The 1064431-nt window shown below is 46.2% G+C and overlaps 2 protein-coding genes and 2 long non-coding RNA genes across 7 annotated transcripts; 3 read left to right on the top strand and 1 right to left on the bottom strand.

The window, feature by feature from the left end:
• Nucleotides 1–70069: 70069 nt before the first annotated feature.
• On the bottom strand, nt 70070–945801 carry CACNA2D3 (calcium voltage-gated channel auxiliary subunit alpha2delta 3). Of its 3 annotated transcripts, XM_051851528.3 has the most exons (38): nt 945542–945801; nt 944808–944889; nt 750637–750753; nt 683288–683347; nt 598376–598538; nt 552324–552455; nt 541862–541922; nt 541613–541763; nt 530801–530875; nt 482176–482265; nt 474367–474480; nt 375095–375173; nt 362821–362954; nt 312242–312259; nt 292603–292674; nt 291228–291308; nt 284772–284846; nt 259735–259818; nt 250093–250164; nt 249770–249831; nt 248323–248390; nt 243781–243826; nt 243526–243623; nt 241324–241417; nt 238695–238790; nt 233575–233696; nt 230644–230724; nt 165055–165116; nt 163532–163576; nt 152552–152614; nt 149041–149111; nt 136876–136951; nt 134268–134320; nt 132713–132768; nt 123103–123214; nt 72620–72735; nt 72313–72392; nt 70070–70474 (listed from the first exon to the last, which is right to left on the bottom strand). In XM_051851528.3, exons 1-38 carry the CDS (start codon nt 945661–945663, stop codon nt 70382–70384), a joined length of 3276 nt encoding a protein of 1091 aa, XP_051707488.1. In that variant the 5' UTR covers nt 945664–945801; the 3' UTR covers nt 70070–70381. The 3 variants fall into 3 exon arrangements, with proteins under 3 accessions (XP_051707488.1, XP_051707489.1, XP_089161649.1); XM_051851529.3 differs by lacking the exon at nt 312242–312259; XM_089305523.1 differs by lacking the exons at nt 312242–312259; nt 598376–598538; nt 683288–683347; ... (1 more) ...; nt 944808–944889; nt 945542–945801 and adding an exon at nt 574368–574485.
• LOC149124350 (uncharacterized) lies at nt 73946–77811 on the top strand. The gene is made up of 2 exons (XR_016214283.1): nt 73946–74463; nt 77211–77811. It is a non-coding gene; the product is annotated as an uncharacterized LOC149124350 (long non-coding RNA).
• On the top strand, nt 200105–212496 carry LRTM1 (leucine rich repeat transmembrane protein 1). Of its 2 annotated transcripts, none has more exons than XM_089305524.1 (3): nt 200105–200302; nt 205492–206085; nt 211935–212496. In XM_089305524.1, exons 2-3 carry the CDS (start codon nt 205710–205712, stop codon nt 212348–212350), a joined length of 792 nt encoding a protein of 263 aa, XP_089161650.1. In that variant the 5' UTR covers nt 200105–200302; nt 205492–205709; the 3' UTR covers nt 212351–212496. The 2 variants fall into 2 exon arrangements, with proteins under 2 accessions (XP_089161650.1, XP_008259033.3); XM_008260811.5 differs by lacking the exon at nt 200105–200302 and adding an exon at nt 201500–202290.
• A 4148-nt stretch (nt 945802–949949) lies between the features above and the next one.
• Nucleotides 949950–955021, top strand: LOC149124351 (uncharacterized). The gene is made up of 2 exons (XR_016214284.1): nt 949950–950093; nt 954261–955021. It is a non-coding gene; the product is annotated as an uncharacterized LOC149124351 (long non-coding RNA).
• The last annotated feature ends 109410 nt before the right edge of the window (nt 955022–1064431 follow it).

Below are 1064431 nucleotides of genomic sequence, written 5' to 3' on the forward strand. Positions count from 1 at the left end.
TCAAAGGGGACATCAAGGGAAGTGTATCCTACTTGTCTGGTGACACTGCCTCCCAACCACAAGCAATGCTTGGCTCCCTGTGGAACGTGCAAGTGTATGCAGTTGCAGCTGTGCAGTGGGTGTCATGCTCATGTTGCCTTCCCCTGCTGTGGGGTAGCTGAGGAAATAAATGCAACATTTGTCATCCTTACTTTCGAGGGGGAAATATTGTCTCTAGTGCAAGGCTATCTATGGTTTCCCAGCATTTTCTTAAAGAAGGGAAGAGAGGACGTGTTGAAAGACACAGCTGCCTGTGGACACTGTTGAGGAAATGTTGGCCTTTTTGGTTTAGTCATGAAGTCCCCCAAATACATTTTTTTTTCCTCATTCAAGGGGGAGGGAATAGCTCCACCACTCCACTAAAGAAGGGTTAGACTTGACAGAAAAAAGACGGAACCTACTCTTGCTGTCTTGCTCTAAAGTGTTTCCATAAGCCCAACTTTCTGAGTGGTTACAAGTAATTTGCTTCAACTTAATTTCTTTCATTCAAATTTATGGGAAAAAATGTCTGTCATAGGCAATGGAAAATAATTAAGACATTAGCCCAGCGCTGGTCGTTCAGACAGCAAAACCCCATTAGTCTACACGTCAGTGTTGGATTACGGTAGCTGCTGAATTTACAGAAGTGACAGAAGTTCTAGGAATGAGATGACCAAACGAGGCCCCGTCGTATTGCGCTCTTTAAGCTCCTGGCCTCCGTGCTCTGGTCTTCATCTTCCCCAGCACTCTGCTGCTATCTCTTGAACGAATTGATTTTGTCAACTTCGAGGATCCTCCTTAGTAATCTATTCAATATGTGCATTCCCTTTGGAAGAAATACAGTAGCCTTGTGTGTGTGCGTTTGCTATCTGCTCCTAATTTCCTATACTGTGAATTATGTCATCTCATTTTTGTGCTGTTGCCAGTGGGAAAAGGCTGTCTAGATCAATTTGGTCAGGCTGCCTCGTAGCCCTAGAAACACCAAGTAGATCACCACGAAGCTGACTTGCGCCCAGGAAGATCTACCCCAGTTCCCTGTACTCTTTCTTTTGTTTAAGAGCTTAGCCTTAGGAAGGCTCTTGGATATGTCATTTGAGCTGCAGCACTTCTGCCACAATCTAGTCCCATGCAGGATCAAGTTTATACACATCCTGGTAAGGTGACAGCAATAAGCTGAAATACCAGGACTAGGAAGAAATATATTCTGGCTGCAGAAGGCGGATTTCAACCCAGAAGGTGAGATTTTTTTTTTTTTTTTTTGATAGTCATCTTCCTGAATTCCCTCAGAGCTGCTTCAGATGATGCAGGGAACTCTGTGATTTATGGACTGAAGTCGTTGGGTTAGAACATCAAGGGTCACGTGATGCCCACCGTCTACACCAGCACTTGAGAATAAAAAGATCTCACATCAAATTATCTGGATAATTGTTTCCATTACTTCGTTTGATGTCCGTGGGGAACACACATAATTGGAACATTTTGTGAGGTGTTTTAATCTAATGTTGTCTTCTTGGCCAAATCCATCTGAGGGAAGAGAAGATTGGTCTCCAAGGCCCCCAGGGAAACTAAGATCCTAAGAACTCACACCCGTCGTGTGGTCACACCTTCCGGAAGCAACCCTGAATGCACAGGGAAGTATAGCAACATCAAACGCACAAACATATTTGGTAGAAGAAAGGTGTTCCCTTTTCTTCATCTCCCCTACTCTGTGTCAATCACTTGATTAAAGGACACAGGTCCAGTAGAAATTGAACTTCTAATTAAAAGCTCTTGAAGGGGAAAGGGGAGATAAATAGTTTGTCTATCAAGTAGGGCTGTGTGGAATCTGGTCCTATTTGGGAAGTGGAGGCAGGAATGTGGCCTGTTTGTTAGAACAAAGTGATGAGCATCCTTTATACACTCTGGCTGCCAGTACCAGAGTGCCCAGCAGTTTCTACACTTGGAAATTGATTACAGAAGCTCATGTCAGCTTCCTGGTCTCTGAATCCAAACCGAAGTAGTGATGAACAACCACAGCCCTGTTCATTCAAGACCAGAATCAGCTTTTCTCTGGGCCAGACTTCAGACTCATAGGAAGAATGGGGTTTGTTCCTGGACTGTGTTTGAGGGTTCTGATAAATGAGGCCAAAGTCTGTGTTCTTTTTCTTGATTGCCCAAAATACCTGACTCTGTGTACTCCTTGCTCTGGCTTTCATAGTCCCTTTGCTTCCAGGAACAAGGATACCCATAGATGAACGTAGAATAATTCCACCACCATGACAGATAATGAGCTATCTGTGTATTCCAGGTGCCCAGGGTATGGGAAGCATCCTCAGTGAGAAACGGCATCAGCACAGTTTTTTCTGTTGTGCAGTTTACATTAGTAAGCAGCTGGCTCCTAATTTCCTTTCAGAAAAGTCAACACCTACATGGAAACACTTTGAGGAATCACAGAAGTAGTAATTGCCTAGGAATGTCCAGTGTGGTGTAACATTCTCATGTAGAGCGGGACATGATGCTGTAGTATTGTATTAAGATGGCATTACAGGAGTCGGCGCTGTGGTGTAGGAGGCTAAGCTTCCACCTGCACTGCCTGTATCCCATCTGGGCTCTGGTTCTGGTCCTGGCTGCTTCTCTTCCTATCCAGCTCTCTGCTATGGCCTGGGAAAGCAGTAGAAGATGGCACAAGTCCTTGGGCCCCTGTACCCATGTGGGAGACCCAGAAGAAGCTCCTGGCTCCTGGCTTCCAATTAATTCAGCTCCAGCCATTGCAGCTATCTGAGGAGTGAACCAGCGGATGGAAGACCTCTCTCTTCTCTCTCTCTCTCCCCTCTCTCTGACTGTAACTCTGTCACTGAAATAAATGAAATCTTTTTTAAAAGATGGCATTGCATGTTTCAAATGATACAGACATAAGTAATATCTAAAAGGAAGATTACCTTCAAACTCTGCCATTCCCCATACACACAAACATGGAGCCCCTATCAACCCATGAAGTCATTTCTGTTAATAGTTTGGTATATATCCTTCCAGATTATTTTTAATTAAACTAAACATTTATATGTTACATATATCAAACTAGCTTTTTTAAAAAAATCTATTTGTCTTGGAGCTTTTTCCATGTCTGCCTATATAAATTGCATCCTTTCAATTGTGATCAGGACTCTACCTCCATGTCTCATTTCCAGTATCAGGGAATGTTGCCAGTACCTCACAATTTCATATGACAACTTGCATACATTTCTGTAAATTTTTTAAAAAACTCAGTTAAGGAAATTGCCTTCCATTTTTAGTTTTCAGTGAGTTTTTAGCATGAATAGATGTTAAATTTTGTCAGGTTTTCAATGTGTGATTATTGAAATTAAATCAGTTCTTTGCTTGCTCTTGACTGAATTATGTTGATTTATTGTTAAATGTTAAAATGCTCTCCCATACATGGAATAAAGCCCACTTGGTCATGCTACATTATCCCTTTCATATATTACTGTACTCTATTTGTTAATATTTTGAAACATTTTTACATTTATGTTCATGAGAGAGTTTATAATTTTTCATTCTTATAAATACTCAGGATTTGGAATCAATTCATGCTGGCCTCATGAAAAGAATTAAGCAAGATTTTCTGTTTGTTTTTTTTTTTTCTATTTTCTAGAAGCATCTGTACAAAGTTGGGTTCTCTTTTGAAATTTTGGAAACAGCAGCGAAGTCAGCTGTGTGTGATACTTCATTTGTGAGAGGTTTTAAATAATGACTTCTAATTCTTTCATAGATATAAGCCATTAAAATTATATATTTCAAGGCTTGTGTCCACTTTTATGCAGATTTCCATATCGATTGACCCCTGGCTGTTCAATGTATCATACTATTTGCCTTTTTTTTTTTTTTTTTTTTTTGACAGGCAGAGTGGATAGTGAGAGAGAGAGAGAGACAGAGAGAAAGGTCTTCCTTTTGCTGTTGGTTCACCCTCCAATGGCCGCCACGGCTGGTGCACTTTGGCTGGCACACCACGCTGATCCGATGGCAGGAGCCAAGTGCTCTTCCTGGTCTCCCATGGGGTGCAGGGTCCAAGGACTTGGGCCATCCTCCACTGCACTCCCGGGCCACAGCAGAGAGCTGGCCTGGAAGAGATGCAACCGGGACAGAATCCGGTGCCCCGACCGGGACTAGAACCCGGTGTGCCGGCGCCGCAAGGCAGAGGATTAGCCTAGTGAGCCGTGGCACTGGCCACTATTTGCTTTTTAATATATGCAGGATTTGTAGTGAAAAATCTCCTTTTCCCTGCTAGCTTCTATTTTCCTTTTTCTTACTCTTGGTAGAGGGTTATAAATTTTAATGATCTTGAGATAATATTGTACAATTTGTTTTTCTATTGTACTTGTGTTTTGATTTTTTTGATTTCTTATATGACTTTTAAAATAGACATTTCCTGGTTTCTTAAAAAAAGAAGTACAAGTTAAACAATTCAATTAAAGAATATACACAATCTTTATAACAAGATGACTCATCAGTATTTAAGATAAAGTGACCACATATATATTTTTCCTAAGTGGTATAGAAAGATACAAACTGAAGAGTAAAAATTCTCACACCCATCCAAGTCATCTCCTTCAATATAATCATTTTTTTTCCCATTTGATGGCATTCAGGAATTTAAAGGCATGCTACATGTATCTGTTAACTGCATGCAGGTGTGTTTTATAGTGTGCGCTTTTAAATTTGACTTTATTGCCAATGGTGATGTGTGAGATGGTCATTTTACAAGTGCATATCTGTGTATTGGACAATCCAACTTGTTAAATGTGAATATTTATTTCAATTTGCCACTGTTTTGAAGCATTTCTTCAATTTTTCTGCAGGGTTGGGGAGATACATTGCAGATCTCAACGGCAGCAGCCTGAGCCTGTCTCCTAATCACTTCGAGTCCAGGCAGATGAAGTATCTCCTCCCTACCTTGAATGGATGGAAATGAGACAGAGGAAGATACACCGGTTTGAGTAGAACTGGGCACAGCTGCCTTGGGTGGGTTCTGCAAAGAACTATGCGAAGCCTAGTGATGAAGACAGAGCTTACGGGCACGGGGCCCTGAGAGGAGACCCAGTGTGTGCAGCTGTGCTGGGCCACATGGGTACACCAAGGAGGCCGCAGGGCCCGTTGGGGTAGGTGCTCAGGCACTGTGCTTTGACCTCATGCAAGGGGCAGTGGAAGCTAGCAAGGACTCCAGGGGGAGGGGAGTGGAATGGGAACCTCACCTGCAGCTGTGTCCACTACCCTCAGTTTTAACGTGAATGCTATTGCTGCTCTATCTCTTTGTACATCCTGACTCTCTTCTGAGAAACGCTCTGACACTTTTACCCAGCTTGGGAAATTTCTTAGAACAATTTTCAAACAGAAAAGTGCAGCATGACATAATGAACATTCACATACCCATTTCCTGTATTTAACAGTTGTTAACATTTCGCAGTGTTTGTTTGAGTCATCTAACTTTTTTCTGATGTATGTTGCAGAAAATTATGGACATCAAGACATTTTATTCCAAAGTATTTACATTTGAATCCTGAGAGATCATTCCACATAAGCTGGATCAACATAGTTGCTAACGAGATTAACAATTGCTAAGTGTCATCTCAGCCAGTTCATGTTGCCTGTCCCCTATTGTTCTCAAATGTCTCTCACAATTTCTTTGTTCATTTAAGACTCAAATCATATATTTTATTGGATAATTCTTTCTCTTGAGTTTCTTTTAGTGGCAACAGGTGCTTACCACCCCATTTACTTTATTTTCCCAAGACAGTGAAAATTATTAAAGAGACCTGGACACTTATACAATTCTTTTGGATTTGTTTAATTGGTTCTTTATCGTGTCGATAAACTTACCCCTCTGTCCCCTCTCTTGTAAACTGGAGGTTAAATCTAAGGACTTGAATTAGAATACCTTGAACATTTTTCATAGGAATATTTTCCAACTGCAACCTGTCATGGTCATGTCATGTCTGGTGGTCCCATATGTCAAGATCAATGACGACTTAAAACAAAGACAATGTCAGGTTTTCCTCTTACGAGCTGCAATTATTTGGAGGATAATACATTGACATCGCATGCAGGCCTAGTGATACCTAAAGATTTCTGTAACCATTTAAAATTTTTATTTGAATAGGGTTATTTCATACGGCTCCCAAAATGGTCACATGCATTTTGTTCCCAAGATGGGCGTGGCCACGAGAGTGAGCCAAGTCTTTCATTTGAAGGACCAACTAATATGGGAATGCTCCAGTGTCCCCCTATTTTCCTTTCTTCCCATCCTGCTTCACCGTTGTTGTCTGGCATGGCCACGGTCAAGGTTGCCAGGCCCCATATCCTTCCCTGCACTCCATGCATCCTCACACGCATGCCCAGCCACCAATGAAGGCTGTCTTTCAATAATTGACAGAACTGCAGCCAGACAGCCAACTTCCAAGAGCAGAAGGTGTTCAATGTAGCCGGAAGCACGGGGCTCCAGGGGCCTCCGCTCACACGCACAGCCCTGTCACAAGGGCAGTCAACTGCCCATCCCCTGTTTGTTTTACGGGTTCACCCAGCCGAGGAGGAGTGGTGGGTAAGAGATTCATGTGTCCCTAAAGTCACAAACAAGGCAGGAAAACCACATTTGGGACTCTGGAGATTTCTCATGGCGACTGAAAACATTGCCAGTGAAAGGCAAGAAAAACTGAATTGACAGATGGGTCCTGTCTTAGGCGATCTGCGCCCAGCCAATGTCTCAACATCATCCCCTCCTTCTGTGTGTGGGAGGCTCTTGACAGAGCTGCCCAGCGCTCTTCCTGTGAGTGGAGATTCTGTTAATTAAATACCACGGTGCTTCCGGGAGATGTTGTCTAGGCAATTATTGATTCCAATTCAACCCAGTGGATGCGTTCCACACATTCTTAGGAGAACTCCCTGAGACAGTAACCTTTCTCCCGACCTTGTTCTGCTTTTACCAGTTCTTAACCTTCCTTGGACGCTTAGAAATGATAGCATTCTCTAATAAAACCGAAATGGAAATAATTGGGCTCCTCGGTGGATCCCACCGAGGAATTTGTCCACTTCCAAAACTGGAGGCATTTTCTCATGTTGGTTGCTTTTATCCCCTGTGTAAGTTTACATTGGCTACCTATCGGCTGTTTTACTTTCCAGTGCCCTGACCACTGAGCAGTCACAAACACTGAGGATGCAGCTCGTGGGACTTTCATGTGGCTCTTTTCTTGGGAAAACCACTGGCTCAGCATCCACTGGCTCAGCATGTCGGCCTCATATTCTGCCTGCAAAGGTAACATTGTGGCTTAGCAAAAGGAAAGGAAAAAATGCAGGGACAGTGAAATGCCAGATAATGGTGTACAAAGGCTTGTTTTGAAAATCATTCAAGTTACATGAAGGTTCGCGAGGTCTTTGAATTCAGGACCGTGAATGGGGTCACATGGCTCACAGTCCCCCCCCCCCCCACCAGAAGCACTGTTTTGTGGGTCTTTGCACTTGGGCATTTCCCTGCAGAGAGGGGTCGTGACTTTCACCAGATCCTTAAGGGGGTTCATGACCCCACAAACTAATGTGATTTTCAGTGCTCAGGAACGCACAGCAAGACACACTAAATGGAAAAGAGCTAGAAAACAAAACAGACCCTAGCAGATGACCTCCTGGGTTGACAGCCCTGACGTAGCCTGCTGTCCCAGCATAATGAATATCACCTCCTTTGACTCCCAGAAGGCTCCTCATGTGCATGGCCTCCCTGTTGACAGCCGCAGTCCCCGCTCCCCTCTGCCAACCAGCAACAGGTCCATCTGCTGGAAGGGGCTGTGCTACACACCGGCTCGTCCTTCTGGCCGAATCTGTCCTGGAACTGGCAGTAATGCCTTAGATTACCAGATCATAACATGCCACAGGGTAAGCTAGGCTCAGGGTCTGGGTCCTAGGAGAGACTGCAGGAGGACCCTTCTGGACGTTGCTCTGCTCTGAAACTTCCCTGGGAGGAGTCCGAGTCCGCCTCCTCTACACCTGTCGGGAGGCACAGGGGGAAGTGAAGGGATGAGGACTCAGGCCTCGGGTCCCCAAGGCTAACGCACTCAGGCTTTGTCGCCGTTCCTAAGTGTAGGCTGGTGGGGGGGAGGGGCGAGCAGGCGATTTATGAACATTTCTTAGGTTCCATGGCACATTTCCTCAATTTATATAATCCGAAGGAAAAAAAAATCTGAAAACATCCCAGGTCCTTTTCAACTTCTGGAAAGCCCTGGACCCAATATATTCATTCATCCATCCTTGGTAAACAGCTGTGATGTACCAGGCATGGGGAAATACATTGTGAGCCATGTGGATCAGGGGTGCTGCCCCGTGCCCACTCCCCAGCACATCACAGACGTCAGTGGATGGACGTTCTGATTAATAGTTATTTCTGACATCAGCAGAGACTGGCTCTTTACTCTGAGCAAACCGGTTAATATTTATTTCTTTCACTTTATTCATATGACTAGTAAATAATTGATCATGTGATTGCTAATGTCAACTTATAAAATGAGAGCCACCAGAAAATTACAAAGAAATTTCTTGTTGCTACAATGTTATGTTTAACAGGCTAATTGCATTCTATGGATATTTATATAGATGAATTAGTAGCTAAGGGTTTTTTTTAAAGTTTGTTTTTGGGGGATTGCCTATGTGTATTTTATCCAAAAAAAATCAACTACACACACACATACATGAAACAGTAGGGAAGTATCATTCTAAGAATTGTATCTATGAACTACATTAAATCTATTTTCTTTATATCAATGAATGAGTAAAAAATAAAATGTTTAACCAAAAATGGAAAAAAAAAGAAAAAGCCAGCCCCTTCACATTTTTTATAAAGAATGTTACTATTAGTTAAGGCACTTAGCAGTTATTGTCATTAAGTAAAGTCATTCATGGGTATTCCTTTGATTTGGTTAATAGCAACTGTGGCAGCTTAATTAACCCTTCTTCCCTTTCAAACCAGAAGCATTGCATTTTGAGAAATGGAGGGAAAAGATTCTTGAGAGTGCCGCTGTCTGCAATTTGTCTTCCTCTCTGGAAATATTCACTGCAATAATAGCCCTGATCTGAAGTGCGTTGTCTGCACGCGGGGAAAGCACTTCGAGGGTCACAGATTTCACAACTCTCTAATCTCTGAAAACAGCAAGATCTCTCCCAGCCTGGTGTGATAAATCAAATGAACGTCTCCAATTACAGCCCTGGAAAACAAGAGACAATTGGTTCAGAATGAGCTGACCACTCTGCAAATCACGACCTTTTTATTTATTGTGTATATCATGCCTGCTTGTGAGGCATTTTTATTTGAGGTGTCTGTAATTAATGATATGGTTCATTAGTTGGGGAACGGCTCAGGCAGCTCGGCAGCGCAGTAGTTCACAGCATTGTGGGACTTAACTGATTCCACATGGCTCAAAATCGCTCCCTAATAGTGCTGTAAAGGGGATATTTTGATGTGTACATAGCCAATGACATATTTCCAACCGAGAGTACACAGTAGAGGTATGTGTGCTGAACAGTGTTATTTTTGGCTGCTATGTAATTAATAGCACAAGCTGCTTCTATTACTTAGGCTTTCCTCCTTTTGACTTCCATCAGACTCAAGTGTTAGTACTGCAGGCTATTGAGGAGAATGCTTTTGTGAGGGAATTACTGAGAGTAAACTGAACACCCACATCCGTGTGAGAAGTTGATGCGAATTGTTCTCCCATGTATTCAGTGCAGCCCATCCAGCTGTAAGAAATCCACTTTTCTCAGTGGTTCGGCGGGTCCTGGTGGCTGTGGCTATCCATGAGAAGCACCTGGGGATTGTTCAAAAAGCACTGACCCATCACAAAGATCTGGATTCAGTTGGTCTAGGAGAGGGTCCAGGCACCCATACTTTCTGCACATCTCTCCAGGGTTGACATGTCTGGTTCCGGCAGCCACCTTGTCAAGCCATCAGCCAGATTAAGACTTAGTGGCTTCCCACTGTGTTTACACAGCATCCAAGCCTCCCCAGCCCTTGGAGACCCTGTGTGACCCAGCCCCTGACCTCTCTCCTATCCTCCCTACCTCCATGATCCGGGCTGAATTGTGGGTGTTGTGCCTTGGACTCACAAGGCTTTCCGCGGCCTCAGCCCCGCCTCATGTACTCTTCTGTCCTCTCTCAGCCACTCTCGTTCTCGTTCATTCGTCAGATCTCAGCCTGAGCGTCCCCTGGTAAGGACCACCTCTCCTCCCCATGCTGAAATGCGTCTCTGGGGTCCCCCTTGCAGCCTGTGGCCTGCGTCCGCCCTATTTCACACTACTTGCCCTTGGTGAACCTTGGTGAACATCCTCGGTGTAACCTGCACTTGAGCATCTGACTAGGTAACCCTTGGGATGACACTGAGTTTGCCTAGCTCTCTGGTCTACTCCCAATAACCAATACTTTACATAACAAAGCGAAGAGACTCAGGAGCACTGTGGGAAGGAACGAATGCCTGGACTGGACGAACAGCCATGAAACTCCATAACATAAAAGCGACAGGAGTCAGAGAGGTTGAACCTATTCATTGGGAACAAGAACAAACTTAGCCCGAATAATACAGCTTAAATGGTGATTCACTCATAAACGTGAGAATAAGATTTACTCTCAGAAAGCTGAATGAAAGAACAATTCTAACAGCTTGGGATAGCAATTGAATATTAGCATTTAAAAGTTTCAAGATATTCACACATGGAGTTGTCAGTGAGTCACCATTTGGATAGGGTATAACTAGTTAAAGTTTACGGGAGCCAGCCCTGCAAAGTGACGCTCTCTCTTTAACTGTCGGTGTGCTAGCCCACCTTCCCAGGATTCATCTCTCACATCCTGGACATCCAACCCGGTCCCTATAAAAGAAGAGGTGGCAGGCGGGAGAGAGGTCGATTTTCCCCACAGGAAATTTTTGGCCATGGCTGTCTTCCACTACGGCGCCATCTCCAATGGACGTCTCGGTTGTCGTACTCAGTTGGACCCTCCCAATTACAGGTAGCGTTTTTTAGTTTTCCCTCTTTCTCTTGTTTGACAGCACCTCTTCGGCCCACTCGTGTTTCCCTGCGGGGAACAGGCCACATTCACGCGTGAATGTAAGTGTTTATTTCCTCACTGCTAAATACATTCTGTCCCTGTTTGCACAAGATACCGGTCTTAGTATTTCCATTTTTGCCAGAGACAAGAACTTGGGTCGAAAATTAGTGTAAGCGTTACCCACGTGAATTTCAAGTGTGAGAAATGGAAACCTGAAGACTGTGAGATGTATTCGCTGTAGTTCTCTCAGAAACCTCTGAAGTCGTAGTTGTGTAATGAACTTAGAATATGTCCTTGTGGTTAGTCCTTACCAGTCATATTTCTGAGCATTTTACATATGTATCAGTGCTTCATCCTCCAAAGGAGAACCAAATGATAAAACACTAACAAGAGGAAGGGCTAAATAATACTGAAATAGACTGTAACAGATTTTTTGGGATTTAACTAGACATTGGTTTTTTTAATGAGTGCTGATACATGTTAGAGTAAGATGTATTAGCTATAGCCCTCACGTGAATTCGGGAGAAGACGGCCAGCTTTTGCAGTTTTGTATTCTGGTGTGGGTTGGCCAGTGAACAGGTGTTTGAACGAGTAGCCCATGAGCACTGATGGAGGAGGATGGGGGTACCATCACATCCATTTCTGTATCACGTGGTCTTGTGTTCTTATTTAAGGGAATTGTCCTACCGTGAATGAAGAAGAAATCTCAGGTTGTTTTTTTTTTTTAATTTAATGATTGTTCTCTTTTTATTAAGAATCTTGAAGTCTTTTTTATTTCTGAGATTTATTTACTTGAGGGGCAGAGGGAGAGACAGAGAGGACCTTACGTCTGTTGGTTCACTCTGCAAATGGCCTCAAGGGCCAGGATTGAGCTGATCTGAAACTAAGAGCCAGAAGCTTCTTCCAGGTCTCCCACGCGGGTGCCGGGACCCCAAGCACTTGGGCCATCTTCTACTGCTTTCCCAGGCCACAGCAGAGAGCTGGATTGGAAGAGGAGCAGCCGGGAATGGAACTGAGGTTGCGGTGCGGCACACAGATAGTTAAGCTGGCCCATGTTGTTTTGTTTCTTTTTTTATTTTATTTTTTTGAAAAATAAGATGATTAATATCAGCTATCTCAGATTTCAAACTTGATTCTGTATTCATAGAGCTACTCAGGTTATCAGTCTTGACCTCCATAAAGAAGTGGGAAAAGGCACATATGCAATTACTCCTCTAATTTGTCCTTGAGGAACCTGAGGTCTGAGTTTGCAGGTTACCTCTTCAGCAAGGCCAGACCTGTGAAGTATTTCTCAGTCCTCATTGAGATGATTCTTCTCAGGCCGTTGTTTGTTCTTAGTGGCGTGAAACGCTGCATGTACTAGTTCTGGTGGTTTCCTTACTTTTTGTCCAGATCCCCTCTAGACTTGCATTGTCCAGTATGGTAGCCACCAATGAGTCCTATGTGGCTCTGGAACACTGGAAATGCAACTGATGCAAATGGAGATGTGCTGTCTGTGTAAAATGTACAATGGATTTCAAAAAGTGGCAAAAAACATATACCACATTAAAATTCTTACTGCTAAAATAATTTTAGTTCTTTTTAAATTTACGCTGCATATGTGGCATGCAGCCATGGCCTGCAGTCTGTTAGACCATGCTGGTGTAAAAGGCTAACTCCGTGGGGTCAGGCACCAGATTTGTCTTGTTTATATCAATCCTTACACACCTGTAATACACCAGCTCTGAGCATACTATCTAATAGAAAAACAGGAGCAGTGTTGGTTAAGAAATAATCACATCGAAAGATTTGTATATTTATGATTGAGTACAAAAGAGGCTCTGGAAGCCTTAACATGGGGTGATGATGGGGAGATGAAGATGGTCATTGCCCTGGTTTGATCAGGACATGTCACATACAAAAGCATGTATTGGAATGTCACGTTGTGACCCAGAGGTGTGTTCCACTGTTGCATGCTAATTGAAATGTTTAAAAAAAGAATCTGTGGAAAGTCTCTCCTGAGCCTGAAACTCTTCCTTAAAACAAGTTTGGTAAGTAGAACTGTACTCTTTATGTGTAGAGTTTGTTCTGAGCTGTATCCATCAGATCACCAACTATGTGAGGCCCCTTCCACAGCCCTGCAAAGCAGCCCATCCACTGAGGAAGTGAATGAATGCAGCCAGAAAGCAAGTGGTTTCCTGGCTCTCTGTGCACTTCTCTACGCTCTTCTGAGAGCAGCCCCGGGAGACTGGGAAGTTAAGACTCTCTTGGCTATGGTCTGGGAGCCTTGATAGGTTACTGCTGGGCCAGTATCATAAAACACCAGCCAGGAGGCCTGATTCTTTGACAAATTCTTTATCCCTCTGGCTCGAGATCTCTGCAAGCCACTGACCCTTGATGTGCTCTGCTTTCCTCCTCTATAAAGGAGGACACATAAAAATATTTGAGCCGGGTCCCTTGTCAAGTTGTTGTAAAACTCTAGTGAAAAGATAACCAGTGTCAGGATGTTTAGAAATAGCCAACATTTGTATGAAGGCAAAGAAAAAAATCAAAGAAAAGTACTGCATTTTTTTCAATAGTAGCTCAGTGTTTTTGCATACATTGAAAATGTTCAGACGCCTTTTCTCATGAATAAAAATTTTTTTTCTCTAAGGGGGCAGAGTGGACTTGCTGTCTTTGAAGTTGATGTCAGAAATACTCAATAGGCAACTCTAATGGACATTAGCTGGGGAAGAATTTAGCTGGTGTTGACATATATGAGACCATGGAAAAACTGTCCAATCCCAGCCCTGCAACCATCCAACTACCCTAGGCGGATGCCACCCAGGGAATGTGGACTTTGGTTCTCCACCTTCAGCCCATTGTATGTATTTTAAATATTATCCAGCGATGTTTAATAAACATCACTGTTCATTGCCTTGATGTTTGTTCTTGACAATTCATTTGAAACACATAAAGATAAGAATTCATGAGGAAATATTGGGTATGACTGTAAGTACCCAGATTTTTCAAATGAAACTGCAGACATTAAGATTGGTGTGCTTTCCCATAGACACAAGTTCAGTTTGGCAATAGATGCTGTTTCAAAGATCTTCAGCATGTGTGGCAATTTTTTCTAGTTTCAAAGCCAAATTTAAAAAACTCAAGGAGGGGAACTAGATAAATACACATATATGAAATTCTCTCCATTATGCAGATAGATTTGGGTTCACATTTTGTTAGGATCTAACCTGTGCAAGTCTTGAATAAAAAATACTTTTTATAGCTTTCAAGAAACATTTGTGCCATACCTCTGGGTATGGGTGCAGTCACATTCAGTAGGAATAGGAATTATATTTCCCAAGAATTCACAGTTTGATAAGAAAGCAGTCCAATATATTTCCTTTGAGGATTCCAGATGATTTTGTTGGTTGATCTTGATTGTTTCGTAACTAACAAAATTATCCTTGTCTGCTAATATGTTGGTATTGCTTTGATACTGTGCTGCAGTAAGCCAGACTTCATGTGCGGCACCTAAAATAGCTGTGACTGTTTAGATGACTTTAGTTTCTACCTGATCCGTTTTCCTCAGTATAGGCCTTTAAGAACATCTGAATGAATCTAAAAGAATTGGCATGATTTGAAGGGTCTATTTTAAATCAGGTGAGCAGGCATCCGGATTGGATCAGTCCTTCGGATCTCTTTGGCAAAGACCACAGAGAATGAATGCATTGTTCTTTGTATAAAATTTTGTAAGTAGGCAGGTGCTTGGTGCAGAGGTTAAAAACGCCACTTCAGAGTGTGTGAGTTTGAGTCCCAGCTCTGCATCCAGTACCAGCTTCCTGCTAATGCAGCAGGTGAAGTTCCACGTATGGTTATGTTCCTGGGCTCCTGGATTCAGCCTGGCCCAACCTTGGCAGTTGTAGCCATTTTGGGAATGAACCAGCAGATGGGAATTCTGTCTCTCTCTCTCTCTCTCATTGTGCCATTCAACTTTTTCAAGTTTAAAAACTGTATACAAGTGCAAGGAATGGCTCAGCAATATGTATTCCATGCATGCATACAATTCTGCTAGCCTTCCTCAGAGGTGATGCTCAGATCTTCTGTAATGACAACCTCACACCACATGCTCTGCATTTTCTAGGCTTAGTCTTCTCCAAATGAAATGAGCATCTTGAAATCCAGTGTTTTGTTCTAGACAACTGGCTCAGCCATCAGTTCTCAGGTCATGTTGATTTTCCAGGTTTGAAATCTGGATCACCTTTGACTCTTGTCCTTAGCATAGTCAGTTTTATTTCTCATATTCCCCAATTTTTGTGGTGTCCCCAGATCTAAGCCTGTGTTGCATCCTCTGTTTCAGTCTCCTCTGGACTGTTGCATGATGATTCCAAGGCAACTTCTCAGGGCATCGCTAAAGTCAGTTAACCGCTGTGGTCCCTGTATTATTTCTGACTCACTGAACCCAGCTGAGTCTCATTAATTCTGAGCCTTCTCCTTCGGAAGATAGCATTGCCCTCCATTGTCTGTTTGGCCATGGCTTTATAAACTTGTGAGAAAGCCAGTTTTCTCTTAACCTTTATTTGGAGGCTTTCTCTGTGGGTGACAGTAATCCTATGATGAATATCTTTCTTTAGCTGAAGGAAGCTGGCTTCTGGGCATGTAACATTTGTCTATGTTTCAAGGTTTCCCACCCCTTTGCAGTAGCCTTTTCTAACCAAATTGGCGGTATTCTCATCGTCAATGAAAACAGTAAAGATTAATCATTGGTCCCTTCGTGGTCTTTGGTGGATCATTAATCAACTGAGCTTCTGCATTGTGCAGTATCATTGGGAGCAACCCATCTATTTCCATGGGGCAGATCAATCATCAGTGAGAGCTCACTCAATGTTTCGCAACGATGCGATGCTCTCAGCCATCTGTTCATGGCCTGACTCGAATGGGAACAATTTCTTTCGTATGAACTTTCCCTGGCTATATGATACAGAAAGTGCATGCTTTAGGAATAAATTAATGAGAAACATTCAAGAGTTCCTGACATATATTGGTCTAATCTGGATGTGAACAGGAGTGTTATCTTTAGTTTGATTCTGTTATTTCTAATGAGAAGAATAAAACATGCATTAAAGGAGAGTTTGCAACGTGCCCTTTCTAGATGTACACACATTGGCTTCATGGTTTTGTTCGTGTTTCACAACAGGTGTGTGATACGTGGGTACCCTCGCTGTGCCTATTTTGCAGATGAGGAAGTTAAGGTGATTAAGAACTAAGGTGATTTGCTAAAGATCACAGAATTAGTAGTGTTGTACCTGGGTGTTATTGACAAAGCAGTTTTTCCCCAGGGTGTTTACACCGGAACTCAGGCCTGTGATAAACTAGGTTGTATGATGAAGGCTGTCATAGCATTTTCTTATGTAGCTGTCCTCTGTTCCTTTCTTCCTTCTTGATACTCATGGAAATGACGTTTTGTTCCTCCTTGTAGTGTTGACGGAAATCACCCTTCTCAGCTAAAGATGCTAAGCCAGCGAACTCCTGATCTCCTCCTCTTTAACTTGTGCATATTGCCCTATCGAGAGAACTTGGGTACAATTGCTTCTCAGGACTCAGGACTTAAACCATGTAATCAGTTTGGGGTCCATTTAGAGAGCTTTGACCCAATCAGTCATGTTCAATAAATATTTGAAATAGTAAGCTCAAAATAATAAAAATAATAATAAAAGGCCGGCGCCACGGCTCACTAGGCTAATCCTCTGCCTGTGGTGCCAGTAATCCAGGTTCTAGTCCCAGTTGGGGCACTGGATTCTGTCCCAGTTGCTCCTCTTCCAGTCCAGCTCTCTACTGTGGGCCGGGAAGAGCAGTGGAGGATGACCCAGGTCCTTGGGCCCTGCACCCGCGTGGGAGACAGGAGGAAGCACCTGGCTCCTGGATTTGGATCAGCACAGTGCACTGGCCATAGCGGCCATTTGGGGGGTGAACCAACAGAAGGAAGACCTTTCTCTGTGTCTAACTCTGCCTGTCAAAAACAAAACAAAACAACAACAACAACAACAACAAAAAAGAAATAGTAAGTTTGTGGTTGTGGAGAAGAAAGGAATATGTTTGAGTTTCTTTAACCCTGGGATTAATACTGGATTTTTTTTTCCTTCTTAAAAACTAAAACTGGTAATAGAACACTAAAATGTCATCTGAACAGTATGCTCTTGGGCCAGTCTTCAGAATCACCCAGTAAGTTAAAGTAACAGTTAATATATTAAACAGAGTGTAGGAGGTGGACATAAATTAACTAAACTTCTGCATTTTAACTTTAAACAATATGACTAAGACTGTAAGCACCCAGGAAAGAAAACAGCCATGTGGGGTCCATTTCCCTTCACCAGTTCCCAGAGAGGCCACATCTCTGGAGAACTTAATTAAAGTCTCTTGTGTTACTTTCCCATGTTTTGGTTCCACCTGGGCTCTGGTAGAACTTCTTCCCCAACCATGGGCCAAGACATGAGCAGGCATAAATTAAATGGTAACCAGCAGCTCCAGGTCTGGATGGGGGACCTTGGCCAGGGCAAGCCTTTTACCCTTGAATCTCTCCCACCTCTGGTGCAGGAACTGATGTGAAAGCAAGAATAGAAGAAGGGATGTGCAAAGTTGAGATCTGTAGCTCACCTGGCCATTCCCAGTAGGCACCCCAAGGGATGTGTGTGGCTGGAGAGAGATGTCATTTTCTGTGATACACTTTCAAAGTTGGGGGTGATATCTTGTTACCTTATTGGAAAGACAGAGTCAACCTCCCTTGCACCAAGGTCCTGGAAAAGCCAACACTACCTTAGAAAATTGACTGGGGCCAATTTCCTAGGCTTTTCCCCCCATTTAATATTTACTTGTTCATTGTTGAAAACTTAGAAAGCTCCAATGAGCAAAAATTAGGTATATGAATAACATGTTAAGTCCCCCACCCCTACCAGTCCACCAACTGCCCCAAGATAACTTCTGTTTGTGCTTTGTTGGACAACTTTCATATCTTGCTTTTAAATGTGGAATAAATGGGCAGATAACCCAACATACATGCATTCTCACAGCCCTCTCTGTACACAAACTGGACGAGTGTTTTAGACTCCCTTTTCCCTCCTTAATATATCTTAAAATAGCTTTTCTGTGGTAATGAGCATAGTTTCTTCTAATTGTTGGTAAAATACAATTTGGGACATGCTCAAGCTGACTTGCCCCAAATGGTAGAGTTAGAAATGTGCCAGGGGGATTCAATTCAATCCTATCAAGGTGGCATGTACCAATGCCATCTCACTAGTCCAAGTGATCAATTTCAGTTCACAGTTGATCATACTGATAGGTCTGACTCAAAGGGATCACATAAACAAGACTAGTGTCTGCTAATACTAACTGATAGAATAAAAAAGGGAGAGAATGATCCAACATGGGAAGCAGGATACACAGCAGACTCATAGAATGGCAGTTGTACTAAACAGCACTCTGGCCTCAGAATCAGCCCTTAAGGCATTCGGATCTGGCTGAAGAGCCCATGAGAGTATTACAGGTATGGAAAGCCAACACCCTCTGGCAAAAACAAAAAACAAACAAACAAACAAAAAAACCTAAACGAAAGATCTCTGTGAGTGAGATCCCAATGGAAAGAATGGGCCATCAAAGAAGGAGGTACCTTTCTCTGAAGGGAGGAGAGAACTTCCACTTTGACTATGACCTCGTCTAGATAAGATCGGAGTTGGCAAACTCAAAAGGCTTCCATAGCCTTGGCAACTCATGACTAGAGCCTAGGGAGATTACTGACGCCATAAACAAGAGTGTCAGTTTGTTAAGTCAACAACAGGAGTCACTGTGCACTTACTCCTCAGATAGGATCTCTGTCCTTAATGTGTTGTTCAATGTGAATTAATGCTATAACTAGTACTCAAACAGTATTTTACACTTTATGTTCTGTGTAGGTGCAGACTGTTGAAATCTTTACTTAATATATACTAAATTGATCTTCTGCATATAAAGATAATTGAAAATGAATCTTGATGTGAATGGAAGGGGAGAGGGAGCAGGAGAGGGGAAGGTTGCGGGTGAGAGAGAAGTTATGGGGGGGAAAAGCCATTGTGATCCATAAGCTGTATTTTGGAAATTTATATTTACTAAATAAAAGTTAAAAAAAAGTAATTGGGATGAGCAGGTCTGCTCTTAATATTTGTGCATTAGCAGCCTGGACTGAGAGTACAAATGAAGGCTAACATGGCGTGTGTCTGAATACTTGAAAGTGATAAAGCAAGCGTATATGCAATTAAGTGAAAAGTGTTGTATTATCCAACTGTGATAAACATGACTTGACAACAACCTGAAGGGCCAGGTTCAAAATCAGGCTCCTTGAACTATGGAGTTCCATGCCAGAACGTGGCAAAACCAGCCGAGCTGGCCCCTCAATCTACTATGAGCTTATCCTGCTCATTGAGGGGCCTTTCATGCATGTAGGTAAAATTTCTATTTTATGCGTCCGAATTCTGTCTACACTGCCTGCCAACAGCTACCTTTTAGGTATTGGGGTGGGCACCCTGGTGTTCCAGCCTGTTTTCAGGACAGAGCTCAGAGCCGTTCCTGGGGTGTGGTCCTTTGGGAAAGGTATAGGCTCAGGGTAAGCAAACCCCTTGGTTTGATGCTCCCTTCCTCTAAATAAAAGGCAAAGCCGACTGGAGGAGAACAGGGAGGGCCCTGAACGCTGAGATGATGTCAGGGTGGGCCTGATAAGAAGATCATTCGTGTGTGGATATTTGCATACCTGCTCTGCACAGCTTAGGAGTCCATTGGTTGCATTGAAAAGTTGGAAAGTTGGGTTATTTTAAGGCTTTGGATTCATTTCTGTAAATGACTTTCCTCGATGCTGGCTCCACTTTACATCCATCCTACCAACAGTTGAGGAAAGTATGCTAGTATGCCAAGGCTCTGAGCACATCTACACTGAATACAGAATTCCATTATCACCAGTCTGTTGGATAAAAATGACACGCTAGTTCACACCTCACTGTTTTGTCAGGGACACTTCATCCTAATGGTTGCTTATATTTAATGTTTTGCATATTAATCTTTTATCTTTGGACTGGATTGCTTAATTTGTTCTGTTTGGGCTCTTGGTACATTGAAGGTATTAGTCCTTTGATGTACTTGTGAACAAACTTTATTCTTGAACTAGAGAAATTAATTCTGTTTCTATTCTTTCATGGAACCATTACCTTTAAATGGTGAATCCCCAAAATGGACAATTTTGAGAAATCAGTAGTGTCATGCTCAATGACTTGGCTGTATAGGTCAGTTCCATTTAATGAAGTTTTGTTCATCATCTTTGTGTACTGGGCAGAAAGACAAATGGAACTCTACAATTGGAATAAAAATCATTGAGGCTTGCGGTATGCATTTGGAATAGCAGATAAGACAGTGCTTGGGATAGCTGCATCCCAGATTGAAGTGCTTAAGTTGAAATCCCTGCTCTGCTTCTGACCCAGCTTCCTGTGAATGCAAACCCTGAGAGGCAGCAGGTAATCCCTAAGTACTTGGATTCCTGCCACCTACGTGGGACCCCTAGATGAAGTTCCAGTTTCCTAGCATCAGCCTGGCACTATCCTGGCTATTGAGGGTATTTTTAAAGTGAAACCAGTGAATAGAAGATCTGTCACAGCTTTTTAAATAAAAATAAATATTTTGAAAAAAATTATTGAGGCCCCATATGGAAACATTATGGAGTTCATGTTAAAGGCAGATGAGAATACTTCTGAATTCGGCACCATTCCTTGGTTAACACTAAGGCAGAAAATAATCTGTGTATAAGTCTAGATAGTCATACATATGAATTACAAAATAGTTATCTTCCTATTGATTACCCAGAGTCATGCTGCCATCTTGTCAGGAGAATTTAAAAGATTTTTAGGGATATTTTCAGTTGTGTACAATTTTCACTTTATATGCTGAGGTTGTGACCTTATACAAATTATGTTGAAAAAAGCAGTGATAACATAGGCAGCCTCTTTTCACCGAAGGAAATGGAAAAGGAATTTATGAGAGAACTTCTAAAAGTTGATGGAAAGTCCAGATGATGAAAAACTGCATAAATTTCATTTTTTAAAAAAGATTGATCATTTGAAAGGCATAATACATAGGCCATATTCTGCTTTTCCAGGTGCATTAGCAGGGAGCTGAATTTGAATGGAATAGCCTGGACTCAAACTGGTGCCCATATGGGATGCTAGCATTGTAGAGAGCAGGTTAACACACTGTGCCACAATGCTGGCCCTGGATTTCAAAAATTCTTTTGCACCAAAATAAACTTATCATTATATTGCATGTTCCACAGATGTCTGATGTGCCCATATTTTGATCGTTACTGATAGGAATACATAAGCTCCTATAAGAAGCTCTGTCTTGAGGATACGAAGTCAAACATTTAGCAAATAGTGGATGTTATTCAGTGTGGGTGGGGTGCCACTCACTGTGCTAAATGAATTGCATTATCTCGTTTCATCTGGGCAACACTTCTTAGATGAATTGTACATCCTCATATAATTTTATCATTCCTGTTCTATAAATGAGGAAACAGTCAAGGAGAGATTAAATAACCTGCAAGAGATGTCATAGAGAGTGACGAAGGATTTGTTACAGTGGTCTCTGCAGCTTGCATTATCATCTCCTATTCTGGGGTCTGTACTGCTTCCCATGGAAGCCCATGACATTCCAGGTGGAGCTAGCACCTGGAAAGAAAGCATAGAAACAAGGAATGCCGAGTGTGTTTGGGAAATGAACCTATAAACCGAGAGGATGACAAGCACTTGGCATTGTGCTGCCATGTCCTCTCCTCTCCCCCAGAGTACATGGTGTGTTCCCCCTTAGCTAGAGGTATGAATCTCTGTGGCTTCAGACTGGGCTCTTTGCACCCTTGAGGTACACAGGTACTTGGCAAGGAGTATACACACAGAGAGAGGTTTCCAAGCATCTGACTCCACAGCCTCAGCAGTGCTCTTCTCAGTGATCAATAAAAGAATGCACTGTAGCTAAAGACCACTCAAGTCTTCCTGGTAGCAGATGCAGAAACAAAGGTTCTGATGCAAACGGTTAATCTGGGAGGTATGGCCGGCACCATGGCTCAATAGGTAATCCTCCATCTTGCGGCGCCAGCACACCAGGGTTCTAGTCCCGGTTGGGGCGCCGGACTCTGTCCCAGTTGCCCCTCTTCCAGGCCAGCTCTCTGCTGTGGCCCGGGAGTGCAGTGGAGGATGGCCCAAGTGCTTGGGCCCTGCACCCGCATGGGAGACCAGGAGAAGCACCTGGCTCCTGCCTTCAGATTGGTGCAATGCACCAGCCGCAGCGGCCATTGGAGGGTGAACCAACGGCAAAAGGAAGACCTTTCTCTTTGTCTCTCTCTCTCTCTCACTGTCCACTCTGCCTGTCAAAAAAAAAAAAAAAATCTGGGAGGTGATCCTAGGAAACAGCAGTGGGAGAGTGGGACCTTGAGGATGGCGGGAGGGCAAGGCAGCCCAAGAAGGGTGTGTTAGCAAGTCCTAATCCTGTTGGGAAGACTCCTGGAGCCAGCATAGGACATGTATCCAAAAGGAAATGGAGATCTGGGCTGAGCAGGTTCCATGTGCCAAAAAAAATCATCAGGCAAAGATACTGTAGGTACGGAAACCAGTAGAGCATCAACAATTCTCTGAAAAGCCACCATGTCATTGTATCTGTCCCATTACAAAGGAAGCGCCTCTCTCCCAGCTCTGTTCTTAACCGTGATGGTCCACCCACATTTTAAAATGTGCCAGGGTGTTAAACAAAGGGAGAATGCAAAGTGCTCAGATTTCATCCATGGAGGCCTCTTTAACGATGGCTCCATAAACCTACCCCATCAGTTTCTTTAAGAGATGCATTACTGATCTTAATACAAATATATTATGTATTTAATAAATGATTATCAAATATCAATAGTGCATTAGTGATACAAACTGATAGCTCAGACTTTTTGTAAGTTTAAGGTATCAAGAAATTCAAGGAATTCTTAATTGGAGTTTATTTGCATATATGTGTCATAAGGAATTATATATGATCAATAAGAGACTTTCAAGCTTAAGAAAATCTACACGAAGATGGGTGGAATACAGTTTCAAGTAAAAGTACAAAATTTCTCACTTTAAGGTCTTATTTGTGGGACCATTGTTGTGGCATGGTGGGTAACACCGCTGCTGTGACACCAGCATCCTTTGTGGGTGCCGGTTCGTGTCCTGGCTGCTCCACTTCTGATTCAGCTCCATGCTAATGGCCTGGGGAAAGCAGTGGAAGATGGCCCAAGTGTAGATCCAGATGGAGCTCCTGGCTTCAGACTGCCACAGTCCTGGCCATTGCAGCTATCTGGGGAATGAGCCAGTGGAAGAAGACCAGTCTCTTACTCCCTCTCTGTAAATCCTGGCTTTCCAAATAAGTAAATCTTTTTTTTTAAAGAATTATTTTATTTGAAAGAGTTACAGAGAGAGGTAGAGCCAGAGAGAGAAAGAGGTCTTCCATTCCACTGGTTCACTCCCCAAATGACCACAGAGCGAGAGCTAAGCTGATGTGAAGCCAGGAACCAGGAGCTTCTTCCGGATCTCCTGTGTGGGTGCAGGGGCCCAGAAACTTGTGGGCCATTTTCTACTGCTTTCCCAGGCCATAGCAGAAAGCTGGATCAGAAGAGGAGCAGCCAGGACTTGAACCGGTGTCCATACGGGATGCTGGTGCTGCAGGCTGGGGCTTCAACCCACTGTGCCACAGCACCGGCCCTAGTAAATCTTTTTTAAAAAAATCTTGTTGGTGCGTATTTTAAACGAGTTTCAAATCACCAAGGTGTACGTATTCCACTGAATATATTTTAGAATGCTGAACCATTTATATTCTAAAAATGTAATAATAATGTGCTACAACTGTTGAGAGATGTTTGTTACCAGAATGAAAAGCTGAAAGATGATGCAAAGCTTTTCAAAGTTATGGGGAGGGGCCTGGGAGCAAGTTGAGAAATCTCCTAGACTAGAACACTTCCCACTTCTTTATCTTCATTTAGACCAGCAGTTCTAATCCACCCTATTTTGGTGGCTTATTTCTCACCTTATTTCTGGTGAAATATGACGCATACAGAATAGTGTTTAATTTTGGGAAGCCAAATCAGTAATCTGTCAATAAGCAAAATCCCAGGTAGCCATCAGCATACCAAGAGGTGACATTTCCTGTCCCAGAGGGTCACCTCATGCTGGATTCTTTCCATCCCAGGAGAGATCCTTATATTAGGCTTCATGGAAACCCGATTCTTGCCTGGCTTCATGGTTTCATCAGGCTCAAATGCACCTGACATACTACAGCTTAGTTATGGTTGTTTCCCTCATTCAACTCCCATATAGTTCTCATGTATATTCTTTTGAGTCCAGGTTCTTTCACTCAGCATTATGCTTGGAGTATTTGTCTCTGTTGATTGATTGTTACTGCTATAGTTAATTGTCATTCTTCTAAGTTTGTATTTCATTTTATAAATATACTAACAAATTACTTATCCAACTAAATGCTGATAGAATCTCTGGGTTGTTTCCAGCTCATAGCTTATACATGTAATACTGCCATGAGCAGTCCAGTGTCTGCTCATATTCCTATTGGATTTGTATCCACACTGACTGGAATGTGTTGTTCTTTCTATAAGTCAGCATATATGGCTTACTAATACTTTGTATCCATGTTCATGAAAGAGATGGGCCTATGTTTTCCTTTCTGTAATGCTCTTGTTGGCTGTTGGTATTGTGGATATTCTGGCCTTACTGGAGGAGTTAGGGGGCATTCTCCCCCTCCATTATCTGGTATAGTTTGTTTCCCATCCTTTCATCTCGGGAGGTGCCCTGCTGGTTATCTTGTTGAGCCTACCTTCCACTGCTCTTTTCAGTTTTACATAGTTACAGTTATTGTATGGTTCAGTTTTAGATATTGTTTGATTCTTTTTTATAATTTTCTGTTGCCTGCTGAAATTTTTTATGTCTTTTTGGACAAAAGTTACTGTATGAGAATTCCATCAGAGCTCTCTGGATTTATTTATATTGTCTGTTGTTTGTCTTGATAATGGATTCCCTTGTTACATCACTTTGCCTAGGAAGGAGAGTCCGAACAAGTCATGAGATTAGCTCACATTCATGGCATGAAGATTCAGACACCACTACTTCATGAGAAAAGCGGTAGTGCCATTACAAAGAATAAGCATTCAGGAAAGGTACAGTCAGTCTACCTCTGTACCTCAGCCACATTATGACTAGGTCGCATTTTCCTATCTACTCTCATATTACCATTTATGTATTCTGTATGATATTGCCACTGTTAAAATTTCTAGATATATGTAGGTGCTTCATGGATTACTGAATCTTCTGCAGCATCTTTATGCATTAATAGCATCTGTAATAAGTTGCAAGATAAAAGAAGACAGAGATTGGATTATGTTGCCTACTTTGTAACTGTTGTTCAAGATCGTTGTTAGAAATATGCAAGACATATAATAAATATCAATGGAGAACTACTTAGGACAAAATTGAGGCCCAAGGAGACCTGTTGATAGCTCTGCAATCTGTATGATGGTGAAACCAGTGCCTCTTGCTGCCATGTAGGACCTTACTGTGTATTCAGTATCAATAAAGTCCCACCATCCAGAGGAAGCACTTTAATATTTGGTTCATTGTGAATTGGATCTTTATGTGAAACAGTGAGGTATTTGAACCACCATTGTTCTAAGAACTATTACTCACGCCATTTAACTGCTTCATTTTATGTTGAGCAGGCATTACTGGCTGAATTTACTACCTTGGTGGCATAGGAGTAGAGAATGGCCAGTTTCTCATCTTGTTGATCATTTTGACTCCCAGATGATTGCATGTATTAGATGGCAGTTTGCATTTCGGAATTTCTCTTTCACGTCTGTCAGGTTAGTTTGTCAGAATCATTAATCCCTGGACATCCCCAGCAGAGACCCTGCCGACCCCAGCTTGATGCTGAAGAGGCCTCTTAAAGCCATCAGCCTTGACTGAAGTTACTTTTTTCACTGAGATTTGGCTTTGGAATGAAACCAACAAGTATGACTATGGGCCATGCTTTCTGTCAACCAACCTTCCTTCCTTCCTTCCTTCCTTCCTTCCTTCCTTCCTTTCTTTCTTTCTTTCTTTCTTTCTTTTGACAGGCAGAGTTAGAGAAAGAGAGAAAGGTCTTCCTTTCCATTGGTTCACCCCCCAAGTGGCCACTATAGCCGGCGCACTGCACCAATCTGAAGCCAGGAGCCAGGTGCTTCCTCCTGGTCTCCCATATGGGTGCAGGGTCCAAGCACTTGGGCCATCCTCCACTGCACTCCCTGGCCACAGCAGAGAGCTGGCCTGGAAGAGGAGCAACCGGGACACAATCTGGTGCCCCAACCGGGACTAGAACCCAGGGTACTGGCACCGCAGGCGGAGGATTAGTCAAGTGAACCATGGCGCCAGCATTCTGTCAATCTTTCTAACCTTTTATTTTATCTTCTGTAAAGTGGGATGGATATGCTTAATACATCAACTGTTTGGCTTAATTCCCAGAATCTTAAACGTTAAGGTTCTTGGTATAAAGGAGTATGGTTTAGCCCAACCAGCGTCAGCTTCACAATCTCTGGGGAACAGCATCCAGCAGTTGCTCTGAAGAAGCACTGTTCCTGGACATGCAGGCTTTGGGTTTTAGGTTGGTCTCGTTTCTCATCTCTAGGGATAGAGCATATGACCCAATCAGGATGTTCTGTCACTCTGACCAGAGGCCACAGGAATTGGTTTGTGAACAGGCATTAGATCAGATATCATCAGACCAAATCCTAAAGTTGAACCCAAAAGAATGAAGGTGGAGCCAAGAAGTGCAGTCAGCAGAGATGCCGAGACAGCCTGAGCTTCAGGGACTCCTACAAATTATGCCTGGACAGTCCCATTTGTTGAGCCCATTAATGCACGTTTTCAATTAAGTACTTGCTAGTTTAAACTCTCTAAATGAAACTTTCCTATAATTCCCCTATTACAGATGAGAAAATCAAGGTTCAGAGGTGACCAGTGATGCCATCTAAGCACTTAGTGGAAGGTCAGTCAGTGGTTGGGAGAGTCATGGTTGCCAGGTCCTCTTCTCTGCCCTAAGCTGTGCTCACTCTGGCTTTCCTGCCTTTCTTCTCCGCTTGTCCCAACAGATGAAATCACACAACCTCGATGTGCAGTCTTTCAGGATGTCACACTGGCACTGCCTCATGGTGTTTCCCAGGTAGAGCAGCCCATTCCAGTTTGCTCTCTGACGTTTTTGTGTCTCAAGATTGCTCTGTTACACCAGAGGTCTCTAAACCATCTGAACAGTGTAATTCTTGGCTGAGCCTGTTCACATGGGCATCCTTTCTTGGTGATGGATTGAGTGGTATTAGTTGCCATTGTTAAAGTGATTTTTAGCAAGGGGGGTTGATTAAAAGCTGCTTAAGGTCGGGGCACCAGATTCTGTCCCGGTTGCCCCTCTTCCAGGCCAGCCCTCTGCTGTGGCCAGGGAGTGCAGTGGAGGATGGCCCAAGTGCTTGGGCTCTGCACCCCATGGGAGACCAGGAGAAGCACTTGGCTCCTGGCTTTGGATCAGCGCAGTGTGCCAGCCACAGCTGCCATTGTGGGGTGAACCAACGGAAAAGGAAGACCTTTCTCTCTGTCTCTCCCTCTCTCACTGTCCACTCTGCCTGTCAAAAAAAAAAAAAAAAAAAGAACATAAAATCTTAGCATTTTAAAATACATTGAAAGTATAGAGTGTGATCTCTTTCATTCTTGTCACATTAGTATCTGACTCCACTGTGGGGAGCAACTCGGACTAGACTAAGTTACTGGAATTAAGACTTATTCTATGCATCTGCTCTCCCACAATATGGCGCTGGGAGAGGAGGAAACAGCTTCTACACAGCTGCCTCCAGTTCAACCAATAAACTGTAGGACCTGCTCCTGATTGGAGGAGAGCAGCGTACTCGGCGTGTGGGTAGCAGAGTTGGGATTGGCGGAAGAGGACTATAAAGGAGGAGAGAGACAACATGCACCAGGAACATCTATCTGAAGGAACACCTGTGCAGCCCCCGAGAGAGCCGGCCGGTGGTGTGCCGCTCCCCCCGCGGAAGTGGAGAAAGTGGCAGGGGGAACCGCCCTTCCACGGAGGTGGAAGGGACAGTAGCCAACCCAGGAAGAACCAGCAGCAAACCCGGGAAGGGCCGAGCAGACGAAAGAACAGCGCAGGGTCCTGTGTCGTTCCTCCACGAAGATGGGGAGCGACATAATGGTGCCGTGACTCGATATGAAGCCTAGGCAGGGTTTAGTGTCGTTCCTCCATGAAGAGGGGGAGCGACACTCCACTGTCAGAGAAAGAGGTGGTTGGACTCTCTTGCTTTTTTGACCAGTGATTCTGTGGAATTATAAAATCTTGCATTTTTACATTGTCAAATATTAACGAAAAAAAAAAAGATCCAGGTGACTTGAAGTATAAAATGTAAAAAAAGTATAAAAAAGGAAAGAAATAAATTGGACTCTCTGTGTGGAGGAAGCCTTCCTCGATATAGAAGTAAATACAGAAACCATGAAGAAAATCAGAGATATGGAAAGATAGGTAGAGCCACTGCTTGGGACATCTGTATTGCATATCAGAGTGGCTAGGATTGAGTCACCTCTGCTTCTGATACAGCTTCCTGTTGATGGATACCCAGGGAGATAGAAGATAATGGCTCAAGTACCTGGATCCCTGCTACCTGTATGGGAGAGTCAGATGGAGTTCCTGGCCTGTCTTTGGCCTGGCCGAGTCAGGTGTTTCAGGAGTGAACCAGGAAAAGGAAGATCTTTCTCTTGGTGTTGCTCTGCCTTCAAAGCAAGTAAAAATAAACCTTAACCTCATTTAACATTTAATATATATGTTGAATTATCACATTGTACCCCATAAAATGGACAACTAAAATAAAAACATTTAAAAGGTATATTTTAAAAAAAATTATTTGAAAGAAGAGATGGATCTTCCATCTGTTGGTTTGCTTCTTGAATGCCTGCAACAGCCAGGGCTAGACCAGGATGAAGCCAGGAGCCTGGAACTCAGTCTGGATCTCCCACGTGTCAGGAGCCCAAATATCTGGGCCATTGTCTGCTGCTTTCCAAGGTGCATTAGCATGGAGCTGGATCAGAAGTGAAGCAGTTGGGCACTCAAACCAGAGAGCTGACAAGGAATGTCAGTGTTGTAAGCAGTGGCTTAACCACCTCATAACTACATTGGCAACCAAAATCAGTATTTTGTGTGTGTATTCCTTCTATCTGAATATGACTTCATACACATTATCCATTCCCCCTCCAATGCCCTCCCAGTGAAAGCCATTCCAGTGCTTTCCTGGTACTGACTGTTACTAATAATTTAACAGTAAATGTAAAGATCAGAAATGTGGATCTTCTTTGGTCCTACTATTTTACCTGCAGAAATTTATCCTAAGAACATATGCAGAATAGATCCTATATAGTGATAGTCTGATTTTTTCCAAAGAAACCTTTTAATTAGCACAAATTTCATAAGTACAACTTTAGCAATATAGAGATTTTCCCCACTGTTCTGCCTTCCTACCACCAATCCTACCCTGCCTCCTCCCTCTCCCATTCCCAGTCCCATTCTCCATTAAGATTAGCTTTCAATTAACATTGTATATAGACCAACTCTATACTAATTAACAATTTCAACAGTTTTCACACGTATACACAAAATATAAAAACTGAGAACAAGTTTTACAGTTAATTCTCAATGTACAACTCTCTGAGCACAGAGATCCTCCATGGGGAATAAATGCACAGTGAATCTTGTTGTTAATCTAACAATTAAACTCTTATGTATGAAGTCAGTGATCATCCAAGCTCTTGACATGAGCTTCCAAGGCTATGGAAGCCTTTTGAGTCCACAATCTCCATCAGTATTTAGACAAGGCCATAAGCAAGGAGGAAGTTCTCTCCTTCCTTCAGAAACAATTACATCCTTTTTTGATGGCTCCTTCTTTGCACTGGGGTCTCACTCATTGAGATCCTTCATATAAGACTATTTTTTTTAACCACAGTGTCTTGGCATTCCATGCCTAAAATGCTCTCATGGGCTTTTCAGCCAGAGCAGAATGTCTTAAGGTCTGATTCTGAGGTCAGAGTGCTATTTGTAGTGATTGTCATTCTATGACTGTGTTGTGTGGACTGCTTCCCATGTTGGAACATTCTCTCTTAATTCTATGTATGGTTATGACCAGACACTTGGACTTATTTATATAATCCCTTTAGCCACTAATCCTATCTATATGATCAATTGAACACTTAATCTGTTCACATGAAAACTACAGATGGCATGATTACCACCCATCTTAATGGGATTTGGAGTTCCTTGTCAAGTTTTTAGCTGTACCCATTCGTTGAAGAGACTGTCCTTGCTCCAGAAATTGGTTTAAGCTCCTTGGTAAAATATAAGTTGGTTGTAGATAATTGTGTTGAGTTTTGGTGTATCTATTATTGGTCTATTTAGTACCAGGCTGTTTGGATTATAACTGCCTTGTAGAATATCCCTGTGCTGGGTGAATGGTACTAAGTATGGAGACAGGATGGTGTGGCAGGATGTTGAAGAGACTGTCCTTGCTCCAGGGATTGGTTTTATTTATTTTTTTGACAGGCAGAGTTAGACAGTGAGAAAGAGACAGAGAGAAAGGTCTTCTGTCTGTTGGTTCACCCCCTAAATGGTTGCTATGGCCAGTGCACTGTGCCGATCTAAAGCCAGGAGCCAGTTGGTTCCTCCTGGTCTCCCATGTGGTTGCAGGGCCCAAGCACTTGGGCCATCCTCCTCTGCCTTCCCGGGCCACAGCAGAGAGCTGGACTGGAAGAGGAGCAACTGGGACAGAACCAGCACCCCAACCGGGACTAGAACCTGGATTACTGGTGCCACAGGTGGCGGATTAGCGTAGAGAGGCACAGCGCCAGCCAAGGGATTGGTTTTAGCTCCTTGATCAAATATAAGTTGGATGTTTGGATTGATTTCTGGTGTTTCTATTCTGTTCCATTGGTCTATCAGTGTTTTAGGACCAGTACCAGGCTGGTCTGATTATAATTGCCCTGTAGTGTGTCTTGAAATCTGGTATTGTGATGCCTCCAGCTTTGGTTTTGTTGTATAAGATTGCTTTAGCTATTTGAGGTCTCCTGTGCCTCCATATGAATTGCAGCATCATTTTTTTCTAGATCTGAGAAGAATGTCTTTGGTATTTTGATTGGTATTGCACTGACTCTGTAAATTGCCTTTGGAAGAATGGACATTTTGATGATACTGATTCTACCAATCCATGAACATGGCAGATTTTTTCCATTTTTTGGTATCTTCTATTTCTTTCTTTAATGTTTTGTAATTCTCATCATTGAGATGTTTGACGTCCTTGATTAAATTTAATCCAAGGTATTGGATTTTTTTTTTTGTAGCTATTATGAATGGAATTGATCTCGGAAGATCTTTTTCAGCCATGGTGTTGTTTGCGTATACAAAGGCTATTGTTTTTTGTGTATTGATTTTACATCCTGCTACTTTACCAAACTCTTCTATGAGTTTCAGTAGTCTCTTAGTGGAGTTTTTTTTTTTTTTTTGGACCCCCTATATATGGAATCATGTCATCTGCAAATATGGATGGTTTGAGTTCGTCCTTCCCAATTTGTATCCCTTTGATTTCTTTTTCTTGCCTAATGGCTCTGGCTAAAACCTCCAGGACTACATTGAATAGTGATGGTGAGAGTAGCATCTCTGTCTGATTCCGGATCTCAGTGGGAATGCTTCCAACTTTTCCCTGATCAGTACAATGCTGGCAGTTGGTTTGTAATAATTTGCCTTGATTATGTTGAGGAATGTTCCTTTTATATTCAATTTGCTTAGAGTTTTCATCATGAAAGGGTGTTACATTTTATGAGTTGAGGTAATCATATGTTTTTTGTTTAGAAATTTGTTAATGTGATGTATTATATTGATTTGCAAATGTTGAAACATCCCTGAATACCAGGGATAAATCCTGTTTGGTCCATGTGAATGATCTTCCTGATGTGTTGCATTTGATTGGTCAGAATTTTGTTGAGGATTCTTGAATCTATTGTCATCAGGGAAATTGGTCTATAGATGTCTTTCTCTGTTGCATCTTTTATTATTTAGGAATTATGATGCTGGCTTCATAGAAAGAATTTGGAAATTTTGAAGGATTCCTTCCCTTTCAATTGTTTGGAATAACTTGGGAAGAATTGACGTTAGCTTTTCTTCAAAATCTGGTAGAATTCAGTGGTGAAGCCATCTGGTCTTGGGCCTTTATTTGTTGGGAGTGTCTTTTATTACTGATTCAATTTCTGTCTTGGTAATTGGTCTGTATAAGTTTTCTGTATCTTCATGGTTCAATGTAGGTAGGTTGTATGTGGTCCAGGAATCTATCCATTTCTTCTAGGTTTCCCAGTTTGTTAGCATACAGCTCTTTGTAGTAATTTCTGATAATTCTTTTTATTTCTGTGGTGTCTATTGTTACATTCCCTTTTTTATCTCTGATTCATTTGGGTCTTCTCTCTGCTTTTTTTGAGTTGGGCCAGTCAATTTTGTTTATTTTTTCAAAAAAAACCCAGCTCTTTGTTTTGCTGAACTTTTGTAATTTTTTTGGATTCAATTTTGTTGATTTCTTCTCTAATTTTAATGATTTCTTTTCTCCTACTAGTTTTGGGTTTGGGTTACTGTAGTTTTTCTAGATGCTTGAGATGCATTGATAGCACATTTATTTGGTGCCTTTCCAATTTCTTGATGTAGGCACCTATTGTTATAAACTTTGCTCTTAACACTGCTTTTGCTGTATCCCATAAGTTTTGCTATGTTGTATTGCCATCCTCATTTGTTTACAGAAAATTTTTTATTTCTCTTTTGATTTCCTCTATGATCCACTGTTCATTCAGTGTGTTCAGTCTCCATGTGTTTGCATATTTTCTAGAGTTTTCTGAGTTGTTGATTTCTAGCTTCATAGCATTGTGGTCTGAGAAAATGCATGGTATGAGTTTGATTTTTTTTTTTAATTGATGAGATTTGCTTTATGGCCTACAATGTGGTCAATCCTAGAGAAAATTCCATGCATTGGGGAGAAAAATCTGTATTCTGTGGCTGTAGGGTGGAAGGTACTATAAGTATCTGCTAGGACTGTTTTGGTCCATAGTGTCATTTAACTCTGGTTTCCTTGTTGTTTTTTCTGTTTGTTTATCTATTGCTGACAGTGGGGTATTGAAGTCTCCCATTACTATTGTATTGGAGTTTATATCTTCCTTTAAATCCTCTAACATTTCTTTGAGATAGACAGGTACCCTGTAATTAGGTATATATACATTTATAATAGTCACATCTTTCTGTTGAAGTGATCCTTTAATCATTGTATAGTGTCCTCTTTGTCTCTTTTATTAGTTTTTGTGTTAAGGTCAATTTAGTCTAATATTAGGATGGCCACACCAGCTCTTTTTGGTTTCTGTTAGTATGCATTTTCTTTTTGCATAGTTTCACTTTAAGTCTGTATGCATTATTGTTGGTAAGATGTGTTTCTTGTAGGCACCAAATAGATGGGTTTTCTTTCTTAATCGATTCAGCCAGTCTATGTCTTTTGACTGAGGAGTTGATACTTAACAGTAGTCACCCTGAATGTAAATAGTCTCAACTTTGCCCTGCCATTTTCTGTAAGTGTCCTAATTTTGTGTTTTGGGTTTCCTTTGTACTTCTATTAGGTCATTTTCTGTGTTCATCTTCTTTCTTAATGATGTTCCTGTTTCTGTGTTTCTTTGTAGCAGATCATTGAGCATTGAGTAGGGCTAGGTGAGTATTAACAAATTCTTTCAATTTCTGTTTGTTGTGGATGATCTTGATTTCTACTTCATTCATAAACGAGAGCATTGCAGGGTACAGGATTCTGGGTTGATAGTTTTTTTTCTTATAGGACTTGGAACGTATCTCGCCATTCTTTTCTCACCTAAAGAGTTTGTGATGAAAAGTCCGCAGTGAGTCTAATTGAATGTCCTGTAAATGTGATTTGGTGTTTGTCTCATGCATATTTTAAGATACTTATGTTTTACTGTGGTGAAGATCTTCTCTGGTCCTGTTAGGAGTTCTGTGTATTTCTTGTACTTCCTTGTGTCTTTGTCCAGATTAGGGAAGTTTGTTACTGTTTCATTAACAAGGCCTTCTAACACTTTCTCTCTTTCCATGCCTTCTGGAATTCCTAGTATCTTTATGTTAGATCATTTGATAGAATCTTGTGGATCTATAACCAATGTTTTATTGTTTTCTAATTTCTTCCTCTTTTATTTGGTTTGACTGTAGTATTTCCAGAAATGTGTCTTCTAGTTCTGATATTTTCTTCTGCTCCGCCCCCCCCCCCCACCATTCTGTTAAGGCTTTCCATTTCATTTTGTATTTGATTTATTGAATTCTTCATTTCTAGTATTGCATTCTGACTTTTTTTAATATCTCAATGTCTTGGGGGTGCTTTTCATTTAGATTGTGAATTTACTTCTGATTGCATCTAAGTAATCTGACGATGAATTTTCTGAATTCCATTTCTGGCATATCCTCAATCTGTTAACCTTGACCTTCTATGATTGAAGAGTTGCAGTGTTCCTTGGGAGGCTCATAGTGTCTTTCCTTATTCTTATTTAGGATTTTTCCTTTTTTTGTGTGTATTGGTGTATTTTTTCTGTATTTGGTTGCTTTTCTCTTTAATTTTGTCTTGTGCTTGTGGTCAGGTTTCCCTCTCACATGAGCTGCTTTGTGTCTGTGCATTGCAAGTGGAAGCACGCAGCCCCACCTACTGGAGCCCAGCTCACTTCAGTCACGGTGGGGGGGTGGGTAGGAGCATTGATGCATGGAGCCCCGCCTACTGGGGCCTGGCTTGCTTCTCACTGGTGGATGGAATGATCTAGACTTTTCAATATTCAGGATTTTTCCTTGTTGTACAGCTTGCAATATGGGGAAGAAATTACTCTGAAATGTTGTGGTCCTTGGTCTTGGGACGGGCTTGTGGTGTGGTGAGGTGAGTTGGCCCTTGCAATTTATGGGCATGTGTGTGCATGGGAGGCAGAGGCGACAGTCCCCTGCTTACGTTCAAAAATGTAAACAAACAATATGGCTTCTCCCAGTCAGCTGCAGGTCCGGTGGGGGGAAACACGCAAACATAGATGGGCAAGGAGGTGCCCACCCTCTCTGTTTGTCTCTCTATACCTTCAAATGCAGTTCACCAATCTCCCCTTCCTGCTGCTATCTGCAGCTCTGTGGATCCACAATTTCCCATGTAATCTGGTGCACTGGAGCTGGTGCCACCCTCGCAGTTCCACTCCTCCACTGCTTCCCTTTCTTATTTGCTCCTTCAGCATGATCTGCCCAGTCTTTGGTCTCCTGGGCTTCCTATTGCAAATTTCCCATGGCCCTATCTCTGGCATGTATCCTCTGTCCTTTTTAACTTCTATTTTGCCCTGAGTGTCTCGGATCATCCTGTTTCTATGCTGCCATCTTGGGACCCCCCAATATTCTGTTTTAACTCAGCCCTTTATAATATAAAATTAAAGAAACTGAGATGTCCAGCATATTGGGTAACTGAATTAAAATGTTGTAGCCACATGATATAATTGTTAAAGATCATGGTGAAGGTGTATATTCCTTGCTTTAGAAAGATGTTAACAAGATACTCTAGAAGGTATAAAATAACAAAGCTACAAAATGCACACAGGATCTCAGATTTTAAAAAAAATGCTAGCTTTAAACACTTGGAGAATAATGGAAACATATAACAAGGTGATAATATATCATTTTTAAATTGCAAGATCATGGAGGATTTTTCTTGGTTTTGCCTTTCTGTGGCATCCAAATTTCTGTGATAAATGTTACTTTTAAAATTAGAAACAGTTTCAAAAATGCAAACAGCATACCTTTGTACCAATTTTCATAGAGGCTTCTGATACTCATGTCTGATAAACAGCATCCAGAGAGGCTTTATACAGCACTGGACTTGTATCTCAGAGAGGGCTCAGAACAGTTGGCCCAGTATGTGGACCAGTTAGGTCTCCTCATTTTCCACCAGGACTGCTAGGTCATGCACACAGAGATAGTTGCTTACTGTCCACACCATCCGTCTACCAACTGGACAAAGGCACCATAAACATTGTCACTTCCCACATGGAAAAAGGTATGGCTTTGAAGAGAAGAGCCTTTAATCAAACCAAGCATCTCGCTTTGCCCTAGTCATTAAATTGACTTCAGAGGCAAAGGCCCAAGGCCTTGCATCTGTTCCGTTTGTGTTAAGACAATCAGCTGACACGGAACACTGGGAATGCCAGGTGTTTATATTAGGAGTAATGAACTGAAAGCAGGGCATCTAATCCTTTCCCTAGCCAGGAGGTACTTCCAACATTTTAAAAGTCTTTTTTAAAGAGTAATAGAACTTTATAAGCATATTGGTCCTTTCATCTCCCAGAAGGAATACTCAAGGCATAATGCAGACCTGTACATTAGATCATATTAAGCCTAATTTGGCTCTTCAGCTCAGCAAAGAGCCCGGGGGTCTTTAGGAAGTTGTAAGAGTCATAGATGTTAAAGGACCTGGCTTTTTAAACAAACATACATCTTTCCTATATAATAATGAATGTGTTGAATGTCCTGCCTGGGGGCTCTTGCCAACATATTAGAGGATTTATCTCAAAGAAGGGTGGGTAATTCCAGCAACAGGAGGTGCGGGATAAGAATACAGTGCAGCTGGGGTCTCCCATTAGACTTCAATTTCACTTGAAAATCTTATGTTCCTCCTTTTAAGCTTCTAGCAGCAGTCATATTGAAGCTGGTTTTTGGAGGGAGGAGTGAGGAGGAAGGGAAAATAATATGTTCTTGGAGTTGTATCTGTGAACTATATTGAAGCTAAAAAACGAAAGTTATAGAACATGGTGGGAGGAGAAATAAAATGTTTCTTGCAAAGTGTGTTTCAAATAGATTCAGTTAAAAATTGTCCCTCTTAGAAGCATCACAACAGCAACAAAATGAAGTTAGAACAGAACAGGTCGAGAGTCCCAAGGTTACCACGTGGGTTTTCGACATTGAGTCATCCGGAGCTATCTGTATGCTGCTTGTTCCTGGACCTCCTACAGGTGCTCAGATCAATGGATGCTCAAGTTCCTTGTGTAAAATGACACAGCATTTCATACAACCTGTGCACATCTTTCTGTATATACACTTTCAGCCATCTCTAAGTTACCTGTACTTCTTAATACAATGTAAATGCTAAGTAAATCATAGCTATAGGGAATACTAACAAGATCAAAGCCTTGTACATATGCATTAGAAATGTGTACTTTTTTCCTAATTCGTTCAGTTCATGGCTGATCGAATCCACGGATGTGAAATCCATGGATAGGGAGGGGCAACTGTACTCCCTCAACTAGCACTGAATGTAAGGACACACTGGAGAAATTGCAAGGAAAAAAATTAAGACAAAGAGTTTTTCATTTTAAACTCTTTGTATTTATTACTTTTTCATTCTTTTTTTCTTTGTTTTGTTAAAGACTTACAGACAGAGACAGAGAGAGTTACAGACAGAAAGAGAGGTCTTCCATCCATTGGTTCACTCCCTAAATGTTCGCAATGGCTGGAGCTGGGCCGATGCGAAACCAGGAGCTTCCTGCAGATCTCCCATGTGGGTGCAGGGGTCCAAGTGCATGGGCCGTCTTTGGCTGCTTTGCCAGACCATTGGCAGTGAGCTGGATTGGAAGAGGGGCAATGGGGGCTCTAACCAGTGCCCATGTGGGATGCTGGCACTGCAGGTAAAGGCTTAACCTACTGTACCATAGCACCAACCCCATTTGTTATTTTTTCTAGAACAGAATCCTGGTTCATTTCTTTACTTGAACCTTGATTTGTGTTTCATCATATCACCTACCACTTTGATATATTAGACTGTTATCAAATTAATATACTAAATATCATGCTATTTGTTTTAGGTTTTCACCTGCCTTTCCTACTAGAATGTTGCTGCTATATTTCCAATGCTTGGGTAATATGCCCTCAAAAATATGGTTTGCATTGTTAGAGCACAACTGCTGTATAAGATACCTCTGTTTAGATCAAGCATGCAAAAGATCAGTAAACTGTGGTATGTCCAGACCAAAACAAAAAAAAGTCTGTAGCCACTGATAGCCTCCACATTTCTCACCCAGCTTGCTCCGGGGATCTGACACTTGACTCTTAAATCAGAATAAAGTTCATATTTTGTTTTGTATCCTCATCTGATAGTAGTGATTTGAATTTCTTGAAAGAAAAATAGCATGTCAATAAAGCTGACCAACATGTCCATCACTTGTGGCATAGTATATGGGCCTGGATTCAAGTTCTAGTTCTCCCATTACCTAGCTTTGTGTTCTGGTAAAGGTCATTTGCTTTCTTTGAGCCTCACTTTGCTAATCTCTCACCTGGCCTACCTCACAGAGTGAGGATAAATGAGATCATGGATGTGGAAATAGTGTGTAAATGTAAAAAGCTTATAGGATGCAATGCCAGGGTTTGCTGTTTTGCTAGCAACACTCAGGTATCCAAGTCTGGAAGAGCAGCCATGGTGAGACATGGAGGAGCTGAGATCTGAGGCTGGGAGCCTTTGCAAAGTGTCTCTGAGTATGTTGTGGACCTAAGCCCCTCCTGCTGTTTGGAATCGCCAGTCCCTTTCCCAAGCAGCCAGCCTCTAGAACTATGTGAGCCTTGTTTGATAACCTGAAGTTTAGTTACAACGACTGCTGCTCAAGTTCACAAAAACTGACTGCTTTCTGGGACAGGGAACTCTTTACATAGAGATCCTGTTGGCTAATGAGATCTCCTGAAAGGGACTTGGCCAGCAGCCACCCACATCCACCTCCCCTCCCCCGGCTGACTCTGTCTATTAGCTTGAGAAATGGGGAATTGATTGGGCTTATATCATCCGTGAGGTAGCTTAGTTGAATGGAGAGCATTTGTCTAGAGCATATATTCCTGAAGCCAAGGGAGGGCGGCCATTCTGTTTTCCGCTGAGGTCATCCTCTGTGGCTGCAAGCTTTGACGTCTAGCTAACCAGGGCTCTCAATGCAGGCTGCATGTTAGCAGATAAAACAGCTTTTGGTCCAGGAGTGACAGGCCAGCTGTGGGGTTACCTTCCATTTCCCCAGTGGGGTTCTCTTGTGCTACAGTCTCTAGTGAGGTTAAATATGTAAGGCTCAAGCCTTGAACAGAGGTGCCTCTTTGGGCCGGGCCTGAAATGCCCTTCCATGCACAGGCCCAGGAACACGTTTTCCATTATAACTCACTTAGAGGTGTTTTTGTGGTGGTTGTTGTTGGCATGGCCCATGGACAGAAAGCTTTTCTTTCTTGGATGTTGCTGTTCTTGGATCTCAAGTGAAAGCAGATAAAAGAGGATGGTCAGCCATCCTTGGTTCATGCTGTGTTCTGAAACCCAAATGTGTCTGAACTGAAACAGTAGAGCTAGTGATGGCTGAAACTCAGAAAAGCCTGGCGTGGTAGCAGTGTCTAGCTTCCACGTTGGCCAGGAGAATCATTGCCTTCCTATTAGGTGCCACGTTGTGCTGAGGCTTGGTTATGGTCTTTGCAGTAACCCTTCCCATGTGAGCACTTCGGAGATGAAGAACCAAAATCCTAGAGAAGTGAAATAGCTTGTCCAAGGACACACAGCCAGGAAACGCAAAGCTGGATGATCAGTAGCTCGCGGTTCGCACTGTTGGTAGTGCTCCCAAATATTGTTGGCTTGTTCATTTGTTCACTCAGTTATCATCTGCTGACACTACCTGATGTGCGTGATTCTGCACCCTGAGAGGATGGCACTGAACAAGAAATCAGGGTCCTGAAGAAGTCAACAAGCATAGAACACACGTGATTTCAGATTAGGGCGAGGACTTCCAAGTCCCGATAGTAAGGTGACTGGATAGAGAAGAACAGTGGGGGCAGGGCAGCTCCTTTGGCCAGGGTGACCAGAGGTACCAGAGAGAAGATAGGCCCGAGACAGAAGAGGGAGAAGTGAGCCGTGCCATCTTGTGGAGAAACAAACTAGGAAGTCAAGCGCTCTATGGATGGAATATGGACCAGAAAGGTCTATGGTATAGACTGCAGTAACCACAACAGAGCAAGAAGAAAGGTGTGTGGAAAACTGAGCAAGGTTGAGATCCTGAGCTTTGGTTTATGATCAGGTGTTCTCATGTGTTAGGAGGGAGATAGGGCACCATCTCCAGGTTTTTAGTAGAAGACTCTTCTCAGGTTCTAAAGAGATCACTCCATTCTATGTTGGGATAACAGCTCTAAGCAGAAAAGAGGTAAAACAGGAGGACCTGTAAGGTTTTTGGCAAACACCCATGATAGAAGTTTCTGCATCTAGTTGAATAAATTTCAAAACTGTGCAGTGCTTTCCCTCTAAACATACTTTATATTATGGCTGAGGTTTGGGATCTCTATGAGCTATATAATGAAACACATAAGTGCATTGGAAAATGCAGTCCTCACTGAAATATTATCCCTGGACAGTGAGCCAGCCACACAGGGGGAAGATGGTGTGCTCGTGTTGGGCTGTCTGAAGACAGGTGTGAGGACACCAGCCTGATGGGAGGGCGTCTACACAGATGGTCTGGTGTGAGATGACAGCCTGCTTGAGTGACCATGGCATCTTGCCAGGCAGGAGACAACCCAGCATGGCACCTCTGATTGTGGGCTGGTCAGGCGGGCATCCACCTGGAAGGGCACTTGGATTCCAATACTCAAGCCCAAGTTCAGTGAGCAGAGCATTCTGGGGGCTTTACCTCATGCAGAGTGTCTCAGTCTACAAGGGGTGAGGCTGGTAAGTGCATGAGGTAGGATGTAGTGGTGGTGTTGGGGGATTGGTTACACAGAGAAGAAGCCCAGTAAGTTAGGAAGGATAATCTCTGCCGAAGAGATTGTGTCAAAGGGAGTTACAAACACACAAGAGGAGGAACCTCTGGGTTGAAGAAATGGTAGCTCTGAGGTGGTGGGTTGGAGTTAGAAAAAATTGGCGATTTGAATTCATAGATTGCAGGACATGGACTTAAGAATACAGAAGTAAAAATAATGTATGTGTACATTTGTATGGACATGTGTGTTTATGCTGTGTATCTGTGTGTGTGTATATATATATAAATACATGCATCTCTGTGTATACCTGAGTCTTTGCATAAATGCATACTTACACATTTGTATTCCAACATTTATTCCCTAGTTTCATTCACTAAGGGGGTCTGTTAACAGCAACTGCCCAGTGTGTGTCTAGCTCTTAGAACTTCTATTTTCCATTCACCTCAAGAAAAGATAGGGTTCCTTGTAGAAGCACCCATTGCCAGGCTGTGGCCAAGAAAGTACAAGATGAAACTGAAATGCCTTAATGACCTAGAAAGTAAGAACATTTCCAAAGAATGATGAAGAGGGGCAGGTATTTGGTACAGCAGCTAAATTACCTTGTGGGATACTTGAATCCCATATTCAAGTGCCTGCGTGGCTCCTAAGTTCAATTCCAGCTTCCTGCTAATGCGCACCCTGGGAGACAGCACATGATTGCTCAAGTACTTGTGTCCCTGCCATCCGAGTGTGAGACCCAGATGGAGTTCAGGACTCCTGGCTTCGACCTGCCCAGCCCTCCCTATTGTGGGCCTCTGAAGAGTGAACTAGTGCTAAATCTCTGCCTTTATCTCTTTGTCTTTCAAATCAAATGAAAAGCAAAAATTGGGGCAATGGCCAAATGTACACTGTGAGTTTGAGGGCTATTTCAATATCAAAACAAGCCGTGGTAAATTATTATAACCCATTGTATTAGTAAAAGATGATAAATTCATACTGATAAGGAGAAATGGTTATTTTACAGTGGGTTAAGGCACATCATTTCAACCAGGTAATCAAAACAAACAATAATAAGACAAGTTGAATTTATGTGTCACCTGATAGGATGTACAAGAATGCAGCATCCTTTATGTGATTCTCCTGCTAAAGATGAGCTGAATCTGTTCCTGAAAAGTCCCAAATGAGGACATTTTAGAATGTAATTGCTTTGTAATCTTTAATAGTATTATGCTCCTGAAAATCAAAGAAAGACTGAGCCGCTTTTCCAGACTAAGGAAACGAGACAACCAAATGTAAGATGCGCGTCTGAAATGGATCAGTGTACTGACAAGTGGCATTACTGGAACTGTTAGTGAAATTTGAATGGGATCTGAGGATTAGGTTGTACTGATGTGTCCTTGTTAATTTCCTACTTTGATTATATTTTTTTTAGTTCTACCAAGTTTTTTTTGAATCTTCTTAAATTTAGTTTTTAATGTTTTTCATGTTAATATGATTTTAATATAAAGAGAACAGATTTGATGTAATCCACAGATGCAGTTCTAAGACTATGTGTTTGCTCCCTCTCCCTGCTCTTTTTGAAGATTTTTGATAGTTTCCGACTTTGAATGGCGCAGGTATGTAGATCGCCCATCATTCTAGGAAAGACACGATAGAACAATTAGACATGAGATTGGCAGCTCACTCTCACATGCTTCAGGAAGAAAAGCTCTTTAGACCCTACTGGCAAGTCTTCTGGAACTTCAAGAGCACCTGCTTACATCTTCCTGTGATTTGTACTTTATGCTGTAGAATGGAATTTGCTTTACCTCCAACGTTAGCTAAAACTCTAAAAGCAATTCCACATGAAGTTAGAATGAGGATTGCATGGCATGGATAAAGGCATATTATTAAATCTTAAAATCCAAACAATTATCTCATGCAGACAAGAAAGATGTATACTTTCTAAACCAGTAATAACTCAGTGCAGAACGTGGAATGAAGCCTCTGGAGAAATAGACGTGGTTTTGTAGACACGCAGAGAGTTTCTTCTGTGAAGGAACATAGTCAGTGATTGTCTTGGAACTGCTGTGTAAAAATGGGAATAGACTCTCAGCTTTTTCGTAATTGTGGATTTTAAAGAATCACAGGAGAAAAATTTTGGTGATGCTTCCAAGTTGGCCATATATAATTATATTTAAAATAAGCACAGTTGACTACTTCCACCCTTTAGTAAAACACAAGCAAAATTCACAGAAGGGGATATTTCTTCTACAGTGTCATCTTTAGTATCCTGATAACTGTTCTTGACCTTAAGAATTTTATAAGTACCTTAAAAATTGCATTGCATTGTTAAATTATTTACTTTTGCTGAATGTGAATCCCTGTAACCTTAGGAAACTTAATGTGTATATTTGGATGTTTTCTTAAAGCAGTATTTGGTCTAGAGAGCCCCATAATTGGGAATTTGTAGATGAGAAACAATTCAGCCATTTAAATGGGGGGAAACTATAGAAGGTTTATGATTGTTAATTTTTTCTACTTAAGGGTCTAAAATACAAACGAAATAAACATTCTCTCCAAACGTTTCTAATGTAATAATAAAGGGTAATCCTTTAAATAAAATGCATTTAACTTTTTAAGAAAACTTAGAACTATTTCCTTACTTTATGTAAAGCCTGATGACTGGTGGACATATTCTCATTGACCAGTAATGGTGTGCCTGACCAGTATAGAAAGTCCTGTACCACTCCACTTCCTTCCTTCTGGAGATGCTGGATTCAGAGTAGGGAAAGAATTGGCTTCAACAAATGCTGCTTTTCAAGGTGAGATCAGGATGTATCTTTTACTTTCCCAGAATCTGAGCCGGGTGCTTGTTACTATACCTGGCAGGCATACTTGTAGTTTGTTTCTAATTTTTCACTATTGAATATAATGCTGTGCAAAGAACATACACTTAAGATTCTGTGTCTCTTTAGGAAGTTGTAATAGTTAGATGTTTTTGTGAGCATTTCACAGTCCCACCCACCACCACCTTGCGTTCTAAGGGTTTTTGCTGCTTAATTTATTGTGTTGATGAAGAAAACGGGATAAACAGAAGAGCTGGAGGAAGAGAAACAAGCTAAGTTACCTTTTCAAAAAGACAAACAGCTCCTCAAGACAGATAACACAGGAAAGTTGAGAGGGGCTGGCTCAAGTATGGAAACAGTGGTTTTTGGAGAGAGCTTTGGGAGTGAGCCGATAGAGTGACGTGTGAGCCTTTGGAAGAGGGAAGCCCAAAGAAAATTCGTCCTTTTGCCGTCTCTCCAAGAAGATTGAAAAAAAAAAGCAGCACAATGTAATTCAGTGTTTTGGGAGTTGGACTTACTTTCCTTTGGAAGCCATCCTTTGACAGGAGATGAGAAAATGATGAGAAAAACAACCCCCCTCCTTTTCCAGTTAGATATCCTTAGGAAACGCGGCAGGAAGAATTATGGAGTCTGAAAGTATGCATTTTAAAAAAGCTATTGTAACATCCAGGAAGAGGACAGAAGTGCACACATCCACTAGCAGAGAATGAAAGTATGTGGTGTATGTTCCTTTATTGAAGCTCTTAGCATTTTAGGAAAGCCAAGGTCTACAGGAATTTGGGATTTTGGCGTGGAGAATGAAGTTTATTGACAGATGGCAAAATCCAAAGTGGGGCATCATATGTTTCTTGTAGGTCTCACTCACTCTGTTCTGGGCCAACATCAAGATGGAATGTCAAGGACATATTATGCCTTCCATAGTTGAACTGAGTCTGTGATGCATGGGCTCATACTGTTGAATTCAACTATTTTGATTTCCTTGGGACATTTTGGATGGCTTCTTGAGAAGAATCACATCAAAGAGGCATCAGGGGGAGGTTTTTCCAGGAACACAGTGTGGGGACGTTCTGCCATCTGTTCCCACAGTGAGGATGGAAGAGCTGGGCTGTAGGCCAAGTGCCCACCTTCTCTTCCAAGCACTCAGAAGCACCTTATCTTGAGCACCTGGAGCTGAGGAATGCGATACATCTTTGAAACATATGGAATCACAGAGACCTACCAAAATGTTTGTCTTGGCTTGTATTGCTGTCCCTGCCATAACCTGGTCTCCAGGAAATCTCAGCACATGCCAGCAGGCCAGTGAAGCCGACTGAGTCTTTGACTTTAGAAAAAGGCCAAGCAAGACAATGTGTTCCACTCGACTGCCTAGGACATCTGAGTCATTAAAACTGTGTCTAAAGCAAAACCCAATGAGGAATGTGTGTCCCCTTCTAATCTGAAACAGTTTTCCCTCAAGGCTTCCATCTTGAGACAAAATGCATTGGTGCTCTTGGAACTCTGGCCAGGACCCTTCTTCCTAGGACTACTTCTGAGACTCACTTGCTGCCAAGTGCTTCCTATAAAATATGGTAAATGTAAGGCTGCAGAAATGCTTTCCTGGGGGAGGGAAGAAGAAAGAGTTGTGCAAGATAGACAGCTGAGCACACGTAATGACTGCCATATGTCAAAGGATTTTGAGCCTTTAAAATGGACTTGGGCAGTGCTTTGCTAAGTGTTCCCATAAAACAACTGCTTTTATAGGTTTCTGAGATCTTAGCAATGGAAAACATGGATTCCTGGTTTTTCTGTATCGTGTTTAGTGTTATCATTCATTTGTTCCAATGACTTAGGGACCATCTCCCTTTGGCACCAACCAGAACTTGAGCTGGATCATCCAGCATGGTCTAGGAACTGCAAGGAAGCATTTTCTCGGGATATTCTGTTATGTTTAGCTTGTAGAAGAGAAGGGGAAATCGCCTGGAAGTAAACCTGTGAGCACTCGGAGCAGCATTTTGACAAAAGTCATGACCAAATGAACTCCTTTGCTACTTGCCCCATCTCTCTTCACTGCTAAGGTGATTAATTCGATAATGAGGCAAAAATCCTTAGATGGGAGAAATCTGTGCCCTTTTCTAGTACAGTTAATAACTTCCTTTCGATTTAATCCCCAATCCTGGAAAATTCTCTCTGAAGCTCTCCCCATAGCTTAAAATCTCTCCGTTGACTCTTGTATCTTAAGAAGCAAAACTTCTTCCAGTGGCCCCAAGGAAGAGATTTGATTGAATTATCGAAATAAAAAAAAAAAAAAGCCGGTGCTCAGCCCCCATATACCCCTTTGCAAATTGTAGAGTGATCTTTCCACCTAACAAACACTAAGTGGGACTTTTGTGCTTACAGGAGAATTCAGAAAAGTCCTTTGCTCTTCTGAAACTTATGTTCTGACCTCAGATACCAATACAAGAAAGTAGGATGCATTTAGCCTAGTAGTTAAACACATCCTGTCGTCCTATATGTGGCACACTTACAAAGACTTAAGTTGAGTGATGAACGTCTAACTTGATAACTTTTAAATAAATGTTATAAAACAATATTATCAGAAATTAAAACTTTGGAGTTAATGGGTTTAAGATGCACATGTCCCATATTGGAGTGCCTGTCGGCTCCAGACTTCAGCTACCTGTTAATGGAGGTTCTGAGAGGCAGGAGGTGATGGCTCAAGTAACTGGGTTCCTGCCACCCACATAGGAGACCTGGATTATGCTCCTGGCCCCTGACTCTGGTCTTATCCTGGCCCCAACCGTTGTGGGCATTTGGATGGTGAGTTGGCAGATGGGATCTCTCACTCTCTCTTGCTCTGCTTGTCTCAAAGAGTTGTAAATTTTAAAAGTGAGAAAAGAAATGACATAAATGAGACTTGACTTTATTAAATGCTAAGGAAATAATAGAAGAGAGTGGCAGAGAGTGACTGAGGGGAAGACAACCTCTTGAGGTGGAGTGGTCAGCAGAGGTTTTTCCAAGCAGCCAGTGTTGAACTGATGCTTGAAGTACAGCCCTTGTCTCTTCTGTTGGGGGACAGTGGGTTTTTTTTCTTCATACTATTTGTTGAACTCTTTTAGTGTGGGGTTAACCTTAAGGTCACTAAGTAAAGTAAAAGCAGATCTTTGTAAAAATTAAGAGTGGGAATGGGGAAGGAGGAGGAAGAAAGGCGGGAGTGCCGGCGGGAGGGAGGGTAGAGTATGAAATATCACGGTGTTCCTAAATCTGTACATATGAAAGACATGAAACTTGTGTAACTTAAAAAAATATTAGCTTGTGATGGGCATTCCAGACAAAGGAGCAAATGGATAGAAGTCCAGAGGCCAGAAGGGCTTGGGATGGAATAAAGTAGACCAGGGTGTCTGGAGTAGCGTGCACAGGAGGGCAAGAACTAAGATGAGGACAGTGGGGGCTGCCAGTAAGGCCTTGCTGGGCCTTACCAAGTTAACCCGAGTTCACAGCCGTCTTTGTGTTTGGATTTTGAAAGCCATAGGCCAAGACTCACCTCATGGGTGAGTTTGCAGAGGGCAGCAAAGGCATGGCCCGATACCACTGTTAAGACTGTCCCTTGCACAACTCTTCCTGTTTGACGCCATTTCCTGTCCCTACCCATTCAGTCAGCATCTTTGTTAGTCTTTCTCAGGGTGGTTGTGCAATGTCAGTATTGGACAACACATCACAAATAGAAGGACAATTGCAAAGTGAAATGCAAACCTCACAAGGGATGCACGAATATTTGGAGTCCCTAAAAGTTGAAGAATAAACTTAGCTATACCCAAAGACCTGGACAAAGGAAGACTGGTCACAGATAAACCAAAAGGAAAAACCAACCAGACTGGGGATGTAATTGAAGCTTTAAAAGGAAGTAACGTGAAAATTATGCATTAAGAGAGGCCCTCAGGAAAATCTGTGAAAAGCTTGAATAATTGTGAGAGAGAGAGAGAGAGAGAACTTTATAAAAATGTTGCCAAAGTTCAAGGTGAGATAAAATTTGCTGTTTTATAATTTTGTCTGTATTAAGGAAAAAACACAGCAGTTCTTGTGTGTTTTCTAAGAGGGAAAAGTTTTAATGTAGTCCTGTATTTTGTTAAAGTTGTTTTCATGATTGACAGCTTTGTTTTTCAAGTTAAAACCACAAATAACTTTTTTAACAGTTTATTTTAAAAATGTAGTCTCCATTTTTGATGGGTTTATGTTAAGTAGCATTTTTCCTGCACCAATTATCTTTGGATAATGAAGACCTCCTGTGCTAACGGTTAAGAATGTGCTACCTTGGCATTTTAAAGATGGTGCCCCCCTCCCCCGAATTTCACAAGACCCACATACCTAGAGTTATTTCTCAGAGAGGACTCCCCTGACAGTCCACACTCTGCCCTGGCCTTTCAGTGTGTGTGATGGGCTATCTGGGGAATGAAGAAATCTGGTCTGAGACCCACTAGCTTCAGCTTAGTGAATTATATATTCATAGTCCCTCCAGCTAAGAAAGCTACCCTCAAGGAGAAACATTTCTGAGGAGCAAAAACTTTGAGAAACTGCATTAAAAATGTCCTAGTCCCAGGAATTTTTAGATGTCTGGATAACAATGCAAAGACTTCCCAGATGGAAGATGTATTCTGTTCAGGAATTGTAAACATGAAATAAGCACTTGAAATTCCTTCCCACAATGCCTTTGAGAATGTTTGTCTGTGGACACCTCTTCAGAAACTTTGTTGAGGCAGAGCCAAGGGCTTAGGACTTGGTATCCAAGAGATTTGGGACCATATCCAGGATTTTCCACTTCCTATTTGTGCACTCTCAGAAAACAGACATACCCTTTGATTTACCTCAACTGTGAGAGTGAGCACAGCACTATCAACCTCCTTGTAAGGTGGTCGTGAGAGGTAAGGTGGGGAGTGCCTCCAAAGTGCTGAGCCCTGCCTGGTGAGGAGGAAGCCCACGGTACATGTCCACTAGCGGTAGCAGATCAACAGTGCTGGAATAGACATTATGACTGACCCTTTCAAACTTTGTACTGCATTTTGGTTTGTAAAACCACTGCAAGGATTTTGCATCATGGCAGCTGCTTCTTAGCTCACATCCCAGAGCACCATAGAGTGCCTTGTGTACCAAGCAACATATTTTAGCCATGCTCAACAGGATATAAAAAAAAAAAAAAGCCTGGGGGGTGGGGGCAAGATATTTGGTCCAGCAGTTAAGATGCCGCTTAGGATGCCAACATCTCATATTGCAAAATGCCTGGGATCCAGTTCCTGTTCTTCTGATCCAGCTTCCTGCAATTGCTCCCTGGGAGGCAGCAGGCAGTGACTAAAATGGCTCAAATATGTGGGTCCCTGCACCCACATGGGAGAAGCAGATTGAGTTCTGGGATTCTGGTATTGTATTATCCCAGGCCCAGTTGTTGCAGGAATTAGGAGAGTGAACCAGTACTGTGTAGAAGATTCTTCTCTCCCTGTCTCTGACTCTGCATTTCAAATAAATTAAGATTCAAAAGCAGTAACATTTCAAAGAAGACTTGGAACAGTTTTAATTAAGTCTTAATTAGATTTAATTATTGCACTATTAGCTAACATTTACTGAATGCTTGTTTTATCCCCAGTACTGTTGATAGAACTTTTCATATAATAATTGATGTAAGCCTCTCAAAACACTATGAAGTGGAATGTCATTTGCCATTTTATAAGTAGGAAATTGAGGAAGAAAGAGGTTGGTTGGCAGAGCCAGTATCTGAATGACAGAAGTATGGCTTCAGAGCAAGGGCTGGGAGCCGTTAGTCTGTAGAGTCCCATAGAAGCGTCGTCATTGTTTGCCTTGAGAAGGGCCCACGTGGAGCAGAGGGTGTGGATTAGGTTGTTGAAAAGTTTCAGAGACAGATGATGAAGATGTAGGCTTTTCTAGTGACTGTAGCAGGATGACACAACTTTAAAACCTGGATGAACACAGAAATGAATCATTTGGTGCTTGACAGAATCTGGGATAGAGTTGAGAAGAAAGAATGAGAAGGAGCTTCTGTCTGGTGGACTGACCATTTGGCTGGATAGAGAGGATTTACAAAGACGCGGAAGGAGAAGAAGGTCTGTTAGAGGCACAAGAGATCTGAAATTCTTGAGCACAGCCACATAAAAATGTAAAAAAAAAAAAAAAAAAAAAAAAAGCGTTTTTATGGCCAGAGACATACTAGGAGTTCTAAGGAGGGAGCCACGTATTCTGCCATTCAAAAAGTCAGTCAGGAAAACCCACGGAATAGGAGGAAATATTTGTAAATTATAAATGGGGAAGGGGCTTGGATTCAGGATATATAAAGAAGTGGTAGAACTCAACAATAGAAAGACAGCCTGGTTTTTAAAATTAGTACATAATCTGACCTGCTGTTTCTCCACGGAAAGCGTAAGAGGTGGCCAATGAGCACATGAGAAGGTGCTCAGTATTGTTACCCATTAGAGAGATGCAAATCAGGAGCGCGACGAACCGCTCCTTCACACCTGCCTGGATGAATGTAATTAAAAGGACTGGTTTAATTCTGTAATTATCACACAGTTATTCTTAAGTGTTGAAAATTAACTGAAATGTGATCCCTGTTAAACATAAGAGTGGGAATAAGAGAGGGAAGAGATGTATAATTTGGGGCATGCTCGGGCTGACTTGCCCCAATTGGTAGAGTTGGAAACATACCAGGGGATTCCAATTCAATCCCATCAAGGTGGCATGTGCCAATGCCATCTCACTACTCCAAGTGATCAATTTCAGTTCACAATTGATCATAATGAAAGGACTAAGAGTCAAAGGGAGCACATAAACAAGTCTAGTATCTGCTAACACCAACCGATAGAATAAATAAAGGGGAGAGTGATCCAACATGGGAAGTGAGATACTCAGCAGACTCATAGAATGGCGGATGTCCTAAATAGCACTCTGGCCTCAGAATCAGCCCTAAAGGCACTCGGATCTGGCTGAAAAGCCCATGAGAGTATTTCAGGCATGGAAAGCCAAGACACTCTGGCAAAAAGATCTCTGTGAGTGAGATCCCAGTGGAAAGAACAGGTCTTCAAAGAGGGAGGTGCCTTTCTCTGAAGGGAGGAGAGAACCTCCACTTTGACTATGACCGTGTCTAAACAAGATAAGAGTCGGAGAACTCAAGGGGCTTCCATAGCCTTGGAAACTCATAACTGGTGCATAGGGAGATTACTGATGCCATAAACAGGAGTGTCAATTGGTAAAGTCAACAACAGGAGTCACTGTGCACTTACTCCTCATGTTGGATCTCTGTCCTTAACGTGCTGTACACTGAGGCTTAATGCTATAACGAGTACTCAAACAGTATATTTCACTTTGTGTTTCTATGGGGGTGCAAACGACTGAAATCTTTACTTAATGTACACTAAACTGATCTTCTGTAAAAAAAAAAAAAAAAAAAAAAAGAAAAGAAAGAAATTATCAATTCCCAACTTGACTCTCACTGGGATTAAACATGACAATAGGTCTGATCTGATTTCATCATCATTTAAAAAAAATCATCTATTATTTTTCACTTTATGTTTCTGTGTGGGAGCAAACTGTTGAAATACTTACTTAAGGTATACTAAGCTGATCTTCTGTATATTAAGATAATCGAAAATGAATCCTGATGTGAATGGAAGGGGAGAGGGAGTGGGAAAGGGGAGGGTTGTGGGTGGGAGGGACGGTATGGGGGGGGAAGCCATTGTAACACATGAGTCGTACTTTGGAAATTTATATTCATTAAATAAAAGATTAAAAAAAAAATAAATGAGTTTCACTTCATATCTAAAAAAAAAGGACAGCTCGCCAATGGTGGGAGGGAGCGCTCTGCCTAGCAGTGAAGATGTGCATCCCTTGCCGTAGGAAGTGGGTGCAATTCCAAGCTCCGTCTCCTGACTTCAGCTTCCTGGTACTGGACATCCTGGGAGGTAGTGGTGGTAGCTCAAGTAATTGGGTTTCTGACACCCATCAGGGACACAGGGATTGAGCTTCTGGCCCCTGGCTTTAGCTTCAGCTCAGTCCAGGCTGTTGGAGAATTTGGGGAGTGAATTAGCGGAAGGGAACTCTATCTCATCTTTCTACCTCTCAAATCAGTCACTTAATTCAAGAAGATGTTAATAACAAGGAAGTAGAGAAATTGGGATACTCCTATAAAGCTGGTGGGAATGTAAAATGGTGCAACCACTTTGGAAGACGGTTCTACACTTACTCGAAATGTTAAATATGGTATTGCCATGTGATCTGGCAACTTCCCTTGTTATTGATCCAAGAGAAATGTAAAGACATGTCCACACTAAAACTTGTATTAATAGTTCAAGTTTGTCCATAACTGCATTGGTTATAAAAGCACCCAAGTGGCAACAACCCAAATGTGCATGAACTGCTGAATGCATAAATGTGGCTGAGTCATAGGATGGGACAGCAACAACAAGGAAAGAAGTAGCAAGACACACCACAGCATAAATAAATCTTGGGTACGTCATTATGTGAATTCATTATGAAATGTTCAGAAGAGGCAAATATATGAGAAAGTAGATGAGTGGTGCCTCGCGCTGGGGGCTGGGAGGCAGAAGGTATGGGGAAATGGGGGTAGGCATTGGGTTTGGAGTTTGTTTTAGATGTGATAAAAATGCTCTAAAATTATATTGTGTTGAGGGTTACCTAACTCTGGAAATAAACAAGATACTGTTAACAGCTTAAATGAATGAATTGTGCGATATGTGAATTAAATCCCTATAAAGCTGTTTATAAAAATCAGGTAGAATAGAACTGTATACAGCAGACTACATCTGTACTTAAATTACTGTGTTTCAGCTTAGAAGGGAAACTGACATATCAAGGGCAAATTTTGTCTTTTTCCCCCTCCTTTTTCTGTTATCACTTACCACCAGTGTTTTCACAATGGATCATCAGATTTCACCCAATACTGTTTCCAAATCAGTTCTTTAAAAGACTGGAGTGATACAGATGATTGCAGAAAAAGCCCCAACTCTCCTAAGTTACTGGGACCCAGCAAGCAAATGAATCAAATTAATGTTAAACCAGCAATTTCAAATATTTACAAAATCTGCCCACCATGTTTGAAAACAGCATTCTAAAGAACCTCCTGAGTCATGATTGCATAATGGACCCAAGCGTTAGGTTACCGGCAACTGGAAAGCACTCAAATTAGTTCTGAATCCATAGTCTTACGAATTTACAAACAGAGGTTGCACTGTAATTCTGGTGGGTTTAGACATTTTCTTCCAAAGCTCTTGTCCTTTCCAGAGTAACAGAATCTAACTTTCTCCACCAGCCGATGTTCTATCGTGAGGTCTCAGAATATCTCACTCTTTAAGTCAAAAAGCAGTCCTAGTTCCCAACAGCAGTGCTTCAGGAGAGTTCCAGGGTGTGTGTGACAGTGTCTGGGAGGCTTGGTACTACGTGCGTTCACCAAAATGAGTTTCAGACATGGCCTGAGGCAATGGTCTGCACTTACTTCAGATGCCAACCACGTGGTTGGGAATTCTTACTTGGGATTTAGAGAGAAGCAATGTGTAGCTCCAACCAAGACCTCTTGCTCTTATTCGAATCTGTGGGCAGCAAAGATGGACAGCATGAGAGCCAGTTCTGTAGGTGAAATGGATCAGAGTGGGAGTACAAGCTGAGGCCTTGGGCTTTATTGGCTGGACACAACAAACGCTTGGAGGTTTTCAAACAGGAAAGTAGAATAATCTGAGATGTCTATCAGTGAAATTAATTTCTATTGTATAGGATCGATGTTATGACTTTGAATGATGGGTGATCCTAGCCCTTCTTGTGTACCAGCATCAAGTTTATATTTGACCTACATAATCTGTTTATTTTCTAAAAATGCCCTGTAAGACTTATATTAGCCCATGTGCTGGGAAGAAGATCGCGTTTCAGATAGGTTATGAAACGTACCTAAAAATATTCACTTTATAAATGGCACAAGTGGAGCTCAAAATCTTAGTTATTAAACTGTAAGATGTACTCACTGTATGCTTTCTCTACCGGGGAGGGTGGATTCACTAAGGGCAGGACAGCAGAGGTAGAGATGGGACTGGGTGATTGGCTGAGGGGCCTTAGAGTCTTTCTCTGCTCTGGCCAGTATGTAGTAAATACAGGATCGAGGATTAAACCTTCCCCTCAAGGGACTTCCTCTCTAAGAAGGCTGACAGACAACATCAATGTTGGATGTGCTGCACATCTGGGAGAGATGTTAACAGCTGGAAGGGCAGGACAGAGTTCCTCCTGAGGAGTCAGTTGGTGGGTTTTGAAGTGAGACCAGCTGCCTTACTTCCTGACCTTGCTATTCTGTTGGCCACTGTGAACAGCCCTAGTGTTTAGTGACACCTGCCTACATTATGAGCACATGCCACACGTTGATTCTTGCTCTTCTTCCTTTTGAGAACATTGTTTCTTCCAGGTTTAGACACATTTGTTTTTCCTTTATTTTAATTCAGAACTGTCAATCCAAACTTTAAGAATCTGTGGATTCTGAAACCTGCTAGGAAAGAGACTTGATTTCAAACAAAGTCTTGGCAATTTGGGGAAGGTGTTTCGAATGCTATATTTTTCTAAACCTTAGTAGTATGGGTTGGGCAGATGGGTTAAACAGGATGCGAGCTGTGATTCCAAGGAATAAACAGGCCAGGAAAAGGGCAGCAGTAGAGCCTGGGTTGGTGCAGATAAAACCACAAGAGGAAGCAACAGCATGCACACTGTATCCATTCCTGTGTACTTGACAGTGGAGTATTGTGGACAGTGAAGTGCCAAGGCTACCAGGCTCTAGACAGGGAGGAGTACCTATTTTGCTGACTGTGGGACCTGGGATTTGACTCTACCTCTGCATGTGCTAATGTTCTCTTCAGTAAAACGGGATGAAAACTCACCCCATGGGGGCCTTCTCAGGCTAAACTGGATGCTTGGAATTTAAGTGTATAATTACTAGAAATGATCAAAGTAAACTATTTGGAATGCAAGCTCTGGTATAGCTCAATGCTGGTGTACTTGCTATATGATCAGGGACTGGGACCACAGCAGTAAAGCTTCTTGTCTAAAATGAGGATGCTGGGGCCGGCGCTGTGGCATAGTGGGTAAAGCCACCGCATGCAGTACCAGCACCCCATATGAGTGCCAGTTCGAGCCTCAGCTGTTCCACTTCCTATCCAGCTCCCTGCTATGGCCTGGGAAAGCAGTAGAAGATGGCCCAAGTCCTTGGGCCCCTGCACCCACACATGAGACCAGGAAGAAGCTCCTGGCTTCAGATTGGCACAGCTCCAGCCATTGCAGCCATCTGGGGAGTGAACCAGTGGATAGAAGGCCGGCCTCCCTCCCTCCCTCTCTCTCTCTCTTTCTTTGTGTAACTCTGACTTTAAATAAGTAAATCTTAAAAAAAAAAATGAAGATGCTTACGCTTCATAGTCATGATTGTTATGGCATTATCCATTCAGATATTCAATGATTTATTCTTTTTTAAAAAAAAAATTTATGTATTTATTTGAAAGTCAGAGTTACACAGAGAAGGAAAAGCAGAGAGAAAGAGGTATTCCATCCGCTTGTTCACTCTCCAATTGGCCGCAATGGCTGGAGCTGCAACAATCTGAAGCCAGGAGCCAGGAGATTCCTCCGGGTCTCCCACATGGATGCAGGCCATCTTGGCCCATCTTCTGCTTTCCCAGGCCATAGCAGAGAGCTGGATAGGAAGTGGAACAGCCAGGACTCGAACTGGCACCCATAGGGGATGCCTGTGCTTCAGGCCAGGGCATTAACCTGCTGTGCCACAGTGCCGGTCCCTGATTATTTATTCTTAAAAGTTGTTCATTTTATTTGTTTGAAAGGCAGAGAGACAAAGATATAGAGATCTCCTTTCTGTTCGTTCACTCTTCCAAGTGCCTGCAATGGCCAGGCCAAAACCAGGAACCCAGAACTCTATCAGCGTCTCCCACACGGGTGGTAGGGAACCAAGTACTGGAGCCATCACTTATTGCCTTCCAGGGTCTGCTTTAGCAGGAAGCTAGAATGCAGAGCAGAACCAAGACCCAAAGCCAGGCATTTGGATATGGCATGTGGGTATCTCAAGAGGCATTTGTTTTATTTGAAAGGCAGAGCTGGGTTGAGGGGAAGACAGAGGATAGAGAGCTTCTGTCTGCTGGTTCACTGCCCAGATGGCTACAATGGCTGGAGCTGGGCCGAGCTGAAGCCAGGAGCTCCATCCCGGTCTCTCACATGGGTGGCAGGGGCCCCAGCCTTCGGGCCAAACTCTGCTGCATTCCTAGGTGCAGGGAGCTGGATGAGAAGTAGAATTGTTCAGGGCATGTTGAGATTGAGGTGCTTCTAGCACATTCTAGGGGATGCATTGAGTTACAGCTAGGCCTGAGAGTAGAGCTCAGTGGAGGAGTTTGGCTGGGGAGGAGAATGTGAGAGTCATCAACACTTAGGCAGCTTTTAAAGCTGGGTAACTGCATGTGGTGGTCCACTAAGGAAGGGTAAGTGGGGATGGAAAAGGCATCTCAAGACCAAGTACTGGGATGTGCCAGTATGGTGGGTGGGGAAATGAATGATCATCAGTGATAGAGAAGGGGTCCTGGAGGAGAAAGGAGGAAATACAGGAAGAAGGAGTGATGAGAGAGCTAAAAGGAGGAGGAGGAGTGGGCCTTTGGCCTTCCAGTTAAGATGCTTCTGGCCCACATCAGAGTGCCTGGGTTCAGTGTCCAGTTCCGGCTCTTGACTGCAGTTTCATGCCGATGTGTACCTTGAGAGACAGTGGTTTTGGCTCAACTGATTGTGTTCATTTAAAAAATTATTTTTTTGAGAGAAGGACAGAGACACAGAAAGGTAGACATAGGGATAGATAGAGTTCCCATCCACTGGTTTACTCCCCAAATGCCTGCACCATCCAGGACAGGGGCAGTGAAGCTGGGAGCTGGGATTTCAACCCAGGACTCGCACATGGGTGTAAGGAACCCAACCACTTGAGCCATTACATTCTGCCTCCCAGGGTCGGCACTGGAAGGAAGCTGGAGTTAGGAGCTGGATCCAGGTGTCAAATTCAGACACTCTGATGTGAGGTGTGGGTGTTTCAGCCACTAGGCTAAATGGCTGCTCCTCTGTGTGATTCTAATACTGTAGCAACGTGCAGCAGAAGATAGAGTACATCATGGTCCTAGTGGACAATGGAAAATAAGCACGGCTGGGACACCGCTCCCTGGCAGTGTTGGCACAAGTCGCCTGTGAGGTGATCACCACCATGGCATGCGATCTGACATTGGCAGCCACTTGTAAATCCATCCAAACCATGTTACTCAAGCAACTGTGGCCAGAAATCTCCTTTCCCCCTCTACAGATAAGACCCGTTAAAAAGGATCAGTCTATCCCCAAACCAAACTGTTCGACCTGCACAGTAGGAAAGGTGTTATTTGCTCTCTAGGAGAGGTAAGTGGCACTCTAGGTATGATCATGATACTTGACCAGGTCTCCCCACCTGACTCCAGCCAGCCCTGAGTCTGAGAATGCAGTGCCCCACACAGAGTCTAGTTGCTACACTTCATAAGGGAGTAGAGGGCTCCTCAGGCATTACACACCCTCTGAATAGGAAACCTGTGGAAGATGCTGGTGCACATGTCAGGAAAGCTGAAACATCATCTGACATGTAAATATTCCACACTATTTAAATTGACAGTTGTACGGGGAGTTAGTTGGATTCATAGATTATTTCTACACTTAGTATCAGAAATGGGAATTCATCTGGCTTGCCAAGGAGGAATGGGTGTAGTGTAAATACGGTAGGAGATGGTTGCTCAGAATCAAGGACCTGGAATCAAACTGGGTTCTGCCTCCTGACCTCACATGACTTGCTTATCTTCTGTGAATCTTCACTTCCTTTGTGAAAGGTTTGGTGGTCAGCAATAGCGATTAGTTATGGGTGGTTGCAAGAAAATACTCACCTATGTGGATAAATGTATTATCTACTCCAGAGATTTGTGATAATTATGTGTGTATAGCACTTGACACCATATTTAGCCCTCAGTGGTGTGGCTGCCTTCTCTGACTCTTTGCATTCCTCCTTCCCTTCCTCCTCACTGTTAACACTATTATTGCTTGTGCTTTGATGACCATTGGATTATTAGTCTGTTGATACCGCTGTCATTCTGATACAGGTGCAACTCATAGAGAGACACATTGTATTAGGGGACATAGTGACCAGAGCACTGAGCTCACTGAGTGGAGGGTGGGGATAGTGTTGAGTGTGTAGAGAGAAGGAAAGAGTAGCTTCATTCCAAGAATGGCCTTGCTCATAGAAAGTGCTATGAAAGGAGTGTTTGTGTCTTGCTCTGTGCCACATTCAAATGTTGAACCCATAACCCACCAAAGGCCTGTACTAGAAATAGGACAGTTAAGCAGAGTATGATCAAATTGGGCCATACGTGAGACCTTGACCTAATAGAACTGGTGCTTTTTTTTTTTTTTAAAGATTTAGAGTATGGAGACAGAGTAGAGAGAGGAAGAGAGACAGAAGAGAGAGATGTTTTCCATTCACTGCTTCTTCTCCCCAGTGGCCACAACAGCCAGGGCTGGGCCAGGCCAAAGCCAGGAGCTTCATCTGCATTTCTCATGTGTGGGTGCAGGGGCCCAAGGCTGGGCCAGCCTTTGCTGCCTTCCCAGGTGTGTTAGCAGGAAGCTGGATTGGAAAGTGGAGCAGCTGGGCCTGGAACCCGTGACCATACGGAATGCTGGTGCTGAAGGCAGTGGAGTTGGCTGTTAGGACACAACAACGGCCCCAGAACTGCCATCTTCATACAAGAGGAAGAGACTCAGGAGCTTCCATTCTCTTTCTGCCATATGAGGACACGACAAGAAGGTGGCTCTCGGGAAACCAGAAAGAGAACCCTCACCAGGAACTGAACCTTCATCTAGGGCTTTGAACATTCAGAACTGTGATGAAAATACATTTCTATTGTTTGATCCCACCCCACCCCCCTTCGTGCTATTGCGTTGTAGCTGCCCCGTAGAGGGCCTCCTCAGTGCCCATCCCAGATCTTCCTCTGCCTTCAGGAGACGGGTGACTGCATGAAGACACAATGGCCTGCGTGAGCTTACACATATATTGTGTAAATGATGTGTTAGCACTGGAAGGGAGTGCTTTCAGGGTGTAGCCTTCACTATTTGTTGTTTGGTCAGTGTTATCAGTCGAGTTAATCTCTGTCTACCCATATTGGAGGTTTGTCCACTTGTCCTGTCATATTTGGAAAGAAATGATTTAAGGTCTCCCCTTGCAGTAATCTTTCTAGCTGATTATACTCCCACAGTCTGCTTTTAACATACTGATGGGTTCATTTGCTAACAACTTGGCCTATTTTGTCTTCTTTTTGCCTTGAATTCAACCTTCTGCATTTCTAATGTGATACACTAGCCTTTCAATCCTTGCCTTCTTTCTTTCCCTCTTCCATTCTTCATGCTTTTGGATTACCGGAGCATGTGCTTTGTGTAATAGCTACTTGCAGTTGGGTATCCTCAGAATATCATTTGAAGCATGTTCTTCATGCCATGCAGAGCATAGGTAACCTGAGGGGGTCTCTTGGCTTTGCTTTCACCAGCTGTGCCACCTGCTCAAGGTACTTAGTCCCTTAAGCTTCAGTGTTTTTGTTTGGAATCTGTGAAATGGATCAATGCCAGTATCACCAGTCGACTATGAGAGGTCATGTGAGCACAGGTGAGGAACATGTGCTTGGTGGTCAATGGTAGTGAGTGATTTATGTGATGTTGAGACATATCTGGGAAGCACAAATTCCCTTTATTTTTATTTATATATTTTTAAGGATTAATTCATTTAATTGAAAGTCTGTTACAGGGAGGGAGGGGGAGGAGGAATGGAGGAAGGGGGAGAGAGAGAGAAAAAAAACAATCAAACTTGCATCTATTGATTCACACCCAGATGACCCCAGAGGCCAGGATTGGGCCCGGTTGAAGTTGGAAGCCAGGAGCTTCCTCCAGGTCTCCCACATGGGTGGCAGGGTCCCAAGTACTTGGGCCATCTTCCACTGCCTTCCCAGGCCATTATCAGCGAGCCAGGTCAGAAGTGGAGCAACCAGAACATGAACTGGTGCCCATATGGGATGTCAGCGATTTTACCTGCTATGCCACAACACCATCTCCTCCATTGATTTTTAGAAATATAGTTTTTTATATTCTGTTTGCACAAATACTTCAGTTTGACATATTTGCACATCTTTTCAGAAAGCCAGAAAATGTAGAAAAGTTGAAATTGTATTTGACATTAGATGTACTTTAATTATTTTTTCTTTTTGACAGGCAGAGTGGACAGTGAGAGAGAGAGACAGAGAGAAAGGTCTTCCTTTGCCGTTGGTTCATCCTCCAATGGCCGCCGCGGCCGGCGCACTGCGACCGGCGCACCGCGCTGATCTGATGGCAGGAGCCAAGTACTTATCCTGGTCTCCCATGGGGTGCAGGGCCCAAGCACTTGGGCCATCCTCCACTGTACTCCCTGGCCACAGCAGAGAGCTGGCCTGGAAGGGGGGCAACCGGGACAGAATCCGGCGCCCCGACCGGGACTAGAACCCGGTGTGCCAGTGCTGCAAGGCGGAGGATTAGCCTAGTGAGCCGCGGTGCCGGCTTTAATTATTTTTAACAATTAGTTTATAAAAGGGAAAGGGGAAGATGGTATCTCCAGCATCTGCTGGGTTCTGGAGTAACTTGCTCACTTCCTACTGTCTTGTGAGTCCTCTATAATCCCTCCTTACCTCCTACCCTTGAGACTCTTAATCTACTGAGATGGTGACTAAATCCAGGGGCTGGACTGACTGAAGCCAGGAGCTTCATTCTGGTCTACTACGTGGGTGCAGGGCCTCAAGCACTTGAGCTGTCCTCTGCTGTTTTTCCAGGCACATCAGCAGGGAGCTGGATTGGAAGTGAAGCAGCTGGGTCTCAAACCAGCACTCATAATGTAGGTTCTTATGAAGTTCTCCAGGTGTTCTTCAAACTTCCCAAATTGTGGTACAAACTATGAGATGTCAAGTTTCTGGGGAGCTATAGCTTTCATTTGATTTTCAAAGGTGTCCTTGACCCCCAAAATGGGAAGACCCCATGCTCTAAAGTGAATGCTCTGACTTGGCAACATTAGCAGCAGTAAAGCAGAGGCGGGCAGAGGAGTTGAGTATACCATAGGACAGCAGAGTCACTTTGCTTTCACAAAACTAGTAATTGCGTTAAGGAATTGGTGGCATATTACATGGTAATACTATTTCTAAGTAGTTTGGTACATATATTGTTCCAAGAATGAGTATGAGGTATTAACAAAAATAATTAAACTAACACCCACTAGCAACGATTGGGTTTACAGAACACCGTGTTCTGCACATCTGAACTCCACCTGATTTAGATGTAGTGTCTCATTTCAACCTCAGAGCAGCAGTGTGAGCAGCAGGTGTTGTGGACTGGAGGGTTAAGCTGCTGCTCGGGATGCCCACATGGCATACTGGAGTACCAGCTCATGTCTTGGCTATTCCATTTCCAGTTCAGGTTCCTGTTAATGAACCTGGCAAAGCATGTCCATTAGGGGAGTGAACCAGTTGACAAAAAAAAGGCAGTCTGTTTCTCTCTCTCTCTCTATTTCTCCCTCCCTTTCTCTCCCCACCCCTTCCCATTACTCTGCTTTTCGAATAAATATTGTTTAAAAATGGCACTGTGAGATGGACCTGCCACTAAATCTGTCATACAGATGAGAAATCCAAGGCATAAATCCATTGAGTGTTTTCACAAAATCACACAAGGAAGTCATGAAGCTGTGACTCCAACCTGTACAGTCTGACTTAAAACAGATTGCATTATATAATGTTCACGATCTTTTTTTTTAATGTGTCAATGTAGTATGGTAAGTATGATGTAATGTAGTCTAACAATGATACAACTAAAAAAATAATTCTAGTAATAATCAGCATAATACTAAAACTATGCCAGGTGCTTTTTTGTTAAGGATACAAGGCAAGCTACATAGCTACATCTAATATCATTGTTGCTTTTCACTTTTCAAGTTAGCAATATATTATAGTATTACTGTTATTATAGACACAAAAGGAAACATAGTATATATTACTCTTTACCCTGGTACTAGAGGAAGTACATTATAATGGAGCATTATAACATTCCTGAAAATTGTGTAAATAATGTAGATCTCTCTGTATAGCACATAGTTCATGTAGTATTGCATTTAATCTTTACAGTGTTTGTGCATATCTGATAGATCCACTATTATCTATCACAGTAAAAATAGTAACATGATTGAAGGTAAAAACGGGCAGTATAGTATGCAGTACTGCTCATCTGGAAATTAGAGCTATCAGGAACTCAAGTGCAGTCAATTAGAATATTTGATTACTGTATTAAATTAAAATACATTGATATAACAGATCAGTACATAGTTAACTAGTATAGCTTTTCAGTGAATACTTGCTACTTGAGTGTTTGCATGGTCGTGTTGGATGTTTGCTATAATTATAGATACAACACAGTGGTTATTCTACTGGCAGAATCCCTCCCAGTTGAAAAAAAAATAAGCTCACCACGGCTTAGTAGTAAAATCATCACAAGTGCTAAAGTTACAGGACCATAATGTGGAATGGTACAGCAAAGGGATTACCTCCACTAGAAGAGATGGCCTGGAATGTAAGGGAACCCCAGGCATCTGGCGGTTTGTCAGGTTTAGTGATGTAAAACCTAAGGATGCACAGTGCATAGTCCTGCTGTGGGTAGTCGTGGTGCCTTTTTACTTCATTGTAAAGCTGCAGTCATGAAGGTGTTTTCTGAGACACAGGATCCTTTATGGTGTAGAGCCCTGGGCCCCACAGTAGCGCTTTTGTTGTTGCTGCTAAAACTACAGGTGGCGTTCACATAGTAGCTGCATTGTTCTCATAACTAGAAGTAAGCTAAGGCTGTGGACAAGGGAGGGCAGCATGATTGTTAGAAAAAGTATATGAGTCTAATAACACTGCTGCTACTGAAATGGATGAGAGAGTGCCATTGGTGCACCATATGGTGGATTAGCAGTGTTGCCAATCTTTGTTAGAACCATATATGGAATAATAACAGCAGTGAAACTGGTATCGGCATTACAGGCAGTATAATGTAATGTGGCTGAGTGGGATTGCCCTTTGCTGAGTCCCTATGACACATAGGAGGTATAAAGAAAGTGACATGGTTACCAAGTGTCCTGATGGTGAAGTGAGCAGTACGCAGGCTCTGGGGCCGATCAAAGCTGGCTTCAAAATCTGGCTCTGTCACTGCCCATGGGACTTGGTGAAGGAGCAAAACCTCTCCCAACCTCAGACCTGGCATTTGCAGTGTGCCTTTTCATGGCTTGTGGCCACTTGCTCGTGGAGGAATTCTGTGAAATAATAATTGTAATGTGCTCTCCAGAGTCAGCACACAACAAATGGCACCCCCACACATACCCCATGATGACTGCTGCAGCTGGAAAATTATGTGGTAGCATAACTGAATAGCACATTGGAGGACAATATTAAATCACTTAGAAGGACAAGGGTAGTATGACTATAATTTTGTGCTCTTGATGCTACAGTTCGCAGGGGCATACCATGCCATGGTGACAATATCTTATTAAAATTTTGCCACTCAATATTTTTCTTTGCTAGTGTATTGTTAACTCTTCGGGGCTGGGGTAATACAATACAGTGCTGTTTAGTACAGGATCCTGTGTAGTTTTTTTTTTTTCTTGTTACTAAGATACCTGGCAGTCTACCATGGTGGTATATAGCAGCACTGTGACCCACAATATTATAGTTTAGGGCCACACATTACGGTATAGGCTGAGAGAAGTAACTGCTTAGAGGCAGCCAGTGCTGGCAGTAGTGATGTGATTTTATGTTTCACTTTATTATATATAATTATGGGAATAGAAGATAATATACTGCGCTGTGCTGCATTCTGTCAGCCTATGGCCTTTGCCTTCCATTTCAAGTAGCAGTAATGCTAGCAGACTATAGTGAGCTATGCTCTTTATGCTCGTAGGTACATGAATATGAAGACATGAGATTATGCTGTGGTACCGAGAGTGTTTCAAATAATGCTAGTTTGCATGAGGGTGAAGTAAAAATTGAACAGTTAGGTTTGTATTGTGGCCCCACTTGCCATAGAACTGCCACTGTGGCAGCCTACATGTCTATAATGTGGCAGGGATATTCCTGATGCGTCATATTGTAGGGGCTTTGGAAATGTCCGCAGGAGTTTTGTAAGTGAAAAGCTGACTGACCAGGGCTCTGGTGTCCAGTCTGGCCTACTGCCTGTTTGGTACAGTCACCAGGAGAAGAGTAGTGTTTGCTTTTAAATACTTGGGGAGAAGACTTAAGAATAATGTTTTGACATGTGAAACTATGTAAGAATTGAGTATATAAGATTTTAAAATAAATGATTCAAATTTCTTGACTATAGTTTTATTGAAACAAAGCCACTTTCACACTATGATAGCATTAAATAGTTGTAACAGAGACTACATCTAAGTTCCTTACCCTGGCCACTAACATAAAAGTGTACTGACCTCTAGCGTAAAGCACTGTGCATTTTCTATAATGTGTATGTAAGTAGGAAGTACTGGCTTTGTACACTGATAATGTAGTCCTTGTGCCATTTTCCAATGTGCGCTTTCTAACCATAGTTAACTGAAGTATCACTGTCAAGTACTCTTGAGTATTGCCTTTTTATGCCCCGATGCTGCCAAAGTACAGCAGCCTAAACTAGAGGATATTGCCAGCTTCCTAATACCTAGCAGAGGGGCTCGTGTCTGCTGCAGTGCGAAGTAGCTGCATAGTACAATGCCAAGGATACAAAATGTGGAGTTAGGTCCTGATTCTTAGTGCCCCTGCACTTTTGGGTAACTTTTTTTTGGAGCTTTACTTTGCTCATCTGTGACTTGGGAATAAGTCTTAGCAGGTGGTGGTCCCAAGATTTATTTGAAATGATAATGCCAAGTTACCTTGTAAATGGAAGACTTCGATACATGGTATCCTAGATGGTTTATCTGCTCATTCAGATAAATGGATGCCATTGATGGTGTTGACCTGTTCCAAGCACTGAGGGTATAGCTATGAGAATACATGAGGCTCTGTCCCACAGAGCATCAGGAGCGACCCTGATAGTGAGTGAGCAAATGTGAGTTCCTCATCAGTACCAAAGTGGGGGTGAAACGATGGGTGGTGAGAGAGTAATCGGAGTATCAGAAGACTGTGAGCATGAAGGATAAGAAGGAATCTTCTATCACAGGAGGATCTGAAGATACCGTGTAGCTGGGTTGCTAGTTTATTGGATCTGTAGTTTGGTATCTTACACTATAAGGATCCTTAGTATTGCTGAGGTCCACACACACAATTTGGATGCTGCGAGAGGCTCTGGCTCTAGAAGGTGTAGTGTGTCTATTACTTTGTAAACATAACATTTGTAAGAATTCGTAAAGGTGGGATCAGCATTGTGATGCAGCAGATTAAGCCACCTCTTGAGAGGCCAGCATGCCACGTCATAGTGCCAGTTCAAGCCCTGACTGCTCTGCCTCTGGCCCAGCTTTCTACAAATGCATCTGGGAAGGCAGCAAAAGATGGCATAAATATTTGGGCCCCTGCTACCCATGGGGAGACCAGGATGGAGTTTCTGGCTTTTCCTGTCACCTTGTTCCTGACCTGGCTGTTGCAGCCATCCGGGTAGTGAACCAGCAGATGGAAGATACTCATTCTCTCTCTCTTTGCCTTTCGATTAGATACATAATAAGTATATCTTCACAATAATTATTAAAAGATTAATGCAGCATTTCTTCTCCTTTGCACTACTGAAATAAACTCAAAATCATTGAAAATGCACATTATGTAAAAACTGCATAGATTTCGAACTTTTGCACCAAAATAAACTTACTTTCAGATGCCATTTTCTCAGAGCTCTTTGAGGTCCCCCAGTATATGGCTCAGCAGTGCTTCTGGGGAGGAGGAGACTGTCCTGGGCTTTGAAAGACAGCAGCAGCGTACTTGGCCTCTATTTGCTAGATGCTGGTTGCCTTTCCCACAAACTGTGACAACAGAAATGTCTGCAAACACTGCCAAACGTCTCCTGGAGGGTAAAGTAGTTCAGGGTATGTAGGCACTGGATTAGGGGCAGTGATGCCTGCAAAGGCCGCTGCAGGAATCTGGTTGCTACCGGCTGGGTATGCAACCAAGCTGTCTTGGTTGAACTCCTTCCCACTGACTCCCTGGCACATATGAGCAATCACAGGCATGTTTGCAAAGCTCCCAAATTGCAAATGCTGCAAATGGTCCTCGAGAGTCTATTAACTTATTATGACCTCCAATACTGATAGTAATAAACTCGTGCTCCTTTGCCTATTATTTGCTATTTTACTCAACTATACAATCCATTATAACAAGAACAGTACTGTTCTCTTCTGCAGTGCTATACTGTGCATAATTTAAGTGATAATACTGCATTTCCTCACCCTAAACTACATCATACGGTGAATAGTGTTTTCTGACGTCATTACTATCATATTTTATTGTGCTACATTATAATACTATATTTCTTTCAGTATTGCCAATGAAAGTACGGTTCTGCCCAATTTTTAATTTTAGGACAAATAAAGGAACCACAACACTATCTTGTCTATGCTGCATTTTACTCTTCTACTGTTAATAGTGCAGGATTTTACTAGATTTTTGAGGTTTAGCCAGTTTATAAAATGAATTTATATAATTACGTACTGTAGATGAAGTGTTTCTTCATTTTATTGTGTTGCAGTGTTACAGTATGAATAACTTGATTATCTTTAGAATGTATTATAAACTGTATTTCATGAGTCTTAATTTTAATAATTATGCTATATAATTTTATATTGAACTATATTCCATCACAGTGCATTTTATTTTTTTTTTGACAGGCAGAGTGGACAGTGAGAGAGAGAGACAGAGAAAGGTCTTCCTTTGCCATTGGTTCACCCTCCAATGGCCGCCGTGGACGGCGTGCTGCGGCCGGCGCACGGCGCTGATCCGATGGCAGGAGCCAGGTACTTATCCTGGTCTCCCATGAGGTGCAGGGCCCAAGCACTTGGGCCATCCTCCACTGCACTCCCGGGCCACAGCAGAGAGCTGGCCTGGAAGAGGGGCAACCGGGACAGAATCCGGCACCCCGACCGGGACTAGAACCCGGTGTGCCGGCGCCGCAAGGCGGAGAATTAGCCTAGTGAGCCGCAGCGCCGGCCACAGTGCATTTTCTTAATGAGTGGCAAACTGTACATTTTCTTGAAGTTCTGATAGAATACCTTTGGATCTGACTGCCTGAATCATGCTAGTATTGCGTAAGAAATGTACAATTACTCCCTGCCCTCGGCAGTACTTATCCTATCCCACCCAGCACTGCACTAGGGGCCATACACAGTCCCCCCAGGAGCGCAGCTTTCATTGCTGTTACCACGACTTGCTTAAATGTTTATTGAGGGTCCTCTCTGACTCATTCTGCGACCTTGGAAAACTACTCTCTGTATTTGTGCCTCTGTTTGTCCATCTGTGAAATGGTGACAGTAATCACATCTACTCCCCCGGTCTGTGCTGAGACTCCTATGAGCTAAATCAGTAGAGTATTTCAAGCAGTGCCACGTTGAGTCAGATCTCGGGAAACAAGCCTCCAGGTGGGGTTTTTGTTTTTAATACGCCAGGCGCTGTTCTAGGAGCTAGAGGTGAAGCAACAAAATAGGAGTCCTTGGTCCTCTGTAGCTGAAACAGTTGGAGAGATGGAAAGTGAAATTAGTTCAGAACCTGATGTCAAGGGAAAATAAAACCAGAGTCAGGGACTAGAGGTGGAGAGCTTTTTCAGGGTGCTCCAAGGAAGGGCTGTTTGAATGCAGCCTGTGCCATAAGCAGCAGCAGCCATGTAGAGACCGGGATCCAGAGCACTAGGCCAGGGACATGGAAGAGCCAGAACTGGAGCAGGGACTATGCCTGGCACAAAGGATAGAAGTAGGAGAAACAGTGGAGTGCAAGGAGCGCAGGGCAAAGCAGCAAGTGATGGGGTCAGGATGGGAAGTGGAGCCCAGGTCAGGACTCTATAGGACACACAGGGTGGTGGTTCTCAAACTTGACTTCACATTGGCATCATCTGGTGCATTTTTAACAATAAGACTGCCTGGGCTTTGTCCCTGGGAGAGCCAAGGATTTTGAAAGCTCCCTGGGTGACTCTAATGTGCAGAAGACTTGGAGAACTACTGTAAACCATGGAAAGGACCCTGCTTGTAGGTTCTGACTGCTCTGGGTAGGGAATGAATCCGCTGAAAAATTGCTCTTTATGTTTCTGTGTGGGAGCAAACCGTTGAAATCTTTACTTAATGTATGCTAAACTGATCCTCTGTATATAAAGAGAATCGAAAATGAATCTTGATATGAATGGAAGGGGAGAGGGAGTGGATAAGGGGAGGGTTGTGGGTGGGAGGGACGTTATGGGGGGGAAGCCATTGTAATCAATATTCTGTACTTTGGAAATTTATATTCATTAAATAAGTTAAAAAAATATATATAAAAAAAGAAAAATTGCTCTGGCTGCTGCATGGAGACTGGAGAATGAACCATGAAGAGACAGGAGAGCAATATGAGGAGGCAGTGTGGGCCAGACCCCGTGGGAAGGGTCAAAAGAAGATGGCAGACAGTGGCGAGGGGCTCATGGGAAGTCCTTGGGCTTGGAGTTTGGAGGGCTGAACTGAGGATGGGCACAAAGTAAGGTGGCACCAAGGTTTTTGATTTGGGAACTTACGCCAGTTGGAAGGAAAATGTTTGAAGCAGGACAAACAATGATTGAGCTTAAGACACATTAATTTGAGGAAAGTAGTTAATATTCAAGTAGATAAATGGAGTTTTCAGTTGCTAGGAGCTGCCATAGGCACAGAGAATCAGAAGTGTCGGGTGCAGTGGCCTGACTGTGATGCCCGATGGTGCTACAAGGCGCAGCTCTGCCAGCGCTGTAACAACTGCTGCCACACCATAGTCTAGAATGGGACAGATAATTTCCGTCATCAGTATTCGAGGAATGGAAACATATTGGACTTAATGTTGCCAGGTTTTTTTTAGAAGTATAATGGAGAAGAGTGTGTCCCGTGATGATCATTTTGTTAAGAATTCCATTATAATATGACTGCTGTCTTTTACATCACCTCTCAGTTCTGTGATAAGTTTACCTTTCTCAGTATTAAACTTCACTTTCTACTGGCCATTATCACAGATATCAGTGGGATGTCTTTATACTGAAGATTTCATGTGGGTAAAGTATTTAAAGTATCTCAGTCTGCCGTAAGTGTGTGACTCCTTACCTGATATTAATATACAAGCATAACTGCAACACATTTTTATATTTGTATAAGCAACATTGAACTTACATGTGTACTTACACGCACAGAAGTGAACAATAGCAATGGTCCCAATTCTAGTCATTGTTGAAATTTGTACAGATTAGTGTGTCATGGGATTGTTATATTGAGAACATTACTGGAGGCATAGTGATTTAAAGAAGTGTAACAATGTAGTGTTGTTATCCCTATGAATATCATAACATTTTAGTGCAAGGTAGAATGAGAACATCTGTTTTTCCAAAATACTGGCAGGATAATACAACCCTTTCAAAAGAGCTAAGTAGTGCTCTCCAGTTGCCTCTTACAGGTCTCTCCTAAGAGGTGAGGCATTCTCTGCTCTACCTAGGCATGGAAATTGCTCCACTCTATTTGGTAACCATGATCCAATGGAATCTGTTTTATTTGGATCAAGATCCAGTGTTTCAGGAAAGCTTGCAGGTCTGGGTAATTTCACATCTTACAGTATTTGAGATCTGATTTCGTCTCTTGTTTATTGGGCAAGTCAGAAGGCAAATGCTGAAGCAATCCGCTTGAGATTCATTCACAGTCCTCCTCCTTGTCCTCCTCACGTCTTCTCAGAATCAGTTCCTCAGATTTCTGACGTCTGTATTTCTATTCCCAACTTGAGTATGAGTGCAAATTATGATTTCTACTGGACTCTTGTTTAGCAAAATTCAGAGTTCCCACGTACATACTGGGTTAACTTCTGTAAACATTCGTAGAAGAGAGCAGCATAAATGATCATTAAATATTTGAAATCTGCTGTAAAAGAATGGCCCTGCCAACTACCGTGCTCTAATGGTTTCTGGAATGGGGGACTGTTTCGAGGTGCATTTTAAGTTTGTATTGCCAGCACTGAAGTGATAAAATCCAACAAGGAGATTATGATTTTGATATACTTTATTGAAAAAGTACACAGTTTTAAATTGGTTTCAATGGGGTTCAAGCAGAAGGGACGGTGCCTACCACCTGTAGTCCCGTTTCTGATGGAGGGCGATTATCACATTTGCATGACTGGCAAAGTAAAAAGGTAACTTTTTTTTTATCAACATATTGTGAAGAGTTTCTATCACGCACAGTTTAAAATCATGAGATGCTGATGGTTGGACTATATTTCATGTCCCCTATGTCGCACCATATTTTGGTTCACAGTTTATCCATGATTTAGCATGCCAAGAATACATCTCGTCAGGGTCACCTGGAGAACAGCAGCAGCAGCAGAGGGAGCAGAAGCAGGGCCACGCTGGCCTGGAGGCTCGGCACACCCCCACACTCCCTGGCATTCTCCTGCAGGGAGAGGCAGGGGTTGGTGAGAGCAGAAATGGGTTCCAGGGTCCCTTACACATGCCAAGCCACAGTGCAGCCCCCAGCTTCTCCCACCCCACAGTAAGAACGCTACCTTCTAGGACCTAGATGAGGCAGGGTTGTAGATGTCTCTAAGTTTCGGCACATTAGAGACTGGATTCCACTTGTCAGTGTGTAAGATCTTCTGGATATTCTTTGCATATCAATAATGCAAATCATAAAGACTACTGGTAATAAAGGTAAATATTGCACTTTGAAGTTTTCTCTGTCGTAATGGAAGCAAGAGTCCATCTAAGGTTCACAACGTGTCCCAGAGTTGGCTAGGGACACTGTTGGGGGGGTCTTAGTTGGGAGAAGGGGAGTCCCTGCTTTACGAAATAATCACACAATGTACTCCTTTCTGCAGCATGCCTTCTGTCTGCTAACTGACAAATTGCTCCAGCTCCATTAATCAGTCTGTTTAGTGCTTTCCTTATTCATGGGCATTTATTTTTCTTGTCCCTTCTTTATTGATACAGCCAGTATTAAATGTAGGTCCTTAGCAAATGTTGATTACAGGCCCTGACACTGCCTATTGTAAAGATGCCCAGAAGAGAGGCTGCAGAGCTGGACATTTCACTGTTAGCCCTGCAACTGTATCTTTCATCTACTTGCTTTATTTCTGGATGTTGTTACTTTACTTTTCAATTTGAAACAACTCTTTAGTATCTGACGCAGAATATTTTTTAAAATGTCTATGGGAAAAAAACCTTCAGTTCTATACAAGTTATTTTTATATAATTTTGGATCTCCTCCCATTTAGTAGCTTTCTGGTCTTGGAATGGAAAGTGTCTATATGTAATTTCTGATGAGAACGTTATTTTACCAGGTAAAATAATACATCTACCATGTAAGTCTGAAGATACTCTGCCCTGTGACTTCATCCCATTAGTTCTAAAAGCTCAAAAACCACTGATTTCTGCACGTTTACCTTAGGTCCGCCTTATTTGTATTCTTACATACAGCCTTTATAAGAGCCCATCATGGAACTTTCAGCATATATGTGTAGACTGCATCTTGTCCGACACTCTTTTGAATATAGGTGCATCCACTTTTAATAAATCCCAGGCTCCTGTTGCCAATATATTGACTGTACCGCTTATTCTAGGACTTTGATGTTGTATAAAATATCCAAGCTGTTTGCTAAAGGTGAAGTGAGCACTCAGAGGGCTCTGCTGGCATTGGTCTAGGCAAGCTTTCCATGGTGGGGAGTGAGGTTCATTTTCCAACTTGTGGTATTTGTGTAGATCAAAACCGTTTTTGCCTCCTGCACTGCAGGAGGCTTTCTCCCATTAATCACCTGACCCTAGGATTGGGTCACCTTTCTTCGTATGCTTAATTTTCCCCTCTCACTTTGAGTATAAATGGAATGCCTTTCTACTTCCTGATTTCATGTGCTTCAGGGCCTTAGAGGATTATTACTCTACCTGCATAAATCGTGATTCTTTATCTGATATTAATGTCGCCACTCTCGCTTCAAATGGATTTCTCATTTAACAAGGCTATCTAAAAATAAGGTGCGGAGAAATGACTTAACTTCCATTTAAAGTAAGTAACTCACCTTGGTCAAAATACATGGTGTGTGATCCATGATAAGGTAAGTTACTGAAAATGCACATGGCTGTAACACGAAAAGACTGAAACATGGACTACATAAGAAGACACTGAGGGGCTACAAGCAGAAGACGATTAGTCTGTATCATTTTGAGTTTCTTGAAGGGTTTTTTTCACAGTAACCTTTTCGGCTATGGTTCTGGTTCTGGAGCAGTTCTTAGTCTTACCTCAGGATGGAAGCCATGGCAAGATTCCGGACGCCTTCTGATCTTCTGGGCCTTTAAGCGTTCACACTTGAGGGATTCATTATGTTGACTGTAGTTAAGGCACATTTCCAAGGGTGGCTTCTCCTGCTCTGCCTCTCAGAACTCAAGGCTGGGCACCTTGCTCCCTTACCCAATTTTCTCTCCAACAGCAGAAAGAATAGAGATTTTTCCCTCTCCATTCTCTGCCTCCCTCCCCACCCCAAGTTCCCTTGCTGTTGATCCCTCTTCCTGGTGTCTGCAGTGGTGGCTGGACCTTTACACGAAAGGATATACCTGATTTCAATGGGTGCCATGGTGATGGGCGCCACGGACTCGCAGAGGCAGCTGCTGTCCACCACCACCATGAACAGATTGCTGCTTGGGATCTGCTGAATGACAAAGGACCTGTGGGAAAAGAGGCAGCAGGACCATGAGGTCATTTACCACCCCTCAGTTAACGAGCTACAAAGAGAACTTCGCCCTGCTTTCCTAAGAAAGTTGAGTTTTTACGTGACGTCCTTCACGATAAATACCAAGTGTTACTCAGCAAAACTTAGCTATGGCTCAGGCAGCTCATACAACTCACCTTGGAGGCACCAGGTTAATTAAAAAAAAGAAATCAGGTTGTTTAGAGGGTGTGTAGGGTCACCCCCTAAATGCCAGGGACAGCTATGACTGGACCTGGACAAAGCCAATCATTAGGAACTGCATCTGGATTTAACACAGTCACGTGCAGTAACCCAAGTGCTTCTGGCCATCACTGGTGCTTCTCCGGAAGCACCTTTGCAAAAAGCTGGGATTGGAAGTGCAGGTGGGACTTGAACTCAGGCACTTTGCTCTAGCATACAGATATCCTAACCACTGCGCCGAATGCTTGCCTCAAAGTGGAAAGTCACCTGTATGCAGCACAAGAATGAATTACAGCTTCCAAAAGTTAAGAGGTTAGGCCTTTCCAGACTTAAGTTTAGGCTCTGGGAGGAGGCAATGGACTGCTGGTTGCATTTGACACTCTGCTAGTTAGAGTTTTCTTTCGTCCTTCCCTCAAGCCATCAAAAACCGATGGCAAGAGAGACGGTGACCTTCCTAGACTCTTGGACGTACCATGTTAGAGGAATAATCTTTGGATGAAGTTAATTCAGGTCAACTAGAAGACTTTACCATTCTCCGAGGGCAGAGTCCATGCAGAAGCAAGTCTAAAATTAGCATGATGATGCCACTGTCAGGATATCCAAGCCAGTGACAGGACAGAATAATGTCCCTGTAAAAATGATCCTTTAGTAACAGTCTCTAATGACTGTCTGGAGGAACCACTGAGTAATCAAAATAGATTCCAACCTAACCATTTCTCCAGGAGTTTGATCCTTAATCATCTTCCTTTCCACAAACGTATTCTGTCCTCTATAGTGTATCCTCAAGGTGAACTGAAATCCTGCAATGAAGATAATCCTTTTGCTTGGCAGAGAATTGTAAAGAAAGGGACTCCCACTTTTTCTCACTTACTAAGTAGGCAGTGATACCTACTTCCTTGCAAAACCCCTGTCCACACTTGGGCCTACTCTCTGCCCCTTCCACCCCTGCCTTGAAACACAATGTTCAGCCTTGCTGTTTCGCAGTGAATAACAAATCTCCGCTTTACCTTCCCTCACCTATGCACGGACATAGCTCAGTACAAAGAGGATAACGGCTAGAACCACGTCTATCACCATATCATACCCTACCTGAGGTAACGTCCATCAGAGAGCACGTGATCCACCAGAGGCAGGTTAAGAGTCTCAGAAGTGCAAAATGAAGGTCACACAAGTCTAGGAAAAACTGGCTGACTAGAAAATTAGACCAAATGAACCCATTACATGAAGCACTTTCTTCTGTTGGGTCACCCTTTCCAAGTTTTTGGTCTCTTTTCTTTATTCTTCCTGTTCATTTCTTTGAAAGGTCTTATCCAAAGCTGAGTGAAACTCTGCACTATCAAAGATGGAAAGCTGAGAATGAAAACCAGTGTCTGAATTGGAATACTGAAAATGAAGAAACATCACTTAGAGGTTTTCAGAGAATGGATAAAAGGAGCTCTCAGATATGTCAGTATACAGAAGAAAACAGATTCTAAAAAAACTACACAATTACAGAAGATTAAAGGTAGGAAAAATGTGATATTCTATTGGGTTTTCAGACACACACACACCTGCCAGTATTAGCCTTAAACTATTGCCAATTAAAGTAAATGTGAGCGGCCGGCAAAGCTGCCACCTGCAGTGCCAGCATCCGCTGTAGGCACTGGTTCAAGTCCCGGCTGCTCCACTTCTGATCCAGCTCTCTGCTATGGCCTGGGAAAGCAGTGAAAGATAGCCCAAGTCCTTGGGCCCCTGCACCCAGGTGGGAGACCCGGAAGAAGCTCCTGGCTTCAGATCGGCACAATTCTGGCTGTTGCAGAGTGAACCAGTGGATAGAAGACCTCTCTGTGTATCTCAGACTTTGAGATAAATAAATAGTTTGGAAAAATAAAGTAAATGTGAGGGTGTCAATACACATATTAAAAGGCAGAGACCCTTAAACTGGATGTATGACAGCATTACGCTCTTTGCCATACACTCCTAAAACCGAATGAGATGGGAAGAAGAAAAATGTACCAGAAAATTGTTAACTGTAAACAAGAACAGATGCAATAATATTATGCAAATATTCAGATTAATTAGAAAATATTACTAACAAAATATGAATCAGGTATGTAATGATAACATAGAAAACATGTAGAAATAAAAAGGATTGGTGAACACCTAATTTTTTTTTTTTTTTTTGGACAGGCAGAGTGAACAGTGAGAGAGAGAGACAAAGGTCTTCCTTTACTGTTGGTTCACCTCTCAATGGCCGCTGCGGCCGACGCACCGTGCTGATCCGAAGCCAGGAGCTTCCTCCTGGTCTCCCATGGGGTGCAGGGCCCAAGCACTTGGGCCATCCTCCACTGCCTTCCTGGACCACAGCAGACAGCTTGACTGGAAGAGGAGCAACCGGGACAGAATCCGGTGCCCCGACCAGGACTAGAACCCAGGGTCCTGGTGCCACAGGCGGGGGATTAGCCTAGTGAGCTACGGCACCAGCCAAACACAGAGTCTTTTAAAAGTATTATGTGAGGCCGGTGCTGTGGCATGGCAGGTAAGACTGCTACCTGCAGTGTCTGTGTCCTATGTGGGTACCAGTTTGAGTCCCGGCTCCTCTATTTAGGACGCAGCTCCCTGCACCCACGTGGAAGACCCAGAAGAAGATGCTGCCTTTGAATTGGTGCAGCTCCAGCTGTTGCTTGTAGCCATCTGGGGAGTCAACCAGTGGATGGAGGACTTCTCTCTCCCTCTGCCTCTGAATCTTTAAAAAAAGAATATTGTGCAAGGGCTGTCATCACTGCAAAGTGGGGTCAGCCACCTTCTATGACATGAGCATCCGATCTGAGTGCCAGTTCTAGTCCCAGGTGCGTTATCAGGGAGCTGGTTTGAAGTGAAACCCAAGTGCTTGGACCTCTGCAACCCATCTGAGAGGCCTAAGTGGAGTTCTAGGCTCCTGGCTTCAGTCTGTCCAATCCCTGGCTCTTGCAACCATTTAGGGAATCAGTCAGTGCATGGAAGATCTCTTTCTCTCTATGTACTTTTGCCTTCCAAATAGAATAAATCTTTAAAAAAACAAGGTGTTGAGCAACATATATTCAGAGGGGCTGGCATTGTGACCCAGCAGGTTAAGCTGCTGCTTGGGATACCAGCATCCCATATGGTAGTGCTGGTTGGACTCTGTGCTGCTGTTTCTGATCTCACTTCCTGTTAATGCACCTGGGAAGGCAGTGGGAGATGGCCCAAATGGCACCTGCATGGAGTTCCTGGCACCGGGCTGAGCCCTGGCTGTTGTGGCCATTTGGAGAGTAAACCAGCAGGAAGGTCTCTCTCTTCTTCCCTCTGTTGCTCTTTCAAATAAATACACTCTTAAAGAATTTCTTCAGTGCTAAACAAAATAGAATATAAATTATTTTCAAGCCATAGAAACTACAATACATTGGAAAAGAAGAAAGCATCAATATGTATTCTTCTAAACTAGAATACATTTGGAAATAGGAAATTTTTAAAAAAAAAAGACATTTAATCATTACTTGAAATTTTGGAAACAGCCAGAATCAGATTTGTGTCATGTAACTTTTAATACTCTCATTGGGGAAACAAGTTTCCATGATTGAACTAAGTTTTCCAATCAAGAAACTGGAAAAACATGAACCTGCATCTGTGCCCCTACTATTGTCTGCCCTGCCGAGCCACGGATTGAGGACTGATGCTCTTCTCCAAAGCCTTCGTCTCAGGCTTCCACAAGGATGCGACTAACTGAAAGGAAGAGGCAGGTGACCACGGCCTAAGTAGTCTCCCTTATCTACTAGCCTTTCTGCTATAGTCCCGATAGCAGTTGATTGTTCCCCAAATATCTCTGTCCTGGAAACTTGGTCCCCAAAGTCTTACATCATCATATTATAGCTGGAGACTTGCTTCAGTCATGGTGTTCAGTAGTTTGACTTGGGGGCATATCCTTGGAATAGACTTGGGCCTGGCTGCTCTCTGCTTTGTGGTTCATGCATGATCCTCTCTCTGCACCTGTTCTACTTACAGTCCTCATCAGACCAGAGCCATGGGGCTGCCGGTCCTGGCCTGTGATCTTCCAAAGCCATGAGCTGAAATAAGCATCTTTCCTTCCCAAGTAGCTTCTCTCTGGTATTTCAGTTGTAGTAATGAAAAGCTGACTAACACACCCTTCCTTTCTGGTAACAAACATGCCCTGTTTCTCGATCCTCTTTGATAGTGCAACCCCTACTAAGAATTATCTTCTTCCCCATCGCTTTCCTGCTAACTGCTCTTTTCCAGAACTACTGCAGTCAGACTGTGGTCCTCGCCACTCCAGCTGGATCTGCACCTGCAAGGACACCAGTGCCCTCTGCACTTGTCATCTTCCTCTGCCTCTCTTCCCTCTGCACATGCTCCCCTGTGCCCCACTCATGCACTGCAGTTTCTGCAGGACTAAGGCTGCATCTGACTGCTCGTCGGTGAGTCTGCGACAGAGCACGTTCTCAGGAAGTACCTGCTCAGTGACGGAATTTATACTGATCAAAGTAAAATGCAGATAAAACTGTGATTACGGACAGAATCAAACTGGTGTCAAAGAATATTGTAAGGAGTTCGTGTTTGGCCTGGCAGTGAAAGCCCTGCCTGGGTTGCATCAGAGTCCCTAGACTGGCATCCCGGCTCTGCCTCGGAATCCAGGTTCCTGCTGACGTGTACCCTACGAGGCAGGAGTCAGCAGCTCTGGGAATGAGGTCCTTGCAACCCCTGTGGGAGACTTAGATTGACTTCCCTGCTCCTGTTTTCAGCCTGGCTCTATCCTGGCTTGGGGAATGAACTACCAGATGCAGAGATTCTCTCATCACCTCCCCCCGCAACCCCGCTTCTGTAAATAAACTTTTAAAGGACATTGACATAAACCTACTTTTGACACTCATGATCAAGAAAACAGCCAGAGAGTAACATTACAACCAATTAAACCATTTTTTGGCGGCTATTATATATTCAAAACTTAGAACACACTTTTGAGGAAAGAAGTATAAATTAGCTACATTTGACCAAGTCATAAAAAGCATGAGCAGACCAAATGCCATGAACAAAATTGAAATGGAGAGGCTGCCCCCTGGAGAACATGACCACGTAGTATCCCAGCACAGCTGCCACTGTGTCCTCAGCAAACCCACCAGAACTTAGGGGTCCACGGCTGGAACTCATCGAAGGACTCGGGAAGCCCACTAGGTGCAGGATCCACATATAAAACCACAGCCTGACTCTAACCAATGAAAAGGCATTATGAGAAAAAGAACCCTTGCTTGTTTATAGTTACACTGACCATAAAATGCCCATAAGCAAATCCAGAGGAACACATGCCTTTGTAAAGACAACAAGGAAACTTGACTGAAGAACATACAAAGTCAACCTAAAAGTGGAAGGGTGCAATAGTTACGGAGAGCACCGTGCATACTGTAAAGATGTCATTTCTGCTTTAACCTTTTACTTTAGAATGATCTCGAAAGTCCAATACCATTTTGGCAGATTTTGAGTTTATGACTCAAAAATTCTGTTAGAAGAGTAAATATAAAAAGTAGTCTGGACAATGGTAAAAACAACAAGAAAAATGGGTTTTACAAAAAGAAGGGAAGCTGCTGGCTATCCAACATCAAAATCCATAAGACAATTCACAGGTGACACAGCTGGACAACATATATGCCAAAAGGGTCTCAATCTCACTACAGTCGGATTTCAATACAGGGGAATGGTAATCATAAAACGCACTTTGTATTCGACTGGCCAAAATGAAAGTAACTGGTAATATCAGACTTTTGGCCAAAGTCTGAAGAAGTGAGTACTGCTCTGAGCTGCAGATGGGAGAGTATAATTACATTACTTTATTTTAAAAAAAATTTCTTCCATAATAAGATTTACAGTGGGGCTGGCGCTGCAGCATAGTGGGTAAAGCTGCTGCCTGCACTGCCAGCATCCGTCCCGGCTGCCCCACTTCTGATCCAGCTCCCTGCTATGGCACATTAGCAGGGACTCAAACCTGCGCTCCACGATGGGATGCCATCATTATAGGTGGTGACTTAACCAGCTCTACCAGAACAGCAGGCGTCAGAAACCATTTACAGCAGTTTTGATTTTCGGAAGAGAAATTCTTGTTTAGGAACCCAAGATGTCATGTATAAAGAGGTTGGTGGAGTTATTCATTAAAAGGAAAAATAAGGAACCCTCTTCCCATTTGCATATCAATAGGGATGTTAACTAAGTAAGCAAGCTACAGTGGTCTCCTTGGCACCAGGTGAAAGGACAGAGGTTTCCCTACTGACTACCATGAATTGGGATCTAAGATACAGTACGTAGGAAAATAGTGTTGCAAAAACTATATACAGATTTTGGATACTTAAGAATATGCATGTAAGAATATTTATAGCTTTCCATTTGTTTTGGATTATTATACATGGTGAAATACTGCACTGTATCTCCTGTAAGTACTACATATGCATTTAACCCTCCCAAACAAAGGCACACAAATGGGATGGGCAGAACTCATCAGATGTATTAAGTAGAGACAGCAAATAAGTAAGATGCCCATGACTCACAATAGACATGGAGAAACTGTACTGAATTAGCGGAGCTTATGTAAGCTCAACACAAATGAAAAGTGAGCATATGAATTCTCTTCCTATAGATAAAAAAGATTGGGAAGACTAGTTGAAATCACATATTCATAAGACAAAGGCCCCGTCCTCCCTAGGTTGACAGCTCTTACCTATGCTGTCTTTACATCAACCAACCGATAATACCCATTTTTCCAAGTGGGACACATTTGGTCTCCCTGTTGGCTCACTAAGTTACACGCAAGCTACAAACCTGCCCTTGGGCCTCTCCAGTAGACCAAGCATGTATGGGCTCCCTGTACCTTCTGCTTGCTGAGCACCCATCTGGTCCTTCTAGCCACGCCATCACCCAGAGAGGGAGAAGAGAAGGAGGTGAGGGTAGAGGAAGTACAAACAGGACAAGGAAGGAAAGACGGTGCGGGGGAGCCTCTGGAGGACAGGAGGACGGTCCTTTCACCCCTTCAGGTTCCCCTTCTTCTAGCTCTGCACCGTGAATGAGTTCAGTGACCCAAGCACTTTGGGCATCTTAATTTGCATAACCTGCCTGATAAGAACTACTTGGCATTACACATAAAGTGAGCACAAAATAAAAATTTCTGTAAATTCATTCCTTCTCTTTAATGTGTGGAATGATGGAGAATACAAGGAAGCACACACACCCAATCAACAACAGTGCTTATCTTCAGGGAAATACTAAGGGACAATAACTGTCACAAGGAACTTGGACTTCCTCTGTAATTCTCAAGTTCTTTGGAAGGACAAACTGTCCCTGTCTTCTTTCTTAAAACACTTATAAAATGGAGCAGTAGGGACAAGGAGGATTGCCTCGTATTTTACCGATGAGAAAACTGAATCTCAAAGACACCTACATAAATCCATTATGCCCATTTTACAGATGAGGAGACAGCAGGCTAACTATCTTCCTAGAGTAACAGTGGTTGAGCAGATTTTTTTCCTTAATTTTTTTCTTTACTTGAGTGTTTGATTTGGAAGTCGCAGGACAGTCAGCGAGAGAACCACCTTCCATCGGCTGGCTCAATCCCCAAGTGCCCAGGAGCCCAGAACGCAATGCACCCACATGGGAGGCAGGCAGCCACATGCGTGAGTCATCACCTGCTGCCTCCCACGGTGCTCACGAGTGGGAGGCTCTAGTCAGGAGCCGAGGCAGGACTAGAACCAGGGCACTCCAGTATGGAACGTGGCATCCCAAGCACTGTCTTCACAATGGTGCCAAATGCTTGCCCCCGATTCCCTGTACTGCATTGGCATTATCTGTGCTCAAGCTCCCTGAAGGCAGATCCAGGGTGGTCACTCCACGTAGATGCTTAATGACAACTCAGGCAAGAAATTGCTTTTAACACACTTAGCATGGAGCCCCGCAGCAAACTTCCTCCTTCCCAAATCCTGGGAGATGAAAAGCCCTGCACTGCAGCTACACAGAGGCAGAGGCAAACCACCCCCTACAAAGGACTTGCCGGCGGAAAGATTAACTGCTTTTCCATATTTTAAAGACTTACTGTCTGCTTATTAACATGGTGCTTCAGAGGGGCCTGGGCAATGTTAGCTGTACATTTATGTGTACAATGTGTATTTATGGCCCAGGGTGCAGGGTTGAACTCCATAAAACACACCTCCAGCCAGCTGGGCCCAGCAGCATGGCTGACATCACAGTGCAGAGGGGCTGTGACCGGCTGCGTTTGCCTGGGGGCCAAAAGAGGCGAGGCGGGAAATGCCTGCAGAGAGAATCACAGTGGTCTCATTGCTAAGCCAGGATGGGTCACAATGCGTGAAATAAATTAGGTCCTCCAGGGAAAGGGAGGCGGGAAGAGGGAAGCAATTTTGATGTGTCCAGTGCTGGAACTGAAATAACCCAGTCCCCTCTTTCCCATTTACTACGGACTGGAGGACCTGCAGGGAAAAAGACGATGTGGTTTTAAGCCAGCTTCCCCGACAAGGCAGACCGTTAGACGGGCGCTGTCTTTAGAGGGGGGCTCTGCAGAGCAGATGACGAAAGTGATGGTGACGCTTCCCTACTGCTCTCCCGGAACAAGCAGGCCAAATGCGGAGGAGCCCCGGGGTAACAGGCAACAGGCCCAGAGGGTCCCAGCACTGCACATTTGGAGAACTCAGTTGGCTCGCCTTTCATTAAAGGGGTACATAACTCTGTCTTGGAAAATGAATGGGTGGGATCACATCTTCAGACACTTTGAATGGCAACTGAAGTCTTTCCCGCTTTGTATGTGTCCATCCTGTAGGGGTTGTGCGGAGTTTATCCAGAGCAAAAATGAGACACTGAGGAAATCACAGCCAAGTATTTAGAGCCAGCACGGACCCTCTTCTGTGCTGGGCTGGTCTCCAGTTGATCTTTGACATGACTGTGGCTCTTCACCTCGATCCTGTTCTCCATGCCCCCCCACCCCCACCCCCACCCCACCCCCGCCGCCACCACCACCATGCACTCAAGTGCCTTACACAGGCCCAGGCTCATAAGGTGTGGAGAGCAAACTTTTCATGATTCTTTAATGCCCAGCTAAATTTAAATATCAGGACATGTTCTACAGTAACTCTGCAGCCATGCTACTCAGGGCAGGGAGGAGGTTAAGAGTGGTGAGACCAGCACCTCCTCATACCCGGCCTGAACAGGGGGAAAAATGGACCATTCTGCCTCACCTGCTCACCTCAACCCCCAAAAGCGGCAGGCGTGGTAATTTCACAGATGAATCATTTTAGCATGTCAAGGCATATGTAGTTCTAAAATACTTGAACTGCTTCAAAGCACAGGAAAGAAGGAAATATTTCAAATTCCTTTTATGAACAACACTGATGTACAAACCTACGATTGTACCAAGAGAAAAGTCTATCAGTAATCACTGATCTTAACTGAAATGCAGTCACTAGAATTCAGGGACCATGGAGGAGCAGCACTGCATGCCCCAGAGGATCAGCCTAGGAATCAAAGGAACAAGTTTACCACGTTGTCCCAACCTTCGAGAGCAAGGCAGAGACCTCTTTATTTTTGTTTGCAACACACCAGCTAAGCACTAATGCTTATTGAATAACAATGGCACAACAGTAAAAGATAAAAATATAATTCAAAGCAGCACAGTCTCCCTGGCAAATGGTCTTTACAGAATAGAGTACAAGGTTGAAACACCTCAGACTTGCTTAACCTCACAACTCCTCAAGGTCCAACATCTCTTTGCTTCTGGTTGTTATCAGGAAGGAAGAAAAAAAAGAGGGCCCTGCCCAACCACTCATGGAAGTTTTCTCTTTGATATCCAATCTCTCTGCTTGTGGGACCAATATCCTCTTTGTGCAGGAATCCGCCCTTCCTCCAGGCAGCCCAGGTGCTTCTGAGAGCCTGCCCTGTCCAGGCACGTCTCTGGGACCTGCACTGATTGGTGCAGTTCCTTCCCTGGGAGAAAGCAATGGGTTGAGAGATGGGCACTGAACCTATGTAATAAGAATAAAATCGAAATGCCTCTCTCTCCCTTCACCGAGGAAGCCTGCAACCTCAAGAACCATCGGCAGCCACTTCTGCTCCACAACAGAAATGCCTGCTGGGGTACACATAGAGAACACCTGTGCCTTGACCCTAACCTTTGGGAAACAAAAGCAAGCCTTGCCCGAAGAAGTCTGCCTCTCAACTTTTCCCTGCATGGTTCAGCCTTCTGCCATTTTAAAGTGAAAGGCTATTAGGTGATATGCACTTGAATGCCATCTGATGTTCATTACATTGTCTGATCACCCTGCAGTTGGAAAATTCCAGCTTTAGGGAACTGCGCCCTGGAAATCACAAGCATGCTTTCCGTCAGGTGTACCTCAGATGGCCAGCCAAGAACCAGACCGGCACAGGCCTCTCCTGCTCTATTACACTTCATATGGGAAGGGCTCCTTTGTCTTCACATTTAAGTGCTTATATTAAATGGACCAGCATATTGCCTTTGTTTTGCTTATTTATTCAGAAATGTAAGGAATGCACTTATTATGGCATTCTGTTGGTCACTTGCTGATGGGGACAGCACACAAAAAGCCTGGTAGATGCTTTGTCTGCAAGACAGTGTCCCGCGGTTCTGCTGCAGACCGAATGCATCAGTGAGCACCATCACAATGATGTGCACTCATCCTCAGGCCACTGCGGATTTGCTGAGGTTGTTGGTGCCAACTAAGAGCTTGAAAACAACTTGCGCAGGAAGTTCGCTGGCATTGTCAGCCCAAAGCAGGTGGCATGGAATGGTATTCTGTATTTGAAATGCGGAAGGGAAGGTCCTCTAGAATGAAAAGCAAGGACGACTCTGTTTTCTTTTCCTGCCCCACAGGAAGGGAGTCTCAAAAGAGTTGACAACAAAAAGATGCTTTCAAAACTTGGCTATTATTTTAGCTTTTCAAAGTATTTTTTTTTTTTTTGGTACTGAGTTCGTCAGTAAATCCTCTTAATTATGACATGAACCATCATCTTCTAATCCTTTAAGAGTAAGGAATTTGTTAAATATTTTCACTAGAACTATTAGTGTCTTTTCTTATAAATAATGACAATAATAGCTAACATTTATGGAGTGTTTATCTAGTACCAAGCACATTTCTATGCGATTCTGCTTTAATCTTCACACCAACCCAAAGAAACATCATCATCTCCATTTTATAGATGAAAACATTCAAGCTTGGAGAAATTCAGCAAACTTTGCCAAGTCATAAACATCATCAAGCATCACAATTCCACCGAGCCAGATCTGCTTGTCTCTTGCGTCTTTGTTTCAACCACTGTGTTCTAGAATTCATCACCATCATTATCCCCACCATCACAGTTGCCATCGTCTGTGACTCACTGAGCACTTACTGTATGCAAGGACAGTGCGAAGACATTTTACCTGAACCTGCCCCGTTTCAATCTGTCAGGCAGGCAGTGTTAATCCCAACTTGCAGAAGCCACACCTCAGGCTTAGAGAACTTAACAGAATAGTTACTTAAAGTAGCACAAGTCATAGGTGCCATGCTTCTGATTAGCAGTCAAAGCGGTCATATTTCAGAGCCTACCATGCTACCCATGAAAAAAAATCTCATGTGGAAACTTGTTTGTTTAGCAGCAACGCGGCGATTCTCTGATAAACGGAGACCAAAGAACCTTTCCGTAGGTCGAATAAGCAAGTTGACATTACTTTGTTGTCACAGTTTCCGTCTCTCGCTCCCTGGCTTTACGTTCTCATCCACGACCTCCCTGTACATACTAGGGTTCATTTAGTACAACAGAACAGCAGCAACATGAACTGTGAAGAAACCAGAAACCAGAAGAAACCAGAGAGTGAAATGCCTGCTTGTAAGTGGTATAGCAATGTCTACATCTGATCAATAATTGCTTTTTAAAAGGTTCAACATCTTGTGCTACAAGAAAAACTCATTTTTATCCAGGTAACTATGCTAAGGGCCAAGAAACAACTTGGCTAATAAGTGTGAAGTCCATTTTGCAAAGAGAAAAAAAAAGACTGGAAGGAAATGCAGCAGCATGTGAGTAACGCTTCTCAGCCCCATTTTGTAGATGAAGAAACTAGGTCACGTGCCTAAAGTTACACAGCCAACGAGATGGGGAGCTCAGATTCAAACCCAAGCTGTCTGGCTCCAGAACCCGAGCATGTAATTTGTCTGCCTTCCAGTTCCGAGTGGTAAGATGGCAGGCAGTTTTTACTTTACTCTCTATACATTTCTCTCTGTTTTAGTTTTCTACACTGAGTAGGAATTGTACTTTAATAAGAACCAAGAACCAAGACTTTTCTGTTTTACAGACCGTATGAGTGACCTGACTGTACCAGTGATCAGCGGTGTGCTCTAGAACCTCATTTGCTAACAACCAGCAAAGCTAAAACTTGAAGGAAATTTTTCCAAGATTATTATTTGAAAGGATGAGGAACTTCCTCCTTAGCGGTCTCACTGTCTTCCATGTGGTCAATTTGACTGTCTCACCTTGGTTGAGAGCCCCTCTGGAGGAACCTTCCCTGAGCCTTCCTCCAGTGTCAGCTTCCACACTGCCTGGTCTACAGTGGAAGCTCAGCAAGATTCTGCCGGTTGAAATAAAAGCTGAATGCATGCCTCCATCTAAGCTTTCTGAATAATACATCCTGTAGCTTTCAATTAACGTCCCAGGGAGAAGGCTAGACAAATCAGATAGTTTGCTACGCTTGGGGATCCGACCTCTGAAACCAAAGCTGCTAATGATTCCCACTCCTGTGCAACATGCCCTTATCCGAACACAGTGCGATTATTCACTTCCAGCAGGACAGCACTGCGATGGAGACCGACGTCCACGGGGACATTCCAGGGCAAGTCGTGTCCCAGCAACACTGTCTCAAAGTCAGTGTTTCAGACCTTTTTTCTTTTCCGTGTTCTCACAGATTTTTGTGAGGATTGGTAATACACTTAAACACAGGGGGAAGAAGTCTCCCGCATTTAAAAATGTGAACTCTTCTCCTATTCTGTATGTACTTGATCCACACAGAGAACATCAGTATGGGAAAAGTAGAAGAAAATTAAGGAGGCAGGAGGAAACAGGAAGCTTGCTGGGTCAGAAGTCAATGGGGTTGAACCAGGCTCCCAGTATGAAATTACTGCGCAGACACCCTGAAAAGTGTTCCCTTCCCTCTCGGAGCTTTATTTTTCCTATCTAAAAGGTGATTTTTAAGGTTCCTTCCTAACATAACATTATTAAATACTTGGCCTCCACATCATCGTTTGAGAAATCTAACTTCTCAAGGCTAGATAATAGCTGAACTATTACAGCTTTGTTAGGTTTCCTTTAGTTCCTGGCATTGCCAACCCTTTTTAATCTGTATTTTTCCTACATAAAAGAAGAGTTGCTTACACTCTAAAAATCAAAATGTCCAAGTGTTAAGTCAACCTGGGGAAACATCCTTCTATACTATTCCTAACTAGCACAGAGAAACTGGCTATATAATCCAGGATAAAAGTTTAAAGAAATAAATACTGCATCTCAAGATGAGGGGCAAAAATGAAACAGACGTACCTCCTAGAGGCTAAAATAAAGCTACCAAAGGGCTGGCTTACACAGCACAGCAGGTTACACAACCACCTGCGATGCCAGCATCCAGTATGGGTGCCAGGTAAGGTCCTGGCTGGTCCACTTCCAATCAATGTGCCTGGGAAAGCAGTAGAAGATGGCCTGTGCTTGGGCTCTTTCATGCATGTGGGAGCCCTGAATGGAGTTCCAGCCCCCTGGCTTTGACCTGGCACAGCCTCAGCCACCTGGGGAGAGAACCAGTGGATGGAAGATCTGTTTCTCCCTAACTCTTTCAAGTAACTAAATAAATAGATAATTAAGTAAATCCTTTAAAAATAAGCAATCCACTGATCATTTAAATACCTGCTACAAAAAAAGCTTCACATTCTCTAAAGTACACCAGATCCCAGAGTTGTGCAGCATACACCCACAGTATCCAACATCCAAAAATTACTACGTATGTGAACAAACAGTAAAATGTGACAAAATAGCCAAGAGGAAAACTAGTCACTAAGAACATGTCAACATAGGCCAAGATGTTAGAAATAGCGGACATGGTATTGTGCTTTATAATAGGTAAGATATTTATATGTCAGTAAAGAAAAAAAATCATGGATATGTTGGGTTTAAAAATGAGGATATTTTAGCAGACATATAGGTATTAAATTATCAAATGTAAATACTAAAACAATATAAAGTATCTCATATCTGGGGGCTGGCGTTGTGGTGTAGTGGGTGAAAGCCTGTGAAGCCAGCATCCCTTGTGGGTACCGCTTCATGTCCTGGCTGCTCCACTTCTGATCCAGCTACCTGCTAATGGCCTGGGAAAAGCAGCAGAAGATGGCCAAGTACCTGGCCCCTGCCCCCATGTGGGAGACCTGAATGAAGTTTCTGGCTCTTGCCTTCGGGCCTGGCCCAGAACTGGCCATTGTGGCCATCTGGGATGTGAACCAGCAGGTAGAAGATCTCTCTCTCTCTCCCTAACTCTGATGTTCAAAATAAGTTTAAAAATATTTTCTTTTTTTAAACTTTTATTTAATAAATATAAATTTCAAAAGTATAACTTTTGAATTATATCAGTTTTTCCCCCCATAACCTCCCTCCCACCTGCAACCATCCCATCTCCCACTCTCTCTCCCATCCCATCCCTCATCATGATTCATTTTCAATTATCTTTATATACAGATCAACTTAGTATACTACGCGAAGATTTCAACAGACTGCACCCACAAAGACACACAAAGTATAAAGTACTGTTTGGGTAGTGGTTCTACCATTAATTTGCATAGTACAACACATTAAGGACAGAGGTCCTACATGGGGAGCAGGTGCACAGTGATTCCCATTGTTGATTTAACAATTGACACTCTTATTTATGACGTCAGTGATCACCCGAGGCTCTTGTCATGAGCTGCCAAGGCTATGAAAGTCTCTTTACCAACTCTGATCTTGTTTAGACAAGGCCATACTCAAAGTGTTAGTTCTCCTCCCTTCAGAGAAAGGTACTCCCCTCTTCCCACTGGGATCTCACTCACAGAGATCTTTCATTTAGATTTTTTTTTTTTTTTTTTTTTTTTTTTTTGCCACACACACTATCTTGGCTTTCCAGGCCTGCTAAACTCTCATGGGCTTTTTAGCCAGATCTGAATGCTTTAAGGGCTGATTCTGAGACCAGAGTGCTGTTTAGGGTGTTTGCCATTCTGAGTCAGCTGTGTATACTGCTTTCCATGTAGGATCATTCTGTATCATTAGGGGTAAGTCTGAGTGAGCATGTGCCAAACTGTACATCTCTTCCCTTATTCCCACTCTTATATTTAACAGGGATCAGTTTTCAGTTAAATTTAAACAACTAAGAATAATTGTGTGTTAATTAAAGAGTTCAACAAATGGTATTAAGTGGACCAAAAAAAAAAATACTAAAGGAATAAAATAGTAAGTTATTCCTTGACAGTCAGGACAAGGGCTGATCAAGACATTGTTTCTCCTAGTGTCCATTTCACTAAACAGGTTTCCTTTTAGGTGCTCAGTGAGTTGTCACCGATCAGGGAGAACATATGATATTTGTCCCTTTGGGACTGGCTTATTTCACTCAGCATGATGTTTTCCAGATTGCTCCATTTTGTTGCCAATGACCGGAATTCATTTGTTGTTACTGCTGAATAGTATTCTATAGAGTGCATATCCCATAATTCTTTCATCCAGTCTTCTGTTGATGGGCATTTAGGTTGATTCTATGTCTTAGCTATTGTGATATATAAAACAGCATACACTTACCATGTGGAAGATGTATATTATGAAAAATCTACATGGCTAGCAAAGTATTCTTTTTTTCAGATTTTTTAAAATTTATTTGACAGGTAGAGTTACAGACAGTGAGAGAGAGAGACAGAGAGAAAGGTCTTCCCTCCATTGGTTCACTCCCCAAATGGCCGCTATGGCTGGTGCTGCACTGATCCGAAGCCAGGAACCAGGTGCTTCTTTCTGGTCTCCCATGCGGGTGCATGGCCCAAACACCTGGGCCATCCTCCACTGCCCTCCCAGGCCACAGCAGAGAGCTGGACTGGAAGAGGAGCAACCGGGACTAGAATCCAGCACCCATATGTGATGCCGGCACTGCAGGTGGAGATTAACCAAGTGAGCCACAGTGCCCGACCCTGCAAAGTATTCTTTGCACCAAAATAAACTTTTTTCAATTCTATTTTACAAACCTTGTCTGCATTACCCTCATGTAATCCAGCAGCCCATTTAAAGTGACAAATTTTGTCCATACAAAGACCACGCAAGGGTACTTTAAAAAGTTTTTGAGAAATTGGTATTAAAAGATAAATTTGGGCCTGGCACTGTGGAATATCAGGTAAAGCCACTGTCTGCAATACTGGCATCCCATATGGGCACCAGCTGGAGTCCCAGTTATTACAATTCCAACCCACCTCCCTGTTAATGGCCTGGGAAAACAGCAGAAGATGGCCCAACTCCTTAGTCCCCTGCCATCCATGTATGAGACCTGGAAGAAGCTGGCTTCAGCCTGGCCCAGACCTGGCCACTATGGGCATCTCAGGAATAAGCCAGTGGATTGAGGATTCTCTCCCTCTCTCCACCCCTCCTTTATCTCTCTCTCTCTCCCTAATTCTTTCAAATAAATAAATCCTAAAGAAATCTATTTTAGACACACTTTTTTGAACCTCATGTATAGCCTTTTTCCTATAATATGTACTTTCTGTGAAATTTTTGAAGTACTTTCATATAGGAAGGTTTACAGTGGTTTTCCCCATAATCACCCCAAATCTCAAATTGTTCAACTATCCATCAACTGGAAGAATGGATAAATTAGGATAAATCTGCCATGGAATACTATCCAGTAATAAAAAGAACTAACTACTGATGAACAATAAAATGAACAAATCTCAAATGTGTTAGATAGATCTGTGATACTGGCATCCCATATGGGTATTGGTTCATGTTCCAGCTTCTCCACTGCTGGTCCAGGTCTCTGCTAATGGCTTGAAAAAGCAGCAGATGGCCCAAGTGCTTGGGCCCCTGGTACCCATGTGGGTACCACGTGGGAAAAAGCTCCTGGCTTTGGTCTTCCCCAGCCCTGGCCATTGCAACCATCTGTGGAGTAAAAGAGCAAATGGAAGGTATCTCTCTGTCTCTCCCTATCCCTCTGTAACTCTTTCAAATAAATAAAAATCTTTAAAAAATCTGTCTCTCCCTTTCTCTAACTCTGCCTTTCAAATAAATAAATCTTTAAAAAAATTTCAGAGAAGTATAAAAAGAGCAAATGCTATAAGTAAATGCAAAATGTGACTCAAAATTAGTAGAATATGAGCCGGCGCCGTGGCTCAATAGGCTAATCCTCCACCTTGCGGCGCCGGCACACCGGGTTCTAGTCCCGGTTGGGGCGCCGGATTCTGTCCCGGTTGCCCCTCTTCCAGGCCAGCTCTCTGCTATGGCCAGGGAGTGCAGTGGAGGATGGCCCAGGTGCTTGGGCCCTGCACCCCATGGGAGACCAGGAAAAGCACCTGGCTCCTGGCTCCTGCCAGGATCAGCGCGGTGCGCCGGCTGCAGCGGCGGCCATTGGAGGGTGAACCAACGGCAAAGGAAGACCTTTCTCTCTGTCTCTCTCTCTCACTGTCCACTCTGCCTGTCAAAAAAAAAAAAAATTAGTAGAATATACCATAAATTACAACAGATAAAAAGCAGGACCAAACTGTATGCTGTTTCCAAGAGGGGCACTTAAATATAAAGATGTGGGCAAGGGAAGGTAAAGAGATCAAAAGACATGTAACATGCACAGATGAAGCTGCAGAGAGCTGGACTGGCTGTATCAGTAACAAAGGCAAGCAGGGCCACCAGAGATCAGATGGCCATTTTCTAATACTGAAAATACTGAAGGTATCAATTTGTAGTCAGAATAGCAGTGTTGCAATTACTGCTTTATCATGGATATCAGAGAGGAGGAGGGCACTAGCTTTTAGGCAAAAACATTATTTTAGAGATTCGTTAATTTCCAAGGTCATATAACCAGATGACAGGCAAGGGCAAGAGCCCTATTTATCTGATTTTTAATTCCTAATCATTACTACAGTGTGTGTCACCACATGTGTACCCAGGGAACAAACAATTGCAAAGATACATACATTTAGATTCAAAGATGGCAGAATAGGGATTTTGCTGATTTTGACCAGGGGAAGATAACAGAAGAAAAGTGGAGGAAGTGCATTCCCAGGGGAGAGTTGGAGAAAAAGTTTGCAGTGGAAATGGTACAGAAAGAAGAGAGATGTATGGAACAGCGTGGAAAATACAGACACACAGCAGTAATCAGGGACACCATCCACAACTCCCACAACTGAAGGCTGCAGGATATGCCAACTTCTAAGAGGGAGAAGACTCACATCAATAATATCACATATGAAGGAGGAGACGTAACGATAGATACCACAGAAATAAAAGGAATCATCAAGAATTACTACAAGCAGCAATATGCCAAAAAATGGAAAATATAGAAGACATGGCTAGATTTCTGGATACATACAGTCTACCAAAACAGAGGCACGAATACAATGGAAACTTAAACAGACCAATAACCAAGATAGAGATTGAATCAGTACTCAAGACTCTCCCAACAAAGAAAACCCCAGGACTAGAAGGCTTCAATGCTGAATTCTACAAGACTTTTAAAGAATTAACTCGAGTTCTTCTCAAGTTATTCAAAAACAATTGAAAAGGAGGGATTCCTCCCAAACTCCTTCTATGAGGACAGCATCATCTTAATTCCTAAACCAGAAAAAGATACAACAAAAAAATCACTACCGACCAATATCCCTGATGAACATAGATGCAAAAATCCTGAACAAAATATGAGCTAATCAAATCCAAAACCACATCAGAAAGATCACTCACTGAGACCAAGTGGGATTTATCCCTGGTATACAGGGATGTTTCAACATTCACAAATCAATAAATGTGACACATCACATTAACAAACTGAAGAATAAAAACCACGTGATTATCTAAATAGATACAGAGAAAGCATCTGATAAAATACAACATCCTTTCATGATAAAAACCTTAAGTAGATTGGGTATAGAAGGAGCATACATTTCTCAACACAATCAAGGCAAAATATGACAAACCCACAGCCAGCATCATATTGAATGGGGAAAAGTTGGAATCATTTCCACTAAGATCTTTAACCAGACAAGGATGCCTGCTTTCACCATTGCTATTCAATGTAGTTCTGGAAGTTTTAGCCAGAGCCATGAGGCAAGGAAAAAAAACATATAAAATTGCAAAGGAGGGACCCAATTTATCCTTGTTTGCAAATGACATGATTCTATATATAAGGGAACCAAAATCTCCACTTAGAAACTATTGGAAAAGCAATAGTTGGTTGTCATAAAGGGTTGTCATAAGTATCTCTACTATTAAAATTACAAAACACTAAAGAAAGAAATAGAAGATGACACAAAAAAATGGAAAAATCTTCCATGTTCATGGATTTGAAGAATTAATATCATTAAAATGTCCATACTACCCAAAGCAATTTATAGATTCAATGTGATTCCAATCAAAACAGCAAAGATATTCTTCTCAGATCTAGAACAAATGTTAAAAATCATCAACACAAGAGACCACAAGTAGCTAAAGTGATCTTAAACAACAGCAACAAAAAAAACTAGAGGCATCACAGGGTCATACTTCAAGACGTACTATACGAAAGTTATAATCAAAAGAGCCTGGTACCAGCAAAAAATAAACATATAGATCAATGGAACATAATAGAATCTGCAGAAATTAATCCATGCATCTACAACCAACTAATCTTTGACAAATGACCTGACACTAATTTCTGGAGATAGGACAGTCTCTTCAACAAATGAATCTGGGAGAATTGGATCAATGTGTGCCAAAGTATGAAACAAGGTCCCTACCTTACACCTTACAGAAAAATCAACTCAAAATGGATCAAGGATCTAAATGTATTACTAATACCTCAAAGTACTAGAGGAAAACATTGGGGAAACTCTATAAGACATCAGTATAGGCAAAGACTTCTTGGAAAAGACCCCAGAAGCACAGGCAATTACATAAAAAATAGATAAATGGGACTACGCCAAGAAAATAAGCTTCTACACTGCAAAGGAAACAACAAAGTGAACAGGCAACTGACAGAATGGGAAAAAATATTTACAAACTAGGCAACGGATAAAGGATTAATATCTAGAATTTATAAAGAGCTCAAGACATGCAACAACAACAAAACAAACAATCCAGGTAAGAAATGGGCAAAGGACTTAAAGAGGCATTTTTCAAAAGAAGACATTCAGATTGCAAACAAACACATGAAAATATGTTCAGGATCATTAGCCATCAAGGAAAAGCAAATCAAAACCACAATGAGGGGACAGTGCTGTGGCATAGCAGGGTAAACACTGGCCTGTGACGCTGGCATCCTATATGGGTGCTACTTCGAATTCCAGCTGCTCCACTTCTGATCCAGCTCCCTGCTAATGTGCCGGGAAAGCAGTGGAAGATGGCCAAAGTCCCTGCACCCACAGGGGTTCTTTTTCTCTCTCCTCTCTTTCCTCTCTCTCTCCTCTCCCTTTCAATAAAATAAATATATCTTAAACACTCACACATACACACACAATGAGTTTTCACCTCACCAGTTAGAAGGGTTATCCATCAGTGAATGAATGCATGAATGCTGGCAAGGATATGGTGGAAAAGGTACTTTAATCCACTGTTGGTAGGAATGTAAACTAGTACAACCATTATGGAAGACAGTATGGAGATGCCTTAGAGATCTGAAAATAGATCTACCATATGACCCAGCCATCCTACTCCTGGGAATTCACCCAAAGGAAATTAAATCAGCATAGGATAGAGTTCTTTGTACCCCCATGTTTATTGCAGTTCAGTTCACAATAGCTAATATATGGCATCAACCCAGATGTCCATCAGCTCATGACTAGATAAAGAAAAGGTGGTGTTTACACACTGCGGAATATTATTCAGCCATAAATAAAAATGAAATCCTGTCTTTTACAAGACAATGGATGCAAACGGAACCATTATGCTTCGTAATTTAAGCCAGTCTCAAAAAGATAAACAGCATATATTTTCTCTGACACGTGGCAAAATATAGAATTAAAAAAAATATAGGAATGAAGTGGTCACTTTGGGATATGATTGCTGTTTTTAGTTCATGTTTATACTCCTGTGAAACTTTGGTCTTCCTACTTTTTACTTGCTGAATATTAGAATACTGGTGAATTAAGCTTATGAATATAGAATGCATTGTAATTATGTCTCTGAAGTAGGGGGGAGGGAGGGAGACAGAGAGGGAGGAACATTAAAAGCAGGGGAGTAAGTCACATGTGGTTCTCTTCTTGGAACTGTACCCATAGCATGCATAGAATCTCTTTTCTATTAATAAACAATTTTAAAAATGTATACATTTAATAAAACACCTTTACTTTCATCTAATCACAGTGGAGTTGCACCATGTAGTATTTTGATAGAAAATACAAAGGATGCTTCAGAGGTTCAGGGAAAATGAAATTAAAAGATAAATTTATTTTTGTGTCCCAAATTTTGAAATGTATACAGGTCTTCATAAAGTTGACAGAACATGTGTATTCAGAAAAAATAAACAACACATGGCTTTCAAAAATATTCTTGTACCACAATAAATATCTTCCAATTCCATTTTCCATGATTTTTTCTAAAAATCCCCTCCCATGGCTAATGCTGGAAAAGCAAAGACAAGTTATCGCTTCCAAAGGGAGAAGTATGACATCACAGAAGACAAATTATAAAAAAAAAGACAGACACCAAAATAGGAGGGGAAAAATGTGATGTGCCATGGTACACTAAGCTAGTCACTTACCCTCCTCTAAACACCAGGACTGGCATTTACCTTCTTGCCTTCCCAAATTCATTTACTCCTACTCATGGCTCTGGTACGTCCTCGGGCTCCTGCTCCTACAGGAAGGATTTACTTGATTTCTCCAAGATGCTAAGAGACAAGCTCTGAAATCCCTCCCTGGGGCACCACTGAAGACCTGATTGATGGCTCAGTTAGGATTATTCATTCCTTTTTCATTTCACTCATTTTCCATAAACTCTACTTTAAACACCAGGTTAGCCTTCCTTCTCTGGCATCTCCCACCTGTGGCCCTGCAATATGACAGCTGTGCATCACTGCAGACAGGTTCTGAGCTTTTGGGAAGCAAGAGTGTAAGTGTAAATTTTGGTCTCCTAAGAATGATTGTGTGTTAATTAAAGAGTTCAACAAATGGTATTAAGTAGAACAAAAAAATGCTAAAAGGAATAAAATAGTAAGTTGTTCCTCGATAGTCAGGACAAGGGCTGATCAAGACATTGTAACAACGGGAGTCACTGTGTACCTGCTCCCCATGTAGGACCTCTGTCCTTAATGTGCTGTACTATGAAAATTAATGGTAAAACTACTACTCAAACAGTACTCTTTACTTTGTGTGTCTGTGTGGGTGCAGTCTGTTGAAATCTTTGCATAGTATATACTAAGTTGATCTGTATATAAAGATAATTGAAAATGAATCTTGGAATTTTATATTTATTAAATAAAAGTTGAAAAAAGACAAAAAAAAATAAAACAGAGGAGATGGGTTGGAAAAAAAATTTTTTTTGGTCTTTTCCTGGTCTATTTTTTTTCTTAGTTATGAAGAAGCCAAACAATCTAGCTTTAGTGTCATGCCCTACTGTGATATAACCAAGGCCATTGGCCTGAGGTTTCCCAGTGTGGCTGTGCATCAAATTCATCTGGAAGACCCACCAAAGGTGAGTCCTGGGACCACATCCCAGAAGACTGAGATCATTTGTTCCAAGGTCAGGCCCAGGAGCACATATTTCTGTAGGGTCCCCACATGATTCTGATGAGCCAAATCTCATGTTTGAAAACTACTGCAAAACATTCTGAAAGGAAAAAATATAAAGTAATATCATTTTTTGAAAGCACAAAATCAGATTCCTTTGCTTATAGTCACCACTGTAAAAATGAAACACAAGAGGTGTTCTCATAGTATGTGAGAGTCAAAGTCTGGCAGGCTGGCCACTTATATAATTAAGAGTCCATGTCAGGTGGCTGTACTGAAACCATCCCAAGGTATAGGTGTCTCCAGAAAAATGGTTATTACCATCATTCTGTGCACTTTTATTTTCAAAAACTTCAGACCACGATGTAGGATAAAGATGCTGGGATTGATGTTGTATGTGGACAGCCGAGTGAAATGAGAATTCAGTCTACTGTGTGCTGTCAACACCTTCTCCTGAGTCATCTCCATTGGTGGGGCTCACATTTTAACTTCCACCTTCATCCAGGAATCGCTAGACAGGTGTTTGAAGTCACTGCTTCACGTAATATGTAGAAACACAGCATTTTTAGAATTCAATACTCTGATCGTTCAACTCTTCCTTTTCTAGCCCACTGAGTTTCTAAATACAGAAAACAGGGTTGTCTCCTTTCTTTAAAAGACAAGGCCACCCTCAGACCTTGATAGGCTTACATTTGAAGCCTGCATCGTTTGCAATGGAGGGATGACCTAAGAATAGATGAATACGCAGGTTGGGCAATGGTTGCCATATTCCAATGGCCAGCATAATTTATTAGAGAGATTTAGTGTTAACTGAAATAAGCATTGGGGAACATGGATTCTTTCAGAGAACTGTGTTACTTTATAGTCCCGGAGTACTTCATCCTGTTTTAATCAGAGTTCATTAATCTCCGCAGTTTTTCATGTTGCTTTAATTTTCCTGATTAGTTGTACTTATCGCCATGCTCACACATTCAAAAAGTGTTTCTGAAGCTCATTTTTCTGCAACTACTCTCAACAAGCCTGTGTAATGTCATTTCAACGTTGCTTAGTATTAACTTGCAATAATTAACTCGGCACCCTGCTAGAATTCAATTCCTTCTGTTAACATTTTTAATAATGTAAGGAGGCTTATAAATAATTACTAACAAAAGCATCTAATGTATAAACCTGTCTACTGCAACTGTATTTTCTGTTTTTCTTATGTCTTAACCTAAACTAAAAATAGGCTGCTCCTAACAAGTTACTATGAGAAACAAAAGCCTACACTGGCTATGTTCCCCTCTCAGCTGGCACCATGTCTTCCTGCAGAAGGTGTCTGGGAAATAATGTCAATCTAATATCTGTTTCTTATAAAAGTTTTACCTTATCCCTCAAAATAGGCAACAGGGAAAGGAATCAAAAGGAAAAAATAAGATGTTTATGTCTGTACTATATAACTAACTCTTTATTTTAACAAAGAATGGTTCCAAACTACTTTATTTCTAGAAGTTGATAGAAGTTGCCTCATACACAGGGATTTAGGAGTAAAGACATTCGTCTATGTTTCCATTGCTTATATAAAATTATAAAAAACGGCCTAAATGGCGCTGGTAAAAGATGCTAGTGAATCTATATACTGTGTGTTTACTCTTCATTTTATCAGTAGTTTTACTTCCAAATGATGAAAATGTAGCTAATTCTCTACCTTCACCCTAAGAGTCACACAATACTTTTGTAATGAGAGAAAAGTCATAATGAGCTGTCTTTTTAAAGCAACACATATGATACATGGCTAATTTTTTTTACTGTATAAGCTCCATTGAAAAGTCTAGAACCTCAGGGACCAGTGCTGTGACACAGTAGGATAAGCTTCCATCTGCAGCGCCAGCATCCCATATGGGAATTGGTTTTTGTCCCTGCTGCTTGTCTTCCGATCCAGCTCTCTGCTATGGCCTGGGAAAGCAGTCGAAGACGACCCTAGTGCTTGGGCCCTGTATCCATATCAGAGACCCAGAGGAAGCTTCTGGCTCCTGGCTTCAGATTGGCAAAGCTCAGGCCATTTCAGCCATTTGAGGAGTGAACCAGTGGATGGAAGATATCTCTTTCTACCTCTATCTGCCTCTCAAATAAATAAATAAAATTTTTTAAAAAGTCTAGCACCTCAAAGAAAAGTGTAACAACAAAAGACTTTAGAAAAAGAGGTTAGAAGCACATCTTGAGGGTACACAGAAAGGGAAATACAGATACCTTGAAAATAAATCACCACGTGCACATGCGTACACATACATGGCTTTTCATAGAAAGAGAGACTTGTACAACAGCAATATCCTGGGGTTTGTTTATGCCATGGTTTGAATATGATGTATCTTTCCAAAACTTCTGTATATGAGTTTATCCCCAAAGTCTGTGCCCATGGTATGAGAGGGTAGAAATCTGACTGGGTGTGGTATTCAGAGGTGACCAGATGAGATTAGGTCATCAGGCTGCAGCCCCATGATTGAATGCTCATGGCTTTACTTGGTGAGGGAAAGAGACCACAAAGATAGAGAGAGACCTGCATGCTGCCACCATGATGTGAGGCAGTCAGAGGGGGCCCTTGGCAGAGTCTGTGTCCCGTTGTCTGAACTCTGAGCCTCCCTAACTGTGAGCCAAAGAGAACCTTTTTTCTTTAGAAAGTGGTCTAAATGGCATCAGGTATTTTGCTCTAACAAAAAATGCTGAATTATATTATTTCAGAATCTATCAGAATGTCAAATATGTATATGCGTTGCCCATCAGTTCTTCTGTTAATTTATTATAGATAAGTTACCATAGATAACTTAGATAATTTATTACATAGATAAGTTTCTTACATAGATAAGTTTCCACAAGGATATTCCTTTCTACTTTAAGTATCCAATGAGTTGGAACCATCCAGACATCCAATTTGGGCTAAATACAAACTTCTTCTCAGACAGAATCTCAGGCAATCATTAAAACACAAAAGACTGGTGTATCATCTGTGTAATGAAGTGATGGGAAGTTCAGATATCTCACGTGAAAGGTAAAGTTCACTGTATTAGTATGCTGTCATTCCTATAAAAATAAAAGGGAGTGGTCATACACTTAACACATGTACATGTATTTCTTTGCAAACAGCATTCTTGTAGGGCTACACTAGGACCTGAATGGTTGCTGCCCTAGAATAGAGAACCCAGGGAGACATGGGTGGGAGACTGAACTCTCATTACATATTCTTATTTTATTGTGTTAACTATGTGCCTTTACTGTGTATCCTACTATGTATAAGTAGAAATATATTTACTTCATAGTTATTTGTAAGTGATCAGGTGTAGAGAAGAAACAATTATGCAAAGATTCCCAAGTGGCAAGCTAACCGCTCATTTTTTGGTGTTTGTTTTTAACTTGGAGTGGGGGTGGAAGTGGAAGGGGCAGGCAGGCAAACAGAGAGCTCCCATCTGTTAGTTCACTCCCATGTCTATAATGGCCAGGGCTGGACTAGGCTGAAGCAATGAGCTGGCAACTCAGTCCAGGTATCCCATGTGAATGATAGAAACCCAGTTATTTGAGCCATTACCATTGCTACCTGATGTCTTGTGTTAGTAGGAAGCTGGAGTCAGGAGCCAGAGCTGGGAATTGAATCCCGGCACTCCCATGAGAGATGTGAGTGTCTTGAATGTTAGCTTAAGTGACAGCTCTCAAGACCGGACTTTGATTCCGGCATCATCAGGAGCTCCTTCCCTACAGGGCCTCAGCCTAGCCTCCTCCCTTCTCTAGATCCCTTCTCTTTTTCTAAGAAAATCACAAAGCATTAAGTGCTAGGAATAGAGGCATTAACATGACATGTTTCTATCTACAACAAATTCAGCATAAGACGTCCCAGTTATTGTGTGCCAACTAAGTGCCTGGCTAGGCAAACTGTTGTCTCATTATACTTTGTAACGTTCATGTCAACCCAACCACCTGAAGGCACAATTAGCATCTTCATTTTAGAGAGGAAAAGATGGCAACTAAGAGGAGGTAAGTCGCATGCTGCCAAAGGTTGCCCAATTAGGAATGATGGCTGTGAGCACTCAGACCCAGGACTCCATGCCACCAGAGCCAGTACCTCGTACCCCTAGGTGAGCCTGCCTCATCTGGTTCGGTGGGTAGGAAGGCAAACCAAGAGACAGTTCAACAGAAATACAGTGAGTGCTATGGGAGAACCTCCAGACGCATGGAAATGAGACTGGCATGAAACTGACACACAAGAAGTCTGTGTTTCTCCTCAAACTGGATACTTGCACATTTCTTCCCATTGACTAAGAGAAACACAGGACTGTCAGCTTACAAAGCAAACCATGATGCTGAGATGAAACCAGCATGCCCCTGGCTGCACAGATGGCTCTGTACACGACAGGGAGGCATTCAGCTGCCCACCAACAGGAATTCATGTCAGCCCTCAGAGGCCGGCAGACCTGAGCCGAATAGAGCTCCTGCACTTAGCAGCTCTACAGTGCTGCTCTCAAGACTTCCCTGGTTTGAGCCTGAGGCTCCTCCTCGGTCAAATGCAGACAAAATGTAAAAATAGAAAGGAAAGTAAGAGCGGAAAAGCACACAAAAACTTCCTGGCAAAAGGAGACATCCAATTAACAGGGATCCCCTATGAGTTCTCACGGGGTTCATATCCACTGGTGCAATCCAAGATTGCGGGGCAATCTCCTTGGACAGAAATGGAATCATCCGTGAGATATATAATTTGTTTTCTAAATATCAGGTTGGCAGTAGTTTGAGCAGCATCTGATGGAATCATTCTAGCCTGATATTTCACCCACATCCTTCTGACTTTGATCATCCACACCTCTAATTATTCCAGGCCATGTGCGATTCTGATCCTCATCGTGTACCATTTCCACCTATTTTACATCCCAAGTGTATTGAGAACCTCGGTCATCAACCAGTGTCTGAAAGGTTTGTTAATGTTCTTGGGCTACATCTTCCAAGGTGTGGAGAATATACTGAAATTAAAGTCTGCCTCTCCACCATAGGTGGCCAGAGGGGCTGCCAAGCCCATGAGAGGTCCTCCAGAAGATGGGAGCAAAGACCACCTGATTGAAAGGAAAAATTCCAAGTCCCAAAACAGCAGCAATGATTAGGAACTGAATTTCCTTCTCAAATATGTAGAATGCCCCTTGGAAAAGGAGTTTGAGTCTAGAAATGTTGTGTCTAATTTCAATATGCTGCAGTTCAAATAGCATTGCTGTTTGATGTTTTGAGCCCTTTTAATACATCAGATGGGATTTTTAATACCCAAAGGAATATATAAACTCTTTCCAAGCTAAACAAATGGAGGGCAAGCTGGAGAGTTAATAAACACACTTCTATAGGGTTTTGGCAACTTGCTAAGCCACTTCAGGTGCAGCGGTGAGCAGACCAATGGCAGGGGGAACACTGCTCCTCTTTGAGGGAAGCATGGCAGGATCACGGCTCACACCACCAACGGGCTGGAGACAATGCGCCGCAGAAATGCAGCTCGCAAACGTCAATGGTGTGGATAGCGCTCCCGCCCTGCCATGCCACATGCAAATAAACATTCTAAAAATACTCTGTGGCTCTGCCGGGCTCCTACCCTCCGGCATGGAAGAGGGAAGCCTCCCTGAGCTGTGCGCCCAGCCGAGCTCACACGTGCTCTCCCTTCTTTCCCACACATTGAGAAATGTACAAATGGGAAACTGTGAGAGACTAGCTCCTGTCAGGTAGAGACCTGTCTAGTCCTGACAGACATGCACCCCTCTCATTTTGCATCATGGACTCAGCAGGGAAAACAGTAATTTATAGCATTTCCTGTATGTAAACCTCGGCAAACACTGCTTATCAAAGAGCGAGTCAAGATAGCAACACCTACACAACCATTTCCATTCTATCTGGATCCTCCAAGTTATAATCATGGCCGCTTTTCCCCCTCCCAGCAGCTGAGAGAGAGAAGCAGTGAAGTCTGTCCCTCGCAAGGAGACTCAGAAGGACTGGAAGAAAAACCCACCAGGGGTTTCCATCCCAATTATTATAGTGACTTGAGACCACATTCCCACATTATGGTGCTATTTGAACAATTCAAAATAAAGTTCCCAAGGTAAGCATTTACCTCCTCTTCCCCTTTCAGAAACTTGAAAGCCAAGGCGTTTTTAGCAACCACAAACACACAGCACTAATTGGGCCGTTCACTGTGAGAGCTAGCATGGACTTATTCAAACCTGGCACAGTTCCCACAATACAAAAAGAAGGCAGTCTTTTATTAAGGGTTGAGTGCCATAGCTTCAATATTATATGACAAATCATTGAAAAGTGTTTGGATTTGATGGAGACATGTTTTAAATCTTTTATGCTGGAAAGAAGTCAATTTTAGGATGCAGAAGTTGTTCCCACCACGTTTGAGATGCAGAACAGGAAGAGAGAAAAGGCAGGGAGGTAGGGCAGGCTGGTGTTCCTCTACTGGGACTTGGGCATGACAGTGGAAAATTCAGAGAAGGGAACTATTTTGACTTCGGGAATTCACAGTCCTGCACGTTACTGCCCACCATGGCAAGGTATAAGGGAATAAGTGACACAGAAGGAAAGCCTAGGGGAAATAAAACACAGACCCTCCATCAGCACCGCAGAGGATTTGACCATTGGAGGGACTCTCAGCATGGCGTGGAAAGTTGATGTATTTAGAAATTAAATTAAGGCCATTTGAAAAGGCCACTGATTATTTCATGGGAAACTGAATCACACTGATTTACAAGTTTTAAACAAGTACAGTAGTTTGGCAAGAACTTCCTGAGCAGGAGATACAAAAATATTTCAACAAATTAGCAAATGTTTGCAAATTAGGTGGTTAAAAAACTGTTACATTTTAACGCCTACGAATTATATTATTCATGACAGTAATGTACTCCCACTGGCAAAGTCTGTATCTAATTTGCGTAATGAAGTATCTGATCATTATTGAATACGTGTAGTCTCCAATTCAGAATTCCAAATTTTTTATGAACCAAGAGCTCCAGGAGACCCAGAAGTGGCAAAAATCCAAGAGCTACTTTATGGAGGACTGTCGAATTGAAGCACAAACCTCACCATCCGCTATTCCTGATTGAAACTCTTAGTTTTACCTTCTGGGCTGAGAAATCTGGAAGAGAAAAGCAACCGGAGTTCTGTGGTTTTCCTACACCCCTGTCAACACAGATGGGTTTGTGGATTGTGCTCTATAAAAATATCTCCCATCTACGATGCAGTTACTCGATGCTTTCTGCACTGTGCAGAATGAAGGCCATGCAACATTTTGTAAAGCCACACACAGATCCTGTGAAGCAAGTCTTATTAGTTCGCCCCGTATGCAAAGGAGAAAATGAGGCCCTTTTTAAGTAACTAGTCAAGATCTTGGCACTAGTAAGTGTGGTGGCCAAGACTGCAATCCAGTCCCAGAGTCCATCCTGTTATGCTTCCTTCTTCAAGGAAAACACCATGTCCCCATTGTGCTGTGGATCCATTTTACAGGCTGCTTCCAGAAGGCCCTCTTGGTACGAACACCTGCAGGGCACTCACCAGGAACAGCCTGAAGACCTGTGGTAAAGCTGCCCACCCAGTAGGAGACCTCAACAGGAAATTGGAGTCGTTTGTAGGGAAATGGAATCCCTGAACCACGGTTCTCTGAGCTACAGCCCTCGAAACATGTCAACACAGCTTCGAGACCAATTACTTTCTTTCAGTTTAGCAGATAAATGAAAGGCGTGTGGGAGAAGTGGTGAGAGAAGACAAGTGTAACCACAGTTTTGGGGGCTTCCAGGAAGATGGGCAAAACCTGTGTGCAGATGCCAACATGAAACTGATGGCAATATAATTTTTATGAAGAGCGATGAGTGATACTACCAGAAAGAAAAAAAAAGAGCACAGACAGAAAAACAAAAACAAAAAGTAGATTTATTTCAGAAATCATTATCTTGCCAGTGTGGAGATGTGACAAGACGTTTAAAGCTATGACCTTCAAGATACACATGTTTAAAATTGTATTTCTGATGAATTCGATTTCTGAGCTGGCTTTAAGTCTTCAACAGTACAATCGACTCTTATTCCAAGAATGCCTTTATAGACCCCTTTCTCGACGAAGGGGGTAGGGAGTTATCAAGACGGAAAGAAATGTACCGGAAAGTAGTAAAAACATGACATTCTTTTTAGATACTCACTTTTGTGAAACTTGTTGACAGTCACAAATGCCCAGAAAATATGGGCTGAGTTGTTTTCGATTGCTGTTTGAATAACAGATTAATTTAATAATCAGTGGGATATTGAATGACAAAAATTATTGGTTAGAGTGGCCAAACCACGAACCCTAATGACATTCTTATGTAAATTCTTATTTTCCTTTAGGCTCCTGCGTTCTTAATAAACCCTATATTTTTGAAAATCCTTTTTTAAACATCTCAAACTGTCCCTCTGTGTTATAATATATACACATATGCTATAGGCAGACAAACGTTCACTTTTGAATGCCCCACTTGAAGGTTTCTATTTAGAGTGACTGAGTCACCTCTTGATGTACTTTCCATAAAAAACCATCCAGTGAATTTGGAAACAGAGTCCAGAAAAAGAGTGGGGAGCAACCGGTCTTCAAAGACCTTCAAAGACCAAAGAGACATCTACTGCACAACCAGAGCCACCTGACACGGTGTCCTCAGTTCCAGAAAAACGCTGAGACCTCAAGGTCATCTGACCTCTTCTAAGAGATGGGCACATTGCTGATGAGCGTCCACGTGCAAGCTGCAGCTAAAGCAAGTTCCCGTGGGAAGTGCGCAGTTCCTGGGGATTGCTGTGCTATGGTTTGCCATTGCTTGTGGAGGAAAGTAATCGCTGCTTTGAGACCAGTTTGTAATGGACACAGTTTTGTACGTTCCATTGCGGAAGGCGAGATGTTTTTCTATGAAAAAGATCTTAGTGCATAATTTCTGAAATACTATAATTTTCACCAAACTCAGTTTCCAGCTCGCTCCTGGCCAAATGCTGTAGAATTGTGTTATTTTTGAATGTCATTACCCCTGACCTTAAGTTACCTAGAAATTTGGTCAAAAATTAGTAATTGTCAAGAGAGAACTATATCTGAAATCTCTCACTCCTTCCAGGCAAATGTTGACAAATTGCTGCATGATTTAGACACAAAACAATGTGTAATTCTGGTCCTTGGGTTGTGACCAATAGTGTTGAACCATCTGTTGTCCTGAAATGTCTATAAGACCTGGAGAAAAGAAGGATATAAAAAACTAATAAGGGGCCAGTGCCGTGGCTCACTTGGTTAATCCTCTGCCTGCGGCGCTGGCATCCCATACGGGTGCCGGTTCTAGTCCCAGTTGCTCCTCTTCCAGTCCAGCTCTCTGCTGTGGCCTGGGAGGGCAGTGAAGGATGGCCCAGGTGCTTGGGCCCCTGCACCCGCATGGGAGACCAGGAAGAAGCACATGGCTCCTGGTTTTAGATTGGCGCAGCACCGGCCATAGCAGCCATTTGGGGAGTGAACCAACGGAAGGAAGACCTTTCTGTCTCTACTTGTCAAATAAATAAATAAATAAATAAACTAATAAAAGTAACTTTGTTTTCCTCCTTAACATAGTCCATCCCAAGGCCCACAAATGCAAAAGCTCCTACAAAACACAAAGTGTTATCTTCATAAATACTATGATGGATCTTCTAATAAACTCTATCTCCTAAATGCAACAGGTAAGGACATAAAGTTATATGCAAAAAAAAAAAAAGTGAGAATAAAAGGGTTTAAATTTTTAAAAGCATCTAAAGAGATGGTGAGTTTATTTCTATGTTATGTGAGTATTATATCATAATGTCTCATAAAACTTTAAAAAGATGTTTAGATTAGCAAGAAAAATACTCATGAATTGATTTCTCTTTCAACTAGTTACCCCAGTGATCTGCAAAGAGGAGGAGGAGGTAAAAATAAATGGATTTTTGGCTCTGTTAGGCCCAAAGTGTACGTGTGCTGGAAGGGCGGCGCATGTCCTGTCTGGAACAGGGGTTTGTGGCTCTAGAGGCCCCTGTCACCACTGCTATCGCTAGGATTTTTCCCATCATCTGGAAGCTGAACATTTTTTTTTCTACCTTAAACCTTTCGGATGTTCCAAACTGGTGTCAGGGTAGCATTTGAAGTCCTTTTGAGGGCCAGTTCTCTTTGATGAGATCAAAGGAGCAACATGATCCCGCCCTTAACTCATTCCTGTCTCCTCTCTCCTCACCCCTCATTCTCTGTTCCAGTTTCCCTGAGCTTCCAATTTGTTGAACAAGTCACACGTCTGCTGACTCCACCACTCTTGCCTCTGCCTAAATATACTCACCTGCCTAGTCCCCCTCATCCTACTACTTCTTCCAGGCCAGGAATTGACAGTGTCTTATCATTGCTGTCTCTTCAAAATGTAGCTCACTCAGTCAGGGATGTAACAGACACTCTGGAAACATTTGCTGAAGTCCTTAGCTGTCTTCACATTTTTTCACCCTCAGGTCCTGTTTCATTTTCTGAGCTAGTTCCTTAGTGACTTCATTAGCTCACTCTTAGATCTCCCATCCTATCCACTAAATTTTCATTGCACAAGTTAGAGATTAGAAGCAGGCAAACCCAATCTGTGAAGTTAGAAATCAAGAGAACAGTTCCTTTATTTACGGTTGGTGGGGTCTGTGCTTAGAAGGGGCTGGCACTTTGGCGTAGGGGGTAAAGCCATTGCCCACAGTACCAGCATCCCACATATGCATCAGTTCAAGTCCTGATGCTCCACTTCTGATCCAGCTCCTTGCTAATGCACCTGGGAAAGCAGTGGAAGATGACTCAGATGAACCTCCTGACTCAGCTTTGTTTAGGCTCAGCTATGGCCGTTGAGGCCATTTGGCAAGTGAACCGGCAGATGGAAGATCTGTTTGTCCCTCTCTTCCCTGTAACTCTTTCAAATAAATAAATAATTCTTCACAAAAGGAGAAGAGAAGAAGAAGACAGATTAGCTTACAATGTCCTCTCATGTTTCTTTAAAAAAAAAAAAAAAACACTTATTTTTTTATTTACTTGAAAGGCAGAGAGGGACAGACAAAACAGAAAGCTCCCAGCTACTGGCTCACTCCCAGATGCCTACAACAGCCATGGCTGGGCCTGGCTGAAGCTGGGAGCCCAGAACTCAATCTGGGTCATATTCCTGGTTGACAAGAACGCAGGTATTGGCCTGCGCCACGGCTCACTAGGCTAATCCTCCACCTGCGGCACTGGCATCTGGGGTTCTAGTCCTGGTCGGGGCACCAAATTCTTTCCCGGTTGCTCCTCTTCCAGTCCAGCTCTCTGCTGTGGCCCGGGAGTGCAGTCGAGGATGGCCCAGGTCCTTGGGCCCTGCACCCGCATGGGAGACCAGGAGAAGCACCTGGCTCCTGGCTTTGGATCGCAGTGTGCGGGCCAGAGCAGCCATTGAGGTGTGAACCAACAGAAAATGAAGACCTTTCTGTCTCTCTCTCTCACTGTCCACTCTGCCTGTCAAAATAAGGTAAAATAAAATAATTAAAAAAAAAAAAACACAGGTATTGAGCTAACATGTGCCGCTCCTCAGGGTGCGAATTAGCGGAAGCTGGTATGCAAAGAGCAGCTGGGACTGGAACCCAGGCCCTGAGAGGTGGGATGTGGGTGTCCAAGGGGACATCCTCACCTTTACACCAAATACTGGCCCTAGTCTCTTCATTTCTTAACGGGGTGCTGTTTGCAAAGAAAGTGCTCACTTAACATTACTGTGAACATATAGTTTGGACACTCTCCTGAAACTGTTACATTCTAATCAGACATTTACTGAAAGGAGAAGCGCAAGCCCTCTTTTTTTCCCCACCCAGATCCCTCAGTCTTCACTGTTTTGCCTCTGCAGTGTCGGACTGAGCTGCTGGAGGGTGATCTTGAAATATAGATCTGATGGGAAGTCCTGCAAAGCTTGCATGCCTTTTCACAGCTGCCAGCAACCCGGCAAGGCCTTCCCCAACTTCCCAATCTCTTGTGTGTCTTCAGTTCCGGATCTGAAGCTTCTACTCTGCAGCTATACTTACCCATCTTTGCAGCCCCTCAAAACACTGGCACAGCTTTGTATTCTAGAGTAACAGAGTGACCTCCAGTGCCCATGGAATGAAAGGTAGTTGCTTCTTTACTTTGAAATCTGTAGTTCACTTATTTTAATCAAACTGCATCCTTAATTTCTTAATTATGAATCGATAAGGAAAAAATACTGCCTGCCCTAGTAACCTCCTGTCTCGGTTCCATTTTTTTCCTGTCGGAATGGAAGAACCCTAACTTCACTAGCATCTTATCTCCTGAATATGATGGCCTCCATTCTCTAAAAGACTCTGGCCTCCTCACGGAGTTGCAGTTTTGATAACTGGGGTACAGTATCCTCTCAGTTACAAAGGTACTCAATCACTATAAAACCAGTGTCATCCACTTCACAAAACCACAGAACCATGAAGTGTCACCAACCATTGACCTGTGATCAACTAAGACATATGTGTGCTGTATCTTTTTCTATAAGGGGTTCTATAGGTAGGTGTGAAGTGACATTAGATTATGAAAAGGAAAAGTCACATTTCAACAGGATGTTTTTCAGAAACTTTCTATCTGTATGGTATTGGGCATCCCAGTCAATTTATGCTGCTGTAACAAAATGCCTCATGTGAGCCGGCACTGTGGTATAGGGGTTAAAGCCACCACCTGCAGTGCCAGAATCCCACATGGGCACGGGTTCAAGTCCCAGCTGCTCTACTTCTGATCTAGCTTTCTGCTATGGCCTGGGAAAACAGTAGAAGATGGCCCAAGCCCTTGGGCCCCTGCACCTGTGTGGGAGACCTAGAAGAAGTTCCTGGCTCCTGGCTTTGGATCAGCACAGCTCTGGCCATTGCAGCCAACTGGGGAGTGAACCAGCGGATGGAAGACCTTCCTCTCTCTGCCTCTTCTTCTCTGTGTAACTCTTTCAAATAAATAAATCTTTAAACAAAAAAATGCTTCAGGTTGAGTAACCCATAAACTACAGAAATAGACTGCTTACAGTTAGGGATGCTGGAAAATCTAAGATCAGGGCACCAGCACACTCGGGGTCCAGTGAGGTTGTCTGTGTTTCAAAGATAGAACCTTCCAGCAACGTCCTCACACAGTGGCAGAGACAGACAGCCTCTCGGCAGCCTCCTTCGTCACCTCGTCACCTCCTAAGTGTGCCATCCCTTAACACCTTCACATCAGGGTTCGGCTCCGACAGAGGACTTGGGGTGGCCACCAACCTCCAGGCCATTACGGAGTGCTCTCTCTGTTCCAGGCACTGCACTGAGTTCCCAACATTTCCTTCTTCCAACAAGCCCGTGATGTGCTAGCTACCATTACTCTCCAATCACCCAGGGAATGGCTGAGCTTCACAGAGTTGATTTTCTTGCCCAAAGTCACACAGCAATGAATGGAGTTAGAATTCACTTTCTGAACTCTACTTGCAAGACCCCTGCACAAAACCACTGGACGTCCATGCTTTCCTGTAGCGCCTCTAGGACGTCCCCAGCCAGAAAAATAGAACTGTAATACGGCCGAGTGGGCAAAGAGGAAAGCCGCCCTGCTCCGAACCCATGAAACACTCAAACAAAACATACACACATACTCAACAGCTTCAAGAGAAGACACTCGAAGTCAACTTGCACTTTTATAACCAAATGTAAAAACCTGACTATCTGGCACCCTCTGAGGCTCTGAAAAGGAAAAACAATATTGCCCATGAGAAATCAAGCTTCAAGTTTAAAGTACATGCTGCTTAGGAAAAATATTTACTGAAATTACATGGTACAGAAACCCCTAAATACAAAAGAGTCCATAGCAGTGATTCCCAGGCAGTCAATACTAATAAGATGCAAAAAAGAAGCCTAAGATCAAATCCACTGTGAAGAGAAACTCGTACTCTGTTTGGTTCCCACAGAAATAATAAATAACAGTAAACATCAGTTAAGTCAAGAAGGACAAACTCAGGAGCCAATAGCCTACTATAAAAGACAGCAGCCAAGAAAAGAGAGGGTGGGTATTCCCCAAGCTCTTTTCTAGAACGATCTTAAAAAATCTCCATCTTATGTTACAGAGAACCTAAGAAGTAGGCTCTAAATAAAGGAAAACATTTGTTTTTAAAGGAAGTCAACAGAAGTTCTAAAAACAAAGTTATCCTTATTAAAAACTCAGTGGATTCTTTAAGCAGCAGGCCAGAGATAACCAAAAGGATATTAGTGAACAGTAATATGAGTTTAAAAAACCTATCTGGAATTAAAAAAAAAAAAGAAATTTCTGTGTAGAATCACTTTAGAAAAAGTTCAGAACATGAACAAGAGAGCAATGGTAGAAGTCATTAGGGAAGGAGAAGAAGCCATATTATTTCCAATAGTGCAATGCTGAAAGAAGACAATAGAACGGTTTCTTCAAAAACAGTTCAATTTAGATGCTATGGAGTTAAATCATCAATGTAGAATACCCATTAAATGAAGTAAGGCATCCTAGACGATGATAATTTACCACTCCCAGATTACTCCTGAAAAAATGTGTGAAGTTACGTAAAACAAAAAACAACATTCAAAAAAAAAGGCAATGGTGAGTAAACAATGGGGTGAAAATGAAGGTAAACAGGCAGTGTACTATAGGCAGTAACACACAGTAAGATATTTAGTAGGTTAAAAACAGAACTGAAATGCTAGGAGATATTACAGGAAAGCGATGGGAGGTAATCCAAGTTAGAGCATTCTGAGTTTTTCTTCATCTGCAAGAGGGTGGAGATGCTCAGTAATGCAACCATGTTAAAAAGCTACCAAAACACTATGGCTTTTACATGCTAGGAAGGGAAAAAGGAATAGAGAAAACTCAGTATTTCAAAGGGAAGTCAATAACCACCACCAAAGCAGCAAAGAAAGCACACTGGACAGAAAGCATCTAAAACCATGGTGTAAAAAATCCCAATTCTTCAATAAGCACAACACATTTTAAAAGATGAAGTCTACCAGATCAGAGAGATAATAAATTCCACACGCTGGTATATTCTATTTTTGAACCGAAATCCTAATGTGAAATGACAAAAGGGGTTGCAAACAGAGGGAAGGGGAAAAATCGTAGATTAATTAATATCTAAAATAGATTATGCACAAAAAAGATTTGAAATCCCTATACCCAGCTATTAAAGAATGTATGTCACTTTCAAAAACACATCAGCAACGGGCCAGCACTGTGGTACAACAGGTTAAGTTGCTGCTTGTGATGCCAGCATCCCATATCAGAGTGCTGGTTAGAGTCCCAGCTTCTCTACTTCTGACTCAGCTTCCCACTAATGTACCTAGGAAGGCTGTGGATGATGGCCCAAGTACTTGGGTCCCTGCCACATGGAAGACCCAGATGGAGTTCCTAGCTCCTGGTTTCAGCCTGGATCAGACCTGGCTGTTGCAGCCATCTGGGGAGTGAACCAGTGTATGAGATTCTCTCTCTGCCTTTCAAATAAATAAACAAACCTTTAAAAAAAACATGTTAGGAAAATGGCGTAGTCTTATCTATGGCACGATCTACACCATCCTAGGCTCTAGTCCCTGCCACCATTGCTGGAAGCCAGGTGGCACATGGCCCAACCACTGGTGTCAAGCTCCACTCCCATCCTAATGGGATTCGCTGCTCCTGCTTCACTGCCCGCCCTCCAGCAAAGTTTTAAAAGAACTTGTTCCTGAATACATGGCTCTCTCTTCACTCTCTTCTCTCTTGCCCTCTCCTTTGTCTCGGCTCCTCTCATCTTCTCTCTCTCTCCCCACTTTCTCCTCTCTCTCATCTTACTTTCTCTTGCTTACTCTTCCTTCTCCCTTGGCTCCTCCCTCTTCTCTGCTCACTCGCTCTCTTCTCTCTCCTCTCCTCTTCTCTGCTCTCTCTCTCTCTTACTCTCCTTTTCTTTCCTCACCTTTTCCCTTTGGGCTGCTGAGTTTTCCCCAATAAACCCATTCCCTTACTCCAGTGTTTGGTGTGTTTTGTGGTGATCTTACAACATACACACACATAGACAAGTTTCCACACACTGAAAAAAGTGCTAATGGGCCCACAATGCCATTTAATTATATATCAATAATGAAAAAAAGTCACTCTAAAGACCATATATGAAGATATTTTACAACACTAAATGTTCACAGATCAAGAAAATAGTGAAAATTAGAAAGAGGTGGTTCCAAGATGGTGGAGTGGGGAGGGAGCTTACTTTTCTAGCCTAGGAGGAGGAGAAGATAATTAACAAAAAGTGGAGAGAGTGTAATCTCAGGGAAGAATTAGGGAAAAAAAACAGCAGAGAAAACTCTACCAAAATTAGAGGGACACGATGGACCTACATGAAAGGTGTAGGTGCCCACTGGTCATGACTCCAGCAGCCAAGAGGCTACACACCAGCGCTAGAAAGTGAGAAGTGAGGTGAGACTAGACTGCAGCAGCCCAAGCTACTGGGAGAAAAGCTGCAAGAAGAGCCGAGAGGGAAGCGGCCTTGGAGCCCCATAGGTGAAAGTATATCAGCCAAACTAGAGGAAAACTAAAAAGGATGGGACAGACACATTTCTCTCTCCCCGATCACTTTACAATGGCATCTTGTAACAATCCAATAGAGTGGGTGCCACTTTGGACATACATAACAGCTGCACTGGCCCATGTCTGCACCCAGCAACCAGCCAAGCAGAGACTTCTGACTCTGGTGGGGAGAACTAACAGGTGGCTAGGCGCTTGTGACTGTGTGAGGCTTCTGTACTGGGACTGAGAAAAAAATTTAGGGTATATGGGAGGACTCAAGGTGTGGCTAGGACTTTGAGCAGTCTCAGTGGGAGACTCCACAAGCTCGGGGGTTCCTGATTATCTGGTGAGACATCCTGGGGAATCAGAACTTACACTGAGGACTGCATGGATCCTTTGTGTGGCCCTTGGGATAGAATGGATGACTATTAATACCCACTGGGGCCAATGCTCAGTGGCCTAAGGAGAGGAGCTCAGAATAAACCTCCCTTCTGATTAAAAAAAGAGAGAGAATTTACCACACCAATCCTGGGTAAGTCACCTTGGCATGCCCTTAACCCTGAACAGAGCTCATTGGCCACACCCACACAAGCATCTAGAGATTCAATGAAAGCAGACATTCCACTTATCTACAGTCATAATATAACGATAAAAGCCGCCATAGCAAAAACAAACAAAATAAGTATCTCCACAAATGTCAAACAAACTTATCAATCCAAGAAACAATAAGGAAGACAACATGACAACCCCAAAAGAACAGGACATTTCAATACTAGATTGTGATTACAAAGACAATGAGATAGAAGAAATGCAAGAAATGGAATTCAAAAAACTGACCATAAGATGACATAGAAGTTATCAAAAGCAAATGCATGAACTACTAAAATCTGTATAGGACATGAAAGAAAATTTCTCCCATGAAATTGAGATCTTAAGGAGAAATCAAAATGAAATGAAGAATTTGATAGAACAAATAAAAAATGCAGTGGAGAGCCTTAAAAACAGAATTGGTGAGGCAGAACAGAGAATATCGCACTTACAAGACAAAGCACAGAAAAGTATACAATCAAACCAGAGATAAGAAGAGGAAATTAGAAAACTAAAAAACACTGTTGGGAATTTACAGCATACTATAAAAATAACCCAACATACTGGTTCTAAGAGTTCCTGAAGGTATGGAGAGAGATAAATGATTAGAAGGCCTTTTTAGTGAAATAATAGCAGAAAACTTCCCTGGTTTGGAGAAATAAAGGGACATCCAAGTACTGTAAGTACACAGAACTCCCAATAAACATAACCAGAAAAGATCCTCACTATGACACTTTGTCATCAAACTCACCACAGTAAAACAAAGATTCTAAAATGTGCATGAGAGAAACGCCAGATTACTTTCAGAGGCTCTCCAGTTAGAATCACAGTGGCCTTCTCATAAAAAGCCCTATAGGCTAGGAGACGATAGCAAGATATAGTCCAAGTCTTAAGAGAAAAAAAACTTACCTGAGAATATTATACCCTGCAAAGCTCTCATTTGTGAATGAGGTGAAATAAAGATCTTCCATAACAAACAGAAAATTAATCTGTCACCACCTGTCCAGCCCTACAAAAGATGCTTCTTAAGGATGTACTGCATGCAGAAACATGGCCATCATTACAAAAGAAGGTAAAGGAAGAAAATCTCTCAAAAAAAGATCAAAGGAAATTCAAAGTAAAAATTAGAAATATTTTTGGAAAAATGGCAGGACAAAATCATTACTTATCAATAGTCACCTTGAATATAAATGGCCTCAACTCCCCAGACTGACTGAATGGATTAAAAAACAAAATGTATCTATTTACTGCCTACAAGAAACACATCTCACCAAGAAAGATACACAAAGACTGAAAATGAAAGGATGGAAAAAGATACTCCATGCCAACAGAAACCAAAAAATAGCAGGTATAGCTATCTTAATATCAGATAAAATAGACTTTAACACAAAAATGATTAAAAGAGATAAAGAAGGACACTATATAATAATTAAGGAATCAGTTCAACAGGAAGATATAACTATTATAAATATATATGCACCTAAAGCCGGCGACGCGGCTCAGTAGGCTAATCCTCCGCCTGCGGCGCCGGCACACTGGGTTCTAGTCCTGGTCGGGGCGCTGGATTCTGTCCCAGTTGCCCCTCTTCCAGGACAGCTCTCTGCTTTGGCCCGGGAGTGCAATGGAGGATGGCCCAAGTGCTTGAGCCCTGCACCCCATGGGAGACCAGGAGAAGCACCTGGCTCCTGGCTTTGGATCAGCGTGGTGCACCAGCCACAGCGCGCCAGCCATGGCGGCAATTGGAGAGTGAACCAACAGCAAAGGAAGGCCTTTCTCTCTGTCTCTCTCTCTCTCACTGTCCACTCTGTCAAAAAAAAAAAAAAAAAAGAAAAAGAAAAGAAAAGAAAAAAAATATATAAGAAATGTTAAGGGATTTAAAGGGAGACTCAGACTCCAATACAATAGTATTGGGGGACTTCAATACTCTACTTTCGGCAATGGACAGATCAACCAACAGAAAACCAACAAGTAAACAGGAGATATAATGGACACTACAGACCAAATGGATCTAACAGATATATACAGAACTTTTCATCCTATAGTTGCAGAATATACATTCTTCTCAGCAGAACCTACTCTAGCACTGACCACATACCATTGACCACATACCAGGCCATAAAGCAAGTCTCAGCAAATTCAAAAACATTGAAACCAAAGTGTGCATCTTCTCAGACAACAAATGCAATGAAGCTGGAAATCAGCAACTCAGGAATCTCTAGAGCATATACTCTAGAGATTTAAAGAAGATCTAACTCCAATTCTTCTCAAGTTATTCAAAAACAATTGAAAGAGGGAATCCTCCCAAATTCTATGAAGCCAGCATCACCTTAATTCCTAAACCTGAAAAATATGCAACAGAGAAAGAGAACTACAGTCCAATTTCCTTGATGACCACAGATAAAAAAAATCCTCAACAAAATTCCAGCCAATCAAATCCAACAACGCATCAGAAAGAGCATCCACCTACACCAACTGGGATTTACTCCTGGCATGAAGGGATGGTTCATCATTTGCAAATTGATCAGTGTGATATATCACAATAACAAACTGCTGAAAAAAAACATATGCTTATCTTGATAGATGCACAGAAATCATTTGATTAAATACAACACCTTTTCATGATGAAAACTCTAAGGAAATTGGGTATAGAAGGACCATTCCTCAATACAACCAAGGCAATTATGACAAAACCACAGCCAGCATCATAGTGAATGGGGAACAGTTGGAAGCATTCCCACTGAGACCTGGTCACACACACAGATGCCCACTCTCACCACTGCTATTCAGTATGGTCCTGGAGGTTTTCGCTAGAGCCATTAGGCAAGAAAAAAAAAATCAAAGGGATACCAATTGGGAAGGAGGAAGTCAAACCATCCCTATTTGCAGAGGACATGATTCTTTATTTAGTGGATACAAAGAACTCCACTCAGAGACTATTGGAACTCATAGAAGAGTTTGGTAAAGTAGCAGGATACAAAATCAATACACAAAAATCAACAGCCTTTGTATACACAGGGAATGCCATGGTTCATAAAGAACTTCTGAGATGAATCCCATTCACAATAGCTAAAAAAAAAAATCAGATACCTTGAAATAAACTTAACCAAGGATGTCAAAGTTCTCTACAATGAGAACTATAAAACATTAAAGAAATAGAAGAATCAAAAAAAGGAAAAACCTTCCATGTTCTTGGATTGCAAGAACCAATATCATCAAAATGTCCATTCTTCCAAAGCCATTAAAGATTCAATGCAATGCTAATCAAAATACCAAAGACATTCTTCTCAGATCCAGAAAAAATTATGCTGAAATTCACATGGAGGCACAGGAGAACCTGAATAGCTAAAGCAATCTTATACAACAAAACCAAAGCTGGAGGCATCACAATACCAGATTTCAAGACGCACTACAGGGCAATTATAATCAGACCAGCCTGGTACTGGTCCTAAAACACTGATAGACCAATGGAACAGAATAGAAACACCAGAAATCAATCCAAACATCTAACTTATATTTGATCAAGGAGGTAAAATAAATCCCTGGAGCAAGGACAGTCTATTCAACAAATGGTGCTGGGAAAACTGGATTTCCACATGCAGAAGTATGAAGCAAGACCCCTACCTTACACCTTACACAAAAATCCACTCAAGATGGATTAAAGATTGAAATCTACAACCCGACACCATCAAACTGTTAGAGAACATCAGAGAAACCTTGCAAGATATTGGCACAGAGAAAGTCGTCTTGGAAAAGACTCCAGAGGCCCAGGCAGCCAAAGCCAAAATTAACAACTGGGATTACATCAAATTTTGAAGTTTCTGTAAGGAAAAAAAAAAAAAAAACAGGAACGTGAAGAAGCAACTAACAGAATGGGAGAAATTATTTGCAAACTATGCAACAGATAAAGGATTAATAAGCAGAATCTACAAAGAAATCAAGAAACTCCATAACAAGAAAACAGACAACCCAGTTCAGAGATGGACTGAGGACTTAAACAGACATTTTTCAAAAAAGGAAATCAAAATGGCCAACAGACATATGAGAAAATGTTCAGGATCACTAGCCATCAGGGAAATGCAAATCAAAACCACAGTGAGGTTTCACCTCACCCCAGTTACAATGACTTTCATACAGAAATCAACAAATGCTGGCAAAGATGTGAGGAAAAAGTTACTCTAATCAACTGTTGGTGGGAATGCAAACTGGTAAAGCCACTATGGAAGACTGTTTGGAGATTCCTCAGAAACATGAATATAGTCCAAAAAACCATATGATCTAGCCATCCTACTCCTTGGAATTTACTCAAGGGAAATGAAGTCGGCAAATAAATGAGCTATCTGCATCTCCATGTTTATTGCAGCTCAATTCACTATAGCTAAGATATGGAATCAACCAAAATGCCCATCAACAGAAGACTGGATAAAGAAATTATGGAGTACATACTCTATGGAATACTACACAGTGGTAAAAAAAAATGAAATTCGATCACTTACAACAAAATGGGTGAATCTGGAAAATACCATACTTAAGTTAAACAGCCAGTCCCAAAGGGATAAATATCATATGTTCTCCCTGATCTGTGCACCTAAAAGCAAACCTGTAGAAGTGAAATTAACACTATGAGAAGCAATGACTTGATAGGCCCTTGTCTGGACAGTTGAGGAACAGCTTATTAGTTTTTTGTTTAATGATTTTCTTTTTCTACTTAATAATATTGGTTGAACTCTTAAGCTAACACAGAATTATTCATAGGTGTTTAAATCCAACTGAAAATTGATCCCTGTTAAAAATAACAGTGGGAATAAGAGAGGGAGAGGATGTACAGTTCTGCATACATTCCCTCAGACTTACCCCTAAGGGTAAAACTAAAAACTTGACATGGGACTCCAAATCCCATTAAGCTTGGTGGTACTAATGCCATCTTATTTGTTAAAGTGATGATTTTAAGTGTGTAGCTGATCATATAGAGAGGAATAAGTGTCAAAGGGATCACATAAATAAGATCAAGTGTCTGCTAATAACAACAGATAGAATTTGAAAGTAGATAATGATTCAACATGGGAAGCAGGCCACAAAACAGACTCATAGAATGACAAACGCCCTAAGCAGCGCTCTGTCCTCAGTATCAGCCCTTTAGGCATCCGGATCCAGCTCAAAAGCCAATGATAGCATTTCAGGCATGGAAAGCCAAGACACTGTGGCCAAAAACGTCCTACATGAAGGATCTCTGTGAGTGAGATCCCAGGAGAAAGAAGTGGCCATCAAAGAAGGAGGTACCTTTCTCTGAAGTGGAGGGGAGAGAAATTCCACTTTGCTTATGGCCCTGTCTAAATACTAACAGAGTTTGGGACTCAAAAGGCTTCCAGAGCCTTGACAGTTCGTGACAAGAGCCTCAGGTGATGACAAACATCATAAATAAAGTGTCAATTGTTAAATCAACAACAGGAGTCACTGTGCATTTGCTCCCCATGTAGGACCTCTGTCCTTAATGAGTTGTATTATGAGAATTAACAGTAAAACTTGTCTTTAAACCGTACTTTATACTTCGTGTGTCTGTGGGGGAGCAAACTATTGAAATCTTTACTTAGTATAGAGTTGGTTTTCTGTGCATAAAGATAAATAAAAATGAATCTTAATGAAGAATGGGGTGGGAGAAGGAGTAGGATGTGGGATGGGAGTGGGGGTGGGAGGGTGGGTATGGGGGGGAAGAACTGTTATATTCCTAAAGCTGTACCAAGAAATTTATATTTATTAAATAAAAACTTTCCAAAAAAAAACTGAAATAAAAGAAACAGAATAGAATAACAAAAAAGTCCCATGAGTGGTCTCCAAAAGGCTCATGCAAAATGTTTCTTATGAAAAAACTGTGTGGCATTAATTTCTTTCACAAAAATAAATTTACATTTTAATTTCATTTTTCCAAGAATGCTTTTTAAAGGTTTATTTATTCACTTGAAAGGCAGAGTCATAGAGAGAGGATTAGAGACAAAGCATTCACCTGCTGGTTTAACTTCCAAATGGTTGCATCAGCAAGGGCTGGGCCAGGCCAGGCCAGAGCCAGAGCCAGGAACTGCACCCAGGTCTCCCACGTGGGTGGCAGAAACCCAACTGGACTACCCTCTGCTGCTTTCCCAGGTGTATTAGCCGAAAGCTGGATGGGAAAGTAGCTGGGATTCAAACTGGCACTCCTCTATGGGATGCTGCCCTCAAAAGTGGTGGCTTATACCACCATACCACTAGGCACTTTTCATCAAAATAAAACACTATTAACACATGCATGCCACAAGCTTGAAATATGAAGCGAAATGGGTAATTTTCTAAGAAAACTAATCACCAAAATAATTTTTAAAAGAAATGAAAAATCCAGAGCTATCTTATCAAAAAAGAAACTTAGTCAGTAGTTGTAATTTTTTTTTTTTTTGAACAGGCAGAGTTAGACAGTGAGAGAGAGACAGAGAGAAAGGTCTCCCTTTTCCGTTGGTTCACCCCCCAATGGCCACTGCGGCCGGTGCACTATGGCTGGTGCACCACGCTGATCCGAAGCCAGGAGCCAGGTGCTTCCTCCTGGTCTCCCATGCAGGTACAGGGCCCAAGCACTTGGGCCATCCTCCACTGCACTCCCAGGCCACAGCAGAGAGCTGGACTGAAAGAGGAGCAACCAGGACAGAATCCAGCGCCCCGACCGGGACTAGAACCTGGTGTGCCGGCACCGCAGGCAGAGGATTAGCCTATTGAGCCACGGTGCCGGCCAGTAATGTGTGTAATTTTACACACATACTCACTCACAGAAAAATCCCATTAGTCACTAATACTATTATGGGATTTACCAAAGCTACAAAAAACCAGGTATTCCATCATTTAAGAAATGTTACAGATATTAGAGAATAAAGGGAATTCTCCAAGTAATTTTGTGACCTTAACAGCAAAATTAAATGATGGTAGAAAATGAAAGCCACTCACTTCTTTTGAACACAGGTACAACTGTTCACAGTGACATATGAATGAAATGAAGATGTTTTTGCTTCTTTTGTAGTCATAACAATGAGGATCCATTTATCCCCTTAGACAGCCTATCTACTATGAATGATACAAATGGCAATTCGGACATACACAGCCTCTAACAATGGGGCACATTCTGATAAATGAGGCATGGGGTGATTTTGTTGTTGTGCCAACATCATAAAGTATACTTATGTAAACTAAGACAGCTATAGTGGCTCTATGCCATATAATCTTATGTGATCACTATTGTATACACAGCTTGTCCTTGAAAGAAATGTTATTTGGCACATGACTGTGTATGTATATATTCAACAAAATTAAATTTAAAAAATTTTAACAGTAGGGGTTGGCACTATGGCACAGAGGGTAAAGCCGCCACTTGCAGTGCTGCCATCCCATATAGGCACCGGTTAGAATCCCGGCTGCTTCACTGCCAATCTAGCTCTCTGCTATGGTCTAGGAAAGTGGCAGCAGATAACCCAAGTCCTTGGGCCCCTGCACCCACATGGGAGACCCAGAAGAAGCTCCTGGTCGGCCCAGCTGTGGCCATTTGGGGAGTGAATCAGCAGATGGAAGACTCACTTTTTCCCTCTCTCTGTCTCCCCCCACCTCTGCCTCTGCCTCTCTAACTCAGCCTTTCAAATAAATCTTTAAAAATTTTTATAACAATGTAACTCAACATACTGATAAACTAAGTATGTTATTCCTTATTTTAGTAATTATTTGAAAATTTCAGTGAATTTTTTAAATAAAATTCAACATCTACTCAGGGTTCAACAATAACAACAGGGGCCGGCGCCATGGCTCACTAGGCTAATCCTCCGCCAGCACACCGGGTTCTAGTCCCAGCCGGGGCACCAGATTTTGTCCCAGCTGCTTGTCTTCCAGTCCAGCTTTCTGCTGTGGCCCGGGAGTGCACTGGAGGATGGCCCAAGTGCTTGGGTCCTGCACCCGCATGGGAGACCAGGAGAAGCACCTGGCTCCTGGCTTCGGATCAGCATGGTGCGCCGGCCACAGCGTGCCGGCCGCAGCGGCCATTGAGGGGTGAACCAACGGCAAAGGAAGACCTTTCTCTCTGTCTCTCTCTCTCATTGTCCACTCTGCCTGTCAAAAAAATAAATAAATAAATAAACTGGCAAAATTTCCTTTAATCTAATAAATGGGTAACTAACCAAAGTCTGTAGCAACTGTGCATATGAATAATAGTGATGGCTGAACAACAATGTGAATGTACTTAACTCTGGATGCTACATGTAAAAATAGTGAAAATGACAAATTTTATATTAGTTATATTTACTACAATAAAATGCATTTAAAAAAACATCACACCTAAAGTGGAATTATTAGAAGCAATCCCTTTAAATCAGGAATGAGACATGACTACCTACTCCCATTGCTGCTGTTCAATAATATATCAGAAGTCCAGTGTGATAAAACCCAACAACTGGGGAGATCAGAAAGGACACAGGAAACTTTCCATTAGTGAGATTACTATCTTTGCAAAAAGGTCAAGAGAATCCATACAGAAACCATTGGGTCTCAAAGAACAATCAGCAAATTTTTGGCTATAACATATTCAATATGTAGAAATCAATGACATTCTCATTTACTAGCAACTATAAACTAGAAAAATAAATTTCAATAAATATCATGATAGCAAGAAAACCAACAAGCTGTCTTGGTGTATATCCTATCTATGTATATCCAATATATACAGATATATATATAGATATGTATGTATAACCTATATATATATATATCACATGTATACATATATACCCAACAAAATTATGACATAATATCATAAGGAATAGAAAAAGAAATGGAAAAAAAAAGATAGATTCATGAATGGGAAGATCCAATGCCATAGAAAGTAGTAGTCATTTTCACACTGACTCTTAACATTTAAGCAAAATTCCAGTAGCACTCATAAAAATTAAGAAGCCGATCCCAAATTTAAAATCAAAGAGTAAGGAAAGCAAAGAACAACCAGACAATTTAGAAGGAGGAGGAAATGGTACTTGTTTTCCTAAAGAGCAAGTCATATTGTAGAACTATAATAAAATGATTACATGGGCATAGGTATTGACCATCCATAAAATCTAGAAACATATTTGGAATCTAGATGGGAACTCAGTCCAGGACTGAGGTGTCACAATAGGTTGATGGATAAATAAAAACTATTTAATAAAGAGTACAGAATAACAGGCAAATTATACAGGAAAGGGCCAAACTCCTGCCACACACACAAGTAAATGCCAAGGAAAAAAAGTCCAAGAAATTCCAAGAAAAAATTCCAAGAAAAAAAAGCCTAAATGTGAGAGGCAACATACTAAACTGTTTCAAAATATGAAAAATAGAATATCATTGATATATTGCAACAGATTCTTAAAAATGGCACAAAATTTGCAAATAATTACAATAAAATAAGAAATCAGACTGTATTCAAATGAAAACAAAGGAATAATCTGTGTATCCAAAGACAGATAAATGAGTACAAGACATGTAACTGTAAAGAAATAATATCCAAACATAAAATGAATACCCAAGTCAATAAAAATATATCCAACCACCCAGTAGGGAACTGTCCAACAGGACTTAAGAGGCCACAATCCCCATTGACCAATAAAACCATTGAATGATGCTCAGTCTCACTAGTAATCAGGGAGATATATTTTAAACCACTGAGAAACCCTTTCCAATACAATACATCTGGGTGAACTCTGGAGGCACACTGCCTTCAATAAAAATACCAAAAGAACATTACTCAGACAGCTGAAATTGCCAACTTGCAATTGGGAAAACATCAATTAGGACTTTCTTCAAATATCAACAATCCGGACTCAAAATTTCCTGTGCTCCAGAATGGTTTGTCATGCAGTTTGAATGCTTCTCAACACCTAAGTGAACTCTAAAAAAAAACCAGAGATTGCTTCCAAACCGATGGAAACACTTCCTTACACAAGAGAGCAGCCATATTTTCCGTATCTGAGCATAGCTGTGTGCACACAAGTCTCACCCATTCATCTGGACAGTTCTAAGAGCAGAACAGTGTGTGTGGGTGTGGAGGGGGCCGTCTTGGGAGAGAGCTTACTTGGAGCAGTCTTCACAAGCAATGTTCCCTGTGGTCTCCTTGATGGTGCGCTCAGAGACAAACGCTGGATACTCGGTATCACAAGGTTCCATGGTCTGCTTCAATTTCTGGGCTGTCGGGATAAGGGGTGGGGATGGGGGTCGGGAGAGGGAAAAAAAAAAAAAAAACAACAAGGCACAAGCTCAATATTGTGACTGGCAGCCCAGAGCAACTCCAAATGCAGTTCTGCTTCTGCTGCTCTGTGATTTTTCTAGGCACAGCATAATGCATTATTTTCTAATTAGTCAAGTGATTTCATCTGCCAAGGGAACTCTATAAGCTATAATTCCTCAAGCAGTTGTGTTGGCTTGATCAGCTATCATTTATGTATCATAAGCATTCGGCTTGCTGGGACAACATCAATCACCAGGTCTCTGACCTCAGGCTTTCTCAAACTTAGCAGCAACACATATGTATCTCTGAATAAATGTATAAAATATAACTTATGCCATATTACTTCGGGTGAGACAAAGGTCATGATACAATTGCATGGTTTTATTATAGAAAGAAAATTGAAATATGAAAATAGTAAAATACGTAATGTCTTTGAAGCACAGCCATGAACCAAATCCTGCTATTACAAAGTTCCATGTCTAATAGCATACCCCATCAGTTTTAAAACACTAAATAACCTTGGTACGTGGATGAGCACATAGTAGGCACTTTGCAAGGCCTTGGTGGTTGGTTAAATTGTTCAAGTTATGTCCAGTGGGCAAGATAAAACAAATCCGAGTCTCAATTTTCTTACTTATAAAATGAGGAGAATAAAGTTGTTCTAACAGAGCTTGATGGCAGAAGTAAATGAAACAAACTGGCCAGTATGCCGCCAGGAACATGATGGGTGCTAATGTCAAATCATGATTACCTCTACCACCACCACCATCATCATCATAGCAACATTAATGACACTACCATTCTAACCAAGTCATTGTGACATTAAAATGATGACAATGTTGAGAGTCACCATAGCATAAGTGGTTAAAAGGTCAAGAATCTGAAGTGTAAAAGATTGGAGAACAAATTCCTGTCCCGCTCCTTCTAGCTAACCCTCAGTAGTCTGATATGTAAAATGGGGATGCTAGTGGCACAGCTACTTTTCATGGGAGGTCTCCTCATTAAAATGTTCCAGAACTACACTCAATACCCAAGCATTCTACAAAGTCTTTGGCTGGTGATACTATAGAGCAACTATACAGGATGTACACTGATAATTCTACAACTCAACAGAATGTCAACAAAATGAGGTGTGGGCAAAGCCTCAAGTTCTATTCCAAATACAACTGGCCGGATGCCAACACCATGGGCAGGTTGTCTGTGATGCTGGGGGAACCAGGGGAGCTGACAGTGCAAAACTGCTGTTTGCTCACAACCAGATAACTGCTGGGTGATCAGGAAACTGTTCTACGCCTTTGTATAGTAACATGACTGCTTCTTATTTTTACGTTTTCACTAAACTTTATTTACCCACTACACAGAAAGAAAGTAAATGGTTGGGGGTTTGGGGTTTAAAGCATGATGCACTGTCATTTTCTCTTTTGAAACAAAAGGAAATAGACTATTAGCTTTTTAAGCTAGGATGCCATCTTTTTAGGAAGTGGCCACTGACGTCAAGGGGAGATGCTTCTACCAACCTAACAGGATTGTTTGGGGGGAATAAATGCCTTAATACATGCCTTAATAGGTACCTTTCTCTGAAGGGAGGAGAGAACCTCCACTTTGACTATGACCTTGTCTAAACAAGATAAGAGTCAGAGAACTCAAAAGGCTTCCATAGCCTTGGAAACTCATGACTGTAGCATAGGGAGATTACTGATGCCATAAACAGGAGTGTCAATTTGTAAAGTCAACAACAGGAGTCACTGTGCACTTACTCCTCATGTAGGATCTCTGTCCTTAATGTGCTGTACATTGAGATTTAATGCTATAACGAGTACTCAAACAGTATATTTCACTTTGTGTTTCTATGGGGGTGCAAACTGTTGAAATCTTAATGTATACTAAACTGATCTTCTGCAAAAAAAAAAAAAACAAAAAAAAACACAAAACTATCAATTCCCAACTTGACTCTCACTGGGATTAAACATGACAATAGGTCTGATCTGATTTCATCATCATTTAAAAAATCATCTATTATTTTTCACTTTATGTTTCTGTATGGGAGCAAACTGTTGAAATCTTTACTTAATGTATGCTAAACTGATCTTCTGTATATAAAGAGAATCGAAAATGAATCTTAATGTGAATGGAAGGGGAGAGGGAGTGGGAAAGGGGAGGGTCGCGGGTGGGAGGGACGTTATGGGGGGGAAGCCATTGTAATCCATAAGCTGTACTTTGGAAATTTATATTCATTAAATAAAAGTTAAAAAAAAATACATGCCTTAATAATAAATGTACAGCTGTTAATACAATGAGATGCGCACACACACACATACACTTTCACACACAGCCTTCTTGACATACTAGGTGTTAAAAAGTGCCACCACCTCCATGCCCAAAGCTGGGTTAACTGTGTAGTTTCAAAGAGCAGAGATTCTGGGGGTTTTGAGTCCTGCTGCTGCTGTGTGACATCAGGTGAGTTTTTAAATGTCTACATCTTAAGGTACTCATCTGCAAAATGGAAATAACATGCTCACACGGTTGTCTAAGAATCAGAGGAATGAATGTATAGAAGGAAGCTGACACAGTGAGTGCTAAATATGTGTAGATTCTTACTACCCATCAGGACTCTCACTGCATACATACTCTCACTGAGTCCTCAGACTGTCGGGCTGAGCCACTAGCCTATGTTTAGAAAAGGCAAGCAGGTGGCTGTCTCCCTGGTTCCCGGCTCCACAGACTGGTGCTTGTGGCTATTATTCCTCCAGAGGGTCAGTTCCCAGACATGGACCCTCTGTTGCAGGGCAATGGTAGCTCATCAGAAGGGTCATTATGTGCTTGCTGAATAAATAATTCGCCCAAATGGTATTTTCAAGCAAATCAATGGACAGAGGGAAAATGAGACCCTTAGACCCTCTGACAAGTTGCCTACATTCCAAACGCAAGGGAGGAGCCTTTCCACGCCCACGCCCACGTCCACGCCCACGCCCACGCCCGACAGCAGCAGCACGGGAGGGCACCTGGCGGGAATGCAATGCTCACCGCAGTTCTCTTCCTGGCCCCTCTTCAATGAGGATGATGCTTGTGCTCCACCACCTGTCTTCCATTTTCATCTCTCCTTCCTTTGCTCTGCTCTTCTTTTATTGCAGAAGACCAAACATAACGCTTGTATTTACTAATATTTGGTAATACTTTCGATTTTCATTGTTCTTATTTTTACAATGCATTTCTCTGTCTGGCAAGTGATTCTGATGTTTGATTTAGGAAGCTTCCTTTTATAATTACAGTATTTGAATCTCAAAAAGTCAGTTAAAATGAAATAAACATTAAGTACACAAAAGCATAGACTGTAAGTGCCTATCGCACACACATGCAAATGGCATATAAAAACCCAACAAGCATAGCAGCTAAATTTATCAAGAAATTGATATATGCCAGATGATGCCATGTAGTAATTCACAGTAAAACATGACAAATATTAAATAATAGACTATGGGGTATGAATAATTGGTATCTGTTTTTGCTGAGAGTACATGGAGCAGAGAGGACTTGAGTAAATTGCCCAAGTGCATCCAGTGAGTATGTGGCAGAGCCAATATTTGAACTTGGGCCATCTGGCTGCAGCACGTATATGTTTATGTTCTGTGAAGTTTGGCAAATAGAAAAAAAAAAAGGACAAAGGGTCTTTGGGTCAGGCTGATAGGCAGCACACATGATTTAAATAAGCCTGATAATTGCAGCATCTCTAATTCTAATTGTCTGGACCCAGTTAAAATGGACTGAGTCCAAAACTCTCAATGGCGAGACTCATTTGGCTCTGTTCCTCTCTGAAGATGAAATTCTTTCTGCTTTGACAACTGTGGGGCACCATGCTGATGTAGGGATGCACTGTTGAGTCTGTCTGCAGCGGGACTATGGACTGGCTGGAACCTGCTTCATCTGTTTCTGGGAAACACACAGATTATCATAGAAAACCATGGCCACTCCTAACCTGAAGAACAGGATTTACTACAAAGACCTTTCAGTGCATACACGCTATGGAAGACACATCTATCTGCCAGTCACTGCTGTTTCATCCATGGAATTGCAAACCAATAACCCAGGTTGCCAGCAGTGTTTTAACTCTGAGACGTGTAAACTCACTATCCTACAAAGGCATAGGTATACAAGGATCATGGAGCTCAGCTAGGGTGATTCCCCCTTTTCCCAAAAGGGAAAATTGAGGTTCAGAAAGACTACAAAGCCTGCCTTGGATCCCAGAGAAAGTGACTTGTTTCAATCACTTAAAAAGCAAACCTCTACCTCCACCTTAATGGCCAGTACTCGTGAAGCACTTACTACATGGCCAGCATGGTGCAGGCCTTGCGTATGGAGGGATCCTCACCACCACAGAGTGAGCAAGGTCTTGCTCTTGTCCCATTTTGCAGATGAACAAAAGCACAGCGGAACTGAAATGCTTGCCCAGAGTCACACTGGCAGAGTCCAGATGTGATTCCAGCAGCCACATCTCAGCGCCTGCACGGTTCATCATCACAGCTCCATGCCTCCCGTCCCAGAGAAGCTGAAGGTGCTGTGACCAGTCACTTGCTCACAATGCGGCACCCGAAGGAGCATCCGCACAATCAAATTTAATTTTCCCTTAGCAACAAATGTCCTTGATGAGAATAGCTGACTTGAGTTCACAGTAATTATGTGCAGACAATTGGGACTGAATAGATCTGCCATTTGAAAAGCCTTTCTCTTCTTTTGTCTCCATGAATGCATCCCCATTCATGACTGGGTGCCAAGAAGCTCCATTCTCTTTGTGCAACTTCACCAAAATGATACCTTTGTGATCATCAAGCAGAAATGGGCTTCCACAGTCCCCTTCATTAAGGAAACAAAGCAGATAAACAGTGTAATTACAGATTCCATTTTTAGCTAAAACAGAGATGTATGTCTCAGTTCTGGGTCTTTATCTAGCAGGGAATGGTGAGTTTAGAATGCAGAGAACTTGCAAGTCACTATCAGCATGGTGCCTCAAACTTTTTCCTCCTTCCACTGGGTCTAGGATTTATGGTTATATAGAAGAATCCCAGTGGCAGCAGCCTGTGCATGAGTTCATTTATCTCTATCTGAGTTTCATCATCTATAAAATGGAAAAGGGTGCATTCATGCCCAGATGAGGGTTGCAGGGAGAATGGAACAATTCTTGTCAAGCAACCAACTCCACGTTCCAGAGGCTCCAGGAGTGGCAGGTATAGCTCTCACATTGTCTCGCGGAGGTGGGGGTATTGGCTTAGGTCTGAGTCCATCATCTATTAGCTGTCTGACTCAGGAACTTCTGAGAGGTCTGGCGACAAACTCTAGCAGCATCCGAGATTTGCAGATCATCTGTACGGTAGCTCCCTGGACAGGACAAGGCGCCACAGTCCACATCGCATGTCCCGTGGGTATGAAGACTTGACGAGGCTTCTCTGCTGCCTGCAGGAGGAAGCACTCACCACTCACGTTTCCCAAGTGAGATGACTTGGGGAAGTTAACTCCAAAAGGTCTTTTTAAAAAAGCTTCCCGAGGTAGCAGAAAACAAAATGTTGACATTCTTCCTCCTAGCTAACATGTTGGTCCACCTGGGGACCAGTGAAAGATGTGAAATTTTAGTAAGGGAAACCTCACCTTCATCCACGTCTCTAAATTTCAGGAGCACAGAGATCACATCCTCCTGCCTTACTCACCGTCTGCTGTCTTTTACCCTGTCTTCTAGGCCACGGCTTCTCAACAATGCCACTTCTGGCACTGAGTCAGGTAATTCTTTATTGCGTGGTTGGCCTGTGGTTGCATGATGTTTAGAAGCATCCAGGCCTCTATCCATCCCATTCTCTCTCCTCCTCTCTCCCAGGTTGTGAAAACCAAAAATGTTACCTGACATTGCAGTGACCCTTGGGGGGACAATTTTCCTGCTCTGACCCTAGTTGTATACCACCAGTCTAGGCAAAGATCATGGTGACTCTCAGAAATTCAAAACTAGCTGTTAATTATGCAGGACCCTAGCAAGAGGGTGGGTGGATGTCCATGGTGGCTGGTCATGGGGAAGAGAAAATGGGTTAAGGCAAGAATGGGGGAAGTGGGTACAGAGACTGGCACAGAGAAGAGAGGCGTCTCCATCAGGTGGAAGAGGAACGCCAAAAACAAGTCACAGATGACCAGGCTGCTATCCTGGGCTCTGAGTGTATGCCCCAGAAATAACCAGACATCCGGGTCAAAATCCACCTGCCCCTGAATGCCCACCACGTGTGAGTCCTTGCATGCAGGCTTTGCCTGTGTTGTTTAATTCATGTCTCATAGCCACATTATGTCTGTTGTTAGTGCTCTTGACACATGAGAAAACCAAAACCCTAGAGACCAAGTGACTTGTCCAGGACCTCCAGCTGGCCAGACTTAGAAGAAGGCTGCCTGACATCAGGGATACTTCATCACCAGGCTCAACAGCCACTCTGTTCTCTGCGAGCTCACAGCCTGATTAGCAGGCAGTGAGGATTTGTCCCCAGGCTGCTGGTGTTACAGAGAAAGCAGCCATTTAACCCACTTGCAACCCGTTCTCTTAGTCTCTATTGATCACCTTTCTTCTTTGCTTTTCATCTGATTTTCTCCCATCCCATTAGTAAAATTGCGGAAAAGCTAATCAAATAAGAGAAGTAAATATAAAAAGACCAACCAGCACCCTAATTTAGTGGATTCTTTTCATATTTCCTTTTTAAACAAAAAAGTTCACTTGTCAACAAAAGCAGCAGGCTCTATAGGTAAAATTCCTTTAGGAGACATGATGGCCTTCTTTTCCTTACTCATCTGTATTACGTTCTCCATCTATTCATCTCCATTTGCCTTCTGATTGCTTAACACTATTTAACTTCACGGTCTCCTTCCTCCCACACTGGACGTCTTTTTAGTGTGTATACATTTTCTATCTCAGATTTTGTTTTGCTGTATTTTTTTTTAATCTTGTAAGCATTTTTTATTTAAGAATTTTTCAGAACCAGAGTGTTACTCTTGAGACCTTCCATGAATGTGTTCTGGCTTAAAGTATTCTTATTGGTGCACATTTCAAGAGCTACCAGTGTTGGCAATCCTAAGTTATATGCTTCTCCTGGTGATGATCAACCTGTTACAGAAACTTTTGTTCCCATCTCACTTGATTTGCTTTAGGCTAAATTTCCAGAAGTGGAATCACAGACATGCACTGCCAATCAAAAAAGGTAAAAAAACCACTAGGGAGGGGTAAGGACTGGGCATAAGCCCTGGAGTCAGCAGGACAGTGTGTGTGTGTGTGTGTGTGTGTGTGGATGAAAGCCCAGCACAGGGGTCCTGCTCCACTGCGGTGGCAGGGTCCCAGGGCTAAGCCAAGCCTGGGCACAGGGCACTGTTGTCAGAGGCCACTCTACGCAGGCAAGAGCACGTCGTAAGTAGAAATCAGAGTGCTCCTGGATCTGGACAAACTGGGTCGGTCTGTAAGTTAGAAAGCCATGCCTGCTACAAGAACAATTTGTTAGGGTATGTAATATGCAAACATGAACCATTTTATCTCTACAGGAGAGCTACAAAATCGGTGGCATTGTTGCAGTCCCTGTGGGCTGGGTGGACAATGTTCTCAAAGCTGGCATGATGATAACCTTTGCTTGGGTCAAGGTTGTGACTGCAGTGAAGTCTGTTAAAACACACCATGAAGCTTTGAGTGAAGCTCTTCCAGGGACAACACTGGCTTCGATGTCAAGAACGAGCCTGTCAAAGCCGTTTGTCAGGGTACTGTCACTGATGATAGCGAAAGCAGCCCACCTAAGGAAGAAGCCGGCATCATGGCTCAGGTGTTTATGCTGAACCAGCCAATTGAAATCAATGCTGGCTCTGCCCTAGCACTGGCTCAGCACGAAGCGCACGGTGCAGGCAGGTCTGCTGACCTGGAGTGAAACACTGATCAACCTTCTGGCAAGAATCTCAAAGACGGTGCTCCATTCTTGGAATTTGGTGGATACTGCCATTGTTGACAAGGTTCCTGGAAAGTCCACGTGTGCTGAGCACTCCTCCTCTGGGTCATGGCTGTTCCAGTTAAGAGACAGACCATTGCGTGGATGGGATCAAAGCAGCTGACAAGAAGACTGCTGGAGCTGGCAAAGTCCCCAAGTCAGCCCAGAAAACTCAGAAGGCTGGATGAATATCATTCTGAACACCTGCCACCCAGTCTTAGCCGCTGGTGGAGGATTCGTCACAGAACCATTTATCGGAATTGGACATTTATGTTTAACAGTGGAAAACAGTTAATGATACCAATGTAGCATAAACAGTAGAAGGAAGGGAGAATTTTCTGGACAACCTGCTACTGTTGTTGTTTTTGTTGTTGTTGTGTGTATGACACTTCTGTTATTAGCTCTGCCAATCAATAATTCTCAACTGAAACAACTTGACCAAAAATCTGTCAAGTATTTTGAGTCCCATGAATAAAAAGTTTAATGAGAGAAAAAATTTAAGCTTATATGTTTTCTCCACTGTGGCCCATGGCTGTAAAGAATCATTTTTTTTTCAAAGACAGATAATGAAAAGTAAGAAGCATAATGGCAGTCTCAGACAACGCAGGTGAAAAAAAAAAAAAGATCATACATGAATGTATCGAGGAAAGAAAGAACACGGTGTAGCTGGGAAACAGCAGGTGGCTGAGCCGCTGTGACCACAGTGCTGGGCAAGAATACTCACTAAGGAGCGCCAGCTTGGTAGGCACTCGCTGTCACTGTCATGGTCAACGTCATCATCACCATTATCATGGACTAATCAAAGCTATCAGTGAGGGACTGTTATGTTCCTGTCACTGTGATCAGCAGAGAACAAAATTTACCTTAGCACTGAACGAACACACACACACACACACACACACACACACACACACACTTTCCCCCCTTATGATAACAAGGGGGCCTTCAGCCTTGGAAGTATCAGCTAATCTTCAAGAGGCCAACCTCTGAGCCAGGCCTCAAACTCCCTACTGATCTAACTCTACAATACAAGCCTCTAAACGTCTCCACCAACTGCTCTTCAACACCTCGAAGGCTTCTGAGCAGGGGAGAGTAACATCACATTTATGTTTCAGGAAACCAGCAGAGATGCTCTCCATCTGTTCAGCCTGAGACACAGGCCCTGGTCTGTCTCAGATGCTAGCATCGTCCACAAGCTGCCTGGAGAACACACCTGAGAAGTGTGTGACTTCAGAGCTCTGGCTCACGAAACAGCTCACAGTGCACAATCAACACGGGGCGGCCGAGGCCTGTGGAATTCTGCGTCAGACTGGACGGCCCATTGCTTATCACAAAGGATGGCTGTTTGCTGGCAGAACTGGAAAATCGTCACTTCATCCGTGGAAGTTTTACACCAGCCAGCACATCCCTGATGAAAAGCACCCAGTGAACCCAGGGATCATCGCTCTGACCAGGAGACAGAAGCCAGGGCTGCTTACCTGTAGCTGTCAGGTCAGAGTGCCACCAGCTGCAGAGGTTGAATTCCACCAAGAACCTAAACAGAAGGCGGGAGAGTCCAGCATTACTTGCCCTGAACACAAGAGTGACATTCCGTGCTACCTAACATTATTCTCCTTTGGAAGAACAACATTGCAACCTGGAGACATCCACATGCCTAGCTGGGTTACCACTGAATTTTCACCAGGTTTTATATGACTTGTGAGAAGCTTTTATCATCAACACTACCCAATCCCAGGAATCTGACTTCCAGAGACTCGATGACTCCTGGTTAGGAAATTCCTGGCAGGGAAGCTGGAGAAAGTTCTCCAGTTACTAGCCACTCACTATTCACTCAATACCATCTAGCTTGAGCCCACAGAAAAGAGCTAACTTCCAAAAGGGCTGCTTCTGCTTTGGGTCAGAAATACAAACAGAATATCCTCCTCCACTTAGACTGCAGTCTGCAGGGAAAAATTAGGCTTTGAAAATTTATTCTACAACTCAAGCTTATTTAAGCCATGTGTGTATGCTGGGAGAGAGAGGGACAAACTTCTCTTTATGAAATTAAGCCACAATACAAATTATTAAAAATCAGTATTTCTTAATTGTCTGTAAAGAATACAGAAATAATGTAAGTCATGCTCCAAATGAATGGAGATGGGCTGAAATCCAGTCATTTATTCCTTGGTGTCTGGCTACTATCCATACTAGGTTTCTTACAATAAAAAATCCTGCTGTTTGCTATTCATATATTTTCTCTTATGAGTGAGGAGAACTTACTCTCTACTTGAATACACAAATGTTGTTCAATTAACACAGCCCACATGAAAGCAATGAAGACGACAATGTCTATACACCAAATGGCAAGAAGTCTGCCCTGAGCCCACAGAGTTGTAACCTTGGCAGAGAAAATGAGAATGAGAGGGACTGGTGGATCTCAAATGATCTGGTTGACACGCCTGTCTAGGGAAGCCTTTCCTCTTGTGGGACACTATTTCTATAACATATCCAGTATCTGGTCTGCAAGTCAAGTCTTTCATCTTCATGTCACTTCAAGTCTGCCCTAAGTCACAGATGCATCCAGCATCCTCTGAACAGGACCACAATTTGACAGGGCAAACAATGACATCACACCTGAGGGAAGCCCCCATCCCAGCTGATGTCCCCACTCTTGCACACGCAGTGACATCCGAAGCAGCACAGTGGGCAGCCACGGTAGTTTGTTCTTCTGGCCACAGCCCACCCAGGCTGCATTTAAAAACAGCCAGACATCCATGTTAAATTTAACAGTAACCACAATAAATAAATTTGGTTTGTGTATTGCAAGCTGTGAGTCTGCTAAACAATGACAGAAGGGCATAAGGAGCGACCAAAAAGAACTTAATGAAAGATAATTTTTTTGCTTCAATGTTTAATATTTTGAGATGTTCAATGGGGTTATCTCCAAGTATTAGGAACGTAATGGTTATCAAACGCATATCACAAATCTCAGTTCACTCTACAACACAGAAAGGAAAGCAGTACTTTTCACAACATGCAGCAAGTTGTACTTACAGGACAAGTTCTGTCATTATCCATTTCACTGCAGAGAGGAAGGCGTTATAAGGCTGAAAAGAAGAAGTCAATTCATTAGAAACAAAGTATCACACACCAGTCAATTCATTAGAAACAAAGTATCACACACCAAGGTAGCAGTTTAACTTAAGGCTTTCCATAAAGACAATGTTATTCTTCTACAGAGACTGTTATCATGTTTAAAAAAACAGCCAGGCTCAGCTAAAGGAAGAAAATGGTTGGATACTGTATCCCAAAACTAACATGGGAAAACTTTGAACTCCCCTGTAGCGAGATGTGATTTACAAGTAAAATAAACATGATCTAATACAAGGGTTATCACTGGGAGGAAAAAGGAAGTTCAGCAAACGATGCTTAAAGCTTTACCCCCTGGGGGCTAATATTTTGAAGCCTAATGCTGAGGGGCTGGAATCATATAACTAATTTCACATGGTGATTCACCAGGCTGCCTCTTGGAAAGGTGATTCCCTGCTCTGCATCACCGCGTGTCGTTCATTGAAAGAAGCAAAAACTGCATACACTTGGTTTTAATGCCTTCCATGAATTATGTAGGATTTAAGCTGCCTTTTTTCACACTAATGTATTTGGCCTTGAAAAAAAATGATAACCATATAAACACGCAATCTTATCCTTGCAGAAAATCCCCTTCACTCATGAAAGAAGGCATTGACAGCCTAATCTTTATTTCAGAATATTTTAATTAAAAAAAGCAGTTGGGTTGTTTACTCTGTGATATTTCCTATGTGGATAATTCAATTTCCTGAATTCTGGAAAATACCAAACCTCCCCCTCAGCTGGCTCTTTGTACCCAGGTATGCCAGATATGTGAGTGGTGGGTGGATTTGGGAGACAGGCAGTAACACTGGCAAAGCCTGGCTCATGTGTTGGGTCCAGAAAAATCTCAGAACCTTTTGTGGTTGCCTTTAGGTATCAAAGAATTGAAAGGCATGCCAAATCCTGGCTTCTGAAGCCATGGCTGTTAATCCTACCTACTAAGCATTTTCATCCTAAGAACTAGAACTGGGAATAGGGGAATTATGCAGTTTTAAATAAAACAAGAACAAATTTATACACCTGCAACCATTCTTGAAACTTTTCTACTTCGGGCCAGAAATTCAATGCGCACAACAAACATTTACTGGGGTTATTCCTTGCCCACCCAGATTTCAGACTTGCTCTGATTTGACCCTTACTCCCTGAATCAGAGGGCTGTGGGACCCCAGGTATAGGGGGCAGATAAGGGTGTGAAACATTAACCATTTTCTAAAACCAAAGGAAACTTTGTAGTCCTATAGCTTTGCCATCACACATGGTGGTTTGAAAAAGACTGGGTGATCAGGCCATGGGACAGTTCTGCGATTTTGTGACTGCTGGGATGGATGGTGTTGGCCAGAGAGATGATGAATAAGGGATTAAGCAAATAGCAGCAGCTCACCCTGAGGCCAGGGGAAGAGGCACCCAAGCATTTCATGCCAGACAGTGGCTCAATATAGGAGCAAACAGAGGGATTATGTAAATATGGGATTAAAAATTTAAATACACATTATCTCTCAAAAGGATAAAGCCATTGAGCCTTTAAACCTGATGATAAAAACATATCTTGGGGACATTTTAAATCTGGAAATATCCATGCTGAGGTTAGGGGGTGAGTTCCAATGGGAAAAAGCAATATTTTTCAAAATTCTCAAGTCTTACTTGCCTTTTAGAAATTTTCCAGCTCTGAATTTTTTCTTGTCCCTTCAGTGTAGGAAAATTGTGTTAAATACTTAGTTTTTAAGTAATCCTCTTGTAAGATCTTACATCACCAAATGAGAAGGTATAAGTATTTTAAAACCGAAATAGCTTTCAAATGATGAGTTCCTAGCCAAACTTTGGGTTAATTTTTGCTATTTACAAAATGCTAACATTGTAAGGGTTATATGAGTGGGCTTCAAAACGTCCTTGGAAAATGGAATCCAAGGATGAGTTTATTTTGTTGCAAAACAATTTTGAAATCCATGCATAGATTTCCCTTGAGTTTTTGGAAGTCCTCTTGTATTTCTACACATATCTGAGACTATATAGAAGTATCATTTTTTTGGTCATTTTTTTCTGTGTTTTAGGTGATCGGTGCCCAAATTTACATTGTTCGCACATTTTAAGTTACATTTTTAACTGGGAGTTAATTGTAAGAGTTTCTGGCAATGTGAAGGCCAGTTTCTGATGATAAAAATAGTTGTGCTCATTGATCCTCAAGGGTGACATCATCAACACTATCAGCTCCAGGGAAAATGGTGCTAAAATTCAACAGTATGATCCAAGGAAAGCATCTATGATCAACATGGAGATTCATTAGTTCATGGGCCAGGAGCTCAACTACAAAGCAAAAGGAAGACTTCTGTTGAACAAAACCCAATTCTGTTTGCTATGAAGAAAAGAGTATTGACCAAACTCCCTTTTTGGTTTCATCCAAGTGGACCTGGTGCCTCAATGCATGCAATCCTTTAAGTCTATTTTTCATTTCTATAATCACAGAGGGAGCACTGCTCACAAGGAGATCAAGACAAAGATGGCTGACTGCCTTTCTGCACGGCAGTATTGTACTCACATCCAGGAGACCACGGGCACCATCACTGCTCTCCTTGTTGGCTCTGCACATGGCTTGGTAGTCATACAGGGTGATCCTGTAGGAATGAACAGACAGGAGCTGTACAAAAGGAGGAGACATGGGGAGGAGACAATGCTGGGGACCAGTGAGGTGAGTCACTGTTGTCAGGTGCAACAGTGACAAGTACAATGCAGACCCAACAAGGTGTGACAAACAAGGAACCTGGCAAAGCAAGTATCGGGGAGACCCGTCATGTCATCTCTGGGAACCTGAAGAACACAGATGAGAAACCCCCTAACTTAGCAGAACCATTGTTCAAATCTTAACAATGGACCTGGATACTCCAAAGGGAACATGGTTTTCTGAACCGGATTCCTTGCTGGAGTCTACTTGACTATGTCTCTGAACACTAAGGAGGGCTGAGAAGCGTCACTTTGGATTTAGAAAAGGCAGGATTCTCTTTCTCAAGCACTAGGAAACAGACCTAAACCGTAACAACCCCAGGAAGTGGACAGATAGCAATCCCTAGCCTCTACCACCAACTCCAAAATGATGAGTATATGCTTAGTTTTGAAAACAGCACAGGTTATCAAGCAAGAATAGTATCTTTTTTCTCCTCTGGTGATAAAAGTGTAGCTCTCCTCTCAGCCATGGCATTCAGTCAGTTGCAAAAATGTTTTCCTTTATTTGACTCAAGAAATTTTAGTACCCATTTATGAAAGAATGATGGAGAGCCATTTCTGGGAGTGTTCTCCCTATTCCATACCTGAAGCTTTAGCTGAACAAGACCTTCATTCCCACCCTGCCCTTCAGCATCCACTCCCACCATTCCTGGTGGCCCAAAGGACAAGACAACCAAGGTGCAGCCTGAGCCACCTAACAGCTGCCAGACGTGAATGCGAATGCTTTAATTTGAGCACTTCTAAGTGACTTGATAGAATTCTCCCCATAGAAACTCCTTTCTAGAACAGTACAATGTGTCATGTTGAGCATCCAAAATGCTGTGCACAGACAGAGCACTACAAGGAAAGCACCATACAGCAGGCCTGCTTCACACATACCCCTGGTACCTGCTATGGCATGCAGCATGGAGATGGCATTTAGATTTGAAAGGAACTAAGGGCACACTAAGACCAAAGGGCCCAATGGTAAATGGACTGTGGAGCTCCCCTTAGCTGGACAATGAGTTAGACACATTACAGATTCTTGGCTGACAAGCAGAAAACCGGTCACACTTGATCAGATCAAAAGAAACCAGGCTCCGACCACTAGCAAAGACCAAGAGACCCCTAGGGGACACCCGTAGCCATGTAGTATTCTAGCCTGTTCTTGAAGCTTCTCCCTCAGAATAGCTCTTCAGCACTGTCCCCTGGCTATTTCCCTTGCAAGATGCTAGTAAGTGTATGTTTATGGAAACAAACATGAAGGCCCCAACAGTCAGCCAAGACAGTGTAGGCTTCGCACAAAACCTCTCATAGGAACCTCCATCAATGACACAGCCCCAATACTGGCCCCGTTATTGGGATCTGCCCCATGAGTGACTGCAGATCACAGTGGACCAGTCTGACTGGTCGCTAACATGCCACTGTCTCTACCCTTGCCCAGGAGATTTCCACAGGTGCCCCTCCAAGTGCTGGCTGGGACTGGGTGTGTGTCCATTGTGATTTACCCTTTTCCTACTGCCCAGCTCTGGCTTCACAGCTCAGCTCTGCAGCCAGAGCCGGGTGGGAGGCAGCGGCGGGTTGAAAGGAAAGAGCACCTGTTTGGAGGCAGGGTGGTCTTGGTTTTAAAAGTTGGCTCAGGATGTAATCTGAGTACAGTGCTTATCTTCTTCAGAGGCTTCATTTCTCACTTGCAGCCTGATTCCCAGAGAAGTCTTGAGGCTTCAGTATCAGCTGCACAGGACATGGACTATGGATGGAGGGTGCCAGCCTCATCCAGAACCTTCCAACAGAAAGTCTGATTGCACTCTGGGTTAATGCTGGGGTTCTCAGAGCTACACTGTTGGCAAAGGCCCAGGGGACTGCAGTGGGACATATTGACACAAGCACCTGCTTTGAAATATGTAGCCTGAGCTAAATCCTCACTCACCCACTTAGAACAACGTTGAGACCTTATTTTTACCCTCTCGATGCCTCCGTTTCCTGTCTATAATGTGGTGAGAATAATGGCTCCTATAGGGTGGTGGTGAGGATTAAAGGAGGTTACTGATGTATTACAGTTAGCACAGTACCTGGCACAGAGGAAGCAGTCAACAGAAGGCAGAGCTGCAGCTGCTGTTATAATCATTAGTATGTTTTTCATTGCCATTGTTAATTAATGTAATGGTGTTTACTGCAATGGGAATCAACCCAGCTGGCTGGAGGACAGACAAGTCTCCTGGTTTTCTTAGCTCATTGGCACACACACACGCAATAAAATCCGCGCTTGTTACTACAGAACAGGGCACCCTAAGAGCCATGCTGGGGTTATCAAACGATGACGCAGGAATTGTTGTCCATGCACTTCTTCACAGAGGCCCAGCACAACAGCTGACATCTCCTGAACTCTAGCAGCCATTAGCAAGACTCCCCCAGCACATCTACACATGATAGATTCTAATCAGCCCCATTTTCACACAGGCACAAACTCAACCTCAGCCAGTCCAAACACTGCACCCAAGGACACACAGCTAACCAGTGGTGGAGACTAAATTAGCTGGGGGCCGATCTGGATCCTTCTCACCCTGCTTTGTGCTCAGAGGTAGGCTCCAACAGATTCTGGGATGTGCTGGCAATCCCGGCATCTGTGCCCCATCCAAGAAGGGTCTCACTGAAATGTCACAGGAAACACTGCCCAAAATAAGGTCTCATAACTAATGTCAAGAATCAACTTTCAAGCCAAACTGAGAAGCTGTTGAGGAGTGTCTGGGCCAGGCTGGACCAGCTGACTGGGCTTATGGACACCACTTGCTCTGTAACCACCCTGACAGAGAGATGACAAGGATCTCAGCATTCTTCCTTGGATCATTCCAAAGGCTCCGGCTTCCATGTTGAGGCCAAACTAAATTGCTCTGGCCCAGCCCCGGGGGCCAGGGTGCCGGTCTTTCATTTCAAAAGGAGGCCTTTCAGATACCACTGCCATGGAAGAGGTTACAGAATAAGCCTTCCCTGTCTTTTCCACACTTAGACAGCTTTAACTAGATGTTGCAGAAACAGAGGCTTCCAGATTAGTATCCTTTTTGAAGTCATTTTGTTACTGTTTTAAATAACTCCGTTTTGTGGCTACCTGTATCCTGTTCTGCTGATTATAGTTAAAGAACATGATAATTGCCTGCTTTCATTTGGCTCTAAAATAAGCCCTGAGAATCGTGCCCAACCCCAGACTGGTGCTACACACTGCTTCGCTCAGCGGTGGGAATTTATACTCATTACAGATAACACGCTTTAATCCCCATGGCATCACCACCAGGCCACTTCAATCTGAAGCTCCAGCCCTTATCCCGGAGACCTTATCATTAGCATCACTGTGCTTCCTAGAGGGATCTTTTGCAAACACCGACAGACGGCAGACATGGTCTCTGAAGCAGCAGCTCAAAGCCTGGTGACCCTTTACTCCTGAGCTGGGGAGAGCCTTGGGCGACAGGCTTGGGGCATTAGGACTCATTTAAAATCATTTTGTTGATACTGTTCTTTTCCAACCAAAAAATCATAACCAAGAAACCGATTTCTTCCAAGAATCTGCAGGCAGAATTTTAAAAGCATAAGCTCAGCTAATTCAGGCTGGCTAGCAACTGCAGGGATCAACATTTATTAGGTACCTACTTTGTGCAATGACTCGCTGTTTTAGCTAAGTTCGGCTAAGGGATTGGCCTCAAACAAATCTTCAAACAGCTTAAGGTTCGCAAAATACACACACAGCTCTAAAAGCAGGACAGGGAAAGCATTTGACACACTCACTGTGGGACATAATTAAACAATTCTCCAACTAAAAGTCTGAGGGGCACATCGCTCACTAGGGTAGCATGTAAATCTAAGTGTTCTTCATCAAGTCATACAATCTGTTCTCTAGGGGCAGCTTTCAACTTTGCAACTCAAAGTGCAGGGGCAGGAATACAAGAAAGACTTCACAAATGGGAAGTCCGTAATGATTCTTACATCTCAGAAAGCCACAGAGCCTGAAAAGCTCCGCTACTGGTCCGAGTTCTGAGAGAAGATTCCAAACACGCACCTGCTTCCCTTCGGCCCCACGGCTTCACTGCTCATCTCACAGCAGCCCGTAGTCTTGGAGCCCCATGGCTGGCAATCACTGAAATGGGCTTAGCTACCGAGCACCCCGTCATCGGCAGGGAACATGTTTCATGGGACTGCAGCCAGCCGGGAGCACAGCACAGAGGATGTTGGGGCCACCCAGGGTCCACTGCACACACAAAAAGGAAGGCTGTGAGGAGCCTCAGCCCTTTGTGCAGCTCGGCAGAATATCTGCCAGCATCCATCAACACTTTCCACGGACAGATGCTGTTAATGCCAAAATAAAGCTATAAGTGGCGGATCACGTCGGCATCTCACCCAGACACACGGAGCGGTAACACGAAGAATTGAAACCTTCCTGCCAGAAATGCTTAGTGGTCTCGAGTATTTAGTCTCCCCTTTGTAAGCGAACCCCTTGCTTTTCTTTTTTCTTTTATTTTTATTTATTTATTTTTTTTTTGACAGGCAGAGTGGACAGTGAGAGAGAGAGAGACAGAGAGAAAGGTCTTCCTTTGCCGTTGGTTCACCCTCCAATGGCTGCCGCGGCCAGCGCGATGTGGCCGGCGCACCGCGCTGATCCGATGGCAGGAGCCAGGAGCCAGGTGCTTTTCCTGGTCTCCCATGGGGTGCAGGGCCCAAGCACCTGGGCCATCCTCCACTGCACTCCCGGGCCACAGCAGAGGGCTGGCCTGGAAGAGGGGCAACCGGGACAGAATCCGGCGCCCCGACCAGGACTAGAACCCGGTGTGCCGGCGCCGCTAGGCGGAGGATTAGCCTAGTGAGCCGCGGCGCCGGCCAAACCCCTTGCTTTTCAATAAGCACACCTCCAGTTTCCTTTGTTAGTGAGGAGTGGCCATGTAATTATAAAGAAGTAGTGGATCGGAGGCTAATTAAAAACCTATTAACTTACTAAAATGAGTTTTAGTAAAGAAGTCTGACCTTACCCCTTTGGGTCTTTTAAATCTCTGAATCCTGCTTCTGCCAGCCTAAAGTATGATGGCCAGAACTCAGCAGCTATCTTAGACCACGAGGTGAACTTGAGTTTGATATGGAGGAAAGTAGGAAAAAAAAATTGTGTTTCTGGGTCTGAAATGACTACCACCAGGCCCTCAAATTGCTATATTCAGACTTCCTTCACAGGAGAGAGAAAAGACTTCCATGTTCTTTAAGCTCTCGTTGTTTTCAATTTTCCGTTTGTAGCAAAACCAACTCTCAACCAATAATGCTGGATTTCACATTTGATTAAAAGACTTTCACTATCTCTTGAGACACAACAAGCATGAATATGAAAAAGAAACCTGCATAAAATACTTTGGTCTGCTTCAATTATGGAAAAAGATGAGGGGTGATTAGGCAAACATTCTCTGGAATCCCAGAGACATGGGTTCAAATTCCATCTCCCTTACTCATTCTCAGTGAACTTGTCAAGTTACTCGAATGCTGGAAGCCTCCACTGCCAGTTCTTATTTTTTGTCAATGGAAATAATGACAGTAGTTACTTCATGGAGTTGCTACGGGGATTAATTAAGGTATTGCATGTTAATTGCTTGGAATAATGCCTTATCCAGTTGTTAGGATTCAAAAAATGAGACAGGCTGCCACTGTGGTGCAGATGAGGGCGGTCATCATTACCTCTATAGAAGAGAATCCTCAAGCAGCAGCTTCAGGATTTCATGGGGGGGGGGGGGGTCTGTTGGAATCTCCCTGTCTCTGCATTCCACAAAACTCTGGCCCAGAAAAACACTTGTCCAAGCCAATCTGTCTCCTTGTTCCCTTCAGATGCCACCTCTGACAAAAGCACATGTCTGTGGAAACAGGTCGCAGGAAGCCAAGAAGCCATTCCATTCGTTACATGAGTTGTTGAGTATTAGACCTTGGCCAGGCAGCCAGCATGAAAGGGGAACAGCCATCCAAAACCAACAGATTTCCCCTTCCACACCCACTACACTCCAAGGCTGGGACATTTGCTGAAATGTAATGTGACTGACAAAAGTGGGGAAAGCCCTCAGTCTCACCCTACAGAGACAGGAGTAGAAATGGTCCAAGTCTGCAATCCTACTGGGATATGTTACTTTTCAGAAAGGCAATTTAAACAGCAGAAGGAATTCCACACAAGCCCACCATGTTAACAAACACGTGAGGACATTTTCCAGGCCCTGGAGGGATGAACACCCAATTCATGTTGCAGCCAAGCAACAGCACAAGAGTAAACATTAAAAAAAAAAAAAAAAAAAAGAATCCAACACAGGCAGAGGAACAACAAAAGGACAATGGCCCAGAGAGTTCTGAGGGGGTCTCCAAACGCACATTATCTTTCAATACCATCGTCTGTGAACTCTGGGAAGTACCCTCTCACTTGTCAGAGAGCAGTCCACTTTCCTGCCAAAGGGGAGTTCAATCATCCTTCTACCCTCAAGCACAATCAGACACTCAAGAAAAGGGGAATATCCCTTGGCTTTCCCAAAATCACTTGGATTTTTGGTAAATGGTTTAAGAAAAAAAAAAGAAAAGGCAAATCCTCAAGGTTCGGGTATTTAATAAAACAACAACTGGTGTTTCATATGCCAGTGAGGATCGGTGACTTTTCCTGGTTTTTCAAGGCCATAGCTCTCTCCTTGGGCTTCCTATGGAACTCATTGAGTTTTCCCCTGAGTCTCTCTGGCTTAAATATCCTAGAGGTCATCTTGTTCCTCTTCTTTAACAACTGGCCCGTTATATGCAGACTGGAGCCCACTATACAACAACTCAGCTGGGCTTGCTCTCTTCCTTACAGGGAGAAGGGAGGAGGATGGAAGAGCTACTGGCTTTCATGTCTCTTCAGTCATCTGGTAAGAATTTTGCTGTAGCAGGATGCCCTACCTGGGGCTAAACCCAAGCTTTGTCCTTTCCACCTCTGTGTTTGGTGTTTCTCTCGGACACGGGTAGTACCAGTGAATCCCTCCAGAAGAGGCACTGAAAGTGAGTCTCCTCCTAGCACACCCAAAGGGAAAGATGCAGGTACAAGATCTTCCAAGAACAAGACCTCAGAAAGATGGGCTGGGGCTCTTCGGTCTTGGAAAAGATCAATTCAGATGTTGTCTGTGGACCTGAAAGTCTACGGAGATGAGGGAGGACAGAGGAAAATGAACGAGGCAGGCGTCCTGGGTCAGAGAGCTGGCGTGCACGAGCCCCTGTTGGGTGAGACGATCCATCTGTGTCAGTGGACTGCTCAGCAAGGTGTCTCCCCTGTGTCACACTGGAACGTGTCCAGCTGTCCCCTGCTCACGACAGTAGACTATCAGCATCTGTGTACCCTCAAACTGGGGACACCTCCATACCCACACACTACTTGTAGGTTTATTATTCCTTTAGTTCTCTTCTGCTGCAGAGAAAACTTTAAAGTATTGAGTTAAGATGGCCAAAGATCAGGCAATTCCTAAGCTGGAAGAAGCTGGCTGGTACCCGGTACTTTTAACTTTATATTTCCTGACTGTAAGTGAGAATCTCATGGAAGCTTTAATTTTTGAAATTTTAGCTGAGAGAGAGAATGAGAGCTTTCATCTGCTAGCTCTCCTCACATGCCTGCAATGGCTGTGGTCTGATTGGGCCAAAGTCAGGATCCAAGAATTCAATCTAGGCCTCCCTGTGGGTCTTAAGGACTAAACCACTTGAACCCTCACCTGCTATCTCCCAGGATGCACATTAACAGCAAGTTGGAACCAGAAGCAGAGCCAGGACTCGAACCCAGGCACTCGGATTTGGGATGCATCCATCCCACTGGCGACTTAACACCTATGCAAAATATTCATCCCACACGCAAGCTTTTCCAGAGCATGGATGCCTAAACTACAACCCGAGACCAACTGAATGTGCATCTCCTGGGGTGCAGCTTGAGTATAGGTGTTACGAAAGCTCCCCATAGACCGTCCCAGTGCTGTGCTGTGGAGACCACTGCTACATAGGAAACCACAATTACAGGTCATTATAGACAAAGCCAAACGCAACCCACAACGATGAGACAAAACAGGAGAAAGTGGGGAATAAAATATATCTCTGACATTTGGAACTCCGACTCAAGGGTTAATCTAATCTTTCTGCAGCAATTTGGCAATTGGAAGTGTTTTCTCATATCCTTTGTTAATCGTATTTGGGTGATAAAACCCTGAATCTCCAAGAGGCTGAGGACACAGTGCCCATTCTGGTACTGAACCTGAACTCTTCTCCCTTCTTCCCACAGTATCACAGGCCCACCAGGAAAACTCTCCTGCATTTTTTCTCACATCTCCTTGGATAGCCGACAACACGGAAGTGGCATCACTGGGGGGCCCTGGAGGGGGCAGTGGGGGAAATCAATGATTTCTAAGAATAAGACTTTGAAACCAGGCTTTCTCCTACCAGATGCAAAAGGGACAGTGTCATCACCAAAGCCAGCAAGGGAAATCAGCGTGGATTTCGGGAACTAGCAGCACAAGGTTTGTGCTAGACAGGGACGTGATTGAGAAAGGCAAAGAGTGAACACAGAAGACCCTAATGAGCCTCAACTCAGGAAGTCCACTTGCTTTCAGGGGTGAGAAGGAAGAGGGATGAGCAGTTCTGTTTGGAGGATGAAACGCGAGTGAGGCATACAGCACCTGCGGGAAAAACAGAGAAGCCTGGATGTGGCTTGGTCTAGCGATTGATCACCTCCAACTCAAACCTGCATCCCTCAGACGGCCTCCCAGCCTGAAGGTTCTGCTCATGCAGAACAGATGCTGCTGAACCCACATCCTTGTCAGGCATCTTTCACCATACAACTGCACCTAAAGAGAGCTCCGGGCACTGAGCTGTTGTTCAGAGAACCAGTAAAGGGCAGACACCAGAAGACTCCCTGGGTTTGGATGGAAGCAAACGTGAATCCTTTTCTGCCGCACACGGACTTAGGGCAAGTTCTTCCCCTCTCGAAGCCTCATTATCTCCATCTCTATAAACAGCCACCTGTGTTTCCAGGGCTGGCTGGGTTCAGAGGCACGTGACCTAAGATTGAGCACAGCCCTGCGCTTAAAGGGCCCTTGCTGGATGTTCCGCTGGTCGTGGCTTCACAGGCCTGGGACTTTCTGAACACAAGGACTCTCAGTTTACACTGGGCCCTGCAGACCACGCAGCTGGTTCCATGGAGACCTATCACGGAGCCGCTGGAAGGTCTCTAAGAGGTGAGCACCATCCTGTTCTCACTGCTGAGGCCACTGGCCTGTTACGTGGCCACTGGACACTAGGTCACAACCAAGCCAGGTGGACAGATGAGGCCAGCGACTCAGCAGGAGTGACCCGTTTTGCCTCCTGGATCATTTCACACACTGCTGGGGGACTTTCTAGCTATTCCTCTGCCTGCTGGAGTCCATGGCTTTCCTTTTCTGTGGCACCACAGACACAGAAGTGGTCGTTTCTGATGGCACCACCAGCAGAGTGATCAGAACAATCAGGGAGAAAGCCCATTGCCACCAAGTTCAGAGCAAGCCTCGCCTCGTTCCACTAGGGAGAAGAACGGACCAGTGGAAGGAGACCCAGGGGAAGACAAAGGGAGAGGTCTTGTTGCTGAGCTCTTTCTGGGGAAGCTGGTCTGTGGGACTCCTGGGCATTAAACGTGGGGCAAATTCAGAAACTGTGGCAGCCTGGCACTGCCCAGAACACAGAGCCAGGGGTCAGCTCAATGAACTGACCTGTGCTTCACCTGAGCCAAGCACATCACCAAACCCCTGTGGACAGGGCTGGGGTCCCCTAACGTGGCGCTTGACTTCTGTGCCACAGTGCTGTCAGGTGCCTCCCGCTTATCCTTTCAGGGTTGCTGGGACACAAATCTCTGAACAAAAGGACAGCCTTATGCCCTGAGCAAGCACTGTGTGCAGCGAAGGGAAAGGACCCTCCTGTCTCATTTCCAGGACTTACAGTCCGCACCACCAGGTGTCATGGATGTGTGATGCAAAAGCAGCACTATCTGGTGCCAAGCCGAGAGCAAAGCCAAGACTGAGCAAGGATCTAGAGCCACAGAAATCACAGCAGCAGCTAGCAATTATTGAGCCTTTAATGTACGCTAGGCACTATGCTAGGACTATGCTTGTTATTATCTCATTACCTCTGACAGCAACCCTTGGAAGCAGCTATTATTATCAGCTTCATTTTGCACCTAAGAAAAGCTTAGAAAGATAGCCTGACTTGTCTTAAAGTCAGCAGCTTTACAATGTCAATGTCACAGCCTACTTTTGACCCCTGTCTGTGTGACTCTAAAACCCAAACTCTGATTGCTCTGCTGGCCCCAGTGAGGGGGCCCTTCCAAGAGGCCCAGGAGGTTCATCAACAGGCTCCTAGATGACAGCAGGTGCTTAAAAATAGAGTTCCTAGCTCATTCTTTTCTCAAGTATGTTGGACTCTCCTACTTGAAGAAAGTTCTAGATTGTTGCCAACCATATTTCACCCATATTAAGAAAAAGACTGTAAGTTTAAAACTCCATTACAACCTTTCTCTTTCCCACCAGTTATCCAAGAGGGAAAAGGGGAAAAATGGGTTAAAGAAGTTGAAAAATAGGCTTTCAAATGAGAAACATGTGTGCGATGATTCTTCATCTTTTTTTCTCCTCCCATCACTGAGTTGAAAACAAGTTAACGTGATACAAATGTACACATCCACATACAGATAGGAAGACCCGTGGTGTCCGGGACGGCAGGCAGTCCAGGAGCTGCCGTGGGAAGCTCAAGGCATCGTGGAAAACTCCACAGCACCTCCAGCCCAGCTCCAGCATGTGCACAAGGTCTCGTGGCGCGGGAGAAAACCGTCCTTGAATTTTTAGAAGGGAATTGGGCAGCGTCGGCTCTGGGCAGGCCTGAGAGTGAGCGAGTGTGTCAGGGATTGCAGCAGTACTGGCGTGCGGCCAGTTTTTATATCATTTTCTCCCCCCCCCCAACCCTTCTGGCACAAACAAGTTATGGAATTTCAAAAACTGGGTCATCATTTTTGAATTCCCAGCTTTCAGCACGGCGCTCAGTTGGTCTTGTTGACTGGCTTAAGAGTCCGATTTCCTGAGCTAACACTTCCTAGCCATTCAGCTGCAGGGGAGTCGTAAACCGGGGGCCTGTCTTTGCTGCTGGCGGCCAACGCGCAAAGGCTCTCCAAACTGAGCTGCCGGGCCATCCTTGCGCTTCCTGCTCTTCTATATTTAACAGCTTCAACTACACTCATTAAACCACCACTTCAAAGGCCACCCTTCTTCCTGGGAGGCCAAAGGGAGGGAAGATGGCAGTACTGGCTCCCAGGAGACCTTCTGACATCCTGATCTCACAGGGTGCTGGTTTTTCCCAGGGACTGTGGTGTTCCCAAGGGCATCGTCAGTCTGCCCGTGTGGGGGCCATCCTACCGTGGCTTCATTTAGGGTCAATGAGTATACTACATGGAGTAGTAACTACCCACTCAGGGGATGTGGCACCACCTGCATGTTCTTCCAGCAGTGGATTTAAACTTGCCTCCATCAGGAGCAGGTGTGGAGAACACTTGCTCGATTTTCTAAATGACATCAACGGCCTCCAAACATCAACCCCCACAATCGAGTTCTAGATTCCTGGGCAGATGCCTTGGTTTGTCTACGAGAGACAAAACACATTTCTTTCCGATCAGGGGAAAACGCTTCCCATTTCTTCACAGTGCCTTGGTTCAGGCTGACTAAGCGCATCACAGTGCAGACTCCCACTTCAGAATCGGCCTCCAATAAACTCTGTGTCGGGAACAGCAAACTCATATTGGGCAGTTTCTAGCGCTCTTCACACTCATGCTAGAGGCACCAGATTTCAGCAGGATCTCCTGGAGCAAGAACGCCAGTGAGACCCAGCTCCAGGGTCAAGTCTGGTCTTGCTTTATCTGACCTCGGTTTGTTTTGTTTTATTTAGGTAAACTTTTTCAGGGGACACAGGGTGAGGGGCCTAAAATCCTTACCGTTTAAAGGAGCCCATGGATAACAGTTTGTTCATCACAGCTCCCTCAATTTCACCAAAAAAGTCTCCAGTCTGTGGGGAAGAAAAGAAGACAGGACAAAGTGTAGAAAAGCAATGCACCCACACGGCAGAGCAGAGCACCAAGTGGGCTGAGTCCACGGAGCGGATGGGAGGACCAGGCAGGTTTTCGGGACTACTGTTACATAAACGTGGGGAGGGCTCTAACAGGCATGAGAAGCTGCAGGATCACAGAGGAAAGCTGTGACCAGATGTGAATGCTTCCCCAGCACATGGGATGGGATTGCATAACACGTGCTGAACACTAGAATTAAAGCACGTATGCGTGTGCACATGCGCACACACACACACATTCCTGCCCTGGGATGGAGTAGGCATTAATCTGCACATAATTCCTTGTGATTAAAATGCTACTTTGTACTGACAGAAGCAGGCTGTGAAAGGGCTTCCGAAGCAGTGATGAAAAGAACTGCTGCTAATTCCTGGGTGACCTATTTAGGGAAACACAGCAGTCTTCTTCATTGGCCCTGCAAATGTCCTGTGGTGGAGAGGCTGGCCCTTCTTTTGGAAGAATACTCTCATTTTTGCTCGTAAGAAATTCATATACCGACTAACACCATGGAGAAGGAGCCTGGCCAGCCAGACTTGTACCGGCCCAGCCTTACATCCGGGGCTGTCTTCATTCAGGTCACCTGAAAGACCTTGCAGACTTTGCCCAAGGCCAGGCTGATGCATCAGAGGCCAGCTTCTTGATGCTAGTTGAGAGCGGCAGAATTGGCGGAAGGAAGGGTGAGCATCCCATGCGCATCCCCACTGTGGAGGTTTCCCCCAGGAGGGTGTACGCACAGCAGGGGAGTAGGGCTTGTGACAACAGCCTTTTCTGCCAGCACCCTCGGGTGAGCCTGCATAGACTGAAAGAGAATCCCCATCTCTGCTCTGGTGCCTTTTAGGATTTGCAGCTTCTGTGTATGTGGGTGGAGGGCATTACAAGAAGAATCCAAGTGACAGGAACTCCCTAAGGCCTTGTAGTCACTGGATCCCACACCCACTGTAACTGAGTGGCCTGAACCATACTCCTGGGAGTTTCCCGGCAGCACGGCCTATGCATGTGCACTGACTTGGGCAGGAAGTGCAGGAGAGGAGGATGAACAAGGCAACAGCGCTTCTTGGAAAGAACGTGAAGCACTTCCTTTTCACTAGAGGGAAATGGGACATTTCTGCAAACTCTGTGGGCGTGTGCTGCCACTGGCAGTAAGGACATCTGTGTTCCTGTGTGTAAATCCACCAGTGGTCGGATGAAGAATTCCTTGAATGGGGCTGCAGAGAGCCAGGCAACACTGAAGAGGCACTGGGTAAGCAGGCGGGCAGGCTCTCTGGCCAGCGCTGCAGGCCTATGCCAGGGAGGGAGGAAGCAGGAGTCTGCAGAGGCCACGGCTGTGTCAGAGGTTAGAAGTCAATGGTCTGCTGGCTGGCCCGGGGCTCACCACTCGAAGACAGTCCCTGCGTCCTCCCAGTACCCCAGGATCAGGCTCCTATCCCAGGCCTCCATGAGACTGTGGCAGACAGACCGACTCTGCCCCTCAGACAACTGATTTTGGTCATTATTCCGCAGATTCTTCAATGTCTCTGTTCCTCTTCCCAGCCAAAAGGGCCTATTAACCACGGGCCAACGGATTTGCCCATAGCCTCGGAGCTTGGACGTACTTCATTTATGCTATTTCCTGTCTGTCAACTGTCCCATGTCCAGTGATATTCAGCGCTGGAGGGGGCTGTGTGTATGCATTCTGAATCTCAGAAGTGCAGTTTCTCACCCAGCCCAGGTGCATTTCAACTATAACATTCTCATGGGGAACAGAGGGACTGGATGCACCATTCCTCAATGTACTCGGAGCACTGTTTTATAAATTAAGAAACTGTTAATCTCAGACCATAAGGAGTCACATTTAGGGACAATTAGCTAATTTATTCAGCATTAGTAACCCCTCACACTATTGTCTTATAAATAATTTGAAATTATTTAAAAGAGATTTCATAGTAAGATATTTGTATCCTCAAATATGAGAGTTAGAAGAAACCTCACACAACCATGCTCACTGTACAGAGTCTCTGGAAACCTCGATAGGGTAAGAGGTCTGCCCCGAATCCTAAAGCTGGTTATCCCAGAGAACTGGCACCACTGTCCGTCTGTCCCCATGCCCAGCTATACTGTAAAACTAACCTTAGTTCTACTTTCGCTTCTTTTAATATACTCATTTAATGTATAATTACAGAAAACGTTTTAATGTAGAAAATTCCAATGGAAAAACCTCTGTTTCTCTATTATGCTGCTGTTGACTTCAATTATCCTTCTGATTTCCAAATAGATATCCATGCTCATCTCTATAGCTTGGTTTCTTTCCATGTCTCTGCCCGCCATGTCCACACAACACATGGCTCAATCAAATGAGGGATTTGAAGGTACTTCACAAAACTCGCAGAAAAATGGAAAGAAAAACTAAGTTTATGGGACAGGTGTCTGCCCAGCAGCTAAGACACTGTTTGGGATACCTATATCCTATGCTGAAATGCCCAAGTTCAAATTCCAGCTCCTATTCTGATTCAACTTCCTACTAATGCACAATTTGAGAGGCAACAGGTGATGGCTCAAGTACTTGGGTCCCTGCTATCCACATGGGGAACCCAAGACTGAGTGCCAGGCTCCTGGTTTGGGCCCGAGTCCCCACCTCTGCTGGAATCTGGAGATTAAACCAGTCAATTGGAGGTCTCTCTGTGCTGTCTCTGCCTCTCTGCCCTTCAAGTAAAGAAAACAAAAAAATTAAACCTCATTTTGTTGCAAAAATGAAAATCCAATGCAGAGTTTTTTCATACTGGACATTTTCCCACAAGCTTTTCAAAGACTCTTATATGCTTGGCTTTCAAAACATTTTTGTACCAAAATGAATTTATCTTTTAATTTCATTTTCCATGAACTCTTTGAAAAGCACTTGTATCCCTCCTCATCTATCTCTGGACATTTATTTTGGGTGTTGAGAGCCCGAGTTAATTCTTGAACTTACAAAACTGAATTTTAAGCCGTAAAAGCCAAAAAGACAGCCTCAAACAAGATTATATAGGAGTGTGTGTGTATGTGCGCATGTGCACGCATGCATTTGTGCAAATATCACGAAGAGAAAAACCTCCATGGTTGCCCAAAAAAGCAGAAAGTCTTTATGTGGGCCAGATAACTTTGAGGCAAGACTTCTATAAACCAGGACATTTTATGAGAGCTAGGACTGTGCCACCCCTCACCACTGCCCCCCACTGGGTGGCAAAATCTCCCCGCGACCTGCTGGGCAGCAGGGGCTGCTACGTGGGTCTTCCAGGGATGGAAACGAGGCCATGTAGTCACATGCCATCACCTCTTCAATACAGGGCATTGTGTCAAATGTTCAGCCCTGTCATCTGTTCCCCCGACCCAGGTCTGCCTTCTCAGTGCCTTCCTTGGAGTCACTCACCTGCATGTAGTCTTCAGACACCAGGATAAATCCATTATTGTCTATGAGGTAACAATTCACAGTCTAGAAAATAAAAATGCCAGTGTCAACCTTGGTCCACCAACTGCGCTTACACAGAGTGCCGTACTTCCAGCCCGAGAGAAACCGCCTTCCGGAGGGCAGTTCTTTCCAGGGAAGGGGAAATGCCTGCTGACTCTCTTTGTGAAGGCCATGGTGATGCTAAGCCCACCATCTACTTCACAAAATTAGCAAACAAAATGAAAATGCTGAACAAACCCTGAAGGACCCAGACTGGATACAGAGAATATGTGTGAATAACCTGCAAAACTGCAGTCTGTCTCCCCCCCCCCCCGCCCTTCTGTGATCTGAATACTATTTCCCAGGAACCAAGCACACAGAGGCCCCCGAGCCTGTGTTCTTGGCGGCTGAAGTGCAGGCTGTTTTGAGAACGAAACGCCGGCACAATGTCATTACTCTAATGATGTATTAATGAAAACACCGTGTCAGCTCAGAGGACCATCAGGGGACCAGGTAATATTTTTTAATTTGTTCATAGACTGAGGCAGGGGGGAAGGGGCAGACTTCTGTTAAAGGGGCCCCTCAGGCCTCCTAAAGGTTTTCAAACTGTGGTTTTAATTGGGAGCTGGATTTGGGGGCAGGGCTGTTAGCTTTGGGTAGCTCAGACTTATAAATTGTAGCAAGGAAGGTAAACCCAAACCTCCGCTTGCCTCGCACTACTTTAATCTCAAGTGAATGATTTGCTACAGGCTAAGTTTTAATTACAGTGCTGTGGAGTTTAAATTTAAGGTTTAATTCCGACCTTGATGTAACTCAGTTTCTATTTATTGCAGCTTTACATACCTACTGCAACATTTAATTTGTAACATATCTTTACCCTGAGCTACATTCCGCCTAGCTCCAGGCCACCGCAGGGCTGGTGCTTTCTGGGACATTTGCCTGTGCATGGAGTTGGCTTTCAGTCACGCACAAAGGGACAGCAGTGAGTTGGTCCCCAAGGTTTGACCTTTATTTCTAGACAGTGACTGTGCAGAATCAACAATTAAAAGTCCTGCTGGCACCTCTCATATAGAAGTCGGCTGCTCTGTTGAACAAGGTGGCCTCTCTGTTATCCACGCTCTGCTATGACTTAGGCAACCTGCTCGCACTCTTACTATCTGCTTTCACGGATTCTACTTTATTCCCAATTGGAATTGATAAACTTTCTCCTCCCAGGGAGACTGCATTGCAGAAGCAATCTCATAGATGAAAATGGAATACAGCTGGAAATGCAGTTCCAGCAATCGCACAAGGGACATTTCAAGTGTCTCCCAGCTACTCACGGCTAGTGGCTCTGTTTGGGACATATCCAGCAGTATAGAAAGTTAGCTGGGACAGCAATGCCTCATATCACACTAGTTCTCCAAAGAGTTGTAACCCAGTCTACAGTGGGTCAAGTTAGACAAACCCATATCCTTGCTGATTTGAATTTCATCATGCTCATTTTTTGCAGAGACAGAGATGGTGAACACACACCAGCAGGTTCACCTCCATTCAGTCAGTAAATACATGTTGGGGACCGTTGTGGCCTCTGTACTCAGAAGCTGACTGTCCAAATCCTCACAGTAGCACAGAGTCCAAAATCACCACGACCCCAATCTCTAATTATAAAATTAGGTCCTACTCAGACATTCCTAACCAATTAGTAGTCTTGCTACTGAAGCTACATCTGTGGTCAAAGTCTCTCTACTTGCCTAATGTTACAAATATTGCACACTGTAATGCAGTTACAAGACAGTTCAAAGTCTTGAGACAAAGGCAAAGTCCATGAAAGTGACAGCGGGGAGAGACTCCCAGCTAGACTTGTTCCAGGTTCTCGCTGCCAAGTATCAAAGAGTCCAAGGAGATGCAGGTAATGGGGAGAAGGAAGGTAAGATCTACTTAAAAAAAAAGGGGGGGGGGGTGGGAAATACACACTCACAGAGGTGCTTAAGTTATCTTAAGAGAAAATGAGCATTGGTATCTATAGGATTTGAGGTTACCCTTTTATAGGATGGGAGGGTGCTTGGGATAGGGCTTAATTGAACACTCAAAAGAAGTGAGTTTGGGTCGAAGCTGTAGGGCACATGAGGATCTCTAGAAAGGTGTCATGGTGTCTGGTGCATGTGTGGCTGGAAAGCGCACTTTGGCATTTAGGAGCTTCCTTGGTGTCTGGTGCATGATGGGACGCAAGACTCCGCTGCATGATGGGCAGCGAGTGTGCTAAGCCTGCAGCCACAGTGGGTTGGGATTTGGGCAGTGCTCCCATGTGCCTTGCTCAGGGGCTGTCAGTCCTCAGCTCCTCCTCACTACCTCACTGACTGCATCACCAGCACACAGGAAGCCACTGGCCCACTGGCATCTGTTGAGCATAGACACTGGAAGGAGGTAAAGCCCACTGCAGATAAAACACAAGAGCTGCTTCCTAAGAGGATGATTTCAAAAGCAAGGGACTTAGAGAAGCCCCTGGAAAGATGGATCACACTCTTCCCTGTAACTGCCCCTCTTTGGGACCACTCTGAGAAAATCTGATGTGAAGGATGCCCCATTTTGCCACCTACAATTGTATCAGAAACAGTCAACTTCCAGGTCCTGAGCTCTGCTAAGCTAGTTTGTTTACAGCTTGCAGTTATAATCTGAACCTGCCAAGTGAGTAAACACATATTCACAATTTCCACTGTAGTTTGGAGATCAAACTTCAATGTAACTGCTCATTATTTACTGTAAGCATCTGGGTCTTTTCCTGCCCTCACTTGATGAGCCACTACAGTGGACACAGCTCAGTCTGGCCACTGGGAGACTCACTGCTCAAGTGACCACTCTGGAAGGAACAGAAGTGAGATGAGAGCTCTAGAGTGGGGATGAAGGCTGCTGTCTCAATGCAGAACTTGGAAAATGAAACAGAACGAATTTAGGGGTGGAAAGCTTGGGAGCCCCAGATGAAAAGGATCACAAAACCAAGTTTTTCATAGAACGTGATTGCCACTAACATGCAACAGCAACTGAAGAGGAAGCAAGAGAGGAAGAGGAGGAGGAGACAGCAGAAAGTAAGGAAAGGAGAAGGTGGGTAGTTATGGGAAGATATAAGCTCACGCCAACCTTGTTTTTCCACAGTGAGGTAGAAGATTCTCTGCTTCACCGAGGGTGTAACCTGACCCAGTGCTACACAGCTAATCAACTAGGATTTGTTTCCAGTGCTACAGGACAGCAAAGCCCTCACTCCTTCCACTGGCAAACTCTGCTATCTTTCAGAAGATGACAGGACACAGTGACAGTCTCAGGTCATAGTTAGGTTTTTCTTTTTGAAAACTGCAATCCCTTAACACGCATATAGCTAAGGTCGGTCTCATCCACCCCATGTGGCCAAAAGAAACCCTAAGAAATGGTAGAAAAATCAGCCAGCGCAGTCAGTGCATTAAGTACCTGCAGCAAAAAAATCAAGCAAATCAACAAAAGCAACTGGTGTTTAGAGTTGATCTTGATCAGTTTGATCATGTACTATTGATTTGCATTATAGGTTCCTGGATCGCCCGAGCATAGCTATTCTTAAGGTAATAACTAAAGCCTAGAGACTTAAGAGGATTTTTCTGTTCATGCCTTCATGCCTACTACTTGCTGATGGACAGAGTATGGAAAAAGAGGAACCTCCAATTTAGGCTCTGGAGTCTAAAAATGCACTTGACAACGACTCATTTTGATCAGATGAGTCCACATCCTCAGTGAAGAGGCTGGGGAGAGGAACAAGACAAGGGCTGCCAGGGCTCATGGAGGATGATGGGATCAAGATCCTGCCCTTCCACTTCCTTCAAAGGTGCCTTGTGCTGGGACCAGCAAAGTGGGCGTGCTTTCACAAACTGCCCTTGTGCCTTCCATACTGAGTAACCTTGGCATTTATTTCTCGGACAATGCTTCTGTTGGACATTGCTTTAAAAAGTCATCTTCTTGCTCTTATATTAGGATCCCAGGAAAGGAACTTGTAAGCAGAGATGATGCTTCACTGTACCTGTTTATGGCTGAGAGTTAATTTCAAGGTTACATTGGGTTTAAAAAAGACTTGGTCACCTTATTATGCAAGAAACAAGTACTGCCAGCACTGGGGTTTGCAAATCACTGAGAAAGGCACAGGCTAAAAGCCGAGTGCTGTGTCACTAACGGAGACCTGAGCCATTGAATCTGAGAAGTTTCATTACGTTTTCATTATAGGCAAGACTATGTTGGTTACCTATAAACCCTGGAAGGCACAGTTAGTGACCAGGTGACTCCTTAAACAGACCCCGGTCAACAACCACTGCATGGAGTTAGAGGAGCAGAACACTAGGATTTGGATCAACCAAGAGAGAATGAGCCAGAATCCAATCTGATCAATGGTTTTCTCTAAGTCCCTTTCAAATACGCATTCAACGGCTTTCCTCAGAGGAAACGGAAGAGACATTCCACAGCTTTCCTTCATCAACTACTTTCCCCCAAGATAAGCTCAGCATCTTAGAGGCGGTCCACCCAGCCCTCTGTCCCGAGGACACCCTAACAGGCTCAAGGGCTTGGGGATATCAGGAGTTCTACATCGGGCACACACTAAGCACCAACTTCACAGCTCAACATCTTTGGCGAAACATTTCAAGGTGCAGTTGTTTTAGACATGTAGAGATAAAGGTGGGAGGGGCGAGGCAGAGCAAAGTTGATATTTAAAAAAAAAAAAGCCCACATCTTTCTGCAACTCTATTTGATGACTCAAAACTGCTCAGAAAGGGGAGGACATTGTAACACAGCCAGTTAAGCTGCATCTTGTGACATCTGAGTGTCAGTTGGAGTCCTGGATGCTCTTCTTCTGATCTAGCTTCCTGCTAATGCACGTGGCAACAGAAGATGGTGCAAGGGCTTCGACCCTTGCTACCCATGACAGAGTCCCTGGCTCGGGCTTCAGCCTGCCTCAGACCTGGCTCATGCAGGCATTTGGGGAGTAAACCAGTGGATAGTAGATCTCTTTCTCTCCCTCTCTTTGACTCTGCCTTCAAGAAGAATGGCCAGAGAAGTCTGACTCTGTGTCCCAAAGACAGATGAGGTCCATGGGAACTGAGCAGTCATGGACTGGAAGGGGGTGGCAATTGGAAGCACTAACACTTCTATTGCCCAGGAAGGCAGTATTAGTCCTGAGATACTCGCTTTAGAATCTGAGACTCTTACATTGTCTATCAGTGTGACCTTGACTACAACCTCTTAACAGTCCCAATTTTCTTATATGAATGGAGAAAGCAACAATTATCCCAGAGGTTGCTGGGAAGGTTAAATGGGAGGGTGCGGGGAGGCAGCAAGCATAGCTCTGTGCACTCTAAGTCCTCCGGGAACACATGCTTACATCTGTGCAGCAAATGCTGGGTGGCCTCCTGCTCTGTGCCCTTAAGCAGCCCAATGCTCAATTGTTACAGAATCTTAGTTCACAGCAAGAGCTCCTGGAGACAGGCTGGCTGAGTCCTGTTGCTTCTTTGGGTCTTGTCTTTTGAGGGTGGGGGATTCTTCTTTGTTTTATACTTTTTTATGCTGGGAGAGAGAAACAAAGAGATAGAGATAGAGACAGAGAGAAAGAGAAGACAACCAGTGCCTATCCATTTACCCACTGGTTCACTCCCAAATGACTTTGATGGTAGGCTTGGGCTGAGGTGGAAGCTGGGTAATAAACTTAAGAGCCCTGAACTCCAGGGCCTATTGTCTTCATTTTAATGAGAAGGAGAGAGGCAGACAGGGATTGGGGTGGGGGGTGGGGAGGAATAGACTGTGCTCTTACATCTGAGGGTGTGGCCCAAATATCTGCATCTTATTTATTTATTTGACAGATAGAATTGGAGAGAGAGAGAGAGAGAGAGAGAGAGAGAGAGAGATGTCTTCCTTCCGTTGGTTTACTCCCCAAATGGCCGCTACGGCTGGCACTGCGCCGATCTGAAGCCAGGAGCCAGGTCCTTCTCCTGGTCTCCCATGTGGGTGCAGGTGCCCAAGCACTTGGACTGTCGCTCCCCATCTTCGCGGAGGAACGACACAGGACCCTGCGCTGTTCTTTTGTCTGCTTGGCCCTCCCCGGGTTTGCTGCTGGTTCTTCCCGGGTTGGCTACCATCCCTTCCACCTCTGTGGAAGGGCGGTTCCCCCTGCCACTTTCCCCACTTCCGTGGGGGAGCAGCACACCGCCGGCCGGCTCTCTCGGGGGCTGCACAGGTGTTCCTTCAGATAGATGTTCCTGGTGCATGTTGTCTCTCTCCTCCTTTATAGTCCTCTTCCACCAATCCCAACTCTGCTACCCACACGCCGAGTACACTGCTCTCCTCCAATCAGGAGCGGGATCAGCTCCTGCAGCTCAGTCAATCAAATTGGCGAGAGGCAGCTGCGTGGAAGTTGTTTACTCCTCTCCCAGCACCATATTGTGGGAGAGAAGATGCATAGAATAAGTCTTAATTCCAGTAACTTAGTGTAGTCCGAGTCGCTCCCCACATTGGGCCATCCTCCACTGCCTTCCTGGGCCACAACAGAGAGCTGGACTGGAAGAGGAGCAACTGGGACTAGAACCTGGTGCCCATATGGGATGCCGGTGCCGTAGGCAGAGGATTAACCAAGTGAGCCACGGTGCTGGCCCCATCTCTGCATCTTAGAAGCCCAAAGATTCAAGGTCTCCCAGTATGAATCTGTACATTTCAACTGTGGAACAGGCTGACCCTTTGTGTCCCTTGCTATATCTCTTTGTTACAGGATAACTATCAAATCAAAATTTGGTTTTTTGAAAAAAAAAATGCAGCAGAGGGGTCACTCAGGAAACGTGCTCGGCAGGGTTCAGCTGTCTCCCTCCCTTCAGTAGCTACTCACACCAGCGAACCCACCCATCCATGGAGCTGGAACGTTCCACACAAGCAAACACCTGGCTGTCTCCTTGCCCTGTCATAACACAAGCAGGCCTTTCATATGCCAGCAGACATGCCTGCAAGGACGGACAAAGTCTTAGGAATTCACAGAGAGCATTACTCTCTCTTGGTTGGAATGAGAAGGTGGGGTTGATTGTGATACTGGAATTTTCCATCTTCTCATATTTCCTTGAAATGCCTTTGTTGCAAACCACCTCCCGATCTTCCGTCATCTCTGCAAAAGACTGGTGTTCTCACCAGGACATAGTGCCCGCCAGGGAAGTGAGTGGGAGGCGAGAATGATGGCAGGGGGGAAATCATGGCATCCCCGGGGCAGACTAGAGTCAGAGGTGAGCATGGCCTCCCACCCTCCCTCCTGTGCTAATAGCCAGTCGTGTTTTCTTTGCCCATTAATAACCCTTTGCCACCTGGGCAAGGTTACAGTGGTGACTTCTGCCCATAAAGTTGTTTTAGCACTTGAGCATCATTTTATTATCTTCGGTTGACTTAAACATCCCCTCCTCAGGCAAGTCTTCCTTGACTGCCACATATCCACTTTCTCCACACCACTTACGCAAGTTGAGGCTCACAGGTGCCTGTCTACCTCCCCTACTCATCAGGAACCTCCAGGGGGAGAGAGGCCATTCCTGACTCTGCTGCCCCCTTGTTCCCCAGTGGTCAGTCAGCTACCGGGCACCCACAAAGGGCTTTAAAGGAACAAATGGGCGTATTTGCTGTTGGATCATGGGCTCTGAAGTCCACATGGGACCCAGATGAGATGGAACTCCTTCCAAGCCTCCAGGGAGCTCCATGGTGAGGTCCTGCCCATCACATGGCTCAGGCGTCGCCTGGGCAAACCAACAACACACTGCCAACATCAGCTCACTCCACCACCCCACAGCGACCCTGCCCTGGCCCAGGGAGTGCCGTGGTGGAAGAGACAAAAGGGGCTGCGCCGCAAAGTGTGTCTGCTACGGCTGAGGGAGTGGTGCTAGGTCTGCAGTGCTGTGGAGACGCCAGGAGCACATGGCGTTCCTGAGCCTCCACAGCTGTTTCTAATGGGGACCCGATCACTAGAGGGCAGCTGGGAGAGAGGAAGCACACGGTCTCTCAGGCCTAATTAACAGTTAGGAAGAGAGGATGACACATGCAAACAGTCTGCTTCCAGAACAGGAAGGGGTCTTGGTGGAAGGCAGGGCTGGCTTTTCCATGGAAAAAAATGGAATCGGTTGCCTGGAGACAGCATTTAAGAGTCAAAGAGGAAAACGGACGACAGTGTCAACGCAAGGACAGTTGCGCATCACAGCGAGTTCAGAAATCAGGGCAAATTTGAGGCTTGACTTTCACAGACACACACCTTCAACGGACACCTGCAGGGGGCACTTATCCCAATGGTTGCTTAGAGACTATCACTGACAGGGCCCAGGACACCACAGGCTACACTTACTGCACCCAGGGGAGACAGTCATTTGCCTGAAGGGTATATTCCACTGTTGTCTAAGGGCGGAAAAATGTCTTCAGACTTTTTTGGCTCACAGTTAACAAGGATTGAGTGTTTACCACTTTTCAGGAGCCATGCCAAGTCTTTTTGCCTGTCTTATTTGATTTATTCTCCGTGAAGTGGGCAGTTACATCCCCACTGTACAATTGAGGAAACTGAGGCAGATAGAGTTTAGAAACTTGCCCAGCATCCCAGGAGTCACAATTTGAAGCTAGTCCATCTTACCCCATAGCCCATGCCTTTAGCCACCATGTTATACCACCTGTGAAAATGTTATTAACCAAGGCCGGCGCCATGGCTCAATAGGCTAATCCTCCGCCTTGCGGCGCCGGCACACAGGGTTCTAGTCCCGGTTGCCCCTCTTCCAGGTCAGCTCTCTGCTATGGCCTGGAGTGCAGTGGAGGATGGCCCAAATCCTTGGGCCCTGCACCCCATGGGAGACCAGGAGAAGTACCTGGCTCCTGCCATCGGATCAGCGCGGTGCGCCGGTCGCGGCGGCCTTTGGAGGGTGAACCAACGGCTAAAGGAAGACCTTTCTCTCTGTCTCTCTCTCCCACTGTCCACTCTGCCTGCCAAAAAAAAAAAATGTTATTAACCAACAAACACTAGACTTTTCCAACTTTAAGCAGGGAGCTGTTTCCACTTATTTTTATATGAGGATACACCAAGGTAGTGTGAGTTATTGCAAGATTACTGCTTCTGGCTTTATCATCAACTATTCCTCTATGTATCCATTCAAGCACCTAACCCAACAGTGAGCCAACCAACTAGTCAACCAACTATGGAAAAACTCCTCTACCTCATCAGCCACCACAACCAACTAATGAGCCATCCTCAGTCCTCTTATTATAAATTGGGTTAGTAATTGGATATACTGTGCAAGAGAATAGCTTAACACAGGGCTGTATGGTACTGATTAATAAATATTATTGAGTTGTATTGTTCTTGAGCAGAGAACTTCAATATGAGAATAAATGTCTCAAAACAGAGGAGTGGTCTGAGACCCACTTGACTATCCTATGCAAACTTTCTGGAACTTACTGAAAAGGTGTTTATCATAAAACTCAGAGTGTTCTTTCATGTGGCAAAATTATTTTTGATGTAATGATCAAAAAAACTGGCTTTCTGCTACAAAGCTGATTGATCAGCACCTATTGACTATTTTGGCTCACACAATAATAAGAATTTAAAAACCAAACCAAACCAAACACGCTGGTAGCCATACCCTCCAGGGCCAAGTGTTTTACGTTGTCACTCCATCCTGGACTGCATTTTATGTTTTTGTATTTGTTCTTTCCCTTTTCTATGTTTCTGACATCTACTTCTAATCTGTTTTCTAGGCTGGAACGATGTTTGGTTAGGATTTCTTAAGTCCTTGCAGCAACCTGAGGAATACAAATAAATGCTTATTTACAAGGTTTAGCTTATGTACTAACCAATGTTTAGCTGATGCAGACAGAGGATGGCCACCTGAGCCAAAACGAAAAGGTCACTACACTCTGCTTGCTCTAATCTAAAGCATGGTGCAGACGGGGTAGGGCATTGAAGGCTGTAGCAATGTTCAGTCTGGTTGGACAGGCTTAGGGCAGTGGCATGCTTTGTTCTCCTATTGCTCTTGTGTGGGATTCAAATTCCTCAGCAAGAGACAGAATGAATGAGAATGCATAGAGGAGAAGGAGGAAAGAGGGAGGAAGTGGGAAGAGGAAAAATGAAAGAGAACAAATAGAATTGTAGAAGGGACATACTACAAGGGCTAGCATCGTAGTGCAGTCTGCTGAGCCCAGCCTGCAAAGCTGACATCCCATACGGGTGTCAGTTTGGGTCCCAGCTGCTCCACTTATGATCCAGCTCCATGTTAATGCACCTGGGAAAGCAGCAGAGGATGGCCCAAGTGCTTGGTTCCCTGCATACATGTGGGATACCTGAAAGAAACTCCTGGCTCCTGGCTTCAGCCTGGCCCAGATCTGGCTATCGCAGCCATTTGGGAAGTGAACTAGTAGATGGAAGATATCTTTCCCTCTCTGTAAATCTGCCCTTCAAATAAATAAATAAATCTTCAAAAAGAAAGAAGACAAGTACTCTGCTAAAATAAAAAATTTTAATTTCTAGAGTTTTGACTCTCAGGTTTTTGAATCATGACATGAAATTTATCATGTCATGTAATTTTTTCTGATTCTCTATTTGCTCATCTGAAAATGAACAAAACTGCCACCTACTCCACTGGGTGGATTTTCAAATAGGAAGTGAGAACCCACAGAGAAGATGCTGTGAGAATTACACAGTGAACTTCAATGGTAGTCATCTCTATTATTTACAACAAAATGTCAAAACTCCAATAGTGCTGTCCGTGAGACACTGAAAGCACATGTTTCCAGTTTGCATAAACTATCTGATCAGGGGGGTTGTGGCAGAAAGAAAGCAAATGTCCCTTTTTTGGGTTGGTCTCTTTAGAGATTGTCCCAGAGCGATGTGTCAGACCTGGCTCCGCTTACGGCAGCATTCTGTCAGCAAGCACCGTCTGCCAGCTACTCATACCCAGAAACGAGGCCAGGAGGCCATCCTACCTCATCGTCACAGCTGATGGAGCACTTGCCATCCAGAGAGGCGCACTGCATGGGGGGAAGGCAGAGAGAAGTGTGTTAGTGTGTTCCATCCTACCATCCGCTGCATCCCTCAGTTTTTTCTATCTGAGGAGAAGCCATCAAAGTCACAGCCAAATACCAAATCTTATCCAAAGAGAACGCTTCAAAATGAGTCTACATCTTCCAAAATCAATACTCACTCCAAATAGTGAAAGACAGATGTAGGAGACAATGAGAGGGGGTGGAACTGGCTCTTTTTCATATATTTTATTAATTTACATTGTCATTCAATATTGATATCTTTTTAAGATCTCAAATAGATATACAATGATGCAATTATTTAGTTTTAAATTACTTCCTAATGATTTAAAAAGAAACTCTGTCTCTGTTCTCAGTTTATAGTTTTCTACAGGTTCAGGGACCTCAGCAAGGTGCCAAGGACACAATGATCCACACCAAATCCTTGCTTTTATTTTAACCTGTCAAGCGATATTATGAGTACAGTGAGAAATTACAGAGACAGATGGAGGAGTAGCACCCATATGAACTGTCATCACCAGGAAATGAAGGGGACTTCAGGGGTGGTTCTCAGTATGCCATCCCAAGGTTCCGAACTGGGCACATGGAAGCGGCTTATCTATTGCCATTTCTGAGGAACTGTTGAATTTACATAAACACCACTGCGCTAACTTAGAGTGCAAAGCAAAGGCAAAAAAAGCTCCTCAATGCTCCAAAGGCAAAATAGCCCAGAGAAGCCTTCTGGCCAGAATCCTAGCTATGCAAAGGCCTTCATGATCACAGTAGATTCCCCAAGAAAGAGGCAGGCAAGATTAGGAGGAAGTCACTCGGAAAACCTCACAAAAGACTCCCCTGTTTAAGAGAAAAACCCTTTGGGAAGGCCACAATCTTGATTTCATCATTAAAACTGTTCCTAAGAGCAAACTCCCTGCTTGGCCAGCATGGGGTGTCCAACATGATGACAGCCCTCTATTTTGCAGAGGAATGAAAGGTAATAGGGGCCGGCGCCGCGGCTCACTAGGCTAATCCTCCGCCTTGCGGCGCTGGCACACCAGGTTCTAGTCCCGGTAGGGGCACCGGATTCTGTCCCGGTTGCCCCCCTTCCAGGCCAGCTCTCTGCTGTGGCCAGGGAGTGCAGTGGAGGATGGCCCAAGTGCTTGGGTCCTGCACCCCATGGAAGACCAGGAGAAGCACCTGGCTCCTGCCATCGGATCAGCGCAGTGCGCCGGCCGCAGCGTGCCGGCCGCGGCAGCCACTGGAGGGTGAACCAACGGCAAAAGGAGGACCTTTCTCTCTGTATCTCTCTCTGTCCACTCTGCCTGTCAAAAAAAAAAATTATTAAAAAAAGAAAGGTAATAGGAGCAGCCGGCAGTTTATTTTACAAACACCCATCAGCAATCTGGCACTTTGAGGCTCCGGGTATCCCAATGTGAGCACCTGTATAATAACAGTGTCACCAATACTTCAAGATGCTGATTCTAACTTACCTGTCTGCTGGCGGTCCAGAATTTTCTTTGGAAAAATTCAAGTTTCATCTGAATGCCTACAGCTGTGACAAATGATAAACAAGGCATTATAGATCTCTTTATGCAATAACTTCAGATTATCATTGATATTTATTAAACATGGCAAGAAACCGATGTGAGTGTATCACCTAAAACTTACCATGAAGCATCTACAGGAATACATTTTTATCTTTCAGGTCAGGGATCCTTAAATGTATCTGCATGCACAGAACTCCTGGATCAGAACAAACTTAGCCCAGCACAAATGGTTCTTTTGAAACACGCTACTTTATTATCCATAAATATCCATGTACTTGTGGTCACCACCACCCCCAAGATGAGCTGAAAATAGAAATAATGCTTTAAAAATGGGTATTCAGATCTTTCTTTCTTCAGTTCCTGTCCCAGCTATTACTGTATGAACTCATAGTCTAAAATGTGTTCTTGAGATATAACTTTGTGAAGTGCTTATCATAGGCTGATATTTGGAAGGGTGTCTGCTATAATGAGACTCCACCTAACTGGCCCCTGGTCTCCGTAACTCTATGCTCTTCTTTCTCCAGGAGCTCTGTTGAGAGGATACAATTATCTGGTGTGCTTAATAAAATTAACAGTGAGTGCTAGTTCTAGCGTTAAAAACTCATGAAAAGGAGTAGATGCAGAAAGTGACCTTAAACTTTCAAAGACAGGATTTGCTAGAACCTCACAACTTTAACAATAACAAACTTGCCATGCTTCTCTCCAGGAGGACAAGGCAATTTAGCCATTGAAACTATCTCAGAAAGTCAGTCAGGGCTAGAGCTCATTAGATGATGAGGGAAAGAGAAATCTGAAAGAACGCAGTCTGCAGGAAACACAGGACTCCAAGGGGGACCCCCATTTACCCCAGTGAGGTTTTGCACACTTCAGCCTATTGCACACAACGTTCCCAATGACCTTCCGAATCTTTGCCGTATCTGATCTCTCCAGTCCTGTTATTCATCCTTCTATATACTTCCTTTATTTAAATACTTACAGTTATGTCAACCTAACAATAATATGCATGCAAAGACAGACATAGAAGGGAAAAAGCCCACTTACATACTCTTAAGAATTTCGCATGCCACCATGTAAGACCTCCCACTTAGGAAACCACTGCTGTGCACTTCAAGAGTCTTGGGCTGTTATCTTACTAATATCAAGTGTGTCTCTACTTCTAAAAGACCTGCTTGAAGCAATTCCTGGGAGTTCAGCTTAACTGGACATGGAAATTATGACCTGCCCTCTTTCTTTGGACTTGGAATTTCAGACTTAAGGATAAGACCCGAGCTAAGCATAGCTGCACTGTGAAAATAAGAACTCTCTAAAATGCCCCACTTCAGTGCTTTGGGACCGTGCTGCTCTGCAATCGTGTCTCCCACCCTCTGGATCACGTGTTCCCAGGAGCAGGGACCTCAATGTGCCAAAGAAGGACATGATCCAGTAATAAGGCATTACTTTTCAAACCTTTTAAGCGATGTTATGGGTACAATGATTACAGAGACAGATGAAGGAGTAGCACCCATGTGAACTGTAATCATCCTGAAATACAGGGGTCTTCAGGGGGTGGTTCTCAGTATACAAGAATCACCTGGGGATCTCTGAGAACAAACACTCATGTATAATTGTTTTCCCCTCCCTGCTAAGACCATTTCATTTTTTTTTTTAAGTATTTGAGGCAGAAAGAGAGAAAATATGAATGAATAAGAATGTGAATGCTAGCCAGTTCCAGTCAGCTAGTTTTTGTCCCAAATGCCTGAAAAGGCCAAGGTTAGGGCAGACTGAAGCCAGGAGCCAAGAACTCAATCCAAGTTTCTTGCATGTATGGCAGAAATGTAACTACTTAAGCCATCATCATTGTCTCCCAGAGTGTGCATTAGCCGGAAGCTGGAGTCAGGAGTCAGAGCCAGGAATCATATCCAGGCATCCCGATATGGGATGCAGACATCTTAAACACTACCCTAAACACCTGTACCCTCCCTCCTCCCACCAACGCTATTCAAATCAGAATTTCTACGGCTGAGTTTCCACATACGGGTACCAATTGAAAGCACCCTAGTGAGTCTAATGAGCAGCCAGGGATGAGGCTGACTGCTGTCTTCAATTTGCTCTTGTAGACCTACTGCAATGCGGGCCACCTGATCACCTGCCAATACCACGAGCCACTCTTCAGGCCTTGTAAGAAAGGTCAGCGAATTCCTGAAGGAAGCCAGTTTTGGTGAATGAGGCTGCTCACCATTTCAATTAGATCTCATCTTCAACATGCATGACCTGCCAGGGGGCACAGAGCAAATCAGGGTGCAGGCTGGATTTGCTCTGACGCACCAGCCGCAGAGCTGAGTGCCTGTCCTTTGCTTAGAAGAGGGCTGGGACCAAGCATGTCCCATTTGGCTCAGACTAGCAGAGGCTAGCAGGAAACTGGCTTCAGAGCAGAGGATCTCAAAACTGTTGGTATCGAAAAGAAGGTCGGCTCTGAGTCTACCTGTCCAACCTCAATACCTGCCTCTGTGCAACTCCCTTCCCACACTGCTCCCCAGCCAGCCCTCCCCAGGGAGGGATCCAGAGAGTACTTCTATGGCCATCCGTCAGGGCCAAGGCCATGGCAAGCTGTGAGGCTCTACAGGGCAACAGCACCAGGGTTCCCTGAAGAGTCACTCTGCAGTAGTATTCCATGGTGTTCCTCGTTCCACCAGTCCAGAGCTGCCCCTGCACCACCTACCAAGTCCAAGCTCCTCCATCAGCTGTCAGTGCCCTTGGGGAGCACCCCTCCCTTTCTCCAGTGGAGCCCCCATTTTCACCTCCCTAATGAAGTTAGCTGCTCCCTCCTGGGTGCTTATCCATCTCGCATACTTGGAGCCTGCTCTCATCTGCCCCTGTCGGTCCTGTACCCCAGCTCCTCAGAGCGCTTTAATCTTTGCTCATGAGTCAGTCCCTCTGTCCCATTAATCATGTGGGCTGCTTCTCTCTGATCTCCCTCCAGCAGGCTGCATCCGCTGCCTGGTCCTGATGCCCTAACCTCCCTCCTCACTCACTCCCCTGTCTGGGCCATGAGGTAGTTGCCCAAGGGCTCCCAGAGAGCCCTGACTGTAATTGGTTTGCTCAGCTTTGACCTGGCTGTGTTCCTGCTGGCTGGCCCCCCACACCCTTTCTAGCGCCACTGGCCCCTGGCTTCTCGTGGCACATGTGGGCTTGCAGTATTTGTACCTTCAGCTTAATACACTTCTGTATGATTAAGAGACTCACACAGTCCCATGGACAGGTCAACTCCATGACCATTTGTCGAGTGTCCTTGTCTGCACTCAACTCCAAACTGGTCAGGAAAGGGAAAGAGACCACGAGCTCCCTGCGTGTCCAGCTGAGAAATTACTACAAGGTCAAGGTCACCTAGAGGCATGATGGGGAGTTTGCAGGGGATCTGTGTCATGTGGGTAGGGAGATCCAAGAGCCAAGGGAAGATGGTGATCCAAATGCAGGCAACAGTTGAGGCAAGAGGAGGGGGTTTTTAAGAGACCTTAGTGTGCTCCAAGGACTGAGAAGACTGGAAGCCAAGGGGCCTGACTGTGCAGATCAAATGGCAAAATAGTCTTGAACGTGGGCCAGGGATTGGCCCAGAGGTCAGCTTCTCTTTGTAGCAAAGTTTCCTTGGAACAGAGCCGCACTCGTTTCTTTCCGTATTGTCTGCAGCTCCGGCAGCAGAGGCTGCACAGTCCACAAAGCCTCGCCCATTTCTTCTCAGGCCCTCTGCAGGCAAAGTTTCCTGAATACCTGCTGTAGGTGCCATGGAAGGTCTTTAGGGAAAGTGGCAGGATCAGATGCCTCGTTTAGAAAACTCCTTCTGGAAGCTTGCAGAGGAAGAGCTAGGCAAGGGGCCTGGAAGGTGGCAGGCAGGACAAAGAGTTAGGCCACAGATACCTCGGGCTCATCATTTCTTAAGCAGAAAAATGACTTAAAGAGGAAAACACAAAAACAACAACAACAAGGAATAGAAAGCTCTCCTCGCCCAACAAAGAAACTAACAAACAAGCAAACTAACAAAAATGCTTAAAGGCATCCTATGGCTAGATATATTCAGAAACAAAAAAATATGACCTACGACAATCCGAAATTTCGCTTCCTTGGGCTATTTCACTTTGCATTGGTCCACTCTTTTTCTCCTTTAAACCTTTATCAGAGAAAACATTTTGTCTCCAGCAAGCCCCACTCTCTTCCCTCATCCCCCACATAACCTAAATGAAACCTGAGATATTTGTCAGACCTGTCTGTTTTGTTCTTTCAACAACATTTCAAGCCATAACAGTATATTCCGATTGAAGTCAGTCTCGCTAATTTAATAAGGGAAACAAGGACAGAAAATGCTTTAGTGAAACCCAAGTCCCAAGGAGAGTGCAGAAAATAAAAACACCATTCCTGGTGTTTGCAATTTTTTAGACAGTCCAGAAAACCATCAGCATACTTCCCCCTGAGCCGGAGTTCCCGGCCCGCCCCCGCCCCGCATCTGATGCGACTGCTCCAGGGCTCCCTGGTGGGAATCTTCACCACATGGACAGAGTCTCCTGTTCATGACAGCTTTCAGTGGTGCCTCATTTACCTCCTAGGAGCAGAATGGATCCAGACAGAATTATCCTGGAGGATCCTTCCCAACAGGCTGATATAAGGTGAACCTCTGAGGTCCATAACCCCGAGATTCTGGGATGGTCTTGGAAAATCAGCAAAATCATCGTGATAAGAATTTCCATCCCAAGAGCCCAGAATCCTTTCCTGTGAAGTACTCAGGCGCCGCAAGCAGTGCTGTCTCTTCTGGTTTGAATTACCCAGGTGACTGTTCTTGCAGCTCGTCTCCACACTCTCAGAGGGCCAGTGCAGACACTCAGCATAGCAATGAACCATTTTCCTTCCAGACTTTATCTCTTCCCGACTTTCTACCTTTCCCCCTACATTCTCCTCCTTTCCTCTACTCCTCCCCACTATGTTTATCAGAAGTCATGTACATGCTAGGTGGCAGGAGTATCAAGATACAGACAGGAGAGACACAACAACCAGTGGTAGGGGTGGAGGGGAAGTGGGGGAAAGAAGTCAAACCACTGAAGAGATTCACAGTTCAGCAACCTCAGAGCTCTGAGAGAGGAGCGTGAGCACCAGGCAAGGACCAACAGACAACACAACACCTGGGCTGCTACATGTTGATCATCAGTGCAGCACTGCAATCCCGGCACAGGTAGTTGATCTCCAATGCGCTAATCTTATACTGTCCAAATAAATGGCCATTAGAAACATACGGTGTTTAAATTAGAATTAAAATGAAATAAAATTAGCAATTAAGCTCTTTAATGGCACTAGCTACATTTCACATGTTTCAGAGCCACACAGGGCTCAAGGGAGCATGCTACGGCCTTCAGGGAGTTGTGCTGAACAGTGATCAGGGACCAGGTGAGCATCATAGAGAACTGGATGTTGGCACGCTCGAAGAATCGAAGGTCAAGTTCTCCACAGACCTCTCTACACTACCTCTCCTCAGAAGTGGAAGAGGTGAGATGACTGAGCTTCGGAGGGTTTAGATCAGATAGGATTGCCGGCGTGAGACAACCTGGATTTGCAAGGGGAAGCTGGTAATCAGTTTGAGAGAACCCCAAAGAAATCAATGCAATATGCTCAATGTGGCTACCACCCCCAAGATTTATTTATTTTGCCTTATAAAATTTGAGAATACAAATTACATTTCCAGTGCTATTATATTCAAATGCATTCAAGATGAAATCATGCATGCATCTCGTATCACGTTAATAGACATGCATTCAAGTGTAATCCAAAACTCACGAAATAACAATGTAACATGTAAAATTAGAAATAAAATAACTTTTTCATATTGTATTCATTTAGAAATAATTTTCTGTGGGCTTGGCCTCAACTTGCAGCATACCCCTAGGAGCACAAATCCGGTTTGTAAAATAGTGCTCACCATGCCTGGCACGCAAGCTCACACAGACACCCTCCTTCCAACTGCTCAATCCCGCAGCCCTTCAACAGATACAGATACATACACACATACACACACACACACACACACAAACTCTTCCAGAAGACTGAAAGAATCCTGCTACCATCAATGAACTACAACCAGGAAACACTTTGCTGGGAGAACTGGTTATGAATTCTGAATCCAAGGCCATAGCTATGAGCTCTTGGACCTGTCACTTTACCTCTCTGTCTCCATCAACAGTGTCGCACTAGCTCCCGGCCTTCTGTGGGACAGGGATAAGCGAGATCAATGATTCCTGTGTACTGAAACAGTGTAGCAGGTTGATAGTGTTGGCAATATTCACGTCATGGTTTCCTCCCAACGCTCCTATACTTTCCTATTTCACAATCAACACTACTTTCCAGCCAATACATTGAGATGCAGGAAAAAAAAATTCTTCCATGATAAAGCTGGACTGTCCACGGCCAGAAATGCTCCTGGGGGTTTAACATCCATGAATAAATGTCTTACAAAGTCAATATCACGCTGTCAGCTGGGCAAGCCCTTACGAGACAGTGGACTCTGCCTTCAGGACTCATGTGCAGTATGCTCTGCCACTCAATTCCTGTCCCTCACCCCCTCTGCATGTTCTCAGTTATGCACACACAAGACAAACCTGGACGGGGCAGGGGACAGAGCTGAGGAGGGCCACTGTCCCTGACACCATCAGCTCCCTGTGCTCATCAGCCAGGTACCTTGCCCCAAAGCTGTCAAACGGCCTGGCTACCGCTGGCCGCATGAGGACAGGCATTCCATTCATGCGTGCAGGCAGAGAAGCAGATCCCACAGCTGTCCTGCCCGAGCCTGACCCATCAACAGGAGAGTTTTCTTACAGGAGATTCCAATCCACGGGTAGGAACAGGGTAGACAACTGTGTCATTATTAGAGAAAATAAAACTGTGGTAAAGTATTAACAAAGAAAATATCTGCTAATAATTTCCCATGCATTTCCTCTCTTAAAAACCAAATTCTAGCAATAAATGCCCAGCCAGATGTTCTTCAGAAAATCGGCCCTTATGTCGGTCACAGTGCTCAAGGCAGGGTGGTGACTATTTTTACACAGCTGGGTTCAGGCCCCCACCTTGTCTCAGCCCCCCCTCAATGTTCATTTCTTTGTGTACAACAGCAAAGCTTGCTAGAATTGACAGTTACAAGGCCTGGCTCATTTGGATTCCAACTTGCCTTAATTAACAGTCAACCGTAATAGCCGTTGGCCAAGCCACATTTGTTTAAATGTTTTCTTCTGTTTGTTTTCAAAATAGTTAATTGCAACTAGAACTAACAAAGAATCTGACTGTCACTTCTTTGGACTATCTCATGATGAACCCGGGGTATGGACCAAGGCCACTGTTCTGGAGCATGGAAGGAGTAACTCAAACCTTCCTTACATCCAATGTGAGCCCACTCCAGAGGTCTGCTCATGTCCAGGATAAATGACTTCCCACATGAATAACAACTTAAAACGGTAATGCGAATTATGACGTAACTCAGCTGTTAAATATTTCATGTGAAGATTTTAATGAATTGCATGATGGAATGTTGGACAAAAAAGACAACTGAAATCCTGGGACTAATTTGGGTGAAACTGAGAACAGAGTATCCTTGCGAAGACGAGGGGTGGCAGGGAAGGCAGCTGTACTGATGACCTCCTGGGTGTCAGGCTAGCAAATCCAAAAGCTTTCCTTATTGATCGTAGGCCGGGGAGAATGATCAACAACAACCTTTAGGAAAATATTTCGATCAAAGCAGTGTGCATCAGGTATAATCTTGGTACAGCCTGACCATTCATCTCCAAGGTATGGTATGGTATTATTTCAGAAATTGTGGGGGAAAGAAACCCCTCCTCACAGCAGCAGACACGATTCATCTTTTGGGCTATGCCAAGTGAAGAAAAGTTGTGATAAAAGAGGAGGAGCAATCTTAAGTAAAACCCCTCACTGACTGCATATTTTACTTCTGAAGTCTACCCCGTGGCATGAAGGGGGCTGCTCATCTCTCCTGTATGTATACACTTTCGTAAAGAGCTACATGATGCATGTCTATGGCGAGAGGGAGGGAGGAAGGACAGGGCTCACCTTATCTCTCGACTGACAAGGCCACAGCAGAAAATTATCTTTGAAGCCCCGGAGCAGCACAGTCCACTTTTAACGTGGAGCTCCCCTGCCTTCCACCCGAGACAGGGTTCTGGGAGCATGTGTGGGACAGCCTGAGCCACGTACCCACAGGGCTCTTCGGTAATCGCTTGGTTTCTGTCCTGTCAGGGCTCCTCGGGAGCAGTCACCTTAGGTGAAGCGTAATAAATGTCTTTATAAACGTTTCCCTCATTTGGATTCTCATTAGTTGGCTGGATCAACGGTAAAAAGAATTAGCATGGCTGGGGGACGGAATAATAATTTTCGCTTCACCCTTGAGATAATCTGGAAGCACTTTTCCAGGCTCCATCTGCAGAAACGTATATTCCCTTAGCTTTCATAGGCCTCTGGAGCTGGCATCGAATAGTTTTTCTCAGACCATTTTATGCTCACAAAACTCTTCAAATAATATCATTTCAATTAAGTTCTCAAGCCATTACAGTCTTAGAGTCAATTCCCACCCTTTCAGAATAAAACATTGTCTGCCTCAGACTTCACTGTATTTTAATCAGGACTGCACAGATCAATGTCCATTAAGACAATTTTAAGCTTCCAAATTACAGCTCCCTAGTTAGTAATTTCTTATTAGGTCACCACCTAATAACAGTTACCAAGGACATTAAACCATATGGGAGGTCAGGTTTCTCAACATTTCAAAACCCGTCAGAGAACGGCCACATTTTATTGCCAAACACCTTTGAGTTGGATGCTTGTCACTGTGTTTCACACAAAGCAGTACTCAAACAGCCACGTGGGCAGCCCATGCAGTTGGAGGGAGGCCTCCGGATTCTGTTCCACAGGCTCCTGTTAAGCAGCACAAGGAAGAAAAGGACCAATCCAAATGCACCCGGCTCACTCAAGAGCACCACAGTCCATTTCAGAGCTCCCAGCGCGAATTCCCTCTAGGGCTGGGTGGGAATGCTGGGGACTGGAGACCATCCATGCTGGGGCAAAGGGAGTCACAGGCTCCACTCAGCTCAGCTTGGAGCCTGGTGGGACAAGATCTAAGTGCTGCAAATTAGAATTGTCCAGAGACAATTCATTTCAAAATTTTACAACAATTATAAATGGAAAAGATTGTAATTCATTTGAAAAATATATAGGATTTTTTGATAAAAGCATTTTTGATTTTCTCAATCTGGCAATCCTAGACCAAGAGGAACATGGTACAGGGTTGTGACATGGGGAGACCTTTGTGGGGTACACTTAGCTCCAAGAGGGTTGAGACAGCTTGCATCTTGTAGCTTAACTATCAGGACTGGGAACCAAGCCACCCTTCACTTCAATGATTTCCATTACTTTTCTGTTTGTTCCAGAAAATTCGTGCCTGGAGAAGGTTGGCAACAAATGAAAATATTTGATAGCTTGAGAAACTTACCCAAAATCAATTTTTCTAAATAATAGCCCATTGATCAGTCTGATCATACAGCCTCCTCATCAAAACATAGCTCAACCAGAGAAAATTGCTTACTTATTAAATAACTACTGTTTTACCAAGACTCAAGGGAGGCCCTCCAATCGTTAAGTAATTCAACCTCAACCAGATCCTCATAGTGAAAGACCTGCCTAGTCCCCAAACCTTACAAAATATCTGCAAGTTTCCTCTTTCTGAGACACTGTCAAGATCAAATGGCATTGTCCCTTAGCACTTTTAGGAATAAGGTATAATAAACATAATAGATATAAGAATATCTAAAATAAAATATATAATAAACCTTTGCTCGATCCATAGAATGCTGATAGTCTCTGTCAACAGTTAAACCTACTTCACATTTTTCCATAGCTTTTTAACCAGTATTTGACATTAAGTTGTATTCTGCATTATTTACTCCCTAAGCCCATCCAACTAAAGGTACAGCACCTCGTGCAGGCAGATGTTGGGAATACACAGTGAAGAGATAACTACGGCTGGATCATGTGCTGATGGTGATGTCGATAATTCTTAGATGGTTCTCTCTCTCAGGAAAGCTCCTTTATCTGTCTAGGCAGTTTGGATTCACCTCAAGGCAGTGGAGACCTGCACAGAGGTTCTCAGTAGGCACGGCAAAGCCATGACCTATGAGATTTGTGCTGTGGCAACATCTGCAGGTGAAAGTCAACAGGGTGCAGGGCTTGCATAAGGGGCACTGGGTAGGAGCTGGGAGCATGCATCCAACTAGCTAAGAGATGCTTCATGGCTGTGAGTTCATTTCTGACTACTCTCATGGGGTGAAGCCTGGAATCTGTGAGTTCTGCCATTGTCACGTTAGTCTCATCCGCTCGGCCAGACACAGCTCAGCACCTTCCCAACCCCCACCGACTCCAGCACACAGCCAATTTCAATGCGCCATCATTTTAGCTTGGTAGATTTCAGCTTCCTTTTGCTTCCAAACAAATTGTTCATGAAACACATTACTGTACTTGTTAGACATGTCCCCAGACTATACAGGACATATTCTGTGGTGGAAACCATTGTATAAATTAGGTCATGGGAATTACATGTATCACATTAATAATATCATTACAAATAATAATGATACTGTTTACAGACCCCTGCTATGTTCCAGGTACCTGAGAGAACATCTAGGCACTTAGTTGTCACTCCTAACCAAACACTACAAAGCGGCTTACTACTCCCAGCACACCTGATACCTGTAAAGATGGATGGCCCTAAAAATAAGTTCCAAGCCTAAAGTGTCCTATGGAAAAGCCAAGAGTTTTCAGAAACTCCTACAGCAAAGGGAAGAGTATGCCACAGTTCTGAGTATTAGCACTCTCATTTTTATTACTGCCAGATAAAATGCAAACTAGAGGTATCGAGGTACCTGTCATCATCTATCTGAACATTCAAGAATATTTTCATCATTACCTGAAGACTCAGGTTAGTTCTACCTTTTCCAAACTATGACAACTGCTTTGCTAAGGTGATCAGGATGTGACCTGAAGATTACTCCGAGAGCTAATGAGCTGCTCTAGAGGCAGAGTTATGGATCTCTTCACTGGAGGGGCAGAACCAGTAGGATGAGGAAAAATTCATGAGGACATAGTAGTGTCCCAGTGAAGAGCAATGGTGGAGAGAGCATTTTAGGCCATGTGCAGAATTCCAAGTTGGCAATGGGTTTGGGGAGACTGAAGCTACAAGACCACCTGAGTGACTGGTTCAAGCAAGGAAGGCAAACTTCCCTAGCCCTTGGAAGACAAGGACTGGAACTTCCTAAGGAAGTTCAATTGGGGATCATTCTGGATGTAGCCCTCTTGAAAGTGGGCCAACAAGGCCACCAGTTCCAATCTTCCCTAGAATCTCCACTTCATTTAACACGGAAAGGATGATCATAGCAAGGGAAACTGCTGAGGGAAGCCCAAGTGCCTAGGAATAGAAGCAGGTTCCCTCTGGCCATCCAGATCCCCAGGCCAAAGTCATCCACCTGGGAGGCAGATGTGTCCAGCCAGAGCAGATCTGGCTCAGTGCAGATCCGCCCCGAACAGCTGCATGCAAGGCGACTTTGAGTGGGGAGAGTGAGCAGAACAGGAGAGCATTCATGAGGGAGATAGACAGCACTCTGGAGCAATCAAGCTCTTTTTTCTCCCTAAACTTTTGGAATTTCAGGAGCTTAGACTATTTGGGAGTCAGCCCTGGAGTGAAGGCTACCACTTCTGTCCTGCAGTTTCATCAGGCAGCTCGTGGGGATGGAAAAGCCATCCCATCATGAAATGCTCGGCAACACCCAAGTCCCTCACCTGGGCCCCTGAACAGGCTTTGGCAATGGGCTGTGCTGGTCAGCTCTCTGGAGGATGGCAAGCAAGCCAGGTGCAGCTGGCACTTCCTTTTTTGAGTCACCAGGCAAGTGCAAATCCTCCTGAGCCATGCCTCTGGACGGCGGCCCCGCTGGTCCACAGGCTCCCTGGTCTCCACGTCCCTTCTCCCACTCCACAAGGATTCCCCTAGGCACAGCTGGTCCGGTAGGTGCTCAATTAAAGCCGAATGAATGAATGAGGGGGCCGGTGCATGTATTCCAGACAGGAGGCAGTTAATCAGCCGCCTTGCATGCTCTCTCTGAGGGATAAGAGTCTGAAATACAGTTGTTAACATTCTTCTCCCAGAGTTTCCTGGCACCCCCTGGCTCTTCTCCATTCCCTCAGCTAAAGCATTCCATGTTTAAGGCCTCAGGGAAGGGAGGACAGAGAAGAACTGAGAACAAAGGCAGAAAAATCTGGATTTTTCAATCTCCAAAGCTGAGGCCCTCCTGAATGTCAGAGGGGCAAGAAAACAGGGGAACTGCCTGGGCCAGTCTGACTTCCTTCAGTCTCCCAAGCAGACCATTCAGGAAAGAAGATCTGCCTGCAAAGGGGAGAGAACCAAGGGGAGCCAAGGTGCTGGCAGAGGGGCCAGCTGTGCAGCACAGCGGGTTAACGCCCTGGCCTGAAGCACCAGCATCCCATATGGGCGCCAGTTCAAGTCCTGGATGCTCCACTTCCAATCCAGCTCTTTGCTATGTCCTGGGAAAGCAGGACAAGATGGCCCAAGCCCTTGGGCCCCTGTACCTGCGTGGGAGACCTGGAAGAAGCTCTTGGCTTCCGAACGGCACAGCTCCGGCCATTGAAGCCAATTGAGGAGTGAATCATCAGGTGGAAGACTTCTCTCTCTCTCCCTGCCTCTCCTCCTCTCTCTCTGTAACTCTTTCTCATAAAAAAGGCGCTGGGTGACCTGGAGGCGAAAACCCATGCACGTTTTCCCTGCAAGCATCCGTGTTTCCTGCCCTGAGCCTGGGTCCAAACCCAAGGTCAAGAGAGGGGCTCCCAGGACAGAGGAGAGTGTTCCCTTCCCCACTGCACTTTTTTGTTTCTCTCTCTCTCTCTCTCTCTCTCTCCCTCCCTCCCTCCCTCCCTCTCTCAACCCGGCAGGAGGGGGTTCCCTGGCCCTGCTGCCTTGTCAGCCTTGGAGGCCCCAGGTCAGTGCCAACTGACCCCAAGGTCACCCTCAGTTGGAACGAGGCGACCGTGGCACTGACCTGTGCATGGACTGATGACAGAGGACCAGATGGGCCTGGTGACTCAGGGAATGCCTGCAGGATGACGTGATTGAATGCCCCCCTCCCTTGAGCTGCAGGTAGGCCTCCTCACTGGAAGAAGGTGAAGAGATGCTGAATTCAAGGGAAGTTCCTGGCCCCCATCCCCAGGTTGTAAGAGGCTTTAGGTAGCAATCAAGGGTAGTTCAAAAAAGCGGCACTGAGAACACAGCTGAGTGTGGGGCTGCAAGCTCTCAGCCCATACGTGTTTACAACCCAAAAGCTCAGGCAATGGAGCACTTAACTAAAGTGGACTAAGCTGGGCGTTGCCTCAGATACCAGGACCCTGGCCTCGCCCCACGTCCACCCGGGGCCCAGGCGCTCAGAGTCCTCTGCCTGCAGCAGAGGTGTGGGCAGGGGAACCATGGACCACCAGCTGGGCCCTTGCCGCCTTCCCTCACCGGCGGGGGTGCCAGGCTTCAACCCTCGTGGAAAGTTTCCTCTTTTGTTGCTGGAAGGCCAGCAAGTTGGACCTGCTCGGGACATTCCCAGCTCTGCTGAGCTGGTAAAACCTGAAGAGTTGCTAGGATCTCTGGGGTAGATCTTGTCACTGTCCCCTGCGCACAGCTGAGGGCACGGAGGTGTCTCCGTGGCTGAGATGGAGGATGGATGACAGAAGTTTCTCATCTGGAAGCTGGGAGGGACTCGGTGGGCATCAGAACTTAAAGCCCAATCTTTCTAATGTCAAAGCAGAAGCAGAACACAGGTATCACAAATAAAGGAGCATCACCTTAAATTACTTAACACAGATCTCACAGACCTGCCCTGAGAGGCGGCACTCTGGCACTCCATCTGCTGACTAGGAGACTGGTGAAGTCCACACGTGTTTCTCCTCAAGCTTTTGCTGGCTGCTTTGTTTCTTTTCTTTCCTAAGTCTGTGAACTGATCTGTTTCCTGGACGCCAACAACAGCCTTTAGGCTCACTTTGGAAGCACCTGAGCTCACCTGCTCTTGATGAAGAAAGGGGCAAGCAGGCACCGCCCACAGCAGAGCCACGCCCTCCCAGCCCTAGTCTCCCTGAAGGAGGGACAGGGGTATAGGGGGCAGTTTGTAAACTGGGCTGGTACCCATAGGAAAGAGCATTAATTGAGGCCCTACTAGGGCCAGGCAGCTGGTCTACATTTTCCTGATTAACACTTCAGCAATGCTGTGAGGGAGAACCTGTTCTTTAAACAGCTGAAAGGAAAGGTATCTGGACAAGAGCTAAGGTACTGTCTGGGAGTCCTACATCGTTTATCCAAGCACCTGGGTTTGAGTCTCACTTCTGTTCTTGATTCCAGCTTCCTGCTAACGTGCACCTTGGGAGACAGCAGGTGCTGACTCAAGTCACTGGGTCCCTGCCACCCACGCAGGAGACACAGCACTGAGCTGTTTCCAGCCTGACCCAACCCTGGCTGCTGTAGGCATGTATGTGGTGAACTTGCAGAGGGGAGCACTCTCTGTGTATCTCTCTAACTTTCAAAAACATGAATACAGAAATTAAAAAAAATAAAATAAAAAGGTGCACATGATTCCGTGACTTAGCCAGGGCCCAGCAGTTGGTAGGAGTGGGTGGGCCTGGGCATTGAGCCACCAGCCTGACTCTGAGCCTGCTGCCCTGGATTCCCCATTCTCCGCGGTGGTTCTCAGTGGGGCTGCACCACCCCCTAGGGGCTGCTTTGCAAGTCTGTAGTGAGGCTCTGAGTGCCACAGTGAGAAGTCCTACAGTTCTTAGGATGCCTTCCAGCCTCCGAAGAACAACTCCAAGTCCTTCATGGCTCCAAGTGCTCCCCTTGGGACTGAAGTACCTCAAACCATGATCCCCATTAGGGCCTAGGAGCGAACGTCATTTATTGCTAAACAGAAAGTGTGTCTTGCAACTTGGAATTTTCTAGAAATTTAACTGCGGAAAGAAAGAGGTGAGTATACTTGGCTTCCTCGGCAATTTCCTGGTTTCAGAGAATCTCATCATTAGGGGAGCAGGATGTGCCAATGAGCTACACAGCCAGCAGCCCAGGCAGCAGCAGAGAAGTTCCACGGAAGGAAGCAGAAGTCTTGGCCACTGCGTTTTCTTCTCTTGGGGTTGTGCCCTCAAACATACATGTACTAAATATACATTGTCCTTTAAAAATGACTCTCCTTTTATTTCTTGATATTATAGATATAACAATTTCTATAATGTAATTATTATTTGGGGGGACAGCTTGTAGGGTAACAGGCTATGTTTTCTATTGATTTCATTCTGAGCTAATGAAGGGGCTATGATAGATTCTTACACAAAAGGGGTCTTGGGTGCGATAGGACTGAGCACTGTCTTGGCATCTGTTCCCCCTCTGCCGCAGGGTCCCGTGAGTGGCCTCCCTTTCTTTGCCCTCCCCCAACCTTGACTCTGTGGCTCCCATCCTCTCGCCTTGCCTTGAAAGCACAGAGCAGGCGCAGCCAAACCTCACATGTCGCCATGGCTTCCTCTGTGCTCCCCTTCCCGTTTATTTTGGCCCTGATCAAGTGCAAGATATTGGTATCTGAGGCTCAGCTCCACTGATGGATTTCCCATCTCAGAACCAAGCAACGAAGGAACAGATCCTTTTGTGCTTAGCAGACCCAGGTCCCAGATAAGGAGCTGCTTCTCCAAGGTTGCTTGGCAGGCCGGAGCTCTGTGGCTCGATACACTGTGCCTGCGTTTCTTCGAAGCAGCAGCACTGTCTTTGAATTGGGGACAGGCTGGGAAGGGGTACGGAGCCATGCAAACTGCTTTTCCTTGCCCAGAGTATCTTAATGATCAGGATTGTCAGCACTTGGGCCGCTGCTGTGGGAGATGTCGAGGGATGGAGGGAATACTTTGCAGTTCCACACCACACATCAATTCCCTACAATAAGGGAGCCGCAGCGAGCAAAGGGGCAAGCAACAGAGCCCCAAGTAGATTAAAAGGGGCCTTTGTAGTGGCTGCATCTGGACATTAAAATAAATCTCTCCTAGCACTAAAATAACATCTACGTTCATTTGGGCTGGTGCCACATTCAGCATTTAAGAAATTTGACAAAACCTTGCTTGAGCATGTTGGAGTTTGCCAGCTCACAACAAAACAAGAAAGCTACCTCGGCCGCATGGAAGTACTTCTCCCAGTCCCCTGCTTTCCCTTGTGGCCCCCATTTTCCGGCTACACTTGAAAGAAAACGAGTCTGCCCTTTTTTCAGGTGCCAACCACTTAGCCTGGCCCTGAAACGGGCAGCAAATTGCCTCTGGAGGTGGGAGACTTCAAGACGAATCTGTTTCTTTTCCCCTAAAGGAAACTACTGGAGTCTCTGCGTGCCGGATAAAGCCGTTAATAGCCAGAGAAACATTATTTGGGGTGGCCCTCAGGTAGACTAGACATGAATAATGCCTCATAAAAATAATTACCTCTACCCAGCACACAGCACACCCGATGGGCTTGGCAGGGACCCCGTTTCCAAGAGAATTGTAGGCAAAAGAAATCTCTATGCAAGACGGAACGGGATGCATCTATCTACGACTGAGACCATGGTTCCTTCCAAACCCATTCTGAATTTTTCTGAGACCTTGACAAATGTTGGGGGCCAAGGGATGGGGTGGGGGAGCTCAGCCTGGTGCTTCTACTTTATATCACAATCAGGCCTGAAATAAGGAACTAACAGACTTGTTGAGAATCTTGACAATGAACTCTGATTTGATTCCAATTGGCTGGGGCCCGGGTGCATAGGTGGGCAGAGTTTCAGAGCTGGAAGGGTGGGGTGAGCCACTGAACCCAACCTGGGGTATCACCAGTCAATAACTGGAGGTTCGATGAGGTTGCCCACTTGTCCGAGAAGACTCAAAGATGGCGCAGACCAATGCAGACTCTGGCTGGGCTGGAATCTCCAATACCCACTGCTTTTGTCAGCTGGACATGCACGGCCCTCCCCCTCCCCCTCCCCTGGGCCATTCCCCTTAGGGCACTGTCCTGCCTACAACTTCAGGCTGGGTGGGTTGTGCAGCGTTAACCTGCCACTCCTCAGACACAGAGATGTCTCCTCCTCTACCACACAAAAGCCAATGAAAAGAAGCCGTAGGACTTTGAATGGAAACTTTTAGGAAAGAGTGGACTTAGTTCCATTGGGTTTGCCACACTAGCCAGACAGGTGTTGGGGCAGCAGGTGAAGAAGGTCTGCTCCAGCACAGAGCCAACCCCAAGAAATGTAAACCAAGACATGGAACACCTTGGTGATTTCAGCTGAGCCCTGCGTCCAAATGTACCTGATACCAGCGGCAGCTTTGGACTTTGCAGTAATGGACAATGTAGTAGTAGACAATGGATTTCTACCCACCCCAACCTACCAAATAACTTCCTTTATTTACTAATTTTGCTTGAGTCAGTTGAGCTTGGCTTACAGTGCTTGCCATGGACAGAATCTTGAATGGTACAACTCTACTGCAGGGTGGAGGCTCCTCCCAACAGGAGGTGGGCAATTAATCTTGATTTATCAAAACCACAATGAGAAGCTCTCTGCTGAGAGCGACATGCAACAGTTAATATGACAACACGGGGCACAGAAGGCAAGTGTGTGGCACGCAAGCTGCCATTGGTTACTCCATGGCAACCATCCCTAGTGAATCCGGGTGCTCCTTCCTTAGCAGCCTCACCATCTTCCAACACAGCACACCAGAAAGCCATGACCATCACCCAGTACCAAGCAGTGACCCTCAAGGTGAGATCGTAATGAGGAACACAGCGTCTTTACCGGTGCTAGTCCTTTAACTGCTCCAAGACACCACGTTCTGGATAAGGCAAAAACATGCGTCTCCACGAGGGGCCTCCCGTTCATCTTTTGGGAGGGTTTTCATTTCTTCCCAACGACAATTACCTAGGCTCTTCCAGCTGTTGCAGAGGTAGGGTGTGAGCTGATACAGTAACAGAACCACTCAGCTTGATGAACTCTCAAGAAGTTTCCGGGACTAGACCTCAGGCTCACCCCCTCCTTAAAGATTCCCAAGCAAAAAAAAAAAAAAAAAGTCCTGTCTCGTTCTCCGGTCATTACAGTCAGGGGAAAGTGATCAGGAACAGAATGCCACGCAACCTGAGATCACAGGGAGGCATCAGGTGCTCACCAGGTGGCATTCGCCTGGGCACCACAGCCTCCTCCCCAACAGCCCAGCCCCGAGGTGAGGAAGAGAGGCCGGGACCAGATTGCCCAGCATCTCCCTCATGTGCGGCTTCCGTTTCCAGTCTGCCAACAAGAGAGCCGGCACTGGACTTAGAAGGCAGCACAGAGACAGAGGCCACCTGGCTCCCGAGGCAGTGAGAGGTTTCAGGCAGCATCTGAGTACTATAAAAAAAAAGGTTATTTATTTATTTGAAAAGCAGAGTTTCAGAGAGGTAGAGGCAGAGGCAGAGGCAAAGAAAGAGAGGTCTTCCATCCACTGGTTCACTCCCCAGAGGGCAGCAACAGCCAGAGCTGCGCCGATCTGAAGCCAGGAGCCAGGAGCTTTTCCCAGATCTCCCATGCGGGTGCAGAGGCCCAAGGACTTGGGCCATCCTCCACTGCTTTTCCAGGCCATAGCAGAGAGCTGGATGGGAAGTGGAACAGCCAGGTCTCAAACTGGCAACCAGATGGGATGTGGGCACTGCCATCGGCCCCCTAAGTAAGTTTGAGAGTCACCTGCACGGCTGCTTCCTGACCTGCATCTCCCTAACTTTCAATGATCATAAAAGCTTCTGGTTTCTGTATTCAAGTCACGAACCTTTAGAATACACACAGCAGCTTCTGCTCCCAGGGCCTTCCTCCTCTCCTATCATCATGGTGTGTGTGCAGAGCTAAGATTTCCTTTGTATGCGACTATGTCTCCACTATCTCCACACTATTAGGAATGTGTCTAGGGCATGAGGGGACATCCTGAAGACACCTAGCCCTCAGCACGCTGGAGACTTTGGGCTATCCAATAGGCCCAACCGTAGCAGGTTGTCCTGTAGGTCTTTGGAGAATGCCCCACTGGCTCCTGCAAGGCTCTGCCCTGCACTGGTATCCCAGCTCAATCCTACAGCTCCTTTCTCTCTGCCTGGAAGTCCCAGCTACAGCCTCTTGTGCTTCCTGTCTTCTCTTAGGCTTGGAAAATTGGAATCCAGTGCTCCTGTTTACCTGCTGTGAAGGGTAAGGCACCCACCTTTCCTCCGCTCAGTCATAAGGCTATGATGATGCTAGATCAAGTAGAGTGTCTGGTACCCAGTAAAAGTTGGCTACAGTATTCTAAAATTTTCCTTAAGGGATTTCACAAAACACTGATGATGACCCTTCTGCCAGAGTTGATAACTTCCTTTCCTCAGCCCAGCAACATGTTCTCAGATCTACAAATTCCCCTTAGAACTATCTCGAAGGGGGCAGTTTTTGGCCTGGCAGTGAGGCTACCACACTGGAGTGCCTGAATTTGATTCCTGGCTCTGGCTCCTGACTCCAGCTTCCTGAAAATGCAGATCCTGGGAGGTAGTGGCCGTGTCTCAAATGGCTGGGTCCCTGCGACTCACATGGGAGACCTGTTTTAAGTCCCTGGCTCCTGGCATTGGCCAGGCCCAGCCCTGCTCATTGTGGGCATTTGGAGAGTGAACCAGCGGAGGGGAACTCTATGCCTGCCATCCTGCCTTTCTGTCTCTCTAAGAAAATAATTTGAAAGTTAAGAAAAAGAACTACTTCTTTGGCTTACTTCTCTTTCTCTGTTTCTATACAAGGTATTTAAATTCTCAAGAAACCGTTACAGCTGTCAACAGCAAAGAGTGGCCAACTCTTTGCCTAAGGCTCTTCAGGTAACTTGAATCACTTTAAATGCATTATGGCCACAGGAAGATTAATTTTTCACAATGCTTCATGATTTTTATCAACACAGTATTACAAGTGCAGATAAAGCCATTCATACTAAAGCTCCACGCCTTAGGATTAATCTGAGCTGGGGACTGAGTAGTCCCAGGGATTTGTCTTTACAAACTGCATCTACTCCCAAAGTTGCATTTCTTCCCTTTTATCTTTCCCCTTGTTTCAAGTGTTAAGGACCAGATTCCTTTCATCGAATGAAGAAGAGCGCAAAGCAATGTGCCTCTCCAATGCTGGGCCAAATGCTCACTCCCCACTGTCTGGAGCCAGTTTCCATGAAGACACATGGTCCCGGCTTTTATTTGCCACTCTGGAACCTTAAGGCATTGGTACAAGTGACCCTACCTTTTTTAATTTTTGTAAAATTCCATTTTTAATTGTTCATACCCACTGGAAGGATTATTTCTAGGAGGCTTCATGTTCTTCCCTGCTTTCAGTGGCTGCTCCCTTCGTCTCTGCCTTTTACTTTCTCCCTCTCACTGTCCCCTCTTCATCCAACACATATCAAGTGAAGATCTTCAGTCCTGGGGGGCCCTGAAGGATGTGGCAGTTCATGTGCTCCCAGGGCTTCAAGTCTCTGAAGGCACACGGAGACTCTGCAACCAGTGAGCACTGCCACTGGATGGAAGGGCAGCTACGGGATGACGGGGGTGTGACCTGCCCATCACTGGGGGTCAAGGGATAAACAGCTTTTTACCTGCAGCCTGGGCCCAGGGGCTTAGCACTGACAAAGTGAGGCAAAGGAGAAGAACATCAGAGGCTAAGACCCTACGGTGGAAGCTGGAAGAACTGAGACTTGCAGGACAGGTACAACAATGTGTACTGCTGTTCTGCTGTTTATCTCATTTAAAAAAAAAAAGGAATTATTTTAAAATCAGAGAGACAGAGAGAGATCTCCCATCTGCTGTTTCATTGCCTAGTTGACCCCAATGACCAGGGCTGGGCCAGGCCAAAGCTAGGAGCCAGGAGCTTCCTCTAGGTCTCCCATGTGGGTAGCAGGAGCTGAAACACTTGGGCCAACTTCCACTGTTTTTCCCAAGTGCATTAACAGGAAGCTGGATGGGAAGTAGAACAGCCAGAATGTGCCCTGGCACCCATATGGGAATGCTGGCACAGCAGGAGGTGGCTTTGCCCACTATGCCACAGGGTTGGCCCCTGCTGTTTATTTCTTTAGAAGTTCCCACTTCTGTTTATGGCATCCCAGCATCAAGCAAATGTTACAAAGAAGCAGGGCACAACTTTTCCTACTGTTTGGAGAGAGCTGGGTGAGTGGTTGTAGCAAAGTCCCTCTGTGTGGAGAAGTCGCTGAGACAGGGGTCAGGCCCCTCCTTCTTTCCAATAAGGTGGAGCACACACCACTCTCAGGCACCTGGCATCACCCACTGCTGCTGCATCGTCCATTGACTCCTGGGTGGAAGTAGCTTCTCTGCCTGCTGCAAGCCTGCCTCTGGCCCTAATTCCCCACGTCCTCACAAAGCCCCAGAACACCTTGCCAAAACAAGGATAGCTCAAGACACCAAACAGAGAAGTGATAAGGAAGCATATCTCCCTTGCACTTGGTAGAGATGAGGGAGTGACTGCACTGGACAAACCTGAGAGGCCACTGAGCTGCCTGAGGATCAGTGACATTAAGAGATGCAGATGTTGACCACTGCTCCAGCTTGTGGTGTTAATAAGTGAGAGAGCCCGGAGTGGACTCCAGGGCTTCTTCAAGATCCTCCTCTATCTTTACACATCCCAAAGGCACTGTTCATCCTCTGGAGACATTCACAAGCACCTGGGAGAAACAGGGACACACGCCTGAGCTGGGGACAGGATAGACAGGGCAAAAAGTGGAATCAGGGACAACTGGCCCCCAGAGTTCCTTTCAAGGCCAAGACTCAACACAATAATGCTTAGAGAGTCAAATTTACTCACTGCCATGGACAGAGAGTACAAAATACTAGCAGCTACCAGTATCACAGAATCGGCTACACATACCACAAGTATCATCTCAGATATTCCTGAAAAAGTTAATGTCCAGATGAGGCAGAGGTGAGGGGCTGAGCTAAGAACGTATAAAGTTGTACCTGACTCAGGAGAATGCACAGCTCTCGGTCTCCAATCCAGCACCCAGGTGATGGCCAACAGATCCCCAAACAAGCTCTAGAGTTACCAATCTTTACCCCCTTAAGTGCTGAGTTCCCCTTCATCTGTTAAAAATTTAAAACAAATCAAGTAAAATATGACTGGGGGAAAATAAAAGGAATGAGGTTGCACCCATGTAGGAGATCTGGAAGAAGCTCCTGGCTCCTGGCTCTGGATCGGCACAGCTCCAGCCATTGCAGCCATCTGGGGAGTGAACCAACAGATGGAAGACCTCCCTCCCTCTCTCTCCCCCCCTTCCCTCTCTCTCTCTCCCTCCCTCTCTCTCTCTTTCTTTCTCTCTCTCTCTCTCTCTCTCCCTCCCTTCCTCCCTCCGTCCCTCTGCCTCTGCCTCTCTGTAACTCCATCTTTCAAATAAATAAATAAATTTTTTTTAAAAATTACTGAGCAATGTCTTCAAACTTCTAGGGGAATATTAGTTCCAACCCAGAATTCTATACCCAGCCAACGGATCAAGTGAAACAGTAGAACCAATACATTTTTAGAGTTACAAGGATTGAAGGAATTTTATCCCCCTTCCTTAGAAAACTACTGGAACATAGTTATTGGCAAAGTAAGGAATGAAGTCAGGGAAAAGGCAGGCATGGCTTTAGGTCCCCAGGCGTGGGGAACGTCCAGCCCATGGGCTGTATGAGGCTCGTGAAATCACTGGGTCTGGGCCTGCCAATGCAACTGCAGGCAGGACTCAGAATCCAACAAATCAGTAGCAGGCTGTTTTAAGCTGATAATTTTGTGTGGCTCATGAAAGATGTTTTAAGTATCCAAATGACCCCTGGTAGAAAAAAGGTTCCCCAGCCCTGGCAGGAGAAAGAGGAATCTGACGAGGAAAATGGTCTTGGGAAGTCTTCGGAGCTCTGCTGCCTGAGCGCTCTCAGCCCACGTGACATGGGCTGGCAGAGGGCAGGGACAGAGCGCTCTCCAAAGCACAATGAAATGGGCAGAAAAATCAAACTGGGAGAAAACTGTGGTTTTAAGTGGCATTTGACATGTTTGGTCAAACACATAGGGGGAAATGAGGGCAAGCAAAAACAAGGGGATTTTTCAATCCAGAGGAAGACATCATGAGAAGAGGAAACACAGAGGTGCACTATTTAACACAGTAGGGAAGGTGCATAGATGCTGAGAGTATTCTAATAATATAATCCCTGTCTAGCTAATCCCAAAAGGCACACAGTTGTGTTGATGGAATAGGGAGAGGACAGAAAAGGCTGGTGCAAGAAGTGCAAGGCGCCTGGTATTAAAGGAAGTTGAGAAATAATGTTAACACTGGCTTAAATATTAAATACTCCTCTACAAGCTTCTTGAGTGTTACTTAATTTTCTAAAACCACATTCATGTATTACTATGCTGTAAAACCAAGTGAATTAGAAAGCGAGGCATTGGGAGGAGCGGACAGTCAGCAGATTTAAGCTCTCAGCACCACCGAGATCCAGGCCTGCACCTATTTCTGTCTGTCTGTGCCCACCTGAGAAGGTGTGCATTCCTGGAAGCTGCAGCCACTGTGGGAAGTAGGTCAGGGAACACAGAGAAGTGGGCCCCTCCTCCAGGTGTCGGGGTCTCCAGTCCAGAAGGTGCGTCTCAGCCATGCGGTGACATGAAAAGCTGTGACGCACCTGTGCAGGTGCAAAGTCATTCTACAGAGGCTGAGAGATGCCCCAGCTAAGTGGCACATGATTATTGCACTTGGTCAATCCTATCCAAAGTCCCGCACGTGGCTGAGGACACATCTTTGCAAGAAGGTAACTGATCCCAAGGACACCACCTGTGATCGTCCTTGCGTGGAACAGTTTCCAAATCAATCAAGCACGTTTGCTGAAAGACAGCTGTCTTTGCCATTCCGCCAGGCTGAAGTTTATCCCATGGTGAGCAGTTTCCATTTTTACTACAGCCCAGACACAGGTGCAAGCTGGGGCTGCAGAGCCGTGCTCGGGCGAGAGGGCCGATGCACATCTTCGCATCCTCTCACCCCAGCCTTTGTCCTCTCCTCCAGGGGCCAAAGGCATCCATTTGAAACCTCGTGTTAGAATCGTACCAAGACCCCATTAGCAGGAAGAAATTATTACCTTAATAAAACTTAATCTCGTAACGTCCCACAAACCGTTAAATATTATGGGTTATCTTCTCCGGTCACAAAAGACAATGAAAACAATATGGGGCGTTGTGCGGGGAGCAATGATAGATATTGGAAAACCGGAATGTCATCGAGACTTTATTTACTGCTTGCCCACATAATCCCAGCATTATAAACCCGACGAACAATGAACGGGAGGGGGGAGGAGAGAGCGACAGACAAAACTGGAGTCTTGAAGCTCTAACCTGCAGCCAGTAAGCAGTTTGAAAGCAGTGTCCGTTAGAACCCATATGTTTTCTGCATGTGTAAGAATACTCTGACACAGGGGGCTTACTTCATAACTGAGATTCTTTTTCATTTAATTCAGTCATATTAGATTATGGAGCTCATTATGATCATATCCACAAATCAGTATTTTAACAGAGTTTCCATGGAAACACTATATGCCCCTGTTTTTTAACTTTTTGGACAAGGCCTTGCCTGTTTAACAAGTTGAACAAGTTTGACGAGGACAACATGTTTTGTTTGAGTTACATTCACTGGGGCCAATATTTCCTAATTGCATTACCAGGAGAAACATTCGCGGCATTACTCGTACCGTGGAAAACCTCCCCTGGTCCGGAGTTCCATGTGCTTTAATCACTGGAGAACAGGAAACATACCAGGATTGCCTTGTCTTATCAAGCTTTAAATGTGTTAACTGGTTTTAAATCTATGAAATAATCTCCCTTATTAAATGACAAAGTTGGTCTTGTTAAGAGGATCGGCGTTTATGGTTATATCCATTTAGTTCTCAAAATGCAAACATGGGGATACCTTCGACTCTGTGCATCAACACAGGCCCTTTTTGCATATGGGTTTTGGAAAACTTCAACCAAATTGCTCCCCTGCTCCCTGCCCAAATAAAACCCCAGTCAATATCAAGCATGCAATAAATGCAAATGTGATATAAATAAAAGAATAAAGAGTTTTCATAAAGCCATCATTTTGTTTGTTTTCAGTCTCTTTCAGCATTCACACTCACACAACCAGAGACATTTCTAACAGTCAACAGTCTGGGAGGAGCCTGCAGCAAGGGTTTGGAGAATGCTATGCTGTATAAAGACAGGGGGAGGAAGGTGTAGGAACTGATGTCGGAGTTCACTTGGATGGTGTAGAAACCATACAGCCTGTCTGTATCTGAATGCTGGTGGTAGCATAATAGAGTATCGGCAACGAATAGTTTAATTTTGCAGCATTAGGCACTAAAGTAGTGATTTGAGTGGGGCGAGCAGTATTTTTTATTTTTTTATGTATTTTTTTGCAAAGAAATTCCCAAGTATTTAAGAGTCAAAGACCTCCAGCCAGAGTGGTACGGAGAAGGGCTGCCAAGAGAGAAACAAAGCTAAAGTGACTGGTGGCAGTGGGCTTTTTAAGTACAATTTCAAAGGAAAAAAAACTTGACAATCAGATTGGCATTCGGTTACCAGGTGGAGACAAAAACCATCAAAAGACCTCATTTACAATCCTCCATCCTGTCTGGCCTGCTAAGGGTGGGATAGGTAACTTGTTTTCACAATAAGCTGTGAGCTCAGGAAGAGCGGGTATTTTAATACGTCACAGTATGCTATACTACAGGGAAGCAGAATACTATTTTTTAAAAGACATACACGTGCTACTCAGACTCATTTGACTGCAAAACTTTCCTTTTTTGGTGGAGGAAAAGCCGAAGAGAGTCACCAACTCCCAGGAGCTTTAAATGATGCACACATCTCAAAAGTTACCTAATTTCTTTCCAGGCAGATGCCTTTTATCACGCGCACGGGCTGGTGGATGGATTATGGAAACCAACAAGGTAAGTGTGTGGTTCTGTGCCCATGGGGATGGCTGCGAGGTGGGCTCCTTCCTCTCCATCTTTGGTCCCTCTTTTGAGATGTGTATCTGTCCAGATCCTAGTCCTGGCATCTTTTCTTCTGCATTAGGACCTAGAATTCCTCTGTGGGGAGGGAGTAGCCATTCGACTTCCGTCCCGGGCATGCTCTGTTTAACGTCTGGATGCTGTAGAGCAAGCGTGGCCGAGGGGCTTTGTCTGCGTGGCTGTCCAAACAATCGCCTGGGCAGAGGGGCAGGAGGAGGTCCCTGAAATGGCACGCTTCTCCTGCTACTGGTCTGCAGATCAAAGGCAGTTCTCTCCTTCCTAGCCAGTGATGAAGGCAGGGTGGGCCTGAGGGGGCAGCTTCTGAACTGGGAGCAGCCATGACAAATGTGTCCGAGATCTGACTGATAGTGTGGTTCTGGGGGATGGACTGGATTAGAGCGAACTCTGCACAAAATGCCCGCTTTCCTCCCCCTCTGGACCCCAGATGCTCTCCCCAGCCTGTGGCCACAGGGACAGAGCACAGCTCCCCTCTGCTCCCTGCAGCTCTGGGCTGCGAAAGCCATGGACGGTGGAGATCTACAAGCGTGGGTGGAATATATCCACCATGTCCCCTTTGTCTGTGCTCAAGTTTCTTCGCAGGCACTTTTCCGCTTTTCCCCGAGAGGCCAGGGGAAGGGACCGAGGGGAAGATGATGAGATCAAAGCAAAGCAGCCCCACGGCTCTGAAGTCCGGCAGACGCAGATTCGAGTCCCAGCTGCACCACGGACACACGGTGACCCTAGGTGCCGGAGTCAGCCTCTCAGGTGCCGGGCTTCTCCCCAGTGAGCTGCAGAAGACAGCAGCTCCTCCCCTGGGATTGTGGAGGACTGACTGATTGCCTCCTGGCAGAGCAGCCGCGTCTGAGACCTTCTGAGTGTTTGGAGTCTTAGACACGCCGTTCAACCCTGAGAATTTAGGGACTCACTGCGTCACAACAGATTGGGTTTCCAGATGAGGAGGAATGCCACAAACGGGCAACTGATGATTTGATTATTGTGTTTAGCCCTTGTCTATACTCCTGTGGAACCGTGGTCTTCCTACTTTTACTTGTTGACTATTATAGTTAGTGGTACATTAAGCCCATGATTCTATAATAAATTAAAATTATGCTTTTGCAAAAATTAAAGAAAAAAAGGAAGGCAGGAGGGAGGGAGAATGGAAGGAAGGGAAGTGTAGTTATCTTAGAATTTTATCTATGAAATTTTATGTTTATATTAATAACTCAAAAAAGAGAGAGAATAAGCTGCTAATGAACAGTGCCTCATTATTCCAAACAGGCAGTTGACTTGGTGCCAGACCCCTGTATGACATCCGCTCCCCTACAGACCAGCTTCCTTTGCATCAGGCACTTCCCTTGTCTGAGCCAGTGGACAGAGCCCACTGGAGAGTTTCAGTGAGAAAGCCTACAGGAGGCTCCCCAACTGCCCACCCACAGCACAGGGAGCTCTCATGGGGATTATCCTCACACCGACGTCCAAAACCAAAATATAAATGTCCAGGCCATCTCCTAGCTTTTCTGGAATCACATTGTTAGTGCAAGTCATGGGTTCCCCACGCCAATGAACAGATGACAACTTCTTTTCCAATATACGCTAAAATCCTGTCTCTCACTTGAGCACCATTTTTTAAAATGAAGAATGAGCATTTTTTTCTATCACTGTGGAAAAATCACCATGCTTATGAAGAGGAGGAGAGGTCAAGTCTACCTCGAGATGTAAAAGCGGGGGGGTGGGCAGTTAGCCTAGCAAGTAAGGTGCCTACACTGGAGTGCCTGGGTTTGAGTCCCAGCTCTGCTAATGCAGACCCTGAGAAGCAGGCATGATAGCTCAAGTGCTTGGGTTCCTGCCAACCACGTGGGAGACTTGGGCCGAGTTTCTGGTACCTAATTTAAGTGCTGGACCACTGCAGATATTTGGGGGGAATGGGCCAGTGGACATAAGCTCTCTGTCTACTTCTCTCTGTTTCTCTCAGATAAATAAAAATACTAAAAAAATATGTAAAATTTGGAGTGCTAAGTGGGTTCAGGCAGAATCTTCCTAGGGCATGATTCAAATTCTTTCATCAAAAATACAAAGATATTTCAAAAGTTCATGGAAAATGTATACCATCTGTTAACTGCATTTTTCAACAGATTTTTTTTGAGGTCCTCTTGAATGGCAGTTAGGTTTGCATTATAAACTTTAGGGCATTTAGCTTAGTCAAATTTGCAGATGGTCGGGATCTAGTTCAGGAACAGTAACTAGGATTGTGTTAGCATGGGGACAGTAGCTCTGCAATGTTATCTGCCTCAAGCCCAAAACCGGAGAGGATTCTGAGGTCATGGCTGCCACCAAGGGGGTGCTGAGTCAGGTGATCATGGGCCCACCAAGCAGGTAGCTATGGGACACAAACCTTTATTTGCCAGACTTGGTCGGCTGGGTCTTACACCCACCCTAACATGTAGAGGAACTCACAGGAGGGCACGGCAGCCCTGGAGCCCAGCAGAGCCAGTTCTTCTTGACTACCTTGGACTAAGGCACTTGGTGGCATGGAGGGCACCATCTCTGTTCTTTTGCTCCTTAGCTGCATGCTCAATGGATTCCCATCACTGCAAACAACGTACAAACTTGGGATTCAACGTGTGAATACCCAGGTTTCCTAGTGTTTGCATCTTCTCTCTACGAAGAGAGATTTAACAAAAGACATGTAACAAAAACAGCCAGATGTATCCCTCTAGCCAGGCCAAGACAGTGGAGCTGTCAACAGACACCACCAGGGAAGCACAGCACCTCCCTAACTACACTACAAGGCTCCGCAGGGCTCTAAGCCCTGCCCAGCATCAGACAGCAGCACTCCCACAGAGGCTGTGTGGGGGTGAGACAAAGATTTCCATATTCATAATAGAGGACCAGAAGGTGGGAAGCTAAGCAAGCAGCTTCTTCACCTTCTGTCTGTACCTGCTTATCCACGCCCTCCTTCACGATCTGTGTTGTAACCCCACAGGCCTTTCAGCGGCCCCGAGGGCCCTGTGCCATTTCTCAGGCCTCTCTGCCTAACATGTTTTCAACTGGAATGGCCCGCTCCCTCCCCCTCCATTTTAGCAAATTCTAGTTTACCCTGCAGATTTTAGTTCGGCTGTAACATCCACAGGAATGTTTGCTCCAGCTTCCCAAAGTCAAATTCTCTTTTATTTTAAAGTTTATTGTATTTGACAGGCAGAATGGCAGAGAAACGGGGAGAGAGAAGCAGCTTCCAACCACTGGTTCACTATCCAAAGGCCTGGAAACTGCCACAGCTGAGCCAGGCTGAAGACAGGAGTCCCATACCCCATGCTGGTCTCTCACATGGGTGGCAGAAACCCAAGCCCTGCACCCATCACCTCCTGCTTCCCAGGCACATTAGCAGGAAGCTGGATTGTAAGTGGAGGCAGGATTCTATCCTAAGCACTCCAATACAAGATGTGGGTATCCCAGGCAGTATCCTAACCAGCTGTACCACGATGCCTACCATGTCAAGTTATCTTATAGCACCACACATAGCTTAGCAGGTAAAGCTGTATTGCCCAATAAATAATATACAACACAGGGAGTCCAGAAAGAGACTAGTGCACATGTTTATAAAGGATGGTGAAAGCACCTTCAAGTAGAGAAGCTGCAGGCTCTAAGAACACCTACATGGCTCGTCCTCGGGAGCACCTCAGCCTAACACCTTCACGGGTCATTCTTGGGAGCACCTCAGCCTAGCAAACCCTCCTAGGGCTCAGCACGCCCAACTGCATTATGTCTTTGTGGTAGGAGCAACTTGAGGCCACGGAAAGAGACTTCAAATCATCAGCTGTAGCAGCAAGTACATGAGTTTATTTTCTCCTTGGCCCTCATCAGAATAACAAATGAGACAGTGACAACAAATGAAGGAGCTTGCTTGTTGAACACAAACGCTTCCACTCCTATCAGCCTCCAAACTTTGATAGTCAGGCTTTACGATGGAAGCTACACAGCCCTGGGGAGATGACTCCACGCTTCCACGCTTTCTCCAAACACTCGAGGATGGGAAAAGGGCCTCCCACCCATCCACCCAGTGCTGAGTGGAGGAGACATCATCAAGGAGGCCTTAGGAAAACAGCAGGCCAAGCACATAGTAGGAGGCCTGATAAGGGATTCCTGAATTACAAGAAAGGATAAGAACATACCAGTGCTAGTGCGTCAGAATGGGAAGTCACCCATTACAAACTCGAACACAGGCTGCATCAAAGACAAGACAGGACATTCATTTGGCTAACAATCACCCCCCATGAAGGTTGGCGCCTCATGACTCATGATACAACAACCAAGTTTCCTGTAAATGTGGAGCGAGTTCGATAATAAGCAGAGATATGAGAGGAGTTCACTGAGCCTGCAACTGATTCTGGGCAAATATTCATGCGTGTTTTATGATCTGAAAAGATGGTGAGCTTTGCCACACAAGCAAACATTTACTTGCTTTTATTCCAATTACTGCAAGTCAACATGGTATCTGTGTGTACTTAATAACATATAGGTAAAATCATAGAGAAGGTACTGGCTAATGTGCTATGTGCTAAGATGTTTTTCTAAGATTCTTACATTTAAAAAAAAGTAGCTCTCTCCACAAATCTGCAAGTCATGTTCCTTTTACAACTGATGAGATTGAAGATCAGAGAGATCAGATAACTCGTTCAAGCCCACACATCCAGTCCAAATTGGAGGCAGCATGGAGCCTGGATGGTTTGATTCCAGATTTCATGTTTTTAACAGGGACACTGTTCTAAAATGAAATGACAGAACAGAAAAGCCAGAATGACAAAACAGACTCCTAAACTTCTGGACAAACAACTGGTGAGTTCCCATGCAAGTTTTGTTTGAGAAAATTGTGTTTCCTAGGACATTTGCAAGCTATGTCATCAAAAAGCTAATGTAGAGCAACACTTCCAGAGAAAAAAAAGGCTCATTATTGCATCATAATATACAAACACAAAGCTATAACTTAAAAACATGAAACACACATTGTAATCCATCATAGAAACGGGACTATCAGGTTATAATAAAAGTACAAAAGCCAATAAAAATTCACCAAGATGAACTGTACAAAACATTCATTTTATGTGTAACATGAGTAAACAATCAAACACGAGCATGAATTTGATTCCAATTTATATTCCTGGGGCAGGGACAAAAGTAGCCAATCAGAAGGTCTAAGTGAAACAACCTGTCACTGAGAGGCCTTGGCCAGGCTTCCTAGGCTGCCATGTGTCTTGATCCCTTTGTTTCTTCCACGAGCTTTATGTCAACCAGCATCTGTCTATGTTTACTCCACCAGCCACAATGAGCTCACTAATTACCTTTAATCAGACTTATCTGAAATGCATCTTTATCTTTCATATACATCTTGTGTACAGGAAAAGTGCTGGGAGGCCAAGGTTAGGAAGACATAGCAATGGAAAGTCTGCATTTTCTCTAGCTCTGACAGTGCAAAAACAATGCCCCCTTCCTCCACCTCCACCAAATGCAGCCAGGGCTGCCTCTGCTGCCACCTCAAGTTGCCCAGTGTGACAGCAGAGGACAGTGCTAGGGAAGTCCCACCTTGCCTAAGCCAAATCGCATGGTCTCCTTGTGGCTAACAGGTTCAGGTGCCGAGGAGATCCATATACATCCTGATGTAATAAACGATGGCTGCTCTGTAGCACACTATAAACTGGGAAGTTCCCTGCTCATGCACACCTTGAGAGGCAGTAGGGGATGGCTAAAGGAGTTGGGTCCCTGACATTCACACAGGAGGCCAAATTGGATTCTGAACTCCTGGCTTTGGCCTGACCTGGCCCCAGCTGTGGCAGGCATTTGAGGAGTCAATTCGTGGATGAAGATCTCTCTCTGTCTCTGTCTCCCTTTCAAATAAGTAAAAAAAAAAAAATTGAAATGACCTTAAGGCCTTAAGTGAATAAAGCTATAGATTTCCTCATTTTTAAAAATCTTCTTTTAAAGATTTCTTTATTTGTTTGAAAGGCAGAGTTACAGTGAGAGGAAGCAAGAGATAGAGTGATCTTCTATCTGCTGGTTCATTTCCCAGATGGCTGCAACAGCCGGGGCTGGGCCAGGCTGAAGCCAGGAGACAGGAACTCCATCATGGTCTCCCACGTGGGTGGCAGGGACCCAAGTACTTGGGCCATCTGCTGCTGACTTAGGCACATTAGACAGAGCTGGATCAAAAGCAGAGCAGACAGGCCTTGAACTGGTGCTGATAGGGGATGCTGAAGTTGCAGATGGCAGTGGAACCCGCTGTGCCACAGCGCTGGCTCCCAGGTTTCTGATTATCGTATCTCTCGTGGGCACCCACACGTGCTGGAGATGTGGGGCAAGTTACTTCTCAAGGCCTCTGTTTCCTCATCTATAACAAAAGTAACGATGGGGCTCTGGGGCCCTCTGTCCTTCATTCAGCATGGATTTAATGAGCCTACTACCTGGGTATTGTAGAGACTATGGGAAGAAGTAAGAGGACATCTGAAGCTTAGAGACTGGGGAGTTGTCTGTCACCTGTAGATAAGATGCAGACGTGGAGACCACTAGTGATCTGCAACAGCTTGGTGACCGACCTCTTCTTCCAAAGCACCCGACTGAACCACACTTCTCAGCCTCCTCTGCCCGTAGGTCTGTTCTGGTGATTTCATTCAGGCCGATGGAATGCAAACAGGTATGCCAAGTACCGCTTTAGGTCTAGTCCTTGCCTCCCCCGCATCGGCCAGCCAACAGAGAAGTTTCTGGAAGCCCAGAGGCCAGCACAGCCTGGGACTCTGAACGAGACTGCCTGGAGTCTGGCCCCCTGACAACCTGCACTAGACAGTGACAAGAGCTGCTGTGTTTTAGCCACTGACATTGCGGGTTTGTTACAGCAGCTAGCGTGATGTGAAAGAATTCAGATCCTTTGGGACACCCAGCACACTGAACAGACAACTGGCAGTATTGTCACCCATTCCTAGCTCCCTTGCTTTACATCTTACAGGATGCGAAGTTCAAAAGGAGAAGTCCAAGGTGGTGGTGGCGGGGGTGGGAGGGGGAAGGCAGAGAGAAGAGGGGGAAACAATACTGAAATCCTGAAAATAGCTCTGCATAAACCTTACACCTGGGCGCCATCTGGTCATCCGCTGTTCCTGGGGAAATATCCTCACAGTCATCCAGCGCCTCTGCCAACTTTTCTCCATAACCACATGAAGTTTCGGTGTGGATTTGCAGTGCCCAGGGCCTCTTCCTGCCCCACACCCCCAAATGTCCTGGGCTGCAGCTGTCCCTGGGCCTGGCTGCCTTCCCCTGGCATTGGGTCACCGTAGTGCATGCTTTTGATGGGGAGCCCACTGACAGGGATGTGGGAGAACTCTGACATGATTCTGCTGAAGCTGTCCTGAATCCTGGGGGAAATGCCCAATGCATTCTCAGGTTTTTTCACTTGCTGGGACCGCAGGGCAGAAAAGAACAGATGCTACCTATGTGGCCAATCCTCTTGCAGGGAGGAGAGGCGGGCTCAGACCTGCTATATTTACACATACAACTCAGCTAGTCACTGGAGGATAAGCTGTCTCAAATATTCTAGTAAATGAAAGGTACTTCGACTTGCCACGGAACAGAAGTCGGCTCTTCTCCCTCGTGGGTGTGTAATTACAGGCATAATACATGTTTGCTGCAGCAAGCGGAATATGCAGAAGTGTAAATAGTGAATGTTCACTGTCCCTCCTTCTTCCTACATTATCATCTGGCCCCTCCGCCACATAATCAGCCCTAATAGGTTAGTAACGTTTCTTCCCTGTCTCTGAACCTAAGCTAAACCAATGTACCTGTGTAGGGTTAATCCCTCTACCTATAGCTTTCTTCACATACAAGGAATGATTCAATACATAATAATCTTCAAACCACTTTGTCCCACCTAATAGTTAGGAATATCTTCCCAGCACTCACTCATTCTTTGCACATAGTTGTATTAACATTGCCCGAGAGAAAGAGCCATTAGATGCAAGATTTCAAGACATCATTGATCTAAGAGTTAATAATTACTGTCAATATTTTTTGAAGGGAGATTAAATGTTAAGTAGACCAGTTTACATGAGAAAACATTCTGTCTTAAAGTGGGTAAAAGTGTACGTCTTAAAAGCTTACGAACTTGGTGAAATCTCTGTGAGATGCCAACCACAGCACTGCTCCCAAGGCGTAACTGCTTCGCATGCAGGTCGGGGCGCCAGGAGCCCCTCCCAGGGTTGGCCTCCCCTGAAGGAAAGGCTTCGGCCTGGGCTGACACTCAGTGTCTCTCCTGGGCTGCTCCGTTGCACACACAGCTGAGTTACCACCTCTGGGTTCTGGCTCCCCCAGGGAGAGAGCACGGGAGAGGAGGCACTGCGCAGGTATTAGCATGCAGATCACACACCCTCCCTTTGTTCTGGCGCCTGAGGTCAGATGGAATAAATCAATCAGCCTCTGCAGCCAAAGCCCTTCAACGTGCCCGGGAGCCCTCCAGTGTTCGCATGTGCGGCCCCATCTTTAATCACTGGTTAGAGTCAGCAGGAGCAAAATGGAGCCAAAGAACCTGTGGGGCGGTGCCCAGCTGTTCCCAGGGTCCCATCCACTGTGGAGGTTCTCGGTGGCTCCCCCGTGTGCTGGAATTAGAGGCAGGAGCAGCCAGCGCAGACACTGTAGAGCCTGAGCACACACCCCTCGTAGCAGATTCCATTTTTGAACATAGGCTGTATCAGATCGGTGCCATGCATGTTAACAAACAATGCTTCATTCTCCTTATCCCTGGGAAGTACTATCGACAGACACATAGGAAGCCGGGGCTCAGAGAGCCTACGATTTGCTTTAGGGTTTAAACAGTGCACGTGGGATGCCTCATTTAGGCACACCGCCTGGCTATCACTGGAGGTGTCCCTGACCGCCTGCAGGTGGCTCCCTGCAGGTGTCCTGGCCTCCTGCATTCAACTATGGAGTCCATAGATTATCTTTTCTGAGTTCAAGAGACTTGGACCATCGCTGGGTCCCGCAGGACACAGTTAAAACAGCTCCATACTCAAATTCTCTATCCAAGTTCCCCTGAAGTTGGTAAGTACAGTCCCTTTCATGCCTACTCATACTTTCTGTTCAAAATGACACAATTTTGGCCATAAAAGAGGGCCCTGAAGGGCATCTTGCTCAACCCCTTCGTTTTTAGATAAGGAGCCAGATAGTGGGTGTGTCTGGCAGGGTGGTGGGAGCTGGGATCTGGAGATGGGTGGCAGATGGGGAGACCCAGAAGAAGCTCCTGGCTCCTGGCTTCAGATGGACACAGCTCCAGCCATTTCTGCCAGTTGGGGAGTGAACCAGCGGATGGAAGACCTCTCTCTCTTTCTCTCTGCCTCTCCTCTCTCTGTGTAACTCCGACTTTCAAATAAATAAATTTTTTTAAAAATGGTGGAGAGGAGGATAAAAGAGGGTAGGCTGAGGAAAGCACCCTTTGGGGAAAGGGCAGGATGAATACAGTGGGTTCAGTGTGGTGGAAATGGCCGTGGCCAAAGGACAGGCTGTTGAGAATTAACAAAATCCGAATTTTCAGCTTCTTCCATAAGGGCCCCCCCTCTCTCGTACTACTGATTTGCAGGGTCTCTCTCCTGATATAAAGCTGAGATTGCCCTTCAAATGCCAGCGGCACAGAAGTCCTGGACGCCATTCCCAGGGGGTGACTGTGAACATTTATCAAGATACTCTGGGCCATGATCTCTTGCTTTATTTAGTCTTTGGCACAATTTTGTGAAGTAGGGGCTACTGTTATCCCCTCATTAGAGTTGAGGTTCTGGGTCAGCAGATGGCTTGTTCAGATACACAGAGCTGGTGGTGGTGCTGCAGCCAAAATGCCAAGCCAGGCCCATGTCAACCCACCGCCCACACGCAACTGCTCCATGATTTGCACTTCACACTGCCTCCAAGCAAGGGAGCCACCTTCTGCTGCTGGCTGCAGCAGGTATGCGGAGCATCTTGGCTGGTTGTACGAGGGCAGCTTCGGCCAGTGGGCCCCCAGCTCTGCCAGTAGCAGGGGATTCGCACATTCAAAGAAGCAGTTCCAGTCCCTGGTGGGAAAGTTCCCAACAGCTTCAGCTGGAGAACAGTCACAGTTCATCGCCGCCCGAGGCTCACTGCGGGCAGCTCCATTGTTTTAGATGTGAAAAATGAGGGACAGGCCAGGGCCTCGGCATCAGGGAAACGATGAGAGATGGAGAAGCATTTCCAAAGTCACGCTCACCGAAAGGTCACTTCAACCGGGTGGGGGGAGGGGGCATGGGGAGCCAGCAGCTGAGAAGTATTTGTGGCACCGGGGAGGAGAGGTTGCAGTGTCCACTAAAGGAAACCATGGCTATGAATTGCAGGGCATCCAGACCCTGTCAACACAGCTAATCCCCACGGATGTTGGCTGAATAAGCCTTAGATGACCAAAGCAGTGCACTGTGCAAACCGTGTCAGCCTCCAGCAGTCCAATTTGTCCTCATATTACACACTCTGCTGGCTCTGTGGCCAGACCCCTGGACCAGGGATTCGAGCCGAGCGCCCCCCAGCCTGAGGAGGGTTGACACAGCATGGTTAATAAGTCAACAGAATTCAGGAGCCACGACCGGATTAAGAAGGCTGTTTTATTTTGGTGCCCCGGACTTCAAGCAGATTAAATAATCAAAAAGCCTGAGCCATCGGGGTCATGTTTGAATGCTACAGCTGTTCCCCGAGCTTTGACAAACACCCTTTATGTGGTTCGTCGTCTCAATGGGAAAGGCAGGGATGATTTTGGGGAGGCCAAGACTTGAAGAAAGAAGACGGGGCACTATTTAAAGATCCTCTTATGGAAAACCAGCCCGGCCAGATGGAGACAAGGGAAGGGCTGCTTAAATAAGCAGTCTCCTGAAAGAGACAACTGTTCGGTGCATTGAAGAAAAGCGCGAGGATTCAGAAAACGCGAATGAAAGACGGACTCTGACTTTGCCATGTCCTGTGTTTGCTGATCGGCAGATTAATCAGGGCGGGCTCCGTGATCAGTGGGGACATCTGTGGAGACTCAGCCATGAAAGGTGAGTCAGGATAGGAGTGCCTTGAGACAGGGATGGGCCCCTGCACACAGGCGCCCACGGGAAGTCTATTGTTGGGTGATTTTTCCCAAAAAGATTGGACAGATGTTTAAACAAAGAAGCTCTCTGGAGAGATTGGTGTCTGTGCCTCGCTGGGTGCACAGGAAGGGGCTGAGATGAGGTATGCAGTCGTGATGTGTGTACGTCATCTGGGTGTCATGGGCCATTTCATAGACAACATGTTGCGTGGCATTGAAATTCTTATTTCCTTTGGGGTAGGGGTGGAGCCAAAGAGAGAAGGAGCAAACGGACTCTGATCTCAGAAAGACAAGCCTTTCGTGAATATGACTGGGTTCTGGGCAAGGCGTGTTCTCTGGTCTAAGAACTGATGTCCTACAAGGCCCTCAGGTGTAGGGACGGGTATTGGTTCACTTCGGATAGGAGGACATTTTAGCTTTCACACAAGCCATTTAGATCATCTGCAAAATGACAAAGAGGAAAACAGGGGTATACTCTTTGATATTTTCAAAATGGGAGGACTGGCATTCCGCATCCCTTGAACTCAATTAAACTGAGCAGAATCTCCTTCAGAAGGCTCTCCCAAGATCTGCCCTAGTGAAGGCCATAAACAACCAACCTCTACAATTCTCTGTCTCTCAACAACCAACTTCTACAATTCTCTCTCTCTCTCTCAACAACCAACCTCTACAATTCTTTCTCTCTCTTTCTCTCCCCCCCCCCCTTGTAAGAGGTTTCAATACAGTAGGTAACTGTTGAGATCTGAATGTTATTCTGTGGCCTTATGAATTCCTCTACCAATTAACACAATGCCCTTGACAGATGTTTGCCACCTTTTGAAATCCAAGTCTTAGGAAAACAGGAGGGAATGACATTGTCACCTTGGAGAACACTCTAGCAGCATCTAGAACATATGAACTCACCACTCACCATCCCCTCGGAGCTCCACAAGGGCTGAGTGGAAAGCCCCTCTAGCAGGCCTCTGCATAGCCCACAGCACTGTACAGCAGGGCTTGAGAGGAAGAAAAACCTGCTCAGTCCAAATGTTCCTGGGGGAAGGGCTGGATAAACACCAGCTTGAACATGGCCTCACTGTGGAATACGCTGTAGCAGCTAAAAGACATGCATTCACTTTCTCTGTATCCATGCAGATAGATTAATGTTGAGTGGATAAAACAAGCTGCAGAATGAGAAGCAATGATGGTGATATTCACGTGCCTTTTTATTTTTTATTTATTTATTTTTTTTGACAGGCAGAGTTAGACAGTGAGAGAAAGAAACAAAGAGAAAGGTCTTCCTTCCGTTGGTTCACCCCCAAAATGGCCGCTACGGCCGGCGTGCTGCGCCGATCCAAAGCCACGAGCCAGGTACTTCCTCCTGGTCTCCCATGGGGCGCAGGGCCCAAGCACTTTGGCTATCCTCCACTGCCCTCCCAGGCCACAGCAGAGAGCTGGACTGGAAGAGGAGCAACCGGGACAGAATCTGGCACCCCGACCAGGACTAGAACCCGGAGTGCCAGTGCCACAGGTGGAGGAGCTGCGGTGCCGGCCACTGCTATTGTTCTTAACAGTTCTTTTCTTTTCTTTTCTTTTCTTTGTTTGACAGGTAGAGTTATAGACAGTGAGAGAGAGAGACAAAGAGAAAGGTCTTCCTTCCGTTGGTTCACTCCCCAAATGGCCACTACGGCCGGCGCTACACTGATCTGAAGCCAGGAGCCAGTTACCTCCTCCTGGTCTCCCATGGGGCGCAGGGCCCAAGCACTTTGGCTATCCTCCACTGCCCTCCCAGGCCACAGCAGAGAGCTGGACTGGAAGAGGAGCAACCGGGACAGAATCTGGCACCCCGACCAGGACTAGAACCCGGAGTGCCAGTGCCACAGGTGGAGGAGCTGCGGTGCCGGCCACTGCTATTGTTCTTAACAGTTCTTTTTTTTTCTTTTCTTTTCTTTTCTTTTCTTTTCTTTTCTTTTCTTTTCTTTTCTTTTCTTTTCTTTGTTTGACAGGTAGAGTTATAGACAGTGAGAGAGAGAGACAAAGAGAAAGGTCTTCCTTCCGTTGGTTCACTCCCCAAATGGCCACTACGGCCGGCGCTACACTGATCTGAAGCCAGGAGCCAGTTACCTCCTCCTGGTCTCCCTTGTGGGTGCAGGACCCAAGTACCTGGGCCATCCTCCACTGCCTTCCCGGCCCACAGCAGAGAGCTGTACTGGAAGAGGCACAACCAGGACTAGAACCCAGCACCCATATGGGATGCCAGCGCCGCAGGCAGAGGATTAACCAAGTGAGCCACGGTGCTGGCCCATTAACAGTTATTTTCAACATATCTGGAGAGGGATTCATGGAGGGAAGCAGGACACGGGCACTAATCAGAGGGTACTCCATTGCCTTTCTCTTGTGTCACCTCTCTGAGTGAAAAGAAAAATGACGCAGGAAGTGTTATAATCCACAAGCAACTAACAGAACTGTTCTAGGAATGGGGGTGTTTCACATATGCTTCCTAATGGTTTTCTGTATTTTTAAAACCTCATGCATAGACAGGGATCAGAGATGATCATTTATGGAATTACACCTGCAGATGTAAACAAGCTGCAGACCTGCCCTATCCAATACGGTGACCGCCAGCCACATGTGGCCATTTAAACTTTCTAAAGTTAAGGACAAACGAAAATTCAGTACCATGTCAGGAGCTCAGCAGCCACATGTGGCCAGTGACTCCCTGGTGGACCATATATATAGAACTTTCCATCTTTCCAGAATGTTCTACTGGACAGCACTGCTCTGAAGCATTCTTCAGAATATCTAAAGCCCTCTATCATTTTGTCATATCTGGACCAAAATAAATCTGCACCCTACAAAGGGCATAAGCCCCTCCCCACCCAAGACTTTTTCTACCTGTCTATGTAATTTTCTGAGGCTTCCGTCTTCTGATTACTGAGGCACTGGGAAACAATCTCTTCCCATGCTTCCAACAAGAGTCCACACACAGTGTGTAAGAGTGACTGATCCTAGGAGTGGCCTCAGTCTGGCCCAACTCCAATGAAGAAGGTGAAAGCTACAATGTCTTCCAGAGTACAGAAGGTGTCGTCTATCTCAAGTGTCACATTACCTGTGGATTCAAAGGGGAGAAAAATACTGACCCACTCCTTGAGCACTAGTTCTAATGCCACTTGCTGTCTGTCTGTCCTAGGTGAGCTGTTCCTGCTTTTGAGCCTGGTTTGCCTGCTCCCAGGGGCATGTGGCTGCCCGGAGAAGTGCCACTGTCACTCATCACGTTTTGTAGACTGCAGCCAACAGCGTCTGGCAGAAGTCCCTTCTGATTTGCCTCCTCAGACTCTAACGCTGCATTTACAAGATAACCAGATACACCAACTTCCTGCTTTTGCATTTAGGTCAGTGCCCCAGCTCATGACCTTAAACTTGGCCAACAATTCTCTTTCAAATCTGGCCCCTGGAGCTTTCCATGGACTTCAGCACTTGGAGGTTTTAAACCTAACCCATAACTCCCTGCTTTCCCTGGACAGCACACTTAGCCATTCCCTTCCACAGCTGAGGGAGCTCGATTTGTCGTCAAACTACATAAGCCACCTTCCCACATCCTTGGCTGAAACTTGGGAGAACTTAACCACATTTGCAGTTCGACAAAACCGGCTTCAGCATCTTGATCGAGCACTCCTGGAGTCCATGCCCCGTGTGAAGCTTTTGTATCTCAAGGACAACCTCTGGAAATGCAATTGCAGCCTGCTTGGGCTTAAGCTATGGCTGGAGAAATTTATCTATAAAGGTCAGTCGTGTCTATTTGGAAACCTCCTTCTGTGTGTTAGCAGCCTAGGATGAACTTCATCTGTTCTCTGCATTAGGAGAATTGTGGAGGAGTGTGCAGGGGGCTGATTTCAGTGTTTTCGCATTGAATCTCATTTCATGGTACAGGAAAAGAGGCAAGTGAGCCATTACAGGTGTTTAAATTCATCTACTAATAGGAGGCATGGAGGTAACTGTCCACTTGGTGACTACCACAGCATGAAAGTTATTTAGGAAGGAGGAAGGCCAACTGTCACCCGAGAAAGTGCTCAACCTCTGACTATCACCAAACTCTGACTTCCAAGTCTGATCGAGCTGGGGACATGGCTATCATTCCTTGGGCTATTTTTCTGCTCCTAGACATTTGACAGCTATAAGTCTTCCCTACCATTACCCCTTCTGCTTTGGCAAATACCACTGTTGCTAAAATCAGGTGCAACGGAACCTCTCTCTAAAGCTACCATTTATTTAACCAAATGCTAAAAGCAAAGCAAGAGATCCTGGGTTATCAAAGAGGAGAGGCTCTGGAAATTATTCAGAAGTTAGGAAACTAGAGCACAATAGTCAAATCCAGCCTAATTTCTGCACCTGTAAATAAAGTTTTATTGGAACACAGCCATGCCTATTCATTACATGATGAATGGCTGCTCATACTGTACAGAGTTGAGTAGCTGTGACCGAGACTATGGCAATATTTACAAATATTTACTAGCTAGCCCCTTAGATAAAAGTTTGCCGACCCTTGTTATCAACAGGAAACAGAGGGACAGAGAGGTTCTTGCCCAAGATCACAGAGCAGTAGCAAAGAGGAGAACAAATGCATAGCTTTGGGGTCTTGGCCCTACACTCTTTCCCCTGCCTCATGGTGCTTCTCCCCTCCTCTCTCTCAGCATCATTCATTCACTGCCATGTAGAGAGCCTTTATGTGCCCCACACTGAAAAAAGGGCAGTGAACAAGAGAATCCTTACCCCCATGGTAAGTTCACATTCTGGTGCCAGAGACAGAATAAAGATTCATGCTCTAGTGGCAGTTTGTGCTAAAAGACAAGGTGGGGTGAGGGTGGAGGAGAGAATGATGGATTGTGACAGCCTCTCCAAGGGGTGACATGACTGAGCAGACCCAGACAAGGAGGAGGAAGAGCCAGGAGATAGCCAGAGGAAGGGTCAGCAAGGCCAAAAGCCACTGATGCAGGAGGCTTGGATTGGCTGAGAGAGCAAAGCAGGGAGCAGAGGGGGTAGGACAGGGGAAGGCAGTGAGAGAGTGCTGGTCGGCAGGAAGGTGCGGGGCAGGCGCAGGTGTCTGCACTTTCTCAAGAGACGCTCTTGTAGAGCTGTAGGCAGGGGAACACTAGGATCTGATTACAATTTCAGAGGTCACTCTGGTGACTGCTATGGGGGTAGAAAAAGGCTGCAGATGGACCACAGAGGCAAGGGAGGAGGTGATTTCTGTCAGCCAATGATGGCTAGAATCAGGGTGGTGACAAGCAACTACCTTTGGGAGATGGTTATAATATTCAACTGATAGAAATTGCTAATGAGGGGGCAGATGTTTAGTGCAGTGGTTAAGAAGGTACTTGGGGACCCAGCATCCCATCAGAGTGCTGGGATTCGAGTCCTGGCTCAGCTTCCAATTCCAGCTTCCTGCTAATGAGCACTCTGGGAGGCAGGGATGGTTCAAGCAGCTGGGTCCCTACCACCCAGGTGGGAGACGCGGATGAAGTTCCCCGCTTCCTGCTTTGGCCTGGCCCAGATCATTATGTTGGGCATCTGAGGACTGAACTAGTGGTTGGGAGATCTCTGTCTCCCTCTGACATTCAATATATTCTAAGAATTAAAAATTAAAGAAATTGTTAATGGTTTGGAGTGGGCGATAAAGAAAGGAAGGTGATTCTGGGAAATTTGATCTTATTTTGTCCTGCAGGGGTAACCAGATAAATGGGGATGCCACTAGCTGTAAAGGAGCAGACTGGGGAGTGGGAGACTGAGTGTGGGTGGTGGGGAGGAGTCAGCCTGAGTTCAGTTGGGGACATGGCCAATGTGAGGTGCCCATGATATCCCCAAGGGGAGCTCCTGACCAGACCCTCTATATTTCAGCCTGCTGCTCAGGAAGAGGTGAGTTATGGAGTCACAGAATCTGGATGGCTGTAGAGTTCGTGTACAGCATGGGCTAAATGATGTAATATTGAATTGAATTAAGAAATCTTCTCACCTTGGTATCCTTGAGGAATTGGATCTAGGACACCCCACCCTCACCTGTGATACCAAAATCTGTGGATATTCAAGTCCATTATATGAAACGTTGCTGAATTTCCATACAACCTACATACACCTTCCTGTAAACTTTAAATCACTATTGGATTACTTATACTACCTGACACAAGTGCTATATAAATAGTTGTCATGTTGTTTAGTGAATAACAAGAGTCTGCACATGTTCAATCTGCATTTGGTTGGCCCTTTGGATGCAGTTGGGTATGGGAGGGCTGATCACCAGTCAGCCAATGTCTTTGCTAACCTACAACAGGAGCCATATAACATGGTGATATCTTTCTTATAGAACACTGCCAATAAAACGGTTTGCATCTGGAGATGAAGTGGCTTGAGCTACTGTGCTCTGGGTTGAATCATAAGCATACAGAGAGAGTTTCCACAAAAGAAGATTAAAATAATAATAGCTTCCAGGCCTTGGATACCAGAAGCAACAGGGACTAGGAAGAAATCTTCCTTGCACTGCCACAAACTTGCTAGTGGTTCCTGGGCAAGTTTAATTCCCTTCATCTGTGCTCAATGTCACCAGATGAAAACAGACAACATTAAGTCTCGGGGTTCCTGGGGCCCTTCCAGTTCTGAGAGTCCAGGATGCAGCTCAACATGCCCTCATGGCAGAGCTGTGCCAGCACTGAGAAGGGCCTGACTTCAAAGGAAGGTGAAACTGATTTGGGTAGCAAGACCTGGATGTCCCAAAATAACTGACATCAACCCACATAGATGCTAATCACGAGATGATGGCAGGTAAAATAAGAGAACATGTTAATGAAGACCTCTTTAAAAGAAGACACACAGACAAAAGCAAACACTAAAGGTATTGGTGGACAGGCTCCAATAGAGATCTGCTCATCACTCAAGTCAGAGTCCTGGAGAATTGGGAGCAGGGCCTGTGTTCCCTGCCATCACTCAGGATCCTAAGCCCCTCCTAGTCCCTGACACTGCCGGCTGCATCACGTGGCTTCTAAGGTCACCACCAGAGGGGACTAAAGAGCATGTGGGTTTACACTGGAAGTTTTGTGGCATTCATTGGTTCCACGGGCAGGAACTCAATCATGCAGCCCCAAAGTGACCACAAAGAGTGGGAAAATTTAGTCTTGTTGTGGCCCTAAAGGCAAAAATGTGCTTTGGTGAATATATAATCACATCTCCAATTTAAACACGCTCGTAGATTTTATACTGATTACCCCTTCGTCTCTATTCATAGGCAAATGAATCATCTTCATGTTCATAGCTAACGTTATTAAATGTTTATTCTGGGCTAGGTATTGTACTCAATACTTGACATGCTTTATCTAAGTCCTCAGAGCAGTTTTGGGAAGTGAATTCCATTTTACCCTCCCCTCCCACTTTCCAGAAAAGCAAGCAGAGGCATGAGTATGGTTAAGGAACTTTCTCAGGGGTGCACAACTAAGTAATGTGCACACTCAAGATTCCAATCCAGTTTCTTCCAAGCAGAGATTAAGAGCTCCTAGTGGTCACGGGGGGGAGGGAGGGAGGACACTAAGCACTTGGCAAGCTGGGGTTTCCCATACTGCCAGCCCACATGAATCCCAAAGGCAGCAGAGCCCTGCAGCTGGGGTTATGGCTCAGGAGATGGTGTTAGCGGAGTAGGAGGTGAATCCTGGCTGGGGCCACAGGGCCTTGGGCAGTCAGAGTCCCTGCCTTCCAGACATGCTCAAAGCCCCAATCTGTGTATTTCCTTGGCTATGGGTCTGAGGCTATGGATCCCACTCTAACATTAACAGAAAGCTTTGTGCTGGAGAAAGGTACTTAATGCTGGAATGACTGGGTAAACCATCCGAGTCCAACTATAAATCAGCTTATAGTTGATGGAACTGCCCATCCCATGAAAAGTGGCTGTCTTCCCCTGCTGGAATCTTGGATTAAATAGCCTCACTACTTCTTAAAGCCCTGTGCCTCATTCTGTCTCTGGCTGTTGCCTTATAACAAATTCCCTGGCAGAGGCTCTGATGGCCAGGTGCAGGGGAATGAAATGGTTCATGAGGCAAGCATCCTTAATCCCAGCACAGTTCACTGGCACCTTGGGCTCATCTGGGAGCAGTTGCCCTGTAACTCTGCCTTCAATAAAAATCAGTGGCTTGGGAAAGAGGGTGGGAGAGTCCTCTTTGACCTTTTTGCTTTAGAGGTGGGAAGAATAGAAGAAGCCTGGAGGGGCCCAAGAGACTGCTGGTGGGTGATTCAGTTTTAAACAGCGGAAGCAAGCAGGGTGGGGTTGAATTTTCCCACTGCCACTACCCCCAGTGTGTCTGGGCCATGGAATTTCCCTTGTACTTGTCTTCTAAGGGTTAGATAGAATGGATGTAAAACCATTCTCCAATCTCTGAAGGACTGTGCCATAGCAGGTGCTTGTAATATTGAAGGAATGACCTCCATATGCGTCTTTCTTGCATAATTTGATAATTCACCTACATGGACACTCAGAATCTGTAATCTAACTTTGCTAAGAGGAGTGCTAGTCTTCAAAGCTATCCTGGGAGAATTAAGGCACAGGTCATGGAGGAGTCCTGCCCAGAGGGCCTTATGGGGTTGCTCTGCCTTCAGGAACCCCCAGAGAGGAGGCAGGAGCAGAGAGAATCAGTGGGTATAGTGGGAAAGAAGGGATTGAATTTGGGTATTGATTCATTCACTCATGACCTCTGTGAGTCTGGACAAGAATCATCCATTTGAGCAGAGTGTGAGGATTTAGTTAACAGTGCCTTGTACACTCTCAAGAGAGGTACAGATGGGATGTTTTCTTTGCAGAAAATTTTGTCCGACATTTTCCAAGGTCAAATAGCAAGTCTATTGGCCAAAGTGAGCTAGGTTAGACCAGTGCTCTTTTTCAGAAAAGAATTACCCACCCAAATAGCTGCTAAACAATAGCAGTCTGCACACCTGAGGAAGTCAGCTGCCTTCAGAGAATGGAAACTGGGTTTATTAACTCGCTGGAAATTCAGTACGCAAAGTAGTAAATGTTTTGAGGCCTGAGGAGACACGATAATTACACTTAATCCCGTGAGCTCAGTACACAGTATCGTCAAGTCCTCAGAAACACAAAATACTCCCAGCATCATTGCAGTCTCCCCATCACCGAACAGTGTCGGCAGACACACAAGGTCTTTGTAATTAACACATAACATCACAACAATGGACATTTGTTTTGTGTTTGCCTTAGGTTTCCAAGGGGAATCTGGTACAAAAGATTTCTTGTCTGGTGGGGCTCATTAGGGGAGGGAGCGGCAGGAACGCTGTGGGCAACAGAACCCTTGGTGTTGGCCCCCAGCTTCTGCATTGTTCCCCCTCCGCATTTCTACGACCTAAAGGTAACTTGGCTTCTAATGAATTCTTGGTCAGAAGTAATTGCCAATTTAGTGTGTGGCATTTTCAGCATTTAGCCAATTTAGAAATCCTAAAATCATAAAATATGGTTGTTAAATTCTTTGACTCAAGTCGGGGGAAAAGGTACTTTATAAATTCCATCTGCCTAAGTTTTTGCAGGCTGAGGATTCTGGAACTCAGTTGCATTGAGGCTCTGTTGTCATCCCTTGCTTTTGTCTTCTCAAGGAGGAACAACAGATGGCATCGTTTGTGGGTCACCCGACCCCTGGAAAGGAGAGAAACTCCTTACGATCCCTCATGAGCTGTACCGGCCATGCCCGCCGCCTTCTCCTGATCCTGTGTCCTCACAGGCCCAGCAGCCTGGCTCTGCCCACGGGGTGGCCCTGACGCCCACCGAGATCCACAGCTCTGAGTGTGAGCTCAAACCCAAGCCAAGGCCGGCCAACCTGCGTCACGCCATCGCCACCATCGTGATCACGGGGGTTGTGTGTGGCATCGTGTGTCTCATGATGCTGGCGGCTGCTGTCTACGGCTGCACCTACGCGGCTATTACTGCTCAGTATCACGGGAAGTCCGCGGCTCAATCCAATGAGCCTGGGAAGACGGCAGGGAAAGAGCTGTTTGACAGCTCACCTGCTTGACAGCATCCATCCCACATAGCACTGATGGTGACCACATAGGCCAGGAGAAAGTGTCTAAACAGGGCTCCTGGGTTCATTGTCACTGCCTCATTTTGCTTTTTCCAAAAAAAAAAATGTGTCCATAAAAATATATTTCTGGGAAGAAATTGATGGTGTGGTTTGTTAAACACCAGAGACAGAATAGAGATGACATTTGCACTCTGCCTGAGGAGTTATCACAATGATTCTATGTGGGGGAAGGCCATGTACAGGGAAAGGAAAAATCTCTCTCTCAGGTACTCTTCCCTGGATTAAGTTGCTTTTACAGAACAAGAAAAAAATTAAAATGCACATGCTGGTTGGCATTCCTGGGAGGTTTACAGTCCATTGGAAAACTGCCCGATTTTGAGCGCCTGGGAAGAGACTGGTGATCCTACCCAAGGGGCACCAAATGCCTGTATAATTCAAGTTCATGCTAGATCAGTGATACTTTCAGATGCTGTGTATGTTACATATTTAATGGGAGTGTCTGTCGGTTGGGAATTTCAGAGTTTGCCACAAGAGTCAGCTTATATTTAATTTTCTAAATCAGAAAACCATTTGGGGCTTTCTAGGCTGTAGAGGAAGAGGATGGTTCCACGTCTGCATAATGGGTCTCAGGCCCAGGATCTGGGGAAGTTTCCTGATGCAAAGGTGAATAGCATATAAACAAACACGCAGAGCGCGGGGAATTAAGGGCATATCCTCCCAGAGAGCTTTCATAGCAGGGACAAATTCAGGTTGCGAGTGAGCAAAGGCCTTTTGTGTAGCTCTGTCTACACACACACAGCACAGAGTGTATGGACCTGTGCAACCACACCCACACGTAAACAACAGTGCTTACCCACTAATGAAATGCAGCCGTGTTGGGGAGGAAGCCGACAGCTGCTGACCACCACCCAGATTGCCTACTCAACACTCTGGGGTAGGAAGTAAGAAGGAAGTCAGAAGAGAGAGGGAATTACCAAGAGACTCAAGATATGTGGCAGCAGCCATCCTGAACATTATTTAAGCCATGTTTTAAAAAAATCAGGTGTGGCTTGCCTTCCTCCACAGACATGGTCCTGAGGAGTTGCATGCAAAGTGAATTTTTGTAAATTGAATCATCATTTTAATGCAGTAGGGGAGCTCGCTATTTAAAGGAAACTTTCATGGAATCTTTCTGTAATGGAAATAATTGGCTCCAGATTTATACATTTTGTAAATTTGCATTTTCTGTGCTAGGTCTTCTTAAAGTGGAATCTACCTGTTCTCTCTCATGAAGCCTCAGCTCATACTGATTTCAGTCACTTGTTTGTACCGAAGTAATTTTACTCAAAAGGAAAGCACAGAGAAGTTAGGGACAGGGTAAAAGCAGAGAATGGCAAATACAGGGCCAGCTGCTTCCCTCCCCAGGCCATGACAGACATCACTAATCAATCCCAGCACTCCTCTTTGCTGAGTCCCCATGTACCACAGATGCCTTCTTAAGACAGCACTGTAGGCAACCAGAACTAATCAATTGGAATTGGTTCAAAGGATAAAAAACATTTGCCATTCAGAGAACTGGCTCTACACTCATTCCTTAAGGCCACATGAAAATGGGTCTGGATACTAACTAAGAGTCCAGTGCCTAACTGGGATGTGAATGGAAGGTTCACACATGCAGTCCAGGCCATACCCAAGTATAAGGAGGCCACTGGGAACCAGTGGAGCCTGCCACACCCTCTGGTGCACAACTCACATCGATGCCTCTGTAATCAACACAGAGGCAATGTACACCTGCCTACAGTACTGCCTAACAAACACAGGCCCCACATGCCCAAAGGCAAAAGCCGTGCCATCTTTTTGGAGTAACAATTGTGCTAGGGGATTTTTCAAGGGGAAAAAGTTCCAACTTGGATGGTGAGGCATGTTGCTAAATGTTCAAATAAACCTGGATACATTAAGAATAGCTCAAAAAAGGACCCCAGGGAAAACATCCTGCTTCACTGGCTTTGTCCCAGGCCCCGCCACACCCCCCCCCCCTTTTCTGACACGCCGGATGCTTCAGCGGGCAAGATGGAGTATCCTGCTCTTCAGACGTTAGTAAATTTGTTGCAAGTGAAAAAACAAACAACAGAACCCCTTTCTTTCCATTGCTTTGGACTGAATCCTTGTCCAAGAAAGCAATAGGAGAAAAGAAACTGAGAAGACCTTTTTATACATAGTCCCAACGTCACCAATGTTCCCAGAGCTTGCAATGCCCCCCCACCAGGTGTGGTGCGAGGTATTTTCACAAGCATTCTTCATGTAATCCTGGCACCCACCCTGTGAGATGCTTGAACAGGTGTTATGTGAGCTGGGAAGTCCCGAGGCCAAAAATGCATGCTTCCTACTGCAGTAATTGAAGACTGCAAAATGCACTGTGCCATGCCACAGGTTGGTGACCCTGCAGGTCAACCCTTCCCCTGCCCTCTGTGACACGAGACAGCTTCCAGCACATGGCAGGAAACCCTGAACCTGACCAACATCCTTGCACGTATACAGCCATACCCTGGAAGATTCCTAAGTATGGATAATAAGCCCGGTGACCACACTTCCAACTTGATAGGTAGGTTTTGAGGAAAATGATTAAAATGATGCATGCATGTATTCAGATTTCTAACTTTTGCCTACAGTCACCACAAACAGCAACTGGCAATGAAAATAATTACTTCTCCTCAAACGTCAACAGTTTCTCGGTGCAGAAAAAGTATAAATCAAATTGTTTAGATTAACAAACACAGAGTTATCATTTGTTAATATAAGAAATGAAATGTTGTAAGTGCAAAAAACATTGCAGATGAAAGACTCAATTTGCCGGCTATTCTGCAAGAACCACAAATTATCTTTCACAACCACGACAGCTCATGAGGGGTAATTTGCAAACGCCTCACAGATTATTTTCAGCTGTTTGTTTTCTGCCACGATATTCAGAGATTCCCCTGTAAAAATGTCCCTCTGTCACAGAGCCATGCTGAGGGCATGTAGTGGCCAAAAATCATCCTAGTGTTGCTTATTTCTGGAGAAAGCATCTAAAACAGAGACTTTTCATCGTGTTCAGTGTAACATAATGGGGGCAAAGACGGGCAATCTCTGAGAGATCACAAATTCCCATACAGTTGGTATCTGCAGTGAGGCAGAGAGAGAGGGTATGAAAGTGTACAAGACCGTGGCGATTTTGCATAAAGAAGGTCTAGCATCAAATTCGTATCTGGAAGCTTTTACAATTAAGGCAATACCCTGGACCCTTGCAGCAAGAGTCTTGTGTTTCAGATTATAGAATGCCAGTGGACAACAGAGTGTTCTAATTTTCCTTACAATAATGGAAGACTAAAAACTGATTCACACACAACTTTCTTCTGGAAGGTTCGTAAAAATTAAATCTCATTACTCAAGTTAACCAAATATCCCTGAAACAAGACACGATCATCTTAGATCCTCAATATCAAAGGACGTGGCTAAATCAATTTGTCAAATAAGCTACCCACAGCACATTCATCTAATTAAAGCAACTGCTAGAAACCTCCAAGGATCAGGAAATTATTGCTGCCAGTTACCGATCATTGTACCCACTGTTCAACGCTACTGATGGAAACCTACCAGAAAGTGATACCCTGAGCCCACACAGCATTGTGGAGCTGTCTGTGGTTTACACACACAACTGCAGGGCGTCATCCTGCTTGCCCTCGACATTAAAATGCTGTATTTTTTTACATTCAACTTGCAGTGAGGTCTCAAAGACACTCCTGTCTCATTAAGAGAACCGATTTCATTACCTACCACTCCCCTTTTAGATTCTCGGCTGAACCGTCCACACTGACCTCTCACTGCAGTGACACTGAGCATTCATTTGGAAGTCAGCCACACCGGCTCATCGACAAGACCCAAAGAATCAGGTATCTGGGAGCAGGGACGGGCCTTGAACAGCATCCACCCTAGGCCTGGCAAGTTTCAGAACAGCTGCCACCAGCTTCCTCATGTACTGCAGACGTTGCTAACAGATCGTGGCAACCCTGTCTGCTGAGCCCAGACAAAGCCTCAGTATCCTTTTAAATCTGTTTCACAGGTACTCACTATTGATCAAATGGAGCTGACACATGAGATTAAGCCCAGTTGCTACCCAGATATAGTTCAGTGCCCTTATTTTACAGATAGGAAATAGGGACATGGAAAAGGAAAGAAAATTTCCAAAAGTCACATAAAGAATTAATTATGGGACAGACAAATGCAGTTGCAGGAGCAAGGGATTACCATGAACAGTACACCCTGGCCTGTACCATTCTTCATTCATTCTGCAGTGAACCATGATAACTAGACTGGATTGCATTAATTATTTGGACAGAGACATAATAGCAGCACCAGCCACACGGAGCACCCAATTTCTTGCCAGATCTTTTCCAAGCATCATATTTAATTTTGTCTATGCCTTTTTCTATTAGCCAAAACACATGGATAGCATACTCCCACATTAGAGATGAAGAGATACCATCAGAGCCTGCGGGTCATCTGCTCAAGTCACTTCCAAGGTGACTTGAGCAGACAAATGTAGTAGAAAGATCAGATGATGAAGCAGGAATGTGGATGGGCATCTTCCCAAGGCCCGACCTTCAAAAGCACATTGGAAGAAGTCAGAGGTAGGAGCCTCACTTGGCACTGCCGACATCTCAAAGCAGTGCAGAGAAAAGGGCTCCAACCACCAGCCAGCATGTCACTGCCAGTGCTCTGGCCCCACTAGAACAGGACAACAGCACGAGGAGCTGAGGCAAAGTGGGAACTGAGGGTCCTTTCAGCAGCTCTGACTCCGCTGTGTTGGAAAAATCATTCTTAGAAAGGGAGTGGAAGAAATTCAATCATGTGCTGTTGCAATTATTGTAGAAAATGGTTCAATTAAATTCCAGATTAAAATGCTAGCTAGTGAGTAATATGTTTCAATGAAACCAAAATTAACACTCAAAAGAGAAAAAAAAATTATTAGGACCTTACAAATTAGGAATTTTCTCAATGAGATCAAAATCCACAAGGAATATTCACTGTCAAAGAGAGATGCAAGGACCAGCGCTGTGGTGCAGTGGGTAAAACTGCTCCTCCAATGCTAGCATCCCACATAGGCACTGACTTGAATCCCGGCTGCTCCACTTTTAATCCAGCTCCCTACTAATGTGCCTGGGATAGCAGTGGAAGACGGCCCAAGTCCTTGGGCCCCTGCACCCACGTGGGAGACCCAGAAGAAGCTCCTGGCTCCTGGCTTTAGAAAGGCCCAGCTCCAGCTGTTGTGGCCATTTGGGGAGTGAACCAGCGGATGAAAGACCTGTCTTTCTCTTCCTCTCTCTCTCTGCAACTCTGCCTCTCAAATAAATAAGTAAATTTTTAAAAAAGTAATTTTTAAAAAATAAAAATAAGGAAGGGAGTGAGCACATAGAAGAAGAAACATGAAAAATCAATTTTGGAACATATACAAATATAATTTTAGTTTCTGGTGGGATTTGGCATTTGGAGTACATTCCACTGGCTGAATCATGTCCCATGATCAGAGTTTATGAGACAGAGATGCACACAGCTCCAGAGGGGCGGTACTTCAAGTGACAAGCAATGGGTGGGGACATGCCTTCTAAGCATGGAAGGAGTAACTACAATCAAAAAATCATAATGAGCTCTCTCTCTTCCTCTCTGTTTCCTGACCTCTGTTTCTATCTCTGTCTCTCTTCTGCTCTCCTTCTCCCTCTTTTCTTCCTTGGGTTTCCCCCAGTAAACTCTTTCCCTTAAAAAAACTAAAAATATTAAAAAAATTTAAAATCATAATGAATAGTCATAGGAAAAATACATAAATAAAAATAATAAATGTATAAAACAGAATACAGTTATCATCAGAGTATAATAGAAACACTGGAACATATTTAATAAACAGTACAGACAACCTGCTGGGGAATACTCACTTTCAGAATACAAATGGGAAAGCAAAAAACACAAACAATGGAAGATAAAAGAGTGATAGTAAAGAACTAATATATGCATCACTGGTTTTACCAATAAATAGATTACAGCACACAAGACGGAAGGAAAGATTAAAAAAAAAAAAGTGAAGTGACCTTTCCAGAGCTAAGAAATACTCAAGATATACGGCTCAAAATTGGCTTATTGCAAATTAGATTAACTGAAAAAAAAAATACTGAAATGTAGTCTAGGTTTGTACCTGACACATAAGTGTCTCAGTCAATATAATTAGAAAAAACAGATAAATGAAAAAAAAGTGAGTCCTGGTGACATTTTCAAATTTTCAGAATAGAAACTGCACAATGTAGAGACCACGCAAATAACAACCAAAATGAAGTTGCAACCCTCATATATGCAAGGTCTCATACAATTTGATGCCCGTGCATTCCTTTTGGAAAAACAACTCAAGGCATACTTCAGCTGATCAAGGAATCACACACAAAAAGTGAAGGGAAAGGAAAGGGAGGGGGAAGATGTGAGAAGAACTTAAGAAAGTGAGAGTCATGGCACTGAAGTGACAAAGAAAACACTGGAATCAGAAGTCAGTCTGCGATTTTGCTGATACCGTAATTAAACAATGCAAAGTCCACAATCTAAGAGACTTCTAATTAATTTTCCAAGCGTCTAGGGTAAAGGAATAAACAAGAAATATAAATCTCATGTCCCATGGAACAGAGCATCTAACAGAGGGACAAAGCATATGTGAGGGGCATAGAATGCAGGGGAGGGGGAGGGAGAGTTTCTGTCTTGTAGAGGCAGATTGGCTTAGCCCTCTCTGAGCCACACCTGAAGGAAATAATGTAGCCAGCAGCGAGGATACCAGGAGGAAGAACCCTCCCAGGGAAAAATGCATAGCAGGTGCAAAGGGAGTAGCAAGCTTGGTGCATTGAAAAACCACAAGGACACAGCGTGGCTGGAGCTCTTGAGTAGTCAAATAGGGGAAAGAGAAGGATCTGTGGTTAGAGGGTAACTAGGGTCAAACAATTCATGATCTCACAGGTTGTGACAGGCAGCCTTGAAACTGACCATCAGAGATTCCCAACCCTTGGTACTCATGCCCTTGTTTAATTCCCTCTCTGTGACAGCAGGCTGGATTTAGTGACTTACTGCTGACAAACCAAACGTGGCACAAGTGATAGGATGTCACTTCCAAGATTAAGTTACAAAAATTCTGGCTTCTATATGGCTCACTCTTGTTGATTCTGCTGGAAGGCAGCAAGCACACTGAGCTGCTCCACAGAGAAATCTCCCTGTAAAGGGCGAAAGAAAGGTCTCCAACCAACCGCCAGCAATGAACTGAGACCTTCAGTCCAACCAACCTCAAAGAACGATCCCATGACTGAATGCAGATGTGTCTGCAGCCCTCAACAACACTTCCATTGCAACCTCGTGGGAGATCCTGAGCCAACACCTCGACTATAGCCTTTATGAAAAATCCTAATCCAGAAGACATAGCTCAACACCCAGATGTTTGACTCACAGAAGCTATAAGACAGTAAATGCTTACGACTCTAAGCCAATACATTTTGGCACAATTTGTTATGTAACAACAGATTACTAATGCATGGACCATTGGGAGAATATTGGCTTTTAACTTTGAATAAATTGGAAAGTCAACAGAGAGCTTTGAATGGAGGAGTAACACAGTGTGACTTACTTTTTAATATGATTGCTCAGTTCCAATAAAGAGACTGAAGGGGCAAGGTTGGAAGAAAGTAAGGGGACCAGTTAGAAGGCCACTGCAGCAATCCAGGGGAGAGATGAAGGTGGACTGGCCCCGTGGGTAGCAGTGGAAGTACTGAGAACAGCAAAAGGGAAGAGCCAAGAATGACTTCAAGATTCTGACTCAAATCATTAGACAATGAAAATGGCATATTTGAGATAAATGGGAATGTAAAGAATGAGTTATAGGAAATTAGAAACTGTAATGGTAGTACTATAAAATATAAAGAAGCCTTTATGCCTTAAAGATACACACGAAAGTACTTTTGGATGGAATGATGTCATGGCTAAAAATTGATTTCAACTATGAAGGAGGAGATGGTAGCAGAATGGGAGTTTGGAGGATACAATGGTCACAGGTTGATGCCTATTAAGACTGTGGAGAGCCAGCGCCGCGGCTCACTTGGCTAATCCTCCGCCTGTGGCACAGGTACCCTGGGTTCTAGTCCCAGTTGGGGTGCGGATTCTGTCCCGGTTGCTCCTCTTCCAGTCCAGCTCTCTGCTGTGGCTCAGGAAGGCAGTGGAGGATGGCCCAAGTGCTTGTGCCCTGCACCCGCATGGGAGACCAGGAGGAAGCACCTGGCTCCTGGCTTCGAATCGGCGCAGCACACCGGCCGTAGCGCCCATTTGTGGGGGTGAACCAACAGAGGGAAGACCTTTCTCTCTCTCTGTCTAACTTTGCCTGTCCAAAAAAAAAAAAAAAAAAAAAAAAGATTATGGAGAAGGATACATGGAATTTCAATATATTTTTCTGTCTACTTTTGAGTATTCTCACTATTATCCTTAATAAAATTTAAAGAACAACGACTCCAAGGTTTGCAGAACAAATAATGATAGGAATTACTGAGTTGCATTTGCCTAGGTAAGCCTGGCTACACAGGAAGCCTCTGAATGGAATCAGAACTACAGCTTAGGATTCGACCGGCCTATCTGAGAAAGTAGAGTGCTCAGTAGTCAGGACTGAGTCAAGGGAGAGGGGCTAGCCTGGGAGTTCGTAGCTAACGGACGGCATTCAAAGCCTGCAGAGGGGGTAGGAAACCACTGGAGACCTCTGGGGTCCTCTACCATTTTTTTTTTATTTTAATTTTTTTGACAGGCAGAGTGGACAGTGAGAGAGAGAGACAGAGAGAAAGGTCTTCCTTTGCCGTTGGTTCACCCTCCAATGGCCGCCGCGGCTGGCGCGCTGCAGCCAGCGCATCATGCTGATCCAAAGCCAGGAGCCAGGTGCTTCTCCTGGTCTCCCATGCGGGTGCAGGGCCCAAGCACTTGGGCCATCCTCCACTGCCTTCCTGGGCCACAGCAGAGAGCTGGACTGGAAGTGCAGCAGCCAGGACAGAATCCGGCGCCCCGACCGGGACTAGAACCCCGTGTGACGGCGCCGCAGGCGGAGGATTAGCCTAGTGAGCTATGGCGGCGCCGGCCGGTCCTCTACCATTTTTAAGCCAGAGGAATGAGTACATCAGCCAAGAAGACTCAGGATGGATGGGCAGTGAGGCAGGTGTGGAACCGTGAGAGGGACTGACATGGCCACAGACTACTGGTGCACAGGAAACAATGAACACTTCAAGTTCTGCTCCTGGTGACTTGATGAGAGAAATGTGTTACTGGGGAGGAAACCTGATTGCAGGGGGCTCCAGAGAGAAATGGAAAGAGGATCAGAGAAGAGGATACATCATAGAAAAGTGAACGATACAAAACAAATAAAATAATGCAATAACTAAATAATTCTCTCTTAAAAATCTGACTACATTAACTCAAATTGGAAGTTGCTGGAAGAAGACTTGTGAAAAAGAAAATAAGATGTAAAGCTGACCATGTACTGCACTTTATTCCTGAGATTACATTTTTAAAGATGACTGGCTACTCCTGTCTGCCTGAGATGAGTCACATATAGCTGCATAATTTTCCCTTGAAGTGGAAATGACATTCAGATGGCCCTGACCTCACGAGATCCTGTTCATCCAGAACAGAACCCAGGAACGCTTACTGAGCACAAACCTGGGGGAGGCAGTGGGAATAAAAAGCTCTGGACCACCATCATTCCCATCCAACTAGAGACTGGCAATGCATTTTCCATGGGCAACGAAGCCCCTGGACTGACTGTCCAAGTGTTTATGCTTCTCCTGCATGCTTGGCTCCCATCTGTCCCTCATTCCCTGATTCATGTCAGCTCATTTATCCTCTGTGGGTCCGTCACATAGCATGAGTCATATATATTCCTGTCTTAACTGAGATCAAAATCCCAACAAGGTCACTAGGAGATTTGCTTGGATAAAGGCAGTTAAATAAATCCCAAAATCTGTCGTGAGCCCTGTAGGGGGCAGGCGGGAATCCCATAAACTGTTTTCCACTGAAGCATGTGAGGGCATTTTCAATGCTCTACCAAGCATTAGGCTGATTACACTGTTCAGAGCTTTATAAATCCAAACACAGATTAAGTAAATCACTGTCTTGACTGATGATGAGAACATATATTTTTAGAAAGCTCAGGATCTTTGATCGGGATATCTTTGTAACCACATGTACCAAAACATTAGGTACAACTGATGGACAACGTCTGAGACATGAAGCTCTGTCTTCAACATCTACTTATGCCAACTCTGATTTAACTATCCACTTCATTTTTATAATAACAGGATGAAATAGGTGAGTGAACAAATCAGCATTTTTTGTTTTTGTTTCAAATAGACTGTGTCACATATTTTCATCTAAAGCAGGGTTTGGCAAGCTTTTGCTATAAAGTGCCAGGTGGTAAATATTTTTGGCTTTGCAGGCCAGACACTCTCTATTCAGCTACATATCTCCTCCCCGTTAACAGGTAACCATCCATGGACAATTTGGGCATGGCTGTCCCTTATATATTTCATTTACAAAATAAGCAGCAGATATCTGTCAAGGTACTTGTTTCCAGAATATATAAAGAACTCTTATAACCTAACAATAAAAAGACAACCCACTTTAAACAGGAAAAGGGCTCTAAATAGACATTTCTCCAAAGAAGATACACAAATGGCTGGCAGACACATAAAAAAATGCTCAGCCTAAGTCTTTAAGGGAATGCAAATCCCTTCATCACCATCAAATGGCTGCAACAAAAAAGATGGGTAATAACAAGTGTTGGCAAGGATGTAGAAAAGTTAGAACACTCATACATAAATTACTCATGAGACTGCAAAATGGTACACCACTTTGGAAAATAAAATATGTGTCCACACTAAAACTTATACATGAATGTTTATATCAACATAATTCATAACGGCTACAAAGTAGGCATGACCGTAATATCTGCCAGTTGATGAATAAAGAAAATTATCTCTACATGATGTCATACTATTTGGCAATAAGAAGTGAAACATCATAAATGCTGCAGTGTGAATGAACCCTGAAAAAAGTAGGTTAAGTGACATGAGCTAGACCACAGGTAACACCTTAGATGGTCCCTCTTCACGGGAAGTACCAAGAAAAAAAATGGGTAAGTCCATAGCAATAGTACATGACTGAATCCCTGGAGTTGGGTCAGGAGTGGGGTATGAAGAACAGTGGCAGGGGGCAGTGTATGATGAGACATTTTGAAGATACTGAAATAGCTCTAAAATTAGATTGTGGGTCAGCCTTGTAGCCCATCAAGCTGCTGTTCACATCATCAGCATTCCATATCAGAGTGCTGGTTCGAGTCTTGACTGCTCCACTTCTGATCCAGCTCCCTGCTAATATGCTGGGAAGGCAGTGGAGGATGGCCCAAGTACTTGGACCTCTACTACCCATGTAGAAGACCAAGGTAGACTTCCTGGCTCCTGGCTTCAGCCTGGTCCTGACATGACTGTTGGAGCCATTCGAGGAATGAACCAGCAGGTGGAAGATCTCTGTCTCTCCCTCTCTCTTTCAAATAAATAAATCTTCAAATATAAAGGAAAATAAAATCAGGCTGTGTTGATGGTTATACAACACTGTCAAATATACTAAAAGCCAATGAACTGTGTATTTTAAATGGGTGAGTTTTATAGAACATAAAACATATGTCAATAAAACTGTAAAAACAAAAACTAAACAAAAAAAGGTGTCACCCTAGATTCAGTCATTGAGATCTGTACTGTGTCAACCTCTGCTCTGAGATACATGAGAGTGTGAGCTCCAAAGTTTTATTGTGAAACATGTCAAGACACCCTAAAGACATCCCCACTTGCAAGTTTCCATAAGGAATAACGCATGAAAAAGCACAGGGGTTGGTGTGATTTCTGACAACGAAAGCACTGCAATAATAATTGAGCAGCTAAGGGTTACTGAGCACTCAACCATAAAGCACCGTGTGTGTGTGTGTGTGTGTGTGTGTGTAGTGTCATTTTCTCTCAGTAGGAACCAAAGAGCCCCACTACCCATAGATTGAATGAATCTCATTGCAAGAAATAATCTAGTGCTTGCTTATGGCAGTATATATACTAAAAAAAAAAATACTCTAATAGTGGTTACTTCCTCTTCTTTTCTGCATTGGTGAAACATATTTGCATATTTTAAAATCTAGGTTGCTAGAAATCCAATGTAAGCACCAAACACCCTTGATTTATCAATATGAAAAATTCAACCCAAGGAGTAACAGAAGGGCAGGGAATGGACCTGGGCTCTTGTCTTAACATTTAGCTCATGCTGACTTTAACATCCAAATCCCAACATGACCTCAAGAAGAGGTGGCTTAACCTGTGGACTCACAAACTATAAGGATCTGTTACCTCAGAATTCTGTTGCTGGTTTTTGAGTGGAGGATGTCTTGGGGCTTTTGATGGGGTTTGTAAAGGGACAATGTCTCTTGGGAGTGAGTGCCCTGGACAGGGAGCATAGAGGATACAGTTTCTCAAAACTCTGGGCTATTTCTGGAGCAATAATCCTCAACATGCCCTTATTCCTGGCTACAGTGGTATGCAGAGCAGCTGTGCCGGTAGCTGGTAACCACTCTCAGTTTCGGCAGCAGAGTTAAAAGACACTCGAAGTCTACATCTGTATCACTGATCCATTTCTGTAAAGTTTGCTATTCTCAGTCCTCTTGCTTTCAACCTCCTTTTATCTGTGCATCACACCCGCCTGTCAGTTTAATAAAGAAATGTCAAACACATACAAACCCCCACTTCATAGCTGATACTTAGGACACAGATTAGACGGGGTCCTTCACCTCCCCCAGGGTCATCTACCCAACTGCCCATCAGCTCCCACTTCAGATGCGGGTGAAGACCCCCAAACTCGAGAAACCTGGTCAGGTCTGAGTGCCCACCTGGAACCTGGACATAGGACTGAGGGATCTCATTCCAGATTCACGTCTCCCTCTGCCTGGAACACCTTTCCCTCAGATCTCTATGCAGTGGTTATGTTGCAACATTCAGGTCTACAGTCCTGTCTACCCATCAAGGAGGCCTTCTCAAACCATTCCATCATTCGAGGAGGCACCGGCCCACCACATACCAATCCGTGCCTATGCATAAACACAAATGTGACTCTCTCCCTTTTCCTGCTGCCAATCATGCTTCATCTCGTTATCCTGCTCTGTTTCCTAGATAACACCACCACACTTCTCCCTCCCTCTTTTCCTCCCTTTTATTTCATACCTATCTGTTGTCTGTACCTCCCACACAAATGGAAACTCTCCAGTGGCAGCAACTAGGCCATGCTCAGTGTTCTCAGAGGTTGCTGTGGCATTTGGTTGGGACAACTTTTCCTTGCACAGCCTGCAGACATCGAATGCCAACAGGGCATTGCCTCAGCAGTAGTCCCCAGAGTGTCCCTGTGTGGACTTGTTCAGAGCTGTAACCCCAGCACTAGGTACACAGTCAGTGAGAAGCCCATATTTATTGGATTATTTGCTTAAGAATGAAGATCATTTTAAAAATTAGCCAATAAGGGGGAAAAGCGAATTGGAAAACACCACAAGGTGCCCTTCAGTGTAGCCCAGCGATTCTCAATCTCATCACAACTGCTGTGTCGACCCAGGGAATCCTTCCCGTGGGGCAGTCCTGTGCTTTGCAGGATATTTAGCACCATTCTTGACCTCCACCCACTAGATGCCAGTAGCCTCCCTCCTAACCAATGGTGACCATCAGAAATGTTTCTAGGTGTTGCCAAATGTCCCCTAGGGGGCAAAATCGTCCCTGGTTGGAAACTCGATTTAATCAGAAGTAATCATTTTTGCAAGGGTAAAATATTTTCTTTGTTCAGATTTAACAAGCTAGAGGTTTATCCATGCAGACTTGATACATAATTCCTGAGCTACGAGTTCACTTGTGTTTGCCAGAAGTATGTGAGATTCCCATCAAAGCCATGTCACTAAGCCAAACATTCACCTACGTATTTTGTTAACATCAGTCACCCAGCTCTCATACGGCGTTCATTTCAAACACTACACTCAGCTTAGATAACACATACCTGATAGTAGCTAATGGTCAGTGTTATATGTTGATCATTTTATTAATTAGCTGGTTAAAATAAGATCATCCTGGTCATTATACTTCCTTGAATTACACAGATGAGACCACACTATCCACATTCTCAAATTTCTCCCAAAGAACTTAGCGTTTCTTACAAAGGAACAGGCTGGTGGATCAGAGCCCCCTAAAATTAGCCAAGTCATTGACTTTTACAGTTAAAATGGGTGAATCTTTTTGAATGCAGATGATACTTCAATAAAGCTGTTTGAAAAGGAGCTATAAAAAACTAGGGCCTGTAATACCTATAATCTTTTTTTCCTGCAGATGAGCTTATTAAGCTATTGTAAGCATCACATGAGATGCTTGGATCTCAGAAAAGACATCCAAGGATGCATAGATAACTACCTGTCTCACACAGTCTCTATTAGGCTGAGCATTCCTATCTTTTAAAATACTTCCATTGATGAATTTTAAAATAAATACTCCTACTGGTCTGTATTATATTACTGTGGTGTGGACTTGGGCTTTGGCTGTTGAGTATTTTAGTTTTGTGTTTCCGTGGTCTGTCTTGTCACTACATTTTATAATCTTACATGAATCTTCAGAGGGCAGGTGACAATGCAGTCCACCTTCCCTGAATTACTTATTCACACACTATTTCTCACATATCTACTGAGTATAAGTCTTTGTACCTGGAACTAGGGATAAAAAGGTCATGGGGACAGCCCTTGTCCTTGGAGAGTTTACAATTATTTCAGACATAAAATGGAACATTTTAAAGAGTGATTTAAAATTTGGTATGTTCATATATACATTTTAAAATGTAGATAATTCAGAATTTATTATTTTAAAAATTTGGAAATCTGGGTTTTTTCACAAACATTGAGATGAGGAAATTTATGAAGGTCAGAGGGAGACTCCAGAAAGTGAACATAGAGGTCCGGAAAACAACAGGATGAGAGGAAGAAGTCCCAGGGAGGGTCACACCTCTGCCTTTTCCATTTCTTCTCTTCTCCAAATCGTTTTTATCCTAGCAAGGTAGAAGCAGGCGTAGGGGTCTCTCCACTGAGAGTAGAATCTAGAACTACACAATGTTCTAAGTAGGTCATGGAGCTCCAGTCAACAATAAGTTAGTTGGAGCAAGGAAGGTTTCAATCCAATGATGAGGTTCTCATTGAGGGTCGATGCACTCTGTTCCACTAGGTTATGCTGTGAGGAGCAGACAGTGAGCAGGACCAAGCCTTGTAGATCATTGTTCAGGTTTCCAATTCACTTGTTCTGTGTAGACACTCATTTAAAAATAGCTGCTGCTTTACGGAGCCTGATTATGTTTCAGTTACAGCTAGAGTGCCTGGCAAAGGCAGGATTTCAGGAAATCCTGAGTGAATGAATATGCTGCTAACCTGAAGATAAGAATGGGTTACCCCCAAGTCATAGCACAGTATTTTCTTGTCTGTTTTCTCATATTACCTCCACGGTAACACAGTCAGATGAAGGAAATGATAATCTGAGTCCTGTTTCAGATGGACCTTTAGAGACCCAAGACCAACACTCGGCAAGTGACAAATCTATGTGGACCTTCCAGCCCCAGGTTTGTGTTTCCAATAACAACAGAAAGATGGATAAGAGGCCTGACACATACACAAGGTTCCAGGGCTCTGGAGAGACGCCACGGCCAAAGGGAAAGTTGTACCACTCAGCTATAAAAATGCAGCACAGTGGTGGCAGCTGGAGAGCTGGCAGGCCCGCGGGAGGAGGACCACAAGCCATGGCACAGGCCGAGAAGATGGATGGGGCCTGTTTGTGCAGCCAGGCTGACGCGCAAATGGAAGCCTGCCCAGCTAACGGCCTTTCTTCAAAGGTGGCATTGACAGATGAGTATTTAGATGTTGTTGTTTAAAAAAGCAAGAAAAAAAAAAAGAAGAGAATGAAACAAAACAATAAGATCTTTCTACACCAGGCAGATGCATAAAACCAATGGACATGACGATAGTAGACCAGAGCTGGGACTGGGACAGGGCTTTGAAAGGAGGCCTTGACAACTGTTGGCCAAATTGTACACCTTTTTCTCCAGGTAAGTTTCAAGTGAACACAAGGCTTTGGCTACCAGCGGGCTGTGTTCCATCTATGTGGGAGGCACCCTGATGGGGGACAAGCCACTTACACAGTCATCTGCATCTGGCGAAACAAGGCTTCTTCCCCAGGGAAAACTGCTTTCTGGATATTAGAGTGGTAAACAACCTCTTTCACTTAATTTGAGGAAAACACCCAGAGGAGCATTCTGGAACCTAATCATACAGTGACATGAGTCAATAAAATTGGGAGATGTACCAAAAAAGGCTACCATTTTTTTGGATACAGAAGGGTAGAGGGATCCTCTTAAGGTCACTCACTTCCCTCACTGGGCTGCATCAACAGCAGCCTTTGCTCATGTCTACCAAACTCCATTTGAAAATGGTTAATAATCACCAATCTTAAAGGTAAAAACTAAATACAGTTCTTCAGATGGTCTTGCTTTTGCTTCTTGGGCTTATCTGTAAGTATGTTTTGAAAATAGCTACCCATTGATATGTACAAATAAGCCTGTCGTACCCACTCCGAGTGTGGCAACCTGTGTCTGGCCTGTAGTCTCTGGCCAGCTACGCAACTCAATGACAGACCAGCAAGCCACTTGGAAAACGCATGTTCTTCTCCAGACTGGAAGAACACTGCCTCGTTATACCCCTAGTCCTGTTATACCCCTAGTCCTATTATACCCCTGGCATTTATGTCCACCCAGAGCATTCGGAATAAGAGATCCAAGGAAAGGATTTTAAAAAGGAATTTCATATATACATAAATACAGACAGACTGACATGGCCCGATCATGCCTGTGACAGCTGTTGGACATGGTCCCAACTCCTGGGAGACAGCATGCATCCAGCATTCTGCTGGCTGGAAGGGAACAAGTCCTCCCTCCTTTACACAAAAATAAATCCTGCTGAGTTAAATGATCCTTAAAGACAACTTTCATGAATCCTCAGAGCCCATATCTCCTGGCCAATGAATAATAGGTCCACCCAGTTCAAGACAAGCTACAGGTTGGATACATAGGACCGTCTTCTTGCCATGTCCAATAATCCAGGGACAACCAGGAAAAGTCTCTGCAGATCTTTCAGCCCCCACTAATACAATGATGATGCGTAGGCTATGTCAGAAACAAAGAGGGGGAAAGAGTTGTGCTTCCCAGCCAATGGACAACCACTTCAAACAGAGCTGCTCTGTTTGCCTTCCTTCCCACACATACTCAGTGAGCGAAGACACAGAAGTTGGGATTTAAGCACTACAACTGGTGTTACATTGCAGTATAACTCATTGAGGCACGCTGCCCCCCAAATGATGTGACTCCCTTTGGCAAGCCCAGCCAATCCTAAGCTGGTGCTTGGAGCACATCACACACCCATCAACCAGTGACCTATCAGAAGCAGAGTACTGCCAGCCGTACTCTTGCACCCTGTTTTTGTCAGCTGCTGTCCTCAAAAGAGGTTTTGTGGCAGTTTCCAGTCCTGTCGGTCAAATATTGCCTGCCAGTCACTTCCTGACTCCTGAGAGGCAAGAGAAAGTGGAAAAGCCAGGAACAATCTTCTTTTGCGATTCAAAACTTGATAGAAATCATTTTGGCTTACTCCTGGTCCCCAGATCTACCTGCAGATGGATCTACTCCTGATTCCCTAGGGGGATTAGGGTGATGAACCCCTCTGACTCCCCAGAGAACTGCATATTTCAGCTTGTGTTTGTCTAATGCCGAGCCACATTTTCCTTATATGCCCACTGGCACCCATCAATGACAAAGAAACTGGACATCTAGAGTTTATTTCAAATGAGCATGTTGTCAAGTGTCAAGGAATTCTCCTCTGCACAACCCAATAATTTCTTACTGGCTCTAGGTTTACAAATACAAACCACGGGAAAGATTTCTGCACTCAAATCGGACATCACCAGCTGTCAACACCTTGGCATGGAAGATAAGACAGCAAACTGAGGAAGTACTAACTTTCAATTTTTTGATGCTACTTTTGAAAGAATATGCTTGCTACGAAGAAGTAGTTCTCTGGCCAGATGAATGGACACCACGGTCTGTCTATATATCATTGACTGGCATCAGTGATTTACCTGCCACCACAGGAGACTTCCGTTCATCCAGGAGCTGGATGGAGGTACTCGCTGTCACCACATTGCTTTTGTTGACTGTTCCTGTGAGAAGAAAATCCACCATAAAAAATGGAGATAGCTATAGTATGCATATTAAGAGCAATCACACTGGAACACAGTCACCAATTATGGGATTCATCTGGGGGTTGGATTCCAAAACTCAGACTCTGCTGTACACTCTGTCTGCTCTGTGAGACCACCTGTGCTGGACTCAGTGCCCCGAGTTACACCACTGTACTGGCGAATGTCCAGCCTCTTCACATTGACATCAGTGACCACCATGGAGGGACCACATTTTTGGTAATCTGTGCCTATTAACTGCAGTGTTTACTGTGTCCCTGTCACATCTGGATAATCTCTCTAGATACAACGATGCAGAACTGCATGAAATAGCATTTTTAAATTGTTTTACAGTAAGTTGGAACTCCAGCTCTGATTCATTGATCAAATCTTTACTGAGTTAGACAATTCTAACTTCCAGCCTAGTTTTTCTGAGCAAAACCATTCTAAAAAGGGATACAGCTGTAATGCAATCTTTATTCCAAACTTTTATTAATATGGTAACAATATGGCATTAGTATTAAGAGATTTTCAACAACTAAGAACTGTGCTAATACCTGTGAAATAAAAGACGCTGAGCACAAATTCTGAACACCCACAGTTAATCATTATTAGTGCAGTGCCTGCCTTAGAAAACACACTCAGTGAGTGCAACTTGAATAGAATCCAGATGAACTGAGAGGCAGGGGAAGGCAAACTTGGATCTACACACACCTCTGACTGAAGCAATTAAGAATTTTCTCCTGGCCCAAGTCTAGGCAGCAATAAAAACCTGCTTCTTTTCCAGCATGTACAGGTATTCAATACACAGCAGAGAAAAGGAGAGCACTCTCAACCACGCTGACTTGTACTTGGTGATTTTTAAGCTGTTCCCCGGATCTAGAGGGGTCATGAAATCTCCAAACACATTAAGTCGTTCGTAACTTTACCACCAACAAGGCAAATTTCTTTTCATTACAGGACAGTATCGAAAGTTCAGTGAAAACCCCAGGTAACACAAAACCAATTCAACAACTGCTTTGATGAAGTGGAATTCTGCTTTTCACCAGACATAACTGTTTTAGGAAAGACAGTGAATAACAAAGCAAATTCCTGCAAGTGGTCATCACAGCAAAGGGGACACACACACACACACACACACATACACACAGCAGTTCTGGGGATGCTCTCATCTCCCATCATGCTTTCTGGCTGTACAGTGTTGGACCCAAGCTCTGGCACAGAATGGTAACTGGGTGAATCCAACAGTCAGAAGCACAGCAAACTAAGATGTTTTTCTGTAGCGGACTGTGAAACAGGAAGTCTTGTGAGACTGCTTGATGAGAAGAAGATGGCATCATTATTCAGAGGTTTACAACAACAAAGAAAATGCCTACAGTCTCTAAACTGATATTTTTAGCAATAAAGTATAATATAGGGCACCAGCATTGTGCAGTGGGTTAAGCTGCCACCTGAGGTACCAGCATCCCATAATAGACAGCTGGTTGGAGTGCCGACTGCTCGACTTCCAATCCAGCTTCCAGCTAATGCACCTGGGAAAGCAGCATACGATGGCTCAAGTGCTTGGGCCCTTGCCGCCCATGTGGGAATGGAGTTCCAGGCTCCTGGCTTCCACATGGCCCAGCACCAGCTGTTGCAGCCATTTGGAGAGTGAATAAGCAGGTGGAAGATCTGTGTGTGTGTGTGTGTGTGTGTGTGTCTGCATTCTCTCTCTGACAGTCTGCCTCTCAAGTAAATAAAATAAACCATTTTTTTAAGTGTGAGGTGAGTAAGCATAAAGAAAGAGCTTCAGACACATGGAGACGCGTATTTGAGAAAGCACACATGTGCATGGGCACGTGTGCACAGAGACCAATCAAGCCAATCATAGCCTTAAAGGAACCCAAGAGACGACCTAGTCTGAAACTCCACCCAGTGAGAGAATCTGACAGTAACACTCTGCCTCTCCTTGACTATCTCCGTTATTGAGGGACTGTCTTCCCAGTGAGCTCATTCGCTATTAGACAACTTGTCAACATGTTGAGATGAGAGAGGACCAAGGCTTTCGGGGGGTGAATTGATAATGAATGCTGGACAGCTTCCCTTAGGGTTCATTTAGGAATATTTGAAAGAGATACTTACAAAAGGCTCTAATATAAAATAGAATCATTGATGGAACTTTCCAGAGCAATTCAAGTTTCTAGAACCAGACCTTTCATCTATGAAGTTTCTATGCTGACCAATATTGACCCTTACACATGACATCACCAATGGCCACGTGAAAAGCATTTCCTGTTTATTGTGCCTTGAAAACTGCTTGATCTGAGACAGCACTCAGTTCCTTTAGGAGGGAGGTGGCCTTAACTTTTTCGTAATATCACAGAATTTTAGGACTAGAACAACCATTTCCTCCACCCCTCTCATCGGTCACTGCAGCCCCTCTGTCAGGAGAGGACAGGCCATATAGTCAGTCTTCACTCCTGCGTATCAATTTCAATCAGTTCATGGTATTGTGGGCCTCAGATCTGAAGCAGCTCACTGGCATTTCTGGCAAAGGATGGTTGAAGTTTCTCTAAGTGGGCCTCAACAAGCTTAAAAAAGAAATGGACGGGCAAGTTTGTATTCCCATTCCACAGGGTGCAAAAGGCCAATCCTGCTTTCTGAACTGCTCCTGGCATGATGGGGTTCAGGGAAACGTTCAGCGTATTTGGGGTCAATCCACTGAGGGCACAGGTCTCTGGCTCAGGGCTGGTCCAGCGCTCCACACTGGCTCCTCTCCGTGTTCAAGTAGCTCCCCCGACCCGCTGCCACTGCACTCAACGGCCGGGACCTGCCTCCGCCCTGGGCACCCACCTGTGCTGAATGGGATCGAGTAGACAAAGCTCCCTGGAATCTGCTCCGCAGCTCTTCTGTACCACAGAGGGAAATGGTCTGCGTTAAAAATGTTCTCCTTGTCCCCAGCTTTCAGGAAGTCCCTGGAGATGGAAAAGCACAGGTAGCACATTGCCGCACTCACCAGGTCAAACCCCGGGCCACGCAACAGCTGCTTCCAGCGCCGGCCTTTACAGCCCCATTCGCCTTTCTCAGCACAGAGGGGGCCCAGTCAACACCGCACCCCAGATCACTCAGAGACGGCCTACTGGGCTCTGGCAGCCAGATTACGGGTAGACGAAATGATTTTTCTTCCAGCGTATCTAGTGAACCGATTAGACCAAAATAGAGAGGAGGTGCATCGCTTTTCTTGGAAAAGTATAAAGGAGTTCAAAGTGGGCCCGGGTCGGCACCTTTGCACCTGTCTCCCCTCACCTCCCTGCTCTCCAGACAAGCAGGACTGCTCCTAGCCCCTGGGTGCTTCCTTCCCATCCCCCACCCTCTTGCCTTTTGCTGATAACTCATCTGCTAAGTGGAAGTCTACTCGCCTTATCTTCCTCGCAAAATCATACTCATTTTGTTACTAGTACTATTTTAAATGGAAAACCAATAATTGCATATGATTTAAAGGTACAGGGTGATGTTTTGATCTGCATACACCCTGTAGAAAGAGTCAATCTAGCTAGCCAACAGAGCCTTTACTTTCCCAACCTATCGCTCTTTGTGATATGCATGTTACAAATCTATTCTTTTGGACATTTTAGAATACAAAATACATTATAAACACATCTCAAGTATCATCTGCCTCCTGCTCCACAGGGACACGTGCATGCTCTGGCCATCAGCCTTGGTCACTCTCACACAGCCTTCTCCTTTCTGGGCTTTGTCTGTACCATGGCCACGCCCCCTGCCTACGCCTCCCAGGATCTCTGCGGACAGGAGCTGGGTTCACATCTGTGTCTCCCTCAGGGGAACCTCAAACACAGGGCGCTTTTCCTTTTTGGTAGCTTCACATTCTGTGGTTTCAGTTACCTGTGGCCCAAAACATTAAATGGGAAATCCCACAGACAGATACGGCATCAGTTTCAAAGTGCATTTCTGGGGGCCGGCATTGTGGCGCAGTGGGTTAAAGCCCTGGCCTGAAGCTCTGGCATCCCATTTGGGCACTGGTTTTAGTCCTGCTGCTCCTCTTCCAATCCAGCTCTCTGCTATAGCCTGGGAAAGCAGTAGAAGATGGCCCAAGTCCTTGGGCCCGTGCACCCACGTGGGAGGCCTGGAAGAAGCTCCTGGCTCCTGGCTTTGGGATCAACGCAGCTCCGGCCATTATGGCCATCTGGGGAGTGAACCAGTGGATAGAAGACCTCTTTCTCTGTCTCTATCTCTCTCTGTAACTCTGTCTTTCAAATACATAAAATAAATATTTTTTTTAAAGTGCATTTGCTGCTAGTGGCTTGATGACATCTCCTGCTGTTTTGCTGTATCTCACTCGAGGCGTGAATCATCCGTTCGTCCAGCGTGCGCACACTGTGTGTGCCACCAGCCCAGCAGTCCGGCACCAGTCACTTTGTTATCAGATCTACAATCGTGGCACAGCAGTGCCTGTGTTCAGGTAACTCGTATGGAGCAGCCCAATGCCACATCACAAGCTTACGTCATTCTCCTCACTTCCTCTCATCACGCCGGCATTGTGTCAGCTCACAAGAGGAAAGCCAAGTACAATAGATACAATAGGTATTGGAGGTAAAGGCCATATTCATAGAACTTCTATTATAGTATAAATTGTTATACTTGTGCCTCATTTATAAATTAAACTTAATCATAGGTACGTATATAGGAAAAAATAGTGTGTGTATGTATGTATATATATATATATATATATAGAGAGAGAGAGAGAGAGAGAGAGAGAGAGAGAGGTCTTCCATCCACTGGTTTACTCCCCAAAGGGCCACAGTGGCTGGGGACCAGGCCAGGCCAAAGCCAGGAGCCAGGAGCTTCTTTCCTGTCTCCCAGGTGGTTGCAGGGGCCCAAGCACTTGGGCCATATTCTGCTGCTTTCCCAGGTGAACTAGCAGGGAGCTGGACCAAAAAGCAGAGCAGCCAGGACTAGAACAGGTACCCACATGGAATGCCAGTGCTAAGCCAGAATGCCAGTCCCACAGGGGGCATTTTTTCAAGAGTCATGGAAAACAGGACAAACTCTTGCATAGAGGTGTCAGAAGTTTAACACTTGGGCGGTTGGCGACGGTCAGGCTTTGGGGCATCAGCCAGGGCAGTAAGCAGGAGCCACAGCACTTGATCTCCACTGGCTCTCAAGTTAATGTGACAGGACAGGTCAGTAGAGAATGCTTGGAGGCCCCCACCAAGTACCAAGCAGCAACTCAGGAGGAAGCAGGGAGGAGAGACGATTCTACAGAATCCCCAGAATGTTCATCAAGAAAGAACCCTCTGCATACAGGAGGCACTGTGGTGTTGTGTATGGCAGATCCAGGCTCTGGGCAGGGTGGGTTGACCCTGGGTAAGTAACTGAGTCTCTGGGCCCCCGTCTGCTCATCGACAGACTGGAAACAACAACAGCATCATATGTGCAAGGTCCATGAGGACTACATGGGGCTCAAACAAACACAGAGGATTCTTTTATTAAAAAAAATATTCTCTGGGGCTGGCGCTGTGACATAGCGGGTAAAGCTGCCACTTACAGTGCCAGCATCCCATATGGGCACCAGTTTGAGTCCCAGCTGCTCCACTTTCAATCTAGCTCTATGCTGTGACCTGGGAAAGCAGTAGAGGTTGGCCCATGTCCTTGGGCCCCTGCACCCGAGTGAGAGACCTGGAGGAAGCTCCTGGCTCCTGGCTTCAGATCAGCGCAGCTCAGGCTGTTACAGCCAATTGGGGAGTGAACCAACGGATGGAAGACCTCTCTCTCTCTCTCTCTCTCTGCCTTTCCTTCTTTCTCTGTGTAACTCTGACCTTCAAATAAATAAATCTTAAAAAAATTCTACATATTTTCTTCTACTAGAAAGGCAGGGTGACAGAGTCAGCAAGAGAGAGAGAGAGAGAGAGAGAGTTCTCATCCATTGGTTTACTCTCCAAATGCCAGCAACATCTGGGGCTGGACCAGGCTGAAGAATTTAATAAAACTCAATAATCCAGGTCTCCCATGTAGGTGGCTGGGAGCAGCTCCTTGAGTGACAGCCTGGTCCTTCCCAAGGAGCACATTTTCTGGAAGCTGGAATGAAGGGCACTGCCAGGACTTGGACCAGGTACTCTGATAAGGGCTTAGGGCATCCAAAGCAGGGTCCTAACTACTACACCAAATGCCCACCCCGGCCACTGTTTTGCTGACGCTGGTAGTAACTGAAGGAGATCATAACCTCAGTTTTCAGAGGAGCAGAATGAAGGAGGCGGTGAGAGGAGCCAGGGACCCACGCCAGCATTCCTGAGTTTTGTCCTGTCTTCTTTCGACTGCATCACAGTAAAGCACACCTCAGACAGCACTGCTGTTACTGTTTCTCTTCTCTGCTCACTTTCTTTTTTTAAAAAGATTTATTTGAAAGTCAGAGTTACACAGAGAGAGAAGGAGAGGCAGAGAGAGAGGTCTTCCACCCGCTGGTTCACTCCCCAATTGGCTGCAATGGCTGGAGCTGTGACGATTTGAAGCCAGGAGCTTCTTCTGGGTATTCCACATGGGTGCAGGGGCCCAAGAACTTTGGCCATCTTCTACTGATTTTCCAGGCCATTGCAGAGAGCTGGATCAGAAGTGGAGCAGCTGGGACTTGAACCAGCACCTATACGGGATGCTGGCACTGCAGGCAGCGGCTTTACCCACTATGCCACAGCGCTGGCCCCTCTGCTCACTTTCATCTCACTTCTGGCAGCAGCCTTCCTCTCTGAGCATAGAAAATCTACCCGTGTCTCCATGTACCCCTCTGGATCCCAGAAGGAGAAGGCCTTGTGTATCTTAGTACTTCCGGTCCTTCCTAGCAAATTGTCCTTTGGAGAAATAACTATTTTGTGTAAAGTATCTGTAAAGACATCAAAAAAGTCTCAAGTCACAAGCATAGCTAATGCTATGCCTGATAAGTGAGAGGTACTGAAAAATCAGAAGTCATGGAATGGGACTTGAACATTATTCTCCTTGAGTATCTACAGCTTGGCCCATCTTCCATTTCCTGCACTTGGCTCTGTAAGTTGTTGGTCGGTGTTGGCCTCATCTAACAGCTGCAAGCAGCACTGACCAGCTAGGGCTCAGTGGGGGCAGAACATCTCCTCCTTGGACCCCTGATGGGTTGACCCCTCTCAAATTCATGACCAGACCATGGTTCAGTCATTGGCCTCCAGGCACCCAGAGGGTCAGCCCATGTGAGATCCCACAATGGCCTCAAAACCCACAGACAACTTGCAAATCACATTCGAACTTTCTGCATCTCCAGCCCCATTTGGCCTTGGCTGAATAATGCCCTTTGCCCCAGAGGAAAGAAACTGAGAACACATCCATGGGCTTAGGAAAGACTTCACAGCTCATCCATCGGCTCTGCTGAAATGCCAGTTTAATCAGCTACCCACCTGCGGCTCACTGAAGACACTGGGGCTGAGCGGCGTCTTAAAGGCACCTAAATACTGGACTCCGTAACTCTCTGTCCACCAGAGAGGCCTCCTCCAGGGGGGCTGCCGTCCCTCAGCTCACACGCACAGGCACGGGGGGTTATGAACACACATCTGCCAGTCTTTAAACACTGACCTCTACCCATAGGGACAGGAATTCCTCAGTGCACTGAGACGACACTGATGACATTTGTCAGGGGACCAGTGCTTCCTCCCGCTGGCTGCCTCCTCCCCCCGGCCCCAGTGGTCACACCACCTCCCAAGCTATGAGATGACTCACCCTGGGGCAAGAGAGGGCTCCAGCAAGGTGGACAGAGGGCAAGGGGCAGGTGAGTACTCACGCAGGGGCCCCCATGGCAGAACAGAGAAAAATCTCCAGAGGCCTGGGGAGATCCGAGCTTTGTTGCTACTCGCTGGGAACTGAGAAACCAAGCAAGCATCCCTGCGAATTTCGCTTTTCAGGAGCTCAGGGGGCCCCTGCAGAAAAGCTCTGCTACTTACTGATTGGTGAGCTGCTCAGCCCCAACAAACAGGTTGGTTCTTGAGAGGCCTGTGCGCGTGCCGAGGAAGGCGACCTCCACGCCCTTGTCAGAATTCCTGAAACAAAACGACGCACATCAGGGGATGCTTCTAGACAGTAAGCAGAGAGTGGCTTTTGCACTGCAGAACTCACCGTGATTTTATAGAGTCGCAGCTTTGAAACATGAACTTGAAAAGAAATGACAGAAACACACACATGCACACACAGCCACGCACCAAATACAGAATGCAGATTCTTATCCCTTGTAAAAGTTTTCTTGCAGGAAAATGAAGAACTCCCCACCAGTAAAAGCAGCTGAGAAAAATGCACTTCCAACCATGAACACATCTGTATTTTCAGGTTCTGGGTGCAAGTTCAGAGAGTATGGGCTAAGAACAAGATGGACTTGGAAGAAAGGAAGAAAACCCTTAGGGCTAGCTTTTTGTGTGCATGCTGCCAAATAGCTGTTCTTAGTCCTGTCTACTATCTAGGAGGCCATGCATAGGAACCATAAAAACAACCTTAGCCACAAACAACTTATGTGAAAATTCATTCATTGTTGTCCCACTTCAGTGGCAAATTTTAGATTTTCAAGTATGTTTTTCAGGAGATTTACAATATTTCTCCTTCAAAAAAGGATATATGTGTGTGTGTGTGTGTGTGTGTGTGTGTGGAACAATTGGAACAATGCTAGGAACAATTTGGTCAGAAGCACTATCCATGTCATCCTCAACCAAAGATCGTTCGGTTATTTGATGTTTGGTGTAGTCAAAGAAGTCAGCACAAATCAGCATCAAGCATTTGTGTCTCCTTGGAGCCTACACCAAGTTGGAAAGCCAGGATGTCCAGTCAGTTCCTAATAGAGGCTACGAAGTGAGCTACCACCTCAAGAAACTTTGAGTATGTCTGAGGAATGAACCAGCAATCTTTGACAAAGATTTTGGATTTCCTGAGAGACTAACCAAAACATTTCCACATCAACTAGAGAAAGAATTTCAGAAAAGGCTTTGAATCTTTCTTGACCTCCCAAGGAGTAAGAACCATGTAGGTAAGGATTCCAAGGATACCTTCAAAATACAAGGAAAACAGCAGTCTCTCTTTGGAGTTCTTGACTCGCGTGTTAGTTTGTCCACATAGCAAGTCCAGTGGAGACACTTAGAGCTACTTTAAGCTTATAATCTCTAGAAGATGCTCTGGCCATCCCTTCAGCAAACATGCTCCTGTTTCAGCATTTTCTGCCCCCAGCAAACAGCACCATTCTCCCAGGTACTACTGATGTAAATTCGGGATGGCTCAGCTTCCCGGCCCCCACAAACCCATCAGCAAGTCCAGAGGTCCTTCCTGCTGAAGCAGGCCACCAGAGGACCTCTTCTCTCCATGCCCCTTGTCCAGGGGGCACTGCAGGAGCCTTCACTACTGTCCTACCCCATCACACTGCGTTCTCCACACAGCAACAGAGATCCTTTCCTACAAACGCCGACCTAACCATATCCCTCCCTTCCTAAAATGCTCTGATGATTTTGTAATACTCTGAGTATAAAATCCAAAACCCTTAACCTGACTCCTTGGGTCCTGAACTGCCTGGCCACTCTGCAGCCTTGTCTCCTGACACCTTCTAGGCTACCCTCTGTGTTTAAGCTATGGGGCGCTTCTCTAAATTTCCTGACTGGGTCAAATCACACTCTGTGCCATCTCCTTGGAATGGGTCTCAGCTCTTAGACTAGCTCCTGTCTTCCTCCTCCACTCCAGGCACTGTTACAGTTGACATGCTTTTCTTTCCGCTTTGGAGTAACTCACAATTCTTAACATGGTGTGCTATGTACCACAGGCACCACAGTCAAGGACTTCATTTGTTTGGGTCACCTCCATTTCACCAACACCTGGCTGAGTAGCTGGCACACAGCAGACACAGAATCAATACTTATGAATGAATGAATGCAAATGGAAAGTAAATGGGTGATAGATGGGAGAAAAGGCAAGATAAAACAAGAGGAGAAATTAATGAAGAAAAGAACAGCAGAGAGGACTAAATAAAGGATAAGGAAGAAGGAATGATTTCTTATTTTGGATCTTGAATGGCCTATTTAAAAATAGTAGTGAACAATATTATCAGTAAGCTGCTAAGGCAGTTCTCACTACCAACTCCCCCTCCCGTATCCCCATCCCCCACTTCGGAAATAAAACCACTGGGTTACATCTGACACCCACAGAAACAGAGCTCTCGCCCCGCCTCCCCCAGCCCCATCCTACTCGCAGCCTACCCTGGCCAGCATCCCAAGTTCCCTCAAGACCGTGAAGTGGATGGAGCTGTGGCGAGGCAGGAAACAGAATGCTCCTTCCGCCTCCCTCTCTCGGAAGTGTCACCCTACCTCGGCGTACCGAATTTCATGTAAAGTTAAAAACTCAAACAAATTAGATGTCAAACCCAGGAACTTGCCAGCCAAGCCGGAGCCGCTAATCTGCTCTAGCTCTTGTGGTTTAGAGCTTTGGGGAAAATTAAAGGACTTTAACACCAGGCTCCTAAAACACTTGAGTTCTTTAAACCATAACCATATTTTGGAGCGTTGGTGAGGAAATGGCCATGAACGGCAGACACGTGCAACCACTTACTCAGATTTGTTGAGTGCCAGGCTGGTCCAATATGCTTCAATGGGGGCGCTCACCACGGCATCAAAGAGGACTTCTTGGATCAGTTCTTTATCACCTGTTGGGAGACACAGGTAAGCAGACCGCTGTGACTGGACGCTGAACAGGGGCGTGAGCAGCGCCCCCTGGGCTCATTTTGCAGGATCTGCAGGCTACTTTCTCCCAGCAGCTGCACTTACCATTCTGACACCTGATATGCCAACAACACAGGGACCTCCAAAGCATTTGGATGGGAAAATAGTAAATCAGGAGGCTTCAATGTCTGCGACATCCGTTTTCTGCTTTCTTTCCCCGTCTTGCATAGTTCACGCCCTGGACCCACAGGCTGACTCCCTGAGCTGGACACCTCAAGAAAACCAACTCTGTGGGAAGCTAGTTCTTATCCTCCCTACCTTTGTCCTCTACCAAAGCCTGCAACTCTTCAGCACCCTGCTCACGGCTGGTAGTAAGATAGGAAAGGGAGGCCATAACGCAATGACTCTTATTCTGTGATTCCTTCCATTTAAGTATTTTTTTTAACGGGGGTGTCTGTCTCCAAAGAGACCTTGGTGGAGCCCTGTGGAAGAGGTCAAGCACTGAAGGGGAGATCCTGAGCCCAGGAGAGGCACCCTAGTTCTCCAGTCTCTCTGCAGAGGCAGGCCAGTCCTCACCAGGGCTGGGGTCCAAAAAGACAACTGAACTTTGTTAAAAAGCAAAACCTGGCTGCAACACAACTCATCATCCATGAGACGATGGATAAATTAAGATACAGTTATGTTGTGGGATTCAATACAAGCTGTAGTACAAAAGGGAGTACTTTAAAAAGTCTAAGAAAAAATAGAAAAGATAAATATTTTGGTGCAAAAAGTTTAAAAATCTATACTTAATTTTTCCATAATATCCTAATTTATAATGCATATTTGAGTCCAAACATTTTTTGAAATCGCATTTTTGCAATATGCATTTTCATACTATACATTTTATATGAGCTTTAGGAAGACTAAACGTATGTATTATATGCACATAGTATATGGATTACTATATGTAGTAGTTCACAGATCATACTATATATATAAAGTATAATATCCAAAATATGAAAATGATATTCTATATTAGTTACAAATACCTTTATATGTAGTAAGAGTATAAAGTGCAAGATGTTAATGAACTAATAAAGGATGGTCATTCTCTTTGGAAGGGAAATAGGACTGGGCAGGTGTTCACAGGGACTTCAACATAATCTGTAAAGTTCCATACCCTAAATGGGAGCTAAATCAAATATGGCAAATTATTAAGACTTGGTAAAGCTTGATGATGACTAAAATGTGTATTTTTTTGTATAATTTATATAAATAGGTCATTGAAAAAGCCAAAGAAAATGAACAATTGGATTCATACGCTGTCTATCAGGACCATGCCCTACCAGAGTAAACCCATCTCATGAAGATGCCGTTTAGTTGCCGTATGATTTCCTTTTATCTCTCACAGGATAGCTGTGGCTACTCCAACAGAAACACAGGTAAAGCACTTTTCACATCACTGAAGCAGACTTGCTTGCTAGAGCTGGGGACAGGTGCCATGCTCACATCTGCTGAATCTTCCCCTCCCCAAACCGTGGGCACTGGAACTATTCTGCACTGACACAGGGTCTGCTCCTGCCTCTGCTGTGGGTGGACATCCAGACTTGCCGCCCTGGCTCTTCGCACCACCCATCGGCCACTTCTCATGTAGCAGGCTCCCACAGAGGACCCTCACTAGGAGGAGAGGAAGTGGAACCTGCACTCCCCAAAGAGGCAACATGTCCTAGTGGTGACCCCACTCTTAGAAGACCAGAAGCCTGGGTTGTGCCTCCAGAGGAGACAAGTCCTACCTCCAGCCTTAGTTTCTCATTTGCAAAACAAGGGAGCTGCATAAGCAAGTGTTTAAAGTCCCTTCCCAGTGGTCCCTTTTCATCCCATTCAGTTGCTTGACTGCTTGATCTTGGTGGACAAATCCAGGGCAAAGGATTAAACCATGCAATTTGCAGTAACCCGGTCTACTGTTCTTAGAGAAAACAGACATTTGGCTGGATTTAATATGAGTGACAGTCTCCGTCAAAGCAAGGCTTCCCTTAAACAGAGGTGAGGCTGATCATGAGTTGCCCCACCACCACCACACATACACACACCATGCTTCAAATGTACTCACATTGCAGCAGAGGTTCTTTGCCTTTGAGGTACAGCTTAATAGCTTCTAACTGAGACAGATGCCGGTGCTCAGGGTGTAGGTCAGTGTTGCAGTAGGACCTAAGATCATGACAAAGACCAAAACAAGAGCATAGACATTTTATGGTATCTCCTTCCTTGGCCTTTAAACAGTGAAACTGATCAAGGAGCAAAAACAACCCGAAGCCAAGGAGGGTAGCAAATACCAATGCTGATACAGGGCTGTTTAAACTCTTACCATTCATCTGCCAAGGACACATCAGGGTGTTCTAGATCATGCAGGCCTGGGGATGAAGAAGAAAGTGCTAATGAGTAAACACCACTCCCCCAACCTCCTGTGTGCTTTAAGGATTCTAGAGTAGGGCTGAGGTGAGCTAAAGGTAGGCATCAACCCCAATGGGTCCTGCCTGGGAACAGGGACTCTTGACAAAGGAAACAAGTGCTCCTCCCAGGCAGAACTCTCCCCAGTTCTACCTTACTCAGCCAGCACTGCCACCTTTCCTGGTCATATACCCAAGGGAAGCCCTGAAACCCCCTGAAGATGAGCAGTGTGCTGGCAAGCCCTGGGGAGAAACTTAACAGCATGGTTAGAGGTACCCACTCTGGAGCCCCACGTAGTCCAGGCTGGGAGCTGGGCTAGGCTACCTCATTACTGTGTGATGTCAGCAGGGCACTTTCCTTTTCTGAAGGTCTGTTTCTTCATGGGCAAAACAGGAATAAGGCGAAGCCCTAACTGATGGATGGTTGTCAGAGGGAAATTATAGGTTAAACAATATGGAACTGTCAGCGCTCAACTCTTTGTGATGAGCAACAATTTCCAGTTATTACAGGACCCCAAGGAAAAACGGGGCAGGGGACTTGGAGTCTGCAGGGATCTAAAGGTATCTTTTTTTTTTTTTTTTTTTTTAACAGGATGCTCCAGGCCACTCTAACTGTATGCTAGGGTTTGGATCTTGTTTTTCTTCCAAAGATCTGTGTGCTAGAAGCTTGGTCCCCAGTGGAACTGCACTGAATAATGGTGAGTCTTCTTCCTTTTTTAATATCAGATTTTAGATTTAATTCTATTACTTTTAACATTTAATTTCAGAATAGTTTTAACTTCAAAACAAAATCGTGAGGTAATAATACAAAGAGCCCCCATATATCCTTTGTCCTGTTTTTCCTGTTAGAATCTCCTAACAGTATCTTTGTGAGAATTAATGAAGAGGCGGTGGGTCTTTAAAAGGCGGGGCCTAGTAGAAGGCGATCAGATCACCTGCGGAAGGGACTAACTTAGCCCTCCCAGGATGGGGTTAGCTCCCGGGAGAGTCGGGAGCTAACAGTGAGTCTGGCCGCTCCTCACTCTCACGCTTCCTCACTTGCACGCAAGCTCTACTGCAAGCGGCTGTCTCCTTTGTCACTCCTCCTTCGTGTGGTGAGGCAGCCAGAAGTCTGAGCAGCTGGGGCTGCCTGGGCTTGAACATTCAGCCTCTAAGACCTCCTCACTCATTAAGGTAGCCAGCCTTGAGTACTCTGCTGTCACCACACAGGCTGAGACACTCAGAAACCACTCTCTCCTCGCATCTCGGTGGGCTACAAGCAGACACACACACTTCCCCGTGGTGACTTCAGCACCAGCACATTTTAGGGAGTCAGTTTCCTGAATGCCCAATCATATCCTACTGAAACAAGGACTCCAGTTTCCTCTTCCAATACAAATGTATAAAGTAAACAGCAAAATACTAGACAAAATACTAGCAAATTAGAATGAATATCATTCCACATCCCAGTTCCTATGCCTACTGCTTGAATGATCTTGGGAATGTCAGGTCAACTCTTTGAGTTACATCAACCATGAGATGCAAGTAATATCACATAATTCACCAGCTCCCTCACATGACTAAAGGGGATACTGATTCGTCCCTAGGACAATCCATGCACCCTTTCCCCCTTTCTCCCTTCCTCTCTCCCGATATGCATTCCCTTGACCCCCTCGTCCCTTCCTTCTTTCCTTCCTCTTTTCAATATTTCCACTGAGAACCTGCCGTACCCGGCTCTATGCTGGGCCATGAGGCTGCGGCAGTGGACAAAACAGAAATCGCAGCCTTCAAGGTCTTTAATTTCTAGTGTCAGAAGAGAGGCAAGTAAACAGAGTTAAAAATAAAATATTTAGCATCTGAGTTGATAGCAAGGGCTATGATGGAAGATTCAGCACGGGACGAGATATGGAGGAGGGGGCAAGAGATGGGAGAAGAGAGAAAATTTCAATTTCAAGTGTGGTGGTCAAGAGAGCCTTCGCTGAGAAAGTAACTTGCAAGCGAAGAACTGAGGGAAGAGGGTGGAGTCAGCTAGACAACCGGGAGAGTGCTCGTGGCACAAGGAACATGAGTGCAAGGACGCACCTGCCCAGAACGTGGGGTTAAGGATGCCAAATCTGCCTATTTTTCTAGTTTCCGTTTCATTCAACTTTCACCCTTCAATACCACTTTGATTATATTTCAAAGGACCCCAAAAGGAAAATATTTTTGATTTCCTCTCTGAATTCTTAGGGCACCAATACAATTTCATTATTCTATAATTCTGTCACCTCTGCTCTTGGTCCTTCTAACAACATCACATCCATTGACAGGTACTGCTGACAAGAGTGACATAAGCCCAAATTTACCAGACAATTAATGTGTACAATGGATGTAAAAGAAACAACAAAAATGCCAAAGGGAACTCCAAAGAGAAACAATTTCAGCAGGTAGAACTTTCACCCTCAGTAGGGACATCTCAAATTCTTGAGCGAAATCTACCTGTTTGCCATCTTTGTAGTATCTGGCACTGGCAATGCTTATGGAAAATTGCTACACTCTGTAAGGAAGCATTCCTTATTGAAGATCCTGTGGCTGTGCAGTTGTCATCCCTGGAGAAGGCCTTCCCTCTCCAGGAACAACAGTCATGCCAGGGCTTTAGAGCTGACAAGACCCTCGACTTACCAGCCTGAGGGGAAGCAGCCTTCCCAGCTCCTATTACTCAGCGAAGTTGGCAGGAGCATAAGGCCTTTTATGTACAAAGGACCAACAGTGAGAGGAAGATCTGACCTCATTTGTGTGGATAACCAGACACTCTCCCCCTTGCTGAGGATTCAAACAAATTTCTTGCATGGTGGTTATAGTTAGCTCTGAAATTCTCTCTATATGACTGCTTGGTTTAACAGCTGTGAACCATACAGGAAGAAGACAGTGACCCAAGAAAATGATCCAAAAGACAATGCAAAACAACTGTGTGTGTGTGTGCGGGTGTGTATGTGTATCTGTGTGTGTAAAAGGGGGGGAGAGCACAAGAGGACAAAAGGAGAGGGAGAAGGACGGTGGGACAGTAGGGTGGACAGGGAGGGACAGGCCCCTGTCTTGAGGATTGACGAAGGCAACGGACACCTAAGGCAAGCAACCCATGACTCAACTCCCCTCCCACTGTTCTGACCACGAGTGGTTTCCTCAGCTTGATCTCAAATGCTTAGACATGGCTTCTCTGACCTCACAGGCAGCAATAGCCACAGAGCCACACTTGGCCCATAGGACTAGGAAAACAGTCCAGAAATTAACACAGGATCTCTGAGAACACATTTTGTAGAGTAACCAGCCCTGGTCATAAAGTTGCCTGTCTTCTCCTGTGTGTCTCCGGAAGAGAGAACACACGATTGACCCTGTGGCGGGCACACTTTGAGCTCCGCAGATTCCATAGTAAACCCCTCTCCTCTCATTTCTGTCCCATGAGATGTTACAGGCACTTGGAGAATAAAATCCAACATCTGTGAAACAATGTAGGGGACAATCACCAGTAAACCAGATGGCCCTCTGTGGAACTTGGTGTCTTAGGGACCATCAATCTCTGCTACGTCATCTGAGCAAGCCATGGGTGGTCCAGTTTCTGGAAGTCACCACATTCATTTGTAACCGGTTCTAAACAATTAAAACTTGGCTTGTAACTGACCTTCCTGCACTCGGCCGTCATTTCTGGGTTTACGCAGGAAGAGTAATGTTCTGGTCTAACTCCTTCTCCAGGGAGATGAAAAACCAAACGCCCAGGAGAGTAAGTGACCTGCTCAAGCCCACTGTGGGAGCGGAGCCCTCCAGAAACTATGCCCACCCCTCCTTGGGTGCTCGTGACACTAGGGAAAGGAATTTCTCTCTGCTTCTATTGGGAGAGGAAGACAGGATGTGTGTGACAGCAATTTTAAAGTTTAAATCGAAGCAGCAACAGCCACTGTGCACCTGTGCTTTATGAAGACAAGAGGGCCTGGGAGCCTCAAGGTGCTCCTTTCTCCTTCCAAACTCCGTAAATCACGTAAATGGTCGCAGCGCCCTGTGGGCTAGGGCTGCCAGGAAACACAAGTGAAATTTGTGGCTCAACTCTGTAGGAGACTGAGGCTTCTGTATCTGTGTTTTCATTTGTTTCCCCTGGGCTTGAGTTTTTACATTAAATTGTGTTTTTCCTGGCACTGATTTTTATGTACGAGAACAATACAGTTGGCAAATGATTCCACTGACTTGCCACAACAACTCTGTGGATGAAAGCAGAATACAAATAAATTGAGTCTCCACAGAGGGCCACCCCTGATTAAGGTCCCTGTCGTTCTGCAACCTGGGCAAACTGGCAAGAAGGGTCACATCCAGTGGGCAATTACTTGAGTCCAGTACCCAAGTGACCAGGTAGCCATCTGCATGTGTCAGTGAGCTCTTGAGTTAGCCCAGTAGCTGGCTCCAGAGCTTTCTCCCCACGCCACACGACACGCTGAGCCAAGGCACCGCCTTACCTTCCTCGATGGTCACATTCCCCCGGAAAAAGTACTTCCCGTGGCCTCTGGAAAGCGCCACACCTAAACTGTGTGGAGAAACAAAGCAGACCTTGAGACCCATGGCGTCCACTGGAATAGACTTGTGGGCGAATGATTTTCTGGTTTTTTTTTTTTTTCATTTTCCATTTTCGCATTTCCATTTCATGTTCTGTAAACAATTTTTCTAACAGTTTACTTTCAAAACCCCACTGATTATAGTGGGTGTTGGTTTTTCTTAGGTTCATGCAGCTGCTTCAAAGTAGTTTCTGATTGGAAATGCCAGCAGCAATTGGCCGATTGTGTGTGTTTTTGAGAGTTGTGGCAAATAGCACACACTTTCAGCAAAGCCCTTCTCTCGGACGCTCTCCCAAAGGGCCGTGCACCCTGCTCCTGCCTACTGCCTTCTGCACCGTAGCCCAGCATTCAGCCCAAGATAGGTCTTTCTAGACCCTCATGTTTGGGAGTGAGGAAAACATGATCCCTTCTCCAGGCAAACACAGAAACTTCCACTGCCACTTGAGTGCAGCCACATGACTGTGTTGTGCACTCCCTTGCCCAATCCTCTCGTTGGTCTAATAGGTTTTCCATACTCTCACTGGATTGATTTAAGCTCCTTTCTGCTTTTGCCTAATGTAGGAGATGATGTTTTAAAAACATCGTCTCTTCATTTGGCAAACCCTCCCAGCAGCTCATGTGTTTCTGGATTGTTCCTTGTTCCAATGGAATCCGCTTGGCAGCATTTGGCAGTGATGCTAGAATTTATGTTTCAGATTCATCTGTAGGCAGTCAACTCTTTCTCTCCTCACTTCTCTAGGAGCAAGACACCAGTTCAGGAATACGAAGAAGACTTACTGAAATAGGTTTGAACAAAGCGGTAACATAATGACACTAAGAGTGGCAGGAAACTTCACAATGCTGCATACGCATCCGACAGCAAGCAATGAGGATAATCATTTTTTCAGGACTGTGACAAAGAGAAACCAGCAATTCAACGGCAGACAGACACAGAAGCACAACAGGTAGGGATGGACCGGCTACCTCCAAGTTGGAAGAATCGCTTCTGGGCATGGAAATAAAATGCAAAATAGGAGGCAAGAGGCAGCAGGCTAGATGGTTAAGGACCCCAGTAACTCTCTGAATGCCTCTTTGCCCTTGCTGGGAACCCCCAAAGTTAATCTGCTCAAAACTGAGAGGCAAAGCCATGACAAAAGGAGTGAGTCCTACCAGGTGAGCCTGAACCATCTTCCCCATTGTGGAGTGGGGGAAAAAAAAGCAGCAGTGGAAAAAGCCCCTGACTTAGTCTGTCCAGCCTTTCAGCAGGGCGTTTGGTTATCTTCAGAGGGTGGGCTCTGAGCGTGTCAGCGGGTTTTGTGCAAACACCACAGATGGGCCTGATGGAATGGTCATGTATCATGATCAGCTGTACCTGAACGGAGTACCCTTGATGTCTGTATAATAGTAGTCATTTGTCATCACCAAAACCCGTTTCTAGATGGAAGGGGGAAAAAAAAGTTGTAGAGAAAAGAAAACACGGTTAGTCTGTGAGGTGAAGTTTTCAGAAATAAATAAAAATAAATGGACACACTCTGATCAGGTTAATAGTACTGCATGAATCTTGTTTGAGATAAGTAAAGACAAGAGAAAAATGATCTCAGCGAAAGATATTTATTCCAGATAGAGCTTTCAAAGCTAATTTTTCACCGTGGTTTGTTTTAAATTAGGCGGCAAGAATGTTTGAGAAAAATGTACCCCTTTGTCCACCGTCTTCTTCACCTCCATGGAAAACTTGCCCGTCTTTCGGTTCACCATGGCGTTCCGCAACTGAAATGATAAGAGACAACGGGTGGGTTGGTTCTTCCCTGGGTCGTTGTGCGTGTGGCTCCTCCAAAGCACAGAGAGAAGGCCGCTCTGGCCGCGGAGCCTCGGGTGTGCTTTGTAAGGAGTCTACGTCCCACACCCACACCCAGCGTCCTCGCTGCCCACGACAAACGCATGCTTCCGACTTCACTCAGGTGTGCCTGTGTCAGCTCCAGAGTAGCACCAACCAGGCAGGCCTGCACGAGGTGGAAGAATCCCCAAATCCCCGCCGTCCACTAAAACACTCGAGCAGCAAGATGGTCTCCAAGGACGAGTCAGGTTTTGGAAAGGAGGACTGATTTGTCATAAAGAAATCATTTTTCAAAACATAATCAAGTTAAAGACATTTTCCTACACGGTAGTTCAGAAAAAAAAAAAAAAAGCCTGCCATTTGGAAGACACGGGTTCATTTTTTTTTTTTTTTTTTAATAGCATGAGTCACCTTTGAATGCTCTCTGAGAAATCTGGGCCAATTAATGGCCTTGCTGACTGCGCTGGCCAGGGGCGACCCCGTATCTGATGCCTGGAGGTTCCTATGCACTCTTCAGTGGGAACCAGGAGCCTGGCTCTCCGCCCCCACCCCAGGCTGACCTCATCTAATGACTTGTGGCCCTTCCAGGAGTTCAGCGGAGGACAGCAGACGCGGCGATGACAGATGTGCAGCCACGGGCACTAACGGGACTCAACAGACAAGGCCATTTAGTGGCATAGAAGCAACTGTGGACACGCCACAGCCCATCAGGAGAGGCTCCTTCCCCTCCCTGTGCCTTGCTTTTTATCCCTTGCTCCTCATTTCCCCTTTTGAGAGGCCAGAGTAAGGCCTGGCCGAAAGAGACTGCAGTGCTCACAAGCAACCTAAATTGGACTCGGGGCTGCTTAGATTTGGGTCTGCATTCCCATCTTCTGTGAGGGAGAGCGTACAAGCATGATTTTTAGCTGGAGGCTTGTATAAAATAAAACGTATATTTTACCCTAGATATTTTTTAACAACACATAATGGGCATTTCTGGAAATATTTTCCCATTTTAACTTCTTGTGGTTTTGGATGGGGAGAGCTGGTCCTAATTAAGTCTCCTTTCTAACTTTTAAGAACGGCTCGATTTATCTTTAACATGGTTTTCATTTTTCTTCTTTCTGGTGCCTGCCTAAAGCCATTTGGGACATTCCCCTCTCACATTGCCCAGGCAAGCTACAGATTAGGTAAGCCTTGCCATGTCTGCGTGCCACCCTACCCCCAGCTCCCAGTAGCAGAGAACAGCACCCGGCCTGGGAGCACCAGGGCCAAGGTCAGCATTGTCTTCTGCACACAAAGGCCTTGATGGTTAGTCTGGTCTGGTCCTTTTCTTCAGTGATCATGAAAAGAGGTTATACTTCGAGGCCACACTCCTACTATCGCGGCAAGACAGCACTGCAGCTAAGAAACTGGCATCGTGGTGCGGTAGGTGAAGTTGCAACCTGCGACACCAGCATCCTATATGAGCACCGGTTCAGGTCCTGGATGTTCCACTATTGATGCAGCTCCCTGCTAATGTGCATGGGAAAGCAGCAGAAGATGGCCCAAGTGCTTGCATCCCTGCCATCCCTGTGGGACACCAGGATGGGGTTCTTGGCTCCTGGCTTCAGCATGGCCCAGCCTCGGCTGTTGTGGCTATTTGGGGGAATGAATCAGCAGTGATTAGAAGATGTCTCTCTGTCTCTCTCTCTCTCTCTCCTTACCCCCCATCTGTAACTCTGCCTTTTAAGTAAATAAAATAAATCTTTAAAAAAAGAAAAGAAGCCCCAGTGGACACTGGTTCTTATAAAACAAAAACAAAAAGAAGACCTTTGAGCCAGAGTATTATGATCCTAGGCAAATCACCCACTTTCTCTGTGCCTCAAGTTCCTGTTCTGCAAAATGGACCTATTAACAGCAATCATCTTTTTTTTTTTAATTATTTTTGACAGGCAGAGTGGACAGTGAGAGAGAGAGACAGAGCCAGGTACTTCTCCTGGTCTCCCATGGGGTGCAGGGCCCAAGCACCTGGGCCATCCTCCACTGCACTCCCGGGCCACAGCAGAGAACTGGCCTGGAAGAGGGGCAACCGGGACAGAATCCGGCGCCCCAACCGGGACTAGAACCTGGTGTGCCGCCGCCGCTAGGTGGAGGATTAGCCTATTGAGCCACAGCGCCGGCCAACAGCAATCATCTTGTAAGGCTCTCATGTGGTTTAGATGACTCAGAAATGAGATGAGCAGCTGGTAGGTGCTAAGCCCTTGGTGGACATTAGGTATCATATGTGTTACCTGACGCTCCTGGCGTCAGCATCACCATTGTCACCACTCTCAGCAGCATCAAGAGAATCTTCATTGTCATAATCATCTTTCTCACGTTCACTGAGAGTCAGATACCTTTCAATAGCTTAAGGAACTGGGAGTGAAACTCAAATGTGCTTACTACAAATGCCCACACTCCAAATCAATTTGTTTTAAACTAGGAGCCACATAAGAAATATATTTTACTCTGATGAAGCCCTCTGTAACCCATTTTAGTGGGTTCTACCACTTCTAGTTGCTGCTCATGAGTCCTAAATGGATTTTATGACCTTTCCCCCAACTACCTGGGTTGAAAACTGCCTCTCTCTCTCTTTTTTTTAAAGATCTATTTTATTTACTTGAAAGGAAGAGTTACTGGGCAGGTGGAGGGAGGAGGGGAAGAAAGACAGAGATCGTCCATCTGCTGGTGCACTCCCCAAATGGCTTCAACAGCCAGGGCTGGGCCAGGTCAAAGACAAGAGCCAGGAGCTTCTTCCAGGTCTCCCACGTGGGGTCCAAGCACTTGGGCCATCTTCTACTGCTTTCCCAGGCCATCAGCAGGGAGCTGGACTGGTAGTGAAGCAGCTGGAACTCCAACTGGTACCCACACACAGGCAGTGGCTTAACCCACTATGCCATGCAATGCCAGCCCCAAGGGAATTGCCTCACTTAACCACCTGTGTGTGGACACAGACAGAAAAGGATGCAGTCCAAGTCAAGGGAGGTGACCCAGGATATCAAGGTTCAAGTTTGGCTACTGACACAAACCAGCTGTCCCGTGACCTCTCTGTGTCTCAACGACTTCATTTTTCTTTTACTCTGTCAAGAGTGTCCCTGAGTGAGGACTCCCAGAACCCAGGGATCCTGTCTGGTGCTGTTAAAAAAAAAAAAGTGGCTAGAAGATTTTTATGTTGCTTAAATAATACTGAAAGATACTGTTTACTGCATTCCTACAATGTGTGAGGCACAAGTTTTAAAACCTACCATTATTATAGACCCCTTTCTACATGTGGGGAAACTGAGGCATGGGTTAAGGGAACTGTCTCAGGTTACATAGCCTCTCTGCCTCTTGAGCTCATATTCTTAACCTCTGCTTCCCAAGTCAGGAGAGAAAGCACTTGGATGAAATTAAAGTCTGTACAGTGTTGATATAAAATTATATACTGTCATTCCTAGATTTCTTTTTTTAATCAAGAAACAAGTCTTAAAAAGTGACCATGTTAGGGTGGGTGCTTTGGTGTAGCAGGCTAAGCCTCTGCCTGTGACGCTGGCATCTCATATGGGTGCCAGTTCTAGCCCAGGCTGTTCCTCTTCCAATCCAGCTCCCTGTTAATGACCTGGAAAAGCAGTAGAAGATGGCTGAAGCCCTTGGGCCCCTGCACAAGCATGGGAGACCCTCAAAGAAGCTCCTAGCTCCTGGCTTGGGATCAGCACATCTCTGGCCATTGTGGCCTTTTGAGGAGTGGACCAGTGGATGGAAGACCTTTCTGTCTCTCCATCTTTTTCTCTGTAACCATGCCTCTAAAATAAATTTTAAAATCTTAAAAAAAAAAATAAAGTGACCATGCCAGTCTGAAGTTTTTTTAAATAATTTTCTTTACTCAAACTTTTCTTTTTTAATTTTTTAAAATTTTTATTTATTTGACAGGTAGAGTTGTAGACAGAGATAAAGGTCTTTCCTCCGTTGGTTCACTCCCTAAATGGCCGCTACGGCCGGCACTGCGCCTATCCAAAGCCAGGAGCCAGGTGCTTCTTCCTGGTCTCCTATGCAGGTGCAAGCACTTGGGCCATCCTCCAGTGCCCTCCCGGGCCACAGCAGAGAGCTGGCCTGGAAGAGGAGCAACTGGGACTAAACCCGGTGCTCACATGGGATGCCGGTGCTGCAAGCAGAGGATTAACCAAGTGAGCCACGGCGCCAGCCCCAGTCTGAAGTTTTAATCTTGCATAGTCTCTTCCGTTAGTCTAAGCCCTGTGATCCTGGAGTGATGGGAAGGTGCTCGTGCCCTTCCTGCCAGGAGGGAAAGGGGTTTGCTGATTTTCTAACAGAATGCTCCAAGATGCAAGCACAGCATTGTGAGGCTGCAGCATTCCGGAAATGTCTGTTTCATTCTGAGGAGGCGGAGGCCCTAGAAGAGAAGCAATGCACCCAGAATCATTAAGTCAGGGGTGCCCTGAGGTTCCGAGATGGCAGAGGGACTGAGAACCAGTCCAAAGAGACGGGTATAACAGCGTTCTCAGTCCCCCTGGAGCACAGGAAGGCACCGTTCTGAGTGGTCCCAAGGGCTTTTGAACCAGCCACTACCTGCACTGACAACAGGGAGCAACTAGGAAATTGCAAAAAGCCTGGCATAGGAAAACCTCCAAACAAGCTTCGGTATGCCAGTATGTTAGAGTGTATGGTCATGAAAAATCACATGTGCAGAGTGTATCTTAACACACAAAGGAAGGCAAATTAAGAACCTCAATGAGACATACGCAGTACCTTTCTTTTGTCCCTATTGGATACTAAGTATCTGCAACTGTGCTAACACAGAGGGCATTAAAGCAGCTGTCAGCACCGTCCTCAATAAATCATGGGACCCTGTTGAACTGCGTATCAGAATATGGCTGCAGTAGTCAGCTTCCCTGGTCTCCGGGGCCTGAGCTGCCCATTCAGATGCATTTCCCCAGAGCCCCTGGCAATCCCTCTTTTATGGAATGCTGAAGCCACGCTGCCCTTCCATCACGAGCCTGCTGCTCTTATCTCCCACGCAAAGCCCTCTAGGGAAGCCTGCCTGAGAAACTTAGTGGCCACCATAGGTTGTGGTGGAATTATGGATTGACGGCTCAGCCTCCTAATGCAACCTGGGTGTCCACATCGGAACACGAATCTCACCTTTCCCAGTACACAGGTGCCATGTACTTCCAAACCCTTTAATGACACGTGAGCCTGGCCAGGCCAGCAGATCAAATGGGATAAGATGCAGTGGACCAACACGCCAGTCATTCCCAAACAAGCTTCAATCAGCATTTGAAAACAGACTGGGGCACATAGCACCTAGCAACAAAATCTCACTCCCTCTCCTTCCCTCACCCCTACAGCAGCCTGGGCTCTCAGGGTGGGCTGTGCTTGCCTCAGGGGTCCAGAGCTCAAGCATGCGCTGGACAGATCCTGCAGAGGGTTTAAAGAAGAAAAGTTAAATGGTCAAAGATCTGGGAAATACAAGGTTCCTAGGGCTTTGGGAAGAAAGGACTCAAGGGACTTTTCCACGAGAGTCATTATGGGTTAACGAGAAACGTGAGGTGACGGGGGCAGTAGGAAAAAGGCTTACGCTGCACCAGGAGACCTCGCAGAGATTCAAGGAAGAGTCTGTGGTGCAGGATTTGCAACAAGAGCAGGTGAGCAATCACTCTGGTTTGCAAAGCACTCATTTTCTCTGCACCTCTCAGAGAAGAACTGTTTTACCATGGGCGATGATAGAGATCCTCGGCCGGCGCCGCGGCTCACTAGGCTAATCCTCTGCCTTGCGGCGCCGGCACACCGGGTTCTAGTCCCGGTCGGGGCGCCGGATTCAGTCCTGGTTGCCCCTCTTCCAGGCCAGCTCTCTGCTGTGGCCCGGGAGTGCAGTGGAGGATGGCCCAGGTGCTTGGGCCCTGCACCCCATGGGGGACCAGGAGAAGTACCTGGCTCCTGCCATCGGATCAGCGCGGTGCGCCGGCCGCACCGCGCCAGCCGCGGCAGCCATTGGAGGGTGAACCAACGGCAAAGGAAGACCTTTCTCTCTCTGTCTCTCTCTCTCACTGTCCACTCTGTCAAAAAAAAAAAAAAAGAGAGATCCTCAAGGACTCAAGGGATCCCTCTGGGGCATTACAAAGTGTCAAGGGCATAGCTCTAGGGAGTCAGACTGCCTGAGCTGGAATCCATACTACGTGCCCACAGAACATTACACTGTTTCGTGCCTCAGTTGCCACATCTATAAAATGGGGATACAATTACACATACCTCATAGGATTGCTGTGAGAAATAAATGCACTTAGAACAATACAACTTGTAGGAAGAGTTCAGTAAAAGGTAGTTATAATTCATGAGTTCTTTAATAGCAAAGTCCTCTATTTATAGGAATAATTGTGTTCACTGCAGAAAGTTTGGTAATAGCTCAGATGTAATAGGAATAAACCAGAAATCATCCTTAATTCCTTCTGTCATCCCTGGGAATTTAAACCAAAGGGTAAACATGGTGAAGATAATTTTTCCTTCCCAGAGGCGATCCACGCTGAGAATTCAGATGGAGCTGTGTGTGTCTCACGGTCCCCTGCTGGCTCCTGGCTCCCCCAAAGATGTTCCCTACCCATTGTGTTGTTGACACAGTGCCTAACTCATCCTGAAGACTGGGACAGAAGTCCCATCCTATTCCTCTTATATTAATTTTGGCCAGTCTATTTTGCACATGTTCTAACAGCCTATGGGATCTTACATCATTTTTGGAAGCGTGCAGTGCCTTTGCTATAAATACGGCCATCAGATGCAACAAGCGCCTAGTCACCCAAGAAAACAGGACACTGCATCCAAGTTCTCTACAGCTGGGCACACTCTGCTGCTGCTTCCTCCGGGAGCTCTGCTTCCATGGTCTTTCCCCATTCTCTGCTATTTTTAAGAAAACCCCACGGCCAGCATCTGGGCATGTGGGATTTTACGCAGACTTCACACAGATGCTTTGTATAGATTCAAGAAGACTCTAATCAGTGGGTGCAAACCCCCAGGGAAGAAATGGTGCCTTGGGTTATCCCACATCAAACATGTTGGTAGTGAAGTAAGTTGCATTTCAAAAGCACCATGTTCCCAAGGTGACAAGAGACCCAAACCACAGAGATAACCAGAGACCAAAGACCTGGGCGTGTAGAGGTGTTGGAATTCTGAAGGTGGACAGCCCGTGTCCCCATCCTGTGAGTCATGGGAAGATGGAGAACATGCACAGGATACTGTGCTCTGATGAGAACAGAAAACAGGCCCAGGAGGAGGAGAAAAAAAAAAAACATTCCCACACCATGAGTTGTAAAAGGGGATACTGGCTGGGGTGTGGGCGGTAAGCAGAGGGAAGTGAGTACTAAATGTCTTCTAGCAGCTGGTGAAGGACAGAGAGAGCGGGCTTGGTGCTACCCAGTGGAGGGTGTGCTTCCTGGACAGGGGCACTCCATAGGAGGACAAATGTGATCAAGCTGGCCGCCTCTCTTCATCAAAACAGAAATGAGGGCGGGATGGAGAAGCAGTCTGGTGACGTTTCCATCTCTCTGGGAATGGAAACCCAAGAATCCAGGGAGGTCCAAATGAATTAGAAAGCAACGGTTCGAGTGGACTTGGTAAAGAGGGAGAATCAAGCGGAGCCACCCTTCAAAGATTCACGAGCCCAGGGAGGCCCAGAAAGGGCACAGGAGCTGAGAGTTCGTGAGGATGGTGAAGCTAACACTAATAATGGCGACCCCTCGTGGAGGCTCATCAGCTGCATGCGGTGGGGCAGGCGCTTTCACGCCTTTCAATATTTTAGTTCCTTTAATCCTCACAACAGCTCTAGGAGGTAGGAACAACCATACTGATTGTGACAGAAAAAAAAAATCCACAGCACGAAAACAAAACCAAGGGGGCTGGTGTTGGGGCATAGCAGATTAAGCTGCCACCTGCAACACTGGCATCCCATATTAGTGTGCCCACTGGAGTCCAAGACTGTTCCACTTCCAGTCCAGCTCCCTGCTAATGCACCTGGAAAGACAGCAGAAGATGGTCAAGTAGTCGGCTCCCTGCCACTCTTGTGAGAGACAAAGATGGAGTTCCTGGCCCAGTCTTCACTATGACAGCCATTTGGGGAGAGAACTAGCAGATGGAAGATTGATCTCTCTCGTTCTGTCACTCTGCCTTTCAAGCAAATAAATCAAGCAATCTTTAAAACAAGCCAAAATTGAGGTGTGTAGAGAAAGCTGTTCTCTGGAGACAAACAGCCAGCAAGCCACTACAGTGGGATTTGAACCCTGAGAGTAACGCCTGAGCAATGCCAAGGAATCAGATGTACGTTAGGCGCAGCACAATCCCCATGGACAGGACGCTGGTGACAACGTTGTAGGAATAATAAGATAAGAAGGTATCAAACTCCGCGAGGTCACAGAGCTGACGCGATGTCTGGCTGGTGCACGTGGGGAAAGCAGAGCGGATGAGGAAGTAGCTTTTATCAAATAGCAGAGTTATTTTGTCTGAACTTGGGTTTAAAAAGACTTAGTGCAGATGAAGAAGGAAGTAGGGTAAATTTCTAAAACAGATACGCCTCTTGCACTTCACAGGCGAGGAAGGAACTCAGATTTATGCTCACTGAGACGGTGCAGGGAGCAGAGGATGTGAACAGAAGGTGGGCTGCGGCGAGAGGGCTGATGCCGGCCCCCTTTCTGGAAGGCAAGGGGACCCTGCCTGGGGCTGCAGGTGCTGCTCCTCACTACCTCTTTGGCCAGCAGTTCAGAGCAGGAGCTGGAAACTGTGCTACCCTGGTGATGAAATGGAAGAAAAGACCCTGGACAAGTCTGTGGGGGAGGGGCAGGGACTCAGAAAAAGTGAAGGAGAAGGCCCAGACAGGAACACCTGGGAAGTTACGATTTAATTAAGGACAGTCCACCTGGATTCACACAAAGGCAGCCGTGTCTAACAGATCCGATTTATTGAGGAAGTAACGAGAAGGCTTGATGGGGTTAAGTCCCGAGCAGGAGGAAAGCTTTGGATACAGTACCCGAGGCTGAATTTGGGGGAGGGGAGATGCACAGTTTGCCCTTGAGACCTGGCCGGAGCAGAGGGGAAAGGCTGGGGAGGTGCGGAAGATGGGCAGCCATTCATGCAGAAGGAATGGGAGTCTGCAAAGCCCTGGGCTGCTCCCCGACAGGAGGAGTCTGGCTGCCTGGGAGCCTACCTGCGTGGCCCGCAGGTGCCCTGACTACAGTGATGACGGCAGCTCCCGTGAATTGTACCGGGGAGGGTCCTGGATCAATCAGCTGCAGACAGGACCAGAATCCGCCCAGGGATGCCCAAACACCTGGAGTGGCTGGCTAGTCTGCAGCTCTCCAACAGGATTTACACAACCCCAAACCTGCTCAAAGTGCCCCTTGTCTCCACATGCCCCTGCTGGCCAGGTAGCTCTCTGGGGGGCCTCCTGGCCAGCTCCCGGCACAGGCTCCAGGCACAGCAGTGGGTGCAGGGGAGCCCTCCCGTGAGGCCTGCAGCAGGTCACTTACCACATCGTCTCGGTCCTCCCACTCCACCTCAGAGAGGTCAACGCTGCTGTAGTTAGGTTTCCTTCGCTTTTTTCCTTCTTCATACTAGCAGGGGGAAGAAGGGAAAGACAAAGGAAAGAAAATGTCCATGAGATGACCCAGCAGGGCAAACTTTTTCCTCCCAAATCCTGCCACGGAGTGGGGACTGGGAGTGGACAGACACTGGTGAGAAGCTCACTAGGATGACAGTCCCAGGGCTTCTAATGACTGGGCTGGAATCCTTTTTTCTGAGTTGGGTTGATATTCTCATAGAATTCAACTTCTTGCTTGATCATAATATACTTAGCAGACTCTTGGGTCCCATAAACACCCAACGCAAAGGAGAGTCTGCCCCTACCTGGATGGGACCAGTGTGGGACAGGGGACATTCCACTCCTCTCTTCCAGAACTTACAGAGCTTATGGCTTCCCGACACCAGACAGGTCTTCTTACACACGTTAGCCAGAATCCAGTCCTAGTCCCCTGTTACCCTCGAGTCTTCTCCACACTTTTAAAGGCGTCGATTGCAGCTGGAGTTGGGCTCAGCACCCTGGTGATATTTTTCAGACACAGCACCATCTATTTGCCATCTCGCTGGCTACCACAATACCGAACTAAGCACAGCTACTCCACCGGCAGTGGATGTGGGCATTGGGGATCACTGCCAGATTTAATGGCCATTAGGGCATTTCTCTGGAAAAGCTGGTGAGCGTGTTAAAAAGCCAGGAAGTGGTTTTCCTTTTTCTCCCTAAATCACCGGTGGCAGTCACCCTGCAAACCCACCATTTTACCCACCGGATGGTCTCGTGTCTGGACGCTCCTGAGTCTAGAGACCTTTACTGTTGGTTGTTGGGGCGTTTATTAGGTAGGAAAGTCTGCCCTCTGCTGCAGGCTAGGGATAAGCAGCCGCTTTACAAGCTCCTAAGATACGGTTCATAGCATTCTGGTAAAACACCCGTATGTACGTGCACTGTGTTCACTTTTGGTTTTGCTTCTAGACTGGTCAGCTTTTAACTTAACAGATAAGACTCTAAGTGAGACGCAGGGTTGGTCTGAGTGTTTTAAGACCTCTCCTAACCAAAGGTTGCCACTTTGGACTCTGGATATTCCAGACAGGCTCTGAAGACACCCCAGGCAGGAAGGGGGAAACTACTGCTGATGGCAAACCAAGTAAGTCCCAACTGGTCCTCAGCAGAATGTAGGGAAGAACGGAGAGGAGTAGAGAAAGGAGAGACAGAGCATCCATGCATTGTTTCACTCCCCACATGCCTACAACCAGGGCAATGCTGGGCAGGGTCAAAGCCAGGAACTGGGAACTCTTTCTAGGTTTCCTATGCGGGTGGCAGGGACCCAGCTGCTTGAGCCAGCACTACAGCTGCCTCCCAGGGTATGCAGTGCTATGGTACCAAATAGGACTGACTGCTTTTTCCTGCCTTCTTTTCTTCCTTGTTGATCCCATTTCAGGAGCTCTGCTACATTTCTGAAGGGTTGCCCCTGCCTTTCCCTTCCCATCACCACCCAGGAGGGCCATCTTGCCCATAGCAGGCTCCCATCACTCCACCAACCACACTCCTACTGTGTGCTCCCAGCTTTTCACTTAGCAGACTATCATGGTCAGTTTTATGACATCAGATCTGCTCCAGAAGAAGAGGAAGGGAAGCAGTTCCTTCAGCAGCCGCTGTAAATGATGGCAGATTAGCAGTTGGATCCTGTTACGGGAAGTTCGTGTGCGCATGACAGCCCCAGCCCTCGCAATGGCCAGGCCTGAGCTGAGCAGCAGGAACAGGAAGGAGGTCAGTGTGGGTTGTCAGCAGGGGGAGGGGTCATGGGGAGGCGGCATGTGATGCCAAGACTCAAGGCTGCCCCCTGAGGAGCTATAGTCAGACACCCAGTTATCCTGGACCCCTACCATCTGTGCAAATGGCACCCAAACCTGCTCTAAAAAAAAAAAAAAAAAAGAGGCACAACTGAAACCTATTGGGCACCAGCCTGATCCTGACCTTGACTTCTTTGTATGCATGTATTTCTCAGGAGAGAGAGGCAGGGACATCTCCCATTTGCTGGTTTATTCTCCCAAATGCCTGCAATGCCCAGGGCTTAGCCAGGCCAAAGCTGGGAGCTGGGAAACTCAATCCAGGACTCCCTCATGGGTAGCAGGACCCTTACTTCTGGATTCATCACCTGTTGTTTCCCAGGGTGCATACTAACAGGAAGTTGCAATCAGAAGTGGAGCTGGCAAGCAAGCCTAGGTACTCTGATATGGAATGTGGATGTCTTTTTACAGAGAGAAAGGTCTTTCTTCCATTGGTTCACCCCCCAAATGGCCACTGTGGCCAGCGCTGCACTGATCTGAAGCCAGGAGCCAGGTGCTTCCTCCTGCTCTCCCATGCGGGTGCAGGGCCTAAGCACTTGGGCCATCTTCCACTGCCTTCCTGGGCCACAGCAGAGAGCTGGACTGGAAGAGGAGCAAGTGGGACAGAATCCGGTGCCCCGACTGGGACTAGAACCCGGGGTGCCGGCACTGCAGGTGGAGGATTAGCCTAGTGAGCTGCGGTGCCAGCCATGTGGATGTCTTAGGAACCATCTGAACTGCCAGCACAAGCACCCGTCCCAGGTCCTGCACTTTAAGGGCAGAACTTTTGTGACTTCCTGAGTAGCCTCGTGGTGCTAATAAACTGTCTTTTGCAGGGAGGGGGTAGGGAGGGGCTTCTTCCTTTCATCACTTCAAAGTGCTCCTTTATTCATTTATTCAACAAACATGTATCAGACACCTATCATGTGCAAGGCAATAAAGATACTCATATAAAGTCAATTACACAGGGCTTTACTCTCTCCCAAGGACTTACTTGAGTTTATCAGCCATAATTCTACTTCTCTAAGGTTAATTTCTTGCCCACTATGCATATGTGAATACAGGCTATAACAAGTTCAATAACGAATTAAATAACAGGTCAAATAGTTTCATATACCCAGTATGGCAGAGAACACCTCACTCAGCACCAGCTCTTGCTCAAAGTTTCATGACTAAGCCTCGTGTTATTTTAATCACAGTTAAAGAAGTTTAAAAAGGCTGCGGGGTCCAAAGGACTGAATATCCCTCCGTTCTCAGGAAAAGCATCCACGTGTCTGCCAGAGGAGCAGGCCCAGTGGTGGTTCTGCCATCTCATACTGACCACAGCCCAGGGCTCATGGGACTTGGAGCCAGGTACGCAGCTGCTCCCAGCAATCTTAGTCACAAACAGACAAACCAAGAGTATCCCCATAATAATGGTAGGTGGAGGGATTAAATGACACATTGTATATAAAGTGATAAGCACATTTTCATTCAGCAAACTCTTACTACATAGCTACCTTAGGGCCATGTGCTTCTTGAGAAGACAAAGGCTCATTGCACTGAATTAGCTACTATCCCTACTATTGCCTTGGAATAAAGGAAAGCATTCAGTGATTTTTAAGTCATTGTTCTACAGACCACAGGTGGGCAAGGGACACCTGTCAAAGACAAGGTTGCCATGCAGTCACAGTTTTATGTCTCTTCCCAGTGTGAATCTTCCAATTTTGAGACTTAAGACTCTCTTGAAACTCCATACTTGTGCTACAGAATCCCACTAGCCAAAGTAATCAATTTCAGTTCACAATTGATCACACTGATAGGTCTAAGAGTCAAAGGGATCACACAAACAAGACTAGTGTCTGCTAATACTAACTGATAGAATCAAAAAGGGAGAGAATGATCCATCATGGGACGCGGGATACACAGCAGACTCATAGAATGGCAGATGTCCTAAATAGCACTCACTCTGGCCTCAGAATCAGCCCTTAAGGCATTCAGAACTGGCTGAAGAGCCCATGAGAGTATTTTAGGCAGGGAAAGCCAAGACACTCTGGCAAAAAAAAAAAAAAAAAAAAAAAAAAAAACAACAACAACAACAACAAAAAAAACACCTAAATGAAAGATCTCTGCGAGATCCCAGTGGAAAGAATGGGCCATCAAAGAAGGAGGTACCTTTCTCTGAAGGGAGGAGAAGACTTCCACTTTGACTATGACCTTGTCTAAATAAGATCAGAGTTGGCAAACTCAAAAGGCTTCCATAGCCTTGGCAACTCATGACAAGAGCCTAGGGTGATTACTGAAGCCCTAAACAAGAGTGTCAATTGTTAAGTAAACAACAGGAGTCACTGTGCTCTTACTCCCCATGTAGGATCTCTGTCCTTAATGTGTTGTCCAATGTGAATTAATGCTATAACTAGTACTCAAACAGTACTTTACACTTTGTGTTTCCATGTGGGTGCAAACTGTTGAAATCTTTACTTAATATATACTAAATTGATCTTCTGTATATAAAGATGATTGAAAATGAATCTTGATGTGAATTGAAGGGGAGAGGGAGTGGGAGAGGGGAGGGTTGCGGGTAGGGGGGAAGTTAGGGGGCAGAAAAAGACACTGTAATCAAAGCTGTACTTTGGAAATTTATATTTATTTTAAAAAGTTTTAAAAAATCCAGTCCTTTTAGATGCCTTTTAGCAAAAATAGATTCAGTAGAGAACCCCTGACTTCTGACATCTCCTGGATGCTGTTACTCATTTTTAAAAAATAACTACTAAAGAAATGCAGTAATTCTACCAAAAAGGTATTCTGGACACATGGAGACATTAGAGAGTGAGAGCATGGAAGATTTCCCGGAATTTGGGTCCATGAGCTGCAAGTCTCTATAATCCAAAAGAAAAAGACAGATAGGAGCTGGGGATACAGCTTCTGAGACTCTGTCTTAAGAATGCCCTTCCAGAAGGTTTGCTGAACCAGACTTGTGAAATGGGCCTGGGACACTTGCACTGGGGTCTCGTTTAGGGGTGAGCTCTTCGAGATGAAGAACAATGCAGCAGTGATGCGCTGGATGAGGATGGACAACTCAGTGAGTTGTTCTACAGGTAGAACAGGCCAAGGGCTATGAGCAAGGCCTGGCAGACTGAGCCTCCATCTCTCTCTCTCTTTCCCTCTGCCTCGAAGGCCAGAAGTAGGGCTCCATTGCAAAGATCCCTGTGCTGTGGATTGCCAACACCAATTCCCCACATTTTCCAGGTCAATCACCTGGTTTTTTTCTGTAGGAAACCCCTAGGGCCCTGCTCTCAGCAAATATGGTTCTAGAGAAGGTACAACCATTACTGGTTCTGAGGTAGGCGTGCGGCCTGAGCCCGTGAGGCACCATCTCATGGCAGGGATTAGGCCAGAGGTAGATACACAACCCAGGCCAACCCAAACATGACTGCAGAGACTCCATCTGGGATGATTTCTGGGAATTATCTTGGAAAAAGGACTCTCCATCCACTGGCTCATTGCTGGGCTTGCAGCACCTCAGGACCATCTCGGCCACCCCTTGCAGAAAGTCTTTCTCAGAATGAAACCAGAATAGCAAAAATAGAAAAAGCAATGAAGAGAGTCCTGAAAGCATGTGTGTACTCCTGGATCAAGCCGTTCCTGAAGTCTTTACATCCTTGGATGACTCAGCTTATCACTACATCCTGTCCACATTATCCTCCTTCCCTCCATTAAGAGTATTTTTTTAAGCTGGTTCGAGTTTCATGTGTGAAGTAGTCAACAGATTTCTAACCCTTAAAAGTATTCTTAAAAGTTCATGGGAAATAGAATTCAAAGGTAAGTTGATTTTGGTGCAAAAATAATCTGAAATCCATGCATTTTTTTTTCATAATATGTGTTTTCAGGAACTTTTTAAAAGCCTTTCATATGCATAGATTTCAAAACCAAATATATGTATATGTGTATATATATATATATATGTATGTATGTATCTAGAGGTAGAGAGAGAAAGCAAGAGAGCGAGAGTGCTCCCAACTGCTGGTTCACTTTGTAAACAACTGCAATGATTGGAGCTGCTGGAAGCTGAGAGCTAAGCCCAGGTCTCCCACGAGTGCAGCAGGAACCCGGCCACCTGAACCATCACTGCCGCCTCCCAGGGTCTGCATTAGCAGAAAGCCTGGAGTCAGGAGTGGCGCTGGCTAGGAACCCAGGTGCTCCCGCGGGGCATAGGACTGTCCTAACTGGTGTCTTAACCCTTTGGCCTAACCACTCCCCTCCAGATTTCAAACTATTTTTGCATCAAAATAAACTTACCTTTTAATTCCACTTTCCATAAACTTTTTGAACTCCCCCCATATGTATGTAATAGCTTTGTATTTTTTCTTTTTAGATGACCTACTGATAATACACATTTCAGAAGAAGCAGTCACAGACTTTGGTGCTTAAGTGACTATTTGGTAATGTGGTTTATGAAAAGCCTCACAGCTCACCAAACACTGCTGTGTCTGAACAGAGCTCACCTCTTCTACCTGTTCCCCCACTCCCCACCCCACCCCACCCCAAGGCACAGAAGAAGAACCCAAACGTGCAAATCTCCAACTCCCAGGCCCCATGTGCTCTGTCTGCTGCAGTTTTAGTGTGGGACAAATCCCAGGTCCCCCGGCTCCAAGCTCTCCCCTCCCCTCCGTGTGAGCGGCTCCTTCCTGGGGCTGAGGCGTTGTATATGGCATTTGTTAGCGTATCTGTAATCTGTAACTTCCTTTGAAAATGTGATTAACGTATTGCAAACGGTTTCCAAAGGTTTATAAACAGATACTATGAGAGCCGCAGGTAGGTTTGTAGGTTTTGGTGCCTGTTTTATGAAAAAAACATGTAAGGGAGAATTTAATAAGGAAAGATATTCTGTGCTATGAAATCCTCTGAGGTGGAGTTTCCAATAAAGGCCAGATGTGGCGAACACACAAACAAGCCGCTGGCCTAGGAAAGCGGCAAAGATACGGCGCCCACGCGAGGAGCCCGCCGGAAACAGCCGGGGCCTCACCGGAAGAGCGCGCAGGAAGAGCCTCGCCGGAAACAGCAGAGGCCTCGCCAGAAGGGGCTCGCCGGTGCATAACGGCCGGGGTGGGTACGCTTTGTGTGGAAGCAGATGGCCTTGGAAGTACAATGGGATAAGCCACGGTGCCGGCCATGTTGATTTAAAGAAACCAAACCAAACCAAAGCCTCCTTTGCTTTTACTGCGTCCATCTGGGAAAGGCCAGAGGCAATGAGCGCCACATAGCACCCTGTGGAACAACAGCGCGTGTGCTCATAGCATACGCAGTACGTGCTGCTCCCTGCTGCCAACAGGAAGGAAGGAGACGAGGGAGAGAGGAAACCATGCCCAAGGATGGTGCCATGTGGGGGTGGATGTGCAGAGGGCCCGGAGCCAGCTGCCATCTGGCCAGATGTTTCTCTCTCCAGGCAGCCACGTTCCTCAAACACTGAAGATCTTCACCACCTCATCTGAGGCTGAAGCAACCATTTGGAGAGGAGACCAAGCCATGCCTGCTCTCTTGCCCATGCAACACACAGGTGGCATGGCCCCAGGGCACTTCCTCCCTCCACTCACATGTCCATTCTTTCCTTTATTGGCTCATTTGTTCTATGCAACCCCAAATACTGCCGGACATCTCACGTCCGCAGGCCTGCACCAGACACAGGCACACCTCGGGAAAGCATGGAGAAGCTGCCCACGAGTCACTGATCACAATTTACTACCAGCCAACCAGGCTACATAAAGGGAGGCCACCGGGGAGCGGGGTTCAAAGCCAGGGCCCTAGGGGTGGACTTGATTCTAACCAAGTGTACACAGAGTGAGTAGTCTGGGATGGGCTGTGCACTTCTCTGAGCCTGGTTTTCTTTAAGAGGGCAGAAACAGCACTCTGGTGAGAATCTAATGGGAGTAAACATGGCTGAGCATGGAGCCCAGCACATGGTACACATACATCCTTACACACATAGCCTGGAAACACGCCAGTCACCAATACTGACAACTGCTGACATGACAATTACTTCCACAATGGAGCAGTCTCTGCCTCACAGTATGTGCATAGAACAAACTGGTTCTCAACATTGTTGTTGCTTACTAAGAGTCCTATTCTTTAAAAAAAAATTTTTTTAAGAGGCCAAGAAACACAAAGAGAGAAGGCTCCCATCTACTGGTTCACTCTCCAAATGCCCACAACAGCTGGTGCTGGGCCAGGTCAAAGCAGGTTAAATCAGAAAATTAATCTAGCTTAACCACATGGGTGTCAGGAACTCAATGACTTGAGCCATCGTCTGCTGTCTCCCAGGGTGCACATTAGCAGGAAGCTGGAACCAGGAGGTAGGGCTAGGACCCAGGCGCCCCAATTCAGGATACGGGCATCCCAACTATATTCTTGACTGCTAAGTCAAACACTTGTCCCAGTAGTCTCCTCCTGTTAAAGAGGTCCTTCAACCTGGCTTGGTAGCTGAATCTCCTCGAGGTCAAGGTGAAGTTCAGCCTGGCCCAAGGCCTGTGGCCCTCTTCCCCTGGAACTCAACAGTTTAACTCCATCTTGCCAGTTGAAAAGCAGGATCTGACTGCGACAGACCCAGAAGAAGTGGCTCCAGGGAAAAGGAGCCTCAAGGCCCTGCTAGCCACAGCTCTCCAGGGGTCCCTAGTGTCATAATCTAGATGTTCTTATATATATACGTATTTTTTCTGATTACCCATGTGATAATTGGTCACTGCAGAAAATTTAGAAAGCAGTGAAAAGTTCAAAGAAAGGAAAGAATATTGCCTTCACTGCCACAATACAGGCATCACCCCTGACATTCTGCAATCTTTCCCTAAGGGCAAAAGTCCTTTGAAGCAGTTACTGTTTTCAGTTTTCTAAGTACATTGTTTCTGCAACAAAGAATTTATAAAATGTAGCAACCAATCTGTTCTGCTTTCCAAATGACTGCCTTTACAGAGAGAAGAAAAAATGCCATTTCTTTGCTGCTGCCCATCTTCCCTGTGCCCTCCTATCACTCTGCAGGAAAGGTGATTGTTTCCTGTGCTAGACACTGTGCAAAGCACTGCACCCATCCTACTGAATGCCCCCAACTCCATCTGGGAAGAGTCACTTCGTAAATGGGAAGTTGCTGAGTCTGGCAGTGGCAGGTCACTTGGTCACTCAGCTGTTGGCAATGGAAACCAGATGCAGCGCCTCCCTCTGCCTGGTCTCTGAGCCTCTGGTTCTCCCTGTGCCTGTGTGCTGCCCCCTGCCCTCAGTTCAGAGAGCAGCTACTGGTGGGTCTGGACCTGGTAAGCCTACGAATGAACAGACAGTCCAGCTGGAAGTCAAATCCCAGCAGATCTATCAGCACCGACTCACTCTCGCAGCTCGAAGTTTGAGATTAAGAAGGATTACATAGATGGAGTGGCTTCAGGGAACCAGATAGTATGCCATATAGCCAACCTACAGTATCTTCTTTCATATCACCAGTAGCCCATCCAGGACCTCAGAGAAACCCTCAGAGAAATAGTACCTGGGAGTATAATTTTAAGCAGAATTTTCACCAAAATTGGGCAGGCCTCTTTGGTTCTGGCTCCACAGTCATCCAGGTTCCTCGATGCAGGATGAATGGCTACGTGGCACAGCCTTTGGGCCAAGAGAGAAATTCCAAAGAGCTTGTGTTGGAGATGAAATCCTACATGGCATGGGAGGAGGACAAGCTGGGAGGGTGTGTCCCAGATCAGCGGGGAGGTGGGAGAGAGGCAGCAGGGCATGTCGAGACAACCAGCCTTTTCCTCTTTCCACAAGGCACCATGCTCTTATTAATTAATGTTTCTAAGTGCCTCAAAGATGAAAAGTTTTACGTGCTCTCTTCGTATGATTACAAAATCCTTTTGATCGCTGTAAAACTAAAACAGCCTTGGTATTTAAAAAAACCCAACAACAATTAACAGGGCTGCTTTGAAAACCAAATGACCTTTATCTTCATTGGTGTCCTCTGAGTATCCCTGAGTCACACGCTATGTCAGGGAGGCGGCTTAGCCCCACCACTGTGGGTAGCGCTGTGGCTAGATTTAAACACCAGAGTGACTTCTAATAGCAAGACGGGCATAAAAATTAAGACGGTGCTGAGTGGTGAGAGTGGGAGGAAGCTTTCCTGCCAGCAAAGGGACAGGGAACAGGGAGTCTGGAGAAGGGAGGCCTGGAGGTAGAGGTAGAGGCAGAAGTAGAAGTAGAGGCCAAGAAGACGCTGCTCAGTGGGGAAAGAAGAGGAAAGCTCAGGGAGTCTGCATAAGCATTAAGATAGAGGGTGGGCATTTGGTGCTGTGGCTGATGCCACCTGGGATGTCCGTATCCCATACTGGAGTGACCAGGTTCAAGTCCCCACTCTGCTGCCAGTTCCTGCTTCCTGTGCATGCATACCCTAGGAGGCAACAGGTGATGGGTACTTGGGTCCCTGCTACCCATGTGGGAGACTTGGGTTGTGTTTCTGGCTTCAACCTGGCCCAGCCTCAGCCATTATAAGCATCAGAGCGAACCAGTAGATGAAGATCTCTATCTCTCTTTACCTTTCAAAAAAAAATGTTTTAGAAAAATCAACTAAAAAATTCAAATAAAAATGGACATGGGGCATATCTACTCTGGTATATTAGAATACCTAAAAACCAAACCCTCCCCAGAGTCTCCAGGACAAACGGTAGAAGCAAGACAGACTCCAGAATGCATTTCACAGTTCAAATCGAGTTAGCCAGAAGTCTTGAACATGTATATACAAGGGTACTTCAACATGTTCATGGAAGATGAAATTACAAGATAAGTTTATTTTGCTGCAAAAATACTGAAATCCATGCATAGTTTTTTCATAACATTTTCCATGAACTTCTTGAAGGCCCTGTGTATTCTTTATTCCAAAGCCAATTTCATAAAAGGTTTCAGATACCACTGTGTCATCAGGAGATAATATCTAGGGGGAAAGAGGACCTCTATAATTTGAAAGTATGTGATATTTGGCAAGTAACTTTTTTTCTTAATTTACAGAACTTTATCTGGCATTATTCCATGGCACAGTTAACTACATCAAAAGACCCTAGGGTATGTGGAACCGCCAGGACATTTTGAATACGGGGTATGGTCAGGCACAACAAATTGATTCTAGTTTTGAAACTGCAAAGACAATGAATTTCCTTATTCAGTCAAGTGAAATCAGAAAATAGTATCCATCAACACTGTAGCCAAATGGGCTAGCCTCCTGATGAAACCCCAGCTGGCCTTTCCCTGTGGAGGGAGTTTGCAGTGTTGTGGTTGGTAACACGGACCTACCTACTCAATTACGTCCTGTCACCCCCATTCTCCAAGCCCTTCTCCCACTCAGTCACTGTGGAGAGGACTTGAGTCTCACCAGGAGAGTTTGGGGGTGGGGTAGGGTTGGTGGATGGAAAAGAGAGAGAGAGAGAACACTCAGCATCCAGGGTTTCATGCTAAATGACATGAAGGGCAGGAAGCTGGTGACAGACTGAGATGTAGAAGAAGGGAAAGGGGCTCTCTTCTCCCAGGCCAGCCAGCATTACCTGATCTATGACTGTCACAGTACCAGCCTCTGTCAGAAAGCCACGCCTCGTCAGACATGTAGCTGGGAACCTGTGCAGGTATAATTTTCTTTAGGGAGATGCTTGACATGGCAGCTTTATCTTGTTTTGTTTTCCCTACTAAAATTTTTTTAAAGATTAATTTATTTGAAAGGCAGAGTGACAAAGACAGAGAGAGAGAGAAAGAGATCTTAACATCAGGAGGTTCATTCCCCAAATGGCCATGACGGTTGGCTGGGGCTAGGGCAATCCAGGTCTCCCACATGGGTGGCAGGGGACAAAATACTTTGGCCATCTTCTGCTGCCTTCCCAAGGACAGAGAGAGAGAGAGAGAGACACCAGTGATCCAGGCAAATCAAATAAGATGCATAAGACAACTCCATATGGTGCTTCAAAGTGTCTTGAAATTGAATTGTATCAATCTTGCCCCCAAAACTTAAAGCAAGCCTCCATGATACCTCACTCCTTGATGAAGGCCAAGTGTCTCCTACACAGTTTCCCTGGCTGAACTTCATCCCCTCCAATCCACTCTCCAGGGTCCAGCCAGAGGGGATCTTCCGCAACCCAAACCAGATCATAATACTGCCTGCCTTGGAGTTTCTGTGGCTCCTTGTTCCCCCTAGATGTTGCACAACCTTCCAGAATTCCACAGGTCATCCTCCTGTAGCCTCTGCTTGGTGCCCTGTCCTTTGTCATCACCCCCCACTAGCTGCCAGAAATGTCATCATCATTCCTGCCTGTGGCCTCTGCACCTGCCTCCCCATTTGCTCCTAATGCCCTTTGCCCCAACTCAGAGTCAAGTGGCCAGTTCCTGGCGACCTCTTGGGTCTCAGCCCAGACATCGCTCCTCTGGGGGGTCTGTGTTGGCCTCTCCAGGTTGAGTCAGGTCAGGGTCAATTCAGGTCCTTCCCATGGTCCTGTGAGCTCCCCTTGGTGGTGGCCCCATCTCCACACCCATCACACTGCACTGCAGATAAATAGCTTACTTGCCATCAGCCAGGTACCTAGAATTCCACACTGAGCAGAGCTTTTACATCGTGAGCTCCTAAAGGAATCTCTCCCTTCAACATTCAGGAACATAGTGTTTTCCTTTGTACTTGAGCGTGCATGAAGACGAGTTTCATTTAAGGGGAGTCCTACCCACGTGGCTGTCAAATGTGCTGCAGTAGTGCAGTCAGATGCGTGGCCTAATCCTCCCCACCCCTGCCCTGCTACTTCCAAAACCCCTTCCTGGAGTACAGCTGGGAACTCAGAGTCCACAAGAGGCCTTTGGTGAGGATGAGGCACTGGGAAGAACCAGAGTGTTTTCACTGGCTCCAGTGTTTAGGATCTGTTTCTGAAATCCCTACTTGTCTTCACTGGGGAGAGGCTTCACTCCTCTGTGAGGCCCGAGTGTTCCAGATAAATATCTTGGTCTGACCGCTCTCCTCTTTCATCTGTTTAGATTTCCCATCCTCGAGGAATGAAGCTTAGCTCATCAGACAATCCTTTCTGCTTGGGCACATTTCTGCCAAGCCAGATCCCCAGGCCCGTGGAAATCTGCCTGCGTGTTCCTTAGCAGGAGGGGTCCTTGGGCTTTTGATGTGAGAGAGAGAGAGAGAAAGAGAGAGGGAGAGAGGAGGTTTGTCTCCTGCTGAGTCTGGCTTCAGCTCTGCCCAGTGGGACTGTGCATGTTGATCAAGTGGACTACGGTTCTGCTGCAACTGGGTCCCCATCAGAGAAGCCACTGTGGCTCCGGTAAATGTCCACTATCTGGCTTCTCCAGAGACCCTCACCCTTCCAGAGGAAGACAGGCCCAGAAAGCATCCAGTTAAGACCTCAACCCAGAGCCTCTCGGGTTGGGGCTGGCAGGCCAGTCTGTCAGTGGGATCTCCCGCTGATGCACAGAGGCAGAAGACCCAAGGGGAACTTCAGCTCCAGGCCAGAGAAATGCCACCAGGTGCGATGCTCTCAGGCCACCTAATGGAGGAAGGCCATCCCTGGGTCAAGGACAGGGGCCTACTACATCTCAGCCCTGGATGGCAGTGCTCTCCCGCTCCACCCCTCCCCATACCCGGAGCAGAAAGGGGCAAGTGAGGCGAGGACAGCGTCCATGAAAAGCCCCGTCGCAGCTGAGTGCAGCCCACCTTGGAGTACCTGGTTTTGATTCCCGGCTCCAGCTCCTAACTGCAGCTTCCTGCTAATGTGCACCCTGGGAGGCAGCAGTGATGGCTTCCTGCCACCCACATGGGAGACTTGGATTGAGTTCCCAGCTCCAGCCTTGTGCCTTACTCAGTTCTGAATGGAAGCTAGTTTCTCTCTCTCCTCGCTCTCGCTCTCCCCCCACCCCCCAGCTCTGTCTCGCAAATAAATTGATTTTAAAAAAAGAGCTTGCCTGGCTTAGCCACACTACCCTCTTGCCTCAATATTCTAAATATTTCAGTCTTTGCTTTGCCCAGCAAACACAGACAATGCATCAGCGGCAGCTGGGCGTCGTGTTTGGAAACAGGTCCGCTTATCACCTGATTATGAAAGTTGAGCACCACAGAGCATAATGGCCAGAGTACATCCTCACATCCCCCCTGGGCGAGACACAATGGTCAGTTCAGTGGTGTGATGCGGATTACATTAGCATGCCAAAACGCCCATGGTCTCAACATTTTTATTTGCATTCTTTGGGTCTTATCATTGAGGATTATGTAAAAATGACAGCTGCTTATAATTACTTGGGGGTTTGAGCTGCAATAATTAAAAACATCTGCCTTTATCTTACCGCTACCAGACTTAACCCTGCAAGGTTGGGTCTACTGAACTTCAAAGAGGGAAGCAAGAAATAAAAGAAAACTCCACACATTACTAACAAATTTCTAGTGATTCATTTAAATGTATAACCAGTTATTCCAACAGCCTTCAAACCTTTAATTATCTTTTAAATATATATAATTTGGGACTACTAATTAGATAGCAATTTAATGCTCTCATGGGGGATTCAGATGCAAGGTCTTTCTAATATGTAAACTCCAGAGGAATAATCATTGGCATGCAAATGACTGAATTCTTCAGTTGTTCAAGGGAGCATGGGCACTGGGGCAGTGGAGATCCTTGGGTATGCCACTGGCAGTCCCAGCTGCAGGCTTGTTGTCAGGGCCTCTCCAAACAGTGAGGTAAGGCTAGGTTACCTGCCCGTGCACAGCCATGCAAACGGGTTCCTCAGGCAAGCCCAAGACCACTTGAACAGCTCCTCAAGGCTCCTCCTGGAGGCAGATGGCTCTCATTCCTGCTTTCAGGGGGAGCAAACCACCCTGGAATTTACAATTATGAAAGCCTTCATGCCTGCTGCTCAGACCCTCTCCTTGCTGCTTTGCCTGCTTGTGCTGGGAAAGTTAACATTCTAATTAATAACTCCCCCACCCCAACAAGCTGCGACAGACTCAGGAAGTGAGGGTTTCATTCTGCCGTGAACTTCCACTTCCTGTGTATCTCCCCCCACCCCGGCCCCTTTTTTGAGAGGGTCCTTTAAATGATATAAAGATGTGCACCGCATGCTGGGAAGCAATGGATCAATCAGATGACACCAGGCAAAGAGAGAACCCCATCCTCCATCTCGGCCTCCCAGGCTGGCTGGGCTGGGATTCCTGTGCTGGGGCTGGTAGCTAGCAGCTGAGGCTCATTTCCCTCACGAGGGGAAGGAGGTGCAGACAAATCTATAGGAATTTTTAAGAGATCATTATTCAACACATTGCCTGTAATTACATTTTGATGAGCTTTTTATTGCTAATTCATCATCCAAGATGGGGCATTCTAGATATGACATTAATCTGACCAAACAAAGGTCAGAGTGTGTCCAGCGGAAAGAAGGGCTTTTTCATCAAATCCTTCGGCCAAACAAAGCAGCAGAGAGCCCTATCTCTAAACCGAAATGTCCTTAAAGTGCCTACTCGCAATTACTAACAGCAGAAAGCCAAGGCCAGGCTCTCTGGCCCTCCTCAATAGAAATGTAGGCCCTCCAAGCAGACGAGCATGGCAGACACAGAGTGTGCCTGATGCCACTGTCACTTTCAAAGTTTATGTGGGTGCACTCAAAACTGTACTTGAAGCCCTAGTCTAAACACAACCAACTGCACAGAGAAATGTCATCCCCCTGCGTCGTGGCTTCTGTTGTCTGAGTAGCAGACCCCAAGACCTGGATCAAGTGCAAGGTTTTCACTGAGAGGGGTTCCCAGGAGACACTCAGAGGAACAAGGCAAAGTGACTCAGAGGTGGGAAGGCACCAGCTCAGGGGGCATCTGCAAGCATGTGAGCACGGTGGCCACACCTGGAGCTAAATTCCACTGGAGAACTCTGGGCACCAGTGTGGAATACACACCTGCGAGCAGTCCCCCAAGAGGTTGCAGTGGTCACCTTGCTAATTCCTGGGCATAGCTGGCCTGGCCGCAGGCCACGGAAGAGTGGACTCCATTAGGAGAGAAAGTCTTTACCCGGGTGCTGGCAGCTCTGGGCCAGGCTGCAGGTGCAGGGATGGCCAGGGCAGGAGGGAGGAGAGCAAGGCATCCACAGCTCTGCCTTAACGAAGTGCAACCCCAAATACAAGTTTGACAAGGAAACCTCAAGTCACCTACCCTTCTTTGAACATCTGTCCTAAATGGATGAGCAAATTCCAGATCTTACTTTGAACCTCTCTATGCCCCAGGGCCTTTGCACACACTGTTCCATTAGCCTGGACTTGTCTCCTCAGTCCCAGCCCAGAACTTTCATTCTCATCCCTCAGGGTTCAGTTTATTCATTATTTATTATGATTTTTTTAAAGAAACATACCTTCTTCAGAAGATGGCAAACACCAAACCAAGGAGGGAAACTATCTGTCCCGTTGTATCTCTAGACCCCGAGCATCTAATGGAGTGCCCGGCACGCGGCTCCGTGTCTTCAGGTTCCCAGCAATAAAGTGCGGGGTCGGGGATGGCGAGAGAATTCTGCCACACTGTGGGGAGCGCACACTCAAGGCCAGGGCCAGGATTCTGGCGGGATGGGCACAGCCGGCTCTGGGAGCCGAGGGTGGGGTTGAGACGATGGAAGCCTTGCCAAGGAGGGTCCAATGTATCGGGAAAGTATATGGAGGTTCTGCCTGGCCCCTACAGTGGCAGACAGGTACACGGACCGGGGGAAAAGGATAAAGGAAGTGACATGGGTCCCTCATGCTCCCCGTCTCTCTCTCCTCCCTTCCTCCCTCCCTCCCCATTCTCTTTTCGTTCCTTTCCTCCTGTCCTGGCTGAGCAGCAACTTAAGAAAAGCCAGCATCTCGCCTTGGCGCAGGGCGGCAGCAGGGCGCATGAAGCAAGGCCAGGTTAATTACTAATAGTGGTGAAGGGGCCCAGCGGCCGGCCCGGGAAAAGGAAGAAGCAGGCCCCGGCGAGAGGTACAGGGATGAGGCCCAGGGTCTGCTCTGCACACCTCGCCCTCACCTGTGCCATGACAACGGAGGACCTGGGAGGCTGGAGGCAGGGGTGAGGGGGGAGAGGCCATCAGGAGGGGCCAACCTGCGTTTTGGAAACGGACCTGAGAACACAGCTTCAGGTTGAAAGCAAGCTTCGTTCAATGCGCTGCAGTGGATCTGGTGGAAGCCCATACGGTTCAGGGGCCTCCCTGTGTGTGTGCGGAAGGTACCTCGGGACTGACCCATTCCCAGCCCCAAGCACTGGGGACCACTGATGGCCCTTTCCCTGTTTTTACTTTTGAACTGTTCCATTGTGCCTGGACCCTGAGCGCTCCTGTGCAGGGTGCAAGAGAGCGCCGCACACACAGCCTGGCTCCCTGGTGCCAGCTGCTTGGGTGTCCCCCTTCTGGCTCCGGACACGCGGCCGGGTCTGCCAGCCAGAGGGAGCTAGCAAAGAAGCACACTCCACAAATGCCAGTGAAATTTCCGTGCGCACCTCATCTCTTGTCCAGGTGCCCGGGGCCCTGAGACTACCGGGCTGCGAGCCCCAGGTTTGCACAGCAGAGACAGAAATGCAGGCGCCCCCAACAGCCTGAGCCCGCAAGGGTGCGCTGTGTCCTCCTGCCTGTTACGCAGTCCCTGCAGCGTGCCGACCCCGGGGTGGCCCAAACGGTGCCCTCCATAATTCCAGCAAGAAGCAGTAAGCATGCCAGCTTGGCCTTCACTTTGGGCCAGATGTTGCTGCACCAAAAGCAGGCGCGCTACGCGGGAAGCACACGGGCCTGCTGATTTTTTTCCTCGAAAGAGGCACTCCTCTGAGCAGACACGCTTACAAAGCGTCCGTTAATGCTTTCTTTTTCTGCACTGAAAGCCATGAATTCAGAGCAGGCCTGATTCAGGATGGCCCAGCCTCTGCAGGGCGAAGGCGCGCTGGCCGGCTGGCAGGCGCCATCTGCGCAGGGACCCGCGCATGGTGGTGCCCGTGCGCCACCTACTGGGCGGTTCGTTTCAGTTCTCGGCAGCCCGAGAGCTGAGGACCAGAAGACTGAGCGGGGCGCCCAGTATCTGCAAAGGACCCACAGTTTGTCCATGAGGCTAGGACCCCACCCTTTGCACCCCGATAGGCGGCAACCAACAGATTGTATTCTCCTGACACCAGAAAGAGAAGTCCTGCCTGGCCCAGCCTGGGGCAGTGCTGCTGGGGAGAAGGTGGCGTCTGGGCCGATTGGGAAGAGTGGCTGTGAATGCCGGCTCCCTCCTCCACCTCCTCTAGGAAGCCCTCCTGCATCTCAGGGCACCTTTCCTGAGGAGAGCGAAGGCTTCCCCTGGGCGCCCACAGCTCTTCTTGGCCCCTCTTGGTGTCACAGGCAGAAGCATCCTCCCGCCTGCTCGCTCGTATGGCTTCGGTAGCCAGCACTGGGTCTGACACAAGCAGCATCTACTGAATGCCTGGGGCAGCCAGGAGTGCAGAGGGAGGGCCAGAAAGAAATACGTTCTTGGCCAACCACACGTGCCTCAGTTTCTGTGGCCAACACAGCAAGACTCCATGAATGTTGGGTGGAAGAATGTGTGGCACCTGCACTCCTATCTAGCATAGGAAATTGGTACCCAGACTTCGAATCAGCAGCAGTCTGTAAACAACACCAACACCGCTCACCCAGCAGTTTCTGACTACCCCCCTTAGATCACAGCAAAGCCTCAAGTATTGGCAGGGATGAGAGGAGTCGAGTTAAACACACAGACATCTGCCAGGATGGATGAGTGATCCAAGGACAGTAAAGCAGGAGACGGGTGGTGAGCGAGGTGGGCAGGGGAGCATAGCTCCTGTGGGCAGGAGCTCAGATGCTTCTCTGTGGTGAGACATGGGGGATGACAAACAGCCAGTCCCAAGTGTATCTGAGACAAGATTTCAGCTGGAGGGGAGCCAGTGCCAGGACGTGGAGCAGGGATGAGCTTGGAGCTTGCGGGGAAATGACACAGGGCCACCACCGTGGACAAGCATAATTATATGAAGATCTCATTTAGACTTGATGTCTCCTTTTTTTTGAAATTATACAGAGTTTCTTCATGTGACCCATTGCTTGAAATGGCATTTGGACTTGGATGAGGCTTCTGACAGTGCCTGTACCACATAAACTCCTATTTAAACCGGTGTGTGATATGTGCTGTCTAGTTAGATGTTCACACAGTTCCCTAGGAGAACACTAAAGTGTAAGACATTTACATTGATTAGCATGTCCACATCTTAAGCTATGTAATCAATCACCTTCTCCAAGGGCCCATCTGTAACTGCTGAGCAAGAACAAACAGGGTACATTAAAGTGAATGGCCCAGGCAGCCGCAAGCACGGAGCAGCAGAGTCCATGTTTAGGGTGGGGCAGAGGCAGTGTGTTCCAGAGAGATGGGGAGACACGTGGCTAGGTTCACAAGATGATGCACTTAGCTGCAGCATCTGGCCTGGCAAAGGGTTAACCTGAGTGCCCCACATCAGTGGAGCCCATTCAGATCACCTAGCAGTTTGGGCTCACCGGAGATGGCAAATGCTTTCTACCCGCTGGCTTCTGCGACAGTTTGGTTTAGGAAGTTGATATGGTGTGGGAATGACCTCATATGGCTAAAATAGCCAGAACTTTCCGGCTAAGCTAGGGAGTCCACCTGCCCTGGCCATTTACCCCACACCTCTGAAACTGAGACAACCTCCTCCTCCTACTCACAGAGGCTGGAGAGGCCAGAGCCTGGGAAGGGGGCAGTGGCCACATGGAGGAGGCCAAGTGACCATGGACTCTTAGCACAGACTTCTGGGGTGGCACAAGTGACAGGATGGCAGCAGGGGCAGCGGATCCTGTTCTACCTATTTAAGGGAAAAAGAGATCTTGTCTTGCATTTAGTCAAAATATCTATGCCGAACTATGCCGTGCTGCGGTGGCCACAGACGCAGGTGGCTTCTAGGGACCTGGAATGTATCTAGTCTGAATGGAGAGCCACAGATTTGAAATATCCATGTGAGACTGATGTGAAATATCACTTTAGAATGTTCTATATTGACTGTGTTGAAGCACTGATATTTTAGACATCTTGGGTTAAATAAAATACATTCCTAAACTTACTTTCACCCGTTTCTCTTTTACTGTTTCAGATGCGGCCACCAGAACATTTGAAAGTGCACGGGCAGCTCAGGTGTGTGACTGGCACTGTTTTCTCACTGGACTGGGCTAAGCCTGGGCAGATTCTAACCAGAACAATCTCATGAGTGCCCTGGCAGTCCCATGGGACATCTAGGTCACTCCCGCCCTCTGAACTCTGTGCCTGCCACTTGCTGAAGAACCAGCTGAGAGAATTTGGTACATCTGAACTGATCTGGGTTGGGATGCCTGGCTCTGGCACTTTCTAGCTGTGTGGTTAGGGGGACATGATGTTAGTACTGCAACATGGGGCTATTTGCCTTCCTCATGGAAGACTCCAGCTCTGCAGACTAACACTCACGGCTGTCTAGAAGTCGTCTTCTAGATATGTCTCCTGCCCAGGTTGTCCCATCTGCCATCCTTCCCTGAGTCTCTGGGTCTTTCCAAGGCACCTATATTGTAGGCCTGTGTTTCAAGTAGTTAGGGATGAAAAGGCTTAACACAAGGGAACCACTTAGAGCAGCGACTCAATCAGCGTCTGAAAGATATGGTAAGACCAACAACATCAGTAACCAAGCAACAAACTCTGCATCTTCCCTGGTGTCTACAGTTTCTTATGTACCAACCTGATCCATCCTAGTAGAGTTCGACCCTAGGGGACAGGCCGCCTCACTGTAACCTCTCCAGGCACCCTGCTCAGGGCTACAACACAGTGGGCATTTCATGAATGTTGAAGGAATGATGTGTTTCTCTCCTTCATCCTCCTCTGTCATCTACCATCACACTTGGGGGCCCACATGACTTGGCAACTTTCCATCCAGGACAGGAACCATCCAGCATCCTTCCTCATCTCTTGGACTTCCAGTCACAGAACAGATAGCTCTTGGCAGATTTCACCATGGGATCTGTGGGAGTGAGTCCCAGATTGCATTTGCTCAAGGCTCCTCTGTGGAACCTGCCAATGTTGAGGCTACTGGAATGGAACCTTCTTGGCATTCTCTTGGAGATGTGAGCAGGTGCACGTCCTAAGCTTCAGAGGAAGGGAATGAACTTAGCTGTCCCTACAGATCGTGCTAAAGGTCCTATCTCTTTCCAACCCCTGTTGGGCAAAGGAGGCATATTTAAGGGCTCCATGTTTTAAGAAGAGTCCAAAATGTCTCAAAAAAAAAAAAAAAAGGAAAAAATAAGCAGCAAGGAAATGCAATGTAGACAGTAACTATAGCTTGAAATTGTTCTAGCCTGGATGTTAGAGTGGTAAAGACCAAGGAGCAGTTTCGAGGGCTGTAATGACTAGTCACGAAGCATTTCTCTGGGTCTTCCTTTAATCTCACTTGCTGTTCCTTGTCTAGAGAACAGGGTGCCAGCCCCATCTGTGAACCAGCCCCTTGACCCCCCCCAAAAGACAGCTGGCTAGCTCAGCCCTGAGTCTATTGCAGGAACTGGGGCACACTGGGCACTTTCAAGTGATCACTGAATTGGCATCAGTTAATCTCTCAGGAAGTCACAAGTGGGTGGCCAAGATAGGGTGGTTGAGTGTACAGAGGGCCCACATATCACAGCAAAACACTATGTTAGCAGCTGTGCCAGTGAAACCAGAGTGAGTCTGCTGAGTAAGGCTCCTACTTCTGAGCTGTTTTTGGAGACACTTCTTGATTCACGCCCAAATCATACAGGATTAAAGAAAATACTGGATAAAATTGGGCCAGGCATTAACTTTGGGGGAAAGCTTTTATTGGACAAATTAGAAAAATATTGGTATTGTGCTTCAGAGAAACCCACTCCTTTCCTCTGGCTGCAGGGGCAGAAATAACCTCCATAGCAGATGAGGAGGGGATAGGAGTTATTTTCAGTGAGCCTGCTCCATCCTCCTCACGCTGGCCACAACCTCACGATCACACCCACCATGCTAATCTGACTGCGTCAGCCAGCACTAAGAGACATGTCCAGTTATAATAAGGATTCGATTATATGGCTGAGATTGGGAGGAAGTGAGTGGGGTTTGAATGAGGATTCCCTTCTTGAGTTAGGGAAGCTGTTTGCAGCTGGCTGCTTCTAGCTAGGATTGGGAGCTCTGGCCAAGGTGGATGGACATCCAGTGTAGACACCAGGTTTCTTGAGGAAGCTCCCAAGTGCCTTACACACAGAAGAGCTCAAAGTAAGTGAAAATGAAAACTGTGGTTTTGGAGGATCCCTTCATTCATTCATCTCTGAAGTTCCTACTACATGTGGAGTGGCCTGAGTTGAGAGAGATGAGAAAAAGCCAAGAAACACAGGAACAAAACAGATATGAACATGGACATGCCAGAGCAAGAAGCACCCATGTAGGGTGACTTATGACTATCATTCTGCAGTTACTGTGGCTTCGAATTCTATTCTTACTGCTATCTATGAAACAAATAACAAAAGTGTGTGTGTGTGTGTGTGTGTGTACACTGTCCCTTGGGATGTTCACTGTAAGTCTCTAAACCAACTAATCCTGCAGTGGTCTTTAGGTGCCCCCTAAGTACCTGCACCACTATGGTTCTCCCAACCTTCACAGCAGCTGAGCACAAATCAGTGGAACCATTAGAGCACAGACTAGATGTCGCCCTGAGATGTCCTGGGGTCTGCTTTGCTACACTGGGTTCTTTGCTTGCATTACCCCATTGACTCTGATACCACCCTATGATGTATCCACTACAGTTGTGGCAGGATTACAAGGTAAAAACAAATCCCACAGAGGCTATGTGACTAGTCCAGTTTCACAGAGCTAGAATGCAGCCGGACTGGGAGACTGGGAGTTAAGAACAACTTTGTGTGAGGCTATAGTTGACTTCCACCCACTTTGTTGCTGTTTTTTGCTTAGGAGGAAAGTGCAAAGTCAAGCATACATTTGTGCAGAGTCAGCATACATTTGTGGATCGTATTCACATGGCTTAATTCATGTAAGCCTCAATGATTGGTATCACCTGAACTCTTCTCTCCAAAGGCCTCAGAGTCAGACAGATAAAGGGGACAGATGAGCCACTGGCCTAGCTTGTTCCTTAGGATTATGTCACAGATCAACTGTTAAATGGCTTATCTGCTTTGGGTAAAAACAAGTGAGCGATGGGAATTTGCTTCGGCTATTTCACGTATGGGAATTTACCTGGCTATCACTTTTAATGAAAACATTCAGTACAGTGTTTCAATAGTTAATAAAACAAAAATGAACTGCTTGCACTGGTAGTTGGCTGGGTTGGGTGGTTTCCTCAGAACCTTTCAGCAGTTGTCCCGTGGGCCTGAGCTCGGGAAAGTGCATCAGGTGGACTACGTATCTGCATGCAGACCTTTTGCTACATGGCCACAAGGACACTGTGAGTAGACCATGTGGATGCAGCTGATCATGCCACTGTTGCAGAGACAGGGAAGCTACTTCGGGGACTTCTGACATCTGGTTCCATTTCCATTCCTTCTTTAAAAGTTGATACATAGGAAGTTAATTCATTCACTGGCAGAAGATTCAGGTTTGATTGTTTCATTGACTCTGTTCCATTCCAATGTGGAATAAATAAGCACAAGGAGCCCATCCCGAGCCATCCCAAACATACAACCTCTACCGCTCTCCCACGAACAACTCCAACTGGGCAGCTCAGAGATAGGCACTATACCAAGTTCTTTTAGACTTAAACACAACTTTAGACTTAAATATCCTTGAAAAGGCCATGGCTTTTTTAGTCAGACTTTTCCATAATTCTGAATTACATTTGGAATTAGCTAAGCAGTGTGTTCAGTGCTTTCCTGATAAAAAGGAGTTGAAATCAACTATTACCATAAGCCCCATCTGAAAGCATGCATATGGGATCCACATGATGTGTTCATGACTCCATTAATACCAGGGCGATTAGAGCAAAGTTGGATGATGATGGAGCTTTCACATGAACTGTTTCTAAACAATGATGCAAGCGAGAAGGGAGCTGGTCCCCACAACGCTTGGCCAACAAACATTTACATAGCAGGCAGCACAGCTAAATAAAAGGGAAAAGATGTGTGCTGTAGATGAGACATATGCAATTGTGTACATACACACATGTGTACACGTGCGTGTGTGTATGCATTTGTGTGCATCCGTGTGTGTCTGGGGATTACTAAAGACAACAACCTGCCCTTTGCTAACTTTGCAAAGCAGTGTTCACTATACTGTTCTTTACATTTCTATGTTCTTTACACTTCTTTCAGATTAGCTACACACATCCAAACCCAAAGGGATTTCCTTTGTCCAACTCACTGTAACTAGTCCAGGGATGGCCATGTGTAACTCGTAACTTGCCAGGGGCAGCGGACAGACTGTTAGCGGATCAGGGCTCTACCCCATGAGCCTGGCTGCCACCTCAGAATCCTCTGCCACACAAGTGCTCCACAGCCTCCACCCACGGATCAGGGTTGATGAGACTCAGGCAGTCCTGGATTGATGCTAACCCTTCCCATCTTCCCATTCCAGACAGAGTAAAGATGGCACCATGCGACCAGAAAAAAAAAAAAAAAAGTTTACAGACCTGGTCACCAAGCAATGCTACTGCTGTGACTGGGGTGGGAAACGTAGAAAAATGTCAACTGTTTCAGTTCAGCAGGAAAAAAAAAGGTGTTGAATGGTCTCTCCATGCCACAGGCTGTACTGAGATTAACCAAAGGAATTTGGCGGGCAAATTCCATTATAACAAATGTCCAGGGATCTTTGGTCTCCTTGGTTGTATCATATGTGGCTTACAGTAAGTGGGTCTAGTGCTGCAGTGTGAGAGTCCATGCATTGCCTAGAAGTACCCATTACTACAGTTTTAAGCTGTCTGGAGTTAAACAAAAATCTCCTGTATATTGGCAAATAGGAAATAAGTAAATTCATGTGGCTACATACAGCTTTATGTATAGAAGCATGAGAGTAAATGTATTTATTCAACATTATTTACATATGATGTGTCAAAATACTAGTTATAAACCATTAACACACACTACGATGGATGGAGCTTTTAAAGGAAAAATGGCTGTGCCGTGTCACCATTGTAGTACCGCAGGAAAATCTCCTAAAATCATTAAAGGGGTAATGCAGACGAAAGTGTTTCTCTTACCAGTGGCCTGAGTTCTGGGTGCGTCAGGATATATCCATTATTTGTGATTGCAAAGGCATAACCGTGAATCCCTAACTGTAAGAGGAAGCGAGAAAGAAACCTTCATTAGCTTGCTCCCTGGTGGATTCACAAAGCATAAAGCAGCCCAACATTTAGTAATTTACAGCTTAAACTTGGCATTCATAACCCTTATCAGCACAATATTTCATTAAAATGAATGCAATGCACTGATCCTTGACATTTGGTGGAAATGAAGACCTGTCACAGGATAAGCTCAGCAAATAGCACAATTTAAAATGTCACATCCCCACACTGGCATCCAAGGGCTTGATTTTGATTTATTTAAAAGAAAAACAATTATTTTTTTTTAAACAAGAATGTGGCTAATGTTTCTGGAAAGGTCCTATGATCAAAAGAGCATAATTGTATCAATGGCTGCACTTTCTCTATCCGTGATAAGGAAAGAAGGGTCCTCACGCTGTTCACTTCTGGGTTTCTATAAATCCACACCCACTGGGGCCATCTCAGGCATGCAGTTTCCTAGGCTGTCGTTTCCCATCATTCTTCAAGGATAAAAGTGTCCCCCTCTGCCCCCATAGGAGCCTGCCAACCCCCTTCAGATCCTTCTATCTTTACATTGTGTGACTGCCAACCTTTTTCCTGCCTGCTCCCATCGACACAAAGCCTGAGTAATTTTCTATGCAGAGCCTCACTTAATTTATGTTTTCAGACTAAATGGGACTATGGGAAATAGTTTGCGAGCAATGAAATGTTTTATTAGCTTTAAAAAGTATGTAATCAAATTTAACACTGCACTTATTTAAATAATAATCCCGGCTTTTTGACAATATTTCTATTACACAGTTGACTGCACCCATTGGCTACAATAAATTTACCTACAAATCATTCATGTATTAAAATGGCCTGCAGCATAAAACCCACACTGATCTCTCTCTCTTTCTCTCCCTCTCTCTCTTAAGAAAGAAAATATAAACCACTTTTGCCATAGCAGTGCAAAGGGGAAGAAAACAAATTCGCCATTTTTGTTCCCAAGGAGTTATCTCACAGTTCTGAGCCTCACTGTTGCTTTTCTTTAAATTCTCTGCCACTCATATTCTTGAATATGATACCATTAAATGATCCAGACAACAGAGTTTTTACAAACCAGGAATGACCCCGTCTGCTTGTTAGCTTAACGTCAAGGTGATGTGAAATTAGCTTCAGAGAATTTAACACCAGCAATTAAAAGTTTCCCTTGCATTACATAAAGCAAATATGCATGCGGCAGTGAAGGGCAGCTGAGGCTTTCTTCTGGAGTTACCTTACACAGCAAGTCTTAATAAGATTCCACTTGACTCCAATGATAAAAGTATATTTCATTATGCTGTGAAAGATAAACCAGAGATTCCCTTCCCTTTGAGATGTATATCGCCTCTTTCATCTTGTCTCTTGGAAAAATGTCAGACACAGTCAACACTGCATTAATTACCATTATTAGGTCCCAGTTTAATGGGGACTGGAGGGGTCAACAAGGACTTGGAGAGTTTGACTTTTTCCAGGAAAGGCAAGAGTGGCACCTGACTGGCCATTCAAACTCAAAATTAGACCAAACAAGTGATGTTTTACAATCAGCGAGTGCCTTTGAATGTATGACTTCGGTTCTTCCCATTTTATGGGTAGTAAGTGAACACTCAAAAGAAGGTTGGTGTGTGGTGCAAACTGCTGAAATCTTTACTTAATATACACTAAACTGATCTTCTGTATATAAAGAGAACTGAAAATGAAAAAAAAAAAAAAAAAAAAGAAAGAAGGTTGGGACCTCTGTTAAGGAGCTGTCCCTTCCTAGTATGGCGCTTATCAAAAGGACAGCAAGCGATTATTTGTGCGATCGGTTATAAGTAATCAAAGCATCAGGCAAGGCCTTGATTATTTGAAGCCTGCCTCCCTCCCCATTTAACCCAGGTGCCCCCTGCGGTTAAATACATGGACCAGTGGTTGCTGTGGAGAAAAAGGATCAAAGAAAACATGGGCGTGGGTCCTCTGCATCCCTCCCTGGAATGTGGAGGAGGAGCTGGCCTCCCACCCCAACGGGCTCCACTCACTGAGCTGCCCCCTCCATGTCCAGCTGCCCAGCTGGACCCTGCGTCTGTCCTCCCTCCACCTCCCAGGATGCCACCAAACCCCTTTCTCTGTGGCTGCCAGTGGCCTCCTCTTGCTAAACCCTACAGGGTTTTCCTTCTTGAATCTTCCTGGTATGAGGAGCCAAATGCTTTCTCCTCTTTGCTCCTCTCTTTGCTCAGCATCCAGGCCCCGAGCTCCGGGGTTTCCTCCTGTCCACAGAATCCTCAACCTCCACAAATTCCTGTACATTCACTTTTCCCAAGTCTGTGTCCCCATGGTCCCCGACTGTCTTTCTCAGCTCAGCAACCACATTCAGACCTCTGCTTCTGCCTCGGTATCTCCCCTCAGCAACTTGCCATCCACGTGTCTATACAGGTGTTGTCTATCACTTCCTGGAACTCCCTGGGGTCCCTCAGGCTTGCCCAGAGCAGAAGCTCCTCCCTCTCGTCCTCACCCTTTCTCCTGGCACCCAGATGCCTGCATTAGAAACCGCAGCATTGTCATTAGGCTCTCTTCTCTCATTCATTCCCAACCCTTGGATCCAAGCAATCATCACATCCTGCTAACTTTTCCTCCAGACATTCCTCCCATTCAATCCTCCTTCACCACTCTACCACCAGCACATTAATTCAACAGGGTTCCTAACACTCTCCTTGCCTCAAAGCTTAGCCCCACAAAGTCATCCCCCAGGCTGGTTGAAGTCTTAGATAGTTGCACCCTCAGGGTTCCCCTGGATAAACCCTACTGTGAAAGAATCCATGGGCCTGTCTACCAGGTATCCCTGGGGTCTGGCTCCTCCCTGGCACCCAGCTCTGTCCCCTACCCTCATTACCTTTCTGCCACAATTCCCGTGGAGTTATTCTCACTACCCCCAGGCCTTTACCCACATGGTTCCAGCTACCTAGAGCATCTCTTCTTCCCTCTCCCCTAGCTAATGACCATCCATGCTATATGCTCAGTCTCAAAGGATCTCCTTTGAAACATCTCTCCCGACCCTCTCCTTTCCATGGCAGGTTTCCAGCAACGTGAGCGTATTTCCATCATCGCCTTCACCCCCAATGCCCCATACCGCTATACACACTGCCTCTCATCCATCCCTAGTTAGCCCCCTTTCCCTGCTCTGACTTCTAGGAAGCACTCAATGCAGTTACCTTGTCCATCAGAATGAGCTCTTTGGTAAGGAACGAACCATCTCACCTTTGACATCTATAGTCCCCAGCACACTGCCTGCATGGGGCAGGTGCTCATTTAAGATCTGTGTGCACATCAGGGTTATCATTTAACTCAACTATTACCTAGTTCATCTTGAAAATTCTACATAAATATTAAAGGTGGGCCAAAAAGGAGCAGCTGGTTTGCTCCAGCAGACACACAAGCCAGACCTTCTCAAGCCTGTAGCTGAGAAAGCCTTCTGACATTCAGAAATCTCTCGGCTCGAATCCTTCTCAGGAGAACATTCTGAGACAGTCACATCAGAAAGTTTTGTTGGTGGCATACAGATAGAACCTAATGGAGATGTAAGAACAGAAACTCGGAGCAAATCTCAGACACACGTTCTGTGGATGGATCTCATATGACAATGGCCAACATTTGTTTTTGGCCACAAATCCGTCTACTGATGAAATCCCTGACTCTTGTTTCATCCGTAACAGAGCCAGTCTTCCTGTCCATCCCAATGTGCAGTCTTGTGGAGTAATAGAGAACAGATTGGACACAGGCCTTCCAGCAGGCAAGCCTGCCAAAGGGCCCTGGGCCTGCAGCTAACTCCCCTGGAGGCCGGGAGCCCGCGTGGGCCAACAGCCTGGGCACATGAGGCACTTCCCTTCCAAGTGGAGAGCCTCCAGGCTAATGAAGCGAACCCAATTATAACATGGCTCGTTATGTTAGCAGAGGCCATGGTGTCTGGAAATTATTGCTGGGGTGTCTGGAATTCTTAATAAAAACTACAGGAAGTCTGAGTGCTTGTGGGAAAAATCTATGAAACTGAAGGAGAAAGAATTCTATCTTCTGGGCAAACCCCAAGAGCAAAGGGCTGACTCATCTTTCCAAGGTGCTAATGAGGAGGGCGAGGTGGGAGCTGAACTCTGCGCCCTGGAGCTCATCTCTCCCAGGTGACAGGCCCACTTGGCCATGGTTCTCCCTGGCCATGGCTCATGGTGGGAAGCTGAGAAAGGACATCCTGGGCTGATGTAAGTCCTCACTGTAACTCAGGTTCCCAGCCCAGCCCCTGGGAAGCATTGACCTCAAGCACCTGCATTTCAAGTCCTGCTGATTGATTTTTGTCTCCGATCTCCCTCTGTTTTCTTACAATGCTTTGTTTCATTAATCTTTTACGACTTGAGTGGTGTGGAGAAGGTTATTTCCAGTATCCTGAACTAAAAATGGGGCCAAACGGTACCCCTCTTCCTGGGAGGACGGTAAGGCTGTGATGGGAATGATGCCAGTGAAGTACTTTGGACCTCAGGCACCACACGGTAAGATGTTCTGTAAGTGTCTGAGCCTAGTTTAATTATGACTGTGATTCTATTTAAATATTACTAGTATCACCGTCATTGCTCTTGTTGTTCCTAGTGGTACTGGAGATACAGAGGTTAAAAGTCACGGGAATCCTGCTTGCAAGTGGCTTCTCGGGCCAAACATTCAAAAAGTCCATGGAAATGCATATCATGAAAACGCTGTGCATGGATTTCAAAAATGTACTGAAATAAACTTAACGTTTAATGCCATTTTCCATGAGTTTTTTGAAGCACCTTCCTAGTGGTATCTACCTGTTATTAAGGGAGATGAGGCAATAAAGAACGTATCTCACTGCCGAGTGGAAGAAGCTTTAAGAAACTGATCTACAGGGCAGTTGCTACTGATTCCATATTATATTCATTCTTTTTTAAAAAAATATTTTTATTGTTTACTTGAAAGTCAGAGACAGAGAGATGGAGATCTTCCACCTGCTGGTTCAGTTCCAAAATGGCTGCAACAGCCAGGGCTAGGCCAGGCGGAAGCCAGGAGCCAGGAACTCAAACCAGGTCTCAACACGGATGACAGGGGCGAAATACTTCAGCTTTCACCTGCTGCCTTCCCGGGGTCCATCTTTTTTCCAGAAAGCTGGAAGCAGAAGTGAAGTCCGAACTGACACCTACCACTCTGATGGCAGATGTGGGCATGGTGACTTAACCACTGCACCAAATTCCCACCCTCATTATGTCCATTCTTTCTTGACTTACTGGGAACATATCAAGCAGTGCCCTCTGTCTGGATTTTGACATCTACTCATATGGATTAAGAAGCTTAGCAATGGTTTAGAAGCATTTTATCCAGGTGGAATACCATGTCTTGAACAGTGAGTAACCAGTTCTAGGCACCTACATGTGGGAACATCAACACAAGTGAAGTCCACTGTCTTCAGAGTCGCAAAGCCTTTGCTCAGCCCACCCCACCCCTGATCTGCAGTTTCTAGGCAGCTACCACACTTGATGATACGGATCTGCATCAACTCAGCGTCCTACTGTGCCTCTGGAAACCCAACTCCAGTTGTTAGAGTCTTGGTGATGGAGGTGTGTGTCACCACTCAACAGAAGGGGAATCTCAGGACTTGTCCACACCCATCTTGTCAGCCACGGAGCTGAGAACCTTCAGAGGCCAGCTCTCCCCACTGCCTTCCACTACCTGAGCCCAGGGAGGGGCTCTACAACTACAGTGAATCAGGTGTCAGCCAATCAGGGGAGGTGGTGCCTAGAAAGGGGCTCCTGGTCACTCTCCCAAGAGAGGTGGAAGGAGCTGCTGTCCATCCAGAATGACACACACCTGTTGAGTGGTGACACACACCTCCATCACCCCTTTGCAGCCAGTGGAGCCCTCTACCCCGTGGGCCAACAGGACCTGGAGCAGGGCTGCACTCTGAGCCCTGCCTCCCACGTGCCCACATGGGTCACACATTCAAAGGACTCTTGGGCAGTTCAAGAGCCTGGGTTGGGTCTTGATTGGGTTTTGTAAGGAGCCCGTGCAAGGGAAGAAGAGCAAGTTTTCTGCATGGGATCCAAGGATTCTCTGTGTCATCTTTTAAAAGGTCAACAGATCACATTAGTCCCCTGTATCAGAAAAATACAACCTGGGTTTGACATGGATTCCTTAAACTGCAGTTAGAGAATCCAGGAATCAAGAAAAACGGCAAGTCAATGAAAGCACAAAATAAACAACGAACCTGTTCAGAAACCGCAGCTGGTACCAAGACAAGGTCATGGGAAGAAAAGGGAAGTGGACTCTGAAGCCTGACTTTCATGAAAGCGAGGCTTCTGATAGTGCCATCACTCTGATCTCATTCACGAGGCCATGCATTACCTTGTATTTGGGGATGGTCTTCAGAAGTTCTTTCACTGGGACATCTGTGCCAACCACACCCAGAAGGATGCCCTTGGATCTCTGTTGAAAGCAAACATTGAATGATAACAACGGTGCTTAGTCTCATGAGAAGCCACTTGCCACAACTGTGCATCACATGCCTTCCCCAAGGGGACAGAGGACCAACCCAGGTCTCCAAGGACTCTCTTCCATCCCCAGATATCACTAGACAGAGATGGTGGCTGTGCGGCTGCAACCCCAACCCTCTCTCATGCCATAATGCTCCACTCATTTCCCTTTTGTCTCTCCTGCAAATTAAAGCTTGTTGTAAGGAAGCAGGAGAGTTCCAATAGCTAAGGGCTCTCACCACGCGCCGATTTCTCTTATGAAGGCTTTTTATAGGAGAGGCAGCATGGTAACTGCTTTCTCAATTTACACTGCCATCTGGTGCCCAGGAGGAAGAGATGAAATGGCCAGAGGGAGACGTAATCATCCTGATGTTTTTAGCAGTGAGTTGGAACAAAAGACCAAGGTGACGGAATGAGCTCCCAGGGTCCCAGTTCCCAAGGCAGGTGAACAGTGGGATTTACTGGAACTTTACAATGTCTGAAAGGAACAAATTGACTGCCATCTCTCGCTTCCTTGTTGGATGAACAGTGTCTGCACAAAATTGTATCTATTCAGAACTTCCGACTGTAGAGCTATTTGGGAAGAGGGTTTTTGCAGATGTCACAGGTAAGAATCTGGAGATGAAATCCTCCTCAGCTGAGGGTGAGCCCTAAACCTGATGCCTGGCCTTGTCCTAGGAGGAAAGGAGGGCACGGAGAAATACCAGAGAGAAAGTCGCATGCAAACAGAGGCAGAGACGCGCGAGACGCCACTGTGAGCCAAGCAGTGCCGGGACACTCAGGAGCTGGAAGGACCAGGAAGGCCCCTCCCTAGAACCTTTGGAGGGAGTGTGGGCCTGTCAACATGCTGATTTCAGACTCCCAGCCTCCAGCGGAGAAAGGACATAAATGTCTCTTTTCTACGCCATCCAGTTTATAGGCCTTTGTTACCCCAACCCTGGGAAACTGCTACAAAGCTGAGAACTGTAGATGAAAGAGAGGCCATCTCACCCTCCTGGGCTTTTCCTTCCTATTGCCATGTGATGTCTTGGCAAGGTGCTACAGGAGCTGCAAACTCTAAAACGATGCCTCCTTGAATCCTTGCTTCTCATCTTTGATTTGGTGATGCTAGCAGCAGTACGAAGCAATAAGGAAAATGTACACACTCTCTAAACTTAGTAGGGAAAGGCCGTCGGAATGCGACCGAGAGGCCATTGGGAAAAGCAGCCCTCCTGGCCTGAAGCCGGAAGCGCAGCCTCAGTACTCACAGTCTCATTCTGCTTGCTGAACACGGGCATGGCCACCGTGGTCATGAGGACGAGGCCCTGGTCATCTGCAAGCTGCACAGATAGAGAAAAGCCAGTTACGGACAGTGGGCTAGATGCTGAAGTGCTGGCGGCCACCTCCCTTCCCCATCACATCCTTCCTCATCTGGGTTCATAAGGCCTTGTGTGGATCTTACTGATTTGCTGTACCACCACAGACTGTTGTTTATGTTCAATGTGTGCCATAATAGCGCCTCTCCTCACTCTAAACATTAAGGGTCAGAGAGCATGAGCACTGGCGGTGTTGTGAGTTGCCCTTGCTAGAATCAATGGGATCTGGAAGCATCTGTTCTCCCCAAGGTGGGTGAGTCAAGGCCCCTTCTTTCACCTCTACAGATTGCTGAATGATAGCTGCAGAAGGAAAACCAACAGAGCACACAAATAACTTGACTACAGGAGCTGGAAAATCATACTAAGAAGCACGTCATTTCGTCTAGAAGAGCAACCCTTGAACTACAGCACTGGACAGATTTCAGAAACCTTCCGAATCCTGTTTGGACACATTAAGACCTGCAAGTGTATTTGCTTTGCACAACCCACTGGGAACCAGGCAGGAACTCCTGCTATGCCACAGTGTGGAAGCAGAGTGCTGAAATACAGTGGGCTTTGGCTCAGGACAAATTGCAAGCAATGCTTTGCTTTGACTCCTTCTTAACAGCATTAGCGATGATTCCATGTCCTCATATGAACAGCAACTGCTCCTCAGCATTGTTGCCAGAAGACACAGCAGGGCACCTGGCTCATGGCGCCGCTCAAAGGATGCTCATGTCCTCTCCCTGCCTTCAGCATCACACGGTTACAGATAACAGAGTCCAAAGTGAGACTGAGGCTCGTGGCATGGCTGAGAGGTGTCTAAATTGACCCAGAAATTCCACAGGAGAGTGATTCACAGTTTGTTCAAGACCCAAATGAAGCAATGGTGAACTGAAATCCACCATCTTTAGTCTAAAGTTTTCTGAGGTGTAGATGCTTTGCCAGAGCTTTAGATCCATAGAATAATCAGGGGCTGCTCCCTCAATCTTACAAAAAGGCATAACAAAAAGCAGATTCCAAAACATGTTAGAGGCCACATAGTATACGTGGTCTCTTGAGTCAAAAGTCATTCAACTCAGTGCATCTTTCACTTTGTTCTTCCAATTGATTTTTGGAGCTAAGGTACAACATAGCTTGCAATGTGATACATGGGGCAGCAGCACCTACAAGCACAGAAGTGTTTACTAGAAGTGCATAATCCCAGGCCCAATTCCAGACTGTCTGTGTGTAAATCATTATTTTAATAAATAGTATGCATTTTAAAAATTAAGAAGCATTGTTATGGGGCAATCCTTTTCACTATATCTCCATCAGTAATCGCAACAGGTAGAGGATGGCAGGTGCTGGAACAAAGTTCCCAATACAGACTGGGGGAGGGAGGCTCTGCTGTGGTTAGTTTTCCATCTGTATCAAGAAGGGCCTATGTTCCTCCGCAGCCATCAGAATGAGGTAGAGTTCAGTTAGTCCCTCAAAAACCAGAACTCATAGTGTCATTGGTTAACTTTATGAGTCAAATTGCCCTACTTGTTGGCTCAATTGCCAGTCTAGATATTGCTGGGGAGATGCTTTTTGATATGATTAATACACAAACCAGTAGACTCCAAGTAAATCAGATTACCTTCCAAAATGTGAGTGAGTCTCATCCAATCAACTGAAGACCTAAAGAAAAAAGACAGGTCCCCCAAGGAACAGCAAATTCTGTCTCCAGATTGCCTTCAAACTCAAGACTGCAACACTAACTTTTTCTGGAATTTCCAGTCTCTCTCTCTCTCTCTCTCTCTCACACACACACACACACACCACACACTTGCAAAAAATTCATGAAAAAAGGAATTAAAAGACTAAGTGTATTTTCCACAAATTTTATGGAATTAAAAATAAGTTTAGTGCAAAAAATCTTTTGAAATCCAAGTCTAGTTTCTTTGTAACATACGTCTTCCAGGAGCTTTTGGGTGATCCCTGGTATTCTCTTTTTCACTACAGACCCTCTTACTGGTTCCACTTCTCTGGATAACCCTGACTAATATACATGATAATCACACAACTTATTACTTGGTACAGCCTAGTTTGGGTCTTGGAATAAATCAACAGGTTTACTTAATTAACATTAATAATCAAAGAACGTTAACTATGAGAATATGCTGCCAACCAGTTATTGTCACCAGGAGCCAAGCCAACCAGTGTACACAGTTTATAACAGTTTATAGAAATGTGATGGCAATGTCTTGCTAAAAATACCCAAGCGTACCATGGCCACCATCGGAGGCAGGCAAGGCCATTTTCAAAGTCAGAACCGACCCACAGCAAACAGCTCTCTTAGAAGTCTTCCCATATTTTGGCTTTTTGATGAATCCTTAATGCTGCAAAGAAAACTGATTGGAGCTGATCCCTAACCCCGACTGCTTCCACTTTGCAACTCAAATCAAAATTTCAAGCAATGCCAACCTGTATCACGGATGAAATCAAAACATACCATTGGCAATAATGAGGAATGAAGCTTTTTTCCTGCAACCAGTAAAAATCAGTTATAAATCACTAGTAATTATCCTGGCACAAATACAAAATCCTGGAAAACTAACTTCCAAATATTAAGCCAGAATATAGTATCAACTTCACTCAGGGGCTAATTCCAAATGTAATTACTGCATCATTACTTTAAAAAAAAAAATCCCCATAACATAGCATTTGTACCAAAGCCACTCATTTGTAACTGGCCCCAGGTAAACAAAGGAAATGCAGTGAGTTCAGTCCGGCTACAGCTCACGTGTGGGGCTATGATTTCATAGATTCCTCTCCTAAGGGTACTTCTGGCCCATGTTTGAACTGGCTCAGCCCTAACTCGAACCTGTAGGTCTCCCCGTGTATCCCAAGTCTTCTGTACGGCCACAAGGGCTGGCAGGAACCCAGAAACCTCACTTGCACAGCACTCAGACCCTGCCTGCACCCATCGGCTCCATCACTCCCAGTCTCCATACGTCTGGACTCTGGCTCTGAAACATTTCACGGTGAAAGAACACCAATTTGAAAGTTCATTTGCACTGTGAGCTCTTTATGATCGAAAGGCATTCTGTACTCCTGCCATAAGAAATAGCAGTCCCAGGGCAACAGTTTGTATCCCAGACCACCGAACAGAAGTTATGCAGCCAACCATGCCAGAATCCCCGTCCTCCCACACACGAGGGGGTCCGTGCTTTGGTGTGGCCCCCCAACCTGTAGCTGTTGTTGAAGTAAGAGCTCTGTTTGTGATTCATACACATGGCTTCCAAGAAAAATGCAGACATAGAGTCAACATTGATTCTCCGAATGGTATGAGCAGGAGGCGGGGGTCACCGCGCTCCACGTGGGCAAAAGCCCATGAACTCCAGTCCAAGCGGGAATCTTAAAATGAACTCGCCTGGACTTTGAACAGGCCTCCACCACACTTGCTTGTGGAGCTCTGTCGCGTACGAAGTGTATATTATTCCATATCCCTCATTTCCTATGCTACATAACGGGGACCGTTCTGGTATCAAAGGAAATGATGAATAATAATATTGAACATCTGGTTTGTAAAACACAAACTTGCTCAACAGACTGACTGCTTCCTGTCCGCTTCCCAAGTTAATCAGACATGTGGGCTCCTATGAATATGCATTCAGCCCAGGCAGGCCTGCCAGGCCTCCGACTCCTAGCTCAGGGTTGGCTTCCCAGCAGCGGCACCCGTCGGCAACGTGGCAAGCCCCAGGGTGTGGCTGCAGAGAGCGCAGCCGCAGATCCGTGCTCGGCCCACTTTGCTGCCATCCCAGTCGTTATTATTCACTGATAAACATGGCTTGTGCGTCAGCCAGGTGCCAAGTTCCATGTGCCAGGCAGACAACCAGGAATGGGAATAAGACAACCAGGCCTTGTCCCCAAGGAACGGGGACACAGGAAAGCTAATGAGGTGAGGGTGGAGGAGAAGGAGCTGGGAGGGTGTGGCACCCACTTCCTGGGCAGGCAGGCTGTCTTCAGGTCTAGCTTGAACTCAGCCGTACTGTTGCTATTTCACACTATCTGTCCAGGTTTCTATAAGAGATACAGAAGGCTCCCATAAAGTCAGTTTAATAGAACCAGAAGAAGTTCCGTTTTGTTTGCTTTACACTTCAGGATATTTATAAATGGGACAAGGTAGGGGTAATCTTTTTTTAAAAAATCCCTTTTGCCTTTATTTTCCTTCTTCTGAAACTATCACCTCCTTCCTTTAGGGAAATCCTCTTCAGTCCCTCCACCTCTAAGATGTGCACGGAAGTTTAATTTCTCCCTTCCCGAGTGTATGGCTGCGTATCCACAAACCCCTGGCTGAGCCCACCGGAGCACTTCATGTGCTCACGCACACACGCACGCACACCACCAAGACACAGGACTGGCTTAGGAGGAATTGGACCCACGCTTCTAGCTAGGCTACCTGGAAATTTTTCTTTTTTCTTTATGCAGCTAATGGCAAAGACTCTCTTTTGGGAATGTGGTTCTAAGAATGTTAGCCTGACATCCATGTCTCTTTACCAGAGAGGCAACTTGGACCAAAGACATAAAACCAATGCACAAAGAGAAAGAGGGGTGTGTCTGTGTGTGTATGTGTATATATGTATGTATACGTGTATGTGTGTCTCTGTATGTATTTGTGTGTTGTCTGTGTGTATATGTGTCTGTGCGTATGTGTGTCTATATGTGTGCATTTATGTGTATGTGTGTCTCTGCATCCTTGTGTCTGTGTATGTGTGTGTCTGTGTATGTCTGTATATGTGTGCATGTATATGTAGATGTGTGCCTGTGTATACGTGTATGTGTGTCTGTGTGTCTCTTTGTGTCTGTGTATGTATACCTGTATGTGTGTCTCTGTGTGTCTATATGTGTTTCTATGTATGTATATATTTGTGTGTTGTCTGTGTATGTGTCTGTGTATGTGTACGTGTCTTTGTTTCTGTGTGTGTATGTCTATGTATATATATGTGTGTGTATATGAGTGCATGTATATGTGGATGTGATGTGTGTCTCTGTGTGTATGTGTCTGTGTATGTCTGTGTATATGTGTCTTTGTATCTCTGTATGTGTGTGTATGTATGTATATGTGTATGTGTGTCTCTGTGTGTCTGTATATGTGTGTATATCTATATATTGTGTGTTGTCTGTATATGTGTGTGTGTCTGTGTCTGTATATGTGTGTGTCTGTGGGTATGTGTATACATGTGAATGTACATGTATGTGTATCTGTGTGTATGTGTATATATGTGTATCTCTGTGTGTATGTCTGTATGTGTATGGATGTGTCTATGTGTACATGTATATCTGGTATGTGTGTCTCTGTGTATGTGTCTTTGTGTCTCTGTGTGTGTGTATGTGTCTGTGTGTGTCTCTGTGTCCCTGTGTCTGTGTGTGTGTGATGGAGGAAGAGAGGGAGAAGCAGAGGAGGGAAGGTGTCCCCTGCCTCCATTCATAGGGACAACTATACTCATGCTTTATTGCCTGGCTGGGTTACATGGGCTAATTTATTTTCTCTTTTTGCTCCAATGAGTATGGGTTACCTCTGTGAGTCCTAGAACAGACAATTTCTGAGTTGGGGCCAGCATGGGTCCTCCATGACCTACACTGCTCCAGGTACTACTGAGGCGGTGGCACCAAGAACCACAGACAACCCGTACAGAGGGGAAGTTTCTGAGCCCCGTGGAGGCTGCGAGGAAAATAGTCCCAACACTTCCCAGAGTAGTAGTTGTGTGTTTTTCCCACAGGGGGAGAAATTTAGGTCCCCTCATCAAAGCACCCAAACAGAATGGCAACAGAAAGCATTTGGGGGAAATTATGGTTTTTTTTATGATGGTATCAGAAACCACTGTTGTTAGGGTTGTATGCAAACCTGTATACTGAATAGAATTTTGACTTCTTTCTAAAAAAGATCCTGGGTGAGAAGTTACAGAATCAGAACCTGTTTTTGCCTACACCTAGACAGAGAGGCAAAAACCTACAGGGAAAGAGGATGGGACTGGATAGGCTGCAGGCCTAGACCAGTGACCAAGTAGACCCCTTTGGGTTGGGAGCATCTGTGGCCTCAGAGCTGCCTGTGGAGCCCTCACTTGGGAAGGGCATCTGTTTTGCTTTCTGACTTTGGATCTCCACCCAGAGTGGTTCACCAGGGCTGGTGGCAGGATGCTCCATTTCTCCTGCAGCTGGAAGCCCTGGGGGCAAGTGCCAACCCCAGAGAAAAGAAGCAAGCTGGCCCTGGCCCCAGAAATGCATTCAAGCAAGTTAAGGGCAGCATGCTTGGCAGCCCACTCAAGAGATGCCAGGTGGTTTTCAGCAGAGCCTCCTGCCAAGTGTGCTCAGCCCTGGAGGCTCAGGCTCAAAGGGAAAGCTGTGCACAAATGGCATGCTCAGCTCGGGAGGAGGCCTGGCTCTAAGCCAGGGACAAAGAAAGACCAACTCCCTAGCGTTTCTCAAATACTGCTTCTATTTTGTTCCTCTTAGGTTTCCATATTTTTCTTTTCTTGTTAAAATGGATCAACATAATAACTATGTTAATAGAGTACATCATATGAGTTATAAATATTTTATATATGGGTGCAAAATTTGGGCGCACACAACTGGGTTTCTCCTTTGTCTTTGACACCGGCAAGGAACCACCTTTGCTTTATAAGAAGACACTGCTGCCATCTACTGGCAGTCACTGTGAATTGCAGGCACAAGGTCCTGGGAGATTAAAAAAACAAAGAATTTCAGGGTGTGGGCCTAATGAGTAAACATGTATTCAAATGGCAGCCAACATCACTTGGTTATGTACCCAGCTGAAGCAGAGACAGACTGTATCAGTTATTAATTCTTTCGATGACCTTTGCTTTAGCGGGAAAGTAACAGTACTAAGACGTGGAAAAGCACAGTGGTGTAAATCCTTGGGTCGAGGCGAGCTGTGCAAGGAGCAGTGCGGATTCTCTGAGAGTGAAGGCTCAGAGACGGTGACGGGGGTGGGTATAGGAGAGGCCGTTTTCTCTCACACCCGCTTTCTCAAGTGCAGCTCGATTTCTAAAGGCACCCTCTCCTCTCCAGTGCGCTGAAGCTTGCTAACAGCCTGGGAATTCCCAGGGCCAGGGTGGGAACAGATGCCAGTCACGTCCTCTCATCTGATGGTTCACAGCTGAAGGGGAGCAAGATGACAGAAACCCCCCGGGGTGATGCTTTGGACGGATGCGTCAGCTGGGAGGGCTGCAGGGCAGTGGCATCTGGACAGGGGGCCTGGGAGGCATGCAGGGCCGTGTGGGGACTGTCCTCAGCTCAGGTCCCTGGACCTTTCCCTCCTAGTCCCAGGCCAAAGAAGTCCTCGGCACCAACTCTTTCATCATCCTCCTTCCACCATCACAATACCCCTTATCCTCGGTAGGGACCAAGCACCCGGAGAAGAGTCTGATCAGAAAGTATGGGGTACGTGCAGAGGATGCCTCCTCTGGAGACACCTCCCAACACGCAGACCCAGGCCCCTTGGAGGGGCAACATGGTGAAACCCCCTGTAACGTTCAAGTGATCCCCACTGCACCTCCAGCCTGAACGGTGAGCACAGTTGCAGCATCGCGAACTTCCCTCAATGTATCTGGATGTCCGTGCCCATGCACGACGGTCATGGGGCTCACCGGCTGCTTTGACAGTGGCCAGTTTTACCTGAGACACTTTCTGCCATCTGCATATTTTAAAAATCGCTTACTCGATAATTTATCCAATAATCTGAGAAGGCATTTTGAAAGGAGAGAAGAAGGAACAGCTCGTGTGTGTCAGTGATAGAACCAGGAGTAGTAGAGCCAGCCATCCATACGGACGGACGTGGGGGCTGCACAAAATTTGTGCAAAGACAGAATTAAAAGCAAAGGCACGTTTTCCATGAACTTGCTGGAAACCCTTGTCTATGACATGCACATCTATCTTTAATGAATTTCAAGAGTAATTCTCTAGATTTTTCTTCTGAGAACTTTTTGGTCCTACCTACTCTACATGTAATCTCTCTTAAAGCTTAAATAGCTCTTTCCATAACAATGAGGATAAATCTCATGAAATTTATGAAAAGAGAAGCAAGGGGCAGAAGTATACACATGGTATGAAAGTACTACGTAGAAACTTAAAAAGACACAAGCCAATGTTGCACACTGTTTGCAGTTACTCCGACCTTTTGTACAATTAAAGCCAACACAGCCAGCTGGGATGCAAACTTTCAGCTATCACATCCCAGCAAAAATAAAAAGCATCCTCCATGTAGGTGATCTCAGGAGAGTTTTTGGAGGGGACTATCGTGAAGGTGCTGGTGGGAGGCAGGGTATCCCCCAACAGCAGGGAGAGGCAGTTCTGCACCAGGTTCAGGGAGGAGAGGGAGCAGGTGCTGGGACGTGAGACCAGAGGCCGGAGCAGAACCACATGCGGAGAACTGACTCCCAAGAATCAGCCTACTGCAACCCCTTGCCATGTGTAGTGTTTGCTCCATCCAAAAAAACATCCCCCTCCCCCTCCAACACACACTCAAGTATATATGATAAAATATTTTGATTTTTTTAATCTCGGTGGTAGGTACGTAGATAGTCCTTTGCGTTTTCTTTCTGTATGAATGAAATTTTTAATAATAAAAAGTCCTGATAAAATCTCATCTTCAGAGAATATTTAACAAATAAAATCACGTAATAGCCAAAGCTTGCAGTGAAGATGAATGCCTACAAATAAAAACAAGTTAATTAAAGTCATCCTCATCATAAAATTCTCATGTTAGAAATCCTTTTTGCAGGAAGATCAAAATAGTCCTTTAAACAAACAATGGTTACACTTTGAAACAGAAATGTCATCAAAATAAAGCTTAGGTATCCTGGGTAAAACATTATATTTGATTATCAGTAGTTTGAATGGTCTGTGTAGAAGAGAGTTAAAAAAAAAACAGGCATTATCTTTAATTGAAAAGCTGGTTCTTTCAAAGTAAGAAATATGAATCGTCTTTCATGCCACTGCTCACATGAACTGCTTCCTTTTAAAAATCTAGACAAATTAAGAACACTAACCATTGTTTAGATTTCCATACTGCACTGGCATTTTTCAGCATGTTTGCAGGATGCCTGAATCCTCAGTAATCTAAGACTCTAACCAAATAACAGTGGAATATAAGGAAAAGACATAAGAATAAGAAAACGTTTCAAGCAATATTGCCTCTTGCTTTACAACAGACTGTCTTGGTAAAGTGTGGTCACTCAAAATCTATGAGAATGATACACAAACGATGCTTTTCTTTTAGCCAAGACACTTCTTAGATGAAAGCACACTTAAATTTAGAGAACCTGGATTCTTAGCAAGTTTTGCTGTTTGAGTTCTTTAAAAATGAAAGGGAACATATTTCCCTCTCTGAACTTAAAGTGCATTTGAAGGAACTGGATCTTTGCATTTATTTGTTCTCTTTCTCTTTTTAACAACCTGAAGACAACAGTGTGACTGACAATGCCGGATAGTGTTGGGACATCTATATGAGAACCCAAAAACCTCTTTCTGCTAATGAAATTATAATTTAGGACAGTTTTGACGTAGTTTCCTTTAACTCTGGTGCTCTAGCATAAGTCATCGAGTGAGGAGTGTGGTGTATGAGTGAACATCTAGGGAGGGAGATTCTGTCTTTGACTAGGGACACATAGATAAACAAAGCCAGGGTCAAGCCAACATTACTGCTTAACGTATCTGAAACTTGTCTTGGACACTGCTTTGTATACTAGGGTACCACCTGCTTATTTAAGAACGCCCAGTAATAATGAGAATTATCATGAGGCATTGGAATTTGGCCAATATTCCGGCATACAACTGACCGCCCCCATCACTATTTGTGGCCAAAATTCATATTTATCATAAACATGGCTTAGACACCTCCCAAATAGATGCCTGAAAACACAGCCAATCGCCGGAGCTTCGGGGCCCTGGGACAAAACCTTCCCCTTGTTTAAAGACCCCCTGAAACGCTGCTTCCTCCATAAAACCTTCCCTGACTAAGTGGAAATGGGAACCAGATGTTCTGCAACTTCACTACAAAGATAATCATATTTACTCTACACCCAAAGATACCATCGAGGACCAAATGTGTGCAAACTGTTAATGCAGCAGAGTCCCTGCACACTGCGGCTGCACACTGGGAGTTCTGTCGGCCCGAGGACTCGGAGGGCAGAAGCTAGGGATGCTTTCTCTTTGAATCCACAGCACTGAGCACGCAGCCTGGGACAGAAGACGTGCTCAGGACAATGGTCCTGCAGGGGAATTTTTTTCTAGCATCATCCTTTTATTTAGTGTATAAATGAGGCCCGGAAAGGAAGGGCATGACAGAGAAGAGGTCCAAGGGCACAGAGGGGCTCCAGGCTCCTCACTTGGTACCCACATAGGCCGTGCCTACATAGACTTGCGAAGCTGCGAGAAAGTGGGGCCCGTGTGCTGCTGCCACTGCCGCTACAGGCAGATGGTTCACGGCTTCCAACCAATGCAGGACTTCACGTAACAGTCTGGTTGAAGACAGAGAATTCCTTAAATTCAAAGGAAGCAGCACAGAGCAGAGAGAATGCACGAGAGAGAGCAGACAGATCTGAATGCACCTCCTAGAACAGGTTACCAAGCTTGACTTGTTGAAGCAGTTGTATTTACCCATCTGTCCATCCATACACACAACCATTCACATGTGCATATCCATTGTCAAATACAGCCCGCTACTGCCATCAGTGCTCTCAAATGTTTACACCCACGTAGCCCGAAATTTAAGCCTGACACAGACAATGGCAGGGTCTATGCCCATTTCTCAGATGAAGGAGTTCAAGACAGAGGGGCCAAGGACCTTGCTGCAGGTTGCAGAAGGCAGCAGGTTGGAGGTTGAGCCTTGGCCTATTTGATGCCAGAGCCCAAAAATTAATCACTCTGCTCTCAGTCTCCTGTTTTGGGTTGCAAGGGAAAATGTCATGTTTTGCCTGCAGCAGCTTGGTGTGCAGTGAAAATGGCACCCAAGTAAGCCATCCTCAAAAAATAATTAGCTCTGAGAGTTCCTAACAGGGTTAAATGAAGTTATGAACATAACCACCTATCATTGTGCCTAGCAAACCCCAAGTGCAACCAATCTCAGAGGGAACATTGTAGGCTATGGGAGAGAGGTTCAAAAGCTTCTTTCGAGACACTTGGGCTTCATCTGTCTCTCCATCTAAACGAACAGTTCTCCCTTCATCATGGCCCTAACGGTTAAACAACGTGCTTCAGGAAGCAGTTGCAGGGAGAGGGGCAGTTAATTAGGATCAGAAATTCTAAGGAGGCTGGGAACCAAGCACATTGGGAAGGAAGTTGTTCTGGCAGAAGGGAACCAAGGAAGAAAGGGGAGATAATTCAGAAGTACCCGGCCTCCAAATTATCTAATGTGTTCCAGGCCTGGGCAAACAAGGATGGGTCCAATCCAAGTACTCAGGACTCATGATTCAGCAAGTGGTTCAATTCCATGAGTCATTTCTGGAAAAAGAAAATCCATACCATGGCATTAGTCCTTGCCTGACATTTCTCTACCTCATGAAACTAGGTTGGGTTTTCCAAAAGCCTTCCAGCTAATTTGAAGGGATAAACATCTAGCTTTCTGTTTTTGAACTTGGTAGTAGCACTGCTGCACACAATTGCACAACTGCTCCAGTTTGCCGCCGAGGGTCATTTCAGTTAAATCCTCTGGCATGAGATGTCAGCTCATCAAGACCACTGCTTCAGTTCTCATGAAACAGGGCTACATTTAGGTTTCAGGGGATGTCTGATCAGTGAAAAAGGCTGCAGCAGCCGATCTATGACCAGATCCACAATTGTGTGATTCAATGTTGTAAGAAATTAAAGGTGGTTACTTCATTAAAATCACTGATTCCTACCCCCCATTTTAATGTGCAGAAACAAAACAGGTGGACAGATTCTATCAAAAAAAAAAAGAACAGATTTGTTTCACACCCAAGAATTATGCCTTTAAAAAGTACACCAAAAAAATAAATAAGTAGCATTCTTTTTTCGTGTGGTCACTCTCTATGCAGTTAGGGGGAAATGTATTTCTGACTGAAGTTTTTCATGTTCTGGGTCACCTAACTCCTCATTTCATTAAGATACCCCATGAAGTTGTCCTTTAAATGACAGCTCAGCCAGGGCCCTGACCATGGAATTCAGATTTCATTGTTCACTGAGTGTTTTTTCAGGAAACACCTCGAGTGCATCAAGCAATCAAGCCAGCATTCCAAGTCTATCAAGAAATAAGAAAGAAGCCGCAACATGATGATCCAACCCTTTGAGTTCAAGATGCCTTTGAGCCAATAAAAATGAACCTGCAGAATCACGTCCCGAAGCAAAGGGTGCAGAGCCTGCAGCCTGTGATGTGCCTCCGGGACGGTGCCAGGATTCACATGGCTTATGCTGACGCTAATCCCATGATATCCAGATTCTCTGGGCTTTTGAAATACGTTTTCTCAATCCTCTCCATCCTTTCTTTATAAAAGGAAGAAGAGTATTTGTATTTCTTTGGGGATGTAAGAACAACTGAGGTGAAAATTTTTAAAATTCTAATATTTTTATTTAGATGTTTAACTTTCAGAAGAAAATGCAAAATTTCATTTTAGCAAATGTTATGCGTGGAGTTTCCATTGCTTAAACTCCTGAAAAGAGTCATATTTTACCACTGCGCTTGATTTAAATAAATAGAAAACAATCACATATATTAGGTCAGTGAGAATGTTTGAAAGAAGGCTTTAAATTCCTAAGACGAGAAACATTAAGTCTGGGACAAGAAAGCACTGAGATATTAAGGATTCTGAAACTAATTCTTGGTTTTCAGCTTTGTAAATCCAGTTCTTTTTCATCCTTTAATTTTTTTGAAAGAACACCAGATGATATAAGTTTCCACACCATTTCTGCTTTCACTTCATCACATTTGTCTGCACTGAGCAAGGCACAATGCTACCTGCATTATCAGTGATCAGTACGACTACTGCTCCTGCTAACTGCTCCTAAGTGAGCACCTGGTGTGGATGGGCCCTGGGCAAGCACTGTAAGGGAGGTGTTTCCATCACAGTATGAACCAAAGCTCAAGGTGACGCTGGTCCTGGGTCCCAGGTTACAGGGCAGATCTGGCAGAGCAGAGCCTCAACGCTACTTCCAGATGACTCTGAAATCTGTCTTCAGAACCCCTGGGCTTTCCTGCCTCCATGGCAAGGGTGGAATACCTGCCTCCTGCCCCGGTGAGCCCATCACAAGAGACCGCACCAGCTGGTTCAACACTCCCCAAGGAATTAACTTGGCAAATGCTGTCTTCACTTAGCTTCGATTTTCCCAACCTTTAAGCCAGCATAGCCCTTTATTCCAACTGGAGGGGTGAGTAGGACAAGCAACACCCACCAACTGAGGGGCTTGTGGAGTTGGGGATCCCCAGAATTGAACCCCATACCTGTCATTGCCATGGATTTCCCAGGCTTGGATCACTATTACAATAAGCATCTAAACTGATTGAGCCTTGGACTAAAAATGACCCTTCCTTCTGGTAGAAAATAGATTACTGATAAACAAGGGGATTTTTAGACTTGTCCCATGCCAGACCATCCACCATTCTGGTTATACCATCTCCATTTTGATTATACTTGTCTATTCCAAGAATCAATACAATTGGATATGCATTTTCACAACTGAGTTTGGATTTCCCATACTTCTGTTTGTTTTGAGGGAAAGTTAGGCTCAGCAAACAACTGTTAGGTTAATTCTAGGTTCATTGTTTATAAATGTAATTACATATAAAATAACACATGCTCATTGTACAGGATGTGAAAATTATCTAAGTGTATTAAGAAGAAAATAAATACCTGTTATAATACCAGAAAACACATGTGTGTGCATTTATTGTTAATACTGTTTCCTACATCTGTTTACACCTGCAAACACACACGCACACACATACACATACACACACATGCACACAGCAGGTACATAAAATGGTACCTTCTGATTTTAAACCTGATCAGTTTTCTCACATTAAGTATCCTTTGGCCCACAATTCCATCATCACCTCATAATACGCTATATTTTGGAAGTCTGGTGACTTTTGCAACCCCTTTCCTATTCCTGGATATTCCAACTCTTCTTTTCCTCATTATACATAAAACTACAAGGCACTGACCACTTTGGGCAAGATTCTGCAAAAGAGATTATTGGGTCAAAGCATACAAATGTGAATGTTATTGTGTACTGACATTGTTTTCTTGATTGCTTTTCATCAATTTTTCACACATAACAGTGTAAAAGATTTTTAGAAAGTAAATTTAGCTCATAATTGAATTCATTTTTATTTCTACCTTGCCTTTTCCTAATTATAATAATAGTACATAAATAGTTCCCATGTTCAAAAAAGTAGGAAAATGGAGAGAACCGAAAGTAGCCATGCACTCAGATTGTTTAATATCAATGAATTATTTCTTTTCATTGAGCAGTGCTAATAACGCCTGCTCCTAAACAGAGCTCTGTGGTCCTTCCTCAGTCCCCAGCATCGGCCTACCCGGGACTCCAGCTCCAGTCCCCGGGTGTGCCACTGCTGGGCATCCATTCATCAGGCAGCCATGCTCTTTGAAACCGCGGGTCTTGCATTCATTTGTCTTGTGGACAGGGCCATGGGAGAGGGGTCAGGCCCGACTCACATGGGTGTGAGACTTGCAGAGTTTACCCCCTTTCAGTAGAGCAGCTTGTTTGGACTGCCACAGACACACTGTTACAGGACTATCAGACCTTTGGTTATGTGACCTTCTTGATGGCTGAGCGATATGCTTTCCCTCGGATTTCCACAGAGTCCGTCACACTGGCCACGGGAAGCGCTACAGGGATTGGGCTTCCTCTGGTTTTTATTTCCCTTGCCATATTCACAAAACAGATCTAAGAATCTAAACTGTAACCCACTGTGCTGTGATCATCTTTCAGACGGCGACAACATTAACCTGAACAGACTCGGGTTAGGGACACATATAAAGCTACCTGTGTATGTTCCTATAAAAGAGTAAATGATAAGGAGGGTTATCAAAACAAGAAATAACAGTTTACATACAAAGCAAGTAGAGGTAAAAGCAAATGATTCATAAACCAGAACCAAATATAAACAGTTACCACCTCTCAGATTTGCACTTCATTTGCGTTGATTGAGCTGGTTACAGAACTGTAATGAAACACTAAAATCACTAGACCCGCAGTTCAACAAAACAGCAGCTTTGCAAACTTTCAATTTTCTATTTTCAATGACAGTTAATTCCACAGTCAAAGTATAGAAGCTAAATGAGGCAAAGAATGATAAATGACATCCCACAATTGCTGAAATCTGATTACAGTGAGATAAGAGCTAGGCCAAATTCCTCTTGCACAAATTTGCACCTAGAACAGGACAAAGAAAGAATAGATGACTGCTCCCATTTATTACTCCAAAATATAAGATAAACAAGGAAACAAAGAGAATGCAAATAGATTTAGGGCCCTATTTACATGGGGGTTGGTGGTGCGAGGAATTAATAAAAGTTCTGTACTGAAAGAGAGACCAAAAATCGACCTCCATTTAAGAAGTTAATTTATGCACTCCTGAGTCCTCATACAAGTTAAGCAGCACAGAATATCACAGCAGGCATAGAACAACAGATCTTGAACCCTGCTGTGTTTGCTCAAGAAGGCAAGTTAAGCTATTCCTAACAGGAAACAAAACACCCGCTTGGGCGATTAAACAGGGATCATTTTGCCATACTGTGCAGCCCTGAATGCATCAATCGCTGTTCCAAACAGGATTAGAGATGTGGTTTGCTTTAACTATGGTTTTGAGAAAAATGCTTATGCCTACTCCAGATTCTCAGGCCGATATTAACTAATACAGTGCCATGTAAGACATAGAGTACCTAGAAAACCCACCAGAAATGGTTTTTAGTAAATCCCAAAGGTGTGTAGATGCCATGGAAAGTGAAGAGTAAAGGTACCAGTTAACTGTGTAAACAGCTAAATTTCTAATCTCCAAAGAGTATTTTTGAATCTGGTCCTTCAAGGCCCACTCCACATTATTAAATCTATACTGATTGGATTAACCCTACGGCAAACAACAGCTAGGGAGTTCCTATAGACAAAAGCTCCTTCAAAGAAAATGCAACTAGAAACATAGACTATTTGGTTCAATAATATGATTGTTGAACACACATTTTTAATTATCCTTAGGTAATTCTGCCATGTTTTTTTTATAAAGGGGACCTCGGTTCTTATTGTAGATGTCAATAATTATTATGAATGAGAATAAAAAAGGCAAATCTTTCTCACACATCACAGAATCCAAGGACAATCAATCCACTGGAGAAATTGGTTCAATTTCCCCCAGAAGGAATGGATTTGTGAGGGCCTGAAGGCAGTGGATCTATATTGCTACATGGTTTTTAGCTAAGAATTTAAGATCCTGTATTTAGTAAAAATATTAAACAATCATCATCTGGTATGTTGCCACTTAGTACCACCCCAGCATTGTACCAAGTGTTGAAATTCATAGACTCTAAGAATCAACTTGCAGGTGCTTAAGTATTACAGGAAAAAAATTAAAGAATTGCTTTGCAAGCAATTGCTCTAGACAATTGTCATAATGGGCTAGAAGTGGAGTTCTGGAAGACCCTAAAAATATTAGAGTCATGAAAACTATAATTTATAGGCCACAATCATTAATGTTTGCTACAAATAAGAGGGAGCCCCAAAAGGGACCTTTGTAGATGTAGATCAGCCAAAAGATAAAAACAAACATATTTACAGAGACATAACTATTTAAAATATTTATAGAGAAAACAGTTGCAGATGATACAAAGACAAATTCCAACAAAAACATAGCTTAAATGCAGACACCATATGGTCCAATGTATGTGCCCATGACCTCATGTAAAAGATGTAGCGGCTGGGGATGGCTCCCTTTTCACCCTAGAATAACAAACTCTTAGGTTTAGAAAGAGCTCATTATCATCATGTCCACAGATGGCTAAAATCTATGGGTAATGTCAAAGGCATTGGGAAGAAATATCCCAAAAGCAATTGTTCTCCCAAAGTTTTTGCTTTGTTGGGACTGCAAGCCCAAACTCCATTTTCTGACTGCGTGGAAAAGGTGCCGTGAGTTAATAGCCAGAGTTTTAATGAATTGGGTGCACTACAGGCCTGCAGGGCCTTTGGCACTTCCTGGGCATCCATGAGGTTTGAGTCAGAACTGAAAGACATTGCAGAAGTCCTAGATCACCACCTCCTACATGACTGTTCTCTGGCAAGTCAAGTCAGATGGTAACGGGAACTTAACTTTTTGCAAGTGTCCATAATACATCCAGCTCTGTGCTATGCATCAATAAGATAAATGGCCCTCTTCATAAAACCAGAGAGTTAGTCTGTCATCCTCTTTAAATAAATAAGAACACTTAGGCTTTGAAAGGTCAGTTGAGTTGACCCTGGTTACAACTGGGTGAAGGCTAGATGGGAAGCCACCATATTTCTTTGCTGGACAAGTAGCAAGACAGGATTATTTAAGGAAATCAATGCTTGTAAAAACCTCATCTTTCTAGCAAAGGCTTGTGCCAGTGTGACTGAGGAAGTTCTGGGGAGGAGAGAGAAGGAGAGCGAGGGGCCGGGTGCTGAGGTATCAACAGGTGGAGACTTGCAGGCCTGGGGAGGTGTCTCCCATCTGCAGTGTCTCTCCTGAACTGCCTTCACCCTCCAGGCTCAGGTTTTATTTCCATACTCTTTCTCCAAGTAGCTTAATGGGGTATAGAAGCTACTGAGTTCTGAAATCATTTCAAACCAAGGCTCAGTATATTTTAATGCAAGCACCTTTCTCTTTTTAATAGAACAACAAGAACAAAAAGACAACCTGTAGACTAGACAGGAAAAGGAGGCCGAGTTACTCTTGGTTACAAAGGGGCATAGGCCACATCCCACACACCATATGATGTCTTTGGGAGACAGGCAAAGAATCAGGAGACCCACTGGGCCTTTTCTTTGACTCTATGTTTCACAGGGGCACGATGATGTGCTCTGGTTTTCAGGGCCAGTGATGTCACTCAGCACACGGGGACAGAGAGAAGGAGAGCCATGAGGTCAGTACCGCTGGAGAACCATAGATCCCAGTGACACGTGCTCACCGTATTCTGCACTGGTTTGCTTTAGACTTTCTAAAAACTCCATGGCTGACAGTGCCTCCAATTCACGAGGGATTTTCTACAAAAGGAAAACCTTCCTTTATGGATGAGTGGGAATTTGATGAACAAAAGCCAATGAGTTAAGGCTGGTCCAGTTCTGAGCACCTGACTTGGTATTTCTCTTCACACAATCATGCTAAATGTGGCCAATTAAAAAAGCATGTCCTGTCTTTGACATGGAGCCTTCCACACAATCTGGAATTCTGATCACGTATTTGCCCTGGAAGCTGTGCTATCCTTGAATATGTCAACTTTTCAGGAAGTGTTCAGCCCTTTTGTGATGGCACTGAAGTGTAATCAAACATTACCACAAGCCAAGTCACATTGCAGCATGTCTCGCCTTGTTTAAATATCTCAAATATATTTGAGTAATTGTGTAATGATTTCTAGGCCTCTGGTTGTCCATATGGTTGGAACAGACTGCCTTTTGTAAAGCAGTTGTTCTCTCTCTCTCTCTCTCTCTCTCTCAAAATGAGTAGGAACCAAATCCTCTTCACTGCAAAATGGAGAGCTTGGAAGATGTTGCTTACATTTCAGGGTAGTGCCCTACCTTAACTCTTGGCATGAAACTACATCACATCTGGCCTCCAGAAACTGCTGTGTCTTCCAGACATCTTGCTTATATTTGTGCAATGCAGAAGAACAACGCAGCAGGCATCGCGTGCTATGTTTTCTGCTAGAACTGGCCTTGAGATACAATGACATGGCATGGGGACTACACAGCAAAGCCATCACTGCAACCACATGAAGTCCTTCTGGACAGGAAACATTCTAGATGGTGGAACAAGATCATCTCAGACAATGAGGACCAGTGAAAGGGTCTGGTCATCGGCCGGAATTCTTTCCTAATGCTCTCCGGGTGAAATGGGCGTTGAGACAAGCAAAGGAGCTGCTAATTTTGTAATTAATGAGACCCAAGGGGGCATTTCAGAGATTTGGCTTAGGAGCTCAGGATTTAAATGTGGTCACTGGGCCTTGGTGATTACTCACATCATCTGTCTCCCTGGGAGATTATCCCAGTGAAGGCCCGGAATGCTATGTTTGATGAAAAATGTCAAACTTATTCTTGGCCTATTATTTGAGAATTCTTAGGAAAATGGTTAGGCTTGGATTCAACACCCCACCCTGCCCCGCAACCACTGGCCATGACTGGCTAGGCAGGGGGCAGTGGCACTGAGTCTGATGGCCTCTCTGTTCCTGCCTAACTTTGGGTTTCTTAAGCTTCGAGAGGAAAACCATTTCACTGGTCACGAACAGGGCCAAACACGCAATGCTATGGAGGCATGCATGATCTGTGAGTTCTGGGGATGACTGGAATGTGATGGGGAGGAGTTTACCTTTTGTGCCTGAGGGAGCTGAAAAACAAAGAAAAAAAAAAAAACAGAACAAAAAAGGGAAAGAAAAAAGTCAATCGTTACATAAGAATTTAAGGTTCACTGTAAAACTTCATTTTGCTTCCACTGGCAAACAGAAAAACCAACATGGAGAGAGAATAAGATAAAACTAAACCCAAGATCATTTTAATTTCCAAAATAAAGCTACAGTATTAATTACTCAACCTACCATCTGAACTTGTAGTGTCAACGGATAATCTCAGTTTTCTGGCATGGGCTTTGGGAATCCCCAGGCCCAGAGCAGTCTGGTAACCCCTTGAAAGCTGGACACGAATCACTCTGTCCAGTGGCCCAAAGAGCAGCATTCCTGCTTCCTATAGGCCAGCTGTTCTCAACCAGAGGACGGCTGTCTGGAGACACTCAGGGCTGTCACATTGGAGGGAAGGGGGACAGAAGGGAGTAAGAGCTCCCTTGGATAGAGGCCAGGGATGCCCCAAACACCCTACAACATCCTACAGGCCAAGACAGCCCCCATAATAAGGAATCATCGAGCTCCAGGTCAGTGGTGACAAGGTTGAGAGGCCCCGCGGCACACCAAGGTAAGACTGCTAGAACAATGTCCTTTTTTTAAAATCAAATTTTTCTTGCTTTGTAACACACTCACTATTCCCTTTATTGGTGGTTAAGGAAGCATTCATGAAGATTTGTATATTTAATGTAAAGCTGATGTTCTAAGAACAATGAAAAGGCAGTTAGTCAATTCATAAAATAAGATTTAACAGCTTTCCCAATAGCACAGGCAAGAAACTGAAATTAATAGGTATGTGGGAAAAGATGAACATTTGCGAGACATATTTGCCTATTTCCCAGCACTGAGATTATTGGACTGTAGTTTAATGCCATAGTATTATGATTGCCATTATAGTGTATGGTATTTTGAGAAGCACTTTTCTAATCTGGAATGGAATTAACATTATCCTTGCATTAAATACTCAATCTAAGAATTACATCTCAGTCAAGACTTCTTGTCATAGAGATGAACTTTCATTGTGTGTTAAAATACCACCAGGCACTTTGTTAAGTCCTTGATTTATATTATCCTATTCATAGCAATCCAAAGCTAGATACCTCCATTTAGCAACAAAGGAAAACCAAAGGGAACTTAGAGGTTAGGTAATCACACAATGTCCCACACACAACGAACGGCACTACAGGGCTGCATGACTTTAGAATCTACCAATTCAAGTTGATTCACACAGGAATAAGGACCACAGAGACTTGGGAATGGTAGCTGAGGATTTTCTCCCTGTCTCTGTAGAACTCATAATATCAAGTGTCAGAAGGTGCAAGACAACTAAAGCAGACATGCCAGGGTCCCCACTTGAATCCCCTGTTTTCCTACTTGATTTTTTTTTTGGGGGGGGGGGCCAGGTAGAGTTAGACAGTGAGAGTGAGAGAGAGAGAAATGAGAGAGAAGTCTTCCTTCCCTTCCTTCTGTTGGTTCACTCCCCTAATTGCCGCTATGGCTGGCTCTGCGCTGATCCGAAGCCAGGAGCCAGGTGCTTCTCCTGGTCTCTACACGGGTGCAGGGCCCAAGCACCTGGGCCATCCTCCACTGTACTCCAGGGCCACAGCAGAGAGCTGGACTGGAAGAGGAGCAACCGGGACAGAATCCGGCACCCCGACCGGGACAAGAACCCGGGGTGCCAGTGCCACAGGCGGAGGATTAGCCAAGTGAGCCATGGCACCGGCCGCTACTTGATTTTATCCTGAGAAGAATGCTCTTTCTTCTTGTGCTCCAAGACCAGTGCTCTCTTAATCCTGTGCTGAGCCCCTGCCCGGTGGATGGAGCTCAGTAAGGGGTAGACAGGATACATCTAAATAAACAAGAAGTTGGGGCCAGAGTTGTCGCATAGCAGATAAAGCTTCGCCTGCGATGCTGACATCCCATATGGGCGTCAGTTAGTGTCTCGGCTGCTGCACTTCCAATCCAGCTCCCCGCTACTGGCCTAGGAAAAGTAGCGGAAGATGGCCGAAGTGTTTGGACCCCTTCCGCTCATGTGGGAGACCTGAATAAAGCTTCTGGCTCCTGGCTTTGGCCTGGACACCCTGGCAACTGGGGAGTGAACCAGCAGATGGAAGATCTGTCTCTCCCTCTTTCTGTAACTCTGACTTTCAAAGTAAATAAATAAGTCTTTTAAAAACAAAACAAAACAAGATGTGCTGGACTTCTGAGACATCCCTGTAAGGGTACTGAGAATAGTCCTGAAAAGCAGGCCCCAACCTTTCCAGCACTCAGTGTCCAACATTCTTCCTAAACAGGGCTCCCACTTAAGCAGCCACGAAGGCCTGTTTTCTCCAGCCTCACCGCCTTGCTGTGGCTATGACTATTCCAGAAGGAAGTTTGCAAGTTCCTCCAGGGCTTCTCAGGAGTTCAGACAAATGAATCAGGAGGTTAAAACTGAACCCCTATGAAGAATCACTTAGGTTTCCGAAATATTAAACAACTTTTCACACCACAGGAAAGAAACCGTGGACGTACGAATATTGTGGAATGAAAAATCTATGTTTCCTTAGGCAAGCATTTGTGTTGAACCACAGCTTAGGTTGTATGAAATGCACAGGGGGCTGTGAGAATTACAAATGTTTGATGAACTGCAAAATAAATGCCAAAGTTAAGCCTTGCAAAAAAAAAAGAAATTGGCCAGACTTTACCGTCCTCTTGGACAAGAAAGAACCCCCCCTCCTGCCACATTTCCTTCTTTTCTTTCTTGAAGATTTTTCTTCTGACTTACTCATTCAAGCACAGGAGAAGAGGAGCTGGGAAGGCAAATGAGAGACTAGGTTTCTGTGGTGATGTCCACAGTTTAAGACTTCTCCCAGACTCTCCGCAAAACATATATTTTCCTCAAGAAATAACTCATGAGAACAAAGAGTAACTTTCCCATGGCAGCTTTCAAATCATGCAAATTACAGCTTGCAATGCCCTCAACAGGTTGGACCTCTGAGAAGGAGCCTGAGAATAGAACATAACAAATTTAGATCGGATTGTCTGTAGCCACAGATGTGGATGCTTGGGAGCCGGCGACCCCTGATGCCTCACTCCCCCAGCATTCATGAATGGTGCACAGAGCGCAGAACTGGGAGTCAGACCAGCTGGACACCGGGTCCACCCTGGACTCTAGCTGGATCCCAGAGGCATGTGGCTTCTAGCCTTTGGCCAGTGTGCTTCTGGGTAAAAAGCAATGACAGAGGGAGAGCTCAGGAATGACCCAGATCTTCAATGGCCAATGGATTTTGCCTTAAGGATTAACTTTGATTAGTGATGGCCATCTTAGGGGTCAGGTTGAGAAGGATTCTGAAGTTATCTCTAAGTTTCACTGGGAATAGTATTATCACTGAGTTATCCACATTTCGGTGTGGGTTAAGAAACTAGGAACTGCAAAACACACCACGGACACAATGATCTTTAAAGGTCTTACTGTGGGGCCAGCGCAGTGGCACAGTGGGTTAAGCTGCTGTCTGTAGCACCGGCATCCCATATGTACACTGGCTCGAGTCCCAGCTGCTCCACTTCCAATCCAGCCCTCTGCTAACGTACCTGGAAATCAGCAGATGACGGCCCAAGTGCTTGGACCCCTGCACACAGATGGGAGACCCAGAACAACTTTCTGGCTCCTGGTTTCAGCCTGAATCAGCTCTGACCATTGCAGAGGAAGATCTCTCTCCCTCCCTCCCTCTCTCTCTCTCTCTCTCAAATAAATAAATATCTTTAAAGAGGTCTTATTGCAGATTTTATTTGTAGTTATGAGCTCATCTGTAGTATCACATGTCTCTCTCCCCTGCTAGATAACACATTCTATGAGGCAAAACAAAACAAACAAAAAAACAAAAAAACCTGCTCTGTATGTATGTCCAGCTGAAGTGTTCTAACTTATTACTGGTATTCTCCTTGTTAATAAGTCACCTTATTCCTGGGTTATAATCTGAGTTCATATCAGGGAGATATAATTTAGATAACTTTTAAAATATTCAATTATTTTTTGAAAGGCAAGGTGACATTTGCAAGCTCTGCCTCAAATGCCTGTAACAGCCAAGGGTGGGCCAGACTAAAAAACAGGATCCAGGAACTCCATCTAGGTCTCCCACAGGGGTATCAGAGTTCCAAGCACTTGGTCCATCATCTGAAGTCTTCTCAGGTGCATTAGCAGGAAGCCAGATCAGAAGCAGAGGACTCACCGCAGCCCTCCAACGTGGGATATGGACATCTCCACTGGCAGCTTAATCTGCTGTACCCCAACACCCACCCTGATTTAGATAATTCTCAAATCTACACTTCCCCCACCATGTTGATAACCCAACCTGATGGCTTTTAAGAGAAAACTATCTCTGCTCAAAGAACAGATCTGATACTCCTAGGTCCTCACCTGCCTGGTGTCCTTGTCCTGATTATCTCACTGACCAATATATGTGCGCAAAGCCAGTTTGAGCATTTCTTATCATCAAGAGGGCTGAGGCAAGGTGACTTCACTTCCTGTCTTACAGTGGAGATCTTTTCTTCCCCCAAGCTACCTTGTCAGGCATAGCCAACCTGACTCCATCTCTCTGGGTCCATGAGGGTTATGGACAGGTGGTGTTAGGCTCCTGACGGTCTGTTTCTATGTGCAAGTGTATAAGGATACATCCTCACGTCATTTTACTAAAGGAGGAATAAACAAGAGAAGTAATGGCATGTTGCCGCTTTAGACTTGTCACAACCTACATTTCAAACGTGGAATAACAGTTTCTATAAGAACTTGTAAGAGAGTTCAGTAAAGTTGCAGGATATAACAGGATATAATTTCAACACACAAAAATCAATAGTATTCTCACACACCAACAACGCTCCGGCTGAGAAAGAACTTATAAGACCAGTCCCATTTTCAAGAGCTACAAATGTATTTTAAATATCTTGGGATACATTTAACCAGGGATGTGAGATATCTCTGCAATGACAATTATAAAACATTACACAAATCAGTAGAAGAGGACAAAAGGAATAGAAACTACTTCAACATTCATGAATTAGAAGAATTCATATCATCACAATGACCATACTACCTCAAGCAATTTACAGATTAAATGAAATCCCAATCAAACTACCAAAGACATCTTCACAGGTCTAGAAAAAATGATCTTAAAATTTTTATGGAAACACAAAAGACACCAAACAGCTAAAGCAATCTTAAACAATAAAAACAAAGCGAGAGGCATCACAATACCAGATTTCAAGACATACTACATGGCTGTTGGAATCAAAACAGGCCATACTGGCATAAAAATAGACATGTAGATCAATGGAACAGAATAAAAACCTGAGAAATTAATCCACACATCTACAACCAACTAATCTTTGAGAAATGAGCTACAATAATTCCCTGGAGATAGGATACTCTCTTTAGTAAATGGTCTCAGGGAAAATGAATATCCACATACAGAAGTTTGAAACAAGACCCCTACCTTATACCCTATAAAAAAATCAACTCACAATGGATCAAGCATCTAAACTTAAGACATAAAGCCATTAAATTACCAGAGGAAAACATAGGGGAAATGCTGCAAGGGATTGGAAAAGGCAAAGACTTCTTGGATAAGACCCCAAAAACACAGGCAATAAAACCAAAAATAGACAGATGGGATTACATCAAGCTAAGAAACTTCTGCACAGCAAAGGAAACAATTAACAAAGTGAATGGGCAACACACAGAATGGGAGAAAATATTTGCAAACTATGCATCTGATAAAAGATTAAAATCTATAATATAAAAAACTCAACAAAAACAAAACATACAATTTAATTAAGAAACAGGCAAGGGATATTTTTCAAATATAAAGAACATTTTTCAAAGGGTGAAATACAAGTGGCCAACAGACACACAAAAAAATGTTCAGGATCACTAGCCATCAGGGAAATGCAAATAAAAATCACAATGTGGTTTCACTTCACCCCAGTAGAAAGCCTATTATCCAAAAATGAAAAACAACAAATGCTGGCAAGGATGTGGAGAAAAAGGTACACTAATACCCTGTTGGTGGGAATATATATTGGTACAACCATCATGGAAAATAGTATGGACATTCCTCAGAAAACTAAAAGTAGATCTACCATATGACCAGCTAGCCCACTCCTGGGACAATATCCAAGGGAAATGAAATCAGTATATGAAAGAGTTATCCTATGTTTATAGCTTCCCAAGTCACAATAGCTAAGATAGGGAATCAACCTAGATGTCCATCAACTGATGATTAGATACAGAAAATGTGGTAGATGTCCAGCGCCGCAGCTCAGTAGGCTAATCCTCCGCCTTGTGGCGCTGGTACACCAGGTTCTAGTCCCCGTCGGGGCGCCGAATTCTGTCCCGGTTGCCCCTCTTCCAGGCCAGCTCTCTGCTGTGGCCAGGGAGTGCAGTGGAGGATGGCCCAAGTCCTTGGGCCCTGCACCCACATGGGAGACCAGGAGAAGCACCTGGCTTCCGGCTTCAGATCAGCGCGGTGCCATAGTGGCCATTGGAGGGTGAACCAACAGTAAAGGAAGACCTTTCTCTCTGTCTCTCTCTCTCTCTCACTGTCCACTCTGCCTGTCAAAAAAAATTTTTAAAAATTAAAACAAAAAAAAAGAAAATGTGGTAGACATATATGGCTCAGCCATAAAGAAGAATAAATCCTGACATCTGTATCAAAGCAGATATGACTGGAGATCATTATGCTAAGTGAAATTAGCCAGACTCAAAAAGACAAAATACCACACGTTTTCTCTCATCTGTGGTAGCTAGTATATAAAAAGTACAAACACTGTCTGTATGTTGTATCCTTTGGTATATAGTTATAAATATTGCATCACTGAATCATGCTATATAAACGACAATATGTTCTTTCCCATGCTAGAAGGAGAGCGACAGAGGTGGGGTGGGGGATGGAGGGAGTGAGGGAGGAAATGGAGAGGAGGGGGAGGAACAGAAGAGACTCTGGTCTTCACATAGACCAAGTGCTACCACACCAAGCCAAGTCTCAAAGGCTCTGGGGACCACATGGGCCATTCCACCTGGGCATCATGTTGGGAGACTGAGAGACCCTGGCACCACCCTGTACAGAAGGGTCTAGGCAGAAGAGAGGACCAAGCCCAGCGCCTGCTCAGCGTGTCCTTACAAAGTCTGCTGCTGCAGGGACATGTGCCAGGTCCTGTGCGGTCCCAGCCCTTTGCACCTGCTCCTCTCTCATCCCAGACCTCTTCCCCATACCCTCCATCCTTGTCTGGCAAACGCCTACTTCTCTGGTCAGTGGTCACTGTCTCAGAGACTTCTTACCTAACTTCCTACATCATGTGCTCTTATCATATGTCCTCAGAGTACCCCAGCCCTCCTATTCATAGTACAGTTACTGCCAGTTGCAGTAACTACCATTTTTGCCTTTTGATACTAGAAACACAATATGTATCTAAGCTCAGCTAGCTAACCCTGTTAGAGATAGGTGTGGCTAAATGAATTAAGTTGTAGTTAATGTGATATATGTGTCTGTGGCTTTTCCAGATACAGTCCTTATAAAGACTTCCTCCATGATGCTGCCAGGAAGGTAGATGTGATTGCCAGAGCTCCAGCAGTCATTTTGGCCTGTGAGGTTTTCTTGAGGAGGGAAACCACATAGCAGGATGCTGAGAACAGCTGTAATGACTCATAATCGCTTGTGTAATAGCTAGGACATGCTATCCACCATTCTAAGTGCTTTACCCATATTCACTTAATGAAAATTCACAGCAACCTTATTAGGCAAGCTCAATTATTACTCCAGTTTGGCAAATGATGAGACTACAAGTCTACATCACGAGAGAGCAAAAAACAGGCCAGTGAGGAGGCTACTGAGTGACGCAGATAAGAGTGACGGAGGACTGACCAGGTCCACTTTTGTGCGAAATGAACAAAAGCTGAAAATGTGTTTTGGAACTGCAGGCAGGTGGTAGGCTGGACAGCTTGATGTACGAAGCTCCAGTGCCTGGAGGAGGCGTGAGCGTGGTCATGGCCAGCACGCACGCAGGTCACCTGCGGATGGACGGCTGACGGAGCAAAGCTAGAGTCTCAGGACGGCCGCAGGGGGAGGCTCTCAGGTGGGGGCTCACGTGATGAGCTGGGGACCCCGGGAGGAGGAGCAACAGATGAGGCAGGAGACCCGGGCCAGCCTGCGTCCCTGACGCTGCCCTAACCAAGCGGTTGCCAAGAGAGACAGAGTCCCTGCGCCGAAGAGGGGGGAGTGCCTTTGTTTCAGCTCTACTCCTGCACGCCGTTTCTGCCGCACAGAGGGGACCACGGAGGCGACATCCATCGCTGCAGCCAACCCAGCCCCGGAGTCAAGCGGTCTCTTTTTCAAAAGCAAAATTCCAATTAAGGACCTATTGATCAAAACAATACATTTCACTAAGAAATATGTAAAGACCAAATGGGAAACAAAGTATTTTCCTGCCAACCGCGTACAACAAAAAAAGGCCTGGCCTACATATGTTTATTCCATTTGCAAACCTGGCCCTTTGCCTCAGGCCTTATGAATGAGGGAGAAATCCTCTTTCATCCTCCTCATTAACAATGTAGACAAAGATCGCCACTCCTGTCAATCACAGGGGACGCTGGTAAACGGCTCCAACTCCAAAAGCCATGCCAAGAAGGGGAGGGTCTCCCAGGAGCTAAGGCTTGGTGCTTGGTACAGGGTCCACCTCACATCAGCCACTTCTGCCCCTGCAAGCCAAGCACCCCTGCTGCCCAGCTGGCCTCCCCAGTTTTACTCCTGCCACTGAGTGCTTTCTATACATTGTATTGCATCCACAAGGATCCAAAAGCATGAACCTGGGGCAGTCATTTGGCCTACTGGTTCAGGTACCACTAAACTGCCTGTGGGACACGCAGAGTACCTGGGTTGGCGTCCCTGCTCCAACTCCTGACTCTCGTCCCTGCTAACGTACCCTCTGGGAGGCAGTGCTGACGGATCACATGATCGGATCCCTGCCGCCCACATGGGAGACATGGATTGAGTTCCTGGCTCCCAGCTTCAAGTCCTGGCTGCTGTGGGCATTTGGGGTGAGCTCTATGACTACCTGTCTTTCTCTCTGTCTCTCAAACAAAAAACAACTCAAAAAGCAAGCAAGCATTGACAGGCAGGAAAACCACCATCTACGCATGGTATCTGCCAGCCAGTCGTCCGAGCCTCGCTCACCTCGCAGCGTCTGTGGGACTCTTTCCTCCCACTGCCAGTTTCCTGACCCCTGCTACCCCACCGATCCCTGCCAGATCCGAGCCCTCATTTCAAAGAGTCTGACAGGAGTGCCCGTCTCCACGCGGTACCTTTCTGTGACATCATCTGGTTTCCTCTTGCCTTAGCACTCATTCCATTGGGTAATGAATCCTCCTATGGACTTTTCTACCTTCGCTTCACCTCTCCATGTTAGCGCCTGAGACCCACCCAGGGGACATATGTAGCTGACTGACTGTACCAGCAGGCACTTACACCTGTGCCTGGCACTTGGTAGCGATTCAGTACACGTTTGCTGGAGGAAGGAGAAGGGTGGCAGGTGGAGGGAAGAGAAAGGAGAAAGAAAGAGGGAGAGGGGAGAGAAAAGAAAAGAAAGAAGGAAAGAGGGAATGAAGATGAAAGAAAAGGAGGAAGGGAGTGAAAGTGAGAGAAAGAAGAGAAATGAAGCAGTGAATGAAAGAAGGGAAAGAGGGAAGAAGAGTAAGGAGGGAAGGGAGGGGAGGAGAGGGCAGCGAAGGGGAGGGGAGGGGAAGGAATAGGAAAAAAGAAAAGGAAGGAGGGAGGGAGGGAGGAATAGAGGGAGGGAGGGAAGCAGAAAGGAATGGAGGGAGGAAGGGAGGAAGGAAGGAATGGAGGGAGAGAGGGAGGAAAAGAGAGGACGAAAGTGGGGAAAAGAAAAAGAGTGGATGGTGGGTAACGGGAGAGAAGAAAGGAGGAAAGTGAAGGAGGAAACAAGCAGCAGGACAGGAAGGCGGGCGGGCCTCAGAGACTGGTAGGCCAGGCTGCACTTGCTGCCTCTACTGCTTACTAGTCATGAGGACCTGGGCAGCGCTACGCCACTCTGAGCTTTGGAGTCCTCCTCTGTACAGTATTCCATAGGACCGAGGCAAACACTGAATGAGATAATGCACCTGGCATCCCTACAAGTTGCTGAATTGACCCTTGACCTGGTAGCCCCAGAGTTTTCAGGGTGGGCTCCAGTGCGATGGAGTATGAGAGGTCACCATAAAAAGTAAGCAGCGCACAGTCCACAGGAGATCCCTCGCAGACTTAGGACCAGAGTTTTGGGTTATGAGAAGACATGAAAAGGCCTGAACAAGGTACATGAAGCAGTGTGCAACGCTTATGGCAGACATGTCCATCCTGCCCTCTGTGCTCCTCATCCAACTGCTTTCTTTCAGAGTATACTCATGAACTTGCTAAGAGACCAAGGACTTTGTTAGAAGTAACTCACAATCGTAATTCTGCCCTCTTCTCCTGTTCTCTTTTCTCTGTCAACTAGAATCTGAGAGGATGGCCGGCTGGGGACAGACATTCACCTGAGGGTGCTGAGAGTGAAGCCAATACCACGGGAGGTTTGTTGTAACATGGAGAGAACTCAGCACTGATCTGAGCCCACATCTACCCACGGGACTAAGCAGCTTTGCGCTCACTACAAGTCACTGGAGCATCCCGAGTGAGACAGTTTTCTCGTTACTCCCATAGACCCTCCAGCAGCCACAGTGGATCACAACTGGGTTCTACCACAAATCCAGGGATTCATCAAAATCCTCTGTGACTATTTTTCCAGCTTCAAAAATACTCAGGAGTCATTTCCTCAAAAGATTTCCAGAGCTATATCTGAAATTGCCTTACAAACAACCGGGGTGGGGCTGGTGCTGTGGCGTGACGGGTACAGCCGCTGCCTGCCGTGTCAGATCCCATGTGGGCGCCAGTTCTAGTCCTGGTTGCTCCACTTCCAATCCAGCTCTCTGCTACAGCCTGGAAAAGCAGTAGAAGATGGCCCAAGTCCTTGGGCCCCTGCACCCACATAGGAAATCCGGAAGAAGCTCCTGGCTCCTGGCTTCGGATCAGCGCAGCTCCGGCCATTGCGGCCATCTGGGGAGTGAACCAACAGATGGAAGACCTCTCTCTCTCTCTCTCTCTCTCTCTGTGTGTGTGTGTGTGTGTGTGTGTAACTCTGACTTTCAAATAAATAAATAAATATTTAAAAAAACACCTGGGGCATCATATTTCTCCGAAGTCTGGAAGCCACTGTGTTCTTGAAGGTAGCACTGGATAATTCAGGAGAAAAAACAAAGTCTCCTTGAACACCTTTCTCCTCCTCCTTGCCACCTCCTCCTTCCGACTTTCACGTGAGTGTCGGCCTGCTGTTTCTCGACCGCATCTTCCTTCTCCAGCTCCTGAAGTTGGGCACCCTGTTGCTCATTCCACAGTCCCTAATTGAGGAGTCATCTCCCTATCTCCTGTCTTCAAGTAATCGTTTGACAAGGTTGCGGTGATTAAGGTGGAAGAAGAAGAGGGGGTGGAGCAGAAAGGGGGGAGGAGAAACTGGTGGGGGTGGGTGGCAAGGAGCAGTGGTGGAAAGAAATAATCCCCCGAGGGGTAATGACAGACCAACACAGGGCCAAGCAAAGCAAACAGAGTTCTGCCTGAAAGTATACCAGTTGCTCTTCCAATTCCAATTTTTGCTGCCACTCTATATGTCCTTAAAGTTCTGTAGGACAAAGTCATGAGAAATAGTATCGAGGTATTCCAAGTTTTCTTAGACTCATGAGCTTGGGCATTATCTTGCCAGATCATATGTAATAGAATACTGATATCTCAATATCTAGTTTTGGGTGCAAATGGGCATTCCATTTGTTTTTCCAATAGCATATTTTAAAGCAAGAAAAAGTTAGGTAAAAAGCCCCTTTTATATAACATGTATACTTTTAAAATGTTTTTTAAATAAATAACACATGTTTTTTGAGAAAATTTGATGGGAAGAGAGGCACAATAAGACATTTGAAGTCATGTAGGAAGCTAAACTTTTATTGTGCAGCTCTGTTATCATGCTAACAACTGCATGGTGTGTCGAGTGTTTGAAAATATAATAAATTACTTATTATTAACTTCCTTATTATTAGCTGTGTAGGCTATTTTCACCTTGTCACTGACATGAATGACACTGTAATAAACATCCTGAAGTTAAAGTGTTACCTACACTCCCAACTCTTCAAGAAGTTGATTTATTGGCTAAAGGGTGCTGCCTATTTCTGCCCAAATGTTCTCAAGAAAAGTAGTCCCCATCCATAATCTAACCAACATTCTCTCTTCCCAAAGTGCATTTCACCACCCCCAAAGCCAGCACTGTGTATTATCATCTTCGAAACGATGTTCCAGAAATTTTAAAATGCAGATTTGTTGGGGGCGAGCCTTTCCCAGTGGTCCAAATGAGTTAAAGACAGAATGTTAAACCTCAAAATTCCAGAATGGCCAACTGGCTGGCTCTACTGAGGGTTACAGAGAACACCACACTGGCCACCACTGACAAGCACCACTAGGTTATGTAGGAGCAAAGAAGTAAACTGATAACCAAAGGTCAGAGTTTTCCAACTGCACTGCAGATGAGAGCTCAAGGGTTTTAATTCCAGCACTAGAGTTCAGCCTCCATGAACAGCACGCCTGCATAAATTATTCACTGGACAGGAGACATGTTTTTGGGACACTGGAAAATGTGGATTATTAATGGGCAGACCAGAAGAATTCTCACATTACATATGGCCAAGGGCTATCGGCGGGCGGGGGGGAAAGCCCCAGACATTTCGCTCATTGTAATGTTCTGAAAATTCTCACAAGGAGGAGTCATTTCTCATCAGGCTTGTACTCTGCTTTGTATTGGAAAAATAAGGTTCCAATTAAAATTGTCATTCTTCAGCTGTGTTTTGGGTGGTCATCCCGCTGAAAAGTGATCTGAAGTGGAGTCCGGGCAATGTGGGGGAGCTCGAGGTTTTGCCAGTTTGCTGGAAGAGCACGGGTTGGTCGAACCACACAGAGATGTGGCCAAGCCCACGTACAGCTACCGCCCTGATCTGTTTGTCTTTCCTGCCTGACAATCATGCTGTCCACGTGGCAGCCCCGGGACTAACAGGCTTGAAGGCAGCAGCTAAGGCGTCGGTGTAGACAAAGGAGGATGCAGTACGGAAGGGAGTTCTTTTCAGCAGTACACATTTTGGAAACATCCGAACAGGATGCAAACCCACCCAGACCTCCTCCTGAACTCCCACCCGACCAGTGTCACTTTTCAACATTGTGACTGCGTCCAGTTGGATGCTCTAAGCTGCTGCTTTTAATTAAAACTTCATTTGCAAAACTGTCTCATAATTAATGCATGTCATGCAATTCCTCCGGGATTATGAACTTGGTGCCAATGCAAGGCCAGATAAGCTGAGAAGGTCAGGGGAGGAGTGGGATGAAGGGAAGACCAACGGGGGTGCCACAGAGCAAGGCACTCATGCTTTCTTGCAGCCCAGTCACCGGGATCTGCAGCCACCTGGGAGAGATGTGAGTGAGCCTTGCTGGCTCAAAGCAGTGCCTGTACAGCAGGTCACAGACAAGGAGAACCAGGAGGGGGAGGGTCTGTCATGGCCAGAATGGGCCTGCAAGGCAGATCTCACCAGGGGAGATGAGCAGTCAAAGAACAGAAACCCCCAAAAGAGCTGAAGAGGCTCCCACCCTACACACAACAGGAGACATTAAAAAAAAAATTCCAGAGGGAAATAAGTGAAAACCCACGAGGGCCTACAATGAAACCATTACTTCCCTCAACAGATATCTTCAAGAGAGAATTTGCAGGCATCTGCCAGCTCGTTGAACCATGGAGAAGTCTGTGTAGCAACTCAACTAGAAATCCAAGGCCCTGAAAAGACGGCCAGAAAGGCCTTCTTCCCAGCACGGGCTTTGTTAGCCATCAATGCAACGAGTCTCCAATCCCCCTCCCTGCCTACAGTGCAGACTGTACGGACAGCATTCCTCATGGACAAAACCAACTGGACAGAAATAACGTTAAATGTGTACTCCACACACTCACAAAGGATGGGACCAGTGTCACTGCCTCATTTTTACGTGGTCAAACCGTATGTTATACATTTCACAGTGTCCATAATATAAAAGCAAACTAGTAGCTCAAAACAAGTACAACCACCAGTATTCTTGCTATGATATGACATATGTTATGGAGAAACATTACCTTCCACAAAATTGTACGCAAAAAATAACAGAGCTTTTAGAAAAAATGGGGTTGAGGCAGTCAGCTCAAACCCCTAGCAAGTCCATAACCAGCACACTGACAAACAACAGCAATCTTGATAAAATATTAACAGCTAAGGAGACTTGATGAATTCCTGATGAAATTTTAAAGCATTCTATCATTTAAAAAATACTGGAGGGGCTGGTGCTGTGGCACTGTGGTGCAGTAGGTTAAGCTGCCACTTATTGCACCAGCATCCTTTATGGGTGCCGGTTCAAATCCCAGTTGCTCCACTTCCAATCCAGCACCCTGATGATGGCCTGGGTAGGAAGCAGATGATGGCCTAAGTTCTTGGGTCCCTGTACCCATGTGGGGGGCCTGGAGGAAGCTTCTGGCTCCTGGCTTTTTCCTGGCCCAACTCTGGCTGTTGTAGCCATTTGGGGATTGAACCAGCAGAAGCAAGATCTTTCTCTTTCCCTATCTCTCCCTCTCTCTCTGCAATTCTGACTAATAAATAAACAAATAAATCTTTAAAAAAAAAAAAGATACTGGAGATGACAACTTGAAGGCAGCATATATGAGGAAGAGTTGAGGCAGCTGAGTAATGGAGACAAAGGCAAAACATGCCTACGCCTGGTGTGAACCAGGCAGCACGCACATCCAAGACAGAAGATGGGGCTAAACGCAGCCCAGAGGCAGCTCCACATGCTGTGTGGTGGTTCTCTGCAGGTGTCTGTCCTCCCTGTGGCAGGTGCACTGCACTCGCAGCTGTTGCTCCCTGAGTGATGCAAAACTTCAGCAGCTACCAGGGCATGTCATAAAAACTGAAGATGTTTTGTCTTACAATAATTTTATCTCTGTATACTCTGTAGGAGTCAATTCACATTACATGAGCACATGCTGTAGTTGGATAAGATATTCTTATTAAATATTAACCCAATTATTTATAGAAAATGATAACCACCATGTAAGATATTGGATAATACAAGGGTACTTCAAAAAGTTCATGGAAGAATGGAGCTAAAAGATAAGTTTATCTTGGTGCAAAAAATTTTTTGACATTTATGCATATGGAATCTTCAAAAGTTTATGAAAAATCTGTATTATAGAAAAACCACACATATATTTCCACACAATTTTATACCAACAAAAACTTATCTTTTACTTCCATTTTTCCAAGAACTGTTTGAAGTTCCCACATGGATTTAACATTTTTAGTAGTCATAATGAAGTGTTACAGAGATTTGTGTCTTTTAAGGGTCAAAAGACAGCAAAGCTATGCATTTTTCTAGAACAGATAATGCTTGGTAACTTCTGATTCCATAGCTAAAGTGAGTAATATTTTAGGTGTCATATTTCATGGAATTTTCACAGTTGAGGGATGCCTTTCAAATGTGTGGGACCGCACAGAATGAGACGGGATCTTACAAAGTAGATCTTCTAGACTTTCCAAGCAAGTCTTAGGAGTCTATTTGTTTCCTTATCTGGGATACTCACAGTAGTAGGGTTTTATATTGGCATAGCAATATTTTATCATGAAAGTAGCTTTTTGGCTGGTGCCGTGGCTCAATAGGCTAATTCTCCACCTAGCGGCGCCGGCACACCGGGTTCTAGTCCCGGTCAGGGCACCGGATTCTGTCCCGGTTGCCCCTCTTCCAGGCCAGCTCTCTGCTGTGGCCCGGGAAGGCAGTGGAGGATGGCCCAAGTGCTTGGGCCCTGCACCCCATGGGAGACCAGGAGAAGCACCTGGCTCCTGCCTTCGGATCAGCGTGGTGTGCCGGCCACAGCACGCCAGCCGTGGCGGCCATTGGAGGGTGAACCAATGGCAAAGGAAGACCTTTCTCTCTGTCTCTCTCTCTCACTATCCACTCTGCCTGTCAAAAAAAAGTAGCTTTTTGTAAATAATAGCTCTAAGGTGACTATCAGATGGTCATCAGAAGGCTGAGAAGAGCCTTTGGTTTTAATGGAGTCATCAATAAAATGATTTAAAAAAAAAAAAGTATGTGAAAGTTCTGGAACTCATTGCTAGAGGACATTACAAATTCAAACAGCCACACAAAGTAAGGTGATTTTTATATTTTTAACATGTCTTGTGTTTTGCCATGGCACAAGTCAAAAAGAACTTGCTTAAGTAGAGTATCTCAAAAAGATTACAATATCATGCTATTTTCCAGCAACTATAATTGCTGACTCACACTGTATGGCTGAATTTTAAGCCTCTCCACATAGTGCCTTTGAGTAGAGACAGTTCCCTGAAAACAGTTAATCTGAATGACATGGGGTTCTGCCGGTGGCTGAAACACCCAAACAGAGGAAAGTCAGCAGGGCCAATGTCAGGTTCACCAATGTGTCCTTCCATTTTGTCCTTTGGCTATGTAATTACTGTTAGAACGTCCTGGAACATGGGGAGATCCATTCCTGGGAAACACTGTCCCGCTACATTTGAAGTTGGGGGAAAAAGACATCCCTGTATCTCCTGCTGATCTAGAACTTATGCTAGAAACGAAAGATGCAATATCACACTACCTTGTTTCATGAGAACTACACCAACGGCTGTCTTCAGGACAGGCAGCATCATCTGTCAAGTCTCGAGTGGCTGAATGACAACAGTCCATTTCCTAAGGCTATCTGAAAGATGACCGTGAAGTGTCACATGTTGGGGCCAGCGCTGTGGTATAGTGGGTAAAGCCGTTGCTTCCGATACTGGCATCCATATGGGTGTGTGTCCCAGCTGCTCTGCCTTCTTCTTCTTCTTCTTCTTTGACAGGCAGAGTGGACAGTGAGAGGGAGAGACAGAGAGAAAGGTCTTCCTTCCGTTGGTTCACCCTCCAATGGCCGCTGTCAATGGCTGCTGTGGCCAGTGCACCGTGCTGATCTGATGGCAGAAGCCAGGTACTTATCCTGGTCTCCCATAGGGCACAAGGCCCAACGACTTGGGCCATCCTCCACTGCACTCCCTGGCTACAGCATAGAGCTGGCCTGAAAGAGGGGCAACTGGGACAGAATCCGATGCCCCGACCAGGACTAGAACCCGGTGTGCCGGCGCCGCAAGGCAGAGGATTAGCCTAGTGAGCCACGGTACCAGCCTCCAGCTGCTCTGCTTTCAATCCAGCTCACTGTTAATGGCCTAGGAAAGGCAGTGGAAGACAGCCCAAGTGCTTGGGACCCTGTTACTATCCTGAGAGACCTGGAAGAAGCTTCTGTCTTCTGGCTTCAGCCTGGCCCCAGCGCTGGCTGTTGAGGCTATCTGGAGAGCAAACCAGCAGATGGAAGATCTCTCAGTCTCTTTGTCTCTCCCTCTTGCTCTGTGACTCTGACTTTCAAATAAATAAAAAAAAAATCTTATTAAAAAAAGTCACATGTTAAAAGGTCGTTACTCCCAATGGGCTAGGGGTAAATTCAGAAGAGTGAGTGCTCTGAAATCCAGAAAGCAGCTGATGAAATGCTGCCTCCACTGAGCTCTGTGGGTAGCAATGAAGACTCTCTCCATCTCTCTCTCTCTCTCTCTCTCTCTCTCCTCATCTATGTCATCTCTTTCTCAGCCATCTCTGGCTCTAGCTTCTACTTCAACGTGAAGCTTCCATACATGCCTCCCATGAAAAACTTATGACGCTATTAAGTAAAACCAAGTGAAACATTCACTTTTGGGTCGGGAAGAGGGCTAATTTTATTATTTTTTTTAATTTCTAACATGTAATACCTGTGCATTTTTATGGAGTACAGTGCAGTATTTTTTAACACAAATAAACCACATCAACGAATCAGATAAGGCAACCAGATTTTTCATTCTCTTATCTAGAAAAGTTCTTTCCCATGGGGAAACAAAAACAAGCACTTCTTTCTCTTTCATTTGCTTGTATCTTGGTCCATCAGCCAATGCATTTTTGTTCACCTGGCTGAGGAAAGAATGATCAATGCCATGTGTTGCACATTAGCTCTGTTTGTGCCGCAAAGCACTTCTCACATCGGAACTGGATCCAATTGAATGACAGCATGTACATACTGAGTGCTTACTCTAGGCAGGCAAAGAACTAAAGCTCTGAATGTATCTCATGAAGAATTCCCAAGACAACTCCTGGGCTTACATATGACCATCTACATTCTGCAAAAGAGAAAACAAATACTCCAAAGCTTTTTTTTTTTTTTTTTTTTGGCCTGATAGTATAAACAAGTCAAATAATTCAGTTAGCCCTGTCCTAAAAACTAAATCTATTGATGAATAATGAAGGAATATGTAAAAATAAAAATGAAATGGTCCGCTTGTTTATAGCTAGAAGAGAGTTTGCCCTCCACCCAAGCCTGCTGACACATTGACCATTATACTGTGTCAGGCTTATTTTAGTTATGTCAAGATAGGAGACATAATGTTAACATTCTGGGATTGTGGATACTCCTCACCCTCCAAGGCTGGGGTTTGCTGATGCTTAAGCACACTTTGCTAAACACATGTTTCTAAAATTTTGAAAGCTACATGCATTTTCATTTGGAATGTTTAAAAAAAACAGATTTGTTTATTTGATAGGTAGAGTTCCACAGAGAGAGAAACGGAGAGAGAGGTCCTCCATCTGCTGATTCCCTCCCCAAATGGCCCCAACAACCTGGGCTGGGTCAGGCTGAAGCCAGTAGCCTGGAACTCCATCTGGGTATCCCACGTGCATGCAGGGTCCAAAAACTTGGGCCATCATCTGCTGCTTTCCCAAGCACATTAGCAGGGAGCTGGATTGGAAGTGGGGCATAAGGGCCTCAAATAAGTACCGATGGGGGATGCCAGCATAACGAATGGCAGATGAACTTGCTGTGCCAAAATGCTGGCCCCTGGACTTTTCTTATAGTCTCGATTAATTTACAATTAAATCATGAAACAGCACAATTCTTAACAAATATCTGTATTTCCTAGCACTTTATTTTTAAACCATTCTATAGAAATTTTTTCTGTTAATTTTGAAAGTCAGGTCTTCGCAGTGGCACCTGTGCAGGTTTGCATCTAATGACTGGAGGACTCCAAAGGCCAGGACTTGCATGACAAAATGCTTGCATTGACATTGAGTACATAGCTAGGCAGTGTGGTTAAAGGATAAAGCAAGAGAAGCACTGTTCTTGATCAAATTAATCTAAATCTAATATATTTTTAGGTTTTAAATATAAATGAGCAAATGCACCATTTCAATGAAATCATCTTAAAGATTAAACAGACTGGGGAGCTGCTGTGGCATAGCAGGTTAAATTGCCACTTGGGACCCCCACATCCCATATCAGAATGCCTAGAATCAAGTCCAGTCTCTGCTTCCTATCCAGCTTCCTGCTAATGTGTACCCTGGAAGGCTGACAATCATGGCTCAAGTACTTGGGTCCCTGCTACCTATAAAGAAATCCAGGAGGAGCTCCTGCCTCCTGGCTTTGATCTGGAACAGCCCTGGCTGTTGCAAGCATTTGGGACATGAACCAGTAGACCAGTAGATAAAAGATTTTCTCTCTCCTCTCCTCTCCCCTCCTCTCCTCTCCCCTCCTCTCCTCTCCTCTCCTCTCCTCTCCTCTCCTCTCTCCTCCCCTCCCCTCCCCTCCCCTCCTCTCCTCTCCTCTCTTCTCTTCTTCCTCCTCCTTTGTCACTCTGCCTTCCCAATAAATAAAAATAAATTTTTAAAAAGCCATACAAATCTATAATAGTCATTCATTTCAAGGTTTCTGAATAGTCACAGTAGAGAACCTAGTACTGGATTAGCTCTGCTGACATAAACAACAGAAAAACAGACATATTAAAAAATACAAATGTTCTTAGATATGTATTGATCAACAATCAGTGCCTACTATGATTCTTGAAAGAAGACAAAAACGTGAGGAAAGTCTCATTATCACTCTAATACTCTTCCTGGAGGCACTTACAAGACCCCAAAGAATGGAGGCTGACCCCAAGCAGAACCTAAGAGCTGTGCTGCACTGAGCAAGTATTAATCACAGTTCAAAGGAACTGCAGAGGCTGGAATGTGCAAGTACTGCAGAGAGAAAGCTCCCAGAGTCTGATTAAATACTCATGTATATGAAGAGACTTCAAAAAGCTGGGCAAAGTGCAATTCTGGAGGGTGAAGGGAAGAAAACTCAATGAAGTTGTCTGTTGTAAAGAAAAACAATACAAAACAATTACTGGACCATAACTATGGCTTCAATTTAAGAGTTCCAAGCAACCAGAGTATAATACCTTGTTAAGCACCTGAGGTATTCACTAGGAGACCAAGAAAGCCTGTGCCTAAGCCTGAAATTAAACTAGTCCTACAGGGAAAGATCCACCACACTTTCCTAACCTAAGCTTAAAACACAAGTTTTGAAAGGGCCAAGATGATACTTAAGTAAATTAAGTTACTGCTAGAACAAAATTCAGCACTTGTTTAAAGGAAGACTATAGATCTAGACATTCAAACACAAAGCCTGCCAAGCACAATGCCATTTTACCCATTCATTACCTAATTAAGGATTGCTAACCAGAGAAACGAGGAAGTGTGACTGACGCACATGAGTGAAAACAATCCGTAGGCAGAAATAGCCAAGAAATAGTGGAATTCACAAACAGGAGCTTTAAATTTTTATCAAACATATAATAAAAGATTTAAAGGAAAATTTGATCACAATGAAGAGATAAATAAAAACTCAAAACAAAGCAGTAATAAAAATCAAAACCAAGTGAGACTCCTAGACTTGAAAACATAGTACATAAGATACTTAGAAAGTCATTATGTGGGCTTCAACAGATTGACACTGCAGAAGAAATGAACAGTGCATCTGAAAACCTAACAACACAAAATGAAGCAAAGAGGGGGTAAAATGTTGAAAAACGGCTTCAGTAGCCAGTAAAATAATAACAAGAAGATGAGTACCTTTGTAATTGAAGTTGCAGAAAGGCTTGGAGCCTGAGAGGGACAGAAAGTATTGGAAGAAATAATGGCTAAATATTTCAAATTTGATAAAAATTATAAACTCATTAGTCCAAAAAGCTTAAGGAATCTCAGTAAAATAAACAAGAAAGAAAATAACACCAAGGAATTTTATAATAAAATTCCTGCAAACTAAAAAAAAATCTTAAAAGTAGCCAGTGATTTAAAAGCACAAAGGTGTAGAAAATCAAGGGAAAGACCTATCACTGACTTCTCATCAGAAACAATGAAAACTAGATGCTAATACAATAACTGCATTAAAGCACTGTATGCAAAAATTGTGACTCTACCAATTACCATTGGAATCCAGTGAAAATTTCTCTCCAGAAGAAGGATACAACATTCTCTCTCTCTCTCTCTCTCTCTCTTTCTCTCGTGCGTGTGCACACACACACAAATGCTAAGCATTCACTTCCAACAGAGCTTCTCTATAGAAAAGATTAAAGGAAGTCCTTCAGGCTGAAGAAAAATGATTCCAGATGGAAGCCTGATCCTATACAAAAGAATAAATAGCACCAGAAATGGAAACTATGTGGACAAATAAAAGAATTTTCTCATTTTAAAATCACTGTTCTAAGAAAAAGAAAAATGTATTGTGGAGTGTATAAAATATGTGGAAGTAAAATATATGATAATAATGGCAGCTAGGATGGAAGGGGTTATGACAAATACACTGTTCTAAGCTTCTTTCATTGTAACGGAAGTAGGTAGACAGTGAGAAGTTAACGATGCAAACAGTTAACAGTGGAGCAACCACTTAAAAGACACAGCAAAAACTTAAAGCTTACAGGCCAACCATGGAGACAAAAAGGAATAAAAACTACTGAATTAATACAAAAGAAGGCAGAAAAAGAAAAAAGTAAAAGAACAGAATACATAGATGTATGTGTGTATGTGTCCATGATCACTATATGTAAGATCAGTTCTTTTAAATGTTTATATGTTTACATGTATCATACACAGTTGTTAACAACAATATGCTAAACTTAAATAAGAACTGAATACATATATATACCTCAAAAACTTATGTATTATCATTAGACATATGTAAATGACAATATGGTATACTCTAAACCAAATGATACAATTACATTAAATATCATATCAAACACATCAAACAACTTGTAAAGAGTATCAGGCAGGAACAATAAGAAAATGAAGATTGATCTATATTTTGTTCACAAAAAGAACATTTTAACTAAAAAGATTTGTAGGTTGAAGGTAAAAGAATAGACAACATATACACAAAATAGAAGAACAGGAAAATTGGAGTGTTTATATTAATGTAAAACAAAATTCAAACACAAAATATACTTCAGGACAGGAAAGATTACCAGATATAGAAATATTTTGTAATTACAAAGTGGCCAATTAATTAAAACATGGTAATCTGCAATCCTGGTGTATGCTCCTAAGAGGGCCTCAAAACACACACTACAGGAATTGGAAGAAAAAAAATATGGAGTAGATTTAGAATTTTAGTTGGCGACTTCAGCAGTCCTCTCGCAGCAACTGATAAGAGTTAGAAAATCAGTGAAAATGTGAAAGACTTAAGCAACATTATCAATCAATTTATCCAATTGATACTTAGAGAATCACATAGACAGTAACTGCAGAATATGTATTCTTTTTAAAAATATGAAAAATTCACCAAGAAAGTACATATGCTGGACTATAAAACTAGCTCCAGTAAATTTATAATTTTAAATGACTGAAATTATTCAGAGTATATTCTCCAAACACCAGGGAATCAAATTAGAAGTTGGTAACAATAATATACCTGGTAAAATCTAAAAGTATTTGGAAATACTTTACTAAATAACCCATGAATTAAAGTCTTCAAGTCACAAGGAATATTAGGAAATATTCTGAACTAAATGAAAATGAATACACAATAAATCTAAAGTTGTGAGATGTAGCAAAAGTAGTGCATGGAAAGAAATGTACAGCTTTTGGGTGACATTGTGGCACAGTGGGTTAAGCCATCACCTGTGATGCCAGCAGCCCATATGGGCACCGGTTTGAGTCCTGGCTACTCCACTTCTGATCCAGCTTCCTGCTAATGTGCCTGGGTGTTTGGGTTGCTGCTATCAACGTGGGAGACCCAGATAGAGTTCCGGGTTCCTGGCTTTGATATGACCCGGCCCCGGTCTGTTGCAGCCAACTGGGAAGTGAACTCTGATCTCTCTCTCTCTCTTGCTCACCCTCTGCCTTTCAAATAAATAAATAAAATATTTTAAAAGTAAATAATAAAACACATGAATAACTGTATAGGTTTCAATGCTTATAACAGAAAAAGAGAAAGGTTTAATATCAAAGATTCACCTTAGGAGATTAGAGAAAGAACCAAATGAAACACAATACAAGCAATACAGAACTGGGGAAAGCCACCCTCAACACTCCCTGTCTAAATTCCTGCCACTGCATTTGTGAAACTACTAAACTGGTTGTTTCACACCCCTATGCTTGGCTTTCATAGAAATCATGAAGCAGTGATAGTAATCAAAGGTAGAGATCATGATCTCTGCTTTATAGCGGGTGTCATCGTACCATGTGACTTGTCTAGGTGATATGAGTGATGAGCAGCAGAACTGGCTTATCAACCCAGCTTCCTCTGCACAGCACTGCACAACACTGACCTACAAAGAGGGAGCCTTGAGCATGGCACCACCTCATCCACTACAGTCCTGGCTCAGGGCTGTGAAAGGCTTTAGTCCCTTCATTACCAAGAGCGGCCACTGCTCTGATTTTGTCCCCTATTACTCCATGTCTCTCTAGAAGATAGTTGAGGCCAAGATCCAGTATGTATGGGTCACATAGCCAAAACCATCTCACTACTAAACTCTTAGCACAAATACATATTCAATGGCTATGTTTACAAAACTCAAGTAGCTCAATCAGCCATGAATTCTGGGCATTTACACAAAAGTTGTCAAAACACAAGCTTAAAGAGCTCTTGCCAAACAGCTGCAAGGACCACCAGAAGAGGAATAAAACCTGTTACAGTCTTGGCTCCCTCCTGCTCAATACAGGAGACATCAGGTGAACCAGTAAGTATTCACAAAAACAGGACACATCACTTCCTCGTTTTCCTCCCACAAGGATGATTGAACTTGGAGTTGTTGAGATGAGGTGGCATTTTCTATCTTCTATCATCTTCTACTTTCCCTTGCTCCCTAATCCTTTCTTCCCTTTATACAACCATCAGTTTATTCTCCGCAGACGTACAAGAACTCCAGCACTGAGCTGGAACAAAACCTCTCCAGATGCAGAAGAAGGTAGCAGGATTTCCGTACATTCACAGGCTGTTCTATCTAGAAGGACATCATGGAGAACAGCTGTTTTCTGCCTGCATACAATCCATCCCTTCTTTTCACAACAGCATTTTGATTTGCCTTAGAAGCAAAACCCATCCCCTGCATGCAAATCTTCTAGTTAGACTGGGGCTGACTCCACCCTCTCCTGACATGTGACTCCCACCTAGCCAATCAGCACACTCCATCCCGTTGACTACACGACAGTTCCAGGTAGAGATGTGCAGGTGGTGGAAGCCATGAGTGTCAGCCCAAGGGCTTTAGTTAGAACTGTGAAGACAGCGATTTTTGCTTGGGGTGGGGGCAGGTAGCTCCATTAGTAGGATATAAATCTGGAACTGTTGGTAGCAATCTTGACACTGGAAGAAGAGATCCTTACCTGAGAACAAAGCCACACAGAGCCAAATAGGGCGAAGAGACAGCACGGGGCAGCAACTCCTTAGGTAGATCTACTCTCTGACATCTCAGTTTTATGATTCAATAGATTCCACGTAATCACACGGGTATGGCCAGGATGGATCTCTGCCACAGCCAAGAAATCTGATTCACTAAGGCAACATTTTATAAAGTATCTACACCAGCGATTCACAAACTGTGCTTTGTGGAGCCAAACAACCAAACAGATGGAGAGAGCTCCATCAGAGCCACTGTAGGGAATGGCCCAACCCAGAACTTGGGCGTGAGTTGCCAGCTCACCTTTCAACACAGAGGTGCACACCTGCCATGCTCAGGGAAACTGCCCAGGTGTCACGCTCTCCGCACTCAGGAAGCTCATCAGTAAGCAAAGGACAAGAACGTCCTGAAAGGATGGTGGCCTTCATTGGAAGAGCTCTTTAATGCAATGTATGCTGACACCTAGAGCCGCTCCAACGTTTTTGTGCTCTTTACAGATGACAGTACGGGAAAGCTTTGCTTAGAATCATCTTGGCTAGTGCTGCGCTGGAAGACTCACATATTTGCCAGGAAACTGACTTATTTCTACATTAACTGCCTGTCAGAGTCAAGGGTAAGAAGCTCCTGCCAGTTGCTCTAAAATAGTGGTTTCATTTTTGAAAATCCTTTTGGAATCTATCTTCTTTAAAATTTTTTAAAAAATGCAAAATCTGGTTACTTTTGAGACAAGTTAATTAAGTCCCATCTGTCTCAATGTGACTGCCCTCTATTTTTGAAGTAGGAAAAAAGAGAATCCAAACTGGCAATAATGTCCTTTTAATTGAATAAACCAACAGTTTCCTCATTCTAATGAGCATAAACTGTTTACAGAAAAGATTTTATTTAAATTACCCAGAGTGATTATTTTAAATGCACAGTTTGCTTAAAAAGCTATAGTCATAAATAATTAATTTTTCTTTTTAAAAGAATTATGCAAATGCAAGCCATGAGGCTAAAAACGGAAAGTGTCTAATCACTGTGAACTCAGCTTGCCTCTCTTCCTTGTTACCGCATCTCCACACTGTCTTTGCACACACTCTGAATGCGAACAACATGTGCCCCTACTTGCCTCAGCCTGCTCTTGGGTGGTTGTCATGCCCTCTGCCAATCCTTTATATTCCTACTGAATGTTGAGTGAGAACAGGGAATGGGGAGGCTGGAGGGATTAACCAGCTCTGTGCCAGTCCCCAGGTAATGCCATGTATAAGTGAACATTAGCAAAGTCTTAGCGATGGGGTTAAGACAGAATCACTTCCTCAACACACAGTACCTAAGCATCAGCCAGGTGTGGGCTTTCTGCCGAGTAAGCAGAACTCAGAGACATAGACTCCACTTGGAGAAACTCCCACAGACTCCTCGTAACAGAAAGCCAAGGAAAAATATACGGCAGGGCCGGCGCCGCGGCTCACTAGGCTAATCCTCCGCCTTGTGGCGCTGGCACACCGGGTTCTAGTCCTGGTCGGGGCGCCGGATTCTGTCCCAGTTGCCCCTCTTCCAGGCCAGCTCTCTGCTGTGGCCCGGGAAGGCAGTGGAGGATGGCCCAAGTGCTTGGGCCCTGCACCCCATGGGAGACCAGGATAAGTACCTGGCTCCTGCCATCGGATCAGCGCGGTGCACTGGCCGCAACGCGTCAGCCGTGGTGGCCATTGGAGGGTGAACCAACGGCAAAGGAAGACCTTTCTCTCTGTCTCTCTCTCTCACTGTCCACTCCGACTGTCAAAAAAAAATTATATATATATATATATATATATACGGCAGGTGCCAAGGATCAGGCAGGAAATCCCCAAGTACCTGTAGGCCTGTGGGCTGGCTAACAGTGCACAGCAGGAGACCCCCGAGACACCAGCATGAGACTGCGGGAGTGGGAGCTGTTCCCTGAGGCTCCACATCCCTTTGCACCTGCACTGGCACTGCCTAGCAACAGAGACAGCCGAGAGAGAGAGGCCACTTCCAGATGATGGGCTGCTGCCGCAGGACTGCTGGACACGCAGTGGCAGTGCCAGCTTGGTGTGGCCCTGGAGCACATGGCCAGGCATGGCCAGGCTCCAGGAGTGAAAGTGTCGGTGGTCTTGAAGGGTGTGCTGTAAGAACACAGAGATGGAGACTGCTGCACTGTTCGTGTAGCTGTGGGAGTCGCTGAGTACAGGGAGAGAAGTGTCCAGGGTTTGAACAAGTTAAAGAAGACAGAAGTGGATTCTGGAAGGGGTTGGAGGAAAAGTTGAGAATGGCATCATCAGGCCCAAGGAATTCCCAGCCCACAGCAGATGATGTCTGTGGAGTTTCAATTGGCCCTCAGTTGTCTTTAAAGTTCTTAAGGTCAGTATCTTTATCAGGGACGAGGAACATCCAGCCCACGGGCCATATGGTCTTGTCCAGCCACTGGTAAGACTAGGAATGTAATAAATCCATAGCAGGCTAATTTTAAGTTGATGACTGTGTATAGCCTGTGAATGATGTTATAAATATCCCAAAGGCCCTTGGCAGAAAGATCCCCCCCACCCCCGGCTACAAGGGGGTCACCATAACCCCAAACTTCTAATGTCTTATACCCAGTCTTCTGCACACGCTCACTTTGCCAGCCTGGCTCCTTTGAACATTTTCCTTCTGACATGGATGATAAATGACCCACAGGTGTCAGACTGTTGCCAGGCAGAAGCAGTAGGCAACTTCACCATGGCTGCCACACAACCAGGGGACAAGATTGGCAGAGTCAGGTCCCCGGGAGGGGATGCAACACAGCAGTTCTCTTTGATATAAGATGAAACACGTGCAGAGGAAAGAAGAACACAGTCTCAGGTCACCCAAAGCAATGCAAGCGTTTGAACCCAGGCCCTCTGGCTCCCAGTCCTGCTGGCTGAACTAGCACAGGTCATCCCTGTCACTTCCATAAACAACATCAATACCTAGCAGGAATGAAAGAGGAAACAGCCCTCATGATTCAGGAAATGTGTGACTGTCTCCAAGAACTCTATGTTGCATTCTTTGGGAGAAGAAGGTGATTCAGTCTCAAGACCTAAAAGTTGGGCTGGACTCCAGGCCCCTAAACAGCCTCGCCCGGCAAGCCCTCGAGCCCCAGCTCACTGCAGATGTGAGTCAAACTGGCCTTGCTGGAAGCCACCAGACCAGGTTTTTCCTTTAGAGAGAGTCCTGACAGCTTGTATACCTAGGACTAACGAGCAGCTTAATGAGTAATGAGTAAATGAATCCGAAGCACAGATTAAATTTCCTTCCAAATAACCAAAGGTTTCACAATTAAGAGGGAAAAGAGCAAGCGTGGCAAAATAGTTGGATTTTGGCTGTAATCATGAGGATTTTCCTAGCCTTCTTACTGAATAGGGCAGTGCACACAGAGGAGAATGTGAGCTTTCATTCACAGCCAAGCTTGTGATGCTAACTCACAGTATCAGGAATCTCCACCGGTAATCAAGAAAGAATCCTAGCATCATACCACCCAATCTTCCAGCAAAGGACAAACCAGGCTCTCTGGGGCCGTAACTTGGGTGGGTTGGGTGGGATTTATGTGTCGGAAGCTTAATCCCCAAGGTCATCTGTTGATGGTATTTGGAGGTGGGATCTTTGGGAGATGGTTGGGATGGGATGGGGATGGGTCACGAGTCGGGGCCCTCTGACTGATTGCAGTGGTGGCTTTGTGGGATGGGGAGGAGAGAGAGGGCTTCGCTGGCCACCACATGATGCCCTCCCCCACGTCTTGGTGCAGCAGAAAGCCCTTTCACCGCCAAGCAGAGGCTGACACCGTGCGCTCGGGTTTCCCAGGCAAAACGCACTGAGGGAACGAGCCAAGCATACTCGCCTCAGTGGATGGCGGAGAAGTGGTGGACAAGGACCTCCTGGATTGAGGGGCAACTTCCTCGAGATCACCACCTGCTGACATTAAGTAGGATTTTCAACACCTTAGGGCCCATGGCTTTATCATGACTGACACAGAAGGTCAGATGGCTAAGGGAAAACAATGGGGTCACAGAATCTAGCAGGGTGCCTATTAATAAGGAAACTTATGGAGATACAGAAGCAGCACTGGGACAGGATAGTATAAAATAGCTACCATCAGAAACCTACAGTAGGAAGGAAGAAATTGCTATTAGAAATGTTAGAAATAATGAAGGAGATCCAAATGTGCTAACCTCAAATATGCCACTTTGTCATGAGGACTATTTTGAGTTGAAAGCATTTCCAAAAAAGTAGATGCAGGGGGAATTCTCTGCCCTCCTAACTTTCTGCCTAAAAGCAAGACAGAGTGGGCAGGCATTTGGTGCAGCAGTTAAAGACATCACTTGGGGGGGCCTGCACTGTGGCATAGCAGGTAAAGCTGCCACCTGCAGTGCCAGCATCCCATATGGACACCGGTTCAAGTCCCAGTTGTTCCACTCCTGATCCAGCTCTCTGCAATGGCCTGGGAAAGCAGTAGAAGATGGCCCAAGTCCTTGGGCCCCTGAATCCACATGGGAGACCCAGAAGAAGCTCCTGGATCCTGGATCCTGGCTCTGGCCATTGCAGCCAACTGGGGAGTGAATCAGTGGATGGAAGACCTCTCTCTCTGCCTCTATTTCTCCCTCTGTGTAACTCTGACTTTCAAATAAATAAATAAATCTTAAAAAAAAAAAAAGACACCACTTGGTGCACCTGCATCTCGTATCAGAGGGCCTGTTTCAAGTTCTAGCTATGCTCTTGATTCCAACTTCCTGTTAATGCACTGCCTGGTTGGCAGAAGGTGATGGCTCAAGTTCTTGGGGTCTCTTTCTGCCATGGGGGAGACCCATATTGAATTTCAGGCTCCTAGGTTTGGCCTGGCTGCCCCCCTGGCCATCAGGAGTATTTGAGGAGAGAACCAGCAGATGGAAGATCTGTCTCTGACACTCTATTTCTGTCTCTCTGCCTCTCAGCCTTCCAAGTGGAAGGAAAATAAATAAAATTTTTAAAAAGAAACCTCAAGGTGTAAGTTCCACTTTGTGAAGGTGTCCTGCCTCACTTTTATTTTTTTTTAAGATTCATTTATTTGAAAGGCAGAGTTACAGAGAGAGAGAGGAGAGACACAGAGAGATCTTCAGTCTGCTGGTTCATTCCCCAAATGCCCACAATGACTAGGGCTGGGCCAGGCTGAAATCAGGGGCCAGGATTTCTTCTGAGTCTCCCACATGGGTACACAAGCCCAAGGGCTTGGGCGATCCTCTGCTGCTTTCCCAGGTACATTATCAGGGAGCTGGATTGGAAGTGGAGCAGCTGGGACTTGAACTGCTGCACCAGAGTGCCAGCCCCCTACTTCATTTCTTCTGCACTAAGAGGTAACTATTACCACTGCCTGCAGCACTGAACTGAGTCTGCGTAGCAAAGTTAACTCTTATCACCCACTAGTTTCTCCCATATATTTAGCTTCCTGGAGAACTCTGGAAGCCTACATCCCTCTTCGTTGTCTTATCACTGCTCTACAATTAATTGGTCTTTGTTAAAATGATATATAAGCTCCCAGGACTGATCTGGGAAGGTTTCCCTTCTTTTCTTGAGGCGTTCTGTATGCATATTAAATAAACCTTTTTCCTATTAATCTACCTTTGTCAGCTTAATTCACATGCCCTGATTAGTGAACACAAGAGGGTAGATGAAAAGTCTTTTTGCACCACGACCTTACAGTTTGGGTGCAGATTTTTTATGAGAAAATGAAAGATTCTTGTTGATTTACCTTAAAAAAATCCTAATGGTGCCTGAAGTTAATATACAATGGGGGTCTGAAAGATTTTATGAAGTAATAGATTCAGGCTAATGATATGGTTTAATCCAACAAAATCAGACTGTATTGTCACTTGATAGCTTTTACCTATTACTAACTCAAATGAGCTATTTCAAAAATTCAATTGCTCTGAAATTCAGGGCAACTGTCATTAAATTGTGTTGTGAGTACTGTGTATTTACTCAAATATGTGTATGCAAGAAAAACTTACAAAAAAAGGAAAATTCTTAAACATGTGGGAATGGGAAACTTTGGTCATCTTCATCTTTGCTTTTGTTGCTAACTAGAATTAATGAGTAACAACCACAGAGTTCCCTCAAATAGCAATGGCTTTCCACATCTATCTCCATCTTGGAAAATTTGAAAGTCTAACATAATAAAAGATAGCAAATTTAAGTCAGACATTCATGAACTCACTCATCTAATCACACACGGAATATGAGTATTGGGTGTGCAGACCACATGCAAAGACAAATAACACACAGACTCTGTGAGGTGTCTCTGTATGTGTTCCCAGTTGCACTCTTCCATGTGTAAAATCAATAGTGTTATTTTTTTAACCGTGGATGGGTCAGATGGAATCAGAATTGTACACTATTTATCAATTGGATCTAACTGAATGATAAACTTGTGACATTCACACATTTTGAAACCTATCAGAACACTACTTTTTTCTTTTTCTTCTATTTATTAACCTACAATATAATCTATAAAACATTAGCCCCAAACCAGACTTGGGCATGACTACTCTGTCTGGGATGTTTATCAAAGAGTGAGACAGGAAGAAAGTAAAGATAGTCACACCCTATAGGCTGTGGAGTGAGAGTTAGGAGGCAGTGCTTAAAAGAAGACTTGAAGGATTACATCAGCATCAGGCAAATGCACACCCTGATAAGCCCATTTAAATCGAAAATATCTAAGTCAATGACGCATTTAACCCACCTAACCTACCGAACACCAAGCTTAGCAGCACAACACACGTGTGTTGTTTCCCCCTCGTGGTCACGGGGCTGACAGGGTGCTGCAGATGCCATTGCCCAGCGTTGGGAGGGGAGACCCACAAACCACGAGCCTGGGAAAAGGTCAAAATCCAAACGTTGCAGTACGATTCCTACTGAACACGCACTACTTTTGCACCATAGTAAAGTCAAGAAATTATAAGCTGAGTCATTCTAAGTCAGAGACTGTAGATTGAGTTATAACAAGAATAATGTCACGCTCCCCCAAGTGAAGACTACTTTGCCATTCATTCATCCATTCTATCATCTGTGTGGCACTCTGTCGGGAGCTGGGAATACAGTGGGGGTTGGAGGGCAGTCGGGGTCACTACAATGCATAACTTAGAGTTAGCACAAGAGATGTAATTTCCAAAAGAGGCCAAAGCACTATGCAATAAAAAGCTGTGCTGAGTGCCACTGAGAACAAGAAGTGGTTCTACTAGAAAGTAAAAGGGGAGTGATTTTCTAATGGGGAGGGCAGGGCAGGGACTCAAATAGAAAATCCAAAGAAACTGAGTGAGCATTAGCCAGGAAACAAGTAAATTCCACACTGGCAAAAGGCTGAGTGTTCGCCGACCAGGAACTAAAAGAAAGGTAGGGAGACAAAAGAAAGCCTGGAGGAGCAAGCTGGACTCAAAGAACCAGTTAGGAATCAACAAGGAAGATCGGGCAGAAGGGAGGGCAGATGGCGTACTGCAACTGGCAAGAAGGGGAAAAGATAGGAATTGTATTCTGATAGCGTAAGCAGCAGAACTTGTGTCTCAAAGTCAACAATATGGGGTTTGCCTCATTTGCCAAGAATAAGATACAGCAGGGTTCTTTGCTTTGGGACTAATCAAGGCTATCTTCAGTGGGCCTGTCTTGCTCCTCAGTCACTTGACATCTTTATATATGAAGATGCAATATAGGATTTGGATTTAGGTTTCTTGGCTTTTGCATGTCCAGATAGCAATTGGTATCCAGGTATTTTACTTCCTTTGTGGTATTCATGTATTTTACTTGCTATGTGGGTATACAAAGAGAAGCAGTTTACAATAAAACAAAGGTTGGCTCAAATAGCTAGACATATATTTCAGTGGTCCTTAATATTCTGGAGCATGGCAGGCTCCTCTACCCAGAAAATCACACCCATGTGTATACTGCTTGGAATTCACACATGGCTTCATCAGATTTTGAGATCTGATCTAGACCAGTCTCCCCTGTTCTTCAGTTGAAGACACTGAGGGGCAGGTGTTACGTAGCACAGAAGGGGAGAGAAGACCAAAGGGGGCATCTGGATCCTTTTCTGACATTTTATACTCTCCTGACTTCCTGGCAGAAGCACACATTTCGGCCAGAATATCCTGACGGTGGGACTTGGCTGTCACTAATTCCACCCCTTCCCAGGAGGAAGAAGACCCATTGCTCTGCTGGTGGCTACAGAGTCCTGGGGGAGGCTGGTGCTTTCAGGTCTCCAGACACCCGGATTCTGAGCTGTTTGTGGACTACCTTGCCTTCCCAGATGCACATGCCCTTGGCCCCTTGCCCAGGAATAGAGAGATATAAAATAAGACACTTCTCAGAGCAGCCCCCCAAAATGACTCTACAGAGGCCTTTGCAGGAAAGATGCAAGCGTTGTGCAGAGGAAACAACATAAAATTTAAAGCTGTTATCCTAGCTCTTTTAAAGATCCTAAGTCACTGTGCCCATCTGGAGTTGGGCCCATTGTACACCTGCTAAATCTGCCGTGCCCTTTCCACTTGCCCCATTTTCCTTCACAGCGCAACTCTGTTCTGCTCCTTCCTTCATCCCAGACACTGCCCTGGAGTCCGTCTTTCACACCCTCAGTGGCCCCTGAGGAATGCTGGTGCTAGGTTTGAGTATGGGAAGGGTTTGGAGGCGTGCATGTAGAAGTGCTTGGGTATGGAGGGAATAGGTTAAATCTGATCCTGTCGTCTTACAAAAGTCAAATAACTGAAAGCTGATTCTTTTGGGGGAGAAAAATTAGAATTCAGACAAGAAACGCCTGCCCGTGCCACTGTTTCTCTCCTCCTCACAGCCCCATCCCACGCAGTCTGTACGTAGTTCAGATCCGAAGCAAGATTGAGAGACACCAATTCTTAGTGCCAAGGTTAACTGGACAGCCTCCTGGAAGCACTGTGCGTGACGCAGGGGTCCCCAGATCGCTGCATTTACTCCAGTCCCAAGGTTCTATCTTCCTGGCTTGGTCTGCCTTCAGGACACCTTAGTTTATTCAACTGGGTGTCAAAGTTTTGATTCACTTACTAACCTACTGCTTGGTTCAAACTGACTACCCACCAGAGTGGCAGCCTTACCGCACATCAGCAAAAACGCCACCAAGGAGTGTGGTTCAGGACCCTTAATTTCCTTCGGGAGAGAAGCTGTGCATATGAGGAGTAAGGTGATTTCTGACACTGCAACAGTAGTTGGAGTTACACAAATTATAGGACATGATTATGGTGTTTGCTGCGATAACACCCTCATAATCCTTTTGCGATACAAAACGAAACACATTCAAGATGCAAATTCCAGGATATTTAAAAGCCCATCAAATAGAATTGTTATGACTAAAGATTGAAACCCAGGAATGCTGTGGTGTCTCTTGCAAGGGTGATGAGCTGAGCTTTCCCTCTGTCACTTAATACAGCAAGGAGAACTCTCCATGGAAGAGATACATGTTGCAAAATTTAAAGTTTCCAACCTCAGATTGCCAAGACCATGGAGAACACAATTGAGGATGAGTCAGGCTCCAGTGTCTTCAGTTAAAAAAAAAAAAAAAGCACCATGGGATTTATTTTTCAAGTTTCAACAGAGGCGATGCCACTCCAGCTTGAAGGGAGAACAATGGCATTTCTGATCAGGGCTCTTGAGCCTGGGACTTCCAGGAAGCAGCCTGCTGGACTGCCTCCTCGCCAGTGCCCTCACATAGACACAACACCTTCCTGATGTCCCCCATCCAGGTAGATGATCCTGGGATAAATTCCATTTGCTCCAGTAATTGTCCCATCTTCTTGGGCAAACTCCTCAACCACTTTAACCCCTGGTATCCTCATCTGGAAAACAGAAAAACCAGGACCTACCTGACAGAGATGTGCAAGCACTTAACCCAGGGGCCGCCCCATGGCGGGACCTCCTCGAGGTAGCCCCCTTATCCCCAGTTGTGCTGCACCGTCGGGAAGGATGCACAATGCGGGCTGTCCCTAGCTTCCTGGTTGGTATCTGCTGGCTACAGCACAGAGGGAGGAGCACAACAGATCTGACACTGCAATTACTTCTCATTCGGGTGTTTTGAAATACGACAGCCATAAAAATTTCTGAGACAGTGAGGGGACAATGGCACCCATAGAATATGGCTTTAATTTTTATCTCAAGCATCGCATGAACTCCCATGCAGAACAGGTTGGACACATCAATCCCAAGCAGTGGCCTTGCCTATAAAGAGTAACAGCAACTCTGGATCCATTCCTGCTGGGAAGAAAGAAAGAGGCACACATGGCCCACCTTTCCCCTTTTCTTTTGGAAAGTGCCAGAACGTGGCAAGCTTGGAGCTGGTGTGCAGGCACAGTGGGTTAAGCTGCCACCTGTGACACGTGCACCCCAGACCTCAGTGCCAGTTCCTGAGGGCAGGTTCGAGCCTGAAGTGTTCCACTTCAGATCCAGCCCCCTGCTAACGTACCTGGGGAGACAATGGTAATGGCCCAAGTGCTTGGGCCCCTGACCACCATGTGGAAGTCCTGGATGGATTCCTGGTTCCCGGCACTGCCCTGATCCAGACCTAGCAATTAGGACCACTTGGGAAGTGAACCAGTGGATGGAAGCACTCTCTCTCTCTCTCACCCCTTCCTTTTCTTTTTCTCCCTCCCTCCCTCTATTGCTCTTTTAAATAAATTAATTAATTTTTTAAAAAAGAATTTAATAAGTTCAAAATAAGAGGAAAACAAAATTCATTCCCCTAGACTCTGTGTATGGAAAAATAAGTTTTACTTTTATCCTGAATTGCTAGATAATAAGGATTAGCATTTACCAAGCACTTGCCATATGCCTGGCATGGAGCTAAGCAACATTTTTCTTTTCATAACTCTATGAGATCAGCACTATTCCTTTCCCCACTTCATGAAAAAGAAGCCTTGAGAGTATATACTAGGGCACCATTACATGGTGCGTAATCTGCAGTGGAAAGCCCCCCAGAGATGATGTGATGTACATGTGAATGCTAACTTTAATCCTATCTCCCATTTGGTCCATCGCCTTAATCAGGAATAAACAGTCCAGCCAGTGTTTAAGCAAAAGGCTACCTGTGTTCCAGCTGTTTGTTTCTGATGACCACCAGAGGTTTCGTCAGTCACCACAGTGGGCATCAGAAATGAACTTCTATTGGTCGAACTGAAATGTGCACTCTTTGCAATGGTCTTATCTACTCAGAGGCCTTGCCTTTCTCTGCTGGAACTCACATCAGGACTCTGGGTGCTCCGACTCCTTAGGAAGAGTGCACAGATCTGATGTGTGAACAGCCTTGCCTTCAGCTGCTGAGTGTGCCCTCTGAGCTCTCAGAACAGTTGGCTTTTGGGTGTGCTTGGTGACAAATGTCAGCAGGCAAGGCAGAACTGGCCTGAGGCTTGTTTTCACGACTACCTGCTAACAACATTGTGAAGGAAAATGTACCCCCTCTGCTGCCAAAAGCTTCAGGACACCAGTGACAACCACACATTGCCTGACTGGCTTGGGCTGTTCCGTGCAGGGACTGAAACTGTACTTCCTAAAAGTGAAAACAATGTCACCTGGTGCCCAGCCCAGGGCTATGGGGAGAATAACAGTTTGGGTGTCCCCCAAAGGCCACAGGTTAAAGGCTTGGTCCCCACAGTCTTGGGTTCATAATACTATGAGGATAGAAACTTAATCTCATTATGCTACTTAGAAGTGGGGCCTTTGGGAGGTGATTGGATTGGATCAGGTTATTAGGGTGGAGCCTTCATGATCAAATCATGGTGGCTTTGTAAGGACAGGGAAAGATACATCCTCCCTTTTGCCTATGCTCTGTGCTACCTCAGGACACTTCCAGTAAGAACATTCCCACCAGATGCTGAACCAAAAGAACAGTATGATCTTGGACTGTGAACCTCCAAAACTGGGAGCTTCTTCATAAGTACCTTGTCTTACATATTTAATTGTAGAAAGCTGCATCTGACCCTCAGCTTAGTAGGTATCTGGTCAATGACCTAGGCAACCCTACAACAGTTCCACAAGTGTTCTTAGAGCAATAGTGGCCAAAGACAGACCCTTCTGTTTACAGAGCAGCTGCAGACAGAGAAAGGGCAACCAGGTTCAATAAGAGGACTATACGGTCCATGTATGCTGAGTGCTGCTAACTCAGCCCTGTTTGGAGTATCATCCCAAGAGAAATAGGCAATTGACAAACTTGATCTAGATTCCATGAAGTCTGGGGAAATCACTAGACCTTACAAAAATGTATGTCTCTGCCAATAGAGCGAAGGCCGCTGTGAATGTGTGTATTGTGGCCAAGGCACAGCCCTCAATGTACTCCTGCCTTTCTAGCCACAAATTTTCTGTCCCAAGTTTGTTCTTGTTTGCATTCAATTGTATTTGGTCGAAAAACCTGTTCTTAATAATATTACTAGTTAAGATTATTTTAACCTTTAAATAACTTATGTTGAACAAAACCACAGTACTTTCTAAGTAAAAAGGCCCATACATTTTAATAGAAAGTAGTCAGTAATCTCACTTTAAGAGGAGAGTTCTGTTACACATGTATTGTCATGCAGTGATCAATGTTTCTTAACTTGAGAATTCCATGCTTTTATGTGACAGGAAACTAAATGAGAAGCAGATCGTCAAGTGCTAAGATGGCAACCAGCTGCCAAAAGTCTATCCGCCCCCACCACCCCATTCCTCTAGTATTTGGCTGCAGAAGTTGAAATGCTAATTCATTAAGGATTTCTGAGCATCTTCAGGAAACACATTGCCATTCCATCACGATATCAGACTTTCTGGGAACTTTCTTTTCTAGTCTGGCCCAGAGAAATTAGCTTGGCCTGAATAAGGATGATAATTAAAAGCAGATAGCGTTTATGTTTTGATAGAGAACCCAGTGCTAATGCTAAGAAAGCTTCATGGACCTGAGTATTTTTCCCTGGCCTCTCCCAATATCAAGTGTCTTTGGAGTCCATTTAGATTATGATGATGCCCCACCAAAAAAATCACATTCCACACTTCATCCATAAACCATATCTTTAGCAAGAAAACCACTGTTAGGAACTTTTCCATCAGACCCAAGTAATACAGTATAAACAATGTGCCTTAAGCAATCAACCCTTTTCCCAACATACTGCATTTAACGAGATGCATAGGAAGACCACTGCAGAAATGTGGTGTATCCTTGAAACATCCTGGGTTTTCTACCTGAAATCAGTGATCGCCACTCAGTAGAGGAAATCTGCATTCATAAAAAACATTTGCTTTAGGCCTGAACTTACCATTCAGCCAGGTTTTCAAAAAGAAAGACAGACAGGACATAGGCTTTGTGGGAACAATACTTTAAACTCTATCTCAGCCCCAGTGACCACATTGTAGCCACATTTTTTTTGTCATTTCTTCTCTAATGTCTAGGGCCCCATTTGACCATTTTAGGGAAAGCATACTATAAAAGTGAGAGACACACACTGCAGTGAGTAGTAAGAAGGAGACTGGTGATGTGATTTCTTAGCTTTTCAGGGTTAGTAATGAGCACCTACTATGCACAAGACACAGAACAAATCTACAGAGACACAATACAGACTTTGCTCCAGTCCTTACATTATTGTTGGTGAGACAGACTGTGAGAATTGTGAGGGGAGAGGGGAATCATAGTAATTAACCAGAATGAATATAAATGATCATCATTGTGGGGAGCAACTCGGACTAGACTAAGTTACTGGAATTAAGACTTATTCTATGCATCTGCTCTCCCACAATATGGCGCTGGGAGAGGAGTAAACAACTTTTACACAGCTGCCTCCAGTTTGACCAGTAACCTGCAGGAGCTGATCCTGCTCCTGATTGAAGGAGAGCAGTGTACTCGGCGTGTGGGTAGCAGAGTTGGGATTGGTGGAAGAGGACTATAAAGGAGGAGAGAGACAACATGCACCAGGAACATCTAAGAGGAACACCTGAGGAACATCTGAGCAGCCCCCGAGAGAGCCGGCCGGCGGTGTGCCACTCCCCCGCGGAAGTGGGGAAAGTGGCAGGGGGGCCCGCCCCTCCACGGAGGTGGAGGGACGGCAGCCAACCCGGGAAGAACCAGCAGCAAACCTGGGGAGGGCCGAGCAGACAAAAGAACAGTGCAGGGTCCTGTGTCGTTCCTCCACGAAGAGGGGGAGCGACACATCATGTCTATGAAAACAAAATAAAAAAGCTAAGGCAGCTGAGATGGAAAGCCCGGGGCACAGGAAGGGTGGCATTTTAGCTGGGACACGGAACATGGGAAAGAGCCTTTCCTGGACACCATTAGAGGAGCAGAGCAGGAGGGCAGAGCGTCCAGCTCAGAAGGAGAGGGAGAAAGTACAAGCAACTTCCAGCTGCCCAGTGCAGCTGATGTTCTGAGAGTGAGGAACAGTGGTTAGGAGTGATGGGGTTCTGTTGACCAGGGTATGATATTTGGAGGCAACACACGGAAAAGTGCATTGAAAGCCAGGAGATGTAAAACAAATGCAAAGGGCCGGCACTGTGGCGTAGTGGGTAAAGCTGCTATCTGTAGTGCCATCAACCCATATGGGCGATGGTTCGAGTCCTGGCTGCTCTACTTCCTATCCAGCTCTCTGCTATGCCCTGAGAAAGCAGTAGAAGATGGCCCAAGTCCTTGGGCCCCTGTACCCGCATGGAAGACCTGGAAAAAGCTCCTGGATTCTGGCTTCAGATCACCGCAGCTCTGGCCATTGCGGCCTTCTGGGGAGTGAACCAGCGGATGGACGACCTCTCTCTCTCCCTCTCTCTCTCTCTCCCCCTCTCTCTCCATGCCTCTGCCTCTCTCTGACTTCCAAATAAATAAATAAATCTTAAAAAAAGACAAAAACAAATGCTAGGGATTATTTTCAAGGATTCCCTGAATGCCCATTAAATACCCAACAGCAAGATATCATTCTAACAGTGCCAAAAACTCTTTATAAAAATCCCCTTGTATGCTAAGAGTGGGCAAGAGTACCATTAATTTTACTTTAACAATGTCATAGCTGATAATGAACCATCTAGCGTGCCATTATCCTAGCTCCCCAAAGCAGAGGCACGTGAATTCAGTCCCTTTTAGAATATGTGCCAAATGCGGTGTCAAGAACCCAAGAGAGAAGTCCAGATATGGGATGAAGATTAATCCACCAATCATGTGTATAACAACAAAGACCTTGAGCAACTATCCACCAGGCTCAATGAAATGTCAGTGATGATGCCAGTCCCGCCTAACAGCTAAAACATGTGGCGCTTTGCAGACACTCTCTTTAAATTTCTGATGATGCTAAAGGTTGGGGAAACATATCATGGAAGCCTCACTCTAGACTGGGAGTTCCATCCAAGGAGGTTAGGGGAGGCTTTGCAGAGGAGATAAGGATAAAACTGAGAGCACAGGACAGCCTGCAGGCCTCCAGGTGGGTGTCGGGAAGACCTAACTCCCTGCAGAGAGGATGTTGTGGCAATGAGAGAACATCCAGGGCGCTTCTAGAGTCTGCATGTGTTAGCAGGGTATGGCTGGATGGTAGCCCTGAGTGGGAAAAGGCCACGTTGGAAGAGGAGACTGGGAGGTAAACTGGAGTCAGGATATCCAATGCTTCAAACGCACAGGATTTAGGCTTCCCTGGAGAGTTCTGAGCCAATCAACGGTATTCCCACACACCTTAAGATTCTGCAATTTATTAACTCAACTGTCTGTGAAGACCTTTCAAATAACTCAACTATCTGTGAAGACCTTTCAAACTGGATCCTCAACTGTTCTTCAGGATCAGACAGAATAAAAATCACCTGATTGGGCCACATGATGACCCTGCCACTGTGAGACACAAGGACAGTGTTGCACACTGGTCCCTCCCCCTGAAGCTGCACGGGGCATCTAGTGACAAAAGATGTGTCCCGGCATGTGGGAGGCAAGGGAAGGACCCTCTGCATGGAAACAAGCACTTGCTGAGCTAAACAAAGTGAGAGCAAATCAGACTGTGGCATGGGCACTCCACCCTTGCTTCATCTCGGGCCACTTTCAGAAGATAAATCCACGACAAGCATGTTTAATAGCTGTTCCCACCAACCAGAAAATATGTAGACGTTCCAGATTCTTTGATTAAATATAATGTTCTTTTTGCCTGAATAAACTACTGCCTCTGCTTTGCTTTCCTTTGTTCAGAACAAGAGAGTTTCCCCCCAGGAACTGGCACTGAGCATGGTGCTTGGGTCTGCCTATTACCTGCAGAATAGGGTTAGAAGAACCCCCTGTTGCTCTATCATTCACAAGCAGGTGTGAAAGACCACGAAGGCAAGATGAGACAAAAGAATGGCCATCTGCCTCTTATAAGTAGAAGCAGGCTAAGAGCCCAAGTCAGGTGAAATATTCCCATCCATGCTGTCTTTGAGTCATGGCCACAGACAATACATTGATATTTGGCACATCAATTTTTATGGAATAAGAGTGAAAGAATTAAATCTTTCACATGGAGAAAATTCTGTGTACAGCAAGAGAGGAGAAACTGGCAGCTAATATCAAACCACAGGCTGATTCTCTGGGATTATTTTAATTGTTCTTCATGCTGGTAATAAGAGGAATGTGTTCATTTTAGTCTAAACCATGTCAAAGCATGAGAATCAGTTCTGAGAATCTAACTTGCCCAAATATCTGGGCCATGAAGGGGAAAAAACAGGACAGATTTGGTTGTAGTGGCCAAAATACCCCTTCAGCTCTCAGAAGTGGGTTTCTGCCACCAGCAGGGGTGGTCCAGAAGACAGGGCAGGGTGGATGTAAGAGAAAGGGTGGGTGTGGGAGGCATAGGGCAAGTCGTAGGGTACACTTGGGGCAGTAGGGGTTAAAGGAAGTCTTAAGCCTGAGGCTCACAGCACAGGAAAGAAGACAGCCTAGCTGAGCTGTGACTTGCAGAAAGATGTCTAGAAAGGCCAATTCCTTTAGCCTCTCACTGCACCTCTGTCTTACACAATCTGCTATCCATGGCCCTGGCTGATCTGTTTCTGGCCCATGACATCTTGCGAGCCATAGCTGATCTCAATGGAACCATGGGCTCGAGTGGTTCATGGGATTTTCTTGGAAATATAAACTTAAATATGCAAACACTGAGTTCATCTCTGTTGGGTTTGAGCTGGGATATCATATAAAGCTGGAACTTGGAAGAAACCACGTTTCACTCATGACTGTGGGTGGGACAAGAGAACTGGTCTGTAGTGAATATTAAGAAAAGATTTTATAAATTATTATTATTTAAGGAAAAGAAACACAGGAGGGAGTGTGGCTCCATAAAGAAAGAACAAAGAGAATGGTGGATTGCTCTTGAAGGTATCCTAGTCCCCAGTGGCTTTTATTGTGTGGATGCTGCCCTTAGATCCATCTAATAACCTTTCACAACTGGAATGGGTTCCCTCGCCTAGAGCCAATGTTTTCTAACAAGTGCTACAAGTACAGTGAGTCATTTTTGATTACCTGAAATAAGGAAGAAAAACAAAGCAGAGATATTATATTTATATTATCATTCCATTAGCTTTTCTAATTTGGCTGTATAATATGGCTGAAGAGACAACCTCCCAATCCCTGGAGCCATCTTTCCTAACAGGACCCAACCTGGAGGGTGGTTGTAAATGTAAGGGTACGACAGAGGATCCAGAGCACAGAATTCCTCCTGTCATTCTCAAAGGTTGATACAGGATGACTTAGGATTCTCCCTAGGCTCAGCAGTGCCGGGAAGGAGCAAGCAGGACTTCAAATCAGCGGTATTCAAGAGGTGTTCCATGGACTTTCTCCCCAGTATCTACAAAAGCAGATCTGCTGCCATATGTTCCATATATCAAAGATCTACAGAAACATTTGGCTGGATAAAGGGTCATGGTACCACCATAAATCCCACAGTGACGATACATGGTCTTGGGCATGGATTAGTTTTGGCTTCTACAGGAAAATTCTGTGTGGGACTCCAGTACCTCTCACTATTGATTTCCTTTGGGACTGCATTCTTCCCATTCTGTGAGATGTGGGCCATTAACTGATAGCTCCATCTCATCCCTCAGTATGAGGCTCTGACCCAAACATGCTTATCTAACATAGGGAGAAATTCTGAGTTTTGCCTCAAGACAAAACAGTTAAGCCTTTTCAAAAGTTCATGGAACATGTGGATTATGAAAAAAATTATGCACAGATTTCAAAAGTTTCTGTACCAAAAGATTTTTTAAAATTACTTATTTTCATTTGTAAGGCAGAGGAAGACACAAAGAGATGCATTCCTCTAATACCCTCAATAGCTGGAGCTAAGCCAGACCAATGCCAAGAGTCTAGAACTCAACCTAGTTTTCCCAGGTGGGTGGCAAGGACCCAACTACTTGAGCCAATACCTGCTGCCTCCCAGGGTGTACATTGGCAAGAAGCTAGAATTGGAAGCAGTGCTGGAACTTAAACCCAGGCACTCTGACATGAAATGCAGATATCCCAAGCAGAATCTTACCTGCTATGCCAAATGCCTGTCCCAATAAACTAATTTTTTAATTCCATTTTTCTACAAGTATTTTGAAGTATCCATTTAGATCTCCTGGTTCTACAAGTCAATACATTCCCTTTCTGACCTTTGCTACTCAAGTTGAGAACTAGCACTTATAAAAAGAGTGCAGAATAATCCATTTTGCTATATAATTACTCAGTCTTAATGGACTTATCCATTAATATGTGGCAGAGGAAACAGGTTTTTGTCATTATAGACCACTGCAAATCACTAAACCATAAAAGCAAAAATAACAATACCTATTGTTCTTTTTCAGCCCTAAGATTTTCTATTAGTTGACAGTCATCCACATAGAATGTTAGAACACCTTTTCTGAAGATAAATAATGTGATACCATGAATTCAGTTTTATACCATTAATTCAAAGGGAAAACAGTTATCCTCACAAACAAACCAACAATTTAATAAAGAAATCTAGAACCAAATGGAAGAGGAATACATTTGGATGGACCTAAGTGATACCAAAAATCAAGAATGTACTCATATTTTTAACATCAACATCTCTGGGCAAAAAAACAATTATAACAGTAATCTGTTTCAATGGAAATAAAGTACTGTAATATTTATAGTGTGTGTCAGAGTTATAATGACTGCAGGGCCAGAAGTGAAGTGTCACAGCATGCTCCACATGTTTTTAACACGGTTTCTAAAGGCTCTGGGGGCTATTAAATTTAATGAACCCATCTGCTATGAAATAGAGGTCTCAATGTCATCAGTTTCTTCCATGCCATGTAATGCAGATGGCATTCTCTGTTCCACAACCCAGCAGGATGGTTTATGTTTCTCTTTACATGTGTATCCTTTTGTTTTGACGATGTGAACTCCTTTGATATGCAGCGGTGTCCTGCGAAAACACTGTAAATTCCGTTTCCAAGCTCCAACAACTTCCTCACTGCAGATTTCAACCCCCCTGAGTAATTGCTTCTAGGCGGTAAGAGGTTGTAGCTTAAAGCAATCACCCAAACGACTCCTAAATGGCCTAGGTGCCATTCCTAGATGGGCAACTGAAACAAATGTGCAATTTATCAAATGTAAAGCATTTTCTCCAAGTTGGACTTGGTAGGGGGTGAGGAGGAGGGATCCACGTCCAGTTTGCAAATGCAACTAAATTGGATTGAAAGTTCCTACAAATTGCCTACTGAACTGCATTACCAGCAAATGGGAGGGGCATGAGGGCTTGGCAATGAATTCTCATTATTTTAAATGGTCACATTCCCACTGTTTCTAGAAGATTTCTTTGCTTCCCTTCTGTGTGCCACTGTGGTGTGTGCAGCCTCCTCTAGAGAGGCTGATCCTGCATGCAGATGCCTCCCGGGTTTGATGCTGGCTCTACCCTACACAGCAAGTTGGGTAGCATTCCCCAGCTGATTAAGACCCAACTGCAAAGCACAAGTCATTTGCTTACAAAATGGAACAAATTCCATTGTTAATGATGGTTTCTGCTCTGCACCTAAGAGATAATGACTATGCATGACTTGTACTCAGATGAGAAGCCTATGAAATTCACAATTCTGATGTTTGCTGTTTTGTCAAATTGTACATGAGATCTTATTAGATTAAGCATAATTAATGTTGTTAACATTAATTCATTTATTTGGTCTTCAACCAGGAAAGCAAATTGAATAGAACAGCCAAGCAGGAAACAGAATAGTTACCCAGACTGGTAGCAACAGGCAAGGAGGATGGGCCCTGAAAGGAAGTTTTGCCAATCTCTGATTTGGGATTAGATGCAACCCTGGGATCTCATGTGCATGAACCCAAACTCAGCTTCTTTTACAGATAAACTTGAACTTGTCCAGACCCAGAATTGTATGAATCAACGTGCAATTAAGAAAAAAGAAAGCCTCATATGCAGAGGTCATTTTAAGCTCTACATTTAAGTATTAAATTAATTATATATTTGTTGCTGCTGGGTTTTCAGACATAATAACCAATGAGTCAAGCAAGCAGAATTCCTTTTGCCTGAACTACCCAGATAATTAATAAGAAAGGAGACTTAAGACCATATAAAGCAGACTTGTGGGAGCAAGTGTTTGCATTTGATAGATGTCAACAAATGCTAATTCCTTAGCATTTGGTAGAAGTGGTGCAAGTCAGCAGGGTCACAGGTCTTTTGATTTCTAAGGGAGCCAAAGCCACTTTCAGACAGTGTAACAAAGAGAACAAGGTTCCTAGAAACTTTAAGGGTGAGCAGAGACATGCTAAGGAACAACGCACATGGCTGCCCCAAACATTCAGGAGGCGGCACAGTTGCCTTTCCTTCTGTCATTATCTTTCCCTCTCAAATCAGAAGTCATGGAAGCTGCTGCCATAGGCAGGATTCTATAAAGACTTTGGCCTCAACCCCTAAATTTCCCTACAATCCTCTCTCTTTTAGTCTGACCAAAATGGGGAATTCTTCTGATGATGAGATTACTAATCAACTGACTTGGAGAGATTAGCCTGGGTGGGCCAGACCTAGTCTGAGAAGGTGAAGCACCAGACAGATGCATGCTTGCTGGCTGGAAGGAGGCAGACAGCATTATGTGATTTCCTGCAGGGGCAATGGGGCAGGACACAGTGGGTGGCCTCAAAGAGCTGACAGCACTCCCTAGCCAGCCTGCAGACAGAGATCCCAGGCCTAAATCACAAGGAACTGAATTCTGCCAACAAGTTGAATGAACTTGGAAGAGGACCTCGAGTTCTTGAGCTGCAGATGAGACCTACAGCACAGCCAACACTTAGTTGCACCTTGTGAGCTCCAGCTAACCTGTGCCAAGACAAATCCCCAAGGTCCTCACTGGTTTGCCTAACAGGTTTCTCAACACCACTGAGATGAGAAGGAGCCCTTGGAACACTGGACCAGAGAATGTATTCATCAGGCTTATTTGCAAAGATACAACAGAGTCTTAGAAGGCATGGTGTCCATGCTAATCCATCATTTCAGGGACAGCCAAATTCTGGTGCTTTAGTTTTGTGCACCTCAAAGAGTTCTTGAGGCAGTGGAGCAAATGAGCTCTGTCACCTTGGCGAACCAATTTTACTCAATAATAAGCCCCTGAACACAGTATTTTATTTAAAAGTAAAGTGGAAATGATTAGGACACAGGGCATACATTTCATGAGAATGTGTAAGATAAAGTACAAAACTTCAAGATATTTCTTTTGCCTCTACACCATGGACCTCGCCTCTGCTGTCGGAAGTTCCTGGGTAGAAGCACTTACGTAGTGACGGATAGTCCCTCTCCTTACATGTTCTTTCTATACATAGAAAGAATGGTGATTCTGACTCCATCACCCTGTACACATTTACCAGTCAGCCTTCTCCTATGTCAGAGTACTCTCTGAAAGGTTCATGGGAAGATCAAACCAAAAGATGTTTCTTTTGGTACATAAATTTTGAGACGCATGCATACTTTTGATATAACACACATTTTCACTGAACTTTCTGAAGATTCCTTATACACTGTATTCCTTCCCATCTGTTTGAGATTTAACTGTTAATTATCAATAAGGACATGTGGATTTCCATTTTATTCAACAGGCTATATAATACATTGTCCCAATTTGAGCAAGTTGTTTTGTTTATTTGTTTGTTTTGTTTTTTTTGGTAGGGCAGTACCTGAGCCCTGGAATTAGAAATTTCCCTCTAGATCTCAGGTTCTTTGTAACAGGGAGTGGTTCTGAGAAGGCAGCATCTGGGTCCTGGGTGGGTTCAGTGCTAACTGGGTACAATGGCTTCTCGCCACTTTGAATGAACAGAGTTAGGATTTCCTTGTGATACCTTCAGTCCCACAGGTTTGTTTGAATCCAGTTACACATCTTCAATCTTAACAATCCAGAATGCTCTATCCACAATATTACAGAAGGACACCAGAAAGAGTTTAAAACCACTTGCAGTTCTCTTTTTTTCTCCTTGGTATAGGGGGAGGTAGTGGAAGTATTGTGTTGAATTTTTACTATTGTATATTCCTACTCTGCCAAACATAAGTTCAAAGGTTTTTAACTCTCCCTTGCTATTCATTTCAAGTACAGTTGATTCATTTGCTTCCGTTTGCACTCACTTTTAGTTTGTCCCTCATTCTTGTTGAGGTAATTTTAATTTTTTTCTGTACACAAAACACTAACATGCTTTCAACAGTCCAACCATGCAAAAAGGTAAACAGGTGAGCCACCCTCTATCCAATCCTTTCTCCTCTGCACTCACACCAATTCTGCTGGTGTCCGATTTATCCTGCGTTTCTTTTTGTAAGAGTAATCAGATATATGTATATTTTATTTTCTCTTATTACACAAAGGTTGCATGCTATATATACTCCTTCATAATGCTGATTTTATTCTGCAGTGTATCCTGGACATCATTTCCTATCTGCCAAAAGAGATCATCCTCTTCCCTTTTTTTTTTTTTTTTAATTTTATTTAAGTCATACAAGTCTGATATATTTCATATATACAGATTTAGGAACGTAGTGGGACCTCATTCCTGCATAACACTGCCTGCATCAGATGTTTATAGCATAGTTTGTCCTATCCATCTTTTGTGTTTGAGCATTTGGACAACTTCCAGTAATTTGAAATCGCAAGCGATTCTGCAGTGAAGTGTATTTTTGGATTGTTGGAGGTTCATCTTCAACCCAGAAATGGAGCTGAGGGGTCAAAGGGTATATGCAGATTTCTTTCCTTAGTGACTGCCTGTTCTGTACTCTTACAAGGAGTACGAGGGAGGGGCCTTTTCCCCACAGCCTCGCCAGCAGACTGGCAGTGAAGCTTTCAGTTTCTACCAGTTGTAGGGGTGAGAAATGGTGTCTTTCTACAATTTGATTTGCACTGTTCTTGTTATGAGTGCGGTAGCACATTTTACATATTTAAAATCCATTTTCATAATTTTTTGTGAATTATCTACTCAAGTCTTCTGATTTTTTTTTTTTTGCCCTGATAGGAATTTAGGGATTTCTACTTGATTTTTTTTAGAAGATTTATCTATCTCTATGAAAGTCTAAAAGACAGATTCTCAGAGAGAAAGAGAGAGAAGGGGAGAGAGCGAGATCATCCATCTGCTGGTTCACTCCCCCAGTGGCTGCAACCACTCAGGCTGAGCCAGGTCGAAGCCAGGAGCCAGGAGCCAGGAGCTTCCTCTGAGTGTCTCACATGGGTGCAGAGCTCAAGCACTTGGGCTTTCCTTTGCTGCTTTCCCAGGCACATTTCCAGGGGAAGTGGAGCAACTGGGACATGAACCAGCACCCTTATGGGCTCAGGCAACACAGGTAGCAGCTTTACCCGCTATGCCACAGTGTCATCCCTGGGACTTCCCCTCAATTTTTAAAAGCCTTTTATAATTTAGGATTATTAATTCTCCATATGTCCTATATGTTGAAAACATTTTCTCCCATTTTATCGTTTGCCTTTTGTCCTTTCTTTCAGTGTGTTTTGACTTGCAAAACTTGTTTTCTGTAAACTTCTTATTTTAAGAAGTCAAACTTACTCTTTCTCTGCCTTGTATCTGGATACTGGGGCCATTGTTAGAAAGTCTCTTCCTGAACTGAGGAAAATATAGCGCAGTTCACCCAGGTTTTCATCCAGCACTTGTATGATTTAATTTTTTTCTCTGATCCATTTGGATTTCTCTTTGCATAGAATGTGAAGATTGAACTGAATTCAATCTTTCTCTAAAAGGCTAAATAGCTTCAAAAAAGCATTTATTATTTCACAAAAGCTCACCTAGCCCCACTGATTTGAGAGGCCGTCCCTGCTGCATTCCCAATCCCCATGTGTAGTGGGGTTGGTTTTTGTACCTTCTATTCCATGACCTATGATCCATCTATCTGGAGGCCAGGACCACAACAGAGATGCTGTCTTCTATTGCTTTTGTTTCACCAATTTAAACAAACAAAAATGACTGATCAAACTGGCTGCTTAGAGTCTGCCCATAAAACCAGTGGGCAATTTGGTTACTTCAACACCAGGACCTTACTCTTCTCCGCTCCTCCTCTCCCTGCCTGGATGGCGAAGGGATGGGGAAGCCGTTGTTGTCACTATTGGTACTGTTGCAATATGGGGCTGGTGTACACGGGGCTGCTCAGCTATTTTGTTTTCAGGATACAAAGCCAAACCTGGGGCAGACTCTGACTCACAGGGATTCCCCAGCATCCGAAAGGGACTTCTCAGCTGGGCCTCCATCTGTGTTCAGGATGCCTTTTCTTTGGAAAGAAACACCCCTTCTGGACCAGGAGACATGTTCATATTTCCAGTCAGCCCCACCGTGCGTCTTCAGGCCGAAGCCTGCAAGCCGCTGTGACCTGGCCTGTGTCATGATGTCCCTCCAAAACGGGTTGCACCTTGCGCTTGCCCACAGCTGCCAGAAATGCAGCAGGAATGAGAGTGCCCACAGAGAGCAAAGCCAGCTCCTGACAGTCCTGGAGATCCCTCCCGAGGACAGCTGTGGCTGGGCTGCAGTGATTAATGGGAGGTTAATCCCAGCACAAATGACCGGAGAGGGGCCCTGTGAGAACAGCTACAATCAATCAATGGAAAACGCCACTCCCCTCAGACACATTAGCATGATGAAAAATCACCCTGAAATTACCCAAGAACCCCGGCCATTGAGCCATCACTTGATGATTGGCAAAGGCCCTCCTTTTAAGCTCATTCAGCATCAGAATCGTCTTGCCTGGAATTCAGCTAGAGAATGAGCCCATGGCCAGAGTTCAACCCCTGGCTTGTGAAGCTACCGCGACGCAAGCCAGTTCTCCTTGTCCATGGGAAGAACAGGCAACCGGAGCCTCTGGGGTGCCTCCGATTCACCAATTCACCGTCAGAGCTGAGCCTCGGTCACATTCTCCACTGAGACCTGAAGCTTCACCTGCAGCGCTGGGCCTCACACATGGTGAGGAGTGAATCTAGGAGCATTCTTCCCAGCATGCCGCATGGCAGGATTCCAATGCATGGGAGAGGAAGAGAAGACACAAGGCAAAGGTGAGTGATCCGTGCTGAGTAGGTTCCGCTCAGGTCACATTCTCTGCCATCAGGATTTTTCGACACCCTTCCAGCACAAACGGCTGGAAGCTGCCCTCGGACCCCATGAGGCAGGTGGAGTAACACCGACGTTCTTTTCTGGAATGAGTGCATGAAAAGGATGAGCCCTCAGCCTCCTTCCCAGGGGCCCCGTGGACTCACGGTGCTGTCGATGTATGCTTCCGTCCACACCACGTCGTGCTCCTGGTCGATGACTTTGGGCCGGCTGAGCACGTGGAGGTACTCCATGACGTTTTCCTGCACATCCGCCAGCGTGGAGATCTGCGTGAAGAATCCTGCAGAAACACGAGAGAGGACTGAGTTTAAGAACAGGAGGAAGGCCTGCAACCAAGGAGCGTGCCTGCGCCAGGCCTTCTTGCCTTTTCTTCCTCCCCCAAACATTAGCTGTCCTCTCCACCATCACCCACTTCAAGAGGAACAGGATCATGTTGGAAAGAGAGTCACGCACAGGGAATGAAATGATCATCGACCCTAAACCCACCTCCCATAGGAATTCCTTGTCAACCATTTCTAGAATAGCTTCCCACCGATGCACCATCTATGTCCCTATCGCTGCATCTTTGTCCTCCCGAGCAGAAGTGAGAGTTCTTTCTACAAGCTATTTTTTAACCTTCTTTTTCCTCTTTATGAGTCTATATCCTAGCCACCTTAAAGTCTACTCCATTTTTATCATAGTAACTGTTATGATTACTTTTGGGTGTTTACTAAATGCCACAAAATGTGCTGAATGCTTGCTAAGCCTTGCCTCATTGATTTCCAACTGCATGATGAAGCAGGGGTTTCTGTGCCCCCCCCCCCCGCCTTTTTTTTTGACAGGCAGAGTTAGACAGAGAGAGAGACAGAGAAAGGTCTTCCTTTTTCTGTTGGTTCACCCCCAAAATGGCTGCTACAGCCAGCACGCTGCACCGATCTGAAGCCAGGAGCCAGGTGCTTCCTCCTGGTCTCCCATGTGGGTGCAGGGCCCAAGGACCTGGGCCATCCTCTGCTGCACTCCCGGGCCACAGCAGAGAGCTGGCCTGGAAGAGGGGCAACTGGGACAGAATCTGGCGCCCTAACAGGGACTAGAACCCGGGGTGCCGGCGCCACAGGCAGAGGATTAGCCTAGTGAGCCGCAGCGCCGGCCATGCTGTGCCCATTTTAAAGACAACTTAGGCAGACTGAGGGTATATATTTTCCCGTGTTTTTATATGCATCAAGGGCCAAGTAGAGAAGGTGAACCCAAGCTTATGAGTTTCCAACTGCGCCTTTTCTTCTTTAGAATTCTGCTCTGTGTATGTTTGAGGCTGGAATTCCAGCTCATCCTCTGATGTCCCCAGACCTGCCTTTCGCATCTGCTGGGCAGACACGGTTTCTAAGTAGGAATGAAAGCTCTGACTATGCTATTGCCTCCTGGATGAAGATGTGCACATCACTTTGATCATGAGTTCCAAGGCACTGCTGAGGTCCTGTTCAGCTTAGGGTCCCACTGGCCTTGCTGTGGGCTAGGAGATGTTAGAGGGGAAAGGGCGACTTGATACAGGCAGATCTGGATCCCTGGGAGACAGCCCTTCATTCAAGCATTTATGGAAAGTTTCCTCAGTGCCTTACACTTGAGAAGCAGGAGTTGACAAGACAAGTAAGGCCCCTGCCCTCCTGGGGCCTGGCAGAGCTCACAAGTCCCAAACAGAGCAATCAACAGCAACTAAAGTGCACAGCAGGGCCAGCTGGGAAAACTTGACTCCTGGGCAAGGGATGAGGAGCACTCAGCTACAGGAAGGGGATTGAATAGTGTGTCTAGCAAAGCAGCAAGTGTAGTTGAAAACTCACAGTTAGAATCAGGTCCCTTTTATAACTCAAACAGCTCAGAATGGCTAGAGTTAAGGAACTGGGTGGGGGGATGGTACAAGATCAGAGAATGAGGAAGGGGAATGTCATACTGGAACTCAGGAGAGAGTTGAGACTTTATCCTAAATGCAAAGTTGGTGCACCCCTTGTCATGAAAGGATTTTAAGCAGAGGGACACTAGATGGACATAGATGCACATTTCCTTCTCACGCCTTTAAATATGGAACTATGCAGCTATCAGTCCCCAGCTGTCAAACAAATCAGAGAGAATGTGTGTGCCTTGAAGCCACATCTGTCACAGCACTTGGTGCAGCATTTCTAGAATCTGTCAGTGTCTAAAACAGGGCTTGGGGTAAGGAAACACCGGCCCTTCTGTTGTCCGGAAAGGGCTGGGACCCTCCCAAAGCACTTCCAAACAAAAGCCAGCTGGTTTGAATTTGATGTGCCAACTGTAAGACAGGTTGGGACCATGTGGCTTCTGGATTCCTGATGACAGCTCCACACAGTGCTAATTAGCATGCATTATCACTCCTGCCCACCCCACCCTTCTGGACAGGGCCAGAGCCTCACCCATCCCAAGGGAAACAGGACCCCCAAGGAACAGACTGTGAGCACCTCTTCTAGTTTAAGACCTGGAACAGGACCTGTGTATGCCTGTCCAGAAGGTAGGCACCATGTACAAGACCCATTTGGTACATTGCTCTGCAAGGCTCCTCCATGGCCACACTGGGAGGCATGGTAGGGAAGGTGGCAAAGTGCACTGCTGGAGGACAGGAACTATGCCATACCCATAGAAATCTCTCCAAGCATGGTGGCTGCAATCGGTGTTGGAGTAAGAACAAAACTATTCCATTTCTCCTCTAAGTAGGCAAACCTTGGGCTCTAAGGGTCCTGACACAGAAGATGAGCTAAGAGGGCTGTTGCTATGTAGGTCGGAGGAGACTACTCGGTGGTCTGGACTATGAGGGTTCATGAGTGGGCATTTCTCAGTTTAGACAGTTCCTCCACTTGGGATCTGGTGCCAAGTGTGTGAAGCATCTCAGAGTTTCTCTCAGTTTTCTGTTTTTTCACATCTAATCCTCAAAGCCACTGACACAACTCTGCTTCACAGAAGCCAACAGAGAAAAGGGGATGCATATAAGGAGGATGAGAAAGAGAGAGAGAGAGAGAGATCATTAGCATGGAAAGAGTATAGTGAGGAAAAACAATCAAATCACACACTTGGAAGGAGGTTGAGCTGAGAAATCACCATCATGTGGCCTTGCCTATCAAAGTTCTGCAGTTATCAAAAGCTGACTTCTCCCCAGAACTACGCACCCACGGCCAACTTTACACCTAACACTTCTACGTGGAATAACTAGCGAGATTCTTGAAAAGAATTCATCCAAAGTCAACTCTTGATTTCTCTCACCAAATCCATTCCTCTCCCAGTTGCTCTTCCCATTTCAGCAAATGGCACCACCACCCACTTAGGCCAAAAACATAAAAAGCTGGGGAGGTGGGATCCGCTGGTAACACAGGGACAGTCACTGAGGTCCTACCAGGATTTCTGCCTCCTTTCTGCACTCGGCCCTCACAACAGCCCAGTGTGTGCACACACTGTACAGAGGACAGAGAGAGGCTTACAGAATGAGTCCCTTGTCCCGGATCAATCAGAACCCAGGTTGCTTAGATTCCAAAGCCTTTCCTCTTAACTCCTGAAGACACTGCCTCTCTCCATGACAGAGAACAACAGGTTGCCTGCTTGGGGTGTCTCTCCAGGATGACGCCTCTGATTGGCTCTGTGTGTATTATAGCTGGAAAAGGTTGAGGATAGGGATGGGGAAAAATGAAAGATTGCCCTCACAGGCTCCTGGCAATGCACAATAATTATCCTTGAAGGTCTACTCAAAACCCAGGACACAGTTCGCAGTCCTACTTCAATATGGAGAACAAGGATGCATATGTATAAAAGGTAAGAAAAGCTAAAATTATGAAAACAGTATTAATAATGTATGCTGCATGGCTTAGGCAAACTCGATCCCAACCCATTAGCACTGAAAACCTTTCTGAAAGAGCCTTGTTCCTGTTGTTTAAAAATGTGTTAGTGTAAGTTTTGGTTCACAAATGTATGGATTTAGTTAACAAATGATGAATACTAGGAAGCCACTAAGGGCTGGACTCTGGCTGTAACCATAGATGCTTCCCATGTTTTCCCTCTATTTTCTGAGTTGGCCACCTTCCCTCCCTTTCCTCTCTTTTTTTTTTTTTTTTTTTCCTTCCTGGTTGCCCTGTTAAAATCTAGCTGTTGAATGTTTATTCTCTTCTATAATGTGCCTTTTTGGACTTCATATATCATGTGAGAAAACAGAATCAGCAATCATTTGGTAATTACTAAGGAGTAATTAATGCTGAAATTAGCCACCTATTACAAATGGTCTGCTCATTTTTCTACATCACATCAATTTATTTACCTTATTCCCTGGGAGAGCTCCTTCTGTGAACTTGGAGTTAGAACTGCGCCGTGTGATAAAGCCATATGCAGTCTGCTGCTTCGTGTGCCTGAGACTTTACCGCCCTTGCTTTGATAGTTCTTCAGAGGCCCTCGGCCAAAACTGACTCAACAGGAGATGCTCCCATGACACCTCCTTCCACACGCCAAGAGCTCTGGGAGCCTGTCCTCCATGGGTAGATCCTGTCTGTCCCCCTCACAGTGTGCAGTCCTTGCCCCATCCTCCTTAGACTCTTCCAGACAAAGAGCTCAGACTTCCATCTTCTCAGGGCACGGAGGTGGGAATGAGATCACGGAGGGGGGGGGGGGGCTGAAGCCCCCCCTGTGGTGCCACTTCATTGTTCAGCTTTCCCTGCAGAACAATTGCATTCTTGGAAGAATCTCCCAAGATATACAGCTACTCCACTTCCAATCCAGCTCTCTGCTTTGGCCTGAGAAAGCAGTAGAAGATGGATCAAATTCTTGGGTCCCTACACCCACATGGGAGACCTGGAAGAAGCTCCTGGTTCCTGGCTTTGGATGGGCACAAGTATGGCCGTTGTGGCTAATTGGGGAGTAAACCAGCAGATGGAAGACCTCTCTCTCTCTATCTGCCTCTACCCCTCCTCCTCTCTCTGTGTTACCCTGATTTTCAAGTAAATAAATAAATCTTTTTTTTTTTTTTAAAAAGGAGTTCTACCCCTATAACTTCTCTGACTATCACAAAGAAAAGCAAGTGACCTGCTGGGCCCTGAGAGCCAAAGACCATGTGTCCATGGGGCTGGAAGGAAGTGACCAAGGTAGGAATGATGATGAGGGCAGGCAGCCTCGTGGCCTTGATGAGAGAATGGGACTCTCATGGAAAGCATTTAGGCACAAGCCTTTTCCTTTGTGAATATCCATATATTTTAATTTCTTTTTTTTAAAGATTTATTTATTTTGAAAGAGAGAAGATGAAAGAGAGAGAGACAGAGAGATAGAGAGACACACACACACACAGAGATCTTCTGTACTCTGACTCATTCCCTAGATAGCTGCAACTGCTAGGACTGGGTAAAGTCAAAGCCAGGAGCCAGGAACCAGAAGCTTTGTCTGGGTCTTCCACATGTGTGGCAGGGGCCCAGACGCTAGGGTCATCTACTGTTGCTTTTCCCAGACTATTAACAGGGAGCTGGATTGGAAGTGGAGCAGCAGGGACATGAATCAGCACCCATATGGGATGTGGGCATCACAGGAGGTGGTTTACCCTGCTACGCCACAACACCAGCCCCCATGCCTTTTAATTTCTAATTCCAGGATTTAGAAGAAACTAAGGGGACACAGTGGTAGTGGGGAAGGCTGGCCTGGTTCCACAGCTCTGCGGCTGCAGCCCCACGAGCACCGGGGCCTCCTCTTGGCCTCATCCCCGACTGTAGTGTAGGGAACTGCATGGCTGTACAAGCCATGGCAGTGCAGACTGGGGGTCGATCCAGAAGCTCGAGTCTCTCATAGCTATGCCATGTTGACATCCTTCTCACACTCTAGTTCTCTTTTCCTAGATTATCACAAATTACAGGAGACACACAGGAGGTCTGTATGAATCACAACTTTCTTCTCTCCAAAGAGAGGCGATGTCACAGTCTGGTGAGGCGTTCAGACCGGGGTTTGGCTCATGGGACTCTGAATCCCAGATCCTGCCACCTGTTAGCTGATCACCCGGAGCAAGGTGCTAGTGTCCTGGGGCCTCAATTTCCGCCTCTGTAAATAACATGAACCTCACAGAGGTGCGATGAGGTTGAAAAGAGATAACACAGGAACACTACCTTCCAGGCCTCAGGAAGGTGTTTGTCACCCTTTGATGCTCTTAACAACAGCAGCGGCACCATCATCATCTTCACCACCACCCCAATCCTCCTGTTCTAAGAGACGCACACAAAGAATGACATGAAGAAACATGAAAAGCTACCATTTGCACCTTTTTCCACGTGTCCTGAAACAGCAAAGAGTTTTAGCTGCTACTTTCTACCTATTCCTACCTACAACTATTCTGGCCTTGGGAATTTGAAACCGTTTTTCAGGGGACATGACATCTTGACATCTATCAAGAATTTTTTTTTCCTAATCATTAAAGGGTGGAAGCCAGGACATCCTAACAGGGGTCAGGTCACCAGTGCTGTTGCACAGAAGGAGGGGATGGTCTTCAACACATCAGAAGCAAACAAGCTAAGCAGACACTGAGAGGGACATGTGCAGCATTTCCACTGGACCTAACGATGACTGAGTGGTTGAGACCCCAAACACAGAGGCCCTTCTTTATTTGCACAGCTGGAAAACACTCCATTAACTGTGAGTTTCGAAGGAGAACAAGCCAGTGCTCATTTAAAATCCTGGCACACCGAACGTCCGAGAAGGTCATCACGCCTTTATGGACTATCTGGGCTGGCTAGCCCCTCTTTTCTGTTTTCCCAGTATACTTGTTCATGCAACACTGTGAATGTAGAACTTGAAATCCCATAAGCCATTCTACAGTAGCAACAAGTGTTTGGATGTATTTAAAATGGTTTACTGCGTGGCCTCACCAGGGCTGGTTCCACCCAAGCTAGGACCTATTTACACATAAAATGCAACAAGCCCATGAGGTCCAGGCCTCTCTGGATTTTACTAGAAGACTGAAATAGACAGAGAACTCCCGTGAGGGGTATGTATGTCTCCCAGACAAACATTTGCAGGGGAAAGTGGGTCCAGCAGGCTAAGAACTGTGTCCGTGGCTACCAGCTTTCCACGAAGGAATTTCTGCCCTGACCAAGTGACTACGTGACAGCCTTAACAATCCTCACTCCTGCTCAGGGTCACTCTGTGGTCAGGTGTGGTCAGTCAAGCAACAGGTTCCTCCATGGACTCCCCCTGAACCTGTTCTGGTCCCTCAATGCTAATGTTTCATTTCAGTGGAGAACTTGGCTGAGTCAGGGTGAAAATATGTAAGTGGGGGGAGGCCCTCTGGACCTCATGTCACTTGAGATGAAAAATGTTATGCTCCTTGCATACTCTAACAATCTGAGACTCTAAACAACGATTTAATTAATGACCATAGATGAATACTTGCTTGCCGACATTACGTGGTCTGAAACCCCATAACTGACGCAGAGTGAAGCCAATGTTTACACGGGCACAGATCACTGGAAACTAACATTTTGGTGGCAACTTTGACTTTGAAGGGTAGCAAACAATGACATTGTATTCCCAAGGCTCTTGGGAAGAGAAGCAGAATGAGGAAGGTGAAGTTATGGGAAGACTGGCTCTGGTAGGGAAGAAAATAATTGGATTTGGACAGGAAGAGGAGAATCACTGTGGAATCCAACAGCGCGTCCAGCTAAGCAGCTACTATTACTTCCCTGGATTTTCCAAATGGCTGTACACACAACCTGCAAATCTTAAAAGCTGTATTCTGGAGCCAGACCCTGAGTTGATTAAACTGTCTTTGAAAGGATGCTTCAAAGAGTCTTATAAACAATGAATAAAACTAAATTATGCTGTAATATTAGTTGATTAAGACAAGACTTTGACATGAGTAATCTTCATCAGCTGGACACAGACAGTGACAAGAACAATAACCCATGACAAAACACACACTAGCCGGTGGGAAGAGCTGCAATCTGATACAGCAGGAATCACAACAAAACATTTTTTAAAAAATTTTTAAAACTTTTTTTTCTCAAGCCCACAGAATAAAGGGAAAACCAGGAAAAGTGAGGCTCACTCAAGGTTTTCAGATTCCAAAATTTCTATCAAGAACAGCCTCTTCACTCAGGGTTCCTGAATCTGCACATGGTCTCCCTCTCCCCTGCCCTGTGCTACTCCTCTGTTTCCCCCAAACACAGCCCAAGGCGTTACTCTGAGAAGAGCAGAACGACCGATTCCTTCTGTGAGGCCGGCCAGCCAACTGGCTGCAGGGATTAAAGATGCTATTTTAGAGCTTGGAGGAAATGTGAATACCCTCCACACACCCAGCCTTTCCGTTTTTTTTTTTTTTTTTTTTTTTTTGAAGAAACTGAGACCACTCCATTCCCAACAGACCCAGAAAATGAAAGACAGTGGCAAGCAGAGGGCAAGAGGGACACAGGTTTATGAGCTGGTTATGCACCTGTTCTCCGAGAACCTCCCCCACTCCCCACTCAGTGCTAAGCTCCTAAAGAACACATGTGTTACATTTTTTTCTCTTTGTGGGCTTACGCCTGCCCACATGCAATGGAATCAGCCCAGATTGGGTGACATAATCTTTTCTGAGGGGTAGGGTGGAGGTTCTGAAATCAGAATTCCAATTTGCTGGTCAGGCTCAAAGGGAAAATACATAAATTCTTCTCAGTATCACACCACACCCCCCGCAGGTGTTGTTGAGATGGATGGGCGTGTGCAGCGGGGTGTGCCCACTTCTGGCCATGTGCAGGCCAGACTGGGGAGGGAAGTTCTATCCATAAAGAAGGATGCCCTGAACCGTTACGTGGAAACCAAGAAGGAACAGGAAAACAAAAACGCATCTCCTCGGTCTCTCCTGAGAGTCAAGCTTCCTTCCCACACAGGGCTGTGACTCACTCTCTTCTCTTTCCAAAACACTCTTGTTTTTCTTTAATTGCAGGGAGCAACTTTGGATGCTTGCAGCTAAAATAATTTTAAGTCACCAACCCTGGAGCTGAGACCCGCAAACCCTTCATTGAGTCCTCTTTCCTCCACCAAAGTCCAAACACTCAAACTTTCCCAAAGAGTGACTCAGGAGACCAAGATAAAACCAGCCCACCTACATCCATCAAGAACAATTGCTGTGCAATAGGACACACCTTTCTTCATTAGTACTTCCACCGATTCTTCCGTTATTACTACTACTGTCAATGTGCTCGTTATTCAAACACCAAAGGAGCGTCTACCCTGACTGAACAATGAGAGGCCAGGCTGGGCTCTGTCAAAGCACCCGAAGTGAAACTGGAGTCAAACCATGTCTCAGTGCAACCTGCAGCCTCAGAGGGCAGAAGAGCAGGTTCAATGATTCACATAACACAAGGGAATACTTTAGGGTACTCATGTGCCAAGCTTTAGCTGCACGGCTTCATTTCAGACCCACAGCGCGAGTACTGGGCAGGTATTGCCACTACCCACATGCTGCAGGTGACATAACCCAGACCCACCCAGATAAGTTTGGGAACATGCACACAGTTGGTGGATGGTGGGGGCTGGACTTGAATTAGCCAAGTCTGGACTCCACTGCCTATTTGCCCATGAGGCCTTGACTTCTTGGCTGTGTGTAAAATGAAAAGAAGTCTTTAATAGTCGGGGAGGCTCTATTACTTCACTCCTTGCACTTTCCCCAGTGCATTGCCTCTGACATATAGCAGGGCATCAGCAATCAATTAACTGCATGAATACAAAAATATAAAAATCACGGAGCAATTATTATGATCCAGTATTGAGCCCATCACCTAATATGCACCGTTTCTTGATTCTCTCAAGAATTAGGAGGAATTAATTCAAGAGATCCACTGCATAACATAGTGACTATGGATAGTAACAATGTCTTCTACACTTGAAAATTGCTGAGAGAAATTTTTAAAGTTTATTTAATTATCTTTATTTACTAAAAAGCACAGCAACCAGACAGAGAGAGATCGTCCATCTGGTGGTTCACTCTCCAAATGGCCACGACAGCCTGGCCTGGGGTAGGCAGGAGGCAGGTACTCCATTTGGGCAGTAGAGACCCATGTGCTTGAGCCACTGTCTGCTACCTCCATGGGTGCACATTAGCAGGAAGCTAGAATGAATCTAGAGTAGCCAGGACTTAAATCAGGCACTCTGATAGGGGATGTGGGTGTCTCAAGTAGCGGGTTAACCCTCACACCACAATGCCAGACCCACGAGAGTAGATTTTAAGTGTTCTCACTTTCCAAAAAATGATAGGAAAGTGAGGCAATTTATATGTTAATGAGCTTGATTCAGCTGTCCCATGGTATACACATATTTCTATCACTTTGAATGCTATTAATATATGGACACTTTATTTGTCAATCTAATAAAGAAAAGAATCAAAGAAAGAACTAATATTACCAAACCCATTTGATTTGGTTTGATTTACTTGAGAGGCAGAGAAATAGAGAAAGAGAATTTCCACCTGCTGATTCATTCCATTAATGCCCACAATGGCTGAGGGCGAAAGCCAGGAGCCAGGATCTCAAGCTAGGTGTCTCATGTGGGTGGCAGGGACCCAAACTACCTGAGTCATCACAGTTGTCTCCCAGGGTATGTTTTAACAAGAAGCTGGAGGCAGGAGCCAGAGCCAGAGCCAGGAGTCAAACCCAGGTACTCTGATGTGGGACACAAGCAACCCAACTAGCATCTTAACTGCTAGGCCAAATGCCTGCCCCAATTCCTGCTTTAAATACTACAATATTTAGACAAGTTAAAAATTTAACTAACTTTATGAGCTGTGTAGGTGAAATTATACTATGGGAGCCTAGAAGGGGGCTTCAGAAAGTTACTTGGAAAATGGACTTAAAAGTTGAGTGTATGGGGTAGAGACATGGCGCAGCAGTTTAGCCCAGGTTTAGGATGCCCACAACCCACACTGGAACACCTGGTTTAAGTCCTGGTTACTCACCTTCTAATGCAGCTTGCTGCTGATGCTGCTGATCCAATTGTCTTTTAAATGAAATGCAGATAAATAAATTTTAAAATTTAAATAAATAGGGGCAGGTGCTGTGATTTAGCAGGTTAAAGCCCTGGCCTCAAACACCAGCAAGCCATATGGGGACTGGTTCTAGTCCCAGCTGCTCCTCTAGTCCCATCCAGCTCTCTGCTGAACCTGGGAAAGCAGTGGAAGATAGCCCAAGTCCTTGGGTCCCTGCACTCCCTCCCCTCTTCGTGGAGGAACGACACTAAACCCTGCGTTGTTCTTTTGTCTGCTCGGCCCTCCCCGGGTTTGCTGCTGGTTCTTCCCGGGTTGGCTACCGACCCTTCCACCTCCGTGGAAGGGCGGTTCCCCCTAGCCACTTTCCCCACTTCCGCGGGGGAGCGGCACACCACCGGCCGGCTCTCTCGGGGGCTGCACAGGTGTTCCTCTTAGATGTTCCCGGTGCATTTTGTCTCTCTCCTCCTTTATAGTCCTCTTCCACCAATCCCAACTCTGCTACCCACATGCCGAGTACGCTGCTCTCCTCCAATCAGGAACAGGTCCTGCTGTTTATTGGTTGAACTGGAGGCAGCTGTATAGAAGCTGTTTCCTCCTCTCCCAGCGCCATATTGTGGGAGAGCAGATGCATAGAATAAGTCTTAATTCGAGTAACAGTCTAGTCTTGAGTTGCTCCCCACAGAAGACCTCTCTGTCTCTGTCTCTGTCTCTACCTCTCTCTGTAACTCTTGCAAATAAATAAAAATAAATCTTTAAAAAATTTAAATAAATAAAACTTGTTTGTTTTTGGTATAAAAGTTGTTGCAATCCATGCATAGTTTTTTATAATATGCATTGTCCATGAACTTTTGGAAGACCCGTCTTATCAAATGGGGAATCTCCATGACTTAACACAAAGGCTTATTTGTCACACATATGGTGGATGCAGCACAGGTTGGCAGATGGCAGGTGTGAGAGTGAAAGACATCTGCTCCATGTGATCACAGAGGGACTCAGGCTAAGGAAGAAGCCTGATGTGTCTCGTAACTTTCCATCTGGAACATGATGTAGCTTCAGAGTTCACAAGAGCACAGGAGAGTCTGAACACCACCACACCAGCTCCTGGACATGTTAGCCTGGGAATTACTCAGCGTGGTTTCACTCACAGTCTGTTGGCAAGGACCAGTCCTCAGAGCCCATGGTGGACAGCACGTGGAAACCTGGTGCTCAGGAGATGTCTCTGCCTCGGTAACTCCCCCAGGTTCATTCTGCTTCCAAGCACCAGGCAGAAGAGGCTGCCACTCCACTGTACCCTCAACAGGCATAACTCTATCTGGGGAGAAGCTGTTCTAAGTCTACCCACCACCACTTAGGAACACGTAGACTTCATCTCAGAATTCACAGCTTTCTCACAGACCTCTGCTTTCTCCTGATGCTGCACACCCGACGGCACCCTGCCTGTGTGCAGAGGGGAGCCCACCACGGAGACCCACCTTTGTTGGCGCAGGCCATCCACTTGAGATTGTCTGCGAAGGCAGCCTCGCGTCCAATGAGGTACGTGAAGATACGGACCTGGAAGGAAGACACGCACATGGGTGAGCCGTAGTCACGTTTCCCCATCCTGCGCAGACCACATGTGCAGCTCACACACATGGACTTTACCTCTTTTATGCTCCCTGCTGCCCATGTGTGGGAACATATTTAAGAATTTGAAGTACAGTCATGTAGAAGCATATTCAGAACTGGGGCCTTTGATCCTTGAAACCACATGGCACTAGGGCTGCCTGTTGGTTGGTGTGCAACTCACAACAGAAGAGAACAACCTGGAAAGGGAGACTGGCAGCATCACAGGCCTCGGTTGGCTCCACACATGTGGGCAAGGATCACCCGGGTCTGGACCAAATCCCTAACCCTCTTCCTGATTTCCACAGGAAGTGCAGAGTGTGCTCTTCTTGGGAATAACAATGCCATCAAAAGACCCTCAGCATATCCCCCCTGATGGTGAGGACAGGCTGCAGGCAATCTCTTACCATCTGTGGAAGCTGGCAAGATTTTAGGAGGTAATTAACTGGGACGGGAGTCACAGTCCATAGCCAAGAGACCAATGGGGACTCTCTCTCTAACTCGCCTAAGCTTTCAGCTCCCAAAAAGCAGAGAACATGTGTGACACCCTGGCTCTCTCATCTTCTGGTCTTTCTCTACTCTCTTCTCTCTTGTGGCTAGAACTCAGAAATGGAGCATGGCCTACCTCCCAAAGCAGTACTTGAAGGTTAAAGGGAACAAAAATATGGAATGAAAAGTGTGTAAACTCTTTAATTCAAATTTCAAATAATATGGGGGTTGACACCACAGGGCCCAAACAAAACCCTATGACATGGGCAAGTGCACCCCTTTCTCTGCCTCTTGGTGACTAAGTTCCCTGAGGACGTGGTATCAGAAGCATGGTGAGGAGAGGAAGGGAGGGGTCTCCTGGAGCCGGCTGAGTCCCTGTGGAGCACAGCACTGAGCAGGTTACAACCCACTGCACCAACTGGTGAACACACATGAATGTGCAAGCCGTAAAGCTGCCTGTAGAGATGAAGATTTAATTTAACGATGAGTATCCTCCACTCTGAGAATTACAACGTGAAGGCTGACTTTTAAGTGATGGCTTATTTCCAACTTAAAGAGATGTCTAGGTGCTCATTGCTATAACATAATCTCAGTCTGCCTTCTCTTGCGCTACGCACTCCTGAATGAGGGCTTTCTGGTGCAGAGCAGGCAGGCAGGGCTTTGCCTGCCTCCACGTCACCAGCTCTTGTCCCATACCATTCCCTTTAGAGTGACTTTTAGGGACAAGGGTATATTTTTTAAAACTGGGAGATTTTGCCTTCTCTTGGAAAAAAAACAAAAGGAAAGCAAAGTCTCAAAGGGTCAGTGGTGGCTACGCTGACACCTTTCATGTCCTCCCCTCCTACTCCCCTCCTCTACGCTCACGCGCACACACGTACATACATACACATACATACACCCCACACACACATACAGCTGCTTCATCTGTCCATTCTCCCTGCTGGTAACTGTTGGCATTGAGTCGAGTATGCCTGATTTAGGAGGAAATTGAGGCCTAAGTGCATCAAGTGACTTCATGCTGTCATCAAGGTCTGATCCCATGAGAGAGAGAGATCTTCCATGACCTCAGGCTAGACCAAGGCTCCTCTGATCCTGCTGGAGATACCAGGTCAGCCAATGGGGATGATCCTGACCAGCTCCAAGGTCCAAAGCCAGAGCTGGAACTGACTCTCTTTGGATCATACCATGCTTTTTCATAATACCTTGTCTTTGCTTTTAAACTGAAGCTCTTTAAGTATCAAAAGCTAAACTGATGAAAACTTGTATCCCCACCAGGTTCCTAGTGAAGCAAGACATCTTAAGAGGTTGCTCTTAGAAACTAAAGCTATGCGTCTATCTTCGTAGGCAAAGACCCAACAGAAAGCAGCGCATTTGTTTTTGAGTAAAGGTGGTCGCATGTGCCAGCCTCCTCTGCTGTCCAGATGAAGAACTAGTATAAACTGAGTTCTCTCTTGGAAGCACAGTTAAAACCCCAGAACAATGCTTTGAATCACTGGCAAAACTTCTATAATTCCTGATTTAAAAGATGGCAACCTATTTGGAAAACCCGTAGGATTGCGCCAAACTTTACAGCAGACACGATTGCGCAAGAATAATTGTGCTAACAACAATCACAATAATGAAAACCAGAACACGACCTCCCACCCCGACAGCACTGCCCCTCTATCACCACCACAGTGGTTTCTGCCATCCGTACCATCCCCTGAATCAGGTACAAGGCTAAGGGATTTATAGGCATTATATTTATTTTGTTCGTTTGTATTCTATTTTATTGCTCATGAAAGAAAATCAGAATCATACTCAATATTTCTATTTATGTGGAGTCCTTGGCTCCCAGTGGACTGACCTTATCTTTGTAGAAATGGTGTGGAAATGACTTGTTACATCTTTTGCCTTTAAAACCAATACAATCAGCCGGTGCCGCAGCTCACTAGGCTAATCCTCCGCCTTGCGGCGCTGGCACACCGGGTTCTAGTCCCGGTCGGGGCGCCAGATTCTGTCCCAGTTGCCCCTCTTCCAGGCCAGCTCTCTGCTGTGGCCAGGGAGCGCAGTGGAGGATGACCCAAGTGCTTGGGCCCTGCACCCCATGGGAGACCAGGAGAAGCACCTGGCTCCTGCCATCGGATCAGCGCGGGTCGCCGGCCGCAGCGTGCCGGCCGCGCCGGCCATTGGAGGGTGAACCAACAGCAAAGGAAGACCTTTCTCTCTGTCTCTCTCTCTCACTGTCCACTCTGCCTGTCAAAAAACAAACAAAAACAAACAAAAACAAACACAAACAAACAAAAAAAAAACAAAAACAAACAAACAAAAAAAACCAAAAACCAACACAATCAAACAATACTGTGTTCACGCCCTGCATTTTTCACAATAATTGACTGGCCACAAAAACAGGAACTTAAAGTATGAAATATTTTGGAGGGCAATTTACCAAAATCCATGGAATTATATACAAGGATTCTTCAAACATTTCACAGAAAATGTGTATTACAAGAATATTCTTCATGGATTTAAGAAACTTTTGCTACAAGACAAACCTAACTTTTAATTCCATTTTCCATAAACATTTTGAAGTACCATAGTATTTGCAAATTTTCTTTGACTCAGCAATTTTAATTCTAGGCATTTACCTTATAGTCAGGATCACAAATACAAGGTTAATAACAATGACAGGAAGTGCCGGGAGCACGGAAGAAGCACGTGTCTTCTGAAAGCCCTACAGTTCACATTCAGACAGTTTGCCAAGCACGCGATTAAAAACGTACCATGATGCTCATCTTCTTACTTAAAGTGGTCATAAGTCTCATGCCCTGAGTGTCTCTTGAGAGCTGACTGGCTAGACGTTTATGGTGCGTTTGGGAACCAGGGTTCCATGCAGCTGTGTGCTCACCCATTAGGAACTGGTAAGGAGGACCAGGCGACTCATGGGATATCGTGTAGCATAGAATCCTACTGAAAACGTGTACTGAGAGAGTGAGTGTGTGAGAGAGTGAGTTTTGCTACTCACTGCTTCACTCTGAACGCCCCCAATGTCTGGGCCTGGGCCAGGGCCACAACCATAGCCCACGTGACGGGGAGGCTGGAGAGGGAGCCCAGCATCTTCACTGGCGGCTTAACCGCCAGGACAAACACTCACCCCCAGATGCTATTTTCTCAATTTCACTTCACAAACGTTCACATCACGTGAACGAGTTTACAAATGAACCAGCATTGCTTTAGTCATTTAAGGCCATTATAAACGAGAAGAGGGCAACGGCACCGCCACTTCCTGAATGATTCTGTAAGGATGCAGGGAGAGGAGGTGTGGCATGGAAACCAACCCTGAACGTGAGGAGAGTTGCAAAGGGGAAGCCCTGGCTCGGCGTCTTCCCACGAGGTCAGCCGGACCCTCCTGCTTGTTTGAGTGCAAAACCTCCATGAGTGACACAGTCCTCATTACATTCTGTAATCTGATGGTTTTCGTTGCCAACAATAGCAAGTGTCTTTCCTAAGAACAGCCTCCAAGCCAACTTCCACTGACGTGTTCTGAGCCCACGTCCTTTCCCACTGTGGCAAAGAGCACAAGCAGAGTTGACTGTGGCAGTTCTGAAAGCCGGGTGCACAGCCCAGACAATTATAAGAGGGAGCCCCAGCAAGGTACAGGTCAGGGAGGTCATCAGGCTGCACCCCAGAACCCCCAGCAAGGCCTCTGTGCTCATCATCAACAGGCACGAATGGCACTTTCATTAATGCAGCTCAGAGGCAGAGATAAAAATGCCAACATCAGCCCATTAGTTCAGGATGAGCTCCATTTAAAAGTTTGGGTGGTCTTTAAATGTTCTACAAACCCAATTAAGCTTAATAAAATGTTGGGAGGTACACATGTCAAATTTCAAAGCCACTTAATTTAATCAACTTAGTATAAAATTTTCCCCAATAAAACAAACCAAAATCTCAATCCAGTTTTTCCCCAAAACAAATTTTGCTTCTTACACATGTAGGTACAATTCCCAACAGAGACCTAGAGGGATACACCCTGCCTCTCAGCCTTCAGTGAATAAAGAATGAGTTTGCAAAGAGAATGGGTAAAACCATCTCCTTCCTGCAGCCATTGAAATGGAAAAAGTGGCTACCGGTAGAGTTAAGATAGATAGTCACAAACCAGAAAACAGGCTGTCTTTGTCTGTGGGTCTCCTTCAATAAAGACAAGGACTTTACCAATGCTGAGACAGTCCTCATCTGTCACAAATAACTTCCTTTTTTAAACTTTTATTTATCTATTCAAAAGGCAGAGTGACAGAGACAAGGAGAGATGGGGAAGGGGTGGGGAGGGAGAAAGAGAGAGAAAGAGAGAGAGAGAGAGAGAGAGAGAGAACTTCCTTCCTTCTGCTGGTTCATTCCCCTCCAAATGCCTGCAACAACTGGGGCTATCCCAGGCTGGAGCCAGGAGTCTGGAACGCCCTCCCACCCAGGTGTCAGAAACCCAAGTACTAGGCCGGCGCCGCGGCTCACTAGGCTAATCCTCCGCCTAGCGGCGCCGGCACACCGGGTTCTAGTCCCGGTCAGGGCGCCGGATTCTGTCCCGGTTGCCCCTCTTCCAGGCCAGCTCTCTGCTGTGGCCAGGGAGTGCAGTGGAGGATGGCCCAGGTGCTTGGGCCCTGCACCCCATGGGAGACCAGGAAAAGCACCTGGCTCCTGGCTCCTGCCATCGGATCAGCGCAGTGCCCCGGCCGCAGCGCGCCGGCCGCGGCGGCCATTGGAGGGTGAACCAACGGCAAAGGAAGACCTTTCTCTCTGTCTCTCTCTGTAAAAAAAAAAAGAAAAGAAAAGAAACCCAAGTACTTGGGTCATCACCTGCTGCCTCCCAGGCATGTTAGCAGGAATCTGGATTGGAAGTGGAGGTGGGACTCCATCCCGGCTCTCTGAAACATCACTACTATACACCAGGTACCATTCTGGGTACCGGGGGTATCAGGGGACAAACACAACACATTCGGCCCTAGGGGATGTTACGCTTTCCCTAGAGTGAAATGCTAACACTTAGCAAATTGCTGTGTAATACTCATTTATCAGATTAAACACTGACAAAGACCATAAAGCAGAAAAAAAGGGATGGAGAGTGTGTGTGGGGGGCTGCTAGTTCAAAAAGGAAGAAACGAAGGATCCCAATAAAGTGATTTTTGAGCAGCGACCTCAACAAAATGGGAAGCAGGATGCCCATCCCTACAGCCGCTGGGGAAGAATGCTGCAGGCAAGGGAACCAAAGTGCAGAGACAGAGATGCCTGCGGAGATATGATGGAGTCACCTGCACCTGTGGGAGGCTGCAGGGAGTGAATGTGCAGAGACAAGGGGTCCCGGAGCATGTGGGTCCCTGTGGGCCATGGTTAGAGCCTGAGCCATTGTCACAGGGAAAACAAAAGCCACGGGAAGCCTGGTGTGAGCTCACACTTCACGCAGAAGGACTATCCCCACTGCAGCGGGGCGAAGACGCCACAGCACCCGGGTTCAATCAGGCTGCCCAGGAGATTTCCCCAGGGATGCCTCTGTGTCATCTAAGGACAGTTGTATCAGAGCCTCTGGAGGCAGGGCCCAACTCTCAGTCTCCCAGCTGAGAGCCCAGTGTGCATGCAGCCAAGTTTGAGCACCACCACCATGGAGAAAGGGAGACACAGAAGTAGTGAGGAAGGGGCCACTGCAACACGCCAGCTGAGAGATGACAGAGGCCGCGGCCAGTGCCATGAGCGCTCTCAGAATTTACCGGTATCAGAGTCTCCAGGGGCCTAGACTGCCTTGTGGAAGACGGGAGGTCTGGCTTCCACCCCGGGCAGAGAAGCAGACTCAGGTGGCCTGTGACCTCCTTTTTTTTTTTTTTTTTTCCCTAAATGCCTATGGTGGGTCTGGCACAAGTGGCCTAAAACTAGTACTCAAACAGTATTTCACACTTTGTGTTCTGTGTGGGTGCAAACTGATGAAATCTTTACTTAATATATACTAAATCGATCTTCTGTATATAAAGATAATTGAAAATGAATCAATGTGAATGGAATGGGAGAGGGAGCGGGAGATGGGAGGGGTGGGAGGGAAGTTATGGGGGGAAAAAGCCATTGTAATCCATAAACTGCACTTTGGAAAATTATATTTACTAAATAAAAGTTAAAAAAAAATCAAGATCAGGTCTGAGCCAAGGGAAGTGGGCTGAGAAGTAAGAAATCATGAGGGCCATTTCCAAGAACGCTGTTCCTAGAGGTTGCTAAAGACAGAGCCTATTTACAAGCCAGTAGGTGGCTGAACAAAAAGTGGAGGAGCCGGATCAAGATGACACTTTAGAGCAGCCTCTGTCAGTCTGAGCAGGCAGGAACACCAGATGCCGTCAGACTCCGCTAGCGGGATCAGCCAACTACACTTTCTTCCTCCCTCGGCAGGGGCAGGTCTGCAGGCTGCGGAGCAAGCGGGCTCTTCAGGAGGCAGCACTGCACCTTGGAATGACAATAACCCACTCCTGCTCCCAGAGGAAGAGGAAGAGGCTGGGGACAGGGCTCTCAAGGGCCTCCAAATCCACAGTTCACTCTTTTACAGAAAAAATAAAAAATAAAGCAACCTGTAATTAAAACATAGCATGCAGTTACAAATCTATGACTTCTAACTTTTAAAAACACACAATTTATATGGATTATAGGGATACAAGGGTACTTCACAAAGGTCATGGAAAATAAGTATTCTGAAAAAAAAAACTGTGCATGGTTTTCAAAATTTTTGTACCAAAATAAACTCTGTTTTTTAACTTTTTTAATTTGAAACAGAGGAAGAGAGAGGGAGGGAGAGGGAGAGGCGAAAAATGTGGGCGGAAGGAGACGGAGGGAGGGGGAGGGCAAGGGCAAGGGAGAGAGGGAATGTTAACTCCCACCCTCTGGTTCACCCTCCAAATGCTTGTAACAACTGGGGCTCGGTCAGGATGAAGCCAGGAGCCCAATCCAGCTCTCCCATGTGAGTGGCAGGGTCCCAACTACTTGAGTCATCACCACTACCTCCCAGGGTGCGTATTAACAGGAAGCCGGAATTGGGAGAAAAACTGGGACTGGAACTTAGGCACTCTGCTATGGAGGGCAGGTATCCCGAGTAGCATTTTAACCACTGTATCAAGCGGCTGAGGCTAAGCTTCTAGCTAATTCCATGTTGCACCAAGTTCTCAGAATGTGCTCGCATACATGATACTTGCTATGAAACCTGCCCAGTGGCAGAGGATGCTCACAGCCACGGTTCTCAGCGGCACCCTCCTGGGCACCGGCATGTGCAGTCCCCTTCAAGCCTTCACACTTGCTCACGTCCCCTTGGACTCACTGATCAACGATCCCCTAACACTTGCTGAACTTCACAAAATGATGAATGACTTTAGCTGTAGAAAGAGGTTTCCTGACGCCTTTATGTTTTATTGTCAATTTGATGCTACCAGATACGTTCTAAATCTGCATCTTCACAAAAAGATATTTCTTACCAGCTCTTCTTGTTATTATTTACTCATTTTCATGATTTTTAGAGCAGAGAAACGTTTGTGAATAAAATTAATTTCTCAATGAAGATGGAGTGCTGGAATCGGGTGATTCACAAAAATGCCTCATGCAGCACTGCCAATATTTATCTTCATGAAAATGCTACAAGGGTAGAGATGGGCTCAGAGAAAGTTGACTCCAAGGGAAACGGTTCTATTGAGCAGGCTGCTTTAATCTAGAAGCTATCATGCTCATAATAAAAAGAAGAAACATCCTTATCCAGAAGAATGGGACAGGCAACTATGCCCTGAGCAGCAATAAAATGGGCTAAATTGAATTAAATTACAAAAGTAATAATATTCCAACAAATGAATATCATAGATCATTATGAAGAATGGACTGTCATTTGGGGGATAATCTAAGAGTCTGTATAATCTCCTTCCACCCAAGCAGAAATGCCTGATTCTTCATGTGTGGTATTGAAAAATATCCCAGTTTTTGTTTATAAATGTCATTTGTAACCTTCTGGCCAGCGAGAGGAAAGTCCAGTCTTACAGCCAGCTGTTCTGTCAAGGTAAAGGAGACAGGTGCCTCTCAGACACCCAGACGCTACAACCTGGGGTTGGCCCAATGGAACGAGGCCTGCACACAACTTAACAGTGAGAAGTAAAGCTTTAAGCATCCCTCAAGGTGGCTGACACAATTGCGCAGACTGCCTAGCTCCACGGACTTCATTCAGGGGCACTGTCAGGGTGTTAACTACGTCTTTTATTTCCTGCAAATTTTTTTAGATTTATTTATTTGAAAGGCAGAGTTACAGAGAGGCAGAGGGAGGGAGGCTGAGGGGGAGGAGGGATGAGGGAGAGGAAGAGGCACCCACATGGGATACTGGCACTGCATGTGGCAGCTTTACCTGCTACACCACAGCACCACCCCCTATTTTCTGTATTTTTAATGCATCTGGGGAATTGCTGGCCCAGTAGGGATCACCCCTTCCAGGGTTAACTACTTCCTGGAGATAGCAAACCATTTTCTTGCAAATGCATCTTTGATCTGCAAAGGAACTAATCCAGGGCCAACACCTTTCAGGTGCTCACCTGCCCTAATCACCCCAAGGCCACGTATCTGTCTACCAGAGTTCCCCTATACCCAGTGCCTGCTGAAATCACCCAGACTATCCAACCCTCAACCTGCTTGCCTTTCCTGGTGCCTTGTTTCCATGAGAACCATCACAAGGGCTTCAGCCCTCCAGGTTCCTCTCCTCTGCCCACTCATGTTGCTTCAGCGCTTCCCTGCACAGCCCTTCCATGCATGGCAGCCTTCTGCTTCGAGGGAACTATGATTCCATGAAAAGTCCTCAACTTACTGATGGATCAACTGAAGACTTTTTTGATTATGTGGTAGAACTAAAGCAATGCATATTTGGTAGAAACCACATGTCAGATTTTGATCTTTGAGCTTCTCCTGGGCTAGTGACAGAAGGTACCACCCTCTCCTTGCTAGGCTCAGCACTGAGTTGTGGCTCCCACTGCCACTGCACAGTGCACTGTGTTGCTACGCTGGGCTGTTAGGCAGCACAGGTGTACATAATACATTTCTGACTCACAAGACATTTGCAGTCTACAATGAGTAAATCAGGATGTAACCTCATTATAAGTTAAGGAGCATGTATAACAAAATTCTTCCTTCATAATCATCATTTTATGCCTGTGAGCCTTATCGTACATGATTTACACAAACTCTAGATACCCTTTAACAACCAGCAATCAGCAGCCATGGGTTCCAGGCTAACATTTCCTGGCTTCATAATCCTGAGCAAGTTATCAAACCCCCTGACCTGTGCTTTCACCACCCCTGACAGGTGGCTCACCCAGCTCACCGTGGTCACTACAGATGACATAGTAGGGGTGAAATGATAGGGCAGAAGCAACGAGTCCAGGAAAGCTGGAGTTGCATTCCATTAGGGGTGAAATGATAGGGCAGAAGCAACGAGTCCAGGAAAGCTGGAGTTGCATTCCATTCTGTTTCAGAATACTTGTGGCAGTAAAAATAAAGTTGGGGCCGGCACTGTGGTGTAGCAGGTAAAGCCACTGCCTGCAGTGCTGGCATCCCATATGGGCACCAGTTCGAGTCCCAGCTGCTCCACTTCACATCCAGCTCTGTGCTATGGCCTGGGAAAGGAGTAGAAGCTGGCCCAAGTCCTTGGGGCCCTGCACCTGCGTGGGAGATCCAACAGGAGCCCCTGGCTTCAGATTAGCGCAGCTCCAGCCCTTGGCAGCCATCTGGGGAGTGAACCAGCAGATAGAAGACCTCTCTCTCTCTCTGCCTTTCCTTTTCTCTCTTTGTAACTCTTTCAAGTAAATAAACAAATTAAAAAAAAAAGTCAGTCAAGAAAAGACAAATCTTCTATCCAAAGACATCTCCCTCACCCTACCCAGAGGTTTGGTGGAAGAGAAATCGGCTCTTAGGAGGACTGTTCCTCTAGGAGTGTCTGATCAAGTCTTCTGGTGTCCATGATTGCCAAGGAAAACGGTGTTGACAACCCCAACACAGAGTAACACTAGAGGTGTAAAAATTGCTACTTCTGTTAATCTTTAGAGATTCACAGATGCACGGAGAATTTGAAGGGGCTATAGAATTTCTCCTCCTTTCCCCAAATTTCCAAGTCTATACAATCACAATTTCACAGAAGAGTCATGAACTTGGGGCATCTCCTCCACAAAAGACCAGACCTGGATCCCCTAGGGACCTCTAGATCTCAGGTTAAACACCTTTGTCTTCTGTATCTCTTATATTCTGCATTATCAATTCCTCAAAAACAAACTGTGTTCTTTGGACAATTAAGGGGGGCTTCCTCATCTGAAGTACTTGTTAACAGGAGAACTATGTCCATTTGTTCAGTTACATGTCCATTTTCTGATGAGTCAGTGAGACTAGTTACTGACCATCCATGACCAAATCCCAAGGACACAAGGGGAGTGAATCCTCAACTTGGAGGAACAAGGTAGAAAAATGAGAAACTCTGACAAAGTACAGTCATCAATGGAAACCATGGGTTTTTATGATGTACATCTTGTCAGAGTTACAAGATCACAATTAAAGAAGCAGGGATAGAATGGACAGGCAGATAAGACCTTCCTTTCATTCATTTGCGAACCCATAGACTCCAGTATTCAAATGCTTATGGAGTGGCCAATACCATCAAAACCCTTGTCTGCTCAAAAACTCCTGGAACAAACCCATCTCCCAGAGTCAAGCTGCAGGAGTATGAGCTGGATGGCTGGGAAGCTCTCCCGGTTCCTTTACCCTGAGACCTCTTTACCATCTGAGACAATGAAGAAGATACTTCACAAAGTTAACGGACAAGGAATTGAAAAGATAAGCTTATTTTGGTGCAAAAAAACTTTTGAAATCCATGCATGGTTTTTTTCACAATGTGCATTTTCCATGAACTTTTTGGATACTACTCATATTTGATCATATGTATGCCCCTTCTTCTAAGAGGTATAGATTCAACACTATGAACAACCTGATGAACTCACATGAGAGAAGCCATCAGCTTAAGCAAAACAGATCACAAAATCCTCTGGTATAATAGGGGTACTAAGTGATCCACAAATAGGGATGGCAAATTTTGTGCATGAAACTATGGGACTACAATGGAAACTACCACAGAACAACATTCTGTGGCTCACAGCTTTCCACAGTCATCCCGTCGGAGTTGGAAAACACCTGCACTCCAAATTCCTAACACAGTTAAGATGCTTTGGAAAATCAAGAAACATACCAAATTCCTGGTTTGGGGTCTTTGCATCTGTCCAACATTCTTGGAATGTTCCTCACCTCAGCTAACTCCCATGCAACCCAGTTACCCACATACCCCTCTCTCCTTTTCTTTCTTTCATGAAATTCAGTACATTCTGAATTTATCCTAATGATTTGTTGATTTGAGTTGTATCTATTTCTCCTTCCAAGCAGAAATACAGGTCTTAGAGGCCGGCGCCGCAGCTCACTAGGCTAATCCTCCGCCTTGCAGCGCCGGCACACCAGGTTCTAGTCCCGGTTGGGGCGCCGGATTCTGTCCCGGTTGCCCCTCTTCCAGGCCAGCTCTCTGCTGTGGCCAGGGAGTGCAGTGGAGGATGGCCCAAGTGCTTGGGCCCTGCACCCCATGGGAGACCAGGAGAAGTACCTGGCTCCTGCCATCGGATCAGCGCGGTGCACCGGCCGCAGCGCGCCAGCCGCGGCGGCCATTGGAGGGTGAACCAACAGCAAAGGAAGGCCTTTCTCTCTGTCTCTCTCTCACACTGTCCACTCTGCCTGTCAAAAAAAAAAAAAAAAAAAAAAAAAAAAAAAAAAAAGCAAAGAAAAAGAAAAGAAATACAGGTCTTAGGAGATCAGGTGGAGGCAATGGTGCCCAACTCAGGGCCCAGCGTGCAACAGAGTCTCAGTAAATACAAGTATCAGTCACCCAATTTTTCTCCATTTCTTTTCACACATCTTGGAAGTCAAACAAGTTGGTATCAGACACACTTGAATGCATTAGCATTGGGGTTCTTTCCTGCACTGTCAGCGGACTCCACTTTGATACTTCCTTATTTTTCCACGCTAACCTGCTAGCAGTTGGTTCAAGTTTTACTTTCCCTGTGCTTGGTTCCCTTGGTTTCTTTTTACATCGAAGCTCAGTGGTAAAATATGAAGAGATGGGGTCAGGAAATAGCTCTGATTTTTGTTATTTCAGCCTCATACTCACAAGCCAAAGAAACAGTGTCTCATCCAAGGCCCCCTGTGGGTAGATGAGCAGTTTTATATGTTTCTTCCCAGGAGTCAACCCCTTGATTTCAGGGTGAAGCCAGGTAAAGACTGAAGCCAATCGTATTTCAAATAACTGCCTGCTTTAGGGATTACTGAGTAGAGAAAAAAGCATATCTTAGAGCAGCGATGTGACACTTGCCACTCCGAGACACTCGGCGTGGAAGTCTCTCCTCCCCTACAATGAACACTGGACAGACAGCATCGTTAAGTGGAAGACAGAGAGAAGATGGAGTGCACAGGCGTGCAGAGCACAACGGTTGCAGAACAGGGTTGGGAATTAGACCTGAATTCAGAATCTGGATCTCCCCCAACCAAGCACCAAGACCTTGGGTGAACTGCTTGATCTTTCCAAGTCTCATTTTCCTTACTTGTAAATTTGTTAACATCACAAAACCCAAGTGGCAGGGTGGCTGTAAAACGGATCAAATAAACCAAAATATTAGAAGTTGGGGGATGAATGCAATAAAAGGGAAAGAGTGCTTTCTGAAAGGAGACCGTCAATGACCCTCAGTGCCTGGACCCTAAGGAGGAAAAAAAACGAACAAGGGATGGCCTGGGGTGTGGAGCTTGCAGACACGATTGGGTGTGTCTCTCTGGACCTCAGAAAGAAGCCGCCTTTCTTTAATGTGCTTCCTCCCCCGAGTTTGTTTCCCATTGCCTCCCCTCCCTCTGGACTGGAGAGGCATGGATGGGGCTGCAGGACCAAGACTCACTTGGCCGTGGGCATAGACGGTGCCCTCAAGATTTGCCCATCAGGCTGTGGGGCCACAGCTGCTCAGTAAGAAGCAGCACGCCCCTGGGTGCGGCATCCCCTGCATCGCACCCTGATGAGTCAGCACAGCAGCAGGTTATAGGTCAAGGGGTGGGGGGGGTGGGGTCTGGAATTCTGTCCAAATCATTCTCAAACTCAATTGAACCAACAACTTCCGTGAATCCTGAGATAGCACAGTTGCTTTCTCCCAAGGTTCCTGTCACTTCTAGTTTCCTAACCAATCCCGCCTGTCACTAAGCATTAGCTCAAAATAGCAGTTCCTGCTGTCACTTCACCTAGCACCTTGTGGGGCTTACTGTCAGGAAGGGAAATCACGGGCTCATCAGTAATGAGGAGGAGATTGCTGAAGACAGGGTTCACTCTGTTTTACCTGTGATTCTGCAGAGGGCAGACAGCTAGGGACGTGGCTCCTTGCAGCGGGGAAGGGAGAGCCGGTGTCTAGACCCACCATGGGGCTTTGGCAATCCATTCAGGTTCATTATCTTTCCACCACCATCGGCCTTCTCTGGGGCTTCCAATGCTCCCAAGACCCCCTTGCTGCAGACCCTACTGTACAGTGCTAACATTACGAGGTCAGTGAGTAGTAGCCTCCAGTGGCTGGGGCAGGAGAGCAAGTCAAGGCTCTCAGGGGACCATTATCTTCTTTTCCAGAAACCCTAGAGGGAAATTAATGTCTTGTATTCAATTAATAAGAGTTACATTTTATTCTGAGCTCCTGTTAAATTTCAGCCTTACCGACTGTGAGACGCACAGCTGTCCAAGGTTCCTTCTTGCATGGACAAACCGGCTCAGGCGGAGGACTGCACAGCCCCAACAGAGATGAGGTGTTCTGAGGTGCCCCTGCCCCAGCGCCCCTTTTGCTTTCCTGCTGACTTCTTATTCCTGGTGTCTTTTCTGTTGTCCATCTACCTGCCCTCCCACTTACCCTTCCATCCATCAAACATTAACTGGACACCTGTCCAATATCAAACATCCTACTCAGAGCTGGAGATGCAAAGAGGAGGAGAAACATGGTCTCTGAGCAGGAGAGTGCGGTCTCTGCCCTCGTGGAGGTGTTAAGTTCCTGAAATAACTTTGTTGTAGAATGAGAAAGACAAAGACATAGGAGATATGGATAGATGGATGGGAGATAGGGAAGGGAAGAGCCTGTTGCTCTGTTTTTGGCTATTTATGACTTTTCAAAATCTGTTGGCTGAAGATAATCTTCTATTTTTTAATAGTGTTTCTGTCCTCCCGCCGTGACCTACACGAGGGGCACATACTCATTGTTCCTCTTTGGTCAAAGCCCCATTGTAAAGCCCTGGAGAACGTCATCTGCTTCCAGAGCTGTGCTCCCACTGCAGTCTCTCCCCGAGCCCAGACAGCATGGCTTCCCTGAGTATGACACACACGCCAGGTCCTTGTCACTGCAGAGCTGTCCTGTGCCCTGCACATGCCTTACACACTGGCAAGAGGAACACATGCAGCCAAAAGAATACTTTCTGATCCCTCCCCCAGGTCTTTGCTCCTGGAAATGACTCTCCAGGACTCCCCAGGTTCTCCTGCTTTTCCTCCCCAAGTCTTACACATAGGAGACAAGCAGTACTGAGGGTAAAGCAAGCGGGCGAGAAGGGCACTGTGGGACCAGGAGGGCGGCAGGTGAGTGCACACGGGACAGCAAGCCCCCCAGGGCTCAAGCAGCTTTCCATCCACTGGAGAAGCTGCACCACCGGTGCAGGAATGGACGTGAAAGCAAAGAGGAGCAGTGGGGAGGCAGCAAATAAACCAGGGAAATGTAGAACAAGAAGAGACATGAATTTTCACAGAAAAGTATACACTAACTAGAATAAAGTTGATAGTCTGGAGAGCTGGTCTCCATTTTTTCCTTATTATCATGGCTTTTTTAAATATGCATTTTATTTATTTGGAAGGTAGAGTGACAGAGAGACAAGGATAGACAGACAGCAATTTTCTATCTGCTGGTTCACTGTCCAAACGGCTACAACAGCCAAGCCTTGGCCATGCTGAAGCCAGGAGCCCGGAACTCCCTCTGGAGCTCCCACGTGGGTGGAAGTGGGACAAGTACTTGGGTCATCTTCTGCTGTCTTCCCAGGTGCATGAGCAGGGAGCTGATTCAAAAGCAGAGCAGCCAGGACTTGAACCAGCGCTGATACAGGACACCCGCATCACAAGCAGTGACTTAATGCATTGCACCATAACACTGGCCCCACCATGCTTTTGTTTGTTGTTTTGTATGGTGAGGATTTTCTTTGAAATTATTTGAGAGTCAGAGACTGGGTCAGGCTGGAGCTGGGAACTGGAAACATAATCCAGGTCACCTGAGCGAGTGGAATGAACCCAATTACCTGTCATCACTACTGTGTCTCGGGATCTGCCTCAGTAGGAAGCTGGTGCCAGGAGCCACAATCAAAGACTGAACCCATGTACTCTGTCATGGGACATGGCATCTTCACCAGTGGCTTAACTGCTAGGCCAGACCCAGGGATCAAGAGAAGAGAAACATAGATTTTGTGTGCTGGAACTGATTTTTTAACTTTTCAAAATGTATTTCCCCCAGTCGGGAGCTTGGAGACTGGTCCAAGCCAAGAGCTCTAGTGGCTGCGCGAGGTTCTGCAAGCCTCCGTTTACACATCACTCTGGAAAATGCAGCTGTTACTCGGAGCAGCCAATTTGCAGACACAGCTTTGGTGCCCACTGCACCAGAGGGAGGGGTCAGGGTATCTGCCTGAGCTTGGAAATCCACTTTTTCAGAGCACTGGATGACTTCTGATGACAGCCAGTGTTAAAATGGTCCTAATTAATGGCACAAATAGAAAAATAACTTATTTGCAAACTCCCTGCTAATCCAATTCTGATGCCTTCTTATCACCTCCTCCAATACCTTAATCCATGTCACCAATGCCTATCATCTGGAAGACTAGCTGGACTCTTACCCGAGCTCTTCCTTTACTATTCAGCCCCAGAGAGAGTTTTTGATAACAGGAATCAATTCCCTTTCTTTGTTCAAAACTCTGTAGGGGACTTCCACTGACTTCGAACCAACCTGCCCCCAAACTCTCTGGTCCCTATCTTGTTCCATAATACCACCTCAGGTTACCCCAAATGCTGAATTCCCAGCCACCACCCTCCTCCCAGACTGGTCTTTTCATAATCCCTCTAACACCTGAGGTTCTTTCATGCCACAGGGCCTTTGCACATGCTGCTTATGCTACACTGAAATATTTTAGCATAGCTATCTTCTTCTCTTCCTTTAGGTCTCATCATGAAATTTCCCATCTTGGAAAGGCCCTCCTCATTTTATATATAACAACTTCCCACTTTATCCTCTGTCTTGGCTCCTATTGGTCTTCTCCAAAGAAATAGGTGTAATTTAGTTGTTTTATCTGTTTGAAATTTTGCTATGTCCTGTGCTCACTCACTCTCACTCTTACTCTGTCTCTACAACCACATTCATGCACAGAGGAATGTAAGCCTTTCTGTGGGGATACGATATTAGTTTTCTCCACTATTATTCCCCCACACTTACTCCCATACCTAACTCATAGAAGATGCTTCAAAATGTTTGTCAGATAAGCAAATTAGTGTGGATTCCCCAGACAGTTAAAAGGCTCAGTGTAGCACCAGTGAGAACAATCCAACATGATACATGGAATGAGAACAGGCAAAGAAATAGAGGGATTAAATGAGTACTAACGTATTAAAACTGCTGGCGCTGCAGCTCACTAGGCTAATCCTCTGCCTGCGGTGCCGGCACCCCGGGTTCTAGTCCCAGTTGGGGCACCTGATTCTGTCCCGGTTGCTCCTCTTCCAGTCCAGCTCTCTGCTGTGGCCCGGGAAGGCAGTGGAGGATGGCCCAGGTCCTAGGACCCTGCACCTGCATAGGAGACCAGGAGGAAGCACCTGGCTCCTGGCTTCGGATCTGTGCAGCGCGCTGCCCACAACGTGCCAGCCATAGCAGCCACTTGGGGGATGAACCAACGGAAAAAAGAAGATCTTTTTCTCTGTCTCTTTCTCTCTCACTGTCTAATTCTACCTGTCAAAAAAATAAAACAAAATAATAAAGTATTAAAACTAAGGATGCTACGCACTGGACCCAGGTCATGTATAAGATTGCATGAGGGAGGCATCACCATTCTTAACTAATAGTCGGACGGGGCCAGCGCGGTGCACAGCAGGTGAAGGTGCTGCCATGACACCAGCATCCCATATGAGCACCAATTTGAGTCCTGGCTGCTCTACTTCCAACTGAGCTCTGTTAATGCACCTGGAGAAGCAGCAGAAGATCCCAAGCAGGAGATGTACCCAGAGTGCCAGGCTTCTGGCTTCAGCCTGGCCCAGCCATGGCTACTGTGGCTATTTGGGGAGTGAACTAGTGGATAAAAAACACACTCTTTTCTCTCTCTCTGTCTCTGTCTCTGTCTCTCTCTTTCCCCCACCTCTGCCTCCCTCCTTCCCTCCTTATAACTTTGCCTTTCAAATAAACAAATCTTTTTTGAAAAAACTGAGGGTTAGAAAGTTTAGGAGCCTGTCCCAGGTACACAGCAGGTAAGTGACAGATGTTGGACACTTTAAACCATATGGGACTCCAAAGGAGTCCGAAGGCCTCATTTTCTTAGTCGCTACACTACGCCGTGAGAATGCAGGATCAGAATAAGATATGAGCCAGCAGAAGAGAGAGGAAGAAATATCCATAGCAACAAAACAAACAAAAACCAGAGAACAAAATGTTCAACCTCACTTTTGAGCACAAATACAAACACAAACAAGAGTTTTGGGGTAGTTTTTTTTTTTTTTTTTTTTTCCTATCAGATTGAAAATGACTTGTTAATGACAGGAGTATTGGGAAATGGTTTTTCTGCTGGTGAGAATGGAAACCGGCATAAGCTTTCTGAAAATAACTTGGCCATATCTACCAAACATGTAAAACGCATATAACCTTTGACACAGCAATTCTACTTCGAGGAAACAAATGCAAGGAAACAACCATATGGGGAAACGAAGATTTAGCTTAAAGGGTATATGTTACAGCACTGTCACTGTGACACCTGAATGTATCACAGAAGGGGAATGAATTCTAGCACAATCAATCACGAAGGCTCTGAAGTCATTACAAATACTGATAACGTTGATCACTTAATAGCTTGGAAAAGCACCACTCAATGAAGAAAAGATGTTCTAAAATGCCGTGTGCATTCTGATCACATTTATAAGTATCTACGTGTGTGTGTGTATGTGTGTAGAAAAAGTATGGAAGGGAGCGAGCACTCACGCACAGCACTTAAGAGACCCATGCCCTACGTCACAGTGCCTAGGTTTGATTCCCAGCTCTGGCTCCCAGCTTCAGCTTCCTGTCAGTGCAAGGGTCAGGAAGGCAAGGCAGCAGGGCAAGCAATGGTGCAAAATTTGGATCATGTTCCCAGCTCCTGGCTTCAGCCCTGGTCTAGCCTCAGCCATTATCCGCATTGGTGAGTTAACCAGTGAATAGAAGCTTGCTCTCTCCTTCTTCCTCTCTCCCTCCCCCTCTCTCCCTCCCTCACAAATAAATTTTTGTAATTTAAAATAAATAAATGTTTAAAAATTACTTTATCTAAAATAATGGAAATAAATATGCTCCTCTGGAGGTTGGGTAATGGTGGACACTTATTTCTTGTTCAATGCCTTCCTTTTTTAAAAACAAATTTCTCATAACACGCAATAGTTCTTAAAAAGAAAAATATTTTCAATTAAAAGACAAAAGTATCTATTCAAGTCCATTCAATGAATATTCACTAAAATCTACTATGTGTCCAGCTCTGTGTGAGGCAGCAGAGGGCACACAGGGACCCAATCCTTGACTCCATGTCTGTATGTCATCTGTGACACTGGTATGAAAATGTGTGACTTACAGCTCAAGTACACACTGAAGAAGGGGAGATGACATGCTATTAACCTGGTCTCATTCGGATGTCACCCTTAAAATTAACCAGAAGCTGCGCCCTCTCACAGTGCACGAGGCCCATGGCTACACGAAGGCTCACGGGGGAGCTGCAGAGCAGCGTCAAACCCCGTTCATCTGTGTGTTAGCAGCTGGAAGCTTGTTTCCCGCGTTCCATCCTGCATTTCGTTTTACTCCTCTTTCCGCAGGACATGAAAGGTGCCTTGAGCCCAGTGGGATACGACCAGGTGAAGAGTGAGCGTTTGAGGCTTCTTGGAGGCCATGCCTTCCACAGCTTTGCAGTGCTGTCCCCCAGGAACTAGAGAACAGAATCCAGACCCTGGGTTGCTGTTGGCCATAGCAATTCTGCGACTGCCAAAGTCTCCCCAACAGACAGGTTCACCGTTAAGAAATCCAGAAGATGAAAGAATCCATTGTCAGTACAGCTCCGCAGCTGACGGCGGTTGCTACGGCCTATTCTGATCTTTGGAGGCAGAAGAACAGAGAAGACATGCCGGTCAGCTACCTGTTCATCTCCATGCAAGGTACCAGTTACGGCTTGAGCCATGGGTCCCCAGGCCTGAGGCCAGACTCCTGCCTCAGCAGATAACGGCAATCTCTGGTCATCTTCTCTGGGTGCCAATCCCCATTACAGAACTTCTAGAATGCATGGTCTAATTTACTACACTCGGCACACTCACCACCAGTTTGTTCTTTTGTTATGTGTAATAGCCCACAGTGAAGTTGAGGGTGGCCAATGCTCTGACAATCAGCTGGTTTCCCCCAAAGCGGGCATTCTGAAGGAGTATTGCCGTCAGAAATCATAGCGACTGGCAAACGGAAGCCCATGGGAGCAAGGGAGCATGGGCCTTTGAGAGTCACCACTGGCTCTGTACAAATCCGCACAGATGCTCCAAGCATTCCCAGGGGACACAATGTGGGAGGGGCGGGACTTCCTGCACCAGGATCAGGCAGCCTGCTAGGAACGTGAGAGGGATGCGTGCCTTAACATTTGGAGGCTTCGATTTTTCTAAGACTTGGCATCCTTTTCCCTACTCTTGGCCCTTTTTAGATTCTGACTTCCTAAACGCCTGTTTTCAGGGAAGTATCAGTATTCCCGGAGCTTCCCCATGCACCCACGGTACCCTGAGGACCCCTGTCCTTGCGTGAGGTCCCTGAGAGAAGTGCAAGCCTGAGGTTGACCACCAGAGATTTCTTTCTGATATGCAGGTCCAGAATGGACTGAATCTCACTTCAGGAAGACAATGTGAGTTGACGGTGACGAGGGAAGAACGAGTTCCTGTCCTCTAGGTGCAGGAGTTTCCGAGTCAGCTATGGCAAAGGCAGACTTTGCTGACCACAGTGCCATCCCATGACCAAACGCACCTCGCCTCCTACGAGAGTTCCTTCCGGGGAGTGGTTTTCTTAGACATAAACCCTCTCTTTAAAAACTGCCAATGAGCAAGAGCTCTCCTTAGGATAATTCCCCAAATGGACTCATATCACCTAAACTCCAAGTCCACATTCTGAAACATCAAGAAGGTGGTGGGTTTTTTTTCTTCCTTTTGATGTCACCACTATGATAAAAATCGTCAAGTTCTCTGTAACTTCACACAGATTGCATAAGTCCCAGCTGTCTGAGCTCAGGCCCTGTGTTCACTGATGAAATTAAATCGACATCATCTTCCTTTATCTTGACAGTTCAGCCAACTGGAGGCAGTTGCCGCTCTGGCTGTCAGGTTAGGATAGTCAGTGCTAAAATTATTATACTGCCTTTAAGTTTATCTTTGATTAAAAATTAAATTTAACTTCCCTTTATCATTTTCCATGCCCCAACAACGTGATTGTGTTCTCCAAGTTAAATCAAGATGGACTAAATATTTAATACCCCGTTCTAATTAGCTACAACTGTTACCTGATTTCTGTCTGTAAATGAATGTGAGAGGGCCCGGGAGGCCTGATGTTAACCTTCATCCACTCTCGTTATAGGAGAGAAATTACAGGCTCTAATTAGATGCTTCAAATTGCAAAGAAATAGAATTTTCATAACCAGCTTATTAAAATTCTAGGGCTCCCTTGGGATAGGGCAAATTGCTTCTCCCCTGGTGTGCTTATCCTGGTACAGCACCATACAGAAGACGCGTGTTGTCTGCCTTACACAGCTCAGATTTCTCCCAAATTAATGAGCACTCAAATTATTCCAGCTGCCCTCTTGGCACAAGGAAAAATTGAAAAATCTACGACTGCCAAGTGACGTGGGAAACTCAGCTGCTAAATAAAATCTGCTTAAGGGGCCACAGCTGTCGAGGTGCCTATTTACATTAAAATTACTCAATCCATGAACACAGAACAAATGTCTCAAGACAGTGGAGTCGTGTTTAACACTGGGGTTAACCCTTTTCTCATTTCGCGGCCCTCAAGGTGCAAACGTCCCAAACTGCGAGGCAGAAGCAGGAGGTTGTCACCAAATGACTCATTCCTCCCAGAACAGACCCCTAAACATGACAGTGGGAGAGCCCACGGCATGGTCCCCAGCGAATTCCCTCTTTGGGAAGCTCTCGTCGGTTTTATTCCCATTGATCTCTTAGCAGAAGCCAATCAAAGCTTTTTTTCCTACTGAAATGAAACACAGATCTCAGACTTGTGAAGTTTTGACATTGCACGGATCCTCAAGTGGGCGCTCTCTTCTGTGTCCTTGGCCTCTTAACTTTCTTGCGGGTCCGCAGAAAACTGTGAGGACTAAGAAATGGAAGTCTTGGGAAATGATGCCCACAAGGTCGGCAGTCAGTGAATGGTCTCACAGAAGGAAGCAGCAGTCAGCCTTGCAGGGAGATTCGGCCACATGGAGGCCCCTGCTTAAGCACCAGAGAAGGACAAGAGGGGCCAGGACAGGAGAGCAAGAAAGGGCAAAACCAGGAAGTCCTGGGGGAAGCAGCCTGAGCACACATTAATTCATTTACCTCTCTTTAATACAACTTTCACTACCACCCCAGACTTCTAGATGCTAAAATATTTCACTCAAATGTCTCCAAAATCTCTGGATGTTACCAATGGCCACCTTCCTAAGCTGTCTATTTATCTAATTTATTTGAAAGGCAGAGAGACAGGCACAGACTGCTCCCATCGCTGGTGCACTCCCAACTGCTGCCGTGGCTGAGAGGAGGCCGGGCAGAAACCTGGAGCTGGGAACTCTATCAGGTCTCCTTGCGGGCAGCAAAGATCCAGTACTTGGGCAACAACCTGCTGCTTTTCAGGGTGCAGATTGGCAGGAAGTGGAAATCTGAAACAGAGCCAGAACTTGAAGCCAGGCACTCCAACAAGGCATCTTAACCACTGTGACAAATGCTACACTCACATCAAAATTATTAACCCACAGGTCATAGGCTAAACTCCCTTCCAGACTCGTGCCTCATCCACACATGAGCATATGAACAGCCCAACGTCTCTCAGAGGCAGCCCTGCATCACCAACAATCAAGTGAGGAACCTCACTTCTTGTCGGATTTCTAAGTGAATTTTTTTAAAATGAAAATCACAAGTTGCATAGCCTAGGTTCTCTGGCTAATTACAAAAATGTGTTCTGTTTGCCATCCTTAACATTTTGCCCTGTGCACTTTGCATTGTCCAAATCATGTAAAAATCATTGAGTGATGTCATCAAATAGATCAAGCTCAGGAGAAACAGATGAAAATTCTATAAACAATTTTCACCCTTAAACACGTAGCCTAAACAGAATACTTCCTCTCCTTCTAAGAGAAAAATGGCAACAAATGAGATTTGAAAAACAGAAAGGGGTATGTGAACATCAACCCACAAACATTTGAAGGTGATTAAGGAAGCAGAGACCTAAATGAAGATAAGCAGGAAAATGTTGCTCTTAGAAAGAAAAAAAAGGGGAGGGGGTGTGTTCTGGATGCTGAAGGAGCCCAGCACAAAGTCAGCTTCAAGTTCACGGGATGCTTTTGACCCTGCCATTGCCCTACACGCTTTTTTCTTGTACTGCAGTGTTTGTCTAAATATTTCTGTATCTGCACACAAGGTGTTCCTTGCCTTCTAATAGGCCTGTGCAATTTAGGATCTGAGGATTCAGACCTTTTAAACACACGGTCACAGAGCCCTGGGCCCTCCTGACAACTTAGTACTGCGGAGGGGTGCGGTTTGTAGGTATTTCTCTAGGATGGGTGTCGTCCATCACAGGACAGAGTCACCATCAGTTCCATTGCTGGCGTTTCCGATTCTTCCAGGGGCCCTCTGAGCTCTGTGTACATTCTGGATCAAACACAAAATCAGCACACAGCCTGACCCTGCCTACGGGGCAGCAGACGTAAGCCCTGGAAACCTGGAAAAGCCGGGCTACGTTCTGTCTGGCTCTTGACACTGTAACCTATAACACAACTGGTCTTTAACAACTTTTGACAAACAGTTTTTTAAAAATTGTACTTATGTACGAAGAGATAGAATCAAGTGTCATTATCCATGCTAGCAATAAAAAGTCTTATGGGTTAGTATAAAATGTCCGAATTTCCAAGTGCCTGTTTCCAAAGACACGACCTTGCTTGAAGGTGAATCTTTCCTAATTATTTAGAAGCAAAATTAGTCTAGGAATGTGAAAAAAGGATATACACACACATGCATATATATATATAACTACATAAAATTGCAGGATAGATTTATATGCAATCCATGACTGCCTCTTCACAGTGTTTTCTGGTTTTTTGTCCAAGTTGATTTTTTCAGGACAATCACCAACCTAGTTGTATATGGTAGATGAAATGGGCTGACAGCCTTTAAAAAATAGTCCCCTACTTTCCATTCTAATCACACTGTTACTTGATCTCCTGACAGTTTCAATTTAGAAAATCAAACGCAAAGAGGTGTTTAAAGAGAATTTAAATGAGTTTTGTTTCGGTGCTGTAGCAACGCTTGCTGAAAGGTGTGACAACGCACAGCCGAGAGTCAGCCTCCTTGTGATGGGTTAAAGATTCTCTTTTAATCTAATTTATTCCCCAGGGAGGCAGAACACTGCAAGATGACCACTTCCATTAGGCATGTTTCTCATCACAGACAGTGGCTAGCCTCTGAACACAGACAGCTGAAGGAAGGCCCGCTGGTTGCACACCGCGGAATCTCACTCCATGTTTCACCAAGTCCGTGTTCAGTGCAGGGTCCTAGGTGCTGCTGATGTGGGCACCACGGGCAACGTAGGTAACCCCAGAAGATGCTTCTGTCCTGTTCAATATTATGCTCTCAGCCCCTGGGCCAGCCGAGTTGGATGCTTCAGCGAGGAGGATGCTGACCTACGCCTTTTATTCTAAGATTATTTAATGAACTTCAAGTGTGGTGGGATGTTTATAATTATTCTATTTGAGAAAGAGAGAGAGAGAGAGGACTACCATCTGCTGGTATTCCCTGAATAACATTCCCTGAATGTTCCTAGTGGTCAGGTCTGGACCAGGCAAAAGCTTGGAGCCAGAACCTAATCCAGGTCTCCCCCATGAGAAGCAGGAACCCAAACATTTGACTCATCACTGTTGCCCCCGGGTCTGCACTCACAGGAATCTGGACTAGGGGTGGAGATGGAAATCAAGCCCAGGTCTTCTGATACAGGACGTGATCGTGCCAACCAATGGCTTCACCATCATGCCAGACGCCCACTCTTGATTTATTCCTTTACTATACAAAATACATTTTTTTCCAAGTGGGAACTAGGACTATGTACGTTCCCCATATATATTTAGTGAGCAAAAGAAAGGAACAAAGGGCTTCTATGAATGTGACTTTTATGAACAGACCATTTTTTTTTTTTTTTTTGGACAGGCAGAGAGGGGAGAGAGAGAGAGAGAGAGAGAGAGAGAGAGAGAGAGGTCTTCCTTTGCCGCTGGTTCACCCTCCAATGGCCACCGCGGCCGGCACGCTGAGGCCGGCACATTGCGCTGTTCCGAAGCCAGGAGCCAGGTGCTTCTCCTGGTCTCCCATGGGGTGCAGGGCCCAAGCGCTTGAGCCATCCTCCACTGCACTCCTGAGCCACAGCATAGAGCTTGCCTGGAAGAGGGGCAACTGGGACAGAATCCGGTGCCCCGACTGGGACTAGAACCCGGTGTGCCGGTGCCGCAGGCAGAGGATTAGCTTATTGAGCCGTGGTGCCGGCCAAACAGACCACTTTTAAAAATCATTACTGAGAGAACTTCACAGTCTTGGAAGCACTGCTTTGTGATACTACTGAGATGTCCGGAACACTCGAATGCACAAAGCTGGCATTTTCGTGCTCAGCATTGCACCAACAAACATGCATCTGGATGCCCACCACCACTTGGCGGCTCTGTGCACAGACAGTGACAACAGATTGAGTCCAGCTTCCAAAATGAAACAATTTTTACAACTAAATTAAAAAGTGTTAATTAGAGAAAGTCTGCTTCTAGACATGATGCATCAGCCACCATCAGATGGATCCCAGTACTGAGACGTCTATCTACTAAAGTTTGATTTAAAGGGAAAAATTAAAAAAAGCCATCGTGGAATTGTGGCTACCGGGACTGGAAAGCACCGCATTCTAGGGTGAAAAGAATTAGCAGATCAATGCCCTACCTTCCCCTCCACTCCCCCATCATAGTGGCTGCCAATTCATGGAGCAGAGAATAAAATCCAAACATCAAACAGCCATCTACAGTTGGTGGCAGTCTCAACCAGGGCAGGAGACAAAAACTGTACTCTAGACTAGAGAGGAAGTCATAAAAACAAGGGAAAAGAACCCAAAGAAAAGGCAAGTCTGAGAAAGCAAGTTCATATTCTGTAGGCAAGCTCTGACATTGCGTGTGTGTCAGCAGAGACTTGGTAAAACAAGGCAGAAAGCAGTTGCTAAGGGATGGAAATGTTAAGCAGATACTTTGGCATTCACAAAACTCTGAGGGATGGAAATCTGCAGTTAAAGGCTCCCAAGGAGCAAGGGTGTGGATAGAAACAACAAGCTTTCAACTGAAACCTCCCCAATGGCAGTGCCCTCACAGTAAGAACAAATTATACATAAACAATTTGTAGCTGGATGAAGACACTATGCCTGCATTCTGTCTGCCTGTCACAGAATGTATTCCTTTCAAGAGGAAGATAAGAACATCTAAAGCTTTAACGTTTTCCACATCCACTGTCAGGCAAGCAATCAAGAAGTGCTAGGCATGACAAGAAAGAGAGTCAAGTCACTGCAAATGAAGAGGGGAAAAAGAGGCATACTAGACAACAGGTCATCCAGATACGACAGTAATCAGGCATGAAATCCGAAATACTTAGGATTAAAATATTAAAGAAGACAGATGAAAAGATGAAGCATAAAAAAGAATCAAATCAAATTCCCCGAACTGAAAATAGCAATGAAAATTAAGAAATTAGCATATAGATTTAACAGATCAGATACTATAAAAGAAGAGATTAATGTATCAGAGAAGAGATTAATGTGTTAATACATTAATGTATTAATGTATCAGCCAGAAAAAAATCCAGGCTTAACACTCCGGGAATATTTTAATGGAAAAAAAAAAGAAAAAGCAAACTATAAATATGTCATTTGGGCAAAATATCTGATATGTAACTAGAATTCCAGAGGATTTGAGGGACAGAATGGGGCAAGGCAATGTTTGATGATGACAAACATCCAAAGTTTCAAGAAGATACACGCACTTCAAGAAGAATAACTATAGAAGAAAAACATACCTGGACAAACCATATTAAAAATCCTAAAAACTAAGGGAAAAGGAAATCTTAAATCAGCCAAAGGGAAAAAAGGCAGCAACAGGAAGCAGCCACTAACAAGGGAGAAGTCTGATGAGTGAAATCCTAGAGAAGGAACAAAAGGCAGACAACAGAACACCACTTTAAAGGACCGAACAAACGTTAGGTACCAAACCAGAATTTTATACCCAGTAAAATGTTCTCTAAACAGAGCAAAATTAAATATTTTCAGACAAATTTGTCAGTAGAACTCAAGGAATTAATTCAGGCAGAAGGAGAGCAATCTGAGTGAGAAGCAAGGTAACATGGGAAGAATTAATTCAGGAAGGGCCGGCACTGTGGAGCAGCAGGTTACGCCATCGTTTGCAGTGCCAGCATCACATATGGGCACCGGTTCTAGGCCTGGCTGCTCTGCTTCTGATCCAGTCCCTGCTAATGCTCCTGGAAAAGCAGTGGAGATGACACAGGTCACTGGGCCCCTGCACCCATATGGGAGACCCAGAAGAAGCTCCTGGCTCCTGGTTTCAGTTTGGCCCAGCCACAGTCATTGCAGCCTTTTGGAGAGTGAACCAGTGGATGGAAGACCTCTTTGTCTCTTCACCTCTCTCTGTAAGTCTGCCTTTCAAATAAATAAAATAACTATTTGAAAAAAGACTAAATAATAGGGAAAAGAATGCTATACATAAATCTAAGTGAATATTATCTATTTAAATAATAATAATCATGATTTGAGCATTAAAATAATACCAAGAGCAATTGGGGTTCAATACAGTTAAACTGTTTTAAGGGATGCATTATTTTGAAAATGATAAAAGTTATAATTTAAGGTAATCCTAATAAATTGTGAATAAATGTTAAAGAAAAAACAATGTATGACTTACAAGTCGAGAGGATAAAATTGAATAATAAAGCATTTTGCCTTCTTTCATATTAATCAACTAAAGAAAAAAAAAAGAAATACAGATGGGGAAATAGCAAGTTGTTAGCTCAAATATAAAATAATTATACTGCATAATCATTATTTTTAATCTTGTTGTCCCACCTTTTTACTTTTAAGTCATATAAGCACAATGCAATTACAAATACACTATCTTCCAATATATGAAAGAATAGAAGAGCTAATTCAACAAGGAAAACATGACAACTCTAAATTTGAATCACAGCACATATAAAACAAAAGGTGACTCATCAAAAAGGAGAAACAGAGAAATATAAAAAAAAAATAGTGAGGGATGGAAATGTATCTCTCCAACTGAAGAAATAAGCAAACACAGCAATCAGTAGAGACGTAGATCTCAATGTTATAATTAATCAGTTTGATCTCACTGACATACATGGAACACAGCATTCAGCAATGCAGAATGCATTTTGTTTATAAGGACTCCAGGATCACCAAGCAAAACATACCATGCTCACCTTTAAAGCAAGTGTAAATGTCTGTGAAAGGGTGGATATTATGCAGAAGGCATCTAATATCTTGGTAGAACAAACCAAAAAAGCATAAAATATTAACCAGAAAATTTGGGATCCAAATTGTTTCAAAATTAAATATTTTAAACAACTCAAGGGACACAGAACATTCACAAAAAATTAGAATATAGTTTTAATTCAATAATAATGAAAAAATATTATCTAAAATGGATTTTTTTTGCCAAAGAATCTTTCGACAAACACAAACTTCATGCCTTTCATAAATACAACTTTAGAAATATGGTGATTCTTCCCACCGTACCCACCATCCCACCCACAATCCCACTGCTCCTCCTACTCCCTCTCCCATTCCCAGTCCCATTCCCCACTAAGATCCATAAAATGGATATTTTTAAATAAAGTAGAAAGACATTGCTGTCTCTCAGAACATAAAAAATCAAAAAGGAAAAGTTGAAAATCAATGCAGTAACAGAGTACAAAAATGACTAGTGCATATTAGTGAAATTGACATTTTGAGAACTGATTATTGTTTACAGCCCTTGTCTTTACTGTTGTAGAACAGTGTTTTGTTTTTTCTTACTTTTTGTTGAATACTCTTTGGAGGGTTAATATTATGATTATAGAATAAGCTGAAAGTGTGTCATTGTAAAAATTAAAAGAAAGAATAAAAAAAGGAGAAGAGAGGGTAGGGCAGGAAGCATCCCTACGCTCTTAAATTTGTATATGTGAAATTTATTCACCTTATATAAATAAAAATCATTAAAAATAAATAAAAATAAAGTTCTATCTTAATAAGCCAGTAAAATGGCAGATTTAAGGTGGAAAGAAGGAAATGAAAAATAAGAGCAGAAATCAAGAACAAACAAAACAGCTGTAAAAATGACAAAAGTTACTTCTTGAAAATCCATGAACAATGATGGATCCTTAGCAAGACGGACTTAGGAAAAATGAGTGAAAACATAGATTGACCATATTAGGAATGGAAAAGGAAAGAATCCTGTAGCTCTTTTATAGCTGAGAAAAGAAAATAAAGGGACTTTATAAAAACTTCAGGCCAATAAATATGAGAATTTATGGGAAATGGACACATTCCTTAAAAAACACAACTTATCAAAACTGGTTTAATATGAAACGTTAACATCAGAATAGCCTTACATCTCTTACAGCAATTCAATCTAGATGAAAAATCTTCTCTCAAAGAAGACTACAATTCCTTGTGGCCTCACCATTGAATTTTTCCATACAATTAAGAAAGAAATATCCATCTGACTCAAATCCTTGAAAGAGAATATAAAAAGAAGAAACACTGCCCAACTCAGTTTGAGGATGAAACCTGAAAAGGGCATTTTTTAAAGAAAAATTTCAGAACAATCTCTCTTGACATAGAATCACAGTGACTCAAATGCAATGAGAGGTAAAAACTAAATGTATGATGACCAAGTTGGGTTACGGCATCAAGGTAGGTTATTTTATCATTTGAAAATCAAACAGTATAATCCATGACATTAAAAATATATATGATAATCTTAATAGATGCAAAATTACTTAATTTATTTAACAGAATTTTTATTAAGCTAGGAATACAGTAACGCTTTCTTTTTTAAGATTTATTTCTTTATTTGAAATTCAGAGTTAAACAGAGAGAGAAAGAGAGAGAGAGAGAGGTCTTCCATTTGCTGGGTCACTCCCCAATTGGCCGCAATGGCCAGAGCTGCTCCTTATCCAAAGCCAGGAGCCAGGAGCTTCTTCAACTCTCCCATGCGGGTGCAGAGGCCCAAGGACTTGGGCCATCTTCTACTGCTTTCCCAGGCCATAGCAGAGAATTGGATAGGAAGTGGAGCAGCTGGGCTCGAACCGGCGCCCATATGGGATGCTGGCACTGCCAGTGGCTTTACCCACTATGCCATAGCGCCATTTTTTTTTTTTTTTTTGACAGGCAGAGTTAGACAGTGAGAGAGAGACAGACAGAGAGAAAGGTCTTCCTTCTGTTGGTTGACCCCCCAAACGGTGCACTGCGCCGATCCAAAGCCAGGAGCCAGGCTCTTCCTCCTGGTCTCCCATGCGGGTGCAGGGCCCAAGCACTTGGGCCATCCTCCACTGCCTTCCCGGGACACAGCAGAGAGCTGGACTGGAAGAAGGGCAACCGGGAAAGAATCTGGTGCCCCAACTGGGACTAGAACCCAGGGTGCCGGCATCCCAGGCGGAGGATTAGCCTAGTGAGCTGCGGCGCCGGCCAGTAACACACTCTTAAAAAGAATTTGTATAAAACCTGCTGGTAACATTATATTCAGCAATAAAAGTATTTATAGTATTCACTAGGGCCGGTGCTGTGGCGCAGTGGGTTAAAGCGCTGGTCTGCAGCACTGGCATCTGATATGGGCACCAGTTGGAATCCCAGCTGCTCCACTTCCAATCCAGCTCTCTACTATGGCCTTGGAAAGCAGTAGAAGATGGCCCAAGTCTTTGGGCCCCTGCACCCATGTGGGAGACTCAGAAGAAGGCCCTGCTTCCTGACTTCAGATCAGCTCAGCTCTGGCAATTGCAGCCATCTGGGGAGTTAACCAGCGGATAAAAGACCTTTCTCTCTCTCTGGCTCTACCTCTCTCTGTAACTCTTTCAAATAAATAAAATAAATCTTAAAAAAAAAAAGTATTCACTATGAGACCATGAATTAGGTAAGAGTATCTTCTAATCCTTCTCTTTTTAACAGTAATTATAATGCAAAAAGTTAAGACAAAGAAATAAAACGTATATGGATTGGAAAAGAAATCAAACAGCCATTATTCCAACACAATACAGTTATACATACAGAAAATAAAAAGGATGCATAAATTACTAACGATTATTATTAAGTAATTTAGACATTTAGATTAAAGTAAAAGTCTTACCAGTTTTATATATTAGGAAACACAAAATTAAAATTAAAAATAATAGTATTTATAATTGCAGCAAAACCTTTTAAATACAGTATAATAACCCTACATGAAATTGCAAAATGGTAGAGAAATAAAATCAGTGGAGGGATGGACCCAGTTCACAAATTTGGAAGGATCAGTATTATAAAGATGTCAATCTTCCTCCAGTTTATTTTTATACTCAATTCACTCCCAATAAAAATCCCAGTGGATTATTTCATAGAAATCAACAGATGGATTCTAAAATTTGTATGGAAATGCAAAGGACCAAGAAGAGCAGAGATGGTTTTGAAGAACCAAAATAACCTTAGAGGACTTGTACTATGAGATGTCAAGACTTATTATAAAGCTCAAATAATTAAAACAAAGTGGCATTGGGCAACTGTGGACATAGAGATTGACCACATAACATCAGAGTAACCAGGGGAAAAAAAATCCTGGTTTTTTTTTTTTTTTTTTTTTTAAAGATTTACCTATTTAGTCGAAAATCAGAGTTACAGATGGGGATTGTGGAAGAGAGAGAGAGAGGAGAGAGGAGAGAGGAGAGGGAGAGAATGTCCTTCCAACAGTTAGCTCACTCCCCAGAAGGCTGCAACTGAAGCCAGGAGCCAAATGCTTCAGCTGGGTCTCCTATTTGGGCGGCTGGGGCCCAAGTACTTGGGCCATATTTTGCTGCTTTTCTCAAGCCATTAGCAGGAAGATGGATCAGAAGTGGAGTATCTGGGACTTGAACCAGCACCTCTATGGGATGCTGGCACTGCAGGTGGCGGCTTTATCCACCACACCACAATGCTGGCCTCAAACTCTTATTTTTACAAAGTACTACTCCAGTGCGATGAGGAAAGGGTGGTTTATTTTATAAATGGTGCTGCATTAACTGTTCATCTGGATAAAAATAAGCCATAATTAATTCTAGATAAACCTTGATAATAAAGCTTCTGGATGATAACATTGGGGAATATCATCTAACCTTATGCAAGACAAGGCTCCTTAAACTGTATATAAAAGAACACTATCCATAATGGAAAAGACTGATACATTGAAGTTTATAGGAATTTTAAAATTTTATCAAAAGATTGTATTACAGAGAGACAAAGCAAGTCACAGAGTATGAGAAGAAATTTTCAGTATCTGTTCCAATAAAAGACTAGTGTCTAGAATAAAACGTACAAATCAGCTAGAAGATAATCAGACTACCAATTTTTTAAATGAGCAAAAAGCTTGAATACTTCACAAAGAGGATTTCTAGATACCCAAAAGCTTATCAACATTAGTCATTCTGTAAATGCAAATTAAAATGGTTACTCTCTCTCTCTTACACACACACACACACACACACACACACACACTACAAACCCCAGAATGTCTAAAATTAAGAACAGTAAAGATATCATGTATTAGAAAAGAGGAACCAGAACTCCCATTATTACAATCACTTTAGAAAGATCTCTGACAATATCTACTAACGTTGAACATGTACATACCTTATGAACTGGTAATTCTACTCCTAAATCTATCCTCAATAGATATGCATATGCAAGTATGCAAGTAGCAGCATAATATGAAATAGCCAAAACTGGAAAAGAACTATGTGTCCTTCTACAGTAAACACAATAAATGAGGACATATAATAAGTGATGGCAATGATAAAAATAACCCCCTGGCACACACAACAACCTGGATGAATTTCAAAGACATAATATTAAGCAAAAGAAGGCAGAGAGAGGAAAGTATGTACTATATGGTTCCATAAAATTCAATAGCAGGTAAAACTAATCCATGGAGACAGACTGAAGTCAGAGAAGTAGTTATGTTTTGGGAACCGAATGACAGGACAGAGGCACAATGATTACGTTGGTTCTGTAGGTACTGGTAGGTTCTGTCCTTATAACTGTGGCATATGCACGAGAGTAAGAACTTGGTGAAAATTCTCAGAGCCATCAAGTTGTCTGTACCTTATCATCTGCATTTTTGGAACTTTAAATATAAAAGGTCTTTAAAAATGTGTACATTATTTCAAAATGCAGGTTTTTAGAATTTTACAGTATTCAATTGACAAATAGATAAGACTGTATATATTCAAGATGTACAACATGAAGATTTGATATAGTCACACTTGCACTGTGCAGTAAAACCATCAAATTAACACATCCATCAGTACCTGTGCTGTATTCCATAACTTGTTCATCTTACAGTTCAAAGTTTATACCCTTTGATCAGTATTTCCCTCATTCTCTGGCACTGTTTTACTCTCGGCTTCTATGATATTTTAAGATCCCATATGTGAGATCATACAGTACCTGTCTTTCCATGTCTGGCTTAGCATAATGTCCCTACAGGTTCACCCATGTAGTCACAAGCAGCAAGATCTCTTTGCTTACTCATTCATCCATTCACTGATGGCTACTAAGGGAGTTTCCATATCTAGGCTATTTTAAATAATACTCAAAGGACATGTTGATATATATTTGGAGTAGCATTCCAGAAAGGAATCCTGAGAGTGGTGTGAGGCAGCACAGGTGAATTCTAAGGCCTGTTCTCTCCAACCAACCCATATAGACAGTTACCCCTGAAGAATGCCCTGGCCACAAAGTACAGCGCCCGCTTGCTCCCTCACAGAGTTTGGTAGAATGTGCTGGATAAATGAAAGGGTCTCGGCTTTGATGACTTTCCTTCTGAACTGTAATCTTGAATAAATTAATGCCATTGCTAATCTCACCCAGATGAGCAAAGGCTGTCTTTGAACAATAGCACCCTTGTTTCTGGGCCAAAGACATTAAAATATCATCGTGTCTTTCATCATTTCTGTTGTTATCTTTAGTTATTCCCGCTGTGGGATGAAAACAGACCCAGACAAGACATTACTCCTGCAGAGTCCAGGACCAGCAACATACTTCTTTCCAAACAAGAAATCATGGCTTTCTGTTGTCTGTTGCTTAGCCTACTTGTCACAATCTTCCTCTACCAACTAATCCAGCCTCCTCCGCACCAGGAAGATTCAGAAACCATCATCTCTTATGTAAAACTTGAACAATGGCTACATTCTCCAGACAACATTTCCATCTTATAATTACATATGATGCAATCTGGGGTGAAACTTTAATGCAATAAACATTCACTCTAAGGTTTAACTCCCTAGGAGTGGGATTGTGAAGATAATGCTCCAAGTCCACACACTCTTTGGCCTCAGACTGGCTCTCTCGACTGTAATCACTTCCAATAAGGTCCTTAAGGAGCATGAAACATCCCAGAGCTGTGGCGATCCAGCCCGTGCTGCAAGGCCCTCCGTGGGCCAAGCACTTCGGCTGTGTTAGCTCACTCTGTCCTCGCTTCACGCTGAGGTAGGTGCTATTTGTATCCACATCTGACAAGCGGGGATACTAAGGTTGGAGGTCACCTGGCTTAGAAGACGATGAAGAATGCCGACTCCAGAGTCCATTAATCTTAACTACACCCTGCACTCCTTCTCTTACGTGGGCTAATAAAATGTGATGTAGGAAGGTGGCCCTTCATCCCCTTCTATCAGCCTCTTTACTGTGTGGATGCTATTGTCTGCTTGGATCTTGCCCAGTGTGTTTCATTCTTATTACTCATAAAATTGGCTTTGCACAAACCATATGTTTTCTGGGTGAACCAGACAATTCCGAAAGCATCTCAGACTTCGGGCTTTGACTTCAGAAAGCAGAGAGGAATTGGCTCTGATTACTATCTAGATCCCTTTGTCATCACCTCTGGCAGTGAGCACAAAGCATTAGATTCTTCCTCAAGGCAGAACAGATAGGTTGCCTCCCTGCCTCCCGAAAAACAAATTCATGAAACGTAAAGACATAACGGGGTCATGGTAAATACTTACTGAGTATTTGCTTATATGACCAACATTATTCTGAGCCACTGTGGGAGTCATCTCATTTCATCATTACACTATGACTATGGGGTAGAATAATGCACCTCAATTCACCCTTAGGTGAGCTGGTATCTAGGAATTTGTGGCCATGCTACATGACAAAAGGAAACTAAAGTTGCTGATGGAATTGAGATTGCTAACCAGGGGATCTTAAAACAGCGCTGATTATGGCCTTTGAATATCCACTGCAATGACAGGGTCCTAAAGTGGGAGAGGGTGTTGACACTGGGGTGCTGCGATGTGAGAAATACTCAACCGACCACTGCTGGCTTTGCAGATAGAAGTCCTGAACCAAGAGACGTGGGGAGCCTTTAGCGACTGGAAAAGGCAAGAAAATGAAGTGCCCCAGGGTCTCCAGAAAGGAAGACAGCCCTGCTGACACCTTGACTTTAACCCAGTGAGACCTACAGATTTCCAACCTGCAGAACTGTAAGAAATTGTTGTTTTAAGCCACTATGTTTGTGGTAATGTGTTACCAAACAGAAATAGGGAACTCACAGAAGCAGGTTTTATGATGTGCTTAATTGCCAATTTGCAAGGAGGTGAATGAGGCATCAAGAGTTCGAGAACCCTACTTCCGGTCACCTAACTAGTCAGCAGTAGAGCCCAATCCAACCAGGTCCTTACTCTTACTACACTGAAATTTCCAACCAAGGCAACTGTTCATCCTGCTCAGAACTCTCCCTATTATTTCTTTCACTAAAAAAGAGGTTTTGTTTAATAAGTTTAATATTCATTGTGTAGCAATAAAAGAGAAGGGAGGGAAACAATTTTTATCTCATGATAGGTGCTTTCCATGAAGGGTTTTAAAAGTTTATGAGGCCAGTGCCGCGGCTCAACAGGCTAATCCTCCGCCTAGCGGTGCCGGCACACCGGTTCTAGTCCCGGTCGGGGTGCCGGATTCAGTCCTGGTTGCCCCTCTTCCAGTCTAGCTCTCTGCTGTGGCCCAGGAGTGCAGTGGAGGATGGCCCAGGTGCTTGGGCCCTACACCCCATGGGAGACCAGGAGAAACACCTGGCTCCTGCCTTCGGATCAGCATGGTGCACCGGCTGCAGCGTGCCAGCGTGGCAGCCATTGGAGGGTGAACCAACGGCAAAGGAAGACCTTTCTCTCTGTCTCTCTCTCTCACTGTCCACTCTGTAAAAAAAAAAAAAAAAGGTTTATGAAAAATCTACTCATGGATTTCAAAATTTTTTGTACCAAATAAACTGCTTTTAATCCTATTTTCCAAGAACATTTCTAACCACACTAATAGTCACCTGGGAATACTTGTGAGGAAGTTACTCCAAGTGGCAAGAATATCATCAGAGTTGAGGCGGGTTGGTAGTAGCAGGTGAAGAGAGATTTCACCTTGTTGCTGGAGTCCCAGTCTTGTACAGAAGTTCACTGACCTGTGTTCAGAGATAAAGCTTTCTCCCAGTGAGGGATCATGATTGGACTACGTTAATTACCATCATTCCCTTTCTTTGGGCAATGACTGGTTCTGGCATAAGCATGTGACCCGCTGCTGGGCCAGTGGGCTCTACAGAAATGCTGTTTTGGGGATGAGGAAGGATTGTTTCTTTCTTTCTTTCTTTCTTTTTTTTTTTTTTTTTTTTGACAGGCAGAGTGGACAGTGATAGAGAGAGAGACAGAGAGACAGGTCTTCCTTTTTGCCGTTGGTTCACCCTCCAATGGCCGCCGCGGCCGGCATGCTGCAGCCGGCACACTGCGCTAATCCAATGGCAGGAGCCACGTACTTATCCTGGTCTCTCATGGGGTGCAGGACCCAAGGACTTGGGCCATCCTCCACTGCACTCCCCGGCCACAGCAGAGGGCTGGCCTGGAAGAGGGGCAACCGGGACAGAATCCGGCACCCTGACGGGGACTAGAACCCAGTGTGCTGGCGCCACAAGGCGGAGGATTAGCCTAGTGAGCTGCGGCGCCAGCTGGATTGTTTCTTTAATAAGATAAAAAAGAGATGCATATGACAATTATCTGTTGATGACTCCTCAAACAACTGTCCCCACCCAAGACTTGTGTGCTACCGGAGTTTACAGGCAGATAACAGCAGAGAGCATCAGCTGTCAACATTTCTCTGAGCTGCTGAATTATCTACCTCCAGGACAGCTCTGTCTCTGGATGACAAACTTTTAAAGCTGCCTCATCCTAGCTGGTGCAACAGGTCTTTTGTACGTGTGTGCTTTTTTGCTGTGTGTTATTTAATAAGACAATGTGAGATCTGTAAGCACAGTCTTATGTACGTGACACCCAGTGAACAGTGGCTATTCTTCTTGTTTAATGTGAGAGGTTCCTGGCTCATGGAAGAAAGCTAATTTGAGAAAAATCACATTATGTTATGGAAGAGCCAGAATTAGAATTCAGTCCTATTTTAGTTTACAGCCTGGACTCTGCCCAGTAGTGAGATAGTCTATTCTCCATTTATCATTTCATGGTAAGAGTTCAATTACTTTCTATCAAAATATGTTACACAGCCATGGCAGAATGATAGACAGTTAAGCAGGTCATTCAGTTTGCCCAGATTGCAATTAAATTACCTCCTCAGATGTGCCTCTGACTTTTGAACATCTTCAATTGTAAGTAAGGAGATTTACTAAACATTCCAAATGGTAGCAAATCAGTAGCAGTGGCTCTAAGGTCTTTGAGCACACTTAAAACATAATGCATCCCCATTATACTCTTAATGTAGCTACAATTAATATTATAATCTCTGTTTAAAAGCCACTTATACAGAGAGAACTCCCTGGAGCACCTGGTCTAAATGAAGTCTTCCAGTAAAACCAAGAGGCTCACCAACCCCATTTCTTCTTCCTGCTCACTGAGAAGGAGCATGTTTTCCAGTCGCCCTTGCAGTTACATTGGGTCTGTAAGGACAGGTTCTGGCTAGTATATTCTGAGCAGAAGTGATAAATACGCCTAAATGGCCAAAAATCCACCTGTGCAGGATGCCGCACTCTTTTTCTCCACCCTGCCACATGATGAAGACTGCACATTGAAGTTGGTGGTGCCAATGACAGAATGAGAACTATCCAATCTGCTTTATATGGCAATGTGGGAAGAAATATACTTTTTAATTTTTAAACTCATTTAAATTTACTATTATTGTTACTGCAACACAGTTTAGTCTAGCCTCATTCATACAAAGCTCTCCTAAAGACATTACTTTGCTCTCATCACACTTACTACAATTTGCTAATAAATATTTCATTTGGATTTTGCTTCTCTACTTCCTGACTCCTTGATTAACACCCTTCTCCTGTGCTATTCATAGGCATTAGCAGGTGCATGATTATACAGTGCATGGTATACAGTAGATGCTCCACAAATATTTGCTTGATGCATGGATAAATGGATGTTTAGCAAATGACTGAATCCACTCTGTGATATCTGTGTCATCTCAGTTCAGTGTGTGTGTGTGTGTGTAAGAGAGAGAGAGACAGAGAGGGAGGGAGGGAGGGAGGGGAGGAGAGAGAGAGAGACAGACAGACAAAGGCTTTTTGGAAAATAGTACCTCTATAAGGTTGTAAGAATTAGACTTTTCTTAATAAAAGGTAAGATTTTAAACAATATGCAAGTGTAATTTTAAAGTGAGTCAGATTTTAAAGATGATGAATAAACAATAGCTATTTAACATTGGTCTCACCTCATCATACCAGAATTAGTGGAAAAATCAAAAGAAACCAAAAAGAGCATGTCTTTCCCACTGATGATGTTACAGAAAAAGAGGTAAACTTAAAACCCAAGATTTAAGCAAAAACCAAACTGGGCTGGTGGAAAACAAGTGAGTACCTGAAAACCTGTCTGAGCTCATTAGGGCCTTACTCTGGGTACTGGAAAAACTTCTAAGTCCTCCCAGCATTTGGGCATTTAAATTATAGCCTAACTTACAAATGTGCATTAAAAGCATTTTTGTCTAAAAGATTTAATTATCTATCACTTTTACAAAGAGCTCTAGCTCTTTACCTGCTGCATAGTTGGGCCAAAGCTGCGAGTACTCTGTATTGGCTCCAGCTTGCGTGCATCCCTGCTCCATCAACACATACCTCTTATAAACAACCAAAGTCCTGCTTGGCAGTAATCTCACACTCTCCAATCAAATGAGGGGCTTGTTCGACTCCATGCTTTTGAAGACATGTTTATTTGGGTTATTTTTCTGTCACTTTGTCTTTGGTAACTCTACAGAGTGGGCCAGATAGTAATCTGAACCTTAAAACTTATTTCACTGAGTTCAAACTCCTGTGTTTTATGAGAACATGTAGGCAAAACAGTGGGGACTTGCCATCACATAAGATCACACCTTTGTGTATGAAATATGATACCACCCAGCTACTTTTCACTTTCAGAGTTTAAGGATCAGCAAATTAGGATAGATTATTCAGTCAGTTGCAAGACCACAAATGTTTCTACTGGGTAGTTTTACATGTTCTTTGAGTAACTGGAGGCCAGGAATACAAGCACCTCAAATTCTGTCTCCCATATCTCTGACTTTGGGCTTCAAATGAACAAGTACCTTGTTAGGTCCAAACCCCTGTCCACTGTTCAATACAGGCAGCACTTAAGAGCTTTAAGCAGTGCATATCTATAGCCTCTCTGTGGATATAGGTGGACCTGAGGTCATATATCCAAGTCTTGATTAGTATGGTTGTGATCCCATTCCAACAGGAAAAAGAGGATTCAAATAGGAGTTGGAAGGCCCTGTCCCTTAGACGCAGTTTCTCTAACAGAGTCTGCTACTCGTTTTTCTCACTTTCCTGCTGAAGTCAAAGTCAGGCAGCCACGTGCTTCAGGATCTCCTCCCTCTAACTAAACCACGCAGTAACATTCAGAGATTCAACAGTCTGCAAGATCCTATGGGGAACCCACTTTAGTGAGAGGCTTTATCATACTACGGCTTTGGACAAGTGTTAGTTGTTAACCACACTCCGACACCACTAAATCTGCAAATGAAACTTGGGGTCAGGGTCCTATTCTTGCTAACAAAACCAATGCCAATGTTAAACTATCACTCAGTCTCTTTCTCATTCAAATCCTAGCTTGTTCTGTGGACCCTTTTCATGTATTAGGATAAGGGAATGGGTATATTTTGCATTAAAGCACTGGATTGATGACAAAGATGAGCCAGATTGGACCAATTTATCTGACCTCTATTCAGACACTAAAAGCCAAAGGGGCACATTCAATGAAACAAACTTTATTGTAACATGCAGGAAACACACATGACGAACTTCAAATAAAACCTTTCCTCTGACCTTCAGACTGCCAAGAATGTCCCTTAGAACCGGACTGGACCATGGCCAATTAGGCTTGAATTCATTACACATGTTTTGGGGGTTAGGGCTTTTGCCTAGACTCACCCTAATGAATTGTTCAGCCTTCATGGAAATGCTCTAATTACAGTAATTTTCAGGAAGTTGCTGGCTCTTGCCTTCTTTCACTTGCTACCCTTTAACACACCTTCTATGCATTACTTAGATTAAGGACTTTGTAAAGGAGGCCTTTGTAAGAGAAATAACTTGGGCAACAGTGCGGCAGAGCATGAAATCCCAATCTGGATGGTTGGCTGCTCTGCAAAATGTGACCAGGAATGGAGAAGCCAAAAAGAGAGGTGGGGAACGGAGTGATGGAGTTCACAGTAGCTGATGGAAAGTTTCCCAACCATATCATGACAGCTGGCCTATGCAGGGCTCCAAATGAAATCCATTATGTTGCCCACGGAGCATGGGATTCTGGCACAGTCCATGCAAAAATGTTTGCCTCTGTGAGCTCTAACAGTTATCAAAGAGCCTCCTACTGCTCCTCAGACTCAGAGCAAGGGCTGGGGGCTGGACAGCAACAGTTCCCACAGTGGCCCTGACAATCAGTTGCAGGATCACTTTTGGAGGGAACCACACACTTCGCACATCAGCGAGCGGTACAGTAGACAGAGACAACGCCAGACAGGGATAGCAGTCTTAGTGGTAACATGCCACTACCCAAAGTCCAGTACCCATGTCCGAGCACAGATGCCATTTTTAATAAATACAGATTTTTTTAATCATACCACTTATGATGTCACCCTTCCCACTTGTATTCTAAAGAACGTTCCTGAATGAAAGCGGAAAAGGTGACCGATGTGTAACTCCTGGCAGGCACTGGCGTGATGGCTGTGTGCATTGGCTTTCGCACAGTGATGACCACTGCTTTAGGAAGACAAGATTTTCATCAGTGATTAAGGACTCTGTAACAACCTTCTATCTGAAATCTTAATCCCAGGAACAGAACCAGCGGTAAGTGGCAGTACCCAAATTGCATCTTAGCTGAGGAAAATGCAGGAAGGTATCTTCTTAAATTAAACGATGCCGCTAGCTACAGTGAATCTTTGCCTTGCAGTTAAGATGTCTGCAGCCCATACCGTAGAGCCTGGGCTCAGTTCAGGGCTCTCCCCTCTGAATGCTGCTGACGCAGCCCCTGGGAGGCTGTGGGGATGACTCACGTAATTGGGCTCCTACCACCCACAAGCGAGACCAGGTTCTACCTTTGGTCTTGGAGCAATTCTACCTGCTGCATGCGCTTGGAGGGGATCTCTCTCTCCCTCTCTGTTTCTAGCTCTGCCTCTCAAATTCAAAAATAAATAGACAGATAGATAGATAGAGGCTCTACTTGGATACAACAAAATAATGCATTGCTGGGCATTACTGGAAATGCTTCTAGTGAAAGGAACAGTGAATCCACAGAAAAACCGGGCCTAGATACAGGCATGAGAGGCTTTAAGATGGTTCGTAAAACATACAAACTAGTGATGCTGGCATGAAGGAGGTATAGAAAGCTGAACAGCTTGGCCCATGGTTTTACGAGAACTACATGCGGAGGACAGGGGCCACGCACAGCCTTTCCAGAGCCAGTTTATGACAGATGAGCTTCGGCATCACTGAAGCCTTGTCCCGTGCAAAGCCCATTTTCAGGTACGAACAAGACGATAGGTTTCAGGCAGAATCCTCAAATCACGTTGAAAATCACCATTAGGATCAGCACTTCATTTGAAGCCACTTTCAGTTTTATAACCAGGGATGCTCCATTGTTTTATATCAGATGCGTCAAACAAGGTTAATCCGAAGGGTTCAGCTACAGAAACAGTGTTTGGGAGACTCAGATTCAGTAAGTGACTTCACACAGCCCTGTGCTAAAGCATGCATAAAACTGAGAAGAGAGTATCAGTGTGCTGTCTCCAACCCTTGAGTTCTTTGATTTTTCAAAGAACTAACCCATGAGAACCAACTGGCACTAGCCAAGTCATCAGGGGTTGGAGACAACACCTGGAAAAAGGCCACTCTTGTGTTTTTTGAAAGAGTAGGGAATTTAGAATGGGTTATAGACAAGCTACCTTATCACTCCTGTGCAGTAATATAATCTCTAACACACACACACACACACACACACACTTCAATTTGGCAGCACTAGGAGGCAACTCTGCCTGGGAAAGGAAATAATGTGACCCCCTGGAGAAGGAGAAATGTTAGTGAGGACTTAAAATACGGCCAAAGAGTTGAAATAAATAGGGCAGCATGTGCATACATTGGCTAATTTCAGAGAGTGAGTGTTCTATATATTTGAAACATTCCACAAATTGAAAATAACACATAATCTTTTGGAGATTGAGCCATTTTGGAGATAATCAAGAAGGAAGTCCTGTGCAGAGCCAGTGCAGGGCTGTGCTGGCTGTACTTACAGAGTCCTGGCGGCCCCATGCCTCACACCGCTCCCTGAACACAGGAAGCTGCAAGAAACGTCTACCGCTTTGAGTTCTTTTCATTCTCCACTCCCAACAGGGATATGCTCCTTCAGCCCAAAAAAAATTATTTATTTTTAAAGCAGACTGACAAAAGTCAGAAGAAGACACATACACTCCCAGAGGGCAAGGGTTGAGGGAGAGAGAGAGAAAGGGAGAGCAAGAGCAAGAGAGAGAATCTTCCTTTTGCTAGGTCATTCCCCGAAGGTCATTCCCACAACAGCCAGGGCTGGGCCAGTCTGACATCAGGAGCCAGGAGTTCCATCCTGGTCTTTCACATGGGTGGCAGGGACCCAAGCACTTGGGTCATCTGCTGCTGCCTTCCCAGGAGCATTGGAAGAAAACTGAATCTGAAGCAGAGTAGCTGGGACTGGAACCAGTGCAATATGGGATGCCGGGGTCACAAGCGGCAGCTTCATCTGCTGTGCCACAACGCCTGCACCCAGAATAGTTCTTTTTGGAATCCCTGGATATCCTCCAGGATAATTTTCCTTTGGGAAAAAATCTCCCAGGTGGGTCAAAGAAGTGAAAATGTCCAAGGGTGGGGTGCAGGAGTGGGGAAGTGTCAGGAACATCAATAACTGGGATTGAATCCTATCTTTCAGAAGGTGATGAAATACAGGAGTTTAAACAACAGGAAAAGATCCCCTCCTCTGGGTCACTGCCTCGCTCTAGGTGAGTTAAGCCACGACTCTTGGCCTAAACGCCTCTTGTTAAAGGGACTGGCATGCAGTACAGCTGTGTGCTGTTTCTGACCACCAGTGTCTGAGTGGTGAAGACGGTTCTCCATCAAGTCCCAAAAGTAAATGACAAACTCAACACATTTTTATCAAGACAACAGACTTCATGGGGGGTCCCTGAGCCTGGAGCAGTCAACAGGGGAGAAAGACAATAGTTCATTTGCCAGGTATCAAAAAATAGGGGAAAAAAATCCCACAAATAAATGGAAACTATGACCAGGGACCCAGCATCCCCCCTAATGGGAGATTTCAGCTGTCCTTACAAAAGTCAGTTAAAAATGTTTAAGGAACATACTTGGACTGTAGCGTTTCTAATGTGGCTGTCACACTGCATTTAATGCAGAAAAGATGTATTTTTAAATGATCCGGTTACTCTGAGGGCTTTGGCTTATAAAAGCCTTTTTTATTGAGATTCTAAATTCCAGTCTGAATAACCTTTCCATTTGTTCCAGTAATTTTTCCCCTCCTGCATTTGCATTGGCAATACAGCTGGAGTCATTTCAAAGCCTAGGCCCTGAGCGCTGAGCCTTTTGTACCATGTCTCCCCCTTCAGCACAGACTGTGGGTGCCAGATTTGACATTGCTATGAAGCTGTTTGCACAAGAAAAACCACTTGCTTTTCAAAGATCGAGATTAAAGAGAGCTTAGGAAAAGAGAGAGCGCATGTAATATTTTTCATCACTGCTGTGATGACCTGAGGGTGGAGGTAGGGGTTTGAGCAGAGAATTAAGTCACTTCAATATTTCTTGAGTAGTTAAAAGTGCTGCGAACAAATGCAGCGCTCCTAATGTCTCTGTCTACAGCCCCAATCCCATGCTTTAGGATCTGACATCATTTCCCTTTGTATTCTCCTGTGAGCTCTCCGACTCTGTGCTTTCCAGCAGGGTGCCTGGGTGATACTCCAGAGAAAACATCAGTATGGAGAGAGAAATACCCCATCACTTTTCATGTGGCATCTTCTTCCTGAACGTTGACAGCTCAAAGGGACCTTGGAAAGATGGGGCAACTGTGAATGGATTCTAGGTCACTCCAATCCAGACTTTGTAGGAGAATAGCAATATTTACTGAACTATAACCTCCGCTATATGGTCAGCATTGATCCTAAGGCTTTCATTTTTCTTTCTTTTCTTTTCAAAGATTTATTTATTTATTTGAAAGGCAGAGTACACAGAGAAAGGAGAGGCAGAGAGAGAGAGGTCTTCCACCTGTTGGTTCACTCCCCAATTGGCTGCAATGGCTTGAACTGCGCCCATCTGAAGCCAGGAGCCAGGAGATTCTTCCAGGTCTCCCACGCGGGTGCAGGGGCCCAAAGACTTGGGCCATCTTTTACTACTTTCCCAGGCCTTACCAGAGAGCTGGATGGGAAGTGGAGCAGCCGGGTCTCGAACCGGCGCCCCTATGGGATGTGGCGCTTCAGGCCAGGGCGTTAACCCGCTGCGCCACAGTGCCGGCCCCTCATTTTCATTGTGTCCAAAATGGAGCAGCTCAACAACAGAAGTCAGCCACCATTCCAGTAGTGAAGACACTGGTTATTCTGAAGAAAATTTAATAACACCCAAGAATCTGGAAATCATTTTTATGTTCAGTTTACAGTTGGATTAGACTATAAAATTATTTACTTGAGAGGCAGAGACACACAGATAGAGAGTTCTTAAATGCAAATTTACTCCCTCCATGCCAGCAATGATCTGGGCTGGGTTGAGCTCTACCATAGGGAACTCAATGCAGGTCTCTCACCGGGTGGTGGGAGCCAGATCACTTAAGCTACCACCATAGGCTTTGAGGGGCTGCATTACCAGGAAGCTACAATCAGGAGCCAGAGGTGGGTACTGAACCTAGGCACTCTGATAATAGGATATGGATGTCTTAACTGTTAGGCCAAACACTGGCCCCTACAAAATTCTTTAAAATAAAATTTGATTGACTGATCCAATGATCTGAAAAGTGGAGGGAGCGGGGCAGAGAATGATCATGCTCTTCATTATTCAAAGAGTCACAACAGCTAGATCTGAGTCTAGCCAGAGCCAGGAGCCAGGAACTCCAACCTGGTCTCTCGCATGGGTGGCAGGGGCCAAGTATTTGGGTCATCTTCCACTGCCTTCCCAAGGGCATTTAGCAGGAAGCTGGATTGGAAGTGGGAAAGCTTGGACTCAAAGCAACTCTGATATAGGATGCTGGTGCCACAGCCAAGGCTTAATTCTCTGCACCACAACTCCACTGTTCCCCTCACTCTCACCCCATAAAATCCTTAAAGATAAATTCTGGTTCCAAATGACTAATATAAATACTGTGTAGCTTAAATAGAACTTAATGGTACCTTATCCAATCTAAAACCTTTAAATGATCTTTTATAGGCAATGGCCACTCACAGCATGGATGTATATATTCTAAGGACATCACTGTAAGCAGAGGACAGATACTTCCAGTAGAGATAACGGAGGGAGAATCATTGCAAAACAGCTGTTAGGCTCCCTGCACAAAGTAGGGCTAATGTTATATTAAGGTCAGTAGCTTTCAAAGCCCTAATGACACAAACTAGCTGCTCTTATAATTTGTTTTTAATCCATTTTCAAACATCAGATGATTTTGGGGGGATGGGCTACACACATTTTAGTTGGTAAAAACAAAAACATTTGTAGGACCAGAGATGATTTTTAACACCTTGAATGCAAGTTCAATCAGTGGTCAAATGGGTTTCTTTTAGGAATCAGACACACTTGACAAGCACTATGAAAAGAATCCAAATTCTTTCATGTAATATGGTCCAATTCCATTCAAATTCGAAAAGGAAATGGGGCAAGTGATGGGCACAGTGATGAAGTCATTGCTTGGGGTGCTTACACGTTCTCACTACTCCACTTCTTTTTTTTTTTTTTTTTTTTTTTTTTTTTTTTTTTTTTTTTTTTGACAGGCAGAGTGGACAGTGAGAGAGAGAGACAGAGAGAAAGGTCTTCCTTTGCCGTTGGTTCACCCTCCAATGGCTGCCGCGGCTGGCGCGCTGCGGCCGGCGCACCGCGCTGATCCGATGGCAGGAGCCAGGAGCCAGGTGCTTTTCCTGGTCTCCCATGGGGTGCAGGGCCCAAGCACCTGGGCCATCCTCCACTGCACTCCCTGGCCACAGCAGAGGGCTGGCCTGGAAGAGGGGCAACCGGGACAGAATCCGGCACCCCGACCGGGACTAGAACCCGGTGTGCCGGCGCCGCTAGGCGGAGGATTAGCCTACTGAGCCGCGGCGCCGGCCTACTCCACTTCTGACCCACATTCCTGCTAACGTACACCCTGGGAGCCAGCAGATGTCTCTGCCACCCAACTGAGAGATCTGGATATAGTTGCAGGCTCCTGGTTTCAGCATGACCCACCTCTGGAGGTTATAGGCATTTGGGGACTGAATCAGTAGACAAAAAGTTTCTGAGTGTGTGTGTGTGTGTCTGTCTGCCTGCCTGCCTGTCAAATAAAACAAAAATTTTTAAGAGGTAAATTTAGAACACAGATTTCCGCTGTCTCTGCTTTTAGAATAATTATTAACAGCTCCTGCTTTTTGAGATGTTACTTTTGGTGGAGTCAGTGCCGTGGCTATCATCACTGCTCTAGAATCCAGCAAATTTGTGCTAGATCGTCATTTCTTTAGTGAACAACTGTGGGATTTATCCCAGTGTCTTCCCAACCCTACAAAAAGGGATAGCACCTACCTCACAGGGCTAAATGGGTTACATGAGGCCATCCCCCAATGGAAGGGAAGTTACGTAGAGCCCAAGACAAAAGGTAGAGTCAACCCAATTAAAAAAGTTAACCGTTTTATAGTATAACTACTTATCATTCTACCAACTGGCTAAGTATTCAAAGTGTCACACGTTAAAAAAGAAGCATTAGGGATATAATCACATTTATGTCAGCAAAAATAGAACCTGCTACTTATTTGATGGTTTCTCTGGAGCTTTGCTGCCCAATAGAATGCTCTGCAATGGTGAAAATACTACATACTTGTGCTAACGGGCTGCCATGAGTTAAATGCCAACGTGGAACCTTTGGAATGTGGCCAGTGCAATAAGGAGACTGAATTGTTAACTTTATTTGATTTAAATTAAATCAAATGTGGATTTATATGGCTCATGACCACCACACTGGACAGCACTGACATCCTGAGAGTGAAAAGAAAACAAGTTGCAGAGTATGATAAACAAAGAAATAAATATCAATCATAAAAGTCACATTCGGATGAAAATGATTACTTAGCCCTCATCTGGTGAGTGTTTGAGAAATCACAGAGGATTGTGAAGGTGAGGCCGAAACGGGAGTCAGACCATAGCGAGTTCAAACGCTGCAGCCACCACTTACAAGTTGTGTGGACCTAAGCGACTCTGTGAGTTTCTCTGATCTCTGCCCCTGGCTGTGATTAGGTGGTACAGGTAGCTATTAAAGGCTAGGACTGAGTTCTTCCCGAGGGAACCCATCACGCACAAATTACAAGCACACAAGCACTCACACAAACACACAATCTAACTTCATCGTTCATACAGTGGCTTAGACTGTTATATTTATGGTCATTTATTTTAACAAGATAAACAACTGTTGAAGAAGCACTGTCACTGCGTGGTACAACCCAACTGATGAGGAGAAAAGCTAAACTACCAGTACTGAGAGTGTCCTGAGCACTCCCTAGACATCCCCTCCCACAGTCTCACAGTAGCCCAGGCTGAAGTCAGTACTGCTTATCCGCAGTTTATGTAGATAATCCGAGGCGCAGGGTGGTTAGATAGCACACCGAGGGGAAGACAGGGCGGCTGGAACTCATGTCCAGTTTGATCAAGTCCCAGTTAAGAAAATCACAGCTGAGAAACAGCGGTAAGTGCAGGAAGTCCTTCTAATAGAATGCCTCTAGACTAACAGCGAAGGTAAGACATAACCACAAGGCAATATGACACAAAATAAAATGTCACCGCAGAGAGCAAGTCCTGGTTTCTCGGCTTAGTGTTAGTGGTCAGCAGGGGCAGAGAGCACACCCTGCTGCCCCATTAGATAGACAGAAACCGATGAGGATGGCTCTGCTCTGATCACAGAGGATGTTAGTTCCTGAGCAGAGTATCAACAGCAGTTGCACCACGGGGGTGTCCTGACCCGACACTGAGGTCAGAAACCTTTTGCTGGTATCTAGCCAGTCTCCACCCTGACCAACACTGGAGAGATGGACTAAACATTCCAGGTTCTCAAGTCCCTTCCCCCTTGCTCATCTAGTCCCCTGTGCCACCTTCTCCCTCTTCCAGGTCCTCTCATGTCTGCTGCTTCTCCAAACTTTTAGCAGAGACTGCCTGGCATGGGGCCAAGGGGGGAACAACTTCTACAACTGGAAAGTAGATGCTCCCAGCTCCCTGGGGCTTCTGTGAGCTAGTTTTTTACACCCTTGCCTTGCCACCTTTGCCTTCTCTTTTTTCTTTATTTGAAAGGCAGAGACACGGAGACAAGACAAAAGCGTTATCTTCCATCCGTTGGTTCACTTCCCAAATGCCCACGACAGCTAGGACTGAGTCAGGTCAAATCCAGGAGCCCAGAACTCCACTTGGGACTCCCATTCGGATGGCAGGGGCCCAAGTACATGGGCCATCACCTGCTGTTCCCAGGGTACAACTGGAAGCCAGAAGCAGAAGTGGAAAGGGAGTGGCTTCTTAACTACTGTGCCAAATGCCCACTCCTTTGCTTTATTTTCATCTCAAGTCTTCCAGGCAGGTTCCACGTCCTCTTCTGTGTTTCCAGTGAAGCACGCTCAGTATTGCTAAATGACGGCAACCGCACCTCTCTTCCCTAAATGCCTCCTGTGGTTTTCAGTCATTGTCGATTCCGGTCTAAGACCCTTGCTGAGCTTTTACGAGATTGTGACTAATCTGTACAACCTTACGCTCGCTCTCCCAGAGATCCTCATTCATCTAACAATGGGTCATGCTGGGGAGAAAAACATACATACGCAGGCCACTGGCCATGCATCAGTTTACAGAAGACATCCTAAGAGATGAGAAGTGTTGGGCGAAGGTATTTATTATTTCTCTGTCGTTCCCATTTCCCGTGTCATGTTACATCCCTGTCTTCCAGTCAGGTTTTATTCTGACTGCGGATTCTGCTTCCTTGAACCATCTCAGCTCTTCAAAGATGACTGCAAGGCAGGAGGCATTCAGTTTTAATCCTTTGCTTGCCCTCCCAAATGTCAAGTATTTGTGTTCAGCATTTTCAGAATCAATAGGGACCCCAAACATATCACAATGAATACCAGATCGTTTGGAGCCGAATACTAAATGCCTCTTATGTTTTGCTAAGGCAAGTTTTAAAAACAGGACCAGCAACAAAGCGAGTTGAAAGTTTATGAAAACAGACAACTTGAGCTGTATTCTATTTCCCTTTGTCGGGAAGCCAGTTCTTTTGAAAGAGTTCAAAGAGAAAACGAATTGTGACTGCTCTTCTAAACAAACATCATCATCCCTGTGTGTCAGTAAGTTCACCACTGCCCCCCACTCCTGATGGCCTAACTTACGCCCCCAGTTTGCTACCTGCATTCCAGTGCCTGCTCCTGGGTTACAGGTCCCCTGCTGTTGCTATTGAATTCTACATCTACAGGCAGTTTCCTGGGAAGCACTAGTAAGTAATCAGTTGTCACTATGATCTGACAATGGCTTAAAAATATTGTTATTTGGATTGTTTGTTGTTGATTGTTTTAAACGAAAGCAGGGTAGAGAGAGTGCGCAGCAAAGAAGACAAAAGAGCTCAAAGAGGGGGCAATCAACACTATTTTCTGTTTGTGGAAAGTGTTGCTAAGATAACATATTGTGTATAATTTACAAGCTAGGAATGACTGGTAGGTCAACAATGCACATTTCCATGCCCATCGGCAAAAGGAGGCTCTGGAAACAAAAACCAAGTACGTCTAGCTGAGGGAAAACTGAATTAACCACTCCATCTTCAAGATGTTTAGCAAAGATCCTTCTTTCTCCCCTCCTCCACTCCCTTCCCAGCCTTGGCTTTGGCATCTACTAAAATGGGTGATTTGAATTCACGGAAGGTTGTGAGAAAAGGACGAGAAGTTTCTTGCCTACAGCACTCTCGCTCTAACTCCCTCTCTCTGGAATGCATGAAAAACAAGTTAAGCGTGCACACTGCCTCCCTGCCTTCCAGGCCACAGGAGTGGGGGCACCCTGCAGCCAGGAGAAAGGAAAGAACAGGAAGGAGGAGACGCTGAGAAGGGCAAAGATGATGGATCCCTGTGAGTGCAGCGACGGGAGGGACTCTTCCCACACCCTCCAAAATCTCGGCTCAGGCCTCCCAAGAGGCAAGATGAGAAAGAGCTGATGCTACTGCTCCCCAGGCACCTTGCGGCAGAAGAACAAATTCTCTGCCATGGGCAAGGAAATTCAAGGGATGTGCAGGGCCTCCCCAGCAGCATAGAGATCATCCTCTCCCTCTTTGAGTCTCTGGAAGAGTGAATGAAGAAGACTCAGAAGGACCCACGGAAGCACCTCCTCACGAAGCTACTCCCCTCCCATGTCCAGAGTCCTCAGGTCTAGGCCCAGTCATGAAGCTACTTCCCTCCCATGTCCAGAGTCCTCAGGTCTAGGCCTGGTCATGAAGGTACTTCCCTCCCATGTCCAGAGTCCTCGGGTCCAGGCCCGGTCTAGCCAACAAAGCTTAACCACTTCGTCACCTTGCCCAGGGACACTGTCAGGATTCAAGAAGGGTTCCCCTGACTTGGCTCTGCCTGCCTGCACACGCTGAAAGGGAGGAAGAGACACAGGATCTCAAAAATACTTCGCACCCGACAGTTCTCTCTCGGTGAGCTCTTGTTTTCCCAACACTCCCAGCAACCACGGCACCATGTGGCATTGATCCTTTGTAAAGGAGAAAACAGTAGGTCTGCATTCAAGCCTCAGAGACAGACCTGAGCGTACAAGGGCTGCTGGGGGATACTGCGGGTTTGGATGGAGGAAAGAACCTGTTTTCTTACATACCCACATATTCCTGCACCTTAAGGTCACAAGTGATGGAAGCCATCCTGTGGAGCTGGCTTAGCTAAGCAGGATTCTAAAAGGCAGTGGGCCTCACACTTATCCTGTGGATCAGACTCACGTTGGGGGCCTGCTACTCTGCACATAACAAGGTCTTGTCGCAGACCTGGAGTCAGAAACTCTGGAGACAGAACCAGAAATTTGATTTTTTTTTTTTTTTGAGAGACAGAGATATACAAAGATAAACATACAGAGAGATAGCACCAGTCTGCTGTTTTGCTTCCCAAATGCTAACAATGGATCCGGGCCAGGAGCCAAGAATTCAATCCAGGTTTCCCAAGCAGGTAGCAGGGACCCAAATACTTAGGCCATCACCTGCTGCTTCCAAGGGTCTGTGTTAGCAGGAAGCTGGCAGTGGGCCCTGGGCATCTAAACCAGCATCTTAACCACTAGGAACAACACCTGCCCCAGAACTTGACTTTCTGATAAAGGAGAGCTCTAGGAGACTCCAAAGCTGGGGCCCTTCGAGTCACATGGCCAGAAACACTGTTTCCCACTACTGGGTTTCCCAAACCAGAACCTCTGTGAACACTGCTGCACACCTAGGAAGCAAGCCAAGAGAAGGTGGACTTTTTTACTTGGTACCGCTGCCTAATTGAAGAGACTACTTCCATTGCAAGTTTCCATAAAGTGCAGTGAATAGGGTCTCCAATGAGGAAAAACCACAGGAAGAGAGGCTTTGCTCAGTGATGCGATTGGTGCCGGGAGGTGCGTATCCAAGAGGAAGGGAACGGGTGTAGCGGTGGAACTCAGTAAGCCCTGTTCCTCTTCCTGTGGACTTGCTCCCCATGAATTCTTTGATTATACAACTCTTTGATAATCACATCCTGCACAAGACCTCACAGAGAAACAAAATCTTCACCAAAGGAAACATGACAAGGAAAAGCAAACAACATGAATGACAAAATCAGTTGATGAAGGAAGCCGGAGCCATTTCTATGCATGGCAGATAGCATCGGGCCTCATAGGCATTCTGAAATACTTCCCAATGTCACTGCAGTGGGGAGTGGATTCTTCTTCCCCTGCCACACAGAATGTCACTGCTGTTGTACTGGGGACCTGCTGGCCAGCCATCTCCCGATAAAATGTGAAGGCGACAGGGAGCCCTCCCCAGTCTGCTGACTTAGGTAGGCACTAGCCCAAAGCACAGATAACACCGGTAATTATCTGTGAAGTTACAGCTGTCAGCAGGTAGAATTGAAGATTTCTATGTGATAACAATGATGGAGTCACTAGAAGCCAGATGGGGACACATCCCACTCTTCGGCTTCGGCTATGCCTTCTCTGGCTCTCCCTAGTCCCTTGGGCCACAGTGGGGAGAAAAGTAAAGAAAGAAAAGAAGAAGAGAGGCATAAAGAAGGAGAAATTAAAAAAAAAGACCATTACAAGAAAATTAGCTAGTGCTAATGAAACAACAGATCACTGATTTTGGCAAACATCTTAATTTTGACGTGGCACAATCCACCATAAAGATCAGGAGGCATACAAAAAGACTGAGCAAAAGATTTGTGGGTTTTGACAAGAGTTAATATCCTTATATAAAAGGATGTCTTGCAAACCACTAAGGAAAAACCCGTACTCCTTGACTTAAAAGGAAAGGAGACGGGCTTGATGAGTCGTTCACAGAGAAGGAAATGCAGGTTTCTATAAAATCTCACTGGCGGGGCCGGCACCATGGCTCACTTGGTTAATCCTCCGCCTGCGGCGCCAGCATTCTAGTCCCGATTGCTCCTCTTCCAGGCCAGCTCTCTGCTGTGGCCTGGGAAGGCAGTAGAGGATGGCCCAGGTCCTTGGGCCCTGCACCCGCATGGGAGACCAGGAGGAAGCACCTGGCTCCTGGCTTCGGATCGGCGCAGCGCTCTGGCCGTAGCAGCCATTTGGGGGGGTGAACCAACGGAAGGAAGACCTTTCTCTGTCTCTCTCTTTCTCACTGTCTAACTGTGTCAAATAGATAAATTAATTAATTAAAAAAATCTCAGTGGCAACGAGAGAACTGAGGGTGTCCCCATTCTGCAGTCCAGCTAGCAGAGGTTTTCTAAGTTCGTCCCTAGCACTGAGCAGCAGGAAATAAGAAGGCAGCGCTGGCACACTGGCAGGGATGTGCACTGGCAGGACTCTCTCTGCAGGACTTTTGCAACCAGGTATCCTCCATTAAGATTAAAGACAGGGGGCTGGCATTGTGTTGCAGCAGGTTAAGCCACCGCCTGCAACAACAGCATCGCACAGGGTGCCGGTTTGAGTCCCTGATGCTCTACTTGCGATCCGGCTCCCTGCTAACGTGCCTGGGAAGGCAGCAGACCAAGTGCTTTGGGCTCTACACCCACAAGGGAGACCCAGGTGAAGTTCTGGGCTCCTGGCTTCAACTGGGCCCAGTCCTGGCCATTACAGCCATTTGGGGAGTGAACCAGCAGAAGGAAGACTGTGTGTGTGTGTGTGTGTGTGTGTGTGTCCCTCTCTGTAACTCTGCCTTTCAAATCAATAAATAAATCTTTAAAAAGATTTAAAGTACTCTGAACTTGGGATCCAGTAGCAAACTTCAAGGCATTATTTATGCCCAGACAACTTGTGATATGCACAAAGACTCTGCTTTACAAAAGGGACAGAAAGAAACAACGGGGAAAAATATAAATTTAGATGGTACTTGGTTATTGAAACTTAATGGTTTTTAAAAATATCTCATGATGTGACACAGTGGTAATGGCACAATACAAAGGGAAGAGTGAACCTTTTGTGAAAACCAGGCATACAAAGTAGGCTCAACATACACAGTTGGTTTTCAGCTGAGCGTTCCTTAAGAGATACACTTACAGGAAAGTGTAACTGTTCTCCTTATATTTTCCCACCGGTTCTTAAAAACTATAGAATAAACTAAAGGTATCAAAAGTCACCAGAAAAGAGAAGGGAGGAAAATAAGAGGAGAGTGTAAGTGGCAGGGACCCTCTCAAAGGCAGCCAAACACAGCGAGCAAGACCTCAGGCCCTTTCTCGAAGTGTAATACCTGCCATCGTCCTTGGCTTCCCCTTTCCCAGTTCTGGTTGCCCATGAGTGAATGAGACGGCCGTGAGTATAGCACAGTAAGGTTTCTGAGAGACAGAGACTACATTCCCATAACCTTTATTATGACCTATTTTTACATTCTATTTTGGTTATTGTTTTTCATCTCTTACTGGGTCATTCATAAATGAAGTATGATCACAGGTGCACAGGAAACCGCATAGTACAGAGAAGGTGGAGTAGCATCTATGGTTCCTGGTATCCTCTGGGGGTCTTGGGAGATCCTTTGCAGATAAATGGGGACTGAACTTGCACTTGGGTATTTTGAAGACATTAACTACAAAGCATCCCCCAATTATTTTGTCACAGGATCTGAGCAGTGGGTGGATTGAATCCTTGGGTTAAGTGCTCCTGAGGCCTCCTAATGCCATCAGACATAGCACCCTCTTGGGAGAGTCTTCACCCACCCCAAGGTGAACCAGGAAAATAACAGGCATGTTCGGGGTTTTTGCAAAACTGAGCATGCTCAATGCAGAAAGCAGCTTTTATTCTGAGATGACAGTGTTCCCTCATTGTAGTGTGCAGGTGTCCACTCATGCAGGATGAAAGGAGTGGGGAACCAAGCTGCAGCCCCTCCCTGCTGCCAGGAAGCAGATAACAAAGCCCAGTGCACCTGGCTTGCTGAGGCTGTGAGCTGCAGACATTTTGGTAGGATCCAGGGAGGAAGTTGAAGCTCACTTAGTAGCTACTGCCGGGGGAGTCACCCGCCTCATCTGCCGCAGCAGGAAGAAGGCAGGAGCAGGTGAGCTGGGAGCTGGGCACACCGGGCCTGGGTCTGGCATTAGTGTCCACCAGCTCCCAGCTGCCTCTGCGGCCAGGCCCAGCATCGTGGCAAGTCCAGGGAAGTGCTTGGTGCGAGGCAGCATCCTGCCAAGATGCCTCTTTTGCTAGGCGGGGTTTGGCTGAAAAGGGAGTCTCCGTAGGCGAGAGGGAACAGGAAGGCCAAGCACAGGATCAGTAGCCATGGATGTCACTGATGACCTGGCAGTCAGCCGCCTGGGCCAGACAGCATCGTGCTAATCTGGGGAGGAATCACGGTCTGAAGATGGCAAGATGAAGAATGAGGGAGACCTCGCCTATCTTCTCATCCATCCATCACCATGTGAGGACAAATGAAAGGCCAAACTCCAGAAACACGAACCTCTTACTAAGCACACGGTAAATAAATTAAAACTTGTGTCTTGCAAACAGAGGCAGCAGCTTGCACCCACTCCCTGGCCCCTCACCATGCCATGGGGGTGTGAAGGGACTCACACAGCATTATTGTGTCCATGTTAATAAAGGAAGGACTGTGAGTTAGAGATTAACTGTAATTGCTTTTCTTTCTAAGCTGCTGACTGGGGATGTACCTGCTTCCCCTTCCCTGGGCGTTCTGATAACCTCCTCCTGCCAGGCAATCCAAATGCATCCAGCTCCCCTCACATGCCCCCCACCCCACCCCACTTCCCCTCCCACCAAGCTGAATACTGCCAGTATTGTGGGGCTGGGGGTGAATCGTGAGTTCCCACAACAGGTGCCTTTGCTGGTGACACACACTGGACTGTACCAAGTCCCAGAGCTGCTGGGAAGACATCTGGCAGCACCGTGCACAGGTGCTGTGGGAATCCAGACAGACCACCTGCCCGGGGCAAGGAGCAGAAGAACTGCCCTGTGCGGAGCCCAGGGAACTGCAGGAAAGACCCCTCTCTCCTTGACAGATGTGTGGGAGGTGTGAACACGAAGATGGAAGTGGAAGACATGAGCCTGGATCAGACCATGAGAAAGCAGCAGGCGGCCCTGCACCCAGAGCACATAAGGTCAAGGAGAGGAGAAGGAACCCAAAAAGGCAGCTCTGAAGGCAAAGCTGGTGAGACAAGCGCCTGCAGGAGCGGGAGGGCTCAGCCGTGTGCAATGCTGCTGCTCCGTCCAGCACGGGAACGGGTGCAGGCTGACTGCTGCGTTCAGTGACTGTCATTATTGGGATCAAGACCGGGATCTCTGGCCTCTGAGCTCTTTCTCTGCATCACACACTTCAGGTAGGGAACTTAATTCAAGTTTTACAACCATCCTTAGAGCCCATTTTATGGGCGCCATATTGCAGACCTGAAACGGAGAGTGGAGAAGGAGAGTGTGTGTGGGCTGTGGAGAGAGCAGATCCAACTCTACACCTCACCGGATCTAGCGTGGGTCCTCATCCCTCCCAGGGGCATGCACGGGAAAGAAGGAAGAAGGAAAGGAGAACACCAAAGAGGTAATGGAACAAAGCGAGTTGAGAGAAGACAAAGGCAGACAGTAAGGGCTCCTTATTGATACCAATGGCTTCGACTTGGGCCAGCAACGGCAGGCCACATGGAGGACACACATCTGACCAAGTGGCACACAGAAGGCAGACAATCTCCAGGCTCCTGGGGACAAAGAGTCACAACTGTCACTCATGAAGGATTCACCTGCTAACTCCTTCCTTCTGTTTCCAAGGGCCCATATGATTGTTGTAAATGATAAAACATGAAACACACAGAATGGCTTACATAATATGAAAGAGAATAAAACAGTGAAAGCAATGTGTATCATGAAGAACAAACATCTAGTTAATGATGATGCAGATGAGCAGTTTTTTAAAAAATATTTATTTATTTGAAAGGCTGAGCTGCACAGAAAGGGAGAGACAGAGTGAGAGAGAGCAAAAAAAAGCTTCCATTTGCTGGTTCACTCCCCAGATGGCTTCAATGGCTGGGATTGGGCCAGGCTGAAGCCAGGAGCCAGGAGCTTCTTTCAGGTATCTCATGTAGGTGCAGGGGCCCAAGCACTTGGACCAGGTCCCACTGCTTTTCCAGGTGCATTAGCAGGGAGCTGGACCGAAAGTGGAGCCACCAGGACACACACTGGCGCTCACTTGGAATGCCGGTGTTGCAGGTCGCAGTTTTACCCACTATGCCACACTGCTGGCCCCCACATAGTTATTTTTCATGGGTTATGAAGAGGACATGTGTTGGCCAAGGCATGCAAAGAGTGCCGGGGCAGGGAGTGGAGTGTACAGATGAGTCATTCTCAGTAATCAAGTTACTCCCGCGACAGTATGTATCTGACACCATCGTGATTTCTCAGGAAGAGCAGTTCTGCACTCAACACGCCCTGCAAAAAGCAAACTCATCGAGGCGTGGGGAGACTCCCAAGGTTTAGGAAGCCGAGTCGCTCTGTCAGTGATGCCTGTGAAGCCACGCCCCTCGACTGAGCACTGTGTCTGCAGCTCACAGAAAGTGTTCAGGGACTGCTCACTGAAGCAGATGAATACAAGCGCGTCCTTTGGCTCTCGATGCTCCGTTCCAAAAACCTTGGGTGTACGAACCAGCAGCGTTTAATATGATCAACTTCCTGGTTTCCCTTCTATCCACTGGAAAGATTTTATTCCTTTAAAAACATCGGAAGTTTATTCCCAAGAAAGAAGCAAAGTCCAATGCGAATCACAGAATATACTGAGTACTTCTTTCTTGGCACCCAGATATGACAGCTACACAGATCATACACCAGAGCTCCAAACCTTCTCAGTTCACAAACTGTCTTTCAGAGAAATATCTAAAAGTCCCTGTCATTAAGTAGTTGGGTCCCAACAACTTCATCAGCATTTTAAAAAATAATATTTTATATCATTCTTAACCATATTTACACCCGATGGGTTGGATGTACAAGTTCGTTGTTGCACTAGCTAAATTCCCTAACGGTCACACTGATTTTCACAGGGTTCCTGCATTTTAATCATAGCAATTGGCCAAGACCCGTCTTCACGAGGACTCGATGTCACCGAAAGGAAAGAGCATGGCTCGTGGAACCTTCTGGTCCCTACAACGTCAGTCAGTGCAGAGCACTGCTGTGCTTCCCTTGGCAACTTCAAATACCCTGCAGGGCCCTGTGATTTCCCTGCTCACCCTCAGGGTACCTTGGCACACAGTTTGAGAACCACAGCCACGTACGAAGCTCAGGGTAGACTCTGTCTGGTACCCAGTGCAACATAAACAAGGAAGACATTTATACATGAACTCTAGTAATCCAAAGCTCCCTCTGTTTCCTGTTGGTTTGTAAATTCAGTCCTGTTATTTGAACTTGGAACCATGAATCTTGAGACAGACTGACAACTCTGTCCTGCACACAAGCTGAAGCCTCTTAGGACTACGGAAGGGTTTCCACCTAAGGGGCAGCAATCCTGTACATATTTTTGCCTTGTGGGTCACATGATCCCTGTCACAACTACTCAGCCTAGCTACTGTGAATGAAACAGCAGTCACACAGAATATGTAAATAAGTGAGCACGGCTGTGTTCAGGCCAGACTTGGCCCATATATTTCGGCAAACCTTGCTCCAGGGAGACAAAGAGATTGTTCCATTTCACAACTTGAACTGACTCAGTCCTGCTGGGAAACGGTGCACCTTGAAATGCCACAATACAGCATTTCTGTTTCAGCCAGGTCATTCAGGAGGCACCTGCTGATCACTGTGCAGGGCAGGTCCTGGAGTGGTTCAGAGAGTAACAGGCAGTCCTTTGCCCTCCAGCACTCCACAGTCCATAAAGAGGCACCTGTATGCATTAATAATTATAGAAGGGAAGCACAGAAGAGACACTGCTGATTTTTACCTGAAGAGGTAGAAGAAGGAATCAAGTGACAACAACAATTAAAAAATCCTCAAAGCACAAAACGACCCACAGATGGCCTTTATCAACAAGAGGTCTCTCTACCTTTGGCTGTTGTAATAGCTAACAAGCAACAGCTATCAGGTAGCGACTCTGACCACGCTCAGCACTCTCTATGAATTGCACTGTTTTTCCCAGATAAGAACACAGAGGTTGAGGTGATCCTGATGGTCGACAGCTGCAGCCAGGAGTTCCTTCCCCAGATCCTGATCTTAACTGCTGTACTACAGAGCCTGCAGAAGGCGGCAGTCTGAAGGGGAACAATGAGAGTGCATTTGCCCTGGCAGTCAGGATGCGGCTGGGATGCCTATGTGCCCTATCGGAGCATCTCGGTACAAACTCCGGATCTCCTGATTCCAGCTTCTGCTAACACATATCTTGGGAGACAGAAGGGGATTAGTCCAAGTACTTGGGTCCCTGCCACCCACATGGCAGACCTGGATTGAGCTCAACACTTCTGCCTGGCCCAATTCCAGCTGCTGTAGACATTTAGAGAGTGAACCAATGAATGGAAACCTCTCTCTCTCTCTCTCTCTAATAAATAAATGAATACATATTTTTTAAGTAAAATAATCAGACTGACTAATCAATTCCTTCAAGGGCTTGGCAGACTATACCTGTGAGCCAAATCTGACCTGTCCATCTGTTTTTGCAAATAAAGTTTTAATGGAACATTGCCATAGTCATATGTTTTCGTATCATCCATGGTTACTTTGACACTACAAGAGAAGCCTTGAGTAGCTCCAGCTGAGCCTGCCAGGCCTGGGAAGCCTAAAGCATTTACTACCTTGAACTTCACAGAAAAAATACTTTGAGGACTCCTGACTCATGCATCTAAATCAAGGTATTCTTCCTTTTTGTTGTCATCTTTGTTCTTTCTCTGCCTACAGAGCCAGTCCATCCATGTGTACTTTGAGTGGCCGAGGGATCCTCCAAGACGCGTCTCCAGGTCTTGGTTCAATGCTGTCATCATCCGCATTTGGCCCGGCTGCCAAGCTGCACATGCAGCGGTTGATGGATTGTAATGTGACATTTAATCAAAGTCAGGGTTTTCAAGGCTTGCTGGATTTGAAGGTAAACAGACGTCTCTGCAGATTCCTACACTGCAAGCTGCAGGATGCGTGCATCACGCAAACAGAAGGAGCGATGGGCCAGGCAGCTCGGCAGCTCCTCCTTTTACAGCGCTGAGACGCCCCAGCCCACCAACGCCCACCCTTGTCACAACGGACTGCAGGCTGCTCAGCTGCTATCACTGTGTTCCGTGATCAGCTGAGAGCTTCTCGCTCAGAGGAGATATTTTTCAACATGACAAACATGTAATAAGGCTTTTCAATTTTGTGTGCTGTCTCCTGGGCCTCCCAGGAAATGAGGAAGGTAAGAGTATCTCCTGCCGTTTGATCAGATATCTACAAAGTCTATTCAAACCACAACACGCATCGAGGGAACACAAGACAGAACAAGTCCAAGGGAGAGGTTGCTGAGCAAATGTTAGCACTGTGTGATGTCCACACGGGGACAGCCAGCGAGGACAAGAGACGGCAGCTGGCAGAGCAGTGACTGCAGATGATGTGCCTGGTGCAGAATGAAGGCAAGGCTCCCCCAGCCTACAACAAAGTGTCTGTCTATCATACATTGAACTGTGTACCCCCAAGAGACAGGCTGAGGTCCTAATCCCAGTGTCCGTGAATATAACCTTCATCAGAAGCAGGGTCCTGGTGGACACAGCCAAGGTAAGGAGAGGACAGCCTGCATGTGGCAACTCCCTGATCCAATGACAGGTATCCTTATAAGAAAACACAGCATGCTGGGCACAGAGAGAGAGAAAACAGCCCAGTGAACAAGAAGGCAGAGACTGGAGTCCCATGGACACAAGCCACGGCGTGCCAAGAACTGCTGCAACCACCAGAAACAAGGGGCAGGGAACAGAACACGTTCTTCGGTACTGCTCGCACAGACAGCATGGCCCAGTGGACAGCAGCCTCCGAAACTGCCTGGCACTTTTGGTCACCTAGTTCAGGATACTCTGTTAAGGCAGCTCTAAAAATCTTATAGTATTAAAGGAAGTGCCAGTCATTAAAGGGAAAGAATGATGTTGAACATAGGGGACAGCTTCCCCGTCCCAGGCACCACTGTCATATGTGTTGTGTGCATTGTTTAGTGCTCATTATCATTAGGATAAGCGTTGTCATTTCCATTTTATAGTTGAAGAAACTGCTCCTGGACTCGTGCACACGGGAGGCAAGGCCTGGAAATGAGTGCTAGTGCGCTGGACTCCAAATCCATGTGTGTAATCCTGACTTCACGCTGCTGTCCAAGCCCAAGGTGAAGGTCTCTGTCTGAATCTAGTTTGGGGTTTTTATTTCAGAACTGAGCAAGCTGGTCCACACAGAGAAGCTGGCTCTGTGTGGAAACAGAATGCTCAGGACTCTACGGGGGAGCCACTTCTCAAAGACTTCTCGCCTAGCAATGGCACCTGGAGAAGCCAGTGGTCTCGACAAAGCTCATTAGAACCATGGTGCTGAGGCCCCAGGTCAGAATGGGCTTCCAGTTCTCTCTCCCTCCTTTTCATTCCTGTCAGGGAGAATCTCTGCAGAGGGGTGTGAATAAAGGGGAGGAGAACCTTTATCTGCTTGCCTTTTGCAAGATGCTCAGAATTCAAGGTTTGTTTTTCATGCTTTCCCTGCACTGTCTTGTCACACAACTGAATCACTGTAGAAGCTAGAATTTAGAGCTTAGCCTCAAAGATGTCATCAGGGTTGACCCAGCTTTGAAGAAGGCAGTGGGTCTTGGGGCAGAAAACGTATTTAGTCTCAACTGTGTGTCCCCAGGTTCTGCTTAGCCCAAGCTTACTGCCATGCAATCACCTGGATGACCTTGTGGGAAGATCAAATCTGCATGTTCCGGTTTTCCAGACATATTTGTGAAAGAGAGAAAAGTCAAAGGCCATTGTGACAGCATTAACTACATTCGACCTTGGAATCCTTAAATTCTATTCCTTATTGACCTCCTTGTTACTTTTCTACCATTGTAAAACATTAGGAGGAATTTTTTGAATCCAAACACAATTCCGCATCTCCCTTCCCTTCTCATATTTATTTTTGAATACTCCTCTCTGTTATAAAAACAGTGGGTTTGGGGTGTGTGTGTGTTACAGACACACAACAGGAGACAGCAAGAGACAGCAGAAATGTAGCACATCTTGCAATCAAACATACATCCGACTTCTTGGATGTTCCTTGTTTTCTGTAAGCCAAGTTATTCACTAATTAACAGCATGAAGCATAAAGATATTTAAATAGTACACCACTTTCTCCCATCTTTCACCCAATGTTCTACCTCCATGTGATGTCACGTTTGCCTCTGTGTGATATTTGAACCTGCCTTTCCATCTGCAAACATGGCGACATGGTGTCAGACACTTAAAAGATGTCACAAGTTGGGGCTTTCATCCATTTTGCTTTGCTTTGCTTTTCCCTCTCATTCTAAATAGGTTTTTTATACTAAAACACACGAGGAAAAAATGTTAAATAATAACTCCATATGGCTATAATATTTTAGGAAGAAAGTCACTGGATAATAATCACACAGAAACAATCTGTCTTCTCTCTTGGCAGCAGACTTTGCACCTTTGGATCCTGCATTCCATAGATAAAGGTTTGTCCACCTCGCATCGTCTCTCTCTCAGCAATGGCTGGGCACTCAGGAGCGAGTACTCACTACACACTTGGTGAACAGCTGCCACTCTACCTCTTACTGATTACAACTCTATCTTAAAAAATTAACAATGTAGCTAGAACACTGAAAAGAATCCTCCCCATGCAAAGGTTCTAAAAATTGCCATTTGGAAGCAAACACTGGGGCTATGCACGGGAGATCTTGACTGGGTCAGTTCTTGCCACTGAAGGGGAAAACCAGGCGCTCATGGCCCCACCGCTAAGTTCACAATTGCCATTTTCCAATACGTTACAGGAGCATTCAGAGGCGCAGGTCAGGGAAAACCTGAGAATACCGACAGTAGAGGAAGCTTCCTCAGAGAAGACGCAGGCTGGAGGTGGAGGCAAGTAGGAGAGGCTTATGCGGATTTTTAGTATCTGAAAGCTACATAGAAATTCAATAAAAACTCCATTCATCAGCGTAGGCTCAGAAACTTGCAAACATCTAAACACACCGGGAAAAATGAAAACCATCTGTGCAGCGACGAGAACAAAACCTTACAATCAGCAGGAAACACTGAGCTCGGCCAGCAAGATGACCAGCGTCTCCTGGTCTACAAAGTCGTGAGAGCTGATCTATGGTACTACCTGCATACCTGATCCTGGGACACACTGGTGACTTTTTTTTTTCCTAGTGAACAATTTTTTAGGCTCTGTATGAATTTGGAGGCTTTAAAGGTACTTGAAAAAATCATGAAAAATGACATTTAAAGATGAGTTTATTTCAACCCCCAATTTTAAAATCCATGTATATGTGGAGTCTTCAAAAAGTTCATGGAAAATACATATTAAACTATTCATGGATTTCAAAAATTTTTTGCATGAAAGTAAACTTATGTTTTAATTCCATTTTCCACGAACTTTTTTAAAAAAAGATTTATTTACTTGTAAGGTAGAGTTACAGAGAGAAGAAGGAGAGATGGAGACAGAGATCTTTCATTTGCTGATTTATTTCCCAAATCACCACAATGGCCAAGGCTGGGCCAGGCAAACCAGGATACAGAAGCTTTTTCCGGGTCTCTCATGTGGGTGCAGGGGCCCAGGGACTTTGGCCATCTTCGGCTGCCCTCCCAGGTGCATCTGCAGGGAGCTGGATTGGAAGTGGAGCAGGCGGGACTTGAACCAGTATCCATATGGGATTCCAGTACTGCAGGCTGCAGCTTTACCTGCCGCACCACACTGCCAGCGCCCTCCCTGGACTTTTTAAAGTATCCATATATCTTACAGTTCTAACCTCCCACAAACATACCCTACAAAGCACCTTAGAAAAGTTATTGGCATGAAAAAATTATCTTTGGTTCCTATGTGAAAGATAAAGAAGTAAAAGTATCCCTTTCAGCTGTTACTAGTTTTCATAAAGTGTAAGTTTTAGAATTTAAAATAATAGCAACAACAAAAAAATCCACTCTGATCTGTCATATTGGTTCAGGGTTAAACAGGCAATAAAATATTTGATTCTTTATATTAAAAGTTTTAACATTGGAATCAATATGCAAATTTGACAACTGCCAAAAAGGTAACTTTATTTGCTATAGGAAATACTTAGGGAAGTCCTGACATTTTACTTAAAAATAAGAAATAGTTTCTCCACTGAGTCCTATTCACCTGTTCAGTATCAATCAGGCCTCCTGTTTTGTTGACCTCGAACCACTTTGAAGCACATTTTCGAAAAACAGCCTGCATGGACTCCTCAATGTACTTCCTAAGTCAGCAACTGCAGAGACCAAAGGCATTTCTGAGCAGAGCTTTGAAGGATGAGTAGGAGTTTGATGGAGTGATAAGGACTCATCAAAGGCAGAGGGTATGGCGTTGAGTGAAGACACAAACCAAACTTTGGGAAGCCACAGGGACCTGATCATCCGTGGACTCCTTGTCACCCCAGTCCCCTCAGGGACTGGTGCACTTACAGAGAGGGTCCTTTGGTGAATTTGGAGTCTTCAGTCTCTACCTCAATAGTCCCCAACCTTCTTCCTGCTCCCTCAAGCTCTCCCTTGGCATCTATCTAACCCCAGATGAGAGAAGGGTACCTGGAGTGGCCTAGTCAAAGCTCCTCTGACTGCAATAGTATTCAAGGCCTGATTGTGCAGCTGTTGCCTCACCAAGTTCAAACTCCCCACACTCCCTCCCCTTCTGGTATGGAGCCCCAGGGATGATGGCGAGAAGGCCATTCAGATCCTAGAGGAAATAACCCCAGAAAGTCAGGAATCTGTTTCCCACGGAGTGTGAGAAGGGCTGCTTGCCCAGCAGTGGAGTCTTGGGATTTGGTATCCATCTTCCGGACTCTGAGTTCTTGGCTGGCCAAAATGTAAAGGTCTCTAACCATTGCCTGTGCCACTGTCCACTAGGAGACTTATTTCTGAATCTTGAACCCTTATGTTTTTTATTTTTTTATAAAAAGATTTGTTTATTTATTTGAAAGACTTACACAGAGAGAGAAGGAGAGGTCTTCCATCCACTGGTTCACTCCCCAGTTGGCCACAATGGCTGGAGCTGCACCTATATGAAGCCAGGCGCCAGGAGCTTCCTCCAGGTCTTCCTGCATGGGTGCAGGGGCCCAAAGACTTGGGCCATCTTCTACTGTTTTCCCAGGCCATAGCAGAGAGCTGGATCAGAAGTGGAGCAGCCGGGATTCAAACCTGTGCCCATATGGGATGCTGGCACTGCAGTCAGCGGCTTTACCTGCTACACCATAGCACCAGCCCCGAACTCTTGTTTTAAAGAACCAAATTCCTGGGGCTTCCAATAAAACCCCTTAAATGAACTATGACTCTCTATTTTTCCTCCCTGATCATAATGCCAGTGTTTTTGCCTTCGGTTCTCTAGACTGTGTGAAACATCATCATTTATAATTTAAACACAAGGACAAAACAAATTTTACTAAATTAGTTTGTTGAGCAAACTAATTTCTATGCAGTTAATGAACTTAATAATTTATTCTCTATTTTGTTCTTGTCCCTCATGTGTGATTGGAATGGGAGGACATACATATATCTTCTTCCCTCTTCAATTCTCACACTGTCTTGAATTCTTCAATCTGCAGTCCTCTTTGTCAATTTCTTCTATTTCGACAGCAAACTTGAATTCATCCAATTACTGAGTCTTAGATTAAAAGGCACTTAATCTTCTGCCATGGCCAGAATACTGTACTGTTGGGAAATCTTTAGCTAAAGTAGAAAGGCCTGTCTGGAACAGAAGGCAAATCTATGGTCCTAACATTCTCTCAAGCCCTTCCCTTCCCATGGGTCTATATCCTCAGATTTTTTTTTCTTCTGAGTCTGAGGATGCAGATTCAGACATGCAACATGACTTCAAAATCAAGGTCCATCTATTGCTGCCTCTACCACATATTGCTTCATGCCTCGCTCTTATCACAGATACATTTCTCACGATGCTAGAGATGGGGCTGGTGTTATGGTGTAGCAGATAAGGTTGCTGACTGCAATGCCAGCATCCCATGTGGGTGCAGGGTCTAGATCACAAAGTGCCTGGAAGCCTCAATTTTACCTTGAGCTTTCCAGAGAATCTTTGGCAGGATTTAGGTAGACATGGGAGACCCAGATGGAGCTCCAGGCTCCTAGCTTCAACCTGGCCCAGCCCCGGCCATTGTGGCCATTTGGGGAGTAAACCAGTGAATGGAGGATTCTCTCTCTCTCTCTTCCTCTCTCTGTGTAACTCTGACTTTTAAATGAAAATAAATAAATCTTTAAAAAAATAAAAAAGATGCTAGAGATAACTCAACTTACCCTTCTAAATATTGTTGTCCATTTCCTTTTCTCTTTGATCAATACTTATTTATTTTTTAAAAGATTTATTTTATTTATTTGAAAGGCAAAGTTAGAGAGAGAAGTACAGAGAGAGCAATCTTCCATCCCTGGTTCACTCCCCGAATCACTGCAATGGCTGGACCTGGGCCCATCTGAAGCCAGGAGCCAGGAGCTTCTTCTGGGTCTCCCATGTGGGTGCAGGGGACATGTGGGTGCACTTGGGACATCTTCCATTCCTTTCACAGGCCATAAGCAGGGAGCTGGATGGGAAGTGGAGCAGCTGGGTCTCAAATCAGCACAGATATAGGATGCCAGCACTGTAGGCCAGGACTTTAACCCATTGTACCACAGTGCCAGCTCCAAATTTGCATTTATTTTTAAGAAAAAAAAATCCTCTTCTTTTCCTCCTCTTCCCACAGTTTAATCATTGAAACTCTATTCCTATGGCTACTATAATGTGATTCCAATAATCTCTTAAGTTCAGAGATTTCTTTGACTTTATTTCTCACCAAAATAATGCAATGGCTGGGGGTAAAAACAAGAAAATATAAATATAAATATAAATATAAATATAAATATAAAGCGGGTAAAGCTGCTGCCTGCAGTGCTGGCATCCCATATGGGCACTGATTCGAGTCCCAGCTACTCTACTTCTGATCCAGCTCTCTGCTATGGCCTGGGAAAACAGTAGAAGATTGCCCAAATCCTTGGGCCCTTACACCCGCGTGGGAGACCTGGAGAAGGCTCCTGGCTCCTGGCTTCGGATTGGGGCAGCTCCAGCCACCACAGCCAATTGGGGAGTGAATCAGTGGATGGAGGACCTCTCTCTCTGTCTCTCCTTTTCCCTCTCTCTGTGTAAGTCTTTCAAATAAATAAATTTTTCTGTCTCGGTTGCTCCTCTTCCAGTCCAGCTCTCTGCTGTGGCCCAGGAAGGCAGTGGAGGATGGCCCAAGTGCTTGGGCCCTGCACCCACATGGGAGACCAGGAGGAAGCACCTGGTTCCTGGCTTCAGATTGGTGCAGCGCGCCAGCCTTAGTGGCCATTTGGGGGGTGAACCAATGGAAGGAAGACCTTTCTCTCTGTCTCTCTCACTGTCTATAACTCTCTTTCTTTCTCTCTCTCTCTCTCCCTCTTTTCTCTCTTTCTCTCTCTTTCTCTCACTGTCTAACTCTGCCTGGCAAAAAAATAAAAGATAAAAATAAATAAATAAAAAAATAAAGACAATAAAACATAAGTTACTCCCCTGGGAAAAAGGAGTAAAAGAGAGGCCACAAAAGACAACACTTCCCACACTAAGATTCTAATTGTTTCAAACCATTAATTCAACTTTCTTCTACTCACTCAACACTATCCATGACTAACACATTGCTTTTGAAAGGATGTTAAACTCCAAAGCTTTTCCGAAACAAATTAAAATCTGTTTGTGTTGAAATGAAGGCCAATTCTTTTTATTGAAGGGCATCATTTATAACTGCAGGTGATGAGAGCTAATATATTCCTTAATTCAGATATCAACTCAATCTTGCCATTTATAGATCTTAAGATACAGAAAAAAAAAGAAGGAAAATGTGGAAGAAATCTATGTTGAAACCTCACAGAACTAGGCTTCCTTATATAAATCAGTGATCTGAGTTTACCTTCTTCTAAGTAGCTATAAAGTTCATGGTACCAAATACTATTACTATTTCCATTCAAGAACCCCTAACACTATAGTGATTTTAAGTTCCTGCATGCAAAGTTATGTCTTTGTCTCTCTCTTTCACACACACACACACACAGGGAAAGAGAGAGAGAGAGAGAGAGAGAGAGAGAGAGAGAGAGAGAGAGAGAAATAAAAGTAAGTCTCAAGCTTATATGGTGAATTGACTAGTTTTGTTCCTGGGATGACGTCTCATTGCAGGACTGTGGTAAGTGCACATATATGCCAAGTCTTTCTCATCACCTAATACCACACTTCACTTGAGTTAAGAAAACAACAACAACAAAGTGCTGTAACTAATTACTGCCTCCCTAAATGTGCTGCACCAGAACTGAAGCAATATGGACATCTGACTCCCTACCTGGTACGCCCCCCACCCCAGATTCCTTTACCTCCATTCTTCTTGGGGTCAAAGTTAAATGAAAGAAAGGTGGCCTCAAAATTCTTAGCCCTGGCCAATCCATCTTCCTTCCACCCACAAGGGCAATGGCAATTGAGGCTTATTTTTAGGTCTAATTAATCCACTCTCTCCTCTCTTTGGCAGGCAGCTGGCAGTACTCCTCCGACCTTCTTTGGCTCCCAGAACATCAGGAATATTCCTTACAGAAAGTGAACTGGATCTCTGCTCTTTGGAATTCCTTCCAGCCCCTGGGAAAGGCAGTCCTAACTACCCGCCGAGTAACATACAGCAGAAGGCCATCTTTCCAGATTCCATCCATCTGGTTCATCTGTCTGAACCCCTGGGCCCTGCAGTGACCCCGGGATAGCCCACTCACACCTCCAAAATACACATCCTGTTGCAAGAGGAAATGAACATCCTAATGGCATCCAGGTACGTAGCCAGGGGTCTCTCAGGGTCTGATCAAGGCTCACACACTGAGGCTGGCGCTGTGGCATAGTGGATGAAGCTGCTGCTTACAGTGCTGGCATCCCATATGGGCTCCAGTTCAAGCCCTGGCTGGTCCACTTTCAATCCAGCTCTCTGCTATAGCCTGGGAAAGCAGTAAAGGATGGCCCAAGTTCTTGGGCCCCCATACCTGTGTGGGAGAGCCAGAAGAAGCTCCTGGCTCCTGGCTTTGGTCTGGCCCAGCTCCAGCCCTTGTGGCCATTTGGGGAGTGAACCAGCGGATGAAAGACCTTTATCTCTCTGCCTCTGCCTCTCTGTAACTCTGTATTTCAAATAATAAATAAACTTTCTTTTAAAAAAAGACTTAAACATGGTGCTGAGTGCTAGGAGGAGAATCACAGAAGACATCACATCAGTTTGTGCAAACACAAGCAGGCGATGAAAGCAATGCACCCCTTCCCAACCCCCAGTCACCATGCCTTTAATTAGCTTGATTCTAAGAAACAGCATGGTTCCTTTAATGGATAAAATCTGCAATATAAATTCCCATACCCAGATATCCAAGGAGCTGCGGGGGGAAGGGGAAGAAGGGGCCTAAACATGTATTGAGAAGCTTTCATAAGCCAAGCAGCTTGTCAGGTCTTTCACATGTGTTAAGTGCACAAGTCCCACAGCCAACCTGCATAGCTGATGTCACTAATGAGGAAGAAGTGGAGGTTTGGGGCAAGGAGGGATGGGCAGCCAGTGACTGTCCTGGGACTGAAACCCAGTACCTCCAGAAGCATGTTCCCGGGAAAGGCTGCCTCTGCAGAGTATCAGCAGAGGTTCTAAAGAAGAAAGAGAAAAATAATTCAAAGGCTATGCCATAACCATGGGAACTGGAGCTTGAAATGCAGAGGAGGACACCATCTCTGGGAGGGAAGGCTAAGGAATGCAGCGGTCAGGCATGGGAAATGCTGAGGGAAACAAAACTAAAGGGAAAAGCCTGCTTGTGGGACTCTGAGAGCCTTTATTTTGTCACTCTCTAGAGGGCACACTAGAAACAGCAGTTCCCAAACTTGAGTGTTGAGACGTTTTACTCTGTATTTCTCCAGCAGGATCTGGAACAGCTCAACCACAGGGGGCGCACTTGGACTGCCATGTGAGTGGTGCCCACAGGAATGCCTAACACGATGGCTATGATCCCTGTGGCTCTTCCCCAAGCATCACCACTGCGCCACATTGAATTTTTTCTTAAGATTGTTTTATTCATTTGAAAGGCAAAGCAATAGGGGGAGAGAGAGAGAGAGATACTCCATCCACTGGTCCATTCCTCAAATGGCCAAAATGGCCAGGGCTGCGCCAGGAGGAAGCAAGGAGCCAAGAACTCTATCTGGGTCTCCCACATGGGTTTCAGGGGTGCAGGTTCTTGGAACAACTTCCACTGCATTTCCCAAGAGCATTAGCAGGGAGCTGGATTGGAAGCAGAGCAGCCAGAACTCAAACTGGCACTCATATGGGACGCAAGAACTACAGACGGCAGCTTAACCTGCTGCACCACAACACCAAAGATCCACAGAGTCCCAGCTTCAGCCCAGCCCACTGCCTGAGCCAGGAACTAAAAGAAGAGACTCTCAAAGGGACTGACAGCCCCCCCTGCCCTGGGGGCCATGAGAGCCTGTCATCATGGTCCTCTTCACCCAGATCCTTATCCCCACATAGTTGCATCTGTCTATCCCTTCCTCAGGCCCACTTCACTCCTCAGTAGCTCCAAAGCCCTTGTCTGTGCCTTCTGCAACTCCTAATCCAGCATCAGCAAAATCCATCTCATCTTCAATCTCCTCTCTCAACGTGACCTACACCTTCACGCTCCATCCGGCTGTCCAGATCAGTCTGTCCCTGGAGAACTCTGCTCCCTCCACTTCCATTAAGTGATTGCTCTTTACTTCCCCCACCCCGCATACTACGAACTCACTAAGTTCAAGGGGGCATCTTCCTGCCTATTTATTGCCAAATCCAAGGATGCCTCCTCTCTCCCTCTGGGAAGGACACTCCCTGTCAGACCAGGTCACTCATGTGCCTTCTCCTTGCTCCCATCTCCTGACCTCCTGATCAGCAGTAAATACTTCAGCACTGGGCTCACCGACTTGGTCTCTATTGCCTTCCTACTTCACTCTTGATGACATTAACATCTTGGTCTATGATTACCTTAATAACATCTCTCTCAAGAATGATGTCCTCCACTCCATGGATATCAGCCATGTCAATACTGGGTCCTCTCCACCGTCTTTATCTTCTGAACTCAACCATCATACCACCAGCTTTTTTCCCTCCAATGAGACCTTAAAATAGCTGATCCATCACTGTCTATCATGTGACTCCTCCCCTCACTGCCTTCCTTTAACCCACCTCAGACTCCAAGGTCATTCCAAGGCTAAATGCACCCTTAACCCCATGAACTCTCCTTCCACCCAACTTCAACTTCAATCCTGACTGAATCCAACATTCTACTTCCTCAGTGCCTGCACCCAAGCAACAGAGCAGGGCTAGGGAAAAACACACAACTGGGTTGGCCAGTTCCACTTTAAATTCACAATTAAACATCTCAGTGCTTTCTCCCAACGGCTAGACATCTTTCCACATTTTCCTGGTCAGTTTTCTGCACAACTCCCTTGAGGCAAAAATTATACACTATTATTTCTTCAAAAATGTATCTTCCTTCCCTGAGCCTTCAATACTCTCTTGTCTCTTTTAACTCATTCATTCATGAGTAGTATGGTCATACTACATTCATTCATGTAGCCGATGGTCTGTGGGACACCTCTGGAGAAGCAATACCTTGCATTATCCAGCAGAAAGAAAGAACACTTAGCATTTAGGAACATTCCAATCTCAGCTTCAATGGAGAATCATTCTGAACGGGGTTAACTCCCTCTTTGGTCTTACTGTATACTCCAATCCCCCTGTCAAAGCTGCTTGAGAGACCAAGGAAGACTACAAAGTGGCACGCTGATTAAGAAATCCCAAACAACAAAACCACCACTTGCAGTTCACGCAGAAACCTTAGAAAGGCACCTGTGTGTGATCAACATCGTGGAGAACTGAAATCTCTCAATGCTCACATGCTCAGTCCCACAACGAAAGCCCCAAGCAAGAGCAGCTGCCTTAGGTGTCTCTGGGATCTTGATAGCGCAGAATGAAAGTTTCACGGTTTACCTGGCAAACTCTGTTAAAGGCAGCCTCTTCTTGCTCACGTCAAAGCATCATCATCCCAATTAACTACCCTTGGTGACCTCGTCAGGCCTCAGGGACTTTCTCACCGTGGCAGGACCAGGCCAGGGCAGACTTGTGATCAGCAGTCAGCTCGCTCTGAGCCTCTGAGACTGGGTTTTGACACCTGCGAGTCTATCTGCAGCCCCTGGTTTTGAGTCTACATTTCCAGGGCTGCCCCAGCTGGAGAGTGAGATTGCCCTCCCTCTACAGACTGTTGTGTAATTCTGCTGGGAAGGAGCCCAAAAGGTCCCAGTGCACGCCACCGTGGAGCAGCAGTACTTCCTCGCAGAGTCCTGAAGCTCACCTGACCACCTGCTGGGGAAAACCCTGGAAGGAAAGGTGTTATGTAAACAGAAGGGCTGCAGAGGGCTGATGGAGGAGCCTTGTTCTCCTTGTCGCTTTTGATAAATCATGCACTCTCTCACTCGCTCTCTTGTCTAACTTCTCAGCACCAAAGTGGTTATTGAAGAGGCAGCAGCCAAACCTTGATGGAACAGAAATGGGGTTGACTGGATAAATTCCACTCTCCAGGGGCCCCCAAAGCCTGTGAACACAAACAAGCCATCTGGGCACCTCTGAAGCTCCTCCGTAGGCCTGCCAAGGGCAGGGGGCACTCAACAGCTAGACTGGAAAAGGAGGAAAACAAAACCTAGCTTCCACGACCTAACTAGATGGGGTTCTTTCTCCAGTGAAATCAGACTCCAGCTGAGATACAAAGGAAAGGATTAATATTAATTAATTTCCAAAATGAGGGAGGGATCTTCTCGTGAAAACGTCCGAATGCCCCCAATGAAATTCCTCATGTATTCCTGGATACTGTTTTTAATATGATTTATGTTTGTCCTTCTCTCATTTATTAGACAACTGATAAACTTCCACTAGACACAAGCTGGTTTTCCCAAGCAAATTAATGCCTTTCTGTGCATCACTGCTTCATTAATGATGATCCCCACATTTCCTTGGCTCTTTTCACCAGGCATCCCTTTGCCTGGTAAGGGAGGGCAGGAGGGGAGTGCGATCTGCAGCTCAACGGGCGCCTTCCTCCTCTCTCACTCTGCTGGGCCATCATTCCCTGCTGCACACCTTAGACATGTAATGCAATAGAAGTCAAAGGAAATAGCTGCCCAGGTGGCGCTGACAGTGTGTGTCCACTTGCGCTGCTTGCAACACAGCGAGATGTTCTGAAAATTAAACCTGAAAGATCAGCAAGGACTCAGGCCTCTCACAGGAAGGGGGAATAGCACTCTGGCTGTCCTGCAAATGCCCCTAATCACAGCAATAAGGGCTCACAAATGGTCTCCTGCCACCTTGTCGCTCACAGCCGTGGCTGCCACCCCTCACTCCTGCTACCTGCAAAGACCTCTGGATGCTGGGGAAAAGAGCTTCCCGCTGTGAGTTCTGCCTCACAGAGTGGCCAGATGGGGCGGTTTTGCTCCAGTATTTGCATCTGCGAAGGGAAAATGCCAACAGAAAGATTCATCATGGCCCAGCCCCTCTCTACCAAGCCTCTCTGATTTATTAGGGTATACGCTGCTGTACGGGCAGTAATGAGACATAGATGTTCTGGAAGGCCTGTGGACTCCGGGAGGAAACGCCTTGCCATCACACCTCTGTGCACCTAATTTATGAACAGCCTGTGCTGGCAGCTTCACAATCTGCAGCAGCCACCTTTGGGGTGGGCACAGGAGCATGGGAAAATCTGTCCAGCTCAGACAAGTGAGTGAAAACTTAGGGGCATGCTGTAGAGGACTGAAGCCTCGTGACTTCCCCACGAACTTAGCCAAGCTGGCGGCAGGGCAAGGCTTCCCCAGCTGTGCGACGGGAGATCACATGGGACATTTTGTTCTTTCAGTGTTTTCTTGGCCCAGTCACTGATGTAATAACCCCTCTGTCATTTGCAAGGCACCTTCCTTGCCCCAGCTCATTACAGTACTCTCTGCAAGGCAACTGACATACTTCCTCTCTAAATATCCCTCCCACCCTTTCAGTTCTAAAAAGAGCACAAAAATGAATACCAGACCTGGCCATTTGTATAGGTCCTAAGGATGGCAACCGATTCATTTTCTTGGGTCATAATATGCATGTCTCTTTAATTCGATTTAGGTACCATTGGCCAACTCCATGAAAAGAATGAGATTAAGCAGCGAGCCGCCAGGAAAATACATAATATCTTGACTGGAGAGGAGGTATTAGCCACTTTATGCTTCATGCACTAATGAAGAGAAATCATCTTTTGTCACGGAAACATCCTTTGACGCACTGTTCCTGGAGCATACACCATGTGCTGCAGCCCCAGCAGCAATCTTCAAGGCCCCGACCCAGGATCAGCCAGCGCAAAATGGAATTGTGAAAAGTATTATGTATTTCAAGATGAAAACAGTGCAGCATGAAGCCACACATGGGGCACTTCTCGGCCTGAAGCCCTGTGCAACTCCATAGTAGCATGTCCATGAAGCTGGCCTTGACTCTGACGCTGTGGAGTTTAGAGTTCAATGAAGGGGTCAAACAATAAGGCATCCCCACTAATGAGAATGTGAGAAGCAGACATACAAGTGCGGAAGGAAAGGAATGCCGTCTCCTGTGAAAACACGCCAAAGGCACAGCACCCTTGGCTGGGACACAGGGTCAGGGGAGGCCAGGGAGTTGAAACCCGAAAGATCCAAGTGTAATGGGAGCCTTCCGAGCCATGCAGCGGCATCTGCAAATGCCCCCTGAGGGAGGAAGGCTGTGTCAGGGAGAAGGAAAAAAACCAGATTTGAGATGCAGCTGAGAGAGAGAGAGAGAAACTCGACAGATGCCAGACCTCTGCTGGACCCTGTGGTTTGCACACAGGTGATGGTCTTGCAGTCAGCACAGAACTGAGTGGTTCCCTATACACTGTAGAGGTCCTCTTCCAGGTCCTTGTCCCTAGCGTTAGGTGGCTGAAGAGACAAACCCATTTACCTCTGCGGCCACCATGCAGGTTGGGTGAAAATATTTATCTGAGGTACCCAAAGGAATAGCGTAAATTTTTTTTAACTTTTATTTAATAAATATAAATTTCCAAAATACGACTTATGGATTACAATGGCTTCCCCCCCATACCGTCCCTCCCACCCACAACCCTCCCCTTTCCCACACCCTCTCCCCTTCCATTCACATCAAGATTCATTTTCGATTATCTTAATATACAGAAGATCAGCTTAGTATACATTAAGTAAGGATTTCAACAGTTTGCTCCCACACAGAAACATAAAGTGAAAAATAATAGATGATTTTTTTAAATGATGATGAAATCAGATCAGACCTATGGGATAGCATAAATTTGTTTTGAGTTTGGAACACCGGGAACTCCCAATGCTGCAAAGCCAATGTCAAGAGTGAGCCCAGGGTACATTTCTCCACCTGAGCAATCAGCCTGTGTCCACAAGGACTGAGATTTTTGTTGCTGTAATCCCAAGGGCATCTTCCTTGAGCTAGGGGGAGCCTCACCCACACATCAGGTGCATTTTTCTTGGACCATCCTCCCTGATGTGCTCTGGTTGGCAGGTCCTGGCCTCAGGAACTTTGCCAGCAGGCTCCTCCTTGATTAAATGTTATTGCACAAACGCAAAATAAAGGCTAGGTTCACTGGTGCTGCCGAGCCACATGCTAATGACTCAGCATGGGGAAAAAATAAAAAAAAAAAAAAAAAGCAATGCAAGGCCTTGTGTGATTGACCCACTTTCTAAAAATTAGACCACATATATTGCTAATATTTAAGGCATTCTCTTCCATGCTCACAGGATCTCCTTTGTATAATCTTGCTTCTTGAGGTCTACAGATGATATTTACTCTTAAAATAGAAGTTTTCCCTAGACACAGCAAAGTTATAATAAATAGTCCTCTGAATAAGAAAATGTTTTCTTTAGGCCAAAATCTGGATTTTTTTTTGCCAACTCAAATAAATACAAAATTCAAATGTAAAAATGTTTATTTTGGAGCTGGTACTGTGGTATAGTGAGTAAAGCTACCGCCTGTGGTGCCGGCATCCCATATGGTGCCAGTTCAAGTCCTGGCTGCTCCATTTCCCATCCAGCTTCCTGCTAATGTGCCCGAGAAAGCAGCAGAGGATGACCCAACTGCTTGGGCCTCTATACCCACATGGGAGAACTGGAAGAAGCACCTGGCTCCTGGCTTCGGACCAGCTTAGCTCTGGCCATTGTGGCCATTTGGGTAATGAACAAGTGGATGGGAGATATCTCTCTGTCTCTCCTTCTCTCTCTATAGCTCTGCCTTTCAAATAAAATAAACAAATATTTACAAAAAAGGTCTATTTGATAGTGTTAATATATGATTACAAATATGTATCATAATTTTTCAGCAAACTAGACTGTAATTCTCTTTTAACTCTGTAGAAAGTGGTCTGTATGATGACAGGCAATGCATCAGTTTTCAGGGTTCAACACCCTGGCTTGAGTGACAGTAGGGGTGCTATCTCCAAAGGAACAGAAATAAAATGAAATGAGGTTTCTCTGACCATTCCGAGCAGATGTGCCCCTACAAATGACATGTGACCCTCCTCTCACTGCTTCCTCTGCTTTCAATGAGGGTTTTGTTTCCAGCTACCATAAACAGAACTGACCTGCAGACATCATTAGGTAGTCTTGAAAACCAACTCATATTGCTTGCTTTCTCAATATATCTCCAAATTCTGAGGTTCAAGCATTCCAATTTTATATTTGAAAAAAGAAATAGTTCAAAGGAGAGTTCTGATGTGAGCCTCTTATGAATGAGTCCAATTTTTTAAAAAAATAGTTTCCCTACAGCAATTATGCTCTGCCAGCCAGAATGCAGGTGAGTGATTCACATAAGAGGTCCTGACCCAGAACTTTAAGCTGGGATGAGCTGCTGCTCCTGTTAAAAATATGAGTGAATGGGGCCAGTATTGTGGCATGGCAAGTAAAGCTGCCACCTGTCGTGCCAGCATCCCATATAAACAAGTTTGTTGCTCCCTGCTAATGGCCTGTGAAAAGCAACAGAAGATGGTCCAAGTCTTTGGGCCACTGTCACCCATGTGAGAGACCCAGAATGAAACTCCTGGCTCCTGGTTTCAGCCTGGTCCAGCACTGGCTGCTGAGGCCACTCACTGAAGTGAACCAGTTGTTGGAAGATCTCTCTTCCTCTCTCTGTATCACTGACTTTCAAAGTAAGTAAATAAGTCTTTTTAAAAAAATTATATGAGTGAATAAACCCTTTGGCCAATAGAGTTCATGAACTGCTATTTTTAACTAACTAATTAATTAATTTTATTTAAAAGGCAGAGAGACAGAGGCATCTCCCATTCACTGGTTGACTCCTTAAAGGCCTGCAAGAGTCAGGTCTGGGAGTCAGTAATTCAATCTAGGTCTCCAATTACTTGAGCCAACCCGCAGTGTGTGCATTAGGAGGAACCTGGAATTGAGATGGAATCTGGGGACTAGAGCCAAGACATTACAAGAAAAAATGTGGGCATCCTGAGTAGCAGTTTAATAGTTGCACCAATATCTGCTCCAATCTCTCTTTTGATGAAAGGAAAATCTACCCCTGGAGCCAGAGAACTACCCACAGAAGTTCCCCTGGCATGTCACCACTAACCACGTGGACAGGTTCTCACAAGGACTCTGCTGCTTCCAGTTGCAGATAAAAAGCATTTGGTGAAACAACACATTTGTGACCATGCTGGGCATAATGCAAGTTCAAGTTCTTCTAACATCACTAGGTGATCACCCAGTCACTCAAAATCACAGGTTTCAAATAAGATTGACTGTTTGTCATAGGAAAACTAGATTTTACATTTTTCAAAGCCTTTCTTTATATCTCTGTATTTCAAGGGGTGGATTTTCAGAGAAAGTAACATCATGGCAAAAATGCCTTTGGCTGCTGGTGAGGATGTGGGAAAAAAAGTATCCTAATCATTGGTGGGAATGTAAACTGGTAAAACTACTATGGAAGACAGTATGGAAATACCTCAGAAATCTGGATATAGTCCTACCATACGACCTAGCCATCCTACTCCTCAGAATTTACAAAAGGGAAATGAAATTAGCAATAAAAGAGTTATCTGTACCTCCATGTTTATTATAGCTCAATTCACAATAGCTAAGATGTGGAATCAACCTAAATGCCCGTCAACAGAAGACTGGAAAAAAGAAATTATGGGATACATACTCTATGGAATACTATACAGTGGTAAAAAATGAAATCCAGTCATTTGCAAAAAAAAAAAAATGAGTGAATATGGAAAACATAATACTTAGTGAAATAAGCCAGTTCTGTGATAACTATTAGAGTACCTAAAAGGAAACCTGTAGAAGTGAAATTGACACTTTAAGGAGCAATGACTTGAATAGCCCTTGTCTTGACTGTTGAGGAACAGTAATTTTTTTCCTTCTTAATAGCATTGGTTGAACTTTTTACCAAACACAGAATTAATCATATGCGTATAGTCAATTGAAGAAGGAATCAAAGGATGGAAGACCTCTCTCTCTCTCTCTCTCTCTCTGCCTCTCCTTCTCTCTCTGTGTAACTCCTGACACTCAAATAAATAAATAATTAAAAAATAGAGTCAACTGAAAATAGATCCAGTAAAAAATAAGAGTGAGAACAAGAGAGGGAGGAGGAAATTTTTAACTGTAAAGGTGTACAGTTCTGCATGTATTTCTATGGACTTACTTCTAAGGTTACAGCTAAAAATTTGTCATAGGACTCCAAATCCCATTAAGGTGTGTGGTAATAATGTCAAAATATATCATCTGAAGTGTTTTAAAAGATTTATTTATTTATTTATTTATTTGAAAGTCAGAGTTACATAGAGAGGAGAGGCAGAGAGAGAGAGAGAGGTCTTCCATCCAGTGGTTCACTCCCCAGTTGGCTGCAATGGCCAGAGCTGCACCGATCCAAAGCAAGGAGCCAGGAGCTTCCTCTGGGTCTCCCACATGGGTGCAGGGGCCCAAGGACTTGGGCCATCTTCTACTGCTTTCCCAGCCCATAGCAGAGAGTTGGATGGGAAGTGGAGCAGCCAGGTCTTGAACCGGCACCCATATGGGATGCTGGTGCTTCAGGTCAAGGTGTTAACCTGCTGCACCACAGCACCGGCCCCATCTGAAGTGTTAAAGTGATCACATTAAGTGTTAAATTGATCATATAGATAGGAATAAGTGTTAAAGGGGTCATATAAATAATATCAAATGTTTGGTAATGATAATATGTAAAATTAAAAAGGAGAGAATGTTCCAAACTGGAATGCAGTTCACACAGCAGACTCATAGAATGACAATTGCTCCAAATAGCACTCTGACCTCAGAATCAGCCTTTAAGGCATTGTGGTCTGGGTGAAAAGCCCATGAGAGCATGTCAGGCATGGAAAACCAAGATACTGTGGCAAAAAACAAACAAACAAAAAAAAAAAAAACACAAAACCAAAACACAACAAACCCTACATGAAGGATCTTGGTGAATGAGACCCCAGTGCAAATAAGGGGCCATCAAAGAAGGATGCACTTTTTTTTGGAAGGAAGGAGAGAACTTCCACTTTGCTTATGGCCTTATCTAAATACTGATGGAGACTGTGGGTTCAAAAGTCTTCCATAGCCTTAGCAGCTCATGGCAAGAGCCTTGGGTGATCACTGACGTCATACATAAGAGTGTTAATTGTTAAATTAACAACAGGAATCACTGTGTACTTTGCCATGCAGGACCTCTCTCCTCAATGAGTTGTACTATGAGAATTAACTATAAAACTTGTCCTCAGTTTTTAATATTTTGTGTGTATGTGTATGCGTGTGTGTGTGTGTAAATTGTTGAAATATTTACTTAGAATAGAATTGGTCTTCTGTGTATAAAGTTAATTGAAAACAAATCTTAAATGGTGAATGGTACTGGGAATGGAAGAGTGATGAGGAAGTGGGATAGGAGTGGGGGTGGGAGGGCGGGTATGGTGGGAAGAATCACCATATTCCCAAAGTTGTATTTATGAAATTTGTACTCATTAAATAAAATGTTCCTAAAAATAAAATAAGATAAAGTAAAATATGGTTATATTTAAAAAAGAAAAGCCTTGGCATCTGCAGCTATCAGAAGAGAATCATGAGAACTTAAACTGGAGGAGGAAAATGAGTAGGCACCCCCAACCTTTTCTGAATCAACGTTGGATTATCTGCTCTTCACACAGGCCATCTTCATTACCAAATAGAGAACCTGAGGCAGCGACCCTCCACAAATTTCACTCTGATGGGCTCATTCTTGGCCTGAGTTCCTTCCACTCATACATTATAGAACAATCTACTTCCTGCTTTATTTACATCTTTATTTATTCTATTTGAAAGGCAGAGAGATGTAGACAGGGAGAGAAGAACATCTACTGGTTCATTCCCCAAATGCCTCCAGGGTCAGACCAAAGCTAGGGGTCTAAAACTCAATACCAGTCTCCCGCATGGATGGCAGGGACCCAAGTACCTGAACCATCACCCGCTGCCTCCCAAGGTGCACATTAACAGGAAGGTGGAATCAGAAGTAGAACTGGAACTCTAACCCAGGCTCTTTGACATCAGATGCTGGTGTCCCAAGTGGCATCCTAATCACCATACCAAACGCCTGTACAGGGAACAATCTACTTCTAGGGAAATCTTAGCACAGCTATGTTCTCATTTTGTTGGGTTACCAACAACTATTTTATAAACACTGCATTTTGATCTTACAGTTTATGCTCTTGGAAAGGGAGACTTTTATCTGGTTTTTGTCACAGACATTTCTTCTATTTTTCCCAAGTCAACTTTTCCCAAATCTCAGCTGTAAACTTTCAACATTGTCTATTGATAAATTAAGAGAAGCTTGAGTTTCCCTTTTATGAATAAAAACTAGGGACAAGCATCTTTTTTTTTCTTCATCATATTCACTGCCTAAAAAATACAGAATAAGGCAGATTTTTTTCTGAATTAATTCTTTTCTGTTACTATCCCTTCCTGACTAAATACTCATCCATTCATCCAAATACTCAGCCTCCCACCCAGCCATGTACTCACCTATTGAGTGAGCTCTGTTACTGAGTGCTAATGTTAAAGCTTGTAGACTTCAAGGTCAAGGAACTCATTCCTTTTGCCCTCTGTCATTGTTCTCCTCCCCTCTCTGGCAGTTTTTGTTGCACCCTGAGCCTCACTAATGCACACGGGGGTGGTAGAAACCTTTATGTGTTGGGACTAGTATAAGCACACGGTCATTTACACTGCCTATGAAGCTAAGGAAAACTGATTTTCTGAGAGAGAATAAAAAAGAAGTACACCATAAAATAACTTTGTGCTTCATTTCCAAGTTCTGCGGCTGTAAATAAAGCTTTGCTGGGTGAGCTTGAAGGCAAAGCCCAGAGGACTTCTCCAGCTCCGTGCTAAGCGACAGACGGCTTGCCAGAGAGATGAATGCATTTCATTATCTTGAGCTGATTCCATAGGCATAATTAGAACTCCTTTGAGAAGTCAACTAATTATGCAACATCCAGCAAAGTATGTGAAGATTTCATTTTGGCATTAAACAGAATCTATCGCACTCCTTTAATTTATGATTCCCTACTAGAAGGGGACCAAACAGGACAAATAGTTTCCACGGCGATGGTTTCTGATGAGTACCACTGGGTAGCATAAAGAGGAAGTATATTACCTTCCCCTTGGGGGATCACTGGAGAAAAGGCAGCTTAGATCAGCCCGATATATTATTAGATGTCCCCCTTGCCCTCCAGAAACACAGCTGCAGGTATATTGTTTCTGGCTGGAACAATGGTAATACGAGGGACCAGCAGAGACACCAAATGCACAACCCTTCCCGGCTGGCTGTTTGCCCTTCTATACACAGCCCTGTGGAACAGCGCTATCTGGCCCCAGGATCAGAGATTCCAGCTGAAGCCCCCAGTGTCCTACCCCACAGTCAGGGCCTCCACCTCTAGCCAGGGATGGCCCAGGCTTCTCTACCCCTTCCCTCCTTCGGCTTCAATTAGGAGCTTCCTCAACTTCACCTATCCCCTGGACAAAGAGCCAAGTCTGGACCTGCTCACTCCATCTCTTCCCATCAGGGAGTCTTGCCTCCCAATCTAGGTCTAGGGAATAGATTTGGCATTTTGCACAGTCTCAAGTTTGTGCAAAGACAAACAAACAACAACAACAAAAATGGAACAATGGAGGAACACCGACATTTTTCAACAAGAGAAAAATGGAAGGTGCAGCCAGGCAGTTTCATCTTCAGGTAACTTATAAAATGATATGGGACTTTCCTCCCATAAAGCTTACATTACTTTCAGATAAATTAGCTTTGGATCATGCCAAAAAAGAAGAGGAAGAAAAAAACAGCAGTGAGGGAGTAAGCATTCCAGGAGCTATGAGACTACCAAGCAGGCAAGACATGGCACAACAGTTTTGACAATTTTAAAAGACAGAATATGCTGGCACATGTAGGTAGGGCTTTTGTGGTTCAGAAAGGCACGGTCAGGGCTTCAGAATATGAAGAAACCTCAAGGGAAAGGATGGTGAGGCCATGTGCTAGGTGGACTCTGCCCCCAGTCACCTCTGGCCAGATGGGCTCTCAACATTGTCCCTGGGTCAGTGCTCCAGAAAGCCATTGCCACAGGCCTGACCTGGCCCCTGGGCCTGAACCGTCCTGCCATCTCAGATGGGGCACGGCGCAGCTGGAGTGAATGAAAGAGTTAATGCAATTTTCCACTCCCTTTCCTTGCTTGGAGGGACTCTGGTGAGAACCGGGCCTGCCCAAGTCACCTTTAGGGAATGGAAAAATCTAACTCAGCACACACGAAGGCCAGCACAGAAAGGAATGCTGGAGACGAACCAAGGACAGGCCTCAGGAAAGCCAACAAGGCCAGGAGGAGGACGAGGGGGCAGTGCAGCTGCCATCTTCCCGGCTGTGTACTGGCGCCCTCCTGGCTCCCATGTCCAAAACCTGATCCTTGGGGTGCTGCTGGGCTCCAGAACTGGCGTGCACATGGCAGGGAAGGGGCTCGGCCCCCACCCCCTCCTGCAGCTCACAGATGTGTCAGCTGCTCTGAGTTAGCGGGGCAGTGACTACATTTTGGGGAGAAATCATCCATTGATTTATCACAGGGGGCATAAATCATAAATGCATTTAGTTGTCTTCATTGCCTGTCTTGTCATTCTGCCCCTCTGAAGTAAAATTAAGAGGCAGATGCCTTATCTGGGATCAATTCCAGATCCCATTTGTGTTTCAAAAAAGGAAAACCAGGAAGGGTTTCACGCAAACCTTCCGCCACAGGTTGATCAAAGTCTCAGCCCCTTGAAGGCTGTGTCACCAAGGAGGTAACTGTGAGAGGCCCAAGCGGGCGAGGGGTGGACGCTTCTGCCCACACGGTCCCCTTGGGCCCCAGACAGGGCTGAGGACAGCAGAACACTCACACTGTCTCCAAAACAACCAAGCCGCTCTTTGGCTCAGATTCCAAAACTCACAATGGGGCAGGCCCTGGAGGCCAAGTGGGAACAGAGGCTGGTCTACTGTGATGGTCAATTTTAAAATGAACTCCACAAAAACATGAGCCACAGCAAGGACACGGAAGGATCTTTCCAGAAAAGCCTGGAGAACGCCTATGAAACACCTGCTCATTCTCAGGCTCGAGTTCCATCAGGGTCTTTTGGGGGATCTTGATTCATTCGTTCAATTCTCTGCCATCAAGAATTTTACTCCCTGCCCTCACTGGCTCCATGGAAGAAAGGGTACCACCGCAGGCCTTTGCTCATTTGGTTCTTCCACAATAACTGGGAAGGAGATACTGTCAGGAAGGCTGTTTTGCAGATTGGAAACTCAGAGACCAAGTGGCTTGTTGGAGATCACACAGCTCAAAACTAAGTCAGGCCTCAAACCCAGCTTCTCTGCCCTTCGACTGCAAGAAACTCTAACTCAGGGTTACTCTTAACAGGTTTCAGCTTCTCAATGAACACTGAGAAGCTGTGTTTCTTTTCTGTTTCTTCTAAGTGCTCTTAGGCATTCCACCTAGGGCACTAGTCATACCCTCCTGTTGGCTCATGCCGAAGGAGCAGGCAAGGGCTGCGATGTGGAGGAAGCAAGGCCTTTGGAAGACAGGTACAGAGAGGCCACAAACAGCACCCTATGGGAACTTTGGCTTCCCCCAGAGGACTTCTGAACCTTCACATTCCCCCAAAACAGTCACTTTGTGCCTAAACTCTGCAGCAAGCCACACTCAGTATGCAATCTGCTAGGACCAGGGATGCTCACTTGAGAGTCTTCTTTGTTCTGCTCAATAAAGCCTAAGCTCCCAGAGATCACAGGTGAGCCAGGGGAGGCCGAGTCCTTCCAGCCCTGCCAGCATATGCTTGGGCCCATTCCCCGGTGGCACAGAGGCTTAAAGTCACCATCTACCCACCACCCATCCATCTGTACACACACTCACCCATCTACACACACACGTGCAACTTCATAGGAAGAAGTTACTCTATGCCAACATACTGCATGCTGGTAATTCAGTGGTAACAGGCGTGGTATTTACTGGTATGGCCATTACAATGCACACTGAGTCAGCAATCATTAATGAAAATGGTAGGTAGCATGAAAGCTGATAATAGGAAGAGAAGTTGTGGTCAGGGGATGCTTTGCCAAATATAAGGATTTATATCATTTTAATGTACATATGAATATGCATATATATTTAAAAAAACAACTTGGGGCTGGCATTGTGGTATAGTGGGTTAAGCCGCCACCTACAGTGCTGGCATCCCACGAGGGAGCACCAGTTTGAGTCTCAGGTGCTCCACTTCTGATTCAGCTCCCTGCTAATGTGCCCGGGAAAGCAATGGAAGATGGCCCAAATACTTGGGCCCCTCCAACCACGTAGGAAACCCAGATGAAGCTCCAGGATCCTGGCTTTGGCTTTGGCACAGCCTTGCCATTGTGGCTATTTTACGAATAAACCAGCAGATGGAAAATCTCTTTCATTCTCTCTGTGTGTCTCTTTAGCTCTGTCACTCTTCCTTTTAAATAAATGAAATAAATCTTTACAAGAAAAACATAACTCAGGTCAGAACTCTGAACTCTAAGATGCCTGGATGAGCTGTTCAAATGGCTGTTTCTCAGGAAATTCCTTTAAGGCCTCAAAGACGGAAACATCAGGTTCTTGCCATTCCTGGTGAACCCACAGCAGTGCCATGGGGATCTTTAAGAATTCTTCCTACGAGAGCAGAAGCAGAGGCCCACACCCCGGAATCCGCACTCCACCCCTTTTCTCCTGACATTAAGGTGCCGATTCTTAGACTCTGGCTTGCTATGGCTCTCTCTGGACTTTTTTCTTGAAGGGGCCTGGGATTTCTGTTTAATGAGAAGAGCTCGTAAAAACTGTTTCCGAGGTTGAGAGGAAGGGAAGGGATCAGTCAGTCCTTTAGGAGGGCTAAAGTCATTATTCTGTGGGGGAGAAAACACCTGTGCCGGGAAGCAGCTCTGGCTTGTACCGACATCGTTCCATTTGGAGTTCTAAACTGCAGCAGTCTTTGAAATTCTACAGCCATCACGTTGTGCCTCTGTCCCACCGAGGCACAGAAGCAAACCATAATGAAAGCAAAATGACAGTCATCCAAACTGTAAAAGCCTTCACATTTGCATGGGTTCCCAGGGCCAGATTCACAGAAGCAAGCGCTGAGCATGCCAAAAACTTTAGCAACCCGACCCAAAAGGCTCTGGGTGCTGGCTCCATCAGGGTTACCTCTCCCTAAATCAGAGAGCACCTTGCAAATCTGTTGCAGGGCTCCCACTGGGCCCCAGGAGGCCTCAGGGCCCTGGAGCTAATCCCCCCTTGACATCTCCCTTGCAGTCTGCATTCCAGAGCAGATTACCACACGGGCCTCTCTGCCTTCCAACAAGGCACGCCAGGCAGCAGAACACTCAGCACACAGCTCACTCAGGGCCCTGCCAAGGAGGCCCACGAGTCACCACCCTCAGCTGTCTTCTAGATAAGGATCCCAGAGGGCCAAAAAGGAGAGAACAAAGTCTCCTTTTTCACTGGGGAGCAGCAAACCATGGACCAAACTCCAGCTGGATGTGGGGATTCTGGAGGATTTTAAAATCTCTTGTGGGAGAGTCCAGGCTTGAGTGAAGGGACCAAGAGCAGCCAGGCCAGAGGTGCTGGGCCACAGGAATGGAACACAGTCCCTTTGTACCATTGTCTCCTACCCTTGTGCTTCTCACAGAAGCGATTAGGGGAGGGGTGGTCAGACAGATAACAGGGTGATGGCCAAGGTCATTTGGCATCCCGAGTCTCAGGTTTTATCCCCAGATGTTTGAAGAGGGAACTCAAGGGTTGCCTGTGGAGAGTGTCAGAGTTCCCCAAACCTCCTGGAAGACGAGCTTCATTTATGAGGCAGAAGGGTGACTTCTCTACACAGAAAGCCAGCAAAGAAAGCAATGGGCTCTTCTGTGCTCGAACCACACAGTGGCAAAAATTGTGAAGTACCAGGAGGTGCAAGGATGATGGTGTCAGGGGGTTTGGGGCTGGGACATCTTCCCCTGGGCTGTTAGGATCACACTCAAAGGGGAAAGCACGCCTCTGTGTGCATATCGCATTAGATACACGAGGCAGTTGGAGGATGCAGGAGCCTTGCCTTGCCCTACATCTACCTGTTCTTACTTCCACAAGGTCTCCTGAACACGTACTCTGCAGCTGGCCCTGTGCTGGGTACTAAAGCTTTGCAAAAACACAAAACCAGAATCAAGCTTATTGTCTGCTAGACAAGACAAACACGGCAGAGATAATTACATTCCTGCAGCCGGTACCATGGAGAGGTTCAAGGGCTGGGAAGTCTCTCCCCGGGAAGCCTCTCCTGCCCCAGGTCCCTCCCTCTGATCCATGGCAGTCTTCCTGAAAGTCCAGCACTGTTTAGAACACAGGACATGCATCTCTGCAGCTCTCGCCACATCCCTGGACACCTGCCCTCCAGGGAAACAGGAGTTCTGTTCACACTCCTGGGGAACAGGAGTCCTGTCCACAGGGACAGGCTTCCCGCTCTCTGCAGCCAAGGTCCCAGACCAGCAGGCGGTGCTGGGGAGCAGATTCCACGGAAGGACTAGCAAGTCCCGCTGTCAGTCAGCGGCCTCTTCTGTAAAAGGGACAGACTGCAAATACCCCCATCTGGAAGGGACTGCGAGGATCTCAGATCTCAGAGGTCCCGCCGGCCCTGTGCTCAGCCAGCATCCATTCCCTCCTGCCAGGAAGGCTGTGTATCAGGCACGGATGGACAGAACAGATGCCGTGCCCCGGGCCCCCGGGTTCTCCTTCCAGTAGATGAGACAGCACATGCAAGTCACTTCCCTATGATGCTGACCTACTGTGTTTCAAGAGGAAAAACGTTATCAATGAAAGGAAGGCAGTAACGAAGCAAGGTGGAGGCCAGCATGTAGGGGTAACTTTAACTCAGAGACTCAGGGTAGAGCTTGCTGGGTAGGGGCTGTCAGAGCAATGTCCTGAAGGAAGTGAAGAGTGAGCCGCTGTGGACACCCAGGAGCAAAATGTCCCAGACAGACAGCAGGAAGTGCAGATCCCCAGACTGACCAGGAGCCCAGCATGCCTGAGAACTGGGCTGTGCAGAGCGTGAGGGGACAGCAATGGACAGGAGGTCAGAACGGACGGGCACCCAACAGGCCAGGCCTTGTTGACCACAGTAAGGATTGTGGCTTCAACTCAGCATGGAGTACAGAGCCAGTAGGGCACTAGGGGGCTGGGGTAGAGGTGGGGAGGGGGGGTTAGAATCACTGGCACCACTGCCCTCTGGGTTCCAAAGTGTGTCTCTCAGATTCCATAGGCTGCCTATAAAGGAAATAAACACCGGCTCTCCTGATGAGATAACGAGCGTACAAAATGGGACTAAACCTCGGCCAGCGCTCCAGGCAAGAGAAGAGCTGCATTCACCTGGGTCCAGCCAGTTCCCAGGCCATGGTCCTTCACAGACAGGCCATTGTGAGGTTTCCCATGCAGTCACCTACAGCCGGTTGTTTTGCTGGGGGAGTAAATGAGGTAAGGAAACACTGGGGCTGTTTAACAGAGGCACGGGCTTTGAAACCAACCCAGAGTCGATCACACACACACCCTAACCTACCCTACCAAGTCTCTGTCCTCTTCTGTCTTCACAGCAAGACAACAGGCCCAAGCGAGTGTCCTTTGATGCACCCGCTGATCTCTGTTCAGGATTCCACCAGCCATCTCCTCCCCTCCAAGGACTTGCTACTCCCCAATGACAACAAACCCCTCCCTATTTTCTAAATAAAGAAACTACAGTCCACAGAGCCTCCTCCCTGAATCTTGTCTGAAATGATGAGTATTATTATTCCTCATTAACTAATGGTACTGAATGGCCAGCTATTTCTTGGTATATTTTGATAGATACTCAAAGTTTAGGTAAAAAAAGGATACTACATATATTTTTACTCACGAATCAGGTAAAGGCAAGGCCTGGAAATGTTTTGGAAATTTAGCTGCATGCTTTAATCTCCTTAGAAGTCAACCAAGACAACACACAAGATTAATCCACATTCAGGGGTAAAAGAGCACTTTCTACAGCCCACATCTGAAAAAGTACCGCTGTGCTGTCTTGTGCCCACCTCGCACTGGCGACAGAGAGGTTTCAACAACACCACAGGCTGACAACAACGGCACTGCAGACATCATGTACTCTCCCTACTGTGTGCCCAGAACTGTGCTTGGCAGCAAATTATCTCATTGAATTCTTAACACAGCAAGATATGTATCGTTAGCTTCTCGTTACAGACATGTCAGCATGTAGACACCACTCTCTTTCCATTAGTAACCAACGCCCCCCACCCTCACCCACACCCCAGGAACCCCACTCAGCAGTCCAAGAGAAAGAAAAAACTCGGGAAATTAAAAGCTGACATACGTTTAGTACTTGTTTGCCCAACTCCCCGTTATTACTGGGGGTGCCAGCTAATAATTTATTGTATCCCAGCACCAAACTCACCAGGCTTTGTAAGGCTGGGGCTAGGCTGAGACTCTCTAAGCCACATTTCTGCTCTGCCAGCTGTCCCTGGGGTCTGGCCAACAGGGCCGACAGGGGAGGCCATGCTGAGGGAGGCACTTACTCCACCCTGTTTGCTTCCCGCTGGCTTCTTGTGCCCAGCGCCTCCTCTCCTTGCAGTGCCTTCACACCGCCAGAGGCCGTTTGTCCCAAGGGCACTCAGTGAATTTGATTTTCCCAACACTCACAGAGTCGCTCTCACCTCCCCCTCCAAAGTCCGGGTCCCGGCCCCACAGGCCCCTCCTCTGAGATCAGAGACCATAGCGCTAGCTGGCCAGCGTGACGTCCTGAGGGGCCTGGGTCCCAGCCCCATGGGTCCTCTCCTGCATACTTCTAAACCTCAGCAATAACCTCTTCTCTTCTCTTCCCTCCGCTCTCTCCCCTCCCTCACCAGCCACAGGGGACAACTGTTTCCCGCAGTCGCTGCTTCCACGGTCCCCTAGAGTTCTCTTTTGCCCCTTCATCTCATCAATACCCGGTTAGCAACTCATAACATTCAATTCTCTGTATTTCAATAGCTGGTGGGTGTCTGCCCCTGGCCAGCCGCTGCCTGATTCTCTGGGAACATGACTGGGCCGACTGGCATTTCTCCGTGTGCTCCAGGTTGACTAAACACCCTATGAGTCACAAAGTTCAATTTATGAGCTGCCTCTTAACCTTCCAGGCCAAGGCCCCACCTGCAGAGAACGGAACTCATGACACACGTTCAGAAAGGTCCCTGTGCACCAAGCCCTCCGTGGCTCTGCTGCCCCACAGTGTGACAAAGTCTGACATGGCCGATTCTCCATGACTCCCAGCTCTCTGGCTCAGTTCTTTGGTGCAAGTCCTCCCGCCTGTAAAATGAGAACTGGTGCTAGGGCAGGTCTGCAGTCCACATACCTGCTAAGTGGTGCCTGCATCCCACACCAGATTACTGGAGTCTGATACCTAGCTCTGTCTCCTGCCTCCAGCTTCCTACTAATGCAGACCCTGGGAGGCAGCAGTGATAGATAAAGTCCTTAGATCCCTACCACCCATAAGGGAGACCTAAACTGCAATCCCAGGTCCTGGTTTTGACCCTTGCCTAGCCCCAGCCATTCTGGGCATTTGGAAGTAAACCCAAGAATGAGAGCTCTCTTTCCCCATGTCTGCCTCTCTATCTCTCTCAGGCCATCACCAAAAAAAAAAAAAAAAAGTAATAATAATAACAGCAATGGGCAGAGCAAAGCATTAAATAATGAAGTAAGGCAAGGAGTGTGTTTGCCTCTTCCCATCCTATGGCTGGGTGCAGGCTTCTCCAAAGTGTGGCACCTTAGGTAGCCATTTGCTGGATGATGATAGAGGTTACTTGGTGGAACACACATGACTAACACCTGTTTTCTGAAGGCAGAGGTACCTGGGTGGGGCCCAAAGTTCCAACACCACGCCCAGAAAGAGGGACGGAAGCAACTGTGGCCAGGGACGATGTGAGAAGCCATCTCCAGCCCCTGACGTGAAGTGATTTTTCAATGCCTGGGCAGCTGCGCATCAGTGGGTCCTGTTCCTAACTTGTGTTGCCATGCTCATCTTGCTGCAGTCACAAGATGTCCAACAGCAGCAGAAGTAATTAAAAGCCAACCGGGAGACAACGAACCATGTCGACTGTCTCTTCAGCTGTGAGGAGGGTCCGCGCAAGCCCCCAGCACAGCAACTGAAGACGCCTTTTGCTGTCATACTGTTGAGCAACCACAAGAAATGAATGTCCCTGCTACTCTCCTGCGACAGCTTCAGGATTGATCAGCCTTGAGGAGATACAGCAATGACACCACTCACCCAAAGCTCTTAGCCCAAGACATGACCTCAGTCAGGGAGGGAGGAGGATGGGGGAGACAGAGAAACGGAGCCTGCAAGGGAAACAGCCGCGAGAAGGTGGGGCACCCTCAAGCCTTCGCCAGACGATGCTCCGGACCCCCTATCTGCTGAAATCAGCAAGGACGAAGAACTCAACCAAAGCTGCCTGCACAGCCCCAGCCCGTGTCTGCTGGCCTGATTCTTCATACAGTCACCAGAGCAAATTTCCAGAAATAATGAGCTGATGCCTCTCTCTCCCCTGTTCAACAGCTTCTCAGGACTCCCACTACCCGTGGGTCACAAACCCAGACCCTCACTATGCTCATGGGAGTCCAGAGGAGCTAGCTCCTCCCTGCCTGAGTTGCAGTCCCCGTGCCTACCTAGCTGTAGTCGCCAGTCTTCCTCCTGCTCCCCACCCCACCACACACCATCCTTTCCTCTGCTGGGAAAGCCCCGCCCCAACCCTTTCTCTGGCCACCTTGTCCACAAGGGTTGCCGCCAACCCAAGCACTGTTCCAGACCTGTGCCTGTCTTGCTCCTCCTGAGTAACCGGTCTGTCCACCTGCTGGTCCTGTGATCTGTTACTGCTCTCTGCACTTTGTCTGGAGGGGTCTTACCAGCCCCACACGCCTGGGCTCTGGAGTCACGGTCTGGACCATAGCAGGCCCTCAATTCACAGCTGCTGCAGGAAAAGTCACCTCCTCTGGCAACCCCTTCCCTCCATTTCCTCCGCCAACAGTGCCTGCCACCCTCCAGCCCCTGTGTGAGCCAGTCCTTTGGGGTGAAGAATGGACAGAGCCGGAGGGGAGATGGGGCATTCTGGTGGAGGAAGGGCACCCTGCGCCCTCCCACGCCAGCCCTAGGACCTGAACTCCTCCCCAAGTTGCCTGCTTGTTCACTTTGCTCAGCTGGCACAAAGGCAGGCAAAGAAATGCTTTGAAAAATCATGTGCAAGTCCGAAGAGAACAATGTCATTTTAGGGGGAAAAAAATAAAGAATCGGAAATTCCTTCCAAAGTGCCTGAAATTGCTGAAGAGTTGAGGTCCTAAAAGGATTAAGTCCCGACCTAGCTCAGAGCTTCCCCTTACCGGAATGGTGCACATGGCCCAGGAAGGGGAGCAGAAAGGCGGGTTTTGGATTTCACAAGCACACAGAGGGGCAGCGGCAGAGCTGAGCCTGTCAGCACCCCTGCCGCCACAGGATAAGGCTGCCTTGAGGCTTCATCTTCAAATGATGCCAAGGAGGGCGACCTGCCTGGAGCAACAACCCCAAGACAGCCCCTCCTGGAGATCTATGCGACACTAGCTCACCGACTTCTTTTGTTGATTTATTTTTTTCTTGAAAGGCAGAGTTACAGAGAGATAAAGAGATCTTCCATCCCCTGGTTCACTCTCCAAATGGTGGCAATGGCCAGGGCTGGAACAGGCTGAAGTCTGGACCTTCTTCCAGGTCTCCCATGTGGGTGCTGGGGCCCCACTACTTGCACCATCTCCAGCTGCTTTCTCAGAACGTTAGCAGAGAGCTGGATCAGAAGTGGAGCAGCCAGGACCAGACCCGGCGCCCATATGGGATGCAGGTGTCCCAAGTGGTGGCTTACCCCCTATGCCACAATGCTGTCCTAAGAGTACAGTGACATTCAGCAGGATTTCCAGAAGACCTTCAAAGCCTCACGCCCCAAACCAGTCTATGATCAAGGGATCCCCTCTATCCCCAAACCAAGAGTTCTTTTTTCCCCTTCCTTGCAATTTCCATCAAGTACTCTGTGGACTTGAGCCCTGGTGTGCTCTCCATGAATCTCACAGCTGTCACCCTTGCTTCCGTCTTTGAGATAAATGGTACTAAAGCACACAGCACACAACAAAGAAGCCCCCTGCCATTCTAGAAGAGGAGAATCTTCATGGCAGCCACAGACAGCCTTGTCCTGAGGCCATGCAATTTGCTGTCCCCTGCCTCTCCATGTGAGAGCACTGAATCTCCGACGTTCTGCACACAGTACCAACCCGCACTTGGGGACAGGGAGGCCAAGGGGATGGACTGACCGTCCTGGTCCCAATGTGCACAGGATAGACAGCGATTCCTCTGACCGGAGGTCATTTTATTTTGCTTCAGCCTTATGATGTCTCACCCTAGTGAAGGAGAAGGCTTAGCGTTGGACTGCAGGGGCCTCCCTTGTGCAGCCCTGAATCAGCTAGTCATTCAGCCTCATGGCACTTTGCTTTCCTCCCCTGGGAACTGGAGATAGTAATTGTATCCTGTTAATTCTCATGTGGTTTCTATGAGAATTAAACACATAGGAAGTATTTAGAGAAGCACCTGACACGTAGCAATCGATAAGAAGGAGCTATCACTGGCTGCCTGTATGGAGAGGAGGTCCACAGAGCATTGCAGCACTGCTTCCATTGCTCCCGCCAGAGCCTTGGCAAGGGGGAGCTATGAACACGGGTCACCATCCACACTGTACACACAGGCAGTGAGCGTGTCCCTGTTGAGCTACAGTAAAAACAAGTAACAATGTGCTCTACTATTTGCCAATTCTCATTCCCTAAATCAGATGTACTAAGATGGGGTGGTTTTATTTGATCCCCACAGTATGAGGATTATGGAGATTCCATTTTGCTGGAATTCAGGGAATGTTAACACTTGATTGTGTGTGTCCTTCCAAAATTCACATGTTGAAACCCGAAATGAGACAGTGTTAGGAGCTGGCGCCTTTGGGAGGGGATGAAGATTAGAAGAAGTCTTAAGGTTAGAGTCTTCACGAATGGGATTAGTGTCCTTTCAGGAGTCACAAAAGAGACTGTCCCTCCACTCTACTCTCCACCATAGGAGGATACAACGAGAAGCTGACAGCGTGCAGGTTGGTAGAGGGCCCTCGCCAGAACCTGACCATGCTGGCACCCTGATATCAAACTTCCAGTAGGGAGAATTGGGAGAAATAAATTTCTGTTCTTAATAGGCTACATGATTTATGGTTTGTTACAGCACCCTCAGCTAAGACAGAGTCTCTGGTTTCCTGAGCTTTTGCAAAGAGATCTGATTCCTGGAGGGTTGCCTCTGCTAGTCCAGTGAGCAGAAAGCTGTTATGGTCCACTGCGTGCCCAGGCCTCCCCACCAAAACCAGGTTCAAAGGGCCAGTCAGCTTAGTATTTATGAAGACCCTGCATTTAGGCCTTGGGTTCCAGTCCACAATTGGGCAGCCTGCAGCCACTCTACTTCTGGATAATCCCCATCAGTATGCACAGTATCCCAGTGCTGATGGCAGTACTGAAGGAGAAGTGAGTTGGAGGGAGAGAAGAAAGAGAGCTACCTATTGCAGAAGAGCAGAAAGGGTCAGTACACACTCTGGGGAGAGCTGTCGCAGCGTGAAGACAAGTGTCTACCATCCACCTCCACCCCTCCACTTACATGACTGACAGCTCACAGGCTGCAACAGCTATCAATGGGCCTGAATTGGTCTAGGAGTCATCACTTTCATCTCTTTCTTTAAGCCACTCAAATAATTTTGTTCACTAATCATTTAAACCACTAATCATTTTCTTCACTATCCAAGTATTCCTTCTCCATCTTATGCATATCAGGGGCATTCCTGATAAATAATCCCACAGCTATTTTTTTAAGCTATAAGAACAACCACAGAGATGGCAAGCAAGGCCATTTGTCTAATTTAAATGCATGCAGCTTATTTCTTGAGCAGATTCTGGAACGAGTCCCTTTACATTCAGGAGTTCATATTTTATCCCAAATGTGTAAGAGCAACCGTTAAGCCACTAACCAATAGATATTAAGCAAAAGTAAATGGCATCCAGTAAATGAATAAATAGCTCCTCATTTCTGCTCTCAGAAATGAAATGCTGGCAAGGGACACATTGCACAGGCCATGATGATGCTGCCTGCATAGACTCACTATAAATCACCCATAATGCACTCCTTCTTCTAGCTTGCTCTGAACCATCTCCTGGAGCCAGGCCCTGCCTAGGCGGTAGGTAGTTTTTTCAACAAGATACCCACCAGTGCAACCTTGGCCTCTTCCCCATTTCCTGCTGCTTTCCCAGCTGCCATACTGTAAGGAAGCCCAGGCTACCATCCTGGGGGAGTGGGCACGCAGTGTTTTCCTGGAGGATTAGACACTGCATAGAGAGAGAGGGAGAAGCCACAGGGAGGGGAGAGAAGCAAGGCAGCCCAGCTGAGCTCACAGCTGGATGCAGCTTCATCAGGGACTCCACCTGACACACCCGACATACCATGTAGAACAGAATGGCCACCAGGGGTAACCCACAGAAACAATAAATTGATGTTAGGTTAAGTCCTGCTGGAGTGGGGCTATTTTAAAAAGTTTTATCTATTTTTCAGTAGAGAAACAGTGAAAAGGAGAGAGATACAGAGAAAGAAAGTGACAGAGACTGATCTCCCAGTGCTGGGTCATTCCTCGAATACCTGAAACAGCCAGGGTTAGTCCAGGCTGAAGCCAAGAGCCAGAAATTCAATCTAAGTCTCCCATGCGGATAGCAGAGATCCAAGTATTAAACCAGCCCTGATGCCTGCCAGGGTGTGCATTAGCAGGAAGCTGGAATCAGGTACGGAGCTGGGACTTGAACTGTGCACTATGATACGGGGTGGAGGTGAACCAAGTCGCATCTTCACCATGGCACCAAAGTCCTCCTCTAACTGGGGCTTTTATAGCACTGCTCTGCTGAGTGATTTTCTGTTCTCCCATCTCCTCTTTTCTTGCACTACTTTTTTATTGCTGTGTAAGCAATGACCAAAACCAAAACCACTGCAGCTTAAAAAATACTGGCCACCTGGCATTTCCCATGGGCCAGGAGTCCATGCACCACCTAGCTGGATCCTCTGCTCTTGGTCTTACAAGGCTTCAGTGAAGGTGCTACCTGGGCTGTGTTTTCATCTGGAGGCTCGGGTGGGGAAGAACTGACCTCCAAGCTCAGTCAGCTGGCAGATTTCTCTGGCTATCAGACTGAGGGCCCCGTTATTTTTCTGGCTCTAGCTGAGGTCAGTGTCAGCTCCTGGAAATTATCTACAGTTCTTCGCCAGTACTTCATTCCATCAACAAGGAGTGTCTCTCTATACTCATGGAAGGCCCAGATTCTCTTGGAAGAGTTTTCAATAAAACTCCTTGGGTGATATCCCTTTGGCTTAAAAATCAACCCAGTGCAAACAAAATCCCTTCACCTTTATAAGATTTTGTTGGTTAGAATCAAATCACAGGTCCTGCCCACACTCCAGCAGAACATACTAGTGAAATTAAGAAGAAAAAAGATGGTATGGTCAGGACTTTTTATTGGAATTTGATTAAGCCTTTTCAATTTGAAAACTGTTGTTGAAGCTGCTATTCAGAGATGAGATACCGGACATAAACACTAGGGGGCAGAACTCTTGAAGCCACCCCAGGCTGGCTGCACCACACTTCTCTGTCGGACTGTGATGCATGCAGTGTAGGGTGGCTGGGTGTTTCAGAAGCAGAGAAGCTGTACTCATAGACTCACTGCACAACAATGAGAAAGGCCAAGACAACTCCTAGCAGTCAGAGTTGACAGATCAGAGAAATGGCTTTTGGCTGGAAGAGGAAGGCTCAGGCCAGTCCTAAGAGAATGGGACAAATCCACAGCCTGCCTGGGAAGCAGCACACGGCTGGTGATGTAGGAACTCCACACCTATGGGCAGGTAAGGCAAATGAGTAGACAAAGGATAAACAATGGAGAGCAGCAAGGGTCACGGCCCAGAGTTCAGCACTGGCTATCAGCAGGTGGCCACTTCTCAGTTCCCATCATTCACTGCCATCTGGGAATGTTGGCCCCACAGTGTCAGGCATGCCCTCGAAACTAAACCATTGCTCATGATCTCTCCAGACTTGTAAATGCTGCACAATGTTCCACAGTTTTTCAAAAGAGTGTGGGAGAACCTGGCATTTGCGGCATAGCAGGTTAAGACACCACATGTGAGGCTAGCATCCCAGGTGGGTGATGGTTCATGTCCCGGCTGCTCCACTTCTGATCGAGCTCCCTGCTAATGGCCTGGGAAAGGCAGCAGAAGATGGCCTGAGTGCTTGGGCCCCTGCCACCTACATGGGAGACCACATGGGGTCCTGCCTTCATCCTGGCCCACCTTGGCCTTTATAGCCAGTGCGGGAGTGAACCAGCGTATGTAAGATCTCTTTCTTTCTGCCTTTTCCTCTCTATCTTTCAAATAGATAAACAAATCATTAAAAAGGAAAAAAAAAAAAGAATATGCAGCAAGAACCACACACCTGCGCACGGATTTGATGGAGGGAAGACCAGGGTCCTTGTGAAGCTAAACAGAAGGAAGCAAGGTGCCAGTGTCCACAGAAGAGCAAACCTGATTCCTAGCAGGGAAGTGCTTGGGGCAGAACTCGTAAACTCTCAGGCCCCAGGCAGCCCTGCTGAATCTGAAGCACTGGGAGTGGGGGGCAGGCCCCGCAGGTGACGCTGAGGCTTTGAGAACCACTGTTGTGCGTGATCTATTCTTCTCTCTCCTGAGCTCACTTCTTGTTTGTACAGCCTTGAAGAAACACTCTTCACTGCTAAAGCTCTACCCTCAGCTGAGATGGTGATCACAAATCGCCAATCTGCTAGCCAGTGTCCATCTGAAAAACTTTCTAAAGACAGGAACTACTGGGCCACCTTGCCAGGGATATTTGGTTCTGTGGGTGCAGGGTAGAGTTCAGGTATCTTCAATTTAAAAACCTCTCCAGGCAACTCAGACTGGTTCACAGCTTAAGGAATCTCTGAACTGAGGCATTCCAGTAATAATAATTAATACTAAACATATGGGCTCATCAGATAAATGAAGCCCAACTTGGACAGCAAAGCACAGATGAGAACAGAGGAGAGATGAGCTTTGACAAGAGTTGGGAACAGAATAGGAGGATGGAGGGAAGGTTCTAGGTGGTAATGGGGGCCCAGGGAGGAAAGACAGAAACACAGTACAAAGGAGATGGCTGTAAGACCCCAAGGCTGACTTTTACAACCCCAAAGCTGTGGAGTCCACTGAACAGCTCTGGCTCCAAGGAGCAGAAAAACAAAGAGAAGCATTGTGTAGGAGGGAGGCAGGGTACTTCACAATGAATCCTTTCACAAACATGTCTTCATGTGTTTCTCTTTCCTCCCCTGAAAGAGATTCCTTTCAAAAAATAAGGAAAGCTAGAGTTTTCTTCTCAGTCAACCAAAAAACACAAGGCATGAGAAGACATGGGTCATGATGAGATTAAGTCTACATGGGCACTTCTCGGTGGAGCATCTGGGGCTCACAGGGAAGACTCTTCATGGGCTCCTGTGCACGTCCACCACTGAGAGCAACTTACCTTGCGATCCGGCCAATTGTATTTCGCAAAGATGGTGTCATAGGTGTCCACTGCACCGTCAGTTATGAGCATGATGGCCTGGCTGCAGATACTTCCTTGTCCCGTATGGTTGAACTGTGCAAGGAAACAAGTTGGAAATGAAATGCATGTCAGAGAACTGCACGTATCTGTGAGCAGCTGGAGGTATGACAGTGTGGGCTTAGGGAGCCTCTCAGAAGAAGAGCTCATTGCGCAACATGGAAACAGAAGTCACTGAGACACAGATCGCCACATCTGCGCTGGCAACCTGAACCTAAGTGAGGACTGCAAGAAGGATTAAAAACCACACAGGCACGGGGTGGGAGTTTGGCACAGAGGTTACAACACCAGTGACGATGCCCGTGTCCCACATCAAAGTATCAGGCTCCTGATTCCAGCTTCCTGCTGATGTGCACCCTGGAGGGCAGTGGTGAGGACTCAAGTAATGGGGTCCTGCCACCAACCTGGGAGACCCGGCTTGAGTTCCTCACTCCCAGAGCTGACCTGACCCAGGCCCACCTGAGTGAACCAGTACAGGAGCTCTGTATCTCTCTATCTGCCGCTCAAAAAAGCCACACAGAGGGTGAAAGTAAGATTCTAGGATGAAAAAACCTATCTTACTTTCAAGTATGGATCATATTTTAGACAACAAGGCCAAGAACCTTTCAGGGAGACATTATATAGTCGGGGGATATCTGAAAGGTAACATCTTTTTCAAAATCTCAGTGGGCATATTGGAAGACATCCTTCTCTCCCAGTCTTCCTCTCTCTGTCTCTGTAGCTCTGCCTTTCAAAGAAAGAAATAAATACCTACAAAAGTCAAAACAGGTCTGAAAGTTAAGGAATGTACTGCATAATAAAATCAAGGAGATTCTGGACAATTAGAGAATAAAGTCAGAAACATGACAATTAATATTAGAGGCCGAAGCACTATTTCCTAAAGGTTTGTCTTAAATATATATTGTTAGCATGAAACATTATGTATTAGCTTTATGTCAGTACACAGAGCATAATGAAGTTCCAGGACTGAGGCTGCTGGTGCACAAAACCTTGAATGTCAATGCTGAGCTTTATGCAGCATTGTCAAAGCTGCAGCATTTGTGAGGGGCAGCTACCTTGGCCATATATGGTTGCCAGAGCTCTGTATCCTTCCCTGACTCAGGGGTAAAAACTTCCTTTAATGAATACTATTGAGGATGCAATTCAAAGTAACACTATGCACTTTTACGATCTTACGATATTACATCACTGAGGCATGGAAAACACACAGAAAGTCTTTCACCTTAAGGAGTAGAGTAAAAACTCCCTCCACTGTAGTGTGCTAAATGTATTCCTTTATTCTAAAATTATTTATCAAGTGCATACACAGTGCTGGGAGTGAAACAGACAAAAATCCCCTCTTTCTTGCAGCCATGGAACCTCTGTGGGAAGACACACACAACTGAGATACGTTTGACAATGATGGCGCGGTGGGCAGGGAGAAAGCAGGGAAGGAGGACAGCAAATGAGGAGGGGGGACTTCAGAAAAGCAGTCAGAGAACACCTCACTGAGAAGGTGACATTTGAATAAGACCTGGAGGAGGTGAGCATCTGGGGGCGGGTATTCAGGAGAAAGCACACAGGAACAGCAGAGGCACGGAGTAGGAGCGTGTCTGACACCACAACCTATTGGCCAGGACGACGGGGAAGGCCGAGGTTGATCCTGGCTTTGCTGGCTGGCCACTGGCAAAGCAGAGAGCTAATAAAGCATTCAGGTTGAAGTCATCCATGCCCAGCCTCCGTACGTGTAGAAGTCTGATGTGGAATTTGAAGCTGCAGTAGGCTGAGAGAAGACATAACTAACTGAATGCATGGATGGATGGATGGAAGCAACTGCCTTGGAACAGAGCAAATCTAATTCAGCATATGCCTGGGGTAGCACAGAACACTAGAAAGTACCCAGTCTCATCCCAGCACCATGGCTAAGTGCCTCACGTAAGTTCTCATTCCTGAGCCTTCACTTCTTCCGTTGTGAGACATGAATAACATCCTCATGTGATTGTTACAACACAGGCTGAGCATACATTAAACGTTGGGTAAATCTCTAACTTACTTAATCCTTCTTACCTTCCGAGGGCGATGCTATCGCTATATCTACTTTATGGCTGGGGAAACTGAGAAACAGAGAGAATAGCTAACTCCAAGGTTACACAGCTACTGCGTGGCAGGTCTCACATTTCAATCCAGTATAGCTCTAGAATCTACTCTGCAATGGACATCCTTAAGCAGAGGGTGACACATGGTAGGGCTCCTAATCGAGCCCTCTCCCCATTGGAAGAGCCATGTTTAACCAGCTTTCAGTTTCAATAAATAGTCAAATAGTCCAACTTTGTCCTTTTTACTCTGAGATGCTACAAGACCTGTGCTGTGATCATGCGTCTTACTCCTTGTTGAGTAGGAAGAGGCAGCCTGGTAGCCTGGTCTTAGCTGTGGGTTATTCTAGAGCGCCTTTAAGGGGGCTGCATTCAGCTCACCCTTCCCACCACTGAACGGGCTCAGTGCAGGTGGCCAAGCACTGAGCAAAGATGGCCTCTCTGTGCATCTGGTAGCTGGAGCTCCAGAAGGGATGAGAGCCGTGATGCCCCCAGGTTGTTGTTCCTGCCACCCGCTCATTTGAAAACATTCTGAGCACAAAAAGAAAGGAAGAGAGGGAAGTGAAGATATCGGAATAATGTAGACGAGAGGAAAAGCCTGCCAGGAGCTGTTTATTTAAACACATGACTTTCCTCTCTGGAGAAGTCCCTGATAATCTCTGCTGCAATGTGTTGCTGGAGAATTTTGAAGAATGCAATTAAATTCAAACGCTTTGATGAGTAATATCTCTTCTCTTCATATTTGTCTCGAACTTTTTTTTTATTGAATAGCAAGAGTGATGAAAGTGTTTTCCATAATAATAACAATGACAAGGACCCGATGATGAACTACAATTAGCTCAGTGATTCATCAGTTAGCTGTGAAAATTTCAATGCATCCTGACATTTAGAGCGTTTGGTTGTGATTAACAGTCTTTGAAATGTCACCGAATTTTATTTAATTGGCTAAGAAAAAATTTTAAAAGGTAATCACTGCAAAGATCACATTCATCGCCAAAAAAGATAATTGCAGTTGTCACATGATAAGGTAGATGCTAACTGCTGTAGAGAACTGGCCCTGTGTTCTTACAGAATCTAATGAATGCAGTGGAGATCAATGGCTAGAAGGGGCTTAGAAGTTTATTTGAATGTTCCTTTCAAAGTCATTTGTATCAACAAATACAAGCCTTTAAGTCATCTGAGCAAATATTCAAACTGAAATGCAGGTAATGGCAGGACAGAATTAACTCCATTTAATTATAGTAACTTCTGAACCATTCTAAGCTCAGCTACAAGCACAATTTCAATTCTCTCTCTGCATGTGTATGTGTGTGTGAGAAATAGCTTTTTATTTCATAATGGTGTGCAGAGGCGGACATAATATGCAGGAAGAGAATTATATCTCTTAAAGGTCATACTGATGAAGTGGAAAACAGATAACACTTCATTTTCATGGGAGATTAACCAGCCCTGTGTTTGTCAAAAATTTGGCTATTTAAAAAATCCAGTGGCAAAAGATAGGGATGGAAATGTTTCTCTCCAAGGGGTACAGGTGCACTCAAGAGAATACGGTGCCAACAGCCAACAGTCTCAAGCAGAGTTGTGTGTGGCATTTACTGGTACTTCAGTTTCTTGCTTTCTGGAGCTTACACTCAGCACCCTGGCTTCCTGACTGGCTGGGTTCCAGGTGGGTGTCTGCAAGTGAAGACAAGGCAGGTGGGTGGATGGGGTGCGGGTGTTCCTGTTCAAAATTGCTTCCGTCACAAGTCTTCAAGGGGAAAGTCACCACTGTTGCTGGTTTCTCTGTGTCTCAGCAGTCCCTGTAGGGGTGTGAATTGAGAGCCTCTTGGAGAATACAAGGAGAAGCCCAGATGTGTAGGTGCTCGTTGAGCTGTGACTTCTTCAAGATGCTGCCACTGAGTCTAGGAGGTGCTGGGTAAGTGTGGGCACTAGCGCAAACCCAGGATCACAAGGTCTGCTCACTGAAAGGCTTCTCAGCACCTGTCACATGTGCAAGTGCACCGTGCGCCCCCAGGAGGACTCTCCGGGAGGACAAGGTCATCTCCCACGCAGACCCCAGCCTTGTGCTGGAGTACCTTGGCAGAATAGTGTGCAACAGGGCATGAAACAGAGAACAGCGGCTGAGCAGTGTCAGAGAGCAAACAGGTAAGAGGACAGGATGGACAGAGACAGGGTGGCAGGCGAGAACAAGTGGCTGGGGAAAAGCTGAAGGGAAGCAAAGCAGACATGCCTGAGGACGTGAGTAGGGGGCAGGCCCAAACATCAAGAGCAGCAGCAGTGGCCCAAGCCCACCAGAGCCGAGGCCACCCCACTGCTGAAAGGAGCCAGGCTCCATTTCATCAAGCCCTCAAGCAAGGGGGTACCAGGACCAGCTCCATGGGAATGTGTGATGAGCACAGCTGCGGGGGCCGCACCCTGAGCTCCATGCTGCGTACCCTGTGCTTGCTCTCAAAACCTGGGAACAGAGGCCTCTGAGTTTTCATTTTGCACCAGGCCTTGTCATGTATGGGGCCACCCTATCTCCACATTACAGATGAGGAAAGTAAGGGTTAGACGGAGACTGATTTTTTCAGGTCACACACAGCAAGCTCTGGCCAAGTCGGGCTTCTCAGCCCTGCCAGGCTGACTCCAGAGCCCACAGACTTAACCCCAGGACAATGGTCTCCTTCCTCACGTAGGCCAGAGAGTGGGAAAATAAAAACTCACAGCAGGGCAAACTTCTAAACAAGGGACTCGTGGTATAGAGTGGACGCCTCCTGTTCTAGCCTCTAGGTTTCTGAGAGGGGAAAAAAAAGGAGTGGATTTTCAACATGTGACAAGTCTTAGCAATATTGCCAGCCAAATGAACCTGCTAAGATGCACGTCTCTGAGCCCAGAGAAGGTGCCTACTCAGGGTTCACACCAGAATGGAAAGGAGCAGCCTGGCTCTTTGCCCTGGCCCACTCCATTTCTAGATGACTAACACACTGTTAACAGAGAAGCACTGTCCAAAACATGGACTCTCACATAAACATTAATCACCTGTATCCAACAGCCCTGCAGGGAAGGGAAAGGGGATGGCTTTGGGTTTACGTCGAGGAGGTCATCTTGGCACCTCCCCTCCCTACTTTTCTCTTCTCCCCAGCAATTATAACACTGGCTCATGACTGAGCCCTAAATGGCCTTCTTTGTCCCAAAAGACAATATTGCAAGCAAGAGTCTAGAAACGAGGGCTTGAGAGAACAGTGTAACGGAGAATGAAAACCCTGAGTTTTGAAGCCAGCTCCGAAGCAGCACATGCAAGCTGGGCAACGTGGAGCTAATCACTCAGCTGCCCAAACCTTGCTTGGCTCACCTGCAAAGTGACAACAGCTCCCCCTGCGGAGCTGCCTGAAGACCTACTGTGGCCATAGGAGTGCTCCCAGCTCATGCTCCAAACCTCATCCTGCTCCATTTAATGCCTGTTTGCTCTCAGCACACCCATAGGCCTTTTCCCTTCATCCACATTTCCTGGGCTCCACAACACTTCTAATAAGGTTTGCCCACGATTGCTCCTATGAGGGAACCCAGGAAAACCCAAGGTTTGTCTAAGATGCTTGTCTGCTCTGGGGGTCGGCACTCTCTCTCGGTGGCAGTGTCTCCCCTACAGCTCCAGCTTCCACAGGCCTACCCTTCCCCCTGTGACCGCAGTTATTGCTGGGCAGCCTCTCCCATGGTCTGATGACCATCGAGGGAGCCACGGGGACAGGGCTCTGCTGTCACCCCTCCCTCCTGCCTGTTAGACCCCAGCCCCAAAGAGGAGCTGTGCCCTGTTGGTGCTAATCTGTGGCTGGCTTCACTCCCTGTCTGGGTCTCAGCTTTTCCATTCCCTATGCAACCAGTTCCCTGAACCACAGTGCTACTGTTCGAAGTACCTACAGTGGTTTCTATTTCTGCTTGATTCACTCTCTGCTACCTCCTGGTCCAAGTCATCGTCATCTTTCCCCCAGATAATTTAACAGCCTCTGGCTTCCTAGAGCTGCCTCCAAACACAGCAGCTAGCAAAACGCTGCTCAAGCCCAAGATCATGTCATGCTCGGCTCACTCTCCAAGGGCTTTGCATTCCGCACAGAACGAGAGCCAATGTCCTCGGGAGAGCCTCTGAGGGTCTACAGGATTGATCCCGAGCTCCAGCGTCCTCTGCTTCCCCTACTTGGCTCTCCTCACACCGGTCTCCTTGCTGTATTGCACATCTGCCAACCATACCTGCTTCAGGACCTTTGCACCCACTGTTTCATCCCATCTTCCTCAAGATGTCCACGTAGCTGCTCCCTCATTTCCTTCAGGTCTCTAGGCCAACCTCACCTCCTCATACAGAGCCTCCCTGACCTCCCCGTATGAACCAGCAATTCTCTCATCCCAGAACTCCTTATTGTAAGAGCGCCAACAGCGCTGTCATGTACTCACTCACGCTCACCTCACCGGTCTCCTCCCACGAGAACCGGGGTCAGCTCACATTTTCCAGAGAGGCCCACTAAGAAGATGTTTTATACTTTACAAGCCAATTAATCAAATCATCAGCTCGGCAGGTGTAGCACAAGCGCGCCCACAGACAATACATGAATGTGCGGGCACAGCTGTGTGACAATAAAACTTTATAGCACATCATTTCACAAAACAAGATGCAGCCTGGATGTGCCTTGTGATCCATAATTTTCTGACCTTTGCACAAAATGTAAGCTCCACTGAGGCAAAGACATTGCCTAGTCTGTTCACTGTGTATTCCCAGTGTCTGCCATTAAAAGCATACTACATATGCTGGTTACATAGATAATACAAGCTAGTCATTATTCTTCTGACTACCCCCACCAAGGGTAACCAGAAAACAGCAGAAACATGTTATTCCAGACTAATGCAATTCGAGACCAGGGTCAGAATCACCAGCTCCGGATTTCCCAGCGTGTTTCACAGCAGGTTATGGGCACTGCTTGGAAAGTGGGTTCTTTGTTGAGAAAAGTGTGAGAACTATCTGCTTAAGTCAGTGTCCTTCCTGCAGTACTAACTGAAGCTTTGCTACCCGACTGCCTATTGCAAGTCTCCCAAGGGTGGAGGAGGGGAAGGATAGGTGTAGCGTGGAGCGCTCTCTAACACCAGGGCACTTCACAAAGGGCATGGGAAAATGGAATGAAAAGATGTATTATTGTGGTGCAAAAATATTTGGAATCTATGCATGGGAAGGGATCTTCAAAAAGTATAGTATAAAAGAAAAAACTAGAATATTTCTTTTTGCAGAAAAACAAACTTACCTTTTAGTTCCATTTTTCTGAGAACTTTCATAGCCACAGAGGGGGATTCAGTGGGACACACCATGAGATATAAGCCCACTCCACGAGGAAACCGAGACCTCACCAAGTGAAGTATGCAGTGATCAAGTGTTGGGGGACACGGATGGCCTGAGAGCAGAGGAGCAGGGCGGCCACGTCCATGCCCAGAATCCACCAGCAGCTCACCCCAGCAGGGAGCTGGTTTGGTCTTGCTGGGCAGCACCTGCTCCCCAGATGCTATAAATGGCCAACCGGCCTCACCGTCCTAACTCGCATTTGTTACATCTAGGCCTGACAGTAATGCTAGTCCACAACTTTTATTTAGAATCCCATCTATTTTCCTGGGGATGGAAAAAGCAAATCAAAGAGGAGCTTACATCACTGAGAATGTTGAAGGCTTCGTTCAGAGCTATGTCCAGCATTCCGATTCCTTTGGCAAAAAGTTTGTCCAGATGCTCCCGGAAGTGCTGAAACGGCAAAGCAGAAGCTCCGTTAGGGTCCATCTTGTCACACAGAATGACAGCCTTGGATGGCCAGGTGCACCTATGATAAGACCAGTGTCTCAGACCCAAATTGTCATAATTTACTGACTTCTCTTCCACATTTTTCTGAGAACTTTCATAGCCACAGAGGGGGATTCAGTGGGACACACCATGAGATATAAGCCCACTCCATGAGGACCAGAGAGTCTCAGACCCAAATTGTCATAATTTACTGACTTCTCTTCCACATTCAAAGCATAGAAACAGACCAAATATGAAATCTACCTTCAATATTCATGTTTAGCTTTGATTATAGTTCAGAGAAAAAATGATTTGAACTCTAGTGACAAAAAGCAATTCATCTGAGGCTGGTGCTGTGGCATAGTGGGTAAAACCACTGTCTGCAGTGCTAGCAACCCAAATGGGCACCAGTTTGAGACCCAGCTGCTCAAACGGATCAGCTATGTGATCCAGATCTCTGCTACAGCCTGGGAAGGCAGTGGAAGATGGCCCAAGCCTCTGCACCCACACGGGAGACCCACAAGAAGCTTCTGGCTTTGGATTTGCCAAGCTCTTGCTGTTGAGGCTATTTGGGGAGTAAACCAGAAGATGGAAGATCTCTCTCTTTCTCTGCCTCTGCCTCTCTGTAACTCTGCCTTTCAAATGAATAAATCTTTAAAAAAAAAAAAAAAAAGAAAAGGAATTAGGTTTAAAAAAGCCACAGTAATTCGCCTGCAATTCCCACCTTCCCAGTTTCCTCTTCCGCCCTTCTACCCTCCGCTCTCCCAGCCCTGCTCACTCTGGGCATGCTGCACCTGCTCCCCTTCACTGGGGACCCACTCTCAATCCATCACGTGACTCCCCACCATGCTCCCACCCACATTCTGGGACCTCAGAAGGGATCTCACTGTCTGCCCTCCCTGGGAGGCCTCCCCAGACCACCCATCGCTGAGACTAGCTTAGGGTGCTCCCTCTGCCATCTCATGTTGCCACCTCATTCTCAGACACACCTGCTCTTAGCCCTTAGATGTACTGCTGTCTAATTAAATCAACTCAGTCCCCACTCAAGACTGTGAAATTCCTTAGGACAGGGCTTCATTCAGTCTCCCATGTCTACCACACATCTGATGTACCAGCAGGCGCTCTGTAGACATCTCTAAGGAGCACAGATAAAGATCGGATCTAGCAAGACAACCGTAATTACTGCAAGGCTACAATCCAAAAGCCCTTCAAGCATCCCACACAATGAGATGAGACTTCAAGTCCCTCCTGGCTATGTTGGTTTTACAGCGGCCCAGCATCAGCTGGGGACTGAAGAGGACAAAACAAAGTAACCGTGGAGCCCCACATGGAGGCTGGCGTTGACCAAACACCTGCTGCACTGTCTGCCAGAGGCTGCTATGCAGTGGCCCCAGGGTCACATCACTGCGTGCGGCCTCCTCCTCTACACAGGCGTTCCATGCCTGGGACCTCATTTCTCTCAACAGCATCTGAGAGTGCTGAGTGCCCCAGAATGCTTTTGGAAAGATCACTGCAAGCCATTTAATTTCTCTTTTCATCCTTGCGACCTGCCCGGCCCGGGCTGCTTCAGGCAATGGTTGCGTTTATTGTTGGACACTTGAGTTGAACGTTGCAACGTGTCCCTGAGTCCTTCTCAATGCACTTTCACAATGAGCTCAAATGCCACTCTGTTTCTCTCCGGCATGAATCGGGTCCAAATATCTCCTGGAGGGCTTCCAAGGGGAGGCCGATGATGGGCCTGAGGTGTGTGAGTGTAGTGAGGGGAACCTCCTGGTGGCCAGGTGGGCGGCCTCTGACCGACAGGGATGACAGGTTTCCCAAATCTGCGGCAGGTGAAGGATGTTTTATCCTCTCTTCTCTCCCTCAGATCCAACTCCTCTTCCCCCTACCCCATGACCTGAACCACATCAGCATCCTGATCTTTCATTGTTTTGATTGTAAGTTTATCTACTTGAAAGATAAATAAACACAGAAAGAGAGCTCCCATCTTCCAGTTCACTCCCCTAATGCCTGGGAGCAGGGAACTCAATCTGGGTGTCCCACATGGGTGGCAGGGACCCAGCTAGCTGAACTATCACCTGCCGCTCCCTAGGGCCCTCCTTAGCAGGAAGCTGGAGCCAGCAGAGGTGGCACTCAAACCCAGCTACTCTGGTATGAGATGCAGGTTTCCCAGCCAGCAGCTTAGCTGCTGCTCCAGATGCCCACCTGCCCTCCTTCCCTCCTTAGTCACCATCATTGTCCTGTGTGGCTCGCAGAGTGCCTGTGTAAGACAGCAAAGGGGGCCGGTGCTGTGGTGCAGAGGGTTAATCCTCCGCCTGTGGTGCTGGATTCCCACATGGGTGCCAGTTCTAGTCCCAGCTGTTCCTCTTCCGGTCCAGCTCTCTGCAATGGCCTGGGAAAGCAGTGGAAGATGGCTCAAGTGCTTGGCCCTCTGCACTTGCTTGGGAGATCTGGAAGAAGCTCTAGGCTCCTCGCTTTGGATGGGCTGTTGCGGCCATTTGGGGAGTGAACCAGCAGATAGAAGACCTTTCTCTGTCTCTCCCTCTCTCTATCTGTAACTCTGCTTCTCAAATACATAAAATTTAAATAAATAAATAAAGCAAGGCATTTATACCCAGCAGGCTCTTAGTGCTCATGCACATAGCAGCCATTGCCTTGACTACCCATGGCATAGACAGATACTTGATTTTGCTGAAAACAAATCCTAACTAACCCTAAGAGCTGTGTCCACAAGCAAACCAAGGGACCTGGCTGACTGCCATGCAGCCCTCTCTGCCCTACAGATTTATTTCTCTCTGTGCTCAGTTGTGGCCTCTGTAAGATTCAGACATTGTGATATTTAATGCCATCACATCATCATCATCCTCTGTGAGCAAGGGGCATACAGACCCCACAGACTCTGGGAAAACCAAAACTGAACCAGGCATTGGGATACCGAGTTCTGGTCCGGTTATCCTGTTTTCCAGTTGGGACTCCGAGGCGAGCAGCCCGCTGTGGGAAACGGATGTGGAAGCACTGGGCGACGAGAGGACAGGGGGTGCACTGGGCAGGGAGGACTGCACCCCAATTCCCACCCCACCACCCACTCTCCCGGTGAGCCCAGGGCACCTCCCTTATCTGAGCCTTTGTTTCTCTCCGAATGTGTGGGGGCACCGGGCAGGAAGAAAGAAGGCATGTGACAGTATCACAGTGAGAGGAACAACGGGAAACTAAATTTCATTTCATAACCACTGAAAGAAAAATCCGTCTTCAACATATGAAAATGAAAAAAATCCCTAGCAAGATTTATACTCCACACCGCTTCTCTGCCATCTTCCTGGCTGGCAAATGCCCACGCTAACACACCTTGGACCATGACTCATTTCGCCCCAGAAGGGTCAAGCTTTCTTAGACGGACAGGAGCAGGCGGCGACTTCACTTCCTGCGAGACCTGAGTGTCCACAAAAGCCCAGCTCCGGGATGGGAGGTTCGCAGTGGCCCGAGCCAGGAAGCTGCTTGACAACCACGGGGCAGGAGGCGGCCAGACTCCATTAGCTTTCTAAATTAAAATAACCCATTTATTGGAAATGGTGACAGTTCCATTTTGTTATTAAACTTCAATTAAGGAGGAGGAGGGTGGCATTTTATCTTTGCTTCAGGCGACTCACGCAGCATATGCTGCTGCCCAGGAACGGGCCTCGCTTCCAAAGCAATTAGCACAGCTTAACGCCCAGGGAGATGAGCCCGCAGGAGCCACGGCGCCTGTGCCCGGATGCCAGCAGGCTCGGCTTATCTCTGTCCAACAGTCACAACTTCCAGGCCAGCCAGGGATCCTGGTGAAACTCCCTCTCCCTCCGCCAGAATTTGACTGTTGACTCACACCCATAACTCTCTCTCTGATAGCAGTACTAGTGTTTTTTTCCTGCCTATTTGATCAGAATAAATGTTTGGGTCCTCTCAGTTGAGAGCAGGGAAGTCAAATGAAAAGTGGGCATCAGAAGACAAAACAATCCTCTCACCTGCAGTGCCCCCGAGGGCCAGTAGTCCTGGTTGGGGGTACAGATTAGGGGAAAGATAGCCACCTCCCAGTGACACCTCAGGACCTCCCAAGTACTGTGGACCTGAATCTCAGACCCAGCAGTGTGGCCCAGGGTTGCTGCAACCACTCAGCCACGCAAACTTCAGAAACTGCGTGACTAAGTCCTCCAAGGGCAGCCAGCACTGGCAGAGTGATGACTATGCCAGGAACTGGGTACTTTTCATGGGTTACTTCACTCATCTCCACCAGGCCTGAAACAAAGGCACCACTATGCTCCTGTTTCACAGACTCTGCAGAATGAAATAACCCCCCCAAGATGGCACAGCAAGTATGAATGAGGCAGAGAGGGCTGTATCTGGGCTCTTGGCAATAGGTCCCTTCTCCAGGCACAGAGCACAGCACGCAGGTGGGCGTGGAGACGTCAGCCTCCTGGGTAAAGCAGTACTCTCCCTAGTCAAGCTGGTCTCATGGGTTAGGGACCTACATGCAGTGGCCCAGGGTCCCAGGGTCGGAAGCACTCCATGCTTGGTTTAATGTTTTCTTGCCGCTCTCTTGAAGTTTTTGGGGCTTTTACTTTTTAATCTGTGGTTTGTGAATGAAGCCCAAAGGAGTAATGTGTAGGTTCGGTTTCTATTGCTCCTTGTGCAGTGTTGGGACGCAGCAGTCCCAATACCTCTGACGCACAGCACTCTGCTGCACTTGACCTAGCTGGGTGCTTTGCACTGTGGCCAGCAGGGTGCTCAAGGTATGCCATTATTGAGAGCCCTAAAATGAAGATGTTGAAGGTGACCATGCAGGGGCACTCCGATTTTCAGATCCATCAATGATAAACCTGGTACCACCTCTTCCAAAGTGGTGATATGGCTGTCATCAGCCAATTCAGCCTGAACAGGTGTGTGGTGTCCAGGCAATGGTGTCTCTCATTCTGACACCAAACTCCTCAGTGAGACTCCCTAATAAAGCTTCAGGGAGCTCTGTGACCCAATGCAGAGACCCAGAAGATGCCACACCTGATTCTGCAACACAAGATTATTCAACACACATATGGACTCTTTGTCCTGGTAATAATCCCTCCTGGAGACATGTGCTTTTGCAACCTTGGGATGACCTCCACCTGCTGCCTTTTAGCCTGAGAAATCGCCTGGCTCAAAGTGACAGCCTCTTCGGGGCAAATGCCTCAAGGATGCAAGGCAGTGCACTACGGACGCATTTCCAGGGGAAGCCACATGCCTTGTGACACACTGCCTCAAAGCCTGGGCTCCAAGAAATCACCTTTCCATTTGATTCCGGCAGGGCAAGCAAGGACATGGTGCTGCTCAAAGATGAAACAGAATGGCTGAAGAAAACTGGTAGGAGAGAGGCAGGCCCAGCTGTTTGCAATTTGGGGGAGAAAGTGCAGACACCCACGGAACCCTGTCTGAGCCATTCCTCATTTCTCCTCCACATTGTGTGTAACAAATTGAAGCGTCTAAAGGCAGCAGCTGTTTAATGCCAGTGCCAAATTAGAGACAAGATAGATCTCCTGGATGTGAACAATGAATGTTATTTTATAGCAGGTACATCAAATTAGCTACAACCTCATTCCGATGGCAAAAGCACTAATTATTCCATGTGAGATGGTGCTGATGAGCTCAGAGATGGCAGTTCTCTGCAGGTGGGGAATCTCTGTGTTGGAACAGCACCTCCACTGGCACAGTCCTCGTTTCCAAGTAACGGCTGAGAGGGACCGGGTGATTCCCACGCTGGACTGCAAGGCTGGGCCCAGGGAACTCACCCCTTTGTGTGAGCAGAGCACCTTCCTTGGAGGCCACAACCACTTGCCAGTGAATCTCTGGGAGCCAGGCTCTGTCAACCTGAGCAAAGCCACAGCCCCAATTCTCGGGGACAACAGCTCCTGTTCTGTGTCTCAGCATGGCCTGGTGACGTGAGTGTAAACAGCAGGCCTCACCCTCCATGTCTCCCTGACATTTCCAAGGGTCCAAGTTCATCCTCTGGAAACCGTGGGGGAAACCTTGACTAGCTTCAAGTTTGTTTCTTAGAGGAAGAATGCTTTCATTAGCTGCAGAGTGAGTGAGATGACACAAGTCAGAGCTTCGGTTCATTGCAAACACGGTGCCAACTCCGGGGAAGCTCCCGCTCTGAAGGGATGTGTGTTGATAGTCAGCATCCAGGGAGAAGGCCAAGCAGACACGGTGCTGTGGATGCGGTGGGCAGCTCACATTCAACCATCACCCCATGGTCATGCTCACATCCTCTGCACCCATGCATGCAGCTGGGGCCCCACCGTGCCCTACATGGCATGTGGGGAATGAGACACACCTTTGGATCAGTGTGTGTGACTTGCTGGAACAGTGGTGTGATGCCACTTCTGGGTCAGCTTGGCAAAGACCTGTGACCTCAAGAGACAACCAAGATGGAACTTTTCTGGTATGATCACTTGGAAGATTTATATAGCTTTATACATTTTGTATTCATCAAAAATGTCTTTCAATGACCTGTGTGTTTTGCCCAGTTTTATTACATATGAGTGTTAAATGTAATTGTTTTGATTTATTCCATTCTCATTCAAGTCTGTGAATTAAAAAAAAAAGTATCCTATGTGGCACAGCACTTGACTGGTTTCATTTTAGGCAAGTGCCAGCATTTATTTGACTAGTTGCCTACTGATGAAAACTTGAGTTTTCAGGATTTTATTTTTTCAAACACGACCACCATAAACATATGTGCAGAAATCTCCCTATAATAACTATATAGAAGGTAGATTATTGGGTCAATACTTTCTCCATATATATCATGCAGAGCCACAGTGAGGATTTAATGAGGTAATTCAGACAAGTGTTTAGCACAGCACCCAGCCAAAGCACTCAGTTAACATGGGGTCTTATTAGTAGGGTATCTGTGGCTCACAGCTCCTTCTGGTATTATATTTTGAGCCTGTTAACATATATAAACTCAAAATCTAACAAGAAACAAACAGCAAAAATAAACTCAACCTTAAGTTTAGGAAAAGGAAAGCCTTAGTTGGGAAGACAGAAGACTGGGAACACAGCTGCTTTGGAGAAAGGGGGAGAGGGTGGCAGGAACACAAGGATGCACTCAGGGCTAAGTCTCCTTTGTGTGTCCCATGGCTCGACTTCTGCCAGCAGGCTCCCGTGCACATAGCTGCCTATATCACATGTCTCACCTCCTCCTAGCTTAGCCACCCCTTGGGCAGGAGCTAGCACTGTCTGACAAAATGATTGATGCGCATTAACTGAATCTCAGATGCACAATATACTAAAAACAATTGATTGCTTATCTGAAATTCAAAGTTAACTTGATGCTCTGTTTGTTTTTGCTAAAGTTGGTGGCTCTACCCAAGACTCGCTTGCACCATTAGTACTAGAAATGTCCCAGAAACATTCTGATTGGCCGAGCTTGGCTTGCGTGTCTAGTGGGTGTGAGCCAATCAGGTGGCAGGAGAATGGCCCAGCCTCATCCACATCTGCATGGTATGCCCATTTCTGAGGTCGCAGTAGCAAGAACTGGTGATAGCCTCACTCCAGCCGGTGTGATGGGTTTTATAAGGACAGCGGGATTTCCTGGGGAGGAATGAGGATTAGAGAGGATGCTGGACAGACAAGAACAGTCAGCCTGTAAACAGCCCCAGTGGCCCAGGGCACATGGAGGGCAACAGTGCAGGTGCAGGATAGCCCCCGGTCTGCCACCTCCAAGCAGAGCAGCAGTGTGCGGAGCGGGGATGCCCACAGTGAGGGGCTAAAATAAGAAACACCGGTAGCTTTTCCCAGGGAGAATCATGACATGCTACCAAAACAGCAGAGCAGAGGGTCTCTAGGAACAGCTGGTCTGGGATGGCTTGAGCCTTGCAAAAACAGGGGGCTGAGAGGGAGGGGGAATGGTGCTGCTGATGGCCAGTAGTTCCTGGGGGCTCTGAGCCCTCGTGTGCTCTGCCTCCCTCAGTCCTCACGATCATGTCAAGAGCCAGGCAGCTGCTCTCGCAACACCTTTCTTGTATAGATGAGAAGACGGGCTCACTTCACTCAACCAGGTCTCACAGCTGATAAACGGCAACATCACAACTTCCACCCCAGCACTAGGCCTCCAACAAATATACTTTCTTTTCTTTGCCTCAGAAACTTTGTGGAAAAGAAGATTTCAACAATTTTCTCAATGGCAAGTCTTGTGGTATCAATACTCCGCCACCTCTACCCTCACTGGAGGCAGCCAGGGAAAAGCCCAGGACCTTCGCGTCCTGTTGGTCAGATCCTCCTGGGGCCATCTCTTAAGGCTCCAGGGCTGGTTCCTGTGAATGAGAGAAGACAGAAGGGATGGGCCACTTGCAAGATGAGGTTGTAAGTAACACGTGGCTTCCCTCGTGGTCGCTTTTCTGACCTTTACTGGATAATTCATTCTGGGGGAAACCAACTGCTGTGCTGGGAACAGCTTACTACATGTTCCCACGAGGTGAAAAGCCAAAGCTTGCCACCAACAGTGCTCTAGGCATGGAAATCTTTTGCCAACAGCTATAAGGAGGAGCTTAGAAGTGAATCTTCCATCCTGGGCAAACTTCAGAGAACTGTAGCCCCGTGCCTGCAACCTGAATGCAAGCTCATGAGAGACTCTGAGTTAGAACAACTCAGGCAGGCTAAGCCTGGATTCCTGGCCCCAGAAACTGCACAGCATAATTAATATGTCCCATTTCAAGTGATGACAAACTCGGGGGTAGACTATTTTGAAGTGTAACCTAGACACATTATTTCTCCTGTGAACATTTCAACATAATGCATCTGTGAAAGAAGCAGACGTGAAAGAACAGTCACAAGCCACATTTCACTTCACATCAAGCAGAGTCCCACCACCAGAGTCAGGAACCAGGTAAGTCCACACACTGTGATCAGCCAAGAGATTCTCAAGTCTCCTATTCTAAGGCTCGCCCTCTATATTTTTTTTCACTATTTTTACTTGAAGAAACCAAGTTATTGGTCATGCAGGATATCCCAGAATTGGGATTTTTTTAAATTTTTATTTATTTTTTATTTTTTGACAGGCAGAGTGGACAGTCAGAGAGAGAGAGAGACAGAGAGAAAGGTCTTCCTTTGCCGTTGGTTCACTCCCCAATGGCCGCTGTGGCCAGCGCACCGTGCTGATCCAAAGGCAGGAGCCAGGTGCTTCTCCTGGTCTCCCTTGCAGGTGCAGGGTCCAAGCACTTGGGCCATCCTCCACTGCCTTCTCGGGCCACAGCAGAGAGCTGGACTGGAAGAGGAGCAACCAGGACAGAATCTGGAGCCCCAACTGAGACTAGAACCCGGGGTGCCGGCGCCGCAGGCGGAAGATTAGCCTAATGAGCCACGGCACCAGCCCTGAAGTGCCATTTCACGTGTGCCTCTGTCCCTTCTCTTTTAGGAAACTGAAGGCTCAATTTAGTGGCTTGATCAGTTCCGGTTCAGCTACACATTTGTGTACTTTAGTCCCAGGGTTATTACTTCCCTCTGACAAATGTCTTTAGTCTCCATGCAATGGTGGCAGCCATCAATGTTCAACACCTAGATTCATTAATTCATTAGGGGATGAAACATGGTGATGCTTTAATTCTATCATCCCTCTTCATTTATTACATGGAAAATTTCTAGAAAGAGGAGGTTCCTCTTTTGCATTATTCCACTATCTGATGAAGCACTTATAGAGGAAAACTGGGTCAATGCCAGCTGCTCATGTGTTTCCTGATCTTCAGAATAAAGACTGGTTCAAGGGTAGACAAAGGAGGGGCTTTCATCAGTGGTCTTCATATCCTTCATATCATTATGATGATATGCTTCTCCACTTCATCTTTTCATGATCAGCAAGAATTCTAACATAGGTTATGCACATTTCAACCTACTTCTTGTTTTCACTTTTGGGGGGAGGGGAGATGCTCAAGGTACCACATCCTTGGCCAGTGGAGGCCTCTTCTCTTGGAGTGCTGATAGCCTCCCTCTGTCAATGGGCAAGACATTCCCAGCTCATTTCCTTCATCTTCTTGTCCTGCCTTGGAATGGACCATTTCTCCAAGGAGCCATTCTTCCCTCTCTACACCCTACAGCCTCTGCACTGTCCTGGGAAAGTAGAGGGAAGGAGGAGTGGGAAAAAAGAGCAGCAAGGAGCCAACCAAAATGGCACAGGAGGAGAATGGTAGCCTCGTAGTCCCAGACATGCATGAAGGTTTCAAAACCTGGTGTAGGGACAGGCACTGTCACGCAGTGGGTAAAGCCACTGCCTGCAGTGCCCACATCTCATATGGGTACCAGTTAGTGTCCCAGCTGCTCCACTTCTGATCCAGCTCTCTGCTATGGCCTAGGAAAGCAGTAGAAGATGGCCCAAGTGTTTGGGGCCTGAACCCACAGGGGAGATCCAGAAGAAGCTCCTGGCTTCAGATCGGCACAGTTCTGGCCATTGCAGCCATCTGGGGAGTGAACCAGTGGATGGAAGACTTCTCTCTCTTTCTGCCTCTGCCTCTCTGTAACTCTGCCTTTCAAATAAATAAATAAGTCTTAAAAAAAAAAAAAACTGGTGTAAGCTGTATCCCAATTACACGCAGGCTGGGTGACAAGGAAATAAGATGAATAAGCATCTGTTGCACTGCAGACAGAAGTCTACTTCAGGACTAGGCAACAGGGTGAGGGAAAGAAGGACTGGACCTAGCAGAACAATTGGATGAAAAAGGCAGGAGATTTGAGGGTGACTGAGGCAGGCTCTGCCATAGGCGAGCACCATAGTGAGTCCACATTCCATCCTCAGGACAGGTCAGGGCCTCCAAGGGCACCCATCAGGCCAACCCCCTTCCATCTGCACAGTGAAGTCTGGCTATATTAACCCAACATCTTTCTTTATTGCATGCTCCTCTTTTTCCCCATTGTGCTCATACTGTCACACTTTTCTGAGCCTGCTGGCCTGTTGTGGGATTGTATTCGGTCATCGAGTCGCCACGTCTATAAGAATGTACCACATGAGATGTACTGTAGTTGGTCAATTGAACAAGAGCATATCTGATCTTGTCCCATAGAGTCCAGATGTCACTGGAGAATGACTGCAGTCAATAAGTACACAGATAGGTGCAAGAGTGACAGGAGAAACCAAAAGGAGGCATTGGTGTTACATAACAGGGGCACTCAATGAGGGTGCACAGGTTAACTAGGCAAAGACGGGGTGCTAGGACATGACACTGGTAGACAGTGAAATGGCATGTGCCAGGGCCCTGGGGCAGGGAGAAACAGCAGACATAAATGATGATACTAAGGTCATACAGGGAAAAGAATAAGTGTTCCGTGGGCCTGGAGATTCGGGAAGGAGTCAGAGCAAGCGGGAACTTCCAGGCATTCAAACTTCACAGCCAGTAAATTATAAGCCAGAATGGATGCTGAAGGGGCGAGAGACCTTACAGTTCAAAGCTAGGATGGAATGACAGGCAGGGACTCCAGATCAGTAGCAGGTGGGCCACGAGAATGAACAGGAATAAAGACCTCAAAGACCCGGGCAGCCTGGGTAAAGCAGAAGAGCACTAATCCACAGGAAATGGGGCATGCATTTTCATCTACAGCACACGAAATCCACAGAAAGATTTCCAATGTCCCACTCTAGAAAATTAAGACTCAACCCCTGGTAAGGCAAACAAAACAGTATAAGGAATATCTCCAGAAAAGAATGTTTGACAACACAGCAATAAGGGGAACATCTTTCTTTTCTAATCCAGAAGGTTAAAGATATACCACTTTTGGGGCCTGCATTGCAGTGTAGCACGTAAAGCTGCTGCCTGCAATGCTGGCATCCCATATGGGCACCGGTTCGAGTCTTAGCTGCACCACTTCCAATCCTGCTCTCTGCTATGGCCTGGGAAAGCAGTGACAGATGGCCCAAGTCCTTGGGCCCCTGCACCCACATAGGAGACCCAGAGGAAGCTCCCAGCTTCTGGATTTGGATCGGCCCAGCTCCTGCTGTTATGGCCATTTGGGGGAGTAAACCAGCAGATGGAAGACACCTCTCTCTCTGCCTCTCTGTAACTCTACCTATCAAATAAAATAAATAAATCTTTTAAAAAAAAGATACACAACTTTCAAATATCTCATTTTTCTGAAGCAAAACACCTGTTTGTAATTGTGCAGTCTAGCTGACAAGTAGGCGAGCAAATGCATGCCCATAATGTGGACTGTAAGAGGTCTTTGGGCTCTAAGTCACGTGTCGGCTAAACATCCCCTGCTCAACTCCACTGCCGGCATCCATTCAGTGGGGACGGTCTCACGGCACTCACTGTTAGTAACTGCCTGCTGTCCTTCCTCATATGCAGTGAGGGGCGTGGTCTGTTTCCAGGACAGTTCACAGAGACCCCTTCCTGTTTCTCCTAGCACAGTGATGCAGGAGCCCCTCCTCTGCACAGGTCACCTGCCCCAGGATGCAGGATCATGCAGGATCGTGGGGTAGCAAAGGGTCCTGTCTTGTCTGCCACAGAGAACTGCTGGGCCTCTTAAGCTAGCTGACCAACCCAGTCCTCACAGGGCGACTAGCCAGTCATCAGAGCTCTGGACTTTTCAGCCAGGCAGGCAGTAAGTTCCATGCATTTAATTAGCACATCCTTACTCACCAATTAAAGTTAAAGGGGCTTTAGAAAGAAAATCATTATTCCTATTGCACAGAGAAAAAGGACAAAATTCGTTAATCATCTGATATCTAGGGAACACTCCTCACAAATCAAGTGTGCGCAGGGACTGGAGGGGCTCCTTTAAGGGGAGTGCAGCCTCTCCCAGGGCTGCCCCAGACTTCACCTTCACAAAGCCTACTCTCTCTCTTCCTCCCCCACCCAGGGGCCTTGGGCTGCTTGTGACTCCAGGTGGGCTCTGACTGTGAGTCACTCAAGTGACAGAAGGAGCAGGGAGTGTGGGCAGGTTCCCTACTGCACCCTGCAGGAGCTCAGGAGCCATCGGGCCACTGAAGGAAAAGGAACTCTCCTCTGAGAGGGGCACTGGATGGACTCCGGAAACCACCTGGCACTCTGCTGGTGTTCAGCAGGCAAATCCCCACTGCACGCCCTGGCAGAGCAGAGGGCGAGAAGGAAGTGGTGCCCACCACACAGTCAAATGCCACAATGAACACAGCAGGGGTGAGGCGCAACTCTGGGGAAAGACAGACCGTGAGGGCACTGCACACCCCCTTCCAATCATGCTGTCTCATTGCAGCCCTTTGGAGAACATAGAGTAGCACTAAGTGTAAGCGAATATGATTCATGATCTTTTTAAAAACGCAAACATCCCTTTAATACAGTATGTACTGAATTCATTTCTTTAAAAAAGAAAATGCTACACTACTCCAATATGGGATTCTACAATAGGCATCTTAAGTGTTTTGTTTTTCCTTTGCCATTATTCTTCCTCTACATCCTGCCAAAATCAGAATATAAGTTTCAAGGCAACACCGTGTCTTGAATTCCACTTTTCCCAGACTGTAATTCTTGTCCAGGCCTGAAAAGATCCTGCTTTGCACCCGATTCCATTTCTGGTACCAAGTCAGCCAAGTGCCCCAAGCTCCATTGTTCTGTTTCTAGTTTTATGGAAATTTCTCATTTGAGCATAAAAGCAGCCACACTAAATTAACAAAATGGCCTTCTGGTTAGCATTTTAGAAGAAAAATGACTCCACTGCTCAATGACTTCAAGTGGCACTCCTAGGACCTTGAAGACAAAGACAGAAGACCAGATGGCTAAGAACCACACTGGCATTATGGCAGGGAAGCCATGCACGGACCAGGTCCCTGGAAATGGGACAGGTGGAGAACTGAGTCTTAGCAAAGCCACCTTGCAAAGGTCTTTTAAGCAACTTCCTAAAGCAGAAAGTCTAAGAAACGGTCGACAGTGAGAAAGATCACAAGACTCCAAAAAAGAAGAGCTCAATGCTATGCACCGGCACTTGGATTCGTTCGCACAGAATGCGGTTTTCACGCCTGGTTCAGTCGGGCAGGCTGCATTCACACTTCACACAGGTTGAGCTGTGATTTTGGGAACCCCTCCAAGGTTACTGCTGCCTGGAGCTTGGCTGAGTCTCCGGGTTAGGACAGATCCCAGACACAACCTCCCCTCCACATTCTTGCTGGATGCCCAGCTAAGACCAGGAGGGGCACCATAGCCATGAGTTCCCAATGAGGGCAACCCTACCTTGTGGCGAAGGAGAAACTGTGAAAGCCAGGAGTATGTGAAGAGGCATTTCTACAGACTCCGAACATGGAAAGCTCTGGAATACAGCAGCCAGATACAATCAAATTGCATCTCTCAGATGCTAGTTTTCAAACAAACACATTCAGGCCTGCATGCCCCACTGGGTAAGAATCTTGAGGGAAGCAGGGAACAGAAATGGACTTTCTAAAAAAATGTACTAACGGGACTCTGCTGTGCCCCACTGATTAAAACTCATTGCTTGCAGGAAGGTAAGATTAAATTAAGCAGTTTACCTGAGAGAAACAAAAATGAAAGGCTACAAAGTAAAAACTTAAGGCTCTTTAATCCAATAGTTGCCAAGTATTTCTTTCTTTCTTTCTTTTTTTTTTTTTTTTTTTTTTTTTTTTTTTTGTCAGGCAGAGTAGACAGTGAGAGAGAGAGAAAGGTCTTCCTTTTCCATTGGTTCACTATCCCCAGTGGCCGCTGCGGCCGGCACCGCACTGATCCGAAGCCAGGAGCCAGGTACTTCTCCTGGTCTCCCATGGGGTGCAGGGCCCAAGCACTTGGGCCATCCTCCACTGCACTCCCAGGCCACAGCACAGATCTGGACTGGAAGAGGAACAACCGGGACAGAATTCAGCACCCCGACCAGGACTAGAACCCGGTGTGCCGGCGCCACAGGCAGAGGGTTAGCCTATTGTGTCATTCTACGTACGGATGGTTTCTCTTCTCCCAGAAGTTAGGGTGAGGTCCTAACCCCTGTTATCTGGTTTGGAAACAGGATCCTTGCAGATACAGTTAGTTAATAAGAACTCATTCGGCTAGGCCCTAATCCAGTATGTCTTATTATTTGATCACACACACACACACACACACACACACACACACAAAATGTGAGTGATGCATCCTCCAAGCAAGGGACACCAAGGACTCTGTCTACCACCAGAAACTAGAATAGGTGAGGCAGGAACCTCGCATGCAGGATGGCCTGCCAACACCTTGACACAGCTTCCAGAACCACGAGACAATCCATTCTGCTGTTTCGAGGCCAAGGACACGAACAAAACAGCATTAACCAAGCTGTCACCTAGTACACTCACTCGATTAAATGCTGCAGAAAATCTTTGTACTCTCTCAGAGAGTGACAACAGACAGGAGCGTTGGAAAGACTCTGAGGATTCCTGTGGCAAAGTTTAAATCTGTTTCATCTGTCATTTCTCAGCTTTGCGTGACCACACAAATCTCGCCTCACTCCCCAGCAGCTCACCAACTCACATCTCATCACGCAATTGCTGTCCCCTCAGATGCTTCAATGAGAAACACCAACTTGGCCAATAAAAAAAGAGAAGCTGGATTCAGTTTACTCTTATTTAAATTTTTTAAAGATTTATTTATTTATTTTTGGGAAGGCAGAGAGAGAGAGAGAGAGAGAGAATGAGAATGAATCTTCTACCTGCTGGTTTGGCTCCAAATGGCCACAACAGCCAGGTCTGACCAAGGCTGACCCAGGAGCCCAGAACTCCACCATGGTCCCCCACATCGGTGGCAGGGGCCCAAGCATTTGGGCCATCTTGTGCTGTTTTTCCAGATGCAGTATCAGGGAGCTGGATTGCAAGCAGAACAGCTAGGAAACAACTGGTGCCCTGATAAGGGATCATAAGTGCTTGCTTGAACTTCGATGCCACAATGCTGCCCCACAAAGTGGCTCTTTCGAAGACACATGCTCGGATGTCAGATTCCCATAGTCATCCTTTTCACTTGATGTGCAGGCAGCACCTGAGACCTTTCTTACACTCCTAGATCTTCCTGACCTCCGCTCTGGATTAGCCAGCTCAGGCTGTCATGACAAAATACCGCAGACCAAGGGGCTTAAGCAGCAGAAATCAGTTTGCTCATAATCTTGGAGAACAGAAGCCCAAGATCAAGGACTTGGCAGGTTTGCTTGCTCCTGAGGCCTCTCTTCCAGGCTGACAGATGGCCTTCTCCCTGTGTACATTTATCCCTGATGTTGCTTCCTGTTTCATAAGGCCAGGGCATCCCTCCTAGCACTCTGTTTAATCTTAACCTCTCTGAAGGCTCTCTCTCCACAAAGAGTCACATTAGAGGTCAGGGCTTGAATGCATGAATTTGGTCAGGCAGCAACAGCAAAATTCAGCTATAATACTCTTCCACCTCCTCAGGCAGGGGGCGTAGGCCCTTGTTTTGCTGCTAGGAACACAGACAGGAGATTAAATTGCTCAAGGTCACTATAAGCCTCAGAGTCCAGACAACCATCCAATGGACTCAGTATCATGAGTCCCATTCACCTCCCCACACTGCTGGGACCTCACTCCCTGCGAGCTGCTTCTATGGCCAAGGAAGGTCTCTAAGGATACATTTCTTTGACAGATTACACATTAATTTTAATGTATCCTCATTACCTTCTTGTGAAAAGAATTCTAAGCCACAATACTTTCAAATCTGCAAAAGCCATGCTCAACACAGCAGGCAGCAAGCATGGAAGCCATGTTTTCTAGAAATTAAGAGCTCTAGCTATGTGGCCAGTACCCAATTGGGTCTACACCAGTCTTTGCACGTCAAAATCTGGTAAGAGAGGAAAAACCTCACGGTAGTTAAATGCACAAATTCTGGACTCCATAGTGTGTGTGTGTGTGTGTGTTTCAGAGAGGGAAAAGAAGAGGGGGAGGGGGTGGGGGAAAGGGAGGGAGAAAGAAGAAGGGAGGGGATCACTTTTGGCTAAGATCAGTACCATGAGCGTGTGTGTGTTTTGATAATGTCTGCTCAACAATAAAATGTGGAAGGTAGACTATAACAGATAAGACAATTGGGACAGTCAAATGAGATAGCAAATGTATAGTGAGCAAAGGGTCTAAAACTAATTAATATTCAGAATTTGTCATCTACCATTGGGGGATTTTTAAAACCAACTTCTTTTTAAATAACTATAGACTCACACGAGAATGGCAAAAATAGTAGGAGAGAGTTCCTGTGCCCTTCCCCTAGCTGTCCTCAATGGCAATACCTGGCAACACCTGGCAATGGCAGTACAACCATCAAAACCAGAGAATCAACAATGGTACAAAGCTGCTGTGACTTGTCTACTCTGAAACCCATGTTGAAGTTTAATCCCCCTGGTTAGGGGTTAAGAGGGTAGAAAGTTAATCTGACTAGGGTGTGCAGAGGTGTGGTCATCAAGGCACAGGCCCAGGAATAAATCCTGGTGGTTTTACCAGAAGAGGGAGAGGGACTAGAATTCAAACAGGCACATGTCTGCACACACACACACACATGAACTCCCTGCCTCTTGCCATGTGATTTTTGCTCTTGACTTGGGATTCTTCCAGCAAGAAGGCCATTACCATATGCTGCCCTTCAACCTTGGCCAACATCCTTGAGCCAAAATAAATCTCTCTTCTTCATAACTTACCCATCTGTGGAACTGTGTTGTTAGAACAGAAAATGGACCAAAACAAACACTATTAACTAAACTACAGACTTCATTTGGGTTTCACCAGGTTTCATATTCATGTTTAATTGTGTGTACAGTCTCCATCACAATGGATTCATGTAACTACAACCACAACAGAAGGCTGCACTCTTTCATCACCATACAGAGACACCCCCCCACTTCTATTCACACCACCCCTTCACTCTCAGACCCCGCCAAGCACGGATCATCTTCCATCACTATAACTTCATGTGCTCTAAATGAAATCAGGCACATGGAACCTTCTGAGACTGACTTTTTTCCATCAACACAATGATGGTATCTCTCCAAGTTGCTGCCTGTAACAATAGCTCCTTCTTTTTGATTCCATTGTATGGATGTTGATTCACTCACCTGCTAAAGGACATTTGGGTTGCTTCCAGTTTGGGCAACCACAGTGAAAACTGTTATAAACACCGATGCACAGGTTTTTGTGTGGACATAGGTTTTCATTTTTCTAGAAGAAATATTGAGGGGGTAGGACCCCTGGGTCATATATAAGATTTTATAATAACTATATGCTCAAATTGGTGAGAAACTATCAAGCTGTTCTCCAGAGTGGCTGCCCAATCGTACATCCCCAACAACTACCCAGGAGAGATCTAATTGCCAGCATTTGGTAGTACTTGGATATAGTTTTTTACTCTGACCATTCTGCGTAGAGGTGTTGTGAGGATGTTAAGCACTTAGAGAGTGGTGCTGGGTGATACAGGAGAGCATGGCAATGATTCAAGAGTCCAGATAAAAGCAGCAGCATGCCAGGAGACAGGAGGAGCTGTTTCATTACAAAACTGTAGCCTTGGGCCTTCGGGATGACCCATTTGCACCTGGTTGACTTCCAGGGCACCCACAGCAGACAGGGAGAGGCAGAGTGGGAAGGATGTGAGCCTGACTCCTGAGGGCACATGGAGTGTAACTTCCCTGTGCACAGATCCAACTCCTGTCCTTGGGGTTTCTCCAATGTTCATCCAATGGCACTCAGTGGTAATAGTAAAACACTATTTTAGGGAAAACCTTAACATTAGGATTTTGTCTGATCACAACTCCTCTGGCTGCAAGGCCTACACATGGGAAAGATTTTCAAGTTTACTTCCAAGGCAAACTAAAAATATTCTTTCAAGAAACTCAAATGAAGGACTGAAGAGCATCTGAATCAAAACAAGAAGCAGGCAGCCATGAAGCTGATGTCCATCTGCAGTGATGGACTTGGGAGAGCAGTGCAGTTTGCTTTAGAAGATGTGAACACTGGGAGTGATGTTCATTTAGCCTTTTGTACTTGGGGTTGATGCAAAGAGGAATTGGAGAGGAGCTGAGAAGCCCATGACTTCATCTGCTCCAGCACTAAGGCACCTGATCTCACAGTCCGTGCTCCCTGGAGCTGCAGTACAAGTGCAGGCTGGGATGAAGCCAGAAAGTCTGTGAGTTCAACTCTCTTTATGCGCCTGAGAGCCCTGGAGCTGAAAGGCACTTCCTCTGTGGACTACTCCACCTCTTTGGAATACAGAAACAACTCCTTCAGCCCTAGGAGTGCTGCTCTTTGGCTTCCCAAAGCATAAAACCAGAAGCTTGCAAGTGGGGCCAGCGTTGTGGCACAGCAGGTTAGGCAGCCACTTGTGATGCAGGCATCCCATATAGGTGCCAGTTTGAGTCCTGGCTGCTCCACCTCTGAACCAGCTCCCTGTTAATGCACCTGGGAAAGCAGTGGAGGATGGTCCAAGTACATGTGGGAGACCTGGATGAAGTTCTGGGCCACTGCATCCATCTGGGCAGTGAACCAGGGAATGGAGATCTCTCCATCTCTCTCTGTCCCTATAATTCTGTCTTTCAAATAAATAAATAAATCTTTTTTTAAAAAAAGCTCACATATAGGCACAGGCAAAGACTTCTTGGAAAAGACTCCAGAGGCACAGGCAGTCAAAGCCAAAATTAATAACTGGGATTACATCAAATTGAGAAGTTTCTTTACTACAAAACAAATAGTCAGGAAAGTGAAGAGGCAACCAACAGAATGGGAAAAAATATTTGCAAACTATGCAACAGATAAAGGATTAATAACCAGAATCTACAAAGAGATCACGAAACTCCACCACAACAAAACAAACAACCCACTTAAGAGATGGGCCAAGCACTTAAACAGACAATTTTCAAAAGAGGAAATCCAAACGGCCAACAAACACATGAAAGAATTCTCAGGATCCCTAGCCATCAGGGAAATGCAAATCAAAACCACAATGAGGTTTCAACTCACCCTGGTTAGAATGGCCCTCATACAGAAATCAACAAACAACAGATGCTGGCGAGGATGTGGGGAAAAATGCACACGAATCCACTGCTGGTGGGAATGAAAACTGGTAAAGCCATTATGGAAGACAGTTTGGAGATACCTCAGAAATGTGAATATAGCCTTACCATACAACCCAGCCATCCCACTCCTCGGAATTTACTGAAGGGAAATTAAATTGACAGTTAAAAGAGCTATCTGCACCTCAATGTTTATTGCAGCTCAATTCACAATAGCTAAGACATGGAATCAAACTAAATGCCCATCAACAGAAGACTGGATAAAGAAATTATGGGACATTTACTCTATAGAATACTATACAGCAGTAAAAAAAAAATGAAATCCAGTCGTTTGCAACAAAATGGAGGAATCTGGAAAACATCACGCTGAGTGAAAAAAGCCAGTCCCAAAGGGACAAATATCATATGTTCTCCCTGATCAGTGACAACTTGAGCGCCTAAAAGGAAATCTGTAGAAGTGAAATGGACACTAGGAGAAGCAATGACTTGATCAGCCCTTGTCCTGACTGTCGAGGAACAGCTTACTATTTTATTCTTTTTGTTTGAACTCTTTACTTAACACACAATTATTCTTAGGTGTTTAAATCCAATTGAAAATTGATCCCTGTTAAAATAAGAGTGGGAATAAGAGAGGGAGGAGATGTACAGTTTGGCACACACTCCTTTACCCCTAAGGGTAAAGCTAAAAACTTGCCATGGGACTCCAAATTCCATTAAGTTGGCAGGTACCAATGCCATCTTACTAGTTAAAGTGATCAGTTTAAGTTCATAACTGATAATAAAGATAGGATTAAGTGTCAAAGGGATCACATAAAAAGACTAGTGTCTGCTAATAATAATTGATAGAATTAAAAAGGAGAGAACGGGCCAACATGGGAAGCAGGTTACACAGCAGATTCATAGAATGACAAATGCCTAAAACAGCACTCTGGCCTTAGAATCAGCCCTTAAGGCATTCTGATCTGGCTAAAAAGCCTATGAGAGTATTTCAGGCATGGAAAGCCAAGACACTCTGGCAAAAAATGACCTAAATGAAAGATTTCTGTGAGTGAGATCTCAGTGGAAAGAAGGGGCCATCAAAGAAGGAGGTACCTTTCTCTGAAGGGATGAGAGAACTTCTACTTTTATTATGGCCTTGTCTAAGTAAGGTCAGAGTTTGTGAATTCAAGAGGCTTCCATAGCCTTGGCAGCTCATGACAAGAGCCTTGGGTGATTACTAACGTCATAAATAAGAGTGTCAATGGTTAAATCAACAACAGGAGTCACTGTGCATGTACTCCCCATGTAGGACCCCTGTCCTTAATGTGTTGTACTATGAGAATTAACAGTAAAACTTGTCTTCAAACAGTCCTTTATACTTTGTGTGTCTATGTGGGTGCAAACTGTTGAAATCTCTGCTTAGTATAGAGTTGATCTTCTGTATATAAAGAAAATTAAAGATGAATCTTAATAAAGAATGGGATGGGAGAGGGAGTAGGAGATGGGATGGTTTGCGGGTGGAAGGGTGGTTATGGGAGGAAGAACCACTATAATCCAAAATTAGTACTTTCAAAATTTACATTTATTAAATAAAAGTTTTCTATGTAAAAAGAAACAAAAAAGAAAAACGCCTTTGTGTATCAGTATTGCTGCAAATATTTTAGTTTTGTAAAACATTGCTTTATACTTTTTGTCAAACCAATGGTTATACTACTATGGTTTTAATGATTCATGATTACATTAAAATTTACTGTATATGGGTTAAGAAAAAAAAAGAAGCTCACAAGAGGGAAGCACTGGTTGTTTGTATGTGACCATTTAGTGGAAAAACAGTTAAATTGAAAAAGAAAAGAATGAAAGAAAGCTACATTCCATAGTGAACTGAAAATACCAGCTGATTCTTACATGACTTGACAAATCCTCTTCTCCTGATTTGTTGCTGTTTTCCAGCCTTAAAGACAAGGAGGAATAGTTAACCCAGGCTAGAGAAATGGGCCAGGAGGAATCTTCATTTCCCAATTAATATGCATTTTGTTCTGCTAATAAAGAATTCTGCATCTTAATCTGAAGGCATCATGGAAGACAAAGTCACTCAAAATTCCTATGCAAGGGATTCTCCTATAGTTATTGTTTATATATGCTACCCAGCTGTCAGTCAAGTCCTGTTTGCATTTATTGGCAATCACTTATGTGATGCTAACACACGCTTGAAGGACTGGAACTCACTTTCCTGACAGCACCACATGTGTTTATTTAGCATTTGTTATAGGCACTAGGACAATCTGACAGGGTCCAGGGCCTCATGGAACTTATATATTAGTTGGTGACAGCAGGACAAGACAAAAAATAAATTTTAAAATGGTTAGGGTAGAATAGCTTGTCACAAGCATTCTGTACAGCAGGACTGGCATGAGCGAGTGGAGCAGGAAGCTTGGGCTACCTTGGGTCAGGTGATCAGGGATGCCTCACTAAACAGAAAGGAGAGTACTTGAGACTTAGCAAAGCAGGTGTTTGGGCAGAAAGAACCATGGTGTGTCTGGAAAGGGCAGTCCATGTCCCCCAGGTATGAACAAGACAGGCTGGTTCCGAATGGTATGGTAAATCCACAACAGAACAAAGGCCCTATCATGGACAAGTTATCACAAGCACATGGACTCCAAAGAGGGTTGAGTAGGTTGAATTGTGTCACCCCCAAAAGATACACGCAAGTAGTAACGCTCAGTGCCCCCAGAAAGTACCTTATTTGGAAGAGTCATGGAAAATTTAAGTTAATTTGAGTTGAAGTCATACCAGAGTGTGGTGGGCCCTAACCCAACATTAACGATATCCATAGACAAAGACAGCCAGGTAAAGACTGACACCCGGGGAGAACACCATGTGCTGCTGGAGGACTGGAAGGGGGCAGCTGCAATCGGGGAGCACCAGTGAGTGCCAGCAACCACCAGGAGCTCGCAAGAGGCTGGCCAGGAAGGATCCTGCTCCAGTTCTCAGAGCTAGCACCACCCTGGGCACACTTGGACACTCAGCCTCCCAGCTTCCATAACTGCGAGGCAAAACCAGTTAGCCCTTGGAAGCCACTGGCTGTGTGGCACTTCTTCACAGAAGCCCTAGGAAATGAACACAGCCGTGTGGCTCAAGTCACACCACTGTCAAGGTCTCTGAGAAATTCCAGTTACCTCTGCCAACAAACTCGCTTGGCAGGAATTTCTCTGAGACCCTGAAAATCACACAGCGTGCAGCATGTGTGTTGTCTACACTGCTAGGCAGGAGTCTTCTGGATTTTGGCCCACGAGAGGCCTATTCAGGAGCCACACAGTCACATACACACCAAGGCATTCACTTCAGGCAAGGACCCGGAGGCCTTCCCTCTCCCCATCAGAGAAGCTATGCAAACAATTGTGCACTCAGGTTAATAACCTTGCATACCCTCCAACAGAAGCAAAGTTCATCTGTCAATGCACTGGCATTCTTTGGATGCCAGCAACAGAAACTAACTCAGAGTAGCTAGTTATCAGATAGCTTTTGGAGCCAACAGGAAGATTCAGAGTCAGCTAGAGCTGAGTATCATAACTGGAATGAAAGTGACTAGAACACTGTGCTTCCCAGGGCCCTGGACAGATTAGGAGATCTCAGTGCATGAACCTAGAGTGCTGTGAAGATTTCAGATCAGGGAAGGATGGACACAGGACAGCGCAGCATCCACTGGCCACCAGGACACAAACACAGGAACCACAGACCATGGGACAGACTGTGTGCTGGTGGCTGGTGGCTCCATTCTCAACAGAGCTTATTGAAACCTATACTTAAGAACTCAACCTGGGGCCAGTGTTGTGGCAGAACAGGCTAAAGCACTGCCTGCCTGTGATGCCGGCACTGCAGATGAGCACCAGTTCCTGTCCCGGTTGCTCTACTTTGGATCCAGTTCCCTGTCTATGGCCAGAGAAAAGAGTGGAACAAGACCCAAGCCTTGGGCCTCTGCCACCCAGGTGGGAGACCTAGAGGATGCCCCTTGTTTGGCCTGGCTCAGCCCTGACTGTTGTGGCCCTCGGGGGAGTGAACCAGTGGATGGAAGACCTGTCTTTCTCTCTCCCTCTCTCTAATTCTGCCTTTCAAATAAGTAAATAAATATGAATGAAAAAAAAAAACCTTCAAAGTAAAACCTCCTGGACTGAAGGCAATCCAAAAAAAAAAAAAAAAAACTAAAAACAACTCAGTAGAAAAACTAAAAATAACAGAGGAAAGCAGTCCTTCAGCTTTTCCCTCTCAAATAACCATCAAGCTCCACAAGGCCCTCCTTTGGGGGTCTCCCTCTGTTCTCAGAAATAGATCTTTGTATCTCTATTCATGAACAGTAGCTTCCTGCTGCTCACTTCCCTATGAATGCAAGGCCTTTCCAGAAGCTAAACAATGCCTGGAGAGGCGGGGGTATTTGGGTTCCAATTCAGGTACAAAGGACAACCTTGAAGTGGAAACCTCAAGGGCAGAGGTGGGGTTGCCACAGTCTGTGCTGGGAGGGCTCTTGCTTCCTCCAGCACACAGATCTTCAGTAAATCACAGAAGTCACTTTTCAAAACCATAAGCTGCAACCTTGCCCCCACAGCACTGCTGGATGCTTTTCTATAAAATTGCCGGGAGTTATGGAAAGTCATCACCAGCTCCTTGCAAATGAATGCAGTCATCCTCAATGAAATGGATGAAGAAATTCTTCAAAACCATCTTATTAGATAGTGTGTACCTTATTCTGACTTATCAGGGCACAATTTGTTACGCATCTGATACTTTTTTAATGAAACTCTGTATCTAAACTTAAATATAATTGCCAACATAGTGATAGATACTTCAGTCTCTGGAGCTTTCCTGTTGATCCATGAATGTGAATGTCACGTGCTAATGAAATCACTGCCATCAGGCATTTATTTGTAACTAGATAAGCCCAGAAAAATAAAACTTATGAAAGTAGCTATTTGCACTAGTGTAGTTCTTCACGATTAGAATGTCCTTTCACATACTGGGTCGCTTCAAGCTCCATCTGTGGTCCTTGTCTGTCGCTCAGGGAATCATGCCTTCATCTTCGTTTATTTGTTACCATATTCTACTTCTTCCATTTCATTATTTATTCTGAGAAAGAGTCATAGTATTTGCCCAACACCAACTCTCATCTTGCCTCTTCCCAGGATAATCTAGTGCTGCTATGGTCTATCTCCATTGAGCCTCTTCTCCCTGGAACCACCCACACCTCCAAAGGTGGACACCACAGAACCCTACACCTCAGAACTCGGTATGTCTGACATTCCTGGGGAAGAAACAGGAGGATTCCATTCAGTCCAGCAAAGTTAACCTGACTCACCTAAGCTGGCTTTAGTCAGTACAGAGTCATCCAGAAGCCCACACATACATGTGCTACATGAATATAGCACAGTATATATCCATATAATATGGGACTACTAGGCAGTACATATACTCAGTGTAGACATATGAAAAGTCAACCTCACCAAGGCATGGCTGCCCCAAAATCTTACCCTTGAATTAGCACCATCCCTCTAAAGAGGGATGTCCCATGTCATCCTCATTGCCTACATTTCAACCTACCAGCAAGTCCTGCTAAAAGCCTATCCCTAAAACATTTTCCAGACACATTTTCTTTTCATCACTTCTGCTGTATCACCTGACCCAAGCCACCAGCCTTGTGCTCCTAGACTCCTTTTCTGGCCATCTTATATCCTGGCCTGACACAGTCCATTCTCCCCAAAGCACTGACAAGGGTTTTTAAAATATTTGTTGAATTTATCTGAAAGACAGAGTTACACAGAGAGAGAGGGAGAAAGAGAGAGATGTATCTTGAGAGATCTTCCATCTGCTGGTTCACTCCCCAAATGGCCACAACAGCCAGGGCCAAGCTAGACCAAAACCAGGAGTCAGGAGCTTCCTCCAGGTCTCCCACGTATGTACAGGGGCCCAAAGACAGGGCTACCCTCAGCTGCTTTCCCAGATGCACTAACAGAGAGCTGGAGTGGAAGTGGAGCAGTCAGGACTCAAGAGGGCCCCCATATGGGATGCAGGCACTGCGCACAGCTGCTTATCCTACTATGCCACAGCACCAGCCTCATAGGGCTTTTTTTTTTTTTCTTCATATAAATTGCCATAACAACATAAGGGACTCCATGAGGTAGTCTGGTGACTTTGAGAAGTTTTATAGAACATGAGCTCTTCAGAATGGCCTAAGACATGCCCTTGGGACCTGCGCTGTGCCCTGGCCTGAAGTGCCGGCATCCCATATGTGCTCCGGTTCTAGTCCCGGCTACTCCACTTCTGATCCAGCTCTCTGTTATGGCCTGGGATAGCAGTAGGAGATGGCCCAAGTCCTTGGGCCCCTGCACTCACGTGGGAGACCCGGAAGAAGCTCCTGGCTCCTGGCTTCGGATTGGTGCAGTTCCGGCCGTTGTGGCCAATTGGGGAGTAAACCATCAGATGGAAGACCTCTCTCTCTCTCTCTCTGCCTCTCCTCTCTCTGTGTAACTGACTCTCAAGTAAAAAATAAATATATCTTAAAAAAAAAAAGCATGCCCTCAGCCTCCCTCTGCCCAGGCCCTGCACAGGCACTCCTGTCTCATGCAGGTCTCCTTCCAACTGGCTGCTCCTCGGAGAGCTCCTCCATGACAGCCAATCCATCTGCACCAAGCCACCATCTGCCAACTTACTCTGTGTGGGCTGTTACAACACATAGCTCTTTATGTCCTGGTGGGTGTGAGTCGCCCAACACACTGACTTAGAACCATAAGGAGCCAGGACCCATGGAGCTCATACTGCTGGGCATGAGGGAGATCATAAACGACTTGAGCACAAGCTGCACATCATGGGGAGAGGCACACTGGAAGAACATCACATGGGGCAGGGCATGTGAGGCTGGTTTTAAATATTTATTTATGCATGTATCTAGAAGGCACAGAGAGAAGGAAAGAAAGAGAGACAGACAGATCTCCTATCTGCTGGTTCACTCCCCAAATGCCCAGAACAGCCAGGGATGGCTCAGGATGAAGCCAGGATCCAGGAACTCTAACTGAGTCTCCCACATGGTTGGTAGGGACCCAAGTACTCGGGCTATGAACCAGTGGCTTCCCAGGTGCATTAGCAGGGAGGTAGACTGAAGGCAGAGTGCTGGGGCTTGAACAAGTACCACAATATGCAATATGGGATGCAAGTATTCCAAATAGCATCTTAACAAAGGTGTCCAATGCCTGCCTCCAAAGTGGACTTTGTCATCTTGCTCACTTTATGTTCCCAAATCTCAGCAGATCTAAACTGTTTACTTAATAAATGAAAAAGTTTATATATACATAAATATATATATGAAGACAATATACATAAATGTCATAAAAGTTCAATATGATTTGGCCCAATTTCAGTTTCATAAATGTATCCTAAGGAATTAATCAAGCAAGTATCCAAACATTTACATAATGATGTCCATCCCAGCATTGTTTATAATGGAAAAGCCAACCCCAAAGTTTGGAATGCTATGTGCTCACCCAACATATTGCAGAGCATTTCAAGATCTGTAAAGATTCTCACACGTACTGTTCATCTTTTAAAGACACTTAAGTTATAATTTAATGTTTCTTTTTTAAACCACACTCCTGATATATGATATGCAATCCAGATCAATGCAAAAGCATTATAGATGTTTCTTTTGGATAAAAGGATTGCACGTGACTTAAAATCCTCTTCCTTCTACTCATCCATATTCTGGATTAGTCTGTGTAATAAGAAATGAACAGATTTTTTTTAATGTGAAAGCATCATAGCACACACAAGTCCCCACTGCTCCGCACAAGCCCCCTCTTCCCGGCATGCTGGTATCTGAGGACATGCTCCATATTTTGGAAGTTTAGTGTCTAAGCCACCTTCCAACTTGTCCACAACACCGGCCTGGTCCAATGGACAGACTTGCTACTGAGTGGCCCCTGGTGTGCAGCCCTGGGCCAGGAGCAGTGCGGGGTCTGGGAGAAGACCTGGCCTTGTTTGCAAAGAGGCCAGGCTGCTGCCAAGGACAGAGCCATAGAAGCGGGGAGATTGAGTCACAATTTGTGTAAGCCAGGAAGATCTCCAAGGACATGACTCAGAAGGGCCCAATCTTTGACAGAAAGGAAGAGGTTGGTTAGAGAGTCTGGCAAGCAGGAGGGACTCTCGGGACATAGAGGACTGAGAACACAACACGTAGTGGAGCACTGTATGGGGACCTCAGCAGTCCTGGTGCCTTACTAAGGAGGAGACAGGGGCAGCTCCTCTTCCCTCCTGGGAGCCACCCACAGGAGCTATGCGCTGGGCAGGCAGCAGCGCCACGCTGTCTCCAGCCTCACTCTCTAATGGATTCTGCCTGTGCTGCAAAAGCAACCCACTCACCCACTACGGCCGAGCTGACTGAAGCTTGCCCACATCTCTGGTTATTTCTTCTTTCCACACATTTGGTGATAGTGACAAGGAACGGAGGGATACCACCCACAAAAACCTTCAGCCTCAGACAACAGTGATGTCTGAACAGTGGCAGACACTGCCCTGCTTGGGTGAAAGCCCAGGTGATGGGGCTGGTGTGTTTCAAAGGCTCTCAACCCAGGCCCTTTCTGGCTGTGAGTCAAAAAATTGCCTCCTCCAGTGGCCAGCAAAATTTCCACACCATTGCAAGTCAAAGGGAGACAAACTGGACACTGGCTTAATAATAATAATAAACTCAGTCTTACCTCAAAAATCCCTATCATAAATTGGCACTCTTCTCCTGTTATTACTGTTCAAATACACTTTGGCCTCTCCTCAATGGGTAGAAGAAGGAAATATTTTTTATTAGAGCTAATCAATTTGAGTGCACATGTGGGACCTCTGGAAAAATTAATCCCATGTATCCACTCTTAGAAGAGCTCCACTCTTTCTATAATGGTCTTTAATGCTCCACTGTTTCTGCCATCTTGAAGCTCCTGTGAATTTTGAAACAAGGGGCCCAGCATTCTGATTTTGTGTCAAGTCCTGAAAAGTACGTAGTCCATCCTGAAGGCAGCTGTATCTTTGGGAAGACAGATGGACAGGAAGCAGTCACTGTCATTGAAGTCTCTCTCCATTTGTGGACTTGAAGTGTCCACATAAATGTCTATCAGTGGTCATCAGTGCCTGGTTCTACTGCCCACTGTCCTGAAAGGCTAAAGTGAGAAAAGAGTGTTTCACTGACGGCTAGACAGAGGGGCCTTCAGAACTCTGTTTGATGTGTTAGCTATTAAAATTAGCCAGTGTCAAACACCGAGGAAAAAATGAACTGATTCAGAAAGAAATAACTCATAACCATGAAAGGACTTAATATTTTATGCTCCCAAATGAGTCAAATATTTGCACCAGACAGCAGTGAGGAGAGATCATGAAACTCCTACATTCAAACAAATCCAAGCATTTACTAGAATTTTTTTGTAAGGTGACTGGAGTGTAAGACCAGAGTTGTACTGGATCCCAGGGGTAACTAAGGGAACATTGACAGATTTACTGTAACAGAGTCTCCCATTCAGCTTCTTAAAAATACCCAAGGCAGAGGGCATTTGGAGCAGTAGTTAAGATGCCACTTGTCATGCTGTATCCCATATCAGAGTGCATAGGTTTGAATTCCAGCTTCACTTCTAATTCGAGCTTCCTATTAATACACATCCTGGGTGGCAGTAGGTGATGGCTCAAGTACTTGGGCTCCTGGCTTGGGTCAGGTTCAGGTCCAGAGCTGTTTCAGATATTTGGGAATGAACATTCTTTCTCTTTCTCAAATAAAAATAAATAAATAAATAAATAAATAAATAAATAAATAAATATTAATACATCTTTGGGAGCCAGGCTGAGAGGTTCTGACCCAGTAGGCTTCAGGTGGGTACAGCAATCTATACTACCAAAAATTCTGAACATGAGATTCTAAGGCCAAGTCAAGTCTTGGTCCTTTACCACCTTTGATGGGCAGAATGGGAAACATTTTAGTCAAAATGTACACATCCAAATATCTCATCTAGTGTGACGACTGCCACAATGCGGCGGCTATGTGGTCTTGGTTAGGAAGTGGGGCTCATGAAACTCCTTGTGTAAGAATTCAGGTGCATGATCTGGACATCACAAACATCTGATTACCAACGAAAATGAGTCAGAACAGAAACAGCCCCTAGAGGAAGACATCAAGTGCAGATTCAGGGTGTGTGTGCAACGACAGGGATGGCTGTAGACATTAGGTCCCAGCTGCACTAGGTGAATTGCTCTAAGACCCATCGCTTCTAACTGTGGCTCATCTGATACAAACAATGAAGCCACAGTGTGCAAGGCTCATCAAAACCGGGGAGGAAGGAAAGCCAAAAACAAGTACAGCAGGAGGCTCGATTTATAAGTCAGCTCCCTGGGTGCCTCACAGCACACTACATTATCTTGGTTACTCGGCAGTCTGCAGATCCCAGAACTAGTCCTGGAGGAAAAGGCAAGCACCGGGCTTCTGGCCCTACCCCCTCAGTGGAATGATAATGAGAAGTCAGCGCCAACCAGGGCACACTGATATGTGTGGATGCTCCCCTTCAGGATGCAGCTGGCTGTTAAATGAGGTCAATCCAGCTCAGCCCAGCAAGAGTCTGCAGCAAATACCCAAGAAAGCTACTAGACTTAAGGCAAATCTTTTAAGAATTACCAGTAGAAGAAGATCTTACCGCTCCAAAGATAAGAACAAGGCAGCTACACAAAAGCAAATGCCTCTGCTTTATACTGTGGCTGTGTTTAACGCAGGAGAGACTGCTCTGGAATTAACAACAAGATCCAAACAGAGTCAAGATGCTCCAAGGCCTCGGAGGGAGGGAGCAAAGCTATAGGAGGTGGTGTCCATTACTTTTCAGGCCATCTACCTGCACAAGCCATGTGACCTTATTCCTCCCTGCTAGGAGGTAACAGGTTGCAGCTCAAGCTGCAGAACTTAGGTGGCCAGCCAAGACAACAGCTCTTTCCTGGGAAATGCCTTCAGCACCAACATCCAGACCTAAATTGTCAGGGCAACTTAATGGCTGCAAACTCTGGGGCTGGGCACAGCCTATGCCAGCTGGCTTATACTGCCAGGGCTCTTGGCCAACAGAGAATAGGGTTCGGGTCTGGCATCTGGATGATCCTCCCCCAGGCCCAGTGATCACAGCTAAGGCAGAGACCCTGGCAATCTCCCCTCCTCCCTGCACAAGGCTCTGCCATGTGACTTGCAAACTAGCTCATGCTCAGATGGCCTGAGACCCAGACCCAGCCCTCAGGAAAACAGAGAGAAGTCATGCAGTCTTGGAACCTTCAGTGATTTCTCATAGCTCATTATAGCCAGGACTTAGCAATGCAACAGGTTTAATCCTGCAGAAATAATTAACATTAGCAGGCAGTCCACAAAGCTGCTTTCTAGCACTGACGGGGTAATCCTCAAACCCACTGCTATGCTGCCAGATTTTTAAAAACATTTTTATTAACTGGGTTACTCTATTTATTTACTTGAGGTCCTAGGAAGAAAAAACGGAGACCCATGGACGTTCCTGTAGCCCTCTCTATTAATGGAATCCAAAATATACTGAAATTGGGAGCATGTAGGTTAATGTGCTATACCTGAATTCACCTGCTGTTAAAGGGCCAGGCCACAGCAACATCTAATAGAGATGTTGAAATATCAGACTGCAACTCATAAGAAATTGCTGACATTTGCCGTGTGTGTGTGCGTGCGTGTGTGTGTGTAAGAAAACAGCAATTTAATAGGTTTCCCCCTAACAGCTTTTCATTCTGAGCAAGTAACCCTGGATTCATTTCATTAGATTTAAAATCTGCGATCCAGGGGCTTGATTTCCACTCCCACAGAGTCTCTGATGAACAAGTAAGATGAGAGGCTTCGGACAGTAAGGAGGCAGTGATTGCCTTCCTGTCATTCCGGTTATCCTGATACAGTGTTCTAGTCAATTACAAATGGCATCATCAAGGAGACTGCACCTGCATGTAAATCAATAGGGTGGGCTTTAAAATGCATGGTGAGACATCTTGCAAGTTGCACATTCTTTCACATCTTCCTATCAGGGACACTGTCATAAGAATAACATGCATTTTAGTGCAAGGCCAGGGTTTCTTGGTCAGCAGATGCTGGCCAGTATAACCCACAGCCTCATGACAACAGTCAGAGAGAGGATTCCATGGAGGGAGTGAGACACTCTGCCTCACACAGTCACACTACACTCAGAGAATGTCCTGTTCACTGGTGGCCAAGGATGATCATCTGAGACAAATGGCTGACCTGCTCTTGTGCCACATTTTTTAAGAAAATCTATTTATCTGAAAGGTACAATGTGGGTGAGGGAGAAGGAAGAGAGAGAAGTGAAAGAGGGATCTCCCATCTGCTGGTTCACTCTCCAAATGGCCAGAATAGTCAGATCTGTGCCAGGCCAAAGCCAGGAGCCAAGAACTCCAGCTGGGTCTTCCATGTATGGGCCCAAGTACTTGGGCCATCATCCACTGCCCTCCCAGGTGCATTAGCAGGAAGAGGGATCAAAAGCAGAGAAGCCAAAACTCAAACTGGCACTCTGATACAGGATGCTGGTGTTGCAAGTGGTGGCTTAACCTGCTGCATCACAATGCTGGCCCCTGAGCCACATTATAAGATAAAGTTTCCAGTATTATCAGCTAAATATTTGTGATATCATAGCACATTTCTGCCTAGTGGTTTGGGTGTTTACATAGAACATGTTAAAAGGGAGGTGAATTTGGAAGTCACATTTATAACTGACTAATCTCCCTGAAAGACAAACTCTTGGAAATGGCTCATTCTGAAAATCGCAGTTTATCCTTTAAACACTGTGTCTTTCTGTGTGTTAACCACTTGGGGAGGAAGCACCTCTTAAGAAAGGACTAATAATTATACTTCTCAAGTAAACCATCAGTTCCTTACATTTGTTAAAATGCTGAGCAATGGGCAAAATACTCTAATGCTGTGATCACACTGAATTGTCCCAAAACCCCTGTGTAATAGGTGCATGAGGGCAGGGTAGTATGGATACCCCTTCTCTGAATGGGAAAGGGTGACACATCCACAGTCCCACAGTTGTCCACTTCGCTAGGACTCAAAGCTACATTAACTAGATCTTAACAATTAGCCATTCCCACCTGTAACCTGACTTACTTCCAGGCTGAAACATAGAAATTACTGGAATGGTTGTTTGGTGAAGCATTCAAGGTACCACTTTGCAAATGGCTTTCCAATTTGGAGTGTCTGAGTACAACACCCAGCTTCACTTGCAATCGTTTCCTGATAATGCACAACCCCCAGAGGGTAGCAGGTGATGGCTCGAGTAGGTAGATATCTCTGTCACCTATGTGGGAGACCAGGAGTTTGTTACTGGTTCCAGGCTATGGCCTGGCCTGGCCCTGGCTGTTGCAGGAATTTGGCAGGGTAGGCGTGCGTGTGTGAACCAACAGATGGGAGATCTCTCTCTCACTTTCAAATAAATAAAAACAACATTTGAAAAATGGACTGCTGATCAGAATTTAAATTCACCCTCACAAGTAGACTGCAGGGGACACTGAGCTCCCTCTTGGGTTAGAAAGAAGATTTTCCAAAGAGAATGTTATTTATCTGAGATCAGACAATGAAATGTGTTCCAGACATGGGAAGAGAACAGATGCAATGACCTGGCTTTAAGATGGTACATAGAGAAGTAAAAAAGACAGGGATTTCCGTATGGCCACATTAGGGAGGAAAGAAGAGAGGAGAGAGCAGGGGTCAGGAAACGTTATGACATCAACAGCTGAGCTGGTAAAATAGACTGGAAGGGTGTCATAGAGGGCTTGATAATTCAATCGTCCAAGTTGGGACACATTTGAGACCAGCACTCATGCTACTTCTTGATGACACACATCTATGGCAACTGTCTCGCAGGGCAGGGCAAGCAGCAGACATATCCTCCTAGGTACTGACAGGGGCTTGCCATTGTCCTGCAGGAAGGGAACTGGGAGGTCATGTGAGCAGCTCTGTGCTCCCACAGGCCTCCCTCCTCTGTGCAGAAGCAGGGGCACTGCAGGCAGGGAGCTCTGCACAGTGGCCATTGAAGAGATGCAGGGGAAGGTGACCATGATGGGAACGGGGGGAGGCAAGTTGGAGGGACAGGTAGATTCAAGATGTGGGGAGAGACTGGTGATGACCTAGTAGAACAAGTCAGCTGGAATTGAAACAGAGCCAGGACTCAAACCCTGGCACTCCGATGTGAGATGTAGGCATTTCCAGCAGCGGCTTAACCACTGTACACAGAGCCTGCCCGTATCCATGTATTCTTAGCTTCCAGTTAAATATAGGTGAATGGGAAATCAGAAATCAATTCAATGGCAAGCTTATTCAAAGTAGAAATTCAGCCCAAGGTAAAGAAGCAAAGTAAACACTCATTTGCCAAAAGAATTTAAGAGAAGAGTGAAGGGTTATCATTCAGCCCACTTAACACTCTCAACCATCAATTTCCATGTATGTCTTTCAGAAACATTTTACGTGTGGATAAGGTAAGTTGTTACATTCTAGACCACATTTTAGACCAGGGATCAGCAAACTACAGCCCTTTAGCCATAATCTGCTTATGATATACTTTTGTAAATAAAGTTTATTAGAACACAGCCACACCCACTTATTTATATGTAATGCTAAAATCATAAAACTGAGTAGTTTTAGCAGAAGCCAAACGACCCACAAAGCAAGTTATGTGACACCTGATTTAGTCTTACACCAGGAATTCTCAGCTCACACATTATACTGGAGATTGATGAAAATCTTTTGTACTCTCTTGATGGTTTTTAACTCAAACTATGCTTTGGCATAAATTGGCTAGTCTAAATAGTTACCTAATAGTAGCTTAGCTATTTTCAAATAAGGGAATTTTGTCAAGCAAATATAAGTATATAAAACAATATAAAGAAGGAAATAACAGCAGAGTTTCTGGAATACATCTTTCATTGAAATGGTCCCTAGACCATCATTTTGGTAACTTTAACTCTACAAAGCTACCTCGCAGGAATTACGAAATGTTTTATATTATGCATCATTCGACTCACTGTAAGATAGCAGCATTCTCATTCACTCAAGCTAAGAGAGTGATAGGGAATTAAAATCTGGCTGTCTCCCATGACCTCTACATGCAGAGTCAGCCCATCTGCAAGGGAGCAATGCTGCAGACATCCTGACAGCCGTAAAGAAACAGAACTACAAAAATGGCAGCTTTTAAACATCAGTATTAGTTTCAATGACTGGAAACTAATTACTAAAATATTCTATTTCTGGTTAAGAAGGTGCCTTGGGCTCAGTGTAAAGATACTCTAACAAGGCAGAACTATATCAAGGGTACCTCCTGTAACACTCATCTCCCACCCCTTCTTCTATGTCCATCCTTCCCTTTCTTCTTTCACTGTAGTTATTTATTTAGTTCTGATGTATTTGAAAGGCAGGGAGACAGACAAACAAAGCATGACCTCTCATTTGCTGGTTCACTCCCCAAATGACAGCAGCAGCCCAGATGGGACCAGGCCAAAGCCAGGAGCCTGGAACTCCATCCAGCGCTCCCAGGCAGGTGGGAGGCCCCCAAGCAGAGGTGTTACTTAATCCAGTATGGGATGTGGGCATCACAGGTGGTGGCTTAACCACCGTACCTCAATGCCTGCCCCGTTCCTTTCCTCTCCTCTGCCCCTCTTCTCCCTGCTCCTCTCCTATCTTTAAACGAATAACATAGAAACCATGCAGCATACTTCATGCAATTACCTTCTTTTTATCACCTAACTATACACCCTTGTTACTCTCCTGTGGTGATACGTACAAACCTACTTTCTTCTTGTTTAGAGCTGTATTATGTTAGCCTGTACCAAATCATGAATTTATTTATATTCACGACTGCTCTCTGTGTACGTTGTTTTTGAAATGCTCATGGCATTTTAAAAGCAATGCAGTTATTACTACCTTTTATTGTCTCTGAATTGAATAAAAGTGGATTTGTGTTTATTCCCTCTGCAGACTTGGTCTTTGGGCAGACAGCACTTACCACCATGCTGAAGGGCCACCTTCTGCTTACAGCTCATTATAAACCTCTCACCACTATATCACTAGCCAGCTGTATACAGCAAGCCCAGGAAGCTTTAGAATCCAGGGTGCCCCTTTGACAAAGCTCAGGCTGAAAAGAACACTACTAGGGAAACCCAGCGCTCCAATGTGTACTTCTCATTTGTTCATGGAGCCTTCATGTCCCCTGATCTCACAGGGAAAGATCCAAACTGCCAAGGAAGATGGCAGTGACAGCGGGATTTTAGACATGGGGTTGATTCTCCAACAAATGTTTGCAAATGAATCTTACACAGAGCCACAAAATCCAGTGGATTTCAGGACAACTTCATCATATGACCAGAAACAAACTCATGTCATCTTCCTTTCTCCCTCCTCCCCCGGGCTTCCCCAAGAGGGACCACAGGAGGTTCACTGTAAGGTCTGAGGAATGGTTCACGATGTCTGAAGTCGATTACAGTGAGCATTTACTCATCTGAGTTCTATATTTGAACTTCAGGCTCACCCAATTTGTCATGGTTTCTTTTTCCTTAGGGGTAAAAAAAAAAGTTCATTGTTTGGTACATAAACCAGCAAAGCAGAACGCTCTCCACACAGTAAACAATACCTTTAAAAGACAGAAACAAAACCTCACAGGACGTCAGAACACCTTGCATAAGAATAACGTGTGCTGAAGGCAATTGCCAGAAAAACCATGGCACAATCACGAAATCGGGGGTCTCACACAACACACTTTGACCAGGGCCAGCATTTTGACCCTAATCCTGTCTCCTGTTACAAGATTTCCTGTGAACCTCTCACTCCCCTTTCACATTTTTAAATGAATTTTATCAGGGATATTTTGATTAAAAGTATATAGTTATTGCCAGCACTGTGGCACAGCAGGTTAATGCCCTGGCCTGAAGCACCGGCATCCTATATGGGCGCCGGTTCTAGTCCCAGCTGCTCCTCTTCTGATCCAGCTCTCTGCTATGGCCTGGGAAAACAGTAGAAGATGGCCCAAGTCCTTGGGCCCCTGCACCCACGTGGGAGACCTGGAAGAAGCTCCTGGCTCCTGGCTTTGGATCGGTGCAGCTCTGGCCATTACGGCCATATGGGGAATGAACCATAGGATGGAAGACCACTCTCTCTTTCTGCCTCTCCTCTCTCTGTGTAACTCTGACTTTTGAATAAATAAATAAATAAATCTAAAAAAAAGTATCTAGTTATGTGCCTTTTCAGGGATCACCAGGATATTGTGAATCCAGAGCCAGCTGTCCTCAGACTAAATGTATACAACATGATGATCCCAGAACTCACCTTCTAGAAGCCCTTCATTGGCCACCAGGGCACTGGTTTTAAGATGAAAGGTGTAGGTAGGAAACAATCTCACATATTTGGCCATCATAGAAACTTGTCAAGATACATGTCGACATTTCCATTAATGATTAGAATATCCCAAAAGAGCTGGTACATCCCAGCCAGACAGTCACACTGCCATTTCTATACGGATGTCTACCAAAGGTCATAATCTTCCATACCCACACACAAAGAATGTGAGACAATGACCTCAAAGCTACAGTATGTGGCCAGAACCTGGAACTGGTGCAGCCCGCCAAGCCTGGGGTCAGATCATCGCAACCACACTCTAATCCAGATCGTCCTGCTCATACTAAAAAGTAATGAGCTCCACGCTTTCACTTTCAATGTTCTGTGGATCTTCTGTTGAAATGCCAGAATCCTCTCCCAGTGCTCATCTGTTCATCCAGACATTGGTGCACGCATCGATAGGGCATCTCCCTCACGGGCACCGGTCTGGCTACCCACAGTCTTTTCCTTCTGGAAATACAGGCAGGTCTGTCCAGCACAGGCTGCCTCCTAGGCACAGCTGTAGCCATCTAGAACAGACTGCTGACTGGGCTGCCCCACGCTCGCAGTGCTGTCATGGATGCTGAATGGGCACGCGACCCAGCAGAACCAATCAGAGGACTCAGAAGGCAGGTAGGGGAGACCACTGTGGAAGCCTGGGGTACATCCTTTCCTACCCCAGGAATCTGCAGGTGGGTGAGTTGGTCTTGCTTTATATGCCTTTGCTCAGGTGTGTCACATGCCACTGGATGTGCATGGTCTAACGCTGAACTGATAGAAATGGAAAGTTGATCAAATTAACCAACACAGCTCACCCTTATTCTAAAATATCCCAAGACACCATGGAAACTGGCTCTGTCTTCTCAGATTCTCTCCAAATAAAAAGGCCCATCAGGTCAGAACACCAAAACTTCTTGCCATTAGAAAGTGAACTACAATCAACACTTTTTATATCATAACTAAAGCGACCAACACTTAATACCCAACTGTCCACACCAACTTCATAAAAACCCCTCCTAAGAGTTCTTCCCTTCATTCAGATTATTATACACCTTATAATTGAGGTATAGACCACAATCCAGTTATGAGAAATAACACAGAAAGATGCCACATATCCCTTACCCAGTGCTCCTTAAAGGCAGACTGCAAACTGCAGAACAATCCAGCACAGGTAGGGCGAAGGCCATCACAGCCCATATGAGATTGACGCAGTGAAGCGGCAGCACGGCGTGCCCACCACCAGGAACCCCGTGTCCCCTTCCATAACCACAATGGCCTCCCCCATCCTTACCTCTGACCCCTGGCAATCACTAATCTGTTCTCTATTTCTATAATTCTGCCATTCTAAGAAAGACATATGAATGGAATCATGCACTATAGGCTCTTTTGGGATCGGCTTTTTTTACTCATATAACCCCCAAGAGATGTAAGATTTGTTCAAATTATTGCATGTAGCAACAGTTTGGTATTTTTAACTGGTAAATAGTGGTCTGTGGTACAGATGGACCATGGGTTATATAACCATTCACCCATCAAAGGATATCCAAATTGTTTTCATTTTTGTCCAGTATAAAGTTGCTATGATCATTCACGTACAGGTTTTTAGACAGACATAAGTTTTACCTTCTTTGGCATAAATGCCTAGGAATATAGATGCTGCATCGTATGAGAGTTGTATGCTTAGTCTTTTTTTAAGATTTGCTTATTTATTTGAAATGCAGGGTTACAGAGAGAAGGAGACACAGAGAAAGAGAGAGATGTTCTACCTGCTGGCTCATTCCCCAATGATCAGGGCTGCACCAGGCTGAAGCCAGGAGCCATTAACTTCTTTCAGCTCTCCCATGTGGTGCAGGGGTCCAAGGACTTGGGCCATATTCTGTTGCTTTCACAGGAGCATTAGCAGGAACTGGATTGGAAGTGGAGCAGCTGGGACTTGACAGCACCAGCTCTGTATGTTTAGTCTTATAAGAAATTTCCAAGCTGTTTTTCCATCAGTAATATATATATATAAAGTCATCTCACTTCACAACCTCACCAGAATCTGGTGCTTTTCATTCTTTTATTCTTTTTTTTTTCCCCCAGCCATTCTGAAGTGTGTATGTGACATCTCATTGCAGTTTTGATTTGCATTTGCCTAAGGACACTAAACACCATTTTGTGTGCTTACTTGTACCCTTAAAGCTTGTTTAGCAAAATCTCTCTTCATGACTTTGCCCATTTTCTAAGTAGATTGCTTGTTTTTATTCTTCATTGTTGAGAACTGTATATGTATTCTTCATAAATCAATCTTTATTTTTATCAGATATGTGCTTTGGAAATATCTTTTCCCAATTTGAAGTTTATCTTTTCATCTTTTTAGCATGGTCTTTCATATATTGGTGAAAGAGTTGGAGAAAGAGAGAGAGAGAGAGAGCACACATCTATCCATTAGTTCACTCCCCAGATGGCCACAATGGCCAAGGACAGAACAGGCTGGAGCCAGGAGCCAGGAGCTTCTTCTGGGTCTCCAAAGGGAGCCAAACATATGAGCCATCTTCTCTGTTTATCCCAGGCCATTAGCAGGGAGCTGGATTGGAAGTGGAGCAGCCAGGACGCAAACTAGCACACATATAGGATATTGGTATTGCAGGCAGTAGCTTCACCCATTATGCCACAACACTAGCCCCATCTATGTTTTCTTAAGAGTGACATAGTAGCACATTTTTTCATTAAAGTCTTCAATCCATTTGAGTTAAATTGTTTGAGTTGTGAAATTTAAGTCAAAGTTAATTATTATTATTATTATTTTTGGATAGGCAGAGTTAGACAGTGAGTGAGAGAGAGAGAGACAGACAGAGAGGGTTGCTTCTGTTAGTTGCTTCAGTGCCATTTGCTGAAAAGGATATCCAGACTGGTGCTGTGCTGTGGCAGGTGAAGCTGCTGCTTGGGAAACCTGCATCCCTTATCAGAGTGCCTGTTTCAGGTCCTGGCTACTCTGTACGTCCAACCTGGCTTCCTGCTAATAGATCCAAGCAGATAATGGTTCAAGTACTTGGGGTCCTGCCACCCAGGCAAAATGCAGGTTCCTAGCTTCAGCCTAGCCTATCCATGGATATTGTAGGCATTTGGGGAATAAACCAGCAGGTAGAAGATCAACTGATCACTCGCTTTCTACTTCTGTTACTGTTTCAAATAAATAAGTAAGTAAAAAAAAAAAAAAGAAAGAAAAGAAAAGAAAAGAAGAGAAAAGAAAAGAAAAGAAAAGAAAAGGATATCCCTTTCTCCATGGAACTGCACTTTGTAAAAAATCAGTTGACATACTTCTGTAGGTATACTTTGGGGTTCTCTATTCTATTCCATTCTATTCCACTCTTTTAAGATAGGTTTGCAGCAACACATTTGTATAGTTTTCCTCCATTTGAGAATGCCTTTATTTCCACTTCATTCCTAAAGGATACTTTCACTGGCTACAGAATCCTGGATTGCCAGTTCTTTTCTTCAGGAATTTGCTATGCTACTTCCATCTAATCTCTATGATTTTATACAAATCATCTAGTCCTCCAAAAAGGCCACACTCTCTTGATTACTGCTACTATACAATAAGCCCAAACATCGGGTAAATTGATTCCATCTACTTCATTCTTTCTCAAGATCATTTTACTGTTCTACAATCTGGGGCCTTCCTGTATAAATACTCTATAGAACCTCCTTGTCTGTGTCCAGAGCAACTGTGCTGGGGGTATTGATGCGGACTGTATTAAAACTGGGGATCAGTTTGAAGAGTGATGTCTTTACTACACTCAGTCTTCCCAATCATGAACATGGCAAGTCTCCTACTGACACAGGTCTTTTTTAATTTTTCATCACCATTTTATAATTTTTAGAACCTCTATGTGTTTATTGGGTTTATTTCTTTGTAGCAGTTATTAATTGTATTATTTTTAATTTTGGTCTCCATATGTTGTTAATGTTAGTGTAAAGAAATCTGACTGCCTTTTTCATGATCATCTTGTATACACAGCCTTATTGAACACACCTACTGGTTCTTGGAGTTTTATTTGTAGATTCTTTGGGATTCTCTACATAAAATTATGTCATCTGAAAATAGGGATGGTTATATATTTTTCTTTATGATTAATATGCCCTTTATTGCTTATTAATTACACTGAATAAGACTATTAGTGCAGATATCCTTCAGAGAAAAAGCTCTTCAACTCCCAATGCCAACTTCAAGGTTAGATTTAACGTTTTATAGATGGCTTTCATCTGTTTTAGTAAGTGCCTTTTAGCATATTGAGGAGTTTTAAGATTTATTTAGTTTTTTGAAAGGCAGAGTTACAGAGAGGGAGGGAGGGGGAGGAGAGAGAGAGAGAGAGAGAGACAGTGAGAGAGAGAGAGAAAGAGAGAGAGATCTTCCAGCCAGTAGTTCACTGTCCAAGTGGCCGCAACAACTGGAGTTGGGCCAATCCGAATCCAGGAGCTTCTTCCAGGTCTTCCCCGGGTATAAGGGACTTGGGCCATCTTCCACTGCTTTTCCAGCCACATCAATAGCAAGCTGGTTTGGAAGTGGAGCGGCATGGACCAGAACCAGCACCCATAAGGGATGTTGGCACTGCAGGTGGTGGCTTTATCCACTATGCCACAATGCCGGCCATGAGGATTTTTTTTTAAACCATGTAGTAGGTTTTGAATTCTTACCAAAATGTTTATTTGAGTCAAATGATATGTCTGATCTTTTGTCCATTGATATGGTAGATTGCAATGATTGAACTGACACTGATACTGCCTTGGATATCTAGAATAAATCCTATTTGTTGGTGGTACATCATATGTTATGTATGCTGTTGGGTTTGATGTATTAAATTTTGTTGAAGATTCTTGTACCTAAGTACAAGAGGGATACCTGTTAGCTGTTGTCTTTCTTTGGTAGATCTTAGTTTACCAGAGAAATACCAACCTCATGAAATGAGCTGGGTATGGAGGGGATGAATTTATCACCTCTTCCATTTTTCTGAAAGAGAGTGTATAAAATTACTATTACTTCTCCCTTGAATTTTTGAAGGAATTCTATAGTGAACTCACGTGTGCTTAGAATTTTCTTTTGTTGGAGACATTATTATGAATTCAATATCTTTAAAAGTTATGGCACTATTCCAGCTACCTACTTGGTATTGGTTGAAGGTTAGTATTTGTGAGTTCTGAAGATCTATTCTAAGTTGATGAATTCATGAGTGTGACATTTTAATAATATTCCCTCAGTATCTATTTAACATCTGCAGGGTCTATACTGATGTCCTTTGCTTCATTTCTGATATTGGTGATTTGTCTTATCTCTTTTCATTTTAGTCAGTCTTGCTGGAGTTTTATTGATTTTTTTTAAAAGAAACTACCTTTTGGTGTCATTGATTTTTCTTTACTGTTTTCCTGTTTCAATTTACTTGACTTCTGCGCATATATATATATATATGCTTCCTTCTGTTTGCTTAGGCTTCATCTTGCTCTCCATTTCCCAGCTTCTTGAGATAGAAACTTAGATTCTTAACTTGAGAATTCTCTTTTTAATGTAAGGATTTTGTGCTGTCAATGGTCTCTCTCAACAGGATATGCCCCCACGTATTCTAATATATTGTTCTTTGGCTTCATTCAGCTTTTTTTTATTTTTAAGATTTATTTATTTATTTAAAAGGCAAATTTACAGAGAGGCAGAGGCAGAGTGAGATAGAGAGAGGTCTTCCATCTACTAGTTCACTCCCCAAATGGCTGCAATGGCTAGAGCTGAGCTGATCCGAAGCCAGGAGGCAGAAGCTTCTTCCGGGTCTCCCATGTGGGTGCAGGCACCCAAGGACTTGGGCCATCTTCCACTGCTTTCCTAGGCCATAGTAGAGAGCTGGATCAAAAGTGGAGCAGTCGAGACTTGAACCAGCACCCATATGGGATGCCAGCACTACAGGCGTAGGCTTAGCCCATTGCGCCACAGCTCCGGCCCCTTCATTCAGTTTTAAATTTCCAAAATTCTCCTTAAAACTTCTGTTTGATCCATTGATTATTTTGTGGAAAATTATTTAATTTATAAATGTTTGGAGTGTTTTCTGCTTCTTTTACTAATTTCTAGTTTGATTCGATTGTCATCAGAAATCTGTAGGATTCCGAGTTGATTCCGAGTTGTTTAAATTTTGAGGTTTGCCTTATGACCTAAGATATGGTTTATCTTGGTTAATGTTCTATGGGTGCTTGAAAAGAATGTGCCTTGTGCTGCCGTTGGATACAGAGGTCTATAAAAGTCACTGAGATCTTATTGGTCAATGGGGTTGTTCAGTTCCTCCATAACCTTGATGACTTCATTCTAGTAGCCATTCAATTGCTGATGATGGAATGTGCAGGTCTCCAATGTAATACAAATTTGTTCATTTCTACCTCACCTCTATTAGTTCTTGCTTGTATTTTCAAGTTCTTCATTTTGCTCCAAACACATCTATAATTGTTATGTTTTCCTATGTAATTGATTATACCTACATAATGTTCCTCTTTGTCACTAGTAATCTTCTTTACTCAGAAGAAATTTTTATCTGATATTAACATAGCTACTCTTGTTTTTTTTTTTTGTTTTGTTTTGTTTTTGTGTGTGTGTGTGTGTGTGTTTTTTTTTTTTTTTTTTTTTTTTTTTTTTTTTTTTTGACAGGCAGAGTGGACAGTGAGAGAGAGAGACAGAGAGAAAGGTCTTCCTTTGCCGTTGCTTCACCCTCCAATGGCCGCCGCGGCCGGTGTGCTGCGGCCAGCGCACCGCGCTGATCCAAAGGCAGGAGCCAGGAGCCAGGTGCTTTTCCTGGTCTCCCATGTGGTGCAGGGCCCAAGCACCTGGGCCATCCTCCACTGCACTCCCTGGCCACAGCAGAGTTGGCCTGGAAGAGGGGCAACCGGGACTAGAACCCGGTGTGCCGGCGCCGCTAGGCGGAGGATTAGCCTAGTAAGCCGCGGCACCGGCCGTACTCTTGCTTTTTAAAAATAATGTTTTTACGGTAGATTCCTCTCCATCCTTTTACTTTCAGCATATCTGTGTCATTTTCTTTCAAGTGAGTTTCTGAAAGTCAGCATTTGGTTGAATCATGTTTGTATTTTTTAATCCACTCAGCCAATTTTTTCCATTTCATTGGTGTATTTAGATCATTCACAATCAAAGGTAATCAATAGTAGAGTAAAGCTTAAGTCTACCATTTTTTCTTGTTCATCCTTTGAATTTCTTTTTAAGTAAACCTCTGTATTGTTTTCTCAATGGTTGCCCTGAGTATTACAATATAAGCATGCAACTTGTCACAGTCTATTGGTATCAGTATTAACCACTTCCAGGGACGGGCAGAAACTTTTCTTCTATTTTTTCTCTTTCCCTTTAGCGCATGTTAAATATAATTGTTTAAGTATTCCCTCAACGATCATTTTTTGGGTGCCACATCAGATGATGTTATAATTTTGGCTTCAACTATGAAATATGATTTAATAATCTTCTGAGAATTAGGATACTCTGTTATACTTAACTATATTTTACCCGTCTCAGTGTTCTCTTTCCTTTTGGAAGATCCATGCTCCCTTCTGTTATATCCTTTCCGTTTAGAGAACATCCACTAGGCGTTCTTTTTTTTTTTTTTAAAGGCATTCTACATTTGATGATGATTCCCAATGGGAACATCCACTGGATACAGAATTTTTTTAAAAGATTTATTTATTTATTTGGAAGTTAGAGTTACACAGAGAGAGAAGGAGAGGCAGAGAGATAGAGAGAGAGAGGTCTTCCATTTGCTGGTTCACTTCCCAGATGGCCATAACAGCCAAAGCTGGGCCAATCCAAAGCCAGGAGCCCAGAGCTTCTTCCAGGTCTCCCATGTGGAGACAGGAGCCCAAGGACTTTGGCCATCTTCTAGTGCTTTTCCAGGCCACAGCAGAGCGCTGGATCGGAAGTGGAGCAGCCAGGAAGTGCTCATATAGGATGCCGGCATTGCAGGCGGCAGCTTTACCCGCTAGGCCACAGCACTGGTCCCTCTTTGGCATTCTTTAAGGCCAGGTTTGTAGGCAACACATCCACATAGTTTCCCTCCACTTGAGAACGCCTTCATTTGCCCTTCACTCCTAATGGGAACATCCACTGGATATAGAATTGTGGGTTGGCAGCTCCGTGAAAGTGTTTTGTTACTTCCTTCTGGTCTCCATGATTTCTCAGGAGCAATCTGTCATTCCAATTGGTGTTTCAGCTAATAATGCGTCTTTCTCTCTGGCAGTGATCAGGATATCTTCTTGCATAACTGTATTCATGATGAGTCTTGGAATGGATTTGTTTAGGTTTATCCTATTTGGGGCCTTCTCAACCTCTTTAATGTGTATGTTCATGTCTTCACCAATTTGGAGTTTTCAGGCAACAAATCTTTAAATTTGCATTCAGTCCCACTCTCCCTCCTTACCTAGACTCTGAAAGTATGAATGCTAGCGCGTTCCTGACACACGTTCCTGACACTATGTTCATTCTGTTTCAGTATATTTTTCCTCTGCTGTTCAGAATGGGCAATTTCTATTGATCTGACCTGAAGCTCATTGTTTTTATATGCTGTCATCTTCACCCTATTATTAAACTGACCCAGTGAGCTTTTCACTTTTTAATTATGCTTTGCATTTGTATAATTTCCAGTTGGCTCTATTTTATAACTTATGTTTCTTTGCTTGAATACTCCTTTTCATTTGTTTCAAGATAATTCATAATTGCTTATTAAAGCAATTTCATATTTCCAACATCTGATTCATGTCAATATTGGCTTCTGTTGATTGTCTTGTCTCATTCATGCCATGACTTCCTGGTTCTTGAAATGATAAGGGATTTTTAAACTGTATTCTGGATATTACAGATTTTATATTATGAGACTCAGGGTATTATTCAACCTTTTGTCTTAGTAGCCAGTCTCTCTGTCAAGTGGACATGGATGAGGAGCAAGATCAGCTTCCAGTTTGATCTCACTGAAAGGATGGAAGGTTGGCCAATGGCTCTTCCATTAGTGAGTGGCTAGAGTAGGAGTTTTGACATAAAGATTTTCTGTGGTCCTATGGCTAGAAGAACAGGATCTTCTAGCAGCTTCTTTGTGTCTGTGCCTGGGGGTGGTCCAGGTGCGAGGCTTCTAGTTGATACACTGCTGTCAGTAAGGAAACCCAGGGAACCACCCACATTTCATTAATTCCCAAGGCTTCCAGGCAACTCACCCTCTCCTTTTCCCCTTCCAGAGTTTTCCTACACTTCTTTATTGCATTATGTTCAGAGTTTTATTACTAAAAAGAGGAGTACCTTGAAAATTGGCTATTCCACAATGGTGAATCAGAATTCCAGATTGCTTTTTATGTGCAAAATTACTCTGATCTTCAAGATCCATAAATTCAATGGCAATTTAAAATAAATTCTTAGCCTTTCCCAACAACGTTTTTATTCATAAGACTTCATACCTCTAATTAATCCTTTTCAGAAACCACCTGAAAGAAGGCTACGATCTGTTACGTATCTTTTCTGATTAAGGTTTCAAACACCATGGCTGGACACATCCTGGAGGCTCTGCTCAATGGACACCTATCTGAGGCCAATGCTGTAAATATCAGCAAGGGGTTAGGCTCCTCACTCAGGCAATTACCATACAAAAGAAAAGTCCCTAGAGAAATCTAGCTGTAGGATTAAGTGATGTTTCTTGCCTTGGTCCGGAAAACCACCATAAATGAACATCACCAGGACATACTTTTTCTTTGAACTACGATACCTTTCTTTCTCCCTCCCTAAAACTGAAGATTCTGATCATGCTGATGTCCCCCAGACTGAAGGTCAGATATTAATCCTGCTATAAGTCTGGCTTCTCATTATGTCATCCAGCTGGAACGAATTTCTCCCAAACCTCTGTTGCTCATTCCCTGAAAGATACCCAAACCAAGTGTTTCTACCACCTGCCTGTAAAATAGAACCACTCCTCATTTGGGCCAGGGAGCTTTCTCCATCATACACTTTGTGCCTCTCAGAGCCAACCTTGGCTCTACCGTCAGCCATTGCCCACCAGGGGAGGATCAGCCCTGTGTGGCAGATCTAGTAAAATGACATGGGCAATGGCAGCCACAGGTCTAGGAAGTATTACAGGGCTACAGTCACAGTTACACCTTCCACCTAAATTGCCAACTGGCCATAAAGGCGTAATAGAGGGGTAGCTGTACTAACAAACTGAAGGTGGCCAAAGGGAAATGGGATTTATTTTATGGAAGTCTCCAAAAGCAATTTTCCTAGAATGTTCTAATTGAAAGAGAAACCTCCATACCATTTCCTACGATTCTCCTTTAACTTATCTTCCTTTTTGTTCCACAGTATTTATGAAACTGGAAATCCTTACAACCTTGAGGACATTGCAATGGGTAGACACTTTCCCTATCTTTGGAAAGCTTACCTTCTCGTGTTGAGACAAGTTACCCCAACAGTTCCCAAGATCATTTAATCTCTTATGATAAGGGAAATCAAAGTGGGTTCAGTTTTCTTTGAAATCTGGGCAAGAGCCAGACCCTTTCAAGGATGTCAACACAGCTGTCAAGCACAGCACAGGATACACATAGAGCGGGAGGAAACCACGTCACTACGATTGTTTCAGAACAGCAAGCATCTGAATGCAGTGTAAGTAGTCCAGTGCCAGGACTTCATATGTGAGGCTCCAAATCCTCAAAGAAAAGGCAGCATATCTGACGAGTGTTTAAAAACTAAGATTTCAGTAGACATTGGGTCTAGTGGTTGCCAGTTAAGAAACCCACATCTACATTGGAGTAACTAGGTTTGAGGCCCACCTGCAGCTGCTGACTCCAGGGTCCTGTTAATTCAGACCATGGGAGGCAGCAGTGATGGCTCAACAAACTGGGTCCTTGTCACCTGGGTGGAACATCCAGATTGTGTTCCCAGGTCCTGGCTTCTGCCTAGCCCACGTCGCCATTTTAGGTGTTTTGGAAGTGAATCAGTGGGAAGGAGCTCTCTCTCTGTCTCTCAAATAAACAAAGTGTTTTACAAATTTGGACCCATTTGTTGTAAGCAGTCACTATGAGGATACGCAGTGTGCCATGAGCCCTCTCCCACCCAGCAGCAGCTCCTACCTCCTTGTTAGTCCGGTCCGCTTGCACCAGCGTTCCATTCAGACAAGGTTCCACGTAGTGAAGCTCCTCATTATACTGCAAAGGGAAGAAATGGTCAGGAGGAAACACTTCATTAAGGACTTGAAGGGTACTACCTAATAATTTAAGTGTACTCACAAACCAAAAAGCAGCACCTAGCACAGGCTCAGTTCATTCACATCAGCTAACATTCCCATGGCTGTTCCTACAGACAGCTGTAAGTGAGCGCTACAGACAGACTTTATTCTTCTCTTGTTCAAAGGAGGAACCTCTGAAGCATATGTGGGCAAGTGGCAAGGCTCATGGTGCACACTGTTAAGTGACTGTCCTTTGGGATGGCTCCAAACACGGGGCGCTCCCTAGGCATGGTCAGCAGCCCATGCTCCAGGTGGGATCCAAACAGCATCCCAAAGTTTGGTGGAAAGAGCTCCGTCCAGCTCCTGCCTTTGATTTTGTGGGGCAACATAGGAGCAGGGTCAGAATGGAGGTCAGGCGAGGCCTTGACACCCATGGTTCACTGGGGGAGGGAATGAGGTGTTGGTCAGAGCACTGCTCATGAACAGGGACACCCTCTTCTGCGCACTGCCCACAGTCAGCCTCCCAGCACTTTTGAGACCCGGATACCCAGAATACGACTATTTTTGTCCAAAGCTCATGACCAGGGAGCAGAAATTTGAGTTTTCTGATCTTCCTTTGTTCCAACTTGATACTCTGTACTCTAGCTAGGCTGCTCCTCCAAGACACAAAGCTCACCCTGTCAGCTCCTGCTGTCGACTCAATTCACAGCTCCCCGTTACTCTGCAGATGAACCTTGCCGGGGCTTTGTAGGGGGTTCTGCACGCCAGGCTCTCTGACCACACTAGCGTCTACGCCCGTTGGCCCCTCCCCCGGATCATGTTCTGCCAGCCCTGGTTCCCTTCCTGCCCTCTGACACGGCCCATCTTTTCCATTAGGTCTCCCACTGCTGGGCCCTCTGCCTGGAGCTCTGGCTCTGGCCTCTTTCTGGCTAACTCCTGTTCCTCCTGCAGGTCAGCTCGTCCTTGCTTCCTCTGGGAGAAACCTCTGCTGCAGGTTCAGCACTGGGTTAGGCCTGTCTCCCATAAACTCCCTATGAATTCCAGTGACCTGTGTGGCCTGGATCCCATTAGGGTCCATGTCTGGTCCCCACTGTATTCCCTGAGGCAAGCACAGAGGTAGATTCATAGTCAGTGATCAAGGACCATTTGTTCAACGAGAACATCACAGTATTTCCACTTCTTTGGCCAAAAGAGCTTCAAGCCCCCGAGGGAAGAGCCCAGGATCACGTCTCGCAGGCCCTGCTCATGAACAAAGTGTGCCTAGGGAATTTGGACTTGGTCCCTGAAGACAGGGGCAGGGCCACAAGCAGGGACTGAGTGAAGAGAGACAAGAACTTGTGACCATCACCCTGGGCACAACAAAGGGACAAACTGAAGAGGGGCCAGACCTGCAGCTGCTGCCACAGTGATGTCCAAAGTTTACCTTCAGCTGCTTCCTGAGCAAGCTAACATGATCAGCAGCAGCTAAGCGTCACTGAGCAGTTACTTCATCCGGGCACAGCCTAACCTTCCTTATGGGATAGCTCAGCCTCGAGTGCTAAGTACTTCCAATCCCTCCCATTTACAGATGGGGAAACCGAGGCAGAGCATGGGTGATGGACTTGCCCAGACACACCAAGGAGTAAGTAGGGAATACAGTTTAGATTCAAACTCAAGCAGGCTGAACCCAGCAGTCACACGACTCAGGCCCTCAAGGCCGCCTGTCTCCTCTCTAGGCTCCCTGGTCTCTGTATTTTGCTACCAGTCTAACTTTTGCCCCCACTTTAATCTTTGTTCTTAGTCACACATAAGCATTTGTACATTCATATCTCCATGATCTTAGAGTTTAAATATCCTCTGATGGTGCACAGTTCTGTAATTCACCATTGAGAAAGAAGAGTGTGAGTTTCAAACACCAAACACCATCCCAGGATCCCGGAAACCGCTGCACAAGTCCACATGAAGAACTTGTCCCTGGCAGGTGCTGCGAAAGGGGCCTTTCCCCCTCCTTCACCTCCCTTCCTGCCTGGCTTGTTTAGCACAATCACATGGCCATTCCTCAAGACTGAAGCATAAGCAGCCTTAGCCAATCACAACTATCTAGGCTTTTACAGCCTGGCTTGCAGCTTGGGGTGGTCACATGACTCATCTTCACCAATGGAAAAAGGGGGAGTTTTCCAGGACATTTCCCTGCCATTAAAGAAAATCTGTACCCACCCCTTCCTTCCTCAGATGCCACTGCGCAGTTACAGCAGCCATTTTGCAACCAGGAGGTGACAAGATTGTTAGAAAGCAAAGCCCAAAGAAGACAGGGCAGGAAGATACAGTTAGCAAGGGTCCTTAGTCACACAGGTGAATATCTGCACCACAGTGTCCCTACCTCTAGCATTCATATGTGGGATTATTAGAAGCCCAGGTGCTGAAGCAACCCTTAGTGATCTGTCCTGTAGCTCAGAGCCCCAAGCCTTCCTAACTGAGATTCCCACCTTGGACCTGCTTCCTCTTACCCACTTTCCAGATACATGTAAAATCTTTGCTGACACTCTACCTAACACATGCTCTTACAGTTGATATAGGGGCTTTTACATGTGGGGGGCTGCACAGCGGGGCTAATGGTAAAGAAGACCACGAAGTTCTTGCCCTCATCAGGGAGGTACATGTGTGGTAATCAAAACCATGCTGGCTGTCACTGTGTGTGCTGAGGCCACAGTGGAGGAATCTGCTCTTCTGAACCCCAGCCAGCTTGTTAGTGGCATCATCCAAGCTTGCAGTTGACTAATTTCCCTTGACTGCATCAGGATGAAGCTATGCCGAGCAATCTGGTCTGTATCACCAAGGGGAATGGGGCTTGGCCATATGTGTGTGGGAACGGTGCATGCCGGGCAGCTGTGCCAGGGAGGCCCCGACTGTGCCTGCTCATCACTCTGCCCAACGACCCCCTTCCACGGGGCACCAAGGATGCCCTGCACGTGGACTTGCTCCCAGCCTCCTCGCAGCTCTCCACTGGGAAACCTTCCAACTTCTGTATCCAATTTAGGGGGAGGCTTCCTAAATTTATGAAATAATCATGAAATAATACAAAATAACGATGTAGAACGGCCCTATCAATTTACAATGGAAGGTCTGGACCCTTCTAATCCTAAGACCCAACAGCCTTAGAGATAGTTATCCTTCACCCCTACTTAAACAATTAGATACCAAAAGTCTAGAAGAAACAGTATGCAACATGCAGCATCGCCAGCCTGATACAATTTCCTCTCCCTCTCCCACCGGAACTGAACCACTGAGAGCTACTCAACCTCCCTCTCCTACCCAAGCGCTTAGCCCTTCCTGCAAATTGCAGGGAACTGAGAAGAGACTCTCAGCAGGATAGCAGAAGGTTCGAGAAGCCCTGGAGAGGACACAACCCAGTACTCCAACCACAGGATGAGAAGATGGACAGAAAACTTTCATCCCTTAAAGAGCAGAGAAGCTGCCACATAACACACAAGGACGTGGTCGCTCTTAGTTCCCTCCTCCTCTTCCCCTTCCTGTCGACTTTCTTCTTTGGATTTGCCCAAGGGTGGAAGAGCGGAAGTAAAGCAACCGAGGCAGGCAGGGCTGGGTTGAAGTCTTGGCTCTGGCTGGGGGACCTTGGTCAAGCTGCCTCTACTTTTTGGGGCCGGTTTTCGTGTTGAGGAAACAGGGATCCTATTTGTGTGTCTCTCTCCTGGGAGAGCTGCTGCACCTCCTTCACTGTGAGGATCAGGCGCATGAAATAGTGGTCAATATAGAAGGTGGAACATCAGAAAGAGAAAGAAGGCATCTGGCCACATGCACACAACATAAAAAGAAAACAGAGATGTGAATGGGACATGTCATAACAGGGAAACACTGACAGAGGACACCCTCCACTTTAGCGGGTACTTGCTAAAAGGAAGGAGCAGAGAGTCCCAGTCTAGGGAACAGGGGTCATGTTCCCGTGGTCACCTCTAGAAAGCATAGGCCCTCAGCACTGTGGCGTAGCAGGTAAAGCCGCCGCCTACAGTGCTGGCATCCCATATGGGCGCCAGTTCAAGTCCTAGCTGCTCCACTTCCAATCCAGCTCTCTGCTATGGCCTGGGAAAGCAGTGGGAGATGGCCCAAGTCTTTGGGCCCCTGCACCCACATGGGAAAACCCCAAGGAAGCTCTTGGCTCCTGGCTTTGGATCGGCACAGCTCTGGCTGATGCAGCCAATTGGGGAGTGAACCAGCAGACGGAAGACCTCTCTCTCTCTCTCTCTGCCTCTCCTTCTCTCTCTGTGTAACTCTGACCTTCAAATAAATAAATAAATCTTTAAAAAAAGAAAGCAAGCATAGGCACTGCATTACTCCATGCCACTCCATGAACCCTCTATGGGCTCTGGGTCCTCTGCAGATTGGGAGCTAAGATGGTGAAGCCAGATTGCTGCCAAGTCTCTCTCCTGAAGGAACCTGCCATGGAACCCTTCTTTCCTGTATGTATTCACTGCTATGTGCCAGGGACATAAAACCCTGGCTAAATTGGCTCAGAATAACCACTGAGAAGTGCTAGAAAACCACTTTTCCTTTAGTTGTAAAATAATATGTTTATTGCATCTTAAAGATAATGTCTATTTTTCATCATAAAGCATGCTTATCTTGGGTGCTTCAACTGTTTATCTGATAAACAATTTATATCTGATATGATATAAACCTACAATCATCCATGGGCATTAGATTACATCGTGCTACTTGCGTATTGAGGGAACTCTCCTTCCCTCTCCCACATGCCACCACCAAACTCTGTGTCCTGCTGGCAGGGGACACGTTGTCATCTGCATTTTCCCCCAACTCTGCAAGCATTCCCTACATCCCGCCTTTTAAAAGTGCAGCAAAAACCTCTGTGGAAATGCTGATAATGATCTAAAACAGGAAAGGCAAGTTAAGTTTCATTAAAAGAAGGGCCAGAATATCTTGGTGATGGATCTGAAAACAAAGCAAATGGGCTAAACTCCTTCACCAATATTTGCACAAGCTTTTGCATTCGGGTAGAATCTTATCATCTCATATAAATTACAGCCCAAAGACCAGAGAGCAGAGGACAACTGGGTCCAGGGCTCTGCTTAGTGCTGGAAGCTGGACTTCATGGGCGACAGCAATTCAGTGTCCAGGCCTAAATGAAGATCATCCGCTGCCTGGGAGGATGATGAGGAAAGATCCGCCCACGATGACAGAACCATTAGGCAACAGCAGCTCAGCACATCTGAAGCTGGACTCTCTCCATGTTCTCCCATGGCCACCAGACAACGTCCCGACTCTTCCATGTGGGTGACAGGACTTGTCCGATCTGGCCTGACAATGGCAATCCAGTCCCATTCTCTTCACCATCACCTGCCCCACCCACTATGCAAGGCATGCTCATGCATCTCTGCTGTCCTCCAGGCACACTGAATTCCTGCTTACGGGGCTGGAGGTGATGTCCCTCCAACCTGCAAGTGGCAGCGCTCCCTAGTGTCCCTGCAGTTGTTACCCCCTTCTCCCTCCCTACACCCCACCGCCCATACCTGATGCCTGCTCAGGTTCAGGTTCTTCCCAGCAGTCATCCTTGAGCCCCTCGTTGGTCGAATGCTGCCAGCTCTGCACCCTCTCTGATCTAGCCTCCCTCCCTCTTCAAGACTGTACCGGCCAGGCGGCATTGTGAGCACCTGCCTCCCAGCTGCCTCACGCCCAGGGCTTACACACAAAACCTGCTTGAGGGCAGAGACAACCTGCCTTCCTCCTTATTTGCAGAGCAGCCCCAACACTACATACTGAGCATGCCGAGTATTTGTTCAATGAATTCATCATCAGAGCAATGCAACGCAATAGGAAGGGGAAAGACTTGAAACAAAGCCAATTTTAAAGGTTGGCACAGGGACACAAAATAAAAAGATGAGAATCTTCACCCCTTTCCAAAAAACAGATAAACCAACAAACAGGAAAGGAAGCAAGTAGGCATGTTTCAGAGACTCCCAAGTGCCACGGAGTCCCCTTGTTATCCAGATACTAGCATCTTTATGTCCTGTGGGACACTGATGCAATTCTATTATGGCTCCATTAAACACTTGTGATTTTATTGGTGCATTTTTGATTAAATAATCTCCAGAATGAAAATGTATAGGGATTATGTAATGAAGCAGATGAACCCACAATATTTTCACCAACACAAGGCATCCCAGGGATCTTTTGCATTACAAAAGCTTCTTATGTAATTTGAAACATGACTGGACATAATTAGTAGTGCAGAACAAATGAGCACTGAAAGAAAATACCATCCTCATACTTTTAATACGGAATTGATTACCTTGAAAAGCAAATCCATGGCAGGCAAAGCCATGGAGAGACAGTTCTAAAGGAGATTCTGCAAATTAAAACCAGGGCGCCAGAAAGTTCTGGGCTGAACTCACAGATGCCACTCTTCTCTGTTCCACCCTGCACAGCTGTGGGTGCCAGGAGGCACTGAAACTGATTTAACAATATCAGCCCAGTTAAAACTGTGCTCAAGTCACACAGGGCTTAGGCTTCTGTGAAATCATTTTACAAATTTCAGAATTGGACAGAATTAGCACTCTCATTTTTATGATAATATTGTTAATTTAATGCATGGCTTGGAGTTAGACTTCAAAGTGAATCCAAAAAATGTGCCTTTTCTTCATGTCAGAGACATCTCTTTTCAAGCACCAGTGGTTTGACCTTAAATTTTAACTTGGACTATACAAAATCACTCTCATATTTCAACTATTCTTTTATAATTCAATCAGTGTTAGATAGATTTTGCAATACTCTGCCCATGAATGCTAAAACATTCTTTTAACATTATCCTTTTATGTTTATTCTCTGAAAAGACCTGGAGTGGAAGAAGATTTTTGGTAAAAATGTATAGAATGCACTTCACAATGAACTTCATAAAACAAGCAAAACAGACAAGTTACCAAGGAAAATCTTTCCCACTGTTTAAATCCCCCTCTTCCCTCCTACACCGTGGCACTGGAAATCAAACGACAAATTAGATTTGTATGGACAAATACCTACAGTGCACCGTGGAAGATAAAGATTGTGTGTTTTCCCTCTGAGACACTGAAATGTCTACCCAGCACGCAAGGGAAAGCTGGCCGTGTAATGAAGGGTGAAATGATAATATCCTCTCCTATAAGCAGAATCCAGCCTCTAAAAACAAGACACAGAGATGCACAGGGCATTCTGGAGGGTGGTGCAAATACCCCATGCCACTGTGCTTGCAAGAACTTGTACTTGAGTCATTCTCTAGACAGAAGGCATTTCAAACAGATTGAGGGGAAACCCACACCATATAAGAGCAAATATACCAGAGTAGAAACAGGAGGACGTGATAGAAGGACAATAATTCAGAAAGGCAAAATTGGTGACAGACACAAGGTTGAGAGAGAAAATTCAAGGACTACAACTGAAAATGTGCTGATTATGAATCTACCATTATTTAGGGCTCTCAAATTGTTGTTAAGAGTGGAAACATCAGGGCTAGTGCTGTGGCACAGTATGTTAAGCTGCCATCTGCAGTGCCAGCATCCCATATGGGCACTGGTTCAAATCCACTGCTCCACTTCTGATCCAGCTCCCTGCTAATGCACCTGGGAAATCAGTGGAAGATGGCTCAAGTCCCTGGGTACCTGAACCCACATGGGAGATCCAGAGGAGGCTCCTGGCTCCTGGCTTCAGCCTGGCTCAGCCTTGGTGGTTATAGCCATTTGGGGAGTAAACCAGTGGATGGAAGAAACTCTGTCTCTCTGTCTCTCTCTCTAAATCTTTCAAATAAATAAATCTTTTAAAAAGAAGTGGAAAAATTATACACTACACTGCTTGGTAGACATTCTGGTGGTACTTAGGGCATACCCTTTGGTGCAGCAATTTCACCTCTAGATTTTCTTCAATAGAAGCATACCCGGCGCTGGCAAAAATATATGCATTCAGCACATTCCAAAGAGAAAAGTTTATTCACTGGAGCACTCTTAAGTAGAAAATAGATCAGTTAGCATAAAGTCCAGCAAAGGGGGTGAAAGAGATCATTAAATATGTTATGTCAGCTACATAGATGGAATGCCCTGCTGTCCGAACACATACAATCATAACGAAACATTAAAGGCACACTGCTAAATACTCTATAAAACATGACTCAATTTTGAGGGAAAAAATTGTGTATTCATATACATTGACAAATTTGGAAGATTATGTACCCAATGGAAGGGAAAAGAGAACATTCCTGAATTGTTTAAAATCTTTGTATATGCTAACAAGCAATCAATGTGCAAAAGTTCCTGTTAATTAATGGTTCCTTTATGACCTTGGTTTTCTGATATAAATCCACTAACCTATCTGATCCATTCCCTTACTCATTAGAGGAACAAAGTTCATGATTTACTATAAAGACTTCCAATAAAAAAGTTCAGAGTGTCTTTTAGTTGTCAATTATGTAAGCAGTCATGAAGCCAATCATTTTTTGGTGAAAACTAACTAACAGATGTAAGGTGTGGGTTAATGGAAAGTCTAATGGGTTTCTTTATGTAAGGGCACAATTTGGGGCAAGAGAATTTTTTCATTTAACTATTCTAAAATAGCTGGCATGTCTACTTTCAATTATCTTAATCACTCTGTCTTCATTATTGAGTTGACACTGTTTGTATATCTTAATGAACTTACATAGATTATTTCAATCGATTGGTTTTGCTGAAAGAACAATAAATCCTGACTGATAAAGGATTCACGATGTAATTAGTTGGCTCTTCTTATTATGTGAATTTCTGATACTTCTGTAATGAGTAATTAAAGATTAATAAGGAAGATAGTCTCAAATTAGCTGCTTCTTATCTGTAAATGCTTCGGGAAATGTGAGGATCAGGACACATTTGCATATTCACAAGGAGGCTGGCACCTCAAATAACTTTTCTTGATTAGGAAACCCAAAGTTAATTCTCTACAGCTCTCCTTCCATGTGGTCCCAGGCCACATCATTTCATCATCACAGGGTTGAGTGGACCCACGGCTTCCTCTTCAGTCCTGCTCTGGGGAGGCTGCCCAAGTCTCTGCTCTGAGACTTCATTGTGCCACTACTTCTGTCTGTGTGATCTCAAGACAGTCACCTCTGCTGCCTTGTGCCTCTGTCTCCATGCCACAGGGCCCAGAGCCACAGTGATGGTTCAATCAGGTCTTCACCAGAGGATGCTTAGCAAAAAGCTTGCCCATAGCAGAAGCTCTATGGCAGTATTTGCTGTGCTATGCATTCCACAAGCTCTAAGCTCCAATTTGCCAAGCACTGTTACAAGTGCTAGGATGCAACTGTGAATTAACAGGAAAAGTCCTTGCTCCCAAGGAATGAACAGATGACTCTCTTTCTTTTCCCTTTCTTCTTCACAGCTTTTTAAACTCTGAAGCTATAAATTGTGTTGCCCAGCGGGTATGCCCTTTTGCTCTAAGGGTCTCCCCAGAAGATGCAGGTAAGCAGGGTACAGATTCAAGAAATCCTCCACAAGCCCAACATCACTGCAATGCCCACACCCATTGCCTAGCAAAGACCAACTGGCATCATGCCTGCACCTGGAGCCCCCCCAGTCACAGGGTTCGAGAAAACAACTCTGCCCATGGGTCTGAGGAAACCATGCAGAGCGCAGCAAATGCATTCCTGGTGCATAACCTTCTGTGATATGCTAACTGGCCCACGAGTCCTGGGCAGCAGCACATCACAGCTGCATCAGCCCAGATGACCCCAGCAGCAACCTTGTGAGTGGTATGTGCACACCCACGTCACAGCTCAGGAGGCTCATGCTCGGGGTGAAGCAGTCTGCCCTAAGACACACAGCTGTATGTGGCAGACTTAGGACTCCAAACAGTCTCCACTCCAAAGCCCAAGGCATAGCCCGCCCACCATGCTGCCTGTCACCACTTCATGTGCCAAATGAACATGATGTCCCCAGCACATGTGCACCTGGTTCAGTACTCAAGGAAGACACTGCTCACTGTGACTACAGCCCTGGGACGGAGTAGGACGGATGTGAGGGGCAGGATTAGAGTTGTACCAAAGAATCGGGGAAAAGAAAAAGAATCAGAGATGGCAACCCGAAGGAAGGCTCCTTTCCAAGCCCATGTTTCTGCCCAACTTTGGATGCGGGGATCTCCCACCTCCTGGATGCCCCTGCACCAGCCCTGTCCCTTCCAGCAGTCAGGACTCTCTCCCAGTCTTCCCAGCTCCGCTTGCGAATATGCCCAAACCCCTGCTTTCCTCCTAGCCTTGCACACGGAGCAAAGATAATATCAACACACAGAGGAGGGCACACAGTGGGCACGAGCAAATGCCCCTGAGGTAAAGTGCTCTGTGAGCTGTCACCTGCTCCCCACATTCAGTGGCTTCAGGACAAGGGCGATGATGGTTACTATGCCAGGCTAGTCTAGCTGAAAGTGAATCTCCCTGTGAGAAATTCCCCCTGCTCACGGGAAATCTGGCTAGGTCTGCTGCCCAAAGACTCTGAAAGGGTCAGCTCCCCGGGACTCCCAGGGCTGGTGTGATTCTTCCGGATGCCAGTGTTGCGTGCTAGGGCAGGAGAAGCAACGTGCTCCACCGCATTCCAGACCCCAGGCCTCACCGTGCAGCATGCGAGCCGTGTACCCAACAGCAGTACCCATGCTAACTGGTTGATGCTAAGAGATCGAACAAGCCCCAAGTGCAAGGAAAGCACAAAACAGCTGCACTCACAGCAATTATGTTGAAGAAATCATCATCCCCCAGTGTATCCAAAATAGACGAGACCGTCTGCTTCGCGATAGTCAGGCGGAGTCCTTTCATGCTGCCGCTGACGTCAACCAAAATGACGACATCTTTCGGAGAAGTCGCTGCCTGGATGTACCTAGGTCAGGGGAACAATTAGGTAAAACATGAAGCCTGGCCTCTCTTCAAGTTTTCTCTTAAAAAAAAAAATCGCTGAGAGATTTGACCACTGCCTACCATTTTCGGTTCCTGCAGTCAAAGGCAATGACTCCATTCTCATCTGGTTCCCATTTAATCCCTAGAAGAAAAATGGGGTTAGAAGAAACCCAGAAACTTCAAATATTTATTCATAGCATTTCAAGGCTGCTCTGCTTTGCTGACTGAATGGACAGGGTGAAAAATCACATATAAGACCCACCCTGGAGCTCATCAAGTGCTCCATCTCTAGCCCTAGGCGGGAGCTCAGCGGCCAAAACCCTATAGCAGGCCGGCGCCGCGGCTCAATAGGCTAATCCTCTGCTTAGCGCCGCCGGCACACCAGGTTCTAGTCCCGGTAGGGGCGCCAGATTCTATCCTGGTTGCTCCTCTTCCAGGCCAGCTCTCTGCTGTGGCCCAGGAGTGCAGTGGAGGATGGCCCAAGTGCTTGGGCCCTGCACCCCATGGGAAACCAGGATAAGCACCTGGCTCCTGCCTTCGGATCAGCGCAGTGCGCCGGCCGTGGCGGCCATTGGAGGGTGAACCAACGCAAAGGAAGACCTTTCTCTCTGTTTCTCTCACTGTCCACTCTGCCTGTAAAAAAAACAAAAACAAAAACAAAAACAAAAACAAACACCAACAACCCTATAGCAAGCACTGCCTTGGCTCACTGCTCCGAAGACCTGGAGGACTGTGCTGCTGGTCACAGGAGGATGTGACTTCAGTTTCCCTGAGTTAATGATAAACAGAGCCATGTTAATTTCTTGCTGTCCAGCAAGTTGTTGGAACTGGGCCGAGGTGGGCTGCATCCCTGGACCCAAGCTGGGTTAATGTCTATGGCACAGGGAGTAGAAACCATATGCGATGTTTCCATCTTAGAACAGTTCAAGTCTGCTCCCTCCTCGCTCCTGCTTTCAAAATCAGGAACTCTGGCCTGGCTAACTACACCAAAATGAAACAAAAAAAAGTCTCTAATTATGCTGCATAATAAAGTTTGAATTTCAGGTCCTGACGCCTCGGGGAGTTTTCCCTGTGTGTAAAATCAGACCCAACATCCTTCGTCTCGTGGTTTGCAAGTGTATATCCAAGGGTGGCCAAGGGTGGTGTTCTCTGTTTACAACTTAATTTTTCAGAACAAAATTTCATTTAAAAAGAAAGACATCTGCTACTTAAAAATAAGATAGCATTGCACAATTTTCACCCATCACTGCTGCTAATGGATGGAGGATCTGAAACAGATTTTGCAGATAAGAAAGTGAAAACAGAAATTATTTTCACTGGAGAAAACCCTGACTCAGAATGTGATGTTGAGATTCTTCTTCCCAACTACCCAGGGCCGGCTTTCTGGCCCACACTGGACTCAGGATGGGCACACGCATCAGAGAACACCCCCAGATTATACACAGATAACCTTGAGCAGGGAGTGGCAGCCCAAAGAGAGACTTGACTTTGTCCTTCTGTCCCTTCCGTTCACACTTGCACATGTGTCCAACTGACTTCAAGAGCTCCCTGTAAGAACTCAGGACACAGAAATAGAAACTGCCGCTCAGTGAAAGTCAGCAGGTAACAAAGATCCAACATAACTGACATGATATTGGACACCAAAGGGCAAGCAGACAATTTATTTTAAAAACACCTGACATATCTCTCTGTATAAAGCAAAGCACAATTAGGGTGCCACAGTCTTAACACCCAATAAATCCACAACCCCAGTGAGGCTAGGCACTGTAGCATTTGACAAAGCCACAAATATCTGCTCTGAGTCCAACATAGAGAGAAATTTTTAATTTTTTGTTTTGTAAGTGCATTGACCTATGGCCGGTGATCAACAGATGATTCTTAAAAACCAAATTTTTAAAAAATTTTTATTTTATTTGAAAGGCAGAGTGACAGGGAGAGAAAGAGAGATATCATCCACCTACTGGTTCACTCGCCAAATGGCCACAATGGCTGGGAGGGGACCAGGCTGAAGACAGGACCCAAGAATTCCATCTGGGGCTCCTACATGAGTGTCAGGGGCCCACATCCTCTGCCACCTTCCCAAGTGCCTTAGCAGGATGGTGCATCAGAGGCAGAGCAGCCAGGACCCCAAGTGGCACTCTGATATGGGATCCAAGTGCCAGCTTAACCTGCTGTATCACAATATCAGCCCCCAAGGCATGTTCCTTGAACTGAATAATGGTGAGTGTCCTTAGACCACAGCTGTACCCAGGGCCACTGCCACTGTCTAGCTCTGTTGTCAGTTCCCCAAAACGTATGCCCTACAGGCAGCAGAAAATGCATGTATTCTCTTTGACCACCCCAACATTCAGATCAGGGAACTGGGGGAAGGTATTAAGGACATTCGATGATCTCCTTCTGTTTGGAGATCATTGCCCTGTAACCCCTCCCAGTTACAGCTGCTTTTGGAAATGGTACGAGATTAGCCTACTGAGAAAATCAGCAAGGGACACAATTCCAGAGAGAAAGCGGATGAAACTGGAAGACCCCAGCCAGAGCTTTTTGCCTACTCATCACAATTTTCATCAAACAGGCAAGCACTCTGCCAGCTGGCAGACATACAGCAGAGATAGAGAGAAGTGGACCATGTCCGTGCCTATGCTCCGTAGTCCTGACATCCAGCAAAGAGATGGATGCTAGGTAAAAAAAAAAAAAAAAAAAAAAAAATCACAAATGCAAGAGGAGACATCACAAAGGGGTAGCATCTGGTGCTACATCAGTATATAAACAGGGGCCATTTTGCCCAAACCTGACAATTGAGCTAAAATCTTAAAATTTGCTTGAGGTATTCAGTCACGACTGAGCCCTACCCTCCCCACTCCCACACCAGCATCCTCTGCCTTATCCAGGCATTTCTGTAAATGTATTCCATGAGATGTTCACAGGATGTTAATATGAGCTTGGGCAATAAAAGGAAACCTAGTTTCTAGGTCTCAGGAGGAACACCTGAAAGTCTTCAATGTATCCAAGTACATCTTGAGCATCCATGAAAGGGACCCCCAAGGAAGATCCACCAAATGCACTTGACCATGAGTCCTGTCTCCCCCAAGCATCTCACAAGAAAATGTTTGAGAAAACAAACTTCCAAAAACACTGTCCCAAGCAACACTGTCTCCTCTAGGACATACCAACTTTTCAGTATCTAACTTTTTATAAACACAGAAATCTCGAAAATATTTAAGTAACTTTGAATCTCAGAAAAAGAACAGTTGATTCACTTCCAATCATTGAGGTCCAGGGAATTGTCATTAACCAAGAACCACCCCCACCCTGAGAGCCACATCATTCCTGGAAGTACCAAATATCTCCTGGAATCTCACTCGGGCTGGACGGGGTAACAAATTCAACATAAGAAGCACAACTGTGGGATGGGTATGTGGTACAGTGGTTAAGACGCTACTTGAGATCCATGCATCCTTCGTCACAGTGGCTGGGTTCTAGCACTCACTCTGCTTCTGCTTCCTGCTAATGTGCACCTTGGAAGGCAACAGGCAATAGCGCATGTACCCAGACCCTTGCCACTCATGTGGGAGACCCAGGTTGAAGTCCAGTTCCTGGCTTCAGCCTGGTTCCACCCCAGCTGTGGTGGGCATTTGGGGAATGAACCAGTGGATAGATCTCTCTTGCCCTGTCCAACTGCGTCTTTCTTATAAATATAAATCAATACAAATTTTTCCAAGATGGAAATTCAACAGCGAGGCAGCTGCCACTCAGCTTTACCTCTGAGGCACCTGCACTGCATTCTCCGCAGCAGACTGCTAACCTGCCTTCTTCAGCCTTCAGAAGACAAAGCCTCCAGGACATCTAAGAAGATCTTCAGGTGAAGCTCAAAATATTGTCAAAATCTCCACCGCAGATTCAAATGATCCCTCTGGGTACCTTTAGAATACTATGCAACACTGCTATACCCCATAGGAACAGTTTCTTTCCCATAGGTGTTACGAACAAAAATTGGAGGAAAAATGAATCTCATCTAAGGCACATGCAACTTCATGCTTTCTTTTAGCGCAGGAAAATGAAGAGCAGCGCCAACAGAGCAGAGCCTAATGCGAGCCCGTCTGAAGGACAAGCCACATACTATCAACATAATCCCACATGGCAACAAGGTTTGAGACTGTCTAATAATAATATGAAGGATTCCAAAAAATAGCACAATAAGAGCCCAAATATCTCTTAGCCATCTGGATTTATTTCAGCTTGGCTCTGAGCTCCCCTTTTATCTCTACCTCAACAAAGGGTGTCTTAGCCCACTGCTTCTCTTCTCTTTAGTGCAAAAATGTTTTCCATACAACATCCCTAGCATTGCCAGTGACATCCAATCCATCTCTACAATCTACTACTTGAACATACACTAACTATTCCATTGCCACATGGGATTTCTCTTCCAGAAAGATGTGGAAAGAAATAATGGAAAACCAAAAAATACAAGATGTTGCCTTATCCCTAACCAAATAGGTTCTGCCCAATTCCTTCCTCCAAAAATATTTGGTACTCGGCCCATAACCTGAATTTTAAATGCATACCTTCCAGTATAACTTTAGATCTAAAATATTTGATCTGCAACAAATACTGGCTTCTAATGTGAGTTGACCTGAGTCAAATTTGGCTTTAGGGTTTGGTTTAGTGGCTAAGATGCCAGTCAAGATGCCTGAGTCCCACACTGGAGTGCCTGGGTTCAGTTTTAGCTCCATATCCTAACTCCAGCTTTCTGCTAATGCAGAACCTAGGAGACAGTGGTGACGGCTCAGTGATTAGGTTTCTACCGCCCATGTAGGAAACCTGGACTCAGTTCTCAACTCCTGGCTTGGGCCCCCACTGTCATGGGCATTTGGTAAGTCAGCCAGCTGATAGGGGGAGGATCAGTGTCTGTCTGCCTCTTTCTTTCTTTTTTTTTTTTCTCTCTCTCTCTCTGTCTCACTTCCTCCCCCCCCCTCCTCCCCCCACTTCTTCAAATAAGTAAACTTTTAAAATCTGGCTATAAAATGTCTTCTGAGAAGATATGTATGCAATCCTCTAAAAAGAGCTCCTTAATTCCACCAAATGCCATTTCCATTAATAACTGCTGAAGAGATAGTGCACCACGAAAATTGAATATGTAACAACAGAGTTGCTATAAAAGTTATGAATTACGGTTTTCTATACTCGTTTGTATTGGGGTGGTCCTGTTAAGCTGGCCAAGGAAAAGAACCCTAATATCATTTATTTTTCTTTCTCTTTCTTTCTTTTTTTTTTTTTTTTTTTTTTGACAGGCAGAGTGGACAGTGAGAGAGAGACAGAGAGAAAGGTCTTCCTTTTTCTGTTGGTTCAACCCCCCAATGGCCACTGCGGCCAGTGCACCACGCTGATCCGAAGCCAGGAGCCAGGTGCTTCTCCTGGTCTCCCATGGGGTGCAGGGCCCAAGCACTTGGGCCATCCTCCACTGCACTCCCGGGCCACAGCAGAGAGCTGGCCTGGAAGAGGAGCAACCTAGACAGAATCTGGCGCCCCGACCAGGACTAGAACCCAGTGTGCCAGTGCCGCAGGTGGAGGATTAGCCTTTTCAGCCGTGGTGCCGGCCAGAACCCTAATATCAAGCCCATGTTACCCATCACTAAACCTGAGCCTCATGACAAGGACGAGAATGGAAGGAAATGGACACAAAGCTTGGCTGCACACAGATTCTAAACTTGATTCTAGAAACCAGCAGGTACAAATTCAATCTTGCAAAGAGCTCTTGACTTAGTTGCACGTCTCCCTCCTTATTGCTGTATCTACAAACCAGCCTTCACTTTTTATGGTACTCATTTACACAAGGATAAGAAAATTAATTCCATTTGCGATCAAGAAGACGTTTATGGGGCCCAGTGCTGGGCTGCTGCCTTAGATGCAGGCATCCCATATGATCACTGATTCATTTCCTGCCTGCTTCACTTTCAATCCAGCTCCCCAACAACGCACCTTGGAGAGCAGTGGAGGATGGCATAAGTGCTTGAGACCTCGCCATCTAAGTGGGACACTGGGATGAAACTCCTGGTTCCTGGCTTCAGCCTGGCACAGCCCTGGCTCTTGAGGCCATCTGGGGAGTGAATCAGCAGACAGAAGACCTCTCTGTCTCTGTCTTCGTTTTCCCCTCTCTAAGGAGTCTTCTATGGTAACAAGTTCCCCAAGACATGGCTCTAGAAGGATGAGAGTTTGATGCTGGTGAAAGGGTTAAAGCTTCTATTTTCATGCATGAACCTAATTGGTACCTTCTGTTTGATCAGGTACTGATCTGTCTATGATATACATGTACCATATGTGTACTCTCTATGTAGGTAAGGATGGGTAGATACAAGGAGGTGTCAACCTGGCCAAACTAGACTGTGCGAGTCAGCACTAGTGGCCTTACCTAGTAGCCAGGTAGATACTGGGTGCCACAAAGGGCTGTGAAATGATGAACTGGTTCAAGGCTCACAGGAAGAGAGCTGACTGTGCAGGTAGGGTCATCTGCCTCCAGAAAGGTGGTGACCTGGAGAACTCTACTAACAAGAATGAAACAGTCCTGAGGCAGTACAGAGTAATGGCCAACAGAAGGCAACTACCCAGTATCCAGGTCAGGGCGGGCAGTGGAGTCGAAAGGGCATTTGGGTAGAAAGGGTATGGCTCTATAGTGTTGCTTTTATGCCAGCTTCCCATTGGGTCACTGGGTCTCCACTGGACTAGAGGTGGAGACCAGCTCCCCAGCAAGGAAATAGTTCTATTGTACTGGAGCAGGGAGGGCTGCTGTACTCACATGATGTGAAAAAACAGAGCAGGTAAAATTTGATCCCCTGAGTGATTCACGAATTCAACAAATACATATTGAGCATTCACAATATACTCTTCTTGGTGTAGGTGACATAGCGGTGGACAAAACAAATATCTCCAGGCCAGATATCCACATACAGGAGACAGGACTGAGAGCCTGACAGCTCAGCATTGCAGGCTACAGGTCAGCACATTTCCTAAGGCAGGAACCACTCTACAAGTGCTCTACAGAGTGAGACCCCTGCTTGATACACGCACCAAAAGCTAAGGCCAGTGCCATGAAAACTGGAAGTCAAGCTACAAGCATCTTGTCCTACACCACTATACTATCCTACATAGCTACCAGCTGTATGTGGCTGCTCAATTTTAAATTTTAGGCCGGCGCCGTGGCTCACTAGGCTAATCCTCCGCCATGTGGTGCCAGCACACCGGGTTCTAGTCCCGGTTGGGGCACCGGATTCTGTCCCGGTTGCCCCTCTTCCAGGCCAGCTCTCTGCTGTGGCCAGGGAGTGCAGTGGAGGATGGACCAAGTACTTGGGCCCTGCACCTCATGGGAGACCAGGATAAGTACCTGGCTCCTGCCATCGGATCAGCGCGGTGCGCCGGCCGCAACACGCCAGCCACAGCGCGCCGGCCGTGGCGGCCATTGGAGGGTGAACCAACGGCAAAAGGAAGACCTTCCTCTCTGTCTCTCTCTCTCTCACTGTCCACTCTGCCTGTCAAAAAAAAATTTTTAATTTTAACTAATTAATCTTAAAATTCAAAGTTTCATTCCTTGGCCTCTGTGGGCACATTTCAAGTGCTCAGTGGCCACATGTGGCCAGCAGCCCACCATATTAGACAGACTAGATCTTGAACACTTCCACTGTCACAAAGAGTTTTCTTGGACAGCCCAAGAGGACCTCCGGTGAACTTGTGGAGGCCTGTGCGTGAATCCACGCAGAAACTGACATCAGCACAGGCATGCTTCCAGGCTCATGCTTACTAAGATTTTCCTTCCAAGAATTCTTCTGGCCTCATCCTCAAAAGCTGGGGGTTGGTGCTTTTTCTTGGTGACCCCTCAGCACCTTCTGTCTGTCGTATCTTAGCAGGACATGTGCTGTATCGTGATGACCTGGTCACCTGTCTCCCCACAGTGAGCGTAAACTCCCTAACACTGCTTCCTTTAGGATCCATTCATGGCACGGCCACAGTGCCCACGGTTTCTGACAGCCGACACAACCCATCGTCTAGGACCCTCTGGTTTCAGTGCTGGGTGTGTGATTCAGATCAGCCTCATCACTGGACTTTTGACCAAACTAGTGGGACAGGCACTTTTTCCTCCCTTCAAAGTCTCAGTGAGAAGTCCTGCAAACCCACAGCCATGTTCCCTGTCACAAAAAGTTCACTCACCAGGAAGTCAAGGTCAGAATAGAGGAAAGTGAAAATGAGAGGTAGGAGTAAAGATTCAAAATCCTCATGATAGCACGGAGTAAGAAATCCAGCAGTGTCCCCAAGCACCACACTTCCCAGATTTCACATCATGTCAGCTACTACACATGCTTCCTGCTAGAGTGAGCTAGAGCTGAGTTTCTGTCACCTGCAATCCAAATTGCTAATGAATCCTTGCTTCATAAGGGTAGTGGTCTCCCGTGTCTGGGTCACCATTTTTATCTTCATGATCTCACCGTGTTCTTGGTACTAAGCCAGAATTCAGGATGCACTTATATAAGATTGCAGAGAGTCCCTCTACTTAAGGACAGGCACACTTACTAATTTATACTATTTTACCACTCTAGAAACACAAGGATGCTTCTAGAAATGAAGGCGATCCTAGCAAAAATAATCATTCTTCTAATCATTTGATCTCCAGGAGGCAAGCGATGGACTCTGTGTTTAGAACCAAGCAGAGTTGAGAGAACATGGGACACTTATCAGGGCCATGAAATGCCTTCGGAGGCCTGTGACTTGTTTCTAGTAACACAGTAAAGATACAGGCATTTTATAAACTCAAAATCCTGCCCCAAACGGCATGACAGAATCATCTGACATTCAGAATTATATTAGCCGATTGTTCTCTGAACCCCCACCCCCTTACATCCACCATTTCTGAGGATTCCCCTAATTTCTCCAATGTCCTTGTGACCACGGCTTAAGGGCTTCTTGCTGGTAGCTATGACAGGTGATTTCTGCTTTCTGCTAATCTGTCCCCCCCACATCCAAATCCTCATGATCCAGTGGCTTCTGGATAGCCTACAGCCCAGGAGCAGCTGGAACAGGTTTGCTCTCTGTCGCGTCTATCAAGGCAGACTGCAATTTGGTGATGCTGAAACTTTAATCGTCCACTGCTTATGATAACATTATCTCTAATAGGATGTTTATTGTTTACAGTGCTGTGAGCCCCAGGAGGAAGCGTGTGTGCCTTGCTGAACACAGCTTTTGGGAAATGTGGAATAATCTGGCGGAGCAGACCTCCCGGTAGGCAAGTACCAGGGGACAGATGCTGCGCTTGGGGCAGACAGCTCCTCGAGGTGGAGGCTGGCAGTCCCCATGCCTCAGCGCGGGAAGACATCAGGTGCCTAGTCTTACTTAATGAAAACATAAAAGACTCCACTTAATTGCTCCAAGATTATGCAGGGTGTTTTTCCCTTCTTTTAGGTTGAGCTTGTTAATTTCTACAGCTGTGATGTTGGCACAATTGCAGCCCCGAGTCCTGTTTTCACAACTTGTAAGCAAAATTAAAACTTCCCTTTTTAATTAAAATTCAAACCAAATCAGAATTAAAATCCTATTGCAAAGCAGAAGCCTGGGAAGACCCCAGAAGCAACACCTGTTCCAAAGGCTTAAAGGACAAACTCTGACAAATGCACTCACTCCAGGATGCTGGCCTCGGTGGAGGCGTTCCTGTCAGTAGATGGACTTTGGCCATTTCAACCTCCTCCTCCATGGGGATTCAGCTCTGGTTTGGGGACACCCACATTCAAATCTTCTATTCTTACACCTTTTTAAAATTTTTATTATTTTTTGTCAAAGATTTATTTGAAAGGCAGAGTTTGAGAGAGAGAGAGAGAGAGATCTTCCATCCACTGATTCACTCCTCAAATGGTTGCAATAGCCAGAGCTGGGCTGGTCAGAAGCCAGGAGCCCGGAGCGTCTTCCAGGTCTCCCATGTAGGTGCAGGGGCAAAAGTACTTGTGCCATCTTCCACTGCTTTCCCAGGCATATTAGCAGGCGACTGGATCACAAGTAGAGCAGCTAAGACTAGAACGAGCACCCATATGGGTTGCTGGCACTTCAGGTCGCAGCTTTAGCTGCTATGCCACAACACCGGCCCCTCTTGCACATTTTAGAATGAATTTAATCTGCCTAAGTATGAGTTGTTCTTTTCCCAGATAACAATAGCATCAATAGTAGCAGTAAGAGATAGAAATCCAAACACTCGCCCAGAAGGACTGCACACGCACATTCTTTACTTTGGGCAGCAACTGTACCAGTGACTCTATCAGGAAAGATCCTGAAGCTACGGAATACCCAAGAGAGGTTCTGTGATCAATGCCATGTGTGTGTAAGTATGTGTACCATGTGCATGTGCACACGCCAACACCCTGCTATTTCTATCCCACGCCCTAACAACAGATTTTAACTTCACCTTTCATTTTTTTCTTCTATGGTAAGGGAGAGAAATATAACCCTGAACCCTAAAGAAAAATATTTCAGGATCATTCATCTAAGTCATAATTGTCAACACAGGAATACTCACCTGGATACTGCCTAAAAAAGCCTTTTGCGCTCCCAAAGTACTGCCATATGAGCGATGGGTCACGGTCAAAGTTATCTACAAAAACCTTGTTGAGGGATTCAGACCAATAAACCCCATTGACAATCGCAGGGTCTGAAAAGAAGAGAGAGAGGAGTGTTAGACATCAAAGTGAAACAGGATCTCCCAGGCACCACCCCCCCCCCCCCCCCCCCGCCATGGCATGGCAGATGGAAGAGGGGCCCGTCCTGCAGGAGATGGTGTAGAAAGTGACAGCTCAGGAAATGTTCGCCTTCTGGGAATTCCAGGTGCCGTGTCTCCCCTCCCGCCCGTGCCCTTCCAGTCATGCTGCAGTCTCCACAGCTGGCACCTTAGTTGAGAGGCACCTTCCCTTTCCTGGTAACTTTCAGCCTCACAAAATCTACAGTTTTTCTCCTATCTTGAGAAGTATGCTTTTTAAAAAATAACAGAATAATATAACTGATTATACAATGATACAAATAAATCTCTCCACTTTTGTTCCTTCATGAAGCCAGAGACCACCTCTTAATGATTTTTCACTGCACCTTTTTGACGAGCACACATCAGAAATCTCAGTAGGTCCATGGACAGATGAAGGGATGGATGGAGGGGGCGGAGGAAAGAGGGATAAAACAAAGGTTGTTTGCCAGATACCAATCATTTGCTCTTCTGTCCTACAAACCCATTAGCATAATTCCTGTTCTCACCCTTAGTAGTCCAAAGATAATTCTCATCTCTAGTTCATAGATTAAAGCCCAAGGGCAGGGCAGTTAAGGTACCAAGTTAGGATACCCACAATGCAAATCAGAGTACCTGGGTTTGATACCCACTTCTGGTTTCTGATTTTAGCTCCCTTAGCATCAGACCATGGCGGGCAGTTAAGATGGGTCAAGAAATTAGATTCCTATCATTCACCTGGGAGATTTGGGTCGAGGTCTCAGCTCCTTGCTTACTTTTGGTCCAACCCCAGAATTTGAGGGCATTTGGGCAGTTACCCAGTGTATATGGGAGTGCTTTCTTAGTCTCTCTCCCTCCCTGCTTCCCTCCGTATCTCTCTACCTCTCAAGTAAAATTTCCTTTGTTTTACACCTTTGTCAAACCACTGATTAAGAATGTTATACTACTACAGTTTTAATGATCTGTGATTACTTTAAAATCTACTGCATATGGGTGAAATGATCATTTTTCTGTTTGATTATTCTATCGCCCTTGCCTATATTCCCACTGAACTAGGGTCCTTCTGCTTTTTACTTGCTAAACTTTTTATTGGGTGGAGCATTAACTCCCTAACTGTAATGTAAATTAAACATGTCTTATTATAAAAGGGGGGGAAAAAGGGAGAGGGAGGGAGGGAGGAAGAGACTATCATTATTGTCTTGGAATTGATCTAGGAACTACATTGAATCTGTAAAAACCAAAAATAAATAAGTTCTTAAAAATAAAATAAAAATGAGAACAAAAAAGGAAAAACAAGATTATTTTGCTGCAAAAATTTTTGAAATCCATGCATAGGGCTCATAACACACATCTCTATGAACAATTTGAAGGCTTTTCCTAGCCATGGATTTCAAAAAAATTTTGGCACCGAAATTAACTTATCTTTTAATTGCAGTCCCAAGACCTTTCTGAAGCCCCCTCGTATTTCTCCCACACTGGCGCAAAGAGAGGGATCGCAGGGACGCTCCGAGGCAGGGCACTTTTTGATTTATTTAAATCTCTTGTTCCAAAATGATGGCATGTTCTGCAACATTCTGCTCCTCGAGGAGAGCTCGCTATCCTGTCCTAGAAGGAGGAGGGCGAGGCACACCACCAGGAGAGAATCTGTTTCCGGAAGAGGAGGAGGCGAAGTGCTCACCGCCCCCAGCCCTGGAGCAAGGCATGGTGTGCGCCTCACCTCCAACCTTCCACAACAGCCCTCCAGGGAAGGTCCCGTGGTTGTCCTCCCTCCCCTGGGAGTGGAACTGCAGTCCCAGGAGGTTAGGGGTGTTCCTAAGAGCACTCATCTGTCAAGAGCCGGAGTTTCTGTAGTTGCCTTATTCGTAAAATGGGTACAGCGATACTTATCAGAGGAGGCTGCTGGGAAGGTGAAACGCACTGGGAGAGAACAGCTAAGAGCAAAGGGCATTCACAGAGCCATCAGGGGACGCACTCCCTCGGCCCAGCATCCAGCACGCTCTGATGAGCTCCCCACGGGAATCTGAATCCCAGCAATCCCACAGTGCCGCCCTCATTCCTCACTTCCACACAGGCAGGAGGGATGAGAACAGAGGGGTCACTCCAGGCCGCAAGCTGCACAGGAAACCCATGAGCTCACAGAAACCAGGTTCACTGACAACGCACTCACTTTTGGCCCCCAGAGCACACGGCTCATCCTCCACAACCACCGGTCCCTCCACAACCACCGGCCCCTCCACAGCTGGGTTGCTCCCATGGTGCGACCTGGGTCACGCTGAGGCAGGGCCACAAAATGGCGCCTGACCAAAATGGCAGACAGCGGCCTGGTCTCCTGTCTTAACTCCAGCCTGCTTTACTCTTTGAGATATCTCAGGCAATCAGGATTCTAACTTCTATCTCGAGAGTAAACACACTAACTCTTGTAAACTACGATAAACCACATCATAGCCTGGGAAAACGAAGATGACCAACTCAACCTTTTACCACAGTGTAATTCTGAGAAAGATTTTATCGTCACAGCCCGGGAAAATGAAGCCCTTTCTTGTTCCTGTCCAAGCTTGCTAGTAATTATTGTGACTCACTCTGAGCTGCAAAAAGCCACTTAAATTATCCCACAAAGATGCAAATACAATAATGACACCAAAAAACCCATGGCTTCTGCCCCCACCAATGACCTCAATTATGTCGTATAAAAACCTTCCACAATTAGAAGCAAACTTCCATTTCACTCACTCACTGCCTCAACCCATTGAGATATCAAATGGTTTTCAGCTAGCTAATCCTTTTTTCTTGAATGTGGCAATGTGGTGCTGGTCCAATTAGACAGTTCTAGTTTCTAAATGGGTCAAAAAGGCTGCTCATCCCTGCATGAAGTCCTATAAACCTAGGGGTGACTCCTGTGGAACCGTGAGAATCTTCAGACATCTGAGGATGGCTCCACCTGCTTCATTTGGACACCAAACCTTCTCTGAAATTACGCCTCTTTAAGAAAGGGCAGCCACAATTTTCTGAGGGCATGGTGAACAAGAAAAGTAGATTCACTAGTGTGTGTGTGTGTGTGTGTGTGTGTGTGATCTAGTTAAAAATGGGGGCTGTGTTACACCCCCCTACCTGATCCAATATTTGAAACAACACTTCCTGCTGATTTCAGCAAGCAGTTTTCCTGGAAGGGAAAACCTACAGTGACTGTCCATGGTTACAGTCATTCATGAGACTGAAGAATCACATGGAGCATTCATCAAACTATGTAGGCAAAAAGCAACAACAAAAATACTGAACATGAAACCAGCTTTCCCAACATCAGTGACAGAGGGTGAAAGTGAAGCAGCCCAAGGGTCAGTCCATGCTGCCCACCCTGTACTTCAGCCAGGCCCCATGCCCTCCCCCTGGCTCCTGAGGAGGGGCAGGGTTGCACTGGGGTGTGCACCAGCTCTCCGACCTGATGCTAATTCTGTGGTGGCTGAGGAAATCAGCTCTTTTTCTGGTTATTTATGAAAAGACAGCATCTTCCCAAGTAGCAGGCTTACCATTTGCTTCATTTTTTTATTTCCATATATGTTTAAAAACCCCCATTGCTTCATGTAGGATTTTCTAAGAGACGGATTCATCTGAGCTGTTGGCGTCTACCTATATCTCCGATCTCCTGAGGGACTTACGCTCCTATCTCAGCTTCCTGCACCTGCTGTAACAAAGCACCACCAACGGGGCAGCTTCCATACACAGAAACTTATTCTTTCTTAGTTTGTGAAGCCTGGACATCCAAAATCAGTTCCCTCTGGAGGTTCTGAAGGACCTCCACGCCTCTGGTGCTCTTGGGAAACCCTTGGTAGTCCTTGGCTTGTAGATTCATTATCTCAGTCTGCCTTATCTCCACTCTGCATCTTCATGTCAAATCACCTTCTCCTTTCTCTCAAAAGAACACCAGGGGGCTGACGCCATGGCGCAGCAGGTAAAGTCGCCGCCTGCAGTGCCAACATTCCATATGGATGCTGGTTCAAGTCCCGGCTGCTCTACTTCTATGGCCTCAGAAAGCAGTGAAAGATGACCCAAGTCCTTGGGCCCCTGCACCCACATGAGAGACCAGAAGAAGCTCCTGGCTCCTGGCTTTGGATTGGTGAAGCTCTGGCTGTTGCGGCCATCTGGGGAGTGAACCAGCAGATGGAAGACCCTCCCCCCCAACTCTACCTTTCAAATAAATAAATAAATCTTAAAAAAAAAAGAACACCAGTCATTAGGGTCCACTCAAAATTCAGAATGACCTCATCTCAAGATCCTTCGGTTAATTACATCTGCAAAATCTGTTTTCCAAATAAGGCACACTCCCAGGTCAGAACTTGGACATATTTTGAGAGAACCACTATTTGAATCAGGACATGTACTTCCTCAATGATCCACTACAATATACCCGTATTTCATGATTTATACATATCTTCTTAAAATATGAGCTTAGTAAGAACAAGACTTTTACCTAGTGAAGGATGCTTAAAGGCCTTCAAACATTTTTCCTTTACGGGAACAATTATGAGTTTCATGTCTGCATTATATTTTTATGACTCCTGTCAATGGGCCCTACCTATAATGTACCAAAGTGGATTAAAACAATTTACCTTAATATCTGGTACATGTGTCAATGCCTAGCATTCTCTGTTCAATAAAACAAACCCCAGGAAAATATGGGCATTTCTTGCAACATTCCTGTCCAATACACATTAACTTGTTATTCATGTTAGTTACACTGAAGTTCAGGAATAGCAGTTCTCCCTCCTGTACATCCTAAGACATTCAATTCTTCCCATGGTGGGCACTCAATCTAGCCAACAAAATGCTGGTAAAGACAACTGCATCCCATATCAGAGTACTTAGGTTCGATTCCTTGTTCTGGCTCCTGACTCAAGCTTCCAACCAATACAGACTCGGGGAGGCAGCAGTGATGGCTCAAGTAATTGGGTTCCTGCCACTCACATGGAAAATCTAAATGGAATTCCCAATTCCTGGCTTCAACCCCAGCTGCCATGGGCTTTTACGGAATGACCCAGTGGATGGGAGCTTGTTCTCTGTTTCTGAAATAAGTAAATAACTTTTTTGCAAACTACCTCTGATGCTAGTCAAGAATTTATCAAATGTTTAGCTTTTAATAGAGCAGACTGCTAGCAGATGTTTGGAGAATAAGAGTCCCACACCACCTTTATGATAAATCTGCAATTCATATCTCAAGAGTGTCTTATACATCCCTCATCTGTCCTTGCAGTGTATCAAATAACCCAACAACAAATCACTTCTGTGGTTCCCTCCTTTTATTTCTAGCCATTGACTGCTCTCCTGAGTTCACGCCCTGTTACATGGGTTCTCCTTGTGTTATATGTGGTCAATGTTTTCTCTGCTCACTTGCCTGACACATTCTCTCTCACTCTTCCATTTTCATTCCGCATCTTTGAAAAACGCAGGCCCTCATCGCATCATTCTAACCACCAGGCTCTTTCTCCTGAGTCCTACCAGAGACAATCATCTCTCGTGGGCCCAAGTGAATGAACAGGATGCCAAACACTTAGCATAGCAATCAGCACATGCAAAATGCTTCATAAATATTGGCTGTGGCTCCATTCATTGAAAGGAAATCAATAATAAATACATACGGCCCTCTGTTGTCTGTATCTGGTGTCGCTAGCAACACCTTCACAGCGCAGCCGAACAGCCTGGAATTCAGGCTTAGAGTCAGGATCCAAATCTGAAATCTCAGTGACATTTGGCAGTTGATGGCCTTTAGCTGGTGACTTTAGTTCCCTAAGACCCAGCGTTTCCTTCTTCAGAAGACACATGGCTGCTGGGACAAGGCTGAGAGTCCCCTGAGCTGTGAGGTGGCTCCAGCCCTTACCAGGGGACGTCATTGGCCCCAGGACTACATGAGGGCAGTTCGGCTGTCCTTAGCTGGTCCAGGTGGAACCTTACTGAGGTCTCTTCCTCCCTTCCCTCAGTGATCAGGGCAAGGCGCGGTGCTATCTCACTCATTAGTTCCTTCAGTGAACATTGATGTGCATCTACTCTTTGACACAGTCCACGGGGAACCAGACCAGAAAGTTAACACTGCAGTTTGAGCAGGAGAGAAAAACTGGACAAACACAGGAGGATTTCTCATAGAGACAGGGGTGATGAAGAAAGTAAAACAGAACAGAATGCAGAGTTCCTGTGTGTGGGAAGAGGAGAGACACTTCCCAGAGGTGAGACTTTAAACACCCAGGCCAGAGAGAGCCTTGAAGGTAAAGAGGTAGCCAAGTTCAAAAAGTGGGGGAGGAAACCGATGATCTGGGGAACAGCAAGGAAGCGAGTGTGGCGCGGGCCCAGTGTGGCACACAGGACTGGAGCAGTGGGCAGCCACAGTCAGGATTTCAGCAGATCAGTGAAGGTTCCTGCCAAGGACACATCATCTGAGCTGCATTCCTGCCAGCTCCCATCATGCTTTACTCATGGTTCCATCAGATTTCTTTCCTGAAATCTGCGGCAAGCCCAGCCTACTTCCTCTTCCTGGGATGAGCAATCAGCATCTGCGTGGAAGCCTTAGTGCCGGAGTCTCCTCGCCAGACCTCAGCGTCATATGATACACACTTGATTTTTTTTTCCACTGTCATTTATTCTTCAGTAAATTAGCATAACTGTGATCATTTAAACATAACATTTCCTACCACAAAATATGGGTCCACACTAGGGACTCGGAATGAACATGAACAATTAGAAGCTAATATAGAATTACAGACAAACTATCGTTACCCAGAAACTATTGTTGTAACGGAGAGGACTATGCTCTGACTCAGTGGGCTGGAAGGGTTGCCCCTTGGAAGGAAGGGATTTCCTGCCTGGAGCAGGGCTGGAGGCAGGATCCCAGCTTTCCTGAAGATGTGTGATGCTGTGCACACAATTACCCCAGGCATAGTCTAATCATGCCGGGAGCAGGGGACTGAGCCCATGCAGGAATATTCTTCAGTGCCACATGCTGGACCGGATTCAAATGAATGGTTGAATACGTTTCATGTCTCTCATTTCAGCAAGCAAATGATATTTCTTCCATTCATTCTAAATAGCTCATAGATTAAATAATGAATAGCTTTGATGCTAATTATCAAGCACTTATATCTATTGGAAAATACTACTTAATGTGTGCTGAATTATAAAAAAAATAGGTTTATTTGCCAAACATTCACCCTTCCTCTAAGCCTAGTAATACGCCAGTTATTAAATGAAGGTTGCTTTTCACAAAGCTGGAACTAACTCCTGGCAGGCAGCCCTGGGATCAGAGGGACAGGGAGGTTTCTTGATCCAATGCTGATCCACTCTGGGTGGAGTTGGGAAGCAACTGGTTTGGCAAACCTCAGAGAATGCTCCAGACTTCCTCAGTCCAAAGCCTCAGTGTGTTAGACTTCAAGGTTAATTCCCCATTGACATTTCATATCAATGATTAGATACTTCTTCCCCTTCAAATGTATCAACTTTAAATAATCCTCTCCCCTTAATAGTTCTTAAATTTTGTGCGGAAACTTGTATCTCTTCTTTCTTGTTTTCCTAGAATGAGTCACTCAGAAGCATCTGTCAGAAGTATTAAGAAGAAAATTACATGATAGAAATCAAATAACGACAATGATCAGGATGATAGCAACAGAGATTGCCATTTATGGACCATTTACAATGCCATATGTAGTGCATGGCTCTTTCCAGTTACGAACTACCCCTCCCAGCCCTGTTTCACAGATGAGGAGATGATCCTCAAAGCTGTAAAGTCCACTGCCCAAGGCAGAGGTCAGCCAAGTTAATTCCTTGCACAAACCGCCAGATGGTGGAGGACTTGAGCAGAGGCCGTCAACACTATTTTTTGTCTACCAGACAGTGAACAGGACGTAGGGGAACAGAGTGGCACAGGAGACACGGTGGGAGGCAGACCAGGTAGCACATGGCTCAGAGCACACTGTGTATCCCCGGCCGTCAACAACCAAATGAAGTGGGTGATCTCCAGAGGAGACTACAAGGTGGCTGTCATGTGACAACTTTGCACTTGGTACTCGGGACAAGTGTGTGAGCTGCAGAGGGCAGGATGGATGAGAAGACAGTGCCAGGAACTAAGGCAAAGTGCCTCTCTGAGTCCAGGAGACTGCTCCATCACCGTCAGCGTTCAGAATTGGGGTCTGCGTGCAGAAATGGCATCCTCAAGGCACAAAGGCTTGGTTAACATGCTCTCGAATGAAGACAACAAAGCTCAAGGGACTTCTGGTTCTAAAATGGCATTTGATAAATTGCAGTTCTGCTGGCATTCACAAATTTAAAACACCTCATTTGATATGTGGCATTTCCCCCTTAACTAAGTTGCTGTTGTAGTCACTAGCAAAAAGCTGAGGAGCCAGAGGCCACCTCCTGCCTGAGGTTTTGTTTCAAGCGTGGACAGCTTTGGAAATGGGAGTACAGGGTCACCCTTTTCCCACCGTCAAGTACAAGAACAGCTCCAGCTATGCAGGACACGCAGAGGCTCCCTGAAATTCAAGAGTCGGGCTTGCAAATCTGTACTGCAGCCCACAGCCTAAATGCCTACCCTGTCTCAGAAGCATCAGTAGTTCCTACTCACCCATCACAGCTCAGACAAACCCCTGTGTCTGAGACTAGAAGCCATGCCACGCTCAACTTGAACCCAAGTCCACACCCCTTCCCAATGTGCACCCACATCTGCACCCTGGCCTATCTGATCCAGGCTCTGCTTTGTTTGCTTTGCACTTGTTTTATTTCTTGTAGCTCCTCCTACTATTCAACAGCTCATTTAAAGGATATAAATGATGTTACATTTTCCAGCACCCCTCAAAGCATTTAGTAACTGTACTGGAGGTAATAGGAACTAATCTGTTCACTTGGAAAATATTTACTGAATGCCTACTGTGTGCCCAGCACATGCTAGGATTTATGTACACTCTAGGAGGGGATAACTAGAGTCTGCAGAATGAACAGGCATTTTGTAGGTGTGGGGGAAGGGTAGAGAGTGGTCCTAGCAGAGTCATAGTCAGTTTAAATGCCTGGAATGCAGGGAATAAAAAGGAGACGAGGGCGGGAAGTAGGGTGAGGGGCACCAAGCAGGGCCTTGCACAACCTCCTCAGCAGTCCGCTCTCATCTCAAGAGAAGCAGAGGCCCCTGCAGGGGGCTCAGTGAGAGTACGTACTCACCTTGGGCTTTAGGAGAGTAACCGGTAAGGAGCAGGAGGGCAGGGGCAGAGGGGGCTGGCTAGAGGCTACTGCAGTCATTCAGGAAGACAGGATGGGGCAGAGTGAGAGATGCTAGAGGCGTCCACAGAGTTTGTGCTTGCTAAATACATGCTGGTCCAGCTTTTGACTCGAATGCAGAGCTCCTGCACCTGGGCCTGCAGGTCTCTTCTGTCTTGTGCCAGCATCCAGATGGAAAATGGGGTGTGACTCAGAACACGTAGCCCTTGACCTCTGTCTCAACCCCTGTCATCAAAGCAAAGCCTAATTTTCCCCCAACAAGCACTGGCAACATCATTATGATATCGGAAGGGCTGACCTATCTCCGCGGGGGAGCAGGCGCCCACAAAGAAACGACTCAGGAGAGAAGTGATGCTGGGACAGATCACAGGCAGTAAAGCAGCCCAGCCAGCAAGGGGACCCGGGGCCGAGTAAGAACCATTTCTGAGGTTCACTCATTTTCACCTTCCCAAAGACGGAAGGAAATTTAAACATCCCTGCCTTCCATTCTCCAGACAGGCCTGGCTCCCAGTAAAATATGATTTTGTGAGCCTGCCATCCGGGCTGATGTTATCAGCTTTTTATTGATATTTAATATAAACACAGCCCCGAGGCTAGCAGGTACCCTGACAGGGGCTGAAATATAATTGCCAGGGAACTGTATAAATGCATGTAGCAATTAAGGCGCTGTCAGGGATACTGTTGGGGAGAAGACAGAGAGCTACGCGCTGGAGAAGCAAGAGCTGGCCCGGGGACTGGGAAGGCACAGGGATCAGAGGAGCTGCAGAGGGAAGCAGCCATCTCTGAGCCGCTAGCCCAGACCTCACACGCAGGCAGAGAAGCGAATCACCGACATTACTAAAGGAGATGGGGCCAAGTTGAAGTTTACTCTTTTGTTTTCAACACCAGAGGCCACTGAACTGGCTTTCCCGCCTCCAAGAGGGAGTTTATTTTGGAGAGATAAGGTAGAGCTTTAAATCCAGCCTCAACTGTGGCCCTGGGTAGGGCACACAGGGACAAGGGAAAGGAATTCACTTTGCTTAATAGCTTCATTGAGGTATAATTGGAATTTATATTATGCACTGCTCATAACATCTGTCACAGGGGCACCAACCTAAAAATCTGTCTTGTGTGTGAGAGAGACTGCAGAGGTGGGGTGAAAGGCAGCTGGGGAGGAGGAAGGGATGAGGGGCCAGCTGGAGGGCAAGGTCCAACACAAGGGACATTTGAGGTGCACCTCGAGAGAACTACAGACTGCCGGCGTGCTGTGTTTAGCGTGAAGTCCTGCCCATAACTATGCCGTCACTGATTTCACTGCAGTAGTGACAATAGGCAAGAATGGGGATGGTCTCATTGAGGGTAGTGCAGATGCAACATCCTCGCTGGATCAGGAACTGCTGTCCCACTATCGCACAAGGAAAATGGACCTTCTTAACAACATGTAAATACTTGTATATCTTCTATGTCTACCAGCTCTGAAACTAACTGCTGAAGCCATTGAGTGCCCGTAACATGGAAACTGTCAATGTGTTCACCTAACAAAGAAAATTTTTAGCTCTATCCCTATAGGGCATTATAAGGAGGAATCAGAAGCAATCCTGAGAGTTTGGAAAGATGTCCTCTGCTGTGAATATCAGGGAAAGCCCACCCCTCACAGACTCCAGGAAGCAAAACAGTTGGGAGTGGAGGTGGTTTTGATGTGCACAGAGCCAGGGTAGCAGTTCACAGGGCTAGAACACTTGAAACATTTGCTCTTGGTGCCCGACTTCATGAAGATCTACAGGTTGTAAACCCCCTAAACTGTACCACTGGAAGTTTAAACTCCTTCCAAATAACATGATACACACTAGGAATGATGCCAATCCCCCACTAATGTTGGCCAAGGACTATTAACAAGGAGACTCCAGTTGTCTTTCCACTAGATCTCGTTCACCCTGCAAATTCTATCAACTATTTCTTTGGCTTATTGAACAACAGCAGTTGAGCCAAATTAAATGAAATGGGATGATTCAGTTTAGGGATGTTTTGTAGTTCATGTACACTAACTCCTCACACCTGAGTGTCAAGAACATAAGCTTAAAGGTCCCCTCCTCTTGTCACATAAATGGCTCATGAATTAAAACACCAGATATAGGCTTAATTACATTATATACAAGCAGGATGACTACATAATTTATCTTCCAAACTGGATTACTTTTGAGAGTGAAAGGGGCTCTTTTTTGTTAACTTCTCACTGAAACAACTAAACTGGTCTTATCTTAGGCAAACCAAGATGAATGATACTATAACCCATGCCATTTGACAGAGAATGGAAGTCACTGACATGTGTGTGGTTTGTGTGTGTGTGTGTGTGTGTTGATACATGATGTCATCAAAATGCACAGTTGATTGGTTAACTAAAAAGGATTCAAGCAAGGAATCATACTAAAAATAATATATTAGACACTGTTCTCTTAGGACTTGGCTAACTTTCACTTGCAGGGCCAGGGCCTTTTGTGTACTGGGGGTGGTTTATTACCTGTGTTCATTGAGAACACTCTGTACCCCACCCAAAGTGCTTTGTTGATGAGAGAAGAAATGGAGAGCAATAATTAACCCACAGAGTTGCTTAAGGAGAAGCTACTTATCAAAGTTTCTATCATGCTAATGGCAATACATTGTCTATTTCTTCAAGCTGGGAATATTTTAAATTTAAGAAACCAAATGCCCTACTCAAAATACCTTTAAAAATAATGTCCCATAGAGGTAAAAAGGGTGGATTGGTCTGGAGATTTCCCACAGCTTCATCACTGGGTTTCTTTGTTTCTATTCGGCATCCAAAGAGTTGGCTTCATCCTCAACGCCTTGGCCTCTCACACCCCAGCCTTTCCCTATAGCCCCTGCCCCAGTAGCTCCAGCCTTTCTCATCATGGGGCCACATATCTATTCCCTACTCTACCCATGGGCAGAATAAGGGGTCTTTTCATTGACTTTAACCACTGTACACCCATCCCTGAACGGATCAGCACAGGGAGATGATGGGACATGCTCATCAGCTTAAACCTATCAAACCTTGGATTTGGATTCCAGCCCAGCCATCATGAAAATCAGTTCTCCAAAGAACGTCAGGATGCTACTGTTGGGAAGAGGAAGGTAAGAGCACCAAATCATAAACACATCCTTCAGGTTTTAGTCATCATGAAACTCAGGGGACCTAAGAACCGCACAAAGTCAATAATTAAGTTAAAAAAATTAAATTTGGCAAGATCATTTCTCAGGTGAAACACTTCCATACCATACTTGTATACGAGGAATTATCCTGGCATTCATAGAGGGAAATCTATCAATCACTAGCAAAGAAAGTGTACTGCAAAACACAGATCTCTTGGGATGCAAAGAAAAAAAAAATCAAAGAAGAGAAAAATAAGTGCTGCATGGGAACTATTGCTGCAAGTCTAGCTGACTACATCCTACAAATAACAATGGAAAAGAAGAAACAATGTTACTGAGACTAAAATAAAACTAACCAGGCCATGCATATTCAACAGGAACTACACCAAAAAAGGAGGAAGCCAGCTGCTGCCAAAATGATGTTCTGCTCATGTGGGCCTTCAGGAATGGAAGTTCAGCTGCAAAAACCTTCAAGCACAAAGCTACTTACAGATTTTAACAGGCACTGTTTAAATAAGAACAAGCTTCTAAGGCACAGTTTCAAAATGCTTTATTAAAATTCTGAGTGGTCCAAGGGCAGGGTATGTGGTTAAGTTGCTGCTTGGAAAGCCCACATTCCATACAAGAGCGCTGGTTCAAGACATGGCTGCTCTACCAGGAATCCACCTCCCTGCCAATGTGCCTGAAAAGCAGCAGATGAGAGCCCAAATACTTGAGTCCCTGGCTCCCACATGAGAGACTTAAATGGAGTTCCTGGATCCTGGCTTCAGGCTGGTCCAGCTCGGGATCCTGCAGCCACAGAGTACAGAGTCAGCAGATAGAAGATCTCTTTGTCCCTGTCTCTCTCTTCCTTTTGGTCTGTCACTCTGCCTTTCAATTAAATAAATAAACAAATCTTTTCATTGTCTAAATGTTATTATTTTCATATTTGTACAGATAAATTGATTCCAATATAGATGTATAGCAAATATAGATGCCAAAATTTGGTATCATGAGGTTAACCTCTGTAACCCATTTGATTCATTTGTAATCTGTTTCAAACTGCCAGGAATACAGAGAAAATCAATGAAACCTCCTCAAACATTATGGAGTTCTACAATCTTTGATGAGTAATTTCATTATAGCAACTAATTGCACATAAGACAAGCCATCTATATAGCTAGTATCCAAGTCAGGATTTTTGTTTAATTTTTTTTTTTTTTTTTTTGACAGGCAGAGTTAGATAGTGAGAAAGAGAGACAGAGAGAAATATTTTCTTTCCAATGGTTCACTCCCCAGATGGCTGCTACAGCTGGTGCTGTGCCGATTCGAAGCCAGGAGCCAGGTGCTTCCTCCTGGTCTCCCATGCAGGTGCAGGGCCCAAGCACTTGGGCCATCCTCCACTGCCTTCTCGGGCCACAGCAGAGAGCTGGACTGGAAGAGGAGCAACTGGGACAGAATCCAGCATCCCAACCGGGACTAGAACCCGGGGTGCTAGCGCCACAGGCGGAGGATTAGCCCAGTGAGCCGCAGTGCCAGACGTGTTTGTTTTAACTTTATCCTCTATGAATTCACCCTTTGTTCTATTTGATGATTTCTCTACAGCCTGGTGTTATTGTGTGTATGAACTAGTAAACACAGAAGTTTATTATTGCTGCTTCTTTTTTTTTCTTTTCTTTCTTTCTTTCTTTTTTTTTTTTTTTTTTTTTTTTTTTGACAGGCAGAGTGGACAGTGAGAGAGAGACAGAGAGAAAGGTCTTCCTTTGCCGTTGGTTCACCCTCCAATGGCCGCCGCGGCCGGTGCGCTGCGGCCGGCGCACCGCGCTGATCCGATGGCAGGAGCCAGGAGCCAGGTGCTTATCCTGGTCTCCCATGGGGTGCAGGGCCCAAGCACCTGGGCCATCCTCCACTGCACTCCCTGGCCACAGCAGAGAGCTGGCCTGGAAGAGGGGCAACCGGGACAGAATCCGGTGCCCCGACCAGGACTAGAACCCAGTGTGCCGGTGCCGCTAGGCGGAGGATTAGCCTAGTGAGCCGCGGCGCCGGCCTTGTTGCTGCTTCTTGTATGGCATCCACACTATCAGAATATAATGAATTTTTATAAGCACTGAAAGATACATTAGTTGTAGGACGTCCCAAAGCAAGGACATTTCATGATACCAATCAGGTATTACAAGGTCAAAATGCAAAAGGCATAGTCATCATGAGACCAGAGGAGAAGAAGGAACAACAATAACGAAAGATATAAGGTCTATTTCAAAACGATAGCCCATCATAAAAGGTAAAACTATTGAAGAGCAAACATGCCACTAAAAATTGCTATTTAGTTTAGGTTGTTCTCTAAAACATATTATGCATTTACCACATATATATGGAGATCCTATCTCTCACATCTGAATTACAGATAAGGCATAGTTAATTAGCTTATGGGATCAGTAAAAATTCATACCAGAGGGTCTATCCCAGCCCCTTGACTAATGCAAAGTCTCTTTAAGCAGCAAAGGAAGAAGGACAAGAGAAAATGGGCCCTTCTGTCTTCAAAGCAGAGGGCTATGTCAGGAACAATGAGGGACACAAAAAACTGATTAACTCTTTGGGCCTTAACATTCTCCAGACATTGTCTTTAAAGCAAGAGAGAAAAAACAGTTCAAATGCTTAAAATCTCTCCAAAACTATTAGCAAAAACAACACAGAAATATATAACAGATGCACAAAGGCATCTCAGGATGAATATATTAAGAACGCACAACTGCAAATTCTAAAACGTATTTAATTGTTCCACAGAGAAGAACAAGAAAAGACTTTCTGATCAACAAAACGCAGGGGATTCTTGAAGGACCACTCCTCCGTTGGGGACTTCAGATTCACTAGACCACGAGAATAGAGGCCACAGGCCACCCTGGCTACCCTCGAGAACAAGTGAGGGAGGCTGAGTTCCATCCCGAAGTGGCGGGAGAGCAGAATAACAAATGAATTCTGCATTGGTTTTCACCTGGGGCTTTTGATCTTAAACCAAACATACAGCTCGCTGGGTAGAGGCTAAGGGGGTGGCAAGAAGTGGAAAAAACTTCTAAAATTAGTGTTATTCTTTCTCTGGAATAGCTTAATTAATAAAAAATACCCCCAATATTTTTTTAAAAATTTAAAAATTAGAAAAAAAAAAGCCATGGTCATGTAATCGAGATCAGTCAAGCTCCTGATATAAAACTGCCCTCCTTCCTCCTCCGTCTATGAAAGACACTTGGTTTGTGTGGACATGTAGGAGTCTGTGTGCACACCTCACAGGCTAACACCCTCACAACTCTGGCTCCATGCATTAGCTTCCTGTGCCCCTTCCCTAGCTCCTTGATCTGTCACGGCAGCACAGCATCCTCTTTCCAGAGGGGAGGAAGGAGTACCAGGGTCTGTTTTCATGAGTGAGACTTCTAGTGCCCAGAGTATTGGAAGGGATCATCTTAATATAAAAAATATAACTTTATCACAAGTGTAGGGAGAAACTCATTGATGAACACATACAATACCCGTATTTTCATCACGAAGACAGACATGCAAACCAGCTCCCTATTGTTCACATTTACAAGATAACTGCCCCAAACTTCTTTCTCTCCCATCTTTCTCCTCTAAACCAATAATAGCACAGGTTTAAGTTATCATTATGAAATAACTTGACTTCAAGAAGGTAAAATAATTTCAAAAATCCCAAATACCTTTCACTTAACTTTCCTATACTTCCTTAAAGCAAAACTACAACTTCTCTAAATTCCCAATAGCAAAACTACAGCATTAACACTGAGACAATACCATCACCAAATCTATAGACTGACTTAAATTTCACCAGTGGCCACATCAGCGTCCTGGCCTGGGCCTGGATCCGCTCTGGATCACACACTACATTATCTCCATTATCCCTTCAGTCTCCTTCAATTCAGGACAGGTCCTCAGTCTTTCATCACCCTCAGTGACCTTGATGTTCTTGACTTCCTCAAGGGGTCCCATCTGATGGTAACTTGAGAAATAGTCTAATAGGACTCCGAAGAGCCTTGGCTATTTTACAGAATTCTGTATTAGTTCCCGCAGTTGTCATAACAAACCATCACCAGTTAAGTGGTTAAAAAAAAACATAGAAACGTATTCCCTGCAGTTCTGGAAGCCAGAAGTCTGAAACCAAGGTATTACCAGGGCCAGTTCCTAGCTTCTGGTGGTTGCTGAAAATCCTGGCCTGCCTTGGCCTTGAGATGCATACCTCCTATCTCTGCCTCCACCTCTGCATGGCCCCCTCCTCTGCATGTCTCCCTCTTCCAGTAAGGACCCCGGTCATTAGGCTGAGGATCCAACCTAGATCCCAGGTGACCTCACATCAAGAGCCTTAACTAATTACATCTGCAAAGACCTTATTTACAGTAAGATCACTGCTATGAAAGTCTAATCTCCCAAATTCCTGCGTTCAAATTCTACTTCTCAAAGTGACAGTGTTTGGAGATGGGGCCTACTGGGAGTGATGACATTATGAGGGTGGTCCTCATGATGGGATTAGTGCTTTTATAAAAAGACATCAGATCCCCTCTCTCTCTCTTCTCTCTTCTCTCTCTCCCCTCTGCCATCCGAAGACATGGTAAGATGACCACCCACAAACTAGGGAGAGAGAATTAGAACCAGAACCTCAACATTCTGGCACCCTGATGTCAGACTCCTTGGCCTCTAGAAGAGTGAGAAATCAACGTCTCTTGGTTAAACCCCTCAGTCTTTCATTACAGCAGTGTGGGTAGAGGGGAGCATTCACAGTGAGAGGCTCTGAGTAGACATGGGCTTTTGTGGGGAACATTATTTAACAACCTGCAATGTCCTTCAACTGACTTATTTTCAAGTGCACATTGCTGGGCAATGATGAGGTTATGAGTCCAGAGAGATCATCCCCCACATTGTGTTAATATGAGATACCATGAGCAGGTGAATTGATCCTGTTATCCCTGAAAAGGGCAGCAAATTCAAAACAGCCCTGGTGGCTCGGAGAAGGTAATGGCAAATGCTGTTTGGTTTTACATTTGGAACTTTGCTTATGAAAGCAACTCAGCAGCGGCATCACAGTTCACTCTTGTGGCCAGAAATTAGTCTGCTGACCCAGGGGGAAATGCTGGGATTCAGGAAGGCACGGAGGGCTGGGGGCTGCCACCGCCCGCAATGTTCCTGTAAGAGATCTATTTATTTATTTATTTATTTGACAGGCAGAGTGGACAGTGAGAGAGAGAGACAGAGAGAAAGGTCTTTCTTTGCCATTGGTTCACCCTCCAATGGCCGCTGTGGCTGGCGCGCTGTGGCCAGCGTACCGCGCTGATCCGATGGCAGGAGCCAGGTACTTTTCCTGGTCTCCCATGTGGGTGCAGGGCCCAAGGACTTGGGCCGTCCTCCACTGCACTCCCTGGCCAAGAGATCTATTACTTCCTAGAACTGCCAAGCCTCTGGCTCTGCCTCAGAGGCCAAGTGACAAGGACGACTGGGACGATCATGACGTTCAATAGCCCGGCTGCCACTTGATCAGAAAAGGAAAAGAGCTGTGTTTCCTGGGCCCTGTGTTTCATGGAATTTCACCAGCTTGTCCTGTGGGAGACAACTGCAAACTGAGCCAGTGACCACCGCAGTCCCACCCAAAGGCTGGCCGTGCTTCTTCTTCCTCTATCTCTCGGTGAAATGGACGGCGGATCCTGTCCTTCAGCCCAGTGGCGGAACCTGCTCCCATTAGCAGGTACAAGGTCCTAAGAGGCCAGTCACAAGTCTGCTGAGCTGGACAACACCCTTGGACACATGTCACAAGTCTAGCATCTGATGCATCCCTCTCTTCACACTCTGCCTTCACCAAGCAGGAGATTCCCCACCACCACCCTTACCCCTCCACCCCCACAACATACACAATTTATGAGCTGCCTGCCCCAGCCTTGAGTTACCAACTTCAAAAAGACAGAGCTTTGAGAAGATAGATGAACAGTCAAAGCACACACCTACACATCTTTAACCCATTCAAGTAATGTGTGTGTGTGAGTGCGTGTGTGTTTTCTATAATTTGGATTGAGATGTCTGGTCAGGGATGGCAGAACAGATCAAAGCTAGGAGATGTCTATCTTCAGATGGGAAAACTGTACACACTGCACAAATGCATAAGCAGCCAAAGACATGGTTTTTCACACACATGTCCTCTTAAAATGCAACAAAATATAAGCCTTCTGGATGGTTTTGGATGAGGCACCATCACAGTTCATTAGGATCTATTTGAATAAGAATGAATACAGGAGGATAGACATTGGACTGCTTGGTTAAGATACCCATAAAGACTCCTATATCCCCTGTTAGAGTGCCTGGGTTGAACACCCAGTTCTGGCTCCTGGCCCCAGCTTCCTGTTAGACCCTGGAAGGCTGGAGCAATGGTTCCAGTACTTGGCTACCTTTCACCCATGTAGGAGACTTGGAATAATTTCCCAGTTCCTAGCTTGAGCCCACCCTAGCCTGGCAAATAGGGCATTTGGGATGTGAGCCAAAGGATGAGAGTCTCTCCCTGTCTCTCCGCCTCTCAAACAAACAACTATTTCAAAAACACATCCCCTAAAAATTACAACATTGAACTTGCATGTAGCAGTTTCCATTTGTCTGGATAAACAGTTTCCATGCTGTGGCTCACTTAATTCTCTATGATGTGAGTCCTACCATGCACATTTTCAAACCAGGAAACCAAGGCCATAAAAAGCTTAAGAAACTGGCCCAAGACAACACAATTTAAAGGCGCTGGACCACAATCACAGTCAACGTGTGGAAGTCTCAGGACACATCACAAGTTCTCCTAACACGTCTACAGGTAGGAATACCTTTACTCAAAACACCTCGGGGTGGGGAGTGGCATAAATATGATTTTATAGATGATAAAACTAAGCTTGAGCAGCTGAGTAACTTGGCCGAGATAACACAGTTAGGAGTAGGAGTAGAGCCAGTAGCTAAGTCCTCTGGACCACATTTTTCTCAACAATGCAAAGAAACAATAAGTAATTTATTGGGGTCACATCCCCAAAAGTTTAAAACTAAAGATATATATATATATGTGTGTGTGTGTGTCTAAACACATATTATATATATTTGAAAGTACCTTAAAAACATGAAAGAAAAATAGAATAAAAAAGGAACTCATTATAGTGCAAAGTATTTTTGAAAACTATGCATAGATTGGTCATGACCTTTTTGAAGATCCTTCATAGAGAGTATGGACCCTTCTAGTGCTACATCTTTGAAAGAGGTAGGAGTGAGATCATATACACAGAGGGGTGCTTTGAACAGGGCCAGATGGAGCACCCCAAGAGTTCTGTGCAGCTCTGTAAGATGGCCAAGAAGAATGAGAGTGAAGAGATGCAGGATGACAGCAAACCCCACCAGCCCTGGGCTCAGTCTGTAAGGATAAAGAGAGCAGCCATCAATGCCCAAACCTGGCATCCTCTTTCCCTGTCGCTCTGAATCCTGCTGTGCTCTAAGAGGAGGGGCACAGCCAAGATGGCCAGAGAGGAGGCTATGGAGGGGCCAGCACCGTCTTCCCTGAATGACGAGAGCATGTCCCACTGCAGCTCCTGCCACAGGTGATAAAGACTCCTGTAAGCAGCGCTGAGAGCAGAGGGAGGGAAAAGGGGTTGAGAAACCAAACCAAACAAAGCTGCTGGTGTCCGGGGGTACATGTCTAGTGTGGTGGTACTCGATTTGTTAGCCAACGAATGGGCTCAGAGAGGTGTGCGCATCATCTACCCTGCCAGCCACTGCTCTCAGTATATGCGGTGGATGGGGCAGCTTCTGCAGGTCGTTAGGGAATCTGAAGGATCCAGGGAGGTGATCTGACTTGTCTAAACCCAGTTCTCAGCAAGTCTGAGACTCAGCTCTGATCACCTCTCAGGCTCCACTTACCTGGTCTTGTTCCCACTGTGAGCATCCACTCAGTGGGAAAAGTACTCACCCAGCACAGGGCCTTGCACACAGCAGGCACTCAGAACAGAAGGGCTGCATCCAAGCTGCAGGTGCACAGCTGAGTAAGTGCTCAACAGACTTTGTTGTGTCAGGGATCCCCACAAGGTGGTGCCATTAACACCCCCATTTTACAAAAGGTCGGGGAAGAGGAGAGCACTGCCCTCAAGACCCTACATACAGCTCGGGGAGGGAACAGAGCAAGGATTGAATCTCACCCTTTAGTACCAAGGCTCAGTCCTTCAGTACCACATAATGTGCCTCTGTGCCGGGGACCAGAGCTTGCGTGTTAACCCTGATCACTCATACTGCCAATACAGGAACTCCACGTTCCGCGGTGGTCAGCACACCAACCTCTCTGCTTTCTGTGTCGGCCTGTTGGTGTTCTCCCCCCCCCCCTTTCCTCTCCTTCTCTGTCTCTCTGATTCAGTTTCCTGAGAAGGGAAGACAATAATACTTAGCTGACAGGACTGGGGGTAGACCACTGCTATTAACCTAAGTCACCAATATTTACTGAGTATTTATTCACATGCATCGGTCCGGGCCCACTCTCCCTCACTGAGGAGCAGTGATGACAACCACACAGGTGAGACAGGAAGAGGGCTTCTCCAGAGTCGACGCAGGCCTGGGCACCTGGGAACACTCAGTGTGTGGCAGCTGTTCTATAATAACAGAACCGACCTCAGCTATTCTATCCAGGAGTGAAAAGAGAAGGAGAGGAAAACTCTTTTTCCAGAATGCCCCCAGGTCCTCATTTCAGCCTGTTCTCAGCCAGGATCTCGCCCCCGGAACATGGTGTTTCATGCTTTCGGGGTCTGCAGGCCACAGCCCAGGACAAGCCTGTACACTGGCCACCTGCCCGAGGCTGGCCCCAGAGCAGTAGCAAATCAAGCCTTAGAAATAAGAGTGACATGGGGACATCCGGTCATGCTGAGGACACATTTGTTCATTATGGGTCTGCTGGCACAGCAGGTTTCTGGAGGGGTTTCCACCATGGCAGCATATGTAACCCCTCATGGGGTGGTCCCAACTGTCCTTGAGATTGTCCTTGAGATGTACCCACTCCCTCTCCATGCAGCTCAAAAACAAATGGGAAGCAGCCCATCCTAACCACTAGTATTCTAAACAATGCTGAACAATATTCTAAGCAGCAGTAACTCTACTAGGCAAATATTCACAACAGAAAAGTCTAAAGAAAGTGACAGAGAAAGGGAAAGAACAACCAAGAATCCAAAGATCCAGGGCCATCTTCCTCAGCACCAGTACCACCCAGCGATTCAGCCAACCTCTGACCCCACTAACGACATGACCCATCTGGTGCACACAATATGCCAACCTTGGCTCAGCAGTCCTCCACTGGCTCTGTACTACAGGATTGGAGGTCAAGGCTGAACACTGGATGCTTCCAGGAACCGTTGTTCCCCTGCTGTACAGCGATTCAAACGGAAAAGTCCACATTTTTAGACAGAATACATAAAGCCCAGCCACAAACCCTCAGGTCTAAATAGCTCTTACGTGCGATCTCCAGGAGATCTGTTCACAGCTGAACTTTCTAATTTTCCAACAAATAACCTTTTAGACTCTTTTATCTGGGGCCATTCTACCTGGTGGCCACTTTATCTGTTCTTCAGGCAAGAATGAGCTCAGGGCTGACACTGATAAATTGACCATCAGAGGCTCTGGTCACACCAGACATCACTCAGCATCCAGGCAGGTGACCTGTCCACCTCAAAGCTTCTACTTTTAGCCGGGCCATGGGGACCTGGTATGAACCCCAGCTGGAGCCAGTTCATCATCTCGGGACAGCTTGCCATCATAATCTTTCAACGGACACTCAGCAGCACAGAGTGCTACTTCTGTAATCACTCACATTTTGGAGAGACCATATTGTACCCCCAACAACTGCCAGGATCAGAAATGTGAATGCAGGGGAGGATACGGCATCTTAAGACTCACATGTAGCTAAGAAGGAGGCAGAAGCTGAGGCAATAAAAGCAGAAGTCATATTTTAACCTCGAATCATGAACCTTGTTATGGTGAAAAACGTATGAGATTATAGAATTTAAAGATATTGAATTAAGAAGGCAACAAAGGGCAGATGGTATAACAGAGAAGGGCATTCAGTATTTGTACAGTTGTTCAAGTATTTCTTAGAACATACCTTATGAACATCACTATTTAAAACAAGCGATTCTCAAATTTTAAAAAGTGTGTGAGGATCCAGCTGGAGGACTTGTAAAACACAGGTGCAGGCTGGGCTGCACCTCCAGAGCACCTGATTCAATCGATCTGGGGGAGGAACTAAGATTGTCGCTTCTAGCACTTTCCCAGATGATACCAATGCTGCTGTTCTGGAGCCAGCACACGTGAGGCTATGAAAACACAGCAGGGAACAGACCCCAGCCCTTCCCCACACCCCAGCTGACGTTCGATCGGCACAATAACAACTGGACATGAAACAACGTCAGAGTAGTACACTGGCAAGTTCTCCCATGAAAACTAAAGTCAGAAAAGAATAGATGATAATGGAGGCAGAGGTCATTTTTCTGAACGAGATGTTTGGAAAAGGCATCTCTGAATGCAATATTCACACAAAGGGGGTGGAGGAATGGAGAGACCAGAGGGGCAGGGCTTCCCCGGAACAGGAGCCCCTCCGGAATGGCCTGTAGGGGAATGAGCAGCTGAGGTTAGGGCAGAGCAAGATCAGTTTGAACAGAGCACAAGGGGGAGACAGAGAGCATGGAACAGAGAGCACAGGGGAGCCGGTTCTAGGAGGACAGGCAGGCAGCCGTTACCCTACTAGAAGGTCAAGGCTATGGGTGATGTGATGCCAGTGGATTCACGTACTAAAGACTACCCTGGCTATTCAGAGGTTGGGGCAAAGACCATTCCAAGACAAGGAAGAACACAAGAGAAGTCAGCTCAGAGGGGACTGGAGCCCACCAGGTGAAAAAACACGGCAGCTCAGAGCAGGGTGGTCGGCTGTCGAGTTGGCCAGGAGGGGAGGAGAGGGAAGATGTCCCCCAGAGGGAGCTGACAGACATTATAAGGACAGAGACAGTTTAAATCTAGGGAAAGTTTTCAAGAATAAAAATAGCACAAAGAACATGGAATACACTCTTGATAGAGTCTCCCCTCTTGAACACTACTCCACTCGCTTTAACATCTGCACACTCTTCCCGTTCTCTCTCTCTCTCTTACATACACACACACTTTACTACTGCAAACCATATGAGGACAAGCCACACCCACCAAGGCCTCCTTCCCTAACTACATCAGAGTCACTGTGTTTTGAGCCTGGTATGTCCAGTTAGATGCAGACAGCCCTTCTGAGTTGTCATAGTGCCAGGCTCCACAGAACACACAACGTCAGCTCATGGCATGGTCCACTTAGGAGCCAGCACACTCAGGACAATGTCCAGTCAGTAAGGCCTGAACTGCACAAGTCTGCCCCCAAGTTCTCCAAGAGCTCCTAGAAGAAGGCCAACAGTGTCTGAGATGCTTTAGGGAATGGGGCAGAGCCAAGGCTGATGCCCAGCGGCTTTGAAAAGAGGATGAGATTCAGACAGACAGGAAAAAGGATGGCTGGGGTCCTGACAAGTGAGAGGCCATGTCTGCAGTGTCCCTCCCCCTACTCCCACCCCAGGAGAAAAACAGGCAAGCAACTGCAAGTGGCAGGCCAAAGGCCACCCGGGGCTGGGGGAAACTCGACGGCTGCTGGTGGACATGAGGTCACACAAGAAAACTGACGGACCTAGCAAACAATGACAGCGTAAAAGAAGGGATCCAAATCATACTCCTGTGACTGCCAATGCTGCCAACATCCCAAATGACCTCTGCCCCAAAGAGCTACCGGTCAGTGCTCCACTCTGGCCACCCCAGTTTCTCAGGAACTAGCCAATTCCTCTGACTTGCAACAATGCCTTCTGATGTTCCAACCTGGATGCTGGTTGCTTCGCTCTGCTTTTCCTGAACTCTGGGCCACAGCAAGAGACACCACCCTCATCACAATGACACTTCCCTAAGCAGCCTTTCACTGGCAGCCTCAGAGGCAAGCTCACTTGCTGCAAGCTGACAAGTGCAGACGGTAATCAGAAGTTCTGCTTGCGCGGGGAAAAATCTTCGGAGGGTACAGAGGCAGCTCGAAATGAGATTGAAATGTGATGAACCACGGCCAGTTTTTTGATTAAGTAGGCTTTTTCAATTTGCTTCTTAAAGGGAGCTATGAATATCTTTCCATCATACGTCCCTATCAACTTCATCCAAGAGGCCGCTGGGCCAAGAGGATCTGTTCATCCCGAACCCTGAAATCCATGCCCTAGTTCATCTCCAGCAGCGTGCAGAGATGCTCATTGACAAGTGGCAGGTGCATCAAACTGCTTCCTAAGGTAGGATGCACAGGTATGATAAACAGCCAGAGCCCACCCATTCCCACAGCGTCTGCTGACCCAGTCCTGACCAGCACACCAGGCAGGGCGAGCCGCTCCATGCTGACAGCCATGGCGGATGCCGGCCTATGTTTCTGTAAGCTCTTCAAGGGCTTCAATTTCACTGCCGTGAATTCTGTTGTTTAACCCGAAAGGAGATTCATTTCCTCAGGGTTACAGCACAAGAGGAAAATATCCCTGGCCTGGGCAGTCCTCCTGGGCCCTGAGGAAAGGAGCTGGGCCAGTCCTGGTGCTGCTGGGGTGTGCGTCCAGGGGAGGAACCACAGCAAGCCATATCCATTCTCTCCTCAGCTCAGCAAACACAGTACAGCCTTCGAGACACTCACTTCCTACAAAGGATCTCACCGGCAGCCAGCATCACACCTGGTTGAGGATACTGATGGGCTGTGTGGCCCTCAGCAGACAACTCAAGGTCTCAGAGCTCTCTTCACTTACAAAATGGGAGCAAAACAGAGCTGATCTTCAGGGAGCTGCTGTGGGGACTGAAGGAGGTGACACATGTAAACACTGGTTCAGTGCCTGGCATAGAGGAAGTGTTTCCAGAATGTCAACACTGCATCAGCTAAGTCCAATTTTCCTATTTTACATTCAAGGTGCTGGAGGCCAAGGCTGGGCTAGTCCCATGAGGAGCTGAGAAAGGGAAGAATGTGCCTGGGGTTGCTTCTGGTTTGTTCTAAACAGAGGGAGGTTCTGCGCCCTTCAGGGCAGAGGCAAACATCCCATGTGGTTTCTTCCCAACTTATCAGCCTTTTCCAGCTCAAAAGCTCCTGGAGGCTCATCAAATCTCCCTGCATCCTTCAACCAGGAACTGTGGAGCACTGTCAGGCACCAAGCCAGAGGAGCTCCCTCTGCAGAGCAGGTAGCAGAGCAGCCCCAGAAGTGACAAGAGCAGGGCGTGGGAAGCAGCATGGGTGGGACACCTTGTCTCCCCTGTGTAATCAGGAAGGAGAGGCAACCAAGGAACAGAGCTGTGCTAAGAACTCCAGAGCAAAGCCTCCCAGGAGAGACCATCAGCCTAAGACCTTCTGATCCCCAGGCTTGCAGCTGGCCACCAGCAGCCCTCCCAGTCCAGGACCTCACCTGGCAGCCAGCTCCCTCCACTTTCAACGCAGACATTCCCACAGCCAAAGAAGCTGTCCACCTGCCTACCCCCTGCCCCACCCGCCAGAAGAGACTCTCCTGAAATGCCTCATGGTTGCTTGAGACTATTGAACTATCCATTGTAAGGCAACAACAAAAACATCACTGAAAATCAAAAACAAGGGTTACACATAAAGTAAGATAATCAGTTACCAGAATAGCACCCTTTTTTCCTTCTTCTTTACACTCAAATTTTACCAAGTCTAAAGACATCACTGCAGAGCAAGCTGCAGGGTCAGCCTCCAAGCAGCTCACCTGCACACCACTCAGGTGCAGGATCCTCTGCACAGTAGCCTGAATGCTCACATGCTGTGGAGGACACTAACCCCATTTCACAGGTAAGAAAAAGGAAGGCCAGACAGGGTGGGATGCGTTTCACAGGCCACACAGCTGACAGCGTGCTCAAGCATCATGGCCGGGGCCTGAGGGTCCGAGACACGGCTCTTAACAACTGTGGCACAGTGCCTCCTGACCCGGCCCCCTACAGCTCAGGAAGCCAAAATGCATTTGTCCAAGGCACACAGGTTGTGAGTGACAGGGACAGGATCCACCTCAAGCCTGTCCACCTGTACAACTGGCACCTTTGCTACCACTTAGCAAATGCAAAGAAAGAGTGGCAAGTTGAAGACCACTACTGTGAATGCCACTATTTATCAAATAGTACACACTTGCTTTTTAAAGTGATTATCTGTGAACTGGAAAACACCACAAGGAGACTGGACGTGACTGATGCCTGGGCGCTCCAACAGCACCTTAGGGCTTGCATTTCAGGGGACTGGGTTCCGTTACTGTCCTGGCTCAATGAATTTTCCCTGTAATACGTTTGTTCCTTTTGTGCAGTGAAACCATAAAAGGGGGGATTAAAGGTATTTCCTCTCTAAGCAGGTCGTTGAGTCTGAGTCTGCTCTTGCGACACAGGCTAGACACCCCCCGGATCATATAAAGGAAGAGAAGATCACAGACAGGAAGAGATCACACCTCGCCAGCCCCAACACTGACGTCCATTAGTGCAACTCGGAGCTGTCCTGGAGGAAAAGCCTTTTTCACGGTTCACATCCTTCATTAGGGCTCTGGGCCTTTGACTGCTCCTCCTGCATTTGCACATTAAAGCGGTAATCACAGAGGAACAGAAATGTCAGCCCATTAGCAGATATCTGCTTGGTAACCTCACACATCCCTGCACAGGAATAACTGGAGAAAATTCACATGTATGTGGGATGAAAAACTATGCTCTTCCCTCTCTTCTCCCAGAATTCAGGAACCACATTACTCTGGTACAAATGGAAAGGAATCGGTGAGATTCTGTGTTTTAAAATCTATGTTAGGATAAATATATGTAGAAGACTGGCATTTCTGTTAGGTTTTTACCTGAATGCCCAACTTGTAGCTCACAATGAAGAATAACCTGGATACAAAGATACCATCATCGTTATCATCATCCATTTATTAGTATTACATGATGCATTGTTATATATTATTTTTATTTTTCCTGCTTATGTGCCTTACGGTATTAACTCACTGAACCCTCACAATGATCTTCTGGACTAGGAGGCATTATTAGCCTCAATTTCTTGATTAATAAGTGGTCCTGTGCTCAAGATTGCAAACTGTTAAGTTTCAGGGCTGTGGATCAGATCAAAAGTCAGTACCCTCATCCATAATACAATGGTAACCCTAACCATGACCATACACCAAAATTGCTTGGGTTTTTCCAAACCCTATCCACGTCATGGATGTACTGATTTTCCAGAGGGAGCAGACATCTGGGTGTTTAAGAAGCTCCACGAGAAGACCCATGTCCATTGTGACAACATAGGGAGTTCCAAAGACCTGCTCCATAGTGAAACTAGCAAAAATTATTAAATATTATTAAAACCACAATGATTTAAAATTTCTGGAAATGGTCCAGAGGACATAAAGAAAAAAAAGAAACATGTATTGAAAAAAAAATCTACTAAAACTTGGTAAGAACAGCAAAAGACTGGTATTTGAACAAGGGATTGTTCCCTCACTTTCCAAGTTCAACAAGGCACAGCCAAGAACACAGGGCTCTTGCTCTCTCCCGCGTTCACAGAAGGGCATTCTTCCCAGGAGGAGTGGAGCATCAGCATTTGTCATCCCGCCACAGCTGAAGCTACCTGCTGGGCAAGTGAAGCTGAGAAGGGAGGCCCCCTGTTTCCACAAAGCCTGTGCTGTGAGGGCAGCGGCTCTGCCTAGGGTATGCAGGCTGAGAAGCCTGGGATATTCAGTGCTGCTGCCCAGACTTGAAAGATACAGGATCCACATAAGGAGAGGGTATGATCCCCCTTCCTCCAAGCTAAACACTCGACTCCTTGTATCACTCCATTGACAGATCAACCGCTCCAACACCATGGCTCAGAGATTCTGCCCAGGAGAGGGTGGGAGGAAGCAAAAGCACAAGACAGAGTTTGAAGTCTCTTCCCCCAAAAACTGATTTTAGTTGCAACTGAGTCAGGGGAAGCTGAAGCCTAAAGAAACCCAAAGAACAATGGAGACCATAGTGGAAGACAACTGGAAAGAGGCTTATTGGAGATGTCCATCTAAGTCAAAGTGCAGGCTGACAAGTTTGCTGGAAACCACTGGAGCAAGAGACAACTAGGAGAAAGACACATTTCAAGCAGTGACCTCGGGAAATATCCCTTTGAAAGTTTGCAAATTGGGCCAGTGCTGTGGTGTAGTAGGCTAAGCCTTCATCTGCGGTGCCAGCATCCCATATGGGCACCAGTATGTGTCCTGGCTGCTACTCTTCTGATGCAGCTCTCTGTTGATGGCCTGGGAAAGCAGTAGAATATAGCTCAAGTCTTTGGTCCCCTGCACCCATGTAAGAGACCCAGAAGAAGCTCCTGGCTCCTGACTTTGGATAGGCTCACCTCTGACCGTTCTGGCCATTTGGGCAGTGAACCAGCAGATGGAAGACCCCTCTTTCTGTCTCTCCCTCTCTCTGTCTGGAACTCTACCTTTTGAATAAAATAAAATCTTTTTTAAAAAAAGTTTGAAAAAATGATGAAATCAGCTTATACACTAATTTGTATCATGCAGCAATGCAGTAAGTCAGCAGTTACTGGAGCCGAATGGTTCATGTGGTCATGGTCAGGAAACAGACCAGAGATAGGCTTCATGTCATGGTGACTATGAACTCAACTAAGTCCCCAACCCTCTGAGGGGCCAAAGTAAGCACAGGGGCTTCACAGAGGCAGGGCAGGTGGCAGGAGTGTCTGGGGATTAGACTTCATTCAGAGAATTCAGCCAGTCACTAAAAACAAACAATAACAGGCAAAGCCTCAGAAGGCAGCACTGGTAGAGTTGCTATAATTCATTATCTAAAATGTCCAGTTTCCAACAAAAAAATTACAACACACACACACAAAGAAATAAGACACACAAACACAAGAAAAAAAAAGCAGACAACAGAAATTGCTCTTTGTTTACCAGACAAAAGACTTCAAGGTAGCTATTACAAATATGTTCAAAGGGAATCATAATTAAAGGAATAAGGATATTATGACAAAGTCACATCAAATCAGACTATAATAAAGAGAGGAATCATTTTAACAATAGAAATTCTGGGCTTTAAAATACAATAACAGAAGTGAAAAACTTTCCAGCAGGCTCAACAGCATACATGGATTGGAGGAAGAAGAATTAGAAAACTTGAATATAGATTGACAGAGATTATGCAACATTCTATTTTTAACAGAAAAAAAGAAATCCAATACTAACAAATGAAATCCAGCAACACATAAAAGGGATTTTACACCATAACCTAATGGGATTTTTCTCTGGAATGCAAGAAAAGAATGTTTAAAAAAACAATGTTGGGGCCAGCACCATGGCACAGTAGGTTAATCCTCTGCCTATGGCGCCTGCATCCCATATGGGCACCGGTTCGGGTCTCAGCTGCTCCTCCTCCAATCTAGCTCTCTGCTGTGGCCTGGGAAGGCAGTAGAAGATGGCCCAAGTCCTTGGGCCCCTGCACCCACATGGGAGACCAGGAAGAGGCACCTGGCTCCTGGCTTCAGACCAGCGCAGCTCCGGCTGTTGCGGCCATTTGGAGAGTGAACCAGCAGATGGAAGACCTTTCTCTCTGTCTCTCCTCTTACTGTCTGTAACTCTACCTCTCAAATAAATACATAAAAATCTTTTTAAAAAAAGAATGTTAAAAAAAGAATGAGGAAAAACAGAGAGAGCCTGAGATAAATGGGAGACACATTAAGTTCACTAAAATACATGTAATGGAACTGCCGGAAGGGGCAAAAGACAGAAGCAACAGAAAAAAAATATTTGAAGGCAAGAATCCAGTATCCAGCAGAGCTATCTTTCAAGCATGAAGATGAAATATAGCATTCACAGGTACATAAAACACATTCTATGAAACCAATAATACCCTGAAAGTAAAACCAAAGACATCACAAGAATACTACTGACCAGTATCTTTTACGAATATGCGTTCAGAAATCCAATACTAACAAATGAAATCCAGCAACACATAAAAGGGATTTTATACCATAACCTAACAGGATTTTTCCCTGGAATGCAAGGCTAGTTTAACATCAGAAAATCAATTAATGTAACATACCATCAGTGAAATATAAAACAAATTAAAAAAAGATGGAAAAAAAGCATTTAACAAAATTGAACACTCTTTCATGATAAAAACACTCATCAAACTAGGAACAGCAATCAGATAAAGGGAACCCACAACAAATGAAAGCAAAAAACACAGCAGACACCACACTTAATAGTACAACAAAGCATGCTTTCTCTTAAGATCAGAAACAAGAAAGGAGAATCTATCTTCATCATTTCTATTCAACATTGCACTAGAACTTCTAGCCAGGACAATTAGGTAGGCAGGCACACAAGTAAGTAGGTACATAGATAAATAGATACATAGCATTCAAATTCAAAAAAAAATAAAAAGAAATGAAACTGTGTACAGCTACAAATGGCATAAGCTTACACACAGAAAAAATCATAAGGAATATACTAAAAAAACTATTCAAACTACAAAAAACGTTAGCAAGATTGAAGGATACAAGATCAATATGTAAAAGTCAATTCAATTTAACACTTACATACAACAGTCTGAAAATATAATCAAGAAAAAAATTTAATTTATAATATAATGAAAATAATATTTTAGAATAAACAAATGGAAAACTTATAATCTGATAACGCAAAACAATGTTCAAGGAAATTAAATATCCAACTAAGCGGGGAAATATCTCACCTTCACAAATTTGACATTAGCTTAACCTTGTTAGGGTGGCAGTCATCTACAAAACAGTCTACAGATTGGATGCAGTCTCTATTAGAATCCCAGATGATTTCTATAGAAATTCATAAGCTGAATCTAAAACTCACATGGAATTGCAAAGAAGTCAGTATCTAAAACATACAACAAATAAGGGCAACCTTGGAAGATTCACACCTGCTGATTTCAAAACTGACCACACAGCAATGATAATCAGGATTGGCCTAACTAGAAACATATAGATCAAGACTAGGTTGCCATGTCCAGAAACATACCTGTGTGTCTCTGATAAACTGACCTCAACAAGGGTGTCATGGTCCCTTTAATGAGGGGAAAACAGCCTATTCAACAGTGCTGGGACAAGTAGACAGCTGCCTACAGGCAGAAGAATGAAACTGGACTCCAACCTTGTACTGCACAGAGTAACTCACATGTAAGGGTTAAAACTGTGAAAGTCTTTGAGGAGGGGCGAGTGCTTGCTGTGTTACAGCAGGTGAAGGCACTGCTTGTTATGCCATCATCCCATATCAGAGTGAAAATCTGAGTCTGATACAGCTTCCTGTGAAGGCATCAGAAGATGGCCCAAATACTTGGGGCCCTGCCCACCCATGTGGGAGACTAGAACAGAGTTCCTGGTCCAGGCTTCAGCCTGGCCCAGATCTGGCTGTTACAGCCATCTGGGGAGTGACCTAGCAGACAGAAGATCTCTCTCTCTGTCTCTCCCCCACTCTTGCTCTGACTTTCAAATCAATCAATCAATCAATCAATCTTTAAAAAGTCTTAGAACATAGGCCTAAATCTTCATGACCTTAGATTTGGCAATAGATTCCTAGATAGGACATCAGAAGTATGAGCAACAAAGTTAAAAAACAGATTAATTGGCCAGCGCCGCAGCTCCCTAGGCTAATCCTCCGCCTTGCGGCGCCGGCACACTGGGTTCTAGTCCCGGTCGGGGCGAGGATTCTGTCCCGGTTGCCCCTCTTCCAGGCCAGCTCTCTGCTGTGGCCAGGGAGTGCAGTGGAGAATGGCCCACGTGCTTGGGCCCTGCACCCCATGGGAGACCAGGAAAAGCACCTGGCTCCTGCCATCGGATCAGCGCGGTGCGCCGGCCGCAGCACACTGGCCACAGCGGCCATTGGAGGGTGAACCAACGGCAAAGGAAGACCTTTCTCTCTCTCTCTCTCTCTCACTGTCCACTCTGCCTGTCAAAAAAAAATAATAATAATAAAAGGACAAGTAACATACTTAAAGATGGACAAAAGAACAAATGGACATTTATTTATACAAAGAACATAAACAAATGGCCAATAACCACACCAAAATATTTTTGAAATCATTATTCATCAGGGAAATGTAAATCAAAACCACAGTGAGACAGCACTTCTCACGGTTCTGACAAAAAGTCGAGTAACAAGGGTCAGCAAGGACACGATGAACCCCTCACTACAAAGCCAGTGGGGCTGGAAGACGGTACAGCCGCTCGGGCAGTTCCATACATGGCTCAGCACAGACTTGTAGTATGATCCAGCAACTCCATCCCGAGATGCAGCCCCCAAGAGATGAAAGCCTATTTCCACACAAAAACCTAAATGTTCTTAGCAGCACTATTCATAATAGTCAAAAAGTGGAAGCAACCCAAGCGTCCATCAACAAATGAATGGATAAATAAAATGTGGGCTACGCACACAACGGAATATTAAAGGAATGAAGCCTGACATATGCTACAAACGGGATGGACCATGAAAACATTACTCTAATAAAATAAGTCACAAAAGACCACATATCAGATTACATGTACACAAAACATGCAGAGGTGGTCAATCTGTAGAGGCAGAAAATTCGGTGGTTGCCTAGGGGTGGATGAATGGAAAACACAGCGGGTGGCAGCTAAGGGACACGGGGCTTCTTTTAGAGGCGATGACAAATGTTCTAAAGTGGACTATGCTGATGGTTTCACAAGTCTGTCACGACACTAAAAACCACTGGATCATACATGCTAAATAGGCCAACTGTACAGTGTGTGAATGGTATCTCAATAGAGCTGGTGCTGCCCCTTCTTGGTAACCCAGCGTGTTACCAAGTGAAATGCCAGAACTGCACCAAGGAACTTGTGAAATGTCGGCTGTCACACGTGGGATGAACTTTGGCCCTCAGTATCTATGCAGAGGGACATTGGAGCCATCAGGAATTTTAACTTGCATTTTGGGAACCCATCTTAGCGCATTTAACCTGGACACACCAAAACCTAGTAACAGATGCACTCAAACTCAACTTCACTTCTTGGCTGGCACACTGCCCTGGCCCCAGCAGCCTTGCTAGCACTCGACTGTACTTGTGATCAATCAAGTTGATCATCAGGACCCATTTAAAATCTGACCTGGGTCTCCATCCTTTGTCAACAGGACATTTGACTTAGATATCTGCCACTTGGGTTAATAAAACCCATATCCCTCCAGAGACAGGGTATCTCTGAAACAATTCTTCCTCACTTGGCCATACATTATTCAGAAATATACACGCCACAGGCCTGGAAATGGAAGATAAGACTCTCTGGCAGAGCCTGAAAGTGCATCGCGTGCCTCCTATGACTAAGCTATTTATTAGGAAAGGGGGCGGCTGAGAATTGGAAGAGCATGTTATCTTTGCTGCTGCATTGTCTGCAGAGCGGGTAGGGCTCAGGGCAGACTCTCGTACATGTTCAGAGGTCTGACTTCATCTCCAGTCCACTCTGGGCTCTGCCAGTCTCCACGTTTTGATCCCGTGAAGAAAATTCCCCACTCCACCACCTCCCCAGGGCACTATGACATGTGACAAGGGGTGGGAGCTCTCCACAAGACTGCCCTGGGCTGGAGGGTGCTCCAAGTGCAATCACATTATCTGTGAACCTGGCTTTGTTCAGGCTCCTTTCTTGGCAAGAGTCATAACTGTTAACACCAGGAGACTGACCTCTGATCTTATAAACTGGTCCCAAGACAGCACCTTTCTCAGCAGTAAAATCAGCGAGTGAAACGGCCGCCCTTCACAAAATGCTGCGTATTTCACGTGTGGTGGCATTTCATTTCTCCCCAGAGGGCACCCGTCTGTCACCTGGTGAGGGCTGGCAGGTGGAGGCGCCTCCCTGCATGCAGTCAGTGTGCCTTCCAGGTGCAGGCAGCATTTTGAGCCCTCTGACCCTGGGAGATTCTTGGATTTCTGCTCTCACTGCCCAAGTGCTTTTTCGCTCAAGTGACAATGCACTTGTCAGCTTCCAACATTAGCTAATAAATGCCATTTTCAAATACTTTATGCAGGATTCACACTTAAAGGATGAAGATGGCTTTTCCTGCATAAGTAAAAAAATAAGCACCAATCTGCCAGTCTTCTCTCCTTCTTAACTCGACTGAGACTTGGGAGGTGGGAAAAAGGGTTGAAAAGTACCAAAAGATATTTCCTATCTTGGCAGGTGAAATGACTTTCTGGTTGTATCTTCTTCAGAAAACTCAAAGTGAGCTACAGGGAAAAAGCAATCTAAAATTCTAGAAGGAAACGTGTCAGGAAAAACAGAGAGCAACTCTGGAGTCAGATTATCAAGAATGCCAGCCACAAAAACAACCAGCCAGGTGGCTAAGGCAGAGAGGAACCTGGCATGGATGCAGATAAGGCAAGGCCCCCGCTGGTCCCGGACAGGTGCCCACAGGTGCTGGCCTCAGGAGGAAGGGTCCAGGCTCTGGTATGACCCCAGTCTGGCACTTCTCCATGTGGGCATTTACAATAGGGGGTTTGCAGACATGAAGTGAAATCCAGTGTGTTCTCTCTCTCGCTTCCTCTCCCTCTCAAAAAAGGGGTGGCACATGATGTCTCGTGACAGAGGGAGGGTCACCAAGTCATTTATACTACACAAGCTCCCAAAATATCTGGAGCATGAACTTCTGAATGTCACTGAGTAACTGGTGACCTGCAACAGACAAGGGTGGACATGATAGGCACAAGGTCCACCTGTGCTGTTGTCAGGTAGCAAAGATGGCCTACATGGGACTTCTGGCCCATATTCCCTAGGATGCGTGTCCCCAGTGCAATCCAGGCTCAAGATTCGGCCTGACACAGTGGGGTAAAAGTACAGGGGCTGGGCTGGTGCACATCCTTGGCCACATTAGCCCAGGGCCTCTGTCAGGTGCATCTCTCATCTACGAGGTCCACTAAGGCCCAGAACAGCTGCTGTGGTGTAGGAGGTAAAGCTGCCACCTGTGACGCTAGCAGTTCAAGTCCCAGCTGCTCCATTTCCAATCTAGCTCCCTGCTAATGTGCCTGGGAAAGTCCTTGAGCCCCTGCACCCATGTGGGAGATCACTAGGAAGCTCCTGGCTCTTGGCTTCTGTCTGACCCAGCCGTGGCCATTGCAGCCATTTGGGGAGTGAACCAGAGGATGGAAGATCTCTCTTTCCCTCTCTCTCTCTCTCTCTAATTGTACTTTCCAAATAAATAAAAAAACAAATCTTAAAAAAAAAGTCCTCCTGCAAGCTACTTGACACTGTCCATGAGAATCCCCAGTGAGGTGGCAGGCCCCTTCGTGGGTCTAGAAAACCTCTTCTAAGCCTGGTTTATGGTCTGACCCTCAGAGCCCCTGAGATTTTTTTTTTTTCCAAGTACAGAATGTCCTTTCTAGTTGAGGCAAGGCAAACCCACGCCCATCACACCCATGAGCAGATTATTGGAGTACCATAGAATCACTATAGGGGAGTCATTTCTCTTTTCCTGGGTCAACATCATTCATCTTAAAATAACTACTTCCCCATAAAGACGCAGTGTGGCACGTGGTGCAACGTCCTGCCAAGGTAGCATCCATCCCGGTCCTGCCATCAACAACTTACTTGACAGTTCCTCTGCCCCCAACAAAACCACAATCAAGCACTTGGTCCACAAAGCAGAGAGAACTCCAACTGGGGAGCAACTTAGAATGAGCATGCAGTGTATCTCCTCCTGCCAGAGACAGGTGGCCCCTGAAAAATCACTTGTACGTGGGCACCTTTGTAGATCAAGTTCTTTTGTTCTTCCCTTTCTGATTACATGTTCATGGTAAAACGTTCAAACTGAAGAGAAGGATGCAAAGAGAACAGCAAGCAGCATCGATCCCCTCCAGAAATGTTCTGCAGAGACAACCACTTCTATCCCCTTCGTGTGTACACACACGCACACATGCAGATTTCACAGTGCACTTTCTGCCACAGCTTTTCTTTTTGCACCTTTGACGCTTACACGCGTGCCTCTGAGACCTCCTCCCTCCCCCTGCACAAGCTTAGCAGAGTTCCCCTGCCCCAGGAACAGCTGTGCCTTCTGAGCAGCTAATGGCTGTTTTGCCAACAGGGAATGCCTCAGTCAACAGGTTCCAGGAAAGGCTGAAACAATTAAATGGCTTTCTCTGTGGTGGGAACTGGAACTCCTTGAACACCTCGTGGACACAGTGGAATGGCCAGAGCCAGGCACTCAGCATGGCGTCTCCCTCCCTCATTTCATCCCCAAACACTTTCTCAGGGACTCCTTACCGATGTCTCGTGGGCTGTGTCATGCTGCAGTCCGCCCCACCTCTCGCCCTGCCCCAGTTCTCCGGTGGACGACGCTTCCTTCAAACAGCAGCTGTGTTATCTGCCTCAGGAAAGTGTGCTATGACCAGGGCCTGCCTAGCCCAGGCTGGCAGCTGGGGGTCAAAGCCCCGCTGCCCCTCAACCCCTTCTCCCTCTGCCCCACTGTGTGCTTCCTGTCTGCCTCCTCCCCGGGGCACGCACTCCAGGGGAGCTCAGGTGGCACTGCCCACTCCTCCCCACCTGCAGCACTCCACGAGCCAGCACCATGCTCTGCAAACGCCACTCCAGTCTCCCCAGTGGAGGAACTGGCTTCTCCCCAGCCACACTGAGCTGAGCTTTCTGGGGTTTGGCTTTGTGAATCGTTACCTCCTTGCCTGCTCGTCCTGTACGCCTTTGGGTATGGCAGGTTTGCAGGATTAAATGGGGAATCATCTCCTCTTCGCCAGAAATAGCCTCAATGTGCGAGCAGTTGGTACCCATTTGGTATGCTGATGCAGAATTTGCTTTACATTTTTAAAAGACTTTCTGCTGCTACAGTATTTTGATAAAGGATGAGATTGGAAGTCTTTATGTAAAATAAGACCAGTTTTCATTTATGATGGATTTTCACATACTGAGAAGTAGCACAATTTGACAAAAAAAGGGGGGGGGGGGACTTCCATCTGCCGCTCGTATGAGTGCATATAAACAGGCATGGCCCAGCTGACTGAACGCTCACACACGGGCGCTAGGTGGTAGGTAAGGTAACATAAAGGACACGGTACAGAGAGGCAGCATCCCTGGGTGGTTCTGAAGTCCTCTCCTAGCTCACGTGGTGCTCACTGTGTGCCAGGTACCACAGACTCTAACACAATGCAGTCCTAAAGCCTCAGTTCTCTCATCTGTAAAATGGGAATAATAATGGTTTCTACTTTGCTAGGTTGTGGGTAGGACTGCATTGTGTTAGAGTCTGTGGTACCTGGCACACAGTGAGTACCACATGAATATTATCTAAAAGAAGGAAGCTGAGACAGGGAGGCATCAGTGGCCACACACACAGGTGAGTGTCTCCAGTGTGTTTGGGACAGAAGTTTCCATCAGCCTGGAGCTGGGAAGGATCAAAGTGAGTGAAATGTGAAAAGGCTGCAAAGACTGAGCACCACCAAACAGCTGAGGGTCCGGGGTCCCCAACAAAAGGCAAACCCAGAATGTTACCTGCTGCCTGACAGGATGTAACCAAGGCGCATGACAGCCACATGGCCTAGGCGGGACCTGGACACAAAGAGCTGGCCCCTGTCCATGCATGGTGAGCGAGGGCATGGGGGGTGCAAGGGCTGGGGACTGGGCTGCAGACATGGCTCCACACAGCTTCCTGTCCATTCGGTTTCTTGATGGCCGAGTGGAGTGATGAAAGGGTTTCCAAAGTGCAGGAAGGAAGAAGGCGGCCTCCTGGCTCAGGGTCGTAGGAATTCCCAGGCAGAAGCCATGCTGCTGTGGGCTCCATGTTCATCCTCCAGAACACAGCACTCACAACTGTGGCTTCTTTACCACGTGGCAGCCACAGTATGAAACGCTCGGCAGATATCGTTTTGTCTAATCCTCATACCCCCGACCAGAGACAGGTGCTAAAAGAACGGCCTTTACGGAGACACACAAGCACACACCTGAGCCCTTTAAGGGGCAGCATCAGCTTCAACGACAAAGCTATGGCCTACTAACCCTCAGCCAGGCCGCACGGCAGGGCGCCCTGGACGGTGCTGCTGAGCCCGGCGTTGAGACCAGCTGGTCCCCCTTGTGCCTCCTCAGTCCTGGAGGCCCAGCTCGAGTTCTCTCAGCCAAGCAGTCTCTTCCTCCCACGTGGGGACCTGCAGCACATGTAGCCAGTGGCGCCAACCCAACGACAGCGGCTCCTGATCTGTGTTCCCCACTGGGGCCCACCTGACTTCACCTCAGGCTGCAACAACTCTCCTGTAGTTTCCACGGTGTTGAAGATGGCTCCGCCCCTCTACTTCCCAGGTGAAACACAGACCAGCAAGCAAGTGCCTAAGAGGGATGTTGTCAAAGGGCTGACCTTGAATCCCCTGTAACTTCTTTTTTAAAAAGGTAAATCACCTGCACACTCCAGCTCTCTACGATTACTCTGGCATTTCACAAATGCCGGGACACCAGGGTGAAATCAAGCATGGTTAGCAACAGTCCCTGCCCTTCCATCACCCTTCCCTGCCCGGCCCTTCCTGGTAGGATTGCTCAAGCCCAGGCTCAGCTGCCACCCAACTGCAAGGCTCTATCTTGATGTCCATGCCTTTGGAAAAATAGAGAGAATAAAAATTTAAGTGAAAAGATCCTGGGCCTATTGCCTCAGTGAGAATACATCTAAAATTACTGTCTGCAGAAAGAAACAAAAAGAACTAAAGTTCAAACACAAACACAGGGATGGGCACGTGACAAAGTAGTTAAGATGTGGCATGGATTGCCTAGATTCAAGTCCTGGCTCCACTCCTGATTCCAGCTTCCTGCTAATGCACACCCTGGAAGGCAACAGGTGATGGCTCAAGTTGGGTCCCTGCCAACCACAGGGGAGACCCAGATTGAGTTTCGGACACCTGGCTTTGGCCTGGCCCAGCCCAGGCTGTCAGGCATCTAAGGAGTGAAACAGCCAATGGATGATTCTCTCTCTCTCTCTCTCTGCTTTTCAAATAAATAAAAACAAATACAAATAGAACTGACAGAACGAACAAGCAGGAAAAGCAACCCCCCATGTGTGATACCTGTGCTGCAGAATTCAGCTCAATTCAACGACATCTGTGGAAGACCTTGACTCTTCCAGGTCCTCTATCAGCTTCTCAAGAGGATAAGAAAGCACAGCAGCCCCTGCTTCCAAGTTCAAGGCAAGAGAGCAAAGGGGAAAAAGAAACTGCTACCCAATGTGATGAGCAGAGGATGGCTGTGGAGAGAAGTGCTGGGGCCAGAGGGGAGAACAAGCCAATGACAGAGCTGAGCCCTCAGGGAAGGCCAGGCCTGGCCAGGACGGCAGGAGAGGGGAGCGTATCCTCCAATGGTGGTCAGACCCAAGCAGAGGCTGTTCAGAGTCTGGATACCAGGACGAGGCAAATGGGGTAACCACAAAAAGAAAGTAGCAAACCAGAGTCCATCGTGATCCTGGGTACGCTTCATCCTACAGACAGTGCTGAAGGGCCCAGGAGCCTTGCAGATGGGGGAAGGTGGGAGAGGGAGCAGCCTCGGCAGGACCTTGGCAGGGCGGTCCAGGAGCCGCCTAGCTGGCAGGCAGCTGGGAACTGGTTTGCTGTGAGGAGTCGGGGTGCATCCAGTGCCTGTGTGCCTGGTGCAGGGTGCTGCTCTTTACTTCCTTTCATGCTCGAGGGGCCACTTCACACCTTGCACGTGAGGAGCCAGGCTCTGACAGTACTCCATGTCTCGTGGCCCACCCGCTGGGGCTCTCAGGTCTGGGGTCCACATCCAGGCCCTCTTGATAGCTCTGGAAAGAGTCCCCCCAACAGGCCAGGATGGAGGCAGTAGGGACTGCACAGGGGAAAGGGACTGGGGGTACACTGATAGTGTTTCAGAGAGCCTTAGGCAGGAGGGATGGACTCTTCTCATATGTACTTTGGGAACCCACCAACTGCCGGCTAACTTGTAACATCCCTGTACTTGACGCCAGAACAGAGGCTGGGAAAGCTGTGCCTAGGACAATGCTGGTCCTCACTGTTACCTACAGCACACAGGGTTACTGTCAAACAGACAAAGCAGTTAAAGAGCCTGGCTCTTGGTAAGCAAACCAACCAACCAACCAACCATCCACCCATCTATCCACCCATCCATCCATCCATCCATCCATTCATCCATTGCGACCTCTATTCTAAACATAAGTCTAGGATAGGGTTGAAGGGGCCGCAAAGGACCAGACGACACTCTCTTTCCACTAACACTACTGAGAAAACACAGACACATGCCTACATGTACTTGCATACATATCCATGCAGATCTGTGTGCATCTGTGCACACACGCTCTGCAGGATAAAGGAACTGCCAACAGAATTTCAACTCAGCCACTTACCCTGTGAATTTTAAGTCAGAAATGGTTATTCTGTGATATAACAAGATAATTTCCAAGCTAACAGAGAGAAGCTATGATCACTTGGGGCAGACAACTGTGGAACCCCTTCAGTGGCACCAGCTTGTCTAAGTCTGGCCAAACACCTCAGTCCTGCTGTTCTAACAGTGGTGCAGGAGGGTTTCCTGAAACCACAGGCTGCAGCCTGGGAATGTTCACTGGGCCTGGTGAGGACTGTGGGTGCCAATGTGGAGCCGTGTGGAGCGCCAGTGTTAGGGCAAAGCAGTGAGTGCTGACCTAATTCCTATGACCTTGACTTCCAATTCCAATTTATGGCCATGTCACCATCGCATGCAGTTAAGACTGGGAGACAGGCATGGAAACGAGATTCAAGCCTATTTCAAATACTTCAGTTCTGAATCCCAGCTAGAAAACAAACCATTAAGAGGTGGATTTGTTTTTGACATGGGGTCAGTAACTCTTGCTCCCTGGTGCATTATATACGTGTGTGCATTCTCACCCTCTTGGTTTCTCTCTCTCTCTCTCTCTCTCTCTCTCTCTCTCACACACACACACACACACACACACACCCTATGCAAAGGGAAAAGAAACAAAAAAAAGGAAGCAAAAAAGTTTAAATTGTTAGAAGGTCTGTGAGCCTTCTCGCACATCAAATAGCTCTTGGAAAACAATGTTTTAATGATTTCCGTGTAAACGAAACAGAAACATATGGATTGAATTTCCCTTAAAATATACACATGTAATTAAGGGGAAAAGTGCTTGACAATATGCATTTTGTGTTTTATCAAGCCCAACACTTGAAAAATAGGCTGAGACGTCTGAGGAAGCAAGGCCAGCGATCCTGCCCGTCCGTGGCAGCAGGCACACTGCACGTCCAAGCAGGGCTCCCAACCCGCCTCGCACACCTTGCCCTGTGCCTGGCCTTCTGGAAGGACCTCCTGCCTGGGGCGGGTGACTGATGGCCCCGGGCTCGGCAGTGCCAGTTACGGTCTTCACTTTCCTGGAGCTCTTCCCCTTCCAGGGCCTGGGCCCTGCAGTACAGCAGAGCCCTGCAGCCCAGCCCCAGCCCAACAGGGGCAGTGCAGAGGATGACGGATGAGTCTAGACTGTGTCCCACCATGCACACAGCCCCTTGCCCATGTCAAGGCAGCCACTTCATTCCCCTGGGCACTTCCCTACCCAGGGAGGAGGAGGAGGAAGACAGATGAGGTCACCCCCTCTGTTCTGTCTTCATCTGTGCAAGAATAAAGTGGGTAGTTTTATTAAATCTTTATTTATTTATTTGACAGTGAGAGAGAGAGAGAGAGAGACAGAGACAGAGACAGAGAGAAAGGTCTTCCTTCCGTTGGTTCACTCCCCAAATGGCCACAACAGATGGAGCTGCACCGATCCAAAGCCAGGAGCCAAGGGCCTCCTCCTGGTCTCCCATGTTGGTGCAGGGACCCAAGCACCTGGGCCATCCTCTTCTGCCCTCCCTGGCCATAGCAGAGAGCTGGACTGGAAGAGGAGCAGCTGGGACTAGAACCAGCGCCCATATGGGAAGCCAGCACTGCAGGTGGAGGATTAACCTAGTGTGCCACAGCACCTGTGGGTAGATCTTTTCAAAATTGGAATCTTCCTTCATTTCCTCACCTTATAACAAACACGTACAAACATGAACACTTACCACGTACTGGGTCCCAGGTTGGGGCTCCTACCCTCATGGGGTGGACATTCTCACCGGAGCCCACAGCCGACAGCTCTCAGCCCCCCAGGTCTGGGTCATGCTCCATTCCTCTCCCCGAGATTTCTCTCCACACTGGGCCCCAGACTCCACTCCCCCTCCCTCTTCTTCTGGTTGCGTGGGCACCAGGGTTCCACCGCAGACCTCTCCCAGACAAAGGCATCTACTGTTTGCCCTGTCCCACTGGCTCCCACAATCTCCCGAGGGTCCTCACAGCCCTTCTCTACCTGGCCAGCATCCCAGGCTGCAGTTTCCTTTCTGACTTCCACAAAGGAGCAACTGTGCCTGCTACCTCCAGGGCCCTGCCCACCCTGCCCCTCTCCCCAGGGCACTGGGACCAGTCCCCTCTGTTCCCTCCTTTGAGTTCCAGCACCTAGTCACCTCCTCAAGGCCCCTCGGGGTAAGACTCTTGGGCTAGGGGGTGGGGGGGCTGCCAGAGGATTCCCTTCTGTTGAAGAGGTTTCAGGAAGAAGCGGCTGCCTCAGGCGGCCCAAGGACCCTAAGAGGCATTTCCAACAATCCCAGGAGACAGGCTTACGCACAGGCCGCCAGCTGTGAACCGTCAGGCTCTTTCCAGCCTGAGATAAAGATACCCAGCAACAGAGAGAGGCAAGGCCCAGCCAGGGAGGCAGGAAGCCGACTGCGGGGAGCAAGTGGAGTTTACAGGCCGGTTTCATCTAGGACAGGAAGCGATGCCCAAGGACACTGCACATGGCAGCTCCAAAGCAAGTATCAAACTGCGTGCCTCTGTTTGCATGGGGAGAACAACCCCAAATGGGTTTCCTTGACTGGAGGCAGGATGTCCAAACTGGGAAAAAACAGAGCCAGGGACCAAGCTCTGAGCATGTGTTTTGAGTCCATGTCATCAATAGCTAGATCAGAGCTAGAGGGACTTCTAAACATGAAATATATTTCTACAGCTTGAAAAGAAAAAAAAAAAAAAAAAAGACTGTTTGGGCTGGTTTGAATTTGGTAGAGTGGAGACAGGGATTTTCCTAAGTTCCCGCCCTTCTCCCTTGGGCGGCTGCTCATTGGCTGGCTAAGACAGTGCCTAGCTGACCCCAGCCCATGTCCTGCAGCCTGGCTGGGTACGGGTGACGAGAGGAACCCTCAGGCCTCCTGAGCCTAACTCTAAACATCACAGGAGACCTACTTCCCACGGCTCCACCAGCCACCTGCCAGGATTCTGCCCAAGGTGCCTCCCAGCCTGATTCTACAGCCTGCGTGGTCAGCTGCAGCGTGGGTCCCTCACATGTGGCTACCATCAAAAGGCACAATGTTACAATTATACAATTAAAGGTCTGTAAGGGCACTAATGGCTCAAGCAAGCTTGAAGCTACTGCCACGTTTTAAAAGGTCACTCGGAATCGTCTTATGCCTGAAATTGCTCTGTAAAATCCTGCTCATTTTCCATCTTCTGTTGAGAATATACTTAATGTACAAGAGATGCCTTACTTCCAGCCACACTGCACCTAAAGGGGAGTGTCATTTCAGTCCTGGTCAGTGGACGGGACCCTCCTGGAGGAATAGCCTCCACCGGACGAAGCGGCTGGGTCCCACTTACACCTTAAGGAGGAGTCCAAAGCAAAGATTCAGCCAGGGCACCTGAGAGTGGTTTAGGTGGACAGCGCTTTCTTTAAGAGGGAGAGGGGAGAGAAAAGGCCGGCGTGTGCCCTGCCCATCTGGCTAAGAGGCCAGCCGCCCTCCTTGGCTTCCCACTGCACTCTCACTCTCCATACCTGTGGCCATCACGTGAAGCCCAGTAGCTTAATTATCTCATTATACATCTGTTGTGTTCGCCAATTAAACTCTGAGCCCCTTGAGGGAGAGTCTGTGTCTGGTTCACAATGAGATCCCCGATTACTGTCTGAGCAATGAATTCATGTCTCTGCCGAATCTTAACAGTGGATAACAGGTGAAGCAGGGCAGGGAGGCACGAGGCAGCCAGCCACAAGGTGGGAGCACAAAGTTCCCGAGACAGTGAGCTGGAAGTCCTCACTCACTGACCAGGGCCCTGAAGCAGCGACCTAGGAGAATGGGAAATACAACTCATACTCATGCTATTGCCAGACAATGACTGCTGAAATGCACTGAGCACTTTCTCGAAGCTGCTGCCATGCTAAGAGCCACATGCATCACTCCACACCCTCTCAACAACCCTTGAGAGAAGCAGTGCCCTCACCCCCATTCCATGAGGAGGGAAACCAAGCTCCGGGAGGCAGTTACTCGCTCAGGAAGGCACAGCCGCCAGGGGGAGGAACACTCCTGAGACTCACAGCCCTTGCTCTTTCTTGTCTCTGGCACCATGATCGACTCTGAGAACAGACACTGTGACAGAAACGGCCCCGATAGCTTTGAAACCTGATGATGGCAGACAACGGGGCAGCGTTTTTCCTTTGAAAATGTCATAGTTTTCTGATCTACTTTTTTCCAGGAGGACGGCTCTTTGTTCAGGAGCCTTTCAGATATGACAACGTAGAGCAAATCCAGCTCAGTAACAACGAGGATGAAGATGTCGATGACTTCGCATGATGAATGGCATCTCACTCAGCCTTCACAGCCATCTCAAGGTGTAGACACAAATGTGCGACTCACATCACAGACGCGAGCAGGCTGAGATCTAGAGAGAGGAACTGACGCGGCCAGGGTCACAGCCAGAAAGGGGCAGAACCTGCGGTCTGATCGGAGGCCACTGGCTAACGCAGCCCAGTCTTTGGCCATGATAGTCCCATCTTGAATGGGCTCGAGGGAATTCTGAGAAAAGGTTTCCACTGTCTACGTGAAGAGCAGGTTTGCGCAGCACAAACAGGAGCTCTGCTAAGGCTCCTGCTGCTCTGCACTCTGAGGAAACACCACAGTGGATTCCGCAGCCAGCCCAGAAGCTGCCCAGCCCCCAAGTCCCATTCCAGGAACAGAGGAAGAGGAGACAGCGGCACATCCGGGATCAGGGCACTAAGGCTGTCAGTTCAACACAGCCTTCTGTTTCTGTAGATAACGGTGGTGTGGCAACACGGCCCTGTCCACTGATTCACGTGTTGTCGGTGACTGCTCAGAACGGCACAGCCACGCTGTTTCCAGAGAGACTGCACGGCCCTTCATTGCAAAGGTTTGCACGTGAGAGAGCTTGACAAAAACACCAACTGGGGAAAGAGCCAGCCCAGACTGTCCAGGTGGGACGGGCACATACTTCACCTGCCCAGCTGATGCTTGCCATGCTCAGTGTGCGACTGTGTCCAAAACCAGCCAGCCCCTAACCCGGACATCCCCCTTCTCTGTCCTCGAAAAAGAGCACTAGCAGACAGTCTTACCTTTGTTGTACATGTTCGTGGGCACTTGGACGTCGCTCAGACTGATGTTCACAGGCAAGTTATTAAAATGGTCATTTGGGGCTAAGATGAACTCCTTCCCCAGCTCCAGAAAGTTCCCGTCCTTGTCCCTTTCATTTATCAGCACAGCATTGAAGTACTCGTACTGAAAGAGAAAGCCAGACGGTGTTACACGCGGCTCAGGGAGGAGGGCCGTGAACTGAGACTGACTTGGCCACACAGCCTGTGTCCTGACCTGCACTGCTGGACCCTGCTCTGCGTCCGGAATCTCTCTACCTCCACTACTGTCTGTGGACGCTTGGCACAGGAGTGACAGCACCGTACAAGCATTTCCCAATGTCATGAAATATCCTCAAAAAACATCAATTTAAAGGGCTATATAGTACTTCCTTACGTATAGATATATATATAGAGAGAGAAAACTACCCTAAACATTTTAATTCTTGAAATGTTTAAATTAGATCTGCCCGTATGCAGTCTATAAGTTGAAGGAAATCAAGATTCAACAAAAAATACAAAGAAAGTATGTGACAGAACTTCAAAAAACTTCCTGGGAAGCAGAATTAAAGGATAGGCTCATTTTGGTGAAACACAGGCATAGATTTTTTTATAACACGCACTTTCCATAAACTTTTTGAAAAATCTCTGTATGGGTAGATTTAAACAAGTCTTTGCACCAAAATGAACTTGTTTTTAAATTACATTGTCCACAAACCTTTTGTAGAGTCCTCACATAATATGCCGGGTCATCATACTCAGTATGGGAAAATCATCGGGCAGGGAAGGAGAACCACAGCAACAGGGGCCTCTGGCTTCATTATGTGGAGGGGGGAAGGGCTCACTGCCACTGTGAGCATTGCACTGAGAATGCATTCGGGGCATAAGCCCATGAGCATGTGCAGGAGGCTCCCAAACAGAGGACAGCAGGGCAAAGACTTCAGAGGGCGCACACTGGTCCCTTTTACAAATGGCTGTGTCATCATCGTTGTCATTTTTTTTTTTTTTTAAGATTTATTTATTGATTTGAAAGTCAGAGTTACACAGAGAAAGAAGGAGAGGCAGACAGAGAGAGAAAGGTCTTCCATCTGCTGGTTCACTCCCCAGATGGCCGCAACAGCCAGAGCTGCGCCAATCCAAAGCCAGGAGCCAGGAGCTTCTTCCGGGTCTCCCATGTGGATGCAGGGGTCCAAGGGCTTGGGCCATCTTCTACTGCTTTCCCAGGCCATAGCAGAGAGCTGGATCAGAAGTGGTGCAGCTGGGACTAGAACTGGTGCTGGGATGCCGGTACTGGAGGCAGTGGCTTTGCTTGCTACGCCACAGCGCCAGCCTGATCATCATCATTTAAAATATGTACAACATTGACTATGTGCTGAAAATTATGCTAAGTGCTTTTCAACATCCCTAACAGTTTTCAACAGTAGATTTCATGAATATTCCCACTTTCCACTTAAGGAAGTAGAGGTATGGAGAGTTTAGGCACCCCATCTAAGATTACACAGCTGATAGGCAGAGACAGAATTCAAACACAGGCAGTGTATCTCTAGTCTGTGCTCATATCTACTGTGTAATATTGCTAGATGTAACAAGCATGGCTGGAATTAAGGGACAAAGATATTAAAATAGTTATGATTAAAATGTTAAAAACATTCATGGAAAACATGCAAGATCAGACAGGTTATACAAGCAGGGAGATGGATATTCTATTAGAGAACCAATACAAAATGTTAGAGACCAAAACACTGTAATAGAAGTAAAGAATGCCCTTGAAGGGTGACCAGAGGTTTCGCCACAGCTGGGGAAATAATCCATGAGCAGTGAAGACAGGACAACATAATCTTCCAAAACTGTAAAGCCAAGAGAAAAAAGAATTATAAAGAACATGATATCCAAGAACAGTGAGACAATTATGAAAGGGGTAACATATGTAAGGTGACTGTCAGAAGGAGAGAGAGAAACTGAAATAATAGTGGCTGAGAATTCTTAAAAGCTAATGACACACACAGACCCAGGAAGCTCAGAGAACACCAAGCATAATGATAACTACAAAAAAATCGTTGTCTACGCATACTATATTCAAACTGCAGAAAACCAAAGAGAAAGTCTTGAAAGAAGTCAGAGGGAAGGCGACGACATCATCTGTAGAGAAATAAGGGAAGGATCACATCAAAATTCTTCGCAGAAAATACGGAAGCCAGAAGAGTGGAATGAAATACTTAGGGTACACAAATAAAATAAAACAAGGCCCCAGAATACTGAACCCAGTTAAACTATCCTTCATGCATAAAAGGAAAATAAGGACCTTCTCAAGGCAAATGCAAACTGAAGGAACTTGTTGCCAGCAGACTCCTTTGAAAGACATGTTAAGAGTTCTCAAGAGAGAATAGAAACTATATAGGTCAGATATGCTGATTCTACATAAAGAGAACAAGAGCAGAAATTAATGCTAAAATAAAATATTTGATTCTTCTTCCTCTTTTGACCTAACAGGGCATTCAATAGCAAGACATTTTAAATGAGTGTGGCTAAGTGAAATGAATGGAAGGGCTCTTAGGGTTAAAGGAAGAATGCAGATACTCTGTCATACGGTTTGAATGTGGCCCATACAAAATTCAGGTCTCATGAAAGTGATTTCATGAAGCGGTGGGGCCACTAACTGGTGCTAGGGTTATGAGGAATCCCCCATCATGAATAGGAACAGGTGCCCTTATAAAAGGCTTGACCAAAAGTGTTTGTCCCCTTTGTCCCCCATCCTACCCCATGTGAGAACACAGCATGGCTCCCCCCCTGGAGGGTGCAGAACCCAGGCCTCATCCTGGAAGCAGACGGCACATGAAGAGCCCATCCATACCTTGATCTGGGACCTCCCAGCCTTCAGAACTGGGAGAAAACAAATTTCTGTTCTTTACAAGTTACTCAGTCTCAGATATTCTGTTTAGTAGCATAAAAGGGCTAACATGTTCTGTTACAGAGTGCCTGTACTACCCACGAAGTGGTGTTGGGTTATTTAGGAGATGACAAGTTATTCATAAATGTCTGTTGCAAACTCCAGGGAAACTACTAAAAATATTTTAAAAAGAAGTATAACTGGGCCAGCGCCGTAGCTCACAAGGTTAATCCTCTGCCTGCGGCGCCGGCATCCCATATGGGCACCGGGTTCTAGTCCCCGTTGCTCCTCTTCCAGTCCAGCTCTCTGCTATGGGCTGGGAAAGCAGTAGAGGATGGCCCAAGTGCTTGGGCCCCTGCACCGACATGGGAGACCTGAAGAAGCTCCTGGCTCCTCGCTTTGGATCAGCGCAGCTCTGGCCGTTGTGGCTATTTGGAGAGAGAACCAATGGAAGGAAGACCTTTCTCTCTGTCTCTTCCTCTCACTGTCTGTAATTCTGCCTATCAAATAAATAAATAAAATCTTTTTTAAAAAAAAGTAAGTATAACTGATATGCTGAGACATATGAAAAAATACGTCACATAAGATGTGTTAAAACTGGAGGAAGGCTGGCACTGTGCTGTAGCTGGTAAAACCACTGCTTGTGGTACTGGCACCTCGTATGGGCACCATTTTGAGTCCCAGCTACTCCACTTCTGATCCAGCTTCCTGCTAATGCACCTGGGAAAGCAGAGGAAGATAGCTTAAGTACTTGGGCCCCTGCACCCACGTGTGAAATCTGGAAGAAGCTTGGTCTAGCCATTACAGATCATCCCGGCTCTGGTCATTGTAGCTATTTAGGGAGAGAACCAACAGATGGAAAATTTCTCTCTCTCTCTCTCTCACTGCCTCTTTTTCTTTCTCTGCAGACTGTCATAATGGATTAAAAAAACAATATTTTGTCCACAAGAAATCTACTTTAAACATAAAAGCACAGACAGTCCACATAAAGACAGAGTAAAGGAATGGAAAAAGATATGCCATACTAACACTATTCAGAAGAAATGAGAAGTAGCTATATTTCAGACACAGTAGACTTCAGAACAAAGAAGATTTTGTAGAGAAAAGAGGAGCCTTATTTATTTATTTAAGAGATTAAGTCTCCAAGGAGATATAACAATCCTTATTGTGAATAAGCCAAAAAATAGAGGGTTAATGTATTCAGATTTTTAAGAAGCTATATTTTTAAAAAGAATAAATGGAATTCACTGTTAAAAGAGGGAATAAAATAACATAAGTATTGGCAGAAATCAATGAAACATAAAACAATAGGAAAAATACAAAGGATCCTTAACTTCATTCTTTTGGAAAATAATTAATAGAATCATAAAACCCTAGCTAGAATGATGAAGAAAAATATTAGGAAATGTACAACATCCGTATCAAATGAAAGAAGAAACATTTCTACAGATCCTACAAATAATGAATGGATAGGAGACATTTCTTCATGCCAATTAATTCAGTAACTCAGGTTAAATGTCAAGTTCCTTGAAAAACAGAAACTAGCAAAACTGACAGAAGAAGAAATAGAAAATATAACCAGTCCTACAAATGCAAAAGAAACTGATTTCACAAATAGTAGTCCTGGTAAAACAAACAACTCTAGGTTCAGATGCTTTAACTGATAAATTCAAAATACAAATCATCTTATATAGACTCTTAGGAAATTAAAGGGCAGAATATCTCCCAACTTTATTAAAGAGAGCCATGTAACTCTAACACCAGAGTCAAACAAGAGCCCTTTTTAAAAAACTACATACAATATCCCTCATGAATCAAGGTACAAAAATGTTAATAAACCATCAAATCAAATCTCAAATCCTCCTGTAATTAAAAACATCATGGGGCCAGCGCTGTGACGCAGTGGGTTAACACCCTGGCCTGAAGCGCCAGCATCCCATATGTGTACCAGTTCTATTCCTGGCTGCTCCACTTCCCATCCAGCTCTCTGCTATGGCCTGGGAAAGCAGTAGAAGATGGCCCAAGCCCTTGGACCCCTGCATCCACATGGGAGACCCGGAAGAAGCTCCTGGCTCCTGGCTTGGGATTGGCCCAGCTCCGGCTCTTGCGGCCAATTGGGGAGTGAACCATCGGATGGAAGACCTCTCTCTCTCTCTGTCTCTCCTCTCTCTGTGTAACTCGGACTTTCAAATAATTCTTTAAAAAAATCATATATCATAACCAAGTATCCTTATCCTAGAAAGTCAAGGTTAGTTTACCATTTGAAAAATAAGCCAAAGTAATTCATTAACAGAACAAAGAAGAAATATGTGATCAAATGGATGCAGAAAAAGCATTTAAAAGAATTCAATTTTGATTCATCATAAGCTAATATTATGTTCATGATGAAACATTGGCTTTTCCCCTAAGAATAAGACAAGGATGTCTGACCACTTGTATTCAAAGCTGTCTAACCACTTGTGCTGTGAAGCTCTAGAAATTACAGTAAGACAAGTAAATAAACAGCTGTATTTAGGGGCCAGTGGTAGTATAGTGGGTAAAGCCGCTGTGTGCATATGGGTACCATATGTCCCGGGTGCTCCACTTCCTATCCAGCTCTCTGCTAAGGACCTGGGAAAAGCAACAGAAGATGACTCATGTATTGGGACCCTGCTACTCACATGGGAGACCCCACTGAAGCTCCTGGCTCCTGGCTTTGGCATGGTCTAGCCCTGGCTGTTATGGCCATGTAGGGACTATAACAGAGGATGGAAGATTTCTCTCTGTCTCTTTGTCTTTCTGTCTCTGTCTCTCTCTCTTGGTGTGTGTGTGTGTAACTCTTACTTTCAAAATAAATAAATAAATCTTTTTAAAAATACTGGAAAGAAAAAACCAGCTATTTGGAACAACATGATTATCCATATGGGACACCCTAAATAACCTGCATAATATACTGAAGTAGGTAAGGGAGTTAGCAAAGTAAAAAAAAAAAATCTATTGTATTTCAATATACCAATGACGAGAAATTGGAAACTGAAATTGAAAATAGAAATACTTCAGTATAATTTTTTAAATAAGTGCAATGCTTCAATACTAAAAACTACAGAAAGCTACAAAGTAGTACAGTGAGAAATTAAAGAAGACTTACATCGATGGAGAGAGAGGTACCTTGCTCCAGAATCCTAAAACTCAGCATTAGCATGTGAACCCTTTCCAAACTGATAGATTCAATGAACTCCCAAGAAGAATGGCAGTGGCCATTTTACAAAAGCTGTCAAGCTGCTTTTAAATTTTATGTGACAATGAAATGGACTCAAATATTCCAAAGCAATATTTAAAAGGAAGACAAGGGTACAAGGACTCACAGTTCCTAATTTTAAATCCAATTCATCAAAACAATGTGGTACTGGTATTACAGTGCACAGAAACACTACGGAACAGAAGAGTCCAGAAATAAAGCCACACATATATTATCAACTGATTTTCAATAAAGGTGCCTAAAAAACTCAAAGATGGAAAGTATTCTCAACAAATTCTGCTGGAACACACTGCTATAGATTTGAAAACAACATCGTCCACCCTTAACTCACATTGTACACGTATTAATTCCAGATGGGGCCGGTGCCGCGGCTCACTAGGCTAATCCTCCACCTTGCGGCGCCGGCACACCGGGTTCTAGTCCCGGTCGGGGCGCCAGATGCTGTCCCGGTTGCCCCTCTTCCAGGCCAGCTCTCTGCTGTGGCCAGGGAGTGCAGTGGAGGATGGCCCAAGTGCTTGGGCCCTGTACCCCATGGGAGACCAGGAGAAGCACCTGGCTCCTGCCATCGGATCAGCGCAGCACGCAGGCCATTGGAGGGTGAACCAACGGCAAAGGAAGACCTTTCTCTCTGTCTCTCTCTCTCACTGTCCACTCTGCCTGTCAAAATAAGATAAAATAAAATAAATTTTAAAATTCCAGATGGGTGACAGGGGCCGGTGCTGGTTCAGCTCCTGGCTGCTCCACTTCTGATCTGGCTCTCTGCTGTGGCCTCCTAGGTCAGTGGAGGATGGCCTGAGTCCTTGGGCCCTTGTACCCACATAGGAGTCCTGGGGGAGGCTCCTGGCATCGGATGGGCCCAGCTCCAGCCATTGTGGCCATTTGGGAAGTAAACCAGCGAACGGAGGACTTTCTCTCTCTGCCTCTGCCTCTCTGTAACTCTGCCTTTCAAACAGATAAACAAATCTTTTAAAAAAAGGGGGGGGGGGACAGACTTAACTATGAAAGCTAAATCTGTAATATCTCTAGGAAAAAAGCAAAGAATACCTAGGTAGCTATTGATTTCTTAGGAAACAGAAACACCCAGAATTTCAAAAATTGTTAACTTTGACTTTATAAAAAGTCCAAATTTTGATCATGAAATTCACTAATAAATAAAAAATAGGAAAGCCATTGTTATGAGAAAAGTATACATAGTATAGACATATGACAAATAAATTGTACCCAGAGTTTGTAATGTACTCCTATAAATCAACTCAACCACTAAAAACAAAATGAGCAAAAGATCTGAAGAGATACCTTGCAAAGAAAGATACATGAATGACAAATCTGCAGACTACAATGTGCCAAACATCATTAGTCACCAGGAAATTCACAAGAAAATCACAACAGATGTCATTTTACACTTATTGGAATAGCTAAAATTTCAAATTCTGATGTTATCAAATATTGTGAAGGATATGGTGTAATTAAAAATCTCATATATTGCTAGTGAAAATACAGTATGAAATGGTAGATACTCTGGAATAATATTTTACAGCTTCTTATGAAGTTGAGAATACAAGTGGGTACCTCAATAAGTTCTTGGAAATATGGAATTAAGATAAATGTATTTTGCTCCAAAAAATTTTAAATCCACACAATTTTTTTCATAATGTACACGTTCTTGGAATTTTCTGAAAATCTGTTAAATGCATAGATTTCAAAACATTTTTTGCCTCAAAATAGACTTACCTTTTGATAATTCTATTTTTCCATGAACCTTCTGAAGTACCCTGGTGTCTATGCTATGATCTAGCAAATCTAGTGCTAGGTATTTATCCAAGGGAAATAAAAACCTATGCCCATAAGAAATTTGAGTGACTATTCATGAAAGCACCATTCACAATAGCCAAAAACTAGATGTAAATGTCCATTAACAGGAAAAGGATAAAATAATCCATGCTATATTCATATAAGGGATTACTACTCAGGAGCAAATTTCTGATACACTCAAAACATGAATGAAGTTCACAAACATTATGAGTGAAAGAAGCCAGAGACAAAAGTCTACATGCAGGACTGCACTGATATGAGGATCCAGAACAGGCAAAACAACTGTTCAATAGTGACGGCAACCAGGGCAGGTTTCTGGGAGGAAGCATGGGAGTGGGCTGGGAAGGTTCACAAGAGAGCTGCCTAGGGGGCTGGACACGCTCCACACCTTGATGGGTGTGGGGTACTCAGGTATACCCACTTGTCAGCACTCAAAGAATCTTGGGCTAAAGAACTGTATACCTTCCTACATAGAAATTTATGTTTCAATAAAAAAAATTCAAGTCACGAAAGACATTTCCATTCTTTTTGTGTTATTATTGCAAGAACTTCACAGAAACAGAAGTCAACATACTCCATCTTTATTTTTTAAATATTTATTTACTGCAAAGTCAGAGTTAGAGGGAAGGAGAGACAGAGGCAGATAGAGAGTAGGGAGAAGAAAGAGAGAGATCTATCTTCCATCTGCTCACTCCCCAAATGGTCGCAATGGCTGGGACTGGGCCAAGCTGAAGCCAGGAGCCAGGAGTTTCTTCTAGGTCTCTCGTGTGAGTGCAGGGGCCCAAGTACTTGGGCCTTCTTCTGTTGCATTCCCAGGCACATTAGCAGGGAGATGGATCAGAAGTGGAGCAGCCGGGACTCAAACTGGCATCCAGATGGGATGCCGGCACTGCAGGTTTAACCTTCTATGCCACAGTGCTGGCCCCATTCATCTCTATCTTTAAAAGTGTGATCTGTTGTGATCTGGCCCCCAGAAGCCAAAGAAGCCATACCTTTCCAACCTAGGGAGCATCTGACCAGGCAGACATGGCTTGAGCAGCCTGTCGACCACACAGTGCCATGGGGATGGCCCTGACTTATTCAGTAATCTGTATTTTACGCAGCTCCTCCACAGTGCATCCGCCCCTTGCAGCTGATTCAGCAAAATCTTCCTCTTCCCTAGGCCCAAGCACTTCAGAGATTATCAACACTTTCCAACACTCAAGCTTTCGCCTCCATTGCTTCCTATCACCAGAAGGAAAATGAACAAAACAAAGCCTTGGCCTGCCCAGGGAAAGACGATGCAAACAAGGGTTCTCGCACAGGCGCTCCAGAGGCAGCTTCTAAACTGCCATTTTGTTAAATAACCCCCACAGCCCACAATGCGAATGAAGTCAGGATGAAAACGCAAGCAAGATTGTGCTCGGCGGCACTCAGCGCTTACCACAGATGACTGTGCGTTCTGCTCCTCCTCCTCAAATCCATGTGTCTGTCTGTATTGATCGTGAAAAAGCTGATTCAGTACAAACAAGAAGAACCAGCTTGCAGGCCTGGCGCGCGCTGCTGTGATGATGAGGCTCGGTGGCTTTGTGTGTACGATCGATCCAGGAACAGATGCGTATGGGACAAGGCCCCTCTGTTTCAGAATCCTTGGCTCGCAGAGGGTGAGAGTAAATGAATTCTGTTGTAGTGTGTCTGTTAACCCACTACGAGTAACAGTGATACGACGATCACTAATCCAGGGCAGAAAGCTTGGCATATGACATAAAAAGGGCCAAGCGGTGAGTGCACTGTTCACAGAACCTGGCCCAGCTGCAGGCTCAGATTGTGGTGGTCCAATGAATAAGTTCTAGAAGCTGTTCTGTAGACCCTGGGTTGGCAAACTGTCTATGCTGAGGGCCAGACAGTAAATATTTTAGGCTATAGCATGGGTTCTCAAGTCTTTGTTTTCATCACTCTGCTATCATAGCTTGAAAACAGCCAGAGGCAACTCACAAACCAATGAGTATGGCTAAATTGCAGCACAACTCTATTTACCAGAAATTCACAAAAAGAAAAAAAAAATCTGGCCAACCCCCACAGGAGGTGCTATGGGATATTCAAGAGACAGAAATGTTTATAGGACCAGCATCGTGGCATAGTGGGTTAAGCCACAGCATGCAATGCTGGCTTCCCATACGGGCACTAGTTCGTGTCCTGGCTGCTCCACTTCCAATCCAGCTCCCTGCTAATGCACCTGGGAAAGCAACAGAGGATGGTCCAAGTGCTTGGGCCCCTTTACCCATGTGAGAGACTCAGAAAAAGCTCCTGTCTCATGCCTTTTCCCTTTCTGTTTCAGCCACTTGGGGAATGAACCAGTGGATGAAAGGTCCCTCTCTCTTATTCTTTCAAATAAATAAGTCTTTTTTTTTTTTTAAGAGAAATAAACGTTTAAATAATCATCTGGCAGGAAGGGATCTTTAGCAGAGATGCCCCGGGACTGGGCCTTGGAAACTGAAGGATTAGGATTTTCCAGGAACAGGAAAGAGAATGATGCAAAGGCATGGGAGGGAAACAGGAAGCAGCTGTGATTGGCTGAATGGGAGGGTGGTGAGGGGCACAGAGAGAGGAAAGCAGGTGGTGGCCAGAGTGAGGGGAAACGTGCTGAGACTGGAATAAGGCACTGGGATGTGACTTTCTGGATCAGTGGTGCCAAACATTTTGCATCAGCATTTTTTCTCATTAGGTTTTTTTTTTTAAAGATTTATTTATTTATTTTAAAGAGTCACACAGAGAGAAGAGAGACAGAGAGAGAGAGGTCTTCCATCCAATGGTTCACTCCCCAATTGGCCACAATGGCAGGAGCTGTGCCAATCTCAAACCAGGTCTCCCACATGGGTCAGGGTCCCAAGCACATAGGCCATCTTTTACTGCTTTCCCAGGCCATAGCAGAGAGCTGGATTGAAAGTGGGGCAGGAGCCGGCACCGCGGCTCACTAGGCTAATCCTCCGCCTTGTGGCGCTGGCACACCGGGTTCTAGTCCCGGTCGGGGTGCTGGATTCTGTCCCGGTTGCCCCTCTTCCAGGCCAGCTCTCTGCTGTGGCCCGGAAAGGCAGTGGAGGATGGCCCAAGTACTTGGGCCCTGCACCCCATGGGAGACCAGGAGAAGTACCTGGCTCCTGCCATCGGATCAGCGCGGTGCGCCGGCCGCAGCGGCCATTGGAGAGTGAACCAACGGCAAAGAAAGACCTTCTCTCTGTCTCTCTCTCTCACTGTCCACTCTGCCTGTCAAAAAAAAAAGAAAGAAAGAAAGAAAAAGAAAAAAAGAAAAAAGAAAGTGGGGCAGCTGCATCTCAAACGGGCACCCATATGGGATGCCGGCGCCCCAGGCCAGGGCGTTAACTTGCTTCGCCAAAGCGCCAGCTCCTCTCACTAAATTTTGAACAGGATCTTCTACATGCATAATTATCAATAACATGTGTGTGCCACTTACCAACAATTATAAAAACCTGCACATAATAAAAACCAACTACAAAATGCTATTAAAAGTAAATAGAAAATTTTAAAATAACATTTATTTATTTCAAAGGCAGAATTACAGAGAGGGAGACAGGGATAGAGAGGGAAATCTTCCATTGCTGGTTCACTCCCCAAATGGCCACAATGATCAGGGCTGGGTCAGGCCACAGCCAGGAGCAGCGAATTCCATCAGGGTCTCCATCATGGGTACAGAGACCCAAGGACTTAGGTCATCTTCTGCTGCTTTCCTAAGTGCATTAGCAGGGAGCTGGATTGGAAGTGGAGCAGCCAGGACTCAAACCTGCACCCAGTGGGCTTAGCCCAATGCACTACAATGCTGGCCCCAAAAGGAAGTAGAAATTCCAGTGAGGTATTCTCTTTGAGCACTCCACTGGCTCGCGATGCGCAGCCCTGGGTCCAAGCCTTCACAGCACTGATCTGCGGAAGAACATCATTCTACAGAATACTCAGCAGGGAACGTTTTCCAGATGAACAAGGATTAGGAAGTACAGGGAGAGCTAGGTTTACAGAAAGGCAAGGGACTCACTGCAGGATTCTTGAGCCCTGAACTCATTCTGAGAATGAATGCTGCACACTTTGATATTGGGGTATGGAGATATGGTGAATTGAGTTCCTTGGTGTTAGCTGACCATGACCATGCCTCTGTCCACCCGAGCTAAGATGGTGGTCATGTTACACGTTCTTACATGGCTGTTTCATCAACACACAACTTCCCCCTCGAGACCAGTTCCACAATGGCAGGAAGTATGCGAGTCGGCTCACTATCGTACCCCGGGGTCTGGTGCCACCTGCTAAGCACTTACCGGGAGACCCAGTCACTGAATGCTAAACTCAGAATCCACTGGATCAACAGGACTCCCACAGGACCTGCAGCCCACAGACCTGTCCTCGCAGCCCTCTCCACCAGAGAAAGGTGTTTGGCAGCGACTCTTACGGACTACAGAGAGGGGACATGTAGGAGGCCTGGGAAATGTTGTTGCAAGGCCTCTCACGAATTGGGACAGGGGGCTGGGTGTAGAGTAGTGGGGCAAAGGTAGCTCCTGAAGCATCCAGACAATGCCAGTCTGTGCTGCTCCCCTAAGCTGATGAGAATAAGAACCTTGTGATTCCTTAACAACCCTGTAGCTTCCCCAGGGCCTGCCTCGGCCTCCCGCTGGCTGCACAGTTCTCCCTCAGTGCCACTCTCACACCAGTTCTGACAGGGGTGCCAGCAGAGAAAATAATGCATTGCTCCAGCTCTCTGCCAACTGTAAGAATCCCACAACCCAGGTCTTCTCACTGGCCCAGCTAGGCTCCCGTCAGCATGAGGCAAACTGCAGGCTCAACAGGAAGTATCAACAGCTAGCAAAAATCCTCAGTGTGTGTGCCCTTCAGGATATGTTCATGGTGACTGTCCCCCCAGGGGGTGGACATGGTGGGGCCGGAGCTGTGGCATAAAAGGTTAAGCCTTGGCCTGCGGTGCCAGCATCTCATATGGGCACCTGTTCGAGTCCTGATTTCTCCTCTTCCATTCTGGCTCCCTGCTATGTCCTGGGAAGGCAGCAGAAGATGGCCCAAGTGCTTGGGCCCCTGCACCCATGTGGGAGACCCAGAAGAATCTCCTGGCTTTGGATCAGCCCAGCTCTGGCTGTTGTGGTCATTTGCAGAGTGAACCAGCAGATGGAAGATTGCTCTCTTCCCTCTCTCTCTCTCTAACTCTGCCTTTCCAAATAAATAAATACATCTTTTTTTATTTATTATTTTTTTTTTGCCAGGCAGAGTTAGACAGTGAGAGAGAGAGAGAGTTATAGACAGTGAGAGACAGACAGAGAGAAAGGTCTTCCTTCTGTTGGTTCACTCCCCTAATGGCCACTACGGCTGGCTCTGCGACAATCCAAAGCCAGAAGCCAGGTACTTCCTCCTGGTCTCCCATGCAGGTGCAGGGACCCAAGCACTTGGGCCATCCTCCACTGCCCTCCTGGGCCACAGCTGGACTGGAAGAGGAGCAACCAGCACTAGTACCCGGCGCCCCAACCAGGACTAGAACCCGGGGTGCTTGCACTGCAGGCGGAGGATTAGCCAAGTGAGCTGTGGTGCAGGCTAAATAAACAAATACATCTTTTAAAAAAAAGGTGGACATGGAAGTGTGTATCACGAAAAAAAATAATGCTTGGATTTCAAAAACTTTTACACGATAAGCTTATCATTTAAGTCCACTTTTCCACAAACTTTTTTGATGTCCCCTGTTTGTATGGAGAATGCTTTTGAGGCAATATTTCAACCAGAGGAAGGGTGCTGTCTCCTTAGTGGTGACCTGGTCTCTTCTGCACCACCCACATTTTCAAAAACTTATCATTCTCCAGTTCAGAGGTCTGCAAAATGTTTCTGTAAAGAACCAGATTTCCCAGATAGCAATGATTTTAGGTTTCGCAAGCCAGTCTCTGATACAGCATTCAGTTTTCATGCTTCCATGAAAGCAGCCAAAGGCAATACATAAACAAATGAGCATGGCTGTGTTCCAATAAAACTTTATCTACAAAAACAGGTGGCCAGCAGGAGAGGGCTTACAAGCCCTGATTTTTTCCTGAATCCTGCCCTCTTTTTTTGTTTGTTTATGTTTGTTTTCACTCTTTCTATGTGAGAGGCACCTAATCTCATAAATCAGGATACCCAAGGCAGTGCTTCTCAACTCTAGCCAAACCTCAAAACAATTAAATCCAAATCCCCGGGCAGACCCAAGCATTGGATTCTTTCAGTCTCCCCAAGGGATCCCAACATGCAACCATGCTGAGAGACACAGCACTTCCGAGCGTGGTTACGGCTTCCCTTTCCTGCCGGGCAAGCTGTGCAACAGAAACACCAGGCACCACTGCACAGGGCTTGCTTCATGGGTGGGAAGCATCTGCTCCTCATGTTTTAGCCTGGAAATGAAATGCTGCCTTGAAAAGCTCTCTCATTGTTTCCAATGTGTGCCTACTGTGGACCCAACGGACTGAACTGAACTGCCTATGAGGTGGGCTGGCACTTCTCTGCACACCTACTTGCCACTGAACCTGAGGACAAGGTCACTCGAGAAATCCTGTTAGGTGGTTGGATTCACAACACACAGTCAGCAGTGAATCCAGTGCCCACTCAGGAAAGTGGCCATGCTGGCCGAGAAACAGAAAGGATGGATAGACTAGGTATCTCTCTCTCTCTCTCTATCCATCATTTGGTCTACTGGCTGATCAATAGATCAATTGATAGATACAATAAAACAAAGACAGAAAGAAAATAGGAGATAATAGGATATATATATATGATAATATATTTATATATTCCTTATATGCACCTCAGTCTCCTTATCTATATAGTTGTAAGCTCGTTCACAGCTGTATGATGAACCCGTCACAGCTTCCAGCACAGGCAAGAACTCCATGTGGGGCACGTTTGGTGATGGACTATGGCTCATCTCCAAGGCTCCGGGCTCTCCCTCTCTCCCTCTCTCCCAAAGCCTTTCTCCATCTCATTAACTCCACCTCCTCTGAACTCCTCCCCCCACTTAGGAAATGGTCTGCTTTTTCTTCCCTCTCCTTCTGGTACTCACTATTGGAAATCCTTAGAAGGTATGTTTTAAATGGTGACTGCCCAGGGACTACTCCCTGGGCAATGGGCACCCTTGGATTCCTGGAACCTCTGTCCAGCCCAGACACACCAGGACCTTTCTCATCTCCACGTCTGTGGCACCCAGCATGGTACCTGGATTCCTCAGTAAAGGCAGTAGTGCAAATGAATGGGCACAGTTCTCCTGGTCAGTGCTACTTAGGGAGACACTTTGCTTAACTATCAGCTGCAAAGAGCCTTCCCACCTCCTCCTACAGTACACCAAGCTGGAATTTGGGTGGTCTCCTGGTTCCCAACCAGCACCTCCTTCCGCCTCGGCTTCACTCTGTGATCCCCTTATGAACCAAGAAACCAGCCTGGTCTGGCCATGACAGCAAGGGATGAAACCACACTGGCTTCCTAAGGGCACCTGAACATCTCTCTGTCCTGTGAATGGGAGTGGTGGCACCTGCCTCTTTGGATCTTTGTGAGGACCACATAGGACAAATAAAAGCCGTGGGCACAGTTACTGCAGCAGGTTCTTCATGTATTTTTATTTTCTCCTCTTCCCCTTAGTTTCCACCTTCCTTGCTCTGAGACAAAGGCCAGCTTTTTGCAAGTTAGATTAAAAAATAAAATTAATAAGAACATCAGTTTCCAATGAGCCAAGCAAATGGCCCACTCCCAGTGCTCATGCACCCTGTGGGGAGGTGATGGATCTTGGTCCTCAGCTCTGCCCCTTCCAAAGGTCCCACACCATCTGGTTAGAGCGCAATAATCGCATTTTCTCTTCTTATTGAAACTCGATTTTTAAATGATCTGTTCCAGAATATTTCTAGGTATGAACATTAGCTCATTTGTAACTCTCCAAGTGCCACAGTTCCTTTAAAAACAAACAAAAAAGAATGAACATCTTTCCCCAGCAGGTGGACTCGTGAGGCTCTGAGAAGAAGGGAGCTTGAGTATTAAAGGTCTACTTAGAAAGTCACTTAGGTGGCCGCCTTTGGCAGGCCTTGCTGGCCCATTGGCAGTTGATTGTAGCAGGCCTGGAGAGAAGTGTTTAACTCCAGCATGCTGGGTTCAAATCCCAGCTGTGCTACTTAGTCTCAACCTCTCTGCGACCTAATCAATAAAATGTCTTCACAGACACCCACATTATAGTGGAGTTGTCTTCAGGAATAGACAGAAAAGGGGCAAAAACAGTCAATTCCTGACACTTTGTCTAACTGCATAAAATTGCCTTTTTTCTGGGTCAAAAAGGGGTTGTACATCAGCGATTTCATATGGTCCTACCTACCAGGATATCAACAAAGGGTAGTGGACACCGTTGTGGTGGTGCTGATGGGCAGGCAGGAGGCAGAAGGAAATGTCTGGAAAGGCAGAGGGAGGACAGCATCATTGCCCACATGTGGTCTCTCAACACTCACCCACTGTGGGCCTCCCCAGTATGTATTCCTTACAGCAGAGTGAGTTCTCAGAAGCCTTGAGCTGCATGGACCATCCTCATGCATGCAACCATTCAGGGACTTCCTACTGCTCTTATGACCCAAGACTCTGACCATGGCAGATGAGGCCCTATGCCCTGGCCAGCAACACGTGGCACCACCTCTCCTCCATCCCCTCCGTGCAGCTTCCCTTTTCCCTATTGCTCTTTGATCCTCCATCCCCACAGACTTTACCATGCTGTCCCCCTACCTGGAACACTTGGTCCAGCCTCCACTTACAACACCCCTGTTTCTCCTCCATCCCACTCAATGATTACATCCTCAGCAAAGTCACCTCTGACCTCCCTGACTGGGGGTCCCTCACAAGCCTGCCATGGACAAGAGTCACCCACTTGTCCATGGGATAATATGTTTGATGGGAACAGCACTCTACAGCATGAGAGAAACATGTCTTCAGGTACTATGGCTGTTTCTGCTTGTGCCACTGTCATCTCTGTGCCCAACACAACACGTGGTGCAGAAGAGGCACTAAGTAAAAATTATTGAATGGACTGACAGGAGGAGAAGAATAAATGTCCCACTGTAGTCAGTCTCCTACAGTGATTCTCAGGCCATGCCAGCTCAGAGAGCTAAAGAGCAGGCAACAGAAAGCCAATGTCTGGCCTAGAGAGACAGAAAGGACTATTGCAGAGAGCTCAAAGGCCTGGACTGCATGAGGCTTGTCTGGTTGCTGTTCATTCTGTTGCCATCATAGGGGACTTCATAACACAGCCAGAAACCCTGGGGGGGGGGGACTCCATAAATGCCCAAAAAGTCCTCACAAGTAGATTATCAGACTAATGGACTCCCCAGCCTAGCTGGGTCTTCAATCTGTTCTCGCATTCATCCAATGGTTTCTGAATGCCTTCTATGTTCTGCTTGCCCCCTTGCCCTCAGCAGCCAGAAGGAGCCTTGAAAAATTGACAAAGCTCTCGCTACCTTGTTTAAGCAATGGTTTCCCCTTGGTTTGCAACCAAAGCCAAGGTCAAACTTGATCTAGGCCTTTCCTGCCCCTCCAACTCAATCAGCTCCACTGGCTATCTTTGAAAATGAGGTAAAGCTCATTTGCATCTTGGGAGTCTTGCATTTACTGTTTGTCCCATGAGGAATGGTACTCCCCTAAGTCCTTTGCATGGGGGGATTCAGGCCTTTGCATAAATGTCAGCCTCACAGCAAGGCCTTTGCACAATGCCTCCTAGTGTCTGAGTATCCTTCTAGCCATCGCCAAGCCCTGCAGCATCCAACGGAACTTGGTGCAATGATGAACATTTGCTGTATCTGCACTGTGCGACACAGGAGCCATTGGCGCATGTGGTTATGAAATATGCAAGATGACACTGGTGCAACTGAAGAACTGATTTTAATTTTATTTCACTTTAATTTAAGTTTAAACAGCCACACAACTTATGGTATAATATACCATAACAGACACTAGGTCTACCACTCTTATTTGATTTTCTTTATTGCTCTCACCTTTGTTTTATTAGTTCATAAGTTCCCTGCCCTTCTCTCCTATTAGAAAAATGGGTTCCAAATAAAGGGAGAGACTTTTTCTGCCTTGTTCATATGTGGGAACCCCGTGGGAGGCACTTAAATGGGGTCTCAATAAGTAGGCTTGTATTAAAAACTGTGTTGACATAGCTATCCTCATAACAGCCATCCAATGGCAGAGGTTTCCACATCAGGACTCGTGTCCCAAGTCCCTGTGGGCTGTGCCACAGCTGTTAGTTTGCAAAGAACTGCATTTTCTCATCAGAGTAGATTCATGGTTATCTGAATAAGTTCATCCCCAATCACCTGCATCCAGATTTGTTTTCTTGAGGAGAGAGAAAGGGCTGAGGAACACCTGAGGATAAAAACTGTACATGGGAAAGTGTGTCACCACAGAAGCATCATCTGCCATTTTTTTGAAATGTTTATTTACTTATTTGAGAGGTAAACAGACAGAGCTATGTGTGCCAAGTCCCTCCTGAAATGCCTGTGACAGCTGGGACGGAACCGAGGCCAAAATCAGGAGCCAAGAAAACCATTCAGGTCTCTTGTAAGTGGCAGGAGCCCAGATTCTTGAATCACCACTGCTGCCTCCCAGTGTCTGCAAAAGCAGGAAGCTGGAGCCAGGAATTACAGGGGGCACTGAATTCACACTCCGTATCAGATGTGGACATCTGATGCAAGGCCAGGCACTTGCCCCACCTAAAGACAGGGTGGTGGATAAGGCTGCTTGGGGCTGCTCAGCATCTCTTCTCCCTGTGACAGTAACAGAACCCCAATTCTCCATTACAGGAGGGACTTTGACCCAGAGCATGTGACTCAGTCTGGCCAATGAGAACCCTTTTTCAGGGAATAGAGGTTCCCACACTATTTTTCCAGAGTCACAAGAGGTAGTGTTACTGCTTCGGGCTGCAATGGCTGCCTTGTCCCGCACACAGACATCACTGTTCTGAGAACAAAGCCAAGAGGAAACAAGAGGAGCCGAGTGCTGGCAAGAAAGAGTGCAGTTTGATCAAATGATTCTGGCCAAGTGCTGAAAGGCAGAGCCACACCCTAAGATGCCCAGGAAGGGAGTCAACACGTTTCCCTTCTGTTTCTACTCGGATCAGAGGTTGCTGTAATCCTGAAACAGTGATCAGACACCCTGCAGCTGGCTCCTATGCCATCCAGCTGGCCTCCCTAAGCCTGTGGAAGAAGGATAGCATCTACTTGTGTTAGGTAAGAGGCTCTTCCAGAAATGCTGGGATAGATCCCAAGAGAGGGAGGTGCTGGATGGGGTTGGAAGAACTGCATGTAGTCAGGCCATGGGAAGGACACGGAACCACAGTTAAAGGGCCACAGGGCTCATGGGCCAACTTCTCTCACATCTCCTTTCTGCTTCTCTCTGGGTACCTGCGCCAGCCTCCCCCCACATCCTGGCTTTCTGGCCACATTGGTCCACAGAGCAAATGACAGCTTCTACATGTTTACACCTTTCTGTTCTGAGACCGGCCTAGGAGGAACTAAAATTTTTAATGGGATTCCCAAATCCCAGGAGAAGGTGGGGGTCAGGGTGGAAGAGGAAAGAAGCAGGCAGGGATGGAATGCAACTGTACCAGCATGGTTCTTTAAGAAATGAAGGGCCTCTTGGGAGAGACTCCAGGAGGTGTCAGCTACAGTCCTCTGTAAAAGTTTTGCACAGGGCTTTCTGAGCTAACATGCCATGTGTGAAATCAGCATGACTCACATTCAAGAACCATAAGTTCTGGGTCTAAATCAGAAAATCGGGTTACAAGGCTGACCATCCCATAATGAGCCCCCTTAGCATCCAATAGCTAGACCTCTCTGGTCCAAGTGAAACGTTAACCATGAATTTGAACCCATAGCTGAGTGGCCAAATGAAAAAGACCTGGACTTGACGGGACACCTGGGAGTAGAGGGTCATGCCCTATGCCCTGACGAGAAGGTAAACTGGTGCAGCGTATTAGTGGTAGTAATTGTTTTTAAAATTACCTACCTAAGTTGCTCTTCAAAGGAACTCTCACAATTCCCAGTAGACTAAAAAAGGTTTCCCTGCAAAACCCAATTTAAATAAGAAATAAATCAACCCCTAGTTTCCACATCGTAATAACTTTGCCGTTCCCACTTAGAAGAGTTAAGAAGCAATTAAAAGATAGACATGGAATATGTGGCCTCATTATCATGATTATTATTGCAATTTACAATGTTCTAGCACTTAATGTTTGCAGGGGTCCAGCTGCTCTGGTGATTTACCCCTGCATTTCTCACAGGATGTTAATTAGGGAAAGAGACAACCAAGGCCGCGGCATACACACCACAAAAGGCCATGACATCCATCTCTGGTTACCAAGGGAACAAATTATACTAATGTCTACCTAGTAGCTTAACCACATACTTGGCGCTCTGATTAAAAGCAAGTAATAACTAGTAGTGTTACCACTGGCATGCCTGGGGCACAGTGCTAGATTTCCAATAGGGTACACTGGACAGAGTTCGGGCAGGGGGAGGAAGAATGGAACAGGCAAAAATATAAGCTTTTCAAGACATATTTTGAATAATCTAGAAAAATACCATTTCATTTTCAACACACAGTAATTTCAGTGCCATTTCAAAAAAAAAAAAAAAAAGTCACTGATAAAGTTACCTTGTAGGGAATACACCAAGGTACTATAATGCTTCATGCTTATGGCTTCCAAGGTCCCACTGAAACCTGCAACCTATCTCCTCCCTCGAGGAAACCACAGCTCAGCGGGATTAAGTGACTGTCGGGACCTCCTGCAGCCCAGACGTGACAGAATCCATGCTGGACACCTGTCGTGAACAACTCCAGCGCTGCTGCATCTGGGCTGCTCTGGACTGCTTTCCAGAGCTGCAACTCAACAACACGGTGAAGAGAAGCAGTCATCTATTACACTGTGCCTACATCATACCTCGGCTTATATTTCCGGGGTGCTCTGAGTATGTTTGAGTGCCTTGACCTGAATCATAAGGAATGAGATGCCATGAGTCAAGGAAACAAAAACAAGAAACTGCTGTATGTTGACAATCCTTATGGATGTTGCAACAACTGCTCAGAAATGGGGCAGAAGAGTGAGAGACTGATGTATTTCTCTCTCAGCCTTCCCTATTTATTTTTGAGGTTATTGTTTTAAATTCCATGGACAATAAATACATGGGATAAAAAATTAAACATCAAAATAAAAAATAATACAAGAAGGTGAATCCATTTAGGGCCTTGACACCTCATTTGAGATAACGCTCTGGAGAAAATGGATACACCGTGGTGTGCTGACAATACAGATCGAGGACCGGCTCTGTGGCAACAGAAAATGACTTCAATTTTGTCATGTCAACAGCGGTTAACCTCCTGTGTAACCTTAACGAGGGCTGTTCCCACCATGCACCCCGTGGAGGCTCAGAAACACTTCCACTGAATAAACTGCAAGACACTGTTTGCTTTAGAAGCCTTTCAGATCAGAAAATGGAATTTTTCAGGTTCCAGGTGTCAGAACCTTAAGGGGGAAAAAAAAACTTAAACACTGCGGGGCACTGAGACTGAAACCAGCCAACAAGCTCTGGTAGCTATGTCGATGGTGCAAATGTACACAAAGACTTTTTTTTTTTTTTTTTACAGGCAGAGTGGACAGTGAGAGAGAGAGAGAGAGAAAGGTCTTCCTTTACCATTGGTTCACCCTCCAATGGCCGCTGCGGCTGGCGCGCTGCAGCCGGCACGTCACGCTGATCTGAAGCCAGGAGCCAGGTGCTTCTCCTGGTCTCCCATGCAGATGCAGGACCCAAGGACTCGGGCCATCCTCCACTGCACTCCTGGGCCATAGCAGAGGGCTGGCCTGGAAGAGGGGCAACCGGGACAGAATCCGGCGCCCCGACCGGGACTAGAACCCAGTGTGCCGGTGCTGCAAGGCAGAGGATTAGCCTATGGAGCCGCGGCACCGGCCAGAAAGACGTCTTTACAGGTTAATATTCTGCCAGGTATTTACAATCTGTCCTCTATCAATTTAAAATAGCAATAGCTGGGGCCAACACTGTGGTGCAGCAGGGTAAGCCACTGTCTGCAGTGCCAGCGTCCCATACGGGCACCGGTTCGAGTCCAGCTGCTCAATTCCGATCCAGCTCCCTGCTAATGCTCCTGGGAAAGCAGCAGAGCTTGGCCCTGCTCCCTCATGAGAAACCTGGAAGAAGCTCCTGGCTCCCGGCTTCAGACTGGCCCAGCTCCAGCCATTGTGGCCATTTGGGGAGTGAACCAGCTATGGAAGATCTTTCTTTCTGTGTCTGTTCATCTCTCTCTCCCTCTCTCTTTTTCAAATAAATACATACATCTTTTTTTAAAAATAGCAATAGCATGCTCTGAGTGCCAAGCTATTTAAAAGGACCCAGCATGTGTTCATTCTTTCTCTCAGTAGCCTGTGCTAGGCACCTGTGCTGTATTGGGGTGGTGGGAACAGCAGCACTCACCAAGTACCCCACGCACTCTCCTACATTTCAGAGCATCCCTCGCAGTTGGCATGGGTCCCGTTCAGCCAATGGGTAGTGAGACGTGATCTGTGCCACTGGGGAGGTGGGCTATGAGTCCCTCACAGGTCTCTTCCCCCTTGTAGCAATTCAAGAAGCTCCATTTTCCAAATGACAAGGCTAGGATGGACGGTGCCTGGGTCCCAGAGTTACCCACTGGGAGGGAACTGCCCTGGAGAGCTCTTGGACTCTCAGGGGCACATACATGAACAAGAAGCAAGCTTCTGTGTGCTGATTCCTCTGAGGTTTGCTATCAGAACTCTACTGACTTACGCAGTCCAGCTCCAGGATGGCCAAGTGAAAAGGCAACAAGTAGTTTAAATCCCTACACTAATCCATCCAAAATAAGGAAAACTGAAAATACACATGAAGTATGGGTATTAGTCTTTTATAAAAATGCTAACTTAGATTGGCTTAAAGCACATTAATTTACATTCCAATCACCCTGTTCCCTAGGAATAAAGACATTCTACTTGGTTAAAAGCCCTTCATTAGTTTAAAAGCTCCAATTGTCAACCATCAACCTCTATAAGAGTATAATAAAGGACAGAACAACTAAGTGTTCCATAAGCAGAAGCCACAGCCATTAACATTCATGAGTTTACTCTCCACAGTTCCATTCATGATGATTTAGAAATCAAAATACAATAACGAAATTTTCAGCTTACAAAAAAGCCAAATACTTCCCAGCCCATCCCCCAACCCCTCCCAAATGACAACTAAGTCTGGAGGATCAGTTTCATGTATAACATCTCAATTCTGCTCTAATTATTATGGGAAGAAACATTATTAGAGAGTTATCAAGTACAAGAAATGCAATGTGTCAGGATTTGAGGCACTACACATATATACTTACTGATGCATATTTCTCCCAAGTGTTACCTTGAAAAGAGAGAATATATTTATCTGCTAATGCAACCCCAAGGAATACAAATATCTGACTGTTCAAAAGGAGAGACTCATTTTAGAAATCCCCAAATGTATATTTTAACATCACTTAATGAAAATTTTGTATAAACTAACAGAGGCAATATGGTAATGCAGCATGAAAACGTTTGTACTCATAAAGATTCATTTATATAAACTAACACAGACATCACTTAACCCTGCAAAGCTTAAGTCTCCCTACCTCAGAAAAAACTATGCATTAATTCAAATTCATTCACTTCATAAGGTTTAAGCAAATGCAATTCAGAAAAACTCATCTAGTGATAGAGTTGCCTGTAGTCAGTGTGGAATAAAATGAGAATATCTATTAGCTTTTCAGCTGCTCTAGAGAACCAATGCCACGGACGATTTTTAGAAAAAGATGTAAAGGCTGGGCTCGCGAGAACAAACAGCTACGGAAGAGCTGAGCACAGTCGTTTCACATGCATGGGCTGTTTTTGAGCCTTTGATCTCTCCTGGAGAAGCCACAAGAAGCCAGGTCACTGAAAAGTCTTCCCAGATTCCAGGGCCATTGAGAAATACTAGCCACAGGGTTTGCAGAGGGTGGTCACGGAGTTCACACAACTCATCCATCTGCTTGAGGTTTCCAAAAAAGCCTGCAGGCATCCTAGGAACACATCGAAAACACAAGTCCACTTTGGCTGTGCAAATGAGACATCAGAGGGGTGCAAAGGCTTGGGGAAAGCTGCCGGGTGTCCCAAAGCTTTGGAAGACAAAATACATGTGCGGCTTCTCGTCAAATGTCCTTCCTGCTTCCTTATCCAAAAGTGGCCTAGCTAGAGGCCACTCTTTCATGTCTCACCCCGCTGTCCCCCTTCCTGGAAACAACAGCAGAAGTGCTGTCCATCAGCATCAGGAAGAGAACACCTTCAGGCCTTCCTCATTCTCCCTGATGGAGTCAGCAGGTGTCCTGGGATGCAGGGACTCCTGTGGTCATCACACAGAGGCATCATCTCAGAGTCAGAAGGCTTGGATTTTCTTCAACTGATTGTTTGTTTGTTTGTTTGTTTGTTTTGCCTGAACAAGTCTTCAGCTCTCTGAGACGCTGGTTCCCCAGCTGTCACCAAGGCATTTCTGTCACATGTCCTTGGGGCTTCCTCTTGGCTCCCCTAGATTTCAGATTCTGGAGTCTGTTCCCAGGCTTTCAGGTGCTTTGCAGCCCACACTGGCACACAGCAGCGCAAGCCCATGCTTCCCACCAAACGGGCAAATAGTGAGACTCTCCCTAGAAATCAGAAGGCAGCTGATGCTGGCCAGCCAGTCACTAAATTACTCTCAAGTCCACATTTCAGATCTAAAATGCCATGCATATTTTACATTCTTTATCCTACTGTGACCCGCCCTGCTTCTTTTGTGATTTTTCTTATTATAAGACCTTCACTCAGTAACCAAAACATATTTATTACTAATCAGGAGCTGAAAATAGCACTGGTGGGGGCCCAGGCAGCCAAATAGAAGTAGAACGGGAAAGAACACAGTGATCTGTGTAGAGGAACTCTCCACTGGGCAGTGTGGGCTCAGAGGCTGCCAATGAACCAAGCAATGATGCTGGCAAAGGCAAGTTCTGCACACAACCCCTAACGAGGCATGAGGAGAAATCAAAGACCTCAAAGAAACCCATTCTTAGCATTAGTGTGACTGTCCCAGAAAGAGCACTTGTATTATAACTTTATGGTTTAGAAGGAAGTTTTAAGTCCTATTGTGGTCCTGAGTGAACCTGTACAGGCAGATGGAGTTGGGAGGGAAGCACTTGTCTGAGTCTCCTATTCTGGCTAACCATCAAGAGATGACATTCTTAGGGATTTAACACATAGAATTAACCACCAAAGGACAACATACTAATAAACAGACTTGGATTTCCTAGCTTCTGAAGATGCTTGATTGAATAAAAATACTAAAGAACTTAATGAACAGCTACCCACGAAGCATGCACTGTCTAAGATCTTAAGATCTGGCTGGCACTGCGGCTCAATAGGCTAATCCTCTGCCTGCGGCGCTGGTACACTGGGTTCTAGTCCCAGTCAGGGCACTGGATTCTGTCCTGGTTGCCCCTCTTCAAGTCCAGCTCTCTGCTGTGGCCCGGGAGTGCAGTGGAGGATGGCCCAAGTGCTTGGGCCCTGCACCTGCATGGGAGACCAGGAGAAGCACCTGGCTCCTGCCTTTGGATCAGTGCGGTGTGCTGGCCGCAGCGCACCATCCATAGCAGCCATTGGAGGGTGAACCAACAGTAAAGGAAGACCTTTCTCTCTGTCTCTCTCTCTCACTGTCCACTCTGCCTGTCCCCCCCACAAAAAAAAAAAAAATCTTAAGATCTTTAAATACACCATTCCACCCTTCCCATTTAACTATTTGGTCACACATTTAACAACACGACTCAGACAATTTCTTCTTTCAATGAAACTGTTTAGCACAATAGCACCTGTGGTAACAGTTCTGTGGTTGCAGGACATGTGGATTCATATTTAGCTTTCTCTCTTCCTGGGTTCTGATTCCTATGAGAAGGGAAACAGGCAATGGTGTGGGTCACTACATAGCTCAGGACTTGATCACTTTCTTTTTTATTTATTTATTTATTTTTTGACAGGCAGAGTGGACAGTGAGACTGTGAGAGAGAGAGACAGAGAGAAAGGTCTTCCTTTGCCATTGGTTCACCCTCCAATGGCTGCCGCGGCCAGCGCGCTGCGGCCAGCGCACCACACTGATCCGATGGCAGGAGCCAGGTGCTTCTCCTGGTCTCCCATGGGGTGCAGGGCCCAAGCACTTGGGCCATCCTCCACTGCACTCCCTGGCCATAGCAGAGAGTTGGCCTGGAAGAGGGGCAACCGGGACAGAATCTGGCACCCCGACCGGGACTAGAACCTGGTGTGCCGGTGCCACAAGGCGGAGGATTAGCCTGGTGAGCCGCGGCGCCGGCCAGGACTTGATCACTTTCAAGAAGCAATTTAAGGGGCTGGAGCTGTGGCGTAGTGGGTAGAGCCACCACCTGCAGTGCCGGCATTCCATATGGGCTCCGGTTCAAGTCCCAGCTTCTCCTCTTCTGATCCAGCTCTCTGCTACGGACTGGGAAAGCAGTAGAAGATGGCCCAAGTGCTTGGGCCCCTGCACCGCATGGGAGACCCAGAAGAAGCTCCTGGCTTCTGGCTTCAGATTGGCACAGCTCTGGCTGTTGTGGCCAATTGGGGAGGGTAAACCAGCAGATAGAAGACCTCTCTTTCTCTCTCTGCCTTTCCTCTCTCTGTGTAGCTATGATTTCCAAATAAACAAATCTTTTTTTTTTTTTAAAGAAGCAATTTAACATGAAAAATGTTAAGAGTTGAGGCGGAGAACAGCACTCAGGAGCAGCCTACAGGAAGGCCTGTGATTAGGGTTCTAGAACCATGATTGGTTGTTGCTATACTACATCACTTACTCTATTCACTACTTAATACTTATTATGATTTTATTTTAAAATTTATTCCTAGTAAAAGGTGAGTGTATGCCACAACAGAAAACGGGCATTGCGAGCCACAAAGTAGAAAGAGATCCTAACTGCAATAAAAACAAACAAGCAATGGTACACAATCCCATCTAACCACAGCTGCTTGCTGTGTCTTGGTAAGAACAGAAAGCAGACAGCAGAAACTTGACCTAGCAAATAAGGTGCCCACCCCCCACATCAGAGTTCTTGGCTCCAATTCCTGGCACCAGCTTCCTGCTAATGCAGACCCTGGGAGCAGCAGCGATGGCTCCTGCCATCAATGTGCAAAACCTGGGTTAGGTTCCCAGCTCCTGGTTCTGTCCAATTTGACTATTTGGAGAGCGGACCACTGGAAGGGAGCTTGTTTGCTCTCTCTCTGTCTCTTTTAAATAAAAAATTTTATAAATGGAGACAAACAAGATTAAAGACACTGAAGACATATCAATACTTCATTGAGACTTTCTCCCTGAGGTTGGCTGAAAGACTGATTCAAAGAGAGGAGGCCTGTCTCTGAGGGATTGATGTTTCTCCCTGTGAAGATCCCCCCCCAAAGCCTCTCTACCACCTGCTAAGTGGTCATGCACACAAGGGCACTCTGTGTGGAAAAACTGCTCCAACCACCCATGGAGGCTCTAACGAGGAGTTGCAACCTCAGCCAGTCCGATCTGAAGTGCAGAGATCTCTCCAGCAACTACGTGGAGTCCAGACTGGAGGAGAGACACCTGGGAGAAGGCGGACAAACTGGGGAGACCAAGGCAGAAATCCAGGCAAGAGAAGACGGTGTCCCAGGTGATGGAGAGAAATGGACAGACGAGAAGGAGAGACCGGGACTGTGAAATGGGACAGAAGTTTGTGACCCACTGCAGTGAGGAACAAGGGTGTCAGCAGATCACAGATGAGTCCCAGATTTCAGGCTGGGGAAATAAATGCAGGATCTGGCTGTTCACAGAGAGGAGAACACAGGAAAAGGAGCGGGCTGGGTGGAGGGAGGGAGGGAGCTCAGCAGGAGGATAAACACGTAAGCCTGGGGGTCAGGCTGCGTGGCCACTTACTAGGCTGATGATCATCTTAAAAAATGCAGGGTAATTATCTATGTCCTCTATGTCACGTACCTATTTCCAGTCACTTTACTTGTGAGCTAAGGCTCCCTGAGTATGAACTACTCGTATGATTCCTGGAAGCCCAGTGTATCCTGATGTGCTCTCTGACCAGGGTCTCTGCTGACCCTGTCCCAACATGACCCAGCTTCCCTTCTTTTTCCATTGACAAGGGCATCCATGCTATCTACTGCTTATTTGCAAGCAGGCTTGCAAGATGAAGCCATGTTCCTATCTTACAATCCACTCACATCTTTAAGAGAAAACAAAAAGTTAATGAAATTTTTAAACCTATGAAACTGTCTTCAAATATGGACAAAATCATTTGCAAGCCATACATCCAATAAAGGGTAAATATCCAAAATATACATGGAACCAACTCAATAGCAAGAAAAGAAATAACTTCATTTTAAAAAAGGCAAAGAAATTAAATACATACCTTTTCAAAAAGATATAAATGATTGACAGGCAGGTGAGAAGCTGTTCAACATCATTAATGATCATAAATTGCAAATCAAAACCTCCTGTTAGGATGTCTACTATCAAAAATCAAAAGACAAAAAATGTTGGTGAATATACAGAGAAAAAGGAACCCTTGCACACTGTTGAGGGCAGAGGGGAGGGAGAAGAATGAAAATTGTTGCAGCCATGATGGAGAACAGTAGGGTAGTTCCTTAGAAAATTAAAAGTAGAACTACCACATGATCCAGCAATTTCACTACTGGGTATATACCCAAAGGAAATGAATTCATTATTTTAAAGAGATGCATGCTTATTGCAGCACAATTCACACTAGTCAACATATGCCAACAAGCTGTGTCCATTGGCACATGGAAGATAAAGAAATGCAGCATATTCAGTGGACTACAACTTGGCCTTTAAAAGGAAGGAAATTTTACCATTCGAGACAATATGGATGCGCCTGGGAGACACCACACTAAAAGCAAAATAAGCCAGACACAGAAAGACACATTTTAAATCTTAAAAAAAAAAAAAAATGCGGGGGTTGGGGAGGAGTGGCACAGTGGCTTAATAGGCTAAGCCTCCACCTGCAGGAATGGCATCCCATATGGTGCTAGTTCCTGACCCCACTGCTCCTCTTCCAATCCATTTCTCTGCTTGTGGCCCGGGAAAGCAGTGGAGGATAGTCCAATGCCTTGAGTCCCTGCACCCACTTGAGACCCGGAAGAAGTTCATGGCTCCTGCATTTAGATCGGCCAGCTCTGGCCATTATGGCCATTTGGGGAATGAATTAATGGACCGAAGACCTTTCTCTTTGTCTCTCCTTCTGTCTGTCTGTAACTCTACCTTTCAAATAAATAAATAAAATGTTTTTTAGAAAGTCAAATTCACAGTAACAAATGGCAAAATGATGACTATCCGAAGATGAGGATAAGAAAAAATAGGAGATAGGTCTAAGGATATAAATTCCCAGTTATAAGAAATTCTAGAGAATTACTGTACAACAGAGAGGCTATAGGTAGTAATAGTACACTACATACTTGAAATTTGCTGAGACTAGACCTCAAGTGTTTACACCACACACACACACACACACACACACACACAGGAAAACTGTGGGTTGACAAAGATTGGGGTAATTAATTTCACCTTGTATATGAATAACAAAGTATCACATTGTATGCCTTAAATATAAGCAATTTGGGCTGGCACTATGGCTCAGCAGGTTAAAGCCACGGCCTGCAGTTCTGGCATCGCACATGGGCATCTATTTGAGTCCCATCTGCTCCACCTCTGATCTAGTTCCCTGCTAGTGTGCCTGGGAAGGCAGCAGAAGATGGCCCAAATGCTTGGGCACCTGCACCCACATGGGAATCTGGGAAGAAGCTCTTGGCTCCTGGCTTCAGCCTGGCCCAGTCCTGGCTGCTGCAACCATTTGGGGAGTGAACCAGCAGAAAGAAGAATGCACTCTCTCTCTCTGTTTCTCCTTCTCTCTGTGTGTAACTCTGACTTTCAAATAAGTATATAAATTGTTTATATATCTATATGTATATACATACACAATTTTTACTTGTCAGTCATAGTTCAATAAAGCTGATGGTGGAAAATAAACCTAGGTAAAGAGTCTAGTTACAGACTAACAACCCTCGCAGGGTTGAACTAGCGACAGTCTAGATTGCAGTAAGAGTTGATCTGGATGGGACAGGGTCCTCAGCAGCTCTCGCATGATCCCGAAAAGGAGCCAATGAGACTGATGGGACCTCCCAGTCATGCTGGCTAACTCTGTTAAGGCAAAATTTCTTAATTTGTTCTAAATGGATGGAATTCCGCAACAACATCTCAAAGCAAAACAAAGCAAAATAGCCCTTTCTTGTTTTTCCTCTCACTTTCCATGCCATTTGCAACTGTGTCCAGGGAGGTGATTCAATTATTTTATTCTCCACAGAGCAGATCACTGGCAAGCCTGGAGCGTTTCTGACCCAGATTAAATCAGGGCTCTCTACACACACAGACAGCAAGCTTTTCCGGCAACTCACAGAGGAGATGACAGTGGTGGTACAGAATGCACAGGCAAAGCTCAGGACCGGGAGAGAACAGCCCAGGCCTTTCGTCTACGACTTCACCAGACCGATGTCCATCCCCCAAATGGCTTCCTTCTCCCCCAAGTACCCCGCAGTGCAAGGTAATATTTAACTGCATTTCACCTCTACCAAGAGTCTGCTGCTCAGCCAGGATGAAAGGCTGGGCGCCAACATCTTTGGTACAGATCAAGTTTGCAAATAAAAACCCTGATGGCTATAAAATGATATCCTGGGCTCCACTAACATCATGACTGGAATTCAGAGGCATTCCAGAAGCCCCCTTGGCCAGCCTCATGATGCTTCAATCAAAGTGTGGAGAAACTCGGCATCTCAAAGGGGTGTATGCAATGGACAGTGTTTATGCTAGCAGTCAAGGTCACCCAAGCAATGAAGCAAAGCAGTGAGGTCTTCAATTGCTCTCCCAACTGCACTGAATCCCGGTGACTTAGATTACCCTCCTTTTGTCCCAGCAGTCTCATTTTTCCCTCCCTTTCCTTCTCTCTCTTTCTCTCTTTATTCCTTTAAAACTTTGTAAAGACAGAGAGACAGACAGGAAGATACACACATACACACACACTCTCAGAGACATAGAGAGGCAGACAGACAGAGAGGGATATATTTCATCTACTGGTTTACTCTCTAAAATGCCCACAATAGCCTGGGTTGGACCAAGCCTGGAACTCATTCCAAATCTCCCATGTGGGTTGCAGGGACCCAGGTATTTGAGCCACCCTCTACTGCTTCCCAGGGTGTGCATTAGCAGGAAGTTGGATTCAAAGCAGAACCAGGACTAGAACCCAGGGACTCACATATGAGATGCAGGCTTCTCGAGGAGCACCTTAACCACTGCACCAAATGCCCGTCACCATTCTTCATTTTTTATGAACCTCCTTATTCCATTATAGCCAACCTGTGCTAGGTACTTACATGCCTGGGGCTCTACAAAAGTGCTTTTTAGGCATCACTACACATAATCATCCAAAGACATAAGAGGTATTATCATTTTATTATCTCTATTTTTCTCAAATGAGGACATCAAGCTCAGAGAGATAGGAGAGTCTGCCCAAGTCTCATTCAAGCAAAGTCTTAAAACCTAATATGGCTGGCTCCATAACTATTACTGCCAACCACTGAGTTTCAATCTCTGCTTTACCTCTTCCTTCTCTCCTTCCACAATCTTGAGTTCTGGCAGCCACAATATATTTTCAAGACGCATATTCACAGTTCACATCACAGAAGGGGCCCCCTGTGGGCTGTCAGGGGCAGGCCACAGAGTAGGTACCCCTTGCCAGTCCCAGTTTGTAAAGCCCACCATTCAAACAGCATTTGGAGCTTTGCTTTGAATTTATTTTCCTGGAGACAGATCAACAACTGTCTACATCATTTTGCCAGCTAGGGCCCCTGTTGTTGTTTATTTGATAGAGAGAAAATCCTGCCTTGGTTCTCTCACTTGAGGATGACATATGAAAAATATTTGCTTTTAAATGTGAACGTTAATTAAAATCAACCTTTAGTAGTGAGAACTGCACAGTGCTTCCAGGGTCCCTGCACAGCAGAGCCCACCAGAACTCTGAACGCTTCGTTTTAGAAGATGCTTGTTTCGCAACCCAAAGATAACACCACAGGCTGATGAAGCGAACCTTTCAACACTGGATTGCCTACCAAATCCCAACCCACTATCCCAAGCTTTTGAATGATACCCACTTTTCTAGCTCTACTTATAATTATACACAGTGTTGGACTACTAACGAAACTCAGTACAGCCCAGAAATTACAACATTATAATAAGGTGGGTTGCTTTTTACAACTATTCTATATCAATCATACTAACCTTCTTTTAAACTTTTCCATATGCTGAAATCAGTTTTTCTTTAAAAAAAAAAATGCTGTTGCCCAGCCCCCCCCCCAAAAAAAAAACAACAAAATAAACACTACCTATGAATAACACTGGTAATGCTATACAACAGTGCCAGCCAGGAGGGGAAAAAGTTGGCTCAGACCAGCATATTTCCCTCCCTTCCCCAAATAAAAAAGTCAACAACATCAGCATAATTACTGTTTTGCTTTCCTTTTCTCTGTTAGTGTGTGGCTTTCTCTACAACAATGGGTGGTGAAGCCAGCCTCACAGTGATATCCTACAGAAGGAATGCTGAAATTAACAGAAGAAAGCACAGTGAATGTGAGACCTCTAAGAACTTTTTTCAGTTCTCTCCTTGATTCAACACAAAAACTTTAAAAAGTATATGCAGTACCCAGTGTGCCAGTCAGAATTCTAATGACTAAAGATGGCCACAACCAAGATTCCTATCCCCTGGTTATTCAATCCGACACTGCAGATGGAATTACAGTCTCAAGCCAGTTGAACTTAAAATATGGAGATTTGGGCCTGACTCAATTAGGTGACCTCTTTAGATATCTATCTATGTATGCATCTATCTATCTATCTGAAAGAGAGAGACAAGACAGACAGATACAGATCTTCCATCCACAGATTCACTCCCCACATGCCTGCCAGTATTAGGAGTTGGGTCAGATGAAGGTAACTTGCCAGGAACTCATGTGGGTCTCCCACTTGGGTGGCAGGACCCCAAGTACTTGAGCCAACATCTGTTGCCTCCCAGGGTGCACATTTGCAGGAAGCTAAAATGGAGAGCAGAGCCAGGACTCAAACCCAGGTACTCTGATAAGAGATATGTATATCCCAAGTGACAGCTAAAACTGTGCCAAGTGCCCACCCTTAGGTGATCTTAAAAGCAGAGTTTTCTCTAGCTGGTGACAGGGGAAGTCAGAGATCTAAGGCACAATAATTGAATGTGCCACAGATAGCACTGGGGGTAATGGGAGACACATACAAGAGCCAAAGACAGCTGGCCAGGCAGAAGGGACCTCATTCCAACCGCCACATGGAACTGAATTCTGCAAACAAGTGAGTGAATTGAGAGCAGATTCTTCCACAGACCTTTGCATAATGGCTCAGCTCAGCCCACACCTTGATTTTAGCCTTGTGAGACCAGGGCAGAAAATGCAGCCAAGTTTACCCAGATTTCTGTCCTACAGAACCCTGAGACAATCAGTTGATGCTGTTTAAGCTGATACACTTGTCAGGCAACAACAGAGTCCCTGTAAGTGTACCTGCCTGCATACGGTCATGAGCTGGCACAGCTTTCCTCCCGGAATATAAACCAAGAGTGAGCCATCCATCCTGCTCCTATATAAGAACACTGGGCTGGTTACCAACAGCATGTACTGCTGAAGCCCTTGGCCTCTTCATCCGCAAAACACAACTTCACAAGGTGCTTCTTTTTCAATTTATTTTTAGGGGACTCAGTTTTACTGAAGTATAGTTGACATAAATCCACTAGTTTTGAATGCAGTCTGAAGAGTTCTGACAGGTGTGTTTAGTTCTGTAACCACTGTTATACTCATTACAGTGAATGTTCCCTGCAGCCCTACAAGTTCTCTGTTACCCCTTTGCAGTCAGTCCCCTCACCCCAGTCCCTGCACACCTGGAATCCACGACCTGCTTTCTGCTAACCTAGCTCTGCATAGGGTATTTCTGAGATAATCCATTAAACTCCTTGGTACTCAACTTTTAGTATTAGAGGTAAGACTATGGTTTATGTTCTATGTAAATCCTAGCTTTCTGTTTGTATGTGTGAAAAATAGAATGAGAGAGAGAGAGAGAGAGAGAGAGAGAGAGAGAGAATCGCGTGCGCGCTGAGCCAGGCCAAGGTCAGGAGCCAGGAACTCCATCTGTAGGTGGCATCCATTAGGTGACAGGGGCCCAAGGACTTGGGCCATCATCTGCTGCTTTCTCAGGGTGCATGAGCAAGGAGCTGGATTGGAAGCAGAATAGCCAGGAACTTGAACTGACACTGATATGGGATGCCAGCATGACAAGCAGTGGTTTAACCCATTGCACCACAATGCCAGTCCCTTAAAGATAAACTTGGTAAATTAGGTAGAATCAGGTCATCATTTTAGTACAAGTCTATCAAATCACTGATATTTGGTAGTTTTTAACCTATGATAAGAGTAAAATAAAAAAAAAATCTCTCAAACTACTCCTAATGGCTGGTGCATTAGGAATATGGGCTGGGCCCTCCTTCTCCCTTTTCCTTTATTCCTTTAGTACATACATCTATATCTCTTGGTGATGGAGTTTGGGGTTTCCATCCAGGCTGGCAAGGATATGACAAAAGTGAGCTGTTGCAGTAAGAAGGAAGCTACTCTGTTGAGTGTGCCAGTGCCTGGTAGACGTGCAAGCAAGAGTCTACTCCTGAGTGTTTTAGTAACACCTCTTCATTTTCCTTGGGGATCCACTTATCCCAACTCAACCTCCAAGATTTACACATCCTAGGCTCGTGCCCAGACAGTCAAAGCATGATCTTTCCTGACCATGGTGATTGATTCAAGGATGGACACATGATCCTAGCAGAGCCATTATGAGCCCAACTACGGGAGCTGTGAAGGAAGACACACTCCTGTCTCTACTGAGTAGACTGGAGCTGTGGGAACTGTCTTGGCACTACGTGGAGAATAAAGTCTCCATAGAGGAAAGTGGATTTGAGAGACAAAGAATGAGACAATTCAGATGTCACTGTTTGAGGTGCCACCATGTCCAGCTGGACCTCAGGCCAGTGAGGCCTCTGGACACCTCTGCTGCCTACACCAGTGTATTCTTGTTCTGTACTTAACCTGGGATGACTTCCTATTTTTCTGTCATGAGCAGCTGTAGCACTCTTGTCTACTATAGCACATTACAACAGAGAGACGCACAGAGTACCTCCCCCAGAAATTATTTCTTTAAAATCTGTACTGAGCAAATATTATAACTAAGAATGCTGAAATGATGTATTAAACAAAAAAATCTTCTATGTTAAAACTAATAATGAAGAGAAAATCTGCAACTTCCTCTAGTGTGCATACTCGTGCTAAGAGACATAAATGTTAAAGAAAAAAGTCCTGTTGCTTGAATTCATCATTTAAGCTGCAGTAAACAATCAGTCGTGGGAGCAAAATGCTTGGTACCCTGAGGAATCCCCAGGGTTCTGCTTGGGAATGGCCTGCACCCATGAATTTTCTGTTCTCCCAGTCCTTTCTTCCTTCCTTGAGGCTGTGTGCATGGTATGGTTCTCATTGGTGTCATGCTCCACTTAACAGTCTTAGCACTAAAGCAGATTTATGTCACAGACCCATCCTGGCAGAAAGAGGCTAGAAAAATTCACACTGAAGAAGCTAGAAAAATTCACATTCCCCAAATGCCCACAACTGGCTGGAACAGGGCCAGGCAGAAGCCAGGAGCCTGGAATTCTGTCTGGGTCTCCCATGTAGGTGGCAAGACCTCAAGAATTCAGGCCTACTGCTTTCCCAGGCACATTAGCCAGGAGCTGAATCAGAAGCAGAGCAGGACTTGAGCCAGTGCTCCACTATGGGATGCCGGCATTACAAGTGGCAGCTTAACCTACTGTGCCACAGCACCCACCCCTCATGATTGCATTTGGAAGCAGACAACCCATTCTCAGGTCCACAGATGGTGCCAGAGGAAGCACCACACCCTGAATCACATCCATTCCTTTCTAAATGATTTTGAAGATGAAATCTGGCATCTTTTGACTATATTAGGTTGAGATTTGGGGACTCAGATTTGATAATTCAGGTTAAGCTTTGAGAAAATGTTGGGATGAGGTTGAATGTATTTTACACATTGAAAGGCCATGAATTTGGGGACTGAGAGGAACTGTCATGAGCTGAGCTGTGTCTCCCCAAAAGATACGTGGCTGTCCTAACCCTGGGTACTCATGAATGTGACTTGTATCTTTCAGAACCATGAGATAATAAATTCCTGCTGTTTAAAACTATCCAATTTGTGGTATTTTGTTGTGGAATTCCTGGGAAACCATAAAGGTCGAGATTCACACAGCTCCCCATAGTCAATCAGTGGCAAAGTATGAACCTGATTTGTAGACTGACTTAACTCATAAAGGGGGAAGGATGGGCATTTGGCACGTGGTTACATTGCTGCTTGGGACATCCAAGTCCCATTTTGGAGTGCCAGGTTTGAGTCCTGGCTACTCAGCTTCCTGCTAATGTGCTCTCCAGGAAGCATCAGGTGATGGCTCAAGTACTTGGGTCCCTGCCATCAACACAAGAGACCTGGACTGAGATCTAGGTTCCTGGTATTGGCCCAACCCAGCTTTGGCTATCGCACACAATTAGGCAGTGAATCAGCAGATGAAAAGTTGATCTCTCCTCTCTTCTCTGTCTCTCTACCTCTGTCTCTCTGTCCTCTCTCTCTCCCCCTTCCTGCCCCCCTTCAAGTGAGTAAGAATAAATAACTGGGGGAGGGAAAACACAGAAAAACAGAACTATTTCTTCCATTGAAAGGAGCGGTTGCGATTATTGCATTTGTAGATAAAATGCTCAAGAGAGAGGACAAAAAGTCAAGCTGGTAGGTGTGCATTCATTCACATGCAGCATGACATAGAACTGGCACAGAGGTTATTATATTTCTTTAATATAAAGAAGGGTGAATTAGAAACTTAAACACTAAATTAGCAAATCTTTTTCACTGAAAACATGAAGTGAACACTCTATGCTCCTTAAATGCAGTAAATTTTCTTTGTCCTAAACACTCGGCTACATATGGAGATAAACTCCTGTATTTAGACCATGCTTCAATATTAGCCAAGAAAAGCAATTCATTTTCTCCTATACTGTTTGTATCAAAAGAAGCCAGGGCTTTCTCTCACGGTCTCTTGTGTTTTGCATTTCCACTCCATCAGAAGTATTAACTTGAACGGGACATGTCACTGATTCCTAGAATCAGCCCCTCTGCTTCCTGTTATGTCAACCTAGCACGCAGAACTGCAGGATCCAAAACTACAGTTCAACTATGACATTAAAAAGTCATATGCTATTTCTTACTTTTCAACTGAGGAGTTGACTGAATGATATTAACCACTCTAAAATAAATAAAGTCTCACATGCTGCTACAGCACTCATGACCGAATTCACCTTCAGGCAAACTGAGAAGTGAAGAGACACAAAATAAATGAAAGTGAACCAACCTCTGCACAAACAATTCATGGTTCCTTTGACAAGAGTTCTGCAACTCAACTTGTCTTGGAAAAAGTGTGGAAGGATGAAATAAAGCAGAAGGGAGGCACCTGTCACCTGCCACCTCTTGCTTCATCCTCCAGTGTTTTTGGTGGAACAAGGCTTCCCTGTGAGAATTTGGGGATCTGGTGGGGACAGAGAAGGAAGACAACACAGAGGCAGGAGAAAATGAGACAGTGTGAAAGCATCTAGCTCCTGATGCCCGAGCTTGAATCCCTGGATCAAATAGAGTGTAGAATACAGGAATACAGAGCATAGGGTCTAGACCTACAGAACATGGCTTTGCCTCCTGCTCCAAAACAAAGGGTCCTGATCCAGGCCTCAGCAACCAGGACTCAGTGGTTAGTGCAGATCCAGGCATGCAACTTAAGCTAAATCTGTCAGGCCTCTCTGAAGCAACCAGCCTTGGTTCTGAGATCTCAGTGTTGAGCTGTCCACTGGATCTTGGACCAGGCAAGGTGATGGACTGATGCAATGGCATCTCAGGCTGCTTGAGAATAGACTAGCCCAGGAAGATGGGGATGTCCCCTGGAGACAGATGAGCAAGGTCCTGGCACTCTCCAGATATCATCTGAGGCCTTGTATTCATCCTCAACTAAAACCAGAAGTCCCCTCAAATTTCTTTTGTAAATTCCCTTGTGGTTATGCTACTTTGCATTGAGTTTTCTGTCTCTTAAAATCAAACCTGATATAATCATTAAGCAAGGCTTTTTTCTATTGTTAAATTCAACGTGACTTTTTTGGAACTTTCTCCCAGAAGTATTACTAAGGGCTTGAATCCATTAGCAAGACCCAAGGTCAGTATCAGAATGAACCATCCTAGGACAACCATAAATGTTATCTATAAAAGGCAAAGCTTGGCTAGCAATACTATACGTCCTTGTAAGAAAGACCGATGATCCTCCCAGCTTTCGTCCATCGTTGTCAAAGCATTCTATTTGAAAGAACAGGGAAAACTGGGCTCTCGGGCTTATATTAGCCCTGGCATTCCACTGTGGCTTAATAAGAACCACGCAGTGTCTCGCCTGCACGTCAGCAGGAGCAACAGATGGGCACCCTCCCTTCATCACGCAAAGCCAACAAGAATCCAAACAAGCAAATCTCTGTACAGCTCCCAGGCCACAGGGGCCCCTCCACGCCACATGAGACCACTTCTGCGGTCTGGCCCGCAGTCCCTGTATACAATACATTTGACTGACACAAAAACAAAACACTGGAAATAGAGCATTCTCTGGAAACTTCCTCCCTGCAGCCATTTGGGGTTCTTAGACTTGAACCAGCCCTGAAACAGCCTTGAGACTCCCAGCGTCCTCCTCTGACAGTTCGCCCTTCTTTGTTCTTCTTTTCATCGTTTCTCAATTCTAATCTTCAGGGCAAAGAACTCACTTTTAATACTTTCAGCCATCATAATACAATTTCTCAGATTTTCTTTCCTTGATATAATTTTTTAAGAAAAGCAAAAACCTGCAGCTGCCACTCACGTCATGGCTTTCACCTCTGGTGAATTAGAACAGATCAGCACTCTGAGAAGTTGTGTAACACGGATCAAAGGAGGCCTGGTCCATAACACTTGAAAAGCAACACTGGCCTGGCTGGCTGAGACAGGCGCCTCCTGTGTAATGCTCTGACATGTCAGCGCTCTGCTCCTGGCCTTGAAGAGTCTGGAAAGCAGAGGGGGCCTCATCCAAGAGCTACGGAGAGCAGACACACTAGCAGCCCCATCTGCCACCTGCCTAGTCCACGCTGGGAGAGCCGGAGGTGCAGCCAGTCTCCAGGGGGTAGGGGAATGGAGACGGCACGACAAAGCAGAGGTGTCAGATCTCTCACACTGCAAGCACGCTCAGCACTGTGGGCAGCATGGAAGAGTCCATCTCAGGCTGAGGTTGGACAGCGCTTGGGCAACAGTGTTCATGAGGCTTCTTTAAACATCAAGACATGGATTGAATTCTTGGCTCCCGGCATCAGCTTGGCCCAGTCGCTGGCCACTGCAGGCGTGTGAGGAAGAAACCAGTAGATGGGAGCTCTATCTATCTCTTTACCAAATAAAAGAAATATCATCATTTAGAAAGTCATTTAGGACTCTACCACAAATATGCTCAAAAGGAGGCAGCACTCCTTAAGAAAAGACAAGAGGTGAGCATGTATCAATTCAATAGGCCGGAAGCAACATCTTGGTGTTCCTGGGCCATCATTGGAGCCTCTGGGTTCAGCCTTGATGGAAGCCAGCCCTGGAATCTTTCCCTAACTCCCTTATGGTTATCCTACTTTGTGTTGAGCCTTCTGTCACTTAGAATCAAGACTGATATATTCACCAAACAGGACCTCTTCTGTTGTTAAATTCAGCGTAAGCTGGGTGGTGATCTTTTTGTTTTTGTATTCATCATCTTTTTTTAAGATTTATTTATTTATTTGAAAGTCAGAGTTACACAGAGAGAGGAGAGTCAGAGAGAGTTCTTCCATCCACTGGTTCACTCTCCAATTAGCCACAACGACTGGAGCTGTGCCAATCTGAAGCCAGGAGCCAGGAGCTTCTTCCAGGTCTCCCACGTGGATGCAGGGGCCTAAGCACTTGAGCCATCTTTTACTGGTTTCCCAGGCCATAGCAAAGAGCTGAATCAGAAGTGGTGCAGCCAGGTCTCGAACAGGCGCCCATATGGGATGGTGGCGCTTCAGGCCAGGGGTGTTAATCCAATGTGCCACAGCACCAGCCCTATTCATCATCTTTTAATGCAAGTTTTTTAAAGAAGAGGTAGCACAGGATGGGAGGGATGATAGTGGGCCAGACACCTGGGTGTCCACCTTCTTTCTTCCCCTTACCACCTGCAGGGCTCATGGAAGCAAGGATTCCCACCTGCTTCCGTACTCTATGGATTTGCCCCTGTGAAATTTCTTGATCAGATTGGCCAGTTTGGGAACTGAGAACCTGAACAGGTAAGGGCACTGATGGCGATCACGTGTGGATCATTACAGGAAGGTGGGCAGCAGAGCAGTCAGGAGGCACGGAGGGTGTCGAACATGAAGACTCTTGCAAAGCTTCAGATTAGCAAAAACATCTTCCAACAAGGCACAGAATCATCTCCTTTTCAGTGAACATAGGCGATGAAACCCAGAGTTGAGGCAAGGACACAATTCACACAGGCAGCCCACACCTGCTCCTGGACTCCTCATCACACCCAGCTACACTGCCCATCCCTTCAGTCCCCTGGGACCACTGGAAGTCATTTATACAGTGTGGTGTCTTCTATAATAAGCATGGAAGATGCAACAAAAATAAGGCGGTTCGTGCTCTCCAGGAGCTCTGAGTCAAGTACGTGAGAGGCCTTGTAGACACCCAGTCCCATGAGACAAGCAGGGGCTGCTGGTGACTACACACACACAGTATTACTGGTTGCTGCCCCCTCTCCTCCATCATAAATGAATGTGTTTTATTTCTTCTGACTGACAAAATAAAACACATTTGTAACTAAAAGCTTACCTACTGCATAATGAGGCATAACAGTTGGAAATCCCATCATTTCTACATCTGTCCCTCCTGCTAGATATAATCTCCCCACAAAGATCATATACAAATGTGTGTGTATGCATGTGTGAATGGACATACACACAAGGGTACTTCACAAAGTTTGTGGAAAATTAAATTAGAAAATTATTTTGGTATAAAACTTTAAAACCTATGCATGGTTTCTGCATAATACATATTTCCTATTTTTTGAAGACTCTGCATATGCATAGATTTAAAAAATTTTTTGCATCCAAATGAACCTTCATTCCATTTTCCATGAACTTTTTGAAGTACTCTCAAATACATAAACATAGGAATAAAGGACATGCATAGAATAAATATCTTACACACCTGCACATACATCTATATGTACACACATGTATTTATTCCCCACATCCTTTTCTGGAAGTCGCTTTTTTCTAGGAATTAGTATAACACAGATCTGGATTCTTCAGAGCCCAGCTGGAGCTCAGTCTGCAGGCATCTTTGCTTCAGCCTGAGCTGTGAGATCTGCTTGCCTAGTATTGTAAACTTCAATTTGTTGCCAATTTAGTTTTTTTTTTTTTTTTTTAATGGGATGATGCACACCAAACCCGGTAGCTGTGGCTAGAGAGCAGTGGCGCCCCCCATGGATGGGGAGGTACGTTATGTCCCCATGCCATTGTTTCTCTGACCTGCAGCAAAGAATCACTACTGTGTATCACCCAAGTCAAGCTTGACTCAATACACACCTGCTACCTGCTTGGCACAAGTAGCCTCTGGAATTTAGGTTCTCTGATAAACTTAGTTCAGACTCAGTCCCACTCATGGCAGACACAGACCCACTCTGCTTAAGAGCGTGTGGAGAAGGCAGGAACACAGAAAGACCAGCCTCATGGAAGACAGAGAACGTGAGGTTCACTTGGAGAGGTGGCCTCTTGCCCAAGAGCGTGAGTGCCTGCCTTTACCTCTGAAGCAATAATGAAAGGGATCTGGTAATTTCTAACAGCAAGTTCTGAGAGTCTTAATACAAGCCGAGCTGAGTTCTGAGTGAGGTCTTGTCAGTTCCCATGGGCGTGTTACAAACAGCTCTGAGGGTCTCCACACACCGGCCAGCCACTGAGGCAACACCAACAGTGGTGAGAGCTCCCTGCCGCTCGTGGCTCCGAGCACCTCCTGGAGAGCAGAGGTTCAGCACCACGGGACCTGACCCCTGCTACTGGGTCTTCTGGATTTACTTAGCAGATCAGGGAGTGGTTGTCCACGGCCAAAACATGGACAAGTGTGCAGGGAAAGGAATGAGTCAGTTGGTGGAAAGGCCCACTGAGTCAGCCTAGGCTTTGGAGACTTGAGCTAAGAGGAAATGATTTCACATCATACGAGGAGCCTCACAGAATCAACACAGAAACTGCAAGACAAGACTCGAGAAAGAAGAAACTTGGGCCACCATGGATTTCCAAGTGGCAAGAATTATTCAACATCACAGTCAAGAAAATGCCAAAGACAAAGTATCTGGGACCCTGGGCTCCAAATAAAGTCCAAGGAGTCTAATAGCTGAGGCTTGGATCAGGGCCCTCCTCTGGTTAGGAGAAACCTGGGCACTCTGGCTGATATCTTCGATGAAGGAATTCACTGGGAGGCACTCAAAAGAAGACGGGAAGAGACAAGAGAGAAAAAGAACGTCGCACTCACTGCCCTTCTCCATTAAAGTGGCCCAGCTCTCCTCTGTTCCTTGCCCTCCTGGAATGTGTTAGGCACCACTTGGTGGTTTCACATCTACTGCAAATGCTGAGCTACAAAGTGAGGAAGTCCAGGAGCAAAAAGAATCACAGGAAATAACCAAATCTTCATCCTGCTCTTCCCAACACTGCCAAAGAAGCAGCATCATTTGCAATAGAACTCTACAGAGCAAAGATGCCTTTGTGTTCACTTTGATCTGTGACCCATGACTCAGATCAAAGGAAGAAACCGTGAAAGTCATTTTCCTTCCCCATCTTTTCTCTTGGCCTGTATCAAAGACAAGGCACGGCAAGACACAACCGGGAAGGCTGAACATGGAGTAGCCGACCCAGCAAGGAAACAAGGCCAGCCGCCCACCGGCGTGGCTGCAGACAGTGAGCAGAGTGGATGCCAAGGATCTGTCTCTGCTCCTCCAGGAAAACACTGGCAGACATGTCAGGTGTGAGAAAGAAAGCATCCCCACCTTCCCCATTCTCCCTAGAAGCAGCCTTCAAGAATTAAGAGCCCTACAGAGGGATCACCTTATATGGGGATCCAAGAGACAGAAACTGCAGCCTGTCGGTCACGAGTCTGGCAACGAATGTTCCACAGCCTAAGATGCTGCCTAAAGTGAACTGCACCTCTCGTGACTGTGCCTGGCCCCTCGCCTCCCCCTACACACACAGACGCATACACTCTACAGGACAAAACCAAACAACCACAGGAAAAGGCAGGCAGACGGCTGGTGGGATGGAAGAAGTCAGGTCTGGTGTGAATTCCCCAAGGGCTACTTCTCTCTGGCATAAAACACCGCCCCCTTCTCCCCTGTCGGTATGTGGTTCTCTTGTACCCATGAGACTGGGTACAGCTTCTCAGTGGCTTTTCCTTTGCTGTCTTCCCCATTAATATTCATTCAGCACCTATTGTGCGCCAGGATGCCCATTCAGGCCTATCCCGGAGGTAGGCGTTAAAAGCCATAAGCAGGCTCAGAGAGACACGGATCATGTTCAAGTTCCCAAGGAGCCATCAAAGGGTGGAGGGTTTCACAATCCACCAAAGTCCCAAGTTCTTTCCCCATTTCATCCCTGAGCTTCATCTCAGTAGCAATGCATGAAGTGGTGACCACAGGGAAGAGACAGAACCCTGTTTCCCAAAGGACCAGGCCTGGTGCTGCATCAGCTGTAGGCTCTTGCCATGCTTGCAGATACTGAATGCACACATAGGTGGTTGGCTGGATTAACAAAGAATGGACTCATGGAAGAGTGAATGCTGACTAGTGAGCACCACACTGAGCTAAGTGAAGTGAGCAGCATGGATTCATATCAATGTTTAGCTAAAGATTTGATGCTGCTATATATAACTATCAGTCCACAAACGGGGCATTCGGCAGTGAGAAACTAAAATGCCAACATAACAATAGCTTAAACAAGTAAGAGCATTGCTGTTCTCATGGGCAATGATGTCTAGAAAGTCCTTTAGGATATCAGTTTCTCTCATCTTCCCAGTCCACTGACCTTAATCTTTGGTTTTCATCTTTACAGTAGCAGAATGGCTGCTGCATCTCCAGACATTGTACCTATGTTCCAAGCAGGAATAAAGCAGCAGAAGTAAACCCTTCCCTTTCTAAGTATGCCTGCTTGTAAGAGATGGGGAAAGTCCTTTTCTAGGAGCTTCTGCGATTGTCCCGCTGGCCAGAAGGAGACCACAGGGGTGTTCGGAGACGGGGGAGGGCGAGAGCTCCAGGGGCAGAAGGCAGGCGAGAAGGGGCTGAGACAGGCACTGGAAACCCCTTTCACAGTCGACAATCACAGGTTCCTTATTTATGTCCATAGCAATCATTTAAACATTCGAGCAAAGGGAACAGTTTTGCGATTGTCTTTGTTCAAGAGCCAGTATAAAACCACACATAATTAGAGACTTGAAAGTAAAAGTTTCTGTGTCATTACCATGTCAATCAAATACATCATCCTTCATAAGTTTTTGCCCCCGGGGTCCTTGTTGGGTCAAGGATAATCTTTTCAATGAATGATATCTGGCATATGAAAGGCACTTAGAAAAGCTTACCGAATTAAATTTGATCAAATTGTCTAATAATGAAGAAGAAATGCATTTCCTGAACTCTGAGTGCAACAGATTCCAAACGAAGACACCATGGCTACCCGTAAGGAGTTTGCCATCCAGCAAGGGAGCTCCAGAAAGCCAGTGCACACTATAGAACACTTTGTTGCTAATCTGTGGTTGTAGGAACAGAAACAGTTTGAAGACAGGAAACAGGAACTTGGCTAGGGTGGGCTTCCTGGGGGAGGCTAGGGCTTCATCAGACCTTAAAGGAGGAACCTGGTGCTGCTGCTCACATTGCCCTGACAACACTGTTAGCCCCTCACCCCACCCCCCAGGAGAGCTCCAAGCTGGCTGGTTTTCATGCTAATCCCTCAAGGGAGGCCTGACCCTTTGGATTCCAGAGGGCTAACTGGAGGTCTGCAGGAGCTAAGCAAGACTGCACCCCTGGAGAGAAGAGAGACCAGACGCCCTCCAACACGCACACCAGGCCAGCAGCAAACAGGAGCCCAGGCCACATGCATGGGTCAGAAAAGGCTGGGGGCACAAATCAGCCTTGCTGGGCACTGGGAAGGCCCACAGGGGAGTGAGGAGGAGGCTGGGGGCTGAGAGGGCCCACAGGGGGGTGAGGAGGAGGCTGGGGGCTGGGAGAGCCCACAGGGGGGTGAGGAGGAGGCTGGGGGCTGGGAGGGTCCACAGAGGGGTGAGGAAGAGGCTGGGGGCTGGGAGGGCCCACGGGGGGGGGGGGGGGTGAGGAGGAGGCTGGGGGCTGGGAGGGTCCACAGGGGGGTGAGGAGGAGGCTGGGGGCTGGGAGGGCCCACAGGGGGGTGAGGAGGAGGCTGGGGGCTGGGAGGGCCCACAGAGGGGTGAGGAGGAGGCTGGGGGCTGGGAGGGCCCACAGGGGGGTGAGGAGGAGGCTGGGGGCTGGGAGGGTCCACAGGGGGGTGAGGAGGAGGCTGGGGGCTGGGAGGGCCCACAGGGGGGTGAGGAGGAGGCTGGGGGCTGGGAGGGCCCACAGGGGGGTGAGGAGGAGGCAGAAGAAATCAGGAGGAGCCAGGTCCACTTCTCCTGATCTCAGAGGAGCACTGGGTCTCTGGGCCAACACAGGTTCAAGCCCCAAAGGACAGGACACACTCAACCTGGCTGGCTGGATTGAGCCAGCCGCCAGCCTCTAAGGCACTTTTGTTTTTTAAGGCTTTTATTTAATGAATGCAAATTTCATAGGTACAACTTTAGGAACATAGTGGTTCTTCCGCCATACCCGGCCTCCCACCCCCACTCCCATCCCACCTCCTACTCCCTCTCCCATCCTACTCTTCATTAAGATTCATTTTTAATTAACTTTATATACAGTACACCAACTCTCTACTAAGATTTTAAACAGTTTGCACCCCCCACACACACATACAATGTATAAAGTATTGTTTGAGAAGAAGTTTTGCAATTAATTCTCATAGTACAACTCATTAAGGACAGAGGTCCTACATGGGGAGAAAGTGCACAGTGACTCCTGTTGTTGATTTAACAATTGACACTTTATTTATGACGTCAGTGATCACCCAAGGCTCTTGCCATGAGCTGCCAAGGCTAGAGGAGCCTTTTGTGACCACAAACTTCATCTGTATTTAAACAGGGCCCTAAGCAAAGTTGTGTCCTCCCTTTAAAGAAAAGTACCTCCTTCTTTGATGGCCCCTTCTTTCCACTGGGGTCTCACTCACAGAGATCCTTCATGTAGGTCATTTTTCACCACAGTGTCTTGGCTTTCCATGTAAGGCACGTTTCATGACACCAACCTGTCCCCCTGGCCACAAGTTACTTAACTGGCAGTGGGCGTGCGATGAAAGCACAGCCTCTGTTTTCCCTGGGTTTGGGACTCAAACCCTCCAGTCCATTAAATACCAGCACTGGCTTCAGAGAGGCAGGTGAATTTAGGGCTGGGGCCCACATCCCTGGAAAAGCAGAGACACAAGGTGTGAAAAGAGGCTGAGAAGAATGCAGCCGATGCTTGTGGGTAGGAGAGAGACTGCCAGGAACTCTCCACTTCTGCAATCCAGCCGTGACCCTGCTGCCCCTGAGTCCCATGCGCTCATTTCCTAGTCTGTTACAAACAGTAACAGTAATAATAGCTCCTCCATGCAGGCTACCTGAGGTGGGGTCCTTTAATTGCAAAAACAGTAACTTCAAAGGAGCCAAAGACACTTCAAAATAAGGCACTAGGTAGGCTGTACACGTCCAACTGAGTGGGCTCAATGTGATGGACGTCCCTGTTAATCTTAGCCTTCTCAGCACAGCAGGTGGACATATGGATCCATCCATCCCAGGCGACCCACTCACACCTGGCCAATTCACTGGGCACTGGCATTCCTACAGATGAAAGCACTTCAAAAAAGTACATGGAAGGGTCGGCGCTTGGCCTAGAAGTTCAGATGCTGGGTAAGGTGCCTGCATCCCACATGAAAGTGCCGGAGTTTGAGCCCTAGCTCCTCTCTTCACTCCAGTTTCCTGCCAACGGAGACCCTGGGAGGAAGCGGCAATGGCTCAAATGACTGGGCTCCTGCCACCCATATAGGAGACCTGGTTTGAGTTCTGAGCTCCCACTTCAGGCTCACCCAGCCCTGGGGAATAAACTGACAGATTGGAGCTCATTCTGTGTCTCTGTGCCTCTTAAATGATTTATTTTAAAGTTCATGGACAATGGAATTAAAATTTTTTGGTGTAAAAAAATTTGAAAACCCTGCCTAGAGGAGTTTTCAAAAAGTTGATAGAAATGCAAACTGTAAAAACCCTTGCATAGATTTCAAACTTTTCTTTGCACCATAATAAGCTTCTCTTTCAATTCCATTTTTCTAAGAATTTTTAAAGTCCTCTCATGTCTTACACTGTTATAGAATAGTCATAAAGTGTATAATTGCTCATTCATTCCAATGGTCAATTCTTACCAGAAGCTACCAGAAAAGTAAAACAAAATATATATTCTATCAAAGTAAAAAAGAAGATTAATCTTTTTGGTGTTATGTAAAGCTCAGATCAAGTATATCATTTGTAAATATGATCACCAATCTATTAGTGCCTCCCATAATGATTGTTAAATTGCCCCTTTAATGGATAATTAATGCACTTAATGTCTCGCACTATTATGATTACTTTTATGCAAATTTGGAATGATAATAGCTGAAAAATACTATACTCCCTTTATCATAATTTAGCCATCTAAATGCCCTTGCTACAAAAGACAGGTCACCTTAAATGCTTTTAATAATAATTCAATTCAGCCTTTCCTTTAAACAAAGGAATGTGCATTAATTACACTTTGATTTCCAGGAGAGCTTTTCCATCTCCCAGGGAGCTGATCTGACAATCTGCAATGAGAGGTCATCTTGATTTCCCAGAGCAATGGCTTTTTTTCAGGAAGATTTTCATAACTGATAATTATTTGTAAAAGTCTTTGTGGCCCTTATCTGGGGACTGATAAAAGTAAAACATCCATCCTAAGGCATATTGTGAAATACAAATTAGTATCTAAAACCCCTTACACATCAGCTTCAAGTTATTTTTACTGTGAAAGCATATTACAAGTATTTTACATATTACTTTTAAATGAATTATTTCACATTTAGGAAGTAATCCACAAGGATGCCAGGAGCACTGGAGTGATAAAAGGGTGACTCCTCCCCCTGTTCTGTAACCCTTCCCCTAGAGTTAAGAAACCAACTCTATAATTCTATTGGTCTCTAATATGTTCCTTAAAAAGACCTTCTACAGAGTCTGCACACACAGGTGTCAACTCTGTGTTGACACCTGCACCTGTCTGTCATTCTCCTACCCTACCAGGGAACTGTCAAGCATCCTTCCTACTGTCCTCCTCAGCCCACTGTGCATGGCACCAGCCTGGAAACACTCTCAGCCACTAAGCTTCTGTCTCCCTTATTAGCTGACTACAGTGTGTGCATGTCTGGTGTCCTGATTAACCATCTAAGTTGAACCAGAAGGGTTGGTTGAACCAGTTCACATCCATCTATGCTACAAAGGCTCAAGACAGGCAAGAAAGAAAGGAGGATGGTGAAGAAGCAAGTTTTCTAGTAGCTCTAGGCATTCCCTGAGGAAACAGACCAGCAGGGAATCAGGTATCCTTGCGGACAGGGAAAAGACTTCCAGAACATCTTTGTGGTCTAGGTGGAGTGACTGGCAATTTGACAAAGAATGTTCAGGTGGCAAGAATATGGTTCCTGATTCTCACAGAGCTTGCACTTCTAGGAGAGCTGTCCCCTGCCACATGGGATGTACAGCAATCTGATTTAACAGATGGTCCAAAGGGAAACAATACGGGGGAGAAACACTCAGGAGGGAGTTATTCCAATTAAAAAAATTAAAAGCTACAAATACACATATGTATTTGGGATCCTCCAACAAACATGTCCATTGTGTATTCTTCTGTAGTGGCTAAAATCTGGGAATAGGTCTCGAAAAAACTGTTACTAAAAGAAACAAAAAACGAGGTAGTGCACTCATATCTATTGTAACAATGATGAGGAATCTTTGTAAAAACCATGAATAACAAACAAATGGCAGAGTATCACATAATATATGTAGCCACGTAGGTAAAATCCTCACAAGTCAACACTGCATTTTATAAGGTACGCATATAATATCACCAGGCTTTGCAAAATGCCAGGAAGGATAACTGCTACTTTGAAAGAGTGGTGGATGTCGGTATCACTGTATGATGCACAATTTACTGGAGTCCACTGGGATAGATGTTCTACCACTTCTAGAGAAGTGTTGAAGTCTGATTTACATTTAGGTCCCTTCACCTCTGCTTTTTTAAGTATAATTATCTGTTCCCTCTGTATACACTGATCCACCACACCAATTAGTTTTATAATTTTTGCCTCAACTGTCAAATAGGAACTACAAAACTCATGAGAAGAAGAATGTATTAAGTTCACCCCTATTTTTAACCATTCCCCTAGTCTCTGATATCATTTCCTTTTCTTCTCCGACATTTCCATCAGCCATTATTTAAAGGCAGATCAGACAGCAACAGCTTACGTAGTATTCCTTAGTCTGAGAGTCTCTTTATTTGCTCTCATTCGGAAGGATGCTCTTACCGTAACTGACAGCTCTTTCTGTACTACTTTCTCTGGCCTGTGTGGTTTCCGGTGACAAATCTGCAGTCAGGAATGAGTCATTTCTCTCTAGCTGCATTTAAGATTTCTTTCTTTGCTTTTGTTTTTCAGAAGTTTAATTTTGATGTGCCCCCATATGAAGTTTTTGGGCTTATCTGAATTGGGGTTTACCTAGATTCTAGAATCTGTAGGTGTATGTCTTTCATCAAATTCAGTAACTTTTAGCCAATATTTTTCTGGGTATCTTCCCAGTCTTTCTCTCCTCTCCTTCTGAATCCCTGATGATATGAATGCTATTTTCTTTATTATTGTCCAACAAATCCCTAAATTTGGTTTATGTTTGTGTTTATTTTTGGTTTTGTTTTGTTCTTCTTTTTCTGTTTCTCTCTGTTTTTCAGACTAGGTAAATTATAATATAATTCTACTGATCTGTTTTCAAGTCAAATAATCCTTTCCCCTGTCATCTCCACTCCACTCCTGATTCTCTCCAGTACGAGGAGTGTATGTGTGTGTATGATTATATTTTTGGCTCTATGACCTTCACTTGATTATTTGTTGGCTAAATTTTCTAAGTTTAATTTATAATCAGAAAATCTATGATTGCTTGTTAGAGTACTTCATTCAAACCTTTGTTAGAGGACCCCAACATCTGATTCACTCTTGATTCATGCTGATTACCATGTCTCATTGAAGTCATGATTACTCTGGGTTCTTGGTATGATGAGTGATATTTTTAATTGTATCCCAGACATTATGGATATTGTATTGAGACTCTGGAGCCTATTTCATCTTTTTATTTATTTCCTGCCAAGCAGCAGCAGGAAGGCCAAGTTGGCGTGTGTGTTAGCTTCTCGCTGGGCCCTGCCAACGGGAGCTCAGCTGAAGAGGGACAATGACTCACACTGTCCTGGGCATTCAGCAGCACAGAATTCCAGCTCTCTCTGGGCCTGCTGACCTCTTCCTAGTGAGGAGCGGAGTGCCAACCCACATCACCTTGTTGTCTCTGACTAGGGGTGCAAGCCCGGGCCCTTCAGACTTCACTGTCACTGGAGAAGCAGGGCCTGGAGAGTCGATACATGGTTTTGTTGCTTCAGAATGGACATGGAAGCTCCTCCCACTCCTGCAGTAGCAGGACCCAACTTACCCCAACCCAAGGGAGAGGAGAGAAGAGGGCTGACCAGCCCACTTTCTAATGCACTGGTCCGCTTCCCTGGTGTTGGGTTGAAGTCAAGGCTTGGCTCCCAGTGGGTCCCACTCACACTGGGCTAAAGGGGGTGGAGAGTGAGCCACCTGTCTAGTACATGAGACACACTGTAGCTATAAGATTATTGATGGCCACAGGTCCATTCCAACACTTCACAGGGCTGGTACCATGGTCACTGAGCAACAGGAGGTAACCTACCCTGGGGACTTCCAACTCTGGCCTGGAGCTCATCGGGTCTCCCTGACAATAGGACCTAAAAACACTGGTTACCCTAGAGACAGGGCCACCTCATCATAAACTTAAAAGAGAGCTTATCCATAAAAGAATAGCTTAAACTCCCTTTATAAAAGAAACATCTGAAAACTGATCTGAATTGAACTGGGTATAAGAAAGGGGAACAATCCCCAATTCTGGATGAAGACCCTCCTTTCAGGCTGTTCTCTGAGCCCAGACTGTATCTCATCCATGCCATGGGTCTGTTTTGCTATCCATCTTGTACAAATGCTGCTGGAATAAACTGAATTTATATCAGAAGGTGCCCAAGGGGGTCGGCGTTGTGGCACAGCAGGTGAAGTCACCACTTACGATGCTGGCATCCCGTATGGGCACTGGTTCGTGTTCCAGCTGCTCCACTTCGAACCCAGCTCCCTGCTAATGGTCTAGGAAAGCAGAAGATGGCCCAAGTATTTGGACCCCTGTCACCTACATGGGAGACCTGGATGAAGCTCTTGTCTCCTGGCTTTGGAGTGGCCCAGCACCAGCAGCTGCAGCCATTTGAGGAGTGAACCAGTGGATGGAAGATCTCCATCTCCATCTCTCCCTCTCTCTCTGTAACTCTGACTTTCAAGTAGATAAATACATAAGAAGGAGGAGGAGAGAAAAGGAGGAAGGAGGGAGGATGAAGGAGGAAGAAGAAGGAAGAAAAGAGGAGGAGGAAGAAGAAGAAGAACTTCTCTTAGACATGAATTTGACCAAAAAGGGAAAGTTGCCCCTGGGAAATCTGGGTAGCTAGGACCATCCCAAACCCTTGAATGTGATGCCAGATGGGACCCCACGGACACAGGAGGGGGATGAGAGTGGGCCAGAACCAGAGTGCCTAGAGCACGCTGCTGAGTCTCAGGGCTGCAGGGGGCATGTGGGGGTCCAATGTCCCACCGGGGTAGGAGAAGGGTTGGTGCTCACAGCCCCAACTTGTACTCTCTTGTTCCATCTGTTGATGCTGAGCAGGGATGGGGCTCACCTGGCCCCCACCAACAGCATCCTGGCATGGAAACTGGAGCAGACTCTGCTTCCACCAAGCAGGACATAGAACATGAGGTCTCCCTGGACCACCACATACACACCACCTGATGGGAGAACCAGACGCTGCCTGCCTCACTCAGGCAGGGAATGGAGGACGAGAACCCTGCTCGGCTCTGCTGACATCAGCAGGCAAAGGAATGGAGGTGCTGCTGCCTGTTTGTGCTGTCCAGAGCCTGGAGCTACAGGATCAGTGGTTGGCCCTGTGGAAACCACAGGTAGCCAGAGGACTGGTTTTCCCATTTGTGCCTGCTGGTCTAGGGTGAATACTGCAAAAACGGTCTGCTACTGCTGCTGCTGGGCCACCCCTCTCCTGGTCCTCTGTTGGGCGGAAAGGCTTTTCTTGCAGTCCAGGCCAGCTGGAGGGCCTGGTGGGAGGCTCCAGGAATGCTCCGCTGATGATGTATGGGAAGTAATGAGCAAGCCCAGGGTAACCCCAGCCACATTGTTCCTCGTGTCCAGCGGCCCTTAGGCCATCCATCTCTTTCTTTCCACTTTGCAAAGTCTTCCTATGCTCATCTGTCACTGAGGTCTGGAGAGTTTCAGGTCTGAGAGGGAGAGACCAGGTGTCAGGGGCAACTTTGCTTTTGCTGGAACTGGAACGATCCACAATGCTCTCATGTTTCCCATGGAGGGTGGATGCAGGTGCAACTCTGTCTGATTCCAACTATAATTTTATGAAAGCTAAAAGACTAAACGGTCCAAGAAAAACTAACTCCTGATGGAAATATCTGATGCTGATCTCTCCCCCGCCCCCTTCTAGCGTACACTCATCTACTCCATATTTGTTTACTGAGTGTCTACATAGTTGCAGGCACTGAAGGGTCCCAAGAGCTATAACAACAAAGACGATGGATGGCAGATGCTGTCCACACCCTCATAGGAAGAGAGATTGACATGGAACAAGTACCAAAGGCCCAGCCATTCACAGTTGCCATAAACCATACGCATGGGCCCAGTGCGCTGTAGCTGGGGCTCCTCCTCCCAACCGCCACTGTTGAATTAAGCTCGGCAGAGGGTCATTTTATTAGTTATTTCACAAGCGCATTCATGTTCACTTTTGCTTGGAATGAAAACATTAGCTCCATAATATTCTGATTAAAATGTGTTAACCTACTCAAATTTAAAACTGTTGATTTAAAAAATGATAATAATTCCACCACTTAACTATTCTGGCTCAAGCAAAAGGCGTGGTGAGAAGGTTATGACATCAAGCAAGAACCAGTAATCCTGGCTCTGCAATTCAATGCACGGAGGTTGGAGCTCAGAAGACACAATGCAGACAGTGTGTTAGGGAAACTTCCCGAAGCGTCAACCTGCACTCCCCTCTCATTTTATGTTTCAATTAAAATAAATTGAATCCAGACAGTCTTTGTTCAAAGCAATGCCTGAAGTGATTTAAATACACACACACACACACACACACACAAAGCAGCAGCTGGAAGCCTCACATTCTTAATGCATTTGCAGCTTTTCGGTGAAACCTTAACAGACTCTTAACTGAGCCTCAATGGAGAGAAACACACCAGAGAGGCACTGGCACTGAACATGTCACAGAAAGGGATTTCAGTGCCTTTGTTGTTTGGAAAACTCAAAGACTGGAAAAAAGCACGCATCTTAGCTTCCTCCTTCAAAAGTAACAGGAGGGGCCAGCGCTGCTCCTAGTCCCAGCTGCTCCTCTTCCAAACCAGCTCTCTGCTGTGGCCTGAGAAAGCAGCAGAAGACAGCCCAAGTCATTGGGCCCCTGCACCCACATAGAGACTGGGAAGAAGCTCCTGGCTCCTGCCTTCAGATCGGCACAGCTTCAGCCATTGCGGCCCCCAGGGGAGTGAACCAACGGAAGGAAGACCTTTCTCTCTGTCTCTCCCTCTCACTGTCTGTAACACTACCTGTCAAATAAACAAAAATAAAATAAAATCTTTAAAAAGAAGGAACTGGAAATACTGGGAATGACATTATAAAATTCACTTCATTACCAAGATACATGGATACTTTTTGCAGTAGTTAGATTTTGAAACAGTATCCAAAGACATACAGTGAGTTAAGAAATCTTAAAAAGGAAAAAAAAAGACATCTTTGTTTATCCCAAACAGAAAAGAGAGCTTCCTGTGTTCTAATAATAAAAATATCGGCCGGCGCCGCGGCTCACTAGGCTAATCCGGCGCCGCGGCTCACTAGGCTAATCCTCCGCCTAGCGGCGCCGGCACACCGGGTTCTAGTCCCGGTCGGGGCGCCGGATTCTGTCCCGGTTGCCCTCTTCCAGGCCAGCCCTCTGCTGTGGCTAGGGAGTGCAGTGGAGGATGGCCCAGGTGCTTGGGCCCTGCACCCCATGGGAGACCAGGAAAAGCACCTGGCTCCTGGCTCCTGCCATCGGATCAGCGCGGTGCGCCGGCCGCAGCGCGCCGGCCGCGGCGGCCATTGGAGGGTGAACCAACGGCAAAGGAAGACCTTTCTCTCTGTCTCTCTCTCTCACTGTCCACTCTGCCTGTCAAAAAAAATAAAAAATAATAAAAAAAAAGAATAATAAAAATATCATTTCATCACAAACACTAGAAGGCACAGAAGGATCAAAAATGTTGAAACAGGGGCCAGCGCCGTGGCTCACTTGGTTAATCCTCCGCCTGCGGTGCCGGCATCCCATGTGGGCACCGGGTTCTAGTCCCGGTTGCTCCTCTTCCAGTCCAGCTCTCTGTTGTGGCCCGGGGGGGCAGAGGAGGATGGCCCAAGTGCTTGGGCCCCTGCACCCGCATGGGAGACCAGGAGGAAGCACCTGGATCCTGGCTTCGAATGAGTGCAGTGCACTGGCCGTAGTGGCCATTTGGGGGGTGAAGCAACAGAAGGAAGACCTTTCTCTCTGTCTCTCTCTCTGTCTCTCTCTCTCTCTCTCTCTCACTGTCTTACTCTATCTGTCAAATAAAACAAATGTTGAAACAGCAGGGCCAGCACAGTGCAGCACCTTCAGCTTCTGCCTGCAATGCCAGCATCCCATAAGGGAGCACCGCTTCTAGTCCTGGCTGCTCTGCTCCTATCCAGGCCTATGCGCTTATGAAAGGAGCAGAAGATGGCCCAGGTCCTTGGGCCCCTGTCACCCATGTGGGAGATCCAGATGGAGCTTTGGGGTTCTGACTTCTACTGTGACCAGCCCAAGCCATTATGGCCTTTTGGAGAATGAACCAGTGGATGGAAGATATTGATCTCTCTGTCTCTGTCTGCCCCCACCCTCTTTCTCTCTCTCTCTCTCTCTGCAACTCTGCCTTTCAAATAAATAAACTGTTTAAAAAAAGATTTTTAGATAGCTTTGATTCCACTATTCCAGTGATTGATAGGTTTTTAGATGCACAAGGAAATTCCAAAGAGTTCATGCAAAATAGAACTGAAAATATAAATTATTTTGGAGCAAATTTTTTTTGGAAATTCATGCAGCTTTTTTTTCATAATACACATTTTCTATGTAATATGAAGAGGCTTTTTTGCACCAAAATAGACTAGTAGTACTTACAATTTTTTTTACATTTATTTATTTATTTCAGAGCAGAGAGAGACAGACAGATACAGGCAGAGACTGCTCATCTGCTGAGTCACTCCCTATTACCTAAAATGCTAGGACTGGGCAAGGGTGAAATCAGAAGCCAAGAACTCAATCTGGGTCTCCCACGTGGGTGGCAGAGACCCAGGTACCTGAGCCATCACCTGTTGCCTCCCAGGGGGTGCATACAAATGGGATCACAGTGGTACAGAGAATTTTGTAGCTCTATCTTACTTTGTTGAGCATGTAGTGGCATGGTTATATTTCCACAATAATGAATACAGAGATCTTATAGTTGTCATCTTTCTAAGGAGTCCCTATGGATGGACTTAAATAACCAACTTGGTCAATTTGTTTTATAAACTCACATTTTGGTAAGCTACAACTTCAAGTTATAATATAGCTACACAAAAAAGCTGTATTTTTCAAAATTACAAATCTGTAAAAAAATTTTCAGATGTATTTATTGAGAGGCAGTTATAGAGAGAGGGAAGGAAAGAGAGAGAGAGAGAGAGAGAGAGAATCTTCCATCCACTGGTTCACTCCTGAGATGGCCACAATGGCCAGGGCTGCAGCAAGCCAAAGGCAGGAGCCAGGAGCTTCTTCCAGGTCTCCCACATGGGCACAGGGACCCAAGGACTTGGGCCATCTTCCACTGCTTTCCAGCACATTAGCAGGGAGCTGATAATGAAGTGGAGCAGCCAGGTCTCGAACCAGTACCCACATGGTATGCCAGCACTGCAGGCTGTGGCTTTAACCCACTGAGCCATAGCACTGACCAAAAACTATTTTCCATTATAGCACTAAAGAACTAGTTGTCAAGCAAATTTTTTTGCAATAATAGTAATAATCAAATAAGTATAGAGAACCCGTCCAATGATAAGACCTAAGATTGAAAGTGCTGGCCTCTCTGAAGTCCTTGCAGGTCTGGGGCAAACTCAGGGTGCATGTGGTTCTGGGGGTCACTGCACAGCCAGCCCTGGACACAGCTAAAGGACCTGAACCTCTCACGACTCATGGGGAAACCAACACGTCAAGGGCCAAGCCGCCTTCTGCACATGTGGAGCTGGAGGCTTCAACCAAAGTTAGAAAACGTGACTACTTGATGGTGTAAATTGCAAATGTCCGCCCTGGAGACAGAGGATCACAAATCACAAGAGCTGACGAATCCACTGGGAGCCTTAATAGCTGCACAAGGAATTCTGAAGGAATCCAACAACTCAACCAAGCCTCACCTGAACTCAAGCTTCCCAACACTTCCATTGAAGGAGAGGGGAAAATAGTAATTTTTCCGAGAGTAAACAGTACTAACGTTTTGGTAAACCTGTGGCGAACCATTTGTATCCATAGGACACCTAGCAAATAGTAACAGATTCACTAGCACAAGCTCCAGGTGAAACTTGCTTGGGCGCTGGGAATGTTTTCACATTGTCCCACGACCTACATAGGAAGTTGCTGTGTCCCAAGAACCCAGCATGCATCACGGGGAGTGTGTGTACTGATGCTGCATCACAGCTTCTTTGACCCCGGTCTCCGTCTGTAGAAGGGTCAGGTAGACATTCATAGGTCACTGATTCCCTGATATTCTAATTTATTATAATCAGGGAACTTGGAACATGTTTGCTAGTGACTGGGAAAGCTAACTCTCTTATGATTGCATTATTATTTCACAGATGTTAGGTTTACTGCAATATAATGAAATCCATGGAAGACTACTTAAACACTGTCTCCAGGAGATGCTATTCCGACATCCAGGAAAAGTCCGTAGAAAAACAAAACGACCCCCAAAGTGGGGAGCTTCCTGCTGTGGGGTACCCAGGGCACATGTGGGAGCAGAGGAGGGTGGGCAAAGAGCCATTCCCTATGCTGCACGGCTACGCAGAGAGAAATGCCTGCTTGGAAGCCCCAGGAAGTGCCCAGTCTCCTTCAACTCTGCAATCTCAGCTCAGCTGAGACGTACAGGAGAGCCCTTCCAGAGGGCACGGCCACCCTGGGCTGTCCTGTGAAGATGGGGTGAGACCAGCTTCCCCAATCTGACACAGAGACAGCCTCCCCCACAAAACACCCTCCCCCAGCCACCACCCCCAGAGTCCAGTGGTTTCCTGTGTGAAAACTAGGAGACTTCTTTATAAGGAAAAAGCAAGGGGAGGGGGCTGCTTGCCATTATAATATTTATAAGAGAACTTTCCATGGGTCTCATGCTTTTCTGAAAATTAAGTTTTATGATTCTTTCTTTAGTTGATTAAAGCTAACCTTGCTCCTTTTTAACATTCCTTTTTTTAAATTTGAGGATCCCATCCCATATTAGCCATGCTCTGGAGGAGAAAAATGCAGCTCATTAGGAGTGGAAATCTATAGCAGCTGCCAGTCATGCTGCTTCCACTGCTGCTGCCCAGCGGAGGGTGCATTCCGTGTCCCACGGAGGGGACTGGCTTCACAGCCCCACGCAGAACCAGATCCCGGGCCCCCTTCCCCAGCAAGCATCCCCTCAGTGTGGGTCTTTAAGCCAGAATGGCTGCCTGAGGATCCCACTGCTTGGATTCCCACAGCCAGCTGGTCTCTCCTATTGTCAAGGGCAGGTCTCCGAGATAAAGACATACTTTTTTCCTTTCTCAAAGTGATTCATGGCTAAATCTGTAAACGGAAACTCATCTCCACTGGATGCGGGAAATCCACAATAACTAGATAAGCTATGTTGATACAGACTAACCAAATTCATCAAGGAAATGACCTCTGAGGGTGAGGGTTTTTACCAACCCCTCCCCCCCCCAAAAAAAAAGGAGAGAAAAGCAACATACACAAAGAGTAAGATGGTTTAACTAAGACTTTGTCACCATCACTGTCAACTTTTTACAGAATTTACAAAGGCAGATGATCATGGAGAGGCCCATTTGGATGATCCCAAAGAAGGTACAAAAAAGACATACTGGGTGTTGCAGATTTCTAACTCTGGTTTTAACATCCACAAATGGGCTCACAGCTGCACTGGTGTGAGTCATCAGCGCCATCTAGTGGACGGCAGAGTTATGGTGGCAGGCAGCAGCTTCACCTCGGATTGGGTTTCAGACCCCAAGAACCTCACCCCATCTTAACAATTATTGTTTGCAGAAAAAAAAAGAAATAGGTGACCTTCATTTACTTTGATTCACTCGGTCTGTCTGAGTTCAGTTTGAAGATATGCATATGGGAGAAACTGTGAAGCTGCTTAGTCCACCCGGCAAGGGCCGCCCTCACAAAGGCTAGTGGGGTACATCAAGCCGCACTGTAGCTCAGAGGGCTTTGATTTGGGTGCAAGAAGAAAGAGCTGCCTGGGAAACAAACACTGAGGTCGTAATCATGCGACGATGGCCAATGCCATTCCACCCCTGTCACACACATTATGCTTCAGACATTTTTCAAAATGACTTGACGTTTTTTCTGCGTGACATGTTTTGGGTTGGATACAGGGGAAACAGCTGGTGGCCTCCTGCTGCCTGGAAAGTCCAGCAGTGGAGAAATGCAAAGGGCTCTTAACTTTCCTGCAGGATCTCTTGCAAAAGCAGCTCACCCACCACCAGGATGCTGCCTGGAGCAGAAGGGGTAATGAGGAAAAGCCAGGGGTGCCAGACAGCTCCTCCTCCCCGTTCTCTCTCTCATGCCCGGCCCTCCTACCTAGGGGATGTGACTACCCTGTTAGTCCTCCCCCATGAAGTGAAAAGGCATGGCTCACCTCCCAGGGCTTTGTGCTAGATGAAGTAACCATGGCAAGGAGTGAGGTCGGCAGCCAAGGGTTTGGGTTAGGAGCTCAGAAGCTCCAAGCTGGCAAGCAGCAGGTCTGTGATGACGATAAGGGTTGCCAGGGAAAGCACAGAAACACACAGCACGCATGGTTAAGTGTCACGTTTACCTGGGTGCCCTATACTCCACCTGGCAATGCTGCCATTGGCCTGGGTCTCTCTTAGCTTGCAGCTGTTGTCCAGAAGTAATTATCAACAGCTCCTTTCCCCCTGTGAAAAGCATCTCGATGTGAAGAAAAACAACTCTGGCTCCCTAACTTGGAGCCCACACCGAGCACAATGCCAACCACACAGGAAGTCCTCCAAGCACATCTGAACCCAGTCATTGTTTTTCTGGGTGGCAGACCCAAGGGGAAGCAAACACATCCATGGCGTTGCTAACGCACGAAGGGCTCTCTGGCAGCATGTTTTGAAAATGTCCTTTTGTGAGAAGTGTTATTAGTCAATAGATGTTCTTGGCTCTCTGTACCTGCAAGGGCTTTCTAGAACTTCAAAGCCAAAAGACAGGGCAGAAAGCACTTCCGGGTCATCCTGAGCTGAGGACAGCATGCACCCAGGTAAACTGGCTCAGGTGTGACTTGGGCTAACACATCCCAAAGAAAGGGAATGTAGAACAGAAAGAAAAGAAAGAAGGGGGACCGGCGCCGTGGCTCATTTGGTTAATCCTCTGCCTGTGGCGCTGGCATCCCATATGAGCACCGGGTTCTAGTCCCGGTTGCTCTTCTTCCAGTCCAGCTCTCTGCTGTGGCCCAGGAGGGCAATGGAGGATGGCCCAAGTGCTTGGGCCTTGCACCCGCATGGGAGACTGGGAAGGAGCACCTGGCTCTTGGCTTCAGATCGGCGCAGCATGCCAGCCGTTGCAGCCATTTGGGGGGTGAACCAATGGAAGGAAGACCTTTCTCTCTGTCTCTCTGTCTAACTCTGCCTGTCTACTTAAAAAAAAAGAAAGAAAGAAAAGAAAGAAGGGACAGGAAGAAGGAGAGAGGGAGGAGTGGAGGAAGGGGAGGGGGAAAAAGGGGAGGGGCAGGGCAGAAAGGAAGAGGTGAAGGTAAAGGGAGACACCAGGTGGACACAGCACAGGCAGGCACATTACAGGATGCCCCATGCTTCACTATCTTTACATCTAGAAAGGATTTTCTGATGGTGCCGAATGGAAAGAAATCAAAGGGTACGATTTTGCCAACAGACATCACCGCCAACGGTGGTTACGAATTATTTTGTAAAATGGAAAAAAAATCAAAGAATGCATTTTCACATGAAGAGAACTATTAAGCATTCAGGTTTGACAGTTGACAAATTCAGCTGTTGCTGGGGAAAAGACAACATCTATCCTCCGTGTGCCGCACACGCATTTCACTCCTCCACTGATTTCCCTTGTGCGTGCTAATTGGGGCTGGTATTTATGATGGCTTAATGACAGAGCCAGTCAAGAATGCTGAAACGCTGTCATTTATATCGCCGGGGAAGAGCTCAGCGGGGAGGTGCACCATAATTAATGTCACCTACGAAAGTATGTTCAATATTCAAAATATTTAAGGGGAGAATTGGTGGGACCTTCAGTGTGAGAAACGGAGGCATTGTGTAATTGAGTCCCAAATACTCCACAAGCTAAAAGGGTGGAAAGGCAAATATTGTGACAGACCCAGCAAGGGCAGCTCACAACCAAGATGGAAAAGATGATGGGCTCTGAGGGAACTAGGAAAGCTAGAAAAGTTACTGCTATTTGACAGCATTCTTGAAAAATAAATATATTTTAATTAAGAGCTGGGTGCACAAGCAAACTTGGCAAACAGCTTGTATTTTTAGGCTGCAAACAAAAATGTGTCTACCGGCCAGCGCTGCAGCTCAATAGGCTAATCCTCCACCTGCAGCGCTGGCACACCAGGTTATAGTCCCGCTCGGGGTACCAGATTCTGTCCCGGTTGCCCCTCTTCCAGTCCGGCTCTCTGCTGTGGCCAGGGAGTGCAGTGGAGGATGGCCCAAGTGCTTGGGCCCTGCACCCCATGGGAGACCAGGAGAAGCACCTGGCTCCTGCCATCAGATCAGCGCGATGCGCCGGCTCCAGCGCACTGGCCGCGGCGGCCATTTGAGGGTGAACCAATGGTAAAGGAAGACCTTTCTCTCTGTCTCTCTCTCTCTCTCTCTCTCACTGTCCACTCTGTCAAAAAAAAAAAAAATGTGTCTACGATTCTTCTCCAGCCAGTGAGTCTGTGATACAGAGGTGCCCCTCACCTCCTCTCTTGCCCACAATAAGCCAGAGATCAACAAGTGATAAATTAGGCTGCACAACTGGGACACGGCCATCTAAACCCACCAACTCCCAATGCACCTGCAGGGGCAAACGCCTCAGAGGCGAGGAATAAGCTGCATTTAATGGCTCTGATGCCCACCTGCCTACATGCTGCAGAGGTCTAGGGGAGAGCAGCAAGATCACCCATTGAGCCGGGGCTCCCAGAGGCTCTGCTCTCTGCTGGTTAACAAGGAAGACGCTGAAGGGCAGGGAAGCGGCCTCTACTGGAGCCCTGGGGCCTGACCCACTGTCTAGTGCCTCAGAGGTGCAGAGCTCTGTGCTGTCACTGAAGCAAAAGTCAACACTGGGGCCCGCAGTGAGCGCGGGGTGAAGGGCAGGTCACTATGCTTGTTCCTCCGCATTCCAAAGGAAAAGCCCCAGACCCAGCGCCCTGGCCACTTCCAGTATCCTCAGAGCTGCTCAGGTCCGGTAGAACTGGGGATGGGAGAGGGAAAATTCCAGATGAAGAGACGGTGGAGAGGGAGGGTGCTTCATCAGCTCGCAGTCTGGGGCTTTAGACTCCATTCTGTAGATCCAAGAAGTTAACTGACCAGCCCAAGAACCTGCCCAGCTAGGAAGTGGCCACCTGGGCTTTGAAATTAGATCCTTCTGACTTCTAAATCCATGTGTCCTCACTAGCTGAGGCTATTTCAAGGGAGAGAAGAAACAGCTGTGGGCCCCTCCCCTCTCCTCTTCCTATGCCCCCAGGGCCAGCTCTGGGAGCCAGGCAGATGTGGGATGCAGGAATGGGGGAGCTGTGAGGGCTGCTGGGATGCAGGGCCAAGGGCTGCAGGTGCACAGGACACAGAGGTGGCAGGGATGTGAGCAGAGGACAGGTGGAGAACTCCAAGTGCTGGACCAGCAGCAAAAGCTGCCTCTCAGTCACTTTCTCCAGCTCCAGAGTGCAACGCCCACGCCAGGTCCTGGCTCCATCTGCAATTCAGTATCCAACTGAAGTGCAAAGCAGAATCACAGGCGGGGCAGATGGAAGCCTCACCAGCTGCAATCACACAGTAAAGCCTTCCTCCCAAGAGAGAGAGGTGCTCAGCACATGCAGCACGCCCAGAGAAAAAGGTGGTCGCCCTCGGGCAAAAGCACAAAGGGATTCTGAGGCCTCCTTTGAGACACGTCCAGGCTGCCATAAAGAGCCTCTTGTGTCACCCCAACGTCACAGCCCTCTGCCTGTCATGCAGCCACCAGCCAGCTGCTTCTCCAGCCAGGATCCAGGTGCTCCTGGGCTGTCCTCGCATCCCAGGACAGGGCGGCACCCCTTGGTCTCTCTAACTGAGACTGGCTACATCATGTATAGGGCCCACTATAACATGAAAACACAGGCCCTCTGTGCAGAAGTCACTAAAAACTGTCAGAAGGGCAACAGGAGAGCATTAAGCCCAGGGTGAGCTCTTCGGAGTGCAGCCTGTGCACCTGCAGGGGTCACAGACCCAGCAGCGACCGCAGATCTAATGTTCCAGGCAAGTGGAGAAAAGCCTCAGGCTGGGAGGGTCTGTGCACAGAGCCCAGAATCAGAACCACACACATGACCTCCAAGTTCAAGGCCAGCTCAGCACACATTTCATCAGGACCAGCTCTGGGCCAGGGATTGTGGCTGGGGGCTGAGGACTCAGGGGAGGGCAAGATAGAAACCAGAGCCCCTCAGGGAATCTGAAGCCCAAGGCTGAATGAGAGAAAGAAAAGGAGGGATTGAAAGCGCTCTGCAGTCCTGGCTCTGATCTCTAGCTTCTCTCTGTGGCTGCCCAGAGCAAGCTGCAGGCACTACAGACTACTGAGCCTCTAATTCATTTCCTCTTTCTACCTTACATTTTAAAAAATATTTATTTATTTTAAAGGCAGAGAGAGAGAGAGAGAGACAGAGAGAGAGAGAGAGAGAGAGTGTGTGTGTGTGTTTCCATCCTCTGGTTCACTTCCCAAATGGTGGCAATGTCCAGGACCAGGCCAGGCCAAAGCCAGGAACTCTGTCAAGGTCTCTCACATGAGGGGCAGGGACCCAAGTCCTTGGCGATCCTCCACTGCTTCCCCGGATTCATTGCTGGAGAGCTGAATCAAAGGCAGGGCAGCCGGGACTCACACTGGCGCTCTCATAAGGGCTGCCACTGTCATAAGTGCAGCTCAAGCTGCTGCACCACAACACTGGCCCCCATAGCACAGCTTTTAAATTCAATTTTGATAGCTTCAAGTAATTCCCTTCTAAAATCCTAAGTACCCAGATAAAGCTTGCACTCCCTTGGCCATGCTGCTAACCTCGGGCTGTTTCCCTCTATAGTTAACACACATAGAAACTCACACAATGCACCCAGAACTGAATTCTCTCCTGTCATACAAACGATGCTATGTCCTGCTTCCTGACATCAGCAACCGGCTGTGGGCATCATCCTTGCCATTACCTGAAGATCTGTTAGCCCTTCCACCTGCAGCCTGGGATCCCCTCCCGCAGACACCCATGCGTCCTTCCCTCACAGGAAGACGAGTGTGGACTGATGCTTAAGCAAACAGTGCTGCACCCTGGTGCACAAGTGCTGGTGTTTCTGGAGGGAGACTGCAAAATGTGGGCCTGGCGGCTTACAGGGTCTGTGTGCTCTCAGTCTGGCAAATGCCCGCAACACTGATCAGCAGTGTGGCTGTTCAATGGGTCCGCCATGTCCCCAGGCTGTTCCCTACCATCGTCATTATTTTGCCCATTGATTGGTAATGATGGTGTCTCCTGGCTTTAATTTGCCTTGCCCTGATCACGGGTGACAGGGAGCACCTTTTCTTTGTTCTGATAATTCTACTCCATCAACCGCTGTTGCCCACACTGTTGCCTGTTTTTCCGTTTCTACTTTGCCATGGACCAGTGACGAGGAGTCTCCTTTGGAGCTTTGGCTACTGATATGCAAGCTTTCTTTTTACATCCTAGATACCAGTCTTCCGTTGCTATCTTTGCTGCAAAAAATGTCTTAGACATTTCAAAATTGTAAACACTTTCTTTGGAAGCCCCTGGCACCAGAAACAGGTACCAATTCAGAAAGGGGCTATGAGCATCACTGCCAAGGGGGTCTGAAGAACGAAAATTGCTATTTGCTATTGCTGCTACATTCAGAAACTCAGCTGTGTCTGAGCACACAAGAGGCTGGGAACCCTCGTGGGAGACAAAGCACAGGGACCAGCACAACCCCAGGGGACTGCTGACAATAATAGTTACCAGGTTCAATTAACTGCTGAACAAAAGCAGGGCCCGCTCGCGCTCTCTAGCCAATGACCCCTGATGTGCACACATGACAATTAGAAGCAACGAATAAATGAAAAGCATGTTCTTCTCCCGACATGTGCGATCGCGGGCAGGCCTCCTTGTGTTGTTTTTTTTTTTTTTAAACTATAAACGAATTATAAAAACAAAAGTAATGGACAAAACTGAGAGGGGAGTCACAAGGCTCTGAGCGAGGCCGACCGCTCACCTGCTGTTGGGAACACACATGAGCACACGGCTCACACTTCTTCCCAGACAGTCTCGCCACCCTGAAACAGGAAGGCCTCGGGCAGGAGGCTGTATGGCTTGAACCTCTGCTTCTCACATGTTTGTATTAAATCCTTATCACCCCACGCCCTGCTTCCCAACCGTCCACACCATAACCCTGCAGCAAGAAATGGTGATTCCTCCCAGAAAGGCAAATCCGTCCACGACAGCTCCCCACCACCACCCCAAGAGAGGCCAGGTAAACCTTTTAAATTCTGCCACACTGGGAGAATACGCACCTTGCTCAGGAGCAGGTATCATCTGCTCTGCTCTACCCTCCAATTTAGTCTATTACACTTAAAGATAAACAGAATCAAAGGCCAACAAAGGAAACGAAAGAGGGCACAGTGTATCTGTGTACTGCATTTGGCATGACCAAATGCTGCTGACACTCTGTCTGCTATTAAGGGCCTCAGGGGAAATATGCTAGAACCTTCTCTCTGCAGGAGTCAGGAAAAACCACAAAGACATCCGCGAAGGAGGGATTTTCTTCCATGGTAAGGAGTGCCCAGGGCCCTTGGTAGGGAGGGGCTGTGGATTACAAATGTGGTTCCACAGACCAGCAGCAAGTCCACTGCACCCTCACTCGATCAGAGGCGCCTCTTGCTCTGTCTGAGAGCACAGCACACAGGAAAGAGCACCCAGCCGATGGTAAAAGGTGACTCCAGGAAAGACAGCAACCATTGCATCAAATGCCACAACAATCCAACAGAGCAAACAAAGGGACCACTGCTTACCTGCTCAACCAGTTTCAACCAGTACCTTTGATAGCTTTTTCCCACCTTTGTTTTCCAAACTTATTTCCATTTCCAATCACTCATCAATATCAGATCAAAGGAAGACCTGGTGCAGATTCACAAACAAAGGCTGCTTTCTGGATATCCTACTGTTTAAGCACTGTTCATGAATAAAAATCAGTTAATTTCAGATCCCGAGTCTGCTACTTCCAACTGTGTGACTCTGGGTAATTTATCTAACTTCTCTGAGTGTGGTTTTATCACCCATGAAATGAAGGCAGTTAATAGTACTTAGTTCCTCAACCAAGACTGGCATTGGGATTAAATTCAGTGGTCATGGACCCCAAAATGCTACCTCACCTGATGGTCTAAAGTTGAAGGCACACCCTAAATTCTGAGTCAAGACACTCTAACTCCTTTCAAATAATAAGCTAAGACTACGGTGGACCTGGCTAGGGATGTGACCAAGATTCCAGGTCAAAACCTGCAGTCGCATTTGGGATGTATGAAGCCTGTAAGGTCCAACATGGATGACTCCACAGCAAAGAGAATTTCGTTGCTTTTTAACTGGACAGCTAACATCGGCTTTGAAAGCAGAATGAATAAAGCCCCTGGCTCCTGCCGTGGCTACCTGTTTCTAAGAACAAGGAAGCACTCCTGGAAATCTCAGTGGGGGAGCTTGCTCCCAGACCATCTGCCCTACACTGAAATGTCACTTAATACAGAAGGTCCTGGAAAAACCTGGCACACAGAGCCACAAGGAAAGGAGAATATCATAATGGCTGGTGCGGAGCAGGGAGCCACAATGCCTTAGGCAAGTACATAACATTTCTTCCAAAGCTATTAATGAAGTTGGAAAAGGAACCCAAAGACGCATCCTACAGACGGTCTCGTTTGATTTTCTCTTCTGATGCATAAAGGAACCTGCTGAAACCAAGAGTAAAACAAAAAGTCAGGGCTAGCTGGATTACTGCTCAAAACTGGCCAGTTCTAGGGGAGATGGCTCCTCCTCTGTCACTCTCGGTGCCTGTTTAGAGTGAGGCCTCCATCTGCCGCACTAACCCAGGAAGGTGCAGGGGCAGCCACAGATGGTTTCAACTCAGACCCAGCCTGTGCCCATCTGGGTTGCAGAGAGGCCTCCGCCGGGAGCCGTCCGGCTGCGGAAGCGCGTCTGCCAGCAGCAGCTTCGCTTTCTCTCTCTGGCGAGGCTGCCGTGAGCCCTCTTCCTGATGGGTGTCTGAATTCTCGTGAAGATCCTTCATTCTTCTCCTCCAGTCGCTCAGTCCCTCTTCAGGTATTTACTGAGTGCCGGCCGAGTGCCGAGGCTCCAAGGGCAGTGCTGAAGAAACAGAGGTGGCCCCTGCCTTAGAGCTCAGAGGCAGGCACAAAACAGGCCATTATGAATGCAATCACCTCCTCTGTATCTCAAGGGCATTTGTCAGAATAATGATGACAACGCACCAGGATCATCTGCAGCAGACAGTGACCTGCACACTTCATGTGGGTCGGCGAGCCCAGGGCAGCTGGACGCCCTGCAACAACAGTGTCGCCATCCTCATCACACAGTCAAAAAAAAAGTGCGACTGTACAAGCCTAGGATTCGACCGCCGGTCTCACCGCCAACAAGGAAAATTAGTCAGGATTCAAACCCACGTCCCTCTGTGTGAGGAAGGCATCCACTCAGCAGTACTACCCCACCCAGGGTGTGCGCCAGCAAACTTAAGCAGGCACAATGAGTCCTCCTTTGTTAACTTGTAATCAGAGATGCATTTTAGCCAGACTAAAAGCCACCTGCAGCGTATTGTTCTCTCTGACCTGAGTTTCAGAAAATATTTCCATGAAGCTGTAATTCCCCTGCCTCCACCTCCCCCTGGCCCTCTCTGTCTCCTCCGCCTCCTCTCCCCCACCCCCCTTCCTCCTCTTAATCAGAATGACCTCTGCAGTCTCAGCCGATCTCAAGCACAATGAGATGACAGAAGACTTTAAAGTCTGGAAAGACGTGCTTTCTTGGTGGTTGTATGTTTTCAGCCACCTGAAACCTTTGAGGCAGGACAGATGATGAATATTCATATGAACAGATGTAATCACTTCCAAATAAGACAAAGCAGAAGTTTAAATTGGTTTGGAATGTCTTTATAACAAAGTAAGGTTTGGGGCAAAGCAAGTCATTCCAGTTCCAAAGTTCTTAAAATTACCAAAAAATCAAAAGGCCTTTTTTTCATATTATTCAAAAGAACCCTTTTATTTCTTAAAAGATTTTGCTTATTTATTGCTTTATTTGAAAGGCAGAGTGACTCAGAGACAGAGGGATCTTCTACTTCCCAAATGGTCACAACAGCTGGGGGTGGGCCAGGCTGATGCCAGGAGCCAGGAACTCCAACCTGGTCTCCTGTTCCAGGGTGACAGGCATCCAAGCTTTTGGGCCACCATCTGCTGCCTTCCCAGGCGTATCAGCAGGGGGCTGGACTGGAAGCAGAGTAGCTGGGACATGAACCAGCGCTCTGATATGGGACGCCAGTGTTGCAAGCTGGGGCTTCAACCTCTGTGGCTCAACCTGCTGCACTACAACCCTAGCCCCTAGAAGAACCCTTTACAATATAAACAGGAATGGGAAGTGGTTCCGACACCCGTGTCGCGCACTGGAGCTCCTGGGCTCGGCTGCCAGCTCTACCCCTAACTCCAGCTTCCCACCAGTGCAGGCTCTGGGAGGCAGTGGTAATGGTTCAAGTAAATGCCTTCCTGCCCCCTGCCCAACACACACACACATGGGAAACTGAGATTGCGTCCCCAGTGCCTAGCTTTGGCCCAAGCCCCGAGCCAACCACTGCTGGCATTTGAGAAATAAACCAGTAGATGGGAGTGCACACACTCTCTCTCCTCCATTACTTTTTTTAAATGTAAAACAATAACATTATTTACAAGGGTTGGGGAAAGGTCTGTGTGTGATACAAACAAGATATCCCTAGTGACATTTCTCTGCTTCACTTTTTTTTTTTTTGACAGAGTTAGACAGTGAGAGAGAGAGACAGAGTTATAGACAGTGAGAGAAAGACAGAGAGAAAGGTCTTCCTTCCATTGGTTCACTCCCCTAATGGCCGCCATGGCCGGCGCCAGGCCAATCTGAAGCCAGGAACTGGGTGCTTCCTCCTGGTCTCCCATGTGGGTTCAGGGACCCAAGCATTTGGGCCATCCTCCACTGCCCTCCCGGGCCACAGCAGACAGCTGGACTGGAAGAGGAGCAACCAGGACAGAATCTGGCGCCCCAACTGGGACTAGAACCCGGGGCGCTGGTGCCACAGGCAGAGGATTAGCCTAGTGAGCCATAGCGCCGGCCTCCCTGCTTCACTTTGAAAACAGGAAGTTTGTGGCCAGTGCTGTGGCATAGGTTAAGACATCACCTGTGACGCCGACATCCATACTGGAGTGACAATTTGAGTCCTGACTGTTCCAATTCCACTTCATCTCCCTGCTAATGGCCTGAGAAAAAAGTGCTTGGGCCCCTACACCCACATGGGAGACTCAGATGGACCTCCAGGCTTCCAGCTTGGGCATGGCCCAGCCCTGGCCATTGTGGCCATCTAGGGAGTGAATCAGCAAGCAGAAGATCACTTGCTCTCTCTTTTTGTCTCTCTCTGCATCTCTCCAAAACCCTGCCTTTCAAATACATACAAAAGTCTTTTGCAAAATGAAGCAGGAAGTTTGGATCTGTGAGGGAGAGGGAGGGCGGGAAAAGTGGGCAGAAATTCTTTCCCACAGCACAACATCACATCGGCAGAAGATGCTGTGCTCCCTAAAAGAAAGCGTGTACTGCCTAGGGAAAAATGGCTGCCGTCCTTTTCATGCATGGGACCACAGCTTCACAGTCTTCACTCCACATAAGGAAGGAAAACCAAACCAGTGCCACCCCATCCACCCCAGTTACCTGAGGCACTGTGAAGTCAGAAAGGACACAACTTGCCCAAGATCACACAAAGCGTCAGGGTCCCAGCTACCAATGCAGATCTTCCAAGGAAGAAAATCAGTTTTTTTTTCCTGTGTCAATCACTACCAGCTGGGGCCAGGGTTGTGGCACAGCAAGGAAAGCTGAGGCACTGGCATCCAATATGGGTGCTGGTTTGTGTCCCAGCTGTTCCATTTCCAATCCAGCTCCCTGCTAATGGCCGGGAAAAGCAGCAGCCATGTGGGAGACCCTGAAGAAGTTCCTGGCTCCTAACTTTGGCCTGGCCCAGCCCAGGCCATTGAGGCCATCTGGGGAGTGAACCAGCAGATGGAAGACACCTCTCTCTCTCTCTCTCTCTCTCTCTCTCTCTCAAATCAACAAATAAATCTTTAAAATAGCACTACCAGCATGAGAAACTCTATGTTATTTTGTTTCTTTCCCCAATTGCTGTTGTTGTTACTGTTTTATTTTGTTCCAGGATATTCCACAACAAGCTAACTCTTAGGGCCTTTAAATGTTTTATAAAGAGAAGACAGTGTTAGAAGCAATGATAGCGTTAGAAGTACACTTTCTAGTAGACACAACAAGCCAGACGTGACCTCCAAATGCACACATTTCCACCGTAAAACACTCATGCTAAGAGGCTACATCTCTAAGTTGCTGCCTGCATTTTTAAGAGGTCACCCCTTGCACAGACCTGCAGTGTCCACAGCTCTGGGGACGGCGGCTGGGAAGGGGAGCAGGAACCTGCCCAGCAGTGGAGACCTGCACTGTAACAGCATGTTTCCCGGCTAATGTTTCCCCCTTGCCAACTGCAAAATTGTCTTCTCTTTAAGCATATATACACTGAATAAAATAACTTGATAAATATGCATTTAATATAATAATCATGAAATAATCAATTACCTTGCTTACAATTAATCACTGCAGTAATATATTTATGATCCCATATTAAGTGACAAGTATCATTTGTAGGAGGAAAATTAACAACTTCATGAATTGATTACAAGTAACAACAATGGTTCCTCTAAAAGGCTGCCCTTAGTATATAAAAAGGTTTCAATGTTTCAGCAATAATTGAATCACTTCTGTATAAGACAAACATTTTGTTTAAGAAAGAATAGGCTTTTTAAATTCAAATAAACAGATGATAATTTCATGAATTACTTAATAAATCACAACAATGATGATGACCAATCAGCTGTGGTTTTAGGACTTCTATGACCATGGTGGATGGTAACTAATGCTAACAAATCCTGGAGGCCATCCGCTTAGATGTCAGGTGCCTACTTTCATGGAGCTCAAGTTTTGCTGGAGGAGACAGAAAATGAACTGTAAAACCCTACTGACAGGTCCAAGAAGAGAAGAGAATGAGACAAGGCCATAGCGGACATCATAGAAATAGGAGGAGGAGCTGCTAATCCACTGTGTTACCTTGGGCAAGTGGTGTAGAATCCTGTAAGGTACATGGGGAGGTTGGATTTTATTTCAAGTGTGAGAAAAACTAAGTGTAAGCAAATAAGAAACTTAACCATATCTGTGTCATAAAAGATCACAGTGGCTGCTCTGCAGAGAACAGATCCAGCTGCCAAATAAGAAGCTGCCCTTCTGTGTGTACATTTCTAACAACATCAAGATAGAAAGTTAGTCATTTTACTAAATCATTATGTCCTATCAAGAGATATTTTAAACTTTATACGTTTCTGGGTTAGAATTTACCATTCTAGAAAATTTATTTTTGAATTACTTATTTGATAGAACTTTCAACTAATCCATGATATTTTAATCTGAAATTTATTTCTTCCTAGGATTTTTTCCAGTGGAAAGTAAGGTCAAAGTGACAAATTGTGGCTCTGTGAAGCCACATCGTTTCACTTGTCTTTGGAGCCAGACAGACATTGTCGCTCCCCCTCTTCATGGAGGAACGACACAGGACCCTGCACTGTTCTTTTGTCTGCTCGGCCCTCCCCGGGTTTGCTGCTGGTTCTTCCCGGGTTGGCTACTATCCCTTCCACCTCCGTGGAAGGGCAATTCCCCCTGGCCACATTCCCCACTTCCGCAGGGGAGCGGCACACCGCCGGCCGGCTCTCTCGGGGGCTGCACAGGTGTTCCCTCAGATGTTCCCCTTAGATGTTCCTAGTGCATGCCGTCTCTCTCCTCCTTTATAGTCCTCCTCCGCCAATCCCAACTCGGCTGCCCACACGCCGAGCACGCTGCTCTCCTCCAATCAGGAGCAAGTCCTACAGTTTATTGGCTGAACTGGAGGCAGCTGTGTAGAAGCTGTTTTCCTCTCTCCCAGCGCCATATTGTGGGAGAGCAGATGCATAGAATAAGTCTTAATTCCAGTAACTTAGTCTAGTCCGAATTGCTCCCCACAGACATGGCTGTGAATTCTGACCTCTCCATCCACTGCTGTGTAACCTTAGGCCACTCACCTGGCCTCCCAACCTTCAGTTTCCCCCTGTGTCAATCAATGATAATAATCATATCTATCGCCTAAGGCTTCTGAAATGTACTGTGATTAACAGAACCACAGAGTGTTTCTCTGACATGATTACAGACGTACCAAGGAGGTCCAGAGGGTCCCCAAATGTCCCCTTTACAAACCGGCTGATGTTTGAAACACCAATAATGTTTAAATTGGTCATGTATTATTATGTTTTGAATATATAATTTAAAACAAATTTATTTGAGGGGCCAGTGCTGTGGCATAGCAGGTAAAGCCTCCACCTGTAGTGCCTGCATCCCATATGGGCGCTAGTTCTAGTCCCAGCTGCTCTACTTCTGATCCAGCTCTCTGCTGTGGCCTGGGAAAGTAGTGGAAGATGGCACAGTCCTTGGGACCCTGCATCAGCTTGGGAGACCTAGAAGAAACTCCTGGCTCCTAGCTTCAGACCAGCCCAGTTCCAGCAGTTGCAGCCATTTGAAAGATGTAATATCTCTCTCTCTCCCTCCCTCTCTCTCTCTGTAACTCTGCCTTTCAAATAAATAAATAAATCTTTTTAAAAATATATTTGACACAAGTATTTATTTAAAATTAATATCCCCAAACTTTGAAAAGGCAGAACGGAGAAAATCCAAGAGTTAAAGGAATCATGAAAAGAACCAAATTAACTGTGTTCTAAAGCAAGAAGTTAGTCCTTTTTTTTTTTTTTTTTTTTTGGACAGGCAGAGTGGACAGTGAGAGAGAGAGAGACAGAGAGAAAGGTCTTCCTTTTGCCGTTGGTTCACCCTCCAATGGCCAACACGGCCAGCGCGCTACGGCCGGCGTACTGTGCTGATCCGATGGCAGGAGCCAGGTACTTATCCTGGTCTCCCATGCGGGTGCAGGGCCCAAGCACTTGGGCCATCCTCCACTGCACTCTCTGGCCACAGCAGAGAGCTGGCCTGGAAGAGGGGCAACCGGGACAGAATCCGGCGCCCCGACCGGGACTAGAACCTGGTGTGCCGGCGCCGCAAGGCGGAAGATTAGCCTAGTGAGCCGCGGCGCCGGCCAACAATTTAGTCTTCTGTACATATTATTCCCCACAAATTAAGGCAAACTTGATCCTGACAGGAAGGAAAGAATGCTGCAGCAGGAAAGAGTAGGACAGCCGGGAACACACACAGGAGTTTTACCTGGTTGTTCATTACTGATTATATTAGAGAGGAAAAGACTCAGCATTTCTAAGACACAGGTAGTGAAGAAAAAGAGTCACTAATGTGGAAACATGGCACAACCAAATAAGGGACACTGTGGAAGGAGCAAACAATGCCCCCTTTTTTCTCTGAATTATAAAATAAAATATGCAAATAAAAGTAACTCCATTATCACTGTGGTGAAGTTGCGCTTTATGTCTTTAAGCTTGTTAAAGACAGCTTGTGGATGGTAATCACAGAATGAAGATGTAGAAATTATATGAGTTTTTGAGAAACAATGATTGCATTTCAAGATTCTATAACAGGGGCCGACACTGTGGCTCACTTGGTTAATCCTCCGCCTGCAGCGCCTGCATCCCATATGGGCACCAGATTCTAGTCCTGGTTGCTCCTCTTCCAGTCTAGCTCTCTTCTGTGGCCCGGCAGGGAAGTGGAGGATGAAAGGCAGTGGAGGATGGCCCAATTGCTTGGGCCCCTGCACTGGCATGGGAGACCAGGAGGAAGCACCTGGCTCCTGGCTTCAGATAGGTACAGCGCGCCTGCCGTAGCAGCCATCTGGGGGGTGAACCAACAGAAGGAAGACCTTTCTCTCTGTCTCTCTCTCTCACTGTCTAACTCTGCCTGTCTAATAAAAAAAAAAGATTCTATAACAAAAAAATTCGGTCTTTCTTTTAGCAGGAAGATGACCTCGTGTAGCTCCTGTTAAACAAAAAGTCCAGTGCTACTCTTACTGCTTTTACAATCTCAGAATGCAGATCAAACTACCAGATGCTACCCTGAAAAGTGTGGTAAATCATCCTATTCATCGCCTCACTGTTTCCTAATACAAATTTAATTGATTTGGTATTTTCAGAATATCTACTACATGGATGGAACTATACTAAGTCACAATAAGGGAATTTACAACATCTAGACATGTGATGAAGTGTCCAGCACATAGAAAGAAAATTACTAGATCTATGAAGCCAGAAGAAGGGAAGGGGAGGGGGAGGGGAGGGGAAAAGAGCACAAAAAAAAAAAAAAATCAATGTATATTGACATCCTAGGATTTGATTATTGTTTCTAGCCCTTGTCTATTCTCCTGTGAAACAGTGGTCTTTCTATTTAAAAAAAAGTATAATATACCAAATGAGATATTCATTGGATAAGTTTAAAGGCAGATTGGATACTACAGAAAGAAGAGTTTATGAACTTACAAACAATTATAGATTGGAAACAAACAACAAAAAAAGACCCATACTGACAATATTAAGCAATCTAAAAGATACAAACATTCTAGATACAAACATAAAGAGAATGGGAGAAGCAAACTTTTGAAGAAATAATTGTTAAAATTTTTCCAAATAAAATCAGGCTATTCAAGAACTTTAACAAAGTCCATGAAGAAAAAATATAAAGAAAAAGATACATCAGAAAACATTCTTATCACATGGGATAGGACACTGAAAATGAAAGATAATGAGAAAAATCTTGAAAGCAGCCAAGAAAAGTGGCTCACTCTATCCAGAGTTAGAAAGACACAAATGTTTCCTGATAGTTCATCAGGAACACTAAAGATCAGAAGAGAATGGAATTCAGTCTTTTTTGTTGAAGTTGTTGAGGCATTATGACAAGGCTTTTTAACGTTTATTTAATTTTTTTATTTGAAAAGCAGATCAAGAGTGAGAGAGAGAGAATCTTCCATCTCCTGGTTTACCCTTCCAATGTCTACAACAGCTGGAACTGGACCAGTCCAAAGCCAAGAGCCCAGAGCTCCACCCAGGTCTCCCAGGTGGGTGGCAGGGCCCCAAACACTTGAACCATCATACACTGCCTCCCAGGGAGGCAGAGAGAGGACCCATTCTCAGGCACTCTGACATGGGATGGGGATAACCCAAGCAGTGACTTAATCTGTTGCAATATAATACCCATCCCAGAATTATATTTTTAATATCCTAAAATACAAAAATAAGTTATTAACTCAATAATCCAGCAAGATTATCCTTCAAAAGAAATAAAATAGAAAATTTCTGGATAAATAAAATCTCAAAGAAATTGCTGCTACCAGAAAAATAAAAAGTAGCTACGAGAGTTGCTTCAAGCAGATGATAAATAGTAACAGATGGAAACTCACATGTATAGGAAGGAACGAAGAAAATGCCAGAAACAGTAAATATCTAAAGAGTATCACTTTCTTCTTAGATTATTTTTTGGAGAAGATACTGATGTAAATCCAAAGAAAGTGTAAATTATATTTTACCACAGAATTTATAACACATATATTAGTAAAATATACTGAATAGGTTGATAATAGCTCAGAGGATGTCAATAGGTAGAATTATACTGTTGTAAATTTCTTTTTCCTTAGTCGAGGTGGTGTTTTACACACTAAATGAACTCTAGATATACCATACACTAGAGTTAGTGATACTTATTATACTCCCTATGGAAACAATTAAAAGAAAAAGTTAACGTAGATGAAAAGCCAAAAGATAAAAGAAATGATACACGGAAATATATTTGATTAACCCCAAATAAAGTAGGAAGTAAAAGGAACAAATAACAAAAAGCAAATAGCAAGGCAAAGCCAATTATAACCACAGTTACATAAAGTATAAATGAATTAAACCATCCAACTAAAAGGCATATATTGTCAGATGGAAAAAAAGAAGCAAGACCCAATTATATCCTACCAGAGTTGCTATTTAAATATAAAGACACAGAAAGGTTAAAAGTGAAAGCACAGGTAATTAAAAAAAAAAATTTACCTTGTAAAAAGCTGGTGTGCTACATAATCAAAAATGTGCACAGTAATGAGAAAAATGGCTTAATTATGAAAAGTTCAATCCACTTGGAAGACAGAACACTCTTAAAGTGTAACCCCTAAGAAGAGTGCTTCAAAATACATGAAGAAAACTCCACCTGAATGAGAGGGAGAAATAAACTAACCCACAATCACATTTGGAGACTTTAATACCACAGGTTAAAGGGGCTTTCACAGCGGAAATTACAAAGTGTTTGGAACTTAAAGATAATGAATACAGAATATATTAAAATCGGAGAGGGCCAAATGCAATGGAAATTTACAGTATCCAAGATTTTATATTGGAAAATAGAAGAAATTACTGCAACGTTACAGTCGGATCTCACACGTTATGTTCAGTGAAAGAAGCCAGACCCCAAAGATGATGTACAGGTTCTATGTTATTCCATTTTTTCTAAAGCTCATGGCAGAGACAACTCATGTCTGAGGTTGGAAATCCAGTTTCCTACGTGAGTGGCAGGGAGTTGAATGCAGAGAAGACAGAAGGAACTCTCGTTATCAACTCAACCACCACGTTTCAAGATCGAAGCACTTGTATGTGCAAATTTTACAGCATAAAAAAGCAGCACTCACTGCACCTGTAATTAAGCAATAGCTTGTGTAATTTTATGTCAATAAAGGCTAAAATCTTGGCTTTTGTTTGTTTTCTGTTTCATTTGGATCAAAGTCTGGAATACAACAGGTGTTCAAAGAATACTGTGGAAAGAATAAGCACATGAATAAATGTTGGAGAACACTCAGTTGTACTCTCACTGAGCACACAGTGTACCTCCACTGGCTGGCTCCTCACCGCACCCTGCAGTCGTTTGTTTGCAGGCCTGGAAGAGGATTAGGGTCACCTCTCAGCTGGCAGGAGTCCCTTAACCTGGAACATGGTATAACATACTGAGTTCTGAAGCAAGAATTGGATACTCAAGTGAACAAAATTAAGGGAGGCAGTGATAAGCATCACCAAGGGGACAAAAACAAAGTGCCAGCCGAGTTGCCAAAGGAAATTAAAACAAATGCAGTTGTAGACCTAATTGGTTTTTATTTGAGAGACATCAACTGAGGCAGCCTCCACTTCATAAAACAGAATGAGACTACCTGCTGGGAAGTGGCTGAACAGTGGGTTTCATAAGGTGGGAACAGGAAACAGAACAGTAGGGGAGAAAGAAGCTGACTGGTTAACAGCCAGGGGTTTGTTTTCTGGGGGAGGGGGTTGGAGGAGGAAAGAGGCAGAGTGCCTTCCTTATTAAACTGGCTCTCACTGCAATCTCCTGTTTGCAGGGAAAACTGATGTGTTTGGGAGTCTATTTGCTTCCTTAAAGTTTCAATTTGATGATGTGTGAGCGTGAGTGACTTCATTTTGCTTCGGTCTGGTTTGCTGGGGTGCAGTGCAGAAGCTCAGTCCACATCAACAGCCTCCTATAACTTTTAAAAAAACAGTTCAGAAGTGAGAAAGATTAATGTACAGAAAACAGAAAAACTAGTTTATTTTTACTCTTATGCAGAATCAAGTTATGCTAGGTCTTCTGTGTTTGGGGAGGCTTCTTCTAGCCATGTTGGCGGTGAACCTAGAATCTCCACTCCACTCAGACTCCCCCTTCGGGTGTTTGCTCCCAGGTCCTCTGAACTTGCAGAGTTGGTGAGGTCTTCTCATTCCACACCCTGATAACAGAAGTTTCATTATTTATACTGCCTTGTCTTTACTCTCATTAGACAGTGAGTCCCACGAGAACCAAGCCAGCTTCTGTATGTCTGCTTCATGGCCACATCCTAATACAGGGCCTGTTACACAGGAGGCCATGAGCTGAATGAATCACTGCCACTGAGAAATAGATGAGATCTTAAAACGCCATCAGGAGATGACAAGCACCTCCTTCAAGCATGAGCAAAGACGCCACAGCAAGTGTGTAAATGGTTTGGGTTAGAACTACTACAACCCCAATGTTCAGATCTCTAAGCCAAAGCTAACTGCTGGATCCAACTGGGGATCCACCCACTGCTTCTTCCTCCCCTCTCAGATGACCACCATTCAAGGTCATGAGCATAATGTGTGGTCTCCAAATAACTGACCAACACAAAGCTCAAACAACGGCCTTATTACACACCCCAACATTTGGTCAAGTGAATAAAAATGATGTAGCATGTGTTTACATATGGTATGCATGCACCAACAGAGAAATGGCTTTAATTTTAAAATGTTCACACTCGAAGATCCCTTGGAAACTATTTACACATCAGTTTTTCTTTTTTTTTTTTTTTTTTTTTTTTTTTTTTTGACAGGCAGAGTTGGACAGTGAGAGAGAGAGACAAAGAGAAAGGTCTTTTTCCGTTGGTTCACCCCCCAAGTGGCCACTACGGCTGGCGCACCGTGCTGATCCGAAGCCAGGAGCCAGGCGCTTCCTCCTGGTCTCCCATGTACGTGCAGGGCCCAAGGACCTGGGCCATCCTCCACTGCACTCCGGGCCCCAGCAGAGAGCTGGACTGGAAGAGGAGCAACCAGGACAGAATCGGCGCCCCGACCCGGACTAGAACCTGGGGTGCCAGCGCTGCAGGTGGAGGATTAGCCTGGTGAGCTGCCGCGCCGGCCTACACATCAGTGTAATGAATAAAGGACATCCGGCAAGTCCTAACGAAGAAACAGCTAATGCTGAAGACTAACCCTTAGCAAGCTGATTAAATAAAAAAGGGGTGTGCTTTCATCAGATTGAAAAAGAGGAGAGGGCTTATTTTAGTACAAAGCAAGTGAAATTTCCTTCTCTTTTCACTATTTCTCCTACACATGTGCCCTCTACCTGTTTTGTTTACTGAGCAAAAGTCAATTAGTTATCACCATTTCTAATTCTGAAGCTTGGGTTTTCTGGCTCCACTACCTCCAGAGCTCAATGCCTTCCTCAGTCAGAGCAGGAAGGGATGGACCAGGGCCAGGCGGGAGCACAGGAAAGGAATCCCACAGCAGGAGAGGGGAGAAACCATCATTGCCACTGAGGCCTGTGCGTGCCCTGGTTAATGACAGCTTTTCCCCAGGACAGAAGCCTGGCTTTGCAACAGGAAAATGCTCTCTGGGGAAGAGCCTGTCCGTGGGCCGGTGGACAGGGTCAGTGGTTACAAGGTTAGCGCGGGGGCTTCTGAGCTGCCCGCCCTCCCCTCGGTCTCCTTCAACACAACCGGCAGCCAGGAGGAGGCCGAGGAAGCTGCTCCAGGAGCAGCAGAGACTCCTAGCCCGCACTTTGCAGTCGGCAGCTGCGTTGTGAGACAGGCTCTTGTTGCAGCGGTTGTGCCTTGGGAAGGGACACTGACCCCAGTTCCTTTCCACTTTCCCACTTGTTGGCCCTCTGAATGTCACCACCAGGCCTTTTCTTCCCCCTTTACTTACAAAACAGCAAAGAAGAAGTATTAGAGAAAACTTCGTAATGGAAAAAAGCTTCCACAGGACACCCAATTCTAAACCATGATGTTTTTCTTTTTCATGATGCACCAGCTCTGTGCAATTGGCACCTATTTGAGACAGCTTTCAAAGAAAATATGTTTGTGGTTCAAAGATAAGCAGGTTTTTAGTAAACTGTCAAAAGTATTTTTTTTTTCATCTCCTTGGCTGCCAGTGGAAAAACCCAAATAGAGAATAAGAGGGGGAAGGCATTCTCTGAGTAACAGCAGAAGATGTGTAGACCTGGCTTTCTGCAAATTAAACAGCCAGAGTATTCTAAGCTGCAGTCTCCCACTCCTCCTACTGCTAAATTGGATTTCATTATCAAAACACTGAGGGTGAAATATTAAAATAACCAAATGCCTTCATTAAAACACAGGTTGCTTTTTACTGTATCTACAGTAAAGTATTTTTTATTGTATCTACCAATCTTTTAGGAAAAGCCTACGATAATTCACGGCATAAAAAACATAGAGGACGGATGCTATTTTAATCAATAACGGCAATTACGACTGAACGTTTCCCTAAGAGGAATATCAGGGCAAAAAGAACCAAACCCAGACAACGGCAGCACAGACCACCAGGCCCCCACAAAGGAGAAGAAGACCGAGGTCTTCTCCCTCCATGCACATCCACTTCATCAGAGGCCTCCCAGCTACAGTTTCCCACCAAAGCGCACACACCTCATTCTGCCCCTGAGTTGATTCCACGGACGCCAGCGCAGGCAGTGCATGTCTGCTTTCTGCAGAGGACGCCGCGTTTTGGTTTGTTCACAAGGTGCTGCGTATCGCCACCTGCCCCATATGTCCTTGTTAAGAACAACCTAATGCCACCTGTAAGGACCTCATAGGAGGGCCTGCAGCCCACAGGGAAAGAGCTAAACCCCTGGAGAAACTAGGAAAGGAATTTCAGTGGACAATAAAACCCCCACAGTAAAGGAGGCATACCTTTCTCTTTTTTGGAACTTTTGACACATCTACCAATGAAAAGGAATCCTTCACTCTCACTGCATGTAAAGGTTGCAACACCGCAGAGTCTCGTGCATCACTTCTCTTCTGTTAGGGGAACAGGGGAGCTAACACCGATGTAACTGGAAGCTATACACTTTAGGAAACCTCATAACGCTTTCCTTCTTTCTGTGGGAAAACAGACATCTGGCTCCATCCGTGCTTCCTGAACCAACAGCAAATGGTCTTCTTCGCCATTATTTCATGGGGAACAGACTCCCAGTTTTGTTGTTTGTTTGTTTTTGATAAACGCAATCTGCCTGCAGGGTTACCGAGAGGTCAGTGGAACCCGGATTAACAATTGATCAGCTCAGGTCCTGCACGCAGCCCTGCTGCCTAGGTAACTGCAACGGGGCTGGCACCCAAGCTGCTACCAGACCTGCACTTAATAGCGCCGGCGCCTCAGCAACTTCAAAGCCTTCCTCTAAGTGGAGACGGATCCCTCCACCCACATCCATTTCATCAAAGGCCTCCCTTCTGCAGTTTTGAGAGCACGCGGCTCATGCTGACCCTGAGACAATTCCACCGACACCTGTGCCTGCATAGAGAATGACCCTGTGCAGTTCTGATTATTTCAACATCTACTCTCGTGTTCAGACCACAGTGGGACCCTCTGATTTACTTTTTGTTCACATACAGAACAGAGGCCTAGGGAAGAAAAACCGATCTTCTTTTCCTTCTCAGGAGAACAAAACCGAGAGATTCGTTTCCTCTGTCCCCTTTTTTAAAAGATGCCAATATTGCCTTAGTTTTTACAGCACTACATTTGACAAGGGGAGTTGGCTGATACATCAAAATTTTATTGTAAAGCTTCAGTAACAGGAAGTCAGAACATTCTTGGACCCTAGCAATAGCTTCCTAAGGACAAAAGAAGCATGTTTACATTTACTGAACTAGATCACAGGACATTCTTCCTCTGCTGAGGGATAAATAATCTCCTAAGGTTCCTCTCCATGCTTGGCAGAGAACTGATCTCAAAGTAAAATGGACTAGAGGAGCCACAAATACCAGATTTTCCAAAATAATCCTGATGCCCAATAACCCCTCGCAGTCACCTGAAAACTGATTCCTCACTACAGAACCAATGAATCCAAGTGCTCGGTCCAGACAAAAACAGGATAAGGATATTCTCTAACACTATTACAATACAGAAGTCAAAGTGAGCAATCCAACACTGATGCAGTATTATCATCCGATGCACACTTTCCAGCCAAATCTTTTTTTATTTTTCTTGTTCAAGACCCAATTCAGGATCACACAGACATTTGCTTGCCAAGAGTCCTTAGCCTCTTTTAACTTGGAACAAGTTCTCCACATTTCTGTCTTTCTTGACCTTGACAGTTTTGAAGAACAGAATAGACAGTTACTTTGTACATTGTTTTTCAATCTACATGTCTCATTTTATACCAATTAGACTCAAGATATATTTCTTAGTCAAGAATTCTATGTAAGTGACGCTGTACTCTCCCAGGTGACACTGCCTCTTCCGGTGGCATTTGACATCACTTTGTCCCGTGGCTCATGGCTAATTTTGATTACCTGTTTAAGGTGGTATCTGCCAGGTTTCTCTATAGCAAAGTTACTATTTCTTCCTTTGTTATCGGTAAGTCATTTGTAAGCAGATACTTTTGGAATGTACATCTCTATTCTTCACCAAATTTTTACTTACTAGTTTTAGCATCCATTGAAGATCCTTGCCTGAAGCAATTATGACTATACTTTTCAAATTCCATCATTATATGTGTATATATACATATTCATCATTATGACATATATAATTCAAATTCAATCATTATGACATATATATCAGGTGACATTTTTCTATAAGAGCTTTCCCTCCTCATTCATTTACGTCTTTACACATCTATTTATTATCAAGAGTGGTTCATGACTTCTTATGTTATTCATTGTTATAATCTGAGTTGATCTGAGTTTCTTACTTCAGAATATTCCTAAGATTTCAGGAAATTTCCCTTGGGAATGCAACTAAGCGGTCCTTACAATTTTTATCCTTACAAAAGCACTTCTTGGTGCTTCCACTGAATCTCTCCCAGCCCACTGTAGAAGTCCAAAACCTCTGAAGACAGATGTAGCCAGCAAATGGCCCCCAGCTCTTCCTGGGTCTACCACATGGATACAGCTGTAGGAAGGCAAGGTCTTCCTTGCTATCCTCAAGGTCATTCTTACCATCCCATTCTTGCTCTTACACCCTTGCTTAAAGAGCTAGGCCAGCTTTCTGATCCTCTCCCAAAGCTGCCAATAATCCCTGGCATTCCTCCCTCCCACCCTGGAACTTCTTAGGCTTGTTTATACTTCTGGCTCTGTTTGTTTTATATGTTGAATGTAACATCTGTAAATGACCCCAGTATGGTAGGTTGACATTTTTCAGTTTACTTCTTCAGACCTAGTCTTCAACATTCTCCACCCAGATAAGTGACTCAGGAGACTGAACTACCTCAACTGCAAAAGCAGTTGGATTCAGCCAATGGTAGATACCAGAAAGAGGTAAGAGTGCAGCAGACTGTTACTGAGGTACCTTCTCCCCACATTCCAGCACTGTCAGTTCACCATGAGTGTCTGCCTTTCTCCATCTAACACACTTGCCATGTAGCTACTTCTACACTCCCTGGGTTCTGGAAACCACTCCTGGACTTTGCTTCTTCAGGTCAGAAGTATGGCTAGTCTGAATATACCACCACAACTCTTAACCCTGGCCACACATTTGTAAATACTTCTTTTATTAAGCTTTCCTCAACCACCCCATTTAAATGTGCATTCTTTTACCCACAAAGCAAAAAATATAGAAAGGAGTGATGACAAGAGGTGTACTCACAGGAGAGAGACACAACCAAAAGCTGTCATTGCTATTGCCAGTTTGCATGTGTGTACTTCAAGATTTATGTCTGCCTTTATGTTTTCCATATAAATGAAAACATATCCCAAAAAAGCAATATTTCCTAATCGTGACCACATGCCACTAAAAGAGGTATGTTCTATCAAAGTGCAAACTTAGAGATTAAGATTTGCTCTTTTGGTTTTCCTAGCAGTAAGGAAAAACCACAGAGCTCAAAGTGACAATTTAAATGAAAGTTCACTCAGGAGAAATCCAAAGACACTCCCAAGTGTTATTCAATTCACTTACTGCCATTTACTGTACTTTCAAAATGGGTCAACATCAGAATCCCCAACCAGACACAAGTGTGCCATGACCAGATACGAGATCTTCTACAAGAAACTTATTAAACAGATGTTCACATTCCAAGTCAGTGAGTGATTTAACTTCTAAGTATAATTAACAAGCAAGTCAAAGTCAGATGCATTATAATATTGTTCTCAGTCACTTGCATTTCAAAATACTGCCCCAGAAGTGAGATTTGAATACATTCTATCTTATCAATTTACCATCGAGAGTTCTGATGATTACTGTCAGTTGACTGACACAATACCCCCCAAATCTGGGGAAAGTTCACTGAAATCTGGTCACACACATATGAGTATGTGGCATCGCCACTACAACTGTCATTGGCGGGCAAGGGTAGAGGATTGCTTCTGTGTCCTTCCAAGAAGTGGGCACACTTAATTCACCTTTGCACCATCCTCTCAAAAGCCTTTCTCTCTCAACCACTGAAACTTGATATTCCTAATATTTCTTCTTTGGCAGCAAACAACACAAAATGATTTAACTCAAACCATCATCAGTTACCTGCAAGTCTGCATCAAACTCGTGTTTCAGGTGGGCCTCTTCTGCAGCCTCCACCAGACGCTGAAAAGACAGAAAGCAACACAAAGTGTGAGAACCGTGGCCTGGGCCCCGTTTCTGTAACATGAAGAGACTGGAGCTCACTCATTGTCCAAGAGTGGCTGAGCACATCATAGTGCATACACTGTGGCTTGGTGCCTTTGCTCCCAGGAAACTGAAAATAAGTCCATTATTGTCAAAATCTCATTTCTGCCTTCCTCATTTAATCATAATGCTTCCTATAAATGTTATTGTTATGTACATCTATAAACCAACAACTCTGTTATTTTTCATAATTCAAAGGTCCTTGAAGTCCAAACAGGATCAAAACCAATCAATAGCAGTGTAGTCCTCAGGTATAGTGGGGACTGGCGCTGAACTGAGTCCAACTCTAACTGGACTAACTTTCTACCCCATGGATTTGGAAAAGAGTACCTATTTTTTAAAGATTTATTTATTTATTTGAAAGTCAGAGTTACACAGAGAGAGAAGGAGAGACAGAGAGAGAAAGAAACAGTGGTCCTCCATCCACCAGCTCACTCTCCAGATGGCTGCACGGATGGAGCTGCACCGATCCGAAGTCAGGAGCCAGGAGCCTCTTCCGGGTCTCCCAGATGAATGCAGAGGCCCAAAGACCTGAGCCATCCTCCACCACCCTCCCAGGCCACAGCAGAGAGCCGGACTGGAACTGGAGCAGCCAGGACCCAAACCGGCGCACACATGGAACGCTGGCACTGCAGGCGGCAGCCCCACCTGCTATGCCACAGTGCTGGCCCCGAGTGCCTATTTTAAAACCTACAATTATCTAAGGTCAACTTTTTTTCTATACCTATTCTAATATCAGGTGATAATTACTTGCATTTTACTGTACACCAAAGCCATTATGACAATCTATATCCCAAAAGAAGTGATCACTGAAATTAAATCAATACCTAGGATTCACAAGAATACTACTGTTCATAACCCTTAACCAACTAAATTCAATCAATTCATATTCTTATGAAAACAACTTTACAACATGTCTTCATTAGCAGTAGTCAGGGATCAGAATCATTTTTACTTTAACTTGATTTTATCAAAAATGAGGTATTTCCCACCACGAAAATAGGCTGGAGGACATAACAGAAAATTCTCATTCAATGAAATATTTCACTGAAATGTCATTGAACTAACAAAACAAAAAGCTCTTTACAGACAAGTAAAAATTCAATAATTTCTATTTTTCCCATGGTTACTCACACAGCCTATGCTGGCTTTAACTTGCCTTTCCTGGAAATAATACAGACAGGAGTTTAACAGGTCAAGTTTTTAAAATATTGACATTAGTATCAATCTCTGAATGGTCACTAATGGACAAATTCCTATGAATAATAATTAAATGAATATGGAGATAAAGAGGCTGAAATAAGATTGGGTAACTTCAGGCAGCAGGAGAGAGCACCAAAGGGAGAGGGAGAGGGAGAGGGAGAGAGAGAAACTGGAGGGCAGGGAGGGGAAACAGTGCTGCTCACAGACCCGAATCTGAAGGGACGGAAATGTGGGTTTTCATTCTCCTTTCAGTCAGTTGGGAGGTCAGGAAGGTCAATCAAACAGCTGACCGCAGAGAACATTCCAGAGCCAGAACCAGCAGATCTGATCCTAATTTCAGTCCTGCCGCCAGCCCACTACACTTGAGAAAGCTTGGGCCAGCGCTTTTCCCTCTCTGGGCCTGGTTTGCTCATCTGAGACGCATGCAGAGGTAAACCCAGATGGGTGGTTCTCAAAGCGTGGTGCTCCATCCACAGCATGAGTTTCACCTGAGAACTTGCTGGGACTGCAGACCTCTCAGGGCTCATCCCAGTCCTGGCCAATCAGCAGCTCTGGGGCTGGGGCCAGCCAGCTGTGACATCCAGGTGATTCCAATGCTGCTCAAGCTGGAAGCAGCCCTTGCACACACGCCCTCCCTCACCCTCAGCGCCTGGATGACGGAGCTCCACCAACCCAACAGGAGCTTTCCACTCTCGTTCACCATGAGAAAATGTGGGTGCAAATCGATTTTCATTTTAACGCATCAAATTCTTTACAGATGAGAGATATAACACGGAGGGGGTATAAACTTGGGGGAAAAAAAACTAAGAAGACACACAGAGACTGGTTATGTGGCCTCAAACTTTCAGTGGGTCATGGTTTACTCAGAACCCTCATTGTCAATGAAAAGCTCATCAGTCTCCTAGAACCATAATGGCTAATTGGCAAATGTCTCCGTGTGGATCCAAACTCATGAGTGGCAGACAGTGACATAAGAAATCTGCATGTTCCTGATATATTATTCTCTTAATTTTGGTAAAAGACTGAGGATTTCTATGCATCTATCATGAAATCACTTACATACTGAGTTTTATGGAGTATGCATATACATTATGCAGGTCTGAACACTTCTATTATCCAAACAAATCATGCATTGTGAGCATTTACTTAAACACAAACAAGTTCTTTTTTAATAGCATCTAAGCACTCTGAGAATCCAGAGAAAAAGTGGTGATGAAATATCTAAATGATCAACAAAGAAGAACAAAATAAAACTTAATATGGGGAAATGAAAAGAATTGGGAGGGGGGGACGACCAATAAAGTATGGGAGGTCCAATTAATAAGAGAAAAATATGGAAATAACAGACAAAGCTGAAATTGCCATGCAACAATACAGCATGAAAGTATTGTAAATAACACGTATCACAGTTGTATATATTATACATACAACCATACACATCATATTCTTATACAACATGAAACATGTTTCAACCACAAACACCACAATAAAAGGTATAGGGCACAAGAATGTCACACCGGACACAATTCAGTAATATCACATTAACTCCTAAGAGAAGCTAGACTACTGCCTTCTACGCTGAGCACAATGAGTATATGAAAATTTGACTTCTTAGCCAGATTTTATGTTCACTTGCAACTTAAATCTGCTACATGGCTGTTTTTGTGTTTTTTTTGTTTGTTTTTGTTTTTGTTTTTGTTTTTGTTTTTTTGTATCTTGATTTACCTGACATATTTCTTGTTTAAATCACTCTCACTACAAAGACTGAAGAACTACAACTCAAGAGAAGACAGTCAATGGCAGCAACACAGAACAGTTATCCTCTGCAAAGTAACTAAGTATTTTGGAACAGGGCTCTCTCTGAAAGGTAAGGCTGTTCATGAAGTCAGCCACAGAGTTCCCCAACCTGTGCTCTGAGGCCGAAGACAGACAGGTGAACATTTCCTGGGACAACCCTACAGAAGAGGCTCAGCACTGGGCGCGCTGGCCCTGAAGAACAGCACATCAAGACCTGAGCGCTTTGTGGGAAGAACAAAGACTGGCTGACCTTTCTTCCGAAGTACTCATGAAAGTAAATGACTTAAAAGAAATATTATTTAAGAAGGAAACCATGTGCCATAAATTTACCTAAAGCCAAACCCTGGGGACAGAAGTTCCTCCTGTTAATAAAATAAAAATGAAGGAATCATCCTCTAACAAAGTCAAGACCATTCAAGTTCAAATGCTGATGCTTGCCATAGAAAATAACAGTCTGTAATATCTCTTTTCTGGGCAAATATCCTTAAAATCTAAGTCAAATAAAGTGTATTTTTAAAATAAGCTTGATTATTACTTGCAGGTATGAAAAATCTGTTACATTTACTAATATTTTAGTTATTATATAAGACACCACCAGTGAGCCCTGGGAAAACGTTACTTTATTATATCTATTAGAAAGGGAGTGTATTTTTAACAATAATAAGTTAATTTTCTCTTATGTGAATTCCCTTTTTGGATCTGCAGATGGGATTATAGAATAGTGAATGCGGTTTTTAATTAAAATTGAACACTGGAAATGAAATGGCTTTGAAGACGCTAGTCCTCAGAGCTGAGTGTTGAGGTAAGGGAAAGAAGCAGTTCTGTGCATGGATTTTCTCCCCTCCCCCTTCTTCAAGTCCAAAGTGTTTTCCTACTCAGTAAAAATGATACCAATATATTGGAATAGGCACCCTGGGCTGTGAACAAAACACCTACAAGCAGAGAGGCTGTAATTCATGAGCTGATGCACATCTCATTGGCGTTTCATATTTTTATGTAACTCTTCTGTTTCAGTGAAACAACAACAAGAGATTTCTTTACAAACAAGAACTTGGAAGGCATGGCTCCTGGGTAGTATTTATAGCCACAGCAAAGGTAAAACCACTACTGAGTACAGCAGGGAAATTAAAGCACTTGGTTTAAAATCACATCTTATTTCTCGTTACGATGACCCCGTGTACACCCACACAGCACTACAGAACTCAGTCTCCCATGGCCTCCTCCTCAATGCTTAAATCAAGACAAGGGTCAAAGACATTGTAGAGGGCAAGCTTTCCGTCACGGTTCACAGAGGGGAGAATCAGACACCAAGTCAAAGTAAAAATTGAATCAGGAGAAGAAAATGATTTTTTTTGTTCTATTCCTATTTTATTTTATTTTTGTTCCTGGCCACTTTACTTTAATAAGAGTGGAAAAGAAAGAAATGTGCAGTGAGCAGTGGGAAAGGCAATGGAAAACAAGATCACACAACCGAAGTAGCTGACTGCTGGGCTCCTACTGACTTGATCAGAAGGAACACTTTGTGTACAAACGAAAAAAACTTTTTTTAAATCCCTAAAATGGGAGGGAAGGAGACAATTATGGATAAAAATCCTTAAAGCAAAGCAGTAATATAAAAACCATATGGGATACCAAAGTAAAAAGTTATTTTATTTCTCATGTTAAAGCTAAAAAGCTTTGGCTTGTAAAAGCTGTTATAATGGGATGTTTGAATCTAACAAAGATTTCAAAGCACTTACTATGTTTGGTGGTTTTCACTGAATGTTTCGCAACACATTTGATACTCATACCAGGGTCTTTACTGCCTTTTTTTTTTTTTTTTCTGGAATGAAAACATTACTTTTTCTCAAATACAGTTTAAGCTCAACTGGGGTGATTCTAAAGAAAATCTATAATCATGAACATGGATTTGGGCTGTACTGATGACTAACTTGGAACTCGTCATTGAACTGTCATTAATCCTAAGAGCTGGAGGTCACATGGTTCTTCCTTCTAACCAACAAGAGCTATTAACACACACAAACAAACAACCCAAATGCAGTGGAAATGTGTGGCTCATCTTTTCCTTATCCTGCATTCCATGGCTTCTGTTGTAAGGGTTGGCATTCGATGCCCATCAATGAGGACCTGAGGCTAATGCTATCCTAGCAAGGCCAGAGCTGCATCCCCAGCTTCAGATACAGACAGAGGAGACCTGCATCTTCTCCAAGTCACAGATTTCAAACTCAACCAGCCCCGGAAATAAAATCAATGATCCCTTAAACTCATTAAGGGCTGCCATTGCATCAAAAGATGTACCCAAGAACACAAACAAAATGAGATTGGTTTGTGGCTAGGATTAACATCAGATACTTCTCTCTTGTATCAAGGATCAGAAATCACCCATTTATAAGAACCATAATATTAAAGAAATCAAATTGTTAAAGTTTGCATTTTCATTCCTTCTGGTGTTGAAATTTCTTCCCTTCTGCTCTCCAGAAATTTTATCACTCTGTGTAAGTGTAGACCAATCTATGCCGCCTTTGTAGCTAGAGCAGTTAGATGACTATTGCCCGCAATGTGCAGCTGCTACCAATAGTGATCCAAGAAACAACAGGAAGTGGTTCACAGAAGGGTGAGGGACAGACACAAGGCAAACAGAACAAGTGACAACCAATGCTGCCAGGAAGCCTCCCAGGAGAAATGAGAGGTAAGTTAAACTCTACAGGTAGCCAGAAGTATCCAGAGGAAGAAAGGTGCTGAAAGAATGATCCAGACAATAGGATGCTTCACACAAAGTTTTATGTTCTGGAAACAGTGATTAGAGAAAGATTCGAGAAATAGCTACGGGCACTCAGAGAGCTAGAAAGAGGCCACAAGGGTGCCTGATCAATCATCAGGAGAGAAGCAGAGCATGAACGAAGAACCAGGAGCCAGGGACATGGTTAGATGAGAAGAAAGCCACCCTGCAAAACTGCCTCTAGAGGTAGAGTCACATCCAAGTGTGTAATAATATTCTGCAATCCTTACTGATACAAATGTTTTTACTTTTCAATTCCAATAGTGGTGGCACATATAAATCACCATCCAGATGATCGTTTCTGTAGAGAAAAATACCTTTTAAAGAGCCTTCATTATTTCTTTGTTCCTGCCACAGAAATAAGCTTTGTTGCACACAAATGAGTATTTTGTATAAAATGACCTCCTGCCGGAAAGCTGCAAAGATTGCTTCTGCTTTTATAAGTGGCAAACATGTCAAAGTGGATCATAAAAGCTAATATATAAGGTTTCTAGAGAAAGCAGGCAACAGAACAAGGGGGCAAACACATCGTGGGCACACACGGGGAGCTTCCTTTCCTTCCACTCCTCTTCCCTGTCTTCCCCCAGCCAGAGAAGGCTCAAGACAAAGTAAGCATGGAGTTTGCATCAGAACATTCACAGTGGGTAATAAATTATCTTTATTCCACAGGAGATACCTGTTATCAGTTAAAGGCAGATGCAATTAATACCTGTTATCAACGTGGATGACCGATTTCCAAACCAAAGCCATCACCCTCTACATAGAAGGCTGTGTTTGTCCAAGTGCAGCCAAACCTTGCTCAAGGGTTTCCCAAGGTCCAAAGCAGCTCAGGGCGAAGGTAAGAGGAGAAGACAATCCTATTTCAGCTCAAGTAATTGTTCCAAACGATCCTACCTTTTAAAAGATGCTGTTCTGCTTATGTGCCTCCTGGGAATGTTCTGCAGTTGATTATCAAAATCAAGGCTATTTAACCACAAAACAGGAAACGTCCCATCAGGATGCTTCAGGCCTGGAGTCACTGAGCTGTTTCCTTTGTGGGCAATGGAACTGCCATTGACTTTCTGATGGGACAGTCTAGGATGAAGGGAGACCATGACATTGTATCATTGGAAGGATGCCCGTTTGTTTTCTGCAATGAAAGAAACTCTCCTGTGCTTGAGGGCTCTGCCAATGTGAACAAATTGTCCCAGCCTTTAATCACAACCTCTCCAAGGCATACTCAGGAGGTGTCAACTGGAACCCACAGGGGCAGAGCATTGAAGACAGCACCCACCTGGCCAAGGGAGACATGAACATCTGCCTCAGCGAAGTCACAGCCAAGACAGGGTCCTGCAGACGCACGCCTGCTCATCGCAGCCTCACACTCCCATCACTTCCCTTCAGTTCATCTTCACAACCGCTTGTTGAGAAACCATTAGGGAACTGGAAAGCCGTCAAGAACGAAGTGAGATACCAAGAAACAGATGATTTGCTCGGACCTCCAGAAGCTGTTGCTGCATTTTGTTGTCACAGAGTCAGAACCAGAGAGAAGGCTTTGCATCCAGGCCTTCCTACTCACGAGCTGCTTGGCACTAGGAAAAATCTTAATTTATCTGAGTCTTGGTTTTGTTATTGAGCAAGCTGAAGGAATACCATCTTCCATCTGCACCTCAGCATGTAAATGTGATAAAAACGTACACACAAAACATACCCCTCACCGAAGGATTCCACACAAGTGTAAGATATTATTAAGATGGGGCGGGGAGGGGAAAAGACAAGATTTTTCAGCATAGAACAGCTTGATTGGAACAAGGAAACTTCACAGAGTCTGTGCTTCCCACGGTTGGCTCTCATATGAGGAGAACTTGGAATAACTCCCCAAGTTCACAGTTACAAGGAGGTTATGTGAAAGTTAATTTTGCTGCCAGAGAAGGAACTCAAATCGCTTGCGTTCAAAAACACAGGGCTGTGCACCTGCTCCTTGAGGACTGGTTTTCAGAATCTACCACTCTCTTTTCCAGCTTCCGTGGTAAAAATCTGTGATCAGTGAGGCTGAAAATGGAATGAGGCAGACGCCTTTATTGAAAGGTTTGACTGATGTCCTCAGAATGGTGCAAACACAGAAATTAAGCTGTTTGCCAAAGCAAGCTTCTTTGACGGATGGCACCTGTGAGACACTGAACAGGCCGGTGAACATGGCAGGCAGCTCCTAGCCCCCAGGCCCCGGGCATGGCCAGGGAGGGAAAAGTCCCTTTCTCCTTGAAAATGGAATAATGCGGAACCATTTTCATGTCCATTCAGACCTTACCTTCTCAAGATGGATTTTTACAGAATTTTGGACCAGGGAAAAAGTCGGGCCGGCGCCGCGGCTCACTAGGCTAATCCTCCGCCTTGCGGCGACAGCACACTGGGTTCTAGTCCTGGTCGGGGTGCCAGATTCTGTCCCGGTTGCCCCTCTTCCAGGCCAGCTCTCTGCTGTGGCCAGGGAGTGCAGTGGAGGATGGCCCAAGTGCTTGGGCCCTGCACCCCATGGGAGACCAGGATAAGTACCTGGCTCCTGCCTTCGGATCAGCACAGTGCGCTGGCTGCAGCGCGCCAGCCGTGGTGGCCATTGGAGGGTGAACCAATGGCAAAGGAAGACCTTTCTCTCTGTCTCTCTCTCTCACTGTCCACTCTGCCTGTCAAAAATAAAAAATAAAAAAGAAAGAAAGAAAGAAAGAAAGAGAATCAGTCCAATTCCTTTCTTGCTCTTTCCTCCCAGGCAGCCATCCAAATTTTGCCAGGCAACTTTAGTTTGGGAGGGAACATGGTAGAGTGTCAGTGCAGGCAGCAGGCTCTGAGCTCAGACATCATGAATGGGAATTCTGGCTCTGACCACTTCATGAAAGTACCATAAGCCAAAGTTCTTGGTGCATGGCAACCACCCATTTATATTACCTCCTATTACTGCTGAAGACAATGACAAGGATGATTAATTGCATGAGAAGAATTATGCTAGGGGCTTAGCTATGAAGATGAGCACATGGAGAAACAAATAACTGGGCAGTGCGATGCGCCCTTAAAAAGGAGCGCGACAAAGACCAAGTTTCATCCTTCCTATCAGAACTGTTCCAAGTGTTGAGTTGATGGATGCAGTTAATCCTCACAGCCACTAGATAGAGGGCAGCACAGATGCCATCCCAGTTTACACACCGGGAAACCAGAGGGCACAGAGGGAGGAGGGCTGTGAGAACTCAGAGCAGGAGCAGACACGAACGACCACCAGACCACCAGGGCACGGTGTTCTGAGCAATGTGACAGTGAGCCTAAATGAAAGGCAGTGTGGAAAGCAGCCCAGGGACCAAAGGAAGTGATGGGGAATGAGCAGACAGTCTCTGAGGTGGGACCTAGCTGGCTGCAGAGCTGCAGGTTTGGAGCATGGAGGGAGAAGGGTACAAACAGGCAGGTAAGTGTGTTTCAGTGAGCAAAGGTGATGAGTTAGTCTAAGGTGCACATAGCCTGTGCACCCTGGGAGGTCACACTGGGCTTAAGAGCAACATGGTCCAAACTGAACTTTAATTCACCTATAAAATTAATCTGGTGATAGAAGTAGCTGAAAAGAAAAATTAGAGAGGGGTCAACCCGAAACAAAGAGAGACTAAAACAGGGACTCGTGCTGCAGTGCAGCAGATCAAGCCATTGCTTGCGTCAGCAGCATCCCACATGGAAATGCTGGTTTGAATCTTGGCTGCTCTGCTTCTGATCCAGCTTCCTACAAATGTGCCTGGGAAGGCAGTGGAAGATAGACCAAGTACTTGGGCTCCTGACATCCTCATGGGAGATTTGGATGGAGTTCTGGGCTCCTGGTCTCAGCCTGGCCCAGCTCCTGCTGTTGCAGCCATTTGGGGAATGAACCAGCAGATGAAAGATCTTTCTCTGACCTTCACTCTGCCTTTCTCTCTCCCAAAGTCAACTCCCCTAAGCCTGAGAGCTACACTCTCCATTGGGTGGGAAGTGGGGGAGGAGTATTTGGCCTTAGCAGTGAGGATACTGATTACGATGGCTGCATTCCACAATGGAGTGCCTGGGTTTGATAGCAGCTCCTGACTCCATCTTCTTGTCAACACAGACCTTAGGAGGTAGTGATGATAACAAACAAGTGGGTTCCTGCACACCACACGGGAGACACAGACTGTGTTCCCAGTTCCTTGCTTCAGTCCCAGCTCAGCCCAGTACCAGCCATTGTGAGCACTTGGAGGGCAAATCAGCACAAAGAAATTCAGTCTCAGTCTTAGTCTCCCCACCCCCATCTCTCTCTCTCTCCCCCTTCCTCACTTCCTCCACACTCCACCACCACTTCCACCTCCCCGGACTCCACCCTCATCTCTTAGTTCTCAAATAAATACATTTTTAATAAGGAGACCATTGGGCCCAGGCCACCAATTCAATTAAAAATCTAGACTTTGCATGCTATCTCCTTAAGAAATTATAGATATCGTGACAGAAATACTATAGCACTGGAGGGAGAAGTTGTTTAAAGTTACATCCATTTCCTAGACCACACAGTCCATGGTGCATTATCATTTCTTTTTATTGGATCCTTTCTTTTCTTGGGAAGATTCCAGCTATATTACACAGACATTCTTTGTAAAAAAAAAAAAAGCATCAGGTTGTTAAATGTAAATATTTAAATCCCACCAAAATGTTCAACCAAGCTTTTTCATTTCTTCATTTCATAACATACCTGGTGCTTTGCAACCAACCAACCAAATGGTCTGGGTCACTCCTGATCCGTGAAGGACCCTGAGTCAGAGGACTAAGCTGGCTTTTACTCCTCCAGGGTAAAGTCAACCATATCCACTGACATGTGAAGCTTGATTGCAAAGGCAGTCAAGAAAGCATAATGACGAGTAAGCCTATTCACATGACCTTGGTCCTTGAACATTTCACACAAGTCTCTCTTGCTTCAATTAGTATCACACTGGCAACTTCGGTATCCTCTGAAAAAGCCCTCCTCCCCCACTGTAGAACCAAAATCCTGAGGCCAAGATTTTAGAAATTGACTGATCCCTGCTCAAAAAGGGGACAGCAGGAGAACCAGGGCTCAGGGTGAAGATGAGCCACACCTGAGCATTTGCGTCTGCACAGAGCCAGGTTCAGAAAGAAATGTGTGTGTCTTCCACCCACTCTTTGTTATTTTTCCCTTGTAATTCTGTGTTCTGCTTACACTGAAGAAATGACATTTCACCCTTCGAAATCAAGACTTCACATTTTCAAATATCCAGGGATGAGAAACTAGCTTAAAGGATAAGCTGGCTCTCTGTCTTTTAATGCCCAGGTAATGAACTGAAATTAAATATAAGTTTTGAATTTTTATGGAAAGTTATTTCCATACTTCACTCTGTCCTCTTCAACACTTTCTCTTTTGTCAACCCTTAATTATAATTTTGCTTCAAAATGACAAAGAAATAAGCAGATATTTGAATAAAAGCTAGTGGTAAAAGATTTGAGGATTTTTTCAATAAAGAAAAGACAGGGGCCGGTGCCTTGGCTCATTTGGTTAATCCTCTGCCTGGGGTGCTGGCATCCCATATGGGCGCCGGGTTCTAGTCCCGGTTGCTCTTCTTCCAGTCCAGCTCTCTGCTGTGGCCTGGGAGGGCAGTGGAGGATGGCCCAAGTGCTTGGGCCCCTGCACCCACATGGGAGACCAGGAAGAAGCACCTAGCTCCTGGCTTCGGATCGGTGAAGCACCAGCCATAGCAGCCATTTGGGGGGTGAACCAATGGAAGGAAGATCTTTCTCTCTGTCCTTTTCTCTCACTGTCTATAACTCTACCTGTCAAATAAATTTAAAAAAATAAAGAAAAGACAGAGTTACGAAGGAGGACTAAACCCATTTCATACAAAAGTAAACTGAGGCCCAAGACATAAATTCTCCCGGATGTTGACATGGCACCTCCTTTGCACCATTGCTTGCTCTTGAGATTCATCACCCAATGCTTACACTTAGCCCCATCTTCACTCCCAATGCCCTACAGCTTGGGCTCTTGCAACTTTCATATCAAACCAATGTACTTTCATATCAAACCAGGTGCATGATATTCCATGCTCACCTGGCTGCTCCCATCCCTCCTTCGACTGTGAAACAGACACACAGAGATATTTATGCCCCATCCTACAAAAGTGCCGCTTGGTGAGTTAAAGGCAGTTGATTATTAGCAGTTCCACAAAGTCGAATACAGAAGATATATTTGGACTGTGTTGGCTTTTAAATTTCCCTTTGTCATTTCAAAGTGGTTGAAAGGCTCTGAGCAAATCCAAAGAGTCCTAGGAAGATGCAGAGGATAGGAAAGACCCAGGCCTTGCTTGGTACCAGGCATGTTACATAACTTTGTGCTTTCTGGCAAGGCCTTGGGGGCCACGGCATGCCCACTGTATGGATGAGAAACACACATGGACCAGTGCAAGGTCTACCCCTCGAGTGGACAAAACTGACATCGCAAATGGGTGATGAGGTCAGGGAGGGGACTCATGATGCCAACACGGGTGCCCTCTGGAGAAATACAGCAGCTGCTTGAGCTGCCTCCACAAGCAGACACTTAAATCTCACAAGCAAATCAGCCAAAGCCAGGATGCCTTGATTGGAGCCCTACTGTCCTGAGTATTATGCTTTTGAAGTCGATGTAAACAAAGGGGCAAAACCAGCGGGATTCCAAGAAATCGGACCTTCTCTTACCTTCTGCACTAGGTAAGACAGTGTACCCGCCGTGGATTCAACTAACCAAAGCAGATGGATGTTTGGATTACGACGTTATGAAAACCAGGCTCTGAGAAGAAAGAGAACCATCAAAGTTTGAATGTCTAATATCTCTCACAACCAAGGGATCCTCCCTCATGGGTCTGGAGAGCTTCCTGTCTCCACCTTCATGGTGCTAGGAGGTGGACACAATAATCAAAACCAAACACTTAGGGGCTGATGCATCTTCAAAAGGGGAGCCAGGCAGAATCAGCGATCAGCACAGGTGCCCCAGGAAGCATGGGCAGGGCAGGCTGCAGCATCAGGACGCACGATCCTCAAGCTGCACCGCTCAGTGCCTGGCAAGCAGCAGCTCTGCCAACAACCGAGACCCCTGCCCTTGTGTAGCTGACGCTGGACACCATACAGACAGCAGTCAAAGGAACAAATCTGCGGGTTCATGTCGCTCCCCGTCTTCGTGGAGGAACGACACAGGACCCTGCGCTGTTCTTTTGTCTGCTTGGCCCTTCCCGGGTTTGCTGCTGGTTCTTCCCGGGTTGGCTACCGTCCCTTCCACCTCCGTGGAAGGGTGGTTCCCCCTGCCACTTTCCCCACTTCTGCGGAGGAGCGGCACACCGCCGGCCGGCTCTCTCGGGGGCTGCTCAGGTGTTCCCCCTTAGATAGATGTTCCTGGTGCATGTTGTCTCTCTCCTCCTTTATAGTCCTCTTCCACCAATCCCAACTCTGCTACCCACACGCCGAGTATGCTGCTCTCCTCCAATCAGGAGCAGGATCAGCTCCTGCAGGTCATCACTCAAGTTGGCGAGAGGCAGCTGCGTAGAAGTTGTTACTCCCTTCTCAGCGCCATATTGTGGGAAAGCAGAAGTATAGAATAAGTCTTAATTCCAGTAACAGTCTAGTCTGAGTTGCTCCCCACAGGTTCACATCATGCAGGCTTAGGTAGCATAAGGATTACACCACAAGATGACACGGCAGAGAGTAACAGGGGCACCGCATTTCTGGTGGTCAGGAGAGGAGTCCCTGAAAAGATAACACCTGAGTAAGCGAGGAAGTGCCCTGAGGACGTGAGCAGGAGCAGCTTCCACAAGGAGGAACAGCAGGCACAAAGGCTTTGTAGCACACACTGGTAAAACTCAACTCAGGTTTGCGACCCTAGTCCTGTATTATTTGCATTTACAGAGGTAAAATGATGTATGTATCATGTGTTTATTACAACTCATCTCCAGTAAGGTCTGGGGGAGCACCCCCTAATCAAATATTAATATTTCTATAGTAAATAACAATTCACATAAAAAACAATAAATAAATGTTACACATAACCACATGTCAATTCAGGCTATGAAATGAATTAGGAAAAAAATGCTCAATTTTTAGAATGTTCTGGATTTCAACATTGAGGAGCAGACATTCGCCGTTTCAGTTGAGACACAGGGATCCCATAGGACAGTGCCTGAGTTCAGTTTCAGAATCTGGCTCCTGATCCAGCGTCCTGCCAGTGAAGACCCTGCAGAGGCAGCAGTGATGGCTGAAACAGTTGGATCTCTGCTACCCTTGTGGGAACCTGGATTGCATTCTCAGCTCCTGGCCATGGTGGGTATTTGGAGAATGAACCAGCAGACAGATGCTTGCTCTCTCTCTTTCTCTCCAATAAATTAATAAATTTTTAAATAGTGAAGATATAACATTGTGAATTTCCTAAAATTAAAAAAAAATAAGGTGATAAAAATTTCTCAATTTTGCTTTTGTTGATCACAAAGTTTTCTCAGCCCGATGGCTCAGCAACTGCTGGGGCTAATAAACCACAAAATTAATTATGAATACATCAAATAAATGGTGATGGGAGGAGAGAGTCTATTGCAGAATGAGAAAACACACACAACCCTACATGCACATATCACTCATGACACTGACACAGCACACTGAAATCACTGAACTGTACACTTAGGATGGGTAAATTGTATTGTATGTAGATTATACTTCAATCAAGGGCTTACAAAAATATCAATGGAAGAAACTCAGAAAGTGAGTTAATGCACTAGTCTTCAAATATAGAAACCTGCGTATACAGTATGTGATGCTATCTTCCCAATAGTTGAAATATTCCTAGGACTGTAGAAACAGTTACAATCACTTTTGGAAAGTTCCTCAAAAAGTTAAATAGAGTTATAACATAACCCAAGAATACCACTCGTGGATATAAACCCAATAAAAATGAAAACCCATGTCCACACCAAAACTTATATACAAATATTTAGAGAAGCACAAAATGGAAACAACCCAAATATCCTTCAGCTGATGAATAGATAAGCAAAATGTGGTGCAGCCATTAACGGAGTACCATTTAGCACCAAAAGGCAGTGAAGAGCTGATAGAAGCCACACATTCATGAGCCTTGAAAACTCTGTAATCAGTTGCAAAAGAGCTAGTATGGTATGATTTCATCTACATGAAATGCCCAAAAAAGGTAAACACACAGGGACAGAAAGTAGGTTGGTGGATGAGTAGGACAGGGGTGATGGTGAAAATGAAGCATAATGGCACCAGGGTATTGGGTTTCTTTGTGGGATGAAGAAAATGTTCCAAAATGGATTATGGTGATGGTTGTACAACTGTCAATACACCAAGACCCATTTTAAATGGGTAAAGTGTAGGGTACACAAATTACATCTCAGTAAAACTGTTGTTACCAAAAAGCAGTGATTTTGGTCTACCAGAGTGGCATGAAATACACATTTCTGTTTGGTGACCCTCAGTGGTTAAACGACTCGTTGGCTTTGCCAATTAATGTCCCGTCATGTAACTGCTGAGCAGCACCAACAGAGGGACAGTTCTCATCCACCCACTGTTAAGATTGGGCAAGTCTACAGAGAGGTTTAAATCTCCTTTCAAGTCTCACTTATGTGGGCCGGCGCTGTAGCACAGGCGGAGGTTAATCCTCCCCTGTGGTGCCAGCATCCCATGTGGGCGCCGGTTCTAGTCCCGGATGCTCCTCTTGCAATCCAGCTCTCTGCTGTAGCCTGGGAAGCAGTGGAGGATGGCCCAAGTGCTTGGGCCCCTACACCCATGTGGGAGACCAGGAAGAGGCCCCTGGCTCCTGGCTTCGGATCAGCGCAGCTCCGGCCATTGGGCCACTTGGGGAGTAAACCAACTGACAGAAGACCTTTCTCTCTGTCTCTCCCTCTCACTGTCTATAATTCTCTCTCAAATAAATAAAATCTGAAAAAAAGGACTCACTACTTCTTAGCTAAGATCATTTGTGCACCTTTAGCATAATAACTCATTTCCAAGTAACTAGCTAAATTAATGTCATTTGCAGTAACTCTAACAAGAAACATGAACTAAATATTACCCAGATTAAAAAAATTAAACTATATTAAAACAATCCTTCAAAGTGTGTTAGATCATGAATACTCAACTGGAATCTAAGAATTAGAAACTCAGCTGGCATCTAGCATAATTCTAGGTCAATCTGTAGCTAAAACACAAATAGAGCTAATTAAAAATTTTAACCACTTCTTGAGTAAATAGACACCAAATGGAGGAACAGATCATAGATTTGCAACATTTTAGAATGCTGTGACCATTTACTACTGTTTATTTATAGCCTACCTCATTCCAGAAAGTTTTCCCATTGCTCACATATCAAGAAAAAAAAAAACTATAAATTTCATTAAGAACATCTGATCATAAGAGGCATGAAACTAATTAGTCAACAAGTATTTATTAAGAGTCTACTGTGTGGAAGGAACATAACCAGGCACTGAAAGGAGCTGCAAAATATTCATAACCATCTCTGCACCCTATGAATGTGCATTCACATCTAGCAACATTAAACAACTGTGCCTAACACTATTTGCCAGATTTCAAACAAAGGATCCAGTTAACAAGTGTTCAAGAGGGAGTGATGATTTCCCACTACTGGAGCCCAGGAGACAGAATTTGAACCAACTTTCACAAGCGCCTAAGTTTTAGGCGGATTCAGAAGAACGAAGACGGACACCCCAGTGAGAAAGGCCAACATGCTCTTTGGGAAAGGAGGGCTCCCCAGTTCAGGCAGAGAGGTAGGCAAGGCCCATGAGGAGGGCTGGGGTCAGCCTTTAGGACAAGACTGCCCTATCCATCCCCGGGCTGAACTTCATCCTACCTAAGCTGAAAGAGGCACTAAAGGAAAAGTGATTCAGGGTTGTGACAGGAGGACTGCCTAGCGATGGCTGCTGGACGATGGGAAAGATTATGAGGGAGCACAAAGCCTGGACTTTTCCATGTCCTCAGTCCCACCTCCAGCCATGTGGAGCAGTATGCATGCCACTACATCGCGTACATGGTTCCCCAGTACAACCATCGCTCCCTTCACTGTAAAGGCAACCACACCACTGAGAGCAATCTCAGTCCTATCTTACTCCACTATCCAGTAGGAAAAAAAAATTGTGTGTGATTAAATTATTTTATACATTTTTTTGAAGAACAATTCTTTGTGAAATTTCAGGCCTGAACCCACATCCCTTCCAAGTGACTAACCCTAGCCCTGAGACACTGAGTGTTATATACACACATATTTGTAATTACTTTTCTCATGCTAATTAAGTGCTATTTGGGGGGAGTGTAAGTGGGGGTGATTACCATAGCAAGAAAGATAGGCTTTAAGGGAAACTCGCTCCCAAATATTATCTTGCTGCAAGACAAACATGCTGATTACTAAACATATGCTTGTTATATGCTTAAAATTAAAGTTTATACGAATGTGAAGATCAGGACTTCTGCTCGCTTGCGCGCTCTCTCTCTCTTTCTCTGTTCAACCATTATTTATTAAGCAAAGCCGAAGAAGACATAGTCCCTCCCCTTGAAGACCACACAGAACAGTAAAGGAGATAAATATATAATCAATTAACTATAATTTGCTATGACACATGTGATGCACAACTCGAAGTTAGCATTAAAATAAGAACTGTAAATAAAACAGGTCAACACAAGAATGCCTACATCTATTTACTTTGCCTAATGAAATCCTGGTCCTTATACAATCCTCCTCATTCACTTAACACTTTATTGGGACAAAATACCTAATTGATGCTCTTTAATGAGTCACAGTTTTTCACAAGCAGGTACTTGATGAAAAGCATCAATCATGGATCCCAGGCTGCTGATAAAGTATATCCATAAGTGATAAGCACATAGTAAATAGTGAATCAGAGGGCAGACTGATACAGAGGTGAGGATGGGCAAGTGTCAGGCAGAGTGCAGGTCACATCTGGCAAAGTCAGGAATGAGAAAAGAGCAAAGGACTTTTTGAAGTCTCTTCATACTAGGATCCAGGTTCATGAGCACAGTCTGTGGTCAGGGCCCTTTCTAGTCCCTGTAAGACTGTGCTTCTCTCTTGCTTCAACCCTCCGATGGTGTTTTCACCACTCTGTGATGGGTTTCTCCCCACAGGACCCCTGTGTTCTCTTTGAACTGTGGTTCAAATATGGATGTTAAGGACTCTCCCTTCAGCTGCCCTCCGTCTAAATGCTGGCTCACAAGGCGGCCACCTGGAGCCAGAATAACACAAACAAGGCAGGGGCACTGGAGTGCCAGCAGCCCGAGGGGGTCCCTGGTATCCTCAAGAGGGGTGGGATCAGAGCTGCCCTCCACGGGAGTGCACAGCCTCTCGTGATCTGATCCACCTTACAGAAAGGTGTGTCCAGGTGGAGAACCAAGTGAGTGAGTCGGCGGAACAAAATTTTGGGCACAGAAATACTGGTTAATCCTATAGCTAAAAACAGAAGACAAAAACAACCTGAAGCAACACGACTGGACAGCTGCTGGACTTGGAAATTATTAGAAGAGGTAAGTTGGTACTAAGAGAATTAGATTTGGCAGTTTATCAAATGTGAGTAGGCGAGGATGGATGAATTCTAAGTCAATAACCGTTTTATCACTGCTAACGACTTCCACCTGGCAGGTGCCTGGATTCCCGCCACAACATTTGCTGGCGAAATGCATTTGCTTTGTCTCCTCTGTTTTCTTTGTGCTCTGTTCTGGATGGGCAGCGCCCCTCCCTTTGGAAACTGCTATTCTCTCTATGAGCGTTGCAACCTCTTCTAAAAGGCTTAACCACACTTGTCAGATCATTTGGGACAATGCAGATATGCATGGAGGTAAACACAGGGTTGCCTTGTTCTCATCGAGAGGCATCCAGGAAAAGAAAGAAAAAGGAGGAAAGAGGAGAAAAACTGATTCCAGAATCCAGGAACCATGTCTACGGAGTATTTAAGCTAATGGTTTCCAGGGTGAAATGCACAGGCCCTTCTAAAAGATCTCTCCCCTGTTTTTTCAGTTGCATAAAGAAACCCTACTCTACTTTTTGGGCTAAGTGCCTACATCATTTCAAAAAATAATCTAGTACATATGTGGAGCTGGCACGTGTCCTGTGAATCTAATTGAAGCCCCTAATCTTTGCATCCTAATGGGTTTAAACATTTTCTGAACAGGGAGAAAATGTATTTTACATTTGCTTTCCAAGTTTTCAGAGCAAAATGTTTTTTAGCCCCAGGGTTATTAATTCTCAAAAGGAAAAGTCTAACTCCTTTTTCATTTCAAGCAGGTTTTCTAGATAAAATGTGGAATAGCGAGAAAAGGAAGTCCCATGCCATCACGCGCTATCCCAACCAACAGCAAGCAGGTGTGCTTTTCCACATGTGGGGCGTCCGGCTACACTCATTTAATCCCTGCCCAGCAAGCTCCTGCTCCTCCCTCAACACCCTAATCAAATATCCCCTACTCTCTGAACACTCCAAAGCAGATGAATGCCTCTTTGTGGGGGAATCCTAGACCCCCTGCATTGCGACCTTCCACAAACCTGTACTGAGTTGAGAAATGAGCTTCATCTGCATTATAAGGTACACATCAGCTGCACAGCTGACACAGCTGAGTGCCCAGAACTCAGGGGGGAGCCCCTTGCCTACGATGCTCCATCAGCGCCTGAGCAACATGGCGTGCGCTCTCCACTTTCTCCTGGCCAGCCTCTCTGCTCAAGGGCTGAGCTTGCAGACGACAGATGGTCTCCCGCACCTGGGTCTGTACAGACAGTGCCCCGTCTCCGGCAGGCATCCAGCACATGTGTTGAACTGAGAGCTCTCCCCTCAGGATTTCTACCTGCTTATCCCTCTTGCCCTTCCATGCTTTCTAGCTTGTACATTAGAGGTCTATGAACACAGCTTCATGAGTGGACTAGAAGCCCCCTCAAGTCCAGATCTTGCTTGATTGTCCAGGGCACCGAGTGGAGCACCTGGAGCCCGGGAGTCACTCAAATGTCCACTGATGAAATGCTCAACAAAGACTACACAAGATACAGGAAGTCCGAGTCCACCTCACCGCACCCAAAGAGGGAGGTCCAATGGGCGAGTAAACTGAGTCAGATTCCAGAAACACAAGATTTCTCACAGAACCCAGGGATTGCCACCAGCCCTTTCAAGTGGCCACTTCTCTCCCACCCGAAAGAAATAACAAAATTTTTCTTCAACCTACTATAGGAACTAAAGGGAGAATCCATGAGATGGTAACATTAAGAAATCTGAGCTTCTCTGACAAAAGGCGCTCAATATGTTATTAGTCAAACAAATGCCTAGGAAAGCTAAATATGATTATTTACTTGACAGTTACTCATTCAAGTAAAAAATGTTACTTTTCATTCATATCTTTCCTTGTTCCACTTCCTTGCCTTATTTTTGGTTCAGAACACAGGAAATCTGTGAATTACAATCTATATTGTAATAAACAGCTACAAAGGGTCGCTACAATCAAGTGAAAAGTAATCAATATTGGGAAATTCAATGGTCTCACTTCAAAAGTCTAAAATTGTTGCATAATTGGCTTTCTTGCATTTGTCATCCTTTTTTATTCATGGTTTCTTGGGACTGCAGGAGTAACTTGACCTACATGTGTTAAGAGGAAAAGAAATCACTTAAGTAGTAGCAAATGGGATACTATTATCACAGTTCAATATGAAATCACCGTCCATCATTTAAACAATTTGATCTGTGGCAGGAACAGGAAATTTCCACAGACATTCTTAAGGACTACAAAACATTTTTCAAGCTATCAAATTAAGAGGCACAGGGATAATTAGATGTTGCTCAAGGTCTCTGTATTCTGAAGGGGGAGATTTTTCAGGAAGATATAACTGCACGTCCCGGTTGTTTTGATATTCGCTGCAAATGAACACAGGGCCAATATTTCATTCAACAACTGATGAAAAAGTGTCCAAAAGGTCTTGACTAATTGTTTTTTTATGATGACAATCAATATACCCTACTCGTAGAGAATGTGAATGTGCCTTGAGCCCTATACATGGGTTGCCTTAACAGACATTCTGCAGAGGCTGCCCAGTCCATGTGGCTCCTTTTTCTTTTTTTTTCTTTTTTTTTTTTTTTTGACAGGCAGAGTAGACAGTGAGAGAGAGAGACAGAGAGAAAGGTCTTCCTTTTGCCGTTGGTTCACCCCCTAACGGCTGCTCCAGCGCGCGCTGCAGCTGGCGCACCGCGCCGATCCAAAGCCAGAAGCCAGGTGCCTCTCCTGGTCTCCCATGCGGGTGCAGGGCCCAAGCACTTGGGCCATCCTCCACTGCTCTCCCGGGCCATAGCAGAGAGCTGGCCTGGAAGAGGGGCAACTGGGACAGAATCCGGCGCCCCGACCGGGACTAGAACCCGGGGTGCCGGCGCTGCGGCTCACTAAGCTAATCCTCCGCCTAGTGAGCTGCAGTGCTGGCCAACTATGTGGCTCCCTTTTTGAGAGCTGGCAGAAAACCCATCTGGTGGCCCAGACTCCGTATCACCCTAATTAGTCATGTTCTCAAGAATGGATGTGGAGGAGGCCAGCACTGTGGCAAAGCTGGTAAAGCCACCACCTGCAATGCCGGCATCCCATTTGGGTGCCAGTTCTAGTCCCAGCTGCTCCACTTTCAATGCAGCACCCTGCTGATGCACCTGAGAAAAACAGTGGAGGATGGCTCATGTGCTTGGGCTCCTGGCTTTAGCCTGGCACAGCCCAACCATTGGGCCATATGGGGAGTGAACTAGCAGATGGAAGATACCTCTGTGTATGCATGTGTGTGTGTGTGTGTATCTATATATATAATAAATAAATAAAAATAAATCATTAAAAAAAGTGGACGCCCGATTAGGAAGGGATGCCCAGGCATTCATCCCTTGTAACTGGAGATCGGAGATGGTTATCAGCCCCTGGTGGGGTATCTGAGGCAAGGGCATGAGAATCTGGCAGAGGGGCAGCAGTCAGCACTGACAACGAGGCAGAGAGACCCAGAGGTGCCGAGAGAAGGAAGCCAGCAGGTAGAGTGGCAGGGCCAAGAGCCTGAGGGCGGGTTCCTCAGCCTGATCACTTCCTAGGCCTACCCACCATCAGCACCTCTGCTACATCACCATCAAACCCTCATTTTCACCAGTGCTGACTCCTGTGAGTCCTGGTGGCTTGCCACTAAAAGAACCAAAAGAGAATTTTGCAAACCAACTTTGACCACTTGGCAAACCAGAAAGACAGCTATTCTCTAAATTTCTAAAAACAATGACACAGTAATGTCCAATGGCAATTCCAGAATATTCTGATTCAGAAAGTGCCCAATATCCCTGGAATTTGGGGTTGGGGTGTTTCCAGACATGGCCTAGTAAGGAAAATATACATGATCAACTGGCCATACAAAATTGTCAGAGACTTACTATTTTAACCCAAGAGGCCAATGTGATCAGTCTCCAGGTAGAACACGGGCACCTGGGCCCACAGGATCATAACAGTACCAACCACACGTGCCTAGATCAAGATCACTCCATGAGCAATGAAAGGAGAGCTTTTGGTTGTTTTTGTATTTTTTCTGTTGTATAGGTGTCTTCCAATCCACTGGAGTCTCATACTTTCATAAAACACAAAAGGATACTGCTTGATGTCACAATAATGTCATATTACTAGAAATAATGGTAAATACTTTAAATTTGATAAACCCTTCTTTAGCTGCTTCATACATTTCAAAACTGTGTATTTTTTGCAAATTTTGTGCATGCTATTGGTTGTCAGTGCAGATCTCTGCCCATCTGAAATCACAGGGTAAACAGTATTATCTGATTCCTCCATGAAACATCTAACATGGGTATTCACAAAGCAAAATCTTGTTAAGTTGAATTGCACCTAAAATTCATCATTCTTTTTGCCTTTTGCAATGAAAACTGAAATTTAGCTGGTGCCACGGCTCACTAGGCTAATCCTCTGCCTGTGGCACCCGCACCCCAGGTTCTAGTTGGTCGGGGCGCTGGATTCTGTCCCGGTTGCTCCTCTTCCTGTCCAGCTCTCTGCTGTGGCCCAGGAGTGCAGTGGAGGATGGCCCAAGTGCTTGGGCCCTGCACCCGCATGGGAGACCAGGAGAAGCGCCTGGCTCCTGGCTTCGGATCAGCACAGTGTGCCGGCCGCAGTGTGCCAGCCGCGGCAGCCATTAGGGGGTGAACCAATGGAAAAGATAGACCCTTCTCTCTCTCTCTCTCTCTCTCTCTCACTGTCCACTCTGCCTGTCAAAACAACAACAAAAAAAAAACTGAAATTTAGACAAACCACGTTGGGGAGGGGGATGAGGAACCACGGCGCTCTGCTTGATCTGGACATGATGATAATCACAACCTCCAGGCAGGTACGCCATGTTTTCAAGTCACTCTACAGCTTCCACATCAACTTCTGCACTTCATTCACAATTATCTATTTTATAAGCTGTGAAATTCTTCACTGTTACTTAACTTTGCATAAAAGCAACAATTCAAAATCATGATTGGATGGTGAGCCTTTTCACTGGCATGTTTCACAGGTAAGAAAAATTATTTCTTTATCTTCCATTCATAGCCATCTGAAAATGCAGAATTCTAACACCTACTGCCACAAATAAAGTAACCACTATTAGCAATTTTTATAGGCTTTCTTTTAAAAAATATTTACTTTCTTAGACTCTCAAACATATTGACATCATTGAAACTATATTTTCATATTTTTGAAAAGCCATATGGATGAGTTGTAAAAAATAAATAAAACACATGCTGGGTGTGAGGCAGCCCAGGTCATGAACAGACCACATAAATCCATCCTGTGGCTCCACTCTTCCTTGCGAGGGAACCGCATACTTTATCACCACAAGATTTTACATTATAAATGGTGTATAAATATATGTGCCCCAAGAAATATGTGCAGAAAGGTACTCTCCGAGGGAGAGAGCAAATACTGTCAGCCAGTATCAACAACGTGTGGAGGGAACTGGGCTCAGAGGAACCAGAAATCGCAGCTGGGCTCCTATGGGGTTGACATTGCCCAAGGTAGCGCCAAAGGTAATGATTGATGGCTTATAGGGCTCAACATCTCAGGACACAAGTCGCCTCCCAGTGCTCCCCTCCTCCCCCATCCTGAGTCTTGCCACAGGATAGGAAATAGCCCACCAGGGGTGATAACCCAGTCTCTGCCACTTATATTAAAAACTCAAGTTGGGGCTGATTCCCAGAATTTGACACTTGGGATTTTGTTTGTGCATACATTTTTTTTTTTCATTCATCTGTTTGAAGAAACTGGAACTAAAAAACACTGATAATTTAATTTCCTTACCCTAGCCTGATCGAATTCAATCCCATTAGCTACCTAGATTAGGGTTGAGCAAAGTTCCTATAAAAGACGAGTTGATAAGGAGTTTTGGCTTTGCGGGCCATCTGGTGTCTGTTGAAACTACCCAACTCTGCTGTTTCAGTGCAAAGACAACCCATAAAGGGATGAGTATGGCTGAGGTCCAATACACTTGATTTATAAAAATACGTACAGTATCAACCAGCTCTGGTCCATGGGCTGTAGTTTGCTGACTCCTGACCTAGATTTCTAAACATATGTTCAGGATCTTGATCATTTATTGCCACAGCTTTGATCTCCAGTTAAAAAGATACTCTTTTTCTTCATTCTTTTTAAAACTTTGTATTTACTTACTTTCACTTATTTGAAAGAGAGACAGACAGAGAGATCTTACATTCACTGGTTGAGTTCTCCAATGTCTGCAACAGCCAAGGCTGCTGGTTCAGCCCCCAGCCAGGAGACTGAAACTCAACCCAGTTCTCCTACACTGGTGGAAGGGACCCAAGCACTGGAGCCATCGCCTAGTGCCTTTCAGGGTACACATTATCAGGAAGCTGGGTCAGAATTGGAGACGCCGAGACTCCAGCTAGGCACTGGAATACAGGATACAGGTGTCCCAAGCAACAGCTTAACAAATGCCCACCTCCGCCTTTGACACCTCTAATAGCACCCCCAGACATGCCCCTCACCATCACCACTCCATCCTCCACCTGCCCCTAGTCTCTGTAACACAGGTCACAGTATGGTCCTCTCCTGTCAGCCCTTAAACAGTGCCCCTGTAGCCATGCCTCACAATCTACTTCAGAGATATTCCTTAACCTAGGTAATCATGGGTGATTTATATTAAAAAAAAAAAAAAGTATACTAACTCCAAATATCATGTTGTTTGGGAAATGCCAGCTTCAGGCTCAAAAGTGAAAGAAATTTCTTTAGTGCCGGATATGCAGGGAATGCTCCCTAACGAGCATTTTGCAGCTATAGAAAGGAGCAAGAATCACTTCTCAAATGCACTTGACCACGGGCCCTTGATTGGCAGGGTACCAGTCAGGACTCACGTTCCAGGAGAAACATCTCAGGGAATGCTCACACACACACACACACTCCTTAGCATGACGTGAATTACTCTGCATAATCCGGCCCTGAGCTATACAGAGATCCCAGCTTCACCCCAGCACACCTGCTGCCTCACTCGCTCCAACCGTGCACCGCCTTGCCTCTGGGCTGGTGACTTTCCTCTCTCAGCCTCAGCATGTGTCTTGCTCTCCACCTGTGCCTGACAAGCTTGCGCTGCTGGGGCCAGATCACATTTCTGTGGACACTCCCATAAATTTCCCCTCCAAGGCCTTTGTGCTCAGAGAATATTTGGAATAATAGCTCAATTATGCCATCCGGTTTAATTTATTGTTAACCTGATAAAGTGAGCAACAGAATCCCAGGGGAGGTGATGCTTCCCTGCATGAAATCATGACCGTGGATGGACCTCCTGTGAGCACCGACCCTGAATCTACTCCTCATTAGTTTCTCTAAGATGATGCAATACGTTCAGTGTGATGCGAGGTGATTTCTCCCATAATGCACACGTTAAGAATACTGTAAATTTACTACTTCATCTCCCTCACATCCCCTCTTATTTACTGGGGGCCTTGGAGATAACTGGAAGGGTTGATAGAGTGGAAGGGTATGAGAAGTGTTTATGGGAGGGAATAAAGGGAAGTGCCAGAGAAGGAAATGAACCCGGTGTGTCCAACGAATACCAAGCATAAACTGCGGCAAGAAAACACCCGATGTGCTTTCCTGTCTTCTCCCCCTACCTGTAGGCTTGCATGAACTGAACACCAGCCTTCTAGCTTGGCTCTGGTTGAGACTCGGTTTTCTGTGTTCCCAGGTTCATAGGCAATTCCGCATGCTAAGTGCCAGAGTAGGAGTTAACACGATGCCAGGGCTAGCGAGGTCACTGCCATCGCTCTTCTGGACAGGCACAAGGGGCCAGCAGGGAGGCGCCTGTCCTGGCAGTGGCTGTGGGTGCTGCTCGGTTCAGAGGATCATTCAAGGGCCATGAGGCGCCCTCTTGTCCTTCCACGGAGCTCTGATTGTGCTGCCGCCACAGGCATGATCATCCTCATTTTGAAGATGATGAACCCAGTGAATGGAGACCCGAAATGGCCCGCCCCAGCGACACTTGAACACTAAGTGTAATGCCAGAGTCGTGCTGGCAATCAGAGGGAGCAAATTCCCCTTCCTTCAAGAAAACCAACTTTCTTCCTCACAAAGGAATATAAACTAGTCAGTTCCAGACTAAGAGACAGATAATATTTTTAGGATAAATCTGATGCCAAAAAGCTGAGAACAATCCCCTCTTCACAACCCCCTTGCAGCTCTGGGGCACATTACTTTTTTAAAAATTGATTTTTAGAGCGATTTAAGTTTGCAGGAATATGGAGAGGAAAGCACAGAGAACTCCTACACACCAACTCAAACCCGCCCCCCCCAATTTCCCCTATTGGTGACACCTTGCAGGAATGAAGTACTCACTGGTATACTGCAGCTGATGAGTCCCTCATTATTACTAGCTAAAGTCCACAGTCTACATGAGGGCTATGGTGTTGTGCCTTCTCTGGGTTTTGACAACTACATAATGGCATGCATCCACCACTGCTGTATCCTACATAATAGCTTCACGGTCCTGAAAATTCCCTCTAGTGATTCATCCATCCCTCATCCCCAAACCCCTCCCTCTAACCTGACCTGTTTATGGTCTCCATGGCTTTGCTGTCTGCAGGATGGTGTGTGGCTGGAATCGGCCTGCAGCCCTTCCAGAGGAGCTTCTCCCACCTAGTGACAGGCACTGCAGTTCCCTCCGTAGTTGACAGTCCATTTGCTTTTGTCACTGAATAAACCATCAAATGCGCATTTACCCATTCAGCCACTGAAAGACATCTTGGCTGCTTCCCAGTTCTGGAAATCAGGAGTAAGGCTGCCATGAGCATGCCCGTGTGGAGTGTGGACAACAGTTTTCAACTTACTTGATTAAATATGCAGCAGCACAACTGTCAGATCCCATGGTGAGATTATGATAGCTTTCTTTTAAAGATTTATTCACTTGAGCGGCAGAGTTACAGAGAGAGGGAGAGACAGAGACAAAGGTCTTCCATCCACTGATTCACTCTCCAAATGGCCCCAACAGCTGGAGCTGGGCTGATCCAAAACTAGGAGCCTGGAGTTTCTTCCAGGTCTCCGACACAGGTGCAAGGGCCCAAGCTCCCTGGCCAATAGCAGGGAGCTACATTGGAAGTGGAGCAGCTGGGACACAAACCAGTGCCCATATGGGATGCCTGTATGGATACTTAGCCTACTATGCCACAGTGCCAGCCCAATGGATAGTTTTTTCTTTTTTTGAGATTTATTTATTTTTTTGAGAGGGAAAGTTAAAGAAAGAGAGAGGGAGAGACAGAAAGCAAGGTCTTCCATCCATTGGTTCACTCTTCAAATGGTCACAATGGCTGTAGCTGGGCCAGTCCAAAGACAGGAGTCAGGAGCCAGGAGCTTCTCCTGGGTATCCCACACAGGTGCAGGAGCCCAAGCACTTGGGCCATCTTCTACTGCTTTCCCAAGCCATGGCAGAGAGCTGTATTAGAAGAGAACATCTGGGACTAGAGCCTGCATCCATATGGGATGCCAGAGCCACAGACAGAGGATTAGCCCACTAAGCCACAGTGCTGGCCCCTCCCTGCCATGGAGTTTTATAAGAAACTGCCAAGTCATCTTTCAAAGTGAGTGTGCCATTTTGCATCCTCAACAATAAAAACAAGAGATCCTGTTGCTCCACATTCTCACCAAAATTTGGTGTTGAACACTGCAATTTTTATTGAAAATCGTGAAAGTGATCATCTCAATTTGTTACAGCTTTTGAGGAATGTACCTGCTGTGTTCCCAGGGGCATGATTTGACATTCAATATACTTAAATTCATATAATAATGACCTGCACATTCCAAGCTTCTCCAGGGTTAACTGATGAGGCTCTATTCACTTAATAAATATTCATTAAGCCCACCTATGCCCTGAACAACATGTTGGCACTGAAAACAGAGTGGTGAATGAGCCACTTGGTTCCAGCTCTCACAGAGCTCCCAGGGCAGCACAGGCCCGGGTGTCGACACCCATGGTCACATAACACGGAAGAGGAATGCAGGCTGAGGGAAGAGTAGAGTGTGGTCACTCATGGTGCGCTCCCCCATCACGGCAGGCCACAAGGAGGAGGTCCCACATACATCTTTAGGAAGGCAAAACGAAAGCTCTACACTTCCTGCAACTGTGTTTCTGTCTAGTCTTTTTTTTTTTTTTTTTTTTTTTTTTTTTTTTTTTTTTGCCAGGCAGAGTGGACAGTGAGAGAGAGAGACAGAGAGAAGGGTCTTCCTTTGCCATTGGTTCACCCTCCAATGGCTGCCATGGCCAGCGCGCTGCCGCTGGCGCACCGCACTGATCCGAAGGCAGGAGCCAGGTACTTCTCCTGGTCTCCCATGGGGTGCAGGGCCCAAGCACTTGGGCCATCCTCCACTGCACTCCCTGGCCACAGCAGAGAGCTGGCCTGGAAGAGGGGCAACCGGGACAGAATCCGGCGCCCCGACCGGGACTAGAACCCGGTTTGCCGGCGCCGCAAGGCGGAGGATTAGCCTAGTGAGCAGCGGCGCCGGTGGCACTGCCTAGTCTTTTAGAAGAATTTGTCCCACCAGAAAACCCAGGGGTAAAAAGAGACCCCGAAGCAAAGACAAGAAAGTGCCAGTGGAGGTTTCTGAATCATGAATGTTTATCATCCCTGCAGGTGTTCTGAAAGATGCAAATAATATGGGAATGCCCATTTTTTAAATGACTACACTGTTGCAGACTTTAAAGATTCTTACAGCCCAGTTTCAATAAACTGCAGTGACAGAAGTCACACAATATTTTGGAGGGATATTCATCACCACTCAGCACTGAACACTGTTTATTCTATTCTAAAGCCACTACCCATTCTACCCCTCATTCTTGAAGGTGACAGGTTGGCTCTTCCATGCTGGTGACATCTCTGAGCCAGCCCATATTATTTACAAAGGGTTTCACAGGGACAGGAACGCAGTGCTTGCGAGTGCTGCCAAGACATAGCTCACCACGCTGTGTCAAGGTTAGACCTCGATGCCAATAAAGATTCATTAGGCACAAAAAAACTGACTCAGCAGTGTCTTTGCAGTGACCTGAGCCTTTGTGTTGGCACAGAGCTCTGGAAGCTCTCAGCAAAGAGGAAAGGTGAGGCTAACAGACACTTTTAAATTCACACACAACACCAAAATGACAGAGAACAGCAGCCCACACAACAGGGATGACCAAAAAGGAAAAACCAAAATGGTTTTGAGAAATGCCACTCGATGAGCTTGGCTCACTTTCCTTCCATGAGTTCTGTCTCTGGGGAAGAAAACAAAGCCACATTAGGGTCTGGTGTTGTGGCATAACAGGTATCAGAGTGCCAACTTGAGTCCCAGCTACTCTGCTTCCAATCCAGATTCTTGCTAATGAGACTGGAAAGGCAGGAGATGATGGGCCAAGGGCTTGGGTCCCTGCCACCCATGTGGGAAACCAGGATGGAATTCCTGGCTTCTGGCTTTGGCCTGGTCCAGATATGGCTGTTGTGGCCATTTGACGAGTGAGCAGGTAGATGGAAGATCCCTACCCACCCCTGCTTCATCTCCCTCTGTTGCTGGGCCTTTCAAATAAATAAATAAATCTTTTTTTTTTTAAACTTATACTGTTGACCTTGGCCTTATAAAGACTACCAAGATTTCAGCATGAGAGCTGCTCTCCACATCTGGACAGGGGCTTCTGCAACTTGTAAGGAATCAAACCAGAATGCAGCTTATCTAACCAGGCCTGTGTGCCTGCACATGCTCTCTTAACCCAGAACTTAGCAACTCCATGTTCACTGGCCCTAGCTTTCAGAGCCATCAACAAGATCAGAGCAACGCATATCTTGGTTATATGAGGATACTTTCAAAAGTTCATGGCACAAATGGAATGAACAGTTTGAGTCTATTTGGGTGCCAAAAAATTGGGAGTATAACTTTTATTTTCATAATACATAGAAAGCATGTATCAAGAAAAAACTGCATGGATTTTAGTGTTGCATTAAAATAAGCTCATAATTTTAAATGCATTTTCCCAAAAACTTTTGGTAGTACTATTCTATGTACACCTGCACAACAGAGCTTCCACCCTGAGGGAAATGAAATAGAAAATATATGTAGTCCACGAGGCTCTCTTCCCCACATAAATTCTACCTGATAACATGATGTAATAACCACTGTGTTCCAAGTCTCCATCTTCTCCCTGGTTCCTGCCCTGGGCTGAAGCCTCACAGAACCAATTGTATTTTGCACATCTCCACCTACATGGGTACTAAATACTCAAACTTAATGTATCCAGGGCACAGCTGAGGTCTGCAAAGCAACATCTAGTAGATGTCATTTGGTTCTCTCTTTTCCTCAACTCTCCATTAACACTCCCTCATGGCCAACCTACCAGCAACTCTCAATGATTCTAACCCCACACATACCCTCCCTACCTATGGGAACTGATAGAACCCCATTTCCAGATCTCTTCACTGATGAATGCAAGAACACTCCCTATTGGCCCCTAGCTGCACTCTCACACCAGACTTGTCTCCACACAACAGCCAGAGTAATCAGAGCAGGAATCCCATCTCTTGCTGGTTCAAACACTCCAATGGCTTCTGGCTGTACCTCATATAAAATCCATATTCCCATCCCAGCCTTTGTCCACCTGCTCAACCATATCTTTCTAGCCATTCAGATCCCACAATCAAATAGTCACATCTTTAGAGAAATTGTACCTTATCCCCACATCAAAAAAGCAATCCAATCATTCTCTAATATTGCACTATTTCCATTCTCTGAAGCCTACTTTTTGTCATCTTCTTACACACACACACACAACTAAAACTCTGTTGATAATGGCATCTCCAGGGGCCGAACGCCCAGCACAGAGAAGGTCCTCCACAGAGGTTTTGTTGAAAGAATGAAAACTGCTATGCCATCACTTGATGAGTCCAACACGGCCATTTTCCTCTCTGATGCTGCAGCTGACTTTTGCTTTTGTTGTTGTCCAGCAGAAGATGCAGCGGTTGGCTCACATGTAGGGACCATGTTATATAAGAGCTATGTACCCCTAAACACTGGAATCCCACCCAAGCTCTGGGAGGGGCACAGCAGAACCAAGTGAGCCCAAGCACACAAGGTCTTAGATCTCACACTCCAGCCACTGAGCAGAATGAGAAGTGGAATTAAATTTAGTATTTAAACAGTTTTGCCCTTTACTTTTGGCTGATTTTGCATTAGTTAAATTGGCTTTGCTAAGAAGTCAAAGCATTGACAGAAAACCCGAATACACAATAAAGAGATCCAAAGACACTGGGGAGGTGCCCATGGGTGGAAACCATCAGAACTCCACTGAACTTGCAGCTCACTACGGCACTGAGTGTCACTTTTTATTATACTTTTCTTTTTTTGTTTTAGGCCTTTAAAAGAAATCCTTCAGACTTTATAAGCTTTAAAGTAATGGAAACACTAGTCATTGTTGACTTTTGCCCATGCCTCAAATTCAATTTAAAGAGATATCATCAGGGGGGCTAAAAGGCCCTGGGCTGTACTTAAAACAATAGTAAACCGGATCATGTCTCTTTAATTCCCTCTGTGAGTATGTTTGTGGCAGACTTATAAAGTGCACACTGATGCCAATAATTCCAAGGAGAAAAATTCCTCTGCTTCCCAGATCCGATCCAAAGCAAACACTGCACAGCACGTAGGGGTAGGTGTTGAGGGGCTGGAGGACTGAGATTTATGTGCAAAGATGAAAAGACCTTGACTGTGTATAGCTTGGCTAAAAAGACAATGATAACTGCCCTTAAATACTTGACAGAGTAAACACCAAAGGGGAAAGGACTAAGGGCCACAGCTACACCAAGAAGGCAATTAGGGGTAATGGGAATCCTGGGCAAACATGGTAAAAAGCAGTTCTGGCAGGAAGTTCTTCTCGATGGAACAACAGTTGTCCTTAATCCAGGACCAAACACTACCCCGGGGGCCTTTCCTGAAGCTCCCCCACCTCCCCGGGAGCTACTCTCAGACCAAGACAGGATGGCAAGAAGCCCAGGTCTGCAGGGAGGTGGCTGGACCAAGTGCTCTGGCCTCACCTCACCCGGCTCCACTGCACTCCCTGCAGCCTGCAGGCAGAGATGGGGAAGGTACCCGCAAGGTCATTTCAGGATCCAGAGCCAGAGTTGAGACTGGTTTTTTGTGTTTTACTCCAGGCTACACCACAGCTGGAGGGGAGGGGTGAGGTGGGTGGGGAGGGGGTGTGCGTGTGCTGGATTGCTCAGCAGCCCTCCTGTACTTCCTTCTACCTTTGTTCAGAGCTGTGGTTCCCCAACTCCAATGACAGAACCACCTGGAAAATGGGAGGAGGCCAGTGGCTTTACACAAATACTACTCCTGGGCCTCCGCACAACCATGCTGGCTGGACCAGGGCCACACGGCTGGTGGGGGCCAAGGTGAGAGTTATGTCTACATCAGTTGGCCTCAGAGACCCCGTTCCCAGTGGGCAGTCAGGGACCAGGAGGGGACATCAATCTTTCCCGTGGATCCCAAAGTCCCACCCCTGTGTTTCTCTTCCAGGGCTGTACAGACATTCTGTTTCCCTGATTAATTTACTATTTCTGACTCTTAGGGAGGAGCTATACAGCAAGTTGACTCATGCCTTAAATTAGGTGACTATAAAGTCACCAAACATAGTGGCCAGAACACGCCAGGATTCACCACCACAGCTGGATCGGGAAACTCCTGGAAGTGCCTGGGTCTAACATTCGCATCTCCCAAGGACAGACTATCACTGCCTTCCTGCTCACTGCCAGGTGAAGGTGCGTATCCCGGGGACACACTGCGACTTCTGGAGGAACTCCAAGCTGCAGGAGTTACATGCCTTCCAGCATTGTCCCCACTGTTGCTTCAGGAACCAGGAGTTGCCTGATCCAGACAGGAGGAGCCTTTCACAGCCTTACTGGGTGTTGCTATTTCATGTGTGATTTTTACACACCCTGTGGCTGATTTGTTGATGACCGTGTGAGTTACAGCTGACTTTCTCCAAATTTATGTCTACGGTTGGCACACGCCGATCTTTCCAGGTTAAATCAGACGAACTAGTATTTACTGAACATCTTGTAAATGTAACAGTGAGACGACTACTACTAGCAGAGCAATAAAAACACCATCACCCATACCACACCACTGTTTTCAGTTGTACTGCACTCCAGGACTCTACCCTCACCACCAATCCTATGACGTGTGTGCTACCACCAAGCCCATTTTCTTTTTTTTTTTTTTTTTGACAGGCAGAGTGGATAGAGAGAGAGAGACAGAGGGAAAGGTCTTCCTTTTGCCGTTGGTTCACCCTCCAATGGCCACCGCGGCCGGCGCGGTGCGGCCGGCGCACCGCGCTGATCCGATGGCAGGAGCCAGGAGCCAGGTGCTTTTCCTGGTCTCCCATGGGGTGCAGGGCCCAAGCACCTGGGCCATCCTCCACTGCACTCCCTGGCCACAGCAGAGGGCTGGCCTGGAAGAGGGGCAACCGGGACAGAATCCGGCGCCCCGACCGGGACTAGAACCCGGTGTGCCGGCGCCGCTAGGCGGAGGATTAGCCTAGTGAGCCGCGGCGCCGGCCCAACCAAGCCCATTTTCTAAATGACTCAGTAGAGGCTCACAGAAATAAGGTTGCATACATGGTAAAGAGATAGAGAGGGGCAGAGCCAGAAACAGGTGCAGCATGCTCTGACCCCCTTGCTGTCTGAAGTCCCACTGAGCCAAGTGCAAGGGGCTACAAGAAGAAATCGTGCAGGGCAGGTCATTAAGAGCAAAGCACCCAGAGCCATGAGGACGAGGAGGGAGGCTTAGGTGCAGGCTCTGAGAGAAGTGTGGCAAAGGGGAACTGGGCTCTGAAGAGGACGTATCCAGTATGGGTTAGGATGAATCAGAAGAGCAGCTCTGAGTGCCAACCTCAGGCATCTGCATTTAATCACAAGGCACTGGGAAGCCAAGAGAAATCTGAGCAAATGATGATGCGACTGGCATGTGGCCGAGGAAAGCTACCTGGCAGCAGGGCACAGTCTTGAACATGGGCTGGCTGGAAGAGGAGCCATGACAGAGGCGGTGAGAACTCTCTCGGCAAAGAGTAACGTGCTTGGTGGCGGCAGCCAGTCTGGCTTGCTCAGAGAGAGTTTCTCACCTCATAGCACGAGGTGGAATCACACACGCTGTTGAGAGTAATCACTCTTCAAAGTTACCACACCACAACCACCCTCGGCTAGCCAGGCTTCAAACAAGGCAAGAAAGCTGAGAAGGCCAAGTAGTGTACAAAAGCTCTTGAACAGGGAACACAAACACGAAAGAATTTTCTGATTCTTCACTTGGCCATCAGTCCAACAGCCTTGTTCAAGTGCTTTCCTGAGTCATGACACATTGAGAACGGTGTGATAAAAAATGGCAGCAGGCAGCAAACAATGGCCATCTGGTAAGAAAAGAGCCGGCAACACATGTTTAAAAGTCAGATTCAGAACAACCGAAGCAGTGTGGAAACAGGTGACCAAGAAACAAATACCCCGTGTGTACTCTTACTAAATAAGTGACTGCCTCCCATCACAAATGGAGGTTAAAAGTGGCGTGACAAGGCCAGAGAAGACATGTTTAACCATAAAGCCATTTGGGAAGACAGATACATACAGAATACACTGAAGACATAAGTCCCACAGAATTCACCTTTTACAAGTTTGAGTCTTCAAGTATCGCTCATGGGACCTTTACCTAGCATGTGAGCAAGAGGATACAATATGAACAGTGTTAGGCTAATGATCTGGAAACTTCTAGATGTTTCTGACTATGCTCCAATAAAGCACACACCCAATGTGAAAGTGTGAACTATTCTGCAGTCAGTTTAGAAGAACCTACAACAGCCTCCCCTTGTGCAACGGAGCCTCTGAACACTAAACATGAAGTAGCCAGTGGCACCCTCACTGTTCCCTGATACCCAGACCTTGAGCTCACAGAGGAAAGGGCCAGCTCTGTCTTCATCTCTCTCTCTTGGGGCCTGGCGCAGAACCTCAAGGATGCTTAAAAAAGGTTTGATTAGTTAAAAATAAATGAAAATGTGATCTGTCCCAATCAGGAGAACACTACACTTACCTGAAATCTCTATTTGAACAAATAACAATAACAAAAGTTACACTGCACAACTGGAACCCCATTGAGTTTCTAACAAGATGGCCTAGTTGTAAGGAATGGCATTGTGACGTAGCAGGTAAAGCTACCACCTGTGATGCCTGCATCCCATATGGAAGCTGGTTTGTTTCCTGGCTCTTCCACCTCTAGCTCCCTGCTGATGACCTAGGAAAGCAGCCAAAGAAGGTCCAAGTGTTCGGGCTCTTGCCACCCATGTGAGAGACCCAGATGAAGTTCCCGGCTTCTGGCTTTGGCTTGGCCCAGCCCCCGGCCACTGTGGAGTAAACCAGCTGATGGAAGATCTCTGTCTCTGTCCCTCCCTCTCTCTGTATGTCTGACTTTCAAATAAATAAATAAATCTTAAATAAAAAAAAAGGAATCACGATTGGACAGAGGGAGACACCTCCTAAAACCTCTAAGAAGACCCAGATACATGCTATCATCAGGGGAGAGCAGATATCTGGGCAGCAAGACTTTCCAGGCAGCTTTGTGGACAAAGTGGCTTAAACCTCATTACAAAGAGAAAAAGAAGCTCACTGGTGATTTTAGAGATAAGGAAGTGAATAATGAAAAGTAAGACGACAAAAATCACAGCAGCATGGAGAAATAAACATAAATGCAGCAATGCTCCAGGAAAAGAAGAAACCAACAGCTTGGCCTGCAGTCAGGGGAGCCATTAGGGGCTGTGCCGAGGAGGAGGGACAGATGGGCTGGAGCCGCTGATGGTTCCGTGAAGTCTTTGCTTCAGAATTCCTGAAAGGAGCCATCTCTTCGGAACATCTCCTAATGAGAGATTCCTAATGAGAAAGTGCAATGTTCAGAACGAATGGCTGCAGGAGGCCAGGCCGGGGCAGATTCAACCCACAATCTCAGAGGGCTTGGAGGGTGCAGGCGCCTCTCACGTGGCTTCCTGCGTCTTCTGGCATCCTGCTGTGTGACTGCAGAATTGAGAGCTGCAGTCAGCAAGGACAGCTCAGAAACTCCATACTCCAGGCCTGGGAATGCTTTTCTTTGATGGGTCTTCCTCCACCGCCACCTCCCCCCCAACCCATTTCCTCTCTCCTTCCCTGGGACAGAGTCACCAGCTACTCACTTCCTCCTGCAGGACGCCCACCAAAAAAGCAACACACAATCAGGTGTATTTCTAACACCAGTCTCCATTCTTGACAGAAAAGAAAGACGAGCAAGTAATTTTAGTGCCATTTGCATTAATCCCTAGATTGAGAAAAACTTGAGTTACTGACAAAAAAATAAATAAATAAATAAGCTGTATTTCTTCTGAGAACAAGAGGTTCTTGATAATGTGCCCTGAATTTCCAACTGAAAAAGAAATAGATGTCTCTGAATTCACAGTATTGAGCATTTTCTAAGTGAAACATAATATTGAGGATATCAGCGTGTAGGCAATAAAATTACCAGAAAATGACCCATTCTGACTTGAGTACAGAGATTCTGGCCATTAAAAAATATTTTATCTTACAGTTAAACTGTTTCAATGAATCAATCACACTCCACAGCTCTGTTGACCACAATGCCAGCCAATGAAATCAAACAGAACACCACCAAAACACAGCAATACAGCTGGCTCTCGGAAATCATGAATTCAAACAACCACAGATGAAAAAATTATATTCAGATTTTACAAAAATCTGCATCTAAACTGCACATGTACAGACGTGTTTTCTAGTCAGCACCACATAAAACTGTTCACATAGCATTTACATCATATTAGGCGTTAGAAGTAACTTAGGGATGATTTAAACTCTATAGGACTATGTGCATAGGTTATATTCAAACTCCACGCTATTTTAAACATGAAATGTGTCTGTCCACAGATTATAGTCCAAGCAGGGGTCCTGGAACCAATCTCCCAAGGACACTAAGGGGTGGCTTAGGCTTAGAACAATGAGGACCATTTTCTCAAAAGAACAGTAATTGACTTGAATCCATTCACAGGACAGTGAAGGAGCTTGTGGTTAGGGAACCGGCTTACAGTGAAGACATTGAAGTTTAATTGCTGGCTGACACTCTAAGTGTCTTGATCAAACAAAGTTGGGCTGCAACCAACTCGTCACCACCATCCAGCTAAGAGCAGAATAGTCTAGGACTTTTCTTTTAAGGAACATGAACTTCTTTGCATTCACATACATGAAAGCCAAATAAATGTAAGGTGTGGCTCCTGTATATGGAACTGATTGGAGAAGGATGTAGTCCTATACAACTAAATTTATTTTAAAATGTTTATTAAGTACCTACATTGTACTTGGTCATCTTGGCAGGTCCTGTGTTCTGGGCCCCCCAACCTGGCAGCAAATGCAAGGACACTGAGGCCATTTGGGCACACCCTGTAAGTCTTAGTTAAAGAGGTACCAATGCTACCTGGGATAGGGCAGGGAGGAGCCGTGAGTCATCTTTCCATATCCATGGAGTCACCACGCAAACAGCCCTTCAAAGTGCCTGCTCGGGAAAAGAAGCCCATAACAGGAGAGGTCACTGCTGATGCTGACACAGTCCAATCTCACCCTTTTCTGGGTCTCCCCAGTTTCTGGGGTTTCATGCATGAGACGTAAGAAGGTTCTGTGTTCAGGGTGTTTATCACAAGGTACCTATCCGATCTCACAGAAAACAAGCAGCAGAGACTCTGAGGTATCGTCTGTCTCAGGAACTTGTTAGTCAAGCAGAACAAAGATGGCTGGTCTGTGAAATGAAAGGGAGTGCTTGTCACAGCCTCCCAAAGAGCATTTACATTGCTTCTTCAGGTTCCACACCAGCAAGAGGAGGTGGAGCTTTGGGGTTGACCAGATGGAGGTTTAATCCCAGCTCTGCCAATGATAGACTCGGCTCCTGGCCTCCTTGCCTTTGCCTCCTTATATGTAACAGCAATGTCAGTCTTTGTCATGGGCACGAGGAGCCGAGGCAGCCCTATGTGTAAGAGGTTCAGCAGGCACCTGCCCAGGGTCAAGGCTCCATCACCACCACGCTGGCCAGGAGCCCTGCGTCTGGCTTTGTGAGTTCGCTCATCACTTCTGCAAGCTCTGAATTCAGCATTGGTCCAAATCTGACTCTCATTACACATATGCAAATTATGCATTTGAAATTGCATGCTTAACATGATCAAAGTGAAAAATTTCATGTTTTCCTGTATTCATCAAGCGTATTTTAACCTCAACTTTTAAAAATTATAGGAAAACGCAGAACTGCAGAGTCAGTCCAAAGGTGAGTGGCTGTCAAAGCACAGATGTTTAAGGCACTGCAACTCTTGGGTGTGACCCTGTAACAGTGCTGGACATGACGCTTCTGTGAAAACTTACAGAACCACACAACCCTAATGTGTCCGGACCTCAGCATCAACATCCAGCCATCATTTCTAGTAAACGCACTATACTAAACAAGACGTAGATAACAGGAGAAACTAGATGGTGGCGGGAAGACGGACATGTGAATTCACTACTTTTTGCTCAATTTTTCTCTAAATCTAAAATTGTCCCCCACTGGAAGTTTAAAACTTAGATAAGAATAACAACAGGTAACAATTACAACTGTCAAACCAAAGCACAGAGATGCCACGCATCACCAACTAGGAACAGGAAACAGAAACAGGCTCTTGGGTGTTCTAAGGGAAAACTCAATGCTGTGTCACTCTCCTGCGTACAAGCTATTCCCACGGCTCTAAGCCATCTCTTCAGCACCCCCACCCCCAGTGCGAAGTGGACCAGTCACCCGATGACTGGCAGAGCCTTCTGTATCCTGTCATCCTGTCTCCACAGTGGTCTCGGGTTTCTGGTCAACCCTGGAAGTAACACTTACAAAGACATCACCATGCAGCAGACCTAAACTAAAAAACACCCCAACTTCAAGGCAGGGCCATCAAACCACCTGAGCAAGAATATGGCTTCCCCTTTCTCAGGATAAGAACCTTGTTTTTTTTTTTTGTTTTTTTTTTTTTTTTTAACCCTTCTCCCGTACTCCCAATTCCCAACAAGGGTTCCTGGCAGGAAGTACACTCAGATATGGGGGCATCATTCCTACAAATGCTCGTGTGGGAAGACAGATGGCATGATAGCAAAAGGATCTTTCCCTATATTTACTGAAACTGAAGACAGCTGTCAGACACAACTGCTTTTTCTACAAAGCTGTGATTTGAACATTACACATGCAATTTTGCAAAAGTGAAAAAAACAAAGGCAATGGTAGAGGCACAGTAGCAAAGCTAGTCCTGTCCAGTCTAAGGAGACCCCCATGGCAGAGGCAGAGGCCAGTGGTTGCCAGGTATTTAGGGGAGTGACAGCACATAATCCTTGGCCACCCCAGTCAATAAAACTAACCATCGCAGAGAGAAACGCATTTGGTTTGCAGTCCTCCTTCAAGCTTCTTGACTAAGACGAGGAGAGAGAAAGTCTCAGGCTGGTGCTCTGGGCTTCTAGGGCCCCTGCACCCTGACTTCTTTCCTGGCTCAGCACAGCTGCCAACTCAAAGTCTTGCATCAAAGAGTGAGATCTGAGCGAGGTTCTTTGGGGTGCACACCTCTGCTATAGGAATCTTCATTGATGGCCAGCGAGTTTTCCTTCAACAGTGATGCTATAAAGCCTGCTTTAAAAAAATAATAATAAGGACAAAGGAAGATAAGGTGAAGAGGAACAGCCTGCTAAACATTTCTATCCATAGCACCCAGATAAGGCAAGAGTCAGGAGAAGCAGGACTGGGTGGAATCTGGGTCACCGTCACTGGTTTTACTGATGGGGAAGCTGGGCCCTCCCGAGGGGTGCAATTTATACACACAGGTGACCGACCTAGTCAGTAGCATGCTGGACCCCAAACCAGGTCCTGTGAGTCTGTCTCAGTGCAAAGAGTGGTTCTCCAAGGAAGAGACACCTCCAGTACACAAGGCAGAAAGGAACTGTGTAGGGCTAAATGATTTATCTCTGCACAATCATGATTTGCTTCTCGCTACAGTTCCCAGTATGCCGAGAACCATGATAAAGGACAAGAGAGAGGCTCTTTCCTTCCTTCCTCCCTCTCCCTCATTCAGTCACCAAGCATTTGGGGTGCCAGGCACTGCGGTAGGGCAGAGACATGAAGCCACATAAAGACAACTGCTCTTGCCTTTGGGTGCGCTATCAAATCAGAGGCCCAGATACCAGGTCATGAAGCACTGTCTGCTGTTACTCCAGGGTGCCTGGGAAACACACAGGGCAGCCGTGGGAGAGGGGAGAGAGAGAGGCAGCCCACCCCCCTTAATAGCAATGCATGTGAGCCGCTAATAGTATGTGAAATGCAATGCAAGGAGACTGCAAAATCTTGTGGGAGGCCGGCGCCATGGCTCACTAGGCTAATCCTCTGCCTTGCGGCGCCGGCACACCGGGTTCTAGTCCTGGTCAGGGCGCCAGACTAGCAGGCACATTTACACATACATCACATACATATCACTGTTACGGACATTATCATAATGCATGATTGCACCTTTTTTTATTTTTATTTTTTTGACAGGCAGAGTGGACAGTGAGAGAGAGAGAGACAGAGAGAAAGGTCTTCCTTTTCTGTTGGTTCACCCCCCAATGGCTGCTGCAGCCAGCGCGGTGCGACCGGCGCACCTTGCTGATCTGAAGCCAGGAGCCAGGTGCTTCCCCTGGTCTCCCATGCGGGTGCAGGGCCCAAACACTTGGGCCATCCACCACTGCACTCCCTGGCCACAGCAGAGAGCTGGCCTGGAAGAGGAGCAACCGGGTCAGAATCCGGCGCCCCGACCGGGACTAGAACCCAGTGTGCCGGCGTCACAGGCGGAGGATTAGCCTAGTGAGCTGCAGCGCAGCCACCTGATTGCACCTTTATATACATTGCAAGCATGCATGGAAACAGCTACTCTACCAGAAACGGTGCTGTATTTTCTCCCTGCACTATACTCTCCTCCACAAATGATGACTTGTGGTCAAGGCTTCTCAAAATGGGACCCAAGACCTCTGGGGCTTTCATCTGCCTGGGGTGGGGACAGGAGGTTAAAACCTCCGCCCTCCCGCCCTACTCCAAGGTTACAGAATCAACTCTCTAAGACGGGGCCCAGGAATCTGCATTTAACAATATCCCAGAGGAGCCCTAAATCTGCTGACAGTCTAGAAGGACTTCTCTGGATTAAACAAAATTTCCAAAGCAGGGGTGAAAAAATTCAAGAGCATCTTTAACACAATCCACCTCTCCAGGAGGCACCACCCTGGGCAGCAAGCAGGACAAGCTGTTTCACTCGGGGAGGGTCTGAGATGGGAAGCATGGGGCTTGACACAGACAGACAAGCTCTGCCACCATGCAGTGGGCCTCACCCAACCCCTGTCTCCCTGCCCCAAGGAGCCTGCCTGTCAAGGCCCTGATGGCAGAGAGCATGGTTGAGCAGCCCCACTTTCCAGGCAGCTTCTGTAAGTACCTTGCTGCCTCTGCCCACAGTGTATCACCAGCCTCAAATTTCAGCTGCAAACCAGTACCTGTTGGCCACCTTCACCAATGTCTTCACTGATGCCAGTGAACCTCCTGGGACACAGGGCATGTCTTTAGAATTTACACTGGGCACTAATTTGCTTGGTGCTGTTCTTATCAATGATTTGTCATCTAATTTATGGGTTTGAAATGAACGCAAGGTTCATATTTCTGATGAATCAGCTTCACACAGGAAGACATTCCTGTTCCCAAGTTACCAGTCATACTGTTCCCGGAATCACCTGTCCCCTCTCACCCACACCCCATCCCTCCCTGGACCTCTCCAGCCAGCCCACAAACCACCTCTTCTCAGAGCCTCTCCTGACCTGCAGATCAGCACCAGACCCAACATCCTTGTACCTGTCAGGAGGACTTTACATCACTGGAACAGAACTCAATCCCACCGCCTCAAAGGACAGCTTCGTGTGTTGATTTCTGCCACTAACGCGAGCCTGGAGGTGTCCCTGACCCCAGAGCTACCTCAGCCATCTTCAAACCCTTCTAAATGCCTGTCATTTACACATAGCATGGCTCGGTAGACGGCCAGTGGGAAAGTAGCCTGTGGTATTCCATTATCAACATTCTCACGTTTAGGTGATACAGTAATGCTATACTCCTTCTATATTATTCTTATGTATTATTAAAATAAATATTACATAGATATTGATGGGCTCAAGTCCAAGTTCACCCATTTGCCAGCTGTGTGATCTTTGGCAAGTAACTGAACAGCCCTGTTGAGTCGGTTTCCTCCTCTACAGCACAAAGATACAGTGAGAGCTCCCTGTTACTATTACTGTAGAGATTAAACAAATGTATACATGTAATAGGTTTAGAACTAGCTTGGTCACTGGAAACACTTAGCAATGTTATCAATTCTGCTATTAAGTCAATAATTATTGACTGTCACTATTGACTATGCTAGGTATTTAGGATTTTAAAAAAACAACAACAAAACAAGAAACACGTCACTCTAGCTACAGGGTCACAGGGAACACAGCTGATGACACACACCATGGAAGCACATGCCGATTCTGAATCTACAAAAAGGAGCAGCAGATGGATGAGGAGAGCTCTTCACTTCCTGTAGCCATCGATCGCTGGCAACGCCCTCCATGCTTGCCAGCCTCCCAGGGCTCTGGGCTCCCAGACAAGGGGATCGAGTTAGTGGTGGCACTGCCAAGCTCCCATCCCCAGGTAATGCCATCCAGTCAGTGTGTTCTGACCTTCCTGGAAGCCCTTCCCACCCACCCTGGGTCACAGAGGAAGTTGGGATGCCGTTGAATTTGTCTCTGTCTCTGAGCCGTGGTCTCGCTATCTGCTCTCATCATCTCTGTGCACAGCCTCGTGATGAATCTCCCGGCTGCCCGGCTGGGAGGAGACAAGCACCGCAGCCCGGAACTCAGGAGCCAGGTCAGGAGCTTCCCTGAGAGGCTTTCCCATTAACGGCCTGCAGTGAAGTCTCAGCACTGGGCAACGGGGGACAAAGAGGAAAAGCTCCCAAGGCAGCTAGAGCAAGAGCAGTGTTCTCATTCAGACTTCATGAGGAGTATGGAGTGAAAACAGAATTCAACAATGCTCACCCAACACAGAGAGTGCGTTAGCTCACAAGATGGAAAACCCAGAGGTGTCATCTCCATGAGGGTGACCACAGAAAGTCTGCCTGAGAACTGGCATTTGAACAGAAACCAGAATGAGTGCAGTGCAGGTCCCAGGGCTACCTGGGGGAAGAGCACGCAGGAGGCAGCAGGCACAAAGGGGTAGTGTGGAGGACGTTGAGTAAAAGAGAAGATGGCAAGAAGTGAGGGCAGGTTGGGGCAAGCCCAGAATGGCACAGTGCTCTCCACGGTCAGGGGTCCAACTCTCAGCCTCACGCCCACCTGAGATCTGCCCCCTCTATACCTTGTAGACACGCAGGAAGGGGAGGTCAGGAAGGCACAGTTTTCCATAGAAAATCAGAAAGTGAATAATGGACAGTGTATGAAGCTAGGTGTGGGGCGGAGGCACCAGCACCTGTTGTCTGAAAACCACAGAAATCTAAAAGCTCACTTCAGCTGGAATACGCCTACTTACGGAGACACTCTACATACTGAAGAGTCCTCTGCCTGGAGAATGGACCAATAAGCTACGGCCCAGCAAGACGATAGCTATTACTCAGCAGTAAAACACTCAAGGGCGACTGCTTTATTTATTCTGGAAATCCTGGAGAAAGAAATACGATGGTTTTATGTTATACTTACTTCTTTTCAAATATATTAGACTTCTAAGTCAACACAACTTTCACAAGCATCTCTTTTCAAGGACAAAGGGATTTTTTTTTTAAAGATTTACTTTTATTTATTTGAAAGACGGAGTTACAGAAAGAGGCAAAGAGAGAGAGAGAGCAAGAGAGAGAGAGAGCGCTCTTTTATCTGCTGGTTCACTCCCCAGATGGCCGCAACGACTGGAGCTGCGCCGACCCGAAGGCAGGAGCCAGGAGCTTCTCCCAGGTCTCCATGTGGGTGCAGGGGCCCAAGAACTTGGGCCATCTTCCACTACTTTCCCAGGCCATAGCAGAGAGCTGGATCAGAAGAGGAGCAGCCAGGACTAGGGCAGGCGCCCATATGGGATGCCGGCACTTTAACCCCCTGTGCCACAGTGCTGGCCCTGACAAAGGGATTATTAAAAAAATACTATTGGGAGAGCCAGTGCTGTTCCACAGCAGGTTAAAGTCCTGGCCTGAAGCACCGGCATCCCATATTGGTGCTGGCTGTGATCCCGGCTGCTCTCTTCTGATCCAGCTCTCTGCTGTGGCCTGGGAAGGCAGTGGAGAATGGCCCAAGTCCTTGGGCCCCTACACCCACATGGGAGATCTAGAAGAAGCTCCTAGCTCCTGGCTTCGGATCTGCACAGATTCGGCCATTGTGGCCATCTGGGGAGTAGACCAGGGGATGGAAGACCTCTCTCTCTGGCTCTACTTCCTTCTGTAACTCTGTCTCTCAAATAAATAAAATAAAATCTTTAAAAAAAATACTCTTGGGACCTGCCTGCACTGTAGCATAGTAAGTTAAGCCTCCACCTGCAGCACCAGCATTCCATATGGGCACTGGATCGTGTCCCGGCTGCTCCACTTTTGATTCAGCTCCCTGCTATGGCCTGAGAAAACAGTAGAAGACAGTCCAAGTGCTGGGGCCCCTGTACCCATGTGGGATACCTGGAAGAAGCTCCTGGTTTGGACTACCCCAGCTCCACCACTGAGGCCATTTTCACAGTGAATCAGCGGGTAGAAGACCTCTCCCTCTGTCTCTCCCTCTCTCTGTTTGTAATTGCCTCCCAAATAAATCTTTAAAAAAATACTCTTAACAGATATGTTATTTACTCTGAAATGCAATGAAAACAGGATATAGGAACTGATGGCTAGAGGGACAGACAGTTGGACAGATAGGTGATGAACTGAATGCATTTATTATCAATGGCAGAAGTGAGTTGTGGGTACACAGGTGTTTGTGGTAAGAGTTTCCATGTTTGTGGACATTTGGACATTTTCATAATGAAGTGCCCAAGGGAGGGAGCACAATCAACTAAACCTAAAACCACCATGTTGCTGGAAGTAATGTTTTCTAAGTGCTATTAAATATCACTAGGATTACCTTTGCTGTTTCCTAAAATCTCTCTCTCTCTCTTTCTCTTTGTCTCTCTCTCTCTCTCTCAATATTGTTACTACTTTTTTTGCTACCCTGAAAGAGATAAACATTGTGACTCACCCCCTTTGGAGAAATCTTCCCACCAAAAACAACTCTTCAGTATCATTTTTAAATGACGTGAAATTCATAATTAATTATTCAATAAATATTTACAGGTCATTACAAATTACACTCTTTAAAGCCACGAGAAAAATAGGGTTTGACAATTAAAACTCCTGTTGCTTTCCAACCTGTAAGTAACAGGTGCTGGCAGCGTCATTAGTAGTTTTAATTCTACCCACTAGAGTGCATCTTACAACTCACTCCAGAAAATCGTGTTGGTTGCCTTAATATTTTAAAAGGCTCATTAATTACTGAGAATGTATTTAAATGATTTGTTTTCAATAGTTCTGCAGATAGAATATTCTGATTAGAACTACAGCATAAACATCGCTCATTCTGTGACTTTTCTTGAGGTGCTGACCTGGGTGAGTAAGGCATAACAGTCTCTCTTGTGGGGCTCAAATTCTAGTGGGAGAGGACATGAGAGTCACGTACATGGCTTTAGATACTGAAGAGTTCCATGAGGAAAAGGTGGAAACGGGAGAGAAACAGGGGCTACAGGAGAGAAAATGATATGGCAGTGGTTGGGTGGGGATGGTTAGGGGCACGAAGGTGGTGTTTGGGGTTAGGGTGGGAGAGGTTCTATCCCAGGCAAGGTGACCTAGGAAGGCTGCTTCAAGAAGGAAAAACCAACGTGACCCCTGAGTACCAAGGAGGGACCAGGTTTTGGCCAAGAAGTTTCCACTCAGCAGGAATACCACGTGCCAGGGCACTGAAGAGAAGGCAGGTTGGCTCGTTCAAGGCACTGGAGACAGGGCCAGGTGTGAACCCAACAGGCAAGGGCCTGGCAGAAGCAGGAGGGGCTGGCATCACACAGTGGGCTTGTCGATGAGTTGGAGTTTACTGTAAATGCAGTGAGAGATAATTGGAGGGCAACACACTCTTGCAGAACAAACTGAACTTGTAGAGTTAAACTGAGTTGCTGCTAGGTATAAACTCTGCAAGGTTCATGAGAACAACATGGCTACAGGAATACTGGACTATCTGCAAAGAGGCTGCTGCCAGCTGCTGGGGTTACACAACAACACCTGGAAGCGACAATGGCTGAGCACTTAGAGCACAGCCAGAATTGGGGAACATCTCTCACAGATGCTCCTCAAGCCCCCGAGAGCAGGGGAAGTCATCACTCTCATCTTACAGTGGACACTCCTGGGGCCCAGAGACAGAGAAATGACATTCCATCAGTCACACAGCTCTCAAGAGGCAGAGCCCAGACTTGAACCTGGATCCAGGGGGTCCCAACTTCTTCAACAAGGAACCCAGTGGCTACATGTATGCCCAAGCCTGGTGAGTGGCTTCCTGGGGAACCTGAGAAAGCACCTGGAAGCTGAGAACTGCTGGATATGTCCTAGCCCATCCTAGTCCAAGGAGACATACCCCTGTCCATCCTCCCCCCAACACGCACGCGCGCGCGCGCACACACACACACACCCACACACCACAAACACATACACACAAGGCTGGTAGATCCTCTTCAAGTCAAGCATATCATCTTCACTGTGGCAAGAGCAACATGTTCAAAACCTGCTTGGTTCGTAAAAGAAAAAGAGTGTCTGCTTCTCAGGGTCTCTAGTTCATATTTTCCTTCTGGCCCACAGTAAACAAGTGGCAGTGTTTTATTCCCGCATCGCCATCACCCAAGCCGTAGCAGAAAAACACTCTTCCCAAATGTTTTCTTACTGCAGCGTCTTTGTGCACCAGTGATTGCTGTAATTTAACCTCCATAATAAAACAGAATCATCACTGGATGACAATTCATAGCACAGTTTCAGAACTGTTTACTTCTTCCATCTTGTTCCATTGTGATTGTGATTTACTGGTGCCGTCCGCCCTTGGCAGCACAGGCACAGCCCTGTCAACAGCCAGGCGAGGCATGCGATGGAGGCACCCAAACCTTTCGCATGCAAGCACAGACTCTGGATGACCAGGAAGGTGGCCTCGGCTTGATCTTCCTGTGTGGACAGTAAAAGAAAAACTACTTAAAAAAATAAATAAAAAGCACTCCGAGGGGCTCAGTTCTCCACCATGGAGGGCTCATCTTCCTGGTAAATCATTTTGAAGACACACATGTGGAAGCCCAGTGTTATACAACCACTCATTATAAGAGACAAGCATAAAGATGCTGCTTCAAATGAAACAATGTGGCTGGCTCATTAAGGAGGGAGTGGGGCAGCATTGCCATAATCCTGCAGGAGACACAAAGGAAAGAAGACACATTACATGAGACTCTAGAGGCACAAAATCAAGCGTCAGGAGAGGCAAAAGGGCCATGGCATTAAATCCTACTCTACCCAAAAAGGTCCCACTGAGTCTTCCCAATACGGTCTTCAACTATGGTGGGACCGCTGAGTTTCGAGCTAACGTAGCGACAACAGAAGCCAAGCAGTGCAGGTGCTGACCAGGGCATTAAAGAAAGCCTTATGATAAAGGGTGCTGTGCAGCAGTGGAAATGCTGGGCGGGGGCTTTGTAACCAGGCAGCCTGGGGCCAGCGTCTGCTCTGCCACGCTTTCCTCTGGGACCCTGCACCTTCTGCCTAGGAGGGTGAAGATGCTACTGCTATGGCTTCCATGTGTCCCCTCCAAAGGTGTTGCCAATGGGCTGGTATTAAGAGGAGGGGGCCCTTTAAGAAGGATTAGGTGATGAGGGCTCCCAACCCAGGCACAGGATTAGGTGCTCTTACACAGAAGGTGGGAGCCAGGGAAGGGGAGGGCTACAATTTGCCTTGGGGTTAAGATGCCCACGTCTCACATCAGACAGCCTGGGTTTAGTGCCCAGCTCCACTCTGGATTCTGGCTTCCTGCTGATGCAGACCCTGGAGGCCAGCAATGATGGCTCAAGTGACCCATGTGGCAGACCCAAATTGCATTCCTGGTTCCCAGCACTGGCCCCAGCCAGGAGTCATTGTAAGCATTTAGAAGGTGATCCCAAAAAACAGAAGGGAGCTCTCATTCTCTCTCTCTCTCTACACCTCTTTGTGTGTGTCTCTGCCTCTCAATAAATTAAAAAATAAGAAAGAGCTTCACAGAGAGGGAGCTAGTTCTCTCTTGCCCTTCCGCCTTCTGCCACATGAGGATGCATCAAGCTGGCCCACATTAGAGGCTGGCACCTTGACCATGACCTTCAACCTCAAGAACTGCGACAGAATAAATTTCTGTACTTGATAAATTGCCCAGCCTCAGGTATTCTGTTACAGCAGCACGACACGGGCTAAGACAATCTCACACTGCTCAGACAACAGTACCACGCAAAGTACAAGGTGGATGAGTCAGGTACAGAGAAAATAACTGGGAAGAGTTCGCTTCAGACGCTCCCTTTCTGCCTTTGCATCAGTGCTTCAGATACAGGCACCTGCAGGCCACCAGCACAACACCCTAGCAGCTGACCACCACGTGTGTCTATCTGCCGACCTTGTCACTGCACCAAAACCAGGCGCTCTGGGCTCTCACCTGGCTCTTGTCAAGGTGGCTGTTTAAATTCGGGCCTCCCTGGGGACACGATTGCTGGAGCTACTCATTCAGCTGCCTCCCTGCTGCCTTCCTGATCTCTCTCTCTCCAGGTGCCTGGGTGTACACTCCTAGCACCCTGGCATCCCAGGTCTACCAAGGCCTCCTTCTTGATTTCTATCTTCCCCTTCGGCTTCCACCCATGCTCTTCCTCCCCTCCCCCAGGAACATGCATTCTAACAGATCTGCTGGACACCATTAACTGTGTGTGCTTCTATAAAATGCACAGTTGTTTTATATGCTTTTAATTTACATAGGTGCTATTGTGCTATATTATTCTACTTCTTAGTGATTATTTCACTTGGGATCCACACAGGTTGTTACAGGCACCAGTTCGTGGCTCCCCATGTGTACCTGCAGCATGTGTGCCCCATGCCTTTCCCTGATGATGGGGTTCTGGGGAGTCTCCAGCTCTCCAGCTGTCCTGCTAAGCCAGGCTGAAGCTGGCTTCCTCCCCTCCCCTTTACCTACTACATATCTTTAAGTCAACTCGTGTAACATGAATGGCAGTCAGGTCTGTTTTTTTTTGTTTGTTTGTTTTTTTGTTTTTTTGACAGGCAGAGTGGATAGTGAGAGAGAGAGACAGAGAGAAAGGTCTTCCATTTGCCGTTGGTTCACCCTCCAATGGCCGCCACGGTTGGCGCGCTGCGGCCGGTGCACCGCGCCGATCCGAAGGCAGGAGCCAGGTGCTTCTCCTGGTCTCCCATGGGGTGCAGGGCCCAAGCACTTGGGCCATCCTCCACTGCACTCCCTGGCCACAGCAGAGAGCTGGCCTGGAAGAGGGGCAACCGGGACAGAATCTGGTGTCCCGACCGGGACTAGAACCCGGTGTGCCGGTGCCACTAGGTGGAGGATTAGCCAAGTGAACCGCAGCACTGGCCCAGGTCTGTTCTAACACATGTTAAAATACATGTGTAGCCAGGCAGCTATGACCATGAGGTCCCTGGGCTCCTCCACGGACTTCACGCCATTCAGGGCTGGCCTGATGCTTGCCCACACTGGACACTGCTGTGTGCTCATCCCAGGGCCTGGACTGCTGACCTCAGGTGTCTGGTCTCATTTTCTCATCCACATGCTCTCACTGATGGTCTTTCCTGTCCCCTACATGAGCAGGGGCAGCAAGAGGACCAAGGGAGCCCTGGAGCAGCTCCTTCCGGCCTCCAGGGGGAAATCACCGCCAAGCAGGGCCTTTCTGCCCAGACTCCATGCCCATGGTCGTGTTCCGGGGGCAGCCACAACCCTCTGGTGACCCCCATGCCCTGCAGACACAAGTCTTCCGGGACTCTCAGGGGCAAAGCCAAGAGTCTGCACTACCTCCCTGACATCGCGGCATTTGGCAGAGAACTCAAGTTTTTACACTTCCTCGAAAGCTACGAGGAAGTGTTGTGTCACATGCAAACCGTGGGACTGCTGGTCCCAGCCGCAGGGCACCACATCCCAACCACCTGCACACACTGGGGAGTCTGCCACATGCTGAGCACTGCGCTCAAACACTGCTCATGGATCTTTTCACTTGACCTTCAAAAATCACTCCACTGGGAGGTCCTGCAGTCCCTATTGTGTGGTTGATGGTACTCAAGCTTGCAGAAGGAACAAAGTCACTGAGCTGTTAAATGACCAGGACAGGGTTTGAACCCATGGCATTTGGTGCCAGAACCAGCAGCTGACTCCTGACAAGCTGGCTGTATAAGATGCAAATATATGCGTGGAAACACGAATGAAAATAAACCCCCTCTTACAAAGCACCAGCTAGTTCCCAGATGGGCCAACGCTGCACCCACGTTTTACCCTTTGACCTCCACATCTGCTCTGAGGGCAGCTGTGTGACCACTCCCCCCTCAAGAAGGGAGACAGCATTCCTGAGGAGCAGGGCCTGATGGAGCCAGCCCCAAACACAGTCCTACACATACCCTGACAGTCGCGTGTTAGCATGCCCATTTTGGCTGTGGTGCCAGCTTCCCACATTGGAGGGCCAGTCTTGTCCTGGCTGCTCCCTGCTGATGTGCCTGGGAAACTAACAGAAGGTGGCTCAAGTACTTGGGTACTTGCTAGCAATGTGGCAGACCCAGATGGAGTTCTAGGCTTGTGGCTTTGGCGTGGCCCAGACCTGGCTGCGGCAGCCATTTGGGGACTGAACCAGCAATCTGCTCGCTCTCTTTCTCTCTGTTACTCTGCCTTTCAAATAAAACAAACACATTTTTATGGGGGGAAAAAGCAGCAGCCATGACTGAAAATACAGAAATCACCCACTGTCTCTCTCTAATTGTCTTCAGAGAGGTGAGACTCAATGGGCCACAAGTAGGATGACTAATGGATGGCTGTCCGTCTTGGGCTGACTCCTAGAAGGTGTCCCTGACCACTAATTGCCTGAATTGGGGGCAGACACCCCCAAATGTGACAACCGTCCTGCACTGGCTCATCTGCCAAATGCTGCTGAAAGTCTAAAAGGCAGGACACTGTGGGTGGTGCTGTGGCATAGTGCATAAAGCCGCCTCCTGTAGTGCCAGCATCCCATATGGGTGCCGGTTCCAGTCCCGACTGCTCCACTTCCATTCCAGCTCTCTGCAATGCCCTGGAAAAGCAGTAGAAGATGACCCAAGTCCTTGGGCCCCTGCACCCACATCGGAGACTGGAAGAAGCTCCTGGCTCCTGGTTTGAATCGGCCCAGCTTCGGCCATTGCAGCCATTTGGGGAGTGAACCAGTGGATGAAAGACCTCTCTCTCTGTCTGCAACTATAACTCCCAAGTAAACTAATAGAATCTTAAAAAAAACAGGTGGGAAAAAAAAAAGCAAGACTCTGCCTACACTGGAAATGGGCTGCTCAGACTGCCTCCCAGCACAATGGCAGCTGCTGCAACTTCCCAGAGCCCTGCCTGCCAGTGTGGCTCAGGGGCTGCACACTCCACAGCTGGACAAAGGACCTGATCACTCCCACCCCATGGCTGGACAAAGGACCTGATCTCTGCTGTCACCAGAGTGTGTGCAGCTTGAGGAGGGGCGCAGGCCACAGAGGCGATGCCTGGGGGGAGGGGGTCCTGCTGCCTCTGATGACACAGGGCAACACATGTCTGAGGGAGGGGCCGGTGTATAGAAATCCCAGGGAAAAGTGAAGAAAAAAGCAGTGTTGCCCTGGGCACAGAGGGAAGAGGAGGCAGTCGGAGCACAGGGTGGCATCAGAAATAAAAAACCCCTCTCAGTTGCCTGCCTCCTCGGGACATCACCCTGACCCTTCTAGGGAACACCTGCTACCTGCAAGCCAGGTATGTGAGGGGCTAACGTCACTCTAGAAACATGGAGGACCCACAGCTGTCCCCATAGCAGGTGACGAAACAGCTTAGCACACATATCTCAGTCACCACCTCTGTCCTACCGCCCCAGACCCCCGCAGGCCCAAACCTCATAGACCTCACAAGAGAACCCCTGTTTTGCTCTTTGCACTACAGCTCCTCACACTGCATCCTCCTTTCAACTCTTCCTGCCTGCCCCATTCTCTACTCCTCACTATCATCAAACATGTGTTCCCTGGATGCAGCCCCATCCTCTGCTACCTGCCAGGCCCTGGGGTGTGTTCACCCTGGGAAGCCAGCACTTCCCACTGCTCAACCTTCCCAGCCCTGGAACTCCTCACTCACCAGCTGTCTCCCCCAGTGGCCTTTAAATTCCACCTAGGGAGGAGCTGGCAGTTCTTGCCGGGGCAGGTAAATCTGGTTACCAGCGGCCAGCCCTGAGACCGAGGCTGGCCCCGCAGTCACAGCCCACAGAGTGGAGGAGCCCGTCCAGCCAAGGCAGACAGGTGAGTTGCCCACCTGCTCCACCCACGAGCTGACCTTAGATGCATGAGGAAGCTCAGGAGGACAGGAAGACAAGACACACAAATTACACCCTTCCTCTCAAGCCTGTCTTTTCTCCTCCTCAAAATGACAGGGATTCTCAAAGAAACGTGCACTCTATCATGACAGGCAGTGGTTCAAAGCGTCACTCGCTCGTCCAAGTCCCAGTGGTGGTGGCCGGATAAATCAGAGAGCCTGAACGGGCTTGACGCCGCCGGGGGAGCGGGGGGGGGGGGTTCAAAGCCGCTAAGTAAACGCAGGCCCGCGTGTGCCGCGTGGATGTGGATCACATCTCAAAAGTGCGCGCTGCCGAAAGTCTCGCAAAGGGTAACAGGGGCTGTGTTTTCAGGGCTGGGGTGATGATTCGATAACTGTTTCTGAAATGCTAACAGCTCGGTTATTAAGACAAGTTACACACATGACAAACATCAGAGAGGAGCTGTGAGAATCTAATTTAAAATCATTGACTATGCAAATGTGAAATTTCAAAATATGTAAATGCACCACGCTGTGATAAAAAGGAAGGATGCACGGGGCTAATTCCTTCCTGTTAATTCTGCTAAAATAACTCCTTTATTGTCCCGCTGCTGCCACGGTGAGCTCTTTATGTTGTTGTTGATGAAGGCTTAATGTTCTTTTTTCCAGAACGAAGTTTGATGAATTGTTTTTTTCTACCCAGTGCCTGCACGGAGAGATAAGTGCCACATATTCAAATGCAGCCACTTTCAGCATTTGTCATCTCGTTCTCAACGTGAGAGATACGGCCCTGGCCATCATTCTAGGAAAATGTGCGGTGTGTGCTGGGGGCCGGCCGAGGGTTGGGGGCCTTTCTTTGATTTTTGTCATTGAGGCCGGACTTGGGATTATTTACATGAATTTGGTCTTCTTGAAGATTAAGAGAAAAAATTCAACTAAACAAATAGGGCTGCTTAGGGGTAAGAGCCTAAAACTAAAGCCCAAACCCTAGAGGTAAAGCTCTCAGACATGACCCCATCACGTGGTTCACAAACCTTAAAAAAGACACACACAAAAAAATCCATGTCCCTTTATAAAGCTTTCTTATCCTATGTCCTATAAACAATCTTTCCTCCACCCCTGGCCATGAATTTATTTTAAAAACTCCAACGTCTGTGTCGTTGAAGCGAGGTAATATACAGAACGCACGGCACAGTGGTGTGGCCACTGGGCGACGTGATGCAAAGGAGGACGGCATTGCTTAGGACGACGTTGACATTGATGATGATGATGGCAGCAACGATGACGCCTTCAGCTAACTCTATTTGGGGGGGATGATGCACACCGCAAGCATCTGAGCTTTCAAACTTCGCCCATTCAAAGGCCCTGCTATGTGCCCTGAGAGAGGCTGTGGCCCTGTGATCTGACCAATGCAGGAGTTGTAAGCTCAGTGCTCTCTGGGTCGCTGTGTAGAAATCAGCAGACAGGGAAGCTCCCAGTGACCATTGCTCTGTGGCAGTGGGGGGCCCGGGATGACTACACCTGTCCATTTTGCAAGCTCTAAGTCTACATATCCTTATATCATTTCCTATTGCTATACATGCCTTCATTTTCTCCCACTTAAAACCCAAACAGACCAAGTAAAAACATCTAGGACCAGGAATTCTAACTCTGGTACACTTAGCTGTCTTCTCATTTCTGTTGAAATTCCCATGTGTGAACTTCTGCCACCACCATTACCTGCAGGTGCAGACATGCACACACACACAGGGCTGTAGGAAAATGGCCACAACCCTCCCCACCCCCGCCATGTTCTTTTGGCCAGGTGAAGGCTGCACATTCTTCACTAGAATACACCAGAGAATAAATCAAGAGAGGCCAACTCTGATTTCCCCATGTGGACTATAAGTGCTGTGCCCGGACTGTGGCCACAGTGGCAGCAAAGACAGCCTCCCAGCACAGCAGGGTGCAGGGCCTGAGAGCCATCTGGAGGACACCCTCTGGGAAACAGGCTGCATGGCCCAGCAAGCTTCCTAGCAGAGGCCACTGAGCAGCTGGCCAAAGAGCTGCCCACAGCCTGCGCTCCCTGAGTCTGCCCACGCTCCGGCCTCGGGCCACCTCCGCGGTTCCTCTGCAGCTGGCACCCATGCATTCCCCTCTGGGTAAAAGCATTGAGCCCCGAGATCTCTGCCCAGCCCACAGTTTTCACAGGGACACCTGCTGGAGGTAAGATGACGTCGCCTCGGTGGCTGGTGTGGGGATGTCCACAAGCAACTCCCGACCACAGCCTAACTGAAGATTCTGCTTTGTGACACCCACCCCGGCTTCACTGTCCCTGAAGCCCATTGCAGGCCTCAGAAATCGCTACGGAGTCCCTGGGGCAGTGTGGGAAGGTTTTCCAAGTCTATTCCCGAGGCTGAGTTCCCTCCCCGAGTGTCACACAGAAATCAATTACGATGCACACAGGAGGGGAAGAAGCCCCCCTTGAGTCCCTGGTAGTCCAATGGATGACGCGTTGTCTGTGGCAGCAGCCAGGAAGCCTGGGACGTGCAATCAACGACATCCCAGCTGATTTCTAACAAAGACTCTGATTACCCACAAGGGCTGTCATTTTTCCACTGAATGCAGTGTAAATGAAACGCCAATGAATTCCTAACTACCTTTTCATTTTCCCCTCCTAACCTAATTGAGAAAACATAAATAATCTTACTGGGTCTGCAGCACCAGCTGCTCCTCATCCCCTCTATGGGAAACTGAGTAAAGACAAAAAAAAAAAAAAAACCTACACACACACACACACACACACACACAAAACTGATGCCACGAACACATCCCCAGTTAAACATATTAAATATGCATTATATGCATTCAAAATATTTCTGAAAACCTTTAATTTGTTGCCAGTAATTTATACAATTATAGCCAGTGGTCTATTATTGCTATTATTATTATTATTATGGTTTTATTCCGTCATTTGGATCTATTGATGGTGACACATCATTTGCTCCCACCACAAACCTTTTAAGGTTTCTTTCCCCTCAGCCCAGTGTAAATGAAGTGGCAATCTCTTCTGCCTGGCCTCGTGGGTTGCACAACAGCACAGTGCTTGGGCAACTTGGAACGGGAAGCTGCAGCTGGGTGCAGGCTGCTGTGCCGGGGCTCGCCCACGGCCCACGCACTTGGATCCCGATGCAGTGTCCTGCAGAGCGCTCCCCTGGCTCTTCCGTCATGGCAGGCAAGGCGGGCAGAGGACACGGAGGCTAGGCCGGTGTCTGACCAGGCTTCCTGATGGGGTGTAATTACTACTTGAGCTAATGGCAGCAATGGCACTGTCATCTCACAGGGGTCTCTGGGGTCACAAATGTGTCTTCTCCAGGCTTCCTGGTCTCCCCTCGGTCTTGACCAAAGCCCCAGGAAATCTTTCAAAACTGGATGTTACAAATGGAGAATAGAAATAGGCCATAAAGATGGGTAATGGGATTTTAAGTGACATTTCACTTAGGAAGCATAAGGAATGCATATACATAGTTTTTTTTTTTTTTCATTCTCATTGCACAACAGGATCCAAATCCAGACTCGGCTTGTGTGACAAAGGAGAAATGCATCATGGGTGGGGGTGAGGGGGTGGGGTGGGCGCAAACTCACAGAAAATGATTTGGACCTACCAGGCCCTGTGTCCCGGGATCTGCGGGTGTTACCCAGCTGGGGGTGCTCATCCCCGTTACACTGGCATCCCCTTGTGTGCTAAGTCCCTTCATCCAGACCCTCACTGAGTGCTCTTCCTGGGCCCTGGGAGGCCTAAGGGGACGCAGTGGTCACGGTCCCCATTCTTGTGGCACTGGGGCTCTAGTGGGAAGTCCAGCAAAAAGCACTGAGGCAGACAGAGGAAGTACAACTCTCAACAACTTTTTTTTTAAGATTTATTTATTTGAAAGGCAGAGTTACAGACAGAGAGAGGGAGAGACAAACAGAGATACAGATCTTGCATCTGCTGGTTCACTCCCCAAATGGCTGCAATGGCCAGAGCTGGGCAAGACCAAAGTCAGGAGCCAGGAGCTTCTTCCAGGTCTCCCACATGAGGGCAGGGATGCAAGCACTTGGACTATCTCTGGTTCCTTTCCCAGGCCTATAGCGAAGAGCTAGATCAGAAGTGGAGCAGCCAGAACTCAAACTGGCACCCATATGAGACACGGGCTTAACCTGATACGCCACAACGCAGGCCCCAAGGCTCCACACCTGTCTCTTCCATTCCCTTTCTCAGAAGTTCTCTATCCTAACGGAGAAGCATAGGTCAGATCACACTGACTTCAAAGCATCCTGACTCTAAAATGGAGGTCTGTGAGTCGATCAGCAAACATCCACTAAGCACTGGTAGGTTCAGACACTGTGACAGCTGGCGTGGGGACAAGCTGAGGCCAGGAACAAAATGTAGTACAAGGAGAGAACATTAGCAGGCAGTTTATAAAAATAAAGAAGAAACAGCCAATGCACACGCACAAAGGTGGTCCCTGTGAGGAGCCTGAGGTGTCTCCCTTTTGGAGAGGGAACCAGAGAGAGCTTGGCGCTCATTCTAGGACTCATTCCAGGACTGAGCCACTGGGGTTCCCTGACAGCGTCTCTAAACAGCTGCACCCCGGATCCAGCAGCTTGGTGTCAGTTCCTGAGGTCCAGCAGAGAGCTGGGAGGCCTGCTCTGCGTTTGCCTCCAATCCCTGTGGTGTGAAGGGCTGTGATCTGCCTCAACCTTGCTCAGGGCAGGTGGGGAGCCAGGAGGGACTCAGGGAAATGAAAGGCAAGTGAGATGCAACTTATAGCCTAGAGGGTTGACAAGACCAAGAGACTGCTAACAGTGAAACAGACAGGAGGAGGCCTCACCCCTGACAGGCGGGAGCACAGGCAGGCAGGCACTTCCCTCCTCCCCTCGCAGGAAGCTTGGCTCCCACACAAGGCAGGTGAGCGGCTCCTCTCAGCACAGGTGGGTCCTTCTGGTCCTTTCTCTGAGGCTCAGGTTGATATGCCCTGCAGAATCTCAGAGGAAACCCAGGACTATTCCAGGTGAAACAAAGACCAGGCAGTAATTCTGTCCTCCACCCTTGACCAGGGAAGGTTCGCTGACCTCATAGAAACAGTAAATGTTGTGGTGTAGTTGGTAACGCTGCCAAAGGCAACACTGGCATCCTGGCTGCTCCACTTCCACCCCAGCTCCCTGCTAGTGTGCCTGAGAAAGCAGCAGAAGATGGCTCAAGTTCTGGGGCCCTGGGCCCCTGCACCCCGTGGGAGACCCAAAAAGAGCTCCTGGCTTCAGATGGGCCCAGCTCTGGCTATTTCAGCCATCTGGAGAGAATGAACCAGCAGATCAAAGACCTCTCTCTCTGTCTCTCTCTGTAAACTCTGCCTTTCAAATAAATAAATAAATCTTAAAAAAAAAAAAAAAAAAAACCCAGTCGATGAAGATTGGTACTATTTTTATTTCTTCTGGTGCAAGGTCTCGGATCTAACCAATCTCACGTGTGCACAACACAGTCATCCTTCAATACTTCACAAGGGGACTGGTTCCAGGACCGCTGAGGATACTGAAATCTGCAGACGCTCACGTCCCTTATGGAAAATGGCAGAATATTTGCACATAATCATCTCTAGATCAATTAGAACATCTAATACAATGCAAACAGTTGTTACGCTGGCTGTTCACAAAACAATGACAAGGGGGAAAGTCTGCAGTATGTTTGGGACAGGTGCTATATACCCATTTTTTAAATCTGTTGCAGTCCATGTTTCTTTAGAGCAGAAGTGCAGGATATGAAGGGCCAACTATATCTGGAATGTTGCAACTGAGTTTTCAAAAAAAAAAAATAATAACCTAATAGGTCACAAGAATCACCTATATAAAACTAAAGGGAGGGGCCCTTTACCTGCAACTCAAAACAGAAAACCCTATTTTTCAACTTTATATTTATTTTTTGAGAGACACACAGATATCTTCCATCTGTGGTTTCACTTATCAAATGCCTGCCATAGTCTGGACTGGGCCAGACTGGAGCCAGGAGTCAGGAAACCAATCCAGGTTCCCCACATGGTTAGCAGAGACCCAACTACTTGAGCCATTCTCTGCTGTCTCCCAGTGGGCTGCCTTCCAGGGTGCATATTAGAGGAATCTGGAGCCACATTCAAGCCCAGGCAGTCCTATATGGGACACAGACCTCTTAGCAGCAGCTTAACTGCTAAGCCAAGCATTCACCCCAAAAAACAGGTTTTTTTTTTCCCTGAAACAAGTTTATTCTTCTTTCAAAAAAGAGGTATTGAAATTTTTAGAAGGGCTCCTAGATGAAAACAAGGCAGAAAATACTCCTATTTCCTGCAAAGAGAGCTGCCCGTAATGCCTGAATCCCAAAGGGCATCTGGCAGTGGGAGGCGATTGTCAGCTTCTCCCCCAGCCATGGGACTCACTACCTGGAGAGGCAAATCGCCCATGCCTTAATAACTTTTCCTGAATTTACAGATTCACAAACAAAACCATCGATTCCATTTGCGACCTAATGGATAATCGGCTGAAACTACACCTCCTCGGAGCCATCCGCCATGCCTGCACACAGGGACGAGCGTTTATGCCAGAAGTGCTCGTCTCGTCCCTCCAGGCACTAATCCCTCCTGCAGCATATGGCTGGGGTCGAGAGCTGGCTTTTCTTGGGTGCACGCTGCTTTTCAAGCCTCAGGGCAAACATTTACATAAAACCATAGATGTGCTTTACGGTCACACATACGTGGACACGCACCAGTCACAAAACAGCGAGAGAACGCCGCTTTCATAGTACCCTCTAGCTTCTGGGACGACTGGCGTAAATCTCTTTTGCAAGGGGGAAAAAAATCCATTTTTCTGAGAAGGTAAATGTTTATTAAATGCAAATACCAATATTCGTTACCTAGGAAAAATGTCTTGCTGCATGTGGAATTTCTCGATAAAAAGCTTTCAAGTCCCAGGTTTCTCCAGATAAACCCCTATCGGTGAACTGATGCGTGAATGCACTGAAATTGAATTACTGTACAACAGCAATTACTTTCCACAGCACAGCTATAATGGGAATCAGTTCCACAATGAACAGCAGGTAGCTACAGGAAGGGGAAGAAACTTAATATCAAATCTCGTCTCTTTTAGCTTTCCCCAAGAAGTCAGAGTATTTATTTTTAAGCAAAACACTCCTTTTCCAAGTGCTTGATTTATCATTTTATCAATGTAAATCAGAAACTAAGTGAAACAGGACTAAGCTTATTTACAGGGAAGAGCTCTGGAGCGTTTCTGAAATTTATTAAATATCTTATCCACGGTTAGAAAACACAGAACGTTCACACCGTGAGCCCAACTGCCACTTCCTCTTTATGTGTCTTCCCAGTCCCCGCTGAAGTTCATTCTTTTAGACACTTGTGATTGTTTTTGGAGGGGGGGGGGGGATAAATCCGGAGAACAAATAAAATACTTACTGTTTTGCTTGATATGCTACCAGAAGAGTATTATTCTGTAACCCTCCCCTACTCCTCCCTCTCTCTATCTATCCACCTCTCCCTTCTCTCTCTCTCCCCTCATCTCTTTCTCTCTCTCCTCCCTCCCCATCTTTCTCTCTCTCCATCTCTCTCTCTCTCTCTCCCCTCCCCATCTTTCTTCCTCTCTCTCCATACCTCTGTCTCTCCTCTCATCTCTTTCTGTCTCTCCCCCCACCTTTCTGTCTCTCTCTCCATCTCTTTCTCTCTCTCTCTCTCCGCCCCATCCCCATCCCTCTCTCTCTCTCTCTCCCTACCTCTGTCTCTCCCCTCATCTCTCTCTGTCTCTCCTCCCCATCTTTCTCTGTCTCTCTCTCTACCCCATCTCTTTCTCTCTCTCCCCCTCCCTCCCCATTTCTCTCCCCCTCTGTCTCCCTACCTCCCCCGCCCCTCTTTTTCTCCTCTACCTGCCCCCTTCTGGCTGAGATGTGTGTGGAGCTCTGAACTCTGTAGAGCATTTAAAGTCCCGTGGGTCAATGCCTGCAGTTGAAGCTGGGAGGACAGACAGCAATGCCGAGCTGCCCACATCTGTGTGATCAAGGCCATGTCCACTCTAGAACTGCTCCAGACAACCAAAGGCAGAAACCGCTCTGAGAAATCACATTTAGGCAACCATTCTGGGGAAGACATGTAAAATGACAAATTCTCCACTCCTTTTTGTCATTTCCTGCTTCATCTACTTTTTTTCAGGTTATGTGGTCCTGCTTATGCCAATGCAGGACCACGCCAAAGTCACAAGATCATGCCTTCCGCCTGCCTGTGTCAGAATCTGTCCCACAAGGGTATTCCCATCAGTAGAGCCGCCCATGGTCAGTGGTCAGTTGGAGCTACAACCAATCGACGTTCCTCCAGCTGCACCACGGGCTATGCCTGCTCCAGGTTCCCTGGAACCTCAGGCAATACTTCCCGCTGGTTGACAGGCTGTCCTACCCCTAGTCGGGAAAGACAAAGCAGGAGCTGCAGCTTTAGCTTAGCAGGTAAAGCCACTGCCAGCATCTCATCTGGGTGCTGGATGTTCCACTTCTGATCCAGCTTCTGGATGAAAGCAGCAGAAGATGGCCCAAGTGCTGGGCCCATGCTACACATGTGGGAGGCCTGGAAGAAACTCCTGGCTCAGACTGGCCCAGCTCTGGCCATTGCAGCCATTCAGAGAGTTAACCAGCAGATGGAACATCTCTCTCTCTCTCTCTCTCTCTCTCTCTCTGTAACTCTGCCTTTCAAATAAATAAATAAATATTTAAAAAAGAAAAGAAAGAAAGACAGAGGAAAGGAGGAAAGGCTGGGGACAGCCTGTCCACAGAACCAAGGCCACGGAATGCAGTCTTTACAGTCTGCTCTCACACTCCCTCTGGTTAGGGTGCATTTCTGAAGGTGAGCAACTCAGGAGAAACAGGAGCTTATCCATATCCCAGATGAGCTCTGGCTTGTGACACTGAAAAGCACCTCCAGGTGTCATTTAGGGATGACCCAGTGGGAGTGCACCATGGGAAGAGGACAGGTGAGTTTCATTCCATGAGCAGCATGGAAAGTACCTCCTGTGAAATGTCAACGCACTTTAAGCAGATTGATTCCATTTCTTGTCCATTTATGGACACTTAAAACTTGACAGATGGCTGCACAGCAGGGCTGGAGGGCTTGGGAGCGTGCATATTTCTTTTTTTTTTTTTTTTCTTTTTTTTTTTTCTTTTTTTCTTTTTTTTTTTTATCTTTTATTTAATGAATATAAATTTCCAAAGTACGACTCATGGGTTACAATGGCTTCCCCCCCCATACCGTCCCTCCCACCAACAACCCTCCCCTTTCCCACTCCCTCTCCCCTTCCATTCACATCAAGATTCATTTTCGATTATCTTAATATACAGAAGATCAGCTTAGTATACCTTAAGTAAGTATTTCAACAGTTGGGAGCGTGCATATTTCTCAACAAAGCAGTTGGGAGATCGTGCCATGGGCACCATCGCCATGCAAAGAAGCTTGCAATAGCACTGCACATCGGGCAACTTAGAGCTGGCCTCTGAGTAGAGATGAAAAAATTATTGAAGCCTCCAATGGCATGAAAAGGTGCCAGAAAATGTTAGTGAAGAAATGCCACCATAATGATGGCACCATTATGTTAGCAGCAATTATTGCAGCAAAGGTTATTTATAATTTGCTAAACCCTCCCCTCCAAAAAAGTTACATATAGTCCATTACCAGCCGGCTGACAGAGGTTATGTAATGGGTAGGCCACTTAGGTTTCACATTTACTTCAGACGTCTGACGGGGAGAAAATAGGACTCTCTGTGATAGGATAATTGCATGGTGGAGAGTAATTCAAATAGGAGACGAGTATGATAAAATCACTCTGATTCAAGTAATCCCTGGGAAAAGTGATGGGAGAAAATGATGAAATCAAGCCAGAAGAGACACAAAAAAAGATTGACATTGTTTAACAGCCAGGAAATGGCAGGATATCCTAAAGGGCTGGCTACCAGGCTGCTCCGTGTTTTTTCTTTTCTTTTTTCTTCTGGGCACTAAGCGAACCCATCCTCACAGGTGAATGCTATTGTTACTGCAGTCTCCTAAATTGCTACTGCCAGTCTCATAAATATTTTATGTACATGGACAGAGATTTGAATAACCAGTGTTATCTGTAAACCGGGCTTTTCGTACACATGTTCTTGAGTCTCCACTGATGGAGCACTCCCAGAGGAAGCGCACTGGGCACTAGGAAGGCACGGGGCAGGTGCCATGGCCTCGGAGTTCATGCAAACCGCTCGGGTGGGAATTGCAGCTTTGAGAGGGGAGACTCCTAGGCCCCACGGAGCCAAACCTCAAATGTGTTCCCTGCTCGGCAGGTGGCATGGGAACCCAATGCACCCCATCTCCAGTGGCACGTTCTAGTGGGATGCTGCGAACAAGGACTCCACTTCCAAGCCCAGGAAGCCGTGGGAGCCGGGTCTTCGCTCTTCAGATGTTCACACACTCCATGGTGATGTATCATCACAACGTGGAGACCAGCAGGCACTTCACTGTCCACGCCACATGGCTTGAGACTGTCATGGCTCACTCACAAGAGCCTCAAGGCACACCACAACGGTCCCCGGCTGGAACTGTGACATGATGTACAAAGCCTCTCAAAAGACTGCAGTGGGAAGTAGGACTTTGGCCTAATGGCTAAGACACCTGCATCTCAGGAGTACCTGAGGCCACCTTCCTGCCAAGGCAGACCAAAGAATGGCTCAAGTATTTGGATTCCTGCCACCCACGTGGGAGACCTGGATTGAGGCTCTCAGCTTCAGGCTCGTCCAGTCTGAGCTGATGCAGTTATTCAGGGTGCGAATCTGTGGATGAGAGCTCTCTGTCTCTCAATAAATAAAATAAAATTCAAAAATAAATTCACAGACACATACACACACACACGTTGGAAGGCCCCTGAACCAGCAGTAACAGCAAATGTTTACTGAATGTTTTCTGCTTGCCAAGGACTGTGTAAACTCTTCACACAGATATTCAGAGGACTTCCAGTCTGGCCACCTGGCCATCTGGCTGTGAAAACAAGCTCCACTGAGCCCTCCCTGCAGGATCTGGGAAAATGACCATCCTGCCGAGCCTGTCTGCCATCTCCCAAACGACGACAGGGACAGGCGTTGGCGCAGCAGCTAAGGCGCCACTTGATACAGTTCCATGCTTGCATCCCACATCAGAGTGCCTGCTTTGAGTCCTAGCTACTTTGCTTCCTGTAATAGTACCCTCGGAGACAGCAGATGATGGTCAAATACTTGCGTCCTTGGCATCCACATGGGCGACCAGGATGTAAGTCCAAGTTCCTGGGATTCAGCCTGACCCAGGCATTTAAGGGAGTGAACCAAAGGATGGAAGATGTCTCTCTGTGAGTCTCCTTCTCTGTCTCTCTGGCCTTTCAAATAAAATAAAAATAAATGAACTTTCTGAAACAATAAAAACGCTATGTCACTCCAACGATTGATGCACAGGTTAAGTGAGATAATCCACTAAAGTGCTTAGCATGAGACCTGCTACATTGTGAACTCAGTAAACACAAGCAGGTATGAAGTCACTGACTCTCCCGGACATCCAGGGAGGTAAACAGAGAACCAGGAAGTCACGGGCTTAATGGCTTCGCTCACTGGCCTCCCACCTGGGGCAGAACCGTGATGTGGAAGAGCTCTCTGTACTCTCACCCCCACGGGGCCCGCCGCCGCGCAGGAACAAGGCCCAGGTTCCGGTGCTGGCTGGGCGTGTGGGTCACAAGGGCTGCTTGCATCCCACCCTCCACTCTCCTACATTCCCCGAGTTCTGCACACCAAGGCTTCTTGGTCAGTCAGTTGCAGAGGCAGGATCTAAGGCTATTTCTATTTGTCTCTCCTCTAAAACACTGTTTCCCCTTCTCAAATCCACAGTGTTGTTACTAATGCTTACAACAAAGGGAAAGTCCTTTTTCAGGAAAAAGAGCACTCAGTGCTGCAGGGGCTGTGAATCCGCAGGACCTTATCTGCCCAGGACATCTGGATTTCCCTAAAGAGCCCAAGAGACTGGCTCCAAGCCTCTGAACTGCCTTCCGGGTTTGGGATTCACGTTAGGAAATTAATTCCCACTCTGGCTGCTGAGGGCCTACAGATGGTAAAGAACACACACACACAGCACCCACCTGCCTGCAGCCCACCTCCCACTCCCCACAGGACCTGGGAGAAGCTGCTGCACTTCTTCCTCTCAGTCTTCTCTTCTGTAAAATGGGCATGGTAAAAGCAACCTCCATCATGAGGCTCTTTCTAGAATAAGTGAATATCAAGTTACTTGAAAAAGTTTGTGGAAAACAGAATTAAAAAATAGTATTACTTGGGGCCAAAAATATCCTGAAATCGAGGCCAGTGCTGTGGCATAGCGGGTAAAGCTGTCACCTGCAGTGCCTGTATCCCAGATGGGTGCTGGTTCAAGTCCCGGCTGCTCCACTTCAGATCCAGCTCTTTGCTATGGCCTGGGAGAGTGGTGGAAGATGACCCAACTCCTAGGGCTCCTGCACCAGTGTAGGAGATCTGGAAGAAGCTCCTGGCTCCTGGCTTTGGATCAGTGCAGCTCCGGCCATTGCAGCCAACTGGGGAGTGAACCAGTGGATAGAAGACCCCTCTCTCTGTGTCTCTCCTCTCTCTAACTCTGACTTTTAAATAAATAAATAAATTTTTTTTAAAAATCCTGAAATCTATGTTTTTTTTTCTCCTAATACGCATTTTCATGTACTTTGTGAAGATCTCTCAGATAGGAAATCCTCAAAGGAGCCACTGTGACAGGGGCTTCTGTAGGTTGATCTGTCATTAACATACAAGAAGACGCATTGCCATACTGTACTTATCAAAGCTTGCAAACAACTTAAACACCCAAATATACAGGAACAACTGAACCAATTATGCCATACTGCTAGACTGCAAGGGTATGCAGCCACTTAAGAAAATCACAAAATATGCTGACACAAGAAAATGTTCATACTAGAGAAGCAGAAAGAAGCCGAGATAGGCTACATGGAAAAAGTGACGCGGCAAGGTGATGACAAACCTGAAAAAAACAACAGTGCCCGTGAGCACTTGAATAGGCAAGCAAGGAAAACAGAGCAGAAGGAAAGACGCCGCCAGTACAAGCCACGGTTTCCTGGGAGAACTTTCAGGCGATTTTTTTTTTTTTTTTTTTTTTATTTTAATCTTTAATTGGGCTCTTTTCCTTTGTTTGGCATTTTTCAACATATTCTAAAGGTTCCCCCAAAGAAGTGTTTGTTTTATAAACAGAAAATAGTCCTTGTGCGAGGACTTTTTTTTTCATTTTTGTTTCAGGGGGCCGCTTGTGACCCAGCACCCCACGAGGACGCCACGGAGCTTCACAGCAGTGACACCCGGACGCACCAAGACTGCCACGCGGCTTCCGTGGCTGGCTGCCAGGCGCCGTTTCTGTGGCAAGTAAAAGTGCTTTTTATCTTCCAAGGCACTTTACAACTTCCACCAAATATCTCATCTTACAGAATTCGAGAACCATAGCCCCTGCGACGGCCAAGGTCTCCTCAGGTGGTGAGGATTTCCCCATAAACCTGTGCCATATGCACTAACGTGGGGTACCGGACAAGCCCTAAGTAAGACGCCCTGCTAGGCTGACAACAAGGAAAAAGCCACCTTAGGAATCCAGAACGTCGCATGTGTGCGCTGCAGTGCCGGCCGACTGGCTGATCTTATGAAATTTTCGGGATCTATTATTGGTCAAAATAAACATGACTGTCACAGTCGTGTTCCAGGAAAGATAAGAACTCGGAACTTCCTCAAGACGCTGTCGACCCACTGAGATTTTTCAGCTCCACATCTGACAAGCACTGCCCATGTTGTGCACACTTCTGAGTCGACCTGCGGAGTGCCTTTGTGTGATTTTCGGCAACTCGTGAACGCATCATGCAGTCAAAGCCCAACGACTACAGCCAAACAGTTAGAGGCACCTCTGCTGAAGGCATCCGATTCTAAGAAAAGATCTGGCAGAGGACCCTAACTGAAAAGGGCAACCAGGCCCCTAGGAGGTGCTTTTCCTGGTTAACCAGACTGCAGAAAGAAGTGTCTGCGTAAGGGTCAGCCTTGCCCATGCGGGCCCGCAGGCGACCTCAGGCCAGGCTCACCCAAGCCAGCCCTGCCTCCGGCCAGCCTCGCCCACGCCAGCACCGAAGGCTGCCCCTGCACTCACCCGCACGGCCTCGGACTTCTTGTGAAACATCTCCTCCATGTTCTTCGCCAGCTTCTTCACCAGCTGGAGACCGTCGATTTCTTCTATGGTGACGTCTTTTTCATACTCCTTGTATTTCTGTAAGGAGAGAGGGCAGCGTTAAAGGCACACGAGACCATGCAATGCCGATTCCAAAGCGTGTCTACCATCAAGGGAGAAAAAATAAAACTGTGAAATGTTTCTGTAGGATTCGGGGATACTGGATTATACTTCAAAATTTTAAACCAGGCGTGGGTGAAAAAATGTGAAAACTGCTCTGGCTCTCCCCGGAAACTCAACCAGCACCAGGGAAAGAGATAAACCTTAAGCCAATCAAATTCTTTATCATCTGTGAATCTCCATGGGGCTGATTTGACCCATAGTTCACTCAAATTCTCAAATACAGTTTTTTATTTAAAACCCATAGTATGCCCTGGTAATTTATCTGTTTAAGCCAATCATTCTCAACGTGTTCCAAAAACTCCTGGGCAGGTCCCCTTGGACCATTTGGAGGCTCTCAAATTCCTCCTTTTCCCAAGAGGGTAACTCTGTGAAGCCAGACTTTCTTAACAGATTTCAATAGCTCACAACATGGTGAATACACAAGCAGATGAGACTCCACCTGTCCTCCATAAGGCCAAATAAGGAGAGATTTGTGGTGGGGCGAATATCTAATTTTGAGGGTGAGAGAAATATAATATTTTTATAATATTTTTAAATTTTAAAATGTAATGATTTTTTTTTAGTCTTTGAATTAGTTAACATCTTCATTCCTTGGTTTAATCGCTAACAGGACAATATCAACATACACAACCCACATAGTAAAGGGACACTTTTAGGGGGGTCTTTGATATTTGTTATAGTAAAGGGGTCCTAAAACCAAAAAGTTCATTCATCTGAAGACTTAATGTCATTCCTGCTGGAAACAAATGCTGTTCACGGGAACTTCCAAGTAGAGCCCAAAGCATGTGTGATGTCACCATGAATCCCTGGGACAAAAGCTCCAACACATTTAATTGTTGGGAAACAGGGCCAGTTACTGACTGCTCACTCCAGCTCCTACTTAAGACAAAGAAGGGGCTCCACACCTCATCCTGGCTCTAGAGACCTGGGGAAACATTTCTGAAGTGGAAAAATGTAATGACTTTTGAATGGCAGGAGAATGTGTGAGATACAGTTTTACATTTTCTCTCTCTCTCTCCCTGTTTACTTTCAAAATTGTAAGCCAGGAGGAGGTTCCTTGTGTATAAGGTGTATGGGAGGGTGGGGGTGTCTTGCACACAAAATTCTTTCCCTCCCAGCGCACATGTCCTTTGAGGCAATCATCCTGGGCATCCTGAAAGGACAGTAGGGTTTGAGGACAGAGGGAAGGACCGCAAGGAAAGGCACAAACAGAACGTGAGACTTCCCTAAGACCACAAGGGAAGCCCTACAGCTGGGGCTAAGGCTCAGCTCTGACCTCGGGTTCCAGGCACAGCAAGGTCCCTTTCTCACAGGTACAAGGAGGCAGAACATCCCCAGACATGGAGTCCCCAAAGCCTACCAGCAGAGCAAGAGGGCTAGAGGGACCTTGGACTGGCATTGAAGCCTCTGACGTGAACATGAAGCCAAGGACTTGAAGGCTCTCAGAATTAAGTCAATGTGAAGACATTTTCCAAGTGTGATTTCAGGACCACCTGAATTTGTGTCAAGATGGATATATGCCATGCTACTTATCACATATTCTGAGCTCCTCTGTGTGGTCCTGTAACAGACCATAAATTACAGGTTCATGTCTCTCTCTGTTCCCCAAAAACCAGCTATAAAGAACTGGGTTTGTCTTGAGGGCCACCCTCTTGGCATCTTACGTGTAAAAACATCATCCTTTCTTTCAACTGCCTATCCTCCCCAGCAAGGCTGCCCCGGCTCCCCAAGACCCATCCCAACTCCCGGAGCACACTGTTTCATCTCTTTGGGCACAGTAGCTTAGGTACCCAGGATGCAAGGGCAGGGTCTCATGGTCTCCGTTGCAGCCCACAGCAGACACTCAACAGGATTTCTCTGGCCAAAGCTTGCTACCGAACAACTGCAGTTACACAACGCAAGGAAGATGCAAGGAAGGAGGCAGCTGCATTGTCCAGTGGAGCCATAAGCATAACCTTCCCTGTTGATGTGAGGTTCACTGGATTGGCCAGGTTGTGGGACCCTGGCCAGCCCAACCCTGGGGCTCGAGCCAACAGAGTCCTCTGGTGCCTGAATAAAACTTCAGTGACAATCACTGGAAACTTTCCCTAAGTTGAAACGCAAGCCATTCTCTTTGGAGCCAAAACTCACAGGGGTAACCTGCTACCTGCCAGATGTGCTCCAGATGCCAACAGCAGAGGCCAACTTATACCCAAGGCTGATTCACCTTCAAAAATACAAAGTTCAAGGAGTAAAACAAAACAATGGCCACCTGATGCTGACAGTCGGTGAAATGAAGCTCTGTCTTAAGCAACCTTATATTTCAAGGTGATCTAGAGGCTTCAGATGAAGAAACATGAAATGGATTTCACCACAACCCCTCCCCCCAATCTTCCAGTTTTTATATTGGGCCCCAGCACTCTGGCCACATGCACTATTTGCTTGTGTTTCTCTCCCTACAGAGCTCTAGAATGTAATCGATTCTTTTAACTCTGATCTTTCACCAAGTTTTCGGTGAGGTCCTCCTATACCTACTTTTTGGAATCTGCTCTGCGAAAAGGAGTCACAGGTATTTTGGAGGGATGTCAGTCTCCCTGGACCACTGTGTGTGACACAGGGAACTTACCTCAACACAATGCTCTCTGCCAAGCCAGGGAGCCCAGCCCTGGGGACCATCCCAGCTGTTCACTGGCCCCATTCCTCTGGCAGCCTCACTCCTCTTTCCTCGGGACACACGCCTGCAGGGCCCCTTGGCAAATGGGCCAAGAATGTGCTGCTTTCTCAACACCCTGGGGAAGTTATCCCATAAGCAAAATCCCTCTGGCTTTTCAAGTTGCATTAAAATCTGCTGGAATCAGGCCAGCACTATGTAACACCTTACTCTTAGCAGGAAACATTCCACTTTGCTGTAATCAACAAATTTTGAAGAACAGGGAATGTAATTCAATGAAGATCATTAATCAGTTGCAAGTCCTTAGCAGCTTAGAAGGGTGATAGATATCAAAGCCATTAGGAAAACATCTACAGCAGGAACTAAGCAACACGACCACCAGCAACTGGACAGACTGAGCTACAACAGGAAAATAGAATTTCACATAGCCACATGGCCATTCCAAAGCCAGTCAAAGAATGTAGAAAACATGCATTTACTATGTCACAATAAATTTCAAACAGTAATTGAGCAGTTTTTGCTTTAAATCATTAATCTGGGAAAAAGTGTCTAGCACGTGCTGATATCTACTTTGGGTATCAACATCCAATATGGGAGTGACTGGGTTCAAGACCCAGCTCACTGGTGCTGTGGAGTAGCGAGTAAAGCCACTACCTGAAGTGCAGGCATCCCATGTGGGCACCGGTTCAAGACTTGGCTGCTCCACTTCTGATCCAGCTCTCTGCTATGGCCTGGGAAAGCAGTAGAAGATGACCCAGGTCCTTGGGCCCATGTACCTGCATGGGAAGACCCAGAGGAAGCTTCTGGCTCCTGGCTCCTAGCTTCAGATTGGCCCAGCTCCAGCCATTGTGGCCATTTGGGGAGTGAACCAGAGAATGGAAGGCCCTTCTATCTGCTTCTCCCTCTCTCTGTCTGTGACTCAGCCTCTCAAATAAATAAATAAAATTTTTAAAAAATGTTCACAGCTGGTTGTGCAATTACAATTGATATTTTGTATGTTCTTCATGCTATGTGTATTTTCTAATTTTTAAAGATAATCTCACTGCTTCTGAAATCTGAAAATGTGAAAGTTGTGATTATATCTGAAATAGAATCTGTGCACTGATAAAGAGATTATTTTAAGGGAACCTGGACCCAGTGAGAATCTCCGTAGTTAAACCACATGTCCTCATTAGCAGAGTCTTTGGAAGTCAATAAAATTAGTCCTCTGTGTATCACAGCCCCAGAACCATGCTGGGAGCTTTTAGCATATTAATTCATCTAATCCTCCAACTACCCTGGGGGGTCCACACTACCCTCACTTTGTAGGTGGGGAGCTGGGGCAGAGAATCGGTGGAGGGCTGCAGTCAGTGGTGACTGAGAGGGCTTTAAGCTAACCAGATGATCGGAAGGTAGTGTGTCAGGAGTAGAAGAGTGGCAGTCTCATCATTTGCAAACTTGCTTCACAGAGCCCACATACCTGCCTTCAAAACACCTGCTTCACTGATTTTGTAGCCCACAGAGAGCCAAGCAACGAAAACCAAAGACGGGCTCCACTATCATGGGTGGCAGCTGTCTGTGGGGCTCTTCTGAGTGAGTGGAAGCCACCCAGGGACACACTCTGTCCCTTAAAGGGACCCCTGATCCAGAGAGCTTGGAGCCTGGTCCCCAAAGAGCACACAAAGCTCATGAGAAGGAGAGGGACAAACCCACATGGAAGGTGCCCTGGAGCCTCCATCAGAAATCACTCAAAGACTATGTGCAGGCTACAGTGCAGCTTCTGTTCTCCAAGGCACCAAGAAAGACCAGGAGAAGGAAGGTATGGAACCCCTCCCCCTCCCGGGAGGAGAGCACCCCACACAGCTGGGCAGACAACGGAGCTTTTTCTGTTTTCTACAGCTTCAAGGACTGTATCATAAATTTCTTTGGTTTCATGTAAAAGCAGTCATCCTTCAGCTGGGAAAAGGAGTTAGGGAAGTATTAGCAGGTCCCTGTAAACACATGAAAAGGAGACACGCGGTGAGGACGAGAACAGGAGAGCCGGCTGTGCCACCAGATGACACGCTCCAGTCAGTCTGCCTCCAAATGCTGGCTCGAGCACTCCATTTTTCTCTTGCTCTAAACACTGTATTTTGTGTCTCCAGTATGCCAGGCAGAGTGCTGAACACACGGAACAGCAAGTTAAGGAAGCTTGAACAGGCAAAAGAAAAACACACAGCATGACAGTAAGTGCCCTGGTGGGGGCGCTCAAGGCAGGGACTCCCATCCAGCAAAGCCTTGTGAGGTGGGAGGTGCAATACGGGATGAGCACTCCAGGCAGAGGGGGCATCAAATAGGAAGGTCACAGACAAGCAGCTGTGGTGACTCTAGGAACTGCCTGCTGTTCCACTTTGCAGGAGCAGGAATGGCCATGTGGGGGACTTGGGTGACAGCCGAGGCAGGCCAGTGACATGAACAGAGGTCAGGTCCCCTAGGCGGGTGTGCTACGGTCAGGAGTCTGGACCTCATCCTGATTTGGGTATCGGGGGGAGGAGTAACAACGGGAAACACTGGAGGGTTTAAGGGGGAAAGGGGGAGGACCAAGAACAGATGCATCTTCTGAAAAACATCAGTGTGCAGAATGAAGAGGAGCTAGACAAACCCAGATGGAGACAAGGAGGCTGGAGTCCAGTGGCCAGGACTCAGCAGACAGCACTTCCCATTTGACCTCAGGAGGAGGTCCAATGGTCAGAGACAGCCAGGGCTCTGGCAGGCTGGCTGGGTCACTCTAAGGAAGGCATTTAACCCCTTGATGTCCTCACTCAGACCAGGGATGATGACATCCATCCTGCAAGGTGCCAGCGCACTCTCAGTGGGAGGACTGAAAGCCCCCAGCACAGCACCCGCCCCTCATAGGTCCCTCCACATCCTAACGCTCCCTCGATTTGTTCTCTTGTCACTTCTGTTGCAACAATTCTAGCAAGCATTATTTCCATTTTCTTGTCTGCCTGAACTGAGGCTCTTAATGTAACAGATTCCAACAGGGTGCCTAGGGATGCTGAGGCTCTCCCCTCTGCTGGCCCCTGGCTCAGTGTAGTCCCTGGAGTCGGCTGAGCGAGGCAGCCTGTGGCCTCAGCAGCCCCTCGCGGGGTCCCCTCTCAGCATTCCCAACACAGAAGACAGGCAAGCCCGAGAAAGTTAGTATTCTTCCCGGTCACAAGGGAATGTCCGAAGCTTCCGTTGCTTCTGTTAGCAGAATCAGCATTTGGCAAGAAATCCTGTGATGCGCCATGGACATTTATCATTTGAGAAGGGAGACACAGAAATGCATTATTTCTGCAGCATCTATTTTGCCAGATCATTTCACACAAACACCAGGGAGAGAAAAGCACTATTTCACTGTCAGAACACTTAATGCTGTTCATACATTTGGGTCATTTTTTTCCCTACATGATAACTGCATATCTACAAGTGAGTCACCTGGAACATCCACCAGAGAGGGGGCTCAGGTCAGGTGACTCCTGTCTAATCACAATTAATTGGAACTAAAACCAAGAACAGAAGAGAGGCCCTGGGTACACTTGGCACCAGGGAGAAAGGCCCCCTGAAGAGAATGGATGCAGAAGTGTCATTAGCCAAAGAGCAGGTGCAGGGGCCAGCATTGTGGCATAGCAGATACAACCTCCACCTGCAATGTCACCATGCCATATGGGTGCTGGTTCGAGTCCTGGCTGCTCCACTTCCCACCCAGCTCTCTGTTATGGCCTGGGAAAGTTGCAGAAGATGGCCTAAGTCCTTGGGCCCCTGCACCTGCATGGGAGACCCAGAAAATGCTCATGGCTCCTTGCTTTGGATAGGCACTGCTCCAGCTGTTGCAGCCAACTGAGGAGTGAACCAGCAGATGTAAGACGTCCCCCACCCCACCCCGCCTCTCCTTCTCTCTCTGTGTAACTCTTACTTTCAAATAAATAAACCTAAAAAAAAAAAAAAGAGCAGGTTCATTTGAACACAGGTTTCCTGGCTAAATTTTCTTATCAAAACAATTCTCCATAGGCATTATTAAATTACTATATAGGGTTGACAGAAGGTCCAAGGGAGGAAATGGTAAAGGATGGACCCACCATCCCCAAAAGAAAATCTGGGAAATTCGCCTACAAGCCCATGACCTGAGAGCAAGGGGCCTGCTTCTCCAGCCCTCTCCCCAGTCTCTGGCATTTTGTTTGCAGTCCCCTAACCCAGATCCCCTGAGAAACCCTATCATTGGCAAAGCAACCTAGAGCCAAAGCAGGTGCAGCACCCTTCACGGTGTTTTTCCAGTACGAGTAGAAGATGCTTTGTGTTCCCATCTTAATGTTCAACTTTCTTAGTCCCATTCCATCATGTCTTCAGATAGTCACAGTACAAGAGATAAATTCATTAAACCAACTGTTTAAGTAAGGATTACAACACCAACAGTAACAAAAAGCGTACACTGAAACTGCTTCTATTTTTATCCATTCAATAACTATTCACAGATCATCTACCACGTGCCAGGCTGTGGCAGGGCGGGGGAGGGTGCTGGCAAATGCATGTGGCTCCCAGGGTACAGAGAGAGGCTTACTTCTAGTTTGTTTTGTTTTAAAACAGATAATAAGGTAAGGAAGTTGGTGCAGAGCTGCCTGGATCATCACCATCTAAACCCTTGGATCCCACCCAGCTGTCCAACAGGCACACTTGTCTACAGAGCAGCTGTGTGACTCTGGCCAGATGTGGGAGGTGTTCCAGCCAGAAATGGCACTCTCATCACAGTCACCAGGTAGGGTTGTAAAACAGTGGGTTAACCGAAGCTCCAAGACAGGGCAAAGACCATGCACCTGCCTCCCGGGTACGTAGTCTATGAAGAACCTTTGTAGTATAATGAGATGGTCATGAGAAACACGGAGCAGCTGGTAAACAGAGGCAGGACATCTGTGACCAGGGCTTGATGGACAGGGGAACAGTGAGAGGTACTGGAAAGCTGTATGAGAGCTGTGAGCTCCTGTCCCTGGCTGAAGAGTGAGGGAATGAGGGAATGATGTCATCTCCTGTGTCTTATTCCTAGTGAAGCCAGCTGACCATGGTGGGCTGGATGGGAAAGAAGCTGCCCAGCTTTGCTTCACTGCTACTGATTCAGAGCCTGATACCAGTATCCAGCCTCGCTTGGAATTACTGGCCAAGGTTCAAGTCCAGGAATTATCAATGTGCACTTGCTAGGTCATTGACATGATGCTAAGACCTAGAACTCCTCAACTAGATGTACCAAGTAAAAAGACTACTGGCACAAGTTACTCACTATGTGACAAGGTACCAGCCTGCACCACAATGGTGAATGACACCAGCCTCTCCTCTGTCCTTGGGATGATCAAAGTGTGTCAAGTACCCAGCAGAATGCCAGGCACAGAATAAAGGACTCAAGCAATGGTGATGGTGACAGGCAGTGGGGGAGGTAATCAATCTAAAACTTCTGACAAAGGTTATTCTCTTTCCTCAACAACAAGAAAAAATTCTCAACTAAGATTCAAAACCTCACAGACCAGGATGGGCATTTAGCCTAGTGATTAGGATGTTACTTGAGACACCGTATCCCATACCAGACTCTGAGTTCAATCCCCAGCTCTGGCTGAGACTTTGGGAGGCACCGGTGATGGCTCAGAGTCACTAGGTTCATTCCACTCACATGGGAGAACTGCACTTGGGTCTTGACTTCTGGCTTTTGCCCATAGCACAGGAATTACTATAGACATTTGAGGAGTGAACCAGTGAGTGGTTCTGTCTCTGTCTCTCTCTCCCCTTACCTGCCTACTATAAAATAAACAAAAAAAAATTTTTTAAAAACCTCACAGGACATTTAGCTCCAAATATTACTCTGTGTAGTGGTGTTTTTCAGATATATTCGAAAGGCTCCAAGGGGTCTCCAATAGTAACTTTTTGGGAAGGGCTCTTTTCTAGCAGAAATTGGGTGCCAGATTCTATACTCACATGGGGGGATGACAGTTTTCTGATGTGTTTCTCAAGATGCTGCAGTAGAAACCAATCATCTACAATTCGGGGGCATCTCTTCATAGGCAGTGTCATTTTCTTATTATGACATAAATGTACTTAGCATTCCTCTCAACTCAATTATTGCGTGCAGAAGTGTCACTTCAACACACAACACTCCAGAGCAATTATGTTTCCAAGTAAATATACTTCCAAATCCTTTAAGCTGATGTGATGCACAGTTCTAACCATAACTGTAACAAAACCACCTGACTCAATGGAACTCTCAAAGAAGAACACCTTCCTACTTGAAAATGGAATGTACTGAATGGAACAAATAATTATGTTTCACATGAGTATGCCAATGAAGCATCTCCAAGGTCAAAAAACACTCAACTGTTAACGCTGTGCTCTTTCAGATCAAGTTCAAGTTTGAGGAAAACCCTTAATGAATGCAATTTTTCTCTGTCAAAGCCACCAGAACAAGAGACACTTTGCATCAAGAAATGTTTAGGAGTGAATGGGGGAGAGGGAGATGGGCCACTGAAATACAACCCCAATAGCAAGCAGAGGGGAGGCAGGAGCCACCCAGTTCCAGGTTCTGCAAGGCTGAGGCGAAGCGAACTCAGGACATCAAATACAGGCGGAACTTGCTCTGCAGGGGGAGAAGCAAGGCAAGGTAAAGAACTAGTGTGGAAGGCAGCAGAGTTTCCTGGCAGGTTTTTAAGAACTGCGGGGGAAGGAGGGGTGGGTCCCCAGTGACTTCTTATCTTCTGGCACCACCTCAGGAAAGCATTGTTACCAGAATTTCTAGGGATCTTGGGGTCCCCCAACTGGCTGTCCACAGCAGCCTGCTAAGTAAGTCACTGAGATCCAAGGAGGCCGCCCCTCCTGCCCCTCCTGTGGCCAGCTCTGTCAGGGGTGGTCTCGGACAGATTTCCACCACTATCATCCGCTGTCATAGTGCCAAGTCCTGCATTAAAAGATGACTATCTGTCCTCCCTCTGTTTCACTATTAGATTTTTTTTTTAATTTGATAAGCCATATGCTTTTATTGTTCAACACAGTCAACTCAACAAACACCACTGATAAATTTTAGGTCTGGGGTGATAAAACTGCATGATATTCCTGTTTTATATAGGAGAAATTAAGTCAGCAAGCTACGAAACCAGCTGTGGATACAACTATCCTCGCCCTGGCATGGTAGTATAAACATACTGATTAAAATCTGCAGAATCCATCTGTCCACTGAACAAAATCAAGTGTTCTCAGCCCTGTTCAAGCACTCCATTCCCAGGGTATTTTCTGGATTCCTGTATGGGGCCTGAAAAGAGACTTTTCCTGCTGCTGTATGTACATCCTCACAGCCCCACGAGCTCAAGCAACGACTACAAGTCCATGCGTGGTTGAGAAGGAAAATCTCACGGCATGCATTTACGAGTATTTCTATGTACACCAACAAATTTAACTACAGTCAAAATACAAATAATAAAAAGTTACTTTTGAAGCCTGCACTACTTGATATGGCCTGACTTTCGTAGCCTACTTTTCTCAAACACATTTTCCTGATGTTCCAGATGAAAATAATTCATCTGTCCAGCTCCTGCAGACCGGAGGGAGCCACAATAATCTACAGATAATGACTGCAGCCTGCACTTACTGAGTACTTCCTTGGGATCAGGGGGCTAGCACTTCCCCTATTTTACCAGTTAGAGATCTGAGATACAGAGAGATCAGGCCACTTACCCAAGGCTACAACACCACTAACAAGTTAGCAGTTAAGGGACAATGGCTATTGTAATAAAAATATTCCCAAATGTCAGTGGCTTAACACAATAGAGGTTGATTTCTTGTTCATGTAACCAACCCACAAGAGGGTTCCTCAGCAGGAGAGAGCCTCCCACACAGTGTCTCAGGGGCCCAGGATCCGCCCTGGGGCTCTGCTCTCCTCTCAGGTCTTGGAGTCTTTTGCATTCAGCCAGCAGGCAGAGGAAAACATGGGGAAGACAAGCCTGCCTCTGCACCCCATAACAGGAAGTGGCATTTGGCTCTGCATCCATCCTACTGGCACTAACTAGCCACATGGCCCAGGTGGGCAGAGAGGCCCTGAATCATGGCCCCTGGGCTGGTGAGCCATCTGCAGGCTAAGACAACACTATGGAAAAGGGAGCATAGATCATGGCGTTTGAACCCAGGCATCATAGCCCTGGAGTCCCAGGCTCTTCACATCGACACTTCTTCCGTCAAGAGACGGATGAACCACAGCTAGATGACGCCTCGGGTTAAAACTTGGCTGGGAGCAGTCTGCAAGATGGATGCTTGAGAGCTGGCACAATCAAGTTACAATCTACCAAAAGGAAAATGTGACCCAAACACTTGTACGCGTAATTACGGTCAGACTCGGATACTAAAGGCCAAGATACTGCGATACAGAAAGGGATGCGTTATAAACAATTCTTAGACCTTTTGTCTGATTTCCTTAATCCCAGCTCAAATAAAACTGCTATTTGAATAACATCAATGACCTTCTCTACCGCATGATATTAGTTGCCCAGGAGCCGCACAAGTTAATTGGCTTAACTAAAGTCTTTTTAATTCTATATCCAAGATGTCCTGGAAATCGAAGGCAATCAATGAATGAGTCTGCAAGATCCGTAACAAGCTTAGAGTTAATACTATTTGCAGCTGCTCAAGTGGTTTCTGTAGTTACAGAGCCAAAAGCTGGAATGAGGGTTAGGACCCTGTATCTGAATGGAACTTTAACTCCATCAACTCCAAACTGAATACAGAGACAAGGGTGGATGGCAGAGCTGGATCCTCGCTTTGCACTGAGGCACACAGAGAGCCATGCAGGGTGAGATGACGCTTCATGAACTATCAGCTCACCTTCGCTCCTGTGGAACGGAAGAGAAGATGACCAAGTCTCCCATCTCGTGTTATCCTAAGGCGGGATTGTAACATAGGATCTCCTCCTGCTGGTATCAGAGGCAAGACAAATGCTGCAGGCCCTCAGTCTCCTTCTCCTTCATCAAAACATCTCCCTGCCTTGCATTTTCCCAGAGGTCCGCTGGAGTTAGCAGCAGGTGACTCTAATTTTATACACCACCAACAGTACCCAAAGCAGGGCAACTCCAGCCGAGCCTCCCCTGTGCTGAGATGCGAAAATACCACCATTTGAATCCCCCTAGAAATGCAGGCGTCACCAAAGTGACTCTAAGCCCAGCACACAGGACTTCTTCCCCAGTATCTTTAAAATCATGGAAATGAGGGCAACGTAGAAATCATCCATTTCAGAATCCACTAACTCACAGGCCTCCTGCTCACATCGGTTGAGAGCACTGAGCCAGTCTGGGGTCTGTGGCAAACAGCAAGAGCTTCTGTCCCATCCTAGGGTGTCAGTCACTTCTTGTGTTCTTCTGACCTCGGTGTCAGGCAACACCATGGTTACTCAGGCTCGCATTTGTTCGGAGAAGTCAGAAATCCGTGTTTTGTGTGAACTCTCCCACTGGGCCCATTTCTCTGAACATCTGCCTCCTTATCCAGCTCCATGTGAGCAAATCAAGATACAGACTCCTCAGGGCTCACGGCTACCAGCAGCCACTGATGTAAGACATCTTACACGGGAGCCCTCCAACCACCACTGCTGTGCTCTCCAGTGTAAAGCATCCCAGGGACGCGGCCAGCCTGGGCCAGCAAAGACAGATGCCCATGTGGAGTCCCAGCCAGGCCCTCCTCACCATCATCTTGCAGAGGCTTAGAACTCGAGGCTGTCTCTCCCCACTGGACCCCAAGTAGGACTAAAACAAAGCATCTGATTCCTCGCACTACTGGGGTTAGCAGTCATGGAAATGAGATCCTGAAGCTGAGAGCAGAGGGTGGGTAAAGAAAAGTCCACACGTTGCTCTCAAGATAGGGATATCGCTACAGTGGTTTGAACAGTCCTAGATCTGTGAATCCTAGGAAATGTTAAGGTTTCTTTCTCTCTCTCTCTCTCTTTCACACACACACACACACACACACACACACTGATATGCTACTGATATTTTTTTCTCCCAAAATATAGTTAAGAAAATTAGTCAATACACTCACACTGTTATTACTGACATGCTCTCAGGTACAGCTAAGATGAGGATCTGGAGGGCCCACCTTGCGCTACAGCAGACTAAACTGCTCTGCTTTTAACACAGCTCCCTGCCAATGCAGCTAGGGAAGTAGAAGACAGACCACGTACTTGGGTCCCTGAAACCTATGCAGGAGATCCGAATGGAGTTCCTGGCTCCGGGCTTCAGACTGGCCCTGCCCTAGCTGCTGCTGGCATCTGGGGAGTGATCCAGTGGACAGAAGAGAAACTTTCTGTTTCTGTTTCTTCCTCTCTCTCTCTCTCTCTGCTTCACCTTCCCTCCCTCATCCCCTCCCTCCACTTTTCAAATAAATAAATAAATAATTTTTTTTAATGTGGCCAGTGCTGTGGTTCAGCAGGTTAAAGCCCTGGCCTACAGTGCCAGCATCCCACGTGGGTGCCAGTTCAAGTCCCAGCTGCTCCAATTCTGATCCAGCTCCCTGTTAATGCGCCTGGGAGAGCAGCAGAAGAGGGCCCAAGTGCTTGGGGCCCTGCACTCATGTGGGAGACTCAGAAGAAGCTCCTGGTTCCTGGCTTCAGTTAAGCCCAGCTTTGGTCATTGCGACCATTTGGGGAGTGAACCAGTGGATGGAAGATTTCACTCTCTGTCTTTCTCTGTATCTCTCCTCTCTCTCCCTAATACTGCCTTTAAAATTAATAAATAAATCCTAAAAAAAATAAAGATGAGGACTTTGGGGGTTTTGAGTGGTAACACGCCACAGGCTGCTCTCATCCACAGATCCCTTCCCAGAATGATATTTTTTAATGCCAAAAAAAAAAAAAAAACACGCAAGAAGGCAACTGATCATATTAAAATTCAGTTTTCAAGATATTTCAAATATAAATCTGTGATATAGAAATAAGTTTCTTTTTATCAGTGCAGTAAGTAACAAGATCAGGGAAGAGTGTACAACCATTACAGCATCAGCATTGCGGGTCAGGGACAGCAACAGGGAGACACCTGCCATCACCAAGGCATGACTCGAAACACAAGATTTCCACCAGTGGCAAAGTCATGGGCACCGGCACCTATACTTGTATGTTAAGAAATCAATTTTGGTTACAGATTAGTAAAAATAAAGATGCCAATCTTTCCCCACCTAAATCCATAGTCCACTGAAATCTTTCTGGGGCTGTGGACACAAGTTACATACCTGTGCAACACCCACAAATTCCAAGAAGTCCCAGCAAAAGGTCGCCTGATGTGATGAGTGAAAGGAAGTCTGCCACCAATTCCCAGGCAGCACAAGGAAGCACAATGTCCACTGTGATGGTGGTCCATGCCACTGTGTCATAGGTTCTATGTAATCACAAGTATACATATACGATTTCATTTAAAGGTTCTGGTAGTAACCATACAAATCAGGAGGCCAGCAGTTAGCCTAGTAGGACACCAGCAAAGATGTCTGTGCCCCGTATCAGAGTGCCTGGGTGTGATGCCTAACTCTGGCCCCGACTCCTGCATCTTGCTATGGTAGACCCTGGGAGGCAGTGCTGATGGCTCAAGTGGTTGAGTTACTCCCTGCAATGTGAGAAGCCTCGATTAAATTCATAGCTCTGGATAGATTTGCTTCTGCATGAGTTTAGATTACAGCATTTGAGTTTCCCTAGGTGCTCTGCCATAACATGACAAATTCTCAAGTGACTCAGGAAAGGATAAACCAAACCGGAAACAATTTCATCTCAGGCCAGGATCACAGAGTGGAGTTAATGGAACTATAATTATGTTTCCTGTATACCACTGAGTTGTTAGACTTCTTCACAAACAGCACACATTCAAGCATTCTTTGTGTGATTAAGACAGTATAAAGTATCAAGTTCAAAGGAAGTTACTAATCACTAACATAAAAATATGATAAATGTCTCATACTGTGCAAAGAAAGGAGGAATGTGGCCAACTCAGGTTTATGGCTGAGACCTGAGTTAAACAAACACATCAAACAATCCTGGCCTTGGTCCACAGCCACTACATTACTGTGTCCAAAAGCATCTCAGCCAGCATTGTACTAGCACACAAATCTGCTCAGGAAACCATGCTAAGCAAGGTGCATGTTCCACGAGGGCATGACGCTTATAATTAAAGTCATGTAAATCAGAAAGCAAAAGGCGCTGGGAAACACAAAATCCCAAGGGGTCTGGGGGCAGAATTTTGGGTGACTTTTTCCAGTTTGCTAAATTTGTTATGTGATATAGCTTTTAAAATAGGAGAGGTAAAGTCTAATGTGGAAAAAACAGAAAGGAATCCGATCCAGGAAGGCTGGATCTGGAGCCCACAGGCTGAGCTCTCCTGATAGCACTCCTAAAATGTTTCATGGGAAAATGAGACTTTTTCCTTATCAGAAAAGCAAAACGCGTTCCGTGTTAAGAGAATAATCAGATGGCAGATACTAGAAAATGGAAGAAAACAGAGAAACAAAACCTTTATTCTACTTTCTCAAAATACCAGTTTACTCCTTTGTTTATATCCTCAGAGATCTTTTCTCTTTAATACAAGATTATAAATGGAATTGTTTCCTCACAATCAAAGTGAGTCATCTTAGGAATGCCAACGTGATGGTCTTTCAAGGGGTTCCCCAGGAAGCTCATGCACAACACAGCCCCCTCCTGCAGACTGCCTAAGAACATGCGGGGAATCCTCAAGGTCAGGCCCCCGGGGGACTCCCGCACAGCACAGGAGACCCTGGGGTGGGTGTGGTCAAGGCAGGGAGGAGGTACTCAGCCAGGGGCCATCTGGCCCCAAGGAGTCTGGAGGCAGTTACAGATTCACAGTAGAGGGGAAGAAAGGGGGACGCCCACTGAGTGCAGCCGCTGGAGGTGAGGGCTGTGCTGCACATCCTACAAAGCAGAGGGTGGCTCCCCTACAAAGACTCCTCCAGCCAAACAGGTCAACAGCACAGACCCTTAGAAAACCCAGGCGGGAGAATTACCTGGGGTACAAAATGCTTGTTCTCCAACCCAGCGGCCCTCCCAAACCTGAAACTCTGCCCGTGGCCGTGGCTCTTGAACAAGTGAGCCTTGGGCTCTTCCTGGGACAGGCTCTTGCCAAAGTACAACTTTTGAATTATAGAGGCTTTTCCCTCCATAACCTCCCTCCCACCCGCAACCATCCCATCCCCCACTCCCTCTCCCATCCCATTCTTCACCACGATTCATTTTCAATTATCTTTATATATAGAAGATCAACTTAGTATATACTACGTAAAAATTTCAACAGACTACACCCACAAAGACACACAAAGTACAGAGTACTATTTGAGTAGTAGTTTTACCATTAATTCGCCTACTACAACACATAAAAGACAGAGGTCCTATGTGGGGAGCAGGTGCACAGTGACTCCCGTTGTTGATGTAACGATTGACACCATTATTTATGACATCAGTAATCACCCAAGGCTCTTGTCATGAGCTACCAAGGCTATGGGAGCCTCTTGAGTTCACCAACTCTGATCTTATTTAGACAAGGCCATATTCAAAGTGGAAGTTCTCTTCTCCCTTCAGAGAAAGGTACTGCCTTCTTTGATGGTCCATTCTTTCTGCTGGGATCTCACTTACAGAGATCCTTCATTTAGGTCATTTTATTTATTTCTCTTTTTTTGGCCAGTGTCTTGGCTTTCCATGCCTGCGAAACTCTCATGGGCTTTTTAGCCAGATCCGAATGCCTTAAGGGCTGATTCTGAGGCCAGAGTGCTGTTTAAGGCATTTGCCATTCTATGAGTCTGCTGTGTATCCTGCTTCCCATGTAGGATCTTTCTCTCCTTTTTAATTCTATCAATTATTATTTGTAGATATTGGTCTTATTTATGTAATCTCTTTGAAATTTAATCCTATCTTTTTGATCAGTTATGAACTGAAACTGATCACTTTAACAAGTAAGATGATATTGGTACATGCCACCTTGATGGGATTGAATGGGAATCCCCTGGCATGTTTCTAGCTCTACCATTAGGGGTAAGTCTGAGTGAGCATGTGCTGAACTGTACATCTCTTCCCTCTCTTATTCCCACTCTTATATTTAACAGGGATCACTTTTCAGTTAAATTTAAACAACTAAGAATAATTGTGTGTTAATTAAAGAGTTCAACCAATGGTATTAAGTAGAACAAAAAAATACTAAAAGGAATAAAATAGTAAGTTGTTCCTCCACAGTCAGGACAAGGGCTGATCAAGTCATTGTTTCTCATAGTGTCCATTTCACTTCAACAGGTTTCCTTTTAAGTGCTCAGTTAGTTGTCACAGATCAGGGAGAACATATGGTATTTGTCCCTTTGGGACTGGCTCATTTCACTCTGCATGATGTTTTCCAGATTCCTCCATTTTGTTGCAAAAGGCAGCACTGATAGGAAGCATGTCCCCCTGACCACTCCCTTTCTCCTTGGACTATCTGTTCCCCAAACTCAGAGGGAAGCAGACTAGTTATACAGACTAAGTCTGTAGTGCCCTGAAATATCTTCAAAGTAAGCAGGTGGCAGGGGTGGGGAATGCATCTGGCACAGGGGATTAAGAACCCAGACAGTGGGTTGAGGGCCGTGGCAAAGCGGGTAAAGCTGCAGCCTGTGACACTGGCATCCCATCTGAGTGCTGGTTTGAGTCCTGGCTGCTCTGCTTCCAATCCAGCTCCCTGATTATGTGCCTAGGAAAGCAGCAGAGGAGGGCCCAAGTGGTTGGGCCCCTGCACCCCCGTGGGAGACCCAGAAAAAGCTCCTGGATCCTGGCTTTGGATCAGCCCAACTCTGGCCATTGTGGTCATTTTGGGAGTGAACCAGGGATGGAAGACCTCTCTGTCTCTTCATCTCTCTTCTTCTTCTCTGTAACTCTGACTTTCAAATAAACAAATAAATTTAAAAAAAAATTTAAAATAAGAAAGAACCCAGACAGCCTGGATAGCATTCCCAACTTTACTGCTAACTCACCCGTGGGTCCTGGGAAAAGATATCATAAATAGCCTCTGTCTCTGTTCCCCCGAGGCCCTCATGTGACATGGGCTGCACCACCCTCTCTTTACCTGCCCCCTCTAACATCCCTATTTGTGCCTGTTTCTCTTCAAACATGGAGCCTAAATCTTCTAACCACAGCTCTCCAGGTCAGTCCTGTCTCCATACCTTAACCAATGCCCAGCATCGTACCCTGTGGGGCCGCATTAGCTCTGGGGTAGCTGCTAGTCACCCGCTGGGCTGGCCAGGCTTGCTTCAAGGCCTCTTGTCAGCTCACAGCAGGCACATGAGAGAACGGCATACTCCAGGAACCTCCAGACAGGTGCTTTGCCAGGTCAGGTCTTCATGGAGGAAACTGCCCAATGAAAGGAGCTGGTGGGGGATGGGAGGTGGGATTTCCTGGAGCAGAGAGTATGAAGGCATAACAGATAAGCACCAAGTCAGTCACACAATCAATCCTGATCATCGCTCATGATAACTGAGCACAGCCTGAGAACCAGGTCTCCTGCTGTTGGCACACAACATCACCTTCTCAAGACAGCTCTAGAAACAGACACTGTTCCAGACAGGGGAGAGGACCCTGGGCATGAGTGTCAGGCTTTGAAACAGAAGGGCCAGCAGTCTGCAGAGACTGCGGCAACACCCTTATCAGCACAGCGCATAGGCAAATACATCTGCCCTCAAAAGCAGGCTTTCCGGGACTCGATGAGAGACTCCAGGCAGCGACTTGTTCAGGAGAACAGCACCTCTTTTGAGCTAATTCCTTCCAAAGAAATAAACCAATAACCCAACATCCAGTAGGAAATCAAATATGCTTAGAAGAAACATCACAGTCCACGAGGTTCTGACGTTATGGGGAACGACTACAGATTGGGTCAACTCCTGATTGTCTTACTAAATATATTACTAAACACCTGCCACGTGCCAGATACTGCACTGAGTGAGGGGAGTACTCCAGAGAGCTTAAACAAAATACTCTTTACCCGCAATGGCTTGGAATCTTCTGGGAAGACATTAACCGAACGAAAGGCACAGAACATGTATGTCATTGTAACATGTATGTCATTAACGCACAGCAAGTTACACCGAGCGCTGTGATCTCAACAAGGGAGACCCAAGTGCAGTGGGCAGAAGGAGCCTCCCTGAGGAACTGCTGTGCCAGCAGGGCCTTAAAATCTGCACAGGGAGCAGAGGGAAAGATGGAGGAGAAGACACCGCCAGGCAACAGGAAAGGCACACCTTACACTAGGACTGTGGAGAAAAGGCAGCACCCAAAAGATGGGGAAAGAGGCAAAGGGAAGGGATGAGAGGAGGGGGCTAGAGAAAAAGGGCCCAGGACCACAGCACAAGCAGACACCTCTGTGTTCAGTGGAGGGAGAAGGAAGAGGGGGGATGACCGAGGAGCAGACGGACAGGAGAGGGTGAGGTCTTGGAGACCAGCCACAGAGTCAGCCCACACTACATGCACTAGGACGTGGGCACAGTTGGAGAAAGGCAATCTCATCATGAGTATTCAAAATTACTCACAGGCAATTAGAACACAGGCATCTGTGGAATGGCGCACGCTCTGTGGCAGGGATGCTCTCCATGAACAGCCCACATGAACTGGACTCAGGATCGAGGATTAGAAGAACAGGGCAGGTGTCTGGCATAGGCACACCTGTGTGGAGGCAAGGTCGGGGCACCTGCATCCCCTATCAGAATGTCTGGGTTGGAGCGCTGGCTCTGCTCCTGATGCACATCCTGGGAGGCAGCAGGTGATGATTCAAGTACTTAGGTCCCTGCTACTCACAGGACAGACCAGGGTTAAGTCCTCAACTCCAACCTTCAGCCTGGTCCAGCCCCAGCTGCCCAGCTGTTGTGAGCATCTGGGTAGTGAACCAGTGGACGGAGGTTTGGTTCGGCCTCTCTCTCTCTCTTCTTGTCTTCCTGCCTTTCAAATAAATAAAATAAAAACAGAGCCAGCACAGTGGCACAGTAGATTAATCCTCTACCTGCAGCGCCGGTATCCCATATGGGCACTAGTTTGAGTCCCGGCTGCTCTACTTCTGATCCGGCTCTCTGCTATAGCCTGGGAAAGCAGTGCAAGATGGCTGAAGTCCTTGGGCCCCTGCACCTGCATGGGAGACTGGGAAGAAGCTCTTGGCTTCAGATTGGCTCAGCTCCAGCTATTGCAGCCATTTGAGGAGTGTCTCTGTCTCTCCTTCTCACTATCTGTAACTCTACCTCTCAAATAAATAAATAAATAAAATCTTTAAAAAAAAAAAAAAACAGAAACAAATTTAGCAGAAGATCCATGAAGTGCCCTTTCTGCTTTTGACTTAGGACTCTTCAGAATTTTTCCATGGAAGTTCAGGGACACTCTGAGAAACACACTCAGCTGAAAAAGACCACCTTTCACATATGACAAGGTGGAAAGTCCTTCCCACAAACAAAAGATGCTTCTAGCAGATTCCAACCACATCCCAGTCCCCCATCCTTAGCTCTCATGCAGAGACTTAACACCCCCGGAGGCCACACATCAATTTTACTGCACCTGAGAGATGCCAGAATTATCCTCGGCAGAAAAACTCCAAGGCTAGAAGCCTTAACAGAAAGATTTTAACCAGTGAGAGGAGAATACCAAGAGTTTTCAGTAAATCTGAGCTTGGTGCTGCTAGACAGCAACACTAACCTGGATATGCAAGACTGGGAACCAAAAAAGTGACAAGCTCAGATGAGAACTGTTCAGAGTTGCCTGCATGATTGCCGTACAGGCTTCTGCAGTTCAATTTCAGAGCAGTCTTTTCTTTTGTTCCCTTGAAGTACATACTCTGCAGCATCCATCAAATCTACATAAGCAATCTGAAACAATGGTCAGGTGGGAGACATATGTCTGCTGAACTCATATGACTCATCCTTTCCAAACAGGAGTTGATCCAAAAGCAACACAGCTCCAAGGGAATCATTGACTCTCCTTCTCCTCCACCCCCTCAGACACCAAAGAAATCTGGAACAAGTGTGTGCGCGTTTCCACATGTGCACGTGTGCATGCTGTGTCTCACAGGGTGGAGTGGGATAAATTCCGGAAACAAGGAAAATAAGCACTGGAAATTAAGGGCTATAAGTATTTCAATGGGTAAAATGACCGTATTTCATCTGGAAAACCCTAATAATTGTAACACCTTTGCAATTTTAACAAGATTAAATAATTTCCTGTTAAAATTATTAGATATTGTTCTTAAATATGCTTTCTTTTCCCTTTGCCCTATCTCTGAACATAAATAATTATAACCTATTTCAAAGACTCCAATTCACTCAATGGACCGTCAAAAATAAGAATCGGGGACAATGACATCATTGGTCATACTTGTACCCAGAAAGCAGCATAGGCAAAAGCCAATATCCATTTTTCAAACTAATGGAAGGAACGAAAGGGGAAGAGGCATGAATAGGAAACAACAGTGGGAGAGATTAACACTAAGCCAGGGCTAACAGCCTCCCTCCCTCTCAGTTCAGCGGCACAGACTCTGTCCTGAAGGCAAAGACGCTATACATCATTAGAAAATCAATAATCTTTCATCAATTAATGAGTCCAATAATCCAACCCAGCATTCTCTGGAAGGGTCAGATACGGGGATCCAGAAAAGGGTCATTTCAGAGGACAGTCATGTGGCAGAGACTGCCCATGGCACTTGCTGCATCAGGCGCATCACCTAGTGACAGGGCATCACATCCCATCAACCCTGCATGAGGTGTACTGCCACGTTCTGCTGTCAACAGACAGGAGGAGTCCCAGGACACTCCTCTGCAACCAACAGAAATGCCGACAGGGAGCTCCGGGCAACGCAGGAAGGTGAAAGCTGACAGACACCACATCCATGGTCTTCACTGAAGAACTGCCCTCTGCTGAGAGGTCTGGGTGCATCTCCTGGTTCCCAATCGCTCCCGCAAAGTTTTGAACTCGCCTCTCTGAGGAGAGAGAAAACTCCTTGAATTACAAAACTGATGATACTGGAAGAGAGGGGCATGTGGCAATGTTTTTATAGGATCTGTCCTGTGCCCTGCTCGATAGCCTTAAGGTTTTGTCACCGCACAGGTATAGCTCCCCTGGATAAAAACCAGCAAGAAAACACTTACAGGTTTCAATTACCAAATATTTATCTTCCAAATAAATCTAGTGTCTTCTAACCCTTACAGAAAATCGATTTGTTAATTCACTTCTATTTTATTCTATAATGTCTCCTTCTGTTAATCCTTTCTCCTTGGGGGATGCTTTTCAAATCTTGTCACTAATCCTTCACTGAAAAAAAAATCCTCTTTTCTGAATTCAAGGTGAATTGTGCTTAATAAACGCAGCCTGCATTTATCTGCCTTTTCTTGCATTCATTGTCTGCTCCAGGGTCTCGCTCATTAAATGAATGCTATTTTAGCTGCTCCATTTCCTGGTTATCTCCATGCTGCCTTTAATCCATTCATCTTTCATTAAACACAGGGGTGGGAGACAAAAGGTTAACCAGAGAAAAAGGAGAGCAAAAGGAAAAACATTGGAAAACCAACAAAACATTGAAAGTGGAAATTAACTTCAAAAATGTGATGTGCCCACCAGGTGAAGCAGCACCTTGGGCAACCACCCTCCTGGCAAACCTGAGAGAGCAGCTTTCCCAGGGGGATGGGACTGAGCTGTAGCACCCCTGTCCACAGTCCTGGACCAGGAGTGTGGGGTTCAGCCCCGAACCCTTCTCGCCACCTCTGTTAGGCTTCAGGTAGACAACAGACACTCTCTGGGACCACAGAGCTGAAGGTCAAGAAGCATGAACCCAGTGATTCGGATTATGCCAAGTGTTCCCAATGAGCCAACGAAGTATTGAAAGTCTTAGGTCACAGTTGAAGACCCAGAGACCCACAGAGGCTACAAACTGGCCCAAGTTTTTTTCTTACAAACAGAATTTTTATTTATTTTTAAGATTTATTTGTTTAGTTATTATAAAGGCAGAGTGACAACAAGAGAGAGAGAGACAGAGGGAGAGAGAGAGATTTTATGCACTGGTTCACTCCACAAGTGGTCACAATACCCAGGACTGGACAGACTGAAGCCAGGAACCAGGAACTCCATCTGGGTCTCCTACATGGGTGGCAGGGGCCCAAGTAGTTGGACCATCAACTGCTGCCTTCTCAGGTGCATTAGCAGGAAACTGGATTGGAATTCAAGTAGCCAGGACTCAAACCAGTGCTCCAATATGAGATGCTGATATCACGAGTGGCAGTTTAACCAGCCGTAAAAGGCAGAACTGAATCCAGATCCAGATGGAGGATTTCAAATCCCACCCATACTCTTTCTTTCTCATTCTCAAGGAATTAATCAGAAAGTTAAACAGACTAAGTTGTTACAAAGCACCAATATCTCTCATCCATGCGTTCTATGAATCTGCATTTCACAGATCAGAGTTATGAAAACAAATCACTTCTGCACTGTTCAAAAATCATTTCGGCCGGTGTTGCGGCTCAATAGGCTAATCCTCCGCCTAGTGGCGCCGGCACACCGGGTTCTAGTCCCGGTCGGGGCGCTGGATTCTGTCCTGGTTGCCCCTCTTCCAGGCCAGCTCTCTGCTATGGCCCAGGAGTGCAGTGGAGGATGGCCCAAGTGCTTGGGCCCTGCACCCCATGGGAGACCAGGAGAAGCACCTGGCTCCTGCCTTTGGATCAGCTTGATGCGCCAGCTGCAGCGCGCCGGCCATGGCTTCCATTGGAGGGTGAACCAACGGCAAAGGAAGACCTTCCTCTCTCTCTCTCTCTCTCTCTCACTGTCCACTCTGCCTGTAAAAAAAAAAAAATAAATAAAAAATAAAAAATAAAAAATAAAAAATTCATTTCACAAGACCCAGCCCATGGCCTGTGTGAGTGCTAACAGTTAACCAGGAAGCCGTGAATGCCAAGATGAGAAAAGTAAAGGAAGGTCCTATTCTGTTGCCATCGCTGGCTTTGAGCACCCTGTTTTCTCCTTCAGAAGTCCTCTCCCTGCCGCCAGCTCCTGCTCCTACCTCAATCCCCAGGGCAAGGGCTACTGGTTATAGGAAGGGCCCCATCTCCTGGGGTGAAACTGTGCTCTGTTTTGCTCGTACTTACTCTTTGGTTTACAGATTCATCTTCACAACGAGAGTAAGAAATAACAACACATCTTAATACGCACATGAACGCCTTCAGGGGTTCAGGTGTGATTCTGATGCTGGTAGGGCATCCAGCTGGAGAAGCAGCATCTCTAATGACTGCCCAGGACAGGCTGAGGGTGTGGGTCCACCGGCCACAGCTTGAGCTTGAAAAGGAAAGGGACCTGTGGTTCACCTCCACATCCCCCATGTAGGGGAGGCTGGTGATGGAGGTACGGAGGAGGCTCACTGAAGGACAGAATAATCCCCGCCTAGGCAGGACTGGAACACTGGTTAATGGCACCACTGGGGGCCAGCCTTTTTTGCTGTTGCTGCTGTTGAGCAGCCAATACTAAACACAAAGCACCTGATGTGCAAAAGTGGAACTGGTTAGGAACCAAAGCCTGGGTCTAAATTCAAAGCTCTTTCTCAACATATTCAGCAGACTCAAAATAGGAAACCATCTTCAGCAACTCAAAGAGCTCAGAAGTTACAAACAGGTGAGAAAACACGACACTCTGGGGGAAAATAAATGAGGCTGTCAGTGCTCCCTGTAATTTATGGCTCCTACACGCCAACTCGCTCTCCCTACCTGCAGACTGGGTTATGAAATAGCAGTGCCTAAGCGTCCCCCCTTCAGGGGCTGATGACAAGGACAACAAGAACTACTGCAGATGCAGCACCCTGAGCTCAACTCCTCCTGTCCCATGCCCTGTTCCACAGCCACCCTGTGAAGCAGCTGTTGTCATCACCTCCATTTCACCAAAGAACAGCCTAGGCTGTGACGAATGTCATAGCCCTGGCACCTAGCAGGGCAAAATTCAAACCCAGCCTATTGGATTCCTAAACATGCATGTTTAATACATAGCTGCCAAGGTAATTTCAAGGTAAAGTGAAGGCAAAGGTGACCCTAGAGATGAATTCTGAGGCCTGGTCCCACAACTCTAGGCAAGAAGCAGAGCAGGTACTCCCTGAAGTGTGCAGACAGGACCCCCTGGCCTCCAAAGATGCTGAACTCAACCCAGACAGAGTCCAGCTCTGCCGCAGGGTGCCTCAACCACAGAGCATCTCCACTCTCACTCACTGGCTGCTTGCTTGGCATGGAACACATTTCTCTCCTTTTTCCCCCACAATACAATTTGTCTTTCTCTCTCAGTTGGCTTTTTAGTTAAAAACAAGAGAGATGAAGCTTGAACCCTAATTAAGGAAATGGCCCGTGTACAAAGAAAACAGCCAGGGATCATTATTCAAACGGCAGCCTCTCTTTTCATTTCTGGGGGAAAGCTGATGACTGCTCTGCAGCCCCGTGGCCTCTATATCACACCATGTACACAGCCCATTGTTAGAGGGTAAAGCAAGCGACTGTAAAACACAGGGAATAAAAGCATGTGCGGGTCTCCATTCTCACTTAAACGCTGTTTTGATGATTTAAAATAAAGACAAATGCTATCCTGGGAAACGCAGACCTCCCTGTGGCCAAACCCATTCATCTTGTTAGTAACAGTCTCTCCCCCACAGACCAGGCCAAGGGCGAGAACTGAGAAAGCAACACGTGCAACTGTACCTTCCTACGAAACTGCTGCATTAGGGTGTCTGGGGAGGCAGAAATGGAAGAAGAGGGCGAGGAAGAAAGCCAAAGAAATCTTCTGGAAATGGTCTGTTTCTTCTCCTTAGACTGTGCTGAAATCTGTTGGCTTCTAACCAGTCCGACAGCCAAGTCCGATTCACACTGATCTCTTTACCCTGATGACCCAGGCACCTTCCAACGACCTCCCAGCTTTTCTATATCTGGGCCTTGGTCTAGTATTTCATTTTCTGAGTTCACTTTTTTTTTTTTAAGATTTGTTTATTTATTTGAGAGGCAAAGTGAGAGAGAGAGAGAGAGAGAGAGAGAGAGAGAAAGAGAAAGGTCTTCTATCTGCTGGTTCACTCCCCCAGTGTATGGAGCTGGGCTGATCTGAAGCCAGGAGGCAGGAGGCTCCTCTGGGTCTCCCATGTGAGTGCAGGAATCCAAGGACTTGGGCCATCTCCTGCTGCTTTCCAGATCATTGGCAGAGAGCTGGACCAGAAGGAGAGCAGTCAGAACTCGAACCAGCACCCCAATGGGATGCCAGCACTGCAGACAGAGGCTTAAGCCACTATGCCACAGGGCTGGCCCGAGTTCACTTTTATGTGTGGTGTGAGGTAAGGGTCAACTTCACTCTTTTGCCTAAGGCCACCGAGTTGTCCATACCAGGTGTCAAAAACACAATTCTTTCCCTTACCGAACGGCCTTGGCACACTTGTTGGAAATCAATTGACCATGTATGTAAGAGTTTATTTCTAAGATCCCCACTAAACTCTTATTATTTGAAAAAAAATTTTTGGTCAGTAATTACTGTCTTTTAGGAGTGACCTACACGCTATCTCCCTTCCAGAATGTGTTATGCTCCACAGTTTCTAGCACAGCATCCTGCACAGAACAGGAATCTGATAGTTGAGTGAGCAAATTAATGCACATCAATGCTCCTCCTTCCCTAGGCATTATGATGAATCTATCCAGCATTCTCATTCCCAGGAGTAATGAACTCCACCAGACAGCCCTTGCTGCAGGGACAGAGCACAGCTGAACCACCAGATGGGAGACCTCTGTCTCTCAAATTTAAAAATAATATTTTTTTTATAAATATGTAAGTACATAAATATACAAATAAATAGAAAAAGCAACCTTAAGACTTATTTTTTAAGGGACAAAACTTAGCAATTTTTATATGTGCAGGGTGATGCTGTTTGAATTGCCTGTCTGATAAAAAAATATTAATCATTCCCATGACTGCCTTTTATTTTATTTGTAATTATATAAGAGACAGAGTTTCCACCCTCTGTTCACTCTTTAAATGCCTACAACAGTCAGGGCTGGGTGAGGTCCAAAGCTGGGAGCCAGGAACTCAATCTGTGTCTCCCACATGAGTGGCAGGAACCCAATGACTGGAACTATCACCACCGCCTCCCCAGGTCTGTTTCCGTGAGAAAGCTGGAGTTGAGGCAGGAGCTGAGAATTAAACCCAGCCATTCCAGGGCCAGTGCCATGGTGTAGCAGGTTAAGCCACTGCCTGTAACATCAGCATCCCATACGGGCAATGATTCAAGTCCTGGCTGCTCCACTTCCAATCCAGCTCCCTGTTAATGTGTCTGGGAAAATCAGCAGAGGATGGCCCAAGTGCTTGGGCCCCTGCTTCTTCCAAGACCTAGAAGAAGCTCCTGGCTCCTGGCTTCAGACTGGCCCAGCCTTGGCCATTGCGGCCATTTGGGGAGTGAACCAGTAGATGGAAGATCTTTCTCTCTCACTCTATCTCTGTAACTCTGCCTTTCAAATAAATAAATAAATCTTTTAAAAATAATAATAATAAACCCAGGCAATCTGATGTGGGATACAGGTATCTTAACCACTAGGTTAAGTATCCACTGGTATAACTGCATTTTAAATTTATGTAGTGACAAGGGTGGGTGGTGGAGGGAGGCACTGATCTTTCTTTGTCTTTATTGTACAAGTAATATGTGTTCATGGCAAGTAAAGTAGGGAATTGACACGAGTGAACTATAAATGCCTCGCTCATTACCCACAGACCAACTAGAAATAACCAACTGCATCTTGGTACACAGGCTGCCACAGTGTTTGCTGTCCTCCTGTGCATATGCACACATATTTTTTCCACATATACTTTTTTGTTTTTTTGACAGGCAGAGTGGATAGTGAGAGAGAGAGAGACAGAGAGAAAGGTCTTCCTTTTGCCGTTGGTTCACCCTCCAATGGCCACCACGGCTGGTGCGCTGCAGCCGGCGCACCACGCCGATCCGAAGCCAGGAGCCAGGTACATATCCTGGTCTCCCATGTGGGTGCAGGGCCCAAGCACTTGGGCCATCCTCCACTGCACTCCCGGGCCATAGCAGAGAGCTGGCCTGGAAGAGGGGCAACCGGGACAGAATCCGGCGCCCTGACCGGGACTAGAATCCGGTGTGCTGGCGCCACTAGGTGGAGGATTAGCCTATTGAGCCGCAGTGCCGGCCTCCACATATACTTTTAAGAGGTTCTTGTCCCATTGGAGGTACAAATTTTATTCACATATGCCTTTATGTGGTACTTCTCCCAATGTATCAAGGGCATACTGAGAGTCAAATGTTCTGGTTACCATCATTATCACTGTCGGGCAGCATCCCAGGTACCGAAGGGCCATGATCCCTACATTTTTCTCCTATGTACACTGCAATGGCCATCCTCCTCTGATTCTGATTTTAGGAGACTCACTGCGGTGGGTGCTCTAATGACTGTTTTCATACAGAAGCAGTGGGACTGAAGGAACTCTCTTAACATCAAATCCACTGTTCACACTGTCTTCTCATGCTGAAGCTGTTCACCAACACAGATGCTTACTGCTCAGGATGCATTAGATATCAGCATCAAAATTAAGACATTGTCACAAAATCGTCCTTTAGTAGATTTATTTTTAAACAATTATAGATTTAAAGAAAAGGAGGTGGGGGTTCCATACACCCTTCACCCAAATTCCTCAAACATTAACATCATATATTATTGTAGTGTATTTGTCAGCACTCAGTTAACATCACTATAAAATTCAGTAATAGCCTTAACAATTTAAAAATGAAAAAAGTGAAGAGGTTTTCATATAGCAGATATCTATGGAATATGAGGGTACTTCAAAATTAATGGAAAATGGAATTAAAATGAATTTATTTTGATGCAAAAAATTCTGAAATCCATGCATCAGAGAGGGATCTTCAAAGAGTTCATGAAAAATGTCTAATTTATGAAAAAAACATGTATGTACCTCAGAGTAGAAGTACCAAAAAAAAAAAAAAAAAGTCAGCAGGGGTGGGTATTTGGCACAACAGCTAAAACGTCACTTCAGATGCTCATATCCCATAACAGAGTGCAGAGTGTCTGGGTTCAAAGCCTGGTTCCACTCCTGATTCCAGCTTCTTCATACTGCACACTCTGGGAGGCAGCAGCTGATGACTCAAGTACTTGGGTCCCTGCCACCCACGTGGGGGATTTGGATGGAGTGTTGGGCTCCTGGTTTCAGCCTGGCCCAGCCCTGGTTGTTGTGGCTGTTTGGGAAGTAAACCAGCACATGGGAAAGATTCTCTCTCTCTCTCTCTCTCTCTCTCTCTGCCTCTAAATATATATATATATATATATAATGTTAATTTAAATAGCAGTTTCATCTGAGGATGTATCTACATATAGAAACCCCTCTGGTGTCACAAGACCACAAACACACTCTCACTATCAGCTTTCACAGAAAACAAAGGAGTGTCACTCCCCAGGGAGATACCCCAACTTGTGGAATTACTCACACAGGAGACACTTGCTTCCTGAGAACATGGATTGAATCAGATGCCCAGAACATCACTCTGTATAATGCAAACCAGCTACACAGAGTAAGCCACTACAGAGAGCAATTTCCTTCCCATGGTGTTAACACTCTGAAGAACAGGATCTGCATTTATTGCTACAAAGCTACACTCAAAACCTTACCACACAAGTATCTCATTCTCAAGCTTCATTTTTCAGATAAAAGAGTTCAGAAACCCAATACGCATGTTATATTCTGTAGCCAAACACATGGTCCACCATCAGGGCAGAGTGAGTGGCAGACCCTCAAAGCCCACATCTTCCTATGGAGCAAGGATTCTGAATCTGGAGACCAGAGGGATTTTACACCAGAGCAGTCAACAGCTGGGCTCAGGACCCAAACTCAGCACTAACCCACTCCACCCTCCCTAGTCACTCTCCTCAGACACGATCTCTTCTCACTGAAACTCTACAATTCATGGACTGTAATGATAATCACGTTTCAAAAGCCTGGAAGCTCAAAGCCCCAAATCAATCAATCAATCAATCAATCCCTCTAAATATATATATATATATTACATAAATTTCTATTTATATATCATGTGTATATAAACCCATATACATATTAATCTTGATGATATATGTATCTGCAAAATAAAAATGTGTCACATACAGCCACATTCTTCAAGTCAAAACTGTTGCATCAAAAGGTAAATTTAATGGAGCTGGCATTGTGGCACAGTGGGTTAAGCCATAACCTGAGACATCAACATCCCATATGGTTGCCGGTTCGAGTCCCAGCTGCTCCACTTCTGATTAAGCTCCCTGCTAATGCACCTGGGAAAACAGTAGAAGATGGCCAAAGTACTTGGACTCTTGCCATCCACATGATAGAACTGGATAAAGCTCCTGGCTCCTGGCTCATAGCTTCGACCTGGCTCAACCATGGCCATTGCAGCCATTTGGGGAGTGAACCAACAAATGCAAGATCTCTTTCTCTCTCTGTTTCTTCCTCTCTCTTTGTAGCTCTGCCTTTCAAATAAATAAATCTTTTAAAAGGGGGGGGGGCAAATTAACCCTCCAAAATACACTTATTTTTTGTATATACTGCTTCCTAATTAATGACAGATTTTAGGGGCTAACGCTGTGGAACAGTGGGTTAAAGCCCCAGCCTGCAGCACTGGCACCCCATAGAGGTGCCGGTTCAAGTCCCAGCTGCTCCGCTTAAGATCTAGCTCTCTGCTATGGCATGGGAAAGCAGAAGATGGCCTAAGTTCTTGGGCCCCTGCACCCATGTAGGGGACTCAGAAGAAGCTCCTGGCTCCTGGCTTCAGATCAGCTCAGTATTGGCTGTGGTGGTCATTTGGGAAGTGAACCAACAGAATGGAAGACCTCTCTCCCTTTCTCTCTCTCTCTCTACCTCTGCCTCTGCCTCTCTATAACTCTGCCTTTCAAATACATAAATAAATCTTTCCAAAAAAATATATGGTCCAACTAATAATAACTGTATTTGATGAACAAAAAAGGTAAAAGAAAGTTTATACTCACTGTAGAGGGTTAATTCCTACAGAAAGTGATGTCTTTTATTCTCATACTGCAACCTATTTTCTTTCTCATAGCGCATATCCAAACTTGCAATATATGTTTACCTGTTTCACATCTTTTCTCTCACTGCACGACAAGCGCATGAAGATATAAATGACCACAGCCTTCCAGGAGCCCAGCACAAGGAGTGCTGACTTCAGAATCACGAGGACAGGACTGCCCCTCTTCACAGTCACTTCTTTTCCTGAGATCACTCAAGACAGCGACAGATGTAGGGGATGTTCACACGGAGACTCGCAAGCTTCCGCTCCTCAACTATGCAAGCACTGGCCACCTCCTGGGCGCCGTCAGAGTCCCATGTGTTCACATTGACACACCTGCTCCTCACACCTGCTGGTTTGTTACTGAACTAACGGCTACTTCCAGAGGGAGTATGAGCATGTCAACCTAGTCTTGCAAAGGGGCACAAAGTGTATAAATGAAGGTACTTCAATTTATGGTTTTGTGCCCCCAAATCCAAAATCCACAAAGGTTTTTCATTATAAGCATGTTCCATGAACTTTTTGAATTTCTCTCATATATCTGGATTCCACAAATTTTTATACCAAAATAAATTAATCTCTCATTCCATTTTCCAGGAATTTTTAAAGTGGTATCATATTCACTGAATTCCAAAATCTATATATTAGTTTATTATGAAACTAATGTGTTCATTTTTAAAACTACATATATTCAAAATAGACAAATCAGTGATCATTTGGATAACTGTCCTTTGTTTTTCTTCTGTATGTTGCACACATGATTTTATCATATTGGAGTTGTACCATATATGCCGCTTTTTAAAGAATAAATGTCATTTTATGAAGTGCTTTCTACATGTTATATGATCAAAAGCTTTCTTTGTCAATCAACTATCTGGTGTCACCTTTGCCTCGGTCACCATTGCTTCTCTCAGTCCTACTTAGATTTCCTGAGGTCTCCTAAGCAATCAAACCCTTCCATTTGACTGTTAAGCATGTTGAGAGAAAGAGTATGATGATTAGCTTAACACACATGAGGAAGCCCGTTTGCTGAGCCAGGTTAACTCACGGCAGGATCACACAGTAGAGCCTCCTGGGAAAGAGCCACATAAACCCTCTGGGACGCGCATTCCTCGCTGCCAGGGAAGAGTGCCGATTCGACCGGGCTCACCACCTAACACACGGCGCTCGCACAGAGCCTAAGCTCCTCACCTGCAGCTTCACTTCTAAACCACAAAGTCGAACTCTTGATTCCCAGCAAGAAGCTGCAGAGGAGCCATCCCACGATCACGTGAGGCGCCCACAGGAGCGCCACGGCTCAGCACTGGGAGAACAGTGCTCGTTACAGGAGCACACTTGGGATGTGCCACTCCTCCTGCGAGCCTGGCATCACCCTCCCCTCAGGGCCCAGGAGAACATGGGGAGGTTCAGGGATCCATGGACTGGGCATCCCCTACACATGAACACCTGCTCCTACACATGTACCTCGGCTCCCTGGATGCACAATGAAAAATACTATGGGTCACGAAACATATGCAAGTGCACACATAAAAGTACACTGATATCTTCTTGTTTCGTAAAACATGGCGTAAACCCAAGCCAGGGAGGAGGCAGTGTTTGTGACAATGATTTACTCCACAATGCTTTCCACCCAACTGGACTAGTGAGCTGCCTGGGTATACCGCCAGCCCTCCTGCAGTCCCACAGGGCTACCTGCCCCTTCTCAGCTCCAGGCTGTTCGGGAGCCAGTCTCACCCAGTGCTCATCACACCTGTATCCATTCATTAAATATCGACAGTGTCTGTGGCCTCGAGGGCGATGTGCAGAGTGAAGAATGGACAAGGCACCCACAGCCCTTGGCCAAGAAAGCAGCAGGCTCAGCACCGTGGTAAGGGGGTACGAGATGCGCAAGCAACTGACAGGACCGGCAGCCACTCCGGGCTTGAGGAGCACATGTGCTTCCCGCAGCAAGGGACGTCTATGCCGACACCCAAAGGACAAGTAGCAGTTGGCTAAGGAAGATGAAGGTGAGAAGGAGTGAGAAAATCATGTGGCTGGACCAGCAGTGCAAAGGCCAAAGGCCAGAGATGGGAGAGTTCAAAGCAGAGTCTGCAAAGGCCGTGAGTTCTGCACAACAGAAGACTCTGTGGCACTCTGAGGCCGGCATGGTTCAGACTGTGGCTGGTCAGCAAGTCTAGGCATTCATTTCACCTCCTCTCTGAGGCCTGCCCTGACTACCCCGCAGCATAGAACCACGTCCTTAAGTGTCACAGTATCTCACGCTTGGCAATTTCCCACTTATTTCTGTCCCCCTGTACTGGATCAGAACCCGAGTGAGGGGCTGGCATTACGATGCAGGGGGTAAAGCTGCCGCATGTAACACCGGCATCCCATATGGATGCCAGTTCAGGAATCAGTGGCTCCATTTCCAATCCAGCTCCCTGCTAATGCACCCAGAAAAGCAGCAGAAGATGGTACAAGCACTTGGGCCCCTGCACCCACAACCCAGATAGAACTCCTGGCTCCTGGTTTTGGCCTGGCTCAGCCCTGGCTGTTGCAGCCATGTGTAGAGTGACCCAGCAGATGAAAGATCTCTCTGTCTCTGCCTCTCTCTGTGTAACCCTTGACTTTCAAATAAATCAATTAATTAAAAAAAAAACCTGAATGAACACAAGAATTCTTCATGTGTTTCTCTCCAGTGCATGTCAAGCAATGAGCCTATAGGTTTTCCTCGTCAGTCAAAGGTACTTCAAAAGTCTGTGGAAAAGTGCAATTGAAAGATAAGCTTATTTGGGTGCAAAGAACTTCTGAAATGTGTGCATTGTTCTTTCTTAATACACCTTTTCCATAACTTTCTGACGACCCCCACCTTATTAGAGAAGTTACTGTTGAAATGACCTATAGGCGGAGCCCGCCTTGGCCGGCCTCTACTGCAAAACAGGCAGGAAGCTCTGTTTTATGTAAAAACGATGCTTCAGGCTGCACCACAAAACCAGCACTCAGGCCATACCTGAGCTCAGCCTGCTGATGCTGAATGCCCGTGCCAGGGTCCTCGGCCCTCATTTTGAGAAAAGCCCAAACAAGAGATGCCAAGACTCAAAGGCGTTTCAATTGCTGGGATTAAACCAGGGCTGTGCTGAGGCACTCACATCTGTGCAGCAAGGGTGGCTCATACCACAAAGTGCTCTCCAGTGGCAAAGACAGAGAGACATAGGAACAAAGTTCTGGAACATCCATCCCCACGCCACATATAGACAGGGCCTCTATGCCAAAGTGTCACTTGCAAAGTGCAAGCAAGTGCAGAGTCAGCATAGCCAAGGTCACCTCTGGACAGGGCACAATGCCAGAGAAAGACAGAGCTTGTCAGGATTCCAGTATTTAATAAATCCTCTATTCCCTGGGGAAACGCCTCAGCTCTGCTTGGGCATGTGTAACAGTGGGGCCATCCCGCTGAGGCCATCCTCACGCACACACAGGGAAGGTCATTACCACCCAGCCGCCTGCAGCCCTGGCTGGCCAAGAGGTATCACTGAAATCACTCGCAATGCTTCCATTTGTTAGTCAGAATCCCCACCTCCCCCTGGCTTGGGCTTGTGCATTCCCCTCAGGTAACTGGGAATTAAATGAGTCATCAAAGTGACACAGTCAATCTCTTCAGCGCTGCCGCCTTGCAAAGGAGGGGCAGAGCTCTGGGGAACCGGGAAACAAGTCCACGGACAGCAGGGAAGTAGCTACGGCCACAGCAGCCGTGCGTGCTGAGGAACGCTCATCTGAACCTTGTCAGCTCTCCAGTGGGAATCTGGATACTAGTGGGTATTTAACAGGTAAGAAAGGCACAAGCATTTAAAATGGCAGTGGTGCCGTCATGCAGGGCACTACATGGCAGATGCCTCCATGGGACATGGGCTTTCAGAGGCCCGGCTTGAGGGCTGCTAGAGGGGGCAACTGGGCATTGTCTCAATGCACCACCTCTATGTCATAGATCCAAGCCCAGGGAACATAGCGTCTGAGAGGTCCCAGGTCTGAAAACCAGAGCTTTACAGGCACAGCAACGGGACAGGCTGGGCCTATGGGCCACAGTTGGTCAACTCCTAAGCCATGTAAATGTCCCCAGTTCATGTCCACTGCTGAGTCATGTGGTTGATTGACACCCAGACAGGCTTAAAGCCACACTAGTTGGGCAGACAAAAATTAAACTAATCTGAATCTTTACCTTGCTCTGACAGCAATAAAAGGAGAAAACATCAGTACCCGCTCTCCCCATCTGTCTCTCCTGCCCAAGCCTGCAGTTTTGCTTCTACCTCTCACCCGGTCCCAGTCTCTCCTCTCCCTGCCTCACTACAGCAGGCCCCTGCCACATGGTTCACAAGGACTCTCTGACGGCTTTGCCCTTTGTCTTCATTGTTCCAGTGTGGGTCCCGCTGCCCCCTCCACCCTGTAAGCCAGAGGTAAGCTAAGGACTCCCTGACAAGGAGCGATGGGAAGGGGCATCTTTGGGAAGAACGGGGGGCTGAGGAGCACAGGTGGCCGGTGGACCACCCCTGTGGGTCAGGATATCCAGCAAAATGTCAAATCTGGCCAGGTGCAAAACTGAACGGTGCCAGGGAGAATGGTAAAGATGAACCAGGTTCTGCCCAAGATGCTCACAGTCTGATGCAGGAGAGGGAACAGCCTCATAGAAAAGTTTATCTGGTGGAGGACATTCGGTGTAGCGGTTAAGAGGCTACTTGGGATGCCCACAGTCCATACTGGAGTACCCGGACTCAAGTCCAGGCTCTGCTCCCAATCAAGCTCCCAGGCAACATGCACCCTGGAAGGCAGCAGATGATGGCTGAAGTAGTCTGTTCCCCACCACCAACACAGGAGACCCAGCTGAGTTCCAGACTCCCGGTTTCAGCCTGGCCCAATCCCAGCTCTCTGCCTTTCAAGTAAATAAATATTTTAAAGCAAGGCTTGTCCGTGGTAGGAAGCTCCTAGGGAAGTGGTGGTCCCTGCCTCCTGGGGTCCAAGCCTTTGTGTAATGCCCTTCCCCCTTCCTTATGATGAAGATAATTTTATAGAAGTGAAGCAATGACATATCCATGATTAGAAAACAGTAAAACGTATGCTTCCTTCTTTCTCACTCGCTCACTCAGATGGAAGCCAGCTGCCAGGTTGTGAGCTGTACCACAGAGAGGCCCACTCTGCAGAATCTGAGAGTCAGCAAGCCACTGAGCCCGCAGTCCAGCACCACATGGGCACATCTGCAGCCAGGTCCTCCCGCAATGGTGCTGCCAGGGGACACTGCAGGCTGCTGACCCCGTGGCCACAGCCTGGAAGACCTACTGGACAAGGGACCTAGCTGGCTCCCATTCCTGACCCACAGGAGCTGTGAGATAATACAGGATTGCAGCTTTCAACCATTGTGTTTTGGGGTAATTTGCTATCCAGCAATGGATGAGTAACACAATGATCCAAGGCATATGATGGTGAGCAGGTCAGCAACGTGGAAGGAATGCCGAGACCATCACCATCATGGTTGGCTGGGCTGAGTGGCCAGGAGGGTGTCTGGGAGGCTTATGCTGGAAGCAGGCCTCAAGGAAGGGGCACCACACAAACAAATCCATCAGAGCTGCAGAAGAAGAGGGGAACCAGAAATAGCAGCAACATGGTGATGGCCAGGTGGATAAAGTTATGGGCTTTTGCTTTCTACATTTCTACAGTTCCTATATGCTTCTGATCAGACAGAAATCATCCTATTGACAAAGAAAAATATATCTGCATGTTGCTGGTTCTCTACCATTTATACATACTGCTTCGTGTAAGATGCATTTTCAAAGAAAAAGTAGGGTGGATTTTACTCTTAGAGTCATTAAGAGAAGGTCATTTCCAGTAGACAAAGTGACACAAATGAAGACAGAATGTAGCAGATTCTACGAGACACACTATGGCTCTGAGATTGATGATGGCCATAAGGCCCACTCAAACTTCTCCCAGGGCTGGCTCTGCGTGTCACTTAGCAACGTAACACAACCCAGCCTGGGGATCTCCAGCCGTGGCCTGGAACTTACAGGGTCTCTATGACAACAGGACCTAAAAACCCTGGTTACCCTAGAGACAAGGCCACCTCAGCACAATGCAACTTTCATGAGGCTGGAAAAACAGAACTTACACACACAGGAAGAGCTTCAACCCCCTGGATGTGAGAAACACCTGGTAAATGACCCAGCCTGAAGACAGCTGTAAGAAAGGAAGAAAAATCCCCAAACTCTGAAATCAGTCTGCAGCCATGCCTGCCCGTGCTCCCAGCTTGCTCACACCATCCACCCTGTAAGAGTGCAGCATGGGCTGGCGCCGTGGCTCACTAGGCTAATCCTCCACCTGCGGCGCCAGCACGCCAGGTTCTAGTCCTGGTTGGGGCGCCAGTCCTGTCCCGGTTGCTCCTCTTCCAATCCAGCTCTCTGCTGAGGCCTGGGAAGGCAGTGGAGGATGGCCCAAGTCCTTGGGCCCTGCGCCCGCATGGGAGATCAGGAGGAAGCACCTGGCTCCTGGCTTCGGATCAGCACAGCGCCGGCCATAGAGGCCATTTCGGGGGTGAACCAACGGAAGGAAGACCTTTCTCTCTGTCTCTCTCTCTCTCTTTCTCACTGTCTAACTCTGCCTGTCAAAAAAAAAAAAAAAAAAAAAGAGAGTGCAGCATGGACAGACTGCCCGGACATCAGATGGTATCCGAGACTCACCTTTGGGGTGACTTGCACCACGGGAAATCTGGGTAGCTAGGACCACTGGAGAGCTCCCAGACTCGAGGCACAGAGGAACAGAGAAGAAGCAGAAAATGGCTTCTCTGCATGGCTCTCGGGAAATAAAGCAGGGAAAGCAGACAGAAACCAGAGGGGAGAAAGGTGAGCGTGCCTGTGTCCGTGTGCGTGCATGTGAAACAGATGGACACAGAGAGTGATAGGGAGGAACACCCTTTCTAACTTCTGAACAGTTGAGATGAAAGAAGGTCCCAGTAGCCCGGAGATGAGCACAAACCCCTTTCTCCAGCCAGTAAGCACAGCTGGATGAGAGGAAAGAACTAACCTGAGGCCTCACCAATCCCATGGCAAGTTTCCTTACCAAACTACATCCTGATGCTGGGCATGTGAAACCACAAAAATCTGCTTTCTTGTCTCAAATGACCTGCTTACCACGATCAGGATGGCATAAGAGCTGAAAATGCAGAGGAAGTCAAGGAATATTTTACCCTATTCACCAGGAGGAGTGGCTGGCAGCAGAGGGACCCAAAGCCAGGGAGTCCAAGGCTTGGTTTTAAACGGTCCCCAGTGGAGGGCTCAGAGAACAAAGAAAGCCTGGGAAGAAGAGGGTTGGCATGGATAGAGCAACTCCTTCCCACTCACCTTGCTCACATGTGCTCACCAGGCCCCCGATGGCGAGAGCCAGTCCACCTGGACTGGAGATGCTGGGAGTTCTCAGGGAAAGCCAAGGAGCCAGACCCAGGCTCATCCTAAGAAAGCTCTGTCAGAAGGAACCCTAAGTCCTCCCCTGTCTGGCAAAGTCCAGAGGTAGAAGAAGCAAACAAAACATCTCTAGATAGGTTCAGGGGAACTAAAAACAGGAAGCACCTGTACCTTCTAGTCCCAAAGCAGTATAAGAAGCTGGGAGCATCCCATACTGCCCCCGGATACCCCTGCGATGGTTTGATGTGCCCCTCTGAAACTCATGTTGAAACTAAATCCACAGTGCAATGGTATGAAGACATGTGGCCTATGGGGATTAACTACGTCATGGGGGCCTCCCCTTCGTGAGTGAGATTAGCAGTTTATTAAAAATTAGCATTAGGTGGAAAGAAATGCTCCCTTGCCCTTCTGTCTTCCACCACAGGAGACCATCTCAACAAGGCACCATCTGGAAGCAGAGGGCCACCCTCACCAAACACCAACGTCAGTGCCTTGACTTGGGGCTTCTAAGCCTCCAGAGATAAGAAGAAGAAATAAATACAATATAAAGCTCTGCACTTTATAAATTACCAGATATCCTGTTAATAGCAGCACAAAGAGAGAAGTTAAAGACACATGTGGCACACAAGTGGTTTGAAGAGCCACAGGCAGCCCCACAGCTTCCCCCAAGCCCAGGGAGTTACAGGAAGAACTTCTTGATGCACCCCTCAATGACTGGGAGCAACCCGAGCACAGCAGACAGCTGGCCACCCTGCCCAACCCTTGCGAATGGGACACAGAAATGACTCAAAATGAGTCAGCAAGTGTGGCAGTGATGGGGAATGCTGACCTAACCTGTGTCACTCCCCTCACACGTGGTTCCAGCTTCTTGTGGATGAGTGTGGCCATGCGTCCAACGCTAGCCCATGGATGTGGAAAGGCACATGTCCCCTCCAGACCCGTTCACTTAAGAGCCACCAAATCATGTCCCGGGCCTCCCAACCCTGCCTGGAGGACTAGAAGCTTCATGGCAAAACAAGAAAGAAACAGCTAACTACCTGATCTTTGCACAGATGAAAGACGCCCTAGAGAATCATCCAGCCGTTGGAGGACATGGCTTAAGCAAGGAAGTAACTTTAAGTGCTACTGCAGAGCTTGCAAGGGTGAATTGTCACCAAGGACAATCTAGCTCCTCCCGAACAAAATCAAAGACAACAGAGAGCAACAGTGTCTCACAGATGCAGTCACACACAGGAAACAGCAGAGCACCAAGGGCCCCTCCCCAACCATGCCTCAGGCCTAATGCGCTTCCTTGGAACGTGGACACAGCAGTCAGGAGAGCCAGCAGGAGCACCATGAACTGCCTAGGATTTCATTTCAACAGTTTGGCAGAAGAGGAGCTCAAACTAGACATTAAGTTCAATTAGAGGGAAAGAAAGTGACTTTTCCTGCACACCTCAATTTGTGGCTTGAAAACCGAACCCGTTCCCCAGATGTCTGTGCGACAGGCAAAGCGAAGGCCAACTGGCTCCTCTCTGGCTGTCTGCAATTTGACCAGGGTGGGGGTGGGGGTGATAATTTCTGATTTGAGAGAATGGTAGCATATTAGGATGAAATGGGACCTCCTAGTGCCAGGATGACACACGAGTTTCATCTCCAGTGCCAACTCCAGGGGAACGGTGCTGACTTCCTGGAGATCTTTGTCAAAAGGATTCCAGGACTGCATCCAGGCTCAGTGGGGAAGAGTGGGTGGTTGATTAGCCAAGTCTTCCATGGCAAGGCCGAATGGGAGCACATAGGGGAGCTGGGGGAGAGAGAAGGAAGACAAGCTGACCCAGCTGCCTCATTTCACAGGTGGTGAAATCAAGGCCCAGGAAGTGTGCCCAGGGCTCTCCAGATGCCTGGTCCCCTCATCAGGACTTGAACCTTCATGTCTCAATTCCAGTTCACTGTCATTCTGTTATCATCAGCTGTCACTTAGAAATAATCACTTCTACAAATGCTAATGAGCACAGCCCTCCAGGCTCTCTTCAGTGTCTCTTGGTAGCTTACTGTTCCCAATTTCACATAAAAACAATACACAAAACTAAAGAATCTCTTAAAAGCACAGGACTTTCTCTGACTAAACTCAGAGAGAGTTGAAGCTTGAGACTCACTCGATGGGCTACTGCTGACGTTGACAGTGAGAAGGCTATTTAGGGCAAGAGGGTACTTGAAAAAGTTCAGGGAAAATGGAATCAAATATATGTTTACTTGGTGCAAAAAAAAATTAAAGTCATGACCCATCTTTCTATAGCATACACTTTCATGAACATCTTGAAGATCCCTGTATGTATGGATTTCAAAATGCTCTGCACCAAGATAAAGTTATCTATTCATTCCGTCTTCCCACAAATGTTTGGAAATAGCCTTGGATACAAGAAGGGAAGAGGGCAGCCGTGAGGAGCTGAGAGACCCCCACGGAGACCTCAGTCCCACAGCAGTTAGGAAGTGAGTCCAGCCAACCGCCCTAGTAAGAGTCTTCTTGGAGCCGCCAGATAAGAGCTATCCCAGATGCCCCCTGGATTTGAGGCTTCTGACAAAACAAGCACGGAACCCCGGAGACTTCTGCTCTGCTGAGCTCAAGAACCTGTAAGGTAACTGATGGGTGTTGTTTTAATCCACTGGATTTCTGGGAACAATTATGCAGGTGTGCAAAGCTGTGTTGTTGGCAGATGCACTGTGCCTCCCATGGGCGGCTCCCAAGACCGTGGCTGAGGGATGAGGATTGGCCACTTCCTGCTGTGGTAGCAACGGTGGAAAGCAACTTGCATGGTGAACTCAAAAGTGCCATGTGAGTGGATGCAGCAGGTTGAAAAAACCCCTGGAACTCTCACTATACAGTATTTCTCTTTTATATTTAAATGAAGGGTTATAGGGTTAAAACAAAAGCTAAATGATCTCCAAAATGGATATTACTTGCCAGTTTTGTCTTCTAAACAAAACAGAGAAAAGAAACTCTTTCTCATCCATACGTGCATATTCAGCACATAGGTAAGTTCCATACAGGCTTAATGGTGTAACAACTCAGAATGCCAAAAGCGGAGAGAATCAGGCGATTTCAGAAATCTCTCAAGTATCAAGAGTCACATGATCAGGGCCGGCGCCGTGGCTCAATAGGCTAATCCTCCACCTTGCGGCGCCGGCACACTGGGTTCTAGTCCCGGTTGGGGCGCCGGATTCTGTCCTGGTTGCCCCTCTTCCAGGCCAGCTCTCTGCTATGGCCAGGGAGTGCAGTGGAGGATGGCCCAGGTGCTTGGGCCCTGCACCCCATGGGAGACCAGGAAAAGCACCTGGCTCCTGGCTCCTGCCATCGGATCAGCGCGGTGCGCCGGCTGCAGCGGCGGCCATTGGAGGGTGAACCAACGGCAAAGGAAGACCTTTCTCTCTCTGTCTCTCTCTCTCACTGTCCACTCTGCCTGTCAAAAATAATAAAATAAAAAATAAAAAAATAAAAAATTAAAAAAAAAAAAGAGTCACATGATCAGATGGTGTCCAGGGGGCCGTGCTCATCCTCAGAGTAGCTGCTTCAGGTTCTGGGGTACCAAAGCCATGGGAGCTTTTACCTTTCTGTTCCCCAGGGCTAAACTCTGACAGCTGTCATTATCGTTACTACTGCTACTATTAGTACTACTACCACCACTACTACCGCCACCACCACCACTAGGTTGAACCTCCCTATCCCAAAAATCCAAAATGCAAAATGCTCCCAAATCTGCAATTTTATGAGCCCTGACAAGACACTTGGATTAGGGATGCTCAATCAGTAAAACCTTTCCAAATATTCCCAAATCTGACAGACTCTGCAATCTGAAACACTTCTGGCCCCAAGCACTTTGGATGAGAGATCTTCACTCCATCTTATTGAACCATGACAACACAATAGAGACCATGTACTCATGTCTTTCCTAGCCCAAGTATTTTAGGGGGTCTTAAATGTCTGTCATCAAATTCATGAGACTAAATGCTACCTCCATCCCTAAAATTGTTCCATGAAGCTGCCTAAAGTAACAATTCCGCCTCCTATCCTATCAGTTCAACTCCCACTCACCTTTGAGCGCCTCTGAGGGGTCCAGACAGGACCCCTGCCCTGTGTCCTCCCTAGCCAGCAGGGTTCATCCCCTGTTGGGGCTCTCTTCCTTACACAGTAATGGTACCTGGTGCTCTTGCCAGCTGGTGTGGATACACTGACTTCTGTCTCCAGGACACCAAGGGTGGATACGGCAGTGGTGAGCCTTTGGATATTCATGGGAGGCACATGGCAGGTGCTCTTTTACTCTTCATTATAACCCAGAAGAAGGGAAAGCAATAAAGGATGGGAGGGGAAGAGAATTCACAAACAAGAGAAATCATGGAAAAGGATGAAGAGACAACAAATCCTAGCATCAGATAGAGAGATTCAGCACTATTTCTTTTTGTCTGATGTCCAGAGAATTGCAAGATGGAAGAGCAGCCCTTGAAGGCTCCACTTGTGGTACACAGGTCCTGGCAGGGTCTCTTTCAGGCTGCACCTGCACTGATTGCTCAGACTCAGGCCCCAGAATGTGGTTTGGCTGCCAAACTCACCACTTTGTTTTTCTGTTGAGTTGAGCATGGAATCAATCTATCACAAAGGTGAAGAACCAAACCAAGCCTCAGGAACTCTGCTGCCACAACAGATCCTCCTGGCCCAAAAATAATGAGAGAGGCCTACCCCCCACTGGTGAGCCTTCTGCTACCACATACCGCGGAAAGTTTCTTATGTGGGTAAGATTTCAGAACCACTGCTTTCAAGGTTACAGTCCCCAAGTGCTTTGCTTCCTAAGTCTCATTTACATAATGGTTAGAATACAAAATCCAGGCTTGCTAGTCACTAACTGAGTGGCCTCAGGCAAGTACTTCTCCCTCCCGAAACCTGTTTTCTCATCTCTAACATAGTGATAATGATTATTCCTGATTCATGAGGCTGTAGTCAAGGTGATGTGAGATGGGGCACACATGATATCAGTGGAGGTAGACTGACCACCAGATGGGTCATTTCCAGGGAAGCTGTGCTGCCCGGAACACACCAGCAGTCATTCTTGCCCATGAACGACAGCTTCAACCTCATTAAAGCTTTGCCATGTGACCTTTTTTGTTAAGCCTCTTTTCTAAATGCCCATGCCAGAGCTCAGAATAATAATATCCCCCAATTGCCAAAGCCAGCACACTGCTCTGGTTCTGAATATAAACAAACAACAACCCCCGGTTTCAGACCATAAACTTCTTTCCTTTCCCTTCTTTTTGTTTTGTCACTTTTAACTTTGATTTATATTTTCATTTTATGAAAACATCTCCCAAACATCACTGGCCCCCAGGCTGAAATCTTTCTGTGCCATTCACCTAAGCCTCCAAACCATACATGGATGGATTGCGATCCCCCTGGAAATCACGTATTGAGGGCAGAAAACGTAACAGAGCAGGGAACTCTGGAAAAACCACTTAGAACATCCTGTCCCATTGCCACCAAAAGAGTGCAGGTACCTCCATCTCCTAGATTCCCTGCAGGATATGTCCTCTATATGTGCAACTGCACATAGCACAAGGGAAGGCTAAAATGGTCGAGGCAGCAAATCTGTTCTGGTACCCTGACATCAGTCTTCAGGATAAATAGCTGCCAGTGATTTCAGATGCGCAACCCCTTTGTAGTCCTGAAACACAGTGATTCGATTTTGTCTGATTGGGAAAAGATAACTGTGATTTTCTTAAAAAAAAAAAAGGGGGGGGGGGGCGCTGTGGCACAGTGGGTTAATGCCCTGGCCTGAAGCACTGGCAAGCCACAGGGGTGCCGGTTCGAGTCCTGGCTGCTCCTCTTCCGATCCAGCTCTCTGCTATGGTCTGAGAAAGCAGTGGAAGATGGCCTAAGTCCTTGGGCCCCTGCACCCACGTGGGAGACCTGGAGGAGGCTCCTGGTACCTGGCTTCGGAGTGGCACAGCTCCAGCCGTTGCAGCCAATTAGGTAGTGAAACATCAGATGGAAGACTTCTCTCTCTCCCTCTCTCTGCCTCTCCTCTCTCTGTGTAACTCTTTCAAATAAATAAACTTTAAAAAAAATGGGGCCAGCACTATGACATAGCAGGTAAAGACACTGCCTGCAGTGCTGGCATCTCATATGGGTACAAATTCAAGTCCCAGCTGCCCCACATCTGATGTAGCTCTCTGCTATGGCCTGGCAAAACAGTAGAAGACAGCCCAAGTCCTTGGGCCCCTGCATCAGCATGGGAGACCCCGAGGAGGCTCTGGCTCCTGGCTTTGGATGGGTCTAACTCAAGCATTGCAGCCATCTGGGGAGTGAACCAGTGGATAGAAGACCTCTCTCTGCCTCTGCCTCTGTCACTCTGCCTTTCAAATAAATAAATACATATTTAAAAAAAAAAAAAAACAAGTATTGGGTATCTATTCCACACTAACCATGTTTCTGAGACTTGACAAATTCTTTTCCCAGAAATTGGAAGAAAGAAAGCACCATGGGGGAATGATGTAGGCAGGCAGTTAGAATAAAATTGATTAGGTTTGTGAGCTGGAAGAACACGTCTTCACCACGCCCCTAGGTGATCCCACCTATATGCCCACCTGCCAATCAGGCTCCATAACCACTCCCCTTTGGGAATGAATAAAAGGCCTGGAACATGGTGGGATCCTCCCTTTTGTTGCCCTTGTTGCCCCCTGCCTTCCACATGGCTTGTTCCTGGTCTGCTGCTCTCTGCTTGATATGGACCCAACTTAGCTTCTAGACTTCTCTTTCTCCCCTAAATAAAGCCCTCACTCTCCTGCGCATTTCTCTCACTGAATAAAATTCTTAAAATGTAAAAAAAAAAAAAAAAAAGAAAGAAAAGAAAAGAGAAAAAGAAAGCACTGTGCACCTCTAAAGGAGACCACAGGAACTCTCTGCAGCCAGGGATTTACATCCAAATGAGCGGCCCAGAACAGGAGGTCTGAGACTGGCACGGCCTCCACTGCAATTTCAGCCAAGTCGGAGGGACAGAAGTCGCATTTCTGAAAGGTTCTTCAAGGAGGCTGAGTACACTTTCCAGACCTAAACTATCACTCTGCAAGACGCAGGCTGCCAGTGGTAAATCACACTCCGTAGTGTGCAAAGGCAGTGTTTCCATTGCTCTCGGAGTAGCACCATCACACTGGGAAATGTCTGAATAACACCTGCAATATTATTTCTTCATCCATTCAATTTTTCTCCTCACTGCCTAAATTCCAACTACCACAGCACCATGATTTCCCATTAGCATAGAGTGTCTCTAGTCCCTGCATAAGACAAACCTAAGGTAAAGCATCAGGCAGTGTTGTTAAACAAGCTGCCAGGCTCTCAGTGCTCTCTCTCTCTCTCTTTTAAAACATTTATTTATTTATTTATTTATTTGACAGAAAGAATGACATGAGAGATAGAGAGAAGGAGATCTCTCATCCACCTGTTGTTCACTTCCCACATGGCTGCAATGACCGGGGCTGGCCCAGGTCGAATCCTAGAGTCCAGAACTCTATGTGGCTCTCCCACAGGGGTAGGGACCCACATAATTGGGCCATCTTCCACTGCACGATGCATCATCGGGACGTTGGATTGTAAACACAGTGGCTGGGACTAGAACTGTAACTCTGATATGGGATGCTGGTGTCACAAGCCACTGGTAGCTTAACCCACTGCACAAGAACGCTGACTGCCTCTCCATGCTCTTCAGAAGGGCCTGCTACCATCTACAAACAACCAAGTGTCTGCTAATTGTGTCAATGGGTGCCAAACACCACCAAAGTGCCCATGGAGTAAGCCAGTCACAGACTAGGTGGGAGCTGAGAGCAGGCAGAAGCCTGGGTGTCACCTCACGACGTCTCCTGCCCATGTGCCGGTGGTGACCCTCCCAAATTTGAAACAAGGGCAAGAAAGGACATGCACTGACTGCCAGTGTCACCCCCTCTGGTCTTAAATTCTGTCCCTTAAGCATTCAGTAGGCAGATACTACAATCATTCATTCATCCCATCATCCACTCACTCATCAGCAAACATCTAGAATACATGGAAGGTCTCTGTGGAACGGGAGACCCTACTATGATGCCTGGGGTATCCTGCCCTATGATCCGCATCAGACACTCTTCCCAGGGCCTGGAGCTTTGTGATCCTGAGGGCAACGTAACAACAGTGGGGATAAAACACTGGGACACAACAACAGGTCTCTCTGCTCTCCATAACCAGAACCCAAGCTCCAAAATCCAAAACAGGAGAACTGAGGAAATCGACACCCCTGAGATCTGGGACTCCTTGATGTCCCATCTCATTGCTCTTAACCTTACTTTCCATCTCAGTTATCTTGAATGATAGCCAGAAAAATATCAGTAAATTTATTGTCAATGCCAGTAAGCACTCTATCCAAGTCCAGTTATAAGAAACATCACCAAGATCTCATGTTCCAACATCTCTTGTGTGAGTTCTGTGCATCACAAAGAAGGCCAAAGGATTGCCCACTTCTACAAGGTTTGGGCCAAACCAGGCCATTTTTTGGTTTGGCAACAACCAAAAATTTCCAAGCCACGGATTTAAGTCCCAGTTCCCTAGACATAAGAACTTTTTCCACTGCTTTTAAAGATGATTATATGTAAAGAAAAATTGGCCCATATTTTTCTAATTCCTGTGTCCTTCATTCATCAAATGCTTTCTCTGAGAGCTTTTTGATATCCAAGAAGGATTTTCAGTGTTTTATAAGTCTTTAAATTTTCCTCCCTCTTTGAACCAGGAAACTGGCTTTTTTGTTAAGAACACACTAAACTTGAACCTCAAAAGACTTTAGGTCAGTAGGAAATTTAAAACCCCTCAAAGTACAAGTGGGTTTTAACCCAAGAGGGGGGAAAATATGCTTTCCTTTCTTAAATATGTTTTTCCATTTTTCTGTTTCATATGCATACTAAAATGAGAAAGCTGTTATTTAAAAATATGATGTATCTCTTAAAATGTGGTCTTTATGCCATGAAAGAAAGCTTGGTAGTTTTTGGCTCAACTGACTGAAAATAAAGGCCATCATTTAATTGAGCCACACGTTCCCAAAATAAATAAATCCATTAGAGCCATGTACCTCTCACATCAACTGATGTAAAGTCTACAAGTCCCAGTGAGCCAAACACAAACTCAATCCAGGGAAAAAATTGTAGTCAACATCATCTGCAGACTCCTCCTTCCACTCCATGGTTGAAAGCCAGAAAAACAGAAAGAAAAACATAAAGGTTAAGACATTATTCCTTTTCCAGTCCTAAACTGGAAGGCCCAAATGGGCAGAGAAGATAAAACACAACCCCTTCATCTGAGCCTTCAGGACAACTGAAAAGTCTTGGAGTTCAAAGCCAAGTGACTTGCACTTCCTGTTGTCCTTAACCGCTCCTCCTGATTTTCAGACACTGTGATTATCTTTCATCACTACACAAGACACATTAAATGGAAGAGAACCTTTCCATCACTTCATTTCTCAACAAGAGCAGTAAAATCAGCCCACAGAGTGATACAAGGATAGGAAGTCAGAGCAGTTCCCCAAAAGGCTGGGCTGCAATCTTTGTAATCAGCCAAGGACACCACCCACCACATCTGGGTGGGCACCCGAGTAGATTACGCTAATTACGATTGTGCTGGATGAATAGCAAATCTTCCATATTGTGGCTGGGCAGCAAGTGGGGATAAAACACTGGGACTCAGGACACGCGCTGGGTGGCTTCTTTCTGCTTTCAGACATAACATAGAAGGCATATCCTCCTCTGAGTACACCAATGGACCCAAGTTTTAAAAACTCCCTTGAAAAAACACCATCTCATATGTAAGAACACACAAACAAAACACAGGCCTATGTCTTGTAAGTCCAGAGGGCACAGGATTCTTGCTCTGCTGGGTACAGAGACCCTGCAGGCTTTCCATGGTGTGCTGGGATCCCAGCACTCTCCTCCCTGACTGCGAGCTTCATGACGTGAGGCTGTGTGTGCACCACAAGGCCACACTGCTGGGGACTATCAGGGACCAGCAGAGCGTGTGGCATGTGGAAAGCACTCGACAGGTATTTGCTGAATGAGCAACTCGACAAATGCACAAACCAATCCCACTCAGCCCCTCCATGAATCAGGTAGCATCCTGTGAACACTGGTTTGGAGGCTGATGCTAGCATTTCAAGTCCCATTGAAATCACAGCACCGAAGAAAAACAGCAAATCCTGGACTCTGGCACCGCACGACCTGCCTGTAAATCTTGCATCTCTTCCTGACTGTGCAATCTTCGGCAAACTCCCACACCTTCCCACGCCTTGGATACCCTCAACTGGCAAATGATGATAGAAATAGCATTCACCCGATGCAGACGCTCTCATGACTAAATGAGACAACCTATGTGAGACTCGGAGCAGCATCTGGCCAACATTAACCACTCAATATGTGTGTGCACTATTTCCATTATTTTTACTATTCTAGATCAGTAGACAATCATGAACTTACAAGCCTCTGGGGAGAATCATGGATAGGCACAGCACTCAGCAATTAAAATCAGCCCACAGGGTTTATCAACATGAACTAATGTAAAAATATGCTATGGAATAAAGCAAGAAGGTTGCACAGTGATATATGTGTGGCATGTGTTGCTTTAGTGTGAGAACTGTAATAGGAGCTCTCTACAGGTGTGCACACACACAACACATGCGGGAACTTTCTGCACAGTCACACAGCAGAGGGGTCCTTTGGGATGAAGGAGTCCAAAGGAGCTCAGGTTTTATCCATCACAGTGGAAAGTAAGTGTAATCCTGAATTGTGGACTCAAATTACAATTGAACATCTAAAGCAGATTTTTAAAAATGTATGCCAAAAATAAAAACAGAAAGAAAACCTAAAAGAAAGAAAAGAAAAACTAATGTTGCTTCCAGTGCTGGGAGGGAGCTCACAGATTGCTATTGCAAGAGCAAACTGTAATTATACAGGGTCCCGAAAGGGTAATGGTTGGAATAAGTGACTTTTCAACTCCACAGTGGTGCAAGGTGCTATGCTTAAGCAGAAGCCCCACTTCACGTTTGAATGTTGATCTTTTCCCAGACTGGGGATGAGTGGTGTGGTCCTATCCTGAGATGCCGGGCAGCCGCACTGAGCCACACAGCCGTCATCCGCATAATTAGGAGAGGACATGACCCAACTCTGCACAGTGCCCCATCGCTAAGCCTGGATGTGTGCTAGCTTAGGTGGGTTAAATTCATTTTCAACTTCCAAGGGATTTATGGGCATGCAGCCCCAACAGCAGCCAAAAAAGTCTCTGTTCTTGGAGAACGGTTTCTGATTGGCTGGTCCACAGGTTCTACAGGCAAGGAACCAGCCTGCCTTTCCACTAGTCTGTGCCCCCACCTCCGATCACGGTACTGGCCACACGGTGAGAGCTCAGCAAATATCTACAGAGTAGAGGATTATTTAAGGCGGGGGGGGGGGAACAAGTCCTTTAAGCAATTTGGTAAGTCTCTCATTTTTCAGTATCTCTTTTGAAAGCCTAAATAATTTAATGATTTACTCTGCAAACCATGAGGAAAGACTCTCGATCAGTCAGGGTTTTAACCAGCGGGTCTAATTTACAGCCGGTGGTGACACAGAGGAATAAACGCCCACCTTCCACTGGAAGCCTCCCCATCAGGGGTCGGCCGTGGAAGGAAACGGATTCTTTCATCTTTCCTCTTTCCCCACTTTGGGAAGCTCTCTGGCCCATCTCACAACGTGACCTTGGAGACGCAATAAATAGCTCTGCTTCCTTAGTCCCATCCCAGCCTGAGTCTGTGATACGATATACAGACATGGTCTACTGGGTCCTGCAGCCGTAGCAAGCGCGTCAGCAAAACCTACCCATTGCTGCTGAAGATTTATGTCGGTCCAGCAATTATGCAGCCTGTCACGGCTTCTCGGAATATGTGAAAGTGAAATATAGAAGAATTCCTTAGAGAGCAGCAACACAAAAAAAAAAAAAAAAAAAAAAAAAAAAAAAGAAAAAGAAAAGAAATAGAAATTTCTGCTCCTTCCCCCACCCCTCCTATTCTCAACTGTATTCACGGCCCAGGTTCTCCCAGGAGTCAGGTGGACTGCAAAGAGCTGTTACTGGCTCAGCGGGATGGGTCAAAGAGATGTACAACAGAAGTATGGGGACTAAGCAGCCTACACTTCTAGGAGTATTCTACCTTCAAACATTCGAGCATGTCACATCCCTGGCTCTTAACACTAATATCCCCCTCCATAAACTTAGGGTAGTCTGGGGTCAAGTGTAAGACTCGATATCACTGAACACTTAAGATCTTAGATCTTCCTCACCTTCAGCTGTCTCTGCTAAACATGAAAAAGATTTTACATCTCTTCCAACCACTGCAAAGAGCATGTGAAAGAAGCATTCTGATGTTTGTCCAGCCTTGCAAAAGCACATATTTATGCAGACAGGGAGATCATGTGGTTGCAAAATCCTGTGTCCAGACCACGCAGAGCAAGGGGTTCAGCCAGGAAGCTCCCCTATCCTCACCATTAGCCCAAGGCCTGGAGCACCCACTACATGCGAAACACTCAGCCAGCCCGGGAGCATTCAGTGATGAATAAAGTAGTCCTAGGATAAAGCTTAAGGGTCTGGCAAAGGAAAATTACCATAAATTTATAGTCACAAATTCAGCTAATCCCCACAGTGGCAAGTGCCAAGAAGGAATCTGAGTGTCCAAAATGCAACTGAACTCCAGATGCAGGGAGAAAATGGGCTTCAGTACTATTGGTTCCCAAGGTTTACTGCACAAATTAAATGAAAACCAGGGGCTGGCATCATGGTACAGCGATGCAGCCACCACTCATGATGCTGGCATCCCATATCACAGTACCTGTTCAAGTCCCAGATACTCCACTCCAATCCAGCTCCCTAATGAGCTTGGAAAGATAGCAGAAGATGGCTTAAGTACTTGGGTCTCTACCAGTTATGTGGGAGACCCATATGTGGTTCCAGGCTCCTGGCTTTACCCTGGCCCAGATCTGGCTATTGTGGCCATTTATGAAGTGAACCAGTACACAGAAAATCAATCAATCTCTCTCTCTCTCTCTCTCTCTCTCTCTCTCTCTCTCTCTCTCTTCCTCTTTCACACTGCCTTTCAAATACATTTAAAAAAAAGAAAAATGAAAACTCGAGCACTAAATTAATATAAATATTCCATTCTACTTCCCCCTTTATGATGTAAACAACTAAAAGGAGAAGAAACAATCAGCTTAGGAAACTTGACTAAAGTCACTGCTCAGATCAGGCAGGCAACTTAGCCATCTATTCTGCCTAGAATAACTGAGCACCTACTACGTGCTGACATAAGTACCAATGATACAGTGAGGAATAAGACTTGGCCCTCACTCCCATGGCACTTCTATTTTAGTGGGGAGAAAGAGAACAAGCAGGCGATGAGTTTGAGTCTCAGGCAAAGTTATCATGGAGGAAACAGGGCAGGATCATGTGCAGAGGAGTTGTCAGCGAATCACTTTTGACTGCCTGGCTGGTGTGAACCCCCCTGCGGAGACGATATGCGAGCTGACGTCTGGGTGATGAGCCAGGCATGTGAAGAAGGGGAGCTGAAAGGGCATATTTAAGGCAGAGGAAATGCAGGTGTCGACATCCTGAGCAGAAAGGAGGTGGCGTAGACGACCAGCATGGCTGCAGCTCTACAGTGCCCTGGGGAGAACACTGAGAACCACCAAGGAGAAGGAGGCACACCTGGGGGGCTTTGTAATCCAAGGGAGGAACTCTTCACACTCCATCTAAGGTCCAGTCCCCAGCAGGGAAAAGGAGATCAATATGAGAGGTCCCCAAGAGTGTCACCTCTGGGATGACTTGTAGAAGGAGAAGTTATTGTCACATCCTGTTCCATAGAAAACGTGGTCCAACTAGCCAAGAAAACAGCTGACTGCACATGTATAAACATTTCCGGGTTCAATTCTTAGAAGACGTGAAAGGCTGCAGATCTTGGATTCCCAAGAAGAAGAAGAAAACATATTTATTCAAGACTCTGCTTGTATATTACTGAATCCTGGCAGAGCAGCTGCCCCATAAACATGACTAAAAATTCCTGAGCATTGCAAAAGCTGAGTGCCTGGAATGCAGGGTTTTGCTTCGGCAGCTGCGACTGAGTCTCTCTTCTCAGAAGACCCTATTCTGCAGCCACACAGAATGCACTGGCAGGCTTCTGTTCTCACTAAATGGACTTAATTTTGCATCTTTCCTCACAGAAAGCCTTTATGTTATACAGTTGGGATGCTATCATCAGAAAAGGGGGACTTTCTCAGCAGCACCAAATGGTTCCAGAGACGATGCCCAGGCCCCACGACTCCTGGGAAGGAGCGGCTGGGTCCTGGCTCAGTAGGTCCCTCCCAGGAGTTCTCATCAACCCCACTGTGCGGTGAAAGCCCTTCCACCCAGCACCTCATACAGAAGAAATGAAACCTCACCAGTGGGACTGCATTAAGCTAAAGTATATTTCGAATTTTATTAATCCAGGGTGCTTGTTTTTGCCTCTATTAAATGTTTATGTTTGTTTAAACAACTGTTATGGTTTTGTTTCAATATGGTTCATTGTTCCCAAACTCATACAGGAGATTAAACTCCAGTCTTATGTCAATGCCACTAAAAGGGCAGAAACTTAATCCAATAAGGTGCTTGGAGGGAAGGCTTTGGGAAACGAGTATGTTGGCTCAGATCACTGGATTGGAGCTCCAAGATCGGATTCTGGTAAGTTTATAAGGACACTCATAAGCATGAGTACTTCTGGTTTCTTGACATATGATTCTCTGTGCCTCATTGAGAACTCTGTGGAGGCCAAACCAATGCAGTCATGTGACTGCAGATTGTAAATTTCCAAAACCACAAGCCAAAATAAACCTCTTTTTATGTTGGGTTTCCTCAGGTATTTCATCATAGTAACACAAAGCTGACCAATACATGAAGCAACCTAACAGAAAAAAAACTCACAATTGTGAGTCATATCTGCATCTACTGTGTTCGTTTCTCTCTCCCTCACTATTCTGAATTTTGTATAATTTCCTTCCAAAACCAAGACACTTGGGGCCGGCACTGTGGCATATCAAGTTAAGCTGCCACCTGCGGTGCCAGCATCCCATATGGGTGCTGGTTCGAGTCCTGGCTGCTCTACTTCCAATCCAGCTCTCTGCTAAGGCCTGGGAAAGCAGTAGAGGATGGCCTAAGTCCTTGGGCCCCTGCACCTATATGGGAGACCAAGAAGAAGCTCCTGGCTCCTGGTTCCAGATCAGCACAACTCCAGCCATTGAGGCCAATTGGGGAGTGAACCCAGCAGATGGAAGACCTCTCTCTCTCTCTCTCTCTCTCTCTCTCTCTCTGCCTCTCCTTCTGTGTGTAACTCTGACTTTTAAATAAAATAAATAAATCTTAAAAAAAAAAAAAAAAGACATTCTAGTGGCCAGTTAGATTTGTGCCACCATGCTAGACTCTCATTCTATTACATAGCCACCTGGTGGGAAGATCGTCTGTCTCACCAGCTCCCAGAGGAAATCCAGGAAAGGCTCTGATTGGCCTAGCCTGAGTCACTCTCTATGTTCTATGTTGAAGGGGACTGGGGATGCTGGTGACTAATCCTGGGCTCCTGGCCACACTGCAGATGGAGCTTATGGAATTGAAGTGACAAACAGGAGAAGAAGATAGGAAGTGGGAGGTAGAAAAGCATGATGATCAGGTTAATTCTTTAGCTGCCTTGGTCCTCTGGGGCAGAGGCGTGAGTCAACAAGGGTTCTTGCTGAATAGGATCGTGTGCAGCTGAGCAGTGTGGAATCCTGCACATCGTCTGAGGCTCTACAATTCTGAGTTTTGCTATCACTGGTTATTTATTATTAATCACTCTTGATCCTTTCAGGTGTTTTGAAATTGTTCAATCAATACTTCCACACACTCACATGACTGAGCAGAAATGGATTTGCTTGTCTCTAAACCATCCCCGCCATTCTTAGCTGGGTGTTTTATGTTGGCTCCTTGCCCTGCACTGACTGATGATGGCATCAGCGCCTCTCCTTGCAATGTGCAGAAGGAAAGCTGTGCTACCAGGACATCTCAGAGACCAACCAGGTGGCGTGCAGAGGGTGGCCACAGGCCCAAGAGCTGGGCCGAGTCACACCCACCTCACTTCCTCTTTCTTGGCACTGCTTCTCCCATGTCCCTCTGCCACCTGCCACATCCCTAGCACTACCTGACATCACCTCATCCACTTGGGTATACAGTTACTGTCCAACCCTGCAAGCATCCTAAGAGAAGCTAAGCTCATGGGTGCTGGGCCTTGCTTACATGGGTAGCTCCAGGGCCTAAACAATACTTATATATAACAGAGGTGGTTCAATAAACTAAATTTTGAGGTTATAGGATTAGTTGTACAGAGAATCCCTTTTTCCATGATCAGTTCTCATAGGATCCAACTGGGAAATGTTAGAACAAACAACTGTTAAATTTGAGAGTATGAGCTAGTGTACTTATCCCTATGATCCATGACATTCCTACCTCCAATCAGATATCTAAGTGGGGTTTGGAATGGCTGGAGGCCATGAATGTTACTGTGCTTTGATGTCCTTCTGTTTCTACAACCCTTTAACTTCCTATACAAGCTATGAACTGGTGTACTTTTTTTTTTAAGATTTTATTTGTTTTTCGAGAGGCAGAGTTATAGAGAGAGGGAGAGAAAGAGACAGAGGTCTTCCATCTGCTGGTTCACACCCCATATGGCTGCAACGGCTATAGCTGGGCCTATCTGAAACCTGGAGCCAGGAGCTTCCTCTGGGTCCCCCACATGAGTACAGGGGACCAGGCACCTGGGTCATCTTCTGCTTTCCCAGGCCATATCAGAGAGCTAGATGGGAAGAGGAGCAGCTGGGGTACAAACCTGCGGCCATATGGGATGCCAGCGACACAGAGTCTTAGCCTACTATGCCATAGCACCGGCCTTCCTTGATTTTCTAATAAAAATGTTTTATTATGCTTCTCTCAAGTTCTACTGAGATCTCAATTTAATCCAGCATAAAGGTCTGTTTGTTGATAAGCACTGAATTATCAGCAACGGTTGTCTAATTTCCTCAGTTTTCCTTTCAACTTCCTGCCTGGACTGCATCAGTTGTTTCCCCATCAACAAACTTCCAAAGACAACTGTGTTCAGAAGGCTCTCAGCAAGACGATCATACTTTTTAGTTAATTTTATTTGAAAGGCAGAGTGGCGGAGAGTGGGGGAAAGAAAAAGAGAGAGAGAGAGAAGCACACATGAGAGAGAGATCTCCTTTGCATTGGCTCCCTCCCCAAATGTCCACAACAGCCTGGGCTGGGTCAGGCCAAAGCAAGGAGCCAAGAACTCCATCCACGTCTCCCAGATGGGTGGCAGCGACCACAGTACTTGAGCCATCAAGTACTTACCTCCAGGGATAAGTATCAGCAGGAAGCTGTATGGGAAGCAGAGGCAGGACTCAATTCCAGGAGTTCCATTATGAATCCCAACAATGGTTTAACCCACTGCACCACATGCCTGCTCCCCAGTCACACTTTTCTAGTTAGCCTACTGCAACCAGCCCGCTACCATTTGCTCAATTACCTCTTCTATATAAATCAAAACACTTTTGAGGTCTCCTTGCTTTAATGTTGGCCAATAAATGCCTTCCTTTGATGAATAAGCTTTTCAGATAAGAAATTTACCTGAGCTGCGATCAACCTTTTTGGAAGAGAACTATTCTCTGTGTCATGACAAGACCTACTGAAAAACAGCAACAGCAGGAACAGCAGCGTACAACAGTGCTGACACCTCAAAGAATGGGGGGGGGGATAGCTGGTGGGGGGAAAATGAGTCCATAAACATTGCAGAGAAGCAACCCCCCCCCCCCCAGCACTCATGCTACACGCGGCAACCAATTACTCTCTCAAAAGAAGAATGCAGGTCTTACATGAAGTGGAACAATTAATTTCACGCTTGTCATCCTGGCCTCAATAGTAAGTTGATTTGAATCAGATATTTGCGGTACATTCCGGCTTGCAGGGGACAGTTCGGGTGCCTTCTGAGCTGACGGACTGCCTTGATGGCTACCATTGTAAAACAATCCATCAATAAGAGTAATTATGGTATTGATCAAAGTGGTTGGCTGCTTCAGATTGGAATCAATTCTCAGGAGTTGCTGGAAACAGAAACGTCTAATGGACTATTCCATCACCAGTCGCTGCAGCAACTGAAACAGCTAATATTCTGGAAAGTTCTTAATAATTACTCATTGAATCTGCATTTCTGCTTCGGCGGTCGTAAGTAACCCTGCTCACTGTAGCCTGAAAGTCAGGCCAAGTGGATAAAGGAAGGGCCAAACACAGATTTATAAAGTGCCAGCACTGGCCAAAAAATATAGAACAAAAAATGTGGGAAAACTACCATAAATAATCTCATTTTCCTTGTTGGTCAGAGAAGCTCATTATTTTTTTTTTCTGCAGAGTTGCTGGATAAGAAATCACCCCAGGAAGAACATAGTTTATTAGGGAGAGGCTGATCTTACAGTGGTCCCTGACAAGAGAAGAAACGTCCAATGTTGACGGCATCAATGACAGACAGCACAACGCTGTTACTGCAAAGGTCTCTTGCAGGTAGTGCTCACCACATTCCAGCTCATCCAGAAAAAAGGGGAACATCTTAGAAATAGTACAAAATGGGGAAAGGAGGCTGGTGCCGCGGCTCACTAGGCTAATCCTCCGCCTTGCGGTGCCGGCACACTGGGTTCTAGTCCCAGTCGAGGCGCCGGATTCTGTCCCGGTTGCCCCTCTTCCAGGCCAGCTCTCTGCTGTGGCCAGGGAGTGCAGTGGAGGATGGCCCAAGTGCTTGGGCCCTGCACCCCATGGGAGACCAGGAGAAGTACCTGGCTCCTGCCATCGGATCAGCGCAGTGTGCCGGCCGCGGCGGCCATTGGAGGGTGAACCAACGGCAAAGGAAGACCTTTCTCTCTGTCTCTCTCTCTCACTGTCCACTCTGCCTGTCAAAAAAAAATAAAAAATAAAAATAAAATAAAAATAAAAAATAAATAAAATGGGGAAAGGCCACGATGACACACAAAGCTAACAGACACACTTTCTTCTTCCCTCACTCTAATGCCTGCTGGCTCACCATCAGGCTCTGCCATTCCCAAAGCACCTGCTATATGGCAGAAGACCCCAGAGGCTGCCATAATCCCCATCAGATGGCCCCCTGACCAGCACAAAGAAAGGGCAGTTTTCCATCCTGAGGACATCCTCATCCAGTCCTGGCAAGATTTGACACAGCACTTCTGACCACACCATGCACCTGCCCAGTGGTCACTAGAGCAGGTGCTGCCAACCTGACATTAGAGGACCGTGCCTTTCCAAAACCCCACACACACAGCCTTCCTCAAGGTGCAGTCCAATAGCCAAACCTCACCGACTCTATCGCCCTATTTCCAGCTCTGCTTTTGCATTTGCAATTCCTTTTGTTATTTTATTGCCCACCCCAGCTCCATTTAAAGGATGAGCATGTGACCTTAGGTGAGTTACTTAACCTCCATGTGCCCCTACACAGCCACTTCAGTTCAAAGGGGGACAAAGTGATTAATTCTGAGGGTAACAGGTAACACGTTCCAAAAAGACCTGACAGGAAGACATCTGAGATGACTTGAGAGACCCCCGGAGTACAGGCAGTGGAGGGAGAGAAGGAGCCTGGGGGCATAGAATGGGGAACACAGGGTCAACCAGGACAACGAGGGCTGCAACAGACACTCAAGGTGAGCAACAGACAGGGAGAGACTTGAAACACCCAGCTCTGAAGACCGCATTTTTGTTTCAGACAATGGGAGAGTCACATTGGCCTTCTTAGCGTGGAAGTGGGCTAATGGGAATACTGTCTTGGAAAAGGCGGCCCAGGAATTGGGCCAGACAGGATGGTTATGAGGTTACTGTTCATTCAGAGGAGATGATGATGATAAAACACTGAATTCTTTCTAAATAAACCTTCCATAATTGGGACATTAGCTCACATAGTAAGTTGCTGAATACTCATATGGACATCCGCCAGTGCAAATCCTGGTGCTGCATTTTGTTCTCCTATTTTCAAGCAGGAAGAGTGGCCACAGCATTATCAGGGATTTATAGGCTCCTTCCTTGTCCTCTTCTGAGATATCAAAGCTCTGCAAGATGCCTGAGTGAATTCCGAGTTGAGTTTGGAGAGTTCTAAGATAACAGCAATATATTTATTGAAAGGCTTAGAAGGTTTTAACGCCAGAATGAGTCTTAACTCTCCTTAGCTCTATAAACATTACCATTAAATCAAACAGGATTTCATTTTTAAGAGGAGGAAATCGAGTTGAGACCATTTTTAACCTGACAGGAAAATGTGAAACCAAAGAGCCATTTCACATGGGCAAAGGTACAGATGTTTGTCTTCCTGCAGCAACCAAATACGAATTCCACTGATGGGAGGGGAAGAAGGCAGAAGGAAGTCAAGCGAGACGACTCCTCGCAAGTGTCTGCATTGGGCAACACCTCGGAGCTGGGCTGCAGAACAGGAAGATGTTCCACGGATGCTCCTCACAGATTCCATGGAGAAAGCCTCCACAGTGCAGATAAGGGCTGCATTCATGCCAAAAATTGCACCAGCCCCCTTAAAGCATACACATCGCTGTGCAGAGAATATCTCGCCTCTTTCTTGCTTATCCCTATGAATTTCCAACAGGAAAGATGTTTTACTTTCATGCAAATAAGTTAGTAATAATAGTAACAACAACAATAATACTGACAGCGAAAAACTTCTTGCATAGCTCTTAGCACAAATTCAGCATTATTCTTAGCACTCGGTAGCTAATCTGCAACACATCTCACACATGAGGTACCAGTATCATCTCTATTTTCATACAGGGAAGCTGAAACTCAGGGAGGTTAGGCAATTTGCCCATGTCCCCTTCTCTGCCCATCAACATACACAGGCATGCACAGGTAAGGGCGAAGAAACTACCAGAAGAGTACATTTAGTGGATCCATCATTGCGCTCCTACACAGAAAATGTGCTATCCCAAACGGCCACGACAGCTTATCAGATGCTAACTGGCTGAGCTCTCACCGATCACTAGGCCAGCCCCACCCTCAAGGGGAGATGGAAGGGCAGAGAGGAAGCCTGGGGTTGTGAGACAGTGAACCACTCTATCCCCAGTGCCTTATGTGGAAGAGGAGAATGACTCTGCAGGTATCAAGACACAGCTCTGGGGGCCAGTGCTGTGGCTCAGCAGGTTAACACCCTGCCCTGAAGCACCGGCATCCCATATGGGTGCCAGTTCAAGACCTGGCTGCTCCACTTCCAATCCAGCTCTCTGCTATGGCCTGGGAAAGCAGTAGAGGACGGCCCAAGTCCTCAGGCCCCTGCACTCACTTGGGAGACCTGGAACAAGCTCCTGGCTCCTGGCTTCAGATTGGCACAGCTCTGGCTGTTGTATCCAATTGGGGAGTGAACCAGAGTATGGAAGACCTCTCTCTCTCTCTCTCTCTCTCTCTCTCTCTCTCTCTTTCTCTTTCTCTCTTTCTTCTCTCTGTGTAACTCTGACTTTCAAATAAATAAATAAATGTTAAAAAAAAAAAAGACACATCTCTGGCAATCCCAAGCCTGCTGTAAGGAGAGAGAGGAGAGAGTTCAGCCCTTCTTAGTGCAGTGGATCCCACGTGTCTCCACAGGTATCCTCAAGGGAAAAAGGAAAAAAGCATTTCTGAGCCCATCCCATAGATAACCCAGGGACTCACTGTGAGAAAAACAGGGGATCTGCTTGAAATAAGATCTTTGGTGACTTCATGGAAACTCCTTAGATTAGAAATTAAAGTTATCAAGCTTGTTATCCATGAAGTCCTCAAAAAAGCACACGCTGACAAATTCTTCCCCCAAATCAAAATGCATAACAGGAATAAAGAGATCCACTGCTAACCCCTCACTCTCAAAAAACTAATATGCCAAGGCTCACTGAGCTGAGCAAAGAAACACCTTAGAAACACAGAGCTGCTCTTCCATCTCTCAGTGCCCCCACCCCCAAGATGCTCTGAGCACCAGGGCCTGTAAGAGCTGGCCAAACCCAGGGCAGCTTTGAATCTTTAATATTAAAGGTACGATTCCAGAGCCGCATGTAAACAAGACGTGCACAGAACAATTCAGTGAGAATATTAAATCACATCCTGACCTCAGGAAATCAGCAACGTCTCTGACTGTGTGGCCAGGTTGCTGAGCCAGGAAATGACCGAAGGTGAGAACCAAGAACCAGGGAAGGGAAGACGCACTGTTTCCCAGGGGCTCCATCCACCTGCAGGCTCCTCTCCTCGCAGACTCCTCGGCCTCAACACTGGGCCCCTGCTTCCAGGAGCCCAGGAGGCATGCTGCGCTGCCCCTCAACACAACCGTCTCAAAAACGTTTCCATCAAGTCAACAAAGAATCGAAATGACGAGGGGGCCGCAGAGAGACAGCGCGGAGTGCTGATGAACCACTGATGCTGGGCGAGAAGACAGCAGACAAAGGCAGCTCTGTGTGCCAGAAAGGGCAGCCCAAAGGGAGGGACCAGAGATACAGAGACAGGAGGGAGACAGCAAGAGTCCTCCCAAAGAGCACACACAACCCTAGTTTCAAGGGACTGCAGACAAACCCTAGCGATACAGTCATTGGGCAGCCAAGGTCTTTATAGAACCCCTGAAACAGAGAAATAAAAGCTAAAATCGGGTGGACACAAGAGAGAGCAGAGGCACCAACCCACTGTACAGCAGACACACCCCTGATCGCAGGGTCCAGTCACGTTTCTGCAGGAAGGAGGACTGATATCACCTACTAATAAGTGGACGCACGTCCACAGGAGGATTAAGTTCATTCTCAAGTTTTACATGAAACTCAGCACATGATCTCATCACCAGGCCATCCTGGCAAGAAAAAGCAGGCTTTTTCGTTCAAGCACCTACCTGTCCTTCGGCAAACCTGTATAAAGGGAATTTTAAAAAGAAACACAGAGGGGCCAGCACTATGGTGCAGCAAGTTAACGCCTTGGCCTTAAGTGCCGGCATCCCATATGGCTGCCGGTTCGAGACCCGGCTGCTCCAATTCTGCTCCAGCTCTCTGCTATGGCCTGGGAAAGCAGTAAAAGATGGCCCAAGTCCTTGGGCACTGCACCTGCGTGGGAGACCTGGAGGAAGCTCCTGGCTCCTGGCTTCGGATCGGCACAGCTCCGGTAGTTGCGGCCAATTGGGGAGTGAACCATCGGATGGAAGACCTCCCTCTCTCTCTCTCTCTCTCTCTCTCTCTCTCTCTCTGCCTCTCCTCTCTCTGTGTAACTCTGACTTTCAAATAAATAAACATAAATCTTAAAAAAAAAAAAAAGAAGCACAGAGAGAGAAAGAGATGTCTGTACCAAAAAGGTGGCTCTGCAAAAGGAGAAATCAGGGACTCCTGGGAGCCAGGTAGTTTACAGAGTGGTATCTTGGGAGCCCAGGTAAAGAGGGCTCGTAAGCAGACTGCCGTATGAATTCAAAAAACACATAAATACTAGGGCCAAGCAGATTTCAGTGGGACAGTAAAACACCAGGGCCTCACTATAACCCAGCAGGTTTTCAAGTTTCATATAACTTCTTTCTCGTAAGTGAAATCATTTGATAAAATATCATTTTTATATTTATCTAAATAGTCTCTTCAAACCAGGTCACTTACTATGAATGCTGCTTCATATTGGCCTTACACTCACGTTCCATGTAATAAGATTCATTTAGATTCAAGAAGACAGATATAGACTCCAAGGGCCAGAGCAAACACAAGGCAAACATCATTCAGGAAGGCAATAGAATTACTCCATTTCTGAAATTACCATAAGAGTTAGACCAGATGGGATTGGTATACAGAAGAAGGTTCCTAGAACCCTTTCAATTTTTTAAGATTTTATTTATTTATTTGAAAGGCAGTTAAAAAAAGAGAAACAGAGACAGAGAGAGGGCTTCCATCTGCTGGTTCACTCCCCAAGAATGGCCTCAAAGGCCAGGGCTGGGCCAGGCCAAAGCCAGGTACTTGGAACTCCATCCTGGTCTCCCACATGGGTACAGGACTGGGGCTGTCTTCTGCTGATTTCCCAGGCACATCAGCAGGGGTTGTATTGGAAGTGGAGCAGCCAGGACTTGAACTGGAGCCCATATGAGTTGCTGGCGTTGTGGGCAGCTGCTTAACACACTACGCCACAGCGCTGGCTTCCCTAGAACCCTTTTAGACAGAAATAGGTTGACACTTGAAATTTCCACTCATTCTTTCTCACAACAATGCCAGAGTCTGCAGAATTCAACAAATAGCAGCAATTGCAGTAATAATGCATCTACAAGGAATCCTGGATATGACATCTGATTCCATTCTAAATATTCTATGGTGTCAAGTTAAAATGGTTCATGCAGTATCACAGTCTATTTTGTGTTGCTACTAAAAATATGCCTTAGGCAGGGTACAAAGAAAAGAAGCTATTTTACTCACAATTCTGGTATCTCATGGTCCAAACTGTGTGGTGCTGCCATCTGATAAGGCCTCCCCCGGCTTCATCACAATGTGGTAGAGAAGCAGAAAGTGAAGCAGCCACGTGCAGAAGACCCAAGCACATGGGGTGGCCTTGCTGTTTCCAGCAACCTGCTCAAACTAACCTGGTCCTGTGAGAACCACATAACTCCTTTCCAAAGAGGGCACCCCCAAATCTGATCTTCCAGCAAGGCCCACCTCTTAAAGATCCACACCTCTCAATACCCTTGCACGGGGGACTAAGCTTCCAGCACAGGGCGACACACTCTAGCCATACTCAAACCACAGCATTCAGACACACTTCTCATCCCTTCACTTCAAAATGCAAATACACTGAAATTTTAAAGAGCTGGAGGCACCTTCACCTGTGTTAGGGGCTGACCCTGCTTCTGTCCCCAGTCATGTGGCCTTAATCTAACTCCCTCTGATCTCTGGCAGAAGCCTCTTCGCTGCTGTTCTGCTTCCCTCCTGCCCCCCAAACCCACACAATCCCCCTTCCCACAAAACTGGAGTAGGAGCTTGAGAGTTCCTCCTGTGCACCTGCCTCCCCACCACCCTGCTTGATCCGACCCCTGTCTAAATCACCTACAAAGCCCTGCCCACATTTCCCCTAGAGTTCACGGCCAAGGCCATGTGTACCCACCATCTGCAGCTGAGACTGCCTCTGGGCCTTTGCACCTGCTGTTTCTCCCACCTGGAGTGCTCCTTGCTCAGATCTTCACTCCATCCTGCCACTGGACCCTTCCTGGAACACTCAAAGCCAGTCGTGACTCCTCTGCTGTCTGGCATGTCACTTACTTCTCTGCCTGGCTCTTCTCACTGTCTGACATTTCCTCCTTCCTGTCTTCTCCCTCCCCTACTAGACTACCAGGGCCCCCAGGAGCGGCATGAATACTGCCTTTGTAAATAAAATGCATTTATAGCTATCTTTTAAATATTTATTTTAATTGACAAGTAAAATTCTATATATTTATGGTACACAAAATGATGTTTTGATAGATGTATATGTTGTGAAATGGCCAAGTCAAGTCATTTAATACCTGCAATGCCTCACGTAGCATCTTTTATGGAGAGAGAAAATATTAAAGTACTATATATTTCTCTACTTAAAAAATTAGAAGATAGGACTTTCAAAATAAAGAAATGTTGACAAGATAAATATATTTTCCCAGACTGCGCATTACAAAATGTATACATGTACCAAAACATATTGAACCCTGTAATTATACACAATTTTTATATGTCTGATAAAAGCTTTTTAAAAAACAAAAAAAATTAAATCTACCCTCAGCAATTTTCAAATATACAATACACTGTTGGATTCATAGTTCCATACTTATCACCTATCAACCACCGACCACTAAAGTCAGATTCTGCCCAGTGACTCCCGCATTTAGCAGAATGAAGTCAACCAGTCATGACATCAAGGAAGAAAAAGTGGCAATGACACCAGATGGGGTGGCTCATCACAGCTGCTTCCTATATACCTCAGACTTCACAAATACCACACCTAGGAGCACAAGGAGTCGGAGAAGAACAGCGTTCTCCCAGGAACCCCTCCAGATGCACGCGCCCACGTTCATGGACAGATCCAGGGTGTCTCACCACCGAGAGTTCAGGGAACTCCACAGCATCACAGCTTCATAATATTGTGAGTATTTTCAAACAACAAAAAGGTAATTGAAGAGTTGTCTGTGGTTATTTGGGGTCATGGTGGACAAGTTTTATTGTATCATTAAGAGGAAAAATAAGATTAGTCCCACTCACCCTAAAAAAAATCCCGTGAGGTTTTGGCATAGGACTGGACATTCATGTATTAATCAGGGTTCCCCATAGAAATGAAACAGTAAGGGGGGTGTGTGTGTGTAGGAAGAAATTTCAAAGTATAGAAAATGGAATTAAAGATAAGTTTATTTTGTTGCCAAAAAATTTAAATCTTTGCATACATAGGTCTTTGAAAAGCACATGAAATTTGTGTATTATGGCTCAATAGGACTGCGGCACCAGCACCCCGGGTTCTAGTCCCGGTTGGGGTGCCGGTTCTGTCCCAGTTGCTCCTCTTCCAGGCCAGCTCTCTGCTGGGGCCCAGGAGGGCAGTGGAGGATGGCCCAAGTGCTTGGGCCCTGCACCTGCATGGGAGACCAGGAGGAAGCACCTGGCTCCTGGCTTTGGATCAGTGCAGCGCGCTGGCCACAGCGGCCATTGGGGGATGAACCAATGGAAAAGGAAGACCTTTCTCTGTCTCTCTCACTGTCCACTCTGCCTGTCAAAAAATAAATAAATAAATAAATAAATAAATAAATAAAAATGTGTGTATTATGAAAAAACTAGCCATGGATTTCCAAGTTTTTTAACTAAGCTTCCTTTTAATTCTATTTATTGACTGATTGATTGATTTTATTTATTTTTTGAGAGGCAGAGTTACAGAGGGAGGGAGGCACAGAGAGAGGTCTTCCATCCTCTGGTTCACTCCCCAAATGGCTGCAAAGGCTGGAGCTGGGCCAATTGGAAGCCAGGAACCAGGAACCTCTTTTGGGCCACCCTCGTGGGTGCAGGGGCCCACGCACTTGAGCTATCCTCTGCTGCTTTCCCAGGTGATCAGCAGAGAACTCAACCAGAAGAGGAGCAGCTGGGACTCAACCCAGTGCCCATATGGGATTCTGGTGCCACAGATAAAGGCTTAACCTACTATGCCACAGCACCAGCCCCTTAATTCTATTTTCTACGAGTTCTTGATCTACCCTGGTGTGTGTGTGCATAGTGCATTTATGCACATATAGTGTCTTTACATAAAGAGAGAGAAAAACTGATTTGCTGTAAGGAAGTGGCTCTCACAACTGTGGACTCTGGTTAGTACAAATGTAGACTGACATCCTGCAGGGCCCGGCAAGCTGATGGTGCAGATGCAAGAGGAAGGTGTCTGCTAGAGAGCTTCCTCTGACATGGGGAGTCTGGTCTTTCCATTCCACTCAAGCCTGAAATGGAATGGATGAGGCCCATGCACATTAAGGAAAGCAACCTGTTTCTTCAAAGTTCAATTTAAATGTTAATTTCATCCAGACACTCTCCAAACTGACCCATGAAATTAAATCATGTCTACTTGACACCCATATGCATCTCTTTAAACCATTGTTTTTATTAAAAAAATTATTTATTTATTTGAAAGGCAGAGTTACAGAGAGGCAGAGAGAGAGAGAGAGAGAGAGAGAGAGAGAGAGAGAAAGAGTCTTCCATCCACTGGTTCACTCCCCAGATGGCTCCAACGGCTGGAGCTGGGCCGATCCAAAGCCAGGAGCTAGGAACTTCTTCTGGGTCTCCCATATGGGTGCAGGGTCCCAAGAACTTGGGCCATCTTCTACTGCTTTCCCAAGCTACAGCAGAGATCTAGATCAGAAGTGGAGCAGCCAGGACTTGAACCGGAGCCCATATGGGACGCCAACACTGTAGGCAGAGGCTTAGCCTATTGCATCCCAGCGCTGGCCTCTCTTTAAATCATCCTTAAGTTCCAAAGAAAGCAGTGTAAGGGGTGGGCAGTTGGCCTTGCAGTTAAGGTGCCCACATCCCATTTTTAAGAGTTCAATAACCTCTTTTGTTCCCGACTCCAGCTTCCTGCTGATGTGGACCCTAGGAGGAGTGAAAGCTCAAGTGACTAGGTCCCTGTCAATCATATGGGTGGTCTGGATTGAGTTTATGGTGCCCAGCTTTGGTCCCAGCTGAGAGCTGTTGTAGGCATTTGGGGAATGGACCAGCTCTCTATCACACATAAATAAAGAAACTAAAGAAAGCAAACAGGGCAGGTGCTGTGGCGCAACAGGTTAACGCACTGCCCTGAAGCACCGGCATACCATATGGGCTCCAGTTCGAGACCTGGCTGCTCCATTTCTGATCCAGCTCTCTGCTATGGCCTGGAAAAGCAGTAGAAGGTGGCCCAAGTCCTTAGGCCCCTGCACCCGCGTGGGAGACCCAGAAGAGGCTCCTGGTTCCTGGCTTTGGATCGGCTCAGCTCTGACCACTGCAGCCAACTGGGGAGTGAACCAGCAGATGGAGGACCTCTCTCTCTCCTCTCCTCTCTCTAGTGGATGAGGACCTCTCTCTTTCTTGTCTGCTTCTCCTCTCTCTGTGTAACTCTGCCTTTCAAGTAAATAAATAAATCTTAAAAAAAAAGAAAAGAAAGCAAGCAAGAACAAAGTCAGATTTCCACCTAATATGAAACAATGACCTTGTGTACAACTGAAAACACACTAACCCTTTCCTCAGAAGAGGCAGTAACGTCTTTATGTGACGTTTTCTCCTCTCCTTGACATCTCATGACTTAAATACCATGACGATAAGTGAATAATACTTAAATACAGTGACAGGAAGTCCATACATCTGATGTTCCATGACAGCGTAATGGAGGAAAGAAAACAAAGATATTCACCACACACATGCACATCATTCCTAACAAAATAAGGAGAAATTCTCCTGACCAGAGTGACACTCACCTCCGTGACTGCTCACATGGTCACGGCTGGTATCCACAACCACCCTTCTTCCACCACTCCTTCACCTTCAACATGCACCTCAGCTGCCCATGATTCTTTACCTGATGGGATTGTATTAGAAGCTACCACAGCCTGGTAGCTTCAACAGTTCTGGGGGCTGGACATCCAAGACCAAGCACAGGCAGGTTTGAGTCCTCCCTTCCAGATGCACAGATGCTGACTTCTCACTGTGTCCTCTCACAGCCTTTTCCCTGTGTGACCATCCCTGGTGCACAGAGAGACATCAGTCCCATTAGATCAGGGCCCCAGCCCTGTGACCTCATTCCACCTGAATTACCTCCTGAAAGGCCGTATCTCCAAACAGAGTCAAGTTGGAGACTGGAGCTTCAACCTACACATTTCAGAAAGGGGATGCAATTTGGCCCAATAGTTTGTAACAATCTCCCCAGTCTGATCTAGAGAAATACACAGCAAATCATAGTTAAGGGAAATATTACATTTTCTGTGCACTTCCAAGAATCCCTTATTTATTCAGCAAACATTAATACATTTGGCCAACAGCTTGAGCACCTACAATGGACCAGGCGCTGTTCTAGCCATGTCTGATACAAACCGTGATCAAATGAAACAATGCTACAGTATGTCTTAAGTACTGGTCATTGTGGGCCACTATTCTCAGAGATGAGGTCCCAACATGAATTTCAAATCCCATGCATTTGAGGTGGTTTTTCCTGGGTTATAGATTTTGTGTTAGTTCTGTTCTTTGCTCTAGTCTCAGGGGCTCCTGTTAGTCTTATGTTAGATCCCCTTTGTCCATCTTCAATACTCTGCCGCTTTGTCTTTTCTATTTTTATATTTAAAGTGCTCCTAATTTTCACCTTCTATTTCCTTTAAGGCATTATCTGTTGAGTTCACTTGTTCTTATAGTCCTTCTGGTTTAATCTTTATTTCTAAAATATTTTTCTTTTCTTTCCAGTGCCTTCTTCACTTCTGCTACCTCATTTCTAAGATTTTTCAATTTTGGCTTATGTTGTCCTATCTTGCATCACTTTCTTAACACATTCCAAGTTCATTTTCACAATGGTAGCTACAATTTTATTCTGTTTTGAAGGAGCTCTTTCTGGTGTGCTTTATTGTAGCAATCTGACCACACTTATTACTATTTTTGATGTATTTTATCTTTGTACGAGATTTCACCTCCAACCTTTTTGTGGCTTGTTTTTACATGAAACTAAGTTTCCTAAACTTTTAGAAGGAAGCACAGTTCACAGCAGCTTTTTCAACTTCAGAGCTCCCTCTTCTGTTGTTTTCATGTAGTGGAAAAGCACAGGACAGTCAACTTTCTGAAATGTGCTGGCTCTTGTTCTACCCGTGTCTGCTTTTATTACCAAGCCTTAAGGAGAAAGAAAAACTTCTCTGGACATCTGGTCAAAAATAACAAGCCATTTATAAAGAAAAAACATGATTATCAGACTTATTTTCCTTATAATCTGACTTTAAAGGCAACAATCTATGCCAAAAGAAAACAGAGTAATCTAAGATACTCAAGTGAAGAAACCATGAGCCCAGCATTCTGAATCAGTTTCAAGTGTACAGGGCACAGGCAACATGCAGGAAGTCAACGATCTTGCTCCCTTGAGCCACTGACGAAGGACACACTAGAGAGTAAGCTAGAGACAGAATGGCTCAACGGAAATGGTGTCGAGCTGCCAGTAAAATTAAGACTAGAGGAGGATTTATAAGGGTGAAAGTAGTACATGATGACTGCGTGCTCCCAAAACATAGAAACACTTCAACTATTTTTCAATGATGAGAATGAGAAAAATGCAAAAAATGTTTTTAGTATTTTGAGCCACCATATTTACAATGACAGTATTTTTCTGAGATGTTTTATCTGAGTCCAAGAAAACAAATTATATGAATGTTTAATGTTATCATCCTTGTGTCCTTAGAACCGAATTTCTTGGTATTAAAGAAAGGAGATATGAATGCAAACATACATAAAAGCTTCTGTGAAAACCCTGCAGTCCTATATAAAGAAATCATAGTCTTTTATTTATGTACAGGTATGCATACATGTGTACATATTCACACACACAAACACACACAGATACATGCTTATGTCTACGTACCAGTCAGCTTCCAACTGTGTCTCCAAGAAGGCCTAGGAACTACAGATAATCAAGTAAAATGGAACCCCCAACAGCAAGACTGTGGCCTTGGCATACCAGGTCTCTCTAAATTAAGTAGGATATCTTGGAGACATGAATGATTCCAGGTCTGAATCAGGAAATGTATAAGACAAGCCTGAAAACCTGTTGCCCCATAAAGCAAGGCTCCCCCAGGGCAAAAATGTGAGCTACAGTAAAGACAATAATTCCAATTGACTGAGACCCATAGGACATTTAAATCTATTTGGTCATCACAGGGTAGGAAAAAAAATCCTCATTGGGTGCTTCAAAGGATGATAGAGTGACAGGGCCTGTGCTGTGGTAGAGTGAGCTGTCTCTGCCTGTGCTGCCAGGCTCCATACGGGTGCCAGTTTGTAGCACAGCTGCTCCTCATCCAATCCAGCTCTCTGCTTATGGACTGGGAAAGCAATGGAAAATGGTCCAACTGCTTGGGCCCCTCCCTGCACACACATAGGAGACCTGGAGGAGTCTCCTAGCTCCTGGCTTTAGATTGGCCCAGCTCTGGCCGTTGCAGCCATGGGGGAGTGAACCAGTGGATGGAAGACCTTTCTCTCTGTCTCTACCTCTCTCTCTCTGTAACTCCAACTCTCAAATAAATAAAAATTTAAAAAAGAATGATAGACAAAAGTTCACCACCTTGAACCTACTGAACAAGGCCACGGGGGGAAAAAAATCAAAGATTCATGTGGCTTACATTTTTCATTTACTTAGTTATTTCTTTGAAAGGCAGAGCAACAGAAAGAAAAGAAGACAGAAAGATCTTCCGTATGCTGGTTCATTCCCTCAAATGGGTGGCAGGAACCCAAATCCTTGGGCCATTCATCCACTGCCTTCCCAGGAGCGTGAGCAGGAAGCTGGATGAGAAGTGGAGGAGTTAGGACCTGAACCCTCACTCCCATACGGGATGTGGGTGTCCCAGAAGGAGACTTCATCTGTTGTACCACAACGCCAGCCCCTGCTGCCTGCCTTTTATGAACCCTACTGATTGGGAAATCAAAAAGGAAAAGAGAACAATATGTATTTATAGAAGTATTCCAGCTAACACATGAAAAATGACTGCTACAATGACAGCATCACTGCATTGCAGCCCCAGTGACTTAATGAAGCAAGGCACCAAGCACCCACAGCTGCCAAAGACACAGAGAGGGAGAGAGTGCCTCCCAGTGGAAGAACATATCATCACTGCTCAGGGGCCCACCAAGGAATCAAGCTTCTGAACGGCAGCCGCCATGGTGCAGCATATCCCAAAGGCAGAGAAAGAGGGCGAACTCCACCATGAGTAAGTCCAAAGCATCTGTGGGAAATGGCAAGTTAAATAGCTTGAATATTTAAGAAAAACACTGTAAGGGAACAAAAGGGGAAGAGGGAGGAAGCTGCAAATTTTAAAAAGGCTTAAGACATACCAAATACAAAGAAAACAGGCAGTGTCTGGGAAAGCATGAGTTGCCAAACTGGAAAAAATCAAAGGAAACCATTAAAAGAGGAGGTGGAGAGAGCTATCTCTGCCTGCATCGAACTTAATGGTCTCATTGGCAGGGGAAGAAGGACAAATAAAAGACAATCTCCCAATGCAATCAGCTTTATTGATAGATTCCCTGTCAGGAGTTATCAGGTTACAAGGATAACGGAGAGGTGAACTCCAAACTAATCACGGCCATACAGACACGCTTTAAAAAGTGCCTGTTCTTGGTTGCATTTCCATTTCTGGACTAGACAAGGGATGGAGGTACTGGTGACAACTGTTAATGTTTCGATGGGCCTATTTTCGCAACCAGCATTCATTCCTCATGACACCAGGGAGGAACTGAGGAAGATCATGCCATCTGCCCAACAGCAGGCCTCGTGAATAGATGCTGTTTCTTTAACTCTGCATGACACCAAGTGACAACTGAATTCTACGCAGGCTCAGAAGTTACCTGGTGAGACCCATGCCCTAGCCCAAGCTGCTGTTGCAGCCACTGCTTCATCTGTGGAGTGGGAGGCCACCCAGAACACCGGGCCCTAGACGGACGGTATAAAGGCAGGTCTGGCCGAAGACCATAGGCCCTAGCCCTCTACTGTGAACCAGCCTCAGGCCCAGGACTGTTTGCTCAGCACTGTTGACACTTGCACGCAGATGGTGTCTCAGGGAAGGACCATTCCCACACATACATACATACAAGGCTTACAAAAAACATAAGCAAGGGGCCAGCTTTGTGGCATAGCGGGTGTAACGGGTAAAGCTGCCACATGCAACACCGGCATCCCAAATGGAAGCTTCAGATTTAAAAGGCTTACAACATATCAGTACACAGAAAATGGGCAGGCTATACTATACTGTCTGGAGAAGCACACTTTAGTGTGCACACATCCCATATGAGAGGATAGGTTTGGATCCTAACACCTCCACTTCTCATCCATGCCCTGGTTCATGTTCCGGCAGATCCACTTCCAACCCAGCTCTCTGTTATGGCCTGGGAAAACAGTGGAAGATAGCCCAAGTGCTTGGGCCCCTAAACCTATGTGGGAGACCCAGAAGAAACTCCTGGTTCCTGGCTTTAGATTGGCTCAGCTCTGGCTGATGTGGCCATTTGGGGAGTAAACCAGCAGATGGAAGACCTTCCTCTCCCCTCCCCACCTCTCCCCTCTCCCTCTGTAACTCTGCATTTCAAATGAAAAAGAAGCAGAAAACCTGTATTCATTTCCAATCCAGCTACTTATTGGCTACAGCATGTAATGCTATCCAAAGAAAGACACTGCTCAGGGTGAAAGTGTGTGACATGTTTTATATAGATTTTTTAATAAGGATTTATTTATTTGAAAGAGTTACAGAGAGAGGTAGAGACAGAGAGAGAGAGGTCTTCCATCTGCTGGTTCACTCCCCAGACGGCCACAGCGACTGGAACTGTGCCGATCCGAAGCCAGGAGCCAGGAGCTTCTTCTGGGTTTCCCAAGTGAGTGCAGGGGCCCAAGGACTTGGGCCATCTTCTACTGCTATCCCAGGCCATAGCAGAAAGCTGGATCGGAAGAGGGGCAGCCAGGACTAGAACCGGTGCCTATATGGGTTGCTGGTGCTTCAGGTCAGGGCTTTAACCCACTGCGCCACAGCGCCGGCCGCAAGGGTGTGACACTAATACCGATGTTGGCCAGTGCCGCGGCTCCCTAGGCTAATCCTCCGCCTAGTGGCGCCAGCACACCGGGTTCTAGTCCCGGTCGGGGCGCCGGATTCTGTCCCGATTGCCCCTCTTCCAGGCCAGCTCTCTGCTGTGGCCAGGGAGTGCAGTGGAGGATGGCCCAAGTACTTGGGCCCTGCACCCCATAGGAGACCAGGAGAAGCACCTGGCTCCTGCCATCGGATCAGCATGGTACACCAGCCGCGGCGGCCATTGGAGGGTGAACCAACGGCAAAGGAAGACCTTTCTCTCTGTCTTTCTCTCACTGTCCAATCTGCCTGTCAAAAAAAAAAAAAAAAAATACCAATGTCAAATAAGTGCTCTGAGTTGGCACTATCCTGAGTGAATCAGGATGAAAGCTTACTCTTGCTATGATCCACAAAACATATTTTAGACTGCTTCGGTGTCACCTAAATCTTGTTTCAGCCTCTACAAACAGGCAAAAGTATGTCATTATCAGCCTCTTTATCTCATCAGTCAAATACTTAGATGTGCATTAACCTAGGTATAGATAGCACTTGAAACACATGATTTAAAATATATTATTGCTGGCTGGGGCCAGCGCTGTAGCACAGCAGGTTAAGGCCCCAGTCTGCAGCCCCTGCATCCCATATAGGCACTGGTTCGAGTCCCAGCTGCTCCACTTCCAATCCAGCTCTCTGCTATAGTCTGGGATCACAATAGAAGAAGACCCAAGTCCTTTGGCCCCTACAACTATGTGGGAGATCTGGAAGAAGCTCCTGGCTCCTGGCTTTGGATTGGCCCAGCTCCAGCTGTTGTGTCCATCTGGGGAGTGAAACAGCAGATGGAAGACTTTCTCTCTGCCTATGCCTCTCTGTAACTCTGCCTTTCAAATAATAATTAAATAAATCTTTTAAAATATATATATTATTGCATATAATGGAACTAAAGTCTTTCAATTTGTTAGCTGATTTAAATATGTGTGTGTGTCTGAGAGAGAGAGGGAGAGAAAGAAAGAATGGGCTCACATCACTTAGCATAACACCTTAAAGGTTCATCTATGTTGCCAGTAATTCAGAATTTCATTCTATTTCAAAGAATTAATAATATTCTACTATGTGTATATAGCACATTTTGCTTATAAATTCATCCACAAATGGACATCTGGTTGGTTCCTATTTTTTTTAATATATTCAATGTAGTTCATAGGCAGAATTCAAAGAATAAAATGACATTCCCTTTCTCTTTCCTTCTTTCCTTTTTTTTAAGATTTATTTTCTTTATTTGAAAGACAGAGTTACATAGAGTAATAGAGACAGAGGCAAGGCGAGAGGTTTTCCATCCGCTGGTTCACTCCCTAAATGACCACAATGGCCAGAGCTGAGCTGATCCAAAGCCAGGAGACAGGATATTCTTCTGGGTCTCTCATGTGAGTGCAGGGGCCCAGTGGATTTTGACCATCCTCTGCTGCTTTCCCAGGCACATTAGTAGGGAGCTGGATTGGAAATAGAGCAGCTGAAACTCAAACTGGCACCCATATGGGATGCTGCCAGCACCACAGGCCAGGGCTTTAACCTGCTGCACCACAGCGCTGGGTCCCTCTTTCTTAGATTTCAAGTCTGGTAAATACCTTTACAGGTAAACTTAGTTATGGCACACACCCAAGATGACAGATGTTGGATGTGCATGTTTGTTTAGGAAAATTACTGGCATATTCAATACATGCTGATTTTTTTTTTCTTTCAGTCAATCAGTCAACACATTTACTGAGCCCTTAGTATGCGCAGGATATTACAACCCTGGAGCCACTGCAGACCCTGGCCCCTGCCTAAGGAACTCACAGCCAGCAAGTCTTCAGCATGAACGACATGCTTTTTAAATCCAATAAGGCATTTGACAGTTTGATTTAATAACAACAAATACACATTGTGCTTCACAGTTGACAGTCTGCACATGCCCAAGTCTCATTCAACTAACGGCTTCAGTCTAAAGTCTAGGGCAAACGTTCTCTTTCAAGATCACCTCTGATGTCAGCTGCCTGTGGCTCCTCAACCACTGGGCCCCGGCCACAGATTTGGGGCATTTCCCCAACCCATGCCCAGATCAGTTTTGCTCATCTGTAGCCGGGGGCCACTTCTATCAGAACCCAATGGGAGGGGTTCTCAACAACTATGCATTTGCTCCACTGCCCCCGAACACTTTGGTGCTTATACCCAGTTCTCTCTCCACCTCCATCCAACAGTGCCCTTGATGCAGAACAACTCAAGGGCATCAGAGGCTGGGGAGAAAGTGCTATCATCAGCCAGTCAGTTGTCTCCCCAACAGTCAGGAGGAGCATGACACCTGCGTTTGCCAATGATGATACTTGAGTCTGTCTCTACTGCAGAGGGGAAGCAGAAGCTCAAAACCAACATTACACCATTTAGAAAGGGCCTCCAAGTGCATTCTAATCCCTGTTATCCAGTCAAGAAGGAAGGTCAGGTAGGATGATCCACTTAGAATCAAGGAAAATGAGGCTCAGAAGGACTGGCACCCTATCCATCGTCACACTGCTAACCAGTGGTGAAGATGGGTCACAGCACAAGCTCTCTGGGGCCAGGAGACTGCGATAACCAGGTGGCCAAATTCCAGGACCCAGCCTCAAGGGCTTTATACAGGGAGAAGGGGGAAGGAGGGAAGGTTGTGTTTTGGTTTTGGTTTGATTGATTTCCCCTCTTTCTTAACTCACCTTTTTAACTAAAAAGCATTAAGAATGAATGTCACAAAGAGAATACCAACATTTGTGCTCCACTGTAAAAGACTATTAACAGTATCTGGGCCTTCATTTCCTGTCCTAGTTCTGCACATGGTTTCCAAGCTGTGGAGAGTCCAAAAATTAGCTTTAAGATCTGGAAACGAATGACCAGCTAAGAAGAGAGAGAGGGAGAGGGGGAAGGAGAGAGAGAGAGGAAAATAATCTGGAAACACATGAACCTTAGAAGACTAAACAGTGACGATACTCAACAGTACACACTCCATTCTTCCAACATCAGCTGGCACTTGCCAAACATTTGATGGTACCATCAATCTCAGTTCTCCCACACCACCCCTTGTCTTTCTGAGTAGTGAACCCAAGCTCTCAGCAGCCTTAGGTTTTCCAGGACCCTGCAAGGACACAGGATGAAGGAGAATTTGCTAAGGAGTCAAGATGTGGAGGAAATGAAACGGTAAATACCATCTTGGAAGCACCTGGTTCATGATCTGAAACTGGGCTTCCAGCCGACAAGTGGTGCAGCTGGGAAACTCACCTGGCCCTCAAGCCCTCCAGCACCTCTGCCCGTGAGAGGAGTGCTTTCTACAGAACGCTTTAGTATTTTGCCATGTGGTTAAGGTGCCCTCATCAACAAAGTGAAATCCATCACCTCTACCATTGGACCTGCCACCCTGTGCTTGTATATACTTTTTAAAGATTCATTTATTTATTTGAAAGGCAGAGTTACAGAGAGGCAGAAAGAGAGGCAGAGAGAGAGAGAGAGAGAGAGAGAGAGAGATGTGTCTTCCATCTTCTGGTTCACTCCCCAGATGGCCACAACAGCCAGAGCTGAGCTGAGCTGAGCTGAGCAAGCCAGGAGCCAGGAGCTTCTTCCAGGTCTCCCACATGGGTGCAGGGGTCCAAGGACTTGGGTCATCTTCCACTGCTTTCCTAGGCCATAGCAGACAGCTGGATCGGAAGCAGAGCAGCTGGGACTCGAACCAGCACCCATATGGGGTGGCGGCACTGCAGGAGGTGGCCTTACCTGCTGTGCCACAGTGCTGGCCCCTACATACTTTATTTTAACCCTCACAGCAACACTTTCATAGGTATTCTTGTCATCATCACATTACAGGTGGAAACACGGAAGCTGAGGAAGCTGAAGTCGCGAGCCCAAGGTTACTCAGGAATCAAGCACTGGCACTACTTGCCAGCAATCACCACAAAGACACTCAGCATTTGAAGCGGGGGACGTGCGGCCCCAGAGCCCAAGCTCTCAATCGTTGCCTCACACGAGTGGCTTTGGCACCCAGAGCTTCTTAGCTGTGGCTAGCCTGGCACCCGCTCCCTCCACCCCTCATCTCCATGTGACAACAACATGAGCCCACATGCATGGTGTCCTGGGCGTCATTTGAGTTGAGAATGCCCAATTTGATCTCCATTAAGCCCCGTCTGCTCAGACCCTGCTGTGCAGACCATGTCTTCATCTCAAAGTTGCCCAAAAGCCCCTTCGCTGAATAATTGTTTTTTTTTCTTTACACTGTGGATTCTGGAGCCAGAGGCCTGGGTTGAATCCTGACTCCCCTACTTGCAAGCTCTCTGGCCTTGGGCAACAACCTTGAACCTTGCTGTGCTAGTTTTTCTCATCTCTTACACAGGTGCTCAAGGTAATAGCCAAACCTCTCTCTCCACATGCTCCCAGTACCATGTGCTGTTCTGTACGGAAGGGCTCACTAGGTACCCAGTAGGCAGGGAGCCCTCATCACGGTTACTAGTCAGCAGCCACATGGGGGGTCACACTGAGATTTTCTGGATAAGTGTTTCAATGTTTCTTAGAAACAGTATATTTGACAGTAAATAAAACCAAAGGCACAGAGTGATCCTAAGGGTGCAACTCTCAGCTGCTGGGCCTATTTGCCACTGGACTCAAGATCCAAGCAGGCAGAAGAACGGATGCGACGCTTTATTTTCATGTAGTTCCTCTCCCCCAGGAACAACAACATATTCTGATCCACTGGCACTGAGTCTGGAAGTATTCTTCCTGTGAACCATGATACTGCCAAGGATGACAACACTGCCAGCGTTTCTAAGGAAAAGGCAGTCTTTACTCTGCTGGGCTCCCTCCAAGCATCTCTTTACAAAACCGGCAGACAAGAAGAACGAAGGTCCTGAAATCACCTTAGGGAAGCTCATCGTGACCCATACAGCAGGTGAGGCAAACCCTTCTGCCTCTGCACGCGCCAGAAGAAAATGCTCCCCGGGCCGCCATCCCCACTCCCTGGGCTTCACCTGATCAGCATTCCGAGCGGGTGCTTCTCACAAGGAAAATCATCCGCGACTTCTGTCATCCTGATTATGCTGAAGCAGCTGAGGTTTTCAGTAAGCGCCTCTGACAAGCGTTATTACATCTGGTAATTACCGTTCTCGTGGGTTGGTTGGAACAAAACAGACTTGCTTATCATGGCTGATCTCTCAACCCAAACTGCTGAGTGTCTGACCTCCGACAACCAACCAACAGGAGCTGCCGTCCCTGTTTGTGGCCCCTGTCTGGGTTTGTTTTCATGTCAAAGAAGAAAAAAACATCCACCTAATGTGAACATCACCAGGCAATTATTTTCTCCTATCCTGATGGGTTGAATATTCTAAATTCTCTCATCCATAGAAGGAATTTGGGGTCATCCCAGATAGTGCTGACATAAATGCCAAAAGAATATTTTTTGGCCGGCACCACGGCTTACTAGGCTAATCCTCCGCCTGCAGCGCCAGCACCCGGGGTTCTAGTCCCAGTTGGAGCACAGGTTCTGTCCCGGTTGCTCCTCTTCCAGTTCAGCTCTCCGCTGTGGCCCAGGAGTGCAGTGGAAGATGGCCCAAGTGCTTGGGCCCTGCACCCACATGGGAGACCAGGAGGAAGCACCTGGCTCCTGGCTTCAGATCAGTGCAGCACACCGGCCGTAGCAGCCATTTGGGGAGTGAACCAATGGAGGAAATACCTTTGTCTCTGTCTCTGTCTCTCACTGTCTAACTCTGCCTGTCAAAAAAATATATTTTATATTTTAAAATTAGAAATTAAGTTATTTAACTATGAACCCATTCTCCACCTTGAAAACTTTATTTCTGGCTCCACAGACGATTCCACAGATGTTGGAATAATACAATGAGCATGGTAGCAACTGACAGTGAGACTTGACCAAGTATCTAGTGTGAAGTGGCTTTGTTTTATTTTAAAAGATTCACTTATTTTAAAAGCAGAACAATGGGGAAAGAGGGAGAGAGAGAAACAGAGATCTTCCATTTGATGATTTGTTCCTCAAAGGGCTGCTACAGCCAGGTTTGGGCCAGGTTGAAGCCAGGAGCCAGGAATTCCATTTAGGTCCACATGGGTGTCAGGGGCCCAAGCACTTGGGCCATTTTCCACTGCCTTCCAAAGCAATATTAGCAGCACATTGGATCTGAAGCTGAGCAGCTGGGAATGCAATGAGCACTTTGATTCCTCATGCTGACAACACAAGCTGCAGCTTAACCTGCTATACCACAATGCAGGCACCTGGTTTTATTTTAAACATAACACCTGACTTTGCTATGATAGAAACGAAGTTGGTAGTTATCAAAGTCATATTATATGTTACCTGTACCTAATTCGGTGGTGAGTATAAAGAGAATTAGAAACTTAAATAAGTTACCCAAAATTCCATGCAAGATTGAGTTCAGGCTGTGGTGTCTACCCACAGAATTCTATTAGTTCTTATGCCAATATTTTGAACAAGACTCATGTTGCCTGCTTTTCTGGAAGTACAGTTATGATTCTGACCTATGGCCACCTGTAGGACCACATCTGTCCTTCCCAAACCTCTTCAGCATACACCGGTTTCTCCTCTTCTGACCTCGCACTTTGGGCCTGGATCAACCCCTTATTCAACAACAGGGATCAAAAGAGACAAGGGCACGCATTTTCTAGTGCAGTTTCTAAAACCATGGGCTGCATCAGTACTCTTTGATTCTTGCATTGTCATTGAACTTTGTCCGTGAGCCTATATCTCCTCACTCTGCCTCTAAAAAGTACAAGAGTTAGCTTCACTGCTCTATACCTTTCTTTTAAGATGGCGATTATCCTATAAATACTGATTAACTGATTTATGTCCACATTCAACCAAAATGGTGATGGAATTCTTGCTTGTAAGCTTAAAAGCCAAGAATCTCAAAACTCCAATTCCTGATTGTTCTGGCTCTCCCACAGGCTTGATCGATGTTGACCATACTCCAGCCCAAGTGCCACAACAGGGCTTGGATTCTGCTGACTCAGTACTTACCGCCCAATACTGCCTTGTGTCATTTATGTTAGCCACATGCCAGATACCAACTCCTTTGTACATATCAAATAATAATATTTTGATAAGCATTAGGAATGAAATGACTAAGAATGAGTTTACGAGTACCACATCCACAGTACATTCACATTTCACAACAATAAACACATGGTTTATATGTTGATGATAAATACAATATTCAACACTATCTAAGGACCTCAAATGAGTTTATTAGTGTTATAGTTTATGTTTTCTGCTAAACCACACTTCTAGAGGCAGAAGCAAATTCATTTCCTTGAACCACAAGAGGAAAGAGAGTTGACTGAATCATGGTACCATGGTCTCAGTTGGCCCCTCAGGCGCAGCTTAGACTTCATCAGAAAGACAACTGCCTTCCATGCAGAGGTGTACCCAGTGGCTCTTGTAAAGCTCTTTTCCTATGATTTTTTTTTTTTTTTTTTGGACAGGCAGAGTTAGACAGTGAGAGAGAGAGAGAGAGAGCGAGAGAGACAGAGAGACAGAGAGAAAGGTCTTCCTTTTTCCATTGGTTCACCCCCCAAATGGCCACCATGGCCGGCGCACTGCGCTGCGCTGATCTGAAGCCAGAAGCCAGGTTCTTCCTCCTGGTCTCCCATGCGGGTGCAGGGCCAAGGCCCTGGGCCATCCGCCACTGCACTCCTGGGCCACAGCAGAGAGCTGGACTGGAAGAAGAGCAACCAGGACAGAATCCAGCGCCCCAACCGGACTAGAACCCATGGTGCCGCGCCACAGGCAGAGGATTAGCCTAGTGAGCCGCGGCACCAGCCTCTATTCCCATGATTTAAACTGGCAATGATCTTTCGTGTTCTTTTTCCTTTTTTGGGAAAAACAGGATGTATTTGCTTAACTGTATCCACTTCTCTACCTGATGCTACCACATGGAAGAATTCATACCATGAAGACTAGATGACTTGAAGTTGACGGTTTTCTCACCACTAGTCAGAAGCTCAGTGATGACAGAGGGAAACCACTGTAGAAAGTGCATTAATCTTTAGGGTTCCTTCCATTAAAAGAAGTCCACATAGTGGGACTGCCATAAGAAAGCAATTACAGGACCCAAATTGGATTCTTTTGCATAATCATTTGAGGTGATTTGTTCTACCTCTGGGTTCAGCAGCAATTTGCTTTTGCCTCCTTAATATGCCCAGGTGATTGACAACTCACTAATAACTCAACACCAATACAGGAGATTATGTGACTAAAATAAAACCCAAGTTCTACAGAGGCTCAACTATGCTATTTTTGAAATTACAAATATATATTGAAGGGTGAGGAGGAATGATATGGAGAAAAATTTAATAACATGTAAATTATGTTCTACACAACTTATGGAAAAAGAAAAGCAGATCTGATGAGTCCAGAGACATTGGAAAACAGTATGGAACAGTATTTTTCAAGTCTGTGTCCCAGAACACTAATTCTTCAGCATCTGGCTGGAGAGCTGCTCTGAGAAGACAGGTGTCATGGGAGTTGGGGGATGAGCTGCTTACTTCTCACACTCTCAGAGACTGGCAATGCACATCAGCAAGATCGAGGCTCTGAAAAGCCCTCTAGCAAAGCAAGCATTTTTGCCCCTGATAACTTGTAGAAGTGAAAGAAGAGCGTTTTTACAGATATACATGATAACGGTTAATCTTTACCCAAGCGCTGGCTCTCAAAACTTGACTTTTATGAAGAGACTGCTGGCTGACCCACCAAGGCTTCATTTAATGTGCCCTGCCTTTTAATTGCCCTTCTTCTACCTCTCGGAAGTTGCAATGTTAATTTTGTTGACCCTGTTTAGATATCCAAGCATTTCTGAGGTCAGTGTGTGCTATAGCTAAGGTAACCTGGCTCAATTCCCCCTGGGCTGCATTTTCCCAGTCATTTCCCCTTTGAATTTCATGAGTTTATCAATTTTAATAGATGTTAAATAGGAAGAAAAGTGGAATGGTCCCGTACGGAACAGCACATGGTACTGGTAGCATGTGGAGAGAGAGGTTTGGCTATTACCTTGAACACCTGTGTTAGAGATGAGAAAAACTAGCACAGCAAGGTTCAGTATTCAGAGGCGAGGCCTTTGGAAGAGATTCCAATGGACTGAACTGTTAGCATGGTGCCACCATGAGAGAATCATGGTATCTTCATAAGGAGAAACGTAGACAGATACCTGTGTGCTTCCTTTTGCTGTGTGATGCTCTGCCACTGAGGGTCTCTGTCAGCAAGAATGCCGTCACCAGATTCCCAGCCAGTGGGTGGTGAACCTCTAGAATCATGAGCCAAAATGAAGCTTTTCTCTTGATAAAGTTAGCTTCTTTCAGGTACACCATTGTAGTAGTTAAGCAGCTTTGTATTTTTTTAAAAGATTTATTTATTTATTTGAAATGCAAAGTTACACATACACACACACACACACCCAGAGAGAAAGAGAGAGAGATTGATCGATTGATTGATTGATTGATATTCCATCCTCTGGTTTACTTCCCAAACATTGCAATGGCCAGGGTAGGGCCAGGCTGAAGCCAGGAGCCAGGAGCTTCTTCCTGGTCTCCCACGTGGGTGCAGGGGCCCGAGCCCTTGGGCAGTCATCCGCTAAGCAGGTTGCTTTACTAGCTTTTACCAAATCAACAGCAACAAGACCAACCCTAAATCCAAGTAAATTCTGGTTACAGTTCTGTCTCCTCTTAGCCCTTTTTTCCATTTCCAAACCTGTGCCTCAAAGCTTTCCTACACTTCTCCTACATGGCAAATCTTATAAGACCCTTTACACCAGATGTGATATTCCTCCTGGGGACACAAGCAGCTTGCAAGAAATACAGAAATGCTTCAGCATTAATAATTCTGGAGGAATTATTAATTCCTCCAGAGGGAACTACAAGTATTGATAATACATACTTTGTAGGGGAATAATGTCCTACTACACTTGAAATCAGACCAAAGTAGCCATTGGCATCATTTAACATTACCAAGCAAAATCAACAGACTTGTGCTAATGGAATGTCTTTTATATCAAGAAAGAGAGAGAGAGAGAGGAAGAAGGAAAGGAAAGAGCCGCAGGTAAACTTGCCAGCTGTAGCAGCCACATTCCATGGCAGTTCTGGCTCCACTCCTGATTCCAGCTTCCCACCAATGCACACCCTGGGAAGCAGCAGGTGATTACTCAAGTAGTTGAGTCCCTGTCACCCACACAGCAGACCCAGATTGAGTTCCAGGGTCCTGGTTTGGCCCTGGCCCAGCCCCAGCCATTGCAGGCAACTGGGAATAAACCAGCAAAAGGGAGTTCTCTTTCATCCCTTCCTTCCCACTCCCTCCCTCCATTTCAAATAAATAAATAAATACTTTGAAAACCACACTTTATTCATATTCCCTTCATTTTTACCTAGTGCCATTTTTCTATTCCAGAATCTCCCCTAGGACATCACAGGACATTTACTTGTCATGTCTCTTCAGGCTCCTGTGGCTGTGACAGTGTCTACTGGACTTTATAAGTAATGTTCCAAGGAGGGTTGGTCAGGTATTTTGTAGATTGTTCCTCAAACAAGACAGGTCTGATGTTTGTCTCATGATTAGACTGCAGGTGTGGGGTTGAGGGAGGAACACCACAGGGGTGAAGTCCCATTCTCATCACATCTCATCAAGAGACCATATGGTTCTCATGACTTAGCACTGTTGATGGTCACTTTGATCACCTGGCTGGGCTGCTGGTTGTCAGGTTTTTCATTCCCTAGCATACTGCATTCTGTGCTGGAATGTCCCTGTGTGTGGCCCACGTACTTGAGGAGTAGGAGTTATGCTCCTCTCCTTAGGGGTGGGATAGCTATAACAATCACTTAGGAATTCTTCTACATGGGAGACCTGTCTAACTCTCTGCTCATTTACACCCATCATAGATGTCTTATAATTCGGGTTATCATCTCACACCCCTTTATTTTGTGGCTCAACTTGTTCCAGCTTTGGCCACTGGGAGCCTATTCTGTTGACTCCCATGTCTCTCCAGCATACACTCACCATTCTGTTTTTATTGTTGGTTTATTGAGCACTCCTTTATTTTATGACACTACAAAGGCTGCAGGATCATCCTATAAATTCTTTGCCACAGCCCTAGAATCAGCCATTTCTCCAAGTAGACCTTGCTCCTTTTATTGGAAAATAGTATTTGAAGCCAAGATCGGTTGACAGTACATATTTTTTAAAATGTTCATGAAAATCTGCTTGGTTTACTTTTTACCAACAGTTCACTTAACTTGTGTTCTAGAGAGAATCAAGTTGTGTCTAATCAGCCCTACAAGAAAACTGAAAACAAACTGTGGTAATCAGAGAACTTACAGCCTGCAATCTAAGGATGGGATAGGATTCACATCTCTTGCTTACAGATTACTTCTCCTTGAATGAGACTGTCGAATAGTCTGCTATATCCAGATTGCTCATTTTCCCAGTGCTCTAAGAATTCTGCCTGAAAGAATGAATGTTCCTATACTCCTTCAGAAAATGGAGCTGTGCCTGTGGCAAGCCTCTGTAAAGTGCCCACCCCTGTCCAAATGGTAATCTCTTGGATACAGTTCAGTCTATAAACAACTGTTCTGTGGCTCCCAGTTAATGTTTCCAACTATCATTCATTTGTGACATGCTATGCTCTGAGCCCTAGGGATACCGGAATGAACACTACCAGGCTAAGCCCCTGTTCAGAACTGATGCTCCAGGGTTGAGGTGGAGGGTGGCATAAGAATGGGAAAATTCCAGATGGTGGTAAGTGCTAGGCGGTAAAGTGGAGTGAATGAGGAAGAGGTGAGGAAGAGGAGACCCCATCTATCCAGTGCCTCCTTACCAGAGGGGCCTTCATGAACACACCCACGGTGACTCTCCTTAGCACGATGCATTGGTCTTTCTGGCACTATCAGACACTCACCAGATTAACTACATATACCTGTCTCTGCCAGCAGACTGGCAACTCCTTGGGAGTTGGGTTAGATTTATCTTGCAGGCACAGCATTCTGCAGAGAGCCAAGACTTAGTGAAGATCAAACTTCAGGCAACTGACTGGTGTGACATTATGCAAACAGTAGGGGCAGCGTTTGCAACATGGCTTTGTACTCCAGTGATGTAATCTGAAGGTTATAACATGGTTGGTTAGAGCCTCTTGCGCTATCATTAATCAAAATGCCCATGAGTCCTACATCTGCAGTCAAGGAATAATCTACCTAACACTAGTAAAAGACTTACAAAGAACCTCACAGGGAAAAATCTCAACAGAGGAAAAGGGAACAGACTCTGGAAGCTCGGTGGTGTTGGACAGCACATTCAGAGGTGAGGTTCAGGAGGCTCATTCAGCCAAAACCAAGACACAAAACCACATGCAAGTCACAACTGGTAATGTTTCCTTTTGGGCTTCGACACTTACCTCATAATATTGTTAGGAAAATTAACTAGGATTATATGCTCGAGGTTCTAAGCTCAGGACTGAGTTCCTTGTCATCATATAATAAGCAGCACTGATATGAAAGCAGAGACAACTGACAGTCATACTCTTAGAAACACTACCACTCAATCCATGCTAAACCCTCATACTCAGGACAGCCCTGTGAACCATGTGCTATCATCATCTCCCCAAAAAAACCCAAAGCTCCCAGCATGAAGCCAGCAGTGGCTGACTCGGGATCAGAACCGCCTTCTGGCTGGCTCTATAGCTGAGCTTCCCATGCCAGACAGAAACACCGCACACCATGTGTCACAGGTCCGTGCACACACACACACACACACACACACACTCACACAAAAGTACTTCAAAAAGTTTGTGGGAAATGGAATTAAAAGATGATGTGGATCCTCCATGAACTTTTTGAAGTATCCGTGTGTGTGTGTGCACACAAAACAGAGAGAGAGAGTGAATAAGAGGGAGATTATAGGTGCCCACATTGTGGCACAACATGTTAAGCCTCCTCCTGTGATGCCAGCGTCTGAGTGTTGATTTGTATTCCAGCTGCTCCACGTACGGTCAGCCCCCTGCAATGCCCAAGTGCTTGCAAGAGGGAGGCCTAGGTGCTTGGGACCCTGCAACCCATAATGGGAGACCAGTTGGTGTTCCAGTCTTCTGGCTTGAGTCTGGCCCAGATCCATCTGCTGCAGCCATTTGGGGAATCAACCAGTGGATGGAATCTCTCTCTCCCTCTGTCTGTGTGTGTATGTGTGTGTGTGTCTGTGTCCCCTTCAAATAAATAAATCTTTAAAAAACAAAAGAAAAAAGAGTACATACATACATACGTGTATAAACCTAGCAGAAACCACCTCCAAGGCCACAGAGGAGGTCATTCCAGTGAACAAGCCTGTGCTTAGAAAATGAGGCAGTGGACCTGAGAGGTGGGAACCTAGCCAAGCCCATTCTGTGTGGGAACAGGCAAGCCTAGGTAAGCCAGGGAGTCACACCCAGGGCATTTGCCTTGGCACTGCTGCCAGAGTTCTAATGAAAGCCCCTCCCAGCCCTTCATTTCACCACACAGCTGCTCAACATTAAACATCTGCAGGTTTCCATGGAATGGCCTGTGATGCACACATCCCCATAACCACAAGCCTATGACCTTGGCCTTGACGAGACCATGTGTGCCTATAGCACCTGTGAGAACAATCCAATTATTCATTCATTTATTCAACAAATTCTCTTGAGTACAGAAGCACCTAATGCATGCAAGGTACTTTATTATATGCTAGATATATACAGGTGAAAATCTGAGGGGGATGGGGAGAGGGGGGCGGAACCCTTTCAGCTCCAAGGCAGCATTTTAGCAGCACCTAAAAGCCATCCCACCACCTGATTAAACATAAATTACCTGCGTGTGTGAGCCTTCTGCTCACAAGGCTGGCCCAGGACAGGGCCTGCTTCTCTAAGGGATGCTCACAGGGTGTTTGATGAATGAGCCAACATGTTAACTAATGGCCTCCTCTAGATCTTTCCAGGAGCTCTGACAACTATCACATCAAAGGGTTCCTCACATTGACCCTGTCAGGTGGAATGAAGTCACATAACCACATCCTGTTACCCATGGTTCCGTGTGGTTAGTCAGCAGAGTAAAGACTGGAAGTTAGGCTTTCCACCTGCTGTTTCACAACTTCTTCCCTCACCAAGGGTTGGCACTGGATTCCACCAAACAGAAACCCTTAAAAACACTCAGATACTTGGCAACCATTGACATCTGAGACACCTACTTGGAAGAGATCGGAGCCTCAGTCACCAAGCACTGCCCCACGGCCTTTCAATGTGGAAATATCCTAAGGACACTGTTGAAAACCACTGGCCACCGAGCCCTGACTTAGATGTTGGCAGATGGGCTACCTTTTGTAAAGCACAGCCTGTGGCCAACACACTCAGGCAGAACCCAGAAGTGGAGTCCATCCAAGTCACCATGTGTCCCCATCAACATCTATCATGTTTACCAGAGCTAGATATCTTTTGGCAACAGATTCCATTGACGTGATAGGGGAAAAAAAAAAAAAAAAGGTTGGAAATTTTAGATCATTTAATTAATCCTGATGTATTTTTGTCCTATTAAGCAGTAGAGGAAATGTGTACAGCTCAATTGAATGAATTAGCATTTATAATTCTTCCTGTCGCATAGACATATGTGCATCTACCTATATAAAATCTTAAAGAAAAATGTCAAATCTAGATTCTTTGGCAAGATAGAAGGCATTTTATGAAACTGAGGAGGTGATGTGTGGCCTGAATAATCTCGCACACAAATGCATCACGTTTCCTGAGCCCTAAGTAAAATGTGCTTAATGAAGCTCAGCACTGGCAACCAGTCTCCTACAGAGTCCGACAGAGTTTGCCTTGAGAATCTCCTGTGCCTAACTCTGGCTCAGAAACTATTTACATGCTAAGATGAGCCTTTTATTCATAGATCATAGCATGTGCTCTTCAAAATTATCTATAAAACTACGATGTCTTTTCAGAAATTAATGATCCTCACAATCTACCAATTTAAACATGTATTGCCTTAAATAATTCTTCCGAGATTGAAGAAGCATTTTGGTGAATATGAATCAGGTGAATCAGGAGAGAGAATTTCTCAGACTCTCAGATTTGTGCCTTTTGAGAACAGCAAAGCAGCAGCCAGGCATACTCCACTGGCAAGATGAAGACAAAAGTGAAATCTGGCCCAATTTCCCTCAAATAACCTCTACTGATTTTTACATTTGTGTATGACTTGGACCAGAAACTAGGACTAGAATATTTAAACCACAAGTTAAAAAAAATTAAGTCAATGTATAATCAGCACTATAATTTGGTCTGCTCTTTCCTTCCACTAAAAATTAAACTTTTGTCAAAGTTTCTTATTTGCACATTGTGTGATGCCTGGTCCTTCTTCTACCTTGGTTTATTTAGAAGCATCAGATGTTGAAGTGGACAAAGCAGAGGACAACAAGTTACAAGAGGAAAAGGGGAGGGAGCCCCCAGTCATCTGCAGGCCTCCACACGACTACAACTTCTCTTTCCATTGAGACGACATATAATTAAATGGGCTCCAGAACAGCACGCTTGGTGCCTTATACAAAAGGCAACTGATACACAAGGGGAAACATCATTTTTATAACTGGCAACTTCCATGGGGGCAAAACAGAAGATTTTAAACTCTGCACAGAGGGGCCGGCACTGTGGCATAGTGGGTAAAGCCACCACCTGTAGGGCTGGCATCCCATATGGGCACTGGTTCGAGTCCCGGGAGCTCCACTTCTGAACCAGCTCCCTGCCAGTGGCCTGGGAAAGCAGCAGAGGATGGCCCAAGTGTTTGAGCCCCTGCACCCATGTGGTAGACCCAGAAGTTCCTGGCTCCTGGCTTGTGCCTGGCTGCTGTGGCCATTTGGGGAGTGAAGCAGTGAATGGAAGACCTCTCTCTCTCTCTCTCTCTCTCTCTCTCTCTGCCTTTCAAATAAATAACTAAAAATATTTTTTAAAAAATAAACTCTGCATAGAAATCACCAGCCCTTTAGACTTCACAAAGACCAGATAAAGCGGAACCACCTATCACAGCACAAAACGACCAAACAAGAAAGAGAATCTCGCCTCCCTAGACCGTGCACCAGTCATGTTGCATTAAGAAATGCCTCTGGAGCAGGCATTTAGCCTAGCATTTAACATGCCCAGATTTCTGCAGGAGTACCTGGGTTCTGCTCCCAGCTCCAGATTCTGACTCCTGCTTCCTGCCAATGCAGACCCTGGGAGACAGCAGTGATGGCTCAGGTAACTGAATTCCTGCCACCCATGTAGGAATCCTGGATTGAGTTCCTGGCTCCCGCTTCAGCCTGGTCCACACCCAGCATTTGCAGGCATCTGGGGGGTGAATCGAGGAGTGAGCCCAGTAGTGAACCAGGGGATGGGAATGAGCTCGCACATGCACTCTTCCTCTGTGTGTGTGTCTGTGTGTGCATGCACATGGGTCTCTCAAATTAAAAAGTAGAAATTTTCTTTAAAAAAAAGGTCTGATTCATTCCTGATGCTCAACACTGGACAATGGTAGCTGTGACACTGTGGAAGTCACCCCAGGTCCTGGAGGTGTCCGAGACACACAAATCCTCAGGGACAAACGGCCTCCAGGAAGATGTCAGGGTCTTCCATAAATGCCAGTGTGAGCTCCCACTGAAGGGAAGAGAGGAGCCACGCAGCACGCATTCCGACAACCAGTGGGAGAAACCAACTGCACACGTGGCAACACAGGCGGTACTGCTGTGCCGGCGCTGCTCAGCTGCCAGCTCCCGATTCAGTCATCACAAGGAAGACTCTGGTCGAGATCACAGGGCCCTGCTGGGAGCAGCACCGGGAGACAGAATAAAGTGGCAGGTAAAATAGGTCACGAGTCCTTGTTCTCGGGGCTCTGAATTTCATGTGTGAAATAAAAGGAATTGAGATAAAAGACCAGAATCCCTACGGACTTGCTAAAGAGAGCGCTGCTAGACAGTGGTCACCACCTCTTAAGGCAGGGCCCACGTTCCCACCGGAAAGTCTGGCCAGAGTCGATAAAAATGTGCTCAATCTTTGTAGCACAATTTAGTGGTGTCCTGGGCTATGTGATTTATACACACAGTCTAATTTTCACTGCAAGGCAGGTGTAATTCCCATTATATATGATGAAATTAAAATGTGAGGTTAGGGGCTGGCATTGTGGTGTAGCAAGTTATGCTCCCACCTACAATGCTGGCATCCCATATGGGCGCCAATTCATGTCCTGGCTGCTCCATCTCCAATCTCTGCAGAAGAAGATGGTGCAAGTGCTTGGGCCACTGCCACCCACGTGGGAGACCCGGAAGAAGCTCCCTCAGCCTGGCCCAGCCCTGGCCATCGTGGCCATCTGGGGAGTGAACCAGCTGATGGGAGATCTCCCTCTGTCTCTTTGTCTCTCCCTCTCTCTGCAACTCTGACTTTCAAATAAATAAATAAATCTTTATGAAAAAACGGGGGGCTTTCAATATTTGCTGAGATATCAACTTAAAAAAAAACTGAGGTTAGATCCCTCATTAAATCACACCCAGTTAAAGGAAGTCAAGACTTGAACACAAATATCTGTCACACCATCTTGCTAAGAAAACCAAATTGGAGACTATCAGAAAAACCTATCCAGTGAAATTATCCTTCAAAAGTGAAGATGTAATAAGTACATGTAGACAGAATAAAAACCCAAAAGAATTCATGCTCATTGGAACATCATGGAAAGAAATACTGAAGTTGTTCAGGCAAAGGACAAATAATCCCACATGTAGGGCAGGCGTTGTTGGCACAGCAGGTCAAGCTGCTTCCTGGGAGGCCCACATCTCCTATCAGAGTGCCTTCAAGTCCCAGCTCCTCCACCTCCAATCCAGCTTCCTACCAATGCCTTCTGGGAAGCAGTACTTAGTGGCTCAAGACCTTGGGGCTCTGACGGAGTGCCTGCTCCTGGTTTTGGCCTGGCCTGACCTGGCTGTGGCAGCCATTTGAGAGTGGACCAGTGGAAGAAAGATCTCTGTCTCTCTCTCATTCTCACTCTCTGTCACTCTGGCTTTCAAATAACTACATTTTTTAAATCCCATTTAGAAAAAAAAAGGAATAAAAAAGCAGCCAAAAAGGTAAATGTGTAGGTGAATCTATGCAAAACAAGAACAACACCACCTGACAATACGGTATCTCACAGGAATTTGAAACTAGGTGAACAAACATATATGACAATCCAAAAGACAAGATAGGTAAAGAAAATTAAAGTGTTCCAGGATTCTTATAATATCCATATAGTAGTAAAAGTACAAAATTGTACTAGTCAAATGTGAATTTTGTAATACCTAGAGTAACCACTGAAAGAATGAAATATATTTGATTGACAAGATATTAAAGGTAAATAATATAAAATAATTGATTGATACAAAAGAAGACAAGAATGGAGAGGGGAAAAGGAACATAAAAGAGATTGGACAAGTGAAAAACAATAATAGGGTATTTAAATCCCAGTATATCAAGGATTCTATTCAACAGAAGTGAACTAAATTCTCCAATTAAAAAGTAAAAATCAGGGCAAGCATTTGGCCCAGCACAAAAGCCCAGCTTCCTACCAAGGCAGTTCCTAGGAGGAAGTGAGAGTGGCTCAAGTAATTGGGTTCCTGCTACTCACATGGGAGGCCTGGAATGAGTTCCCAACTCCCAGCTTTGGCCTTGGCACCCCCAGCCATTTAGGAAATGAACCAGTGAGTGGGAACACATTCTCACTCTCCCTCTGTCTCTCTCTCTTGCCCCCAATTCATTTTTTTAAGTAAAAAGTATCAAAGTAGATTAAAATAATCAAAACCTGGGGCCAGCATTGTAGTACAGCCAGTTAAGTGTCTGCCTGTGACACTGGCATCCCATGAGTGCCAATTTGAGTCCCTTTTCTGATACAGCTCCCTGCTAAAGCACCTGGGAAAGCAGCAGAAGATGGCCAAGCACTTGGCCCCTGCCAACCACATGGGAGACCTGGATGAAGCTCCTGGATCCTGGCTTCAGGCTGGCCCAGTCCCAGTCATTGTTGCCATTTGGAGAGTGAACCAGCAGATGGAAGGTACCTCTCTCTCTCCGTAACTCTAGCTTTCAATTAAACACATCTTCAACAACAAAAAATAAAAACCTAACTGTATACTGCTTAAAATAATACATACAAATATACAGACTCAGAAAAGTTTAAATTATTGATTTTACCTTAATTTTACATGTCCCAGGGACTGAAATCAGAGTAAATTTTGATCACAATGAAATTAAGAAACAAGTTAGTAACTTATCAACAAAAATTTAAATTTTACAAAGTGACATAACTAAAGAAATCACAGTGGCATTAAAAACACTTTTGTATGTGTTTGGTCAAACATAATCCTGGATGTGTCCATGACAGTCTCTGGATGAAACTGCCATCGGAATCAACAGACTGAGTGACAGACTGTCCCTATAATGGGCAGGTCTCATCCAGAGCGCTGCAGGCCTGAGTAGAACAAAAGGCTGAGTTAGGGTTAGGGATAGGGTTGGGGTTGGGGTTGGGGTTAGGGTTCGGATTAGGGTTGGGGTTGGGGTTGGGGTTAGGGTTAGGGTTGGGGTTGGGGCTGGGGCTGGGGTTGGGGTTGGAGTTGGGGTTGGGGTTAGGGTTGAGGTTAGGGGTGGGGGTGGGAGTTGGGGTTGGGGTTGGGGTTGGGGTTAGGGTTGGGGTTAGCCAGCTCCTCCTTTCAGCTGCCTTAAGCCAGGCCATTAGTTTATCCCTGCCGTGAACTGAAATGCAGGCTCTTCACAGTCTGAAGACCAGCAGTGTGGAAGGCAGTTAAAGACTGCAGAAACAATTCACATGACAATGAGTCTGCTGAGGTTGGGGTTTTATTTGGCTTTGGTTTGGATGTCTGGTGTATTTTGTTTTGGGGAGGACTTGCTTTGGTTTGGGTTGGTGGCTGGCTGGCTGGTTAATTTTTTTCTGTCTCCTAGCCTTGTCCTGAAGGCAGGTCGCACCACTGGTGGAGATGCTGCTGTTTAAAATGCCAAAAATGCAAGGGGCCGGCGCTGTGGCTCACTTGGTTAATCCTTCACCTGCGGTGCCAGCATCCCATATGGGTGCTGGTTCTATTCCTGGTTGTTCCTCTTCCAGTCCAGCTCTCTGCTGTGGCCCGGGAGGGCAGTGGAGGATGGCCCAAGTGCCTGGGCCCCTACACCCGCATGGGAGACCAGGAGAAGGCACCTGGCTCCTGGCTTCGGACTGGCGCAGCGCCAGCCGTAGCAGCCATTTGGAGGGTGAACCAATGGAAGGAAGACCTTTCTGTCTCTCACTGTCTAACTCTGCCTGTCTAATAAAATTTTTTAAAATGCCAAAAATGCAGTATGGTCACGCCGATGCAGCAGGTTGAGTCACCCCTGCAATGTCTACTTCCAAGAACAGAGTTCAAATCCTGGCTGCTCTACTGTTGGTAAAGAAGAATGCAAGTTGGTAAAGCCACTAGGTAGAACGGTATGGAGGTTCCTAAAATTATAAAACAGGTCTACCAGAGGACCTAGCTACCCTACTTCTGGGACTGTATCTAAAGGAAATCAGCATAACAAAGAGAATTACACACTCCCATGGTTATTAACAGAACTATTCACAGTTGCCATGATATGGAATCAAACTAGGTGTCCATCAATGGATGGATGGATAAAGAAAATGTGGCATATATGCACACTGGAATATCATCTAGTCATAAAAAGAATACAATCCTGACATCTGCAGCAAAATGGATGGAACTAGAGAGGATTATGTTATGTAAAATCAGCCTACACAGAAAGACAAATAAAACATGGTTTCTCTTACACATGGAAGTTAAAATACACATATTAGATCTAAATTTAGAATAGTGATTGTCAGAGGCCAGGGGTGGGGGGCACGGGGAGTTTGGAAAATGGATACCAAAATGCAGTCAGGCAACGGTCACAGGTTCTGGAGTCCCACAGCTCAGCACCTCGACTCGTGATCCATGGTTCACAACCCCGACGTAGTACACACAGAGAAGGAACTGAAGGACAGGGTGGAGGGCTCCAGGCATGGGGAGGGGGTGGGGAGACGCTGGCTGCCCTGGGCTACCAGATTACAATGCACACATGTGCTGCAATGTGGCACTGTGCCCCCATAAAGATGTAAAAGTGCATCATATTAAAAAAAAAAAAACTTTAAAATAAAAACAGCCCATCAGAAACAGGAGGAACTCAAAGAAAACCTCTCCTAGACACATCACACTTCAGTGACTGAAATCAAACATCAACGGAAGGACCTCCAACACAACTTAGAAAAAAAACAACAGACTATATATCTGGAAGCATGACTTGAATGATTGTAAATTTCTCTTCAGAATTTGGCCGGCGCCGCGGCTCACTAGGCTAATCCTCCGCCTTGCGGCGCCGGCACACCGGGTTCTAGTCCCGGTCGGGGCGCCGGATTCTGTCCCGGTTGCCCCTCTTCCAGGCCAGCTCTCTGCTGTGGCCCAGGAGTGCAGTGGAGGATGGCCCAAGTGCTTGGGCCCTGCACCCCATGGGAGACCAGGAAAAGCACCTGGCTCCTGGCTCCTGCCATCGGATCAGCGCGGTGCGCCGGCTGCAGCGCGCCGGCCGCAGCGGCCATTGGAGGGTGAACCAACGGCAAAGGAAGACCTTTCTCTCTGTCTCTCTCTCTCACTGTCCACTCTGCCTGTAAAAAAAAAAAAAAAAAAAAAAAAAAAAAAAAAAAAAAAAATTTCTCTTCAGAATTTATGGAGACCAAGAGTCAGAGGACTAACTTTGCAATATTAAAAAAGACATGCCACCCAGAATTCTATGTCTGCTGAAATATCCTTTGGAGACAAAAGCAAAATTAAGGCATTCGCAGATGAAAGAAAACCAGGAATTTGTCACCAGTAGACTTGCTCTATAAGAAATGCTACAGAATGTTCTTCAAGCTGAAAGTCAGCACTAAGACAGGGGAAGCTGGCTACTCTGGAGGCTGGAGGAACAACAGAAATGGTCAACAGTAGTCAAAGCAATGGAGTTATCATACTGTTAAGTGTTCTAAAAATAAGTGTGACCGTTTACAAAAAGAATGTGAACACTCTTGGAGTTTCCAATGCAGGTAAATATAATGAGTGACAACTGTAACAAGGAGGTCAGAGATCACCAGAGTTCACATGGGTGCTGCAAAGTTTCTACATTTCACATCAAGTGGAACAAGATTCACTCTAAGCAGACTGTGAAAGATTAAGTGGTTGTTCTAGGAATTTAAAGTGCATGAATGAGGGAATAAATAAATCAATGAGCAAAAAAAGAAAACATTTTCACCTAGAGTTATAACTTGTTTAATATGTCAATAGCAAAGCTTTATAAAAATCTTGCTTGGAAAAATGCACAAATACAAAAACCAATATATGTTAATTTAATAATTAATATGCCTCCGTGTATTTCATTTGGGGTTAGCTCTCATAAAGATGTAAATGTTCACATTTCAAATAACTCCAAACAGATATCAAGAGAGGTAGACTACCCAGTGCAACATTCAAAATCATGGGGGCTGGCATTGTGGCGAAGCGGGTTGAGTTGCCTCTTGCAATGCCAGCATCCCATTTGAGCACCAGTTCTAGTTTTAGCTGCTTCACTTCTGATCCAGCTCCCTGCTAATGCTGCTTAGGAAAACAGCAACAGATGGCCCAAGTGCTTGGGTCCCTGCCACCCAGCTGGGAGGCCCTGATGGAGTTCCAGGCTCCTGGCTTCCACTGCACCCATTTGTGGAATGAACCAGCAGATGGAATCTCTCTCTCCCATTCTCTCTCTCTCTCTCTGCCTCTGCCTCTACCTCTCTGTAACTCTACCTTTCAAATAAATAAATCTTTAAAAAGAAATCATGGCAGTACCTAATGAAATAATTATTGTAAAAGAGGTTGAATTAACCAAAAATTTCTAGAGAAACTATAATCATAAAATATGCTGATAATCTGAAATGGAAACCAAACAATCCATGGGATTCTTAGCCATGGCTGTACCATCTCAAGATCCTACCCTCTCGTCTCTACCACTTGGACATTATGGATCATGTGCTGTGTGTGGTCAGGAATTCACTGACTTCATCTCCATATCTCCTGTGCTCAGCAAAGAGCTTCGACAGCATAAACTGAAGAATGCCTCCCAGGGTGCATGTGAAAACAAAATGAGGACATGCACTGTTCCAAGGCGCTGGGCACACAGCAGATGGGCTCAGCGCAGGCTGGCTGCATGGCCAGCACCTCCTCGCCTCCAGCCACCCACTCTCCCTCCATTCCCACCATGGCCTCCAGGATGCAAACTCAGCCTGTTGCTTCCCCCTCTGAGCTGAGCCCAGGGTCAGCGGCAAGAAAGACAGAAAGTCACTCGCTCACTCTACACAGGTTCTCAGCATCACTGAGCAGGACACCCTCAGTACTGCCACAAGGGGAGAGGACACAGAGGAAGTGGCAGCCCTGCATGTTATGGCTGCAACCACGGGTCTGGGGCAAGACTGGCTTGCCGGTCGGGGAGGCTTCCCTGGAACAGGGACACCAGGAAGCTGAGAGCCGCAGCCTGAGCAGACGCCTCCTGCAGAGGACACACCACCTGTGGGTCTCCGAGTGCTCCAAGAGTACCTGAGCTTCTGCAAATGTTGAGTGATCCTCATTCTTAAGAAACTTACTTTAAAAAGGGTTTCTACACAGAGAAATTAGATAATAAACACACAACCAATGAAGACAGCTATACCAAAAACCTGATAAGAGCCATTATGTCTCAAATGTGTTTGCAGTCTACTGTGATGAAAATACAGAGCAGAGTGGCTGCACCCAAGTGGGAAGACACACAGCACTCACCAAGAAACCATGCACCAACTATTTATGGAAAAGGGGAAACTTTAATATTCTAGGAAGCCTGTGGTACAGACGCTCTTCATCAAAACGATGCGTGAAATTCCATGAAAAAGGAGAACACAGCACAATTTTACAGATTCTGAAGGCACCATTACCACAACACCCTGCCAACTGCAAACACAGGCTTCAGGCGTTGATACGAGTATTTTTCAAGAAGGATCTTCCAGCTGGTAAGACAGTTCCTTATTAAGAAGAATCTTTAATTAATGGACACTGCCTTGTTCACAGGCTTCAGGATGTGGCCTCTTCTACCAGGCTCAGGGGATCACAATGAGCCTAACCTCCAGCCTTACAACAGGGCTGCAGCCACTAGAGCAGTCTACTGACAGGTGTCTGTCGGTGGAAGCCACTGTGAGGGATGCCGAAGTCTCCTTACATTGAAATACATGGCACAGCAGCTCTCTGCTGTGGCCAGGGAGTGCAGTGGAGGATGGCTCAAGTACTTGGGCCCTGAACCCCATGGGAGACCAGGAGAAGTACCTGGCTCCTGCCATCAGATCAGTGCGGTACGCCGGCCACAGTGCACCAGCCACGGCGGCCATTGGAGGGTGAACCAACGGCAAAAGGAAGACCTTTCTCTCTGTCTCTCTCTCTCTCACTATCCACTCTGCCTGTCAAAAAATAAAATAAAATAAAATACATGGCACAGATGCCCAAAGCTCATATGAAAGAGTCATTTGTTTAAAGCCAGCAAATATTTAGCATTCCCCTTGTATGAGAAAGGGAAAACTGATGCCAGCTAGGAATGAGCAGAAATCCCCACTTTCCTTGGAAGGAAGAGACATCCAAAGTGCACACAGTTCCTTATCCAAACCAGTAAGTGCACAGCCAGATGTCACTTATGGTATAAATGATGCTCCTGAGACATCCCCCAAACATGAGATGGCAGACCCTAGAGAAAAAGAAAGAGTGTCTCCAGAGACAGGCATCTAAGCCCAAATGAGTAAGTGGAAGTCAGCGCCCCTGGCCAGAGTGGGGATAAGGGTGCGAAGCTCTGAGCTGCAGCATCTGCTGATTCCCATAGCTAAATACCCTTGCCTTGGCCAACCCCAAGTTACAAACACGGAATCGGGAAAAGATAAATCCGCTCCCGAGCTCCCGAGCACTCGCGTGAGCCAGCTCCAGCACACATGGAAATGGCTAAGATGGAGGCGTGGCAGCCGCGGGGTTTCTCACACGCAGGCAGGGGGAGCTTCAAGCCAAGATGAGTCACTGTGGCGCGTGGCCACGGAACACCCCCCTACCAGAATGTCCACATCTGGATCCCCAGAAGCTCCGAACAGGTTACCTAACATGGAAAAGGAGCCTTTGCCAATGTGGTGGAGGGTCTTGGGAAGGGGAGAGCACTCAGGATTATCTGGGGGGGGGGGGCTCCACATTGTCACGAGGGTCCTCAGAAGGCAGAGAGGGGGATGGCAGAGAGATGGAATCAGGCAGGCAAAGCAACGGCTGCAGGCATCAGTTGGAAGGGGCCCTGGAGACAGGGACAGCTTCCAGAAGCTGCCAGAAGCCAGGAACGGACTCAAGTCCCCAGAAGGACACAGCCCGGCCAACACCTGGACGTTAGCCCTCCTATAAAATACGCTTTGGACTTCCCACTTCCTGAACCATCAAATGAATTTTTATTGTTGAAGCCACCAGGTTTCTATTTGCTCCGGCTGAAATACAAAAGTAATACACTCACTAAAACCCCAATTAGAGTGATAAAGAATCAGATGTGGAGATAAATATACTAACATGAGACAAATAAAAACTGAGATGGGGTGGGCATGGCCTTGTTAAGATGCACATCCCGCATCAGTGCCTGAGTTCTAGTTCTGGCTCTGGTTCCTGGCTGCAGCTTCCTGCTAATGCAGACCCCGGGAGACAGAAGGTGAGGGCTCCAGGAGTTGGGTCCCTGCATCCACCTGGGAGACCTGAATTGAATTCCCAGTTCCTGACTTCAGCTGGGCCCAGCCCTGACTATTGAGGGCATCTGGGGCATGAAACAAAGGAGAGGAGCTCTGCTCTCTCCCAATCTCTCTGTGTCTCAAATAAACAAAATAAAATACTAAAAAACAAACAAACAAACAAAAAAACTGGAGGATATTTCACAAAATAGAACATCTCACTTCTTGCTAGGGTCAAAGCAGACAGATTTAAAATCTTGACCCAATTGCTAGGAAATTTCTGGTTTATTTTAAAAATAAATTAGAGGAGCTATTGTTGCGGCCTAGCAGGTAAAGCCACCACCTGTGACAGCAGTATCCCATAGGAGCACTGGTCACGCCCTGGCTGTTCCACTTCTGATCCAACCCCTTGCTCATGGCCTGGGGAAAGCAGCAGAAGATGGCCCAGGTGTTTGGGCACCTGCCACCTACATGGGAGACTCAGATGAAGTTCCTGGTTCCTGGTTTCAGCTGGCCCAGTACTGGCTGTTGTGACCATCTGGGGAGTGAACCAGCAGATGAAAGATCTCTTTCTCTCTCCCTCTCTCTCTGTACGTCTGACTTTCAAAATAAGTAAATAAATTTTTAAAAACAAGAATAATTTAAATAAATAAATAACTCAGATCTCTTCAGGCTTATCTGGACATCTGACCCCACTGGCCCCATATCCCACAGAGCAAACCAGCTTAGGGGAGGTGCAGTGGTCCAAGACTAGGTCAATCTGGGTGGCCAAGCTCCCCCTGCCCAGGTCCCTCATCCACAAGGGAGGGCCAACCTAGCCCCACCAGGCCTGGGACTAGGAGAGCCCTGCCTTAAGCTGAGCTTGGCTGTGGCACTAACCGAGAGAATGAGAGGCAGTCCCACAACACGCAGGGTGGTCTCCCATCACCCTCAACGTCTCTCTTCCATCACCACCCAGCCATGAGCAAACACACTTCTCCCTCCTGAGACCCACCTCCTGTGGGCCTCCTGTGGTTGCTGCCACACACACTCACCATTCCGGAGGCCGGAAGTAGGAAACCACGACGCTAGCTGGGCTGCCCATCCTCCAGAACAGCACCTACCCTTAGCCTCTTCCAGCTGCCAGGGCTGCTGGCATTCCCTGGGCTTCCTTGGCGATGTCACACCTCTCTGATCTCCACCTCTGTCTGCATGTCCCTGCCTTTGCTCTCTTTATAAGGATACTTGGGAAGGTATTTAGGGCCCAGCTGAGTCATCCAGGCCAATATTCTCATCTCAAAAACCACTGATTGACTCAACTACACCTGCAAAGACACTATTCCAAGTAAGGGAAGACTTACAGATTCCAGGGATTGGGATTTGGTATCTTCAAGTAGTCAACAGTCAGTCTACTGCGGTATCCATCTGTTCGTTCATCCATCCATCTGTTGTCTCCCCAGCCCCAGACAGAGCTGAGAATGGACATCCTCACTGTCTCAGGCTCCAGGGACAGGGAGGCAGCAGAGGCTCAAAAGCCATTCCTGGGGCCGGCACTATGACATAACGAGTAAAGCCGCTGCTGCAGTGCTGGCATCCCATATGGGCGCCGGTTCAAGTCCCAGCTCTCTGCTATGGCCTGGGAAAGCAGTAGAAGATGGCCCAAGCCCTTGGACCCCTGGACCTGCATTGGAGATGCAGAAGAAGCTCCTGGCTCCTGGCTTCGCTTCAGCACAGCTCCGGCCGTTGCGGCCATTTGGAGTGTGAACCAGCAGATGGAAGACCTCTCTGTGGGGAGCAACTGGGAGCAACTCGAACTAGACTAAGTTACTGGAATTAAGACTTATTCTATGCATCTGCTCTCCCACAATATGGCGCTGGGAGAAGAGGAAACAGCTTCTACACAGCTGCCTCCAGTTCAACCAATAAACTGTAGGACCTGCTCCTGATTGGAGGAGAGCAGCGTACTCGGCGTGTGGGTAGCAGAGTTGGGATTGGTGGAAGAGGACTATAAAGGAGGAGACAACATGCACCAGGAACATCTATCTGAAGGAACACCTGTGCAGCCCCCGAGAGAGCCGGCCGGCGGTGTGCCGCTCCCCCGCGGAAGTGGGGAAAGTGGCTAGGGGGAGCCGCCCTTCCACGGAGGTGGAAGGGATGGTAGCCAACCCGGGAAGAACCAGCAGCAAACCCGGGGAGGACCGAGCAGACAAAAGAACAGCGCAGGGTCTTGTGTCGTTCCTCCACGAAGACGGGGAGCGACACCTCTCTGTTACTCTCTCTCTCTGTCCTCTCTCTGTGACTCTGCCTGCCTTTTTTTTTTTTATTTGACAGGTAGAGTTATAGACAGTGAGAGAGAGAGAGAGTCAGAGAGAAAGGTCTTCCTTCCATTGGTTCACTCCCCAAATGGCTGCTACGGCCAGCTCTGCGCCGATCCGAAGCCAGGAGCCAGGTGCTTCTTCCTGGTCTCCTACGAGGGTGCAGGGGCCCAAGCACTTGGGCCATCCTCCACTGCCCTCCCAGGCCACAGCAGAGAGCTGGACTGGAAGAGGAGCAACCAGGATGAGAACCCGGCGCCCATATGAGATGCTGACGCTGCAGGCGGAAGATTAACCGAGTGAGCCATGGCGCTGGCATGACTGCCTTTCAACTAAAATAAATCTTTAAAAAAAAAAAAATCCCTTCTGTCCCGTTGGTCACTGTCCTGCTCAAGAATCTTCTGGTTGCATCCCCATCACACAGTAACAGCTCTGCCTTCCACAGCCCCTGCTGCCTGGCTCACTCCAGAGGGGGTTGGGGAGGGGCGGGTACAAGGGGCTCCTCCTCTCAGCTCTGATGTGTCTCGCTCTGAGGAACATCTTCCCTCACTCTCCCAATAGAACTCACCGCCTTATTGGTTTTATTCCTTTCCATTATATTGAAAGGCAGAGAGAGTATTTGCATTCCCTGATTTGCTCTATAAATACCCACAATGGCCAGAGCTGGCCCAGGATGAAGCCAGGACCCCAGAAATCAATCCAGGTCTCCCACATGGATGGCAGAGACTCAGAAAGTTCAGCCATCACTACTGCCTCCCAGGGTGTGCATCAGCAGGGAGCTGGATCGGAAGTGGGGAGCCAGGATTCAATCAGCAACTTCGATGTGAGATGCGGGTGTCCCAGGTAGGGACTTAACGGCTGCACCAAACACCTGGGCAGCACTGCCCTATTTTCTCTCCTCCACGGCACCGGTCACTGGCTAGAATTACTTGCTGTGTCCTACTTACGTCTCGTTTGTCTCCCTCCACCAAACAGAAGCTCCAGAAAACCAAGGGCCTTGCTGGACTCGTCCCTACAGCATCCTCAAATCACAGGAGCAAACGGTCCAAAAAATAAATAAATAAAAAATAATAACAACACACAATAGCTCAATGGATGGTTTTCTGAGTCCTCTCTGCCACAGTGATTTTTAAGTCCTGGCCGGGTACTGCTGTCTTCCACCTGGACCTATTTCTGAAAAAAACAAAATGGTTAAAAGGCACTACGCCTGAGTTTCCTTCAAAGGCTCTCAGTTAAATCACCGATGTTAAAAAGCTTTTCTAAACAGACAATTATGTGGTGCTGCCTTCCAGCTGGAGTGCAAGAAGCCATTATTCTTTCTTTGAAATGCTCTTTCCTCACCTAATTAGTTTAGAATGTTGATATTCATCCAGAAGTTTGATTGTAGGCCTGGCACCTCAGTGCGCCTGGCCAACCCCAACACACCTGGGCGAGAAACTGGGTGAGCGGAAAGCAGGATATCTCAGCAATTATGTGAGTATTGGTTTTTGTCTATAAAGTATACAAATATTTGGAATATTCAAACACCATCAACGCATGAACTTTTAATGATCATTGAAATGTAAAGATGTATATTATTGCAAGAAGAATTAGAAATCTATGGGGTGGGTGTTGTGGTGTCGTGGGTTAAGCCGCCCCTTGGGATGTCCACATCCCAAGTTTGAGTGCCTGGGGTTAAGTCCTATCTCAGCTTCCAGTAATGTGCCCCACCCTGGGAGGCAGCAGATGATGGGCAAGTGCTAGGGTCCCTGCCCCCATGTGGGAGGCACTGCAGCCTGACCCAGCCCTTGCTGCCTCAACCATAAGGGGAGCAAATCAGTGAATGCAATCTCTCCCTCTCTCTCTCTCTCTCTCTCTCTCTCTCTCTCTCTCTCTCTCTCCATCACTCTTTATTTCTATGGCTATCTATCTCCGCCTCTCTGTCACTCTGCCTCTCAAATAAATACACTTTTCTAAAAATTAGAAACACTGGGCTGGCGCCGTGGCTCACTTGGCTAATCCTCTGCCTGCAGTGCCAGCATCCCACATGGGCACCAGTTCTAGTCTCTGCTGCTCCTCTCCCAGTCCAGCTCTCTGCTGTGGCCCGGGAAGGCAGTGGAGGATGGCCCAGGTGCTCCTGCACCCACATGGGAGACTGGGAGGAAGCACCTGGCTCCTGGCTTCATATCGGCCCTGTTCCAGCCATTGCGGCCATTTGGGTAGGTAAACCAATGGAAGGAAGATCTTTCTCTCTGTTTCTCTCTCTCACTGTCTATAACTCTACCTGTCAAATAAATTAAAAAAAAATAAAACATAGTACTTTGGAATACAAGAATCCCATCTCTATGCTTCCCCAGCAGCAAAGTATCCTCTGCCAACAGGCGTATCAAGCCTCTCAACTGTGCTTTTGCTTTTCTCCCTCACCCACACACATGGAAAATCCTAAGTGCATACAGGTGGGCACACAGGAATGGAACATACTGCTCCCAAAAGGGCTAGCAGCCCCCAAAGAAAAAGGCCTCCACCTGCTGGGCTTTTATTTAACAAAGTAAGGACAGTAACGTGGGAAAATACTTATACAGAAACATGAGCAGGTGCATACACACAGAGACACATACTATCTATGATCATGACCATTTTATAAAAGAAAGGATATTTTAAATCAAAAAAAGGAAGAGCAAGCTCAGAATAAAAAGCTTAGCCCCTAAATGGGATATGTTTAGCCAGATGGATGCCTCCTGCTTTGTTCTTTCTCTTTGGTCGACTGAGATCCAAGGAAATAAACTTCACACACACAGGCACTGGGGTGAGTTTGTGAGCTGGAGCATTTGGAAATCACCCATGAAAGTCCCTCACTAAGGACCTGTCTGAGTGACAGATGACAAAAGAAAGGATGTGTCATCCTCTTCCGGCCCCCAACTGCCCCATCCACTGAGAAGAGGGAAGTCACTGGGGCAAGGCAGAGCAAAGACAGGATGCATATTGGCTTCCAAAATCCAAAGGCCAAGTCCACATAAAATCCAAAGGGCACCCATCACAATGGGGTAGATGATGTTGGTCAAAAGATACAAAGTTTCAATTAGGATAAACTCTGAAGACCTATTGCACAGTAAATAGCACTATCTTGTATATTTGAAAATTGCAAAGAGAGTGCATCTTAAAGTTTTTTACTGCAAAAATGAATAAGTCAGGTAACAGATATGTTAAGGAATGTGACTTAATCATTCCACAATGTATCCATATATGCATCAGAACATCAGGTTGTACAGCATAAATATATACAGTCAATTGTATCTTTATAAGGCCAGCAGGAAAAAGAATATTTGGGCAAAAATCAGGTAGAGGCAGAACCTTTCTCTCCCATCAACTCAAGGGCCTCTGGTCTCAAGGGCTGCTCTCTGGAGGAGGTGGCATTGGCTAGGAGGGGCCAGCGGGGTCAGGCCAGAACAGGCAGGATGAGGTCACAGCCACATCTCAGCTGACTGATGCTTGGAGGTTATACCTGATGGTCCCTCCTCCAGGGTTCAAAGAGAGTCTCCCTTATCCAAACCACAGCTGGGGCCAGACCATGTTGCATCTGAAATTTTTCTTGGATTCTGGACTATTTGCACATACACAAAGAGACATTGTGCAGATGGGACCCGAGTCAAAACACAAGACAGATTTATGTTTCATATACACCTTACACACACAGCCTGAAGGTAATTTTATAACATCTCTTTAATCATCTGTACACGAAATGAGGTTTCAGGAATGCGGAATTTTCTATTTGTGGTGCGATATTGTTGCTTACAAAGTGTCAGATTTCAGGTGGTTGGTTCTTTGGTTTTTTTGTTTGTTTGTTTGTTTGTTTTGTGTGTGTGTTTTGTTTTGTTTTTTTGAGGTTGGAAAGATTAGGGATGTTCTACCTTTATGGGCTTTGACTCAGGACTACGTTTCCCAGGAGGCTTGTTGTAAGGATTCCAGCCCAAGCCAGCCCAAGGACATAGAGCATGGGTGCTGCACCTTCTGCAGGGGTCAGCCTCTGACCACCAAATGAGAGCCGTGGTGACCACTCTTACCCTGCCAGTAATGACAGCATTTCAGTACTATGTCAGAGCTGCTTCTTCCCAACGATGCTAGGACAACCTTTTCACACCTTGGCATGTTGCATCAACACCTAACTTTCATCTGTTATACACACACAAACAGGTGCACCAGCCACGTCCCTTTCTGGTTCTAACGCCATAGGTAACTCCACATACAGCCTGCAGGTGACAGCACTGGCTCATCCCTGATGAGGGTCACAGCAGGTAAGACTTTTGCTTCTCCAACTTCCCTTTACCACAGCCCACTGTGCATTAACCAGCTCTGCCCTTTGGCTCCAGAGTTGTCCCTTGAAGAGCAGGGAAGAGGGGCCTCTACTTGTCTCTCTCTGTAGCTGTGACATTTTAGAGCTCCTCTGCCCGTTTACTGATCAAGAAAAAGGTCTGGACAATGTTAATGAAGCGGCACTTGGAAACACTTGCCATTGACAAGACATGAATGTTGGAAACCCGAGGTCTGGTAAGTAATGGGTCTAGAAAACCAAATAACAGCCAAAGTCATCGGGACATGAGGATTTTCTTGCAAGAAGGACTGCATTCCAGCTTCATTCCTGCCAGAGGTGTCTCAAGTCTAAGATGCTCCAAAGTCCCCATTCCATCAAGCGCTGACCTCAAGCCTCAAGAGATGTCAGCAGATGCTTTCCTCTAATGTCTGCATTTAAAATGCAAAGGCTGGGGTGGGTGTTGTGGCACAGCGGGTTAAGCCACTGCTTGGCACATCAGCATCCCATATTGGAGTGCCTGATTCAAGTCTGTCTACTCCATGCCTCCAATCCAGCTTCCTGCTAATGCACCTGGGAAAGTAACAGACAATGGCTCAAGTGCTTGGATCCCTGCACCCACGTGGAAAACCTGGAAGGAGCTCCTGGCTCCTGGCTTTGGCCTGGCTCAACTCAGGATGTTGCAGGCATATGGGGAGTGAGCCAGTTGAAGGAAGCTTGCTCGCTCGCTCTCTCTCTCTCTCTCTCTCTCCTCTCCATCACTCTTCTTTATAAATAAATGAATAAAACTTAAAAAAAAAAGTGCCAAGCTGGTGTAGCCACTCAGTGCAGCAGATAGGATGCTGCATGGAACATCCACACCCCAAATCAGAGTGCCTGGGTTCGAATCCTAGTTCTGCTTCTGATTCCAACTTCCTGCTAATTCACATTCTGGGAGGGCACATGTGATAGCTCAAGTACTTGGTTCCCTGCCACCACAGGGGAGACCAAAATTCAGCTCCAGGCTCTTGGCTTTGACCTGACCCAGCTCCCATCTGGGGGAGTGAACCAGTAGGTGAAAGATCTCTCTCTTTGAAAAAAATTAGAGAAATAAATTTTAAATAAATAAATAACAAAAAAACACCAAGACCTAGAGCATCCCAGCACAGCCGGTGGACTGAGGTGTTGGGTCAGCCACTCCACTGCCTCCTGGGCCCCTCTTCTCCAGACATTGTCCTACTGGATGGGATCTATCAACAGCAGGTGCTGGACAGGAACTTAATGCCAGAAGTATCAAAGCCTTAAGCTTTATTTCTCTCCCTGTGAAGATCCAAGTGGACACTGTGGCAAATAAATCTCCCTCATTTGGTGCCATTTTTACTTCTATCCTGCTGTCATTCTGCCATAATTATGAGGCCCTACATTGAATTGTTTCCCATTACTAGAGGGAAACCTGACAATTCTATGCTATTTCATTCTATTGCTTGTAGTGTAAAACGAGACTTGCTAGGGCCACATCCAACCCCTGGAACCGGCAACTCAAAAGCACCAGGTTATGAGGAATTCCTTACTCAGCCAACACCCTTGAGTGGTTAAAAGAAATGCTCCCTCCTCTGGTGAGAGCCCTGAGTGGACGCAACATTGCTCTCCTCCCAGACAGACTCTGATGGAGACAACCCAGGAAAAACACCACAGCAGCTAACTGTCCTCACATCATCCACGTTCCCAGGGGGTGGGGCAGGAGGGGGGCCTTTAATAGCTCAAACCCACACCAGTGAATAGCTCGTTAATAACACAGAAGCACGTTAATTAGCCTAAGTACTGACTACCTGAAGAAAAGAGTTTTTATTATTGATATTTAAACTGTCCCATTAACAACCTTTCAATTGGGTCAAAGATAATAGTATTAATAAGGTGTCCAAGAAGAAAATGACCTGAGCATTTTCCTAAAGGAAGGTGATCTGACCCGGTTACAGTGGCCGAAAGCTACTTGCAGAAGCACATGTCAGCTCTGGGCACAATTCCCAGCCACTGACACAGTTCATCCGGAGGTTTCACGGTGAACAACGGATGAGCAGGTGATAATTCTGACCTTGGAGCATGGACTCCAGGGCTCACATCTCAGGCACAGGGTAAAGGCTGCAAACAGACCCCAGGACACCAGGAGCCCTGCAATGCCTCCCACGCCCACAGGCTGCACTGACCACAGCCCAGCACCACCTCACTCCTGCTTGTGGACCAGTCCATGAGGCAGGCATGCTTAACAGCCCCATCTCACAGCTAGAGACTGAAGCCAAGAGGCAGAGATGCAGCCATCCCTTCCTGCCACACCCTCTGAGCACAGACCCCCTTATCCCTAAGCCTGTGGATCTCCTGCAGATTACTGAGGATTTTTTTTCCATTCTCTAAGCTGAAAAATAAGGTTCTAGGGACAGGTGTTTGGCACAGTGGTTGAGAGGTTAAGCTGCCAGGCGAGATGCCCACATCTCATATCGGAATGTTCCATGGGCAGAAGCTGCAAGGATGCAGGGCCCAAAGAAGCTGGCAGCCCAGAGGATCCACACCGACTCAGGAACTTCTCCTCCCTTTGATGGGCAAAAGTCCACAAGTGGACTAGCACAGCCCGCCAGCAGGACCAAGGTCAGACATAAGACACATTAGCCCTCCATGGCTGGAAGGGTTGGGGTAAACCGGCTCTATCAGCTAAGCCAGATCTATCAGAGGCACCAACAGACAGCCTTTATCCCTATGCACCTGCTTCTAGAAGTTTATCTGGGAATAAAAGTGCCCACCTGCAGAGAGATGCATGTGCAAGGTAGCCACGGTGGCACTGTGGGGGACAAAGGGAGTCCACCAAAATTATAACGACCATTTATACAATGCTCTACCATGTGGCTGTGAAAAGAACCAAGGACATGTGGGCTCTAAAATGGGAAGATTCCAAAATTAAAAAAGCAGAGTTTAGAGCAATACACATAGGGTACTGTCTTGTAAAAAGTAGGGAGAAGATGAATATGTATGACTTGTGGCTTCTGCACACATAAGCATTTCCAGAAATATTACCTGTTTTGGTGAGAGGTGGGAACTAAACAAGCAGAAAACAGAGGTTAGGGATAAACGCTGTGTCTTTTTTCATGCTTCGATGCTTGAGCCAAACGTGTATTGCCTGTTTTCAAAATTAACCAATGTTCAGCTGTGGTCATTTGGCAGTTAAGCCACCGGCGGGGGAGGCCCACATCACACACTAGGGTGCCTAGGCTCAAGTCTTGGCTCCATTTTCGATTCCAGCTTCCCGCTAACACTTCCCCTGGGAGAGGCAGTGGTAATGGCTCCAGTCGCTGGGTTTCTGCTGGCCACGTGGGAGACCTGGACTGCGCTGCTGGTTCCCAGCTCCCGCAGTGAGCAGACAGCTCCCGCTGTGGTGGGCGCAATGTACGGCTTTGCAATCCCTATTTGTTAATTTTCCCACAGAGACCTACGCCGGACAGTCTTATTTCTTAAGAGACAACTGAGATCGACACCTTCCAAGTCATTTCTCAACATCCTGGTTCTACGTCACAGGAAGTCGAAGGCTGGAGAGCTGGCACCACCTCTGTGCTTGTGCGCTCCCACCCCAGCAGCCCACAGCCTCCTCGGCTCTCATTTTCCCCCATATCACTTATCATCTTCTTTTTTAAAATATTATTTTCATGATTATTACTTTACTAATGATATTAATTATTGCATTATTATTTTATGTACTATTAACATTTTATTATTTATTTGAAAGGAAGAGAGACACAGGGAGAGACAGAGACAGAGAGATCTTCCATCTGCTGGTTCACTCCCCAAATGACCACAATGGCTAGGGCTGGGCTAGGCCAAAGCCAGGAGCCAGGAACTCTATCTAGGTCTCCCACATGCATGGCAGAGACCCAAGCACTTCCACTGTCTTCCCATTATAAGGAAGCTGGGAAGGAAGTGGAGCCACAGGGACCAGAACACAGCAGTCCAATCTGTGGTGCTGGTGTCCCAAGCGGTGCCTTAACCCACTGTGCTGCATCGCCAGCCCCGTCACTTGTGACCTTGAACAAACTTTCCATTGCCCTTCTTTATGCTCGCTGTTCTTGTCTGCCTCTCCCTAGGAGAACACAAGCTCCACCAAGACATGAATGTTGTCCATTCACTGAGGGACCCTGAGAGCCCAGGACGCACATGGTACTTAGTAGATGCTCAGGAAATCCGACTGGATCCATTGAAAATCCTGTTCTCAAAAATCCCCATCGAGGCAAGGATACACATGTGCAGCATTCTTTTTTTTTTTTTTTTAAACAAACTGCTTAGATATTTGAGGACTTGACAGAGGCCAAAAGAGCACAGAATATTTACATAGCAAAATAATGAAAAATTTAAGATCAAAGATATTTAGAGGGAGGGAACACACTTTACAATATCCTCTAGAGAAGTCTATTAAGGTTATGTTCCATTAATATAATCCAAGGGAACTGCTTCAGTCCAGGTTTTTTTCTTTTTTTAAAGAAAACTCTTTGTTCTCGGAGCACACGGTGAGATGAGAGATTCTACCATCACCGACGAAGGCTCCTGTCTTTCTTCCATCAGAACTAAAAGCCTTTCGCATTATGCTTTCTTTTAATGAAGTTGTAGAGGAGCATTCGTCGGAACCGGCCACTGAAAATGTAATTTAATGGGTGAACTCCTTTCAACCCTGCTCAGTACAGAACAGATACAGAATAATTACTTTTGACCTCTATTTCCATTACTTAAAAGTTCTGTGGAAAGTTCTCCCGAACCCCATGAGACGCAGCTCCAGCCAGGGCTCCTGTCTTAGCAAGATCTCCACATGCCGACAAAGGGACAGGAGGGCGAGCGGGACGAACAGCTCGCTGTATTAAAGCACTTCGACCTTTTCTCAGGGCCCAGAGCAGCCACATCGCGTCTTGTAATAACCTCATGGGTCTCCAGTTCTTTCAAGGCACATCTTTACATCCTCTCAAAACTGGATAATCCTCTAAAAATAGTCTTTGGTTCAAGACTCCCCATCTGATTTTCTCCAGCAAATACACGGGGATAATATTTTTAAGGTTTTTTTTTAATTACCACCTACACAGTGATGCCCTGAAATACTGCTCATAGTCCAGTGCTGGGTATTTCTGTCCAAAATAAAAGCAGCAGAGAGCAGCCCACGAGCCACACTCCATCAAGAGCAAAGACACCTGTCAGTGATGGTGGCCTGACCCCAACTGCCTGCAAAGCGGGCGTGAAGGAGGGAGGGTACCTTCCAAGTCTCCGATCATAACTGCAGGTTTCCGAGGCTATGGCAGAGGCCACTACGGGACCCACATCCCCACACCACCAAGCCTTCCCGGGGAACGGGCTCCTTCGGGGAGGCCTCTGAGCAAGGCCAGCACTCTGACAGGTGACTGGTGAGCAAGACTAACCACTTAAAGAAGCCCCAGGACATCTCACGACTCAGGCTACTTAGAAAAAAGCAGAGGAGATCTCTGACAAAAATCAAGTCATCAGCTCTGCAGAACTCCAACTGCCAAAGGAGCTGTGATTCTCTGGACTCAGGGGACAGGGTGGTGAAAAGTGGGGTTCACAAGGCAGCAGTCACTCAGCCACCTGGGCTGCAAACCACTTTCCTAGACAGCAGAGAAGTATTCCGAGCACAGAAGCATGCAGGAAGCTAATCCTAAGGCATATCTCATGCAAGTTCCAGCAGCCAGCAGTGAGTTGCCAGGCTTAAAGACAGGCAATTGGCTGAGAACCTATTCACAGAGCAGCTGAACCCCAGGCCCTTTCTCTGCCGTGTGCAGCCAAGTGACTACACAACCCCTGATGCTTCCTTCTCCTTCTCCACACTGGGGGTTGGGATTCACAGATCAGAGCTGCAAGATACAACATAGGAGGCTCAACCAAATTTGAGTTTCAGACAAGGGTTCATTTATTAAGCAAAAGTATGTTACAAATACTGCATGGCACATGGTTACATAAAAATTAGTTACTGCTTCTCTGAAATTCAAAACGAACTGGGTACTGCAGAGTTTACTTTTCTAAGTCCTGCAACTCTAGTAATGAACAGAAGACTGGCAGGAATTCCTAGGGTTCTGGCATGTGATCCTGTCATTTTTTGAACTTTCCCTCTTCAAGGGGCTGAGAACTGCTGAAGTAAGTTCCCTGTGTTTGTGTCTGATGTCCAACTTGTAATTTTATCACATTTCTTTCAATGAGGGGCACGTGATTTCTTTGTTGTCAATTCAATGTTTTCTTTTATACCTTATCCTACTGCTTCTATTCTGAGATCGAATATTCTGGCTCTTTCTAATAGTTTTGTTTCTTCCATTTATTTTCTTAATCTGGATTTATTTTGCAAAATAAATAAATAAAGATCAAACTCAAATGCAAACCTTTTACCAAATAACAAGTGAGAAACTATTTACATAATAATCTTGCATTTCCCTAAAAGTGACTTGAGGCCACCTTTACCTTTACTGAACACACTCAGAGTTGGGGCCTGAGCCAAATGTTTCCTTCCCTGGATCTCTGGTTCTCACGCCCAGGCTCTGTTGCTGTTGTTCCTGTGGCTTCAAACAGCACAACAATATTCTTCCTTATCTAGTAAATCAAGCTTCCCCACCACTATTCTATTTGTAAAAACGTCTTTAATTAATCTTATCACAGTAGTCAATGCTTTCCAAAACAAATATCATGCTAATTACGTGTATGAATTTGCATTTTCTGAAAGCTATCTTATAAAGGTAGTTATAGCTAGTTCCTACAATATATTTAGTTTAATCCAGTATATCTACAACATTGCCATTTATGCTTGCAGTCAATATTTTTAAATTTTGAGATAGTCTGCATTGTTTTTGTTGCACTGTGTCTTAAAACCCAGTGTTTATTTCACATTTAAAGAGCATCCCAATGCAAGCCAGACACACTTCAAGTCTTCCACACCCACATGTGGCCCAACGGCTTTCAAACTGGACACTGGAGATTCAAATAGGCCACAGGATCACTTAGCAAGCTGCCTCTTCACAAAACACAATAGTGGTTTTTAACTGTAAGTAAAAATATTTTTACCTCAAAAATATTAAAGTTTCAACAATGGAATACATCCTATTTTGTTTAAAATATAGGAAATGGTAGAACTCAAGAGAAGTCTATGGGTCAATATAATCTCAGAGCTGTTCAGTCCTAAATAATCCAATGCTATGAAACAGAACTCCCTAGAACAGGCAGCCCTGCAAGCACTGGCCCTGCTCTGACAATGACAGCAGGATGGAGACTAAAATGAGAAAATCACAAGTCTATGCCAGTGATCATTTGCATTTTATTTTACCTTGATGCTTTCTCCCAGCTGGAAGTCAACCAGTAAAGCTGGAGATGGAATTGAAATCACAAAGGAGAAGCAGCTCAGCAATCTACCCTAGGAGGCTCTCAGTTGATTTTATTCAGTAGTAAATTACTCAACTTCACAAACATGTCTTAATATTTTTAATTACTTTTTTCATCATCCGTGTCATAATTTAAGGGGTTAGGGCAACAGAAACTTAATATAAAACATGTTGTGTGAAATTATAGAATGCTACAAATTATTTCTGCTCTGGATCAATTATCCAATGTGAGGCCTAAACCCAATCTGAAAGACTTGGAGATGTTGGTGTGAAGTTGGGCATGGCTATGGGGCTGGAAAGGGATGGCAGCTGGGAGAACTGCACTGTGGGATGACTTCCCACACCCTATCCGTGGGTTGTGTGACCTGGAGCAACCTCTCCCCCTCCATACCTCCGAATCTCAGATACATCAGGTACAAAGCAAGAGTTTGGGTTTGAATGGAATCTCCCAACTCCAGCCATTCATGTGCCAAGGTTCTGATATTTGCTCCAGCCACACACACCCCATATCATGCACAGCAAACATTTTCCCGTATAGGGTCAGATACTAAATGGTTTCAGTTTGGGGGCCAGGATTGTGGTAGAGCAGGTAAAGCCACCACCTACGATGTTAGCACCAGACATGGGCGCCAGTGTGCGTCCCAGCTGCTCCACTTCCAGTCCACCTCCCTGCTAATGCTCCTGAGAAGGCAGCAGATGGTGGCCCAGGTGTTTGGGCCCCAGCACCCATGTAAGACACCCAGATGAAGCTCCTGGCTTAGGCCTAGCCCAGCCCTGGCCATTGCAGCTATCTGAGGAGTGAACCAGCAGATGGAGGCTCAATCTCTCCCTCCCTCCCCTTACCCCCACTGTAACTCTTTCAAATGAATCTTTTAAAAAGTTAATCTTAAAAACCTGTTTCAGCTTTGTAGACTGGACAATCTATCCTAGCTGAGTTACTCAGCTCCTCCACTGTAGCTTGAAAGCAGCCATGGATGATACGTGGTTGGCAGTCAGAAAATGAGACATCAGAATGTGACTCCCTGGCATGCTCCAGAAGAGCCCAGGTCTGCACTTTCTTCTATGCACACCTCTGTCTCCTACCCTCTTTTCCAGCCAAAGCATAGGAAGAGCTTTCTCTAAAGTCTCCCCGCCTCCAATCCCCCACCCACCCACTTAAAGACCAAATCCTCTGAAAGATTAACTCACAAGGAGACAGACTAAACCTGACACCATGCCACCATGCCAGAGCCCCGGAAAACTTTGTCCCAGGCTGTTGTCTATTCTTTGGCCCAATCACCTTCCTAAAAATCACTTACTCCACCTCTAGAATTTCTTCTAGTTCCCACCTTCTCCTTCCCCTGTGAGGAGGGTATTTAAGTTTTTTTAACCATTTGTCTTTTCTTTTGGTTTTTTACTTTTCATGAATCCCATGTGCTTGCATATTAATACATCTACACGCCTTTTCTCCTATCAATCTATCCATTGTTGGTTTGTCTCATAGATTTAAGTTATTAAACCTTTAGGGGTTGCACAGAAAGCTCATTTCACCCCTACAGTGTAAACAAGATTACAAAGGAAATGCAATAAGGGATACAACAAGGGCCAATGAGTCCGATTTACTACCAGTTCAGTTTTTTGGCCCCTTTCCTATACTATCTTTATATGCTATTTTTATTTTAACATAGATTCACTGTCTTTACCTAAAATTAATATCATCAATGGAGTACCAATATCACTTGCCATAAAATTAAGTGTATTCAGGGAAATAAATACAAAATGGTTGTCTTAACTATTACATGTCACCTCAATCACCTTGTGTACTGTACTTTAAGAAATGCTGCTTTTATTTTTATTTGAGAGGGAAAGGGTGGGGGGGATCTCCCATCACCTAGTCAACTTCTTAAACACGCACAACAGCTGAGGCTGGGGCTGGGCCAGGCCAAAGCCAGCAGCCAGGAACTCAACCCAGGCCTCCCAAGCAGGTGGCAAATATCCAAGCACTTGACTCATCACCACTGCCCCTGAAGGTGCACATTAGGAGGAAGCTGGAGTCAGGGACTGGAGCCAGGAATCTAACCCAGGCAGCCTGAAGTGGAACAGGTAGGGCCAAACACCCACTCCAGAAAAGCAGCTTTTCATGACCACTAGGGGCCTCTGAGGAGCCCAGGCTCTGTGATGTTCTCTCTGAAGATTCTTTCATCTCAGGAAAAAAAAAAAAAAAAGAGCAGAAAGGAGCCCTTCCCTTTTAAACATGTCCACTGGAACACTGAGAGAGATGATGACGAGATAACAGACTGCTTCAAAGCGCCCAGCAGACAGCGGACAGGGGTGGTGGGGGCACCGATGAATCCTGATCTAGCTGAGTTGGTAAATATTGGATTTGGGTGTTTAACTGCTCTTCCTTCTACACTACAGATATCCACACTTTAAGAAAAAAAAAAAAAAAACACGTTTTTAAAGATGATGCCAAAATGGGATATACAATGGTTAGCCTTGGGAGGATGGCAGCCAAGAAGAAGAGGACAAAGGAAGACAGGGAGAAGGGAAGACCAGAGCAGGGGGCTTAAAGGGAAGGGGAGAAGAAAACAAAGTGGGCGGGGGGCAGAGTAAGAGAACTGGAATGCACTTCCCACAGCCAGCTGCCCTCTGCTGCATGGCAGACACCAATACCGAGACACACAGGAGCCCTGGGCTGCAGCCCTCACTCAGGACAGGAAAATGCTTCCAGAACAAAGGTTTTAGGGGACGGCCTGCACTGAGCAGACCTAGACCTCAAGGGCTCACTGCAGGGGGTGAGGGCTGCAGACCATGCCAGAGGCACACCCTGAGAGCCAGGCACCACCCACAGCCTGATGGGCAGGCAGCAGGCAGCACAGTCCTGAACTGACAGCCAGGAAGCCTTGAATTCCACCGCGCTCCCAAGCTGAGCATCTTCCTTTTAAACAATTCCATATGCGGCTCAGTGCCAAAGCCGGAGAACAAAGCTGTCTCATGTGCTAGAAATGGGCCAGTTTAATTTCATTGTTCAAATGTACTGGAACTGAAGCATAAAAAGTCAGCAAATGGCATAAATTAACCAACAGAGCCCCGCTGAGTGGCTGGCCTGCCAGGGCTCTGTGGAGCTGCCTGGCCAGGAGCCTCCAGCCGGTCCACAGAAATACACTGGGCCACAGGAACGCAGCGTCTCCGGCCTCCCACCAGGCTGCTGCCCCTACTTGGCTCCAAGAAGAGAGTTTGAGGAACATGAAGATGCCCTTGGAAAGGCTGGCAAACAAGCATCAGCTCTCTCATCCTCAGATTGGCAGAGACACAAGAGCCTGTGGGGATGGTGGCTCTTCTAGGAATGAAAAAGACAAGGAATGCAAAGGCAGGGATGGCACAGGTGACAGAACCAGCCTTTTGGATCCTTTAGGTTAAAAAGAAGACTGTAAGAGAGAGGCAGCCATGTAGCCTCTGACTCTCCTTCCTTGGATCTCCTCACCTGCTTATCCCGACACTGTCACAGGTGTCTCAGTCACCAAAGATTGTCCACCTCCTAGGGCACACAGTTCCCAAGTGGGCCGCTAACACACAAAGGCTAAAAACATTGAACTTCAGGTTGCAGGTGCCTAAGAAAAACCAGGAAACAGGGATTTCAGACATAACCCATCAGAGAATGTGTAGACAGCCAAGCACTGGAGGAGGAAATACGGGGAGGGCCCGTGTAAGGATCATCTGTGGCCACTGTTCCACAGCTGTAACCGGCGCAGCACGGCGGCGACCACAGCAGCCGTTCTGTCACAGAGGAGGATGCCATCCTGATGTCTCGCCCCAGGGCACAGACACACACAGCTCAGGGAACAAACCGTATCACTGAGTGCACTCTCGCTCTCCTCAAGAGATCAGTACAGAACCAGAAAAGCTAACAACAAAAACACCCTTCTAGGCAGGCCTGTGGCACACCGGCTGAAGCTCTGCTTGGGATGCTCACATCCCACAGCAGAGTGCTGGTTCGAGTCCCAGCTACTCCACTTCTGATCCAGCTTCTTGCTAATTCACCTGGGAGGCAGTGGATGATGGTCCAAGTACTTGGGCCCCTGCCAGCCATGTGGTAGACCCAGATGGAGTTCCCGGCTCATGGCTTTGTCCTGGCCTAGCCCTGGCTATTGCAGGCATTTGGGAAGTGAATCAGCAGATGGAAGATTTTCTCTCTCTCTTTCTGCTTTTCAAATAAGTAAATAAATCTATCTTTAAACACACACACTCCTGTTAACTTTTTATTTTTTTGAGACAGAGACAGAGCTCCCACCTACCAGTTCACTCTCCAAATGCCTACAACTCACAGGGCAAGGCCTGGTCGAAGCCGGGAGCCAAGCTCTCAGTCTGGGTCTCCCACATGGGTGGCAGGGGCCCAACCTCTTGCGCCATCACCTGCTGCCTTCCAAACTGCATTAATAGGAAGCTGCAGCTGGGAGTCAAACCTAGACCTAATATAGGACAAGGGTCTCTTAATCAGTGTTTTAACCACTAATCTGAATGCCTGCCCCTCTGAGAAGTTTTGATATGAAAAAAAAAATGCCACAGGTGTATCCACCACCCATAGCCTTACTATATTCCTGGAAACTGAGAGAAAAGGACGTATTGTAGGTGGCAATGTCTTCCCGCAGGTGTCTAAGGGGCCAGCAGACTCCAACAGCAAATTCTCCAGGGCTGCACTCAGGCCCACCCGGCCCATGTGCCGTAACACTGCTAACAGACCCACTTTTCTGCCTGAGGAGAAACCTAGACCAGAACTGCCTTCTAAGACTTGGTCCTTTGTGTGATAAATTTTAACACTGTTTACTAATAAGTCCTATTACAGCCTTTATGTCAACACTAGTGGGGGAAGGTGAAGCAGGGTTTCCATCAGATCTCATAAATAATGCAAAAGGTCTAATTTACCATAATCACACGTGGCATTTATCTTCCGTCGATAATGTATCAGCACATGCATTATTTTATACAGAAGCAAACTACAAGGCAGTAGGAGTGCATCTGTGGTTGGAATTCAGTAAATTCCAATGCCCCTTGAGCCTGCATGTGGAAATTGACATCCCCAAAGACGTGCACCTAGGCAAAGGCTGGAAATGTCATTTTTTTTCTATGGAAAATTAAGTGGGAAATTACAGAAAATGCAATTGAAATGAGGAATTTTTCCTGAGACATAAATATTCATAACTTGCAAACTGACAAAGCCCTGCAGATACCATAGGAACCACTTTATAAGAAGAGCTGATTCCTTCAGATTCCGTTTGTCAGTGACAAGATAATTTTCATAGCAACAAATTAACATCTCAAAGCGAATGGGAGGGCTGTGACGTGTGGGCAGGAGGCAAGCTAGGGTCTGGCAAAGGCACGCCAGGCTCATGCTTCAACTTCACAGCTTCCTCGGGAAGATCCACCCATCTGTCCCTCCCAAGAACTCACTACCGCCCAACCCCTTGGGAGGCCTGACGTGGTACGGTGTGATTCTTAATCTGGTGAGATCACTTTTTGAAATTTTTACTTATTTATTTGGTTGGCACAGAGACAGAGAGACACCAAGCTCTCATCAGCTGGTTCGCTCCACAAATGCCTGCAAATGTCTGAGGCCAGGGCTGGGCTGGAAGGAAACCTCCTGAGCTATCAACTTCCGTCTTCCAGGGTGTGCAGTAGCCGGAGTCTGGAACTGGAAGCAGAGCTAGGATTCAGACCTAGCTCTAGGTACACCATGGAGGAAACAGGCATCCTGACTGGTGGCTTAACTGCTAAGCCAAAGCACTCCAACGGGACCTTTCTAAGCTGTCATTTTGTGACACCTTCTTCACTACCCAGAAACAAAACTCAGCTAATACCAATATGCAAAATTAACAGAAATCAACAATATAAAGCAGAATCAAATAAAAATGGTTAATCAGGAAGCAACATGCATTTCAGTAGACAAATGGTTAGGTATAGCTGCATCAAAAGGCAGAGAGAAACAGGTGCTTGTGCCTCCATGGAGAACCAGAAAACTCAGCAGCTACACATGTCTCTCAAGGGCTAGGGAGGTTGCCCCCAGTGATGTGACTCTTCCGCAACATCGAAGGACCCAGTGACTTATGGCAGTGCTGCTCCTGAAAAATTTAGCGTTTGTTAAAGCCATGAAACTAAAAAACATATGTTCAGGTTAGACACTAGGCTCAAATAATTATGAACAGGTTATTTTACCTGCACAACCGTCCAGCAGGAGAGCCACTGTTCATGAGGGGTTTGTGACAATTCCTCCATGGGCAGGGCTGAGCTATACACGGAAAGATGCCTGGCATCTCTGAGCCCTGCACGGTGAATGTCAACAGTGTCTGCCAATCTTACAACAGCCCACGCTGGCACCACCACAGCTCAAGGGAAAACATCCCCACCACCCCACCATTCCCCATGCTCTACTCCTCCTCCAAAGATCTGAACCACCGGAGTGGGTCTTTCTGCTCACTAGCCGTGGGAAATTTCCCAATCTCCTTGCCCCCACCCTCTGCACCTACAAAAGTGGACCCATCACCTTAACAACCTCACAGCTCAGAGGAGTCAATGCCTTAGTATTATTGTAAGTGTTTCAATGAGTACACATCTGCCTCTAATGAACACCACAGTATGATGCTGCCATAGCATCTCCTGGCCACTCTCTCTGGGAGCTAAACCTCAACACGAGATAGGAGGTGATGAGCGTGGGACAGACAGTGGTTTAGCAAAGACATGGGCAAAAGGAAGGCAGACTGGAGAGGCATGTTAAGAAATTTAAACTTGATCTCCTGGGTCAGTATTTTACCCCCAACCCATGTGCACCACAGTGCCCTGGGCTAATGGCCAGGCAGCTGATTCTGGCCTTGCGGGGGATGGGGCCCCAGAATGCGCATTTTAGGCAACTTCCTCCAAAAGGATTCTGATGCCCTCTGAGGTTCAAGAGCAGCTGGTTGTAGCTGAGAGGGTATCATTTAGGACTTCTAGCATAGGAGCAACCAGGTCAGCAACCTGGTGGCCACATGAGAAGTGAACCAGGGGAAATACAGCCGGTGACTGCAAGGCCAGGCAGAAGGACAACATACCCACCCTGTGCCAGACTGAGGTGCGGAGGGCCCATCTATGCGGTGAGCAAGAGGAGAGGAAGCGACAGCAGGAGGAATATCCCAGAGAAAGTGCTAGAAAGATGTGGAGGTGGGAGAGAAATGGGATGGTGACCCAGTGGCCATTTCTGGACAGGGAAATGGCCCCACGACCATGTCCTTGCCTCTCAACTATGAATTCATGACAGCTCCTATGTCCTTGGAGCCAACTGCAGTCCAGACCATGAGCTCTCAGCCCCTCCAGGAGGTCATTATCTAGTCTCCTGGCTTTATAGGAGAGCAAACCAAGGCACTGAGAAGCAATGGCCTGTGACAGTCACATGGCCCGTAAGTGGGGGGATCAAAGTACAATTCAGGTTTCTCAAGCCATGAAGCTGACTTTCTTAATAACACACTCTAAGTTGGCCTTGAATGAGAACCTTCCTCCCGCAAAAAGCTTGTCCAGGTTGCGGGGGGAGGGGGGAGGCGCTTCCTGAGAGCGGCACAGCCTCCTAATCATCAGTGGGCATTTTAGATACGACTGGTTCCAAGTCTTCAAGCAAGAGACCTGGTTTCCTCAACTGGAAAATGGGAATAATTCGTCCCAGCTTCACAGGGGTGTTCTAAGGACTAGATGAGGTCACAGTATTTTAAACAAGTCAAATGTCTACTGTGTCATCTAAATGCCACTGTCTGGGACAGATGGGAAGCCCTAGTTAATTCCAGAAAACTGGACCTCAGGAAAGGTGCTGGCTATTCCAGAGAGGTCAGCAAAAGCCTGTCTGCTGCTTCCTCACTGAGGAATGGGGCCCAGAGCGACTCGGCCTCTGGCCCCCTGGAGCAGCCTCAATTGTCCCACAGCCACAACCACAGCGATGAGAGCTAAGGAGAAGGGATGCGGGGCTCTTCCCACTAGACGAAAACCTGGGTCTGACCCCCAGGTGGCTGCCAGCAGGATGGCCTCACCCCTCAAAGCTTATGCCTTAACACGCACAAACCCCTCCTCGGGATGGGACCAAGAGGCTTTCGTGTGAATCATGGAGCAGAGTTGCCTGGCCAAGCTTGCGTGCTGAATCAGTGTGAACTGTAATCACGAACAGCCTCCTCGTCTCAGCTGGGGGGTGGGGGAGTGCTTTTAAAGGAGAGTCTGCACAGTCCCTCAGGACTCCAACTGGTACTTCACTGCCTGTCATTCTTAGCCACCTGCCCCCTTCGCGAGTCTCCTGTGAGGAGCTGGCTCTCGCTGAGAGAAGAGCACCACAGCCAGTGGTACAACCGCTGCTCAGTCAAACGTTGCTTTCCCCTCACACCTGCTGCACCACCAGCAGGGTGCACCCGGCTAGTCCTGCCGTCAGACCGAGAGACCTGGAAGATGGCACCAGCTAGCCCCAGAGAACAATCTGTAGCTAGCACAGTGTTCACACACAACACACACAGACCTCAGGTGTGGGGGAGAGGGAAGCAGGAGGGACACTGAGGCTACAACTCTGCAGCTCATTCCCCACTGTACAGGGGAAGGCTCATTTGCTCAAGGCCCTGGGCAGTGCTGGGGTCTGAGGCTCCAGCACTCAAAACAGGTGCTCTCAGTGTATCCCTGCCTCTTCCTTTAGGTCTCTGCTTGTTAAACCCTCCAGAAGTCTCTTTGGCACTGCTGAGATTCCCACATTTTTACCAAAGGATAATGAAGCACTACCCCTGTTTCAGTCGCGAGCTGTCACCCACATGTTGTGCAGGGAAACTCAAGTGTCAATGGCCTGTTTGCAGAAGGAAAAATACGCACCAACTGTAGCAGCAAGCATTCCTCCTCCAGCATAAACTCACCACAGTGACATACTATTGTCAAAACACATCAGTTGTGTTGAAAAGAAAAGTCTTACCCTCCACCCCCAGGTGTTTTTTTAAAAGAACTTTCTGGAAGTGGGAGGATGAAGGGCCACCTACTCTTGAATCACTTGGCACTGCTGATTGACAAGGAATAATAATTTAAAGAAAGAAAAAAAGAACCTCTGCCTCTCAGGTTTTACCATCATCCATGACACAAAACACTGTAAAGAAAATTCAGAGAGGGCACAAACGGGCTAGAAGCAGAGGGCAGATCCTAAAAGGATCCAAACCTCCTTCAAACAAACCCCTCGCTGTCAGTGCCTGATGGGAGCCTCCACTTCCAAGTTTGGGGCAGGCACAGTAGGTTAGGCATTTGTGGGTAATACTGTCAGCAGCTTCTAACATTTCTGGGGCACTTCATTGCCTGCTGGTTCTACCTAGGTTCTCTCTTCATCTTCGCACCTGCCCTGTACAGGTAGGTACCGTTATCTCTCATTCCCTAAATATCAGGAAACAGAGACCTGGAGGAATACTATAATGGGACCCAGGGGCCCAGCCCTGACACCCAAACCCAGCTCTCCCTGACCCCAAGGTGTCCAACTGCCCACAGGGGCTACTGGATACACCACCACCACCCCCAACACCAGACACAAGAGGGACAGAGAGTTTGTCACCAAGGTCCACGTACTCGGTCAGTTCAATGTGAGAACGCAGACAAAGGACAGCCCACCTCCTCCCAAGGCACTCCCTGGATGTCAGACAACAAAATCCATTTCCACAGTCTGGACTGCTCAGCGTGGTTATAAAACTGAAACCATTAAATGAAGTATTATGATGATGATGATGATAATGCTGTTGATGGTATGCTTTTTAAAAATGGCACTAGGATATTAAATATGGCCAGGAGGCAGACAAATGCTCATTTTAAAATCATTAATCTGCTGTAATCTCTCATTGCAAAAGACTCTGAACATCACAGTTTGTCCCAGAAATTGCCCCTACTTATTGAGGCTGCTCAAGTTCAGCTTCTCTTTGAGTGCACAGAAAAGGCTGCTGTGCCAAAGCGTCGTGGTTATTACCCACTTTCCCAGAGCAAGAATGTGTCTGGCCTCATGGGAATTCCCAAGAACTTTCCCTGGGTGAGTTCACTGTGACTAACAAATCCAACTCAAGGGTAGGCGTTTGGCCTATCAGTTAACACACTGCTAGGGATGCTGGAATTTTACATCAGAGTGTCCTGTTTCTAGTGCCAGCTCCCTTTTCAATTCCAGCCTCCTGCTAACAAGCACCCTGGGAGGCAGTGATGATGGCTCAAGCTTTCTGCACATGAGAGAACTGGACTGAGTTCCCAGCTCCTGGCTTACCCTTGGCTGTGCAAGCATTTGGAGAGTGAACCAGTGGATGAGAGAGATGTGTGTGTGTGTGCGCGTGCGCTTTTCAACTTCGCTAAAAAAAAAAAAAAAAAAAAAAAAAAAAAAAAAAAAAAGTTTAATAAAGAAAAAACTACCCAGTTCAGTAAAAGCAAGGTCTTTTGCAGTTTCCACCAAAACCTACTGAGGATACACCATGTATGACCCCAGGTTCTGATATTATCTCACCAGGGCACTGGAACCATCCTTGGAAGGTTTGCTCTTCAGTGTCTAGAAGAGAAAATCGACACCCAAAGAGGTTCAGTCTTTCATCCAGGATCACATGGCTGCCGCGCTGCAGTCAGGATTGGAGCCCAGCCCTACAGACCCCTACCCTGAAGACCTCAACACTGCTGCAGGCACAGCCCATGCTAGAATGCATCCAATCTCTTTTACTTATAATCTCATAGGGGGAGTTAGAAGAAAGAGATTTGCTTTCCCTGGAAGCAAAATGGCTCATTGCCAGTGGTATCAGTATGAAGGAGAAGACAGAAAGCACACAGGGAGGGGTATTTGAGGTACACATTCAAAGGAGTCCACAGACACACACTTTGATAGTGACACATTCAGAGATGTAAGCTGGAGTTAAAAATCAAAGGCGACAATGGGGTGAAGATTTAAATGTCTAGAATCTGGGAAGGAGGAAAGAGGTATGTGTGCCGGGAGCAGAACAGGCATCTGTCACCTCACACCCAACCTTTCAGCATCATCAGTAGGTCCTAACGCACAGTGCCATCGGCTCTCTGCCTTCTGTACAGAAAAGAAGTATGAGAAAAGCATCCACCCTCCCTAGGGACCTCACTGGACCTGCTGCTATCACTTTGTAATAACCTTGCCTCCAGGGAAGAATCCTGGGGCTATAGTCTGAATGTCCCCACACTCCAGATTCTTATGTAGAAAGCCTCACCCTGCTCCCTGGGGATGTTATTAGGAGGTAGAGACTTTAAGAGGTTACTGGACCATGAACAAGATTAGTACCTTTATAAAAGGCACCCGCAGAGTTACTGGTCCAGTCCACAGCACACAGCAGGCAGGCCCTCTGCAGACACTAAACCTGCCAGTGCCTTGGTCCCAGGCTTCCCAAGCCTCAGAACCAGTGTTTGGAAGCTACCCAGTCTCTGGCACTTTGTGGTAGGAGTCCAGATGAACTAACACAACTAGAGAAACAACACTTAACAGGATTTCTGATTACTGAAACGTAGAAAAATATGTGTATTCATCAACTTTAATGACATAAGAACACAAAAAAAAATCCTTTTCTAAATAATCTAAGGTGAAAGCACATAGGGCCTGAACTACAGAGATGGGGAAGACAGGCCTGCCTGCGGGTTCCGGCTGCTGGGACCAGGCCTCTGGCTAACCAGCCTTACCCCAGTGCCCCGTAGGATGGGAAGGGGCTCCCACCAAGGGCTCTCCAAATTATCAGCCCTAGACAACTTCCTCCTGATGCTAGACAAGATGCACCCCTCACCCCAGTAAGGTGTCAACCCTATGCCAGAGAGGCCCAGCCTATCCCATCTCCCCCAGGGTATTCATTCAGCAGCCCCTGGCAAGGCCACAACCCCTCTTTTTAACCTCTTGAGCTCTTGATTCAAAGGACTGGTTGAGGAATGGCAAAAAAAAAAAAAAAAAAAAAAAAAGGAATGAGAACTTTGGGGAACACTGGTGAATCACAAGCCCACTTATTGCCTCTGTGTTTAGCCTTAGTTCTGTCCCTAACTGGCCTATGGTCAGACTTTCTACCACAGAGGATGGCTGTGCGACCTTAATGAGTGGGCAGAATGTCTATTAAAATTCACTGTGCCTCCATGGGCCAAACAGAATCAGGTGCCCGTACTCCAGTTGCTCTTCTGTTTGCACACTAGATTATGCCTAGGAATGGTTACATAATTTATGGAATCAAGTTCACAATGAAAATATGTGGCCAATTATCAAGAGTCTCAAGCTGATGACAGCAGTGCGTGAATCCAAATGCAAGTTCTTCCAAGCCTGTGTGAGTGCACAAGTCACTTACCCATAAAGTTGGCTCTGACTGTGCCACACCCAGCAGTGACCCACCAAGGTTCAGGAGCATCATTTGCTCTAGTGGCTTGGCTCTGAAGTACTGTACAAAAATCAAACCAAAAAAGTTTTCAAACACCCAAGACCTCTTATAACCAGAGGCATCACAAGCCATATTAGTGTTCTGGTGTGATGGAAAGCTATTTCTTTAAAAATAAAGATTCATTTTATTTATTTGAAAGGCAGAGTTACAGAGAAAAAAGTAAAGAAACAAAGAGGGATCTTTCATCTGCTGGATCACTCCCCAAATGACCACAATGGCTGGGCCTGGGCCAGACAGAAGCCAGGAGCCAGGAACTTCATCCTCGTCTCTCATGTGGATGCAGGGGCCCAAGCATTGGGCCATCCTCCATTGCTTTCCCAGGTTCATTCACAGGGAGCTAGACGGAAAGTGGAGCAGCTAAGACTCAAACGGGCTCATATAGGATGTCAGCATCATAGGCAGTAGCTTTCCCCATTATGCCACAATGCCGGGCCTTAGAAAGCTATTTCTTATCCTTCTAGACATGACCATATACACAAATATGACTCCCAATAGGGTTACCATAGGCAACCAAGTCCACACACAATGGCTTCCCAATCAACATCTTGACCAAGCAGCATTGGAAAGGGCATGATTGGAAAGCATTGGAAAGGGCATGATTGGAAAGACCCACGATCATAAAATTCAAGAATTCCCTCAACAAATGTGAGTCCTCATTTCTATAAGAATAAGGATTTCTTTAGCTAATGCTTCTAATAAAATATGCACAGTTCTCCCCAAGGCTCAGACACCACATGCAGCCTCTGATTGAACTGGACGTGTTGGGGGAGGGATGGAGAAGATTCCATTGACTTATCAGAGTCAGTCATTCAAAGGCTGTGTTGGTGAGAGGCAAGCACTGCAAATGATATCAGGGTGGCCTGCCAAGTAGAAAATGAGTGATGCTCTTTATTCTACAGAATTTGGCAGCTAGTTTCCCCACTAATGCCACTCTAAGAGAAACAAAAAATCCATTTTGAATATTTGGGGTCTATAGGTCTGTTAGAGAAGGGGTCTAGGTGCTCATTATCTGTGACCTGGAGAAGGAACAGAAAATCCCTACATATAAGGAAATTCAGAGAAAAACCATCACCTTGGACCAACACTCTGGCAAGAAAAGCAGCAGGCAAGGCCTTGTATTTGCTTCAGAAGCAGAGAAAAGCTTGTGGTTGGATCCCAACTCCAAATGGTCTCAGGGAAGTGTGGACGCTGAGGCTCTTGGCTGCCAGTCAAGAGGTACCATATCAAAACCCATGATGGCCCGTCAAGCATGGCCTGGGAATAATTCCAGGGACACAGTGAACACAGGCTATTTGCTGAGAATTCCAATCTTTACCACATTCAACACCCAGGTATCATCAAGGGGTCACTGGGTCCTGGACCCGGGCTGGCTATGTGTCGCTGTCCGTGGTGCTGAATCACCCCTGCTCCTCTTAGTGGCATCGTACTTTTGGCGTAAACTCTGCAGTCTCTCCTACTCCTCAGGTTTTCTTAGTTCATATTTCCCTGCTTGATAAAAATGAGTGAGTGTAATGACAGAAAAGAGGTAAAAAGCATGACTAATATCTATGTTTACCAATCTATACAATCAGTTCTGTGTACACATGTTGCACAAACTGCTGTGAGTGAATGGCTGGGGGGCACATTCTCCTGTTATTGACCCTCTGAAGCTTCGTCTGCAGACCTGACAGCTACTTTAGAGTTCAACTCTCTGCTTGAAATAACTGGCACCTGTCACTCCACGTGGTGAACACTGGATCATTCTGAAACACCCCCATCAATTACAACCTCACCTGGGGAGCCCCTGCAAGTGCCTGGGGTTCATTCCAGAAAACTAGTGAAGCCTTCCTCCATGTCCCATGAAGTTCTGTGTTTGTGCCCACTTTCTTGATTCAGATATGAGTTTCTCAAAGACAGGGCCTATGTCCTAACAAAGCTGAGAACACAAATTCAGTGTTCAACTATTTTGATTCTCAGGTTTTAAAAATCTCTATGGTTTCTATTTACCTAGTTCCTATAAGATCAAAGAGGCTGGCATGGCAGTACTTAAAATTCAACTGAGTGCATGGAGCTTTATGTATTAATATCTAAGGCAACCCAGGAGGCTGATCAATCACCCCAGACACAGATGGAGTCATTGGGAGGCTGAAGGCCAAAATGTCAAGTGACTCTCCAAGGTTACTCCATTCATCAGCAATGGCATCAAGATAGTACCTGCTCTCTTCCAGAACTCTGAAAGTCACTACACCCTGTGGTGCTCCTAGGGACAGCAGCAGAAGGGGCCAGACTGCTGAGAGATTATCTAATTCTCAGAATTAGATGCAGAAAAGGTCACATGCCATCTCTGCTAGATGAACACAGTTCAGCCTTAACAACATCAGGCCCAGCTTGTCTTCCCTCTCACGAGGCCAGGGCAGCAGCATCATGGCCACACTCAGGGGTCAGCAGGGCTTCACACCAGGTAGGAAGCAGCGGGCCTGTGTTGGCCTCAGAGGTGGAGAGGCCAGCCGTTAGTGAGCATTTGGGTTGGATCTGCGATTTTAAAAGCTCATTCCCTTTTAATTCACCTACTTTATTTTAATATTAACTCAGTTAAATTTTTTTCAGGAGGCATACGGAAGGAGAGATATCATAAATCCAGATACAGCAAAGGGCACATTAAAAATGCAGTTCTATTATCTTAAAACTAGAGATGTAATTATGGCAGTCATGTAATATGAAGAGAAATTACCAGGAAAATATTTTAAAGGCCAGGGTGAAAAGAGAAAAAGGACTAAACCATTTAATCTCTAATATGTAGAGAAAGAAGGACAAAAATACACTTTCAGATCTTTCAAATACCTCCCCATTGCCCCCTAAATTATCATTTTCACCTGGCTTTTCTGTTCCACATGCATAATTTACCACAGCGCACCACAGCCTCATTTCTCCCTTTCTTTATCTGAGAAGCATAAATCCTGAGAGGATGTGGAATTCATCCTCAGATGCATCCAAATGATCCATGTCTTTTGGGATACTTGGAATTATTATCTGAAAAGAGCATTTCCTCATGCTGCACTTACTATTCACTCTAGAAGTTCACCCAAGAAGCAGACACTCAGCCTAGCAGTTACGATGCCTGGGTCCCATCCTCATCAGACTGCCTGGGTTCAAATCCCAGCAACAGCTCCTGACTCCAGCTTCCCGCCAATGCAGATGTTGGAAGGCAGTGGTGATGGTCCAAGTAATTGGTTCTTGTCACTCACATGGGAGACCTATTGTGTTCCTGGCTCCTGACTTTGGCTTCAGTCCAGCCCTGGCTGTCACAGATATTTGGGGAGTGAACCACCAGGTAGAAGCTCTCTCTTTATCTGTCCCTCCACCTTTCAAAATATTTTTTAATTAAAAAAGCTTTTTTCAAGGACTTAAACCCAAACAAAACTACAACATTGTATCAAGTGATCACAGCATCATATTCATTCACCATCACAGTGAGTGCCTACACATGCATGTTCTCAGCCCTAGGAATAGGGTCTGGTCCCAAGGGCTCAAGCTGGGATGGGAAGGAAATGAGTGACGGCAGTGCAGTTTCTTTGAAGATATTACAGAGAGCTATGGGAGGACAGGGGAGCAGGATCCCAGGATCCCAGGATACTGGGAGCCCAAGGAGGCCACCAGAGGAGGGGAAGCTTGAGTCCCACTGGGCAGGTTGAGCAGCAGTCAGTGCATCAGGTGTGGAAAGTCTCTTTCTCTCTGTCTCTCCTTCTCTCTGTGACTCTGCCTTTCCAATAAATTAAAATAAAGAAATAATTTTTAAAGGGCTGGCATTGTGGCATCGTGCGTTACGCTGATACCTGTTATGCCGACAGCCTGTATCAGAGTACCAGTTCAAGCCCTGGCTGCTCTGCTTCCAATCCAGATCCCTGCTAACATGCCTGGGAAAGCAGTGGAAAATGGCTCTAGTGATTGGGCATCTTGCAATTTATGTGGGAGACCGGGATGGAGTTGCAGGCTTCTGGCTTCGGCCTGGCCATTGTGGCCATTTGGGTCTCTCTCTCTCTCTTTCTGTCACTCTGCCTTCTAAGGAAATGCCAAAAAAAAATATGATTCTTAAAAAGAAAAAAAAAAAAAAGTGGCAAGATGCACTGGAGCCAGAAGGAAAAGCACGGGACACGCAAAGTGTGCTTAGGAGCCCAGGGAGCTAAGGCAGGTTTACAAACCACAACTCACAGGCTCAATCTAACCTGCCACTTTATAACAAAGTTTTATTAGACTGCAACCATGTCTCTGGTTTATGTATTGCCTGAGGCCACTTTCACACAGAGCCCAGTAACTGCAAATGAAATGAATGAAAGGGTTGTTGATCTCCAGTCTTAAGGACTTGGTTTGGAACCCTCAGAATAACAAGCTCTTGAATAAAAAGAATTTAACCTTCAGATGTCAGGTTACCTCTAAAGAGCCAAAGCCCCCTCGCTGATGGTTTGCTGCAGGCAAGTTAAACTTTTGGATGCCTAATAAGTTTGTGAAATGTCAGGCTGAAATTAAACAGGACTTCTCAGAGCCTTTAATATGCAAATACAAAACTGCCAAGGACCTTGGGGTAGCAGCACAAAGCCAGAAGAACCCTCTCTGTGTGTCTTAGGCTTCTCAGCCTCACTGAGTCACGAGTGACTCAGAAGCCCTTCTCCTTGCTGGTCTCAGAATACTGCTGACAGGCACACACAAAGGCTGCCGCGTCCTGCGCTGAGCTCTGAAAACCTCCCTCTGCGCTCACCCATATTTGCTACTCTGAATCCGAGGGACAAAGAGCAATGTGAGGCATCTCCCAAAACGGATTCAATCTCACTTGTCTCAACCCTAAACTGCGGCCCCTCGGGAAACGGCTCATGTCACGCGGGAGTCAGCCCTGAGGGAGAGGGGAGGTTGAGGTGTGGGGGCTGCACGAAAGCCTATGCCCACTCCTGAGGGTCAGGGGAGATGTCCTGTACCTGTGGCCAGCACTAGGCGCGCAGCCTGGACTCAGAGTCAGACTCAGGACCTCCAGGCTCTCCAGACCTCATTCTATCTGGAATTGGGGGTGTGCGGCAGTGTTAAAGGGACCCGGCACAGAGCCTGGCACCCAGGGAACAACCGTAGGGTGTGGACCGGATTCACTCAATCATGCAGTGAACACTTGGCCCAGATGCCCTGGAAAAAGCAGGTGATTCCCCAGATCAGGCAATTCTACACTCCCTAAACTGAAAGGAAGCCAGTCCAAGGCCAGGGGCTGCTCCCATCAGTGTCAAAGTCCCAGCTGAACACTCACTCCTTTTATGGCTTCTAAACTCAGGCTAATATGAACCTAGAAACTGACAAAATACAATACACTCCAAGAGTTAAGAGAAAAAAAAATCCATGTCCTTCCTGACCGTAAGTCTAAGAGAGGAAAAATATACTCTGGTAACCAGCCCCTGTGAACATCGGGCTGGACACAGATAACATGCCCTGCCACCAGGTGCAACGTGATGAGATGCAGGTTACCACTACTCCACAGGCTCTGGTCTCCTCTCCACCACCCAGGGACCAGGCCACCGCAGATTCCACACTGGGTGGCCCATGATGTTCAACACCAACACTGCACCAGGATCCAGAAATGAGTGCCAATTACTGTGGGATGAGAGGTCTCCCTGCCTCTCTTTCACTGTATTTTCTGAATATCAAGAAAATGAATTGTTTAAGCCTTGATTCTCCCAAAGTCAATTCTACTTTCTTATCTCCTGGGAGCTGTTATGGTTTTTATTTTCATTTTGTTGGCACAGGGAGAGTTTCAAGTACATTCTATTTCACAGCCTGAGAAATATTCTTTTTGTGGGGGGACAAGGTCAGCTTCATAGGAAAAAAAAAAAAGAGCCTTGCTTTGTCTCTGATTATTTTCCTTGAGAATATGTAGATTATATCTTTTAAATGGAGATGAATTGTGAGTTAAAGAAATGTTGTCATAATGCACTGTGAAATAAACTCAGAAATGGGCTTACCACCCAGTGCCTGACAGATTAGTTCCTCTGCTTGTTAACTGAATTTGTGCCTCCACTTCTATTCATTGCTCTGTTATTTTCAAATTGTCACTCGAGCTATAAGGAGCTTCCAGGATTTATTTTCTGTCCTGTGCAGTTTCTGAGATCCCAAAAGGAAACCTGCAGTGAGGAAGGGATCGCCAAGGGCCCACTTTCCCAAAAACCATCGCAGCAGGTGGATGGCACTCACCCACAGCAAAGGAAAACCCCAGCAGGACTCCCCATAAAGGTATAAAGCAGAGCCACGCTAAATCAAATCAAATGGTAAGACGATGCAGATTTCAGTTCCCACCCACAGAAGAAATATTAGACATGAAAATAAAGCCATTCCCTAGATGTTCAAAAGAAACATCAAATTCCTCCAAAGTTACCATAAACATCCTCTTCCACTCTGCACAAGAAGGAACACATTTATTTAAGCCAAAGACGAGTGGACTGCCAGCATTTGATTTTATTTATTACACTATCTCATCGCAGAAAGCCATTTGTTACACTTATAATAAAGGGTGACAATATTTATCAAAAAACTCATTATTATGTGAGACAAAAAACTAAAATTGGATTTTCAAAGTAAAAATAGCAATCAAGCAAAATCGCATTTAAAGCAAATAGACTTTTCCATTCTGATGGGGTTACTGAATGCTGATGAGTTCTCCCCAGTGAGTGCTGGACAAGGTTGCACTGCTAAGTGGCTTACCCCAAACATCCTCATTTTTCATCAGTCCTGGCAAATAAAACATAAGCATTTGCATTAAAATTACTTTATAATTTCAGCTGTGGGGCAAGCTAAAGCCTAACTTCGATAAATACTGTTGTCTCTAAATATATTTCTGGACAGGTATATTTATCAATATTTCAAGCCCACTAGATTGTTAAAGGGATCAAAATCAGCTTCCAGATTTAGGTATCTGCTTTAACTCATTAGAAATACACATTTAGGGGCTGGCGTTGTGGCACAGTAGGTTAAGTAGCAATCTGTAATGCCAGCATCCAATATGGGCAGCAGTTCCCATCCTGGCTGCTCCACTTCCGATCCAGCTCCCTGCTAATGGCCTGGGAAAAGCAGCAGATGATGGCCCAAGTGTTCGGGCCCCTGCAGCCACGTGGGAGACCCAGATGAAGCTCCTGGCCGCTGTAGCCATCTGGGGAGTGAACCAGGGGATAGAGGATCTCTATCACTAACTCTCCCTCTCTCTCTAACTCTGCCTTTCAAATAAATACACAAGTCTTTTAAAAACATATGATTTTTAAAATAGCTCACATAGTCCAACAGCTTAATACATGCCAGACACTGCCTAGCACATTCATGGTTTCATTTCTCCTTTACACTTGCACCATCAGGGATCTCTATCCCAAGAAAACCAGGGAAAATGGGGATGAGCTCCAAAGCTGGTGTCAACAGAGGACAGATGACCCTTAGCAGTGAGCTAACAGCCTTCGGTCAGCTCGCAGAACTCTTTCAGAAGTAAATGAAGCAGCTCAGAGAAAAGTGCTTCAAAAAGCTTCTAAAGTCTAGGTGATGAGTTCCAGTCCCTATCAGCTGTGACAATGGAGCAAGTTCATGTGACTCTTTGAGATCACAAAATAAAGAATTCTTGGCCAGCGCTGCAGCTCACTAGGCTAATCCTCCACCTTGCGGTGCTGGCACACCGGGTTCTAGTCCCGGTCGGGGCGCCGGAGTCTGTCCCAGTTGCCCCTCTTCCAGGCTAGCCCTCTGCTGTGGCCCGGGAGTGCAGTGGAGGATGGCCCAAGTGCTTGGGCCCTGCACCCCATGGGAGACCAGGATAGGTACCTGGCTCCTGCCATCGGATCAGTGCCGTGTGCTGGCCACAGCGCGCCAGCCGCGGCAGCCATTGGAGGGTGAACCAATGGCAAAAGGAAGACCTTTCTCTCTGTCTCTCTCTCACTGTCCACTCTGCCTGTCAAAATAAAATAAAATAAATAAATAAATAAAAATAAAATAAAATAAAAGAATTCTTTAAATTGCTCAACAGAGGTCCATAGTAGGGCAGATTTTAATAGGTATACACATGGTAAATCCAAGAATCTGGAATTGACTTAAAATAACTAGCAGTGTCACCTTCTGTTTTGTCAAAGTATAACTATTGTTTAAATATAGGATTATTACAAGAATTTTTTAAAAGTTTAGTTGGTAAACAGCCAATGTTCTTAATGGGAAGTTAATCACTGATTGGTATAATTCATCTTTGGGGAAATTTATTTACTTTTACAATCCCTCATGGTCACTCTTACTGCTAAATATGGATATCTTGATTAATAGCAGCAACATAATTGGTGTCCAATATCTATTCGTCACCACAGCTCAATTTCTTTATAAACTACCTCCTTATATAATAAATAAGACCTTCATGTTCTACCTGACAGCTTGATTAACGACCTTACAACCAAACTCTTTTCCACAGTAAGTGAAGGGTGAATATTATAAGTGTCAGCTGTTCTGCTGGATCCACTCAGGCTAGAACCATCTACCAGTCCAGAGGGAAGGCTCCTGCTATTTGTGATGGACAGGGACCTCGGAAGCCTTGATTATTCATCACTTCAGGGCCCACCAGGTGGTCTGCCAGCTCACAGATACGTGCTCAACTCCCACAGCTGCTGGGTACCTTCCTTCCACAACTGTTTACCAAGCACTCACTGGATGTAAAGACACAGCTCTTGCCCACTGGGGCCTCCCAGGATGGGCAGGTGGACTTAGTACATGCAATGCACTCAGCTCTAGGGTCCCTGGCCAAACACACCCCAGGACTTTAGCAGGGGAGCAGCCAGGCCTGCTAGGGCAAGAAGAAGGCATGGTTCTTGAGAGACTCCAAAGGAGAAGCAACACTGACCTGGGTCTCTTAGGAAGACAAGACAGTAACTACACATATGAGCACAGCTACCACCAATGGTGGGGCTCAGAGCAGCCGGAGGCAGTTGGGATGCCTGAGTCATAACTCCAGTTCCATGGCCAAGGCCTCTCTGGGAAGTCTGAGTGGGACTCCCGCTTCACCAAGGAGTTCATGTGCTTTAGTGAGTGTGGGTGTAGGCTTTCGTAGCTGAGCTGACATCAGTCATGAGGCTCCGTTTCCTGTGTAAAACGCAGGTCGTAACATTCACTCACCCTTTGTGTACTGCAGCCTTGACCTCCTCTGAGAACTAAGCCAGGCCAAGCACTTGGTGCCACATCTGCCACAGAACAAGTGCACAGCACATGGGATCCTGCCTGGGCCCTGGTGGTGAACTGAGAGCCTCACACAGTCCATGCACTTCCTGGCTCTCAGAAATCTGCAAGCACCATGTCATGTCAAAGTCACTCACTGCAATACATCCACATCTCTGGAAGTGTTTCCTTTCCCTCTACCAAGTAAGGTCTAACCAAATTGGGGAAAGGGGAAAAAAATGCTAGTTAAGACATTAAACAGAAATGAGCAAATTATAAGAAATTAAAACAAAGGGAATCCAAGGCACAGATAGCCCTGGTCAAAAAGGCGTCCAAAGCACAGACTCAGCTGAAGAGTCTGTCTTAGTTCCTGTTGCTATAACAATATAACCATAGAGCGGGTGGCTGCAACAGCTGACATTGACTTCTCACAGTTCTGGGGGTCCCACGTCCAAGAGCAAGGTGCCAGCCAGTTCTGCTCCTAGTGAGGACTCACATACTGCCTCACAGACAGTCATCTTCTGGCTGTGTCCTCATAGATTTTCTCCCTTCTTTTACATGCACTATTCTATCCTTGAAGGCTCTCTCTCCATGACCTAATTACCTCTCAAAGGCCCCATTTCCAGATACCACCAGCACAGGAATTTGTAGGGGACACGAACAACAGCAGGAGCTCCCAGCAGATTCCCGCCAGTGCGTGCTTCGTCCCCCCCAGGCAGAGTGAAGGGATCACTTCTGCCTCAGCATACGTCAGGCAAACATTCTGGTCATCAAGTCACCCGAGGTTGGGGGAGAGAAGGACAGGAGCATCAGGAGCAGCAGCAGCAGGGTTCCTGCCCAAGGGGGCTGCTTCTGCTGAGATCTAGGCTGCCTGAAGGCCCAGCCCTCCAGATCCACCTGTGTGACAGTCACTCAGGTGGGTGCTCCCCCACTCTGGGTCGGGTTAATTCTTAGTGGAGTCCTGGCTGTTTCTCACTCCATTTCTCCCTCTTTCAAGATGAAAGTGGTGCTAGGACTCTGCAGAGGGGCAAAGGAGCTTCCCAGGGGGCGCTGTGGGCAGCCTCTCAAGCCAGCTCTGCCCCACTCAGGAAAGGGCAGAAGCAACCACCAACTCGTATCAGTATTTGGGCTAAATTCTAAGAAATGTGCTTGCCACACAAATGAGCCATCAAGACCTTCCCCGGAGCAGCCCTCCAGACAGCGGCTGTGCAGAGGTGCCGGAAACCAAGCACACACACAAGGCAGCCTTGATCATGAAAGCCCCAGACCCTGCCTGCCCTTCTGTAGCCCAGAACCCAGAGATCTGAATGCAAAAGAGGAAAAATCCCAAATTCCCCATCTCATCTTTATTGTAAAACCACTTTCTTCAAAAGACATCATTTTTTTCATTTTGACAGATAATTTCTGCTAATGGTATCAATTAGTCGGTTTCTGCCCAACTGCTCTGTTAAAGATGCAGACGGATGGGACTAGAGCAGAAGCCTAAAGCCAGTTTCATAATTCCCAGACAAACAACAAAGACAGCTCTCAGAAATAGCAAAGTGCAGTTCAGGGGGTGACAATGCCACTCAACCTGGCCTTTGTGTCCGTGCGTTTGCTTTCTGAAGCAGGCAGCACATCACAACGCTTCTGCCAGTGTGTGGACGGAGCACCTGGCACACTGCAGCCAGCAGCTCTCTTCCTGCCTGCCCTGGCAGACAGGGCATCAGTACCTGACTGTGCCCAATGCTTGGAGGACAACACTAAAAACTGAGTCAGGGGTCGGGATCCAGGAGGGCAGAAGCTGCACCTGAGGCTGGTTCTAGAAGACAGAAAGGTGTGTGCAAACCATCATAGCTTCTCCCACCTTAGGGTGAAGGCCATTTTCTGAGTTCTCAGCTCCTCAGCTTTCAGCCACCACTGACATCACTGTGGGTTCCTGACCAAACAGGCCACCAAGTGACCCCCACACAAGGGTCTGGACCCCAGTCCGTGGGGACAGTGCCCAGCTCACTACTGCAAGGACTGCTTTGTCCCTGGTTTTCCACTCGTTTCTCTTCTATCTCTATGGAAACTGGAGTGGGAATCAAGAGCCAGCCTTGAAAAGGATCGTCAGAAAGCATCCCCTAATTCTATTTCCATGGAAACAGATGACAGATCAGTGGAAGTAAGGTAATATTTTTAAATGAGGTAATCCTTTTTTCAAAAAAAAAAAAAAAATTCTCCTTCCCTAATTTTTCCACCGATTTCACAGAGCTGGAACGTGAGGGTATACATTGCTCATGAAGCACAAAAGCGGTAACATCCTCTCGAGGTTGCAGATAAACATAAGGGACAAGGGGGTGGAATCCAGCCATGGCCACACAGGAAACAAGTCAAACTAAGAAAACGCTGTGTCGGCAGCAGCCACAAGGGCCTCGCGAGGAACGCTCCACAGCCGTCGCACGGCCTTTGTCTCGGGCCCTCCGTCAACTTCTGTAATAGCATCACCCCCACAGAGGACAATTCTCACTGAAGAAAATAAAGATGCATCTGAAACACCAAACCCCACAGAAGCTTTACAATGGAAGGCCCAAGTGTGGGCAGAGAACTGGGCTCCAGAACCAGTGATGCTGTAAGGCCAACCGGGTCTCAGAGAAAGCCCCAGGAAGCGCCACCACACAGCAGAATGGCTGAGACCCCTGCAGACGGGACTGACAGGCTCATGCAACGTGACTGTCACTCCCACCGTTTCTGCTGCTTGGAGTGAAACTGAGGAAACTACAGGTGTCCCATCAAATCCTTCTTGTAGAACAATGCTGGCCCAAGACCCAAAATAGTGAGCCACTGTGAAAGAACCTAAATTTGCAGGCTGAAATTGTAACAAATCGCAGCATTTCAGGTCAAAAATAGCTGGAGCTCGTGCGAACTGGCACGTTCACACAGACAGTGTTTAAGTGTCTGTGCAAGGCGGAGAGGCGTTTCAGGGAAGGACTCATGCCGTGGAGCAGCTGGAAAGGCTCTGGCCACTCTTCTGGTATGGCAGTAACAGCTAACGCTTGTGGGGACTCACACCTCGGCAGGCAGGTGCTCCCATCTCACAGGCATCACACACTCCTGCTAAGGCACCATCAGCCCTGAGTAAGGCTCTGGCCACTCTTCTGGTATGGCAGTAACAGCTAACGCTTGTGGGGACTCACACCTCGGCAGGCAGGTGCTCCCATCTCACAGGCATCACACACTCCTGCTAAGGCACCATCAGCCCTGAGTTGCACGGAAGGGGCCTTGGGCTCCAGACCACCCAGCCAGGGAACCTGACTGCAAGTTTCCTAAGCCCTCCCTGGACCACTTGAAATACCACCACCTACACCTCTCCCCCAACCACAGGAGCAGGCAAAACCTTCCAGGAGCAGGCCATGCAAATATGCATGGAAATGAATGAAAGGAGCTATGCTGACCATAGAAAGTACTGGATAAGTGTTTCCTGGATAAAGAGTGAAAATATATCAGAAAAAAAGGGACAAGAGAGAGAATGACACAGAATATACAACACATTAAGAGAAGCAAAGCAGGGGTAGGTGTTGTGGCATCGGGAGTGGGGGGTGGTTAAACAACTATTTATCCCCATATTGCAGTACCTGAGAGGTAGCAGGTGATGGCTTAAGTTCTTTGGTCCCTTAAACCCACATGGAAGACCCGGGTTGGGTTCCAGGCTCCAGACTTCAGCCTGGCTCAGCCCTGACTCTTTATAGACATCTAGGAAGTGAACCAGCAAATGGAAGATCTATCTCTCCCTCCCTCCCTCCTCTCTCTCTCTCTCTCTCTCTCTCTCTCTCTCCCCTTCTCCCTCTCCTTCTCACCAAAGCATAAATATTCATGTTTTAAAAACCATATACAAGCCAAGGATTTTTGTTTGTTTGTTTGTTTTTTTGACAGGCAGAGTGGACAGTGAGAGAGAGAGACAGAGAGAAAGGTCTTCCTTTGCCGTTGGTTCACCCTCCAATGGCCGCCGCGGCCGGCGCGCCGCGCTGATCCGATGGCAGGAGCCAGGTACTTCTCCTGGTCTCCCATGGGGTGCAGGGCCCAAGTAATTGGGCCATCCTCCACTGCACTCCCGGGCCACAGCAGAGAGCTGGCCTGGAAAAGGGGCAACCGGGACAGAATTCGGCACCCCGACCGGGACTAGAACCCGGTGTGCCGGTGCCGCAAGGCGGAGGATTAGCCTAGTGAGCCGCGACGCCGGCCTAAGCCAAGGTTTTGAAAAGGAACGACTTCAAATCATCTTGGAATGAATGAATATAAAGTAGACTTGGAAATGGAGATAAAACTGCCAAAATAGACCAGTATTGTGGCATACCAGGTAAAGCTACCACCAGCAGCACGGGCATCCCATACGAGCACTGATTCAAGTCCCGGCTGCTCCACTTCCTATCAGCTCTCTGTTAATAACCTGGAGAAAGTGGCAGAAGAAGGCTCAAATATTTGGGCCCCTGCCACCCACGTGGAAAACCTAGATGAAGCTCCTGACTCCCAGCCTCAGCTTGGTCCATCCCTGGACATTGCAGCCATTTTGGGAGGAAACCAGGGATGGAGGATCTCTCTCTGCGTCTCTCCCTCTCTCTCTGTTACCCTGACTTTCAAATAAACAGATAAATGTTTCCTAAAAAAAAAATAAAATGCCAAAAGAAGATATTCTTGTATTTGATAATACTGAGATGACAATGACACACAAAGCCCATGAGCTAATGTTACCACAATATAGAGACACAAGCCATGTGCAAAACAGATTTTAAGGCTGAATCAGAGAGAATAACTCAGGTGTGGGTGCCATTATATTTCCAGCATGAGCTACAGCAGAAGCACAACTGAATTAAAACTTCATAAAATATACAAATTGTCCACCATCATTATTGCTTTGAAAGAAATCAGAAAATATGATAATAGCAAGGAATTGCTATGACACAAAAAGAAAAGCTTCAGGAATGTGAACAGGAACACATTCTGAAGGCAGCATTCATCAGTGCATGCATGGCTGCGGGCCAGGGGAACTACACCTCCCTTACACACATAAAAAGAAAATCTAAAACCAAGCAAACCATTTTGAGAAACAGAATATTGGAACAAGGGAAGCAGAAAAGCTCATGATCTGGTTGGATGTACACGGTTAGGAGAAATGAAACCAGCACCCACTAGAAGCCAATAAAACATGCAAGAGTCTGCTCTTTAATGCTCACTGTGAACACCTAAATGACAGGGGGCCCCTTTACTTCAAACGCATATTAAAAGCAATGACAAGGAGCCAGCACTGTGGCAGAGGGGGTAAAGCTGCCACCTGCAACACCAGCATCCATATGAGCGCTGTCCCAGTTGCTTCACTTCCAATCCAGCTTCCTACTAATGGTCTGGGAAAAGCAATGGAAGATGTGTCCAAGTGTTTGGGCCCATGCACACACACCAAGATGAAACTCCTGACTCTTGGCTTTGGCCTGGCTCAGCCCTAGTCATCGTGGCCATCTGGGGAGTGAACCTGCAAATGGAATATCTCTTTTTTTGTCTCTATGGTCTCTCTGTGTAACTTTGACTTCCAAAATAAATAAATAAATTTAAAAAAAATCTAAAAAATCAGTCTAAAAAAAAAAGCAATGGCAAGGTGCTGGTGCTATAGCACAGTGGGTTAAGCCACTGCCTGCAGCAGCAGCATCCTACCTCTCTCTTTTTAAGACTGATTTATTTATTTTGAAAGGCAGAGTTAGAGAGAGAGAGATCTTCCATCCACTGGTTCACTCAAAGATGGCCACAAGGGCCAGGGCTGGACCAGCCTAAAGCTAGGAGCCAGGAGCTTCATCTAGGTCTCCCACATGTGTAACAGGGGCCCAAACACTTGGACCATCTTCTGTTGCTTTTTCCAGGCCATTAGCAGGGAGCTGAATGAGAAGTGGAGCAACTGGGACTCGAACTGGTGCCCATATGGGATGCCAGTATTTCAGGCAGCAGCTTTATCCACTACAATGGCCCCATCACTCTGTCTCTCCTCTCTTCCTGTAATTCTGCCTTTCAAATGAATAGATAAATCTTTTATGGAAGAAAAAAAGCAATGACAAACTAGCTACAAGGAATGCAACACAAACTATATTACAGTGACATTTGAAAATAGCAAGAAAAACTCATTCACTGAACTGATTTGGACTTACAAAGAATTTTGTTTATTTTTCAACTATTTACTGTTTTATTTGCGACACAGAAAGAGCTCCCAACTGCAGATTCACTCCTCAAATGCCCTCAACAGTGGAGACTAAGCAGAGGCCAAAGCTGGAGCCTGGAACTCAACCCCATTCTCTCATGTGGGTGGCAGGAACCCAATTACTTGAGCCACCACTGCTGCCTCCCAGGGTCTGCACTGACAGGAAGCTGGAGTCAGAGTCAGGAGCAGAGCTGGGAATCAAACCCAGGCGCTACAGTGTGGTACGCAAGCAGCTGACCCTTCGGCTAAACGCCAACTCCTCTATGAAGTTTCAATATCCTCGGAGGTCAGGGCACAGGCACAAATCAGACTGTGAGGATGAGGGTGGGTCTGCCTGCCTGACTTCAAAGGCCACAGCCAAGAAACAGGGTGAGAACTTGGCAGAAAGGCAGCAGCGAGGACACCACCTGGAAAATCCGTGCCCCCACCACCAGCAAACACCCATCTCAAAAGAGATTCAATGGGCTGGCACTGTGGCGCAGTGGGTTAAAGCCATGGCCTGAAGCGCTAGCATCCCATATAGGCGCCAGTTCTAGTCCTGGCTGCTCCTCTTCCGATCCAGCTCTCTGCTATGGCCTGGGATAGCAGTAGAAAATGGTCCAAGTCCTTGGGTCCCTGCACCCACAGGGGAGATGTGGAGGAAGCTCCTGGCTCCTGGATTCAGGTCGATGCAGCTCTGGCTGTTGTAGCCATCTAGGGAGTGAACCATTGGATGTAAGACCTCTCTCTCCATCTCTACCTCTCTCTGTAATTCTTTCAAATAAATAAAATAAATCCTTAAAAAAAAAGAGAGAGAGATTCAAGTTTATCATTTTATTTTTGTTGTAGCCCCAAAATCAGGAATCACCTTATCCACCAGGAAAATGAGTAGTAAGCAGACCCTATATCACTTAAACTTATCTCAGCAACTGTGGCTCCCAGGAGGGTGGTTTGCCACAGACTCATCTCCCCTTCCCTAGCAAGGGCACCATCTCTTTTAGCCTGTTTTCAGGTGGGACTGATGGTGGTACAGGGTGGGTGGTTGATTTTGAACACACAAAAAACCATGAAAGTAGAAGGCCCATTAATTGGGCAGTGCTCAGCGTAACCTGAGGGCCAAATCCCTGCACTGCCTGTGTTTGTACATAAAGCTGCAGGGAACACACACAGGCCCACTCCCTTCCACATCATCTCCACTGCTTTCACCCTTACAAAGTGGCAAAGTCTGAACTATTTACTACCTGGTCCTGCACAGAACAAGTAATCTAGAACAAGGGCCAGCCCCTGGGAGTAGCATCAGATCCATCCAGCCTGTTTAAGGCTCAAATTTTCAAAACCTTTCCCCAGGTGTTCTGACCCCACAGGTCTGGAGAGAGGCCTGGGAATCTGCATTTTATGAAGTCTACAGAGTCTACAAACCACATTCTCTGAGATTCTGTAAATGTTTTTAAATTTCTAAGTAAGCCAATTGGCATCATATGAAAGGATGACTTTCTTTTTCAAAGTAAGGAAAGACTTAAAGCCGGAGCTTCCTCAGTTCTTTCCAAATTAAAATTTTCTGGGGCTGGAAAGGGCAAAGGCCAAAATACACCTGTTCACTCTTGGAGGCTTACCTGTGCTTTGCAAAGATTAATCATTTCCACCAAAGTTTGCTCAGCCATGCTCTCTAATTATTAGCACGGCACTGCTCCCAGACTAGGAGACTGTTTCCGTTTCCATAACAACTTGGTTCAGCCTTTGGTGGGGGAAAAAAAAGGAAAAAACACACCAGCAGAAAGAGGTGAGCAGCCTGCCTGGCTGTGAGTGTGTCAGCCAGAGAAAACAGCCTCATAGTAACTCACGACCCTCTACGACACATTAGCAACCCTTCTGAAAAACCTTTTAATCCCAAAATTGCATTATTATTACATTTTCTTGTGATGAGCTATTTTAATACTAATTGTTGCCCCAATCATGGAGAAGTCTAATAATATAAGGTAATAATGTGCACTTTAGGATAGAGAATGATGCAATTTTTTTTCCCCGCAAAGGACAAAGAGGGGAGAATACAAAGATGTTCACAGGGTATTAAGCACAAAAAGAGTTCCAAGGTCAAATAAGTTACAGAAATTCTGGTAAAAACAAATTAAACTGCTTGGAGACTTCGCAGAGTGGGTGTCTCGCTCGTGTGCTTCTCGCTTCTCCCAGGGTGCAAGAGAAGCCTTCATTCCCAGACCTAAACCACTGTAGCCAGGGAGCAGTCCCCCAACTGCTCTAGGATGAACCCATATGTCCACTGGTCCCAGCATGTCCAGGACCTTCGGGGTTCAAACCGGGACAGGTTTGGGCAAGCGAGGACCATGAGTTGGTCCCACCCCACCCCCTTCCCTCAGCACTCTCTGAGAGGCCCTCTGGGGAGCACCTGAATTGCAACTGGGTGAGTGCTGGTTTTCCCTGCTGGAGAGCAGGGATCAGACTTGATTACTCTCTGTAACCACTTGGCACAGGGAACAAGCTCAGTGGGTGTACAGTGAATAAGCGCATTAACGAAATAGAAAGCAGAAAGATATCTTAAACAAGCCTCCCACGATTCATTCAATAATACTGGGGTGAACCCCTGAAATCACCATTTCTGTCCATCAAACATGGCCAGATATCAGAAATTGTATGTTTCAATCTAATTGACATACTTCTCGTCCAGAACTGGGGTTCTACTGTGCAAAGTACACCGAATGTTAAACCAGACTGAAAGCCACTTTCTTCCATGTACTCGGCATCAGGTACTCAGCCCACGATGGTGCCAAAAACCCTGCCCAACTATGTCCATGTCACCCCCACCCAGGTAACGGGCACCCTACACTGTGCAAGTATGGAGAGGCAGTCTTCACTGTTAGGGGACCTTTTCCCCTCCAGGAGGAGAAAAATCCACCATTCTGCCACATCTCAGCAGTTGGGAACGGTGCTGTGTGCAGTGACCAGTGCTTGCCAAAGACTACATTTCAAAGGTGCAATAGAAAACAAGCACCCAGGCCCAAGAGCAATTACATGGTTTCTGCCAAGCCAAATGAACACCTTTCCATGTGGCAGTCCAGGGAGGGCAGGCAGCGTGGCAGGCTTGGAAGGGAAGAGTGGAGGCAGCAGATGCTGCAAGAGAGACCCGGCAAGGGCAGAAATGCAGGGCACGCAGGGCTGAGGATGGCACAGCTGTGCAAACGAACGCTGGCAGTGAGAATACAGTCTGGAAACGGAGGCCACTCATGGAGGCCAGAGACAGCCTCCTCAAGGGTAATTTCAGGAGCCAGCCAGAGGTCAGGAGAGGGGGAAATAGAGGGTATGATCATGTGAGGACTCTGGCCAAGGGAAAAATGGCACCCAAAGACGGAAATGGATATAAGAAGAACAGGAGAGGGGAACTCACAGAAAGACTAGTAGGAGCAGACAGAGACACATAGGGAGAGGCAGAGATCAAGGTTGTCAGCCTCCAATAATTCAAAGATCAAGAGAAAGATAAGCTGGGAAGCAGAATGCCCCTGGGGCCATCCTTACACTGGCTGCACACGCTGAACCCAAGAGAGAGCACTGCTCCCCGGCTCCAGCTGGCAGCCTGCATGCTCACAGCCTGGAAGTTGTCTCTGTGTCTCACCAGGTCCCATCATTCAAGCCTCTATGAGACACCTGAGTTTCTTGAATTAACCTTCATTTTAGAGAACCACTTCTTCCGTGGTTTTGGACAGAAAACGCTTCACATCTGGAATGTGGGGTGGGGGTGGGGAGCCCTGTAGGCAGCCTGCCCTTCTTTTAGGACAATGAGGTGATTATACTTCTGAACGACCTCCAGCAGCTCTGATGCACCCCTGAGCAGGCCAGGCCTAACCACCAAGGGTTAGCCCTGCTGCCCGGTAAATTGCAACCATATAGTGCACAGCCTGCCAGGACACGCCCTGGAGTAATCAGCTTCAGAGTCCCTGAGCTCCTTGGGCTCCTCTCTCAAGACCACTGTGGCCCAGCCAACCAGGGGAAGCCTCCTGCCAAACATCAAAGCACATGCTACGGTACAGCTACAGATCACAGACAAGCCCTCCTTAGGAACCTCACCCATGAGCTAGCTGACCTGAAGAAGAAATGATTATCATTTTAAAACGCTAGCAAGAGACAGTTGCATAAAAGTGCCTGAAACAGAAGATTCTCTGCATTCCAGATCTGTAAGCTCCCCTCCCCCATGACCAGGCTGTCAGAACTCCTCCCCGGGGTTTCTCCATCAGTATTGAAGGGATCTCATTATTCAGTCTCAAGTTTTTGCAAAAATTACCCCTTCTGTAATTTATTTTTAGTTTAAAACACCTGAGAAAGCCTAGGAAGAGACTGGAATCTATTGACATGGCAAATAATAAAATCTACTCATCTTTCCAGTTGAGTTCAAGTTTGATGAAAATTTAGTTTCCTGAAGAGAAGCTCTAAAATGTACACTTGCCAAACTTCATATAAAAAGCTTTCACTGAGCAAAATTGATTCCAGTAGAATAAAGCTTTGCTCACTAATCTGTCCTGACTGATATTGCTGAACTGAAAACAGAGACAAGGGAAGGGGGTGCTGGCTCTGGCCTTCCTAGGACAACGTGATCAACGCAGAAGTTCACAGCGGCAATGTTCTAAATTCCAAACCATGCCTCCAAGTGGCCCAAAAGCTGGCCATCAAGACTTGTCTACAAAAGGAATATGTTAATCATACGTGTTGTCTGATGTTTAAATGTGCTTTGAAATCTACTTGTTTACCTGCATCATACTAGAAATTGGCACTTTTGCTCCTATTGGATCTGATATGGAAACCTCTACAGGAAGGTCGACTGGACCCTGGTGGCCGGTCCAGTGGCCACAGAGACACCTGCCACTGGACTGGCTTAGGCCCAGTCCACCTTCTTTGCTCATCACTTGGAAAATTCATTCTCAGCATTCAGATCTGGGCTCTATGCCTCCTCCCCAGGGAGAGGAATTCCTTCCCCCTCCACCCTGAATAAGAAAATGTCCCCCTACTCCCCATCACTACCCCTACCAAACCAACACAGCTCTTCTCTCTCATGGCTCCCCAGTTTCTTTATGGAACTTATTACGCAGCCCTGAGGCAACCCCTGGTTGCTGCTGCCCCAACTCATTATTTTCTTTACAGGTTTGGGACCAGGTGATGACTCTGTCCCAGCCATGACATTTTGCACGAGACTTGCACAAATGCATTTTTGTTTCCTTTGCTTTTTAGTTTTGCAATGTTAAGACCAATGACACTCGGGGGCTCTCTTGCTACAACAGCTAACAGTAACGTATCCCTTGCTGGTCGTGATCACCCTAGTCCCACCATCGTTGGCTTCACGCTATACAGTCTGAAATTGGGAAGGATAACACACAGCAGCCAAGGGAACTTTCCAGGCTAGCACACAGATGGCAAGAGTTCAGAATCGAACCCTTGGGATGTGGTGCTTGCAGAATGAGCTTTTCTGGCATGGAAGAGCAGAGTGGAGAAGACCCTGCAAGCCTGCTCAACTGAGCTCCACACTCTATGGAGTGCTGGCCCAGACCACCTAAAGAAACCTGCCTGTCCTCTCTCATTTGCATTGATCTGTGGATTCATTTGCATAAGCAAACCCCAGAGCCAACAATCTTGCTCTGAAAGGAGAGCTGGGCCCTGGCTCCTGGGCCAGTTGGGGAGCAAGGCAGGCAAGAGTGCTGGAAGGCTGTGGACCTTGGCAAAGTCTCTTGCAATCTCACTTGGATTGTAAACAGAACGGAGCTAAGCCTCCTCTGTGCCCTGCGTCGTGGGAGGTGAGCATCCTAGCACTCCGGCACTCTCTCCATTTACAACCGTAAGCAACTTCACCCGAAACCACCCTAACTTATCTGACATCACCACTGCGGCACCCCAATCAGGGAAAATTCAAAGGATATTTTTGTGTGGATGAATAAAACACAACCCACTTGGCACGATGCAAGCATGAGATAACGCTACCACAAGCGAATTTTAGTTACAGACTCATTCATTCCATGAGCATTTACGGGGAAGCTACAGTGCCCCAGATTCTGCCGGAGGCTCCAGCGGCCTCTCTTTCACCAGTGACTTTACTCCCAGGCGGTTCTCAGGATCCCTTCAGTCCTAAGGAGTCTAACAGTCCTGTGCTTGCCTTCCTGCAGGGCTTGCTAACCAGCCATATATAGGAAAGGAGAAAAACCGAGGAGAAACAGCAGAAAGGAGTAAAGGAATGTGCTTGGGATTACCATGAGAAGAGAGTGAACTCACTAACAGGGGCCTAAGGGAAAGGGAAGACAAAGAAGCATTTGAACCTGTGCCCCACACAGTGCCTTGGCTGAGTGCCTTCATTGTAGGTGCTAGATGCCATCAGGTCCTGGCCTAGATACCAGCAGGTCCTAGTTGCCCACCATCTCCCAGCCTCCCCACCTTCACTTAAAGTTCCCTTGCCCTGTTTCACTAGAAGTCACTCGCTGAAGTGAGGGAGCAACTGGGCCCCTGCAGGACCCATAATCATCAAACTCTCGAGGCCATTTATTTCCCTCATCCATAATATCTTCATGTTCATCACTCTTGTCCTGAGGGATTTTTTCCAGGAACTCTAGGTGCTGAGCAAAAAGTAACTATCACCTGCAGTAGCCCCCAGACTGATAGCAGCGTACCTTACCACCACCAAAATTGTCTAAAGAACACAGCTGAAGACAGGCCGTGTGTACTGCTGAGCAGTCAGGGACCTGGATGCACACTCAGGCTCAAATTCAGTCTGTAAGAACCTACGGGCAAGGGGGAGGGGGCGGGTGTGGCTTCCAGATCATGAGCCTAATTCTTTAAAAAAAAAAAAAAGATTTATTTATTTGAAAGGCAGAGTTATAGAGAGGCAGAAGAAGAGACAGAGAGAGGTCTTCCATCCACTGGTTCACTCCCTAGATGGCTGCAATGGCTGGAGCTGGGCCAATCCGAAGCCAGGAGCCAAGAGTTTCTTCTCAGTCTCCCACGCAGGTGCAGGGGCCCGAGGACTTCAGCCATCTTGCACTGCTTTCCCAGGCCATAGCAGAGAGCCGGATCAGAAGTAGAGCAGCAGGGACTCAAACTGGCGCCCATATGGGATACCAGCACTGCAGGTGGCAGCTTTATCTGCTACCGCACAGCATCGCTCCCAAGCCTAATTCTAATATCATATCACCTTCACCCCCAAGCCCTCAAGAAAGCCCAGGAATGAAGTGATGGCTGCTCAGCTCTTTGCTCTCTGCTCTGTAGCAAACACTTGCTTTCTGCCACCAGCCCAGTGTCAGAGATTGACTTTAGCACTTGGGGTGAGTGGACCCCATGTTGGGGGTTCTGTAGTGATGCCTCTAAACAGTTTTGGGGGTGGTCTATTACAGGACCCCTATTTATGGAGAACAAAAAGAAAAGAAAAGAAAAATCTGTCAGCCCCTATTAGGCAAGACATGAGCGAGTCGCTTAGAATCGAGAGGAAGCCCTTAGGGTCCTTTGCTTCAGTCCCCTAGGTGGTCTTGACCTGAGGTTTCCTTCAAAAGCCATAGCCAGTAGGCTTCTGATGCATTTGGGCCAGAGTCTCTGCAGGGACAAACACCTCCCTCTCCCACCCGGCAGCTCTGTATGTCTGTCTTAACTACACTCAGTATCCATTCCTCCCTACCCCAAGGAAATGAAGGTAGTAAACAAGATGAGAACTCCCTGTGATTCTAAAAGGTGACTCCTCACTAAATTAAAGATCCACAGACCTGAGCATGGTCCTCCCTGATCTCACCACGACTCCACTGGAGCTGGCAACTTAAACTCACTGTCTCCCAAGCTTGAGCTCAGCCACGGCACAACCCACAGACTCTGCTATGCATGACGATGACAAATGGTACAGGGCTGTATGGAAACCTCTGGAAGACGCAGTGTTGTGATGAGGAAGGCAAAAGGCTAGGATGCATTAATCAGAAACTGGAAGATATCAGATCTAATCAGTGCTTTTGCAGGCCTAGGGGAATCATTGTTTTTTCCATCTAACAAGGCTTTACTGAGAGCACTGTACTGTGGGTCAACTAGGTGTCTGGTTTTGGGACATGTACACCGCCGGTAGGGTCTGCAATCAAGTAGGAAACACAGCTCTCTCCATCGCTCAGTGGAAATAATAAGAATGTAGAGCAGAGAGAACTAAGTGCAAGGCAGAGAAAAAGCACACAGTGTGTGAGTAGAAACTCTTTCTCTATAAGGAGCCAGAGAAATTTCAGGACTTGAAGACAGAATTGGAATCCTTTTCTCCAAAGCAGTCTCACCAGATTTTTTTTTCCTATTTAAGAAAACCTTCATAAAGATTACACAACTCATTAAAAGAAAACTTTCCTTAAATTTTTTCATTAGGTTATGTTTGGTAGGAGAAATGACCTAAAATCTAGCATCAGTCAAATGTAAAGATGGCATAATTTTTCAGACCATTAAGTCAGCAACCTTCATCTCTTCACACCAAAAAGACACAGAATATCATCACAGGAAGTCACAAAAAGACTCAAGTAAAATGTTCCAAAAGGCCCCTAAAAGCATCTGACCAAGGGCAACAAACTCTCTGAAATGCACCTTCTGCAGACTGAGCAGCGGTACCACTGTGACAGGGGCTCAGGGAAAGGAAGGGAAACCTTCCCCCAACGACCAAATTCATCCAGGGACAGACTAAAAAAAAGGGGGGCCACAACCCCCACATCTGGAAACAAACGGCATCCTGTATTCTTCCACCATGGCTTCCACTAAGAAGGGACTCGGGACGGCAGGGTAATTTTCTCCCCCACTCACAGCATTTCAAGGTGAGCAGCTAGTAACTTGCAGGACGTTGCTTGCTTCAGATGAGTGGTATTCAGCAAGGGGCATTGTAATTTAGAGCCGCCAACCTCCAGAGAATAACTGAGCAGAGGGACCTGGAGGACTCAGGCTGGCAGTGGTCTCTGGGGGTCCCAGAGACCCCCCACAAGGAACTACCCGTGCACCAAGGGTCAGATGTGCAACCTCAGACTCCCTCTTTGAAATGTGGAGGCAGGAAACACAACCAGCTCACAAGGATGTGCACAGCCCCCTTCAAGGCTTCAGACAAAGCCCCTGCCCGTCTCATGCATGCTCATTGAACAAAGCAATGAGGGCCTCGGGAGCTGGGCTGCAGTTGTTCTGTGCCTGGGCTCCTCTCTCAGCCTCACGCTCCAGGCACCTGTCCCCATCCCTGGAGGGCCTACAACATGCCCGGGGATAAAGAGCAGTCCTGAGCACCACACAATTCAGCTTTGTTTCTTCACGGATTGGAAACCCCTGCTTTTCTCCATATCTGACTCGGTGGGAATGCGGCTATCTCAGCATCACAGGGCAGAGAGCCCGAATGTCCTACCCTGGTCTGACTGCCCTGCTGCACCTTCACTCTCCCAGCAACACAGGGTAAGCAGCAGGCAGGGCTTGTCCAGCAGCAGTGCCACCGACGACCCAAAGGACGTCTGGAAGTATTTGATGAGGGGCGCAGTTTGGGGTCATCGCAAGAGGGAGCAGGAGGAAGGTTCAGCATGGACGTCCCACATACGGAAGTCCCATTCATCACGTTTGAGGAAAATGAGGTTCTGGCAAGTCGCGTCTCTTGCCCAAGTCTAGTCAGGAGGCAGAGCTGGGACTACTTCCTGGGTTTCTGCCCAGGGGACAGGTGGGAGCAGCAGTAACAGGGATGGTGGATTTTGTCCCTTGAGCCCTGACGATGCCGTAGGCCCTGGGTTAAGAAGTGTCTTGCACACTTTATGTCGTACAGTGGAGGAATCTAAGTCACAGAGAGGGAAATCAATGTTTTGGAGGCCTGGAAGTGTTGTTTCTCTCACTAAAGTGTGTGCTACTCAGGAGAGGGCACTCCTGGGTGTGCCACACAGAGGAATGGCAGGTGGTGGTGAGAGAACAGCAGAGAACACAGCAGGGCACTGCTCTCTCTCTCTTTGTCAAAATACACCCCATGGGGCCGGTGCTGTGGCATAATGGATAAAGCCACCGCATGCAGTGCCAGCATCCCATGTGGGCAATTATGACTTTCAAATAAATAAATAAATGTTTTTTAAAGACTTATTTATTTTTACTTGAAATTTAGAGTTACACAGAGAAAGAAAGAGAGGCAGAAAAAGAGAGAGAGAGGGAGAGAGAGAGAGAACTGAGGGAGTGGTCTTCCATCCAATGGTTCACTCTCTAGATGGCCACAATGGCCGGAGCTGTGCCAATCTGAAGCCAGGAGCCAGGAGCTTCTTCTGGGTCTCCCACGTGGGTGCAGGGGCCCAAGGACATGGGCCATCTTCTACTGCTTCCCCAGGCCATAGCAGAGAGCTGGATGGGAAGTAGAGCAGCCGGGACTTGAACCGGCGGCCAAATGGGATGCTGGCACTGCATCTGCAGCAGCTTTACCTGCTATGTCACAGTGCCAGCCCCATAAATAAATCTTAAAAAAAATGCCCCAGGGCCAGCCAGCATTGTGGCATAGTGGGCCAAGCCTCCACCTGCAGCGTGGCACCCCATGCAGGCACTGGATCATGTCCCAACTGCTCCATTTCCAATCCATTTCCAATCTCTGCTATGGCCTGGGAAGGCAGTGAAGATGGCCCAAGTGCTTGGACCCCTGCACCCACATGGGAGACCCAGAGGAGGATCCTGACTCCTGGCTTCAGATGGGCCTAGCTCCAGCCAGCTGTAGCAGCCATTTGGGGAATGAACTAGAGGATGGAAGACAACCCTCTCTACCTCTCCCTCTCTCTGTCTGTGACTCTGCCTCAAAAAATTTATTATATTTATTTGAAAGACAGAGCTACAGAGTGATGCAGAAGTATTCCATCCGCTGGTTCACTCCCCAAATGAATGTAATGGCCAGAGCTAAGGTGATCCGAAGCCAGGAGCCAGGAGCTTCTTCTCAGTCTCCCCTGCAGGTGCAGGGGCTCAAAGACCTGGGCCATCTTCTACTGCTTTCCCAGGTCACAGCATAGAGCTGGATCAGAAGTGGAGCAAATAGGACTCAAACTGGTGCCCATATGGGATGCCAGCACTGCAGACAAGGGCTTTAACCTGCTGCAACACAGTGCCAGCCCCAAATAAATCTTAAAAAAAAAAAATGCCCCTCCTCCTACGGCCTTTAGGAAATGCTGCAAGGCTTAGAAAAACATGGTAACCCACCTCTCCCTTCCTGATTTTTTTTTTTCATTTATTTGTGATGCATGTCAGAGACTGACAGAATGACAGACAGAGTTCCCATCTACTGGCTCAATCCCTAAAGGCCCACAATGGCTGGGAATGAGCCAGGCCAAAGCAAGGCACTGAGAACTCAATCCAGGTCTCCCACATGGGTAGAAAGACCCAAACATGAGCCATCACTCTGCTTCCCAAGTTGTATATCAGCAAGAAGCTAAAATAGAGAGCAGAGCCAGAACTCAGACCCAAGCCCTCTAATGCAAGATGTGGGTGTCCCAATCCAGCACCTTAATGGCGAGGCCAAATGCCCATCCCACTTACGGAACTCCTCTACTTCCGATTCCAGCTTCCTGTCAATGTGTGCCCTGAAAGGTGGTGGAGACAGTCCAAGTGCTTAGGTCTCTGCCACCCACACGGGAGACTTGGATGGAGCTGCTGGCTCCTGGCTTCAGCCTGCTCCACTCCCAGCTACTGTGGGCATTTGAGGAAGCAATCAGCAGATGGGGTAGCACTCTTTCTATTTCTTTATCTCCCTCTCTGCCTTTAAAACAACATGAAAATAAAAATAAAACTAAATAAAGGGACTAAAAACAAGGAGAAAACCCTTCCCATAGCTAGGCAGCTGTCTGGATACAGGCCAGATAAAGATGTAAAAGCAAACAGAGAGATTGAGAAAGCAAAGCATCAAAGGAAATTCCAACTGAATCCGCACGAGGAGGAGCCTGTGGCTAGAAAGCAGGGTCTCGGGGTGGACCCTTTGTCACCTTTCAGCTGTACGGGGAAGAGTCCTAAGGCTGAGTGAGACATGCAGGTGTAATGCCTGATGCAGGTAGAGGCCTGGAGCTCCTGGAGCGATGGCAGAGATCACCAAGACAGGGGACATCTGGTCTTCAACTCCGGCTTCCCCAGCACCCAGAAGCTGACATGAAGCCTTGCCTCTCACTTGAGAGATTTCGCAGATGCTGGGCCCTCGGCCAGAAGCATCCCATCCCAGTCTCCCCAGCATCTCCTCTTGCCCTGGCTTATTCCTACTAGATGTTGACTCACACCAAGGGGGCATCTCCTTCCCTGACCTCCCTGACTGGGTTAGGAGCCCTGCCGTATGCTGTATAGCTCCCTGGGCTGACTCCTACCCAGGAGCCCATCCATAAAACACTGGTCTTGTCTCCACCAAAACCATGCAGCCTGTGTGGGGAGGGGCCAAGCACTCCTGCAGCAGCTGGCACTGTGCCCAATGCACTGGGGGCAAAAACACGCCAACCTCTCCTCATCTTGCTCAGCCAGCACGCTGAGGACCACGGCCCCTCGGCCCCTCCTGGCTAGCCCTTGCTTCTGTTGCAGTCTAACATTTACTTCTCGGAGGATCTTCCGAAACAGCAAACTAAATCATGCCATTGCCGTGTCGGAAACCTCCAACAGGCCACAGGCTCGGTGTGTTGCTTGTTCACAACGGCTTTCCACCCCTCTCCATTATCATGCTCACCCCCATTAACATCAAGCTCGGCCATACGGCTCTCTTTGGCCAATGAAATGTTAACAGAAGTGACTTGTGCACTTCCAAGCAGCAGCGTGATGAGCCATCACGGATGCCACCAGGTAATGAGTATGCCAAAACTCAGATTACTCACCATGAAGTTTTGGGGATGCTGTTACTGAGCAGAAGTGACTGAAACATTCCTACTCCCTCCTCCTGACTCAAACCTAGCACACAACAGGCACACGTTCAGAACCCCTGAATGGAAGACTGCTTTGGCTCATCTTCAGATGGAGGCTAAATTCCACCTATTGCCTGTCTCCCTCAAATCCGAGGGGAGAACACGCCCCAGGGCCTGAACCCTTGCAGGATTCCTGGGGCTCCATTCATCTCAGAAATGGTCTCAACCATGAATGTGAACCAGACTGCAAGCTGATGAACCTCTCTACCCCTGGCTGGGAAGGTGCAGAAATACAGGGTGGTCATTCCCCTACCAGTGTTCGCCGCTGTCCCAAAGTCAGGAAAGGAGGAGACTCAGAACCCTACACTGGCTGGCTTTTGTTCAGCCCTTGCTATCACCCCAAAAGGAGTCTCTGGTTGAAAACACAATGGAAATAGGATGGCAACCTATGATTGATGCTTTTCATATCACGATATTGAACAGGTTCTGAGATTGCTCCTAAAAAAAGCAACAATCATTTCAAATGCAATGAAAACGGAAGGAAAGGCATAAACGTTTGACCTGTTTTCTAAGGTCTTTGGGATGAAATTCTGTCATCATTAACTCTTTCATCCCAGCTGGATCCTTGATTTTGCTAGTACTCATGACATTCGATTACTAATTCATGTGCAAACACAAAGCTGGGTTAACCGTGAAGCCAAAGAAAGTGAGGGATCCTCACTTACATGAGACGCTTCTGAGGGACCTAGTGTGTGTCACCTGGCACACGCTTTTGTAAAATTAACAAAAGGAGGACATTTTAGTTTCAACTGATGTCTTCTTTATCTCAGCTTGCCCTCTGCCACAGGCGGCAATGGTGTGGATTTGGGGAAGGAGAGGTGACTCGGCTTGGGGCAGAGGGCTACCTGAGTGCCTCATTTCCATGTGCACAGTCACTGATGGTTACTGGCATTGGTGAGCTGAGATTCACAAAGCTTTCACATGCATCTGCAGGACATCATGCTGCATGGTACTGTCTTCCATGTGCCTACTGAGAACTTCATGAAAAGGTGTCACTCCTCCAGCACTTTTCTTGTGGGATCATCTGCAGGAGCCCCACCTGCAACTGTATTGTCTTCTCCACGTTGGCATCACTCACCGGACGTCACCTCTGCTCATCCTCCTCCTTTGGGGAAGTGGCCTCATCCATCACATGTAGTCAGGCCATTTAATTTCCTACTCCTTTGACACAAAATACTGACCTCAATGAAGAACAGCATAAAACTCATAAAAAGGATGAAAAAATGAGGACACCAATTACAAGTGGGTTAATGAATGTCTTCAATTCAACGAATGCTGGAGATTAGAATGATGAAGTTAGCCATCTGCCCAATAGTCTCACAACCAATGGCAGAAAGAAATGTGATGGGAGTTTCCATGACTTGACCACAAGCCTAAAGGTGTATGTGACAACACCAGTACCAAGGAGAGGAGATGAAAGGAATGTCTCTAAGTCATCCACAACAGAATCAAATTTCCATCATCCCATTCCAGAGCTGTGATTCTCAACAGCTGCTCTGCAAAGCACTGATGGCACAGTCCCAGCGATTCTGAGTTCATGGGTCCAGGAGCATCCCGCACACTAGAATTCTTAAGTTCCTAAAATATCCTACTGTGCAAGGCCTGTGGAAAACCCTATCTAGAAGAGAATGAGTCATCTTTCTATTCTGTCTGCAAAAAGGATATTATGGAATGATTGTCTGAACAGCAGATACACAGCATTTATCCAAACACTGTAAGAATGAAACAAGATCATACAGCATGTCAGGCAGTTCATTAAAACAGTTTTTAAAATAATAATTCTAGGCTATGTTCTGGATGGCTTAATGTTTGCGGTATGCTTGTTACATAAATGTTATATAAATAACGTGTTGTGATTTCTTTGCTACTCATAATTTCGTATTCCTTTTCATAAAGTGCTTCTCCCACTAACTACATAAGCTTGAGTCCTCTCCAGGGAAAACAGTGATTTTTGTGTGTGTATGTATTTTCAAAACAGGTAGCTTCCATTAGTCAGATGCAATTTAAAAAAAAAAAAAACACTGTATGTGTAACCACTCCAAACTAGTCCCCTGAAGATTAGATAAAGAATCTACATGTATGGCATCAAGCCCACAGGAATGCGATGACTGCCCCATCTGCCTCCATACCAAGCACCCAGCACATGGGAAACACAAGAGACAGATTCACTACATTTGTTCTTCTTGACTTACCCCCTCCTACTATTTGATGTATTTCAACTATACAGAATATGACTTTTATGGTATTAAAATTTAAATTACATCTCATACGATACAGTCATTAAAAGGAACCTTCATAAAGAATGCATGACAGTGACTATGATAACGTTCATGGGATTACACAAACAACATACTGCAAACAAATTAAGACAAAAATCTTTGCTGAGCAAGAATAAAGTCTAGAAAGGAAAAAAATCAACACTATGTGAATAGTAATGACATTTGGATAAAAATTGATGAACTTTCTTTTCTTTCTACATCTCCCCATTTTTAAGTGATTTTGAATGCTCATATACAGCTTTCAAAAAGACTGAATCAATAAAGATCTCAACAGGAAATAAATAGCAGTGGCAAATAAGGGTAATTTGAAGATGGTTTTGTGTACAGGGATGGTTTGAACCACAGCCAGGGGAGAGCTTCTACCCTCTGAAACACTGCACTTGTCATGCAGCCTGACAAGACATGGGACTCTATGGAGGGTGCCTCTCGAACGTGACACACATCACCTCCACTGGTATTCCACTGGCAACTCCAACAGGTCAGGAAGTGTGATTTAACATGCCCAGAGGTAGGACAAATGGAATACGTGTGAACATCAGTGACAGCCATCACTGGGCAAGGATTCAGATAGCCTACTTGATTTGCATGTATGCAAGTGGGAGGGTCTGACAGCAAGTTCCAAGCAGCCTATGTTCAAGAAGTGCCTGCAGGCTCAACAAGGGAAGGACATCCCCCAGGATAAGGTGCCCTGTCTTCCCCATCACAAACAACACAGAAACATGCACAGTGGGTAGTGTCACATGGAAACCTGGCCACGGAGAGAAGAGTATTAACCCTGGAAGACCAAGGGGAGCCATCTGCTCCCAGGAAGGCAGGTTCACCTCCGTGTTACTCTTGCTATTCTCAATATTAGGTTTTATGTAAAACAGGAAAGTTGGTTTATCATGGAGAGAAGACACACAGCTGGATTCTGCTGGGGTGAGCTAGACACAGGAAGCCCCCCCACATGCTATTCGGCAAGCTCCCCGGGGTGGAGGGGAGCGCCTTTATTCCTGACAAGTGGGGAGCTCTAGCGTATTGTTCAAAGAGAGAATCAATACTGAAATCATTTTCAAGTCAGTCTGGTACAAAATTTCCAGAGGAGGCATCTGAAATATAATAGCTCACACAAGGAGTTAGATTAACAGGTCGGCAGATCCTGCTGCATCCAGGGTAACCCACAGCTGTTGCCAGAAAACACATTCCCTAGAGAAGCCAAATAAAAGATGGCAGAAACACCATGCCAGAGGGCTCCTAACACCTCTCTAAGGCACTGTTAAAGAATCAGAGTTCAGGGCCGGCGCCGCGGCTCACTAGGCTAATCCTCCGCCTAGCGGCGCCGGCACACCGGGTTCTAGTCCCGGTCGGGGCGCCGGATTCTGTCCCGGTTGCCCCTCTTCCAGGCCAGCCCTCTGCTGTGGCCAGGGAGTGCAGTGGAGGATGGCCCAGGTGCTTGGGCCCTGCACCCCATGGGAGACCAGGAAAAGCACCGGGCTCCTGGCTCCTGCCATCGGATCAGCGCGGTGCGCCGGCCGCAGCGCGCCGGCCGCGGCGGCCATTGGAGGGTGAACCAACGGCAAAGGAAGACCTTTCTCTCTGTCTCTCTCTCTCACTGTCCACTCTGCCTGTCAAAAAAAATAAAAAAATAAAAAAAAATAAAAGAATCAGAGTTCAGAGTAGCCAGAATGTGGGAGTCAAGACCAGAGATGACGGACAGAACGGAAGATACTCCCCTGTCCTTCCAACACCATGAAGCAGCTGTGTTTTCCATCTCGGGGTGCAATTTCCTTCTGAAACAGGGCAGTTCCTATTAAAATCATACGCTGCTCCTCCCCACTCCCTGAAAAACACCTGAGTGCAGCAATTGCAAGGCAGATGCTTGCTAAAGATTTCTTAGAGTCTGCACAGAGAATTCCATCCTTTCTTCTTTCTCTTCCCACCATCTTTGTTGCACACACTGTCCCTCACTTCAAGAGATCACTCAAGCACAGGGGCTCACAAAGGACTGAAATAGCTGGCAAGTGAGTGCTATGGGCTCAGTTTGGTCCCCTGTGACACAGAGACCGTAGTCACCCCAACATCTAGTGGCCTAAACAAGGATGATGGTTTCTCGTCTCACATGGTTTTGATGCATCTGGAAGTAGCTGAGCTGCTCGTGTGGCATCTCTCACGTGGCTGCCATCAGATCTCAGCTGAAGATGCCATCACCTAAAGGCTAAGCAAGGCTGGAGGAGCAACTCCCACAATGGTTCACTCACATCGCTAGCAAGTACAGTGCTGCTACCACCAGAGGCCTCAGCTCCCCTTCACATGGGCCTCTCATGTGAGGGCCTCTCATGGGCCCCCAGAGAGGGGGATCCAGGAGACCAAGCCTTGGAAATCACACAGTCCCTTCCCTTCTGCTTCAGAGTTTTCCTGCACTCTGGGCATGAGAGAGGATGGCAAAGAGCTTACAGACCCACATTATGTTACACACACTGACTCCATCAGAGAGTTTTCTGTTATATGGCTTGTTTTCAGTTCTTCAGCTCCAAGTAAAGCAGGGAGCAGAAATCTCCAACTGTTGTATTTAAGATCACCTTTGACAAAATACCCACACCCTGTGTTCCTCTTTATTTCCCAAGGGCCTTTGTCATTAGACTGCAGTCACATAACTGGTTCAGACCAATGGATACAAGCAGAAGTTACGTTTTTCCTTGAGAGCCAAAGTAGATGGAGCCATGGTACACTGGCCTCCCTAGCCCCTACACACACACACACACAAACACACACACACTCACACATACACCCTTCCCTTTCTGCAGCATCTAGAAAGGCCAGGTGATGTGATGGTAGAACCAAGTTGGAGTACACACTGCCCTGGAGAGATGTTCTGCCTCTGCAGGTTTTGTGGGAGCTACAGGTAAATTTACTGGATTAAGCCATGAGATTCCAAAGTTGCATCTACTACACCAGAATGGCTTGGCATAGCCCTAATGGATAAAACCACCTCTCCCAAGTCCTAGGACACCTATGTCCTATTGTAGTGCCGGAGTTCAAAGCTCAGCTCTGCTGGCTCACTCCAGCTTCCTGTTCATGTGTACCCTGGGTGGGGGCAGCAGGTGATGGTGCAACTAGACGAGTCCCTGCCACCTACATGGGAGACCCAGGCTCCTGGGTTCAGCCTGGCCCAGTCCTAGACGTTGTGCACAATTAGGGAGTAAACCAGCAGATGGAAGATCTCTCTACATCTGCCTCTGCCTTTCAAATAAATAAAAACCACATAATTTTTTTTTAGAAAATAAAAGAAAGGCTGGCACCGCAGCTCAATAGGCTAATCCTCCGCCTGCGGCACCGGCACCCCGGGTTCTAGTCCCGGTCGGGGCGCTGGATTCTTTCCCGGTTGCTCCTCTTCCAGGGCAGCTCTCTGCTGTGGCCCGGGAGTGCAGCGGAGGATGGCCCAAGTGCTTGGGCCCTGCACCCCATGGGAGACCAGGAGAAGCACCTGGCTCCTGGCTTCGGATCAGCACAGTGCACTGGTCACAGTGCGCCAGCCTCAGTGGCCATTGCGGGGTGAACCAACAGAAAAGGAAGACCTTTCTCTCTGTCTCTCGCTCTCACTGTCCATTCTGCCTATCAAAGAAAAACAGAAAAAGAAAAGAAAAGAAAAGAGAGACCAAGTCCCCAGCAAAGCCTTCATTGGTCAAAAACAACCACATAGAAATGAATGCTGCGGTTCTGCTTTCATAGCAGTTATTTCCATCATGGAAGGGGACAGTGGTTTCTTATTTATTTGTACTACTGATACAAGGTTTCCTTTTAAATAATTTTATTGGAGTTTAAGATCACAAAGTCAGTCAGTCTTCAGAGAAGCAGTAAACATCAGGGAAAGCGAAGAAGGTTAAACCAAGTGGCTGGAACGCAGGAGCAAGCACAGCGTCCACCTCACAGAGGGCCTGGCAGTCAGGCCGGCAGGAGCTTTTATTCACAGGGCCAAACTGTGCACCTGCGTCACGGTCACAGGTGTCTACAACGTGCTGTACAACATCACACGCTCAGGCTCCCAGGGACAGATGGGTAAATATGCCCAGAAGAATGAACAAAGGACAGCAGTGGCCGCCTTTAGGACAGGCTTCCTGGAAGGGAGAAGCTGAACGGGTCTACTGTGGCTGCAGCCTGGGAAATGGACCATGCTGCTTTAACGTATATGCTGCCAAATCGTGCCATTTAAAAATCCAAGTTCCTTGGGGCCAGCCCTGTGGGGAAGCCAATAAAGCCACTGCATGAGGTACCAGCATCCCATGAGTGCCGGCTCGAGTCCTGGCTGCTCCACTTCCAATCCAGCTCTCTGTTATGGCCTGCAAGAGCAGTAGAGGATGGCCCAGGTGCTTGGGCCCCTGCACCTGCATGGGAGACCTGGAAGAAGCTCCTGGCCCCTGGCTTCAAATCTGCACATCTCTGGCTGTTGCAGCCAGTTGAGGAGTGAACCAACGGATAGAAGACTTCTCTCTCTCTCTCTCTCTGTCTCTGCCTCTCTGTAACTCTGCCTTTCAAATAAATAAATCTTTAAAAAAAAAAAAATCCAAGTTCCAGGGGCAAGCATTTGGTACAATGGTCAAGATACCACTTGGGAGGCCCACATCCTATGTTGGGGTGCCTGGGTTTGCTTCCCAGTTCTGCTCCCCATTCTACTTCCTGCTAATGCAGATCCCGGGAGGCGGTGGTAATGACTCAAGTGACTGCGTCCCTGACACCCACATGAGAAACCTGGATGAGCTCCTGGCTTCAAACTGACCCAGCTCCAGCTGTTGCAGGGCATTTGGGGAATGAACTGAAAGGCAAGATAGATATCTTTCTGTGTCAAAATTTTAAAAATTTTTTTTTAATTTTAAAAATTAATAATATTTTTTACAATGCAAGCTCCTAAGCCCAAAAGCTCTGGATTCAACTGTGACTCCATTGCTTGTTCTTTGGCATGTTACCTCACCTCCACGAACCTGGGTTCTTACTTGTAAATTGAGGGGTAATAAGAGTCCCCATAAATTGATCACTGTGAGTTTTCAATGAGTTGTTACATTTAAGTGCTTGGATTGGTACCCTCCACATAACAAATGCTAGATCCTTCTTACTCTTTTTTAAAAATGGTGGTACAGCAGGTTAAGCTGCCATCTGCAACACTGGCATCCCATATTACAGTGCTGGTTCAAGTCCCAGCTACTCCACTTTCAATCCAGGTCCCCGCTACTCCACTTTCAATCCAGGTCCCCGCTAATGGGGCTGGGAAGGCAGAAGATGGTCCCAGTACTTGGCTCCCTGCCACCCAAGTGCGAGACCTGGATGGAGTTCCTGGCTCCTGGCTTCAGCCTGGCCCAGTGCCAGCTATTGCAGGTGCTTTTGTAGAGTGAACCAGCAAATGGAAGACACCTCTCCACCACCACTCTGACCAAGTTATATATATATATATATATATATGTGTGTGTGTTAGTGCAGTGCACATATAAGAACATAACTGCTACACACACCATTTCAATGGGTAAATCCAACTCTCACTGCGGGTCACGTTTAAAAAGTTCTGAAGCAGGACTGACATCTCTTTAAGGTCCTCTTTATTAGTGCAGTCATGTATTTATTTGCTTCCTGAGAATCTCTCCATCCAGCCCCCTCCCAAACTGAACTCTTCAAAGCCACATTTGTCTCATTCTTGACACCTCAACAACAGCGCGAGTTCAGTGCCTGACAAACAGCAGACACTTGACAAGCACTGACTAAATAAAGGAGATCTGAGTTACTCCACAAGTCCCAAAGACCTAGCGGCCACTCTGGGCTCAATGAGCATATTTATTCTGACTGCAAAACAAGAACGTGAGCATTGCTCCTTTCCTGATTCCTTCCCGTGCCATAGAGGCCACTGGCAATGCTTTTTGCTGTTCTGTGAGTGCTGCGGTCGGGTCTCTCACCCTCGCCAGGGAACAGTCTTCTTTTCACAGGTGTGGAACTCAGGCCCAGAGCAGTGACTGCACCTGCCCAAGCTCACGGAGCTACTGAGTGCCTGCGTCTGACACTCCCTCAATGATGTGGAATCTCTCTTCACTCTTCAACCAAAAGGAGACTGGGGTCTCAGAGTTCCTGTCACTCATCCACACGATACCATGGGCTCAGGAGGAAAGGGAGCGAGATCCAATCCCCCCTAGCTAAGGCCCAGGACTTCCACCTGTATCGCAAGTGTCACTGTGTGGGTCCAACACAGACTCAGCTCCTTCCCAGGGCACCCGCCTTGTTCTCCAGTGGTTCGTGAATCAGAGGGGCTGCATTGGCCACCTGCTCACAAAAAATAAGCACTGAATCACACAGCCACACACTTTCTGTTCGCATTTGGATAAAACTCTTCTGTTATTAAGAAGCTCAATCACAGATTATGCTTTAAATTATCCATTAGTGTCTCTTTAAAATAGACCCCGCAGGTCTCTGTCCTATTTATAAACACCACTAGAAATTAGGGAAGGAGGCAGGATGAACACATTCCGCCTGTGCCACTTGAGCTCTGGGGCTTCCTGCTCAGCCAGTGTATCCCCTACCCCGCTGTTCCCTGGGCCACAGTGCGTACAAATGGACAACTCCTCTGAAAAACTCATTTACTCCTTTAAAAAGACTGCAGAAACCTACTTACTATGTGCTAGACTGTGCAAGATGGGGCCACATGCATTTAATCAGAGGAGGGTTTCTTTCCTCAATTTTTATTTATTTATTTTCATTTATATGAAAGGCAGAGAAAAAGAGAGGTCTTCCACCCACCAGTTCACCACCTAAATGTCTGCAACAACCAGGCCTGGGTCAAGCCAAAGCCAGGGGCTGGAACAGAATCCAGGTCTTCCAAGTGGTTGACAGGAACCTAACCACTTTAGGGATCACCTGCTACCTCCAAGGTTGCACATTAGCTGGAAGCCAGATCAGAACGGAGACGAGACTAGAACTCAAGCACTCCGATATGGAATGCCAGCGTCCCAATGGTGCACCAAACACCCTCTCCTCAGAGGTTATGAAAAGAAGCCAAACTCTCAAATAAATTATTTTTTAAGATGTATTTTATTTATTTGAAAGGCAGGTTGGCGGGGGGGGAAAAGAAGTCTTCCATCTGTTGGTTCATTCCCCAAATGGTCACAAAGCCAGAGCTGGGCCAATACAAAGCCAGGATCAGGAGTTTTTTCCAGGTCTCTCACATGGGTATAAGGGCTGCAGGTCGCAGCTTAATCAGCTACACCACAATGCTCACCTTATGAATTATTTTTTAAGTGAGAACCATTTTAAAGTCCTACCAAATAAGAGGACCTTTCTGTAGAAATGCAGCTTTTAAAGAAATAGGCAAGGGGCCAGTGCTGTGGCATATGGGGTAAAGTTGTGACCTGCAGTGCCGGCATCCCATATGGGTGCTGGTTCGAGACTGATCCAGCTCTATGCTATGGCCTGGGAAAGCAGTGGAAAATGGCCCAAGTCCTTGAGCCCCTGCACCTGCATGGGAGACCTGGAAGAAGCTCCTGGCTCCTGGCTTTGGATCAGTGCAGCTCCAGCCATTACAGCCATCTGGAGAGTGAACCAGCAGATGAAAGACCTCCCCCCCCCCTTCACCCTCCTCTCTCTCTCTCTCTCTCTCTCTCTCTCTCTCTTTCTCGCCTCTGCCTCTCTGTAACTCTGCCTTTCAAATAAATTAAATAAAATCTTGGCCAGCACCGCGGCTCAATAGGCTAATCCTCCGCCTGCAGCACGGGCACACTGGGTTCTAGTCCCGGTCGGGGCGCCGGATTCTGTCCTGATCACTCATCTTCCTGTCCAGCTCTCTGCTGTGGCCCAGGAGGGAAGTGGAGGATGACCCAAGTCCTTGGGCCCTGCACCCGCATGGGAGACCAGGAGAAGCACCTGGCTCCTGGCTTTGGATCAGCACAGTGCGCCGGCCACAGCAGCCATTGGGAAGTGAACCAACAGAAAAAGGAAGACCTTTCTCTCTATCTCTCTCTCTCACTGTCCACTCTGCCTGTCAAAAAAATAAATTAATTAATTAAAAAATAAATTAAATTAAATCTTTATTAAAAAATAAAAATAGGCACAAGCCTAACGGCGTGGCAATTAGTGCAAACTTGGCCACAGAACAACATTCTCTCTCCTGGGATGAGAGTGTACCATCTAGCATCCATCATTCACCGCAGGTCTGGAACTCTGTCCCTTTGTTGTCAGCACCAGGCCACACGGGCACAGAGGTGAAGCAGCAGGTCCTTGCCCTCCAAGAGCTCAGCATCTAGTCAGAGACCCAAAGACATAAATTACCAGACTTGAGTCAGCACGCTGAGGAGCCGGGGGAGTGGTGTAGGCCCATCCTACGGGATGGCAGCCGCACAAGCAGGTCTCCGGTGCTGAGCACCCTTGGAGTTCAGCAAAGGCAGCACAAAAGAGGTGGCATTTGAGCAGGACCTGCAGTGCAGACACCAGCAACAGCAATGGCACAGAGAGGGCTTGCCGCAGAGCAGCACAGCCAACAACAAGGAGAGTGCAAAGCACTGGATCTTTTGGAACAGGCTTGCTGCCTGGAGGTAGGAGTACAGGGGGAAAGCAAAGGCAGAGGGATGAGGCCTGAGTCTAGAAGCAAAGGCTGAGGGTAGCTTTGCACACGACTGGCTGAGGCAGCAAGTAAGCACATCACAGAACACAGAAGGTAAGTCTACCAAGGGAGAGGGGCAACACACTCCTGGTGCCTGGACGGACTGTTCCCTCAACATTGCCCCCAACAAAGCATCCCTCTCCACAGAGATCACACTACTCACAGTGACCCCGTACCAGCACTGGCAGAGCAAATGGTGACATGGACCTGGGTGAGAAGACAGAAACAGCCAAGAAGAAATGGCCGGGGCTGGCGCTGTGGTGCAGCAGGTTAAAGCCCTGGCCTGAAGCGCCGGCATCCCATGTAGGTGCTGGTTCTAGTCTGGCTGTTCCTCTTCCACTCCAACTCTCTGCTATGGCCTGGGAAAGCAGTAGAAGATAGCCCAAGTCATTGGGCCCCTGCACCTGCGTGGGAGACCTGGAAGTAGCTCCTGGCTTCGGATCAGCTCAGCTCCATCTGGGGAGTGGACCATCGGATGGAAGACCTCTCTCTCTGTCTCTACCTCTCTCTGTAACTCTTTCAAATAAATAAAGTAAATCTTAAAAAAAAAAAAAAAAAAAAAAGAAATGGCCAAGAATTCCAATACCCTGAGAACAGGAGAAAGGAAACTTGTCTGAAGAACCTGGGTTTTTTTTTTTTTTAAGCATCTATTTATGTTCAGAAATTCATCTACCTATCCTTTTCTCCTTCCTTCCCTCCATCCTTTCATCAGTCTATCCATTCAACCACACACTCATCCAACTAGCCATCCATTCATCCACCATTCATCCACCAACCCACCCACCCATCCACCTACCTACCTACTGATCCATCCACTCATCCACCTACCTACGCACTCCCCCACCCATCCATTCATCCAGTCCCTCATTCACCCATCTCTCTCTCTACCTCCTTCCATTCACTCACAAATGCATTCATCCGCCATGTAATTCTGTAGCTACTCCAAGAGTCATCACTTCTTAGAAAGCATCCCCACCCTCCTGGCTGGATTATAATTATCCCTCTGAAGTACTTATGCTTTAATATGACTTAGGCCTCTCCCAGGGTAATTTGACCATGGCTCTTCCATATGAAGATACTTCAAAAAGTCTGTGGAAAATGGAAATGAAATCTTGATTTTAGTGTAAAAATAATGTTTGAAATCCATGCAGACTTTTCATAACACACATTTTCCATGAATTTTTTGAAGACCATTACAGTGATAATGATGGCAGAAGTAATGATGTTACCATTTACCGAGGGTTCACCGTGTCCCGGGTGATTTGGGGGAAGCCTCAGAATAGCTCCCGGGGATGCCAGCGTCTTGCCAAGCATGGAAGAAGCAAGGCCAGAGCGGGTGCCCAGGCCCGGAGAGCCCCTGCTTGTGTTCCCAGGAGACGGAGGGAGGCAAAGGAAGAGCACCTGGGTTTCATTCATTTCCATTCCCCTCCCTGCCTGGAGCGAGAGGACCCCATCTGCCTTTCATTTTCATTCTATTTTTTCCTTCGAAATCCTCAAAGCATTTTCCCAAAAGCTAAGACCTTTAACATCTAAAGTAGAAACTGAAAGGGAGAAAGTAAAAAATGACAAATTCCGTTCCCAGCAGGCAAACTGCATCTTAACTCACTGGAGTTCCAGGGGCTTTTTATCTTTTGGGTTTTGTTTGTTCTCCCCAGAGACCACTACACATTTATTTTTTTTCCTAGAGAGGCAAACAGACTCCTCAAACTGAACTTGTTTCTGAGAAGGTCAAATCTGCTTCTAGTACTTGAGTGTGACATGATATGATACACACGTGTGTGCACACACATGCATGAGACAGAGAGAGGCAGTTCCCTCAGGACAGCCTTCTCGGGGCCACGGCATACACTGGGAGGGGCTGCCGACTGTCCTGAAGTTGGCTCTGTGTCTACCTGCCCCTTGCAAAGGAGAGGCTGCCACTCTGTCTGTGTCCAGCACCCTGCATGGCACAGGGAAGGGCAGCAAGAATGGAGCTGAGAGCCCTGGGCGCCCCGAGCCGCAACTCTGGGCCACTGCGGAAGCTGGCAATGCAAGAACCTTCCGGTGGAGAGCACTCCTGAAGCCACCGGAGACGCTCCCCTCGGCTCTCAAGCAGCACAAGAACAGCAGACACAGGCCTCACCTGCACCCGGCTCTGCTGGCATAAAAAGTCCAAGATCCAAACTCCCCCAGCGTAATGCTCAGTAAGTTTCAGATTCTAGAGCCTTCCAGATTCCAGATTAGGTAAAGCCCACACAAATATTCCAAAATCCCAAACCCCCCCAAACTTGAAACACATCTGAGCATTTCAGATAAGAGATACTCAACCTATATTAACACTGCAACCCTTCCTGAAAAATCTTACAAACATCCCCATTTCCCAGATGAGGAAAGAAGTTACCCAACTTGTCCAAGGTCACACAGAGTACAGAACAGTCATGATCTGACCCAGGCAGCTGGACTCCAGGGTCTGTTCCCTGCTCCAGTTGGGAATACCAGTGACAAGAACAGAGAGGGTCCCTCTTTCACCAGAGACTAGTAGGACATTCTCCATCTGCTAATTCCATGGACACTCAACACTGGTTTTTAAACACTCAGAAGAGCTAGTTTCTTCCACACCAACTGATGGCTTCAAAGGCTTGGTTTCCTGACTCCTCAGAACAGCCTTTGTGACATAGATGCCACCAATGTTCCCATTTTACAGATGTGGACACTAAGGCCACATGCCCAAGTGACAGAGCAGCCAACAGAGCTGGAGATTCCACAGCCCTACCCTCATTCCCAGTTCTCCTTTCACTTTTCACCTTTTTTGGTAGCTGTGCATTGTTTCTCTGGGAAAGATATGAGCCTGGGTGCAGAACAGGCTAACCAGAAAGCAAAATATCTTATTAGCAGCATTCATCAATAGGGGAAGATGTTCTTCTTTCCGGAACCTGCCATGCAGACAAGCCCACCAGTGACACCGAGCTCCAGCCAAGGCCTGGGCGGGGACATCCAACCCCAGCTCCAGATGGGGCCCAAGCGCCCAGCCTAGCTCCGTCCACAGCAACGATAAACCGAGCCGCAGCCTCGGCATCTGACTCTTGCTGCCACCCTGTGACGAACAGCAGCAATCGCAGGAGGGAAGCGGGGTAGAGAAGCCAGCCAGGTGCAGGCAGGGCACCCTGACACTGACGCTGATTCCCATCTGAGCTCATGCAGCTCAGAGACCACGTGGCCCCAGCCCCAGGGAAGCACATCCCGGCCTCGGTGGCAGAGCCATGTGGTCAGCTGTCCTGACGGAGGGTGCGAGGCAGGAATTGGATACCCTACAGGCCTCCTTTGCTGGGGCAGCTGGGCACCCTCTGAGGACCAATATCCTATGGCTCCCAGGCAAGGTCTCAGGCGCACAGCCAGATGCCATCACAGACACCTGGGTGACCCCATTGGCTCTACTGCCACCCATTCCTGCCATGTCCCTGTGGGAGAGCAAGGAGTGTGCATCCCTGCCATGTCCCTGTGGGAGAGAAGGAGTGTGTCCATCGTCCGAGCAGGAGAGGTAGGGCACCGGGAGTGGCCTCCACAGGGACCCACAGCTCTTTGGAGGGGGAATGCTCTTGGCACACTCTTCCCTAAATAGTCTGGATGCAAGATCACACCGACTTCCTTCACTCTGGGGCTGGGATAAGGAGCCCAGGGTCCTCCAGCTTGGAGAGAGTCTTGGGTGCTGACCCAGCACAGGACAGGGAGGGGGCTGCATTGGGCCCTTGGAGCTGGACAGATCCAAGTACAAATCCCACGTGCTGAATAGGTCTCTGTGTAACTAGGCACAGATCCTGGTCTCCGCGATGGGAAGAACCATGCCTCCTCCCCACAGTCCCCGGGAGGATGAACTGAAAAGCATCTGTGTCCCTCTACACAGTGGTGAGCAATTATGGGACCTCATGCTTACCTGGACTTACATGTAAGTTACAAGGACTGCCTCTCTCTCATCTACTCAGGTTTCAGGTCAATGCTAACTAAGCTGCTCTCTCACCTCCTCTTCCCTCCAGGAGTCACTCAGTGACTGTGGGACCTAAAGTGAGTTACTTGGCTGCTTGTGCCTTGGTTTCCCCACACGTAGGACAGGCATCCTAGGAGCACACCTACTGCAGAGGGATGAGGTAAGGCTACAATGAAAGAGTTTAGGTACTCAGCAGAGCCATGGCCCTGCCCAGAGAAAACTCTGCCAATAGGTGTGAACCTGATGGAAGGGATGGTGCTGGAGAGGGGCAGGGAGGGGACAGGATGTGTAGAGGTATGGTCAGAGGACAGCGTCTGGCCAGGCCTCCTCAACACTCTTCAGAATTTCTGTGCAGAGAAAATGGGGCTGCAGCTTCCCATGGACTCCAAAGAGGGCTCCCACCGAGCTAACAACAGGATCCTCAATTTGTCCTCAGCGGGAGAAAGGAGAACTGCCTCCCAGAGAGGCTGTACTCGGTCTGCACCGGATGTTTCCTCTGAGAAGGGATTTACATAACAGAACAACAGCGGGGAGGAAAACTAATCAGCCCAGCCAGCCAGGGCATCAGCTACATGCAGGTGTGGACCAGGGGCAGGACTCTAAAGGCAAAGATTCTGTTCAACTTTTGCACACAGGGCTCCTGCTCACTGTGTGATTTCCACTGCGTGATCCTAGTGGGGTGTGAACACCAGCCAGGAGCTCTGAACCACCTTTCCAGCCTGCAGGAATGGCAAGGGTGCTGAGCGTGTCCTGGGATGTCTGTGGACTGCCTCCCCACAACCAAGTGGCTGCACCAGTCCCCTAAGAGGCAGCAGGGCTGCAGAGCCTGGAAGCACCACTCCCCCAGGGCAGCATCCAAGGCACCACCCTGCCACCTCTTCTTCATAGCATCCTCCTTCCAGGCAGGTGCAACCAACACCTCCCTGCTTGAAATAAAGGAAGCAAGACTCAGAGAGTCAACAACTTGTCCAAAGACGGGCAGTGCATTCCATGTCACTTCCATGGGCCCTGCTGGATGCATAGAAGGCATCGTGATTCCTGGAGCTCACTTATGGAAAGGGACACGCTAAGCCACTCTCCCTCTGCCTGTGCTCCCATGTGGGCCCTTGGGATGGAGACATACACCAACTGCCACAGTCTCCAGCCTCTCTCCTCCCCACATAGAAGGAGAGACTGGAACACAGGTGCTGCTCCCTACCACTGGTCCACACGGGCAGGCGGGCAGGCGGGCAGGCGGGCAGGCAGGACTGGGCGGACTCAGCTGCTCACCTGCAGCTGAGCCTCCTGTGCTCCTGAGATCAGCAGAGAGAAGCATCCTCTCAAGAGGGCCTGCCTTCATCCCCTCCATCTCTCAGGGGCCCTGGGCTCGGGAACAAGAGGACAAGGCCAGCCACCATGAGATGCAGAACACAGACCAGAAAGCAGCAAACCAACAAACCCACGAAGCAGTTACAGCTGGGACCAGTGCCACCAAGGAAGTCCCAGGGCTCAGGGCCGAGCCAGGGGTGGGAGTCAAGGCTGCAGGGTCACAGACGTCAGGAAATGCCTGTCCGGCCCTGAGCCAAGGACCAGGAGAAGCCAGGACAGTTCAAGTAGTAATAACAGAGGGTCTAGAATTGAACAATATAACAGAGGCTTTCAAAAACCAGAAGCAGATAGACCAAGCTGAAGAGAGAAACATAAAGAGGAGGAACAAAACGAGGGCGTTGCCACTGAGAAGCAACCCACATCTCTCACTCAGTGGCCTCGGGCAGTCATGTCATGCTGCGCCATGCTCTGGGTGATGAGGATGCCCAGGGCCAAAACAGGCCCAGGCAGACCCCACCTGCAGAAGTCTCCTCTTGAACCAGAGCCCAGAGCCTCCTGGGACACAGTGACATGAGTGCAGGACTAGGTTCTGCTGCCTAAGACCCCCACGCCCACCCCGCAGGCATCCAGAAGGCACCTGGAATCATCTCACTTCTTTTCTACACATTTCAGTGACGATGGACGGCTGAAGAAGATACTGCCCTAAATGCAACACAACAGTGTCTGGGCCCCTCTTTTTGCACCCTCACTGTCAACGGCATCTAGTGTGGCATCCAGAGTGCAGAATGCACACGCAAGCAGCCAGGTACTTTCCTATTATGAAGCAATGCCCTGGCCCCAGTGCATGACGCCAGCCCACACCTGCAAGTATCCCCATTTACTCTGCAGTTAGGCGTCGTGACATCACCGGCCACGTAGCCCACAGTTAGCTTCTATTGCTACCGTTTCCCTTCATTGTTGGACAGCACAATGACTGCATTTGGGAACTTAAGGAGGCAGCTTGCTCTCCCCCAGTAGTGTGTAGATCATGGTGTAGCTTTTAAAAGCCAGTCTTTTCTGGCCTCTTCTGGGGATCTGAAAAGCAGATATTTGGGTGAAGCCTGATACCCTAAGGCCTCTCTCTAAACCACACAGAGAGTGGCTAAAACACACATGACCTCTAGGAACTTCTGAAGTGCTGTTGGTATGAACGATTGTGGTTGTTAAAATGAACCAAATTCCTATAGTACTAAAAGCCTGAAAGTTGGACTAAATAGTGAAAGTAGTTAAAACAGAATTTGCCATTCCTAAGCCCTTACTGTGTGCTTGATTCTATGCTAAGTACTTGGCACCTGTGATTTAATCCTAACAGCTCCAGTCAGTGGGTATTATTTTTCTCTTGGCAACCCAAAGCTCAGAGAAGTTGAATCTGTTGCTCAAGTTCACACAGCTAGCAACCAACAAAGCCAGCATCTGACCCAGGTCTGCTCCTGGGGTGGCTCCAGAGTCTGGCTTTGAGTCCCTCGCTGATTGCCTCACACACAGAAAGAAAGCAAGGCTGCTCAGTCCAACCAAGCCTGAGTGATCCCCAAGCAAGCCTGAGACAAGACTGGAGAAACAAAGAGAAGCCCACAGGCGTGCATGCAGGTGCTTACACAGGCAGCGAGAAGGCAGAGCCCAGATGAAGCTCCGCCTTCACATCCTTGGCAGACTGGCACTGCTTCTAAGGACCACTGAGAGGCATAATCGGGAGTGGGACCGACAGAGGCAAAGGTGTCCCCTGGGGGCCGGTGCTGTGGCTCAGCGAGTAAAGCTGCCACTGAGGTGCCAGCATCCCTTATGGGTCCTGGCTGCTCCACCTCCAATCCAGCTGCCTACTAGTGCATCTGGGAAAACAGTGGAAGATGTCTCAGGTCCTTGGGCTCCAGCACCCAGATGCAGCTCCTGGCTCCTGGCTCCTGCCTGGCTCAGCTCTGGACACTGCAGTCACTTGGAGAGTTATCCAGCAGATAGAAGATCAATCTCTCTCTCTCTCTCTCTCTCTCTAACTCTTTCAAAATAAATAAATCAGGAAGGAAGGGAGGGAGGGAGGAGGAAAGGAGGGAGGGAGGGAGGGAGGGAAGAAGGAAGGAAAAGAGAGAGAGAGAGAGAGAGAGAGAGAGAGAAAGGAAGGGTTTCACTAAAACACTAGGGGGGACAACCAGGGCAACAACCCCTGTGTTCTACAGTCTGGGGAAGGGGACACAGCTGCCATAACACCCACAGGGTGAAACACTGCATTGCAGCCAGAAAGTAATCACTTTGAAGGATATTTAGAGATAAAGGAATATGTTCAGGAAATAAAGTTGGGGAGGGAGGGGCAAAATAACTTTACGTTGACCGTGTGATTCTAAATTTAAGCAGCCTAACAGAAATGCTGCAAAATTTTAATGTGGTTATTCTTGCATCATAAGATTAGGAATAATTTTTCTTTCTGTATCATATGGTACTTTCCAATTTTTCAAAGAAGAGGTGAATTTCAGTTTTCACAGGGAAAAGAATTTTTTTTAAATTTATTTATTTGAAAGAGTTACAGAGGAGGGAGACACAGAGGGACAGATCTTCCATAGCTGGTTCACACCCCAGACAGCTGCAATGACAGGAGATGGGGCCAGGACAAAGCCAGGAGCCAGGAGCTTCTAGGTTTCCCACATGGGTGCAGGGCCCAAGCACTTGGGCCATCCTCTGCTGATTTTCCAGGCCATCAGCAGGGAGCTGGATGGGAAGTGGAGCAGCTGGACAAACCAGCACCCTTATGAGATGCCGGTATCGCAGGCAATGGCTTTACCTGCTACACAACACCAGCCTCAAAAACAATTATTTTAAGTGACCTTCATGAGCCTGAATCTAATCTTTCAATTATAAAACAGTGGTACGACATTATTTCTGTCAAGTAAACAGACATATATACATATATGCCTACACATATGCAAAGGAAAAAAGAGTGAGATAAATACACTAAAATGTTAACAACAGTCAGCCTTTCATTTTTACTTTTATTTATTTGTCCTTCCGGAATTCCCCATAATTAATAGACAACACTGTGTAATTTAAAAAGCTGCAAGTTTAGCATAGTCATTCTTTCTCCCAAGTGAGCACCCAGCACCTATGTGTGAACCCAGGGGAATTCTCATCTCTGTGACTTTTGAAGCCAGGGTGGCCTCATAGAGACACTGCAGGTGTAATAAAAGAAAAGTCTCAGCATTTATGTTGAGGGGAAGTCACCGCTGTAACATCTTGGCCTCGCCTGGGCAGAAAAGCAACTGGGGAAAACGAATTCAGGCAGAGCCAAGCCAGGCTGCTGGAATGCACAATGCATATGCGACCCCCAGCATCTCCTGCCTGTGATGAATCATGGAGGTCAGGACCCTGCTTCTCGGGGCACCTGGAGGACCAGCATCCATCAGTAACTACTTAGGTGCACACCCTGGGGAAAAGCACCCTTCCTCCTGTCACTGTGGAATACAGTCACTTATACATGGTCACCTCTGCAAATGCAGGCAGATGCATAGTGTAGTGGTCACCGACACAGACTGGAGCCAAGCAGCCTGACCTGAGGCCCTGGCTCTGTCACTTCTTGGCCAAATGACTTCAGGAAAGTGACTTAGCATACTGGGTGCTTCAGTTCCTTCATGGGTTAGAGATGGGCCACAAAAGAGTAGCTTGCTCACCACGTCGCTTTGATGATTAAATGCATTAATAAACACTAGGCGTTTTGAACGTTGTCTGTCTCATGGTGAATGTTCAACAAGTAGTGTGTTACCATCATCATCACCACCATCACCATCAGGCCTTGCCCCAGGGACCCATCAGAAAACAAAGAGGAGAAAGTCAGAGGCTCTACAAAAGCTTGTGGAACTGAGGGCAAGGCCCAAGGACAATAATGACTATAATAATAACAGGAATCAGAGCCAGTAAAGCTCTTCAATGGCCAAAGCGGATAAGATTGGAAAAGGCTTCCCCAAAGGACAGTAGTAACCAAGGGCCCAGCACTGAGCCCCTGGCACAGTAAGTGCCAAAGTGGTTTGTTGTACCAACACATTCAGCCAGGAAGACTGAGAATCCAACAGGCTGCAACAGGGGTGATGGCAGGAGAAACAAGAGAAGCGAAAGAAGAAAGCACAGGATGAGTTTCTAGGACCCAGAGCTTACGCAAGATAAAGCACGACTGCAGGTGGGGCAGGGAAGGTGAGCTGGGCCAGGACAGGAAGGGCCCAGGGCTCCCCAGGCTCCTCTGTCACATTCAGTGCTGCCATCCCCCAGCCCTCAGCTGAAGCCCATGCCCTCGGCAACGCCTCCTCCAACCCCAGACCAGAGCAGGGCCTCAGGCTGCATCCTGGCAGTGCAGGGCAATGTGCACGCGTGACTCCGAGACACACCTGATTCCCAAGCTAGACTGTAACCTCCAAGAGGCTGCAGGCTGCATCTTGTGTTGTTTGTCCTTAAAACCCCTGAGTCAGCACGATGCCTAGGGCATGGTAGCAGGATGCAAAAACATTTGTTGAATGACAAATAAATGAACAAATGCAATCAAGTTCAGACTGTTTTCTCATGCTCCTGCCAGGGACTAGCTGTGGTCTGGGACACCCAAGCTCCCTCTGGAGATCCCCCGCCACCTCTTCCCTATATGCACAATGGAGAAAGAATGTATTACTGATGTATTCTGACACCCTAGATAAAAGCTTCTACACAAGAAGCAAAGTATTAATAGCCATCACTCTCAAATTTATAGCGCCCTAGTCAAGGGCTGAATTCAAGGACTTGCTTGAAAAAAGAATTGAAACCATCCAACACTTCAGCCCCCTGCCTCTCCTTGCCTCCCTCTCTTAACCCAGCAGTCTTGCCCACAAAACAGGAAAACCAGTGAAGCCTCATAGCCCATTGCAAACGGCGTGTGAGGGCTTGGCAGGGACTGGTGGGAAGTCTAAATCACCATGGCAACACACATACACGGATGGGTCAGCAGGAGAGAGTCCCTCACTAGGTCCCAGGGAAGGTGCCCTGGATAGGAGCCAGGACAACTTCCCAGGGGACTCCATCGTTATGAGAGCCTGCATGGAGCTGCTCCCCAGAGAGAAGGGTGACCACTTCACCCACCAATGAAAACTGACCCATTAGTGAGGTTCTAAAGCATCATGAGGTGTCTTCTCGGGAGGCACACGCATACACACATGCACACATATGCACACACACATTCCCCTTCCACCTGCAGCTCACGGGGAAAAGATGGTATTGCTCTTGGAAGCTTAGGGGACACTAAGCAGAGGCATCAGTGAGCCCCCACTCACTGCCCACCATGGCTGAGTTCAGTGCACACCCACACGACCCTCTGATCTGTGCCCTGTGACCTCACCCACCTCTCTCAGCCTGCTTTCCTCGGCCTGGAAAGTTCACTCATTCTCCACACTCACACGCTCACAGATTTTGCAAAGATCTGCCAACAGGGACCGTCACGGGAGAAAGAACCAGAGCAACGACCCAGTGAGACAGTGTGGCAGGGGGAGAGGATGCTCTCCGGGGATGCGACTCAAGGACCATAACAGTTAGAATTCTGGCTGCTGCTGCTCAGTGAATTCCCACAACGGCCAGACAATGAGGAAGAAATTATGTTCGTGGTCTAATTTCACATTCACAACAGTCCAAAGAGATAGAAGTGAGTTAAGATGAGGAAACTGGGAAACAGAGAAGCTAAGAGACCACTGAGGGCCACACACCCCAACACGAGGAGCTGGAGTTAAAACCACAGCTGGCTCTGGTCCCAGGAGCCTCCGCCCCCAGCTCAGTGCCGGAGGTGCAGCCCCAGGAGCCAGTGTCCCTGGGAGGTACCAGCCCCTCTCCTGAGCCACTTGACCGACGGTTCAGCCTCCCTCCCCTCCCCTCCCAGGCCTCAGTGCCCCCTCCCAGCCCCCATCCCAGGCAGTAAGCACAGCACACTTGTTGAATGAATGCTTGCTTTTTTTTTTTAATTTGGCAGTTTAAAGCAATTAACGTCATTTAGCCAGGCGTGTTATTAAGTCAACATCGAAGGGAAGGGGATCAGAGGAAATGAATATACTAGGTTACATAAATACCAATTTACTCACTAAAGTATCACAGGGCTTCCCCATATGTCAAATAGCTTAGTCCCTTTTATTCTCGCCTTTCACATTCAGAGACGACTCCGTTCCTATCCTACAACTCTGAGGTTTCGTGGTGACTCTGGGGAGATTCCAAAAGGAGATATCGCCCTGGCCTCCCAACAGTGACGCTGCTTCCTTCTTCTCCTGGCCACCAGGCTTGGCAGTCCTTGTGCTCTACAGAGTCTGCACTGGGGCGTGTGCTGCCCCTGCCTCAATTCAATAGGAGAATCTCCACAACTCCCTCCACTCCAGCAGAGGCCCGGCACAGTCAGGGGCGAGGTGATGGGTATGGGTGGATGCATGGCTGCTGGGACAAAGTGAAAAGAAGAAAGAGCCAGGGGCTGGCATTGTGGCACAGGGGGTTAAGCCATCCTGTGTAACACCGAATCCTGTGCCACAGAGCAGGTTCAATTCCTCTGCTTCCAATTCAGCTTCCTGCTAAAGTGCCTGGAGAGCAGCAAATGATGGCTCAAGTTCTTGAGTCGCTTCCACCCATGTGGGGGACCCATATGGCATCCCTGGCTCCTGCCTTCAGCCTGGCCCAGCCCTGGTTGTTGTGGCCATCTGAAAACCAGCAGATGGAAACCCTCTCTCTCTCTGTCTCTCCCTCTCTCTGTCACTCTGCCCTTAAATAAGTAAGTAAATCTTTTAAAAGAAGGAGAAAGAGGAGGAGGAAATGGAGGAAGTAGAGGAAGACAGAAGAAAGAAGAAGAAGAAAGAGCCAGAACCAAGTGGAACCCACCTCATGGTGGGCAGACTGGGGAACGAGGGTGGGTCTGTGGTCCTCTGGAGCTGTGCCCACTCTCAGCACCCAGGGGCCTCTGAGCTGCACTGTGTGCAGGCCCAGAGAGAAGCAGGAGCTGCCCCAGGTCCCTGAGCTCAGATTTCCTAGCCAAGGCCCTGTCCTCCCCAGCTCCGTGACTCTCTGGCCACATTATACTCAAAACAATCAAGAGAAAGGGTAATCAAAGTAAGAAAACCCAGATCCAGGTGGCAAGAAGATAAACTCTCAGGAGGATGTGGAGGGATAACAAAGGTAATCTTCAGGAAGCAAAAAGCAACTGAATATGAACAAAATCCTGAGATTTGCACCTGGGGGTGGTGGTCCTCCACCAGGCCTGCCCATCACTAGCCAGGAGATCTGAAATGCAGAATGAAGACGGACCACCTCCCGGGCTAGTCATGACGACAACCAGCTTAACAGCCAGCAGAAGCCCTGCCCACACTCGCTCACTCAGCGCTCAGGAGGCTTGTCCTCAGGTGCGGACCCAGAGTGCCAAGGATCCTGGCCCTGGAAGGCTGGCCCCTGAGCACAGGAGATGTGACAGCAAGTAACTGCCCACAGCAGCAATAACAAGTCCACCTGCAATGGGTGATCTAAAGAGGTGACAGCCAGAATAACACAGAGGCAACAGCACTTCGCAAATTCTGTCGGTGCAAGAAAAGATACCAGATATTGTTCAGACTGCACACCCTGGACTCCCCAGGCTTCCTTGCCTTTCTCTCCCATTCTCTCCCCCACAGCTGCCTATCACATCATTCTAGACTGCCCCTAACTGGCTTTCCACATTGCACTTGGGACCAAATGACAACAGGGAGAGAGGCAAATGCAAGCACGGGTAAGAGAACAGGCTTCACATTCACACAGAACCAGAGCCGCCTCCCATCGGCCATGGGGTTGCTGGAAAGCTGCAGTGAAGTTTCCCCAGGAAGTTTGCCACTGTGGCTGGCTAAGCGCGAGCTATCACCACCTATCGTCGTCGCCAGGGGAGACCCAGCTTTGGTCTCGAAGATCAATGCTGCACTTCCCAGAATAAAATTGAACTAGTCTATAATTTACCCTGGAAACATTTAAAGCACTGTTTTTCTAACACATTTATTAGGTTGTGAAATCAATTTATTAGTCACAGCCAGCCTTCTGAAATAAACAGAATATAATGGAATACCAGAGTAGAGGAGACTAGTGTAGAATAAAGTAGAAGAGTGCAATGGGATAGAATACTAGAGACTAAAACACAGCGCAAGATACCAGACGGCACTGCAGAGAAGAAAGCTGAGCAAACTCTCACGGAATCCGTACTTCACCTGTAAGGGTGCGTGTGACGAGCTGCCATGAAACACGCTTCCCTCACGGAGGTCACAGAAGTTTGGAAGGCACTGACTTAGGCAAAAAAAAATGCAGTCTTGTGCCCAACAGGCCCCTGAGGGAGCAATTCTTGTCCCAAGGAGCTTAGGAGCAGCCTTTTATGAGCAGCAGATGGCACCTTTCCTGTTGCTGTTCACCAAACAATCTTTCGCTAACGACTGGTAACCACAGGCCGGGTAACCCATTCAGCAAGAAGAAAAGCCAGGGGTGACAGGTCAACAAATTTCTCTCCATCTCACAAACTGGAGAGTGGCCACTTCAGCTGTGTGCAGTGCTTTCTAAATAAGTGACTTCAATAATCAGAGGCGCACCTGGGCACCTTCTGACTTCCGAGATGAAACACCTGACTTGTCCTGGGGCCCTTGCTTCTGCGGCAGAGAAATCCGCCATTCATGCCACCCACACCGAGGAAGGCTGCACCCGGCGCCAGCCCCGGCTTCAGCGTGGTTCTGGGGTGGAGTAGCCATGGTCTCCAGCTCAGGACGACACAGGCTCCATGCACAGAGCTACGAAAGCAAACCATGGCAGGCGGATGTGCACAGGCCGGAAGGCAAGGGAGGGAGGGAGGAGGTCTGTGCAGGGGAAACCTGAAGCCTTCCCAGAGGAGGGGTGCAAACAGCACTTCTCAAAGTGTGGTCCATGGACCATCAATGGGTCTCACCTGAGACATGTGCTAACATGCAGATTCCTGGGCCCTGGGCCAAGCTTACTGAGTCAGACTCTCTTGGGGCAGGGCCTTGAAGGAATGCATTGTAGCAAGCTTCCCAGGTGACACTGCTGCATGCTGCAGTCTGACATCCTGTGGAATCAACCCTCGGCACTTAGACAAGGGCAGCAGGGTCAGTAGGAGGCAGGAGGAGTGTGGCACGGGCAGAGGCACAGAGGCGTGACACAGCCGGCTGCGACAGGGGAATGAGAGCGGCGTGCTGTCACTGGAGCCTGCAGGGGCAGGATGTGAGAGGTAGCCACGGCAGCAAAGGGGCTGTGGCGCCCAACACGACACTGCACACCTCATTGGGTATTCAATGGGCGTTTGTAGAAGCAGGAAGGCAAGATGTGAGGGAAGGAAGGAAGAAAACATTTCTAACATGTGGCCAAGAGCAAATGCATGCTCACGAGTCTGTTCAGACAGCTGAAGACTTTCCCAAGCCAGGACATTCTGCCCACAAGGAAGCGTCTCATCACGTGCACCCCATGGTGCAAGAGGAGTGGGCTGTGGACCTGTTTACAGTGGGGTGATCAGCATTGAATAAACACGTGACTCTGCTCCGTCCCCTACTTGCTTCACTTCTACAGACAGCGTTAATAAGGAGAGTGACCCCTGACAAAACGTTCTGGCAGGAAGACGGGTGTCGGGGGAATATTTTCTCTAGTGATCAGTGGGCTGACATGCAACATAACTGAGCAGGGATTGCAAATACAGCCTTTGGCGAAGGCCAGCAAAGCAGGGTGCCAGCAGAGGTGATCCAAGGAGGCACGGGACAGGGAGCACATGGGACAAGCAGCACACAGGTCACACATCTCAGGCTGCCTCCCTCTGTCACTAGAGAAGCCCACCATGGGACACAGAAGCCTTCTTTCCCCTGATGCCCCAGCAAGGACCTGGTTCACTCCTGTGGCACCTGGGGCTTGTCACTGAGGACCTGCACCCCTCTCTGCTCCCAAGCCCTCTCCTTCCATCCTAAATGAGTGGGTCGGGTTCAGCAGGAAGGAGGCAGGTGGGTATCAGATCCTACTTCCTGCAGGGCCACACAGAGGCCCGAGCAGAAAGCTCAGCCTCTATGGAAGAAGCATGGCCCAGAAAGGAGCCGGACTGCAGACTCCTCTGACTGCCTCAAAACACAAAACTCTGTTGAGCCTCGATTCTGCGGGAAGCAGAGGCTGGAGCAAAATATCTTTTGGCACAACCACCCCATTAAACCAGTATAATTTAATTCACACTCCCCAGCCAGCTGTTGCCCTCATCTCAGAGGGGCTGTGCCTGGTGCAGGCTCTCGGCACATCCACAGGCTGGGCCCAGGGAAGGGGACACACAATTGCACCTGCAGGATGCAAATGCAAAGAAAAATGCCTCCCAAATTGCTTTGTGGCCCCTCACAAGGCTTTCCTCCTGCGTGAGAGAAACAGCCTGCGCCGGCCAGAGCTGGAACAACAGGAACATTCTGTGGACACTGCAGGTATGTGCAGCGGGCGGAGCAGATGCAGCTCTAGTAGCCCGCAATGCACAGCAATCTGGTCCCAGAAAGATAAACAACCAAGCAGAAACACTCAAAAGGAAGGCCCGCATCACCCCTCACACACACGCACACGCACACACACACACACATTGACGCTGGCAGGGCCTCAGAGGCAGCCAGGTGAAGTTCACCCCCATGTGAAGGTGAAGGGAATGGAAATGACAATTCACATTTCTCCCTAATGTCACCGGGAATGTGGCATGCGGGCGCTTTATGGAATTAGCTGCAGTGGCTTCCTAATTGCCTTTGCCGAGTCGCCTCCCCCAGGTTGATGGTGGCGGCTGCGGCGGCCCCATCAGTCTCGCCTGGCGCTCCTCGTGCACCCGCCCGGCACTGCGGGCTCCCGCGGCAGCTGCTCGGCGTAGCTGGTGCTGCAGAGGCACCGGATGCTTCCTCAGCTGTGTTTTCAGGGTGTTGACCCAGACGGGCAGGGGTGCTCTCCGGGGCACCTGGCTGGGGGAAGTGAGGACCTGCTTGCTGTGCAACTGGCCTGCAGGGCTTCGCAGCTGGCTTGCTGGAGCTGCCAGGCAGCCCCCACCTTTTGCGGCAGCCACGCCTGATGCTGGGGCTCATAAAACCCTGGATCTGGAAAGCACGTGGGGAAAGGGACAGAGGACCTGGTGCTCTGCCTGTGTCCAAGGGCATTGTGCTTTGCACCACCAGCTTGGGGGCACAAGGAAAAGGCTGAGCTGGCATCCCTGCCTTTTTGACTTGTACATTCATGCCTCCCTCAAACAACCCCTGAAGCCCACCCCTCAGACAGCTCCTCTCCCTATCAGAAAGACCAAGCTTGCCCTGGGGGAATTTAAGGTCTTCCTTTCCACCCCTCCTCCCAGTCACCAGGCAGGAGATAAGGGGTCCTCAGGATATCACACAACCCCAGACTAGCCAGGGGCACCAAGGGACCTGGTGACTCACTACACACAAAATAAAACCTATCCCAGTGGGTGGAAGGGCTGTAGCCTTCAAGCCAGATTCAATTGTGCAGCAAAACACAACTGCCGTTTCCCAGAGAAAAACAAGAAAGCACCAATCAACACCCAGGCAAGACAGACAAGGGCCCAAACCAAGCAGCTGAAATTGGCTGGGTCTTCCTGGCGTCCAGGTCTGTGCTGAGACTGCTGCACGCCTCCACACGCAACTCTCCACCAAAACCCTATTCTGCAGGTTAGGGAGAAGAGGCCTCAACATGAAGATAAAAAGAGGCAGGCTGTGCACCTCAAAGCCAGTTTCCCCTGAGCCCAGGGCCCAAGCTGGCCCTTCCATACTTTCACCCATTACCTTAATACAAGAGAGATACAACAGGGAAAGTTAACCAACTCCAGTCAGAGTCTCAGAAAGACTCATTTAGGAGTCCCCAAGCTAAGATTCACTAGGTCAGGGACTCCTAAATGGGTGGTGGGCTGACCCTCAGAGGAAACCAAAAGACAGCATCAGTTCACTGTAATAAAAGGAGAACTAGGAAGCTGAAGCTCTCCTCATTCCAGCTCTTACTCCTTTAAATTCCCTACAGAGAAAGCAAATGACAACACATGCAAGCAACAAGAGGAAGGATTCCCTTAGGGAAAGGTTAAGGACAGGCAGGAAAGGAGCTTCCACCATAGGCCCTGAGGAGCCAATATCACCAGAAGCAGCAAACAACCAGTCATGGGAGATACCCAGTTCTTTGTGACCCCCACCCCCACCCCCACCCCAGGGACCTGACCTGCAATTCACACCAGCAGGGCTCACACTCTGCCTTTGCCACTAGAAGCCTTGTAGCCTTGGGCAAAGGTATATTCTCTGTCTGTGTCTCTGAAACAGAGATGATAATAACACTGGCCTCAGGGCAGTGGTGAGGAATTAAAATACAGATTATAAATAGGGCATGAGGCATAAGGAACATACAGGGCCTCATGATGCAGTAATAATACTGCTATTACGAAGCCATTGTAGGGCTCAGTCACCAGCAGCTGTGGTAGAGGTCTTCAAACAAGGCCTCTAGACACCTGATGTTAACTGCCCCTTAGGCAGGCCTCCTGCTACCTAGGGAATAACAACATCAACAGGCCGCCTTTTCTTTTTCAAAACACTTCCTGTGACCCCTGTAACTGTTGCTAAGTATTCACTGTGCATCTTGTTAGTCGGGCCTCTCAAATCTATCCTGCACTGTGCCCATTTGACAGACAGGAACACTGGTGCTCAAAGACTCTTCAGGGTCCTAGGACCAGTAAGCAGTAGCATCTGAATTCATACTCCACTCAGCCTGATTCATATTCTGAATCTCAACTCTACATAGGTCTGCCTCCCAAGACCATCTCCTTGAAAGTAAATTTTTAAAAGTCAATATTTGAGGCCAGCGCTGTGGCACAGTAGGTTAAGCTGCCACCTGCAGTGCTGGCATCCCATATGGGTGCCATTTGGAGTCCTGGCTGCTCCACTTCCAATCAGCTCCCTGCTAATGCACTTGGGAAAGCAGCAGAAGATGGCTCAAGGACTTGGACAACCCCTGCACCTGTGTGGGAGACCTGAAAGAAGCTCCTAGCTCCTGGCTTAGGCCTGGTCTACCCCTGGCTGTTGGCAGCCACCTGGGGAGTGAACCAGCAGATGGAAGTTCTAACCTCCACACCTCGCGTCTTCTCTCTGTCACTCTGCCTTTCAAATGAATAAATAAAATCTTAAACAAACAAAAAAAAGTGAACCTTTTGATGTCTTTCATCATGTGATGATGCTATGTCATTCATAGCACATCATGCTATGTCATTCATAGCACATTTGTTTCCAGCAAAAACTGAAAACCTTGTTATTCAAGTAGAAAATCCAACTATGGCTCCATAACTCTGAAATTCCTCTTCTGGGACATGCATATTGTTGGATTCCTTCATTAGATTCTTGAGCTGTGAGCTCTCTCCAGAGACACTTACATCTTATTTCAGGGCAAACAGGTGACTCCAGATGTTCGGAAATACTTGAACTTGGCCACAGACCTTGGGATTTTTAAATTAGTTCTCAGTATTTCTTAACAAAGAGAAACAGTTCATGTCTACAAAATACACACACACACACACACACACACACACACACACGAACGCCTTTGAGGGGCTGCCTGATAGTGATCTGCTTGAAATTTGCCATCTGAGTCCGTTTGCATATTCTGTCTTGTGAAAGCAGGTAACAGTAGCCTTCCAACAGGGGCTCCCGCCAAAGCTGAACAGAAAGAATATTCAGACTTCGACACTGACTGCCATTTATGTTGGGAGGCCAGGAGTCTGCGCCCATGGAGCTATTTGTACGTGATGCGATCATATTGTGCTAATAGACATTTCACTAATAATGGAAACCAGCAGGAGGCTGAGAGTAAAGCCTTATGTTACGACGTGTGGACAAAAACTACCTATATTCAGTGGATTTACTGCCTCCCACATCTACTGTTCTTTTTACAGTATTTTCCACCTCTGCCTCAACAGAGTACGCTGGAAATGGCAATGTCGATGGGAAAGGTACAAAGAGCTACGTGCCTGCCCTGTGTTTCCAACTTTCCCCTTGCTTGGCAAATCACTGTACCATGTGACAGCAAGAGCAAGCTTGAATCCATCACTGCCCACCTGTACAGTGCAAGAGACAAGATGAGGACAAAAATTTGGGAAAGAAAGCAAAAACAACAACCAAAAAAAAAAATCCACCTCCCCAGAGACATAATAAACGCTTTTGGTGTCACTGTGCCCCTGGTCACATTAAATGTGCACAACATACGTTGCCTTGATTTCACACACTCATCATAAGATCAAAGCGACAAAAACGCACAGGGCCTCTCTTGTTCTTCATTATTAATGAAGCAGGAGAGTTTGAATGACACAGAGAGTGGCCAGAGAACTAAGGCTTCCCACATACCACTCATCGCTCTGCACAACTTCACTGGTGTTCTTGCACCAATCTGCCCCCAAATCTGGGTGCTTTTGTTACCTGTTCCATTTTATCAATGAGCAAACCAGCACCTAGAGAGGTCAAGCTGGTGACTGGCCAGGCAAGATTCAACCCCAAAGCCCATGTTCTTTCGGGGGGGGGGGGGGAATCTCTTCTCAGCTGAGCCTGGCTCACAGCAACTGAGATCTAGATCCTTCTAAATCCAGACACTAAGTTCCCTTCTGTGAGGTGAGACTTAGCACCTGTCAGAAAATTAAGGAAGAGATGCAGGACCAAGGGTCAAGATTACAGAGGGGAGGGTCAAGACTAGGGAAGTCCACAGACCACTGATTCCTTTTATTCTATTTTTTCTAAAGACTTATTTATTTATTTGAAAGGCAGAGTTACATAGAGGCAGAGACAGAGAGAGGTCAGTCTTCCACCTGCTGGATCACTCCCCAGATGGCAGAAACAGCCAGGGCTGAGCTGATCCGAAGCCAGGAGCCAGGAGCTTCTTCTGGATCTCTTATGCGGGTGCAGGGGCCCAAGCACTTGGGCCATCTTCCACTGCTTTCCCAGGCCATAGCAGAGAGCTGGGTCACAAGCGGAGCAGCCAGGTCTCAAATCAGCACCCATATGGGATGCCGGCACTACAGGCAGCAGCTTTATGTGCTATGTCACAGCGCCAGCCCCCTTGCATTTTAACACCAAATTCTCAGGAAAGTAAATCACCAACTGTGCAACACATGCCCTCACCACACCTAAGAAACCTGAGCAAACAGAATAACGGCGGGTTTGACTTTTGGGAGAAAACAGGAAAGGCTACCCCTCTCTTGTTCTTGCAGAAGAGCCTGGTCCTCCTGCTGCAGCCAAGACTGATCTCCATCAGGGATTTCACAAGGTCGCCTCTCCAGAGCCACTCTACTCCCAAGCTGAGGGCTGTCCTCACGGCTGCCAGGCACCACCTTTCTCCTGCCAACCAAGGCCCAGCAGGAACCTCTCACATCAGGCACACGGCCCACATGGGCAGGTGGGGGCCCAATGGTCCCCAGAGTTGGTCCTTGCAGTAAGAACACAGGCCTTGAAACTGCACCAGAGTCCAGCACATCTGGGAAAAGACAACGACGGGGTGGGGAGTTGGGGAGCAACATCCCACCCACCTCGCCTTTCCCTCCCTGCTGGGGGCCCTGCAGACAGGCTACTGCTGGCTTCTTATTTGTGGCTATAGCAAAATCCCACCCCCACGATCTCCAAGGGTTGGTGCTTCCTCTGACACAGAGCAGTGTAGCAGGCTGGGATCATTTGGCATCTTTAAGGGGATCAGCATAGGAGCCAGTGCTGTGGCGTCCGGGTTAAGCCACTACCTGCAACACCGGCATCCCATATGAGCGCCCATTTGAGTCCCAGTTTCTCCACTTCCATTCCAGCTCCCTGGTAAAGCACCTGGGAAAGCAGCAGAAGATGGCCCACGTGTTTGGGCTCCTGCACCCATGTGGGGGCTCGGGATAGAGCTCTGGGCTCCTGGCTGTGGCCTGCACCATCCCAGGCCATTGCAACCATTCTGGGAGTGAACCAGCAGATGGAAGATCTTTCTCTCTCTCTCTCTCTCTCTCACTCTCTCTCACTCTCTCTCTGCTTCAAATAAACAAACAAATCTTTAAAAACAAAAAAAGATCAGTAGAGGACTGCAAGGGTTTAGAGCCAAACACAACACAGCCTGCCAAGGAAGTTCTGGAGAGAAGGGCAGGGCAGGGCAGGGCCAGCAGGAAGTGCCAAGGGACACGCGATGCCCTTCGGCACCTCCTGTGGTTTCACGGCACAGGCGATCCCCACACATCACTTCACCTTGCTGCAAGAGGCCCAGTAAGAGGCCTCTGCTCCCCTCCCCCAACCAGAGAGGTCTGGAATTATCCAAGGCCCTGGAGAATTCCAGTGAGAGGAAATGCCTAACGCGCCACCCGAGAGGGCATCAGGACTCAGGAGGGTCCACCGTGACTTCTGAGTGTGCTCCCCTGGCAAGGAAAAAGCCCAGCAGCACTGGGCTCTCCTGGGACCTGCAGCTTCACTGGGGCTGTAGCTGTAGGGCAGATGTGGCCACTGCCTCCGCCTGACCCACTGCTCATACAGCAGGCTGAGAGGGAGAAGGCAGGTGAACCAATTTCTTGGCTGACAGGTTTCTCTGGGCCTCTCCCCTGAAGCCCTCAGGGATAAGGAAACTGACTCCACGGGAAGGGTGCACATCCAACAGCTGCTGTGGCCGCTGCAGCCTCCTCTTGCTCTAAGGTACGTGGTTCCCCATGGGGATCACCTTCCTAACAGGCCAACACCTGGCCCCCACCCACCCATCCACATGCCTGCTCCTCCACTACACCCACAGCCAGACACGAAGCCAGGCCCCCGGTGCCGCTCAGTGAAAGGCATCTGAAAGCTTGTGTGTGTATAATGCAGCCAGTAATGGCCACAGCAGCTCACTGGCAGAGGCCTTTGATACGCCAGGCACTGTGCTAAGTGCTCTGCATATTTTATTTCATTTCATCTTTGACACAGCCTGAAAAATGGACAGGACTGGCCTCTATTTCCGCTGGAAGGTACGGGTTCAGAAATGTTAAGCTCCAAGGTGACCTAGCTAAGAAACAGCAGAGCTGGGACTCCAATCTAAGTCCATCTGACTTCAAGACAGCATCTCCTCAGCTGTTATCCCAGGCTTTAATTGTTTCTGAAGTAATTTCCCAGATGTTATCTCATTTAATTCACCCAAACACTCCTGCAGTGGTAAAATGCAGGTATTACTTAATTTTTTTTTTTTTCAAACAAGAACTGAGGTCAAACAAGATCACACAAAGACAAGGGAATGTAGCCCAGTGGCAGGTGTGCAAACACTAGAAGCCCAGCTCACTCACACGGGGAATGCCACTTAACTTTGACAAGCCTCAGTTTCTCAATCTGTGAAATGGGGGATAGGGCCATTGCTGTGGTGTAGCTGGTAAAGCTGCCACCTGCAGTACTGGCATCCCATGTGGGTGCTGGTTCGAGTCCCAGCTGCTCCACTTCCAATCCAGCTCACTGTTATGGCCTGGGAAAGCAGTGGAAGATGGCCCAAGTCCTTGGGCCCTTGTACCCATGTGAGAGACCCAGAAGAGGCTTCTGATTCCTGGCTTCAGATCAGTGCAACTTCAGCTGTTGTGGTCAATTGGAGAGTGAACCAGCGGATAGAAGACTTCTCTCTCTCTCTCTCTCTCTCTCTCTCTGCCTCTCCTTCTCACTCTGTGTAACTCTGATTTTCAAATAAATAAATAAATCTTTAAAAAAAAAAAAAGAAAATAGGATGAATGGTAGTCCCGGCCTCACTGGATTGCTGGGAGAATTTTTGGGAGGACATATGTAAAGTGCTTATCACAGTACCTGGACCACAGGGGCTGCACAGTGAATGCTACATGTTTTTACTCACAGATTAAGCAATTTGCCCACGGTCACTCAGCAAATGCATACAGAAAAGTTAGGCAGAGTTCCTGGGCCTTTAACAACATAACATCTCCAAAGACGTCCCTCCGGAAGTGCTCTAAGCTGTCCACCTGTGACTATTTAGCATTTCCCTGGAGTCAGAGCACGGGTGAGCAAGGAAGACTCCTGGACCCAGTGGGGCTGAGGGACCCAGTAAGCAAAACAAACAGCTGAAAGGAGGACAGCCTGTCTCACAGGCGGCTTCCCCAGGGCCCAGTGGCCCCAGTATGTGACTGCATGCTCTGTCGTCATCATCCTGAAAGTTGGAACATTTTAACAAGGGGTTCCACGTTCTGCAGTAGTCCCTGCAAATGACGTAGCTTGTCCCAATCTCACAGGTCCTCCCATCCTAACTACTGACAAAAATCCCAGACACTAAGCCAATCTGGGCCTGGGGGATCGGGTCACTCTGTCCTGTCCTCATCTCCGGATACACTCTCAAGCCAACCTCCCCAGCAGCCCGAGAGGAGGACCAGTCTTCCCTACCTGCAGGCAGCATCTAGCTCCTTCTGTGAAGAGCAGCATCCTTCGGTAGTTGTAGGAACACACGTGCATGCACACACACAAACTTAATACATATATTGGCCATGACACGTGCAAGTCCCCCCTCCCCCAGATATCCACCGTCAGTTGCTTCACCTAAAACAGAGAACTGGAGGTCTGTGTCACAAACCAACAGCATCCATGGCCTTGTCCAGCTCATCTACATGGACAACAGCTCTTTTAACCCTGGGAGCGCACTGCGTTCCAATAACAGTACCGAGACAGATACCTGGCAGGACACAAAGTGAAGAAACGGCTGTCCATTCCATGTAAAGAGGTAATAGCCTCCCTTCCGACACAGCCCTGGAAGGCACACTCACAGGCTGGCTTCTGCGTTATTTTCATTGTCTTGATTTGGGGTCACCAAGAAACCATGCAATATCTAAATTTAATGTACCTGATAAATTTAATGCCTTATTTAAACAACCCTGGAACAAGAGCGTTGTTCAAAGTGAATGGAAACGTACGTGTTTGTCATTTATTAAAAACACACTAGACCCTTCCGAGAGCTGTATTTGGAAAATAACTTTCTTCTGAGAAGCAGACGGGTCACTGTGGGCCTAGAAACCCCCTGAAACACAGCCACTGTGCAAACAACACCTTACATCCAACACCCAGGAGAGACGCCGCACAGGCCGGCAGCCTGCGTCTCCCTGGGCCTCTGTGTCTGGCTTTACGTCTCGGCAATGACCACCTCAGATGGCTCTGATGCCCACTAGAACCTCAAGAAAAATCCCCAGACATCGAGCACCCTCCTCTATCCCACCACAACAGGTTCTTCCCAGGAAGAAGCAGCTCAGCTCTGTTGAACGGACTCGGAAGGCTCATGAAGATTCTAGCAGTTTTGCCGGAAGCCTGACACTAGGAGCTTGTCCTCTCATTCCACGAAACACAAAACCTTCATGGCAGTCACTCGAAGCAAAACACAGGCTGTAATGTGTGTTGTAAAAAAATTCCATTAAATGGGAAAATCTCATATGCTAATTCATAGAACTGGCGCTTTATAACATCTATGTCAATGTTTTTCTCGGAACCAGCCACAGTAGACCTGTAAGTCCAATCACAGTGTCCCAGGGCACACACGAGCAGCTGAATGGCTCTGTGGAGCAGCTGCACTGGGTTCCAACTCAGGAAGCTGCACCGTGGCTGCAGAAGATGGGGGTGGGGGGCCCTGGAAGCAGGGCCGCTCCCATCGGCTGGCAGAGGATATTTGCCTGGACAAAGGAAAGTCCCGTCGGTTGGCATCCAGGGGGGGCAAATCAGGACTGACGACACGCCATGGACAAAGGACCCTGCCCAACGCCTCAGGTTGCTCCCGGATCAACGGGCAGTGGGAGTGGGAAAGACGGATCAACGGGCAGTGGGAGTGGGAAAGACCAAATGAGGATCCAGCAAAACCTGAAAAAAAGGCTAAAATCCCAAGCCTGCATTTCCATGAGGATGTGCTTCAAATAGTGGGGAAGCAAAACACCTGGAAGGGCCGCAGGTCCTGGGAGTCGTGATTCCCATTGCTTCCACTTTTGTTCTTCCTAATACACGGCGAAATATTCATCCAAAACCGGAAACCCTAACTGTGCTCGCCCGTGCCTGACAGACCTCATAATTCATTATTAGGTGCCTTGGTATTCGGGTGTGTGCCTAAAATCCAACTGCTATTAGAATTAATCAGTTAAAACCAGAATGAAATACCCTTACTAATGGATCAAAAATAATAACCACAAGGGAGAAGGTTGATTAACAGGCACTAAGTTATAGTCAGATGGGGGTAAGACAGTCTGGTCTTCTATTGCACAGTACGAAGATTTTAAATAACAATAATGTACTGCATATTTCTCACCTTAAAAAAAAAACTAGAAGAAAGGAGTTTGAATAACTTTGACCCTAAAGAAGTGTTAAATGATTAGGAGGTCAGTACATTTATCCAGATTAGACATTACACAGCAAAGAGGCATACAGAAACATTGCCTGGTACCCCACAGAAATGCATGATTTTTACCTGTCAACTAAAAATAAATTAAAAAGTCATAGTGGAATAAAAAAGCTAACGCTTCCCCCTCCCCCCCCCAACAAGAAAATCGTGCCAACATTTCCATTTCCCTTCATTGTGACTGGCACCCGGACATCTCATGCGCAACACAGGCTGCCGCAGTGACAGGTGAGAGAGAAAGCAAAGTAGAATACAGCAGGAAGAAATTTTAAGAAAGACCTTAAGAAAAAAAAAAAAAAAGAAACAAATGGAAAAAAGGTGGAAGGTCCAGACAAAAATGTAGGGAATGACAGTGTGTGGATTTATACGTGTGACCAGGTTTGTGTGCCAAATGCATGGACCTAACGCGTGCTGGTTTGCTCTGCTCTGCTCGCCTCCCCATGATTGAGCTAATGAGGCCAATAAACTACACTTTGAGGTTGACAACTGTCATTTCAGAAAATTCCAGACTTTTATAAAGAATCTTCCAGGAAGATGTCCAGTCATTTGAAACAATGCTGTAAATTAAAGCATGGTGTGGTGGCATCTATCTTTTGGGATGGCGAGTGACCAAGTTTATTCAACAAAAATGTGCAGCAAGATAGAGGCCTCCCCACACACTATCTGTAGTGTCAGGCTTCCTACAGGCAACACAGCACTGCTACCCACTTCTAATAGGTGAACACTCCTTTTCAATTATTTAGAAGTCCATTGATTTCCACATTGATGAAAAGTCATAATTATAAAAATGGCTTAAGGAACCAACCTTTTACTTTGCTGACTCTGTCCTACGGAAAGAGACATCAAGTGTCTGCATGAAAGCTGCCCTCTCAATAAAGAGGTGATATCACAAAAACCTGGCTGTGCATTCCAAGAAGCGTGTGCTCCCTAAGTGCTACAAAGCCGTCCGAGGTCAGTGACGAGTCTTCTGTGCCATTATCGGCAGAGACACACATTACCTGTGTTGCTGCTGTGTGTTTACTGTCACAATTCAGGAAAATGTAATTGGAACCCTTCATTCCCTGAATGCAAGTCTAAACGGAACGAAAAACTCAGTGCCTATCAACTCCTCCCCAAGGAGGATGAAGAGAGCATCACGCCAGGTCAATGCCTTTTATTGTGAGTGTCAGAGGTGTGGAGCCGGGAGTTTAGCAGCCCATCTTCCCAGACCTACCAGAATGCTTCTCACTAACTCAAACTATGCTTCCCCCAAAAAGAACTCAACCAAAGCACATTCCTTAGGGAAAATGAAGGAACATGGGGACAGCTAGCAAGCAACTGTCAAACAGGAAAGTTAATTAAAAGTCAAAGAGAATGGAAACCCTGCAGAATCTGCCAGCTAAGGAAGGCAGCAGACAGGCACACAGCAGCACGGGAAGCCCCTTCCTTCCAGGCTGCAGCTCTCTAACAAGGGCAAACCCTCCCCCAGATTCACTCCAACAAGGATGCACAAGTCCCTGCTCTTCATTTACACCAAAAACACTCAAGTTTGCAAAAGCATGCCTTCCTGTGTTTTCAGAAAATCAAAAAGATACTGTTGATAAGGAACTAATAGTTTGTTATTCCTGTCCTCAGCAAAGAAAAACAGAAGAAATAGGGAAAGTCTGGTATCAAATACCTAAATATATTACCTATTACCATGAGCTAAAGCGGGTTACCTACCAGCAACGGTAGAAACCACAGAAATGTGTTCCACTCCAAGGTGGCAATGGGACACACTATTAAATGGCTGTGTTCATACTGATGTATGAACAGCAACAATGGGGCTATCTCCAGTTCTATCACCCAGTAAAAGGATGCTCCACAAACAGCAGTTTGCTCGGTCTCCAAACACCTTAAAATAGATGGACAGTTATAATTTAACTTATTTTCACAATAATCACTTTGTAAAGTTTATGCCTTAGTGCAAAAAATTACTAACCTCCCACTCCAAAAATGAACATGCTACACTGATTCACAATATGAAGCTGTCAACCATAGAAACTACATGAAATTATAAGGTGGTATACAATATGGTTAACTGAAAATCAAGTTTAAATGCCTGTGTCTTAAAAGTGCAATTGCAGTCCATTATACAACATCGTACCCTTTGAGTTCCTTTAATATGGAGTTAACATGTTTTCCAGTCAAGTGTTCTAACTCGTTTTTAAGCTTCTTCATTGTTAAGGATATAGCAAAGCGATGGACAAGTGCATAGAGTCTTGGCTTCCAGAAGTAGTTCCTCATGCAAATAGCCAGAAACTTGAAAATAAGCAAGAGAGAGGCAACACGGCTCCTTGCTTGTCCAAATGAGATTATGCCTCCCACACTCTAAGCACCTCAGATCTTCTCCCATTCATACACTGAACTCTCTAAACCAATGTTCTTTGCTAATTTTAAAAATGCAGTCACATTTGGGAGGCAACGGACCAAGACAACCAGAAGATTCCTGCAATAATGCTACCCGAGTGGCCTGATGCCCCTTCCTATCACTCATGAAAAGTCCCTGGCCAAGCAACCCAAAACCATGGGTATTCCAGCACCCCCAGGGCAGACAGCTGCCACACAAGGGCCAAAGCAGATACCCATTCAGGAGCCTAATGCCAAGCAACAGCTCACCTTGTCCTTGCATCAGATTACAAAATGCCAGGCTGCAGCAAGAAATGACAGCAAAGCCATAAACAGCTGGAAATAATTACACAATTGTCAAGCTGCAAACATGACAAAAGCAAAGCAAGCCTCGTGAATCTGCTATCAGAAAGGATGCTAACGAGAAGGTAAGAGAGGCATTTTAGCTCTTTTCAATTTGCTCTTATAGAGTAGCCAATAATAAGGTTGATGAGGTTTTATGCAGCATGTGTCGTGTGTGTTTGTGTGTGTGTGTGTTAACTTCCAAGAGAAGAAAAGAACCTATTTTGTGGGATCCTACCAAATGTGAGATACAAGATACGCAAGCACAACCCAAAGAGCATTCACAGGCTCTGAATGGATCCTTGCAGAGTTGCTACAACCACAACATGCAGATGAGAAACAGTTCCTTAAAGTTATACAAAATGATCTCTTCTTTAAAAGCATAAGGGAAATCCACAGGCAATTGCACAGTCCAGAACTGTACATATAAAACATCTGACAAGCAGGCACAATGCCAAAGCAGAGTACAGACTGGTCCAGGGCAGAGGAGCACGGTGGGGGAAAAGGGTAATTTCTAGAACCTAGAGATGGGTCTTCCATGGAGGCATCTAGTTTTTACGAACTGCCCATAAACTCAACGAACTCCTTCTCAAATAATGGGGCCGAGCAACCCGTCTTTCAGCTGGCTTCCTGAAACGTGGCTGCTGATGATTTTTAAGCCAGGATAACTTTGCCATTCCACGGTGGGCTGATGCTCTATCATGATGCTTAGATTTCATGCGACAAACTGTTTCCTATAATGTCCCCCAAAATGCTACTCTCTGAAATGGAATGCCATAAATAAAATACGGACTTGGTTACCAGGCAGCATGCATAACACATATGGTACATTGGCCCAAAAAGCACATTTAAAAATGCTGAAAAGTTAACTTTGCAATTTAAGCCGTTTGTACTCATTTTCAGAGAATAAGCCCCTAAAGACCAGTTTTACTTGCTATCATCAAGAGAGTATCTGGAGGAATCCCACGATGTGCTGACTGGAAATCCTCCCCAGCCCCTCTCAGCCCTCCTCCCCAGCCCATTCCCTTGCTTTATTTCTTGGAGGGAAGAACGGGGACCGTATATTTCACAATGTAATTTTTAAGCATAATGCTGCCTGTTTGAATTAAAATTGATGCAGCTTCTGATAAAAGCCTAATAATCAATTCTCCATTCTCATTACTCTCCAGAATTATATGGACGGAGACCAATTTCTTAAGTTTGTGGACTACTCCTAGGTTATTACCCGGCAGTGCAGCTGAGTGGAAAGATAACCACATTCATTCTCCTTATCTGTAATGATGTAATGCATCCCAGCCCCGGGTCTAGATGATTGGGGAATAATGGGATTGTACAACTGCAGGGATGACAAACAATAGTGCAGCATCTCTCTCCCATACACCAAGCCCCACGCCCCCGATGCAAGGTGAAAGCCACCAGGAAGCAGGCTCTCATTCTGCCGCCTAGGACGAAGTTCGCATTTTCTGGCCCGGGGAGCATCCGCCCTCTCACTGCAACAGCAATACCGACAGTGAGAGAAGAGCCGAGCCAGGCGCTCAGTTCCCAAGCCCCAGCCAGGACGGTGCGAGTGAGTAGCTTGCTCTTCTTTGTGTTTAGAATCAAGTGTCATCTAAAAATAACCCATTGGTAGGGAGCAGTCACTGCCCAGTACAATGCCAAGAAACCAGGGGATCTGAGACTCGTCTGATAACTGATGCTGCTCCCGGCTCACGTTTGTTTGCAAAACTCAATCTGCCTCCTCCATTTTCTGAGCTGGGGAAAAATCAGGGCTGCCTCCGCCGCCGCCGCGGAAACCTTACCTTTTGCAGGAGCTGGGAGCCGGAGTACTTGGCGGCAATGGATTTTATCTCCCCACCGAAAGCGGAGGCCCAGAGCTTCACCCTACAGGAGAGAAAGGCCACAGGGAGAAATGTCACCGCCGTGTCACAGCCCGCGCGCACGCACTCGCACACTCGGGGCTGTGGCTGCAGGGGCAGGGCGAGATAACACGAAAGAAAAGCAAAAGAAAAAAGAAAAAAAAAAAAAAAAAACAAGCGCCTCAGTGCAAACTGCCAGATCCAAACCGCACAGTGCGGCGCAGGAGGGGGCCCGTGTGGGGTCGCAGAGTTCCCACGCGAAGTGCCCCCGGCGCTCTCCAGGACCGCCTAGGTGCGTTTCTACAATCGCCGGCGGATTCGGCAGCACCCGGCGAATCCTGGAGGTAAGAAATCCACCCATCCACTCCCACCCACCCCCCAGTCCCCTCAAAAAAGAAAAGAGATGGCGAGAGAGCGAAGGCAGGGGGACAGGAACGGCCCGTGCAAGTTGGATCCGGTACACTGGCTCCGAAGTTGGAGCTGTCACTTGAGGTGAGCCTCTGCAGGGCGCTCTCGCCAACCCGAGGCCAGGGGCGAGAGGGTGCGGGACCCGGCAGGCAGGTGCGCGGGGCGAGGCCAGCGTCCGCCGCAGGTCCTGCCCAGGCGCCCAAAGTTGGGCACAGCGGGTCACGGGCGGCCAGGTCCCCTCCCCGGGCGGCACGGGACCCCGCACTTACACGGAGAGCGGAATCTGCTGCTCCGAGCGCACCGTATCCCCCAGCGCGGCATAGAGGAGCGCAGCGGTGAGGAGCGCCGAGGCCCCCCGGGACGTGCGGCGCGCCGAGCCCGGCCCGGCCATGCTGGGCTCCCTCCGACGCGCCTGGCGGCGGCGACCAGAGCGGCGGCCGGGAGCTGCGCGGAGCGGGCGGTGGGCGAGCGCGCCGGGCTGCCGGCTCCGCGCCGCGCCGCCCCGCCTGCCTCTCGCGCGCCGGGCTCACTTGGGGAGCAAAAAAAAAAAAAAAAAAAAAAAAAAAGGAGCGGGGCGGGGGGAGGAGGCGGGCGGAGGAGCGCGGGGAGGGGGGGGAGGAGGCGGGCGCGGGAGGAGGGCGGAGGACGCGCCTCTTGCTGCCGCGGCCGCCGGCCCCGCCTCGGCGGCCCCGGGGAGTCCGGCGGGCCGCGGCGGCGAGGCGGGAGGCGCCGTGCGGGCGGGGACTCGAAAACTCCAGTGTCCTTGGCCGCGGCGGAGCGCGTCCGGCCCCGCCCGGCCCACTGCGGCCGTGAGTTCTCGACAACTCCGCAGTCCGCCGCCGCGGGCGCGACTCTCCGGCCGGGCCCCTGGAGCCCCGAGCGCTGGCGACCCCCAAACCGGGGTCGGAGGGAGGGGGCCGAGGGCCCGGCGTGCGCGCCGGGGGCCATGCACGGACCAGGGCGGCGGCGGGGTTGCGGGCTGCGGAGCCCCCGGGGTGGCGCGACCCCCACCCCCGCCGCAGTTTTCTCGTGGGAAGGGAAGCGGGGAAGAGGCACAAGTGTGAGGAAGGAGCTGAGGAGGGCGGTGGAGCGGGGTGGGGAAGGGGCGGGGGCGCGGGGCTCTGGCGAAGGCACCGCTACCAAGCCGCCCACAGCGGCTCCAGGGCCCACGGCGCCCGACGGGGGAAGGCGGGGAGGGCTGCACAGCCGCCGCCGCGCGAGCGCTGAAGCGCGGGGGCCCTGGCGTCGGCCCACAGCGCAGCCGCCCCCGGTACACTGGACCCCGGGTCGGGGGCTGCGGAGCAGCGCTTGCCCGGGCCGACTTCGGCTCCCGCGCCTCACGGCTGCGGCCAGCATCAGGGCTGGGCGAGGGAGCGAATGTGGCGCCGAGTCCCCCCGACCCGGCGGACACCCCCTGATTTCGAGATTCCTCCGAGCCCCCGCATCACCTCGCCTCCTGGGCCACCAGCTCAGCGCCGACTGAGGCGCATCCCGGCTGCCTGCAGAGGACGCGGAGAGGGGAAGGGAAGTCGGGGGAACCCTTAGGCGCTGGGAAAACCAGGCTTCCCCACGGCCTCCCTGCCGCCGCCGCCGCCCCCATACCGGCACCCAGCTTGCACGGAGCCCCTCGCCCCCGCGCGAGGTCTGGGGTGGGACTGGGAACTTTGTGGAGCCCTCGCGCCGGCTGGCGGTGGAGACCGACCCAAGCGAGGCTGAGTCATCGTTGCGCGAGCGAACCGCGCGCTCCTGACGCTGCCGCCGGAGTTCTCCAGGTCTGCGCGCAGCCGGGGTCACTACCCTGAGCCCCAGCGCCCTGGCTGCAGCCTTCTCCAGGCGGGTGTCGGGCTAGGAGCCAGGTGGGCCCTGCAGTCCGTGGAAAAGTTTCCCCCGCAGATGCTGGATTCGATCTCAGAATTGGCTGCAGGGGATTGGGGCGCCCAGGGACCCTAGGTGCTTTTTTTCGGAGTACCTGCAGACCCCGGGCCGGGGCTGCCATAGGCTCTGGACGCTCGCGCTCCCACTTAGGGGAGCAGCGCCGGGAACAGCCCCCCTGCCCCGGGGTGGGGTGCCAGGTGCGCCCCGCCCACGGGCAGTGTCTACATCTCCACGGATGACTAACCGGTTATAATGAATTCTCCGCTTCTGTGCACACCTCCCGCCTAGAGACGCGTGCCAGTCCTTCCCAAGCCGAGCCAGGCTTGGCCTGACCCCGGGGCAAGTGGTCCGGATGGCTTTGACGCTCAAACGGGGGTGGAGGGGGAGGGGCTGGAAGAAAATTAATTTTCCTGCTAGAGCACAAGAGCTTTCTTTCCAAATGCATGCATGAGCGAATAGGAGCCCACCGGTCCTTATTAGTGAGGCTTCCCTCGTTGCCAGTATGTGGTGACAGCCCCTCGCTCATTCCCCAGATCCAGGTCCATCGCTGTGACTCCTGGGTGGTGGGCGCAGAAGGATGTGCTGGGAATGGAGGAGAGGACAAATCAGGCCCGCTGCCCTCACAGAGTTTATACCCTAGGAGGGAGACAGGCCGGACTGCGAAAGAAAACCACCGTAAATGCGTAATTATACACTTTGACAAGGGATCAACAATAGTGTGTGTGATGAGCAAGTACCCATGACATCCATACTATTGTTAGGCCTAGTAACCAAGGGGAAAACGTGGATGGCAAAATAATACGAGCACAGCTCGGACACATCTGAGCAAGCTGCTGGAGCACGGGCTGTCTTGAGGGCCACTTGGACACAAAGGCCGGGAGACACTCTGTACTGAAGTTGTGGCGCTGTGCTCCTCTGACACAGGTGAACTCTGGGCACCTAGAGAGTAGCAGAGGGAAGAGCCCACCACAGGGAGGCACAGCTGGGAGGGGTGTGCGGAATGGGTTTCCGTCCAAAGCAGAACGCTATAGGTTTGAAATGGGTCCCACTAAGCGTTCCCACTACCTCAAAAGACAAAAAGACTTAAACTGACACCAATAAATTCAGAACTCAAAGTTCTAGCAAAATGTGAGGTGCTACCACTTACAGACTCTATCACTCTTCTCAAATTCACAGAAATAAGTGCAGAAAGGGATCTCTAAGCTATGCCACTGCATAGTCTTATGTAACAGAGGACAAGGAGGCCCAGAAGGGTTCAACCACTTCTCCAAAGACACACAGCCTCTGAAGGAGGGTATCCTTACTTTGAGCCAGCGGGTTCCTGCAGGCACCTCAACACCCAACTCTGAGCTGAAACACTGAATTCAGCCAGATGCACCTGTCATGCGCAGAGCTGCCCACTGTTTTTCTGGCTAGGGATGCTGCACTTTGTCCTGCCGCAGTGGGGAGGTGCTAGTGGCGTTTGAACAAGAGTGAAAGACAGGTGAATGTTTTAGAATAATGTTCACCTACTCCTGGTGTATGGAACGGATTCCAGAGGAGACCCAGATCCCGAGGACACCCAGAGCAGTGGCTGTCAGAGGTGGTGAGGGCAGAGCCCCTGGGGCACTCTGAACAGCTGCGACTATGTTTTTTCATAATGACTCAGGGCCCTACGGGCAGTCACTGGATGAAGGCGGGAGAGGCCCACACAAGGAAGAATTGTCCTGCATCCCACAGGACTTTCAAATGTCTCACTGGTCATTCAGGTAGAAGGGGGGCAAAAAAAAAAAAATCCATTAACTGCCTACATCTAAAATGTAAGTGCACCTCTAAATTATCAACACAAAGGAGCTTTTGCTAGCTTTTAATAAGCGCTGAATTTTCCAGGAATGAAACTACTGTGAAAATAAAGAGAAGGCTGTTTTCTGTTTTGTTCAGAACCTTACCAAGAGGTTTTTGTTTGGTTGGGTATGTGGGCTTTTTGTTTTCAGTTTGTTTTTCCATTCTGGACAATTACTTCTCCAGTGGTAGTCATGCTCATGGGTCCTGAGTCAACAACACAACACACCTGTCTGTGTGTGTGGTGTGCTAGTCACAGTCTGCACACAGGGACAAGCATCAAACAACTTCATAAAACTTTGCAGTTGGGGCTGCCACTGTGGCTTATCGGCTAAAGCCCCAGCCTACAGTGCAAGCATCCCGTTTGGTCACTGGTTCTAGTCCAGGCTGCTCCTCTTCCGCTCCAGCTCTATGCTATGGCCTGGGAAAGCAGTAAAAGATGGCCCAAGCACTTGGGCCCTGGAATCCATGTGGGAGACCCAGAAAAAGCTCCTGGCTTCAGATTGGCCCAGCTGCAGCCAGCCATTGTGCCCATTTGGGGAGTGAACCAGCAGATGGAATACCTTTCCCTCTCTCTCTCTCTTTCCCTCTGCCTCCCTATAGCTGCGCCTTTCAAATATAAATAAATCTTTTTTTAAAAAGGAAATAGCAGAATATACACATAAAAAAAATCTAGGGGACCATTGTGGTGGCACAGAGGGTTAAGCTGTGACCTGCACTGCAGGCATCCCCTGTGAGCGCTGGTTCAGGTTCTGGCACCACGTTTGCCAAGAAGGGAGGAACCAGAGAAAGCACTGCTCAGAAGAGATTCCTCACTTAACCCTGGGAGGCAGGATGCTGGCTGAAGGAACAAGGGGAGAGACGAGGATGACTTCCTGAAAATTTTAAAACCCTTTAAAAATGTCACATTGAAGGAAGTTTCTAGGCTACAGAGGAAGGAGGTTTATTGTCACCTTCAAAATTCAATGACATTATTTCTAGCCCCACAGTGATGGCCAGGTGGATGCGCGCTAAGGTGACCACTGTGACAGCAAAAAGGTGTTCTGCTCTCTGCAACAATTTGACTGTTTGAAACCCGTGCTGAGTGCAGTCCTGAAGTCAGCCAAACCTGCTTGCAGGGAATAGGTATGTATGTATGTATATATGTATGTATGTATGTATTTACTTACTTGAGAGGCAGAGTTACAGACAGAGACAGGGAGAGACCAAGAGAGAGGGGTCTTTAAAAAAAAAATTTCTTTATTTACTTGAAAGAGTTACACAGAGAGAAGGAGAGGCAGAGAGACAGAAACAGAGAGAGAGAGAGGTCTTCCATCCACTGGTTCACCCCCCAATTGGCCACAATGGCCAGAACTGGGCCATTCCAAAGCCAGAAGCTTCTTCCAGGTCTCCCACATGGATGCAGAGGCCCAAGGACTTGGAACATCTTCTACTGCTTTCCCAGGCCATAGCAGAGAGCTGGAACAGAAGTGGAACAGCCGGAACTCAAACCAGCACCCATATGGGATGCTGCTACCACAGGTGGATACTTAACAACAGCGCTGGTCCCAGGGAGTAGGTATTAAGGCACTTCAGCTGAACCCAACCAATGAAATGATCCTCTCCAACATTTCTAAGTCTTCCACTGAACTCAAAGAGGCCCCGCGAGGCTCCAACAAAGGAAAAAGCAAGGGAGAGACATCAGGGGAACTTTGTACGAAATGTGACCTCTCTCTTTAAGAGCTATCAGACCCTGGGAAAGCTCTCCTGGGTAGGTGCCCAGGTCCACCCCAACAAAGGACCTGGAAGGATCATCTGGCCATAGAGCAGGCCAAGCCATCACATGCTCACAGGTGTCAGAGCAGCCGGCCCACTCCTCCTGCTCTAGAGCAGGTCTAAGCTTAGGGGGCTGCGTGCCCCTGCCCATCCCACCCCCATGCCTGAGCACAAGATCTTACACACTGGCAGCCCTCTGATGTTCACTGAAGAAGCTATTCTGTGTGTGTGTGTGCACACCATGTGTACACACAGTCTATAGGCATCAGCCTTTCACATCCACAGATCCAAGTAACTGCAGACTAAAAATATTCTCTGCCCCCCCCCCAAATTCCAGAAGGTTCTAAACTACAGAACTTAAATGTGCCACACAGTGACAGAGCACCACACTGAGTCCATGTGAACGAAGCAATGTGTAAGTGAACCCTGTGTAGCCTCTGCTGTCTCCCCACATCTCTACTGTTTACCTTGCATCTTGCTTGAATACCATAAAGTTAGGTCTACAGTGGTTGCAACTACATTCACCAAGTACACACTTTGCCCTGGGCATTATTTCCTAAAAAACATAACAACTATTTACGTAGCATTTACATTGTATTAAGTACTGTAAATAATCTATAACTATGTATATGAGAGGATGTACAGAGGGAATATGCAAATACAACACCATTTTATATAAGGGATTTGTGCATCTGCGTATTTTGATATTTGCAGAGGTTCCTGGAACCAAGGCCCCTGTGAATATTGAGAGATGACTGTATATGTACTCGCCAAATATGTCTGGGTGTGAGTGTGGGTCTGAGCGTGTGTGGGTGTGAGTCTATGTTCATGACTCCAAGTGAGTGCCTTTATGTATCTATGATTGTATGTGAGTATATATGAGTGTAAAAATTACTGTTTTACACATGTGTGTGAGTGTGTGAGGGAGAGAGAAACCCTAACATTGCAGTTTGCTTGTATAAAAAAGCGATCTTTCCTAGGGTATGGTAGGCCTAGCATTCGATTGAAGGGATCCCTTTAAAGCAACCTCTGCTGGTCCCCTTTGTCTCGGAGAGCAGTGGCCACACACTCGCACAGCCACACTCATCCACACAGTGGCACAGCTTCTCAAGTACCATACTTTCTGGACCAGAGAAGAATGCTCCTGTGAAATGAAGAGCTTTTAAATGAGCAGTCACGACATATGCTGATGCTGCTATTCTGGTGTAGTTCTACATTTAAAGCATCAAGCCAAATGGGGAAAAAAAGAAGAAAATGTTCACGCATAACACACCTTCTAATTATCTGAATCTAAAGTTGCCTGTTTTCATAGACAGCAGATTGCCTTCTGAAGATGAAGGTCATAAGAAAATGTCTTTCCAGGATCAAATCCATTTCTTTGGGAATATCTTACAAAATCACAACTTTTCAGGCATAGCGGGTAAAGCTGATGCCTGCAGTGCTGGCATCCCATATGGGCGCCAGTTCAAGTCCGGGCTTCCCCACTTCCAATCCAGCTCTCTGCTATGGCCTGAGAAAGCAGTAGAATACGTCCCAAGTCCGTGGGTCCCTGCACCCATGTGGGAGACCTGGAAGAAGCGCCTGGCTCCTGGCTTCAGATCAGCCCAGCTCCAGCTGTTGTGGCCATTTGGGGAGTGAACCAGTGGATGGAAGACCTCTTGCTCTTGCTCCCTCTCTGCCTCTGCCTCTCTGTATCTCTGCCTTTCAAATAAATAAAACAAATCTTTAAAAAAACATTATAACTTTCCAACTTCCCCATCAAATGGGAACTGCTTAAATCAATCACAGCTGATCATATAATGGAATTTCTCATAGCTATGGAAGAGGATGAAGCAACTTCCCTGTGCTGACAAGTCCATAAGGAAATCTGTTCACAAATACAAGTGTCTGTGGGAAAACCAACATGATTTCAAACAGTTTACTGCCCGGTGGGTTTTTTAAAGTTTATTTATTTGAATTTGGAAGGCAGAGCAACAGAGAAAGAGAGAGAAAGAGATCGAATCCATCCTCTGGTTCACACCCCAAATGCCTGCAACAACCAAACTGGACCAAGCCAAGGCCAGGATCCAGGAGCTCCATCTGGGTGGTGGCAGGAAGTGAAGAACTTGAGCCAGTATATCCTAGGTGTATTAATGGGAAGCTGGATTGGAAGTGGAGGCAGGACTCCATCCCAGGCACTGTGATTTTTATGTGGGCATCCCAAGTAGTGGCTTAACCCACAACACCTGCCCCTGTCCAGTGGGTTTTTAAACTTCATTTTTCCTTGCTGTGGTAGGCAGTATCCTTGTACACACCACAGCAAAAGAGGACTTACAGATTCCTATATGTATCCTCCCCTTAGACTAACTATATCTCAAATATGCATAAAAGCTCAAGGAGGGGCAGGCACTGTGGTTTAGTGGGTTAAGCCACTGCCTGCAATGCCAACATCCCATATGGGCAATGGTTCAAATCCTAGCTGCTCCACTTCCAATCCAGTTCCTTGCTAATGTGTCTAGGAAAGCAGCAGAAGATGCCCCAAGTGCTTTGGCCCCTATACCCACATGAGAGAACTGGGTGAAGCTCTTGGCTCCTGGCTTTGGCCCAGTCCATTCCCAGCCATTGTGGCTACTTGGGGAGTGAACCAGAGGATGGAAGAACTCTCTCACACTCTGTCTCTCTCTCTCTCTGTCTCTCTCTCTCTCTCTCTGTCTCTCTCTCTCTCTCTAATTCTGCCTTTCATATAAATGAATAAACTCTTTAAAAAAGATTCCTGGGGCCGGCGCCATGGCTCACTTGGTTAATCCTCCACCTACCGTGCCAGCATCCCATATGGGTGCCGGGTTCTAGTCCCGGTTGCTCCTCTTCTGGTCTAGCTCTCTGCTGTGGCCCGGAAGTGCAGTGGAGGATGGCCCAAGTGCTTGGGCCCCTGCACCCGCGTGGGAGACCAGGAAGAAGCACCTGGATCCTGGCTTCGGATCAGCACAGCGCTGGCCGTAGCGGCCATTTGGGGAGTGAATCAGCGGATGGAAGACCTTTCTCTCTGTCTCTACCTCTCACTATCTATAACTCTACCTGTCAAATAAATAAAAAAAAGAAAAGAAAAAAAAAATCTTAGAAAATGGAATTGAAAGATAAGTGTTTTTTTTTTTTTTGGTAGGGAAAAAAAAGTTAAATTCATCCATACAAAGGGTCTTCAAAAAGTTCATAAAAATGTATATTATGACAAAACTAGGCACACATTTCAAAAAAATCTTGCACCAAAATAAATTTAACTTTTAATTCTGTTTTTCTAAATACTTTATGAAAGAATCTTATATTTAGCAAATCTATAATAGTTTTTACATTGTCATAGTTTACAGGGCTCATATTTTATAAGTCAACCTTTCATACATTTAATTATAAAAATTGAGGTCCGAAAGACACATTTATAGAAATTATGTAATTATGATTAGTCTCTGAAGCCATGAAGGGTGACTGGACCCACAACCAACACACAGGGCATCTGGCATGAACACGGATGGCTTTACCAACTCAGCCACTTTTCCTTTCTCACAGCAATCATGAAAAAGTAACAAAGATGTTGAAAGAATCTACAGTCTCCATTTTCCTCAAATTCAACAGCAGATACATTCTGCAGACTGCAAAATACAAGTAAAGGCTGCCCCAGCGGGCAGAGGGTACAGAAGAAGCTGCATTGAGGATGCTGGACAGAAGGCAGAAGTCTTTGGACAAACAAAGAGTGGTTTATTCATGTAATTAAATACTCTTCAGCACTAAAAATGAACCATGACAACCTGCAAGAAATAGCATGAACGAGTCTCAGAAGCATTACCGTTGAGCAAAAGAAGCTGGGCACAGAAGAGTTTCTACTGGAATGATTTCTAAAGGAGTAAATTCTCCAAAAACTAGGAAACCTAATCTATGGAGGAGAATCTGGAACTGCCCAAGTGGGAGACACTGGGTAAGTTATGACAAGGGCACAAGAACACTTTCTAGGGTGACACAAATGCTCCAAACGATGCTGCAGGTGCAGTTTGCCCATATGAACAATATCGCCAGGACGCAAAAATTTGAACATGGTAAGATCTGTGCATTTTACTGCATGTAGATTGTGTCTCCATTTTTAATAAATGATGATTATCATTATTCTCTTTACAATATTTATGCCAGCAATAATAATGTTGTTTTCAGGACATGCTGACAGACTACCTTTCTTTGTGATAATTGCCTTATTGTTTTATAACTGTTTGTAACTTTATAAAGTCTTCATGAATGTGATTCACTGCAATAATAAAGTTGTGAAACACTTCAAATGACAAGTGGCAGGCTGGGGAAAATATTTGCGACTCATCTCTCAGACAAAGGGCTAATCACCTTTGCACAGATGATTTCTTAAAAACTCATTCTAAAAACTTCATAAATTACCAAAGTAAAGACAACTTTGCTCTGGGAGTGGAGTGGTTTCATCACAAATGGGAGTAGATAATTTTCCTGCTTCTGCTTTCAAGTTTGTGCCTTACAAAAGAATGGGAAAGGGGAGAGAGGGAGCAAAGGAGGGAAGAGGAATACAAGTGTAACCACACCTCTGCTAAAACAAAACACTGTACAGAAACATGACAACATAGCAGTAACATGCGGGGAAATTAGGGGACTTTTTTTCTGATGGATTATCTCTGTTCTCTAGTATGAACATATATTACTTTCTGCTCATTTATAGGAAATGCTATGATGCAAATTAGGACTATTTCTGGTGAACCTATTATACTTACAAATACTTTAAATAATTTTCATGGAGTTCAATTTATGAGTCAAATTTTATTCCTTAACAGGCAATGCTTTTTATTATTCATTTATCCCCACCCACAGAACATGGATGAATTAAGAGAGCTTCATGAACTTTTTACTTGAAAATGCTGCATAATTTTATATTCCAATACCACAGGATATTTTTAAAGCTCATTTATCTAATTTATATTTTGAGGGTTTTTTTTTTCTAGTTTCCATCAGAGATGGTGCCCATATTGGTTCCTTAAAATAGATGGAAAAAAGACCGGCGCCGCGGCTCACTAGGCTAATCCTCCGCCTTGCGGTGCCAGCACCCCGGGTTCTAGTCCCGCTCGGGGCACCAGATTCTGTCCCGGTTGCCCCTCTTCCAGGCCAGCTCTCTGCTGTGGCCAGGGAGTGCAGTGGAGGATGGCCCAGGTGCTTGGGCCCTGCACCCCATGGGAGACCAAGAGAAGTACCTGGCTCCTGCCATCGGATCAGCGTGGTGCGCCGGCCGCAGTGGCCATTGGAGGGTGAACCAACAGCAAAAGGAAGACCTTTCTCTCTGTCTCTCTCTCTCACTGTCCACTCTGCCTGTCAAAAAAAAAAAAAAAAATGGAAAAAAGAATCCACCAGTGATTTATTTGTCTTTTTAAAAAAGGCTTTGTATTATAAAATGAATAGACATGTGTTTACATAACTCTGTATAGCCATCACCTAGACTTAACAAATACTTTGCACTGTTCTCTTCATATTTTAAGAAAATTAATTAGATATTATGACATTTCATTACTAAATACTTCAGCATGTATTTCTAAAAAATAAAGACATCTTGTTACATAACCACAAAATCATCTTTACACCTGACAAAAGTAACAACAATTACTTAATATTATCTAATACTTAGAGTATATCCATATTTATCCTCATACTTATTACTTATATAATTATTATTTTAATTTACATATTCAAGAGAGAGATCTCCCATTTGCTAGTTTTTTCCACAAATCCTGCAATAAGCTGGATGCCTGAAGCTCAATCCAGGTCTCCCATGTGGGTGGCAGGAACTCAGTCACTTGAGTCATCACCACTGGTTGATGCATTGGCAGGAAGCTGGAGTCAGGAGCCAGGGCGAGGCTGGCACTGTGGCTTACAAGGTTAAGATGCCACTTGCAGTGCCAGCATCAAGCATATGGGCACTGGCTCAAGTCCTGGCTGCTCCACTTATGATCCAGCTCCCTGCTAATGTGCCTGGGCGGACAGAAGAAGATGGCCCAAGTACATGGGCCCCTGTACCTCCATGAGAGACCCAGATGGAGTTCCAAGCTTCTGGCTTTGGCCTGGCCCAGCCCCAGCTGTTGTGGCTATTTGGGGAGTGAACCAGTAGGTGGAAGATATTCTCTCTTTCTCTCTCTCTCCTCCCCTACCTCTGTCTTTCAAATAAATAAATTCATTAAAAAAAAAAAAAAAAGGAGCAAGAGCTTGGCACTCTGATATGAGTCATTGGTGTCCCAACTGTTATCCTAACCACTGGGAAAAAGAACTTCTCCCCAAAATGTATTTTTATAGTTACTTCTTCAAACTAAGACCACATGGGGTCCAAACAACCAATTCATTTCTAAAATCTAGAACACCACCTTCTTCTTTTTAAAAATACGTTAGTCACATAAAGAAACTTAGTTTAGTTGTTTCCTAGAATTATTTTCTGACAACTTAAAGAATGATTTGAGACCACCACCAAATAACTCATAGCAAAAACACATCACTCTCTAAACACAATAGCACATCCATATTTTAATATCAAAATCTTAGAAATCTTGACCACATCATCAAGACTATAATGTGGAGGCAAGAGGGACACATAGGAATATCATAAAAATGCCATAAAACTGGCATATACATAGACTGATCTACAGCTCCTTATTTTTGATTATCTAGGTTCTGGTTTTAGGGATGAAGCTGTCTTGCTTTTGGACTCTCTCAACATGGAGGAGACATCACAATTTCCCTTCTGGCCTGGAGAAACACAAGTTTAATGTAGCTTGCAGGAAGCCTGACTCCAGCTAGCTTTAACACCCCCAGAAAGAGATCAAATGTGAAAGAGCAGCACTTTCCCTTTCAGGAGGCCCATCTTGATCGCAAACAGGGCTAAGAGAAAACATTTTAAGCTAATGATGTTTACAGCTGACCAGATCTGATTTAAGCAATGCGTTGAACTCAAGTTTGCAAGTCTCACTTCTTGTATGACTTCTTTATCTGAGAATGGTCTACGATTAAAGTACCCTGCCTTCTCATTTCCCCAAGTACTAAGCTAGACAATAAATTATTTTCCTAGCTTGTTAACCTTTCTGGCTGCAATATTTCGTGTGTGTGTTAATTCTACTGCACTTGGGCCGACATTGTGGTGCAGCAGGTTAAGCCACTGCTTACAACTCTGGCATCCCAAATGAGCACCAGCCAGTTCAACTCCCAGCTGCTCCACTTCTGATCCAGGTCACTGCCATTATACCTGAGAAAGCAGCAGATGATGGCCCAAGCACTGCCATCCACGTGGGAGACCCAGATGGAGTTCCAGACTCCTGGCTTCTGTCTGGCCCAGCTGCAGTCATTGTAGTCATTTGGGGAGTGAACCAGAGGATAGAAGATTCTCTCTCTCTCTCTGACTTTCAAATAAATATATCCTTTAAAAAAATTCGGTGGCAGATTGTCAAACATGGAACAACAGCAACAAACTAGACAAATATTAAGCATAATGGAAGGGGGTATTACTAGGGAGATTTTATTTACGATTTATTTATTTTATTTGAAAGGCAGAGTTACAGAGAGGCAGAAGCAGGGGCGGGGTGGGGTGGGGAGTCCTTCTATCCACCGTTCATTCCCCCAGATAGCCACAATTGCCAGAGATTCACTGATCTGAAGCCAAGAGCCACGAACCAGGAGCTTTTTCCCACTGCTTTCCCAGGCCATAGCAGAGAGCTGGATCAGAAATGGAGCAGCTGAGACTCAAACTGGCACCCATATGGGATGCTGAAACTGCAGGCACCAGTTCCACCTGCTATGCCACAGTGCCGGCCCCTAGAGAAATTTTCATAAGATGCAACCAAGAACGTCTTCCAAGAGCATCTTCCATGTATAAAGGGAAGAAATTTTAAATCACCCAACATGCAGTAATTGAGCATCTGTGGACTGGGTCAGCTATTGGCCCATTTCTATACTGGTTACTGGCATCTAGAAAGGTTGAGGTGTTTCTTACCAGAACTGGATCACATAAGCAGCCCTGTGGTCAGAAGTCAAGTTAACTGCATCCAAACCTAAATCTAAGAATGGTGAACAAGCATTCCCCAAGGAAAATCAGTAAGTAGCTACCAGCAGAAAGGGGGATAGATCCTGAGCAGCAAAACCAATAGATAAGCACCCTTAGAATCAGGGCTGGGTGAAACCAGGGCTCTACAAACACAGAGAAGGAGTAACCAGGGGTGTGTGCTCCCTCTTTCTATTCAAATGCCTGGGTCCCTAATACTTCCTAACTTCTCTTGACCTTTCAACCAACAGTAGCTAATTCTATCAGGACCCCTGAGTCCATCAGGTTTGTTGGCCTATGGGGCAAGTTTCCTATTACATCTCCTTCCTCATACAGAAAACCCTTGTTTCCAACTACACATTTTTCTAAAGTCATTAATAGACTGACCTTAATGGAAAGAGTGTTGTGTCCTCAGTGCCTAGAAACACATCAGAGTCCAACCAGCTAGGAGTCCAGCCTTAGGAGGAGAATCACACATTTCTTGATATGGTTCTTGAAGATGTCAGAAGGCAACTTTCACAGTCCAGTGAAAGAAGCAATGAAAGAAGGTACTTTTCAAATCATGAAACAGACTTGCCTTTCTAGTAAAAGGAGATCCCTCTCAGAGCTTCCACACCCCAGTGAAGGTGCCTGCTTCTGTCTCATGGTTCTTGTCTTCTCTTCCTCTCCTGCAAGTAGGTCAGAGCAGAGGGGCAACCTGTCAACATGGGCATAAGACTATGCCAAAGTTCCTCTGGCCTTCCCAGAATCACTTACGAGAGCTTTCCAGAGAGGGCCACATGTGTGCTAAGAGATGCACGGCAAATATTAAAAGGTCATAAATTTAAAAAACAAAAGTAAAATGAGTAATGTTTGCAAGTGAATTTATGCTTATACAAAATACTTGTGGAAACATGCCTTTCCACTTTGGAGATTCTGCCAATCCATCACCGTGACACTAATGTTGCAAGAAGCAAATCCGTCAGGCGGTGGCCATTACTTTTTAATAGACCACTCTGTTTTCAGCAATTACACTAACAAATGCAGGACAGAGCCCAGTCTGCTTGTAGGAGATGCAGACTTGCCAATGCTTCACAAATTCTGCCCTGCACATGCAGAGGGCTTGCACACAGGTAGTCTAGATGCAGAGCAAGAGGGCTATGTCCAGGGAGCATTCAACATGCAGATTCTCCCAGAGCCTGGCCAACATCTGTGTGGTGCCTGCATGCCCAGTGCCCAGTTTGCTTTTGTTTCTCAGAAAGCTGTTCTCATTTTGCTCAGAAAGGCTTCTCTCAAGGGCTGGATATATGGCCTTTGCTTTCAGATTATATAAGATGCTCAAACACATGATCTGGATCACGTAGGTCTGAGTAGGAATTTAACAGTGCTTACCAAGGAACATTAAGAGACAGCTTTCTTAAAAACATTATTTTTTAAGTCTTAGATGTATTTGTGACTACATCAGAACATTATTCACTCACTCTCTCATTTGATGAGTATCTCCTTAATGGTGAGAACTGTGCATGGTATTACAGAATAGGACATTCGTAAGTCAGGGTCTCTTGCTCTCAAATGAAACAGACACTATTGGCCCTGCTAAAAATCTGAGCTAACTAAGACCAAAACCAGAAGTACAAGCAAGGAGCAATGGGGATGTATATAAGTGATTTATGAAACTCCACGAAGTCAAGAAAAACTTTAGAGAAGAAATGTTTCAGGTGTTGACCTTGAAGGATAGGTGAGAGTTATTCTTTGGTCATTATTCTTATTCTTAGCTTAATTTTCTTTTGTTGCCTCATTTCAAAAATAACGCATTTGTATTATAGAAAATATACAAAAGTACACACTGAAATACAATGACCGTTGGTGTTCCCATTTTTTTTCTAGGAATTTATTTTTCACAAAGTGCATTCATACTTCATGATTTGATTTGTAACATACTTAATCTATTGTGTGTGTGTGCATGCATGCATATACCTAATATTATAACAGAAGCCCAGCCTTTAAAGAATTATAAGCAAACACAGGAAATCATCCAATATGACATAAAGCAATGCACTTCACAGACAGGGCCACAGCCTTTTCTTTGGGAGTAACACTCTAAGGCAGGTGCCTTGTCTGCATTCAGGTTACTATCTGAGCTGGCCTCCTAAGGCATTGTGAACAAGTTCTAGTTTCATGTTCTTTAACATGGAGGAAGAATTCAGGGAAATTTGCAGATAAATCTGAGTGCAAAAACCTTCCAGAGCTTTAAATTCTTTTCTGATCTTTTTGTTGCCTCACCCACCTAATTCCATAGCACTTTTTTTTTAGTGAGTACTGTGTATGCAATCTTTCTTATGTGTTCAACTCCATCTATGTAGAAAATTCAACCCTCTGTATGTTCACTCTTATGTCCCTTGGTGACACAACACTTAAACCCACCTAACCGCATGATTATGATCAGTTCAGCTGGCCATCAGCAGGCTCAGGAGCACATGGCTGATTCAGCTGAAGAGGAGTCACCAGCAGCCACAGAACTGGCTGTCATGGGCTTTAGTTACCAATCTTTACCAATAAAACCCCTTGAGTTTAGCAAGGTGGTTAGAAGCAATGTCTATCTACAAATGTCCTATGTCGTTGTATTGGCTTTCTGTTACTACATCGAATTACCACAAATTCGGAGCCTGAAACAACACCCACATTCATATCCCTGTTCTGAAGGTCAGAAAGCTGGGTGTGGCTCAACGGAGCTCCTTGGATAAGGTCTCCCCAGGCCCAAATCCAGGTACTGGCCAGCTGGGCTCTTCTGTGGAAGCACCAGAGAACCCATGCTCTGGGTCATCTGGGGCGTTGGCTGAGTGTAGCACCTGGGATTGTAGGTCTGAAGTCACTGTTTACTTGCTGCTGGTAGCTGGATCTGCTCCCGCTCCTAATGGTCACCCGCATTTCTTGGCAGGCAACCCCCTCCATCATCAAGCCCACAGTGGCTTGTCAAATCCATCCTTGTGCCTCAAAGCTATGACTTCCCTTTCTCTTACCAGAAAAGAAAATGCTCCTCTTTTCAAAGGGATTGTGTGAGTCAGTCAGGACCACCCTGATAAAGCTACCTTCAAGTCGACTGTGGCAACAGCACATAGTCGGTGGGAATGAGAGCTCATCACATATCAGTGGGTTCTGAGGTTCAGAGCATGGAGTCCTGGAAGCCATTTCAGAATTCTACCTACCACAATCATTCAAATGGGGACACAGGGAAAGAACTTTCCAGGCTAAATGAAGAACAGAAGCAAAGATACAAGGGAATGACAGCATTATGTGACCAACACGGGGAACAACATTCTAACCTTCCTTGGTCCCAGCTGTAACCCTCACCTCTGCGTTTAACATCTCAGCTGAAAACAAACACATCTTTCTGAAGTGCCTGGGCTTCCCGCCGCTCCATACTCTGGGCAGCTCCCAGCTTCAGCCTGGCCCAGCTGCAGCTGCTGCAGGCATTTGAGAAGTGAACGAACAGATGGTTTCTTTCTCTCTCTCTCCTCTACCTCCCTCCTTAAAATTAAATAAAGATAATTTTTTTAAAAAATGAAATAACAAATCTAAAGAATCAGAATCTAAAGAAGTATCATCACATTCTTTCCCAAGAAGTATCATCACATTCTTTCCCAAGAGCACACAGAAGACTTGGAAATAGCACCCATTTGTCTACCAACAAAGACTAATGTAATGATTTCAAAATATATCCACTTCCCAGCATCAAGCAGAAAAAAATTTAAATGAGAATTCCCAATGCTAACAAATAAGACTGATAGTCGAAAATTACAGCGTAGGGGCGGTGCTGTGGCATAGATGGTTAAGCTGTGGCCTGAAGCACCGAAATCCCATATGGGCTCCAGCTTAAGTCCCGACTGCTCCACTTTCAATCCAGCTCCCTGCTAATGTGCCTGGGAAAGCAGTGGAAGATGGCCCAAGTCCTTGAGCCCCTAATCCATGTGGAGACCTAGAAGAAGCTCCTGGCTCCTGGCTTTGGATCAGCCCAACTCCATCCATTGTGGCCATTTGTGGAGTGAGCCAGCAGATGGAAAACCTCCACATAACTTTCCCTGTCTCTGTAACTCTGCCTCTCAAATAAGTAAATAAATCTTTTTTAAAAAATTGCATTGTAAAAGAGCAAAACTAATGAAAGGACAAGTTTCTGATATGCTGGAAATGATCAAAAATACTCATGGCCTGGGACCCTATTTTGAGGACTTTACACCAATGAGACAACCCCACAGCATTTTTTAAATTATGCAATAAAAATACACTTTGCTGAAATCAATTATTTATAGTACTATAATATTTTTCATCTAAATATTCATAAATGAAAAATGGCTGGGTAAATTGTAATCTTTATTCAATGCACCATTATGTAGATATTTGTTTTTAATTACGAAGAGCATAATGGGACACTGGAAAATCTGTAAGATGACTTAAGTTTACAAGTAAATTACAAGGACAGAGGTTTAGCCCAGTGGTTAAGACACTTGGGATCCCACCATATCTGAGCACCTGGGTTTGATGCCCAGTTCTGGCACCTGACTCTAGCTTTCTGCTAGTGTAGACCTTGGAGGCAATGGTGACAGCTCAAGTAGTTGGATCCTCACCACCCACACGGGAGGACAGAACTAAGTTTCCAACTCCCAGCTTCAGCCCAACCCAGCCAACCCCAGATACAGCAGGCATTCGGCAGATGAACCAGCAGATGGAATCTCTCTCTCTCCCTCCCCTTCTGTTCTCAAATAAGAAAATTAAAATAAAAAATCTTATATATAATACTATTATATCTATGTTAAAAATACATTTGTGTATAAACAAGATTTGGGAGCGAACTTGAAAAATGCAAACACTTTGATGAAGATTGTGGATGAACCTTTTATTTCATTTTGATTTATATTAATAGAGCTATAAGGTTGTTTGTGCAATAAATAATAATGATAGTAAGCTTTTAAAAAGTCATGTGTAGACTCCTAAAGACTGCCTACTGTGAATATCACTGCACTATTACTGATGTTAAAAAGACCAGGGACAGTTCATCAAACCAAATAGAGATTACAAGTCAGGGCCATCATAAAATCAGCTTCGCCTCTGAGCTCAGTACTCAAAGCAGCCCAACAGAGTGGAATCCAACACATTTCCCTTCTACACCTCTTTCATTTTAAGGAAATAAAAAGGCATTCAAGAAGTCTGTGGGGAAATGGAATTAAAAGATAAGATTATTTTGGTGTGAAATTTTTTTTAAATCCATGCATACAAAGTTCATGGAAAGTATGTTTATGATAAAAGTATGCACACATTTCAATATTTTTGTAACAAAATAAATTTGTCTTTTAACTCTATTTTTCATGAACATTTTGAATTCCCCCTTTAAGGACATGTGGTATTGAAAATTATGCACTGAGGCTGTCACTGTGGCTCAGTGGGTAAAGCTACCACCTGCAGTGCTGGCATCCCATTTGAGCTTGGGCCCCTGCACCCATATGGGAGACCTGAAAGAAGCTCTGGGCTCTTGGCTTCAGCCTGTCCCAGACCCAGCTGTTGCAGCCATTTGGGGAGCAAACCAACAGATAGAAGATCTCTCTCTCTCTCTGTCTCTCTCTGACTCTCTCTGCCTCTCTCTACCTCTCTCTATGTAACTCTTTTAAATAAATAAATCTTAAAAAAAAAAAAAAGAAAATTATGCACTGTGCCAGGAGAAGCAATGAGGTATGTGAGGAGGTAAAGAGAATTTGGGGCTGGCATTGTGGCACACGAGATTAAGTCACTGCCTGCAACACTGGAGAGAGAGAGAGAGAGAGAGAGAGAGATCTTCTATCTGTTGGTTTGCTCCCCAAATGGCTGCAACAGCTGGGTATGGGACAGGCTGAAGCCAAGAGCCCAGAGCTTCTTTCAAATCTCCCATATGGGTGCAGGGGCCCAAGCACTTGGGTCTTCCTCCACTGCTTTCCAAAGTACATTAACAGGGAGTTGGACTGGAAGTGGAGCAGCCAGGACTTGAACCAGCACCCATTTGGGATGTCAGCATCTCAGGTGGCAGCTTTACCTGCTATGCCACAGTTCTCAACTGTGTTTTTTAAAACATTTATTTATTTATTCTGAAAGAGTTATGAGGTGTGAGGGAGAGACCATGCAAGCTCAGTTTTACATCCACTGGTTCACTTCCTAGATGATTACAACAACCAAGGCTGGGGCAGGCAGAAACTGACAGCCAGAACACTCATACAGGTCTCCAATGTGGGTGCAAGGACCCAGGCATTTGGGCCATCTTCTGCTGCTTTTCCTAGCAGGAAAGCTGGGAGCTGGATTGAAAGAGCAGGGAGCAGGGAGCAGGATTGGAAGAGGAACAGCTGGGATGTGAACTGGGGACTGTATGGGATGCCAGCATCACAGGTGGCTTAACTTTTGATGCCACTGTGCCAGGCCCTGAGGAACCATTTTTATGCAAGGGCCATTTGTATATTTATATCATTCATAGCCCATGCAAATTTATCAAATTAAAAATTAGCCTGGGGCCCGGTGCTGTGGCATAGTAGGTAAAGCCACTGCCTGCAGTGCTAACATCCTATACGGGCACTGGTTTGAGTCTTAGCTATTCCATTTCTGATCCAGCTCTCTACAATGGCCTGGGAAAGCAGTGGAAGATGACCCAAGTCCTTGGGCCCCTGCACCTGTGTGGGAGACCTGGAAGAAGCTCCAGGCTCCTGCCTTCAGATTGGCCCAGCTCCAAATGTTTTGGCCATTTGGGGAGTGAACCAGCAGATAGAAGACCCCTCCCTTCCACCCTCCCTCCCTCTCTCTCTCTATCCCCCTCTGCCTTTCAAATGAATAAATAAAACTTTAAAAAAAAATAGCCTGCCAGAGATTTACTGAATTTCAGGTCCCACCTGTAGTTGCCTTGGCAGGGCCAGGGCAAAAGCTACCACCAGCCTCATATGGCCTGCAGGCCAGACATTCCCCACTCCTGAACTAGATAGTTATTAATTAAAGGTGGTGGGTTTTTTTTTAACTCATCATTTGATAATTTTGATGAAAACTGTCTCTCTGACAAGTTTACATTCCTTATGGAACTGGGCAGGTATAATGTTCAACTGCTGGAGAGTGATCAAAAAAGCAAACACACCAAACATCACAGCACTTAGCCGAAAGCTGAAACAAATGAGCCTGTCCCTCCTACGGTACAGGTTTCATTATTGGCAAACACACACTAGCTTCTACCTCTTCTAATATGAAAAATGTTTTTATTCTTTTTGGCTGGGAATTTGACTCGCGCTACAGGGCCTGGAGTCTTGCGTCCAGAAACCCACTGGAGGACCTGGTATGCTGGAGAGCAGATCTCAGTCCCCAGGAAGATCAGCCATTGGTCAGGTGGCGTTGACCTGCTTCACCTCTGCGGGCTCCTCATTCCCTCCAGTTTACCTCCACTGAAGAAGTAGACATGGGGGGCAAGCAGTTCTAGTATCATGCTTTCAATCCCTCCACTAGTCAGCAGCACTCAGAAAATCCATGCATCTTCCAGCTCTGGGGGATCCATTGCAAATCCTCTAAATTGTCATATTATCCTCTCATTTGCTTCTATTTTAGCAAAGCAAATGATTAAAAATTAAACTTTGATTTGGAGGCATAATTATTTTAAAGGATGTCAGGGCTTCATGTTAAACAAATTTACCTCAGCAAATAGAATGAGGATTTGGAATTTCGATTGGACAGCTAATCCAATAACCATAATTTGGTTAGGTGAATCAACCTACATCACCTTATTGATTTAAACAGATTTCTCTCCTTATTTATTCAGTTGTCACGTATGTAGTTGTGTTATTTATTCCTTCATTAAATGTCTAAGCTATGATTCAGAGTGAATCAGAGAAAGATTTTTGCCTTAAATCAGGAAGCGGATTTTCTATACACATGAAAATAAAAATTAATAAATAACTATTTCCCTTAAAGAGGTGGGAATTTATAAATTACAAAAGTAGTGATTTGAATTTTTTTAAAGCATAACACTCAGCCTTTTTGAGTTGGCCTTTTAAATTTTTTCTTAAAGATTTATTTCTTTATTTGGAATACAGAGTTACAAGTAAGAGAGAAAAGGAGAGACAGAGAGAGAGAAATCTTCCAGCTGCTGGTTCACTCTTCAAATGGCCACAACAGCCAAGGTTGAGCCAGGCCAAACTCAGGAGCCAGGAGCTTCTCCCACGTGGCTGGCAGGGGCCCAGGGACTTGGACCATCTTCCACTGCTTTCCCAGGCACATTAACAGGGAACTTGAACCAGCAACAATATGGGATGACAGCGCTGTGGGCTTGTCACCACAGAAAAAGCCATGGGTTCTTGTCTTCATGCAAGAAAGAATTCAGGCGTGAGACAGAGGGCAAAGAAATAAGATTTTATTGGGGACAGGGCATCCGTCAGAATGGAAGAGAGAGAGAGAGAGAGAGAGAGAGAGAGAGAGAGCGAGCCCAGTCACTTGGACTGGGGGAAAGCAAGTTTACATGGTTGAATGGAGAGAATACACCTGGGCAGGCTAGGTGAGTGGCTCAGCAGAGAGCAGAGAGCTGAGCACAGTCTTAACTCCCATTTTCTTTTTTTAAATTTACTTACTTGACAGGTAGAGTTATAGACAGTGAGAGAGACAGAGAGAAAGGTCTTCCTTCTGTTGGTTCACTCCCCAAATGGCCACAATGGCCAGAGCTACACCAATCCGAAGCCAGGAGCCAGGTGCCTCTTCCTGGTCCCCATATGGGTGCAGGGGACCCAAGCACTTGGGCCATCCTCCACTGCCCTCCCAGGCCACAGCAGAGAGCTGGACTAGAAGAGGAGCAACCAGGACTAGAACCCAGCTCCCAAGTGAAATGCTGGCACTGCAGGCAGAGGATTAACCTAGTGTGCCATGGCACCACCCCCTGGACTCCGGGTTTTTAAGGGAGTCTGTTTACCCACCTCCCCCTTCACCTCCAGGACAAAGGATGGGGACCCTGAGAAAGGGTTTATTGGGTGAAAATCAGTAAATTCCTCCCCAGATTTGCTAGCACCAGCCCAGCTGGGCAGAGGAGTGTCTGTGAAGGTTTTATTGCCCCATGTTATCAGGTCAGGTAAACCATTTGGTCCTGAGAGAGAATTCTCCTGGGAGCTTTCCTTGGGGGGAAGGGCTGGGAGCACCTGGGAGGTTATCAGGGTCTGAGCAGGACTTTGAAGTGCAAGACGCTGGGCTTCTGGAGCTTCCAAAGCAGATGCTGGTTTCTTCAGGCCCTTCTCTCTCTCTCTCTCTCTCTCTCTCTCTCTCTCTCTCTCTCTCTCACACACACACACACACACACACACGGGCTAATTTTTAATTTCCTACCTAACATTGCACAGCTTAACCCACTGAGCCATAGTGCTGGCCCCAGCAATTGAAATTTCTAACTTCAACAAGTCAGCATGTAACATGAAATATTGCTCTGTATGAGTAAGAGAAACCAGTTTGGTGTTAGGCATTGAAAAAGGCCATGTCCAGCCCACTGCCTACAAAGTCCTAGGTAAAATATCAGAAGGATCACCTGAACTAAATGCAGTAGGCAGCCTTCTTCCACCTCCTCCGGGTTACATCCACCCCATGGATGAGGGTTGGACCTGGTGACCTCTTCCATGTGAGACAAAGAACCAAGGTAATCTTTTCTCCACAGGCCACCATTTCAACCATAACACTTCCAAGTTGTGTGTCTGAACTTCCTCAGATGCTTTGTTTTCCTTATTCTCTTCTCACACTCATAGGCTAATTTGTAACTTCCAATCTAATAAAACTGTGAAATGATAAAGTCTGATTTTTAACAAGCCACTAAGCTGGGGGTAATTCATTATCTAACAATAGATAACCAATGCAAACAAATTCTTTGTTTTATTTAACATTTATGTATTTATTTGAAAGACAGAATTAAAGACAGGGAAAGGCAGAGGCAGAGGCGGGGCGGGGGGGGGGACATCTTCCATCCTCTGGCGCACTCCCCAAAGGGCCACAATGGCTGGAGCTGGGCTGATCCAAAGTCAGGAGCCAATGTGGGTGCAGGTGGATCTTTTCCCAGACGCATTAGCAGTCTGGGCTGGACGGGAAGTAGAGCAGCTAGGATACAAACCAGCACCCATATTGGGATGCTGGCACCGCAGATGACAGCTTTACCTGCTAGCCACAGCGCCAGACCCTGACCAACAAATTCACGCATCAGGGAGTATGCCCTCCATGGACACATTAATATTGAAATGCCAGGCTCTGTCAGTAGCTTCTCAGAATTGTTTCAGATGACAGTGAAGTGGCAGTGGGTAGTTCTTCCTATCTATGCAGGTTCTTTGTCTTGTGTACCACGAAGTAAGAAGGCATAGACACACAAGGGCACATGAATATTGAAGCAAAACTTAGTGAAAACACATAAGAGTGTACACCTGACAGAGTGTAAACCCCCCACCCACCAGCCCAAAAGATTTTATTGGGTGGGGGCAAGCCTTCCCCCATTTATTAGTATAGACCAAGAGTAGAAATGGAAGCCCACATACAATACATTTACAGATTTAAAAGTTCTTACCAAGATAACCCAGAGCAAGTACAGGCTTTCACTGAGAGCTCTCCCTGTCCTCACCTACCCCGCCCCCTTCCCAGGAGACCAGAGGAGTCCACTCTGCTCCAGAACTAGCACTTTATACTGTGAGCCCAAGTGGAACACAGATGTGCTAGGGCAGGGCAAGTGGAAGCCAGGTCAAATTTCAGAGCTATGACCCACACTGGCCTAACTAGGATTGGGGAAAACTCAGTCAAGCACCCCCAGGAGCTCAGTCTGGCAGGGCAGCCAGCATTAACTCTTATGCTGAAAGACCAAGCAACTGAGGCTGTCCTGTCTGCCAGCTCCAGGAGATAATTATGCAAAAACCTTCAGCAGTCCTTAGCTAGAGCAAAGCAGGTTAGATAGCTCAGTTCCGCTCACACAGTCATGAAGCAATCATCACCCACAATTAGAAGGTCAAAACTAAAAGGAAAGCCGGAGGGAGGATTGCACTAAGCTGCAACCAGTTGCTTAACTACACAGTACAGCAGTTTACAGTAGGCTGTGCCCTTCATCGCCTCTCAGGCAGATGTTCCTCTCGGGCATTGATTTGTGAACGCAGTATGCACAACCATCTACTCTTACTCTAGAGAAATGAGTTCTTAAAAATTCACAACAGTAATAGCTAATGTGCTAACGGGCCACTTTCCATGTGCGGAGCACTGTGCTGCCTGCTTGCGCTGCATGACCTAAGTCTTGAGGACAGTGGCTCAGGAGGGACAAGCACTGTAAAAGGAGGAAGCAGAGGTGTGAGGGTGGCAGAACAAAGAAGTCAGCATGATCCAGGAGTGTTTGCTCTCACATGGGTCCCCTGGGCTTATCTCATTTCAGAATGGACTGTCCATCAAGGCCCAGTCCTCCAATGAAAACACCTAAACCCTAACAGAGAGGTGACAAACCAATCCTGAGCCACACCTCTCCCCATCTGCCACTCTCATTCCTTCCACCTCCCCCAGCCCCAGTCAGGGAGAAAGACAGGGAGAACACTGTCTGTATGGCCAATTGGTTGAGAGATCCTAGAAAAGTTATTCATCCCCCTCCCCCTTGCTGGCTTTCCATACCCATTAAACAGGAATAGTGGGTTCATTCAGCTAAAATGTAAGCATCATTGGTCTTTATGCAAATATATGCTCACTTCTTACAGAATTACTTATTTCACATGAGAGCACCAAAACCACATAAATCCTATATAAGATACAGGTGCATATAAAGTATCTTCATAAAGCCCAATGTTTAGCACAGGCTGCTAGTCCATTGTTCCTAATATACACAAGAGGACTCCATGACAACAGGGTTAAATTACTTTCTTAGAGAAAAAAGTTAACAATTGGGCTATAGTTCTGCCTGGCACCAAGCAGGCACTCAACAAGTAATAAATGAAAACAATTATTATTAGATTATATATGAAGGTCTATCTAACTAGATTACCTACTTTATTGTCAAAGATGTATTTATTAATTTTAATACCATTCTCTCCCACTAAACTCTAAATTCCATCAAAGACTACATCTGATTTGTGCACTAGGCCTTAGACCAGTGCCACATGCATAAAATATCAATAAATATGTACTCAAATATTTATTGAATGCACCTAAATATCGGGCACAGTGCCCTGTGCTCAAGTCTTCTGTTATCCTGAGTCCCTCATTTTTCCCAGGGGAACAGAGTTTAAAGAAAAGAGCACTCTGCTAAAAGTTAAGAGATTCTGAACTCCGAACTGCCTTCACTAAACTTCTCTTGGGTTTCAGTTTTCTCAACAATGGCAATTAATAATACCACTCTGCCTATTTCATCAGGGTGCTGTGAGAGCAAAAGCGATATAATATAGCAATTTACTTTTTATTATGTTAATGATTTACTATCAGGACCTGAGTCCCTGATAGTCTGCTGGTCTCTGAAGTCAGAGACTCTGGTTTATCGGCTGAGGAATCCCAAACACCTAGAAATGCTAGCACCCAAAGGCAACTAAATGAACTAAGCATACATCCATGGTGACGGCAAGGCCACTAGTTGGCTTGGGGTAGCTACTCCAAAATGGCCAGAAGGAGGAATATTTTTATCTTCATTAGATCCTTTATTAAATGATCTTTTTTAGAACCTGCATATGGTTAATATATTTCTACCACTTCTACCAAGTACCATCGCCTCAAGGGCACCTGTAAAATGATTTTAGTGGAAGGTAGATATGTTATTGAATTAATTCTATCTCAATTTTTCAGTTACTAAAGGAGAAAGCCTCATTTGGGGATTGTCTGACATTTCTCTAATAATTGCTGCAATCTGATTTTAAGAAAGATAAAGCAAATACAAGGGTCAATTATAGCCATCTGCAGGATAAAATCAGAATTTTTAACAGCATTTAATTACCAGGGCTGGTGCTGTGGCGCAGCGGGTTAACACCCTGGCCTGAAGTGCCAGCATCCCATATGGGCGCCGGTTCAAGACCCGGCTGCTCCACTTCCGATCCAGCTCTCTGCTATGGCCTGGGAAAGCAGTAGGAGATGGCCCAAGTCCTTGGGCCCCTGAACCCGCCTGGGAGAAAGCTCCTGGCTCCTGGCTTCGGATCGGCACAGCTCTGGCGGTTGCGGCCAACTGGGGAGCAGACCAGCAGATGGAAGACCTTTCTCTCTCTGCCTCTCCTCTCTCTGTGTAACTCTTTCAAATAAATAAACCTTTAAAAAAAACCATTTAATTACCTTTAATATAAAATATATACATTTTCTGAACTTAATCCTCTTTCTAAATCAAACCTTTGTAAATCTTGCTGATTACAATATTACATATGTTATTGAGTAGGCACAACAAAATTATATACAACATCTATCACCTCCTATTTATAAGTCACATTTAATCAAGCATTAGTATGTAGTATTCATAACCCCTTTTGAATTTCCTATATATGTGATTATTTTATCCTTTTTCAAACCAGAATTTAATGATATGGTTTTATTTTCAATAGATTCACTGATGGCAAACAACACTGTTTTGCCATTTAGACCACGGATAGAAAATTTCCTTTCACTGAAAAATGTGGTAGAGGCATGCATTTGCTAAGATGCCTGCAACCCACATTGCAGTGTCTGGGTTCCAAACCCCGCTCCAACTCCTGACTCCAGCTTCCTGCTGATGGGAGCCGGCGCTGATGGCTCCAGCAGCTGGGTCCCGGCCGCGCCACTGGGGAGACCTGGGTTCGGTTCCCAGCTCCGGCTTTCGCAGGCATTTGGGGGAGCAAAACTGGATAGGAGACTTAAAACCGGGTCGCTTTCCGTCATTAAGCTCCGGGGGCTGTCCCGCCCTCAGCCTCAATCTCTCTTCATCACCACACCCACCTGCGGCTCCTGGAGGGCGCTTCCTCCCCGAGCAGCGGGCAGTTGTTGGGCCGCAGCCATCCCTGACCGGGTCCTCGGATCCTCGGCGCGTTGGTGGTGCTGAGGGCAGGGGACCCCGCACTCTAGCACATCCCGATGCTCCCCATCAGTAGGAGGCAACACCATCCAAAACCCACACCGGCCTGCAGTGAGGGGAATGAAGCGCAAGAACCCGCCCGGGCTCCTCACTCCGACCCCGGGGGGCGCCGTGCGACTCGCGAGGCCACACGCGCAAGGGAGCGCGGCCGCCCGAGGGTGGCGCACGCAGTGGGCGCTCGGGAAGAAGGCGCGAGAGCTGCAGGCCAGGGTCGGGCCGGGGCGCTCCCCGGAGGGCTCCGCGCCGCAGCGAACGCTGTGGCTCCGCGGGACTCAGGGCCCCGGGAGGAAAAATAGCCAGTTGATTAATGGCGGGCCTGTGAGGCGGGAGGGCGTCCGGGGCCGGGCAAGGCCTCCCCTCAGTGCGGGGAAAGGCCTGCCTTGTTTTTGGTGCCTTTCTTTGCCATGTTTTCATCACCGAAGTCTCCTTCGCCCCCTGCCCCCGACCCTGAAGCTCTCCCGAGTGCTTTTACTTGAAGAGAATCGACCCGCGGAAGTCGCGGCATTATACCCAAGGCGCTATTTGAACTTCCTAATGGCCCTAGGAATCCCCTCAAGGCCCTGTTTCTAACAAACCAAGCCGCCAAAGTGGCAGGAAACAGCTTTCCCGACCCTCCCCGTCAAGCGGGCAGTTTGCGGCAGGGCCCCGCCGGGACTGTCGCTCACAGCTGAGCCCAGGAGCTGGGGCACATCGGCAGACGCCGGCTGAGACTTGCCGGGGCAGGCCCGGGCCGCTCCCCCAGCCAATCCTGGGGCAGGTGAGGGAGGCAGCGCCCCGCCCACACCGCCCGAGCCCCACCCCTTGCGCGCTATGGGAAACCCGCGTGTTTCGCACTTGGACGTTTAGAACTGACCAAGGAAGATAGCCATCGCCAGCGCGGCAGCCAGATGTGTCTTGGCCTTGACCTGCCCCCGACGGCACGCCCTTTGCCTCCAGTTCTCCTAAAGGGATAAACCCGAGCTTTGGGGAGTGCAGCTCACTAGAGCAAACCCTTATTTTGTGCTAAGCGCGTACCTCCAGTCTGCAAATACGGCTTGTTTCTTATGTTGGCCAGAACGTGGACCCGGCGACCTTGAGGCGTCTAGGGAGCCAGCCCTGAGGAAGTAGAAGTTGGAGGCCCAGACACAGGCCTTGTGCTGCAGGGTCTTGTGTTCACTCTGTGTTTCTCTCCCTCACTTCCTTCCGACCTTGTGCGAACTAACTCCTCTTAGCCCCACCGTGGCTGCTCCCTTCGCGGGACTGGTGCTTGGGACAGGCCGAGAGTCCAGAGCTGGTAGATGGGACACCTTCGAGTCCTTCATGAAGAAAGCCTTTGAGAGTGGCTCAGACAAGCTCCCAGGCTGAGCAGTGCCGGGAGGGCCTCCTTGTTTGCCACACTGCCTGACCTCCCTAACGTCCGCCTTCCAAACCACCAGCCTTCTTGTGTATTTTGTCACCTTTACCAATGAGGCGTTTGGTTCTCACGCAGTAGGCACCTGGTTGCTTGCCACAGATAAACTGCATCTTCTGACTGCCCCCCCCCACACACACACATACACCAGACAAGCATCCTTGCTGTCCCTATGGCAAACCCTTCAGCACAGGCCCACCTTCTGACTCCAGTACCTCCAGGATCCTGACACTCCCTCACCCCCATTTACTTTGGGGTTGTTTCCTCTCCTTTTGTTAGTGATGTCATTGTCCATGGTGATACTCATAAGGAGAGGTCTGGATGTGGTTCTGGAACATGACTGTTGGGTGCTCTAAGGAATACTGCCTTTGAAAACCCCTCCACTTCTTCAAAGCAAGGGCCCTCTTTCCTACTTTAATGGTCATATCAAACCACTACTGCTGGAACATGAAAACTGAGACATAAATTCTCCTTTGACCAACCCCATATGCCACCTCTTCACAGAAAGCTACAGGGTTCGTGGACACCTGGGCAAAAGAAAAGAGACCAAGGACACTCAGGCACTACTAATCACATTCAAGACCTGGGACACCAGGTCTGGCCTAAACTTAATCTACTGACAGGGTTCTCGTAGAGCCAGGTACACTCCTTCCCTCCCTATCTTTTTCTTCCTAGGTTACAAAGAGGCTTTTTCAAGCATGGACAACTTTCCATCCATCCCCAAGGCCTCACCCCTGGGTTCCTTCAAAACTGGGAAACCTTTGGACTAGGTGATCCAAACCGGGAACACCTTATTTTCCTTTGCAACACTGTCTGGCCACAATATAAGCCAGAGAATGGAGAATCCTGGCCACCAAATGGGACCCTCAACTATAATACTATTCTCCAACTTGATCTCTTCTGTAAGAGACAACAAAGGTGATCAGAAATTTCTTACATCCAGGCCTTCATGACACTCCTCTGTAGGTTCTCTTATGCCCGTACCCTCCCAGAGACACAAGATACAGAGAAGCAACGGATAGATAAGGCAGGTGACTCACTACTGAGTGGTTCTCTATCACCCTAGGCTCAGCCACCTGGATCTCAGCTAATCCCAGCACCAGAACCATCCCCAGGAAACACTGGGTCCTCCCTCCCCTTCTCTCTCAGGCCCTAATCTTTCACTTCCTACTAGTGTGCAGCCTCCACCCTACAATCCAACCTGTCCCCTTGTCCTGGAGGACAGCCCAGGTGGGATCATTCACAATGGAGCCCACTACCATCTGGGTACAAAGTAAAACTATTTTTCCAAGAAGCGTGGAAAAAGGATATCTCAGGACAGTTATAGCATGTGTCCCTTTCTCCATGACTGACTCAAATCAATATATACAAAAGCTAGGAAGTTTTCAGATGATCCTAAAAGATTTACTGAAGAATTTTGGGGCCTAACTCTGGCCTTTGACTTGACCTAGAGTGACCTACATATTGTCCTATCCACTTGTTGTATCCTGGAGGAAAAACAGCAAATCTGAGCCAAAGCCAAAGCCCATGCTGGTTCCATGGCCATTCAGTATCCCAACCAATTTCCTGTGGGAGCCATAGCAGTCCCACAAGCAGGCCCTAAGTGGAACTATCAAAGAGGTCATGAGGATTTAAAGCAACAAGACCATATGGTTAATTGTCTTGTGGCTGGGATGAAAAAATGTTCTGTCAAACCTCCAAATTATAACAAAGTTATGGAGATAACACAGCATAAGGAAGAAAATCCATACATATTCAAGGGACAGCTGGTAGAGGCCTTAAAGAGATATGGTTACCTAGACCCTAGCACCCATGAAGGACAGAGCATGCTTAGTATCCTTTTCTTCTATCAGCCAGAAAGTGGACATAGGACCTGTAAGCCCCATGAAGCAGATGCTAAATGTAGCATTTGAGGTGTTTATTAATAATAGAGACAAGGCTGAAAGAGAAAGGGGCTCCAACAAGAAGCTCATACAAAAGCAGTTGTTGTAACCAGCACCCTGCAAGCTCAGGGCCAACCCAGGTGGCATCCACCAGAGGTGAAAAGCCCAAGAGAGAATGTTTTTTTTTTGTTTTTACAGGCAGAGTGGACAGTGAGAGAGAGAGACAGAGAGAAAGGTCTTCCTTTGCCGTTGGTTCACCCTCCAATGGCCACCGTGGCCAGTGCACTGCGCTGATCCGAAGGCAGGAGCCAGGTGCTTCTCCTGGTCTCCCATGGGGTGCAGGGCCCAAGGACTTGGGCCATCCTCTACTGCACTCCCGGGCCATAGCAGAGAGTTGGCCTGGAAGAGGGGCAACCAGGACAGAATCCGGCACCCCGACTGGGACTAGAATCCGGTGTGCCAGCACCGCTAGGCAGAGGATTAGCCTATTGAGCCACAGCGCCGGCCCCCAAGAGAGAATGTTTTAAGTGTGGGAAGCTGGGACTTTGGCAGAAAGAATGTGTCTACCTGAAAAGCCCACCGGTCCCTGCCCCCACTGTAAACAAGAGGGGATTGGAAAAAGGATTACCCTCTGCTATGGTGGGAGAGGAGGGCTCCCAGCTCCCTCGTGTCCTTGTGCAAGGATAGATGATACCCAGAGGAGCTCGGGTGTCTCCTACATCTGTATGACCATCACACTACTGGAACCTGGGTGACCATGGATATCACAGGTAAAAATACTGATTTTCTAAGTGCTGTTTATTATGCTCTGAAATCACATATGGGATTCCTGTCCTCAAGGAGCTGTGCCATCACAACACTGGGTGGCCAGCCTCCCTCCCAACAATCTACTTTGCCTCTGGCTTTCCGGATAGACACTATCTAAATTGAAAATGCTTTATTTTATCTGGAATAGGGTAGTGTAGGAACTTCATACAGTAGGTTGACAGCCTCATTTATGACTCCAAGGCCCTGAACCATTTGATATTCCCCAGTTTTTGGTGAAGCTGGAATGTCCAACTCCTTTATTCAGCAGGGTTTTGTTATCTTCCCTGGGGGTTTCTTTTGGGGGAGTTGCCTTTAAATCTCTATTTATTATGGTGCTAACAGGTACTGAGACAGGACCCAACTTGGACAATCTCCAAAATATAGTATATCTCTGGGCCTGGGATCAGGGCATACATAAACAGGCCACGTGTGTTACCCCATCACATTGCTCCCAAATGACAAGACAAAGCTTACTCATAGGCACCAATATCTTTTTTAAAAAATTTTTTTCTATTTATTTATTTGACAGGTAGAGTTACAGACAGTGAGAAAGACAAAGAGAAAGGTCTTCCTTCCATTGGTTCACCCCCAAAATGGTCGCTACAGCTGGTGCACTGCGCCTATCTGAAGCCAGGAGCCAGGTGCTCCCTACTGGCTCCCATGCGGGTACAGGGACCCAAGCACTTGGGCCATTATCCACTGCCCTCTCAGGCCACAGCAGAGAGCTGGACTGGAAGAGGAGCAACCGGGACTAGAACCCTGCGCCCATATAGGATGCAGGCAGAGGATTAACCAAGTGAACCACGGTGCTGGCCCCGGCACCAATATCTTTTAAAATCTGAAGCCAAGAAGGGGCTCCAACCCTTGACTAATAAATTTTTCAGCCAAGGAGTCCCGGTACCATGTCAGTCCCCTTGTAATAACCTTATTCTGCCAGTGTTAAAACCAAATGGGGAATATCAAATGGTTCAGGACCTTGGAGTCATAAATAAGGCTGTCAACCTACTGTATGAAGTTCCTACACTATCCTATTCCAGATAAAATAAAGCATTTTCAATTTAGATCATGTCTACAAAGCTCTGACATTATGGTAATAAAATTCTCCCATTGCCACATTCCAAAAGTCATAAATAACTGGTCTCCCCAGGAGACTGAATTTTTCTTAAAACTTGGAGAGAGGGGACCTCCCCACCCCCTCACCCACCTTCAACTCCCTGCCAACTGCAGCCTAAATGGAAGGGTCCCTATCAGGTGCCACTTGGAACTCCTACAGCAGTTAAATAACAGGGGTTTTCTAATTGGGTACATTCCATCAAGAATGAAGAGAGTTCACAGGCACACCAAGAGAATAACTGCCTACTCTTATGAGTCAATTGAAGACCTCAAATTTATCTTCAAGAGGGTAAAAGATAAGTAAATGTTTGCTTCTGCTAAAAACTTAAGATGAAGACTGTTCCTCTTCCCAGCTAACATGCTTTTCCTTCTTCTTTCTTGGGACACTGCCATTGACAGGACTTGCTGGTATGCTTTTCCACCATAATGAAAGAAGGAAATCTCTACAGACCATGAATTCGCTGTCTGCTGCATGAACAACGTAGCTCAGACCACTGGCCAAGCCTTAGAGCAACTGCAAAACTCTTTAGGTTCTTTAGCTAAAGTGGTCCTGTAACAGCCAGACCAGCCTTAGGTTACCTGCTGGCAGAATGGGGTGTACTATATGTGCAGTGATTAGTAAAACCTGCACTTAATTAACAATAGGCTCATGGGAAAAGATAATAGAAGGATTTCTGAGCAAGCCAGCTGTGTCCATGATTGTGGAAGGAAAGTCCCCTGGCTTTCAACACCTGGGAAACAGTAAAAAGTATTATCCCTTCTCTGATGTAGTTCTGATTCTTGCTCCTTTTTGACCCATGAATACTCATCCTAATTGTCACATTTGTCTCTTCCAGAACTCAGCAGTTTCATGTAAAGTTGATGGTCATGCAGGAAGTCCAGCCATTACCAGCGACTGGTAGGAAATCTCTAGCTCCTTCAACAGAACCTGAAGATCAGTTAGTAAGAGATTTGTGCTCCCTGGCCAAGCAGGGGACTACACCCTGACACAGCATGTTAGAAGTTACAGAAGACAGACCTTCTTCCCTCCACCTCCCATTAAAGTTTAAGGGACAAAAGTCTTGGGGGGTAGGTAGGCAGGTAGCAAAGCAAGGAGAAGTTGAGGTCACCAACCCTTCCCTGTAGCCCCATCTGCACAGCCCAGACTCCCCACCCGGCTTCCATGCAGGGACAAGCCTCTGCTAGCTGAAAGTAAACCAACATGGCTACCAGTTGCATGCTTGCCATGCTCTTTAGCTAATTATAAGGTCATTGTAGTAAAATTATCATGGCTGACACACCACCATCAGGCACCTGTCACCAGGAGATTTTTGAGGAAGGACAAGGAAATGAGCAACTCAAGCTCCACCCTCTTTGAATATTAATATTAAGCCCCACCCCAGACACCACCCTTTTTGCCTCAAGTTCTGATAAAGATGTAGACTGGAACATGGTGGAGTGCAGCTATCTTTTAAGCACGCCTGCACTCTGTCCTAAGTGTGTACTTTGACTTTGCTTATAAATAAATCTCGTTGCTTTGCTAGTCTTTATCTATGTCTCATCCTCAAATTCTTCTCTTGGGTCAGAAACAAGAACCTGGACTCAGCCACCCCGTGACAGTAGGGACTATTATAAAACCCATTTTTCAGAGTGGAAAGTGAGGCTGGTGGGGATGAATGACTTGTCTAAGGCCCCCTCCTTTGTGAGCTGTAGAATTAGGTCCAGGGTTCTGGTCTGTGGGTCTCCAAAGGTTCTTCTCATATCATACAGGTTTCACTGGGTTATCAGCAATTTTAGTTGGGACTCAATTTGGTGAAATCAACTAAGAGTTAATGACTCTGTGAGTTGTACACCTAAGGCCAGCATTGGCACAGCAGGTTAAGCTGCCATCTGCAGCACCAGCATTCCATACGGGTGCCGGTGCAAGTCCTGACTGCTCCACTTCCTATCCAGCTCCCTGTTAATACACCTTGGAAAATAGCAGAAGATGGCCCAAGTACTTGGGCCCTTGCACCCACCTGGTGTCCCAGAAGAAGTTCCTAGCTTCTGGCTTCAGATCTGCTCAGCTCTGGCCATTGTGGCCATTTGGGAAGTGAACCAAAGGATGGAAGACCTCTCTTTGTAACTCAAATTATAGGCAGTTGAAGTTTCTGGAAGGCTACATTCAAGATAATATTTCACTCAGGTGACTGGTAGAGACTAAGGCACTGTTAGGTTTCCTTTAGGCTAGTGAATCTGGTTGTTAGCTTGGCCTCAGGGGAGTGTGCTTTTTGTAGAAACACATCTGTCCATGCTGATGTCAATAGCACAGAAAGTTTAGTATCAGAAAACTCTTCCTTGCTTACACTTTGTACTGCTGATTTTCTTTTCCATGTCCTTGGATTTAAAGCCTTTGCAGAGCACTGTCACCTAAAGTCATGATGATAGTGTATATTTTCTTTACCAATGTAGAAAATGAGGAAAGCCATAGTCATAGATTAACAGTATGCAGTTTACAGTGGATTGGCTGTCCAAGGCTGAGATTTAGAGCAGCATCTTTACCAACTCAACACTTTCCCCTTGAAAAAATTTTCCATTTTTGTCAGACCTGCTTATTAGCAAAAAAAAGTCGCCTATCTCTCTAGCAGCATTTCTCTTGCCTTGCCTAACTGTACTAGTATAAATAGCAAGATGTCATAAAAGGAAGAAAAAAGGGCTGACAATCTAAGGTTGAAAAGTACATTAAGACCCATAACTTCTAGTCTGTAAGGAATAAAGATTTTACTTCCCTGGAAGTAAAATTGGAAAATAAAAGTGGAAAATAAAAATTACGCCCCACTGGGAACTATGGGGACTACAGGGAGATCTAGCCCAGTCTGGGGTCGGGAAGCTTTCCCCAAGAAAAGCAGCACCTCAGCTCATTTACTAAGGAGAGACCAGGAGGAGAGCCTGGCAAACTGAGAGGCTGAGAAGGTTCCAGAATGACTAGGGGGACAAAGGGAAGACTAGGTGTGGGGTGGATACCAGCCCAAACTTTCCCACAGGAATACCCCAGTCATACAAAGAGTGAGCTCGATGACAACACGCACCCAGTCTGTTTATCCTGCTTGACACACTAGCCTAGCACTAGCACATAGTAGTTTCTCACTGAACAGGACGTTTGTATATGATCATCACAAATCACGCACAATAATCCCCTTTCACTTTCTTTCTTCTTTTCTTTCTTTCTTTCTTTTTTTTTTTTTAAAGATTTATTTGTTTGAAAGGGAGAGAGAGAGAGAGAAAGGTCTTCCATTCCACTGGTTCACGTCCCCACATGGCCACAGTGGCCAGAGCTTCACCATGGATCCGAAACCAGGAGCCAGGAGCTTCTTCCGGGTCTCCCACATGAGTGCAGGGCCCAAGGACTTGGGCCATCTTCTACTGCTTTCCCAGGCCATAGCAGAGAGCTGGATCGGCCGGGACTCAAACTGGCACTCATATGGGATGCCAGTGCTACAGGTGCTGGCCCCATCTTCCTTCTAACTGAACAGATGATCCTGTTTTCCTGGTTTGAAGGTCATTGATTCATGATGTTTCTCTACCTCTCATAGTCTTTCCTGTTCTTTTTCCTCATTTTTCATATAACATACTTTTACTAATTCTTTGTGGTACCAAACAGAAGGAGGAAATCAGCCAGCCAGATCACTAATTGGAAAAACAAAAAAACAGGACACTCTTGATTCTTGAATCTTAAATGTACACTAGGGTAGCTAAAACTTAGGCAGGGCTGGTGGGCATTTACAGAACCAACTTGAAAAATTAGAATTTGCTAGTTCTTTAAGTTTCAGATAATATATACCCAAATGGGGTATTCTAATTTATTATTAAACTCTTTCATTGATTACAATGCTGAAGTTTTAGATGGCACATGGGAAATGTTCTTTGCCCAAAATGCCAAATTGGTCCCTGTGGGACTAGAAAAGCATTTTGGAAACCATATTCAGGGACAACATACACACAATTTTTTTTGAGTCATCCAAGCTCATCTCTGGACTGTGGCAGAAATCGTCATTAGTCTTGGCATGTACTCACAAACACACAGAGTGGGCACCTGTCACTCTCCAGACACTCATGCATGTGTTGAATTTTGTTTTGTTTTTTAAGTAGTTTGGATTCCAGAAGACCTTCCTAGAAACCTACTTAATAAGCAGCTCATCCTGAGGGTTTTTTTTTTTTTCTCTTCCTCCTGGGACAGTCACTCTTTGCTTTAATACCCAACTAAAATGACTCACCTCATCACGCCACAGTTCAGAAACTTCCCCTCAAGAGGCTCTTGGTGTGCGTGTTGTGCATTAGATTAAGCCACTGCTTGGGATGCCCACATTCCTAATCAGAGCACTGTCCTGGCTGCTCTGCTTCCGATCCAGCTTCCTGCTAATGTGCCTGGGAAAACAACAGATAAAGGCCCAAGTTCTTGGGTCCCTGCCATCTGTGTGGGAGACCTGGGTGGGATTCTGGGCTCCTGGTGTAGGCCAGCCCTAGCTGTTGTGGGCATTTAAGCAGTGAGCCAGCAGATGGAAGATTTCTCTCCCTTTGTCTCCAGTTACTCTGCCTTTAAAATCATTCAATATTCGAGGGAAAGAACCCACAAGCTCCTCTCTTGTCTTGTTGAGTTCCTGCTCAGAAAGAAAGTCTCTAGTCGCTTCTGGAGCATTCCAACGTTCTTTATATATCAGACCTCTACCAATCTAGAGTGAGCAGAGGGTAATTATGGCACAGGACTGAGCGAACACTTAAAACCGAATGCTTGTTCCTGACCCAGAGTGCCTGTGACTGGTTGTCTCTTTGGCCCTAGGGTCTCTGGTCCTGTTTCTTTTAACTCCCAGGAGCTTCTGTCCTTCTCTCTTATTTTCCAGATGAAGTATCCTGTAAGTCACAAAGCAACTGTCAGTATTTTGTGTTCTCAAATAGCAATTTCTTTTTTTTTTTAAAGATTTATTTTATTTATTTGAAAGACAGAGTTACAGAGAGAGGTAGAGACAGAAAGAGGTCTTCCATCCACTAGTTCACTCCCCAGATGGCCGCAACAACCAGAGCTGCGCTGATCCAAAGCCAGGAGGCAGGAACTTCTTCTGGGTCTCCCACGCGGGTGCAGGGGCACAAGGACTTGGGCCATTCTACTGCTTTCCCAGGCCATAACAGGGAGTTGGATCGGAAGAGGAGCAGCCGGGACTAGAACCGGCACCCATATGGGATGCCAGCGCTTCAGGGCATTAACACACTGTGCCACGGTGCCGGCCCCTCAAATAGCAATTTCTTTCATGTTGCATGTTTCCTAGAGATTCTTCAGGAAGAACAGCCTGCTTTTAAAAGTCAAAATCTAAAACTCTTCAACAACTCCCTTAGACCTCACATTCTTCCTGCTCCTCCACATTGCTCCCCTGTTGAGAATGATACTTCTGACAAGGAACTGGCTCTGAAATTAACATTTTATGAGATCTGTCTTGGTTCCAGGTAGTTAATACACTTTGTATAATCTTTTAACAGCCCTATATGAGTAGCATTTTCGCCATTTTACAGACGATAACGATTATAGATTTAAGATGTGTTGAGCATCTACTGTGCATTAAGCTCTTATTGAGGACTTTGCAAGGATTGCCTTGTTGAATACTCAGAACTCCGCGAAATTGAGACCCTTGCCATCTTCATTTCACAGATGAGGATACTGGGGTTCAGAGAGGAGAAATGATAGGTTAACAACATCTAAACAAGAATGGAACCCATGACCCATGACTGCAAGCCCTACGGTTTCTGTTTCCACCATAGAGCTGCAGAGTGAGCTCCTTAGAGGGTCATCAACAATGGTCTTCGTGACTTAGACCTGACCCTGCCCAGGGTGGATCCCACAGCAGGCCTACAGTAATTAGTTGTCCAGTGAATGAGGAATACTGGTTCTGGATTCTTCTGCCAACTCTCAGGAGTACCATTCATGGTTAAGGGGGCTTGTTCCTCACATGGAGTCTTTTCTTGGTTACCATTCAGCATCATCAATAAGGTTCAGTTGAGGGAGCACCCATCAACTAAGAAAAGCATCATTTTTGAGAGTAGAGTATTAAATTTTAATGGGGAGAGAGATAAATGGTGATTGTGGCAAGAATAAACTAAGGCTTTTTTTCTACTAAAACTGCCAATATCATCCAGATTCCCTAGGATCTCTTTGAAAATGTGTGGGAATGTGATGCGCTAGAATGACCCTGCTGCCATTGAGGAAGTTGGGAGCTCCTGATTTTCTCTCAAGTCAGCTAACAGGACCTGCAGTTTGATTCTCCACCCTTTTCTGTGCTGTGCCAAGAAGCTGGCATCACAAGCACTCAGAGGACCCCTGGTATGGGATGAAAAAGGAGGAATTCTGGAACACGATACTGGAAAAGAGAATCCTGGCCTCTCCAAACTTAGAGGCTGGGTACCCAGAAGAGACACCTGCTGTCTGGTCAAACCCATGTCCAGGAGAAAGGTTTTCTTGTCAAGGAGTCTATCAGGGTAGGGGTCAGGAGAGACCCACATGACCCATCAAGCAACACTTAAGCAAGTCTACATCTTTCCACTCTTCGAATAGCAAAAAACAAAGAATAGTTATAACACCCAGCATTGAGGAGAGTACATTACCAGAAGTCAGATGCAACACGGGGCATGGAGCTTTAAAACAATGCATTCCATTTGACTCAGAAATTCCATTTCTTTTTTTTTTTTTTTTAAGATTTATTTATTTGAAAGAGTTACACACAGAGAGGAGAGGCAGAGAGAGAGAGAGAGAGAGATCTTCCATCTGATGGTTCACTCTCCAAGTGGCCTCAATGGCCGGAGCTGCGCCAATCCGAAGCCAGTAGCCAGTAGCCAGTAGCTTCTGGCTTCGGATGGTCTCCCACGTGGGTCTCCCACGTGGGTGCAGGGGCCCAAGGACTTGGGCCATATTCTACTGCTTTCCCAGGCCATAGCAGAGAGCTGGATCGCAAGTGAAGCAGCCGGGTCTCGAACCAATGCCCATATGGGATGCCGGAGCTTCAGCCAGGGCATTAACCCACGGCGCCACAGTGCCAGCTCCTAAAAACTCCATTTCTAACAATTTATTCAAGAGACTGGTGCTGTGGCACAGAGGGTTAAAGCCATGGTCTGAAGCACTTGCATCCCATATTGGTGCCAGTTTGATTCCAGGCAGCTCCACTTCCAATCCAGTTCCTGCTAATGTGCCTGAGAAAGAAGAAGAGAACGGGGCTGGCACTATGGTGTAGTGGGCGAGGCTGCCGCCTGCAGTGCCAGCATCCCATGTGAGCGCCATTTCGAGTCCTGGGTGCTCCACTTCTGATCCAGCTCTCTGCCGTGGTGTGGGAAAGCAGTGGAAGATGGCTCAGGTCTTTGGGCCCTTGCAACCACGTGGGAGACCTGGAAGAGTCTCCTGGCTCTTGGCTTCGGATCGGCGCAGCTCCGGCCATTGCGGCTAATTGAGGAGTGAACCAGCAGATGGAAGACCTCTCTCTCTCTCTCTCTCTCTGCTTCTCTTTCGCTCTGTGTGTAACTCTTTAAAATTAAAAAATGAATCTTAAACAAAAAAAAGGAGAATGGCTCAAGTGCAGCCAGGTTGGAAACCTGGAAGAAGCTCCTAGCTCCTGGCTTCAGCCTGGTCCAGCCAGTCAAGCGGCCATTTGAGGAGTGAACCTGTGGATGGAAGATCTCTCTCTATTCCTCTCTCTCTTTCCTTCTCTAACTCTGCCTTTCAAATAAATAAATTTTTCAATAAAATTATTTAGGATGTTTGATGTTTTAGCTATAAGGATGTTTATTCCCAGCATGAAATTGGAACCATTCTATACAATAACAAGCCAGTTCCATTAATTTTGGTTCCTCTCTAATGGATTGTTCAGCCATTAAAAAATATATATATAGTTTTATTTGTTGACATGGAAAGATATGACATATGTGGTTTTTTTTTTGTTTTTTGTTTTTGTTTGTTTGGTTTTTTTTTTTTTTTTTTTTTTTTTGACAGGCAGAGTGGACAGTGAGAGAGAGAGAGACAGAGAGAAAGGCCTTCCTTTTGCCATTGGTTCACCCTCCAATGGCTGCCTCGGCCAGCGCGCTGCGGCAGGCGCACCGCGCTGATCCAAAGCCAGGAGCCAGGTGCTTATCCTGGTCTCCCATGGGGTGCAGGGCCCACCCACTTGGGCCATCCTCCACTGCACTCCCTGGCCACAGCAGAGAGCTGGCCTGAAAGAGGGGCAACCGGGACAGAACCAGGCGCCCCGATCGGGATTAGAACCCGGTGTGCCGGCGCCACAAGGCGGAAGATTAGCCTATTGAGCCACGGCGCCGGCCAGATATGACATAATGTTAAAGTGGATTAAATCAGAAGGTTTGTGCATGTGTGTTTGTGTGTGTGTGTGTGTGTGTGTGTGGTTATCTGTTGGCAATAGATTATGACAGTTTGTTTCTTCTTTAGATTGAAAATGAGAATTTCCTAAGCATGAAAAAATTATAATCAGAAAAAAACACAACAGTGACATTTCTGTTTGTTCAAAAAGGACTCTCAAGAAACTAAGGGACAAAGAAAGATTCTAGGAAATTCTTGCACAACCAGCTAAAAATCCGATGAACATTCACTTGGAAGAGAGTTTCCTCCCTACTCATTTTAAGATTTCTTTATTTATTTGAAAGGCAGAGCAACATAAAGATCTTACATCTGCAAGTTCACCCCACAAATGGCCACAAAAGCCAAGTCTGGGTCAGGCTGAATCCAGGAATTCCATCCTGGTCTCCTATGTGAGTCACAGGGGCCAAAGTACTTGGGTCATTCTCCACTGCCTTCCCAGGCACATAAGCAGGAAGCTGGATCAGAAGCAGAGCAGCTGGACTCAAAGCAGCACTCAGATATGAGATGCTGGCATTGCAAGCAGTGGCTTAACCCATTGTGCCCCACACTGCGTCCTGCCCCTCTGCCTTCAAGCAGTAAAGCATTCCCTCTTCCACCTGACCCAGCAGTTGGCATGAACTGTAGACAGAGGTCTGTGACTTCCCATTTCTCTGTGTGGAGTCTCAGGGATTCAGCTGTCCCGTTTCCCAGCATTCTGCCCTTCACAAGTCCATTCATCTTTGAAGTTTACCGAGCACTTCTTTTGTGCAAGGTGCTGAGCTGAACACCTGAGACTAGAAGGGGAGGACGACAACACTGTTCCAAGATTAGAAGAAGAGCTTTCCCTGGAAGCGAGCCTCCTCCCGTGTCCCTTTAGCACGTGAGCCACATCTCTTGGGGCACCATCCGTTGCCACATGGTCTTACCCTTGTTCTCTGCTCCAAAGCCTCTTCCCGTGAGGCCATCTGTTCCTTGAGAGCTGCTTGTGAATCGCCCACGGCACATGGCAGAATGAATGGCACCTGGCAGGAGCTCAACAAACATTTATGGAGTGGCCGGCTCAATGCAATTACAACAAGAAAAGCACATTTCCTTTCTTTAGATTTAAGTGAGTGTGGTGTCTCATATTCTGTGTCAGTTAAAACTCTTCAGTATAAGTGGAAGAAAACACAACTCAAACCATCTTATGCAAAAAGGAAGATTTGCTGTCTCCAACTACTATGAAATTGACAATGTAGTTTTATCCAGAGCCAGGGGCTCAAACAGTGCAGAACTTGGTCTCTCTCTGTCTCTCAGCTCAAACTTACCTTTGCTGGTTCATTCTCATGCTCATCTTTCATGAAACCAAGATTACTAAATAGATTCCAGCTGTTATGGACACTTGTCTAAAATGGAGCAGGAAATAGAGGAGACAAAGAAAGGGTTCTTCTCCTCTGAAATCCTAGAAAAAAAATCTCCATATTTAAATGATTGGCCCTGACTACTTGGTTTGGGTCATGGACACATCCTGACCCAGTCACTGAGCCAAGGGATACTAGGGCCAGTCTGCTGTTAAGCAAAAGAGAGGATATCTTTGGAGGATAAACCCAATCATGTGTATGAAGCTTCCATTAATAGACATTTTCCTGAGAGGAAGCACATCTTGCCTAAGTTTCTTGGGCAAATACTTAAAGCATTTCCTTTAAGCATAAACACCTTTGGGGATTCCTCTGGCCTGAGCAAAACTACACCCAAGTCCACATGAGGAAGATAACACTGTCTACAATGAAACCTCCTTGCTTTAGTGATGTGTGCCCATGGGCTTGTGTTTGTGTCTCCCAGGGCATTCGTGCCCCACTGACCTAAGCCGTACATGACAATCAAATGGAAGTGTGTGTGTGGGGGGTGCATTTTGAAAAGCAGGTGATTGGGTGTGCACAGCTTTTCTGATTGGCCTGGTTTAGGTACTACCCACATTACCGATCACCTGTGATGTGAATGGTAGCGCAGCAAAAGAAAGGCAGCCTTGGTTTTTATTCAGCATCAGGCCCTCCCGCTTACTCTATTTTTTTTTTTTCAATTTTACAGGTAGAGCTATAGACAGTGAGAGAGAGAGACAGAGAAAAAGGTCTTCCTTCCATTGGTTCACCCCCAAAATGGCTGCCACGGCCGGCGTTGCACCAATCCAAATCCAGGAGCCAGGTGCTCCCTCCTGGTCTCCCATGCGGCTGCAGGAGCCCAAGCACTTGGGCCATCCTCCACTGCCTTCCTGGGCCATAGCAGAGAGCTGGACTGGAAGAGGAGCAACCAGGACTAGAACCCGGCACCGCAGGCAGAGGATTAACCAAGAGCCATGGTGCCAGCCCCCCCTCCCCCAATTATTCTAAAAGAGTGGACAATTTAACTGCCTCTGCAAGCCTCACTTTCCTCATCTACAAAATGGGAGTGGTTATCCTCAGTTGACAGGGATGCTATGAGGATTCCATGAGATAAGGCAGTTGAAATTCTAGTACTAACAGTTTAGGAGTTCTTAGATGGGGGCAGGTGTTTAGCCAGGTGGTTAAGATGCCTGAGAAGACACCTGTGTGCCACACTGGAGTAAGACAGGGTAGAAACAAGTCACCTGAAACCAAGCTCCTCCAGACCTGACTATATGTCCAGCTACAACCCAAGGCCGCTCCATTCAGCTCCAAACCAACCAGGAGCAAAGAGCATCCAACTTACTGCCCTGTAGCCCAGTGGGCCCCCATAAGACTTTCTTGGGTAGTAAACAGCACTGCCACTTTGAGTGTATCATATACAAAAGCGCCAACTATGCCTGCACAGAACACCGAGCTGGGTGCAAACCAGAGTGTTGCAAGCCAAGGAGGATGAGCCAGAGACTAACAAGGCACAGCCACGCCTCTTATCCCAATAATAATAAAAAAAAATCCCTGGTCAGCTCCTTTGGGAGAGCCAGTCAGTGGAATCTCTTCCTGCCAATCTGTCTCCCTTGTGCTTGAGCATAAGCCCTGAATTAGCCTTGTCTGGGTTATATGCCGACCTCCTATCAATTTCCCTTAGGAGTCAAGAACCTCAGGGTTTCAGGAGTACCTGGGCTCTAGCTCCTGACTCCACCTTCCTTCTAAAGCAGATCCTGCAAGGCAGCAGCAATGGTTCCAGTAATTGAGTTCCCACCACCGCCGTGGGAGACTTGGATTGAGCTTCCGGCTCCCTGTTTCAGCCCTTGGTCAGGCCTGGACACTGCAGGCATTTGGAAGGTGAAAGAGCAGATGGGAGCTCTCATTTTCTGTTTCTCTGCAGCACAAATAAATAAATAATCTTGGATTCAGTTTTCAAAGAAGATTGCCAAGGGGCATATATTACTCATCTGTGTAGATGCAAAACTGGCTTTGTTCTCCACCAACTCGTTTTCCAAATGCTAGCCACTATACTTCACTGAGGAAGAGCAGGGTGTCGGGACGCATAACTTAAGAAATCCCTCTTAATATCATCATAACGTGAAAGGATTATTTCTTAAAAGTTAGTGTATGCTATGCTCAGATAGCATGAAGCACAAAAGAGACGTGCATATGCAAATGAACCTTATAGAAAAGGGACTCCAAAGACATTTTCTGAATAATGAATGTGATTCACAGCGAGGATGTTGGTCACCCAAGCACCAACTGTGTCTCAGAAACTTCAAACATTTGTTTTCTACGTTGTTGACTTTATAGGAAGGAAAAGGTCACAGGTGAAATGTAAAGGGATTTCACTGTTTGAAACTGTGTTGCAAGAACAGCCTCCCCCTAGCATGGGAATTTCTAGAAGGGTTTAAATGTCACTAACAGTCTAAAAACCATTGCAATGGATTTGCAGAAAAAAGCGATCTACAGGGCTTTTTTTCATGAAAAAAAACTGTTCTTTGATTTCTGATTGTAGCTTTGGCAGTGATATTTGCAAGGGAGCTATTGTAAGGGAATGTGGCTCAGATCATGGAGGGGGACAAAGTGGAGAAGGCACTGGGGGCAATGTACACATGAAAGGCACCCCCACACACACAGAGACCGTGCAGACCAGCCCACCTGTCATCATCCCATTCATTTCTAGAAAGAAGAGATGGAGCATTATTCCCTGTGAAGAGAGCAGTGTAAAGCGCCGTGGGCTGTCCGAGCAGGGCTGCAGGCTCCCACTCTGCTGGTTCTCCCCACAAACACTGACTGGAGCTTGTGTGGGTCAGGCCTGGGCTGAGCTCTGAGCCTGCAACACCAGATGAGGCAGCACCTGCCAGGAGCGGAAAAGACCAAGGAAATCCATCCTGTGTGCACCGATGCTACTCAGCCAGTGACCCAGTGCAGTATGCAGGCCCATTCCAAGAGAAGACTGAGATCCCCACTGGCCTGCTGGGGTTTGGGGACTCTCCCATGGAAGCCTTCATCTACCCCACCTTCCCTCCATCTCCCTCGAAAGAGGTCACACTGGCACTGAGGTCTGATGCTTCCCCCATGTCCTTGCTCGTTTCTCCTGTGACCGCTTCCCCTAACAAAAAAGTCTGCACGCTGAATCCCATCTCATCTCCTGTTTCCTGGAGAACCCAGACAAGCACAGGGTCTCCAAATCAAGGCACCAGGAGAGAGAAGCTGGAGAAGAAAACACAAATGTAAGGAAAGCTTGCCATGTCCCAGACACGGTGACGCACTTTGCATCAACCCCCCCAAAGCTAAGGGTTCTTGGATGGTCTATGGGAGTTACTGCTACTGTTTCTGGGAGGTGGGGGTGACACAGGTGCAAGTGAGGGCCCTGCCCATCAGTGACAGTGTGTCTTCCCAAAGTGAGTTCACATCTTGGTGAGAAGGAATCAAAGCCATCAGAAGTGGTTGTCGTTCAAAGGCATTTTTATATGCAGTAAGTAAAGAGACCACGTTTCCAAAGCCAAGCGCCTCTGACAAGGGGAAGCAGGTGCCTCCCATTAGGGGTGGGACTGACCATCCAAAAGGGGGAAGTTTTGTCACTGCATGTGGAGGCCATTCCAAGCTCATGCAAGTGTTCTTTGAAAACATGCTCCCACAAACATCGCATGTTACAATGAAGAGGCTGAAGCGCCTCCTGGGTGGGGGAGGGGAAGACCTTGGCATTAAAATCAAGCCGAGGGTGACTTTTGGAGACTTCTGGGTCCGTCTGCGCTGCATGGCTCTTGCAACATGGTTTGCACCACTTCAGGGCAGCAGGTGATTGCATCTGTCACATGGCACACAACTGACAAACAACTTTGAAAGATGGTAGATGCTTTGGAAGTTTTAGGGCTTTGATATAGAAATGATTCACGATGAAGACTTCTGAGCTGCTTCAGGGCATTAGCTGGTGAGAGCGACACCGCAGTTTGCACCTAGACCAGCTGGTCCTGGGGCCAGCATGATCGGCCAGCTCACCACGGCCTTCCTCCATGCAGCCATTCCCCTCTGTCTTCTCCACGGTCCCCAAGGAAACAGTCACAAGCCTCCTCTGATACATCAGGAAGAAAAACGAGAACACCGTTCTTGGAGTGATGGTGGTAGCTGAGAGGAAGGCAAGGTTCTCAGCTGCCTGGCCAGGGTGGACAAAGGTGGTGCTTATGCCTGGGGCCAACCTTGAGCAGAAGCCAGATCAAAGCATCCCAACCAATGAGCTGACAGGTGGGGTGCCCAGGAGGCTCTGGGACAGCATGCAGGACCCCCCTCCCCAAGGTTAACTCTAACTCCCTGGCTGGCCCATGTAGGAGATTCTGCTGTGTTTCCACTTCTCCACCCTTCTCCTGCCTGTGTGCTTCAGCTACCCTCTGGGAATTCCCCTTTCCCACTGCGGCCTGTGTGATTCTGGTGGGGTGTAGTCAGCCTCTGATGGGGCAGGTCGGCCAGCCATCAAGTTCCCTGGGAGAGATGATGGGTGCTAGAGAGGGTGTGGGACTCGAGCAAGGCAGAGGGATGTGGTGGGACTCGTGCAGTGACTGAGAAATAGGCCCTCCTTTCCCACTGGCTGTGGCCCTCCAGGGTGCAGGCTTACGACCAGGTCCCAGAGCTCCCTTCATGCCCCTTGCATCCTGCATGCTTGCTGCAGACAACCAGAGTCAGGACCAGCTGGCACCTCTGGAACCTGCCTGCAGACCCCTTCCAGGACAGGTGATACTGGAGGCTTCAGCCATGCCGCAGAGGAGCCCAGGCAAAGCACCAAGACAGGAAGTTCCTGCTCTGACCAGTTACGGGGGTTCGCCTGCTGAGGACTGGCCGCTGCGGGCTGGATGTGAGGAAGGCAGACACTTGGCTCAGACAGCAGCCTGCATGGAGGGTTGCAAGGCCACCAGCTTTTCAATAATGATGTTCAGATGTGTTTACAGAGCGAGGGCCACAGGCCAGTCCCTGGGCTGGGCCCTCAGTCTCACAGATACCCCCTGGCATGCGTACCATTATCATCCCATTTTACAGATGAGGACACAGTTCTCAGCAACAAAATTTGTGGACCTTTCTCATTCTTCACCCAATGCATTACAACTAATTTTTTAAAAAATATTTATCTATTTATTTGAAAGGTAGAGTTGAAGAGAGAGAGAGAGAGAGAGAGAGAGAGAGAGAGAGAGAGAGAGAGATCTTCCATCTGCTTATTAACTCCCCAAATGGCTGCAATAGCCAGAGCTGGGCTAGGCCAAAGCCAGGAGCCAGGAGCTTCTTCCAGGTCTCCCATGTGATGCAGGGGCCCAAGCACTTGGGCCATCCTCTACTGCTTTCCCAGGCCATGAGCAGGGAGCTGGACTGGAAGAGGGGAAGCCAGGCCACAAACTGGTACACACATGGGATGCCAGCGCCACAGGCAGAGGCTTAGCCTACTATACCACAGCACCAGCCCCCTAAAACTCATTTTTAAAGATCGTTTCTTCTTCACCTTAAATATAGGTAAAATAAATTTAAAAACTAAAATTTTCAAACAGTCCTCATACAAAAGAGTTTAGAGAAAAATGTCTCTGTCCCACCCCTGCTCCCCAACCCCAGAATTTACTGAGTGCTTGCTAAGTACCAGTCCCTCTGCTATGGTTCTGACAACATCCAATTAATCCTCAAAATGACTCTTTGTGATAAGTGTTACTATTTTCCCCTGTTTAAGATAAAGAAATCGAGATGGCTCCAAGAAGCTGGCTCCACCTGCCAGCCTCCAAGCCTCACACCCATGACCTCATCCACACACTACAGCCCCACCCACTCAGACCAGAACATTTTCACTGCTGATTCTGTTTGCAGAAAGTTCTCTCTTGGCCAGCACTGTGGCTCACTAGGCTAATCCTCCGCCTGTGGCGCCGGTACCGGGTTCTAGTCCCGGTTGGGGTGCCGGGTTCTGTCCCGGTTGCTTCTCTTCCAGTCCAGTTCTCTGCTGTGGCCCGGGAGGGCAGTGGAGGAATGCCCAAGTCCTTGGGCTCTGCACCCTCATGGGAGACCAGGAAGAAGCACCTGGCTCCTGGCTTCGGATCAGCGCAGCGCCAACTGTAGCAGCCATTTGGGGGGTGAACCAACTGTCTAAATCTGCCTGTCAAAAAAAATAAATAAATAAAAATAAAAAAACCAGAAAGTTCTCTCACGCCTCAAGGTCACTTGGTGTATTAGTCAGTTTTCCATTACTATCACAGTTGTATTACTGTAACTATTACTGTAGCACCCACAATGCTGACATCCCATGTGGGCACTGGTTCGTGTGTCTGTTGCTCCTCTTATGATCCAGCTCCCGAGTGATGGCCTGAGAAGAACAGTGGAGGATGGGCCAGGTGTTTGAGCCCATGCTGCCCACATTGGGGACCCAGAAGGGGCTCCTGGCTCCTGGCTTCAGTCTGGCTTAGCCCTGGCTGTTGCAGCTATCTGGGGAACGAAACAACAGAGGGAGGATCTCTCTCTCTCTCTCTGTATCTGTCCCTGTCTGTGGCTCTGACTTTCCAACAGACAAATAAATCTTTAAAAAAAAAAATAAAGAAAAGTTCTGGAGGTATAAGGTCCAGGAGTGACACCTGGTTGTGGTCTTCTTGCTGGCAGAGTGCTCAAAGCAGCACAGAGCATCCCATGATGGGAGATATGGTGCTTGCACATCTATTGGGTCTCCTTCCTTCTTATAAAGCCACCAGGATTCAGTCATGGGCCTCCACTCCATGACCTTACCTAACCCTATCCCCTTCCAAAGACCATACCTCTAAACACCATAATCAAATTGTTTCTACCTTTTTTAAAAAAATTTATTTGAAAGGTATAGTTATAGGGAGAGAGGGAGAGACACACAGAGAGAGGTCTTCTATTTACTGGTTCACTCCCCAAGTGGCTACAATAGCCAGTGCTGAGCCAGGCCAAAGCCAGGAGGAGCCAGGAGCTTCATCTGGGTCTCTCACATGGATGGCAGGGGCCCAAGGACTTGGGTCATCTTCTGTTGCTCTTCCCAGTTCCTTAGCAGGAAGCTGGATTGGAAGTAGAGGAGCTGGGACTAACCTGCACCCATATGGGCTGCTGGCATCGCAGATGGTGGGTCTGCCCACTTTGCTACAAGATGGTCACATGTTTCTGCCTTCTTAAGACTTCCCGACAGTGATTAAATTCCAAGGCATGGAGCCTGGACACTCTCAAACTATTCCCAAACCACAGCACTTGACTCCTGTGAGTTCCTTTCAGAAATGAGAGCAAATTGCTTTCCACATGCAGAAAGATCTCTGTGTGTCTCCTGCTACTCCCAGCTCATTCCTGTAGCCACGATTTTGCCCTTCCTCTGCCCAGCTCAGGGGGGACTGGACACCCAGAGGCATCCTGAGGGTGCTATTTCTTGTTGCTCAGGAGAAGGTTGTGGTCTGCAAGAGAACTGGGAGGGCCAGATGTAGCTATGGGAGATGGGAATGGGCTAGTTAATTAATACTCCCCATGACATCACACATAGTTCCATCCTATCCCTGCGGACGGAGAAGGCCAGCGGGTAGAATGCTTTGCCATCCCTCTCCTTCACGGTTGGCAGGACTGAGAGGGGACTCGCTGTTGTCTGCTCAGTAGGGGCTGCTGGATGTGTGGAATTGCTTCCCCACAATGCCCAGTTTGGTCCAGGTGCCACCTGCACCCAGCAGCAAGTGGCCCAGCCTCTGACAGCTTCTCTGCCTAGATGGTGCCTCAGGCATGTGAGGAGAGAGGGCAAGATAAGATATGCTCAGTATTAACTACATTGTAAAGAGTCCCACAGGAATGTAGGCCTATGCATGGTGAATCACAGTGTCTTGTTCTTTGGAAGAGGCTGGGACCCCCTGAGTCACAGAAGTCATGTTAACAAATGGGTGACAAACACAGAAGGGCTACCAACCAAGCACAGGCTTGCTGAGGGCAAAAGCAGCAAGATGTGCCCATTCCAGAGGCACAAATACTCCCACCGTGCCTGATTTTGCACTAACTACACGGGACTCGGAAGAGATTGTCCAGGGCACCATTAGAAGATAAAACGGATATAAATAAATAATCTCAGAACACAGACAAGATGAATGAAATAGGAAGAGATGGTTTTAACATAACTTAGTAATGGCAAATGAAGTTTTAAATGTTTATTCTTGGCTGTGCTTAGTAACTACAGAATTTCCAAAAATCTCCCAGGCAGCTCTTAGGAGCCAGGCTGAGTTCGTCCAGGACACCACTAGCTGGTCAGGAAAGGAAACGGTATTTGAGTCATCTCGGTTTGAAGGATGACCCTCGCCATGGGGTTAGTGCAGTGATGGTTGGGGAGTGAGGCAGCCCAGACACTGCCCCATCAGCTAAAGGCTTCTCGGGATTTCTAGGGGCAGAACGAGTACCAGGTCTGGTGGAGGACAAGGACCCTCAGATGGCACGGTCATGGAGACCATCTGGCCTGCAAGACTCAACTCAGAGCATCCCACATGATGGTCCATCCCTGTTGGAAAGCTATCCACTGAGAAGGCTCAACTCACCTCCCTTGGGACCAGTCCACATCTGGACACCCACAGCCCAGGCCACTAGGACCAAGTCCAATAGGCCACCCCTGGAGCGGCAGCGGGGTTAGAGGGGCTGGGGTGGTCTCTGGGACACACACGGTCTGAGAGGTAACAACTGGATGCAGAGAGAGCCTCTTGGAACCCTTTCTCAGAACCGGTGGTGGGTACAGCCGCGTTGGGGCCTCACAAATCCTCTACCCATGGCGACTCCTTCATCTCATCTCCCTGGGAAAGATCTACGGGGCCCACATGAAGGATTTTGCCTCTGTGATCTCAGAACTAGGTTCTTGCCCAGAGAGTGGAGAGCTGACTGCTCCCGTCTCTGCCTGGCTGTCTCAGGGAGAAATGCACCACCGCCCTATCAAAAACTGCTGCCTCTGCTGGCGCCGCGGCTCACTAGGCTAATCCTCCGCCTTGCAGCGCTGGCACACCGGGTTCTAGTCCCGGTCGGGGCACCGGATTCTGTCCCGGTTGCTCCTCTTCCAGGCCAGCTCTCTGCTGTGGCCAGGGAGTGCAGTGAAGGATGGCCCAAGTGCTTGGGCCCTGCACCCCATGGGAGACCAGGAGAAGTACCTGGCTCCTGCCATCGGATCAGCGTGGTGCACTGGCCGCGGCAGCCATTGGAGGGTGAACCAACGGCAAAGGAAGACCTTTCTCTCTGTCTCTCTCTCACTGTCCACTCTGCCTGTCAAACAAACAAACAAACAAACAAACTGCTGCCTCCTGTGCCGCCACACCCCTGCCCCACCCCCAACCCTGGTTCTGTCCCGCCCCCTACTTCCATCCCCCACCCCACCCCTCTCCCACTTGTCTCCAAACTCCAATTCACTTCTTTGATTTTTGCCAAAGTTGGAAAGTAAATGACAACAAAATAGGCTAAGCATGACCTCGTTTTGGGTGTAAACTCACACCTCCCATACACAGGACAGGAGGAACATGCATACGCCAGCGCTGGGCCTTCCTCCAAGAGCTTTTCTACCCGTGACATAGCTCCTGCACCCAATGAACACAGAAGGGGCTCTCGCCACTCCCACTCCGCGGGAAGCCCCCTCCCACCCTTACAGCAAACGAATCAGCCCACGAGTCCGTTGCAGGCACTGCGTTTGGCATTGCTTCCCGTCTTATATTACGCATGTGAGACCCTCAGAGGTAGGGGCGTGGCTTGCCATCTCCTGTACACACCCTCCCTCTGCTTCTGACCCCAGGCCCGGCACAAAGAGGCCCTTCAAGAATGATTTGGGGAGCTGAATGGAACCCGTGCCAAGCCTGACTCAGGGACTGCATCAACCTACACGTGAAGGAGGAGATGGCTCGCTCCGGCCTCCCAGGGGTATCACTGCAGGACAATCACAAGGTCATCGAAACCTCATTGGTTTCAACCTTTTTGTCTATGCTGTCATTACAGAGATGAGAAAACCGAGATCCGGACAGGTCTACGGAGTTTCCCAAATCGCACAGCAAGTAGGTGGTAGGACCGCATAGGGAGGCAGGGTCTCAGGGCTGAATATTTTCTCTCACAAGCTGAGCGTATAGAGAGAAAGCACAGGGTGCCAAACCACGACAGTAAGCGTCATCGTTTATCTAGAACTTTCCATGTACTGGGCCTTTCCAGGGCCTTTCTCCTATAAGCTTGCAACAGGACAATCCTCATTCTCATTTCCCTGGCGGGAGCGCTGAGATTCAGCGAGTTTGGGTACCTCTCCCAAGCAGGTGTGGCCAGCCCAGCCTCACCCAGCCTGGGTTCTGGCCCCTCTGCTGTTAGTGGCTAATGAAACTGAAAAGCAGAGCTGAGTCGCCTTCAAGGACCATGCAGAGCTTCAAGGACTGTGCAGCACCCCTGCCCCCCCCGCCCCTGCCCCCAGCTGTGTTAAGGTTAGCTTAATGACAGCCAGAACTGGAGATAACTGGGCAGCAAAAGAAAGGCAGTCACAGCAAACAAGATGGCTCAGAATCGCATTTGCTCCTGACACGAAAAAAAAGCCGAGAGGACCCAATTAAATCTCAGCCACATGCCAGCTGCCCATCTTCCTAGAGGCTCCCCTCTCAGCTTCATTATGTTGCTTTTCCTTCCTATCAGCTTGACTTCGCTGGGTTCTCTCCTCCCCTCGCCCAAATGCTGCAGCAGGTGCCACCATCAGCACGACTCTCCTCTTTGCTGGGCTGGGACAGTGCCTCCCGCACAGTGCCCCGTGCTGGGGATGAGGCCCTTCTGCTCCTCCATCCCTACCTCCTCTGCTTAACCCCTGATCCCTTTGTTCTTTACCCACCTTGGATTTCAATCCTGGCCTGAGAATCCCTCACATGACCCCTCTGCCTAACCAAGCTCAGCATCTTTGATGGCAGCTCCAGACCATTCTGTTTGCTGAAATGTCCCCCTCTTCATTTCTATCATTGGGAGCTCAGGAGTCCAACAGCCCTCCTCATCTCATCTTCAAATCTTTACCATTTGGGCATCTTTGTGATGAGTTCCATGTCTAATGTTTTATAAAGTTAGTCCTATTTTACTAAAGTTTTTAAGAGGGAAAAATGCCCCTGGAGACATTTCTTAGCATAAAAACCACTTTTCTATACTCAGAAAGTTTTTCAGAGCCTTGTGTCCTAGATAGAGCGGTCCCCACCAAATGAGGCAGCATGGTGTTCTGGCAATTTAACAGAGCCAGTTCAAAACTTGGTTCTGCAGCTTCCCAGCTGTGTGACCTTGACCTCGAAAAAGAAACAGCTTCCCTGCCTTGCAACTTCCTCCTGGGCACAATGAGGACACCGTGGCTGCTCTGTGTGGCTGCCTGAGGATTCAAGAGAAATGCCTGGCACGCAGTGGGTTAAAGGGCTGTTCTTGATACAGTTTCTTTCCACAGCGAGCCATGGCTTATGTGAAGGGCACTCTGACATGCATGGTTTTGTCTTGTTGAATATTTATTTATTTTCACTTTTTGAGTTGAAAGGAAGAGAGACAAAGACAGAGAACAGAGGAATTTTCTTCCTGCTGGTTCACTCCCCAGATGTCCAGAACTGACAAGGCTAGACCAGGCTGAATTCATTCCAGGTCTCCCACATGAGTGGCTGGATTTCACTATTTGAGCCAACACTGCTGCCTCCCAGGACACATTAGTAGGAAGCTGGACTGGAAGCAGAGGAACCAGGACTAGAACCAGGCACTCTGATACGTGCACCCCAAACAGCAACTTAAATGCTGCAACACACACACACACAACCATTTATGTTTATAGAGCCGTCACTTGCGCTAGCTAACATAGGCTCATCAGAGTTCAGTTGTGGAAAACAGAACATGCTCCAGCAAGTTTAAGCAGAAGGGATTTATTCAAAGGTAACAGAGAGTTTACAGAATGAAGCTACCTATTCTGTAATAGAGTAGATGAGCCAGAGAATTCAGGAAAATGACTCTAGTCTAAGTTTTTTTCTACAATGGCAGAATTGGACCACCCAAAAGACTGCTGCCTTTTCTAGTAACTTCTCTTCTAGAAACTTCTATTACAATTGTTGACCCCTATACCCATGCAGCCACTACTGCCATGGTCAGGAAGTCTCTAGGATAGCTGTCAACCCTACAGCCTCACGGCAGCACCCAGACAAATGCCCTGTAGCCACAGTGCCCTTATGACATAAAACCAGTGCTGACCATGCCTCCCCCGGTGCACACACAGAGCTCCAGGCCACTGTCCTCAGCACAGCCTGTGAAAACACGGCCTCCACCTCAGGACCTCCTGAGCATATGTGCTCGGCTGGGGTTGGGGCACATGTGGATGCTGGGCTGTAGGGAAGTCTGGGAAGTTGCAGTTAAATTGCCTGGCGATTTCCCATCCCTTGGGACTATTTTGAGAACTTCTCCTTTCCCTTTGAAACATCACCATTCTCTGCCTTGCTCTGCCTCAGCGTGTGACTGCATTCAGGACAGGACGCTATCACTCCCACAGCTAGCACTCCAGCCTGGCATCTGGACTCCACGTGCTTCTTTCCTCCTGTTCTGTGAATGACCTGCCAGTCCTCCTCTCTGAAATAGGTCCACTTTCCCATCTCCTATCATTCTCTATTTAACTCACGCCCGTCAGAGTGAATTGCATTAAATCTACTCCTGTCCAAGTCACCACTGACCTCCATCTACATCAATTCAAAGATCCATTCACAGTGTTCATCTGACCCTTGCTAGGCATGGAATTTCAGACCCCTAACCTGCACCCGACAGTAACTTTCCTGCCCTGGAAGAAGCTGCCCCTGTTGCCTGCTCTTGGTGTATTAGCTTTTCATTACTACAACAGAATTCCTAAGACCAGCTGTTTACGAAGGAAGGAGTTTATGCTAACTCACAGTGTCGGAGGCTCATGGTTCAAGGTCCTGCAGCCCCACTGGTTTGGCCTCAGTTGAGAGGATGGTGGACAGCAGCGGCAGAGCGTGTATGAAGGAGGGGCCATATAGCAAGCCAGGAAGCTGGGAGAGGCTGGGCCAACCTGGGCTTTTATAACCATGCCTCTTATGAGAACTACAATTTAAGGGCATGCCTCCAATGACCTAAGGATCTCCTTCTAGGCCTACCTCCCACAAACCATAATTAGTGCCATTGCTCCATGATGTTGAAACGTGACCATCTGTCTGAGTTGGGGCGCTGTAACCTGTTCCAATCATAGCACTTGGGCAAACCATTTCCACCTAAAGACATTTCAGATTTAACTCACAGGGTCACACACACAGAAGCCCAGAGCGGACTCCAGTGTCCTCAGGAATTCTCTGGAGTGGGGATAGGGACAGAGAGAGAAATATGTTCGTTCTCTCTGGGAAACTTCCTACAGGGGCAAACTGCCAAGGCAAACGTCTCTCTTTTGGCACAGTCACGCAACTGTCCCGGAGGCTTCCAAGGACTAAAAGAGGCCCTGGGGACCAGGCAATCTCGCTTTCCTATCTTGTAGAAAAAGGATGTGGGACCTTGAGGGTAAGGAACCTGCCCAGGGTCATACAGACAAGGCAAGATGGGACTGCTGCAGGAAAGGACTCCCTCTTGGATCTGCAAACACACGGGAGCCAGCTTAGCACAGTGGTTGCCTTTGTTGGAGTTCCCTAGAAGCACAAGTCACTTATCATGGGTGTGACCTCAGGGGAAACTCACAAGGGCAGGAGGAAAGAAGAAATTAAGCAAGGATGTAGTTTAGGTGAAGTCTGGCCCTAGCCTGATCCTGCAAGGAGCTGGAGAACACAAACTTGAGCCAACCCTCCACCTTGGGGACTTCTGCACCTGCTAATTATGAGTTGAGTATTGCTCCAGCACAGGGCTCAGGAGTTAATGCCAGGTGCCCCCAGGAAAAGTGGCTCTGGACTCTGAAGGGAAATACTGCCCGAAGAAGTCAAGGGTGAGCTATTAGCAGCATCTCCAGCAGCGGTGCATTAAATTGCAAGAGGGGTTCCTAGGAGACCTCGGAGCAGTGTCCACAGCATCTCTACAGTGATTAAGAGAAAATTCTCAGACCCCAGCATAACAGCTGGGATTCCACATCAGCTGTGTGACTTATATCTGAAAATTAGGAAAATAATTCTCCCACCTACAGGGTTGTGGGTGGGCATCTGATGAGCCAATGCATGGAGAGAGCTTAGCCAACGACTGCATGCAGTAAGCATTATTGTAATTATTAGTCATGATTACTAATAATCATATTATTATGATTATTGTACGTAATTAGAAGGTGACAAAAATGGATACCCCAAAAAGTGGCACTAAGTCGTCACCCATCTCTTACTGTCCAAGGGGATGGGTGAGACATTGCTTACTGTCTCAGTATTGAAATCAGGATCATCGAAGGAGTGGCATTATTTTCATCCACAGTGTGGATGAAATGTGTGCCTCTGGTGCTCCCAGCTCACCACTGAGATAATTAACCAGAAGCAATTACCGTGCACTTGGCAAATTGCAGCTTTGCCCTCTTTGCAAGGGACATGTTTTATTTATACTTCCTCTCTTGTGGCTTGTTGATTGATCACATCCCAAGTCCAATATTTAAAGGTGAGCTGCTGACACGGACTTCACCTGGGTTTCCCTCGGGGTTCTCGCACACTGCATCTGGGCCGGACACCCTCCCATGCCTGTGCACACACAGCCATCTCTGATGATCTGCATTTCCGCACCCACATATTGGGCACATCGGCAACGTGCCCCTCCTTGGGTCTCACCAGGGAATCAGTGCAATGCCCTGAGCTGGACACGTCACCTCCTCTTCCCAGTCTTCTCCAATTTTAGAACTGCAGTGAGCCAGCACACTTTTAGAATATTGAATTCGCAGAAGGCTTTTGAAGCTGGACATTCAAAGTGAAGATCCGAGTAATTCTATTTCTGGGAATTTGTCTGGAGGCATTACCTGGCGCCTGAATTGGTGCCAAGTTTCGTGTATGTGAGATGGTCATCCAGGCATTACTTCTAAGAGCAAGGAGGGGGAACACAAAATTCCCAACTTAAGGTTAGAAATGCCCTGACAATGAGATGGTAGGCAGACATTAACATAATATAAACAGTGTTCACATTATTGGTTTAAGGATACAGGAAAATACCAACCAATGGTTTTTCTGTACAAAATAGATTTCCCTAAATATGTCCCTGACCAGGATTGATACCATTGGTATTTTTATTGATAGAAGTTGGATATCAATTCTCTGAAACCTAGTGAACTATTATCACTTTAATAAATGTTTTTCACAATATGATGCTCTTCAATAACTCTTCAATGTATTGAAGGTTTAAAATACTTAAGGCTGGTGCTGTTGCATAGTAGGTTAAACATCCACCTGTGGTGCCAGCATCTCATATGGGCACTGGTTCGAGTCTTGGCTGCTCTACTTCGGATTCAGCTCTCTGCTGATGGCCTGGGAAAACAGTGGAAAATGGCCCAAGTGCTTGGGCCCCTGCATCAGCATGGGAGACCTGGAAGAAGCTCCTGGCTTCTGGCTTTGGATCAGCCCAGCTCTGGCCATTGTGGCCATTTGGGGAGTGAACCAGCAGACAGAAGATCTCCTCTATCTCTCTGACTCTCCCTTTCTCTGTTTGTAACTCTGCCTCTTAAGTAAATAAATAAATCTTTTAAAAAAAAGATATAAATATTTGGGGCAGGCATTTGGTCTAGTGATTAAGACACAGGTTGCGGGGCCTTCGCCTGAAGTGCCGGCATCCCATATGGGTGCCAGTTCAAGACCCAGCTGCTCCACTTCTGATCCAGCTCCCTGATAATCTGCCTGGGGAAGCAGCAGGGTCCTTGCACCCACATGGGAGACCTGGAAGAAGCTCCTGGATCCTGGTTTCAGATCAGCTCAACTCTGGCTATTGCAGCCATCTGGGGAGTGAACCAGTGGATGAAAGACCATTCTCTCCCTCTGTGTGTCTGTGTGTCTGTCTGTCTGTCTCTCTCTCTCTCTATATATATACATACATATATACATACATACATATCTGTGTTTCAAATAAATAAATCTTAAAAAAAAAAAGGCATGGGTTCTAACAGCAGCACCCAATTTTTTTTTTAAAGACTCACTTATTTATTCGAAAGTCAGAGTTACACAGCGAGAGAAGGAGAGGCTGAGAGAGAGAGAGAGAGAGAAAGGTCTTCCATCCACTGGTTCACTCCCGAACTGGCCACAATGACCTGAGCTGTGTTGATCTGAAGCCAGGAGCCAGAAGCTTCTTCCAGGTCTCCCACACGGGAGCAGCCCCCCATATTAAAGCCCCTGAGTTTGGATCTGGTTCCTGATTCCAGCTTCCTGCCATTGCAGACCCTGGGAGGCTCAAGTAGTTGGGCTTCTGCCACCCATGTGGGAGATCTGATTGAGTTTCTGGCTCCTGGCTTCAGCTTGGCTCAACCCCCACCATTGTGGGCATTTGAGGGGTGACCCAGCTGATACGTGCTTTCTCTCTCTCTCCCTTTCTTTCCCCACCTCTCAGATAAATAAATATATTAGGTTTTACAAACAAAATATAAGTACTCAGGAGCAGGAATCCAACCTAGCCATTAAGAGCCACATTCTACACTTTAGCACCTGGGTTCAGTTTCCAGCTCTGGCTCCTGACTGCAGCTTCCTACCAGTTCATCCCTGGGACACAGTGGTGATGACTCAAGTAAGTGGCTTCCTGCCACCCATGTGGGGAGACCCAGACTGAGTTTCTACCTCCCGGCTTCATCCTTGCCCAGACCCAGCTATTACAGGCATTTGGGGAGTAGACCAGTTAACGGGAGTTTGCTCGCTCGCTTTCTGCCTCTCAAATTAATTGAATAATTAAAAATTTTAAATGAAATATAAATGCTCAGGAGAGGGGAGTTAGCTCAGCGGTGAAGATGCCCACATCCTTCATTGGTTCCGTTCCCAGCTCTGACTCCTGACTCTAGCTTCCTGCTAATGCAGAGCCCGGGAGGCAGCAATCACGGCACAGGTCATTTGGATCCCTGTCACCATGTGGGAGACCTGGATTCAGTTCCCAGCTCTTGGCTCTGGCTCCAGCCTAGTCCCAGCCATTACAGGTATATGAAGAGTAAATCTGCAGATAGGGGCATGCTCGCCCTCTCTCTCTCTCTGCCCCTCAAATAAATAACTAAGTAAATATTTTAAATAAATATATATATTTCTATATATGCTCTTGCTTCTTAATGAAACATTTATATTTTGTTAGCAAATGAAAGAGAATAGTATTACCCCTGAGAAACTACATACTTTGACTGAATTTTCCTTATGCATCTTTAATTTTTTTATATAGAAAAAATAAGAGATTTACCTTCATCAGATGGCAAAGTAACAAAAGGAAAAGGGACACCAGGCTACTTTTTGTTCCCATAAATGATCCTATGAAGTCTGCTACAAGAGCATGTTATTATCAATCCCGATCCCGCAGAATTGCAAACCAACCATCACCACGTCCTGTCTTCCTCTTCTTCCACACCCTACTGCCTCCCCTGTGGTATCAGCTGTGAAACTCCATCTCTGTTACCCTATAAGGTCATTCTTGAAATAAACATGAATAAATGCTTATTTTTGAGGTTTTGGGCACTCAATTTCATCTTTACATACTGGCAACTACTGTTTACGATGAGCTTCAGCCTGGCCCACACTAGCCATTGTGGCCATCTTAGGGAAGTGAACCAATGGATCAAAGATCCCTTTCTCTGTCTCCTCTCCTCTCTTTGTAACGCTTTCAAAATAAATAAATAAATAAACAGGAATCAAGAGAGAAATGGACAACAATGATGCAAGGCAAGACTGGAGACACAGATAGGTGGGCAGGGGGACATTTTAAGAGGTCCAGTTGCTGGATGATGTTGGATACCCATTCAGCATCCTTCCTGACTTTTCCTAATAGAATACCAATTTTGTGCAGATATTTAACCCCTTGCCCAAATAGAGCCCTGTGGTGCAGCAGAAGACGGCAACACTCTCAGTTCCAAGGATGGGTTCCAGTAGATCAAAGTCAGTCCTCCCAGATCACAAGTTTAAGCACTGGGTGAGGTAACTGCTAATGATGCCGAGGTCAGAAGCACAAGTCCCCTAAACTGAACCAACCAGACTCCCAGGTGATGGGAGAACTTTCATCCTACATGTGGGGGAGAGGTCCATCTTCCCCTCCCTAGGGGTACATAAGGAAACTCAATGATCTAAGTGCTGGTGTCAGCCATGGGATGAAGCCATTTGGGTGGATAGCAAAGAGGAGATGGGAAGGAATGTGGTCCTGAAAGACATTATTGTTCTACTGGATCAGGCAACCCTGAAGCTAGAATTAACCCTTCTTACAACATGGGACAAAAACTTCCTTCCTGCTCAAGCCAATCTGAGTCAGGACTTTAGACACTTGCTTCCACAAGCATCCCCCTTGAGACATCCTTGTGAGCAAGGATTTCTGCTACTTTCATCCCAAGCAGAACAATGTTCCGGAGTTTGGGAGGAGGTTACAGAATTCCCAGAAAAAGTTTATAGAACAGAACCTGGTACATTTCTCACCACAACCACCCCTCCAAATAGCCTAATGTTAAATGCAAAATGTAGAAAATAAATTTCTTTCTACATGGTTTAACAGATGTGTCACACACACGCATGCATATATACACACACACTTAAAGAAAGACTGCTAAGAAGAATACTGTGTTCCACAACTGTTCTTAGGTAATAAGATTATTGTAGGGCCAGCGCTGTGGCACAGTGGGTTAATGCCCTGGCCTCAAGTGCCGGCATCCCATATGGCCGCCAGTTCAAGACCCAGCTGCTTCACTTCCTGTCCTGCTCTCTGCTATGGCCCAGGAAAGCAGTAGAAGATGGCCCAAGTCCTTGGGCCCCTGCACTCATGTGGGAGACCCAGAAGAAGCTTCTGGCTCCTGGCTTCAGATCAGCACAGCTCTGACTGATGCGGCCATCTGGGGAGTGAACTATTGGATGAAAGGATGAAAGACCTCTCTCTCTCTCTCTCTCTCTCTCTCTCTCTGCCTCTCCTCTCTCTGTGTAACTCTGACTTTCAAATAAATAAATCTAAAAAAAAAGATTACTGCTAGGAGTTTTTTTTTTTTTACTCTGTTTTGCTGAGTGTGGTTTGTTTCTTTAGGTACTTCCTGATTTTCCTGCAGTGAGTATGCTTGCTTCAATAATGAGGCATCAAAAGCAATAACAATGGTTTCTATCCACAGCTATGTTAAGCTATCACAAAAGAAGTAACTTTTACTTTTTTAAAAATTTTAAATTTTTTATTTGAATAGAATTTATTTTATTTTATTTTTATTTGAGCAGAATTACAGAGAAAGGAGAAGAGTCAAAGAGAGAGAGCGAGAGCTTCTAACTGCTGGGTCACTCCCCAGATGGCCTCAACAGCTGGAGCTCAGCCAATTCAAAACCAGGATCCAGGAGTGTGGGGAGCAACTGGGAGCAACTCGGACTTGACTAAGTTACTGGAATTAAGACTTATTCTATGCATCTGCTCTCCCACAATATGGCGCTGAGAAGGGAGGAAACAGCTTCTACACAGCTGCCTCCAGTTCAAACAATAAACTGTAGGACCTGCTCCTGATTGGAGGAGAGCAGCGTACTCGGCATGTGGGTAGCAGAGTTGGGATTGGTGGAAGAGGACTATAAAGGAGGAGAGAGACACCATGCACCAGGAACATCTAAGGGGAACATCTATCTGAAGGAACACCTGTGCAGCCCCCGAGAGAGCCGGCCGGCGGTGTGCCGCTCCCCCGCAGAAGTGGGGAAAGTGGCTAGGGGGAACCGCCCTTCCACGGAGGTGGAAGGGTCGGTAGCCAACCCGGGAAGAACCAGCAGCAAACCCGGGGAGGGCCGAGCAGACGAAAGAACAACGCAGGGTCCTGTCGTTCCTCCACGAAGACGGGGAGCGACACAGGAGCTTCTCTCAGATCTCCCACATGGGTACAGGGGCCTGAGAACTTGAGCCATCCTCTGCTGCTTTTCTCAGGGCAACAGCAGGTAGCTGGATTGGAAGTGGAGCAGCTGGGACCTGAACAGTACCCACATGGGATGCTGGCACTGCAGGCGGAAGCTTAGCCTGCTACATTGTTCCCAACTTTTACTTTTAAAAAATAAAATAGCCCAAAGAAAACAAAAGCAGAGCATATATAACACAGTCTGCTGGTGAAAGAGAAACATTTCTAGGCTTTATGTAATGTGGTCAGGCAGTTAAGGATTTACCATTAGTCAAATAATAGAATAAAATATTTTGAGAGTATGAATATGTCCAATGTTCACTTTAAATACTCAATTTATAAAATAGTTACTCTTGCTCATTTTAAGTTTCCATTATATAAAATAGAGACACTTGCTAATCTTGAAACCCTCAAGAGATATCATTTAGCATCTTTGGAAAACATAATATTTAATTATCATAGCATGAGGTAGTTTTAATGGCACATTCCAACATTGCAACTGAGGGCTGATTTCTGAGAGGCAAATTAAGTGATATTTCCACTCACATGCCTTATTTAAATACTAACTGCATGCATAATTATCCTTGATCCCACAGCCACTTAAAAATAAAATACAAAAGTAAAATTACATCATATTCAAGGAGTTTTCTCCTCTAGTAACTACAGTTATCAGAGAACTGATAATTACTAAGTACCCCTAAAAGGCTCATGTACCTACCACTGAAAGATTTGGGAGCCCCATTTGCTAACTAATATTGACCACAAGATCAAAATCCCAAAGCTACCCTTGCAGGTTTCAGAGCCATTTCTGATAAGCTTTTTTTTTTCCCAGCAAGGAAGATGGTTATCAGTGTTATTAATTACCTTTAAACATAAAATTGGCTTTTTTTGGTTCAATATTTGTCAAACTAACCACTCGTCTTTTTTTTTCTCCTCTAAAAGTAATTGATTGACCTTATTTTTTACTACCCACTTGCTCTCCAAGATGGTGGGGACATTTTGAGAGAGATAAACAGGCAGACAACCCAAGAAAGACATCACAGGCAGTAGCTCCCACTAGGGGTCCTGCTCTGCCGAGTGAGGATAGGAAAGGAAGGGGCTGGGGGTGGTTGTGCACGGCCACTCCTGTTCTCCCCTTGTGAACACACAGTAGGGCTGCACTTCCCCTTTCCTTTGGAGTAAGGATGGCTCTGCAGCTGTCCATGGCCGATGGTTTGTTTATAGATGGTCGAAGCGTAAGACAGCTAAGGCGTGCGTCATGACACCCCTTCCCTTGCTAGGCGGATGCGGGAGGATGTGTGAAGGCCACGTCTCCATCAGCTTCAAGTCACAAGCAGGAGAGGCCCCTCTCGCCAGCTCTGGAGAAATGCATTGGTCCTCGGGTAAGCCAGTGCCATAGTGGGGGTGGGGAGAGGGTGTTAGTTACCGCACCACAACCCAGCCTATACCAATTGTCCAGAAGGAAAAAATAGGAAAAGAGTCTTTGAACTCTTTCAAAGGTTTTTTTATGCTGCTGTTCAAATGCTCCATTTGGTAAACTCTAAATAAGCTCAATGAACTCCTTGGAGAAAGAACAAAATCATTCTAAAAATGGGTATGAGTCACCATATTATAATCAAAACCTTTTCATTATAAACTCGAGTTCAATGATTTAGCTCTAAATCCATATTTATCGTGTTAACTTGGATGATTTTGTGGATACTGTGAGCTCTCTAAGGAGAGTTTTTAATTTGCGATTTTCATGTTGGTGATCAAAAAAGTATAACCATGTTCTACATCACCTGGATGGCAACCTATACAAAGCAACGCCAAACTCAAGTGTGCTTTTGTGTTTATATATTTTTTCTTTATTTCTCCCTCCTTGTGTTTATATTTATGTTGGCATCAAACGGTACTGTATTATCATGGGCTAATGAGTCAAGGCTAAGTTGGACACAATGCCGAAGTACACACTACGTTTATGCCAAAGAACCGCACAAAAAACCGAGACAGTGATTTAGTTCCAGAAAAGTCCTATCAGCTTTCACTTTGATATTGCTCATTTGAATTTCACTGGTTTGGCTTTAATTTAATTTAATTTGATTTAATTTCATTGTTTGGCTTTAATTTAACCTGTAAATTCTTTTTTTGATGGAATGGGTTTATAAGAACTACCAAAGTAAGAAGTTCATGTCTCTTGTTCTGCAACACTGTGTATGTTTAAGGAATGAGATTACACAAATGCTAAATGTCCACACTTTCTGGGTGGCAAGGCCGTGGTTCTTGGAACATTTTTCCTTTAAAAGGCTCCAAATATTGTTCATCTCAGATCAGGCTTAAGGTAGTTCTGTTTCTTTAAATGAGTTTTCAAATTATATGAATTATTCACCCAAAGTTTATCTAAACGAGTTATCTGTAAATAAAAGAGTTAGCTCTTCAGCTCCAGGAATCTCTACTGTGTGCTCTGAAGCCAGAGAGACAAAGGAGAGACAGGAAAACCAAAGAATCAGAAATGATGAAACAAACGCATTGTGGCCCTTTCAAAGACAAGAACTGTTGCAGCAAAATCTATCTTCCTACAGCCGCACGTCAGTGGCATGGAAAGCTGCCGTCACCATCCTCATACACACAGTTCACTGTTAGCTTGAGGCTGGTGTTGTGTTCTAGCAGACACAGCCTTCCCTGTGACACCAGAATCCCATGTGGGCACTGGTTTGTGTCCTGGCTGCTCCACTTCTGATCCCACTCCCTGCTAAGAGCCTGAGAAAAGCAGTGAAAGGCAGCCGACATTTTTAGGCCTTTGGACCCACGAAAGAGACCCTGGCTAAAGCTCCCAGCTCCTGGCTTCAGCCTGGCCCAGCCCTGGTCATTGTGGCCATCTGGAGAGTGAACCAGTAGATGGAAGATCGATCTCTCTCTCTCTCCCCTTCTCTCCTTGTGACTCTGCCTTTCAAATAAATAAATCTTTAAAAAATAGTAATAATAAGCAGTGGATGTGTTATTTAAGAATGGAAGCATTCTTTCTCAAAAACATTGGCCCAAATAGAGTCAGTACAGAGTACAGTATTTTTTTTCCAAAGAAACCTTTTATTTAAGGAATACAAACTTTATGCATTTCGTAAGTACAACTTTCAGAATATAGTGATTCTTCCCATCGTACGCGCCCTCCCACCCACACTCCCACCCTACCTCCTCCTCCCTCTCCTATTCCCAGTCTTATTTTTCACTAAGATCAATTTTCAATTAACTTTATACACAGAAGACCAACTTTATACTAACTAAAGAGCTCAACAATTGTATGAAAAGAAAAAAACTTTTCCTCAACAGTTCAGACAAGTGCTGCTCAAAGTTATTGCATCTCGAAGTTAATTTCACTTTTTTTTTGGGAAACTTAATTAACTTTAAAGAAGCACCCAAGAATGATACATCTTTTGGGAACATTTAGACATAATTATAACTTATGAGACATAGGAATATCCTTCACTTACTACACTAAAATGAAATAAATCTTTGAGAACAACTTTTACTGTTAACTCTCATAATACAACTCATTGAGGACAGAGGTTCTGCGTGGGAAGTTAGTGCACAGTGACTCCGATTGTTAATTTAGCAATTAACACTCTTATGCATGACATCAGTGATCACCTGAAGCTCTTTTTTTAAACAAAGATTTACTTATTTATTTATTTGAAAGGCATTGTTACAGAGGCACAGAGGCAGAAAGAGACAGAGAAAGGTCTCCATCCGCTTATGTGCCCGGAAAAACAGTAGAGCCACTGTCAGGTACCCAAGAAGGGAGACAGAGGCAGGGTGCACGGTGAATCCTAACCGGGACAGATGGATGGCTCAAGAGACAGCTCCGAAAGGATCATGCCGGTGGCAGGACTTGCCAGCAGCACCACCCCATCGCACCGAAAATGAAATCGACGATGGCCTCTTGGTGAGGTGACGAAGGACAGGGTGGTGACAAAGGTGCTGAAGATAATGATGGGCTGGATTCTCTCATGAGTTCAGAATCATTTAGGGTCACATGTCATGCACCAGGCTCTGTAGCGGGGTGGGGGTGAGGGGGAGACCCAAATGAGGGACGTATGCACTCTGACCTCAGTGAACTGTAGGCCCGAAAGGGCATCCAAGCAAGAAAATGAATGCATCTGAGAAAAGACAGTAGGAAAGACGGGGGCTGTTCCTGATCAAAACAAAGGTCCTTATCTTCTGGGTTTCCAGTCTAGTTTGCAAATAGATTTCATCCACAGAGCCCAGTCCCTTGGTCACCCTTTTTTTTTTTTTTTTTTTTTTGACAGGCAGAGTGGACAGTGAGAGAGAGAGACAGAGAGAAAGGTCTTCCTTTGCCGTTGGTTCACCCTCCAATGGCCGCCATGGCTGGCGCGCTGTGGCCGGCGCACCACGCTGATCCGATGGCAGGAGCCAGGAGCCAGGTGCTTTTCCTGGTCTCCCATGGGGTGCAGGGCCCAAGCACCTGGGCCATCCTCCACTGCACTCCCTGGCCACAGCAGAGAGCTGGCCTGGAAGAGGGGCAACCGGGATAGAATCCGGCGCCCCAACCGGGACTAGAACCCAGTGTGCCGGCGCCACTAGGTGGAGGATTAGCCTAGTGAGCCGCGGCGCCGGCCCGGTCACCCTTTTCTACCAGGTGACTTATTCATCCATTCACTATGTTCATGGAACAGTCAATGACTTGCTGTGCTAGCCCTGTGCTGGACAGTGGACACTATGTGAATTACATAGCATACAATGAAATACAGGAGTCAGCTAACTTAGAACAGACTCATCTGGCTCACAGGTTCGAAGGTGCAAAGTCCAAAACTGGTCCCGCTGGTTTGGGTTCTGGTGAGTGCAGCAGGTGGCAGGACATCATGATGTAAGTATGTGTGTGGAAGAGCTCATAGAACCAGAGAAGCAAAAGAGAAAGAGACTGGGATCCCACAATTCCCTCCAAGGCCATGTCCCCAGTAACCTAAAGACCTCCCATGATCCCCTCCAAAGACATATCCCCAGTGACCTAAGGGCCTCCACAATCCCCTCCAAGGGCATGTCCCCAGTGACCTAAGGACCTCCCACAGTCCCATCCAAGGGCATGTCCCCAGTGATCTAAGGACCTCCCCCTCAGCCCTACCTCCCTAATGATTCCACCACTCCCCAACAGCAGCACGCTGGGGACCATGCCTTTTGGTCATGGACATTCCAGGGACACCTAAACCACAGCAGGCGACCGATGCTACAGGGAATCGTGACTTAGACTTTCCTGGAGTTCACGGCAGAGCTGTAGGTAGACTGCCTCCTAGCGGGGCCATGCCCCTTCCTGTGCCCATGTAGCAGAGCTCTCACACATTCCCCAAATCACAGCCTCTTTCCTTGGCATCAGTGCGCTACCTTTTGCTGCCTAGCAGCAGGCAGTCACTGTGCCACCCAGTTTCACATTTTATTGACTCCTTGTCCCTGAGCTGGAAATTTCCATGCTGTAGAACAGACGAACATTACGTGTTCATCAAACTTTGACGGATGAAAAGCAAAGCACGTCCATGCTCTGAGCATCTTGACTGCCCTCCAGTCATCTGGATTTGAAGAGCGTTTTTGTAAAAGACTTTCCCCACCTTAAATCTCTTCAACTCTGTATTTTAAAGTGAAAATGTAATTCATCTGATCCTGATTTGTTTGCACTTAACTCATCACAATGTTGTTTTGAAGAAGCTCATGTGCAAAAAGCCTTTTCATCAGCTTCTTCAAGAGCTTTTCTCTTGGAGGAGAAAAAAAGAATCTGCACTGTTTACCAAGGGTAAACAAACCAAAGCCTTTTTTAAAAAAAAAAAAATTCAAGTGCATTTCTAAAACTTGAACTCACTAGGGGTCAAGGAGGTTGGAAACTTACAGTCCCTGCTCTCTGTCTTGGAAACGGAGAGTCAACTGCCTGGCCTTCCAGGAGGTGGAAGCTGATGGAGCTTTCACTGTCCTCCAGCCTCTAGGAGCAGGCTCCACGGGGAGCTCCAGAGCTGGGATGTGGGTTTGCAGCAGCCAATAAGCACTACTAATGATGCTCTCAACAAAAGCCCACATTTTGAGCCTTGTTTTTGCTTTTCTTTTCATGTTGTTTTCTCAGTGAAAGGATCAAAGCAATGAGGCTACTTTTTCTCCACTCAATCAGTCAGGAGTTCTTTGAAGTAAATGTGCTTTTTTGTTTGGCTTTGGCTTCTTTTTTTTTTTCTTTTCTTTTCTCCTTAAGGAAGAACCTTTATAATCAGAGGCTGACTTTGTAGATTTCCCTAATACTAGTCCCTTAGCAGGTGCACACATGTCTCAGGAAGCCAAGTCTGCAGTATCTTTTTCTTCGGATTTCCCCTATCTTGCGTTCCACTTGATGAAAGCCATCGGATGGATTCTAACGTGCCCAGCATGGCTGGGAACATCTAACGACAACATCATCCGTTCATCAAAAACAACTGAAAACAAAGACGCAAGAGTTCAGCTGCACAAAAAAATAAATCAGGAGATTTTGAAAAGGCATTTGTAGTTACAGCTTAAGGCTGTCTTGTAAAAAAAAAAGTATCAAAATAACTCCATTAATGATCATCTCAGAAGCAAAATGAAGCTGAAAGCTTGTTACTATGGTTCTTGCTTCCACAGGGAATTCAAAAAAAATCTTATAAAAATAATGGGATGTTGAATAAAAAAAGATGCAGAAGTGAAGCTGAGCATGATTTCTTCAGGAGTCTCTCAGTGGCATATATTGTACAAAACCAGAGATTCTCAGAGAATGAGAACTTTTCTAACGGGTGATAATTATAGCTGCTAATGCATATTTAGCACTTGCTATGCACTCGTCTCTGTGATAAGTGTATGCATGCATTATCTCTTTCCATCTTCATGCTAATCCTGCTAAGTGTTTGTATGCTAGGATGAGTCCCATGTTGCAGAAGAGAAAGTTGAGGCTCAGAATGATAAACACAGGTTGAACAGGACACAATTAAACCCAGATCTGTTTTATACCAAGCCCAAGCTCTTACTTACCGAATATCTGATTTATGAGAAATTTGTTACTTATCTTCATTCTGGAACCTAGACCTACTCCTGCTACTCAAAGACTGAAGTCACTTCTGTACTGGTTGAGCAAACTGAAGCAATAAACTGATTTGAACAGTCTCTTCTGCACTGTTAGTTAACCCAAAGCAAGAGAAATTGGTTTTTATAGAAGTTTCCAGACATTTCCTCAACATTCCCTTTCTTTTTTTTTTTTTTTTTTTTTTTTTTTTTTTTTTTTTTTTGACAGGCAGAGTGGACAGTGAGAGAGAGACAGAGAGAAAGGTCTTCCTTTGCCATTGGTTCACCCTCCAATGGCCGCCGTGGCCAGCACACTGCGGCCGGCGCACTGCGCTGATCCGATGGCAGGAGCCAGGTGCTTCTCCTGGTCTCACATGGGGTGTAGGGCCCAACCACTTGGGCCATCCTTCACTGCACTCCCTGGCCACAACAGAGAGCTGGCCTGGAAGAGGGGCAACCGGGACAGAATCCGGTGCCCCGACCGGGACTAGAACCCGGTGTGCCAGCGCCGCAAGGTGGAGGATTAGCCTAGTGAGCCGCAGCGCCGGCAACACTCCCTTTCCTATGGTGGTACTGTAAACCTGTTTCCCTACACATTTTCTCCATCAAAAGTTGAATGCAGTCACTAAAACCTATCAAACTATACACTTAAAATGGCAGCATTTTATCATCTATAAATTAGATCTCAAGAAAGTTGTTTCAAAAGTAAAGTTCTGAGCCGGCGCCATGGCTCACTAGGCTAATCCTCCACCTTGCGGTGCCGGCACACCGGGTTCTAGTCCCGGTCGGGGTGCTGGATTCTGTCCCAGTTGCCCCTCTTCCAGGCCAGCTCTCTGCTGTGGCCAGGGAAGGCAGTGGAGGATGGCCCAAGTGCTTGGGCCCTGCACCCCATGGGAGACCAGGAGAAGCACCTGGCTCCTGCCATCGGATCAGCGCGGTGCGCCGGCTGCAGCGCACCAGCTGTGGCGGCCATTGGAGGGTGAACCAACGGCAAAGGAAGACCTTTCTCTCTATCTCTCTCTCACTGTCCACTCCGCCTGTCCAAAAAAAAAAAAAAAAAAAAAAAAAGTAAAGTTCCAGGTTAAGATAGTGCCTGGGATGCCCACACCCTTTATCTGAGTGCTTGGGTTCAGACTCCAGCTCCACTCCCAGTTCCAGCTTCCTGCTCTTGTACAACACACTGGGGAACAGCAGGTGATGGTGCAAGCAGTTATGTCCCTGCCACTGAAGACCTAGGCTGAGTTAACCAGCTTCTGGCTTCAGCTCTCTCCGCCCCAGCTGTTACAGGCATTTGAGAAGTGAACTGCAGGTGGGAGACTCATTCATTCTCATTCTCTCTCTCTCTCTCTCTCTCACTCACTCACTCATTCTTCCTTTCAAATAAAATCAAATAAGTAAACATAGGATATGTTTCTAATATATTTGCAGCTCCATTTCCTAGATTTCAGGTCAGATTATTATTAAGTTGAGCTACATGAAATTGCCATTTGTGCAGGTCAGTTCCACACGGATCAATTGTTAAAAGTTTTCTGTAAGGAACAGTAATGGATTCACTTGTGCAATGGAACCTACAAACTCCTCTCTTCTATTGCCTTAGCCACACATGTCGATTTCGATACAAACTTTCTTTGCCAACAATTGTAGCAGGCAAATGGGATTTCTTTTCTTGTCTTCCTTCTTGCTTTTGGTATTGTGCTTTTTCCAGGTACCCAGCTACACTTCTTTTCCCAGTCCCCTTGCAGTGCTTGAGACTGAGTTCTGCTCCTTATGATGTGGGCAGAAGGGAAGTGCAGCACTTGTAGGCCTGAAAAGTAGAAACCTCTTTCCAGCTATGCCCCATTCCTGTCTCCATCCCTATTTGGAAGTGAAGTATTTTGATGCCTTTGGCTGAGGCAGAAGATGGAAGAAGCCTGTGTCTCTGAGTCAGAGCATGAGAAATCGCCTGCTAGACTGCTAGAGCAGGAAGAACTCCATTTCTGTTGGTTAAGCCCCTGAAACGTGAGGACTTATTGATGAAATTAGTGTTGCTTTTAGCAAAAGTCTGGTTTTTTTGTTTGTTTTCTTTTTTTTGTTTTTTGTTTTTTTTTTTTTTTTTGACAGGCAGAGTGGACAGTGAGAGAGAGAGACAGAGAGAAAGGTCTTCCTTTGCCATTGGTTCACCCTCCAATGGATGCCACATCTGGCGCGCTGCGGCCGGTGCACCACGCTGATCCAATGGCAGGAGCCAGGTGCCTCTCCTAGTCTCCCATGTGGTGCAGGGCCCAAGTACTTGGGCCATCCTCCACTGCACTCCCTGGCCACAGCAGAGAGCTGGCCTGGAAGAGGGGCTACCGGGACAGAATCCTGTGCCCCGACCAGGACTAGAACCCGGTGTGCTGGCGCCGCAAGGTGGAGGATTAGCCTATTGAGCCATGGCGCCGGCCAAAAGTCTGTTTCTTTACCTTTCTTTCATTCAAGGATATTTATTGCAGGTCGTCTATGTCCCTTAGAGACCAATTCAATGTGCCCAGATTAAGCAAATGACTCCTCAGAGAAATACTAGGGTACTATCCCAGTGTCACTGCAGCAAGTATACCTCCCTTTCATAGAAGACATGTTTCATACACTCTCTTCCTGGGAACAATCTCCCCATATTTCCTTTGGGAAACCACTCCTGCTCCATGCCCAGCTCTGGGATTTAAGTGAGGTTGACCCTTCCATTAATGTGGACCTTGATTGACTTAGGGTAACCAGTACCTCCCCAACCCTTGGCTATCCCGTGATCACTGAAGAGCAGCTGGTCAACCAGGTCCCCTGAGTGAAACCTGCAGGTGCAGATGCCATCAGAGCAATTGAGGGAAATGGTCTTGGAGAACCTCATCTCACCATCTGTAACAATACTGACATGATTCCTGTTCTTCCAAACTTCTCAATTTTATGGGGTTGTCCTCTCCTATTGCTCAACCAATTTGAGTTTTGAGTCCTAAATTATGCAACTTTATGATTCATACATTCATTCTGAACTTGGCTGGGTAAAGGATGCTATGTTGTTGTTTGAAGTTTTAGAATTTTGTTTATTTTAATCATACAAAGTCATGGGGCACAGGGTGATAATTCAATGCATTTATTCAATGGGTGATGATGAGATCAAGTTGGTTATCATTTCCAACAATGATACCAATTTATATGGACCAAGGAAAACTCAGTATCTCAATGCATGTATTATCTGCTGTCTTATGAAGACCTTTTCCCTTCTCTCATAGTTACTAAAGCTTCCAAACCAAGCCTAACTGCAGTGATACAGTCACTCCTGCAATGATAATTGAACCTCAGCATTCAGGAAGAATTCAAACTAGACCACTGCTGATTGCAAAAGAAATCTGTCAAATAATTTACAGGCATTGATTTGTACATCCCGTATTGTGATACATACTTATTATGTAAATTAGAGCTATAATCACTTGTTCTCACACATCATGCTTTCAAATGTTATACGGAAAACAGCACGTAGCTGCAGCTCAGGTGATGCTGGAACCCTAAGCTGTTTCACCACCTGCTCATGTATAGTGGCTGCATCTTTGCTCATGCTCCCCACGACTCTGGCCTTCGTGGCTGTTCATTCATTCACTCATTCTGAAATCGGATGGATAAAGACGGATGACTTAGAAAAAGTAGAAAATTGACTGCAAAAGGAATCTGCGATGCTGAACGTGCCATTGAACCTGCAGCTGTTCTCATTTTTATTTAATCCTTCCTCATCTTCATTGCCTATATGGGACAAGAATCTTTCAGTGGCAAGAAAGAAAAAAAAAATCCAAAAATGACTTAATCAAAAGAGGCTCTGGTGGCTCCAAGTGGGACTGAACCTCAGGGCCTCACACAGAGCCAGCCGGTCATCCCAGCCTCACTTTCTCAGGCCCTACCCTCCTCTCTGGCCACCATCAGGCAGGCTCTCCCCATGCAATGGCTCTCAGCACCTGCCTTCTTCATCACAGCTCCAAGTCCGGTAGAGAAAAACCTCCCCCAAAGGCTCTGCTTGGCTAAAATGCCCACATCTAAGCCAAGAGCTACCTTCAGGAGTGAGCAAGTAGGATACAATGCCCTGAACTGCCACGTACACCTGCTCTGGAACATCTGGCTGAGGGTCACGTCATTTTTCCCAGGAAGGGGAAGTAACCTTTGCTGCTATAACAAGCAAGCCCAAATATCCATGGCTTCACAATAAGTTGTATTTTTCACTCATGCAAAGTCAAATGCAGATATGTTCTGGTTGGCCAGGTCCCTTGGCAGCTCTCCACCAGCACTGACTCAGGAATCCAGACCTCTCCCACCTTGGGAATGCTGCTATCCCTATCACACAGCCTCCGAAGCTGTTGTGGAAGGGGCAATGCAGGCTGGATGAAGCATAACTGCTCTCAGCTGCCTTGGCCTCGGAATGACACATCAATCTGTCCTTTCATTCACGGGTGAGGACTTAGCCACATGGCCTCACACAGATGCAAGCGGGCTGGGAAATACAATTTAGCTGTGTGATAGGAAGAGGAAACAGATTTATGGCCACCTGGCCGATCTCTGATACAAAGGCAGATACAGCCCACAGCTAATATCCAGCCAGAACTGCTCACCGCCTCCACTCTGGTTAGATAAACACTGAATCAGGGCCATCAGGGTCCTGAGAGGGGTCTGGCTCCAAGCTGTAGGAGGAGGTGGGAAAGGGAGGAAGGGCGGGCCTTTCCCAGATCACCCACCATTGACAGAGGGCACCCTGGGTTCTCCTAAAAATCTCAAAAGAGAAATGAAGAGGGATTCCTCCTTCCTCCCCAGATGCCAGAAACCCCCTCCTGCTCTGCCCCCACCAGTCACCAACTTAGCAAAGTATGATTCCATCAAAATGGGCTTGTAGCTACGTTTGGGGTTTTTAGCCAGATGGACCCAAGCTCAAACCCCAGTTCCTTCTCTTTCTAACTTAACTGGCAAGCAGTGAACTTCTCGGAGCCTCCGCTGACGCATCTCCCCAGCCTCAGCACCCACCAAGCACCAGACTCCCTCTCTCTTCTCCTTATTTCCTACCTCAATGCCAGGGATACCCAGTGTTTTCCAGGAGTGACCTAGTGAGCGTCTCCAAAGTACAACGCATTTCCCTTTGTGTGTGTGTAGTTAGGACATGGAACCAAACGTCCTTCTTTCTTCAGAATCTGCACAAGCTCTCAGGGTGAGAGTGTCTCTTTGAGGGAGTGATTTCGTCTTCAGATGGTCAGCGTTTTACTCCAGGGACGCACTCTGCTGATTCAGTCACTGAGGTTCCTGCTAAAGCTGAGCTAGCTGAGCCAGACACTGGAGGAAGGGAGACGGACTAGTTCTCCTCCAGGTCTTGAATGAGGATGGTCATCTCTTCCCCAGAGGAAGTGGCTCCATTTGGGGAGGTGACTGAAGTCTACAGGTCCTTTGCGAGCCCATGGCTGGTACACTAGTGAGAGACCTCAACATGCCATTTAAACAAGTAAGGCCCTAACCCTCACTCCTTGGGTCAGACATACTGTGCCTAAACCTTTAAGTAAACCGTAAACCATCTGACCCTTGAGCTTCCATGCCCCTAAAAATGAAGCTGTTCACTGACCGGCCTCAGTTAGGCTGGACCAGGAGACCAGCTTGGCTCCCAACACTCCCAAGAGCCCTCCCAGAGTTGCACTGTGCAGATACTCTTTCTCTCTAGGCATTCTTCTCATTTTTTTCAGGATGGTCCCTCCCCCTTCCTTAATGCATCAAAACTTATCTACTGCACACTTCATTCTCTTTGCTCTGTGCCAAGAAGTCAATCAACAAGCCAACCTGGTAATAGGATGTGTGGTTACCCGTGAGAATGTTTCTCAGTAACCTACGTTCCTTCAGATAGAGGCCTCTTGGAGATTTCAACCTCAACACACTAGAGTACCTCTGAAAATCCTGTCGGGACTAAAGTTGGTTGAAGAGATCTTCTGTCCAAGAAATGCTACCAGTTTAGCTTTGGCAAATCACGCCATATCATAAAAGTTGGCCTTAGGTCTCGAGGCGGTAAGTGATTCCTGAAGGAACAAGGCTGCAGACCAAGTTCACTTCACCTTGCATTCAGCTTCTGGTGTGGAGCATTCCGATGGCAAAATCTGTGTGCATCTGCTCACCAGGCCACATAAAGGCCCTTATAAAGTGTTGAAAATTTCTAGGAACAGGTCTCCATTTTATCAAGCCACAATTTTCGTGACAGTATGGTTTTATCTTCCTAATAGTGGCTTTTTCATAGAAATTTCCTTTTTCTTTCTGTTTCCTTTAGCTGACCCGTAAAAGTGTACCTGAAATGTGCAAAGGCAAAACTGACAAGAAACATATTCATTCCACCTTGACTTAGTCTAACCCTCTGACGTCTGCTTTTAGAAGAGACATTGTGATATTTCTACAAGGACAGAGATTTCTGCTCCAGATTCTGTCTGATGAGCTAAAATTCAAGGTTTACTGGGGGAAAAAATGAGGGAACACTTCCTGGAGAAGTTTACCACCTTCCCACAGGCCCAAAACTTGGCAATTTGCACCCTAAAATAGATCAACACACATACCTCACTGCTGTCTCATTTCAGTTCCAGTCACACCTGGATCTAAGTCACATTTCATAAATACCCAAATATGGGGGATTTTTCTCAGAAACGGGCTTCCCTACATTGCTATGACACTGGTTAGAAAAAAGGCATTGGAAATGGAGGCCAGCAATCCAGCTAACTGCCCGCTAGATAGAACTTTGTCTGAGTTCGGAGAAATGGAGTCCATTTCTGTTCAATCCTCTGTCTCCTTAAGTCATGAGACCTTTGCCTCTAGCAGAGAGAGCCCTGCCAGGCAGTCAGGGCACCCCGAGCTCTGCCAAGAGCTCGGACGAGCTGGAGTGGGGAGAGTCAGTCTGGATCAGACTCAACCACTCTGCCGCTACGAGGTGGGCAAGGGGAGACTTTTCCTTCCAAGAACAGAGGAGGGATTGGATCCTCTCCCTGGAAAAATATACAGAGACCCAAAATGTCACCTAGAACTGATGGCCTGGGGTATTAGGCTAAGAACTCTTAAGCAAGGCAACGTTAAAATTTCCCTCTCCCCCCACCCCCCGCAAATGATGACAAAGTAAATCATTGATTGTTTTTCAAAAATCTGATGGCTGGGACAGGCATTGACAAAGTGATGAAGATGGCGTTTGGGACACCAGCATCTTGTATCAGGGAGCCTGGGTTTGAGTCCTGGTTCCACTCCTGATTTCAGCTTCCTGCTAACGCACACCCTGGGTAACAGCAGGTAATGGCTCAAACAATTGGGCCCCTGCTGTCAACTTGGGAGACCCAGACTGAGTCCCCAGCTCCTGACACTGGCCTGGCATTTGCAGAGTGAACCTGCAGATGGGAGCAGATGGGAGCTCTCTTTCTCTATCTCTGTCTCTGCGTCTCCACCTTTCAAAATCAAAACATCCCAATGGTCACTTTGAGTCTTCTTTCTCTCTGCCTTCCCACCACATCTAATCCAAACATGATTTCCTGAAAAGCTAGCAACATGAGACAGAGAGAAGGCATCCCGTTCTTTCTACCTCCCTGTACGTCCACCACCATGGTCCAAGCTGTCCCAGCATCTCCCACACAGGCACCCCCTTCCTCTGACCTCCTGCAGTCCATTCTGCACCGGCAGCCAGAACTGCTCCGCCCATCGGCATCCCACAGCCCTGCACGGTGAGGCTCTGTCTCAGCTGTCTGCAGGCTTGTCACCTGGCCTCACCCTCCTGCTTGCTGTTCCCTGTTTTTGTCAAACTCGATCCCACTTCAAGGTCTCCTCTGCCTGGGCCACTGTGTCCCAAAGATTCCTGTGACTTTAGGTCTCAGCTCAGGTGTCCCATTCCTGGAGAAGAGCACCTACATTTGCTGACTTGTCCCTCTTGTGTTTTTGTTTTTTTTTTTTTTTTAAGATCTACTGACTTACTTGAGAGGTACAGTTACAGACAGAGAGAGGGAGAGACAAAGAGAGAGAGAGAGAGAGAGGTCTTCCATCTGCTGGTTCACCCCCCCAAATGGCTGCAATGGCCAAAGCTGAGCAGATCTGAAACCAGGAGCCAGGAGGCAGTAGCTTCTTCCAGGTCTCCCACATGGGTGCAGGGGCCCAAGCACTTGGACCATATTCTATTGCTTTCCCAGGCCATCAGCAGAGAGCTGGATTGGATGTGGAGCAGCTGGGACTCGAACCAGGGTCCATATGGGATGCCAATGCTGCAGGCAGAGGCTTAGCCCACTATAGCACAGCATCAGTCCCCCCTCCTCTGTCTTGGTGTCCTCATTGCATTCACTGTGACTGGAATGACCTTGGTCATGAATCCTTTCCCTGTTTACTTTGTATTTATTCATTTTTTAATTCAAGAGGCAGAGGAGACAGAGGGAGGGAGAGAGAGAGAGAGAGAGAAAGAGATATTCCCCAAATGCCTTCAACAGTCAACACTGGGCTGGGCCAAAGCCAGGAGGCCATTGCTCAATCCTGGTCTCCCACTTGGGTGGCAGGGATCCAACTTCTTGGGCCATCATCTACTACCTCCCACGATCTCTACTGGCAGAAAGCAGGGACTGAGAACCTTTGGGAGCCAGAGCTGGGAGGCAAAGCCAGGCACTCTGAGATGGCACACAGACATCGTCATCAGCATCTCACCACCAGGCTAAATGCCTGCCCTGTGTTCTTCATTCCATATCCTGACCACAGAGACTGCTTACTATGCAAAGGCACTTCAAAGAGTTTGTGAGCAAACAGAAGAGAAAAAAAAGTTTATTTTGGTGTAAACATTTTTTCATAATATGTATTTCCCATGAATTTTTGGAAAATCCTTTAGGTATATGGATTTCAAAAAAAATCTGGCCAGCGCTGTGGTGCAGTAGGTTAATGCCCTGGCCTGAAGCGCCGGCATCCCATATGGGCACCTGTTTGAGACCTGGCTGCTCGACTTCTGATCCAGCTCTCTGCTATGGTCTGGGAAAGCAGAAGATATCCCAAGTCCTTGGGCCCCTGCACCCGTGTGAGAGACCCGGAAGAAGCTCCTGACTCCTGGCTTCAGATTGGCACAGCTCCGGCCGTTATGGCCAAGTGGGGAGTAAACCAGCAGATGGAAGACCTCTCTCTCTCTACCTCTCCTTCTCTCTCTGTATAACTCTGATTTTCAAATAAATAAATAAATCTTTTAAAAAATTATTTCTGAATCTTTTTCTAAATTCTATTTTCTATGAACTGTTTTTGTTGAATGAACTAAGAGTTCAAGCATTCCTTTGATATTGCATAATCAAACTGATAGACTGGTTCTTGTTTGTAAAATCACTTTAACTGATTCTCAGGAAGACGTCTGTAGAATACCATTACTTTTACCTCTAGAATCTATTGCTCCAGATTACATCACTCTCACTCCTCTGAGCTTTCCACAGTCTTATTCTTGTTGTCTTAATCATTTCCCAGGACTTTCCTCTGAGGTCCTCCAGTTTCTCTTTGCCCTCCAAAGAAGCCCAATAACCTTGTTCTTATCAGGGCCCGTGGTGAACGTGCAAAGGTGAGGAACTAACTGTGTGCAGAGGGCTTTGGCGTGTGAGTGCTCTGAGCAGCCCCAGACTCAGATGCAGCCACGTTCTAGTTCAGTGACCTTGGGTGAGCACTTCCCCAGCCCTGGTTCCCTCTAATGCAAAAGGCAGGTAACAACACTATCTCACAGATGGGTGTTTAGCCTAACAGTTAAGACGTCCGTTGATGGCTCCAGTGACTGGGTTCCTATAATCCATGAGAGAGCTGGATTGAGAGCCTGGCTTCCAGCTCCAGCCTCAGCCAGGAGCTGTCGGAAGCAGCTGGGGAGCAAAGCAGCAAACAGGAACTCTGTCTGCCTCTCTCTGCCTCTCAATTAAACAAATGAAATATATCTTCTTGAAAAATACCCCATAGAGCTGTCTGTGAAGAAGCTTTGAGGAACTTTTATTTTGACGAAGCACTTAGTACAGGTTCTGGTATACATTAAAACCTCAGGAAATTGCAACCATTCACTAAAAAAGAAGCTAAGCCCATTTACATAAACAGAGGAGCTGCGGGGGGGATCTGAGTTGTGTGCTAAAGTCTCATTATATGATATCAGATATCATAAGGAAAAAGGGCAAGTAAGGCCAGCATGGTGGTACAGCAGTTAAGCTGCCACTTGGGACACACATACCCCACGTCATGTTGGAGTGCCTCCCCTTCCAATCCAGCTTCCTGACAGTGTGCACCCTGGGAGGCAGCAAATGGTGGGCCCTGCCACCCACGTGGGAGATCAGGATTGAGTTCCTGGCTCCCGGCTGTGGCCTGGCCCAGCCCCGGATGCTGTTAGAGCCAGCTGGGGGAGTGAACGAACTGATAGAAGACCTCTCTCTCTCACCAACCCCCCCTTTCTGTCACTCTGCCTTACAAATCAATAAATCAATTAATATTTAAAAATAAATAAAAGTTTGGGCAGGTGTTTGGCCTAGTGGTTTCATGCCAAGCTTCAGCCCTAACTCCAACATCACATTAAGGCAGACTCAGTGAGGCAGCAGGTGATGGCTCAAGTGCCTGGGTTCCTGTCACCCACACGAGAGATGGACAGTAAGTTCTGTTCACGGATCCTGGCTTCTGTATGGCCCAAACTCTGCCCTTTTTGTAATCCTCACCCTTGGAGCATGGGTTGGCCCAGTGACTTGTTTTTCATCCATAGAATGTAGCAAACGGGGGGAGACAGCATTTCCTGATAGGGTTGCTTCAGAGAGAACCTTCTGTCTTGAAGGAAGACTCTTCCTGAGCTGGCTTGGATGAAGCCAGTCACTGTGTTGAGAAGCTGCCCACACACCAAGGGCCGGAGGGGCATCTAGCCAGCAGCTGTCAGGAACAGAAGTCTTCAGTCTAAGAGCTCCCAAGAAACCGATCCCAACAACCACTGCTGGAGCTTGGAGGTGAAGCCTTCCTGAATCAACTGTCAGGTGAGCCCTGTAGACCTGACCAACGCCTTGATGGAGACTTGTGAGACTCTTGAAGCAAAGGACCCAGCTGAGCCGTACCCAGACTCCTGCCCCACAGAAACTGTGAGATAACAGATGTGTGTGCTGCTCTAAATCCCTAAGTTTGTGGAAATGTGTTGTATGGCAATAGAGAACACACGCAAGTAGCAGCAATGATAAAATGAAAGGCTATTTAGCACGGTGGTTGAGAGCCCAGAGACTAGGCACAGGGCCCAGATACCTGAATTCAAATCATGCCTCTCCCCTTAACCTGTGTCTCTGCCTCCTCACATTCAGGACAAGGGTACTACAAGCCCTACCTCCTAGACTCGGATCAGGATTCAAGAATTGGTGCAGACAGAGTGTGTAGAACAACAGGTGGCCCACAGCAGAAGCCCAGTAATGGCTGGCTCCTGCCGGCTCAGGTCTGCTCTGTGCTCTCCCCTCCCAACCACTGGGAGCAATTGTCCCTAAGGAGGGTTGCTGTGAGAATTTTCACAAAGACAGGCATCTCTGTATTTTTATTTTTTTAGTTTGTTATGTGGAAAAAAACAGTGAAGTTCTTTATAAAACTCCTGTTAGCTTCCTGTTAGCTTCTTCTAAGGATGGGGTCACTCTTGGGTTCCTACAAATAATCAATATCCAGGTAAATCAGTTCAAGCCAACTAGGGAAGGAGTGATGGTATGGACTCCGAGGGGCAGCACAGGGTAGGAGGTTGGCGATGCCCTGAGACAAACAGCATGACCGGGTACAGACACACAATGCCTCTACCATTTGCTTTGGCCACATGGTCTCGTTGTACCCATACTTCAGGCTTCTCTGCACCTGCCCTAGAAGGTGGCAACCCGCACAGCTTTGTATGACCAGATCACCAACAGAAACTGCTTAGCTCCTCCATGTCCCAATTCTAAATTCCCTGCAGAGACTCCAATTGGTCAGATGACCACTCAGGGCTCCCTGGCTGTGATGAGAAGTCGGGGTTCCGCTTACATGCACTGCTCTGTGGGGACCATACCAGCTTGTGGCAGCACATAACGATGAGAGGAAAGGAGACGGCCAAATGGTGTCTATTCCAAATCCTTTGCTTCTTTTCATCAAGCGCCAGCAGGAAATTAAGAGTGTTAACCAAGAAGCTTTTTGAGACTTCAGATGGGAGACCATGTTTGCCAAGAACACTAGAACCTATGAAAACTCTCTCATTTGAACAGAAACTGAGCAAGTTTTTTCCATCAGTCAGACTCATCCTTTTCTCCTTGATACTCTGATCCATACACGTTATTGCTATCCTATTGGGCATAAAATATTAGAGATGTAAGAGGGTGGATCTGCCCACTTGATACTCTGCCTCAGTGCAGCAAGTTCAGCATAGGCCCATGGGAATCAGCACACAAGACCCCAGTGAGTGGGCCAGGTGCATGTTACCCAGAACCTAACTTCAGGGAAGAATATGCCCCTCATTGCTTTGTCCTTCAAAATTTAGTCATAAGTGAAGTGAAGGCCCAGGTCCAAGGCAAATTCTGCATCTCATCCTATGACAGTAAAGGCAAAAACTACTGTTTAGCTGGAAATCATACCTCATTCAGCAGGAACGTTAGTGCCAACCAGCATAAGGATCTTCTCGACACTCGGAAGGAAAAAATTAATTACTAGAAACATGGGCTCTCTGGGTTGGGAAGAACCTCACAGGTCAGCTTAAAGGCTTGCCTTCTCCACCTTTCCCAGTACAGAACAATCAGTACAGCCATCTCCTTTACTAAGTCCCTCCAGGGGGGTCTAATCCTGTTTGACAATCCCTCTGAAGCATCACCTTTCATTTCTGGATAACTTTAGTTATCAGGAAATCACAACTCGAGTAGAACCAAAAATTGGCTTCCTTATAATGACTACCAACTGGCACAAAGCTTGCTCAGATTCTGCCTCTGGAAAACTCAGAAACCCTTATCTGCAAACCATGCTTTCTCATGTTCAAAAACTGAGCTTCTGCCCGGCAGCAGGTACACTTGGCTGCCCATCCAACAGCTGCTGCTCGCAGCCCCTTCTGGGCTAGGAAATAACACCAGTTCTGTTGCATTATGAGGCGGAAGATTCCTTACCCCACTTCCAGGGATGAGGTCTTGTTGGTCTTCAAAACTAAAGAGCCGAAGGGACGGCTGTGGGATCCAGTCTGGCCATGGAGATATAAGGGGGAAATTGCTCAGAAATGTCTGAAAAGTTTGTTTTCTTTGAGAAGAGCTCCCTGGCCGTCTCTTCCACTTCTCTTTGCCCTGAATGTGGCTGTGTGAGTGTGACGCTTGGCACTTGTTATGGTTTAAACATTACTTGGCAGGAGTTTCAACTCCAAAGTCTGACGTTACTAGTACTAAGAGTAGAAATCTAATCCAATTACGGTGTTTAGAGGTGAAGAGGCCTCTGGGAAGTGATTAGATTGGATTGTCTCATTAGGGTGGAACCCATCATCGAGTCCTAGTGGGTTTCTAACGGAGACAGACAGGCCTGTCTGACTTGTCCTGTGACACCCTGTGCGACCACAGGACTCTGCCAAGAAGAAGACCACTACCGGATGAGGATCATTGAGCCTGTACCTCCAGAACTCTTTTGAGCCAAAGTAAACCTCGAAACATAAAGTTAGCCTGATTTAGGTATTTCATTATGGGAACAAAATGCTGACTAATACAGAGCTGGGGTCATCATATTGGTACCACGAGGTGACAAATTTGTGGATCAGAAGCCCAGATGCCAAAGATGCACAAGCAGTCTAGAAGGAACTAGATAGAGCTTTGGGCGATATCGAGGCCACTGCTGCTCACCTGGGTTAGCCTGCCTCCAGACATCTTGTCTATGAAATAATCACCTTTTATTAGGTGGCTACTGCTAATCGGGTGTTCTGTAAGTTGTAATGAGGTTTGTTTTGACCCATGAAAGCTCAGCAGAGCTGCAGGCATCTAATCTAAGCTGCCATGCTAAGATTCACATGATATTCCAAGGCCCCACGTCAGCCCTGTGACCCTGACCTCTTCCAGTACAGTCTCTATTTGTAAAGTGTGGTGAAGAGGAGCCGGCAAAAGCCCCACCCCACCCCCCTGCAGCCAACGCTCCCAGAACAGAAATGTTTCCTTGCCAATCTCACATCCCCAATTTCTCTTTCTGGACAGCCATCTCCCACCGGATGTTGCCATTTACTATCATCCAAGGGTCTCTCTCGGCTCTGAGGTTGAGCACCCAACCTGCCGTCCCTGCTCAACTTGTTTGCAGTCCAGGGCTGGACTCTGCATTTGTCCCTGCTATGCTGCAGGTGCTTGACTTGACCTGGCTCCCCAGACTGTCAACATCTCTCTGGCTCATTATTCTTCCATCCAGTCTATTAGCTCTCCTCCTGGCCCCACGGCAGCCTGGAAATGTGATCCGCATGCCATCAATGTTCTCACCCACACAGCTCAAAAAAAAAAAAAACAAGTAAGACAGCAACCAGAGATTAAATGCAAACACAATACTAGCAGTTGGTCTGACAATGATAACAGTGTCTCCAAAAATACACCAACATGGTATCCGTTTGGACTGAAACTTTTCGGGAATGACTGACAGCAGGAGATGAGCAGATTCATCCGGCAGGAGCTGAATGTGCTGAGGCTAGAATAGTGAAGGGGTCCACATGTCCCCTGGGTCATTATCAGGGCAGTTATCTGTCTCCCCATCCTGGGGGTCCTGTAACTGCAGCTTGTTAGGTCGTGTGCAACACAGCACAAGCTGAAAAGAATGCCTGGAGATTGAAGAGCCTTGCTATGAAAAAACTGCATTTTGGGATGCAGGTGTTTGTTCTACAACAACAGAACATACTCTTGATTTATAAAGCAAAGATTCATGGCCTGTCATCCCAATAATATATATTTTTATTCTAGATATAGTAAGCAGACCCAAAGAGGAGAAAACTCCTAGGTGAAAGCAGGTGTCAGTGATGCCAAGAACACAGGGGATAAAGAAACAGAAAATAAAGACCAGGAAAATAAAGGTGGGGAAATAACCAGAATAACAGCTTTTGCACTTTCTAAAATCTGATTTTTTTTTTACCTTAACTACGGTGTTAAGCTGAAGCTCTGACATCTATTGACATTCCTATCACCACCAAGAACAACCCCACTACTGCCACAATTACTGCCACCACTAACTGTAGCTAAGCAACTACTACTGCCATGAACATCCCACCACTGCCACATCTACCACCAGCAATATTATGACAACAACAACATGATTCGGCCATCAGCATCATCACCACCAACCACACAACCACATCAACCCATCAACAACAACCCTGTCACTTCTCTAGCCACCATCATTGATTCCATGACTACAACACTGTTGTCGTCACTAACACCATCATCACTATCAACCATACCAACACAGCATCAGCTCACTACAATCCCATAACTGCTCTAATGTCATCATCAACACTATGACTAGAACAACACTGTTGTAGTCACTCATACCATCAGCATAATCATCACTGACACCATCATTGCAACTATCTCCACACCACCACCAACACTACACTATTACCAACAATCATTAGCACTTCACTTACCACCATCCCATCAAAAAAATCCATTATCTTCCCTGAACACTTCCCTGTCTAGGATGGCGGGTGGTTATAATTCTGGCTCTGCTAAGTAACTGGTGACCTTGGGCAAGTCATCTCAGATAAACACATGTTGAATGACTACAAGAAAATTTAAGATTATATTATCTTGTCTGTTCTTAAGGTTAGCAGAACTACCAAAAGTGCTACAGAGCCAAATCAGTCTAAGCATTTGCCTCTACCTCCAGGGAACCAGAGGCTGGGATAAAGCCAGGCTCCATTTCCCCATGTCTCTATACTTCTATTGGGTCGGAGTTCTGAGCCTGAAACCAGGAAGCCCAAAAATATCATAGGCAAAAAATGTTGTGTCCCAACAAAGAGCATTTACAGCTTTTAGTATGTTCTTCACTTGGTCTCTTTTTCTAAAAACACTAGGAACTATGATTAAGTACTACCATAATTAATAAAAGACCTGGAAGTCGTGGAGGAGAGTGAGACTGAAGCAAAGAAACGAGTCTGATTTTGGACTGGCTGAGGTGCAGTCAGAGAGGGCCACGCAGGATGCTTGTCTCAGAGATGCTGCAAGTACTCAATGCCTTCACTGCCCTTGATATTTGGAATACTCTTTGTGCTCACTGGCGTCACGTCCACCTTTCCTCCTTAGGAAGAAGCCGCTTGAATGCCAAGACCACTGACAAGTGTTCTCCCCACTTTTGCATCATCAGGACCTTGCCTAGGGGATATGTGAATGTGCATCAATCTCAATGTTACATAGCATAGCACTGAATCTTGTTGTTAACTTGCGGCACCACTTGAAAGCAAAACCAAGATGGAGGCTCACTATCCTCAGATACAAGTAAAAGCTTAAAACATTTAAGCAATGATAAAACTGAATGCAGGCATACATTTTGTTAAACCGACAGCCATCACTAAGAGCATCAGGGATACAAGTGGGTGTGGCCAGGAGTTAAAGGACTTGTCTAGGGAATGCCTCCCAAATCCAGCTTGCTCTGTTCTCTCGACTGCAAACCAGAGCCTCAGTGAGACTAAATCAGTTGCCAAGTGTGCCTCCTCTCTCCCTCTCCTTCTCCCGTAGGGCATCAATGTCACGGCCTAACTCTGTGGGCTTCGTCAGAAGACACTTTCCTCCTTATATCACAGAAGTCGAGTGAAAAAGTCAGATTCTGCCTCAAGCAGAAACCTTGCTTATTCAGACCCAAAAATCAGTTTTATTTTTGAGGGAGGAGGAAGATTTCTTTGAAGCAGTGTTTGTGAAGGTTTCAGTGCCACTCACAGAGGACGCTGATGACTTCACAACGTCTTTTCTACAGCACTAATTCTACTTGAACATGAACGTCCATGGGCCCAGGTTCCCGGAAGACCTGTGGACTCTCAGAGAGAAGAAACCACTGCACCTCTCTGATTGCACCAGAGTGGCATCTGGCCAGTGGTGGGAGCCAGGTCCATTGCTGAGAGAGGGTTAGCCAGCCTTACTTCCCCAGACAGCAGGAACTCTTTCGTGGGAACCCGTGGACAAATGAATCACCTCCTTCCAGTTTCACATGGCATCCAGGATTCAAAGTTGAGAGACATGACCATTTCCCAGAGAGGCTCCCATCCCTCAGTCTTTCCTCTCTGTTAACCTGGCTGCCGACTACGTTATCCTCCGTAGTCCGGGAGACTGCAGAATTCAATCCGTACTCTCTGGTCATTGAGCATTCACGTGATGAACACTGTTCTCAGTGGGTAAGACTCACTTCACACGGGGTAGGCTGGTAGGGCTGTTGTTCCTCTCAGAGGAAACAGGCCCAGCAAGGGCTGGGAGACAACAGTCAGGACCCTCCAACAGCGTGGTCAGCAGTCCCCACCGAGCTGCAGGGGCTCAGCATGTGCCCGTTACCTCCAGGGAGCTGGAAGACCCTGAGGATCTGACATTTGTAGAGAGGAGAGACAAGAAGTGAACAAGCGAGCTCGTGAGATTATCTCAGCAATAAATAAGGGTGGTAAAGAAAACAGAGGGGGGAGGCTAGCCCAACCTTGTCCAAGGTCACCGAACAGCTAACAAGCTTTGGTGGAACCAAAGCCTGGAACCCAGGCTGTCTGGTCCAGGGGCCACCCTCTGGGCACCCACACCATTCTCTAAGGAGCTGCTCTGGCATAATCATGAATGATTATATACAAGACAATGTGGAAAAGAAGAATGTGTTAAAAAGTTTCTTCTAGGGGCTGGCGAGTTCTGGTTTGGAAGAGGAGGAGGAAGAAGGGGGGGAGGGGGAGGAGGGGGAGGAGGAGAAGGAGGAGGAGGAGGAGGAGGAAAAAGTTAAACAAAATATGTATTCTGGTTACTGACTTTATTTCCCACACAGATTGTCCCAATGCAAACCTCTGCCTGTACCACTGACAGCCCAGAGCATTAATCATTGATACAAATCTTTGACCACTTAGTAGGAGAAAAACTGTATCTTGTTGCTGCCTTCATTTGCATTTCTTTGCTTATTAATAGAGTTTAAAAAATCTTTTTAAAGTAATATTTCCCCCTGATGTTAACAGGGAATTTGTAAACTCAGTAAGTAGAGTATTCGTAGAGGGGTAAGCACCACAGATGTCTAACCTAATTACTGCGCCATTAAAGTGGGCTCAGCACAAGGTATCAGGAAATGGGCTTTTGTCTGAGAGACAAGGAATGGTGTATCCAAATTCTTCTCAGAGAGCTGAAAGTCCATATAGAACTGTGTTCTAGAAGCAGGTGCGACCCACAGTCACCCTCTAGTCCTACCGGGTGGCCCTTCCCCCACTCATCCAAGTTGCCAGGCTAATTTTTTTTAAAGATTTATTTATTTATTTGAGAGACAGAGTTTTAGAGAGAGGGAGAAACAGAGAGAGAGAGGTCTTCCATCTGCAGGTTCATTCCCCAAATGGCCACAATGGCTGGAGCTGGGATGATCTGAAGCCAGGAATTTCTTCTAGGTCTCCCACGTGGGTGCAGAAGCTCAAGCACTTGGGCCATCTTCTACTGCTTTCCCAGGCCATAGCAGAGAGCCAGATGGGAAGTGGGGCAGCCGGGGCTCAAACCAGCACCCATATGGGATGCCGGCACTGCAGCCAGAGGCTTAGCCTACTATGCCACAGTGCTGGTTCCCTATGTTAATTCTTTAAAGCATCGAACAGTTTTTAAGAAGAAAGAAACAAGAAAACATTTCTCCAGTTTCTTCTATGGATAATTTAAGTTGCTCTAACACAATAATACTTTTCACTTGAACAGACTTCAAGATTCATTTTGAAAACAGCAGTAGCCACCTTGAGACATATTTATGGTGAGTTTTCAGCATGACATCAGTAGGGGTACAAAGAAAAACTTTAAAATAACTATTTATAAGACTTCAATGAATTTAATTACACTGTTTAAAATGAAAAAAATGCTAAATTATAAACCATCATAGACATGATTAATTACATTTATGTTATGCAAAAAGCCCAGGAATGAAAGCACCCTGTGGCTTTTCCCCACCAGATTCAGAGGTATACAGTGTTGCCAGCATGGAGGCAAACTGCACCCCATGTCAACCATCAGAGCAGTGAGAGCTTGAACAGAAAGAGTCCCTGTCTTCCTCTGCGATCTCAAGACCGCTGAGCTACCCCCCCCCCCTTTTTGGAGCCATTCCCTGAAATCCGACTTTTCCCCAGTTGGATTCCAAGTCTTCCTCATGTCAGGTCCAGCCATTCCTCCCTGCATCATCAGCTGCCCCAGCCCCTCTGGGTCCTGAGCACAGCACTGTTTGAACCCGTCGTGTCTGACTGTAATTAGAGTAGGTGCTCAATAAATAAGCGCAGAATCAGTGAAAAAGCACTGACAGACTGCACTGTCCCCCAGGAAGACTGAGGACGACAGTCAAGGTGCCCACGACACATTTGGTGGCAAGAAACAGGTCAAATCCTGCCAAGATATCCTCACACATCAACACTGCAAGGTGGGAAACAGAGTGGATGCAGACAAGACACTGACAGCTTCTCTCTCCTGCTAGGCAGGGTTTCTTTCATCTAGAAAGAAGACACCCGAGACTCCTGGGCAGCCTCCTGTTGAACCCGTCCTGTGGGCACCCAGTGCCGCCAAGGGGATACAGGGAGAGTGAGGCTCTGGGTTGTGCAGCCTCTAGCAGAGCAGATGGGTGAGGAGGAAGGGAGCTGGGATAGGCGAGAGTGTTCTTCCCACACCTATTCATGGGGTACCCTACAAGAACAGTAGTGAAGGCAGAAAATCCTGGCTCTCATAGGCTCACATTCTTTTCTTCTAAGATTTAATTATTTGAAAGACAGAGTGATAGAGAGAAAGGAGAGAGAATGTGTGTGTGTTATGTTCCATTTGCTGGTTCACTTTCCAGATGGTCACAAGCCAGGCACAGCCATACCAAAGCCAGGAGCTCTGTTTGGGTCTCCAGTGCAGGTGGCAGGAACCCAAGGACTTGGACTATCATCTGCTGACCCCCAGGTGCATTCACAGAAAACTGGATTGGATGCAGAGGCAGGACTCGTTCCCAGGCACTCTGATGTGGGATGTGGGCTGTGGGTGTCCCACTCTGTGGCTTAACCCACTGCACTTACTCCTGATGGGCTGAAACTCTAATAGAGGGAGCCAGACAATCCCTATAATAAGTCCGTGGGATGTTACGAAACAAAGGGTGTTGTAGGTAAAACAACAAAGGGGAACCGTAGTGGGGAGTGGCAGGTGAGGCCGGGACTGCAGTTTCAAATGCAGGGGTCATGGGTAGCAAGGTGACAAGGCAGATATAAAGCAACTTCCCCAGCAGAGCAAAAAACCAGGGTCAACTTCACAGGCAGAAATGAGGCCACAGTGACCAGGACCTTATAGGATATCATGAAGCTAGAGAAGTCAGAGGATTTAACTTTTAGTTTTAAATGTGTTTATGTATTTATTTGATAAGGAGAGAGAGAGACAGAGAGAGCAAGCGCCAACGTGTGCTCCTGTCCACTCTCTCATTTGATTTCATGCCCCAAATGCCCACAACTACCAGAGCTGGGCCCGGCTGAAGCCAGGAGCTGCGAACTCAGTCCAGGTCTCCCAAGATGGTGACAGGAACCCAAGAACTTGAGCCATCACTTGTCGCCTCCCCGGGTCTGCATGAGCAGGAAGCAGGTGTCAGGAGGCTGAGCAGACACTCCTGTGTGGGATTTGGGCATCTTGACTACTAGGCTAAATGCCCACCCTACGCTGTTTTTAGACAACTTTATGGAGATACAATTCACTTACAGTACAATTCAGCCATCTAAAGAGTGCAATTCAATATTTTTTAGTTTACAAGCATTAACAGGTTCACAACCATCTAAAAAACCTAATTTTAGAACATTTTCATCCTTTCTCCCTCCTCCCCCATTCACAAACACTCCTGATTCCCCCACCCTCAGCCCCAGCAAGCACCCACCTGCTCCCTGGCTGCGTGGATTTGTCTGTTCAGGACATTTCCCACCATCGGAATCCTGCACTATACCATATTCGATTTCATTGAGCCTAATGTTTTCGAGGCTCACCATGTACCAGTACCCATTCCTTTTGATTGTCAAATAGCATTCCCTTGTATGGATATACCGCATTTTCACTAATGGATGGACATTTGGATTGTTTGTGCTTTTTGCCTATTATGAATAGTCTTGCTACAAACATTTGCTTAAACAATTTGGTGATTTGGTGTGGATATGTTTTCAATTCATTTGGAGGCACTGCCAAATTGTTTTCCAAGGCAGCTGCACCATCCTACACTTCCCCCAGCACCGGTCCCCATCAGCACCTGCCTTGCCTGCCTGTGGTATAACAGCCACCCTAGTGGGTGTGAAGTGGTATTTCACTGTGGCTTTGATTTGCATAGCTCTAATGATTCACGGTGTTAAGCATCTTTTCATGTGCTTATTAGCCATTTGGACATCTTCTGCAGAGAAATGTCTATTCAAACCCTTGCCCATTTATAAAAAGTTGGTTTCTGTCTTTCTCTGACAGGTTTTAAAAGGCTCATTCTGACTGCCTTGTCAAGATAGCATATGCAATAAACCTAAGAAAAATACAAAAACTGAGATGGACACTTGGTAGAGCATTTAAGACACTGCATTGGATTCCTACATTCTAGAGTGCCTGGGTTCAAACCCCAGCTCAACACCCAGTCCCAGCTTCCTGCTAAGGCATACCCTGAGAGGCAGCAGATGACAGCTCACGAAGTTGAGCCCCTAACACCCACATGGAAGATCCAGGTTGAGTTCTGGCTCCTGGCTGCCGCAGGCTCTCACCTGGCTGTTGTGTGCATATGGGGAGTTGAACCAGCAGTGGGGGCACACATGCATGCTCGTGCTCACTTGCACATGCGCGCTCTCCCCCCCCCTTTTATCTGTCTCTGCTTCTCTGCCTTTCAAATACAAATAAAATTGACAATTCAATAAAATTCAATAAAAGAAGAAATATTCTTAAAAATGTAAAAATCATCTTTAAAAATGTATTGGTCTTAGAATCAAAGGAGTTGATTCACTCTGCCTCATGGTCCATTCTTGACCAGAAACCCAGATGCTGAGCCACAGCATCCTAATCGGTGAGAAACCCAGGCTTCAGGATGTAGCATGGATGAGGAAACCTGAATGACTGGGACTTGTACACCACAACCCAAGACACAAGGCAAAGCATCAGGCTTGCATGTGGGAGAAAGGTGGGGCAAGAGGGAGGGAGGGGGAGTGGGAGAGGAAGAGAGGGAGAGAGGGAGAGAGGGAGAGAGGGAAAGAGGGAGAGAGAGGGAGAGAGGAAGAGAGGGAGAGAGGGGGAGAGAGGGAGAGAGGGAGAGAGGGAGAGAGAGGGAGAGAGAGGGAGAGAGAGAGAGAGACAGCTGCAATGCCCACAGCCTTCCCTCCAACATAGGGGATGGTACCATGGGAACTGGACTTGGCCTACTGAGTGCAGCTCTTCCCCTACCAAAGAAGAAGAACTGAATGGTAGTTTATCATTTAATCATGAATTTTTTTTTAAAAAAAAGGGAGATTTATTTATTTTAAAGCAGAGTAACTGAGAGAGAGATGGAGAGATCTTCCAAGTGCTAGTTCACTCCCCAAAAGACTGCAAGAGCCAGGGCTGGGCCAAGTCAAAGTCAGGAGCCAGGAACTCCACTCCACATGGGTGGCAGGGGTCCAAAGACTTGGGCCGTCTTCTATGCCTTTCCCTGGTGCATTAGCAGGGAGCTGGATCAGAAGTGGAGCAGCTGGGACTTAAAGCAGCACTCCACGGGATGCCAGAGTTGCAAGCGGTGACTTAACCACTGCACCACAACATCGGATGGTGATCATGACTTTTAATTAATATTGTTCTGGAGTCTGGACTCCCTGATCCTGAAAGGGGATCACAGAAAAGGGAGAAAAGCACAAATGGCTCCGGGGTTGCTGAGTGCAAAGTGATACAGGGAAGGAAGCATGAAGGATTGCACAGTCACCATGAGGGGAAGCTGCTGTGACAAAGTGACCTGACCACAGCACACGCCTGTTCACACCTCACTGCCAAGAAGCCGAGAGGCCATCCAGGTGGGCAGCCACGGCCATGCCGTGACTCTGCATCTATGGAAAAAGAATGGCTTCTGGTGAACAGCCCATGGTCCCCATCACACACACCAAAGTGCTCATGTGGCCACGACTCTGACATAGCTTCTTTACATAGATAATTGGGTTCTTCTGCATCGCCCTCGGGCAGTCTACAAATATTTGTTGTAGGGCTGGCCTTGTGGTGCAGCAGGGCAAGCTACCATTTACGTTTCTAGCACTGTATACTGAAGTGCTTGTTTCAGTCCTGGATGCTCCACTTCTGATCCAGCTCCCTGCCAATGCACCTGGGAAAGCATCAGATGATGGTCCAAGTATCTGAGTCCCTGCCACCCACATGGGAGACCAGGATGGAGCTCCTGACTCCTGGCTTTGGCCTGCCTCATCCCTGACTCTTGTGGCCTTTTGGGGTGTGAACCAGCAGATGGAAGATCTCTCTGTCTGTATCTCCCTCTGTGTTGCTCTGCCTTGAAATAAATATTTTTTAAAAAACCAAAACCCCCAAATATTTGTGGTTATAATTACGCGTTCTGGAGTCACACTATCTAAATGCATATCAGCGTTACCACACAGGTAACCCCGGACCAGTGGCTTCTCCTCACTTCTCTGATCAACATGGGTACAGTCCTAGAAGTTACTTCGTCAGGCGCTGTGAGAATCCAAGTGAGGACCCATAACACGCTCAGCACAGAGCCTGGAACACAGTGACTGTGTGAAGGGTGCCGGGTGTGGTTCCCACAACCACAGGTGTGAGGTTGTTCTGTTGTGTGCAGAGCACCACCCCCAGGGCCACTGCCGCCTTTTTCTTCTCTCTCCTTCCTCCTCTGCTCATTTGTGAATTCTGGAAGCTCCTCTTTCTCATTACTCCCGCTATATTCATCATGCTTGGTTATCATGCTTCGTCCTTAACCTCCCTGCCAAGTCCAAGGTTGGGGATGGGGGAAGTGCATGGGTCCTGCTTGAAGGTCAAACTGGAGATGGCCTCTCAGTCTCTGTGATGCATTAGCTCTGATCTCTCAGATGGAACTTGATCCCATTAACATCCCTGGAGAGGACCTAGCCCCTGAGCTGGTCCCCTTCCTGTGCCCAGCTCTCCCAGCTTCTCTTCATCCGACCGTCTTCATCCTTTCCTCTCCTCCATCCACCCAAACATGTGCAAGCTTGGATGAGCACAAGTTGAGGAGCCTTTTAAACAGCTCATTAAAACTATTAAAAGCTGAAAATTGACCTTGGGAAATGACTGTGCAATCGCTTTATTAGATTGCTTGGGGGAAAAAAAAAGTTAGAAAGCCTGGCTGTCTTACTACTGATTTCTCAGGGCTCTCCATACAAGCTTCTAAATTTGGATTTCAAGAATTATTGAGCTTCTACTGAGGAAAAAAAAAAAAGAAAAAGAATCTGAAGTTCTGCCAAAGCCCAGAGTAATCCTCCAGCTCCCTCTCCCAGAGCCCTTGGAAAAGGAAGAGCCTGGGTTTTGAAATCTTGGGGGTGGGAGGGTAGTGATGGTGGTGGTGGTGGTTGAGTTTTTGTCAGGGAGGGGGGCGTGGTGGGACTGAAGTCTCGCTACTACACAGATCTCTCTCCACCACCAGGAGAAGGCATTCATGATTCACAAGGATGGACAAGACACTAAAAGTCTACCTAGTAAAGAAAAGCAAAGGATTCAAAACATATTTCAAAACAAAGGTCCAGTTGCCCCTCTTCCAGGCCAGCTCTCTGCTGTGGCCAGGGAGTGCAGTGGAGGATGGCCCAAGTGCTTGGGCCCTGCACCCCATGGGAGACCAGAAGAAGCACCTGACTCCTGCCATCGGATCAGCACGGTGCGCTGGCCGCAGCGCGCCAGCCGCGGCGGCCATTAGAGGGTGAACCACCAACAAAGGAAGACCTTTCTCTCTGTCTCTCTCTCTCACTGTCCACTCTGCCTGTCCAAACAAACAAACAAACAAAGGCACAAAAGTGGTGCTTTGTTCTGTTTCCCAAAAGGTCTGTGCACTGAAGGCTGTGCTGGGCACCTGTGGGAAGGAAATGAGATCCAGTGCACAAAGGTCCATCTGTGTTTGTAGGGCCCAGGGCTGGACGGATCCAGGGGTCCAAAGGCTGCGTTCCAGGGCCTGCCCTGCCCCTGATCAGAGCAAGGACCTTCTCCACCCGAGGACCACAAAATAATTAAAACTGCAACTTCTAAAATCTCTCCACTTCCGCTACTTCCGGAGGCTTAACTGGACCAGATTCTGCGAGCATTTCCTGAGCGCCTACTGTGTGCCAGCCACCACAGCAGCCTTGTCACCTGGCCCTTCCATTTTCATTTGGTTTAAAGCTCATAGCACCCCATAACGGAAGCATCACCGCCCCCATTTTCCCGAGGGCGACACTGAGACTTGAGGAGAGGAAGTGCCTATGCAGTCACAGTGCCAGTGCTCCACTCTACCTCTTGGGAAGCTCAGCCCAGCGTTTCGGCACCGTGAGGGGCAGGGATGGGTGTGCACACGCTTGTGTTGCCAGCAAAGAGCTCAGTGTGTGACCAAGTACTTGAGCCATCACCCACTCCCTCCCAGGTACAACAGCAAAAAGCTGGAAGTGCAGAGGAGCTGACTGTCAGACCAGGCTCTCTGATACGGAGTGTGGTCATCCCAAGAGGCAGTTTAACCTGCCGCACCGCAACGCTGGCCCCACAGAAGGGCCTTTGGTTCTTCTCATATTCAACCTTGGCCAAAATCCATTCTGCGGAAGGTGCTGGCTGCCCGTCCCTACAGGGACCAAACCAGCCGCCGTCTTGGCCCGGGCGGCTCGCTTGAGCAGCCTGGGCCCTCACAGCACCCCTGGTGATTCAGTGTCTCCCCTGAGGAATGACTCGAATGAGAGCTGTCACACTCGTCAGAGTCATGCTGCAAGGTTACAACCAGATGGTCTGTGTGTCTAGTGAAAGACGCACAGCAGTATTTCAGGGATCAAAAGGCACATGAGGAAGACACACATTTAGAAGCCTGGATTTGACGGATTCATGATTCTGAGTTGGTTCCTCTTGACGAAGGGCCATTATCATATTTTCTTTTCTTCTTAAGAAATGTAAAGAGGTGCCCACTGCTGCGGGGCTCACTAGGCTAATCCTCCGCCTTGCGGTGCCGGCACACCGGATTCTAGTCCCAGTCAGGGCGCCCGATTCTGTCCCAGTTGCCCCCTTCCAGGCCAGCTCTCTGCTGTGGCCAGGGAGTGCAGTGGAGGATGGCCCAAGTGCTTGGGCCCTGCACCCGCGTGGGAGACCAGGAGAAGCACCTGGCTCCTGACTTTGGATCGGAGTGGCGCACTGGCCGCAGAGAGCACTGGCCATGGCGGCCACTGGGGTGTGAACCAACGGAAAAGGAAGACCTTTTTCTCTGTCTCTCTCACTGTGCACTCTGCCTGTCAAAAAAAAAAAATGCAAAAAAGAAAAACGTGTTTTCCCCATATTGTAAAAACAGAGACTCTGGCTTACACACTGGAGCTGTGTGTAGATTCTGGTTTACGCACTGGAGCCGTGTGTAAGCATGGTCCCCGAGAACCTGGTTTCCTGAGGACGCTCAGGCTGCAAACTCCTCACCGGAGCCCCGCAGGCCACCAGCTCGCCCGGGCTGCCATCAAGATGTTGATGGCCTGTGACAGCCTGTGAGCTCCCTCATTTGCCCTTCAAGCCACTGGGACCAGCGGTTGCTGTTGCTGTTGCCTCCAAGTGGGAAAGAATCTAAGAGACGCTCACATCCTGGCTTTGTGCGGTCTGGGCTGGGTGGTCCAGGTAGGCAGAGCACCCAGAAGCACTGCTTCTGAAGGCAGACTTACATCACGGCTTACACGTGGTCTCACTTCCTTGCGGTGGGAACTTAGACCGGCTTACCCTCTTCCACATGTTTTTTTGTTTCAAAGATGATACAATACCACCTTTCTTGGAGGAAAATCCAAGGACCGAACATAATAAAATAACATGCTGACTGGTAGTTGGTGATACTATTTTAGTGGAAATTGTATCTTGCCTCTACAGTTTCAGAATTCCCCCTAAGCCCACTTTCTTTGGAAACTTTTTGAAGAAAGCTACAGTGAGATACCCATTCTCATCTAACAAATTGGCAAAAGCCCTAAAGGCTGACAACACAGTCTGCTGGCAGGGCTCGGGCAAATGGGCACCCTCACAGACTGCCCGTGGGCTGCTATGCCACAATCCTGAGAACGGAGTTTTATGGCATCCAGTAAAACTGCATAGGTCTCAATCCTCAGACCCAACAAAGTCACTCCAGCAACCTGCCCCAGAGACACACTAGCCAAAGTGCACTCAAAGACACAACCAAAGTACCAACCACTTGCCAGGAATGGCCCTCACTTGGGTTCCGGTTTGAACAAACTGTAGCTAGAAGACAGAACTGTGGACGCTGATTGGACAGCCGATGGTCCTAAGGAACTGCTATTAATATTCTTCAGTGTGATCCAGGGATTGTGGTTATGTTTTTCTTTAAGGGTCCTTATCTGTTAGAGAAACTTACTGAAATATTTATGAATGGAATACAGTGTGTGGGATGTGCTTAAAAATAATGCAGGAGGAGGGAAGTGTGTGGGTGATAGTACTTCGGGGGTTTATTATAGTGTCCTATTTTTGTGTGTGTTTGAGCGGTTCCGTAATAAAATTAACATATTACAGACAGAGCTGAAATCCCCAGATAACCGCGGCTTTCGGTTTGTTCTACAGACAGCCACGCATTTTTCCAGGCGTTTGAGTACCGTGTGAACAATACGCATTTTGCACAAACTTTGGGAAGACCCCTCATGTCTGTACGTGCTCATGAGGGGTGGGAGGCTGTGACTTTGGAGGACCACTCTTTCTGCGATGGCGTCAGCAGCAACGGCATCACCTGGACCGATTCCGCCGCCCCCGTGTGCTCCCAGCCACTGCTCTTGGAGACCTTCCCTGTCTGCACGCACAGCTTCTGCTCACCCAGTGCTGCACAGCCGGCGTGTGGAGGGTGCATCAGGCATTCTTCCCTCACCCCGTGGTGGCAGGCATTTATGTTATGCCCATTTTTTTTTTCATACCAATCACTGCTGCCTCACACCTCCTTGGACACAGCTCTTCACGCCTGGAAGTTTCTACAGGGCAGGTCGACAGAACCAAGCCCTCGGTTATTTCCAGCTCTGGAACAGATCCTCACCCTGCTTTCCCTCTCCTCTGTCTCGGGTCAGGAACGACTCGTCTAGCAGGACAGCCGCCACGTGGCAGCTGCTACTCTTGTTACTGCCTGCTTTCCCTGCCTGCCATAGCCTTGTGCCCAGCTCACCTGCCACCTCCGCCTTCACCTCCCAGCGTTGTGTCAGCCTAACCTTCCACTTTACCCCTGCTTTGTAACCCAGTCAGCTTCCTCCCTCTCCCCCACCCTCACGTCTCTCCTGCCCCCACATCTGCAAGAACCACAGCCCTGGACCTGCCCTGAGTGGCCCTGCCCACCTCTCCGCTCTCGAGCCCAAGGGCCTGCCCCTCGTCTGCCGCAGTCAGTGCCGGCAAGGCTCCTGTCCTGTCGCATCTAGCGACCCCCACTCATCTTTCTGTTCTCAGCTTCATCGTCACTTCCTCCAGGCAGCCCCTCCCCGAACCCCCAGCTCCCAAAGGGACTTTCCTGATGGTGCTTACAGAGGTGTTAGCAATGCAGGCTGAGTATCCCTTATCCACAAACCTTCAGATCGTGTTTCAAATCTTGGATATTTTTGGATGTTGCAATTTTTTCATATAAATAATAAGCTATCTTGGGAATGGTACCCAAATCTAAATATGAAACCCTTGGTTTCATGTCTATACTATATATAGCCTAGAAGCAATTTAATTCAACATTTTCACGCACTTGGCTTTTGACTGTCATCTGTCACACGAGGTGAGGCGTGGAACTTTCCTCCTGTGGCCTCGTGTTCTCGCTCAAGCAGGCTTGGAGTATTTCAGGTTTCAGATTTTCAGATCAGGGATGCTCAGCCTTTCAGTGTCATTTTTGATTCCTCTGATTCCTGTCCGTCTCTTTCATCAGCTCTCACGCCCTAGGAAGACAGAAATTGAGAGCACTTTTGCTCCCCCAGGATCTAGGGCAATGAGTACTGAGAGTGCAACAGCACCACAGTAAGTGCCTGCTGAATACGCAAACAAGTGAAGGAACCGTGGCGGCCCATTCGCACACTGGACCGGACCCCTGCTTGTGTGAGACCCACTTCACGGAAGCCCAGTGGTGCAAACGTCATGCCTGGAAGGGGGCTGCTCACTGGCATGGCCTGCAGTGCCCTCCGCAGGTGTGCGGGTCCAGCTTTTGATAAAGAACGCAGCTCCTTCGTGACCACTCCTCTGGGAGAAGAGGCATCTTGCTGCTGTCTCAGTTCCTACAGCATCTCGGTGTTTAACCTGCTTTGCTGCCACTCACAGTGGTGCCTCCGTAGCTACAGGACGCAGGATGAGGGTCTGGCTCCCTGTGGTCTCTGCCTCCCCGGGCCTGACAGCTGTCTTGTCCTGGGAAGTGTTCAATACAGCATCCCCGGGGGCAGGCGCTCAGCTTAGCAGTTAAGATGCCACCTCAGAGTTCTGCCCCAGATTCCAGCTGCCCACTACTGCAGACGCAGCGGTGACCGCTCAAGTACTCCTGTCCTTGTCACCTGGATTGAGTTCCTGGCTCCTGGCTTCGGCCAGCCCAGCCATGGCGGCTGTGAGCATCTGCAGAGTGAATGGGTGGATGAGAGCGCTTGCCCTCTCAAATAAACCATAAATAAACTAAATGTTTAAAAAGAGTCACTGAGCAAATGAGTGACAGAACAACCGAGCAATGTTGAAACAGCACTTCCATTCCAACGGTGCAGTCTCAGCTGAGCGCTGCTCCAAAAGCCAGGACGTATCCCAAAGCACTTCCAGGAAGCAAAATTCCTTCCGGGGGCTCAGCCCACTTCCACCGAGCCACAGTGCACTCTCAAAGGCTTTTCATCATCGCCATGCCTGTGAGCCGGCCCCTGTTGCAGTGTCTTCCTCTGCCAGCGGGTCAGAGGACCCCAGGGTGAGCTGTCAGTGCCGGGCATCTCCCCACTCCGGGCAGTTCCGTCTGTAACTTGGTGCCAGAATGCTGATTGCCAAGTTCGTCTAGACAAGTCCAGCAACTTTTGGGGTTGCCATGTCTGTTTTTTCTTCCTCTTAGCCATCATGTTTTTCCTGTTGGAAATTCTTGTCTCTTACATTTTATTGTATGATTTTTTAAAAATGTACTTATTTGAAAGGCAGAGTGACAGAGAGGCAGAGGTAGAGAGAGAGAGAGATCTTCCATCCACTGGTTCACTCCCCAGATGGCTGCAACAGCCAGAGCTGGACTGATTGGAAGCCAGGAGCTTCTTCTGGGTCTCCTACGTGGGTGCAGGGGCCCAAGAACTTGGGCCATCTTCTATTGCTTTCCCAGGCAAGAGCAGGGAGCTGGATCAGAAGTGGAGCAACCAGGACTCAAACCGGCACCCATATGGGATGCCAGCACTGCAAGAGGCGGCTTTTACCCACTATGCCATAGTGCCAACCCCTTATTGTAAGATTTTTAAAAAAATTTTTTTGGTAAGTAGCTTCAAATGCAACTATGGGAGAAAACAGCCAGATATTCATCCTGAACAAAATTTTACATCTGCAGTCTCCACTGACTGAAGTGACTTCAGGCAACATGTGTCCCCAGGAAGCTGCACTTTTTTTTTTTTTTTAAGAAATGTTGACTCTAGGGCTGGAGCACAGAAAGTACAAGATGAACTGAGAACATCTTGTCATGCCAGGAAGTAAGGAAGGGCTCAGAGAATGACAAAGACATGTCCAGAGCTGGCCCAGTTTAAAGGGACAAATCTGAGACCCTCTGAACACCAACATAAGTAAAGACAGTAAAAGAGCATAACCCACTGAATTACATAAGAATGAATGTGCTGATAATTCATTGGCAAAGAGGTTTTCTTTTTTAAAAAAAATTAATTTATTTGAAAGGCAGAGTGACAGAGAAAGAGGAAAAGAGAAAGAAAGAAAGAAAGAGAGAGAGAGAGAGAGAGAGAGAGAAAGGGGGGGAGAGACAGAGAGAGAGAGAGAAAGTGAGATATCTTCCATCCGCTGGTTCACTGCCCAAATGCTCACAGAGCTGGGGCTGGGTCAAGCCAAACCTAGGAGCCTAGAACTCCATCCTGGTCTCCCACATGGGTACAGGTACTCAAGCATTTGGGTCATCTTCTGCTGCTTTCCCAGGCACATCTGCAGGGAGTTATATCAGAAGTAGAGAAGCCATTACTTGAACTGGTGCTCATACAGGATGCTGGTGCTGCAGGCAGTGGCTTTACCCACTGTGCCACAGTGCCAGCCCCCCCAAGTCTTTTATGAGGGTACTAACTGCACTCACGAGGGCTCTGCTCTCATGACCTAATCACCTCTTAAAACACTCCTGATGTTTCCACCTTGGGGATTAGGATTTCAACACATAAATTGGAGGAGGGGGACAGATACTGAGTTCATTGAACCATCTAGGAGACATTATATTTTGTCTGTAACTGAGGATGGTTTGTTAGCTGGATGCAGGGGTGGCTGGATGGGAGAATAGACAGGCATGGACGGATGGATGGATGGATGGAAAAACAGGTGGATATAATGGGGGGAAAAGACAGGATACAATGGTACAGTGCAACATCTGAGGAACCTGGGTGAGAGGAATTGGGAATCTTTCATATAATTTTTCCACTTTTCTGTAAGTCTGACATTATGTCCAAGTAAAAAGTTTAAGGAAAAACTCAGAGGGGAAGAGAGAGAAGAGGAGAGGAGAGGAGAGGAGAGGAGAGGAGAGGAGAGGAGAGGAGAGGAGAGGAGAGAGGAGAGAGGAGAGAGGAGAGAGGAGAGAGGAGAGAGGAGAGAGGAGAGAGGAGAGAGGAGAGAGGAGAGAGGAGGAGAGAGGAGAGAGGAGAGAGGAGAGGAGAGGAGAGGAGAGGAGAGGAGAGGAGAAGAGAAGAGGGGAGGAGAAGAGAAGAGAAGAGAAGAGAAGAGAAGAGAAGAGAAGAGAAGAGAAGAGAAGAGAAGAGAAGAGAAGAGAAGAGAAGAGAAGAGAAGAGGGGAGAAGAAAGGAGAAGAAGGGAGAAGAGGGGAGAAGAGGGGAGAAGAGGGGAGAAGAGGGGAGTGAGAGAGAGTTTTGTCCCCAAAGCACCAGCCCTGACAGGCAGATAGTCTCCTAGTCCATAACCTTGAGGGCTGAGACAAGCCGTGCTCTCTCAGAAGCCCGCATCGATCTCCCACACTGCTCACTCTCGGTCACATGGGCTGCAGCCCTTTCTGTCACCATTCCAACCTCCCTCTGCTGTTCTGAACATAGACAGTGCAAGCCCCAGGGAGGTAACGTGACAGCCCCTCCTCTCTCCTCGGATTACAGGCCCCGTGGCACAGGGATGACAGTTGTAGTTCTACATGGATTTCGGTCATAGTTGGCTTCATCCGTTTTGCCTGCTGTATCATCAGCTTCAGAAAGGCAGGGATTAGCCTGACTTTGCTAGACACTGTCACTTCAGCGTGGAACCACGGGGCATCTGGTCCCCAAATCACTAAGGACTTCAAGACGGCAATGGCAGAACATCAACTCAAGGGCCATGTCTTTCTGAGCACAGGACCCTGTGCAAGCCTACAGGTCACACCCCAGTGAAACCAGCTACGGCCAGCACAGTACCTGGTGCAAAGAAAGAGCTCAGCTTTCGTGTGCTACACAATGGGTGAATACGTCAAACCCCTTAAGCACAATTCCAGGCCACATACAAAGCTGAGGTCTCCTATAGCCAAAACTTACACTGACAATTGATATAGGCCTTCGGGAACCAACTCTGAACAGATTCTGGAGGGCAGGGGTGTGACCGCTCCTGGCCATCAGGGACAACCTCGAGTCCCAGGGCACCACATCCACGTCCCCACAGCCCCTATCTGGGGCAGGCCATCCCGAGCTCTGGACAGTCGGATTTATCTCACATATTTATGTACTGTTTAGTGCTGTAGCATTCCAAACTCAAACCTACCTAAAATGTAACTTCCTTTCCATGAGCTACATTGCCTATCTGTTTATAGATATGGATATAAATGCAATTGAAAGTGACAGCAACATAGAAACTGGATGAATCACAATGATCAGGACAGGGGTATTGGGGGGAAGTTGATAGTAATATTATCTGCCTCTCTCTTATTCATAACAAATTTATGAAATAATTTAATACAAAATAAAATATGGCCAGACGCCACAAGTGCATGACTAAATATTTTTATACCTTAGGTCTGAGCTCCTGCCAGACTCTCACATTCTCCAATACCTTCTGCTTCCCCTCCCCTTTTTCTGCACTTAGGTTGGGACTCAGTTCTAGTACAGAATGTTCTATCTTAGGAACATGAGCCCCTCTGGAGCCGCAGCATTAACATCCCCAGCTATGCCAAGCTGGGCTCTGAGCAGAGCCACCAAACCCCTTTTCACTTGTGACCTACATTGCCACTGGTTCCATGGACTGTTCATTCTGCAACTCGAGGGGGAAAATGTTACTATGACAACAGCTCCTGGAGCTGCTAGGAGGCAAACCACCTACTTAAAAAAGTTCACATACCCATATGGCAGATGGACTTCATTCGCTGCTTTTAAATCAAATATCCAAGCAAGGTAGGTTGAAAAGAGAGTATCTTTTAAAGGCTAATTCAGATTGTAACACCACAGCTACCCACTGAGACATCAGAGAGTAGAGATAGGCCACCGTCGTTTTTTCTTTTTGCTATTATAGGTGAATATTACAAATGAGCAGTGCACTCACTGTCTAACGCCAACTTGCCTGAGATGAAGCTGACATCTACAAGCAAGGGTTGATTCCCTCTCGTGAAAACCCCAACACTGATGCTGCACTGTTGCCTTCTTGGTGACTATGGAATCAGATACCCTCTGGCCGTATTTTGTACTGGGTTCCATCCAGAGGTTGCAATGTTCAGCAAAGCCAGGCTAATTCCCTGTCTTCCTGGAGCTTGTGGTACAGTGGGAAATCTATTGTTGGCTATCACATTCTTCACAGCTCTCTGGGATTTCTAGCACTTTTTTTTTTTTAAGATTTATTGAAAAGCAAAGAGAAAGAGAGAGACAGAGACAGAGACAGAGAGACAGAGAGAGAGAGAGAAAGTCTTATACCTGCTGGTTCACTCCCCAAATAGCTGCAACAGCTGGCACTCGGCTAGGCCAAAGCGAAGAACTTCTTCTGGGTCTTGCACGTGGGTGCAGGGGCCCAAGCACTTGGACCACTTTCATTGCTTTCCCAGGAGCATTAGCAAGGAGCTGGATCGTAAGGGGAGCAGCCAGGACTCAAACCAGGGCCCATATGGGATGCTGGTGCTGTGGTAGAGGCTTAACCCTCTGAGCCACAGCGCCGGCCCTCAAGCACTTTCTATTGCACCATCCGGTGAAGGCTGGGTGTGGTGAAATGAGAACAGGATTCTTAGGCCTGGATTCCAGCATTGCCAAATGACCTCAGGCAATGATTCCTTCTCTACATTCCCATCTCTTCACGGGAGACATCTGTTTACCCATTGATCCAAACATTCACAAACGTTTCTTGAGCTGCTACTAGGTGCTGAAAGGAATCAGGGGATTGAGTAGCCCAAAAACAACATTCGGCTGGAATCAACATAGAAATCCCGGACATGGGCCGGTGCCGTGGCTCACTAGGCTAATCCTCCGCCTAGCAGCGCCGGCACACCAGGTTCTAGTCCCGGTTGGGGAGCCGGATTCTGTCCCGGTTGCCCCTCTTCCAGGCCAGCTCTCTGCTGTGGCCAGGGAGTGCAGTGGAGGATGGCCCAGGTGCTTGGGCCCTGCACCCCATGGGAGACCAGGAGAAGCACCTGGCTCCTGGCTCCTGGCTCCTGCCATCGGATCAGTGCGGTGTGCCGGCCGCAGCGCGCCAGCCGCGGCGGCCATTGGAGGGTGAACCAACGGCAAAGGAAGACCTTTCTCTCTGTCTCTCTCTCTCACTGTCCACTCTGCCTGTCAAAAAAAATAAATAAATAAAAATAAAAAGAAATCCCGGACATGAGCTATCCTTGCTTCCTTTCTCCAACCCACCTCCCGATGGAAACCACTACCACCCTGCTCTGACTCCCACAGCCCCAGCTCCCATCACAGCTGGATTGGATCAGGTTGCACTGTTGACTGCATGTCTACGTCTCCCACTTAGATGAGTGGGTTCCTCAAGGGCCAGAATCAGTTTCCAACTCAGCCCACATCCCCGGGCATCCTGTAGGTGAGCATCTGCAGCATTAAACTGGCTGTTAGAGCAGCGTCCGAGAGTGTTTCTGTGCTTCTTCCAAAACACACTCATCGTCCAGTGGTGGCTCCAGAAGTTCTACCCGAGGGCGCTCAGAGGATCTAAGAAGCACGTTGGGGCACAGAGCACGTGCGCTTGCTTCAGGCAGAGGGCACCAATGGCATCTGGGTGGTTTAGCCTGGACTGGTTGTGCGTGGGGTGACTTGGGCAGGGGGTGCATGCAGATCATAAGCCAGTTCAGCCCCAACTCCCTTTGGAGTTCCCAGTCCTCCTCCTCTATCATCAGACTCCTTCACGCCAGCAGTGGCCTGTGATGCCCATCACGATTTGTCAAATTGGGGCTTTTTTGGGGGGAAAGGTGACAAAAAGGACATCTCTCCTTCATTTCCTTTCTTAGCCGAAAGTCTAGTCCCAGGAGACCCCTACAGGGAAGGAGAAACCTGGGCACCGAACAAGGCATCCAAGATCTGGGGACACGAACCTGAAACCACATCGCCTTCCTTTATTTCAGTGTCTCCTCGCACGGCAGGGCGGGGGCTTAGAGCTCTGGTGATCCCTGCTGGATAGGATTATACTCCCCTTACCATCTGGGGGTGGAGGCTGCTGGGGGGGCGCTTCTGCGTGCTTCTCATCTGACTCTGCTTGCATTCAAAACTTGACTGAGTCTACCGGGTCCTAGACAAAGGATGCCGCCCTCTCCCCTGTGGTCTCCCGCTTGCTTGACGATAAATCCCACCCGTGCCTCCCGGCCCTCTCTGCCCTGCTCCACTTCCAGTTCTTTCTCTCTCCCTTCCCAGAGCTGCCATCCCTCTTCCGTCTTGTGCACAGCCTTTAGTTTTTATTGCCGTTACTTGCCGGTCTCTGTTAGGGCTGTCTGCTTTCCCAGCCACCAGTGGGGAAAGGAGAGATATGTCTCCAATTCTCAGATAGTATCAGTGCCCAGACTGGTTTTCAATGAATTCGCTTCTATTTATTGGTTCCAAGCTTCCTTTCTCCCCTTGTGATGGAAGAAAGGCTGACTGTGCTCTGTAGTGGGCATCAGCGTCCTGGAGGGGAGACCCCACTCCATGTATATTATGCAGCAAATGCTCACCCACCTTTCAAGACCTCACTAGATGCCCGTATCAGAAATGAAGTGCTCCTTGCTTCTCCGAGCAGTGAGAACTGATCAGAAAAAAAAAAAAAAAAAAAAAGAGGGGGGGGCAGGTTTGTGGTGCAGCAGGTTAAGCCATTGCTGTGACACTGGTATCCCGTATCAGAACATTGCTTCAAGTCCCAGCTCTTCTACTTTTAATTCAGCTCCTGGGAAGGCAGTGGGAGATGATCCCAGTCCTTGGGCCCTTGTCACTCAGGTAGGACAAATAAATCGTTTAGGAAAACAACAACAACAACAACAACAACAAAGAAAACCAGGCTCAGGATCCAAAACAGAGTCACTGATGAGGACGATACAAGGATACAGCTATAGAAAGCTCACACCAGCCAGTGACCAGTGAGACCTGGGTTTACCCACTTTTCCCCAGATTTCAATTATTTGTATATTATGTCTTGATTGTATAGCATTTCTTATCTACTTACAATTACTCTTAATATCTATTTTTTCTACTTTTGTACTTAGCATTTATTTTTAAAGAAATACTATCGGGATTTCTTACCATAACCAGAAGGTACTTTAAACCATTTAAAAAATAAATGTAATGAACAAAACAGCCAGGAAGTAGGTCAGAATTCTGGCTACAGATGCACAAATTTTAAAAACACAGATCACTGGAGCAGGCACTGGAGCACAGTTAAGCCACCACTTACAGCCCCAGCATCCAACATTGGAGGGCGAGTTCAAGTCCTGGCTGCTCTGCTTCTGACCCAGCTCCCTGCTGTTGAGCCTGGAAGGCAGCAGAGGATGCTTCAAGTCCTTGGGTCCCTGCTACTCATGTGGGAGACCCAGATGGAATTCCTGGCTCCTGGGCTTGTCCTGGCCCAGCCCTGGCTGCTTCGGGCATTTGGGGAGTGAACAAGAAGATGGAAGATCTGTTTCTGGTGTTATCTCTGTCACGCTGCCTTTCAAATAAATAAATAAATCTATCTTTAAAAACCACAGCAATGCATTGACAGAACAACCCCTGCTTTCTATTCTTCTGCTCCTACTGTTTGTCCTTCCTCTCTTTCCAGAAGGTTTAAATCACAGGAAGACAAGGTCTTAGTGAGCTATAAGAATGTCCATCATCAAAAACAGGGAGAATCCAAATTCTCAGCAATAGGGTATTAGTTCCATACACCATAGGACACCTTTACAATAGGATTCTAGGGAACCATTAGAAATTATGTTTGAGGAAGATGTAACTATATGGAGAGATATCTATACCATAGAAGTAATTCAAGGCAATCTAGTACTATAGAAACTAAGTGAGACCTAGAGCTTAAGATCCAATATTTCTCAGCTTCGGCAACCTTCATGGAACACTGCAACAGTTTCTTGTGTTAAAGAAAATAAAGACTCCATGCTCAGGGCCAGCATTGTTGCATAGCGAGTAAAGGCATCACCTGCGCCACCAGACTCCCATATGGGCAGTGGTTTGAGTCCTAGCTGCTCTACTTCCAATCCAGCTCCCTGCTGATGTGCCTGGGAAAACAACAGAGGATGGCCCAAGGATTAGTGCTCCTGTTCCCAAGTGGGAGACCTGGAAGAAGCTCCTGCCTGCAGACAGCCCAGCTCTGGCCATTGTGGCCATCTGGGGAGGGAACCAGTGGATGGAAGATATCTCTCTCTCTCTCTCTCTCTCTCCCCCCTCCCTCTCCCTCTCCCTTTCTCCCTCCCTCCTCTCTCTTACTCTGCCTTTCAAGTAAATAAATAAATAAATCTTTTTTTTTAAAGTCTTCGTGCTCAAGAACACTGGGAAAACTCCAGATTAATCACTGTGAAATGAGATTCTTTGTTATTAAATTTCTCAAATCTTTTAACATGCTAATGCACACCATGAAACTCCAAGAGGAGGTGATCGGTAACCCATTTTCTAAACTTGCTTAACCATGAGACCGATGTCCTGGGGACCCCACTTTGGAAAAGACAGATGGATGATGGAATACACGCATGACTGCATCAATACTAACATCCAGAAGCCTGGCACAAAACGGTAACTGCCATTCTAGCTGGCTATTAGAATAGAGGATTGTTTGACAGGCAGAGTTAGACAGTGAGAGAGAGAGACAGAGAGAAAGGTCTTCTTTCCATTGGTTCACCCCCCAAATGGCTGCTACAGCCGGTGTGCTGTGCCAATCCGAAGCCAGGAGCCAGGTGCTTCTCCTGGTCTCCCATGCGGGTGCAGGGCACAGCACTTGGGCCATCCTCCACTGCACTCCCGGGCCACAGCAGAGAGCTGGACTGGAAAAGGAGCAACCAGGACAGAATCCGGCACCCCGACCAGGACTAGAACCTGGGGTGCCGGCGCCACAGGCAGAGGATTAGCCTAGTGAGCTGCGGCGCCAGCCCTAGAATATGTACTGTTATCTTTCTGATTTTCCCACAATGAATATTTCTCTTCATGCAACTAAAAACAAGAAAGCTCTTCCTCACTGTTTTAAGGTGACTGGAGTAAGGATGGAGAAGACAGGTTTGAGGCTGGCTGCGTGGTTGCCACGTACACTTTGCCATGGTGACTCTTGCTCTTCCAGGGCAATGAGGCAGATTGCCGGAGGACCTCTCAAGTTTCCTAACGGCCATTCATGGGAGACACTCTGTCTCCAGCTAGAGCCCTGTCATCACCATCATCACCAAAACCTAGGGCGCATGGATACGCTTTATTTTTCCAACTTTTTAAAACTGCGATGAAAGTCACCTAACATAAAATTAATCATTTAAGAGATACAATGCAGTGGCATTCAGTTCATTTAGTGTTGGGACACTTCCACTGCTATCTAGTTCTAAGTGATAAACATTTGATGCGGGTGGCTCTTACTCATTGGGCCTTGAAATTTTGTCCCCAACCTCATGGGCTTTTCCTAAAGAGATCTGTGATGGGCTGTCAAAAGAACAGGTACATTCTAAGGTTATCATGCAGAAAACCAGAGCCATAAAAGGAAAAAGAAACACATGTATCAATATGAAGTTAATACATCAGGACTGTCTCTGAACTTCCAGGGAGCCAGGGCAAAATAGGAAACACAGTGATAAGTGACATTTACCAGAAATGTGGGAAAGAAGCCCATCTGAGACCACCTACCCACCAAAGGGTGGACTCAGAAGCATGAAGGAAGCAGAAAGCAAGGTGTTGACTGACACCTGGTCAGGAGTGGGGTGACCAGCAGGTGGATGCAGGCTCCACGCACAGATGGTCAGCTCCTGTTATCCTTCCCCAGGTCCTCGTTGATTGGGCAAATTGGGAGTCACAACCTGAACCTGAACCTGAACCTGAACCTGAACGTGAGGTGATGCCTAAAGCAAGGGAAGGGAGAGGGCTTTGGGGATTGAGTGTTGCTGGGCAGGTAGCATAGGAAGAGGAGGAGTTACACTGTGGTTGCAGCAATTCCAAGAACTGACATGAGAGGGAACTTGTAGTGAGCATCCTCTGGCTACATAGTTGAAGCTGTTAGGTGGGAAGTTAGATTTTAGCTGCCTGTCTCCGGCAAGGCCTGAGGAAAACACATTTCCTCGAAAAGGAATGGCAGGTCCAGCCTGTAGCACCAGCATACCATATGGACATGGGTTCAAGTCCCGGCTACCCCACTTCTGATCCAGCTCCGTGCTAATGCATCTGGAAAAGCAGTAGAGGATTGCCTTGGGTCCTTGGGACCCTGCACCCATGTGGAAGGCCTGGAAGAAGCTCCTGGCTTCAGATTGCCTCAGCTCTAACCGTGCAGTCATTTGTGGAGTAAACCAGTAGATGGAAGATCTTTCTCTCTCTGCCACTATACCTTTCTCTGTGGCTCTTTCAAATAAATAAATAAAAGCAGCCCAGTTTTTTACACTACAAAGTCCTACCTACATTCCAATAGCCTTGCAAGTGGTCCCAGCCTTCCCTTTTGAAAGGCTGAGTTACAGAAAGGCAGAGACAGAGGCAGAGAGAGAGAGGTCTTCCATCCGCTGGTTCACTCCCCAGATGGCCACAATGGCTGGAGCTGTGACAATCCAAAGCCAGGAGCCAGAAGCTCCTCCAGGTCTCCCATGTGGGTGCAGGGGCCCACGGACTTGGGCCATCTTCCACTGCTTTCCCAGGACATAGCAGAGAGCTGGATCAGAAGTGGAGCAGCTGGGACTCAAACCGGAGCCCATATGAGATGGCACTACTGCAGGCAGTGGCTTTACCTGCTAAGCCACAGCGCCAGCCCCCTGCATTCTTTCTTGCACAAAGACAAGAATCCATTCCACTCATCTCCACTAAGTGAGCTCATTAGTTGATCTACTTTGGGTTTTTTCCACTTGGCCCCCTTTGCAGCTGGGGACTAGGGCTTGGCAACATGGATGGCTGTACTAAGGCTAAGCTAAGTTCTTATGAAAATCTACCACTGAGTCACTTCTAAGAGAAAGGAAAATGCTTGCTGTAATTCAAGCAAGATAGGGTTTTTCTGGAACTTAATTCTACAAGAATTTATTCACATGGAGTTGGTCCCTACAAGATTGATATACGTAATAGGCAATGTCCTTGACTATGATTTTCTAACAAATGCACAAGGCAGGGTTTTCCCGTGGTCATTTTTCAATAAATATTTACCAGACGCATTAGTAAGTAAATGAATAAGTGAGTGAACACAAGATGAATCTCCGCCAGCTCAGTTTCATTCTCACTGTGCAGGTCCTTCACGAAGTCAATGCGAGACAACTAAAGGCCCAAAGAAGATTGTGAGCACTCTTATTAAACCGATAACAGCACTTCTTTTTAAATAAACTTACACTGTATGGCAGCACTAAGTATTTTAATTAAGTGAAAATATGAAGAGTGCCTGGCTTTTCTCCAGGTAACACTAACAATGTCAGAGGCTGTAAGTCTGATTATTACCTAATTGCCTTAGAGCTTTGCAGGGTTTTTAAGGTGAAGTGATGTACATTCTTTGCTTCAGGTGTGCACTAATTGTTTTGCAGCTCTACTCTTTAGTTAGAAAAGTAATCCTGGAACCCACCTACTTCCCAAACCTCTGAAGTGAGACAGGACAGAAACACGGCTCACTAAATTAAGCCGGTCCCAACCTGGCATGTACTCATCTCCAGCTCTAAATCAGGAGCAAACAACTTTCAGATCCTAGCTGCAAAAGACCCCTTCCTGCTGTAGTGGGGACCCCCCAACCTGCACACCTGCCCAGAATGGTCCAATGTGACCAGTATGTGACCTTCCTGGGGTGGCAGTAATGAGGAACACTGCCATTCTGAGTGTGTTGCGTGCAAAAAACAAAAACAAAAACAAGAGCCCCTGTGCAGAATGCTGGGCCAGGTGCAAACCCAAGCGCCACGCCCATCAGAGAGCCAGCTGGTGGAACCCCTTCTACTGTGCTAAGGGTGGCAGAAGTATGAGAATGGGAAGAACCACAGTGTCATCGCCCGGCAGTTGACCTAATTCTGCCCAGCTGAGTCATCATTTCCTTGGCCATTCTTACCTCAGATTTCAAGAATGGAGATTATGGCACTCAACAGCCTCAAGGCTAAGCTTAAGAACAGGTGGAAGACATGTAACACCCAAAAGATGCGTCCAAAACTACACAATGGACCTCCCTGGGGGTGTTGACATTATGGGCCACTTTCTTATTAAAAAAAATCTTCCCATCTCAGTTTGCTCCAATTTTGCTTACACTTGCAACAGAGTACTTCAAAAAGTTCATGGAACAATAGAATGAAAATATAACTCCATCTGCATGTAAACAATGATAAAATCCATGCGCAGCATATTTTTATAATACAAAGCTTCTATCAACTTTTTGAAGACCCCTCATGGTAACAACTGACGAAAAGTGATTTGGTTCTATTTTAGTGAGAAGTCTCAGAGGTTGAAAGAATGGGCTTCCGGGGGCAGGAGCCCTGGTGTGGAAGTCGGTCTATCTGTGCCCTCATGGTTGGGACACTTTTGGATACTATTTTACTCTCTCACCCAAATCCAGGGCTCAACACCAGCACCTCACAGACATGCTAAACAGGACTAAACAAGACAAAGCAGAGAGCAGCAGCTCAGAATAAGCAAGCATGCTCGTAATATTATTAATTGATGTTTTCATTTTATGTAATAGCAGCAACATTAACCCAACAACAGTAAAAGGAAGAGGAGAGTGGCTGATAATTCCATTTCCCCCACATAGCAAGCCATTTTCGTTAGCCGACAGCCTGTTCATGCGCTGACCTGTGTGATCTGTACATCGTTATAATCATATTGCAAATGCAGTGTTGCGTTCTGATTTCTCCCGTGCCGTTCTGTGAGAAGCATTTTCTGTTACATATGAATCATTAAATAATGATTTAAAAAGTCACACATTTTCAGGGACAATAAGATGCAGTGACCCCCTCCAGAGCACATGCAGTCTCCTCCACGTCTTCTAAATTAAAATCCCTCAAGATGACCGACGTTGGCCCTTGAAGCAACCACATGTGGTGTAATGAAACCCATGTCGCAAGGAGGCGAACAAATCAGGACACTTGGGATGATGGTGGGGCATTAACCTTTTATAAGCTTTAAAGCAGATGGGTTTCAGTTCGCCACGATGCACAAATGTGCCTTGGAACGTGATCCGAGGAGTGCATCGCCTTTCTGAGTGTGAGCACAGGATGTGACCTCCAAAACCAAGCCAAGAGTGTTGCAAGCCTGCAGAGTGAGGAAGGCCCTCCCTGGCATGCAGGCTGCTCCCTTGCCCTGTGCAGAAACCAAGGCAGGGGAAGGATAGGACCCCAGCCCATGCTAGGAGGCGAGAGAACGCAGGGTTGTTTAGGAATCAACACGGAGTGTGTGTAGGCAGGAACATCAGGTGTGGAGCAAGAAGTTGTGGGGAAAATGTGGGGGGAACCTCAGACAGTTTGTGGGAGAGTGGAGCTAAAAGGTAACTTTGTTTTGGTGCAAAAAGTTTTGAAATCAGTGCAGTTTTCTTCCGAATCCTCATTTTCCATGAACTTCTTGAAGACTCCTTGTACATTGTCAGAATTGGTTGGCTTGGAAAACAGAAAACCTTGAATCCTGCAAAGAGGCCGCTGGAATCTAACCGGGTGGGTCCTGGGGAGCCCCTGAGAGCTGAGTAAGGGAGTGTGGGCCATGCAAGGTGCTCTGTGGGAAAGAGACAAGAGCAAGTTGGTGTGGGCAGAGAAAGGAGAAAGTAACGGCATGGGGGTGAAGAGAGGGGAAGCCCAGCACAGACAGCAAGACCGGCCCTGTTTTACGTCTTCTGTGTGTGCTCACTGATAGAGCCCTTTGACAGTCCTCCGATTTGAGTCCTATTGTCAGAATCCCTATTTTCTGGGTGAAACATCAAGGTCTGGAGTCGCTAAGTGACTCGAGCAACTCACCAAGGACCCACACGTCAAGTGGCAGCCCCAGGAAGGAAATCCAAGCAGGTTCCCGGGCCCGGGGCCCAGCTGCATGCCAGACGGCTCACACAGAAACAGGAGATGTGTGGCTGGAAGCCAAGCGAGGGTGTACCAGGAAGCCAGCAGGCACAGCAGGCAGAGGGGACAACACACACACGAGTGTGGCAGTACAAAAGAAAGACAATGTGCTACTGATAGGGGAAGACAAAGGCTCCCAGGGAGAAACAGACCGAGGAGGAGGGCCAGAGAATGTCCTTACATCTTCAGATTTCCATGCCTTGCAGTGTGGAAGGACCAGTGATGAAGGCTGAATCCATCCTGTGTCCCTGCTGGTTCCCTGACCTACTTGTCCCCAGCAGCCTGCACAAGAACCATGTCTCATCTACCGTACTGTCACAGTCTGCAAGGGTTACGCTGGGGAGGCTGCCTCACTCCGGCTGGGGTCCACAGAACAAACATGCACCTTCCAAAGGCTGCTGTGTGCTCTCAATGAAGAGCCCCAGCCGTACAAAGCTGAACACAGTTGGCACAATGCTCACAAGCCCAGACTGGAGGTTTCTTTCTGCCCAGCTCAGAGCTAGCTTGCACCCAGGGTCTCCCATGTGGCCTAGCAAACCGCTTTGTGCCTTCCTGAGCAAGTCTCATCCCACAGGGCAGTGAGCCCATATAAAATAGCTTCCTGCTGGAGAAGATCGGGTGTGTTACTACTTGTGACTGAAAAAGAAACAGCAGGGGCCAGCGCTGTGGTGTAGTAGGTTAAGCCTCCTCCCACTGTGCTAGCATCCTATATGGGCATCCATTCATGTCCTGGCTGCTCCACTTCCAATTCAGCTCTCTGCTATACCTGGGAAAGCAGTAGAAGATGGCCCAAGTTCTTGGGCCCCTGTACCTATGTGGGAGATCTGGAAAAAGCTCCTGGCTCCTGGTTTCAGATTGGCCCAGATCCAGCCATCGTGGCTATTTGGGGAGTGAACCATGGATGGAAGATCTTTCTGTCTCTCCCTCTCTTTGTCCATAACTCTCCTATAAATAAATAAATCTTAAAGAAAAAAAAAAGAGGGGTGTAGCGGGTAAAGCCACCGCCTGCAGTGCTGACATCCCATATGGGCACTGGTTCAAGTCCTGGCTGTTACACTTCTGATCCAGCTCTCTGCTATGGCCTGGGAAAGCACCCATGTGGGAGACCCAGAAGAAGCTCTTGGCTCCTGGTTTCAGATCAGCCCAGCTCCGGCCATTGTGGCCATCTGGGGAATTAACCAACAGATGGAAGACACCTCTCTCTCTCTCTCTCTCTCTGCCTCTGACTCTCCTTCTCTCTCGGTGTAACTGTGACTTTCAAGTAAAAAAAAAAAAAAAAAACAAAAAAAAAAACACCTTTTTTTTTAAAAAAAAAAAAGAAAGAAAACAGCAGAGATAAATAATTTCACCTTGGTTATAGCTGCATAAGAACCAGATGAACCAAGCTCAGGTTATTCTTGTAACACACAGGATCTTCAGCCCAAGCCGACCCTGGAAGCCAGCCTCTCCTCCATGCAGGTCCCTGAGCCATCAGCCACTAGCAGTGGTTCTAGCAGGAACCCTGAAGATGGTGATGCTGGAACCCAGACTCCTGTACCTTCTGAGGGTGCTCACTCTGGAAGAACACAGCGAAAACTGGTTCTCCCCGTGGTGGACTCTACCACAGCAAAGATTCAGAAGTCAGACTCTCCATTGAGACACAATAGAAAACCGCTGCTCTAAACTCGTTTTGTTCAATCTCCGGGGAGTCAACATCCTCTGTATGCTTCTCAAAACCATTGTCTCAGCTACAGCTGGGCTCAGCACTCTTGAGATGGAATCACCAGGGCTAGGGCAGAGTGGCCTCGAGTAGGGCGCAGACGGAGAATGCAAATGGACCGGCTGGAAGTCCACACACCAATGGACGATTATGGAAACGCAGCAAAGATTTGTCTAACACAGGTTTGCACAGGACCTACATCTCCACTCAAGAGAGATTGCCTTTTATGCAATTAAAATGAATCCTCCTTCTGTCTAAAAACCACTTACATAAAGCGCCCCTTCTCCCCCGCATCCACAGGCTTTTAGCTCTGCGCCAGGTCAGGCTTTTTTGGCCTGTGTACACCAGGTCATTGGCTAACGTGTGCATCGCCACGTTCAGCCTCGAGCTGACTGCTGCACAGAGCAGCCCCTCTGCACAACAACTCGCTTTAAACACACATAGGAGCAATCCCTGTGTGGGGAGACGCTTCCCCCACACCCATTAGCATATAGCTCCATCTGTGAGCAGTTTGGAAGCATGAGAAAGTCTGAAAATATTACATATGTATGTCTGTACACACACTCACCCAGAGCCTGCCTCTGAACAGAATGGATGAAGAGGTGGCTTCACTGGAAAGGGCTCAAATCCTCCCTCTCCCAGCCTACACACAGACGCATACTCATTTGTCCCTTTAAAGACAAGGACACTGAGAGGGCTGCTTCCCAAGATGGACTTTCAGACTCCACGATCATGTAGGTGGCTCGCTTGCCACCCACGTTCCAGAGGCTCAGGAAGCGACAAAGCAAACGTGGGGAAGGGCACAAGTATCTCACAAAGAGCAGCAGAGATGCCCCTCCCAACTTCTGAAAGCCAGCTGTCCAAGGCCATTGAGTGGACACAGTGAGGCTATCAGGAGACTGGGCATTGAGTGGACCCATGTGAGCTCACTCCTGGCACTGCTGTCTGGAGCTCATGTCAAGTCTCCCAACCTCACTTTACACATCTGAAAAACAGAGATAACAATGCCTACCCAACAGGTTTGTTGTAGAGATTAAATGAGATCATATGCACAAAAAAATCTGGTTTAGGAAGTATGCTCCTCGGGGATGGGCCAGCATCCTGGCAATAGAGGTTAAGCCACTGCTTGCGACACAAGCCTCTCTTATTGGAGCACCAGTTTGAGTCCCAGCTCCTCCACTTCCAATCCAGCTTCCTGCTAATGTGCTTGGGAAGGCAGCAGGTGATGGTCCAAGCACATGGGAGATCCAGAGGATGTTCTAGGCTCCTGGCTGTGGCCTGGATTTGCCCCAGCCATTGCAGTCATTTGGGGAATGAATCAGCAGTCAGAAGGGACCATTTCTTCCTCTCCCTCTCCCTCTCCATCCCCCTCTATCCCTCTCTCCCTCTTCATCCCCCTCCCCCTCTCCCTCTTTCTCCCTGTTTTCCCCCTCCCACCTTCCCAGTCTGTCAAATAAATAAATAAATGAATGAATGAATCTCTGAAAGCTGGAAAATGAGGTACACACCACAAATAGCAGCTCACACAGTGTTTGGCATGCTTGGTCACAACCTGCTCAATTACCTCTTACTAGCATGCAAAGTCTCGAAGTCCAGGTTAACAGCTTGTGACTGCTATACTCAAATAAACAAACCTAGTGCCATGTACACAGTAGGCCCTCCACAAATATTTGTTGAATTAGTAATTAATTATAGGCCTGCAATGGTTTGTTCTCTGCAACAACTTGGCTGGGCCATGGTAACCAGACCCTTGCATGCGGCTGCTTGTGTGAGGGTGTTTTGGGATGGGATGGATGCTGAAATGGGTGCACCCTGAGTAAAGCATGCTGTCCCCTCTAACGTGAGTGGGCGTCCTCCAATCATGTACGGGCCTGAACAGAGCCAAGCCTGACCTACCCTGAGCAAGAAGGTGCTCTGTGGTGGACGACACCTGCACCTGAACCGCAAGTCTTGCCTGGGGCTCCTGAAGGCCAAACTCCATCTGAGCCTGGACCCACTACGTCTCACACCACACAAGTCAACTCCTCCCAGCACATCTCTCTGTATAGAGACACATCCTGTCTCTCTGAAGAACTCTGTCTAGTCTGCTCATGGATATACCTGCTAAGGAGGTATGCATGTATCCTCCTGAGGTGCGACATCTTGGGAATGCCAGCTTCACAGATCTTTTGTAAGCCTGAACAGCCAGCAATCACACGCACTCAACCAAAGTCTCTCCTTGGATCCCCATCCAGGGTTGATGGGTAGGGATCAAACCCCCACACACCTTTTTTTTTTTCCCCCACAAAAGCAGCTCAGACAGGTGAGTGACTTCCAAGGTCACACCTTAGAGTAGGTTGCAAAAATGACCCCACTGCTTCATCCCTCCCCACATTCAAGCTCTTTGCCATGTCACATGTCCTTCCACTCCGACCCTGGGTTTGGTCTTTTGGCTTGTTTTGGCCAATGGGGTGTTAGCAAATATGCTGCAGGCAGAGCCTTAGAACTGTGGCTGGGCCTATTCTCACTCGTGGTTCTGCCACTGCAAGAGGGCCTGCTCTGGGGAGCCTGCTGGAAGATGGGAGACGGGGTCAGTGCTGTGGCATAGCAGGTAAAGCCGCCGCCTGCAGTACCAGCATCCCACACGGGCACTGGTTCAAGTCCCGGCTGCTCCACTTCTGATCCAGCTCTCTGTATGGCCTGGGAAAGCAGTGAAAGATGGACCAAGTCCTTGGGCCCCTGCACCCGCATGGGAGACCTAGAAGAAGCTTCTGGCTCCTGGCTTCAGATCAGTGCAGCTCCACCATTACAGCTGTTTGGGGAATGAATCAGGGGATGGAAGATCTGTCTGTCCCTCCCTCTCTGAATCTCTGCCTTTCAAACAAATAAATAAATCTTAAAAAAAAAAAGACAGGCAGCCAAGAGTCCAGACACCCCACCACCCCAGCCCAGGCCATCCTAGGCCAGCTGTCAGCTAGCCCCAGATATCTGAGTAAGCTCAGTCAAGATCAAAAGAGCTTTTAAAGAACTGGAAGAGAGGAGCTGGTAGGTTCCAAATGCAGAAGATAAGCAAACAGACATGATAACTGCTTCATTTGATATGTTTACACTGTGTGCATGTGTTGAAATACTGCATGGTACCCTTGGGAAGGGTACAAGTATTACATGTTAATCAGAACACTCTTTAAAGATTGCGGTGGGTGTTTGGCTCTGAGGCCAAGCCACTAACTAACTGGGATGCCTGCATTGCATGAAGGCAATGTCTGGATTTGAGTGCTGTGTTCCTCCCTGCTGCTAGTGCAGACCCTAGGAGGCAGCAGGTGATGGCTAAGTAGCTGGGTCTCTGTCATCCATGGGGGAGACCTGGGTTAAGTTCCCAGCCTGGAGTGAACCAGCAGATGGGAGGTTTTTTTCTCTCTCTATCTCCTTTCCTCTCTCTCTCTCTCCCCTTCCCCCCTCCCAAATAAAACAAATAAACACTGTAGAAAATATTTTAAGTTAAAAATAAAGTGAGGCTGGCATTGTGGCACAGCAGGTTAAACGGCTGCCTGCGATATCAACAGCACCAATTCAAATCCCAGCTGCTCCACTTCCAATCCAGCTACTTGCAAATGTGCCTGAGAAAGCAACAGTAGATGACACAAGTACTTGGGTTCCTGCCACCCACGTGGGAGATCTAGATGGAGTTCCAGGCTCCTGGTTTCTGTCTGGTCCAGCCCTGACTGTCATGGACCATTTGGAGAGAGAACCAGCAGATCAAAGATCTCTCTCTCTGTCTCTCCCCCCATTCTTCCTTTCAAATAAATTTATAAAAGTACATCTTTCAAAAAAAGAAAGGAATAAAGAAATGAAGATTAGCAGAGCCGCGTGGCTGCCAGCCCGGAGAGGTGTGTACATCATGCTTTGCTGGGTTTTACTGCCTTGTGCTCTTTTCACGCTCGGTAACCAATACCCAGAACTAGTGAGTCTCCCAACCACACCTGCCCGACGCCACAGCCAGCGCTCTTCCCAGGGTGTCGAGAATGTCAGACAGCGCCAAAGCT

The sequence above is a fragment of the Oryctolagus cuniculus genome, chromosome 10 (genome assembly GCF_051225735.1).
Source record: "Oryctolagus cuniculus isolate XC-2025 breed Fujian yellow rabbit chromosome 10, ASM5122573v1, whole genome shotgun sequence".
NCBI lineage: Eukaryota > Metazoa > Chordata > Mammalia > Lagomorpha > Leporidae > Oryctolagus > Oryctolagus cuniculus.

Coding starts and splice junctions, on each gene's coding strand:
- LRTM1 (XM_008260811.5), top strand. Junction 206,086..211,934: donor GGAGAAATTTATCTATAAAG/GTCAGTCGTGTC, acceptor TGTCTTCTCAAG/GAGGAACAACAGATGGCATC.
- CACNA2D3 (XM_051851528.3), bottom strand. CDS start 945,663: ATGGCCGGGCCGGGCTCGGCGCGCCGCACGTCCCGGGGGGCCTCGGCG. Junction 552,456..598,375: donor CACGAACATGTACAACAAAG/GTAAGACTGTCT, acceptor TCTTCTTTTCAG/ACCCTGCGATTGTCAATGGG. Junction 230,725..233,574: donor CTCGATCCCATTCAGCACAG/GTGGGTGCCCAG, acceptor TTCTTCTCACAG/GAACAGTCAACAAAAGCAAT.